The sequence below is a fragment of the Aotus nancymaae genome, unplaced genomic scaffold, assembly GCF_030222135.1.
Source record: "Aotus nancymaae isolate 86718 unplaced genomic scaffold, 86718_ANA_hifiasm-v0.15.2.pri h1tg000043l, whole genome shotgun sequence".
NCBI classification, from domain to species: Eukaryota; Metazoa; Chordata; class Mammalia; order Primates; family Aotidae; genus Aotus; species Aotus nancymaae.
Genome location: NW_026988457.1, coordinates 6,844,368 through 7,852,997, shown reverse-complemented (window position 1 = coordinate 7,852,997; position 1,008,630 = coordinate 6,844,368). Strand labels below are relative to the sequence as shown.

The window sequence follows — 1,008,630 nt, the reverse complement described above, 5'->3', positions numbered from 1 at the left end:
TGAAACCGGACCCCTATCTTTCACCATATACAAAAATCATATCAAAAAGGATTAAAGACTTAAATCTAAGAACTTCAACTAAGAAACTTCTAAAAACATTGAGGAAACTCTCCAGGACATTAGTCTAGGCAAAGATTTCTTGTGTAATACCCACAAACACAGGCAATCAAAGTAAAAAATGGACAAATGGGATCATATCAAGTTAAAAAGCTTCTGTCAAGGAAACAATAAAAAAAGAGGGGGAAGAGACAACCCACAGAATGGGAGAAAATGTTTGCAAACTATCCATTTGACAAGGGATTAAAAACCAGAGTACAAACAACTCATTAGTAAAAATCCAACAATCTGATTTTAAAATGGGCACAAAAGATTTTAATAGGCAGTTCTCTAAAGAAGACATACAAATGGCAAACAGGCATATGAAAAGGTACATAACATTATTGACCATCAGAGAAAAGCAAATCAGAACTATAATGAAACGTCATCTCACTAATTAAAATGACTTTTATCCAAAAGACAGGCCATAACAAATGCTGATGAGGATGTAGAGAAAAGAGAACTCTTGTACACAGTTGGTGGTAATGTAAACTAGTACAACCACTATGGAGAACAGTTTTGAGGTTCCTCAAAAATCTGAAAGTAGAGCTACCATACAATCCAGCAACCCACTACTATGTATAATATACTCAAAAGAAAGGAAATCAGTATACTGAAGTGATATCTGTACTCTCATGTTTATTGCAGCAATATTCACAATAGCCAAGATTTGTAATCAACCTAAGTGTCCATCAACAGATGAATGGATAAAGAAAATATGGTACATATACACAATGAAGTACTATTCGGCCATAATAAAGAATAAGATCCTGTCATTTGCATTATGTATAGAACTGGAAGGCATTACATTAAGTGAAATAAGCCAGGCACAGAAAGACAAACTTCACATGTTCTTGCTTATTGGTGGAAGCTAAAACTCAAAACAATTGAACTCATGGAGATAGGGAGTGGAAGGATGGTTACCAGAGGCTGGGAAAGAGTCGGGGGTGAGAGAGGAAGTGGAGATGGTTAATGAGTACAAAATAGAGTTAGATTGAATGAATACGATCTAGTATTTGATTGCACAATGGGGTCACTACAGTTAACAATAGTTATAGTACATTTAAAAATAACTCAGTGAATATAATTGGAATGTTTGTAACAGAGAAATGATACATTCTTGAGGTGATGGATACCCCATTTACCCTGGTGTGATTATTGCACATTGCAGGCCTGTATCAAAATGTCTCATATACTCCATAAATATATACAGCTACTATGTGCCCATAAACATTAAAACTTAAATTTTTTTTTTGAGATGGAGTTTCACTCTTGTTGCCCAGGCTGGAGCGCAGTAGTGCAATCTCGGCTCAACAGCAACCTCTGCCTCCCAGGTTCAAATGATTTATCCTGCCTCAGCCTCCCTAGTAGCTGGGATTACAGGTATGTGCCACCATGCCCGGCTAATTTTGTATTTTTAGTAGAGATTGGGTTTCGCCATGTTGGTCAGACTGGTCTCAAACTCCCGACCTCAGGTGATCCAACTGCCTTGACCTCCCAAAGTGCTCAGACTACAGGTGTGAGCCACCACACCTGGCCTAAAAAAAAAAACTTTGAAGATAAAGACAAAGAGGTGAGATCAAGAGGTTAATTTAATCAGGTCTGCCTGCCCTGCTTGACTGTGTTTGCTTACTTTTGGTGAGATTTGTTTCCCCTTTTTCCATGAGGCTCATGGCTACAGGACCTCAAGTTTGCCCTGCTGATGCTGAAACTGAACTTTAACCTTCCCTGGCTACTTTGTAGATAACATTCACAGGTCACATGCTAATGGTCACTTCTGGTGTTTTTCAGGAACTCAATCCAACTCCTGTCCAGTTCAAACCAGCTGAGACCACCAACCCTTCCACTGGGCCTGCAAAAGTGCCCAAGAGATGGCCATTTGATGTCAGAGGGCCAAAATTTCCACCCTCAGATCAGGCTAACACTGCCATTTTCTGTATATATGTTTATGAAATGCCATGAACCTTGACTGCACTTGTGCAGAATGAACCTGTTACTTCATTTTTCCCCACTGCCAATCACCTTTCCCCATTCCTAAGGCCATCCCACTTCCTTAACCCATAAATATCCCTAAGCCTTATCTTTGGGTAGGTGGATTTGAGAGTTGTTCTCCTGCTTGCTTGCTTGCTTGGCAGACTTGAGAATAAATCTTTTCTCTTTCACAAAAACCATGTCACAGTGCTTGATTTACTTTGAGCAGGCCTAGACCTGGCCGATAACAGAAGCAGCTGGAGAAATAGAAAGGGCCTAGGAGAGGGCATTGAAGACTAGAAAAAAATATCTGTTGGATTTGGCAATATGGAGGCAATTCATTATCTTAGCACAACTTTTCAGTCCCTGACCAGGGCAGAATAGAAAATGATATCTGTATAATACCAAAGGGTACCAGGCAAGGCTGCCTGAGGCCGGATGCAACCATCTGAGATGCTCTAGCTTCCCGGGACCCACCTGGCTGCCCTGAAGGTTAGGGGATCCTTAGCTTAACACACATCTGCCTAATCTCAGCACCCCAGAGTGCAATTGGGAAGCTCTGCCTTCCAGGGAAGGCACCGTTTCCAAGAGCGATAGCAGAAGTCCTGGAAGCCAGAAACACTGGATGCAGGGGAGGTTGGTGAGGGGTCCCACAGCTATCACTACACAGCTCTGGGGGCACCAAACCCATTGTATTCTAAGTGAATGGTGTCACCTGGAGCAGTGGGACATGGTGCCCTGTGGAGGAATAAGTATACAATGAGGAACTAAAGACAGACAAATAGAGCTTACCTTTTAGAAAACTTTGGCTGAGAATGGAAGGCTAGAGGTAAGACATGAATGGAAAGGAATGAGTTAATTGTGTTATCTCTTTTAAAATCCAGATAAGCATTCATGTGTTAGAAAGCAGGGCTAGAGATGGTGGCTCATGCCTGCAGCCTCAACACTTTGACAGGCCAAGGCAGGAGGATCACTTAAGGCCAGGAGTTTGAGACCAGCCTGGGCAATATAGCAAGACTCTGTCACCACCAAAAATTTAAAAAGTAGTTATGCTCTTGTAGTCCCAGCTACTCAAGAAGCTGAGATGGGAGGGTTGCTTGAGCCTGGGAGTTCAAGGCTGCAGTGAGCTATGATTGCATTCCCATAACGTTAGGCATTCTAAGTCACAGGATAATACAGGAGGTCGACACAGGATACAGGTCATAAAGACCTTGCTGATAAAGCAGGTTGCAGTTAAGAAGCTGGCTAAAACCCACAAAATCAAGATGGTGAAGCAGGTGACATGTGGTGGACCTCACTACTACACTCCCATCAGGGCCATCGATACAAGAGTTAAGAAGAAATTACTTAGGCAGATAGTGAGGGTATGGAAGTCCTCAGTAAGGTTTCCTTTTTAATAAAAAGCAGCCCCAAATTATTTTCCTTTCTAACAAAGAGCAGCCCATAAAATCGAGCTGCAGACAGATGCCGGCAGTTGTGCCAATCATGTTCAAGATGGCGGTTCCATCTTCTCTTCTCTTTGTCAGCCAGGTGTACAGTAAGGAGCAGACAAGATGGTGGCGGTCAACTGGAAAGCTCATTTGCATAAGATTAGGGTGGGGTGGCCAGCCTTCCCCGTGTGCTTTGTAAACGTCATACCTAATTGAACCAGTCTGTGAGCCCTATGTAAATCAGACACCACCTTCTCCAGCCTGACTATAAAATCCTGTGCCTCCACCACCGGCCAGCTTTCCTTTCTCTTTCTTTTTCTGTTGCCTATTAAACCTCCTTTCCTAAACTCCTCATGTGTGTCCATGTCCTAAATTTCCCTGGCACAAGATGATGAATCCTGGGTATTTACAGACAGTAAATACAAGGTAGCTGCTTCATCATGACATTTTACAAATGCCATGGCAGTGTCAGCAAGTTACCATATATGGTTTAAAAAGGACAGGCATGAATAATCCACCCCTCGTTTACTATATCATCAAGAAATAACCATAAAAATGGCCAACCAGCAGCCCTCAGGGCTGCTCTGTCTATGGAGTAGCCATTCTTTCTTCCTTTACTTTTTAATAAAATTGCTTTCACTTTGCTGTATGGATTCACCTCAAATTCTTCCCTGTGCAAGATCCAAGAACCTTCTCTTGGTGTCTGGATTGGGACCCCTTTCTGGTAACATTTTGGGCTGGCATATTCCAGTTTCCTACAGTCATATTACAGAGTGACACATTTTTGGTCTCCTATGTGTCAACTGAAAAATCATGAGGTTCATAAATTTAGAAAGGAAAGCTTTTATTTATTTATTTTTTGAGGAAGAGTCTTGCTCTATTGCCCAGGCTGGAATGCAGTGGTGTGATCTCTGCCCACCTCAACCTCTGCCTTCTGGGTTCAAGTGGTTCTCAAGCCTCAGCCTCCTGAGTAGCTGGGATTACAGGTGTGTGCCACCATGCCCGGATAATATTTGTATTTTTAGTAGTGACTGGGTTTCCCCATGTTGGTCAGGCTGGTCTCGAATTCCTGATTTCAGGTGACCCACTCACCTAGGCCTCCCAAAGTGCTGGGATTACAGGTGTGAGCCACTGCACGTGACCAGGAGAGCTTTATTTCTTATCAAGGATTACAGCCTGATGGCTGGACATCCCACAAACTGGGAAGTGTAGTCCCTGGTAGAAACCACAAGCAGGCATTTCAAGGGAGGGAAGGGTGAGATCACAATTTATGCTGAATGGGTCAGATAAGTGCATATATTCAACAGGTTATAGGAGAAGCTATGAATATTCATGAAGGTGGACACACACGGGTAGTAAGCAGACATGCATGTTCCATGTGTTCCATGTTCAGTTTTGCGTGGAGAATTTATACTTAAATACATTATAATTTGGGAAAAGTGAAACAGAAGACACAGAGGCATCCTATGCACAGCCTCAGTACACTGGCTGGAGCCAGTCCATGGTCAATGGTCTCTTCCCAAGAAGGAACACTGGGCAGTTGTGCAGAAACTGCAAAAAGGGAGGGTGTATTAGTCTATTTTCACACCGCTGATAAAGACATACCTGAGACTGGGCAATTTACTAAAGAAAGAGGTTATGGATTCACAGTTCCCTGTGGCTGGGGAGGCCTCACAATCATGGTGGAAGGTGAAAGGCACATCTCACATGGCAGCAGACAAGAGAAGGGAACTTGTGCAGGGAAACTCCCCTTTTTAAAACCATCATGTCTCGTGAGACTTCTTCATTATCATGAGAACAGCATGGGAAAGATCTGACTCCATGATTCAATTACCTCCCTCCAGGTTCCTTTCACCACTTGTGGAAATTGTGGGAGCTACAGTTCAAGATGAGATTTGAGTGGAGACACAGCAAAACCATGTCAGAGGGGATACAGAAAGGGTCAAGTGGTTAGCTGAAGTCAGTGGTGGAGCAAATATTTCCAAAAGGCTCGTTCCTGTTTAACCCTTAGGAAAGGAAGTCTAATGGTGGTTAGTGAGGAAGAGGTATAACAAGCCGTGTCTGACCTCGCATTCTGCCATGGCCAGGAGCTCAGTTTTTAATTTTCTCTGTGTTCCTCTTGGCCAAGAGGTAGTTCGTTCAGTCAAGTAGGGGGCTTAGAATTTCATTTTTATTTCTCATATAGTACCGTAGCCTTTAGGTCAAAGTGCTGAAGAAATAACAATTATGGTGCCTGCACATTAGCTAAAGATCACCAACAATAAACATTCATCGATGATGAACAGATCAATTGTTGAAGGGAGGAATGTGTAAGCCCCACCACCCTCTTCAATCTAAGGGTTTATTTATCTAGTTACTACAAATATGGCTTTTTATATTTATATATAAAAGATGTTCAGTGAATAAATATTAAACTATTTGTCAGGGTTCCCTACAGGGACAGAACTAATAGGATATATATATGTATATATCCTATTTTATAGATATAAAATATATACTTACATATTATATATATAAGTATGTATGTATATATACAAAGGGCAGTTTATTAACTTACACAATAACAAGATCCCACAATAAGCTGTCTGCAAGCTAAGGAGCAAGAAGAGCCAGTTCGAGTTCCAAAACTGAAGAACTTGGAGTCTGATGTTCAAGGGCAGGAAGAATCCACATGGGAGAAAGATGTAGGCTGGGAGAGTAGACCAGTCTTTCCTTTTCACTTTTTTCTAGCTGCTTTATATTTGCTGGCAGCTGATTAGACTGTGCCAGCAGATTAAGGGTGGGACTGCCTTGCCCAGCCCACTGACTCAAATGTTAATCTCCTTTGGCAACACCCTCACAGACACACTCAGGATCAATAATTTGCACCCTTCAATCCAATCAATTTGGCACTCAGTATTAACCATCACATAAACCCTGAGTATACAAAAGCAAACAGTTTCTTGATTCTCAAAATAACAGACATCATTTTAATGTGCTAATAGCTGCAAATAAGAACTGTAGTGATGAGTTAACACTAAGGAGAGGTGTTAACTAAATTTCAGCATATATGAAACTGAAATAGCAAATCAGGACAACCTTTAGAATAACAACAATTTTAATAGACTCAAGACCTAAACCAGGGATTTGTTGAAAATTGGTACGTTTCTTGTCAGCTTAAATGTTTGTATCTTTAACCCTAGAAATCCCAGATGCCCAAATCATGAAAATAACATAAGACTGGAACATGCAGGTGAGAAGGGATTTTCCCCCAAAAGGAAGTGGCTAGTGGAGTTACAATTTCATTATTGCATGGTTTAAAAATATCAAAATGCAAAAATTCAAAACAATACGGCACTAAATAGACCATGTGTAAACACTTGTTTACAGTGAGAGCTGAAACAAGAAGGCAGAATGATGACTTGTTCAACCTCAGCTGAAGAAGAGCACAGTGGTTCACTCAAATATTTTACTGTCTCCACATGTTCAGGAAGAAACGTGGAAGTGCTGTGGTTATTGATTTGGGGATTATCAATATCTCTATTAAGTAGGCAAATTAGAAAATACAGCATCAGCTGGGCGTGGTGACTCACACCTGTAATCCCAGCACTTTGGGAGGCTGAGGCAGGCAGATCACCTAAGGTCAGGAATTCAAGACCAGCCTAGCCAACATGGTGAAACTCCTTCTCTACTAAAAATACAAAAATTAGCCAAGCATGGTGGTGGACGCCTGTAATCCCAGCTAATCGGGAGCCTGAGGCATGAGAATCACTTGAACCCAGGAGGCGGAGGTTGCAGTGAGCTGAGATCACACCACTGCACTCCAGCCTGGGCAACAGAGCAAGACTCCATCTTAAAAAAAAAAAAATACAGCATCGACAAATATGAAGTATATTTTCAGCCTTTAACAAAGATAGGTTCATCCCATACTAACACATTCAAGACATTCAACTAATATTCCTTGAGTGCTCTAGGTGGAGAAGATGCCCACATCAATAAAACAAAAGAGGAAAAAATCTCTCCCTCATGAAGTTGTATTCTATGTCAAGCCTCAGAACGTGATGCCTCAAAATATGGCACCTTCGCACGCTGAGTTGTTTGGTTTTTTTGTTTGTTTGGTTGGTTGGTTGGTCTCTTTGAGATGGGATCTTGCTCTGTTGCCCAGGCTGGAATGCAGTGATGTGATTGTGGATCTCTGCAGCCTTGCCCTCTTAGGCTCAAATGGTCCTCCTTCCTCAGCCTCCCAAGTAGTTGGAAACACAAATCAGTGCCACCATGTCCAGCTAATTTTTTTTTTTTTTTTGAGACGGAGTTTCACTCTTGTTACCCAGGCTGGAGTGCAATGGCACGATCTCGGCTCACCGCAACCTCCGCCTCCTGAGTTCAGGCAATTCTCCTGCCTCAGCCTCCTGAGTAGCTGGGATTACAGACACGCGCCACCATGCCCAGCTAATTTTTTGTATTTTTAGTAGAGACAGGGTTTCACCATGTTGACCAGGATGGTCTTGATCTCTTGACCTCATGATCCGCCCGCCTCGGCCTCCCAAAGTGCTGGGATTACAGGCTTGAGCCACCGCGCCCAGCCTGTCCAGCTAATTTTTAAGGTTTTATGTAGAGATAGGGTCTCCCTATGTTGCCCAGGCTGGTTCTGAACTCCCAGGCTCCAAAGATCCTCCCATCTTGGCCTTCGAAGTGTTGTGATTGTAGGCATGAGCCACCATGCCTGGCTCATACTGAGCATTTTAAACTGAAGGAAATTGAGAAAATTGCAGATAAAGGAGGATCACTCTTTGACATTCTCTCACCTTTCTCCCCTGAAGCAGGATATAAAAGAATTTTCTGACCTACCTCCCCTGAAAGTAGGTCAGCAGACCCTCATTCCAAAGCGGTCCTGCCTTGAACCCAAAGGCCACAAAGTGGCTGAACAAATATGCTGGATAAACTACATTCAGCCCATTTATTACTAGTCATTTTATGTGTCTTTGACTCTGTGTGAGACGGGAAACTGTTGAGCAGAAGAGCTCCATGAAGAGATTTAATGCCTTAACAGGGTCACTCTGCTGCTGTGTTGTGAATAACTTGTGAGGCATAATAGTGAAAAGACCAGCAGCAGACTATTGCAGTAATCCAACTGAGAGATGGTGGTGGCTTGCCCTAGGGCAATGGTGATGAGACTGGTGAGGCTGAGATTCTGGGTATGCTTAGAAGGTAGAGTGAAAGGATTACCTGATTAGCTGAACACAGGCTATGACAATCAAAGATGGCTCTGAAGTTTTGCCCTGAGCAATTGGACAGGTAGTGGCTACAGGAAGAGCATGTTTGGTGGGTGCATGAAAATCAGGACTATTTTTTTTTTTTGGGACAGTCTCGCTCTGTCGCCCAGACTGGAATGCAGTGGCGCGATCTCAGCTCACTGCAACCTCCACCTCTCTGGTTCAAGTGATTCTCATGTCTCAGCCTCCCGAGTAGCTGGGACTACAGGCACGCGCCACCACACACAGCTAATTTTTTGTATTTTTAGTAGAGACAGGATTTCACCGTATTAGCCAGAACGGTCTCGATCTCTTGACCTTGTGATCCACCTGCCTCAGCCTCCCAAAGTGCTGGGATTACAGGTGTGAACCACCACACCCGGCCAGGACCTATGTTTTTTAAATATCCAAGTTTTTTTAGTCTTCTTTTCTCAATCAAAATGTTATGAATATCATACTTATCATTCAGTATTTGTCTATAACACCTTTTTTGATGATTGTATTCTGGTCTTTAAAGAATATAGCATTATCTTTTTAATCATCCTCTACTGATGAACATTTAAATTGTTTCCAGTGTTTTATGAATATAAATAAGGCTTCGGAGAATATCTTCTGATATCATGAGACAATAAGAAATATGTATTTGGTCTCTGCCCCCGGTTCCTGGCACAGAGCTCCTAAAATCCTTATAATTTCCTGAGCAATAGGTGTTCTAAGTGCATCTTTTATTCAAATATTTGGTCTTTGGCCCTAGTTTTTCACACAGAGCCCCCAAACTTTTGGAATTTCCTTGGTGGTAAGAGCAACTTCTTTTCTGAGGAGACAACTCTTCGTGGGCTCCTGGATGAGGCTGGTCACCAGAAAAACCAAACCATTATTAGAAGCTTAGAATTTTCAGTTCTACCTCCCATTCTTTGGGAAGGAGAGAGGCTCTGAGATTGAGTTAATAATGGATCAGGCCTATGTGATGAAGACTCCATAAAAATCCTGGGACTAGGGCACACAGAGAGCTTCCAGATTGGCAAATACATCCTTGTGCCAGGAGGGTGGTTCACCTGAACACCATGGGGACAGAAGCGCCTGCACTCAGGACCCTTCCAGACCTCATCCTATGTATCTTTTCATCTGACTGCTTATTCGTATCCTTTGCAATATCCTTTATAATAAATGGGTAAACGTAAGTACAGTGTTTCTCTGTAAGTAAAGTGTTATGTGAACCATTCTAGCAAGTAATCAAACTCCAGCAGGGTGTTGTGGGAACCTCAATTTATAGCCAACTAATGAGCAGCATAAGTCACAACCTGGGACTTGCAATTGGCATATGAAGTGGGGGAGGTCTTGTGGGACTGAGCTCTCAACGTGTGGAATGTGATCCTTCTGTACTATCAGAATTGAGTTGAATTATAGGATACCCAGTTGGTGTCCACTGGAGAATCCACATACGTTTCACAGAAGTGCTCTGTGTTTGGCTGAGTGTGAAAGCAGCAAAAACAGTTGGGTTTTTCCTGTCTTTTACAACTTCATGGCAAAATCTTTGTGCAGATCAAGTATTTCCTCAGTATCAATTTCTAAAATTGGAGTTGCTGGGACAGAGAGTGCTACGGTCTGCATGTGTCCCCCAGAGTTTATGTGTTGAAAATTTAATCCTCAATGCAACACTGTTGAGAGATGGGACATTCAAAAGGTGATTAGGTCATGAGGGTTCTGACTTCATGAATGACATAATATTGTTATCTCAGGACTGGGTTCATCATTGAAGGGATGGGTTCCTGATAAAGAGATGAGTTCTGCCCCTTCCCTGCTCTCTCCCTCTCACATACATGGTCATACGCCCTTCCGCCTTCCGCTGTGGGATGACACAAGGAGGGCCTCACCAGATGCAGGTCATTTGTCTTGGACTTCCCGGCCTCCAGAACTGTGAGAAATACATTTCTCTTCTTTATAAATTACCCAGTCTGTGATCCTCTGTTGTATCAACAGAAAATGGACAAAGACAGTGAGTTTGTGTATATGTGATAATATTGCCCTGCAGAAAGGTTGTACTAATGTATATTCCCACCACAATGAGTGCCCATTTTCTTGCATACTTACTCAAGTGCACTGGTGTGGTCAGAGATTTAAATTAGAGAAAATATTTCATGAGATGAAACTAAGTTTACTCTCAATCCAACACACATTTATGCAATACCTACTATCCCCTAGATGCTATGCTGCCTGCCTTCACAGGCATAACCTTGTTGAGTTATCACAACTGTGCCAAATAGGCAGTAAGAAACAGCCCCAGAATGAAAAGACTAGTGAGTGACAGCATCAGGGTACGAATTGTGGATCCCATGGTTTGTGGACTGAGGAGTAGCCACAAACCTAAATGCCTGTGGATCCACTGAAGGTCACAGAACATGGCTGGAGGGCAGGAGCTGCCAAGAACCAGGATTAAAGAAACAAAGAGTGACATTTCAGCTCTGAACGCCATTAAGTGTGTAGACTTATGATGTTTCAAAAATAAAAGGGAAAAAAGTGGTATTAATTCCATTAAAATTATATTTATTTATGTTGGGAAAAAAAGAAAAGAAACACACAAAAATCCAACAACAGCCCCATCAGCCCTGAGGGGAGGAGAAACCCCACAGGGCAAAACATCAGAGGCCGAACAGTGAGGACAGGACAGGGTGGAAAGGCTCATTTCGTCAGCACTGACAATATGTTTTGTTGAACCAGAAAGAAATTGGCAGTTCAGGGAGCTGAGAAAAAAGTGTGAAAGCTGGAACACTGCCTCAAAGAAAAGAAACAAGAGCTTAAAGTCACATTGGCTGTGTTGTCTTCCACAGTCGTACAGGAGAGAAGAAACAAGATAGTTGGCCAGAAAACACACTCTGCAGCGAAAGGAAATTCTGATGTAAATGGGGAGATAGAAACTAGGCCAATGAGGCCAAGTGATTAAATTACTAGGGCTTAATCCCCCAACTGGGGGGAATCCAAGAGGAAGAAGGAGGTGTGTCCAAAAGTGGGAAAAGAAAGCATTACACTTAAAAGTAAAGGCATCTTCCAAAGGCCTTAAAAGGCCAAATGGTAACGCAGTAACGGTAAGAGTAATATCACACTGCACATTGTCAGGCATTTCAGGTCTAGAAGACATTACAGATTAAGGAAAGGTGGTGATGAGGCCAGAGTTAAGTATGCTGTCATACGGAAAAAGTTAAACAGAGGGTAACCCTGAGAGCAGTAGTTACCCTCCGAGAGTAGGAGTGACAGTGAAGAAAGTTTTGAAACCTGCTTCACCCCCCAGGCATCTCTGTGAGCTGCATGCGGTCAAGTCCAGGCTCAGAGGAGGTAAGAATGGGCCTCTTGACCTAAATCCTCTCGGGCCTATGATTTTCATCTCCCTACTGTGTTTCCTCGCTGCTTGCAGGCTGTCTGATGTGGATGTGTGCTCATCTCGCAGGGCGCCAGGCCTTCCTGTGCACGTAATTATTTTTTATTTTAACCTCGTGATTTCGTTCTTCCTTTCTAGTGGTAACTCTCAGCCTCGAATTTTGGATATTTAATTGCATTTTCGCCCAGCACCTGGTGCAAGTGGCAATTAGCTTTTTTAAAAAAATTGAGGTGACATTCACATCACAGAAAATTAACACTTTAAAGTGAGTGATTCAGGTCTGGCACAGTGGCTCACATCTATAATCCTAACACTTTGGGAGGCCAAGGCGGGCAGATCACTTGAGGTCAGGAGTTCAAAATCAGTCTGGCCACAGTGGTGGAACACTGTCTCTACTAAAAACACAAAAACTAGTCGGGCGTGGTGGCACATGCCTGTAATCCCAGCTACTCAGGGGTCTGAGGCAGGAGAATTGCTTGAACCCAAGAGGTGGAGGTTGCAGTGAGCCAAGATCCTGCCACTGCACTCCAGCCTGGGTGACAAAGTGCATGATTCAGTGGCATTTAGTACATTCACAACATTATGCAACCACCATCCCTCTCTAGTTCCAAAATGACAATTAGCTTGTGCTGATGTTCAGTATCTCTAATAACTGCTGTGTTGAACCCTCACCATGTGCCATAAATGAGTTTATATATTCACCACAGTGACTTAATACAAGCGCACAATGCACCTAGAATGCCAGCCAGGCTCTGGGCTGACTTCCGCTAAATACACTTAGCATTTGTTGCTGTTATTGCTCAGATGTTCCAAACATAAAGCTCGCTCTATAAGTGAGGTAGGAAAGGTCGAAGAACAACTGCTGCTATGTTTCCTTCTCCTTGCTTGAAAAGCTTAAAATAAAAAGGAGAACTAATTATTGGATGTTGTTTAGTGTATTTTAAGCCCCTGAAAATGGGGGCCATCTTATCTGTCTTTGTGTTCCCAATACCCAGTGCAGTATGTTCATCCCATTATGTAAATTCCCACTCATACACCCATAGGTACCGTATTTCCTTTATATTTGAGAAAAACTCAACTCTCATGTATGTTGATTTTTCCCCAAAAAATGATGTCTCTTAAAGAGATGAAGACTGGGCACGGTGGCTCACTCCTGTAATCCCAGCATTTTGGGAGGCAGAGGTGGGTGGATCACTTGAGGTCAGGAGGTCGAGATCAGCCTGGCCAACATGGTGAAACCCTGTCTCTACTCAAAATACAAAAATCAGCCAGGTATGGTGACACATGCATGTAATGCCAGCTGCTCGGAAGGCTGAGGTGGGAGAATCGCTTGCACCTGGGAGGCGGAGGTTGCAGTGAGCCAAGATCATGCCACTGCACTCCAGTCTGGGAGACAGAGTGAGACCCTGTCTCAAACAAACAAACAAAAAAGATGAATAAAAAGAAGAAATGCTGTTGGGGGAAAGTGGCTTTAGCTCTGGAAAGGATATGAGAGAACATTTTACACCATTAATTTACACAGTAGTCCAGAGGGTCATAAAATCAAGCAACCTGGAGAAGATTGCCTTGTGAATGGCCCAGGTTTGCAGAGCTCACCTGCCGAAGTTAAATCCTCTGTCTGTTTCTCCACTGAGGACACATTCAGAGCAACCCAAGGATGAGGAGTGGCAGTAGGATGGCAAGAAATTCTCATTCAAAGTTTCCTACCTGGGAGACAGTCTCACCTGCCTGGGGGGTTTATAATCAGCAATCCTAAAGACAGGGTGATTGAGTTGCTGTTTCTAGCCAAAGACAGGTAAAGGATGCAGGACCAGGGGAGAGCCTGAGCTCCCCTACCTGTGCAAGTTTCTCAGACTGCATTTGTCTGCTTGGATTCCTATAACAAAATACCGCAGGCCAGATGGCTTCAACAACAGAAATATATTTTGTTACTCTTCTAGAGGTTGGGAAGTCCAAGATCAAGGTGCAAGCAGGGTTGGTTTCTGGTGAGGGCTCTCCCTGTGGCTTGCAAAAGGCCGTCTTCTTGCCATGTGTTCATTTGGCCTTTCCTCAGTGCTTGTGTGCTAGGGATGGGGGAGAAATGCTAATCCTATGGGACTCCAGCCTCACTCTTATGACCTCATTTAAATTTAGCCTTATTATTTCCTTGGAAGCCTGTGGTGTTATGATATATTGGTTTTTGTCCATGGTTCCTGGCTCATAATTCCCATATCCCATGGTTACAGTCTTTTGTTATAAGGTTGGGGGTGTGAAGCCTTGGGGACAGGCCTCAGGAAACAGAATCTCTCTCTTGCCTTCCTTTCACCTGCCCCAAGGAGGGACTCTAATCTTTCCCCACTTTTCTGATTGTAGGTCTTAAGACCCTCCTTTGCCTGGGTCCTGCCTCATACCCTGGGGGAAGGAATACTTCCATAAAAACCCAAGCGGAGTGGGTTAGGAGAGCTTCCCAATAGCTGTACACATGGAGGACTGGCACATCCAGAGAGGGCGTGGAAGCTGCTTGCCCCTTCCCCCAAACCAGCTCAGGAAAAGCAGGGTTGGTTCCCTGAGCTCTGTGAGCTGCTCCAGCAAATTAATTGAACCCCAAAGGGAGTCATGGGACCCCAACTTGAAGCCGGTTAGTCAGAAGCTCTGGAGACTCAAAATTGCAACTGGTGTCTGAGGGTGTAGAGGGCATTCTGGAGACTGATCCCCTAATCTGTGGGATCTGATGCCATCTCTCGGTAGACACTGTCAGAATTGAATTGGAGAACGCCCAGCTGGTGTGTCTGCTGCTTGATGCATGGGGAAGACCCCGTACACATTTGGTCACAGAAGTCTTCAGTGTTGATGATTATTGTTGCGGTGGTGAGAGAGCAGAAGAAAAAACCTAGTTTGAGAGACTTTTTCCCTGAATAAGGCCCTGTCTCCAAATATATCCACACTGAGGGTTAGGGCTTCAACATATGACTGAACGTATGTGGACACACACATTGAGTTCACAGCACAGGGCATGAAGAGCCCATGTGGCCCAGAGCAGAGGCTCATTTAAAAAGCAGACAGGAATCCACATTTTACACCACAAAATGGTATTTTCTCAGTGCAGCCACAGGCTTGCTTCAGTTCACCCAGGCAGGGGCTCAACAAGCCATGCTTTGTTTACATTTGGGTTTGGGTTTGGGTTTTTGCTTTTCCTTTTGTTTCTTAGAAGTAGCAAGTTAGCACACTTAAGTGGACCCCTGACCTTTTGTCCTGATGAGGTGGAGAACAGAACCAATATCTTTTAAGCCCCCTCCCACCAAATTTGAAGCTAAATGCCAACCCTTTAGATGCCAAGCCCAAGCGTGCAAACGTCACAATATGACAGATCTTACTGGCTCTGCCAGGTGCTGCTGATTTGAGCGAGGGGGCTTCTGCACAGCTGGAAACTATTCTTCCAGGTCATTGACACATGGGCCCCACTGGCCAGCACCGGGAGGGACCATTGCTGGGACCATTTGGCAAAGGGCTGGTGGCAGGCTCCCGGTTTGACAACAGACAGTCCTGAGCTGGCAAGAGTTTGTGTATCTTGTCCTCAACATTGCAGTGAGGACTCTCAGTGCCATTATGGGAAGCTTGGGTAGTTGTACTTTAATAAAAAATTAGTAAGAAATAACAGGAAAAAAATGAAGAGGGCTATGTTCACTCGCACATATATGTGAAAAAGTGACAAAATATTCCCACCCCCAGATGAGTATTTTTTGTCAGTTCACTGTCCCACAAGCAGAATCTCTTTCCCTGTTGTCCTATGAGTTTCTATTAAATATTAAATACACACTTTGGATACAAGGATGGATCTTTCACATCAACAAACACTCCTTTTGGTGGAATAATCCTGGGTTCCTTCCTCAGAACATTTGATCAATTTCACAAACATTTCTTTGCAAGGCTCGTCCCAGGAGCTGTCTCCACTGCTTGACACACCTTGGATTTTGCTCCCAGATTTGATGATGATTTTCAAGGAGTGGGATGCCAAATGCATTTCTGAGCCTCTCCTCTCATATTCTCCTCAGCTTTAAAATGAAAAGAAAACAAATCCCTTTCTTACCTTATATAACAATGGTAAAATCCATACACAATAAATGGTAAAAATGTTTCTGAAACAGAGTAGATCATTCTGATCATATGTGAAAAATGCACAAGGGTGTGAAGCCACTGACTCATCAACCAGAAATACTGAACAGGAAACATTCTTCAAGAAACTTTTATGTGGGGCATCTGATAAGACTCCACAGACCCTGAAGATGTGATAGGATTGAATATGGGTTATAAGAGTATGCACTTTTGGAGTCACACAGACCCGCATTGGAGTCTGAGCTCTGATACCTATTTGCTGCAAGAACTTGAGAAAATTACTTAAATTCCCAACTTCCAATTCCTCATCAGTGAATGTGAGATACTGATGCCACCTTGCAAGGCTGTTGAGAATTTGATAAGGTAATGCGATGGTTTCCTTAGCCCACACTGCATGGAAACCCACCTGGGTGCTATTTAAAAATATAAGTGTCCAGGTTCCTATACTGGATTGAATAATGTCCCCCCAAATTTATGCCCACCTGGAAACTCAGAATTTGACCTTATTTGGAACAAGAATCTTTACATATATGTTTAAGGTAAGGATCAAAATAAGATCATGCTGGATTGGGGGGTGGATGCTAAAGCCAATGAAAGTGTCCTTACAAAAATCAGAAAAGAAGACAGATATACAGAGGGAGGAAATCCGTGTGAAGACAGAGGCAGAGATCGGAGCAATGCGCCAACAAAACAAGGGGGGCCAGGGATTGCCTGGGGCAACCAGAAGCTGGAGAAAGGCCCAGGACAGACCCCGCTCTGGCCCTTCCAAAGGATTGATTCTACTGTCTTAGTTCAATTTCTGTTGCTTATAAGAGAATGCCTGAAACTGTGTAATTTATAAAAAATGAAATTTATTTTGTACAGTTCTGGAGGCTGGGAAGTCCAAGGTGAGCAGGTGCATGTGGTGATACCTTCTTGCTGGTGGGGATTCTGTTGAGTTCAGAAGCAGTGCAGAGCATCACATGGTAAGGCAACTGAGTGTGTTCACATGCAATGCCCAGGTCTGTCTTACTCCTCCTGTAAAACCATCAGCCCCACTTTCAGAATAACACATTAATCCACTCTCCCATGAATGGATGAATCCTTTCATGAGGGCAGAGGTCTCATGACCCAAGCCCCACCATTAAATACTACCACACTGGGGATTCAGTTTCAATCTGAAGTTTGGAAGGGAAAAATATTCAAACCATAGTACGTGACGAGACCTTGATTTTGGACTTCTAGCCTTCAGAAGTGTGAAATAATACATTTCTAATGTTTTAAACCACAAATTTCTGGTAATTTGATAAAGCGGCCCTAGGAAATTTAGAGACATTCATGTAATTGTCCAGGAGTAAGTAGGATAGGGTGTAGGGTGCCTGCCGTGTGTTGGCCGTTGTTCCAGGTCTGTGATAGCTGCAGTATCACGGCCACTTCCCACGGGTGCCTACTGAGCTCTTGAAATGTGGCTATTCTGAATTGAGATGTGCTGTAAGAGTAAAGTACACACTGGGTTTTAAAGACTTAGTATAAAAAGAGAAATGAAATAGCTCATAAATAATTGTTATATTGATTACATGTTGAAATAATTTTTTGGATATAGTTGGTTAAACAGTAATGGTTTGGGCGGATTTGTGTATGTAAATTCAAATTAACATCACTAGTTTCTTTTCACTTTTTTAATGTAGCTACTAGAAAAATTTAAATTAAATGTGTGGCCAGGCGCAGTGACTCATGTCTATAATCCCAGCTACTGGAGAGGCCGAGGTGAGAGGCAAAATCATAGCTCACTGCTGCTTGAGGTCAGGAATTCAAGTGGCAGTGAGCTATGATTGTGCCACTGCACTCTAGTCTGGACAACAGAGCAAGGCCCCATCCCTAAAACAACAATAACAACAACAAATGATACATGGCTCAGAATCTACTTCCATTGAACAGGACTGTTCTGTGCGTCGGGAATATAGCGATGAGCAACACAAAGTCCCTGCCCTCAAGGACATCACCTCCCAGTACATTTCCTGGGGCAGGGTGGTGAGAGGTGGCCAGGGAAGGCTTTTCAGTGGGGTGTGTGGTGCACCTGACAGAGCTCCACCTGTGGGACACTTTCTGAACACCTGCTCCCTCAACCTCAGGAAGGCCCAAGGGGTCAGCCCTCAGAAGGGTTCTCACCTCATTAAAGAGCTCCTTCCCAATAAAGAGCCCTGGGACCAAATCCAGCAAGATGTCAGTCACTGATCCAGACTCCCTTTCTGCTTCCTGCTGGTGGGATGGGTGCCCAGGGTCACCTCATAAAGTCTGCCTAATGCACTTCCATTTCACTCAGTGAAAATTGAGAGCCAGGCGCGGTGGCTCACACCTGTAATCTCGGCATTTTGGGAGGTCGAGGTGAGTGTATCACCTGAAGTCAGGAGTTTAAGACCAGCCTGACCAACACAGTGAAATCCCGTCTCTAGGAAAAATACAAAAATTAGCTGGGCATGGTGGTGCATGCCTGTAATCCCAGCTACTTGGGAGGCTGAGGCAGGGGAATTGCTTGAACCTGGGAGGTGAAGGTTGCAGTGAGCCGAGATCATACCATTGTACTTCAGCCTGGGCAACAAGAGCAAAACTCCATCTAAAAAAGAAAAGAAAAAGAAAGAAAAAGAAAAGACAGAAAATTGAGGACAAAATCTTGAATTGCTACATGAAGATTTTTTAAAGGAAAAAAGGACAGATCATTCATATTTGAACACAGTTCTGCCAACTATAGCCTAGAATTTATTCCAAAAAAATTATTGTTTCAAAGGTGAGGTTAATCAGCATAAATCATGGGAATGCTCTAAGGTGATCAAATGTTCTGCTTTGCAAATAAAGTTTCACTTCTTCCTTTCCACTGCAGGCGCCTTCTATTTCATAGTCTTGGCTAGTTTTCCTGGCTAGAATTTCCAGTACTTATTGAATATTTATGTATGCCAGGCACTGTGCTGGTGTTTTATGTGCATTACTTCATTAAATTCTCCACACAACCCTGTGAAGAAAATGGCACCATTGGTCACATGTTGTGGATAAGTTAACTTGGACTTAGAGGGATGAAGTGACCTGCTAAGGTTTCCCAACTAGTCACAGAACTTGGATTTGAACCTCCATCTTTCTGATTCCACAGCCCGTGGTCTTCAGTTATATTTGCCAGGTTTCCTCTCAGCTTCTAAGGAGTTCCTCTGCCTCTCCAAATGCGTACAGGGTGAAGAGGCTCCTAATGCCTTCCAGATAAACTGGAGACCCAGATAAGTTCACAAATAGTGACTATGCATATGTGTAGTTTATGTAGAGTAACCCAACAGTGGTTGAGTTGCCATGAAGACAGCGCTTCAAGTTTGACAGCACAGTGCTTTGATACACCCTCATCCTTCACCCTCTGCAACCATCTGGTGGGGTTTTTACTCATAAGAACTAAATAGGAAGGAGGAAGAGAAGAAGGCAAGTCCCAGAGCAAAAGGACTGAGGGCTGGACTGGCTCCCCTACCGTGTCTAACGTAGTGGGAGAGGGACAAAGACACACAAAGTGACTATTTTCTCTCCTGGTGGACTGACTCCGAATAATAATGGCAGGGGATTATTCTCAGGTGCTCTTCCCCTAAGAGTTGAGGGAATAGAATAAATGTCCATGTGGCTAACTTCAGATAATCTGAATGTTTCTTTTTTCTTTCTTTGTTCTTTTATTTTGAGACAGAGTCTCGCTCTGTCGCCCAGCTGGAGTGCAGTGTCGCAATATTGGCTCATTGCCACCTCTGCCTCCCAGATTCAAGCGATTCTCCTGCCTCAGCCTCCCAAGTAGCTGGGATTACAGGCATGCACCACCACACCTTGCTGATTTTTGTATTTTTAGTGAAGACAGCGTTTCACCATGTTGGCCAGGCTAGACTCAAACTCCTGACCTCAAGTCATCCACCCCCATCAGCCTCCTGAAGTGCTGGCATTACAGGCATGATCCACTGCGCCTGGCCACAATCCAAATATTTCTATAGTAGGAAAGGAAACGAATATGCTCTGAGCAGCCACGTTCAACATCCACACTTACATATTACCCAACGCATGTTAGCCATTTAAGCTTTCTAGAGCCCTGTGGCGGAACCATTTTGAAAAAGAGGCAGCTGAGTGTCAGCAGAGTTTCCTACTTGCTGAAGTCACACGGTTAGCAAGTGGCAGAGCTCAAGTGTGCACAGGCTTGTCTGACATCGCCACTGTCGCCTTGTGCTGTAAGATTCTGGCTGGCTTCTCTGATTCCCCGAGAAAGAGTAAATGACAATCCACAGTGCAGTTTAAGGCAGTCATCTTCAAGCCGAAGTACAGATCCCTGTCTGACCCTACACCGAGACTTTCCATCTGGTACCAGCATTTGGATAATTTTAAGAAAATCCATTTTCAACTCTTCAACTTCTATGACTTCTCACTCCTAAAAATTGGCTGGTCTAAGAACAAGCCTTTGTTTTTCTCCTTTTCCACCTCTCCTGCCAAAATTTTTATTCTCCTATTTATTAAAAACCAAAAGCAAACAACAACAAAGTCTTATTATACAGCATTGTTCCAGGTGTGAAATTCTCCAGAGCATCAAACAGGAAAAATTTAAGAAACTATAAACCCTCTTCCATTTCATTAAGACATACGTCCAGTAAAAATTTAGCTTTGTGCTTATAATTATTTTTTAATTTTGTAAAATATTTATACTGGTATGTCAAATCATTTGTTAATCATTAGAATGGTGTTTTCAATCCAGAAGAAAAATTTTAAACCTATAAATTTAAAAACATACATATACATACACATCCATATATATATATATATTTATCACAGAAACATAGGATAGAGTGATTATACAAGACAAACACAAAAATATAATACATTAAGAGGACTCCTAAAGAGAACACAGATACAATGTCAAGGAGAAAAGAGAATGGTGTGAAATTCCTTTCTATTAATCAAGAGTTTGTACTTGTATTTTTAAAAAGGATGACGGGTTGGGTGTGGTGGCTCACACCTGTAATCCCTGCACTTTGGGAGGTTGAGGCGGGGGGATCACAAGGTCAGGAGATCAAGATCATCCTGGCCAACATGGTGAAACCCTGTCTCTACTAAAATATAAAAAAATTAGCTGGGGATGGTGGCACATGCCGGTAGTCCCAGCTACTTGGGAGGCTGATGCAGGGGAATTGCTTGAACCTGGGAGGTTAAGATTGCAGTGAGCTGAGATCACATCACTGCACTCCAGCCTGGGTGACAAGAGCGAAACTCCACCTCAAAAAAAAAAAAAAAAAAATTAAAATGGATAATGGTGGGTATTAAATAATTGAGTTGGATACATTTAGGAAAGTTAATAACAGTTGTAATTTGTATTGTAGAATTTTACAGTTACATCCTTTGCAATTACACAAACTTACGATGAACAAACTTAAATATCAACTGAAACATATGGGTAAAGGTACGAAGTTTTTCAGAATATTTTAGAGGGTATGTAAAACAAATGGTTATAGATAATTGCTTCGGTATATTCTCATTCTCTGCAAACTAGCCATCTATTAAACAATCTACAACTCTTCATTAGCCATACTCAAATAACTCACTTTGTTGACCCTAACCATGTGGTTGGTTAACAGCGAGTTATTTGCAGAACTTTTTAGCTGTTCTGGAAAGAGTGAGTGAGGGAGAGAGGAAGGAAATGGATGACCTCATCGTTCACGAGACCACACGGAAAATTCCCTGCCCACTGGCAAAATGAGCACCCAGGCAATGGGGCCCCAGCTATTGCTGTGTTGTTCTCTTCCCAGGTGGCTTTGGGTCCTAATCCTGTCAAAGCTCGAATGCAATCACGGGGTTGGTACTTTCTTACCATTGTCAACGTCCAGGTTCACGATAGAGAGTAGCGTGCAAATAATAATGCCCCACAGGTGTAAGGCAATGGAGTCCCCTGCGCTATTAGCAAAGGCCTTTGAAGGACCCAATCTCTCTGAATGCAGAGTGTTCCCTTTATTATTCTACTCCATTAGGCCTGTTTTTCTTTTGTTCCCTACAAGCATGGGGCTTTAACTTCTGGAATATTGAATTTCCTCGGCTTTTCTTCTCCTCCTTCCCCAGGCTACTGAAAATTGGTTGCTATCCTCAACCGCTCGCCCCACCCCCGTTCTTCTCCTGGTCATGGTGAATTTGGGCCTTGTTTCACTTTCAATTATTTTTTAATATAAGATAATATTGGGCTTGGCACCAAGGCTTGTCAGAAGCGCTCCTCTTTACCCTCCCAAAGTGAACTGCTTTGCTCCCAATTACAGACCTCACTCCTGTGGCTTTCTCAGCCAAAGTTCAATCCGGTGTAAACATCTCTTCCTCTTCTGGTACATGTTCTGGGCATTATTTGGAGTGACCACATGCCTTGTCATTTCTTCTCTTCAAATTCTGACAACATCCTTAAAATACTGGTCTTGGTAAATCTATGGAGCCCTGCTCTTCATTAATCTATTTAGAACAGGGCTCCCAAGTGGCTGGTTACCTTAGATTTCTTTCTTTCTTTCTTTCCTTCTTTTTTTTTTTAAAGATGGGGTTTCACCATGATGTCCAGGCTGGTCTTGAACTCCTGACTTCAGGTGATCCACCCACCTCGGGCTCCCAAAGTGCTGGGATTACAGGCGTGAGCCACCGTGCCCAGCCCTCTTTCCTTCTTTCTTTCTCTTTCTTTCTTTCTTCCTTTCTTTCTTTCTCTTTCCTTCCTTTCTTCCTTCTTTCTTTTTCTTTTTTCTTCTTTTCTTTTCTTTCCTCTCTTTCTTTCTTTTCTTTCTTTCTTTCTTTTCTTTTTTTTGTAGAGAGAGGGTCTTGCCATGTTGCCCTGGCTGGTCTAGAACTCCTGGTTTCAACTGATTGTCCTGCCCAGCCTCAGCCCCTCAAAGTTCTGGGATTATAGGCATAAGCCACCACACCCAGTCATCTTAGATTGAAGAGGGCCCAAACTTTCCCGTGGGTCAGAGTTAAGCTCTGGTTCCACAGTTAACTTCTTTTTTTGGTGGAGGAGTTGCCTAGAACTACTAGAGTGATGCATTCTGAGATGCAGGGCAGCCTACTGATGGCTCCCGGACCTGGGTATGAATCCTGGCTACTCCACAGACCAGCTGCATGATCTTGGGGACAATTAATTATCTCTTTGGACCTCAATTTTCCTATTTGGAAAACGGGAATACTAACTCCTGCCTCACAGGATTGTCAGGAGGATTAATCAAGATAATGTCCTGTTCGGCCAAGCACGGTGGCTCACGCCTGTAATCCCAGCACTTTTAGAGGCCATGGTGGGCGGATCCTGAGATCAGGAGTTTGAGACCAGCCTGACCAACACGGTGAAACCCCGTCTCTACTAAAAATACAAAAATTAGCCAAGCGTGGTGGCGTATGTCTGTAATCCCAGCTACTTAGGAGGCTGAGGCAGGAGAATTACTTGAACCCAGGAGGTGGAGGTTGCAGTGAGCCAAGATTATGCCACTGCACTCCAGCCTGGGCAACAAAGCAAGACTCCATCTCAAAAAAATATATATATATATATAATACTCATCAAGTACATACTTAATTTAGTGTCTGATCTCTAGCAAGTGCCCCAATATGGTAGCTATTGTTCTAACCGAGCACCCGCAACAGAATAGTCAAGACTTAAAGGTGAAAAACCCTCATGTAACTCTTTCCTCCACCTGATACTTTGTACTCATATTTTACAAATTCTATTTCTGTTATACTTAAAATGCTTAACTAGAAATCTTTTCTATCCCTTTTTCTTTCTGTCATCATGAATTTTTGTGAAACTGACAAACTAAAGTAGCGTTTGCTTTCCTCTATACTAAACACAATCATTTGTTTTACTCTTGAAATCCGAGTCTCTGTTTCAAAGGCTCAGTTTTGTCGATTCCTTCTGGGATTGCTTTTCATCAGTGCATTCCCGGGGTCCCCAGCCTTTAGAAATCGCAGGATGCACCAGCCATCATGTGCATACTCAATTTTCAGAAAGCATCTGAAACAGCTCAGCTTCGGAGATTGATGGTTCTCAGCTTTCAGCTTCGGTTTCTCTCAGCCAGAGCACCATTTGGATCTGGGCCTAAGAACATAGTCACACAATGTCAGAATATTAGAATTAAGTAGGCGATGCCCCTCTTCCTGCCTCTCGGCCTCATTTAGAAAAACACACGAGAAAATAAATCTAATCTCCTCACGGTTCCCTTGCACTGCACCACAGCAGGAATGTTACATGATTTCAAATTACTTATTAGAAATATTCCTATGGGTATCGTGTTGAGGATTACTTTTCCAAGGTTATTATAGTGCCTGTATCGTTAGGAAAATGAGGCGTAATTCTACCTGCTATCTCGTTCCAAAGACTTCTACCTTTGGACAAAAACCAACTTCCAAGTCATGGAGGAGGACATTTATCTTCTGTTTCACTCTCACTTTCCATCACATTTTCCAGGATGAGCTCCGGGTGGGGTAAAAACACTTTCTCAAACTCTTTGCTTCTAATAACACAGTAGAGGCTTATCTCTGCTTTCAAAGGAGATGATGTCAACACCCACAGGGAGCTTAGAGTCAGAAAAGTCCGGGGCTAAGAATGGAATTGGTAGCGTCACACTCTCACTGATGAACAGAAAACGAAGCTAAACGCTTGTGCAACAACACGAGGCAATGGAACGTAAGTACTACAGTCGAAGGGATACAAACTGCGGAATTTAATTCCCAAGTGACCTTGAACTAGTCATTTTCCTTGTCTATGTCAAAATATCCTCCCCGGCGTCTAGCCCTGTGTATCTGCTGTGTTATCGTAGGCATCAGTTATCTGCATTTTGGTTTACCTCTGGCAAATCTTTCAAATTCTTTGACACCACTTGCCATTTAATTATTTTCCAAGTTGACAGCTCCCTCTTTCTGCAGGAAACACTAACATTTTAATTCCCTGCCTTACTGACATATAGATCTTCTAGTATTCACTTGCTTTTTCTGCAACGTTCATCCTCACTGGGGAGCCCCTTGCAAAATGAATTGTACTGCCGTGTTTGCTGCAGAGATACTTACAAGGCAAGTAGAGCTTTACCTAAAATCTTTGAAGCCAGCAAGGAAGCCTTCTTCTCCCCTTCTTCTTGTTCACTGATAAACAAGAAAAGAGGAGAGAAGAAAAGAGCTTCCAAGCTCCAAGTCAGTCCTTTAAAGCAAACTTCCTTACTTTGTTGAAAGTGAATGTCCACAAAATTAAAAAGTATTGGATTTGATTAAAAGCACAAACCCATTTCCAAACCAAATGCCAGTGATTTTCTTGAATCATCTTCTCTTTTCCCAGTGCAGAAAAAATTGGGGTTTGACTTCATTGGCATTCACTCCTATTTGTCCTTTAAGTTCGAAAGACATGATTGCTCTCTGGCTATGCAAACATGGCTGATCTTGACCTACCCAAAAATAATAAATCAAGTCCTTGAAAAGCTTTTGGAAAACATGAAGAGCTCCACAACATTTGCTTGATTCTCATGACTAAGGCTTCTTAGCTGAAACAAAGTGAGAACATGATGCAATTATTTAGAGGAAATTGAGGACCTCTGGGACAGCCAATCATATAATTCAGGCAAAAGTAAATTTGGGGACCTGACATTTGCAGATACTTGCGCAACTCTCAGCTGTGTGAGCCAGTCCTGAGAGAGCTCCCACCTTCCATTTGCGCTTTTTCCCATCCTCCTTCACTTTGTGCCTCTTGATTAGTAATAAACTGAATAAATCAAACAGACTCTAGCTTGGCTCTTGTGAGATATGCTAAGAGAAAAGAATATAAAAACTAAAATGTCAAACTAAAGGTATCCTCCCCGACTTCATTTCTCATTTAAACACACACACACACACACACACACACACACACACACGTAGACTCGTTGAGTAAATGCAAACTTAGAAACTAAAGCTCAGGCCCAGATGTTATTAAGTATAAATATTTATAAGACCCATAAAGATCCTGGCTAAGCTCAATTTTGCCTTAATGCAGCAAATGTTTCAAATTCGGCTCTTTTGCTGTTTGAAGCCTTTAGAAGGCAGGACACAGTAGAAGATGCATTACTGTTGGTGAGAGGAGGGCAGCTCCTCTTTTATGTTTTATGACCAGTTTTTCATTGAGGGGTATTGCTTTTCTCAGAAATCACTTCTCATGGTCTGTGTTTTCCAAGAAGCCAGAAGAAAGTATGGTTGCTATAGTCATGAATTCGGGAGGCACCAGGGAAGCACACACGTGGTGCCACATGCATTCTCCCTGTGAAAGGATGTAGGGATGCTAGATTCGCTTTGTCCTTCCTCATTTCAGTTATCATGAAACACACAGCAACATCCTAAGAGCCTCAGCTTAGTCATCCGCTGAATGGGTGTGTGATTGTTGTAAGTGGAGCACACTTAACTCATGCTTTTAAGACTTCCATTTGCCTTTGCAAAAAAAAGCAGCCACAATATTTAAGCATCTGTTTTAGTCACTTGTAGAGACACAAGCAAAAGAACCCGTAGGTGCATAAGCTGTAATTTTGTGATGAAACAGTTCAAACTCTATGATCATTTGGGCTCTTGGGCTCTGGATTAAGTGTTTGGTTCTCCAGATTCTTGAAGAGGACCCAATGTATGAAAACTTTTTTTTTCTCTTTCCAAGATAGGGTCTCTATGTTGCTCAGATGGTTTTGAACTTCTGGGTTGAAGCGATCCTCCCACCTCAGCCTCCCGAGTAGATGGGGCTATAGGCCACCACTCTGGGCTATCACTGTTATCCTGAATCCAGGTGGGTTTTGGTGAGAGGCATCATTGCCTACATGTCTTGTCCACCTGTGAACCATGCAATTCCTTGCTTTCTAACATCCTTTGGTTAAATATATCATGTTAACAGATAACCAGGTGCATACATGTTTAAAAGACCTATTACTTCATGGGATGATTCGTCTGCATGTGGGGATGAAAAGGGCCTTGGTTTTCTCCCTAAGGTAAGTTCTAACCTGTGAAATAGGTTCTCTGGGAGAATCATGATGATCCTTCAATGCCAACTGGCAGTGGCCTGGGTGTGGCCCCTATCTCTCCACTCTCGAGGGAGGGGGCTTCCCGCTGCTGAAAGCTCAGGGATGGAGGCTGTGGCCCCTCCACAGAGCATGGCTTTGCTGGGTTCTCAGCAAGGTCTCCAAATGTCCACACCAGCCCCACCCCTGATCTCCTTCCCCCACTCTTGCTGCTCAGCCCCTTTTGGGTACTGGACCTGACAATTCATGCCGACCCTGAGAACACTGATCTCCTTCGTGGAGGCCTTCATCTGTCGGACACATCTGGGAAGTACTCCGAGCGCCCTACCTGATTTTCCTGATTAATGTAGATGTAAAGATTTTATCAAGGCTCCTGGCGGCCAGACTTCAAGATGTAATCACAAAATCAATCCACATAGACTAACCGGGCATAGACTTACTAAGAAGACATCCCACAATGTCAGGCACTTAATTAAGGCGCTCTGGCTCCTCTGCCCCTGATTGATTCTTTTCTTTCCCTAACAGGTGATGCTACTCCTCTGGGTGGACAGGCCACTCCCCAGCCCAAGACCACCCTGCTTTCAGAGCCTGCAGTTTGATATGAGTACCACCAGGGGGCACCCGTGCATCATTCCAGTCCCCAGGGATTGGACGGGAAGACCAACAGGATCCCTCTTCCAGCCCCCCAGAGAACTTGAAGACCCAGCCAATTCAGCCTGCAGTATCTGCTAGGCTGCATTTTGTTTGCTGAGCTCCAGGATTCTTCTCCAAGCCTCAGGCATCTCTTGAGGATAATCAGAGACTCCTCCCATCTCCTCAGTATCCCACTTTATGCACCTTAGTGCATGGTGGAGCAGAGGCTTGCACCCACCATGGGGGGAACCAGCCTGAGCTCTGGCCTGAGCACCTGGGAGTCCCAGCCACACTGGCTTGCTTGACACAGAGTTTCCTACTGGAAATCCAAAGACTTCAGAAATGGAAGTTTTTAAAAATGCCAGCACCTTGGGAAAAGTAGCCCAGATCAGAGATTGCCAACCTACTGCCCCTTGATGCTGTGGGGTTTTTCTCTGCATTCACTCATTCATTCATTCATTCATTCAGCCATCGGGTTCATCTGGCATGATTTTAGCACATGACCATTTAATTAATCAAACATTTGTTTAGCACCTATCATGAGCCATTCATTTTGCTGGGGATATACTTATGCTCTAGTCATTTATAAAATGAGGCACTATCTGACTCAGCCCAGGAAGATGTCATCCAGCCAGTCCTCTGTAACATCTGAGTACACCTGTGCCATAATCGTCACACAGCTTGGGTGCCTGAGGCCCTGGCGATCAAGAAGCAATTCTATTGCCCTGGAGCAGCAAAGGACTCCAGAGAAGCTCAAATTTCACTGACCCAGGGCAACCAAGGGGGCTTCATTTATTAATTCATTCATTCACTCACTCATTCATTCATTCATTAGGTATTTATTGAGGACCTGATATGTGCCCAGCAACAAAATGAATCAGAAATAAGCCAGGCTGGATCAACACTCTTCATCACATAGGGAGACTGCTCACTTGGTTGTGCCTACACTGGGCAGCAAAATGTTGACTCTAGTAGCCAGGTAGCATTCACCCAGTCCCAACTGTTATAGATAAAGCTATCTTGGAGGGCTTCTTTAACTCAAATCTTTATCAAGCTGCCAGGAGAATTTGTTTGAAATGACTGACACTTTGGAAAGAGAAGCACATCTCTATCATAAACTATAGGAGTTTTTGCAAGTTCTCATTCTTCTTGACGAAAGAGACTCAGGCAGTGTGATCAAAAGGACTCTTCTGTCATCCATGGAGAGACCATGTCCTCTTCCGGTCCCAGGCCATTGGCCATCCCGAGGGATTGTCTCTGCTGGGGCTCATGTCTTTGGCATGGGTCTCTATTATTGTGGCTAAATGAGTCTCATCCACAAATTCAATAGTGTAAGAAACAGGACCTTACCCATTTGTTTTTCCATAATTTAATTTCTGTTTCCAGGTGCTATTCCACCTACCTGAAAGACACACATTTTCCATATATCCAGGGATTCCACTCCCCATTTTTCCCAGGGTGATGTTGATGCTGCATGAACTTGGCTAGTGTTGTGGCAAGGAGGTTGGAGGCAACGTGGTCCCTGAGTCACGCGTCCGTGGAGGCCCGCCGTGAGACGTCTGCTGAGCCTGTCCACAGGTGTGAGGTTCTCTTTGCCCTGCACTGAGATGCAGGGCTGATGTTCCTTTTGCTGTTCCCATGAGGCTCAGCCCCACCTGCAAACCCCCTCTGGGGTTTTGACTTCTCAGGACTCTATCCAGGAAAATGTGCAGGATCCCCCCAGGCAGCTTCCCTGGGATTTAATTCCCAGTCTTTAGGAACGTGTTTTTTTTTCTGGACACCAATGGAGAAAATCCTTTTCCATTCTTGAGGTTTTTCCCTGAGAGAAGCTTCCTGTGCTTCCCAGTTTGCCTTGGAGGTACCTGACAATAGCCTAGTGGATGCCGTCTTTGGGAAGCCGAGGTGGAGGCAGCTCCCCTCTGCCTTCTAGATCTTCACGGCTGTGCCGTTTCACCTCAAGGCAGTGCAGAGGAGGGGAGAGAAGAGGAAGATTTACCAGGAGAGATTTTCAAAACCAGTTAGTATAAATGTTGTTCTACCATATCGACAGGTCCATAGTTTTTTATTTCTGCCTAAGTTCCAAGTTTGCTCTTAGAACGGTTTGCGTGTGGCTTCAGTAGGTGCTGCAGAAAGTTTGCTTCCAGATTCACATCTGCTCCCCCAGCCCACACCTGTCTATCTTTAGGGCAAGTCTCAGCCCAGCCCAGCCCTGAGGCAGCAAAGGGGTAGACTTGCTACAGCTTGGTGGGAAAGCCTCTATCCATAGAAATTTGAGCTAAACCCATCTCCTACAAGCCCAAACACCACTGCACTTCTCTGGTTAAATCAACCACTTCGCATCTGCCAGGATACGGTCCCTTGGGAGCCTCACGGTGTATCTGTGTCACACCTGCCCCCATAAATGGAATTTACTAGGCTCTGGGAGAACAAAACTCAAAGGCACAGGCTCTGTCCTCAAACAGCCTACAGCATGGGCAAAAAGGACACACCTTCGGTGTTTCAATGTAAGAAAAGGAGTTCGATTTTCAACACACACTAAATTAGTTGATTGCAGACATTTCTGGAGGTAGAGATAGAGCCATTAAGATGTAGGTGATAATTCAACACGGATACAGGACAAGACTATACCACTGAGAATGGCAAATGAACAGCATGAATATTCTCCGTGTCCCAGGTGGTGTCCTAATATCTTCACATGCATCCTTTTTTTTAACGAGGTTGTTGTTATTATCACCTTCATTCACAAGTGAAAAAAATAAACAAAGATTAAGGAACTCATCCAAGGCCTCGGAGTTGGGGGTCAAGGGAAGGTTGATGGCTGTGGGTCCCCGGCCCAAGCAGAAGGCGGCTTTTCCCTATGTGTCTCCACCACGTGGGTGTGAAGGAACCGACACTGTCATTGTCTTCTGGACGATCTCACAGCACTGTGCACGTGTCACCCCCTAGTTAGTGTCACTAGCTACTTCCAAAACGCTCCTGGGATGTGGCTGTGAAATTTTACCTTAGAACTTCAGTTTAATTCCACAAACTTCTGTTAAATATCTACAGAAGGTACAGAAGTGAGAATGGGATTCAAAGATACATCAGACATGAGACGCAGCCACGGGACATATCTAACTGGAACAGAAAAACAACTGCAACCAGCTGGGTGCTGCCGTGCAGGTACCGAGAACCTCCCGCCTCCTGGTGAGGCTGCAAACCCAAATCCAGCACGACGGGCAGCCTCCACGAGGCACTGATTCACCCGCAGACACGGTGGGCAAGGCAGTTTTAGGGTCCTCAAAAGTCATTTTATTTTTCATACAAAAATTAGCACACTTGCAGTCTCAGCTACTCGGGAGGCTGATGCAGGAGAATCACTTCAACCCAAAAGGCGGAAGTTGCAGTGAGCCAAGATCGCACCACTGCACTCCAGCCTGTGAGACAGAGCAAGACTCTGTCTCAAAAACAAAAAAAACAAAAGTTTTTTATTTTTAAACTGAAATCAGAAGAAAATGATGACTACAATATGAATTATAATAATAAGCCCAGTCTGAATTATACATCAACACACATAACACAACACAGTCATAAAAACAGTATCTATTTAACGGGTACCATGTACTGATGGGCTAGATGTACCGAGTCCAGACTTCACTGCTATGTCAGTATATCCATGTAAAAAATTGCACTTGTACTCCTTAGAAATAAAAACATGTATTTATTTAGTGTGTTTATTTGGTGAACAGAGGAAGAAGCCCATAAAAGCAAAATTGCCTCGGGTCCGGGAAAGTCATCATGTGTCCCTGTAGTGACAGCTAAATATTAGCCATCCAACACACGTGGGATTTTATAAAGTACAGGAAACTTTCCTCAGCTCCGACATAAATACTCCAAAACTGGAGGGAATGTTTTATCCAGTATCATAAATGGAGATCGAATATCTCAAGGTCCAACCTTGAGAGGAAAATGATCTTAGAAGCATGATATGTTGCCCTTAAAAGCCCAGGGAAAGAAGAGAGGTCCAAATACCAGCATCCCCTTCACGAGATCCAAATAGCATCACTGTGGGTCCAAACCCTGGAATTCCTGAGAATCCAGGAATTGCTGGGAAAGGGGCCTGCTCGCTCTCCCTCACTGAACGCAGATGTGAGGCAGTGAGAAGCAAAGTCACACTCTGGAACAAACAAGCTAGCGTCCCTCGCACTGCTGGGGACTCCAGGAGGAGGCTCAGCTGGGGCTCACTCGCTGACACGTCGCTGCTCTTCAGTGGGCACAGGAGGCCTCAGTGGCTGCTGGCTGGGAGGCAGCCTGATGGTGTGCTCAGGGCCTCTCACCTTCGAGAGGCTGAGCTGGCCAGTCACTTAAGAAGAGGTGCCAAAGCTGGAGCCAGAGCATTGGGTGGCCTCAGAGGGACTCCATTGTGCAGAGCGAGATGCCAGGCCCCGCTAGCACAGAGGTGGGGGGAGGACAGGCTCTGGAACCCGGAGATTTAGGGAGCCCGGCCCAGATGGCACCTGCTCCTCAAATCACCTTCCAGAAGTGATCCTGGATTTTAAGCTTCTTTCAAAGCCGTTAGGAGGACTTGTTGGAATGGGGGTGAGAGCAGCATAGCCAACACCCAGGAAGGCTAAGATTAGGCAATGACTCATACCTACAAACGCTGACCGCCTCCACCTCATACCTGAAGTGCAAAGTGACATTTCTCGCCCTTTCCCCAAATAAATCTTTCCTGTGCAGCATTCTCTGAGGACCTCAAGGCCTGTCAAGGACTTGGCTCCGAGCTCACTGAAACCACAGTGGATTGCCAAGTTTTGCAGATGTTTGCACCGACTGCTTTATGTTTTGTAATATCCCAGAGCTGTTCCCAAGTGATGCTCATCCATTTACCAAGTAAATGCTTAATAAGAATGATCTACAAAGGGTGACAGCTCCAACAGACGAGGAGAGGGAACAGCCTCCAACGAGAACGGGTGAGCAAAATAAAATAAATAAATACGAGCCCCGCCTCCACAGACTGAGGCGCAGAAAAGGGAACTCGTGAGTAGCAATTCCCAGGGAGGAAACAAGGACAGCAGTGCTTCTTTATGAACACGGGCATGTTTGTCTCCCTCGGGAGGGCTGTGACGCTCCAGCAAGGCTCAGCAGTGCTGCTGCTGAGCTCAGGTGGAGATACAATGTATAGACGGAGCGAGGTGGGCTCTTACAGAAACGTGGATCAATTTGCTAGCTAAGAAGGGTCAGTACCCAGAGCAAGAAAAGTTTATGGAGGAAGCACACTGATCCCAGAGCTATAGAAACTGAATAACAAGTCCTGCTTTTCAACCTGCTGTTACCTGGATAATCTCATGTAATGTTAGAGAAAAATTCGGAAGGCACCGGAGTCAGTGTCTCTGCAACAAGACAGAAAGAATGGGGGTGTTCTGAAGGTCGACCAACAATTTGGTGGCACGTCTGGGGTTCACAGGCAGGTCTCTATTCCTTCCCGGTGGTTTTTGACATGTAAAGTGCTAAATGTCTTCACAGCTACAATGTATTGCATGTTTTACATATATTGTGTCTATCCTCGCTTCAATCCTACAGGAGTGGTATTATTCTCTTTATTTAAAGATGGCAACATTAAAGCTCACAGAGAGATTAAGTGACAGACCCAAGGTCGCACTTGGGTCTGTTTATTCAGCAAATATTCGGCCACCATTTTGTGCTAGGCCTGGGGGTTCTCAGATACCAAGCAGAGTGGCACAATTCAGATGAAGAAATTCCTGAAAGGTCTCAGCCAGAACAACCTGTATTTTAAAGAATTTTTTTTTAAAGGCTTAAACAAGCATTTGGTGCACCACGGTTTTTTGTGCTAACGGGCTGAATTCCATGTAGAAACAAGAGAAATGCCGAAATGGTTTGGAAGGATTGCAGATGAGCGCAAGTTCATTTTATTGATTAAGCAGGCCTGGATGCTAGTTCAGTTGCTATGCACCAGAGCTCCCGGGAAATGCATGTCGAGGCAGAAAGAAATACACATAAATCTTTAAGGAGATTTATATGTAATGCAGGTGGGGATTTTGGAGGATGGGAGGTGTCATGTGGCTGCACATCCACATTATTCAGCACAGAATCCAGTTACTTAAAAGTTGTGCCTGGCTGGGCGCAGTGGTTCATGCCTGTAATCCCAGCACTTTAGGAGACCGAGGCGGGCAGATCATGAGGTCAGGAGATTGAGACCATCCTGGCTAACAGGGTAAAACCCCATCTCTACTAAAAATACAACAAAACATTAGCCAGGCATGGTGGTGGGCACTTGTAGTCCCAACTACTCGGGAGGCTGAGGCAGGAGAATCGCTTGAACCCGGGAGGTGGGGGTTGCAGTGAGCCGAGATCGCACCACTGCACTCCAGCCTGGATGACAGAGCAAGATTCTGTCTTAAAAAAAAAAAGTTATACCCGTGGTCTGTGCTATCCCCAGCCACATATCAGCTGGGGAGGGATACATAGCACTGTAAAAAAGTAATTTTTTGTGTGACTCTGAACCTACTCACTTTGCGGGAATCCCAGACTGCCTCAGTTTCCCCCAGCTCATCATACGGCCCAGGGGTTTGAGTGAGCTTGCTCCCTCTGGTACACACCAGGCTCCTGCCTGCCCCAGCTGCAGCTGCCTCTTCTCCTTGGGAAGCTGCTGGTGCCTCTGAGGCCTGACATCCCCCTCCGGCTGGAAGCTGGCCTGGCTGACCTTCGGCTGCCCTGTCCCTGTCCGGCTGCAGAGACTGGCCTCAGGGGTAATCCTGTCTTTAACACACCGCCTCCTCTCGCCCAGAGGTCACAGAAGACTGCATCCAGAGCTCGCCTTGTCTGGAGGAGGTTTTAATGAAACAGCTCTCCTATTTATTTGTGTTGCTACCTCCGTTGCCTGGGGCCATAGTCCCCAGGAGGGGAGGCTGAGGTATGGGGGAGGAGACTCAGAGGGAACAGCACATTTTCTCCCCAGTCACCTAGCCCCTGACGCTGACCTGCTGTCTGTCCTTGCACCAATCCTGTATCCTGTCTCCTGTTTTTCTCCGACTGGAATCCTAGGGTGAATACAGTTTCCTTTGCACCCTGCAACACTCACTAAAAATAAACCGGTTTCCCTAAACGTGAGCGATTCAACCAGAGGGAAAACAAAGGTCATTCAGTCACATGGAATCTGATTAACACAAAGTCCCAGACAAGCATCCTTGGATTAAATGCTTTCTTAAGCCACTCCTGCCCCGGGGACAGCAGGAGCTATTTTAACTGTGGTGGAAGGCCCAGCAGTGCCTGAAGTTGCCCAGTGTGATGCGTTTAGTACCCATATTTCAAGGCAGCTTTCCTAATGCTATTTTCACATTATGCATTTTTTAAGAATGAAACTATTGCTTGTATTTATAAGAAAAGAAATAGAAAAACCAGTTTTATACATTGGAATCAAAGATTTTTAAAAATTACTTTGAACAAGGATCAGGTTTACTGTGGTCTAATTTGCATACAACAAAACTCACGCTTTTCAGTGTACAATTTGGCAACAGGTATAGACAATTGTGTAACAACTACAATCAAGTGTTCAGCCCCTTCTCTCCACCCCCCAGAAAAGTTTCCTTTGGCCAAGAGCCATGGCTCATGCCTGTAATCCCACCATTTTGGGAGGCTGAGGGGAGAGGATCATTTGAGGCCAAGAGTTCAAGACCAGCCCAGGAAACATAACAAGACCCTGTCTCAAGGAAGAAAAAAAGTTTCCTGTGACCCTTTGCAATGAACTTTCCACCCTCCAACCTGCAGCCCCTGGCAACCATCAATCTGCTTTCTGGTCCTATAGTTTACCTTTCCCAGAATATCACATAAATGGAAGCACACACTTTATCTAGTCTCTTGTGTCTGGCTTGTTTCGCACAGAGGATGCTTTGAGGCTCATCCAGGATGCTGCGTGTATCAGTCCCTGATTCCTTTTTATTGTTGATTCGTATTTCCTTATATGGATGCACTGCAATCTGTATATCCTTTCACCAGAAGATGGACATTTAGATTGTTTCCAGTTTTTAGCTATTAAGAATAAAGCTGCTACGAACTTTGTGAGGACATATGTTTTCATTTATTTAGGGTAAACACCCATTAGTGGGATTGCTGGGCCATTTGGCAATTATAAGTAGAACTTTTTTTTTTTTTTTTTGCAAAAAGGGGGAGTTCATACAGGAAGTGAAATTTCAGAGTGACGAATTTGAAGACTCAGCTCAGCTGTGGGCTCTGTGGTGCCTTCCAAGACCTCTACCCGTGGCCGTGCTGTGAGTCGGTAGACTCACTTTATTGCATTGTTGGTCTAGACACAAAGGAGGGGGCAGATCTGTTTCATTCTTAGGTGTCTCCGCATGACCTTGGACAAGTACTTGAACTCATTGCGTTTTATTTCCTCAGCTGTAAAGTGAGCATTCCAGCAGGGACGCTGCGAGGATGTTTGTTCTTTATTGTGTAATCCAAGTACAGCCGCAAGGATTTTTTTTTTAAGTATACAAGTGAGAAGTGTAGAACAATGCCCGGCACATAGCAAGTGCTCAGTAAACACTCCCTGTTTAAAGTGAGAAGGAGAATCAGAACTAGAATTTCAAATGAAAATGATTATGGCAGAGCTCATTTGTCTTCCTAGAAAGCACTGATATTTTGATTTAAATGTGCTCACCAGTTGACATAAAGAATTTGTTCATTCATTCAGCACTTCCTTAGCGAGTGCTTGCTGTGGGTCAGGTGAGGAGGCCCTGTCTTGATTCCTACAGAATTTATAGTCCAGGAGGAAAGAGAGGCAGAATGAAAGGCGTGTGTTATAAGTAATTACAAACTCCTCCAATAAGTGCATCAGAAGAAAAGGGCAAAGGGCTTGCAAAGAACGTCCAACGGGAGAAACCGTGCCGCTAGCACCACCAACCCACTTTGCATCAGTACCGCACATCGTAGTCTTTAACGTTAGCTCAGTTATTGACTCTGATGAAAGGGAAGTGAAGTCCAGCCCCTCCCGACCTCCTCCGGTGATGACTGGAAAATCATCTCCTCCTTCGTTTATTATTCATCAGCAAACATTTGGCTGGTGCCCTTTAAAATCAAACTACCCTCCTAGGCATGGAGGAAACGTACAGGCAGGATGCGACATCGACATCGCTTCCCATGCCGGGGAGTTGACAACATCGTGGAGGATGAGACCAGGCTAAGTATACAGTGACGGCCCCTCTCCCTTCTGGAACTGCACAGATGCAAAGGATCATGAAACCTTGATGGGTTAAGAGCTAAGCACCATTTCCCCAACCCAGATTTACCAAGGGGATGATGCCGTGCCTGGGCTTGGGACACACACTGGCCACCTTTGCCAAATGGGGCCCGCAGACCTGGAGGGTCTTCTCCTTGGGGGCCGTGAGGAGGGGAGAAATCCCCTGAGGAGGAGGCCGTGATGCAGCAAAACACCAGGGCTCATGCCCCCCGCTGAAGCCAGATGGCGTTTGCCAGAGACCTCCGGAGGAAGCTGAGTGTGAACAAGCAGGAGTCCTGCGGTGGAGATATGTAACATGTCTTGGCAAATAACAAGTTTCTGAAAATTGGAAAGGCACTCGTGGCTGAAAGCCACTCCTGATGTGTGGGAACCCTTCTCTTGGGTCTCAGCCAGGTCCAGCCAATGGCAGTGAGTGGACAAATGGTCTAGCTAATATCATCCACGGGTCTCACTTGAGTTCTTACCTCAGTTGCCGGCTGTGCTTTCTGAAGGCCTTCTAAGTGCTAAGCACGGTGCTCAGTCCTATGCGGCATCCAAGATGATGATACGGGTTGTGTTAGGTTTCCAGTAGCCCCAGTTCTTCTGGGGGGGTCTCCTCCTTCGCCATCCCAATCAGGTGCTGTTATGGGAACACCCACCATGGTGTCCTCTCCTTCCTAGTCACGAGATGGTCACATGGTTCAGCCCAATCCTTCCACCCCTTCCCCGGCAGTGGTTGGATTCGGCTGGTCATATGACTTGAGTTGGGCCAACTAGAGACTTTTACTGGGACTTCTCAATTTGGGACCACAGGTGTGTGGCTTTGTGATACACTGCTGCACCGAACTGTACTTCTTAAAATTCCCTTTCCAGTGTGTTTTCAGACAGGGTGGGCCACAAAACACGTGCTTTTAGAAGACTGAGAGGACAGAAAAGAGGCAGCAGCCCTGTGCAGCACACACACACCTTCTTCCTGGTAACTTAAACACTCACGGAGATGCAGCTGTGAAGGAACAGACGTGCGTGAAGTCCCTGATCAGCTGGCGTTAGGTTAGGGAGACCACCCTGGAGGGCATAACTTGCAAAGTTTAAAGACAGCGTCAGCCTTCTCTAGACGTGAGCTTCTGCCTGTGTCTGTGGAGCCCTGCCTGGTTCTCACCTTGCCTTCTGGAAGCCTGCCCTAAAGATTTCTGGCATTCTTAGCCAGACAGTTCTTCACAATTAATTTCTAGGGATGGGTTTGATTCTGTTTGCCTGACTGGACCCTGACTGGTAGAACAAGAGACAGAGTTTTGCCTTTGAGTGATTATGCTGGTAGAGTTGGTTAGTTGTCCCACACATCTGTTCTCTTCTCTCATTAGACTGAAATTTTTAACTAGGCTCCTGAAATTTAACTAGGCTCATATCCACCCACAGGTTCAAAATTCAAGAGACTGGGTACTGTGACTCAGGCCTGTAATCCCAGCACTTTGGGAGGCCAAGGCAGACAGGTCACGTGAGGCCGGAAGTTTGAGACCAGCTTGAGTAACATGGTAAAACCTTGTCTCTGCTAAAAATACGAAAATTAGCAGGCATGGTGGGGCATACCTGTGGTCCCAGCTACTCGGGAGGCTGAGGCAGGAGAATGGTTTGAACCTGGGAGATGGAGGTTGCAGTGAGCTGAGATCTCACCACTGCACTCCAGACTGGGTGACAGAGCAAGACCCTGTCTCCAAAAAAAGAAAAAAAAAAAAAAAAAACTCAAAAGAGAAATATAGTATAATAGTCCCCTTTTATCCAGAGGGGACACATTGCAAGACACTCACTGAAGCCTGGAACCATGGAGAGTACCTAATCCTGTATTACTATGTTTTTTTCTATACATACATACATACCTATGATAAAGTTGGATTTCTAAATTAGGCACAGTATTCTTGAACTTTGGGACACTATTAAGTAAAATAAGTGTTACTTGAACACAGCACTGTGATATCCCCTGAGCACCGAGGGCAGAATTTATCTTCACACGCATTAGACACTATTTTGGCCAATGTCAGCCAAGGTCCTGGAGGCGGGGCTGCCCCCTCAAGTGTCCTGGGATGCCCCCTTCACTTCCTACACCCGCCCTGGCTCCAGCAAACCCAGCCACTCACACCCACAGCCACATTAGTTGCACAGCTGTGGGACTTCATTAAAAGCTGCTGAATTGACCACTTTAAAGGAATAAATGTTATGGTAGGTAAGTTACATTGAAATAAAGCTGATATTCAAAAAGTTTATTTAAAAATAAAATATCACCCAGAAAAATGCAAATAATGAAAGGAAACTGAGAATGGCATTCTGGGGAATGAGTACCTTACCCCAGGTGGAAAGAGGAGGTAGGTAATCAACAGAGAAAGTGAGGCAGGAGGTCCTGTCCGCCCAGGAGGTGGAGCCTCAGGAGAAGTGGGCAGGCAGCTGCTTCGGGCACTGCCAAGTGGTCAAGGAGGACCCAGCCCAGTACAAAGGGCACGAACCAACCAGGTCACCAATGTCCCCAAGAGAGCCATGCCAGCAGCGACTTGCAGAGCTGGGTGTGGGTGAGAGGAATTTGAAAAAGTGGTAGGGTGAGGCAAGCTCTTTAGGAAGACCTAAGTACATTTTTGGCCCAAAAGCCACTCCCCTCCCTGACTCCCAGAGCGACTGCAGTGGGAAGAGGCTGAGAGAGCAGGAAGAGGGGTGGCCCGGCCAAGGAGTGAGGACCAAGGTCTTTTCCAAATTGTGATCTTTCCTCCTTTATCTCTGGTCAGCTTTCAATAGCAGGCATATTCACTTAGGATATTAGAAAACTTAGTTTCTCAGGCCTAAAAGCCCTTTGACATGATAATAATAATCGTAACTGACTTACTGAGAGTATAACTCATTGGACATAAGCATAAAGTGATTGTATTCCTTCCAGTAACTGCCCCTGGATAATGTCACATTGAACCCTTTTTTTCTTACTAAAGGACAACTAAGGTCCCTTCATCACACCATCTTGACCTGATTCTAAAATTATTCATTATTCTTTGTTACTAAAACAGTCTTATTTTGCCACTGAAATCTCAGTCCTTACCATTGAAAAGGGCTGTCCCTGCTTTCAGCAAAGGAGTGGGTGTGATGTGGCTTTGAGCGTCCTCTTCAGTAAGAGCGGCCACCCCACTCCAGGGCAGGAAATGGGCAGTCTCTCCTCGTGACTGTCATGGTGGGGCCGTCTTCCCGGCCTCTCGGTGCTCACGCTCTGCTCTGCTGGCGGCCTCACCAGAGGTGGTTGCCTTCATGTGGGCAGTGTGGGAACTTTCTCTTGGGAGAGCTGTTCAGTTTCACCTCCACCACTGGGAATTATTCAGTCCCACCAGCAATACGGGTCCTCAACACATTCTCCAGACCCATTCCATTGATCTTGAAGTGCCCCTGGCCCTTGTGCCTCCTAAAACCTTATAACCTTTGTGCTCCTTCATTGCCATAGAAACCGCAGGGCTCCTCTTCCACAACCTATGAGGACCAAGAACGATCATTCCATGACCCAGCTGGGACTCCCTAAGAAGTAGGGTTGCCAGATAAAATGTGAGATACCCAGTTAAATTTAAACTTCTGAAAAACAGAATGTAATTTTTTGGCATACCATCTTGCATAGCATTTGGAGCATCCTCATTCCACACAGTTATTCATTCTTTATCTGAAGTTCAAATCTAACTGGGCACCTTGCATTTTTATGCACTGAGTCTGGCAACTGTACAAAGAGTCAGATTCCGACACACGGCTTTCATACAGGAAGTTTACTGGGGAATACTCTAAGGGTCAACAGCCCAGGAGGGAAGGCAGCTGAGCCCCGCAGAGAGAAGTTGAACTGTGATGCAGTTGCAATGAAGGCCTCAGCCAACCCCACGCAGGGGCCCCTGAGCAGGGACTACCCTTCAGAGTCATCCCACATTGAGGGAGGTGGTTGGGGCTTTATATCTGTATTAGTCCATTCTCACACTGCTAGAAAAGACATACCTGAGATTGGGTAATTTATAAAGGAAGGAGGTTTAATTGACTCACAGTTCAGTGTGGCTGGGGAGGCCTCAGAAAACTTACAATTATGGGGGAAGGAGAAGCAAACACACCTTTCTTCACATAGCAGCATGGAGAAGTACTGAGCCAAAGCCGGGGAAGAGACCCATATAAAACCGTCAGATCTCATGAGAACTCACTCACAATCACAAGAACAGAAGCATGGGGTAACGGCCCCCATGAGTCAATTACCTCCAGTGGGTACCTCCCATGAGACATGGGGTTCATGGGAATTACGGTTCAAGATGAGATTTGCGTAGAGTCACAGTCAAACTATATCAATACTCAACACCGAACATCACTGGGGGTGGGTGGACCCTGGAAGGAGGTGTGACCTTGGGCAAGGTGGTGTTCTTCAGGGAGGGTGAATCCACAGTGAGAGGTTTGGCTAAGAGCTGTCAGTCACCGGCACCTCCAGAACACACCACCTATACCCCATCAGATAGAAATCAGATACCACTGATGCACCCCACATCATCAAAGGTTTCAAAACAACTCAGACAGAGAAGCCAGTGGCAGGAGAATCTGAATCGTCCTAAGGACAAAGGGCAAGAGACCAAAGTAAGAAGAAACTGGACTCCGGTACACTGGACGAGAGCCGTGATGGAAACAACGATTTTGCTTCAGCAAAATTCCATTATCAGCCTCTTGCTGGGTATAAAATTTGGACACCAGTGCCTGGGTTTTATAGGAGTTGAAGAGCCTGAAGCGCTTGTACAAAATTTAACCCTCTTCCCTTTTTAACACTGGGGGCCGGGCGCGGTGGCTTACCTGAGGCCTGTAATCCCAGCATTTTGGGAGGCCACAGCAGGCAGATCACCTAAGGTCAGGAGTTTGAGACCAACATGGCCAACATGGTGAAACTCCACCTCTACTAAAACTACAGGCCGGGCTTGGTGGCTCATGCCTATAATCCCAGCACTTTGGAAGGCCAAGGTGGGTAGATCACAAGGTCAGAAGTTTGAGACCAGCCTGGCCAATATGGTGAAACCCCATCTCTACTAAAAATACAAAAATTAGCAGGGCATGATGGCTGGCATCTGTAGTCCCAGCTACTTGGGAGGCTGAGGCAGGAGAATCACTTGAACGCAGGAGTTGGAGGTTGCAGTCAGTCAAGATTGCACCACTGCACTCCAGCCTGAGTGACAGAGCCAGACTCCATCTAAAAAATAAAAATACAAAAATACAGATATTAGGCAGGTGTGCTGGTGGGTGCCTGTAGTCCCAGCTACTCAGGAGGCTGAGACACGAGAATTGCTTGAACCCAGGAGGCAGAGTTACAGTGAGTCTAGATGGCACCACTGCACTTCTGCCTGGGTGAGGGAGCAAGACTCCGTCTCAGAAAAAAAAAAAGAAAAAGAAAAACACTGGGGTTTCTGGAGAATCCTTTGCCTTTAGAAGAGGTGCTTGTGAGCTTACATCTGGGAGTCGAGGCTCCAAGTCACTGCAGCCCAGGCAGCAGTGTCGCTTCTCCAAGGCAGCATCCCCACTGAGACAACACCCCCTTGCGCCTGTCCCCAGGTCCTTCCTCTCTTTCTCCTCTCTTCCTCTGTGGCCCCACCCCATCCCACCCATCACTTCCTTTGCTCCCATGCCCCAGGGTGGGGGCAGGATCTATCTTTGGACACACTGGACACTGTTTTTGGCTGGCCTTAGCTGAGGCCTCCAAGGTGGGGCCTCCCACTCAGGTGTCCTGGAATGCCCCCTTCACTTCCTACGCCCCCGCTGTCTCTGGCAAACCCAGCCACTCACACCCACAGCCACACCCAGATCTTGTCATCACCGGCTGCTCCCCTGACACACCTCCGCCACCATCCTCCCACATGCTGGCCACAGCCCTGTGTTATTCCAGCTCCCTCCCTCCCTGGCTCCCCTGGGTTTGCTTCCTGGGTCCCTCCCTAGACCACAAGTCGGTCCTTCAGCTGCTCTCCTACTCTAACTTCCTTGCCTCCAGCTTTTCCTCGCACCCCACCCACCTCCTCTCCTCTCTCCTGCAGCCTGCTGGGAGCTGTGGAGTTGAGCATCGGTGATGTTTCCAGAAGCCAGTCAGCAATGAAGGGATCCAAGGCCTCCAGCCCACCAGGCCCGGTCCTTGCAGGTGACCTCCCCTCCTCCTCACAAGAGGAAACACAGAGGCCCTCAAAGGAGGTCTCCCCAGCTTCTTGCCCCTGCCCCTCCCCACTCAAGACCCCTGCACCTCCCTCAGCTTGCTCTTCCCTCCCGTCTCATAGGAAGGCGGGGTCCTCCCTGTCCAATGTCCGTGCCATCCGGGCCCTGAACCCTTTCTCTTCCTGCATCTTTAGCCTCCCAAGCTGGAATTACAGGTGCACACCACCACACCTGACTAATTTTTGTATTTTTAGTAGAGACGGGGTTTCTCCATGTTGGCCAGGCTGGTCTTGAACTCCTGACCTCAGGTGATCCTCCTGCCTTGGCCTCCCAAAGTGCAGGGATTACAGGCGTGAGCCACGGTGCCCAGCCTGGCCCAGTCTTTCCTGATGTGTGAACATACTCAAGACTCTCCATGGCCTTTAAAGAAGTAATCAGTTGATCCTCTGCTTCCACCCAGATATCCCCAGATCTCTATTCTGTTGGCATTGAAGTTATTCCAGGGAATAAGTTTCCTTTCCACCTACCCCACCTCCCCATCATCCCATTGCAGTCTCTGAAATAGGCCTCCTGCCCCCTAACTTCCCCACCCCCTAACCTCCCCACCCACTAACTTCCCCGCCCCCTAACTTCCGCACACCCTAACTTTCCCACCCCCTAACCTCCCCGCCCCCTAACTTCCGCACACCCTAACCTCCCCACCCCCTAACTTCCCCACCCCCTAACTTCCCTGACCCCTAACTTCCGTACACCCTAACTTTCCCACTCCCTAACCTCCCCACCCCTAACCTCCCCACCCCCTAACCTCCCCGCCCCCTAACTTCCCCACCCCTAACTTTCCCGCCCCACCTAGATCCTGGCCCGTGTCAGCCTCTATCCTGGGGTCTCTTGCCGCATGTCTTGGCTCTGTTGACTGTTCCCTCCTTGAAAGTCTTCTCAGCCTCTTCCTCAGCCTTCAAGGTGTCACCCTTGGTATTGTCATGGGTTCTTTCACTCCCTGTCCTCTTCCTTCCTCCCTTTGCTCATGCTGGTGCTCCCCATGGCTTACTCCTCCTCCAAGAGGCCCATGACTCCCAAAGTGTCACCATCCCCTGCACCCCACCCATCCCCCACACCCCACCCGGTGCTCTCTGGGGATCTCTAGCCCAGGTCTGCAGCTGTCTCCTAGACCTCCCACCTGAGTGTCCTGGGGGCTTCTCTTCAGCTCAGCACTGCTAAACCCACAGATCTTCCCCATCTCGAAGGCCAAGTGTGTGCACCTCCTTCTACCAATGGCTCATAGCCAGAAATCATGGAGGCACATTGAATCTTTCCATTTTCTCCTTTTATATCCAGTCTGGGTAGAAAACCAATATACCAGACAGCTGGCAGCCTCTCAAGGACAAACAAAAGTTAAACTTTGAGTGTCTTAGACAGTGTTCTAATATTATGACTTGCATTTGAGCACTAGCAACGTTTGTTCATTCCTTCACCTCCTTCCCTCACTAACTCACCCAGCCTGAAGCAAGAGCTGAGTGTCTTCGAGAATCTGTGCTGTGTCTTCGAGATCTTCAATGTGGGCAGCTGCCCTCAGGGTCCTCCGGGCCAGGCCAGAGAGATAGGAAACAGATGACTGAGGGCATGGACCTGCACAAGCCTGTGCACAGGACACCCACAAAGGAGACGCCGGCGCCAGCTCAGGGAGGAGGGGACGCTGCTCCAAGGAGAGTAGAAGCTGTCTTGGCCAAGACATCGTGCTCAACGGTGAAATCCAAGAGTCCAGAAGAGGGTTTGACATGTGCTAGAATCATCCTAAATATTTGATGAGTCAGTGAGTAAATGCATGTGTTTGTTATAACCCATAGAATAAAATAAGAACCCATGGGTCTATGGTAATATAAATAAACAATTGGATAAATAAATAAATGCTTGTGGGGAAAAGGACAGGCCTTCCTTTCAGTAGAATTCCAGCTACTAAATGTGGAAGCAATGATGGAAACAGGGAATCGCCAGTCGGTGAACCTAACAGTAATCATTGTTTCAGGCAAGAGTCAGCAATGGATGCTAAGATTAATGCATGGGATGGGATGAGAGACAATATTTATGTATTTTCAGTGGATTTACCTACCAAGGAAAAAAGAATAAGGTGACAGTGAAGAAACCTAGCAGATGACACTTTATCCAAGTGATCAAAGTCAGCAAATAAAGGAACATGGGGACCCCCTGAGGATACGATACCTTCAAAGGACACATCACTTCTGTGGCATCTTTTTTAATTATTTAATACCTTTATTGAGGTATAATTCACCTATCATAGAATTCAAGCACTTAAAGATACAATTCAATGATTTTTGTAAATTTATATTTATGTATCACTAGAATCTAATTTTAGAATATTTTCATCATCTGAAAAAGAAAGTCTGTGCTCATTAGCAGTCACTCCTCACTTTCCGCCCTCACCTCAGCCCTAGGCAACCTGCAATCTATTTTCTGTCTCTATAGATTTGCCAATTCTGGATATTTCATATTTATGGAATCACGCATGGTCTTTTGTGGCTAGCTATTTTCACTCAGCGTAATGTCTCAAGGTTTACTCATGGTGTAGCATGTATCTGTATTTTATTTCTTTTCATTGCTCTGTAATATTCCATTATATGAATAGATCACATTTTTCTGATCCATTTATGAGTTGATAGGCCTTTAAGCTGTTTTCATTTTCTGTCTATTATGAACAGTGCTGCCATGGACCATTCACATACCAGTTTGTGTGGATGTATGTTTTTATTTATCTTGGATATATACACACATATGTATCTTTTTATCCATCTTTCTATATACATACATACATAGGTAAGTATGTGTTTATAAACAACACACACACACACATCCAGACACACACACACAGACACACACATACACCCTTAGGAGTGGAATTGCTGGGTCACATAATAATTGTAAGTTTAACGTTTTCCAGAGCAACTATGTTATTTTACATTCCCACCAGTAATGAATGAAGGTTGCAATTTCTCTATATCCTTGACAACACTTGGTACTGTCTATCTTTTGTATTTAAGCCATTTCTGGTGGGTGTAAAGTGATATCATTGTGGTTTTGATTTGCATTTCCCTAATGACTGATGATGTTGCAAATTCTTTCATAATCGATTGGCCATTTGTATATTTTCTTCTTTGGAGAAAGGTGTATTCAGATTCTTTGTCCATTTTTAAATTGGGTTACTTGTCTTTTTATTTTTGAGTTGTAAGAGTTATTTACATATTCCAAATGCAAGTTTCTTATCATATCTATGATATGCAAATGTGTTCTTTCACTCTGTGGATTGCCTTTTTATTTTCTTGATGCTATCATTTGTAGCACAAAAACTTTTAATTTTGATGTGGTCTAATTTATCTATTTTCTGTTGTGACTTGCACTTTTGATGTCAGATATAAAGAACCATTACCTAAGTCAAGTTCATGAAGTTTTACTCATAAGTTTTCTTTCAAGTAGTTTATAGTTTTAGCTCTGACATTTAGGTCTGTGATCCAATCGGGGGCTAATTTTGAATTTGAATCCTCTTTTCTCTCCCTTATAGACACTTGTGATAACATGTCAAATCCACCCGGACAATTCAGGATAATCTCCCCATTCCAATATCCTTAATTTAGTTACATCTCTAAAGTCACCTTTGCCATATAAGGTGACATTCCCAGGCTCTGGGGGTTAGGACATAGAGACATTGTGAGGCCACTATTCAGCCAACGGCAGTGACCTTGGTGAAAATAATTTCCCCACGGCTAGGGTGCAGTGACAGAACTCAGAAGGCTGAGGTGTACCTGTGACCTGGGATGGATGACCCATTTGAGACTTGAGAATGGGCTTGTATTAGTCAGGGTTCTCCAGAGAAACAGAACCACTAGGTTCCCTCTCTCTCTCTTTCTCTCTCCCTCTCATACCCTCTTGGAGGGACTGAAAGAATCCCAAGATCTGTAGTTCAAGATCCAAAGAAGCAGGAGAGCCAATGGCGTAGGTCTCAGTCCAAGTCTGAAGGCATAAGAAGACCAGTGTCCCAGCCTGAAGATCACCAGGCAGAGAGGAATGTCTCCTTCCTCAGCCCCTGGTTCTACTGAGGCCTTCAACAGATTGGATGAGGCCCATCCACATTGGGGAGGGCATCTGCTCTCCTCAGTCCACCAATTCGAATGTTCATTCCATCCAGAAACACCCCAACAAATATGCCTGGAATAGGGTCTGACCAGATATCAGGGCAAGTTGACACATAAAATTAACCATCACAGAGCTAAAACCAAACCGAACAGGCATCTGCCAGGAAGAGAAAGAATGGCCAGTCAGAAAAGGCGGAGGGCAACAGGAGAGGATGGTGTCAGGATGCTCAAAGAGAGGGGCAGATTAAAAGGGGGTGTTCAGCATCGGCAGGCATCACCACGAAGACAATAAATGGACTCAAAGGCTCCCTCTGCCTTGGGCATGGGGCTTAGACTTTGTCAGGGTGTGGGGAATAGCGGGGTGTGGGAGAGGGACTGACTTACGGATGTCTGATATGGAAACATGAGCTGCAGATGCAGAAACAGGGATATAGATTATTATTATTATATTATTTGTTTATTTATTTATTTTTTGAGACAGTCTCCTTCTGTCATCCAGGCTGGAGTGCAGTGACGCAATCTTGGCTCACTGCAACCTCCGCCTCCCGGGTTCAAGCGATTCCCCTGTCTCAACCTCCCAAGTAACTGGGAGTACAGGCAGGCACCACCATACCGGCTAATTTTTGCATTTTTTTAGTAGAGATAGGGTTTTGCCATGTTGGCCGGGTAGTCTCAAACTCCTGACCTCAAGTGATCTGCCCGCCTCAGCCTCCCAAAGTGCTGGGATTACAGGCGTGAGCGACTGTGCCCAGCCTTTTTGTTGTATTTTTTTGTAGAGATGGGATCTCCCTATGATGTCCAGGCTAGTCTCAAACTGCTGGCCTCAGGCGATCCTCCTGCCTTGGCCTCCCAAAGGGCTGGGATTACAGGAATGATCCACGGAGCCCAGATGGATATAGATTACTTTTTAGGAGCTTGGCTGAAATGGAAAATAGCGAAAAACACAGTCTGGGGGTGAGGATGAAGGGCCCCAGACTTTTAGGGGCCGAAACCAAAAGCCAAAACCAAAGTCTCTGAGAGGGCAGAGTAGCCTCAGCCCTCCAACTTAATAAAGACAGACATGACGGAAAAGTCGTGGCCCTCAGTTTTTCGACTCTAACTGTGAAGGGGGAGTCTCTATCTTCCCTGCTTAGACCCTCAAAGCTATGTATCCAGAGCATAACGTGACCAAGAAAATTCCTGCACATAACCCCAAATATTATAAAATTAGAAGCACTTGCAAGCCCAGCCCTCAAAGATGGGATGAGATGACTTCCTCTACTCTGGTGCTTGTGTGGGTTAGTGAGTCAGGAAAGCGCTATGTTGAGAATGAAATCCCATAGCTTGCCCCTGTATGGGCAAAACACATTTCTTTCTCCTTCTGAACACCTTTCTCTTCTTTTTCTTGGCAAGGGCACGACATTTGTTTGGAGAAAAGTGGGTTAATCTGGAGAAATCACGATAACTGGACCTTGCCTTTTCTGGGGTTAGTTTTCATTCTGCCTTGTGAAAAATGAAGCCACTCTCCCAGCTTTGAGTTTTATCCTCCCTTCTGTCCTCCTCACTAGGTTTGTTTCTCTCTCCTCTTCTCTAGGCCCTCTTCTCTGGCCTGCGATGGCTTGTGCTATACTTCAGGTTCTCCTGCTCTTGTTCTGCACTCATTTCATTCCAGCCTCTTCTACCCACCCACCCTGCGTTCCTCTGTTCTCCCCCATTTTGATCAGGAGAAGCTGCTCCCTGGGAATCTGAGACCCTCTTCTGAGCAAGAGCTCAAGACACCACGGCAAGGCCCCGGGAGTCCTCATCTCCCTCTGGAGGGGGAGGCAGGGGGCTGAGAGGAGCAGCAGCCCCAGTCCAGCCCAGCTTGCACCCGACACAGAAAGGGTGACAACCCTCATCAGCCCGGAGGCTGCAGAATCCCAGAAACACATTTGGGTCTGCCTTTGTGAAAGAAAATGATACTCGTGCAGGCAGGTGGTACTATTTTGGAGAACATTTTTATGTGCAATTTAGAGTGCACATTCTACACACAGCTCAGACAGAAATAATCAGTTTAATGTGTGTCTGCACTGTCATGCGGTCAAGCTTTAGGTGAGAGCAGATTTACACACCGAAATCAAAAGGAAATAGCAGGAGCCGTCTTCTGCTACATTCCATGACAATAAATGGTCACCCGATGGAGGGCTGCCAACCCGACTCTCCTCTCCTTTTATTCCTTCCCAGAAAGTGCTTGCGTTTGAAAGAAAATTAATTTCTAAGGTGCATGAGTGCCTCTGTTAAATATTGATTGTTATTAACAGGGGCACATGTAAACAAAGGCTACATCGACAGATCCCTGGCAGCGAGGGTGAAGTATGCTTCTTGTCAGGCGGTTTTCCTTAAAACAAAGTGTAAGGAAGTTTATAGGAATTCTTGAGCGGGTGTTTTGGTTCAAGAGGATGCCCTGTTTCTCTGATGTCAGCTACAGGAGACAGTCAAACCAAGGAGCTTCATGTTAACGGCACTGGGCATTTGTCACTGTGGGTTGTCATTAAGGAAGAAGGGGTTTGCTTGCAAAGGGGCTGGGAGAGTAGAGAAATAACAGTGAAATAACAAGGTTCCCAGCATCCTTTTCAGAAAGTTCACCCTCCAAATGAAATAATTGAAGATGATTTTTAAAATGCACACATCCTTGAAAGCAGGCGAGTGCCAATACATCGGGCGGTTAGAAGCCCCTGAGTCAAGCCACAAGGCAGATCTACATACAGGGTAATATTCAAAATATGCATGTGTCACTCTTTGGCTCTCCAAAGTAATGAATCAGTGCGGACTTTGCAAAAGCAGCCAGGCCAAGGGTGCTGGATCACCACGGTCAAAGACTGCAGAGTTGGAGAGAAGAAAGTTTCAGATTAAAGGGGAGCATTTTCCCTCTGAAATAACTGTGATACAGGATTTGATTTTTTTTTTTTTTTTTTTTTAAGAAAAACAATGTTCTTCCTGCTGTGATGAATTTATTCTGGAGGTTTGAAAGGAAATGTGTCCCCCGGGGACCATGAGGACCCTGAGTCTGGAGGGTGAAGTCGGCGATTTCAGCACATGTGTTCTCATTTATCAAGGGGCGGTGCTCGGGTGTGAAGGGGGAAAATACAAAGGGTGAAAAGATTCAAGGGGATCAAATTATTTTTCCATTTGTCTCAGAAGGAAAGAAAGAAAGGAAATAAAAGAGGGAAGGAAAATCATTTCATTATGTGGCAACCAGGGTAGCATGCAAGTAGCAACTTGATTTTTCAGAGCAGCTCCCTCTAGGGTGACCTGAGTTTTCCAGGGTGCAGTCTGTGACTGTGGAATTTGAAAACAGCAGGAGCACAAGAACAGAAGTTGCACGGATGTCTACAGTTGTCATCTCTGATACGCCCTCTCCTGCGAAGAGCACTCCTAGCGCCACCTGGCAGAATCGCTTCCGGGGGAAAGTGGAAAAAGAAAACTATCAAGTTGAACACTGACTTCCATGCTAGGCATGTTACACGTATTTCTTTCCCTCTGAATAAGTCTGCAAAATAAGTATGATTATCCCCATTCCAGAGATAAGCTAAAAGTTTCAATTATCTTACGGGCCTTGCTGAAAGAGGCGCAGCTAGCAGCGGAGGTGAGATGGAGCGGGGCCAGTCAGCGCCAAGCCCTGTTTGGTTATTCCACTCTGCCTTCCCCTGGGCTGTCCCTGATATGTTAGCTGGAGTTCTGAAGGTCCGTTTAGCAACACAGGAAAGGCCACAAGGATCGCCCTCCCTCCATGGCTTACATGCTATTTTTATATTGTGTTTTTTTTTGTTTGTTTGTTTGTTTGTTTTTTGAGCCAGGTTCTCACTCTGTCACCCAGGCTGGAGTACAGTGGTATGATCGTAGCTCACGGCAGCCTTGATCTCCTGGACTAAAGACATCCTCTAGCCTCAACCTCCTGAGTAGCTGGGAGTACAGGCCTGTACCACCGTGCCTGGCTAATGTTTTATTTTATTTTATTTTTAAAGATGGGGGTGCTCTTGCTATTTTTCCCAGGCTGGTCTTGAACTCCTGGCCTCAAGCAATCCTCCCGTCTGAAAGTCCCAAAGCTCTGAGATTATAGGTGTGAGCCTATAATCTCCACTCCACTCAGCCTTAAATGCTGTCAAACAAGGGAAATCAGTAGGTCGGGTGGATATACTCAAAGGGCAGGAATGAGAAAAACACACTGAGACTCATTTGGGGAATAGGAACTGTGCCTTCCAGTCACTGTGGAGTAAGGCGGAATGGAGTGAGTCCTAGGGGCCCCCTAACCCACCCAATCTGTGATGGGGAGAACAGTTACTCATCACCATGGGGGATTAACAGGGTCTCATCTGCTGGTCTGGTCGCATGGCTATGCTGTAACATAGGACACTGGCTGATGATCAGAGGCTTTGCCAGCTTTAGAACACACCTAGTTGTGAAAACCTTTGGGCTCTGAACCTGTTCCACTTCCCACGGGCCCTTCAAAGGGTTAACATTGACCTTCCCCATCCTGACCCTTCCCAGGGACCCACAGCCTTATCCAAGGAACTTGGTCCCACGCCCTCCGCCCTCCCAGCTCCGCAAGCCTTTCTCTCAGGCTCCTCCAGAAAGGGACACTCATAAAATTCCTGTTGGTCATCACCACATTCCAGAATTCCTCTGTGGTCACAGATTGGGCCTCACCTTGACCCTGAGTGCTGGGCTGCAGAGAGATGAAATTCGTTCCCAGGTTCCCCGTAGTTCAGGGGTGAGGAGGAGGGAGCTGTCCCAAAGCCCAGGCCTCCGCAGTTTTTGAAACCCAAGCCCTGCTTTTCTTTGAAGTCTAAATGTGGACCTATTGTTTTTTCCTGATAATAATAAACAGGGGCAGGAGAGAGGAAGGCGGATGAGGAAAAAGGAGGAGGGCAGGCAGCGGTCCTGTCAAGTAAAATTACCCCAACTCTGCCTTTGAAGGGGCACAGACTCGGTTCTGTGGTCAGCGTGAGAGTGAGGGGCAGGCCAGGCAGGGTGCGATTTGCAAAGAAATCAAGGGTCCTGAAATACGGTCACCGAGGGAAAGGGGCTACGCGGTGGTTCGTTAGGAGGACGGGCCGTGGTCCTGCTGGACGTGCAAGGGCAGCCTGGGCTCTGGCTGCAAATGTGAGCTTCTAGTCCCCTCTCACTGCCTGTGCACTAACCTCAGGAGGTGTCTTCTGCCTCCAGTGAATGGCCCCAAACCATGAGCTTCTTCGGTCTAGAACCCTCTGTAGAGGGGCCAGCATTGTCCAGAGCCAGTTGATGGAAAGCCTGGGATCTGAACCCTTGTCTGTCTGGGTAGGTGGCTTTCAGGATGGCTCTGTTCACCCCCACCTCCTGTTCAGAGGGACAGACTGTCCCCACAGGATGCGTGTTTGTGTTGCCTGAGGATCCACGGGCCCCGTGGCACTGCTCCTAGCACAGGAAAAGCAGACAGAACAGGTGCAGGGTGAGGACCCGCAGCAAGGTGGAAGCCCTTTCCTCAGCCCGAGGCTTCAGCAGAAGACTCAGCAGTCCAGCAATCTCAGTTTCCCACATTAAAAACATGTAAGTGGGCCGGGCTCGGTGGTTTACACATGTAATCCCAGCGCTTTGGGAGGCTGAGGCGGGTGGATCACTTGAGGTCAGGAGTTCGAAACCAGCCTGGCTAACATGGTGACACCTGTCTCTATTAAATACAAAAATTAGCTGGGTGTGGTGGCGGGTGCCTGTAATCCCAGCTACTCAGGAGGCTGAGGCAGGAGAATCACTTGAACTCAGGAGGCAGAGGTTGCAGTGAGCTGAGATCACGCCACTGCACTCCAGCCTGGGTGACAGAGCAAGACTCCATCTCAAAAACAACAACAAAAACCTTGGGAGGGAGGGAGAGGCAGACCCAGGCTCAAGGCTGCAGCCCCTGTCCCTTACCATGCAAGTGACCCGCAGCGGTTCTCCTTTGAAGCAGATGTGGGTAGTACTAGCCGGCTCTGGGGGCTGAAGGATTCAATCAGGCAACATATGCAACCACTTGAATAGTCCATCCCCTTCCAATTATTAGCCATCATGATTCAGCTAAAAATCAGCCAAGGAGATCTGTAGAGGGGCCAGCATTGTCCGGAGCCAGTTGATGGAAAGTCTGGGATTTGAACCCTTGTCTGTCTGGGTAGGTGGCTTTCAGGATGGCTCTGTTCACCCCCACCTCCTGGAATTCACATCCTGGGTAATCCCTCCCCCATCCCATATTGTATCCATAGATCCAGCACAAATGACCATATGTCCTGTCCACAATTAGGTGGCAAGAGTCTGTGGCCTTCATCTCTGGCTCTCCAGCTTGGTCATTCACCCTCGCTCGGGAGGCCAGCCACCATGTCCGAGGACACTCAGGTCACCCATGAGGAGGCCCAGGCGGTGAGGAGCCAAGGTCTCCGAATTGCCAGCGAGGAACTTCGGCCAGGCAGCAGCTGTGGGCGAGCTGGAAGCAGAGCCCTGGTGTGGCAGCCAAGCTCAGCCAACAGCCCGCCTGGAACTCAGCTCAGCCTCCGGTTCCCATCCCACAGAAACCATGAGAATAAACTGCAAGGTTTGGGGAAATTTGCTACATAGTCATAGACAGATACCTCTGTCTTTACATCACCCCCTTCAACACTAGTTTTCATTTTGTTTACTCTTTCAGCAAATATTTACGGAGTACCTGCAATCTGCGCCAGGCCTCAAACTCAGGGATCTGCGGAAGGCTACGGGGGTGGGGGTGGGGAGTGGGGGGTGGGGAGGTAGGTGTCAGCCCGGGAGGGCCAGAAAGGGAGCAGGAAAACTTCGGGGAACTAAAGCCTAAAAGGGCATGAGCACTAAGGGAGTGGAGAGAGAGGAAGCAGAGGGGAATGGGGAGGTTCAGAGCCATTAGGAGGGGTGGGTGGGGCACTGGTGGGTGAGTGTGAGCCGACCAAGGGCTGCTGCAGCTCTCACCAAATGTGTGCAGCCATCGGGGAGCCCCACCTGGGGACTGGACCCCCAGAGCTGATTCTCATCAGGTTCCCAGGAGATGGACCCTGGGAAGAGGGACCATTCCTTTCCTGGCACTGCCAGAAGAACGTTCCACAGACTGGGCGGCAGAACCACAGAAATGTATTGTCTCATGGTTCTGGAGGCCGGAAGTTCAAGGTCAACGTGGGGGCAGGGTTGGTTTCTTCCAGGCCTTCACCCAGCCCCTGGGGGTTTCCCCACAAGCTTTGCGTTCGGCCTCTGCCTCACCCACTCTTTTCTTCATCTGCACGTGGCCTTCATCTCTACCTGCCTCTCTCTGTGTCTACACTTCCCCTTTATAAAGACACCAGTTCAGTGGATTAGGCCCATTCTGATGACCTCACCTAAACTCGATCACCTCTCTAAAGACCTTATCTGCAAATAAGGTCCTATTCTCAGGTCCTGGGGGTTAGGACTCCACATAGCTTTTGAGGTGGGATGGGGTACTCAGTTCTACCCACAGCAGGGGCGGGGCAGGGGTAAGCTGAGGGAAGTCTTTCAGAATCACCCAGGAGTTCATCAATCATGAGTCTCCAGATGACTTTTACAACGTGCCCCGAGCAGTTAAGGAGGCAGAAACTAAGCGATTCCACTGGTGTCAGAGGAAGAAGCCACCCTGTTCTCCCCATCTCAGTGCCAGCAAAAACACAGCCCATCTTTACCTGGAGCCATAGGTGGGATTGTCTTCAGTGGTGTATCAGGGGACTCAGGCTGCCATAACCTATTGACCAAATGCCACAGACTGGGTGGCAGGGATGACAGAAATGTATCTCCTCACAGTTCTGGAGGCCAAGTCCAAGGTGAAGGTGTCTGCAGGCCAGTGTCTCCTGAGGCCCCTCTCCTTGGTCCGCAGACACCTGCATTCCCACTGGGCCTTTCTTCATTGACGGGTCCCTGGTGGCTCTTCCTTTCTTACAATGACACCCATCATCCGTCATTCTGGAATAAGATACCCTAACGACCTCATTTAACTCAATGTCTTCCTTAACGCCCTCATTTCCAAATGGTTACATCCTGAGGTACTACAGCTTGGGACTTCAAAATATTAATTTTGGGAGGGGGGATACAGTTTAGCCAATACCAAGTGGCTACAGAGAAAGTCAGTGTTCTTGCTTATTGAGGATCAGTTAAATTGGTCTTCAAGAATGGATTTCCCCCGGGAGGCTGTGGGGAGACTCCCAGCTGGAGGTGCCTTACAGGCCTGGCAGCACCTCAGCCTTCCTTGCCTGCAGGCTCTCCCCTCGTCCCCAGGTCTGTGGGGACAGCTCTGGGCAGGCTGTTCTGTCTCCCCTGTCATGGTGGAGTGGCTGCCGACCCTTTGGGGCAAGCAGAGTGGACTTCTGTTTTGACTATTCGCTTTCTCACATTTTCCCTTTAAACGTAGACTGTCTTCTCTCTCCCTTTCTTATTTTTGTCTCTAACCCCCTCCGTTCCTCTTCGATGTAACTTTAAAGTGAAAACACATGGCTGCAAAGCCAGGTCTCTCCATTTACTCAGCTGCACCTACTTATTCAATTTAAACTGGAAGGCCGGTTTACAAACTTTCAAAAATAAGTCCTGGGCCAATGAGGAGAACTGTATAAACACAGGTCTAATTTCATTTCTACTTGTTGCATTTTTTTCTCTCTCTCTTGCAAACGACCTTCCTAGTTTAAAAGCCAGAACATATGTGCGTACACACATAGGCGCACACACATTTTCTTTCTGGAAGTTTCTTGATTTCTAATTCTGTGACAAAATAAACAGGCCTTGAACGGAAAAGGAAAATTTTTAAGAGATGGTTTCCAGCGAACTGTCAATTAACATTAGTGACATCATTCAACACAATATCAGTTTAAAGGGCTTTAGGACAGAGTGTTTGGTTATTAGAAAAATGGCTAACTGAGTAAGTGAGTTCTGCTTTTCTCCATGAAAGACACACATACACTAGTTTGTCTAACTGATGATCCTAATTCTCTTTCACTTTAGAAAGGAAAAGGAAGCCAGCTTCAGAAAATAGGGTGAAGGACATATTTCTGGCAGTCCAGCTGTTCATACTTTGGTACAAAGGAACAAATATGAGAATGTTAGCTAACCCTGAAAAGCCCTGGAACTGATTTTAAGTTGCTTTATTTTATTCTACAATAAAATGCTATAGCCATTTATGTTTTTTATTTGACCCAACTCAGACACAGCATTTTGACTTCACATTTCTGAAACACACAGAATCATCCTGAAGAGTCATTAAACTATCAGGTGTTAATTTCTTGCTATGTGTATGGCCCAGGGCGACACGTTTTCATGTAGTATTGTGTATGACCCTCCCAAAATGCTTGTTCAGGAACCTGCCCAACATCACATTAGTAGGTGAGGGGTAAAAGATTCAAATCCACGTCTTGGGCGGCACAGTGGCTCATGCCTGTAATCCCAGCGCTTTGGGAGGCCAAGGTGGGCAGATCACAAGGTCAGGAGTTCGAGACCAGCCTGGCCAATATGGTGAAGCCCCGTCTCTACTAAAAATACAAAAATTAGGCAGGCATGGTGGCGTGCGCCTGTGGTCCCAGTGGCTCGAGAGGCTGAGGCGGGAGAATCACCTGAACTCGGGAAGCGGAGGTTGCAGTGAGCCAAGATCCTGCCACTGTACTCCAGCCTGGGCAACAGAGCAAGACTCCATCTAAAAAAAATAAAAACAAACAAACAAAAATACCCCCAAACACCATGTCTTATGGAGACAAAGGCAATGCTCTTTCTCTCAACTGGGAAGTTCGAACCAGTCTGAGGTTTTGTCATATTTTCAGATGTCACAAATGAACCTCCATAAAGCAATACTTTTGTTATGAACTGAATCATGTGTCCCTGGAATTTATATGTGGAAGCCCTACCCCCCACCGCCCCCTAAATTGGAGCTGTATTTGGAGGGAGGGCCTTTAGGGAGGTAATCAAGATTAAATGCGGTCAAAAGAATCTTATCTAATAAGATAGGATTGTGGCCTTACGAGCAGAGGAAGAGAGACCAGAGGACCTCCCTCCCTACTCCTGTCCCCTCCCTTCTCCTCCCCTCCCACCTCAGCTTACCCAGGAAGAGGCCGTATGAGGACACAATGAGAAGGTATCTTGGCCAGGGAGGGACAGTGGCTCCCATCTGTAAACCCAGCACTTTGCGGGGACCAAGGCAGGTGGCTCACTTGAGGTCAGGAGTTTGAGACCAGCTTGGCCAACGTGATAAAACCTCTTCTCTACTAAAAATACAAAAATTAGCTGAGTGTGGTGGTGTATGCCTGTAGTCGCAGCTACTCGGGAAACTGAGGCAGGAGAATCTCTTGAATCCAGGGGTTCGAGAGGTTGCAGTGAGCCAACATCACACCACTGCACTCCAGCCTGGTCAACAGAGAGAGACTCCGTCTCAAGAAAATAAATAAAATGAAAAAAAAAGGTGCCTTCTGCAACCCAAGGAGTCCTCACTGGAAACCGATCCTGACAGCACCTTGGCCTTGGACTTCCAGTCTCTAGAACTGTGAGAAAATAAATTCTGTTGTTGAAGCCACCCATCTGTGATATTTTATTATGGCAGCCCGAGCAGACTAATACAATTGTGTTGGGGGATCTTGGCTGGGGGCTGCTCTCCTAATTTTATATCCCATTGAAAGAATCAGACTCTTGCCCTTAATAGCATCCCATGTTTCACGCTGTGCAGGAGCCAGTATGACATCTTGAACTTAGGACTTTATGGAAGAAATGAAACATTAGATGACTGGACCCATACTGGAAATAAAAAAACATAATGGCCTGAAAAAGAAAACCACTGCTCATGAAACACGGGAAATTATAAAACTAGCTTCTATTTTCTACTTGGTTTAAAAACTAGTGAAAACCTTCCAAGAGGTAGGACTTAGGGTGTTACTCCGATGAAACCTAAGCTCTGCCCAACCTCAGCCTCTTACGAGGCCGCCCCACCCCCTGCACCCTGTCCCATTTTGCATATTGCAACAGCAGTTTGTATATCAGAATTTTGTTTTAAAGAAATTAGTCTGTAGATGTGCAATTGTTGGGATTCTTTTTCAGGACATCCTGTTATCAACCTTTCTAAAGAGATGTTTTCCTTGCTATTTTTTTTATAAACATTTGGAGTTGGTTGTTGATGATCTCCTCCGTCAGCTGGGCAGTTCTTCGTTCATCCCAGCTGGTTCTCTGCTTCACCTCCCCAGTTCTTCAGCAGAAGAGTGATTGCTAATGGAAATCACAAGGAAACGAATCCCCTGTTTGAGCCAAAGCCCTCCCTGTGTAATATTATTTCACATTCCTCCAGCTGCGGGCATCCAGCGGTGTTATTTTTTTAAAAAAAAAAAGAAATTTTGTGTCTGTTCTTACATGAGCTACCCCACAATGAAGTTCAGAAAGATAGCTGTTGGTTATTAATCCTGACTGCTTTCCAAACAGCTGCAGAAAATGTGAGCTGGCTCTGCCAACACTTAGTCATCGAGCGCTTTCCCTCTTCCTACGAGGACTTCCTTTGGTGCACAGGGGCCTCAGTCCTCTAGATCTTGGTTTGGTAACAAACAGAAATGAAAACAAGCCTGAGCAGGTTAGGCAGTAACACCTCAGGGGCAACATGGAAGAAGCTTCTCATGAGTTTACTACTATACATTTTTTTGCCTAAGCAAAACTTATGTATAATAAATGGCAAAAGTAGCTGGGCACAGTGGCTCACGCCTGTAATCCCAACACTTTGAGAGCCGAGGTAGGAAGATTGAGGCCAAGAGTTGGAGACCAGCCCATGCCACATAGTGAGACCCTATCTGTACCAAAAAAGAAATATATATTAGCTGAGTGTGGTGGTGTGCACCTGTAATCCCAACTGCTCTGGAGGCTGAGGTGGAGGATCTCTTGAGCCCAAGATTTTGAGGTTGTAAGTGAGCTATGATTGTGCTACTGCACTCCAGCCTTAGTGACAGAGCAAGACTGTATCTCTAAGAAAGAAAGAAAGAAAGAAAGAAATAAAGAAAGAAAGAGAGAAAGAAAGAGAGAAAGAAAGAAAGGAAAGAAGAAAGAAAGGAAAGAAGAAAGAAAGAAAGAAAGAAAAAGAGGATAAAGAAATCCTAAAGCGATTCCTTTTTCCTAATAAACAAGGTGGAATTGGGGATCTAGGGGGTGTGGATGGTTTTAGGAATGGATGTTGTGGAAGTAGATTCCTCATTGAGAATCTGAAGTCTCATTGATCCCAGGACAACTGTGCAGCCTGAGACTTGTAGTAGATGGGGTTCTCTAGAGGGACAGAATGAATAGAATGTGTATATATATATAATTTTTTTTTTTGAGATAGAGTCTCACTCTGTCACCCAGGCTGGAGTAGAGTGGCACCATCTCGGCTCACTGCAACTTCCACCTCCTGGGTTCAAGAGTTTGTCCTGCCTCAGCCTCCCAAGTAGCTGGGATTACAGGTGCACACCACCATGCCCAGGTTATTTTTGTATTTTTGGTAGACACAGGGTTTCACCATGTCGGCTAGGCTAGTCTCAAAATCCTGACTTCAGGTGATCTGCCCACCTTGGCCTCCCAAAGTACTGTGATTACAGACGTGAGCCATTGCACCTGGCCGAGAATAGACATATACATGAAAGGGAGCTTATTAAGGAAAACTGGCTCACACAATCACAACGTAAAGTCTCACAACAGGCCGTCAGCAAGCTGAGGAGCAAGGAAGCCAATGGTGGATCAGTCCCCCAAACCCTCAAAAGTAGGAAAGCCGACAGTGCAGCCTTCAGTCTGTGGCCAAAGGCCCGAGAGCAAAGCACTGGTTAAGTCCAAGAGTCCAAAAGCTGAAGAACATGGAGTCTGATGTTCGAGGGCAGGAAGCATTCAGCACGGGAGGACGACAGAGCCCTGAAAACTCGGCAAGTCTCCTCTTCCATCTTCCCCTGCCTGCTTTATCCTAGCCACCCTGGCAGCTGATTGGATGGTGCCCACCCAGATTGAGGGTGGGTCTGCCTCTCCCAGTCCGCTGACTCTAATGTTAATCTCCCTTGGCAACACCCTCCCACACACACCCAGGACACATACTTTGCATCCTTCAGTCCAATCAGCTTGACACAATATTAACCATCACAGACCTGATCCCTTTTCCTCATTGGATCAACCACCTTAAACTCAACCAAGTCCCAAGAACAGAGTCCCAACTCCTGGCCCAAGAAGAGAGATTTTGTATTTGAACTCTTGAGAGTCTAAAATTTTTTTAAATGAGTAAAATAAAAACAAAATCTAATGCCATTCTTGTTATCAGCCTGGGGAGAAAAAGGGTTTAGGGGTTCTAAACCCTTTTGAGCCGGCTGGGCTCTGGCCGCCTATAGGTCATCAGGAAACTGAGTCTCCTTTATCAGCATCCCAGCAGACAGCACAAGGACCTAAAATGCTTTATCACCAATCACTACCCACTTACAAGATTCCACTCAGTGTCCAGGACTTGGTTTCCACCTTTTGTTAACTCCCACCAATGTTAACGTTGTCATTATTGTTTGTTCAGTTTATCGTTTAGATTTGCTTATGCACCCACCGAGTTCTTGCACAGGATTTCTTTTTGCAGCTCAGATCTTCCTCTCTGTGATCATTTTCCTTCTGCTTGAAGAATATTAAGTCCCTTTGTAAAGGTCTGTTTTAGTTAAGGTCTCTCTCTTTGTTTTTTTTTTTTTTGAGCTGAAGTTTTGCTCTTTCTCCCAAGCTAGAGTGAAGTGGCAAGATCTCTGCTCACTGCAACCTCTGTTCCCACCCAGGTTCAAGAGATTCTCCTCCCTCAGCCTCCCAAGTAGCTGGGATTATAGGTGCCTGCCACCACGCCTGGCTAATTTTTGTATTTTTAGTAGAGACAGGGTTTCATCACGTTGGCCAGGTTAGTCTCGAACTCCTGATCTCAGATGATACACCTGCCTTGGCCTCCCAAAGTGCTGGTATTACAGGCGTGAGCCACCATGTCTGACTAGCTCATTTTTATTTACCTGAAAACCTCCTTATTTCACTTTTATTCTTAAAAGGTAATTTTGCTGTGAATATAATATGATTAAAATACAACACACTACCTGTTCTTTTCTTCTCAAGTGCTTTAAAAATGTTACTCTTTTGTCTTCTGGTTCCATTGTGTTTCTTGTCGAGAAGTCAGTTTTCTGTCTGATTGTATGGTGTTATAGGGTGATCTGGTTTTGCTCTGTTAGAATCTTCTCTTTGCTTTAGAGGGTCTATATTACCACTGCAATGAATCTAGGTGTACATGTGTTTTGTTTATCCTGCTTGGGAATCATTGTGTTTCCAGCATTTGAAGATTCAAGTCTTTTATCAATTTTGGAAAATTCTCAGCCATTATCTCATTGAATATTGCTTTCTTTCTATTCTTCAGAACTCCAATCAGATGTATATAGAGCTTTTCATTCTATCCTCCATGTCTTCTTCGTATTTTTCATCTCTTTGCTTTCTGTCTTGCATTCTAGGCAATTTCTTCAAATTCAGATCTAAATTTCAGTTCACTAATCCTTTCTTCAGCTGAGTCTAATCTGCTGTGTAATCAATTAAGCTCCTGTCTTACTAATTGCATTTTTTATTTTTTGAAGTTTGCTTTGGTTATTTTTGAAATCAGCCTGGTCTTTTGAGATGGTGTGTTCTTCTTTTATCTAATATTTATTCTTTCATATTAATTTTACATGCTTTTCTGTCATATTCATTTTAAATTTATTTTTACATTGATTCTCTTTTCTTCTTTCCTTTCCTTAAAAATAACTGATATAGGAGTTAAGAAAGAATTACTTAGGCAGATAGCAAGGGCATGAGAGTCCTCTGTAAGGCTTCTCTTTTTAATAAAAAGCAGCCCCAAATCATTTTTTAATGAAGAGCAGCCTGCAAGCTAGGAGCTTGCACTAGTGAATGCCAGCAGGAACTAAGGACTAGACGCGTTCAAGACGGCAGCTCCATCTTCTCTTCTCTGCCAGCCGCCGGTACTATAAAGGAGCAGACAAGATGGCATTGATCAACTGGAATGCCCATTTGCATAAGAAGATTAGGGTGGGGTGACCAGCCTTCCCCATACACTTTGTAACATCATACCTGATCAAACCAATCTGTGAGCCCTATGTAAATCAGATGCCACCTTCTCCAGCCTGCCTTTAAAATCTGCTGCAGCCCGCCGCCCTTCCGGACATCTCTCTCTCTCTCTCTCTCTGTCTTTCACAAGGAGCTGCTCTCCTCTCTCCTTTCTTCTGTCTATTAAACTTTCCACTCCTTAACCCACCCACATGTGTCTGTGTCCTAAATTCTTTCTCGGCATGCAAAAATGAACCCTAGGGTATATACTCCAGACAGCATAGCCACTCATAACCAGTAGAATTTCAGAATATAAAAATTCATATTAAAAATATGCAGCATATTAAACATAATTTTAACACATTTTGATATTGATAGTTCTCATATTTGTAGTATTTAGGAGTCTAAATCAGCTGTTGATTATTTCTACTGATTCTTATTCCTAGTAGAATGTTTTCTATCTCTCTCTCTTTCTCCCTTTTTCACTCTCTCTCTCTCTCTCCCAAGAGCTCATTTTCCATGCAAATTTAACCATGGAAAATTACTGAAGACTAAGGTCCATTTCTCCAAGGACAATTTGCATTTATTTTTTCCAGGTGCCCAGGGAAGTAACAAACTAGATGCCCTTTAAATGGAAGCCTTGGCTTGAGGCTTTCAACATCACACAGATAATGGGATGGGCTGTGATTATGAATTTTCAGTAGAGACTGTTCCCCTTCTCCACACAAAGCCAAAGAGAAACACTTGTTTCCTTTTTTTTTTTTTTTTTTCCTAGTTTACTCTTAACACCTTAAGAATAGCCTTTTAGGAATTCTGGCTTTAGTCTGTGTTGAGGGAGTGGGTGGGTGCAGGCGAGGCAGGAGGGCTTTGCTCCAACTCTTTAGTTTGATGGGTCCAAGCCTTATCTTTATTTCTCCACAGGACTGTGGAAATGAGATTGGCGTTATATGTAAATTTTTGGTGCTACAAAAGAAAAATCAGTACTGGGACAAAGGACCTCTTAGCAAAGCAGTTCTTTTTACTTCCTGCTGTAAGGGAACCCCCGTTAGCCATCTTGCCACGAGGGTACCAGGAACAAAGGAAAGCAGACATGCATATCCCTTACGCATTTGGGGTCCTCCTTATTGCTGTATTTGATCTCCGTTGGCTGGAGCCAAACCTCACAGTCTAAACTAAAACCTGATTGGCTAACAACTTAAAGCTTTCCTAAACAAGTAAAAGCAATGGAGAACAAAAAGGAAGTCCAAATAAGGAAGAGGCATAGGCTGTGAGCCGGGACATGCCTGTGAGCACGTCCAGCACAGATATCTTGGTTAAAGTACAAGGACATAGAATGTACTACGTGCTTGTGAGCAAGTCTAACAGCTGCATAGGAGAGGGCTTAACAAAGAGCTACCAGCAAAAAAAGCAAGAAGGCTTGGAAGAAAGTGTTTAAAACCAGCTATTGTTTCTAACACTTATGAATTTTTCTTAAACAAGAAAGGAAACTTTAAAGAGGAACTTTTCTACTTCCCACAACTGGCAAATAGGCTTACGGTAGTTTCGAGAATTTAGCTTTCAGGACTCACAGCTCAGCTTTGATACTGGCCTCTCGTGAGCTCCCTTACATTCTCATGGACTCCAGCATTTTTAGATGTTTTGTAATGGGACGGTTTGAGAATAGCGAAGCCTCCATATTGCCAAAATAGAATCTAAATGGTCTGCTCTGATTCTTGCTCAAATGTCTATGTCTCTTTACTTCTTGTATTATATGCCCTTCTTTATAAACTTAAAATGCAGTCTACCCTGTTTTCTCAAAGGGATACCCCGATATCCCCATGTCAGGATCCCACGTGCCCATTTATTTACTTTGATAATTTTCCCTTCTAAATGGGTGCCAGTTTTCTCCTTCGAATTTTGGGTCTGGTTTTCTCATTACCGTATTTTCTACGAGGAACAACTGAATTTCATTCCCAAACACTGACCATTTTCATGTTTCCCTTCACCTTATGTAGAAATCAGCCAGGGATAAGTGACAATTATTTATCTTTTCCTTTGGTCTCTCTATGAACCAAATATTAATGCCCTTATAAAAATCTGCATTACACCTAACAAAAATCAGTGCAGACATTCACAATCTTTTGATTTTGTACATAGATGTTTGAAGTTCTATGAAACAAGGATTTTAAAAAAATCTTCCTCATTTACAATTTATAACTCAGTGCTCTGGGCTTGCTTCTAGAATAACTGATTATAGCCCCCTTGTCAAATCAAGTAGGAAGATGGGTATTCTCCTGTTAAGCAATGAATTGTGAGGCTTTTGTCGTTGGGGTCCCTCTCATGAGCAACAAATGCTCTCCAAAGATAATTGGGGCTCCTGATGCCAGGGGGATCGTTCATTGTTTCCAGTACCAATTTGTTTTGCTTCCAGAAGCAGAACTAAGGGTATATTTGGAAATGTCAATGAGGTAGTTTTTTTTTTATATATATAAAAGAAAAGCAAGACCAGGCAGAGTGGCTCATGCCTGTAATCCCAGCACTTTGGGAAGCCGAGGCCGAGATGAGCAGATCACTTGAGCCCAGGAGTTTGAGATGAGCCTGGGCAACATGGTGAAACCCTGTCTGAACAAAAAATGCAAAAATTAGCCAGGAGTAGTGGTATGTGCCTGTGGTCCCAGATATTCAGGAGGCTGAGGTGGGAGGTTCACTTGAGCCCAGGAGGTTGAGGCTGCAGTGAGCAGAGATTGCACCACTGCACTCCAGCCTGGGTGACAGAGTAAGACTCTGTCTCTGAAAAAAATTTTTTAAATAAAACAATGACAAAAAAAAAAAAAAACAAGCAAAACATTTGAATCTGTTCAACAAAGGGGCAAAGTCTGTCTGTGTTCTCTATCTCCTAAAGTCCCAGACAGGAGGTTTCTGCTGGGAAGCCTGTAAGTCCATGTTAGTGATGTAGGAAGAGAACCCTCTATAACCAGAAAGACATAGTTTGTTTCCATCTTTGTTGCCATATATTAGTGAAATTTAAGAGTTAGGAAACAACCGCCTGCTTCAACATAGGCAGCTACATTCACTGACATTCATTTTTGAGTTCCTTAAGGGCTAATCACACATTTAGGTTCGGGGACACAGCAGAAACCCTGCCACTGGGAATCGGTCATGCCTAGGGTACTGCTAATGTTCTGAGGGGTTGAAGTGGATACTAAGGATTGTCTGTTTTTAGAATTGTTCAAACTGGAATCATCTCTTCCAGGCTGTATGTCGCAGCCCATTAACAGTTAGGTGGGGGGCTGGGCACGGTGGCTGATGCCTGTAATCTCAACACTTTGGGAGGCCGGATCACCTGAGGTCAGGAATTTGAAACCTGCCTGGCCAACCTAAAACTCCATCTCTACTAAAAATACAAAAAATTAGCTGGGCATGGTGGCAGATGCCTGTAAACTCAGCTACTTAGGAGGCTGAAGCAGGAGAATTGCTTGAACCCAGGAGGTGGAGGTTGCAGTGAGACGAGATTGAGCCACTACACTCCAGCCTTAGCGACAAAGTGAGACTGTCTCAAAAAAAAAAAAAAAAAAAAAAGAGGTGGGTGGGCTGGACATAGGGGCTCATGCCTGTAATCCCAGCACTTTGGGAGATCCAGGATAGAGGGTTACTTGAAGCCAAGAGTTCAAGACCAGTCTGGGCAACATAAGGAGACCTTGTCTGTACAAGAAACAAAAAAAAACATTAGCCAGGCGTGGTGGTGCATTCTTGTAGTCCCAGCTATTCTGGGGGCTGAGGTGGGAGGATTGTTTGAACCCAAGAGGTCAAGGCTGCAGTGAGCCAAGATTGGGCCTCCTGCCTGGGTGACAGAGAAAGGCCCTATCTCAAAACAAACAAACAAACAAAAACCAGTGAGGTGGGTCCTGAACTGACTCCTGAGGAGGCCAGCACTGCTTGCAGCATTCCCTGTGTGGCCACAGCACCCGAGGGTGTGAGGTCACCTCTTTTCCACATTCACGTCCTTTTCTTCACTACCTTCCCTTCCTTCAGGTCTCAGCTTCTGGCCATCATCCCTCCCAGGAAGGCTGCCCAGCCTGGGCAGAGGATCTCCACTTTGTGGCCCTGCACTCTGCCCACAGCCCTACCAGAGTGGCAATCACAGTATCCGCTGGTGTCTAGGATTCTGGCTTAACATGTGACATTTAAGAACAAGGTTACGGGTACTTTTGTTGGTGTAATGCTGATTTTTCAGAATTTCAATCTGAAGTCACATTCATTTATATCTTGATATGCAATTACATCATAAAGACATACGGTCATTACATTCAAGCTGAGCAAAGGTGCATGTTTAGAAAGTGCTCTGATCACATCCCTCCTCAGTTTAAAACCCCTCCCAAAAGATCTCCCTTGAATTCTCGTTGTTTCTTCTGCTTATTCCTCTTTTTCATGTCTCCTCAAAGCAGTTTAGGGTTCCAGTGAACTTCCATCGGCTGGAAAATCATTTAGAATGAACGTGGAGTGGAAAGAGACAGTAATGCAAACAGGAGGAGGTCTGGTGAGGGGATTAGAGGAGGGGATGGCGGAGAGGGGAAGGAGGGGAGGAGACAGCAGCGGGAGTTTCCCAGCCTAATTCCTGTCTCTTCACCTGGATCCAGACACGTACGTCCTCTCATCCTCCATCCCCTTCTGTTTTCCTTCTCAGCTAATGCCAGTCCCTGGAGCCTCCTTTCTCCTGGCCTGAGAACATTTATTTCAGCCTGGACCATCTTTCCTGATCATCCTACCTGGAGAAACACAGCTGCACAATTAGCAAGAACAGAGACCAGGGACTAGTTTGGAATAGTTACTTAACCAGAGGTACACAATTCGGAGATCGCTTATTCTAAGATAAAATACAGTGTATCATATTAATGTGGCGATTTGGGGATCCCATGATTGGTCCACGACGCGAGAGACCTGCGCTGTCATTTTGCCTCTGCTTTGCCGTCACTCACCGCAGCTGTGACACTCGGCTGGGAAATAATGCGTCCATTGTTGGGCTCCTCCACTGAACCCGAGGGTTTTGCTTACTGCTTTGAATGCAGGGCCTCCCACAGAACTTGGCAAACCATGAAGACTTAGACATAATTGCTGAATGAGTGAATGAATTAATGATGGGGGCGGCCTTCACGCTCAGTGAGGACACCAGCCAGGCTTCTCAACATTCATGAGAAATGGTGGCCCCCATTTCTTGTATTCATGATTTCTAAAACTTCCAGGTTTGGCCGGGCATGGTGGCTCATACTTGTAATCCCAGGCCAAAAAGGGCAGATCACTTGAGGTCAGGAGTTCAAGACCAGCCTGGCCAACAATGGTGAAACCCAGTCTCTACTAAAAATAAAAAAAAATTAGCTGGGCGTGGTGGTGCACACCTGTAATCCCTGCTAGGAGGCTGAGGAAGGAGAATTGGAGAAGAGCTTGAGCCCAGGAAGCAGAGGTTACAGTGAGCCGAGATTGCGTCACTGCACTCCAGCCTGGGCAACAGAGCAAGACTCCATCTCAAAACAAAATAAAACAAAAACAAACAAACAAAAAACAACCTTCTAGATTTGCCTCCACCACCACCATGGCGGATCGGCCTCTTCAGGCCCCAGTGAGGGGAGGTCGTCTGCCCTCAAGTTCCTTGCAATGTGCCAACCTAGAGACAATTTTTCAAGTTAGATTTCCAGAAGGCTGCAAAGCTAGTCCTGCTCGTTTAGCTCTCCCAAAGGTTTGATGCACTGAGCTGCTTTCACATCCTCCATTTTGTCAAATGCTCTTTTGGAAAAGGTCACATAAAAACTGTTTATGTGCTGTAAAAGCATTGCTCATTGATTTCTCAGTGTCTCATATATAATGATGAATTAATTTCAGAATTGCGTATATATCCTTGGACAAGATATTTAACCTCTCTGGGCCTCAGTTCCTGTATGTGAACAACTAGAATGATAGTGGCTAATGCACATGGGCGTTATGAGAAAAATAAATCATGTATTTAAGACACACAGTTGTGCCAAGTACCCGGTACCCAATAGAGTTATTCAACAGAGATTTTTTTCTTCTTCATTTTTTGAGATGGAGTGCAGTGGCGTGCCCTCAGCTCACTGCAATTTTTGCCTCCCAGGTTCAAGCTATTCTCCTGCCTCAGCCTCCCGAGTAGCTGGGATTACAGGTGTGTGCCACCACACCCAGCTAATTTATTTATTTATTTATTTTTGTGTGTGTGTGTATATGTGTATATATAATATTTTTTTTTTTTGAGATGGAGTTTCACTCTTGTTGCCCAGACTGGCTGGCATGCAATGGTGCGATCTCTGCTCACTGCAACCTCCGCCTCCCGAGTTCAAGCGATTCTCCTGTGTCAGCCTCCCAAGTAGCTGCAATTACAGGCATGCGCCACCATGCCCAGCTAATTTTTTGTATTTTTAGTAGAGACAGGATTTCACCATGTTGGTCAGGCTGGTCTTGAACTCTTGACCTTGTGATTCGCCCGCCTTGGCCTCCCAAAGTGTTGGAATTACAGGCATGTGCCACCACGCCCGGCTATTTTTGTATTTTTAGTAGAGACTGGGTTTTGCCATGTTGGCCAGGCTGGTTCGAACACCTGACCTCAAGTGGCCCACCTGCCTCGGCCTCCCAAAGTGCTGGGATTACAGGCGTGAGCCACAGTGATGGCCTCAATAGAGTTACGAATAAAAACTATTATGATGATGATGATGCTTCTCTTTTGTTTTGGGCTGTCCCTGCCAAAGAGCAAACTAGGAAGAACAGCAACCATGCTAACCAAAAGAGATGGCCGCTGCTATGACTGAGTATGGTCAGTTTTGAGATTTGCAGTTTGTAAATCCCTGTTGTGTGGGCCTGTGCTTTGCGAATGTCTTCATCCTCACCTGCAGGCCTCGCAGTTTGAGTACTCCATCTCTATCTACTAAGGGAGGCTGTTGCCTCCCTTAGACCAAGGCAGGCAGATCACTTGCGGTCAGGAGTTCAAGACCAGCCTTGCTAACATGGCGAAACCCTGTCTCTACTAAACATACAAAAATTAGCTGGGCATAGTAGCACATGCCTGTAGTCCCAGCTACTTGGGAGGCTGAGGCAGGAGAATTGGTTGAACCCAGGAGGCAGAGGTTGCAGTGAGCCAAGATGGCGCCACTGCACTCCAGCTGGCCTGACAGAGTGAGACTCCATCTCAAAAAAAAAAAAAAGAAAAAAGAACAATCACTCAGAGAAAGGCCCTGCTGAGGAGAGAGCTGGCTTCCCCAGTGATGTTCAGTAGCTTCCTGTTTTTGTTTCTGTGTTGACTGGGAAGGCACATTGCAGAAAACAGAACTCAATTAACAAAATCTTTTTCTTACTCAGTGGTAAACTGGGTAAACTGAACTAACATGCAAATTTACGGCACTGACCCAGCCCCCGCCATGGAGAACATAGATTTTATAGAAAAAGAGCCCCAGATCCTCCTGGGAGGTTTGGCTATGTCATAAAAACTCCAATTGTGGTCTGAGAACTTCGTTGTTGAGTAGTGAAATCTTAGTTATGTGGTAGCTTATGATTTGCAAATAATGTGAAATCCACATTCTATTGTGTCTATTGTACACCTGAAGCAACTGAGCCTCAGAAAGGTTAGAGGACTGTCCCAATGCCACAGAGCTGGCGAGCAGGGGAGCTGGGACACAGACCTAGGACTCTAAGTTCCAAGTTGGCTATTTTTTAAGAGGTGGGACCTTTTAGGAGGTGATTAGCACGTGAGGGTGGACCCTGCGTGAAGGGGATCAGTGCCTTTGTAAAAGAGACCCAAAGGAGTTTGTCATTTCCACCATGTGAGGACATAGAAGGTGTCATCTTTGAATAATGAGCCCTCATTGAACACCAGATCTGCTAACCTTGATCTTGGGCTTCCCAGGCTCCAGAATCATGAGCAATACATTTCTGTTGTTTATAAATTACCCAGTTTCAGGTATTTTTTTAATAGTTGCACTAAGACAGGTGCTAAAGGAGGGTGTGTATAAGCTATGCACAGAGAGCAGGGTATCTACTGGACAGTGGATGGAAGGCTGCCTGGAAGCGCTGGGGCCAGGCTGTCATCAGAAGAAGAATGCCCATTGGGACAAGGCAGCCAGAGATGTCTGCTCATCATCTGAATTTGAGACCACCATCAGCACTCATCCCTTTCTCCAGTGGTTTACCATCATCTGAATTCGAGATGGTGGTCCCAAATTCAGATGATGAGCAGACAAATTCAAAGTGGTGACAAAAGCCAGTGCTTTTTTTCTTTTTTTTTTTTTTTGAGACAGAGTCTGGCTCTGTTGCCAGGTGCCAGGCTGGAGTGGAGTGGTGCTATCTCGGCTCACCACAACCTCCGCCTCCCGCATTCAAGCAATTCTCCTGCCTCAGCCTCCTGAGTAGCTGGGACTACAGGCGTGCGCCACCACGCCCAGCTAATTTTTTTATTTTTAGTAGAGACGGGGTTTCACAATGTTGGCCAGGATGGTCTCAATCTCTTGACCTCGTGATCCACCCACCTCAGCCTCCCAGAGTGCTGGGATTATAGGCGTGAGCCACCGCGCCCGGCGCTTTTTTTTTTTTAAGTGAACTTTTTTATTGAAGTGTAATATAAACACAGAAAAGTGCAAACTCATCATTACACAGCTCAACGATTGTTCACAGAGTGAACCCACCTTTGGAACACCACCAGCTCCAACATACAGTCCAACATCCCAGAATAGAATTCCAGTACCCCCAACTCCCTCATGGTCCTTACCAGTCACCACCTCTGGCCAGAAGTATCCACCATTTTGATTCCTAACAGCACATATCAGGGTCTGGATTTTTTAAAAACTCAACAGGTATATTTGGTTATTAGGAACAAAGTTACCAAGAGCATTCTTTCTCATGTGTGTTGATGGATGGAACAAGCATTTCTTTTGGATCTAAATGTGGAATTATGGAGTCATACATAAGCTAGGAATATGCTTAGTTTCCTACCAAATTTGGATTATGTTACATTTTCTAAGCAAGGGTGGAGAACTGGGGGAAGGGGGCTGTGTGACTTAAGGTTTATTTGATTTGATTTCAAGTACTAAAAATAGACAAATAAATAAATAAATAAAATATAGCTTTGACTAATGTAAGGGGGAGAGAAAAGTGTTCATTGGTCATTGACTAAAGCAAACATCCAGGATTGGGACATCTGTAAACATGAGGGCAATTTAGGTCCCCAGAAAGTTGTGGCCGGCATACAAGTGCACGTGCTCTTTCATTTCTCAAGGGTTTATTCTTACCTTTTGCAAACAGATCTTCTCTACACTGGAGGACAGGGTTGCTAGTAGACCCCGAGTTCTTATTGACAGGTTAGTGACTCTGGAAGAAAAAGACTTTTCTTTCTCACTTCAAAATATAAAAATATTGCAAAGTGTTCTCATTGGTCCCGCTCAGGTCACGTCCAACCCTTTCTAATCATTGAGGTCCCCAAAATGAAGGCCAGGCCTGAGTCAGGAAGTTCTAGGAATTGGGTGGTGTAACTGGCAATCCTGCTAAATCACATAATGAAAAGAGAAGGAGAAGTTTCCCCCAGGAAGATCCGTAGCAAGTAAATAGGGAACAAGATGGTGAGCAGGTGAGGATAATCCATGCTCACCAGGTGGTGGGAGGCAATGACTGTCTGCTTAACTCTGCTGGGAACCAGGTGCTTCACTAGGTGCTGGGCATATGCTATGTATTTTGATACACAAAACAATACTTAATGTAGCTGTTGCGCCTATTTTAACTGATGAGGGAGCCAACAAGTGATTCTCAGAGTGAAAAGCCCAGTGATTGGATTCTGCTCTTAGGCAGCTTGAATGGGCTGCAATGCCAGCTCTTACCTCAAATCATCTGTCAGTTCCTTTTTCTTCCTACTGGATGAATGTGGGTTAAGAGCAGTAATCAAAATATAAAAGTATTTCCTCTTTGGGTGCTTATTGGAAATTGATTCTCTGAACCTTGATGGAATAGGCCCACGACTGAGGTGGTGCTTGGAGCGGGAGGTTCCCTGGCAGGCATGCAGGTCAGGAGAGGGTGACATGAGGCTGTGGGCCCTGGGGCAATGAGAAGAGGGAAGTCTGGGGGCTCCAGACCATCTCAGCCAACTTTGCCACTTTGCCTAGGGATCTCATATCTGTCTGTTTATCTATACATTCTGCAGATCACATTTGTTGAGAATCTACTCTGAATCCAGCACTGCCTTAAGGATTTAAGCTTCATGTTGCCTATGAAGCTCACAGCCACATAGAGGAAAGACAGGTGAGTTACAATAATGCACTGCTCAGTGCTGTGCCAGGCACACCAGGGGTGAGGAGGCTGAGCCAGTGGTCAGGAAAGACTTCCCAGAGTGCAGAGCACTTGAGCTGAGCCTGTAAGAGTAAGTAAGAATGTCATGATGTTGTAATTTACTTTAAAATATCCAACATAGACGGGTGAGGTGTTAACTTATACTTCATTCTAGGGATAGTCCGTTGCCCTGATCAGAAATTGACATTCCAGAAAGGTGTCATTCCAATACTCCAGCTTCCCAATCCTAAAGAAACCGGAAGTTTTATGAGTTAAGATAGTAAATACTAGAAACGGCTTTTCAGTAGGGGAAATTATTGGCTTCTAAATTAGTTTAATGGATGATAGAAATGTTCTTTTGTTGATGGAATTAGTGATGCTAAATATACTTATGAATTCAGTAGACACTGGCTAAAGTGTTTGAACTTTCCTACCTCTCCATAACCGGAGTTTAACAATCTACTGAGGCCATTAGCACATCCTCTTAGGGTGGCACCCAGGGCTTGATAGATCGGTGATTGGGTTGGAGGATTTAGGTTGCTGATGGCATTACAAGGCTCATGGGAAGCGACTTTGTGCATCCGCTTTAAGCGTACCTTTGAAAATGTAAAGTGGGTTGGGCGTGGTGGCTCACGCCTGTAATCCCAGCACTTTGGGAGGCTGAGATGGGTGGATCACGAGGTCAGGAGTTCAAGACCAGCCTGGCCAAGATGGTGAAACCCCATCTCTAAAAAAAAGAAAAAAAAAAAAGAAAATGTAAAGTGGTTTTGAGATCACCTAAAAAAGCCGAGCCCTGGACTTTACCAAACTCACAAGAGTTGCAGACACTCTTTTGCTTGCTTGCTAAAACGTGTTTCATTTAAAAGTATCCTGATCGGGCATGGTGGCTCACACCTGTAATCACAACATTTTGGGAGGTTGAGGCAGGCAGATCACTTGAGGTCAGAAGTTCAAGACCAGCCTGGCCAACATGGGGAAACCCCATCTCTACTGAAAAATAAAAAAAAAAATTAGCTGGGCATGGTGGTGCACCCCTGTAATCCCAGCTACTTTGGAAGCTGAGCTGGGAGAGTTGCTTGAACCCAGGAGATGGAGGTTGCAGTGAGCCAAGATTGTGCCACTGCACTACAACCTGGGCAACAGAGCGATACTCTGTCCAATTAACAAAAAAAGTATCCCCATACATAGCAGAAACTGGTTCGAAAAATTGTTTGTATCATAAAATGGTGAAGATGTGGTGTTTTGGGGGCTGCCTTTACCTGCCAAAAAAGATTGTGCATGACCAGACTGGTTTAGGTCAATCTGCAACAAGGAAGTAGGTGAGTGTTACAGGCAGAGAGAGGCCCCCGGCAGGAGGAACCTTAGGGACCCAGGTGCAAGAGAGGTCTCAGGGACTTGCAAATAGGTGGGTTTACCAGGGGTGTTGGATGCTGGGGTGGTTCCTGAAGGACTTCTGCACTTTACTGAGCTTGGATTTTATCCCATAAGTCAGCGTTATTGAAAATGTGCGCAAGAACTGCCTGGGATGGGGGAGGGTAGCACTCTAGATACTGCTTTTAAAATAAGCTCCCCAGGTGATTTTCAACTCACCAGAGTTTAAGAATACCATTTTAAGCCATTGGTATTAGTTTTTCAAAGTGCTGAGGAGTGCTGGGGGGTGCTAGGGGTCTCGGGGTGGCAGGGAGGGAGATGACTGGTTAGGTGCCTCCACAGCAGGGCGGAGCACGGATGGGAGGGGACACCTCAGAGGTCAGGAGGTTTTCGGACAGTCCAGATGACAGTGCTGGAAAGGGCGGGCAGTTTCAAAAGGCGCTTTAGGTAGTGATCAGTCGGCTGGAGTGCCTGGTAGGCTGCAAGGAGAGCTGAGTGAGGCAGCCAGCCAGGCTGATGACTGACAGATTTCTGGCTTGGGGATAAAATGGAGAGTAAGAGCAGCAAGCCTTCCTCAGGCTACTGTTGGGCCTGTCCCTTTCATCCTGGGAATGCAGATGGGAGCACGGCCTGCAGTCTGTCATTCTCGGGCCTGTCTGGGCCGCTGCCCCAACTACCCATGCCGATCTGTATGACCAAAGTCCCCCTCAGCCCACTTGAGGCTGCCCTTGCTAACAGCTGCTCAGCCTCTTCAGGTCCTCAGACCCTGCCTGTGCCATGTCTGGTTGCTGATGAGTTCTAGAAGGTGTGGTTTCAAACGAAAAAGGCATTATGTGATAACACTCATAAAAGGCGTTATTATAACCTTCACTAGTAAGTTCCTTTTAAATAAAATAAAGACAATCCCCAAAGTGGATTATGTGGAATAGACAATGAGGGCTGTTTCCTTATGGTCACTGTTGCCCCAAATCCCTGCCAGATGGCCCGGTACAGCAGCTCAGGTTTCAGCAAATTGCAGCACCTCATTAGGACTCGATTTCATGTTTTTAGATGCTGTAGGCCTCCACCTCAGATGACGATGACTTCTTAAACCTGTATGACAACACAATGGAAGCACGCTAGTGACGTGTCCAATGAAATGTGAAACAATCCGTGAATTCTTTGCATATTTTATTTTTCTTTTTTTGATTTCCAACTCACACACATCTGGCATATTTTACATCTTTGCAATAAAACATGGTTACAATAGCTTAAGGAATTTATATATCCAAAATATTTCACCATGATCTCAAGATGAAATGAACTTGTCTTCCAGATGTTCAGCATCCTCCCAATTCTAAGCTACAAACTCAAGATATTGCTTACAGCCTGGTGATGAATAACTTAATCATTACTCTGATTCCCCATAATTTCAGAATTTCATAAATACAAACAACAATGAAGAAGGAATTCAGTGCTAAAACTTACTAGTACAAGGTGGGTAACAAATAAGTAATCACATCAATAAATAATGATATGTTTCTGGTGCAAAGTGCCAATACAAAGAACCCATTATCTTGTTTTATCTTTTTAAATAAATGACTGCAAGTGAGTGTAAATTCTGAGAAAATTACATTCCTGTAACATGCCTCATAGCCCTACCGACACAATATGTACATCTATGACGATACAGTCACCAAATATACAAAGAAGAAACATGAAGAAAGTGTATATACCCCTGGGTGTATAACTTGATCAGTACAATGTATGGAAAATCATTTGATAGCCGTCATTTTATATCATAAAAGATGAAGTGCCTTAGGCTAAGAATGTGGCTTTAGGTGAGAATTTCACGAGAACCTAAAAGAATAACTTCAGTTATTGTTGTAATAAAGTCTGAATTGTTATTAAAGAAACTAAGCTATTCAAGAACCAAAGAGAAAAAAAAAAAGTTAGCATCAGATTATCCTCCCCTAATGTATACACACCAAGCCAGTGGGATGACTCTGGAAGTGCTGGGAAGTTATTACTACGAACTAACGCTCATGACTCCTATTTATACAAGATAAACCAGGACCTCATCCCTAAGCCCCCTTTCTGCTGTGTCTTCAAATTATGCAAGGTAGGGCTGAATTTTCTTTGTATAAAGTACCCCAAATGGCAAATAATGGCTTAGTATCCAAATGCTTTATGAGCAAATTTCACTCAGAAGGGATGAATTTAGATTAAAAAGTGCAAACAATATTTTGGTGAAAATGTCAAAAATTACTGATGGAGCCCAAATTCAACCCTTTCATACAAGCTGTGTCCTTGGACAGATCTTTCTGTTTCATAGAGTGAATGCACCTGTTCCATCAAGCCATCGGAGTAAAGAACATGCAAGTTGTAACTCCACAATAAAATTAAGAAACATTTTGTTCTTTATACAAGGTTTTACTTTTACAAAAGTATCCCTTTTAAATAAGATGCATCTGATGTACAAAGTATCAAACGTGTTTTTTTTTTTTTTTCCTCAGCTTGAAAAGAGGCTGGAAATGGGATGCAGGTTAGGTTCAAAGCTTAAACTTTGTAACAGCTGGACACAAGGTTCCTCAGAATTGTCAAAAGTCTCTTGTGACACATCCTACAACCTTTTCTCAAGAAACAACAATATATGAAATAATTACCAAAACATCTCCTAATTCATATAATTTACATGATATAAGCTTGCTTGATAGCAGCTGGTGTTCAGTCGTGAAAAAACACACAAAGTAAAATGGTTGCTGACTACAATGTACAGCTATTGCTGGGTGTGATGGAATGTACAAACGGAGGTCGATGTAGACGAGTTTTTTCCACCAGAGATATTGCCTTTCCACGCAGCACTTGTGCTCTCAGCTTTAACTCGGCTTTTGTTTCTTCCTTTATCTTCAGTATCTGTTCTGATGCTCATAATGCCACCGATTAAAATCTATATTAAAAGCTACAATGCTACCAGAAGCCATGCCAGTGATCAGAGTCCTGGAAAAGCAGAAACAGCAGGTAAGAGTGATATAAAATCATTTCTGTGGTAGCTATTTTTAAACTAGACAGCATCGCAATCTCAAAGTTTGGCATTTTACACTAGACAATATCATGATCTCAAAGTTTGCCAAGTCTTAATTTTGTGTTCAAGGAAGTAGGACTGAAATTTCTTCTCGGTTCGGCTGGGAGAAGCACAGTCATCCTGCACGTGCCTGCACAGGCAGCCCTGCTGCAGAGCGTGAGAGCCCACAGAACCAAATTTCCAGCCTCCGCTGGGTGCCCCATTTCTCTCAGCAATCGCACATGTGCCTGTCCGCTGCCTTGCTTTGGACATCTATTGGATTCTCTGAGGGTATCTGGTGTTTCTTCCTATCTCTCTGACCTTTCTTTTCTTTGCCCCCTTGAATCACTCCACCTCTTGCCCTCTTTTTTCCACACTCTCCCTGGATGTAAATGCAATGATGTCTCTTTCTGAAGCCCCAGACACTGATTTCCCATTACCAGTTGGAGGTCACTGCCAGGCTGTGTCACAAAACCCTCAGATTCAACATGTCCGCCATGAATCACTGGTCCCTTCTGACCTTGCCGGTCTTTTGCTGGTTAAGTTGCCCTTGTCTCCTCTCCCTCTCCCTCCTAACTGATCAGCCCTTCAGCTCTGAGGCTTCTTTCTTGGAGATGCTCTTTCCCCAGTCCCGGTGCCACTGACTGAATGTAGGTGAGTTTCAGAATTTCTGTCTACGTGAAGTGTGGCTTCACTTTTGATTAGACATCTCATCCAATAAATACCTTTTGAGTAATATCCCCAATATATGTTTATCAATTTATAATTTATATGCATGCATTCTTCATTATAAAACAACAAAATAATCAAAACCAAGGATGAGATTAAAATAGAAATAGAAACTTAGTGTCTTCCCCCCTCCATTTGGAGAACCCCTAATACTACTGCGACTTTGAATATGCTCATTCATCCACCCTCTCTGTGCATGCCTGGTGAATGGATGAGCATCTTCCGAAGTCCTTCCTGCCCTCCCCAGCCCTTGAGAAGAGTTCTTCCCTTCCTTCTTCTGTTACTCTGTTCCTGGTGCCCTCATATGCAATGATTAGGAGGATCTGAGCTCTCTGGGGTTAGTTTCTTGTTGTGGATCCGTAGTGCTTTGCATTGTACTCAACCTACAATGATGGCAGCAAAACGAATACACAAATGCGTAAGAATATCAGAGAAATACTGAAACTACTTACAAACACAAATCACTTCAAACAATCTGGAAACACACATAGATACAAATCATAACACAATAAACCATTCCAATTTATTTGTAAGTATGGACTGCAACACTTTGGGATACTCTAATACTAACCCTAAACCTTCTTTAAAAACAGTCTGGGCTGCAGACCAAACATCCTTTCCTAGACTAAATTAGCTTAGTGTTTTTCCCAATGACTTCAGTACCATTTTATTATACTGTGAAGATGGTTCATTAACTTTATCATACGTGTTAATATTTAAAATATTTTAAAATCAATGTTATTATGAGAAATATTACATGTAGTTGGGAAAAACATCGATTAACAAGCTTTTCTTATTTCTGCTAAATAGCAAAAATTAAAAATTACATGCCATATTCAGATTATAGGGATGCAGTTTATTTTAAAGGCTGAGGGACTTTATTTTGAAGGAACTTTATATTTAAAGGCTTAGGTACTTTATATTTCTAATATTATTTTCATTTTATAAGAAACCCAAAGGTAGATTTTAGGAAATAATAAAATCCTTTTGCAAATTGAAGAACAATGAAAAATCATTATTAATTGATTAATATTCATATCAACTCTTTCCAAGAAAGAGTTGGATTAAAGGATTAAAGTGTTTTAGGGAAATACATACAATAAACCAAAATAACGTAAATGAGAAATAGGTAAATAACGTGGGGGTAAAAGATTGTTCTGGGCAATGAGTGAGTGCCACATGCTGTTGAAAGAGAGGCCAGCTGCAGCCCACACTATGTGCTTTGCTGGAAACTTGTTAGCTCGAAGTAGGTCTCACACTGAATCCCACCGCTGCTGAAAAATATGTGTTTCCCTCACATCATACAAGCCAGAGTGGCCTGTCTGAGACTAGGCAAGGATCTGAGAAAAGGGAACTTGGTGGGAGTAAGTTCTGTGTCTTGGGCCCTTAAAACTTGTCTGGAGGCCCCTGTTCTTCATCAGATCCATTTCTTTTTTCCTTTTTATTCTCTTCCCGTGTTTCCCTCTCACTAGAATCCTTATTCTTCCCCTCATTTTCCCTTTTCTTTGCCAGTCTTTCTTTCATCTGGATGCTGGAATTGCACTCACAGCGCAATTCACCCTTGGTAGACTGAAGAGAGCCTTCAATGACAGTTCTCAGTGATAACACTTGTCCTTGACGCAGCTCACCTCTGGTCATGAGACAAGTCCATTGCTCTAATGCCAGCATCACATCCAGGGTAAATGTACAGCTGCTTGAAGTCACAGGCCTGCCAGACCTCCACCACCCCATTGTCCCCTCCGGTGACCAGGTTCTGGCCATCACTGCTCAGGAGAATGGCCTTCAGAAAAGGTAAAACAAAACAAAACAAAAAACACAACAACCGTTTCTCTCAATTTTTCCTAAATAGCCAACTGTCACTACTGAAAAGCACTCAGTCCAGTTCCCTTATCATTATTGTCTACTGTTAGTCATTTCTCCAACTTTTCTCAAGTTCAATCCACAGAATTTCCAATGTGGAATTCATCAAAGTTCTTACGTATACAAAAGATCTTATTAAAACCAAGATTAAGTTCCCAAGAGAATATTAGTAACTTAATCGAGGAAGAACTTGAGCATTAACATGTTTAGTTAAATGCTGAATATTAACATTGTAGAGCATTTTAGAACAAATGGAAGAAGCATATTTCAAAACAGAGTTTAATAATGACAAACCAGTAATTATAATTTATTTGTGAATGAAGCGTAAATGGGTATATGTAATTTTTGTTTAGGGTTCTAAAGATAGAAATCTTTGAAAATAAACTCACTTTTAATGTTGTGAGGGTGTAGCGCTGAAACAATTATAAAAGGAGCTTTAAAAAAATCTCCTAAGGGTCTAAGCTTTAATCAAACAACAGCTATCATTTCTGAAGTCAAATTCACTGGGTTAATTACTTGCAATTAAATGAACTTTGGGTTTGTTTAAAGTATCAGTCCACATGAAATTATATACTTTTAAACTAGAACACATTTATCTGGATAGCACAGAAATTCTGTTATGAATTATTTAATGTAAAACAATTAATCTTTAATCTCTTGGCTTCAGTCCTACTTAGCACGAAGTATGCAGATTTACCCGTGTTGAATCATTGATCTCCATTTGAGCCAAAAGTTTCCCATTAATGCTGAAATTGCTGAATCGCCCTCGTTCATAGTATATGATACAGTGGCCTTCGCTGGAGACGGAAATCAAGCGTGGAAATAAGCAGTTTTCTGGTCCTTCAAGGGCTCTCAGCAAATCTCCAGTGATGGTGTGGACAAGGCAAGGGCCCTCTGCAAAGTGAGGACGTCAATGCCCAGGGTCAGTTGGGGATGACAAACGTCACACCAGCTCCCACCAACCCGAAAACCTCCCTGGGTGTGCACTCAGATTTGATGAAAGAAGACAGAAAGGAAAGAGGTAGGCTGGCCAGGCCAAGCGCTGATCTTACATGTAAACAGAGCAAAGCCAGAGTACCTGTTGTATACCACACTCTTACGCTGCGAACTTTTTCACCAGGTGAATATTTGATCTTTTCCTTTATCAGGTAATATTCATAATAAAACGATACAGGTTCACAGATTATATGAGAATAAAAGACTTCATGTGCCAGACATTTTCTCATAATATGCTTTTAGAAACTTTTCTTGAAGCTTCATAGAATTATCAAAACAGCTGCTCATTTTCTCAAGTAGAATCAAAATTTTATGCATTGTACCACACAAATGCATTACCGTCAAGTACATTTTGCCTTTTTCTGTATTTTATACGTAAAATGTAAAAGCAAAATTGAGAAAACTTATTAAGTAATTCAGCCTACAGAAACATGTTTTGTCTTTCAAATAAATGAACAGTGAGGCAAGCGTGTGAAAGGAGGGTAAGGAGTGACATCTGGCTCCGATCGTTTCTGGGTTTCTTTGCCCTTATAAAGTGGTCTTGATAAGGTAAAAAATTCACTGATCAATTCACAAAAATTGGTCAATATAATTTGGTATTATATATCTATTCCACTGTCCCAAAAAGATCTCTACAAAGCAGTATATGAATTACATGTTTATTTTTCAATTGATCTGAATAGACACATGTTCTACAAAGCAAGTGACATTATTAAATTTTTTCCTGATTACTAAAGTAATAGACTTGCCCTATAGAAAATTAGGAAAAAACCAGCAACCATCTCTAACATCACCACCACCTGTAGGAAATGTTTCTTTCTTTGTGCCAAGTGTCGCTTATTTTTCTTTTTATTTTTTCTAAACTTCACAGGGTAAAATGGCATTACACATATTATTACTTTTTAAAATTAAAAGACTGAAAATTTCCTATATGTCCATTTCTGGGTTAATTATTCTTAGATACCAAAATTTTAAAAACATGGTGTGAGCCTTCAGACTCCATGGATTCTCTGTAGAACAGCTGGAATGAGCTCTAACAACCAAACTTGACTATCTAATCACCTTGATTAAAAAACTTCAATGGTTTCCTACTATAGTCATAAAAAAAAAATTGCAAATGCTGTGGCCCAGGCCCCTCCCATCCCTCCAGTCTTCTCACTCCTCTGGGTCGCCACTATGGTGACACTCCAGCCCCCAGGGCTCCTTTCACTTTTCCAAGCCTCAGGCTCCTTTCTGCCTGGGAGTCTTCCCACGGAGATGTAAGCTCCGTGACGTCCTGAAACAAGCTGTCTTCTACAAAAACTCCAAAGAGGCTGGGCACAGTGACTCACGCTTGTAATCCCAGTACTTTGGAAGGCTGAGGTGGGTGGATCACCTGAAGTCAGGAGTTGGAGACCAGCCTGGCCAACATGGTAAAACCCCTCTTCTACTAAAATTACAAAAATTAGCCAGGTGTACTGGAGGGTGCCTGTAATCCCAGCTACTTGGGAGGCTGAGGCAGGAGTTGCAAGTTGTAGTGAGCCGAGATCATGCCATTGCACTCCAGACTGGGCAACAAGAGTGAAACTGTAACTCAAAAACAAAACAAAGCAAATCCTCCAAGAACCAAGTAATCTTTGTTTCCTTTCCATCAACCTCTACACAGCCCCTGGCCTTATAAAGAAAGAGACTTGCAGAGGGAGGGGGTCCAAGGCTGTGTCTCATGAATGACCTGATCTCCCACCTCCCCCACTCCATCAGGGATAGGTTCCCCTTGTCTTTCAAATGTCCTTTATAATGGCTGCATCATATAAATATACTGTAATTTAATTTATCAATGTTCTGGTTAGACTGCCGTTGACCATCAAATACTACATAAAAATTTACACGTATTTTGTATTAGTGCTAGTAAATATTAATCATAAAACTAAACATCTGCAAATAACTTCGGGATACCATTTGTCTACAGTCATGGTATGAGAAAACGGTCATTTTCTAAACATTTGAAATGAAAGAAATGACTTCTGACCTTTAGCACCACTGATAACAAGCCCGAGTTCTGCACAGACAGAAACACAGACAACTTCATGGTCATGGCCTGTGAGGACGGCTCTTGGTGCAGGGTAGTCACCTGCAAGAAAACAGCAGCAGTGAGGCACCATGGACCAACGGCAGGGGGAGAGGGCTACACCAGCAACGCAACCTTCAAAAACGCACCATGTTTATTAAGGCATTATTATTAAGCTGTGTGACCAAGAGCCAGTTTCTTAACCTCTCTGCTCTCCTCTTCCGTGAAATGCACATAACTAGTGAACCTATTACACATGCTGTTTATATACACTCTCATCATGTTCTAAGCATATCACGTATATTAACTTGTCCTGTCATCTTGTCAACAGGACAAGTTAACATACATGATAAGCTTAAAACATGATGAGAATGGTAATGAGTATTCTTTTTCTTCCATTATTGTTAAGAAATGGCACAACGTCTGCTAAGGCATTTATCTATGTTACTTACCTATGAGGTAGGTACTCTTACAATCCCTAGTCTATAGCCTAGAAATCCAAGGCTTTGCATGGTGATTCAACTTGCCCAAGTTCATACAGCTATGTGCTGGAATTGAACCCAGTTCACTTTATCAGTGCAAACCTAGCTAAAAAGTCCAGCTGAATTATATCCCCGAAGCATTTTCACTGCTAACTGCTTTCATAAACTGAATGACTTAGAGAGTATTATGACTTTTGTACGAAGTTCTACATTTTTCTCTTCTTTTACTGAAAAGAAATGAGCTTACTCTGCATCACCCATATAGGTTGTTTAGTTTGTGATCTTTCTTTTCTGGCACTTGTGTTCTTTGCATGCTTGCCTGTTTTTCCCTGTGAATTCCTATTTTTGGTGGGATAACCACCCCCAGCCCCCCATCTTGTCTCTCAGAGAAACACCCTGTACTTTGGTCTTGGTGCCCCTCTTTCCCAGAGCTGCCTCCGAGGTTGGACTCCTGGCCCTTACTGGGGTTGGGGGAAGCTGAAGTTTCCAGGGCTGGTAGAGGCACCTCCCCCTGGATAGCCCCTTCTTTGGCACTGATGGGACCCCTGGGTGCTGGCCAGCTGGACTGCTGCTCTAGTTCTCTGCCCACAGTGGCAAGAGGGAAGCCACAGAAAGTTCACAGGAATGTGCATAACTGCAAGGCCTTACCTAGTAAGGTGCCCCACATTTTCCACTGTGGTCTGCCAAGAGCCCCTTCCTTAAGACCTGCCTATCTTCTGTCTCCCCAGGGATTTCTCAGTTTTATTTAATTTTTTTCAGACCCATCAGCTCCAATTTTGCTTTTGAGGCATCTCTTAGATAGAGTGTGGGAGAAGGGGAACAGCAGCTCACGCTAGTTTGCCATCTTCTTCTAAATACATGGATATTGCTTAAATGCGTTTTTACTATGGGTAGAGTGTCCATTTATAATGTCAGCAGTCCTGGATTTGTCTGAAACACATTTATACCATTTATAAAATTATGTTTCACACAGCAGGAAAAAGGTGAAAAAGAAAAAAAAAATTGTTTCAAAGATGCTCTGGGCTCCCTGGTAACATAAGCTTTAAGCATTGAGAAGAGTTCTCAAAAGAAAGGAAATCAGCATATCAAAGAGATCTCTGCATCCCCATGTTTACTGCAGCACTGTTCACAATAGCTCAGGTATGGAATCAACCTAAGTGTCCAACAAATAATGAAAGGATAAAGAAAATGAGGCATATTTACCTAATGGAATATTATTAAAAAAAAGAAATCCTGTCATTTGCAACAACACAGATGGAACCAAAGGACATCAGGTTAAGTGAAATAAGCCAGGCACAGAAAGACAACTGTCCCGTGTTCTTACTTATATGTAGGAGCTGAAGCAACTGATCTCACGGAATAAACAGAATGGTGGTTACCGGAGGTGGGCAAGGGTGGTGGGGAGGGGTTGGTTAATAGGTAAAACGACACAGTTAGGTAGATACAGTTAGAAGGAATAAGATAGCATAATAGGGTGACTACAGCTAACGATTTATTGTACATTTCAAAATAGCAAGAAAAGAAGATTTGGAATGTTCCTAATGCAAAGAAATAATAAACGTTTGAGGTGTTGGATATCCCAATTACCCAGATTTGATCATTACACATTGTATCCTTGTATCAACATATGTCATCAATATGTACAACCACTATGTATCCATAAAAATTAAATCTTAAAAAAAATACTGGTAAGATTTTATGTGTAATATCAGCTTTAACTTTTCTAAATGATAATTTTATCTAGGAGAGACTAGCACATTGGAAAACCCTGGTTACACACTTAATTCATTTATATAAAATAAATAGTTTTGAGCACTTTCCCTAATGTGCTATAGAAAAAATAAAAAGCAATCTAATCCTATTGCAGAGAATGAGAAAAAATGTATAAAAATATTCCTTATGCATGTTATACATTTTCTGCTAGGAAATGAGTTTTTCAAAAGCTCGTGTCTGATTCAGAGAGTTTAAAGTGTTTTATTTGTTTCATTACAATTTCCCCAGGTCATCTGAATAAACTGTGGCACTTAACTATTAGGGGATATTGTTTAGGGCCCCTGAAAGCACCGTTTCCTTCTTTAAGTGAAAGGCAAATAAAATGCCATTCCATGCTTTCAGAGTTGGGAAACCTGCAGCGGGGGGGAAGCTTATTTCCTAGATTTCATTTCGTTGCTAGGGACAGATGTCACACACCCAACAATCATTCGAAATCTTGGGAATATTCTATCACTGTCACATCACGGTTGATGGATGTAGCCCAGGGTTAAAGAGCCCAGTGCAGAGGGAGGTGCAGGTGGACAGCCCCTCTGAGGGCCACTGCCATCGCCCTCAGCCCCACCACTGCCTCCACAGAAGTGCTCGCTGTGTGCTGGAATGACTAGAACTGATGAAGAACAAACACGTCCAATTTTTACATTCCTTATAGATATGCATTTGGAAACTGTGAATATTTAAAAGCCTTAAAATAAACAAATTCCATCCTCCTTTTATCAAAAGTCATTTCAATATTATGAAAATGGATGATGAAAAAATACACTAGCATTAGATGCTGCTGTTCACATAGACCTGGTAAGGTGAGGTTTTTCAATGAGACGGTCTCTGGCTTTTGGGAAAATGGTCAAAGTAAAGAACTCATGGTTCTAATTTTAAACCTCATTTGTGGGACACTGATATGCAGGGGAAGCCGTGGTCCTTCTGATTTAGAACTCAACAAAGCCAGTGGAGTTTCTAAGACCTCTGCTCCCCAGTGAGAGGATTAATCTCCTGATGTATGACATTCAGATTTTCTTTCTCACCTTCGGGAAGTCACTGCAGAACCATGGCAAAAGTATAAACCATGTTTATACTTAGATAAAATATGATGCCTTTTAAAAGTTAAAATCCCAGAATAGGGGATTTAGTCAAAGGGTATGGCAGTTTCATTACTACTATGATTTCAACATATTATGTTAGAAATTTGCTGGAATAGCTGAGAAGAGCGGTATGGGTCAGGAGACCCTTATTAAGACCCCAACTTGTCAGCCACAGGTGGGTGCTGGAGAGGTCTGTTCCAAATACCAAATATGCTTGCTCCCGCATTTCCCAAGGTTCCAAGATAAATGCAAATAAAAACATTCTGTGGGTTGGAAAGTGTCAAATTCACCCATGATGTGTTTTCATTTCCTTATGTACTCACAGAGTATTCAGTGAGGAATAGAAGATAGATATGGTGGAAGCATTTATTCATTCACTCTAACTTCTTTTTCCTCTTCTGAGATAACAATGACAACATTTTTCTGGGAGCACTGCCACTGCAGGGCAACTGCTTCTCTTGGAGTCCTGAGCCCAGATCTAGGTAACAGTACAGGACTGTCTCACCCTCACCTTCTAAAAACAACTAATGGTATCGTCCACCTCCCCTTCCTCAGGAAGCTGGGCTTTGCGTAAAGCCCAGACACCCCCCGGTCTAGAAATCGAAGCCCTCTGATCAGAACACATTAGCCACTCTGTATACATTGCTTCCAACCTAGGCCCAAGACCTTTCTTGATGCCTTAGTCCTGTACAGGGAGAGGAAAAGCAGAGGCTGAGTGGCAAGCAGCTCCCTTCTCAGTCTGGAACGCTGGGAAGTCTCCTGGTGTTAGGCTGGGGGATGGGGCGGGTGAATGGTCTACCACAGAATGGGCTCTGTGATATGGATGTTTCAATACATCCATTCCCTTGTGGTCCTTGACAAGCCCTGCAAGGTGAGAACTACTGCATATGGAGCTATGCTTCCTCTGATCTTAAAAGATGGTTTAACACATGCTAAATCCTAGCTAAGATTCCTTGCTCTGAGAAGTGAGACGAACTTGTCTAATGTATCTAAATCTAAATATATTCTACAATTCTCTCTGCACTATTCATTGTCCATACTTTCATTTCTTATACTAGCACCAGTTAGTGACAGTTGTGGAGCTGGGCACCAGGACAGACTTTTTAAAACAAGGCTGGATGCAAACAAAGAGAGGGATGTGATTTGGCAGATGTTTGGTGACAGGTTGTGGCTGGCAGGAGGGTCAGCGTCCAGAGCTGAGGCATACACAATGGGAGCCCAGAGAAGGTGTGTGTGCACAGCTGGAGTCGCCTTTGCAATTGGCTACTCCTTTCACAGTCTGCATAATGCCTGTACATGAGCTACAGGACTTATTTTTAAAAGGTAGAATGGAAAAGCATAACAACAATGTGTTATCTACAGTACCCAATGAATATTTGTAGATCTGAGTTGAAAAGATGAACAGTAAATCCTCTTCGAAGTTTCACATGGCTATGATTTAAAAATTTTTGTATGTATGAATATCAAATTCTCTATAAAGCACCTTATATCTGGTATACACATTAAAACTACATACTTTAAAAGCAGATTGGCTTTTGAGCTGAGGTCCCAATGTATTCTGAGTGTCTGCTGAAGAGACAACAATGTTAACTTGCCTCTCTTGTGACTATCTTGTTGGAAGCTATAGCATGTAATGAGAAATGTCAAGTCCCAAGATCAATGAAATTTTGGACCCTAGGGATTCCATAGGAATAGCATTGATCTTTTTAAAGAACACCAGTCAGAGACGGGTTGTAATATATTGCAAAGAGAGGCTCAAGAGGATAAGCGGCCAAGTCCAAGATACCTACCTGACAAAAAATTCAATCAGCTTTTAGCACAAATTGCCAGCTTGGCTCAGCTCTCTTTCATGCAGTAGGCTGCTTCCAATTAAAGTGTGCAAATTAATTTTTATCACTTCCAAATTAGTTTCAGAATTTGTGTAAAAGTCTGTTTCAGATGAAAGCATCTGTCCCTCACATCTTTGCAATTCTGTTATCTAGTTAGGGACCTATTTAAAGTCTCCAAGATACTTTCTATGTTCAAAGCCACAAGTTTGAAAGAAAAACAATAAATATTATTATAAAATACATTAATAAAACAATGATAATTTGACTCTAACCTACACTAGGTAGCCTTTGCTTATATCTTTTATGGTCTGAAACTCTATATCTAACAGTCTGCTTACAGATATTCATTCTCTTTGCGACCAATTCATCAAAATGGTCAAAAGGATTAGAAAAAGACTAGTATTTCTGAGATGTCTGCATTTGTCACACAATATATTTGACACAATAAAACCACACATACTTTCTATACCTGCCTAAAACATTTCACAAACATAACATTTTTTTCTTCGTGGAATTAATAGAGCTATCCATTACAATATAATAATGAGTGCAAGAGAAACAAATATATTAAAGTCAGTTGAGTTTATCTTGAGAAGATTTCGGTGATGTGCATGTAAGGCTAAATGATAAATCCTATCATTTCATGATGCTGTGATGAACAGGTATGATTTGGCCTCGCTGACACACAAAGCAGTTTCATGTCCACACAAGGCCAATCCCTGCATTATGACAGCTACTAGGATATTATGTTCCATGCTAGAACTTCCCCCTTCAAGAATAGGTTAATACATACAAACTCCAAAACCTAAGAGCATTGTGTCACACACTTTAATACAAATTTAGACATAACTAGCTTTCTGGTCTTGAGTATCAATGTATTATGAGATAGAAAACACATATGGCCTGCTTCTCTGACCTGTGAATTGGAAGCTAGAGTAGATTAAACTGGAACAGAAAAAAAATCTCTTTTCATATTGTGAGTCTTCTGATGGAAATGACTATGGCTATGTCAAACCACAGGCGGAGCACTGATATGACAGTCAATTCAGTGTGTGTGGTGACTGCCTGAAAAAAGGACGGAAGAGACCAACATAGAGGCTTGCCCTAGTCAGGCATATATGTGCTACTAGGTTGACTTTTTAAATAGATAAATGAGCCATAAATCAGTCATTCAATCAATACGAAACCTGAGATTCTTTTTTTTTTAACTATTGTGATCATCCTTATGGAAAAAAACTAAAACCAGTTTTTTTCATAATCATCAATTTGATGCAAAGTTAAGCATTTTATGGATGTTCAAAGTATTTAGGCCACAAAATATTATCTGATAACAATTCACGATTCACCTAACAAATACTCGACATCCTCAGTACACCCAAGCAGGAGAAGCAGTTTGTGATTAGTATAAAAGTAGATTCTTGTAAACTCCAGAAAGTCAGAGATTGTGACTGTCCAGCATTCCCAGCTGCTGAGATAGTGCCAAGCACACGGTAGGCACTCAACACATATTGTTGCTTGACTAATACTTTAGGTGCTTATCTTGTTTATTCTAGAAGAGCATTTTTCCCTTTTATTAATGTACCATTCTACATGTGTTCACATTAAATATCTAATAAAGTCTTGACAGAATGGAGTCTATGGAAGTGGTTTAGGTTCATAATGATGACAACAGTTTTTGACTAAAAATAAATTCCTATAGATGAAGGTAATACTAAAAAATACATATTGATAATTTTCTGTCATAATATCTTTAAAATAATCCTGTCCTTACTTAAAACTTAAATACGATACTGCTTTTTAACAAATATAATATCCACGTTTTTGTTCTTAAGTATTATAAAAGCATTTTGTATTTACATAGCTCCTGTTATAAGGAACTTTAAATAATTTAAATATTCTTGTATTTAACTTTTCTTGCTAATTCATGCACCAAAGCTACAATTGATAGTTAGCCATTTTTTGGTTTAAAAGATCATTAGAAAACAAGAGTAGTGAACACAGATAATTCCTATAATTTAATATTTTTCTTTAATATTCTTTACCTCCTAGCAGCACATTAACATCTTCTCTCTGCTACCAGATGGCAGCTTTTAAGAAACAAATCCCCTTTTTGGAAATAACACTTGCACCATTTCTGGGCTTCATTTTGAAGATGGTAATTAATTAGATTTAAAACTCTATTCTGTTCTTTTACATTTTTTCTAATAACTTCCAATTTTTGTCAATGTATATGAAAGATACTACATAGACCTGCTGCTTAGTTAAAACTTTTAAAAGAAATGCTACACTATTATGGAAATAAAGGCAATTTGGAAATATGTGGACATATATTTAGATAAAATATACTTGATAAATATACTTTATTATTCTCAAGAATGGTAAATTTGAGAATAATAAAGCCATCACTGGTAGGTCGTATGTCTTATACACACATACATATATGCATACATAGACATACTAGAATTCTGTTGAAAATAAATATTTTAAGGATATGGCTTTAAAAAAGAGCAAATGAGATTATCTTACTGGTATTTAGATATGTTTGTTAATAACAAGGAATTGGTAACTAACTATTTGAACTGGTTGGAAATCAAGCAACACTGAATATCTTTTCCTTCAAATCAAGATCCCATTTTGTTCAAATTTAGAACAGAGACTCGTGTATATACACTCTCTTGTTCAGTAGCTATGCCAAGAGGCACATTCTATTTCACAACACACTTAGTTTCTTCACCCACTGTTCAACTCTAGCTATGGGCAACAGGAATAAAACTTCACATAACATTTGGACATCTAATCCAATCTTCCACTATCTTCTCATACAAATATATTTCTCCATTCTCTCCTGTATTGACCTTTGTTCCTATCCATCCAAAGCCACTACCTACTTTTGCAGTATTCCTGTCAAAATGCCTAAGAGTTGAGGGGACGAAGTGGGACATGAAGGGTGGATGTGCAATTCGGTTTCCACCCCCAGCTGTCTCACAGGTTGGAACTGACCAGAGAGGCAGCAGCCAGCCAAGCAATGTGACATGGCATCTTGTAGATTTCTTGTTTACTCTTATAACATTTTAGTTGTAGATGCACAGGTTTCCTGAAAAATTGTTATATCTGTTGGGTTCTAAGTATTCCCCAAATTCATGTTTCAGTTTATTTTGGAGTACTGTGTAAGCTGTGACAATCTGAATAATCCTGGTTTGGGTACTTGCCATTACCACTTCACAGAAACCTTTCTATATTTGACAGGAAAGTCATGCATTTGAATGAACTATTGAAAGCTTAGTAATTAAAAGCAGTAATTATTTCTAGGCAATCTCTTATCCAGCTCTTTAGTCATTTGATATATTGGAAACCTATTATGTATATGACTATGACAGGAGCTTAAGATGGAAAGACAGACACTCATTATCTACTTTAGAGTTTTCTTGGGACAGCAGTCCAAGAACTAATAACTAACTGCTCCTACATAAATAAAATTTCCTTGGAAATAGAAGTTTGAGAGGCTGTGGATTAAACAAGCATCAACAATTTGTGTAAGACTTCCAGAGCTTATGTAGAAAGTTTGAGTATAAACTATATTCCAAAATTATTTCATGAAGGAGTCCAGCCTCCACTGATGCTTTCTTTCTGCAGGATATCTTAGGGTGCACTGTGGAATAAAAGCCACTTGAGGAATCCTCCCAAGCAAGGAAACTGTCTTAATCAATTTTTGCATCCCTCACAATGCCTCATGTGAAGGGGGTACTCACTCACTGTTTTTTAAATGAATAAATGAAGAAATTTACTACAGTATGTGATAGATAGTGGTTAGTGCCCTGACTGAGACAGTTAAAATCTTCTGAAAATTCAGAGAAGGGAGAGATTATTTTCAGCAGAAATAACCTATATGAGGTTTAATGGACTAGGTGATGTTGAAGAAAATTTCTGAAGGATAGGGACATTTGGAGACTGGGTTCCTGAGCAGAGGATCTGGGGAGGGGATTGGTGAGGGGAATCTGGAAGTCTCTCCATGTTAGAGGTGATAGTACTGCTCATATTAATACTTTGAACATAGCGACATTCTAATACAGATTTTGGCCACTTCAGCTTTCATATTTTATAATCCTTACACTTTAGGAAAAAGGTATTAGGAAAACCAAAAAGGCAAAATATATTTAAAATAAACTATAGTTTGATAGAACAATTTTATAAAAACACTTACTGCTGTTAGGGTTGTCTCCTATGATATGGTGCCTCCCGCTCCAGTACCAGAGCAGCAGGGTGGCGTCTCGAGATCCGGACACGATGTAGCAGTCCCCACCAATGTATGACTCGGACCTGGCCAAGCATGTGACCACATCCCAATGGCCAAATACAATCTGAGTCAATTTCCCTGTAACACGGAAATGATGGATTTGCTAAATTTTGCTTCATTTAATCTTTTTCTTCAAATAGTAATAAGCATAAGTTTATTTTATCAGGTTTTTAAAAATTTTACCATATTTTTATTTTATTTTACCAGTTTTATGAAAAGTTCATCTACAGGCTGATAAAGTTACAATGTTATTCAAATCTGCCTACAGGCTGCTTTCTTGCATTGCTTTTGAAAATTGATAAGAGAATGTCACCTGATTTTTTTTTTTTTTTTGAAACGGAGTTTCGTTCTTGTTGCCCAGGCTAGAGTGCAATGGCAAGATCTCGGCTCACCACAACCTCCGCTTCCCAGGTTCAAGCGATTCTCCTGCCTCAGCCCCCCGAGTAGCTGGGATTACAGGCATGCGCCACCATGCCTGGCTAATATTGTATTTTTTTAGTAAAGACGAGGTTTCTCCATGTTGGTCAGGCTGGTCTCGAACTCCCAACCTCAGGTGATCCCCTGGCCTCTGCCTCCCAAAGTCCTGGATTACAAGTATAATCCACTGTGCCCGACCATCACTTGAGATTTTTAAGGAAAAGACTTTATAAAATAACACAATCATGATTTTTCTCTTCAGGGTTTGGATCAGATCAAGGGGAGTTTTAGGATATTTTACTGTATACGAATTTGTGGGAAGGGAAAAATAGCCCCATTTGTCCTGTGAACTCAGGAATCATGCTAACGTTTAGAACAGATGAAGTGAGATACTTCATTCAGAATAGATGAAGTTAGTTACTTTGCTTATAATGTGAACATTTAATTTGAATCTTGACTACTCATATTGACAAATGATGAAAAATGCCTAAATTATTAAGTATGACTTCATATTCAGCTTTGGTTTTAACAATAGTCATTTTGAAGAGAATATGGTGTTTCATAGTTAGGATTACCTGTTTCTGTAGAATAAACTCTGAAGCTCTTATCCCAGAATCCACAGATAAGGATATAGCGATTATCTGCTGTCACCACAAAACAATGTGCATTGATTTGTATGCTCTGGTCCACAAGGTCTGTGATCTGCCTTTTGTTTACACCAGAATTATTGGCTAAAAATAAATGGAAAAAAAGCATTTGAAGAAAGATTCCATTATGAGTTTCACCAAGCGCTTACAGAAGGAAAACAACATTTTCATGCTTCATTTATCCAGAAATAGTTTTTTTAATGGTACAAGACTATTAAGATTCTCCCTTGAGGAATATAAATTTCCTTTGTAGCAATGATTATTTACGAACCATATTACGTATTTTAAAATTATGCCAGAAATTTCAGTTCTCCCTCCACCAATAAATAAAAACAATATGAAGAATTCAAAATAATTAATTTAAAACATAATAAAATATGTTAATGCATTTAATTCTTTAGATGCTTACTATGCACAAGTTCATTAGTTTATAAGAATCACATGAGAAGTAAATATTGTATCAAGTATGTTATTAAGGAAGAGATATCTTAATATTTGCCCCAGTCTGTCATTTTCTGATGGTATTCATAATTCCTGTGAAAAAGGTAGGTAGAGCTTTGAGCAAGGGATGTTGTTATGTGGGCAGCCCACAGGGAGCTTCAGGTCAGCAGCTTTACAGGCCTGCATTGTCAACAAACAGAAGGCCTTTCCAGAATGGGCTAGCAGGGGAGGAGAGGAACAAAAAAGATGAGAGAAGGACTGGGGAGGAAAGAGACAGGCAAAGAATCATGTAGAGCCCTGGGATTTAATCTGAATAAAGTCAGGAACTCAGAGACATCATCTGATTTCCCCAGTGCCTGTCTGCATGCCAGCCTGTCCCTTACTGCATGCCATCCTTACAGGATAAATCCCTTGGCTGAATTCTTAAACAGAAATGCAGATGCAGAAGGTCACCACCACCACTCTCTAACACCAATTAAATATAAGTACTACTATTTGTAGCTATCTACTAATACTATAAAAATAATTACTGGAAAATGTAAGCAATAAAAAAAAATTATACAAAAAGTCAGTAAGGAAAAGAAAACTAAAGGTTTCTGGAAAACTATACAATTGGTCCTTGACTAATTAGAATAGACCGATTAATTTTTCCATGGTTATACACTAGCTGTATATTTCATTGTCAATGTCCGTTGGACAGAGGAATAGCTAGACTAAACTAATATTATTCTTAATCCTAAACCTTAGAAGCTCTCAAAAGACATGTAAATAGTATTTTGTGTAGGGGGTTTAAGTAACTAATTGAAATGTCTGTATCTTATCTTATTTCTGGGTTCAAAGATGAAGGATAAAGTAGAATCTAAGAATAAGAGGCTGGGCGTGGTGGCTCCTGCCTGTAATCCTAGCACTTTGGGAGGCTGAGGCAGGCAGATCACTTTGAGGTCAGGAGTTCCAAACCAGCCTGGCCAACATGGTGAAACCGTCTCTACTGAAAATAGAAAAATTAGCCAGGCGTAGCAGTGCATGCATGTAATTCCAACTGCTCGGGAGGCTGAGGTGGGAGAATTGTTTGAACCCAGCAGGTGAACGTTGCAGTGAGCCGAGATTGTGCCACTGCACTCCAGCCTGGGTGACACAGTGAAACTCCATCTCAAAAAAAAAAAAAAGAATCTAAGAATAAAACTCCATAACTTTGTAGCTTAATAATTTTTTGTAGCATTTTCAGTTTTTTTCTAATTTATCTTACTAATCATCCAATCAATTAGATAGAACAAACATTATTAAAAATTGTCTTATAGTTATGAAACTGGAAAGGCTTAGAAAGACTAAGAAGGTAGCTCTGGATCAAATGGCTAGCAAATATGTACACGATTATTTTAAAATATTTTGAATGTTTGCTGCAAAGAGTTATAGCTCATCAGTTTGTAATTCGTATGAAACATTTGCTTTAAAACATGTTCGCTTAAAAAATTCAATGATAGAGACTTCCAGAAAAGATGTTCTTCCATATTAGTTTCTTTTAATAATCTTTTTGAATCCTTATATTTTAAATAATACTGAGCTGTCAGAGACCATTTTAGGCTGAAAGAAAATACAGTTTGGAATTATTTGCCTTATTTATAAGCAACTTAAATGACCTCCAAAAATATCAGGAAACAATTCCTGTAATGCCAAAGCTCTTACATGGCATATTATAATTTACATAGCTCCTTGATGATAATTTGATATTATTAGCAAATTAATCTTGTGGAAGAAAAATATTATTCAACTATCTTTTAGGAAAAATAACTACATATGAATATGTGGATAGTATCCATGAAAATTTATTCTTGCTTATTAGCGTACCAATTAAGGGATCCATTTCAATGGGAAGATGGTGGGCTTGATCCAAGGAGTATCCTGGAGCTCCTCGAAGGCCTAAAGATTAAAAAAAGAGAGAAAAACCACCATAAAATTTTCAGAAAGGAGGAATTTCCTAATGGGCACTGTTTTATGATGATTTTACAAAATGTGTATTTGCTTAAAAATTAATTGTTCTAAGAATGATTCAGTTATACTATGTGTCTCTGTAGACAGCCTTACAAAATAATCACAACAGGGACTTCTGGTTTCCACTTAAGATGTAGAAGGCTGGAAAAAGTTTTGTCTCTGTTCTAATGATGAGAAAAAGCTGGATAAATAGAAGATCATAACATTTATTGAATCCATCGAAAAGCTAAGGTCACTGAGCAATCAATGAGCCTGAAATCAATGAAAGGGCTATGCTTCCAAGCAGGGATGGGCATAAGCCTGAGCTCACCTGGTGAGGACAGAGGAAGCTGGGGCTCCCATCCAAGGGGGACTTTTTTTCAACATATGACAAGTAAATTGAAGGTATAAAATTGGGCCACACCTAAAATCTTAATCTCACTAAAAGCTACTTTCAGAGGATTAATGTTTAGGGCCTGATGAAGTTCATTAGTCATAGTTTTTCACATGTGATTATATAATATATATAACACTTTTGAACAAGTTTAAAGAAAAATTTAGTCCTTTATAGTCTTTTTCCTCAATGCAAAACATTTCTAGAGGCTCTCTCCTGAGAACAATATCGTCATAAATTTTGCTGTCTATCTCTGATTGAATGGATGTAGCATTACCTTATGCTGATAATATCACCAATAACCTTAAAATAGGTGCACTTTGAAACTCTTAGGAGATAAAGCTATGGTACAAATCACTATATTTTTTAGAGCAACGTAGAGGTCAGTAGAATAGAAAGATTCAGGTTACTTCAGCATGGCTCAGCAAATCAACTCCAGAGACGGGGAGTCTTCAGCTTTCTTGGAGATCTTTAGTGGTGAACTGGGCCAATTAAATCATTTGGTCACATCCACTTCTGCCATGGTTAAGCATTAACATGTCTAGATATTTGCTACAACATTATGTCACTTCAGGATGTACTGGCTGGTGCTTTTAGGAATGAATTTGGAGAAAACATATGTGAAATGTGAAATCACTGGACAATTTAGATTTTGTCTTTTTGCAAAGATTCTAAGCTCTGCAAGGATACAGCTGGTGCTGGTTCTGTTTATTGCTGTATATACAGTGCTTAGGACTACTTGACACATAATAGTCATTCAAATATTTGCTAAATAAATTACTGATGTAGAGGAAACAGGATTTGAAGCCAGCATCCAGAAACCCAGATTCAAAGTCACTTCTGTTTGATATAGGAGAAAAGTGCGGTGCATTTTTTAATTTTTATATTTAGTTTTTGCAGGGAGGCAATGGCAGAAAAAGGTAAGAGACCCTTTATTTTTAGTAGAACTGCTTCAATTTGCCAAATATTTATTGAGTACTTAACTACGATCCAAGCATCCTATGAGGCACTAACATAAAGCAGAAATGAAGGAGACAGGTAGGAGTCACTGAGTTGGGTTTGACAATTTATTTAGTCTGCTGTTTTTTGTAGATAATGTGGCATATGAGCTAATCCCAACACACTTTTTTACCTTAATTTAATTGTAGCTTTTAAGAAATCTTTAGTAAGCGATTTGCTCAGGCACACATACCTACTGTGTTGTGCCATCTATTCACTGCAAACAGTCGGCTGCAAGTCACTGTCACCACTGCAGGGATGGTCAAGTGGGGCAGGGTGTTGGCTGCGACATGGGTTACTGGAGAATTTGAAGGAAACTTCAGCACCATTATCACATCCTGTTGCATCTGATCTTTAAACATGAGTGGACTCTGTGGAAGGAAACACTGTTGAATAGAAAGGGAAGAGAACAGAGAAAGACAAAAGGAATAACACAGTTAGTGAAAGGTGTAGGGAGAATGAGGTTAAGCAGACAAGGCTAGCACGAGCACACACAAGGAGGAAAAGCCACCTGCACTTCCATACTGGTGAATGTCTGCCCCAAATTGAGCATCTTTGACTTGGGGGTGGCACAGAGAATAGAGAACAAGAATTCTGTGAAGTCACTGATACAGGGACACAGAATCATTAAAGACCAGCCTCAATTCAAATATCGCCACAATGCAAGGTGAAACAGACACACCCACATGACATAACACAGTTACTCAATGCAGTTTAAAAATCAGTTTTGTGGTAAAGTTAGTCAAATCAGTGACTCCCATTGATCACATGAAATATAAAATGAATTAACTAATGTTTTCACTTCTATCTGGTTGATCTGGGCTCATGACTACAGTCTAAATAATTAAAATATAATAGCCTCCACAAAGCAGCCCTAGCGCTTCCCTGGCAGTGCTCCCCAGGTTCTGCTCTGGCACCGACTGTTTATGGTTGAAGCCTTGTTTCTCCCTTCTAGGCTGTGAGCTCACTGAGGGCCAGTGCATTTCTTCTTCTTTTCTTAAATTATTTTATTTTAAGTTCCTGGATACATGTGCGGGACACGCAGATTGTTACACAGGCAAATGTGTGCCATGGTGGTTTGCTGCACAGATCAACCCATCACCTAGGTATTCAGGCCCACATACATTAGCCATTTTTCCTGATGCTCCCCTCTCACCACCCCCATCCCCATGACAGGCTCCAGTGCTGTTCCCCATCATGTGTCCATGTGTTTTCTTCTTTCTGTTTTTAGCCTTTGTTTATAAACATCTAGCATATGACTTGACAGAAAGTAGATACAGTAAGTCCTACAAAACACTACAAATACTACCATATTAAAACATAAAATAGGGAAGCTGGAAATAACCATTATTTAGCTTTCATACATGTTTTGTAATGGTTTGCAGTATATATGAATTCTCTGCTACATGAACTTAGAAAGCTTAGATTTTCTTTATAAACAGTTTCATGCCAATTCAGTCTCTAACAACTTCCCCTAGGAAAGTAATGAATTCTGACTGGGCATATCTCCAGGATAAATATTTTTATTATTATTATGAAACACAGAAAACTAACACGGGAGTAAAACTCTTCTGCCAAAGCACCTCATAAAATAAAGTGTTAGAGATATTCTCCTGGACAGTTTATTAAAAATGCTTCATCATAGGGCTTGAGGCTCCAAGGCCACATCTCTATGCCTACAGTGTGGCTGAAGGTTTATACAACAACAGCTCAAGCTTGGTGCAAACCTTTCTGTTTAGTCAGCAGAAGGACCAACTGCAATCAAAAGAGTTCATTAGTGACTAACCAAGGGGGATGAAGCTGTTTGGCTGAGCTATTGCAGGAAGGAAAAGAAGAAAAGAATTTAAACACAGACCAGGCATGGTGGCTTATGCCTATATTCCCAGTGCTTTGGGAGACTGAGGGGCCAGGAGTTCAAGACCAGCCTGGAAAACATAGTGAAGTCCAGTCTCTACAAAAAACTTAAATTTAGCCAGGCATGGTGGCACACACCTGTAGTCCAAGCTACTAGGAAGGCTGAGGCAGAAAGATCACTTGAGCTCAGGAGTTTGAGGCTGCAGTGAGTCATGATCACGCCACCATATTCTAACCTGTGTAACAGAGTGGGACCCTATCTTAAAAAAAAGTTTAAAAACAAATGCATTTATTTATGTGTTTCCCAAAAGTTCAACCACTGATTTCTTGAAAGTATAGATGATATATTTGTCACTGTATCTCCAGTGCTGAGCATCAGATCTGACACACGGAAGGGGCTCAATAAAAATTTGTTAAATGACAGAGTAAACGAAAGGTGTGATTAATATTTCCATCACAGAATAACAGCTTATACATTTGTTTACACATATATTAAAGACCATAATCCAGAGCGCTTACTCTAGAGTACTTGTTGTCTTGAAGTTCATTTTGCGAACATATTTTTACCTTCAAGTATTTTTCATTTCAGTAAAAAATAGTGAAAAATCACAGTGTCAGAAATAAATTCTAAAGAAATTGCTCATGAAAATTTTACCTGCTTCAAATTACCTAAAGAAGAAAATGTTTACTATTTGCTAATAAACTGTAAAGGAATTTTTTTATGGAAATGGACTTTTAAATTCAGATTAAAATGAAAAGAATATGACTCCCTTGCAAAGTGGGAATAAGAAGTTTAACACAGTAGCTAATTATGATTGATGTCTGCTAACATTTACTAATAACTTACTGTATGACAAGTGCTGGTCCATGGGCTACACAGTACTGAATCATTAAATTCTCAGCAGTAAGTTCTATTTTTACCTCTATTTTACAGATGTTGAAATGCAAACACAGAGAGGTGAAATACCTTGCCCAAGTCATTTACTAGCTAGTGCAGAGATGGTGTTTGGCCTGTCTAGCTCTGGGGCCCTGACTCTCAACCACTCTGCTCAACAGCCTCTCTGCAATAACCATAAATTACCTTTATATTTCTTTCCTTTTCTTAAAATGAACTACTTCCCCTACTGTATATTGCCCTGAAATTTGGCAATATCCTATTGTGTCTGCAATAGATTTTTCATTGTAATTTACAAATAGAGTCTAATTCTGGTGTCATTGTGTATCTCTATGCCTGTGTGAGCATGAATGAGTTTATGCAGAGGCATACATAGAGAAGACGGCTATTTTTGTGAATCCAAAAGTGGGCTAGCTTAAATAGGACTTAAAGGTAGATTTACACTCCCTTCTCTGTCTCTCCCTGGGGTATTAGTTTTTACTTAGATTCAAGAGTTAACCAATAAATCGAGTAGCCTTTTAAAGTATGCTGTTAAAATCACTATTTTATTTGCTGTATTTCCAGGTACAAAGGAAAGAAAAAAAGTCCCAACATGCTGATATGTCTTACCAGGTGCATGGCAGAGCTCCGAGGCGGATGTGGCTCAATAAGCAACTGAGATGGCGTCTGTCCAAAGTTCTGTATCTGTGCCTCCATGGCCTGCAGGGGAAGGAGGGTGACTGTCATAATCAATATGCATCAAAGAGAGAGGCCAACACACTCTTTGACAATGCAAGTGTATCCCAAGTCAGCCATGAAAAAAAGTCCAGAAAATTCACTGGGTGCTCTTTTCTCAGGGTGCAGAATCATCCAAGTGTTAGTATTTTGTAGACAAGCTTTGCTCCTCCTTCGAAACATGCTTCAGTTAACCCAGTCACCATTCTTATTTCCAGAAGCTGGGGTTAAATGTGGAAAAGCTAACCTGTGAATACATGCATGCAGCTAAAGACCAAAGAACACTTTCCATACTAAATACAGCACATATACCTTAATAAAGTCCTTTGTAAGAAGGAATGTATGGGGGTCTCTAATGAAATAAGCTTCTGGAATCTTAATGGAGAAAAAAAAGAATGAGACACAAAGTCTACTAATTATACAAAATAAAATTCAGAAAATTATAGTTTCCAATTAATTCAGAGGAAAATCAGTAGAAAGAACACTAAGATTTTATAGGATAATTAAATATGACAAAACCTTTGTTACAAAAATATATTTTAGCTTTCTATGCTATTTTAAGAAGAACTCTGGAATATTGGTTTTAAGGTATAAATTCATTTTCTCAAATCTTTTTCCTGAAATTTTAGAGAATTCACCCCCGACAAAAAATCTTTGTGTATCCTGCTCTATGCAATATTTCATTAAAGCTTATGTAGATGGAAATGATATTTTATAGCTTCCAATGAATAAAAATAATTTTGGCCCTCAAAATGTCTGGACTGTACAATATACCTTTCTTGTGTGTGTCAAAGAGATAATCTTAAAAGAAACTTAAGTATTTCTTCTAAACATAAATTCTATAGGCAAAATATTTCAACATATGAAGCTAGACTAACAAAAATATTTTTCTGAAATATTGTATGTAATTTATGTCAACAAGGAGAAGCATGATATTTACTATGATCATTACCCTGCTACCATGCTAATTTTTTCCCTAAATTGTGTGCAATTTGGTTGCACATAAATGTGAAATATGAAAATCATAGTTTGTAGGAGCACAGGTAAGTTGGTAGACGGCTCTTGACAAAGCACCACCACTAATCTCATTGCTATCTACAATTTGAATTTATAAAGTACTTAAATTTAAAAATCTGTCCTCCTAGACTGCATTTCAAGAAAATGTTTATCAATAAAAATGTGAACTTGCAAATTTATTAGCAATATTAAACATGAACGCATCATTATCTGCCATATTTTAGCAAAGTCTGCATAAACGGGACTTTGGTTCTTTTATTTGCAGAGGGAATGGGATGAATTATTAAATCTCTTTAAGTGCTGTCCAATTTTTATGTACACATTTATTTGCATGGTGTCCACTCATAAGCAAAGTGTGACTATTTAACTAAATTTTATTCACGTATGATACATTTACATCCTACTTTTGTTCCCCTAATGCAAGATTTATGAGTATAAAAGGGGGAAGAGACCATTTCTGGTTAGGTTCACATTCTTAACAACAAACTCTTGAGAATTATTTGGGAAACAAAAGTGGTAATTTTATTGTTAACACTGCCCTGGTTAGTAAATGTCGAATACCTAGCTTCATGTATCATGAACAGTTAAAGGTCTCTCTAACAACAGACACTGCTACCCCTGTTTTTACTTCCCCACAAAAAGGACTCGAGTGGGAGTGAGGAGCCAGGGGTAAAATGAAACGTGTTTTAATCTCTAGATCAGTGTCTTGCACTTAGTAGGCAGCCTTTCAATGTTTATTGAAGGAATGAGTCAACAAACATGCTTTTTTTGACTCGTTTTGTTTTTCAAAGGGAAGTATTAAAATTGTACTAGAAAATGTTATGAAATGGATAAAATTCCTAGAAATCTTCTGTACAGTTCTCTTCTCTTCTGCAAGTCCCAACTCTGACCTTTTTGGACTAAGGCAGAATACATATGCATATATATTTAAAAGAGCTCCCCAGCCAGGCATCAGGATAAAGATGAAGTTGTGACTAACCTTACCCTTTCATTAAGACTATCAGTTTTCGACACTAAACATTTATTTCTTTTGAGACTATACTACCCTGTGATCTACTTTACATGCCTTCATGACCCAAAGGATCTTAGTCCAATATTTCTCTTTTAGCTATCTGGTAATCCTGCCTGCAGGTAATTCCTTACCCTGTGATTTAAAAATGTACAGATCTTTCTAATCTTGAAAAACATACGGTCTCCCTTTACTTCTTGTCATTACCAAAGCATTTGAGTGGGAAGTGGGCACCTACTATCTTTCTTCCCCTGCTCCCCATGTAAGACTTTCTGTCCTTTCCCACTTTCAGGGAGTCATCAATGACTTTCTTGTCAAGTGTGCAGGTCCTGTGCATGGGAGAGTTGCCTGATGGCGTGCAGAACCCATTCTGCAACCCACGAATTGTTACAATGACGTAGTTGTTCTGAGAGCTACTCCCTACGTAGGAGAAAATCCTCCCCTAATGCAAACCTTGGGCAGGGATCTAAATTCTTCACCTCCCAGACTCCCTAAATCATAATGAATGCCCTGCATATTCTCACAGCGCATTTTTCTCCTTTGTTATAGATTTTAACACACAATTACTTATGTATGTCTGTTTGTTCAGACTGAATCTCTACAGGTCAGCACTGTGACTTAGTCTTAACAGAGGCTCCAAAAATATTTGCTGAATATAGAAGTAGGGCATTTGTATAAAACTGAAAGCTAGTCTAGCACTTCAGAGTTTTTTACTTTTACAATTCAACACCACAAAAACAATTGACAGACATTTGTTGAATGCTTACTCTATGCCAAGGGATACAAAGTCAGATCCCAGGCTGCCCTCAGGAAGTTAGCAATCCCTGAAATAAAGATGATGAGTATGTCGGTGCACATGGTAGGGAGCAGGACCACAGCAGAGATGGGCCCAGGCTGCCCTGGGAGCCCAGATGAATGACAGAGGGGAAGGGGTATAGGCTCTTAGGAAAAAGACATTCAGAAAAAAATAGAGCTCAGGTTTGAAGATTAAGTAAGAATTAGCTTGTCAACAGCATGAAAAGGTTTTCTGCAGTATAGACATTTTCCCTTAAAAATTTCCAATGATATCAAGATAAAAAAAAAAACCCTACTGGTAGCAACTGTGAGACGGATTCCTTATATTATCCAGAAATGTCATTTTAAAAAGTCTACATGTTTCTATTTATCTATACATTGGTCTGCATGGGTCAGAGACATTTAATGTTAACTTTATTCACAAAACATGTATTTGAGTACCTACTACATACTAGATTGCATTCTAGATGTTAATGATATTGGTCAAATGAAATGAATAAAATTCCTGTCCTCAAAGAGCTTACATTCAGCCTAAAGTCACACACTGGCATCCTATGGGCTAGATTCAGCTCACAGACATGGTTTCTATTTGAGCCAAAATTTACAGGTCAGTAAATAGTATACAATAAATTGGATTTTTTTTTTTTTTTTTGGCTTCTCTTTAAAAATTAGCAGATCGGGCAATACTACATCAGCATTCCTGCACAGCTGCCCTTTTGTAATGCCCACCACTCACGTAACCTGGGCACTGCCACTGGCTTGTATCATTCCTCTATTCCCTGTCTGGTTCTTATATGCTTTGGGGTTTGTGGATCCTTTTAAAATATAATAATTAAAACTTTAATTTGTATTACAAGATATCAATTGCTTTGTATATTTGTTGTACTTTCCAGTAAACACAGAATGAATGAACACTGCACACATGAGCTCATGAGCATGTATAATGTATAAAGAAAATGACTAAAACTTTGGAAATGTCTGTCAATCTAACTTCATTAAATCTATGTTATCCATATTAGAAGCTCCATTATTTTATATACTGTGAATAAGTAAAATATGCTATCAATTAAACTGTGCTATATCATTGATTGATTGTAAGACACATGATTTTGGAGAATTGAGATATGAAAATGGTGTGCATCTTAGAATCAATAAAGCATAGTAACTTTTTAAACAGTGGTACCATGAGTCTTACGTATTTCATACAGAGCTAGCACAGGTAATAGGCTTAAACCACTAGATTTTTAAAAACAAATATGGCTAACAAAACCTTTGATGTTTTACAAATATGAAAGACCATGCATCCATTGGTAGACAACACTTTGGCAGAATAACATGAAAATATAGATTTGCTTGTAAATAATATTCTTTCTTAATGATATTAAGAGATCATTTAATTTGGTATCTTGCAGTTAAGCTTATTATGTGCATTCACTTTCATTTATTCAAATTTCTCATTTTTTAAGGTTTAAGATAAAAGTGTATAAGGCACACTAATCTTAAGTGTATAGCTTGATGAATGTATATATGTATGTGTATACATTTTTCCAGTTCTTCTAACCACTACTCAGATTAAGATAAAGGACTTTGGAATGGAACTGGAAGGTTCCATATCTTGGTCTGGGTGGTGGTCACATAAGACAATACATAGATATTGGCAACCTTGTACCTCCCCAGCCAATTATTCCTCCTTCTTAGCCCCATTACCCTGTCAAGTTAATAATTATTTTGATGTTTACCATCATTGATTATTTTTTATTCTTGAATTTTTGATTAAATTGAATTATATACCACATATTTTCTATCTTGCTTTTTTTGATCAATATAATGCCTGCAAGATTCAACCTTGTGGTGTGTATCAGCAGCTTGTTCATTTTTTTTGCTGTATAGTATTCCAGTGTATTAACGTACCACAGTTTATCAGTTCTCCTGTTGATGAATATTTTGGTTTGTTAACAGTTTCAGGTTACTGTGAATAAAGTTGCTCAGAAGATTCTTGTACATGTCTTTTGATGGAGGTTAGCAGCCAGTTTTTGGAGGGTCTACAGCTAGATAAGGGGTTGCTGGGTCACAGGGTAGGAGTAAGTTTAGTTTTACTGCCAAACTATTTCTCCAAAATGGTTTTGTGTGTTTATTTTCTGTATCTGTGAACCCAAAATGTAATGGTCAAAGCTGTAAATAAAGTAATGATTTAAATTGTATGGTCTTTTAGGGTACTGATAAATTATTAATAAAACCTGTATATGTCCAAACTCATTTGTCTCATAAAATAACTATAATAATTATTTCTTTACCAGGAATTGTTAAAGTAGAAGTTAAAGAGTTTTAAATTTTAATTGTTATATAGATTCTTATTATAAAAACTGTTTTGCCAAATATTTATTGAACCAATGTGCACTTAGTATTTATTTCTCTCCCCAGCTAAGACCCACCAAGAAATAGGTGGGTTGAACACCTTGAGGAAGTTCTAAAACATGGAATTCTGTAGGTATAGGCAGAGAAGTAAAGATAAATGTGAACTGAGTTATGCACAGATGAACAAAATAAGTAAATCTGAACAGTATACATGATTTTCAGATTGCATACACATGTATGACACATAACTTAAGTTTTTAGTTTTACCTGCTTATGTGTATACAGAGCTCCAATTTAGGAAAGTTTCTATTAGGGACACTTTCCCTGTTGTCCCCTCCCTACTTCCTGATTATCCCAAGTCTTAGTCTGGTAAGGCTTGCCTTTATACAATTCTGCAGGACCCATCTACTAAGTTACAAAATTATGACATCTTCATCAGAGTGCCCTCTTTTCTTAATTATTCTCAACAAGTTCTCTTGAGTCTTTCTTCTTCCTTTTAGGTCAGGGCCAATGTGCATGATTATGCCCTGTACAAAGATGCTCAGTTGGAAGGCAAATGAGTGATAGAATAGAGAAAGGAGCACCTTTTGTAATTCATCCACTTAGAGAAGGTGTCCTCTAAAATGTGCACAAAAGGGCATGTGCGTTAGCTTCGATGTGACATATGCCTTATTCCTTTGACCTCTGTATTTCTTGCTTGTTTTCTTTCCTTTTTTGCTTTCCTTCCAAGAAAGTTCTACCTCCCCTATGAATAAAGATACATACCTGGAATTAAATACTCAGAAGAGGAAATCAATAAATATACTGTGTGCTTATGTGTTGCACATTTGCCTATTAATTTTAAAAGACTTCCTAGCTAAGGTAAAATTAAATGTGGCAACCGAGTAAGCCAGAATTCAGAAGCTATACCTTCTCTGCTTTGTGGTAGGTAAAAACTTTGGTTAATCTTGTCTCTTCCACATTGCAGGTAGAATGATTACACTTACATTTTTCTCCACAGAATGATTACAACTGTTCGTTTTCTGTTTTTTTGTTTGTTTGTTTGTTTGTTTGTTTTTGCTTTGTGAATGTAATTCAGTATTATCTTTCAGATGAAATGCCATCAGGTCTACAGTGCCATGACAAACAGCCCAAAGGGGGAAACAATATAGGCTCTCAAATGACCTATTCATCCATTTCCCTGGTCTGTATAGACTTTTAAATTGCTTTCCAGAAAAATCAGCATTTTATAAAGTACCATAGGTTATGCTACCCACAATGCAAAATATCAAACTATGTCCAAATACCAGTAAATTCACTAACAATTTTCAGAAAATTCAAGAAAAAAGTAGTAAAAGTGGTTGCTTGAGAAAACAGAAAAAGATTTTCAAAGTTTCCTTAGCATTTATTTTGTTTATCTTACTATATAGCTCTTACTTACAAGGCTTTAATTTAAATGCTTAAAAGTATTCTTCATTAAACCAGAAAATACAAATTTGACACAAAATAAAACATATATATGTGATTGATATCATCTTTCTGTTCCACCTGCAATTCTACCAATGCCAAATAGAAAAAAATAAACAAAAACAATGGAATTTTAAGTCTGAAATGATAAAAGAAAAGGTTACTTAATGGCAGACTATATTTTAACTGATAAGCTTTTGCTTCTGGTTTATTGTTGTAATAAAACAAGATCACATAAAGCATTACTTTTTAATGCTGGAAAAGCAGGAGCAAAATAAATCAAGCAAGTAATATCTGTACTTTGTTATTTCTTGCTTTATAAATATTAAACTATATAAAAAATTAAAATGCTATTTTATATTCAACTGCTTCTAGTTTTTCATAGAAACCACAAAATAGATGAATAAATATTTTTCCTTTCGTTTTAACAATCAACTGCATTAAGGCTAAACCTATTCTGGCAAAACTATTAGAATATTTAAGCAAATATTTGGTAATCCAAGTAAAAGAGCACATTTGCCTTAATTAGTAGATGCTGTTAGACACTATTTGAGGGAGGGGATTCTGATGTGTTCAGTTACCTGCCTTAATTCTTGGTTTCATTTTCTTAGTGTAAACCTAAGCAGAATGAAGATGTGACTTATCCCCTTGCTGATCCCTGTTTCCTCCTTGGTATGTTGAATTATAATGGTGATATTACATAATTGACTTAACAAATGAATGTGAAAAAGCACCATTTCCTCCAGATAGAAAATGCTCCATCCAGAATATTTTCTGTCTAGATCAGACTAAATCCGTCTAGTACCATCAATGACAAGCTCACTCGATTTTTCCACTTAAAATAAGTATAAGTCAACTCAGGTAGGAAGAGTGAGTACATTTCAATGTTGCTGATTGTGGCTGACCAAGCCTGGAAGCCTTAAATAAGCCTGCTTGTCCTAGAGAAATGAACTACTCAAGGGGAACAGACGGGTGAGCTGGACATCTTCCTCAGCTCTGGAAGATGCGCCTCCATTGACCTGTGCTCCTTTGCTCTCTACCTTCCCAGTGGGTTCAGCCAATGATGACACAGTGAAGACAGGATTATACGGCTTCTCTCTGCCAATTCCCATTTGGCAGTGCCTGGCCTTTACTCCCCTACCTAAGGCCACAGCTCTTGTTGGGTGAGCACTTTTCTTGCCAGATTCCGGGAATGGCTCCCTTTCCTTGTCACTTTCCCTTGTTCAGTCACTTTACCATGTTTATACCTTTGTAAATAGAACCATTATTAAACTCTCTGCATTATTCTTTAAAAAATAGTTAATTGTGGTAAAATATATGTAACATAAAATTTACCATCTTAACCATTTTTAAGAGTACAGTTCAGTAGTGTTAAGTACATTCACACTATTGTATAACTGATCCCCAGAATCTTTTCATCTTCTAAAACCAAAATGCTATACTTAATAAATAAAAACTCACCACTCCTTCTAGTCCCTGGCAGCCACTATTCCACTTGCATTCTCTACGATTTTCACTAGTTAAGATACCTCATAGAAGTGGAATCATACAGGATTTGTCTCTTTGTGACTGGCTTGTTTCCCTTAGTGTTAATATCCTCAAGATTCACCCATTGCAGCATGTGTCAGAATTTCCTTCCTTTTTAAGGCTAATAATGCATTACACACACACACACACACACACACACACACACACATCACCCACATTTTTAAAATCCATTCGTCCATCCATGGACACTTGGGTTGCTTTCAACTTTTGACTATTGTGAAAAATGCTCCTAAGAACATGAATATACAAACGTCTCTTTGAAACACTTCTCTCAATTCTTCTGGATATATAACCAGAAGTGGAATTTTCTGGGTCATACGGAATTCTATTTTTAATTTTTGAAGGATTTCCATACTGTTTTTCCTTTTTCCTAGCAGTTATACCAGATGTAGCATTTTATATTCCTACCGACAGTGCACAAAGTTTCCAGTTTCTGTACATCCTCACTAACACTTGTTATTTTGTTTTGATAGCAGCTAACTTAATGGGTGTGAGGCGGTATCTCACTGTGACTTTGATTTGAGTTTCCCTAATGATGAATGATGCTGGCACATACTTGTTGGTCATTTGTATGTTCATTTGTATGTTTTCTTTGGAGTCTTCATTATCCTTTTGAAAGGTAATGTGCTGAGATCCTGACTGATAAAAATAGGATTGCTATTCAGGCACAACAAATGCTGGTTACCTTTTGCTACACGTTGGGGTGGGACTGACCAAAAAAACATTATATCCAAGCAAGGAACATTTTCACTGAGGATTTTAAATATTTTAGAGATGACTATTATAAGCTTACAGGAAAGGCTGTAGTGTCTCATTGCAATAAATATTTGTTGATACTCAGGAACAGAACTGAAATACACTTTTTCTAGATGACTTAGGGATTGGCCTACCTGGAAGCAAAGGTTTTAGCTGATGATTTCTTAAGGATTCTTCCAGGTTTCTGGTTCTTTGCCCACTTTGTGATTAATCATTAAATGGTACCTAAGTAGAGTACTCAATCCACAAATGCTTAACCATAGGTGAGAAGAATCAGAATGACATCCCTGCCAAATTTTCCCTGGTTGAATGAGTTTAGTTTATATAAACTAAACTCTATGCTTGCTGATTCAGGAGGTAAAGGAGGAGGAAAACAAGTTGATGGGGAGGTGGTGGTGCAGGAGCAGGAATGAGAGAGTAGTGGTAGTACTGGTGGCAGACTTTGTAAGTTCACTGGGAGTGCCTAATCATGTGAAAAAATTTTTTAAAAAGCTGAAATAGATTTGTTTAGTATCTAGAATGACACTGAGACACAGGTTTACCAGGTGCTGATATAAATATTCCAAATTAAAATAATACACTTTTAGTACACTAAAGTGAGAGTAAAGTATTATTGCATGTATTCAGCAGAACAAAATATTCTTCTTGATTTTGACATAAATGGGCAACAATAATTTAGATACACTATACTGAGACTTCAAATGGCTTTAAATAGGCTCATTATCAATATGTTTAAAACCTTTAAAGATGAGTTCTAAACATCTAACTGAAATGTCTAGGTACTTAGATTGGCTAATATCAATTTCAACAAATTGAAACATGCAATTTGTTTTGAATAATTGTTAATTTATGCTGAGGTAACAACTGTGTAATATAACTGAAATCTATGTTAACAGAAGATGAGGAAATCCCTTCTAGCTATTTCTATTATAAACAGCGGGCTGCAATTTTCACCCTTCTTCCCTTGAGTAAAATATGGCTTTAGATGCTTGTGAAAGTACTTGCTGTTAATTTCTGAAAATCAATAATCAGTACTTCTCAACATCACACAATAAAAATAACACAAAGAGGAGAAAAAATCACAACTCACATAAATGACACACATCCAACTTTGGCTAGCTGCATTATTTATGCTTTTCTAGTGCACGACTGATGACCATGGCCGAGTGAAGAACTGCAATAATTATGAAGAGGTAAGATAAACCTAAATTAAAGATTTATTCACTAATCAAAATTAAATGTGTGTCATTAATTTCCTTGATACTAATTTCTATATTAATACCTTATTCATCAAATCTTTGCAATGCAAGCCTTCTGGCTCTCAATGCAAACCTCTGCAATGAGAAACACGTAACACATCTATTTGAATCTATATCCTTATTAGTTTTAGGAATCTTGGTATTTTTCTTGCTCCCAAATGATCCCTTAGCTTTAGAACACCAAATATTTATTTTCCCTCCGATAATTAAAATATAGGGGTTTGCTTTCTATTTTAATTTGGCTTTTAAATTTGTTAAAATTTTCATCCCAGTAAAACATTCAGTAATTCTAGGGGGAAATTAAGATGGTTTTAAGAAATCTTTATCAACCACTTTGTGACCATTTGTTGCAATCACTTCTCAGGATAACTGCCCGGGAGAAGAACCCTGAACATCCCCCATATGAAGACAATTAGGCATCACGGCACTTGTAAATGGATACAACTCATTCACGCAGATCCAGCAGGTGGTGTTGATATTTCTTGTCATATCAAAGAGATTCAGAAATGGGGGGAGGAAAAGCTGAGGGATAAAGAAGTCAGAAAGAATAAAGAATAACAGAAAGAATTCAAGGAAGGCAATAATTGTAGAGGCCCTCAATGTTGTCATTATGAATACCTTCATTTACATCATCAGGATGAAAAAAGTGTGTTTTTTTTCCTTATAAATTTTATGAGTTCATCATCTCAGAAAAGCCAGCACTGCAGCTGTTTTGGTTAAAGACACATCTATCTTCTGGTTCTTGACAGCCCTATCATGCCAGTTCTCTATAGTAGCAAGGAATATTTCAGCAAGAAAATAAAGTAAAAACTGAAGTAATCTAGCCTGCTTCCTATGGGCATATTTTCACCATAGGTAGATCCAAAGGGATGTGGTGTTATCCCTGTCAGCTTGAGAAAAAGATAGAGAAAGAAAATCTAAGCTAAGAAAACCAAGAAATATTAACAGAAAATTAGACTAAAAATACCACATTTTTTATGACTATGGGTGTTATTAAAAACTACTAATATTTTAATATTTCCAGCATAAATAGATAAATGTGTATATCTATAAATAAATAATTATTGCAATGGCTTGTATGTTCTAATAGCTGCCGGCCAAACAATGCTTTATGATAGGCTCATGTGGATACTTCTCACTGTTAAAAAGAAGCCATTTAAATCATTTTTCAGTTTGGCAATGTCAACTATAGAAATAATGACAAGTATTGTGACAAGCTCAGAAGTTAGTATCTTGTTAATAACTTGTCTGGTATATACTTACAGCTTCTGTTGAAATAGCGACTCCTTTTTTTTTTTTCTCTTGCTGAACCATTACAACTTTAATGCCAGTAATAGTGATGCTACTTCATTTGACAATATGAATAGAAAACTAATGACACTCAAGTAGAACTTTTAAAAATATAAAGAATAATGATGGAAGAAATGCTAATACTAATTTAGATCAAGAAAGAATGTTACAGGCAACAAGTGAGCTGCAATTAGGCTATCTTGATAAAATTTTGGAGATAATACTGAAAAGAAATTTAAAAACCACAATTGCTTCTTTTAGCTAAATAATATTAAAAACAAATTAATTTATTTTCTCTGTTGCTAACATAGATTTTTTTATTAGATTGATAATTTGGGTGTCACATATAAAGAATTTATTAAAACAAAAGTTCTTCTAAGATATTTCATGTAATTATGCCTTTAGGTAATAATGTCTGTGTAGTGCTTTATAGTTTAAAGTATTTTTCACATATTTTTTCTCCTATGAATTAGGTATCATCTCTGTCATCATTTTTTAAGTGAGAAAATACAGGTACATAAAAGTTTATGTCACTGGTTATGACTGGTTTAATGTCACTCAAATACTAATGGTTGGGCTGTCATACAACTTATAATCTCATTCTCATCTTTCTATCCTTTTTTATTGCCTATGCCATACTATATAATCATACTCTGAGGCATACAGGTTTGAATAATTATGTCTATAATCATTTAAGTGTAATAATTTATTAAAACAATTTTAGAATCAAGTATTTTACACTTATTTTATAAAAGTACAGTAAAAAAATTTTCACGGTCTTCAATTAATTAATACTAACTACTAATCAATTACTAACTACAACATGATCCCACAGTACCTTTGGAAGCCTCAAAGACTAATAAAATTATATTTTTCTGAGAAGTGATGACATCAAATGGTCAACAAAATGGCTGATAAAGTTTTCTTAAAATCATTGTAATTTTCCCCATATCATTACTGAAAGTTTTACTGAGTTGAAAGTTGTAACAAATTCAAAAGCATAAATCAAATAGAGAAAAACCTTTACAGTCTGAAGAAGCAAAATACCTTAACTTAAAATTTTAAGAATCTTTTTGAACCAAGAATATTAATGAATAAAATTAAGTATATATTTTGTTATTTTTCAATTGCTAGAAAATAATAGGGTTAAAGAAGCCTTGCCTCAAGAAACAGGACACCTGACCTAGGTCCTGGCTCTGACACCACATAGCTAGGTGTCTTGAAAAACTTATTTAATAAGGGTGTTAGGATAGATTAATGGTTTTTAATTGAGAATGTGTGTGAAATTCCTAGAGAATTTTTTTTTTTCAAAATAGACTTGCTTGAAGCCTTTCCCTGGATATTCTGAGATGCCCATGGGATGGGGAGGATAGAGTGAATGGGGAGTTAGATGGGTATGGGATGTGTATTTAAAAATAGTACAGGGTGGCCGGGCACATTGGCTGACACCTGTAATCCCAGTACTTTGGTAGGCTGAGGCAGGTGGAGTTCAAGACCATCCTGGCCAACATGGTGAAACCCCTTCTCTACTATAAATACAAAAATTAGCTAGGCTTGGTGGTGGGTGCCTGTAATCCCAGCTACTTGGGAGGTTGAGGTGGGAGAATTATATGAACCTGGGAGGTAGAGGTTGCAGTAAGCCAAGATGGCGCCACTGCACTTCAGCCTGGTAGACAGAGCGAGACTGTCTCTTAAAAAAAAAAAAAAAGTACAGGGGTGGGGTGAGGTTTTGATGAAATGGTTTTAAATTTTGAAATTGGGTGATAGGTACATGGAGGTTCATTATACTATTCTCTTGACTTTCGTAGGGAAAAAAAAAAAAGCTCTCCAAATGAGTCTAATACAGCTTTAGTAGAGCAGTGCTTCTTAAAAGTTAATGTCTCAAACAAGTTGCCTGGAGATCTCATTAAATGCACTTTCTGATTTAGTAGGCTGGAGAAGCCTGAGAGGCTGAAGTTCTAGCAAGTTCCCAAGTGATGCTGATTCTGCTGGGCCATGGGCCACATTTGAGCATCAAGGTGTTGGAAAACCATGGGACTAAATGCTTACCAACCAGAATACTCTCTTTCCTAAGCAGGTCATAGGATGAAGTTTCTTGGTCATCATTTAGTAAGTAAAAATATAAATCAAATCATATAATTTTTATTAATATATAAAAATGGATAAGAAAAAAATATCATTTCTCATGCTGGATAAACACTGCTCAAATAGTAGAGCTCATCTATGAAAAAAGAGCATAGAAGATTATGATGTAAGCCAAGACTTAATACAATTTAAATACATCTACTATCCAACAGATCTAGTGTTTACATATTAAGAAGAGCTTTGTACCAGAACTGTACTGTCATGTTTCTGCCCAGAGGCTGTCATGATAAAGTTTATTATCAATTACTGCTTTACAAGTATAAAATAAGTTAAGCTGTCATAATTTTCTCAGCCAGAGTTCCTAAACTGTCAAAGAATGTCAATTTTCAATCTGACATAGAGAAGAAAATTATCTGTTATTCTGACCTCTAATTTCTTGACATTTTAATGCCATAATTGCTATGGTTAGTGCTGCTTCATGATTTTACCTGTCAAGGAAAAATGAATCAATAACCTTAAGCCATTTTTCAAACTTTAGCACTAACTTCAAAACTCAAAGTTATAGGCAGATAGAATTTTTTTTTTTTACAAAGGAGACATATATATTCATATATTAAATATGTCTCTTTTTAAATTAGTGCCTAATTTAAGCATGAAAAAATCCATCTTAGGCTAGTTGGAGTTTAGTGTAACTATAATTAGCCTTCCTTTGGTTTTATCTATATGAAATGTATAATCTTTGCATTATAAAAATACTAAGATAAACATTACCAAATAAAATAAATGTATTGAGCTCAAGAAAATGGTTAATATTTTAAACTCTGCTTTTTCCAAGAGCCTGTGTCCAACCACTTAGGTGGGAATCAACTCTCTCAAGTCACGACACAGCAGTACAAGACCTCCAAAAACTCAACAAGAATGTATTAAAGAAAGGTACTGTGCCTCTCAGATGGTCTAATCGTAGGGGTTGTAAATAGGCAAGGGCACACAAAAGACCACTAAATAATGAATATGCTTCACTTCATTGCATCTTATCTGGGTTCTTTGTTACGACCATAGATGTATTAGTCCTTCTTTACAGAGAGAGCAACTGAGGTAAAGTGAAATTGAATAACTCAGCCTCATTTACCCAGCTCACAGGATTCAGGCGGGCTCTCATCCTTTGGAGGACACTATTTCTCACATTCTTAAATTTTAGTGCAGAACTGTCTTTGTGGGAATCTGTTAGCTTCTACGTGGCTAACTGGCATTAACAGCAACGGGAATATGTTAGAGTGGCAAATGGTGGGAAATGGGAGAGGGGAAATTAACTAGCATTCCTTGAAATCATTTAATCTGTTATGTCTACACTGTACTAAATGGCCCCCTAGTGGTCACAAGGAGATAGAGGCCCTTCCTAAGCAATCTTGAGTCCACACAGGTCCACGGTAAACCTCTCTGCTGGTGTGTGCTGAGGCCTCTGCAGGCTGGGGGAAGGGAGGTAAGAGTATTCTAGGTATGCATTCCTTCACATGTAGTGTTTTAAGAACTGACACAGAATTATAGGGTTGAGGAAGTGGGCAAAAGGTTTGGGGAGAAAGAACATACATTTCACAGTATGACTCCAGGTCTCTCTAATGAAACCTGAGTGTCTGGCAATTATGTGCTTTGAATGAGCATGCTGAAAGGAGACAGAGTCCTGAGCTGAGGCACCCTAGCAGTAGACAGTCTGCATCACTAGAAGGTAATAAAGCTGTAATACAAGATATTGTTCAGACCATCTATAGAATAAGCCAACATATGCTTGAACCATTCCCATTCAATAGAAAGCAATTTTTAATTTTTACATTTCTTTGTAATGTTTCATTAAGAAGTTCTACAGTTTAACAAGCCTTATACACATTTTTTTCACTGTCCAAAGCACTGACACATTATTTTTGTAGAAACAAGTATTTTGATAAGATTCAGATAATGAACACTGTATCCATGTAAAGAAAGTTTCCATGTAAAGAAGGTTTCCATTTTAATTCCATTTTCAAATTCTTTCAGTTGTCTCTTTTTAAACCCTCATTTAAATTGCAAAAATCTATTTTTCTGTCAATTTTAATGCTGCTTTGCCCTTTCATCATGTATAAGATGCTTAATGTAGTTTTATTTTGCCCAGAAGGATTAACTTGCAACTTTCCTTATAAGAACAGAGCTTTATTATAATGTGTAAAAAATGTTCTGAACAAATGTTCAGAAGCAAAAATGTCTATGACAATTAAAAGTCAAAAGACAATTTAGAGTTGTTCTTGGAATACAAGGATGAACTATTACACTTGTTTTCTTTTTTTCTGATTCTAAAAGGTATTAGTCTTAAAAGAATAATTTAATTTATAAAGTATTTAATAAAATAGGCATGTGATAAGCAAGGGTGTATACTTAAGAGAATAATTAAGCTCAGAATTATCTCCTACCAAATAATCTGATTACAATTTATACACAATTGAGGGTACTCAGTTGGGTGAGTATAATGATTTGTAGAGAAAATTCCTCATTTCACCAGCCAATTTCATAATACCTGCCTTCTCTTTCATTCATTCATTCTGTCTCTCTGTTTTTCTCTTGGCTTCAGGCAATAATTTTATCTTCTTGTGCACACAATATGGTACAATATTGCCCCTGATAATAAGCTTGCAACGTGTTCTCAGACTATTTTGCCCTAAGGGTCCAAGATCAATGATTATGAGGCTCTTTCCTTCCTTTTCCTATTCTCTGCTTGAACCATACAAATGGAGTCATTTTAATTCTATAGAGGTATATAAGAAATAAACTTATAAATGCAAATTTTTTCGTAGAGCTTCATTTCTCAAATCTACAAGTTTCCACCTCTAAAATAAAACATAAAAAAAGTATTCCACTGGCTGGAGATGTAGAAATGATTACTTGTTTTGCATACGACAGATGGCAGATATCTGGTAGAATGGAAGACTGGGATATCGCTTCCTTGAAGCAACACTTATGTAGCAGCTGTTGCATCTTCACTGTTTCCACTTATCTGAAATCATTTTGTGCAATGTAGAAGTGATTTAAGTAATATTTTATATGAATATTTTCACTAAAAATACTATACGCATACTACAGCACATTATTTCCAACTGTTAGCTATAAACACTTCAAATTGAGAACATATAAGAATAAAACAGCATGACTGCATCTATTTCATTCATGCACTTTTTGAGTATTCCATCTAGAAGGTGGAAATATTGCTTTTATTTATTTATTATTTTTTTGAGACAGGGTCTTGCTCTGTCACCCAGGCTGGAGTGCAGTGGCACAATCTTGGCTCATGGCAACCTCTGCTTCCTGGGCTCAAGCGATCCTCCCACCTCAGCCACCAGAGTAGCTGGGACCTCAGCCCCCAGAGTAGTGGGCCTGTGCCACCACATCCTGAAATTTTTGTATTTTTTTGTAGAGATGGGGTTTCAGCATGTTGTCCAGGCTGGATGCAAGCCCTCCTCCCGCCTTGGCCTCTCAAAGGGCTGGGATTTCAGGCATGAGCCACCAAGCCTGTAATCCCAGCTATTTTTAAGAATAGCCACACTGGCAGATTATTTTAATGTGAAATATTCATACTTAAATATTCAGCTAGGTTTCATTTATTACTAACACACATAAAGCATTAAAGATTTTAATGGAGATTTTGAAGTAAGAAAAATAAAATATAGGTATAGAAATATATTAAAAATGTCTGCAGTTTAAAAAGGAACCACACACTGATCTCATTACTTGTTTTTGGCCTTTTTTCAATTTTTTCACATATGTCAAGAACCTAAAATCTATGTTTTGTAAAAAGTTATGTTGAAAAAAATATTATACAGAAAGAGATGGAATATCAAATTTATGTTTGAGAGATGACAGAAATTTTTGGAATAATATGGGACTTAACACCTACCTCCCTGAGTACAGGATCAGTGATACTATCCAGGTTCACAGAGCCTTCATAAGTTAAGTAGTGAAAAACGTTCAGAGCCCGAACTGCTTCTGGTCCTCGCTGCTTATAGCCAAATATAAGGTCAATCCACTGATGAAGTTGGCAAGAAACAAATTCACTTTCTAGGGCCTGAAATGAGTCAAGAAAGAAACGAGAGACCATGAAAACTTAGCAGACCTTCATATCTTTTTTTTTAACTTTGAAATATTATGTATAAAAAAGAAGAATATGCTCTTTACATTTCTGTACTTGATTTATATGTATCAGATCTTCAGTTCCTAGAAACGGAAAAATACTACCCAGTAGTATTGTACAGAGACCTAAATGAAAATATAGAGACCTAAATGAAAATTTTCTCTTTCTAAAATGCTAAACTTTCTCTTGGCTCCATTATGTACACAATATGAATTAAATATAAATAAATTTCTTATAAAAACATACTCATGTTTAAAAGAAAAATAATTTAAAATATTCTTTTTAATACCGTGTTACAATAATTTCATTTCTCATTTTTAAATATTAGTTTGAAATTAAGCAATTTTATGAGAAACTCTGAAATACATTTATTTTCCTTCCTGAAGTCTTCCAGCTTACCTCTGAGATGACTAGAAGGGAATGTCTTTCTTCTGCTCTGAATTAACTCAGCTATTATAAAGTTTGGGAATCACTGGGCAATTTTGGATGTTTGCTAGCTAATGGGAAAGAAATGTAAAGTTCTAAGAGGCAAGGGCCACACTAAGCTTCCATAAACAGAAGAAAAATAAAGGCCCTTTTATATCCTAAGAAGTCGTCAGACACTTCCTAGAGGTATCTTGACAGGTAGGTAGGAAGTCTTGCTCGGGTTCGTGAAATGAGCAGTGATGGTACATGGCTCACTACGCCTCTCACTGCAGTCATTTATCATCAAATTCCTATTGATTTAAAGAGGACACCGATTTCAACAACATGAAAAAAAGCTGTACATCTAGCTTTGTAAATTTCAGCTATGCATAGTCATATAAGACAATTTTCTAAATTATGGCTTTCACTAAATATGTGAATAAAGTCATTCTCTGTGATTTCTATGGTGTTGAAACCAATTTGGAATTCACTTAATGAATAAATTATTTCTTAAATTAGATCACTGAAAACTGCTTTTCATTTTTAAAGTATATAAAATATTATAAATAATACTTTTCAACTTCTCCTGTGATCACATGGAACTAGTAATTTATTCCTTTCAAACCCTTTCCTGATTTACTCCTTTCAATTTTTTTTGTATTTCTTCTACACTAATTAGTGTGGATGTTTCTCATTCAGCAATGTAAACAATGATATTTTATGAAAGAACAGAGTTTCCATACTAAAGCTAAACAGAACGTCTATACTGTCTATCTCATCGATCTTGAAATAACAGTTCAGAGTGGAACATAGGAAATGAGACAAATGTACGAAAGAAGGGATGTTTAAAATTCTGTATTATGTCTATATTAGTTTGGTCAATTTGTATAAATGATTTTGTCAATTCTCTACAACTATTCAATTAAGAAAAAAGGTCAGTCTAATTATTTAGTAACATTTTCAGTGTCTGATACAATAAACGAAAGGATTTAAAAAAATGAATAAATAGAGGTTCATTATTGAGTAATTATTGCTCAAGTCTATTCACAGGAATTCAAATTAGTTATGGAATCAGACATATAATTTAAAGGAAGATTTTACCAACATGATCAAGCTAAGCAGTATTCATTACAAATATATCTTATACATACCATTAAAGAAAGGTTTGATTAAATTTACTATTATCTCTATTAGAGTAAAATCATTATTGAATAAAATATCTAATGTAATCATGAGTGGCAGTGGGAATGATGACTTTTCAATAATTTGAGCTTTTAAAACATATTTTTTCTCTTTTATCTCCATCTCCTATTTTCATTTCCTTCCACCACAGTAGGCAATAACTGTAATGTATTTAATGTTTCTCCTTTGGTTTACATGTACCCTTATAAAATATTACTCATTCTTTTGTGGATATGCTTTTGAACTATTAAAAATATATAGGGTTAAAAATTTCATTTTGTTCCTTACTTTTCTCATTAAGTATTATTTTAAAAATCTACCTGTGTCACTGTGTGACTAGCTCATTGCTTCTTGTGGCTGCACAAAACTCCCCTGGTAACAAACACCAGGCTGCCTCTAATCCCCATGACACAAGGCTGGATAAAGGCCCCTTTGGATCTTTGTAAGAATTTATTTGGGATTTATAATCTAGAGTAGAACTGGGAGTGCATACTTAATGTGAGTCATCAGTGCCCACTCTCTAGCAGTGCCTGACACTCTATGTCCAGATCTCCATCAACTCTTAGTATTATCCAGGTTTCTAATTTTGGCCAGTATAAGAGATACAAAATAATATCTCATTGTTTTAATTTTTACTCCTCTAATTACTAATAGATTTGACATCTTTTTAACATGCTTGTTGGTCTTTTGGGTTTCTTTTTCTATAAATTTCCTGTTCCTATATTTTGCCCATTTAAACAATGGAGGTTCTTGCCTTTATATTGTTGATTTATGTATTTAATTTTATTATTATTACTTTTTAGACAAGATCTCACTCGATCGCCCAGACTGGAGTGCAGTGGTGTCGCCTTAGCTCACTGCAACTTCCACCTCCCAGGCGCAAGTGATCTTTCCACCTCAGCCTCCCGAGTAGCTGGGACTAGAAGCATGCACCACCATGCCCAGCTAATTTTTGTATTTTGTATTTTTGTATTGCAGGAACAGGGTTTCGCCATGTTGCTCAGGCTGGTCTCAAACTCCTGAGCTCAGGTAATCTGCCTGCCTCAGCTTCCCAAAGTGCTGGGATTACAGATGTGAGCCACTGTACGCAGCCTGATTTATATATTTTAGATAAGAGTTCCTTGTTGGTTTGAAACACTGCAAATGCATTCTCCCAAATGTCATGTATCTATTAACTTTATCCATGTTCTTTGTTGCATGTATTTTCTTAATTTTGAGATCGTCAAATTATGTTCTAAAAATGTTTATGCTTTGGAGTTTTGTCTTGAATTACAGAGATAACTATATTTTGATCAATTAGCTTTATATCTATGGTTTTGCTTTTTCACATTTGGTCTTTAGTTCTACTATTAAACAAAAATTCCTTTTCTCAGAGATGTATTGTGTTATCTTGAATGTGTGAATATATATTGGAAACAAAGACACAAAACTGCCATTATTTACAGATAATATCATAATCTACATAGAAGCAGCCCAGCCTCCTTCCTCACTCTTTGTTTTCTTTTGCTCTCTCTTCTATGTATCTATCATGTCTACAAATGTGTGTGTCCAGCTTTCTATATTTTTCATATCTCTTATCTTAATTATCTTTATTTCTTATATATCTCAATATGTGGTAGAATTTATTCTTTTTTTCAGGATTAACTAGGCTATTCAGGAACATTTATTCTTCTTTGTAACTTTTACAGTAAGTGTATAGATATATTAAAAGAATTGAAATGCCAATCTGTTTATAAATTAATTTGTGAACACTGACATTAGGTTTTACTATCCAAGATCCCCAAATAGCTCAATATATACAGATCATTTTCTATGTCCTTTATTAATGTTAAAAATTAAAATTTTCTCCAAAAAAGTTTTATCTTTCTTGGTTAAATTTACTCCCAGATACTTCATAAATTTTGATGCAACTGTTATGTTTTAAAAAACAATTTTTTATACTTGGTTATCAATGATGTAGAACAATGCTAATGATTCCTAAAAGTTGATTGTGTTTCTAGCAACTCTTATTAGTTATACCTACAACTTCTTCATTTTTTCTTATAGAATTGTTCTTAGCCTTAAGAACTATGTAAAACAGCAGTGGTTTATGGAAAATCCCCGTCCTTTTCCCGATCTTAATGGTTAAACTCTACTTAGTTCTGATGCAATACACACACACACACACACACACACACACACACACACACACACACAGAGGGATATACACACACACACTTAGTAGCAATAATAATTCATTTAGAATTTTTATATTTATAGCCATACATGAAATGAGCCTTAATTTCTTCTCCCTTTTTTCTCCCCTTCAGTATTTTTGGAATTAACATCCCACTAGCCTCACAGAATGAGCTGGACAGCTTTCCATGTTTCCTGGAACAGTTTGTATAAGAAAAGGAATTCATTATCTGTTGAAAATTTGGTAGAATTTACCTGTACTATAATATAGGTCTTGAATTTTTTGGGGGGGATGGGAAGATTTTACCATTTAAATTTCCATAAGTCTTTTAAGTCTCAATTTTGACATTTTAAATATTTTTCGCAGCTTTCATCAATTTCATCTCAGTTTTAAAATTTATTAGCTCATAGATATCCACAATCATCTTTAATTAAATTTTAAAATATTTATGTCTATAGCTATTTACACTATTCTATATATTAGAGAAGCAGCATAGTGAATCAATTGATAATTAATTATAATTAAATAATTTTATCTTTTTGTTATAAAATTAAATGACAAAGAAATAATGAGGTAGGAGGTAAAACTAAGTCTTGTTGATTTTTTATCTTGTTACTTACCGTGCAGAAAGAAAAGAAGATACATTTAAAAGCTAAATGTAGTTCAAAATCAAATGAATATCTTAGAATGGAACATTAGCTACCAATAATTAAAATATAACAACTTATCTAAAGCTGAAGAACACTATTGACCGGTCACTGGTATCTGTTTATTTTGTTCTTTTATATACAAACCCATTTTGCACTTTGAAACAGGATTTTAGTACAACGCCTACATTGGAAAAATAGAAAGAAATACTTGATTACTAAGCTATTAGTGTCATAATGGTCTTAGCAGCTTTCTTTTCCCTCCACTTGCATATCTAAAGGCAGAAACAATTGTGTTAAGCCTAGATAAACCAATTCTCAATCCATAGCTCTACCCTAGGGATATGCAAGGAAGGAAATAAAGAGTGATATTTAAACTAGAGAGGATATCTCTTAGATGGATAATATTTCCCTCATTCTAATTTCTATTTTGTCCTGTGAGTATTAGATGGTACAGAATTCTTTCTTTAGCAGGTTTGGAAGAAAAGCTTCTCTGAAATTTATGATAAAAGAAAGTAGGCTACTGAATTTAACTGTGAGATGACAGTATTTATCCTGAATTTTAAAATTTAAGAATATTAAATACCCATATCTTCTTCTAGACCAGAGCAAAAATATTTATTTCCCACCCCTTTTTCTCATTACCTCAAAAATCTGCTTTTGGGATTAAAAATTTCTCTAAGTAGAGTTGTGTATATTCAAGTGGATATTCAGAAAGCCATACTGTCATTGCTGTAGTGTCTATGCCAGCTTCTTTTCATAATTAAACTGAAGTTGCAGCTATTACAACTTCAATAATTCAACTGTTTTAAGTATAGACAATATAGTTGTCTTTGATGTTTATTTTGAGGGGCTTAAATCATTCTAGTACTTGACTGTTTACTGGCTGTATAATACAGAAGATTATTCCTAGCCCTCATAGCTCTCCACATGGGTTACTACAACAGACTTCAAACTTTTTCTGTAATCCAATCTGTCTGGTGCCCTGCCTGTGCGACAGACTTGTCAAGCCATCATGTCCGCATTGCCTTTTTTTATTTCCAAACTGCCACTGCTCCTCCTAGCATAACCTGTCTGACTCAGGCCTTTCAAACCTCCATCCCACCTTTTCCCACTGTTCCTCAGGACTTCCTGATATAAATCCTTCCCTCCCCTAGTACAGACACTTCCCAGCCCTTGGATACACAGCAGCTGGTATGACCTCAGAGCATTTGCTTTCTTTGTAACTTGAAAGCATTATCTTTCCGCTTTGTTTCTGAAGACCTACCCATCCTTCTTACTCAAGTTCAGTGTTTGCTTCTTGTGTTCTCAGCTCTCACGTTTTTTTCAATGAATTTCTACTCAACACTTCATCAGTATCATTCTGTTACTTAATAGAGGAAGACAACACATGCAAATTTACTTGTGAAATCATTTTACAACAAACTGAGGTAGTGTACAAATGAATGGGATGATTGCCAATTAGCATTTCATTGTTACAAAAGTTAACAGTATATCCTCAACTTGAAAGTAAGCCTTTTGAAGATAGGGACTTTAATTCTTATCTTGCATTTCCCGTAACTCTTAACCTATCATTGGGTAACAATTGTTTAATAAATATTTATAGATTTATTAATTAAAGCAATGGAAAAAATGTGATGGTCACAAGAGGAAGGAATAAAAGAAATGTCAGGAATGAGGGCGGAGCTGGGGAAGAAGCTCATTCAGTCACCCAGCAAATATTGATTGACTGTCTGCTTTGTGACAGACCCTCTTCTAGACTATAAGATTATAGCAGTGAACAAAAAAACCCAAAGTCCCTGCAAGAGAGTTTACACTGTAGTGGGAGGAGACCAACAGAAAACTAAGATAATTAGTAAGATACAGGGTGTGTCACAGGATGGGGAGTTAGGGAGCATGTGTAGTGGGGGGAGGATTGCTAAATTAGGGGAGGAGCCCAGGGAAGGCTTCCCTGAGTTTGTGACCAGTAAGGACCCCAATGAAGAAATGAACTGTAAGGACATCTGGGAGAAGAGCATTTCAAACAGAAGGAACATTCATTCATTCATTCAACGTGGAGCACCTGTTATGTGCCAGGCAGTGTTCTAGGCCCTGGGATACTGTGATAAACAAGACAAAACCTCTGATCTCTGACAGCAGATCCCACTGAAATGTAAATAAACAAGATGAATATAGTCTAATCTCTCTCCTGCCCCAAATTACTGACCACCTATCATATGTCAGATGTTAGCCTTGGAGGGCACATAGATGAATAAGCATTTGATGTCCTGACAAAGATTACAGTATAGTGGACTGTAATGTTGACTCTGGCTTTTTCCTCTGCTTAGAATTTCTGCTCAAGAGCCAAGTTGACAACAGGCACTAAACACTCATGCTTTCAACTTAGCAGAACTCTCTAACATGTTTTGCTAAGATGGATTTATCTATCTCTGCTGCTGTAGCCATCACTACTCCACACAATCATCCTCCACACTTTACCTGCTTCTCTAAGACCAGAGAAACCTGAGGGAAAACAGCCATTGGTAGGAAGTCCCAGAGGGAGACTATAGGTTCACATTTTAAAATATACCCAGATTCAGTAACTTCTTTCTACTTTTACTGCTACCCCCAGTCCAAGACACCATCATCTCTCATAATACCTTCTGGCAGATTTCCCTGATTTTACCCTTGCAGAATCATTCATTCCCAACACTGCAGCCAACGTGATCTTTTCAAAACATAAGGAAGATCAATCACTCTTCTACTCAAAACATTGCAAGGACTTCACACCTTACTCAGGGTAAAAAGGCAAAGTACTTACGATGGCCTTCAAGACCCTGTGTGATGCTCCCCAATTACTACTCAGTCCTCTTCTCCTACTGTGTGCCAACTTGCTCACCCTATGCTGCCCACTGGCCTCCTTGCCAAGCACATCCCTGACACAGGGCCTTTGCTCCACTGTTCCCTTTGCCCAAGATGCTCTTTCCCCAAGAGAGTCACTTGGCTCCCTCCCTCTGTTCCTCCAGGCCTACCTCTAGTCTCCCTTTACAGGGAGACTGTCCTGACCTCTTTCCCTTGCAGGTACTCCTGGTCCCATTTCCGTCCAGTGTTATTTTTTATCACTGACCACCTTCTAACATACTAGATATTTCATTTTTAAAAAACTGTCTATCACCTGTCTCCCTTTGATCAAAAGTAAGCTCCAGGAGGGCAGGGATCCTTGCAAACACATAAAACAGTACCCAGAACACTCAACAGGTATCTACTGAATAAATATTATCAGTGTTTACTGGAACTGTTTGTTTGTCTGTGTTCCTAACTAGAGTGCACCTTCTGAAGCCACTTACTCACCCTTGTGTTCCAAGAGCCCAAAGTAGGATGAAAGTACATGTTGTCCCCTTTATAACTGTGGAATGAATGGAGGAATTTCTCTAGCTTTACTTAGAGTAGGACCCATGGCCATTCTTTGTATTTTCCATAATGCCTTGCTCATAACTAGCTCTCAGTAAAGGCTTTTGGAATGAATAAGTCCTCAATTTTAGAAATAAGGAGGACATTGCAGTTCCAAAAGATAGGGTGTCTTATTTCCAAGTGTCATGGTATATGCTAAGCTGCACCTGACAGTGATGACTTGAGCAAACCTTGAGAATGACCCTTTATGGCAGACACACCTGAATGCAGTTGAGAGTCCCAAGCTAGGGAATCAGCCTGGCCAACCTGGAGATCCATTTCTTATTTATGAGGAATATCTGAGCCCTCTCTGGCCCATCTCATGGTACACGGGCCATTCTGGGAATCAAGTCCCCTTGTTTTGGGTTAAATGAAGGTTGCCAGATGGAAGTTGTTGCAGTTGGGTGGGGGAGTGTTAAGTGAAAGTGAAAATGCAATATAAACAGCAGGCTTTTTGCAAGTGGTTGCAGTTCTCCTGTCTAGCCTGCTGCCACTGAGCCATACCGGTCTCCTGTCAGCCTGCTACCACGGGACTCTTTCCCCATAGGTAAGTCACCAGTAAAACCCTATGTCATACTTACTGGCTCTGGGTCTCTTCTTTGGCCTCTAGAACCTGGCACCATCCCTGTTGAAGTTAATAGGGTTCAGCAGAACACACGGCTAATAGGTGTTCCAGAGCTGGCACTCAAACACAAGATATTTATCTCAGTATTTGAAATTTCTACATAAGACTTCCAAAAATTCTTACGGGTTAAAAAAAAAGTAGATTAGACCCCAAATGCAAATGTTTTCATTTGCATTTGGGGTCTAATCTACTTAAAAAATCCCAGCTTAAAAAGGAAACATTTTCTTTGAAATACAGACACTTTGTAAAGGCTGCAATACAATAAGAACAGAGCCACACTGGAACTTGGCTTCACCTGCCTCAGTTGCTGTGCATGCTCTGCTGACTGCAGACAGCCTGCAATTGGCCCAGCAGCACCAGGAATCTGTTGGGCTGAGGGCTGGAGGAGATTATCAATGCACATCCGTGAAAGGGCCTTTTTCTTAAACAAATTTTTAAAAGGTTAGATTATGATGGATGAACCCAGCATTAGGTTAATGTTATCAGAGATACTTTCTATTTCTGTCCTTTGTCAGAAGGTCAGATTATAATCAGGTTAGAACTAAGCACAATGCTTTATTAATGTTTCATGAGTAAGTCAGTTGTAATAAGCCTAGCTTCATGTAGATAAATTAAACCAATTCTTGATGTATAAACTTAATGCACTTAGAATTTATTGAAATGTCTGCTAAAAGTGTGTATATCACTTTCCCAGATTTTCCAGTGAGAGTAAATTTTGTATTTCACAGCTCTTCAGTGAAACACGATTCTTGGCACTGTATTTACAAAACAAACAATTCTAACCAATTATATATATTATTGTCCATAACTTAAACAACAAAATACTGTTTCATTTTTAAAAAATAAGAAAAGGAAATGAGGTTGTAGACATGTAAAGTCTGCTACAAATGCATCAAATACCTGCTGTTCAATTGCTGCCATGCAATGATAAGGCTGGACATTTAATAATCAGTGATATCCCTTTTTATAACATTTTGTCATCTTTGCCTTGAATTTCTTAATGATAGTTTGAAAGAAGAGGGAGGGAATGTTCATAGATATAGACTACTAATCCATACAAAGAAATGGAGGCTTTTTACCACTGTGAATGTCATTTCTTTGAGATATATGACATTTTCATTTTATACTTTAGGTTCATTACAAAGAATTCTTTCAAATAACTGAAGATAATCCTAGTCAAAATTATAAATATACTAGAGCACATTTTCTCTAAACCTATTTCATAAGAACTAAATCCTGTATGAATTACCCAGCCAATATAAAGTTAGAAACTTTTAAAGTTACAAGACAACATAAAAAATGAAGCCTATATTCACAGAATTTATGGAAAATTCAAATACTTGATATTTTATATTAGTGCCTATGTTTTGTATATTACAGAAATACTCATCAAATAAACACTCCTTCAGCAAGTATGAACCTATGTAGATAACTGGTTACATTTTCTAGTTTTTTGTTTTGTTTTGTTTTTTTTGGAGATCGAGTCGCTTGCTCTGTGTTGCCAGGCTGCAGTGCAGTGGTGAGATCTTGACTCACTCAACCTCTGCCTCCCAGGTTCAAGGGATTCTCCTGCCTCAGCCTCCTGAGTAGTTGGGATTACAGGCATGCACCACCACACCCAGCTAATTTTTGTATTTTTAGTAGAGAAGGGTTTCACCATGTTGGCCAGGATGGTCTCGATCTCTTGACCTTGTGATCTGCCTACCTCGGACTCCCTAAGTGCTGGGATTACAGGTGTGAACCACTGCACCCGGCCTACATTTTCTAGTTTTAACACAGATAGCTGACATTATTTCTGCAAGAGATCATTATGATCATTTCCCACAAGTAGGATGAGAAAACCAAACAGAAGTTAGAGCAAACTATGAAAAAGGTGCTATGAAGGAAAACTTCAAGTTGAAGCAGCACAGGAGACATTGAGAGAGTAGCAGCTGCAGAGTCATGCAGGCACATTTCACAGGATGTCTTTGCAGTGATGCTTAAGACAGTTCCCAGAGGCAACAGTTTGGGCTTGTCCTTTAGCTCTAATTCTGAAGCAACTAAGAATGGCTGCTATACGTGTTATGGATACAGCTTTTTGCTGATACATAAGGTAGCTGTCCCCTTCTATTCTGTAGGGTTCCTTCATGGAAAATGAAGAAGCACAACATGGAAACAAGCACTTTTCAAGTGAGGCACTGCTACATGCAATCCATGTCACCTAGCACTGCTTCCAGGTGATGCAGAGAACAAAGACTGGGGCAGTTTAATTACCCTGAATATGCAGAATTTTGTATAAAGCCTTTTGCTCCATGGAATAAAGGTTCAGTTCACAAGTCTTACCAGATTCCTTAATTCCTATGATGAAATAACAGGAATTTGGTTTAGAATATAGGGAAACTGCAGTGCCTTGCTTCTTTCATTTTTTCATGAACACAAGTTGGAACTTAATACTTATAATAAAAATGGACTATTCATTTCTGAGAATGTTTTATATTTCCAGAGATACACAATAAGTATCTTTCTTATATTAGTCAGTTATAAAACTGAATTCTTTTGAATATGTGAGAGTAAATATTTGAGGAACAGTGGCTTTACTGAATTACATATGCAACCCTTACAGTTCCTGGTGCACTGCACACAGCTCGCTAGATGAATATATATTTACAGGGATGCTACACAGTGAGGCTTATTTTAAAGAAGCATACTTTGATTAAAAAGTCTGCTTATCAGTACTTCAGATGTTACAAAGACAAGTTACAACAGGTAAGAAGTATATATAAACAGAAGTCAGTTTTTAAACTGGTCATATTGATATCAGGAGTAAGTTATTTGTTATATTTAATTTATGTGCAATATAAGTACTCTGAGCAATTACAGATTTTAAAAATTGTTACTCCAAATTTCTATTCCTGTGTTTTATTCTAACAGTAAGAGGGAAAACCTACTTCAGAGTTTAAATTGTCTTTATACTATTAAACCATTTCTGCAGGCGATTCTTTTCAATGAATAATCTGTTAATTCTCTAAAACATGAATGACATGAAACCATCTGGTGAGAATCATGTTTTTTAAAGAGACTTTTTAAAAGAAAACCTGTGTAGTGATCACATGTATATTGAGATAGGCCAGAGTGTCACCGATGAAAACTGAATTGTAAGTCTGGGTCACAATCAGGTGTTTGGAGGCCATCCAAGCACAGATACAGACAGTTTGCAAACAACAAACAGGATATTCCAAAGTTCCATTATAATTTGGTGATTGGAATATATGTTGCAGTAGAAACAGTATTATTCTACTATGGTTTTATTCACAAGTCAATCTATAAAGTCATATTTAATTCAAAATACAGGTGGAATTTTACAGACTTTAAGATGGATCTAGGGGACATTACATTCAGAGTTCCAACCTGTGACACCAAGCATGGTTAGAAAAGCACTTGGGTTCAGACTTTCCATGAACCACTTTGCCTTCCTAGGCCTCAGTCTGCTCATTCAAATAAAGGTGTATTCCAGCTTTAAAATCCCATGACTACAAAGCTTAGAATGTAAATGAATATCATTTCTTCTATTTGTAGAATTGAAGGAGGACACCATTCCTCTCATACCAGATGGGCAGAGGAAGCTAGTACTTCCTCAGCTGTAAGTCGAGGGTTTCCTGGCAGTGAAAGGAAGACTTATTGGGTGAGGGTGGAGGGTGAGAGACAGAAACAGGGACCACAGACAGTCAGGTCTCAATAGCTGCTGGGGTGGACCATGCTACTGGTCTTGGATCAATTCTCACTCATTTCTTCCCATCTTCTGCTCACCTCATGGAAGTGGCTTCTGATTTCTTTCCCTTCTTCTTTACCCGCTCCTTCTCCACAGCTCCTCTTGCCACCACTTACCTATCCTGGAGACTATAAATAAGAACACTGACACCTTGATAAGTTGGTGGTATTTGGCATGTAAATTTACCTCAGCGGGGCCAAGTGTGGTGACTCACGCCTGTAATCACAGCACTTTGGGAGGCTGAGGTGGGCAGATCACCTGAGGTCAGGAGTTAGAGACCGGGCCGGCCAACATAGTGAGACCCCGTCTCTACTAAAATTATGAAAAATTAGCTGGGGGTGGTAGTGCACGCCTATAATCCCAGCTACGCGGGAGGCCGAGGCAGGAGAATTACTTGAACCCAGGAGGCAGAGGTTGCTGTGAGCTGAGATTGTGTCACTGCACTCCAGCTGGGGCAACCGAGTGAGACTCTTTCAAAAAAAAAAATTACCTCAATAGGTTTCAGGTTAATACTTCTCTTCTCTCAGCTTATTATTATTATTATTTTTTTGAGACAGGGTCTTACTCTGTCACCCAGACTGGAGTGCAATGGTGTGATCTTGGCTCACTGCAACCTCCACCTGGGCTCAGGTGATTCTCTCACTCAGCCTCCTGAGTAACTGGGACTATGCACCACCATGCCTGGTTAATTTTTTTTGTGTATTTTTAGTAGAGATGGGGTTTCACCATGTTGCCCAGGCTGGTCCTGAACGCGTGTCTCAGGCGATCAACCTTCCTCAGCCTCCCAAAGCGATTTTTTTTTTAAGAATTAAAACAATGATCCACCTGAAGTTCTAGCACAGTATCTGACACAGAATAAACACTCAAAAAATGGCATAGGCTATAAGCACTATCATTGCCATTATTAAATCCTGGTCAGGTCTTATATTGGGATGACTAAGGACTATCACTAGGGCATGGGGTAAGGTGGCTAAGATTAGGGTATCCATTCTGATTTGCAGCAGTTGTCAGAAAGTAAGTCTTGGAATGAGGAAAGAAGAGAAAGAAATCCAAGCAGCTACACTAGGGGAGAAGAGTGCCCTAGGCCAGCCAGACAGCTATTTGCATGTAAGAAGGAGTGTTAACCTGGTGCTGCCTGTAGTAACATTCACTTACTAAAGACAGTTTTGTCACTTTATCTTTCAATACACAACTTCCAAATCATCCAGTGGCCAATGAAACTTGCGGTAGAAGCTAAAGTCACTCCCTATCAGATCTACAAAATTCACACTTCCTGTAGGGTCTCACTAAGCAGTTGACTGATTCTTAAGCCTTATCATAAGGCCTTGATACAATGAATTATCTGGTTTTGCAGTCTAGAAGAGATTGTAAACAACCAATTTTCATCAGTATGGCTGAGGGATATTAAAGGGAACTGTGCTGACAGCTGACAGTCTGAAGAAGAAAGCAGAAAATAATAGACATGGAGTTTTATCACTTCATGGAATAACAATGGGTACTCGAGATGATAAACTCAACTTTTTAAAGTGAAAAATTAGGTATCATCCTTTGTATAAAAAAGCAGGGAACAAAGTAGTAGTAAATTTTAGAAAGATAACCACAATACAAGGAACTGAAACTACTCAGTAACTAGGAAACAAATAGCCCTATTAAAAATGGGCAAAGTTTTAAGATAAACAGTTCTCAAAAGAAGGCATACAAATGGCCAATGGACATATGAAAAAATGTTCAACATCTCTATCATCAGAGAAATGCAAATTAAAGCCACAGTGAGATATCACCTCACACATGTTAGATTGGCTATAATAAAAACGATGAAAGATAAGTGTTGGCAAAGATGTGGAGAAAAGGGGAACAACTACACTGTTAGTAGCGCCATAAATTAGTAAAGACATTTTGAAAAACAATTTGGAGACTCCTCAAAAAAAACAGGCCTGGCCCTGTGGCTCATGCCTGTAATCCCATCGTTTTGGGAGGCTCAGATGGGAGGATTATTTGAGCCTAGAAGTTCAAGACTCTTTCATATCTATAACAAATTTAAAAATTAGCTGGGTGTGGTGGCATGCAACTATGGTTCCAGCTACTTGGGAGGCTGAGGTGGGAGGATCACTTGAGCCCAGGAGTTCAAGGCTGCAGTGGGCACTGATTGCACCACTGCACTCCAGTCTGGGCAAGAGTGAGACCCTGTCTCAAAACAAAGAAGCAAACAAATAACAAAAAACTAAAAATAGAATTACCATATAAATCAAGCCATCCCACTGGGTATTTACCCAAAGGAACTGAAATCAATATACCAAAGGAATTCCCATTTTCCCTGCAGCATGATTCATAATAACCAGGATATGGAAACAACCAAAGTGTCCACCAATGAATGAGTGGATTTAAAAAATATGGTATATATACACAATGAAATAATATTCAGCTTTAAAAAACAACAGGAAGTTCTGTCATTTGTGACAACATGGATGAACCTGGAGGATATTATGTTAAATAAAATAAGCCAAGCACATAGACACAAATACTGTATGATCTCACTTATATATGGAATCTAAAAAGTCAAACTCATAGAAGTAGAGAGTAGAATGGTAGTTACCAGAGGCTGACGGGGAGATATGGATGGGAAAAGGGGAGATGTTGGTCACCGGGTGCAGTTACAGTTAGGAGGAATAAACTCTGGTGTTCTATTGCATAGCAAAGTGACTGTAGTTAATAATAACTGTATATAAATAGTTATATAAATTATAACTATGTAGTTACATACATAATAACTACATACATATACGTGTGTGTGTGTGTGTATATATATATATAAATAGCTTAAAAAGAGGATTTTGAATGTTCTTACCACAGAGAGATAATAAATATTTGAGATGATGGATATGCTAACTACTCTGGTTTGTATATATGTATCAAAACATCACAGTATACCCAATAAACAATTATTAACTGTCAATTAAAAATAAAATAAAACTTAACAGATAACCATAATGCTTCACAAAGGTTCTCACTTAGGGAAACCTAGAAACTTCATTTATTTGGAAAGTTTATTTAGTTGGATTGCATTACAACCCAACACACTAGTTGAATGTAGCATTTTCTACAGCTATAGGTAGGTCTTCCTTGTTTAGCTTATACCAACAGTAAGTATTTGATTGTTTCTCATCCATAATCATTATTAGCTTTTTTTACGTTCAAAAAATTTGGGGTATGATATTGTCCTGGGGATTTGTCTTTAAAAGCAAGACTGACTTTTTTATTTCATTTAGGCACATCAGTAATAAAATTATTAATTCTGAGGGCATATAAACTTCTTTGACTATGAAGAACACAAATTCTGTGTCTATAATGAATCACTAAATGTTTTATTAAAAATAATCTAAAAATGTTTTAGCATTCAATAAATACATGAAGAGATGCTCAATATCATTAGTCACTAGGAAATATATATTAAAATTGTAATGAGATATTACTTCACATTCACTAGAATGGCTGTAATGAAAAAAAACAGGTAATAACAAGTGGGAGTGAAGATATGGAGTAACTGGAAATGTCATACATTGCTGGGGAATGTAAGGTCATTTTGAAAAACAGTTGGGCAGTTTCTTAAAAAGTTAAACATAAATTTATCATATGATCCAGCAATTCTACTCTAGGTCTATACTCCAAATAAATAAAAATGTAAGTTTACAGAGAAAAATGTATATGACTGTTCATAGCAGCATTACTCAAAATTGCCAAAAAGTAGAAAAAAATCAAATATTGACCAACTGATGAATGGGTTAACAAAATGTGATACTCCACATAAAGTAATACTGTTATGTAAAAAGTGGAGCAAAGTACTAATACATGCTACAACATGGATGAATCTCAAGAACTACTCAAAGTAAAAGAAGTCAAACCCAAAAGAACACATATTGTATGACTATTTTTATATGAAATATACAGAAAAGGCAAACCTTTGGAGATAAAAAGTTGATGAGTGGTTGCTTTGGGCTGGAGGTGGGCATGGGATCTTTCTGGGGTGGTGAAAATATTCTAAGATTAGACTATGGTGATAGTCATATAACTGTGAAAATTTACTAAAAATCATTAAATTGTACACTGAAAACAAGTAAATTTTATGATATATAACGTATACTTTAATAAAGCCATTAAAAATGTTTTGGTATCATCTAAGTGACAGCAAGAAAGTGATTTTGTTACATGTGTCACTGCTTGGTTCTTTTTTATGGCTAATTAGTACTCCATAATATGGAGTTGCCATAGCTTATTTTAGTTTGTTTATCCATTTACCAGGTGAGAAATATTGGAGTAGTTTCCAGTTTTTGATGAAAGCAAATAAAACTGTTATAAACATTCATGTACTTGTGTGAATATAAATTTTCATTTCTGGGGAGTTAAAACCAAGGAGTAGGGTTGTTGGGTTGTACGGCTGATGTGTGTTTATAAGAAACTACCAAACTGTTTTCTACCAGCAGGATATGTGAGTTTCAGCTATTATGTATCTCTACCAGGGCTTGGAATGTACAAGGTTTTTTTTTTCCCCCTTTGATTTTTTAAAAGTCATTCTAATGTGTAATGGTAGCTTACTGTGGTTTCAGTTTGATTAATTTTAATTTGTGGATTAATTTTTGATATGGAACAGCTTTTCATGTGCTTATTCACCATCTATATATCTTCTTTGCTGAAGATTCTTTTGCCCCTCCTTTAAAAAATCATCTAATATTGTTTTATTTTTATTGATTTTTGAGTGCTCTTTATATATTTTAGATCCTAGTCCTTTCTTAGATGTGTTTTGAAATATTTCTTCTCAGCTTGTGTCTTGTCTTTTAGTTTTCTTAGTGTTCAAAGAAGTTAAGCTTTAACAAAGTCCAGTATATCGATGTTTCCTTTTATCGGTTTTGCTTTTGTTGCCATATCTAAAACATCTTTGCTAACATAAGGTCACAAAGATTTCCTCATATTTGTTTCTTCTAGATGTTTTATAATTTAAGGTTTCCAACTTAGGTTCATGATCCATTTTGAGTTTTTTTTTTATATGGTGTGATACAAGGACTGAAACCTTCCCCATCCTTTTTTGCATATAAATATCCAACTCTTCTAGCACCAATTTTTCCAGCATCATTTGTTGAATGCCAATTTATCTTATTCTATTTTATTTTTTTGAGACAGGGTCTTGCTCTGGTGCCCAGGCTGGAGTCCAGTGGCACGATCTTGGCTCATCGCAGCTTCGACCTGCCAGGCTCAAATAATTCTTCCCCCTCAGCCTCCTGAGTAGCTGGGACCAGACACCATACCACCACACCTGGCTAATTTTTGCATTTTTTGTAGGGATGAGGTTTTGCCAATTTATCTTTAAAGTCCTGTTTTGCCATGTCTATTAATCAAGTAAAGCAATGAACACAGCATAACAGCTAAGAAGACAGCGTGAGCTATGAGCAGAGAGGACAATAAGAAGGAGAAAAAACTGTGGGGACCATTTTTTATAGCGGACAAATTATTTTTCAGTGGACGAATCTGGAGGCATTTGACCACTTAGTCCACTGTTTCCCATGTCTGCATTTGGAAGCTTTAGTGCAGACATACTCCTAAGAAGAGATATCACTGAGGACCTTTACTTCCACCTATCTTTTTTATGACTGGCTCATTTACAGACCAGGTAGCTTTTCACCAAGACCACTGACTAGCTGTGTTCCTATTTCCAAACAGCATTCTGCCCAGGCTTTCTCTGTCTGGAGAAGTATTTACACACATTATAATTGAGTACTAGTTAAAATACTTAGTTACTCCTGTTCTCTCTGAAATTTGCTATTGGTAATGCAAGATAAAGGAGTTGTTGCAAAAACTGAAAGGAGACATTCACAGTCTCTCTCCAATGCCTTCTTCTCAATACAAAAAAGTCTCTGTTTAAGTAACAATAATGAGAAACTGATCTTAGATAACTGCTTTCAAAAATGCTAACGCCAAATACCCCTATGATTTCCATACGCAGTTTCATTAATTAGATTGTATAAATGAGAGTCTATTTCCCCAATATTTAAAAACTTATGTCCTTTCTCTGTATCATAGCAAACGTTCCCTCATCCTAAAACTTTCTTCTCAAACTCTTAGCCTTTTATTAAGAAGGCAAATCCCTTTCCTAAAGTTATCTCTATGCTGAATGGAACAGGTACCACTGAAAATAGTACTCTCTCCTAGCAAGCAATGTGGCCTAGTCTGGGAACTGGGAAACAACAGTGGCCTCCTGCTCATCCAGTCTGCATCACTGCATATTTAGAAGTCTAAAAGCTGTCATATACATTTCCTGGTACATTATCAGAAAACATTAGCAAATTAATAAATGTAAGAGAGCCAGTGGATAATAAAGATAACTACTCTATTTTTCTTTAATGCATATTTAAGCTTAGTAAACTTGCAGTCTTTATCTGTGAATGATCTGCATTAACCATATCCACAATGTTAAAGGAAATAAATAAGGTCTTGATTGACAATTATAAACCTAAAGTAGAAATTCAATAATCTCAAAGAATTTCACAAAGAAGAGATAATATCAGAGGCAGCGGGCATACTGGAAAGAGTATGACTTTGGAGTTAAAATTTTCCTGTACTTGAACCTGGGCTCTGCCATGGATAAATTATGAAACATGTCTGGCCTTCATGTTTCTTATCTATAAAATGAATGTTAAAAAAAAAATCAAGTGCCTACCCTAATGCCTGACAGGTAAGAGGCACGTATTATCAGCACCCATATGATAATTCTGTTCAATAGTATGACCAATAAAAGCATTGGTCCAACAATTATTGGCTACTTTGCTTGCCTGAGTGAAGGATTCATTCAGTTTTGACTAGTTTGGACTTAATAGACTATATGCTGACTGCAATGAGATTACTATACCTCTATAATTCATTAATTCACCAACTAGTATGTGCCAGGCAGGGTTCTGAGCTCTGGAGCTACAATGGAATGATGCGACTGAGAGATATTGATATACAGTGAGCTTTTAGGGTTGCGTTTGTACAGCTGGTATCCTTACACTGATATTTATAGACAGCATTCAAGTATGTAAGGATAGTGTGGTGATGGAATACCAATTCTACAAAGAAATAAATTTTCAGATGTATATATTACTGAAATATGTCCTTCACATTAAAAATATAAAATTGAAGAAATAAGCTATTCTTCAAGGGAATAGTATGAAATAACTCCATATATATGAAAGTGCCAATTTAACAGATTCAGAAGTGAGAAACTAAAAAAAAAAAAAAGGAGGGGAGACCAGATTGCAGATTATCTAGATGATGCTTTTAAGCATAGGTATATTACATCAGCAACTTTCTAAAATAAAGTACATTAAAAGTGAAATCGTTCTTAGAGACAGAAAATATAGCTCCAAAATAGAAGGAAATGTGTGACTGACAGTGAAGTGCAAAAGAAAAGTGACATAAAATCGAGAGAAGGGGAGGAGAACCCCATATTTTATGATTCTATTTATATGAAATGTCTAGAATAGGCAAATCTATGGAGATATAAAGTAGATTCGTGGTTGCCTTGGGCTAGCTGGGGGGAACAGGGAAATCAGGGAAAACCAGGGAAGATGCTAAAAGGTATGGGATTCTCTATGAGCTTATAAAAATGCTCTTAAATTGATTGTGGTGATGGTTTCGTAACTTTGTGACTGGACTAATACACATTGTTTTATTAAATGATGAGTGACTTGGTATAGGATATGAATTATATTTCAATTAAATTCTTAAAAAAAAAGAGGATTAAGGAATATGTGAATTCCCGCACAATGTGTGGACCTTATTTGAATTCTGATTCAAATAAATAAGCTGTCAAAACAAAATAAAACATATTTATCAAACAGTTGGAAAAACTTAGGAGTTAGTGAAACAGGGTTAAAAATATATTTTAGGTCATTGGTTTTATTGGTGTTATTCCTCAACTGACCAAGAACAATAGTATACTAGAGAGGTTGTTTTGTAAAGTGGTTTACGGTCATGTACTGTAACCATGTTGGGATTAAAATCTCCTTAAATATGGGTAAAATGTATTAAAACCCATCAAATTCCCATATGTAACATTCTATTTATACATTTCTCATTTGGACACCAGATATCTGTGATGCAACTTAAAAATAATAATGTTTTCTTTTGGGAGGCCCAGGTAGAAGGATTTCTTTATCCCAGGAGTTCAAGACCAGCATGTACAACACAGTGAGATCCCATCTTACCAAAAAAATCTTTAAAAAAAATTAACTTGGCATGGTGGCATGTGCCTATAATCCCAGCTACTCAGGAGGCTGAGGTGGGAGGACTGCTTGAGCCCAGGAATTTAAGGCTTCGGTGAGCTACAATTGCACCACTGCACTCCAGCCCCGGCAAAAGAGTGAAACAGTCTTTAAAAAAAAAAGGCGCTATTTCAGAATGTTTATACCATCAAGTAAGTTTCACAGCATAAATATCCCACATATAAATATGTTATAAATGAAATTTTTCTGTTTTGAGTATTTTTATAAGTAAAAAAATGTATTCAGATTTAGTCAGTAGACAAAACCAAGAAATGGGCATTTATTTTAAGCACTTTAGAACACGTTATATTAGTCAACAGATGCTCATCTGATTGTCTTCTCCTAAGGGAGCAAACATAACTGAATTACCATTGCTTTATGGGTCCTCGTGAAAGGAAAATCCACTCCACAATAAGGAATGCTGTCAAGACAACAGTAAAATGCTTTCTTTTTTTACGGAAAATTTTAACCTTGTATTTACAGATGTAAGGTGGCAATTTGTAATATTATAGTAAAGAACAGGACAAAACAAAACTACAGAATATGTTAACTTCCTGATGACTGCTCGAGCAAAAGCAAAATCTCTCTTACCATCCTGTTGATCCGCACAAAGTCTTCAGGTTTTTTTGCCCAAGGGGGAAGATCAACATCATTTACCACTACTTCATCTTCTCTGACTCCAAGATTATAGCCATTACTGTTGACAAACATCTCTGGTAGGTAGTAGAACTCTGGAATTAGTTCCTATTGGGAATAAAAATGAAGTATATTAAACAACTTTATAAAGATCAGTTGTATGAAACTATTAACTTATAACTTATTAACTATAAATGGAATAAAATAATTTCTTAAAATGAGTATTTTATGACAATTCTATTCTATTCTTATTTATTTAAATATCTGAGAGAGGCATTTCTTGTGAACAATTTACTTGAAAATTTATGTTTATGATAGATGATATTTTAAAATGTTACCCACTTTCAATCTTATCCTCCCATAAATTAATGAAGAGAAATAAGTATACAAATTAACAACCGTTCACAATAGCATTAGAAAACAAACAGGTAAAGCTATATAGCAAATCTATGTTGTGTAAAAACCTTTTCTGAAAATTAATAAACTATCCAAATTAAAAATCAATTGCCAGTATTTGTAATAGATCACATATTTTCTACTTTTCAACTATACTGACAATTACAATATGTGATTTTTATAAAGAGATTATAGTTTTCACTTGATAAAGTATTTTTATATCTATAAATGAACACAATAAAAGAGATGATATGCAATATGATAATCAGTTTTAAATATTTAATGCCTGCCACAGAAATGACAGGTTTTCAGTAAATTGGATGCAAAGACAACTTGTGTTACTTACACATAAGTGTAGCATAAACAACAGGATTTAAGGTGAACTTGTGTTTGATGCACAATGTCTAATCTGAGGTTTATGTTTCTTTAGAATAAATCTGATATAGAAATGAAATAATTTTAATACTCTTAAAGTTTTTGTTTGTTGTTGCTGTTTAAAAAGTTATTGGGAGAAAATTAAAACAAACTACTGTAGTTTTTATATATATCATTTATATAATATTTTTTCAAATATCAAGATAGATTTGTAAGGCTACACCTTTATTTGTGTAATATGATCAACGCTGATGGCATAGCACCTGAAATTTAAATCTCACTGTAGTCTTTTCTAGGGATTCATAGAAAAAATTAAAACCACCAGATATTGAGGTCTTCCGATAAACTGAATCCCTAACTTTCTAGAAAAAACATATATAACATCTTTCTCTTCATGAGTTCTCCCACTAAAACTAACATATCTGTTATAAATGGGTGTTCATTTTAGTAATGCTCTGTGTGAATCTGACCTTACTCTTATGATGATCCCTGTGAACCATAAGAAAAATATACATTTTCATTTTCTCCAGAATTATGGGTGCATCAACAGGTCTCTATATAAGTGATTTTTCTGGATACATGGAGCTTTGCTTTTTAAGAATCACAGTTTTCTTCTATTTAAATAGAAAGCTTTCTGAAATCTTTTACATATTTCTCTGACATTTATTTATTCATATAGTAAAGGTTTTTAGTACCAGAAACTGTGATGGGTACTCAGGAAACAAAAAATGAGTAAGACATGGCCTTACTGTCAAGTAATTCATAGTCTGGCCTATGGAGCAGATGTAGAAACAGATAGTTATGATACACAACAGCAGCTGTGGAAGAAGAGAGCCGGGAGGAAAGAGCAGGGGACTCTGGGAAAGTCAGGAGAGACTTCACTGGAGATGGGACATTGGAGTTGGATCATGGCTAAGATGAAAACCAAGAGAGGGGGCGGGGCACCCTCTGAGAGTACTATGGGGTGGTGAGAAACTGAGCACAGGAGGAGAATAGGGTATATTGCGGATAGATCAAGACAAGGGAGGAATGAGATGGTGGGAGGCAGATGAGGCCAGATAATGAGGGAAGTTTTCTGAAGGATAGGCTGTTTGGATTTTGTCATATTGGTTTCAAAATTTTTTTAAAAAGTTTTTAACACAGTCAAATTTGTTTTATAGCAAGATACTGTGTGACAAAGTAAAGGAGAGATTGGAGAATGGGGAGATGTGGTGTGTTATGCATGTGTGGGAGGAGAAAGGGAGGGAAGAGAGAAGGGCAACTGCTAAGTGTGGAGAGAAACGGGCCCTACTGTGGAACTTTATCAAAGGGGAAATCTGCAACAGAGCAGCCAGGGTCAGCAGAAAAATAGGGATGAGGAAATAAGTTGTGGGGCCAAGAGTGTGTAGAGAGAAAGGGAATTACACGGCCCACACTAAGAGCCAAATGTGCATCAGCAATAAACCATGTACAAGACAAAGGAAAAAGAGAATTCTAGTGGAATTAATATAAATTAATATAACTTTTCAATGACTCCAATGTGAAAGGGGAAATGGATAAGAGCTGAAAGAAAAACCGTATGGTAGAAAACACATGTTTCTTTGCCAAAACCGATACAGTTTAACTGAGGGATAAGACAGGCTAAAGGGCCCTTCAGCGATGACTATCCTATCAGCAATGACTATCGTGAGTTTTATTTCCAGGCTGGGCAAACATGACAGTGTGTATCAGTCACAGAAGGAGCAGTTTGGTACGATTGCTGACTGGAGAGTAGAAGTAAAGAATCACCGCTGTTCTCACGTATTGGCACCCAATCAGAAATGCATATTATTATCTATGACTTCAATGTATTAACGTAAAATATATAGTTTTCTTCTGCTCTTACTCTTACTGTTTGGGAAAACATGAGGAATTAGTAAAAGGTACAGAGAAGGTAAAGACTATTGCTATTTGCATATGACCTGGTCTTCATGTGACACAATAACACCGCAAAAGGTCCAAAGCAGGAAGGAATGTGAGCTTGTGCAGTTGCTCGGTTGGGAGGGGATTTACATGTACTAGACTCACATAAATCAGGTATTTCCCTTACTGCCCTTCATCAGTTATTTGTGCTTATCTCCTATTTCTATAATGAGACTATAGAAGCTTCCTTGTAGGCAGAGAGGAATGTATGCGTCCACATGTATATAGCAAAATATATTTAGTTTCATTTAAACAACTAAAATAGTCTTAATTTATCTTATACCATCTTGGCACTCTATAATGTTTTTTCATATATTATTTTTCATTCTTTCCTGTATAAAACATGTGGTCATTATTAACCTCCTTACCACTACAATGCAATTTCACTGAAAGTCATTAAGTTAGATTCACAAAGGAACAAAAAACATAGGATGTCATATTTATTAATGTGAATAAAGTTTGGGAAAATGCAATTTTAATATGAATAAAATCTGGACAAATGCAAAGTTTTCAGCCTCATTTTGTGAGGTTTATGTTTTGTTGGCTCCCTCGTAGCTCCTGGTGCTATTCTTTGCACAAGGCAGTTGCTCATTAAACATTAAACTATTAAAGATATTGGATGAAGTTATTTTAATAAGACTAGAAATCTTCTGGGGAATATGCAGATGGTTGGAAAAATGCCTCAAGATGGGGAAAGAGTCAGTGAAGAACTTTATTAAATAAAAGGGAAAGGATACAAACCCTGAAATGAAATCTGCCTTTTAAGGGGAAACTTTTCTGTTTAAAAAATGTTACCTTGCCTATTCAAGTTATATTTAAAAGGTTCAAAAGTATAAAATAGCTCAATTTAAATACAGAAAAAGTTGATTTTAAAGTTGCCATCAGAATTGTTCCCAAAAGTGGCAGAAGACTAATTTCATTTTCATTTAGGCACTCTAGAAAGAACGGCACTAAAACATGGCCTCCACCAAAGAACAAGGCAGGCCTAGAAAGATCCGTCTTGGTTCTTTAGAAGGGCAGGAGGAAGACTACTCCAGTAGGAACATTCAAGGAGACTCTAATTGGGACTAGTTATAGAAAGAAGTAGTGTTACCAGGGCCTTCAGGACAACCTCCTAAGTAAGGATGGTTTTTGTTGGCTCCATTCTTATCAGGCCACCCAAAATGTGGTCATAAATTAGACCATTAACTAAGATGTTGGTGTAAGCTGTCAGAGGCTTGATGTTTGAAGTGACAAACCCTCCCAGATTTCTCATAATGGGAACAATCACTAAACAGACATGTTTTAAACACATAGAAACTCCTGAAGCACAGCTTATTTGCAAAGCCCCTAGAGGTTTCAAAACACCAGAGGTATCAGTGACTAAAGCTCTCTGAACCGGAAGTCCAGAGTTGGGGACAGTTTGAAGTTTTCTGAAAGGGATAGCAGAGGAAGTGAAATCACAAAAAGTCTAGGGGGAGGTAGCTGAAGCACCAGAGCAGGGAATGTTTTTGGTCTCAGTTTTATTGTTTTACAATCATGTTTCAAATAATTTTTATTTAATAGTATGTAAACACAAGACATTAGTATAATTTATATTCACAATTCCATTATTGAAAAGATCTGTTGTTTTAAAAATATAAACCAAAGAATATGAGTGTTTCGTCTCTGAGATTCAACCGGTTATGTGCAAGAAGATGATAATTACTACATCTGTGTGCCAAGGCCAGTAATCAACTTAAATGTTACCTGTGGTCATTCTGTTTTAAAACAGCAGGTAACATTTATTTTGGTACCTTGCTATGTCTTGGCACTGTTCTAAGTGCTTTACATATACTTTCTTAATCTTCACAAAAAGTTTGTGAAGTAGGTATTCTCATTATTCTCACTTTATAGACATGAACACTGAGGCAAAGATTGTGTGGGTAATTTGCTAACGGCTGCACTGCAAATAGGTGGTAAAGCCAAAAATCAAGACCAGATACTTTAAATCCAGGTTTCCTGCTCTTACATCCTGTATTCTGCCTTTTAAAATAACAACCCAGTCACTCTATATGACTTTACTCTGTCTTAATTTCTGCATAGCAATGATTATTTTCTCCATTTATTAATGTATGCTTGCATGTCCCATCATAATAGAAATCCCAAGAAAGTAGGGACCTTAGGGCCGGGCGCAATGGCTCAGGCCTGTAATCCCAGCACTTTGGGAGGCCGAGGCGGGTGGATCACAAGGTCAAGAGATCAAGACCATCCTGGTCAACACGGTGAAACCCCGTCTCTACTAAAATTACAAAAAATTAGCTGGGCATGGTGGCGCATGCCTGTAATCCCAGCTACTCAGGAGGCTGAGGCGGGAGAATTGCCTGAACCCAGGAGGCGGAGGTTGTGGTGAGCTTAGATCGCGCCATTGCACTCCAGCCTGGGTAACAAGAGCGAAACTCCATCTCAAAAAAAAAGAAAGTAGGGACCTTGTCTATCTTGCTAAGAATGGTGCCTAACATATAATATGCATTCCATAAATATTTGTGAAATTAAAAATGAATCAAGATTACTATGTGTTTACCATATCCTAAATTTCAGGCATTGAAATGCTGATTAAAAACTTTGCAGGCCTTGGCCTGGTTTTCAAAGTGTGATTCTTATTCTTTCTCTCTCTCTCTCTCTCTCTCTCTCTCTCTCTCTCTCTTAAATGCAGCTTTGCTCTGTCACACAGGGTGGAGTGCAGTGGTGTGATCCCAGCTCACTACAACCTCCACCTCCTGGGTTTAAGCAATTCTCGTGCCTCAGCCTCCTGAGTAGCTAGGATTTCAGGAGCGTGCCATAATGGCTGGCTAATTTTTGTATTTTTAGTAGAGATGGGGTTTTGCTATGTTGGCCAGGCTGGTCTCAAACTCCTGATCTTAAGTGATCCACCCACCTCTGCCTTTCAAAGTACTGCAATTACAGGTGTGAGCCACCACACCCAGCTCAATGTGTGTTTCTTAAAGAAGAGGAACCTCACAGCTACCAGTGAGTTGAAGATAAAGGAGGAAGCTGGGCAGGCAGTAGCTCTGGGATTGTCCCCCTAAAAGTTAGTTTCTTGATATGCAACAAGGTGGTGATGTCAGCAATGAACTCTTAGGGTAGATGTGAGGATTAAATGAAGTAATTTTTAGAAAATAATGCATTTTATAACTTTATATAAAATATATTCTACAAGCTACTGCTCTGTCAATTTTTTTTAAGGGCACAGATGAGAAATATTACTTCTGAGTCTAGAGTTTACCCAGTACCAAAGTGCATCCTGTAATTCAGTAAAAAAGTTCTGTCACTTTGGATGTTTGTGTTTCAATAAATAGCTATGTAGACAGTTCAGATGATGCAAGTATTTTAAAAAAATATGGAGGAAAAAAATAGCTCACAGCAGTCTGAGTTACGTGAGTCATGCAAAAACTCATCAGGTCCAGAGAGACGTGAGTATGGGACATCAGTAACTCATGTTGCCTCCTCAACCCAAGCCTGGGGAGCAATTGTTTAAAAAGGCATTTTGTTTCTGACCAGCTGCCTTACTCATTATCTTCATGTTCCTGAAATCTGTGATACAAAGAACAATGTATAGTCAATGGCTTATCTTACTTTAATGTAAATTCTTGGTGAGCAACTTAGGACCTGCCTCTTCTTTTTTTTTTTTCTTAAAAATCCATTTAAGATTGCTGCTAATCGAAGTGTATATTCAGGGCTACTTGCTATGTTATGGGGTGACCATTCTTAAGCTTTCAGCTCAAACAAACTTTACACTTAATCTTATTTTCTGAATATGGTGATTTAAAGTTGACATATATATATATATATATATATATATATATATATATATACACTAACATGTATTACCTAGACTAATCAGATGTATTTTATAAATTTCTTGCTCATGAGATTTTGGTTTATGTCTAAATGCACAATCAGACTATAGAGAATGGTACAAACCAAACCAGTACTTGAAATATTTTTAAAATTGATCACTCATAGGTTTCTCATAGATGGCTGTAACAGTCCTCCCACCCCACCAGCCCTCTGGCATCTCTACTAAGTTTACCACTTCTCCCATAAAGAGGTGGAGTCTATTTCCCCTCTCTCTGAATATGGCCTGGCTTGTTTCAACACACAGAATGTGACAAGGTAACATTGCAAGGCTTCTTAGTGCAGCCTAAGAGTTAAGAGGCCTGGCAGGTTTTGCTTTAGTCCTCTTAGAAGCCAGTTACCACACGCAATAGTGTGGCTCCCTTGCTAGAGAAACATGTGACAGAGAAAGACATGCTCAGGCAGTTCCTGGCTGTCCCAGCCATCTCAGATGAGGCACAAGACATGTCAGTTTATAATGCCACTGTAGATTCTGTGGCCCAGTCAAGCTGCCCCACTGTCACTGTGTAGCTTAGAGGTGAGCTGTCCTTTTTGAGCCTTAACTCTGACTGCATAATTGTCAATGAATAAATAGTTGTTTTAAGCCTATAGGTTTTGGGGTGATTTGTTACAAAATAAAAAATGACCAAAACAGAAATTGAATCCTCAAAGTGGAGTGCTAGTAATAAAAAGGATTTAACACATGATTCTGGCTTGGGATGAGATGGCCGGCAGAAGAGGGAGGGGTGGCGAGGAGACTGGTGGGGTCTGGAAGATCAGTAAGGAAGTTGTTATTGGAAGCAGTTCCTCTTAAGAAGTGGTGGAAAATTAACATTGTCTTCTGCAATGGTTTCAAAGACAGAAAAAGTACCTAATAAGCATGTGTTTCTGACTAAGATTTCCAGGCAGAATGCTGAAAGTGACCAGTGGTTTCATCTAATGGTGTAAGCTATGCAAGAAAGATACACTACGCAAGAGAGAGATGAACTCAGGAAGAAACTGTTCAGTTTTGAAGCAGTATTTCAAGAAATAGAAGGGCCTAGGACAATCTCTTCAATTGGCAAAAGAGTCTCAAAATAAGAAATAGGTTCAAGATGAAGATCAATTCTAAGGTGCTACAAGTGAAATATGGCCATAGAATAAAGTTCAAATCAAGGATGTGGCTGTAAAACCATTTTACAAAAGTTAAAATTTAAGGTAGTGTTTATCAGACCTGCTCAGCTACACAGAGTGATTTGCTAGAGAAAGGGATTCTTAGGGCATTATCAACAGTATCCTAATTCACAGTTTGAAAGAGAGAATCCTGTTCCAAAAGGATTTGTGAGTATTAGCTTTTTCTAATTTGATACAAAGAAAGGCTACACAGTTTTAAGGCTGTGGTACCAACTTAGGCATATGAGGCTTTGGCCCTAACTTTCTATGGGTCAGGAAGCATGCAGAGAAAGATACTCAGCTGCAAACCATGGTTACTTCTCCTGGAAACAAAGGAACGCTTCAGAGGGCAAAGCCAATATCCCAGAGGAAGTGACCAAGAGCCATGGAAAGTAATGAATTAGGTAGCCAAGCCCAGATAACAGACCTGGGGCCTAATCCATGGACAGTCCCTGTCCCTGCGGTCTGGGTAATTGGCAACTTGTGCCTGGCTGGATTTCAGAATTGCTATGAACCATTGACTGCTATGTACCTTCCACATTCTCCCCTTTTTGAATGGAGTGTCTACTGAAGTTTAACTGTTCCTGTCTTACTACCACATGTTGTGTGTACATGGGACAGATAATTTGTCTTTTTAGTTCCCAGGTCTCCAAATTAGGAATTGCTGTGCCTTATCTGTATCTGGAGCTGATGTAGACATCAAGATACTAGGTTTTCAGCCTGATACAAATACTGGGATTGGGCTTGTGGGGAACAAATTAAGTATATTTTATATGTAGGAGGAATGTGAATTTTGACCGGAGAGAGGACTGTGATAGATTGCTTCCAAAGATGGGCATAGTAATCCCTCCAACCTCAGTGTCCTCTTGAAATATGACTTTGCTACTCATCTCATCAGGAAGTGGACTCCATGTCTACTCTCCCTTAATCACGGCAGGCCCCATGACTTGCTTTGAGCAATAGAATGTTGTGGAGGTAACATGATGTGACTTTCAGGCCCAAGCATGAAATGGCCTTGCAGCTCCCATTCTTAAAATCCTCTTGGATATGAAGCAACCTAAGTAACTGGATGGACTCTGTGCTAGTTCTGGCTTCCTCTTTACCTGCCTGAGTGTGAACTTCAGTGAATCACTTAATATCTGTGAACCTTCTTTACAAAACAGGGATACTGACTGCTACCTCGTAGGATTGTTTCAAGGACTGTATCAAACAACCAATACAAAACATGTTTGAAAACTATTCAGTACTATATTTAAAAATGGGTTTACTTTTATAATGTGTAAGTGGACTCCTACAGAGGCACATCAGACACTAGATTGCCTATTTAAGATAACTGCTGTTCTGCTGACTTTGATAAATTTCTGTTAATCAGCTTCTTCTTAAGGAAAACGTCCAAGTAGTTTAAAATTTCCTAAATGAAAAACAGTGCAGAAAAACACCAAATATTATTAAAGAAATGGCAAAATGAACATTGTAGCAGGCATTTTGTGTCTATAAATGTGATTTCTAGTTTATTTTAGCAGCTATACTAAAATCCAATGGTATAGTTAATAGTATTATATACATTCTGTCAAAAAACAAGAAAATATCCTCAAATGCAATTTCTAATTTATAAGCTTATGACAAGTTCAAGCTGCTGAGAAATTGGACCTGAAAGTGTGTCTTAGAATGATAGAAGACCACTATTAACGCTATCATAATTGTATACCTATTGCATCAAATCTGACATTTCAGTTTAATATATTTTGCTGAGAGAGCATACCATTTTATGGCTTCCTAGTGAAATCAAATCCAATCCAGACGTTTTCACTTTTCTAATATAATTCATTGCAAGGTTTTAAAGCTGCCATCTCTTCCGTTTTTTTCAAAAGACTGATGCCCTGGCATTCATTAATTCCACAAGAGCTCATAATGGGTCAATGAGTCAGTTGCGAGCACCTCCATTAACTGTATTAATTTACACTGTGTCACCTTAATGACATTTTATCACAGCTACCTTTTCTGACATCTACATAGCTATTCAAAAAGTAATATAACAACTTTTGAAGGCATTAAGGAAAATTAGTGTAAGAACTTCAGTAAGTTGAATGTCACTGTTACCAAGACTATGCTAGAGGAAAGAAATTTAAAAAATAATAATAAACTAAAAAGTAACTGGTCTGACTCAACTCCAGAGACCTCTCTCCTGAAAGGTCACTTCAGCAGCACTCCTCCTTCCCAGCTTGCGTTCATTAGCACAGGAAGGGACTGACATTAATAGAGACAGACAGAATAAAACCATCTACTGCATCCTAGTTCTCTTATATGATTATCTAAGTTAGTAGACACTGCAGAGATACTTTCCTTCTCTGGAAATGGAAACACACTACCTTAAAAAAATATCAAATGCTGTGTTTTAACAGCTTAGAAATAAGAAATAAAAACATTAGGTTTTAACATACAGGTAGCAAAACAATTACTATTCTTAGTAACATATTTTTTTCTCTGATAAATCAGGTTTAATCATTAATTTAGAAGATTCTCAAGTTAGCACTAGTTATTACCCAAAAGTCTTATCTTCTCTTTAACACCCTGGTCCTGAGAGCCTCAAATTCTGATGGCACAAGAGGAAATATAAATATATTTGACTGCACACACACACACACACACACACACACACACACACACACAGAACCATAACAAAGCTAACAAGACTAAGAAACCATACTTGCAGTGCAACCTTCTGCAGTTTCAAAGATCTTTTTCAAATCAATAAGAAAAAGACATATGACCCAACTGAAAAATGGGCAAAATACATGAGTCAGTTTACATGTCAATAAGTACAAGAAAAATGCTCAACTTTACTCAAGAAAAAGCAAACTAAAACCAGGATAACTTCATTTTTCACTTGCCAGACTAGCAGAAGTTCTACTGTTTAATATAATAGTGCTGATGGGTGTGGGCAGTATGTGGAAGGAGGTACCCTTGCACACTGCTGTAGGGAGTGAATTTTCATCTTTGAGGATGATAGTTTGGCAATATCTTAAAAAATAAAAAATGTATGTAGTCTTTGAGCCATCAGTCCCATAAACAGGAATCTGCCTGCATGTATATAAGAGTCCATCAGGATGTCTGTGTAAGGGTGTTCACTACAGCCTTGTGTTTCATAGTAACAACCAGGGAGAAAGACAGATTCTCTATCAATAGGAGATCACATCCATAAATTATTGTATACATGTAGCACGCAGCCTTTAAAAAGAAAGTCAAGATATCTAATATGTATTATCATATAATATGAAAGGTTCACGAGTGGTGGTAAGAGAGCTGAAAATGAGAGCAGTCTGTGTAATGTCAAGCTGGGGAAATGAGCTTCTTATGAACTAATTAAGTCTTTGGGGAAAAAAAAGCTGCATGTTTGTGTTCAGTACAGCTGCTTGAGGGTAAAAAACAAAAAAACCCTCCCAAGTTAGTGATAGCCACCTTGGTCTTTGTCCTTGATGATGTGACCCCAGGAGCCCCCAAGCAATTAGTAATAAAATGTAAATGTTTCTGAAAGGGTTTTGAATAGCAAAAAGCCTGGTACACGGCATTGGTTATCAGAGACTGGTGCTATAAAGCATCAACGAAATTCTTAGGATACGAAGTGAAATCTAAAACTGTATATAAAAATTAGAATGACTGATCCCAGCATGTATGTGGGCATGTGAGGCTGGATCTCTGAAGTAAGTTGAAAAGCCAGTTTTGTGTGTGCGTGTGTGTGTGTGTGTGTGTGTGTGTGTGTGGTGATGTCAAATCAGAGTAATCAGGCATATTCATTTGAAATTGGCTGATATAATATGGATATAGCTCTGAGTTAAAATACAAATAATCTTAACTGCAATAAGAAGCCTTCAATTATAGGTAAGAACATTTAATTCACATACAAAATATCTGAATGCTTTTTATGAACATTGTGCGAATTCTGGGTACTACTGTTCAATGGGAGCCTGTGGACTCCCATTTTCTGTATTAATTCTCAAAGCGTTATTATATAAGAAACAGACTCCCTCCCTGACTTCACTGGTAACAAATCAGTTTAAATGATGGCTTATAGATATTTTAGAGTTTAATTCTCAGCGAAGTTGTAAGACTGTTAGTACTTCAAAGCTTAATATAGTCAGGATGCGTATTAAATTCTCTTACTTTTTTACAAATGTGAGTATGTTTTATGCATATTCATTTATGTAATGTTTGACAGCAACAAATAAAACACACAGATATGTTACACTCTACTCGGGCCAGTTCCTTTATTTTCTGTTTTGGAGAAATACTGAACAAAACTTGTATTCATCCAATTATAGTTCAGTAACACTGAAATTGCCTTTTATAAATTTTTTGCAATAGAGAAACATAAATATGTAAATGACAATTTTGATTTTAACTCACTACCCTTTGTTAGTTTAAGATTCTAAATGGAATGATAGCATAACATTTTTATACTGTGTGACAGTAATGGGAAAAAAATGTGTCTGAAGAAAATGAGATTAAAATAAGAAACACATTTACCTATGTAATAATCTGGCCATGTAACCTTATTATTGGGAAAAATATGAGACAAATGAGAGAACAAATATATATTACTGCTTTGAATACAATGTTTTTCTTTCTTAAAACAAGAGCCCATATAAATGAATAACAAATCTTTGTATTTAACAATAGTTAAGCAGTACCAACTGTAAAATTACTCTGCTGTCTGGCTGTTCCTGGATATTGTGTGCATGTTGGTTTAATCTAATGTGTATTGTTGCATAGTATCCCCAGGCACAGTCAAGTAAAAGCTAAGGTTATACAGAAAAGCCTACATTTTAAATGGGTCTTGTCATTAATGCTTTATTAATTGCCCCAGGCTACGCAAACCCCAAGCCAGGCAAGCTATAACAATATGACACATTAAGGTCAAATCCAATTCCTGCTGTGTTTTATGGAATGGACCAAATATTGAGTTAACAGCAGGAAAGGCAATTTATAGGCGTTTCTTTCCATCTCCTGATTATTCAATCTAAATTAGATAGGAATGTTTTGAAATAACGAAAACACCTTCACTGAGTAATATAAAAGAATTTTCAATTATTTTCTATAATGCTCAAAATTATTCCCTTTAAGGTTAGAAGTACCATATAATTTTAATATGATGGAACAAAGCTGCAATATAAAATGTCTTATACATACTCACTTAAAAAATCAAAATTTCGACATATTTTGAAATTTAATGTATATCAACAAATAAAAGAGCCTACCTTTACATCAGAAGTATCTCTCTGACTAGTTCTCCAAGATCTTGCAACTGACGAGAAGGTTCGATCTGGGTGATCAAATTTTCCATCATTTGCATTGAGGAAGAAGGTTGTGAAAGGTTCCTAAGCAAAAAACAGAATCAGAAATTTGACCACTCTAAACACAGCTGCCCTCGTTCCTTTGTGAAACATGACTATTTTTAAAACTCTCGAAGATGAGGAAGCAGAGCAGGGTCCTAAAAAGATGCCCCCAAATTAAGGCAGTAGGAGATGCCTGTCTGGGCTTGACTAGGCCAAGGCAGTGGTTGCCAGTCTGCAACCTTGGCAGGTCATTTTGCTTCTGGCCTTCTGATCTGTGAAATGAAGGGGTTCCAGTGCTCTATGATTTTCTGATAAGTGATTTTGCATCAATGACAATTCGTAAGTTGGATTTTTCTTTAATAATTAAGGCTATACACACTAACATTGCAATAAGAAAAATCACTCTGATACTGATCACTGCAGTGTGGAATTAGGTAGAGAATGTCCAACTTAGATTACCTGTGAAAGACTGCAAAAGTGTTAGTATCACCTTATGGTCTGATGATGTTTTTAAAATGCAAATCCCTTGTTAAAATCCTTCAACAGCTCCTGGGAGTGATTATGAGAAAGTCTAAACTACTTAATTTGTTTTATAAGAGCTGTATGATCTGGAACCTGCTTAACTCTTCTCTCTCACCATTCCCTTCTTCACATTCTAAAATCTTGCCACACTACTCTCACCTCTTGTCCTTTGTATGTGATGTTTCCTAGGCCAGGTACAAACGTACCCATTTATTTCACTATTCTTTTTATCCTTTAAGATTCAGCCATGATGTCATTTTCTCCTGAAAAACTTGCCTTGCTCTATCATGGCTCTCCATTATGCTCAAATAGCAATCTGTATTTCTTCAAACATAACTACAACATTTATCACACTGCTTTTAATTGATTGTTACTGTTTACATTCCCCACTATGAGTAGGTTCCCTATTTTACTGTTTTATCTCCAACACTTAGAACAACTCCTGGTACACAGAAGTTGCTCAATATATAATCTGTTGAATGAAGAATAAAGTAAGTACAAAAGAGAGAAGATAAACTAGTCCTTTTTGTATTCTGTGACTATTATGTTCGGGTAACATGGTGTCTGCCATCCAGTACATGTTCCTATAGCAGAAAACTAGGAATAACTTTATTGCAATCCTAATACATTTAATTTTAATGCTTTTTTTTTGTAATTCTTAAGTTGGGAGTTCTCACGCTGGGAGTTCTTAGGTTGTTCTTATGTTTTTAATGTCATTAAATTTGCCTCGAAGTTTAAAAGGATTAAATAACATTCATTCCTGCTAAGGATTTCTTAACTGCAATTATAAGCAAAGATAAATTCATATTTCTTTTTCCCTGCTTTAATTCTTCTCTCTCAAGTCTAGGACAAATGACGTGTCATTCTCAGGTTCAATAATGCTAAGAAACCTACATGACATTTTCTAAAACATTTTAGTCCTTTTTCTTTAATATGTAGTCTCTGTTCATTCCTTTGTATGCTTTAAACATTAATTCGTCCCCTTAAACTCCCCTTCTTGACACTAACCTTAAGAGCTGGCTTTTGGGGTAAGGGCAACAAATACTGATTTTCCTCAAGATCTCCCTGAAATTTAGTATGGCCAGATGGCATCAATTCTGTATACTTGTAATATATTGCCAATATTTCATGTTCAGTGTTGGATGAGAGAAAAGGGTGATGAAAGAGATAAGATCAAGAATGATACAACAATATACAAGTAAGGGAGACATTATCAATTCACCTGAAAATCAGATACACATCCAAGAAGTCCATATTACTGTTTAAGATTTTTAAGTGATATGAGAAACAAATAAATGTTACTGAAATTAACTTAGAAAAAATTGTATGACATGTCCTTCACTAATTTATTTGCTTTTTAGATGTTTAATTCACTATTAAAAATAAGGTAGTGAAAACAATATAGTTGATCACTAAATTACATTATTTAAAATGGGGGTATAAAAATTCTAGATGTAGCAATGGTAAACTGAGTAAAATACGACAGTTTGAATCTTGGTGAAACTATTTACCTATCTTGGGCAAGTTACTTAACCTTAAGTAACTATGTCAAGTAACTGTCTCCATTCTTTCATCTGTGTAAACTGGGAATGACAATACCTTGGGGGAATTATGGGATTAAATAAGATTAAATGAAATAACATAGAGAAAGCTTGATGTATCTTACCTGACACAGAGTTATAAAAATGACTACCAGCTTTACGCACTTTACCAAAAGTATTCATTGTTGAACTTTCCACCAGACTGCCAGTTCCTTAGGCCTTATTAATCTCTCTATCCCTATCCCCAAGCACAGCACATGGCTAGTAACGTTTACTAAATGTTTGTTTAATATGCCTAAACATACAAGGTATTATTGGGAGATGGGGCTATGGTGGGTGAGAGTAAGATATGGGTTTTCTCCATTCAGGACATAGGCGTAGGCAAGGACTTTATGACCAAAACACCAAAAGCATTGGCAACAAAAGCCAAAATAGACAAATGGGACCTAATCAAACTCCACAGCTTCTGCACAGCAAAAGAAACAGTCAATAGAGTGAATCGGCAACCAACAGAATGGGAAAAAATTTTTGCAGCCTACCCGTCTGACAAAGGGCTGATATCCAGAATTTACAACGAGCTAAAACAGATTTACAAGAAAAAAACAAACAAGCCCATTCAAAAATGGGCGAAGGATATGAACAGATACTTTACAAAAGAAGACATACAAGAGGCCAACAAGCATATGAAAAAATGCTCATCATCACTGGTCATTAGAGAAATGCAAATCAAAACTACATTGAGATACCATCTCACGCCAGTTAGAATGGCGATCATTAAAAAATCTGGAGACAACAGATGCTGGAGAGGATGTGGAGAAATAGGAACACTTTACACTGTTGGTGGGAGAGTAAACTAGTTCAACCATTGTGGAAGACAGTGTGGCGATTCCTCAAGGACCTAGAAATAGAAATTCCATTTGACCCAGCAATCCCATTACTGGGCATATATCCAAAGGATTATAAATCTTTCTACTATAAGGACACATGCACACGAATGTTCATTGCAGCACAGTTTACAATAGCAAAGACCTGGAACCAGCCCAAATGCCCATCGATGATAGACTGGACAGGAAAAATGTGGCACATAGACACCATGGAATATTATGCAGCCATCAAAAACGATGAGTTTGCGTCCTTTGTAGGGACATGGAGGAACCTGGAAATCATCATTCTCAGCAAACTGACACAAGAACACAAAATCAAACACCGCATGTTCTCACTCATAGGAGGGTGTTGAACAATGAGAACACATGGACACAGGGAGGGGAGCACTATACACTGGGGTCTGTTGGGGGGAGTGGGGGGGACAGTGTGGGGGGTGGGGAGTTGGGGAGGGATAGCATGGGGAGAAATGCCAGATATAGGTGAAGGGGAGGAAGGCAGCAAATCACACTGCCACGTATGCACCTATGCAACAACCTTGCATGTTTTTCACATGTACCCCCAAACCTAAAATGCAATAATAAAAAAAAAAAGATATGGGTTTTCTTTTCAGTTCTTAACTACTAGTAGGTTTGATCAAAAAGTTGTACTACAGAACCCACTTTATTATTGCAGGATGCTGATGTAAGGCATTTAATTTTTACTGTAGGTAGCGGGAAGAGATTAATTTAGAGGGATCAGGCTTGTCTCTAGGTTTTTTAACCTATTAAATAGATGTGAGTGAAAACCCATTTACACATGCAAAGCTGTACTTCTTATCATCAGACGCTAAAAGCTGATCTCTACCTCAACCTAAATTATAAAATCCTGTCTAGTTTTCAACTCTTAACAAAGACATGCCAAGAATAGCACAGATGAGCTCAGTGAAAAGAAATCTTAAAGAATGACATTTATTTTCAGTAACAAAGTTATGAATGAGTCTGGTGGCACCCAAAAGCAGAGAATATTGAATTCCACATTTCAGTGTTTTAAGTAGCTTTTAAAAAGATCTGATTAACAACTGTTTTAGGGTTACATACTACATTACTGACATATATTCCCATTATTCTTGAAGGCCTCCAGCTGCTACAGTGGTAGAGTACTAATAGAAATTGATATCCTATTTGTTTATAAGTAAGTATTGATCTTTTAAGCTCTGATTACCGTGGAGATTGCTTTTTTTCCATGTTTCCCTTTTACCTTCAAGGCACAATGCAAAGCCTTTCTTTCTCATTGGACTCAAGTCTGACTAACAGAGGATCAGGTGCTATATTCAGCTTAAATAACTTTTATATTTATTTGCCTACCACCTGTCGATTGAGCCATTTTCCATGTGTACCTCAACAGATTGGACATTTTACCCTTATATTAGAGAAGCTTTAGGCATGGGAGATAAGACGAATAAATGAAAAAAATAGTAATTTCAGAAATTGCAATTCTGGAACTCATTAGGCTTTATAGTTCAGGTTAGGTCCCGCAATATAAATGGCCAATGGCAGACTTTCTTCTCCTAATTACATCTACTCCAACATCACTTCGTATCTTCCAACCCTTTCTCAGTGACGGAAAACTAACTCACCTGGCCTGCACCGAACAGTAGCTGTTTTTCTGTATTCTATCATATCATTTTGTCCCCTCTGAAGACACTAACAGCCTTTTTTTGCTTTTGGATGATTACAGATCAACTAATTGCACCATGGACATCTAATGCTGTTTCCCTGCTACCTCTTCTCTTTACTCAACTTCTTAATTCTTCTATCTTACATGATTTTTGCTTAGTCATCTCATGATAATCTTTTAGGTCCTTTGCTTCCTGTAGTTCTGTTCTTTTCTTCCTTTCCTTCTCTTCATTCCATTAGAAGCCAAAACAAACCTCATTCATGGGAAATAGGTAGTGCCTGGGACATAACTATAGCAAAGAAAGGATGTATATTTGAAGTGACAGGAAGCATAATAAAAATCAAAGGGAAGGGAAATAACAGCTACTAGGCACTTTTCTATGCCAGGCTCTGTATTATCTAAGTTAACTGAATCCCCTCTATCGCCCTTCAGAGTAGGTCTAATTTTTCTCCTTTTACATCTGAGAAAATTCAAGGTCACATTCTAACAAACGAAGGAAATATTATTTCTACTGGCCTTTATCTAATTCCAGAAGTTTATTTTCTCCTATTTCTTTTCCAAGAACCAAAAGGTATCTTTTAGAATCTTCCAAAGGTTTCTACTAATTAACCTATGTACCTACAACACACTAGGCTCTTGGTTAAGTATTCCTCATCTTCCTCTGAGTAAATGTGCATTGTCCTTAATGCATCAGTGTTCAAGACAAACACAACAATATTTTATTAAGTAGCACTATCTTTCAGTGTTGGTTACAATACTTGCAAAAATGCTTCTACTATACATATATACTTTTAAGGATACATTGTGGTTTAAAGAAGCTTTAGGGTAAGCTTTCAAAACAAGCCATAATTTACACAGAAAGTTTCAAATTCTAGACATCACTTCCTCAGAATTATGATGAAATGTTTGACAAATGAGTTTTGAACAAGAGGGCTGAATATACTAAATTTGGAAGGTGAACAAGTTACTGAGTGATCAGCAAATTAGGGAAAAATACTTAATTACTTCTGTATAGATGTCATATGTCTAGGGTAGGATGTGAAGTAAAAACATTCCAAGTAAAATGTGTCTTTTAATATTAGTATCTGAAGAAACTCCAAACTGCTGTAAGTTTATTCATGATTTGCCCAATGGCAGCTATCAGGAAAATAGTCTTTTCAGAGTCTCATATTGTAGACAAGTGATTTCACTGGTAGTTTGTTTAAAATAATATTTTAAATTTAAAGTAATAAAGTATGTAGTTAATTATTATTTTAAAGTAATTATTATTGTTGTCATATTAGGTACATTGAAAAAAATAACAAGTTTATGACTTTAGGTCTAAAAGGCCTAACACTTATTTTAATCTGTATTTTATTTTTGTGAACAAATTCTTAGTGATACAAATTTTAATGCATTTTCTATTTCATGAACTCCTTGGAATGGGAGTGAGGAAATCACAATTCCCTGGACCATTAGGTTAAACACTTAGTAAACCATTGGACTGATACTTTTATTTATAACCACATGACATAAGATATTTGGGCTGAGTCCCCATGGAAGCAGTCTTAGTGATCTGTCCAAAACAGTAGCCACCAGCCATTTGTCACTACTGAGCACTTCAAATGTGGCTATTTCAAATTGAGATGTGCTGTAAATATAAAATACATTCTGAATTTCAAAGACTCAGTACCCTCCCTCCAAAAATGTAAAACGTAAAATGCCTCACTTTACATATTTATACTGGTTACATGTTTAAATGATAACATTTTGGATTTAGTAGATTAACAAATATATTTATTAAAATTAATTTCACCTGTTTCTTTTTTACTTTATGTGGCTACTAGAAACTTTAAGTCACATGATAGTTTACATTATATTTCTGTTGTGCAGCACTGCTATAGACAAGGGCATGTGTAAGATAAATTTGTGTAGAATATTCTGGCATACCCTTGCAGAGATTCAAGTTTGAATTCCATTTTGCTGGAATAATAAATCAACTTAAGGATAAATTCTGTGTTGTGATTTGAGAGAGTGTTTAGCTGATTAGGGATAGATGACGTTAACTTAAATCAGGCTGTTGATAACAAGCATTTTTGTGGAGTCACACTTGAAGAAGCCTTGTAAATCTGGCTTCAGACTAACTTGATTAGGTAAAAAAAACAGTGAATACCACTTTATGTACTTCAAAATACTATCACCTATATATTCTCATTTAATTCTCCCAACAACCCATTTGATAACATTTTCTCAGAAAGGGCTCCTGCCTTCTTTTCTCATCCCCAAAGTACCTACAAGAGGTGTCTTGCTCCCTCCATGATGGTGGCTCACTAAGGCAATGACTGTCATTGACGTGACCTGAGGTGGTGTGAAAAGGCCTCTCAGAGCGAAAATCTCTGGTTTCAGTATTTTCTAAAAATTTCCTTTGCTAACAGTTTTGGAGGTCCCTTTGAGAGTTCCATGTGGACTAACCTGATGAACTCAAACTGACTGTGTAGCTTAAGAAGTATATCTCATGGGCTACTTAAGCCCAGGTACATTTTTTCTTGGCTTCCAGGGAGGATTCTAGGCAGCAAATAGAACTTGAACTTTAGTGCCTTTTTTCTCCTAGGTTTTAAAATTTACTCCTTCTGCTGACTTTTGTGTTTGTTTCTGGTTTCTGCACAGCTAAAAAGTAATTTCCACTGTCGGCGGTAATGATTGAGAATTTGGTTTTGGTTGTATGGTCTGATCATTTGGTGATCAGATAATCTAATCAATTAGGTTTTTTTTTGTATTCTTGTCTGTTTGCCTGTTTGTGAGTTCAAATCAATTAAGAGAATATTTTATGTCCGTTATAAAGAAAGCCAGCTCTTTTGAGATTTTGACAGGTAAATTTTTGTGTCTTTGTTTAGTTTTGACCTATGGCTGAAAATGCAGGATGGAAGTTATAAGCTCTTCATGTGTCCGTGTAGCTGGAATTTGAAAAGCATTTGCCTCTTGTGAGTGTGAAGTATTTTCCTACCTCTGGAATTATTATCACCAAGAAACTAAAGATGCTCTGTTCTGACTGCTTTATAGAGATAAATAAGCACTGATATAAATCTAATATTCTCAAAATTAACAGAAAATTTAAAAATAGAACATCTATACTTTAAAAGTTCTGGATTTAAAAAGTATTTCTTAAGAAACTTAGAAGTTTCTTAGGAACATTTTAATAAAAGAATCCAAGTTCACATAATTAAGGTGAATGCTTGGATACATTAGACTGATTTAATAACTTTGGTCTAAAAATAGTTTTATGTCTTTTCCTTTAGTTTATCATTACAGAGTTTATTTTTAAAAATAAGACTTGAGTTTGTTTTCTCAAAAAACTAGTTAGTCCAGACTTCCTTAACATCTTATGCTGGTATAAAATTATGAAAGAGACAAAATTTGAGCTCAATTAAACAATAATAATTCTGACAAAATTTTTCTTAACAAAAATAATTGTTTGTAGTTTGTCACCTATCAGTGGTTTACAAGTTACTTAAAATATACTCACACTAAATTTCTGTGGAATGTTTATCTTTTGCCCATAATGGAGAGAATGTTTAAGGAAGACCTACAAACTAGAGCTGTCATTTAGGTTTACGGAAAAAATATTTTCAAAGACAGGAGATGCAGTTTCATATACTCTGCTTTACCAATGTGTTTCTAGGGCACATCAGCCTCATACAATAGACTGGTCTGAGGTGTATCTTAGTAAGGGGAGAAAAACTGATTAAGAGATTTAATTTAGCATTCTAAGTACTCCTCAGTCACTGTTAGTGCTCCTATCTAGACCAGAATGAGAAGGCAAGAATAAAGGAACGAGGCTTGTTAAGAGCCTTTGTAATAATCTAGGTGAGAGACAATGGGAACCAAAATTAAGGAAAGTGCCAGAGTTAACAGAGAAAAGGAGACAGAGACACTTAGTTGGTAGAATCTGTGGATGTCTGGTTAGATGCAAGAGGTTGGAAAAATAGAGACAATATCTAGGAAAGCTTCCCTATTTCTAGATTGGGCAGTTGAGTGAATAATCATGGCATTTAACCACAGCAGGTTCATGAGGGAGATGAGGAGTTAATTTTTTGAAATGTCGCTTAAGGGAATGTGACACATTCAGGTAGAAACATCTAGTGGGCACTTGGAAATACAGGTCAGGAACCCATGAGAAATGTTTGCAAAGAAGACAGAAGCTGGAAATCACTAGCCTATAACTGAATGACACAGCCCAGTTGAAGTATAAAGAAAATTCCTGGGGAATAGGAACATCAAGGAAAAAGAATCTGAGCAGGAGACTGACCAGAACAGTTGGGATGACAGGAGGAAAACCAGGAGAGGATATTGTAAGAGAAACCTTAAAAGAAAATTTCCAGGAGAGAAGATGAGCAATGGTGTGAAATGCAAGAGACATGACAGGTAAGAAATGGGAAGCTCTATCTGCATATGTGACCTCCCCCAAAACAATTCAGTAAAGTGGTGGGTGTGGAATTGGAATCGACCAGGCTAAAGACCAAATGGGAGGCGATAAAGTAGAGGGAACACATCTAGTGAGTTGCAGGACAACAGAGGTTGTGCTTGCAGGAACCTGACTAGGTAGGGAGAGAGATAGGAAAGGACTGCAGAGCGGGCAGGGGCTGGCAGGAGGCTTTTTTTTTTTTTTTAGATCAGTGAGACTTGAATATATTTATGTCTTAGGAGAAAGGGAAAAGTAACAGAAAGAGGTTTTCAAAACATTTGGAAACTGGTTTTAAAACATGCTGCCCAAGAAGCAAGAATGAGAGGGCTGGGGGAGAGTAAGTGCCAGTGTGCGTCATTTGTGAGAAAGGAGGCAGTGGGTATTATGGATGCGCTCCAGGGTTAGGCATGGTGGCTCACACCTGTAATCCCAGTGCTTTGGGAGGTGAGGTGGCAGGATCACTTGAGCCCAGGAGCTCCAGACCAGCGTGGGCAACAAAGTAAGATCCCATGTTTAAAAATGATAGCCAGGCTGGGCGCAGTGGCTCACACCTGTAATCCCAGCACTTGGAGAGGCTAAGGTGGGTGGATCACCTGAGGTCTGGAGTTCTTGAGAGCAGCCTGATCAACATGACGAAACCCCGTCTCTACTAAAATACAAAAATTATCCAGGTGTGGTGGTGGGCGCCTGTAATCCCAACTACTTGGGAGGCTGAGGCAGGAGAATTGCATGAACCCGGGAGGTGGAGGGTGCAATGAGCCAAGATTGTGCCACTGCCCTCCAGCCTGGGTGACAGAGTGAGACTCCATCTCAAAATAATAATAATAATAATAATAATGATAAAAACATAGCCGGGCAAGGTGTTGCATGCCTGTAGTCCTAGTTACTCAGGAGGCTGAGGTAGGAGGATCCTTTGAGCCCAGGAGTTCAAGGCTGCAGTGAGCTATGATAGTGCTACTGCATTCTAGCCTCAGTGGCAGAGTGAGAAACCCTGTCACTGAAAAAAAAAAGGTATGTACTGAATTTACTGGTTTGGTTGAAGCTCATAATACCTAGCATTAGAAAAGTATCTTCCTAATCCAATTTTGCAAATGAGACAACTCATTAAAAAAATTCATTTCTTGCTAGTTTGGAATTTTTAATTTCTACTTCATTGGTCTCTAATCTTTGTTTAGGACAAATTACAAGTGTATTTGATTTTTGTTTAATTTACTTATGTTAAAATTTTTAAGGTATTAAAGGCAAACTAACTCAATGAAGATACTCACAATTCGAACAAGCCAGGATAAAGTAGACGTTGCGGTTGAATAATGGGTATTATAATGGTAGGGTGGGCTTTGGTCATCTTCCCATGTCTCATAACGCTCTGCATAAAACACAGCTCTCTTTGGGTTCAAAGCACCAATTGGCTATTAAAAGAAAAAAATATTTTGTTTAATACAGTCATATTAGACATCTGAGATAATAAATCTTTATACTTTCAATATTTCACTGTTAATTCAATTTAGCCACACAGCATAAATACACTTCAGTATTATATTTGTAACCATACTGGATGTTGATATTAATTACAACTTGTTACACTGGTTAAAAACTGCCCAAGAGGATGATTCATAGTACAACGTTTCCAGACTTTACTAACAGCTTTTGTAAACTAGATAATCAGAGGTGATCTAGTTAAACTGCTAAGGCAACACCGACAGTTTTGTTATTTTCCTTCTACTTAATAAGCTACATAATGAAAATTTAGCTTGGAATACAGGAAATCCAATGGGGAGAAGGTGAAGGGACTGACGATTTGACAACTGTATTAGTGAAAACCTCATCTTAACAGCCAGTTACCCACAGTGTGAAAGACAACCCTCCATATAGAATCCTGATGGAATGTTAGTCTCATTCTGTGAGTATACAGATGGAACAACTATCCTTTTTATTGTACACACCTAAGGGTGATGGAATAATCAGGAAATTCAGATTCCCTGGAAAGCATTTTGCTGAGGCCACTAAGACCTCTTCTATCAGTACCACCACCCTATTTACTGATTATGATGCTAATCTCTATAGAGGAGTATATGGATTTCTTCAATAAAGCATGTGCTAATTGCCTCACAGTCTCAAAATTTTAGCACATCTAATCATTAGGAATTTCCAGCATACCATCTTCATGATTTCAAATAGCAAACTGCCTTAGCTTAAGTTTTTGTCTGATTTTGGATTAATGGTATACAGAGTCCATGCTTATGGTATCAAATAAGCACATTATTTTGACTTAGGTTGCACACTATAAAAATAAGTATGTTTACAGAGAAAACAAAAGAAGAGTACTAAGTACAATATCTAACTACTTTATTTCAAAATTTAATATTTATAATTAACTATGAAGATCCCTCGAAGGCTTAATTTCAACGAGAAGTAGTAGAAAATTACTGTTTCAATGGGGCACATAATGTTACACAAGAGAGAAAGATTCATTTATAAATTGTTATGAGCCTTTTCTTCTGGCCTTAGGAGACTAATTCAAATAACACAAGGAGGTCAGCAGTAAAAAGTCTGTTAGAATTTCCATAATAAACTCTTATTTGCAATGGTGCTTATCCTGAATATTTAAATTATTTGTAAATTACGTTCTTTTTTTGTTAACTTTAATTATGACTTAACAAAGACTCAACAATTTGTTTATCTAAAAGTTGTATTTTTCATGCACAGGAGTGTTAATATTTTAAAGTTCCTAAACTTTTTCGTCTTCATTTTGTAAAATAAAGTATGATAGTATAAAAATCTAGATTAAAAAAAAGTTCTGAAGCTTAAACTTTATTGTGTTAAATTTCATTAATTATCTCTCAAATCTCTTTAGATAGATTTAAAAAAAGGCAATGTAATTTTGTTAAACATTGCATAAAATCTTAATAATATTTAAAACAAGTACATAATTACATTTTTGGTAAAAGAGTAGTTGTTATAAAGTGAAACGAATGTAAGGTCTGTTAGGGAATTGAAGTAATGAGTTTTTCATTTAAAATTACCTACATATTTATACTTTACTAGATGTTCAGATATGTTCTTCTAATTCAGTAAGTATATTTTTCAAAGGATTGAAAATGTTTAATACTTTGCTCTGTCATGAATATGCTAATAGATCTTTCACCTGCATAAAATGTGCAATCCCTAAGGACTGATCGTATCTGATACTGTTTGTCCTGTAAAATCTCACAAAACATTCTTTAAAAAGGAGCATGGCTCATCCTCTAATCTTTTCCAGTCTTACACTACTGGAAAAGCAAAAGCAAATGCTTATTTTTTTATTTTACTCAAGTTACATCAAAGTCATTTTATTGGAGTGTTTTATAGAATAATACCTCGTAGGGAACAGCTGCACAGTATTAAAGTCTGTATATGCCTCCATTAGAAACTTCTTAAAATATATTTATAATTTTGAATTTTTATCTAATATGGTTAGATATGATGTTTATGAAACGTAATGTAAGTGATTTGCTTTGTACTTACTATTTTTCTATCATTTTGCTTCTAATAGTTAAATAGCAAAAAATCATTCGAAAGCAAAAAGCTTCAAAATGTTTAGGGAAGTGAGAATTTTGTCATAGATGACATATTTTCTTAAGAGATACTAAAAGATATCCTATGTTATCATATTTATCCATCTATCAATCAATTACCTACTTACCTACATACTGACAAGGTTGTAAGTTTGCTGTCCTTTAAAAATTTTTAGCAAATACTGGAATGTCAGTATCATTTGATTTTGGCAGATGAATATGATAAGAATTCTGGTCAAAAGGTAAAGATACATTTAATAAATTTATAAATTTACTTTGCAATATTTTTCAATTTTCATCATAGTTACTATATCAATAAATAGTTTCCTTTTTTGTCAAACAGTGGGCATTTGGAAACAGCAACTTCTGTGCTTTTTAGGTGTTACCATATATACAAAGGTTTAACTGAAAGTTTAAAGCCTGCTTTTAGATTTATTGCTGTTTTGTCTTTTTAATTTTTTATGTTACAGGTGAACACTGAAACAAATAGGAAAAAATGGTGCAAAAAGATAATGCGAAAATGAAAAATAAAATTTCTATTCCTATAAAACTTTATTATTATAATTCAGTTTAAAAAACTGCTAAAAAGCCTATATAGCTTGCAAAAAAGCACTATTTCTAACATGAAAGAATCAAAGGAGAGACTAATGTATAAAAATTTGCATTCCTTATAAAATTTGCAGGAAATTACATGTATAGCATTAGGATGTCCACATGAAACACTACTGTAGTTACTGAAGAAATAATGTTGAGAATTCTCTCTGCTCTTATCACTCAATTTCCCTGTTTTGACCACCAAACACAGAAATGTGTCTCAAACTTCAGTGCTACAAAAAGGTCGGTTTTCCTAAAAATACAAAAACCTTTGTGACTTTATTACATGAAACAAAAATCCTACCAGATGTTTGTGGGGATTTACCTGATCTGAGAAATACTACTGTAAATAAAATTGTTTAAATGTGCTTACTCCAGTGTTTCTCTTTTATTTATTTTTAATTTTTAACAAGAATCATATCCCTTTTTTGTTTTTAAAACAACTGTTTAGATGCAATACCTTAGTTTGTACTTTGAAAAATTCTGGTGTGTATTTGGTGTGTATTTCTCAGTGCTAACTTTTTCTTTAGTTTCATCTTCCTATTTCCCCTTTCTGTCCTCTTAGCGTTGATCTATCAATATTTTCCCATCTTTTCAAACCTTACACATTGTACCAAGTTCTTTTCTTAGAACAGGTATACAATATATAAATTTAATAAACAAAAATGACTGACAAAAATTATATAAATAAAACAAATTGGATAAATGGTATTATATGAGACATCAGAAGGACTTTTAGAGATCATAAAAGTCTGAGCACAGAGCTAGATTGATTTCAATAAATAAAGATAAATAAATGTAGATTGATCTGATGAATGGTCAATGTCATCAAAGTAGATTATAATTTTCAAGAAAAAATAACTGTTAAGGAGAAATCAGAGGCCTAGTTAAAGCAATGTCAATAACACTGAATTCTAATACATGATAAAAAACTGAAAATGATAAGGTTCATGGTACTAGGATTCTACTATTATATAGGTTGAGCATCTTTAAAAAATTTGACATCTAAAATCCTCCAAATTCCACAACTTTTTGCATGCCAACATGACACTATAAGTGAAAAATTCCACACATAGATACTTAACACAAGCTTGTTTCATGTATAAAATTGTTAAAAAAAAAAAAAACCTGTATAAGATGACCTGTAGGCTATATGGAATATAGTGTATATAAAATGAAATAATTTTTTGTTTAGACTTGGGTCTGTTCCCAAGCTATCTCACTGTGTATATGCAAATATTCCAAAATCTGAAACAATCTGAAGTCTGAAACACTTCTGGTCCCAAGCATTATGGATAAGGCATACTCAAACTTGTACGTATAATATGTTCAAGAGTTCACTACTGCTATTATAACTAATGATACTATATATTTGTATAACATATTGTCATCACATCCATTTTCTAGACTGATTTTCCTAAGTTTCTGAGGTCAGCAAGGCATTCATTATGAACCTAATCTCATGATGAGGAAACAGATACCTGGGTCTCCACATTTCACACTACTGCACTGCTTTTTCATTGCTAAATAAGCAATTATGATCTTAATGTGACTTTATTTTTTAATAGAGATGAAATCTCACTATGCTACCCAGACTGGTCTCGAACTCCTGTCCTCAAGTGATCCTTCTGCCTTGGCCTACCAAATTGGTGGTATTACAGGTATAAGCCAGTACACCTGGCCTTTCACATGACTTTTTTCTTTCCTAATTGCCTATTTATTCCTCATTCATTATAGATCCGAAGAAATGGAAGGATACATTAAGGTCTACTTGACCAAATCTCTTACAGATGAGGACACTGAAGAAAAGTCAAATGAAGATCACGTTGCTAGTCAGTGGCTAGATGTTCCACAGAACCAGCCGCAGCTCTGTGCTAGATACATACAGCTAGAAGCTGGGTACATTTGACTGATTTGTCTGGCTTCTAACAATAGTTTTTAGTTATCTCAATATTTTTAAGACATCCAAACTTCTAACACATCTAAGTTATCTTGTTATCTTTTGTAATCAAGGGCTTGAAAATCCTTAGAAGAGCTTTGAGAGTTCTTACCTTTTTTTTTTTTTTTTGGTCATGAACTATCTGTCATCATTCTGAAAATTCTGTTATGACAACATAGAAATCATATCTACAGACACTTTTCTGTGCTCAAGTAAATTCCTGGCCTCCCTTTTTATCTGACTAAAGAACTTCAACTCATTCTTCTGGAAGTTTTTCAAATTGCATCTGTAAAGCCTTACATAATACCATCTGGTAATAGGCAACTTTATAACCTTTTAAACCCAGTAGTAGCCCTTCAAGGAAACTCCCTGTCTTTTATTCGTCTCTTTATTCTTACACTTACAGTACCTGAACCTTTTAAAGTGAGCAATAAATGCTAAATGAATGAAGACTGATTAACCCAATTATATAATATTATATAAAATTTCTATGTGGAAATTTTAGAAATAAATTTTATGCAAAAATCAAGACATAACAAAGTGAAAAATATTCATAGCATATAAGATAAAGAGCTAGTTTCCTTAAAAATGTCCTCTTACAAATCAATGAGAAGCTAATGAACAATCTAATTAAATAAATGAGGAAATGATGTGATGAATAGGCAATTCACAGAATAATGAATACCAATTTCCTACAGATATAAGAAAAAACAGTACCAGTTCCTACAATGTAATGGATATCTATTCTTTTTTCTGTTAGCATTCATTATGCCTTCTTCCTTTGTGAACCATTCCTTCCCTACTCTTGGTTTACCTGGTGCAGGTGAGCTGACCTCCTTACCTGACTCCCTGGGCGGGCATGGGATTTAGACCTGTCAGTCATAATATTTTATTCATAGTACTATGACTGCTGCAGAAATGGGCACATGATTCAACCTGATGGGATAAAACTTTGCTGCAACTGTCTGGTAAAAAGCTCTCTTTTACTAGTGGGGTTACAAAGGCATCATTACTGTAACACAGGGAAGCCTGTCTGAGAATGAAGCCAATGTAGAAAAGTAACAGAGGTGTGGATCCTGATAACTCCGGTGGGCACTGGATCCAGTTTTCCTGAACTGACCCATCCCTGGATTTCTCAGTTATATGGGCTAACAAAATGTATATTTTAAATTAAAGCCAGTGTAAGTTGACTTTCTATTACATGTAATCAAAAGTCGTAAGTACATTCACAATTGTTAAAATGTCAAACAAAAACTATTTTTATTGACTAGATTGTCAAAAATTATTAAGTTTTATAATATACAGTATTGGCCAGGGTATAGGAAAACATGGTATCTCATAATGCTGTTAGCAAATAAATCAGTATAAATTTCTTGTGGGGAAAATTGGTAGTATTTTTTTTTTTAATTCATGTGGTTTTGATCAAGTAATTCTACTTTGTGTAATTTATTTTTTGAAGAATATACATGAAGTATATCAAGAGTTGTTTCTGGGCAGTGAGAATGAGGAGACTCTAGTCTTCCCTTTATACTCCTTTTTTACTGTTTAATCATGAACTTAGTTTATCTCATAGAGAGAATTTTAGATGGCTTTGCAATTATGTGACCCAGAAATATTTTTTACATGGGAACATTTTAACTCTGATAAATTTAAATTAACTATATTAACTTTATATCTTGGCTAGTAAGTGTTATTGACCAAATATTTCCAAATATAAATTTCTATTATGAGCCAGGGCAGTAGTTCACACCTGTAATCCCAGAACTTTGGGAGGCCAAGGCAGGCAGACCCCTTTGAGGTCAGAAGTTAGAGAGCAGCCTGGCTAACATGATGAAACACCATCTCTACTAAAAATACAAAAATTAGCCAGGTGTGGAGGTGGGCACTTGTAATACTAGCCACTTGGGAGGCTGAGGCAGGAGAAATGCCTGAATTCGGGAGGTGGAGATGATTGTGAGCCAAGATTGTACCACTGCCCTCCAGCCTAGGTGACAGAGCAAGACAATGTCTCAAAAAAAAAAAAAAAGAAAAAAAAAAAACAACAAAACCTTTTATTATCAATCTTCAGTGATATTTGAATCAGCATACATCGAAACCTTACTAGTTACAAGGAGTTAAATGACAACATGAGGAGCAAAAAGACAAATCCAGAAGCTGTTTATTATATGCCAGGCATTGGCATATAATGCTTATATGGCATATATATGGCATATATATGCCAATGCCTGGCATATAATAAACACAAGCAAAATATTGGCTGTTATTATGTTCTATAAGATAACTGGCATGTTCTCTTAAATGAGTCAATATCATGAAAAACAGGAGGGTAGTAGGGTGGCTGGGAGCTTTTCTAACCTTTAGACAGATAAGACAGAAGAATCAAATATACTATGTGGTTGTTGACTGAATCCTGGCTTAAGCAAAACAATTTTTAAGACACATGGGAGATAATTAGAAAACCCTGATTATAGGCACAGTATTAGATAATATTAGGGAACTGTCATAAGTCTTGTTAGATGTAATCATGGTGATATGATTATATGGGAAAATACTATTTTTCATACTGAAATATTTAGGGGTAAAGTATGATATATTTAATTTGTTTAAAAATACTTCAGTAAACCAATAAAACCTAAACTGTCCATAATTATAACATGTAGGTATTGGTTAATGGTTATTGTTATTGGTACTTTTTCTTTGTTTAAACATTTTCATAGTAAAGTTAAAATCCATTAAAATAGAGTACAAAAACAAGCAAAATCTTTCCAATCAATCCAAGTCTTTCCTATGTTTTTGGTTGTTCTAAATAAGAATGCTTTAAATGAGTTAAAAATTTGTTTCTCTAAAATATGTTAAAACTGTGTCCTCTTAAGCATGGACTAAACATTCCCTTTGCATTTTCTTACTGTTAATTGGCTTAATGTGGCCTTTAGTCATCAGATAAACTTCAGCAAATCACTACACAATTTTCAAATATATTATTAAGGAATAGAACCTGAAGTCAAGAAACATTAATAAAGAGAGGTGTTAAGATTGCATTTTTCTATTAATTGAATCTATTTCTTTTTATACTTTTTCATAGGGTGGAACTGAGTACATTATGAAGAAAGGTCATCTTTGATCTAAAGTTGCATTTTGATTAGCAAAATCTATTAGCACTTGGCTGGGCATGGTGGCTCACACCAGTAATCCCTGCAGTTTGGGAGGCTGAGGTGGGTGGATCACCTGAGGTCAGGAGTTCAAGAGCAGCCTGGCCCACATGGTGAAACCCCATCTCTACAAAAAATACAAAAATTAGCTGGGTGTGGTGGCACGGTTACCAAATAATAGGTAACAAATGAAAGAAAATCATAGCTACTGGGGAGACTGAGACAGGAGAATAGTTTGAATCTGGGAAGTAGAGGATGCAGTGAGCTGAGATTGCACCATTGCACTCACTCCAGCCTGGGTGACCAGAGCAAAACTCTGTCTCAAAAAAAAATAAATATTATTAGCACTATTTTTTTAAATTTAATTTTTTGTAGAGACAGGGTTTGCCTATGTTGATCAGGTTGGTCTCAAACTCCTGGCCTCGAGCAATCTTCCTGACTTGGCCTCCCAAAGTGTTGGGATTACAGGCATTAGCCACCACACCCAGCTTTGAGCACTTTCATAGGAATGTTAGTCCGACATAGGACGGAAAGCTTTGGAGGTGTGGAATGACTCACTGACTGCTTTTGACTCTTCTGCTCATATCTGACATGACTGTCCATTGTGCAGGATATTTTAAAAGATTACATTCTTGTTGGGTAATAGGGAGAGTTTTTCTTTTTTCTTTTTCTTTCCTTCTTTCTTTATTATTATTATTATTATTATTATTATTATTATTATTATTTTGGTAGCATATAAAAACTTCCAGGGCATTTAGAAAAGGTGGAAGGCATCTAGAAGATAAATTGATCACTAGCTTTTTTTTTTTTTAAAGAATATCCTACCTATGTATTATGGAGAAATAATAGGCAACAAATGGAAGAAAATGCAATCTATATAACCAGTGCAATTCATCATAGCATTGTGAGGGTAACACAGAAAATCTATGTAAGATGCTTAGGACAATGCCTGGCATATAATAAACACATGCAAAATATTGGCTATAATTGTTATCACTGTCCCAGGAGAATTCCTAAGAAAATTAGTTTTACATATGTTAGTGAAAAGTAAACACTCTCACCTACAAACAGTGGAGCATCTTAAATCTTCAAGTGTCAGTTCTAGTTTTCCAGGTATTAAGTAGAAGGATAATGATGGGGCTACAAATTAGTGTCAAGATTACTTCTAATTGCTTAATATTCTGTTTCAGTGGGAAAGACAGGTTAAAGGAGACTGAGTTTGGTCTAGTTTTGCATGATAATGCTGTGGTTTAGATACAGAGGTGACACGTGGCTGGTGAAATGAAAGTGCATAAAGTGGGCTCTCTTTTCCTTTCCATAGGTAGGATTCTTCTAAGAGCACTAGACAGTGTTCCTGCTGTTTACAGTTTCTTCTTTAACAGCCTAAAATTTTCAAAGTGGAACAGGCTCTATAGGATTTTTTTCCCCCTCTCTTTTTCTGAAAGGGTGATTCAGCTGGCTAAGCAGGAAGGAACAAGAAAAGAGGATAAGGAGACAGTGTAAGCAAACAGAGCCTGGGACTGGTTTGGAAGTTCTGTATAAATCCATAACACTCCCTGTCACCCTATTATATCTCCAACAAGCAACAGTGGAGATGCAAACAAACAAACACAAAAGTCCTTCACTATTTCTGGTTACCAGTGTCTGTGAAGTCTACCTTTTTAGCTGCACTTTTCTGGGTTCTTCCTTTCTTTCAATTAGAAGGAAAATAGCTTAATATGTCACTGGGTAAACAAAAAAATGACTGTAACTTCTAAAAGGTATGGACCAAGTTTTATTCCCTTTGTATCTCCAGTGTCTGGCACAGAGTAGGTTGGCAATAAATGCTTGTGTAATGAAAGAATGCATGAATGAATAAAATATTAATTTAAATAAACGAATATCCCATGAATTTCAAACAGTATCCAAACACTGCCAATCAATACCTTGTCCTTAAAGTAAGAATTCCCCCTTAGCACTGCCATAGAAGCAAGTCTAAGGAAAACAATTTTCAACATACTGTAGGTTATATGTTAAGGCATACATTGAAACAAACGTTTCAAATTTGGCAGCAGTGTTATTTGGCAGATGGTATGTAATTAAATTCACACATTCACACTTTTATCTTTTAGTTTTATATCATCCTAACTACTAACGTTCCTAGTAGTTTTGCCCATACTTCATGTTTTGTTGTTTAAAATTAAGCATTAGGTAGATTATGATCAAGTAAATGGAATTAATTTCATTTTAGATGTTGTTAACTTATGGTGAAAAAGAAAGATAAAATAACCATAGAAACTTGCTCTCGTGGAGGTTGCAGTGAGCCAAGATCGTGCCACTGCACTGCAGCCTGGGCAACAGAGGGAGACTCCGTTTCAACAACAACAACAAACAACTTGCTCTAGATTGCTGAGTCGTGCACTCCCCACCTTACCAACATAAACTCTTTTCTATGTGGTATGTAGACATTTGGCAGTATCATATCAAGGGTGGATGGTTGAATAGTATTCACACTTCAGTGCATCCATTTGCATTATCACATTTCAAAGCCTCAAGGCATTATCACTTCCTTTTATTAAGTGGCATAATAATTTGGGAAAATGGTTATGCTTATCATCATCTGTCAGTCAAACAACTCCTGTGTTAACAAAATATATTTTTTCCACTCGATGAATGGGTGTGTGATGTGATGTCTTATGTTCATGTCAATATTAGTAGGACTTGGTTTTGTGATGAAACTATTTCAGTTATCAGAGGGCATGACTGGGAAATAGGAAAATTCTATTTACACTTTAATGAGCAGAGACCGTGCTCCACGTCAAAGTCATGTAACCACTATTATTTAAGAGTCAAGTTCATATGAGTATATGTAAATAACTGAAGCACTATCATATCACGTTGTAAGACAGATTTCCATAAGGCCACATCTCCATAAGGAATATCTATGTAAATTGGGTGGGGAGGAAATCGCTATACCTACTGTTGGTTGGTGTTGAAAAGATAAGTCAAAGACAGATTGTTTCAACTGCTGTCCCTCATGTCAAACAATAAACACAGCCTCTAACCTGTACACATAATAAATGAAACTTGAACCTGTGATGTCTAATTAAATGAGAGGTCTAAACACTCTTTCTGATAAAGAACTTTTTTATTGCTCCTGTGCTCTTCAACTGTTCAATTAAGTGGGCCAAAGAACGAGTAAGAATATTATAAATATAAATATCTCACTCTAAATAAATATGCAACTAAAATTCTAATAATCATTTAATTTAACCTTAGTGTTTGATGTTACAGTGTTGGTCATTTTATAATTTAAACAGATAACAAAACAGAATTCTTTATTGCATTAATAATATTTTATTAAATGGCATTACTTTTAAATTTTATTAGAATAAAAAATAAATCAGAGGAATCAAATAATCTTTCACTAGATTTCTGTCAATCATACCAAAGATAGTGAACTCTCAACGGACCATTATGGAAATTTGCTTTGTCGCTGCCACTCACTGAATGCCACTTGTGTGCCAGGCAATATACTAGGTGACTTAGCTACTTTACTGTGTTAAAATCTTTCAACAGCCCTATTATGTAAGTATTCTTGTGTTCACTTTAAAGATGAGAAAAAAAAAGTTCAGAGATTTTAGAAAACATCTTAAGTTTGCACAGTATGTGATAGAGAAACATCTGAGCAAGGCCTACATTCTTTTCATGTTCCAGTTACAACCTCTTGATTTTTTTCTGAACCCCTATTATTGTTCAAGCCAATTTCAGCTGGGTTTCCTGAAACTTTCATTCAACAGTTTCCTAACTGATACAACACAGAATTTCATGAAGCCTGTGTAATGTGGTGGTATAAAGAAAGAAAATAAATATTTGTGTTTTTTGGCATTGTACATTTCATAGTTTCTTAATTCTTTTATATACCAAATAATATAAAAATTATTTAAGGTACCACATGTGTATTGAAACAAATTCTAGAATTATTCACTGCCAAGAATTATTACTTGGATCAGAACTCCCAGTGCTCGCTTAGAAACAACTACTTTTATTGTTAGACATCTTTTAGAATGTTTTTGGTTATATCATTCAAGTATTTCAATTCTTCCTTGGGCTTCTGAAGAGTAAGAAACTCTCTATTAAAATTTTCATTTGCAGTATTGCTTATAACTAAAAGAATTTCATGTGCTTCTTAGTGGACATCTCTTCATTGTGATAATATTGTACTATAGAAGTTTTTCCTTCCAATTATATTATTATACTTCAAATGTCATTTTCTCATTAGGCATATAATAAGATATATTTCATACATTAAAATCTTGTTTATTAATGGATTTTATACAGGATAGTCTCAGGTTTCTAGCCCATTTGTAAGAAGTGCCTATTAAGAAATTCAATGAAGCATGGAAACAATGCACGAGTAATTTATTAACATATCAAGAGGCTTTAATTTGCTAACATATTCCTATCATGCTAGGGTGACAGAATAGAAAGAACAAATTGCTAAAGCATGGAATATAGTAAAATTGGAAGAAAAGCTATCTATCTTTTAAGAGTTCATGGATTCAACTGTTCACAGCATGAAGAATTACATGCTTGTAAAACTACAGTTTATAGTCACATTGCCCAATTTATTTAGGCTCCATCTGTTTACCTGCATTATTTATTTAACACTATATAAAATTAGAAGAGCACATGTGAGGCACAAAAGGAAAAGCTCTGCCAAAGGAAATACACATTATACAGATCAGCTTAAAAACCCTGAAATAGGCTGGGCACTGTAGCTCATGTCTCTAATCCAAGCACTTTGGGAGGCTGAGGCGGGTGGATCATGAGGTCAGGAGTTCAAGACCAGCCTGGCCAACATAGTGAACGTTTGTCTCTTCTAAAAATACAAAAAAATTAGCTGAGCGTGGTGGCAGGAGCTTGTAATCCCAGCTACTCAGGAGGTTGATGGAGGAGAATCGCTTGAATCTGGGAGGTGGAGGTTGCAGTGAGCTGAGATTGCACCACTGCACTCCAGCCCAAGCAACAGAGCAAGACTCTGTCTCAAAACAAACAAACAAACAAAAAACAACCTTGAAATGTTATATCTTCAGTTCTATAGAAACAGTGACTTCCTCATTTAATTTATCTCATTTTTTAATACACGGATAAATGAAAAAAATCTGATTACTAGTGAATATTTTACCAGATGCCTTCTATAATCCATACTAATCATAATGAATGCCACATTTTCTTTGGCTGGGCTAGCATTTCAAGAACATTTGAGTCCAAATGTCTTAGCGTAGCGAGCCTGTACTCCCCAGTGAGGTACAGTCCCCACTATACCTATCTCGTAAGTGCTGGCCTCTCTTATTGCTGTTAACTAACTGAGTTTTCATTTTTGCTCTGGGCTGAACTCCCTCCAAGTAGTGGCTGTGAGTATGTCTGCTTTATTCACTCCTGTGTACTCTTTTGCTTGTAGAATGCTTGACATATATAGCACATGTGTGATAAATCTCTGTTGAATGAACAACTGAAAGAATGAATAAATAAGAGAAAAAAAGGAGCTTTGGTCTATAAGTTTCCTTTAAACACAATATCCCAGTTGATTTCAAAGAAAAAGAACTTCCTTCCTTGTTTTGAAAACAATACAATAGCCATAATAGTTGTCATTGTATGAGGTTTTAATATGCTACCTGAGTTTTTATTGTATATATATATTTTATAATGTCTAATGTAATGGTGATTCAATTAATATTAAATAAAAGTACATGCAGATAAGATTTTGTCAAAGAACTAGTTTAAAAGTTTTCATCCTCACATCAATAAGTTCGTTTGGTTTTGTTTTACATCCCAAAATTACACTTCAACCTTGGCAAGTCAGGCATACCATTCAGATATTCTCATCCAATATGGATGTAGTAGCATATATTTATCACCATTATTTGAAATACAATTCAAAGTATATGGCCTATATCCATGATTGACCACTCTATTATTGTTGTATACATAGCATTAGCTAACACTGATGTGCCTGGCACTATTCTAAGTTCTTTATATTTAGAATCACTCCACACAACATCGACCACTCCACACAACAACCCTATTACTGATGTCTCATCACATAGGTGAGGAAATTAAGACGAAGAGAAACTAATACTCTTGTCTAAGGCTCCACAGCTGGTAAATGGCAGAATTAGGATTTGAACGTAGCAGTCTAGCTGCAGAAGAGTCCTGTTCTTAAACACTATGAGTTGAGCATCCCTAATCCAAAATTCTGAAATCTGAAATGCCCCAAATCCAAGTTTTTGAGCACTGATGTGATGCTTAAAGAAAACACTCACTGGAGCATTTTGAATTTTGGATTTTCAGATTAGGGATGCTCAACTGGTAAGTATGTAATGTATATATTAATATTTCAAAATCCAGAAAAATCCAAAATCCAAAACACTGGTTCTGAGCATTTCAGATAAAGGATACTCAACTTGTATGTATTGTCTCTTACATGGATCTCTCTAAAATATTACACTTTATTTTTAATATTTTTGGGGAACTAATATTATTATTTAGATAATCTATAACTAGATTTGTTCCTGAAAGGCAGGCTGCATGAATTACAATGCTTCTATCTACCTGATCTTGAATAATTTAGTTACCTGAAAATGGTAAATAGTTAAAAATTTTTGTTTGATTGACTCACACTGGAAAAATTACTATATTTGCAAGCATACTGGAATTCATTTGCTAGAAATTTATTTCTACCAGTTGTGTGACTCTCAGTAAGATGTTGGGCTAACTGATTTTTTACAAAGTCCCTTTAACACCTATAATACCATGGCTAAAATTAGCAATGAGCTACCAACTAAAATTTGATAGGAAGAACTAGAGACTGGATGACACATAAGAACATGGAAAAATTAGTAAACAGTCTTCAAAAGAGGCTAAGAAATACTCCATGTGTAACAATACTAGCTAATAGGAAGTGTTTCTCTGTGCCAAGTACTGTTATGTTTTCCAAATGGACATGTCATTAGATCTGTATAACTATATGACATGGGACAGTATTATTATTCTCATATTACAAATGGGCCAAGAGAAACTAGCTTTAGGTCACATAGCTAGTAGCTAGTGAAATGCAGAACTTCAGCTTGGGTAGGTCTAGCTTTCAAAGGCCAGGAAAGGGGCACGAGAAGGTATGCTGAGCTAAAACCATCTGTGGGATTAATTTTAAATTGACTGCAATGGTGTTTCCCTAATTCACAGGGATTATGCTGCTCTTGTCCATTAGCCCCTTAAACTTGCCCCCCAAAACCAAACCTATATTCAAATACTTTTCAACTTTCTACGGATTGCTAAATCAGACAATCAAGTCTGATAGAAAGGAGAGACACATTCAAAGTGAATGGGCTAAGGCTTTACTATGGTTAATATACATAAATTTTAAGGCAGGCCTCTGGCATAAACTTAGACTATAGAGCACCTTTTTGGGCTTAGTTCCTAGTTCATCACTGAATTTCAAACAATTTAGTATCCTACTGTAGTTTCTTCTGACAAAGTAAGTGAACTAATAAAAATTTTGCAGTTTATTTCTTATTACTGTTATGTACCATTTTCTTGCCATCTTTTGGGCCATATCTTCTCTCTCATATATGGGTAGACACTTGATAAATTTAACTGACTTTCTTTTCAGTATTATATTTCCCTACAATGTGTATATTTTATGGTCAAAATAACATCCTTTATCATCTAAGGAATATATCACAGAAATGATTTACCATCATATTTTATACTAATTTTAGGTTTTTAACCTTGACTTCAAAGCCTAGGATATCTGGGAAACCTCTCCCTACATCTATCTGCTATTTCTCAAATACCCACTTCATTTTGCCTACGCTAGTACGAATTTATCTTCTTGTAACTTAATTCTCGTGCTAATTTTGGTAAGGTTTAGAAACTGACTATGTAAGGCAAGATAACCAGTTTCACTTTCTTACAAACATTAAGTGGATATATATACTCTGACAGAAATCCTATTAGACTATAGCCTTATGAAGAAAACTGACTTCTATATATTTAGAAGTTACCTTTGATAGATCCCTGAAGTTTCCTGGAAGAGTCAGGTCCAACTCTTCTGATTCATAGTTGGTTAACACCCATGGAAACACTGGATACTGGTTCAGATCATTATATGTCCGTCCTAGTAAAGAAAACCAGAAATAAAAATTTGTATATACAAAATACTTATGAAATAGTTTCTGTTCTTATAAGGCATCTACTGAAGAAGAAAAGTCACTTTTATTTATTGAACCATGTCTTTAACTCTGATAACAATGCATTTCAAGTGAATTCACTCAACAATTGTTTTAAAAAGTTACTAGAATTACTATTTATAAGATTGTGATAGAGACTATTGGTTGGTTATTGTAATTGATTCTCCTCTTCCTGTGCTACACCACATTTCTCAGTCTCCCTTCCAAGTAGCTATGGCCATGGGCCTTAGTTCTAATCTACAGAATGTGAGCAAAGTCTCTTCAAGTCTTGGCCCACTGAACCTTCCCGCATGTGCATCTCATCTGTCTTCTGCTGATGTAGAGAATACTGCAACCCTGGAAGCAAAGCCTTGTCAGTCAGAGGCCCTGAAAGTGATTATGGAGGAAGTCACCCTACTGACCTACACACTTGCAGCTTATGTGATGGTATTCTATTATAATGAATATATAGTTAGAAATTTTGAGTACACAAAATTTGTTATGTTAAACTTATATCGAGAATGAATGCAGAGAATCTGCAAGTGGATGAAGTACTCTGAAGCTAGGATGAAAAAGTACAGCGGCAGATGTCAAGCATACATTTTTTCACAAATTTTCTCATGATTTTTTTTTCTGATGTTGTTTCACTTTATTGAAGAACTGCTGGATCTTAGGGTGAGTATGTCTGTTTATTTTTTGGTAGAATGACTTAAATACTTCATATATGATATTGAGGCACAGTGTGAATGTGGAAAGTTTAGGGGAGCAAAGCTGTGATCCTCCTCATAAACTGGAACTGAAAAAACATGATCAGGTGAAATTAAGAGAATGGCTACTAAAGAAACAGGGTCCAAAGAAAACTTTTGTTGAACAAAATTATTTTTTATAAAAATTGTGTTATATCTGATTATTATAATTTTCTAAATTTCCATTAAAATTCACACAAAATAGCTATTTCACTGGTATTTAGTGGTATGAATTTCATCCACTATGCCGTGGTTGCACACACTACATATACTATCACAGTAACATAGATATGCAGATATTATCTTGTTCATCATCAGGAAATTACATTAAATGATATCTGCTCTTATAACAGTTGGTAAACATAACTGTGAAATAGAAAAAAAAAAAGTAAACTACAATCTGAGTAAGAACCAAAATCTGCAGTTTTAAGTATCAAACCAAGTTAATTAATTGACTTGAAAAACATTTTATTGATGACTATTTTATCTGTTTATTAGATGAAGCTCTGCATTTTACAACTAAACTGCATATTGCTTTAAATGTATAAACTGCTGTGGGTATGTAATACAGACGTGGGTAATGGCGGCAGAATGTTGCTTCCACTTTGCATTTACTGGGATGAGGTTACAGTTAGGTTAGGGCTTCCCCTGTGTTGCCCCACCACAGTTCTTAGACAGATCTCTATTATGCCTGATACATGTCACTGTTTACTTCTTTGCCTCTCCACTAGTCTGTAAACTCATGAATGTCAGGGCTGGATTGTTGTTTTTTTTTTTTTTAAATCTCTGTGTGTTGGCACATACCATCTGCCCAATAAATGTTTGTTGACAGAATGTGAATGCATGTGATAAAAATGGAATATAATGACCCAAATTTCAAACGATGAACAAATATAAGCTAAGTAAAGGAAAACTGCAGAACATTATGTTTAGAAGATGAGGATTATGCAAAGGCATAGAAGTGTATATGAGAGAGAATGATATTGTGAATGTGTACATTAAACTAGAAGAAAATGTCTGCAGCCAGGTCGCTCAACCAATCAATGAACCTGCTTTGTGTTTACAGTCTGTGGTGAAGAATAATACTGATAAGATTAAACAAGAGTTTGGAGCAATATTAAAGTCTTCTGTACATGACAATGATCTGCTAAAACAGTACCAATATTGTAAAATAAAACTTGTAAAATTCTAAACTTGAAAATTTATTACCGGCAGTTCATATGTATGCTAACCTGTGGCACCTGATTACTCTCAGTATTTTTTGTATGTATATATACAAAGAGTACAGATTGGCTAGACAGAGCTAATGGGATCCTAAATGGTCCATTGCAGAGTTTAGGGCTCTTCCATTTTCTGGAGAACAGTTCTATTTAAAAATCTGTAGATTTTAATGAAAAGCAAGTCTTCCAGTGTGTATTTTTTAAATAGAATAATGCTTAAGCTACCTATCTATATATAACATATATTACTTAAATAAATCAACTGATAGATAAAAATCAGACCATAATTGTTAATTTCTGATAGTTTTATAATTTACATATTACGAAAAACTGTTAAAATAAATAAAAAACAAATTTACATAACAGTATTTAAATGTACTGTATAAATGCAAACAGCATAAAAATAGAGACCATATTTGAAGACACTAGCCTTTTAATAGAAATGACTTTCTAAGAAAGAAAAATATACTACTTGAGGGTAGAGGGAAGGAGAAAGGTGAGAAAACAAAAACTACCTATTGGGTATTATTTTTATCAACTGGGTGATGAAGTAATCTGTACACCAAACACCTGTGACATGTAATTTACCCCATCACAAATCTGCACATGGAACCTAAAATAAAAGTTAAAAAAGATATAATGCTATTTTTGGAAAAAATGCAAAGAAAAAGTGCATTATTTAAAAATGCACATACACGTATACACAAACAGATTGATGCCAATAGCCATACTTCATGGCTATTCATCTGTCCTGTATTTTTTTTTGTAATTCACTTTCAATGATCTTTGAGAGGTCCTTCAAAAATAAGTGCTAAGGAAATTTTAGTAATTTTCAAATTAGTAGAGACTTATAGTACCATTTTAATTCAAATAAATATAATAAACTTTATAAATAAATATAACAATGCTTGTTTTTAATAAAAATTTCCACATAAAAGCCTTGCAAAATGGACGGTCATATATATTTGATTTAATTTAAAAATGTACAATGTATTTAAAGTCACACAGAAAAAAAAGGAATGATTAAGTGGCATTTTGGGGTTTTGCATTGTTATGGTTTAATAATGAATTAGCATTACTCCTTTAATTATTTTACTGAACACCTTTGTGAAATGAAACAAAATACTGTTCATTAAATCATCCAAAAAGTGAGGTATTTCCAAAGTAATACTTGTTAGGTTCTGGCATACCTAGATATTTATTTACTAATTGTTTTGTTTTTGTCTTTAGGATAGTTGATATTTAGTAAATACGCTGGTACTATAATTGGTAGGGTCCTTTCCTTTTCCAGCAGTGGTAAGTAAATATGTATACTTGTGTGTGTGTATATATATGTGTGTGTGTGTGTATATATGTATATATATATACTTTATTTTGCTATGCTTATAAGAATTTATCTTAGAAGATGAATATTAAATATTGCAAGCCTATGACACTAATCTACTGAAATAATAAAAATGAAACACAGTAAATGAGATCTCAGAAATATGTTACTTCATTTAAAAAAAAACTTTTTAATTAAACCATCCAATTTAATGTTTTTATATGGCACTTTGATTTTGAAGGTAAAGTGATCTAGAGACAGCTGACAAAGAAATTATAACTGCAATTCCTTGGTGAAAATGTTAATGACAGCAAAATATTGTTTAATTAGATGATTGCAGCATCTGGATTAACACTCTTTAAGAGCGATGTTCCTGTGCTTGTCTGCTTCTTCACACTTTACAGACATTTTGTCATCTCTAGGTCATTAGGAAAGAATTTTTAATGATTTTTCTAGAAGCAAGCAGTTCAAGTTACATCTAATTAGATGACAATAATAAGCTCAACACATGCAGTAGCTAAATATATACATAATTAACCAGGGAGGGCTTGTTCATCACAGAGTAAAAAAGTGGAAAATGCTAAACAGGAGAAAAAGGTTGGGGTTAGAGAAGTCGTGCTGAATTTATTAGCTGATCATATGAAAAACAACTCAAAATCCTTAAAAATAATTATCCAGTCTAACAGGGGATCATTTACACAAAGCTATGTTAGCAGTCGCTCTCCTATTTTTTAAAATGCAAGAACGCCAGATTTTAACATCTTTTCCATAATATTATCCAACAAGGTGTAAAATAAGGCATAGGTTGTATCTTTCAGAACACGAACAGAAATCAGGTCAACCTGGGAACTGTAGGTTGAAACCACATTTTTAGCAGAACTCTAAGTATAACTAAGATTATTTTACATAATCATCTAAAATTTAATGTTCTTTGAAAAAGAAAAACAAGTGTTTCAAAAATGGTTAAATAATTTATGTCATATTTCTTATTTGGAGTCTCGTGTAGTTTTAAAAGTCAGGCCTTCAAAGAGTGGTTAGTGAAATGGAAAAAGTGAAATGGAAAACAAACCTGTATATATTACGGGTTCCCGATGATACACCACACATATAGAAAGAAAAACAGAAAAATCAGCCAAATGTCAACTGTCATATTTATGGTTAGACTTCCGAGTGGTTTAATTCTTAAAATTATCCTTTTTCATATTCGCAATTTTCTATAATGAACATTCATTTAATTTATAAATAGAATAAAACAAAACCTAAGAACACATTTATGGAATTTTAGATGTCTTTTAAATATGTTTCCTGAATATTTTACAAGCTTCTTTTACTATGTAAAGTATCTTTACAAAACTTACTTAGAGTAAAATGTGTTTGTTTATAGCAATTATGCATATGTACACATACCACAGGAAGGTGTAAAAAGTCTGCATAATTCATTAATACTATGATACTGAGACCATGTGTTTTATACAGAGTCTTATTAAGAAATCTAGAGTCTTATTTAGAAATCCAGAAAGGAGAAAAGTGAAATTGGTCAAGTATGAGAGACCTTAAGAAATGGGTCATAAAATGTACTTTATATTTCATACTAAAATAATATTTTTGGGAAAAAAGAGAAATCTGAGAGTGTAAGACAGTAACCAGTAATGTAGAGTCCAGTACTGTTTTAAGCTAAGTCTTAGAAATATTTATAGAATATTTGTGGAAAATATTTATAGAAAATAAGAAATTTATTAGGTCACATTGACCTATATTTTTAAACATGTGAAGCCAGAAAAGATTGTTTTATCTTCTCAACCAGATTCCAATTCTGTAACACTTCTTTTTAATCCAAGAGGTTTAAAGAATATCTCATCCAGTAATTCTAGTGAATTTACATAATAGATCACAAAATCCTACAAATATTTACAAAGAATAAATATTAAGTAACTTTAATTTCATGGGTATTCACCAAGCACAACTTTTTTTCTCATTGGAAAGATAAAATGCACATAAAATGCTAAGGATACCCTATCATAAGGTTAACATGTATGATACTGACAGTGCTATATGAAAATTAATGAATTATTTTTAGGTAGGTCTTTTAAAGAATATAGATACAGGGCAGTAATTCTCAAAGTGTGGTTCCCAGATCAATGGCATCAGCATCAAATGGGGACTTCTTAGAAATGCAGATTTTTAAGGCTCAATCCAAGCCTATTGAATCAGAATTTATGGGGGTGGGACCCAAAGATCTGTGTTTTAGCAATCCTGCTTCGGATACACTGAAGTCTGAGAACTGCTAGTATGGTGGATGCTGGGGGCATTGATGGCCGGTGGTGGTCAGCTATGTCCATCTCCAAGAATCACTATCATTAGAAGAAAGCCCCCAATATGAAGTCATGTCTTTCCCAGAAGTCTGCATCCAATGACTGCAGAGTGGAGGTATTGAAGGCCTGGCTCCCTTCCCTTAAGCCAAGACAATTTTGAAGGGTTACCCCAGCCCCAGGGACCCCATGGGATCTACTGAAGCCTTTGTCACAACTGCACTGCAGTGTGAATCCTCCTTCTGCCCAGCTTTAATTACTTCACTCCCCCACAGATGTTGATCCCAAGGCCTTTTCCAATAAACATCTTCAAGCAAATCTCTGTCTCAGAGTCTCTTTCTCTTGATCTAAAACTTAACTGAAAAGAGTGCTACCTTCTACATTAAAGATAATAATTCCAGGTCCAGATCTAGTGCTAGAATATCAGTATCCACAAAAGTTATGACAGTAAATAAACTTCAAAGGGTTAATTTGATGAAATGTAAAAGAAAATGAGAAAATTGTTTTCAATAATTATTTAGGTTTTAAAAGTAGTTAATAAGTTAAGGCTGGTGGTAGGGGTGAAATTGTGTGGTACCGTGAATATCCTGAAAGAGTACAATGTGGTATCTGAATGAAGACTCTGGAGCTAAACTGTCTAGGTTTGAATCCCAACTTTGTCACTTATTAGCTCTATGACTTGGGTAAGTTATTTAACTACTCTCTCCCTCATTTCTTTGTAAAATGGGAATAAGAACAGAACCTAACTCAAGGGGCTACCATGAGGATTAAATCAGCACATACATATAAAGCCCTTAGAACAATGTTTGGCACACTGCAAATCATTCAACAGTCATGAACTATTATTTACTATTTTTTTCTGAGTTTTTATTATTAACAAGGAATTATTTCAAAAGGAAAAATGAAACAAATGAAAAAGTAATAAAAATACTATTATTTATTTTTTCTAAATCTTGATATCAAATACAAATTAATGTTTAAAAAATGTTATTACAAAATATAAGCCAACCACTTCTTGGCTTTAGATTACCTAAGAAACTACAATTTGTCGAAAAGAAGAATAATATCCTATCTAGAAATGATAAATCTTAAGTTTCAATCAATCCACTGAAATAAATATTTCCTGAACACTAACTGTATCCCTAAAACAGCATTATAAAGTAATATGATTATTTTTAGGACCCATGTTCATTAAAGTGATACCGGCACAACTTAACATCTTTAGAGCATCCTTTATTTTAGGATCCTAAGAGAACTCTGAAAGGTGATTTGATGAGAAGAGATGGATGGATACACCCTGTCCACCAATCAGGAAAACAGGCAAATCTAATAGCTGCACTAACAAGTATTCAATCATGGCATTAGTGAAGCTTCTCTAACAAAACCATCACCGATGTCTTGAATGCTGGTGCTCTGTTTAAACTGGCACTTCTATTTAAAATTTCAGGATAATGGCAAAGGAAGAATTAAATTAATAGGAATATATCCAGGGAGAGTACCTCAGGATATTCATATTCATGTATTTTTTCAATTGTCATTCTACTTATTAGGGTTTATTTTGCGTGGATAGTCATCTTCATCTGACAAAATCCTTGAAGAGTTCATTTAAAGCTCATGTTTTCCAAGAAGGTTTCCTCAAGTAGATTATTTCATATTAATATCTCACTTCTCTAAAGTTTTATTACACTGAATGGCACTTAATCTTGTGCTTTCTTGTATGTTTTAAATGTTTTATATGCAAATCTTGTTTGAATAATTAGATCTTAAACGGCTAATGCAATTGTGCTCAAACTTTCTGTATCAGAACCAAGTAGAGGGCTTGCTGAAAGGCAGGTTGCCTGCTTCTGATTGAGTAGGTTTGAGGAGGAGTCTGCAGATCAGCATCTCTAACGAGCCTCCAAGATAATAATGCTGGTCAGAGGACTACAGTTTGATAACCATGGAACTAGAGCAAATTACAGTGAAACTTTATTTGTATAATGATATTGTACAAAAGTATCATTTATTCTCTTTTTGCCATGCCTGCTGCCACCACTCTCATCCAACATCTTCACCTCACATTTTCTCCTTGGAATGCCCTCTGACTACTTTCTAGTGAATTCTTACTCATATTTCAATTCAAAATTTACATGTCACCTATGGGAAACTTTTTCTGATCTCTTAGTTATAAATAATGCCTTCTAGGTTTGACTACCTCAAATAGCTTCGTATATACTCTCATTATAATACTTTTTATACATTATAACATTGTAGACAATTTTATACATTCTAATACTTCTTAGTGGAATTACTGGTATACATGTCTGTTTCCTCACTGTATTCTGATCTCTTCAAAGGCAGAAACCATACTTTATTTGCTTCTGTAGTCAGAGTAAAATAGAATATGTGGTACACAGTAAATATCCAGTAACGATTTACTATTACTACTGTAATACTATTGCTACTGTAATACTACTGTAATACTATTACTACTGTAATACTACTGTAATACTATTACTACTGTAATACTAATGTAATACTATTACTACTGTAATACTATTACTACTGTGATACTACTGTAATACTATTACTACTGTAATACTAATGTAATACTATTACTACTGTAATACTATTACTACTGTAATACTACTGTAATACTATTACTACTGTAATACTGTAATACTATTACTACTGTAATACTACTGTAATACTATTACTACTGTAATACTGTAATACTATTACTACTGTAATACTACTGGAATGTAATAACATTAGTGTAATAGCACTAATGTTAAGGAATCTCCATTTTGATTTATGCCATACATAATTATCAGTTTAATTTTCCTAAAACTCCACATTACATTCCCTTCTATTCCAAAACTATACTGACTCCTGAAAGTCTCTTTATAATCTAGCTCTTATCTAAGGCTCCAATATTATCTATAATTCTCTGCTCCAGACAAGGTATGATAATCCTGTCCACTGAATATGGCACACATATACAACCGGCAGAAATTTGTGAAGCTCTTCTCTTTTTTTCTCCGCAAACACATTTTAAAATACCTCCCCTCTGCTGAGCTCTTGCAGCATTCACTATAGCGATGATTCAGCATTTAATATCAACTGTCTTAAAACGCTCTCTTATTTATGTGTATTTCACTTACTCACCTAGACTGAGTGTTCTATGTTCCTAGTACCTACTCTTCATTTTTATCCTATTGCTTACATTAGTCAGGCTTTAGTGTTTAGTTATAATAATTGCAAAGGAAGTACCCAGTAATTTTTGAAAAAATCAGTGGCGGCCGGGCGTGGTGGCTCAAGCCTGTAATCCCAGCACTTTGGGAGGCCGAGGCGGGTGGATCACAAGGTCAAGAGATCGAGACCATCCTGGTCAACATGGTGAAACCCCGTCTCTACTAAAAAAATACAAAAAATTAGCTGGGCATAGTGGCGCGTGCCTGTAATGCCAGCTACTCAGGAGGCTGAGGCAGGAGAATTGCCTGAACCCAGGAGGCGGAGGTTGTGGTGAGCCGAGATCGCGCCATTGCACTCCAGCCTGGGTAACAAGAGCGAAACTCCGTCTCAAAAAAAAAAAAAAAAAAAAAAAAAAAAAAAAAAAAAAAAAATCAGTGGCCTATATAATCTTTATGTTATAAATAAAACAGACTTCAACGATTCAAAAAAGAGTAGAAAGATGCATTTAAATTCCCCTCACAGTCTGCATGCTCTGGCTCAGAAACCCAAAGATCATCCCAAATAGAAAAAAGTGTATTAGGCTCTATACTGCTCAGGTGCAACTTTAAGAAGAGATGACAATGTTACCTCTATCCAGAGTTAGACACAGCAGCCTTTCCAGAGGTGGACAAAGAAAGACTCCCAGAAAGCAACAGGCATGAGGTGGGTGGTAGTTATAGGTGGTACTGTACCACACTGTGGGAAACTGACCTGACATGAGTAAAATGCAGTGGGAAGGGATGGAGACTAGAAGAGACCTTTAAAACAATGAACTAGAAAACATTCCATCCAGAGGCTGGAGAAAATCTCATTTTAGAATAGAAAAACCATTTAATATGAAAGCCTGTGAAATTGGAAACTGAACTGAAAGTGAGGTTTATCACCCTGCCCTCCAGTTTTATATCCAACAGCTCCTATTAGCTAGCACAGCCAAGGGAAAAAATCATTAAGTCCATCTAATGGTAGACACTGGGTCTCGATAGGTCTCTCAAAAGCAGATAATATAAAAACCTAATACAGGGAAGATGAAAAATATTACACAAGAATGTACAGAGAACATCATCCTGAAAAATCAGGTGAGGATCTGTATAGCTAAAAATAATACACTGCACAAATACATAATTTCAATAGTTTGAAATCTGTCTCAATTTGCAAAAAGACATAGACCCCAGAGTATAAAGTTAATAATAATCTGGATTCTGGCTAGTAATTTATATTTACAAAGATAAGCAATGAATGAGAAAGAAAACTGAGTTGAAGTTTTTGTCTTACTTAGGTATGATTTTAAAATGTTAATTCATTTTTGAGTTCATATTAAGAAACATATAGTTTATAAGACTTTTAAAAATATAAATCTCTAGGAGAATTGATAACAAGATTTTTACATTTTAAATCACTATAGTAGTGAGCAAAAAAGTATTCATATGGCCAGAGAACAAACAATATCAAAAGCAAGGAAAAATTAAAAAATAATAGTATTAAACAAGATGATATAAGACCAAACATACCAGTTATTACATCAGCTGTAAACCTATTAAATATTGCTACTAAAAGATTAAAAGTTCAAGATAAAGTTAAAAGTTAAAATTCAACTTATGCTCCAAGATAGAAAGCTGGCGATCTGGGCTTCCATTCCTCTTCTCTTTGGTGTTGAAAGACAAGTTCTTTCTGTGACACCATGTATTTACTTAAACATGCTAATGAAATTAAGTTCTTTACATTTCAGATGTTTAAATTCATTCTATTGATAAATAAAGTGCTAATCAAATAGTATAACACATTTTTTAATCTTTGAGGGGGTAAACAGGTTTGTTCAAGATACATATTATGTGTGTATACTATGCATATGAATAAATGCATGCATATATGAACAAATATACACAAATGTATTGGGATTAAAATGAAAAAGCATTTTAATATATCAAATAGCTTTATTCCATTTTGTGGACAAATCAATTTTTCTTATCTATTTAACACATACCTATATTACCCATATTCACACTTATGTATGATAGATTAGAGTAATATTACAGTTATATTTTTTAAGTGATGATTCAGAGATGAACACTGCTCTAAATACACAGTTGTGAGCATTCATTCATAACAAAACAATAATTATGGTAAGCATATTTATTTATGTTGGTTATTTAAATTCATCTAATTGCAAAAACTTTCAGTAGAGCCTGGTAAACTCTTTGTAATTCAACCTGAGTAAGGGCTTTTGGAGCTTAACTTAAGAAAAAAGATGAAGTACTTAAATCTCATAGACATGTTTAACCACCGACAACCACTGATTTAGCAGAAAACAAAGCCACTACCTTCTTTTGATTTACAAGCATGATACTGTCGAGGTTGATGGCAGTTACTCATAATTTAGAAAATGCAATCTGATTTTGTACTTTTATTTGAAGATTTTAAGAAAAAAGACGCTGTAACCTAATCATGCCATAATCCAGGTGACATCTGTACTAGGCAGAATCCTGTTGTTATTCTCCTGTCTAGCTGCTATCGCTGAGAATGACAAAGTAGTGAAATTACTTTTCCCATTATTATTTCCAGACACTCTGGCAATGGTTTGTTGACTCTAATAAACCTTCAGACAAAGCTGTCAGCAAAGGAAATGGCAGAAGGAGAGCAAGAAAAAGACTCTTCAACAATAAATGCATCTAAAAGTTTGGTATGAGCTTGTACAGTTTCTGATAAAATTTAATGTGAGTGCTTCAAAATTTACTCTAATGCTGCATTTGAATTTCAAAGAGAAAAAATGTATTATATCAGGCCACAATACCATGATTTTGATGAACATAAACATATTATTAGATTAAAGAATGAGACATCTTACCTGCAATAGTATTAAGAAACATCAAATATTCGAAGTTTGAAATTTCCCTTCTTTGCCAGCGCTGAGTCATATTGGAAGATTTATAAAGCTGTCGAGGAGTGGCCAATGATATCCTCCTAGCAAATAAGCACACCGTAACAAACACAGTCTCTTTAATTCATAGTTTTAAAAAATCTAATATTAACTAATATATTGGTTTGATACTCAATTTTAAATAATTTATGGTTTATCCTTCTTAGTTGAATTAGAAAATACATTTTAATTGTAGAAATTAGCAATATTTGAGAATTCTATTATAGAGAAGATGCACTTAAATACTCAGGATAAAATAATCTGAAAGCAATCTTATTTGTAAAAACAGCTGCAAACGAGTATTTTACAAATCAACAAGAAAAAAAAAGTAAAACTATACTCAAGATAAACCAAGTAGCTTTTAATCAATACAGCAAATCTGCTCCATGTTAACTAGGTAGGTAGGTAGGTAGTTGGGTACCTGCTTACATGCATTTGACTTAATGTCAATGAACTTCTTAGACTTGCCTTCATATACAGAGTGTGCACACACGCACAGCCTCTGCCCGTACAGTATATAACCCTGCAATGATGTAAAATATAAACAACTGGGAACTTTGAAAAATGCATGGGTCCAGAAAAAGAAGGGACATAAGAACAGCCTAAAGGAATAAACCATGATAATTGGTGCAAATTATGAAACTTCCCAGGTTCAGTGTGTTCATTTAATAATAATGAAAGCGGTTGTATTTAGAAAAGTATGACAAAGCTATTGGGTTTTTAAACTGATTGACAGAGGTTCTCAAACTTTTTCAATTCATGGCACCTTTAGTAACTCCATAATTTTTCATAGTGCTCCTTGGCCAAGAGAAATATCTTATAGTTCTGTTTATTAGGTAGTTAGCTCTAAACAACTCAATAAATATTTAACATCTTAACAACTTAGTAGCTATTATAATACTCATAAACTTAAAGAGAATTATTTATATTTCATTCTCAAATAACCACATTTACTAATGGGGTGTGTATGCCTGTTGGACACTGCACAGCTTCTGAAACCTTGGAATCAGATCTGACACCACCATATTCATTTCCTGTTCCACACTGATTTTTTATGTGGTTCTTGTTTTTGAAGACAGTAACCACCAAATACCAGTTTCACAGAGGTGTCACTGAAAATAATTAAGCCCTATCTAATCATTCTAAGTCAAAACTTGGAACTAACTCAAGCATATATTTGTGTGGTATCTGACAAATGTTGCTGTTTTTCCCTTAAAAAAATTAAAAATACCCTGCAGCACACCTGGGAATTCACTGATATCTCAGTACTCCTTGGTGTTCAGTTTGAGTACAGAGTTAAGGCTATTTCTGTTACTAATGGATTATTAACAAATATTTCTATTCACATGGTATCTTAATAGGCATTGTCTTGTACATAGCACAAAAGATTATAAAAATATCTCTTGCAAAGATATTTTCCCCATTTTATGGTAGATAAGAGTATTATTCTGCTTGAGTAGTGTCATTCATTCTTTCAACCAGTATTTACTGAATTCCTACTAAGTGTGAGGCTTGCTTATTGTTACCCAGCTGTGGCAGGTTTAAGCCTAGATGCAGTGTCTCCCCAGTGCCACGTGGTACTTCTAAGGATGCATATCTCAGGAAGTATATAAAACTGAGTCTGTAAGAATATTATTAGGAAACTAAAAATTAGTTGGGCTTTTGGTGGGGGGAAACAAGTCAAGGACAACAAAAGGATGTTTGAAGATAGAATGGCATTATGGATTACAGAGAGACCAAAACTACTGAACCTCTCTTTTGTTTTCAGTTTTCTTATGAAGAATGAACTTCCAGCTGGGCATGGTGGCTCTTGTCTATAATCCCTGCACTTTGCGGGGCTGAGGTGGGTGGATTGCCTGAGTCCAAGAGTTCCAGACCAGCCTGGGCAACATGTTGAAACCCCATCACTACAAAAAATACAAAAATTAGCTGGGTGTGGTGGCACATGTCTATATTCCCAGCTACTTGGAGGGTGAGGTGGGAGGATCTCTTGAGATCAGGGAGGTCAAGACTGCAGTGAGCTGAGATTGCACCATTGCACTCCAGCCTGGGCAACAAAGTGAGACCCTGTCTCACCAAAAAAAAAAATAATAATAAGTTCTGAAAGTCAAAAAGAGACCAAATGTGGTTAAAAGGGAAACAATACTCATAAGAGTTAAGAAATATAATAAAAGAGCTTCTGATTGTTTTAAATGAATTCCAGTCCAGACAAGTCAAAGAATACTGAGAAATTATACATGCCTTACAGAAATCCTTATTAGTAATCTTTTAGGAATCATGGTCATTGAGAAAGATGCCAGAAGACAGGAGATTATTCTTAAAAAGGAAAAAGTTAGACCTATTCATAAGTTCTTAATGTCAATTCCTGAGTAAATTCTTGAATTGATGATTAAACAAATAGTATGTAAGCACTTGGGAAAGGAAGTAATGATTATTATGAGTCAGCTTATATTCAATAAGAACAAGTCTTGCAAAACTAACCTCATTTTCTTTGATAGATTAAATGCATTTTTCTTTGACCTGTATTTTATATAAGTGCTTCATTATCTACTAATATCTTAATCTTGTCATTCTACTAACAAATATCCTGAGCATGTGCATACATGCCAATGAATTGGTCTTACACTGTAAGCTTAAGGAGAATAGATAAGTTGCAATACAAGGTAACCTCAGCTGAATAGCACTTAAAAAGCACTGCTGCAATTAGGCACTGTGCTAGGTCCTTAGATTAAAGGATAAATAAAACACAGTCCCTGTCTCTCAAATGTCTGTAGCCTATTTAAGGAAGGATAGACAAAGATTAGTTCTCCTTTCCATCCATACAGTGCTGTGCAATAATTCTCAAGGACATAACAGTCCATGTGATCAACACTGTTTTATCTACCTAAAGCCAATCTCCCTTTGTTCTTTATCAATAGAAGTCCTCTTTTGTTTATGTAGGAGCTGGCAAGGAATCAGAATTTATCTTTTCCATAAATCCCAGGGAATGATTGGGCTAAGCCAACTAATTCATACCTTTTTGGCAGTGATAGTTTTAGGGATGGGAAGGTGAATGAATCTATTCTGGCCAAAGGAACTTGAGATAAAGATTGCTTTAGGCTTCTGAGAAATATATTCCTTCCTAAAACAGAGAAGCTTAAAGAGAAATCCTTTGTGTCTTTTTCCTACTGTAATTCGGTTGTGTGAACATGTGGTATCTGGAGAATCAGTGGTGATTTTGTGAGTACAAAGCCAACAGAGTTCTGACATCATTGAAGCTCTGAACACATTCTGGCAGCACCTTAACTCCAGATCTTTTATATTAAACACACACATCAAAATACCCTATTGTTTAAGCCACTTTCAGTCAGGTATTCTGTTACTTGGAGCCAAAAACAGACAAACTGATATCAGCAATATATATAATTACTATGTTTTCTACTTAGATTAGTATCTTTTAATAATACAAGATCTCAAAATGATTCTTCTAAAATACCAAGATTAAAATCTAGAAAATGTGGTTACAACTATACCATAATTAATGATTATTACCCTCAATAAACTCTAAGGGTTTTATTGCTTTAATGAAGAAGCATTTATATATAGCATTTACAAAAACATTATTTATATGCTATTACATAGCAATTAATCATTTATGTTCTTGAAGCTTTGGGTATGTTTCTTGTAAGATTTTAACAAGCAAGAATGTCTTAATTATATGCTAGCTATGATATGCAATCAAGTTTTTTACTTTCTTATTTACATGTATTAAATAAAAATCTGCCCTAACCATTCTGTCATTCTCAGAACAGCTATTTTCATAACCCTTATCCCTACAAATAACCTTCAGAGCAAGAAAATTCTTTGGTCTCCGAAATAATTATAGTGTTGTAACCACATTTACATTGCTATCATATTGAGACTGAAATAGGTTAAGAAGCCATAGATAATGTGTAATATGATATAATTACCTGGCTTGTGGCAAACCATAGCTGGTCCCTACTCCAACCCGAGGCAAGCTATAGACAACCTTTTTTACTGTTGCTTGATCAGGGAAATTAAACATAACTGAGGCTGTGGTAAGAAGAAAAAAACAGGAAAGTTAGCCATCAACTTTATAAATCATCTTCAGGTGCCTATCACGATTTAATTGTAAACGTAATAAGTCTTCATGGAAAATCAGCTTTCAGTATAACTTTATCCATGAGAAACCTAGGGTTAACATTTCAAACAAATTCACTCTTTTTTTACTTTTTAAAAAGAACTTTTTTTGTTTAAGCTAGAGTATATCGGAAATACAGTGGGAAAAATCAAGACATTATCATGCCATGTGAGTAAATAATATGTAAATATGAGCACATTTTCTTTCAAAATATTTAAGGGAACTTACTTCGGTTTGCCATAAATACTTCCAAAGCAGTGTTTTGTAGAAGGTAACGTCTTGAAAATACAGCTCGTATCTCGCTGAACATCCATTTTCCATGAAGTCCCTCAGTGTATGCAAGAACCTAAAGTAAAAACAGTTTAAAGGGACATGTCAATCAATAAAATACAAATTTAAGACCTACTCTCACAGTATCTTAGTAAAAGTCAGAAAATTAGAAATGAATTCATGGTCTATCACAACATTGTCAATAAGTTGATATTTTGTATTTGCAAACTTTCTGCCCTTCTAAATTGTCTTGGTTGGCTCTTGATGAAGGAGTAGAAAAACTGTATGTTCAAGGAGACCCTGTGACTTAAAACCAAAAATATATTCTCACTTTTGGGTCTTGTATATAATTAACTGGACCAGGTGACCACCTGTGAGACATATATTATTGGCTCTTTCCAGTATCATTTCTCCCCTTTCTTCCTTGCTTAGTGGAAGCCCAGTTATCCCCAAAGTGTCCATATGGTCAACCCCAGGCAATGGATCATGGCTGGTCTAATCCAGGGGTCAGCAGACTTTTCTGTAAAAGGTCATAGAGTAAATATATTTAGGCTTTGCAGGCTAGATGGTCTTACTTGCAACTACTCAGTTTTGCCATTGTAACATCAAAGGAGCCATAGACAACGTGTAAATAAAGGGGTATAGAGGAGTTTCAACAAAATCTTATTTACAGAACGTATGAGCTGGACAGAGTCTGGCTGATGTTATTACCTGCTTCCCCAAATTCCCCTGTAACTTTGCTGGAGGACATTAGGCCAAGCACTGGTTAATGAGATCAAAACCAAAAGCAGTTGAGGATGTTTGAGAAGAGTTGATGAAATGAGTCACATGTAGCTGGCACACCCCTTTGCCCTTCTAGCTTGAATGGAGATGTGACGGCTGAAACTGTAGCAGCAATTGTGTAACTACGACAGGAAGGTTAGTTCTAATATTGAGCTACTGAAACAATGACAGCAACCATCCATATCTAGACTCTGGTTACCATGTATCTAATCTGTATTTGATTAAGCTACTGTCCTCAAGTCTGCAACAAGCACATTCCTTCCTGATACACCAATTTACATTAACAATTCACAGAGGCTTTGTCTACTTGCCTTGGTACACGCTACTGCACTTTGCTTTGGTGGAAATGAAAACAGTTATTGAGTTTTACGTACATTATATTCCTTAAGCTTTGAAAACTAGTTATAAAGTTCCTTTTTACATTTCCTTTCTCTAGGAAATATATATGTGTATAATCTTTTGGACTTTAATTTTTGAAAATCCCATTTTGTAACCCTTAATTCAGTTTCTGTCTTTCTCTAGACATTGAAAGGTTTCTGGAGGCAGTCTGATGTCTATTTAAACCCTAAAACACTTTGGAGCCATTCAGACTCCTATTTAACTCTCAGCTCTGCTATTTACCAACTACAGGATTTTGAAAAAATCATTTAACTCCATCTGGTTTTTGTCACCTGCAAAACAGTGATAATGATACCTAGAAATGGTTAGTTTAAGCACAAAGAATATGAAGTTCATGGCTCTGGCTATTAAGTTCCGTTCATGAATTTTTATCTCCTTGTTGTTGAGCATCATGTGACAACTGGTTTTTGGTTTTGAAATGCATTTTGGTTTTTAAAGACATTGCACAAAAGGGTTATAATAACTTGCCACAATTTATACTTATAAATTCTTAGTTGGCTATAATGGTTTCCATATTTGAATTTCATAGACCAGCATAATTTTTAAAAAGGAAAGGAATACTGATGCAGGATTAACATTTTATTTTATTTTGTCAAGTAGAAAATATTTTAAGACAAAACAGCCACAACAACAAAATCTATCTTCAGCTGTAACCATTATTTCACTAAGAAAATAAAAATATGGCCATTTAAAAAAACAGTAAAATGAACATAATATCAGAAAAAATTATAGATCTTCTCACAAAAGCTGTGTTGGCACCCTTATACCAATAGTGTTACCACACAAAGACATCTGTATCTGTATTTCTAGTTCCAGATACGTAGATATCTCACATATGTATACACACACAGTCATATTTTGACTCATCTGGAGCTATGGTATAATGAAAATTTGACAAAGCATTTCTTTCCATTAAGCATGTTATCAGTTTTTATATTATAGCAAGCAGGTAGCTCCAAAAAGTATGTTAGTTTGACTCTTTAAGTGCACCATGTAAAACTATATTTTATAATCTGTGCCAATTATTAATTTCTGGCCTTCCATGTCCAAATTCATCCTTAATTGCTTGCTCTGTGAAAATGAACCTGTGCCCTTAAAATATTTTTCTTTTGCTACCTAGCATAGCATTAAACTTTGTCAGGAAAGCGCACTGAAGAGACCACATGGGAGGAAGGGTTTTCTCTTCTCTGTTCTGGTGTGCTCACTCAGCAGGCTCCTGCTCTCCGACACCCAGCTCCTGGGATGCATGATGCCCCCAGCACTCAGTGACCAGCAGTTTTCTCAGTACTCCCCTCACCCCGAGCCATTTTGTAGCACAGTGTTTCCGGTGAGACACGTCTCATCAATGGTTTCACCAACTCCCTAGAGGGTGAATTTTTGGAAGGTTCCAGAAGACAGAGCTCCAGCAAGCTCTCTGGCACCACAGGGTGCCAGAGTGACTTCTCTACCATTCAGTGAACTACAGCCACACCTTCTCCAATAAGCCCGGGGGTTTCCATAACAGCCCTCAGGGTGCTGGCTACTCCTTATATGTGATATTCTTTAGAGTTATCTTTGTTTCTTAGTAGCCATTCCCCTGTTACTCCAATCTCCTGGCATAATTTATATTTTAATGATATTATACTTTCTCTGTCTAAATTCCTCTCTGATTCCTCTCCCCTGATTGGATCCCAACTAATACACAAAGTTTTCCTATCACCATTCTCTTTGCTCCAGCCTGGGACCATAATGGTCCTTAGGGACCCTCTGCAGCAAGAAAAAAAGAAACTAAAAGATCAGTTAAGCTTGAAGGCAAAGAGGACAAGGAGAGATAATAAAATTAAAAGAAAATGATTTTGCAAGTAGCTTCTAAATGGTTTAAGAAGCAAATTCTGAAAGACAGATTCAAAGCTATTTTGAACAATGGCAGCATTATTTAAATAAATGTATAGCTCTTACCAAAGAGGATATGGGAAGGAAAATTATTTATATATATGTTCTTCTATGCTTTTCAAAAAATCTGCCTGATTACTTTACAATAACCCCTGTTATATTTAAGCATCTGAAATCCTAAAAGGGCTAATGAGAGACAATGTTCTGAGCTAGCCATAATTCCCTGCTAGGAGAACTCAATGGAGCCTATGGTCATTTTCTTTTTTTTCTTTTTTTACAGCAAACCACCTCCTGCCTTCCCTGCTTGTTTCCTTTAAGACTGATTATGGAATAAAATTATCCTAAAATTTATTTATTTAAAAAAAGTTTCATTCCATAATACATTTTTATTTAAATAATTTTTAGATCTACTACTCTGAGCTGCCTTTTCTGATATGCAATTTAAGAGTTATCATGTAACTCTCTTTTCTGTTTTATCACTTTAGTGTCTTTTTTTTTTTTTTTTTTTGAGCCGGTGTCTCATTGTGTCAGCCATGCTGGAGTGCAGTGGCACCATCTTGACTCACAGTAACCTCTGCCTCCTGGGTTCAAGTGATTCTCCTGCCTCAGCCTTCCGAGTAGCTGGAACTACAGTATGTACCACCAAACCTGGCTAATTTTTGTATTTTTAGTAGAGACGGGGCTCCACCACATTGGCCAGGATGGTCTCAAACTCCTGACCTCAAACAGTCAGCCCACCTCAGCTTCCCAAAGTGCTGGGATTACAGGCGTGAGCCAGCATACCTGGCCTATTTTATCACTGTTTTAATTCTGCACATGAAAATGATTAATCTTCTTATTTGTTTGTTTTTTGTCTGTCCCCTCCCTGTGATATGAAAGTTCCATAAGAACAGTACTCTCTCATCTATCCTATTCACTGTACAACACATGGTACCTAAAATAGTGTCTGGCACATATGTACTCCATATACATTTGTTTATTTAATAAATCACAATGGGAAACTGATAGAAATAATACACATGGGGAAGGTTCTAAAGAAATCTTACAAAATGTGTGCATTTTTGACTCCTCTGCTAACCCCAGAAGCTCTCTCTAATGTGGCCTTCAGACTTCTCATGCTTATGTCCTAATGGTAGAGTCCACCAAACACCTCTACTGACTTTAATCAAGAACCAAAAAAGCAATCTAAACAGAGCTGGTTTCTCTTTTCTAGTAGTTTAATTTGTACTACCATGGAACTTTCGACTGGGTTAGATCCCATTCTGAGAAGACACTACCTTTACAAAAAAGGATTCCTTGACTCTAAAGGAGTTATGGAAGGGCTTTAGGCTAAGCAATTTTGACCTGATGTTATAGACTTATGCCTCTCACATGAGAAAATGTATATTAAGGTGTGTCAAAGAATATCATCTGTACTCTTCTTGAGCATCAACTTTATTTCTGGTAAAACATTTTTGTAGTAAAATTAACACAGGCTGGATAAAATGCAAAAACGAATGAACTGTTAAGATAAAACAGTGGTACTCAGATAAATGTCATCACCATGGCTTCCGTGGACCATACCCCAGGGCTCCTTTGCCCTGCTTTGCTCACAGGCAATGGGAAAGTCCTGAAGCTTAGCAGGAAGGTGGCAGAGTGAGATCTGAGGTACAGCACTAGGGAGGGACATGGAAGGTAGAGTGGAATGCTGTGGACAGGGGTGCAGGGAGAATGATTGGGTGGGATGCTACTTCAGGCAAGTGATGAGGAATTAATCTGTATACATTCCATACATGTAAAGGAATATCAATCATAGTCGATTAAACACTATGTTTATGGCACATTTCTATAAAAATCTGGGCATCAAGCCCAGGTCTGAAAAATTTGGGCATGAAGCCCAGCCCTGGGTATCAAGCCCTGATACTATAAAATTGTTTGTTTTATTTATACCTTTACTAGTTACATAATTTTCTGTAAGTTTAAGGAAATTCTATAATAATTCTTAAAGTTTGCTTTTTATTATAGTCCAAGATATTTTTCTAAGTCATTTAAGTACTTTCACGTATACTTGAGGTTTGTGGTTTTGTTTTCTTTCTTAAGCCAAGCTTCCCATATCATCTAGCTTGTGCCTGCCTGTTTTCTCAGATTATTTAATATACAATGAAATCTAATCAACAAATACTATACTATCCAGTGTCATTTTTTGAGAACTGAATAAACACCATTTTTGATACATCATATAGATCATAAGCAAGAATATTAAAGCATCTTGACCCCAAATCTTATGGAACTTTGTGATTTTCTTAAGTGACCACGGAACTATACTGAGCTAATTGCTTAATATCCAGAAGAAGTGAAGGGAAAGAGTTCATGCCAGCCTTATGCCGAGGCTGCCCCATTCATTTATGAACTTTTGTTCACTTATGAACTAAAGTGCATAGAAAGTACATAGAAACTAAAGTACATATAAAGTAATACAACACGAATGTCATAAAAATCCCTTGTAAACCACCTACCCAAATGTGTGCTTAACACATATTATCTGATGATCATGTTGAAAAAAATAAGGCTGCTGTGCACTCATGTGTATCATACGTGTATGTGCTGTCAGAAATATGTAAATGGCTGTCAAATCACAGATGAAAAAAGTTTCTTTTTTTCTTTTTAAGGAAGTGAAATATTGTGCAACCTAAAAAAGTACTTGTTTAGTGATAGCTTTGCTGATCTCTAATCATCTAACACATATATTAGCACAACTATTACAAATTTTTTTCTTTGAATATGAAAAATCTAAATTTTGTTTCCAGTTGAATTTCCTATTATGAATTGATGAAAATGCTGCAGAAGGCTGGGCAAACTCTTTTCAGAGTTCCTAAGGTTGTCACATTCAATTGACACTTGCAGCTTCATCAGTTTAATTAAAGGGCTTGTTGTGGTGCAATTTAAAGTTATAAATCCCTGTTACTTTAATAATTCCATACGAAATTGAAATTTGTGGCAATGGCTCAGGATTATAGCAAATATATTCAAGTAGAATAGTTCAAAAGAAATTTCAGGTCCACACTCATATGTGATCATCCATGCTGTTTTTGAAACTATCAGCTGAATGGAGAGGATTCCAAGGCCCTGAAGGAAAGTCGAACTACAAGGTGGTAGAGGCTCGACTTCAAAAATGACCACGTGGAAGACCACCTCTGACTGAAACCTGCTGTGTGGCACATGCAGTGAGGATGTGGGGAGCAGCTATGGAGCACTCTTTTCCCACTTCTCACCACATGTCTTGGTGATGCTATTTTCCTACCAAAGACATGGAGAAACACAAGATAGTGCATGTTCTCTTTCCCGTCTCCTTTTTCACACTGCCATTCTCCTACTTAAAAAATAAGGCCCAGGCACGGTGGCTCACGCCTGTAATCCTAGCACTTTGGGAGGCTGAGGTGGGCAGATCATAAAGTCAAGAGATTGAGGCCATCCTGGTCAACATGATGAAACCCTGTCTCTACTAAAAATACAAAAATTAGCTGGGCGTGGTGGCGCCTGCCTGTAGTGAAGTCCCAGCTACTTGGGAGGCTGAGGCAGGAGAATCGGTTAAACCTGGGAGGTGGAGGTTTCAGTGAGCCAAGATCGCACCACTGCACTCTAGCCTGGCAACAGAGTGAGACTCCATCTCAAAAAATAAAAAATAAAATAAAATAAAATAAATGGTATTTCTCTATGGTATATTGATTGCGGTGTAAGATCTGCTGAGGGGTAGAAGCTTCAAATGGGATGATTCAAAATACCTGATGGAGGCATTGGAAAGTGAATGTCCCCAGTGACTGGACTAAAAAAAAAATCCTTTTGCAAGTCAAATGTTTTCCCAGTTCTTTACTTTCAAAGAGGAGAAGCTGGATCTAAATGGGCTATCGATTGAGAGATAATTAAAAATAATTTCTGATGATATATCATTATGTGATATTTAGCACACAACTTGGAAGTAGAAAACATTGAGTAACACTGCTCTAATACAACTTCGACATCCTATTTACTTATGTGAACAAGATTTTTCAACACCTCTATGAAAAAGAAAGTTACAAGTAGCTCTAATATTGATTCCTGGATTGTTCTAGAAACAAGTAATATTCAAATATGGATGTGGTAACTATTCATCTCATTAAGAGATGAATTTCTAGCAGGGTGCCATATCTCAGCACTTTGGGAGGCCAAGGTGGGTGAATTATTAGGTCAGGAGATTGAGACCATTCTGGCTAACATAGTGAAACCCCGTCTCTACTAAAAATACAAAAAAACTAGCTGGGCTCGGGAGGCTGAGGCAGGAGAATCACTTGAACCCAGGAGGCAGAGCCGAGACTGCGCCACTGCATTCCAGCCTGGGCGACAGAGTGAGATTCCGTCTCAAAAAAAAAAAAAAGTGATAAATTCCTAATATAATTTTACTTTTATGCTTCATAATTATTTTTCAAAGTTCACAATATATTTATGCTACTGTATGATTATATGCTAATAATATTTGTAACAATTTATTTCAGAATAAAAATTTTAAATACTTAGAATTTTATGGTCTTAGGAACCTAAAAAGTTAAAGTTTTAATCAGTAAGTATATACACTTTTTTCAGAGTGGTATAATATAGTGATTAAAAAAGACTCACAAGCAAAAATTGTTTTAGATTAGGTAAATTTGGGGGAAGGAATTGAAAGGAAGTATAAGTTGAAAGAGAAATTATATAAAATGTTCATTTCAAAAAAGAGCTTATTTGTATATTTTAAAACAGATAATAATAGTAATTAAATCACTATTCTACTTGATATATTTTATTCTACTGGATATATCTGAAAAGTATTATAACAATTTCATTTTAAAATAATAATATTTAGAACATACTGGGTATCATGTCTTTTTAAAATACTTAAACTTATGGAAAATTTTAATTGTTAACATGTGCAACGTGGTATAGAGCTTTACAAAATTATTTTACTAGACTGGTGAAGAAAAGAGAACAACTGCTATAGACCACTCCTACACAATAAAGAAATCTTCAAGTAACTGATAGAAGAGTTTCACTTTAGCCTTTTATTCAATAAATAACGAATACAATCATCAAAATAAAATTGTCAAGGGCAGGCGCTATAGTCAGTAAAATATAATATGGACCAAAAGATTGATCACAGAAACAAATCATTTCATAAAACTTACATGGAAAAGAATTAATCCTGATGAAAACAATTCAGTAATATAAAATTGAAAATGGGAAAAAATGGAAATGGCTTAACTGTGAGGCAAACAAAAATAATCAAGAAATAAAGCTGGAAAAATGAAGGTTTCCAGAAAATATATCGTCAATAAAAATTAAACAATGTTGCTATAATTCTGAGGTTAAACATTCCTAAGCACAGCCATTATTGGTACATGAGTATATGGGTATACAGTAGGGTCAAAGCATCTTACAATTAGGGAAATTATAGGCAGCCTATCCATACAGGACTTCTGATTTAATAAACTTGATTATCTTTTTCTCTAATTCATCAATTTATGAACCTGCTTACCTTAGACTTAAGGCTTCTCCTGGGTCTGCCTCTCTTATTAGCTGTGAGACCTCAGGCAAGATACTTAATTTTTGATGTTTCAGTTTGCTTATCCAAAGATGGGGAAAAAAATAATGGTGCCTAACTTCGTGGGATTGTTGTGAGATTAAATGAGATATTAGTAGCTCCTTTTAAAAAATGCTCAGCACAGTGCCTGGCACACAGGAAGTGCTGAACAAATGTTAGCCTACTATGGCAATTATTCCCTACCTTTTTGTGCATGTGGACAGACACACACACATACACACAGACACCCCTGCAGATCTCTGGTTCTCATCTTTATAGATGACATCACCAAAAAGGATGTAGAAAATCTGGATCAGAGCATATAACCTTTTACTGAACTAAAAGTCACACTTATTGTTTCTTTAACAGTAGTTTGTATTCTAGACATTACTGGAATCATAGTACTAATCTCTTAACTACGAAGCCCAGTATTTGGGACATCAGCTACCAGTCCCATTATTAGTAGTGATAAACTGTAAGAAGGCTTCTTTTTACTTTAAAAAGAGCCCATAATTAGGTCAGCTCTTTTCTACCAAGTGTCCTCATGAGTTATCGATTTTATTTTTCTTCAGTTATTTTCATTTAACAAATATTTATCAGCTGACCATTATGAGCCAATGTTGAACAGGAGACACAGAGCTCCTGATCTCCAGGAGTTCACAGTCTGGTGGAAAAATCACAAATAATGGGAAAAGGCAGGGGAGTGGGAAAAAGGAAGTCCCAAGCAGAAAGAACAACACATATGTAAACATGTATGTAAATATACACAAACACAGTCCTGGGGGGCGGGGGCAATGGGCCCAGAGTGTCTGTGCATATATTGTAAGAAGCCAAGAAGTGAAAAATAAAATAAGAACAATAAAGGGTGAGTGGGCAGCAGGATATGGGGCTGGATCTCATAACTCACATTAGAGTTTGGACTCTGGTCTGAGAAAAATGGAAAATGGAGAGCTGCTGTAAGATTTTTAACAAAGCAAGAGGTGATACAATGAAACTTGCACTTTAGAAATCCTTGCTGTGGCTGTATGTAGACGCCATCTGGGCTACAGAAATGCAATACTGTTCCAAATCTATGTAAATGTTATCTTATATTCATTAGTAAAGAACCAGGAACTACTCGAAAGAGAATTATTTGTACTTCTCCAATAGCACTTCTTACATTGTGGCAGGTACTTTTAAATTGATCTATTTTATTACATAAATGCCCTAAAAAATACTTAATGAGGGTAGAGACTGAATTTTATTCTATTTTTGTATTCCTTATAGAACTTGCACATAGAAAGAACTCAATTTTTGTTGAGTAAAATATTTTAAAATTTAATTTACAAACAAACTGAGTTGCAGCTGAAGTCCTCTGTGTCTACTTCATCTTCAAATACATATTTTCAAATCATTGTAAAACTCTCAAAATTAAAAATGATACTGGCACAGTTGCTTCATTTTTGTTCTACTCATGAGAATGCCCTTATGTGTAAATACTGTATCTTTGGCCGTGTTTCCTCATTTTCTCAAATTTGGCATACTCTAAAATCTTAAATGTTTCTCTCTGCTACTATTTTAAAAAGGGATGAGGTGGGGAGACCAGAACTCTATACTACTGAAAAGAACCAAATTTCTAGTTTCCGGTATTTATTTTCATTTCTACACTGAATATACTAACTTCCTTTTGCATTATTCTGCATACTGCCAATTTTTAAACTAGTTATATTTATGTCTTCTCTCTATAGACTGACTTACTTTCTTCCATTTCAGATCATTTGGAGTTCTGGGTTAAAGGTTTTTGTTTTAGCTAATTTGGTAGTAGGGTCTGATTTTACAGATATTATAAATTGTCAAGACAAATTATTTTTTCTTTTTGAAAATATTTCATATTAAAATTTTAGATACAGCCAGAATGAAACAAGATTATAGGGTAGAGCTGCAGTAACGATTGTTGCAATAGTCAAACATGTCTTAACTAAAAAAAAATTTTTTTCTTTTCTCTAGTTAACATGTCTTCATGTTAAGCTAGAGAAAACTGCATGTATTACACATATTGGTGCACTTTTTAATTTTAATCTATTTTAAAAATATTTATATGCTAACGTCATGAAAATCAAAATCATAGTACAGTTTATGCATATTAAGCATATATACTATGGTACACAGTAGGTACTTAAAAAGTGGCAAATATGATTATTAAAAGTAGAATAAAATCCCCTATTTAGCCACAATGTGCATTCTGTCTCGCCTTTTTTTTTTTGAGACCGAGTCTCGCTCTGTTGCCAGGTGCCAGGCTGGAGTGCAGTGGCAGGATCTTGGCTCACTGCAACCTCCGCCTCCCGGTTTCAAGCAATTCTCCTGCCTCAGCCTCCTGAGTAGCTGGGACTACAGGCATGTGCCACCACGTCTAGCTAATTTTTTTGTATTTTTAGTAGAGATGGGGTTTCACCATGTTGGCCAGGATGGTCTGGATCTCTGACCTTGCGATCCGCCCGCCTCGGCCTCCCAAAGTGCTGGGATTACAGGCTTGCGCCACCGCACGAGGCCTAGCCTCACTCTTAAATTCTAACCATCCTGAACACTTCTCAGCTCCCCAGTGTGACATCATGTTCTGTCAACATTTCTGTGCCCCTGCAAATTTCTTCTGACTGGCAGATCCTTTCTCATTTTGTTTTTCTCATTAACTTCTACTAATGATTAAGCTAGGAGACCCTGCCACTCCCACTGAGACCCCCGAATCTTTTTATAAAAAGGTACCATGTACCTTTTGAAAATATTTACCAAACTATAATTGTTGGTTGACTTCTAGTGTCTCCCACTAACTTATGAACTCACTGAGGGCAGGAATTCTGTGTATCTCTCCATTCTTCCTATCAAGCACAGAACCTAGCACATAGCAGTAATTTAACATACTAATGAATTACAAATACTTTTCTTTATTTTTATTTAGTAATAGACACGTGCAAAAGGTTTTTAATCTACATGGTCTATAATGATTGAAACCAACCATATTAAAATATTCCAGAGTAATTCTCCATTTGTTATGGACTGGAGAGAACATGGGTGATGCCCTCTTCCGAAAAGTTCCTTTATACCATGTTTATTACCAATGATGACACCACCCTGGATTGAACCAGGATGAGTAACTAATATAAAGGTACAGGTTGAGCATCTCTAATTTAGAAACACAAAATCCAGTGTTCCCAAATAGGAAACTTTTTGAGTGCTAACATGAAGCCACAAGTAGAAAATTCCACATCCGACCTCATGTGACAGGTTGCAGTCAACAGGTAGGCATGTGACATACTGTTTATGCAGTGTCCTCGTGGGGGTTACTGCGCAGCATCCTACCTTCTAATCAAAACCCAGCATGGCGGGTGGAGACCGAAAGCCTGCACTGTCTGTGGTTGCTGCTGTTTAACAGCTGACCCAGGTGTTCTGTGATGCTACCGTGCTGCTGTTACACTGAACACATTGTTTTTACACTGTTTTAATGGTGTCATTTTTTTTTACTGTTATGTACGTATTATGAATAGGTGTAAGAAAATGCTTTCTTATCAGTAGCATATAATTCAATGTCAGAAATGATAACGATGTCAAATAACCACAGACTGTCCACATGAGTGGATGAGGTAGTGACACCTTTGCTTCTGATGGTTCAATATACAAACTTTGCTTCATGCACAAAAATATTGTATAATATTACATTCAGGCTAAATGTATAAGCTATATATGAAACATAAATAAATTTCAGTTTTAGACGTAGGTCCCATCCCTGAAATGTCTCATTATATATATCCAAAATGTGAAAAAATTCAAAATCAGCAGCACTTCTGATCCCACACATTTGAGACAAGGGATACTGCCTTGCAGTCATCTAAGTAGGGTAACCACAGTCTGGTTGTGAAAACTATCAGAGCCATGCTATCATAAATTTGGCTGGCTGATCCAATCAGAGAATATCTCTTCATTATTTGAATTTGAGATATTCAGAGACAGCCTGAACAGGACAGTGGGAAGAAGCCAGAAGAAAGCAAGAAAGCAGTCAATAAAAATCATAAGGCAGCAGGAGTTCCGAGGAAGCAGAGCCAACACTGAAAGAGATGGGATGGGGTTAGTGGTGCACACAACAGGTCTCCTGCTCCAGATGCATCAGGTTCCACTTTGCCCTTGAGGTCAAGCCACACTGGCTTTCGTTCAGTCCCTTGTTATATACCAGCTGTTTCCTGTCACAGAGCCAGTGCACATATTCTTCCCTCTCTGGAAATATCTTCCCTCCCTTATTTGCCTAGTTCACTTCTACTCATCTTCGAGGTCTCTTTTTGCTTCTATTTTTGTAACTGACCCCCCTAGCTAGGTAAAATCTCCCTATCATAGTACCTATAGGAGACAAATTCTCTTCACAGCACTTACCACAAATGTAATTTTGCAAATTCATTGTATAGTTTCTTTTTTTTTTTTTTTTGAGACGGAGTTTCGCTCTTGTTACCCAGGTTGGAGTGCAATGGCGCGATCTCGGCTCACCGCAACCTCCGCCTCCTGGGTTCAGGCAATTCTCCTGCCTCAGCCTCCTGAGTAGCTGGGATTACAGGCACGCGCCACCATGCCCAGCTAATGTTTTGTATTAGTAGAGACGGGGTTTCACCATGTCGACCAGGATGGTCTCGATCTCTTGACCTCGTGATCCACCCGCCTCGGCCTCCCAAAGTGCTGGGATTACAGGCTTGAGCCACCGCGCCCGGCCGTATAGTTTCATTTTGAATGTAATCTCTCCCACTAGACTATAATCTTTTTGACCATTTGTTTCTTCTCATTACTGTATCTCTATTACTTAGCACGATGCCTGGTATGTTGTAGAAACTCAGTAAAAAATCTGTTGAATGATTGAATTAAAAATTATATATATAATCTGATTTCTGATTTTATTCTTCTTATTAATTTCTATTAATGATTAAGCTAGGAGACCCTGTATATATACAGTTATTCTGTAGCAGCAGAAGTATAAACAGAGTAATTGGTGCTATGTCAATAGGTGCCTATGATTTAGGGGAGAGACAAAAACATGGTTTATTGAAGCTTAAATAAAATTCCAGCTTTTCAGAAGGCCCGATCAAAACTTCCCATTTTATTTTATGTTGCTATCAGTGTGAGAATGAGGGCAAACCAAGGATCACTGAGTAAAGACAGGCAATGCACCTGGGTTCTTGACAGCATTTGCGACCAGATGAATCAACCTTGGAGATCACTAGAATCCAGGACTGTCTATCTAACTATCTGTCTGTCTATCTATCTATCTATCTATCTATCTATCTATCTATCTATCTATCTATTATCTATCCATCTATCTATCAATCCATCATCTATTTTTAATGAAGCCAGCCTATCTGCCTATCTATCTATCTACCTATCATCTGTCTATTTTTAATGAAGCCAGCCTATCTGCCTATCTATCTATCTACCTATCATCTGTCTATTTTTAATGAAGCCAGCCTATCTATCTATCTATCTATCTGTCTATCATCTACTTATTTATTTTTAATGAAGCCAGTTTAGTTAGAGTATCTGTTATTGTAGCTGACAATTTGCTAACATAAAGTATTACTGGCTGGGCGTGGTGGCTCACGCCTGTAATCCCAGCACTTTGGGAGGCTGAGAGTGGATCACCTGAGGTTGGGAGTTCAAGACCAGCCTGACCAACATGGAGAAACCCCATGTCTACTAAAAATACAAAATTAGCCGGGTGTGGTGGCGCATGCCTGTAATCCCAGCTACTCTGGAGGCTGAGGTGGAAGAATCGCTAGAACCCGGGAGGCAGAGATTGTGGTGAGCCAAGATTGCGCCATTGCACTCCAGCCTGGGTGACAAGAGCGAAACTCCATCTCAAGAAAAAAAAAAGAAAAAAATTGTCAGATGTTACTTTCATGTCTGTTCTTTGAAGAAGGAAAAAATATGACCAATACACACATATATAGGAACTCTCTGTATTAACTGTTCATTTTTCTGTTCATTTTTCTGTAAACTTAAACTGTTTTAAAAAAGTAAAGTCTACTGGAATTAAAAAAAATGCAGATATCAAACATTTCCACACTTTGTTCTAGAATAACTTCCCCTCCTTGTCTGCCTAGTAAATTTTTATGATGTATTAAAAGCTTATTGCTCAAAAAAAGCATGTATTCAAAAGATATTTACCATTTATCAAGTATCTACCAGGTAGGTAGCAGGCTCACCAGGGACCAGAAAGAAAAGATGAATGTGAATTCTTTTTCAGGTTTTAAAGGCTGTTCTTTTTCAGTGACAATTAGCAACTGAAAGCTATCATAAAATATGAGTTCAGGGTTTCTAAAGCATATTTTCACTTGAAAACCCAAGTACCCCTGGGTATTCACAGGTGCGTGCTTGGGGTTCATGAGAATTTATGTTTCTTTCTCTTAAAGTTAGAGCTTCTTCAGCATCACCTTCTCCTGAAGAGAAGTGGTAAAATGAAACATAACCTCATGCAGGGAAATTTGCATTTTGGAGGTCCTTTTGGTTGGGTCTACTTTAATGTGTATCTATCTAAGGTCGTATAAATGTTACCTTTGCCACGTTCCCTCATCCTACCAGTATGTATCAATAAGTATGTACTTTACTAGCACTTAGTTTGGCAGACTAAAGAAATTTTTGATATATCTGTATGCCACACTGTAGTAGAAAGAACTTGGAGGACGACACACACACTCTAAAGTTTGTGTAACTTCCCAAAAGTTTCCAAATATACCTGAGACACAGTTTCCCTTATATAAAGTGGGAACAATTACATCTACTTTGCAGGGTGGCTGTGTTAAATGAAATAACACAGCAAGTATTAAGTGGAGAGGTTAGCAGAAAGGTTGTGCTACATATATGTGTTGAACAACGAATTCACAGTCCTCCCCACCCAGACCTTAGTGAACCCTCAGTCAGGAGTGGTGTGAGCAATCTATGCCTTGACCCAGCCCAGATCCTTTTCAGTGTACTTTATTCTCTGATCCAATCTCTGGTTTTATGTGTCACCTCTGATTATTTCCTGGAATTTGTTCTTATATACTTCTTACTAGATGGTTTTGAGTGTTCTGTCTTTGGCATTTGAAGTTTAACATGAAACCAAACAAAATAAAACCACTTTAAAACATCTTAGTACTTCAACTACACAATGTACCTACTGAATTTTCCATGGTATTTTTGCTTCTGCATCCAATTTTCTATATTAGAGAAATGCAGCTCAGTTTAACTGTAAATAGCCCAGTAAATGCCTCTTGCTTTCAAATGAGTATCTTTCCCAAATATCTATAATTGGGTAAAAAGAGGTTTTAGAGATTACACAACTTACAGGCAATGAAAACAGTATCTCTAGGGTTAGATACAACCTAAAAGTTTCTTCTGCATTTCTGGAATGCCCCAGGACTATTTTTTCCTCTTCTGCTTACTTTTTATTCTTTCTTTGTAAAGACATTTGTGACAAAATACTACTTTGCTGAAAATATGCCATTTATTTCTTTTATTTGAATATCATGAGCAAGTTCTCTGTTCCCAGGCAAAGGCTGTTGGCACAATGCATCATTTTTTCATTAAATAAAAATTTAGTCAGCACATACTAGGATCCAGATACTGTGCTAGGTGATGAAACATACTGGTGAACAAGAGATGGCCCCTCCTTTCATGGAGCCTAGCCTTTCTATTTGTGCCTCTATCTGTAAGATTGATAGAATGCTATTTTACTGGGTTGCTGGAAGAATTAAGTGAGCTATGGTAGGTAAAGTTCTTATCTCAGGTGTTTCTATTCTAAGTACAGAGGTCACGTGTCTATGGGCAAGAGGCTGCCCAGAGCACTCATTGCAGAGAGGATCAACTGGAATGGGGGGATTTTAACTTAGCTCTCAATAGATGGCAGCTCTAAGGAGGAATGTGATGCCATCGAGAGAACTGGAGGATGGTGGTTGTAAGATTAAAACTGCACTTGCAAACAGCACTCTGAAAACTGTATGGAGAATGACCTGGAATGAGGCTAAACTGGAAATGTGAATTAAGCCAGTAGGAAGTAGAGGAAGTCTGACTTAAGAGAATTGCAGCATGTAGGAAGAGGGGAGGAAGAGCAGACAGTTCTGAGACAGAATAGGGCTGGAGCGTTTTGTTTTATGCTGAGGTAAAGGTATGAAAGGAGTGTCAAAGGTTTCTGGCTCCAGTGGCTAGGAGTTTTCTGACATTTCCCAGGTTTAGGATTACTGGCAGATTACGAGTGTTGTGAAAAAGATAAGAGGTTCAGTCCAGACTGTAGATATGGCAATCACTCTGTTTGTCATCACTCACATAAACATAAACTTCCACAAAGAAAATGTGTTTAACAATAATAACGATTAACCTATCTACACTTGACAACTTTAAAGGAATGATAACCAGTGAATAAAATATGAATTAAAATATCTAATGTTATTAAAGCTTTGCTCTCCACTGAAAATACAAATAATAATATGATTTTCTCCATATTTAGAGGTGATTTCTGTGTTTCCATCAAAACCTCACATTAATGGGGATGTTTTCTCTGGGGCTCAGTGTAGTGTGTGGCACATAGCAAGTACTCAATGAATGCAGCTGCCTGGAGCACCAGTGTATGTTTCTCCAATATGCATGTTTAGTAAATAAATAAAAATATAAACTAGAGACATCCACCCTGGCAAACTGGTTTAGAATTCTATATAGTAAATGCAGTGTTAATATATTTAGCTAATTATAAGTAATTATAAGTAATTGATTTATGCTAGAGCAGAAAGACTCTTATTGGGCATACAGGAAAATTTTAAGAGTCTTATCCTGAGAACAAATGACACTAAATATTTAGGAGGACATTCCATAGAGAAATGAGAAATTAATCTAGGTTGGAAGCAGGGATAAACACACATATATATGTGTATATAATATTCATTATATATTAAAATCTATGTTGTCTAATATGGAAAAATAACACGCATTAGACAAAACGTATTATTTATCAATAATTGCCTCTCACAGACAATGAGAGGGTAACATTTTGTTAAAAAAAGTTCAAATAGATAAATCATAGAAAAAAGCAAAAATGACTTTTACTTGACTGAAAACATGCTTAACCTCATTCATTGTTTGAGAAAGAAAACTATATGAAAATACTATTTTTATATCTATCAGATTGGCAAAAATCCAACAGTTTGCTAATAATACTGAGCTTACAGTGAAAAAACAAGTTCTCACAACAGTGATAGTAGGAGCACAAAATAGTAAAATATATCAAGAAAATTTTGGCAGCATCTATCAAAATTTCATATGTTTATACCCTTTGGCCTGGTGATTTTATTTCTATGAATTTATGTTGTGAATATACTCCAAAAGCAAGATGAAATATGTACCGTATTATTCACTGCAGCATTGTTTATAATAAGCTATGCACATGAATATCTGGAACAAGAAAAAAATCACAACAAATTACTAGTGCCTTAGAAACTGGGTTCTTCTGAGATCTTTTAAGGCAATTTAGTAAACTGAAACGACTGGAAAATTACTGGCAACTCCTATCATTCCCAAGGCCTGAAGAGTAAGAGGTCCTGATGCTGAAGCTTCATTAGCTTTACAGTAAATCCACTTTCTGGTACTAGAAGTATCTAGGATGATGCATAGACTCAAACTAATTTCTAATTACTGTCATATATTACTTAATTTCTCAACATATGTTTTTTTTTTAATGTGCCAATATAGATCAGAAATGTCAAGTATGTCATAAATAGATAATAATTTCCTTAAGTTTATCATATCTGTAACAAAACTTTTTGACTACACAAGCAAAATATTTAGTACTTATTTAATTATGATTAATATTGTGAAATGATGTCATTATTACTAGAATATTTAATGTACATTCAACATTATATTTCAAAATATTTAAAAGGCTCTTTCAATACACATGTAAAAATACCCCTTTTCCTCTCCATTAAAAAAAAAAAAAGGGTTAATGGTTTCTCAGCTGCTCCGAACCAGCTTTCCCTGAAAGGCATTTTTCATGCGATGAGGAAAAGGTATTTTAATCCATTTTGAAATAAAAATTGTAGCCATTAATAAATGACCATGAATCTAAGCATTAAAATGAAATTCAATAGTAAATCAAGGCCAAATAAAAATTATACTTCCTCCAACTTTTTAGCTCAAAAATAAAGTCTTACAAAGCAGTATTAAAAAAGGAAGTTTAATATATAATAGCTGACAATTTCAAGCTAATCCCTACTCTACTTTCTATGTCTTTTATGAGCCGCCGAAGCAAAGTCCAACAGACAGCATAAGATGAATCTCAGGTCCAGTGCAAGCTTTTCAAGCCTAATCAAATGGGTGTAAAAACATATATAAAAAGATGAAAGTGCTTTGCTTTTACATATGGCAAAACAAATCAGTGAAGAGCTGAAAAAGAAGTGAGATGTTCCATAGGGGCAGGTTAAGTCTGATGCTAATGCTTACTTAAAATGGTGACAGTCTGGAGCAGGGAAGCCTTGCTGGGCTGCTTTAATTTCTCCCTGGAATAGCTCTCTCCCAACCTTCTGCAGCACATCAAAGTCTCTGGAGCTCAATTAAAATTGGATTATATTGAAATGCTCTATCTATGGGAACTGTGTGCTCACTAACACTTTTCTCTCAGTAATACTCCAGATGACAGTTGCCCATCCCAATTTAAACAGTTGTCATAGAGACGGGGAACTAAAGCAGTGAAAGCCAACAATACAAAGGAAAGGTAAGGGCTAGGATTTCTGTGAATGAGCAGTTTGATTTTTTTTCAGCAACGCTACTTATTACACCAACGACAAAACATAAGAGATACAAACATTATTCTATTTTGTATCATTACATGTGAAAGGAAATATAGCTAACAGCAGTGCTAAGATTATTTAGACAAAATGATCAGATGTGTTCTATTTGGGAATGTTCTATCTACTAAAAATTAAGATAAAATGTTTCTCTTAATGGAAAGCAGCTATCAGCAACTATGACAGTAGAGAGACCACGGCTAGTAAGTCTGTAAGGTACAGATGTCAACAGCTACTTTTTAATTACAGGTGCAACCCAGAAGAATCATTTCTTGGCTGAAGATTTTTTTCTTTGCAGTACTACAGTTGCAAAAGTTGAATTTGGGGTTGAGAATGATAAATCATGACTCTGTAGGAATGTATGTTTCAAATGCACTCCATTTTTGGCAAATCTAGTTAGCCTTAAAGGGGACCTATCATTGACAAAGAAGCATATTTCTAAATCTGATTTTTGAGGGTATTTCTGGTTTTAATTAGCAGGTATTCTACAGTCTTCTCTTTCTGACATCAAAGCCTATGAACACAGGCAGAAAACTCTGTCAGGTTCCTAAAAGCCCAAGAATGAAGATAGCTTAAATTTCTGGCAGTTCTAAAGAGCAGTGTATTTGACAGTATAGACTGTTAGTAATGATCCTATGTTTTCATGTACATGGCATGTTTCTGGCACTATAAAAACTCTTAACCTTTCTTGTAATTGGCTTATCACAAGTCCCAAGGTTGTTTTTCCTCCATTGTGCAGATCACCATGGAAATAGATTAAGTATTGCTATTTCATGAAGTATTACACTATTGTTTCTTTTAAGCCCTCAACAACAGTGGTTCTTTTTCTCCTGGGAAGGCTACGTTAGGATTTTGAAGCAGCAATAAGGCAGGGAGCACAAAGTGCAGGCCAAAGGGGGAGGAAACAAAAATGTGTCAGAAAATCTAAAAACTGCACAGATCAAAATTTGTCAAAACAAGGCCCTGGTTTAAACCAACAAGAAGGGCCCCTACAGCTTGGGCTTTGACAAAGCACAGACTTTTTATTTATTTATTTATTTATTTTTAGCCCAGCTGTAGAAAACACCATCTAATGAACCTGTCTGGGGCGGCTGTCCCCATCCTGTCAGGCATGTCAGGAAATGACAAGCACTGGGGACAGGCCGCCGCCAGTCATAGACAGGCCTGCCAGCTGGAGGGTTCAGCCCCAATCTAATCACACCACCAGAAAATAACTTTCACGCTTGCAGCTTGACAGGATGGACTTGAGGAAAAAAAATTAGGATTGGAAACAATGCTTTTTGTTTCAATTACATATTATTTTTACACAGTAATTAAAAAGAATCTACCAACACACATGATCTGTGTTACTTCATATTAATGCAACCAAGTGTAAATGTCATCATTGCAGAAAAACACATATAAAGGTTACTTTGATACTATGGACACAGAGTAAAGGAACACAGACCAGCTCCATCACTTTCCAAACAGAAACCACATCATGTTGAAAATTTAATCTTGTTTTCAATTCAGCTTATTGATATTTGAATTCCTTATCTTCAAAACCAATCCTCTTGTAAAGATTACCAGGTAGCAGTAGTGCTAATTTTATTTCCCATATTCTGAGGACCAATATGTCTAAAGAGAATAATGTATAAAACGAGAATTTTCACATGGCAATAACAAATTTTCTGCCTTTTGTGACTCTGAGAAAAATGTACCATTATAAATAAATACCCATTATAAATAAAAACTCAGTGAGGACATGACAACTTGGGCGGTGTCTATATAACTTGACACAAGGGATTAAAGAATCAAAGGTTATAATAAAAACCACATTCTAATGAAATAACTTCTGTGAATCAGATGGTTATTTCAGTATCATATAGATAGATCACAGTATGACTCTGCTTTATTTACATGCCTTTCAAAGTAAAGTTATATGTAATACGCATATGTTGACTCTTTACTATATGCCCACATACTAAAAAGGTAATTATATAATAAAATACACTTTCTACTACACTTTAGTGTTTTTCACTAACATTTTCCATAGGGTAACTACTGGCATCAGCACTGAAAACAAAAGAGTCAAACACAATGCTCCATGTGTGTTTGAGTGTACACAAATGCATAGCATAGGCTTCAAGTGCTATTCATTTTGATTTCTAAAAATAGACTCCCATGCACACTTGCTTTAAAAGTCATAAATCATGAAATTTAACATTGGATTGAATATTAATATGTTTGCAATATATTACTAAAATGTCACTACTGAAAATACGAAGTTAGCATCTAATAACCGCATTTACTAGCCTGGTTACTTTGGTCAACCTGTTTAACCTGTCTGAGCCTGCAGCCTCATCTATAAAATGGTAAAAATAATGTCTGCCTCAAAGGGTTATTGTGTATCAGATAGTGGGTGTAGGGTACCTAGCACAATTCCTAGAACACAGTACACGTTTAACAAAGTTACTATCATTATTTCACTTAAGGGAATCCAAAGAAGAGTAAGCAACTCAAAATTAGACTTACTCTCCATACAATAATATTATATTCACTTTGAATAGCATTATGTGGCTGGATACTGCATCCACTGTATGAAGAATAAGTCTTTAATCACATTGAAATCACAATCAGCAAACAGAATGCAGTAACCACCCTTGCTCCCTAGAAAAAGACCAGGAGTGCTTTAATGAACATAAGAAGACAGGACTTAGTTTTTCTCTCTTAAGATAATGAAGGTGAAGTGGGAATGCATTTAAAATTTCATGGTTTCTTATATAAAATATGTATTTCTAGTGTATAATGATTTTGAGCCTTAATGTATAATTGTCATTAGTCTGCTCAGTACTGCTTTGCTGCTGCATTATTTAATTCATTTCAGGCATGTAAAAGCAAGAAGAGCTGTGGCCTACTGACCCCAATTTTCACTTAAAGAAACAAATTTCCTTTTGCAAACTAAGATAATTTTTCTCCTGTCAACCTTGTTTTAAAATATTAACCTTATTCCCAATACAGTAAATATTCATATTTGTCATCCAAATTTGCCTACAATTGTAGCTTTTGGTTCTTAATATATTTATCCCAAAGAAATAATTAAAAATCAATATTTTCAATGAGCAATCTTTCTCACAGTGTAAATGCACTTAAAAGAATGTCTTCTTTATTTCTGTTTGACATCAACTAACATGCAGAAAGAGAACAAAAAAAGACAAACAGAGTTTGATTACAGATTTTCTTGATGATGACTAAATTCAGTGTTTCTGAAAATCTATGTGAGCAGCCTGGCCCTTCTAATAAACGTCATCATAATGGATGTACTTATTCTTGGGGTAAAATTGTTGGATATATGAAAAACTGAAAATTGAGTAGGAAGCCTAAATTGAACATGATCATATTAGGATAATGTATCCAGACAATAATGTGGAGTTTCTAGGGTAAGAGGGAGCAGAATGGAACCATTATAAAAAAGTGGGGTAAAACTTGGATTTGTTGTTGTTTGAGACAGGGTCTTGCTTTGTCACCCAGGCTGGAGTGCAATGGCACGATCTCAGCTCACTGCAACTTTCGCCTCCCAGTGATGGCAGAGGCGGCCTGACTTGAGCAGCCACTGGGAAGATGCCGCTGCAGCGTACAAGGTGCGGCTGAGGTTGTGTGTTTCGCAGTGCGGCAGGAGCCAGAAACAGGTGGGCGCCCCGCCCCCTACTGAGCTACAGCCTCCCAGCTGCGGCTTCAGACCTGGGCACCCCTGTGTTATCAGGGGCCATGGAAGCCAAACCCCTGCCCCCACAGGCTCCGAAGTGCCTGCTCCTACTCATTGGCCTCTCCTGGCTTCCGGCACCTGTTCTGGTGCAGAGCAAGGTTGTGGCTGAACCTGGGCACTGCTGTGACCCAGCTAGCTGTGCGTATACTTGGGGTGGCACTGACATGCCAGCCCCCCTGCCGCCTCAGACTGTCTGGACTTTGGGCACCCACAAGCTAGGAGGGAGGGCGAGGGTAGTTCGACATGGGCCTGCAGGCACTCCTCAGCATAAACAGCCTGGGTACCATGGATGGCAATGTTGACGGCAGGAAGCAGAAAGGGGAGGGTCCCTGGTGAAACCCCACCTTCAATCCAGGAATGGCCTGAAGCTTGAAGGCCCACCTGCCAATTCCAGGTGATGTCCACAGCCCCGAGGGAGGATGTTATTAACGACTGTTGGGCCAATCAGATGGGGCTTTTTCCAGGCAAGCCCATGTTCCCCATGGACCAATGACCATGCACTTCCTCCCTTCTGAGCCCATAAAATCCCCACAACTCAGCCACACTCATTATTGGTCTCCTCTCTGCTGAGGGCTGGACATTAGTGGGAATGACTGGAACAGCTGTAATGCAAACAGGGCTGAAACACAGACCCTGCCTGCCAGGTTGTGGGAGATGAGAAGAAGAGAAGAAAGTAGGAGAAAAGAGAGAAGGAGAGAAGAGAAGAGCTGTGGCCCTCCAGGGAGCCCAGACCTAAGAGCTCCCTGAGCCAAGGCTGTGACACTCTCTTAGGGGGTCTGTGGTTCCTGGCGTCTCCAAGCTTCTGGTTGCCACTGCGTTTCCCAGTGCCCACCGTGGAAGCCGCTTACAGTACGCCTGGTCCAGCGTTAGCTTCACACAGAGCCGGCACCTGTGCCAGTGACTAGAGCTGTCCACTCTGCCACAACCAGCACACCTGGTTGTGCACAGTGGCCGGACCCCATGCTTGCTCACATGCTCTTTGTGACTCCCTGCCTGGCTTGCCCTTGGCAGGTGTGGGATCTGGGCCAGTAGTGCAAGCTTAGCACAGCCTGACAGGCTGAGTGGGTAGAATAAGCCAGTAGGCACAAGCAAAACTTGGGCAAAGGCCCCACAGGCCACAGAGGTTTCCAACAGAAAGAGTGACACCCCAAGGATCCTGTGACACTAGGTTCAAGTGATTCTCCTGTCTCAGCCTCCTGAGTAGCTGGGACTACAGGCATGCACCACCATGCCTAATTTTTGTATTTTTAGTAGAGACAAGTTTTCACCATGTTGCCCAAGCTGGTCTCGTACTCCTGGACTCAAGTGACCTACTGGCCTCCCAAAGTGCTGAGATTAGAAGCATGAGCCATCACACTAACCAAAACTTGTATTCTTTAATGTTTTGTTTTATAAAAATGATTAGAAGCAAATATATAAAATTTTATGACACATTAAAACTGGGCAGTTGAGTACATGACATTGGCTAGTTTTTCTATTGATTTGACCATTTCATAGAAAAATAATTTAAAACATCTACAACACAAAATTTAGAAGTTCTTAATATATAACTATATACACACCACACATTTTTCAAATATTCAATCTTATTTAAGCATCACAGAAATCACTTTTTGATGGGCTGGGCAAGAATTTTTATCCCCACTTTACCAATGAGTAAGGAAAGATTTATTTTATCAAGGTCACAAAAAGTCTGAATGCTGGGAGAGGTGAGACTGGAACCCAAATGCTATATGGTCTGAACGTTCATTTGTGTCTCTCCCTTCCCTCTGAAATTCATGTTAAAACCTAACCCTTAATCCCTAAGAGGCGGGGCCTTTGGGAAGGAATTAGTGCCCTTATAGAAGAGACTTGAGAAACTTTCTTCCCCTTCCACTTTGGTGAAGACACAGCAACAAGGCACCATCTACAAGGCAGAGACCTCCACCAGACACCAAATCCACTGGTGCCTTATTCTTGGACTTCCCAGGTTCCACAACTAAGAACAATAAAATTCTGTTGTCTAAAAATAACTTAATCTAAGGTGTTTTGTTATAATAGCCCCAAAAGACTAAGATACTAAGTGTCCTGCCTCAGACCTTATTACCAAAGACATCTTACCAATTAGGTTCATTTGGGTTAATGTCATGTTTTCTCAAATTTACTTATTTAATTTATTTTTATTTTTTTGTTAGATAGAGTCTTGGTCCTGTTGTGCAGGCTGGGGTGTAGTGGCATGATCTTGGCTCACTGCAAACTCCGCCTCCCGGGTTTAAGTGATTCTCCTTCCTCAGCCTCCCGAGTAGCTGGGATTATAGGCATACGCCACCACACCTGGTTAATATTTGTATTTTTAGCAGAGATGGGGTTTTGCCTTGTTGGCTAGGCTGATCCAGAACTCCTGACCTCAGGTAATCCATCCGCTCCCAAAGTGCTAGGATTACAGGCATGCGCCACCGTGCCTGGCCTCAAATTTATTTTAACAATATGGTAATATTTACCACTGATCTCTATAATGACTGAATGTATATCTTGATCGACATTCAGTAGTTTGATATACCAGGCACTAAAGCAAGGTAAGTAAATATACGAAGCAATTACATTTACTATCCTTTGACAATAACAAGATAACTTATTTCTGATATGCATTAATTTGCTTTAAACATTCTGAAACATGGTAGGACATTTAAAAGAATAAAGTAATACATTTTGTTATTCAGCATTCTCCTAAATAAATGACATCAATTTAGTTCTCTAAATTAAAAAAGGGATCCACAATGGGGACCAGAATACACTATGCCCTATCTTTATTATGCTAACTATCTAGATAAAAAGCCTTCCAAATCATTCATCCAGGTAATCTACTCTTGCAATACCTTGTGTGCCGATGACAAACATCCTATTAAGTACTGTAGGTCTGTTTTACTACTTTTCTATGATACGTAAATCAGTAAGTTTAGTTATAAAATTTATGTTTACATATAGTAATTTAACGTTGTTTTAAATAATATTAAATAAAATCCAAGTGGTATATTTTAGCATTTGTTTTTTTCTTTGGAAAATATTTAGCTTAATTTGTTGATTAAATATGACAAACTCAAAGTAATATACCAATCTGACATGAAGGAATTTAAAAATGATATCAATATTCAATGACACAGAACTTGATTTGGAATTTATTTGCACTGCAATAAATAATCTGTGGAGTTATTTTGTTGAGGATGGCCCAGTTCAGTGGAGTTTAATGAAAAATTCTACTAAGTACTAGGAATGGGAGAAAGTGAAAAACAGGAGATGGGAAAGGGAATCCAAGGGCTTGGGGGCACTGCCTGAAATTCTTTCCTCACTCAGACCACAGTGTTCATTGCTAACTTGTTCCTTTGGAACTTAGCCAAAGGATTTGACTTATTGTCCTGAAACATACTCAAAAAGAGAGGATAAATCTTTTTCTTTTTCTTTGAATCTGTAGCACAGCTCTTCCTTATGGATTCTGAGTTGATTGGGTAACGTGGTATAGAATCCAGAGGGAGCAATGTGAGGTTCTACATTATCCTCTTTTCAGTGCTCCAAGAAAGACCTTATTACCAAAGACAGCTTACCATTTAGATTCATTTGGGTTAATATCATTCTCTTAGGAATGAACACAGTAACAGAGCATTTAGGAAATGATAAATATTAAAACATTACCATGAAATGTGATGAAAATAGAAAGCCAATGTAAATTCTTACTTTTAAATGCTTACAACTCTAAAGAAAACTTCATGAATTTGGCATTCAATTTAAATCTTCAAAAAAAAAAAAAACAGAAAAACATATCAAAGGAAAAAAGCAGAAGGAAATATAGCTAAAAAAGATAGAAAATCATTAGAAAACTTAAAAGTAAAAATTTTAAAAGTCTAACAACTGGTTCTTAAAAAAGATAATCCCTGGTAAGCATTTTTGAAAAGAGAGGAAAAAGCACAGGCTATAATAGCTGACATAGAATGGATTCTTAAAATTGAAAGAGAATGTCTTGAAAAATTGTATGTCAGTGTATTTATGATGTCAAACAACCCCCAGGAGAGGCAGGTGTCTGTTTTACATAGTAACTCATTGGGCAGCTTCCTCCCCCTGAGGGATTTCTGCCACTCTCTTAATTTCCACTTTAAGTTGCTGTTTCTCAAATCTGAGAGTCTAGCCCAGACTGCTCATAAGTTGCAGACCTAGAGTCAAATGTCCACTAGACCTCTCCAGCTGAATGTCTCACAGGAAGCTCAATGTAGTAAGTCCAAAATAAACTTCTGTTTTCCTTAAAATCTGTTCTTCTTTCTTTCCGTTCCTCCCTCCCTCCCTCCCTCCCTCCCTTTTTTTTTTTTTTTTTTTTTTGAGATGGAGTTTCGCTCTTGTTACCCAGGCTGGAGTGCAATGGCGCGATCTCGGCTCACCGCAACCTCCGCCTCCTGGGTTCAGGCAATTCTCCTGCCTCAGCCTCCCGAGTAGCTGGGATTACAGGCACGCGCCACCATGCCCAGCTAATTTTTGTATATTTAGTAGAGACGGGGTTTCACCATGTTGACCAGGATGGTCTCGATCTCTTGACCTCGTGATCCACCCGCCTCGGCCTCCCAAAGTGCTGGGATTACAGGCTTGAGTCCCTTCCTTTTTTTTCTGAGATGGGCATGCCTGTAATCCCAGCTACTCGGGAGGCTGAGGCAGGAGAATCACTTGAACCTGGGAGGCGGAGGTTGTGGTGAGCCGATATTGCACCATTGCACTCCAGCCTGGCCAAGAAGAGTGAAACTCCATCCCTTCCTTTTTTTTCTGAGATGGAGTTTCACTCTTCTTGGCCAGGCTGGAGTGCAATGGTGCAATATCGGCTCACCACAACCTCCACCTCCCAGGTTCAAGTGATTCTCCTGCCTCAGCCTCCCGAGTAGCTGGGATTACAGGCATGCACCACGCCCAGCTAATTCTTTGTATTTTTAGTAGAGATGGGGTTTCTCCATGTTGGTCATGCTGGTCTCGAACTCCTGACCTCAGGTGATCTGCCTGCCTCAGCCTCCCAAAGTGCTGGGATTACAAGCGTGAGCCACTGTGCCTGGCCTTCTTTCTTAAGAAAAACAAACCTAAGTGTAGGGTAGTTCTGAAAGTCAGAAATGGGCATGAAAATTAACTCTGTACTTTGAGTTACATGAATGCAGGCAACATACCTAAATTCTTCAAGACATGCATTTCTTTTATATAAAAGAGTAAAAATAATATCAATCATAGGGACATTAGAGTGATTAAACAGTGGATGGAAAGGTCTCTGGCATAGTACTTTGTATATTACAGGACTGAAAAAGGGTGATCACTGTAATCATAGTAAGTTTCTGTTACTATCTTAGTGAATGGCAACACTATTCATAAAGTCATCAAACTAAACATTTGGTACTTATCTGTAAATATTCTTGTCATTTCCTTTCTACATCCGACTGGTGGCTAATCCTGTTGATTCCAGCTCTGCAGTATTTCTCGCATCTGTCCTTTTCTCTTTATTTTCACTGATAAAGCCCTCTAAGTCTCTTACTGCAGCAGTCCCCAACCTTTTTGGCACCAGCGACCCGTTTCATGGAAGACAGTTTTCCATGGACCAGGGGTGAGGGAGTGGGGTGGTTTGGAGATTAAACTGTTCCACCTAAGATCATCACTCATTCAATTGTCATAGGGAGTGTGTGACCTAGATCCCTCCAATGCACAGTTCACAATAGGGTTTGCAATCCTATGAGAAACTAATGCTGCCGCTGATCTGTCGGGAGGTGGTGCTCAGGCAGTAGTGCTTGCTTGCCTGCTGCTCACCTCCTGCTGTGTGGCCTAGTTCCTAAATGGCCACAGGCTGGTATGTGGCAGAGGGGTGGGGACCCCATCTTAGTGTTTTTCTAACCTCTAGTCAACCCTTACCAATGTCCCTGCCTCCAGACTCTGACTCCTACCCCCAGTATCCTTTTTTTTTTTTTTTCAGACAGTCTTGCTCTGTCGCCCAGGCTGGATTGTGGAGTGCCATGGCATGACCTTGGCTCCCTGCAACCTCCACCTCCTGGGTTCAAGTGATTCTTCTGCCTCAGCCGCCCAAGTAGCTGAGATTACAGGTGTGCACCACCATGCTCAGCTAACTGTTATATTTTTAGTAGAGACAGGGTTTCACCATTTCGGCCAGGCTGGTCTCTATCTCCTGACCTCAGGTGATCTGCCCGCCTTGGCCTCCCAAAAGTGCTGGGATTACAAGCGTAAGCCACCACACCCAGCCAACCACCCCTAACATCCTATAGCGAATGCTGCTGCTGAGTATCAGCATCCATCTCTGGATTCTCCTCATACCACTCCTCTGCATCCCCTTGAATCCCTGCTGTTCTCAGAGGTGTTTTGCCCCTCTGTACTTTTGCCCTCATTGTTCTTCTATCTGGATGGAATGTCCTGCTCCTCTCTGTCTGACTGCCTGTTGACTGGTTCATATTTAAGAGTCCTCCTATCTTCCTCCAAGCTGGGTTGGGCACTCTTCTTTCTGAATAGTATACTGATGAAAGGAGGCACCAAAATAGTTAAAGGGGGAGAGTTTTTGAAGTGTACCTACCAACCATACTCCCTTTCTCAAAAAAGCTTCCCCATACTCTCAGAGGTGTGTCCCTACTTCTCTCTGACCAGAGCTGATTTAGACCAGGGTGAACAGTTGTTGCAGAGGCAAACTAATCAAATTCCCTCTCCTTGGAATTTGAAAGTATGGATGGGCAAGGTGGCTCACACCTGTAATCTCAGCACTTTGGGAGGCTGAGGGGTGTGGATCACATGAGGTTGGGAGTTTGAGACCAGCCTGGCCAACATGGTGAAACCCCGTCTCTACTAAAAATACAAAAAATAAGCCAGGCGTGGTGGCGGGCACCTGTAATCCCAGCTACTCAGGAGACTGAGGCAGGACAATAGCTTGAACCCGGGAGGCGGAAGTTGAAGTGAACTGAGATCACGCCACTGCACTCCAGCCTGGGTGACAGAGCAAGACTCTGACTCAAAAAAAAAAAAAAAAAAGTGGAACTTCAGTTGGTAATGGAGCAGTAGTGAATTACAGTCCCTGTAATGTCCCTGCAGTGACTCTTGGGTTTCAAGCAGGGAGATCCAGGGAAGTCTTATCTCTGAGGAGAAACAACAATGAAGCAGAAGCAGAGACAGAAGCCCATCCAGACACATAAAGGGGAGACATCCAGACACATGACTGTCCAATCCTCAGCTCCAGTCTCTCCTCAGGCTTTCCTTGTTCTTGTCATAGGATTTCATGAACTACTCATATTTGCAAATAAATGATCTTTTACATTAAGCTACTTTGAGTTCTATTTCTTGGAACCAAATGATTTCTGAACATTCATACTTGTAATAGTAATGAAATCAGAATTAGAACCTGTGGGTGAAATTTTGCTGCTTAAAGCCAGTCATATTTTGCATTTTCCTGCAGAGTTTCTGACTAAGGAAATGTACAACAGGGGAAAAATAACCAGAGGTAAAACTAGAAACTTTTCATAAAAATTAATAGTAACTACTATAATATTAAATAATTATTAATAAATGTTAATTAAATTAATAGCTAATATCCTCCCTTATTGCAAGGTTATCTTGGAAAGACTTGATGAATTTGGTGTGATTTGAAGCCAAAACAAGGCCTCCAACACCCAGCAATGAAAAGGCTCTGGAAATTAGAGCAGCAATTTCCTTCCCATGGGAAGAGCAACAAAAGTTTGAATTGTCTTCTCTATGGATGAAGCACAGATGTAAGGAAATAAACAAAGGATTTTTTCCTCAATGAAAAACTTTCCTTGTCAGTAAAGATTTGTCAGAAAAAGCTGCATTTATGGTATGTCATATGTAAATCATAAGTTTCAAGAAGAAGCTCTCAAATAGAGGTGATAGAAACACTTAGAATTTTCCAACAGAAGTTTAAAGGAGTCTGAGGGTTAAAAGGAGAGGAGACTTGTGAGAAGCTAGAAGACTGTTCTTTTCCTCTTTGGGGTCAAAAGGAAAGAAACCCTGGGTGAAGAATCTGTAATAGTACTGGAAGAGAGAGAGAGGGGAATCAATTCCTGAAGCTGGCTGGAAAAAAGAAAGAGAGATCATTGGTCACTTTGGTGTCCCTCAGAGTTTCTACGGCATGACATCCTTGGCACTGTGCTCCTATAACCGGGGATACTCTAACCTTTTCCTTGCTAGCATCACCACTGGCACATCTTCCCTCTCAACCTCTCTCCAGTCCCTTATCCTATAAAAACTCCCTTTCTCAGTGCTAAGGAGAGGAAATGTTAGAATCTTGCTGGTATAGGAAGACACATGATTACCTTACCTCAAGGCATTTTTTAACTGAAATATTATACATGGTGACTACAGTGATACTAGCATAGTAGGCACCTTAGGCTTGGCTTCTACCTAATCAAATCACCAGATTAAATTATGCTCTTCAAATCCAGGCACAGAAAGAGAAATATACAACCGTTGATCTTATAGAGCAAGTGTCCCCAGGCCATGGACTGGTACTGGGCTTTACAGCAGGAGGTGAACTCGGGGCAGCAGGTACAAACCCTCTTGTGAACTGTGCATGCGAGGGATCTAGGTTGCATGCTCTTTATGAAAATCTAATACTTGATGACTTGAGGTGGAATAGTTTCATTCTAAAACCATCCCCACCCATGTCCTAGGTCTGTGGAAAAAATGGTCTTCCACAAAACCCATCCCTGGTACCAAAAAGGTTGGGGGCTGCTGTATAGAGGAAGAAAGTAGAATAATAATTACCAGAGGATGGGAAGAAGGTGTGGGGATAAAGAGAGTTTGGTTAATGGGCACAAACATACAGTTAGATAGAAGGAATAAGTTCTAGTGTTCAAAAGCACAGCAGAGTAACTATAGTTAAAAACAATGTATTGTATATTTCAAAATAGGTAGAAGATTCAAAATGTTCCCAACACAAAGAAATGATAAATGCTTCAGGTAATATCCCAGTTACTCAGATTTGATCATTACACATTGTATATGTGTATCAAAATATCACAGGTACCCCACAAATAAGTATAATTATTATGTATCCATTTAAAAATTTTAAAAATAAATGAATTATACTCTTCATTTCCTCTGTAAGGCATACTCATTCACGTCTACATTGCACTGAATGCTACTTAAAAGGCCACAACTGTCAAAAAAATAAATGAAACTAATATTTCACTCATGAATGCCTAGAAAATCTGAAAATAAAAACTAATCTTTATAATCAAAAGCACTAGTATATGAACATTTGGGTATGTCAACATGATGGGTAGTTATAAGGCCAATGAAAGGGACTTGAACGATCCCAGCTTTAAAAGTTTGTAAGTTGAAATATAAAATTAGAATCATCTAATAGATGCAAGCAATTGAATAAAACAAATCCTCCTCTTATCTAAAACTAAGTTTTTATTTAAAAACAAATAAAATTTGTTTTTATTTAAAAACAAATAAAATTTTTGTTTTTGTATGAGTATGTGGACTGGAAATTTGAAATTTGGGTAATGTTAAACCAAAAGAACATTTTTAGTTTTCCCCAAAACAAAGACTACATATAAAAACAGCTTACAGTAAGGGAAGACAAAAGAAGTCTTGATAAAATAAGTTTGGAATTAAAAAACAAGAAGGAAAGAATAAGTAAAGAGACATAGGCATAAGGAGCAGTCTGAAAGACTGCTTGAAAGGCTAAGTAGAATTGTATTAGTCAATCTGTAAATGTTTGCTTGCTTTTTCCTTTCACAACAAAGCATCAACATTTGCTTAATGCAAAGGGAAGAGAGGAGCTAATTCTGTTTTGTTTGTCACGTTCTATGTTGGATTTGGACTTACGGTGAGTGAAGAATTGCTCTCTTACAATCATCTGAGTGGCATTACGTGCAGTGGAAAGTGTCAGCCTCTGTGAGGTATCCCACAACCTTCCCCGACACTGCCCCATATCAAAGCTTGGTAGGATGCAGAAAACATTCTCTCTGACCCAAATTATATCAATAATTGGGATCTTGTGACTGCTGCTAGCAAGTAGGGCAACGATGTGTGCTCACCCTGATTGGACATTTTGTACAAAAGTAAGGTATTTTCTTTCCTTTCATAAAACTGCAGGGGGTATGCTTTTCATAAGTTTAATAAGTAATACCATTCTACCCATCGTCTGGCAAAATTATGACTAATGTTCCCAGCCTCCTCTAGGTTGAGGCAAATACATGAGTTACAGTTAAGAGCTTCTGTCATGTAACATCCCTTTTGCTAGGACACAGACATGTAGAGTCATGTGGCACAGTGGAAAACCATAGACTTTGGCATTAAGTAATCTTCAGTTCCATTTCTGGCTCTGCCATTTTACTGCTTTTGTGCTTTGGAAAAAGTACCTTTGACTCTCAGACTCCGCTTCCACATTTGTTAAATGTGGATAAACAATACCTATATTTTATGGTTGTTATAAGGATTTAACATAATTAAGATTTAGGTATATCTAAATATATAATAAAATGCTCTAATTTCTCTTTTTAATTTTTTTCCATATATCATACACATAACTATGTTTTCCATATATCATACATATAACAATTCATAAATATGCTTTATGAATTGTCATATGAAAAAAAGCACTATCTTCTCAAGGAAATAGGTGACATTCACGAAGGTAGGGACTTGCTCACCTCCGTATATCCAGAATTAACAAAGTACCTGATCCACAAAAGGCCCAAGGGAAGTCCATGCTCAACAAACAGTAATTATTATGATAATAAATTGCAATGTATAAATGTAAATTTGGAAAGAATATGCTCCAGAATGTCAAATAAATAATCAAAAGGTTAATATTAAATTTCAACACAGTAAAGGCTTTTTCATGTAGAGGAAAAAATAATATTTTAAAATACTTATTAAGATTGTAATTTTATTTAATTAAATTCAACAAATATTTATTAAGTATCTTGTAAGGTTGTTCCAAGTACTATGTATATAAGATACAATGGTTCCTGCCCTCAATATGTTTACTGTCTAAGGAGGTGAGTAGACAACTATAAAAATAATAAAAGACAAACTACAATAAAATATATAGTAGAAGGTACAAATCGTTTGGGCATTCAAAGATGAGAGAAATATATATATTCGGTTGGTTTGGGGAAAGCCTCTTATTAAAGATGATATCTGACAATGGGCCTTGAAGGATGGTTGATCTGCCAAAGATGGAGATGGGAAATGAACTTCAATAAGCTAAAGAGGTAGGAGAAGCTTCTGATGTTGTGCTAAAGAATTTCTAAATAATTCAAATGGGCAATAAGGCCTGGGTGATTAGAATCATGACATCTTTTAAAATTGGGAAGTTAAGAGGAAATTAGAAAAAAGGAAAATTATGAGTTTGGTTTGAGATAAGCAAAGCATACCGACGGCTAATCAACAGAGCAGGCCACTAAGAATATAGAGCTGTAGAAGGAAGACATGACTAGAGGGGTACCTTTGGGATTATCTGTACACAGTGAAGGTTTAAAGCATGAAAAGGAATTAGATATCTATGGTAGATAACGGAAGTGACTGAAAGGACACACCTTTGGGGATTGGAGAATCTCTTGAGGGCAAGGCAGACAGAAGAGTGGCCAGGGAAGGAGACTAGAAGACTTAGTAAGGAAGCATGTTAGGATTTTGGAAGCTCAGTGTCAAATGTTATGCAGAAATCAAGGAATATGAGGACAGAAAAAGGCCACTGAATGTAGACATTTGGAGATCTAAAATACAGGATAGATGTAAAAAGACAGTATAATTTTGACTGTGTATGTTAAGATATAGGATAGACAGGAGTAAGTGAATATATAGTAATTGAAAGAACATGATCTTTGGAACCAGGAAAATTTAGATTTGAATCCATGACACTTACTAGTTGTGAGCTTGGACAAATAACTGGACATCTCTGAATTTGTCCTTTGTAAAACAGTGATGATGATATCTAACTCACTTAGCTGTTATAACTATGTTAAGTTAGGTAATGTATACAGAGTGCCTAGAACAGTGTCCAAGACATATTAAGTACTTGACAAATGTCGGTTTCTTTTCCCTTACTCTACAGAAAACATAAGGCAGAGGATGCTTCTTTAGTGAAGAAACATTTAAGATAATTTAAAAGATGCACATGAAAACTAACAAAATATCAAAAAACAGAATGTGGCATGAATAAGTCAAGAAATCAAACAGCAAATAGAAAGTACATTGGATGAGGTATCTGAAGATGGTTTTATTCTTAGAAGCATCATTTACTATAAAATTATTTGAGTAGACTCATTTAATTTTCTGCTTCTCAAATTTCCCATTTGTAGAACTGAAATAGGAATTCTAGGTCTGCTAATCAGAAAATGACAAGGATAAAATATTAGAGGCATACAGAGAGACAGTTTGCAATACAATATAGCATTACTAGATGGTATATACATGTAGCATTTAATAGCATTACTGCTGTGCATGTCTGTGTATGTATGTACACATTAAACTCTTGATTGTTATCTGGATATCAGCCTTGCATGGGTCTTGATTCTCACCGACTTCTGAATCTCAACCCTTTGTTACCTTTCCTGAATATATGAACTCGCCATGTAGAAAAGGATGAAATGGGCCGGGCGCGGTGGCTCAAGCCTGTAATCCCAGCACTTTGGGAGGCCGAGGCGTGTGGATCACGAGGTCAAGAGATCGAGACCATCCTGGTCAACATGGTGAAACCCCGTCTCTACTAATACAAAAAATTAGCTGGGCATGGTGGCGCGTGCCTGTAATCCCAGCTACTCAGGAGGCTGAGGCAGGAGAATTGCCTGAACCCAGGAGGCGGAGGTTGCGGTGAGCCGAGATCGCGCCATTGCACTCCAGCCTGGGTAACAAGAGCGAAACTCCGTCTCAAAAAAAAAAAAAAAAAAAAAGTAAAGGATGAAATGTAGGCTTCTTGTTCCTAAATTAATCATTGAGTGAGCATCTCCACTGGGTGCATATTTAAGCTTGTAATACAATCATTCGATTTTCCTAATAGTCCAGCACACAGAAATATATATGTAATTTAAAGTTTCTACAACCTCTAAGGTTAACTCCGTATCATGAGTAAATTACAATCAGAAGGGATTTCATGTCCCAAAAGGTTTCTTAGATTCCAGCAAAATAGCTGTGCTACCATTCTGCAACCAGAAGGATAGCGGTTGCTATGTTATAATTGCATCTTACTGTGTGTGATATAGTATGTGCTTTGGAGTAATTGGCCAAATGAGAAGTTATAAGAAACATAAAATTTAAAAAAAACATATAAATGGATGTTAGTATTTTAAGCTTTTAATTACTCACACCCTTCATTTAACAAAGGGAAAATATATTTACATTATTTTTTTAAAAAACCCAGTTACTACATGAAAGGGAAATATACTTAGAAAATGGAGAGTAAAAACTGCTTATAAAATATATTGCCTTTTTAACCCAGTGACCTTAGACTAATCAAAATAATAATATAATGGATTTTGAAATGTTTCATCACTGAATGTGATTCTCTAAATTGAAAATAGCAATTTTTTGGCAATGCATGGATAAAAACATTTTGATAGTTTATAATTTTGGTTTTTAAAAGCGTAACTAATAATCAAAGCTGTCACACACAGACACACACATACACAAAGAATAAACCTTCTGCTGGATTTTTGCTGTGACTTTGGAATATTCAAAAGGTTAACAGTCATTATGGATATTTTGATAAAAAGGGAGGTGACTAAAAAGTGCCTTGTCAGTTTTCTACCCTTTGCCAGATGCATTAAAATGCAGCTCTGAGCACCTTTTCCTCTCCTCAGTCTGGAATTTCAGGAGCAAAGAGTACAAAAGAGCTGATGAGCAATGAATGCTTCACCCTTCCTCAATTAATCTTGTCTCTCTACCTTTGCTTTTGCTTTCCCTCTACATGAAGGTAATAATGACACCCTCATCCATTATCCTTTTATCCCTGTTATTCTCGTGAAATTGCTTAATAATATGTTACAGATTCGTCTTCACTCACATAATTCTTCCTGTCATTTGCAGTATATCATCCTACAAACATACAGCCCACTTTCACTGCCCGCTCTTTGAAGATTATTGTCAGTGACATCTTCAGGATGCGTTTGGAATCTGGAGCATCATTTCTGTTGCAATGGGGAATTACACTGACTTATCTGTCATTGCCAAAAGCACAACAAGCAATTCAGTGTTAATGCAAAGGTAACACAGGTTTTTATCATGCCGCCAGAACAAGAGCTCTTGTAAATTTATGCTAATGTGGCCCTTTTAGAGTTTAATAACCTCTTACCCTACTGGAAAAAGACCCACGCATACACAAACACCTACAAATGCGCACTGCCATATACTGGAACGATAATCAACTGGTAATTATTTATTTTCAACCTTTTTTTTGTTTGCACTAATGCTAATTTTTCTTGGAGTATTAACGTAGATATGGTACAGAGAACAGCAAAAATTAAGAGATTCCATTTCAATCACCAAAGTGCTAAATTATTTTTGATGAAAATGATTTTTTCCTCAAAAAATTAATAAAACTTCCTCTATGACCACTATTTTAGTAGGCTTTTCCATCAAGAGTTCAAGACCACTACAAATGAGCAGTTTTCTCTGATTGAGGGTGGCATTCCAGAGGGACCCAGGCAACCCAGCGTACATGCCAAGTCTGACAACACATGACAAGCTGGTCGGCGTGCAGTAATTTGACTAATTATACCGGATTAGAGCATATTAATGCAAGCTGTTTTCTCCAGAGTTAATGACCTGCTGACTGGGTTCTGTTAGGCCCCACTAGGTCTACAGGCAGCTAAAAAACAAAATCCTGTTTTGTAAGCCCTCGTCATTTCACATCAGCAAATGAGTATATCAAACTACTGAGCAGCAAAATGTAAGCGACATTTTGTCTGCTATAAACTCATGCAGTCTTCCCTAACTTTCCACCTCAAGGGCTTCTTTTATATAAAATTGATGTCAGTTTCTTTTTTTTTTTTTTTTTTTTTTAAAGGAGTAGCCAAGAAGTAGAGTCTGGGGAAAAAATAATTTTAGGAGTATGTTATTGTTGGAGGGCTAGAGGCTGCTGTTTTAGAAACAGGGTTTATGTAAAAATAATTTAAAATGTATATTAATCTTATTACACATCTGCTATCTTCTTCATGACAAGAATATGTTACAAATAGTTATGACAAAAAATGATTAATATGTAATAAAATCTTTTCTAATCTCAAATTATATTTGAAAGATATTCCTAAACCCAATGGGATTTTTAAGTTTTTTAAAAAAGTAGCTGGATGATTTAAAATTACTTAAATACAGAAAACTGTCACATACTATTATTTTTTAATTATTTGTCCATTTCTTTAAAATTAGCTCACATTTAACTAAAAACTAGCTGGAAACATGAACATGTTCCTGAATGTGTTATAATTTATATAATTTATATCTATACCTCACTTCTGAAAAGACATAAAGTGACTTACAGGAATATATCAATTATAATTCAAATTAGAAATATACAAAAATAACAAGGTGAAAAACAGAAAATGAATCCAGGTGGACAAGAAGAATAAAAAAGCATACTACAGAATCATTTAAACTTCCTGTGTTTGGGGCACAAATTTGTGAACTCCCAACAGACAATGTCGAAAAAGAAGTAACAGCCTGGGTGCGGTGGCTCACACCTGTAATCCTAGCACTTTGGGAGGCTGAGGCAGGTGGATCACTTGAGGTCAGGAGTTCAAAACCAGCCTCACCAACATGGTGAAAACCCATCTCTACTAAAAATACAAAAAAAAAAAAAAAAAAAAAAATAGCTGGGGGTGGTGGTGGGCGCCTGTAATCCCAGCTACTCAGGAGGCTGAGGCAGGAGAATCACTTGAACCCGGGAGGAGGAGGTTGCAGCAAGCCGAGGTGGCGCCACTGTACTCCAATCTGGGTGACAGAGCAAGGCTCTGTCTCAGAAAAGAAAAAAGAAAAAAACAAAAGAAAAACAAATAATAATTTCACCACAAAGGTAATAAAGATAAACCGGTTCAGGAATAATTGCACAATTATTCCTAATACTGAAGCTTATGCCAGGGGTTTTAAAATAAAACCTGTATAGTATAATGAATAATATCTTCAACAATATAGTTACACTGAGTTTCAAGGCTTACAGCATTTCCCAAAGCACAACTTAGAAAAATCAATTCTACCAGGAGATAGTACAAGAGAACCCACAGCTGCCTTCTGAGAGAATTGGGCTCAGCCACAGTTTTTGTGGAAGGAAGTCAACCCATGAGGACCGCAAGGTACCTCCTTTAGGCTCAATCAACAATAGCTAATCCAGAGGTTTGCCAATAGTCTGTGGTTTGGCCTGACTCAAAAACAAGAGTTGAATGAGTCAGATTCTTTCTGTAGAGAACTAGAAAAAGGGAATGCAGAAAGAACTGTGTGGCAGTAGGAACTGAAGCTGAAATACCACAATGTAGTGAGAGGCCAGGGGAGCCAAGAAAGGACTCAGGCAAGCTCAAAGTACAAGAAAACCAAAGCTGTTTGAGAAAGTACAGGAAAATTATCTGTTGAGAAGAAAAGAACACTCAGCGATTAGCAAACTAAATGGTTTACGGAAGAGAAACAAAGCAGTTGGTCCCTAAAGCTGACTCAGTTATTCCACTTTTAAATTCCAGGCCATATATACCTATAGCCTCTATTGCTTGAAGTAACTTGAATAAAGCCTATGCAACCAAAGATTTTAACCAGAACAGGGGCCAAAATGATACTCCAGGTTGACAGTTTCTGCTATTTAGGTTTAATCCAAAGATACAGAATATTTAGGAATGAATGAATCCTTCAACCACCAGGTAATTCTCTAAAAATACTGTTTCCTACAGCCAAGATTTTAATTGATACTGGGAAGCTATGGGTTCAAGATTTTACTTCCTGTCATGTACCCGTAGTGCACACACAACTAATGTGTGTTAGAAATTAAAAGCATGTGATTTCACTGACAATTCAAGACAGGCGTGAGTTTGTTGAGTTCTTTTGGACACTGAGGTTTTTAAAATCTGTGAATAGAAGATCTATCTTCAAATAGTCACTGCATAGCTTAGTCAAAATTCTTTAAGCAAGCAAAATAGAGGCAACTATAAATATCAAAACATCTCTATTGGACATTAAAAACAACTTTCAGTAGAGATGTTTTGTCATTCTCCTAATTATTTGCAAACAGTACTCTCAGATAACTAAATGAAGTGACTGCTATATTAACAATACACAATACATAACTTCTTATATTTCAAATAACAAGATATGAGATGACTTAAAAATATTTGTGTAGAAGTTAAAAAGTATGTAACTTCTTTCAAGAGTGTATTAACATAAGTAATATGATACATTGTAATGCTTCCTCACTAATAGCAATATATTTCACTATCATTGCTAACTACATATAGAGAGATATCTACTTGCATTAGAATATTTTAGAGTAAAAATATACATTGCAATCAATGCCTGATGAGGTTTAGAGATACTGAATGTGTGGATATTTAATCCAATAATAATTATGCTAATGATTATTTTTTCTTTCTTTGTCAAATGTGTTCCTTGCTCCAAAAATCTGTAATAGGCTCTGCACTTAATATTTCATTGTAGGTTTAAGTCAACTTTAAAGTATTTATGTGTTTTGAGTTGTATGTTATATATACAACATACTGTTGTATATTGATAATCACCAATAAATACATTATTTTAAAAGTCCTTATATGGTTAAAAATTCTTTAAAGTCCAGTCATTGTAAGCAGAGAATAGCATGGGTTTTCCACAGCATCTTGAACAATGCTTCCTGTGCTATATCACTTGACAATTGCAGGTTGACTATGTGAATAAATGTATCTCAATACTAACAATGATTTTCAGAAATGGCCCAAGCGTTTACTTGGGTATTTATTTGAGTATTTACTTGGGATTGCCAATATTTAAATGGATCATAATTATTTTAAAAGAAACATACATTTCCTTCAATAGCAAACTTGAACTATATACTTATAACCTATTATATTTTATTATTTTCATGTTTCCTACTTATTACTATGTTATCTGAAAATCCATTAAGAAGTCATAATAGGACTAAAATATTAAAATAAGGAAAATGAATTTTCCAGGTAAGATGGCATGACGTGTGGTGCCAAGAGTTTTGGACATTAATAAGATCTCAGCTTTACGTCTTACTTCCTATGCAGCTTTTAGGTAAGTTAACAGATCTTACTGGACCTTCTCAAACTCTAGCTTTCTTCACTGCAAAATGAGTGGCTAACAAACATGCAAGGACTAAATTGTAAAGACTACACATGAAATTTTCTAGCATAGTGTTTGGTACTTATCAGATGCTCAGTAAATGCTTTCTTCTTCCCTCTTTTACCTTCTTTTCTACCTTGCTTTCCCTTTCTTCCTTCTTTTTTACTCCTTTGCAAGTTGAGTTTATTTTTCTGAGTCAGAGAACAGACAGTAACATGTAATACTGCAAAAGTCTGGTTCAAGAACTATTTAAACATCATTCTCACATACCCCAGCGAGGCGGCTGGCACAAGGCAGGCCCTTAGTGTTAACGCTTACAACGCAAGGCAGATTACTTTTACCCAGATAGGTCAGAACAAAAGAGTTGAAACATGAAGTCAAAATATAAATGGACACTAAAGTATTTAAAATTATTTTCATGTCACGGATGCTACATAAATGCATAACCATGTCAAGAATGAAAGGAGAAAGAGTGGTTGTATGAGACTGCATCTGTACTTCCTTAAACTTATTTAACTTGTGAATAAAAACCTCTCTACAACACCTCACTGTTTTTATTGATTTGTAACATAGGGCCTGGAAACACAGTCCCATGGAGTGTTCTTTCAGTTCTCCTTTGACATCCTCAGAGTCTTAATCTCCTCTACACAGAAATTCTGGAGTCACCTCTGGTACAAATCTACTTCAAATGATTTCAGAAGTATGTTGAAAATAATTAATAAACATTTAGTGGCTATGAGAAAAAATCTCCAGTAGAATTTCATATTCAGATAAGATCTATTGACATTCAAAATCATGTAGTAGAAGTTTGTTTGAAGTCTTAAAGATGAAATTTAATGAACTGAAATGAGCTCTTCTTTTAGCTTGAAAAATAAAAATTACTTAGTATCCTTAAGCCCTTGACAATCTGCTGGAACAATCCTTTTCCACAGTGACTGTTGCCTTATTAAATTCAATGGCTAGTTTCAGTCCCTATCTAGCTGACCCCTTCAGATCTGGCATACTGTTCACAAGTCAGTTCATCCTTCTTGAAACTCTTTTCTTGACTTCCCACTACCATTCTCCTGACTTTTTCTCACTAACTCTCTGTCTATTCTTTAAATGCATTTGCAAACAACTCCTTCCTGTCTTTAAAAGACTGGTATCCTTGTAATGGGAACAACACAGCAAAGGTTGCTGCCTAGGCACTAGAAGTAGAATATTACAAATGGCTTAAGCAGGTGGCCAAAATAAAAACTTAGAGGCCACTCTCTGGCCTAGCAGACTGGGCTCTTAGCTTTTCCATCATTTCCTTTAAATGGACCATTCATGCATTTGCCCACAAACTTAAAGTGACTCTCCTGCCCCCATTCCCTTATATATACTGCTAGTTTCCATGCAGGCCCTCACTCGCTCACTCTGGCTGACTCTACACTCCTGCCTCACATGACCTGGGACAGAGGACTTCCCTCCTGACTCATGGTGCCCTCCCTGCCCAGGATCTATAAGTAACAGCTCTCTGAACTTATTTCCTGTTGTGGTGGTGTATGGAATTTGTGCCTTCCATTTGAAGAAATCACAGGGTACCAGCTGGCTTTTCCCTAGGATGCCAGGGGGAACCACAAGGTTGGGTTCCCAGAACCAGAGCCACGGTCAGGCAGGCATACACCAGACACAGGTCAAACAAGAGACACAATGGCATCTGCCATTTAAACAGTTACTCATGGGAGGGACTCCTGGTCAGGGTCAGACAATAAGGCATCAGGCCATTTGCAGGTAAAAGACGCATCCATTGAAAGGCACACAGTAGACACCCATGTCCAGCTTCTCTTCCTCTCCCATTAGGGCATGATTGCTAGACACTCCGGTACTGGAACCCAGTTTAGCCATGGGCTCTCAAAACAATCCTCCATTCAACTCATCCAGTTCTGTGACGTCGGTTACCACCCATGTTCTGATGTCTCACAGATTTACCTCACAGATTTTCCTGCAGCTGAGACCTCCACTCCCCTAGATCCTAGATCAGATATCATCTGGGTATTATCACTGAAATGTCTCCTATATACCATCTACTATTTCCAAAAGTAAAGTTATCATATCTCCTAGACCCATTCCAGCACTACTTTCCTTTCGTCCAATGGTCATTCTCAGTGAATGTTATCAACCACCCAGCCAGAAACCTGGTAGTCATCCTCTCTTTCACCTCCCACATCCAGTGAGTTCACAGATGTTATCCACTTTACTTTTGAAATCCACCTGATCCATCAATTTCTGTTTTTTCACTGCTACTACCTTAGTTTAGGCCATTAAAACGCAGCATTGTCGTCATCCAATACATTCTTCAAACTAACATCAGAATAATCATTAATTAGAAAAGCAAATCTGCTTGAAATAACTTAACAATACCTTCCCAATGTTTGTCAGTAAAATGTAAACTCCTCAAATATAATTTATAATATCCCTCAAAATTGGGCACTTCCCTCTCTGGTCTGATTCTTGCCAGCATCCTGCCCTTTAGACTTTCCCAATATACTGCATGTTTTTCAAATCCTTTAGTGTATCATGTTCTTTCTCATCTGCAGACCTTCTGTGATGATGCAAGCATGGGCTTTCAAGTAAAACAGGTCTGAGTTCTACTGCCTGTTCTACCAATTTTTAGCCCTGTGACCTTAAGAAAACTAGTCTTTCTGAGTCTCTATTTCCTCATCCACCAATTGAGATAATAATTCCTATCTTTAAGAATTATAGTAATAATAAAACAAAGTCGTATTTGTAGGTGATCAACAAGTGAGAGTCACTTAATTATTTTAGATGGTGATACTATCTAGCAGCAATTAATATAAAAGAAATACTGGAACTTTGGTTGACTCCAGTCAACACCATTATATGACTACTAAAATGATCCTTACAATCCTAATTACGATGATGGAAAAGGGATAGAGCAATTCCATTGCAACATGTTCAATCAGGCCATTTCTGAGCATCTCATTGCAAGGGGTGCATTTAAAATTAAAGTATATCCAGAAGAGGCTTGGCTATATCATAGCCGTGGAGATGGTGACAAGTGAAATTCTGAATATATTTTGAAGTAGAGATAATGTGACTTACTAAGAGACTATGTATGTTGGGTATGAGAGAAAGAGGAGTCAAAAATGACTCCAAGGTTTTGGCTTGAATAGCTGGATTAATGGAGTTGAAAGGAACTGTGATAAGAAAGACTGTTGGTAGAGCAATATTTTGGGAATTGGGGAGGGCAGTAGAAAAGGAAAATAGGAGTTCAAAACAAGCAGAAATGACAGCTAGGCATTACAGTATAAGAGGCTGAATGAAGTTCAAGAAAGAGAGTCAGGCTAGAAATAGAAATTTTGGAGTTTTCAGTATACAGGGGATATTTAAGCCATAAGATACCAGGAGAGTAATTGTAAAAAGAAAAAAAAAAAGTCCAAAAACTGAGCTTTGGGGCCCTCCAACATTAGGTGGTTGAAGAAAAGGAAAGAATTTTGGCAAAGAAGAAGCGAGTGAGGTAGAAGAACAGGAGTAGGGTGTCCTGGGAGGGAAGGTCAGAGAGTGATTCAGGATGAGGGTATGATAAATTACGTAAATAGAATAGAGATTAGCCTATGGATTTTGTAAAAGGGAGGTCATTGGTGACCTTAAGAAAAGTATTTTCAGAGAAGTGTCAGAAGCAAAGCCTATATTAAGTGGCTTTAAGAGAAAGAAAGAAGTCATTAGAGATAGCTTTAAGGGGGCCAAGGGGGACACTAGTCAGAAAGGGAAAAATTAACAGGAGGTCCTTATTGCTATAAACATTCAAAATGGATGGATATTAAAAGAGATGTTCAAGAAAGGAGTCCTACAATGTGAAATTAGACCAGATGACTTAGAAAATACTTTCTAACTCTATGGCAGTGGTTCTATAATTTGAGAAATGTTTTAGAGTTAAGAACACTGACCTATGAATCAAAAGAGCTAGGCTGCTCAGGATTGAGTTCTTCTAACTGGCTGTATGACTTGTGACAAGTCATTTTGAGGCTTTATTTATTTTGAAAAATTGCAATGAAATAATTTATCACAAATTGTAACTCAAAAATTTATGGGGCAATTTACTTAGGATCTACCTTTTGACTGTGTTGTAGGGAATGAGTGAGGGACGGACAGAACACTCTCACCTGATCCCTGGGCCGCTTTAACTATAGTGTCCTGTTATCACAGTTCTTTGTAAGAATTTCAAATTACTCTCGCTGAATCAATATATTTGATTTCTCAAACACTTAAAAAACTAAGGCAGACTTATAAACCTAAAAAAAAAATCTTTCTAAGCATTTAAACTACTGCCATAAATAGTAACAAATCAGACTTATACATTTAAATGATGGGCCTGGTTGAGGTGGCTCATGCTTGCAATCTCAGTTCTATGGGAGGCTAAGGCAGGAGGATCACTTGAGGCCAAGAGTTCAAGACTAGCCTGGACAAGAAAGCCAGACCCATTCTCTACAAAAAATAAAATATATATATATTAGCTGAGTGTGCTGACATGCGCCTGTAGTACCAGCTACTCTGAAGGGTGAGGCTGGAGGATCACTTATGCCCAGGAATTTGAAGCCGCAGTAAACTAGATGGTGCCACCACACTCCAGCTCAGGTGACAGAGTGAGACCATGTCTCAAAAAATAAAATAAATAAATAAATTTAATAGATGAATTTGGAAATATATAAAAGAATCTGATGAATTCCTATGGATCTGGTGTTAAATGATTACAGGAATTTGATTTCTCAAACCTATCAGTTATTTAAATTTGAATTAAAGGTGTTTTTATATCCAAATATCTGAGTAAAATCAAATCTGTAAGTTGAACTTACAGACTAAAGTAGATTGCTGTCTTTAAACCTAATTAACTTAAAATCAATTAATTAAACATTCATTAAAACACAAAGAACTTTAAAAATGTCTTCCCATGTACAAAAGATTCCCAGATATTAAAATTCATGAATATCTCTCAGAGTATTTATTTTACTACATTAACTTTTTCGAGGAAAAAGTGTAGTTGTTAGGGGAATGGATCTTTAACCTATTTCTTCAAAACTGTACTGTGGCTATTCCTTCTAAGATGCAATCACAAATTTAAAATATAGCTTTAGGCCCCAGCTTAGGCATAGATGTATCCCTAATTTAACAGTTAAAAAGTTCATGTTTATGCTCATTACATGGAAAAGTGAAGAGCTGAAAGATAAATAATAAAACTGGACTACTTAAACAATGGGAACTAACTGATTACACTTCCAGTTCAGAATTTACTTCCATTTCTCACTTCCGATTCTCATACTCCAGAATAGGTTGCTGTGGTATAACTAAATTTTAGATTAACTGCAGAGTATAGTGAGCGAGTTTTAAGCAACAAAGGTCAAAGGCAAAATATGTATCATTGAAATAATAGCTATTTCTAGGTCTAAACTCAAACTCTACATGTCTGCTGTCAACTGTTTTTTTAAAAAGCCAGTTTTTGCCTCAATGTTGGATTCATACGAATATAGTAAGCATGATTCCAAATAAGTATAGGTATGTTTTAAATAAATGCTTATCTCAGTATATATGCTAATGGAATAGCCTCTTTTAAAAATGTTATTTTGAATTCTGATTTCTGCCCACATTCTTTAAAATAATATATATTTATATTTACATTAGGCAGTAAATTAATACAAGCCAGTAATTTACTGAGATACAAATGAGGTTCTGATAATAGTAATATTTTTTTATTTTATACCAAAAAATACACAACATCGCATTATAACGTGAAAAACATATTGACTGGGCACAGTGGCTTACACCTGTAATCCTAGCACTTTGAGAGGCCAAGGTGAGAGGACTGTTCGGTAAGCTCAGGAGTTCAAGACTAGCCCGGACAATACAGTAAGACCCCTGTCTCTACAAAAAATAAGAAAATTAGCCTGGCATGGGGGCACACCTATAATCCCAGCTATGATTGATCCCAGGAGGTCAAGGCTGCAGTGAGCCATAATTGTGCCACCGCACTCCAGTTTGAGCGACAGAGTAAGACCCTGTCTCAAAAAAAGAAAAAAAAAGTTCCCTCCTCCCTACAATATAAAATACTTAAATGTTAATGATATAAGAAAAAAATAAATAAATGAAAAGATTTTTATCTTTACATATGCAAAAATAGCAATTGCAGATAAAGTCAAGTGAAGTCCACGAGGAAGGTGGGATGGGTGTGAGAGAAGACAAAGGAGTCTCAACTGTGGCAGCCTCCACTTTGGGCACGCTCAATCTAAACAGGTAGGTGTTATAAAGTTTCAGGGAAAGAAAGATAACAGTTTTAGTTAAGAACTGGTAAGATGTACGTCATATTACATAGGAAGAAAGCCACAAAATGCAGAGTTTGTAAACTGGCAGGCTTTAGGCCAAACTGTGCTTCAGATATACTTTGCTTGGATTGCACTGTGTTTTGGGTTGTTTTGTTGTTTTTAACTTCAATTAGCTGGCAACATTCTATAGAGGGATGCTCCATATTCTGATTTCATAATCCAAAATGTTTCCTCTAAAACAAATATTCACTCATGAATGAATGTGAAGAATGTGAAATATCTCAAATATCCAGCTGTAAATGAATATTCATATTTGCTGCTTTCTTCCTAGGTAGCACAATATATATCTTACCAGCTCTTTCATGTAAAACTGTATTCTCATATTTTTACATGAATTTTGCACACTTCGAATCATGATCTTTTTCCTTTATCTTAGGAAATAATCAAAATTGAAAAATAGCACAATAACATTTTAGTATGCTGAAGTCAATTTTAAGCTTATGAGCTATAGAGCAAGAAGAAATAGTTTTTAGACTCTTTAAAACCAGTTTGATGATCAGTTAATCAAGTTAACAAAAATAAGTAAGAATAATTATACCTATACTGACAAAGGAGCAATGACATAAATAGCCCAATATGCTATTTAATATATTGGTAAAAAAATTTCTGAAGGGAAATTTGGAAGCAATTTGTATAGAAGCCTCAAAAACAAAATGAAACCATGAACTCTCAATACAAGCAATGCTACCTTAAGAAACGTATCCTGGTAGGTGAACAAGTATACAAAAGAGTATTTACAAAATTATACTTTATTTAAAATAGAGAAAATACCAAAAAATGTTTACCGATAGGTGATTAGTTATTAATATATTGTATTTATACAATGAATTGTTATGTAGCCACTAAGAAGAGTAATATAGATCAATACTTATTGATATAGAAATATGTACTGCTGTGTGAAAAAAGTAGGTTACAAAATAATCTTTATACTATGATCTATAAAAATTATATATCTACCTATATGTAGATAAATACATTGAAAATGTATAGTATTTTAAATTCTTGTATCTGGGCTGTTTCATTATCCGTAATTTTAGTTTTATTTATTATACCATTATATATTTGCTACACTTTAATATTTAGCAAAAGTATTACATTTATATTCAGAAAAACCAATGAGTATACTGGTTTTGAAAGCAAAACAACATTTAATTCATTACAAGGGAAAAAAAAAAGACTGACTGATAAAGGTCATTAGTGTGCAGTTTAAAAATATACCTTCAATTTTATATTGCCTGCAATTACACTGGAAGCTAGTAAACATTTACATGCAAAAGAAAATCATTTAAAAAAGTAGTCATTGCTTAATCGATGGGGAGGAGATGTGACTATTATCTTAAAAGATAAATGATATCATTAGCTAAATTTTTGTACACTGAGGAACTGAACTTATACTTTAAGTTTTACATGCTCATAAAACTTAAAATAATTAATAAAAAAGTCCAAAACTTGAGTTTAAAGCTTTCTAGTTTCCATTCATAGCTCCTTTAGAGCTATGGAGGGAAGCTGTATTGTGGACTCTTTCCCAAGTCTATCTGCAGGCCCAAATCCCATGTACTGTATCAGACATAAGCATGGGTATGCTGATAAACAAGCTAGTGCAGGGAGGGGAGGCTTATCTGCAGGGTTTACCAATTTCTGTTGTATAAATCCTACTGTTATAAGCAGATTTCAAGCTACCAAGGTGAGGTCACTGAATGTACAGACTCACAAGCCCCCAGAGGACCTGGTCCCAGCACATTGTTGATTCAATAGTGGAAGATTCCAATCTGCTTCTACATGGTAGGCAGATAAATCATGGAATAAACTTTGTTGAAGGAAGAAAAGAAAAAAAAAAAAACCAGAGAAAATATAACCAAGAAAAAGAAATAGTTTTAGAAGTCACTTGCTCATTCCTGTCCATAAATGTAACTAAGCCTAAAACCTTCCTCAGAAATGATGTTTCCAGATGCCCTTTTCTACATGTTCTCTTACCTAATATATTATCAGCACAAATTTCATTATGTTTGTAAATGTTGAGTTCATATGCAGAAACATTTTCAGTTCTTTGGAAAGAAAATAAATAAAAAATTTTTGGCCGGGCGCGGTGGCTCAAGCCTGTAATCCCAGCACTTTGGGAGGCCGAGGCGGGTGGATCACGAGGTCAAGAGATCGAGACCATCCTGGTCGACATGGTGAAACCCCGTCTCTACTAATACAAAAAATTAGCTGGGCACGGTGGCGCGTGCCTGTAATCCCAGCTACTCAGGAGGCTGAGGCAGGAGAATTGCCTGAACCCAGGAGGCGGAGGTTGCGGTGAGCCGAGATCGCGCCATTGCACTCCAGCCTGGGTATCAAGAGCGAAACTCCGTCTCAAAAAAAAAAAAAAAAAAAATTTTTATGGCACGATGTTTTCAATAGGTTAGCCTGAAGAGACTTGCTTAGGAAAACCATCCCTGAACTTGCTGACCAGATCACATTCCCCAATAAGAGCACATTTGCAGTTATAAGTTTACATTGTTTCCTGTGATTTCTGCCTATTGCTCCATTCCAATAAAGCCCCATGGGCAAGGTGGTATTGTTTAAGCTCTCTCTTCTACTGTTTCACTGGCTCAGCTGCTAGCGCTAGCAGGTGCTTCAATAATATTTTTAGAAATAAATACCTTTTCCTCTGTGGAAAGATGTTCACATGTGCATATACACATGCACACACACATACACACATCTCCTTGGAAAATGTGGAAAAAATTCAGAGAGGGGATCTGTAATGTAAAAGAATTAATAGGGGTTCCCTCTGTCATATTGGAGGCTTTGTAGTCGTAAGAGAAGTTGAGGAAATGGAACTTGGCATGGAATGTACAGTTCCATCATCAAATGTTTTATAGACAGCAAGAATTAAATTTACCATATATGAACTTTTTTAAGAAAGATAAATGTGTAGTCAAAAGCATCACATGAAAAAGGTGAGGTGGGTTATTTATTAGGGTTGGAACCTCTTGTGTTTGAAGCCAGCGTGGTCTAAATATAAACAAAGATGTAACTGAGTGCATATAATCAAGCCTGATTACTATTTACCAAGCTGACTTCATTCCTGGCTCTTAATTCTTAGCAAATCAGAGACTAAAAATACAGCTTTGAAAAATATCAATAGTAAGAAGACATTTACATTTTTAAGAATGGTGAGCCCAAATATTCTTGAGGATTAACATTCATGTATATCACAATGACAATAATTTTTTAATTGAAAATCTACGTTATCAGAAAGCAACAATGGCTCACAATAGAGATTCCACTACACATTTAGCTAGTATTTTCCACACATTGCTCTGATGAAAAGGGGTAAGCGGTAAAAATGTGCTTCTGAGAGTTTTAAACCATATTGTACAGAAGTCACATCAAATTAATACTGAGGACCATTTAGAGCTTTTATTCTGAAAAGCTTTTGAAAGGGGATTAAACTATGAAAACTCTCATGATACTAAAGCACCTATTAATGGGTTGAGGAGGTAAGAAAGGAACAATGAAAGTGTTATTTTAGATAAATCTTTACTTTGTGTGTAGCAGCACAAAGCTTTGCCAAAGGGGCACAGCAACAGTTCTCTAGCGATATCCCACGCATGGAAGTGCTGATTAGCAGAATTCTGTTGTCTCTTCTTTTTAGAAATAGGTCACTTTCTTTAAACAGTGACATAATATGGCTAAATATAAATATAACTTGATGGTATGGACAAAGTGGAGCAAAATGCTATTCTAAGTAACACAATTCTAAAAATACTATCATGAATTCTGTTTTCCTGAATAACACGTAACTGGTCTTTGCAAAGCCTCTAACAAAGTATTCTCCTAAAAATTAGTTTCCATTTCCTATGATAATATTTTACAGAACAATTATGTTTTCGAAAAAAAAAAAGGAGGCAGGAAAGAGCACGAGGAGTGAGAACATGAACCTACATAGTTGTCATCTCATCAAAAATAATGAATCCTCAGGAGGTTTCAACTTCATGTCTTCCCAGTCGTTTGTCCAATCACAACAGACTACCAGAAGAGAAAAGAGTAGGCAAAAAACACTCTTCTTTATCAGCCCCAGCTAGCACCTGTAACCTCCAAACAACTATATACCAGCTGATTTGACAAGGCAGCAACCCCAAAAGACAACTGGAAATGTTGTTGCTAGCCTGCTGAGCCTCCATCAGCAGAGGGGCACACCACACGGTAGATGACAGCTTTGTGTCTGTCCCATCCTGCAGCCTTTCCCCCTCTTCCCTGACACACAGTCATGCATTCCCATAACAGTCTTATGGCTAATGATGCAAACATGAAGTGTAAAGTCTCCTTAATTTGACCCTTGTTAAACTCCTAATTGGATTGAAGCAGGCTCCAAGTGGAAAGCAACCCTGGATTATTCAGGAAAGCTCTTGCAAAATGAAGCCCAAATTACAAAAGGCTGCTTGGGCTGCAGGACATCACAAAGAATAGGCAATGAATTGCAGCTGTCACTTAAGTTAAAAATCTAATCAATTGCCTTTTTTAAACAGGTAACTTTTAGAACAGTTTCTTCATTGTGATACTCTTCAGAGTACGCTTGACCCAAATTTAATAAGCTGCTATTAAAGCAGAAGAGCAGCTGTAGTGCAAACACTGTAGAATGAGTCTGTGCATTCAGAGTCTTAATGATTTTAAAATGACTACAACCATTGCTTCATTCATGAGGAACAAAGCTCAGGCTCTCTGCTCAACAATGTCTTAACACAAACTGTCTGAGCAGACAGCATTCATTTGTCCTTCATGAACTGCAAAGGTCAGCCGCATAGCTGAGGATATCGCAACAGTTTAATTGTGTTTCTTCTGCAGGAAGTCTGAGGGGAGAAACTTAGGAGTCCTTGTATATGAAAACTAGCTTTTCTGCAAGGAAATATACAACTTAAGTACAGAGACAAGGGGGTGCATGATATGCAGACAGGTGTAAAACATGAAGTAATTATAGAAGCTCAAATTAGTTCTTAGGCCTGAGGCAAAAAAGAGAACAGTGCTTGGACAAAAGGGAATAGCAAATAAGGGTAGCAAACAAAAAATGGCTTGAATGTGTAAATTAGCAAGAAAAATGAGACAGAAAAGCAGCTTTACTCTACTATTATTCCCCACATGAGAACAGAGCAGCTGAACATGATCAAGAGAGCTTTGGAGAAGAGAGGCAGGCATCAACACGGACTCGAAGCTAAAGAGTGGCAGCTCCGCACTTTCTAGTCAGTCACTCATTATGTGCTGAAGTGCTCTTGAGAAGTGCCTCTTATACTTGACCTATCATATTACTTCTTCTGTAAACACATAATCCCTGCTTGTTAGGTGGTGTCAACACTAGCATTCATTCACTATGGGAGTCTTTTTGTGAATAGACACTTTAGAAGTGCTGCCAAAACCAAAGAATTGACACCATAATAAAACAATTTGAATTTCAACCAGGTAAACAGATCTTATGCTTTGCTGTAAAATGCAATGTAAAAAGCATTACATCAATTTTCTCTCATTTAGAAAAAGAGAACCCCAAACTGCTTGCTGTGGCAAGACTGTTTTCTTCTTCAAGTGATTATGATTAACCTGAGTTATAGATCCAAGGCCAGAAATAATACCTATTCTTCCATTGCCTAGTGTGGTCACACAAATTCCACTAAATACTCTTTCTTTAAACAGCACCACCACACAAATCTCAATAGAAAGGTCATGAACACCTCATCAATAATATGAGAAAAGTATATGTCTCCTGTACCAGGCATAGCTGAGCGTAAGGTATAAGGGGAAAAAAATTAATGGAGCATTTAGCACATTACATTTCCATTGGTGAAGACAGATAGCATGTAATTAAACTATAACATGAACTAAACATTTAATGTAGGTAACTGAAAAATATGATTTTAGTATGTTTTAATATACACTTTCTCATGGAGATTCAGATTTGGAGCAAAAATACTTTCAGTGTACATTTGTGTTAATTAAATAGTCAAGAAGAAAGTACAATTTATTAAAGAGACTGGGGCACTTTGTTTTTGAGCAGCTTTTCTTCAAATTATCCTGTTGATGTAGTCCCTGCTCTCTTAAAGCTTTAAGAAAATTATATCACCCTCTAATATTGCTACAACCAGCTCTAAAATAAATAAACCATGATGTTTTCATGTGGTATAGTAGCAGTGTGTCACTATGGCCAACGGCAGAGGACTCCTGCCTGTGGCCCCCTTGTCCTAGGTACTACAAATGAACCCATTTGCCTAGGGAGGAATACACTGAACAGTAATTATTATTTGCCATAGCTCATGAAAGATATGTTGGTAATTTTTACTGGACATATAAAAAACAAGATTAGCAATGAGAGGTTTTCAACCCAGAGAGGACTTTCTTTAGAAGATGGACATTACAGGATATGTATTAATGTATACATATCCTGATAAGCAAGTAATTCTTAGTGCCCAAGAAAATGTGTACTAAACATCTCCAATGCATTTCCTTCATGAAATTTCATATAGATGACCTTTAAAGAACTTTTGTGCAAATCAAAATATGCTAAGATCGCCAATGTTATACATCTCACCATTAAATAATTTTGCTTCTAAAATACCAATAGTATTTAGAAAAAAGTCCAAATATAAGCAACTCATTCAAGGTAAAATATAATAGCCAATATTACAAAGAAAGTTTACTAAGCTCTAAACATAAATATTCCATTCAAGTGGTTTTTATTCTAAATGGACTCTGTTTAAGTGCTTGGTAGAAAATTAGTGAAAAGGCATAAAAATATTTGGTTGTATAATATTAAATAAGATTATAAATACATAGTATGAAATCTCCTAGATACCTGTAAGAGTTGATTCCTCATTTGTCTATCATTAAAAGAGATAATATACTATGTCTTCCTCATTTCTTTCTTTTTTTTTTTTTTTTTTTTGAGACGGAGTTTCACTCTTGCTGCCCAGGCTGGAGTGCAGTGGCGCGATCTCGGCTTACTGCAACCTCTGCCTCCCGGGTTCAAGCAATTCTCCTGCCTCAGCCTCCCGAGTAGCTAGGACTACAGGTGTGCGCCACCATGCCCAGCTAATTTTTGTATTTTTAGTAGAGACGGGGTTTCACCATGTTGACCAGGATGGTCTCGATCTCTTGACCTCGTGATCCACCCGCCTGGCCTCCCAAAGTGCTGGGATTATAGGCGTGAGCCACCGTGCCCAGTCATTTTCCTCATTTCTATACTTCAGGGTGCTATCTAAATTGATAGGTCAATAGTTACAAAACAGAGAAAAGACTGAAAGATACTGCACCCAGATTTATGCAGATTTTCCAGATATGCAATTTAATCTCTTATAGGTAAAACAGATAATCTAGATGCTAGCTTCTTCAGCACTCTATGGAATCAATTAGTTTACTGGAAGAATAATATGCTAAAAATGTACTTCCAGGGTATGAAGGAAAGTCTAACTTACTTCTATAGTGTAATTTATAGTCTGAGAGAATATAGCAAATGCAATAATTTTTCTTATTAAAATCTTTTTTAAAATTTCGCTCTCTAGTAATAAAAACATTGTTTTAATGCAGATAAATATAAAGGTTAAACATTTGGCAAAATAGATTTACAGTTTTCAGTCCATTTTCTTTTTGTGTGTGTATATGAAATCATACAGAGTATAAGTGCTTCCTCAATTTCTCCTCCAGAAGGTTCCTCAGGCCCTGAGTGAATCACTTTAAGTTGCAATGTTCACAGCTTATGAGATAACCCATTGGAGGTGATCCTGGACTGGTGATCATATCCTTAATTTTTGTACAATTTGCATTTTGTTTCGCAAATTCTATTTTAATTCATCTGCATATCTAAGCTATTTGCATAATTCACAGTGCATATGACTGGAGCATAGACTTAGGAGAAAGAATTGCTCTATGGTTCTTTAGATTTGATAAAGTTAGGAAAAAGTTCCTTCCAAACCATAAGGAAGTTGCACAATAATTTATTTAGAAGTTTGTTAAATCTGTTTGAGGGGAGGGGGCATTATTTTGTTGACAAAGACATGTGATGTCCTGACTCAATATCTAAGTTCTAGCTCCAGTCCTGGGAGGGGTAGAGGTGCCTGCACACCAAGCTGTTCCTGTTACTAAGGTTTCTCGACTTCTTGAGAAAAGACACTTTGCAGGAATTAAACTTATCCTTGTGAAAACAACTATTTGTAAACTACTGTTTGACTTCCTTTTTTTTTTTTTTTTTTGAGTCTCACTCTGTAACCCAGGCTGAAGTGCATGAAGTGCAGTGGCAAGAATATGACTCACTGCAGCCTCAACCTTTTAGGCCCAAGTGATCCTTCCACCTCAGCCTACTGAATAGATGGGACAACAGGTGTGCACCACTATGCCTGGCTAAGTTTTTCATTTTTTGTAGAGACAAGGTCTCACCATGTTGCTCAGGCTGGTCTCAAACCCCTGGGCTCAAGCAAACCTCCTGCCTCAGCCAATCAAAAGTGTTGAGATTATATATATGAGTCACTGCACCTGGCCTTGTTTGGCTTTTCTACATAATACTTTAAAAATACAATTTAAGGAATACGATATATGAAAGCATAGTCAGGCACAGTGGCATGTGCCTCTAGTCCCTCTCAACTACTTGGGAGGCTAAAGTGGCAGGATCCCTTGAACCCAGGACTTTGTGTCCAGCCTGGGCAACATAATGAGACTTTGTCTTTAAAAAAAAAAAAGGAAGTATAATACTGTCTATATCTTATGGAATTGAAAAGTACAGTTACAATATTCTTCCTTATTTTGTGCTGCAACTTCCCCCCACTGATATTTCCTCTGGAAAATCATATATAAATATTAACATACTCTTTGTTATAAACAACAGGCTTTTTAGAGGAAACTATTATATCCAACTTCATCCCCATTCTACCATCCAAATTAGACTCCTTAGTTGGGTATGCTAGCTTCAGTTCTTTCAAGTCACATGAAATGGTTTCTATATCATTTATGAATCTTGCCTATTATCCAAAGTATTTGCTGATTCAGTTTGTCAACTGTAGATAGATTTTTAATTCCATTGCGTCAAAAAATCTTATTTTTTAAATCCTTTTAAATTTATTCAGTCTTATATTATGGCCTGACATATGGTTTATCCTAGAGAATGTTCCATGTGCACTAAAAAATTTTGCTGTTGTTGGGAGTATTCTGCAGATGTGTATTAGGTCTGGTTGGTTTATAGTGTTGTTTGAATCTTGTATATACAGATGGGGCCCCTACTTATGATGGCTTGACTTATGATTTTTTGACTTTACAATGGTGCAAAAATGATACACATTCAATACTCGTCAATTTATGATGGGTTTGTCCAGATGTAACCCCCTCGTAAATTGAGGAGCATCTGTCCTTGCTAATCTTCCGTCTAGTTATTATTGAGAGTTGGGCATTGAAATTTCTAACTTTTCTTCATTATTGTAAATGGGGCATTGAAATTTCCAACTATTATTGGAGAATTTAATATTTGTCCTTTCAATTCTATCAGTTTTTGCTTTATGGACATTGGGCTTTATTGTTAGGTGCAAAGATATTTATAATTATTATAACTTCCCTATAAGCTATCTTTTTATCATTATAAAATGTTTCTCTTTGTATCTAGTTGCTTTTTTTAGTGTAAAAGTCTATTTTATCTGATATTATTGTAGTCATCTCTAGGTCTTTTATGGTTGCTGTTTGTGTGGCATATATTTTTAATCCTTTTATTTTCAACCTATCTGTATCTTTGAACCTAAACTGGGTCAAAACACAAAGTTAACAGCATCTGGTTGTATGTAGAGAGCAGAGAGTTGGATCTTGTTGTTATTTTAATTCAGTCTGACAGTCTCTGATTTTTGTTTGTTTCTTTTGTTTTAAGAAAGAGTCTCATTCTGTCGCCCAGTCTGGAGCACAGTGGTGTGATCACAGCTCACTGTGGCTTCAATCTCTATGGGCTCAGGAAATCCTCCCATCTAAGCCTCCTCAATAGCTGGGACTACAGGAATGTGCCACTACATCCAGCTAATTTTTCTATTTTTTTGTAGAGACAGAGTTTTGCCCTGTTGCCCAGGCTGGTCTCGAACTCCTATGCTCAAGTGGCCCATCCATCTTGGCCTCCCAAAGAGCTGAGATTAGAGGCATGAGCCACTGTACCTGGCCCAGTCTCTGATTTTTTATTGGACTGTTTAATCTATTTACATTTAATGCTTTTATCGATATGGTTGGATTTACAACTGGTATTTTGCTTTTTGTTTTCTATATCTTTCATATCTTTTTTGTTCGCCTCTTCCTCCTTTTCTGCCTTCTTTTGCCATTCCTTCACTTACTTTTAAACTACATATAGTTAGTTACTTTATTAGAGATTGCTCTAGGGCTTACAATATATGCGGTTGATGCAAAAGTAATTACACTTTTTGCCGTGAAAAGTAATGGGAAAAAACACAATTCTTTTGCACCAACCTAATACATCTTAATTTATCAGACTACAGATTTATTTTTCAAAAATTTAGATCCTATTTGCTTACCTACAGGATTTAAGGCAGACTTGACTTTTTCCCTTAAGTCTTCATCACATTTTTGTTACCAGTGTTGAATAAGAAGGTGTCAAGTAAAATTCTCTTATATTTTGCTCTTATCTAGTCTTCTGACATAATCTCACTCTCTATAAGTCCTCAACAATGATTGGTCCTTTAATCAAACCTCCAAATTCTGTTAGTACCTGAAGTCATGAATTCATTTAAAGTGATTAATTACTTTCTTACTATTTTCTTATCATTGGTTTTGTATTCCTTATATTCATATTCATGATACCCTTTATAAAGTTACATAAAGACAAATATATAGAGTTGTATTTACTTAATAACTAAAGGTTTAAATTTGAAATTATACATTATAATGAAATCATTAGTTATAAAATGAATTCATTTTTAAATGATTTATTATAAGGACCTTTTGAAGAATAAATTCACAGTCATATTTAGAAATAATTCAAATCATAAAAATACGCTAACTTTTCAGGAATGTGTATGTTGTACATGAAGAAATACACCTTTAAAGGTAAAACTGCTGATATTGTGTACTCATCTCAAAGTTAAATAATACAGAGATCCAAGTGAATTTTAGAAGGGAAACAATCTATTCCAATGCCTTCATTACACAGGGCAGGAAACTGAGCCCATTAATAAAGATTATGCATTTTATTCGAAAAAGAGCAAGCCCCAGAACCCAAGCTTTCTGGTTCCCAATCAAGGGTTTTCTCACTCTACTATGAAACTACAGAAAGTTTTATGATATGCAAAACCTTAAGGGAAAGTATCTTCGGCAGTTTTACATACTTCAAGTAAAACATATGGCTAGGTCCTACCAAAATATCCTGATGGACACTTTAGTAGTATTGGAAATGGATATACTAAAGTGGATTATCACCTGGGCAGACATCTAAAAAGCACTTTCAGATGGAATGTCAGGGTCTTTTAAAAGAGTCTATGATTTCCCTGGATCCAGGAATAAATTTAAATAAACTACTGTATCATTAGCTGTTGATGGTAAAACTGCTTATTAAATCTCTCAAAAGTATTCAAAGCATTAGACTACAAAGGATTTCATCAAGTTATCTTTTGGCTTCCAATATCCCAGCAACCCCTCTTAGGCCCATTTGTTTTGTTTTGTGTAAGCTCTGGTGAATCAGACTGTCTCCCTTTCCACTCACTTAACAGCTTTCATTTTACTCTTCATGGGTCTTCTTTTGCCAAAATTCTTTCCCTCTCTACCCAGAATCTTATAATCACTTTTAGAGAATTGAGTATTCATATAGACAATCTATTCTGTATCTTAATCTTAAAATTCCTTGATTTCTTTGAATTTTAGCCATCTATGCTTATGTCCATATTCTGCTTAGTAAACCAGTCTGCCTAGGTTTAAGCTGTAAGGCCAGTTGCCTTGCCGGGAGCTTGGACGCACACATCCCCCCTTTTCTCCGAAAGCTCGGACATGCTTGGGCATGTTCCCTTCTCCTTTTCTCGCACAGCCTGGCTTTCCCTTAAAGAACCCAGTATGCAAGTGGGGTCTTGTGATTCTAGCCAATAGCAGCCAAGTCTTTCTAGCCAATAGCAGCTGAGTCTTTCTAGCCAATAGCAGCCGAGTAATTCCAACCAATAGCAGCCAAGTCCTGTATGCAAACAAAGGCTTGTAACCTTACCCAATAGCAGTCCTGCTCTCCCACAACCAATTGAGCTCCTTCACTCCCTATAAAACCCCACGTCTGAGAGGAGTCCGCGCGACTTCTCCGGCCCTTTCTGTCGGACCGCAGAACCTCGCCCGGGAGCCTGAATAAATTCCTTCATATTGGATCTTCTTATGTTGGCCTCAGTTTCTTCCTTTTAAACTCGGCAAGAACAAACCTTACATAAGCTATCTTACTCACTTACCTATTTTGAAATTTTACTACATCTACTCTTCATCTAGGGTTGCCAGGTAAAGCAGGAGTCAGCATTGCTACTTCCCATTTCTTTTATTGACAGTTTAAACATCTAAGTCCTTCCTTGAGTCTTACCTCAGTCCCAGTGCTTTAAGTGCCAAGAGAAAACTAAGGCCTAGTCTTATACTCCATAAACTTTAAAAACCACCTTCTACAAATTTATCTTCCGCAATTCATGACAAATTTATCTTCCGCAATGCAAGTTTCTTCCTGCTACATTTCCAGATCTCCACCTCTTTATCATAAACTCAACACCTCACCCTCTACTGTTACAAATATATATGGAATGAAATAAAATGCAGTATTATAATTGTGTAGACTTTATCTTCAAGGATAAAGCCATTTCTCATTGTAGCCTCAAGACAATGATACCATTTCCTTCTATTGATCTATTGATCTTGGAGATAGACAGACCTCCATTATTTAGTCCTTCATTTTAACTTGAACCTCTCCTCTAAAACTTCTTTCCCTATGCCCTAAATATGTTCAAATACCTTTAAAATTTTATCTTACATCACTTCGTAATTACCATACTATCTCTTGGATTCCTTTATTTCTACTTTTTTTATTTCCATAGGTTTTGGGGGAAAAAGGTATTTGGTTACATGAGTAAGTTCTTTATTGTGAGATTTTAGTGCAGCCATCTCCCAAGCAGTGTATGCTGAACTCCATTTGTAGTCTTTTGCCCCTCACTCCCTTCCCACGCTTTCCCTGCTGATTCCCCAAAGCCCACTGTGTCATTGTTATGCCTTTGCATCCTCACAGCTTAGCTCCCACTTATGAGAACATACAATGTTGGGTTTTACATTCCTGAGTTCCTTCACTTAGGATAGTCTCCAATCCTACTTTTCTTGAAAGGGTATTGTCTACCTCACTGTCCACCTCCCATCTACTCTTCAATCCCATTGTGATCTGCATCTGTCTCCACAATTCCACTGATACTGATGTGGAAAGATAAAGAACTTTTCAGGTGGACTGGGCACGGTGGCTCACGCCTGTAATCCCAGCACTTTGGGAGGCCGAGGTGGGTGGATCACGAGGTCAAGAGATTGAGACCATCCTGGTCAATATGGTGAAACCCTGTCTCTACTAAAAATACAAAAAATTAGCTGGGCATGGTGGCGCGTGCCTTTAATCCCAGCTACTCAGGAGGCTGAGGCAGGAGAATTGCCTGAACCCAGGAGGTGGAGGTTGCGGTGAGCCGATATCGCGCCACTGCACTCCAGCGTGGGTAAGAAGAGCGAAACTCCGTCTCAAAAAAAAAAAAAAAAAAAAAAAAAAAGAACTTTTCAGGTTATTCGAACTCTGTGTGGTAGCTGAACTCTTGTCCACTAGCTTTTTATTACAACTCTCTTGTGTTTGGCATTTAAGACAGTTATATTTGTTAGTTTTCCTCCTTACTTTTCTGAAGATTCCTTCTCATTCATTCCTATTGGGTCATATTCTTCTACTGATGTTCGCTAGCATGATTCCTTGTACTTTTTCTCATTCTATATTGTCTCAGATAACTAGCAGTACCCATACAAGATGATGGGCACCAAAAATAAATTAAGAGATGATAGTGGCTTGCAAGGATGGAAGCTGTAAAGTTGGTGAGAGATGGGAAGATTCTGGAGGATTTGCTGATATTCTGGATACTGGGTACAAAAGCAAGAGAGAAGTCAAAGATGACAGTCACAGTTGGCCTAAGCAACTGGAAAAAAAGGTGCTGCACTTCACTGAGGTACAGGTGACTGATGGAGAAGCAGGCTTGGGTTGAAGAACAGGTGCTCAGTTGAGATCTAAGTTTGAAATGCATCTTAAATATGTGGACAATGTGGACATACCACCGGACATACAAGTTTGAAGTTAAGGGGAGAGGTCTTGGCTAGAGATAAAAATTTAAGAGTGATCGATGTATAGAACATACTTTATTGGAGAGTATTGTTTGAAAAATCATTCGCTCATTTGAGCAGAGTACCAGGTATATGCTATCTAAATAATCAGCACAATTAACAAAATCTTCCACTGGAAAGAACAGAATAGATGATATTTATTTAATTATTCATTCAACAAACATACCTAAGCATGATGCTACATAAACTCAAGTCTGGAGACAGAAAAAACTGGGTTTGAATCCTATCTTTGCTAGTTTCTGTGTAATCTTGGGTAATATAAGTTTAAAAATATTCTTTTCAAAACACATAAACTTTTTATATATATTAATTTATTTAACCTGTGCAACAACCCTATGATACAGAATTATTATCCCTGTTCTACAGATGACAAGACACACTTAGAGAGGTTCTATATGACGACTAAGAAAGCACACTCTCGAACCTGGGATCAGATGGCAGAGAGGAAAATCTTAACTCTGCTTGCTCCTAGCTTCGTAAACTTAGAGAAGTTAATTGACTTCTCTGTGTCTCAGATTCTTGACAATGAAATGAGATCAGAAGTTCTACTTCATAGTGTTGAGAGGATGAAGGTACATACACGTAATACAGATAGAACACTTAGCAGAATAACTTGCAGATAACAAAACTCAATTTTAGCCAATTTTACCAATTCACTCTTTATCTTGTTTAAATATATAAAAATGTTCTTTAAAAAATGACCTGCAACTTTTTTCATCAAGTTCGTAAGAAATGTTTTTGAGTGTTAGCTGACTTGTAGGCAGAAGGTAAAATATGAGAAACAGTAACTTCTTAGGTCAAGGTATACAGTTGAGACTAGAATTTATCTGGGTCTGCATTAGGTATCTTGTAATGAGATTCAGGAATCTCCAACTGGTCCTTTGGTCAATAATCAGTCTAGTTGGTGATCTACATTAGTACAGGTATTTCAGCACAGCTAACTAATAAAGTGGCACTTGCCCTTAAGGTTTTTGTTATCTGGGCTCTAGAATATGGTGAATATTAAATATAGGGATCAATAGGTAAAAGTAACAATTCTTAACAATAAATTCTGCTATAGTTTCTAGAAAACAGAAGACCAAAGAGGACATAGGCTATAAAACTACTTAGCTGAAGAGACTCCACTATCTTATTTACTGAGTATAAGGCTTTAATAAAGTTATAGCCTTGTTTTGTTGGCATTTGTGTCTGTCCTCATTCTAGTATACCCTCAGTAAGCTACCAGATCTCAACCTGCACAACAAAAGTGCCACTCATTGAAACAGTTATAACCGGAAAGGAAAGCAGGTTGATGGGATTTAAAGTGTTGCAGGCTACTGAATCACCGACTATGTGGTGAGGGCACATAAAGAAACATCACTTTCAACACTGCTAGGACAGTGAAGCCAGGTTAATGAAACGGTTTTGGAACATGAAAGCTAGTCACAAAGTTTTTTGTTTTTTTAAACTTCCTATTTCCTTGGAAAACCTAATTAAGAAATAGGAATCTTCCATTAATAATTTTCAATTGTTTTACTTGTAGGTTTTATTTCCCAGTGGTACATTTTTAAATAAGCTCTTACTGCTTTATATTTTCTATCCCATTATTTACTTGCAAGTGCCATAAACATTTTGAGATTTAAACAAAAACATAAAATGTTGAAGAACTGGCATTATTCTCAAGCCTAAGGACTAATAAATAACATAAAGTTTGACTTTGAAACATGTTTCTCAGCTTTTCAAATACCTAATTTACTTTTGATGCCCATCAAATAGTCACAGAGTAGCTGCATCTACACAATGCTAGGAAAAAATAAGAGGCATAGATTATGATTTGGTGAATTCTTAGGGATCAGACAAGAGCATAAGAATAAATCACTTAGAGAATTAGCTGTATTCCAGGCTTCATTAGTTCTAATTATCCCCCAAATATGCTCAGCAGAATGCACTTGGGTCAGCTGGGACTGACACACAACAGAGTAGGCAACTTATAAACTCCTCAAAGCACAGAAAGAGTTCATAAAACAACTGCTTGTGCATTTAGATTCATGTGATAACACCTCTCACTGCATAAGCCACCAGATGAAACAGATGGGGCAGCTCTTCACTTGAGAATGTTTCTTTTGTAAACGCACTGGACTTCTTTATTCCCCATTCAAGACACAAACTGCAAGAAAGTCAAATTTCAGGCAGGCTGTCTTTGTCTTTTATTGCCTAGATGTCACAGCAGTAATAAATAAAGTAGTAATGAAACATCCTCATTAAAAAAAAACAACTTGCAAATAAAAACATGTGCCTACACTTAAAGAAATTCGAGGCTTTAAAACTTGTATTAACACAAAAGTTAATACAAGTTTTTTTTTTTTACCACCCATACGAACATAAATAAATGTATTTTGTTTTACTAATTACTTAATATATAATAAAATGTATTTTGTATTTTACTACTAATTCTCAAATGTGTTTTGAGAATTCTCAGAATACGTTTTTTCCAACAATGTATTCATTACTTAAGGGAGGTCTCTTTGCTCTACATTCACCAGTTCACTCTGTGATAATGAACATTCAGTTCCAGGCACTGCACTTGAAAAAAACAACTGAGCAGAATGGATCCTGAGACTACTTTAGCTTAATTTACAAATTTTCAAATTGACTTAAAGTTATTAAAAATATCACTTTTTAAAAGTGTTTACCTCAGCTCATGATAAATTATTTAGAAACTCTTGTCAAAAGGTTAAAACATGTAGATCAATATGCAGGTGATTCCTATAACAGTCTACAAGTTCTAGGAGCACATCTATTTGCATTTAAAGTTTATTAGTTTTGCTGTTCGTTGACGAAGCACATGGGAAACCTGTAGATTCCATTTGTAGATAAAAAATTTATTGACAAAGCAAAATTGATAAATGCCAAAATACATAACATACATACTTTATCTCAAATGAGGCTTCTTAGCTACACATTTCGATAAAGCTATGAAAAACTAATATTAGTATTTTAAATATTTGGCAAAAAAATATACAAAGGCTGTAGAGTATTTAGTAAGTTGAATCTATCCTGAGGTCTTGTTAAGTACAGAAGCTTCCTTCTGTACTTAAGCCGAGCAAAAACATTAAATTCATTAAAGTTAAATTCTGTTTTGCTCTGAATATTCTATGTGTACATTATGAACATATTTCTAGAAAGAACTGTTATGCCTATTGATTCTTAAAATAATGATGTATAAGTTGCTATTATAAGTCAAGTCATGGAAAAAAATACCTCAAAATAGCAAGACATAATGAGTTGGATGAATACAAAAGTCATGTACTTAGGACTTTGGTAATAACATGTTTACACAAATAAGATATTTGTTGACTAACAGCATTTATCTGCACGGCTACGGATATGCCCAAAAAGTTAATGTGACCCATGCTTCACTATTAATAAAGCCTTCTCTACATTCACCAATTCATTCTAGGAGTAATAAATTCTAGGCACCATACTTGAAGAAAATCATGTACCAGAATGGGTCCTGAACAGTGAGGTGACTTAAAATATGCCAAAGGTGTAATGGCTCAAAGGCTGGAGTATGTTCAACTTGGTATCTCAAATGCTGAATTTAAAAAGCATGTATCTGTTAAAGGGATAAGACTATTCAGAAGGGAAAGTAGCGGCCAAAGGTGAAAGTTTCAAGGGGAAGGATTTTGTTTCAATATTAGAAAGAGCTTTCTAACAATTAGAATTGTTGCAAGTGCAGTTAACCATCTGGGTAGGTAGTAAGTTTCTCATCAATGGAGGTAAAAGTAGAGGTCAGATAACCACCTCTGGCTATGGTTGTTACCATGGCTGGTAATGGTGTAGAAAAGATTCAGACAGTTATGAAGAGGGTTCCATTGTATTCTCCTCCAGAGTTCTTTACTGCCCTAGTATAAAATGTCAGACTTATGAGGCAGAATTACTTCCTTCCCTGATACTAACTGCCCAACACGTTAGTAAAATTTTCACTGTAAGTTTTAATTTTTATGTGGAGTGAAATACAATTTGAGCATTAGTACTGATTAGTAACTATATAAAATTACATATAGTAACTAATTAGGAACTATATAGTACTTATATAGAATTCTATTAGTATTCTAAATAAATTCTAATAAATTTATAATTCTAATAAAATTTGATAAGCACTTATATAGAATTCTATTAGTATTCTAGAATAAATACAGTCTTCATATAATAATATAATCATTCAATGTATAATTGAAAAAATTTCCTCACATTTTAGTATCAATACCAAAGAACAATTTACTACAGAATAAAAACAACTGGCATTTGCATAGCTTTCTTGGAAATGATTGCACTTAAATTCATGATAAAAGGGAGTTTTCAATGTATCTTGAGCTGAAAAACAATACTGTGGGTCATATAGCTGGCTGTTATTACACAGTAAAATTATGATATGGATAAACCTTTATAAAAGAAAAGTACATAAATATTTCACTCAAGTAATTATTGAAATAATTGCATCTCTTCATCATATTTATAAAGGCATATCTCATTAATCTTAAGTTTTATAATGAAGTGGTTATCTAGGTGAATTAGTCCAATTTGATATTCAGTAAATAGTGCGTATCTTTCCTAAATAGTTTCTCCCAATGTGATAGATCAATACCTCATAAAATTAAAATTCATAACATAAAAAGTATCTCAGTATTTACATATTTAAATCCGTCCTATAAAGAACCCAATCTTTAAAACTCATCAATTATATTATGTATGTAAATGCAAGCCTGTAGGTTTCTTTTCAGAATAACATTTATATCCTAGTAGCAGTAGCCACGAATTATGTCTGGATAGGGACATAGGTAGTCTACATACTGTATTCAGATGGCAGCTACAGTCAGACAGGCCTGGCTCTGCAATTACTTGTGTGACCCCGGTAAGACACAACTTTGTAAACCTCAGGCTCTTTATTTGTGAATAAGAACTAATATTTGTTGTGAAGATTAAATGAGATTAAATATCCATTAAAAATTGGTCCCTGTTCCTTACCACCCATCTCTCCCAGTTCGGAATTATTTTAAGTATCAAATGAATTAATGGATATAAATTCTTTGTAAATTGAAAAGAATGTTGCAATTGTAAAGCATTATCTCATTTAATAGGTAATTTATCCCCCTGAATTACATTATAGTTAATGATATTCATCATTGTTTTGAAAAATTCATATAAGTATAGGTACCATAATATAATACATTTCTTTCTTTTCTGTTTTGAGACAGAGTTGTGCTCTGTCGCCAGGCTGGAGTGCAGTGGCGTGATCTCAGCTCACTGAAACCTCTGCCTTCCAGGTTCAAGCTACTCTCCTGCCTCAGCCTCCCAAGTAACTGGCACTACAGGCATGTACCACCACACCCAGCTAATTTTTGCATTTTTAGTAGAGATTGGGTTTCACCATGTTGGCCAGGATGGTCTCAATTTCTTGACCTCGTGATCTTCCCCGCCTTGGCCTCCCAAAGTGCATAAATTTCTATAGAACAAATTAATAACTTAAAAGATCATATTTGAAAATACCCAGAGAAAACAATCATTAGCAACAATTATTCTCTAAATCATTTTGGAATAACCCACTAAGTTTTAATGACATGATATAACTATTGGCTTGGGACAGGCTAGGCTTGCACAAATAGTGGGAGAATTGAGGCTTTATCATTCACTCAGGTGGAGAAGAGAAAAACCTATTTTCCTCTCAAAATTTCAATAGTCTATTTTTTGGACTAAACATCTGGAGAATTTTCTCAATTATCCATTACCTGATTTATATGCAGAGTTCAAATACATACTTTAGAGTGGTTATGAAGTATGTCTTACCCAGAGTTTCTTATTTAAGAATATTACAGCATTCAAGAGTAAAACACTGTAAATCATACAAATACTGGAAAACTTCAGAAATGCTTTTTGATATTATTCTAATTTTTGTTTTTAAAGATACAGATATTGAAACTATCACAGCTGATCATTTCATTCTGACATGAGTTTAAAAGGTTAAGTTACTATCCGAAGAAAGGTAATCTGGTTGCCTTTCACAGCAGCCTGCAAGCTCTGCAATCTGCATAGAGAGGGGCATTTGTCATCATTAGCTGAGCTGTGACAGCTGGCACCCAGGGTGTCCCAGAATCAAGAAGTGGCAGAGACACTCTTGGTTTAGGTTGCCATTAAGTATAGTAGGTTTCTTGAGCATCAAGTATATTTTATGAAAAGCTTTGTGATGTAACTAACAGTAGCGAACATATTTAAATTTTCCGTAACATGGATAATACAATGATAGCACATAATTAGCAGGATGCCTCTAGACAACAAGATGCCAGATTATAGTATGAATAAACATCTACTGCCTGCCACTTAGAGAGGTAGAATTGTTTTCAGCACCCTAACAGCTCCAGCAGAGTGGTTTTTTTCAGGGCTGGGGGAAGGTGGTTAATTAACTATACAGAAGGAGATACGTTAAAGATGGAGAGAATAGTTCTCAGATATATTTTAAATTTGGTTGTAAACAATGCATAATTTCCCAAGAATTAGCTAAACTGCACACACCCAATATAGCACCCATCTTTCTTTCAAAATATGAATATGAAAATTAAAGTCATTCACATAGATGCAGTCCTCCAATTGGCCGAAGTGTATGTAACTGGTTACATGTATTTAAAAATATTTCTTGGCAAAAGTTTAAAATCAGGATCTTCTTACCAAATGGGTGCTACCATGAGTCTGAAATGGTTGTGGTAAGTGTATCTAGAAAAGAAGTTTTAAAACTTTAAAATTTATAAATATGTCTTTTAGATCTTAATGCAAAACTATTTGTCAAAAGAAAGTTTAAATTAAATAGGTTGATCAGACCTTTGAAAATTCAGAATACTACCATCCCTCTAAAGTCATCAATGCTTGGAAACATAATCAATAACACTGGGTTTTATATTATTATGTAAACTAGTTTTCCACAAATAAAACTAATTTTTGTGTTAATGTAAAATCTATGCAAATACATGCAGTCATTTATCAGGAAAGCTGACAAGCATTCCATATTGGAGGGGGAAATGAAACTGCCTCAAGAATAGAGGCAATTAATTATTTCTGTATTTTTTCTTCTTCTGTCTTGAGGCACAAAAGTTATCCATCCAGTTAAAACAGCAAATGAAATAAAGAGATTTTTTTTTTATTTAAACACATATGGCTTTTGCCTGCAATACTGATCACCACAAGGTCTACAGATGCCCGTGGCTAAATTGTACACTGGCAGATGCACACAGGGGAAAACTGTGCTAATGCAGCGTGGAGAGCAAAACAAATGAAGAACTGAATTTGCTAGTAAAAAACAAAAAACAAAACATCCCACATTTTTCCCCCGATGAGTTATACACTTTGTTTATCAAATGCAGGTTAAGGTTACAAAAAAAATTTAAGCTTGGTCTGTTGCAAAAAAGTAAAAAATAATTTTAAATTAGTGAAGGTCCTTTTATATATATATGTGTATATATATATACACACATACACATACATACTAATATAGGTAAATATTCAAGAATTTTTTTCTATGGACAAAATGGCTAGCAATATTTAAACCTCTCAATTTCATAATTAAAAGCTTATGACATTCAAGTTGACATACTATATATGACTGAATACATGCTGTTGGAATTTCCAGTGTTATTTTATAAATCCATTTAGGTACAATCTCTTCAGGTATTATTGAAAAATGTTAAGGGTTATTATGAGACAATCTTGCAGATGTGGATATTACTTCCCGGTGGTAACAAGAATTCAGTATTTAGTAGTTGTTTCCTTTTAACAGATTAATACAGAAAATGTATAGAGGCCAATTCAATCTTTTACTATCTTAAACACTGGTGTTTTGTATGTGTGTGCGTGTATGTACACAGTCTGCATGTATGAGCTATTTTGCAAACCATAAAAAGAGTGTATTTCTTAAAGATGGTTCAAGATTATTAAGAAAGCAATAACTTCTTTTTTAATAGGCCTGTAAGCATGCATAACATTAAAATTTCTATTGTAACTGCCAAATGAAAATATAAAACAGAAAGCATTTAAATAATTTGTATATCTTGGGGGAAGAAATAAAAGACTAGTTGTACTATTCCAAGTTGTAAAAAGGCAGAATATTTGAAAAAGAATCATTATCAATGAAAATGTCTTCACTTCTATAATTCCTGATTTAGAGTATTGTAATCATCTAAATTTACATGATAATGTATACTCACACAAATTAGGATTCTGTATATATATACATATGTTCCAAGAATGTGCATATATTAATTAATATTAGATCTAACAAACTCTTTAGCCTCAATTCCTACCACTCAAAGGGCAGGTTAATTTGCTGAAAATGCAAAGTAAAAATATTGAGAAATCTTGACATTTCTTTCTTTAGTGCGATAAGCTACAAACATTACAAATATGCTTCAAATGTTGCTAACTTAAATGAGAAACCCCTGTTCTTTCTTACATATCTTGATGTGCAAGCTGTAAACTAGATTCATAAATCTAACATATATATTCATGTTAGCATACTAAATATTATAAGTTTCTTTGAAAAATGAATCTTCTACCAAGTATTAGTCACATACATTAAAACTGAACAACTTTACCTAATAAAAATTATAAACATATTGCTTATATGTCTGAAATATTATTTTATACTTTGTTTCAGTGTTTTTTGATTAAAACTTGTCTGTAATTGGAAGCATGATACAATAGTAAATTCTAGGGTAAATAAATAATGGTGTTATAGTCTAAAGATCTTTTGATATAAAACCTAGACATTTATATATTAATCATAAAATTTACAAATAAAAATAATGAAATAAGGGCATGAAGAAATATTTTTGTGGTAATAGAAATGTTCTACATGTGTGGTGGAGTTTCTATGATGGTATACATTTGTCAGAATTCATAGAATGGCACAATCATATGGGAAAAGCATAGAATACTATTGTATGAAAATTACACAGTAACAACTCAACTTTAAAAAATAAATTTCACAGAAAAATGAAGCTATACAGTTTATTTCACTAGGTTCCCACCTTTTTTTTTTTTTTTAAATCAGAAACACTACATCTTACAAACTATGCTGTTAATACTTCTAATTTGATCAGGATATTTAGATAATAAAGTGGATAAGGATATGTAAATATAAAGTATTAACTACTCATTAGTATTACTTTTGACTTGATATTTTTTGACAGATCATTATATGAAAAGTGTGCTTTAAAAAACAGTACATATTGGTGTACTAACACGTATATTATTACAATAGTGGAAATAACATCTAACTGGAAATGAAATATTACACAGGTATTATATTCTCAGATAGTTATCACTATACTTATACGTAAAGATATAAAGAAAATTTCTATTTATAAACTAATTTCCTTCTTTTTCTATAACCATTTATTTTACTGTACATAATATACATGATAAAAGGTAATCATTTTCTATTTGATGTAATTATCCTTTTAAGTTATTACTCCAGTTACTGATCATTATAAAAATAAATCTTGGTTTAGAAGAATTACTTTGCTCATTAAAATATAAGCTCCAAAACTATAAATTAAAAATAGGAAAGGTTATTTTAGACATGTAATCACTGGAAGTTGATTACCTATGTACCATATTCTAGTCTCAAGGTCATGGTGAATATTTTCAGTGGCTTAATCACATACAGTATGAAACAGTAATGAGAGCAATGCAGTCCTGGATGACCTACTACAGATGTAGAGATTAACAGACACTAATCGAATCTGATTTCCTTGTTTTCTCTAAGTGCAATAAAACTATAGCATATTAAGAAGTACTAAAAATGTAGCCATATACACAAATATATGTAAATTCACACTGTATGCAAATTACACACCAACAAACCTAACTTAAAAAAATAAATTTCACCAAAAAATGAAGCTGTATGAAATGAAATGTATGTATATTCATACATACATTTGTGTATACGTTATGGGTTAGGAAAACTAATTTTCATACATTCATATAAAAAAGAATCATGTGAGCCCATTTATCCTGTCTGAATATTTCTATACTAACAAAAGAAAAATATAAGCTGAAATCTAACAAAAAGAATTTTAGTTTTATTAATTAGAAAGAGAATAGTAGCTTTCTGAAGGGTCTGTGAGAAACTAGACTATTGGAATCCATATTTCCTACATAATACTCAATAAATGAATGACTAACTTCATTGTCCTTAAATGTTTAGAAAAGGTTAGAGATCACAATTTATGCCAAGCAATAAAAAATTCTTCAGGTTGATAACCTCCATTTTTTCTTCAGTTTGCAGATAAAACTGAAAACATCCTGCACCTCTGGGTACACATGCAAGTGAATTGAGGAAACAGAGACAATTATGAAAATAACCCAAACTTTAAATTTCTTTTTCTACCAAAAGAGGATTTTGGCTAGAGTTATCCAGTATTACTACAAATCAAGCAGTGGTGGTCAATTCTTCTAAGTGTACTCCCAACTTCCATTTTTAATCTCAAAATTACTTTTCTTTTCAAAAACCTATTAATGCCAATATCAAGTTTATTAAGTAACATTGTAGAGAAAACGGTACTTGTCACTACAAATGTGACTATATGATTGTGAATTAGAGTGATGAATAAAACTGAGGCAAAGGCCATCAGTCAAGTGAAGAATAAGCAATTTTTAAAAATTAGCAATTCTCAAAATGCTCTAGTTGAAGAAATAAAATAGGGTCTAAATTGGGCAAACAGTGACCTCAATCCTCTGCTTGACTTTGAAATAAACCTGATATTAAGGCATGAAATAATTACTTTAAGAAATCACTGAAACCTTGAAAGCTTTCAAACTATTTTTTTGTCTCAAGTGTTCTTAGACCAGGAGTCACAACAGGAAGAAAGGTATAGATGCCATCAAATTAGATTACCAGAAAAACTCTCTCTATTTTACTTTATTTAATGTGACACATAAAGAAAACCCTGCACAAATATCTTTCTTTAATTTCTCTAGTGTAAAAAAAGAAATATATTGTGTCTGGCAGAATGAAACACTTGAAATAGCCTGGGTGCATTTAAGAAAAGAGAAGGGGGAAAGAAATCAGATGACTACAATGAGCCTTCAAAGCCACTCCAGCATTAGGGATAAATAATGTAATAAACTCAACTTCATATTCTTTTTATCTCCCTTGTGTAATAAGCACATATTAAAAAAATAAAACTTTAAATTCATGAATACTTGTGAATAGACAAGCAGCTAGCAGATAATGAAAAACACCAAACAATATCTACGTGAGCACTTAACATGTGTGTGCATATCCTTTAACAGATACCTTTTTCAGGATGAAAGGTTGTAATTGCTGAGATTTATGAACATGAAATTCAAATTTAAATTAGGTTTTTTTCTAAAACGAAATCTTGCATTCTTGTATTTCTCAACATAATAGAGATTTTCTTTAAACTTATTAAGGACACTACTTATGAATTCCTTTGTATATCCCATATAAGTAAGTAGGTCTACTAAAGTGGGGATAAGTTATTCAGGAAATAGTACTTGAGGAAAAGTTGTTTCGCTGTTGTTATTTTGAACGCTTCAAAGTGTTAAGGATCACAGTATTTAATTATTTTATATTCACTAATACTACTAACATTTATGATAATAGTGTGCTGTGTCCTTATTGTTTTTTTTTTTTTTCTTTTTCTAACTGGTACATTTTGAATCAAGCCTGCCTCATAAACTAAGTAAATGAAATGTAAAAGTCAGACATTAAAATTCCAAATACCATTCAATGTAAGCATTTCAAAGTATCATTAAATCATGAGATTCTTGGGATGTTTTTTCCTTCAATTAGGCCAGTTTTCCTCAATTATCATTCTATTATTAGCGCACGTCAAAGATGTCTGCATGCATACCACTGAAAACAATTAAGTATTTACATCCTAAAGCATGAGACACACACAATTTTATTCTAGTAGTACTAAGATTATATTTACAATAAAAAATATTTTAAGACTGGTATAACTGGAGTTTTTTTAAAAAAGTTTTGACATTAATAAATAAATGTGTATTAAACCATCTCTATGTATTGCATAATCATTTGACCTAACTAGTTTAATAGATCAAATGATATTTTTTAAAAAACTACTGAAAAATAGTTCCAATATGTCACTCCCATAAAATAAATCTATCTCCCAAGCCTAGATTAAATTCGGCTGAAAAACAAAAATATACTGTTATTTGTAATTCCTCTCCATAGGTCATTTCCATAAAAAAACTTCGGGGATGGCAAACACACTCTTCAGAATAGTTTAATTTTCCCTTCAGCAATGAGGGGCGTCCAAGATCACTGAAAGGATTCAGCTACAGAGGCAATTCATTTCACGTGTTCAGTGTAATAGAAAATCACTGTGTTGCAGCAACAAGCAGTACTTCCACTAGAGTATTATTCATCTAGGGCGCCCAGTTCACCCACAGTGATAACCGCGGACCGGTGAATCCTATGTTATGTAAATCACCTTCAGCTCAGTGTGTGACGGGTGCTTAAAGCAGCAGCTTGGAAAACAGTCCTGGCGTCCTTGAAACTAAATGACTTCACTTTCCTCGAACCCTCTAGATCTAACGAGGTTCCTAGTACACCTTTTCTCATAATCAATTTTTGTTTCTCACAGTGCAAATCGTTAGTGAAAAGGCCCTGGTTGCACCAATTAGTTTGCACAAAGTGCTTCGCTGTTTAGCTTCGCTTTAACCCAATTAAGCTGCACAGTGAGCCCCGAAGATGCGCCACCTGCGCGCCTGGCTCCAGCCAGGCCCGGCCGGCGTCCCTCGCAGGCCAGCGTCCTTCCGTTAGACTCAGTCGGGCGGCAGCGCCAAGGTCCCCCGAACGGCCCCGGGGCCTCCCCGTCCCCGGCTGTCTCACGTCCTTGACAACCAAGGGTGTTCTGCAGGTGGCCCAAAAAGGCAAGGGGCGAGATCTCGGGGCAAGCATCTCTGGTCTGAACCCAAGGAAGAAGGCGCTGGGCGCAGGGGACCCGGAGGGGGCTTGGCTGCGACCACACTTGGGCCGGACGTGGGCGGTCAAGGCAGAGGGGTGCGTGGGCAAAGCGTGGCTTGGAGCAGACGTGGAGAGTAAGCCAGGACACCAAGCAAGGTTTTCAAATAACGCTCAGGCAGAAATAAAGCGTAGCGATCTTGAGCCAAGAGAGAAGAGCAAGAGGGCACGGGAATGCGGGGCAGCGAGAGGGAGGCGGCCAGCGGAAGGCACAGGGCCACCCGCGCCAGGTGAGGGCAGAGGCAGCGTTTCCCCAGAGACCGCCGCACATCCTCGCCGTCGTGGCAGCAGGTTCTCCGACTCTGATGCGTCTCCCTTTCAACTGCCAAAAGGTAGCAATGCATTCACCCGCGACGACGGCAAAGTGGGGAGGGGCTTTTTGGGTGTTTCCAGACCCCTCTCCTAAGGGGATGGAAGGTCCTTGGGAAATAGAGTAGATGGGTGCAGCACAATGTAATATACTATTTTTAGCTAAATTAATCTATCACTGTTGGATAAGGAGAAAGTAAATAACAGGTGGCTTTGGGATGCTGTACCTGTGCAAAACAAAACACACACACAAAAATCAAAAACTTCAGTAAAAAGTGGGAGCCCTGAACAAGATCTTGTTAAAAGAGGCTCTGAAAAAAAGTGCCTACAACCCTGTTACCAGGAGCTATAGGATTTGACTGGAAATATTCTTAATTTGAAAGAGGTGGCATCTAAGTTAAAGGTAAGCAATTTAAAAAACCCAACTAGGTTTAAAAACCACAACATAACCCCTAAGTAGTATTTATTTAGTTTCCTGTACTTTGAGGACACAGCTGAACCACCAGGAAAATAAAAAGTTCTAAATAAACCCATTTCCTCCTCCTGTTTGCAGGTTCCGAAATTTAGAAACGAAAGGATTTCCTTCATTTTTGTTTTCAAATGATATTTAAATCCCCAAAAAAACCCCAGATGACTGCAAGTTAATTTTCTTCGAAAATGTTAATCATTTTTTCTTAATTAAATCACATAAAATAGTACAAAATTAGAACTCTACTGCCAGGTTACCACTTAAGGACACTTAACACAGGAGATATAACCTTAATTATACATCTGTAAACAAGCCAGAAACCCCAAACCTTCAATTTTTTCAGGATAGTTATCTGTGAGGGGGCTTGATCTCTATGATCTCATATGAATTTTATGTACTATGGTCATGCGAAATAATATTAAAATGGGTCATTATGAAATAACATTAAAATAGTCTGTCCATCCCAGAGACAATTTATTCTTCAAATATTTCTATAAGTGCATATACAGCTTTGTGTCCTGCTTGTAATGCTGGGCAAGTCTACCAAAGTGCAAAGAAGACTGCAGCTGGTGTGGCAGAGGGATGTACCAAGTATCTTTTAAACATCCTAACGTAAATGGGATTCGACAACATCTAACACATTAGCAATAATTTTCAGATTCCTTTCAACAAATGCAAAGGAGGAAAAAACATAAGTAAAAGAAAGAGCACACTACCTCCATAACGTTTCAAAAACTTATTATAACATATAGGAACATCCGGAATGAGAAAATTACACAGGTATTCCTCCATTTAAAGCCAACTTCCATATGCCAGTAGTCTGCATGAAAGAACAAACTTTCAACCTGCATTTAAGAAGACCCCAAGGATTAACGGGCGTTAATTATCTTACTCTAAATGCAAGTTAGTGACTTTGTTTTAGAAAACCCCGTCTAGATCACTAATTGATGGATGCTCGTTAATACACCTGTATTTGCATTTCAGCAGTAAAAGACAAGCAGGGTTTTCAGCAAAGAGAGCCGCTTTGCCAAGTCTCTTCAAAAACGTCAATATGCTTCAAGTAATACCAAAGCTGAGAGATTCCTCTTGATTTCCAAACTGTCTAGGTGGCCTGGGTTGTTTTCTGCCGGCAGCAGCCTCCTACCTTTAGTTTGTGTGCCTATATCCATGAGGGGGGATTAATTAGCCGGGTTGGAGCTGAAGGAGGCTGTCGTGACGAGCCCAGTGGCGATTGGCCGCCCGCCTGCCTGGCCCTGCCTTTATAATTTCCACACGAGTGCATCTGGGCTCTTAGACAAACCAACAGCGGCTTCTTCTGACACATACACACGCACACTCACCCCGAACACACACTCAGCACACTTTTTCTCCATTTGATTAACAGTGCTGCACACACAATGATTACGGGAAAGCGTAAATAAACACGGAAAAGGGTGCTTATTTTGACTACTGGAAGAGCTTTGCTGGGTCTCAGCGCAACTTTTGTTTTTTATTCCTGAGAAGGTGATCTCTCCATGCGTTTCTCTCCCACAAGGATTCTTTAAAAGAGGAAGAGAGACAAGGAGGGGGGAGAACAATCTTTCACTTTAAGACCGGCTGGGCTCAAAGATTAAAGGAAGGGAAAAGCAGCAGGAGCAGCAGCAGGGAAACCAACGCGGCAGCACTTCCGAAAGGCATTTTTGATCCATTTCTGAGCGCTGCGGCCCGTTTCTCCACCGAAGTTGGCTCCAGCTCTAGCAGTCGCATTGGATCCCACAGCTTACTGCGAGACTCCGGTGTACAATCCGGATCTCTGCCCCAACATGATCGCGGCCCAGGCCAAGCTGGTCTACCATCTGAATAAATACTACAACGAAAAATGCCAAGCCAGGAAAGCTGCCATTGCCAAAACTATCCGGGAAGTCTGCAAAGTAGTTTCCGACGTACTGAAGGAAGTGGAAGTGCAGGAGCCCCGTTTCATCAGCTCTCTCAACGAGATGGACAATCGCTACGAGGGCCTCGAGGTCATCTCCCCCACCGAATTTGAAGTGGTGCTTTATCTCAACCAAATGGGGGTGTTCAACTTCGTGGACGATGGCTCGCTGCCCGGCTGCGCGGTGCTGAAGTTGAGCGACGGGCGCAAGAGGAGCATGTCCCTCTGGGTGGAATTCATTACCGCCTCCGGTTACCTCTCGGCGCGAAAAATCCGGTCCAGGTTTCAGACGCTGGTGGCTCAAGCAGTAGACAAATGTAGCTACAGGGATGTGGTAAAGATGGTGGCAGACACCAGCGAAGTGAAACTGAGAATCCGAGATAGGTACGTGGTGCAGATCACGCCGGCCTTTAAATGCACCGGGATCTGGCCGAGGAGTGCTGCCCACTGGCCACTTCCCCACATACCCTGGCCGGGACCCAACCGGGTGGCGGAGGTCAAGGCGGAAGGTTTCAATCTCTTGTCCAAGGAGTGCCACTCCCTGGCCGGCAAGCAGAGCTCGGCGGAGAGCGACGCCTGGGTGCTGCAGTTCGCGGAGGCAGAGAACAGACTGCAGATGGGGGGCTGCAGAAAGAAGTGCCTCTCCATCCTCAAAACCTTGAGGGATCGTCACCTTGAACTGCCGGGCCAGCCCTTGAACAATTACCACATGAAGACTCTGGTTTCCTACGAGTGTGAAAAGCATCCCCGGGAGTCGGACTGGGACGAGTCCTGCCTGGGTGATCGGCTGAACGGGATTTTGCTGCAACTAATCTCCTGCCTGCAGTGCCGGCGGTGTCCCCACTACTTTCTACCAAACTTAGATCTGTTTCAAGGCAAACCTCACTCAGCTCTGGAAAACGCTGCCAAACAAACGTGGCGACTGGCAAGAGAGATCCTGACCAACCCGAAAAGTTTGGAAAAACTTTAGAGGATGATTTAATCAAGAGCCAAAATTATTACTCTTCTCAAAGTCCTGATTAAGTGTAAAATTTCCTGTTCAATTTCTAATATTCCACTCCACAGTGCAAACAATCTCTTCCTTTAAAAAGGAATAATACAATATTTAGACATCGTCTCACCCACCCTCCAAGGGGAGAAAAAGTAGGGGAAGCGGATGGAGAAAAACCCAAAGCCACGAGTACTAGAAGACTTCTTTCCACACGATTTCCTATCTCCCTTGAAAAGTACACCATAACACTCGGTAAACAGCCCAGCTGTAATGCAAGACCACGGTGAACACTCTGCCTAACTATCAAAGGATTATAGCAATCCTGGTGATTTAGGTGCATCTGTCTGTGAGTAAACACGATTTGGATATGCCATCTGAAGGAAAGTGTAATGTATATTTTGATTTGTAACAAATATTGTGATCTCACATTGTCTTTGAAAGTGTGGATGTTGGTGTTTTGTGATTTGGTGAACAGAACTTAAATTACCATTCTGGGTACTTCCAGACATTTTCCACTAACAAAGATATCATTTAAAGGTAGATTTCCTCCTGGTACTTTTATCTGTCTTTGAAAGTGTCTGAACTTTAAAAAGTTTACATTTTGTTTCAAATATTGCTTGTTCTATTTCTAACATTCCATAAATATACTTGAAATGTTATTTAAATATATTCAAAGAAATTTGAATTCAGCTTATATAATAACGCTTGAATATCTGAATTATATATTTGAAAAATGCACTTGAAATACACTGGATACTTTTGTGATTTAGATTTTAATTTGTTGCTGGTTTTTATTTAATTAGATGCTAATAAATGAAGCAAAATAAAAGTCGTTGTGTCTCACTTTAAATTGTTTTTCTATCAAAAGATGTAATCCTGTATTTTGAAAATCAAACCCACTTGAATATCTTAAACATTTTGAGAAATATGTTAATGAAATCCTTAAAAATAAAACACCCAGAGAAAAACTCTTTTTGTATAAATAAGATAACAATTTACTCTCAGTCTCTAACTTACTTGTAAGACAATTCCTCTCTGCAGCAGACACAATTTAAATCTATCTTTGAAAGCTTGCTCTTCTGATCAGTACTTCTGTAGCATTTTTGATAATATAAGAAAAAAAGTCTATCATGACAGTAGAGATGACTGAGTTAAAAAGCTGACTAAGAGGAAATGAACTTAACAAAGTCATAATGAAACTTTGAAATTTGTATATGAAAACTAGCAAAATGATCCTTTCTGACCAATATAGTTTATGTCAAACCTTATTTTATGCAATAAGGATTCCATTAGCAGAAGAAATTCATTAGAAATTCAACATTTCTTTTTGACATCATAGGACAAGCAAAAAAAGCATAAAAACAAATTTAAATTATTTTAAAATACAGTGCATCCAAGCTCATTTTAAAAACTGTATTTGGAGCTGGAAGTAAAAGAAGTCCCATGACAATCCTTTGGAGTAGTTTTAGCAGTCAACAAGTGCTGAAAAGGCTGATCACTTATGGGCCTTAAGTTAGTTAATTCAGGTGATGGTAAATTTTTGGATTTCAGCTCTAGTCTGCAAATACTATTTTATAACATTTTATTTCAATATCTAAATTAAAAATAATAAACTTCTGAATCTGTGGAAGCATTTGTCTTTGACTGTTTTGGAATAACTGCCTCTGCAAATAAAGGAAGATCTTTGCAAAATGATGCTAGAATTTCTAGCATGACATTTAATGCTCTTGAATTCTTAACCCCAGAAAAGAAGTGTGCAAATTGCACAGTAACATGAAAGTTAAAACATTAGAACAGATCTCAGAAGAAAGTGCTGAGAAAGAGCTACTCTAATACTCAGGTGTTTAAAATCTACACAATAACATTTAATAAATATGCATTTCAAATGGTCCAAATATGTATTTTCTGGCATTATACCAAAAGAAAAAGACAACCTTTACACATTTGAGTGCTAGCATATATTTTAAATCAAAGCTCAGGGAATCAGTTGCTTTCCTCTTAAATCCACATATAAAACCCATTCTTATTTCAGAAGATGGACAAAATGGGTGTACTACTGGAGAAGAATTTATATCTAAATGGCTTCCCCACCCCCAGTTTCTTTATGACTTTTCAATAAATAATCATATTACAATCTAAAGTTTTGAAAATTAAAAGTGATCTTAATAAGACATTTCTTAAGACGTTTTGTAGTCAGCCTCAGAGCCTGAGATTCTGGGCCCCAGGGACTTGGGAGCAATTGACTTAACGACCAAATCTGCCCAAGTACACACAAAGGCACTCATAGAAAGACTGTTAAAATGTACATGCTCTGGTAATACAGGATTTAAATTCATTAATATATTCTTCAATTCCATAAAGAGAACATGCTATTTCATTCATTTTATTTTCTATGAGAAAGAGGAGAATGTGCTCCCCTCCTCCACTGTCAGGTAAAACCAGACAAAATTGAAAACCACTTCCTGCCACAAAGCCGCCAGTACTGTACATGGAATCGGTTTAACTCACTTTCGTGTCGATCTTCTTGAAGGCGGAATCATCCTCATCTACCTCGAAGTAGATTTCTGTCGTGGTGATGGAGAGAGTTCCCTTGGCCACCACCACGGGAGCGATGAGCTGGGCAGGGGTGCTGAGAACCACTGGGCCTGCAAGGCAAGGGCAAGGGGAGTCAGGCTGAGCCTGTGTGGCCCTTCCCGCTCCATCCCAGAAGTGTACCAGAGGTTTTTATTGGCAAGGATGCACTAGAAAAAATGGTGCCTGTATTACGCGGCAAATTCTTTTCATGTAAGATAAGTACTACCTAGCTTTTATACATTACCTTATAACGAGACTAGAGAGAAAAAAATGCTATGAAAACCCAGCAGGACAGGATACCGAATAGCGCTCAATCTCCACCTAGAAATTCGACATGGTTGGCGAGGGGTTGCCATTAACTGACTTAAAAGTGCAGAACGGACTGTCTAATGCCCCGATTCTCCATTGAGCATCATTGTCTTTTCCAGAGACCCCAGGCAGTCAGCACTGCCCCCAAGACCAGCCATCGCGCGAAGCCGTTCCACTCTGCAGCGGTGCTCTCCAAGGAGAGGTTAGAGGACGGGAAGGGGGCAAGAATCTAAATAGATAAATTCCGCTGTTCTGAGAGGTTTGCCTCTTGCAGGAAGATGTCCTAAGGCACGCTACACACACACATACGCGGGCACACGGACATTACATAAAGTTCTTATGTAGGAAAGAACGAAAATCTTAGTCATTCTCTCACAGAGAACAGGTCAAAAGTGATGAAAATGTAAGACGCTTGAACAAAACAATTCTCAAAAAACCTTGCGAAAGTGCCACTTCTCAACTTTTGAAACTACAGAAACAGCTTCACTAAAAGTGCCTGCGAGGGTGTTGTCTCGAATTCCCTCAATCTGTTAAGGTTGAAAACCACGAATTACGCGTATAGAATATTAATCCAAATGGGATATTACCTAAATGTTCTCTGTAAAGTCCCCCTAAAGGGAGGCATTCTTCGCGATCCTGGATTTGAAACACGATATAACGTTATACATAACGTGGGGATCGGATATAACTATTCATTTGTCTGTAGCAGGGGCGCATCATAATCCCTTCCACTTCTCCCCTCACATGCATACAGTCAAATGCGTCACAATAACAGTCGGAGAAAGGCAATAAAAAGTTAGGTTCCCCGCGGCCGCTAGGCCTCGGCCCTCCGCGCGGAAACACCTCGCGCCGCCACCGCCCTCGGCCCCCGCCGGGCCGGGCTGGGCTAGGGAGACGCGGCCAAGTTGGCGTTCCCTGGCGCAGCACACACCCAATTTGCGCCCGCCCTGCACAAAGCCAGTCCGTTCCCGAGGTTGGGGGAACACAGAGGGCTGGGCTGGGCTGGCTTCTATCGCGATTATTAGCGGGTGGCTAAGAAGCAAACTGTGAGTGTCAGCTCTCAGCCCCGATCCAGACCATCCTGGGCCAGACCCAAGCAAAGGCCTTTCATTTCACTGCTCTCGATCCGTCGATGAGCCCCCGGGACTCGCGGACTCTGGGCCCTGGCCTCTGCCCAGCCGAGTCGGGGTCCACCTCGGCTGCACAAGGTTTTTCTTTGGAAAGGGAGAGGCGGTCGATCTGAAGCACCACTTTAAAGGCTCATCAATCTTAATCTAGGTTGCTAAAGTAATTATGCCCGAATCTCTTGTACGATTACAAGTGGATTTGGGTTTCTATTCCCCAGGCCCTCCTTTGTGTTTATTGGAGGGTCTGTGCGCGCGCTTGGCGGCGCCTTCTGCCTCCCGCGCCCTCCTCCGAATCCCCCAACGCTCCGGCCGGTTCGAACCGCTCCCTTAACCCTTAAGCAACCAGGACGCTCCTTTGGATGCCACTTATCCTATTTTCTCTCTGGAGAAATCTATGCGGTTTACTCTTGATTGAGGCGAGGTGAGAAAGCTGATGTGGTTCACATTGGAGACAGAGTTACACATTGTTGGGCATTGCTAAAAACCTCAAGTCTTCATTCTAAATACAGAGGATTACCAAGAATTATAGTTTAATAGAGGTTTCTGGCATTTGGTGACAAGTAATGGTCAAAACCACTAAAAATGGCGAATTACTTCATTCTCCTAAAAAGTAATTTAACGTATCCAAACAATTAAATTGAAAACATAAAAAAAGATCAAAACATCAAAACCATACCTATTGATTTATTGAAATACATTACAAATTTTAAGCACACAATCCACGAACTTTTCATGGGGAGCACATCTTCTCTACTTAGTTCTCTGCGTTTCTGAAAGGAGACTGTGCTTCCTTTAGATTTTACTCCAATATCGTTTTGTTGAAGAGATTTTCTGAGCATTTATAAAAGGGCTTCGAACTGGTCCTTCTTTAAGAAAGACATATCATGAAATATTCAGCATTAATAGTGTGTCATTTTTACCCTCGTCCTTTGGAAATCTCCAATTACAACTTCCAATTCCATAGCATGTTTAAGGAGCACTGAATCTTTTTGTTGTAGTCTTCAGGGAGCAAACCAGTCACAGAGAGAATACGGAGTTAATCCACTACAGCAACAGAGAGAGGGGATTATGTTTTAATCCCCTTTGGGGGAGCATTTGGATTTTAGGGATACGATATTAAAATGTTTACATAAGGCACAATCACAAGCCAGCAGATCTTCCATATGGTACCTGGTTATTTGAAAACCTCGGATCCCTTTCCAAATAAAAACTGTTTACAAAGAATAGCATCTCTGAATGACAGTGAGATGGTGATCTAGCTGATTCTGTTCTAGAAGATAACTTAAGTAACTACAAATTTAACATCTTAAACTTTGCTTGATGTAGTAAATTGAGATTAACTGTAAATATATTCATCCCAATCACTACTATAGCAATCAAAGAATAAATAATAATGTCCTTGGCACATATAGAAGTATTGATATTAAAGGTTAAACAAATGGATAGGACAAAACCTCTTTCTATTGTATTGATGCATATAATAATATAAAATTCCACCATCTAAAGTGGTAATTAAAAGGAAAATATAAATGTTACTTAGTTTTTAAAACTGGTAATATAACACTTAAAAAACATGGATCCATTGCTATTTTTGAAAGAAGGATAGGGGTATTACTTCCCATTTATCTAATTTAAAATCTGAACTAGAACAAAACCACCCAAGCATAGTGAAAGGAATCTTTAAAATAGTAACTTCTCTTTAGAGCCATAAGATCTTTAACCAGTTGAGATGGTAAACCTCATTATGGACCTAGAGTAGAAAGTACACATGTTTTATATTAAAAATGAAACAATTTATCAAATATGCTTTTAAAGAAGAATGTTAAATACTTGTGGGTATAGATTACCCTGCTGAAAATAAAAATTTCAGCATAGAAATCTTAATAATATACTGATGTTTTGGTAAAACTTCTTAGAAATTTTTTTTTTTTTTGAGATGGAATCTTGCTCTGTCACCCAGGCTGGAGTGCAGTGGTGCAATCTCAGCTCACTGCAAACTTCGTCTCCAGGGCTCAAGAGATTCTCCTGCCTCAGCCTCCTGAGTAGCTGGGATTACAGGCACATGCCACCATGCCCAGCTAATTTCTGTATTTTTAGTAGAGATGGAGTTTCATCATCTTACCCAGGCTGGTCTTGAACTCCTGACCTCAGATGATCCACCTGCTTCGGCCTCCCAAAGTGCTGGGATTACAGGCGTGAGCCACCGCGCCTGGCCACAAAATTTTTAAATATTTTACTAAACTAATAGTCCAATATTCACAAATTTTAAGTCAATTTTTTTCTTGCCAAAACCACTAAGAACACGTCTGTAGTTGAACAAGTAGGGTTTATTATTCATTGCAGTGAGAGAAACTGACAACAATAAGAACCATGGGGTGACCTTTAGGGTGTTAGAAGACTCATTGTAGGATCTGGATTTCAGTTAAGTGATTTTGGGAAGGGTTCAAGAAAGTAGAGCTTTGCTCTGGATTGGGCTGTGTCAGGAATCAGAAATAATTCAATGATTAAATGTTTTAATCAATCTTATCTAGACAGAGGGAAGACTAAATGCTAAAGCTCTAACTGAAAAGATGTAGCAGTCACTCATATTAGCCAAAAGAGGAAGATGTTTGATATTTTTGTGGTATGCATAGCGATCTTGCTTTTGTCTGTGCTTAGTCAAAATTATAAAGTTGTTTTTTGTCTCACATCATCATCATGTGACCTTGTATGATGCTGGTGCTCTGTGAGGTTGTTTATGTTCAAGAAGAGAACACCCTGGCCTAGCTGTGAGCTCCAGGCCAGCTCTCAAGAATGAGTCCTAGATATAGGCAGGCCAGTTCCTAGAGGTCAGAGGCTGCTTTTTCTTAGTTGCTGGGATTAATCATTTTCTAGGGGTGGGGGTAAATTAATCATTTTTAGGAGGGGGTAAACTGCATTCTAGTGATTAAAAGGCAATTATGGCAATTAAATTTCTGAATAATGCTAAGTTTCTTTACAACTTTCAATGTAAAGCACAGCAAAGACTATATGTGGAAAAGAAGAGCTGGAATTTAATTAAAATTGGAATTGTTAGAATTATTTGATGACTTTCAATTGGTCAAATTATATTTAGGGTACATAAAATTATAATATATTTTAGAATCACTTCCTTGGTTCAATATTGTTAAAAGTTGTATTAGCTATATGGATTTTCTTCAGCCTCAATTACTTGGAAACTATATGCTCAATTTGCTTTTAGAACATGTAAAAGGTGTTATTTCAGGATAATAAACATTGACTAATCTTGGTAGAATTATTAAACTTAAAATCCTGATGTTATTTAGAAGAACTAAAGCTAATCTGATATTCTTTATGTTCAATGTAAAATAACAGTATTCCAAAAAAATTGGGATAAAAATATAATGAGGAAATAAATTTTTACAATTATTTCTGTAATGTGGTATATTTTGTAGGGAAATAATTCATACCATGAGTGACTGAATATATCTAAAATATCTATCACTGCTTTGGACTCATTTTTAAATATTGTACAGTCAATTTTCCTTAAATATTCTGCCCCATAGAAATAAAAGAACAAAATGTTTTAATCTCAAAACAAATTACTAAAGAACATTTTGGAATCCTAGGAAAGCTTTAGGCATTTTAAAAATGGAGGTATTTGTGTACATGCCCTAGGGAGGAAGTTCTAGAAAAAATACTGCAAAAAATTTTAGATTTCCAAATTTTAGACATCCAGGATGGTTCTTGGGTTTCAGGTGATTAAAGTGTCTTAAAAATTTTTTTTTAAAAATCACAGTAGCAAAATCTCTAAATAGTGATTGTTTTCTTTATATACAGAGAATATTGGTAGTTATCCAGATAAATTAAAAGGGTAATAATATTTTGAAATTTTCAAAAAAATTTTTTAGGGCTGGGCATGGTGGCTGACACCTGTAACCCCAGCACTTAAGCAGGCTGAGGTAAGAGGATCACTTGAGGTCAGGAGATTGAGACCAGCTTGGGCAATATAGCAACACCTCATCTCTACAAAAAAATTTTTAAAAAAATTAGCTGGGTTTGGTGGCACATGCCTATCATCCTAGCTACTCAGGAGGCTGAGGTGGGAGGATCTCTTGAGTCCTGGTGGTCGAGGCTGCAGGGAGCTGACGGTGATACTGCACTCCAGCCCTGAACTATTTTTGCATGGGAATAGTTACAGGATGTTTTTTCTTAAATAAAATAAAAAACACTTTAACAACCGATAGAATACTATGCCTCAAGGGTTATGAATTTAAACTTCAGTACTACTTCCTTCCCAACATAGTCACAAAGACACAATGTACCCTCCCCCAAACTATCCATTATAAATATTCTATAAACTCAAATTTTACACGAAAGCTCACTGTTTTCAGGAATTGGCCCCTTGATGCTCCCAGGTGACTTCTTGAGCATCAATCATCTGTCCTTAACATCAAGATTAACAATAACCAACTATCCCCATAGATCATGGTTTCCTTAGATTATTATTGTATAAAATGGGACAGATGATGAAGAACACATATAATGTGTTTGAGATGAGAGTAAACCTACATCTGGAAAAAGTCACTTGGCACAGTCTAAAACAGACATGGAAGGAATAGCACCCTCCTAAATGAACAACTGAATACTGCAATTTAGCATATTATTTGTTCATCATGGTAGATCATCTATTTTTACATTATTATCTATAATCCCATCTTAATGTATCTATAATACATAATTTTAAAAAGTACCAAGATATGGTACTTATATGTTTTAACTTTAACCACCATTTATGTTTACCAATTTATTTGTAGAGCAGGTAATTCTTTATGTTACAAGGAACCAAAAAAAAAAAAAAAACCCTGGTATTATATTTTCTGCAAAGGCAATGAGTGATTTCATAGAAGAAAAAGCTTACAAAGCACATATACTATAAGTAAAATGGCATGGAGTTATTTTCTAGTACAAAAGTACTAAACAACAGTGATAGTTTTAATGTTCGCTGTGATAATTTGCTCTGCCTATTGATTTAATAGGTGAGCCAGCTGAGATTTGTGTTTCTAGTTATATTACACTTAGTTCAGCATATGGAATACATTTTTCACCTTCTGGAAGAGTATTGACTCTTTTATGGCACTGGGATATCATTTAATGATCAGGAAGAGTAAATTTCTACTAGACTAGATGAGTGAATAAACCAGAGGATATGATTTAAATCTTTGCACCCTTAGGTTGGATTAAGTAGCTTGCCTTTATATTTCCATAGTTTCCTGGCCATATCTTTATGGCACTTATAATATATTGAATATATGTGTTTAAAAGCCTGTTTTTCCCATTTGGCAAGAGCTACTTGAAGACAGGGGTTATTGTCTTATTCACTTATCACAGCATCTGTCATATAGTATGCAATCTATGTTTGTGGAATTGAATATAGAAAATCATATATCCCATTGTTGCATTTATATGTCTTAGTAAAAGTCCACTTAAATTAACATATTACATATTTTAGGTTTTCCTGAAAGTGATATCAAATTTTTCTTTATAAATATAAAAGATACTGTATTTTAGAAAAACGTAAAGTAAAAATATACTGAAAACCAATGAGAGTTATAACGTAATTGATCATTCTAGCTATATTATATACATACTATCATGGTTTTAAATGGCATAATTTTATGACTATCATATTATTCCTAGTGTATAATTTGTTCTCTCTTTGTAATTAAATGTGTAGAGACATATTTAATGATTCATTCATTCATTCATTCATACAGTCAACAAAAATTACTTAATGAGTAGTGTATTGTTATTGGTTACAAGCAGAGAATACAGTGGCGTATAAGACATAAATTTTACCCACAAAGAGCTTATAGTATAAGGTAAAGAATACACAAGAGTAATTATGACATAAGGAAGAAAGGGTTAAACTAAGAACTATGTAAAGCGCTTTACACGATTTATTTCTCTTAGCAACCCTGTGTAATAGCACTGCTATCATCTCCATTTTACAGATAAGAAAATGAGACTGAGGGTTGGAGTAATTTAGAGAAGGTCATACAACTAGTAAATGACAGAGACAGGATTCAAACCTGGTGATCTGATTCCAAAGTCAGGGTATTTGTTATATACACTACCTGCTACCAAGAAAAGGACAGAAAAAAATTCTAGACATTCACAGAACAATCATGATTTCCAGCCTATTTTTGGTGGGGGAGTGAGCAGTTGGGATAGAATGATGGCAGTGACATCTGAAGTGAGCTGTGATGGATGGGCAGAATTTGGAAAGGCCGGGGTCAGGGAGAGCACTGTGAGCAAGGGGGAATAGTTTGAACAAATACATACTGCAGGCGTAAATGAGCAGTAAATAAGATTGGACAGAGATTAGGATGTATAAAGGAAAGCAGTGTGAGATGAAACTAAAAACTCATACACAACCTTGAATGTCAGATTTTATAGGTTAAGAAATCAAAGATTAGAGCTCAGAAATTATAGTGCAGAGCAGTGGTCTTTACACTTTTTCTGGGTCACACATTATCCTGAGAAGTATATGGATTTTTTTCTAGAAAAGTTCACCTATGTATTTGTCCATCCTGATTACATAATAAATGAAGAATTCATATTTTGGAGAAAAAATAAATTTTTTCATTTGTCTTCCTCTGTCTGCATCTGCATTTATCCCTAACTGTTTTTCAGCAGTTTCTGGAAATACATCTTTCCTCTTGTTTGAGGTAGTTACTCTGTCTGTGCTACTGGTCCTACACTCCCCTGTCCTCTCTGCTCTCTGATCTCCATCTCCCTTCTTCCCTTCTTTGTTAAGCTCTAGGTATCAGTTTCTATCTCTTAGTTCCTCACTCGTATTCTCTTCTTTGCTTTCAGTCTAACCTCTACTTAGGCCAAGATGTTTGGGAAATACTCATTAATTAGTAAGTTAATGGCTTGAAAAAGTCCATAAATTAAAAAAGTCTGCAGCTTTTTCAGGTTTGTTTGTTTGTTTGTTTGTTTGAGACAGAGTTTCACTCTGTCACCCAGGCTGAGTGCAGTGGCAGCATCTCACAGTAACCTCTGCCTCCCAGGCTCAAGGGATCTTCCCGCCTCAGCCTCCTGAGAACCTGGGACCACAGACTCGCACCACCATTTTTAATTTTTTTTTGTAGAGATGGGGTTTCACTATTTTGCCCAGGCTGGTCTCGAACTCCTGAGCTCAAGCGATCCTCCCGCCTCACCCAGCAAAGTGCTGGGATTATAGGTGTGAGCCACTATGCCTGGCCTGCAACTTTTTTTAAACTCATCATTTTCCAAACACAACTATAGAGTTTCTTTTTTCTCATTAGCATCTTTCAAAAGACCTGTGTTACAAGGAACATTAGTTTGAAAAAGGCTGAGCCAGAGTTCCTGACTCCTAAGCACAGGATTCTTTGCTGTTCTCTTACCACTTTACTTTCTTCTTGATATCCTATTACAGGTTCTCCTTCACTGGCTGCCCTTTAAACCTTGTTGTGCCACAGGACATCTGAGTTTGTCCTACTACTTCTCTCTTTATTATCTCACTTTCCTTAGGTGATCTCAGTGGTTTTCATTATGAGCTCCATGCTCACCTTGGCTCTCAAATTTAAAAATTCTCTATTCTTTTCAAAATTTTGGATATCAACAGATCAACATCTTCATCTCCCACCCAGAGAAGACCTTGCATCTGCACGTTCTCACACACAGTTAATAGCTTCTAAACCACCTCTCCTCTCAGGCCTGATTCCCCTCATTCTTACTCCCTGTACTAGTCAGTTACTACAGTCCTCCACAAATCACCTTTTCTTTTTTTTTTTTGGTAGCTGTCCCATTCTTCTCTTTCTGGCTTGCCACCAATTTGCTTCAGGCTCTCATCACTTCTGCTTTGGAAAACAGCCTTCTGTGAAGCTCTTACTTCAAGTCTGGGCATCCTAAAAACACGTTCTACACAAGGGCCAGAGTGATTTTTTTTTAAATTGATCACTGTTATGCTTAAAATCTTTCACAGTCTCACTGTGGCCCCCAGGATAAAATCCAGGTTCCTTAAGGCACATAAGGCTCCCTCCCCGAGCTTGTCCGTCTCAACTTCAGAGACCCCCTACCTCATGCTTTTTACCCCAATAGTTTAGAACAATTGTAGTTTCACACAGAAGGTAATGTTTTAGCATACACTTCCCACAATCTGTAACAATTCTCTAAATATTTCTAAATTTTTAACTCATTTTTCAAGACTCAAGAAAGGAAATACCCATTCTATAAAGGCTTTCCAGAATCCATGTTATTCCAGGACTGTGTTTTGTGTTATAATGGTTCTTTTGTCTATCTAGATTATTTTTTCATTATCTGTTCTTCTGTAGAGTATAATTCCTAGAGGGCAGAATTTTGATCATATGTGTCTTTTTACTCCAAGTGCCCACCATTACATCTTACATACAGTTGATACTGGATACCTATATTTGTTTTGGTTGGATAACCACATTCACCTGAGTGAAGTTTGGATCTAGCATCAGAGAATAAGGGTCTGACAGGTCCTTCCAGGTCTTGTCCTTACTTTGTGTAAATCTTGACATTTTCTATTCTAAGAGAAAACAATTGACTTGTTTTTATTGAACTGATGACTTGAACTGATAGAACATATTCTACTGGAATAACTATTTGTAAATAATTTGCCATGTAAATACTTACCCTTAGCTAATTGTTTAAGTACTTCTGTAGCTGCTATTCTGGCTCTGCAACATCAAGCCATGTACATAAAGTAATTAAATAATATATTTGCAGTAAGCAGAACGACTTACTGGTTCTTCAGTATAGCACTGCTCTAGCTGTAGTGGCAAAATCAGTTTTTAATCTTATGTTTGCGTTAGTGGCAAAGTCTTTCAGAGAGAGGACCAGGACACTCTTAGGTATGGTGGTGACAAGGTAATGAAGAGCTCACTCTTCCTCCCCTCCAAGTTGCTAACATCCATATTTTGGTACTAGGAAGATAGTTTTGTTATCTTGCATTTTTCCCTCAAATGTGACAAACAAGATGACCCATATATTTTCAGTAGGTGATCAACATCCCCATTGACATGCTTGAAAACAACCATGAAAGCTTTGTCACCTCCATACTGAAAAAATATGGTCTCCTGATAAGTTAGATATTTATTCCTTATTCTCCATATTGGTAGTGAATATGACAATAAATTTGTAGAGGAATTCATCTATGATAAATTCTCCATACAGAGAAAAAAGTAGAAAACCAAAATGGATTTCAACTATAACACTGTATTAAGAAAGAAAAGATCTTATCAGTATGGTTTATGAAACATCTGACCATAATGAAAGGGTGGCTTTTTTTTTAATTAACAAAAGATGCAAGAATGCTATATATGATTTGAATTAGGGTTGATGCTTCCTATTGTGTAAATATGTTTATTTGTCCCCTCCAAAACTCAGGTTCAAATTTAACCCTCAATGTGTCAGTATTGAGAAGTGGAGCCTTTAAGAGGTGACTGGGTCATTAGGGCCTTGTCCTCATGAGTGAATTAATCCATTTGTGGATTAATGAATTAACAGGTTATCATGGGAGTGAAACTAGTGACTTTATAAGAAGAAAAAGGGAGACCTGAGATAGCATGTGAGCTCTCCCAGCATCTCACATGTGATGCCGGGTGCTACCTCAGGATTCTGCAGAGAGTCCCTACCAGCAAGATGGTCCTCATCACATGCAGCCCCTTGAGCTTGGACTTCTCAGTCTCCATGACTGTATAAAATAAGTTTCTTTTATTATACATTACCTACTTTTATGTATCCTGCTATAAACAACAGGAAATGAACTAAGACAATGTCTAATAAGCATAGTTGAATTGTGTCTTTTTATTATATTTTTAATTTACAGAGTGTGGTTATCGGAGATGTTGTTACAATTAGGAGTACCTTACAGTGTTTTATAGATGACAGAATTGTGGTTGAAGGGGACATATGTTTATGGAAATAAAAAATATGGATTATAGTAAAATATTTGCACACTCTAAAAGGACCTGTAGACTTTATAAAAATAATGAAAAGAGGCAAAGAGCCTCAATATTCAAGATGAAGCTTTTATTTATTTTTATAACACCTTAACTGATTTAAAAATTAAGTTAGAAATTTAAATATTTTAGCTTATATAAGAAATAGACATGTGTTAATGTTGTCTCAAGAGCTTTGTGTATTCTGTGTTTGAAGCTGAATGTGAATCCTTTGGGTATACTATTTATGACTGGCAAAGCAACTTCCTCATTCAAAGAGAGAAAAAAGACTCATAAAGACTCATAGGCTTTTTCAACATCAAATAGCTTTCACTAAACAACATTTTGATGAGTTAAGTGTGAGTGAGTCAGGGACATATGGATTAAATTTCCCTTGAAATACACATGGGTTTAAAAATTAAGGGGAAAATCCTGAGCAAAAAAACAAAAAACAAAAATGCATTTTAGAGAATCCAGAATGCTTAAGAGATATTTCCCCCCTAAATACAAGTATCAGGTTGAATAACTTCTAGTTAGACTCTGTAACTAAAATGAAATAAAAATATTTATATGGGAACCTTTAAAAAATACTAGTTTTGTTGGGAGACAGAATGTTACATGTTATGTTCACCATATCAGAACTGCATTGTACGAATTAGGCTTAAGCAGATGGATTTGAGTCTGAGTTTATCTGCACTGAAGATGCTCTCTTCCATAGCACATATTCTAGTCGACAGTTACAACAAAATTTTCTGTGCCATTGGCTTGTACTCTTTTTCTTTTTAAAAGAACATATTCTTAGACAAACTTCTAGGTTTTAGAATTCTGTAGTTTATTTTAATTAGGTTTTCCCAGAATCCTGAGTTCTTTCTTTTTCCCACATGCTCTATATTTTTGTTTTATTCTCCTTTCTAGCTCATTTTGTAGGAAACATTCAATTTATATATAAATAACTTTGCCTCTGGTATCTGGATATTTGAGTTTAGAACACTGAAGGTCTAACTGTCAAGCTGATTATCTCAACTGTCTCATTTCTTAGGGAAGATATATGCCATAACTTCCTAGTTATTTGAGTTACTCAGAGGTACTGGTAGCAGAGCTAATTCTCCTGAGGATTTTCTTTTTCTATCACAATCTGAGTACCAATGTTCTATATAATTAGTAGATATTCAAAAGATGTTAATGAGTAAGTAAATGAGCAAGTGAATGAAGTCAAAAAGACATTTAGGGAGGTAGAAATGGTCAGCCTTAAGAAAAATTCTACATACTGGGAACTGTCATGGGCAACAAAGTGGGTCATGAAGGAGATGACTGGCACTTCACAGCCTTTTAATAGATCCCCTTATTTCTGTATTTTTCTTATTCTTAATTTACATAATTACATAATTACTTTTCTGAATTTTGGATTCTTAACCTGGTGAAAGAGAGAGAGAGAGAGAGAGAGAGAGAGAGAGTGCATGTGTGTTGTGCGTGTAAAGAAATATAAACCTACCACTATGAAAAACACAAATAAAAAAAATCCAACTCTAACATTTGAATACTTCTTCCCTGTGTTGCTATCTCCCTCTACTAATTACTTTAACAAAATAATCAAAGTAGCATTACAATCCATCAGATATAGAACAACTTTTCTATTGCTAGTGTTTTTTTACATTAACAGTAGCTGTGGTATTTTGACCTTATAAATTGGAACCTACAGAGACATTTAGTTAAAATGACACATTTACCAGAAGTGGGAATGCAACAGAGATTAACTTAACTTTAGGTGTTCCTATCTGGGAAAATTCAAGTGACGAATTGAAATTCAGTTTTTGGTATAATTAACTTATACTGAAAAGCAAAAGACAAAACAAAACTTATTATGAGCTACTGAAATTATTTGAATAATTCAGTTAGTATGAGCAGATAGTCTGATAATTTGAGCACTCAAATATTTATTTCAGTAGCTCATCAATAAGTTCTGTTTTGTCTTCTGTTTTTTGGTATAAATTAATTCAATAATTATCTCAGCTTTCCAGTTTACCTACATAATGTTTTTAAGTGGGAACCTTTGAGGGCAAATAATTGTGTTAGGAGATTTCTTCATGGTCCAAAGCTACATACTATATGATTGCTGTCTTTAAGGAATTTAGTCTAAAAGGACAGAGAAAACATGGGAGAACACCTACGATGCAAGGCTTTATGTGGTACGTATCTTAAGAATGGCACAATAAAAAATGTTGTGGGGTGGCTATAATAAACAAAGACAGAAAATAACATGTCTTGGGGAGGATATGGAGAAATCGAAACCCTCACATGCCGCTGACGAGAATTCAAAATGGGGTAGCCACTTTGGTAAAAAGTCTAGAAACTCCTCAAAAAGTTAATATGGAGTTATTATTTGAACTAGCAATTCCCCTTCTAAGAATATGCCTAAGATAAATGAAGACATATGTTCACATGAAATCTTGTAAAATGTTCACAGCAGTATTATTCACAGTAGTGAAAAGGTGGAAATAACTTGAATGTCCAGTATCAACTAATGAGTTGATAAATACAATGTGGTGGATCCATACAATGAAATAACTGCCATAAAAAGGGCATATATGCCAAAATATGGAAAAGGCTTGATGACACCATGCCAAGTGAAAGAAGACAGACACTAAAGATGATCTATGATTCCATTTGTATAAAATGTCCCAAATAAGCAAATCTATAGAGCTAGAAAGTAGATTAGTGGTTGTCCAGGGCTGCGAAGGAGAGAACAGAAAAATTGGTGAAGAAAGCCAAATGGTAACAAGGTTTCTATCTGAAGTGATTAAATATTTTAAAATTGATTTTGGTAACAGTTACATAACCCTATGAACGAATATACTAAAAATCATTGAATTGTACACTGTGAATGAGTCAACTGTATGATACATAAATTATATCTCAATAGTGCTGTTTCCAAAAAACGCTAACAAAAAATATTATGGAGGTGATATGATTGGCCAGTGAATATTTTACAAATGTTTGAAATGGGTCTTAAAAATGGGTAGGGTTTTTAACAGGAGGAGATGGGAGAGGGTGTGGAACAAAGAAATAGGAAGGATATTTCAGGTGAAGAAGTTTGAACATTAGTTTGGGCCTGTAAACTTTTCAAGTTAGTAGACATTAACCAAATGAGTGGACTGTTGGTAAAAACAACATACATATACATATACATATACATATACATATACACATACACACACACATACATATATATATAAAACAACATATATATGTTATTATTACCAACAGAACTGATAATAAAGCATAAAGCACCATCATTATCATTAACTCAGAATTTCCAAAATTAGTAAAATTACTAACTTTGGGAAGAAACAATAAGGAATTTATATAAATTCCAATTCTATTACGTAAAATATTTCTATTGTCACTCAGCATATGTGACAGAACTACCATTATAAAAGTAATGAAATACATTTCATTAGTGGGACACCATTTTTTCAACTTAAATCCTTCACTTGTCAATTTATATAAATTTGAGTTAATCTTAAATTTCAGTTACTCAATAGTTATTCGAAGAAACAACTTGCTAAGTTTCAAATTAAAATAAGTAATCAAGATTTTAGATTAAAATTCATTGAATTATACCAATTAATCTCAATGTTTTCAGTAAAAAATATAATTAGTAAATTGAAATCTTTAGTCACATATGGGATTTTAGGTGCTAATTGACTTTGGTGAATCACTACAAACTAAAAAATGTAATTAAAGTAAATTAAGTTAGGTGTTATTAATATAATAATTACATTATTGATTGACATACTTCTATATTATAATCATATTAGCCATTTGCTACAATACATAATAAATTGAGTAATTAGTAGTCACACACATTTAACTTGCCTCTTGAGATGAACAGCTTGGGAAGAAAGGGAACTAAAAGTGAAATAGAAAATTGTATGACATTTAAAGCTATAGAATTTTGTGGAACATTGAGTCTTTATATAAAACTAGAAATCTTCAAACAAAATATTGAAAACATGAGAAAAGGTCAATATTTAAGTAAAACTGTACTAAAAGCATTTATATTTATCATATTGTTTTTAACTTACCAGATTGATTTTGGGCCATTCATAGACTATCTATAAGCAAAACTAAAATTAATTATTATATATGTTCATATACTTCTAATGTAATGAAACCAGTGTAAAAACTGAGTTATAAACAGAAGATGTCATTTTTACATCATTTTAGAAGAGTCTTTAATGATATATACCTACACACACTCACACACATATATTTTAATGTAGTATTTGGTGTATTTTAAACCATATACTATGCATTTGTAAGGACATATATTATTTTATATACTTCTTAACCTTATGTAAGTTTCTTAATCTCTTGATCTCTATATCTTTATTTCCAAAATTGGTGGAATAATTTCTACCTTATAGAGTGTTGTTTAGATTAAATGGGTTATTACACACAAAGCTCTCTGAACACTAACCCTAACCCTAGCCCTCTTTTGTATTTAGAAAAGGTCACCATATCAATTTGTCAGTATTTTCAGCTATATGGAAAATAGTTTTAAAAACCTGAAAATGTAAATGTACTCATGAGTAACTGCTATTAAACAGTTCTCAACAAGCAGAAAATACATACTTTTTTTTTTTTTTACAGAAAATGTTAAATCTATAATATCAGCATCATTTATATATGGAAAAAAGCTGGTTTTGATGTCTGGCTCCTAGTAATTCATGCCAGCTATTCTTCTTTATCTTTTTCTTTTCTTTTATAAACAGAAATTGATCCTACTTTTTGAATAAAAAGAAAACAGAATTAATCTTAACTAAATTAGTACTTTCTCTAAGTTTTCTGTACTAATGAGCATGCTGTTTTCTATTTGAATTTAACTTATTATTTCATATTGGCAAATTATAATGCATGTCTCCTTATCTGCATGCCTATGTCAGCAAAACAGGGTTTTGTAAAAAACAGGAAAATATAGTATGCTAATCAGCAGGTTTAGGTTTACCTTTACAATTATAAAAATGATGTATTCTTTCATATATATTCTAAAATCTAAGAACTCTAAATACTTTTATATATATATATATTTGTATACTAATGGTATACAAGCCATTTCATTAAGTTGTCATGAAAAGATAAACCTGTAATTTTTATCTCAGAGACTGAAATAGGCTGTTATTCCTTTTTATAATATTTCTGAGATATCAAGTAAATATGAGATTATATTAATGTTGAACACAGATTTTAGGATTTCCTGGGTTTTAATTTGGATTTAAGTCTCCTGTATGGGTGACATTTTCTTTAGGCAGTGTAGCTTTGTCAGGTACTTAGAATGACATGTTATGAGTAAGACAGACATTATTATTAAACAAATTTTTATTTCTGCAACAGAGAGAACCATGATTTGGATAACAATTGCTTAGTGCAAAAACAGTTATGTATTGATTTAATCTGCAACTTTAACCAATAGCTATTTCTTAAACCTAAGAATTCTGGCTTGGAATGAAGTTCTTAAAATGAATTTTATGTAACATTGTAACTATTATGCTAGTCTAGATAAACAGGTTTTAGCATTTACAAAATGAATCTATTGTTATAAAATATGCAGAATATTTCTGTGGCCCTTCATAAAACATCCATCCCTTACTGACTTTTCACTGCATTCAAGGTTCTGAGTATATTTGTGGACTACTGTTTTAAAATGAACTCTACAGAGTAGGCAGAGGATCAATACTTTAGGACAGCTGTAAGACACAAGGATCACGCCAGAAGACTATGAGTTAGGACCAGGTGGCTACGAATAGGAACAGGTGTGCCAAATGACAAATCCATTAAAAGACAGAAATTAGAGGAGTCTTGATTCAGTGGACTGGTCAGGAGCCACACAATTTGATTCTAAAAAGTTTATGTCAAGAATATTTTCACTGTTCTTTAGTGTTCGAACTTAACTTTTTTGGGGGATTTTTTCTTAGAAATTAATATTAATAATTAGCTACCATTAAAGAAGAGAAATATAAAAATGTTATTATCTTTGTTGAATTGTGTCACTGGCATTACGGGCCATCTTATAATTAACTTCAAGGGACTATGCAAATCTGTATTAACTAATTAATTATCTTCAGTAGGAACAAAGGACCAGAGAATCTAATCTGAACTGTACAATTATTAAACATATAAGCTAGCATATACGAATAGGAAAGGCAACCCATGATCTAAATGGGTCAGAAATAACATTTGTGAATTTTCTATATTCTTTAAGATAAAGAATGAGACCAGCAAAAAAGAAAACAAATCTGTGGGCAAACAGAGTCAATGACCTTCATTTGATTAAATTTCCAAATGGCCTCAGATAAAATCTCTGAGCTACTAAAACAAACCACAAAAACGACAGAACCAAAACTTGAACATTTACTTCAGAATCTAAATAGAAAAAATAGTTTTCATGATGCAGAAATGTTAATAACATAGAAATATCTAGGAACTAGCACTAGAATAAACTTATTAAACATTTTCTTTCTTAATCTAGATGAGGGAGAATAATGTGCTATCTCCAATTTACAATTAACAGTAATATCTTCTCTTTGAAGATGGAAAGAGAAATCTCTAACCAGTAGAAAAAAATCACTAGAGACTTTTGTAAAGCCATGCCAGATAATTTTCAGTATGTTCCTGGCAACAAGTGTGATTTTGTATCAAGAATTATAGATATAAGTCCACCTCTCTATTATCACCTCCCACCTCAACCTCATGTGGGCTGCAAGTATAGAACTGATGTAAGACTCAGCTACTTTTTGAGACTCTGAAGCAGGAGTTTTTAAGGTGAGGTTGAGTATATGATTCCATGGACTAGTTTCCAGGGGTCAATGACAACTATGACATTGTATACAGTATTGTATGTGCCTCTTCATGAAGCCATTTGCTTTCATCAGATTCTCAAAGTGGCTTAAAACCTCAAAAAGTTTATGGGTGAATATGCTAAGATATCCATACCCCATCTGGTCACTGTAGAATCATAACCAGAATTAATCTCAGACATATACCACAAAAAGGTAAAACTTAGGCGGTAGGGAAAAGATATCTGCTAGCGGCTTAGCACTATGAGGCTACATAACAGAACAGGAGTGGAGAGAGACATTCTTTAGAATAACAAATGGGAGGAAATGGCAAATTCAATAGTCACGTGGGTGAAGGGACTATTGGCTGTTAGCGGGTTGGAGATACTTGTAAATCAATGAGTCTGTCATCTTGTCCCACCTCACAATTATATAGGCAGTTATATATGAATAACTGATACTATGCATTCTTTTTTCTATATAGAAAGTTGCTCTTCATTACATAGAAACTTAAGATATTCATTTATTGCCAATAAAATACATATTTCTTTGGGGTCCTCTTTTCAATATTAGAAATGAGATAAAGTTTTTAACATTCATGTGATCGAGCATTGTTAGAACCATTGGGATATATTTATTTACTAGGAGACAAATTTTGAATTCAGTAGCTTTGTGTTTATTTACTACAACAAATAGGAAAAAAATATTTTAAAATTTACCTGCAAGATTGTCGATTTCTTTCTCCTGTAGCAGACTGACTGCATCATCGTCTCCTTCCAGCATAAGCTCTGTCTCTGCATTCTGGTTCACTATTGCTTGACTTCTGAATGTTTTCTTTGACTTTACGACGTCTTCCTCTGTGCCTAATCACAATAAAAATATAATAGTTTAGGTTATTACTATTGTTTCTGCTTATAGTAGGTATTATAAATAATTGCTTTATTATAATTACATGCTACATTTACATATTACTTTACAATTACAGAACATTTTAACCTTCTTTATCTTGTTTGGTTTTCTGTGAGAAACATAAGGTGTGGGGAGCTGTAATCACCTACCCTTATTTTACAGATGAGAAAATAGGCTGAGAAAGCTACGTATATTTTGGAGGAACCTAGCAGTTGCTAGTGGTAGAGAAAGAACTCTGTCATGTCTTAGGACTCAAAGATCCATGCCTTAGGGATCAGTGTATGTTGCACAAAAAGTCTGTACTTCACCCCAAACTTATTTTCTTAAAATCACACTATTTTACATAATTATACTTTGTCTTAATTAGCTAATCAATTGCTAATCAGCTAATCTAATTAGCAGATCGTTTTTGAAAGTGGATGAAATAGGTATGCAGAAAACAAGAAACAATTCACATCTGAGGGGAAAAATAGTTATCATTAGAAAATTACAGAAAGGAAGAGACAGAAGCTTATTCACAATAGCTATTTCTTTAGCAATTACTGAAATAAATACTGATTTTCTGAAATTATAGCCTGATTTTGCTATATACAATAACACAAAAAGCCAAAACCAAAACACATAAAAATAAGCAGAAAACTGAAATATTGCAAGATTTGACCTGGCATTAATGTATAAGCTAGAAACATGCATCTGAATCCCTCAAGGATTTGACTGCTTAACAAATATTTTCATATTTACATTCAAACACTTGCTTTGTCAGGTGACAATGAATATAAAATTATCTGAACTGCAAGCAAATTTCGTCCATGCATACACTACCCACACCCACACACACACCACACACACGAAATACTTTTATTTTATATCACTTGAAGCTGAAATTCAATTTAGAAGAAAGCAGTCTTCAAGGAGCAGCATTAACTAGGAAAATGTCTTCATATTTCATTTGGTGTGGTGGATGTATTCCTGGAAATGGGAGCCTAATAAATCAGTCCTATATGGTGTTGTATTATATTTTTAGGGGACATTATGGTGTTGGAACACAGGCAATTGCTCTCCAAATGACGTGGAGATGATTTTTGGCCTTTGACCAAAAGTTTATAACACTTTTGGTCAATTCATCCAGGCACACACCATAGAACTTCCAACAGTCCATTACTGTCTACTGAAGTTGGCTCAACCTTTTTGTTGTTGTTGTTGTTTTGAGACAGGGTCTCACTCTGTCACCCAGGCTGGAGTATAGTGGCATGATCACAGCTCATGGCAGCGTCGACCTCCCAGGCTCAAGCAATCCTCCTACCTACCTCAGGCTCCTAAGCAGGTGGAACCACAGACGCACACCACACAATGCTTGGGTATTTTTTTTTTTTTTTTTTTTTTTTTTTTTTTTAGTTTTTGTAGAGATGGGCTCTTACTATGCTCCTAGGCTGGGCTTGAACTCCTGGGCTCAAGCATTCCTCCCACCTTGGCCTCCCAAAGTGCTGGAATTATATGCATGAGCCACTGTGCCTAGCCTTAACCATTTTCTTGCAAGTACATCTGGCTATCATACAATTTGCAATGTAAAACAGAGTTAGCTTTTTTTCTTCTTTTATTTGCAGTTTGCATACTTCTTTTTCTCGGTGAACAGAGGCCAAATGTTTGCTAAAATATGAAAAAATTGACTCAAAGGAAGGCCACAAGAGTAAAAACACATGTTGAGAAATATAGTCACATCACAATATCATTACAGAGTGTCTGTCACTGGCTGAGTGGTATAGTCTGTCATCCTAGCTCCTACTGGATAACCACATTTAGAGAACATGGTTAATACACAGCTTAAATGTATAAAGTAATAGATTGCTCAGTATATATTTTAATAAATACTTCAGAGACAAATAGTATTATTACAAATCAGTGCTACATTGGAAGGGAGGGGAATTAAATGGGTTACATGTGTATTGTTCTTTCACTGGCCCATAGATAATTATTATTTCTAGAATAAAAGATTGAGGATAGATCACTGAACGCTTCAGGACCTTATCTTAATTCTATTTGATTTTTGGTGCTATAAAGGCAGCACAACAGTAATATTCTGAGAGTGGCTATCTTTATAACTTGTTTGCTTCTTGGCAAACAGAAATACGGAGCTTGCATCATTTGAGAACAAAAGAAGCAAATCCATGATTGATAATTCAGAATCTCTCCTGAGGTCTTCATAGCTGTGTTTCTAGACTTTGCCTGAATACGATTAACTGAACATTTCTCTAACTTAGCTAAATGTCTCTTGCTCCTTCTCCTCCTCCTATTTTGACCCACTATGTACTTCAGCAGAAACTTAGGAATTCATACTGCATGGTGACTGCTACTGCCCTAGTTCAGGCCATCACTGCTTTGGTCTAGAGGGTGTCAACCGTTGTCTTACTCACATCACCTTCAATACTTTTGTCAGAGTGTTATAAAACATAAATAAGTTTAGGATATTTTCCTATTAAAATTATTCATTGTTCCTCCCAATCAAGAACACCCAATGCAAGACTTAGACTGTAGGATAAAATCTAAACTTCTGAGCACAGCTTACCAAGGCCTTTTATCCTCTCATAACCAGTTCTGTGTTTTCACCACACCCTCCTCAGCAATACTGGATCATTTACAGCTTCCAAAATATGCCATGCTTTCACATACCTCTTTACCCATGTTAATGTTATTCCCCCTCAGGGTATGTTCCTACCTTTCCTTCTTGGCCTAGCTAATTCCTAGCTGCCCTTCAAAACTCACTTCCTTCAGTTGTGAAGGAACTTTCCTAACCAACCCTATCACACGTTCACAGCTGACACATAATTCAACTGCACCATATAGGTGTTACCTATTATGTGTTTGTCATCTCCACTAGGCTGTAGTCCCATTTCTGTAGCTTCAGTGCCTGGCACCCAGCAGTCATGCCACAAACATGTGCCGAACTGAAGTTCAAGTTCACTCCACCACCCTATTCCCCTCTCTGATTTCTTAAGAGCACTTGTGTGCTCTTTCCCTTATGCTTCCACCATACCTCATAAAGCCTGCTACTGCAGAATTTATATGTATTGTAACCGCTTGCTTATTTACCTCCACAAAAGCCTCCAAGCTCCTTCATGACTGGAAACATTTTTTTGTCTTGGTATTCTCAGTACTTAGCACACTGCCTAGCACAGAGCAAGCCCTCATAAATCCTGAATAAATGTATAAACTCAGACATTACAGTTACCCCTGCGTATTTCAAAGTCTGAAGTTCCCAGGATATCTCAGAATTTTAGTGATCTGCCTTTAGTTTGGGGCAAGCAGGAAAATCTATGTATTTACATGAAAGGAAACTTGGTTTTTTACAATAAAGTCAAAAAAGACTTTTAAGTGTGAGTAATCTAATAAAGCAAGTTTTTCCTTACATAAAAATCATGTGTAATCTGCCTTCTCAGTTAAAAAAAAAAAGCTTTATGTTACTTTTATATTACCAAAACAAAAATCTACCAATAAAGAAAATGCAGTAGAAGAAAGGTGAGCTCTGAAATGTATATCAAGCTTTCAATTTTATCCCCTCTGGTTTTAAAGCAGTAAAACAATCATGACTTTAAAAGATATATAGTAAACTAATCCATATCAACACATTAAGCTTATCATCCTTGTTGAAGTGTTATCAGTTTGCAGCTCAGTAAACTTCCTGATTTTATGGTACTGCACCAAACATTTATCTAAATTAAAGTGCATGAGATCTAAAGGTGCTTTTCAATCACAATATCCTTTATGAATTAGAGTTTCATTCATCAAAATTACAGGCAAAAAGAGGTAAGGTCTCAAAGGGCTGTCTCATTACAAGGCTTGTAAACACTGTCCTTAGAAAGAATTGGTTTAACACCCAACAAATCAAAATCTGATTGGGAAGAGAATTTATTTGAGATCATCTATCTTCAGAGACATGTTGGACTGAGTGCACTTTTTGGCCTCTTTAGCCATTCATCAAGAAATTAACAAGCGAATACCACAAACTACCAGAATGCCTTGGATCTGAAAATGTATATTATGTGTAAAGCTGGGTAGGATAGACATATATGCTGTTGCCTATGAAAACATTAAAATACCAAAAAATTTAAAAGTTTCAGGAGAAAAAAATGTCACTGAATTATAGATCAAGGAAGCTAAATCTAAAATAGCACTTATGTTATTTTCTACATCATATTACAAATAACAAACACATGAAAGCACTCTGTAGATTGACTTCCTAGAAAATACATATATACATAAAGCTCTGTATATAAAAATGTTATATAATACAGAATATTGCATTACATGAATCTAAAGTTCCTTTATAAAATTTCTATTAATAACCAAGAATCCATGTGAAACAAGGTATATTTACAGCAGAACTAAAATGTTTTTAGTATTGTTACTATATTCTGGTATTATTGCTACTCTTATTGCTATATTTTAAATTATAATTTAAAGGTTTTATTGTTATTTTAAATAAACATAAGTTAAAATGCAGAAATGAAAACTGGAGACATTAACTCCTCTTAATGACATCAAAGAATATGTCTACCTGCAATGGCCATATGATCAAGGCAAATAAATTGGTTCATATACTCTTTATGTTCTTTTCTATTGATAAATATAAACAATTAATGTAAAACAAAATACAGTATTTTATTTCTGTTTAAGAAATCCTCCTATAATCAACTCTAAAACATCTATGCTAATAAACAAAATAGATTAGCCATAAATCATATACATGCGGCTAACACACAAAGAAAAGAGATATAACCCCATAATAAGCCAGTTTTAGTGTAGACTCAGCTTTTCACCAGTTTATGCTATTATTATTTCTATTGACTGTGGAACTATAGGGTTTTCATTTGTTGAAAAGTTATATATATAGGTATATTTATATAGGTATATCTATCTAATGTGTATCCATCAAGGAGCAACACATTTTCAATGTTATTTTACCTGTAACATTTAAACATGTGGTCTAAAGCTCATGATCTAGCCTCTGCTTATTTAACCTCACTATTTTACAGATTTGGCCTCTTTGTACCTCATATTCTCTAAAAGCTAAATGTTTTTGTCTGCATACATGCCACTCTGTCTCCAATCTTTAAGTCCGACATAATGTAATTTCCTTTACATAAAATCTCTTACATGCCTTTTCCTTCAGGATTCAGTCAGGTTGATTATTCACATTTCTGTATAACATTTATATCTTAGAAATAAGTCATCATATCTTATCATTGTTCATTTTGGAGTGTTTTTATTTCAGGGATTCTCTCCTGGACTTTAATTTCACATATCAAAATGGTAATAAATGTTTGTTGAGTAAATGAAAACACAAAAACATAATTCACATATTAGTCATTTTACATGCACATTACTTAAGTTACTTTTCTTTTCATGTACTTTACAGTTTCCTCATAAGTGGGAGAGTGGGACTATGTGATTTGCCATTCTTATGTTATTGTTCTCCACCAATATCCATTAGGAACATATTAAAAATAATCCAGACCAATCTCTTAATTTTAGTTTCCAAATCTGTAGAAGAGTAATACTAAGTATTTTCCACATTTTCTTTCACAGGATTATTGCAAATTTAAAATGAGACAATGAAAATGTGTGAATATTATTTACATAGTAAGCTTTCAAAAATGTTTACGTTTTTGATAATATAAATAAGATAAAAAAGAGGATAAAAAGTATACTGAGTACATAATTAAAACTGAAAAAGAACATAGTTAATGCTTTATTGCTTATAATACTGTTGCAGAAGATTTATGTAAGGAGGGAAAAAAAGCTGGCTTATTTGAGGATCAAAAAACTCAAGATAAAGCATGAGTCTATGGTCATGGCACAATGCCTATTCAATATCAGGTATTTAAAAGTGATAGTTTCTCTTCCTTCAGTTGCAGTTAATATTCTTCCTACCACCATGCTGTTACATCAGTATTTGTACTTATTAAAACATGAATAAGCCTTCAACTACTCCATTAGATTGGATGCTCCCTGAAGACAGGAAGGATAGCATGAAGTACAGGTGTTATGAAGTGCTCTGGAAATTGAATGGAGTATAAATAGTTTACATTTTAAATGTAATGTATGTTTTCCCCATAACCATTTATTCATTTAAAGACATTATTAATAATGTAAATAAAATTGCATAACACATCAATGTATTTGTACTTCTGATTTTGCATATAGATATTTAGTAATGTAAATATGTTTAGTATCTTGGATATTTGAAGGGGAAGAATTGCTTTCTCAACAAGAGATAATGCATTTAATACAGGTTTTCATCTTTGGAAAAAGATCTTTGGAAGGACACTGGCAGAATAGAAATCTGGTCTAATTTTATTTTTACCTAAATGTATTATCAAGTAATTCTGTTTCTAAATGTCAGAAATCAGTTTCATAGGATGACATTCTTTTTCAAAGAAAAAACTCTTTATATGCCATTTCACAATACATTTTTTAGCTTGTTCAATGTATTTTGACAAAGCCTACCACTCTCTAAGTAGGACAAAATGTTGCAATTCATTTCCAAACCCAAATACTTTTTAAAGTGCATTAATTACATAAATACTTTTGGAAATTTTAAAGGTTACTTTTTCTCATTAAAACTCAAGTCCGAGCAACAAATACCTTTTCAGACCAGTGCTTTTAGTAACTCTAAATGATGTTATTTAATTTCCAAAAAAGGAAAATAATTTAAGAGAAATATACCTCTCAGAAAATTACATTAGATACGATGACATAATCTTGTGCAATAATATGTATAAATCAATTACTGATAAGTTTACAATTTTGAACATTTCAAAAAGAACCTGAAAGAATGCTTTTTCTTATACCGAGGAACCTATTGTTCAAAAACATTTTATCCTTACCTTAGTGAATCTGTGAGATAAAAGTAACAAATATACACTAGAACAGTCTACTGTTACAATCATTTACTAATAAGTAAATATTTTTCTCTGTAAGTCATCTAAATTCATATTTTAATTTTGTGTTTGACTTTATAGCATAGATATAGTATGTCCTTCCTTAAGAAACAAATTATGATAATAGGAAAGATCACTTTTCGAATTAAGATTAAGGACAAAAAATTAAATCATCTTCTTTATGAAATAGCATTTTTTTTTAAAAAAAAGAAAATATACCTCTCAATAGAAAAATCCCAAAGGCAAAAATCATTAGTGATACTGAATAAAAATACTGAATTAGAAAGAATGACTAGAAATCTCAAGAACTCTCTTTTATACCTGATGCTGAGTCAGAAGCCTCACTTTATGAATATAAAATTATTTTATGAAAGTAAGTATTTCTATACATGAAACAGGCTGTTTCTATTTGTTGTTCCAAGCACATTTTAAGTAAATATCTGAATATTTACTAAGCAAATTTGATAAATACAGATATAAAGTCTGGATAGTTCAGACATCCAATTCCTCCTTTCTTAGTTGTGGATATTTTAGTTTGAATGAGTTGGATCTAACCATGATTCCCATTTCAATTTAATTTTGTTGACAGAGAATATATTGAACAATCCAAAATAGATATTATCTGCATCACTATAAAATTAAAAACCCAAGATACCAGCTTCAAATGTATAATAAATTTGGTTCAAAAATGCTATTCCTTATGTGGATCAATAACTCATGGCACTTATGGTCCACTTTAGCACATAACTATATTACCTAAAAATCAGAGTACAGCATCGTATGTGTTTTTATCAAAAGGAAACTTGTACAGACTTTTATTTTAAACTAGATACAAACATTATACCTTTAGGTAGGTTGTGTTTTGAAAAGCTGGGGGAAACCAGTTCAGTGGTACAGTAAATGTGAAGCATTAGTAATCTGGGAATTAACACGTGGAAATTATTCCAAGTATTAAATTTTTATTCAGATTAGTTATGCTTGCAAACAATTTACTGGAATTTAAGAAAGAAGAGAAGAAAATGGCTACCTAACACCAACAGTTATTGCTCACTAGAAAAGGACATCAAGGACACTTGCAAGCAAAAGAATTGGATCAATATTAACGTGATTTTCATTTCATGCTTCCCCAACTCCAGTAAGCTGACAATATACTCTGATTATGTGAACTGCCTCAGAGTAACACAGAAAAGGTTATTAGAGCAAGAGGTGGAAATGGAATGCACTTTTTATATTGACAGGCCTGCTAATAGAGTATACTGATTTTCAAAGACATGCAATGCATTTTTACAATTTGGTTCTGACAGCAAAAACGGAATTTCATTTATTCTTAATTCAAAATATTCATAGGTAAGCAATATTTTTTAGAGCAGACCAACAAATGGGATATTCATAAACAGCATTTTTAAACAGAAAAATGCAATTAAAGTGCAAGAAAATATTATTGAATTTAAGTGAAGCACTGTATAAGTATTAAATGTTAACTTAATCTTAATGCAGTCAATGTAGAAAACTGCATTCTATGCTTTTTAAAGAAAATGTGATAAACCATATTTTAAGAATATACATGATGATAAATGCAGACTCTCCACATTTTAGACTGGACATTACTTGGTAGGATTTTGATTAGCCATGAAGTTAGGAGTTCTAATTATTTAAAATGGGATTTCATTATATCAAAAACCACAGAGCACATTTTACTTGTGAAAATGGTAATAAAACATACAGAAAACTTGGGCCATTTTAGAACTCTCTAAATATCAGAAACAGCAGAGATGATGAATTATTCATCTTTGTTACTATTTTAGTACATCGTATAGCATTTGGTCCCTATGATAAAATACACACAGATCAAGACTAACATGAAATAAATTCATAAAAATGATAAAGACAGCTATCTTTACAAGGATGCCTTCTTCAAAATTTTTGGCACTATTTTTTGTATTTCCTATAAGGAGCATATGTTTTTCTGAAAGAAAGCAAGAAAGGGAGGGAGGAAGGGAGGGAGGGACAAAGGAAAGGAACCTGCATCATGTACCAAGATGGGTAGATGGGCTGATGAGGAGCAGAATATAAGCTGGAAAGTTTGGCAACCATTGGAATAAAAGAAAAGGTTAAATGCACAACTTCAGAGTGGGCTGAGAGGGTGGAGAGACTTTCTTGTACAATGGGTGGCATTAACCTCAGGAAATGATGCTTTGTGTCTTTTTCTTTTCTTTTTCTTTTTTTTTTTTTTCACATCTAGCGTTCCTTGTTTACTAGAGTTTTAAACTTTCCCATTCCATGTATTTTCAATAGGAGACAAATATATTTTTCCATCTTACAGATAGCATATGCACTAAGACAATATTCTCAGTTTTTGATTTCAATCCAATCATTCAATGATTTTGGTATCCCCATGGCACATTTAGTAAATTTACAAACCTGACAATTCCCTAATTGATTATTGTGATGGAGCAGCAATTTTTGTGAAGGTGGCCTGGTTTCATGATCATAGGTGAAGGAGCCAGCGAGAAGTCAAAGAATTACGGTGGCATTAATGACAACATGGCCTTCATTTGGGATATGGCATATCCTAAACATATAGGCCTTGATAGGTCATGCAAGCGAGCATTTATATTGTACTTTAATTACATTATGCTCTTGTAAAAATGAATGGTGGTTTTGCTCTACACAGCATTAACCACCAGAAGTTAGATTACTATAGATTAGAATTTTTAATGGAAAATTTACAATAAGAATTTGAACAATGTGATTGAGAAAATCATGTTTGTACAGACAATTTAAGGAAAATAAATGGAGAAAATAAATATGGGCTGGTTTTCCATGAGAGGCTTGGCGTCTTCTTTCAAGTCTATCACAAAGTCCAATGTGGACAATTCACTTTCAAAATATAAGATGATGGAAAATGGGGGTAGGAGATTTTTGAGATAGGTAAGCAACTGGCTCAGAGATACAGAAGAAAGAGATAATTTTAAATATCTCTTTAATTATTAAAAAAATGAAATATCTAAGTGATGGCGCTGGTACAGATTATCTAAAAGCACTTTTTAAAACACCAAAACATTGAAAAATGTTTTGTAAATGGTATAGCATACATATCCTGGGAATGATACTAAGTTAATCTGTTCTGATGTATCTTTACAGACGATAAGCTGTAAGAGCCAACTAAAAATTAGCAGTTCAACTTTACAGTAGGGAAATGTTCAGTAATGCCCTCAAACAGTTAAGGAAATTCCAAATGTATTTACAATGCACTGTAGAGTAAGAGACTGGTATTTGGGTAGAGTTTTAGCTCTATCACTTATTATTTAGCATGTCACCTAATTTCTATGGTCTGTCATTTTCCAAATAAAAATCCTTTAATGACAATCCCCTTCACAGCAGGGCCACAACTATGTTTCATCCTCATCTTCACGCCATTTCTACACACAATCCTGTGTTCCATCATATGGTATCATTTTCCATTCCTTGAATACGTTATGTTCTATTATGTGGTCCCTTTTTCCACAATGCCACCCTCCCACTCATTGGCTTGGGAAGACTTCCATTCATCCTTTCGACTCCAGCTAAAATATATTTCTTCTTTCAGGCAATGCTCTTTTCTGAGCTCCCACAACATTTTTAATGCTCTTTGATGAAAATATTACTATTATATATTATAATCACTTACAAATGCAATTGTGTGTACACTTTACCAGATATTAGTCTAAAAGAAACAAGATTTTGAACAATGATCTAAATTAGTTCCACGCCCATCAAAAATAATTTGGAAATTCCATCCTTCTAGACCTAGTTTATAGGAAATCCATCCTTCAGAGCTGTTACCCAAAATGATGAATGGTGTGGTTAAAATGGTGGTGTTAAATACTGTTTGCATTTCTTAAAATTAATCAATTATCAGGCTGGGCACAGTGGTTCACACCTGTAATCCCAGCACTTTGGGAAGCCAAGGCGGTGGATCACCTGAGGTCAAGAGTTCGAGACCAGCCTGGCCAACATGGTGAAACCCCATCTCTACTAAAAATACAAAAATTGGCCGGTCATGGTGACATGTGCCTGTAATCTCAGCTACTCGTGAGGCTGAGGTGGGAGAATCGCTTGAACCCAGGAGGCAGAGGTTGCAGTGAGCCAAGATCGCACCATTGCACCCCAGCCTGGGCAACGAGGGTGAGACTCCATCTCAAAAAAAAAAAAAACTAATCAATTATCAATTAAATAAAAAATAGCAACTGAGTAATAAGCACAAAGAATTCTCTTAATGCAAATGTTCCAAATGGAACTGATAGAAGATCTGATTCTTATCCTTAAATGGCTTTTGTTTTATCTAGGAATATGAAACATCTAAAAGAAAAATACTTTCTGACACCTTTATGAAGTGACTCGTCATCAAATACCAAATATAAAGGCCATTCAAAGGAGTAAGTTAGGGTCCTTTATGTCTCCATGCCATGGTAATTTTTGTTATCACCTCTGCCTTTACTTCCCTAATAGCCTGGTAAATTCATAATCTCTTGAGACAATGCATAAGCCATTACTTCTATGAAGGCTACTCCAACCAGACTCTGAGTCACTGTCTCTCCCTGTGTCCCTTTAGGAACTACTACATCCCTCTATGATAACTGTTTATCCTCTTTATTCTTTTCCACTGGAAACAGTACCAAAGTTTAAATAACCCTTTATTCCTTTCCAGTGGAAAGGAATCTCCAAATCCAGCATGTAGCATGTGCATAGTAAGCAGAAGTTATTCAATAAATGCTTTTAAACCAATAGTTACCTAACTTCTCCGAATCTGCTTCAAGTCTACAATCTGAACCCTCAACACAAACTAAGTGGCTTGTTAGAACATTTATTAATATGAAAATGTTAATTTCCAGTTGAAAGGAATAAAGTTATTCAAACTTTGGTACTACTGACATTTCAGGCTGGAATTTTGCTGGTGTCCTTGTGGGGAGCTCTCCTGCATGTGGTAGGATATTTTAGGCAGCATTTCTGGTTTCTACCAATTAGATGCTGGCAGTGCACTCCTACCTCCGTCCCTGTTGAGAATCACTACACTAAACTGTGTGCTGTTAGATGGACGAAACTGTCTGTCTCAATCTCCAAATCCAGCATCTAGCATGTGCACAGTAAGCAGAAGTTATTCAATAAATGCTTTTAAATTAATAGTTACTCAAGTCCTCTGAATCTGTTTCAAGTCTACAATCTGAACCTTCAACACAAAACTAAGTGGCTTGTTAGAAGATTTATTAACATGAAAAATACTATATAACATCTGTGAAATGTATTTATAAGAATATTTTGTAACTTAGCCTTTATGTAACCCATTTAAATTGTTTTAAGAGACTGTAAAAACTATAGGGTGAAGACAAGGCTATGACACTAAAATGTGACAATGACACCAAAAAGAGCTGACAGACACTTCCTGCATGTCTTTCTCTATCTCTTTTAAAAAATGTGAATCATTAACTTTCAATAAATTATTTGAACATAACCAGATTATCTGTTTCATTCCAAATAAGTATATCCAATTAATAATACAACAACTAAAATGGAGTTATCAATGAACGACAATAAAGATGCTTACTACAGTCTCTATAAAATACAAGCAATAGCTTATTAGGTTTTAAAAAAATCAAGTCATCTCTCTCAAATGTTATAATAACTATAAAGTCTTTGAAAAAGGAAGTCAGATTACTTGATAGCTTATTTCTCAACAATTGTATAGCTGTCTTAGTATGTTTCTATTCTCACTGTCTTTCTTATTCTTGATGACTGAAAGTAGCACATTGCAATAGCCATGCATACACCATCAAAACTAATTTAATTCCAGATTCATTACAGAGCTGCTTTTTATTCATCAAGGTCATATCTTGATGGCTTCACAAGCTTAGATAAATCAGGTGTTAAGCAGACACATCTCTGAGGAACCTAAGAATGTTCTCATTTGCAGTTCTCAGCATATCTTATTATTTATTGCCAAAGAAATGACTGATTAACTTTGTCATTTTTGTTCCATGTTTTTTTCTTCTTCAGGCTGAAGCAGCCTGCTCTCTTCTACGATGCCTGATCAGACCTATTTAAGATGATGTCTTTGATCACAGACAGGGAGGCTCTTGCAATCTTAGTTTTGATGAAACATTGTTCCACTGTAATTTTATGAAAAGGCAACAGAGGCCTAAATGATAATTGACAGTCAACAAAGACAATCAAACTTATTAAGATTTTGTACTATTCTTCGACAACTACAATATTTACATGCTAGAAATGTACCAGAATTTGTCTAGTCTATGTTTTATTTTAATATATAAACAATATACAAACCCTCCTTTTTCAATCATTTCCCTATTAGCCAATTTGCTCAAAAGAAAAAGAACTCTGCAGGTCAGAAGATGAGTTTATGAGTTTTAAAATATTTTCCTTATATTGTTCCATTGCTACGGTCTGTAAAATTCCTGGTCATCAATTAAATTTTCACTTGTATGAGATTTAACTATTAGAAAACACCTAAATAACACATTAAATACATGCAAAATTAGAACACTAACCATCAGGGAAAAAATTACATGCCTCTAGGTTTTCATTAATCACATTCCAACACCAGAGGCTGAAAGTATATCAAATCACACAAAATCTTTTGCACATGACAACCTCATAAATTATTCAACTCATTAGTATTACTAAAAAGCATGAAAAACTCTATCAGTATAAAGGATATTTTCCAACTGAAAAAGGTCAACCAAGTTTTAATAATGAAATTAAAGGGAAAGCTTTTCAAAGTAAATATGAAATAAAATTGTTATCCTTTATTTCCTTGAAAATATATCCAATTCTGATTGCTTATTTAAAAGAAAGCATTGCTAATATATTATTAATATATTTGAGGCACCAAATAAATTGCCTGAAAATAATGTCATGAAATCCAAATTATGGCTAAATGTTCTTTCCCATCACATGAAAATTTAACTATAATATAATCTAAAATGTTTAGCTGAATTTAGGATATCGAAAAAAATCAAGTGACTCAAGATATTTGTATTAAAACATGAAGTCTGCTAAATCAGTTTTACTTCTCTTACAATAATATAGGCTTATATTCTTGAACTGCAGTGTACTTACTACATTAATAGATAAAGACAAAATCAATAGTTCAAATCCCAGGGACTGCTTTGATGGTCTTGTAAATATTTCCTTTCTACGTAATTTAAGATTGTTCTCCCAGTGTATGCAACATGTTTAAAATTCTGAAAACTTTGATCACTAGTTCAAATACTTCCAGACATTCTGAAAGTTCCATCTATAAAATGTTATTTTGTTCCTAAAACCTTTTTTGTTGCAACCATGTAGATCAGCATAAAACTTTTGACCGAAGTTTTCAGCAGAGATTCTATACAGTTAGCACTTAACTTTCAAAGTAGAATTGAACAATAGGGAAATTGAAATACTGTATGTATTTAACATAGAGAAAGAGATTAGTTGAATTTCAACTTATTCTAGTAGCATACTCAGAATGTGCAGGCTTGTGCTATAAATATACGCTTAATCTACATCTGCACAACTCCAAAACATTCGGTCATTTAGTTATTAGTATATACACAGCCAGACTTCAAAATACCTAAACACATTTAAATGTTTAATGGGAGACAGAATATCCAGATGTCAGGCTTTTTTTTTTTTTTTTTTTTTTTAACTTTTACACGGATGGTCTGGCAATATGTACATACAAAATCTTTCTTCAAAATATACAAAAACTGTTTTCTTTTTTTTTGGAATGCATTCTTTTTTTTGAAACCAAACTGTCCACTCTTCCCACAATATTATATTGCTTTTCAGATTTTACTGAAATAAAATAAAACTCCAGTGAATATTTTAAAATAGCTTTTTTCCCTCTTCTGAGTCATTTCCTTGGGACAAGTTTCTAGATGGAGAATTGTTGGGTCAAAGAGTATCAGCATTTTTGAGGCTCTAGATGTGCACTGGCAAAATGTTTTTCAAAGGATTTGCTTCCAACAATCCTCATTTACATTGTTTCAGCAACATACATGAGATTCTTATTTTTTACTGCAAATCTACTAATACCAAATATTACAAGGAAAAGGTTTCTGAGCTCATTTACAAAGAACAAATGATTTATTGCTGTACTTTTAATTTTTTAAATTTGCTTTTTGTTTTAATTCACCTTGCAGGGCTAAAGTAAAAAAAAAATTCTGAAATAATTTCAAACTAACAGAAACATTTCAAATATAGTACAAAACTCCCATTTTTATCCTTATCCAGGTTTCCCCAATATTAACATACATCTACCACCCGCCCCACTCCTCGACATATCTATTATTACGAATCTTTTGGAAGCCTTTTGAGAAGTTGCAGGTACGGCACCTTATTACCCCTAATTACTCCGCTGTATTTCTCAGAAACAAGAACGTTTCTGTCTAAGCACCATTAACCCTCCAACTCTGGAAGCTAGCCTTGATAACAATACGGCCATCCAGATCATGGACCCCATCCAAATTTTACCAACTGTAATCATCTAGAAAAATGTGCTGTAATAATCTATCTTATCTTTTTTGGTTTTCTCCAATTTTGAATATTTTCTCAGTCTTTCCTTATCTTTTGGGTCCCTGGCAGTACAAAATCTGTTTTAAATTAAGTTTTTCAACATTTACTTTTATTGGATGAAGTGCCTTGTAATAATTATTGATATTTACCTCCTATTTCTTCTCAAGAAATATTTTCTACATAGGTTAGAGTACATATTAAGAGGTAGGAAGAAGGCACAATACTAATTTTTTCTCATCAATGTGTGATTCTTCCCTCTACTTCTATGTATAGACCACTCCAGGGAGAGCTTCCCACTCACCTTCTCTACATCCTCTATATTTACTCTCAACTCTCCACTCTGTTCTAAAGTCCATAGGTGTGATATGTGATGAAGGTTGGAGGAGAATTGTTTTTTGGAGAAAAAATTGTATTAGTTCTCTTAAGTCTTCTATTCCCTGACCTTAGAATGACCATGAAGTAACTCCAATAATATAACATGCAGATTTCCTGAATATTTTATGGTGTAGATGTGTCATCTCTGTTCTTAACATGTATAATAAAAACATACTCCTCTTTTCTTTAATAAAAGAACACAACTCAAGAGGGATAGATAATAGGTTCTGAACATTGCTGATAATCTAGATTGAAAATTCATACTGTATTTTAAAATATAGTACATATAAAGAATATTTAGTATCACTTACACCTCTCATCTATTTCAAATTTAGGGTATTGTTTTTATTTTATGTTCATTAACAATAGTCACTATTTTATTAAAATATGACTATCAGTTTGAAAAACATTTAAAAGACTAAATTTTGTTTCTTATAGGCTTTGACACTGGTTTATCACGAATTATTTTACAAATTAAAGACACAAATTTAAGTATTCACTTTTAAGAAGAAATACAAATATTTTTCTAAAAAAGCCTTTTTCAAAAGTAATGTGCGGACTGTGGAACGTAGTATAATGTGAATTCTATACAATTAAAGCTTTGGCAACTCAGTATCACTAATGATATCACTGTAGCATAAACTCTGTTACAAACTGTCTTTATACTTTTCTACTTTCAAATGAGATAAATTCAGGATTAATTGGTTAAAACTCTAAATTATTGGTTAAATAAAATGAAGTTTTAATAATTTTAAGCTCATATTATAAAGCATGCCACTACTAAGTAGGCAGATATTTCTAAGACTCTCTCCTACAGGATCATAATAATAACTCATTTTAAGTTGGTATCAAATCTTTAGAGGGCTATCATCCTTATGTGCTATTTTTAGTTATTCAAAGAAGACAAATTATATTTTTTTTCCATTGTTACTTTTACTGTATAAAGTTACTGTGTAACTTTTATCTTAGGTAACAGTTTCATATGAAATCTTTATTTACTTTTTAATGGTATTTTGAGGCTTACTAAGTTATAGCAATTCATAGCTTACTGGGACAAGAAATTTTAAAAGCTTTGAATATTTTGTCTTTTTATTACAATTAAACATTTTCCCTGTTCAATTCATTAAGAATATGAATGGTATTACATGATATAAACTATGATTTGATACAGAACTATTTATCAACTACAGTAAATTTTAAAAACAGATGGCTCACTTAGAACTCCCAAATGAATATAATAAAATACAAGTAATTGAAGAATAAAAGTGGATAACAGAATATATGAACAGTGTTCATTACTGGTATTTCCTTAGTGAATGTGGTTTATAAAATTGTGATATGCTCCATCAAACTTAAACTTGTTAGAGCCTTTAAAAATGGGCAAGTAGACCAAATGTTCCTGTTAGTAGACAACAATCTAAAGTAGCAGCATTTTTATTAAACTACAAAAATATTTTGATATTTATGATTTATTACATAATTTATACAGGACAATTTAGGGTACAGTTCTACTGTAGTGTGATAATTAATGATACTGTAAATAGGAGACTATCTTTTTCAATCTTCATTTGTAGTCCATTGGAGGACTGGAAATTTAAATTGGCACATTATAACAGGATTTTAAACTTTATTTTATTAGGATTAAAACATAAAGTATCATATAAATAGGTTATTAATAAAACATTTTTAGTTATATATACAGTCTGTAGATGCATACAAAAATATATACTCACAGTATACATATGTGCATATATATTACATGTATATATGTATATTAATGCAGTATATATGTGTGTACACAGAAACAAATTTATTTATAAATTTATTATAAAATATATAAGTCTGAGTACAGGATAACGATATTTACTATGGGTCTTGGTCATCAAAGTTTAAAAGACACTGAAAAAGATTGATTTTATTCTTGTTAGAGGCTATATGAAAGGGATATTGGTTAATAACCAACTATGTGTAGTCTGTTTATCTCTTAAATGAAGTTGAAGGCTATAAAATATATCTACTGAGAAATACTGGGTTGATTAACAGTAAGCTAAATTATGCTGAAGGATAAAGCAGAACAAAATATTTCTGACTCATGACATGGAGAACATTAAATACTAGCAAAAAAAAAAAGGAAATTCTCAACCACAAGGAGTCACCTCACATCCAGAAGTATTTTTGTGTAAGAAGCATTGGTACTAACCATATTCTATTGCAGCTTTGAGCAATGCCTCAGCATGAGTGGAGCCAAATGCGTTGCGAACAAATCGTCTCCTTCGACGAAGATCATCTTCCCAGTAATCCAAACGCCAGAAATCGTGCAATTGGCTGATTAGAGAGAAAAAAGTAATCTCTATTAATAACAATGCATAAGTGGAAATACATTTTTCTGTAAAACTGAAGCTATTTTGCTGGTCTCATTGAAAAATCAAGATAATTTTGGAGTTATTCATATTTTACACTTGTGTATGTATATATATACATATATATAGTTCCTTTACAAATGAAAAAACTTAGAAATATTCTCATATTTTAGGCATTATAACACTCAGCTCTGCTTTTTGGTTTTTTTTTTTTTAATTTTCTTCTTTCTACTAAAAACATTAATCATGTGGCATTTAGTAACAAATGCAGCACCAAATTACAAGTATTAATGGTACAGTTTGCTTTCTTTTACACTGTTTTTAACAAGGGTTGTAAATCACAGAATATACCTCACTAAAAATAGTTTACAATTTAATGACCATGGTTTCTTAATAGGCTGAATTAAGAAGTATAAAATATTGCCCACATGGATTTGGTGGAACAATGATTAAAATAATGTGCTGAAATATTCATTGAAATAATTCCCTTCTGCCCACAGCAACCTGAGAAAAATGCAATTTTATCCATTATTAATAATACTGAATTAGAGCTGCAAAAATTTCCAGTATGTGGTAATTGTCTTGGTAAATTATTATTCTAATGCTAACAGAGTTCTTAGATGATTTTAGAGCTTTCAGCTAATATAAACCATTAACAACAACAGCCATCATTGGCCATCACTGTCTTTTATACTCTAAACCAATACTAAAAATCCAAGAGCTATAACAAAAATGATGGAAATAGGTCCACTGTATAATCCAACAAAGGATTTTATGATACAATTGTTGTTTTCAATTTAATTTCAATAAACATTAATGATAAATACCACTGCTTAGAAAGTCAATTTTTCTGCATTTGATAGTGGAGTAATACACTCAAAAGAAATATTCTAATTTTCCAGAACAGCACTATTCACACTGTTCATGAAAACATATAAAATACTTTCCTTGAAGATTTCATTTCATTAATATTTTGATATTTTACTGTAGAAGAACACTTTAAGGCTGAATAAGGTAGGACCTGTGTATGTTTTGCTCATCATTATATTTCTGCACAATGTCTGACACACAGTACATTTTTACCAATTACTCATTGAATTAATTAAAAAAATTTTTTTTTTTGAGATGCAGTCTCGCTCTGTCATCCAGGCGAGAGTGCAGTGGCACATTCTCAGCTCACTGCAACCTCTGACTCCCTGGTTCAAGTGACTCTCCTGCCTCAGCCTCCCAAGTAGCTGGGATTACAGGCATGAGCCACCACGCCCAGATAATTTTTGTATTTTTAGTAGAGACGGGGTTTCACCAAGTTGGCCAGTATGGTCTCAATCTCCTGACCTAGTGATCTGCCCACTTCAGCCTCCCAAAGTGCTGGGATTACACGCGTGAGCCACCGTGCCTGGCCAAAACTTTTTTTAATTTCAAAAAAAAAATCTATGGAGTTTTCAATGTATAGCCATTGAGAAAAATGATTTCATTGTGAAAAGCATTTTAGATTTTATGGTTATATAATTTTGTTATCTATAACTTCATTATAAAAACACAATAATATAAACAGCATATAAAAGAATTAAAATTGTGAGTCTTTGAAGTATACTTTAATGCACTTATTTTTCCTGTACATCATAATTACAACTTAATTCTTCTGTTAAATAATGATTATTTGATGAATAATAATAATAAATAGCATATCTCTGTAATTTAAAATAGGATGATTTATATCCTTACAAAAACAAACTATTCCCAGTAATTTAAGGAAGACCATGCTAAAATCATGATATATTGATTTCCCTTAAGATTATATTAAAATTAAGTAACTGAATTCACCCAAAGTGGACAGAGATGTAATATTATTTAAAATTTCTAACCGTAGAGATACTTTCCCCTAATCTTCTATAAGGGCAGCTGAATAATTCTGGAAAGCATAAGACTCTGAAGACCTGAAACCATAAAAATTCTAGAAGATAACATTAGAAAAACTCTTCTAGACATTGGGTTAGGCAAAGACTTCATGACCAAGAACCCAGAAGCAAATGCAACAAAAACAAGCATAAATAGATGGGACTTAATTAAACTAAAAAGCTTCCTTCTGCACAGCAAAAGAAATAATCAGCAGAGTAAAGAGACAACCAACAGGGAGGCAGAAAATCTTCGTAATCCAAACATTGGACAAAATCTACAAGGAATTCAAACAAATCAGCAAGAACAAAACAAACAATCCCACCAAAAAGAGGGCTAAGGACAGGAATAGACAACTCTCAAAAGAAATACAAATGTCCAACAAACATATGAAAGAATGTTCAATATCATGAATTAGCAGGGAAATGCAAATCAAAACCACAATGTGATACCACCTTGCTTCTCCAAGAATGAAAATAATCAAAAAATAAAAAAATAATAGACGTAGCTGTTGGTGGTGAGAATGTAAACATTTTACATTGTTGGTGGGAATGTAAACTAGTATAACCACTATGAAAAACAGTGTGGATATTCCTCTAAGAACTAAATGTAGATCACCATTTGATCTAGCAATCCCACTCCTGGGTATCTACCCAGAGGAAAAGAAGTCAGTATACGAGAAAGATACTTGCACACACATGGTTATAGCAGCACAATTCGCAAATGCAAAAATACAACACCAGCCCAAATGCCAATCAATCAATGAGTGGATAAAGAAAATGTAGTATCAGCCATAAAAAGAAATGAAATATAAATGTACAGATTTAAGTAGCTGACTGAACTCCAGACATGATAAATCCAAGGAAGTCCATGCTAAGATACGTTATAATTAAATTTCTGAAAACTGAGGGCAAAGAAAGTATAAAAAGCAGCCAGAGAAAAATGGCATTCACAGCAACCTGTATGGAATTGGAGACTACTATTCTAAGTGAAGTAACTGAGGAATGAAAAACTGAACATTGTGCGTTCTCTCTGTATAAGTGGGAGCTAAGCTATGAGGATGCAAAGGCATAAGAATGATGAAATAGACTTTGGGGACTCAGGGAAAAGGGTGGGAGATGGATGAGAAATAAAAGACTATACAGTGGGTAGAGGGTGTATTGCTCAGGTGATGGGTGCACCAAAATCTCAGAAATTACCACTAAAGAACTTATTCACATAACCAAATACCACCTGTTCCCCAAAAACCTATTGAAATAAATTTTAAAAAAAGAAGACTCTGAAAGGTGAGAGAAGGCAGACTGGCTAAGGATCTCAGGACCTAAGGAATAACATACTGATGAGTTCTTTTTGCTTCGTATATCTCACACTTGGAGGCAAAGAGGCCAACAGCCCAGATAGATCAATGAGTGCAGACAAAAAAAAAAAAAAAGCCCCAACACAAGCCTGCTCCCTCTAGTCAAAGGACCAAAAAACAGCAGGTTAGCAAGATGGAAAACTTTCAGACAACTGCTATACTCCAGCCAAACATCACAGAAAACTGTGTCCCCACCTGACCTATACCAGCAAAGGATGGGTGTGAAGCCCAGACATGTACCCTCATGAAGGTACCTAACCTAACACCCTTGCTAGGTGGTATCAGAGAAGGCCAAGAAGGCAGCCAGGATTTCATCTCTGCTGGCTGGTAACAACGTGCCCCACTCACATGGAGTCAGTGGAGACCATGTGGAGACTTTGGATTTTCTTTCTAAATTCAGCAACAGTAATGGGGCATCCCTCCCCCTCCCCACTGGGGTAGTATTAGAGGAAGCCTACTGGAGAGTCAAGATTTTCACTGCTGATAAATAGCAATGAGGCTAGCCCACCAGAGGACATCACAAGGGGACTGGGAACTCCGACACCCATCAAGCAGTAAAGAAGAGCCCCTGACTCATTGGGTTTCAGCAGAGGCCAAGTGAAGAACTTAGATTTCTACCACCACCTAGCAGATATAAGGCAGTGTCCCCTCCTCCATATGGAACAATGGTACAGAAAGTCTAAATTGAGGGTTTAAATAAAATAAATTATATAAGAAAAAGCTAAAAAAAGGTCCAGGTTTCAATAAAATCACTTGTCATACCAACAACCTGGAAAATCTCCAAGGGAATGTAAAAAGATCACCCTAAAATGCCAACATCGAAATGGCAGAGAATTTAAAGCAGCCATGTTGAAAATATGCTTCAATAAACAATTATGAAGATGCCTGAAATGAATGAAAAAAATACCCTTAGCAAAGAAACAGAAACTCTCAGAAAAGAAACAGAAGATGTAAAGAAGAACCAAATGGAAGCTTTTGAACTGACAAATATAATAACCAAAATAAAAGCACAGTAGATATACTCAACAGCAGAATGGAAGGGATAGAGGGAGAAATCACTTAATTGGAAGACAGAATAATAGAAATTACACAATCTGAATAACAGAAGAAAACAGACTGAAAAAGTGAACAGAGCCTTAGGGATCTGTGGAGTACAACATCAAGCATTTGTGTCACTGGAACCCTAGAAGGAGAGGAAAAAGTAGGCAGGGCTGAAACAATGTCTGAAAAAATAATGGTGGCAAACTTTCTAAATTTAGCAAAAACATAAATGTACAGATTTAAGTAGCTAACTGAACTCCAAACATGATGAATCCAAGGAAGTCCATGCTAAGATACATTATAATAAATTTTCTGCAAACTGAGGGCAAAGAAAGTCTATAAAGCAGCCAGAGAAAAATGGCATCTCATCTATAGAAGTAAAACAATTAAAATGACAACATATTTCACAGTAGAAACAATGATGACTAGAGGAAGTGGCAAAATATTTTTTAGGTGCTAAAAGAAAAGAACTGTCAACCTCAAATCCTACAGCCAATGAAGATAGCTCCAGGAATAAAAGAGAAGTGAAGATATTTTTAGATGAAGTAAAAAACAGAATATATATTGCCATCAGAGCTAGTCTAAAAGAAAGACTACAGGCAGTTCTGTAAACATGAGGGAAGTAATAGAAGAAACACTGAAACATTAGGGAGGAAGAAATAACACAATAAGCAAAATATGACTAAGTATAATAGGCTTTCCTTTTCTTCTTGAGTTTTCTAAATTATGTTTTACTATTGAAACGAAAATTGCAAACACAGATGTGGTTCTAAGTATATGTACTGGTAATATTTAAGACAAATATAAATTGAAGAAGGCAAAGGGATGTGAAGGGTTGTAAAGCATCTATACTTCTAATGGACTGATAAAATGATACCACCAGTAGACTGATAAGCTATGCATAAAAATGTAATACTTAGAGCAAACACTAAAAAAGCTACACAAAAGGATATACTCAAAAACAGAAAAATCAAAACAGATTTTAAAAAAAATATTCAAGTAACCCACAGGAAGGCAGAAAAAAATAACCCTTAATTTAAAAAAGAATTATCAAGGGAAAACAAAAGGAACACAGAACTGAATGAAAACAATAAAAAATATCAACATTTGTAGGATACAACCAAAGAGGGACTGACAAAATAATCTATAGCACTAAATGCACATATTAGAAAAGAAGAAACATTTAAAGTCAGTAGTCTAAATTCTCACCTTAAGAATATATAAAAAGCAAGTAGAAGAAAGGAAACAATAAAAAAAGCAGAAATCAATAAATATCAGTGAAACTGAAAACAGAAAAACAACAGAGAAAAATTAAAAAAACAAAGAGCTGTTTCTTTGAAAAAAATCAGTAACACTGACACACCTCTAAAAACACTGACAAAGAAAAAAAAGGAGACACAAATTACCAATATCAGGAATGAAACAGGGGTTATCACTACTGACTCTGAAGACATCAAAAGGAGAATGAGTGGATACTGTGAAAGACTCTACCACAAAAATTTGACAGCTTAGAAGAAATGGACCAAACAACACAAACTACCACAACTTGCCCAGTGTGAAACAGATAATATGAACAACTCTATAACAATTAAAGATATTTAAGATATTTACTCCCCCTTCTCCAAATCTCCAGGATAAGATGGTTTCACTGAAGAATTTTATTAAATATTTAAAGAAGAACTAACTTCAATTACACATAATCTCTTCCAGAAAACAGCAGAGGAAAAAAATATTTCTCAATAATTATTATAGCTAATATCACCCTGATACAAAAAACAAAAACAGTACAAAGGAAGAAAACTACAGACCAATATCTCTTATAAATACAGACACAAAAATTCTTAAGAATCAACACAGTGTATTACATTAATAGCTGAACTAAAAAAAATCACATGATTATATGAATCATTATAAAAGGTATCTGACAAAATTTAGCAACGATTCACAATTTCAGAAAACTTCAGGGAAATAGGAATAAAAGGCAATTTCTTCAACTCAAAAGTATCTAGAAAACACTATAGCTAACTTTATACTGGAGTGAAAGTGAGATCTAATTAAACTATAGAGCTTCTGCTCAGCAAAAGAAACTATCATCAGAGTGAACAGGCAAAAAACAGAATGGCAGAAACTTTTTGTAATCTATCCATCTGACAAAGGGCTAATATCCAGAATCCACAAGGAACTTAAACAAATTTACAAGAAAAAAACAAACAACCCTATCAAAAAGTGAGTGAAGAATATGAACAGACACTTCTCAAAAGAAGATATTTTATGCAGCCCACAAACATAAAAAAAGCTCATCATCACTCATCATTAGAAAAATGCAAATCAAAACCACAATGAGATACCATCTCATGCCATTTAGAATGGTGATCATTAAAAAGCCAGGAAACAACAAATGCTGGAGATGATGTGGAGAAATAGGAATGCTTTTACATTGTTGGTGGGAGTGTAAATTAGTTCAACCACTGTGGAAGACAGTGTGGCAATTCCTCAAGGATCTAGAGCCAGAAACACCATTTGAACCAGCAATCCCATTACTGGGTATATACCTAAAGGATGATAAATCATTCTACTATAAAGACACATGCACATGTATGTTTACTACAGCACTGTCTACAATAGCAAAGACTTGTAACCAACCCAAATGCCCATCAATGACAGACTGGATAAAGAAAATGTGACACATATACACCATGGAATACTTGCAGCCATAAAAAAGGATGAGTTCATGTCCTTTGCAGGGACATGGATGAAGCTAGAACCATCATTCTCAGCAAACTGATGCAGAAACAGAAAATGAAACACTGCATGTTCTCACTCAGAGGTGGGAGCTGAATAATGAGAACACATGGACATAGGGAGGGGACCATCACACACCAGGGCATGTCAAGGGGTGGGGGACAAGGGGAGGGATAGCATTAGGAGAAATACCTAATGTAGATGATCGGTTGATGGGTGCAGCAAACCACCATGGCACGTGTATACCTACGTAACAAAGCTGCATATTCTGCATATGCATCCCAGAATTTAAAGTATGATAATAAAAAAATTTGAAAATTATTCATTGGCAAAACTAGAAAAAAAAAGGAGTGAAAGGCTGAATATTCTCCACTGGGAATAAGGCAAAGATGTCGCTGTTACCACTCTTATTCAACAGAGTATGGAAATTTCTAGCCAATGCAGTAAGGCAAAGAAGAGGAAATAAAAATAATATAGATAGGAAAAGGGGAAACAAAATTGGCCCTATTTGCAGATAACATGACTGTCTATGTAAGGAATCATGCAAAATCTGTCAAACACTTCTAGAACTAATAACAAAGTTAAGCAAGGTCACAAGATGCAAGATAGACACACAAATAATAATTGTATTTTTATTTACTCGCAGTGAATATGTGGACACAAAAAATTATAATCACTAAATAGAAAGGTAATGGGCTATAACCTATTATATTGTGAGACCTGATGGAGGAGTTATATTACTTTTTCAGACTGCACCTCAGGTTATTCTGGGTTTTAATCCTTCTGATATCTACATCAGAGCTTTGTGTTGTTCCTTGGCACTTCTGTGTTCTTTTCATTTTTTTGGGTGGGCAGCAGTAGAAATGAAGCCCAACATTCTCATTATTTAAAAAACGTAGTACTTATCATTAACCAATGGATGAGTTTTACAGATTCACAAAACTCCTGAAATGGTCTACAAAATTTTATAGGATATGCACATATGTATTTTTGAGGGAGAACTCTACAGTTTTATTAAATTTTTCTCAAAGCAGTTTCTAATAAAGAAATGTTCAGAAACACTGTTATTAGTATGGTTTGAATGTGTTCAAAATTCATATGTTGAAATCCTTACCTCCAAGGTGATGGTATGATGCACTGGGGCTTCTGGGAAAGTCATTAGGTCATGAGAGAAGAGCCCTCCTGAGTGGGATTAGTGCCCTTATAAAATAGGCCCAAGGGAGCTTGTTCGCCCCCTTCCATCATTTAAGGAGACGAGAAGGCAGTGTTCTATGAACCAGGAGTGGGTCCCTCAGTAAACACCAAATCTACTGGTACTTTGGATCGTGCTTCTCACTTCTAGAACTGTGAGAAATAAATTTCTGTTGTTCATAAGCTAGTTTATGTAACAGGTAAATCATCTCTAATCTGAAAATCCAAAGTGTTCCAAAATCCAAACCTTTTTGAATGCTGACATGATGCCCTAAGTGGAAAATTCCACACATAAGTACTTAACACAAACTTTGTTTCATGTACAAAATTATTAAAAATATTATATAAAATCTTCAGGCCATTGTTGGTTTTAAACTTGGGTCTCATTTCCATTATGCATATGCAAACATTCCAAAATCTGAAAAAAATCCTAAATTCAAAACACTGGTTCCAAGCATTTCAGATAAGGAACACTCAACCTGTATTTTGTTACAGCAGCCTTAATGAACTAAAACATAGAGTATACAAATATACTCTCCTTATAGCCTCATTTTTCTGATAATATTGTTTACCAGCAAGTCATGAATCAGGAGAGGTTTTTCTACTGTAGAAAAACCTTAATGTTCATAAAAGGCTTATGTTCTAATAGCACTGTATTTGGAATCTATGCCAGGTTACCAATCTAGGATATCATCATCTGTTTTCTGTTCAAACTCCTTCTCATCTATTTCTTTCCTACCTTCCTTCTATGGTTTTCATTCAAAAACACATTTACTGAGCATCTACTTTGTGTTAGGAAATATCTTAGTGCTGAGCATATATCCTTATGGTAAAACAACATCGTGCATTTCCTTTCCTTTCATTCTCACTCACATGTTCTTCACTCTGTTTTCCTGCTGAAATTCATCAATATACAGGCACAGTTTCTTCTGTTTCTTTAACTCAACTGCTCCTGCATCACTCCTTCTGTTTTTCAACAAGTTATTCTTCTGCCATTTTCTTCTGCAACATGAGTCACTCCAGAAAAAACAATAGAAAATACTCTAATAACAATGTCTTTTTAAGAGTAACTGTAGGTGTGACTATTAATAATTTGTAAGCATGATCAAAACTTCATGTTATCCTATGATATGCCTTTTTAGTCAGTATATTCTGATTGCTCTGACAGTTTCAATGAATGCCTTCAGTTTGGTATATAAAAGTATTTCTTTTCATGAAGGAGGGCTAATTTAGATTTCCTGTACTTGGAGAGTACTCAGTTGAACAGACAGGAGCACTATGCTACTATCTCTACAGCTGCATGGGTAATCATGCTACACTGAAGTCTATTTGGATTTGCTAGCTTATACATTTCTTATCTTATGTATGATACCTCCAATGATGTCAACTAGGAAGGTGAACGTGATATCATATGATTTATTTTCATTTATTTATTTTTTGGTCTTTATAACTTTGCACCATCAATGACTAAATTATATAGAAATATTGAGCATCATATACATTCTGTTCATGAGTGTGGTTAAATAAGAACAGTGTACTATTGCAAGAAAAGAACAGATAAACAGTAATTAATGAAGGCAAGATTTCCAGTTAGGTTGTATAATAATAATTAATATTACTATTGATATAATGATGTTCATTAACTGGAATTTGGTGTTATTTTTAGATAAATAGAGTTTAGGCACTCATAGTTTCATCAACAAAATTTTCAATAATTGCATTTTCAACTTATGAGCATGCACCTGATTTTCCTTAAAGCCCCCTGGCCCCTCAGGAATGGTTGTCCTTTATAAGCTACAGAGAAAAATGAATTTACCTGGTGAAGCACTACTGGAAATGTTAATTGAGTATTTGATATGTAGTAACAAAACTATCCAGCGGAATAGAGGAAAGAGTGAAGTAAACAAAGGAATATTTTACTAAGTACACACATAAAATACATGAGAAATTGAATTTCCCTTTGGCTACAAGAGTTAAGTGGAAGTGGAAATCACTGAGGTCAGGACTTCTATGCATGAATTCTAATCCTACCAAGATTAGACAAAAACATAAATACTGAGAGTTAAAAATGGTTATCCTCTCCTCCTTCTGGACACATTTTAGAATTCTACTTTTCTATCACTTTGAACTTAATCATGCTGATGTGACCTCCTCCAGCTAATACAATGTGAGCAGAAGTGAGACATTTCTGGACAAAAACTTTATGAGCCAGTATATTTGCAATATTCCCTTCCCACCACTTTGGTGATCAAGAAAATAGGCCAATATTTACTGAGAGCTTATTGTGTTCTAGGTACATTTCTAATCGTTCTCCACATATCTACTCAACCACTTTTCATTAATCCCTCTGATATAGATACTATTATTAATTCATTGTGCAAATGAAGAAATGAAAGCACAGAGTGGTTAAGTAATGTGCCCAAGATCATACAACTAGTTGGTGGCAGAATGTGTCCTCAGGCAGTCTCACTTCCTTGTTTATGCTGCATTGCTTCTAACTGTAAAGAAAGCAACCAAGAAAATGAACAATCTGAAGGGTACAACATTGACAGCACCAGCATAGCTGTTTCCTATCTCTCTATAACTAGTACTAATTATTCTGGGTAAACAATAATAACTATGAGATACGTAGAGTACTGTATTTGTAATGTCTATGTTCATTCATCAGTCAACAAATATATACAAATATATGAGCCAAGCCATGGACTAAACACCAGGTATGCACAATGCATATTAGGTAAATAGCAGCATGATTCTGGCCTTTGTGCAGCTTTTGGTCTATTTCATAATAAAAACAAACTGATAGTTAAAATTTTTGACAAATTGAAGGAAAGAGATGATACACAGTAATGAAAATGGGGGAACCAACTTGCTGTACAGGTGAATGTGTAAGTATATATATGAGAACACACTAATGAAACATGATTACAAAATATGTTGAAAAGACACAGTCTATATTTATTGGCATTGCTCACCATAAGAGAGGTCATCAGCCTTTTATTTAACATGTCTTGTGTTCTGTTTGATGTTTTCCCAGTGATATATAGTACCACAATGCTATGTGTTTGTGCATGCATGTGTGCACACACACAAAAATCTCTTATCCATAATATATCTCTATACACATACTAGACAACTTCAAAAAGTTCATGAAAAATGTGTATTATGAAAACATTGTGCATGGATTTCAAATTTTTTGCACCAAAATAAACTTGTACTAACTTGCTACATGTCTGAACAGCATATAGTTTAAGGCACTAAGAAGGATAAGGCATCAGTTTGATAAGACATCAGTTTGAACAAAACCTCCATCAGAGCAACATAAATGCTGCTAAAATTGAACTAAGAACAAGTACCAAATTTATGGTGAAGTTTGGGTGGAAGAATGATAAAATCATTGACAGTTAAAAAAAAGTTCACGGGGAAAATTAAATAAATCATAAGTTTACAAATTAGAAACTTGTATTTTACCCTTCTTTTCAAAGGTGTTGATGGGTAACTTTTTAAAGAAGGAATAAACCAAATGTGGTGGCTCATGCCTGTAATCCCAGCACTTTGGGAGGCTGAGGTGGGAGGACTGCTTGAGTCCAAGAGTTCAAGACCAGCCTGGGTAACATGGTATGAATCTGTATCTACAAAAACTGAAAAAAAAAATTAGCAGGGAATGGTGGCACATGCCTATGGTCCCAGTTATTCAGGAGGCGAGGCAGGAAGATAGCTTGTGCCCCGGAGGTCAAGGTTACAGTGACCTGTGTTTGCACCACTGCACTCCAGCCTGGGCAACAGGGCACAATTCTCTCAAAAAGAAAAAGAAGAGACAAGACAGTGTTGAAGATGAAGCTTGCAGAGGCAGAGGCAAATAATCTACAACAATTTATGAGGAAAAAGTTAATATTGTTTGTACCCTAATTGAAGAGAACCAATGATTAACAGCACAAACAATAACGAATACTGTAGAAACATCATCTGGTTTGGCTTACACAATTCCGAGAAACTAAAGTTAAGCAAACTTTCTATGGATGGGTGCCAAAACCAATGCACCCATATCAGTTGCATATGAAAGCAGAGCTTTCAACAGAAATTTTAGACAAGTAGGACCAAGACCCTGAAGTATTTCTTTGAACAACTGTAACAGGAGATAAAACATGGCTTTACTTACTATCCTGAAAACAAACCACAATAAAAGCAATGGCTACCAAGAGTTGGAAGTGGTCCAGTCAAAGCAAAAGTGGACTGGTCAAGAGCAAAGGTCTTGGTAACAGTTTTGTGGCATTCTCAAGGCATTCTTTTTGTGGACTTTCTGGATAACCAAAGAATGATAATATCTGTTTATTATGAGAATGTGCTGAGAAAGTCAGCCAAAGCTTTAGCAGAAAAATGACCAGGAAATCTTCACCAGAGAGTCCTCTGACATAACAGTGTTTCTGCTCATTCCCCTCATCAAACAAGTGCAATTTTGAGAGAGTTTCTGTTGATTTGGCTCCTTGTACCTTCTTTTGGTTTCCTAATTGAAAAAAATTTGTAAAGGGTACCCATTTTCTTCAGTTAATAATGTAAAAAAGACTGTACTGACATGTTAAATTCCAAGACCCTCAGTTCTTTAGGGATGGACTAAATGGCTGGCGTCATCATGTACAAAAGTGTCCGAACTTGATGGCATTTATGTTGAAAGATAAAGTTTTATATTTGTTCATGCCTATCTTTTAATTCCATTTTTCTGTGAAGCTTTTGAAGTCCCCTCTTATATCTGATATATTTTAAACCATTACTATGTTCTGACTCTTGCCTATGTATTATTGACCACTTCTTTCAAGGTCTTTTTTCTCTGACACTCTTCCATCCTCCCTTACCTAGGGCTGTGTATCATTATCTGGTTATTATATCTATACTATTACAAATTAATTGGTGAAGTTCCTAAAAAAAGGCATCCTTTCTGCCTTTAAGAAGTATATTATCAAATTCTGACACTGTAAAGTTATAGTTCAAACAGACAAATCCTAGTTTTGAGCTCAATGTTTTAAAGCCAGGCTAATTTGTTCCTTCTCCATGTGATTGCTAAACATGGAAGGAAAGATAGGATTCTATAATCAGAATTGCAAATACATTACTAAGATACATTACAACTTTTTGTCTGTATCATTTATTCCCGTGCACAGCAGTAGGAAATAGTTATGTTATTATTAATGATGATTCTTGGTAAACTCTCTGAAACATTTGGATTCACACTAGATGAAGATAGTAATAAATGCCAGTATCAAATCAAACAGGATTCCCAATTAATACTAATCAAACTTTAGGCAAAAAAAGCATGAATATTATTAAAGTATAGGTTAGATTGTATAAGCTATACTTAATAATTAGAAAAGTTTATTATCAACAAACTCAAATAAAGATATGAAAAAGAAAGTGGGTAGGAAAGTAAACATTTTGTCTAAAATTTTATTTCTGGTACGTGTTTCTTTTACTTGGTTAATACTTCATTAAGTGGCAGCCCTCTCTATACTTCCTCCTGTAGTTTCTGCTACCTTCAGCCTTCCTTTTCCCCTGTATTTCTCACTGCAGCAATAATAAATTTTACTTTTTGGCATCACTTTTACTCCAAATTTACTTATCTATCAGAAAGAGAAAAGGGTAGAGTCATTTGGTTAAAGTGTGATAACATATTATTAGTTACATAATATTAAAAAAAATCTAGGTATAAAATACAGTGTACAAGTAAACTCTTCGCTTACAGTAAACTTTGAAACATCATGTTAATGCTATACAGTAGTTTTTTAACTTTTAAGTTCAGGGGTACATGTGCAGGTTTGTCACATAGGTAAACTTGTGTCATGGGAGATTGTTGTACAGATTATTTCATCATCCATGTATTAAGCCCAGTACCCATTTGTTATTTTTCCTGATCCTCTCTGTCCTCCCACCCTCCACTCTCAGATGGGCCCCAGTGTGTGTCATTCCCCTCTATGTGTCTGTGTGTTCTCATTATTTAGCTTCCACTTACAAGTGAGAACATGTGGTGTTTGATTTTCTTTCCCTGTTAGTTTGCTAAGGATAATGGCCTCCAGCTCCATCAACGTCCCTGCAAAAGACACAATCTCATTCTTTTTTACGAATGCATAGTATTCCATGGTGTATATGTGCCACACTTTCTTTATCTAGCCTATCATTGATAGGTATTTAGATCGATTCCATATCTTTGCTATTGTGAACAGTGCTGCAATGAACATACGCATGCATGTGTCTTTATAACAGAATGATTTATATTCCTTTGGGTATATACCCAGTTAATGGGATTGCTGGATCTAATGGTATTTCTGTCTTCAGGTTTTTCAGGAATTGCCACACTGTCTTCCACAATGGTTTAACTGACTTACATTCCCACGAACAGTGTATATGTGTTCCTTTTTCTCCACAACCTCATCAGCATCTGTTGTTTTCGACTTTTTAATAATAGCCATATTCTGACTGGTGTGAGATTGTGTCTCATTGTGGTTCTGATTTGCATTTCTCCTATGATCAGTGATATTGAACTTTTTTTATATGATTGTTGGCTGTGTATATGTCTTCTTTTGAAAAGTGTCTGTTCATGTTCTTTGCCCATTTTTTAAATTGGGCTGTTTGTTTCCTGCTTGCAAATTTGTTTAAGTTCCTTATAGATTCTGGATGAGATATTTGTCTGATGCATAGTTTGCAAAAATTTTCTCCTATTCTGTAGGTTGTCTGGTCTACTGATAGTTTCTTCTGTGGTGCAGAAGCTCTTTAAACAGATCCCATTTGCCAATTTTCACTTTTGTTGCAATTGCTTTGGTGTCTTTGTGATGAAATCTTTGCCCATGCCTATGTCCTGAATGGTACTGCCTAGGTTGCCTTCCAGGTGTTTTTATAGTTTGGGGTTTTATATTTAAGTCTTTAATCCATCTTGAGTTTATGTTTATATATGGTGGAAGGAAAGGGTCCAGTTTCAATCTTCTGCATATGGCTAGCCAGGTATCTCAGCACCATTCACCATTTATTGAATAGAAAATCCTTCTTCCATTGCTTGCTTTTGTCAAATTTGTCAAAGATCCAATAGTTGTAGGTGTCTGGTCTTATTTCTAGGTTCTGCATTCTGTTCCATTGGTCTCTGTGTCTGTTTTTGTACCCACTAAGCTGTTTTGGTTACTGTAGCCCTGTAGTATATTTTGAAGTTGGGTAGCATGATGCCTCCAGCTTTATTCTTTTTGCTTATGATTACCTAGTCTATTTGGACTTTTTTTGGTCCTATATAATTTTTTTTTTCTGGGGGCTGTAACACTCATGGGGGTGGGCCTGCTGTCACCACCCCCGAGGGGACAGAGGAGGAGGCCCCCTGAGCCACCTTCCCCGCTAGTCCTATATAAATTTTAAAATAGTTTTTTTCTAGTTCTGTGAAGAATCTAAATGGATAATGGATAATAGGAATAGCATTAAATCTCTAAATTGCTTTGGTCAGTATGGTCATTTTAATGATATTGATTCTTCCTATCCAAGAGCATGGAATGTTTTTCCATTTATTTGTGTCATCTCTGATTTCTTTGAGCAGTGGTTTGTAGCTCTCCTCATATAGATCTTTCACCTCCCTAATTAGCTCTATTCCTAGGTAGTTGATCCTTTCTGTGGCAACTGTGAATGGGAGTTCAATCCTGATTTGGCTCTTGGCTTGACTGTTGATGATGTATAGAAATGCTAGTGATTTTAGTATTATGCACTAATTTTTAAAGAGGGGGTATATTTATACCAGAAATGTTATGGTAAACAGACACATGCATTTTTGATAAAGTGCAGAGCAAATAATTAAAGAGGAAGTCTTTATTCTGTCCTTAAAATAATTAATCATATCAGAGGCTTATAGTCTTTTTTTTTTTTTTTTTGAAATGATGCAGAAAGATCTTCTGAGAAGAGTATTAGATACCATTATATTTTGTTCTTTAATCTGTGTTTTATTTTGCTTTCTTCAGGAAAAGCAGTTTTTTTAAGAACAAAAAAATTAGCTATTCCTTTTGGTCTCTTAGGTATAATATTACTTCCTATAAGCCTAATTTTCTGGTATCTGAAGGAATAAAGTTGTTTTATAATCTTTAAGGGATAATTTCAATGATTACTCATGCCTGTAATCCCAACACTTGGAGGCTGAGGAAGGTGGATTACTGGAGGTCAGGAGTTCAAGACCAGCCTGGCCAACATGGTGAAACTCTGTCTCTATTGAAAAAATACAAAAATTAGCCAGGTGTGGTGGTGGGTGCCTGTAATCCCAGCCACTCAGGAGGCAGACTAGGAGGCAGAGGTTGCAACGAGCTGACACTGCACCATTGCACTTCAGCCTGGGCAACAGAGCAATATCTTGTTGAAAGGAAGGAAGGAAGAAGGAAGGAAGCAAAGAAGGAAGGAAGGAAGGGAAGGAGGGAGGGAGGAAGAGAGGGAAGGAGGGAAGAAAGGAACAAAGGAAGGAAGGTAGAAAAGGAAGGAAGAAAGGAAGAAAGAAAGAAAGAAAGAGAAAGAAAGAATAAAAAAGTCCATAAGCATCTGATCAGGTTCTGCATGCAACTGTAAGGCACTAGAGTGTTGTCCAGGAAATTGAGCTCAACTCTCATAAAATATTTATTCACAATATTTATAAAATCTGAATTTCAACTAAAGGAACAAAATTAACAATTGAGTGTTCAGACAGAGCAGAAGAGTTGTGGTTCTTGAGCTTTCCTTAATCTACGACTAAAAAGGAAGAGCCGCTTCACTAGAGCACCGCCAACTCTTCCTGTGATGGTTAAATTTCTTAAAGGTCACCGATGTGATCCTACATAAGGGATTTGACTGAAACCTGGATGGAATTGAAGACCATTATTCTAAGTGAAGTAACTCAGGAATGGAAAACCAAACATCCTACGTTCTCACTAAAAAGTGCGAGATGAGCAATGAGGATCAAAAGGCATAAGAATGATACAATGGACTTTAGGGACTCAAAGAAAAGATGCGAGGGGGTGAGGGATAAAAGACTACAAATTGGCTACAGTGTATGCTGCTCAGGTGATGGGTGCACCAAAATCTCCAAATCACCACTAAAGAACTTGTTAATGTAACCCAACACCACCTGTTCCCTCAAAAACCTATTAAAAAAAGACACAAAGATTTGGCTGAGGTGGATGGAAGGTTTCAAAGGTGAAAACATTTGAGGAGAAATTTAGTATATTGAGTATATTTTTTCACTTTGTTAACATGAAAGAAAAAAGTGGCTTCAAATATTTGAAACAATTAAACAAGAAGGCAGGGCTGAAGAGTGAAAAAGAGAAATAAGTTGTTTTTAGCTTTATTCAATAAGCTCTCTATTACCACAAATGTAGAACTGCATTTTCACTCTTTGCATCTTTAAAAAGCTCTTCTTCTGATTCAGCCTTTTTTATTTTTCTGGGGGTGGCAGGGGCAGGAATAGCATATAAACCTTTTTAGAGCTCATATACACTCTTTTTCTTTTCTGCCAGTAGAGCTAGACTCTCAGTTTAAAGCAATCTTAGGGCCCAGATAATTACTTTAATCTTAATTAACAAAATTGTAAAATTACTTGTGAAACATCTAATTCTATTGAGCAATTACCACACTTGGAAGAAAGGAGGCATTCTTTCATCTTAATAATTACTGCTATATTGAATAGGCTTACATATTTTTAGAAATTGTAATTAAAAATTCTTCCCCATGAGATTTCAAAATTTGATTACTGTTAGAAATCCCAGAGAAAGGGACTCACTTTCAGGAATATCCTTATGCTAAATTGTACACTTGTCAATTATTAGGAAACTAGGTCTATCACTGTAACGTTTTCTAAATCTCATAAAATATTTCATATTAAAGAGTCTTATTAGCTATATCACATTTACAAGCCTAGTGTTAAAACTGTTAAGTTTATGATTTTTACTACTGCAATTCTCTAAACCTCAGTTCTTTTATTCACAAAATAGGGATAAATAAAACCGATTTTATAAAACTGATGGAAGGAATATATGTAAAGTGTTTAGCCCAGTGCCTGGCACATATAAGTAAGCAGCATGAGCCAGTCTACTAAGATATGAGTTCAAATCTCAGCCGTGCCACATTTTAGGTAAATGACATCTCTGAGTATTCATTTCTCATCCATATGGATGTAACAGATCTTATAATGCTCTTTTCCTAGTGCTTGCCATGAGTCCACCAATAAATAGTAATTATATCAACTGTCACACAAAGTACATGTATTTTTGCATTTCTATTTCTACAGTAGATATTTTCAAAAAATCTGAATGTTTCTTTCCAAACATAAGAATTTTTAGTACAATATTTACTGAAGTGATAGAAATATTGAAGTAAATTTCCTATCCTGCTTCTCAGGGTCCAGAGTGCCCTCTTTCCAGTATCATTTCTCCTACTGCATGATTTAGAATCTTTACTACTTTCTGACTGTTTCCTCCAATCTTGTGTTCTTCATTCCTAGTTCTATGGTATTCTTATCATTAAAAGGTTAATGCTTATCAAATTGGCAATTAATTGTGTATTCTTCTTTGCTATATTTCTAATGTTTCTAATATTTACTTTGTATCACACGCCACTCTTCTCTCTAAAATACTCTTGCTTGTAAATTTGGCAATTAATCATTGTATCGTTCTTTTTTGGATCTCAACTGTTCATTTCATGCCTCATGCACTTTATACCTTGACATTCTTACTAGATTGTAAGCAACAAGAGATCAGGATACTCGTCTCGTGCAGCTTTGCAAACCTATAGTACTTATAACAGTGTTTGCAAATAATACGCAGCAACTATTAATATTTGTTATTAATCATATTAACATTAATAACTTTATCTTAAATAAAAATGTAAATAAAAGTTAAAATAATTCATTTTAGATAATTTATTACTTATTAATATTTGGTAATGTGATTACTGTCTTACATTTTTTAATGTAACAAAAGTAGATATAAATTTTAAAACAAAGTTATGACACAGAATAGTCTTCAAAAGGCAGAGGAAACCTACTAAATATTAAACATTAAGGATTAAACATCACAGATATCCTATTTTGCTTCTCTACTAAGTGAGGTGGAAGTAGTTACAAAACTTGTGATAATGGAACGAAAAGCATCATTTTTTAAAAGCTTATCATTCTTTTGTAGGAGGGAATTATTTGCCAATAACACTTTTAGCCCAAATAGGAAAAGACAACACAGTAAATTAAGAACATGGTGACAATTTAGTCTGCCTTTCTGAAATTTGCCTTAGGCTATGCAATCATCTCAGTAATTAAATGCTATCTGGCCTATTTGTATTTGATTATTTCTGATATTTATGAGGTATGCCAAAGAAAAATGTTTCCATGCTCCCAAAAAGTTATCTAACACATCTGCTTTTAAATTAATTAAAAAATGTACTTGTTAGTTTTACAATTAACTTTCTATTTACAAAAGTTCTTAATTTGGCTGAAGTTTTCAATTTTGTGCCCATTCAGAAAACAAACTCTCCACACTCTGTACTTTGGTTCTTTTCCTATAAATGTCAGTCTTTAAAAATATAAGCTATTTTAAAAGTCATGTTCTCTCCCTGACTTATATTTGCCACATTAAGATATTATGATAGGCCGGGCGCAGTGGCTCATGCCTGTAATCCCAGCACTTTGGGAGGCCGAGGTGGGTGGATCACGAGGTCAAGAGATCGAGACCATCCTGGTCAACATGGTGAAACCCCCGTCTCTACTAAAAATACAAAAAATTAGCTGGACATGGTGGCGTGTGCCTGTAATTCCAGCTACTCAAGAGGCTGAGGCAGGAGAATTGCCTGAACCCAGGAGACGGAGGTTGCGGTGAGCCGAGATTGCGCCATTGCACTCCAGCCTGGGTAACAAGAGCGAAACTCTGTCTCAAAAAAAAAAAAAAAAAAGATATTATGATAATAAAAGACCAAGAAAAAAAGCTGCCAGTTCAGTATCCATATAGTCATCTTTTCATTATGTTTTTTTTTTTTTCTCCAAGGTCTCATTAATCTGGATTTTTAAAAAATGGCATTCACAATAGAGAAATGATTTTGTACTTTTTTAAAAACTGATATTCATAGATAACATTTAAATTTGAACTCATTTTTACTATTTAGGTATAAAATATTTTTCTAAAGATCAGTATAAAAGATGCGTTTATATAATTTAAATATATTTAAATATTTACTTCAAGATTTGTGTCTGTTATTGCAATTCTACTTAAATTTTATATTAAAATATCTGGAATATTTTCTTGTTCACATTTTGAAGTGGTTTTAAACTATTTTCCCAATTTAGATAATTCTCAGAATGTTTTTATTTATTTCGTCTCTATCTAAAATTTAAATAGTTCATGTAAAATTAATAACAACATGCTAATAAAAATCCAAGATTTTGCACACAGTTTACGCAACCTATAATTATAGATGGACAGCTGCACTCAGTAATCAATTTCATTATTTCCTCTTCACATAAAGGCAGCTTATGTATTTAAAACAATGGCATATAACATGACTAGAAAACTCAGCACACACTTCACAACTCACTAATCTATAGTCCATTGATTTGACCTTCAATTGAAGTTTTTTTCTCAATCTAAATACAAATATTCAGCATAAAATGATGTACATTTAGCTGACAATAAATAACCTCTGCCTTCCTAAAAGCACATTCTTTTCAAAGCAATAGACACATCTTATCAATTCTGAATTATTTAAAGATGGCAGTGACCTGTTGTAAAATAGCTAGATTTTCTCTTATAGATGTCTTAAGATAGAGCCATAGAGGGTATAACAAATGTTTTAGAATACATTTAGGAGGACTTGATTAAGTATCTTTAGGGACTCTGAAGTTTTTCGCAAAAGTGGAAATCTAAAGTAAACAAACTGTATACTGTTTTGGTACTCAACATTTCCTAAATTCATTTGACCACACACTATTTTATTTAATAACACTTATTGACAGCCCTTTGATTATATTTCGGAATGTGTTGTCAGGGAGATAGCGATTCTTCACATAAACATATTATTTACTATGAGTCAGGGGTGCTAAGCATGTTAGCTCAGTCATGCCACCTCCTACTTGCTCATGAAGGCAAAAGTCTTTTCTGTCTTATCAGTGCTGTATTCCCATTGCTCAGAAATAGTGCTTGCTACAGTGTCTGTTTTTGAGTGACAACCATGCTCTAGCAACTGTACTAGGAGTTAATACAATAAAGATTAATAAAGAGTATTTTCTACTTAAAAGCTTACCGTATTGTGGAGAGGAGAACAAATATTTAAATAATTAGTGAGGAAGATATGTTGAAAGCTGAAATAGGCCAAAAGTGAGGTCTCTTACTCCAAATGAGTAGCCAAGTTGGAAATGCAAAGAAAAAGTTCTTAAAGGAAGTTAAAAGTACTTCTCCAGCAAACACATGGATGATAAGAAAGTTTATATGGTTTGGCTCTGTGGCCCCACTCAAATCTCATCTCGAATTGTAATCCCCATGTGTCAAGAGAGGGACCTGCAATGACTGGATCATGGGGGCAGTTTCCCTCATGCTCTTCTCCTGATAGTGAGTGAGCTCTCACGAGATCTGATGGTTTTATAAGTGTTTGGAAGTTCCTCCTTTGTTTCTCTCTCTCCTGCTGCCTTGTGAAGAAGATGCCTGCTTTTCCTTTAACCATGATTGTAAGTTTCCTGAGGCCTCCCCAGACGAGCAAACTGTGAGTCAATTAAACCTCCTTCCTTTAATAAATTACCAAGTCTCTGGCAGTATCTTTATAGAAGGGTGAAAACAGACTAATACAAAAGCAAAATAGCCTTAGTGTTGATATGGGAAAAAGTTTTAGTGGCCTGGATAGATGACACCAGTCACAACATTTCCTTAAGCCAACGCCTAATCTAGAGCAAAGCCCTATCTCTTCAATTCCATGAACGCCAGAAGAGTTTGAAGTGAGAAGAGGTTGTTTCATGAGGTCTAAAGAAAGAAGCCATCTCCATACCATAAAAGTGCAAGATGAAGTAGCAAGTGATAATGTAGAAGCTGCAGCAAGTTATATAGATGATCTAGCTAATATCATTGATGAAGGTAGTTACACTAAGCAATAGATTTTCAATGTAGATGAAACAGCCTTATATAGGAAGAAAATGCCATTTAAGACTTTCATTGCTAGAGAAAAGTCAAGGCTTGGCTTTAAAGCCTCAAAGGCATGCTAACTCTTTTATTAGGGGCTAATGCAGCTGTTGACTTGAAGTTGAAGCCAAAGCTCATCGACCATTCCAAAATTCTAAGGCCCTTAAGTGTTATGCTAAATCGAGTCTGCCTGTGCTCTAGAAATGGAACAATCAAGCCTAGTGACAGCATATTTGTTTACAGCATAGTTTCCTGAATATTTTAAGCCTACTATTGAGACTTACTACTCAGGAAAAAAGATTTTCAAAATATTACTGCCCATTGACAGGGCACTTGGTCACTGAAGGGCTTTGATTGGAGATGTACAAGGAGATAAATATTGTTTTCATGACTGCTAACACAATATTCATTCTATACCCCATGCATCAAGGAGTCATTTCAACTTTCAATTTGTTATTTAAGAAATACATTTTGTAATGGTATAGCTGCCATAGATAGTGATTTCTCTGATGTTTCTGGGCAAAATAAATCAAAAACCTTCTGAAAAGGATTCACCATTTCCAAGCCATTAAAAACAGTTGTGAACCATAGAAGGATGTCAAAATATCAACATTAAGAAGAGTTTGGAAGAAGTTGATATAAATCTTCATGGATGACTTTGAGAGGTTAAAGATTTCAGTGGAGGAAGTCACTGCAGATATGGCTGAAATAGCAAGCGAACTAGAATTAGAAGTGAAGCTTGAAGATGTGACTGAACTGTTACAATCTCATAATAAAACTTTAAAGGACAAGGAGTTGCTTCTTATGAACAAAGACAGTGGTTTCTTGAGATGGAATTTCCTCCTGAAGATGCTGTGAACATTGCTGAAATGACAACAAAGCATTCAGAATATTCCATAAACTTAGTTGATAAAGCAGCAGCAGGGTTTGACAGGAATGACTCCAATTTTAAAAGAAGTTCTATGGGAAAATGCTATCAAACAGCATCACATACTGCTAAGAAATCTTTTGTGAAGGGAAGTCAACTGATGTGGCAAACCATTGTTTTCTTGTTTTAAGAAATTGGTACAGCCACCCCAAACTTTAGCAGCTATCAACATCAAAGTAAGACCCTTCATCAGCAAAAAGATTATAACTTGCTTAAGTCTCATATGATCATTAACGTTTTAACAATAAAATATGTTTAAATTAAGGTATGTTCATTTCTTGGACATAATGCTATTGCACACTTAACAGATTTCTGTATAGTGTAAACTGGGAAACCAAAAAATTCATGTGACTTGCTTTATTGTGATATTCACTGCATTGTAGTGGTCTGGAACTGAACCCACGATAACTCTGACATATGTGTGTATTCAATAAAAAATATATCTATTTAATGACTATTCTGTAACAGGAACTCTTTCTAGGAGCTGGAAATACAGCATTGAACAAGACTGAAAAAAGGTCTCTGCCCTCATGAAGTTTACATTCTCTTGTAGTTAAGCAGAGTATGTGAACAAAACACTTTTAGATAATGGTAAGTATTATGAAGAAAATAAATCTTAGTCATGAGATGAAGATAGACTAGAAATATTACACACAGTATGTTTGGGGAAAGCCTCTATGAGAAGTTGATATATGAGCTGACAGCTCAGTGATGAAAATGATCCAGCCACTGAGATTAAGGTAAAAGCACTGACAGTAGAGAGAGTCTGTAGGGAAGGCATTAAGTTGGATATAAGCCTGGTGTGTTTAAGTAGCAGAAACAATGTTAGTATGGCTTAAGCCTAGGGAATAAGGGGATCAAATGTGTTCTGAAAGTTAGGCAGGGGCAAATTCATTTGGGGCATTGAAGGAGTCTTTGAAGGTTTTAAGAAAGGGGTAGTAATAAGGTTAAATTTATACTTTATCCTACTTTGGCTTCAGTGTGGGAAAAAACGGTAATGTTTAAGTGGAAGTTGAAAGACAGGTTACCAAGATAAGTGTAGAAGTCCAAGATGAAGACAGCGGTAGAGCATAGCATTGAAAACGAAGAGATGAGGTCAGAAATGGAAGAGCTTTCATAAATGGAGCCAACATGACTATCTGATATAATACAGGGGCACAGGGAAGGTTGTTGAAGGAGTGGTAGAGGACAGAAATGAATGCAAAATTACTCCTAGTTGGAGTTCTACTTGGAGGAATAAACTCCTCATAAATTGAATCTCCTACAGATAGCAACTATAAAATGTGAACAAAATAGAAGTAACAACAATGTGAGTATTCTAGGGAGTAAACAAAAATAGTCATTTGGAGGTGAGTAAATTTTGAAGGAATTGGTGAGCTACCCACTTCTGAGCAGTTGGATTGAGTACAACTGCAGTCCCTAGCAATGGTGCAGGGTGATAAGCTGTAAATGAATCCATATGGTTGCAAGGTTTCTATGTTTTACATAGAGTGGTACACTGTTAACTCTATGTAGACTGAAATTTAAGGATGTATAAAATAAACTCTAGATAACCACTAAAAATATGCTGCAAAAATATGCAGCAAAAATCTAATATATAAATTAAAATGAAATTCTAAAAAATATTAAAATAATTCAAAAAAGAATGAAAGGGAGAATAGAGAACAAACAAACCAGAAATAAACAGAGTAGACACACAGAATCAAATTTTTAAAATTTAGAGCTAAATCCAATCACATCAATAATTATAATTAACACTAATAAACTAAACATTCTAATTAGAAGGCAGAGATAAAAACAGATTAAAAAGCAATACCCACTAGGTACAGTGGCATGCACTGATAACTCCAGCTACTTGGGAGGCTGAGGCAGGAGGTTTGTCTGAGGCAGGAGGTTTGTCTGAGACAGGAGGTTTGTCTGAGCCCAGGAGTTTGAGGCCAGCCTGGGCAACATAGCAAGACCCTGTCTCAAAAAAAAAAAAAAAAAAAAAAAGCAATACTCAACTATATGCTGTGTGTTCACAAAATGAACTAAAAATATATACACAGATGAGTTGAAACTAAATGAATAGAAAAAGCATATAAATAATAAGCATAAGATGCCAGGGTAGCTATATATATTATTATCAGCCAAAGTTTGCTTTAAAACAAGTACTATTACCAGAAATAAGAAGGATATTTAATAATGAGAAAGAGTTCAATTATTGAAGAGACATAATATTCAAAAATGTGTAGTCAGTAACAGAGCCTGAAATATATGAAGCAAAATTGACAGAATCATAGGAATAAATAATCTCAAAATCATATTAGAAGATTTTAACATCTCTCTTTCAATAAGTACAATGAGTAGACAAACAGTAAAGGCACAGATAGTCTGAAACATACTATCAACCATGTTGACCTAATTTAAATTTATAGAACACTATGCTCAATGACTGAAAAATGTACATTACTTTCCAGTGAACATGGTATGTGTATTAGTCTGTTTTTGCACTACTATAAAGAAATACCTGAGACTGGGTAATCTATGAAGAAAAGAGGTTTAAGTGGCTCACAGTTCTGCAGGTGATACAGGAAATATAGCATCTTCTGCTTCTGGGGAGGCCTCAGGAAACTTAAAATCATGGCAGAAGGTGAAGGGGAAGCAGGCATGTCTTACATAACTGGAGCAGAAGGAAGAGAGAGAAGGGGGAGGTGCTATACACTTTCAAACAACCAGATCTCATGAGAACTCTATCAGAGGCATAGCACCAAAGGGGGAAATCCACCCCCATGATCCAATCACGTCCCACCAGGCCCAACCTTCAACACTGGGGATTATAATTCAACAGTAGATTTAGTCAGGAACATAGATCCAAACCATATCAGTATGTTTGACAAAATATGTTATATGTGCTGTCCAATAAAACAATCTTCAAATTTAAAATAATTGAAATTATACAGAATATGTTCTCTGACTACAATGGAGTTGAAGTATAAAGCAATAACAAGATCTCTATGAATACTCCAACTATCAGAAAATTAAACAACATACTTCTAAATAATGTGGTTACAAAAGAAATTGAAAAGTAGAAAGCATCTGAAACTCAATGATAATGGAAGTAAAACGTAAGGCAGTGTGTAGAAGGAAACGTAGCTTTAGATATTTATATATTTTAATAAGTAGAAAGATCTAAAACCAATGACCTAAGCTGAGGAACAAAGTAAACCTAATGTAAGTAGAAAAAGAAAATAATAAGGATAAGAGAAGAAATCACAAAGAATTATCTTGTAGAGAATTTGCTAATTTAGCTGGTTCCATGTCCAGCATAGTTTTGGAAATCTCCCAGGGTGAGTTCGTGTTCTGTGTTTGTATATATGCATATATTATGTGGAGGAGATACCCGGATTTAGAATGAATGAAATGTCTCATTTTTTCCCGGTGAGTTTGCTCATGTACCAAGAAAAATACATTGATATTAATTCTTTAAATTTGTTGGTAAAGCAAAATTGAATCACTTTTTATTTGATTTGGAAAATCTCTACAACTTAAAAAATATTTTTAAGCATTACAGCTTTACTGTAATATTTAAGTTTCATCAATGATCACATATATACTTGAAGCTCTATTCTAATACCAAAAAGAAGAGAGGAAAAAGGCAGGAGGGAGAAGTAAGGGAGGGAAGGAGAGAAGAAAGGAGAGAATTACACTTTCCCTTGTGTTTTGAAAAGACAATCCTTTCCTTCCAGGTAAAGAAATACATAGATGTCTGTTTTCAGAAAGAAGCCTTTCAGATCTGTACAGTGTTCAGCTGAAGGGCATGGTGCAGATAGACCAATCCATCAATGATTGGGAGCAAGAGAGAAAATAATAAGCTAAGACATTTTCTGGATTCAATTAATCCCATATTTGCCTACAAAAAGAGGTACAGATAAGCTAAATAAAGTGTCTGCTTTTCTGGAAGGGAAGGATATGCTATTTCCCCCCATTTAGTACATCTGTGTCTATACGATGATATAAAATAGTTCAAACAGGAAGGTGAGCCTTAGTCATCTTGGTATCCTGCGTATTATAAAAGAATACTTAGAATGGGCTGTTTGTCTCTAGGATAAAACTCCTGGCAGCAAAAGTAGTAGCTGCACTGTTTAACACATAGCCTGAGGAAAAATAAGCCAATTAGAGAATAACTTCTCTGATTGGGTACAAAAGTTGAGCCTGGGTTTGCTCTGTCTAATCAAATACAAATCTAAATGGAAGGGAGACAACATTCAAAGATATACAATGTATTTCATACTTCCTTGTTTTAACTTGGAAAAACATAAACTAAAATTGTATTTCTAATTGTCTTAGTGTTTTAGCTACTTCCATAGTTGCAACTTTGGATATCACTGTTATCATTTACATATAGATATTTCAAATAGAAGAAAGGATGTTTTAGAGGTACCTGAATTTTCCATAATGTTTGAAATTGAAAAAACAAAAAAGGACCCTAAATTTAAATAAATAACTCAATAAAATAATCAGAAAATTTTCTGAAATAGATGAATGTTTCAAATGATGTTTTGGATTCCAATTTTCACCAAATAAAACACTAAAGCATACCAAACATCAATTTAAACATTTGGCAATGAAAGCTAAATTATCATTTTCTACTTATTCTAGGACATAATTATCCTAATTTTTGGAGTATTGTACTTCTTATAATTTATTTCAGCTGGGATGAAAGAAAAACTCCAGTGGAAGCTCTGTGATTTTAGATTTAGTTGCCTACCAGGAAAATTTTTAAAATCATTTTTTTAATGTGTTCTGAGAGGCAGCTTCCATGACTGCTCTAAGTTAACTGTTTAAGGTATTGTACAGGGAAAAATAATCTATTATAATTGTTACTTTTCCACTTTAGGGTAACTGGACAAATTATATTTATTAAATACAATTTAAAACCAGTCAATCATATGGGTAGGACTAGTCTAGTGCGGTTGTAAAAAAGCAGCTTTTCAGAAAGAATGTAGATCATAACTATTGAATAGGACTCCAAAAGTGCTAGCTCTGGATAGCCAACCAATATAACTATAACAGGAACTAATTCCCAATGGAATGGTCAACTGTTACCTGGGAGGTCATTAATAATCACAATGTGTCCTATTTGGACCTCCCTTTTGAATACTGCTAATTCGACTGGGTTTTTAACTTCTGTACCTCAAAACATCTTTGGTCTAGGTATAATCATCATTCTTAATTTGCAATAACCTAAGGCAAAAAAGTCCCGCTTATTCAAAGACTTGATTTCAATTTTTCCTTTCTGATCACTCCAGGTTTCACAGCAGCTTCGATCTGACATTGGTACCATTAGCATGGTTCTTAGGTACAACACTTGGGATTGAGTATGTTTTGCAAACCATGATTTTTCTCACATTAGAAGATTAGTATGGTGGAGCTACTTTGTGTTATTTTATATCATTCCTAGTAGCATTTAGATTACTACTCCATAATCAAATAAATTAGTATTTCTGCAAAGAAATGTATAAATATTGATTCTAATGGGATAAAGGCAACACAAAAATCCACATATTGGCTCAAGTCAGATTTTGCCACTAAATGTTTCCTAAAGACATATTATAAAATTTATGTATTTCAGGGCTTTTAAAGGGATTGGTGATCTTTAACAATTCATTAAGTTCTTATCCCTTTTTGGTCCGACTGCTTGAATAAATGCCGTATTTCCTTATTTTATTTTTCAGTAATATTATTCAGTTGTCTTATTCCAGTTCTAGCAAGTAAACATAAACCTTTTCTTTTGCTTTCATTTTCATAAATGATTAACTCGTAATTTTACCAGTCTCCCTGAATTCCTCTAAATAAAATTAGTAAAAATACTGCATACAAAATACAAATATAATATTTGTAAAAAAGTTTAATTTTATTGATTTATAATATAAAATCTAAGAGAAACAGTGTGCTTGTGATACCTTATACCAAGCAGACTGCTATTGTTCTTACATCTCCCCTATATACAAGTTGTGGCTCCACTATTGACCAAACTCAAATTTGAAAGCAGCATTATATGTGTGGTATTGCTTACGACTGAGATAGAAACAAAACTAAATTCAGTTGTATAGAAAACTAATTAGCAAAATTAACATATATAATTATATCTGAAGAAAATTTAGTAAGAAATAACTTCCTGATGATTTGGTTTGACAATCAATGCCAGAGACAGTTTTCAATTAATCTATATAAATTTCCTTATTTCACTTGTTTAGATATTTTAAGTATAGTGCTGATAAGAATCAATGAGTGAACAGATATTACCTTTCTGAATTCCTTTTATGTCCCATGTTTCCAATATTCTTATTTATTTATATACACATACTTCATGCATCTACAATTATTACTTACCTACAAACACCCACGTAAATATTAACACACACGTATAATATTCTTTTAAGCAAAACTTAAGTATGGAACTAAATAGCAAAGCAAGGTAAACTTGTAGAATGTACAACAAATTTGTAAATTTTTAACCATCCTCATTATTCAGTCTTTCTGAATTAACTCTCTTTCAGACAATGTCCTTTATATCTATAATAACAATCGCATAACTACAATTTCAAATTCTTCTAAACGTACAACATGAAACTCAAGAAATAATAAAGAAAAAAAGACTTGGTATACCCTTAAAGTGAGCTATTATCTCCAGAAACCTTTAAGCTATATGTAAAGTCTTTGTTTGTTTGTTTTTGAGACCAAGTCTTGCTATGTCACCCAGGTTGGAGTGCAATGGCGCGATCTTGGCTCATGTTGCAACCTCTACCTCCTGGGTTCAAGTGATTCTCCTGCCTCAGCACCCTGAGTAGCTGGGATCACAGGTCTGTGCCATCATGCCTGGCAACTTTTTCTATTTTTAATAGAGACTGGGTTCCACCACGTTGGCCAGGCTGGTTTTAAACTTTTGACCTCAACTGATCCATCTGCCTTGGCCTCCCAAGGTGCTGGGATTTCAGGTGTGAGCACCGTGCCTGGACTGTAAAGCCTTCTTATGGCATAGGACAAGTGATTTAAGAATGTTCAGGTAAGTATGAAGGAATAAAACCATTACTCCTATTCAATCACGCATTTTTTGTATAGCAGCAATATTAAGAAAATAATATGTACATTCATAACATAAAATATAAAAAAATGGAGATAATACAATTTCAAATTCCTCCATGAAATATAAAATCTAAGATTTAAAAGGTGGTGCTTCCTTTACTACTTTGATAAAAACAAAATTTTCCAAAAAGTATTCTTAAAGACGTATTATGCTCAAGATACCTATTAGTGCAAGGTACTTGCTAGCAGATTTTTATTTTCAGAAAGTGTATAATCTCTAATATAGCATTATTTTTAGCATTATTTAAGTTTCCCCATTCCAGTCCCCCACTTCTCAAGAATAGCTTTCGATGCTCTTGAGCCTTCTATCTAGCCCTGACACTTCTGACAGATAATATTTAGTGCCTTTTCTCTGCAGGCATCCATTCTCGAATTGTTTACTCAAGTATTTTAGCAAACATCACAATTCTACTAGTTTCCAATTTGAGAAAGAACAGGAATATCTACTTTACTGAATTTAAGTTCTTTAAACATTTTGTCCTTGTATTTTCTTGTGTCTGGCTCCAAATGGATTAAAGTCTCCAAAGAAAAAGAAACTGTTAAGGCCCTTATTTTTGCCTTTGAGGAGTTAGAAAGAATCTAAATATATCTACCCTGAGTGTCAACTGCATTAATTTGTATAGAAAAAATATTAGCATGGAATGGGTCTTAAGTCTGCCACTTCCTGAGTATTTATTACATTGGGATATTTTTATTGCACCTAGAAAATAAGTACACATGAATGAGAAGTGATGAATGGACTCATCTAATATGCCAATAAGTTTCAAAAATTAAAATATAAATATTCAAAATAATCTTAGAATAAATATTGTACAAATATATGTTCTAAAACAAAGACTATATATCAGAGAGTACTGAATGCTCTTTATTTGTGTACACACACACACACACACACACACACACACACACACACACACCCTGCAAAAGACATAAACCATAGAAATGATGAGAGGATGTGTTACATACTAGAAAAAACTGTAATCTTAGCCAGAAAAAAATACTAAAGTGAGGGAACTAAGAGTAATAAAATTAGTATACTCAGTTAGCAGTTGAACCATTTACAAAAAGGACCACTTTATCTGTGCTCTTTTGTTTTCCAGACTCCAATAAACTGCTATTATATTCCTTTTAAATGGTTCCATTATAAGGATTGTATCACAGCAGCCTAATCTCTTGATAATTATAATAAATGCTTGCAATCAAAGTAGGAATCATTTAAAATAGGAAGGAGAAAAGCTGTTTTCCATCAAACTCACAGTAGTTCTGTGACCTCTGAAGCATTCAGCTACAATACAGCATTGTATCTAATCTTGTCAAAAAAATTAGAAAATCCTAGATCAATGATCATTTGAATTGAGGTATTTTAGCATTTTTTTGTTTCAAAATTTTAACTTTTGTTAATAGTAAGAAATAGAGAGACATCTTTGCTTAGAATACAAATTTCTATAATTTAAATAATAAAAGATTTGATTAGAGATGTAATATTTCCTTAGGGGGAAAAAGCAATAGTTATCTTAGAAAACTGTATAATGATTACCTATTCACAATGCTTATGGGTTTAAGGAAGTATTATTTTCCTAGAAGACAGCACAACTCAACAAAGAAGCTGGGACTGAATTTACTTGAATAAACAATGCTTTCCAGAGATCATATAAGTACCAAAGGCTGATAAAATTACGGGAAATGACTATGAATGATCAGAATGGCTTTCATCTGCATTTTGTTAGACCAAGAATTGATTTCACTTTTCAGCTGTGAACAGCAAGAGCCCAGCTGTGGTCAGAGTGGGAGCAAACTGTGAACCAGGGTTACATTCAAGAAGGAATTGTTTACCAAAAGAAAAAAAAAAAAACACCAGACGTTTCAATAAGTCTTAGCAAAAAAATCTACTCTTTCTAAACGTTTAGAGAAATATATGTAGGGGTTTCCACAAACTGTCAAAAGTGGAGGATCTAATTTATGACAAAATGAAACCTTTGTGCTCAGTTGTGGGAATAAATAGAATTATGAGAAGAAAATAAACAAAGAGAAAGAAAATATAAAATATAATGCCTTCAAGGCAGAAACAACTACATTTTACTTGGTATTCCCAGATGTGCTAAGAGGAAATTTATGACAGCACACTGAAAAGCAAGATTCCCTTTGTGAAACCTTTCACATTTATTTAACTAAGCACAATCACTGAAAATGACCTTTCTCCAAACCCTTCACAGCAGTCTTAAAATGATCTAAAATGACTGCCAGATATTCTTTAAATAACATTACTTAACTAAAAGTCATTACCCAGGGGAAATACTAAAGTGCTGGCAAGTAAATACAGATCTATTTTCAGCAAAATATAACATAGGCTTAATAAAAAATTGATAACATATTAAATATCTTTGTCAAAAAAGCTAACAAACAATATGAATTATCTTAGTTTTTTAGAATTGGTGGGGACTATATGGTTTCCATATTCTAGGCATCTTATTTGCCTCAATACAGAGAACTGTCACAAAATCTAAAAAATAATGTTGCTTAATAGTAAAAATTGTATGAAAAAGTATTATACACAGAAGGCTTTCCAAGACATGTTTGAACTAAGTAAACTAAATTTCTATTTTTCCCAAATGTAATAAACTTCTTTATACAATTATTCTACCTATTGTCAAAATGAATACATAAGATTTGGTCATCTTTATTTTCTCTTTTTATTTATATTCAATGTTAAGATCAAAGGTTACCTAGTAGGTTGAGAATAGACAGAGGGGAAAAGCAGAGGTCAGGAATAATAATTATTATTTATTTAAAATAATTGATAGTTTATTTAAAAGATGTATACTTGTGGATTCAGAAATTTAAAAAAATTCATTTCATAATGCATTTCTGTTTCAGTTAGCAAAAACTGGACATACTCTGGGGGAAAGATTTTCCTCTATTAAGAGGATGATTAGTTCAGTAAATCATGGCTTTCAGATAAAGATGATTACTATATCTCCTTGCAGGGTAAAGGAGAAGGGGATAGGAGGTTCATTTCACCACAAAGTAATTATGCTGAGCCAGAGTGTTACCATTTATCATGGCTGAAAGATGACACTCACTGTTAGCCAAGGGAAACTGCTACTCAAAAGCTCCCATCTAGATCAATACACCATGCATTTTTTTTTTTTCCTAGCACAAAGTAATTATACAACAGGAACTTCGCAATCAATACCTTTTCAGGCTAACTTAAAAGTCGGGTATATAGGCATGAAGGTATGGTATTGTCAGCTGTCACTGAAGTCTACCCCATTAAATCCAAATTAAGCCTGTTTTCTTGTGCTGCTAATCACATCTTTTCTAGTATTATTTTAAAACCTCAATACTGGTTCCTGATAAATAAGAAAGTGTCAGTTTTTTGTTTTCATTTTTGGTAATAATGCATATCAAGTTACTACTGACCATAAAACAATAAAAAAGAGTTGCCATTAATTAATCCATTAGTAATTTTCAAGGAAATAAAAAGGAAAGAAATCAATTCACAAGAAAATAAAAAAAACAATCAATAGTCCCTATTCAATGAAAACTAAAATACTTCTGGAAGCATGTGTCTTAACCTTCCAGTTGAGGCTTTGATCTTCTTTGAATTTCCAAGACCCATAAACAGCACATCTATAATTTTGTAATGTGAAATTGAATTTTTTTCAAGATAAACAACCTTTTTAGTTAGGGAGGTAGAATACATATGATTCTACACACGTGTATTTTATATACAGGGATAAAAATACTTGTTACAATCATTTAAAAATCTATCCAAATGTCAATTTGACAACTGCTTTCAATAAGATAGAGCTTAGTCTTATAAACCAATCTAATATATCAGAAAAGGTTAAAGGTCATGAAAAAAATCACTACTTCAGTGAAAAAAATTTTGACATCCAATTTTCAAGCTGATTTATCAGTGGAAAGCTAAAATTGATAGGTTGCCATTACTGGGGAGCAGCCTGTCTAAGAAAGCTGTTACAAAACCTCTCGTTTTGATTTAGCCACATTAATCAATACAAACCTATACTGTTTCAATTTTTAAAACATTGATCTTCTGCTATAAGCTTAGGGCAGCCACATTTATCAACAATCATAAAAAAACTCAATACATTTTTAAACACAGGTTTACAAAATAAAATGATCAAATAAAATTCAGGTTTGTTTGCCTTGATGGTTAATCACACTTAACAAACTAATTGTTTAATCTAGTTAACCAAAACATTGAATTTAAAAAAATATTTTGGGAAATGACTACTACTTTTTACTTTGCCTATTCTCCATTTTTAACTAGGTCAACATTATCTTACAGGATTACATAATCCTATAGTTATTTTACAATAAGTTATTCTAAATACTTTGGAATTAAGAGAAAAATTTTAGAATAAGTGAATTATTATTTAATATACAAAATATCTCCATTTGTTAACTCATAGCTGAAAGTGACATTAAGTATTAATAAAGCATTTTGCAAGAATTTCAGACTATGTAGTAAAAATATTTTGGGGACAGAGAACACTTAATTGTTTCTTAATTCACAAATAGATGAAAATTCTGTTAATAAGAATGTTGCTTAAGTCATCCATAATGTACTGGAGAGTTTAAAGTAGAACATCAATATATTTTCCAAACAAAGTGTATTTGTTGCCACACTATTAGTATTTTATTACAAATACCATTAAGAATCTAGAGAAAATGAACAGAAGAAAATGCTATTATGGATTAATCAGGGCCTTTAAAACGTTTTCCAAATTGACAGCATTCAAAGATTATATATTTTATTTTTAACATATTTATGTTATCTATTTGTAAACACAGGTTTTCTGTTATATATTCAGAAAATATGCATTTTAATTAAAACCTGGCATGTTGATGTAATTACATGAAATACCATTATATTTACTGTGAATCTCTGTAGAAAATTATATAAAACATTACAAGAAAATGGATGGGATGGGGAAACAATGTAAATCAGTAATGGTAAATGTTATTCATTAGGCTTCACCTTCCACACCTGAATGGCACTGTGGTGCGCCTTATATAAAGCCTATCCCTATCTGGTCAGTATGAAACAGAGAACAGCAATAGAAATTTTATTGCATTAGGCACATACCAAAGACAAAACATTTCCAGTTAACATGTTTCATTTTTATTTTTCTATTATTATTTTTAGAGACAGGATCTTTCCTTGTCATCTAGGCTGGAGTGCAGTGATGTGATGATGGCTCACTGCAGCCTCATACTCCTGGGCCCATGCAATTCTCCTGCCTCAGGCTCCCAAGTAGCTGGTACTATAGGTACACATGACCATACCTGACTAATTTTCATTTTTATTTTTTGTAGAGACAAAGGCCTTGCTATGTTTTCCAGGCTGGTCTAAAACTCTGGTCTCCTGTGTTCCTCCACCATGGACTCCCAAAGCTTTGGAATTACAGGCATGTGCCACCATTCCTGGCCCAACCAACATTTTAAATAAAATAAAATACAAATTTCTTAATGTTGTAAACTGAGAAATGTATGATTTGTATTCTTTAACCAGGTAGAAGCAAAATATTTAAAAAGAAGAAAGGAAGGCAAAAAAACTAATTATTAAAAACAAATTTTAAAACAAAAATTTTAAAATGTTTACCTCATAGAATAATCAAAAAGAAATACTCCATATGTAATACATACATAAACTCAAGCCAATCTTAATTTACTAAAGTCTAAAAAAGCTGAACTATTTTAGAACTTATTAAAAATTTTAGCATAGCAGAAACTCAAAAAGATTTACCTGAAGAACAAAAATATCACCAATAGAACAGAAAAATGTAATACAATAAATGCAGTGTTTAAAGCACAAGACATCTGAGCCTACAGTGGCAGGAGTACACTTTCAAAAGAGAAAGGTAACATCAAAAAGTAGATAATATTTTCATACTGAATTCTGTTTGGTGATCCTCAGCTGAATGCATAATTAACAATGGGAATAATGCAATATCATATTCTTAATCTCTCCAGAAAAAGTAGTCCATTTGCAAAATAAAGATGATTAAAAATAAGTAATTAAAAAACAGGCCAGGTGCGCTGGCTCATGCCTGTAATCCTAGCACTTTAGGAGGCCAAGGTGGGTGGATCGCCTGAAGTCAGGAGTTCAAGACCAGCCTGACCAACATGGTGAAACCTCATCTCTACAAAAATATAAAAATTACCCAGGCATGATGGCAGGTGCCTGTAATTCCAGCTACTAGGTAGGCGAGGCACAAGACTCGCTTGAACCTGGGAGGCAGAGGCTTCAGTGAGCCAAGATTGTGCCACTGCACTCCAGCCTGGGTGACAAAGAGAGACTCTGTCTCAAAAAAAAAAAAAAATTATTGAAGTTTCTAGATGCTTATGGGATGCATTTTAAAAACAGTTTTGTAGAAAAGCCTAAGTAAGACAGCTTTGACAAGAGAAGGCTGTAATCTGCTGAAGAAATGATCACTCCTCTGATTACACATAAAGTACTTTTGGAAATATATTACTCTCACATACTTCAAGGGTACTACTTAATATCTCAGAGATGTAATTTACTGGTATCCATTTAGGTATAAAAGTTTAGGATAAGTAAATACTCTTTAGGACATTACAACTGATTCAGTAACAAAACACTAATATAATATTAGCATCTGAAAATTAATATTCATCTTGTTCATGTTTTTCTCCCAGTTTTCTAACTTTTTCTTTGGTGTCTTAGTGACTTCCGCAGGCTACCTCACTCAGTATGGGTGTGACTGGGCCTTGGTATTAAAATCTCTTTCCTTATCACTTTTTCTTTTAATTAGTTCTAGAAACCACTTGGGCCTCTATACTGGAGGATTCACCTTTCCAGATTAATTCTCTTTTGGCCAGCCAGTCATATGCCAATACCCATCAACTTGGCATTTTCATCACTATCCCAAACACAGAAGAAACTATACATTTATCTCACACATAAAAATATGTTTAAACATACTCATACACACGAATTTGTATTTTTTCCTGAAATGCTTTTCCTTGTCTTTAAAAATACTGATAAAAATTTTACCAACATTATTCCTGTCATCGAGGTCAAATTTCATGAATAATGTTATTGTTCATTTTTCTAACTTTTATATTATATACTATATCCTTCCATGTCTTTCACAGCAGTACAGCCATGTCCAATAGATCCTGTGTACTGACTCTTGTCTCTAGGCTAGGAAGATGCCTGCACAAGGACCAGTCTAATCGCTTGGCTATGCCCTGACCCTCTCACCCACAATGGTCTCTCATTGCTTTTCTTCTCAGTCAATCTAAAAGTTGGCTTTTAGATTATGCAAAGCCCTATAGCTCTCTGAATTAGACTGAACTATATTACATGAACCACCCCTATTCCATCTCTTAACTCTCTCCCTTAAATAATGCTATTGATAGTTAATATACTGATTAGGCATACCTTGGTCCTGGCTGCTTTATTTTATTTTCTGACTTTAGATAATATGCATCCTTCTATTCCCAACTCTGATTGCTCTTAAAAATTCTACCAAGTCTCATAACCTCTCTCAGTTTGAGGTCACCTAATTTACCCAATTCAGGGTCTTTCTAGATGGGAGTTTTGATGATTGACCTCCTCTAAAGCCTATGTCTAAATTTCTCTTTCATGAATTCTTTTACAATTCAAATTTCCTCAAATCTGTAAGGTACTGGTATATATAATCAGCATATAATGAGATGTGTATCTGACCAGTAACAATGTATTTAAGGACAGAGGGAAAAGCAATGGTATTACCAATTAGTGCCTGCTGGTCTATAGGTTATATAAAGGCAGGTGGTATGAGGGATTATGTCCTGAAGTGGCATTGTTTACACCAGAATGATTCCTCCTCATTTGTTTGTAGCAAAAGTTTGAATTTGAAATATAGCCCATAAAAGTCTAAACTAGGGGCTTAAAAGATGAACTAAAGATGCCCATGTTACCAAAGTTAATCATTTTTACTTTTAGTTCAAATTAGCTTATGAATTTTTATCATGTTACAAAAACATAGGCATTTTTCCTATTACGGTGAATAATATAAACTTTTTAGAAAATGTAAACCTATTAAAAAGTTGCAATTTAAAAAAAAAGTGAATGAGAAAAGAAATTAATGCCTTATAGACAGGGTTAAGTAGAAATGATAATAACAATTCACTTACTTTTTTTCATTAATTAATTCATTTTATAATTATTTGCTGATAATTGTTATGTGCAATTAATATTTTCTAAAAGATAGCATTTACTACTCCAAATGCATTATACTCCCCAAACAACAAAACTGTTAATTAGTTTCTCATCTGTTTGGTTGGTGTTTTTTACCTTCCTTCCAACTACAAAGGGTAGCCCTCTCATGCTTAAGTATATGTTAAATAAAATAGAATTATATCATGTGTTCTGAATATTAAGGTCACCAAAAAGGAAATAATAAAGGTATTTCTATCATATCAAATGAAGTCTGTGGCCATTTGCCTCTTGTTTAAGCAAGTGCTCGCCTAAAAGTATAAAGACATCTTGAAGAGATCATATGTATGGGATTCTGCTATCATAACTACCATAGAAAACCCTTGCTATCATGTCATCAGGCTTTCAGTACTAAATGATAAATATCCTGGCTGGTGCCCTATATAAGATGTTTCCCCTCACATTCATCACCCAAAGGTACTATATTGCTTGTTTCCTTTTCTCCGGTGCCCTGTGACCTCATTTTAACATTTAGTATCATATGACATGAATGCCTATTATATCTGTCATGGCGAGAGAATAATTGCTGTTTTCCATTCTTCATCAGTTTAGTTTTACAACTGAGAAATATAATTAGATATAGAAGAATATAATTAAAAACGGACAATGAACAAATTATTTTTATGAGTATAAAGCAATACCAGTATAATAATTAGTCACATAAACTGGTTTGGTGAGGGTGAAGAATTTCATTAAGGATTAAGGCAACTACATTCTTTTTATTATGAACTCCAGTTCTGATTTAGTATCACCAAAGGCAGGTCATGACCTCTCAAGATATATTTCCTTATCTGTAAAATTGAGTTGTTTACAGAACCAGGTCTAATCTTTAGCTGGGCGTTCAAAGATCCTCCTTGATTGAATCTGAACTCTACTTTGCAGTCTTACCTTCAACTACTATCCCTCTTATATTTTATTTTAGATAATGTAATGTTTCTCAAAGAAACCTGGCTGTTTCATCCTGTGTTACTCCTGAGGAACAGAAGTCTGAATATTCACCTATGTCTTTATAAAGCATACAGGTTAGTTAATGCCTCACTCAAATATTACTAAATATTGCTTTGTATTAATATTGTAATTACCTAATAATTGGTATGATCTCACAAATGAGATAATAGCTCATTAAGGCTGGGACTGATTCTTACATATCTTTCTGTTTTACAAAGTGTGAAGCACAGTAATCTGCTGTGTCTTATTACAGAATAGTTGTTTAATGGCACTAATTTGGATGAAAGAAAATATATACTCCCCCAAATAACACATTAATTGAATTACCAGTTAGCAAACAAAAACTACTGCCTAGGTACCAAAAACATTGCCAGCGGACAGGTACTTAAACTCTTGAGAAGTTTATAGACTGAAAAGTCATTATCTAGTTTAATAATTACCCTTCAATAGCTTAATATTATAACCACACTCAATTCAATCACTACATTCGTAGAATAAAAAGAAAAATCATATGAGAATTATGATAGATAAAAAGCATATGACAAAATTCTATACCAATTTAGGACAAAAACTTTTAGCAAACAGAACAAGGAAGAAAATTTCATTAATTTGGTAAAGAATATCAATAAAAAAGCAAAACAAAACAAACCATCTATGGCTAATATCACAATTGTGGCAAAAATTTTCCCTGTCATTAGGTACAAAACAAGGATTCTCATTACCTCACCCCAGTGTACTGGAGATTGTAGTCATTACAGTAAAGTAGAAAAACAAATCAAAGCTATGGAAACTGAGAAAGAAAACTGACAGCATTTGCAAATGATTGTGCTCATAATCTAATATATAAAATAAAATATACAAACTATTATAATTAGTAAGCAAATATGGCAAGGTTATCAGATAAAAGTCTATGCAGGAAAACAAACTATCAGTCTCAAGATCATAGTAAATTTTAAAAATAATACCATGTACAGCAGCTTTAAAAAACATTACAAGAGATTGAGACCATCCTGGTCAACATGGTAAAACCCCGTCTCTACTAAAAATACAAAACTTAGCTGGGCATGGTTGCACGTGCCTATAGTCCCAGCTGCTCGGGAGGCTGAGGCAGGAGAATCGCTTAAACCCAGGAGGCTGAGGTTGTGGGGAGCCAAGATCATGCCATTGCACTCCAGCATGGGTAACAAGAGTGAAATTCCATCTCAAAAAAAAAAAAATTAAACACCTACGAATAAATCTTATGAAATATCTGTAACACCTCCACACTGAAAATTATAAATTATTAACAAGAGAAATCAAAGATGGCCTATACAGAAAGGCATATATCAATAAATAATGCCATTTGCATGTCCAAAGTACAAAGATATCACTTCCCTCCAACTTGTTTTCTACCTTCAATGCAGTCCCAACCAAAATCCTAACGCTTATGATTTTCGGAAATTGGCACGCAGATTCAAAAAATTAACACAGAAATGCAATTGCCAAGTCAATTTGTGAGAACCACAAAGCTAAAGGGCTTACATTACCAGTTATAAAGATCTATTTATAGAGCTACAGTAATTAAGACAGTGTGAGATTGATCTAAAAATAGATAAACTGACCAAAAGAACTGAAGAGACAGTCCAGAAACAAATATCTTAAGTACAGTAAGAGAAACTATAATCTTTTCAATAAATAACACTATGCCAACTGAATATCCATACAAAAAAAGTAATCTTCACATCTGCTTTATGCCATGCACAATTCCAGATGGTTTTCAAATCTGAAAGTAAAAATCAAAGCAAGAAAGCTTTTGGAAGAAAACCTAAGAGAACGTCTTTGTGATATCACACGAGGCAAAGATGCTTGAAACAAGAAACAGAAATCACTAACCATAAAAGATAAAATGATAAATTAGATTAGAAGAACTAAAAATAAGAAAGTAAAAGGCAACCCAGACTAGGATATTTGCAAAATATATATCCAAGAAATGGCTCAGATCCAGAATATATACTGAATTCTTACAAATCAATAATAATAAAAAGACAGTCCAATAGAACAATGGACCAAAGGCTAATACAAATATTTGACAAAAGAAGATAGTCAAATGACCTTTTTTTGTCCATTATAAAAGACACTCAACCTCAGGAAAATGCACTAACACTATAAGGCAATACATCATACTCCCACCTAAATAGCTAGAATCAAAATAACAGAAAATGTAAAGTACAGGAGAGAATGTACACCAAATGAACACTCTGGAAAACGGTTCAGTGGTAAGGCTAAACACAAGTCTACACTATAACTCAGCAATTCCAATCCTAGGTATATTCTCAACAGAATTCTATTCATAAAAAAAAAAAAAAAAGGTAAACAAAAAAAAAAACCATGTACTACAATGTTCATAGCAACATTATTCATAATAGTTAAAGTCTGTATAATAGATAAATATATTCATTTATATTAACACAACAGAGTACAATATAGCAATGAGAATAAACAATCTATGTGAAACAGTATCATGAATGTCACAAATGTAATATCGGGCAAAAGAAACCAGACAAAAATGTTTAAACTATGTGATTCGAGTTACATTTACAAATACAAGAGTAAGCAAAATAAATACATGCTCTTAGAATTTAGGATAGTAGTTACCTTGACAGGGTGGAAACACAAAAAGGGCTCTTAAAGGATGTTGGTAGTCGTCTGTGTCTTCATCTAGTATGGTAAGTGCATAGGTGTTTTCAGTTTTTGAAAATTCACTGAGTTGTTTAATTAGGACATAATGTACTTTTCTGTATGTATGTCATACTTTAATATAAAGTAAAAAAATCAGTCATGCTTCTTTGCCTTTGTTAAAATTCTGTGGTGATCTATGGTCCATTTCAATGTGTATTTGAAATTCAAATCCATTAATTTGATTTACTTTTAAAATAATACTTACCCAAGACTTAAAAAGCTATAACTTGGATTCTTTACCAACAAATAAAAAGAAATCATGAAGCTAACTTTATAAACAGGGGCTAAGTGAACAGCCAATGTTATGATATGCCTTAAATATACCAGGACGTATCCAAAATATTTTTAGAATGACCTATTATATTTTCTGAAATTTGACCACAGAGGTTCATTCCTGAGTTATGAAACTGTTTCCATCTTTTAGAATCTACTAGGAAAATAGACTTATTTCTGTGAGGCATAGACAGGCTGTTTGTTTTCAGAGGCCATGCCAGCCAGCTGAGCCAAAGAGATTTCTGGAAGCAAAGATATTTGAACTGTGAGGAAGAATGAAGCAAAAATAGACTTTACTTATATGGGCATATTCCTGGATACACACATACACATATATACATGCAAGTATTCCTGTTTCTCTCCAAGACAGTAATATTTGATGATAACATTTCATTTTTTCCTCCATTCCTAAAGCTATATTGTAATCAGAATAACTATAATTTGTTTGGAAAAATACTATGATAGGGCTCTATTTTAGCTGCTGTCTTAAAGTGATTACTGAAGAGTGTATAAAGACCAAAGTAATAAATAAGAAATTTCAGTGAAAAGACACAAATCAGTGTTTCTATTTCAGGCAACGAGTAAGTTTATGTACTTGCGTATATGTTTATGGTCTATTTGTTTTAATTGGAGAAATGAGAGACAGGGATAACAGAGGTCACAAAGATAGGACTACACTGGTAGAAAGTATCAGAATTTATTGTGAAGTTACTGTGAAGGCAAAAGTCAAATGTTTTCAAGGTGAAAAGATATGGTAAAGCAGTGGGCTGAGAAAGCAATTTAAAATTAGAGACAACTTGAAAGCTAAATATCAGGGATAGATGGGTACAAATCACTGGGATCTGAGCTACAGGTTTATTCAATGGAACAGGTAAAGTTAACAAGGTTATAGAATAAGAGCTAGCACCTTGCTGCTTTAAAATGGTGACATGTTGCAGATGTAAAAGTTTGGAAGTAGTAAGGATTTGGGAGACATTAACCATCAAACTATAGCGAATCAAGATTACTGCTATATAAGAAAAGGATATCCCATCAGACCCTAATCTCCAAAGGATAGTTCCTTCTCATGGCCAGCCTTTTTCAGTTCAACCTAAATTGACTATTAGTCCTTCACTGGCAGGGAACTGGATTCTGCCACATCTCCCTTTGCAATCCCTGGACAGTGTTCAAATTAGCTTCCTTCCCTACCTTGTGTTTCACCATTGCTGCTGCTGCTCCTTGCTGTTTATTAGATTAACATTGTTTTTGATAACATCAATCATATGGCCACCACTGTAGCTTACTCCCACAGTTGGTGGAGACACTTGTTTCTTCTCTTCACTTTTTTTTATTTTGGTCAAAATCTTAAAAATAATCAATCTATCAACAAATAAAACATTGCAGAGCAAGAACTTTGTTTTAATGATTTATTTCTCTATGTCTTAGCTCTTTAAGGAATCATGAAAACAAAGGATATCTAATTACAACAGGTTTTACATCACCACAGAATTTATCCTTTCACCAAGATGGAAGGAGGTCTAAAAATTTGCTAGGAATGCTGGACAGGGCCTCTCAATAGATAAGTTCACCAGTCTCTCAGTGGGGTACCACATGGTCAACCCGAAGCAGGCTTACAGCAACTTTTCTGCAGCCTCCCTCTATTACAGCATGTGCCCATAACTTCAAAAGGCCTTTTCCTAAACACTCTACAACTCTAAATCTCCTTCAACAGTCTAACAATCTCCTCCATTCTAGACTAATCATCTCACAGTCTAATGCAGAATAGAATGGAGGAAATCCTATTCCTCCTCCTGTCAGTTTCACCCTGACTCCAGCTTCCTAGAGAATATTCCTCAGCTCTTGAGCAATAATTATAGAATGAATGGAATAATTATAGAATGAATGAAAAGAACAAAATGAATGAAGGGGCATCATGACAACAAAGTATTTGTCTTTCTTGCTGAAATAAGAGTTGTCACTGGACACTGGATTTTATGAATTATAGTAACACTATAATTATATTTTAGTTTAAGTGACAGTAGTTCTAAGTAAGAAAAAAGGAGAGAATTCAGGATTATGAAAACATTTACAGACTCTTAAACTATAGTTATGCAATTAAATTTAACTAAATTTAAAATGAGACACAACAATCTCAAAAAGTGATGAAAGGTTTCACTCTAGAATGAATTGAAACACTCAAATAAAGCAATATCAATGAATAAATACCAGACAGCAACTTCATAATGTGTAATGGCTCTGTACTTGATAACAGTACCCTTAATGGAAAAGTTAATGTAGCATTGGATAAAAGTGAGCTGCTCAGCTGTTGCAGTAAAAATCTTCATATCACAGAAATAATGGGTCCTAGTTCTTTTCCAATTGCCTTCTTGACCAACAGAAAAAGTAAAGAATAATAATAAATACTTAAAATAAAGTTTTATGTTTTATAGGGTATCCAATTAGTCCCTGACAACTGTATCCTAGTTAGACAATTTCCCCTCATAAATACTTCTGAGGAGAAAATATTTAACACAAAGCCATTACATTTCAACTATTTAGGTATAAACAATTTATAAACAACAGTCATATTAATTCAGGTAACTATGAATTTTAGAAAGTGAGAAATTACGTCTAATGTTTTAATAAATTCCCAAATACTTCTGACTCATTACATTTAAGATCACTTGTTACTTTGCTGCAAAGCCAAAGTTCTGTCATTTATGATAAATTTCAGCATCACAAATGCTATGATTTCATATACAGTTTCTAGAAATACAAGTTAACTTGTCACCTTGCTATATTTTTGCAAAACTATGACATGACATAATCATGCATGTTCCTTTCTTATTATTACATAAAAAATAGTTGAACGTCTTTTACGTAGTGGAAATAAAGAATAAAACTGTAAATATGTACGTTTAATCATAGTTCAGTTACGATGGAACGGGATAAAAACCAAAAAGTCAGGCTGGGCGCGGTGGCTCAAGCCTGTAATCCCAGCACTTTGGGAGGCCAAGGCAGGTGGATCACGAGGTCAAGAGATCGAGACCATCCCGGTCAACATGGTGAAACCCCGTCTCTACTAAAAATACAAAAAATTAGCTGGGCATGGTGGCGCGTGCCTGTAATCCCAGCTACCCAGGAGGCTGAGGCAGGAGAATTGCCTGAACCCAGGAGGCGGAGGTTGCAGTGAGCTGAGATCGCGCCATTGCACTCCAGCCTGGGTAACGAGCGAAACTCCGTCTCAAAAAAAAAAAAACAAAAACCAAAAAGTCAAGAATTGAAGATTGACATATTATTATTTTTTGAATAAATAGGGTAAGATTTTTTAAGATTTCCTCTTTTGAAATCACAAAAACATTGTTACCTTCTTCAATTTCATTTTACTAATTTGTTAAAAAGTTGCTGAAAAAGTAAAGGAGCACAACAATATGATGTATGAGATGATCTTACTTGAGATGGCATGACTAAAAGTTCTTGAATAAAACAGATGTTTTAGATTCTACTTAGAATATCAAAAGAAATGAATGCCTACCGTGAATTTTAAATCTGATTTTAACTGAGCAAATAAACATAAAAACTAGTAGACGTGTTCAAAAGTTGTGTGTGTGCTGCTTTGGAAAAGACAGGAAAGCAGTCCTAATATGACTAATTACAATTAAATACTGAGAGATGAAAACCAAACTTATGCACATTTTAATTTTAATAAATAAGAAGAATACTGCCAGTGAATTTTAAAACCAAAGGCAGATTTCTGCCTTATGGTATTGAATTTCGTATTGTTTCTCTTGGAAAACATTTCCAAATGAACAATACTTTGCCACAGTTTTATTTAGGAAAGTTATTTCTACTAAATAGTCTAGCATGCATTCTTATGTATTTGTGAAAGGACAATGCCAATTGATGAATGCTTTCACTACTATAACAGTGAAAAAAATAAAGGAAAGCCATAAGTAAATGTTTAAAAATCAGAACAGTAAAGATATCTTTCAAACTTGTGTAAATTTTATGAGCTTAAAATATGCTGGTGACTATTCTGATAATTAAATATAATATTGTATATATTTAAACTAGAAAAATAAAAGAGTAAGAATGTTAATGATACTATTTAGGTTTCCTGTTACATTTGCTACCAGTTTGAAATATCAAATCATTTAATATGCATTTGATAAAACTGCAGGATTTTATGTTTTCTGACTTATGCTCCACAATTCTATGAGGTATAACATACCTTGTTTTATTATGCTTAGCTTTATTGTACTTCACAGATAACTACATTTTTTCCAAATTAAAAGACTGTGACAATCCTGTATCAAGCGACTCTACTGGTGCCATGAGCTCATTTAATGTCTCTGGGTCGCATTTTGGTAATTCTTCCAATAAAACTGTTTTTTAATATCTGTTACAGTACTCAGTGATTAGTGATCTTTGATGTGTGTTCTGATTACTCCAAAACCAGCTGTTCGTCTGTGTCTCTCCTTCTTCTTGGGCCACCCCATTAGCTGAGGCAAAAAATATTGACATTAGGCCAATTAATAACCCCAATTAATGGCATCTAACTGTTCCAGTGAAAAGAGGAGGTGTCTTTAACTTGAAGTCAAAAGCCAGAAATGATTAAGTTTAGTGAGGAAGGCATGTCAAAGGCTGCTTTCATAAATAAAGATAAAACAAACAAGTGCTGATGTACAAGCTGTAGCAAGTAATTCAGAAGATCTAGCTAAGATCACTGATGAAGGAGGCTACAATAAGCAAGATATTCAACGTAGAGTTAACTCTTGAATAGCATGGGTTTTGACTGTTCATATCCACTTATACATGGGTTTTCTTCCACCTTTGCAAACAAGACCCCCGAGACAGCAAGATCAACCTCTTTGCTTCTTCCTCCTCCTCAGCCTACTCAACATGAAGATGATATGAAGACCTTTATGATGATTCACTTCCACTTTATGAGTAATAAATATATTTTTTCTTTCTTTCTTTCTTTTCCTTTTTTTTTTTTTTTGAGACAGTGTCTCCCTCTGTTGCCCAGGCTGGAGTGCAGTGCCACCATCACAGCTCACTGTAACTTCTTCCTCCTGGGATCAAGTGATCTTCCCACTTCAGCCTCCTGAATAGCTGGGACTACAGGCATGTGCTACTGGCTAATTTTTGTATTTTTTGTAGAGATGGATTTTACTATGTCACCTAGGCTGGTCTCGAACTCATGGACTCAAGTAATTGCCTGCCTTAGCCTTCCAAAGTGCTGGGATTACACCATGCCTGGCTATGATTTTCTTAATAACATTACTTTTATCTAGCTTACTTTCTTGTAAGAATACAGTATATAACACATATAACATTAAAAATATGTGTTACATGGAGCTTTAACATGTCTGACTAGAGGCATCTGGTACTTGCCTCCTCCACAAAGAAGAAGCAAAATAGCAAGTAGATAATCACATAAAGGCTTCCCACTATGGGAAAAGGGTGAAAGACCTCCAGTGGTTCACATTCCCACCACAGACTCCTGCAATCCTAGATTCAGGAGAGTCCCTCAGCCCTTGGAGGCTCTAATAAGAAAATGAGAAGCTGCCTAGAAACCATGTAATTACATGTAATTACACTGCCAGAGAAAAGGAGCTCAAACTGATCTCACATACCCCTGAGGTCTAAGCAGCTACATCAAGGCACCATTTTGAGAGCCTAGTCTCTATTAGAATACATCCCGACCTGAGGCCCAACAACCCCTGCATTTCTCAATCTTTGGGATCCCATTGACATCCCTTACCCACAGCTGCCACTGCTGCTGGTTGCTGCCAATAAAGTTGAAGCACAAGCCACTGGTAGCATCCCCACTGCCCCCAGCAATGGTGCCACTGCACATTTTCATGTGCCCTGAGGAAAGACACCACCACACTAAGCTGCTACCTGGGGCTGAAGTGCATGCTCCCCAGCTGCCTGCTTATGGCTGTTGTCATTTAAAGCAATCACTCCTTCCCCAGCAGAAAGGCCACAGTGCAACTGCTGCTATCCCCACCTAAGCATTCCACTGGGGGTCTGGGGATAAACCCTTCCTTGTCTACCTCAGCCAGCATATACATGTACCACCAGGGTACTTGAGGACAGGTCCTGCTGGCCTGGCTCTGCCCTCCTCAGTATCCAAGTACACTATCTGGGGGCCTGGAGATCACTCTTCCCTGTCCACCACTGTTGCCACCTGAGTACATCCCATGATGGCCTAAGGATGGGCCCACCCATTTTGCCACTACCAGCAGAGCTAACAACCACTCCCATATACCACCTGCAGCCTGGGGATGGGTCTACTCAACCTGTCACAGCCACCACCAATGATAGCATAGACCACTTGGGAGCCAGAGTGTTGTCCTGCCATTATAACTGCCATCACTCATACCATGCCCATTACCCAGGTAACCAAACACCAGACAATCTGCCCACCTATTCACTTGGTTCTCTGCTGCCACTGCTGGAACTGAAGAAAGACACCTGAAAACTCAAAAATTGGCATGCCTGGACTTGCAAAAACTGGTAGCAGCCTATGCCCACCAGGGGTCCAAAGACAGGCAGGCTTGGCCCACCACTGCCACCACAGAGCCCAAAGGGCCGGTTCACCTGGCATCTCCATCTCCAACAAAACTTTACCACAGCCTCCACAAATAACCACACCCTAAGCTGCTGAGGAAAGCATAGATACAATGGATGCTGTTTGAAGCTGAAGAAATTGTATAGAGAGTACACTACTGCATGCACCCAGAATCAGGCCAAATCACCCAACCAACATCACAAACTCATGTTCATAAAAGTGTCTTCCACTACAAAAGCAAATTCAAAATATTAGAAGAAGGATCAATTATACCAGATGTGTAGATATCAGCATAGGGATACAGGAAATGTGAAAAAAGAAAGCAAATATGAAATCTCCAAAGAAACAAAATAATAGTCTAGCAGGAGATTTCAAAGAAAAAGAAATTTATGAAATCTTGAAGAAAGAAGTCAAAATGATATTCAAGAAACTCAGTAAGATATGAGAGAATTCAGATAAACAACACAAAGAAATCAGAAAATTCAGAATGTGAGAAATTTTCTAAAGAGATACAATAAACAAACAGGAATCCTGAAACTGAAGAATTCATGGAATAAAATAAAAAATGTATCAGAAAGCGTCAATGATAGACCAGATCAAGCGAAGAAAGAATTTCAGAATTTGAAGAAAGGTCTTTTGAAATAACTCAGTAAGAAAAAAATAAAGAAAAAGGAATAGAAATAAATGAGCGAAGTCCACATGACATATGGCACATCACAAAGCTACTAAATATTTGAATTTTTAGTGAAGATGTTGACACAACAAAAGAGACAGAAAACCTATTTAACAAAATAATACCTGGACATTTCCCAACTCTAGTAAGTAATTTAGACATCCTGATACAGGAAACTCAGAAATCCCTAAAAAGACACAATTTGAAAAGGTCTTCTCCAAAGCACATTACAGCCAAACTGTCAAAAGGTAAAGACAAAGAGAGAACTCAAAAAACAGCAAAAGAAAACATCTAACTACTTACACGGAAACCCCAATTAGACTAGTAAGGGATGTAACAGCATCAATATTACAGGCCAGTGGAGAATGAGATGTCATATTCAAAGAAAACCAACTGCTGGCTGAGGATACTTTACCCAGCAAATTTCTCCTTCATAAATGGAGGAGAAATAAAGTCTTTTACAGATGCAAAAGCTGAGGAAATTCATCACCTCTAGACTAGCTTCATAAGAAACGCTTAAGGGAATCCTAGACTTGGAAGCAAAAGAATGCTGTCCACAATCATGAAAATACCTGAAAGTGAGGATCCAAGATGGCCAAATATAAAGAGCTCTGGATTGCAGTTCCCAGCGAAAATGCAGAGGGTGAGTGAGCACTGCATTTCCAAACGAATTTTTACTGCCTACAGATCAGGAGATTCCCCGGGTGGTAAAGTGCCACAAGTCTCCAGCATGGCTGTTTCAGCCAGCGCAGTGGGTCTTGACACAAAAACTCACACAAATCCGGGTGCCTTTTCAACTGGTGACTGGAACACCTGAGAGACAGAGTCTTCCATTCAACTGAAAAAAAGGGGGCTGAAACAGGGAGCCAGGTGATCTGGCTTGGCTGGTCCCACCCCTACAAAGATCAGCAATCTGAAATGTTCTGGACTGAGAGTTTCACAGCAAGCACAGCTGGACCAGTGACGGTCCAGCTCTGCGGGGGGAAGGGCATCCATCATTACCGAGGCAGTCCACCACTACTGAGGCAGTCCACCATTACCGAGGCAATCTGCCATTACCGAGGCAGTCCGCCATTACTGAGGCAGTCTGCCATTACCGAGGCAATCTGCCATTACCGAGGCAGTCTGCCATTACCGAGGCAGTCTGCCATTACTGAGGCAGTCTGCCATTACAGAGACAGTCCGCCATTACTGAGGCAGACAGCCATTACTGAGGCAGTTCTAACTATACTCCTATAAACAAAACTGCAAGGAGGTTCACACAACAGCTGGGCAGAGCCCAGCTCAGCAATGCCTCTGCTGGCAGATTGTAACTGTAACTAGGCTACCTGCTTGCTGGGCAGGGCACCTCTGAAAAAAGGCAGCAGAATGACAGGAAATTATAAATAAAGTCCCACCTTCCTGGGACAGAGTACCTGAGAAAAAAAGGCGGTTATGAGTTCTGTTGCAGCATACTTAAACGTACCTGCCCAGTAGCTCTGAACAAAATAACGGAGCTCACAGCCCAGCACTTGAGCTCCTATAAGGGACAGACTGTCTCCTCAAGCAGCTCCCCAACCCTCATATAACCAAAGAGACACCTCATAAAGGAGAGCTCAGACTGACATCTGGTGGGTAACCTTCTGGGACAAAGATAACAGAAGAAGAAACTGGCAGCAACCCTTACTATTCTGCAGCCACTGCAGGTGATCCCCAGGCAAGCAGGGTCTGGAGTGGACCTCCAGCAGTCCTACAGCAGGAGGGCCTGACTGTTAGAAGGAAAACTAAGAAACAGAAAGAAATAACTTCATCAGCAATAAAAAGGATGTCCACTCAGAGACCTCATCTGAAAGTCACCAACCACAAAGACCACAGGTAGATAAATCCACAAAGATGGGAAGAAACCAGTGCAAAAAGGATGAAAATACCCCAAACCAGAACACCCTTCCTCCTCCAAGGAATCAATAACTTCTCACCGGCAAGGGAACAAGGCTGGATGGAGAATGAGTCTGATGAATTGATAGAAACAGGCTTCAGAAGGTAGGTAATAACACACGTCTCTGAGCTAAAACATCATGTTCTAATCCAATGCAAAGAAACTAAGAACCATGAAAAAAGGTTTGACAAAATGCTAATGAGAATAAACAGCTAAGAGAGGAATATAAATAAATTGATGGAGGTGAAAAACACAACACGATAACTTCATAAAGCGTACACAAGTTTCAATAGCCACATCGACCAAACAGAAGAAAGGATATCAGAGATTGAAGATCAATTCGATGAAATGAAACAAGAAGGCAAGATTAGAGAAAAAAAGAGTAAAAAGAAATGAACAAAGCCTCCAAGAAATATGAGATTATGTGAAAAGACCTAATCTACATTTGATAGGTGTACCTGGATGTGACGGAGAGAATGAATCCAAGCTGGAAAACACTCTTCAGGATACTATTCAGGAGAACTACCCCAATCTAGCAAGGCAAGCCAACATTCAAGTCCAGGAAATACAGAGAACACCACAAAGATATTCCTCAAGAAGAGCAACCACAAGGCACATAATCATCAGATTCACCAGGGTTGAAATGAAGGAAAAGCTGCTAAGGGCAGCCAGAGAGAAAGGTCGGGTTACCCACAAAGGGAAGCCCATCAGACTCACAGCAGATCTCTCAGCAGAAATCCTACAAGCCAGAAGAGAGTGGGGGCCAATATTCAACATCCTTAAAGAAAAGAACTTTCAACCTAGAATTTCATATCCAGCCAAACTAAGCTTCATAAGTGAAGGAGAAACAAAATCCTATATGAACAAGCAATTGCTCAGAGATGTCATCACCACCAGGTATGCTTTACAAGAGCTCCTGGAAGAAGTACTAAACATAGAAAGGAACAACCAGTACCAGCCACTCCAAAAACATACCAAATGGTAAAGAGCATTGACACAATGAATAAACTGCATCAACGAATGGGCAAAACAACCAGCTATCATCAAAATGGCAGGATCAAATTCACACATGACAATATTAACCTTAAATATAAATGGGCTAAATGCCTCAATCAAAAGATACAGACTGGCAAATAGGATAAAAAGTCAAAACCCATTGGTGTGCTGTATCCAGGAAACCCATCTCACATGCAAGGATACACATAGGTTCAAAATAAAGGGACAGAGGAAGATCTACCAAGCAAATGGAGAGCAGAAAAACACAGGAGTTGCAATCTTAGTCTCTGATAAAATAGACTTTAAACCAACAAAGATTAAAAAGAGACAAAGAAGAGCATTATATAATGGCAAAAGGATCAACGCAACTAGAAGAGCTAATGATCCTAAATGTATACGCACCCAATACAGGAGCATCCAGATATATAAAGCAAGTTCTTAATGACCTATAAAGAGACTGAGACTCCCACACACTAATAGTGAGAGACTTTAACACTCCACCATCAATACTAGACAGATCAACAAGACAGAAAAGTAACAAGGATATCCAGGACTTGAACTCAGACCTGGACCAAACAAACCTAATAGACATTTACAGAACTCTCCACCCCAAATCCACAGAATATACATTCTTCTCAGCACCACATCACACCTGCTCTAAAACTGACCACATAATTGGAAGTAAATCACTCCATATCAAATGCAAAAGAACAGAAATCATAACAGTCTCTCAGATCACAGTGCAATCAAATTAGAACTCAGAATTCAGAAACTAACTCAGAACCACACAATTTCATGGAAACTGAACAACTGGCTCCTGAATGTTGACGGGATAAACAATGAAATGAAGGCAGAAATAAAGATTTTCTTTAAAACCAACAAGAATGAAGACATAACATACCAGAATCTCTGGGACACATTTAAAGCAGTGTCTAGAGGAAAATTTATAGCAATAAATGCCCACATGAGAAGCAAGGAAAGATCTAAAATCAACACCCTATCATCAAAATTGAAAGAGCTAGAGGGGCAAGATCAAAAAAACTCAAAAGCTAGCAGACGACAAGAAATAACGAAGATCAGAGCAGAACTGAAGGAGACAGAGACACAAAAAAAACCTTCAAAAAATCAACAAATCTAGGAGCTGGTTTTTTAAAAAGATTAACAAAATAGACCACTAGCCAGATTAATAAAAAAGAAAAGAGAGAATAACCAAATAGATGCAATAAAAAACAATAAAGGGGATATCACCACTGATTCCACAGAAATACAAACCACCATCAGAGATTACTACAAACAACTCTCTGCACATAAACCAGTAAACCTGAAAGAAATGGGTAAATTCCTGGACACTTACACCCTCCCAAGCCTAAACCAGGAAGAAGTCGAAACCCTGAAGAGACCAATAACAAGGGCTGAAGTTGACGCAACAATAGCTTATCAACCAAAAAAAACCCAGGTCTAGATGGGTTCACAGCCAAATTCTACCAGACATACAAAGAGGAGCTGGTACCATTCCTTCTGAAACTATTCCAAATAATCCAAAAAGAGGGAATCCTTCCCAAATCTTTTTATGACACCAACATCATCCTGATACCAAAACCTGGCAGAGACTCAACAAGTAAAGAAAAATTCAGGTAAATATCCATGATGAACACAGATGCAAAAATCTTCAATAAAGTACTGGCAAACTGATTTCAACAGCATATCAAAAAGCTTATCCATCACGATCAAGTAGGCTTCCTCCTGGGGATGCAAGGCTAGTTCAACATACACAAGTCTATAAACATAATTCACCACATAAACAGAATAAAAGACAAAAACCACATGATTATCTCAATTGATGCAGAGAAGGCCTTCAACATAATTCAACAGCCCTTTATACTAAAAACTCTCAATAAACTAGGTATCAACAGAACGTATCTCAAAATAATAAAAGCTATTTATGATAAACCTACAGCCAGTATCATACGGAATGGGCAAAAACTGGAAGCATTCCCTTTGAAATCTGGCACTAGACAAGGATGCCCTCTCTCACCACTCCTATTCAATATAGTATTGGAAGTTCTAGCCAGAACAATCAGGCAAGAAAAAGAAATAAAGGATATTCAGTTAGAAAGAAGGAAGTCAAATTGTCTCTACTGGCAGATGACATGATTGTATATTTAGAAGACCCGATCTTCTCAGCCCAAAATCCCCTTAAACTGATAAGCAACTTCAGCAAAGTCTCAGGATACAAAATCAATGTGCAAAAATCACAAGCATTCCTATACACCAGTAACAAACTTAAAGAGAGCCAAATCAAGAATAAATAGCCATTCACAATTGCTACAAAGAGAATAAAATACCTAGGAATACAACTAACAAAGGATGTAAAGGACATCTTCAAAGATAACTACAAACCACTGCTCAATAAAATAGGAGAGGACACAAACAGATGGAGAAACATTCCATGCTCATGGTTAAGAAGAATCAATATCATGAAAATGGCCATACTGCCCAAAGTAATTTACAGATTCAACACTATCACACCTTCTTCACAGAACTGGAAAAAACAACCTTAAACTTCATATGGAAACAAAAGAGAACTCGCATAGCCAAGTCAATTCTAAGCAAAAAGAAAAAAGCTGGAGGCATCATGTTACCTGACTTCAAACTCTACTACAAGGCTACAGTAATCAAAACAGCATGATACTGGTACCAAAACAGAGATACAGACCAGTGGAACACAACAGAGGCCTTGGAGGCTACACCACACATCTACAACCATCTGGATCGTTGACAAACCTGACATAAACAAGCGACAGGAAAAGGTTTTCCTATTTAATAAATGGTGTTGGGAAAACTGTCTAGCCATGTACAGAAAGCAGAAACGGGACCCCTTCCTGACATCTTACACTAAAATTAACTCCAGATGGATTAAAGACTTAAACATAAGACCTAACATCATAAAAACCCTAGCAGAAAACCTAGGCAAAACCATTCAGGACATAGTCATAGGCAAGGTCTTCATGACTAAAACACCAAAAGCATTGGCAACAGAAGCCAAAATAGACAAGTGGGATCTAATTAAACTCCAGAGCTTCTGCACAGCAAAAGAAACAATCGTTAGAGTGAACTGGCAACCAACAGAATGGGAAAAAATTTTTGCAATCTATCCATCTGACAGAGGACTTATATCCAAAATCTACAAAGAACTAAACAGATTTACAAGAAAAAAACAAACAAACCCATTCAAAAGTGGGCAAAGGATATGAATAGACACTTTTCAAATGAAGACATATGTGAGGCCAACAAACATATGAAAAAATGCACATCATCACTGGTCATTAGAGAAATGCAAATCAAAACTACATTGAGATACCATCTCCTGCCAGTTAGAGTGGCGATCATTAAAAAATCTGGAGACAACAGATGCTGGAGAGGATGTGAAAAAAGGAACACTTTTGCATTGTTGGTGGCAGTGTAAATTAGTTCAACCATTGTGGAAGACAGTTTGGCGATTCCTAAAGGACCTAGAAACAGAATTTCCATTTGACCCAGCAATCCCATTACTGGGTATATCCAAAGGATTATAAATCCTTCTATTATAAAGACACATGCACATGTATGTTCACTGCAGCACTGTTTACAATAGCAAAGACTTGGAACCAACCCAAATGCCCATCAATGACAGACTGGAAAGGGAAAATGTGGCACATATACACCATGGAATACTATGCAGCCATCAAAAACGATGAGTTCATGTCCTTTGTAGGAACATGGATGAACCTGGAAACCATCATTCTCAGCAAACTGACACAGGAACAGAGAATCAAGCACCATATATTCTCACTCATAGGTGGATGTTGAACAATGAGAACATATGGACACAGGGAGGGGAGCATCACACACTGAGATCTGTGGCAGGGGGATGAGGGAAGGGACAGTGTGGGGGTAGGAGTTGGGGAGGGATCACATGGGAAGAAATGCCAGATATAGGTGATGGGGATGTAGGCAGCAAACCACATTACCATGTATGTACCTATGCAACAATCCTGCATGAGAACATGTACAGAACCCAAAATTTCAGGATTGTTGCATAGGTACATACATGGTAATGTGTGTACATACATGTACCCCATACATGTACCCCAGAACCCAAAATGAAATTATATATATATATATATATATATATACACAAAGAAAATACCTGAAAGCATAAAATCCACTGGTAGAGCAAACATACAAATAACAAAGAGAAAGAACTCGAATGTAACTATTACATAAGACCATCAAACCACAGTGATAAATAATAAGAGAGGGAAAGAACAAAAGATATACAAAACAACCAGAAGTCCAGTAATATAATGACAGAAATAAGAACTCATGTATCAATAATAACCTTGAATATAAACAGATTACACATTACACTTAAAATATATACATTGGCTGAATGTTTTAAAAACATGTCTCAACTATATGCTGCTTACAGGAATCTCATCTCATCTGCAAAGACACTTATACACTAAAAATGAAGGAATGGGAAACAGTATTCCATTCAAAGGAAAACCAAAAACAAGCAGGAGTAGCCATACTTATATCAGATAAATAGACTTTAAGTCAAAAGCAGTAAAAAAATAAAAGACAAAGAAGGTCATATGATAAAGGGGTCAACTCAGCATGAGAAAATAACAATTCTAAACATATATGCACTCAGCACAGGAACACCTGGATGTATAAAGCAACTATTGTTAGTTATTACAGCTAAAAGGAGAGAGAGACTCCAGAATAGTAACAGTTGGGATTTTCAACACCCCACTTTCAGTATTAGATCATCTAGACAGAAAATGAACATCAACAACAAAAAATTGAATTTAAACTGTATTTTAGACCAAATGGACCTAACAGACATTTATGAAATATTTCATCCAACAGCTATGGAATATACATTCTTCTCAATCAGCAAATGGAACATTCTCCAGGACAGATGATATGTTATGACACAAAATAAGTCTCAACAGGACAAGGATGACTATTTTCATCACTTCTATTCAACACAGTACTGGAAGTCCTGGTCAGAGCAATCAGGCAAGAGAAAAAGTAATGGGCATCCAAACTTGAAAAGAGAAAGTCAAACCATCCCTCTTTGCAAATGACATAATCTTATATCTAGAAAAACCTAAAGACTCCACCAAAAACCTCTTAGATCTGATAAATTCAGTAAAGCTGCAGGTTATAAAATCAACATAAAAAAACAGAAGTGTTTATATATAGCAATGATGAACTAACTGAGTAAAAACTCAAGAAGGCAATCCTATTCACAATTTAACAAGAGGTGAACAACCTCTATAAGGGAAACTACAAAACGGTGATGAACAAAACTGAATAAAACACAACCAGAGGGAAAGACATCCCATGCTGATGGACTTAACATCACCATGTATTCCAAAGCAACCTACAGATTCAATGCAATCCCTATCAAAATATCAGTATCATTTTTCACAGAAATAGAAAAAAAAAAATCCTAAAATTCATATGGAACCCTAAAGGAGCCAGAAAAGTTGAAGCAAATCCTGAAGAAAAAGGACAAAGCTGCAGGCATCACACTACCTAACTTCAAAACAGCAAGGTGTTGGTATAAAATCATATGCATTGGGGAAAGGACACTCTTCAAAAAAATGATGCTGGGAAAACAGACTATCCATCTGCAGAAGCATGAAACAGGATTCCTATCTCTTACTATATAAAAAAAAGGAACTAAAGATAGATTAAATGTTTAAATGTTAAGACCCAAAGCTATAAAATGACTATAAGAAAATGCAGGGAAACACTTCAGAACACTGAATATGTTCCCTAGATGGTTTGGGTGTATTTGTTAATTGGGCAGAGGCTGTAATAGATATTTCTTAGCCATACTTTCTAATCTTAGCATCTGAAAGAAAAAAAATACTGAACTGAGTTAATATATATTAGATTTTAGTATAATTTAGATATTTTAATAGTTTTATGTCATTAACAAGTTGCCTCATTTGGTAAATATGTAACAAGGCATGATATAACAATAATAACTAACACTTACATTTGCATGTTTTTAATTTTTACAGCCTAAGTGGCAGGTACTGTGTATTAATAATAATACTCATGTTAAATGTTAAAATTGTTCAGAGAGCCATTAAAAATATCTGGAGTATAGATTTTGTTCAAGAAAAACAAACAACAGTAGTATCAATAATAGTAAAGAGATTTATAATAAATAAAATAAAAGTAAGCAATTTTTGATTGTGTGAAAATGGATGAGATTGCAATTTCAAAATAAAAAACATTTTACTGGCATGGTCTCAGGTGGCACAGAATAGAGGTAGAGAAGAAATTCAAAACATGAAAGGTGACAAATCTGACAGGTATTTTTTTCCTTAGGTGCTGTATTATACACCAAAATTAGAATAGCAAAGACTAGTCACAAAGTCAGAGACAGGAGTATATTTATGTTTCTTTATGAGATGATTACTATTTTATTGATCAAACTTGGGTTGACCACAGTTTCAGTTTAATGTAAAATAATCTGAGTGGTAGTACACTAGAAATAGTTGGGATCTACCTGAGAAGAAAGCTTTATTATTAATATAGATTAAAAGGACCTATACAAGATAGAGAACTACATAATAGTAATTGATTTATATATTTTACTTTAAACTTCAACAGATACGATTCTCTCCAAGAAAATAATTACAAAAATCCTCTTCACTTAAGTGCCCCTGGAAGCATTAATACTTGGAACCAATATTCACATAACTCATCAAATTTACTGAAAGGTGAAAATTTTAATGATCCATCAGGTACTGTAGACTTATAAATCTGTTTTAGCTCTTTGTAGATTCTGGATATTAGCCCTTTGCCAGATGGGTAGACTTAAAAAAATTTTCCCCATTCTCTTGGTTGTCGGTTCACTCTAATTAAGTTAACAAGATATTTTGTTACTTGCCCACTTCATATGTATGTTAACTTACTGCTTAGTAATGTATTTTAAAGTTTCATAAGAACACTAAGCTTATTCAGTTGGGTAAGTCTAGTTTACAACCTGTAAAAATGCCTATGTGATAGTTTATATTTGGCATATTTTACTGCTTAGCCTTCAGTCTTTGTTTATCCAAAGCCAGTTGTATTTAATTTTTAAGACTTATGTTAAGACTCAAAATAGGTATAAAAATTCTATTTATGTAATATCCTTATCATGCAAAGTACAAAATCTCATTCAAAAAGAGGAACAGAGATTTTTATTACACCAAAGTAAATTGCCAAATTTTTTTGTTATGTATGAAAATTGGTAAGAGGCAAATATAACTTGCTTTAAAATTATTTTATCTTGCAGATCTATTATGTAAGCAATGGGAGTACTCACAGTATTTACTTTTTCAGAGGCTGATGAATCTAAGTTGCATTTTCTTACTGTTTGTGGACATGGACTCTGGAATATAGTATAGTGAGGACTGAGTGTTAAGTCCCTTAAGTTTCATCCATTAATTTTTCTTAGTGTGATGTGTAATTATTTTTTCAGTTTTCCAATTTCCTCAATTTTTTCCTGGATAATTTAGTAGCTGCTTACATTGAGGGAAAGAGGAACCTACTGAAATTAACAATTTATGTTTGAGGAATTACAATTACAAAATTAAAATGAACAAGTTGAAGAAAATTAACAATGGAGACATAATACAATAAAAACACAATATAAAATAAAGCTATATGAAAACATCCTTGCAAAAAATTTAACTTATTTTTATAATAATAGATATACCAAAAATTTTAAACTGCTTTTTAAAAATCCAGTCATAATATGCGTATCATTTATATCTATTTTCTTTTTTAATCTATAATAATCTGTTATGTACTACAAATATTATCCAAAAATAGAATATATAATAACTTCTTATATTCCAGTAAGTATTATTTGTTAGAAAAAGGGGTTGGCAAAATAGAATGTTTCTGTAATACTGCTTACTGGCTTATATTTATTCTACTACATAGTTAATTCCTAAAGCTGAAACAATCATTACGTTTTGATGTTCACCTCTTTTATTGAACTACCCACAGGGAGATTTATGGGAATGCTATCATGTCAAGGTCGTAGGATTAAATGAACAGTGATGACAGTAAACAAGCCATTTCTCTATATTCCAAAGGGTTTAACTCAGTTACTTAAAATGCCATAAACATAAATAGTCTTCTCTCTCTACAATGTATCCATGACAGATGACTTCAAAATACAGCACTCTAGGGCAATGGCACTTTCCAACTACACAGGCAAGCCTTATTATTGACAAATGACACTAACTTACTTGTAAGCACAAATGTCAGAAAATGCTCCACAATCTAATGCATACAATTTGACTGTGCATATAATATAGAACAATATCACTGTAAACTAATTTACTCTTCAATTATAAAAAACAAAAATATGTGTTGTTATGAAAAGAGGATATTTATATAGAAAAAAGCAGTCAGAATTCAAATTTCTAAACCTTTTAACATGTATTTTCATAATTTTCCAAAAATTTTGAGTAGAACATTTTGTTTTAGAAAATGTAATGCTATATAAATAAAAATATCTAAACCAAAAAGCAAGCATTTAAAACAAAAGTCACAGCAAGTGTCCAGAGATTTATCTCACTAGCTTAATAATGTTCCACTCTCAATGACTACAACAAATATGTCTTTAAATCTGACAATATTCCAGATGTTACTACTCGAAAAACATTTTCTGGTTGGGTAAATGTATATTTTAATAGGCAGCTAAGTTATGGACTAAGGGACTTTGATATCCTCACTTTAACTCCAGGTGTTTGTTGCAAATGGGTCAAAAAATTTAAATGTCATGCCATTTGTAAGCCAAGGAACAGTTTCATTAATGTAGGGAATCCAAAAACTAATTTTTATTTTAAAACTAATGACTTTTCTGTTGCTGAAAAGGTAGTCTAATATTTGTGAGAGTTACTTTATATTTACATGTTGATTTTCTTAATTATCATTTGTTTTCATGTAATTCTATGTATAATACATTTTTACAAAGTATTGTACTTCTGACTTACTAAAACAATTATCCTAATTTATTTATTTATTTATTTTATTGCATTTTAGGTTTTGGGGTACATGTGAAGAACATGCAAGATTGTCGCATAGGTGCATACGTGGCAGTGTGATTCGCTGCCTTCCTCCCCTTTGCCTATATCTGGCATTTGTCCCCATGCTATCTCTCCCCAACTCCCCACCCCCTGCTGTTCCTCCTCTATTTCCCCCCAACAGACCCCAGTGTGTAGTGCTCCCCTCCCTGTGTCCATGTGTTCTCATTATTCAACACCCACCTATGAGTGAGAACATGCGGTGTTTGATTTTGTGTTCTTGTGTCAGTTTGCTGAGAATGATGGTTTCCAGGTTCATCCATGTCCCTACAAAGGACGCGAACTCATCGTTTTTGATGGCTGCATAATATTCCATGATGTATATGTGCCACATTTTCCCTGTCCGGTCTATCATCGATGGGCATTTGGGTTGGTTCCAGGTCTTTGCTATTGTAAACTGTGCTGCAATGAACATTCGTGTGCAGGTGTCCTTATAGTAGAAAGATTTATAATCCTTTGGATATATGCCCAGTAATGGGATTGCTGGGTCAAATGGAATTTCTATTTCTAGGTCTCTGAGGAATCGCCACACTGTCTCTTCCACAATGGCTGAACTAATTTACACTCCCACGAACAGTGTAAAGTGTTCCTATTTCTCCACATCCTCTCCAGCATCTGTTGTCTCCAGATTTTGTAATGATCGTCATTCTAACTGGTGTGAGATGGTATCTCAATGTGGTTTTGATTTGCATTTCTCTAATGACCAGTGATGATGAGCATTTTTTCATATGTTTGTTGGCCTCGTGTATGTCTTCTTTTGTAAAGTATCTGTTCATATCCTTCGCCCACTTTTGAATGGGCTTGTTTTTTTCTTGTAGATCTGTTTTAGTTCTTTGTAAATTCTGGATATCAGCCCTTTGTCAGATGGGTAAGCTGCAAAAATTTTTTCCCATTCTGTTGGTTGCCAATTCACTCTAATGACTTTCTTTTGCTATGCAGAAGCTGTGGAGTTTGATTAGGTCCCATTTGTCTATTTTGGCTTTTGTTGCCAATGCTTTTGGTGTTTTGGTCATGAAGTTCTTGCCTACGCCCATGTCCTGAATGGTTTTGCCTAGATTTTCTTCTAGGGTTTTTATGGTGTTAGATCTTATGCTTAGGTCTTTAATCCATGTGGAGTTAATTTTAGTGTAAGGTGTCAGGAAGGGGTCCAGTTTCTGCTTTCTGCATATGGCTAGCCAGTTTTCCCAACACCATTTATTAAACTACCCAGATTAAAAAAAAAGAAAAGAGAGAATAACCAAATAGATGCAATAAAAAATGATAAAGGGGTTATCACCACAGATTCCGCAGAAATTCAAACCATCATCAGAGATTATTACCAACAACTCTATGCACATAACCAGTAAACCTGAAAGAAATGGATAAATTCCTGGACACCCTCCCAAGCCTAAACCAGGAAGAAGTTGAAACCCTGAAGAGACCAATAACAAGGTCTGAAGTGGAGGCAGCAATTAAGAGCCTACCACCCAAAAAAAGCCTGGGTCCAGATGGGTTCACAGCCGAATTCTACCAGACATACAAAGAGGAGCTGGTACCATTCCTTCTGAAACTATTCCAAATAATACAGAAAGAGGAAATCCTTCCCAAATCTTTTTATGACACCAACATCATCCTGATACCAAAACCCGGCAGAGACTCAACAAGAAAAGAAAACTACAGGCCAATATCCATGATGAACATAGATGCAAAAATCTTCAATAAAATACTGGCAAGCCGACTACAACAGCACATCAAAAAGCTTATCCACCATGATCAAGTAGGATTCATCCCGGGGATGCAAGGCTGGTTCAACATATGCAAGTCTATAAACGTAATTCACCACATAAACAGAACCAAAGACAAAAACCACATGATTATCTCAATTGATGCAGAGAAGGCCTTCAACAAAATTCAACAGCCCTTTATGGTAAAAACCCTCAATAAACTAGGTATTGACGGAACGTATCTCAAAATAATAAAAGCTATTTATGATAAACCAACAGCCAATATCATACTGAATGGGCAAAAACTGGAAGCATTCCCTTTGAAATCTGGCACTAGACAAGGATGCCCTCTCTCACCACTCCTATTCAATATAGTATTGGAAGTTCTAGCCAGAACAATCAGGCAAGAAAAAGAAATAAAGGGTATTCAAATAGGAAAGGAGGAAGTCAAATTGTCTCTATTTGCAGACGACATGATTGTATATCTAGAAGACCCCATTGTCTCAGCCCAAAATCTCCTTAAACTGATAAGCAACTTCAGCAAAGTCTCAGGATACAAAATCAATGTGCAAAAATCACAAGCATTCCTATACACCAATAACAGACTTAAAGAGAGCCAAATCAAGAATGAACTGCCATTCACAATTGCTACAAAGAGAATAAAATACCTAGGAACACAACTAACAAGGAACGTAAAGGACCTCTTCAAGGAGAACTACAAATCACTGCTCAACGAAACAAGAGAGGACACAAATAGATGGAGAAACATTCCATGTTCATGGTTAGGAAGAATCAATATCATGAAAATGGCCATACTGCCCAAAGTAATTTACAGATTCAGCGCTATCCACATCAAGCCTCCAATGACCTTCTTCACAGAACTGGAAAAAACCACCTTAAACTTCATATGGAAACAAAAGAGAGCCCGCATAGCCAAGTCAATTCTAAGCAAAAATTACAAAGCAGGAGGCATCACACTACTGGATATCAAAGTATACTACAAGGCTACAGTAATCAAAACAGCATGGTACTGGTACCAAAACAGAGATATAGACCAATGGAACAGAACAGAGGACTCGGAGGCAGCACAACATATCTACAACCATCTGATCTTTGACAAACCTGACAAAAAGAAGCAATTATCGTAATTAAAAAAAAAAACTATTTATTTTAGAAAAAATGCATCAGAAATGATGATGGCAACCAAGTGGCTCATACAGGTTTCTACCTAAATTCTACAAGTGTCTTTATAATAGAATGACTTATAATCCTTTGGGTATATACCCAGTAATGGGATTGCTGGATCAAATGGAATTTCTATTTCTAGATCCTTGAGGAATCTCCACACTGTCTTCTACAATGGCTGAACTAATTTACACTCCCACCAACAATGCAAAAGTGTTCCTTTTTTCACATCCTCTCCAGCATCTGTTGTCTCCAGAATTTTTAATGATCGCCATTCTAACTGGCATGAGATGGTACCTAAATTTGGTTTTGATTTGCATTTCTCTAATGACCAGTGATGATGAGCATTTTTTCATATGTTTGTTGGCCTCATATATGTTTTCTTTTGAAAAGTGTCTGTTCATACCCTTTGCCCACTTTTGAATGGGTTTGTTTGTTTTTTTCTTGTAAATCTGTTTTACTTCTTTGTAGATTCTAGATATTAGACCTTTTTTAAGAACAAATCAAACATACCCCTAGAGTCCAGAGTGAAATGAGAATCCCAGGGCTTTACACTAGTAAAATCATTAAAATATCTACCTAATCCTGGAGAGTGTATGTGTTCGGGGCCGTACAAATAACTGGGATTAAATTTTCTACCAGCTCCATGGAGGGACTACGAGCAAATTAAATTGGATTTAAAATAAATGCCTTAGTATAGTGGTTGCAGTTCACATACACGATAAATGGAAAGGGTGAAAGGTTTGAAGATGAAGGAAACAGGAGTGGGATCAAGAAGTGAAAGTGAAGAGACTACATGAGAATGTTTTACACTCTGCATGAGAATTTGCTGAAATAGGATATAATTTTTGCTTTACAGTTCCACCTGGTCATTGCTTCCTTTGTTTTAGTGCTTACTTTATGTCACTTTAAAATATTATTTTGTGCTTATAATGCTAATTCTATGTTATTTTAATTATTATTTTTACTTTAAATTCTTAAAACAGTGAGTTTAAGAAGTCTCATCTTGGAAGCATAGAATATTAAATTTAAATCCAAAAAACACATGTTCTCATTTGATCTTGTCATGTACATTTACATAGCTCTCACAAAACTATAACATAGCCTTTTGCAAAGCTTTAGAGCCATTAAAAATATAATCGATGATGCAAATGTATTTATGTCCTAAGCATGTTATTTTGGTGGGCATGGGTGAGTCATCTTAGATCTCAGTGTTGCTGAGATCACAACTGGTAGATTGTTTAGTCTAGCTCAGTAACTGTCAATATACTTGTAGCAACTATATTCATTGAGTGTTGAGCACATTCCTAAGTAAAATCTTGACATTTTAAATTATTAAAAAATTTCTTGGAGAAGTTTTCTTTTTTTCTTCTCTTAATAACGCATAGTCTTTATTAGAGAATGGTAACTTTGCTTTAGAATTATATATAACACACACATAAACACATACACACACATATAAATAGATCTAGTACAAATTAACCTATTCATAGGTATAGCTGTAGAGAAAGCTAATCCAATTTATGGTCTTGAGACTCTATGACCAACTTAATAGTGTTTGCACAGAAATAACAGATAAACTGAGCTGTAATTTATTAATCTTTATAACAATTAAATAATATCCGATGAAAATTCTTTATAATAAATATATAATGCAGAGATTGACAAATACTAGTGTTAACAACTGAAGAATCACCTATAAAACCTTTTCCAGGCCATGTATTTTTTAAAGTTTTAAAACATCTTTAAATTTACATATAGTAAAATTCACTCTCTGACTTATAATTCTATAAATCTTGACAAATGCATACAGTCATAAAACCACTACGACAATCAAAATATAGGACAGCTCCATCATCCCAAAAAGCTCTCTTATGTGGCCACTTTCTGGTCAAATACTCCCTCAAGAGTTAATCCTTGAAAACCACTGATCTGTTCTATTTGCCTACAATAATGAAGCATCTGTTAAAATATTTTGGTTGCTTTTTTAATTACAATATTTGTTTCTTATTGTTACATTTTAAAAGTATTTTTTCCCAGTCTATGATTTTCCCAGTCTGAAGGAATATGGCATTCTCTCAAGTCTTTCACAGGAAAAATGTTTTTAATTATTTTTTCTTTTACAGATCAGATTTTTGGTACTGCATTTAATAACTCTTTGCCCAAAACAAGTAAGGTCACAAAGATTTTTCTCCTATGTTTTCTTTGAGACATTGTATGGGATTACATTTTGTATTTAAGTCTATGGTCCACCTGGAGTTAAGTTTTGCATAGGGTCTGCGGTGCAGATCAAGTTCCAGTTTTTGCATATGGATATTCGACTATTCCTGCACTATTTGCTGAAAAACTATCATTTCTCCACTATATTGCCTTTGCACTGTTGTGGGATAAACAAAACAAAACAAAGAACGGGTCTTCATTCTTAAAGTTCCAAGTTCTATGTTTTTGTTCCCCTTCTACCTGAAAGAAGTCCTTTGGAATTTCTTTGAGAACATTTCTGTTCGTGAATAATTCTCTTAATAATCCATTGAAAATGTTTTAATTTTGCCTTCATTTATAAAGAGTATTTTCGCTGAATGTTGAATTTTAGGTTGCCAATTATTTTTCTGGCCTCCATTTGTTTCTGATAAAAAAGTTATCATTTGAATTGTTGTCTGTTATAGGTAACAGATTGGTTTTCCTGTATTTTCTTTCAAGATTTTTTTTTCTTTATCTTGGTTTCCAGAAGATTGATTATGATGTGTCTAGATTTAGCTTTAATTGTATTTACACTGTTTGTCATCTCTTAGCTTCTTGAGTCTCTAACTTGACATCTTCCACCTAATTTGATACATATTCAACTATTTTTTTCTGTAAATAATGTTTCTGTACCAATTTCTTTCTCCTCTTCTGATGATTCAGTGTTCAAACTTAGACATTTTGTTTGATATTATCCCAGAGATACCTGAAGCTCTGTTAGTTTTCCCCTCAATCTGATTTCTCTCTTTTCTTAAATTATAAAACTTCATTTGATCTATCTTTAAGATCATTTACTCTTTCCTCTGTCATCTTCATTCTACTATTGAGCTTATCCAGTGAATATTTTATTTCAGGTGATGTATTTTTCATTTTTTTGGTTCTTTTATATACTTCTTATTTTCCTGCTGAGATCTGTCAGTCTATTCATTTAACTTCACTTTACTTCATGGAAGATGATTATAAAGCTGCTTTTAAGTCTTTGATAGTTCCAACATCTCAGTCACCTTGGGACTGGCATCTGTTAACTGTCTGTCCTTGAGAAATGGTGAGATTTCCTGGTTCTTTGTATATTGAGTAATTTTAGATTGTATCCTGGACATTTATAATATTATCTTGTGGGACACTGGATCATGTTAACTTCCTCTGGAGAATGTTCGTTTATTTTTGTTTGGGAAGTCAATTGAACCTTTTAGGTTCAGATAAGTTCTGCCATGCCTTCAATGGGCAGCAGTTCCAAAGTCAGTTCAGTTCAGGTCTTGGATTTGGGAAACCTAAGAATATTTTTTAAAGCCCTAGATTTCCAAGTCTTCAGTCTTCTTCTTAATTATATAGTTGTTTGTATTTCATTATTCTAATGGCTAGCTTTTATAATCAATATAATAATCAGTAATTAATCACTGAAATGACTATGAGCTTTAGGTTCAGATCAATCTGGACTCAAATCCTACTCTTGTCTCTATTACTCAGCTGTGTAATACTGGGCAAGACATTTGATCTCTAATCTCACATTTTTTATCTGTAAAATAGAAAAAATAATGTCTTCCTTACAGTTGTTAGGATGAAATAAGACATTCCCAGTGAAGTATCAAAATAGTTACCATCAATACAGAGCTGTGCTCTCAAATCTTATCAGAAAACAAAATCTCAATAGCAATGCTTATATGAAAATGAATAATAAAAACTGAGATCACACACACACACACACACACAGACACATCACACACACACGGGCCTATTAAACTCAAGGGACTATTAAAAGTTGTTGACTTAAATTTAGGCTGTATGGCTTAAGTAGTTTAAGCAATAGGAAATATGATCCAAAAAACTAAAATAAACAAAGAAAAACTATATACATTGAGCATTATTTAATAGCACTGAATCTCAAAATACGCATGTTAAAGAATCTTTTATAGCTTTTCCTCAAGGCAAAAATAAAGATCAATACTACTAATTCAAATGCTAAAGTATGTTAGAACCAGCCTCACCACGGAATCCAAAGATAGATGTAAATTTTTATGTTATAACTAAATTTTTGTAGAATAGCAAGTAGAACATTATAGGGATGAAATTCCTTCATACATAACATACATTTGATAACGGGGTATAACAATAATTAGTATTCAATCCCTACACTTAGGAAGCTGCAAGTATATTGAAAGAGACAGGCACATTCACATGGCTATATCACAGTAAGTGATATATCATAGATAACTTCAATAGAGATAACAACAACGAAACATAGGGAAGCAGTGTTAGAAAAGATAGAGAAAGCCAAGGAATGCTATAGAAAAAGGTGACATTTGAACTCGGTTATAAATAAGGTGACTATATTTTCCTATTTGTCCTGAATATGCGTCTTCATATAACAGCCAGACTGATGTTTTTAAAACATAAATCAGGTCACGTTGCTCTCCTTTTCAAACACTTCTTTGCTTTTCATGCTACTTAGGATACAGTCACAAATCCTTAACGTGATCAAACAGGACTTTTAATCATCTGGCTCATGTTATTTTCTAGCTCCATCTCAAGCCACTACCGACATCGTTCATTAAGCTCCCAACAAACTACCCTTCTTTTTGTTCATTTTGTTTTTTAAGCCCAGAGTCTTTGTAATATTTCTCTTCTGAATGGTTTACATGCCCCCCTTTGCTGAAGATGCCCTACTCAACTCTTTACGTTATTTAGCTTAAACAGAGCTTCTTCAAACAAGTCTTTCCTCACTCCCTAATCTAAAATAGAGCTCCTCTGTTTTACATGATCCTTCAAAGTACTTTGCACTTTTCTTTCCTACCATTTACCAAAGGTTTATATCTTTTATTTCCATATATATTATATACATACACACACACACATACATGTTTTATTTATTTATTTATTTATTTTTGACAAAGTCTTGTTCTGCCACCCAGGCTGGAGTACAGTGGCATAATCTCAGCTCACTGCAACCTCTGCCTCCTAGGTTCAAGTGAGTCTCCTGCTTCAGACTTCCTAGTAGCTGGGATAACAGACATGTGCCACCATGTCCAGCTAATTTTTATATTTTTAGTAGAGACAGGGTTTTACCATCTTGGCCAGGCTGATCTCGAACTCCTGACCTCAAAGTAATTTGCCCTCCTTGGCCTCCCAAAGTGTTGGGATTACAGGTGTGAGCCACCACGCCTGGCCTATTTCTATAATTATTAATTCAATATCAATTTCTTCTACTAGACTATAAACTCAGTTGGGGAGGAAGTATATCTGTTTTGCTTACCACTATGCTAGTGCAAACAGGAGCTCAAGAACTATCTGTTGAAGCTAGGCATGGTGGCTCACACCTATAATCCCAGTACTTTGGAAGGCTGAGGCAGGCAGATCATTTGAGGTCAGGAGTTCGAGACCAGTCTTGCCAACATGCTGAAACCCCCGTCTCTACCAAAAATATAAAAAATTGGCTGGATGTGGTGTTGCATGCCTGTAATGCCAGCTACTCAGGAGACTGAGGCAGGAGAATTGCTCAAACTCAGGAGGCAAAGGTTGCAGTGAGCTGAGATCATGCTACTGCACTCAAGTCTGGGCAACAGAGCAAGACTCTGTCTCATTTTTTTTTTTAAAGAATTATCTGTTAATAAAATGAATAAAATTAGTACATTCAACTATATATTACAAGTTAAAAGATGACAGGAAATATTTTTAAAAGGCTCTTTACAAAGAGCAGACTAACAGAAAAAAGAAAAAAGACTAACAAGCATTGGATATCTCTTATGTGTCTGGCATTATATTAAGCATTTTGCACACAATATTTCATTTTTTCATATTAACATAACCTATTTTAGTAGGAACTGTTCACTCCATTTCCTGAATGAGAAAATGTGAGCGTCAGGAAGGTAAAATCTTTGCTCAAAAGACATGGAATCAACATAAATGTCCACCAATGATAGACTGTGTAAAGGAAATGTGGTACATATACATGATGGAATACTATGCATCCATAAAAAAAATGAGATAATGTCTTTTGCAGGGACATGGATGAAGCTGGAGACCATTAACCTTAGCAAACTAACACAGGAACAGAAAACCAAATGCCATGTGTTCTCATTTATAAGTAGGAACTAAATAATGAGAACACATGGACATACAGAGGAGAACAACACACAATGGGGCCTATGACAGGGTGGAGGAAAGGAGGAGGGAGAAGATCAGGAAAAATAACTAATGAATACTAGGCTTAATTCCTGGGTGATGAAATAATCTATATAACAAATCCTCATGACACAAGTGTTCCTATGTAACAAATCTGCATGTGTACCTCTGAACTTAAAAGTTAAAAAAAGAAAAAGAACAAAAAACCTCTTTGTTCAAGACTACATAGCTTAGAAGTCACACAGCTAATAAGTAATTGAGCTCTTATAGTTGATTATAAAGCTCAAATTCTATGTGGAAAGATTATTTTATCAAAACTAGCTTACATGCCATCTACACATGGTGCCATAATACATGTGCATGGAAATTTTCATGGATTCATTAATTTTTAAAATATGTGTTGAAAAATTATTATATGCAGAGTTCTAGGCACTGGGGCTATACCAGTAAATGAAAGTCCATAATATCAGGTAAAAAAAACACTTAAACACTAAATTGTATGCCAAGAGATAGGTGCTATAAAGAAGATAAAGGCTGAGAAAATTTAGGGAGTGATGAAGGGAAAATTGTGGTGTGCAATTTTTGACAGAATGGTCAGAGAAGTCCACTCTAATGAGAAAACACTTGTGCAAAGACCTCTCTGAGTATATCATTCAGAAGGAACAGTATGCAAAAGCAGGAAGTGCTTGCCAGTATACAAAACAGACGGAGGCCAGGGTGGCTGTGGTGGAGTAAGCCAGGGGCTTAGAAGATGCATGGCAAAATATGAGGTCAGACATAACCGTAAAACAAAAGAGATCAAAAGAATAAAGTACATAGAAGACTGTCAAATATAATTTCGTGGTTCAGTAGGATAAACTCCAAACAAAAAGTCAATGGTCACTCTACAATGGAAGAATATTTTTCAGTTACTCATAAGTATGATATAAATATTCTTATATGCACAATTATATTAATCCCATTGGATTAGCAATGGATAATATGGCCACATATTTTTCTTGCATTTTCAAGTTGAGAGCATTATTCTGTAGTAGAAACATACACTGTACAAAATATAGAAGTTTACAATTTATATAAAAAACAAAAAAAGTCCAGGCCCAGACAGTTTCACAGTTGAATTCTACCACAGGTATAAAGAGGAGCTGGTACCATTCCTTATGAAACTATTCCAAACAACAGAAAAAGAGGAAATCCTTCCTAACTCATTTTATGAGGCCAACATCATCCTGATACCAAAACCTGGCAGAGATACAACAAAAAAAGAAAGTTTCAGGCCGATATCCTTGATAAACATCTATGTGAAAATCTTCAATAAAATACTGGCAAACTGAATCGAGCAGCACATCAAAAAGATTACCCACCGGGGTCAAGCAGGCTTCATCACTGGGATGCAAGGTTGGTTCAACATAGACAAATCAATAAACGTAATCTGTCACATAAACAGAACCAATGACAAAACCACATGATTATCTCAAAAGATGCAGAGAAAACCTTTGAAAAAATTCAACATCCTTCATGCTAAAAACTCTCAATGAACTAGGTATTGATAGAATGATCTCAAAATAATGACAGCTATTTATGACAAACTCACAGCCAGTATCACACTGAATGAAAAAACTGGAAGCATTCCCTTTGAAAACTGGCACAAGACAAGGATGCCCTCTCTTACCACTCCTATTCAACATAATGTTGGAAGTTTTGGCCAGGGCAATCAGGCAAGAGAAAGAAAGAAAGGGTATTCAATTAGAAAAAGAGGAAGTCAATTGGACTGTATTTGCAGATGACATGATTGTATATTTAGAAAACCCCATCATCTCAGCCCAAAATCTCCTTAAGCTGATAAGCAACTTCAGTAAAGTCTCAGGATACAAACTCAGTATGCAGAAATCACAAGCATTCCTATACACCAATAACAGACTGAGAGCCAAATCAAGAGTGAACTCCCATTCACAAATGCTACAAAGATAATTTAATACCTAGGAATACAACTTACAAGGGATGTGAAGGACCTCTTCAAGGAGAACAACAAACCACTGCTCAAGGAAATAAGAGAGGACACAAACAAACTGAAAAACATTCCATGCTCATGGTTAGGAAGAATCAGTATCGTGAAAATGGCCATATTGTCCAAAGTAATTTATAGATTCAATGCTATTCCCATCAAGCTACCACTGATTTTCTTCACAGAATTGGAAAAAACTACTTTAAATTTCATATGGAACCAAAAAAGAGCCCACATAGCCAAGACAATCCTAAGCAAAAAGAACAAAGCTGGAGGCATCACACTACCTGACTTCAAACTATACTACAAGGCTACAGTAATGAACACAGCATGGTACTAGTACCAAAGCAGATATATAGACCAGTGGAAAAGAAAAGAGGCCTCAGAAATAATGCCACACATCTACAACCATCTGGTCATTAATCAACCTGACAAAACCAACAATGGAGAAAGGATTCCCTATTTAATAAATAATATTGGTAAAACTGGATAGCCATATGCAGAAAGCTGAAAGTGGATCCCTTCCTTACACCTTATACAAAAATTAGCTCAAGATGGATTAAATAATTAAACATAAGACCTAAAACCATAAAATCCCTAGAAGAAAACCTAGGCAAAACCATTCAGGATATAGGCATAGACAAGGACTTCATGACTAAAACACCAAAAGCAATGGCAACAAAAGCCAAAATAGACAAATGGGATCTAATTGAACTAAAGAGTGTCTGCACAGCAAAAGAAATTATTATCAGAGTGAACAGGCAACCTACAGGATAGGAGAACATTTTTGCAATCTCTCTATCCGACAAAGGGCTAATATCCAGAACTACAAGGAACTTAAACAAATTTACAAGATAAAAAACAAACAACCCATCAAAAAGTGGGCAAAGGATATGACAGACACTTCTTAAAAGGAGACATTTTTGTGGCCAAGAAACATGAAAAAAAGCTCATCAATCAAAACCACATTGAGATGCCATCTCATGCCAGTTAGAATGGTGATCATTAAAAAGTCAGGAGACAATAGATGCTGGAGAGGATGTGGAGAAATAGGAATGCTTTTACACTGTTGGTGGGAGTGTAAATTAGTTCAACCATTTTGGAAGAACATGTGGCGATTCCTCAAGGATGTAGAACTAGAAATACTATTTGACCCAGCAATCCTATTACTGGGTATATACCCAAAGGAGTATAAATCATTCTGTTATAAAGACACATGCACATGTATGTTTACTGCGGCACTGTTCACAATAGCAAAGGCTTGGAACCAACCCAAATGCCCATCAATGGTAGACTGGATAAAGAAAATGTGGCACATATACACCATGGAATATTATGCAGCCATAAAAAGGGATGAGTTCATGTCATTTGCATGGACATGGATGAAGCTGGAAACCATCATTCTCAGCAACCTAACCAAAAAATAGAAAACAAAACACTGTATGTTCTCACTCACAAGTGGGTGTTGAACAACGAAAACACATGGACACAGGGAGGGGACCGTCACACACCAGGACCTTTTGGGGAGTGCGGGGCTAAGGGAGGGAAGGCATTAGGAGAAATACCTAATGTAGATTACAGAGTGATGGATACAGCCAACCACCATGGCAAGCGTGTACCTATGTAACAAACCTTCAAGTTCTGCACATGTACCCCAGAACTTAAAGTATATATATGGAAACAGAAAACTTAAAAAAAAAAAACCTGAAACATTCACAGAATAACAGGATTCAAATGCAACTTTTGCTGTTAAAATATTTTCCGGTCTTTTTGAGGAGCTTCTGAGTCCAGTTAGAATACATAAACTTTTCTATGTAAAATGTTAGTGGATTTGTAAACAACTGTTTTAGAGTGTTGCTGACTCTAACACTTTTGTTTCATGCAGGGATAAGTACTTTTTGGCATTTAATAAAGTTAAATAAAATATAAAATTATTCCCAATAGACTAGTTTAATTTCTATTATTCTATGATAGGTATCATCACTGAAAAAAGGGCACACAAAGTATTTATTCATTAATTCATTCACAATTTTTTTGGTACCTACTGTGCATCAGGACTTATTCTAGGTGCTGGGGATATAATTATGGATAAAAGAGTAAAAAATCCATTCCATTGTGTAGCTTACATGCTACCAGAAAACAAAACAATAAAAATAATATTTAAGTAAAATATATGAAATTTAAGTATCAAAGTAATAGATATCGAAAAGGGGATAATAAAGCAGGGAAATGCAATATAAAATATCTGGGGGAAGAAGCAAAATTTTAGAGTAGCTAGAGAAGGTTTTTTTTTTTGAGATGATATCATTTGGAATTAAGGCCTGAAGAAAACGTGAAAGCTTGCCAAATGAATTTTTTGGGGGAAAGCATTCTAAACAGAGCAAACATGACCTGCAAGCAAGAAGCCAGGGTAACTAGAACAAAAAGAACTAAAAAGAGAGTGTTGGGAGAGGAAGTTGAAGAGTTAACAAAGACTGGACCACATATGGCCTAATGAGTCATTATGAGATATTATTTTTCCCCTCAGTAAATGGTAAGCCTCTGCAGCAAGTGTTCAAAAGAACTTTCTGAAATGATGGAAAGGTTCTGTGCTATCCACTATAGCAGCCATGAGCCACATGTGGCTACTGAGTACTTGAAATGTGGCTAGTGCAACTGAGGTATCAAATTTTTAATTTAATTTAATTTAATTAGATTTGAATAGCCACATATGACTACTGGTTACAGTCTGGTATTGTACAGCTATGGAGGTTTCTAAGCACAGGAGCAGAGGGATCTACATTTTAATAAGAGTCACTTGGCCAGGTGCAGTGGCTCACACCTGTAATCTCAGGGCTTTGGGAAGCCAAGGCTGGCGGATCATGAGGTCAGGAGATTGAGATTATCCTGGCTAACATGGTGAAACCCCATCTCTACTAAAAATACAAAAAATTAGCCAGGCGTGGTGGAACGTGCCTATAGTCCTAACTACTCAGGAGGCTGAGGCAGGAGAATTGCTTGAATTTGGGAGGCGGAGGTTGCAGTAAGCTGAGATCACGCTATTGCACTCCAGCTTGGGTGACAGAGCAAAACTCTGTCTCAAAAAAAAAAAAAAAGAGTCATGTTGTGCTGAGAATGACTTTAGGATGACAAGGGCAAAAATATAAAAAGAAAGACTATATATCATGCGGCTACAATAAGTCAAGTGAGGAATGATGTGGCTTGGGCCAAGGTGATCAAAGGTAATGGGGAAAAGCAGTCAAAGCTGGATATATTTTGCAGCAGTGTCATTAAGATTTGCTGAAGGGCTCAATGTGGGACATGTAAACAGTAGTCAAGAACAGAGCAATATTTATGGCCTCGGGAACTGTAAGAATGGAGTTACCAGCCGGGCGCAGTGGCTCACGCCTGTAATCCCAGCACTTTGGGAGGCCAAGGCGGGTGGATCACGAGGTCAAGAGATTGAAACCATCCTGGTCAACATGGTGAAACCCCATCTCTACTGAAAATACAAAAAATTAGCTGGGCATGGTGGTGCGTGCCTGTAATCCCAGCTACTCAGGAGGCTGAGGCAGGAGAATTGCCTGAACCCAGGAGGTGGAGGTTGCAGTGAGCCGAGATCGCGCCATTGCACTCCAGCCTGGGTAACAAAAGCGAAACTCCGTCTCAAAAAAAAAAATGAAAAAAAAAGAATGGAGTTGCCTTTGGCTGAGATGGAGAAAAACATAAGAGCAACTGGTTAAGAAAGTATTAGAAGCTCAGTTTTCATATGTTATGTGTGAGATGACTACTAGATATCCAAGTAGAAGATGCCAAGTGGGCAGATGAATATACAGAACTGGAGATGGGAGAGATCTGGACTTGAGATGATAAATTTTGGAGTTATCAACATATTAGTACTATTTTTAAGTCATGAGACTAGATAAAATTGCCTAGAGAGCGAATAAGAAAGAAAAAAGATAGGTCCAATGACTGAGCCCTATTAGTTAATCAAATACTAAGGAGGATTATACAGAACAAAACCTATGCTTAAAGGTTTAGAGTTCAGTGACATAGTTAGTAAATGATCGTAGAAATATTGTGTTTTTTTTTTTCAGATAGTTGTTGGCAGTAGAAATTAATGTGCAGGAAAGAAGACACTTGCTCTTCTGAGGGCTCAGGTCATGCTTTCTGGCAATCTAATGAGATACCAGAAAGGTTGCTGACCAGCTAACACAGGATGCATCTGACATGTTACCACATGACTGCTGGTATGGAGATCACTGTCCTTTAGCTGTATTCTAATTACATGAAGAAATAATTAAAACCCAAACCATGTACTGCTTTATATAGTTAAGGCAATATCCTGAATCATACCCGCTGCATTAATAGCAACACAATGTTATAGTCCTGACTACCTATAAGTAAGTATGAATAGATAAATCCAATTCAGATAACATAAAAAAGGAGACAAGGCCTGTAGATGGGTAAAGCACTCATGTTATTGTTAGTGTGTGTAATGGTTACATTTTATGTCAACTTGGCTAGGCTATAATGTCCAGTTGTTTGGTCAAACAATTCGTCTAACTGTTGCTGTGGAGGTATTTTGTAGATATGATTAACATCTACAGTCCATTAACTTTAAGTAAAGGATATTACCCTCAAGAATGTGGGAAAGGCTCATCCAATCAATTTAAGGCCTTAGCAAAAGCTGAGGTTTCCTGGAGAAGAAATTCTACTTCAAGACTCTAATACAGAAATCTTGCCTGAGTTTCTAGCCTGCCAGCCTGTCCTACAGATTTCAGACTTATCAGCTCCCAGTGATCACAAAACAAATTCCTTAAAAGGAATTTATTTAATAAATATAAATATCTCTGGAGCATCCTGACTGATACATGCTATTTGTACAAGCAGTGTGAGACTATGTAAGTTTTCTTTAACCTCTTTCCGCTTCAGGTTCCTCCTGGTAAAATGGAGACACCTCAGTGTCACCCTTAATAAAGATGTTCAAGGTTAAATGAAATGATCCATGTAAAGTTCTTAGTATGGTACCTAGCACACAACAAATAATAAATATTAGAGTCCATGGATTATTGATATTATTATGATAAATATTAAGTGTTGACTATTTTAAAGACATATGTTATAATTTTACCTTAAATGCAAAAATAATAAAGTTTAAAAATATCTATCTTACACTCATAATCTCAGGAAGCTGATTAAATACCATCCTACTTCTATTCTAGGTGCTTTTCTCTAACTAACAGAATCATTTTCACCAAGACTCTTCTTAGTAGTGTCCTGTCTCCATTTCACCAGACCCTAAATTCTGCCAAACAGAGATTTAATAAAAACATTTAAAGGGGTCAAATAAAATAAAAATATAAAAAGGAAGAGTATCAGCCATCTAAATATAATGACCTGTTTTACTACTAGTTTTCAGAAAACTTCACTGTACAGATAACAATAGCAACAACAACAACAAAAAGAATTATATGTCCACAAAACTTTAGGGAGAACATTGTAATTTACAAACAACCAAATTTTTGGTTTAGTTGTTCTATATTATGGTAAATAACCATATTTGAGATTAAAATTCTCCCTTGGTAAAACGGAACAGAAAATTATGAAAGAAAACTTTTTAAAAGAACTTATTACTTCTTTATAGTATATGCTTACATGTGTTCTTGTATAAAAAAGAATGATATTAATTTAATAAGTAGAAAGAGTTGACTTAAAATTTTTTTTTTAAAAAGAGCCATTTCTTATACCTAACATCCATGTTACATATGAGAGACAGTAGACTAAAATACCTGCCTAACCATTATGTTGCATATTATTATAAATTAGAAATAACTTCCACTGTAGCTACTATAAGAAGTTTAGATTTTCCCTTAAACTCTTCTGATGAAGCATTATTAAAGATTTCAGGAAAATTTTCAAGTAATTTTTTAAAAATTATATTTTCTAAATGGCTTTTAAATTTGTAGTTATATTTTAATTTCCAACTCCTATAATTAATCTATGAATTATTATTTACTCTAATTTATTATAACTCACCTATGAGAAACTGCTCCCCAAGCACCATGTTTATTTGTGAGAATATTGAGAATCTTCTGCTTCAGCTGATTTGCTGTTACATGATCTCGATGTTTGGCAGCACTGATAAGATGGTCACACATCTTTTCTTCCTCTCTTCTGTCAGCAGCATATTGGGCACACTGTGACTATAAAGAAATATAAACAATGGATAATAATAAACTTTTTACTATGTGTAAGTAAGGATGATATATATTCAACTTAAAGGGTAACAGGAATTCAACTTTTTAAAACTCAAATAATATAATCTTTTGATATTTTGTTCTAAAAATTAGTCACCTTTCAAATATAAAAATGTGCTCTTTCTAAGGTATATGTAAAATAATTTGAACAATGTTGAAGTAATTAAAGACTTATGGTTTCTTCCAATTCTGATCATCTAATTTTCATGTATTCCAAAAATAATAATTTTAGAAGCACAAATATTTATTATAAATGTAAACACACTTGTTTATCAAGCCAATATATCTCACTTAAAATAAAAGGTATGTTCTTAATAATTATATATGAATCAAAAATCTGTCATTTAATTTGTCAATCTATGAGATACCAGATATTCATTCTTAAATGTGTTAGCAACACTGCTGATCAATGGATCATCTTTTGTATTAAAAATATTCAACATAAACATGAAGAGGCACATTTCTTTAATTATAAATTTGATTCTTTTATTGTAGTTTTTATGCAAAAAACTACAATAAATATGCACAGTGGCATGACTATAACTTTTCACATTAATAAACGTGTAATACAAGTAATATAACTAGGAAGAAAAGAGTCTCATCCATCTGATAAAATAAATACAACTAGTTCACATTTATCATTACAATGCAAAAATCAATTTCATAGAAGGTACTTCAACATATTCCTCCCATCTATCTATCGATACAGACTACTACCACAAGTAATCTCTTCTCAAGAAATAACTCTACAGTAATCTAAGAAGGATTAATTCATTTTCCAATTTATCTTTTTGTACAGGGAATCACCAATTAGTACAATGATCTGCCTCAGTAATGAGGTTAATATTTCATTAGCTCATTGGAGAGTAAAATTAAATTTACATTTTTCTTCCTTAACAATTACAGTAGTTAACTAAAAAAACTTAACTGTGAAGTACCCATCTAAAATCAAATACACTTTTCTTTCTAATTATAGGCTGATACGGGGGATAGAAAAATCCCTCAAAAAGTTCCAGCAAAATGTCATGACTTGGTAAATCTTCTACAATTCAAAAGGGATGTCTTTGTGTAAACTAGACACACACACACACACACACACACACACACACACACCCCATTGCATTTACTAATATAGCTCTAACCCAAAAAGAAGAGATATTAACATTCAAGTCAAAAAAACAAGGCACAATTATCAAATAACATTGGCAATATAATCAAAATTAGATTTGCATTAATATTATATTTTATGTACATAAAATCTGAAAAACACTGTCTTCGTGTCTCCTTGGAAACCTCTTATCACCTTGAGATGAGGACCCACAATCAGAGTAATCTCATTCCTAAGAGTGAAAAATTGGTGTGTGGGGGGTGGGAGATAAAAATATTGTTATTTTAGTATATAAAACATAAATGTATGTAAGTACAAAAACAGATATGCAGCCTATAGGTGGTATTATAATGTCATTGGAATTAGGGGTCAAATAGGCAAAATCTCTAAAAAGCCTCCTGAGGGAGTCAATAGCAACAACAACAACACAAGTTGGGAACTGCCCTTAGCTTAAGGTCACCTTGGTTAAGTATGTGTTAAAGCTCATAACTAATATCTAGCCACTTGAAAATCTATTTTAAATGTTTTTACATGACAAATATTGATCTGCCTATTTCCCCCAAAAATATCTTGATTTTCTTAGTGGAAATACAAGAGACTCAAAACTGATCCTGCAGGGAATTCAGCTGATATTCCCATTCTTATTTACTAATACAAAACTTCACTTTGATAAACACTTAAAGATCACTATAGTTTTATCAAAGTTTAAAATATCTGGTATCTCTTTCAAAATAAGGTTGTTGCAATTTCACAAGACAAGTGCCTGCCTGTCTTGTGCTTCTTATGACCAAATGAAGCAGAGGTCATGGGTTTGAAAGCAAGAGCAGCTATTTTCCTGTCTCAAGCTTTTCAGCTAGCTAGGTCAGAGATCACTAGACCTAGTCTATCAACTTGTATGACTCACAGAGCTGCTTTACTGAGATAAAAACCTCATCAAAACTAGAATTGTGGGCTCTGATTTCTAGCCACACCATACTTGTTAGCCTGTTGTATCAGGAGAATAAATTGGTGGAGTTATTTATTACTTTCAAGTCCAACGTAAGCCAAATACCAGGGCACATAAATATTTCTGGAACCAATTTTGTCTTGTAAATGGAATAAACTGAAATAATAAATAACTTATATATAAAACATAGAAATTAGAAGAATTTTTGAAACTTATATGAGTTTATTCAAATAACTGTATCATATACTCATATCTACCTAATGGTGTGTAAATCTCTGCTAGCTTAAAAATAACTGAAATTGTTGCATTATAAATTATTTTTCATATTTACTCTTGAGTAGGTTAGGATAACTTCAGTCTACCAAATGGTTAGGTATATATAGGGTGGAAAGAATTTTTTCATGCTGTAAATGGGGTAAAAATAAATTGGTACTCTGTGTTTGACATTTACTAAAGCTTTTAAAAAACAGGAATAGTCATGCCTTCAGTGAAATTTTCCTTTACAAAAACTCCTTCTTATGTAAGGTCACAGATAGGTGATTGTTGGGTTATACGAGAAAATCAGAATTTAGTCTACTCCCAAAACCTTACCTCAAACTCTGCATGTTTATGTACATCCTCAGCTCTCTGTCTGTTCAAAATAAACTCAGCTTCATTTGCAACACGAACTATATGGTCCTTCATAGCATGGCACAATAATCTAAAAAGAAAAATACCTTTGGAATTATTATTATAGCTTTGGTTAGTTCAATTTTTTCAATAATCAAATTTCAGTATTTCAAATATACATAAGTTTTAGATAAAGCTAGATACAAAATTGACATATTTTAAATTATGATTCAGTGAAATGGGAAATACAGAAAAACGTCATAAAACTGTTGCAGCAATTCCTCTGTTAAATAGTGTGTCTTGTGAATCAGCAATTCAATTAATTCAATTAAGATAGGTTACTCAAAAATAAAAAACTTTGGTTGGGGTGTTGTAAAATGGTTATATAACAGAAGTCACTATCTTAGAGGTAAATTTTCACAATAAGCTCGATTTCACAATGACCACACATTATGAAATCAATAGACTAGATTTTTACTTTAAATAATGCAGATGATAGGACTAAATGACATTAAAATTCTTTTAAATGCTGAAATTCCACATTCTAATACAGAACTACAGTTAAAGCTCAACCACAGACTAGAATTTTTTAACTACAGAAGTTATTTATTTAGAAGACTCGAATTATTTTTAAAATGTTTAATAACATTTACAGTGAAAAGCCTCTCACTATAACCTCTATTCACCAAATTTTCAACCTCAACAGGTACCCACTGTTATGCCTGTGTGTGTTTCAGAGACTGCTAAAATATATAAATGAAAATACAAAAATATTCTTTTCCCTTACTTCCTAACACTAATAATTATTAGTACATTATACAGTCTGTTCTATACCCAGCTTTTCTCACATAGCAATATATCTTGGAGATCTTTTCACATCTACACACGGGGAGCTTTTTCTAACTTCTTTTATAACATGTGGCAGAGATTACTTCCAAAGATGGCTACAACAACATTTCCCATCCAACATGGTCTTTTGCAGTGTGACTTTATCATCACCCCATCAAAAAATGGGAGTCTTTTTCTACTCTTTGTCGATCTGGGCTTGCCCTGTGACTTCCTGTGAGCAACAGAATACAGCAGAAGTGATGTTATGTGACTCCTGAGGCTAGGATATAAGATGCCAGGCAGCTTTTGATTTTTTTTGGAACTCTCTCTTCTGGAATCTGTTGCTCCTCCGAGAGAACAGAGGTGTTCAGGCTCTCAGGCCCAGATGAGGTCTCAGCCCAAAGTAAGTCACATTCAGGACACTGCAGACCCAGGAAACTCCACATGGAGCCAGAGAGAACTGCTTAACTGAGCCCAGACAATGAGAATCATGAGGAAGAACAAAAATGAGTACTTGTTTAAGCCACATGATGATATTAAGAGGAAGAAGGTGAAGGAAGAGGAGGAGGAGGAGAAGAGGCGGGGAGGAGGAGGAAGAGGAGGAGGAGGAGAAGAGGCGGGGAGGAGGAGGAAGAGGAGGAGAAGGAGAAGAGGCGGGGAGGAGGAGGAAGAGGAGGAGGAGGAGAAGAAGGTAACATTGATTATGACAACTAATACCATTTCGTTTTTCACTTTGTCAATTAAAAACAATGATTTGGCCTTTTTGCATCTTCTTCGGTTTTTTTGCAATAAGGAATTACTGTATATTTTAAAAAATCAAATAATATTTTAAAAAGCTACCTTCAAATCTTTCTGGGTTTTCCTTAAAGGGCATGCTTAAGAAGTTGCTTTATCTATGTCCTTTTTAAATTTCATTCTAATCTCGTATTCCTTCATTGTCCAGTTTTTCTTTCAGAGATTTTAATCAGGAGTACTATTTCTATATCACCATTACTTATTTTCACTGCTCATTCATGTAATATATAAACTTTTTTGCTCAAATTTTCATAAATATAAATCAGAAGGGAATAGGTTTAACTTGTTTTAATTTCTGTACTTACTAAATACCAAGTCCTTGTAATTCCTCCTATATTCTTCACTATATTATATCTACCTGTGGCAAACTTTCTTCTTTACTGATAAGTAGAAATAAAAACATCATTACCTATTCTGATATTTCTAATTTATTGTTTAAATATAATTTGAAAAGCCTACATATGTCTTTGAGGTGAGTGTGCTATATTGGATTTATTTGTTCTTTCTAATATCAAGGTTGAATTACAAAACACAAAATCTTAATATCTTTCCACCAAATTATTTCTAATATCTTTGTGGCATCTTCCACAAAAACTGACATGTGAATGGTTCTTTTATTTTACAGTAGTAATGTAAATACTGAGCAACAATGAATTCAAGATAGTTCTCAGTAGAAATCCTTCCAAAATCCATGTCTGCTTAGACACAGATTTAATTACTCCTTGATGAGATTTGGGTTAAATAACTACTCTGTCACTCTGGGACCAGTGGGAATGGTTCTGACAGTATGACAGCGGCACCAGTAAAGTCTTACATAGCAGCAGGACAGGTGTAGATATTTCCTAGACGCATGCAGCAATAATCTCTCCAGTGACTTGAGAGGGACATAGGCACATTCTAATGGGAAAGTTGTCTAGTTTTCAGTCTAAAAGTTAACCCCAGCACAAATTATTGAAAGAATACAAAGGTTATAGGAATCTGTCAGAAATGACAACACTTAGGAAAAAAGATCAAAACTCCTCTGTAAATGATATTGGAGAGTAAACAAACACACGGTCTTAATCTTAATCACTGAGGGAAACAGAAAAGTAAAAGAAGCTAAAAAAAGAATATCATGGACTCTGATTGTGAACTTTCGATCAGATTATCAGCCTACATTTTGTAGACAGGCTTCAAAAGATAGAAGAGATGTGATATTAGAATATTTCGTTTAATGGCTTTGTCTAGTGCATGCTGAAGACTGAAGAAAGCCAGGAAGAAATCTAATATGTGCAAATTAGTGCAGATTACAAAACTTAAATAGATTAACAGGAGACAGCAGGAAGGGAAGAGCACATGGTCTGGCTGGTTAATATATATCATTCCCAGGAGCAAAGCAGTGGATTAGCAAAGCAAATCCATTTCCATTAGAAGCATGATAGTGGGGGTGGAGGCTTTGTAATAAAAGACTTCTGTCCTCAGACACACCAAAGAAATTGTATCACTTTTCTGAAAGTCTGTTCCCCTATCTTGGGCATTTATGAGTTCTGCCAACTGATCTATGCTGTTTTATTTACACGAGGAGAAGGTATCTTTCTACGACTCTTGCCACCATTTCCCACGTGGAAAACATTCATCACAGTAGCTCACAATTCTTTGACTGATTAACTCAAAAAATCTTCAAGTCTCCCTCATTTCAGCAAATAAATCCAAAGGCCATAAGCAGTTTCATTTCTCAAATCTTTATGCTTTAAGGTTTAAGTCTACTCTCAGATCATAATCTCCTATCCTTGCTGCTCTTTCCTCTTCTGCTTAAATTCACTTCCTTTTGCATTCATCTGGGATCCAACAATTCCACGTTTTAACCACTCTATTGCCAACACCTTCACTTAATTCCTGATCTACCTGCTGCATTGGCAATGAAGATATGTAACCCTGGATTAACACAGTGGTCTCCTTCCTCAGTTTTACATCTAGACTACTAAGGAAAGTATCAAAATGGATTTTCACTGAAGATAAAATCTGTATTTCTTTTTCACAGCCAAATTGTTTTTAATTCAGGTTTTGAGAGGCGGTACAAACGTCTTCACTCTCCTAGGCTCACTCACTTAAAAATAATAGTATATGTAAATAAATAAATAAATAAATAAATAAACCACTTTGCTCCATTTTGTGTTTATCAGTCTCCTGCTTCTTTAACAAATTATTTTCTCTCACATATAGGGTGCCAAAGCAATATGTTGTTCAGATTGCTCGTTTGTGATTTTTATAAATAGAGGTGCAGGTTTTCTGTAGATAGTGCTTTTTAAATTAAAAGAATTCAAAATTATCTTCTACCCCTAATTTTTAAGAGTATTCTTTCTAATTTACTAGATGTCTGTACCTATGAAGATGATCATAAAAGTTTTCATTTTTAATGTGATAAATGAATGACATTTCTAGAAATTTTTTAAATGATGAACAATTTCTGCATCCATGGGATAAATTTTCCTCATCATCCTCTTCCAATTTGTCCCACACAGACATATTATCTTTTTATACATAACTGAATTGGGTTCTGCTAATATTTTGATCAGAATTTACAGATCTACATTCATAAGAGATATTGGCCTGTGATTTTCCTTCTCCCACATACCTTGTTTGGTTTTAGAGTTAAGACTACACAGACCTTAGTGAATGATCTGGATCATTCCCTGTCTCTGATCTCTAGGAGTTTGTATAAGTTTGGAAAAGTGTTTCACTTGAACATTTGGGGGAATATTCCTATATAACTATTTGGGCTTAGAGTTTTCTCTGCAGGAAGATATTCTTCTGACTAACTTCCTTTCATACATAAAGGACTATTTAGGGTTTTGTTTCTTCTTATTCAGTTATATGAAGTTGTGTAGTTTCTAGGAGATTGCTCATGTCATTTAAATTTATAATTTTAATTGGCATAATGTTTTGATAGCACTCTCATTTTCTTTTCTAATTTGCTTTAGCTATAATTATGTCTCCTTTTCATTCCATTTGTTCACTACTTATGTTGTTTTATTTTGTTGTTGATCAATCTTAGAAGAGTTTGCTTATTTATTTTTAGTTAATGAATAAACATTTACCTTTGTTAATCTCTCCACTGTATCTTATTTTTCTATTTCACTGACTTCTGTTAGACTTCTTTATTATCAACTTTCTTCTACTTTGTGAAGGGATTCTTTTCTTTCCTAACTTGGACATTTTTTTCCAGTTAGATATTTAATTCATTAATTTTAGGCTTTTCTCTCAGGTGATAAGCTTTTACACAAATAGAATTATCATCCAGTTTCATTTTCCTTACAATCTACAGGATTTTGTATTTAATATATCTATTATTGTTTAGTCTAAACATTTTTATTTTTCTTTGAACCGTAAGTTATTTAAATGTTCAAAATTCTTCAATAGTAATGAGAATATTTACACTGGTCAGATATCATGGTATTTATAACACTAATTCTAAAAATTTGATAAGACTTGTGTTATGATCTAACTATGTCAGGAATCCCCAGCCAGTCTTTTTAGCACTAGGAACTAGTTTTCATGGAAGACAATTTTTCCGTGGGCCAGTGTGGATGGAAGGGGATAGTTTTGAGATGATTCAAGCACGTTACATTTATTGTGTACTTTATTCCTATTGTTATTACATTTTAATATATAATGAAATTATTATACAACTCATCATAATGAAGAATCAATGGGAGCCCTAAGCTTGTTTTCCTGTGACTAGATGGTCCCATCTGGGGGTGATGGGAGACGGTGATAGATTATCAGGCATTAGATTCTCCTAAGAAGCATGCAACCTATGTCCCTTTCATGCACAGTTCACAATAAGGTTCATGCTCCTGTAAGAATCTAATGTCACCACTGGTCTGACAGGAGGCAGAGCTCAGGCCGTGATGCCAGCAATGGGAAATGGCTATAAATATAGATGAAGCTTTGCTCCCTTGCTAGTCATTCACCTCCTTCTGTGCTGCCTGGCTCCTAACAGGCCAAGGACTGGTACTAATTTGTGGCCGAGGGGTTGGGGACCCCTGAACCGTGTGATCAGATTTTAAAAATGTTACATGTTCACAGGAGAATAACATGTACTGTCTATGATTGGGTGAAAAGTTCTATATGTCAATAATATCAAATACTAATTATGTTATTCAAACCTTGTATATACTCACTGAATTTTTTGGTCTGCTGGATATTTTGATAATTGAGATAGTAGTGTTGAAATCTTCCACAAAGATGACAGACCTGTCATTTTCTCTCTGATGGTTCACCACTTTTTGCTTTACACATTTTGAGATTATTTATTTGAAATACATGAACTGAGGATGGTAGCATTTTACTGGTAAATTCAACTTTTCTTAACTATATGAATTAGTTCTTCACTAACAGTTTTTATCTTGAAATAATTTAAAAAATATTAATATAGCTATCTTAGCTCAGTTCTTTAGTTAATGCCCAGTATATATTTTTCTATCCTTTGACCTTCAACATTCTCATGGCTTTAGATATGCTTTTAGTAAATGGAACTCAGCTGGAGTTTTAATCCAATCTGAGAAATTTGGTTTTTAATTGGAAATCATAGTCCTTTTATATTTATTGTGCTTACTGATATATAATGTATTTAATTCTAGCCCAATACTTTAAAAATCTTCCACTGGTCCCAGTTTTTTAATGCTTTTAAAAGTTCAAGCATAATAATGAAAAGAATAGAACAAATACAGTTACAATCAGTAGGGGAGAAGTTGGGGATAGAAATTTTAGTTTAGATTCCATCTTTTTTACTCCTTATTGATGAAAATGTATTTATTCTTCTCATTGCTATTCTTGGACTTTTACCAGGTACAGTTAACTTAACCAAGTATGAAGTTAAATAATATCATATGCCTCTTCCATAACAATATTATGTTATAATCCCTTCTCACTACAAGTTACTGCCCAGTATTCTCCAGCTCAAAACTCACATATTACATATCATTAGCTCTTTATAAAAACAATCTCTATTTAGATATATACACGTTTACCATTTGTCAATTTATTTGCATACTTTTCCCCTTGTATATTTCTGTCATTATGAGATTTTCTTATTTTATCCTGACATGCATACATTGTAAGTTTCTTAGTTGCTGTTCTCTCAGGTATAAACTATCTAAAATTATGATTATATCTAAATGTTCATTTCATGCTAATTTTTAAAAAGTATTTTTAAAATGGAGACATATTTCACATAACAAAATACACACCATTTAAAAACGTACACTTTAGTGGTTTTCAGTATACTCGCTATCTTGTGCAACTATGAACTATGTAAGTCTAGATCATTTTTAGCATTCTGCAAAAATCCTCATACTTATTAGTAGTTAGTCTCAATTTCCTCTTCCTCCTTACCTCTAGTGAGTACTACCCTACATTCTGTTTCTATGGATTTTCCCATTTTAGACATTTCATTTAAATAGAATCATACAATATGTGTCTGGTTTCTTTTAGGTAGCATAATCTTTTCCAGGGTCATTCATGTCATAGCAGGTATCAGTACCTTATTCCTTTTTATTGCTGAACAATATCCTATTTTATGCATATATCACAGTTCGTTTACCAACTTACCAGTTGATGAACATTTGGGTTGTTTCCACTTAAAGGCAATTAGAAATTATGCTATTATGAATAGTTTTTGCATGAACCTATGTTTTCAACTCTCTTGAGGATATATCTACAGATGGAATTGCTGGGTCAGATGGTAACTCTATGTTTAACTTGTTGAGTAACAACCAAACTGTTTCCACAGTGGCTGCACTATTTTACATTCTCACCAACAAAGTGTGAGGGTTCCAATTTCTGTGAATCCTGACCAACGCTTGTTACTGTCTATTTTAAACATTATAGGTATTCTAGTGAATATGAAGTGGTATCTAATTGTGGTTCTGATTTGCATTTATGAGAATCTTTTCGAGTGCTCACTGGCCATCTGTATATCTTTTTTGGAGAATGTCTACTTAAATCTTCTACTCATTTTTCCAAATGGGCCATTTTTCTTTTTATTATTAAATTGTAAGTGATACTTTTATATTCTGGATATTAGATTCTTATCAGACACATGATTTGCAAACATTTATTTTAATTCTGTTATATTTTCACTAACTGGTAAATGAATGTCTTTTGATATACAAAACTTTTAAATTTTGATGACTATCAATTTACTTTTTTTTTGCTTGTCCTTTTGGTGCCATATCTGTGAAAACCATTGCCTAATTCAAGGCCACAAAGACTTTTACCTATGTTTCCTTCTAAGAGTTATAGTTCTAACATTTGGGTCTTTCATGTATTTTGAATTAACTTTTTCATGTGAGATTGTGGACTAGGTTTGTTCTTTGGCCTGTTGATATCCAGTTGTTCCAGTACCATTGTTGAAATGACTGTCCTTTCAACAATGGTAAAGAAAGTCATTTTGAAAGATCTTGGCACCCTTCTGGAAAATAAATTGACCATAAATATATGGGTTTCTTTTTGGACTCTCAATTCTATTAAATCTGTCTGTAAACTATCTTTATCTAATACCACACTGTTTTAATCACTGTAGCTTTCTATTAAGTATTGAAAGCCAAGTCAATTCTAAGCAAAAAGAACAAAGTGGGAGGCATCACACTACCGGACATCAAACTCTACTACAAGGCTACAGTAATCAAAACAGCATGGTACTGGTACCAAAACAGAGATATAGACCAATGGAACAGAACAGAGGCGTCGGAGGCGACACAACGTATCTACAACCACCCGATTTTTGACAAACCTGAAAAAAACAAGCAATGGGGAAAGGATTCCCTGTTCAATAAGTGGTGTTGGGAAAACTGGCTAGCCATATGCAGAAAGCAGAAACTCGACCCCTTCCTGACACCTTACACTGAAATTGACTCCAGATGGATTAAAGACTTAAACATAAGACGTAACACCATAAAAACACTAGAAGGAAACCTAGGCAAAACCATTCAGGACACAGGCATAGGCAAGGACTTTATGACCAAAACACCAAAAGCATTGGCAACAAAAGCCAAAATAGACAAATGGGACATAATCAAACTCCACAGCTTCTGCACGGCAAAAGAAACAGTCAATAGAGTGAATCGGCAACCAACAGAATGGGAAAAAATTTTTGCAGCCTACCCGTCTGACAAAGGGCTGATATCCAGAATTTACGAGCTAAAAAAGATTTACAAGAAAAAAACAAACAAGCCCATTCAAAAATGGGCGAAGGATATGAACAGATACTTTACAAAAGAAGACATACATGAGGCCAACAAACATATGAAAAAATGCACATCATCACTGGTCATTAGAGAAATGCAAATCAAAACTACATTGAGATACCATCTCACGCCAGTTAGAATGGCAATCATTAAAAAATCTGGAGACAACAGATGCTGGAGAGGATGTGGAGAAATAGGAACACTTTTACACTGTTGGTGGGAGTGTAAATTAGTTCAACCACTGTGGAAAACAGTGTGGCGATTCCTCAAGGACCTAGAAATAGAAATTCCGTTTGACCCAGCAATCCCATTACTGGGCATATATCCAAAGGATTATAAATCGTTCTACTATAAGGACACATGCACACGAATGTTCATTGTAGCACAGTTTACAATAGCAAAGACCTGGAACCAGCCCAAATGCCCATCGATGATAGACTGGACAGGAAAAATGTGGCACATATACACCATGGAATATTATGCAGCCATTAAAAACGAGGAGTTCACATCCTTCGTAGGGACACGGATGAACCTGGAAAACATCATTCTCAGCAAACTGACACAAGAACACAAAATCAAACACCACATGTTCTCACTCATAGGTGGGTGTTGAACAAGGAGAACACATGGACACAGGGAGGGGAGCACTATACACGGGGGTCTGTTGGGGGGGAGGGGGGACAGCGGGGGGGTGGGGAGTTGGGGAGAGATAGCATGGGGAGAAATGCCAGATATAGGTGAAGGGGAGGGAGGCAGCAAATCATACTGCCACGTATGCACCCATGCAACAACCTTGCATGTTTTTCACATGTACCCCAAAACCTAAAATGCAATAAAAAAAAAAAAAAAGTTTAAATCCCCAAATTTATTCTTTTAAGATACTTTGGTTATCCTATGTCTCTTGCAATTCCGTATTATTTTAGAATCAGCTTCTCCATTTCTGGAAAAAAACAGCTAAAATTTTGATAGAATGCATTGACCTTACATATAAATGTGAAAAGTACTGTTAAAATTACTAACTTTTCCAATCCATTAACCTGGGAGGTTATTTCCATTTATTTATACCCACTTTAATTCCCTTCAACAGTGTTTGAAAGAAATTCAACAATGTTGCAGTTTTTGATGAAAAAGTATTGACATTCTTTGGCTAAATTCATTCCTAAGTACATATTTTTAAAAAAAAGGTTTAATTGTAATAAAATACATATAAAATTTACAAGTTTTAATTGTATGGTTCAGTGGTACTAAACACTCACATTGTTTTGCTAACATCACTACCATCCATTCGCAGAACTTGTTTCATCTTATAAAACCTAAATTCTTTACCTATTAAGAAATATTAATAATTCCCCATTACCTGCTCCTCCATCCTCAGCCCCTGGCCACCATCATTCGACTTTGTCTCTGTGAGTTTCACTACTCTAAGTACCTCATATAAGTGGAATCATGCAGTATTTGTCCTTTTATTACTGGCTTATTTTATTTAGCATCCATGTTGTAATATGTGTTTTAATTTTATTCCTTTTTAAGGATGAATAATATTCCATTGTATGTATAAACAGCTGTTTACTCTTTACTTGTCAATGGGCATTTTGGTTGCTTTTACCTTTTAAGTACTGTAAATAATGCAGCTATGAACATAGATGTACAAACACCTACTTTCAAATCTTTTGCGTACAGAAGCAGCACAGGAATGGCTGGATAATATGGCAATTCTATTTTTAATTTTCTTAGGATCTGCCATACTGTTTTCCATAGTGACTACTCCAATTTACCACCCCACCAACAGTGCACAAGAGTTTCAGTTTCTCCGTGTCCTTACTAACACTCATTATTTTTTGATAGTACATAATATGGTTTGGCTCTGTGCTCCCACCTAAATTGTCTGTTGAAGTGTAATTTCCAATGGTGGAGGTGGGGCTTGGTGGGAAGTGACTGGATCATGGTGGTGGTTTCTCAGGAACGGTTTAGAAACATCCCCTTGGTGCTCTTTTCATGATAGAGAGTGAGATCTCATGAACTTTGGTTGTTAAAAGTGTAACACCTCCCCACTCTCTCTCTTGCTCCTGCTTCTGCCATGTAAGACATGCCTGCCCTCACTTCACCTTCTGCCATGATTGTTTCCTGAGGCCACCCCAGAAGCCAAGCAGAGGACAGCATCATGCTTCCTTTAAAGCCTGCAAAAGAGCCAATTAAACCTCTTTTCTTTATGAATTACCCAGTCTCAGATATTTCTTTACAACAATGCAAGAACAGACTATTACAGTACCCATCCAAATGGTTATCCAGTGGTATCTCATTGTACTTTTGATTTGCATTTCCATAATGATTACTGAGGTTAGGCATTATTTAATATTATGGATATATTATATTCTTTTTGACTTTATTATAAATGGAACAGCTTTCTTAATTTTATTTTCAGATGGTTCACTGCTAGTGTATAGAAATGCAATTGATCTTTGTATGTTGATGTCACATCCTGCCATTTTGCTGAACTTGCTTATTAGCTCTAACAGATCCGTTTTTTTGTAGTTTCTTTAAGGTTTGCTATATGTAAGTCCTATCTTCTGCAAACAGAGAGTTTTATTTCTTCTTTTTCAATTTGGACATTTTTTATTTTGTTTTCTTGATTAATTGCCCTAGCTAGAACCTCCAGTAAAATGTTGAATAGCACTAGTGTTAGTGAGCATTTTTGTCTTCTTCACTTAGGGTGAATGCATTCAGTCTTTTATAAATAATCATGACTTCACTGTGGGGTATTTTGTTTTGTTTTGTAAATATCATTTATCAGATTGAGAAAGTTGCCTTCCATTCCTAATATGTTGAGTATTTTTAATCATTAAAAAGCACTGAATTTTGTCAAATTATTTTTGTATCTACTAAGATGTGATCATGTGTTTTTCTCCCAGTCATTTTAGCAATATGGTGTATTACACTGATTGATTTTCATGTGTAAACCAACTATAAGTTCCTGGAATAAATCCCATTTAATCAAGGTATATAATCCTTTCCTATATATTGCTAAAGTAGATCTACCAGTATTTTTTTCAGGATTTTTGCATCCATCATCATAAGATTTGTAGTTTTATTAACTTTTATTTAATAGTGCTGTAGACACTGGTTTGTGGTTTACTTTTCAGACGGCTTTATCTGGGGTTTGGTATCAGGGTAATTCTCGCCTCATAAAATGAGTCAGTAAGTGTTTCATCCTCTTCTATGTTCTGGGAGAGTCTGAGAAAGAGTGCTGTTGATTCTCTTTCATCTCAAATGTTTGATAGCATTACCAGGGAAAACATCTGGTAATGAGTTTTTCTTTGTTGGAAGTTTTGCTAAATTACTAACTTAAACTTCTTACTGTTACAGCAATATTCAGATTTTCTATTTTGTGTTCAGCCAGTTGTAATTTAATATTACGTTTCCAGAAATTTTTCCATTTCATTTAAGTTTTCTAATATTGACACACAGTTGTTTATAGTAGGTATTCCCTTAAAATCTTTTTTCTTTCGTTAAGGTCATTAATAATGCTTTGTTATCTTTTTAAAGAATCAACTTTTGGTTTTATTTACCTTTATTACTTTTAAAATCTCTGCTTTATTTATATTTTAATCGCATTTTTTCTTCCTTCGGTCCGTTTTGCTCCTTTTCCTGTAGTTTGTCCCACTGGGAGGTTGGGAGGTTGGGAGGTTACATTAATGTTTTCATATTTCCCCTTTTTAAAAATAGTTACTTATGGATATAAATTTCCTCCTGAGCCCTACTTTAAATGTATCCTATGAGTTTTGATTTTTCTTTTTTCATTCTCTTTAAAGTATTACGTAATTTCTCTTGTAATTTACCCTTTAACCCACTGGTTATTTAGGAGTTTCCTGTTTAACTTCCACGCATTTGTGAATCTTTCAAATTTCCTTCTCTTGTTTATTTCAAATTCTAATCCACTGTGGTTGGAGAAGATAAAATGCATGCTTCCAATCTTTTAAAATTTACTGATAATTGTTTTTTGGCTATATATAGTCTGTCCTACAGAATGTTTCATATGCACTTGTGAAGAACACATGTTCCCTGCTACTGTTAATGATGTATTCTATAGATGGCTGGGAGGTCTAGGTGGTATACACTATTGTTTCAATCTAGGTGTTCTCTCCATTATTCAAAGTGGGATACTAAAGTCTCCAAGTAATGTATTTGAATTATTTATTTTCCCTTCAATTCTGTACATTTTTGTTTAATATATTTTAGGAGTCTCTTATTAAGTGCATATATATTTAAAACTATGATATGTTATTGATGGATTTACATAATTATTATATAATGTCTTTGTCACTGTAATGATTTTTGTATTAAAATGTATTCTGTCTGATATTGGCACAGTGATTCCTTCTTTTGAGTTCTATCTGTATGAATCAAGTTTTAAAATCATTTTTCTGTCAACATATTTGTGTCTATTAATCTGTTTCCTGTAGAAAGCTTACAGGTGAATCCTTTTATAAAATCCATTCTTCAAATCTCAGTGTTTTAATTGGAAAGTTCATTTGACTTACATTTAGTGCAATTACTGATTTATTGATAAAAAAAGGACTTCTGCCATTTTTCTGTTGGTTTTCTATACGTCTTATTTATTTCTTCTATTTCTTGCCTTCTTTTGCACTAATTATTTTTTTAAAAATGTATCATTACTGGGTATATATCCAAAGGATTATAAATCGTTCTACTATAAAGACACATGCACACAAATGTTCATAGCAGCACAGTTTACAATAGCAAGGACCTGGAACCAACCCAAATGCCCATCGATGATAGACTGGACAGGGAAAATGTGGCACATATACACCATGGAATATTATGCAGCCATCAAGAACAATGAGTTCGCGTCCTTTGTAGGGACATGGATGAACCTGGAAGCCATCATTCTCAGCAAATTGACACAGGAACAGAAAATCAAACACCGCACGTTCTCACTCATAGGCGGGTGTTGAACAATGGGAACACATGGACACAGGGAGGGGAGCACTACACACCGGGATCTGTTGGGGAGAAATAGGGGAGGGACAGCGGGGGGTGGGAGGTTGGGGAGGGATAGCATGGGGAGAAATGCCACATATAGGTGAAGGGGAGGAAGGCAGCAAATCACACTGCCATGTGTGCACCTATGCAACAATCTTGCATGTTCTTCATATGTACCCCAAAATCTAAAATGCAATTAAAAAAAGTAGCATTTTCTTTCCCTTGTTATTTCTTTGGTTTAACTTTTATTTTAGGTTCAAGGGTACACAACCATGTTTATTATATGGGCAAACTGCACAACACAGGAGTCTGGTGTATAGATAATTTTGTCACCTAGGTAATAAGCATAGTAACCAATAGGTATGTTTTCCGATCCTCTCCCTTTTCCACCCTCTACCCTCATGTAGGCCCCAGGGTCTGTTATTTTCCTCCTAGTATCACCTGTTCTCATTGTTCAGCTCCCACTTATAAAAGTGAATATGCAGTATTTGGTTTTCTGTTCCTCTGTTAGTTTGCTTAGGACAATGGCCTCCAGCTCTATCCATGTTGTTGCAAAGGACATGATTTCATTCTTTTTGTTAAGGCTTCATAATATTCCCTGGTGTATATGTGTCATATTTTCTTTATCTAGTCTACCACTGATGGACATTTAGGTTGATTCCATGTCTCTGCTATTGTGAATGATGCTGCAATAAACATCTGTATACATGTGTCTTTATGGCAGAACAATTTATATTCCTTTGGGTATATACCCAGTAATGAGATTGTTGGGTCAAATGGTAATTCTGTTTTAAGCTCTTTAAAGGAAGTGTCACACTACTTTCCACAATAGCTGAACTTATTTACACCCCCATCAGCAGTGTATAAGCCCATCTCTTTGACCAGTGAAACATACTTAAAATATTTAATGTCTGTGTTTAGAAAGTTCTAAAGTCAATGCTTCCTCAAGCAGAGTTTCTACTGATTTGTTTTTTTGCTGTGTAGGGGTCATATTTTTAAATTTCTTTGTCTCCTTTCAATGAAGTTTTGAATGTTATATATAATATGGCAACTCTTGAAATCTCATTCTCTCTCCTCCTAGGATTTGTTGGTGGTGTTTTTTGTTATCTGATAGTGACTTTTGTAAACTAATTTTGTATAGTTTGTATTTTGTGTCATCTGTGGCCACTGAAATCTGTGTTTCATTACCTTAGTGGTCAGCTAATAATTAAATAGAGATCTCCTTAAATTCTTGGATAGAAAAAAAAAAAACCTCTCAGATTTTCCTAAGGAACTCAGTAGGGACAGCCCTTCAATAATCAACCAGGCAGGTTTCAACTGTACCTTAGCATTCACTTCCTGTTTCCATATAGTCTCAAGGCCAGCAAAAGGTGAAAGCTTAAGGCCTTCTTAAGTCTGCCCAAAGCAGGCACATAGCCCTCAGCATGTGAATGACCTTTTAGACTTCCCTAAGCATGGTAGAGCTTTTCAAAGTGCTTATGTACCCATTTCCAAGCTGTTCCTCCCAAACTTTTGGTTAATGCATTATTTGCCTAAACTCTTATCTTTTACCTAAGGCAGCAAGAACTCCTAGGATGTTTATTAATTAATTGATATTATCATCTGTGTAATTAATCTACACAGATGTTTCCTGACTTATGATGAATTTATGTCCTAATAAACCCATCATAAGTCAAAAATACTGTAAGTTGAAAATATATTCAATACACCCAACCTACCTAACCTAAGAAGTGACAGATTTCTATAATGAAAATTATAATACGTTGCTTAAACAAATCAAAGAGGACACCAAAAAATGAAAGGATATTCCAAGTTCATGGATTGGAAGAATCAATAGTGTTAAAATGGCCACAATGCCGATTCAATGCAATCTACAGATTCAATGTAATGCAATTCCCATCAAAATACCAAAGACATTCTTCACAGAGATAGAAAAAAACAATGCTCAAATTGATATGGAATCACCAAAGACCCAGAATAGCCAAAGCTGTCCCAAGCAAAAAGAATAAAACAAAACAAAAAATCTCATTATCTGACTTAAATTATATTACAGAGCTATAGTAACCAAAACAACATGTTACTGGCATAAAACAGAAACACAGACTAATCAAACAGAATAGAGAACTCAGAAGCAAATCCACACACCTACAGTGAACTCATTTTTGACAAAAGTGCCAAAGAACATACACTGAGGAGAAGACAATCTCTTCAATAAATGGTGTGGGGAATACTGGATATCCATATGCAGAAGAATGAAACTAGACCCCTATCTCTCATCATACATAAAAATCAAATCAAAATGGATTATAGATTTACAATCTATGAACTCAAACTATAAAACTACTAGAAGAAAACATTGGGGAAAATCTCTAGGATACTGATCTAGCCAATGATTTCTTGAGCAGTACCCCAAAAGCACAGGCAACCAAAGCAAATATGGACACATGGGATCACATGAAGTTAAAAAACTTCATCACAACAAAGGAAATAGTCAACAAAATGAAGAGACAATCCATAGAACTGGAGAAAATCTTTGCAAACTACCTATCTGACAAGGGACTAATAACCAAAAAATATAAGGAGTTCAACTCTATTGGTAAAAATCTAATAATCCAATTAGAAATGGGCAAATAATTTGAACATTTTTCAAAGGAAGACATACAAATGGCAAACAGGCATATTAATAGGTGTTCAGCATCGCTGATCATCAGAGAAATGCAAATCAAAACTACAAGGAGGCTAGGCATGGTGGCTCACGCCTGTAATCCTAGCACTTTGAGAGGCTTAGGTGGGTGGATCACCTGAGGTCAGGAGTTCAAGACAAGCCTGGCCAACAAGGTAAAACCCCATCTCTTTTAAAAATACAAAAATTTGATCCAAGATGGCTGATGATTAGCAGCTCGGGCACGTACCTCCCAGTGAAAGCGCAAAGAACGACAGGACGCCACACTTTCAGACGAATATTAGTTGCTCACGGACCACGAGATTCCCAGTGGAGGAGCTCCACGGGTCGCCAGGGCGACTCTTGTGGCCGGCGTGGTGGTTTTGCTGGTGCCTTAGCACGCCAGTTCTTGGTGCAGAGTCCGGATATTCCCGGGCAGAAAAGCACCATCAATCTTAACACCGCTGTTTTGGCTGGCTCAGTGGATTGCTCAGATTTCGGCGCAGGGAATCAACAAGTTGGACGTCAGAGACCCAGTTAGAAAGTCGGTAATTATAAAGACGACAGACGGACAAATATATAATGAAGGGAAGAAACCAGCGTAAAAAGGTAGAGAATACTCAAAATCAGAATGCCTCTCCCTCTACAGGGGATTGCAATTCCTCATCAGTAACGGAACAAGGCTTAATAGATTACACCGGTATTCCAATAACAGAAGCAGGTTTCCAAACGTGGGTGATAAGAAACTTCTGTGAATTAAAAGAACTTATTCTAACCCAATGCAAAGAAACTAAGAACCTTGAAAAAAGGTTTAACGAAATGTTAATGAGAATGGACAATTTAGAGAAGAATATAAGTGAATTGATGGAGCTAAAAAACACAACACGAGAACTTCGCGAAGCATGCACAAGTTTAAACAGTCGAATTGATCAAGCGGAAGGAAGGACATCAGAAGTCGAGGACCAGCTCAGTGAAATGAAACGAGAAGACAAGAATGCGGAAAAAAGGATGAAAAGGAATGAGCAAAGTCTCCAGGAAATATGGGACTATGTGAAAAGACCTAATTTACGTTTGATAGGTGTACCTGAATGTGATGAAGAGAATGAATCCAAGTTGGAAAATACTCTTCAGGATATCATTCAGGAAAATTTTCCCAACCTGGCAAGGCAGGGTAATATTCAACTCCAGGTAATACAGAGAACACCACAAAGATATTCTTCAAGAAGACCAACCCCAAGGCACATAATTGCCAGATTTATTAGGGTTGAAATGAAGGAGAAAATACTAAGGGCAGCTAGAGAGAAAGTTCAGGTTACCCATAAAGGGAAACCTATCAGACTTACAGCAGATCTCTCAGCAGAAACCCTACAAGCCAGAAAAGAGTGGGGACCAATATTTAACATCCTTAAAGAAAAGAACTTTCAACCCAGAATTTCCTATCCAGCCAAACTAAGCTTTATGTGCGAAGGAAAAATTAAATCTTTTGCGAACAAACAAGTACTTAGAGAGTTCACCACCACCAGGCCTGCTTTACAAGAGCTTCTGAAAGAAGCACTATACATATAAAGGAACAACCAATATCAGCCTTTCCAAAAATATATCAAAAAGCAAAGAACTTTAACACAATAAAAAATTCACATCAACTAATGGGCAAAACAGCCAGCTAGCATCAAATGCTGGTATTAAACTTACATATATTTTAATTGGATAAAAAGCCAAAACCCATCGGTATGCTGCATCCGGGCCCATCTTACATGAAACAATACACAAAGACTCAGAGAGAAGGAGGAAGATTTACCAATTGAACAGAGAGTAAAAATAAACTAATAAACAAAAAGCAGCAGATGCAATTCTCACCTCTGATAAAGTAGACTTTAAAGCAACAAAGATCAAAAGAGGCGAGGAACGACATTACATAATGGCAAAAGGATCAATGCAACAAGAAGAGCTAACGATTCTATAGATCAACGAGATAGAAAATTAACAAGGATATTCAGAACTTGAACTCAGACCCGGAACAAGTAAACTTAATAAATATTTATAGTACTCTCCACTTCAAATACACAAAACATACATTACCACCTCACACCTATTCCAAAGGTGACTATATAATTGGAAGTAAATCACTCCTCAGTAATCGCATAGCATTTCATAGGTTTAAATTAAATATTGGTTGGCTGTTTGTTTGTTATCTTCTTCCCTTACTCCTTCCTGATTACATCATTAAGTATAATTATCAGTATAAAAGAGGTTTTCAATACCCATTACTAAATTGCATTCTAGCCTGGGCAAGAAAGCAATACTCCCATTCTCTCTCCCTCTTTCTTTTCCTTCTCCCTCCTCCCCATTCTCTCTCTCTCTTTCTCTTCCTTTTTTCTCCTTCCTATTCTCTCTCTCTCTTTCTCTAAAAAAAAAAAAAAAAAAAAAAAAAAAAGAACAAATAGAAAAGTTTTCTTTGTGGGAAGTTTTTTTTTTGTTGTTGTTGTTGTTTTTTACAATATATTCTCTTTTTTTTAATATATTCTTTTTTTTTTTTTTTTGAGAGTGAGTCTTGCTCTACCACCCAGGCTGGAGTACAATGGCACCATCTCAGCTCACTGCAACCTCTGCCTCCCAGGTTCAAGCAATTCTCCTGCCTCAGCCTCCCGAGTAGCTGGGACTACAGGCACCTGCCATCATGCCTGGCTAACTTTTGCATTTTTAGTAGAGACCGGGTTTCACCTTGTTGGCCAGGCTGGTCTTGAACCCCTGACCTCAAGTGATCCGCCTGCCTCGGCCTCCCAAAGTGCTGGGATTACAGGCTTGAGCCACCACACCTGGCCAATATATTCAATTTTTTAAATAGGTATAGAACTATTTGAGTTATTTGTGTCTTTTTTCATAAGCTTTGAACTTTTAAGCTGTCAAGAAATTTGCCTATTTCATTTAAGTTGTCAAATTTACAAGCTTACAGTTGTAAGTGATATTTATTATCCTTTCAAGTCTGTAGGGTTGGTAGTGATGTCCCTTTTTTACACCTGACATTGGCTATTTGTGTCTTCACTCTTTTTTTTCCTCAATCAGTCTGGCTAGAGGTTTATCAGTTTTACTAATCTCATCAAATAACCAACTTTTTATTTCAATGATTTTCTCCATTGTTTTATGTTTCCTGTTTCACTGACTTCTTATCTTTATTGTTTTTCCTTATTCTCTTACTTTGGGCTTAATTTTTTCTTCTTTTTCTATTACTTTATTTTTATTTTTTTAGAGAGAGAGATGGGGTCTCACTGTGTTCTCATACTCCTGAGCTCAAGCAATCCTCCTCTCAAAAAAAAAAAAAATAAAAAAAAAAATAAAAATACAAAAATTTGCTGGCTGTATCAGTAGACATCTATAATCCCAGCTACTCGGGATGCTGAGGCAGGAGAATCACTTGAACCTGGGAGTTGGAGGTTGCAGTGAGCCAAGATCATGCCATTGCACTCCAGCCTGAGTGACAGAGTGAGACTCTGTCCCAAAACAAACAACAAAAAAACTACAATGAGATACCATCTCACCCCAGTTAAAATGGCTTTTATCTAAAAGACAGACAATATCAAATGCTGACAAGGATGTGAAGAAGAAGGAACCCTCATATACTGTTTGTCGGAATGGAAATTAGTACAACCCAGTATGGAGAACACTTTTGAGGTTTCTCAAAAAACTAAAAATAGATCTACCATTTGATCTAGTAATTACAGTGCTGGGTATATACTCCAGTGAAAGGAAATCAATATATACAAGAGGTACCTACACTCCCATGTCTGTTGTAGCACTGTTAACAGTAGTCAAGATTTGGAACATCCTAAATATCCATCAACTGATGAATTGATAAAGAAAATGCAGTACTTGTACAAATGGAGTAATATTCAGTCATAACAAACATGAGATCCTGTCATTTGCAACAACATGGATGTAACTGGAAGTCATTATGTTAAGTGAAATAAGCCAGGCAGAGAAAAAGACAAACATTGCATGTTTTCACTCATTTGTGAAATCTAAAAATCAAAACAATTGAACTTAGGGAGACAGAGAGTAGAAAGATGGTTACAAGAGGTTGGAAAGGGTGGTAGAAAAGTTGGTTAGAAGGTAGGTGTGGTTAATGGTACAAAAAATTAATTAAAAAGAATGAATAAGACCTAATATTGAATAGCACAACAGGGTGACTACAGTCAATAATAATTTAATTGTATATTTAAAAATAACTAAAAGTATAGATTGTTTGTAACATAAAGGATAAATGCCTGAGGTGCTGGGTACCCCATTTTCCATGATGTGATTATTATGCTTTGCACGCTTGTATCAACACATCTTGTACCCCACAAATAATACATCTACCATGTATGCACAAAAATAAAAAATTTAAAAAATTCCAATTAACTAATTACCTCCATCTTTGTCTCATCTGATGAATCATCAATAAACATCTTTTTTCCAACTTGTATTTTTAAAATTCTACAAGTTTTTATTTTTTCAAAATCTTATTCTTCATTTTTAATGGTCTCTTTTTATTCATTCTACTTTGTGCTTTATTTTATTTCACAATTCTAACCTTTGCGGCCCTTAGAGATCTAAATTCTTTTTTCTCCCTTGGTGATTCTCATGCATATTGGCTTTTAGTCTCATTTATTTAGTCAATCAGTGTTTATCTATGGATGGTTTGCTTTTGTTTCTAGTAATAACAAGGAGTCAACTTGAAACATATCAGACTCTCTTAAGGATCTTGGCTTAGTCTGATAGTTCCAGGCTAGATTCTCTACTTTATTTCTGGTATCAGGTTTAAAATCCCAGTGGCATGTTACTTTAGGCATATTCCCTGAGGGAATTTCTTCCCCTTGGGGCACTAATTTATAGAGGGGAGGGGTGGCCCTTGAGGAATCCTAAAACTTTTAAGACCCATGATGCCAGCCGGGCGCAGTGGCTCGTGCCTGTAATCCCAGCACTTTGGGAGGCTGAGGCGGGCGGATCACGAGTTCAGGAGATCAAGACCATCCTAGCCAATATGGTGAAACCCTGACTCTACTAAAAACACAAAAATTAGCTGGGTATGGTGGCACACGCCTGTAGTTCCAGCTACTCGGAAGGCTGAGGAAGAAGAATTGCTTGAACCCGGGAGGCAGAGGTTGCAGTGAGCAGAGGTCGGACCACTGCACTCCAGCCTGGCGACAGAGCAAGACTCTTGTCTCCAAAAGCAAGACCCATGATGCCTCAATGAATATACTCTATGCAGAATGTGAATATTCTGAACCACTGTGGTTTGTCAATTTTACCTCCTTAATATACTTTTAATCAATTAATTCTTTCCAGTGACAGTGCTTTTGTTTAAATCTTAATCTTTTCTCACTTTGATTACAACAGCCATATAATTTTCTGCCTCCTTCAAATCTTCCATCCTTCTAATATATTTTTCACTTTTCCATTGGTGTTATCCAAAGTTAAATTTCTCCAATGGCTACCCACAATTTACAAGATAACAGTTAAACTTATTATGGTATTGAGATGTCTGCCTACTTCTACATTGTTCACTTTTCCACTGGTGTTATCCAAAGTTAAATTTCTCCAATGCCTACCCACAATTTATAAGATAACAGTTAAACTTTTTATAATATAGAGATGTCTGTCTCCTTCTCCAGCCTTCTCTGCTGCCACTTTAACATATTTATTCTATATCCTTGAATAACACTTGTATTTCCTTTAATGAGTCATGTTATTTCAGGGCCTTTATATGTGCCATTTCTTCTTCTTATAACCGCTGCCACACCCTCATCCCTATAAAGTTAAGAGACCTCTCCCAGTCTCTCAAATATTCTGGGCATTTACTTATGGTACTATCTTTGCTTTTCCCCCTTATTTTCTTTTAAAAAGTCTTTCTCTTTCTAAAACTGTAAAATTCAATAAATGAAGTACAAAATCCATTTATCTCAGTATCCAGTATGATTTGCATGGTACCTGTCAAGAAGCATGGACTTGCCAAGAGTATATAGCTAAACAGATAAATGAATGAATGCATAAATATGTTATGTGGGAAGAAGAAGGCAAAGAAAAATAGAATTTGAATGATAATGCAGTTTTCTAACACTATAATACTGTACAGTACATTTAACGTGGAAAAACAAAGTAAATAAAAGTATCGGATAACTTAAGAATAGCTATTACAGAATATTTCCTATTTGGAGTATCTATACAACACAGAAAGTGAATGAAGTGGTCTTCATCTTCTAATGTAAGTTTGTTTTTCACATGAAATACAAAAGAAAATAGTTTATCCAGTCATTTTCATTTCTGTTTCATAACAGATAGAGTTGTCATGAATACCAGAAAAAAAAGTCAGTTAACAGAACAAAGCATCCTATTCCAAATGGAATAGATATCAACAAGGAAGTTCTGATGTTCTTGGAAGTAACTGATTTTATGTAGTTGTGATAATTTAAATGCATGTCTTTGATCTCAGACTGTGGGATCCTGATTTTGAAATGTAATTTTTATTTCCTGATGAAAAAGCAAATACATCAATAGAAAAGGCAATAGGATACGTCAGACAAATTCACTTTTAATCATATGTAGATTAGAGAACAAAAGGCAGAACTAGTTTGTATCTATGTTTTGTTGTTTCATTAGCATTATAATTTTGGACAAACAATTTTCCCTATGTCTTAATTTCAGTTTCTGTTTTGAAAAAATGGGGGTGTACCATTTCAGATCTCCTACAACTAGGGGAAAGAGTGCATGCCCAAACTGTAAGATTAGATTTTAAGATCCTGATTTATTCAGTTAAGAATACAGACTTTCACTGAAGATTTAATACCTCTGTGTAATTTCCTCCCGCTCCAAAATCTCAAAAGTAAGTTACAGGGTTTCTAGTGTCACTAAAAAGTACCTCAAAATGGTAGTTCCCTTTTCTGAAAGATACACATTGATACATTGGTCATCTTTATGCTCATTAGAAGAGAGAAAAATAGATAGCAGATCTTGATATTTAGTTATGAAGCTCCATACCAGACTGTGGTGGGAATTCATAGCAATTCTGCATGTTCATCATCTACATTTGTAGTCTGCCATATTGGTTATGAATTATGCTACTAATAAAACTCTTTTTTGAAGCATGACCCAATTTACTCATTTCATAGGTTGCAGAACTACAAAGATCTAAAACCTGAGGCGTAGTGATAGTATATGTAGCAGGCTATTTGGAGACTTTCTATTTGTGTAGAAGAAGATGGAAAAATAAAGCTCAAACCTCAAGCAATACCTGCAACTGAGGGTTCTTCCCCGGGAGACTGCAGCCCGTTGGCATGGCTCAAGAGTTTATGAACTGCAAAATCCAGCCTGGGAAGGTGGTTGTGTTCATCAAGCCCAACTGCCCATACTGCAGGAGGACCCAAAAGATCCTCAGTCAATTGACATCAAACAAGGGGTTCTGGAATTTGTCGATATCACAGCCACCAACCACACTAATGAGATTCCAGATTATTTGCAATAGCTCATGGGAGCAAGAAGGGTGCCTTGACTTTTTATTGGTAAAGAGTGTATAGGCTCATGCAGTAATCTAGTCAGTATGCAACAAAGTGGGGAACTGCCGATGCAGCTAAAGCAGATTGGAGGTCTGCAGTAACCACAGAGCAGGCCCCATGCTCACGTCCCTCCTCAAGAGCTGGATGGCATTACAAATGATGACAGCACTTCCTGGTGGATGAATTTGGGGGCACACACAGCTTTTTTCTTCTTTTGACTCAATATTTAAAAGTGGATCAACTTGTTCTTAATCACAAGGCCAAGAAGGTTGACAGGCCATCTTGGTTTTCTTCTGGATGTGCTCTTTGGTTTTCAGATGACTGTGACAAGTTCTGGCCTAGGATTCGCTCACTGACCCAGGATTGTTCTTTCTCTTTGGCATGTATCTCTTACTGTTCTCCATGTGTCGGCATGCCTCTATCTCTAAGCCAGTGTTTTTCAACTATGTTTATTCAGACTCCTTCTCCACAATGATGAATCCATAGTTGGTTTTCTGCTACTGCCCATTAGCTGAAATAATTTTGCTGCTTGAATTTATGGAGTTTGTATTATGAAATCAGTGGGTATTTTGAATGTATTCTTTGAAACTACATGTATCTTTCCACTCAACCCCACCCCATCCCATCCCACCTTGAGAATCACTGCTCTGAACCAGTGTTCTCCACATTGTCCTCTCACAGATCTCATAGGAAATGTTCAACAAATCTTTGAAAGGTCTCAGGATCCAATTGGAGAAATCATGTGAAAAGTTAAGCATAGTGGTCTTGGTGTCACATGGATCAGAGGCACAACTACAGAGGCTGTCGTCATGTGGAACACTCTGTTATTTAAGATGGCCATCCAGATAATCCAGAACACTGTGTATTTATCTGATTTAGAGTACCAGCAAAAATTAAAGCACAAAATGTAAAACATCTGAGAAAACTCACAGCCCCTACCCCAAGAGTGTATCTGTGAAAGAGCCCTACACATTTTGAAAACATAAGCCTCCCTTACGAAGTTAGCCTGTTCTAGAATTGTAAGATTGTTCATTTCCTTCTTTAGTCTCTAGTAAGAATGCTTAATTTCTTTTCTAATTAAAAAAAGATGAAAAAAATGGAAAAATAAGACACTAGAGACTTAGAAATCTCCCCCTCTATTTAGCTATTAGAAAAAAAAAAGGTAAGTTATTCTCTTAAAATAGAAATCTTTCCTCAAGGACAAATTCTATCAATTATTCATACCTTTGGGTCAGATGATTATATGAACAATTATTATATAAAATACAATTAGACTTAACAAGTGATTAATTCACTATTATTTTGGAACTATTATTCTGATTGGGTGAGAAATAGGGAGAATAAAGAGAAACCACAAATAATAATTTTGGAGCTTGAGACTGAAATATAAGGACTTGATATGGAAAGGAGAGAAGCATGGACAAGAGAAGGCCGGCTAAGGAGAGTGAATTGGCATTGTTTGAAAACATCCCTTCCCTGTGGAATTATCTGTTAAGGGAAAGTCCCTCGATAGAAGGCCCATCTATGCTCCTGGGTGGGATGTGAAAGGTCCTCTATTTTCCTCACAGTTGTCCAGAGCCTTCAAATCCAGCTCAAACGCCACTTAAATAAATAAATCCTATAAAAGCAAGTGACATTTATTGAGTCCTTATTATGTTCCAGAAATATTGAGAACTGATTACTTACTAGGCTAAGTGCTTTATAGTTATCATCTCATTTGATTCTAACTTCACTTGATATCTTATTAGTTAAGCACAATTAGCCCCACTATACATAAAGAAAAAAACTGAAACAGATTAAGTAACTTGCTCAAAGTCACAGAAACAGGTGACTGTGTTGTTTGGGAAAAGTCATCAGTTTGGTGTGGCTGCTAACGGTTTCCAGAGAGTAAGTAAAGGCAAGGGGTACAGATTTAGGCATTTATCTACTCAACAATAATTTACTGAGAATCTTCTTTGTGGTAGTAAATGACAGTAAAATATAAGCATGACACAGGAGTACTTCATGGAACCTGAAGTAGGTTCCTAATTCAGTGTGAGAAGTAAAGAAGGCCAGATAAGCTTAAGGCCTTGTGGGTGGTGTTACAAAGCCTGAACTTGATAGTAATAAAATGCAGTTCAAATTTGACAAATACATATTTCATGTGACCACAATCAAGAACACTTCCCTCACCACAAAATGTTCTCTTGTTACTTTTTCCTGCCATCTGTAGCAAGTGAACTTGAACAGTTTTCTGTCCCTACAATTTTGTCTTTTATAGACTGTCACATAAATGGAATCATGCAGTATGTCTTTGCTGTTTGGCTTCTTTCACTTCACACAAACTAAAGTTCCATACATGTTATTGTGTGTATCAGTAGCTCATACTTTTTAAATTGTGGAGTTGTATTTCATTATAATGATGTATTATAATGAGTTTAACCATATACCTGTTGATATACATTTGGAGTACTTTCAGTCCTTGGCTATTATGAATAAAACTGCTATGAATATTCACATGCAAGTCTTAACGTGGACTTATTTTTTCATTTCTCTTGCGCAAATACCTAGGCTTGGAATTATTAAGACATATGGTAAACATATGTTTAACCTTGTAAAATACTGACAAAACTGTTTTCCAAGTGGGTATACTATTTTACACTTCTACCACCATGGTACAAGTGTTCCTGTGGCTCCACATTCTCACCAATGCTTGGTGTTGACGATCTATTTATCCCATTATAGTAAGTGTGTAATGTTATCTAATTGTGGTTGAAAATTAAATTTGTCAAATGAGTAATGATGTGGAACATTTTTTCATGTGTGATTGGCCATTTGTATATCTTCTTTGGTGCAGAAACACATATAACACATTGGAAAACAAAACAAAATGTGTTATATATGTTAACATGTTATTATAACTGATTTTGAATATTGATCTTGTATCCTGTGACTTTGCTAAATTCACTTATTAATTCTAGTACCTTTTGTCGGACATCTTAAGATCTTCTATTTTCCAGAATGAACTGGCTAAGAACTCCAAATGTTTGATAGAAATGGTGAGTGAGAACATCATTGCCTTGTTTTGTATCCACAGGGAAAGCATTTTGTCTGTCACAATTAATTAAGATGTTAGCTCTATGTTTTTTGTAGATACCACTTAAACTGAAGAAGTTCAACTTGATTTGTAGTTTGCTAAGAGTTTTTATTTTTAATTATGAATAGATGCTGAGTTTTTCAATTGCTTTTCCTACATCTATACATCTATAACAATGATCATATATTTTTCTCTTTTGTAGTCTGTTGATATGGTGTATTACATTGATACATATCCTTTTTTTTTTTTTTTTTTGCTGTTTTGTTTTTTTTTGACATGGAGTCTGCTCTTGTCACCCAGGCTGGAGTGCAATGGCACGATCTTGGCTCACTGCAACCTCTGCCTCCCAGGTTCAAGCTATTCTCCTGCCTCAGCCTCCTGAGTAGCTGGGATTACAGGTGCTCGCCACCATGCCCGGCTAATTTTTGTATCTTTAGTAAAGATGGGATTTTACCATGTTGGTCAGGCTGGTCTTGAACTCCTGACCTTGTGATCCACCCACGTCAGCCTCCCAAAGTGCTGGGATTACGGGTGTTAGCCACCACGCCTGGCCGATACATATCCTTTTAAAAAAAAATTTCTATTTATTTTAGATTCAGGGGAATGCAGGTTTGTTACCTGGGTATATTGCATGATGTTGAGTTTGGGGTACAATTGATCCCATCACCCTGGTAGTGAGCATAGTGCCCAACAGATAGTCTTTAAGCCCTGTCTCCCTCTCTGTCCCTCCTCAAGAAGTCCCTAGTGTTTATTGTTGACATCTTTATGTCCACATTTATCCAATGTTTAGCTCATACTTATAAGTAAGAACATGTGGTATTTTGTTTTCTGTTCCTGCTTTAATTAGCTTAGGATAATGGCCTCTAGCTGCATCCATGTTGCTGCAAAAAACATGATTTCATTCCTTTTAATGGCTGCATAGTATTCTATGGTGTATACATACAACATTTTCTTTATCCAATCCACCACTGATGGGCACTTAAGTTGATTCCATGCCTTTGCTATTGTGAATAGTGCTGCAATGAGCATACGAGTACATGTGTTTTCTTGGTAGAACAATTTATCTTCTTTTGGATATATATCTAGTAATGGGATTGCTGGGTCAAATGGTAGCTCTAAGTTCTTTAAGAAAGCTTTAAACTGCTTTCCACAGAGGTTGAACTACTTTATATTTCCATCAACAGTGTATAAGCATTCTCTTTTCTCCACAGCCACTCCAGCACCTGCTATTTAAAAAAAATGTTTAATAATATCTATTACTCATGGGTATGAGATGGTATATCATTGTGGTTTTGATTTGCATTTTCCTGATGAGTAGCGATGCTGAGCATTTTTTGATGTTTGTTAGCTGCTTGTACATCTTCTTTTTATATGTTTGTTCATGTATCTTGCCCATTTTTAAATGGGGCTATTAGTTTTTTTACTGTTGATTTAAGTTCTTTATAGATTCTGGATATTGGGCCTTTGTTGAATGCACAGTTTGTGAATATTTTCTCTGTAGGTTTTCTGTTTACTCTGTTGACAGTTACTTTTGCTGTCCTGGAGCTCTTAGTTTAATCTGGTTCCACCAATTTTTCTTTTTGTTGCAATTGCCTTTGAGGACTTACTGAATGGGCAAAACCTAGAAGTATTCCTCTTGAGAACTGGAACAGGACAAGAATGCTCACTCTTACCACTCCTAACCAACATAGTACCGGAAGTTGTAGCCAGAGCAATCAGGCAAGAGAATGAAATATAAGGCACCCAAATAGGAAAAGAAGAAGTCTAACTATCATATCTTTATGATAATATAATTCTATACCTAGAAAACCCTAAAGACTCTGCCAAAAGGCTCCTGGAACTAATAAACAATTACAGTAAAATTTCAGGATACAAAATCAATATATAAAAATCAGTAGCATTTCTATACACCAATAACATTCAAGTTGAGAGCCAAATAAAGAATACAATTCCAATACCAAAACCTGGCAGAGACTCAACAAGAAAAGAAAACTACAGGCCAATATCCATGATGAACATAGATGCAAAAATCTTCAATAAAATAATGGCAAGCCGATTACAACAGCACATCAAAAAGCTTATCCACCATGATCAAGTAGGATTCATCCCGGGGATGCAAGGCTGGTTCAATATACGCAAGTCTATAAATGTAATTCACCACATAAACAGAACCAAAGACAAAAACCACATGATTATCTCAATCGATGCAGAGAAGGCCTTCGACAAAATTCAACAGCCCTTTATGCTAAAAACCCTCAATAAACTAGGTATCGATGGAACGTATCTCAAAATAATAAAAGCTATTTACGACAAACCGACAGCCAATATCATACTGAACGGGCAAAAACTGGAAGCATTCCCTTTGAAATCTGGCACTAGACAAGGATGCCCTCTCTCACCACTCCTATTCAATATAGTACTGGAAGTTCTAGCCAAAGCAATCAGGCAAGAAAAAGAAATAAAGGGTATTCAATTAGGAAAGGAGGAAGTCAAATTGTCTCTATTTGCAGACGACATGATTGTATATCTAGAAGACCCCCTCATCTCAGCCCAAAAGCTCCTGAAACTGATAAGCAACTTCAGCAAAGTCTCAGGATACAAAATCAATGTGCAAAAATCACAGGCATTCCTATACACCAATAACAGACTTAAAGAGAGCCAAATCAAGAACGAACTGCCATTCACAATTGCTACAAAGAGAATAAAATACCTAGGAATACAACTAACAAGGAATGTAAAGGACCTCTTCAAGGAGAACTACAAATCACTGCTCAACGAAATAAGAGAGGACACAAACAGATGGAGAAACATTCCATGTTCATGGTTAGGAAGAATTAATATCGTGAAAATGGCCATACTGCCCAAAGTAATATACAGATTCAATGCTATCCCCATCAAGCTACCAATGACCTTCTTCACAGAACTGGAAAAAACCACCTTAAACTTCATATGGAACCAAAAGAGAGCCCGCATAGCCAAGTCAATTCTAAGCAAAAAGAACAAAGCAGGAGGCATCACACTACCGGACATCAAACTCTACTACAAGGCTACAGTAATCAAAACAGCATGGTACTGGTACCAAAACAGAGATATAGACCAATGGAACAGAACAGAGGCGTCGGAGGCAACACAACATATCTACAACCACCCGATCTTTGACAAACCTGATAAAAACAAGCAATGGGGAAAGGATTCCCTGTTCAATAAGTGGTGTTGGGAAAACTGGCTAGCCATATGCAGAAAGCAGAAACTGGACCCCTTCCTGACACCTTACACTAAAATTGACTCCAGATGGATTAAAGACTTAAACATAAGACCTAACACCATAAAATCACTAGAAGGAAACCTAGGCAAAACCATTCAGGACATAGGCGTAGGCAAGGACTTCATGACCAAAACACCAAAAGCATTGGCAACAAAAGCCAAAATAGACAAATGGGACATAATCAAACTCCACAGCTTCTGCACAGCAAAAGAAACAGTCAATGGAGTGAATCGGCAACCAACAGAATGGGAAAAAATTTTTGCAGCCTACCCATCTGACAAAGGGCTGATATCCAGAATTTACAACGAGCTAAAAAAGATTTACAAGAAAAAAACAAACAAGCCCATTCAAAAGTGGGCGAAGGATATGAACAGATACTTTACAAAAGAAGACATACATGAGGCCAACAAGCATATGAAAAAATGCTCATCATCACTGGCCATTAGAGAAATGCAAATCAAAACTACATTGAGATACCATCTCATACCAGTTAGAATGGCAATCATTAAAAAACCTGGAGACAACAGATGCTGGAGAGGATGTGGAGAAATAGGAACACTTTTACACTGTTGGTGGGAGTGTAAATTAGTTCAACCATTGTGGAAAACAGTGTGGCGATTCCTCAAGGACCTAGAAATAGAAATTCCATTTGACCCAGCAATCCCATTACTGGGCATATATCCAAAGGATTATAAATCGTTCTACTATAAGGACACATGCACACGAATGTTCATTGCAGCACAGTTTACAATAGCAAAGACCTGGAACCAACCCAAATGCCCATCGATGATAGACTGGACAGGAAAAATGTGGCACATATACACCATGGAATATTATGCAGCCATTAAAAACGAGGAGTTCGCGTCCTTTGTAGGGACATGGATGAACCTGGAAACCATCATTCTCAGCAAACTGACACAAGAACACAAAATCAAACACCACATGTTCTCACTCATAGGCGGGTGTTGAACAAGGAGAACATATGGACACAGGGAGGGGAGCACTATACATGGGGGTCTGTTGTGGGGGAGTGGGGGGGACAGCGGGGGGGTGGGGAATTGGGGAGGGAGAGCATGGGGAGAAATGCCAGATATGGGTGAAGGGGAGAAAGGCAGCAAATCACACTGCCACGTATGCACCTATGCAACAACCTTGCATGTTTTTCACATGTACCCCAAAACCTAAAATGCAATAAATAAAAAAAAAAAAAAAGAATACAATTCCATTTATAATAGTTCCTCCTTCCCCTTCAAAAAATATCTAGGAATACATCTAAGTTGGTGAAAAATCTCTACAAGGATAACTATAAAACACTGCTGAAAGAAATCACAGATGACACAAACAAATGGAAACACATTCCATGTTCATGGATTGAAAGAATGGATATCATTAAAATAGCCAGATTCTATACTATTCCTATAAAACTACTAATGTCAGTTTTTCACAGAATTAGAAAAACTTATTCTGAAATTCATATGAAACCAAAAGAGAGCCTGAATAGCCAAAGCAACACTAAACAAGAAGAACAAAGCCAGAGGGATCATTACCTAATTTCAAACTATAAGTCAACAGTAACCAAAACAGCATGGTACTGTTGGTACAACAGACATATAGATCAATGGAAGGGAAGAGAGAACCCAGAGAAGAAGCTGCGCACCTACAGCCATCTGATCGTCAACAAAGTTGACAACAATATGCAATGGAAAAAGGATTCCTTATTTAATAAATGGTGCTGGGATAGCTACCTAGCCATATATGGAAAATTGAAATTGAACACTTACCTTTCACCACATATATAAATTAACTAAAGATAGATTAAAAATTTAAGTTTCATTTAATCGCAAAATGTAAGAATCCTAGGAGTAAACACAGGAATTACCATTCTGAACATTAGCCTTGGGAAAAAAATTTATGATAAATATTCTTTTTTTTGTTTTGTTTTTTTGAGACAGAGTCTCGCTCTGTCACCATGCTGGAGTGCAGTGGCGTAATCTCGGCTCACTGCAACCTCCGCCTCCCAGGTTCAAGCAATTCTCTTGCCTCAGCCTCCCGAGTAGCTGGGACTACAGGCGTGCACCACCATGCCCAGTTATTTTTTTTTTTGTTTGCATTTTTTAGTAGAGACAGGGTTTCACCATGTTGGCCAGGATGTTCTCGATCTCTTGACCTCATGATCTGCCCGCCTCGGCCTCCCAAAATGCTGGGATTACAGGCGTGAGCCACCGCCCCTGGCCTGATAAATATTCTTGAATATTATATACACATTACATTTTCGAGGATCATTAGCTTTTGTGCATGATATAATTCTTTTAATATATTACTGGATTTGATTTGCCAAACCTTATTAAAAATTATTGCACCTACAATTATGAGTAGGTGTAATAATTTTTAACAAGGTTTGGCAAATCAAATCCAGTAATATATTAAAAGGATATATTACTACATGAGTCTATAATTTCATTTCTTGTTATGTCTTTTTCTGGTGTTGGTATCAGTGTTACGATGTCTCATAAAATGAACTATAAAGCATTACCTCTTCTTCTATTTCTGGAAGACTTCCAGTATACTGGTATTATTTATTCTTTAAATGTTTCATCCCCATTTACCCTGATGTGATTATTATGCATTGTATCCCTGTATCAAAACATCTCATGTATCTCATATACATGCATCTACCATGTACCCACAAAAATTTAAAATTTTTAAAAATTTAAAAAAAGAAATATTTTAAAAATATGTTAACATCAACACTGTTCTTCAGTAAGTTAAGTCCATTGTTTCTCTTATATTGTTCTATGAATACAGAAATCTAGACTTTGGTGTAATAGATTGTTTTGAAGTCCTCTTTATGAGTAATTCTCTTAAAAAAGAAAAATATGCAAAATTTTCATATTCTTTCTGATATAGAGATTAATGTTATAAAATCCTATAAGCATTAAGAATTAAGTAAAGTACTGGTTAGCACTAAAAAGTCAGGAAAACTGGCTCACGCTTATAATCCCAGCACTTTGGGAGGCTGAGGCGGGTGAATCCTGTGGTTAGGAGTTTGAGACCAGCCTGGCCAACACAGTGAAACACCATCTCTACTAAAAATACAAAAATTAGCTGGACGTGGTGGTGAGTGCCTGTAATCCCAGCTACTCGGGAGGCTGAGGCAGGGGAATCACTTGACCCTGGGAAGCGGAGGTTGCAGTGAGCTGAGATTGTGCCACTGGACTCTAGCCTGCGTGACAGAGCTAGAGTCCATCTCAAAAAAAAATAGTTACAAAAACTTTGACTATTTAAATAATATAAACCTCAAAGACATATTTTATTTTTTACAACTAAAATTAGGACCACATTTGCTTTATTAGATAATGAAACTATTAAGGTATTTTCCGTTGTTCTAAATTTTAATTTTGACCAAAAAAGGGATGATTTTTTGTTTGGATTCTACACAGTGTGTCTATTCTTGCTTAGATCCTATCTCCTAAAAGAAGCCTTCGGCAAGCATTACTGCCCACTGAAATAGCTCCTTCTAAAGTCACTGACATTTTTATATCATTTTGTTTGATATTAGTCATATACTGACATAATATTTTGGAACTTTTAATTCTTTTCTGCACATAAATCCTAACTTCTCAATTATGATTTACTTGTAGATGAGAAATATATGTAAAATGTATTTATGTACCTGCTAAAACTAACTATATAATGAGTGTTTTCTAAGTATTTACTCATATTTTGCTTTTTAATATATATTGTAATTAGTAAATGTTAAGAACTTCAGGAATATATATCTATCTACTGTATTACCTTTGCAATTAAAAAACAGTAACAATAACTTTTTCTTAATCCTTGTTCAGCCGAAACAGTGGATCTTTACGAGACATGCTATAAAAGAAATATTCTGGTTTTTCAAATGTTGATCTGTACAATAGGAAATGAGGAATATAAATCATTTATGTGTTCTTATTTTACCTACATATGAAGTAATCAGTCTATATAAGTCAATATTCTAGTTCTCCTGGCATTTTTGGGACTCTTCCATAAGCTAAAATCTGACACAGGTCATGCCTGTATTCTTGTCCTATCTGTCCTGCTCATCTTATCTCCTCACTTCTCACCTTCGGTGTATCCTTAGGCCATGTGCACAACATCTATACCTTCATGTTAGTGTAGCACCTGTTAGTTCACTTCTACATGCATTCGTTATTTATACAACATAGTAGCCACAAATGCAAAGGCAAACTCTAGGTTCTTCTATTGCCAAGTTGATCTTAGCTATTAGAATGGTATAGAAATGAAGTAAGTTTTCTAATAAAGACATAGATTATATAAATCTTGTCTGGCTTTTGTATGTAATAAATAAACCAAGAACAAAAAAATATGATATGTGTCTCTAAGAAATGAAAAATATGGCACAGAAATGAATATACCAGAATAGGAAACTTTCTCATTGATTCACCTTTTTAATGTTATGTTTCTTAATGTAATAAACTATGAGTGCTTCATGAAATTTTGCTTAACTCACCAAAGATTTTAAAAAATCATACTTAGGAGGAAAGTATATTTAAAGTTGTTCTCAGAAGAGAAAAAAATAATATACACACATATATAGATATATTTTAAACATGGTTAAAAATGTGATTCGGGCCAGGCATGGTGGCTCATGCCTGTAATCCCAGCACTTTGGGAGGCTGAGGCAGGTGGATCACTTGATTTCAGGAGTTCAAGATCGGCCTGGGCAACATGGCAGAACCCTATCTCTACAAAAAATACAAAATGCAGCTTGGTGGCTCGTGCCTGTAGTCCCAGCCACTCTGGAGGCTGAGGTGGGAAGATTGCTTAGGCCTCTGAGATGGAGGTTGCAGTGAATGAGATCATGCCACTGCACTCCAACCTGGATGACAGAGTGAGATCCTGTCTCAAAAAACAAAATACAATTCAAATATAATTTATGATCATTAAATTTTGAAATATACTTCCTTATTACTTGAAATTTAACCATTATTAAATGGGACTTTAGTTTTAGACAAATTACATTTTATTTATCATCAATGTCTAAGGTTGTACATATAAATCAGAAACAGTATTTAAGACGTATGCAGCTAATTTTGTAAAAGTCATGTTCATATATTAAACCCAGTATGTTTATTAACTTATTACATGTATAAAGTGAATAAAAGAGTGGCAAAAAAGGGGCATGGGTGGGTGGCTGGCAAGATGGCCGAATAGGAACAGCTCCTGTCTGTAGCTCCCAGTGAAATCAACACAGAAGGTGGGTAATTTCTGCATTTCCAACTGAGGTACCTGGTTCATCTCATTAGGACTGGTTAGACAGAGGGTACGGTCCAAGGAGGGCGTGCCGAAGCAGGGTGGGGTGCTGCCTCACTCAAGAAGCACAATGGGTCAGGGAACTATCTCCCTTAGACAATGGAAGTCATGATGAACTGACTATGAGGAAAGGTACAATCCAGACCGGATACTCCATTTTCCCCATGGTCTTCACAACCCGCAGACTAGGAGATTCCTTTGAGTGCCTATGCCACCAGAGCCCTGGGTTTCAAGCACAAAACGGTTGTTTGGGCAGATCCTGAGCTAGGAGCTTTTTTCATACCCCAGAGGTGCCTGACACACCAGCAAAACAGAACCATTCACTCTCCTGGAAAGGGGGCTGAAGCCAGGGAGCCAGGTTGTCTAGCTCAGTGGATCCTACCCTGACAGAGCCCAGCAAGCTAAGATCCACTGGCTTGAAATTCTTGCTGCCAGCACAGCAGTCTGAGCTTGGTGGGTGGAGGGCCATCCGCCATTACTGGGGATTGAGTAGGTGGTTTTCCCCTCACAGTGTAAACAAAGCCGTGGGAAATTCCCCCAACACAGCTGGGCAAAGCCGCTATAGCCAGACTGCCTCTCTGTATTCCTCCTCTCTGGGAAGGGCATCTCTGAAAGAAAGGCAGCAGCCCCAGTCAGGGGCTTACAGCTCAAACTCCTGTCTTTCTGGGAAAGAGCATCTATGGGAAGGGGCGGCTGTGGGTGCAGCTTCAGCACACTTAAACGTTCCTGCTTGCCAGCTCTGAAGAGAGCAGCAGATCTCCCAGCACAGTGCTCGAGCTCTGCTAAGGGACAGACTGCCTCCACAAATGGGTCCCTGACCCCCATGACTCCTGACTGTGAGATACCTCCCAGCAAGAGTCGACAGACACCTCATACAGGAGAGCTCCAGCTGGCATATGGCAGGTGCCCCTATGGGACAAATCTTCCAGAAGAAGGAACAAGCAGCAATCTTTGCTATTCTGCAGCCTCTGCTGGTGATACCCAGGCAAACAGAGTCTGGAGTGGACCTCCAGCAAACTCCAGCAGACCTGCAGCAGAGGGGCCTGACTGTTAGAAGGAAAACTAACAAACAGAGAGGAATAGCATCAACATCAACAAAAGAAATGTCCACTCAAAAACCCCATCTGAAGGTCACCAACATCAAAGACCAAAGGTAGATAAATCCATGAAGTTGAAAAAACAGTGCAAGGAGGCTGAACATTCCAAAAACTAGATCATCTCTTCTCCTCCAAAGGATCACAACTCCTCACCAGCAAGGAAACAAAACTGGACGGAGAATGAGTTTAATGAATTGACAGAAGTAGGCTTCAGAAGGTGGGTAATAACAAACTCTTCATAACTAAAGAGGGATATTCTGACCCAATGCAAGGAAACGAAGAACCTTGAAAAAAGGTTAGAGGAATTGCTAACTAGAATAACCAGTTTAAAGAAGAACATAAATGACCTGATGGAGCTGAAAAACACAACACAAAAACTTCTTGAAGCATACAAAAGTATTAATAGTGGAACTGATCAAGCGGAAGAAAGGACATGAGAGATTAAAGATCAACTTAATGAATTAAAGCATGAAGATAAGATTAGAGAAAAAAGAATGAAAAGGAATGAACAAAGCCTCCAAGATATATGAGACTATGTGAAAAGGCTAAACCTATGTTTGATTGATGTACCTGAAAGTGACAGGGAGAATGGAACCAAGTTGGAAAACATTCTTCAGGATATTATCCAGGAGAACTTCCCCAACCAAGCATTATAGGCCAACATTCAAATTCTGGAAATACAGAGAATACCACAAAGATACTCCTTGAGAAGAGCAATCCCAAGACACATAATCATCAGATTCACCAAGGATGAAATGAAGAAAAAAATGTTAAGGGCAGCCAGAGAGATAGGTCAGATTACCCAAAAAGAGAAGCAAATCAGACTCACAGCAGGTCTCTTGGCAGAAACCCTACAAGCCAGAAGAGAGTGGGGGCCAATATTCAACATTCTTAAAGAAAAGAATTTTCAAGCCAGAATTTCATATTCAGCCAAACTAAGCTTCATATGCAAAGGAGAAATAAAATACTTTACAGATAAGCAAATGCTCAGAGATTTGTCACTACCAGGCCTGACTTACAAGAGCTCCTGAATGAAGCGCTAAACATGGAAAGGAACAATCAGTACCAGACACTGCAAAAACATTCCAAATTTTAAAGACCATTGACACTATGAAGAAACTGCATTAACTAATGGGCAAAATAACCAGCTAGCATCATAATGACAGGAACAAATTCACACATAATAATATTAGCCTTAAATGTAAATGGGCTAAATGTCCCAATCAAAAGACACAGACTGGCAAATCGGATAAAAAGTCAAGAACCATCAGTGTGCTGTATTCAGGAGACCCACCTCACGTGAAAAGACACACATAGGCTCAAAATAAAGGGATGGAGGAAGATTTATCAAGCAAATGGGAAGCAAAAAAAAGCAGGGGTTGTAATTCTTGTCTCTAATAAAACAGACTTTCAACCAACAAAGATCAAAAGAGACAAAGAAGGCATTACATAATGGTAATGGGATTGATGCAATAAAAAGAGCTAATTATCCTAAATATATATGCACCCAATACAGGAGTACCCAGATTCATAAAGCAAGTTCTTAGAGACCCACAAAGAGACTTAGCCTCCCACACAATAATAGTGGGAAACTTTTAACACCCCACTGTCAATATTATGCAGATCAATGAGACAGAAGATTAACGAGGACATCCAGGACTTGAACTGAGCTCTAGACCAAGTGGACATAATAGACATCTATAGAACTTTCCACCCCGAATGAACAGAAGACACATTCTTCTCAGCACCACATGGCACTTATTCTAAAACTGACCACATAATTGGAAGTAAATCACTCCTCAGTAAATGTAAAAGAATGGAAATCATAACAAACAGTCTCTCAGACCACAGTGCAATCAAATTAGAACTCAGGATTAAGAAACTCATGAAAAACCACACAACTACATGGAAACTGAACAACCTGCTTCTGAATAACTAGTGGGTAAATAATGAAATAAAGGCAGAAATAAAGATGTTCTTTGAAACCAATGAGAACAAAGATACAACATACCAAAATCTCTGGAACACAGCTAACGCACTGTTTAGAGGGAAATTTACAGCACTAAATGCCCACAGGGTAAAGCAGGAAAGATCTAAAATTGACACCCTAACATCACAATTAAAAGAACTAGAGAAGCAAGAGCAAATAAATTCAAAAGCCTGCAGAAGACAAGAAATAACTAAGATCAGAGCAGAACTGTAAAAGATATTGACAAGAAAAACCCTTCAAAAAAAATCAATGAATTCAGGGGCTGTTTTATTGAAAAGATTAACAAAATAGATTGACTGCTAGCCAGACTAATAAAGAAAAAAAGAGAGAAGAATCAAATAGACAAAATGATAAAGGGAATATCATCACTGATCCCACAGAAATACAAACTATCATCTGAGAATACTATAAACACCTCTATGCGAAGAAACTAGAAAATCTGTAAGAAATGGAGAAATTCCTGGACACATACACCCTCTGAAGACTAAACCAGAAGAAGTCAAATTCCTGTATAGACCAAAAACAAGTTCTGAAATTGAGGCAGTAATTAATATCCTACCAACCAAAACAAAGACCAAGACTAGACAAATTCATAGCCAAATTCTATCAGAGGTACTAAGAGGAGCTGGTACCATTCCTTTTGAAACTATTCCAAACAATGGAAAAAGAAGGAATCCTCCCTAACTCATTTTATGAGGCCAGCATCATCCTGATACCAAAACCTGGCAGAGACACAACAAAAAAAGAAAATTTCAGGCCAATATCCCTGATGAATATCCATGCAAAAATCCTCAATAAAATGCTGGCAAACTGAATCCAGCAGCACATCAAAAAGCTTATCCACCATGATCCAGTCAGCTTCATCTCTGGGATGCAAGGTTGGTTTAACATACACAAGTCTATAAACATAATCCATCACATAAATAGAACCAATGAAATAAACCACAATTATCTCAATAATGCAGAAAAGACTTTTGATAAAATTCAACAGCCCTTCATGCTAAAAACTCTCAATAAACTAGGTATTGATGAAACATATCTCAAAATAATAAGAGCTATTTATAACAAACCCACGGCCAATATCATACTGAATCTGTAAAAAACTGGAAGCATTCCCTTTGCAAACCAGCAAAAGACAAGAATGTCCTCTCTCACCACTTCTATTCAACATAGTATTGGAAGTTCAGGCCAGGGAAATCAGGCAAGAGAAAGAAATAAAGGGTGCTCAAATAGGAAGAGAGGAAGTTAAATTGTCTCTGTTTGCAAATGACATGATTGTATATTTAGAAAACTCCATTGTCTCAGTCCCAAATCTCCTTAAGCTGATAAGCAATTTCAGCAAAATCTCAGGATACAAACTCAATGTGGAAAAATCACAAGCATTCCTATACACCAATAATAGACAAACAGAGAGCCAAACCATGAGTGAACTTCCATTCACAATTGCAACAAAGAGAATAAAATACCTATGAATACAACTTACAAGGGATGTGAAGGACCTCTTCAAGGAGAACTACAAACCACTGATTTAGGAAATAAGAGAAGATATAAACAAATGGAAAAAACATTTTATGCTTACAAATAGGAAGAATCAATATTTTGAAAATGGCCATACTGCACAATGTAATTTATAGATTCAATGCTATCCCCATCAAGCTACCATTAACTTTCGTCACAGAATTAGAAAAAAAAACTACTTTAAATGTCATACAAAACCAGAAACGAGCCCATGTAGCCAAGACAGTCCTAAGCAAAAAGAACGAAGCTCAAGATATCATGCTACCTCACTTCAAACTACACTATAAGGCTACAGTAAACAAAACAGCATGGTACTGGTACCAAAACAGACATATAGACCAACGGACCAGAACAGAGGCCTCAGAAATGATGCCACATATCTACACTCATCTGATTTTTGACAAACCTGACAAACACAAACAATGAGGAAAGGATTCCCTGTTTAATAAATGGTGTTGGGAAAACTGGTGAGCCATATACAGAAAACTGAAACTGGACCCCTTCCTTATACCTTATATAAAAATTAACTCAAGATGGATTAACAAACAGTCAATGTTACGGTTTTATGGCTTAAAATCATAAAAACCCTAGAAGAAAACCTAGGTAGTACCATTCAGGACATAGGCGTGGGCAAAGACTTCATAACTAAAACACTCAAAGCAATGACAACAAAAGATAAAATTAACAAATGGGATCTAATGAAACAAAAGAGTTTCTACTCAGCAAAAGGAACTGTCATCAGAGTGAACAGGCAACCTACAGAATGGGAGAAAATTTTTGTAATCTCTCCATCCTACAAAACACTAATATCCAGAATCTACAAAGAACTTAAACAAATTTACAAGAAAAAAACAAACAACCCTATCAAAAAGCAGGTGAAGGATATGAACAGACACTTCTCAAAACAAGACATTTCTGTGGGCAACAACTATGAAAAAAAAAAGCTTATCATCAATGGTCATTAGAGAAATGCAAATCAAAACCACATTGAGATACCATCTCATGCCAGTTAGACTGGCGATCATTAAAAAATCAGGAAACAACAGATGCTGGAGATGATGTGGAGAAATATGAACGCTTTTACACTGTTGGTGTGAGTGTAAATTAGTTCAACCATTGTGAAAGACAGTGTGGCAATTCCTCAAGGATCTGGAACCTGAAACACCATTTGACTCAGCAATCTCATTACTGGATATATACCCAAGGGATTATAGATCATTCTACTATAAAGACACATGCACATATATGTTAACTGTGGCACTGTTCACAATAGCAAAGACTTGAAACCAACCCAAATGCCCATCAATGACAGACCAGATAAAGAAAATGTGGCACATATACACCATGGAATACTATGTAGCCATAAAAAAGGATGGGTTTATGTCCTTTGCAGGGACATGGATGAAGCTGGAAACCATCATTCTCAGCAAACTAACACAGAAACAGAAAACCAAACAATGCATGTTCTCACTCATAAGTGGGAGATGAACAATGAGAATACATGGACACAGGGAGGGGAACATCACACACTGGGGCCTGTCCGAGGGTGATGGGCCAGGGGAGGAATGTAGACGATGGGTTGATGAACAAAGCAAAACACATGGCACGTGTATACCTGTGTAACAAACCTGCACGTTCTGCACGTGTATCCAAGAACTTAAAGTATTAGTAATAATAATAATAATAATAAGAAGAATCTTTGAAAAAAAGGGGGCATAGGTTAGATTCCACGAGAAAACACATGGAAAGGAAACTTCTGTTTTCCAGAGCTTCCAGAGATTACTGGCTCAAATTAAACCAAAATGTCTACTTTAAGGAAATAGTTTCTTATTTTACAGCTTTGAAAGTTTTTTTTTTTAATACGGTTTTTGCCAAATCAAAGACAAAAGAGAAATAAACTCAAGCAAACCAATGCTTGTTGCTTAATATATTAACTAGCATTTAAATTAAAAAATACATTCAAATTGGGGCCATATAATCGATAAAAATTATGCTAGGATGCAACATAGTTTTACTCTTTAAAAACCTAAGAAATGCATGCTGTATATTTTCCCTATTCTAAAGAACAAAACAAAAGATCAGAATCTAGCAAGTCATAGGTTAATTCAGAGCTAAACATAAATACGATCTCTTTTTCTGATGAATATTCATAAAATTAAATTCTATATTCTTTTAAAAGAGTGATAAAGGTTTATTTCGGGCAAATGATTAATTTATTTAAAAAGATCACTCAAATTCTATATTTTAAATAAGTACTTCCTATTTGCCTTATTCTTCAATGCATATTTTAATAATTTAAATTCCAATCATTATTGCCAAGATATTACAGGCAATTTTACATTCCATTAACCTTGCTTTGTTTTAATTATAAAGATCCTTTGTTAGATTCCTTTAAATGATCCAGTTTATAATTTCAGCCTGTCCTAGGAAGTACTTTAATTCAGATGCACATTCATCAAATGTTTTTGTCCTGTTAATTGTAGACAACTGCACAATTGCTTTCTCAAGCTATGATTGATGACTTGTATTCATGAGTGTAGCTGTTAAGTAGGATTAACATTTATAACAATTTCTACTTAAGGATTTTTATCTTCATTCCCATAAGGAAAAATTAAAGACTGATACTCTAACAACCCAAATAAAGTGAATTTTTAAATGTTTCATATTAAACTAACTGAAAAAGTTGCAAAAATGTTATATGTCCATGCAAATGGAATAAAAGCATGTATAAAGTATCTAATTTGTCCTTCACACATAATGGGCATCAACATACAGTAGGAAGATTAAACAGAGTAATGGGCTTTTTAATGGAACTGGATCCCAGCTACCTAAATATGACTTTTTCAACCAGGAGTCACAGTTCATATTTGTGGAAGAGAAAGGTCTAAATTGAAAGAAATGATCCAAACTAAAGGTGGCAGTAAGCAAAATTCTGAATACATATTATATGCAATAACAAAAGCAAAAACTTGCATTTTATGGACTTGTAGCAGCTGTAATAAATATCATATATATTTATCTTGAACTTTCAGGAAATCTGACCAAGAAAGGTGCTACAGTAGTCTACAGATGAGAAACGATGTCAGAGGAAAATTATTACTTGGCTGCAGTCTAACAGCTTATTGATGGGAGAACTGATATTTGAACTCAGTAGAAATAACATGGATACTATGTATTATACTACGCATTGTGGAATAGCTATAAAAACTCATCACAATAAATAGTATAAATAGGTAAATAAAAATCGAGGAAAAATTGAGGTACTGGAGAACAGAGAAAAATACCTAATCCAGATTAGAAGTAGGAAGGGGTTGTTCCTCAGTAAAAAGATTATTTTCACTAAAGTAAGAGAAGTCAATGTCTTAAAGCAAATGCCTATATTCTCTGTACTGTGACCTGCTGAAGAAAACATTATACTATCAAAGACAGCAACCTCAATTGGTTCCCCCAAATTGCCTGGCAAGCCTCTGAGTTTTCTTTAGGTTTTTTTTTTTTTTTCTCCTCTATTCTTTTACAATCGCTATTTTCAGTATTCTTTACTCTTCTAAAGATAGTATGCACCCTCCTCTAATTTTCTTTATTCTCAGCAAATTTCCTTTATTCTCAGCTACTTCATAGATAGAAGGCATGATATGAGATCACCTCTAAATTCTGCCACCAATTTAATTGTCTTCATCCTTTCTCAGTGCTCTTCCACTAAAGGCCAATCCTTCTGTCTCAGTGCACCCCTCTCAGAGAGTTTACTCTGTCAATATTGCCTTTTTCCCCCTCCCACCATATTGCTTTTCTTCATCAACACTGAAAAATATTCAGACCCTTCTTTTGGAAAAGTAACCCTTCCCCCTAAATTTAAACCTTATCCACCTACAGCAACCACTCTACCTTTCCCCTTCCTGGCAAAACTTCTTTAGGGAACTATTTGCTGTCTATATTTTTCATTTCAGGCTAACTCTTCAACTCAAAGCAACCTGGTTTCTGTCCCTCTACTTTAGGTAAATCATCACTTTCTCAAAAAATACCTCTCTCAGTTAATTGCTCCCATAATACCCTCTACTTGCCCTTCACATATTTATTAAACTTGCAATTATTTAATCTAAGGCTGCTGCCCCCACTAGACTGTAAGCTCTAATAGGGCAGGACTTAGATCTACACCCAGATTCTTTAGCACACAGGTACTCACTAGCATTAAGTTTGGATGAGATCATCACGACCTCCTTGTGGCTGAATCCAGTAGTCCCTTTAATACTAACTTAAAAATCCTCTTTTAGACTATATCTTCTTCCTTAAACATTCTACTCTCACCATTCTTTTCTTTATTCTTTCAATAAATATTCATTTAACATGGCAAATAAATAAATATTTCATTAGCATGCTAACTACATGCTAGGCATTATTCCAGAATATAGAGATATAGCAGCAAATAAGACAATGAATAAGACATAGGATCTTCTGTAAAATATATTTTAGCATGAGAAATAGATGTAAACAAGCAAACAGAGCAGATCATTTGAGATGATGTTATTAAGTGTTAAAACAGGATTATGCCATGGGAGTGTAACAACTATATAAGATGGGCAGGGGAGCCTGTGTGAGAGGGTGGCATTTAAGCTAATTCCTCAAAGATGACCAATTGTGTCAAGATGTGGGAGAAGAGGATTCCCAGCAGAAACATCTGCAAAAGCAGGGCCCCTGGTTCTCCACTCACTCTATTCATTCTCTCTGTGCATCACATCTGTATCCTTTTCTACAGTTTACCTGGAGACTCATAAGCCTAAATCTCCATGCCAGCTCTCTTTGGAGAGCTCAAGACTCGAATGCCTACATGCCTATTCATCATCACTGGTACCACAAGTTCAGTGTAACTCAAAAGTGAAAAATTCTCACTCAACTCAAACCTCCCTTTCTGTACTGTTCTATCTAAGTAAACTATACTGATACTGTAACTATTAGTTACTAAAGCTGACATCAAAATATCCTGATTCCTTCTTTCCCCTCTCCCTTCCAATATATCAGCAATCATATTGACTTAATTTCCAAAAGATACATTAAATTTGTTCACTTCTTCCATCCTCACAGCAACTATTAATCCATGAGACCATCTTGTTCAACAAGATTACTGAACCTCAGATTGGTATTGCTTCAAGTCTTGAGCCCCTGAAACCCTCCACATTGCAAGCTATGCCTAAACGTTTTCAGTTATTCTCCAGCATCCTTTGCACAGCTTCATGGCATGACCTTTGCCAATGACCTGTGCCTCCATGTGGCTGGTATACAATATGCATTTAAATAGCTGCTGGTTGAATGAAAATAGCTTTCCAGCAACATGTCTCACTATTCTCTTGCCCGTAGTCCTCTGCATTATACAATTCCCTCTGCTAATAATTGTATTTTTACTTTTTTTCTCACTTGGCTATCTCCTGATAATCTCTAAAACAGCATTCCCTTTGGGTAAGTACTCTTTTTGAGAACCTTGATAATTCCACCACGCAGTGGAATGCATCCCTCCAGACTAGGTAAAGTATTGTGTGGAACGATTGCATAATTACCTATACCACTTTTATCACAGTATCCTTGTATTATTGTATGTGTTTGTCTGTTTGCCTTTCTCCAAAAAACTGGAACCATTTATATCTTATTCCTAACTCTATTCCTAACTCTTATAATTGTATGTGACATGTAGTGGGTGCTGAACAGACATTTGCTGCATTCATGCATATATGATTTGTTCTTATATATTTACAGCTTTCATGTTTGAATCCTTATTCCAAAATCATTTTCATATTCATAATCATATATCATATATGTGTATATATATACATATATATACACATATATATATATTTTACTTCACAGTTGAAATAAAAAAAATTGTGGATATGTCATTGAGGGTTATTTCTAAAACTGAAATGACAATGATTAGCCTTAGCAAATAGTTTTTTTTCTGTTTATGCATCACCTGAAAATGGATAATAATTATTACCAACTCTTATCAAAATGAAACTTTTTAAGAAATAGGGAGTGCTGTCATGTAAAATACTATTTGTGTTATAAAAGGAAACTGATATTTTCCTGCATCTTTGGTGTTTCGGTGAATGCAATGCTTATTTTAAATTTTAGATCTGTACTACTGGCTAAGATGATTAGGTCACAAAATATCAAAATGAGAAATATAAAATAAATTGTTATAAAAACAGAAGATGTTTCTCAAAATAAAATACAGTGATGGAATAAATAATACTAAGCAATATTTAATTTTTAAAAATTAGGTATCTACACCACATAGAAACTAATTTTCAAGGACTATTCTTTCATGACTCTCCTTCCTGAAAACGATAAATTTTATATACAGTAAGCATTATTTCCTTATTAAACTAATTAAAGCTGGTTTCAAATATGAAACAAATAGGTCATTCCAAATAATCATCACATTGCAAAGAACATACTATGTCATACAAGAAATTCAAGTTGTAAAGGATGTAGGTCTTGGGCTGATAGAAGCTATATATGTAAAATGGTGACAGTTACAGCTGTTTTAATGTGTCCAATGCCAAAAAACACTGCAAAAATAATAATTAACAACTATTTATCACAAAATGGTAAATATAACAATGGGTTCAAATGTAATTTTACTTATTGTTTTAATAATAGAATATATAAATTTCTAACCAAGACAGATACATTTGCTATATTTAATATCCTTCACATTTTCAGTTGGATACTGAATGCATGACATGTTCAGATAAAACTGTTTCACATGGACTGATGAGAGGCTGAGGGAGTAAACACTGAGCACTGGTCTGAAAACAGATGGAGTGGCAGATGGGATTGCAGATTGGGTTCACCTGATCTGTGTAAAACTACTACTCTGTAAAATGTACTTCAAATCTCACAAAACCTTATAAAGTTTGTCCCTTTATTTCATGCATGGCTTTTTCATCAAAAATAAATGTTTTGCATTTTAAACTTGGTTAAAATTTAAGTACCTGTGTGATAATAAGAAAAGATATTTTCTTACACATTTTTGGAACAGATGGTGGAAAAGAGCAATTGCTCAGTGGAATAAAATGTACACTGACTAGTTGTCCAAAAATTGTAAAATTAATTACCTTCCTTCATTGATGAGTTCAATAAATGCAAGTCCTGCATTCTTCTGAATAGAGTTTTGCCATTCCTAAAAGGAGAAACCAAAACAAATGTGAGAAAAATGAACATTTATATGAAAGTAACACCTGGTTTAAGAATCATGTTGATGTTGTTAATAACTTCCACATTATATTATTTCTAAATGTCTTTACAAGATTTTGTAACAAATATTATTTTGTAAAAAATCAAATTTTAATTTTATCACTTAGTTTAGAAGGTGCTTTTGATTCACCAGAAAATTTCAGGCTGGATGCAAACTGAGATGGAAAGTGAGACAGCAGGTATAGAGGGCTCTGAGCACTAAGCTTCTTTCTAAAAGAGAGCAAATGACCAAACTAGAAGTATTTGGGATGGAAAACTTCAGCTCCTCATATAGAGATTTTACATTAAGATTATAAAATGAGTATTAGAAAGATAAACATATTAAGTTGACTTGGAAGTGAAATGTTCTAGTTATACGTACATTCCAAATTACTTAATGTTAATTATTTAACACTAATTAGAAAAGTTACAAATAAAATTTTTTTTAAATTGTAAAAAAATATAGTAAACCTATGGCCAAATATGTAATAGATAACTATGTAATCTCTTTTTGCTAATTTAGATTAGAGTATATTTGTGAATTTGGCAGTTCTCAAGGTCAAGGTCATCATCATGAACATGTGATAATAATGAAGTGTTTTGGATGAGAAAATCATATGCTTAGTTTATGCTCTTCCTAAAGCACATTTAGACTGTAGCTTACACACTTTTTTTTGGTTTATGCCAGTGATTTCTACTTTTGGGGTTTTAAATATATATACAGCTGGTAAATAGCAGTGTTTTGAATTGAAAATTGTATCTCTTCTAATGTTTTTGTAAGTTAATACTCCCCAAAGTTCCCTAATGCATTTTAATAAAAAAATCTTTATTGACCAGTCATGGCACTCATCTACAGATTTACCCCCCAAAATTTTCCTTATAAGGTGTCAGTTGCAGAGAGGTGATCAGCTGCCTTGGCCATGGGTTCAGCTTCACAAAAAACACAGTCTCTATATCAAACCTTTACTCCTGATCACTTTCTCTTTAAAGGCATTGCACTCACTCTGAAAATAAATATGGTCCCCAAAAGTAGATACTTGTGTGTGTGTAAATATTCTATGCTCTAGGTAAATGTATGATGAATTATAGAAGAACAATTCCTGAATCTCCCAAGGAGAGAAAATCAACAACTAGTCAAATGAGATATGGTAACTTGGAGACAGTGCAAAGCCACTGGGTTCTAGCTATCACAACCTTCAATTAAAATTTATCCAAATAACAATATTGCTATTCCATTGTACAGAACTTACTGAAACTTTCAAACCATTTCTGTATGAAACTATTACAGAATTGTTTCTTTTTCCAAATTTTTTTTTCTAAAGTTCTTTTCCCAAATTTTTACAAAATTTAAAACCTCTTTAATATTCCCATTCTATATCCTATATGTATAGGAAATCAAGATCCCACAAAACATGTACATTTCTCAGAAACACTACATTCATTGGGATAGTAACTTAAAGAGAAAACTGATTCTTACATAAATAGACCCATACCACTATGAAGACTAGATTCTTACAGACAACTTGTCTTTTTTTTTTTTTTTTTTAGATGGAGTCTTGCTCTGTCACCCAGGCTGGAGTGCAGTGACACAATCTCAGTTCACTGCAACCTCCGCCTCCTGGGTTCAAGCCATTCTCCTGCCTCAGCCTCTCCAGTAGCTGGGACTACAGGCATATGCCACCACTTTTGGCTTTTATTTTTTTTATTTTTTTTGTATTTTTAGTAGAGATGTGGTTTTACCATATTGGCCAGGCTGGTCTTGAACTCCTGACCTTGTGATCCACCCACCTCAGCCTCCCAAAATGCTGGGATTACAGGTGTGAGCCACTGGGCCTGGCCAGATAACTTCTTAAACATGATTTTCTGTGATATGTTTGTACACTAAGACTCTTTAGTCACCATAAACTTCTAATATGAATAAGATATTTCAATAAGATATTTCACAGAGTACACATTTAGGTATTACATGTGAGCATCCCAAATTACGCCTGGTCTAAAAAAAATCACAAAGTAAGGTGTTTTTTTCTAATCAATTATCTTTGGATCAATCTAAAATTATATGGAATCTGCATATAGCCCATGAGATGTACTAATTTACAACCTTTGATGGAGGAACAGTAGAAGTAAGCCTGAGCTATGCTAAGGACATTAGAGTTTAAAGTTTGAGAAAGCCAATAAAAGTATACGATCAAAAGACTTCATTCAATAAATTAGTCTTTTAGAAGAGTAATTTGCCAGTTTTGAGCAAAAGGAAATTGTAGGAGATTCTTTGTTAAGTGCCTTTCCACAAGAGGAATAAGAGTCTAAATAAGTATTTCAAATAGGGAATAAAAATTAAGAGATGTTACAAAGAAAAGATACCTATATTAAATGAGAATCTGAACTTAAGAGTTGATGTAGAGAAATGAGATTAACAAATTTTAAGTTTTCAATGTAGATGACTAGGATAATAGTAATATTATTATGAAAATACTGAAGAATACATTTGGGGAAATCACAAACAATGTCTGAATTTGTTAAATTTACAGTGGCAATAGTATACCAAAAAATAATGTGAAATTTGGAATTATTTACATAGAAATGTAGATAAAGGCATAAAATTAGGCAAAAGTCTCCTAAAAATTATAAACAAAAACGGGATCAAGTATCTAGGCTAAGAAGGTATTCCTAGCCTGAAAAGAATTCACATTTTTAAGATTACAAAAAGAAGCAATTGAAAGGGAGAGAAAAAAATCTATAAAAATTTAAGAACAGAAGCAGAATATTATAGGATTATTTTAAAGAAAACAATCCACATATACACACTGCCTCAGGAAAATAGAAAGATAAAGGACCCTTTAATCACAAATAATACTTTCAAAGTCATTACCTATGATCCTGTTGGCAACCTTATGTTAAAGACACAGACCAAACCAATTATTAGAAAGGGATAATGGAAGTTGGGGGGAAGGGAATGAAACCCAAATAATGAGAGACAATGAAGCAACACCAAAAAATACTGTAGTAATACAATTGGGACATATGAAGATACTGTAGACATTAAAAAAGAGACAAAACTATCTCCCAGAAAATAGAACAAAGAGATAATGAGGTGCAACCAAAAAGATAGAGATAGAAAACAAAGGAGACAAAGAAATTAGAGGATCTTTCCTTGAAAGGCCAGTATCTAATAAGTAGAAATTTTAGAAAGAGCGAATGAGAAACGCTGAAGACAAGAAATTATACAAGGAATTTCAAATATTTTCCAGGATTTAATTATATGACAATATAATTATATAGTGTATAATATAATACACAATATACCCTAGCAAGGTATATCATCATTAAATTTTAGAACACGAGGGTTAAGGAAGAGGTTCACAGGAAAAAATAAAAGTTTAAATAAAGAATCAGGAATCTGTATGAGACTAGATTTCTCAACAGCAAAACTTTTAGAAGATGGAAGAAAGTAAATCTTCTGTCTTTCTTGCTCTCTATCTGTTCTGCTCACCTGTCCTGATGTACATAGACATTAAATACTTTCATTTGATATAGGAATTTAAAGTAACTTTATGTTGAAATATCGCTTTTTCAATATAAGAGTTTCACATCAGCCAGCTTCAAATTATGAAGAACAGAATACTCAGAACAAACAACGCAGCCCAACTATCAGTAACATATGAAGATAGAATAATCATATTTTCACACATGCTTAAAAATGTATCACTCACTCTTGTTCAAGAACCCACTGATGGAGAGCTCTGCCAAAATGAGAAGGTATATCAAACAGGAGAAACAAGTTTATGTTATGCTAATCCTCGAATCTCAGGGGCTTAAAACATGAAAGTTTACTTCTTGCTCAAATTCTGTGTTCACTGTCTGTGTTCTGCTCTACATCATTATTGGCGTCATCCTGGAAGTCACCGGCAGGGTGCGGTGGCTCACGCCTGTAATCCCAGCACTTCGGGAGGCCGAGGTGGGCGGATCACGAGGTCATACAGCCACAATGGAGAAAAAAAGAATGGGTCTAAACAAGCCCTGGCTCTTGTAGTTTCTAGCCTGAAGTAACACATGTCCCTTTTGCCCACATTCATTAGCCAGAGCAAGTCCTGTGACTAAGCCCAAGCTCACTGGAGCAGGGGAATGCATACTCACCAAAAGTGCTCAATAAGAGGGAAAGAACATGTGACAAAGCTAAACATACTATAAGAAAGGAAATTTAAAAAGAGATAGACCCGGCCGGGCGCGGTGGCTTACGCCTGTAATCCCAGCACTTTGGGAGGCAGGCCGAAGCGGGCGGATCATGAAGTCAAGAGATGGAGACCATCCTGGCCAACATGGTGAAACCGTGTCTCTACTAAAAATACAAAAAAAATAGCTGGGCGTGGTGGCGTGCGCCTGTAGTACACAGCTACTCGGGAGGCTGAGGCAGGAGAATTGCTTGAACCCGGGAGGGGGAAGTTGCAGTGAGCCGAAGTCGCACCACTACACTCCAGCCTGGCGCCTTGTGACCGAGTGAGAGACTGTCTCAAAAAAAAAAAAAAAAGAGACCCATATCTGAGAAATGTAGATTGACACAAGACAGAGGCAATGGAAATTCTCCAAATAATTGTTAATGGAAGTATGGAAACAGTGTTAAGCAGAGGCTGAGAGAATACTTAATGTGCACTAGAGTTAGAGTAGGTTTTTAGTTCTACTGGGAAGTTTAGGGGAAATTTAGCAATAAGCATCCAGAAAACACAGCCAACAAATAAAAAGCAAAGAGGCAATTCACTCTGAAAGAAAAGAGTTATCTCAGGAAGGAAATGGTGGATAGTTCAGCTATAGATGATACTTATAAGAAATAATGACTAACTGAGAGTGGTGGTGGTGCCTGATCCCAGCTACTCGGGAGGCTGAGGCAGGAGAATCACCTGAACCTGGGAGATGGGGATTGCAGTGACCTGAGACTGTGCCATTGCACTTCGGCCTGGGTGACAGAGTGAGACTCCGTCTCAAAAAAAAAAAAAAAATACTGACACACTATAAAACTAGGATATACCTATAGTGGGGAAATACTGAGAAAAGTGGGAACTTCCTCCCATATTTTTAGTAGGTGGTAGTGGCTGCATTGTAAGAGTGACATGCTATATATAATAAATTTTAAAAATATTTAAAATGGAAAAACCAAGAACCTTGGTATAACACTGTTATTTCAAAAGTATAGTTTAATAATAAAGTAAACAGACAAAAGAGTTGAAAGTGGTTGATTCAGATCAGTGGATCTCAGTTATGAAGTAGGGGTCTGTTATTTGTTGGTTATGTGCCTTTAAACTTCATACAATAGATTTAAATTAAAAAAAAAATTTTTTTTTAAAACAGTATTAGTTTTACAGAACCATAAAGAGATAGATTCTGTGATGAATCAGGAGAGACTTGTACTACAAGTGGGATAACAGATGGCCAGAAAGGAAAGAGGTAACTTTATCAGACTACAGGGAGAGATTCTGAACACAGAAGACTTATGAAAATATTCTGAATAAAAATGTATCATTGCAATGATATGTTTTCCCCTCAAGAACTGCTTTTGTCACACAAAATTTAGCCGGGCATGGTAGCACATGTCTGTAATCTGAGCTACTTGGGAGGCTGAGGCAGGAGAATTCCTTGAATCAGGAGGCGGAGGTTGCAGTGAGCTGAGATCACACCAGTGCACTCCAGTCCAGTCTGAGTGACAGAGCAAGACTCCGTCTCAGACACACACACACACACCCCAGAATCGCTTTTCTCAAGGCAATGTAATTCCTGAATTTGTCCAATGACAATATAATACTGTTGAGCTGTATTTGTGTTCAACTCCTTTTTCAGAAGGAGTTGCTCTTTTTTTTAGTTTTCTACTAAAAGAAGAGTCAATATTAGAGAGGGACAGAGGATGGCAGAAGTCTTGTCAAAGAGAATATTAAACCTTTTGTGACAGTGGGACTGTGTCACTTTCTCATTTTGATGGTGGGACTGAGTCATGTTATTTTATTTTCCAAGGTTTTCATAAACTTAAAATATAATCATTAGAAAACTATCATTATTCCATTTATTTGCATGCCATTACATTGTCATTTTCATATTTCAGAAAAGTCAGGTATGATGAGGACACAAGAGAGGCCCTAAATGCCATGGAGGAAAATCTGATTGTACTGGGCTGGTAAGTGAGAAAGAGAAAGTTTCTAGAGTAAATAATCACAAAATGTTTTTTGATTAAAGCCAAGAAACAATAGGCTAGGACACTGAGAGAAAGACAGGTTTGAAGTTTTTGTGAAGTTTTTAAGATGAAGATACTTAAATACAATTGCAGACCATAATGAAAGGGTGAAAGGGGTATAGATTACAAGAGATGAAAGGTGACAGGGAAATCCTGACGAATGCATAAAAGAATGATGTGTCTTGAAAAGGGGTAAGAACAGTTAATTCTTCAGAAAAAGAGTAAGAAGTGTGAAGTTTTCCTTTACTTGTTTATGTACAAAATAGTGCAGTTATTACTCATGAAGTCACCCAGATTTTAGTAACATGATTGTAAACTTACTTATTTGCCAGTAAATTGTAAACTCCTTGGTCTTATTTGTCTTGGTCTTTTTGAATTTAAGAGGTATGTGGTTTTAAATTCTAATATAAGTTTAACTCAACACCTGCTACAGCCTGAGTAACATAAATAATAGTAAACATTATTAATTAGTGATCTATTGGGTCAACAGCAATTAACATACAATCCAGACATGAAACCATGTGACTGGTAATGAGACCTCTTAAAAATGATGCTACTACAGATGATCAAAACTAATGTAATATAGTGTTTCTTTAATCCTATAGAAAAACAATCTAACTGGGTTCTCGTTTTCTGTGACGACATGAAAAAGTATTGCTAATTATGAAAAGAAGAAAGGATTTTTTTCTTAATGTAGATATTTTTTGTTCTCCCCTGTGCCCTGCAGAAAATTTAAGTCTTCTGTCTCTCCTGCTCCCTATCTGTCTTGCTCACCTGACCTGATGTAGGTAGGCATCAAATACTTTTATTTGATATAGGAATTTAAAGCAACTTTAAGTTGAAGTACCAATTTTTCAATATGGGAGTTTAACGCCAGCTTGCTGAATAGTCTTTTCCATATGGCTCTACTTCAGTTTACTTTTTATGTGTTTTCATGTGCACATTTTAAGTACTGTATTTTTAAAGGAAGAGTCAGGTTTTATTAATCTGTGATGACACTAGGGCCAGAAGAAATAGATGGTACAATTGTCACAATGACTATACTATAGCATTAAGGAAACAAGAGTTTAATTCTAGAAGTTTAGTAACACTGATGGCAAACACAGAAAAAAATCCTTATGTATAATAATGTTTAAATGTTATATTTCCTGGTGCATTTTTCCCCTAAGTTCTATTACTAGTTTGTTTGCCAGGAATAAATATTTTCTTTTCTGTCACATACGCTCCATTAACATGATATGGCTGGGGCACAAGAGCAGTTATGCCGGCCTTGACCTAAGTAATAGCCAAAGTGGTTCCACCTAATATTAAGAGAGTATAATTCAGTTTTTGAAGGTTTTCAAAATTCAATATTTGCAACAATTTGCATAATTTCAATTTACTAAGTCAATGTCTGCTAACTACATGAAAAACTATGAATTGTTATTAACAATTTGTAAGGTCATAAAAATGTTGTCCTGTGAAGAAAGACAGTTTAAAGTTGTTGTTTATTCAAGTTGGGGTATGAGATATATAAGACCCAGGTAGGGAATATGCCCAGGATATATACCACATGTTCATCTCCCCTGGCGTTTGAGAGGGAAAAAAAAAAATTACAAAACAACCTCAAAGCTGGGTGTGGTGGCTCACACCTGTAATCCTAGCACTTTGGGAGGCCAAGACGGTTGGATCATGAGTTCAGGAGTTTGAGAACAGCCTCATCAACATGGTGAAACCCTGTCTCTACTAAAAATACAAAAATTAGCTGGGTGTGGTGGCGCATGCCTGTAATCCCAGCTATTCAGGAGGCTGAGGCAGGAGAATTGCTTGGACCCAGGAGGCAGAGCCTGCAGTGAGTCGAGATCATGCCACTGCACTCTAGCCTGGGTGACAGAGCAAGACTCCATCTCAAAAACAAACAAACAAACAAAAAAAACCAACAAAAAACCCTTAAGTAATCTAATTCAAAATGTTGAAGAATGTAACAATAATAAAGTAAAATGAGAATCTGAAAGCCCAAGAGCATAGAACATTTGTGATTCTGGTGGGCAGCATGTGTTACAGTTTGTGTCACCCTTCCAACTCCTCCCTACTGCAGCCTACAAGGTGCTGCTTCAATAGAAGAGTTGGAGAATTAATGACTTTAGCCATACAAACAGCATTAAAACTAGAAATTTTAAACATAAGTTATTATCAGCTATTTTCTAGGATTTAGCATAAAACATATTGTGGGCTCTCATGAGATACCATCTAACACTAGTTAGAATGGCAATTATTAAAAAGTCAGGAAACAACAAATGCTGGAGAGAATGTGAAGAAATAGGAATGCTTTTACACTGTTGGTGGGAGTGAAAATCACTGAAAGGCAGTGTGGCACTTCCTCAAGGATCTAGAACCAGAAATACCATTTGACCCAGCAATCCCATTACTGGGTATATACCCAAAGGATTATAAATCATTCTGTTATAAAGACATGTGCACACGTATGTTTATGGCAGCACTGTTCACAATAGCAAAGACTTGGAACCAACCCAAATGCCCATCAATGATAAACTGGATAAAGAAAAATGTGGCACATATATACGATGGAATACTATGCAGCCATAAAAAAGGATGAGTTCATGTCCTTTCCAGGGACATGGTTGGAACTGGAAACCATCATTTTCAGCAAACTAACACAGGAACAGAAAACCAAACATCCCATGTTTTCACTCATAAGTGGAAGTTGAACAATGAGACACATGGACACAGGGAGGGGAACTTCACACACTGGGGGTATTGCGGGTGTGGGGCTAGGGGAGGGATAGAATTAGGAGAAATATCTAATGTAGTTGACAGGTTGATGGGTGCAGCAAACCACCATGGCACGTGTATGCCTATGTAACACAATTGCACGTTCTGCATATGTATCCCAGAACTTAAAGTAAAATTAAAAAAGAAACCAAATCCATATTGTGGGCTCTCATTGTTTTGGTCAATGAAGAAAACCTAAGTTTATTTATTTCACCTACTTAAAAAATAACTAAATGAGAGAGAGAAAAGCTACAATAAAATATTATTCACAAGATAAATTATATTTTACTTCTGAAAAATGTTAGGATTGCACGTAGTTTTTAAAGCATGTATAACAATTTGTGAATGACAGTTGTAAAAGTGGAACAGATAATTTTTTTTACCATTTTTAGTTGAGAAGTCCAATCCCTTTACATCCTAGGTAGAAAACGGTACACAGTATTTAGGTGGTAAACAAAAATGCTTAAGTATAAAGAGAAAAACGGAATGAGAAGAAAAATGTATCCTATAGGAAAAGTGTAACAAAGGGCATCTTCTCCATTGGTTATCCTAAGCTACAAATGAATTTTTAGACCTGACTCCTATGGAAAAGGGCAATAACTATGACAAGAATTCATGTTTATTATTGCCCTTTTCCATAGGAGTCAGGTCTAAAAATTTCTACTTCTACTGCCCTTTTCCACAGCAGTAAGGTCTACAAATTTATGCTGGCAATGTAATAAATCTTAAAGCATGTAAAAGAAATAGTTTTAAAACACTGAAAATAGGAAATGTGATAAATCCTATATCATCTTCTCATCATCACTTAATATTACTTTCATTAATCATGAAACATTGCCTCTGAAATGAAATTATTTCTATTTGTAGTACTTTATTATACGTGTGTGTGAAGTAAATGATACACATGGTTCTGAATTTTTGGTGAGTAATAAATTTGGTTAGGCAATGATTACATTCTTTTTTCTTTTACACTGATGCACACTTCTTTTATAATTTCAAAAAATATTTTCTTTTCTTTTTTTTTTTTTTTTGAGACAGAGTCTTGCTTTGTCGTCCAGGCTGGTGTGCAGTGGCTCGATCTCAGCTCACTGCAACCTCTGCCTCCCAGGTTCAAGTAATTCTCCTGCCTCAGTCTCCTGAGCAGCTGAGCTGGGATTAAAGAGGTGCACCACTATGCCTGGCTAATTTCAAAAAATACTTCTTAAGTGCATGTTACTATGGAACTCATTCCAAGAGCTTCAAAAAATAATTGGATAAAATATTGAAAGGACAGATATACAAAACTTCGTTTCAAGATAGCATAGAGAAGAAACAGTATTTGTTTGTTGTGCTGAGGTGTAAGCGAACTTGAAAGTTAAAAAATGGGATACAGGTGAACATAGATGACAACTTTAGTTCCTGTCCTAGCACTCTAACCATTTTCTCTGACAAATACATAGACTCAGAGAATTTGTTTAAAACTAAGCACACAGATACATGAGAATACATGCAAAGGGATAAGAAAAATTTACCGTCATTTCATCAACAACAAGCTCTTGGCAATGGCATATTTTTAAAATCTTATCTTTAAAAATAAGGTTTTTTAAAGGAAAAGGATATATTTTTAAAGTCTTACAAATTATTCCAGAAAGTTTTATTGCCATTTGAGAAAACAGACCTACATACACACACATTCACTTTTCTGCTGAAAAAAAAAAAGAACAACCACCTTTTACTTTCATGGGGAAACATACATAACTTTGGGTTTGAATGCCTGCAGAGGGCTGCCAAGTCTTTAGTTTTGTCACAATTTTTAACTCTGCAATATAGATGCATAAAATTTCCTCAAGATGAAGGACTTTTTCAAGGAACTGGATCTCATGTTAAGGATCCTTTGAAACTAAACACTTTGAAGACAAATAAGTTCCAGAAGGATGACGATGAAATCCCTATGTTCTCTTCATAATCGTTTTATGGTAGTTAGATGGACTAGTTGAAGAAACTTCAGATCCAAAACATAATTCTCCCCATCAGTTTCTCTTCATCTGTGTCAACTCACTGTACATTTTTCATTCCCTCTTCTTTGTATACAATTAAATAAACCAATTTAAAGTCCTTAGAGATTCAATCCATCTTAAAAGTTTTGAAAATATGAAAATATAAAACAAATTACAAGGGAAAAATGGGGGAGTAAATTGAGATCTTAAGTCTTTTGAGAATTTCAGAATTCTGGAATTGATTTTATATTTCTGATATCTTTAATGTCTATTTAACATTATCTGTCACTAAAAGACATTGGTGTGTTCCTTAAAATTTTCAAAGAGAATGTTCATTGTAACTGACATGCTTAGAAATTCTGCACAATAATAAGCTGAAAAAGTCAGTAAATATAAGAACTGAAGTGAAAAAAATACTCTGTAGGGTGAAAATAGAGATGAGAGTTTTTTCAATGTATGTAAAACATATATAATTAATAAAAATATATATGCAAAGTATTTAAAGTACCATTTATTTCATTTTTTTAATTGTACTTTAGGTTCTGGGGTACATGTGCAGATCATGCAGGATTGCTGCATAGGTACATACATGGCAATGTGGTTTGCTGCCTCCATCCCCCCATCACCTATATCTGGCATTTCTCCCACCTCCCCACCCTCCTACTGTCCCTCCCCTGGCCCACACAACAGACCCCAGTGTGTGATGCTCCCCTCCCTGAGTCCATGTGTTCTTATTGTTCAGCACTCGCCTATGAGTGAGAACATGTGGTGTTTGTTTTTCTTTTCTCGTGTCAGTTTGCTGAGAATGATGGTTTTCAGATTCATCCATGTCCCTACAAAGGACACAAACTCATCATTTTTTACAGCTGCATAGTATTCTATGGTGTATATGTGCCACATTTTTATTTCTTATTTTTATGAAGATCTTACTAAATGTATCATAGGAAAAATTGAATATAAGGAATGAATAATCAATGATCAATTCAAAGAGAAGATTTCTGATATGAAAGTCAACCATAAAAAAACCATTAGGAAATAATGAAATGTATTTAATTGATTACTCAAGGAAAAGTTGATGTATCCTATAAACATAAAGAGATTTCCCAAGAATTTAGGTGATCACTGAATTATGTTTAAAAATTTGACACATATTATTATTATAAAATGAATATGTGTATGTACTTGTATTTGTGTTCGTTATTTAAAAAAGTAGATTGTTTTACAAGATAATTTTTTTTAAAAAGAGCATATGCTATGAGTATATACAACACACATATATATATACACACCAGGTTTGAGTTGTTAAAAAGTTAGTTTCTCACATTCAAATGTATAGTTTAAGATTTAGAAATAGGTACTAAGCTATATTAAATATTTTGTATTTATTCATAAATGATCAGGCAGCAACAGGTGTGGAAGCCAGTGTAAGAGCTTTAGTGTTGTAGAGAAATTTAGAGATCATAATTTTTAACTAAGTACAAGAATCTGTGACACATAATTAGCTGACCTTTGAAGACCTACTATATTCCAGGCCCCTGAAACAGCTTCTTGTACTTTTGGAGTACATTACAATTAAAAAAAAAGAGACGCTCATATATATATACACACACACACACACACACACACACACACATACATACACACCTATTTATCTATGTATATGTATATATAGGTATATGTGTGTGTGTGAGTATATATATATAAGTATACTCTGTGTGTGTGTGTGTATATAGGTGTGTATATGGCCACATATGGTTATTACAAGCACTTTAAATCTGGCTACTATGAACTGAGCTGTATTCTAATTATAAAATATACATTTGATTTTGAAGACAGTATAAAACAATTACATATATATAATCATTGATTATAATGAGATGTTCTACATTCCCACTGATTTTTTATATTGATAATAACATCTCATTGATTATACATTCTCATTGATATTTTTATATTGATAGTCAATAACATCTCATATTGATAATCAATAACATAAATGTTATACATTCTCATTGATATTTGTATATTGATAATCAATAACATCTCATTGATTATTTTGATATTGATTACATGCTGAAATGATAGTTGAGTTAAAATACATTATTAAATAATCTCATCTGTTTATTTTTTACTTTAGTAAATGTGGCCATTAGAAAATTTAAAATTATATGAGTCCACATTATATTTCTATTAGACATTACTGATTTAGAGTGTCAGTCATGAAAAGTAATTATAAAAAATGTTATAATACCAACTTTTTCTTATACTGATGACAAGAAAAAAATAGATTACCTACAGAAATTGTCTGAAAGGGTACATAGTATATGGTTAGTAGTAACTACTCACGGATGGTGAGAATATGAGGTAAGGTAGGGATATTTTTAAACTTTAAATATTCTAAAATTTTAAAAAAATGTGTAGGAACAACTTTTGCATTTCACCTTGGGTATGTATAATGAATTGATTGGCACAAGTGTGCCAATACCACTTAATGGGGAAAGAACAGTCTCTATGGCAAATGGTACTGGAAAACCAGATATCCAAAAGAAAAAGATTAAAGTTGATTCTACCATATACAACATTATATACATCTGGAAAACCAGATATCCAAAAGGAAAAGATTAAAGTTGAATTTACCATATACAACATTCAAGAATTAACTCTAAATGGATGAAAGGCCTAAATTTAAGAGATAAAGCTATAAAACTTATAAGAAGACATAAGAGCAAATCTGCATGAGCTTAAATTGAGCCACGGTTTCATAAATCAGATACCAAAAGTATAGACAACAACAATAAAAATAAACAAATAGAACATTGTTAATATTAAAAACTTTTGTATATCTAAGGACACTATTGAGAAAATAAAAGATAATCCACACAACAGGGAGAAAATGATTGCACATGATTTATCTAATTAGGGTTTAATATCCAGATGATATAAAGAATATCTAAAATTCAACAACAACAAAAACAAACAAAATAATGGGCGGCCAGGCTCAGTGGCTTACGCCTGTAATCTCAGCACTTTGGGAAGCCAAGGTGGGTGGATCACCTGAGGTCAAGAGTTCGAGACCAGCCTGACTAACATGACGAAACCCTGTCTCTATAAACAATACAAAAACTAGCCGGGTATGGTGGCATGCAGTAATCCCAGCTACTTGAGAGGCTGAGGCAGAGAGAATGGCTTGAAGCTGGGAGGCGGGGATTGCAGTGAGATGAGATCATGCCACTGCACTCCAGCCTGGGCAACAGAGCAAGACTCTGCCTGAAAAAAGAAAAAAAAAAGGCAAAGGACTTTAATAGATATTGCTCCAAGAAAGAAAAAAAAGTTGTACAAATGGCCAGTGTGTACATAAAAAGATGTTCAACATCATTAGTTATTAAGAAAATGCAAATCAATCACAATGTGATACCACTTCATATTCAGCAGGATGGCTATAATTTTTAAAAATGACAAAATTTAACAAATGCTGGAAAGGATGTGAAATTGGAACCCTAGTTTATTCTTCACAGTACTGTAAAATGCTTTTTAAAGACACTGTGAAAAAGAGTTTGGTGGTTCCTCAAAAAGTTAAACAGAATTATCACATGACCCAGCAATTCCAATCCTAGGTACATGCCCAAAAGAATTGAAAACAGAGACTCAAACAGATCTTGTATGATAATGTTGACAGCAGCATTATTTATCATAATGTTCAAAAGTAGAAACAACCGAAGTGTTCATGAAAAGATGGATGGATAAACCAAATGTGGTACGCTACATAAAATGAGATATTATGCTAGTATAAAAACTAATGAAGAATTTATGTCACAACATGGACAAACCTTGAAAACATTACATTAAAAGAAATAAGCCAGGCACAATAGAACTACTATTGTATAATTCCACTGGTTAAAACATCTATAAGAGGCACATTCATAGAGAGAAAAAGTACATTAGACATACCTACGGCTGGTGGAGGGACATGAATAAGTATTTCCTTAATGGGTAGAGAGTTTTTGTTTGGGATATTGAAAATTTTTGGATATAAATACAGTTGACTCTTGAATAGCACAGGTTTGAACTGCATGAATCCATGAACTGCATGAATTCATGAACGGATATGTGAATTTTCTTCCACCTCTGCAATCCTTGAGACAGAAAAACAACCCCTCTTCTTCCTCCTCAACCTCACATGTGATGATGAGGGTGGAGACCTTTATAATCATAATCATCCACTTCCATTTAATGTAAATATATTTTATCTTTCTTATGATTTTAATAACATTTTATTTTCTCTAGCTTCTTTTATTGTAAGATTACAGTGTATGACACAAATAGCATAGAAAACATGTGTTAATTGACTGCTTATGTTATTGGTAAGGCTTCCTGTAACTAGTACTAAGCTACAGTAGTTAAGTTTTGGGGGAGTAAAAAGTTATATGACTGTGTAGGGCACTGACCTCCCTAACCATCACATTGTAGTGTTGATGGCTGCATAACATTGTGAATTTAATTAATGCCACTGAACTGTATACTTAAAATGGTAAAAATTGCACATTTTATGTTTTATGTATTTTACCACAATAAAAATAAACAACAAATTACCTTAGCTACTATATTTTTTATTCATAAAATAACTTAATATGTCCTTAATAACTATATATACTATGTGCTGGATATTTATACTAGGAGTGGAAGACACAGTGGTAAGCACAACAGAAGGCAATAGAAAACCATTCTTTAGTATGGTGTAAATTTGTAGCATAGTCGAAATGAATAATATCCATAAAAAACTTCAGATCTTAAAAGACTTCAAAATTCTGTGTCATCCTTAAGTAGTTTTTTCTTTTGGATTGTTGTAAATAAACAATGTATGCTTTAACATGCTCTTCATAAATGTTAATTAAATATATTGAGACTATATATAATACTATTTTCTCAATTGGTTGAATATAATTCTTCATCAAGAAAGGAAATACTAGAAATGCAGCTTATTCTAACAGAAACTGCAATGTAGTGGATAAAGAAAATCATACCTTAATCATATATAAGTGCATCCAATCAATGCATATAAACAGGTACCTATATTTACCATCTAGATTTATGCACTCAGATGCCAAGGGAATGATGGAGAGATTTGAACCATATAATAATAATCTAGAAAGGCTTCATGAAATAAAAGAGTTTGAAATAATTGAGAAGATAGGAGGTACAGGAACAACCATGTTGGTTTTATTAGTACTCAGAATAAAATTGTATTGAGTTACAAATGAACACATGTAAAAAATAGAGAATGATGAATAATGTCTATCATCTAGTTGACAGTACTACACTAATAATCAATTTCCTGGTTTTGATACTCTACTACAGTTATATATAAGATGTTACTATTGGAGGAAGCTGGGGGAAGGGTACATGGGACTCTGTGTGCTATTTTTGCAACTTCCTGTGAGTTTATAATTATTTAACAACAAAACCACAGAAAAAATGATCATGAGGAAATGTACAATGGAACAAAAAAAGAGGATACAGAAAACTTATTACATGATAGTTAATAAAAATACAGTATACTGAAATATGCATAAGACAAAAATGAAGAAAATCTACCCCCAAAAGAGGGAATGTGTACTATAGGTAAATCTGTGAAATGTGTGTGTGTGTGTGTGTGTGTGTGTGTGTGTGTAGTTTTCACCATTTTTCAAAGTTGTTGTAATTTGTCTGAAGAACTTATTATACAAAGTAGATATAGGAAAATAAAGATTAAAAAATACACCGAAATAACAGAGAGAAAGGGAAATGTGAATTTTGAGGCAAAATATGAAAGGAAGTTTTAGGTCAGGGAGGTGACCTTACTGTCAAGGATTCATGGATTCAGAATATTCTACATTCCTTATCTTCTGTCACAGACATTAAACACTCCTAAAAATGATCCTGCAAGTGGCCTAAGCTTACTGATTTATTTTTTCCCTCAATTTTATTAGAATTATGAGAAGTTAGACATGAGAAAGAAAAGACTGTTGTTCCTTTTTTTTTTATCTTTTCATTTCTAACAGATGAGGTGAGAACTTTTTGTTTATTCATAAACTTTTACATCTAGAATTTGAGCAGATATGTGTTAAGTTGTTATATACAAGTGTAATATAATACCCATTGTATGTATTACGGGTAGCTTAGAAAAAGTATTTTATGACATAAAAGAGACTGACTCAAAATTTCTTATACCTGCTAACTTCTCTAAGAGTTAAAAAAAAGAATCCAAAAATAAAATACCTCATGGAAATAATCAAAAGTAATTTGAATTATATGCTTTTAAAATCTTTGATTAAATTTTCATCCAGGAATGCTATAAGTAATTGAATATATAACAGAGAGAGAGTCTGTCTTCCTGTTGCAATCTGTTCTGTACTGATTCTTTCCAAGATATATGAAATAGAAATTTTCCAATTATTTTCTATTGATACTCTTTCTCCTTTAAAGTGTCTACATTTTTAGTATATAACTTTCTCCACATTCTCTAATAATTTTACATTTTTATTATTATCTGAGTTGACTATAATCTTTATGCTTCACTGTATTTTCATCTTCCTATTTAACTTTTATTTAAACTTTAGGACATATTACAAACGTTTATGACAAGAAAGATTATATAACACAGCCACTCCAAAAAAAATTAAATGCCCAAATTTGCCCCCTTTAACTTGGAAATGACACTATACTACAGATAAGAGCGGGGATCACCCACCGTCTAGAGAAAAAGGCAGGGATTTCTTAGATATTAGAAAATGAAAAAGTGGCTCTTCTAAAAGACAGAATCTATAGTCAATGATCATGAACTATCCAATACTTTTCTTAAAAAGTTAGATATTTCTTAATAGCCTTAATTCTATCCTATTAACACACTACAATATTTTATATTAAAAATACTCTTGAGGAAGGAAGGTATTGGATTATACATTGCCTGGAAATGGGTAAGAACCTAGGTAAACAAATTATATATTGTCTTGCTACTTAACTTATGATGTTTTTTCAATTTTCTAGTTTTTTAAAAAAATTGCTCTTGCTATCCCTTGACCGTAATCACATACAGCTCCTTAATTTCTGATGTGTTGTAAATGAGTCTGGTAACTGGCTTGAGCATGTAACACAAGCTTGTCTAACCTGCAGCCAATGGGCTGCAGGTGGCCCAGGACAGCTTTGAATGAGGCCCAACACAAATTCGTAAACTTTTTAAAAATACTATGAGACTTTTTTTTAAAGTTCACCAGCTATCATTAGTGTTAGTGTATTTTATGTATGGCCCAAGACAATTCTTCTTCTTCCAATGTGGCCCAGGGAAGCCAAAAGATTAGACACTGCTGAACAGACTCAGACCTCAGGTTCCTGAAGAAACAAAGTTCAGGCTGCTTCTTTAGCCCAATTCTCCTTCTCTGCTTATGCTGAATAGAAAAACCTTCCACCTCAGGGCTCATCTTTAGTTCCTATCAATAAACCTTTCCATGTCAATCTTATTGTTGGTACATAGGATCCATTTACTGAATCACACAAAGGTAACTGCTCATTTATATTCAATTTTAAGTATCAGGTCATAATTTTTTATTGATTTCAAATTCAGCTGCAAAACTGGCAAGTTTCATAGATACCACTTGTGAGAAATGGAGACTTACACATCGTAAGTCTTCAGTAACCCATGAAAATGCTTAAAATATACAGTCACTAAATAACTAACTACAAAATTAAATGTGATATAATTTTATCATGATAATTAGAATTTCATAATATTTTCAAAGACACTGGGAAAAAAGCATCTAATCCATCCCTGGTTTTCTTATATTTGAAATCTTCTTACTATACACACCAAAAATCCTTTCAATATTGAGTACTTAAAATGAGTATTCTTTAATAGGCTTCTGTATTCTCTTATCTATGTCTTTGTATCTCAATCTCAGGTTTATTGTATTTAGCAGAAGAAAAGTATATTTTTCTCCTTTGTACTATTTGACTAAACTATATCAAACTGGAAAAAAAAAAATGTAAATGTTCAAAGGCCAAATCATTTTAAAAAAAAGAAGATTGTTCTTTAGTTGTGGTTCTTTCATAAGTGTTGTCTTTAGAAGTCCTGGGTTAACGCTTTGATCACATCAGTGAAGTCACTAAAATTCTTTATATTTAAGTATATGAGTTATTTAGAAAAAAGTGAATTTAAACAAACCACAAGATAATTCATGTTAGTGACTTCATCCACATATACCTAACTAAGACTTGCAGGCCTATTACTTTATATTACTTATACATCTTTAGGTTTTCAGTGAGAATAGAAATGATTTGTTAAGCATACATTTGCTTAATCATTGCTTCCAGTCAGAAAGCACTTAAGTACTAAGAATTTTTTAAATGTACAGTTTCTCAATGTATGAAATAAATGTTTTCTATTGACAGATAAGGCACAGAAAAATGCGTGTGACATCTGCTAAACTTTACTTATAAAAACTTAAAGAAATCCTATGGGATAACATCAGTCCACTTTTCCTGGAGTATACCTTATGGAGATTTCCTTAAAAAAATCTGGAAGTAATTAGGAACTATTATAGTACCTAAAGAAGTTTACTTAAAAACTAAATCTGCTGTTCATCAAGAGCACAGTAAAAATAATGTAAAGAACAAATAAGTACACACAGAGAATAAGCACCTCAACCACATCTAATTGTAAAACCTTTTTAAAAAATCTGATAGAAGATTGTATCAGATCTGTGATATGCTGAAGAACCTGTAGAAGAACAAGACATTGTATTCCCTAATTAAGCACTGATTTGATATTGATTTTTTTACTTTTAGTTCATTTCACTTCAAAGTGATATGAAAACAATTTTTTATACACTACTAACAGAAACTTTAATACAAATTAAAAGTGAAGAAGACTAAACAGTTTATTCTTAAATTATATTTGTATCATAAGATCTATATCAGAAAAAAATCCAGAATACAGTCAAAAACGTTGTGGGTATTTGTGGGATGATAAATATATCATAATGATAATACTAACAGCTTATTCTAAGACGTAAATACATTTTCCAAGAAGATGTAAAATTACATTGGGGGTAGACTGGATGGTATATCCCTTGGAGTTTAAAAGTTTGCCCATATGAACTGAATTATCCTTGACAAGTACCTTCAGACACTTGTAATATGATCTCATGTAAATTTAGACCATATTTTGGGCACAAACTATTAGCAACAGTAAGTTTATTCAGGAGCTCAGATAAGACAGAAAAGCTAATATCCTTAATAATACGTAGTTGCTAACAGGAAATTTCCAAAATGAAAATTAGAAGCATAAAAATAAAAGCCATCTAATGTGTCATAGCAAAGAAAAACAAAATCCAATAAAAAAACCCAATACTGCATTTTTCTTTCCTTTTTTAATTCTAAGCTGCCTAGTCTCTAAGCCTCTCAAAAAAATTTATCTTTCAATGGTTTATCTAAATTTGAAAAAAGAAAAGCATATTTTATGAAAATAAATACAGTAAAAATTCTAGTTACAGAATTCTAACTTACTCTAACCAGCATTAAATCACAATACTAAAGATCTTAGTTGGATTTCTCACTGTAGAAAAAAAATACATATAGCATATCAGGAAAGTAACTTAAAGTTACTCATTCAGATTACTCTAACCAGCATTAAATCACAATACTAAAGATCTTAGTTGGATTTCTAACTGTAGAAAAAAAATATATATAGCATATCAGGAAAGTAACTTAAAGTTACTCATTCAGAACTCTAACCAGCATTAAATCACAATACTAAAGATCTTAGTTGGATTTCTCACTGTAGAAAAAATATATATATAGCATATCAGGAAAGTAACTTAAAGTTACTCATTCAGATTTTGAAGTATTTTTATTAGTATTAATACTCGTAAAGCTCATCATAATAACATGGAGGTTTCAAGACTTACAAAGGGCTGTCTGTAAAGTAAAACAAAAAGAACTCAGAACTCTGCAGCTTTCAAGATTCATCAGGATTACCTACAGCATTGGCACAAAGACTGCCCACAGAACTGTGCTAATTCTACAGGGACTGTGCTTCATTCTACAAGAGATGCATTAAGGGCTGTAGAAGAACTCTGCTTTGGAGAGAGCCATGCCAAGCAATCTCCACAGCATCATTAACTGCATTTATTTCTCTTTTCAGAGGTATGCAACTGCTATGTTGCCCTGGGTGAACACAGGATATAAATTACCTTGAATTTTAGTAGTATAGAGAAATGGTACATTATTTTAAGAAACTTTGAAGACATGCCCATTTTTTGGTATGTGTATTCTTACAACTAAAGGCATGATTTTAAACATTCATGAAGCAATTAATGATCTACGAAGACAGTTCTATAAGCTTAATTTCACAGTAAAATGGTAAACTTCTTCCAACTGAATAAAGGAGGATTATTTGTTTCATTAAAAATATTTAGTGGAAAGCAACATTTCAGTTAAGCAGAAAATAACAAAAACAATTGGGAGCTATTTTAAAGAATAAGCATATATTTTTAAGTCACTTAAATAAGGTACATTTAATCAAATAAACACTTGAAATATTTAAAAACACTGAATTATTTTAAAAATTCAAATTAAAAATCAAATTGAGAGGCATGTTTACAATATTGCTTTGCTGAAACATTGAAAGAAAGTGCACTGCATAGAGAGCTTAAATTTCTCACTCTTCCTTTCAATCAATATCTGAGGCAAAGTTTCATCTCTAGGGCCCTTAATGGCAGGAATTCCTGGAGCCAGCAAATGAGTAATGTTAAACCTATGATTAGATGATGAGGCCATCAAAGACACTAGATCTTAATGCTACATTCCTCTTTATTTCTCTGAACTGCAGTGAAACACAGGGCTATGAAGGAAGAAATTCTAAGCCATTTTTACATAAAAGCATTTTACAGAGCTGTGCATCATCATGAATCGAAAAGGTCCAGATAGTCTCTCGAACTCAGGACTTCAACAGTAGGTGACAAAATTTTCAAATGCCCTGCAGATGACCTCCTGCCAGGGATATTGTTTTCTTTAATCTCTTCCTTATCAATAAGGTTCTTGGCTATAAAGGGGAAAATGGGCCTAATGATTTTCCTAGGAATATATTCTTGAAGAAAGTAAACCTGAAAACTGAAAATCAATTGGTAAGTTGTTTGTTTGTTTTCTTCAGTTTTGCTGATGTTTTAGAGGATCACTTGAATTCATATTGTTGTTTGTTTGCGAGTTAGCTGTGGCTTTAGGCAAATCTCAGGCCAGTAATTAGGAATAGCTTAGATGTATGTTTCTTTCTATCTATCTATCGGGGAAACTATGAATAAAGGTAATAACTGCTTATTACAAACACACACAAGCTCTTTTTTCAGTCTGATACTATAAAATATTTAACACTAATATGATAATCAGGATAATCAGGATTGCTAGGAGACTTGATAGAGCTGGTGAGAACAGAGATCAATAGGTTCCTATTTAAGTAATCAGAAAATGTTTACGTTTATTTTTAGTTTCCTGTAATTGTCAAGAAGAAACAATACCCAACAATTACCATTTATCTGTGATTCTGACTATTAAAGATAAACAGCTCCAGTAGATTTTTAGAATTTATACTGACATACACAAATTAGACTTAAAAAAGGGAAAGCAGGAAAGTCTTATATCAAAGACCATTTACTAATAAGCTGTATCATATACTTTGGGTATGGAATGAAAAAACTTACTTTTCATTATCTCAAATATAGAGAAGAAGAAACAATATAATTAATAATATATTTCAAAATTATAAATTACAATGTTTATATATATGTATTATATATATATGGTAGGAAACAATGGAAGAATCGCAAGGGTAGGAGAATAATACTGCTAAAAAGAGTAAAAGAAGGGAGAGAAAGAATAAGTCAATATTTATATGGTAAGATCATCTCTATACTAATATAACTCAATATAAATTATTTTCTTTATCTAAGGGATAATGGAAGTTTTAAAAAATATATAAACATACACATATATATGCACATACTTTTTATTATCAGTCACAAAAATCCTCATATATTAATGTAATTGAGTGAATGAGATTTTGTACCTGAGAACAAAGCAGCATAACAAGCTCAACCACAGATGTGCTGGACTTCATACAAACAAGGCCTACAATAAAGAAAGGTTAAAACAAAATGAAATTACAAAGGTAGAAATCATCATTCTGACTTAATTCATTATATAATTTTAATTTATTTAAAAAACTTTCTTTTAAATAGAATTCCTAAGGTAAATTGAATGAAAATGTTTACCTAGCATACATTTTTAACCATAATTTAAAATTATTCAGACATAAAAGATGATGTGAAAATACTCGAAAACTGACTTCATGCTTTGGTTTTTTATTTTGTTGAGGCATTTCTTACATTTAAACGAGGTGGGGAAGGTTACTGAAATTGATGAACTAGGTAGAGCTGCTATTACTCCAATTACATTTGTTATACAGTTGTCTCCTGGAGCAGAGAACAATAATCATTGAAGATGTGCCTAAATTTTGCTCCAAAAGGCAAAATTAGTTTACAAATAGGTAATTCCCATAGCTTATCAATTAATAAATGATCTTATAAATAATAAAAAAGAATGTATGATTAACACATCAAGCAATGCTTATGAAATATTTTACTGTTATGCTTTCAATCTCCCCAAATAAATACCAAAAGAAAAAGAATTGAACATAAGAATGTCTAGTAATAACGGCTACTACTCATTGATCACTTACTATGTGCTGGGCAATATTTAACACATTTGCACAGTGCCTTATGTGCATGGTCTCAACGATCATTATACTCTGTGACATAGTATTATTATTCCCATTCTACAGGTAAAGAATGTATTCTTCTTATAAACGGTTTAAACATTAATTCTTATTATGTGTATGGATGAAAAGTTATCAAGACTTTTTCCAATTACAAGTATGACTGCTGTATAACAATGTATATGATGAGAGAGCAGACCTTAACTGGTAGTTTTTTGAAGTGCCAACATAGAGAATGAGATAATCAAGTATTAATAACAATGTTGTGTACGTTAATTATGATGTTTGGCCATTTAAAAATATTTTCTAAAGTTTTTCATTGTTTTTAAAATTAAAGTAAATAAATAGACTTTTTCCTCTTTCAAAAAAACCTCTATGTAACTAGAACATTCAATTCATAGTTTTTACAAATACTATCATTTCTCTTCCTTTGATGATAAATGTAATTAGTAAAAGCCTCATACAGTAAGAAAGCCCACGGTCCTAACATTATTTGTTGCTAAATGGAAAGTCGAAGTGAAACTGGTTATTTTTGTTTCTTAAGGTGATTTCAATAAACAGTTTCAAATGCTTTCTAGATACTAGCATGTATATTTATTGTAGGTAGTGAATAAATACCCTTTTGTGCCCATTTTGCTAACGACCCTATCTCCTTACTGTACAGACCAACAGAACAAGCTATAAAAAGGTACTAGTATTCTATCTTAACAGATCTTTGGGCAGACAGTTAACTAATGAAATAAGAGGCAGATGTGAGAAGCTCATTTAAGAGACAATTAGTGTAACTGTTAGCAATTCTCATGCTCATGTTCTAGAGAGTCAGAAAGATTAACAGGACATTTATCACCTGTTGGCTACTCAACGATTTGAATTCTGACAAAGAAAAAAACAAGTAAAAGGCCAATGATCATAATTAAACTCATGTAAATTTGGACAATAAGGCTTTGATACAAAGAATTATTCACATACATTCTGTGTATGAGTTTTTTAATATGTAACAAATTGGAGTAAAATTAGAAAAAACATGAAATTACATTCATTTCTCAGAGGCCAATTTTTAAATAAACTTATTTAAAAACCCCATTTAACAAGAACATTTATAGTTTTTACAGATACTATCATTCCATCATAAGAGAAATAGAAACAAATGCTTCATGGAATGACAAAAAATTGATATGATAGCAAAATTGCAATTTGCAAACAGTGCTCTCAGTATTGTGTAAAAGGCCATTGTGATTTCAAGTCCATAGAACCTCACATCTTTACTAATGTGTTTTGTCTAATTAGTTTTGGACAGAAGGAAAAAAGAAAAACCAAACTTGACAATGAGAACACAATCATAGGCAAATTTGAAAGACATACCTATCTTCAAAATTACATAATCGCTTTGGTTGGAAGTATTATTAAAAAAAAAGAAGTTAACTCAATGTTTTACTAGAGATAATGAAAATACAACCACTGACTGATGCTATAAGTAACTCTTATTTGTGAGTGCATAAGACAAATATTTTACAAGTGAATGTCTCAAAAAATTTGAGTGTTTCTTTTTTGTATTTGGCAGGAAATTCATAATCAAAGTAACTAATTTGAGATCTCCACTTATGAGCAAAATATAGTGTTAATACTAAGGAGTTTACAGTAACAAATAGGTTATTATTTATACCTTCCCAAGTGTCCGTATTTTAATTCAAATTAAGATTATATAAAATTTATATAGAGCTTTATCATTTACGAATAACGTATATATGCTGTCTCATTTGAATCTCTTAGTAACTCTTTAAACTAGTTATTATTACCTCATTTGATACATAAAAATTAAAAAGATTTGGTGGCTAGTCAAAGGTGTGTCATCCAGTAAGTGGCGGCATTGGGACCCAAATTCAAGTCATCTAACTCAAAGCCCATTCTGTTTGATGCAGAGCTATATAAATAGTTTGGCATTCATAAGATGGCAATATATGATTATGAGAAGGGTCACAGTGGTCAATTCAAAGTTGAATGATTTTGACAGTTTTCTTGGTGAAAGTAGCTTATTGTAGGCAGACATGGGGACAAAAAGCAATAGCTTAATCAAAAAGTACACAGGAAACAGAACAAACAGAAAATCTGAAAAAAACCTTTATAGTTTGGGAGACGGATGAATAGACTATAAGAGTGTTTAAAAGTGAGACTGCAAGGCTAGGGTAAAAAGCAAAGATAGATGAAAGAAAGAAAATTATAAATGGTTTTGAAAGATCAAAGAAATAATTTAAAGCAAATTATAAAATTGGAGAAATTATACTAAGGACTGTTTCTAACATTCCTATTCTATCATGCCAGTCTGTGCCTTGTTAATTAAGAAGTTGTCCCCAAAGGAACTGCATATATGTGCCTCCCCAACAAAAATATAGTTAGGAGTCTGGACAAAGTAACAGAATATTTACAACACAAAATAGGTATGTTCACTGGAATGAATATTCTAACCAGAATTACTGAATCAGTACTGCAAACCATACAGTTTACCAGTATAAAATGAACACCTGGAATGTAGACAATAAATGTGTGAGGGCCTATGAGGAAAGAGGCTTGTATATTTGGGAGATATTCTAACAGTAAGGAAACCGTTCATTAAGAGCTTTTGAATATATTATGAACTATATTGTTGAAAGAGGAAATAGGCTCACTGAGTGGCCAAGACGCAAATACCTGAGAAGATATAGTTGGACAAACTTGAGGTGGTCCAGATCCAGGCAGTAAATAAAACAGACATAGTTGAGTAAACCATTATCCAAAAAAAGTGGCAGCTCTTTCGGGTTCACACCTACTAGGGGTGGGAAGTTAATTTCTTCTTTCAGAACAACACTCCCTCCGCATTAAAAAACAAAACAAAACAAAAAATTGCCACAAATAATAAACCAGATAAGAAATCCCCAAAATGAGTGTAAAGTTAGAAGCTTGGCCTTTGGGGCAATGCTATCTTTAACACAAACACTACTAAAAGGTACAATAATATTGTTTTAATAAAAAACTGTCAGACTCTTTTGAGTCAATCTGTGGGTCTAACTTTTTACACCTGCTGAAGTGAACATCCAGTTAAAAGAGTCCTAAAGCTTTAATACTATTGAAAAATTCCACTTCTTGCAGAATGTTCCTCATAGTGGGAGATTAATATTACATGTTCTGGTGACAAGCAAGAAATCATGCTCTTATATGGAACTCGTCTTTTAAATGTCAAAGTTTTCTTTAAGTAAGGATCCAAGAGAGGAGACTGACAGACTAAGTGCTTTGAATAAATATTATCAATAAATATTACTTGAATCAATAAATCTATAAATCATCATTGACTATCAACTGTAGAGAACAAAATAAGATTTTGAGAAAAAATAAGAAGATCATTTTTTAGAATAAGATCCCAATTCATTCAAAAGCATTTACCAAGCATAATGTCTAATGTGCCTGACACCATGGCAGGTACTAAGTGGGATGTAGGGCAGGTAATGTAAGCAAATAATCATGACAGAGAATCCTAGCAGGTTCATAGAGAATGTAGTGTGAGAAACACAGGAAGGGTAGTAAGCAACTATGTCTAGGAGAAGTTATGGGGAATGTGACATTTGAGTTGGATACTGCCCAGCCTATCTAAGCAAAAAAGGGAAAAAAGGGAAGGCCATTCCAGGTGACAGAGAAATGTTTGAGATATAAAGAAGCATGCAATAGTCAGCAAAGTGGAGAATGTTATACTGCAGGGTGTGAAGGATGAAAGGAAGTGAATGGAAATGAAGACAGAGAGGTAGGCAGGAAGCAGAGCCATACATGGCATACTATCTTGTCATCACCAGGGAGACAGTACAGGATTTTAAGCACGGCGCAGACAGAATCAGCTCTATTTTGGAAAGACCACTTACTGTCAGTGGTATAGGAAGAAATTAGTAACTAATAGTTACACAAATGAAAGCTTGCGCTCAAGATGGTGGCAATGCAAGTAGAGATAGATTTGAAAGGCATTCTGGAGTGAGACAAAATATTTTAGACAACTATTTTAACAACTATTTTGGGGCAGGGTAAAGAAACCATCAGAGTGTGATGATGATAACTTTAACAGAGATAAGGAAAGCAAATGAAGAAGCAAGTTTGCACAAGGAAAAGTGATGAGTTTCATTCCAGACAAGATTTCTCCTTAGAATAAAAGATACCAATTTATTTTCCATTCAATAGACATGACTATACTGACAATCTGAATTTTTAAAATCAAATATGCCCAGGATTAACTAGTTTTTAGTCAATCTTCTAATAATTGTTAATCTCTTTTTGTTTTGGAGACAGAATCTTGCTCTGTCACCCAGGCTGGAGAATAGCGGCTAATTTTTGTTAATTTTGGTGCAGACAGGGTTTCGTCATGTTGCCCAAACTGATGTGAACTCCTGAGCTCAACCAATCCACCCACCTGGGCCTCCCAAAGTGCTGGAATTACAGGCATGAGCCACCAGGCCCAGCCTATTCCTTAAAAATCTCCAAATTAGTAGAGCTGAATGGCACTGAAATAGTTTCATTTCAGTAACAAATGTTGAACAACTATAGATGTGGAAAGAAATTTTGTAGGTCCACCATGCTTGATTTGCCTTAGTTTCAGTGGTGTATTCTTCAAAATTCTGTTCTCTACACTTTCCCCATGGTACTGTGAAGCGTTGTAAGACACAAGGCATTGCCATAAAGAGTGTCTTTTAGACCCCTGTAATACTTATACATCTCTATCTGTACAACAGCCATTTGTGATATTTTCTACCATTCTGCTTTTTTAACCTGAAACATGAAATTACCCTCCTATTCCCTCACTGTAATATGCTTCTCTCTGTAAAATTTACTTTCAATGTTGCCATGTAAGTCATCTGAACTTATTAAGATCTAAACCTGGCAAAACAAGCAATTAGTGTGGCTTTCTAATTCAAACCCAATAAAACAATCAAAAATCAACATGAAACATCCTTTGAAATAAAAATAATGGCTTAAATTTTTATTATCGCTAAAACTAATATTAAAACATATATAGGTAGTATCAGTTACTATGTTAATCGTATATTTTAAGGTTTGCCTATGTGTTCTCTCAAGTATTTTATTTTAAAACTATATTAGAAATAAACTCTAAAATTAACTTAAAACTATAATAAAATTAAGGTTTTTGACTAAAAAAAGCTTATTTTAGAAAGCTTATTTAAATATAATTAAACCAATATAGCTTATATTCATATTTAGATTACAAATTTTAATGAAAAAAAACCCTTCAAAATTCTATAGAGACAGTGAGAGTTCATGCATTCATTGATTTCTTTAGTTCACTGAAAACTAAGTTATCACAAACTTATGGCAGTCTTACTGTCTTTAAAATAGGAACAAAACTTAAGTGTCTGGGTATACCAGATATACCAGGGGACAGCAAACTTTTTCTGTAAAGGCCCTGATAGTAAATATTTTTGACATTGGTGGCTATAAGTTTCTGTCACAACCACTGAACTCTGCCACGCAGTACAAAGGCAGCCACAGATAATACATAAACAAATGAGTTTGGCTGTCTTCCAAGAAAACTATTTGCTCATCCCAAGGTGTGTGTGTACATGCATGTGTGTGTTGTGTGTGTATCTGTACACACATGTGCATGAGCACCAATGTGTAAGAGAAAAGGAAAAAGAGAAGACAAACATATGCACACATACACACACTTATACATCTATAGATAATAAAAACTGCAGGGGCAATTATTTCAGCTGTACATCCAGGATACTCTATAATTCTGAAACCCAAAAAGCTCTGAAAATGGAAAGATTTCTTGTAAGATTATCACCAATTCAATTATCAGCAAAATTTCCCTTGAATAATGTGATGCTATTTACAATTGTTATTCTATTTATTGTCAAAATCCATATGTATTACTATAGGCATGTTAATGTGTTTTACTAGGGAGCTCTCCCTGCCTTTCTTGGAGATGCTACGAAATATATGCACTTATTACCTTTCTTAGATCCAAAGTATTTGAATTGCAAAATACATCTGGCTTGTCAAAAGTAAGAAATCAGTGGTATTATGTTACATGAGATATTCTGAAAGATTGATAAAGAAATTAATATTATTAATTTTAATTGCAATTTCAAAGTAATTTGATATTACACATTTCCCCATGGAAATTTCAGATGTTTGGAAGAACTAAAAATCAATTTCCATATGAGAACAGCTGACTAAGTGCTTTTAAACTGTAAACCTAGAATGTTTAGATTGCTCAGAAACAAAGTTAAGTGTGAGTTACACAATACCTAAATAATCATTTTGATTGAATTATTGAAATAAACTTTCTAATTTTTTTGTCATTGTGTTGATACAGCCTAGAAATCTTACTGTGAATATTTTTTTCTTTTTTATAGTTTTGCTTCTGCTGAGAATTTTTTAAAAAATGCCAGAATTGAAGTTCATAACACTCACAGATAACTGTTCTACAAAATGACATTATAATACAAAAAATCTATAATGATGGTTTCTATATAGATTTAAACTAGTGATCTGATTTTAATATGAGCTGAGCTGAAGAGAATATGCTAATGGCATTATTACCAATATTATTAACATCTATTAACTGTGAAACATTGCCCCAAGTTTACTCTTTTTTAATTGATGCTTTACAAATTTATTTAAGGAACTATAATTACATCACTGCTATAGAACTCGCACTATCTATAAGAATCTATAAGAAATCCAGAAATGATACAGTCTTTGGCCTCAAAAAGCTAAGAAACCAGTTACAGAGATAAGGTATACAAATACAGATTTATGTAAGAGTCTAAAAAATACTGTACTGAAATAAGAATTATAATAAAGTATGCCTCCAAATAACATAAAACAGTTATTTTTGAGATTGCATGAGAAACTTTTATTCACAGTAGTCACTCAAATTTCTACTACAGAAGGTGACTGACCTGAGTATCTCGCCCTTTTCTTGACTTCCTAATATAATCACAAGAGCAATGAAAACAGATGAAATAAGGGAAATAAGAGACATTTTCGCTATCATAAATCATCTGGATCTTGCAATTCTCTTTGGGTTAAATTTAATTATAGAATCAATTGTTATTTCCATATCACTCCTCTGCATCAACTTTCTTCATTTCCCTGAGCTCCTTGAAATTTCAAAAGCCTCAATTAAACTCCAGAACTACTGAGTTATGTCTGGTTCAGATTTTAACACTGCTCAAGAAAGACTCTGGTGCTAAATGATTATTAAGAATGAAACATATGTTTTAACCATGTATACATCATTTCAAGAAATACCAATAATCAAGAGAAAATATACCAAGTTAGTCATATGATTACATTGCCTAAGTAGTTATATTAAGGTAAAAATGGCTATAGTAATGCTTCTATATTAAAAATAATTTATATTCTATAAAATATAAATCCTTTTGAGCATAGTATGTGTACATGTACAAGCTGTATAGTTATAGTTTCAAACTACCTAAATTCTGATGTTCTTTTAAATTCTCAAATAAGTATATTTAATAATTACAAGTTCACAAATATAAATAAATTTCAGGTAGCTTTTGTAGTTATATACACCTTTAAGTCCTTTATTTTTGTATTGAAAAAAAAATTGCTGTTTTATCTTTCAAATACTTAAATAAATATATCATGTAAAATTCTTTTCATAAAAATGTATTCATAAAGTCAAAGACAAAAAACAAAAACATTATTGGTAAAAGAAAATTATTTGATAATTACTGTAATTAAGGCATAAATCCCCCCCAAAATGTTTTCAGGCTAAGGCAGGCTCAAGTAGAGGTAGTCAGGTGAACCTCACTTATTTCCAAAAGTACATTAACTTTGTACAATAATTATTGGCCAAATTGTTGAAATACCCTGAAAAAAACAAACTAAGCTTCACCAAGTTCCGCATCTGTGCTCAAAGCAATACATTCTCAAATGTGACCCAAGCCAAATTTTCTTACTGAATCCTTCATTTAAAACAAAATATTAGCTATGAGTAATCAGTGCAATTTCATTCATTCTTAGGAATGAAATAGGTTCCTAGAATTTCTTAGAATTTCCTTGAATTTTATAACATTGAAGATATTCTCAAAAGCCACAGAAATTATTGTAAGTATATGATTCAATCCAAGGAATAATTTATTGGGATAGTATGCCAAAGACGATATACAAATACAAAAAATTACATGTCATTTAATTAAGAAGATTATTTTGCCTAACTAGAAAAATCCTATATCCAAATCACAATGCCCCACAATTCAGGGTGAGATCTTAAGAGTCATATACCAGAATACAGTCCAATAGTGATACAATAAAGAAGCCAGTTGCTTTGTAATTAAAAAGAAAACACTTCTAGTGTAAAATATTAAATCTATTATAAAGTAAAAGTAAATGGTACTTTCATTACTTAGAATCCAATTATAATATGACATAGATCTATTATAAATGAGTTATATTTTGAAATTGGATGAACTAGGAAGTCTAAAAATGGCATCAAATAAATGGCAAAAAAAGTCTGTCAAAAAGAGAACCCAGTCATTTCCAAGAGTTAAAGAATTAAAGGCATTCAAAGATTTGATTTTACAAGCAGTGCGTATACTTACCACAGACCAGGAAACAAATATAAAACAGTTATGTTGCATGTACTAGAGAAGCCTGAATTCTAATGGAGTATACAGGTAGGTAAACTGATCAGCTTATTGTGATGAGACCAAGTATTATCTCAGAATCTTTTTAGGATTCTGACTTGGTAAGCCAGCTAAATGATGTTATTAATGTAATTCCTACTGTGATTATTAGACAACAATGGAACTTAAAAATACCAATAGGAAATATTTAAGTTGAAATAATGAACAACTATTTATTTCTAGTGAAAAACTGACTTAGGGATTATTGCTGGATCAGTAATTATAAATAATATTATTCAATTTATAAAAGAAAATCTACTAAAATTAATTTAAACATCTTTTACACGAGAGGATGCAGAGCCTCAGAAATTCTCTCTATAACAAAACAAATATGTAAATGGAAAGCACACTTAATATGAGAATATTTTTCAGTTAAAATGTTTCATTGTACTGCTGTTGAAATTACCTGTATAATTGTTTTAAGTAAATAGTGTATAAGCTAAAAAACATGTTTCATCAGAAAAATATATTTGGTTGGACTTTGTATAATGAGAACAATCCTACTGAGTACAGAGATAACAACCTTTCAGGTATGGGTAATACAACATGTAAATCCCTATAAATTAATTTAGATAGATGCACACAAATAAAATCTCTACTAAAACAAATTCCAAATAAGTTAAAAACTATAAAGTATTCTTATATATTAAAATTGTCCTTTAAAAAATCAACCTGACACATTCATGACGGGCAGACAGGGGAAATGGATAACTTCTCCAGGTTTATGTCTTAGGAAATGTTCATTCCCACAGCTTATTTTTCTCAGGCTTTTTCAGCAAGAGTTAGTTCTTGCTGGCTTATTTCTCTTGTGATCCAGTGTCCACTTACGTTGTGGTAAGTCTTCCTAATTAAGGAGCATCTGTAATGGGAAAAATTGTGTTTTGATACCTGAGAAGGAAAGACTGGAGACTGATGGTCAAAGTTGACATGGCCTGGGCCTGACCTCATAGTTTGAAACTAGAGAGCAAGGAACAACATATCTGGACAGCACAGATCAAGGTCCAGGAAAAAGTCTGCCTGTATACTTTCTAACTCATTGTATTGTTTTAAACTCAAATTAAGTGACGATTACCAATAATCTGAATGTTAGTAATAAACCAGTTAGTTTTTACATTCCTCTAAATATTTGAATGTTAGGGTTTATCCTGAGCTCTCAGAATGAGGCAACTTTATGAGTATTTCAGAATTATTTAGTCTGAATCAAAGTTTTAATTAAGTCAAAGAAACTCTGAACTGAAAATCAGAATATCTGGTTTTAGTGTAGTCTCTACAAACTGATTGTGTAAACTTGAGCTAAGACACTTGACATTCTTGACAGTAAATTTCCTTGCTAGTAAATAGTACATTAATGATTTTAAAACTTTTTTTATTACAGTCTACAGCAATACATTTTCTATCATGATCCAGTATACATAACTGAAAGAAACATTTTACAAAATAGTACTTCCTCTCACTGTGATACTCTCATCTATGATATGCTATGGCATGGCATGACATTAAAAAGTATTGGCTAGGGCTTGCTTTATTGACTACACTGTGAATCTATTAAATCACAACCTGCAGTCTGAAAATCAATTCTCCAGAGCTGGCCCACTTTCTGTTTTTATATGACCTGTGAGCTAAAAATAGTTTTAATATTTTAAAGTTACTGGAAAAACAGGAAGGAAAGCAATATTTCACGATACTTAAAAGTTATGTAATAATCAAATTTCAGTGTTCATAAAGAAAGTTTTATCAGAACATAGCTGAGCTTGTTATTTTATATATTGTTTGTAGCTACTTCCACGCTACAGCGGCAAAGTTGAGTGCTATGACAGAGACTACATGGTTGCAAAGCCTGAAGTATTCACGTTTGGCCCATCAAAGAAGTAGTTTGCCAATCCTTGTGCTAAAGCAAACACAGTTCTTTCTGGCTTTAGTGTCTCAGGTTCTAAGTCCTTCCTTCAGGTCTTACTGGGCTGAACTTGTACCAAAGAGAAGATGTATGATAGCAGAAAGGAAATGATATGGAAAAGTATTGGTTCTTAGTTATTTAGACATCAAATTTCTATTTAATCATGTACTTGCAAACAAGAATGAAAAGTAGGTAACCAACAGGCAGTATTTGGTGGTAGCATAAAGATGACAAATCATTTATAGAATCTGTTTTTGTGAGTTCACGGGATTTATCTTGTAGACCTTAAATATTTCAGTTAAATGATGGGCCAGTAAAGGCTTGTAGTAATTTTAGCAAGGATTGATTAGGTTTGAACATAAAATCGTCAATTACATTGCATTGTATTGCTATGTGTTAAATTCACAATAAAATAGGTAGAGAAAATGAAGCCACTTTTATATACTTTAAAATCACCTTTCAATGATCATTTTTTCTCTCATTGTTGAAATTTATAAAATCCTTATTGAATTTGTTCAATACAATCTTATTCTTTCTACACCCAAACTCTCTATTTAACCCTTGTACGCTACTGACTGTTTCTAAATCATGTATATGCATATCTCTCTATCTATCTATCTATTTATCTATGTATATCTTTTTTTAGACAAAGTTTTGCTCTTGTCTCCCAGGCTGGAGTGCAGTGGTGCAATCTTGGCTCACTGAAACCTCTGCCTCCTAGGTTCAAGTGATCCTCCTGCCTCAGCCTCCCGAGTAGCTGGGATTACAGACATACACCACCACACCAGGCTAATTTTTGTATTGTTTAGTAGAGGTGGGGTTTTGCCATGTTGGCTAGGCTGGCCTTGAACTCTTGGCCTCAAGTGATCTGCCTATCTCAGCCTCCCAATGTGCTGGGATTATAGGTTTGAGTCACCACACCCAACCCTAAATTTTATTTTGATTTTGTCCCTTTCTGTTCAAAATTTTTTCAAAAATGAGTAGAATTTATGTTTCTTCCTTTCCTCTAGAATTTTTGTATTTGGCGAAGTCACTGATCCCTCCATTCTACCCTCATTTGTATATGCTGTTTTACTGTAATTTTTAATAAGTCATGAACAAATATGAGTTTTTCTGGCTCTCTGATGTCTTTACTTCCCTTAATACCTGGTCTCCGCCAGGTTTAAACCTGACCAACATGTCATCCACCTTGGGTTTGTGTGTGTGTACTGTATTTTTACTTTACCACATTTTGTTTTAATAACATAGTTGGAAATAAAGCAGTGTTAAGATAAGTACCAGCTTTGTTGAATCTTGTCCATAACTAGCTGAAATTTTACATATAGGTATCTCCTATATTCTCTCTATATCCCTGACACCTAGGGTCACAGATGCTTACATTGCATTGCTATTGTTCTGCATGCATGCTTTCCATTATTCTGTTAAAACAGAAGGAAAATGTAAACAGTTCTCTGAAATTTTAAGTACGCAATCTAATATTACAAAATGTATAATCTATTTTATATTTAAAAAGAATCAGAATTAAATTAAAAAATAGGAACTTTCCTTACAGCAACCTGAGGATGGAAAGAGAGCCATCAGCTACTGAATAATCTCAGGCTATTATCTTGAAGTCTATCCATATTTAGAAACTACAGTGTGTGTAATAAGTATATAAATTGGTTGGAAAATTTAATCACTATAGTATAACTGCTAAGGAATGTATTTCCTTTTTAAAATTTTCCAATTTCATTTTTTTCCCAAATTGTTTACATATTTCTCTAATGTGCATTCATATCCGAGAAAGTATAATAATAAAAGCCAACATTAATTTCATGCTTAGTTTCTTGAAGATTCCATGTAGTTTATCATGAGTAGACATTATATATTAGGCAGCTTGCAATTTTTCTTTTTTTTATATATACCTTAAGTTCTAGGATACATGTGCAGAATGTGCAGGTTTGTTACTTAGTTAAACATGTGCCATGGGGGTTTGCTGCCTCCAGAACCACGTCATCTACATTAGGTATTTCTCCTAATGCTATCCCTCCCCTATCCCCCAACCCAGTTATCCCTGCCTTAGCCCTCTCCACCCCACAAGAGGTCCCAGTGTGTCATGTTCCTCTCCGTGTCCATGTGTTCTAATTGTTCAACATCCACTTATGAATGAGAACATGTGGTGTTTGTTTTTCTGTTCTTGTGTCAGTTCGCTGAGAATGATGATTTCCAGCTTTATTCATGTCCCTGCAAAGGGCATGAACTCATCCATTTTATGGCTACATAGTATTCCATCGTGTATATGTGCCACATTTTCTTTATCCAGTCTATCACTGATGGGCATTTGGGTTGGTTCCAAGTCTTTGCTATTGTGAACAGTGCCGCAATGAATATACGTGTGCATGCGTCATTATAATAAAATGATTTATAATCTTTGAGTATATACCCAGTAATAGGATTGCTGGGCCAAATGGTATTCCTACTTCTAGATCCTTGAGGAATTGCCACACTGTCTTCCACAATGGTTGAACTACTCTACACTCCCACCAACAGTGTAAAAGCATTCCTGTTTCTCCTCATCTGTTGTCTCCTAATCTTTTAATCATTGCCATTCTAACTGGCGTGAGATGGCATCTCAATGTGGTTTTGATTTGCATTTCTCTAATAACCAGTGATGATGTACTTTTTTTCATATGTTTGTTGGCTGCATAAATGTCTCCTTCTGAGAATTGTCTGTTCATATCCTTCACCCACTTTTTGATGGGGTTGTTTGCTTTTTTCTTGTAAATTTGTTTAAGTTCTTTGTAGATTCTGGATATCAGCCCTTTGTCAGATGTGTAGATGGCAAAAATTTGTTCCCATTCTGTTGGTTGCTGGTTCACTCTAATGATAGTTTCTCTTGCCGTGCAGATGCTCTTTAGTTTAATTAGATCCCATTTGTCTATTTTGGCTTTTGTCGTCATTGCTTTTGGTGTTTTAGTCATCAAGTCCTTGCCCATACCTATGTCCTGAATGGTATTGCCTAGGTTTTCTTCTAGGGTTTTTATGGTGTTAGGTCTTATATTTAAATCTTTAATCTATCTGGAGTTAATTTTTGTATAAGGTGTAAGGAAGGGATCCAGTTTCAGGTTTCTGCATATGGCTAGCCAGTTTCCCAACACCATTTATTAAATAGGGAATCTTTTCCCCATTGCTTGTTTTTCTCAGGTTTGTCAAAGATCAGATGGTGTAGATGTGTGGCATTATTTCTGAGGTCTCTGTTCTGTTCCGTTGGTCTATATCTTTGTTTTGGTACCAGTACCATGCTGTTTTGATTACTGTAGCCTTGGAGTATAATTTGAAGTCAGGTAGCGTGATACCTCCAGCTTTGTTTTTTTTTTTTTTTTTTTTTGCTTAGGATTGTCTTGGTTACCTGGGCTCTTTTGTGGTTCCACATGAAATTTAAGGTGTTTTTTTCCAATTCTGTGAAGAAAGTCAATGGTAGCTTGATGGGGATAGCACTGAATCTGTAAATTACTTTGGGCAGTATGGCCATTTTCACAATATTGATTCTTCTTATCCATGAGCATGAAATGTGTTCTCTCTTATTTCCTTGAGCAGTGGTTTGTAGATCTCCCTGAAGATGTCCTTCACATCCCTTGTTAGTTGTATTCCTAGTTATTTTATTCTGTTTGCAGCAATTTTGAATGGGAGTTTACTCATGACTTGTCTCTCTGTCTGTTATTGGTGTATAGGCATGCTTGTGATTTTTGCACATTGATTTTGTATTCTGAGACTTTGCTGAAGTTGCTTATCAGCTTAAGGAGATTTTGGGCTGAGATGATGAGGTCTTCCAAATATACAATCATGTCATCTGCAAGTACAGTCAAATTGACTTCCTCTTTTTCTAATTGAATACACTTTATTTCTTTCTCTTGCCTGATTGCCCTGCTGAAGTTGCTTATCAGCTTAAGGAGATTTTGGGCTGAGATGATGAGGTCTTCTAACTATACAATCATGTCATCTGCAAATACAGTCAAATTGACTTCCTCTTTTTCTGATTGAATACACTTTATTTCTTTCTCTTGCCTGATTGCCCTGGCCAGAACTTCCAATACTGTGTTGAATAGAAGTGATGAGAGAGAGCATCCCTCTCTTGTGCCAATTTTCAAAGGGAATGCTTCTAGTTTTTGCCCATTCAGTATGTTATTGGCTGTGGGTTGCTCATAAATAGCTCTTATTACTTTAGATATGTTCCACGATATGTTCCACTGATACCTAATTTATTGAGAGTGTTTAGAAAAAGGGCTGCTGAATTTTGTCAAAGGCATTCTCTGCATCTATTGAGATAACCATGTAGTTTTTGTCTTTGGATCTGTTTTGTGATGCATTACATTTATAGATTTGTGTATGTTGAACCAGGCTTGCATCCCAGGGATGAAGCTGATTTGATTGTGACAGGTTAAGTTTTTTGATGTGCTGTTGAATTCGGTTTGCCAGTATTTTACTGGGATTTTCATGTCAATGTTCATCATTGATATATGCCTGAAATTTTCTTTTTTAGTTGTGTCTCTGCCAGGTTTTGGTATTGGAATGATGTTAGTCTCATAAAACGAGTTAGGGAGGATTCCCTCTTTTGTATTGTTTGGAACAGTTTCAGAAGGAATGATATCAGCTCCTCTTTGTACCTCTGGTAGAATTCGGCTGTGAACCTGTCTGGTTCTGGACTTTTTTTGGTATTGGTCTATTCAGGGATTCTACTTCCTCCTAATTTAGTCTTGGGCAGGTGAAAGTGTCCAGGAATTATCCATTTCTTCTAGATTTACTGATTTATTTGCATAGAGGTGTTTATAGTATTCTCTGATGGCAGTTTGTATTTCCATGGGATTGGTGATGATATCCCCTTTATCATTTTTTATTGCATCCATTTGATTCTTCTCTCTTTTCTTCTTTATTAGTCTGGCTAGTGGTCTATTTTGTTGATCTTTTCAAAAACCAGCTCCTGGATTCATTGATTTTTTTGAAGGGTTTTTGGTGTCTCTAACTCCTTTAGTTCTACTCTAATCTTAGTTATTTCTTGTCTTCTGCTAGCTTTTGAAATTGTTTGATCTTGCTCCTCTAGTTCTTTTAATTGTGATGTTAGGGTGTCGATTTTAGATCTTTCCTCATTTCTCTTTTGGCCATTTAGTGCTATAAATTTCCCTCTACACACTGCTTTAAATGTTTCCCAGAGATTCTGGTAGATTGAGTCTTCATTCTCATTGACTTCAAAGAACATCTTTATTTCTGCCTTCATTTCTTTTGCCCAGTAGTCATTCAGGAGCAGGTTATCAGTTTCCATGCAGTTGTGCAGTTTTGAGTGAGTTTCTCCACCAAGTACCATTTAACATCCCACCAACAGTTCACAGTGTTTAAGTTGTTCCACAACCTTGCCAAACATTTGTTATTTTATTATTTATTTTTTTAAATAGTACCCAGCCTAACGGTGTGAGGTGGTATCTCATTCTGGTTTTGCTTTGCATTTCCCTAAGGACTAGTAGTGCTAAGTATCTTTTCATGTGCTTATTCGCCATTTGTATGTCCTTTATGGAAAAAATGTCTATTCAAGTCTTTTGTGCTTTTTTGAGTTTTTTTTTTGTTGTTGAGTTTTAGGAGATTTCTGTATGTTCTGGATATAATCCCTTATTATATAAAAGATTTACAAATATTTTTTCCCTTTCTGTGGGGTGCTTATTTTCTCCGTTGATATTGCATTTTGACCAACAAAAATCTAAAATTTTCATGACATCTAATTTGTCTATTTTTTGTTTCCTGTGCTGTTGGTGTCATATCCCAGATATCACTGCCAAATCCAACACTGTGATATTTTCTCCTTGGAGTATTGTTATTCATTTAAAAAGTTACCGAAAAATTGTATATTTTGTACAGTATCATTTTTGGAAGTATACACACATTGTGGAAAGACTAAATTGAGCTAATTAATTTATGCATTACCTCACAGTTATTTTTGTGGTAAGAACACTTTACCATCCACTCTCATAGCATTTTTCAAAAATACAATTACAGTTGACCCTTGAAAGACACAGGTTTAAACTGCCTGGGTCCACATATATGGATTTTCTTCCGTCTTTGCTGCCCAAGCCACAACAAGACCAATTCCTCTTGTTTCTCCTCCTCCACAGCCTACTCCACATAAAGGTAATGAGGATGAAGACCTTCCTGGTGATCCACTTCCACTTAATGGATAGTAAATATATTTTCTCTTCTTATAATCTTAACAACATTTTCTTTTCTCTAGCTTATTCTTAGCAATACAGTATATATTAACATATAAAATGTGTTAATTTCCTTTATTTATCAATAAGGCTTCCTGTCAATTAGAAGGCTATTAGTGGTTAAGTTTTGAGGAATTGAAAAGTTATATGGTATTGTCAACTGCACAAGTGGTCAGGACCTCAAACACTGAGTTGTGTATGGGATAACTGTATTGTTAACAACAGTCATCAAGTTGTACTATAGATTTCTTGAAATTATTCCTCTTATCTAATTGAAATTTTGTATCCATTGATCAGTATCTCCCCAACTCCCATAACCAACCACCCTAGGCCCTGGTAACCAACATTCCACTCTCTATTCCTATGAGTCCAACTTTTTATATTCCACACGAGTGAGATCGTGCAATAGTTGTGTTTCTCTGCCTGGCTTACTTCATTTAAAATAATGTCCCCCAGGTTCTTCTATGCTATTGCAAAAGAAAGATTTCCTTCTTTATGGTTGAATAGTATTCCACTGTGTATATATCATATTTTCTTTATTTATTTATCTGTTGATGGACACTCAAACTGATTCCATAACTCAGGTATCGTGAACAACCCTGCAACAAACCTGAGAGTGTAGATATCTCTTTGACATACTAATTCAATTTCCTTTGTATATACAGTATATATATAGCAGTACAGTAGCAAAACTTCTAGATCATATGCTATTTCTGTTTTTAGGTTTTGGAAGAACTTCCATTCTGTTTTCCACAATGGCTATCCTAATTCACATTCCTGCCAACAGTGAGCAAGGAGTCCCTTTTCTCCACACCCTCACCAACACTTATTATCTTTTATCTTTTTGATAATATTTATATTTAAAAAGAAAGGTGATAGATATCTTATTGTGGTTTTAATTTGAATTTCCCTGATTAGTGATTGAACATTATTTTTTATACATCTCTTGGCCCTTGTATTTCTTCTTTTGAGAAATGTCTATTCAGTTCTCCTAACCAGTTTTTAATCAAGTTATTTGTTTTCTGGCTTAGTTAAATTCCTAATACTTTTTGGATATTAACCACTTGTTAGATGTATAGTTTGCAAATATTTTCTCCTACTCTGTAGATTATTTCTTCACTGTGTATTGTTTTATTTGCTGTGAAGAAGTTTTTTAGTTTGATGTAATCCCATTTGTCTGTTTTTGCTTTTGTTGTTTGTTTTTAGAGTCACATCCAAAATTCCTTGCCTGGACAAATGCCATGGTTATTTCTCACTATGTTTTCCTCTAGTAGTTTCATAGTTTCAGGTCTTACATTGAAATTTTTAATCCATTTGCAGTTCATTTTTGTGTGTGATGTAAAATGAGGGTCTCATTTTATTTTCTAAATATAGATATACAATTTTTCCAACACTATTTATTGAATAGTCTCTCCTACCTCCACTGTGTTTTTAGACACCTTTATTAAAAATAAGTTGGTTTAAATGTATGAATTTATTTCTGGGCTATCTTTCTGTCCCACTGGTATGCATGCCTATTTTTATGTCAGCATGATGTTTGTGTTACTACAGCTTTGCAGTATATTTTGAAGTTAGCTAGTGTGATGACTCAAACGCTGTTCTTTCTACTCAAGATCACTTTGGCTCTCTGGGGTCTTCTGTGGTTCCATACATATTCTGGACTTGTTTTCTCTACTTCTATGAAGAATGTCATTTGTATTTTTATATGGATTGCATTGAATTTGTATATCATTTAGGGTAGTTTGAATACTATTAATCTTTCAACCGATAATCACATGGGTTTTCAATATTTGTGTCCTCTGCAATTTCTTTCATCTATGCTTTATAATTTTCAGTGTAGAGAGCTTCCTTGTTTAAACACATTCCTAAGCATTTTAGTTTTATATCAATTGTAAATGCTATTGATTTTTTCATTTTTTCTCAAATAATTTGCTGTTAATGTCTAGAAATACTATTTTTTGTATATTTTTCTTTTCAACAAACCAACTCTTAGTTTTGCCAATCTTTTCCTATTGTTGGTCTAGTCTCTACTTCATTTATTTCTGCTCTAACCTTTATTATTTCCTTCCTTCTACTAACTTTGAGCTTAGTTTGTTCTTGTTTTTCTAACTCTTTGTGGTGCAATGTTAGGTTGTGTGACATCTTTCTTCTTTTTTGATGTAGCAATTTTTACTACAAAATTCCCTCTGTGATCTGTTTTTGCTGTATCACATAGATTTTGGTATGTTGTTTCAATTTTTTTTTTTTTTTTTTTTGTCTATCAGGGCTACTGACCCATTGGTTGTTTAGAAGCATGCTGTTTAATAGCTTCATCGACCCATTGGTTTTTTAGAAGCATGCTGTTTAATTTCCATGTATATGTGACTTTTCTGAGGTTGGTCCTCCTGTTTTTAATTTCTACTTTTATACCTTCGTGGTAAGAAAATAAACTTGGTACAATTTCAGTCTTCCTAAATTTGTTAAGACTTATTTTGTGATACATGATCTATTCTGGAGAATGTTCCATGTAAATTGAAGAAGAATGTGTATCTTGTAGCTACTGGATAGAATGTAGGTATGCGTTGGTTAGGTCCTTTTGGCCTAGAGTATAGCTTAAGTCCAATGTTTCCTTATTTATTTTCTGTCTGGATGATCTGTCCTTTGCTAAAAGTCACCTGATAAAGCCTGTTACTATTATTGGATTGCACTCTATATTTTCTGTCTATGTTGTTAGTGAAGGGTCCAACTACATTCTTTTACATATGGATATCCACTTTTCTCATTTGTTGAAAAGATTGCCTTTTTCCTAGGGAATGATCATGGCACTCTTGTCAAAAATAATTAGACTCTATATAGGAGAATTTATTTCTGGGCTAGAGATTCTATTCCATTGGGTTATATGTCTGTTTCGTTCCAATACCACACTGTTTTGATTACTGTAGCTTTGTTGCAAGTTTGAAATTAGCACATGAGCCCTCCAGCTTTGCTCTTCTTTTTCAAGATTGTTTTGGTTATTCAGAGTCCCTTAAGTTTTCAAATAAATTTTATTATTGAGTTTTCTATTTCTGCAGAACACTTTATTGGAACATTTATAGGAATTGCAATTATCTATAAACTGCTTTGGGTAGCTCTGATATAAACTCTTTGAACCCATGAACATGGAATAGCTTTCTAATTATTTCTGTCTTTCATGTCTTTCAGCAATGGTTTGCCATTTTCATTCCACAAGTCTTTTTTCAGTATTTGTGTAAATTTTTACAACACTTGATCTTAGTCAAAAGGCCAAGAAGCAGTTGTGTAAATTTGTATGAGCATTGTCACATGCACCGATTCATGTATTGCCACCACAATCAACATGAAATAGCTCCATTTCCTGAAGAAATTCTTTGAGGTCTTACCTCACCCTTAACTCCTGGCCACCACTAATCCATTTTTATCAGTATAATTTTTTTTGTTTTGAGAATTTCCTCCCAAAAGGAAATATAAAATAGATAGCTTTTTGAGATGAGTTTTCTTACTCCCAAGAAAACTCATTATAATAATGTCTCTGAATTCATCTACATAGTCAGATTTGTAAGTCTGGTCCTTTGTTTCTACTCAGTAGCATTCCTGTGTTTAAATCATGGTTTGTTTATTCATGAAGGACCTTTGTGTTTTTCCATCTCTTGACTATCACCACTATAACTGCTGTGAACATTGATTTACAGGTTTTTATGTGAACATCAGTTTTCATTTCTTCAGGGAAAACACCCAGAAATGGGATTCCTGGGTCATATGATTAAGAGTTTGTTTAACTAAATAAAAAATTTCCAAACTATTTTCCTCAGTGGCTACTATTTTGCATTCTCAAAGCCATGGATGAAATACCAGTTGCTGCATATTCTTGGCAACATTTTGTATTGTCAGTAATTTTTATTTTGGCAATTCTCATATATTTGTAGAGGTATGTAACTGTGGTTTTAATTTTCATTTACCTAATGGCTAATGATGTTGGCCATCTTTCTATGTGCTCATTTGGCATCTAATATAATCATTGATGAAGTCTCTTTTCAAGTCACTTCTAAACGAATTACCTACTTGCTTCTTGTAAGAGCTTTGTGAAACTTTTCTGTTTAACACTGGTTTTAAACAGGTTACTTATGTTCCATGGTAATTTTTGTTTGTATTAATCTTGCCTGTGGTTGGCTGAATTTCTTGGATATTAGGATTTATAGTTTTCAAAATATTTGGCTACTATTTTCCACTCTCAACTCCTTTTTCTTTAACTCCAAGTCCATGTATGTTAGAGTGCTTGATTTATCTAATATATTCCTATGACTCTGGTCTCCATTTATTTTTTAGTCTTTTCCTGCTTCAGTTTGGAAACATACTATTCTACATCTTCACATTCACTGTCATTTCTTAATCAGTATAAAATATTCTGCTCAAGTCATCAAATGAATTTTCATTTTAAACCTTTATTTTTTTATTTTCCAGAGTTCCATTTCTTTCTTTTTTACATTATCCAATTTGCTTCACATTCATATTTTACTTTATTATTATTATTATTATTATTATTATTATTTTGAGATGGAGTTGCCTAGGCTGGAGTGCAGTGGTACAATCTCGGCTGACTGCAGCCTCCACCTCCAGGGTCCAAGGGATTCTGCTGGCTTAGGCCACCAAGTAGCTAGGACTACAGGTATGCTCCACCATGCCCAGCTAATTTTTGTATTTTTAGTAGAGACAGGTTTCACCATTTTGGCCAGGCTGTTTCCAAACCGTGACCTCAGGTGATCCACCTGCCTCTGCCTTCCAAAATGCTGAAATTATAGGCATGACCCACTGCACTTGGCCAATATTTTACTTTAAATACTTAAACATCTTTATAGTAGCTGGCAATCCTTGTCTTCTAAACCCCTTATTCCTGTCATTTTTAAGAAAGTTTTACAACTGATTTTCCTTTCAGTAATGTGCTTCATTTTACTGCTTTATCTCATGTTAAGAATTATGTTTAGATGCTGGGTATTATGAGTATTACATTCGTTAGTGTTTGCATTTTGCTGTATTCCTTTAAAATGTGTGGGGCTTTTTTTCTCATAACTGAGTTACTGGTGAAACAATTTGATCATCTGAGGCAGAATTTGAAGATATTTTAGATTAGATATAGACTTTGGTTCCAGAGCATCCTTTACTCTAGAAATAATTTAACTCTACTACTAATGTGCCACTCATCTGGACTCTCTACTCTCCATCCCAGGAAATCAATTTAGGATTAGTCACTCTGGCTGGGTAGAGACAGAACAATATTTTCCCCTCTGTGAGTTCTAGAAACTATGTTCTAAAGGTCCAAGGTCATATTTTACCCAGTCTTGTGGAATTTTGCCCTTTATATGTGCAGCTTCAAAAATTCAAAATTCAAGGGGCCTACAGACAGATTCCTCAAGCTATTTTACTGTGATGCTTCATCTTCTATAAAACTCTGCTCCATAACTTCCTAAACTCTGATCACCATCTCTTCAACTCAGCAAGAGTGCTGTGATTTACTGGAAATTCCCTTTCTTGCACTACAATCCAGAAAGTGCATCAAGGCAAAATGTCAGAGTAATTAAAGAGCTCAACTCAATTATTTCTGTTCTCTTAGGGATCACAGTTATCTGAGGCCTATTGTTCAATGTATAAAAACTGCTTATTCATATTTTGTTCAATTTTTGAGTGATTATAATTGGAAAATATTAATAAGTCTACGTCCTGTTATGCCATCATGAGGAAAAGAGGAAATCAAAATAGGTCTTTTAGAATTTTCTTTCACAACACTATGTCACTGCCTTTCTCCCTGTTTCTGTCAATATTCTGTGTAGGACCTTATATTCAATCTAGACTACTAAAGAAGCTTTAACATTGGCTAAAGACTGATTTTGCTATTTCATGGGTTTTAGTTTTATTTCCCCATCTCTGAAAGCACCAAGAAGAGAGGACAGAATCTTATGTGTTTAAAATAAAATCCTTAATGGTATACAACATACTATGTAACAGATATTCAAAGATATCCAGATCTTCATATTGGATTATAATTTCTATGTGAAGGCAATCTAGCCATCAATTGTTAAAGCACTGATCGTCAATGTTGAGTAGGCTGATACAGCTGATCAACTGGCCAACTTTTCCATCTTATTGATGACTATCCAAATATTCTGTATTTTAAGTATCATTCCTGAAACAATGTTTCTTCAGTTGAAGTTATGTTGTAATACAAAATCTTCACATTTTGACAACCCAAATAACTTACATACTTAAAAAATTTCAGTAGCTTTTTGAAAGTTATGAGATCTTTTGATAAAATATAATTTAATTATATTTGTTAAAATTCAAATGATTATCTGCTCATATGCCAATATGTTTTTCTAAAGAATAATTATAATAAATTTTTAAAAATTGCTTATAAAACATTTTAGTATTAGGGTAAGAATGACTGATTTTAGATTGCTTTTTTTGAGATTTAGCAAAATAGGTAAATTATTTTTCCCCTAATGTGAAAACAGAATCTATCATTTACAAAAACTTGAAATGTTACACAAAACATCACCAGTGTATGTCTGTAAAAAAATTTTTTAAAGTGTTAGTGACGATTTTCTTTAAACAAGATAACTAATAACAACTCTAGGATCTACAGCTGCACATGCTACTTAGGCAGAAATTATTAAAACAATTGAAAATGATACCTGTCAGTTAAGAAAACTGATAAAAACTAGTTATTAAAAATAGGAAGATAAATGCTCTCTGTAGTCAATGTAGTTCAGTATTAAACAACATAGTAATAAATTTTAGCTGGTCAGGAAATACCAGTTGAGTCTAGTGCTAAGCTAAAAATAAAATGAAATTTATTTCAAAACAAAGGGTTCAAGGAGAACAGGTATTTGGGATACCAGATGATAAATAAAATGGAGAAAAATAACTTCCTACAACCATTTATTAAGGAAAAGCTTATAAATGCTTAGCATGGAAAGGAACCACAGATGCTGCTTGACTTACGACGGGTTATGTACTGATAAGCCCACTGCATGTTGAACACATCTTAAGTCAAAAATGTGTTTAATATTGCTAACCTACTAAATAGCATAGCTTAGCCTAGCCTTCCTCAAACATGCTCAGAATACTTACATTAACCTATTTTGGGGCAAAATAATCTAACATAAAGTCTATTTTATAGTAACATGTTTAATTTCTCATGTAATTTATTGAATGCTGTACTGAAGTACAGTTTCCACTGAATACATATCACTTTTGCACCATCATAAAAATGAAACAAAAAAACTATCAAATCATAAGTCAAAGACTGCTTATATGGATATCATATGGGATTTACAAGTTACATCAACATATAGTATGACCATCACAGCCAATTAAATGAAAAATAAACACTAACATTATCAACAGTATGTAAACTTAATTTTTCTGTTGATGATGTTGTTATTTCTTATACCAGGAATGGGGTTGACAAACTGTGTTCTATGGGCTAAACCCATCCTGCCACTGTTTTTTCATATGGCTGGTAAATTAAGAACAGAGTCTACGGTTTTTAAGAATCATAAAAATAAAACAACACAAAGAACAAAAAATATGACAAAGACTGCGAGGCTAACAATTAAATATTCTCCTTTTTATTGTTAGTTATATTAAAATATTTAATATTTTTAAAATATAAATTTAGTTTGAAGATTATTTCTCCACAGGGAAGTATTACATAAATAACAATTTAATGGGAATAATACAGTAAGATTAGTTTCTGTTACTAAAGTTTTACCTGTTGCTTGTGAAAATTAAATTTAGAATTAAAAATAAAATGTGATTTTCTTTAATAGTGATATTAGGTTATCAAATTTATTATTTAATGAATTGACTTCATCTTGCTTGGCTGTCAGGGATAAAAAGTATAGAGTACCATTACCAAACTCTAAAACATGATTTTAATTTTTTTCCCCACTGAATGGTTATACTTCGTCACTAACTTTGGAATAAATATGGATTGTTGTGAAGCATCACTTTCATTCTTTCTGTACTGAATTACAGTTGTCATGGCATCCTTGGGGTGTCACATTGCCAGCCAGAAACCTCTGTGGCCAGTGACATCTTTGCCCAAGTTTTGTTCAGGTCTGCTGTGCTCATTCTGCCCACTCAGCCTAACATGCTTATTTCTAAAAATCCAGTTCATAGATTATTACCAATTTGAAATTTTGGATATAAAAATAAGATATATTTTCTGTATCAACTTTAAGTGCTTTTAAATGCAGATAATAGAATTTGAAAATAAAATAGTATTGCAAAAGAGTTATTATAAGGATAGTTAACTGTCTTTACCTTGAAAAAAATTCTTTTAAAAATAAGAACAAAATTAAAGTATTGTATATACTAATACTGTTATCAAAATTAAGAAATAGGCCTGGCACAGTGACTCATGCTTGTAATTTCAGCAGTTTGGGAGGCTGAGGTGGAAGGATTGCTTGAGCCCAGGAATTCAAGACCAGCTATGGCAACATAAGGAGACCCCATCTCCACACAAAATTAAAAACAAAAAATTAGTTGAGTGTGGTGGTGCACACCTATTGTCCCAACCTAGGCTGAAGCTGGAGGATCAATTTAGCTCAGAAGTTCAGGGCTGCAGTGATCTGTGATCATGCCACTGCACTCCAGTCTTGTGACAGAGTGAGACCCTGTCTAAAAAAAAAAAAAAAAAAAAAAATTAAAAAGGAAGGAATAAAAATGTTAGAAACTTAGATAGTTAGAAATTTTTGAACATTTTATAATTTTAATTGTTTAAAAATTTTATAAGAATATTACCCCTGAAGATTCTGAGTAAAATTGGACCAAATATCATTCAAATGCTTTCATCAAGGGGGAAAGTTCTTATATATACTATTGAAATCCTTTCCTCAAAAAGGTGGAAGAAATAAGATGTTAGTTTTTTTTAGCTGAAAATTTGAGAAGGATGTAGCTACAGAAAATGTTATAAAACATAGGAAGTAAATGATAATACTATAGTTTGCAGGAGAAAACAAAAAGGGTAGTTTGCTAATTTCCAACACAGTGTCCCTGACTAACCAGGAATCATCAACTTTATTCAACTTGAACCACAAACCGACTTCATAACTTCATCAAAAGTGTAGGATATCAGATGACAATCTTAATATACCATTCTTTTGTTCTTTTGTTCTTATTACTTACTTTCAGAAATATATAGAAGTAGAGATCAAGGGTAAGAAATTTTTTAAAGGATCAGATAGTAAATATTTAAGACTTTGTGAATTACATGGTCTCTGCTGAAATCAGTCAACACCCCCATTGTAGTACAAAGGCAATCTAGATAATACATAAATAATTGCCTACTTGTATTTCAATAAAACTTCATTTACAAAAGCAGATTTGATTGCTAGGTCATAGTTAGCTGAGACCTGGTATAGATCATAATATAATGATGATCAATACACAGTTTAAAAAATATAGGCATCCTCAGAGATACTGAAGGTCTAGTTCAAGACCACTGTAGTGAAGTAAGTACCACGACAACACATGTCACACAATTCTGGTTTCCCAGTGTACATAAAAATTATGCTATACTATACTGTAATCTACAAGTGTGTGATATCACTATGGCTAACAATCACAAAGTACATACCTTAATTTAAAATATACCATTGCTAAAAAATGCCAACAAGGAGACACAAAGTGAGCACATTTTTGGAAAAGTAGTGCTAACAGACTTGCTCCATGTAAGGTTGCCACAAACCACGAATTTATTAACATGATGCCTGCAAAACATAATAAGTGAAACACAATAAAAGGAAGTATTCCTGGGTATATATTTTATTTCCAATTTTCAGTATTTTTTTAAGGTCTGGGTGTCATTTATTGACAGCAGTTTATACATATTTGTTTTCTGCCCATGGTTGTTTCCTCGAAAGCACAGGCACAGAGCCTTTGAGAAGGGCAGTCTCCAAATGAGCGAGCCAGAAACATAGGATGCACACTTCCTTGGCAGGCACGTTCAGCCTTGTCAGGATGCAACCCTTCAAGTCGGAATTCTGTTGGGCATTTGAGAGAGACCAAGGTGGGGAGTAGACAGGAAGTCTTCGATGGGACTCAATCTTGGTCCAGGCTTCGTCTCTCACCATCCAAGTCCTTCCAAGTTTTAGTGTCCTGGCAGGCAACAATCAGGCCCATCCAGCTCAACAGGAACAGATTCTTCAATCCATGCCCAGTTTACACACACCTGTTTCGGCTGTTCACACTGTTAGAGAGAATCAACCTTAGGGTAAGAGACAGACCACTTCCTCTCTGACCTTCGTTAGCACCTCTCTTCAGCTGCATCTGCACAGGGACAGCTAGAAAAACTGAGGCCTGCCTTCTTGGTTCAGCTACATATCCATCATTCTCAAATCTTCAATCAACCATCAAGGATAGGATAGAGGCTACATATTACTCAGGCTGACAACTGTGCTCACTAGTCCATCACACACTGCCCTACTTTTGTTATGACAATGGCCAGTGCCTAGGCCAGAACTCCAGCAGGCCCCTAATTGGGACTTAAAGACAGTCTGCATACATACTTGGCAATATTTGGTAGGGGAGTTGATAGGGTTAGGCTTTGTGTTCCCACCCAAATCTCAGTTTGAATTGTAATTCTCATAATCCCCAAGTGTGAAGAGAGAGACCTGGCAGAGGTGACGGAAATATAGGGGGGGATTTCTCCCATGCTGTTCTTGAGATAGTGAGTTCTCATGAGATCTGATGGTTTTATGAGGGGCTCTTCCCCCTTTGCTTGGAACTTCTCCTTCCTGCAGCCTTGTGAAGAAGGTACCTTGCTTTCCCTTCTGCCATGATTGTAAGTTTCCTGAGGCATTCCCAGACATTTGGAACTGTGAATCAATTAAACCTCTTTCCTTTATAAATTACCCAGCCTTCGGCAGTTCTTTATAGCAGTATGAAAATGGACTAATACAGCAGTGGATAAAAAAGTAGACAGATGTGAGAAAAACAAAAGGGCTTCATTTGATAAAGTATTTAGACATCTGGAGTGATTTTACTTTTATTTCCTTCACTTGAAGCCAATCACAAAATTTCACAGTGATTTCTGGGGTAGGGGAAGAAGGCAGGCAGTGTTAAGAATCATCAGGGCTGTGGCCCAGTTGGCCCACAAAGGTGCAGGCAGCACTGCAGCAGCTGAAGGAATATGAACTGGCCTGCGGACAGGTGGGTAATGTTCCAAGAGCACGAGAGCTGGTAAGCAATGCTCTCAGTGGCTTTCTGCATGAGCAGCTCCATCGGATAGTCACCCCCAGTAGCCAGTGAGTTGCCTTGGAGCTGTATCATCTAGGCTGAGATTATGGCCGCCTCTTTCTGCTGCTCAGCCTTTTCCACCTCAAATCTGGCTATCTCTGCTTCCTGCTGAGCTACCTGTTTGGCTTCCACTGCTTCTGTGAACTTCTTCCCGAAGGTCACATGCATCAAGGACATGACATCCAGGGTAAGCCCAGAGGTGGCGGCTGCTCACTCCACAAAGTTGTCACTCACCTGCTTGGGGAACAGGTCTCTCTGGGTGATAAGTTCTCCAGCATCAAAGCGAGCCACCACTGACGAGGATCTCTGTAGTGACAGATGGCAGAACACCAGCACATACTTATTGAAGTCCTCTCCCAGGCTGGTGAGGATGTGAGGAAGCTGGCAGCGACGGGCCAGAAGGGCATGCACAGGGATGCTGGCATACTATGAATCTGCTACCAGTGACAACTGGCGCACTGTGTGGTTGGCAACAGCAGTGGAACATAATTGGTTTCTGTACGCATGGGATGAAAAAGTGATTCCCCTGCCCTACCACAATGTCCTGCACCCACAGAATCAAAGAAAACAGCTCTGTGCCCAGCATCCACGTTATATAAGGCAGAGTTCACCATACCTCCTGCAATGGCTAAGGCCAGGCCCAACTTTGGCAGCCATGTTTCCTTCTGTGGAACCCTTACACCTGCTTCCACTCTGATGTCCACACGAATCCCCCTATGAACGTTAGAGCTACAGCACTAATACCATTCCCCTAGATGTAGTAACTACTGTACATTTATCATCTCAATTTGCATTTATACTTTTGCCACTTATGAATGTGTCCCTAAAGAACCCTTATCCAGGTATTAAGCTTTTTTGGTAAATATTTTTGTGAAATTCCATTTCACTACTGCATAGTATACCATTTAATTATCCAATCTTCTTTTAATATACATTTAGGTTGTTTCCAGTATGTTCTGGGTAAAATCACTGTTTTTTTTTATAAGCAATTTGTATCTGCATCTTCTTGTGTACACATGCAAAAATTATTCCATGGCATACTCCCAAAAATGAAACTGCTGAGTCAATGTACATTTACAAATTCAATTTTACATGATAATGCAAAATTATTCCTCAAACCAATTTTATCAATTTACAAACCCACTAGAAAATTCTATACCTTTCCTAATACATAGATTTTAAGTATAAATTTTACATTTATTGGATGGTAGTGAAATTGCTTCATTTTGGTTTTATTAACCATTTATGAGACTGCAAATGATGTTGAATTTTGTTTTTACATGTTTACTGACTACTTGTATTTAACCCACACAAAAAATTAACAGGTTTTTATTCTTTTGCCCATTTTTCTATAGAACTGTGTTTTTCTGTTTTTTTTTTTGTTGTTGTTGTTCTTTGTTTTTTTTGAAACGGAGTCTCGTTCTGTTGTCAGGCAGGAGTGCAGTGGTGTGATCTTGGCTCACTGCAACCTCTGCCTCCTGGGTTCAATCAATTCTCCTGCCTCAGCCTCACGAGCAGCTGGGACTACAGGCATGTGCCACCACACCTAGTTAATTTTTGTATATTTAGTAGAGACAGGGTTTCACCATGTTAGCCAAGATGGTCTCAATCTCTTGACCTCATGATCCGCCTACCTCGGCCTCCCAAAGTGCTGGGATCACAGGCATGAGCCACCATGCCTGGCCAGAATTGTGTTTTTCTTATTCATTGGTAGGAGTTTCTTTGTGTAACACAGATATCAACATTTGTTGATTATCATTGTTAGACATATACCTTTCCAGTTTATGGGTGAACTTTAAAATTGTAGCAAAATACACATAACATAAAAATTACAATCTTAACCATTATAAAGCATACAGTTTGGTACTGTTAAATATATTCACATCTCCAGAGGTTTTTCGTCTTGCAAAACTGAAACTCTATACCCCATTAAACAACTCCTTATTTCCCAGCAACCCTAGTCACTGGCAAATAACAGTCTACTTTCTTTTTCTATGAATATGACTAATCTAGGTAACTCATGTAAGTGGAATCATACATTACTGTGTGTTTGTGACTTGCTTATTTTACTTAGTATAATTTCCTCAAGGGTATATTAATCTACTTCCCTTTTGTAAGACTGAATAATATTCCATTTTATGTATATACTACATTTTTTGAAACGCATCTATATGTTGATAGAAACTTGGGTTGCTTCCGCCACTTGACCATTTGTTAATACTGCTACTATAAACATAGGTCACAAATAATATTTCCTTAAAAACTTGCTTTAAATTATTTTGGATATAAACTTAGAACTGGAATTTCTAGATCATATGTAAATTCTATTTGTTATTTTTTGACAAAATGCCATACTGTTTTCCATACTGGTTGCACCATTTTGCATTCCCACAAAGAGAGTACACAGTTTTCTATTTCTCCATATCCTTGCCAACATTTGTTATTTTCTGTTGTTTTTTTTTTTATAGTAGCCATCCTACTGGGTGTAAGGTGGCTTCTTGTGCTTTTGACTACATCATTTTTAAACTGGGTTATTAGCAGTTTTGTTGCTCAACTCTAAGAGTTCTTATGTATTCTGGATAATAAGTTCTTAATAGATGTATGATGTGCAATATTTTCTCCCTTTCCATAGGTTACTTTTCACTCTGTTAATTATGTCCTTTGATGCACAGAAATTTAAAATTTTGATATAGTCCAATATACCTATTTTTACTTGTTACGTATGTTTCTGATTTTAGAAAGAAAACATTGCTAAATCCAGTGTCATAAAGCTTTTATCCTGTTTTCTTCCAAGAGTTTTAAAGTTTGGGTCTTAGATTTACGCCTTTGATGCACTTTGAGTTAATTTTTGTATATGGAGTAAGGTAAGAGTCCAACAACATTCTTTACATGCAGATACTAAGTTTTCTGACCACGATTTGTTAACAAGACTCTCCTTTCATTATTGAATGGTCTTGACACCCCTGTTGAAAATCATTTGACCATATAAGTAAGGTTTTTTTATTTTCTCGGCTAGAAATTCTATTCCATTGGCCTATTATGTCTGTCTTTACGCCAGTTCCACACTGTTTGGATTCGTGTAGCTATGTAAATAGAAGTTTGAAAATTAGGCCCTGTGAGCCCTCCAGCTTTGTTCTTTCTTAAGATTGTATTGATTATTCAGGGTCCTTTGAGATTTCATATGAATTTTAGGATGGTTTTTTTTTAATTTCCATACAAAAAACCTAATGAAATAAGATTATCATGTAATTCTTTTCTTCACTCTGTGTGATGTATAACATGGATTAATTTTTATACGCTGAACCATCCTTGCATTTTAGTAATAAATTTTACTTGGTTATGGTGTTTAATCCTTTTAATATGCTGCCAAATTCAGTTTACAGTATTTTGTTGAAGATTTTTCATTAATATTCAAAAGGGATATTGGTTTTATAGTTGTCTTTTAGTACTGCATCTGGTTTCAGTATCAGGGTAATGCTGACCTCACATAATGAGTTTGCAAATATTCTAGCCTCTTCAATTTTTTTGAATGAGTTTGAGGAGGGCTGGTGTTAATTATTCTTAAACATTTGGAAAAAAGCACCAGTGAAGTCATCTGATCCTAGATTTCCTTGTTGGGAGATTTTTGATTATTAATTAAATATCCTCATTTGTTGTAGGTTTGTTCGTGGTTTGTTTCTTCATGATCAAGTCTGGGTAGGTTGTGTGGTTCTAGGAACTTATTCACTTCCCCTATGTTATCTAATTTGTTGGCATACAATTATTCATAGTATCCTCTTATAATCAATCCTTTTATATTTCTGTGGCATTGGTTGTAATGCCTAGTCTTTCACTTTTTATTTTATTTGAATCTTCTTTTTTTTCCCCAAAATCAAGCTAAAGTTTTGTCAGTTTTGTTGATTTTTTTCAATAAAATCAACTACTAGGGGGAAGAGGAAAAAATGACAGATAAGAGGCAAGACTAAATTGCAGCTCCCATTGGCTGGACAGAGCAGAGCATGGAGACTCATATCATGAACTTTTGCTTCAAGAGGAATATGCCAAGAAAGCCGAGAAAATCCAGAGACCCTTTGAAGGAAGTAGTTTGCTCCTGCAGGACCTGGGAGACAGCCCAAACACTGTGAGTGTCCAAACTGTGAAAGTGGGAAAGGGGGATCATCTGTCCCCGAACACACACCCTCACTGGGAAACGTGAAGGTCTAGATCACTGGAAAAGATTCTGACCTCACCTGGAACTGAGGCAATTTAGAGAGCCAAGCAAAATACAGGGTAGAGGAAGCAGCGAGGAAAAGCCCTGTGGGTTCTCTGGGTCCCCAGGGAAGCCATTACTCACGTGTCTCACTGGGGTTTTTGGGGAAGGCTGCCAGAGGAACTGGAAAAAGACTACAGGGAGAAGGAAACCTCTCACTGAATTTTGTAACAATTCCAAATGAACACTAATTTTCCTGGACAGACTTGGGGGAAGGCAAGGATTCAGTGTGCAGACCCAACAGGCAGGGAGGGGCAAAAGCCCTGCTTGCTTTCTCAGCCGGGAAGCTGGTAGCCTGGGTAAGTTCTTACCTCTGCTCACCCACTGCCTGGAAACAACTTGATGCTGTTGGGGGAGGCATGGTGGGAGTGAGACTGACCTTCTGGGTTGAGTGGGAACTGGATAAGACCTGTAACTGCCGGCTTTCCTGCACTTCCCTAACAACCTGCTTGACACAGGAGAGGCAAACATAATCTTTCTGGAATATAACACCATTGAGCTGGGAACCACACACCTCCATAGCAGTCACAGCAAGCCCAGTCCAAGGAGAGTCTGAGCTCAGACATGTCTAACCCTGTCCCCACCTGATGGTCCTTCCTTACCTACCCCTGGTAGCTGACAAAGATCATATTATCTTGGGGGATCTATGGCCCTGCCCAACCTCCCTATACTACCACCTAATTCTCCCTATACTATCACAGCCGATGCACTCTTGAAAGCACCACCTCCTGCCAGGAGGCCAGCAAGTACAAAACTAGTGCATTAGCAACTACAACTAAGGACCTACAGAGAGTCCATTTCACTCCCCTGCCACTTCCACTGGAGCAGGTGCTGGTATCCACGGCTGAGAGAACTGAAGATGGTTCACATCACAGGACTCTGTGCAAACAAACCCCAGTACCAGCCTGGAGAGTGGTAGCCCTGCTGGGTGGCTAGATCCAGAAGGAAAAAAACAATCACTAGAGTTTGGCTGGCAGGGAGCCACATCCCTAGGAAAAGGGGGAGAGTACAACATCAAGGGAGTACCCATGAAACAAAAGAATCTGAACAGCAGCCTTCAGCCCCAGACCTTCCCTCTGACAAAGCCTGCCCAAATGGGGAAAAAGACATAAAAATAATTTTCGTAATATGATAAAACAAGGGTCTTTACCATCTCCACAAAAATCACATTAGCTTATCAGCAATAGATCCCAATCAAGAAGAAATCTCTGAATTGCCAGAAAAAGAATTCAGGTCAATTATTAAGCTAATCAAGGAGGCACTAGAGAAAGGTGAAGTCCATCTTAAGAAAATCGAAAAAATGATATAAGATATGATGAGATAAATCTTCAGTGAAATAGATAGCATAAATAAAAAACAATCACAACTTTAGAAAATAAAGGACACACTTAGAGAAATGCAAAATGTACTGGAAATTCTTAGTAATAGAATCAAAAAAACAGAAGAAACAAATTCAGAGCTCAAAGACAACGTTTTCAAAACAGCCCAATCCAACAAAGACAAAGAAAAAATAATTTAAAAATGAATAAAGCTTCCAAGAAATTTGGGATCATGTTAAACAACCAAGTCTAAGAATGATTGGCATATATGACGAAGAAGAGAAATCTAAAAGTTTGCAAAACATATTTAGGGGAAGAGTTGGGGAAAACTTTTCTAGCTTCGGTAGAGATCTAGACATCCAAATACAAGAAACTCAAAGAACATCTGGGAAATTCATTGCAAAAATATTATCACCTAGGCACATAGTTGTCAGGTTACCTAAAGTCAAGGCAAATGAAAGAATCTTAACAGCTGTGATGCAAAAGCACCAGGTAATCTATAAAGGAAAACATATCAGATTAACAGAAGATTTCTCAGCAGAAACCCCATAAACTAGAAGGGACTAGACCCTATCTTCAGCCTCCTTAAATAAAAAAATTATCAGCCAGAATTTTGTAACCAGAGAAACTTAAGCTTCATAAATGAAAGAAAGATACAGTCTTTTTCAGACAAGCAAATGCTGAGAGAATTCTTCACTACCAAGCCAGCAAAACAAGAACTATTAAAAGGAGCTCTAAATCTTGACAATTCCTGGAAACACATCAAAACAGAAACTCTTTAAAGCATGAATCTCACAGAAGCTATAAAACAAAAATACAAAAAAAAAAAAGAATTCAGGCAGGCAACAAATAGCATGATGAATGGAATACTAACTCACATCTCAATACTAACATTGAATGTAAATGGCCTAAATGATCCACTTAAAAAATACAGAATAGATAAGAATTTATGAAACAAGTATTTGCTGCCTTCAAGAGATTCACCTGACACATCAGGATTCACATAAAATTAAGGTAAAATGGTGGAAAAAGACATTCCATTTAAATGGACAGCAAAAGTGAGCAGGAGCAGATATTCTTATACCAGACAAAACAAACTTTAAAGCAATAGCAGTTAAAAAAGACAAAGAGGGACATTAAATAATGATAAAAGGCCTTGTCTAAGAGGAATATATCACAATCCTAAATATATATTTACCTAATACTGGAGCTCCCAAATTTATAAAACAATTACTACTAGAACTAAGAAATGAGAAAGACAGCAACACAATAAAAGTGGGGGACTTCAATACTCCACCAATGGATTTAAATTATACCCTAGAACAAAGAGACTTAACATCTTTACAGAACTTTCTATCCAACAACTACAGAATATACATTCTACTCATCAGTGCATGGAACCTTCTCCAAGATTGACCATATGATAGGTCAGAAAACAAGTCTCAATAAATTTAAGAAAATTGAAATTATATCAAGTACTGCCTCAGACCACACTGGAATACAATTGGAAATCAACTTCAAAAGGAAGCTTCAAAGCCATGCAAATACATGGAAATTAAATAACCTGGTCCTGAATGATTGTTGGGTCAACAATGAAATCAAGATGAAAATTTTAAAAAATATTTGAACTGAATGGTAATAGTGACACAACCTATCAAAACCTCTGACATAAAGCAAAAGCAGTGCTAAGAGGGAAGTTCATAGCCTTAAATGTCTATTATCAAAAAGTCTGAAAAAGCACAAATAGACAATCTAAGGTCACACTTCAAGGAACTAGAGAAATAAGAACAAACCAAACCCAAACTCAGCAAAAGAAATAATCAATATTAGAGGAGAACTAAATGAAATTGAAACAATAACAACATAAATAAAAAATATAAGCAAAACAAAAAGCCGGTTCTTTGAAAAGATAAATAAAATTGATAGACCATTAGCAAGAGTAACCAAGAAAAGAAGAGAAAATATCCAAATAAGTTCAATTAGAAATGAAACAGGAGATATTACAACCAACACCACAAAAATACAAAAGATCATTGAAGACTACCATGAACACCTTTACGTACATAAACTAGAAAACCCAGAGTGAAGGATAAATTCCTAGAAATATACAACCCTTCTAGCTTAAATCAGGAAAAATTAGAAACCCTGAACAGACAAATAACAAGAAGCAAGATTGAAATGGTAATAAAAAAGCTACAAACAAAAAAAATTCCAGGACCAGACAGATTCACAGCTGAATTCTATCAGATATTCAAAGAAAAAATTTCTATTGACATTATTTCACAAGTTAGAGAAAGAGGGAATACTCCCTAAATCATTCTATGAAGCAAGCCACTTATCACCCTAATACCAAAACAAGCAAAGTATATAACAAAAAAATAAAACCACAGATCAATATCCCTAATGAACATAGATGCAAAAATCCTTGACAAAAATACTAGCTAAGTGAATCCAACAGCATATTAAAAAGATAACATCACACACTAAGGTCTGTGGTGGGGGGGTGGGGAGGGTGGAATTAGGGGAGGGACAGCGGGGGGTGGGGAGTTAGGAAGGGATAACATGGGGAGAAATGCCAGATATAGGTGATAGGAAGGAAGGCAGCAAACCACATTGCCATGTATGTACCTATGCAACAATCCTGCATGTTCTTCACATGTACCCCCAAACCTAAAATGCAATTATATATATATATTTTTTATTTCATATATATATATATATATATATATATATATATATATATATATATAAAATACACCATCATCAAGTGGGTCTCATATCAAGGATGCAGGGATGGTTTAACACACATAAGTCAATAAATATGATATGCCACATAAACAGAATTTAAAAGAAAAATCATATGATCATCTCAATAGATGCAGAAAAAGCATTTGACAAAATCCAGCAATGCTTTATGATTAAAACTTTCAGCAAAATCAACATACAAGAGCCATACCTCAATGTAATAAAAGCCATCTATGACAAACCCACAGTCAACATAATACTGAACGGGGAAAAAGCGAAAACATTCTCTCTGAGAACTGGAACAAGACAAGAATGCCCACTCTCATCACTTCTATGGGAAGTCCTAGCCAGAGCAAGCAGACAAGAGAAAGAAATAAATGACATCAAAATTGGTAAAGTCAAACTGTCACTGTTTGCTGAAAACCCTAAAGACTCTTCCAAAAAGCTTCTAGAACTGATAAACAAATTCAGCAAAGTTTCAGTATATAAAATTAATGTATAAGAATCAGTAGCTCTGATATACATCAACAGCAACCAAGCTGAGAGTTGAATAAAGAACTCACCCCCTTTATAATAGCTGCAAAAAAGAAAATAAAATACTTAGGAATATACCTAACCAAAAACGTGAAAGTCCTCTACAAGAAAAGAAAAACTACAAAATACTGCTGAAGGAAATCATAAACACAAACAAGCATCCCATGCTTATGGATGGGTAGAATCAATATTATAAAAATGACCATACCACCAAAAGGAATCTACAAATTCAACACAATTCCCATCAAAATACAACCATCATTCTTCACAGAACTAGAAAAAAATCCTAAAGTTCATATGGAACCATAAAAGAGCACACATAGCCAAAGCAAGACTAACCAAAAAACAAATCTGGAGACATCACATTATCTGACTTCAAATGATACCATAAAGCCATAGTTACGAAAACACACACACAGCATGGTACTGGTATAAAAATGAGCACAGAGACCAATGGAACAGAATAGAGAACCCAGAAATAAAGCCAAATACTTACAGCCAACCGATCTTTGACAAAGCAAACAAAAACATAAAGTGGGGAAAGAATACCTTCTCAACAAATGGTGTTGGGAAAATTGGCAAGCCGTATGTAGGAGAATGAAACTTGATCCTCATCTCTTACCTTATAAAAAAATCAACTTGAGATGGATCAAGGACTTATATCTAAGCCCTGAAACGATAAAAATTCTAGAAGATAACATTGGAAAAAACCCCTTCTAGACATTGGCTCAGGCAAAGAAAGACTTCATGACTAAGAACCCAAAAGCAAATACAACAAAAACCAAGATAAATAAGAAGCACTTAATTAAACTAAAGAGCTTCTGTATAGCAAAAGGAACAGTCAGCAGAGTAAACAGACAACCCACAGAGTAGAGAAAAATATTCACAATCTATACAGCTGACAAAGGACTAGTATCTACAGGGAACTACAAGGAACTCAAATCAGCAAGAAAAAAACAAACAATCCCATCAACAAGTGGGCTAAGGACATAAACAGACAATTCTCAAAAGAGAATACACAAATGGCCAATAAACTAATGAAAATAAAATGTTCAACATCATTAATTATTAGGGAAATGCAAATCAAAACCATAATGCAATACCACCTTACTCCTGCAAGAATGGCTATAATAAAAAAATAATCGACGTTGGCATGGATGCAGTGAACATGGAACACTTGTACACTGCTGGTGGGAATGTAAACTGGTACAACCACTATGGAAAAGTCTGGAAATTCCTTAAAGAACTAAAAGGAGAACTACCATTTGATCCAGTAATCCCGCTATTGGGTCTCTACCCAAAGGAAAAGGAGTCATTATATGAAAAAGATACTTGCACACGTTTACAACAGCACAATTTGAAATTGCAAAAATATAAAACCAGCCCCAATGCCCATCAATAGAGTGGATAAAGAAATTGTGGTATACATGTACAATGAAATACTACTCAGCCAGAAAAAGGAATGAATTAATAACATTCACAGCAAACTGGATGGAACTGGAGACTATTATTTCAAGTGAAGCAACTCAGGAATAGCAAACCAAACACTGTATGTTCTTACTTGTAAGTGGGAACTAAGCTATGAAGATGCAAAGGCATAAGAATGATACAACGAACTTTGGTGACTCGGGGGAAAGGGTGGGAGGGAGTGAGCAATTGAAGACTACAAATTGGTATACTGCTCAGGTGATGGGCACACCAACATCTCACCAATCAGCACTAAACAACTTACTCATGTAACCAAACACCACTTGTTTCCCAAAAAGCTATGGAAATAAAAAAAAAAATTAATTCAAAAAATAAAAAAAATCAACTATTGGTTATGTTGATGCTTTCTATTGCTTTGCTATTCTCTATTTTGTTTAGCTCTGCTCTAATTTTTACTGTTTCCTTTCTTCTATTAGCTTTAGGTTTAGTTTGTTCTTCCAGATTGTTGTTTTGAGATTTTTAAAAATGTAAATGTATATAATAAACTTCCCTCCTAGCTTACTTTCCCCTCATCCCATAGTTTTGGTATGTTGTGTTTCAGTTTTGTTTTATTTTTAATTTCCATTGTGATTTCTCCCTAAGCATTAGTTATTCAAAACACATTGTTTTATTTCTACATATTATGGAGTTTCTAAATTTCCTTTTACATTTCTAGTTTCATTCCACTGTGATTAGAAAAGATAGTCTGTAAGATTTTAATCATTTTAAATGTATTAAGACTTATTTAATGACCTAACATATGGTTTATCCTAGAGGATACTCCATATGCATTTTATAAAAATGTATATTCTGTTGTTTTTGGGGAAGTGTTCTTTACAGGTCTGTCAAGTCCAATTGTTCCATAGTGTTGTTCAATACACCTATTCCCTTATTCATCTTTTGCCTGGTTGTTTTATCCATTATTGAAATTGGGATATGAATGTCTCCCACTGTTATTGTAGAACTTTTTTGCTCTTCAAGTCTGTCAACATTTGTTTCTTATATTTAGAAACTCTCATGTTTGGTATATATAAATTTATAATTGCTATGTTTTCTTGGTGAATTAACCCTCTTATCTTTATATATTGTTCTTTTTTGTCTCATGTAACAGTTTCAAAAGTTTATTTTGTCTCATATTAGTATAACTATCCCTGTTCTGTTTTGGTTACTATTTGGACAGAATATCATTTTTTACTCTTTCACTTTAAACCTATATCTGTCCTTAGATTTAAAGTGAGTCTCTTGAAAAGACAGCAGCATATAGTTGGTTCCTGACTTTTTATCCATTCAGCTAATCTATGTCTTTTGATTGGGGAATTTTTATCCATTTACTGAATAACTACTGATAGGGAAGAACTGTTTTAATTTTGTTGTTTTCTGTATGTCATTGCATTTTTGTCCCTCATTTCTTCCCATACTATCCTACTTTGTGTACAGTTGAATTTTGTTGTGATGTACTTTGATTCCCTCTTGTTCTTTTGTGTAATTTCTATAGATATTTTCTTTGTGGCTATCATGTGTTTTACATAAAACATGATAAAGTTATAACAATTCATTTTAAACTGAACAACTAAACTTCAATCGCATATAAAAACTTTATTTACAGCTCAGTCATCTGCACAAGTTACTGATGTCACAAGTCATATCTTCATATATTGTGTACTCATTAGCATAGACTCACAAGTTTTTTACATTTTTGTATTTTAGTATTTTAAAAGAATAGTGGAACCAAAACTATAATAATAAGGTTTTTATATTTGTAATATGTCTATTGCAGAACTCTTTATTTTCATATGGTTTGAGTTACTGTCTAGAATCACTGTTTTCAACTTGAAGGACTCCCTTTGGCATTTCTCATAGGTTAGATCTAGTAGTAAAAAACACTCTCAGTTCTTATCTGAAAAATTCTTAATTTCTCCTCCATTTTTAAAGGACAATTTTGCTGGATGTAGTATTATTGGTTGATAGTTTCTTTTTGTTTTGTTTTGCTTTTTACTTCATGCCCTTTAAATATATTATCCCACTGCCTTCCAGCAAGCACGGATTCTACTGAGAAACCTGGTGATACCTTATAGAGGCTCATTGTACATGTACAATTTTCTCTTGCTTCTTTCAAGATTATCTTTGACTTTCAATAATTGAATTAAAAAGTGTCTCAGTGTGTGTCTGAATTTATCCCATGGGAGCTTGTTGAGCTTGAGTTCATATGTCTGATTACTAAAATTTGGGAAGCTTTTTAGCCATTGTTCCTTCAAATATGCTCTCTGCCCTTTTTACCTTCTTCTTATGCAACTATCATAATACCTTTGTTAGTCTGTCAGAGGATGTAATCCTCTAGGCTCTGTTCACTCTTCTTCATTCTGTTTGTTTTGGTCCTCTAGCTCAATAATTTCATATGACCTGTCTTCAAGTTTGCTGATTCTTTCTTCCGTCTGATTCAGTCTACTCTTGAACCCTAATAGCTAATTTTTTAATTCCTTTGTGTTTTTCAGCTTCAGTTTTTGCTTTTCAATAATTTCTTTAGGTTCATATTCTCCTTTTGTTCACAAAACATTTTCCTGATTTTGTTTAGTTGTCAGTCCCTGCTACCTTTAAGTGTATAAGCATATTAAAGACAGCTGTTTTACATTCTTTTTAGAATAAGTCAAAGGCCTACATTTCTTTAAATGTGGTTTCTGGAAATTATTTTGTTCCTTTGAATGAGCTACGTTTCTCTCTTCCTTTGCATACCTTGTAATCTTTTATTAAAATTTGGGCATTTAAAAAATATAGTCACTTCTCAGTCTTTAGTGAGAATGTTGTAAGCAAGTTCCACTCTTTCCCTTCCACTCCAAAGGAGTAATTGGGAACTGGGCAATTTCCTCCTCCTCATGTATGCTGCACTGTGTTGAGAAGGGTATGGGGTAAGGGCAAACAAAATACCAAAGGATTTCTAAAGTTTCAAGTAGCTTTGTCTTAGCTAAGTGTTTACTTCATTGCTGCAACACCTTATCTGATCTAATAAATCTTAGAGGATTTATTAGCTTTCTAACAAAGCTAATTTGGTCCATATATTTTTATATATTCATTTTTATTTGGGAAAAAAGGGACTTCAAGGTTCATAGTCACTATATTGCTCATGTTACTTTCAATCTTTTCACTTTTTAATGGTGTCTTTTGATGAAACAAAATAATTTAATATGATTTTTTACCCCTCTACATTTTATGCTTTTCTATCTAGTTTATATGATGCCTTTGGTATTACAGATATTTTCCTATGTTTTTTTCTCCTATAACATTTGATATTTGATTTTCAACCACACTGGTAGTGCCTTTTGTTTGTTCAGGGAATAAGAGCCACTGTTTTGTCTTTTTAATTAACAAAAGGGAATCCAACTGATCTAGATGCATTGTTCACCTATTTCTCACCAGTCTGTAATGGCAGCTTTGTCTCATAATGTTACCATATGTATGTGGGATCTGTTTTTGGAGATTTATGTTCTGGAGCAGTAGCCCAGTCATCTATCTCTGGGCTACTGCTATGCTGTTTTAATTGTAATAGCCTGTTCATTTCCAAAATTACTTGATTATTTTCATGCTTTTATTCAGCTCAGAAATTTAAGAGAAAGCTTGTTAAATTCCATGAAAATAATTTAAAAATTATTTTAAATCAAACTTTTATTAAAATTGATGTATTAATATGGACTAAAATAACTTTTTTGTCATGAGTTTTCCTACCATGAATATGATATAGTTCACCATTAAGCCTTTAATGACATTCAAAAATTTTTATATCTTCTCTATAGAGAACACTAAAATATTTTATTATAAAACACTAATAAGTAAACTGCAGAAAACATCAGTTAATAAAATATTATGAAGTGAACACCCTTCCAACCACTAGATAGCCAAATAAATAAATTATTGCCAAGTATCCCAGGAGTACTCCATGTTTCCCATTCTAACCCTCTCCCTACTTATAACAAACCATTATTCTGACTTTCATGATAATCACTTTACTCTTAATTATAGGTTTTAACACCTAAATCATATAGTTGTTTCTACAAACAACTTAGTTTTGGTGATTTTGAGATTTAAAAAAAAAATCTCTTCTAAGCTACAGGTTCTTTCTATATGTCTTTTTCTCATGTAATTTATTTTGAAGAGACCAAGTCAATTTGTATTGCAGAATTTCCTCCAGTATGAATTTTGATTATTGAATTCCCATGGTGTAGTTCAACACATTGAATATACAGGTTTAATCAGATTTGGTTTTATTTTATTCTTTCATTCATACAGTCTTGATTGGTGATGGTATTTTTCCCATCTAATTGTCTAGCTGTCTCTCTATTTGTGATTTTAGCAGCTATTGAAGCTTAGATCTATTAAATCCTTAGAGGATGCTAAATGACAATCTAACTCACATATCCTACCAGTATTTATCAGATGATATATTTCTGTAAAAACAAAACATTTCCCCCTTACTAACTTCATAATACAACGATTGGTTCACAAAGAAAGGACATAAGGAATACTTTATTCTTTTAATTTTTCTTATCAGTTTTCAAAGTAAGTTAGTTCTCTATCATTCTCTAAATTTGACAAAATCATTTTGTAAATTATCATTATGAATACATAGATTTAAACATATCCAGGTGTTTCAATGCATCACACAAAGCTAATATATTTATGGTTGTTCAAACTGCCCCATCTTTGGACAACGGGCATTTCTTTAAATTAGCTCTTGAGTTCTTCTGACAACCTCTGATACCTTCCTTGCTTTGTTTTCCTGCCCCAGGCTTGAAATCACTTATTTCTCTAACAAGTCCCTGTTTCTTTCATTGGCAAATGATATTTTAATACTACAATATGGACTCTTAAGTGTGCTCACTGCTACTAACCTGGTTGTTGTGATCAGGCAAAACAACAGACTGTGCTACTAGTGTATAGTATACATATACCCATAGAATATGGGTAGGTGTGTATGTGTGCATGTACATTCGCGTGTGTAAGTTCACAATGAAAGTGTCGAATTCAAACTCCAAATTAAAAAGCTTTTACTTAAATGCTCCTATTTTATATATGGATCTCCTTCAACCAAAATCCTGATTTTCAAGTACATAGGATAAAATAATTAGAATATTAATAATTACTAAGCAGTTTTATCCAACATTATATAACAGTTTTATAATATCAATAATATCATTGCCAACATAATTAGTGCCCCATTTTTCAGTTTTCAGAATATGGAGTCATTCATTACATCCTTTACTTTCCCCTATGTAATCCTCATTTAGTTAATTCTCCAAATAGATCTATATTTGATGGTCACCATGAGTCCTTGTCTTGACCTCTCTCCAATCAATTTGATTGCTGGATGCTCATTCTACAGTAGATTCTTCAGAAGGGGCTCATATGGGAATATTCCTTGAATTCTTGTATTTTAACAATTTATCTGCATTCTCTATGCATTAAAGTCATTTTGACACATATTTTAATTTCCAGTGTATCTTAAATGTCCTGCTGTATTTTCTTCTGATAAAAATGTGGTGTCAAAAAGTATGATGATAATCTCATTATCTTTCACTTATAAGTAGTTCTGTATTTTTACCCAGGTACCCAAAATATTTTTGTTTTCCTTAAAGTCCATTATGTTTCAATCTATAAAAAGAAAAAAAAAAAAGAACCAGGGAAGTTTCCTCGAATTATTGATCCTGTAATTTTTCTGTTCTTTGTTTTAACTATCTTCTTTGGAAACGTTCTATGTTAGATATTCTAAATGTATCCCTTTCACCTTCATCTTTTCTTGTCTCTTTTGTCATTTTATTATCATTCACCCAACTTTTTTAATCTTATATTCCTCTTATGACCTTATCTGTTGAGATAATTCACTTCTATATTTCCTCTTAGTCCTCATTTAAAAAATTATTTTCCTCTTTTTTTCTAATTATTAGATCTACTATTTCTCTTTGTTTTTCTTAGTTTTATTTGGCCTTTCTCTTTGTCTCATTTGCCCTTCTATTGCTCAATTTAGACTCCACTCATTGTAGTTTCTCCCTAATGTGCAACTATGTCCTGGAAGAGAGGTCTGATTGGTTAATTTCTCACATGGCCTAGCCAGTTCTAGCTCCTTTTAATCTTATTATGAAACCCTTGTAGTCATCTGCTATTATCATGTGTAAAAGCGTTCCCTGTTTTAGCTGTTGTTCTCAAACTGGCCTTCTGGAGTTTCCAATGAGTATTTGTATACCAAATTCTTCAAATGCTCCTTTGATGCCCACCGCTTTCTCCCACAAATCTGCTGATACCATGTATATTATGTAGCTATAGGTAGATGGTCCCCACCTCAGCATATTTTGGAGTCCAATGAGATATCTGTCACCTAGTTTTGTTGTAAATGTCCATTCATTGTTATTGTAGTTATCGTTTCACTACCTATTCTCCCATCCATTTTTTATGGAGGAAATCAAGAATATTTAAAAATTATGCCAGCATTTCCATTTACCCCAATTTTCTTGTGTACTTTTTTATATTATTGTAATTTAAAAACACTAATTCTGAAATTACATTTTAGTCTATAATTTTTTAATAAAAATATACACATGCAAGTTTTTCTGATTATGTGTCTATAGTGCTACTATGAATGAGCCATGAACGATATGGAGCTTCTTGACTAGGTTCATTCTTTTTATAATAATATTTCAGTGATATCCTCTTTGGTAGAGGTAGAATTTCATGCTATATTCATGTACTTTTAAAAACACTAGTCCTGGAAACCATAATATTGAGTATCATATGATTTGAATAAAATATTTATTAGTGCCACCAAAAATAGAGTGAACACTTCAGTGAAATTTCCTGAAGTGCCAGCATCTCTTTCTAAAATATTTTAACTTGCATATAGATCCTAAAAGGGACAGCCTCATATATCACATCCCATCTGAAACACCTCTATCCCACCTCAGACTTAACTGATTATAACAGGGGCAGACACCTAACCCAGGAGGAACAAAATAATAGTCCTGGCTGAGCCATTCAGATTCTCTCTTGATGAGTTAAGTGACTACAGTTAGATGATGTAGGATATTTACATTAAAAGTTCATTAAGATTCAGGGCTAAGGTGTTATGCTAATATATGTTCTGATGACTAAGCAAGGGAAGCTGGTCTGGGAGAAAAGTAAAACTACTGAATAGCTACACAGAGTGAAGAAAAGGCAGGAGGCTACAGAGCTGCCTTGTGAGTCAAAGGGTGTAATTGTTACTGTCTCCTCTCCCATTTCCAGGCTGCCTGAAGTTTAACTATATTTTATTTCCTGTCCTTGGACACATATGAAACTTTCTGCTGTATCCTCATCATAACTAAGTTACTCTGAATATTTCTGTGAGCTTCCAACAGAACATAAATAATGCTAACAGAACATAAACTGGATGCTTAGGCTGTTTTGTTATCATTGGCTGGTAGGTTTTGATACTTGCATACATACCTATTCTAAGTAATTTTTATGCATTAATTTATAAATTGAAAACCCATAATTTTCTTAAAAGTTCAGTAAGCTTCAAATTACTGTCTTCAAAAATCCTTAATTATTGCTAAGATAAAACACACACTAAAAGCTACCTAAAAATAGCTACTGTTAAAATGAGTGGTCTTAAAAGGTGAACTACATTGTTCTAGAATGAGACAATCATAAGCTAACTAATAAAAGTGATAGACAATTAAGAAAATAAAAGGACACAGACAATAAAAACTACCAAGGATTAATTATCCCAACAAGAAATAATTTAAACACAAATAAATATGTGCATTAAGAAAAACAGAATATAAAACTTAAAATAAAGAGGCAATTCAAATACACTTTATGGTTACTTGAAGTTAAGAGAGTAATTGCCTTTTCTTTTTGCAGACATTAAAAGTATCTTCAGTTACCTAAATCCAGTTTTGTTCCTGTTACACATACAGATATATGGGAAATTCAAATGCAGTGAGATTTATTCATCATAAGCACTATTTCTTAAAACAGAAATATTCAAAGCTAGGGTAAATATATTTCTATCATGTAAATGTCCTGAGTTCTTCAAAGTATTTTGAGAAATTTTCTTCTCAAGGGAAAGGAATAGTATATCAAATTAGAGAAAGAAGGGAAACAGAATGAGAGGGAAGAACAAAGAATGAGTAAGAGTACACGCTCAAGAATGAGAAGATGAAAGGACATGCATTTCTATAGGCTGGGGCGGAGAGCAAGAATAGATGAATGAGTGAGTACAGCAACAAACCTACAGGTATAGATGACTGATCAATACCAGGAATTCATACCACAGAACATAAAATCTTACCAATCTTTCCTTCTTTTTTTTAAAGACAGGGTCTCTAGTGCCCAGGCTGGAGTGCAGTGGCACAATTGTGGCTCACTGCAGCCTCAATCTCCTGCTCAAGCAATCCTTCCACCTTAACCTCCATGGTAGCTGGGACTACAAGCACATGTCACCACGCCTGACTAATTTTTTATTTTTTGTAGGGACAGGGTCTAACCATGTTTCCCAGGCTGGTCTCAAACTCCTGGTCTCAAGCGAATATTTGGGGCTGGTCTCAAATGAATACTTCTGCTTTGGTCTCTCAAGAAAAATAATATTCTATTCAAGTACAAGAAAAGAACACTGAATATTTATGATGTACTAGAATCTAAGTTAGGTAATGACAATATAAACAATAAGATATTTCGTATTTCAATAAGTGAAAAATAATTTTAATATTACATAAGTAAAATACCATAGGAGGACAGAAGACATGATATTAATTTGCTTAATGAACCTGAAAAAGGACTCAATGGATGAGTATAATTTGGGGGAGAGAAAAAAAAAGGATTCAATGCAGAAAGAAGAGCTATACAAAAACAAGGAAATGTGACAGTACATAACTTGTTTACATGTTTAAGAAATGTTTTTTACAGCAAGAAGATAAACACTAGTTGGGTCTGGAAGGGAGGGTTATGACCAAATTGTGAAGGATACTGAATGTCATTCTTTTAAACAACTATAGTTTCCAGAGTTTGGCGTTGTATGAACCAGCAAAAATTTAAAGGATCATATTTTAGGGTTGTTAAATTTTTATATTGCCAAGTTATTGGTATTTAAAAAAACAAAACTCAAAACCTAAAAATCTACCATTTGCTATCATCATTTTATAAAGAAAAGTCATTTTAACATCAGCAAAGAAAGACATAAATATTACATCAATATAGTTTAAAAAGTAGGATGTATTAAAATTTTTTAAATGTAGAAAGTTATAAGATATAACAGGGAAACACAAAATTAACTTTTTAATATCTAACTTGTTCCAGTATTTCATTTGTAGCATAGTCACGTTTTTAAAAATCCGAGTTCACCTGGATACACTGAAAACAATGAAAGCATATTCTTAATGTTCTTTATACTCAATTCAGAATATTTGAGGTAAATAGAGAAGCTCAAGAAAAATAGCTCTCAATTACTCAGTCATTTTTCTCTGTGCACTGATGAGAAGAAATAAGAAACCAATCTGAATGTGTGGCCATGGAAGATTCTGGAAAGTGGCTACACACAGGGGTTCCTGATTGTCCAGTACAGAGTAGTTAACATAAAATTGCCACAAACTGCCACTTAGGAACCAGTAACACGAGTCTTATAACTTAACATAATTTTGCCTTTGCTCTGGCTGCTAGAACATTTGTACAGAATTTGTGTCTGTTTTAATTACACTTAATACACAATTTAATTGTGTATTAGTTTTAATAACAGTACAAGAGTCACTACTAATATTATTACATGATTAACTTTATTCCTTGTTTATTATGTCTTTGGTCAGTATTTAGACATTTCTGTAAAATCTATCAAATCATTTTAGGAAAAGATATAGATAGGTATAGAAAAAATAAAATGCTTTTGTCTTGTAGGGAATGAGGAAACATTTAAGATTTGTTTTTTTAATGATGTTTACTCAACTTCTTTATTTTAATAAAGCGACACGTTACAGAAAAGCATGAAAATAAAAATATCAATAACCAGCATTCCTGCTCCTTAATAGCATCAAACTACAGGAAATCCAAAGAATTAAAAGCAAAAAAAGAAAGTCAAGAAGGACCAACTGATAACCTGGTACCTTTTAGAATCCATAACTATGATACCATCACTTTTAGCTAACATAATATTTAGGCTACTATGGAAGGTTTTTATACATGGCTTCATATAATATTTGTAATGTTAATAATATATGAAGAACTAGCCTCTAAACATTGTTTTTGAAAATTACTAATTCTCCCTAAGTAATTGTAAATACTGAAGTTGAAGGAGAAAAAATCTAAAGAAAAATAAACTTTTCACCTCAAATGTGTGCATTAATAGTAATGCTAGTGACAAAATAAATTTAGGAGAAAAAGTAATTTGAGGGAAAACAAATTTTGGATAAACAGAGTTTGAGGTATCCATGGAGTTTCTGGTTTAGATGTCTACACTAGGTAACTTCAACTATGTCTGGAATTCAGAAGACTGAGTTTTGCTGTTACAACAGTTAAACAGAAGCAGGGAACATAACCCTTTCAAACATGTGTGTCCTCGTAAAGATGAGAAAGTGGCTTTAGAGCTGCAGGAGTAAGACCAGGTATACATAATTACCTACTGACCCAGTTAGAAGAATACATGCCTGCAAGTGGTCAGTAGGCCATCTGGACTCACTGCCCTCTGTATCTTGCATATACTTTCATTATAGTACATATTCTATTTAATTTTAATTCTTGGTTTTTATGTCTCTTTGCTCATTAGACTACAAGCTCCATAAGGAATGTTTCTTCTGTTTTGAATGAATCAATGAATACATAATTTTGTGTAATCAATGATACACAACTAGAACAAAGCTATTTAACTTATAGACAAAATCTGTGGTCAAGGAAGAGTTTTTAAGTTTCTAAGAACTTTTAAAGTTCATATTGGGCCTGCTTTAAATTAGCATGGTTCTTCTCAGAATCCCATTCTTCAGAGCATTTTATATTTCACTTTGTAGGTAGGAGTATAATAATGATGACAGTAGCATCCAGAATGACATCCCTACTCAATGTCAGCAGCCTCCCCACACCACACTCATTAAAGCCAAAGAACCCATTACCTCTCTGGCCCTGATATTCAACTACTCTCCTTCTGGTTCATATGAGACTGGCATTTTTCCTGTTGGTAGATCATACCAAGAATGTCCTTCTATCCTTGTTTTAGGCCAAATGTACTATTTTCTCTGCAATGAATGCTCCTCTTCTAATGATGTACCTCCTTTCAGTTTTTGCTCAAATGTAACTTTTACCATGAGGCTTATTTAAAATTGACCACTCTCTTTAAACTGCAACCTAACCTTGCCATTCTGTAATCCCAATTCTCTGTGTTGTATTTATCCTTTTACAAAACATTCACTATCTTCTAACATGCTATGTAATTTAATTATTCATTTTGTTTAATGCTTATTGATTGTGTGTCCTTGCTAGAATATATGCTCCATCTGAAGACAAGGATCTTTGTCTATTTACTAACATATCAAAAGTACATTACATAGGACTTAGCACAGAAGGAATTCAGTACTTTTGGAAACCTGAGAAGAATATTGTCAGACATTATGTGACAATATTCTAAGAGCTTCAAATGCATTATATAACTTAATCTTCACAAGAACCCTGACGTGCTATCATTGACTCCAATTTATAGAAAGGAAACTAAGATACAAAGTGGCTAAGTAATTCACAAAGGCCACAAGCTAAGAAAGTAGTTGAACTAGGATTCAAAGTCAGCGACCAGATGCTGAGTCATTAACTATCACAGTCTTCCTAATAGAAACACCGAATAGAAGCAGTTGGGACAATAATAGAACGGGAATGGGAAAACTCTCTTTCTTCTATAGTAAACAGGAAGTAAAAAGCAAAAAAGGTATACAAGGATGCTAAATCCCAGGACTATCTGAATCACCCACAGATCATCTTGATGTTGGCTAATTCTTTCTGAAGCTCAGAAATATTCATATAACAAAACTTTTTAAAAAGAAGTAAGATTTCAATTAACCATATTTTTCAAAGCCACTCTCCTAATAAATTTATCTTCTTTGCTTCCTTACTCTATTTAAGCTGCTGTTGAAAACGGCTTCATCAATTCTCACTTAAGTATTTCTCCAGATTTTTAATGTCTTCTTAGTTAAGAATTCTCACACTACAAATGTTATGTGAATAAGAAAAATCACTTAAAGAAGCATGGATCTCAGAGTGAGAAGGAAATTTTAGAGATGACTGCTTAATAAACAGGTTATCTTAATGAGAGGATATACATCAGCCCTGACAGATGGATTAAAGGGCCAAAGCCTCCCATTCCGACACCTTTTCAATGTTCTTCGTCTTCAAAGTTCTCTTATTGGCATTGACCATGCAAACATGTTATCAAAAAAAAAAGGAGTGAAGAGAGAAAACATACTGAATATCTTATTAGAATTTGTGAAGTAACACTTTTACATTCTTTTGGAAATGTATATTCCTCCAGAAGCACAAATTATGCCATGATTAATACATACATTATAGGAAACTAAAATAATTAGAATAGAGAGAGAAATCATACCTTCTATCAATAGCTCTTGTCCATGACTGCCAAGAAGTGTACGAGATAGGAATGGGGCAAAGTCTACAAAAATTTCACGAAGAAGAGGAGCAACTTTTTCTAAAGCTCTTTCAAGTTTTGCAGTGATGCTGTTGAAATTAAGACATAAAAACTAATAAATATAATTCAATATAAAATGTCAAATAAACTTTACTTCTAAATTAAAATCTTTAAAAATCATAAAAGTCCTTTCTAGTCCATGGAATAATAGCAAGTTTCATGTATAAGGGACACCCTGTACAGTTTCACATACAGTCATAAAGCTACTGAAAGGTTTCAGCTAAATTGGAATTACTATACTATGGAAAAGAATTGGGGTTCTGCTACCTGAAAGGGCCAAAGACTGTCCATAGCTCTATGAGTGTCATGTAAATGAGTTCTTGTATGCCTTCTCTATGCATCTATTCATCAAAGAAAATGATTTTGAACACTGACAATGTGGGTCACTATGCCAGTTACAAATAATTTAACTCTTGCTTTCAAGGAGGTATTAACTGAAATCTGGACAAATAAGAGAACAGCTGAAATTCATTGTAATACAGTTGAATGCTTTGCCAAAGTAGGCAATTTCCGTTTCATAAGCCTATGTATTTACAAACTGCTGTATTATTTATAAAGTTCACTGTTGATTTTTTTTTTTTTTTGAGACTGAGTCTTGCTCTGTCGCCCAGGCTGGAGTGCAGAGGCACAACCTCGGCTCACTGCAACCTCCGCCTCCCAGGTTCAAGCCATTCTCCTGCCTCAGCCTCCCAGGTAGCTGGGACTATAGGCATGTGCCACTACACCTGGCTAATTTTTTTGTATTTTTAGTAGAGATGGGTTTTCACCATGCTGGCCAGGCTGGTCTCAAACTCCTGACCTCAAGTGATCCACCCGTGTCAGCCTCCCAAAGTGCTGGGATTACAGACATGAGCCACCACGCCCGGCCCATTGTTGAATTTTAAGTTAATAGCCATACAAAAGCACTATTTATTTGACATTCTTAAAAATACTTTGAATGGTACATGTAAAAAAAAAGAGGATGAGGAAAATATTTCTGCCTAGATGAATGAATAACATAGTAACAGACTTATATGTCTTAGATATAAGTGCTTTGGAGTAAGACTGCTTAGACTAGAATCCTAGCTCTATCTTATACTAGCTAGGTGAACTTAGGAGTCATTAGGCTTTCTACATCTGCAAAGTGAAGATGATCGCAGTACCTACACAGTAAGGATTAAATAAGCTAAGGGATGTAAAGTGCACAGAAAAGTACCCAGAACATAGTGAGAGGTCAATGATGTTCACTTTTTTGACTCAACTTTGAACAAAACACACCCATATTTATTCTCACAAAATGTGATTCTGATACATTAACCAAACCAAAATCAATATAACATATTAGATGAGCACACATTCTTCTGCACAGAAGACATGTACAGTTAGAAATTAAACAATGTTACAAAATAATACAAGTTCTGCCACAATGTCAGGTAACATTTTGTTACATGTCACAAAAATATATAAATAAGAAAAAAGTAATTAACCATAAAATAATTCACCATGTATTACTAAAGTTTAACTCTAAACTATGGCATCTTTTTAAATTTTTTAAGCTATTAAGTAGATATTAGAGTATAATCTCAGATGACTTCTTTATACTAAATTGGAAACACCAAGTTTCAAATCTTAGAGCACTCTAAGCCTTACCATTAGCACTTCTGTTTAACTCTGTCTCTTTTTATCTGTGTCAACAGCTTTAGAGAAAGGAGAAAGCATGGAGAAAACTCAAGTTTGGTCACTGCCACATATATTTAGAAAATTAGGGAGGAAAAATTTTCCATAAGAAAAAAGGATTTGAGGGGGATTTGGCAGACTTACTAAAATTAAGAGATTTCACAGTCTACCCTACTCTGTAATTTCTAAAGGAAGGACTTCCTGAAGACTGGGGTTCTCAAGCTTTAGTGTAGATGAGAATCACCTGGAGAGTCCGTTTAACCAGACTGCTGAGCCCCACCCTAGTTTCTGATTCAGGAGGTCTGTTTATACTGTGAGCATTTGTTAGAAGTAGAAATTCTCAGTGATGCTGATGCTGCTGATTCAGGAAACACACTTAGAAAGTATTAACAAAGAAGCGAGAAAAAGAAAGACTACCTGAAGTCACTGAATAAGCATAATCACAGTAAGTTATGTTACTGAATATAGAGAGACCCTTTTTTGAATCTGCAATTTCATTAATTCCTTCAAATCTGTAGAATCATGTCCTACAGCTCTTTCTAGCTAATTCCCTCTACTAAGAAATGGTAAGAATGGTAAAAGTGAGTCTATTAAAAGGAGAAAAATCTAGATAAAATAGTTTCTGATGCTCAATTCTAAATAAGTATGAATATTTTTATTTAAAATTAGTAAAATTATTTTAGAAAAAATATTGATTCATGGAGGTCTGCATCCTAGCTATTGGATTTTATGTACTATTACTGAGGTAAAGCCAGGGACATTTTTTATCCCAGTTTGAGACCTTTCTCCCCTGTTTTACAACTTTCTGTGTGATTTACAGGCTTCAAAATCACAAAAACACTGTTACTGGTGATTAAGTTAAATATGAAGCAGAAACTTCAATTAATCTGAGCAACTGATTACTTCTGTGTGTAAGTATGTATAAATATACATTATTACCAGTTACCTTGACTTAAGGATAATAGAGAAAAACAGATATTTCTTAGGAAGTGAATCCCTATTAAGATTATTTTTGAAAATATTTTCTTATAAAATTTATTAGAATATTAAATGTTGCTCTTACATATCATCCTGCAATGAGAATTTGAATTATCTAATAGGGGACAAAAAATACAATATTTTACTCAGCAAAAGATTAGAAGTTTTATGTATATAAACCATTATCAAATAATTCTGCTGGATTTCTCAAACAACAACAAAATATTCTAAATGGAAAAATTTCATCCTAATTTTTTACAGTGAAAAAAAGTTTTTTGTTATTATTGCTATTTATAGATTCCTCCACAATGTATTTCAAAGAAGGGCATAAATGCTGTATAAATTAGCTTCATCGTTATACAATTTAAATTCTCAAAGAAAATAATACAAACATAAACTTCAGCCTAAGACTCTCCTTTATCACCTGGAAAATAAAGATTCGTTACAAAAAAATACCAAAAAAAGAGACATTGTGGCTATATTGTCATTTTGTTATTTCCATTCTCATCTCAAAGAAATACACAATGTAAAACTCTTTTTCCCCAATTCCAAGACACATATAAGACAGTTATCTGTTAATATGTAAAAAATAAAAAGCACACTAAGATGTGAAAAGCCCATGCCCTTAAGTCCTACAAAAGTAAATAAAATTTTCTCCTTAAAATAAAAATACAGCGGTCAGGCACAGTGGCTCACGCCTGTAGTCCCAGCACTTTGGGAGGCCGAGGCAGCTGAATCATGAGGTCAGAAGTTTGAGACCAGCCTGGCCAAGACAGTGAAACCCCGTCTCTACTAAAAACACACAAAAAATTAGAGGGGTGTGGTGGCACGCGCCTGTAGTCCCAGCTACTCGGGAGGCTGAGGCAGAAGAATCGCCTGAACCCAGGAGGCAGAGGTTGCAGTGAGCCAAGATTGTGCCATTGCACTCCAGCCTGGGCGACAGAGTGAGACTCTGTCTCAAAAAATAAAAATAAAAATACAAAGAACATACAGCCACCAGAAGAAAACCAGGTATTCATCAGCAAATTATTTTGTAAGAAAAACTAGCATAAGGTGCTGATTTTATGGAAAAATTCTACAGAGCAACTTTTCAGTTTTCTCTGAAAGTTTATTTTCATTTTAAAAAAACATTCATTTAGGCTGGGCATGGTGCATCACATCTATTATCCCAGCACTTTGGAAGATCAAAGGAGGATGGCTTGAGCCCAGGAGTTCAAGACCAGCCTGGGCAACATGGTGAGACCCTGTCTCTATCAAAAATTTAAAAATTAGCAAGGTATAGTGGTTGGCACCTGTGATCCTAGCTACTCAAGAGGTTGAGGCAAGAGGATCTCTTGAGCCCAGGGAGGTCAAAGCTGCAGTGAGCTATGATCAAGCCACTACACTCCAGCCTGGGTAATGGAGCAAGACCCCTATTTTGCCAAAAAAAAAAAAAACAAAAACAAAAAACTATTCATTTAGTCAAAGACATTTTATGCACAGAAATAATACAAAGGTGTATTCTCCTATGTAGGGGAATCTACCCTGCACAGTCTGAGAAAGTATTACAATCTTATACTATAATAACTTCTTAATATTTGGTTAAGTTATTGGGCACTAAGCACAAATTTCATCAAATGTGGGTTGAAAAGCATACAATTTCAAGCCACTCATCCTACTCTCCCCAATCTACTTTTTCCCTCTAAGTCACACTAATGATGCATTTAAGATGCTTGATTGATGATTATTTTGAATTTGGCTATTTTTCTTAATAGTAAGTATAAACTCTTTTAAGAAAAAGAATTGAATTACTGGAACTGGAGACTATTTTCTTAAGTGAAGTAACTCAAACAGAAAGGCAAACACCACATGTTCTCACTTTTAAGTGGAAGCTAAATGATGTGTACAGATGGACATAGAGTAAGGAATGATAGAGACTGGAGGCTGGTGACTTGGAAGGGTTGGAGGATGGAAGGCAGGGATGAGAGGTAAGAGATTACTTAATGGGTACCATGTACATCATTCAGGTGATGAATACACTAAAAGCCCAGACTTCACCACTACGAGATATATCCATGAATCAAAATTACACTTGTATTCCTTAAATTTACATAAATCAAAAACAAATACATAAAAAGGAAAAAGAATTGCTTATTTCCATGAAGAAAATTCCTGTTGCAACTTGAGAAATTATAAAGCACTCTAACAAGATTACCAACTCAAGGAAAACAAAATATTCCAAGGAAATAATAAGGCTTTAGATGAAATTCTATAGCTCTAATGATTGGATTAAAACAATGTGACTTAAAACACAAGAGCTTACAATTATGGTTTTTAAAAATGGCAATCACATATTGGCTTTTACCTGTATTAAGTAAGTCTCATTCAGAGTTAATTCTAAGAAATTTATATGAATAAAAATATAATTAATCAATGGGAAAAATAATGTATGAAAACCCATGGCTTAATTATTATCAAATCTTGCCAAGTATAACTGGCCTCAAGAAATATCCAAGGCCATGGTAATTTTAAGAACACAAATTAGTAAAAAAAAAAAAAAGTAAGATTTTTCTCTCCTGTAGTCTAAATAAATCTCCTATAAACAAAGTTCATAACAAAGTGATCTTTTCCTAATGTTATATGTTTTAGAATTCTATAAAAATATAATAGTTCTACTTTTATTTAGGAATAAATTCTAGAATTTAGAATTTAGAATTCTAGAAAAATATAATAGTCATACTTTTATTTAGGACCCTACATATATTGTGTACTCTATTTTAACAAACTCCCTTATGTTTGTGCTACTTCATAAAGTAATTTTTACTTACTTTGGATTTTATTTACTTTTTGTATTTTCCTAGGTCCTTAGCACAATGTCATAAATACAATAAACAATAATTTGAAAGATTAGGAAGATTTGAAAGATTAGAGTGCTTAAATTTCCAAATTCATTTCTTAAATCATATTAAATGGGTAGTTATAATAATAAAACATAAAATAAAAAGAAATAATCACATACCCTTAAGTAATGTACTTAAAAGATTTACTCAGACCTAAAAGAAATTATTGGGCAGGCGCAGTGGCTCACACCTGCAATCCCAGCACTTTTGGAAGCTGATGTGGGTGAATCAGAAGGTCAGGAGTTCAAGACCAGTCTGGCCAACATAGTAAAACCCCATCTCTACTAAAAAAATACAAAAAATTAGCCGAGTGTGGTGGTGTGCACCTATAATGCCAGCTACTCAGGAGGCTGAGGCAGGAGAATTGCGTGAACACGGGATGAGGTTTCAGTGAGCTGAGATCATGCCATTGCACTGCAGCCAGGAGAACAGTGCGACACTCCGTTTCAATTAAAAAAAAAAAAAAAGAAAAGAAATTATTACATTAGTGAATTCTATGGTAGATTTTTATTAATTGAATTCTCCTAATGTGGGCATCAGTAAGTGAACTGATTGGGTTTAGGTAAACACAGATGAAAAGAAAGGTTAAGGAGAGTACTAATGATAAAAAAACCATAAATTGTAAAGTTAAATTATTATCAGCTACATACTATGACTAGGAATTGACATTGAATTCAAATAGTTTGCTGTCACTAAATTTCTAATAGGAAATATAATTTAACATACTAAAATAGCTGATAAGTAAATGTATCCTAAATCTGCAAGCCTGTGACATAACGACCTACTGACAGTTTTATTAATTTATAGTTTTCTAAGGTTGTGGTCACTAGGGAAAACATTGTATTTAAAAAAAAATGCTTCTTTTATTCCTCTATGATCTTATAAATTTAAAACTGACATTTTCTCCTTATTACTCCTAAACAGAATTATTTTCAAGTGCATGATGAAAAGGTTAAGAAAGTAAATAAAACTATAGAAGACTAAGAAATTGAAGCTAAATAGAATATTTTTATAAGTAAAAAGTTTACTGTTTTATATTGTAAACTAAATTCCAAGTAAACATTTTTCAAGTTTTCAGACATGTAATGCCTATGTGAGTACACTTATGCACATCTGTAGTCTCAACAACTCGGGAAGCTGAGGCAGGAAAATCACTTGAGCCCAGGAATTCAGGGCTGTAGTGTGCCATGATCAGCTCTGTGAATAGCCATTATGTAATGCTTTTATGGGGATGCCCTTAGACAATTACAAAAGTTTTTTAGAGTGTACTAATTACAAAAGTAAAAAAAACTGATGTAGAACAATTCCTTCTTTCCAGTCAACTATTTAAATGGCATAAAAATTAACTATAAATATATAAAGTCCATAAAAAATAAAACAAAATAAAAAAAACTGTAAAAAATAAAAATACAAAGTCAAGAATATAAATCTAACTAAAACCAAACAACAAATCTAGTGATGAAAAGGTAAGGCTAATTGTGTCTTAAAAACTGATGTGAAAATTGAAATAATAACACTTATCCTCCTAAATAAAATATTTAGCATATTTTAAAACTATTTTAATGTAGTGGGGGCTGTGGTGTCTCACCAAGATCCCCTTTGAGGATGGAAACACTCTTTGCCTGGAAAGTTCCGAAAAGCACTGTGGGGTGATGGCACACAGTTGAATCCCTCCCTAGAAGGGAGCTGCTTCACCCAAGGGTAAGCCCCCTCATTAGGAGCAGTGTGAATTCAAACAATGGTCAATGAGAAGATAAAAAGACCCAGGTCCTTTGACTCAATTGAGGACATCTCTGGAGCCATTTCAATTTCAGAGCTTTCCCATGGAGTGGCCTGGAATCTCTCTTACAATTGCATCACTTTTCCTTCAGATCAATCTCCCATTGACATTTAGAGGTAGTGTTATCAAGCACATTCCCCAGTAAAGCACCTACATACAGTGTTTTATCTAAGAATTTGTTTTTTGGAATAGCAGCTAATGAATGTTTTATGGTATAGTATTTAGTACATATAATATTTTTGAATATATAAATTGAAAAATCAATTAAGAACTTGAACTTCTAAAATGAAATAGAGGACTTCTGTTTCAGATGTAGAAACCTGGAGTCATTCCCACAAAAATCACAAGAAAAAGCCAGATAATCTAAAGAATTATAACTTTGTTAGGCCTCATCAGAAAGCTGAAGTTTCTAGGCAACCAAACAGCCTTGAAATCTGAGGATAGGAAGCTCCAGGAAGACTCAGGATACATGAACTTGCTAATCTGATGCAGAGAATGGGAAGAAGTAGCACTGGGCAACACATTAAGCTGAAAAGAAAAATTCAGCTCCTTTTTAAAAGAAATTTCTGAAGTCCATTTGTGGGCTATAAGAGAATAAAACCCTCAGAGCTATAGACACAAGGAGAGTTTGCAACAATGCTCAGGCTCTTCCATTCAAACCAAACCAGTACTCAGAGGAAAAATTGGAGGCAACATGGAAGACTGCAGAAAACTTCCTTCATTGCTCCAGGTTAAAGGAGGGAAAATTAATTGCTGCAAAAAAGACACAAAGTTCTGCCCAGATCCTTCTTCCTATCTCCTCTAAAGAATGGAAGCCTTATGCATTTGAGAGAAAGACAGCAACTCCTGTCACTTTTGGGGTACAGTAAAAGGCCTAATGCAGATGGAGGAAAAGAACATAAAAACTCTCTACTCTGAGGGAGGGGAAGGGAAACGTTCTGAGTCCTGAAATTTACAGATCCCCAATCATGTAGAAATGCACAAAATCACTAAAAAAGCCCTACCTTCAAGATCCAGGACAGCACCTGACTAAAATGGAGTCTAGACCAGGACAAAAGGGAACCCCATACCCTTGAAAACCAGGCTTACAAACACACAGTAATAGATAACAATAGTCTACTGTTGCAGAAAGGCCTATAGTGTGGAGAACCTCTCTTAATCAGAAAAGCCTAACAATGAAGGGTAGAACAGAAATAGTGAGTAAGACACTCTGAAAAACTAGCACCTAACTAAACAGAAAATTAAGGTAGAGAAATTTAAAGCCCATGGTATACTGAGAGTAACAAAAACAACAAGAAAACATAAACGCAGCTCAACTCCAGACTAAAGTGACTAAACCTCTCTCACAAAAGGCCTAGCATAAGGAGAGGCAGACCCATTTAGAGCACACATATGACTAACTACTATCCTATACATGATGTCCAGTTTTCAACTAAAAATTACCTTATACATGAAGAAACAAGAAAAAAAAAAACCTGAGATAAACCAATAGAATGAAAATCACAGATGAACCCTATGTTGGAACTATAAAAGAATTTAAAATAAATAACTATGATTAATATGTTAAGAGTTAATAGCTGAAAAGGCAGATGACATGCATAAACATGGAAAATTTCAGCAAAAGGAAGAAGGTGTAAAGAAGAAACGATGGTAGACATTAAAAATATTGTAAAGGAAACAATATGCCTTCAATGGGCTTATCAAAAGACTCAATGAAGCCAAGGAAAGACTCAGTGAATTTGAAGATAGGCCAATAAAATTATTAATAAAAAATATTAATAAAATATTAAAACAAAAAGAAAAAAATACATACAGATGGAGAGAGTGTGTACATGAGAGCATTCAAGAGCTATTAAACAGTATCAAATAACTTTATATAAATGTATTAACTTTATATATAACACTATCAAGTAACTTTATATAAAAGTTACATAAACTTTACATAAATGTGAAAGAGAAATGCAGTATGCCAAATAATGGCTCAACGAAGATATCTATACCATAATCCTTGGCACCTATGACTAAGCTATATTACACGGCAAAAAAGGATTTTGCAAGTGAAATTAAGGTTATGGGCATTAAAATAGAAAGATTATCTTAGATTATGTAGGTAGGTTCAGTCTAATCACATGAGGTCTTAAAAGCAGAAAACTCTGTGGCTAGAGAAATACAGCAAAAGAGAAAGGCAGAAAAGATATGTATAAGCAGAAAACAGATAGATCCCAAATTTGAGAAGAACTGGATGCATTATTACTAATTCTGAATGTAGGGGGCTACAGGCAAGAAGAGTTCGATGAGATAAGGGAAGCCTCTGACAGCAGGCAAAGAAATAGGTCCGTGTGTTCTATAGCCACACAGAGCTGAATTGTGCTAATAATCTGAGTGAGCCTGGAAGTACATTTTCTTCTAGAGTCTCCAGTAAGAAATGCACCCCTGCCAATATCTGCATTTTAGCCCAGTGTGACCTGAGTGTTGGACTCTTAACCTACAGAACTGTGATGTAATTAACAAATCAGTGCTGATTTAAGCTGCTAAATTTGTGGCAACTTGTTATTCTAGCAATAGAAAACTAACACAGAGACATACTAGAGCAGAAGAAATTTGTGAAGAGATACTGAGTGAGAACTTTCAAACAACAATAAAGTCAGAAAACTATAGATACGAGAAGCCCAGAAAACACCAAGTAGAATTTTAGTAAATAAGTAAATACATTATATATCATAATAAACTTCTGAAATCCAAATATAATGAGAAAATCTGAAGAAGGCATTCAGAGAATAAAGACACATTCGAGAAAGAAGAACAAAGATAAGAATGACATTCTCATTAGAATCCATACAAACAGAGGAAATGAGATGCAATCCCTTTCAAAACCATTTTAAAAATATGTAAATCCACAATTCTATATCAAGCCAAAAATTCTTTCGAATAGGTAAATAAAGACCTTTTTAGACAACAAAAATGGAGGTAACTCATGTAGCTGACTTTGTACTCTGAATACTTTTAAATGTAGTTAAAGTATAAGGAATATACCAGACAAAAACAGATTTATACAAACAAGAGTGCTAGAAAAGATAAATAAAATTATAAAATGCATTTATTTTTAATTGCTCTAAAATAAAATTCACTATCCAGAGCAAAATAGCAGTGTGTTGTCTTTTTGTTTTGTTTTGTTTTGTTTTTAGACAGAGTCTCACTCTGTTGCCCAGGCTGGAGTGCAGTGGTGCCGTCTTTGCTCACTGCAACCTCTGCCTGCCAGGTTCTAAGTGATTCTCCTGTATCAGTCTCTGGAGTAGCTGGGATTATAGGCATGCACCACCATTCCTGGCTAATTTTGTATTTTTAGTAGAGATAGGGTTTCACCATGGTGGCCAGGCTAGTCTCCAACTCCTGACCTCAGGTGATCCACCTGCCTTGGCCTCCCAAAGTGCTGGGATTACGGGCATGAACCACCCTGCCTGGCAGACTGTTTCTTAATAAAGCACATAAAAGTAAAATGTATGACAACATTAACACAAAGGATGTATAAAAGAAATTAGGAATAAACTGTTACAAATGTCTTTATTAAAACATGCAACAGTGTAAACAGTGTAATCATATTAAAAACTGACTCTGATAATTTAAAAATTTATGTTGTAAGCCCTAGAGAAGCCCCTAAAATGTTTTGAAAAGATTATCTTTTATTTTCAACATTTTTAAAATGTTTGAAATATTGTCTACAATATGACAATACTATAGAGAAAATGAAATAATAAAAAATACTCCATTAATTCAACAGAGAACATAAAAGAAGAAAAAATAAAGTACAGATGGAAAGTAACAATTTATTGTAAAACAATTACCAAATTGGTAGATATCAATCAAATCATGTAAGTAATTACACTGAATGCAAATAATGTAGAAAAACCAATTAAAATATAGAAATTGTCAGTTTGACTTTTTTTAAAAAAAGCAGAACTGCTTTAAATATAAAAATATAGATAAGTTTAAAGAAAGGAAAAAAATTAACATCAAAACCCTTCATTAAAATAAAGTCATGTAAAAAGTTGAAAATGTTTAATTGGATGAGCTTTATACAACTTAAAAGTTACCAAAAAGTTACACATTTTTCTATTATATAATTAAGGATCAGAAGGAATGGATCTGACATAATCCAGCTGAAATCAGTGATTTTAAAAAACACCAAGCCATTTTAACATTTACACTCCATCAAATATATACTATCATAACCACAATAACTATATAAAAATACTGTGGATTTCCACCTTTAGTAATAGGCAAATTCTCTTGCTGAGAACAATTAAAAAAGCTTGACACAAACCAAAACACTTCTTGAGAGAAATGGAGAGTTCAGACAAAGATCAATTATTTGACCATGATCCTGAAGAAAAAATTCTAAGAAGATGATTTTGGTGTCTGGACCACTCTTATCCCATGGACATGTTTTGGTAGAAGCAGCTGAATGACTGAAGTTGAACAAAATTTTTGGAGCTCATAGCCTACTAAAGAGGAAAAAAAGCATAGAAAAACCCTTATGATTTAAGTTGGGATCCTACAGAACTACACTCTAAAGAACTGGTGAATCAGAGGATTGCTAATGCTTATCAGAAGAAAATGTATTTTTTTTCTGGAAGAAAATATCACTTTGTTCTTTCATATTATCTTTAAAATCTTTCAGATACTGCATAATTTCTTCACATAATAATAACAAGAAAAGACATATAAGCAGACAGGAAGATATTCTTGAATACCAAAAATAACACAAGATGACAGAGGTAGCTCTGATAAATAATGAAAGACTTTTAGGTAACTTATTTACATTCAAGAAAATTAAAGACTAAGATAAACAGTTGAATAAGATAGACATTGGAAGATACTATTAAACTATAAAAAGCAAATGGAAATTCTAGTACTTGCAAAAATTGAAATTAAGAACTGAGAAGACTTGACACAGCTAAAGAGAGAATTAGTAAAGTAGAATATAAGTTAAAAGAAAATACTCAGAATCATTGAGAGAGAAATAGAGGTTGAGGAAAAGGATATAGATAGAGAGGTTATGTAAGTTAAGGTCTAACAAAAGGATAAAATGAGTTACAAGCAATACTGAAGAGGTAATGGCTGGGAAATTTCAAAATTGAATGAAAGTGATAAAACTTCAGATTTCAGAAACTCTACAAACCCTAAGCAGGATAAATACAAAGGAAATCCACAGCATTTGAAAACATCATAGTAAAACTTATCAACTCCAAAAATACAGAACACCTTTAAAACACACATCAGGTGGGTTGGAGTGAAGAACAGAAATAATATGACTAGCAATTAACCTAAAAATTAAAGAAATAAAACAGAATGAAAGAAAGCCGAAAGACAGTAAAATGATATTTTCAAAGCACTAAAGGAAAATAATTGCCAACCTAGAATTCTGTTGGTTCAAAAATATCCTTTAAACATTGAGGTGGATTTGAAAGATATTTGGAAAAATAGGAACTAAAAGTTTATGAGAAGCTAACCTGCACTAAGTCAAATACTAAGAAGTGTTCTTTAAGAAGAAGAAAAATGATACTTGGTGGAAGTCAGACATTCAGAAAAGAATGAACAACAAAAAATGATAATCATTTGGCTAAATCTAAACAGATGTTTATCAATATAATAAGTATACTTTCAGGGTGTGAATTTAAGATGAACATGCACACATGTATGTATATGTATATCTGCAAAATCTGGGGTAAATTAAGTTAAACTAGACTAAGGAAGGACCATGCATTGTCTGGGAATAGGACCTTGATAAATCAAGGGCAATTCTTGCAATCTGGAGGACTATCAATTGCACTGTTTCTCAAAGTATGCTCTCTGGACCAGCAACATCACCATGATCTAGCATAATGGTTAATTTTATGTGTCAATTTTACTGGGTGTCCAGATATTTGATTAAACAGCCCTGTGGGTGTGACTGTCAGGGTATTTCTTGATAAGATTAACATCTGAATAGGTAGACTGGGTAAAGTAGACTGCCCTTCCTCATGTAAGAAGCCTTCATCTAGTCAATTGAAGATGTGAATAGAACAAAAACAGTGATCAAACTCCTTCTGTCTGACTGTTTGAGATAGCAATATTGGTCTCTTCTGGCCTTTTGACTCAGACATAAACAACAGTTCTTCTTGGGTCTTGAGCCAGCCAGCTTTTGGACAGGAACTTGTATCACTGGCTCTCTTGGTTCTCAGACCTTGGTACTTTGACTAGAACTACACATTGGTTCTCCTGGGTCTTTAGCATACTAACTGCAGAGATTGGGAATTCTCAGCTTCCATAATCATGTGAGCCAAATTTTTATGATAAATTACGTGTATATGTATGTATATTAATATGAATGTAAACATCCTATTTAATCTGTTTCTCTAAATAAGCTTGACTAACAAACCTAAAAACTTGTTAAAGATGCCCTAAATTCTCATGCTCTACTGGAGTCCTACTGAATCAGGCACCCAACAGTCTGCATGTTAGTAAGCCCTCTATGTTATTCTGATGCATGCTGATGTTAGAAAACTGCACAAGAAAAAAATATTGTACAACTTTCAACCTAACAGTTTCATGTTATTTCTTTCTAGCGTATATTGGTTTTTTATTGACAATATGAATAAAACTGATTAATCACTGCCAGAACTTATAAAGAAAAGGAAGGAAGGAAGGAAGACAGGCAACTAGACATGCTGGCTAGCTTAAATAAAGAATATCAAGAATAAAAAGAAGGGACATTACTACAGATTATATAAATGTTAAAATAATACAATAATATGATGAAAAATTTTATTCCAACAAAACCTACCAAAACTGACACAAGAAAAAACAGATAATTTGGGGAGATCTGTAACTAATTAAATTAAAATTTTCATTAACTTTCCTAAAAGAAGAGATCCAGGATTAGATGTCTTTGCTTGTGAAGTTTACTAAATATTTCAGGGGAAAAAGCCCCAAAATAATCTTCTAAAAGCTTTCAATACATAAATAGATTTCACATTACAATGAAATTGGATTTCTTACAGAAATTGAGAATTCTTTTAGCCTTTAAAAATTAAATCAATATAGTATACCATGTTAACAGGAGAAAAACCACATGATCATCTCACTGTATATTTAAAAAGCATAAGATAAAATTCAACATGCATCATGATAGCAAGGTTTTGTTAATTATAAATAAGAGATGCATCACATTTATTGAAAATTATATATAATTAATAGATAAGAGGCAATATAACTAAAGATAAATGTTCAATGTTCTTCATCTGAGACGAAGAATTTAAAAAGAATGCCTGCTATAACCATGACTATAATAAATTACATTGGATGTACTGGGTGGTACCATAAGTTAAGAAAAAGAAATAACAAGACGTAAAGATATTAACAAGGGAAAAACTCCCCCGCTATTCATGGATGACACAATTACGCATACATATATGTTTGAAACAATCTATAGGAAAATAATTAGGAAGAATAAGTGGATTAACATTTCAGGATATTCTCTCAACATACTGAAACGGAAACACATTGTGGCACTGTTTACAACAGCAAACACCTGAAACCAACCCAAATGCCCATCAATGATAGACTGGATAAAGAAAATGTGGCATATAAATACCATGGAATACTATGCAGCCATAAAAAAGGATGATTTCATGTCCTTTGCAGGGACATGGATGAATCTGGAAACCATCATTCTCAACAAAGTGACACAAGAACAAAAAACTGAACACCACATGTTCTCACTCATAGGCAGGTGTTGAACAATGAGAATACATGGACATAGGGAGGGGAACATCACACAGTGGGGTCTGTTGGGGGTCGGGGAGGGATAGCAGGGGTGGGGAGATTGAGGAAGGATAACATTGGGAGAAATACCTAACGTAGGGGACAGGGGGATGGAGGCAGCAAACCACCACGGCAAGTGTATACCTATGTAACAGTCCTTCAAGATCTGCACATGTACCTCAGAAATTAAAGTATAATAATAATAAAAAAGAATCCCTTTTACAAAACCATGATCTCTCTTGAAAACAAGAAAAAATTTATAAAAGAAATCGACAAGATAATAAAAATATAAAATTCATTTTTAGCTTTGAAAAAGATGGTCTAAAATTACCTCCCATGCTAACAGCTAAAAAATTAGACAAATACAGGTAACAACTATTTTCAGATAACACAGGGAGTACAGGACTATGGACCCTAACGAGGGCAAAAACAAGAAAGTAAGTTCCCCTATCACCCACGTTTTCTTTATGGTGGTATTTCCTACATTATGGAAAATACTGAGTCCTGCAATGTTTTTGAGTTGACAAGACCGAGACTGCAGATCAAAAAGGCCAAGATGAATAGAATTTGCAAAACAGAGTTCCTGAGAGGAGGAAGGTATAAAGAAAAAAATTTCCAAAAACCTGAATCTTAGGCTGAATAGTAATCTACTTATGTGAAGCCTGAAAGCTCCAAGGGCTAGAAGAGAACAATTTTTTGAAAAGCATAATTATGAAGGAGCTATAACAAACATCACTGAGAGTGCATAGTGCTGGGAATTGTCTGCATTCCCTCCAGCCAAAAAGGAGAGATCTCATTAAATACACTGAGCATTCAGAAGAAATTCCATCAACGCCACTCTTTCTAAGTGTGGCAAAAGCAGTCCAAGAATAGAGGCCTCTCTAAATTTGCCTAGAAAGATCTAAAAACTTGCCTCATGAGCAAGGATAGGCTTTCCGACATACGGTGCTGGAACAAATGGACATTCATAGGCAAAAACATGTACCTCAACCTAAACCTCACACCTTACATAGGCATCAGCTCAAAATGGATGACAGACTTAAAAGTAAAACAACTTTTAAACCACAAACCATTATAGAAAACACAGTAGAAAATTGGGGAATATAGAGCTAGATGAAGAGTTCTTAGACAAGACAACAAAAGCATAACTATAAAAAGGTAAATCTGACAAGTCAGACTAAAAAAATTTAAATTTTTCTCTGCTAAAAATCCCATTGAAAGGATGAAACAATGAACTTGTCTAGGAGAAAATATTTGCAAACTACATTTCTGAAAAAGGACTTGTATTTGAATATACCAAAAACTTTCAGAGCTCAAAAGTTTAAAAGTAATCTAATTTAAAAATAGGCAAAAGACATGAAAAGACAATTCATGAAGGAGACATAATGATGGAAAATAAGCATATGAAAAGATGTTCTGCATCTTTATCCATTAGGAAAATGCATATTCTGACCACAATAAGATATCACTACATACCTATTAGAATGCTATAAAAAGAGAGAGAGAGAGAGAGAGAGAGAGAGAGAGAGAGAGAGAGATAAAACCAAGTGCTGACAACAATGAGGAGAAACTGGACTACTGACACATTGCCACCGGAAACATAAAGTGGTACAGCCACTCTAGAAGATAGTTTTGCAGTTTCTTATAAAACTAATGATATACTTACCATAGAGCCCAGTAATCTCACTTTTGGGTACTTAACCCAGAGAAATAAAAATGTATGTTCACGTAAAAACAAATGTACATTGTAACTTCATTTTTAATAGCCCAAAACTGGAAAAAATCTCATATGTCCTTTAGTAGGTGTATGTTTAAACAAACTGTCATCCATACCATAGAATATGACTGAGCAATAAAAAAGGAACATTCTATTAAATAATGCAACAACTTGGATGGATCACACAGTAGTATTTTCTTTTCTTTCTTCACAGTAGTGAAGAAAGATAAATGTCAAAATGTACCTCTGGAAAGTGTACGAATCCAAGAAGAAATAAGGAAAATTAGAAAAAAAAATATTGAATTGAATATAAAAAAGACTACATTTGTGCAATATAGGTAAAACTGTGCTTGGAGGAAAAGTTATGGCTTCAAATGTTCACATACTGTATCAGAAAACAAGAAAGGTCTAAAATCAAAGATCCAAGAGAAAGGTTGGGAAACATCTTCTGTAAAGGATAAGATAGTAAATATTTTAAGCTTTAAGCCATATTGTCTCTATTGCAACTATTTAACTCAGTCACAGTAATGTGAAAGCAGTGATAGACAATACATAAGCAAATGGGTGTGGCTGTATTCCAATAACTTTGTGTACAAAAACTGGTGGCAGTATGATCTGGCCCATGGTTAACAGTTTGTAGACACTCAATCTCAGTTTCCAGTCTAAGATACTGAAAGAAAAGAGCAAGCAAATCTGATCTAAATAGAAAGAAATAATAAGAGCAGAATTCACATAATAGAAAACAAAAAAAAAATTAATGAACACAGTATCATTTTTGGGGGGAAATCATAATATTGAAAAGCAATAGCTATTCTGATAATGAAAAAATGAAAAAAAAAACACAAAAATTAACAAAATCTGAAATAAAAGAGAGAACATCATTAAAGATCATATTTATATTTTAAAATATTAATAATACAATTTAAAAATTATAAAGAACTTTATAGGAATAAATCCAACAACTTAGATAAGATGGGTAAATTCACTAAAGACCAAAATAATAAAACAGATACAAAAATAAATATACTATCTGGATACTCACTTATCAATTCCAAAAACTGAATCTATGATTTAACTTTCTCAAGACGAAAATTCCAGGCAGAAATGTCTCCACTGGGGAATTCGCAAACATTTTAGGATAAATAATACTAAAGCTACAAATGATGTAATCTCATGGCTGGAAAATAATAAGTAAACTACAGAAAGTGCTAGATCTATCATGTGAGTTTAGAAAGATCTAAAACAACTCAGTGAGTTTATTAAAATTAAGTGGCAAGATTATAAAATATAAAATCAATAAACTAATACAAAATCTTCCTTTTTTTCAGTTTTATTGAGGTAAAATTGACATAGGCAATCATGGATTTGCTATATTTTAAGATAAATTAATTTCATACACTATGTACTCTCTTTTTTGTCTGGCTTCTAATTCCCAATTGGAAAGTTAGAGCAAAAAATTGAACATAATATTATCAGACATGAAAATTTAAAAAGACATAAAATAAGTATAAGGGCTTTACAATGAAAACTACAATAAGTTGCTGAAAAAATTAAAGATCTCAGTGAATGACAGACAATTTCAAAAGTCTGAATACTCAAGATGAAGAGTCTCCTCAAATTTAAAGGTTCAACAGGATTGTAATTAAAATTTCAGCAGGATTTCTGTTTTTGTTGTTTTAGAATTGAAAAGTCAGTTCTAAAATTTATATGAAAATGAAATTAACCTAGAAAAATCAAAGCAATTTTTAAAAGAATACTTAGAGGACATCTCTTTCACAACTTATTATAAAGCTACAATACAAAAAGATAGTGCAGTACTGGCATATAGTTCATGGAATAGAACGGAGTCTAGAAATAGATCTACACATAGGTGGTCAATTGATTTTAAATCAATGCTAAGGTAATTTAATGGTACTGAAACTTTAACATACCATGGACAGAGCCAAATCCCAACATTAACATCACCACAGACACAAAAACTAAGTCAACAGATCAGAAACCAAAAAATTAAAGATGAAACTATAAAACTTTATTTCAGAAGGAAATATAGTAGAACATCTACATGATTTTGTGGTAGGTAAAGATTTATTATAATTTACAAATGGCACAAATCACAAAATAAACTATTTGAGACAATGAACTCCGTCACATTGAAAACTTTTGTTATTAAAACTTTTAAGAAAATAATATAAACAACAAAATGGAATGAAAAATTCTAGACTGCAAGTTTCTCACAAAGGACATATAGAAAGAATATATAAAGAACTCATATCTCAACAAGAGAAACAAATTTTAAAAGATAGCAAGGGATTTCAGTGGCCCATAGGCATATGCAAAAAAAAAATAATAATAATACTCACCATCATTAATCAATAGGAAAGAAAAAATAAAACTAAGTGAGATATGATTACCCACCCAGTTTAAAGTCTTAAAAAGATTGACAATACCAAGTGCTGACAAGAATGTGGAACAAATAGAACTTCTACACATTGCTGACAGGAATATAAAATGATACAACTACTTTGCAAAACAGCTCAGCAGTTTTGTATAAAGTTAACCATATACTTACTATCCAGAATTTTAATCCTAGTGTTTAGCCATGGGAAATGAAAATTTATGCCCACGCCAAGACGTGTTTTCAAATATCTACAGAATCACTGTTTATAAACTACACCAAAATGGAAAAACCCAGATGGCTATCAACAGGTAAACAGAAGAACAGATTATTGATAGCCATATAATTGGATATTACCTAGCAATAGAAAGGAATGGACTACTCATAAACAGAAAGACATCGATAAATTACAGACCATTAGGTTGAATGAAAGAAGACAGACACCCAGAAAGTATGTACTGTTGATTCCATCTATATGAAAACCTCGAAAAGGCAAATCTAATTCACAATGTTAAAAAGCACTTCAGTGTTTCCCTGGGGCAGAAATGGGAGTGAATTAACAAAGGAGACACACAGAACTTTCAGATGATGGGTATATTCTACATCCTGATTGTGGTGTTGGTTATATGGATGCACAAACTAATCAAAACTCATTAAAATGTAAGCTCAAAATGAGTGCTTTTTATTGAGTTGAAACAATATAAACCATTTCAATGATGTTTATCTGAAAACTTGAAAAAACAAACATATGCAAAATATTGAATTTCTAAGAATAAATCAATTTAGAAACATGTAAGACTTCTACATAGAAAATTAAAAATCGTTACTGAAAAAAATTAAGAACACCAAAGGAAATGGAAGGAATATATGATGATCACAGTTTGTAAGTGACGGACTGAACGAGACCTATATAGCCCCAGTTGCAGTAGATCCAAATATTCCATTACTTATGAAAACCCCAGCAAGGTGTTTTTAAAAAGGATATTGACAAACTAATTCTAAATATAAATGTAAATACAAAGCATCAAGAATAGCTCAGACTTTCTTGAGGAAAAATAACAGGGTGAGAAGATCTAACTCAAACCAATCATTAAATTTAAGGTTAATTATGACAGCATGGCTTAAAGACAGACAGAGATGAAGCAGAACTGTTTGCCAAAGCATAATCGAGTATATATGAAAAACTAATTTGTGACAAAAGTGACAGAACACAGAGAAAAGAATTGTCTTTCAAATAACTGGTGCTAGGTCACCTTCATATATCTATTACTCCTACCTCATTATATTGACAAAAAATTCCAAATGGATTACACATCTAAATACAAAAAGCAAAGAAGAAAGCAGCCAGAAGGTAAGGCGGGGAAAATGTAGACAAAGCTTTTACAACACCAAAAGCACTAAACAATAAAGCACTTAAATTATAAAGGGAATTTACTTAAAATTTACAACTTCTGTTGACCAAAATAGACCATTTTAATAAGAAAAGCCACAGAATGGGAGAAGATACATGTATGACATAATCATCAAAGGGCTCGTTTTCCAAAAATTAATAAGAAAAAAAGAAAAACCCCCACAATTTAGAAAAATGGACAAAAGGTTTCAACAAGCAAATCACAAAAGAAGAAAACAAAAGACCAACGTATTCAAAAAGTGCTCTCCTCATCAGGAGAATGCAAACTAAAAATACAATGGAATGCTACTATACTTCCACCAAAATGGCTAAAATGACAGAGACTAAAAATACTAAGTCCTATCAAAGATAGGAAGCAACAAGACCTCTCATAATCTGCTGCTGAGTTAGTAAACTAGTAAAACCACTTTGGAAAACGATTTGGCATTATCTAGTAAAACTGAACATATACAAACACTATGAATCAGCAATTACACTCCAAATTATTTAACACATATGCATATTAATCTGAGTACACCCACGTAATAGTAGTACAAAGTAATTATAAGTGGCATTATCTATATAACAGTATTATTTGTAATAACTTAGAAATGAAAATCAAATGCCCATCATCAGTAAAATGAATTAATAGATTATGGTATAGTCACATAAACAAACAAAAGTAGAATAAGAATGAACAAACTATTGTTATATGCAACAACAGCGGATGAATCTCATAAAAATAATATTGAACAAAAGAAGCCAGAGACAAAGAAATACATATGATGTACTTACATAACATAAAATTCAAAAAGGCTATTCCAGTATTAAAAGTCAGGGTAAGGAATTGGGGGAAAAAAGCAAGAACAGAGACTGGGAAAAAAGTGCAAAGTAGGGGTTCCTGGTGTACAGTCTATTTGTTGGCTTGGGTGATGATGAGTTTGTTCATTCTTTCAGTGAGCTTTTACATTCTGTATTTGTGTTATACATCTATAAAAACTGTTAATACATACAAAAACTGTGTGTTTGTGTGTGTGTGTGTGTGTGTGTGTGTGTACATGTGCACAATTTTACTTTAAGAATGATGGGCAGTCTCTTAACAGATAAGATAATGTTTGCTTATTCAAGTTCCAATGATGTTATATGTATCATTGTAGATTTATTTTGAAAGTTGGTTGGTTGGTTAGTTGGTTGGTTGGTTGGTTATTTATTTATTTGAGATGCAGTCTCGCTCTGTCACCCACGCTGGAGTGCAGCAGTGCGATCTCAGCTCACTGCAACCTCCACCTCCTGGGTTCAAGCAATTCTTCTGCCTCAGCCTCCCAAGTAGCTGGGATTACAGGCATGCACCACCACACCCTGCTAAGTTTTGTATTTTTAGTAGAGATGAGGTTTCACCATGTTTTCCAGGCTAGTCTCCAACTCCTGGCCTCAAGTGATCTGCCCATCTCAGCCTTCCAAAGTGCTGGAATTACCAGCGTGAGCCACCATGCCTAGCCTGAAACTTTATATTTTAAACTTTTTATCACCCTCCAACGATGCCTGATTTTATCAAGTTACCATCTGCACATGTTTAACTTTTTACTGGAAATAGTAACATGCACTAAATGACAGTGAATTACTAATACAACAGTAAACATTTTAAAATCACTGAAGATCTCTGCGTAGACTGAAATATTGTATCACAATTTTTTATATACTAACTAACCAAAAATATCAGAACAATTTAATTGTGAAATGTAATCACAAGATACATAATCTACATTCTCAAGAACTTTTACTATATATGTTTTTGTGTACTATTTCACTACATTTAAAAAGTGTAAAATGAATAAAAACAAATATTCATGCATACCTCATATTTTCAGCTGAATCTTCCGGCATTGGAGCAACAGTTTGTACAGCTGGAAGATTTTTGCTAGTAGCACCATTGACAAAACTAGAAGAGGAGGAAGAGGAGGAGGACCCTGAATCCACGGCACCTGTTCCCAAAATAATAATTTTTAGCCTTAAACATAAATTTATTTAAAAAAATTTTAATTACACCATTACTATCTGATTTTGAAAGAATTACTCATCAGAATTTCAAGACAGAATTTGATAATTGATCATTTGGCCATTAGTAAGTATGCTAATAAATATAATTTTAAATAGCAGATGTTGCATTGAAATCTAATTGATTTACTTACATTAATCTAACAAAACTACATACTACAAATGGGGTATAAATAAAAAACATCAACAAATGAAAAAAATTTTAGATAAAATGTTGATAAAACAATGCAAATTTAGGTGTGAAAAACTTATCTTTTTATAGCTACATTGTAATATTTTTGGTTTTCATCATTTAAGACATATTCGCAATGAACTGTCTGAGAATAAATTTGTGGCACCGTAGCATCAAATACTCCTTTTGATAAGATCACTGCTTAAGGAGGACTATAATGAGTTATAATAGTACCTGGTCTTAAAACAATGAGTGTTTCCTTAATAATATGAGGATGCCATTTCAGTAAAGAATTTTCTATAATATGCCACTTAAGTATTTTAAATAGTTGTGGAGTTCAGGCACATCTAGTGTTCCTAAATATTATCATATCTTATACTAATTCCCATAAAACTGAATTGCTTACTGATATTTCCACTATAACATTTTATGGCACCTATGTGCCAACATCTGAAATGAACAATATGCCCAGTTTAGATGTTGGCTCACAATTTATTCACATACACACACATATATTTTTTAAAAGTTTATCACTTACACTTTTATTTCTCATTGTAATATCATAAAAACTCCTGCTATCATCACTTTCCATATTTATTATTAATTCTTAAAATAGAAATTAAAAAGAAAACATCATGACTTGTCTCAATGAAGATAAAAAAAGGTGGTTTCATTATTCATTTACCTAACTCCTAACAAGAATAAAGACTTTATTCGATCAGAAATACTAGATGTAGATTTTTTCCTGCTATATTAGCATATTTTTAAAACCTTTGCACTTTTAAAGTATATACTTTAGTCAAAGAAAAACAGTTTTAATCCTATTTCTAGAAAGCTGAATGAGTATAAAGAATGAAACTCTAATACTGGAAAGACTTTAAAGTCTTCAGACAAGCCAGATAGATATATTTATTTACAATACAGATAAATAATAGATGGTCTATGTTTTGACAGAATGTCATTAATGACATTTATTTGCTAATATAAATATTCTTAATAGAGTACATTCTACTTACTACAACCCCATAAATGTGTTGTTCATGGTATGTCAGACTCAGGTGGTATGATCAACAAGATAGATACAGAAAGCACAAAAAAGAGCTATGAAATTAATAAAAATGGGAAGAATCTAAGTAATGATAATAAATGGAAAAGTTCAAGGCTATACAGTTTGGAGAAGAGAAGACTACTATAGTCAGGGAAGAAAAGTCAGGGATCATCTTGCGCTGTATAAATACCTAAAATGGAATCACAAAGATTTGGGTAAGGATTTATTTAGCTAATAATCAACAGGAACATTTCTGGTAATTTACAAAAAAAAGTTATTTTAGGCAGACTTTTAATATTTGTAAGAATTTGAAATGTTTTGTTCCTAGATTCATTAGGAATTTGTTGGGCAATGAATTGGATCAAATTATAATCTATGTATATGAATTAATTCAATGTCAAACAATGGTTCTTATTCACATGCACTTTTTATCAAGTTGAGGCTCTTGCATATTGTCAAGGTTCTTAGGGGAGCTCTGCCTTCCTTAGGGGATTTAGCAAAGAATATATGTTAGGATTCAACCAATCTATGTCCCCAAGTCCGCTTTCTATCACTAACATTTTTAGTACATCTTGATATTCATGATACATTGTACTATTTTTATATATCAAACTTCAGTGTTCAAATTATCCTTTGCTTCTGCTCCCCAAATATCTTTCAATAATCTGATTTCACTCTGAAAATAAACAGCACTGTTTTGAGAAGACTCAAAACCAATACTGCCCTCTAAAATGACCACTAAAAAATGCACTCTAGAACTATAGACAAATTCTAAAAAGTCACAACACAAAATATAACCTTCTTAAAAATTAAGATAATCTTAAATGATTAGGGTATTTTAATTTTGAAGATCAAATAAGCAGAAAAATGAAGATATAGAAAACATAAAAAGATGAGTATCACAAAAATATATAAGGACAATACCTGTTGTATTAATCATACTTTTTGGTGTAGCTCCAGTAGCAGCAAATATATTAGAGGTACTGCCTGTTGGCAGCCCACTTCCAGCAGTAGTGGCTCCCACAGTGGTTACAGCTAAACTACCTGGAGGTGGCTTCTTTACAGGCACCACAACACTCCTGCAAAGAAAGGAAGGATTGAAAATAACAAACATGAGGTTGAAGATGAATTTTAATCCCACTGCAGCAGATATACACAGTCAACATTAAATTCCTCCCTCTTTCTTCTTTTAATTAAAAGTAACTTTTTCAAGTCCTTAGTCCAGCTTCATCAGTGAAAAGGATATGGACGTAAAGGATATATTAAAAGTGCGCTGACTAATTGATTTGGCCAACATTTACGTAGACTTTGGAGTCTGCAAACCTTTCTTAAAACGGCATATGGACTGTGGTCATAAATCTGGGAATATTAGAAATGTGTGCTAAAGTTGGGAGATTTTGCCTATGCACGGAGAATTTTTGGCAAAATATACGTAAAATGTCCATCTGATCCATATCACATTCTCCATATATAAAATGTTCATAAATATGTGAAAACATAAAACATTTGAATGTCACGTTCTTTTTTTTCTTTTTCTTTTTCTTTTCTTTTATTTTGAGACAGAGTCTTACTCTGTCACCCAGGCTGGAATCAATGGTGTGATTATTGGCTCGCTTTAACCTCTGCCTCCTGGGTTCAAACAATTCTCCCATCTCAGCCTCCCAAGTAGCTGGGATCACAGAGGCGTGCCACCATGCCTGGCTAATTTTTGTATTTTTAGCAGAGACAGGGTTTCGCCATGTTGTGACGCTGGTCTCAAACTCCTGACTTCAGGTGATCAGTCTGCCTTGGCCTCCCAAAATGCTGCAATTACAGGCATGAGCCACCATGCCTGGCCTTTAAATGCCAAATTCTAAAGTTTCTTTATAGTAAAGCTGACAATTAAACCAAGGAATAATAAATAACATCTAAGGGCATAATAAGGTTATACTTTACTTTTCTGAAGAAAATTGATTTGCTTTTATAGTAGGAATATTGTCATAATGAAAGATAATGGAGATGACAGAAAGACATTTGGTTAGAAGTTTAATTTTTGAGCCTTGGTTTACCTAACAGAGGAGTTCAACACATCTCCAGGTTTCTTTAGCATATTTTAAATGTATTTCATTTAAAAATTTCTGAATTTGACATTGTGTTAAGGTTAAATGACATATAAATGTGGATATTAGTCATTTTTTAAAATTGTTTACAGTTTTAAAAAGAAATCTTAAAGAAACTACTTCTCTAACTTAACAAATATCTAAACTTCCTTGCAGTAAAGGTTCACTCTTCTCAAAGTTTATAGCACTGCAAACTTCATTTAACAAATATCTTCCCAACCTTACTCAACCACCATTGAATTAATTCATCTACAAATAGATGAGCTATTTTAATCAAATGTAATGCTTGGAAACTGGTGACTGACAATACCAAAATATCCAACTTGGTCTATATCTTTTTAAAGCATCTCAATTTGATAATTATTCAATGAATAAAATCTACCTAAAGAAAACTACATCAGTGGTCCATTCTCAAATATGCCTGTTGCTTAAACTTCTTTAATACTAACACTTTTTTCCCCATAAATGAGTGGTTTTGTTAATATCTTCAATGACTTCTTTAATATTCATAATCTAAATTTGCAGTATTATTCTTAATTTTAGAAATACTTAAATTTTTTTGTGTGATCAAAGGTATTATAATCTTAAATGGTTTTACTCATGGCAAAAAATTTTCTTCACTAACTCCTTCTAGGTAATATCTTCTTTTTTTCTTTAAGGATATTGAAGTCAAATTCTTTAGACTCAACCTTTAACTCTCATCTATCTAATTACCTAATCCACACAGTATGCTTTCAATCCCTACATTGACAAGTCCTTATCTAATGCCTTCATTTAGTTCAATGAGAGGCAGTGTGACATTGCAGAACATAGGATGTGGACCATATTTCAAGACTAAGGCTTAAAAACTGGACCACTCTCAAGCTGTATGATCTTAATATTCTTTCAGTGTAACATCGTAAGACTAATGCTACCTCCTTCACATACAATTGGGAGATTAAATGAGATCATATTTAAAAGGACTTTGTCAATATGAGGTATATGATAAATGTTAATAATTTTTACCACTGTCTAAAGTGAAATACATTTTTTTTTTTGAGACGGAGTTTCGCTCGTTACCCAGGCTGGAGTGCAATGGCGCGATCTCGGCTCACCGCAACCTCCGCCTCCTGGGTTCAGGCAATTCTCCTGCCTCAGCCTCCTGAGTAGCTGGGATTACAGGCACGCGCCACCATGCCCAGCTAATTTTTTGTATTAGTAGAGACGGGGTTTCACCATGTTGACCAGGATGGTCTCGATCTCTTGACCTCGTGATCCACCCGCCTCGGCCTCCCAAAGTGCTGGGATTACAGGCTTGAGACATTTTTTGTCTATGGGATATAAAGCATCTACTTATAATTAGCTACATAAAGATCAATAGAAAAAAAGAGCATGCGAATATCTGGGAGTTGTCATCAAAATTATCCTCTAAACTTATAAACTAATGTGAGATGTACTATTTCATTGGCTCTCCAGCAAGACAACAAAACTATCAACTGCTGATTTGAAGAGAAGTCGTTAGTGAAACTCTAATGCTCTTTTTTCTGCATCTCTCATGATTTTTTTTTAGGACAACATCAGACACAAAGCTTTTTATATACAGATAAAGAATCATGAGCTAATTAACAGTGCTATAAGATGAATTTGTGGAAGGTAGAAAAACCATTACTAAAAATTTCTGATCTGTTGATCATTACTAACTTTGAGCAAAAGCTCTCTCTAACAGACTGTTATCTTGTCAAGTGTGGAAGCTATGAGAAATAAATTAAATTATGAAAAATAAGTTATGTGAATGAGAGAAAAAAATTATCGCTCTAAATCCTGAAATTATAACTTATAAGTAAAATATAGAAAGGTTAAATGCCTACTTATTAAAAATCTGAAAGCACTGAATTAATAGCAATTGATGTGAAAGCTTCCAGATATTTCATTGCTGGCAAACTCAGCAAAGTTTGACAGCATGACACAGAATTCTGACATTACAAACCTGGGTTAGAATTCTACCTTTAGCAGTTACTACGTGGTATCGGGCATATAGATCTCTCTAAGCTTCATTCTCCTCCCCATTAAAATGAGATGCATAATGGTAATATTATCATAAACTTAAGACTGCTATAAAGATTGTTATAAAAGTATGTGATAAGATTGTTATAAAGATAAAAGGAGATAACACCTATGAAGTACTTAGCACAGTACATGGAATATTCTAAGCAGCTAATACATTTTAGCTATTATTAGTATTGCTATGGCTCCCAAAAGCACTGATATAGTCCTGGTCCACATCAGCAAAAATACCCAGACTGAAAGAAGCAATAATCCTCATATACTCTGCCATTGTCACATCTCATAAACAAAATCCTATGTGTAACTTTAGGCACTATATTTCAAGAATAATGACAAACAGCATCATGTCCATAAGAGAACAGTTAGGATGACAGCTGATCTGGAAAACAAGTTATGTGAGACAAGGATGAAAGGACAGAAAATTACAGTTACAAGGTGAGAAAAAATTATAGCACTTTTTAAAAAATCTGAAGGTATGATAAGAAAACAAAATGAAACTTCCATGTACCTCAAAATATCAAATTAGGGACCAAAAAGAAGAAAAAAATCTCTGATAATTTTTACGAACTCCAGTTTCTAATCACTGATGTGTTTAAATGGCTGAGATGATCAAGTTACAAGAGTTTAGCTGAGAGAAGCAGGAATCCGTATTTGACTGATTTCTCAGATCTTTTTCTGAATCTACATTGTGAGTTTGTAAGAACTACTTCCCCGTTGATTCAGATGGCCAGACTGTTTACTTAGGATTAGAGGACTGTACATTCTTGTCCTTAATATTGTTTCTTCACCAATACTAGTCATTTCCTTTTATGTCAAACCATTCTCTTCCTAAGCAATTGATTTTAGAATTAATCTGAAAGTCCACACTTAACAGTATGTGTTGATAAATTATCTTTCAGACTGTTACTTGGTATCATCAACTATTTATAAATGAGACTAAAAATTTTCACCTCTTACAAAATCTTCTATCAGATTGTTACAAAACATTTCACACTGGCTAGCTATTCCATCTACACCAAAAAAGTCTTACTTAGAAGTCTAGGTACCTACTGTGGGTAACTATTTAGGGTACATAAATACACTAAAATATACACAAATTTTGTTGGTATATTTTCTCTAGAGTGAACATATAGTTTTTATGGAATTTAAAAAACATATATAGCCACAAAAATATTACAAGCTAAACTAAATTATTCAGATATTATATTCTTCTTCTTTTAGATCTGCTGTCCATCCTGACAGATACCTTGAATCCTCTACTCCAGTGGTCCCAAACCTTTTTGGTACTAGGGACTGGTTTCATGGAAGACAATTTTTTCTCAGACCAGGTAGGGGATGATTTTGGGATGATTCAAGTGCATTACATTTATTGTGTACTTTATTTCTATTATTATTACACTATAATATATAATGAAATAACTATACAACTCATCGTAATGTAGAATCGGTGGAAGCCCTGAGCTTGTTTTCCTGCAACTAGACAGTCTCATCTGGGGGTGATGAAAAATAGTGACTGATATGGTTTGGCTGTGTCCCTACCCAAATCTCAACTTGAATTTCATCTCCCAGAATTCCCACATGTTGTGGGAGGGGCCCATGGGGAGGTAATTAAATCATGCAGGCCTGTCTTTCCCATGTTATTCTCATGATAGTAAATAAGTCTCATGAGATCTGATGGGTTTATCTGGAGTTTCCACTTTTGCTTCTTCTTCATTTTCTTTTGCCACCACCATGTAAGAAGTGCCTTTCACCTCCCACCATGATTCTGAGGTCTCCCCAGCCATGTGGAACTGTAAGTCCAAGTAAACCTTTTCTTACTTCCCAGTCTTGTGTATGTATTTATAAGCAGTGTAAAAACAAACTAATATAATGACAGATCATCAGGCATTATATTCTCATAAGGAGTACTTAACTTCGATCCCTTGCATGCACAATTCATAGTAGGGTTTGTACTCCTATAAGAATCTAATGCCACCACTAATCTCTGACAGAAAATCTGACAGAGCTCAGGCAGTGATGCAAACAATGAGGAGCAGCTGTAAACACAGATAAAGCTTGGTTTACTTGCCCACTGCTTACCTCCTGCTGTCTGGTTCCTAACAGGACACAGACTGGTTCCAGTCCACGGCCCACAGGTCCCACCCCTGCTCTACTCTTCACATTCTTTACCAATTGCATTTTTTAAAACTCTCAATACTATGCTTTCCACACAATTTCAAACTTCTATCACACACTTTTAAGACTATAAACTACAAGAAAGTGGGTAATTCCTTTGCACTACATAAAATCTGTACACACTCCAAGGTTATAAAGGTTATCATCAAAATGGTACAAGTCAGGACATGTTTCAATCTAATTCACTTGACAAATTTTTTCATTAAGTAATTGATTATATGATTTTAATAAATTGACTGATATGTAATACATGTAAGTATGAATTCTTTCATCATTGAATTTATCCTATCTAAAAGCTAGAAATTTGAGGTATGATGTATTCACTCATTCATTCAATATATATTTATTGAGCATTGCAATGAGTGTGGAACTGCCTTAAGTTCTGGAGATATAGCAATGTACAGAATAAAATCCCTGCCCTCATGGAACTAACATTCCAACACAGAGAGACAGCAAATACAATAACGTAAATGAGTAAATATAGTATATCAGAAGTTAAATGCTATATGAAAATTAAAGCATAAATAGGAAGAAGAAATACTGTTGAAAGGGTGGCTCAGAAAAAATTGTCAAAAAATGGTAGTATTCGAGAGAACACTGAAGTGGGTGAAAGAATAAGCCAGCAGGCTCTCTAGAGAAAAACATCATAGTCATAGGCAACAGTACAAAGGCTAGTGTGACAAGAGAACACTGGGTGACATGGAGAGCTGTAAGAGATGAGGTAAGTAAGAGTGCTTAGCTCACAGGGCCTTGAAGTCCATTGTACAGATGCTGGCTTCTACTCAGAGTGGGATGAGAAACCATAAAGGCTCATGCACAGAAGAGTGATATGTCCTTAGGTCATAACAGGGTCACTCTGGCTGCTATGTCAAGGATCCTCTTAGGAAGGACAATGGTTACTTTGGAGAATGGCTAGGAGACTACAATAAAACAAACAAGAAATGATGGTGATTTGAACAGGAATAGCAAAGTAAAATCTGGTGAGAAGTGATTCAAATTTTGGCAATATTAAGAAGGCAGAGCAAATGAGATTTAAATAATAACTGGATGTGGACATGAAAGTAAAGTCAAAGATTATGCATAACTTTTTGCCTTAAGTAACAGAAAGGACAAGTTACCATTAATTAAGTTAGGGAAGAATGTGGTTGGAGCAGCTTTTTTATGCTAATTTTTTATACCTCTTTTTAATCATCCAAATGGCAATGCTGAATACACAACTGGAAAAATGAGTCTCTAGTTTAGAAGAGAAGTTTGAACGAAGACATAAATATGTGAGTCATCAGCATATAGATGCTATTTAATGTCAGGAGAGTGGATAAAATCGCCAAGGAAGTGAATGCAAATGGATAGAAGTGGTATAAGGAGAGAGTACCGGTGGTCTCTATTAATCAGTAAATTTTGTAAAAACAGGGATACTATCTTATCTGTGTACATCATGGTTTTCCCTAAGTATAAAGTGAGAAACTGAAGATAAGAAAGACATTTTATACAGTGATTCATTAAGGCAAGTGAGTTTTATAATTATTCATGGCACACTATTAAGAATCCCTTTCTTTCTGTTCCCTTCTGCTGTTTGAGCACTAGCAGGGGATTACACTGACAAGTTTAGGAGACATAAGACAAGTAAGACGTGTCCCATGCTCTGGAGATACTTTAAGGAATATGACAGACAAACTGACTGGGCAATATCTTACAATAATTGACCTGGTCAGAATTATTATGCCCAGGATCTTTCAGGAACACAGGCTGTGCACTATTAAGGAAGAGTTGGATGAAATGAAAAAAGATCAATAGAAATTAACCAAGTAGAAAAGTACATACAAAAGTTCAATGGTAAAGACCTAGCAAGGCAAAGAGATATGAAAAAACAAGGCAGGTTAAAGGAATAGCTTTAGATCTTTCTGGCTGGTACAAGTTGAGGACTTTCTATTCCAAACTAAAATGTTCCTCCTTTATTATATAAATAACAAGAAATATTTCAGAATCTCCATCAGCTTCACATTTAAGAAAAATGACTATGGCATAAATGTTAAAAGATAAATTTGGGGTGAGAGAGGAAACGTGGAAATAGGGAGGGCAACTAGGAGATAACAGAAAGAATCCACCTGAGAGATGTTGAGGGGTTAATGCAGCTTTGAGAATGGAGATGCACCGTTTGTTTTTTAGCCAAGCTCAGAAATATCCATCTATTGCTTTGGGGGACTAATAATAAGGACATTTCATTTAAATAGGATTTTGCAACTTTATGAGACTTTTTAGAAATAATGCAGCTTTATTCCATATTATATGGGTTGGGAAACTGAGTTTCAGAGAGCCAAAAAGAATGGATCAAGGTCACTGAACAAATTACAGGGAGACCAACTATTAATATCCAGTTCTCCTAATTTCCAGATTATCACTCTCTAACTAGGATGTGAAAGTTAAACATATATCTTGAAAGAAAAAGTTGAAACTTAAAAGAGAAAAATAATTTGTTACTGATTCTAGGGTAACATAACAATTTACTTCAGTTCATCAGAAATCACAAGGTGAATGCTCTCATGTCTTTATCTATGACACTTCTCTATTTTGTAAATATTTGAGAATTTCAATTAAAAAATGTTTAAGAAACAATCGAGAATTTCATTAAATAACCTATTAATGAGAGATACTTTATTCAGCTCACTGAACTTAATTCAGCTCTCTATAAATGCCAGGAGAGACAAAAGTAACAACATTGGGGAAATTAGGACACAACCATGCTCAGTCAAAAGTGAATCTTCTAGCAATTAACCTTAAAATATATACTCAGGGCGCTTGGAACATAATAAAAGCAGAAATTACAGTGACTAAATGTAGAAAATTTGAATTGCTATTTGGCTTACATTTATTTGTTCATCTTCTAAGTGATATAATCATAATACTTTTTTTAAAAAATAGAAAGCAATGAGAACAAACTGAAGTCTACATAAGTAATTATAATTTTTCATAGTTAGTTAATTCTAACTTTAAAGAAATCAATGTAAGAAGACCTCCTCATTAACTCTACTCAACATTTTAAAGATATTTACCCTGAAATTTCATCCTTACCATCAAAATCAATAATAAAAAACTAATCAAATTAGAGAGAAAATACCTAGCCCAAGCTTGTACTTCAGGTTTAATAATATGAAGTATATCTAAATTGCTTTTGTGGCTCTATATTATTTACTAAAAAGATTTTTCTTTTTCAAAAAATTAAACACTGGGAAGCAAGGATATTAAAATTTTGGGGAAAAAATACCTACTAGTTTCTCTGAATATATCAAACCCAGTGATTTAAACACAGGAGGTTTGCAAAATCTAAAAAAAAAAATGAAATATAAACTATGTAAGTTTGATATGTGTTAGCCAAAGCAGCAACACAATTATAAGCTTTTTGTGATATCCCTTACTTAAAACAAGTTTTTAAAACATGCTAACAGTTAAAAATGTTTCAGAAGCACATTGCCCTCTCCTTTTTTTTTTTTTTTCAGTTTTTTGTTCAAACTAAGTGGTATCTCTGGAAATTCTAGGAAATTAAAACTGAACCAAAACATAGATATATACTAAATTATCAAAAGATAAAAAGCATGCAGATATGTAATATTAAATTTTTAGTTTAAAAGATAAGTAAAAGGTTAATTGGTGGTTTAGAGAAAAGCATTCCTCCAAAGTAAAACTTACACATTACATGAAAAATAATAGCTCAATTAAAACATTTTAGAAACCACGGATAAACATAGTAATCTATCCAAAGAGACAAGAGAACTTGGATTAGAGAACTTGGCAACTTGATTTCTGAATTCTAAGATGAGATTATTAAGCTTTTCTGTTAAAAATAAAACCATCATAAATATTTCTCTCTGCCTCGCAGTAACAGAACTTTCAAAAAACTGTTACGGTTTTATGATTGTATTTCCTCTCTACATATACTGTTTACTCACTACAGAACAGTACTAGAGGATCTCTAGCATTTTAATACTTCATGAGTACACATTTGTTAGGATCACTGAATATAATCAAAGATATATACTTAATCTGCACAGATGACTGAAGGAAATAAAAGAAAAAGAATCAGCACTTTCTGTATATGTAGAGAACATTTACGTGATACTTCATACATAACCTGCTGAAATATGTAATACTAAAAGAAAAAAGGTTTATTTTCATTAAGTCTAAATGTTTTTAAAAATTTGATGTTGCAATTTTTATTATAAACCTCAAAACACTGAAATTCACCAATGCTCCATCCTAAGTGAGATACACTCTATGTAGAATACAAGTTAACAGAACTCAAATTATCATAGTTGTTTTAGGAAATTATTTCCAAATTTAAAATCCAGAATAAGTATAAGGAATTCATTGTTAGCATGCTTGCAATGTAACCAATAAACAACTGGTTAACAAAAGTAAAATCCTATCTGAATTCTACTGAGATTATACAGTGTTATTAGGAGTGTGATTTAGTTACAAAGAATAGACCAACTGAGTTTATATCTACTTTTCAACTAAAGATAAAAATGAAAAATACATTATTGGTAGAGTTCTTACCCATGATAGATTCTGAGTTTGAAACTGGTAACATTCAGGACTTTCATTCTAAAGCCTGTCATCTTGAATCCCATTTTCAAGGAATTCAATCTGATGTTAAAAGACATGTCATAACTTGGATTTCAGACTTTAGTGCTTCAGAAATATGTTTATATACCTCATAATGTAATTATAGCTACCTTAAGACAGATAAGGCAAATGGTAGCAATACGCTGGAAATATAATTGAAAAATACACTGGTCCAGAAGCACTTGTGGGGATGATGTCTCTGAAAAGCTGCTCAAAGCTTCAGAGTTTGAAGTTAAATTTTTGATGTTGTCACTCTCAATCTATTGAATAGCTGACAGACAATCAAACCCGTCTGGCTGGCTGGCAGCTCATTTTGCTGGCAGGTGGCAAACAATTAGACACACCAATTTGTGCCTCCTGATGACATTAAAGCATGAAACTAAGTTGTATGCAGGGCCTAGTGATTTGTGTGAAAGCATTTCAAAAATAATACTCTTTGCCGTGGCAACTCATTTCAGACTGCCACCTCCCATTATGGCTTTGAGTAGTGAAGACGACAGACTTGAGTTACGTGCAGTGCAAGGCCGCTTCTGTTCAATCCGTCATCAGCGCCCCCTGAGACCTCAATCCCCTCCTTTCATCAATATCACCTCATCATTTACATTTGATAGTACTTGAACTACTGCATATATTAACTACGCTAGAGACTCTTTTCCTAAAAAGAATTGAAATATGCTTTGTGCTCTTCTATTTCATTTGTACTTATGCAATTTAAAATAATGATTCCACTCCCACTGCATTTTGCACAAATGCTACCAGGAATGTATAGAAAGTTCTATTTTTCTTAAAGCAATATTCTCAAAAGTATAATAAATTTTGAGTAGCTAAAGATATTGGCACTCAGGTGATTGCTTTTTTAAGTTTTAATTTAAAAAATCATTCTAACAGTAATCCAAATTAAAGCAAAAAAATTTTACTTAATGTTTATTTCACTGGATTATCATATGTAAATCACAATAACCATCTGTATTTGTTTGTATTTTTACCAAAATTTAGAGATATAATTTATAATTAACTAGAATACAAAACTTAAATTACTATATGTTTCCTTATAGTTATAGGCTTATAGAAATACACAAGTACATATACTTACATGCATATGTTTATAAAAACTTATAAACACACATACAGACATATCGTGGGAACATAAACCAAATATGTGAAAAAGGTGACACAAATGTGAAACATCATAAGGAACACACAAGGAACATCACTATATGAATGAACATCCAAACATAATATTAATACAAACTCCTTAAAAAAAAGAAAAATAGAGATAAGAGAGATCCAAGATGGCTGATCACTAGCAGCTCAGGCCCTTAGTTCCCAGTGAAAGTGCAGAGAACAAGAGGACGCCACACTTTCAGACGAATATTTGTTGCTCACGGACCAGGAGATTCCCAGCAGAGGAGCCCCACGTATCACCAGGGCGACTCTTGTGGCCGGCGCGGCGGTTTTGCTGGTGCCTTAGCGCGCCAGTTTTTGGTGCAGAGTCCGGAGATTCCCGGGCAGAAAAGCACCATCAATCTTAACACCGCTATTTTGGCCGGCGCAGTGGATTGCTCAGATTTCGGCGCTGGGAATCAACAAGTTGGACGTCTGCTCAGAGACCTAGTTAGAAAGTCGGTAATTACAAAGACAACAGACGGATAAATATATAATGAAGGGAAGAAATCAGCGTAAAAAGGCAGAGAATACTCAAAATCAGAATGCCTCTCCCTCTACAGGGGATTGCAATTCCTCATCTGTAACAGAACAAGGTTTAATAGATTACGAGCGTGTTCCAATAACAGAAGCAGGCTTCAAAACGTGGGTGATAAGAAACTTCTGTGAATTAAAAAACTTGTTCTAACCCAATGCAAAGAAACTAAGAACCTTGAAAAAAGGTTTGACGAAATGTTAATGAGAATGGACAATTCAGAGAAGAATATAAGTGAATTGATGGAGCTGAAAAACACAACACGAGAACTTTGCGAAGCATGCACAAATTTAAACAGTCGAATTGATCAAGTAGAAGAAAGGATATCAGAAGTCGAGAACCAGCTCAGTGAAATGAAATGAGAAGACAAGATTGGAGAAAAAAGGATGAAAAGGAATGAGCAAAGTCTCCAGGAAATATGGGACTATGTGAAAAGACCTAATTTACGTTTGATAGGTGTACCTGAATGTGACGAAGAGAATGAATCCAAGTTGGAAAATACTCTTCAGGATATCATTCAGGAAAACTTTCCCAACCTGGCAAGGCAGGGTAATATTCAACTCCAGGTAATACAGAGAACACCACAAAGATATTCTTCAAGAAGACCAACCCCAAGGTACATAATTGCCAGATTTATTAGGGTTGAAATGAAGGAGAAAATACTAAGGGCAGCCAGAGAGAAAGGTCAGGTTACCCATAAAGGGAAACCTATCAGACTTACAGCAGATCTCTCAGCAGAAACCCTGCAAGCCAGAAAAGAGTGGGGACCAATATTTAACATCCTTAAAGAAAAGAACTTTCAACCCAGAATTTCCTATCCAGCCAAACTAAGCTTTATAATCGAAGGAAAAATTAAATCCTTTGCGAACAAACAAGTACTTAGAGAGTTCAACACCACCAGGCCTGCTTTACAAAAGCTTCTGAAAGAAGCACCATACATATAAAGGAACAACCAATATCAGCCTTTCCAAAAATATATCAAAAAGAAAAGAACATTAACACAACGAAAAATTTACACTAACTAATGGGCAAAACAGCCAGCTAGCATCAAATGCCAGTATTAAAGTTATATATATTCTAATCGGATAAAAAGTCAAAACCCATTGGTATGCTGCATCCAGACCCATCTCACATGCAACGATACACAAAGACTCAAAACAAAGAGAAGGAGGAAGATTTATCAACCAATCAGAGAGTAAAAATAAACAAATAAATAAAAAGCAGGAGATGCAATTCTCGCCTCTGATAAAGTAGACTTTAAAGCAACAAAGAGCAAAAGAGGCAAAGAAGGACATTACATAATGGCAAAAGGATTAATGTAACAAGAAGAGCTAACGATTTTACAGATCAATGAGACAGAAAATTAACAAGGACATCCAGGACTTGAACTCAGATCCAGAACAAGTAAACTTAATAAACATTTATAGAACTCTCCACTTCAAATACATAAAACATACATTACCACCTCACACCTATTCCATAAGTGACTACATAATTGGAAGTAAATCACTCCTCAGTAATCGCATAGCATTTCATAGGTTTAAATGAAATATTGGTTGGCTGCTCGTTTGTTATTTTCTTCCCTTATTCCTTCCTGTTTACATCAAGTATAATTATTGGTATAAAAGAGGTTTTCAATACCCATTACTAAACTGCATTCTAGCCTGGGCAAGAAAGCAATACTCCCATTCTCTCTCTCTCTTTCTCTTCCTTTTTCCTCTTCTTTATTCTTTTTCTTTCTTTTTTTCTTAAAAAAAAAAAAGAAAAGAAAAATATTTTCCTACATCTTGGAGTCCTACCATTTTTTACTTTTTAAAACTTTTGACATCACACATTTTCTATTATGGCAATTATTTGCAAACATCTTATCTTCCTACTACTCTCTAAGTTCATAGAACATAAAACTAATTTTATTCATCTTTATATTCTGCATTGTAACTAATGCCACTTAAATTTTCCACAACAAATTTTCAAGATGTGTCTGTAAAACACTGGTTAAAGTATTTACAGGCAAAGTTGAAATTATATTTGTGTATGAAAAGGGTAATTCAGTGAGGCACAGTAGCTCACATCTATAATCCCAGCACTTTGGGAGTCCAAGGCAGGTGCATCACAAGGTCAGGAGTTCAAGACCAGCCTGGCCAAGATGGTGAAACCCAGTCTCTACAACAACACAAAAATTAGTCGGGTGTTGTGGCAGGCACCTGTAATCCCAGCTACTCAGGAGACTGAAGCAGAGAATTGCTTGAACCCGGAAGGTGGAGGTTGCAGTGAGCCAAGATCACACCACTGTACTCTAGACTAGGCAACAGAATGAGACTCTGTCTCAAAAAAAAGAAAGGGTAATTCATCCAAACCGAAATGCCTATACCACCACATCCTCTACCCCTAATCTCTAAAAAGTTACTTAGAACAAAGTAGTACGGTTATTTTAGAGAAAGCAGTATGGAATAGATATCATTTTTTGAGTATATATTATGACCTTTCAATTTAGAAACATTTTATTTCCTAATTTGATCTTGTCTAAAATAAAAAATGCCTGTTGATCACCTCATACATATATATAATTTTTTGGTATGAAAAGATGTCTTAAAATATCAATAAAAAGATTTAATTTAAAAGGTAAGCCATCATACTTTTTAGTTAGTGCGTTAACATAAAAACATTATTTGGAATATGCATTAATCCCAGTGGTCAATATTAAGTACCAGTGTTAGTAATTAGTGACTAAAATAGTCTTCTAATCTTGCACATGTTTTTAAATACTGGAATATATTAGATCTATAGGGTATTTGGTTCTAAAATATCTTATTCTGCTTGTGTGAACTATCGTTTTTATTGAATGTATACTGGAATAGAAAAAAGAATTACTTATTCCTTAAAAGAATTCCTTGTATGATTTAACATTTGAATGTATGAGCCATGTCATAAATAGTTTAGATAACTAAAGTGCCAAAATACCTTTCAAAAATATATACTTTTAAATACACGCTTCAAAATACAGCTTTTACATTGGTATTGGAAATACCATAAATAAGATGATCATAAACAAGTTTTAAATTTTTCCCTATACTTCCATTTAAGGCTCAAATTCGAATGTTATTACTTAAAGCATGTTATATAATCTCCCACAACTGTTACAGTATTTTATAATATTATAATGGAATTTCAGAGCCAGGATAGACCTTAGAAAGATGTGACCCATCCGCTTCCCCATTATATACATGAAACAACTAAGTGCAAAGAGAAGAATAACACTCTCAATGTACTGTAGTCTCTGATAATGGAATATAACCATAATCCATGTTTCCCTACTTCAATTCAATGTGCTATCCACCACATCACATTGAAACCTCTTCTTTAAGATATATTATTAAGATAGCTTATTATAAGATTAGGTTGAGCTATCACTTTGTCTTTGTAATAAGAATCTACATTAATAAAATTTTCAAGACCTTCCTTATGTTTTAAAATTAACAAAGTCTAATCTTCCTTGTATGTACAAAGCCCTGTGAATAATAGATTCAGTACCTACCTGTCAAAGGAATGAAACTGCATAGGAAGAATAGCTTGCGCTTCTCTCTTCAATGCTGGATCTGGGTATGGGATAGGTTCAGGACCACACTCTGCAATTTCAACTGGGGCAGCCACAAGACTTTTCAGTATTTCTTTGACATTAATGCCTTTGGTTTGACTTATGCTAGATATGGATGGTGCAGGCTTCAACGTTTCACTGGGATTTTCAGTTAAGCTCTCTTGTGATTTCTTCACTTCAGATGACAAAGTGGATAAGAGTTCACTCATGGCATCAGGGCCTGTATTTGTTTCTAATTCTGCCCCATTCAGGATGCTAGCCACTTGCTCCTCTCCAATTCCTGAATCTGTATGGGGAATTGAACTTTCTAGCTGAATATCTTCACCAGGAGCTGGTGTTTCTTTTTCTTTTATAGTATCTGGAAATGCAGCAGGTGTTTCTGAAATAAAAGAAACTAGGTTAGAAAAAAGCATCAAAAGTAAAAACCTTGCATTATTAATAAAATGTTCTCACATATTCAAGTAAATAAAATAAAACTTTTAGAAACAAAAAAAATTGCTAAATGGATCGTGTATAGTAGTAACATAACTCAGTTAAAAGATACCATCCAGCCAGGTGCAATGGCTCACTCCTGTAATCCAAGCACTTTGGGAGACCAAGGTAGGTGGATCACCTGAGGTCAGGAGTTTGAGACCAGCCTGGCCAACATGGCGAAACCCTGTCTCTACTAAAAACACAAATATCAGCTGGGGGTGGTGGCACATGCCTGTAATCCCAGCTACTTGTGAGGCTGAAGCAGGAGAATAGTCTGAACCCAGGAAGAGAAGGTTGTAGTAGGCCAAGATCATGCCATTGCACTCTAACCTGGGCAACAAAAGAGAAATTCCATCTCAAAAAAAAAAAAAAAAAGATTATCCAATACAACTATTATTTTGTTCAGGAAGCATCAAAATAATCCTCTTGCTTTTGTAAATCATCCAGTATTCCAAAACTGATGCCTTCAAAAGCATCAAGAAATAGTTTCCATAACAATTTCTTAAAGCAGCTTATAAATAGTAATTATATGATGTTCTCCCATTATCCTTTCATTTTTAGCTACCAATACCAAAGAATTATCAAAGAGAAATTCTTATATTTCTCTATTAGTTTCCTGAAAAATACGAAGTCATTTTTATACCTTCTTTGGTACTTCAATAACTAATAATATCTGAAATATTCAAGCTATTTGAAGACATTATTTAAAAATGACAATACATAAAATTCTGACAAACTTGAAAAATGCAAAGCCAGTTAGAAGATTAGTTCAAAAGAAGAAACACATTAATAATAGAATAATGTTCCTCAAGGATGAGGTCTATATTTTAGAATACTCATGCTCATTCTTTGTAAATAAATATAAATTTCAATTTGTGAAAATTAAATCAGAAAAGTATATGTGCATATATCTATACAGATAATGAAATACCATATAATATTACCAACTAAAGTTAATGAAATAAAAAATATTTAAAATGTTACATTTCTATCAAATTTCATCATACAAAAGTTAATAAGGTTCTTCATATAATAAAATGTTACCAAATTCTAAATAATGACCTTGAAAAGTGTACCTCATCTAAGTATAATGGAGATAACAGTCCTTAACTTAGTCATTTTGAATAAAGTAAGATACCATTAAGCTACTATACCTAAATTCATTGCCCTTGCATAAAGCAGAAGCTCAGTAGATGTTAGCTATTTGTATTACTTAAACAAAGGAAGTTTGTCTTTGAAAATGAGAAGCACAGACTAAATTATTTCAAAGATGTCCTAAAAATCTGAAAATCAGTAAATTCTATATAACTTCTCTTAGATTTTGTTCTTATTACTTGCTTGTTTCTTTGACATTCAAAGGTTGTTAGAACAAGAAATCAGGAAACCACCCAGCAGGAAAATAGGCTACACCTTGATGTCACCAAGACATCTGACAAAAACTTTTGTGAAATCTCTAGTAAAAACACAAAGAAGTGTTGTTCTGATGATAGAATTGTTGGTGTGATCACAGCTTGATGAAAGTTTTGTACCTACATACTAAAGGATTAAAAATAATATGAAGGGATTTTATCAGTAACAGACTCAATTCTTGGGTGTTGTCTATCAGACAGTTTTTTTAATCTCTTGAATTTAGACTAATGGCATGCCATTCAAATTTCCTGAGGGTGTGAATTTATAATACCTTTTCTAGGATAAGTATCAGAAAAATGTTGTCAGGTTTTGAAAGAAAAAAATTCCGTTTTTCTCCCCTTTTTCTTTGATCCCCATTTTCTTTTGAATCAAACTGTATTAAATCTACACATTAAACTAGGAATAAATAATATCTTCATATCATTTAATATTCCTAGTATTGAATATTCATTTAAGCTGACTTAAAAATATACATTTCTCACAATTCAATGTTATATCATAGTTTTCCTCATATTTATCAAATAGGTTTACATTTTCTTTGTTTATTTGTCAGTTCGGTAAAAGATGACAGACTAAAAGAAAAGATTAATCTGTAGAATATGATAATAATATTCATATTGGATGACCAATGTGAAAATCAAGATAGATGTATTCTTTACTGCTTCCAAGATTAAAAATTAAAATAACTGCATGAAAGTTTTGAGAAGACAATGTCAATAATAGTAGGCAAGGACTAGAGAAGGAAATAGGTAAGAAGTAAAGAAAACAGTTTGGCATTTTCAATAAAACTCATAAGAGAAGACTAAGACTTAGAATAGTAACATTAGAAATAAGAAGGGGAGAAAACTAAGGATGTTTCTGAAATATCTAGGTTAAGAAAAAAATGGCAATACATCACTAACTGAGAGAGGAAGAAAATGAGATTTTTTTCAGGGGAATAATTAAATTTTGAATCACTTTTAGTCTACAGAATCTCTGAGATATTTACTATAGGTCAAAAGAAGAATAGCCATACATTTTGGGATAATTCAAACTGAGGCAATAGCCAAAACTTTGGAAGTTGATAAAATAACTAGAATGAGAAGACACGATGACTGAGGAGTTATTTTCACTATCAGAGATACTGCTGAATATATTTTAACACTCATTTGCAGCTATAGATTGTATATTTTTTCGAGAGAAAACAACTGAAGCAAAGTATCAGGAGAGAATTAAACAAACAGTAATAGAGATTACAGGACAGAAAATGTAAATGTAGAAACAAAACAAAAACTCTAACAAAAACAAAACAATGTCATGGTTACTAGCATGGGATAACTTTTATAGAGCTCAATTATTTAATTTTAATTTACTTATAATCATTTAATAAATGATTGCATCTGTGCAGGTTATATTAATCACAGGCATGTAAGTTTTCAATAGCTCTTATCAGTTTCTGTAGCAACAGGCAATGTCAGTACACAGCAGAAACATTACTAGCCAGAGTGATCTTAACCTTGTCAGAAAAAGGCATTTGGATGCCAGATGCCTCCTTTTCTTATTGTTTTTCATTGAATCTAATGAGTTTATCTAGTACATTTTGAGAAAAATATGGGGCTAACTTCAGCAACTGACATGATATTTACATGGTGACTTCATTTGTCACATTCCTTCCTCTGAAAATCCTGTTTTACCATGATTTATGAAGTATTTCAATGTCTTACATATTAAATTATTTAAATTTCTATTTTCCAAACTCTCTAAATAAGATGATAAGGAATATCGTGAAAGAAACATACAGTACCTTGTTAGTATAGCACTAAAAATTATATTAAATTTTGGTGCTTCAATTAATAATATAAGCAAAATAAATCACTGTAATTTAAAACACAAAAAGCTGTATGTAATTTACACATTTTGTTTATATTAAATCGATAAATGCAAAATTAATTATCTTAACTCCAAAGAGAAAAAAATGCACAGAATTTTTTTACATCCTCAATAAAGTTCATTTTAAACAAAAATACTGCAATGCATTGATTAATTATTTGCAATTATTTATGTATGATATATTTTGTTTGTTTGCTACACTAAGTGTATAAAAAGAACACAACTTCAGGAATTAAATATTATTACTAAATTATATGCCCATAAGAGACAAAATGAAAATTGGGAAGATATAATTAAGAGCCAAGAAAATCTTCTAATTGATGTTTTGACTATGCTGTGTCTACAAGTGTGTCTTTTTGAGTTTACCCTACTTGGGGTGCACTGAGCTCTTTGGACATATATATCAATAATTTTCACCAACTGTAGGGAGTTTTCAGGCCAGTATTTCTTCAAATTTTCTTTCTGCTCCTTTCTTTTTCTCCTTTCCTCTGGGACTAACAGTATACATATGTTGGTTCACTTAATAGTGTCAAACAGGTCTGTGAGGCTCTGTTCACTTTTCTTCATTCTTTCTTTGTTCTGTTCCTTAGAGTAGGATAAACACAATAGAGCTATCTTCATGTTGCTGATTCTTTTACTGCCAGCTCAAATCTTCTATTGAACCCCTCTAGTGAATTTTTCATTTCAGTTATTACAATTTTCAACTCCAGGATTTCTATTTGGTTCTTTATTACATAGTTCTTTATTGGTATCCTCTATGTGGTGAGACATTACTCTTATACTTTTTGTTCTTTAGAAAAATACTCCTTTAATTATTTGAGCGTATGTAAAAGAGCTGGTTTAAAGTGTCTATCTAGTAAGTTCTATATCTGGACTTCCACAGGAGCATTTTATATCAATTGCTTTTTTTCCCCTGTGTATTGACCATACTTTCCTATTTCTTTATTTATCTCGTACCTCTTTTTGTTGTAAACTGGACATTTTAAATAACATAATGTGGCAATCATGGAAATCAGACCCCACCTACAGAGTTTGTTCTTGTTCTGTTTATTCATTTTCCTGAACTAATTCTATAAAATCTGTTTTCCATCATCTGTAGCCACTTAAGTCTGCTCAGTTAACCTAGTGGTCAGCTAATGATTGCACAGACATGTCTTAAATGTCTTGAACCAATAAATCTTCCACCCTTTGCCAGAGGCTCCGCGTGTGTGTGTTGGGGAATACCTGCAATGCTCCCATGGTTTAAAACTCCCTCTTAGCCTGTGCTTCCTGCTTGTGCTGGGCCTCAAGGTCAGTCAAAGGTAAGAACTGAGGCCTTCTCAGGTCTTCCCTGGGCCTGAATACAGCCCCGGGAATATGGCTATCTCATTCTCACAACTGTTTAAGCTTTCAGGCAAGGTTCTCTCTTGCCCCAATTGGCACTGCCACTTAAGGCAACTGCAATGTTAAAAAAAAATGCTGATTATTTGCAACAAATACCTTGGAGACAGGTTTTTCTCATTAAACAAGCTCTAGATGAGGTCAAATAATAATAAGCCCTGTGAATGGAGTTTTTCCAGGAAGATTCCATATAGGTCAAATAGTTATAATGCTCTAAGGTCAAGACTTTGTAAGGAATTCCAAACCTAGTCTATTGCCACTCCTATCCCCAGTGGCTGCTAGGCCACTGGTTTTCAAAGCTACCACTATTGTCTGGCCTCTGGTTTTCAAAGCTACCACAGAGCTGAGAAAAGGTAGATGGCAACAGGGTGAATCAATTCACTCTAATTCTTGCTGTTCTTATAAAGTTCTATAGTTTGGTTTTTTTTTTAAATTAACACTCTCTGGGTTGTTATAAGCCTTTGACTACTTTCCAGAGAACTGAAAAAGATTCTTTTGACAGTTTTTGCCAGTGTTCTCATTGCTCTTTTAAAGAAGCAGTATTTTGGAGGTTCTTACTTTGCTCTTCCCAAACTTCCACTTACAAGAAATGTTTAGAACTCAAATCTTAATGTAGTTTCAATTTTATTTTTAATAAAATTTTAACTAGAGCTTACAATATATTCATATATAAGTATTTTGCTTTTCTCTTGCCCTAGATTGTGTTTTTACTCTTTTTCCTTTCTTCTCAAAGGAAAAAAAAATACATAAATCCTATTAAAATGTACCATGCACTTTTATAATGCAATGGAGGCAACCAATAACACTAATAATAAAATGCCAGCATATACAATTATATATCTGATAAAGGTTTAATATCAAAAATATATAAGGAACTCAGCTCAACAGCAACAAAATAACCCAATTAAAGCATAGGCAAAGAACCTGAAGAGACATTTCTCAAAAGCAGACAAAGAACTAACAGTTGTATTAAAAAAATTCTCAACTTCACTAATTACTAGAGGAATTAAAATTAAACTGCAAGGAGATATGACCTCACACAAGATGGCTATTATTTAAAATGTAGCCAGGCATGGTGGCTCACATCTGTAATTCCAGCACTTTGAGAGGCCAATGCAGGTGGATCACCTTAGATGGGAAGTTTGAGACCAGCCTGGCCAACATGGTGAAACCTCATCTCTACTAAAAATACAAAAATTAGCTGGGCACAGTGGCACGGATCTGTAATCCCAGCTACTTGGGGGGCTGAGGCAGCAGAATCACTTGAAACCGGGAGGCAGAGGTTGCAGTGAGCTGGGACCACACCACTGTACTTCAGCTGGGGCAACAGAGCGCAACTCCATCTCAAAAAAAAAAAAGTAAAACGTTAAGTGTTGGAGAGGATGTGAACCCCTGTATACTGTTTATGGGAATGAAAATTAGTATAGCCATTATGGAAAATGGTATGGAGATCCTCAAACAATTAAAAATAGAACTACCATACGATTCAACAATTCCACTTCTGAGTATATATTCAAGTGATACAAAATCAGTATTTGGAAGAGGTATGTGCACTGCCATGTTCATTGCAGCATTATTCACAGAAGCCAAGATATGGAATCAAGTGTCTATTGATGAACAGATGAATGAATAAATAAAATGTCTATACACAATGGAATACTATTCAGCCACAAAAAAGAAAGTCCTGTCATTTATTACAACATGGATGAATCTGGAGGACACTGCGTTAAAATAAGTCAGCCATAAAAAGAAAAATACGGCTATAATACTACTTATATAGGGAATCTTAAAAAGGTAAACTCACAGAAGTAAAGACTAGAATGGTGGTTACTAGGGGTTGGGAAGACGTTCATCAAAAGGACCAATGTTTCAGTTACAGAGAGGGAATAAGTGCTGGTGATCTATTTTACTGGTGACTATAGTTCGTAATGTATCAGTACTTGAAACTGCTGAGAATAAATTTTAAACATTCTTACCACAAAAAGAGATATGTGAGATGATGAAGATATTAATTTGCTTGACTTCATCATTCCCTAATGTATACAAATATCAGTATATCACATTGTATACCATAAATACATAAACTAAAAAGATAGTTATGACTACCCTCTTGAAGTATACAGCCTAATAAACAATTAAACAAAGTGTATAAATAGAAGAAAGAAAATAAAACAAGATGATATGAGAAAGAATAATAACAGAAAGGAAGCTACTTAGTTATAAGAGTCAGGGAAGGCCTCTGGGAGGAGGAGACCTGAAGAATGAGTAGGTACCAGTCGCATAAAAAATAAGGAAAACAGCCAAACCCAGGAACAAAATACAAACATCCTGAGGCATGAAAATGCTTGGCATGATTGAAAAACTAAAAGGTAGTCTTTTTCATAATGAGCAAAATAAAGAATAGCATGAGATAAAGTTGGAAACATAATCAACAGTCAATAGTCATTTTATCTAGGGCCCTTGTGAAATTTTATCCTAAATACTATTAGAAATTTTATGTCAAGAAAGGACATAATCTGATTTATATTTTAAAACAGAGAAATTGGCAGCAAAACTGTGAAAATAAAAGAATAACAGTAAGACAAGTGAGGAATGAACTCTGGAGGCAATTATTATAATTGAAGCAAGTCAGAATTAGAGTAATTTTGCCACTTTAAGTCATTTTAACTTTGTCCCAAATATTACAGGGAGCTTTTTGAGAATTTTAGAAAAATTACTTTATTAATTATACATTATAAAATATTATATTAATATGGTATATAAATTATACTTACTATAATGCTATATTGTATTGTAAGTGTTATTTCCAAAATTGTCAGTAATAAACTGAAAGACTAGAAACAAAAAATCCAATAAAGAAATTTTGGCAATACTTCAAAAAGGGATTTGAGTCTCAACGAAGGGATTACATCAAGATATAAAAAGAGAGACCAGGGAGCTAATTCAGAGTTTTTTAAAAGTCTCAACAAGGAGCTGAAAGAAGGGAGTGGGGTGTGAAGGAGTTGAAGATTAGTCCAGAAAAGGGTTCTCATACTATTTGTGAAAATTAACTTTTCTTTCCTCAATCCATCATTCACTAACACATTTAGAAAATAAAATAAGGTAGAAAGTTTTATTTATTAAAATAATTGTGGTAAATTACTGAAAAAAAAAAAATTTAAAACTACACAAAATAAAAGCCCAACTGTTTTGTTATTTGATTCAGGAGACATAAAATTACATATCAATAAATATAATCATACAAGAATAGTACAAAGAAAAAGAATACAATTATAAAAATGGCCTGTGTTGTTCACTGAAAGGGAAGTGGTGATTTAGACAACTACTATTATACTTGTAACTTTTCTTCATTACACATCATAACTAAACAAAAAGTTTTAGGTAAAGAGTGATCCCCACCCCCAAAATGCCTATATGAATATTTTGAACAAATACTGTGATTATAAATAAAGTTTATGATGTTGGCAATGAGCTTTTTGCTTGTTAATTTATCTAATCTAAGGTGAACTGGCAATAAAGCTACTCAGGGGAATAATAAATATCTAAATTGTTTTGCTTTATTTCAACAACACTCAAAGAGGAGAAAGCAGCGTCACACAGGTATGCTGATGGAATGAAAACTCTTCTACATCTTGTATAGTTGTAGTAAGATATAAATTATATTTCAGTGAAATAAATTGATTCCAGATCCACAAATTTGCTATCTATGGATCTTCTATTGCTGAAATATAAAACATAAAATAGTCTACCCAATCCATAAAATGACAAGAGATAACTTCTGCAGAACGAACAAAATCAGATCATTCCTAAAGATCATAATTCTTGTTAATTTTTTTTTTCTTTGAAAATGGGTCTTGCTCTGTTGCTCAGGCTGGAATGCAACCTGGCTCACAGCAACCTAAACTTCCTGGGCTTAAGCAATCTTCCCACCTCAGCCTCCTGAGTAGCTGGTATAACTGGTGCATGCCACCATGCCTGGTTAATTTTTTAATTTTTTTGTATAGACAGAGTCTCACTACATTGCCCAGGCTGGTCTCAAACTCCTGGCCTCAAGCTATCCTCTCTCCTTGCCCTCCCAAAGTGCTGGGATTATAGGCATGCATCACCAAGTTGGGCCAATAATTATTATTAAATTTTGAAACATGTCATAGAAATTGTGTTAACTTTTGTTTGTGCTCTTTGACCATACCTACCATGAAAAAATATCTTTCCCTGTTTGAAAGCATTGAGTTCATGAAAAATAACTGACAGACATTTTCCCCCAATAACCACTACACCACAGCAGGCAATAACAGCTATGATAAGCTGCCATAGTATCACATAATATAGAGAATAATAGCAAATTTACCACATTGTCCTTAAAGTAATTCAAAATTTTATTATGCTACTAACACCTCTGTGCAGTTTAACTGAAACTGTTTCCATAGCAAGACTTTCTTGACAACATGCATTAATATTCTGATATAGGCTCCTTAATATGGGCAGATACTCCAGGATACTTTCCATAGCAGAGCCTTTGGATCATACTCTACCAAACTCCAGATGATGTTTGCTGACAATCTCATCCTTTTTTCTTTCTTTTTTTTTGGTTTGCACACTTTAGAGCTAGATGTGTTTGTTGGCCAGCAGTGAAGTTGAAAAAAATATTTTTCCCTTCATTTCATCATGCTGTTCAAAGATTGACATTTATTAAAAATAGTATCTGTACATTCATCAAGTTGTAACAAAAATATTTTGCCAGTTTTATTTGTTCCAAAAGTTGCTGTTCCATACGATTAGCCAGTTATGGAATATGTTGAATTATGGTATCACCTGGAGCTCAGGGTCCTCTTGAAAACTCATTAATTTATTGGAGAATTCAGTTCCTTCCTGCTGTAGGACTAAAGTCCTCACTTTCTTGCTGGCTGACAGATGGTGAGTGCTATTAGCTCCTATGTGGTTTTCTCAGGTCATTGCTCCGTGGTCACCTCCATCTAAGCAATAAAGATCCTCCTTCATGTCAAATCTCTCTCACATTTCAAGTCTCTCTGACTTCCTGTTCTGTGACCAGAGAAGATAACTCTCTTCTTTTAAGGAGTTCATGCAATTAGGTCAGGCCCACCTCGATAATCACCATTTCTTAAAGGCCAATGTGCCATACAGCATAACCTAATCACAGGAGTAAACACCATCCCAGGAATTTTGTAGAGTGTGTACAAAGGAAAATCTTGGAGCTATCACAGAATTCTACTTATTACAGTCCTTTGAGCTGAGGTCAGTAATCTCATGTTACTCCTACCCAGAGATAATATCATTTTGGCTGTTGTATTTTTCATCTCTAAACTTTTCATTTTTTTTTTTGCTTTCTATCTTCCATTTCTCTCCTCAATATGTTAACTTTTTCCTTTAAACTGAAAAACATCTTGAATATGCATATAATCGTGTCTATAATGTGCTTATCTAATGATTCTGCCATTTCTGTTGTCTCAAAATCTGTTTCTATTCACTGATTTCTTTTTTTTTTTGCTTATGCATCATATTTTTGTTGGATGGTTAACATTTAATTCTGTGGGTTTTGGTAAGGACTTTTTGCATTCCTTTAAACATATTATATTTACATTAGGGCTCATTTAGTCCCACTACTACTAACGTGTGACTCTCCTGAGATCTCTCCTGAGTGCTACCACTATGTATATTAATATACATATAATTAGGTATCCTCAATTTATAGATGATACTTAAAGCAATGTAATAAAATACAAATATAAAAGCTATACTTTGCTCTCAATAGCCAGGTATAAATAGAGCATATCATATCTCCATGAAACCTGAGGTATATACTTGTTTTATAAACAATTGTATCATGAATATTTATTTTATAACAATTCATGAACTAAGAATACCCAAACAGGTCAGGAGATGAGGTCAATATTACCTTTGTAAAATGAGTGGGCAAAGCTCTGCTCAGGAATTAACTTGGCAAGGAATCCATGGTTCAAACTTGGATGAGGGATAGATGGTATGACCACAACTGTGGAGAAAATCATGGAATCAAATTTGAGCCAGCATGTAACAACCTGCAACATGGTCCACTGAAGATCCATGACAATTCTATATTACTGCAACATGCAAACAATACTAGCAATAACAGATGCATCTCTGAAGGAAGAAAAGAGGTTATGTATTAAGGGAAAGAAAAGAATACAGTTGTTAAGTAGAGTAATTCTAGCAACATACACAGAGACATACAAATACACGAGAAAACCAGAACTCGAACGTTCACTATATTATTACTTTTTGTACATATAATGCATATAAAAGCATTAAAAATGAAGAAAAAGAATTAAGATGATAAATTGTAGTGTTTTAAATGGTGACACAACACGAACTGGAATGGTAGAATAATGTTTAATTTGAAGAATAAGATTGAAAGCAAAAGTATATTATAATGAAATATTCTCATGTTTATGTGTTAAAAGTACATGTATCATGCAACAGCAAAATATTGTAGCTAAAACATAATACGTATCTCCATGACAGCAATAAAAGGTATATGAAATGGGATATGCTTATGGAAAACAAGATGCAGAGATTTGACCACTAATTTCTACTACTTTTTAAAATATCCATTTTATTTATAAATCATATGTATTTATTTAGGAAAGAAAATTTCAACTATGAATTAATCCAGTGGTACATGAAATAATCATTAGGTTATCAAGGTTTCACTGCAAACAACAGAGAAACAACCTTGATATAAACACCTGGCAGGAAATGAAAATGATAGAAGGTGCCCCATATTAAAATATTAGTTGCCAGAAACTGTGTTTATGATATTCAAGCAGAGTGAGCAAAGCTAGTAATGCAAGAACTGCTGCAACATGAGCAATTTCTGCAAATGAAAAAGGCAACATGACCCAAGGTAGTTCAGTGTTGTCTATGTTAACTTTCCAGAAGTCTTTGATTTTAGTTGAGGCCACTGGTATGCACTTTAGAACATATGTTTGATTATAAGTCACTCATAGAATATGTAGATACTGAGTTAACTGTATACAGCAAAAAAAGAAAGAAAGGTAACTTTTGAGCTTGGCTATAAAGACTTATATTTTGGCTTATTCTTGGTATTGAACAACTCTCTAATGACTTTCTACTTTCATACTTATAAAGGTTAAAAAAGTAATATTTTTAAAAAGATATGTTACTTGCATAATAAATAGTGGTATACATTAATGATTTGTATTAATAAATGAGAAATACTGAAACCAAAGCTGTACTGATAAAATAAGAATGTAGTAAATATGCAGAAATATCATTCATACATTTTTGTGGAATTAAAGAATAATAAATTAGCATTTCTATACCAACTATTCATAAATATTTGAGGTAATTATGAAGAGGTCCAATTTAAATCTAGATGTAAAAGTGAAAAAAAAGGAGATACATCATGATGAAAATTCAAATAATTATACAATGTTAAGTACCTGTGCTTGTTGGTGAATTTATTTCTTGTCTGATGTTTCTACCTGGTTGGCTTCCAGTTCTTGTAGTCTCTCTCTGGGGTTCTAATATATCACGATACTTGGAAACCATCAGAACCGAAATGAAGTAAACAACAGCCAGAGCTAAGAACTGTGCCTGCTTGCTATCATCCTACGAAAAATGCAAAGACAGTTTTAACACTCAAACTTTTTGAAGTTTAAATTCCTAAAGCACTAGAAACTGCTCCTATTTCATTTTCTTTATGGAGGCAAAATATGATATATAACTTTTATGAAAATCTGCTAAATAGAAAGTTTTTTAATAAGGATTATTTAACTATAAATATAAAACTCCCAAAATATATCATCTATAGATTAGAAAATAATTTCTAAAAACTAGAATATTAAAATTTTGTTAAATATGCCATAAAATTTTATTCTTTGACCTTTTTTGTCCATTATTATCTACTACTTACATAACAACATAGTATGTGTACTTATAAAATATGTAGATGGCACAAAGTTGAAAAGAATAATTTAATGTCCTGGATTTTTAAGAAGTTAAGATTTTTATATATTATAACTGAATGAAATTAGTAAGATAAAACTACAACTGAAATATATATAAAATCATAGCATAACCAGAGCAAGAGACTACATGAATACAAAACAGAGGACAAATAAACAATGGGGGAGTATAAAACATGAATTTACACCAGCTCAATATGAGCCCGTAGTGTGATTATGGCAGTACAAGAAAAAGCTAATTAAATCTTTGATTGCATCAACAGATAACATTGGACAAACCCTTCTAAACACTGCCTTAGGCAAACATTTCCTAAGAACCCAAAAGCAAATGCAACAAAAACAAAGATAAATAGGTAGGAGTTAATTAAACTAAAGAGCTTCTGCACAGCAAAAGGATCAGTCAGCAGAATAAACAGACAACTCACAGAGGGGGAGAAAATCTTCACAATCTATACATCCAACAAAGGACTAATAGCCATTATCTACAAGGAACTCAAACAAATTAGCAAAAAAAAAAAAAATCTCATCAAAAAGTGGGCTAAGGACATAACAGAAAATTCTCAGATGATACATAAATGTCCGACAAACATATGAAAAAATGCTCAATGTCACTAATTATTAAAAATCAAAACCACAATGTGATACTACCTTACTCTTGCCAAGAATGGCCATAATAAAAAAATAATAGATGTTAGTATGGATGTAGTGAAAAGGAAACACTTCTACACTGCTGGTGGGAATATAAACTAGTACAACCACTTTGGAAAACAGTGTGGAGATTTCTTAAAGAATTAAAATACTTATCATTTGATCCAGAAATCCCACTACTGGGTATCTGCCCAGAGGAAAAGAAGTCATTATACGAAAAAGATACTTGCACATGCATGTTGAGAGCAGCACAATTTTAAATAACAAAAGTGTGGAACCTGCCCAATGCCCATCAGTCAATGAGGGCATAAAGAAACTGTGGTATATACTATGGAATACTACTCAGTCATAGAAAGTAAGGAAATAACGGCATTCACAGCAACCTGGATGGCATTGGAGACTATTATTCCAAGTGAAGTAACCCAGGAATGGAAAAACCATCATGTGTTCTCATTCATAAGTGGAAGCTAAGCTATGATGCAAAGGCATAAGAATGATACAGTGGACTTTGGGGACTCAGAGGGAAAAGGGTGGGAAGTGGGTTAGGAATAAAAGACTACAAATTGAGTTCAGTGTATATTGCTCAGGTGATGGGTGCACCAAAATCTCACAAATCACCACTAAAGAACTTACTCATGTATTCAAATACCACTGTTCCCCAAAAACCCATGGAAATAAAACATTTTTATAAAGAAATAATAGCCTACTATTCTGCACAGGAAACATGACCTCTAAAATAATGCCAATATTTCAGACTCCTCATTTCCAAACTCAAAGATAAAATGGAGTTTTTCCAAAGCAGAACAGCAAATGGTAAAAGGTCTGAAAAAAAACTGGCCGAGTCAGAAAGCAATGATAGTTGAAACACTGGCTGTAGTCTGGTAGAGAGATAACTTTAAAATAAGTATGCTTTCCAAAAATCTAACAAGCTGGATATAACCTTGAGAGCTCCATTCAAAAAGCCTAGACAAACTTCTTTCAGGGAAATAATAAGTATCAAGTCTAAATGATATGACCTCTAATACCACTAGAGTGTTATCTAAGGAATAAAAATGTAAATCCTTATTAAGCTTCTTTTATAAGCTAGGTAAAACTGATACTTTCAAACCAAAACTGAAAGCAGTTACTGTGGCCCACAGATAACAGGCAGAATAAGAAATAAGGAAAACAAGCAATAAATTCTAGTAACTCAATTATCAGGCACTTTATATTTATTACTTCATCTAAGCACAATGCAAACAAGATTCATAATTTATGTGCATTTGTAGGCAAAAGCAAATAAGGCATATTAACTGATGATTTAATATTGTGAAACAGTCTGGCTAACGGGGAAAATGACCAAAGAGATAAAATCTCTCCTGAATTATTATTAATTTACTATTTCATACATTGTGGGTGACAGCTTTTCTAAAGATACTTTTCTTACAAACTGTTTAAAATGAATATTCCTTGCATTACAATGCTAATAGGATAAACACAGAGAGAAGTGAGGAAATCAAATACCTAAGCAGTTATTACAAAGGAAAATGAAGCACAATCAGATTAACAAAAGATACTGACCAAGAATGGATTCACACATAGCTCAAGCTGTGACAGACCACAATATCCCACAATACTTCTATTTCTACCACTAGAAACTCAGTACCAGGCTATCAGAAGGCATTCAACAAATATGTGTGGAATGAATGAATGAATGTCAACTACAGAGTGGCAGAGATGTAAATAACAGACACTAAACTGCTGTCACAGCTACACTACAACTTCCTTTATATATGGCATGAAAAGAGTTAGTGTGTTTTTTTTTTTTTACATCTAGATCTCCAAGCCAACTGTGCTTCTTATTACCAGTTCTGTCTTTAGAAATGAAGCTCAATATACATAAAGGCTGAACATTTGAGGAATTACTAACTTTGGATACACATTAATTGACTTGCTCAGGTATTTTATTACTGAGAAGACATGAGCTGTATAATGTCTCTTCTATCTGCTTTAGGTGTTGCCATAGTGTATCTTCGAAACAACATTAAGGTAATATAACTTGTGCTAATTGGGTTTATATTATGTATGAGGCACTAAATCCATATTATCATAAGTTTCAGAAACACTGAGACCACACAGCTGGTATAAGGTAGAGTCAGAATTCCAACCCAGATCTTTCCAAAGCATTCCCTTTTCATCACATATTTCACAGATATAACCACTGCTGGGTTATCCAACATATTTATAAAATATTCATGAATATAAGGGAAATGTTAATAATCTACCATATAACCCAATTCAAAATTTACTAACAATTTAAACACAATGTCATCTTGAATAGAAACCCCTTCTGTATGTCATATGTTATGGCTGACTGTGCCTTTGGAGATGAAGATGTGCTCCACGTTTTTATTCATTCATTCATTAAAAGAAAATCCTTTTCACAACACAGTTTTTCATGATGACTATTCCCATTTTTAGATAAACTGTCAGAAAGAATGATATATTATTTCCAAGTCTATTAGAATTTAGATTATGGTGAATTCATACATTGTGGTTTTTATACTTTAATGTAGTATCCCTTTTAAAAAATACCTTCATTATTTATTAATTGTAAAAACAATTTAGATTTATTATAGAAAATCTAAAAACACAGAAAAGCATAAAAGGATAAAGAAAAGAATAAAATCTGTTTACCGAGAGATAATCATTGGTAGAATATCGGTATATTTTTTCAGTCCTTTTGTAAAATAAAGATGCACATAGGTATGTATATACAATCAGAATACACAAATATTATATATAATATTTGTGTAATATACGTACTTTTACATGCTGTTGCTTTCTCTTAGTATATCATGATCATTTTCCCTTGTCATTAAATTTCCTTCAAAAATATAAGCTTAAATGCTGAATATCTTACTGCTAACTGACTAGGCCAAGATTTTTTAGGCAAAAATTCTACTGTTAGATATTTATAATGTTGCTGATTTTCCCTTAGGTATCTCTGGTGAAAACATTAAGTTAAACAAATTCTGACTAGAACTACTAATTTCTGCTGGTTCACTGGGACATCAATATTTGTAAGAGTTTTAACCATGTCGGCAAAGAGCTATTTGAAAGCTCAAACACCAGTGATATTTGACAGAGCAGGTTTCACTGCACCCAGGCAATGCTAGGTGTTATCATTTAAAAATTTTTAGTTTATTTAATAGTGAACAATATCTCTTGTTTTAATCTGCATTCTGTTGACTACTAAGGATACTGAATTTTTATCATGTTTGTTGCCTTGTGTTCATCGCCTATTTTTCTGTTGGTATGTTTGGAATTTTCCTAGTGTTTTATGATAATTAATATATATTAAAGATAGTGACAATTTTTCTATTGTACATTCTAACATAGAGCATTATTTTATTTAACCTAATATATTTTAATCATTTTCTAAAGTACAAAGCATGTCATTCAATTTATTGTTAAATATAAATTTCAAATATAAACTTTCTTCTACATTTCATACAGAATCATGAACTAAGTAAGAATCAACTAAAATAAAAACATAATTCAAAGTGGCTGGTTTATAATAACTATGTTAAGAAATGCTGTAACATTGTATCTGATATGAAACACCATATATGTTTCTATGCAATTTATGGAAAGGCCAATTTTATATTTATTTACCTGGAGTAAGTGATCACAAGATTGGAGGGTTCCATGAAACCTCTTTAACCTGCCTATTCCCTTTAGCTTTATTAAGCTATCTTCCTCACTCAAATTCCCATTGATACCTGTATTTTTAAAGTGCAGATTATTCTTTAATCGCCCCTCTTCCAAAAGTAATCGTCAGTAACACCTAATGAATTAATCCCTTTCATCCATAATGTAAAGAACATTAATAATAACAAAATGTTCATTACCTGGAAATGGAGCAAGGAATACTAAGAGAGGGGTAGGCGATATAAGATAAAGTGACTTATAATTTCTCAGGGCTAGTCCTATTCTTAGTATGCAAGCAAATTACATCAAAATTTCAGAGCATTTTTTTTAAAGTAACATTATCAATAAGCTTTCAGAGACAGCTAAGGTTTAACCATTTTATAATGAGAAGTGTGCAATAAACCAACAATCCCAGATACTAGGGAATGTCATTTTAATATGCAGCTTTCTTATAAAACTTATTTCATACAAATGACAGTAGAAGGTTTATTTCAGGGAAACCAATCAGGAATAACTTACCACATCCCGAAAGACAACAGCACGAAGGCGATTGATATCAACATCCTGAAGAAGTCTATCAGGATCCTTAATAGGAGAAAGGTTACCTGGAACATTTTCCAATGGAGTCTTTAAAAAAAAAAAAAAGAATGGTAAATAGACAATATATTAAAGGAAATATATAGAAGTATCACTTCTTAATTCAGGCTAAAGTGGCCACATCATTTATCTCCTCCTCTCTGAGTTAACATTTATTGACAATAATACTCTACTATAAGGCACATTTTCTGTTCTCTACTCATGTCATGGTTTCCATACTAGCATTCTTGTTTTTTATCAGCACAGTGACCACTATAGACTCATAAAGGCAGGTAAGATTGTGGTAGAATAAACATTCATCTTGGACTTCAGAAGAGTTCCTGAGCCTCACTTTCTCTATCTCTAGTTAACAAATCTCTTTTGAGTCTCTGGATTCATTTATCCATCATGCTTTTATAATACATGAGATTATTATATTACTATATAAGATTTTATATGTGTAACTATTTTATAGCATAAATGAATTTATAACAACAGATTTTAAGATTAGAAATATTTTCTTTTCTAGATGATATATTTCTCTATCCCTAACCTGATCCTTATAAAAACAAGATAGGAAAAGCTTGTTTAATTGTTCCTTTTCACACAGTATAAAAATGAGGTCGCATGAAGTTATGGGACTCATGCAAGTCCACAAAGGTTAGTGGCAAGAAACTTTCCTATCGCATTCAAAAGTTACCCAATTTACTTACTGAAGTGCCACATAACAGATGCATAAACATGGGAAGGGAAAAAAAAAACCCACCACTCAGGTCCATTCATTGCTGTGAAATGTCAAATCTTCTCCCAGTATTTTTACACTTATCACTTCTTACCCATTTTTCACTGCCAAAGTTCTTGCCAGAGAAATACTGATTAGCTCAAGTAAATTACTACCAATTTCCTTCCCACTGGGCTTTTCTGTCCATATTCTACAATCAGTGAAATACCAGGCTTAAAAATCTTTAAGGACTTTCTATTAACTACTTTCTATTATCTACTTTATTTAGAATATCTACATATACTAAATAAATTGATATTTTGAAGAGCTTACATCTCAAAGGTGTCCAAACTAAGTACACCAAGAATATATTAAGTGGCAAACTGCTAGACAGGGGAACAAATCAGTAAAAATTGAATGTTTGCTGCATGCCGGAAATCTAAGCATGTCAGTCTATTTTCACCTTTTATCTAATTAATACAAACACTCTGTATATTAAGATTTTTATTCATCATAAAGATTAGAAAACGGAGGCACAGAAAGTTGAAGAGATTTATCTCAGGTCACAAAACCAGTCAAGTCGTAAAGCCAGAATACATACTCAGAACTGTCTGATTCTAGAGTTGTGTTCTTTTTACAAAGTATTCAAATGTCATAAATACTCTGAGGTTACAAGGATCTACAACACAGACACTGCCCTCAAGTAACTATCTGTCTACTATGTCTACACAAATGATATCAGGCATTATTGATGATCCATTTGTATTTAATTTCCCAAGCAAATAAGAGCACTATGGAGTCCTGTGAGCAGTAAATAATATATAGTCAAATTACAAATGTTCTGTGACAGTAGTGAAAAAGAAAAAAGCTACAATACTGCAAATAACCAACTAATAGGATAAGTATGTGGTCAGTCAGCTTGCCATCTGCAGAAGTTTAAAGTCATAGAACTTTAAAGATGAATTAAACTTCTACTTCACACACCTTCACCTATTGAGCAAAAAGTTATTGTTATCAATATTAAACAAGTAATTACAAATATAATGAGTGATAATAGACATATGTAATTTTATGAAAACATCAAACAGAAGAAACTAATCTAGATTGACTAGGGTGGTAGTGAGGATGTCAACACATTTTCCTCAGAAAATATAGCATTTAAGGTAACTTAGTAGTTGCATAGATTTTAGTTGGATAAAAAATAAGGATAAATATTTCATGGAAAGGAAATTACATAAAAGTCTGAGAAGTTAAGGGAGAAAGCTTCTTCTGATGAACTGAATGAAATCTATGGTATGACTAAAACAGCACAAACCAGAGTAAAGGGATAAGAGCTGATGCTGGAGAAGCAAGCAAGGATCAGGCACAGAACCTAGAAAAGCATGTTAATGAAACTAGATGTGACACCAAAAGCCAGTTAAGCATATGATAACGAGAGCTAAATTTAGAACGAAAATTAATGGTATATCTCAAAATATTCATTCACTCAATGGGCATTCAATTAGTTTTTGTAGACTATAATGCCTACTCATTTAAAATGAGCATTACTCATACATTAAACTGTGAAAATATGTGACTATTAAAAATAGAAATAATAGTTTTTTAGTGCTAAATATGATATAATATTTATAAGAAATTTATCAAGTAGAAATTGTTAGTACCTTCATTGAATAACCAAAACACACAAATCTCAGAGAAGTTAATTGATCTTGGTAACACAATTGTGAAGCAGCCCAGAACTGCCTAATGACAATGCCCTTGTTCTCTATCACTGAGCAGTACCATGTTGTTCTCATGAACTTAAAAAAGACTTTTTTCAGGTAAATTATATTTGATAGAAAAAATAATGTTTACTTACCTTTGAAGCTGCTGTGGCAGTCACACTTTGGGGAACTTCCTGAGGTTTACTGCTTCCATGTGAAGATTTATTTCCCCTGTCTCTCTGTCTTTGCCGACATTCTAAACAGTTTCTCACAGCAACACAACAAACTATTTTAAAATTCAAAAACATATTGTTAATATAAATTGTTGACTTTTGTGTCCTGGAAAAGTTGCTTGTTTGTTAATTTTCCTTTTCTTTCCCCTTGCTTCATAAATTATTACTCTTAAAATCAACTAGATTAGTAATTTTTAAAATTATGAAATACAGTAATCAAAGTACCTACAAAATATACATGTAGTTAAAAAATAAAACAAAATACCCATATACCACTAGGCAGCTGAAGAAACAAAACATTACCAGAGTCCTTGAAACCCCCAATGTATCCTTCCTTATTCTGTTACCTTCTGAACTTCACAGTTCTGAATTTATGGATCAATAATTTTTTTAAAACATAAAATTCATATTTAATTTAAACATTTAATTTTAAAGCCTCTCTCGTTAATTTGACTATCTTGTTGACAATACTGAGCACAACTTCCCATTTCAGGCAATAATAGAGTACATCAGTATACTCAAGTCTCACAGGTCCCAATATCCACCTTCCTCCATGGTGGGAAAGTCTCTGGTTTTTGTCAATAAGCATTTAATACATACATGTTTTTACTTATTCATTTGTTTTAAGAAGCAGTAGAGTACTGTAACAAATAATACAGAGTTTGAAATTGGACCACCTGAGTTTGAATCCTAGATTTTCCATTTCTGAGCTGTGTGGTTTTAGGCCAGCTGCTTAAACTATCTGTGCCTCAGTTTTTGCATATGTAAAACGAGGATGAACAAAATAACTGCTTTAGAGGGCTGTTGTGAAGATTAACTGAATTAATATACAGAAAGTGCTTAGAACTGTAAATAGCATATGAGGTAATATAAAAGTCTTTTGTATTATTTATCTTATTATTATTCATTTGTAACAGTTTCCTGTCACTGATGAAACAGCTAAATGTGCTAGTAGTATCAGGATAAAAATGAAATTGGGAGTAAATTTTTAGACTATATTTAAAAATAAAAGTACAGAATAACCAAATAAATGCAGGTTTCAAGATAGTGAGTTATTTAAAATATACATATATCTTTCTTATACATTTCATTTGTCAGCTCTTGTTATACGTCAGTGGAAATGTCCTTAATGGCCCACAGTCAGTTAACCCACACTTTTTGCTTGCCAGAGAGATCCTAGGTCAATCTTTCTCTTATAATGAATACAAAATGATTCCTCTCAGCCTGCCTGTCTTTAAATAATACAACACAAACAAAAAAAAAGTAGGTTTCATCTCACCATTCTTAAACCAAGTCCTTGTTCCTTTCTTAAACCAGAAATGAGTTTTTGACATAATCTTTAAAAATTATAGGTGAAACAGTACATATCAGGAACGTCCTCCCTAGTTCATGCCTTGCAGTTCTTATGTCCGGCTCATGCTCTAACAAGTACAAAAGGAGCAATAATCTGGTTGTTCTGAAAGTCTAAATCGTGTAAATAAATGTTCCTTTTAAGAGAGGTAGGAACAGTTCTTAAAGAATTCATCCAAGACCGGGCACGGTGGCTCACGCCTGTAATCCCAGCACTTTGGGAGGCCGAGGCGGGTGGATCACGAGGTCAAGAGATCGAGACCATCCTGGTCAACATGGTGAAACCTCGTCTCTACTAAAAATACAAAAAATTAGCTGGGCACGGTGGCAGGTGCCTGTAATCCCAGCTACTCAGGAGGCTGAGGCAGGAGAATTGCCTGAACCCAGGAGGCGGAGGTTGCAGTGAGCCGAGATCGTGCCATTGCACTCCAGCCTGGGTGACAAAGAGCGAAACTCTGTCTCAAAAAAAAAAAAAAAAAAAAAGAAAAAAAGAATTCATCCAGATTTACTAAGAGGTTTCAGTGCTAAAGTTTCACTGCCACACAGATAAAAGGTGAACAACATGGGTTAACAGTGTTTAAATAGGGACATTTGTTCACCTCAAGAAACAGTAAGATTGGGATAGTTTATTTTAACCTTCCAGCATTATGTATATCTAACATATTTGTGGGGCAAGACACTACCCTCAGCATTACTGTGCCAAACGTGGATTCATCAATAGATTTGCATTAAAATCACTTCAATGACAAATGTTAGTCTTACTGATTTTGAAAGAATTCCAAGTACACTTTACTCTTGATTTCAAATTATAAACCATTAAAGATGATCAGTTCTGTGATATCTCCAGTGTGAAGAATTTTTTTAAATTTAGTAATTCTGATGAATTATAAAAATAATCTCTATATTTCAATATAATCTCTATATTATATAATCATCAATTTACATAATCAATTTTTTATGTACCATAAGGATTTATGAAACTGATCTGTAGGTAATTACTTGACATGCACTATTGTTCTAACAGACTTACCTAATCTTAGGCACTGTCGCATTAAACCTCCAGAAGACATGTTTTTTTCAGCTTCAATCTCACTAAAATTTAGAGAGCTTGCAAATACAAGTACATCAACCATAGCCATCAGCCGGCTGAGGAAAGTTACTGCTGTCTCAGCTGACATGCCTTGTGTCACTTCAATATTTTCCAATTCCGTCTTTAAAAAAGTAGAAGATTTAAGTCTTGTTTAAAATTTGGAAATTTGGAAATATAATACATACACATATTTACTACAGGTGAGTATAATTTAATGTATTTATCATATTTTACAAACAAAATAAATGATCAACTAATTCCATATATCACCAGAGCTGGTTACCAAATTTGGTTACTTTACCTATCAATTATCCTTGAGTAAAGGAAAAGCCCATTTTAAAATCAATATTAGCTTTAAATGTTTTTAGTTATAAAAATGACATTCTAAACTTAAGATGATTTCACAAAGATATTTAGAAAGAACCATATATATGTACTTATACTAGTTGTTTTATTTTATAATGTATAAAGATTTTAAATTGATATTTCTTTCCTAAAATCTTCATTCCCAATAATAAAAAGGTAGGCTTTAATTTTTCTTTCCAATAAATGTATGATGAATAATAGGGAAAATATATGATAATTTAACTTAGGATCAAAATGAGATGGCTATCAATTTAGAATATATAACAATTTCTTACCCATTTTAGAATAAACTGAAACAACTAGGTACTTTACACATATGATAAAACTCTAGGGTAAAAATAATCAAGATCACTAACTCATCTACAGATATTTAATTCATGACTTATCATAGCATTCTAGATTGGAAAACCGTACTTTCACTAACATATTGTTTACAATAAAATCTAATTTTCTGATTTCAGAGGGAATATTACAACCTACCATGTTTCTTAACATATATAACTTTGTAGTCTTTTAAGCAATGTCAACATTTCTTACTTTATTTTGCCCCGTGGACTATAGAGCATGTTAATAATTTTTGTTCCTTATGATTAGCCCTCATTTTATCAGTGCCTCAAGGAACCAAGGAAGGGAATGCTTTATAAGTAAAAAATAATATTGTTGAAATTTTCTGAAAATGGAAACACTAGCCATACCAATTAACATTATCTCTTAACCAAATGATAAATTCAACTATGAGGTTAGCTTATGTAATAAGTATCTACTCCTATTTAATGTTCCGTTTTGACATTGTTTATAGCCATCATTATACTTAAACTTCTCCTTGCTTGGAAGAAGCAGGAGCATTAACATGGAAATGTGAGCAGAACACATTCAAAAAAGAACTCAAAATACTCAAAACATTTCTTGTGCACAAAGTGGGTAATAAAAATGTCAGGTGACTACTGCAAGCATGTAACTAAACTCAGTTTTAAATGGCATATAAAATGTAACAACCATTCCTCCTTCCATTTAACAACAAAATAAGGGTAAAACCATTTTCTCTAAAATGAGCCTGGAAAGAGACAGAAATTTGTTTTCAGTTGTTACATTATGCCAATTCAGTACACATGGCGTAAAGAAATAATTCATTACTTCTTAGCACTTCATTAATATACAGCATCATTTTATAATATCAATTAAAAATCTATGACCATGATATCATAGTTCATAAGAAAAACCGAAAAATTCATTTTAAATCTGTTTTCAATTTAAAATGTTCTATAAAGGAATGATGAACTTGGCCATTTCTTAGGTCTATCAAATACCGTAAATAATTTTTCAAATGTTAGGATTTAGAATATCTGGATCTGTGTTCTCAAAGACATTCTTCATCATTTTGAATCACTGAAATTGCAAGCCAGCTATCTCACTTTATTCATTATATAACGGTTTTATTTTGAGTGTTTTGACCTGTTAAACTATGCTTTCATTTTAAAATGAGTGAATTATAAATAGAATTATTAAGCTGTCCATATAATCCACCAAAGCATTTTTTTGACTCAAAAATAAAATTTTAAAGTAAAAGGCATTTTCAACACAGAAATCTAAAAGAGAATTTGTATCCATTTTATATAAATTTAATTTAAAAAATGATGAAATATGTATGTAAGCATCATAAGATAGGGCTAAAAAAATAAAGATCACTCTCATACAATTACTAAATCTTAAAATAATATATTTCATCCAATTTACTTTCCTTAAAACCAATTAAAATCTGATTGTACATATGACTGTGACACCATTGTGTTCATTATGATAGTTTAATCTAGAAATTATTGTGCATAATAAAATAATGATACATCAATGCATTGGGAAAATAATCCTTTCAATGACTTTTAAATGTACAAAAGATATGTCTAATGTTAAAGATGATATGGAAACTCAAAATATAACCAAGTCAAAAATTTCATAAATAAGTAAAAATAAAACTTGAAACTGAAAAGCTGAAAATTACTACAAAAGTAATACTAACCTTAGAACCCTGGACATGCATTAGACAAAACAGACAACAGACCAAAAAAGTACAAGAAAAGGAAATTATTAAATTAAATGAAAATACAATGTAAAATTGAAACACAAAATAATATATTTTAAAATTATATTTGATTATTTTATTAAAAGCAAATTCTCAGAAGAGATTTTCATTTTATCAATTACATATGATCAAGGATAAATATCAAATATTTAGACTTCAATTCATTTTTCATTGTAACTCTGCCCAAATAATAAATATAAGTATAGCTCATATTACAAATAATGCATACTCCATTTTATAAAACAAATATATTTTCCTATAATTAATGGAACATTTTAATAAATAAGCTAATATAATGCCTCTGCAAAATCTCTACTTCAATTCTGGTTTAGGCAGAAATGACTCAGGGAAATGAACTATTTATACCAACCTCTAGAATTCTCTAAAAAGAAATAATGTAATTTGTATTCTCAAATATACAGAATCCTTCCCATAGTTCAAAATTCCCAGAAGTTAATACAAGAATAAAACATTTGAGAGATTATAACTTATAAACCACTTTCCCATGCTAGAAATTAACTTGATATAATAAATGAGGCTTGAATATAAACTAAGGTAATTAAATAGGTATTTTACTAAGTTTAAGGTTCTTATTAAGTTAATAATTATATTCAGCATATTCAAATATTAGATAGGATTAAGTTTCACAATAAAAATCACCAACTATTTTAATTTTTGACAAGTACATATGAGTATAAATTTTAAAACATGATATTTTCACGGTATGTTGTGTAGAAAAACATATAAAAGCATCTTGATAATACTAAATTAAGTCCTATGAGATAAACAAAAGAACAGGAAAACCAACATTATTAGTAATTTTTCCAAATCTATTTATGATATATTTTGATAATAAACTAAAATTAAGACTTTGTCATTTTTGTACAGAAAAGAAAAAGCAGCTCTTCCTTTTTATGATTATGAAACTACTAGGAGAGTCAGAAATGTCAGTCTCTACTATTTTTCTGAAATGGAGAAAATTAAGCCACTGAATTAAACTCTGTAATATTCAGTGTTCTGGATGGCTGACCAAAGTGGTCAACTTGAAATCACAAAGTGTGCAATCTGTGGTTGATCCAGGTTCTTTGCTTTTGTTTTTCTTCTCCAATTCTTCACTTTCATTCATGACCAACTTAAACAATACAGTAGAGAATAAATGAGAGGATTCAACTGACTAGTCACAGAAATATTAACTAAAAAACTCATCAACAACAACAAAAACAACGCTGTTTTCCCAAACCAAAAGATTGGCCAAACTACATACTAAGAGGTCTATTTTCTTTCCCCCAAGCACTACAGTTAAAACTATTGGTCTAACTCGGAGATCTGAAACTATTTTTGTAATTTATTTTCTATGCTACATATGAATTTAAGTAATCTAGGCAAAACTGAAACTCCCATAAAGTGCAGCTTCTTCAAGAGTACTAAGTTGCAGGTACTCAAACTATTGTTACAAACAATATATATATTCTTTTTTTCTTAAGTTCCATTAAGATATTTTCCTCCCAACTAAGATTCAACAGTTCAAAATTTTCTTCCAAGATGACGATACTACAACAGCAGTACACAAATGTTATCTCTAGTATAAATTATTATACCTATGTAAGTTTCTGGAGCAGAAAAGAGACCAGTTCGATGCCAATCCCATAGAAACGGCAGCCAAAAAATATTTGTTTACGTATCATCTATGGCTGCTTTTGTACTTTCGCAGCAGAGTTGAGTAGCTGTGACATAACCATACTGCCCATGAAACCTAAAATATTTCCTATCTGGCCCCATACAAAAAAAGTTTGCCAACTACTGCCGTAAACCATGATTATTCCTATTTATTCATAAAATGTGTATCTGCATATAATAAGAATATTCTGAAAAATTATATATGTAAACAAAATTACCAGATCACTCAAACATTAGTTTCAAATGTTTCCATCTCTCTTCATTTATCTAGGATTAAAATTCTAAAAGCATCTCAAGACAATGTTTCCCTTCTGTAATCTTCACGTTGCCAATGTTTCCTTTTTTTGCTTATCTCTTCCAAAATTCTCTTATGGCTTTTTACATTTTAAATTTAAATATAAAAAGTCCAAATATTCAGGTCTAATTTCCTTCTTTATTGAACCTCCTCTTCCCTAACTTTTTCCCTCTGCTACCTTACAACTTCTAGCAAGAATACTACAAAACACAGTACTATAAAAACAACATGCAGCAGTCAGCACCAATCATAGTTCTACCAGATACGAAATGGGAGAAAGGTTTGGCTATTTCTCTTAAGGAAGCAATTTATTCAAAGAACAGAAAATCAGGTATGTGGTACAACCAGGCATAGGTCCAAACAATTAATGGGCCAAAATAATGAAAATATAGAAATTGAGAAAATAAACAAAGGTGTCCATAGTTGAATGAATTACTAAGTCTGTTGAGACAGTCTACGTAATAAATAATTTTAAATTCCAAACTATAGTAGTCAAAATTGAATCGTAATTATTTTGGAAGCCAACCTTAAAGTGTCAGTATCTTTATCGTACAATTATCATAAAATAAATAAGCACCTTTGACTGGTGCAATAGTATATATGTTGTAATTTCATTAACTTAATATCCTATCTTAATAAAGATCTTTTGACTTTAAAATGTGGAAAACTATTTAGCAATGTGAATATTTTAAACCTATACAAATTTTAATAACTTACTGCTAATCAGTTTATTTTATATAAGAAGCATTTTTTGTTCCATAAAAAATTTTAAAACATTCAATATTACATTTCAAAGTGAATTTTGACACAACCTTTTAAAAATTTATTTATAACAAATGATAATTTATGACATAAAATATAATTTATATGATCAAGAAAAATGCCACAAAGAAAGCACTGATGTATTCAGTATTTAATACACTGAAAAAAAAATGTTGGCCGGACACGGTGGTCCATGCTTGTAATCCCTGTACTTTGGGAGGCCAAGACAGGCACATCATCTGAGGTCAGGAATTTGAGACCAGCCTGGCCAACAAGGCAAAACCCCATCTCTACTAAAACCACAAAAATTAGCTGGTGTGGTGGTGCATGCCTGTAATCCCAGCTACTCAGGAGGCTTAGGCAGGAGAATCGCTTGAATCCAGGAGGCAAAAGCTGCAGTGAGCTGAGATTGCCCTGCTGTACTCCAGCCTGGGCCACTGTCTCAAAAAAAAAAAAAAAAAAAAAAAGAGGAAAAGAAAAATGCTCTCTATGTCTCACTATTAGAAAGCATTTTAAAAATCATACATAACTCTCAATTAACCAGAATTTGGTATAAATCACCAGAGGAAAAGAGAGATTAAAGAGTGGTGTATGAATACTTGGACTCTTCATATACCATCAACCATTTATACTATTCTTAGCTCTATTTCCTTGGTTTAGCTGCTAATTTGATTAAGGCCCTACGGGTGACTTGCTCTATTGTATTCCTCCTTCTGAACTGGCATGCTTCCCTTTGTGGACTTCTTGAGCAAATTCATGAATAAAATAAAAGAGTAAGGCCTGGGGAAAGTGTGTGAGGATATAGCCTGTGGCTGCTAATACTGAAGTTTCATTGCTGCTCTGGTGGTGGTGGTGGTGGTGGCATTGACAAAAGGACAGTAAGAAAAAGAGTCAGGCCAGGCAACTTTGGGAGGCCAAGGTGGGCGAATCACAAGGTCAGGAGTTTGAGACCAGTCTCATCAATATGGTGAAACCTATCTCTTCTAAAAATACAAAAAGTTAGCCCTGAGTGGTGGCGTACACCTGTAATCCCAGCTACTAGGGAGGCTGAGGCAGGAGAATCACTTGAACCTGGGAGGGAGAGGTTGCAGTGAGCCAAGATGGCACCATTGCACTCCAGCCTGGGTGACAGTGTGTGACTCCATCACAAAAAGGACGGAAGGACGGACGGAAGGAAGGAAGGAAGGAAGGAAGGAGGGAGAGAGGGAGGAAGGAAGGAAAGAAGGAAGGAGGGAGAGAGGGAGGAAGGACAGAAGGAAGGAAGGAGGGAGAGAGGGAGGAAGGGAGGGAGGAAGGAAGGAAGGAAGGAAGGAGGGAGAGAGGGAGGAAGGGAGGAAGGAAGGAAGGAAGGAGGGAGAGAGGGAGGAAGGGAGGAAGGAAGGAAGGAGGGAGAGAGGGAGGAAGGGAGGAAGGGAGGGAAAGAAAAAGTCATGTACAAAAACTTGTTAATGATGAAATAAACTTGGAGATCAACTTGGAAACACTGTCTTACCAACTAGTAGACATCTTAGTAAAATGACACATTTCCCTCTGGCAAAGGTATACTTTTTGAGCTTAAGGATGAGTTTCGAATACGGCAATAAGAATATGGGTAATAGGGGTAGCATAGTTCTATATTCTTTCCCATCTGAGCAAGTAGCTATGGAGTCTGCTTTGGTATGAATCAAAGATTTTGTTTTTAATAACAAAGTTAACATTGACCTATTATATTTTAAATGACATACATAATTAATATTAAATGCCTTTAAAATGTATTATATTAACACATTTCAATGTTTTACATGGAAACAAATCGAGACAAGGCTAGATTTTGTAAAACAAATGTTGAATCAGTAAATAAATGAAAATGTTAAATAACAAGGATTTTAAGAGTTTATTATACTATAGATTAGAAGAGATATGCAATATCTCTGATTAAGAATACAATACTTTTCTGATGATGAAGTATTCATCAGAATTACCAGAGAAATATTTTCATAACCATACATACCTGAAACCCAATACTGATAAATAAAAAAGGTGGAAATAGAAATTTAAATGGTTAAAAAGTTCCCTAAAAAGTACAGGTCTGGTTAAAATCTGTTTGCAGCATAGAACACCACTGAAATGCTCAAGTTATGCAATTATAACATATAACCACTAGATGGAGGCAAAGTACTTACAGTTGGTGATGTAGCAGCAGAGAGCAAAGGTAAAATTCCTCCACAAGCAATGATGATGTTGTCTACCATTTGGGAAATGAGGTGAATTGTGTTATGTACAAAAATAATATTTTCATTGCTATTGACAAAATCCATTACAGACTTTGTGGAATGGCTAAAATACAGAAAAACAACAGAAATGAGTATGTATTTTGCTTACTTAAATGAGCTTAGACAACTTACTTGGAATAACAAGTGAAAAAGTACAGAATTTTAGGAGCTAGCCATATTTAAAATGGAATTATTACAAAATAAAGCAATTTATAATTGAAATAGCATATGCCAAAAACTAAGCATTCATCTCCACAGGGTTTTGTTTTACCTATTAACTTTCTTTTTTTTTGCTTGAAAAATATAGTACTAGATTCTAAGACATATGACTGAGTCAATAAATTTGGCTAAAAATATTATTTTTGCCAACCTGAACTTTTTTGGTTGAAAGGTAAAACCTTTTAAATATAAAAAGTGTATCTAATCTTAAAAATAATATGGAAACTCAAAATATAACCAATTCAAAATTTTCATAAATAAGTACAAATAAAATTTGAAACTGAAAACCTAAAAATTTAACTGTAAGCTCTATTTTATAGGCAGCTTCAATTTGTCACATCACCAATGACTGCAGCCAAACCTTTGACCAGTCACATTGAAAATGTACACTGTTAAAGAAGTGACATGATAGGGAATATAAATAAATCAGTACAAAGTCAAGAGATATGCATTTTATTGAATTAAAAAAGAAATAAAATCTCAAAGTAAGTTGATAGTAGAGTGTTCCAATACAAAACACACAATGTAGATGTCAAAAAATTATACTGCTTTCATTTGGTGTCAGTCAAAAATATAAAAATATATAAACTTTTTTTTTTCTTTTTGAGACAGGATCTCTTCTGTCGTCCAGGCTAGAGTGCAGTGGTGGGATCATGGATCACTGCAGCCTCAACCTCCCTGGCCCAAGGTGATTCCTGAGTAGCTGGGACTACAGGCTGACACCACCATGCCTAGCTAAGTTTTGCAGAAACAGGGTCTCACCATGTTGCTCAGGCTGGTCTCGAACTTAGCTCAAGCCATCCTTCAGCCTTGGCCTCCCAAAATGCTGGGATTACAGGCATGAGCCACTGAACCTGGCCTGAACTGTTTTTTAATGGTGAAAAAATTAAGAGGAAACAAAAAGAAATTACCCCATGGTCAAAATTAAGTCAATAATGCTCACCTTTTTAGAGTTGTGAATTATTATCTATCACTGTATATCTTAAATTTCAAGATGTTTCTCCCTGTCCTAAAAATAAAGTGCTACCTTTAAAAAATTTTAATTACATTAAATTCTTCTTGGGTAATTTCATGAGAGCCCATCAAAGAAAACAAAACACAGAGTAAGTAGATGGAAAAAAAGCTGAGTATCACTCACTTGGAGGCTACTCATGTTATAATTATTAAATTCCATTATTTATCTCCATACATTGGTCTTCATGTTAACAGTAATGTATTTCATGGTATTTTGGCTTCCTCAGTTACCATGTCTAGGTAATTTATCATATAACAATTAGCAATGAAAATATATGAGTAGTCTAAGAACAAATTGATGAAATAAAAGTAAAATCTTCCTATGGCAGACTTTATTGACTCTACAACACTCATAAATTTTTCTTTGCTAACACACATTCTAAATTTTGTTCTATTACTGAGCTTGATTTGGTATAGAAAAGATTAGCCTTAACCTAGTTACTAGTTAATTAACCAGTATTAGTCCCTATAGGCCAGCTATTATAATCCCATTTTCTGTGCTGACAACTGATTTCAAAAGAGGATGGGATCCTGCTGGCTCCTGAGACAAAAGGGGGGAATTTCTTGAGGGGATTCTTTTAAAAAGAAGAAGAAAAGAGAAGAAAAAGAAGAGAAAGACAAGAGAGAAGAGGAGTCAGAGGAAAAATGGGAGGAAGATGAAGGAAGAAGAAGATTCTTTGCCTTTTAATGGGGCGAGTTTCTTATGCTGAATTGACATTGGGAGCTGAAGCGGCCACCTTGAATCCTAAAAGGAAAATGAAGCCGACACTCCTAGCAATGTTGTGCTAGATCATTAAGTTGCCCTTGTTACTTATATTCATCAACTTTCTAATTGTATTCATGCCTATGTAAATTATATGCTCTCATAATTAATTTGTTGCATGTTTACTATTAAAAAATAAAATTGAAAATTTAGAAAAACAATGGTTCATTTTATGTGATTTGTTGTCTTTAAGTTACTATCTCTGAACCGATATCCACTAACTGCTTAAATACTACAGGCTCTGAATACACATCACAGAGTGATTTTAAACTCTAAACTATATATATATATATATGTAAAATCACTAATAAATTTAGTACATGGTATAAATTTAAATAGTAAACAATAAAAACGTGGAAATTCCTTTAATCAAGGGAGATTTTTGGTTTTGTCAAGCCTCTTTAAAATAGAATAGGCAATGGCAGATTTTAAATATTTGCTTTTAATTCATAAAAAAGAAATATTTCTACCTCCTCCAAACATGTACATCGGTTTCTAATGCAAACAGCAAATCAGTGAGAAGCCGCTGGTGCATTGGAGACCATTTAAACTCAGGAATACGAAACATTGTAGTCCGTGGACCTGGGCTAAACTGGCGTCGCTGTTCCTCAGTCATTGGCATTCCTCGAAATCCTAAGTCAACTCGGAGATCTCGGTCTTGTTGGGTGATAGATCGACCCTGCACAGCCTAAACAAGGAAAAGGTGAACTTTTGTGGAATACAAAAGAAATGCCTTATTTCAAAATGAAACTGTGAGCAAAGTAAATAATGCTTTAATGCTTTTGCATATGACTTTAGCAGGCTAATATATTTCACATATATTATTCACCTGGTAATTCTTTGTACAGGAAACTTTTGGGGCTGAAGTCTCCATTATCACTTTTAGTTTACTATTGCAGAGACTAGGCAAGATAATCAAATACCTAAAGTTAACACCAAAGTTCACATTGAAAACCAAATCCTCTTTATCCCATTAAGGGTCTTTAAATTAAACCACATCACTTCCTTACTGAAGTGACAATATATAAAGTGAAGTATACTGGATATATGTCATCAACTAATTGTGACTAAAGCACAAGATTAGAAAAAATATTACTTGAACAGTTTCAAGTTAACTTTAAAGTCTATTTCACTTACAATACTTCAATTCAAAAACACAAATGCATTTGATAAGTTAGAAAACAAACAAGAAAAATGTCTATAAACTCCAAATGAAAAACAGGCAAGTCTAGTGTCCAACAGGCAAGCCTATTGTTCAATAAACAATGCACGATGTTTTCCTTTATTTTACATCTGTACCTAATTCAGTATTCTCATCCCTTGCCAATTATCACTTCAGTGCAACTGCCACAAAAATAGAAATTGGTAGTTGGAGAAAAAATAAAAATACCTTCCCCACACACATGATATTATTAAGAATTCATATTGAAATACAAAGACACAGAAAGGCATGGTTTACTCTTCACAGTATAACCCTAATGGAAACACATTCAATGTATCTTTAATGACATTAAAAGGCAAGTGGGACACCCAGAGGACAACAAAACCCAAGTCATTAACGATAAAAGTATTCTGATTTCTTACATTCTTAACCATAAGGTATTATTTAGCCTAGAAAATAGTCATAACTCAAAGCTCAACAATTAAAATCTGTATCAGAAAACATCACGTTTTTAGCTTTACTCCAGTGAGGTGAAAACTGAAGTGCTAACATTTCCTAACAACCAGACCTAAGAGTCTTTAATTGTCTATAACATATTCCTATTCATGATGTTGCATAGAAAATTCTCACTTCTAATAATTCTAATTTTTCTCAGTCATATTACCTACCTCACAGGGTTGTTGTGAGGATTAAATCTGAAAACATATAGCACAGTGCCCGGAACATAGTAGGCACTTGATAAATAACAGTTCCCTTTTCCCTTCCCCTTCATTTATCAGTTCAATCTGGGCTCCAAGTCCTCTTTTCTATAATCCACAGAACAGGGTTGGGCCTGAAGCTTAAAAGGTTAAAATTAATCGAGTATTCAGAATGAAGATCTTGAGTACAAAATGTGTAAACGTAGGCACACAGACATAAAATGTTGGAAGTGGTAGAGACCTTAAAGGTCATTCTTTAGTACAACTTCTTGTACTATATAAGGAAACTTAGGCCCAGAGAGGTTGAGCAAAGTTACACAGAAGAATGTGGCAGAGTTGAAATTATTATTGAGATATATTTAATTTCTTATATACATAAAATTATACTACACTATTTAGTTCCATAAATTACTATTATAGTATGATTGAATATAAACATGAAGTAATTGGTAAGAAATTACTCTGCTTTGGTGCTAACAACTCTTATCTATTCAATGCATTTTTGTTTATTTCTAGCACTCATATAATATAGCTTACTTGTGTCGTAGTAGTTGTCTGGATTTTTCGGATTTCTTTTCCTGATTCTTTGCCATCATCAGACCTCTCAGTATCTGAAATTATACTTCCTGCATCAATATTTGGTACAATTTTGCTACTAGAAGACTCAGTTTCCAGAGTTGTAGCAGTCATTTCAGCATACTCCAGCCCCTTAGTTGATGACGCTAAGTCTCTTTCAGAAATACTGCTCATTCCATCTGAAGTTGTGTGGATTTTGAACTCTTTTTCTTCTATTATACTGGATGTACAAGTTAAGTCTACACTACCAGTCATGTGAGCAAGCAATCCAAGATCATCACTAACACCAAGATGTACTTGTGTGTCCTGAATATTTGGAATAATGTGATTGCTAGAAAGTTCAGGAAGCAGTTTTTCCTCCTGTTTGGGTATTTTATCAAAGAGAAATGATGTACTACTATTGGGAAGTTCTTCTTTCTCATCTGCTAATGTTATCAAAGGACCATTATCCTTTTCTTCATTTTTTTTAATGATACCAACACTTCCATGTACATTGTTCTGGAGTTTCTCAACAGCAGCACTATATACATTATCCAGTAGAGATTCAACCTCCACAAGGGCACCATTCTCTCCACCTACTAAAGTCTCCGGTGATAAATCCATATCATCGAGCTTTACTTCTGTTGCTTCCACTTTCTCTGCTTTTATATCTACCAAAAGATCATGTACTTCCACATGTACTCCACTTCCTGGTCTATCTGAATTTCTAAGAATATCATCTGACACTTTTGTTGACATAAGTAAGTCTCGAGTATCTGTGCTGACAGGGTAATCGGTCTCACTTTCTGGGCTCTGGCTTTGTGAAAGATCTTCTATCTCTCGAATTTCCATTCCACCTTTTGCTCCTGTTGTCTGTGATGAAAGGCCAGAAATGGTGCTCACATTTCCTTTCTTTCCTTTTTTAATGTTTTCCTCCTCTTGTCTTTGATATTCTTCATACATTTTGGCTAGATATTCCTTATGAGCTTCATAAGTGACCTTAGGAATAAGTAAAGAAAACATTAAGGCATTTTGTACATATAAAAAATAATAATAAATAATACAAATTAAATTGTGGAAATAGCAAAAATACCTTGGAATGCTAGAAATTTTAAGATTTCAAAGCTAGCACTTGTTAATCCTAAAGCAAGTGCTTAGTTTCATTAAGTAACTGGAAATAATCACCAAATACAGCTATATATGATCTATTACATGAATTGCCCAAAATCACACAGATAAGCCAGCAGTATATTTTCTTTTAGGCTAAGTATTTCAATGTTACCCAAACCTAAGATGCCAGGTAACTTCCACACATTTATGTAAGTATAAACAGAGAATTAGCAGCTAACAATATACAATATCCAAAGTACTACTACTATGTCGGTTTTCACCATCTATTGCTCATATGTGCACCTGTCACAACAACTGAAATTTTAAAACCTCACATATATCATTAAATATATAAATTTACAAACTGTAAAAACATCACAGTTTTGTCCTTATATATGCTACTTTGAATTTGTTACTTTACTTTGGCTTCTTTATTAATAATCAGGATACATATTTCTTGCACAAAGACCTGCAATGGCTTTTTCTTTGCTATTTTCAAATTTGTTAAAGCAATGATAAATGTGAGGTGTCAATATATTACAAAATATAAATTTATAACAGAAATAAAAGCTTTTCTAATATTTTTTAAAGTTCAAAGTATTTTTCTTATAAACATGGGTACTATTAATTTATATTTAAATGATAAGTTAATGGAATTTTAGATTGGGGGCAACCATCCTTTAAAGAATATTTCATAATAAAAAAATCTCTTTAATTTTACAGAAGGAGAAAGCAAGTCCCAAAAGTGGGGGTTGGCTATCTTGGCCCATGGGACAGATCTGCTTATCATCTCTTTTAGTGAAAAAAGGTTTATTCAAACAAAGCCATGATCATTCATTTACATTATATATTGTCTTTCACACTGAATGGCAGAGTTGAATAGCTGCATCAGAAGCTCTATAGCCCACACAGCCTATAATATTTACTATCTATCCTTTTAAACATTTTTTCTAACTCATGTTCAAAAAGACTAAATGAGTCTCCTAAAATCACAAAACTTAATTATGGCATAGAGTAAATTAAAAGCCATACTCTGACACCCAGGCTTCTTCTATGACAGTTCATGATGAGAAATCCATAACTCTGAATTTCCAAAATCTAATGTGTATATACTTGTACACTTTAATTCACTATTTGATTTTACCAAAGATCAAATAATACTGAAAATAAAGACACACAGATTTTTAAGATTAAAAATAAAGACAAGACAATGCAATTAAAATACCATGAAACTTAAACACTTTAAATGTATTTATGAATCACTTGGAAATAAAAAAAAATCTTACTACTTAAAAAATGTCTTAAAAAGTATATTTCAGAGACTATTTCAGGAAATATTATTCTAAGAACCAGTTAAAAGAGCAAGTGGCTCAGATTAAAGTTCTCAGATTTGCTATAAAACAGATGTAGGACAGCTTTGGGTTTAAAATTCATAATTTATAAATTTTGGGTTTGAATTAATTCATCTGTAAGACATTTTTAAGTTCTAACAGTCTATGAACAGTGAGGGGAAAAAATATAAAACTAAGATACAGCAATCTGTCAAAATCTAAGATGTCCACAAGATGGCAACAGATGCATATTTGTAGCCATTTAATCCACTGCTTTAACTCTGAAGATAATAAAATGTTAAATCCCATGTTACCTTGGAATGGGCTATTGAGAGTGTATCCACCCAGACTCTCCAGCCTCCCCATTCATATTTTATTGCATGATACAAAAGAATCCGGAAGATATTGTAGACCATTTCAGTAATCTTCTGTTCCTCAGAATTTTTAGGATTGATATAGCCAAGAGAAAACATCCAATCCTGCCACACTGAACACTGCAATAAGCATCTACAGAGAAAAAATTTAGATCTCATTAAAAATATCCAAATCAAGTCAGAATTTACTATTTTGAAATTTTGATAAAGTCGTGAAAATATGATCTGATCTGACCTCAGTAATGCAAGGTGTACAGTCATGCTGCACATTCTATATTTTATACCTGGAATGACTTTCTCTTATTTCTCTACCTGAAAAAATCCTAATTATCATTCAAAATCACTTTCCTAACTTTCACAGTCAGTTTTACTTATTGCTTCTCTACTTTCTTACCACCTTTGTCACTCACAATGTACTTAACACATTATACATTAATCATTGCTTTATGGTTTTATTTCCGACTGGAATATACTCAGACTGTGTACTAATACCACCTTGTGTAGCACAGGGTCTTACACTGCACACACTAGGCACTTAATCAATATATGTTAAATTATAGACTTAAGCAATGACTACCCTACCCCATGTTCTAGCTAACTAGCTTAGAAACGTGTAACAGGCTGGGCACGGTGGCTCACGACTGTAATCCCAGCACTTTGGGAGGCAGAGGCAGGTGGATCACGAGGTTAGGAGTTTAAGACTATCCTGGCTAGCACCGTGAAACCCCATCTCTACTAAAAATACAGAAATTAGCAGGACGTGATGGCACATGCCTGTAGTCCCAGCTACTCGGAAGGCTGAGGCAGGAGGTTGCAACCAGGAGGCAGAGGTTGCAGTGAGCTGAGACCGCACCTTTGCACTCCAGCCTGGGCGACAGAGATTCCGTATCAAAATAACAAACAAACAAACAACAACAACAAAACAAAATGTACAACAATCAGCCATAAGGAAAAAGGGGTGGAAAGCATAGATGAATATGGACAAATCCAACACAATTACAACTGAAAGTTCTATAGGTGATAGGTACCACTAAAAGGAATATTACATTTTAAATAAGAGTTTGTTTATATGCACATTCATATCTACAAGTAAAATATAACATCTATATAACTAAATAAAAATCACATAAAAATAAATAGAAGTATACTGAATACAGATTATGTCAAAGAAACATAAAATGCCTTTTCTGATGATTAAAAATATTTAGCATTATGGAAAATATTTGAAATGAATTGAAAATTAAAAAGAGAGAAAATATTAATTTTGGAATAAAGTTTTGTTATGGTATCCAAACTGCTTACCTTCTATTTTCACGGCTGTTACTGAAAAGTTTTATCATATCAGATAAAAATAAACGACGGACTTCCATCAGCTCTGCACTGGGTGTAGAGTTTTTTAACAAAGTTGCCACCACTTTAAGAATCACTGTAAACAAAGAAAAAGAACTTGAAGATTTGTGACCATATCGTATCTTCAACTCAAAAAGTATTTACAAATGTTCAAATAAATAGCACTATAATAGGTGAGTTAAAACTGTCTTGAACTAGGTAAACACCATAATAATCTAAGGGATTAGGAAAAATTTTGCTTTAGTCTCCGTTGCCATGTGCCTACCACAATACAACAAAGAACTGCGATTTGCTCACTTGGATTCTGAATTTTCACTGTAGAATCTGGCTCTGGATGTGGTTTGTGTACGACTTGAGTACATACTTGCTCTGTCAAGATCTGAAAGATGAAGAATTTGAACTTCATTTAGAAAACAATTTAAATCATAATTGCAAAATATAGATATACAAAGAACTAAAGAACTGAAAAAAAAAAAAAAAAAAAAAAAAGGCAATTCAGTCCAAATCAAAAGAACAACTCTTCTAAAGGGATTTTTTCTTTTTCTTTTTTTTTTTGAGATAGAGTTTCACTCTTATTGCCCTGGCTGGAGTACAATGGTGTGATCTAGGCTTACTTCAACCTCTGCCTCACAGGTTCAAGTGATTCTCCTGCCTTAGCCTCCCAAATAGCTGGGATTACAGGCATGCACCACCACACCCAGCTAATTTTTTGTATTTAGTAGAGATGGGGTTTCACCATGTTGATCAGGCTGGTCTTGAACTCCTGACCTCAGGTGATCCACCCACCCTGGCCTCCCAAAGTACTGGGATTACAGGCATGAGCCACTGTGCCCAGCCCTAAAGGAACTTTTAAATGAATTCCACATACTTCTAAACTCTAATTCTGTCTTCACCAAATTTTACTGATTATTTATATATACAAAACCAGAACCAGTATCTATAGAAAGAATGATTAATTAGGAAATTCGTGTATTTATTGTTTGAAATACCTTTTCAGTGTTCATAAAATTACCTACTTTTTTTTTTTTTTTAGAAACAGAATCTCACTATGGCACCCAGGCTGGACTGCAGTGTCACAATCATGGCGCACTGCAGCCTCCAACTCCTAGACTCAAGCGATCCTCCTGCCTCAGTCTCCCAAGTAGCCGGGACTACAGGTTCATGCCACCACATCCATCTAATTATTTGTTTAATTTTTTTTGTAAAGATGGGGTCTCACTTTATTGCCCAGGCTGGTCTTGAATTCCTGGACTCATGTGATCCTCTGCTTCAGCTTCTGAAAGTGCTGGGATTAAACGCATGAGCCACCACACCTGGCCCCACTTCGGTAAGTGTGACAAGGGAAAGTTTTTCCTAACAATGTAGTTTGTTGTTATTTTTTAAATGAGTTTTTAAGTTATTTCTTTCAAATACAAACAACAGTTGACCAAATAAAGGAAAGAGAGAATTCTAAAACATTTACTAACTTTCCCACTGAAATGTGGGCTCTATAAGAGGAGGACTTTGAACATCATCTTCACTGTTATATTCCTAGTGATCAGCACCAATGCCTGACACATACTAGTGCTCAGTAAATAGTTGTTAAAGAATAATTAATTTAATTATATATCAATAATGTATGTATGACTGTTCACTGTATTTTAGGCTTAAGCTTGTGTTTATCTCTTCTCTTACATAAACCCAATGAGGTTATATTTAATAAAGATATCATTTTATATCTGTTTAGCTTTAACATGGCAAATTCTGAATGAATATTTCTAAGTCAAGCACAAAAACTACTGCAAAAGTACCAATGTTAGCTGAAAGGCCAACTGAACACAGCTATATTTTAGAAGCTGAAGACAGAAAAAGTAAATTGAGAGAGAGAGATGGTCTCTTCTGATTAAAAAAGGACCATGACATCCAGAAGTCTCATTTTTCTTCCCTTTCTGCTCAGACTAAGACAGGATGTTTACTTAAGTATATTTGGAATGTTCATGAAAAAGATACTGACTTGAAATAAAAACTGCCCTACTATCAAATGATAAATATAGTATATAATTACCCCCGTTCTCACTCTCACACTTTTGATGAAACTAAACACTTCCTTGTTAAAACTAAAGTGTTTCAGAACCTTCTAAACAGAGCACTCCGCACGTGCACTCCTAATCAAATGGGGTTGACATGAAATAAAATTTCTTTGAATATCATATACTGAAGAAAAATCACTTACTGCTTGGTATATACCTGTAAGGAGTTTTCATACCAACTTGCCCCAAAGAGCCCAGTGTACAGCTATAGCTGAGGGGATGAGATCCCAGAAAATTGGGGTTATAAATAAAGGATTCAAAGTAACTTCTGAGGAGCTTGAAGGAAACCAGAACATACTCTCTCATGATAGTTAAAATGTTCTCAACCAAAAGAGAAGAAATCACACTGCCCAAGAAACAAAAGTGTTTATACTGTCTTTTTAAGTCCCTACTTTATCATCTAACAATGAAAGGAATAATTGTCTTGCCTAGCTAATAAAACTGCTAGGAAGATTAAACAAGCCTTCATATACGAAAGTAGTTTGAAAACTGTAACATATTTAATTATAAGCATTTTTTAAATTACAAATATATATTCAGACACTCAATTCAACATGTATTTATTAATAACCAGTTATGTGTCCACACTCTGCTAAATGTTTGGAGACTGAAAATACATTGCTAGGTGCAACTACATTTCTAATAGCAATTTATTTAATTATTGTTCTGGAGGCAGGGATAAATGTTTGGCACATTAAGTAACAAAACACGGCAGACTATTAAGAACCTATGTAAGTTTAAAAAGGGAGAAGGGGAATAATGAGATAAATAAAAAGAGATGAACGTAGACCCAAACATTTTAATGAAAGGATAGGACTCAAGATGGGCCCAAAAAGGTTTGACTGGCTTGGATTGGTAAGAGATATGCACAGTAACCCTAATCCACTAAAACAAAATTGTATGGAGGTTCAGAGCTGGATACAGATATGAAAACCAAGTGGATTTAACACTTTATAGCACATCTCAATTGATACAAGCCACATTTTAAGTGTTCAATAGCCACATGTCCCCAGTGGCTATAATGCAAGTATTCGACAGGAAGGAAAACAATAGTGAATCATAAGCATGGAGGTAACTTTATATGCTATATACAGAGATACACCTGAGCCCAGCATTAGACATTGAAATTTCATTTTATAAACGGAATTATTTTGCAATTCATGTGTTACAGAACTTTAGGCTGGAGCAGGAGCTACTGAAGCTATCTTTCTGATGCACCTGCTCCCCAGCTTCATCATGCATACATCATTTTATAGTATTACTACGCTCAACTTTTTGAGATGGGGTGGTAAAAATGGGTGGTAACCCTGCTGCTGCATCTAAGTGCCACTATAGGTATTCGGGTCAGATAATCTTTACAGGTTTGGATAAGCCACCTAACTTTATGACTTTTTCTTCTGTGAACAGAAAGTTTGAATAAGATGGTATGTAACATACTGTTCACCCCTGAGATTCTATAATTCTGAGAAAAGTTTTATTAAGTACTTCGTTTCTAAGTTGACTAACTCGTAAAAGTATTGCATTAATAAGCTGTTGTAACCTCACAGAAACAGTTAATATAAAAAACATGTTTTCCTTTAAACTGGTTAATTAAGGAACAAAGCTCTCATTTAGGTTGTAAGATCTTACACTTGGCTCCTGTGTCACCACTAGATGTTTAACTAAATCAAGAAATCAGTATGCAAAAAGAACCTATAAAGCAAAAATAGTATCACAATGAAGTAATGAAACAGATATTATTGTTGAGAATTACAAGTATATTAAACATAAAAATCTCCTTATTTTATCTGCAGAAAACATATTCTAAAAATCAAACAATTCTTAAGTATATTAGAGAGTGCTACAAATCATTAACTCAAGAAAAACATAATTATTCATAATTTAGAGATGGAGTAAAAAAGCAAAACTAAAGATACAAATAGAATTTAAGATACAAGTTTTATAAATATTACAATTCCTAAATAATATGTATATAAAATAGTGTTGAGTAATTTCAAAAGGAAATCCATTACAATTAACTCAAATATTAGTATATATTCTACAGAATAAATTCACCTAAGAAAACTACAAACATAAATATTTTCTTAATTAATAATTTTTTTGGTTTTCAAAAAGAATTTAGATTTTACATCTTACAACTTATATAATGTTGTCTGACATGTCCTGCTAAAAAATCTGATTTTGTGTCTTAAAATTTATTGTTTACTGTATTACAAGCATCGTATCAGACTTAAAAAAATTAAAGATCACTATAACATGGTCTTTATCCTAGTAAGACTTCAAAAAACTTTTAGTAAAATAACATAGAATCTTTTTTTTTTTTTTTTTTTGAGAGTGAGAGTCTTGCTTTGTCACCGAGGCTGGAGTACAGTGGAGCAATCTCAGCTCCCTGCAACTTCTGCCTCCTGGGTTAGAGCTATTCTCCTGCTTCAGCCTCCCAAGTAACCGGAATTACAGGTGCACACCACCACACTCCGCTAATTTTTTGTATTTTTAGCAGAGACTGGGTTTCACCACATTGGCCAGGCTGGTCTTGAACTCCTGATCTCAAGTAATCAACCTGCCTCGGCCTCTCAAAGTGCTGGGATTACATGCATGAGCCACTGTGCCCAGCCTCTTTTCTATTCTACTCTAAATTATCATTATCAACAACATAAGTTGTTTGTACACATTCCTAGAATGGTACTAATATTTATTTTGATACATTGTTGAGATTAAGGTGATTTCCCCAAACTAAAAAGAAGAAAATGAAGATTAAAAAAAGGTTTAAAACTCCGAATTATCAAATAACTAATTGTGCTAAGAGTACAAAACCTGGTTGATGATAACAAGATGAATTAAACCTAAGCAGCAAGTCTGGAAGCAATTTTCTTTTTCAGTTAAATTTCCTTTACTATGTTAACGAAAATTTAAGTTGACACCCAGCACACAAATTAATTTTTTTGCAACTAGATTGGACCCACCAAAAGATGTAATGTTTAAACTCTGGTGATCCAGAAAGAGTAATCCATTGTCCTGTCATTCTGATTATACAATTTGGTTTGGCAGTAGTATTAAAGCTTATGTTGAAGATCCTTTCTGCTATTTTGTAGGGTTAACAATGCTAACCATTCATTATCATTTTTCTCTTTTGGCATTTTGTACACTTACATTAACTTTTCTTTTTAGCATATGGGTTCATTATAAACTCAGAGTCCTTCAAAATTTATTTCAATTAACCATGATTATTATTCTATTTTAAAAACATATATTATTACCAAATTGGTCAGAGACCTGTAAGTTGGTTCCTTCGTCATTTCAGGAGCTCTGCCTCATCCCACATCCAGTATCAGAGAATCCAAACTTATCCTGACTTTTCCTTATCTAAGACATAGGACGAGCAACTATTTGGCTTTGTTTTGTGTAGAATATAACTAGAGACCAAAATCTGGATGCTAGGAATACACAGAAGTATAGGTGGTAGGTAAAAATGCCACTGTATTTGTGTTGAGTTGTTTCTCAGGAAGACTAACAGAAATATATATATATATATATATATATGTATATACGTGTATATGAAATTTTTTTATTTAAAGGTTAGGAGTATACAATGGTTTTTCAAACTCAACGTATTATGTTATTATGCTACACTCTTAATATAAACTTTCACAGACTACACAGACTTTGTACTCTATTATGAATAAGAGGTCAAAATAAGCAGATGCTCAAAAATTCACGTAGGTAAAACAATGATTAAAAACTTACATACGCATCACTGACCAAAGCAATTAGTAGGTTTAAAAAATCAAAACATAAACACAAGTTCATCAATATTAGGCACTGGCCTTCAGAAGCCTAATTTGATATTGTAGCAGGTCCTCAGAGGAGGACTTCAATGCTGTCAACTGAAGAGAAAGTCTTACATTTTTGCATTATGCATGTATATCACAGAACTTACCTTTCTATGATTATTTATTAGTGGCATGACATAGAGCAAATTATTTAACCTGTGAGTCTTAGTTTGTCTGTTTTAAAAGGCAATAAAAAAAAACCATTATCTTAGGGTAGTTGCAAGATCTGAAACAATATACATAAATAATTTACCCTGTTTGTCATAAGAAGTGCCCAATAAAAGGTAGTTACTATTACTAGGGAAATACAATATCAGAATAAAGAAAGGAAATGACCTCATTAAACTCTGCATAGGGAAAAGCCATTACGTTAGTACTTACTCAGTTCTGTATGCTAAATATTGAAACAATACTAAAACACTATTACAATTCAAAAAAGCACTGTTCAGAAAGTGATAGCCTACTAATCTTATGATTTGAGGAATGACTGACACAAAGTGGGAATATTAAGCTCAGAAGCAAACAAATCAGAGTAGTCAGTAGGTTTCTTCACTAATCTGAAGAGCAGCCATTCCTAAATTTACTCATGAGAACATAAAATAGAGAAAAAAATGTGTAGTTAAAAGTAGTATTATAGAGCAGGGGTCAGAAAACTATGGCCTGTGGGCCAAATCTAGCCGGCCACCTGTTTCTGTAACACAGTTTTACTAGAAAACAGCCCTGTCTGGTTCATACTATCTATGGCTGCTTCTGAGCTATAACAGATATGAGTAGTTGTGTCAGATACTATACAGCCCACAAAGCCTGAAAATATTACTATCTGTCCCTTTACCAGAAAAGTTTGCCCTTCCCAGCTATAGATGAATATTTTGTGATAAGTATATCTGTAATAATAAGTGCAACAAGCTGGACAAGAAAACTATATTTAGGATAACATTTTATAAAAGTTGTGTGTGGATATGTGTATGAATTGAGAAATATATACATTCCTAAGTATTAATCAGAAAGTAAGGGCTAAATTTTATTCTGCTGCTTTTCTACATTTTCCAACTTTTTGCAATGATGCATATTAATTCTGATATAAGATTATAATATAGCTTGTAATGAAAAGAACAACAAAGGGGAGTAAAATTTCTCTGTAGTGCTGTAAAGCAGTGGTCAGCAAATTTTTATAGACAAGATCAGACAGTATTTTAGGATCTGTGGATCATTATAATCTCTATTACAACCAAACAATTCTGTCACTGTAGTGTCAAGTGACCAATGGACTTTACTTAATGAGTTATGTTCTATAAAACTTTATTTGTGCATAAGGGAAGCAGCTCTAAACCCTCTTGCATGCAACTCTTTCTCTTGAGTATACCCACACTCCCCTTTCTTGAGTGTGTACTTTTCTCTTTGTAATAAATCTCCATGCTTTCATTATTTTCTGACTCCTCCCTGAACTCCTTCTCACAATGGTATCAAGAGCCTGAACATCAGCTGAAGTCAAGGTCCCACCAGTGTGTGGAAATCTCACCTTGCCCACCTGTATTATCTTCATTATGAGCAAGGCTGGAACATCATCAGCCCCATTTTAGAATCACTGGCAGTCAGTTGTCCCAAGAACAAGTCAAAGCCAAGGGTAACTCTCTTTCAGAAAATGGAGTGCAATAGCCAAAGAACAGGACCCTAAATTTTAATACCATCTTATAATTCAATTTTTTTTGTGAACATCAGAAGAAATGGACTCAAATGTTATATGTGCAGGCCTTCATGGCTCTTTATCAAAATCCTGAGCTTTGCAGGAATTCCTGCCTTTGTTTTGCTCATATCCCTTTCTTTAAGGGAACCAAATGAAGAACCAGATATCCTAGATGATCCCCTTTTGGAAAATACACCTCTCCAGAGCCTTCCTCCACCTCCTAACCCAGACACAGTCTGGCACCCACAGCAGCTTTTCCCTCTCACTCAGCTCCACCTTTGACTCCCCAGTCCAGTCTTCTCCTAGTTCCACTGTCTCCAGCCTCCAGACTCCCACTAGTCTGCCTCCTTACCATCCTATATGCCCTTCCCTACCAAAGGAACAGAGCCCTGCTGGGGTCACCTGCAGTGGTGTTTCTTATCCTTCTAAGGGACCATTATAAGTTATGCCCTCTTAGGGAGGTGGCCAGTGGGGATGCTGGGATCATTCAGGTACATGTACCTTCTATAATGTCTGATCTAGCATGACCCAGACAGAGGTTGAGCTGATTTTCAACTAAATTCATGAAGGAATTCTGGGCTTTCTCACTCTCATTTGAGTTAACTTGGGGAGATACTCCTATTCCATATGTTGCACCCCTGAAGAAAAGCAGAATATTTGGGCAGAGCCCCAGGCTTATGCTAAGCAACCTGTCATCTGAAGAATATGCTGTGGGGGCCATGTCTGTACCTAACAATGACTCTAACTGGAACTATCGACAGGGTCAAGTTGATCTAAGAAAAAGAAATCATATGTTGATTTGTTTAGTGAAGGGAATGAAAAAATGTACACAAAGCCTGTAGACTATAAAAAAATAAAAGAAATAAATTAACGATGAAAACCCAGCTTTGTTCCAGAGATCCCTTGTGGAGGCCCTAAGAAAACATACTAACATTGACCCCAATGCTGATGCTCACCAAACTTTACTCACACACACTTTATTAGCCAGTCAGCACCTGACATCAGAAGAAAATCACAGAAATTGGCTGTGGGATCCCAATGCCTATGAATCAAATGCTTGATGTGGCTTTCATGGTATTCAACAACAGGGATGGGGTGAATATGCTGAAAGGATCTAGTGTGGCAAAAAATGAGATGGATAACAGGCCCAAATAATAGTAGTCATTATAAGCAGCACTCCGCCACCTTAGAGTCACCCAGAGGGACGCTTCACCCATGGACCAAGCAGGCCTACCCGAAAACTTAAAGGTAATGGTTGCTGCTTCAACTGTTGGGAGGTGCAGCACTGGTGCAATAAATGTCCCAGCCAAGTGAGCCCACCCAGACCCTGTCCTTACTACAAGCAGGAGGGCCATAGGAAAAGCGATTGCTCTCATCTCCAAAGGCAGAGAAGGAAACTTGATACCATAATGATCATAACCAAGGACTGAAGGGATCCAAGGTTCCTGGTGGCTTCCACAAAAGGCATGGTCATCACAACTAAGGAGCTTTGGGTGACTCAACATGGCAGGTAAGAATATTAATTTCTTAACTGATCCAGGGGCACGTCACTCTGTCCTGAAGGCCACTCCTGGACCTTATCTTCCAATAACTGCACTGTCATGGATGTTGATGGCACTCCAAAATCAAAACGCTTTGCTTTACCCCTGAGCTGCAGGCTACAAAACTCTGTGTCCCATTTCTTTATTGGAATGGGATTTCCTGGCCAGAGTTGGAGTTACTTTACATTTATTAGGCCCTGGGAAGCATTCCTTTCAAGTACCGGCAATACTTTTTTTTTTTTTTTTTGATGCCAGTATCAAACAGGAGATTTCTTCCAAAGTAAGATCTGGAAATGGACTTATGAGTATGAGACCAAGAAACCCCTGGCAAAGGAATATATGCTCAGCCAGTGATCATCTCTCTAATAGACAAAAATAATTTCCCACATAAGCATCAATATCTCCTCAAACAAGAAGCCAGGTTAAGACTTTAACCTTTAATTGGTAAGTTTTTAAAACATGGTCTCCTAGTTCCATGTCAGTCTCCTTGTAATAGACCTGTCCTCCCTATCCAAAAACAAAATGAAGAATATGTCTAGTTCAAGGCTTACAAGCCATTAATGAGGCTGTAATACCCTTACATCCTATAGTGTCAAATTCTTCTACCATATTTACCTAAATATCAGAAGACACCAATTGGTTCATGATATTAGATCTTAAGGATGCTTTCGTTTGTATCCCTTTATGCCCTGTCAATATTTGTTAGCTTTTGAGTGAACGAATCCTGAAAACAGTATTTCCTGGGAGTACAGCTGGGTCATACTGCCACGGAGCTTTAGGCATAGCCTTGGCATGAGAATTAAGGAGGCTAGAGCCACAAAGGGAAGCCATACTCTAATATGTGGATGACATCCTTGTATGCAGACCCACTAAAGAGGCCTCAGATAAGAATTTTATTCAAGTTCTAAACCTCCAGGGAGAAAGGGTATCCAGTCTCTCCATCCAAGGCCCAGATTTTCTAAACTGGAAGTAAAATATATGGGTTACATCCTAAGTCCAGGAAACTATACCTTGTCCATCAAACAAGAGGAAGCTATCTTAAAGGTCAGGCCTCTACAACCAAAGAAGCAACTCAGAACTTTCCTGGGTATGGCAGGAATTTGCAAGATTTGGATCCCAGAATTTGGGATAATTGCTAAGCTACCATACGAAGCTCTAACAGGGCCAAAGCATGAACTGCTTGAATGGTCAAGGAAATAAAAGGCTTTATGTTCTAGAAGAACAAAAGGGGTGTACACAGTAATAAACCACACCTGTTGTTCTTATATTAACAATTCAGGATTAGTTGAACTGCAAGTTCCAAAGATTTACCAACATAATTTCAATATAATCCCACTGCTCAAACCATCTAAGACTCCACCAAAGAACACCTACCAAGTGTGATACAGTTCTTTCCTTTGACCTTTAATAGCTATCTTATTACTATTACTCTTTCTCCTTAGTTGTTTAACCTCCTTGTAAGTTTTTTGTCCTCTACACTGCAGCAGTTCCATGTCAAAATGATGGTCATGCAATGATTTCAATCCCTGCCTTAGATTCAGAGTCTCCTGATGACTCACCCTTGAAACCCTTAGGCCAGGCAGCCAGAGATTTCCATGCCCTTGCTAGGCAAGGCCAACAACTCTAATCATCAGAAAGTAGATACAGAAGGCTGACCTTCTCCCTCATCAATCCTGAAGAATGAGAGATGGAAATCTCTGAAGGGGAGGGGGAAATAGAAAAGGAATAAGACAGGGTGGTTGCAGGAAAATCAGAAAACTCCAGGCAGCAGTTTTGTATAACTAGCAAAAGGAAACTGTTGAAATAGCTGCAGAAGCTAGGGGTTGATAAGACCCTGAAAAGCCAGGATGAGAGTCAAGCTAGCTAAGGCTGACTGGACTCCATATGGATTTAACAGAAGTTCACCTAGGATCTCATTATACGCTCACTGACATACGAAATTACGCACCCACCAGCACTGTAGTGGTTCCAGGAACACCCGTATTTGGTGTAAAACTAGATAGCATCACAGTTCTGAGAAATATCCACCCTTATAGCAATCTTTACACATATTCCATCCCTTGGTTAAAGAAAGTCATAAAGGTAGCAACCCCAAAAACTGCTGCATGTAATTCTCTCTTAAGTATGCTCACACTCCCTTTCTTGAGTGTGTATTTTTCTCTTTGCAATAAATCTCTGTACTTTTCCTTAAAAGAACACAATCAAACAAAAACTTCCATTTGCAGACAATGAAATCTGAATTTCATATAATTGAACAAATTCCAAAATACTTTTTCCCCCTATCATTTAAAAATGTAAAAACTATTCTGTTTGAGGGCTGTGCAAAATCTGAAATTGAGCTGATCTGTTCCATGGCTTACATGAAAAGAAACAGATTAGAGAAGTGTAAATTTGTTTTTGTTTTTGTTTTGGAAGGGGACAGGGTATCACTTGATCACTCAGGCTGGAATGCAGTGGTGCAATCTCAGCTCAGTGCAGTCTTGACCTCCCGGGCTCAAGCAATCCTCTTGCTTCAGCTCCCAAAGTAGCTGGGACTACAGGTTAATTTAAAATTATAGAACAACTCCATTCAGAATATCAGCATCTGCCTTTCTCAATATCTCCCATTTTCATTATTAAAACATTTTTATAAAGAAATCTACAACGATGAGACATTCTGTTTAATGTTTTCTGACCACAACTCTTCTGAGTTAGGAATAACATTATGAATACTTAGCAGTACCTAAGAGTATTCTCTTAGCATGACTATAATGCCCTTGCATAACAGACATAAAGCCTTGCCATCTAAATCTATAACAAATTAATCTATACCCCCACTATACTTCAAAGTATGAGATTAGAAATCCACTTTTCTTTTCTTGTTTTGACATGATGGATATTCACTGGTATTTAAAAGTAAAAAACTTAGGTTTGGCAATACAGGTGGTACATGATACGTTGTTCAGTTATTACATCACTGTAATTTCTAGTTTGCCAAGCAATAGTGCAAGGTGAGGAGAGCATAACAAATATTCTTGTTACAACTCTTTAACTCTGTGGTTGTGGCACAAAAGCAGTCATAGGCAATGGCTAAACAAATGAGTGTAACTGTGTTCACTAAAATGTAAAATCCTATACATTTTACAAGTCATACATTATTTTTCTTTTGATTATTTTCAACCATTTAGACATATATAAAGCATCCTTAACTTAGAGCCTGACAAAAATGGATGCTGGCAGTTAGCCCTTGTGCTAGAGAAAAGAACCAGGACCACTGAAGATTAGTTATAGGAAAGTAGAGTTAAGGTTAATGTAAGGGGACATTACTAACATTTTACTAGCATCTAAAAATGAAAGTAGCCACTGTATGAGGTAGTATACACATTTCATGGAAAATATTGAGCCAAAAGCTGTTCCATCTGTTGGAAATGATGAGAAAGGAACTTCTAAATTGAAATAATGAGAGCCAAAGATGCTTCCAGATACAATTTTTGCAAATAATTCTTACCTAAATTTTATCCCAGTAGCAACTCTAGCTTAATACTAGCAGTGGATAGCTAATAGAAGCAGAAAGGGAGAGAGAAGGAAGGAGAGAAAAAAACAGAGCAGTGGGGATGGGGAAGCAGAACTAATATGAAATACGTAATACATGTAGTTTTATGTTAGAAAGACTTTGTGTGAATCCAGTCAGCCAACCCATACTTGAAGAAAAGCTCTTGGATCAACATAAAGAGATTGGCAAAAACTGTACATGGATATGTTTTAAAATAAAAATATAAGGTATGTATTCATTTTTTAATGATTCTGGTTTAATTAGCTTTTAGATTAACAGACCAACTACTCATTTCAGTTGCATAGATTAAGAAGGTTTCCATGTATACACTTAAAACTTTCATCATACATTTTTTATTTTTACCTCATAAAGTGTGTTGTATGTGGTGACAGTCACAGTGTTTGTATGCAACATCAGCCTTTCTCCAAGCAGAGTGAAAAGACTATGGGTGTGCATAATTTCAACTTTTCTCCTGGAGAGAAGGGGGAAAATAAAACACCATGAAGCACATTGGATTATCAGATCACATGACTTTTAGATAAGAGAAAACAATTTACAAGCAGATACAGAATCATACAAGTAATTATTTTTATGAATTTCCATCTAAAGAAACAACAGTTTATAACACAACTGTGTCCTAAAGTTCCAAGATGACTATTGAAAGACTTCTCAAATAAAGTATCTGTGTGAAATAAAATGTGAAATATACAAATTACGGAATATTACATAAGTATCATTGTTATTTTCAAATTTTTAATAACTATTTAGAAGTTTTTTATTGGGTTAAAATTACTGGTTTCCCCTATCATACAGACGACACAATTTTTAAATCATTTCTGTCCAAATTCAAAGTTTATAACATGGTCTGTAACAAACCTTAACATCCAGAATCTAAAATTATGCTTAAAATAAATACTTTAGCTTAATGTTGGGGTCATAAAATAAAATAATTCTGCCTAATTAAAGAAAATTCATCATTGCTTGTATTTGTGGTCTACCAATGGATTTTAAAAATACCTTTCTACTTAATGTTGGCTATTTAATTGTGTCCCTCCCACACCCATAATTAGGATAGAAGGTTCTATTAAAGACCTCTTGGAACTCTTAATATAGATGTGGACACCAGAATAAAGGAACCAGAGTTTGGTGATTACTTGAGCTGTAGTTCAAGAATTACTGCAGACCTCTCATTTGTGTCACTTCCTTAGAATTCAAGATCTGGGCTAGGTTTGGTAGCTCACACCTATAATCCAAGCACATTGGGAGGCCAAGGCAGGTGGATCACAACGTCAGGAGTTCAAGACCAGCCTGGGCAATATGGTGAAATCCCGTCTCTACTAAAATTAAAAAAAATTAAGACAGGTGTGGTGGTGGCACCTGTAGTTCCAGCTACTCAGGAGGCTGAGGCACAAGAATCATTTGAACCCAGGAGGTAGAGGCTGCAGTGAGCCAAGACTGCGCCACTGCACTCTAGCCTGGGCAAGAGAGAGAGACACTGTCTCAAGGAAAAAAAAAAGGATTCAAGATCTGGATCATTTTCTCTCTCAACTCTCAGTATTTCGTTTCTTTCTTGGATGTTCTATTGCTCTCTGGATTTGGCAACTGTGAAACAGCCTGACAAAGTAAACACCGAACTCCGGTATCTTTCTTGTGGAGTCCACATCTAAATTACAGTTCCAGCCTCTCTTACAGCTAAGTGTGGCCATTTAACTGAGTTCTAGCCAATAAAATGTGAACAGAAAACTTGCAGATTATTTTTAGGCCTGGCCCATAGGAAAAGCACTCATGCACATTTTCCATGCTCCTTCCCCAAGCCAGCAACACAGGATCCACAGGAGGAAGACAATGGAGCCACAAGGTGGAAGACGCTGCCTGGGTCTCTAAATCAACTGCTTGGGAAAACCTATTTGGATTTTAAGTGAACATAAAAAAAAAACTGCTAGCCTGGTAAATGACTGGAATTTCATTGTTTATCAGTTACGGCAACTGTTGTTATCTTAATTAATACTGAAATCAAATGAAGCATTTATTGTGTACCATTCATCTGCAAGAAATCTCTTCTAACATCAGCCTCCAAGATCTACACTCCATTACAAAAGACACAGGGCTGTAGATCCCCTCACCCTAGCCACCTCAATCAAAGCAAGGAAACAGCAAAACGACCTAAACTCAAGAGGAAGCCAGGGCATCTGTCCTGTGGCTGTCTTTGCAAAACACTTAAATATGACTGAAAAAGGTCAAATGGATATTAAAAAAAAACAAAAAACAAAAAAAAAAAACAGGGCTAATGAGCATTATGGGACTATGGAGGCGAAGCTTTAAATCTCTTCCAACTCAAGCCTCACCCAAGAAAAGGAGGCCTTAAGCGTTCCTTTACTGCCAATCAGGAAAGAACAAATGACAAAGCATTGCTGTTGAAATAGATCTCTGCTATAAGGAGCTGGTAAACATATGTCTAAATTAGTCGATCTGAAGGCCAGCTCAGTGGCTCATGCCTGTAACCTTACCAGTTTGGGAGGCCAAGGCAGGAGGCTCAATTGAGCTCATGAGTTTGAGACTAGCCTGGACAACACAGCAAAACCTCATCTCTACTTAAAAAAAATAATAAATAAATAAATAAATTAGCTGGGCATGGTGGCAGGCTCCTGTAGTCCCAGCTACTCAAGAAGGGAAGGATGGCTTGATTCCTGGATATCAAGGCTGCAGTGAGTTTGGGCCACTGCACTCCAGCCTGAGCAAGAGTGAGACTTAGTCTCAAAAAAGTTAATTAATTAGTTAATCAATTAATTAGGCTATCTGAAATTTAGAATAATCTCTTAACTGTGCCGCTACTACTTCAGCTACCAAAGAAATCCATGCCCTCTTGATTATCTCCTCCAATGCAAATGTTTTTACAGATGCTTAATTCTAGGTTTGAGAGAACTTTAAGATACTGTGCATACACAAGGGAAGAGATAGGTCAGCTTTCTCCTGTAGTTGGCTTTAAAACAATACTTACCAATAAACTTTACTGCACAGCAGTCAAGAGATAAACAAAATGCCATCCATCATCTCAGTCAGGGAATGGTGCACTAGCCCTGTATACCACATGACTTTGTTCCTTATATGACTTCTAATGAAAGACCTAGCTCTATGGATTTAGCTCAGGAAAGGCTTCAGTGGGGCATTATGCTGGAAAAACTAACCTCGTAATTACCTTCAAGACATAAAGAGACTTCAATTTTTAGTGCCGATTTGTTTTATATCTTGAGTTTGACAGGATTTCTGCCCACATGGATCGAGAGTGTAATCTATTTCTTTTTTTACAAAATCTTGTAATCATGCAAATTATAGATTATTAGTTTACTATACATTCCACTGAAATGTATTTCAATTTCATTCTTCACAAAACAGTCTTTTTGGGGGGGTGCTCAAAGATATTTCTTGTTACTGGGTGTGGTGGCTCACGCCTGTAGTCCCAACACTTTGGGAGGCCAAGGTAGGCAGATCACTTGAGGTCAGGGGTTCAAGACCAGCATGGCCAACATGGTAAAACACCATCTCTACTAAAAATACAAAAATTAGCCCGGCATGGTGGCATGCACCTATAGTCCAGCTACTCGGGAGGCTGAGCCAGGAGAGTCGCCTGAACCTGTAAGGTGGAGGTTGCAGTGAGCTGGGATCATGCCACTGCACTCCAGCCTGGGCAACAAAGCAAGGCTCCATCTCAAAAAAAAAAAGATACTTCTTGTAACAATTCAGAAAAAAATGGGAAAACAGTAAAGAAAAAAGAAAACAAAAAAAAGAAACCCCATAATTCTATAACCCGGACATAATCATTATAAAAATTATTTTACATTCAGATTAACTGCTATGCATATGACTCCATATATGACAGACAGATAAAATGAGAGGAATACAATGGCAATTGTTCTATATAAGGTAATTTATAGTTTACTTTAAATCAATAATATATTGTATATTTTTCAGTGTCATAAAATATAACTGATAAAAATAATGGAGCATGATTGGCCGAGCACAGTGGCTCACACTTATCCTAGCACCTTTGGAGGCAGGAGGATCACTTGAGGTCAGGAGTTCGAGATCAGCCTGGCCAACATGGGTGAAACCCTGTCTCTACTAGAAATACAAAAATTAGCAGGGCATGGTGGCAAGCGCCTGTAATTCCAGCTACTCAGAAGGCTGAGGCTGGAGAATCACTTGAACCCGGAAGTTGGAGATTGCAGTGGGCCAAGATTGTGTAACTGCACTCCAAGCTAGGTGACAGAGTAAGACTCTGTCTCAAAAAAAAAACAAGTAGCCTAATTATTTTATCCATTCACTACTGTTAGCCATTTATGTAATTTCCAGTTTTTCTACCATAAACAAACTTTTCCTATAGGTGAATCTTTGGGCATAACCATGGTTATTTCCTTACGATAAATTATTGTAACTGAAATGATTGGGTTAAAAGCTTTTCTATTTCAATTTTTATCAGAACTGACCTCCAAAATACGTACATTTATATATCTACTATTAAGGTATAAACGCATTTTACCAATCTTATGTATTATAATAATCAGAAAAATAGTCAATATGATATGTAAAAGGTAGATCTTATTTTCAATGACAAGAAATGCTGATAAATTAAAAATTTCTAACCATTTACACTACTTCCAAGAACTTCCTGATACTGTTCTGTGACCCTTTTCTCTGTGTGGTCACCCTTTGTCTACTAATTATAAGATCCCAAATAATATCAAGAAAATTATCCCTTTGTCAACTCATTGACAAATATTTTCCACTTTCTGAAATTCAAAGGATTTTTAATTTTCTTGAATAAAATCTATCAAGTTTTGATCCTGTCATTTCTTTATTTGAAGTTAACGCTGGAAAGACTACCTACATCTAGTAAATACTTAATACTCATTCTTTCTAGTATAGCATTTTAAAATGATTTGTATTTTAACTAATTTTACATAATAATTGTTTAATTGGTTTTGTTAATCATATACAATATAGAAATTAATAAAGTGTAGGGAAATAGAAAGTACAAGAGTTAAAATTCTACTATCCAAAAGTAACACAATAAATAATAAACATTAGACATCTTTATTTATAGAGAGTAAGGGAAGGCAAGAAAAGAGAAGGGAAGAAAGAGGGAATAAGAAATTATAGAAGAAACTTATACTAAATTTTATTTTAAACAAAAAGCATCAAAATATAATTTTACTCATATTTAAAAGAAAAGAGATGAAACAAACTTTTTTAAAAACTTCAGATGACTTTTTTTACCACATGAAAGACTACTTTTTTAATTAAAAATTTCATAAGGCTTATAAATAGTTATGAATAAAACAACGTGATACATAATTAACTAAACATTTCAAATTTAGAAAGTATTAGCCGGGTGCGGTGGCTCACACCTATAATTCCAGCACTTTGAGAGGCCAAGGCAGGCAGATCAACTGAGGTCAGGAGTCTGAGACCAGCCTGACCAACATGGAGAAACCCCGTCTCTACTAATAAAAAGCAAACAAACAAACAAACAAACAAAATTAGCTGGGAGTGGTGACGCATTCGTGTAATCCCAGCTACTCGGGAGGCTGAGGTAGGAGAATTGTTTGAACCCAGGAGGTGGAGGTTGTGGTGAGCTGAGATCGAGCCATTGCACTCCAACCTGGGCAGCAAGAGCAAAACTCTGTCTCAAAAAATAAAATAATCAATTTACTCTGTATAAAGACAGATAATTAGCATCCTCATACTTTATGTCACCTAATTTTTGTGAGTTATATTGCTATTTGAACATCAAGGTTTCAAACACTTAAATTATGTTCATCTTAACACTGCTATTATGTATGAGTTGTTGGGTTTTCACCTACTTATGAATTCACTTCCTTGGCCACATCTTCACCATTTCTGGTTTCTTTCTTTTGATTCATCTTTCAATTGAATGAATGTCATTCAAGAGAAGATGAAGAAGTCTGTGTTCTGAATTCTGACTTGATGTCTACATACTTAATAATCTGGCAGGGTATAATAGTCTCCTTCTTTCAGAACTTGCAGATATTGTATATTTCTTTTGCCATTGAATTCAGCTGGGAGAAGTCTGAGGCCAGCCAAATGTTTAACCAATTGAAAGTACTTCCCTTTTTGCCTAGTTTTTTCTTTTTCTTTTTAGGAACTCTTTTTTTTTTAATCACTAAACTTTGATTTAAATACTATATGTTTTAATGTTACTATTCTGTGTCAAATTTTCCTAGAACATGGTGTGCTTTTTCCATACATTACTTAAGGGACTATATCTCATTTCCAAAAGGAAATTGTTTCAGTCCTTGACTTGATCCCTCAGTGTGATATGTTAATACAAAAACTTGGAACCCCACTTCGATCACAGAACATCAATCTCAGTTCATTCTCCTTGTTTCAAAAAAGAAGTATTTTCACTCACCAAAAGTCCTAAAGAACAAAAATCAGCGATATCTAATAAATGCCTATCACTTTAAAGTCGAGATTATTAAGGGGGAAATCTAAGAATTCTGTTGACTTTACAGGGATAGAAATGAGGTAATGATACTTACAAAGTCACTCCAGAATCTTTGGGTTCTTTTTTTTAGCTGTCAATATTTTGAATGTATGGCTTTATGTGATGCTGCTTTACTTGTCTGATTACATTTGAATTTGTTGTTTTGGATGGGGAGAGTCTCTATTTTACTGTATAATGTTTATTTCAATAGGTTTGGACAAGGAAAACTCTTTCATCCCTCTTTATCATCTTGATCTGGAAGTCCACAGTTCCAAATGTTTATTCTTTGTAAAATGTTTGTGGTTGGGTTTTTTTTTTTTTTTTTTCGGCTGGGTGTGGTGACATGGTTTGAAGACTTCTGTTCTGACTTCAATTCAGAAATTAAATAATTTCCCACTGCCAATTATTAAATAATTCACATTTTAATTATGTTCCTAGTATCTAAACGTACATACATCAGGATGTGTTTCTGTGCTTTCTATACTACACCCCTTCTTTAAGTTTATTCCTTGATTTAAAAGTATACTAGACTTATTACAATAAATATTCATTATTCTTATTCTTCAAACTTCTATTGACTGATATTTTTACTCATTTTTTCATCTGAGCTTTTGAAGAGTTTTTTATGACCTTTAAATAAAATTTTTTTTTAACAGAATGACATTGTTTACAAAATGATTTATTAAAATTCTATCTTTATATAATTGAGCCTTTCCATTAAGGTACATGGTATAGTTCTCTGTTTACTGCATTTTAAATTTTTTAATGGTTTTCAGGAAGCAATTTATAATTGTATTTACATTTCCAACTTCCTTTGGCTATTATTGTATATATTATTCTGTAGTAAGAAGCATTAGTTACCCAACTAGTAGATATTATTATAATTTCTGATCTTCTTCAATCTGTCAGGACGACTGTAATGTTATTTCAGATTTCAATGTACATCTCCCCAGCATTTTATTTTGAGGCTAGAATGAAGGATAAAGTATAGGAACTCAATACTATCTGCATCAATGTTTACACGGAAATCATATCAAAACACAATTCTGCATTAAGGGAGAATAGGATAAGTCTGTTGATGATTACTAGTGAAGCAAAACCAGGCATTTTTTTTGTGCTCCTGTAATTTTATCTTATTTATTAATGACTTGATATTACACCTCCCATTTTTTAATTGATGACAGAAGTATTATATATGTGAGAAGAACCCAATAAACAAACACATAAAAATATAAAGAACAAAATGATGTTATTACCAAGAACTAGAAGTGGACCTCTTATATGTCATCATAATGTACTATATATATTTTTCTTATAATTATAATCTGTCCTGTAATTTAAAAAGGCTTTCCTTATTCAAAAGCTTCTCTCTATATTATCTCAGTGAGGTATGAGAAAGTTTGATTCATTTTGTTGGTTCCTTCAAAACATCAGCTTTGTAGTTAGTTATCTTTTCAACAGTTCAACAGCTTTTATTTTTCTAGTTACTTCATGTTAGCCTCCATCCTTACTAATTTACACTTCCTCCTTTACTTTATTGTCCTTTAATTAATATGAGTTAATTAATCAGTTAAATATGAATCATGTTATGAGTACAAAGTTACTCTAACTTTTTATTTTTCAATAATGGAGGTATTTATTTCTGATAAAGTTTTTGCTTTAATGTACAGAAAATTTTAGATAATTTCCACTTTTTCTTTTATTTTCTTCTATTCTCTAAATGATATCTTGACACTGCTTCTTAATTTCTAAGTATGTAAGATATTTTTGCACAATTTCTTTTTTCTTTCCAATTTTATCACATTATGGTCAGGTAGTAGTATCCAATAAAATGTCTACTTTGTTTGCTTTGTTCATTTTATGGCCCAGGACATGCCTTGTTTTTTTCAACCTTCTTTAGCCATGAATTATATCCTCAAAATATGTAAGACTGAACATATTTATGTTGAGCCAAGTTTTATGAATCTATTACTCAATATCTCTATATCTATATGTATTATCAAATCCTCCCATTCTGAGAGATACGTCATCTATACCATTATTATATTTTATCAAGTTCTTATTGCATCTCAAATGAATTTTGCTTTATATTTTTGACAGGCACTATTTGATGTTTTCAGATTTATGAACTTAACACCATCTACTTAAATTGCTGCTTTCAAACTACAAAATGCCTTTCCACATTCTCTTTTGAACTTTTAATCTCAAGTTCAACTCATTCTGTTTTGGGCTTTCAAATCCCATCTGATTTTTATAGTGTCAACAAATTTCTGTTTTACTTTTTTTTAATCTCTTTATTCAGTTATTTTTTAAAATCTTAATAAATACTCATGCAGCCACCAACCAACTAAATAAATATTTCTGGATACCGGTCCATCATCCCATTCTTCACACTCTACTTGAGGATAACCAATAATCATAAATTTTGTTTATTTTTCCCCATGTATATCTTTATACTTTTAAATTAGATGAATATCTATTCATAAGCAATTTACAATTTCGTGTTTACATATTTTTGAAATTTAAATAAATGGCAACATTATTATGTATCCTTCTGCAACTTGTTTTATTGCTTTATATTAAGTTTGTGGAAAGTAACTTTATATCATTCATTTTTAGTTTTGAATATATCCAATTGTATGACTATACCTTAATTTATCTGTTCTCCCATTCTATGTTGTTTCCAACTTTTAATTAATATTAACAATGTTACACTGAACATTGTTCACACATATGAGAGTTTCTCTATGTCAAAGAGAGAGTTACTTAGTCATAGAGTACAAGTATCTTCATCCTTTTTAAAAATTGTAAATTGTTCTTCAAAGTGAATGTACCAGTATGTAATTCCACCAGTGACTGGAGAATTTTCACTGATGTACATCCTTTGTCAACACTCGATACTGTCAACAGTTTTAAAAGGTACCATCCTGATGAGCATTAAATGCATGTTTCATTTGCACTTTCTTGATTACTGCTGAAGTTGAGTATATTATCCATACGTTTACTGCTAACTTAGGTTTCCTCATCAGTGAATTGTCTGTTTACATTCTTCATGATCCTAACAGATTTTCTTTTTCTAATTTATTTGCATGATTTTTCATATGTTTAGGATGCAAATCCATTATATCCTAGATAAAGTGCAACTATCTTCTTTCACTTTGTGGTTTGTCTTTTCACTTTTTATGGTATCTTTTAAAGTACTTTTTATTCTAATGGTCAAATTTATCGTTTTCCTGTATGATTTGTGTATATTTATTGTTTTAGAAATACTTCCTTAATCCAAGGTGATAATACTATTATCCTAAGCCTTCAAAGAGTTTTAAATTTTGCTTTTCACATTTTTACTAGCTTTACTGAGGTATAATGCACATACCATAAAATTCACACACATTGTAAGTGAACAATTGATTAAAAAACTTTACATAGAGTCATGCCACTATCATTACAATACAGTTATAGTCCATTTTTATCATCCTAAAAAGTTCCCTGTGCCCACTGGCAGTTAATTCCCACTCACATTGCTAGCCCCATTTAACCACTTATCTGCATTCTGGACATTTAATATAAACAGAATCATATAGTATTTTTTGCATCTGGCTTCTTTCACTTCACATAATAGTTTCAGGACTCATTATGTCATAGTATGCATCGGCAATTTGTTTCCTTTTAATTGCACAATAGTATTCCATTGTATGGACATACAATATTTTGTTTATCCATTCAACTGACTGACTTTTGGATTGCTTTCGGTTTGGGGCTATTATTAATAATAGTACTGCCCAGGCGCAGTGGCTCACGCCTGTAATCCCAGCACTTTGGGAGGCTGAGGTGGAGGGATCATCTGAGGTCAGGAGTTCGAGACCACCCTGACCAACATAGTGAAACCCCATCTCTACTAAAAATACAAAAAAATCACCAGCCATGGTGGTGGTGTGTGCCTGTAGTCCCAGCTATGTGGGAAACTGAGGCAAGAGTATGGCTTGAACGCAGGAGGCAGAGGTTTCAGTGAGTGGAGATCATGCCACTATACTCTAGCCCAGGGGGCAGAGTAAGACTCCGTCTCAAATAATCATAATGATAATAACAGTACTAAGAATATTCATACAAAGTATGGTTATGAACATATTATCACTTCTTTTAGGTACATGCCTAAGTGTAGTAATGCCAGGCTGTACAGTAAGTTTTTGTTACCATTTTTAAGAAATTAGGAAATCCTTTTGAAATATGGCTGCAGGATTTTACATTTCATCAGCAATGCACAAGCATTCAATAAAAACTCTATGCTGTAGTTTTGTTTTCATTTAGTCATAACTATAGTCTAATGTCCTTTATGATTTCTTTTTGACTCAGGGATTAGTTATGTTCTTAACTTCCAAATACTATGCAATTTCTCAAACCTCTTTCTATTGCTGATTTCAAATTTAGTTTTGTGTGGTCAGATAGTATATTTTGTTTGATTTCGTTAGTTTTTAATTTTATTGACAATTATTTTATGTTTTACAGCCCAATTCATAATACATTTTGGAGAATGCTACATATACATTTAAAAACAATTTTGCCAGCTTTAGGTGGAGTGTTTTATAAATTCCAAAATATTACCTAATAGGTTGTTGAACCGGGGTGGTGAAAGTATGCTTTCATTAATTGTTAGTTATTCAAAGGGAATGCTTCTAACATTTCATTACTAAATAGGAATGTGGAAAGTTTTCAGTAGATACGTGTCACCAGATTTAATAAATTATTTTCTATTTGTGGTTTACTAAAAATTTTTATGATGAACGATACTGAATTCTATGAAAATTTTTTGCACACATCATAATTATATAACTATTTTCTTTTGTTAATAAGTAGAAGAAATGTTGTCCTGATGTGAAACCACACTTACATTCTATGACTACTTGGTTATGCTGTATACTTTAAAAAAAAAATAACTGATAGATTCATGTTCATATGGGAGATTGATCATATATTTCGCTTAATTCATAATCTATATCCAATTTTGGTACCAAAGTTGTACTAATTTTATTAGGTGAAATAGTGGCCGATTCCTTCTTTAGCTAGTCATGTAAAAGTACTTTATAAGTGAATAATACAGTTTTTTTTCAATCTTGCCATTACTCTGTTTAACAGTCTTGCTTTCTGTTTCATTTACTTTTACCCTTGATTATATCTTTTGCCTTTTTAGACTGACAATGAGGTAAGCATAACTGAGAACCTAGAACAATGAAAACCTAAGTGTCTTTCTGCTTTTAATATAAATGTTTACAACCATGAATTTTCTACAATATCATTTAGACCAAATCTCACAAGTGTAAATACACATATTTTTATTGTATTTTATAATTTGCATAATAAACAACTTGTTATAGTTATTTAGAAGCTACATATTTCTATTTTTTAAGTTAAAAAAAGTGCATTTAAAAAAAGAAGGGAAAATGGTAGGGAAATGAGACATTTTTTAGACTTAATTTTTTAATTTTTGTCATTGATTTCTTGTTTAATTTACTGAGCCTACTTTATGTCCTAATTTAAAGTGAAAAATGGTAGGGAAATGAGAAATTTTTTAAGTTTAATTTTTATCATTGATTTCTTGTTTAATTGCACTGTTTGCAGAGAAAGTCATTTGTATGACAATTTATATAAATTTATTGACACTACTTTATGGTCTCATTTAAATAATTTCTATAGTTTTGTGTACTTGAAAAGAATGTGTATAATATTCAAGCTGCTAGATTTTTTTGTTTCAAATTACACTTTTGAGATGTTTTGTAATTACTCTTTTAAGGAGAAAAATGCGTTAAAATTTGTAAAATACCCTTCCAAATTTAGTCAATAATAGATTTCTATGACTCACCTACACTAAGTGTATATGCATTTGAAACTGTTTTATGTTTTTAATGAGTTATATCTTTTTCATAATATGGTGTCCCTCTTCATCCTTATTAATTTTCTGGACTTAACATTTACTTTTATGTATTTAAATAATGCTATACCAGCTTTTAACATTTAATTTTTAAAATAAGTAATACATTTACCTAGTTAAAAATTATGACATAAAAAGATACACAGAGAGATTTTACACCCAACTCATCCCTCTTATATTTTCACACCACTCACAGCTCCACCCCCAAACAAGTGAACACTTTATGATTTCTTATTTCCCTATCATTTTCCCCTTCTGTTTTAAAGGCGCTTTACTTTTAGAGCAATTTTAGGTTGACAGTAAAACTGAGCAGAAAGTAGGAAGTCCCATATGTCCCTACCTTTACATGCACACAGCTTTCCCCACTGTCAACATCCCTCACCCAGAGTGGTACATTTGTTATAATTGCCTCTTAACTTTTTAAAGCAAATAAAAATATATCATTTGTTCCTTTCCTTTAACACACAGCGTATTTTTTAAAGTATATCACCACTCTATTAATCAGAGATGGGACCTTTATTAGCACTAAAATCCACTAAGTACTTGGGTCAACCTACAGACTGCACCTAGCTCTGTTTATTCACAAATATGTACTATATTGTTTTCTTTACTAAATTATGTTTCTTTTAATATTGTATGGCTAGCTTCCATTTGTTGTTCCCCTTGTCCTTGTTGTGTTCTGAAGTTTCACTTTGTGCTAAGATTTCATGCTATTTTTTCCTGATTAGAATTCATTTACTTCCAAACTCTGAGAAATCAGCTCTTTGATCAATTTTGTAAAACTTTTCAGTAATGTACTTTGAATATTGCCTCTTCCTCATTCTCTCTTCCTCTTTTCTGTAACTCTTATTAGCCATATTTGAAACCTTTCCTTCTTTCTTTCTCTCTCTTAATTCCATGTTTGTCATCTTGTTTATCGGTGTTGAATTCCAGGAAATTTCTTCAGTTCTATCTCCCAGTTCACCAACCCTTTTTGAAGCTTTGTCTAATCTGTTTAGTGTTTCCATATAGGTGTTCATTGTAATTACTACCTTTTCATTTCCAAAAATACACCTTTATGCTAAACATTCTAGGTCAGTTTTCCCTGTCATACACTATGTCCTCTAAAAAAGACTGGCAAAATCTTACATCAAGACTTCACTGAATTATAGATTTAAATATAATTTAAATTATATTATATGGCGGCAAGATGGAGTTGGGGAAAAAAATGGCATATGCTTCTTCACTCCCAGTACTCTGTCACCAAGTGTACTTATAGTTCCGTGTGTGTGTGTGTGTGTGTGTGTGTGTGTGTATCCTCTTCTACAATCCTGGCTTTGTTTCAACTATTCCTTATATCTATAGTATATCTAGTCTCCCTTACTTAACTATTGTTTGGCACTGAAATTTTAAAAATATTTTTAAAATATTAAAAAACTTTTTTTTAATTTTTAAAATATTTAAACTCCTAGAATATACAGCTTGTTAGACATGTCTTGTCTGAATTTTGTGCAGTTTTTGTGATTTGTTTCCCTTACTTAACTATTGTTTGGCACTGAAATTTTAAAAATATTTTTAAAATATTTAAAAAAATTTTTTTAATTTTTAAAATATTTAAACTCCTAGAATATACAGCTTGTTAGACATGTCTTGTCTGAATTTTGTGCAGTTTTTGTGATTTGTTTGTTTTGTTTCATTGTTCTGCTTTTCTTATTTTGGAACTCCATTTATGCCATTATTGTAATTTGCTTTTCTCCCATGTCACTCATTTTCTTTTAATCCTTCTAAACTCACATTTTCATCTATTGATTTCAGTTTTATCTTCTGGGTATTTCACTATGCTACTAGTCACAGAGTTTATCTGCTTTTGAGCAATTTCCAATTTTATTTTTTGTGTGTATGATCATTCTTTTCCTCCAATATTTTTCCAATGTTTTGTTAGCTCATAACTAAATACATTCATGCTATCTGTGGTAGTCTGTTTTCACACTGCTATGAAGAAATGCCCAAGATTGCGTAATTTATAAAGGAAGTATCACAGTTCTGCATTGCTGGGGAGGCCTCAGGAAATTTCCAATCATGGTGGCAGGCAAGGAGAAGCAGGCACCTTCTTCACAGGGTGGCAAGATGGAGTGAGTGAAAGCAGGGAAAATGCCAAATGCTTACAAAACCATCAGATCTCATTTGACTCACTATTATGAAAACAGCATGAGGGAAACTGCCCCCATGATCCAATTACGTCCACCTGGTCCCACCTTCACAAGTGGGGATTAAAATTCAAGATGAGATTTCAGGTGGAGGGACACAAACCAACCATATCACTATATCAACATTTATTACAACTTTTTTTATTTTTTTTTCAGATGAGGCTCTTGCTGTATTGCCCAGGCTGGATTTGAACTCCTGGGCTCAAGCAATCCTCATGCATAAGCCTCCTAAGTAGCTGGATTACTTCTCCAAATTCTGTTTAGTGGTTCTTTCTCAGAAGCTACTTATTTATTTTTTTATTTATTACTTAGGATGGTAAATTTTTAAAGCAAAATTGCTATATGTTCCATAGCAGTATTTTTCTGCTAAGAGCTATTCAGGTACTGGTTACTTTAACTTATTTTTAAAAATGTTTTTTATCTGATACACATGCACTGATGATGTGCCAATTCTTCTGATGAAGCCAAATTATCTGGACCACCCATCTGCAGAAGACTTCCATGCATATGTGTAATAGAAGGGACAAAGGTAACCTTTTTGCTTTCAGAATTCAAAAACTTTCTGTCTCTATAGCCACAGTGATAGACTGCTTGCCACAAATACAGCTCATCTGTGTAGTTCTTTGTGCTAAATCTTCTGCTTTTCTGAAACCAATCTGATTCATAAAAAAGCTATGCTATCAGGCATGATATGTGTATATCTATTATTTCAAAGATCTATTTTTGTAATTTAGGGTGAGTCTGTCATCTTCAGAAATTGTACTTTCCCTGACACTTCATATTTTCTATAATTGAACTCTCTCACCATTCTCTGTTGTTTCTCTTCTCTTTAGCCTTAACAGCTTTTACTCAATCTTAGCAACTTTAATCAGTTGATACCCATATTCTGGAGTACATACATTTGCATCTGTCTTCTACTTGTGATAACCATTGTGATAGAGAGTACACTTTTTACTTCTTGTTGTACCATTTATACATTTTACAAGAAAAGAGAAGAAAATAAGACATCTTAAACAACCATGTTTATACAGGAAATTGCCTGCTTATTTCAAATTTTGTATTAACTGAGCTTCCATCTTTTTGTATATTTTTTAATGTGCTTTACTGACATTTTTAGGAGGTTGCATCTAGGGCTACAATCCTTTAACTTTCTCCAGTCAATTTATTTTAATTAACTGAAATTAAATAAGTTATCTTTATCTCTTAATATAAAAAGGTGATATGTTTCTTCACTCCCAGTACTCTGTCACCAAGTGTACTTACAGTTCTATGTATATATATAGATATATATATACACACACACATATATACACACAAACGCACGCGCGCGCGCGCGCACACACACACACACACACATATATATATATAAATAAAATATCCTTTTATACAATCCTGGCTTTATTTGAACTATTCCTTATGTCTATAGTATATCTAGTCCCTTACTTAACTATTGTTTGGTGCCAAAATTTAAAAAATATTTAAACTCCTAGACTACACAGCTTGTTAGACATGTCGTGTCTGAATTTTCTGCAGTTTTCATGTTTATTACAAAAATGTCCTTTGTAAATTTAAGTAAGCACCCCAAAAAAAGGCAGCAATGAGGTTCTCGTAGGACTGTCATCTAGTATCATTTAAATTATAGTTGCACTACTTCCTTGACTTAATTAGTAAGAAAAATATACTATTAAGACCATAGTCATACACTGGATAGTGCAGTATGAACTGCAATCATTAGGCAAGTAGTCATCTCTTACAGAAAAGTGGTCATAGAAAGTACCTAAATTCTGGATTTGGGGAAAGAAATGAGGTATTCTAGCATCTTTAAGTCATAAAACTAATCATTAAGCCCTACTGCTAGAAACTAGTAACAAAATACAGACTCAGCATGTAAACATAAGCTCAACTCTCAGAAAGACCTTAATATAAACGTGGTAATTGCTTGTCAAAAAAGCTTTCCGTGAAATCATACCCATATGTGCATCATTTTATCTTGACAAAATATTTTATTACAACTTCAGAATAGATAATACTTTCTTTTCAGGAAGAATATAGAAATAAACTAAATTATATTACTTAAATCGTTAATCTTGTTCCATAATCTACTTATTAATAAAATATTATTTTATAAAACACTTTTACAACTTCTACCACAGAAAGCTATTATTTCCTCTGTTAGATTATTCAAGCCAAATTTCATGTCATATTACATACAAAACTCATACAAACATAATCTCAATAGTTATTTCTAGAATGCATTATGACAAATATCAACTTACTTGTGACCTAAATGCTTCAGAAAGTATCCCAGAACCTTCAAAGCTTGAACCCAAATACTTTCACTTTTAGAAGCCAATAATTTGTAGATCACCCTAAAAATATATAAATTATCTTTTAAAAATTTACTAGTATCAAAAACAAAAACACTATACTTTACAAACAAATTATACGTAATATGAAATATAAAACTTCTCTGAAGATTTTATTCTTAGGATTATTATTCTTTGGAAAAATTAAAAACTAGCATGCTTTAATAATTTTTCTTTGAACATGTCCTTCAAATATATACTCAAAAGGGCAATGTGACTGGTGTTCATTAAGTACTGCATCCCAACATACAAGACAGAATTTTCAGTTTTAAGACACATGCTTGGTTAGACCATATCTCCTCTCTCTAAGAAATGGCCCCAATATTTAAACCTGATAACCCTATCTTCCTTCTTTTTAAAAAAAATTTTTTCAGTGGCACACGCCTGTAATCCCAGCACTTTGTGAGGCCTAGGTGGGTGGATCACGAGGTCAGTAGTTTGAGACCAGCGTGGCCAACATGATAAAACCCCATCTGTACTAAAAATACAAAAATTAGCTGGGCATGGTTGTGGGCGCCTGTAATGCCAGCTACTCGGGAGGCTGAGGCAGGAGAATGGCTTAAACCTGGGAAGTGGAGCTTACAGTGAGCCAAGATTGTGCCACTGCACTCCAGCCTGGGCAACAGTGTGAGATTTAGTCTCAAAAAAAAAAAATTTTTTTTCTTAATTTTAATATAGAGGTGAGGTTTCACCATATTGCCCAGGCTAGTCTGGAACTCCTCAGTTCAAGTGATCCAACCACCTCAGCCTCCTGAAGTGCTGGAATTACAGGTGTGAGCCGCTGCACCTTAACCCTATTTTTTGGCATGACTAATTAGATGATAGGCAGGCACCTTCCTAGTTATTTCTCCTTTCTGAGAATTTGGAATGAGGTATAAGAATGTCTCCTCTTTGCTGGGCTCTTAAATTCGAAAATTGTTGAAAACAGAAACTAGAATGGCAATGTTTTGTTTCTGTTCAGAAAGGCTAGCAACATACAGAAGGAAGAATTAAACAGCTATACAGAAAGCAGCAGAGAAAGCAAACTTCTTTCCTAATACTGCTACAATTACTGGTTCCTACTCTAAGATTTTTTAAACAAATACATTATTCAGGTTTTACTTAAAAAGCTTGAGAGGCTTTCTGTTACTTGGAGCAAAAAAGCCTCCACTAATATATAACCTAACCTATACAATCGCTACAAGTACTACATAAAAGCAGGGCCATATTCATTATAATATTTTAAGTGTTTAGAAATTTTATTCCATATTTTTTTTCTATTAAAAAAGTAACTTGTTTCCATAAGGTAGAAGGGACAATGACAACTATATACAATGGCAACTAATTCTACAATATAAGAAGGTTCTTTAGGGGCTATAAAATTATGTTGTGCTTTATTTTACTAAATATCTTTCTTAAAAAATAAAATGCCATGGTATATGCTGAGGTAAAGTACTCAGCTGAAAAAAAGAATCTAGTAAAAGATGCAATATAATTTTCATAACTTCAGTGACACTTACAAAGGGGAACAAATAGCTTAAAGATAATGTCATTATTTTTAGTTTTGCCAAGAGCTTACACTATTAAAACAGAAAACGTTACTGATACTGCTTCTTTTTCTCTTTTTTTCTTTTATGCTTTGCATTTCATCTATTAAAGAATAAACTAAGAGAAAAGTGATTATTTCCTTTGGAAGATTTTTTTTTCAAATCCCACATTCATAAATATGTATGGGTTTACACTGAAATCCATTTTCAAAACTTTTAGGAACCAAGATCGGTAATGAAAAAAGACAAGTTTGAGAATAGTAAAGTCATATATGTCAAAAAAAAATACATTTAAGAAATCATAAGAAGGAACATTATACAGCAAAAATAGTCTTGAGAACCAAAGTAAAAGCTCACAGTCTGGGCCAGGCATGGGCTCACGCCTGTACTCTTAGCACTTTGGGAGGCCAAGGTGGATGGATTCCCTGAGTGCAGAAATTCGAGACCAACCTGGGCAACATGGTAAAAGCCCATCTCTACTAAAATGCAAAAAAAATTAGTCATGCGCGGTGGCACATGCCTGTAGTCCCAGCTATTTGGGAGGCTGAAGCATAAGAACTGCTTGAACCTAGGAGGCGGAGGTTGCTGTGACCCAAGATGGTGTCACTGCGCTCCAGCCTAGACAACAGAGCGAGACTCTGTCTCAAAACAAACAAGCAAGGAAGCAAACAAAAACAAAAACAAAAAAACAAACAAAAAAACCCTCACAGTCTAAAACTGTGGCTACACTCAAATATAGAAATGGAAGTTCTTACAGTTTTCACTGTCTAGGAGTAACTTTGAGTAGGAAGAAAAAAGGTATTAGACCCCACCCTGGGTCAAGAGAAATTATGATTACTGTTGAAACACGAAAACATCTGAGGCCATCACACATCTACATATATACGGCTGTGGTACAGTATGAATAAGAAATTTACTTTGTTAATAAATGTTTACTTGTAATATACATTATTAACAATAATCCTAATTTACCTGCTTAAGCTCACTAATAGTCTAAGCTATATAAGACAGATAGTTGTCTATTCTTTTCTTTGAAAATTTCCAGATATAAAAATATCAAACATTTTGCTGCTTAGTTCAGTGTTTTGTTATCACAAGGGCTTCCTTAAGTCCAATCAACATACCACCAGAATTAAACTGAGTTCATTCTTTGTGTTCAACTGTTATACTGAATTCAATTGTATGAATTACAACAGACCAGAATTTTCCTCCAAAAATACTTCATATACAGATGTTAGTTAGCCCTTATTGGCTATTTCCTAGAATACAGACACATAAATTCTTTAGATATTTTCAATATTTTCTGCCTAATAAGCCTAGTTTTTCATCTTTTATACTATTCTGAACCAGCTTTTCCATATTTTTGAAGTAGAAAAGCTGAAGTGTAAAGGAAAGGCCATTTGTTTAATTTTTGTGATTGTTTTCAACCTACTGGTAACAATCTGACATGTTCTGCTAATGGTCAGCCCTGAGCACAAGACCTTTTAATCTGTTGTGCTCTTTACATTTTATTTTATTTATTCATTTTTTTTGAGACAGAGTCTCGCTCTGTCACCAGGCACCAGGCTGGAGTGCAGCGGCGCAACCTCGGCTCACTGCAACCTCTACCTCCCAGATTCAAGCAATTCTCTTGCCTCAGCCTCCCAAGTAGCTGGGACTACAGGCACGCGCCAGCACACCCAGCTAATTTTTTTGTATTTTTAGTAGAGACGGGGTTTCACCATGTTGGCCAGGACAGTCTCGATCTCTTGACCTCGTGATCTGCCCGCCTCGGCCTCCCAAAGTGCTGGGATTACAAGCGTGAGCCACCGTGCCCGGTCTATCAATTCTTTCATACCATACATTTAAAATACTATGCCAATCCTAAAGATCTTACCAAATAGCACTTTCATTCTTAGAATCATATTTCCAATGTATCAAAATAACAGAATTATATTTCTGCATTTCATCATATTAGACAATCTAAGTTTGGTATCTTCCACAAGGGTAATGTGGGTATCTTCAACTGATTCACTAAATTTATCAGATAATATAATAAATAAAGCAAAATCTAAGGACAAGGACACTAATTATTCAATCTATATATAAGTTCAGAAGAATGAGTATAATTATACTACATTATTAGATTAAACCATATGAAATTGCCATTATTTGGTAAAATCAGTTAAGTATCAACAGTTTCATATAGTTCCAACTCAGAGTAGAAATTATAACAGTAGTTAATAACTAAATGTATACATTCTTCAAATAGATTAGCAGCCCTATGAATTATAAACTCAAAGGTAACAGTGATGCCACAAGTGAGATATGCATATAGAGATAGTGACTGCTTCTCTAATTTGAAAAGTTCTCCAAGTCTAGAAAGTTGTTATCCATTCATATAAATGGCCAAGTAAAAAAAGCACTTAAAAAAGCCCCTGACAGTCACTGATATATTATTTCCAAACTCTTTTTTTAAACTTTTTTCATAATAAATCTGTGGAAATTCACTGAGTTATACATGGCATAATCTAGATATCCTGCTCATCTCACTAACTAAGACTCCAGAAAAATAAAAAGGAAGAATTCCTTAAGAAGCCAAATTATAGGCTTATGTTCATAAAAATACTAATTAAGAAATTATATTTCATCTATCTACCAAGTTACTTTTCAACTGCCATGACAAAAGTTAGTTTTCAATTTTTTTTGGCTTTGGCCTCTTATTTCCAAAACATTTTCACCTCTATTATTTCTACTGCACTGCCACTGTCTCAGGTCATCATCTTTAAAACTGATGAATAAAATAATCTTCCTGCTGATATTGCCACATCAGTTTTGTCCTTTAACTCATGTTTCATATTGCTGATTGTAAATCTAACAAAATAGCAAACTGAGCACAACATTTCCCCTATTCAAAATTCTTTAATTTTCATCACCAACTGAAAAAAAAACACCAAAATTATTACCGTTCTATGAATCTTCCACATCTGGCTATATATCATAAAATTTCATTGTATTGTCTTTTACTAAAACATACCTTGCTTTTTCGTGTCTTCTTGCAAAAAAAAAAAAAAAAAATGCTCTATCACAATTTGTAATGCCCTTACTATAGCAAAAACAATTTAATCACTCTTCTTGATTCCAGAGACCAATGTTTATACATTTCGTCAGTTTCCTATTAGAGAATCAATAGCAGCATTCCCCTTTTATACTTTCTTATGTGTATAATTTTGCTATATTTATTCAAATATTCAGAATTGAAGTTATTCTAGGAGGAACAACTGTGCTCCATTAAAGTCTAATAGTAATACTAATATTATAATCATACCTTATTCCATTTCTTTGATCAAATGCTGGTATCATTGAGGCTGGGTGTTCTGACATTAAAGCCACCAATAACTGTAGCACATCATGAATATTTTCATCCTGCATAAATCACCAAAACTGATTTAGTTAAAATTTTACTCTAAAGATTGGCTTAAATAATTAAAAGACCCATAATATGCCCTACCTCATGCATTGTAAGTAGATAGTTCAATATACTCTGAAGTTCATCTTCCTTGACCCCTCGATCCTAATTTTTAAAAAATATTTTATTACATCTAAAATTACAATTTTAATTTTAAAAAGCATCAAAAAATTTTAAAAGAAAATAAGAGTAAGTTTAATGTAGTGATATTTAAATTAAAATCCTCACACATTTCACAATTTATAGACTAGGTTATTTCAAGTTAAGTAAATATTTAGAAAATAATATCAATTTTTAAGTCATTAATACTTGATGACATTCATTATAAAAAGTTAACATATTTTGACCATCTAAGTATTCTTATGACTATTTTCTAATCACTCAACTCTTTCCTTAAAATAATATAAATGCAAGACTATACAGTATCAATTTTTGTGTACTATCTCACAACTTACATTTATTTTCACTTTTTTTATCTTAATATTTAAAAAATCTTACTACAATAAAATAAATTATGTAATTCTTAAACTAGCACATAGACCATTTTCTAGAATAATGGTCAAGTATTATAAGAATGGTTCAATTCTTATTCATATGTTCCTTATCCATTTCTGTCACATCCCTTAACAGAGAAAATTTCAGAGAGCATTTAACCAGAAGTTAAGTTCAATAAAAGTTAATACTAAGATGTGCAGAATTTTGAAAGGAATTTATGAATTAAAGGTAGCTACTACTAGTTTAACAACAGTAATTCTAAACTATGCCAGAAATTCCTTTCCATCTAACACACTGTAATTCTAAATTATATAAAATTATTTTACCTTTAGTATGAGCTGTTTCAGAAAAAGTAGCATAAATGCCCTCAGTGATATAATTTCTTTTTGTGATGGCCGGGGACCATCTAGAACAAAACAGAAAAAAAGTACAAAGAAAAAATACAAGATATTAAACAAGCTTAACGTAATGATGTTGGGATACTATGGCATTCTTGAATAATTATATTTATTGAAATTACAATACTTATTAGTATTAATGCTATAAAATTTCAATAATATCAGAGTATCCAAAAGTTAACTTTCAAATTTTTGGCAATTTCAAATTATTTATTTAATGATATAGGGGGAAAAATAACTTTTAAAAAAGTTATAATAAAACATACATAAATAACTTAATGATTTATTATAAAATGAACACCTATATAAACACTTCTTTAGTCAAGAAATTGAACACTGACAGTAGCCTGACAGGGAAAACCCACCAACCATTGGTATGCTGGTAAATGAATTATCTGCAGAGTGGAGGGATGAGGTCCTGATTTTGAGCATTTACATATTTCCAATTTCTGTCATATTAATAATCCCACCATGACTGATTTCAAGTTCAAGCTGCCAATAGTCTAACAAACAGCTCATAAAATTCCTGAGTATCTAACAATTGGTTGTGGCCCCATCCTGCCCTGCATGCCAGAGCCCTCACCATGCTCCAGACCTTAGCTCTGTGCCACATTCCCCTTCCTGATCACATCCCCACTCCATTCACCCACAGATAGATACTGTCTTAGTAATAATCTCTTTATTCTTTTTTCTATTTCTGCCACCACTTAATAAAATTGGTCAAGTTTTATAACATCTCAGTGCCTTAGGATAGTTTTCTTCTTTACTGTTAGTGTAAGAATAATACTGCTTTGTCATAGGGTGTCTTGTGAGGATTAAATGGATCAACATATGTAAAGGAATTAGGCCAGTACCAGGCCCATTTTTATCATAAGCACTCAAATGTTAGCAGTAATTATTGTATATTGCACAACACAAACAGCATGTTGCAAAGAAACATATACATATTTGTGTGCTTTGTGTATGATATAAATCCAGTTCTGCAAAATAAGATACAAACAGATTTATCTAACAAATATAAAATTGAATGAAAAAACAAATCCCGAAATAATGTTATGTATGTAAAATACAGAATCTAAACAATAAATCAAGAATACATATATAAATAGCAAAAGAGTAAAGCATAGTAAAAAACAATAAGCACCCAAGTAAAGAAAAAAAAAATTACATAAAATTTGAGTTGGGGTTATTTCTATGACAGAGAATAGTAAAGAGATAAGACCACGCACAAGAATATCAGGCTCATTGGTAATGTTCTATTTTTTAAGCTTAGTGATGTTTAAATAAGGTTCACTTTATATTTGTATTTATAATATATTTATATTTCCATTGATATATGTAATTATACCATTTTGTATTCATGATATATTCAAAATAAAGCTTTGAAACACCTATGTGTATGCATGGTAAGCTCATGTTTGTATGAGCAAAGAAGAAAAAGCAGTAGAAGGATATACACGGCTGTTAACATTGGCTACCTGGGAGAGTGTTAAATTTTTATTCATAAACCTTTGTATTATTTCACTTGCTATCATGAACATGTATTACTTGTACTATAATATTTTTAATATATCTCAATGTTTTTACAGTTAACCACACTTAATAACAATTTAAGAGACAAAAGTGTTAAGTCATAGTCAAAGCAAAAATATCCTGCTTCTCAAGGTGAGTGCCTACACATGAATAGTTCTAAGAAAGCTAGTGTAGTGCAAATTATCTTTAGAGTGTCCTTAAAAGAAATCATTCATTTAAAATGGTATTGAAAAATGCTGTCATTTCGAAAACTATACACTTTAAGTCAGAACCTTATATTCCATTACATAACAAAATTCATTTCTAAGTATTAAAATGTTAAAGTAAAATAATAACATAAACGATAAAGAAAAATAACGCTTGTTCCACTTCCCTGCCACTTTCATTTAAAATATATGTACTGGTTCTCATCCCTTCCCTCTCTTTGACGTAGCTGGAGCCAGTGAGGCCTCAGAGGCAAGAAGGGAGCAGACACCCTGGCGATACCCAGGGTCTTACAGAGCCAAAGAGGCAAGTGAGTCTGGAAGGACTTTCAGGGTCAGGGCCAAGGGGACAGTAGAGCTCAGAAGGATGGCCAGTACCAAAGAAACAACTGGCACTGAGGAGACAACAAGGACCATTCAGAGTCTGATCTGAGGGTAGGGTAAGAGATGACTAGCAATGCCAAAGCTGAGAAGGTTATGGTGTGTGTACCAAAATACTGGTTTTATAAAGTACAATAAGAAAATATATTAATATATTGAAGATAATAGGAGCTAGATTTCTCACTATTTAAGAAGAAAGCTGCAAATTTAAAGAGTTTGAGGCTAGGTTGAGTCATGTGGCTTTGGACTGGAATTGAAGGTAGTGCTGTAAACTCACGGTTTTAATATAGATAAATCAGTTGAGATATACCTATACACATAAATATAAACATCATTTCCTAGATCTGTCCACTAAGAGTCCGTAGAAGCAGTGACATTCAAAAAGCAAGAAGCACATCTCACATCCAGATCTTAGTTTCTAAAAACTATATCCACCAAGCAAACCAGGTCTTCTTGGAAAAATGGCTAATTTCAGGGCTGGGATACGGAAAGTATAAGACAAGTCAAAAACATCTTGTTTCAGAAAGTAAGAAAGCATCAAAAAGTTATGGGCATTTATCTTGAAGGCCCAAGAATCCATGTGAAGGGTCCTACTGGCCAAATCTTGAGCATCAAAATAATGATACAACCCAGGAGACAGACAAATCACAGCCCTAGAGCTAAATCCATCAGGCCACTTGTTTTTGTAAGTTTCACTAGAACAAGCCACACCTATTCATTTACATACTGTCTGTGGTTATTTCTGCAATACAATGCCAGAGCTGACTAGGTGCAACAGAGAACTTATGGCTCCCTAAGCCTAAAATATTATCTGGTGTTTCACAAATAAAGTATGCTAACTGTTGATATAACACATTGAATACATGAGTCCATACTGATATAAGAGAAGGATAGATAGATAGATAGATAGATAGAGAGTAGAGTAAAACAAGTTCTTCCCTACAGTAGATATGTTAACTTAATAAAAGTCTTAGAAAACATCATCATTTGTCAGTCATCACAATAAAGATAATTTCTAGCAAGAATCATCAATTAAATAAAACAAGCAGGTGAAACTTTGTTGAAGAACAGGATATTTATATAGTTTAAATGTATTTCTCCACAAAATACTTATTAATTACAAAAGAAAATAAATAATTTTATAATGAAGAAACCTGGAAGATAGTATCTTAATCAAATATTTAAACATAACATCACTTGTAAAAGGACAATCCAACATCATGCATGTCCTTGACAGCATACAAGGAGACAGACACAGTATGACCTCTATGTTATTTCTTGCAAAAATGAAAAACCTGAATCATCATGAACAATCAGAAAATTCAAATTTTAAGGCATTTGAAAAAATAACTGGTCTGTATTCTTCAAAAATGTTCAAGGTTCTGAAAGACAAGAAAATAGTTAAAAAAAAAAAAAAAAAAACATTCTACAAGGAAACTAAGCACAACATATGATCCTCAACAGACTTAGGGCAAGAGATATTTCTTTTTTCCTAGAAAGGACATTATTGGTGTAATTAGTGAAATTTGAATGGGGTCTTTGAATTAGATGATAGTATTGTATCAATGCTAACTTCCTAATATTAATGGGTATCCTCTGGTTATTTAACAAAGTGCCTTTACCTTCCAGGAAATACATAATATTTAGAGATGAGAAGACATAATATCTTAATTGATTCAGAAAAAAATACGTATATGTATCTGTAGGTGTGTTTATATACACATAAAAAGAAAGCATGAGAGAATAGTAAAGCCTAAGTGGTAAGACATAAAATTTTGAGAATCTAGTGAGAGACATACGAGAATTCTTTGCGTAATGTTTACAACATTGTAACTTTTTTGTAAATTAGAAATTAATATTTTAAAATAGAAATTATTATGTGTGAATATATGATTTTTTAGACTAGAGAAAACTTTATCATAATGTAGCATTTAAGAACGAGGTCTCTGAGTCAGATAGGTATGATTCAAATTTGGGTGCTGTTCAGTTTGTACCAACTTTCAGCTTCCTAATCTTTAAAATGAGTATGATGCTAAAACCAAAGTTATATATAGATGCAGTCTTATGTATGTATATGAATATGTCTATCTATAATTACATTATATATATTATTAAACAAATTAACACGTAGAGTGCTTGGCAGGAAAATCCAATAAATTTTAGGAATTACCAACTTAAAAGCAATGGAAGAACAAATAAGACAAATAACAAATTTGAATATAAATAAGTTCTAAAGCCCCATGAACAAAACAAAAAGACATAAAAGCTTATAGAAATATTAACATAGCAAAATGCTATTTTTCCTTATCAAAGGGATTATAAAACTGTAATATTCAATGTTATTGTGAGCATGCTAAAGGAAGTATTCTAACACACTACTGGTAAAACTGTAAAATAATATGATATTCCTGAAAAAAATTTATAATATTTGTCATTAGCCCCTTTCTCAGTAATTTTAAACAAATAAAAGATGGAGGTAAACACAGATATGAATGAGAGAATCCTATTATTTACAGAATCAAAACTTTAGAAACAATGTAAATGGTACAGCCTCTTACATTACTAAATTGAGCTGAGGAAAGAATAAGATAGAAAAATTGAGAAAAATTTCGATTCTATATTTTAAAAGTTTAAATATTTTTATATATGTATGCAATGAGAAACACTGGAAGAAAACATGCCAAAATCATATTAGTAATTATTCTTGGGGTCATAAGCATATTTTTTCTTCTGTATTATTTTATTTTCTATATTTATTGTATAATTTAAAAACTGGCTATATTTTTAAAACAAGAAAGAAAACACAGTGAAGAATTAAATTAGTTTCCACTACAGTCGGAACAAAAGATAAACTTGGAATAAAATATGAAGAAATATAACAATCTAAAAATGTTGAAAGCAACTGATGTACTAGAACACACCTGATATAACCAATATAATTTATCCATTTTTAATATTATGAATGTATCTCCCTAAATAAAAAAAAAGCAGATAGGCTAAAATAAACACTATTGTTGATTTTTACCTGACTTTATTCCAAAATAATTTAATACTGAAAAGCATTAAAGTTCCTTACCACAAACAACTTTCAATATGCCAGTCTGCTACATAAGAAAGAAAACATTTCAGTGACTTCATAGCCATGCACATTGCTCACTGTAACAGTACTCAGAATACAAAATAATCATGGGCAAATGTAAACACAGTGGAAGTGTTGTACATACCTAATCCTTTAGGTGTAATCCCACTACTGTCAGCAGGATTAATAACCCAGTAGTAATATTTTAAGGTGTGCATTAGCTGTAATACCGTTCCTACTCTGCGTATGGTGGTGTAGATGGTAGCAGTTCCAATAAATTCAGCAGACAAATACGTATATAGGGAAAGTTGAACCTAATACAGAATATTAATAGACCATTAAAGTAAATGTAAAATGCTTCATGTGCTTATATTATAAATATACATACAGTTTTAATTTAAATGCAAATTAGTAAAGGCCAAGAAATGACCATTAATTATGAGGATAAAAATAGTAACTTTCTTCTTCAGTATTATTTATTTTTAAAAAATATATAATCTGCAATTAACATTTTCTAATAAACATAATAAAGGTAGTCTAATAGTGGCAATTGATTTTTAAATTATTTAATAATTTATTGAAATTAATCTGATAAAAAGATTAAAATATTTTAAGTCAACTAAAGCTCTTAAACAAAGTACATTTCAGTAGCTTTCAGTGTATAAATTCCTTCATAGCAACAGAACTAACATCAGTCAGCTAAAGCATATCAGAAAAAGCATATATTTTTGTCATATATCCTAAAAGTTCATGTAATTTCAAATTCTCCTTACCTATGGCCATAATATATAGTTGACTTTCACAATCTAACCACGTGTGCATAGAGATGACAAGTCAGACATCGTGCTTAAAAGAGTTCTCAAAATTCAGATTTGGGCTTAGCCAATAATTAATAAGATGAACCATAATAAAAATGAAAACTTAAACATTACCTAACTCAGTGAGATATTTTTAAACTGTAAAAGATAGCTCAAAATCAAAATATCCCTCATTACTGATTTCTACTAGGACTAAATCCTGGTATACAAAATAATAAGAATTTTCTGTTATCTGGAAAAATATTTCTTTCATATATTTATTTTTAAATATTATTTACATGTCATGATACAAATTCTGCCCTCAAAATGAAAGCAATTTTCCAGCAAAATGATCATAGTCATGATAAAATTAGTTATCTGTTCTCTTTCCCTAGTCTTTCAAAAACTGGCATAGCAAATTCTCTTCATTGGTAAGGTATGTATCACATCTAAAGATGTTTGAATGCAGTGTTACACAAAGATTATTTTTTACCTATAGTTTCATTTATTTTACTACTTATAAATATTTTGATCTCCTGATACTGCCTAATACAACTGCAGCAGATTAACTATAATGTAAGCTAAAATGTTCAAATGTTTTCCACTGGTACTTTAGATCCAGCAATTATAATGTACAAAATTACACTAAAACAAACTAATTGGGTATAAAATTCATACCTTTGCAGGTGTATGTATCCAGATGGCTGGGTTAAATAAAATGTGATCACAAAGCTGCTTCAGCAAAGGTGCTCCGTGAGATAAACCATCAAGGTATTTTGCAAAAGATAAAAATTGCTCCAAGACAGCTCTAGTTATATGAACTCTTGAAGACTAAGAAAGCAAACAGAAAGTTTAGCTTGAAATATCCAGAATATCAAATTGTATAACTTCTGACTTAGCATAAGCCCACATAAATTTTTCATATGCTATCCCTAATAAATATGAAATAAACATTTCTATTTTCTTTGCTATTAAAATATAATCTTCTTAAGAGATCTAAACTTTTATCTATTTTTTTGAGTGACATCTTATCTGAAGCCCTTTCTAAGACAATTACAGATAAATAATTCAAGTTAAATAATGCTATTATTAAGTAAAGCTAAAGAAATGAAATTTTATAAATAAGAATAACTTAATTTCATTTTTGTAGAAATTGACAGATGAGAACCTAGACATAGAAATTAAAATAGTGATATTGTTTAAAATAGTATTTAAAGTATGTAAATATATAAAATAATGCTTAAAATATTATTTCCTTTGCCTTCTCTTCTCCATAAATAGTCTATCACTGGATGATATATTATGCTTCCTCAGCTTCATATAGCACCCTATCTATGCTGAGTACTCCAAGAATTTTCAACTGCTATCACCATGTACCTATTACCAATAGTATTTAAACAACAAACTCTCCAAATTGAAACCAAACCTTAAAGCTGCACCATCCCATACAGTAGCCAGAAGCCCCATGTGGCAACTGAACTGTTGAAATGTTGCAATTTAAAGTGAGATGTGTTGGGCCGGTCACGGTTGCTCACACCTGTAGTCCCAGCACTTTGGGAGACCGAGGCGGGCAGATCACAAGGTCGGGAGTTTGACATCAGCCTGGCCAGCACAGTGAAACCCCATCTCTACTAAAAATCCAAAAAATTAGCTGGGCATGGTGGCAGGCATCTGTAATCCCAGCTACTCAGAAAGCTGAGGCAGGAGAATCGCTTGAACCTGGGAGGCGGAGGTTGCAGTGCACCAAGATCGCACCATTGCACTCCAGCCTGGGCTACAGTGCAAAACTCATCTCAAAAAAAGGAAGTTTTAAGTATGAACACACTGGGTTTTTCCAGCTCAGAATTTTTTTTTTAATTGTATTTTCTTACTGAATAGATGTTGAAATGATAAAATTTGGAGGATTATCAAAATAAAATACTAGGCTAAATACATTGTTAAAATTACTATCACCTGTAAATTTTTTACTAAAAAATATTAAATTGCACCTGAGGCTTGAAGTGTATTTTAATTCAACAATGCTATCCTAGAATACAATTTCAGATTAAAACGCTATAATATTAAACATGCTCTTCCTAATAGCTGATAATTCAAACTCAAATGTCAAAAAGTGTATCTTCCTACACAAACCTTGTCTTCCTCATCTAGTGATACTATTTTGTGTCATCTCTATCTTTCCAGTCATAGGGCAAAGAATTACCTACCACTCAACCGTAAAGCACATATCACACAACACATCTTTCTTCCTATTCTTCAATGACTGAAGTCTGAATATCAGTTTAAGACAATCAAAGTTTAAAAAGGATAAATTTGTCTTACCAATTTTACCTGCCATATGATTTAGCTACATTTCTCATGCTCATAATAAGGACAACTCAATAAATTTGACTTAAGTACATCATGAATTTTCACACTTCTACATAAAAGGTCACAAACTAAAATGATTGCAAATAACTAACAACAATGTGTAAATTAGAGTAGGAGACAATAAAGAGTGGTGAGGACCAAAACTAAACCTCTTTGTTGAGTCCCACAAAATATTCCCATATGCCAATTTCACCCATAGTACTCACAGGCTTCCCCTGCTTTCTCCATCTTTCTCCCCTAGTTTGTAACAACCTTGCATACATTTCCTTCACCTTAAAGGTAGAGCTCAAGAATTTCAGTCATTTAGAAAATATACATGTTGATTACTCACTATTAGTCAAATACTCTCCCTGGCACAGTCAAAAGAGCAGCTAACAAAATTGAAGAAAAAACTCTGCCTTACAGAACATATTCTAAGAGATGATAGGTCAGGAACATAGAGTAAATAAAATAAAAAGGTAAACTATGTAACATGTTAGAGGTTACTAAGTTCATGGAAGACTATGGAGCAGATAAAACATTTGTAGAAGGATGGTTAACAGGTTTTACTGAGAAGGGGGCATTTAAATGATTCAAATTATGATAAGGTTAAAATGGTTTAGTATTAATATAATTGTGTGTCTGACAAAAATATCAATGGTGCTTACATAAGCAGTAGCCTACAAAATTCAAACCAAACCTTAGTATATAATTTTCCATAAAAGTTTTATAGATGATAAAAATAATCTAAATAAATAGCTGAGTTAATAAAGGAGGAAAACCAAAACAAATATTTGAGTTAAAAAAGTAAAGACTGGGCAATCATATTTAAAGAAATATCAGTGAAAATAATATAGTACTTTAAATTAAAAATATTTTCTTCATAAAGGAATAAAATTAAAATAAGGGATCAATAGTATTTAAAACTTCAGCCAGCTCCTTCACTAATTATAATTTCACAAAGCTTCTTATACATTCTATTTTTATTCAGTAGTAGTGATTTCAAGAGCATGATCTGACACATTCTACTCTTAGATTTAAAAATCTAAAATATAATACAGTCAGATCATGTTACTAAACATGCTATGCGACCAGACTGTAGCTCATAAAAATTACTCATCATGTGCTTATAAAGATTATTCACCTGTATTATAAAATCAAGCTAACTATTATAAATATATCCACTTGATGAATTCATAATATAGAAACAAGTTTGGAACATGGACCACGTTATTAAAACATATACCAGAAGCATCACAAGGACTCCCATATTACTAATAAAAGAGAGTAAAATAAACTAAAAATGGACTTGTTGTTTTCACATATCAATTAATCCTACTGAGTAGTAGCTTTTCATTCTAAAATTATTCTTTAGAAAATACTTTTCTAAAATTGTATCGTTTTATTGACCTACTCAAAATCCTGCTTTTCTGGATTATAAATAGTAGATAAATGTATAAAATGAACATTCTCTTCAACAGCATGTTACCTTTACCTCTTAGTAGTACTTATTCCCTCTTCCTTGTATTACTGTTAGTAAAAAAAAAAAAAAAAAAAAAAAAATCTTTCTTTCCTAATATGAGAAAGGATATTATTTGATTCATCTTTTATCTTCCTTATCATTACCCTAATTTCTCAGGAAATGTTTAACTAAATTAATGTCAAATTCAAAAATAGTGTTAGAATGGAATAGGTAGAAAAAAACACAAGAGAGCCTAGGAAAAGAAGAAAGATCTCTAATTCTGTTTTTAAATGAGTTTCCTTTGATTAACAGTTTTAAAATATTTTTCTATTTTGGTATTTGTTTTCATTTTCTCAAGTAAAGCTATTTTAAAAAGAGATCTATACTTGGACAATTTATAGTTATAAATCTGTAACCATTAGATGAAAATACAATTTAAATCTCTTAGAAAATGTAAGCTCTGGAATTCGATCTATATATTACTTTTGTGTGGTGACAGGATACATAATTTTTAAGAAGTACTATATGTGACATGACTAACCATATTTGGAAATAATATCTGAGAAGTTACAAAAAACAGTTGCATTATAGCATCTACTCCAGAATTAACTCAACCAAATAGGAGCACTGGAGATTACAAGAAGAAACTTCAATAAAGACAGATTCTTCCAACAATTTAGATTAGCCCATAATGGAACAGGTTATCACAAATATTCATTTTTATTGCAGAAACCATTATACATACACACACACATATACATATAACATGTATGATTATATAATTCAATAAACTGTGTAAAACTATTGTAATTATAGTGGTACATTATAAAGTACTCCATTATCCATTCTGCTCCTCTCAGGACTCTTAGGTTGTGCTCCAAATAGCCTAAGCCAACCATATTAATCATTTGTTGTTGTTTGGTTTCAATTTGGAGCGATAGGGGAGGTGGCAGGCAAGGATTAGTTCAGAGACTCAGTATCAAAGTTTAGGATTCTCATAGCAACAGTTGGTTCAAAGGTAGGCCAGCTGAGACCTAAGCTAACCAATCAAAATAGAGAGAAGAATCTTGCTCAGTAATTGACAGAAAGGAGCTCTCTTTCTTCACCCGGATATGAAGGTCTACAGCACAATTCTCCCTGGCAGTCCTGTGATCTCAAACAGTATCAACTTTTGCATAAAATCAACACTGTAGCTGGTACAGCAGAGATAGGGATAAAACCTGAGTCTCTGATGACATTATTGAGACTCAGATAACCCAGCCCTGAAACACAATTTACTGTTTGCTGCCTTACCAACCTTTTGCTGCCTTTCCAAACCTCCCTGTTCTATTTTCATGCTTGGGATGTTCCCATGCCTACTAGTTTCCAGTGGGTTTGACTAATTGGAGACATTAGCTAGAAATTAAAGGACAGAAAGAAAATGAAGTTGGGTATATATTTTCCAGATTTTACCCCTTCAGTACACTTACACTGTACTCTTTTCTTGAAGACCAAACTCCCATCAGGTACCCTTCTCCTATAGCTACAATAACTTTCTCTTAAGGTTATGTTAAACACTTATTCCCTTCATCTCTTCAAATCTTGCCAGGCTCTCTGCTTACAACTTTTCAAACATCCTTGCATTAAACTCTTATCAATAACCTAGGTTGAGAGTGCCATCTGTTTCCTGCCAAGAATATAACTGATATGCCATCTAACACTAGACTTTCAGATACATTTGTTAGTATATTTTCTTAAGGTTTAAGATACTTTGAATCAAATTTTCTACTAACCACACAAAAAAATATCCTATTGCATACACTGGATAACCTCTAAGTTTTCCAGAATATCGTATTTTGGCAAAACAAAACAAAACACCTTAAAATTTTTGCATAGAACAACAAAATTGTTATTATTTAAAAGGCCTCTCGTTATACTATCTTCCTTAAATATCTTCTATGACAAGAAGATAAAAGCTAAGTGACAGTTAACCAGTAACCTGTTATTAGTTAATAAATTAAAAGTGAAACTTCTATTGCCTATACTATTAATACTAACCTGGCCACTGATTATTTAAAAATAACACAATGTGAGTATTCCTCTGAGAAAGATAAAAAAAGTTACTTTTTCTTGGTAATCAGACAAGCAGGCAAGTACTTTTCATATACTCAATTCAACAACTATTTTCTAAGCCAAATGCTGTTCTAGGTGCCGAAGATATAACAATAAGGGGAGAGAAAAAAACATATATATATATATATATTGCCCCTGCTCTTATGAGGCCTATATTCTAGCAGAAGGAGGCATAAAATTAGTAAAAAATATAAAACATGCCAGAATGGTACTGTAAAAATTTGCAGAGTAGGTAAATAGTGATGGTTATAGAAGGGATACTATTGTATTCAGAATGATCGGAGAATATTTCTAAGATAAGGCATCATATAAGCAAAATCCTGAATGCAGCACAGAATCAAATTCTGTGATTATCTGAAGAAAGAGTGATAGAAACAATGGAGGAAGTAAATGCAAAAGTCCTTGGGTAAATGCTTACCATTTTAGTTCTTAAGTTCCCTTTGCCTAAAACAGAGAAAGCAAGAGGAGTTGTAAGAGATGATGTAAGGCATAAAGCTTGTAACTTCATTATAAGAAGGATGAAGACTTGAGTAAGATTTGACACATTTTAGGACAACTAGTCTAACTGCAAGTGAAATATGGACTGTAGGTAACCAATGGTGAAAGATGATGATGGTTTGAACTAAGATGATATCAACAAACACAGTAAGGAGTTGAGAAGTAAATAGAGAGTGGTAATTGATTCTGGATATGTTTTGACAGTAAGACAACAACATTACCTGAGAGTTTGGATGTAGAGTGCAAAAAAAATAGAGTGAAAAAGATTTAAATGTTTGGTTTCAACTACTTGTTGAATGGTAACACCACTAAATAAGATAAAGAACTCTGAAGGATGAAAAATTTGAGAGAAAAATCAGTTTGCATAATTTAGACAAGAAGATTAATAGAAATCCAAGTAGAACTAAAACTAGGAGAAACAATTAAGAGTAATCAGTATTGCAGGATCATAAAAGCTGTAGAAGTGGATAATCTCAATTAGAGTAAAGTATTGTGTAGATGGAAAAGTGAAATGCTTTCCAGGATTAATCACTGGGACAGAACGGTCATCAGAATTTAGAACAATGAAGCAGAACTACTGAGAGAGAATAAGAAAAAAACAATGCAAGCCATCACAAAACACAATGCAAGAAAGCATTTCAAGAAGGAAAGAATGCTCAACTGAAATATTCACAGGTCAAATAAGATAAGGACTGAGAAATAACCACAAGACAGACTATGAAGGCCACTGGTGACAAACACGAGCCATTTTAAAGGACATGTAAGAATGAAAGCCTGGTTGGAAAAGGAGTAGATTTAGGAGTAAACAAGAGTCCAGGAATATAAGGAAGGTTTAACATCTGAAAAACAATTAATGTAATTCACTAAATTAAGAAAAATGAAGAAACATCATAATCATCTCAAATACTGCAGAAAAGGTGTTTGATAAAATCCTGTTTATAATAAAGAAAACTCTTAGCAAGCTAGAAACAGGTAATTCCTTAATTTAAAAAATCTACAAAAAGTATTTTTTAATCTATAAAAAATATCATACTTAGTGGCTAAGTATTAAAAGCATCGCCTATAAGATCAGGAATAAGACAAAGATGGCTACTATCACAACTTCTCTTCAACACTGCATTGGCAGTCTTTAGGTGGCACAAGAAGGCAAGGTAAAAATAAATAAATAAATAATAGAAAGAAAAAACAAAACTGTCATTCTCGACTGTTATTATTGTTCACAAAAATTTTTTTGAAAAAAGTCTACAAATGACTAGATTTAACAGAGGAATAGAAAGATTGGTATATAAAAGTTCAACAAAAACATCAATTATCATTCTATGTACCAGTAACAAATTAAAAATCAAAACTTTTAATTGCTTCTTGGACATTTGGGTAAGATTAAGTGTAAAAAACTAAAATTTTTAAAGTATCAAATAATATCAAATATCTGGAAATCCATAAAAAAGACAGAAACTATTACATAAAAAACTACAAAAGCGAATCTAAATATATAAAATAATATACCAAGTATATGACTTGAAAGATTTAACATAGGAAAGGTGTCAACATAATATAATAAAAATCCTCATGCTTTTTGGTGGAATTTGATAAGCTCATATATATGGAAATGAAAAGACTCAAAAATAGCCAAGGCAATCTTCAAGAACAGCAGTAATGCTAGATGACATACTCTTAAATATCAGGCCATACTAAAAAGCTATGCTAATTAAAATACCAATGTACTGTCTCAAAGAAAAAAAAAATCCCAGTCATAAATAGTCATCTGATTTATGGCAAAGATTAGACTGCAATGCAGTCAGAAATCATCTTTTCAAAAAATGGTACTGGGCCAGCTAAATGACATACATCAGGAAAAAAAAGAACCTTGACCTTTATACCTCATACTATATATAAAATTCAATTCCAGATAAATTATTGATCTAAATATGAAAGATAAAACAAAATTCTGAAAAGAAAACAGAATAATCATACGCCTTTGGGATATACATGGGTATAAAATGCACTGGTCATAAAAGAAACTGAAAATTTAACCTATATTAAAATTAGTAACTTCTGTTTATCAAAAATCACTATTAAGAGAGTGAGAAGGCAAGCCAAAGAAGAAGAGATAATTTGCAGTGTATATCCAACAAAGTAAGCACATCATATATATATATATAAAATTTCCACAAATCAGTAACAAAGCGACAGACAACCCAAATGAAAACTGGCAAACAGTTTGACGAGACAAAAAAAGATATCCAAAAGAACAATAAATATATGCTCAACTTTACTGTCATCAGGGAAATGCAAATTAATGTGAGCCAAAGAATGGAAGAATATATTTGCTAATCATACATCTACTAAGGGACTAGTACCTAGAATGATTAAAAAAAAAAAAAAAAAACTCCTACAACTCAATAATAAAAGACATATATCACAATTTTTAAATGGGCAAAAGATTTAAGACATTTCTTCAAAAAATATATATCAACAAATAGTAAGCACATGAAAATAGAAAATAAGCACATGAAAAGATATTCAGTATCACTAGTCATCACAGAAATACAAATTTAAGAAATGATACACCATTTCACACCCATTAGGAGGGCCAGAATAAAAAAGACATACAAAACAAGAGTTGGTAAGGATGTGCAAAATTTGGAACTCTTAAATATGGTTGGTAGGAGGTAAAATGATACAGTTGTTTTAAAAAACATCAGTAGTTTCTCAAATAGTTATATATAGAACCCAGCAAATCAACTCCCAGGTATCTATTGAACAAAAATAAAAACATATATCCACATATAATCTAGTACATGAACACTCATGGCAGCTTTACTAATAATAGCCAAAGATAGAAACAAAATAAATGTACATTAACTGATGGAGAAACAAAATGTATATACATCTAATGGAATATTATTTAGCCATAAAAAAGAACAAAATTCTAAACTATGCTATAACATGGATACACACTGAAAATATTATGCTAAGCAAAATGGACCAGAAACAGAAAGACAAATATTATATAATTCCATTTACATGAAATATTCAGAATAAGCAATTCATAAAGCAAAAATTGAATTATGGGTTGACTAGGGGTGGGAATCGTGAAAAGACATAGGGAAAATTGATAAAGAAAATGAATAACAAAGAAGATAAAAGATTAATTTTCAATAATTATATATGAAAATGTCTAATCTTATGCAAAATCTAGGAAAAGTACAAATTAAAACTACAACGAAATAATATTTTTGCATCCACTAAATTGACATTATAATATTTGAAATATTAACATACATTTTTTATTTGAAGGCTTGTATAAATATTTCTAATTATTTGCTAAGTTTTAAGTAAAAAAAGGTTTACTTTAGATTTTTCTGATATATTCTCAGTAAACAGATGATAGCATATTTAAAGGGTGAGTCTTCACAAAAATCCTGTCACACATAGTAATCTTACAAAGGCATTTCATGTTATCAAATTCATGTTAACTATAGTTTATTATACATCTTCTAAATGATTCTTAATACTCTAGATATAGAAAAAGAGTATTCTATTATTTAAAAAAATAAGCCAAATAGTCTTGTTTTTAATAATGTTACAGAAAAAATTATCTCAATAAAGAAATGCTACCAATGATCAATCTAACAATTTACCACTCTTCAATCATTAATCCTTAAAGAAAGGTCAGCACTTGTTTCAAAGAAAAGACATGAGATATATATATATATATGTAGTATGTATAAATACATGTAATATACAAAATAAAGCATATTTTAGAACTTGATTCTTTTTGTAACTAAATGTTCAATTACATATAGATGCCATACATTTTGTTTATCCATTAATCAATTGATAACACTTCAAATGTAAAACAATTGGAGGTGAAATTAAAACTACTTCAAAATATCCTCTCAATTTTTTTCCAAGGGGAATATATGTCTATACCTTAGTTGAGATCTCACCTCTATTACTTTTCAAATAGTTTCATTTTCAGAGCAGCTGAATATTAAAGAGTTAACTAACCGATAAAAAGAGGTCTGAGAGCGCTGTTGAAGCACATAGGTATGTTATTTAAAAAATGCTTATTCATGAAACCCCACTTTAATTTTTAAAGGAAATCACACGATACAACTCTTATAAGATTATAATCAGAAATTCAGCATTCATTATCATAAAAGTACAGCTGTAACTAAAGCAAAAGAGGTCATAAAACAACATAAATGACACAAAATGGGAAAAAGGAAACCCATCTAATTTTTATTGTTTATACTACATACAGATCAGAAAAACTACTTGAAATAGTCATATTAAGAGCAGGGAAAAAAAGGCACAAAATAATGTTTCTATTACTATAAAATAAAAACTTTGACAGTATAATTTAAAAATCATACAAAAACTAACAAGTTCATGTAAACTAAATATAGATTAAGATTTTTATCTTAATAAAAAAGACTTTCAAGGAACAATCTATGGCCAGTTGTGGTGGTTCATGCCTATAATCCCAGCACTTTGGGAGGCTGAGGCGGGCGAATCACTTGAGGTCAAGAGTTCAAGACCAGCCTGGCCAACATGGTGAAACCCTGTCTCTACTAAAAATACAAAACCAGGCATGGTGGCGCGTGCCTGTGATCCTAGATACTAGGGAGGCTGAGGCAGGAGAATTGCTTGACAGAACTCGAGAGGTGGGCGTTGCAGCAAGCCAAGATTGAGCCACTGCACTCCAGTCTGGGAGACAGAGTGAGGCACTGTCTCAAAAAAAAAAAAAAAAAAAAAAAAAAAAAAAAGGCTAAGTGAGAAGATAGCAAAGAAACAACTACAGTAGTTCCTTCTTATCCCAAGGCAATAGTTCCAAGACCCCTGGTGGATGATATATACACCTTTCAGTCTGAGAACCGAGATGGCTACTAAATGACTAATAGGGAGATAGTGTGTACAGTGTGAAAAAGCTGATCAAAGGGAGGATTCATGTCTTGGGCTTGATGAAGAGGGATGGCATGATACTTCATCACTCTACTCAGTACAGCACACAATTTAAAAGTTATAAATTGTTTATTCCATTTAATATATTTGGACTGCAGTTGACCATGGGTAAGTGACACCTTAGAAAGTAAAAGTAGAAATAAGGGGGTACTACTATAGAAAAACTTAAAAGAAATGATACTTATTGCTTGAATAGATATAGATGAAAACTTTCTTTTTTACTTTAATTTCTTTCAAAATTTCTTAATTACGCTTCTAATTTCCAGTTAATTCCATGTCTACACTTAAATCTAAGATGTTTGTGAATTAGCAAACAGTATAATCTCTACACAGTCAATGGAAAGGGAAATTATAGAAAATATATAATTAGTGATTGTCAGCTGTCCAACCGTGAGGCTACACAATAAACCATCAACACATATCACTTACCTTTTCAAGTAAGTAGCCAATGACTAAAAAGCCTTTTCCACCCAGCATCTGTTCTTGCATGGCTACTGAACTTTTAAGTAGTTCAACCAGGAATGCCAAAAGAGTAGCACTGCATGTAAAGTACAGATATCATTATGTAATCATCACATGTTTGTTATAAACATAGTGTTCCATTTCAGTATTTTATTATGCCAAAAGATAATAACTATATTCAAATCTAATCTCTATTTTACTGATAATGACTATTATGCCTTATATTATGCAATAATATATTTTCTCACAAGCATGAGAAAACTAGTGTTGTCCTTTACAAATTAAATATAATAAACTGAATCATAACTGTGTAGTGTTTTTACATTCCAAAGTAAAACAAAGTTTATCTCTACATATATGTATGTGTCTGGCTTCAAGTAAACCTAAGAAACATACACATATCATTTTCCATAATAAAGACCATATCATAATATTCTTTTGAATAACAAGCTATTGTAGAGAATTTTAAATATAGATGCAAATATTGCTTTGTAAGAACAAGCCTATTTTTAAATAAACTTTTCATTTAGACTTATTCTTCAAAAACATTTTGTTAAAAAACAATCCAGAGAAATATGTAACATGTCGCATATGTCCAGGTATGCCCTCAGAAAAGTTCATGAGAGCAAAGAAATGATTTATGTATTATTGAAATGAAAACTGACAATTACACAATGTATAAACAGATACATAAAAGCAAACAAAGAGGTGTCAGACAAAGATTAAGCACTTGATATGTCTTTTGAATTAAGAAACAAAATAAAAAGAAATGATTGCATTGAATTAAGCTTTGATAATGTTACTTCACAGTTACACATAGTGATTTTAACCAGCAACAGATACATGAATACAGTATTTTGAATAATGGAAATACATATTCCTTTATTGTACATGCTTAATGTAGTTCATAATAAATTACTATATACCAGATTTTATCAAGAATTAAAATAGTATCAATTTACAATGTTTGTAATATACCCTAAATTACCTATTTATATCCAGAAAAAAGGGTAAAACCACAAATTTCTAAATATATTTTAAATGCAGAAGTACTAATTCTTACAATAATTCAGACAATTTGGTAATATGGAAAACCTGAAAATTGTTAGAGCCCAAAAGGAATCTGAAATTATTCTAATTTCTGAAGTATTCTACCTCTTCCAGTTTCAATAGGGATGACATTACATTTTTCTCATAATGTGGCTACTTTTGTTCAAATCAGATGTGTTCTCATAACAAGAACCAATAGCAAAATTAACATTATTATAAAAATTGATAGTTTAATGAACTACATGATATCAGCTGGAAAAAATATAGTATCTAGAAATAAAGTATTTCATTACAGGAAATTAAAATTCAATTATATTAACTGACCCTGTATCCTTAAAGCACAAAAAATGTTAACTATCACAAATCAATGATATTCTTTTACTTTGTCCTTAAGCCAAAGACAGACACTTACAAGAAAAATACGACTACCAAGGACTTTCTTGGGAATTTTAAAAATCTTTCTGTAAAGAAGCACAGCTATTAAGCAATCTAGTCCATGTTAAATGAATTGAATAGTCAAGGCCACTTCAAATTGCTAAGTACTATATTACACATAACACATCTGCCTAGATGTTTAAAAAGAATAAAGAAAACTATGCATAGATATTACACAATTTCCTAATCTGTTCGGAGAATTCTTACATACAGCAAAGTTAGTGATTTAGGGAGAAGATGGATTCCTAAACATAAGCACTGCCAAAAAGAAAGACTAGAAGTGCCTCACAAGGGTCCCTATGGTACATGAAAAAAAGCTAAAAGTATTTCTTAAAGTAAATCACCGTCCTATGTAGAACCATATAAAATTGCAAGCATGACATGGGTTTTCTCATTCTTTTATGTCAGAATAACTACTCACTCTCAGACATCTAATGAGTTAATTCAGACCTCTAAACACAGTGGAGTTCCATTACAAAAACAGAAATATTAACATTATTATTCCAAAATCTTAACACGGTACTCTGCTATCCATAAAGTGTTAATTTCACTTCAATATTAACCATGACACCAATTGAAATGTCAAATGCATTCACTAACAAAATTAGTTTTAATTTATACCTAAAACCCAATGCAATAGCAATACCACAACTTTGCAAAACAAAACAAAAAATCTTTACAATAAGGTATAATTGACATGGTGGACGTAATAGTAAATAGATGGCCATCTTCGAAGAGGTACATTTTCAAACATAATTTAACAAACTTACCAGTAACTAAAATGCATCGGATTGTTGCAGGGCTCACAATAAACTTGCAAAATTCTGTGTACTGCCATACAAAATTTCTCTCCATTCTTGCCTATTTCCAACTCCCCTAGATACAAAGGCAAATATAAAGGATACTTCAGCCCATTCCTATATCTCCTACATACCACTCCCTGTCTAGAACACATCAGTTCATCTGCAGAGGATCTAAATATATACTATAGGATAAACCAAAAAGCAAGTATCTGTGTTCAGCCAAAACTAATACACACAACACAGAACATTCTCTTGAAAAGTATAGCAATACCTAGGAACAGATTTTCAGAGGAGTATTTTACTTCATAGACAAAATGTATGCTGATGATTATGTCATGATATATAATTGCTAAACTTTTCAACAGACAGTAGCATAACACATGTTCTATAAGCAGCAATTCTACTTCAGGAATGGATAAGAGTTTGTAATCCTGTATCTTTTTAAGGAAAATGATGCTAATAACCTATTGTGTGTTTTTTCTTAAAAATAATTACCATCTTGTAATTCTTATATGCTCAATTTAAGTTAGAAAATAATATTTATTTGAAGTATCAGATTTTAAAGGGCTAGACCATGGGAAAAAATGAAAGAAATAGTATAATAATATACCTCTAACAACTTAGCATATTTATTATTTCTCCAGAGCTTTTTGGTCTTTATTGATAAAGAATACCACAACAGTCGTGGCCCACAAATACCTAAGAATATTTATTAACTATGTATAAACATAATTTGTTTATAATCAAAATTATTTATATTTATATTCCATTAAAATTTAAATATAGATATTGACATATTACTATAACTTTATCCATTTCAATTTATATTAAATCTTTTTAAATAACTAATATAGATAACTTATGTAATCTGATCCATAAAGTTTTATTATCTTTGAGGTACTTTCATTATTTTGAATTCAATATATCATAGATGCACCTAATTCAAAACTAAAATGATTAAGAGTGAATATATAATCCTAAGTTCTGTTCAAAGGTAGCTCTCTTGAAGACATAAACTGACTATTCAATTTGGCTTTTACTGAAAAAGCAAAGTACCACAGATAGATTGGCTTTTTAAATAAACATATTTTTATTAAGAAGACTGAAACTATCTTACATAAAAAGTAAAGATTCCCCTTAAAATCCAATCTCTTCCCCTTTTAAAAGAATGTTGCAAAGTAATGCATTAAGTAGATTAAGTTCCAAATCAGATTTATGATATAGTAAAGGGGAAAAAACCTTTTAACATTTTCAAAAGGTTTCATCGCTTAAGCCTAATTTAGCACTGAAATACTTTAAAAGATGATTAAAATTATGTAAAATAACATCACAGTTTCTATAGTATTTCTCTCACTATAAAACTCTTCCTAAATGAGAGTGATAATAGCAGAAATAATTGATTTCACTGTACATTAATCAAGTCCATACCCAAGACAATTTTGCATCCAAGACAATTTTCAAAAAAAACTCACAATAAGTTATAAGACTTAACTTCCTTCACAGTTCAACATTAGAGAAGACTAAATCAAATGTTTCTAACTCCAGGTACATTTAGCAGTCACTTTTAGACAATGCCCTCATGAAGATGTGATCTTAAAGACCACTGCCTACAAAGGCAGTGAATGCAGAATGGAATAAGAAAAACTGTGAAATGCAACACAGTAAAATACAAGGACAGATGGATACATAGTGTAGCACATGAAATCATTAAGTCTTCCCCTAGCCATGAAATCTATTCTCAGTAATTTCTACCCTTTCTCATCCTGATAAAAAGGCAAGGCAGCCTTTTAAACTGAATTGCTACCACTGTCATGGATATTTAAGAGCATTCCTTAGAGGCTGTATTAAAAGTTAGGCTATTACTCATTTATATCTTCCTTTGTCTTGTCAGAGATTTTTAATTTTATCTTTTATAGCTTATTTTATTTCTGACAAATATAGTTAAAAAACAAATTATAAAAAAGTGCTTGAAATGTGTTCATTTGTCTTCTGAAAGAAGCAAAATGTTAAAATTTCCATATGTAAAGAAATTTATTCTAAACCTCTTATAGTAGTATATGTTAGTATATAGTATGCAACAAAATTTATATAGTTTGAGATCAAAACAGCCACTTTATTATAGTTCCTTTCATATATTTACTAAAAGCATTCAAAAGTAAAATAAATAACTTTCAAAGCCTAACAGTACTGCATTTTAACCCCAACTGACATACTACCCCTTACAGCACACTAAATGTCCTAGTCCCTTTATGAAAATGTCCTGTACATTTTACAAATGGCAGCTACCAGTACAGTAAATATGGGCAGATGAATGCTTTAGAAATTTAATAATGTAACTTCCTAACCCCTCAGGAGAACGTAACTTCTAAATTGGTAAGAAAAATTAGAAATAGATCATAATTACACATGGATGATCTTAACTATTTATGCATACTCTAATACCCTTCAAGGTCAAAAAGAGATTTCTTTCTCTCTCTCTTTTTTATTTGTTGTACCATTTTGAGAATGTTAAATAGAAACACAGAGTTGTATAACCACCACCAAATCAAAATATAGCCCATTTCCATAACACCAAAAAATTCTCGTGTGCTATCACTTTTCAGCTTTATATTCACACCTTCTCAATACCCATAGGCTCTAGTAATTACTTATCCCTTTTCTCTATCACTATATATTTTTACTTTTCAAGAATGTGACATAGATGGAATCATATAGTCTATAATCTTCCGAGTCTCCCTTCGTAATATCCCTTTTCAGCATATTGCCTGAGAGGCATCCAAATAAGAATATATATCAAGCCCATTCTTTTTAGTTGATGAGTAGTATTCCACTGTATGAGTGGTTATACCACAGTTTATATACCCATTCATCTGTGAAGGCATTTGGGTTGTAGAATAGCAATTGTGAATAAGGATACATAAACATTCACATAAAGGTTTTTGTGTGAACATGATTTTCACTCATTCCTCATAAATAAATATCCAGGAGTAGAAAGGCTAAACTATACAATAAGTGTGTGGTTAACTTTATAATAAACTGCCAAACCGTATTTCAGACTGGCTGAACCATTTGGCAGTCTCACCAGTAACAGGTTCTAGTTGTTCTGCACATCCTTGCCCATATTTAGCACAACAGCTATTTTTTATTGTACTAGGTGTATAATGGTATCTCATAGTTTTAATTTACATTTCTCTGTTGGTTAATCATGTTGAACATCTTTTCATGAACTATTTTGACACTCTTATATCCTCTTTGGTAAAGTATCTATTCAATTCTTTTGTTCACTTCTAAAACTGAATTGTAGTCTTACTGTTAAGGATTAAAAGTTCTTTATTTGCTCTTGACATAAATCCTATGTCAAATAAGCGATCTGCTGTTATCTTCCTCCAGTCTGTATCATGTCTTTTCATTGCATCTTTAGCATAGCAAAAGTTTTTAACTTAGACAAAGTCAAAATGAAATTTATCCTTTTTTTTAGAAAATTATGCTTTTGTTGTCAAAACTAAGAAAGCTTTGCCTACCCTAAGTCACATAAATATCCTCCTATGTTTTCTATAGAAGTTTTATTGTTTTATGTTTTATATTTAAACTTAGTTTTCTGAGTTAAGATTCATATAAATTAGGTTTAGGTCTAGGCTCATTTGTTTGGCATATGAGTATCCTTCCTCCATTAGACTACTTATGTACCTTGCCAAAAATTAATTGTCCATATACGTGTGGGACTACTGGACTCTATTCTGTTCCACTGATACATGTGTTTGCTAATACCACACTGTCTTCATTATTACAGTTAAAAATCAGTCTTAAAGTCAGGTAAAAACAATTCTTCCAACTTTATTCTTTTCCAAAACTGGTTTAGCTATTCTAGTTACTTTGTCATTCAACAAATTTTAGAATCATCTTGTCTATATTGATGAACATATTCAGCTGGGATTTTAATTCTTATTGTGTTTAATCTATCTACCAATTTAACGACATCTTTATATGTTGAGTCCATGAATATGATATAGCCCTAAACTTCTTTAGGTCTTTGACTGCTATCATAAGAAATATGTAGTTTTCAGCACACACATCCTATACATGTTTTGTTAAATTTGTGTCTCAGTTTGTAGAATTTTTGAGGCTACAGTTTATGGTATTCTTAAATTTGGTTTCACATAATACATTGTTAATATAGAGAAGTATGAATCATTTTTGTCTGAGAACCTTGTATCTTGTGACACTAGTATGCCAAACATGGCTTGCCAGTGGTAGAATGTATGTGTAAGTCATTTCCTTAAGAATTTTCACATAGACAATCATGTCATCGTGAAAACAGATAATTCTGTTTTTTCCTTTATAATCTGTATGACTTTTATTTCTTTTCTTACCTTATTACAGCAGCTACAACTTCTAATTTGGATTAGATCCATGTATGCACAGGTCAGGGCTGCATTTCATTTAAAAATTTTATAGGGTTAATTTCTCGTTTTCTTCCCTTTCCATGATATCCCTGATATTTTCAGTTCTGGGGCTCTTCTTTTCAGTTCCCCTGTCAAAATACTAGGGCTTTAGTTTCTCTGCTCTGCAATGTACTTCTACAAGTCTGTTCACATCCAGGGCCACTGACAGAAAGACAGGGAGATTAAAAAGAAAATGGTGTTTGTCTCACCCTCTTAGGACTCTAGCTCCACTGATCAAAGAAAAGTCTCCCTCAGAGTTTTGGCTTCTATAGGCACCCACTGGTGATAAGAATACATGAGGGCTGAGACATGACAGAACAAGGTGAAGAAAAGAAAAATTAACAAGGCACTATGTATCAGAACTAGAGGATTTCTCCCAGAGTTGTCTGTCACTGCACCCTGGTGCACAATTCCAGGTTCACGTTGGGGGATAATGAAGAGGCAAAAAGTATAGTGAACTCACTTCCAGTTCAAAGGCACTGTGAATTCTGCTCTTCTTCCCCACTCTATCTGCTATTAATTCACTTTTCAGAGCTCTGAAATAGCAGCTGCATGAATTCTGTCCATGTAAGGTATTATTCTTGCACTGAGTGGGAGAAACAGGGTAGAGTGTGCTCACTCTACCTTAACCAGAATTGGAACTAAATTTTTTGTATTCTTACTGACTTAAATGAAGCTCCAAACTAAGATGACTCAAAAAATGCTTCTGGGTCCCCAAAGAAATTTTGATCTCAACATACTAATTAGATAAACTTATTCAATATGCCCAGATATTGGCATAGAGCATCACTTCAGTTAAAGTCAAGTATAATACTACTATGTCACCACATCCCAATAGTCATCACATCCTTTCACACAATAAACCTATAATTCTGACCAATAACCACTGCAACCCACTAATTTTACCAGCTAAGAAACCAAATAAGCTGCAGACAATGTTGGTTATTAACAATTTCCATGTCATATTCCTTCTTGTGTATACAGAAGACATTTCCTAACCCCATTATAGTTAATTATGTGACTAAATCAACTAAATGGTAACAGAAATCTCTCGTGGGTTTCAACAGTGAAAAGCCTATACATAATTCTCTAGTCCCTCTCCTTGCCTCCTCTAGTGAATACTAGCTACTCTAAAATGTGATAGTGAAACCCAAAATCTTAGATTGCTGAAGAAACTATATTTGATCACATAAATACTACATAGACCTTTACTGTATAAAGCCACTAAGATTTCCTGGTGAATTTGATATCATATAACTTACACTGATTAATACAACCAGACTTATTTTTTAAAAAAACTTGTATACTGCTATGCATTTCAGAGTCCCTTCCAGCCTAAAATCTAATTCTTATTTATCTTTCATATCAAGTACTCCAGTAAACTTGACCCAGAATACACTGGAAAAGCCAAATTCTTACTAAGTTCTAGTAAAAACACCACCTTGCATTTTCCTAAGCAGAAGCTCTCTGGGATGCCCCGAGACCATGTAGTTTGACAAATCCACATGTCTACGGCTAACCATGGAAACTGGATTATATCACAATAGCTCAACAACCATAAAAACTGGCAAGGCTGTCATCATAGAACCAGAAAATTGAAAGGACTTATCACTTTCCTAAACAACAATTGTCCAAAGTCCCTATGTTGAGTTTTCCTAATTATATTAAACCTGTTACCTTTCTTTTAAAGTATGGAATTATTTAGGGTACATTAGGGAGAGTCACAAGAACAAACAATATCCAGTTGCTTACCACAGTTTTCTCTTTAATCTCATAGAAGCTTACTTGACTCTTAGATTGCATTAGGTAGCTATGGCTGCAATAATAATGGAGGCTTTTTCAACCTCCATATTAGATTCCTGTCTGACACTAACTATGGTAGGTGACACCTCAGTACCTATCCCAAATACCAAAATACTGTACCTTTCTAATGCCTAGAAAATACAAAGTCTTCCTCTCTGTGTTACATTACCATTGGTGTCCCATACCAACCCCTTTACTCCAATCTCCAGCTATACAGAACTCGATGAAAACCAACATTGTTTAACAAACATCCTACTTCAAAATCTTCATCTCATCTCTAATGTAAACAAGTTACAGTCCACAATATTTTCTGGTTATACCATTTCGTCCTACATCAGGTAACAAAAAGTTTTATTTTGCTTTCTGAAGACTCTGTCCAGGTGTCTGAAATTGTCTAAAGTTGATGCTCTCTATAAAGCATATATCCATGCTTTTCACAAATGTCTACTTTTGGGCTGTAATGCTTATAGATGCTATGACTCCTTTCAAAGTTCTGAAGCTGTTCAAGATTTTACACAATCATATAATAAGAATTCCTTAACTACTATTGAAAAAACCTCCCTAGCATATTATTTTAATGCTATTTTATGACTTATATCATTTACAACTTCCTTCTGCTGTAACTATTATAAAATTTATTGCTGACCAAAAGCAGTATGATGATGTTAATAGTGGCTCATGCTTCAGCCAAAGCTGTAGTCTCCTTCCACCTCCAAATTCATACTTCTAATTTTGTGCTGACTGGACTTCTCCAGAAGTGTACTCTAAAATTTCCTTACACAAGATTAGGTACCAACTTTGGAGGAAATACTTTTAAAATAAATAGTTAATTTTTAAATATAGACATAGAGATGAAATCTTTTCCTAGATCAATATCTTGAACTGTTTTCCCTATGTTTTTTTCTAGTAGTTTTACTATTTCTGTATAAACATTTCATGATTAAGACCTCAAAAGTACAGACAATTATAATAAAAATAGACAAATGAGACTATATAAAACTAAAAAGCTTCTACACAGCAAAAGAAACAACCAAAAGAGCGAAGAGACAATTTGTTGAACTGGAGAAAATATCTACTAACTATTCATCCTACAAGGGACTAATATCCAGAATATACAAGGAACTCAAACAACTCAACACTTAAAAAAAAAAATTAAAAAGTGGGCTAAGGACATGAACATAAATCTCTCAAAAGAAGATACAGAAATTGTCAACAGGTGCAAGAAAAAATATTCAACATGATTAAGCCTAAGAGGAATGGAAATCAACACTACAATGAGCCATCAACTTACCCCAGTTAGAATGGCTATTATAAATAGAACAAAAAATAACAGATGCTGGTGAGGATCTGAAGAAAAGGGAACTTTTACACACTGCTGGGGGGAATGTAAATTAATACATCCACTACGGAAAAGAGTTTGGAGATGCTTCAAAGAGTTAAAATAGAACTACCATTCAACCCAGCAATCCTGCTACTGGGTATTTATCCAAAGGAAAGGAAATCTGTATGTCAAAGTGATACACATACTCACATTTTTATCACAGCACTATTCACAAACGCAAAGCTGTGAAATCAACCTAGGTATCCAACAACAGGCAAATGGCTAAGGAAAATTTGGCATATATGCACAATAGAGTACTATTCAGCCATGAAAAGGAATGAAACCATGTCATTTTCAGAGATGTAGATGGAGGTGGAGGTCATGATGTTAAGTAAAATAAGCCAGGAACAGAAAGTGCCACACATTCTCACTCATATGTAGGAGCTAAAAAAATTGATCACATGGAGGTAGAGAGTAGAAAGATAGATACAGAGTCTGGGAAGGGTAAGTGGGTGGGAGGAGGAATAAACACAGGTTGGTTAGTGGGTACAAACATACAGTTAGATAGTTGGTATAAGTTCTCGTGTTTAAAATAGCAGTGTAGAGTGACTATAGCTAGCAACAGTGTAGTGTACACTTCAAAGTAGCTGGAAAAGAGGACCTAAAATGTTACCAAAATGGAAATGATAAATACTCAAGGTGATGGTGATGACCAAATACCCTCAGTTGGTTACTACACATTCCATGAATGTAACAAATATTCACATACATCTATAAATTTGGTAAAGTATTTTTATCGACAAAATAATTTTTCAAGAAAAGAAAAAAATACTCTTAAAAACAAGATTCACTTTTTTGTACTCCACAAATTGCTGTTAGATGATATAAAAAATCTCCTGTTCTTTGCATATGAGTTGGCATAAAAAGTAAAAAAAAAAAAAAAAAAGAGAGAAGAAAAAAGTTACGGAAACAAAATTGTTAATATCCTCCAAACTGTCTTCTCAAATCACTCACGCATATGTCATTCCTGCCATACTTGCCAAATGCAAAATGGAGATAAGCATGTTAAAAAAAAAAAAAACTTGCCCATCTCGAAAGCCATTAATAAATATTTAGATTGAATTTGTTTCCATGAAAATAAGTTCAAAAAACAATATATGTATTTTATCAGGATGGTTATGTCAATCCATTCACAAAAGTTGTCATATCATATTTGACACCAAGATTCAGAGTACTCTTGCCCATTAATAAAGACATTGCAAAGGAAGTGTCTAAAAGAGATCAACTTCAACAACATTTTCACCATAAATACCACAGAAAATGCCAAGATAGAATTCAAAAATAATAAACAGCTAGGATTTGTACAAAAATTAGGCTCTAATAGGCAGATGCTCATAATCCTGATGAGATATTCAACCAGTAGAAAAATAGGACTCCTGCTATTCCCCCGTGAATTACTGAGGGCAAGGCACACGAAACTTCCCTCTAGGCCTTCCAGCAGCAATTCATACTACAAAACATTTATGTATACATATTTTATTTGATGTTTTCAATCATAAAGTAATTCTGTTAAGGCAAATCTTTTAAGAGGTATAAAAAGTATAAAAAGCCCTATTGATGAACTTGGATGATCAATGCCAGCATCTTTGATCTGACATTGGATCTTCATTAAAGTTCCACCAAGACTTGCTGGAAGGGGTCACACCTGGTCCTATTTACTACTGCAAAAGATACCAAAGGTACCAAGTCCTGTATCCCATTTCCAACTATAAATATATTTGGCAGCAAATAAATTTATGTGCCTAATACCTGACTTCCACATTGATTTCACAGGAACCAATCAGTGCTAAACTTTTTACCCTTTGCTTCCTATTAGTACTCATCTGCTAGAACTCCTTATATTTCTAAACCTATTTAAGTCCGGTCTTCAACTGTATTAATGATGTGCTAACCAGTGTACTTGGCTGAGTTACAAGTGGTACATACTAAACACCCAAACTGCTGTGAGTCAGCTTTACTCCCAAAAGGACAATATATGCCCTCCTCTCCCTGGCAAAAATATTTTCTTCTTCCAACTGAGCCTTATTGTGACCTGCCCTCCAATTTCAGCTTGAACTTTCTCATAAACAACATCTGGAAATAACATAATTAAAGGTAGAGTTTTTGCTCATAACTTCTTTGTCAGAGAAGACATCAATCTCCCTTTTCCATCAGATAAGTAAGACCCCATTCAAGTCCCTGACAACTATCCTCAATAAAGTCATGTCAAAATGATCCTGCAAAGGACTTCTATGTTTCTAAATATTGGATATATTAATAGGCACCCATAGGCCACCAAGGGAGAGATCCTCAATGATATCACCTGAATTAATAAGTATGGCAGTTGTACTAGGAGAGACAAAAGTTACCTGTATGTTCTGGATATGGAACTAAACACTTTTTTTTTAACTTTATATAGTACATGACCCCTACACTCTCTTGAGAAAATAATTTGAAGATACTACCTCAGCATCAGGCAACTATTGAAAAGGGAGGATTGTGTTGTTCTAAAAACTGCACAGTGCAGAAAGAAACAAGCATCTGTACCCATACGTTAGAAATGGGTACTAGTACTATTATGATAATATACTACTACTATTATTTCTATAGTGTGGATATCCACAGTATAGGAAATGTATCATTCAAGCCATGCTGTATGTCTTGACTCTTCCTGTAGAGAAAGTATAAAACCACAATGAATTAAGTGAAAATAAATAGTTCCAAAAGGCCCCTATCCCATGAAAGAAGTAAAATTTTAGGGATCATTTTGCAATAGGTTAATAGTGAATGACCTAACCTACTTTCTAGAATAAATATAACAAACATAGCGGACTATTTTCTATTATTTCTATGTTGCTTAACAAATAAATTTATTCTAACCATCAAATGAGGAATATGTGCTTTCTTAGGTAAAAATATACCATCTATATGAGACAAAATATCCACACTTTTATTAGTATATTATATACATTTTTATTTAATATACTAAGAAAAAAACTGCCAAACTACAGCAGACCAAAAACTGAGATTTATATTCTTTACCATTTAGTTTTAAATGAAACACTTTCTCTTTAAAGCTTACATATTGGGATTTTGGTTTATTGAATGAATATTCAAGTTTCTGCCTTTTAACAGTGAATGATAACTCTAGGTGGTATAATCTACTTTATACTAACTGTTGTTTTACGGTTCTATTCCCATTCCCTTGTGTATTACATTTTTTATTTTTACTTTCTTCAGTAAATCCAAAAGAAGGCACATATACTGTTTTTAATTCAACAAGAGGAATTTTCTAAAGGAATTAGAAAAACATTCCTTGTTGTTTCCCACACCTGATTTTATATCAGAACCTTCAACGATGTCTGGCAAAAATATAAACTTTGGCCATCATGTCTAAATTCTGATACTATTGTCTCAATGTCACCCCTACGGTATTCTGCTATTTCATAAAGGATAATTTTTTACCTACATTTTTACCAAAATTTTCTTCTGAGTTCCTCCTAGTAGGTAATTTTTATAAGTTTGCTTGCCTCAAGTCTTCAGGATATGGGTTTCCTTCCTGTGCACTGTAATACTTTTTCATCAGTCCCATGGGAGATTGCATTATTATACCCAATTATTGACTTTCATCTCAATAAGAAGGTTGTAAATCCTTGCCCATGCCAAAAGATTTGCATTCCATCCCACTTCCAGGATATATATTTTACAATCCATTCCTCTCATTGGAGTTGGGCTTGGATGGTGATTCTTTGGCTAGCAGATTGATTATGACATTCATCTTATTTGACCAGAAGCTACAAGAGCAATTGCATTGTTTAACTTAGACTCTTGCTCTTCTTTGTCACAAGAAAAACATATGCCATCTCACAGCTAATCTTTCAATCTAGGACCCAGAATGAGAAGACACAGGGAACAGAGCACAACAGTCATGAGCAAAAAAATAACTCTTGTTGTTTTATGAGCTACCAGATTTTGAGGTTATTATTTACTATAGCTATAACTAGCAAATGCTGGATAATATAAGTTCTATGCTGATAGGTTTCTCTATGCTGATTATTAAACAAGATCTGTACAAACAGGGTACTGGCCAACAAATAATTGGTCATTTGGTATGCAGATTGCCTGTGGCTCTGCTTATTGCCCACTTGCATGACAGCAGACGCTCCATCTCTATTCTGAAGCTGAAATCCGGACGTAAGTGCACAGAAAACTTCTTTATTCAGCAGGCAGTAAGACTCCAAGACATCTTAAATACTCTGTTAAATCCTCTCCCTAATTTACTGACATTATAAATCCAAGGCCTGCAGAAAAATTCACAACCATACACTGTTGCTGAGGCTGTCCCTATTTGTAGCACCTTGTATTCATCAATACATGTTCTAGAATGTCCCTGCTAGCAATTTCCATTCTTTGTCCTTATTGCTATATAAACGAATTTGGGTTTGGAAAGACTATCAAGAAATGTGACTACAGAAAAGAAGTAAGCATGACCAAATCAGATGCTGACTTTGTTCTGAGGCAACAGGAAACCAATGAATGACTACAGGTGTGAAATAATAATATTTGTATTTTAGAAAGATAACTCTTCCAGCCATTGAAAATTACTGGAAAGAGGCAACAACAATTACTGGATATATACTAGCTGAAGTAATTAATAATGGGAACTTAAACTAAGGCAGTAGGAATATGGACAGAGGGGAAAGAGTAGTTTTGTGAGGTATTTAAGAATTGATATCAATAGTTTATCATGATGGATTGTATATGGAAAATATAGGAACAGCTAATATTTTAACTATTCAAAGGGAGGAAAGTAACTGATGAGTTCTCTTGAGGTTCTAATTTGAGAGGCTTCCTGGAGACAATGTTCCTCAGTAACATGAGAAAGCCAAAGCAATAGAAATTGGGTAGAGAAGTTTACGAATTTTTATTTGAGTCATGTTAAGTTTGAGATATTTTCCACATGGAAATATTCCATTAACAGTTTCGGTGTATGAGCCTAAACTGAAGGCAAGCTAGAGAAAAGGCAATGGAAGTTGCCAGCCTAGGTAGTGAGACAGTGGACCTAAAAATTTGAGTATCACTAGAAATAAAAGCCAGTAAAATTACAATACTAAATTAACTAGAATCTCCTTAGTACGCTTTATTAAATCTTTTCTTGAAAATTTCATTCATTACATGTTATGGTCATCACTGGGAGTAAAAAGAAGGTTTAAACACTTGTGACCATCAGTATCATAGCTACCTTCTGTTAAAAGTTTTCTGGGTTTCTGAGGATAAATTATGACTGTTCAGGCATGTGGCAATATTCTTTGTAAAGGAAAATAATATTTATTTCAGTTTTGGACTGATACCATTATACCTTTATGACTGTCAGAAAATCAAAATTAGTGAAGTAAGGTAATGTAAGACAGTTAAAAGAAATAAAATCTATGGCATGAGTAAAATAACAATACTCCTGTCAGATGTTAAGATTGCAAAAGTAAAGAGAACAGAATGTGGACATGCAAACTAGAACAAAATTAAGGCAACAAATTTAGCGAAGTTGTGTTCATGATTGCCAGAATTTCTGCAAGGAATAATTTGTAGTTAACCTTATTGCCAAAAAGATGCCTTTTTCCCACAGTGGGAAAGAGGGAGTGAAGGGTCAGATAAAGCAGAAACGTTGTATAAAACAAAGGAAAATTTACAGAGAAATATTAAATGTTGAAAACTAAACAACACAAAGTATTATAGCATTAAAAAGTGGCAGTCGCTAAGTTTAAAAAGAAGAAAAAGCTATATGAAAATTAAATGTAATATTTCCCAATGTTTCAGACAGAATAATGTATTTTACTTTTTAGTACTTACAAATTAATTTGCATTTACTTTACTTAAATCTCACTTACCAAATTATTTCATTTTTCTCCTCTAATAGTATTAGTATAAGTACATCAAATATATTTTTTGTGTCTATATTTCACTTCAAAAATGTTTTCAGTACGAATTTAATAATTTTTTTTTTTTTTTGAGATGGAGTCTTGCTCTGTTGCCAGGCTGGAGTGCAGTGGCATAATCTCAGCTCACTGCAACATCCGTTTCCCAGATTCAAGTGATTCTCCTGCCTCAGCCTTCCAAGTAGCTGGGACTATGAGGTGTGTGCCACCATTCCCAGCTAATTTTTGTTTTTAGTAGAGACAGGGTTTCACCATGTTGGCCAGGATAGTCTTGATCTCTTGACCTCATGATCCTCTGTTTCAGCCTCCCAAAGTGCTGGAATTATAGGCAGGAGCCACTGTGCCAGCCCAATTTATTAATTTTTTTAATGGCAAACAAAGAAATATGAATCTTAAGACATGTTAGTGGTATATTCTTTCTGAAAAATCTAAAGTAAATATAACTATGTAAACTACAGCCTGATACAAATATTTTAAATGTTTTTAGCAACTAAATTAATAATTATATTCTATATATAAGAACAACCACCTCCGTAAGAGAAACAATATCACAAACAGGTACTAATTTTAATTATTTTGCCTATTAAAAGAATCAAATATTATTTTTTAAGTCAGATTAAGTTGGACTGAGTATGTAATAAAATTTTGACACTGATACATATAATAGACATTTTCTGAACTAAAAATCAGGAAATATGGTCAGATAAAGGATTTTCGTGTCAATTCTAAGTGTATGAGGAAATCTGGTTAAGGCAGTTAGACACTGAAATATTTAAATTTTCCAGGTAATTCTGTTGCTTTACATATTATAATAGTGCTAATAAGAACATTAGAATGAAATATTTAATTATTAAGGGGTTGCTTAATTATTAAAGTGGCTGTAAAATTCACGTTAATTACTAGAATAACTTTGATTAATTAGCAAGATAATATTGAGAAAAAAATAAATTGTGATTGAAGTTCACTAAACAAACTGAGTCATAAACATTCACACTACAAGAGGACTGTTAATATGATAAGATTGTTGACATAAATGCTTTACGGGATTCTCTAAACATTTTCATATCTTACATTCCATCATTCTAGCAAACAAACTGTATTTATTGTAATAAAAAAAAAACCACTTTTCCTAGAAAAATATTCATATACTTAAGAGAATTTTTTTAAATTATCACTTGAGATTTTTACATTATAAAAATTATCATAGTTTATAATAACATTAAAAATAAGTTTTAATTTAAAAATTGCATCTAACCAATATACTACTACTCACGGAAGAAATTAAAAAGAAAACTCATTAAATGCCAACTATGTACCAGACACTATGATAGATAGTTTACATGTCTTATTTTAATTCATATTACAATCAGATAAAGTTGGCATTTATTAAAATCACTCCACAGCATGCAAAAGTGATTCTCAGAGTGGTCCACAGTGGGTTAGAGTAAGGGCTCTAGAGTCAGGCTTTCAGGATTAGAACCCTGGTTCTGCCACTTATGTCTCTGTGATCTTGAACAGGTTATTCGATTTTTCTCTTCTTCATCAGCAGATAATTAGATGAGAAAACATGACTGACAAAATTCAAATACAAAGAGATTAAAAAAACAAAACAGTGGCTATCAGGGAAAAGAGCAGCAGGACTTGGAAGTGGGGAGATGTAGGTCAGAGGAAATAAAGTACCAGTGAACCTACCTACATATACTGTACAACATGAGGACTATAGGTCACAAAATTGTATTTTATGTGATTTATAATAAGTACATTATAGCTGCTTCCCTCCCCCCAAAAATAGATAAATATGTGAGATGACAGACATGTTAATTTGTTTCACTATAGTAACCTCTTTACTATCTATATGTATCCCATAACATCATGTTGTATTCCTTAAACATACAGACTAAAACTTATTTTTAAAAAATAAGTGACTAGTGAAACCCCGTCTCTACTAAAAATACAAAAAATTAGCTGGGCATGGTGGCGTGTGCCTGTAATCCCAGCTACTCAGGAGGCTGAGGCAGGAGAATTGCCTGAACTCAGGAGGCGGAGGTTGCTGTGAGCCGAGATCGCGCCATTGCACTCCAGCCTGGGTAACAAGAGTGAAACTCCGTCTCAAAAAAAAAAAAAGTGACTAGCACGTAGTAAATATTCAATAAATGTCATATACCACTACTACACACCCATGAACATCCCATCACCTAACATCAGATAGTGTAAAACAGGACAGGGATTTGAGCCCAAATCTGTTTTCCACCAAAAGAACACTTATCTATCACATTGGTCTCTAATGAAACTATTCTCTTGGTGTATTCTTAATTGTTTAATATACAAAACTCAATTTATACCTTGTTCCAGAAGACATGAATTTTTTTTCAAAGCAAAGTTGTCTTAGGTCACACAATAAGGAAGGTTTTTATTTTGTACCACCTATAAAATTACCCATGTTCTTAAAAAACTAACAATGTAAGAATAGTATGTACTCAATAGAAAGATGTATGTACTCAATAATATGTACTCAATCCGAATGATATCTACTCAATGTATATAATCATCCAATTCAAAGGAAAATAAATTGCTATTTAATTTCTTGAGTCAATTCAGACACAAAATTCAAAAGCTATGATACTTCAGGGATTGAGTTATGCTCAAAAAATTAATCACATACACAAGGTTGCACTAGTAATAAATACTAAATTCAAGATTTGAACCCAAGTTTGTCTGACTTGAAAGTCCACATAAATAATAACTATAATAAGTGGCCTTCATAATTTAAAAAGCCACAAAAGTTATCCAGCAAAAGTAAAGCCATCTTTGAAAACTCCAGAAAATAAGATTATTCCTCCAATAATTCTGGGAGTTTTTGTGATATAGGGTCTCACTCTGTTACCCAGGCTGGAGAGCAATAGTATGATCACAGCTGATGGCAAACTCTGCCTCCTGGGTTCAAGTGAACCTCCCACCTCAGCCTCCCCAGTAGGTAGGGCTACAGGCATGTGCCACCATGCCTGGCTAATTTTTTCTATTTTTTTGTAGCAATGGGGTTTTGTTATATTGTCCAGGCTGGTCTCAAAATTATGGACTCTAGCAATTAACCGGTTTCAGCCTCCCAAAGTGCTAGGATTACAGGCATGAGCCACCACCCCCAGCCAGTAATTTTTTAAAAAAATTCTAAATCCCCTATATAAAGTAAAAACTCATCAAAGTTAATAAAAACAGTGTAGCAGTGCCAACAGAGGTAAGGCTTACAGAAACACTGAAAAGTTTTATTAAAAAGTACTACTTAGTAGAGAAAAGTATGTGGAAGATAAAATGCTTCAGCTTGAAACACAGAAGGCAGAGAAGGAACTAATATGTGAGCTTAGCTCCATTTCTCAAAAATGTAATTAAAAATTAGACAGTACTGCAACTTTCAGTCATCTATTTACTATGCAAACAGATTTCCAAAATAAGAGTATATTAAATTTTCTCTGGAAGATTTAAATACTTCAAATTGATTATCCTTCATCTGGAACTATTTATTATTGACTAACAAAAAGATAATAAATCCTATTTCAAGGTCCTATTCATCTATATGAACTGATGATATAGCCATAAAACATAAAATTCTACAACCCCTGAATAGCCATGAATCTGTATTTTTCAAATAAAGGGAGAAATCTCACTTAACAGCTTGCAAAATGAAAGAGTATTTCACTGATGCACATACTTTTCTATAACGGTCCCCTATAAAACATTAAATAATAAAAGACTGTATTATGAATTCACACAATTTTCTGTACCAAAGAGCAAATCTCAGATATTAAAGATACTGAAATTATGAAAAAATAATAGATAAGAATTCAAAATAGCACATAACTAAGTCACAGGGTAGACTGGAATTGAGTATGTATTATATTTAAAGAGAAGAGTAGCATTTTTCTTATTGTACGTTTTCTATTTATTGGCTAAACTATAAACAAGACCAGGCATAATGGCTCGTGCCTGCAATCTCAGCACTTTGGGAGGTCGAGGCACATGAATTATTTGAGGTCAGGAGTTTGAGACCAACCTGGCCAACGTGGTGAAACCCTGTCTCTACTGAAAATACAAAAATAAGCTGAGCGTAGTGGTGGACGTCTGAAATCCCAGATACTTGGGAGACTAACACAAGAGAATTGGTTGAATCCAGGAAGCAGAGGTTACAGTAAGCCAAGAGATCACACCACTGCACTCCAGCCTGGGCAACAGAGTAAGATTCCATCTCAAATAAAAAGTAAATAAGTAAACTAAAGACATCATACACATCACTAAAAAGGTTAGAATTAGTTAACACAGGGAAAAAGTAGAATGAATGATATAAAAGAACTGAAATCAAAATGAAAATAGGTATGCTTACTCCTCGCACTCTGTCTTTTATCTCCATGATGAAATAAATACAATTTATACACCAAAATGTAATATAAATATTAAATGTTTTGAAGAAAGACAGTAAAAAGTAACTATGTGTCTTGAATGAATGAACCAGATAACCTGTTACATATGGTTTTAGCAATAACATTTGATAATATATGTATTTTATATTATTTCATAAGAAATATTTAAATTATACATGAATTTTTCTACTGGCTACTTCATCTACAACTTCTTTTCATAGTACTGACTAGATTTTAAATTACTGATCATAATGTGTCCTAGTTCACTGAGATGATAAATAGCAAAACATTTTGAATTGAAATACAGGACTGAAATTTAAAGTTCAATTTTTCCACTAAGCTGATCTGCCTTCCATTTAGATTATTTAAGATCTCACAAGCAAAATACTATCACGGCAGGACATAACCTCAGGATTTCTTTTCACTTCAAAGCTTTTTACTTTCGAAACTACAGTCTTTATACTACATTAATATAAAAGAAAACAAGACCCACAAATGGGAGGTGAATGTTATAAATGTACAAATCTCAAATCTATATTTAGATTTACACTTTATAAAAAGATGTTCCAAAAACAGAAACAATACTATTAGAAACATTAAATGGAATTTTATTAATAGCTAATTTAGACAATAATTATGAGAAAAATCATGTATTACATTTCATTGTACCTTAAATTTTTCCCATATCTTCATTCAGTAGATTTGTCATCAATTCAAAATTGAATAACCCATGAAAGAGCTCATGTATATGTACATATACTAACAAAGCACTACTGTTACTTTTGTAATAAAAATTAATGCTTATCTATATAACTTGTCCATTAAAATCCCCAAGCATGGCAATGTATGTAGTCAAAATAGTTACTACAATTCATTTTCAAATTCTTGTATACATTACTCTAAGATATAACATTAAATTAGAGTCTGGCACGTAACCTTTCTTTTTTAATGAAAGGGAAACTATAAAAAATGCACATGACATCACACTCATTAGAAGAGATTTAATATTTACATAAACATGGATTTGCCACTGGTTAGATCTGGGTCCTCAGACATAAACTATATATAAGTAAGAGCTGATGTAAATTAATATTATGCTAGATTTATGCCATGACAAAAACATTATAAAATAATGCCACTTTAAGATATAAATTATGTAGTTGCTAATAAATATTATTCTTGTGAATAATTTTACCCTAGTAATTTTCTTCAACCTGACAGGGTTTTATGGCCAATCCAAACCATGAATATTTGCGAAGGATAATGTCAGGATTAATATTTTTCCCTCAACTACATATTATACTCACTATGCTATATTTGGTAAGAATTTTCTATTTACTATTAAGAAAGGTATTTCTTTATGATCTAACAACCTAGATGTCAAGGGTTGCTTCATTTATTATGTTAATATCTATCTGCAATAGTTCTAAAAAACTTTTACTAGCACTTTAAAGACAGAACCCAAATAATGTAATACATTTACACAGCACTGAGTACATCACACATAATCTAAGTGTATACAAAATATCAGCAATTGTACATGCAAAGAAAACTTACCAGACAGTTGTTTCCACTTGACTGTCATTGAGCTGCCGATTATCCAATTGGGCAAAAAGTGGAAAAAGCACTTGAATCCCTCCAATTGAATGAATTGCACTATGAATTGAATGTGTTACTATAGCTTTCACATCCTACGTTCAAAAACAAAAATGTTCAATTAAACTTCTATAGAATATTTTTGTCACTATTTTCTTGTTCCAAATACCTTTATAAGAGAATTAAATAACATAGTTGGACATTTTTAAGCCTTCAATTATAATTTTTATACACACATAAGATAAAAAAGTGAATATCTTTGCTAATCACTTTTAAATTTCAAACCTTAGGTTGAAAGATTTTTACACTAAAAATATAAAGTTAAAAGCACATATTATTTTAAAATCAGAAATACCACTGATGGATTTAAAGACAAGTAATTTTAATGTTAGAGAATATCAGTAATACATTCTTAAAGCAAAGTATGTTTTTTATCTAACAACTAACTTAGTTAATTGATTTTATTTCATAGAACATATAAGATAATAGACATGACTGATTTCCTACTAAGGAGACAAAGCCAGGGTACAGTATATTGCTACAGAAAAGATAGATGTTTAAAGTTTCACTTAAACTTCAAAAGCCAAATAAGAAAAAAAAATCACAGATTTATAGATGAGCAATATTTGATACATAAAGATACTGTCAAATGCTGACAAGAACATGAAAACAAAGCCACAATTCACCCACCTGGAGCATTAGAGCATGTGGGGAATGAACAAAAATTGATGCATTTTCTTTTGGTGATGATTCCAGGCAGAGCTGAGCATCAGTGGCCTTAGCATTATATGTAAAGGCAATACTACTTGCAAGTTTCCCATCATACAAAACCTGTTTATGATGTTCTGCCAAATGAATATCACTCTCAGATTTAAACTTGAAGGTACTCTGAAAAAATAAAACTAACGTAAACACTCTTTGTAAAAGCAACAATTAAAACTCAAAAGTTTTAAAGCAGAGAAACATTTACAGTAATAAACTACTTGTGTACCTTTCATGTGTCAGGGACTATTCAGTGGTGTTACTCAGTTATTCTCACTTCAATTCAATGAGAGTTAAGTTTTATTACGCTAATAAAGATACTCAGATTCTTCACTTTCTAATGTTAAGTTTTTTATTACTGGCAAAATAATTTTATTAGAAAAAAAATCAAACCTGATATTATATATATATAAACAGGATTTTACCTGAATACATCATAGCATAAGTTTAATTTTTCTTGTTAACACTTTAAAAAGTATTTATGTAAATAAATAGTGCCTGGCACATGAATTACTTATAGAGAAAAATGAGTATCACCTGAGGTTGTAAAAAAATTAATATGCAAAAATATTCATATCTTTACTAAAAAGTCAATCAACCTATGAAATACCAATGCTACTCAACAATAATATCACAATATATGTACTAAACTCAGAAGTTCGTTAATACATGTTATTACTTTTTATGAAAGACAGTATCTAAACATAAGCCAGCTTTAACAAGAAAAGTATTGTTAGACGTGGTTAAAACTGCTTTGCAGTTATGAATCTAATAATGATGAATAATATTTAACCTTTGCAATAATCACAATATCAGGATTTCTATTACTTTACTTTACAACTCTACAAACTGAATGTTATAGAAATTAAGATGTAGAAGGGAAAGGGCCAGCACGTAATTCTAAGTCTTCTGATTTATAATCCATATTCAATGTATCGACAGTGAAATCATCTTATAATCCGACCCTGTCACTAATTATCTTTTTGATGCTTAGGAAATCATTTACCTGATGTGTCTCCAATTTTCTTACTCTAATGTTATAATGAGGTCAAATCAAATGCCCCAAACTCAAGTTCTTATGGGAAGCACACAGATACATATATAAGATATGCATATAAGTGAACTGGGCCAGATGGGGACTTCCTCAAACTAGAGAATGTATGTCCTTTCTAAAAGTGGCCCCTACTCCTCAGCTCAAATGAAGTGTTCGGTGTTGCTAGTTCTTCCATATTTTTCAAGAGAAACATAAAATCTGCATTTTTACCTAAAATCACTACATTTTAAAATTTAATTCAAACATTTTAACACTGTGCAGGGAAACATGTCAGATTTTCCTTCTGGACTAGTGTGTAAACACTATCTAATACAAAATGATGCAAACAATTATTATTAGGCATGTACAAGAGTAGTATGCATAATTAAAAATTTGTGTATGCTGTATCTGAAGTATTTCATTGATTATTCTTTATTTGAATGAGGAGGGTAGTGTTATCACTATAATGCTTAAGAATTCAGCATACCTGAATTTAAAAAAACGTGACTGAATTAAATTACAGCAAGGTATGTTGTTAAACACTGAAATCAGCTTTCTGCGTTTGCATTTTACCACTGCTGAAACATCTGTACATCCCATTGTCTAGAACAAAACTCTTGCTTTCATTTTGTTCATACTGCTTACACTGGAATTAACAAGTTTTAATATATTCTCTTAAAAGGTTTAAAATCATGTTGTGGAAATGTAGGATGTCTAATAAAACCTATTCTTATTTGGAAAAACATTGGTCTTAGTTTATCTGAGTCCATGATAAAAAGACCACACTCAATTCTGGCTTGCAGGAGGAAAATAAGTTCATATAACAATTAATTGAATCTAACACCTTCAGGTTCAAAAACTGTATAATGTAATTAAAATAACTATAAACATAGAATCCACTAAATAAAGATAATTTTCTTATCTTCCCTCATTTGTAGTATTAGGTTATTTCTATGTCTTTAAAATGAAATATAAAGGTGGACATGCGCAATGGCTAACACCTGTAATCTCAGCATTTCAAGAGGCCAAGGAGTTTGAGATCAGCCTGGGCAACACAGAGAGAGACCCCATCTCTACCAATTAAAAATTAGCCAAGCATGGTGTCACACGTTTATAGTCCCAGCTACTCAGGAGGCTGAGGCAGAAGGTTCACTGAGCCCAGGATTTTGAGGCCACAATGAGCCAGGATCATGCCACTGCATTCCCGCCTTGGTGACAGAGGGAGACCCTGACTCTAAAAAAATTTAAAAAGAAAAAATTTTATATGAAAGTATAACCTATTATATAAATATCAATATTATATTATTTTTTTCAGAAGGTTTTTCAGAAGAATTATTATATAAAAACTATATGAATAGGATAGGGATGAGAATGAGGAGTGATTGCAAATAGGCAGGTGGGATCCTTCTGGGGTGATAGAAATGTTCTAAAATTAAATTGTAGTGGTGTCCACACAACTTTGTAAGTTTATCAAAAATAATTGACTTCTATACTTAAAATTAATGAGTTGTATGGTATGTAAATTACACTTCAATAAAACTACTATAATTATTTTAAAAGAAGAAAAGAAGGTATGAAGATTTTGTGCTAACTACACTCAAATGAGTAAAGTATGATGCATGCTTTTCAATATGGACCACTCCAGCATAACAAAGAAGGTGGTGGAAGCAAAGTTGTACTAAGCTAATGAAATAACTCCAGTGGTAACTGAATCCACAAAAACAAATGAAGAGATTCATAAACAATAAATCAGAAGATTAATACAACAAAATCTATAAACATATACTGTATCTCCTTTCTTCTCTCAGCTTCTTTAAAAGACACAATTGTATGAAGTAATAATTATAATAATGTCATGTTGGGTTTGTAACATATACAGATATTATATGTATAACAATATCACAAAAAAAACAGAGAAAACAAATAGAGCTATACAGAAGTAACATTTATATAACTCACTAGAATGACGTTAGTATAAATCTGAAACTGACTCCTGTAAGTTAATATGTACATGATAAGCCTAGTGCAATCAATAAGGAAATACTTTTTAAGTGAAAAAAACATTATTTTAAAATTGAAAATGCTACATAAGAAAATAAGCACATAATCCAAAGAAACCAGTAACAAAGAAATAAAGGAATAAACAGAACATGAGACACATAGCTAACAAAAAGCAAAATGGCAGATATCAATAATCACATTAAAGATGAATGAAATAACCAATCAAATCAAAAGGCAGAGACTGTCAGACTGGGTAATAAAATGAGATTCAGTAACATAATGTTGATGGAATGTTTAAAGATAAAAACATATTTAAAGTAGATAAAATGGGAAAAATATCAAGAAACTACAAGAAAGATGGAATGGCTATGTTAATATCATACAAAATAGACTTTAAAACAAGATATACTACTAGATATTAAAAAGACATTGGATAATGATAAAAAGGACAATCCATCAGGAGGATATAGCAATTGTAAACATATGTGCACTTAACACAGAGCATTAAAATACTTGAAGAAACATCTGAAGAAATGAAGGGAGAAACAGACAAGTTAACAATAATAATTGGGCACTTCAGTACTCAACTTTCCATTCATAAGATCAAGAAGGAAACTGAAGATTTGAATAAAAACCAAACAAAACTAACAGACATCTCTAGAACACACCACCCAAAAAGAGCAGAATACACATTCTTCTAAAGTACACATAGCTGGGCTCAGTGGCTCATGCCTACAATCCCAACACTTTGGGAGGCTGAAGTAGGAGGATCACTTGAGGCCAAGAGTTCAAAACTGGCCTAGGCAACACAGCAAGACCTTGTCTCTACAAAAATTTAAAAATTAGGCACAGTGGCTTGTGCCGATAGTCCCAGCTACTCAGGAAGCTGAGGCAGGAGGATCATTTGAGCCCAAGAGTCTAAGGCTATAGTGTGCTAGGACTGTACCACTGCACTCCAGCTTAGTTGACAGGAGAGACCCTGTTTCCAAAAACAAGTATACATGAAACGTTCTCCTGGATAGACCAAACTCAGGTCATAAAACAAACCTGAATAAATTTATGAAGACAGATATAATAAAAAGTTTATTATCTGTCCAAACTGGAATATTAGAAATCAATTATATAAAGGAATTTGAGGAATTCACAAATACGTGGAAATAAACACATTCCTAAATAACAAATGTGTCCGACATAAAATAATCAAAAGAGAAATTACAGAATATTTTGAGGTGAATAAAGGCACAAATACCAAAACATAAGCAGTTAAGGCACTTAGAAATTTATACCTGTAAATGTTTGTATTAAAAAAGAGGACTTCAAATCAACAACCAAACTTCCCACCATATGACCCTGGAAGCAAAAAGCAAACTAAGCATAAAACATACAGAAAGAAAAAAATAAAAAGAATTATAGAAGAACTTAATGAAATAAAGAATAAGAAAACAACTGTGAAAACAGAAGGAAATCAAAAGCCAGTTCTTTGAAAAGATCAACACTACTAACAAGCCTGTACCTAGACTGATTAACATGTTAATATCTCATAGACACACAGAATATATTTGACAGAATCTAACACTTTTTATGATAGAAAGCACTGAACAAACTAGGAGTAAAATAGAACTTCTATCTACTGAAAAAAGCATCTGTAAAAAACCTACAGCTAACAACATAGTGCAATTTGTTGCAGGATGTCAGTCAGAGTATAGGAAGGGTAGGAAGGGTAGGTAGGAGAGCTGCCCAGTTAATAATGTCAGAATTCTAAGAAAGTGATAAGCATTACCTGAAACAACAAGGATGAGGCAAGTGGGTTGTGCCTTGACATGAAGTTTCTGAGTAGGTGAGAGGTAAGGAAGGTTATGTACACTAAACACTTCTCTGTGTATCCCTACACAGAGAAGGATGTGAGGGCATCTGCCTGAGAGAAGATGGCAAACCATGGGAGGCAGTGGATCTAGAGTGTAAGCTGAAAATCATTAATTTGGTATGTGGCTTGGCATGTAGGAGCCTGGGCAGGCAGAGGGCATCCTCATGGTGAAGGGTTGGGGGATATCTGGTTCAGGTTGTTGTAGCCCAAGGAAGATGAGAGAACATGCACAAAAGGGAAGCAAGCAGGCCAGGGAAGGCACAACACCAGCAGAACAGGGAGCACATTGCCTAAGGGAGTGAGCCTGGATGCGGTGTCAAGAGTTCTAGACAGAGGGTAGCATCTGAATAAGAGGGCTGCCCAGCAGGAGGTAAAGACACCTGGGGCTGCAGAAGGATGGGGAAGGCATCAGTTCAACAGCCTAGCTTAGTGTATTGTGCTAGAAGGGAGGAAGGATTAAGAAGGCATTCGTGAGAGGGTGGGAGGTAGCCAGAAAAGGAGCCAACATCTCCCTCAGGTGAAGAGGACATCCATATGGAAAATGAAGGGAAGACTGAGAAACTGTTTGATTCATCATAATGTAAATGCAGTAAACTGGATCTTTTCACTACAAAAGACATTATGTAACAATTAGCAAAATTTTAATGGAGTCTGAGAATTAAATGGTAGTAACACATTGATGCTAACCTCTTGATTTTATATTACACAATAATTATGTAAAAGAATGTTTCTGTTTGGAGGAACATAACATTCAGGATTGATGGAGCATCACGTCAGTAGTTATTCTCATAGCTCAGGGAAAAAAACTGATTGGCATTGTGTGTGTAGCTTTTCTGTAAATTTTATTTTACTTTTAAATTTTAAAACAAGAGAGAAATAAAGGAGATAAAGATTTAAGAGAAAGTGAAATAAGAGAAGTGATTTAAGAGACATATTAAAGATTAGCAAAGTAAATAAACATGCATAGTCAAGTCTCTGGAGAAGAAAATCAAAACAAGGAAATAGAAATTATAAAAGTACAGTATAATAACAATTTCTTAAAATATGAAAAGATACAAACTACATATGAAAGTGCACACCATACCTGAAAAATTAACTCAGAATAACCAACACCAAGACATATCTAGCAAAATTACTAATTCAAGGAAAAAGGGAAAAAAATCCTTTGAACAACTAACCAGACTAAGGGCCTTGTAACAGAGAAGATATTACCTGTAAACAGACTTTCAATACCAAATACTTCATGCCAGAGAAAAATTATTAGCATATTTAAAGACATCCAAAGAAAGAAAAGTTAAGTCAGGGATTTTATAGCCAGGCAAAATGACTTTCAAGTATAAAGTCTCCTTACAAACTAGTATCAAAATGCATTTATGAAGAAATACTATTTCCATGAACTCTTCCTGAGGAATCTACTACAGAAAGAACTAAAACACAGGTAGACAAAACACATCAATATAAGGAAATATTATAAGCCTTAAACACACAGGTACTTACAGAACTATGACTAAATAAGAGTTAAGAGAGAATGGTACGTAATAACTGTATGCGTTCACAATGTAGATAATACCTTGTTTGCTGGGTCTGCCATAACAAAGAACAGAGGCTTGATGGCTTAAACAAAAGTTTATTTTCTCACAGTTCTGGAGGCTATAAGTCTGACATATGGGTGTTAGCAGGGTTTTCTTCTGCAGATTCTCTCCTTCTCTTCCCTGTGTCTTCATATGGTCTTCCCTTTGTGTGTGCCTGTGTCCTACTTTCCTCCTCTCTATAAGGATACTAGTTATATTGCATTAAGGCCCAATAACCAAAATGACCTCGTTTAATCTTAATAATCTCTTTAAAGACCCTATCTCCAAAAACAGTCACATTACAGGCTGCTGAGGGTTAGGAATTTTAGGGGAACAGAATTCACCTTATAACATACCTCAACTATTTTAAAAACGGCAAGAGGGAGAATGAAGAGAACATACGCAAAAACAAATTAATTGCTTTCAGTAACTATAACAATTGGGCATTATTGGTATTGTTATTGAGACTGTTTATGTATAATTATGGGAGTTTGTAGTCTATTATCCTGTGTGTACTTGACAATTAGTATCCTCAATGTAGAGGAAAGGAGATTTAACTTCAAGTAGGTCAAGTTAAAACACAACCCTCTCCTGCTTTTTTTTCCTTATTCCTTGCTTTCCTTGTCGTTTGCCTTTGCTGGTTTCTCTGCATCTCCTCAACCTACAAACACTGGCTTTCCCAAGTACTCATTTCTCAGGTATCTTTTCTTTGAACACATTTCATTGGTCCCTAAATCCAGTCCTTTACCTTGAAATCCTGTCCATATCCTGCCAATGCCAAATTCCTATCTCCGAGCTAGATGTCGCCTCTGAACTCCAGACTTATTTCATTATTCCATTTAGATGTCTAACAGGCATCTCAAACAACTATGCCCATAACCTATGTCCATAACCAAATTCTTGATCTTCTCTGCCAAAACTTATTTCTTCATAGTCTTCCCTATATCAGTAAATGAAAACTCCATCAGCTCAGTTGTTCAAGCTAAAATTCACAGGGTTACTTGCTCCTCTAGGTCCTCTCTTGCTCCCTTACCCCATATTTCCAGTGACAGAAAATCCTACTGGCACTACCTCCAAAGTATATCTGAAAGCTGACCTTTCAGAGTTTTAGATATTTTAGATATGCTTTATCAAAAATCCAACCGAGTTTCAACACTTTCCAGAGCTCTTCACTAAATAACTGCAACAGCTCCCTAAAAAGTCCCCTATTTCCACCTTTTCCCCCTATTTGCCATAGTAACCAGAGTAATCCGTATAAAATTGGTATCAGACCAGGACACTCAAAACTTTTCAATGGCTGTCCCTCTCACTCAAGAGCAAAAACAAAGTCCTAATAATCCTCTGAAAGCATATAATTGCTCTCTGAATTAATCTTCTTTGACTCTCCCCTTGCTCCTTCTGTGCCAGTCACAGGAAAACATAGTCACAGTGTTCTTTAATCTGTGAAGTAAGCTTCTGCTAATGGCCTTTATTTATTTATTTATTTATTTTTGAGACAGAGTTTTGCTCGTTACCCAGGCTGGAGTGCAATGGCGTGATCTCGGCTCACCGCAACCTCCGCCTCCTGGGTTCAGGCAATTCTCCTGCCTCAGCCTCCTGAGTAGCTGGGATTACAGGCACGTGCCACCATACCCAGCTAATTTTTTGTATTAGTAGAGACGGGGTTTCACCATGTTGACCAGGATGGTCTCGATCTCTTGACCTCGTGATCCACCCGCCTCGGCCTCCCAAAGTGCTGGGATTACAGGCTTGAGCCACCGCGCCCGGCATGGCCTTTATTCTTGCTCTGGTATTTGCCCTTAAAGCTCTTCCCCAGATATCCAACTGGCTAGCATCAACTTCCATCTTTTTTACCTGCTTTGCATGTCTCATAGCTCTTATCACCATATAGACAATATTTTTCTTTTGTTATCTGTCTTCTCCCATGGTACTGCACACCCTACTTCCGCAAAATACAGGCAGGGATTTTTGTTGGTATCATTTAATTATTATATTCCTAGCATACAGAACAATGCCCAACTGTTTAATGAAAGAATGAATGGATTAATTAGTGAAGGCTATTTATTTGTATTTAGTTTACCTTATCCGTAGTAGCTAGCATTGATTTATTTTGTTCTTCCTTTCAATTGAGCCTTTGGTATCTTTAATTTGAAAGAGGGGTATACAGCATATGCTGTGGGTAAATGAAATACTGGATACATATTTATCTAACATTCAAGTAAAAATATGAAATTTTGACTTTGTTAATTTTGTTTTAGCCATTGAATTGCAGTCAACATCATTCTATCAAGACACGTAAAATACAGGAACTTTCAACTACATAGGTGTATTTATAGCCTCTCCCCAAATCTTTCTGTTAAGTTGTCATATGTATGACATTTATATAATCCTAATGATACAGGTTTTCTTCTTCAGTAATGACAGTCAAATAACAACAAATTTCTTAATTTTCTTTCAAAAGACCTAAAGAATATTTTTGCTGGATAAGAATGCTAGATTGGTAGATTTTTTTCTTCCTTTCAGAGCTTTAAGAATTTTGTTCCACCTCTATAGCTTCCATGCTTTCTGATGAGATGTGTATAGATATTCAAATTATTGTTCCCTTATCAATGTCTAGTTTTCCTCAGCTTGCTTTCAAGATTTTTTTTTATCTTTGGTTTTCCACACTTTGACTGTAATGTGCCTACTTTGGTTATCTTTGAATTTATTTTGGTTGGAGTTTTCGGAGTTTCTTCAATCTACAAATGTAAGCCTTTAACCAAATCTGAGAAGTTTTCTATCATCATTTATTCAAATATTTTTTCTGGCTCTTTCTCTTATTTTGTGCTTATTAGACATTTCTGAATTGCCCCATACATCTCTGGGATTCTATTTTTAACCCCAATCTTTCATAACGCTCTTCAAAGTTTCTATCAATCTATATTCAAGTTCATTTACTTCTCTATTATATTAACTCTGCTAATAAGCCCATAAAGCTTATTTTTAATTCTGACATATTTTTCACTTCTAGAATTGCCATCTGATTTTGTTGTATTTCATAGCTGATACTTCCTATCTTTTAATTCATTATAAGTAAATTTTACTCTACCTGACTAGTTATAACGGATGACATGTGATATTTCCAACATGTGGGTTATCTTAGAGTTGGTATATGATGATTTTCTCTTCCCTTGAGAATGAGTCACATTTCCCCGACTGTTTTTAGAATAAGTACTTTCGTTTTATATGCTAAATAGTGGGACTATTACTCTGTAGAGATAATATTGTTTTGAAAGGTATTGATATTTCTGTATTAGAGGATCATTCTACTTGTTTAGATACAGTTATAGACTCTCATGCCTCCTGTGTGTGATGTTTCAGATTTCAGTTCAGTTTTGAAACCTAACTTATAATCTATTATCAGTTTGCCGTAATCATACATGGTATCAGGGGTGAGCCAGAGATCTGGACTGAGATTTTTGAAATCTGCAATTCAGAACCCTTTCAGGCTCTCTTTTCTGGGGTTACCCATCAATCTCCATAAAGTACTGGTTGCCCCAGAGCAGCTGACCCTAACTTTTTCTGGACAGAAAGTTTCCTATCAAAGAAAAAAATGGGGATATCAGTCCATGTAGACTGACTGTTTCACATTTTGACTACCTTCTAAAGCCTGCCTGCCATAACCCTCAGATAGATGTTATCTGTACTATGTGCAGAGTTTACAAATGGTTATTTGTAAGCAGATCAGTTTGTTAGGAACTCACCTCTCCATACAACTATTGCAAATCCTCTAAAGTGATTCTTAATTTTGGGAGTTGTGTTATGCTTTTTCTCTTATCAATTAAAACTTTATTATGATATAGTAAATTATAAAAACCATTATGCTACCATTTTCATAAATGAAGGAGAGACTCAAAGCTAAATTTTCAAATATCTGGCAATGAAGACTAACTGCTTGCCACATAGGGTTAACATAACAATGAGAAAATGTCTAGTAATAATTATAAAATATAAAACTTTGTTAAAATCTGATTTGCAAGCTTATATCAAAGGGCCACCTGATACACAAGGTTTTATAATCTTGAAGATATTAAAGAATCCCAAATAGATATCCATGTAAACTTATCTGACAGTAAATTTTACTATACTAGACAAATATACAGTGAGACTTTCTGTATTTAAAATATTTTTCTGTATTCTGTATTTTATTTGCCAAACTGAATTGGGCTATTAAGTTAATAAGTGATACCCTAAGTTATTTACTGTTTGTTTCCAGAAAATAATCAAGTACAGAATATTTACTGATAAGCTGCAATGCTCAAAACCAAACATTTCACCAAAGAAAAATTACCTAACAGTCCAGTGACCAACAGTCAAAATCATCTGTGACAGGCTCCATTGAATATATAGTTTGATGACATTATTTGAAGGTAGAATTAACTTATTTTATTAATTTAGAATCCCCATTATGTTGACATGCCATCTATACTAAGCTCAGAATCATAAATATAGTCAGACCATTACAATGAAAGAAAGTTCCATGTAACTTACGGCAATAAATATAAATACTATGTTGTTATATAACACTAAGTGATTTAAATTTCATTTGTGATTTATCCAAATGTCCACTAATTATTATATTCTCCACATCTTAAAAATTCCACTGTAGCCCTCTACCCCTTCATTCACAGAAAGTAACTTTACCAAGATAATTGAGACTATAATGTGTGAACAACTCAGCTTTTCTTCTCAGAACACAATTTTGCATTCCTCCTTCTCTATATTCTCTGAATTTCTAAAGAAAACTTTTTAATATAAAAAATTTTTGCTGAAGCCTGTCATGGTAGCAATTGTACTTACAATATTTACAAATTGAGAAAATGCATGTACCTGTGGAATTATCATCAACCCCCACTAAGAAGGAAAATTGTTAGTTCTCAACAAAGTTGAGAACTTTCAAAACTTAACAAAATGCTCTCTGTTTAATGCCCAAATTGACAGGTATATCTCTTAAAAAGTTCTGAGTTTAGGTACTCTCCTGTGTGTTAAGATACTAAAGATACACTATGTCATATGAGTTATTTGTGTACACGATGACAGGGTTACTGCTCATTATCACTGTTGTTATACAAAAATGTGACAAGGAAGACGTGAAAAGAATACTACAGAGTTTGCAAAGCTGTTCAGGACAAAGTTTGCTACTTTATGAATAGAAGAATTACAAAATTGCTGAATAGCCCTTTTCCTTGATGCTGCCAAGAAGCTACCATCAATTCTGAAATTTCACATTAGCAATCATATGGTATTTATGATTTACACATTTGTATTTTCTTGACAGTCTACCTTTTTATATTTCATTTGTCATTCTATTTTATATCATTCTATTAGAGCTTAAAAAAGACACTTCAAGTATTTTATGAAACAACTCAAAGAAATAGTAAAGAAAAGCAGGCAGCATATTAATAAAAAATGTGAATTACAAAAATATTCCTATGCAAGATCAACAATGGCAGAACCAGGATGCAAAACAAAAACACCCATGAAAGAAAAAGAAGCTATACATGCACAACATTTCTAGAGCTAGTAAAAAAAAAATGATATGGAAAATATATGACAGCAAGTATTGTTACCTTGACATAAAAATAATAGCATTATTATTATTCAGTATTATTATGGTTATTAAAGTCATTGAGAACAAAAAGATCTTGCAATATCGGTAAAATCAAACTTTCCTCTCTCTCTGTCTCTCTTTTTCTCTCTTTTTATGTATATGACATAAAAATAAGAAAAGAAATATCAATGCAAAAATACAAAGGCAAAAGAGGGAATTTTTTTAATGTTGACCACTCCCTTTCCATAACACAATCTTCACATTAATTATTTAAATTGAGTTTAATAAAAAACAGCACTTCCATACAAGACAGGTACTCCTTCAGAATTATTAACACTTTCACTATAATTTGTAATTCTCTTTCAGTTCCAAGTAGTTTGAGACTTCACAATTCCCAATGTGATTTAAATAAAACCCTTATGTATTCCCCTAGCCAGGTGTCCTCCACATTTAAAACTAACTCACATATGTGCCTGCTATACCTTACCTAAAGTCTTTGCTTGTAAAGTTTAAAAAACAGAAATAATATAATAAATTATATTAAATAATTAGTTTTGCTAAATGAGTATACTCACTACTGTATCTACTTCCTCACTTACTGCAATTAAAGCAAAAATACAAGCTAAAATTGAATAATTTCAGGCCCATGCAATATATTATCTTAGTTTCCTTTTAAATCTTTAACTCTTCTCTCCCAGTTACCAGTAATATTAACATGTTTTTTATTATATTCACTATGTAATATATATTTCAAAATGTTGTATTTCAAATACACTATGCAAAATAGTTTTATAAGATTATTTCAGAATTGTTAACAAAGGCATGCCATCATATTAGAAAATACGCTGAAGAATAAAGTTTATAAAGAGGAAATAGTTGAGAAAAAGGCATCTTTAAATCAAAAAGAAACATACAATAAAAACTGACTACATTCCATAAAATAGAAATGATTCATAAACCATATTGAAGAAATATTTTCACTAGAAATTATATTATACCATGTTTTACATCAAAAACTCTACATAGAATTTAAAAAATGACAGTTATTACTACCTTATATCCAGGTCCTAACTGATGAATTGCAAATATCTGTGCTGGGTTGAGTGCTTCACTGAACACATACACGGCACCGAGTTGACCACAGAATACCCTATTTGCATCAGCAGTTTCTGATGATCCAAGAAAGCACTTGTCATAGCTCTATTTTTAAAAGTCATAAAAAAATCAAATGCATTACTTTTAATGACAAAAAGGTTGAAATCCTTAAATCAGCCTTCATTATCATGAATAACTTAAAATATGACAATAATAACAGAAGAAAGCATCAATTAAGACTTTAATATTTAAATAACAAATGCCAGTCAAGTTTTTTGTGAAAAATGATCAGTTACATGTTTTACATTTATGCTTAAGCAAACATAAACAATAATCACCTACTCAATCTTCAGACTTACCACTTTTCAAATATTACAGTTAAAGGCAAAAGAGCTTATAATTAAATATTTACAAAAGTTAAACTAATTTTAAAACTCTAGAGATTGATCTGAATCAAGGGAATGACAGTTCTACAATTCAATCATGAACACAAAGGGTCTAATTTTTTCATCCTACTTTATTTTTGAAATTATGAATCTATTCCTCTATTTCTCCACATTAAGTAAAAGACACAAAGAAAATCAATCCCTTCTCATATATCAGTAGGAATTATACAGAATCAAATAAACAATAACACTAAAATCTGCTGCTTAAAGCAGATGGCACAATGCACTCCACATGAGGAATTCAGCACTGAAGAACCCAAAACCTTAACAAGATCTCTCCTACCTCTATTTCTTATACCCCACCCCCAACACGAGGGAAAGAAATCATGGCTCAGTTCCCTTCCCCTATCCCCAGAGGCTATTTCACACCTTAGAATGAATGAGCAAGAATTATGTATGTAAGAAATGCCTTTGGTACTTCAATAAAGTAACAACAAAAAATTGTGAATGGGGTAAAAAGACAAAAAAATTATCGTCATTAAATACTCAATATTTAAAGTATAGGAACTTTAACTGTATAAAGTATGTATATATGTGTTATTATCTAGGATTCTCCACTTCTTAGAGCACTATTACAAATAATTGAAAAATCTACGTCTTTTCTTTTCAAGACACTATCTTATCATTTAATGAGTCAAGAAGACCACTGGGATTTCTTTCACTCTCTAATAAAGAGACTCTGGAGAGATCACCTCTGGAGAGAACGTAAAAAGCAGAATTTCATCTGTGTATTCTAATTCTGAAAACAGCATTCTATTAAGTATTTATTGGTTGTGGCTCAACTATGAGTTTCCAGAGCAGAAAAAAACAACTTTTCCTGTAAAGGGACAGACAGAAAATATTTTAAACTTTGCCAGCCCCACCTGGTTACTGTCCCATTCTTCTTTGATTTTATTTGTATCTTTAAAAAAAAAAAAAACCTTTAAAAATTAAAAGCCAAGATAATTAGCCCCCAGCTTACATAAAATCAGCAACAGGGGGAGGGTCAGATTTGGTCAGCTGTAGTCTGCCAAGCCCCGATCCAGGGGACAAATTATGAACCACATACACAGTGCTAGTTAAAAGAAAACAAGACAAGATAAGCAATACCTGCCCTTTGGGAAATGAAAGCCTAGAGAGATGCAAACAAAACTGAGAAATGAATTGTATTTAAGAGGTAAGTTCTAATAAAATCAGGTATGTTTAAAGAGTTGTATCTTAATGAGCTTGGAGGTACTTTAGCATTAAAACAAACCTTTCACTTTGGCTCTGATGGGCCAGAATGCAGACAATGCAAAGTCCAAAGTAGAGAAACCGTAAGGACCCTTGAGGCTTTAATTCTAGAGGTCCTCTACCTAGAACCCAACTATGTCACCTGTTCCACTGCTAACATACTGGTAGAAACTAATATAATCTCTTTGTTTCATTGCAGTAAGCCATTTAAGTGATCTTCCTGCTTCTGTAATTTCCCTTCATAATATTCTCAATACTGCAGGCGAACTGATACTTTCAAAATAAAAGCACACATCACTTGTCTGCTCAAAATCTTCCAAGGATTTTTAAGCTAAGTAAGATGTGAAAGCCCAAGCTTTGCTTACAAAGGCCAGAATGATTTCTGCCTAACCTCATCTCTGAATATTATTCTGCCTCTTCCTCCCTCTGCTCCAGACCAATTGACTGCCTTTTCCTTGAACTTTCCTATTCTGCCTCAAAGCCATTGCACTCACTGTTCCCACTGAATAGAATAAGTTACCCACATACCTTGCTTGCTCAACTCCTACTGAAGTCATCTCTGGACCATCTGGCCTCTCCCTTCCTTACACCTACATTTTCTGTAAACCCACTTATTTTTTTCCTCCATAGTATATATCACTATGTAATTAATAATAGTGACTATATGCTATATTTCTGTTTAGGGTCTTCCTTCCATATCTAAATAAGGGTTAAACCACACTTTTTAGCGATTAATGCTGGAAAAGACAGAATACTGGATTCATGGTTTTTGATCTAAAAAATTGAAAACTCTGGCCAAATATTCCTATTTTTCTATTACTAATTATGTCTTTTAGCAACTTTCTTATACTAACTTTAACAATGAAAGACTCATTTAATAAAAAGAATAAACTTTCAAAGTTTTAAGTTTCTGCCAAACTATTTTATTATTCAATTCATATTGTAATGACAGATCACACTCTCAAACACATTAAAACACAGACAGAAAAATAAAGACTTACATCATTTGTGTTAACATGCCAAGCCATATCACCATAAGATACCAGTTGTCCATTAACATAACACCGAATTTCACTGTTCCTCCATCGATTGTAAATGTGGACAATGCTGATCATGTACCACTTAAACAAAAAAAAATTAAATATATTAATACGTATGTTTGGTTATTATGGTCTAAAATGTAATTATAACTTTCATAAAACCCTACGAGAATATGCTGGCAAGACTAATAATGATCATCTAATACCACTTCCTCGAGATCTCCCTTCCCATCTCTCATTTCACAGATGGTAGAAGTGGCACATAAAGACTATTCATGGAGAAGAGAGAACTACGACCCCTCGACCTCCAGAGTGATATTACTTCCACTACACCAAGATTCAAAATTGTGGAAACACAACTTATTTGTGTTCCTTCATTTAAAATTTACATTGTGACAGGCACTGCAGATAGCCAAGGCTGACCAGTTCTCCTACAATTTATGAGCTAGTAAAAGAAATACACATGACACAATTAAACAAACATAGAATTATAAATCATGGTGATTATAGTGAGCAGAAAAAAACAGTATAAACTGAAAAAGAATAAACTAGGATTCTATTTTGGATTGCGTCGTCAGGAAAGATCTGTCAAAGAAACAACATTTTAGCATTTATAGTAAGATTTAATTAATTTCAATTTCACAATTTAGATTTAGTAAATCCAGTGATAATTACACATTTAATAACTTAATAATTTGTGAATATTTATTAAGAATCAATAAATGAGTTCACTGAGTACCCATTTTATATTTACTGGTATCAGAGAGCATTTTAAGTATCTATTTTAATATGGATGATTTGATTTTTGAAACAACCTTTATTTTCTTGAGAGTTAACAGCCTAAAATAGAGAATGTAGAAATATTTTTTCTAAAGTATAGACAAATACAAATGATTTACAAACATTTGAACAAGTATGCTTTCTGAAGTAAAGGGGGTAAAATTAGTCTGGTTTCTCTCTCCCACCAAAATATAAAATACAAACTTTGTTCTACAGATTATTTAAATACACTACTCAATTATTTCCTATATATTTTGAGAAATAAAAAGTTATGATAATAATCTTTAATCACTAAAATATTAGTTATTTCAAGGTATCTAAAATACTTTGAGCAAAATTCAATTTTGTTCATTTCAATTTAGAAATTAAAAATAGGCTGGGCACAGTGGCTCATGCCTATAATTCCAGCACTTTGGGAGGCCAAGGTGGGCAGATCCACTGAGGTCAGAAGTTCAAGACCAGCCTGGCCAACATGGTAAAATGCTATCTCTAGTAAAAATACAAAAATTAGCCAGGCATTGTGGCATGTGCCTGTAATCCCAGCTACTCAGGAAGCTGAGACACAAGAATCACTTGAACCTGGAAGGCAGAGGTTGCAGTGAGCCAAGATTGTACCACTGTACGCTAGCCTGGGTGACAGAGTAAGACTCTGTCTCAAAAAAAAATTGTGTGCTAAAGAACTCCAAAAAGTCGATAATACAAAATAACAGTGTGCTTCTATAAAAGCAAGGTCAGGTCAAGCCATGTAGCCTAAAATGCATATCATGAGAGAGTCAACATGGCCAAACAGGAACAGCTCTGGAGTACAGTTCCCAGTGAGAACAACACTGAGGGTGAGTGAACACCACATTTCCAAACAAGTTTTCACTGCCCACAGACCAGGAGATTCCCAGGCCAAACAGTACCATGAGTTTCCGGCATGGCTGTTTCAGCCAGTGCTGTGGGTTTCCACACAAAAACTCACACAAATCTGGGTGGCCATTTCAACTGGCACCTGGAATGCCTGGGAGACACAGCTGTCCATTCAACTGAAAAAGAAGGGGCTGAAACAGGAAGCCAGGTAATCTGGCTCGGCGGGTCCCACCCCCACAAAGACCAGTAATCTGAAAAGCTCTGGATTGAGAGTTTCACAGCAAGTGAAGCTGGACCCAGAATGGTCCAGCTCAGTGGAGGGAAGGGCATCTGCCATTACCGAGGCAATCCACCATTACTTAGGCACTCCGCCATTACCGAGGCAGTCCACCATTACTGAGGCAGACATCCATTACCAAGGCAGTTCTAACCGTACCTCTGTAAACAAAACCACAAGGAAGTTCAAACAGCAGCTGGGCAGAGCCCAAGACAGCTCAGCAATACCTCTGCTGAAAGACCTTGCTGGGCAGGGCATCTCTGAAAAAAGGGAGCAGCACCACAGGAACTTATAAATAAAGCCTCACCTTCCCAGGATAGACCACCTGGGAAAAGAGGCGGTTATGAGTTCCACTGCAGCAAACTTAAACGTAGCTGTCCAGCAGTTCTGAACGGAACAACGGAGCTCCCAGCACAGCACCTGAGCTCCTGTAAGGGACAGACTGTCTCCTCAAGTAGCTCTCCAGCCCCCGTATATCCAAACACACACCCCATAAAGAAGAGCTCGGGCTGATATCTGGTGGGTACCCTTCTGGGGCAAAGACAACAGAAGAGGAAACCAGCAGCAGCCCATAGTGTTCTGTAGCCTGCATGGGTGATCCCCAGGCAAGCAGGGTCTGGGGATGACCTCCAACAGTCATGCAGCAGAGGGGCCTGACTGTTAAAAGGAAAACCAAAAAAATAGAAATAGCTTCAACATCAACAAAAAGGATGTCCACTCAGAGACCTCATCCGAAAGTCACCAACTACAAAGACCACAGGTAGATAAATCCAAGAAGACGGAAAGAAACCAGCACAAAAAGGATGAAAACACCCAAAACCAGAATGCTGCTCCTCCTCCAAGGGATTACAACTCCTCACCAACAAAGGAACAAAGCTGGATGGAGAATGAGTCTGATGCATTGACAGAAACAGGCTTCAGAAGGTGAGTACTAACAAACTTCTCTGAGCTAAAAGAACATGTTCTAACCCAATGCAAAGAAACTAAGAACATTGAAAAAAGGTTAGATGAAATGCTAACAAAAATAAATGGCTTAGAGAAGAATGTAAGTGATTTGATGGAGCTGTAAAACACAACACAAGAACTTTGCGAAGCATACAAAAATTTCAATAGCCTAATCAACCAAGGAGAAGAAAGGATATCTTAGATTGAAGATCAACTCAATGAAATAAAACGAGAAGGCAAAATTAGAGAAAAAAGAGTGAAAAGAAATGAACAAAGCCTCCAAGAAATATGGTATTATGTGAAAAGACCTAATCTACACTTGATAGGCATACTTGAATGTGATGGAGAGAATGAATCCAAGCTGGAAAACGCTCATCAGGATATTCTCCAGGAGAACTTCTCCAACCTAGCAAGACAGGCCAACATTCAAATTCAGAAAATACAGAACACACTACAGAGATATTCCTCAAGAAGAGCAACCTGAAGGCACATAATCGTCAGAATTCACCAGGGTTGAAATGAAGGGAAAAATGCTAAGGGCAACCAGAGAGAAAGGTCGGGTTACCCACTAAGAGAAGCCCATTAGACTTAGATCTCAGCAGACACTCTACAAGCCAGAAGAGAGTGGGACCAATATTCAACATCCTTAAAGAAAAGAATTTTCAACCTAGAATTTCATATCCAGCCAAACTAAGTTTCATAAGCAAAGAAGAAATAAAATTCTTTACAGACAAGCAATTGCTGAGAGATTTTGTAACCCCCAGGCCTGCCTTACAAGAGCTCCTGAAAGAAGCACTAAACATGGAAAGAAACAACAAGTACCAGCCACTTCAAAAATGTACCAAATGGTAAAGACCACTGACACAGTGAAGAAACTGCATCAACTAACAGGCAAAACAACCAGCTAGCATCAAAATGGCAAGATCAAATTCAGACATAACAATATTAACCTTAAATGTAAATGGGCTAAGTGCTCCAATCAAAAGACATAGACTGGCAAATTGGGTAAAAAGTCAAAACCCATCAGTGTGCTGTATCCAGGAAACCCATCTCATGTGCAAGGACACACATAGGCTCAAAATAAAGGAGTGAAGGAAGATTTACCAAGCAAATCGAGAGCAAAAAAAGCAGGATTTGCAATCTTAGTCTCTGATAAAATGGACTTTAAGCCAACAAAGATCAAGAGACAGAGAAGGGCATTACATAATAGTAAAAGGATCAATGCAACAAGAAGAACTAACGATCCTAAATATATACACGCCCAATACAGGAGCACCCAGATACATCAAGCAAGTTCTTAATGACCTACAAAGGGACTTAGACTCCCACACAATAATAATGGGAGACTTTAACACTCCATTGTCAATATTAGACAGATCAACAAGATAGAAAATTAACAAGGATATCCAGGACTTGAACTCAAATCTGGACCAAGTGGACCTAATAGACATCTACAGAACTGCCCACCCCAAATCCACAGAATATACATTCTTCTTAGCACCACATCACACCTACTCTAAAATTGACCACATAAGTGGAAATAAATCACTCTTCAGAAAATGCAAAAGAATGGAAATAAACAGTCTCTCAGACCACAATGCAATCAAATTAGAACTCAGGATTAGGAAACTAACTCAGAACCATACAACTTCAAGGAAACTGCACAACTGGCTCCTGAATGTCAATTGGATAAACAATGAAATGAAGGCAGAAATAAAGATGTTCTTTGAAACCAAGAGGGAAGGCACAATGTACTGGAAACTCTGGGACACATTTAAAGCAGTGTCTAGAGGAAAATATATAGCAATAAATGCCCACATGAGAAGCAAGGAAAGATCTAAAATCAACACCCTATCATCAAAATTGAAAGAGCTAGAAGAGCAAGATCAAAAAAACTCAAAAGCTAGCAGAAGACAAAAAATAACTAAGATCAGAGCAGAACTGAAGGAGATAGAGATACAAAAAAACCCTTCAAAAAAATCAATAAATCCAGAAGCTGGGTTTTTTAAAAGATCAACAAAATAGACAGACTGCTAGCCAGATTAATAAAAAAGAAATGAGAGAAGAATCAAATAGATGCAATAAAAACTGATAAAGGGGATATCACCACCGATTCCACAGAAATACAAACCACCATCAGAGATTACTACAAACAACTCTATGCACACAAACCAGTAAACCCGGAAGAAATGGATAAATTCCTAGATACTTGAACCCTACCAAGTCTAAAATAGGAAGAAGTTTAAACCCTGAAGAGACCAATAACAAGGGTTGAACTTGAGGCAGCAATTAATAGCCTACCAATCAAAAAAAAGCCCAGGTCCAGATGGGTTCACAGCAGAATTCTATCAGACATACAAAGAGGAGCTGGTATCACTCCTGAAACTATTCAAAACAATACAAAAAGAGGGAATCCTTCCCAAATCATTTTATGAGACCGACATCATCCTGACACCAAAACCCAGCAGAGTCTAAACAAAAAAAGAAAACTTCAGGCCGATATGCATGATGAACATAAATGCAAAAATCTTCAATAAAGTACTGGCAAACCAACTGCAACAGCACATCAAAAAGCTTATCTACCATGATCAATTAGGTTTCATCCCGGGGATGCAAGGCTGGTTCAACATACACAAGTCTATAAACGTAATTCACCACATAAACAGAACCAGAGACAAAAACCACATGATTATCTCAATAGATGCAGAGAAGGCCTTCAACAAAATTCAAAAGCCCTTTAGGCTAAACACTCTCAATAAATTAGATATCAATGGAACATATCTAAAGTAATAAGAGCTATTTATGACCAACCCACAGCCAATAACATACTGAATGAGAAAAACTAGAAGCATTCCCTTTGAAAATTGGCAGAAGAGAAGGATGCCCTCTCTCACCACTTCTATTCAACACAGTATTGGAAGTTCTGACCAGGGCAATCAGGCAAGAGAAAGAAAGAAAGGGTATTCAGTTAGGAAAAGAGGAAGTCAGATTGTCTCTATTTGCAGATGACATGATTGTAAATTTAGAAGACCCCATCATCTCAGTCCAAAATCTCCTTAAGCTAAAAAGCAACTTCAGCAAAGTCTCAGGATACAAAATCAATGTACAAAAATCACAAGCATTTCTATACACCAATAACAAGAATAACAGAGCCAAATCAAGAGCGAACTCCCATTCACAATTGCTACATAGAGAATAAAATACCTAGGAATACAACTAACAAAGGATGTAAAGGCTCTCTTCAAGGAGAACTACAAACCACTGCTCAATAAAATAAGAGAGGACACAAATAGATAGAAAAACATTCCATGCTCATGGTTAGGAAGAATCAATATTGTGAAAATGGCCATACTGCCCAAAGTAATTTATAGATTCGATGCTATCCCCACCAAGCTACCAATCACCCTCTTCACAGAACTGGAAAAAACCACCTTAAACTTCATAAGGAACCAAAAGAGAGTCTGCATAGTCAAGACAATCCTAAGCAAAAAGAACAAAGCTGGAGGCATCACACTAAGTAACTTCAAACTATACTACAAGGCCACAGTAATCAAAACAGCATGGTACTGGTACCATAACAGAGATATAGATCAGTGGAACAGAACAGACACCTCGGAGGCAATGCCACACATCTACAACCATCTGATCTTTGACAAACCTGACAAAAACAAGCAATGGGGAAATGATTCCCTATTTAATAAACAGTGTTGGGAAAACTGGCTAGCCATGTGAAGAAAGCAGAAACTGGACTCCTTCTTGACACCTTATACAAAAATTAACTCCAGATGGAGTAAATATTTAAACATAAGACCTAACACCATAAAAACCCTAGAAGAAAACCTAGGCAAAACCATTCAGGATATAGGCATAGGCAAGGACTTCATGACTAAAACACCAAAAGCATTGGCAACAAAAGCCAAAATAGACAAATGGGATCTAATTAAACTCCAGAGCTTCTGCACAGCAAAAGAAACAATCATTAGAGTGAATGGCAACCAACAAAATGGGAAAAAATTTTTATAATCTACCCATCTGACAAAAGGCTAATATCTAGAATCTACAAAGAACTAAAGCAGATTTACAAGAAAAACAAACAAACCCATTCAAAAGTTGGCAAAGGATATGAACAGACACTTTTCAAAAGAAGAGATATATGAGCCCCACAAACATATGAAAAAATGTTCATCATCACTGGTCATTAGAGAAATGTAAATCAAAACCACATTGAGATACCATCTCATGCTAGTTAGAATGGTGATCATTAAAAAATCTGGAGACAACAGATGCTGGAGAGGATGTGGAGAATCAGGAACACTTTTACACTGTTGGTGGGAGTGTAAATTAGTTCATCATTGTGGAAGACAGTGCAGCAATTCCTCAAGGACCTAGAAACAGAAATTCCATTTGACCCAGCAATCCCATTACTGGGTATATATATCCAAAGGATTATAAATCGTTCTATTATAACAACACATGCACACGTATGTTCGTTGTGTCACTGTTTACAATAGCAAAGAACTGGAACCAACCCAAATGCCCATCAATGATAGACTGGACAAGGAAAATGTGGCACATATACACCATGGAATACTATGCTGCCATCAAAAACAATGAGTTTGTGTCCTTTGTAGGGACATGGATGAATCTGGAAACCATCATTCTCAGCAAACTGACGCAAGAACAGAAAATCAAACACCAAATGTTCTCACTCAGATGGGTGTTAAACAATGAGAACACATGGACATAGGGAGGAGAGCATCACACCCTGGGGTCTGTTAGTGGGGGCTGGGGGAGAGACAAGGGGGTGGGAAGGTTGAGGAGAGATTAACATGAGGAGAAATGCCAGGTATAGGTGATGGGGGGATGGAGGCAGCAAACCACATTGCCATATATGCACCTATGCAACAATCCTGCATGATCTGCGCATGTACCCCAGAACCTAAAGTACAATTAAATATATATATTTTATAATATAAAATAAATAAAAAAATAAAATGCATATCCTTTTTTAAGTTCTTTTCATTCCAGGTAATCATTAATTTAGTGCAAACTAAGTCTTTCCCTTGATTAGAAAGCAACATATATGTTAGCGCTGATTAAAATCAGAAAAGAAAACCATTAATGTAGTCATTTAACAATTGTTTCTAAGTATTACAAAATTATCAAGAAGAAACCATAAAAAATGAGCTTCAAACAAATTTAAGGAAAATCTTACAGAATGTTACATGTGTAAGAATTAAAGTTTACACATATTACACCTTCACTGAGTTTGACAATATTCAACCAGAATGCTATCTAAACAACACAGAAGACACAATTTTTATATTCTGGAGTAAAATGTGTAGAAACTTTACATTTCTAAAGAGAAGAGACACAAATACCTATATATAGACAAAGATTTCTTGCTAAAAGACAGTTGCTCAAAGATGAATACTAAATGTATTATTATACTTATTGGTATACTTATTATAGAAAAGTACTCATTCAAACAATACTTACTGAGTTCTTACTACTCCAGATAACGTGCTGAGCAGGATTAATTTTACTTCGTAACATGAATTGGGTTCCCAAGTTACTAGCTCTATGGCTTTTGGCAAATTACTTAGTATATCTGAACCTATTTTCATCTTTGAAAAAGTGGTATAATAATGCCTACTTTGTGGATTCCTTGTGAATATTATAAATAGATAATGTATGAAAACTATGAAGAAAAGTTCTTGAATATTTGGTACTCATAAATAAGACACCATTAACTAAACTGCTATTTTATTTTCATCTACTATATCCTCATGATGAGGTTTGTTTATGCTAAAATGGATTATTTACCTTTCAAAGTCATTCATTCATTCAAAAAATGTATTGACAGCCTACTTTATGCCAAGTACCCTGCCCCAACCTTGGATCATGGGTATATAAGGACAGACAACATATATGCACTCAAGGAAGTTTCACTACAGAAACAATGAAAACAATAGAGGATATCTAAAATACAGATTTGGGAATAATAAAAGTAATTACTATAAGTAACAAGGAAGGAAAGACAAATAGAGAAGAAAGACTATCACAGAAGTATTCACTAAAAGAATAAATTGAACCATAAGACTAAGCTTGAAGGATGAAAATGAATTGTTCAGTAGACAAGGGGGAAAAAAATCCAGGCAGAATCTTAATATGGTACAGCAGATGCCTGACAAAACTTTCCTCAGTGTGTAGGTTTAACAAGAAAAACAAAAACAAGCAAAGACCAGATTTTTTTAAGAATCTGGCCTTCATATTTTGCATAATGTGGTATAACTAAATAATTGTGAGCAGGAAAGTTAAAGGATCAGCTCCATAGTTAAAGAAAATAACTGGTAGCAATGTGGAGGTGAGATAGGTCAGCAAGAGTGGATAAACATAAAACTGAAAAACCTCTGCAAAGGTTTAGGTAAGACACCATAAGCGGCTGAGCTAAGACAAAAGCATTAATAATTTTAAAATGGGGATGGGAATTAACTAACAGAACTGATAGTAAGTGTTAACATATAAAAGGGGAGTCAAAGATGGCTTCCAAATTTCACTTAGATGGGTAAGGGTACCATTAACTTAAGATAATTAATAGAGGAAAATTAATCAGATTTGGAATTTATCAAAGTTTTCTTTTGGTTGTAACAATAATATATGATAAAATTAAATGAATGATATACGAATGCATTGATGAATTAATGAACTGATCTCATTTAAGACCACAGAACTTATTTATAAGAAAAGTGACTTTTCTCTTTCCTTGGTACATCAAAATGTACTCTATAGATAATAGACACAAGTGACTTTTTGAATGGTTAAAACAAAAGCCTAACTTTTGACCTGATATACTTTGACTAATGAAAATAAAAATAGACTTGGAAACTATGTGTGCATAGTGATATTATGTATATATAGTGAAATCTGCATTTAGTTTGAGACTCAAAAAGAAATTTGTAAAAGAAAGACACGACCAGGAATAAGAAAAAAAAAAGATCCATATTAAGACTCCATAAGATTTGTATTACAAATTGAAGTTGAAGAAAAGAAAAGTACAGCATGATATCAATAGTAGCTAATTATGTCTAGAGCACATATTACCTATTTGGCAATATGCTAATCATTTACATCCATCTTCACAAGTTCTAAAAGGTGGTAAGTGGTGAAGTTGGAAAGCAAAGGTTTAAATGTAAAGATTTATTTTTGAAAGGCCAGTAAATATCTTGTTGGGAAGGATAACAACAACTTAGCTAGAGCATCTGTGGAAAATTAAAGAAAGGAAGAAATAAGAGAAAGAACTTATTCTGAATACTAAAACACAGTAAAATCAAATACTTATGAGTTTTCAAGGTTTATGAGAACCTTCTCAGAAGACTTTTAAGAATCCACATCATTCTCTGGCCCTGCTCCTCATTAGACCCCTTAGAATCACTGCATATTGAGAACTTTACAAAGGAGAATGTGTTTTCCACAAGTAAACAGTAAAGAAGAGATAAAATAGAAGTGAGAACAAATGAGTTAAAGTACTTTTTATTGGTTAATGATAATTTCATTGGTTATAACATCACTCTAATTGTTTGCAACTATACTCTTAACTGTTTCCTAAAATTGTCTGATGAGAAAAATTACCTAGAATATTTGTTAAAAATACATAATCCTAACATGAAAATTAAAATACCAACACTCTGTACTTCTAATCAATTCCACTGAAATTCAAAATAATTTAGCACTTTTATCAAACTATCTTGGTCTCACCTTAATTCTAATAAAATAGAATTTCCAGAGCAAAGGCAATGGGATTTGTATTAAAATAATCAATTTGTATTAAAAAATAAAGCTATACCATTATAATGAAGGAATACATTTATTCAGAATCATTGCTTTTTAAACTATTTTCTAAGCATATGTTAATGAATTATTGTTAAATTGATATTCTTTAATAGAAACCACAATTGCTGCCTTTAAATATAAAGAAAATATTTTCATTAGAATCATGTAAAATCAAAACAAATTTTTGAAAATACCATCCAAAATAATATTTTTTTCTGTATATGACAAGATACACATCAGATCACAAGCAACAAGAAAACAAAGAAAGAAAGATATAAAAAAGAAATAAAGACCTCACCCTCACCACATTTGGGTTCGTCGTAACTGTTATGATAGTACCCTTAATCACAAAGGGTAAGGCAGTATTTCTGTTAGGAGGAGGCAGTATGCCCTAAAAAACACTGACAATCTAACTATCATATATCCAAGAAAGAACCTTGAACCTGCAAGGGGAACAAAGCGTTAAACATGTGTGATGGAAACCCTTATGTATTCTGTCCTTGTTTTCTTTCATCTGAACTTTCAGATGGTTCGCTCTGACACAAAGTTGGAGTCTGGTACACAGGCAGGAAAATCTCTCTAGAAAATGCCACCTGATTATAAATGAATTATCTCTTACAATTCTAATTATATATTTGCACATTTCTCTGCATTTTCTCTTTAGAGCAGTTTTTAAAATGTGTTTTGACCTTGTCTCTGCTATTCTTTGGGATATTAAGTAAAGACACATTTCCTGAGCCAAAACTAACAATAGCAATATTCTTCTCCTTGAAGCCAGCATTATTAAAGCATCAGAAATAAACAAAACCTTCAATGTCAGGAAACAAGATTCAGAACTACTAGGATTAGGTAAATCTCCTACAAAAAAAGTATCTGTGCCTTGCTTAATCTGGGGGTTTAACATTTAACTTTTAGAAAAAAACCAAATATTTATAAATCCCTAGTGCCTAAAACGGTGTCTGTTACTCAGTAAATAATAAGTATTTATCGAAAGAATGCCAAAGAACAGATCAGACTGAGATAATGAGAGTGTGAGAGAAATACACTATAAGAGAACAAAATACAGATCTTATAGCAGACAAAAACTAGACATAAAAGTAAAAAGAAAATGCAGACAAGGGTAATAGAAAACTATTAAAAGCACAGGAAAACCAGTGAAAGAGAATACTACAGAGGTCATAAAAGGTTAGTTAAGAATTCTGTCATAACAGGTGAGTTATAAAAATATTTACTTTTACCTACCTTGCGTGGTTGAAAATCGTATTTCACACAATGCTGAAAACCTTTTCCTTTGGACTTCAATGATGTGACTATTAAACAGTTGCCAACAAAATGAGCAGAGTAACCAACTCCTTTGCTAGTACGAAAACTGTAAGGAAAACTGAGCATAGTATAATATCCTCTGATAAAAAGAACTAAACACCTAACGGCTATTAAACATTCTTATAAAAATCAAACTTATTTCCCTGGACAGTAGAAGGAGCTTAATATGTGCAAATAAAAACTAAAAAATATATAAAATGTTTAAAATAACTAAAGATAAGAAATTTAAACTAGGAAATAAAAGACTATGGAAGCTTTCAGTATTTCAACCTAAAATCTCAGAAACACATAAAAACAAATCAATTGCCAACAAAAGCCTACCACCAAGTAGACTTTATCTACCTTTAAGAACCATTTGCAATCAGCAAATACAGAACACATTTACACAAAGTTGACATTTTAAATAACAACCTCCTCTCTAATTCTGGTATACCTTTGAAAATAGCTTACAAATTTTAAAAAAATAAAAAATAAACAAACTTGGTCGGAGTCAGCTTTGATAAATAATGCAGTTGATGATGGAGCAAAGCAGTACCTTTTTAGTTTAAAAAAGATGTAACTATGAAATACAGTTGTTTTCTTCTAGAGGAGCATTCCCCTGAACTGTAAATTTAATCACCATGTAGAAAAATGTTTAATCACTGAAAAATGAAAGTACCACTGAAATTAATGTATGATCTCCCAAATGACCACTTTGAAGTCCAACCCCATTTATGTCTCAAAGTTCAGATGCTGATTTAAAACTTACTCTCATTATTATCCATATATAATATTTTATAGAATGTAGTAATAGTTCACATATTTCTGTGCTCACATTTCTGAGCCAGCCATTATACAAAGAGCTTTAAATATGATTCTCTCATTAAATCCTATGGGATAGGCACTATTACTATCCTCATTTTAGAGTTGAAGTACAGGATGAATAGTAGGTGGTGAAGCCAGCACTTGAACACAGGTAGTCTTATTTCAGATTATTGCAAGTATTAAATAAATTCATGTATGTAAACAAAATGCCTAGCATATAGTATGGCAATCAATGAATGTTTGATGTTCTTATTGTAAGTATGCTGTACTGTGCATTACTGGAATACTAAAATTACCAAGCTTTCACTCCTTACAGATCAACACATTGTTGGGTTGATCAACTCATTCTAGTTGTCTACACTAAATAATCTTATAATTTCTTACATAGCTATTATTAAAATTTTCAAAGCACATGTCAGTTATGCTCATAGAACAAAGTAAGTAAAAAGATAAAATGAATGAAATCTGTTAAAAGTTTGGAATTTTTTTCAGGGACCAGCAATCCTCACTAAAAATTCCACAACTGATACACACAGAAGGAGACTGGGACAGAAAGTCTGTACCTTTGACTCTTAAACTGCAAATGAAAAAGAATGATAATTATGAGGCGGATGACCTAGAATCAATAGCAAAATAAATGCATACATACATATGTACATAAAACTAATTTACAGTTTCTTCACAGTTTTAGCATGTATATATTCTATCTAAGTTGCCTTGAGACTACATATTTATAGAATTCAAGTACTTAAAGAAAAAAATACTAAAATTAAACATATTACTTACCAATAAAGATAAGGTTTATCCTTATCAACATTAATGTTATTTAATGGATCCATACGAAACCAAGTATTTAAGGTGAAGCCATTCTGATAAGGCCACTTTGCAATAGGAGGCAAGGCAATTGCCTACAAGGCAATGAGAAAAGGTACAAAAGTATCAGTTAAAGGAAATGTGATAGTACCTAAGGTCAAATATGGCTTTTGCAGATTGAAAAACAATCAAGTATAAATATTATGAACAAATCTAAAAAATAAAAGCTAGTATTTTATTAAAACAATCTAAGTGCACCTAAATAGTATTTGTTGATTATAGAAGCATTCAAGTTTCAAATACTCAGTGAATCAGATTTTATCTCTAGGTTACACAGGGATTTCAGACTATACTCCAAGAAGTCCCCATCTATGTTTTATCAGTATACAGTCTCTTACACATAAGCCTCAGAATTTCAGTTTTCTATGGTTTATGCTAGGTTTTCAGTAGTAATCCATTTGGTTAAAGGAGATTGAATATTTAAAGCCAAAATGACTGAGCTCAAGAAGGTTAATGGAATCAGCATTGAAGAAATACAGGTAATACTCATAATGCTAACAACATTGAAACCAAGAAAGGCAAAGCATGACATTTATTGCTCAGAAACTTAACTGATATTTATAACCAAAAAGGATTCAGATCCATTCAAAAGCAGAAAAGGAATCATATAAGACTCCATTGAAAATAGCAACCAAATAAAATGTAGCCATTCTAAGGAATAAATGAAAAAGTAGCTGATTGTTTCACCTGACTTCAAGAAACATCTGAATGGATTTATTTATTTTCCTAGACTTTATCCAAATTCTACATAAAAGATAATTACCCATTATGATTTTAAAATTCATCTGTTTCCCAAACAGATCCTTCATGTTGCTGATAATGGCCTTTCTCAAATACAACACAGACCTTCCATTATCAAAAATCTCCGGCATTCAGGCTGGACACAGTGGCTCATGCCTGTAATCTCAGCACTTTCGGAGGCCAAGGCAGGTGGATCACCTGAGGTCAGAAGTTCAAGACCAGCCTGACCACCATGAAGAAACCCCATCTCTATTAAAAATACAAAATTAGCTGGGCATGGTGCTGCATGCCTGTAATCCCAGCTACTCAGGAGGCTGAGGCAGGAAGATCACTTGAATCCAGGAGGCAGAGGTTGCAATGAGCCAAGATCACACCACTGCACTCCAGCCTGGGCAACAAGAGCAAAACTCCATCTCAGAAGAAAAAAAAAAAAACTTCAGCATTCAGAATAAAGTTTAAATTTCTTCAGGTTATACAAAACTCATTCCATAAGGTAAGGCTCCAACAAACCCTTTTGATTTTATCCTCCTCTATTACCCAACCCCACATTTCAAAGAACACCTAAATATACCAGTTATTCCACTTGTTCTTATACAGTTCCTCTTTCTATATATCATGTCGCTTCTATCCAAATCATTCTTCCAACAAAATCTCAATTATTCTTTAATAGCAGACTAATAGGTTCCTCATCTGTGAAGCTTTTCTGGACTTTAACCTAGCTTGGCTTCTCTTTTCAATTGTATTCCCATAGTTTTGAGTACCTAAATCTACAGTACCATTTATAACTCTTATTGTAACAAGCTGTATTTGCACGGGTCTAGCCATCAGAGTTCTTTAAGAGTAAGGAATGTAATCTACACTCCAAGTATAATGACTGAAGATAAAGAAAACACTCTGTAGGTGGTCAATGAATAATATCAAAGTAGTCAAAGATTTGTAAGTGCTTGCTGTTCAAAAAATACACAAACATATATATACACACACACATATATGTGCGCATGCACACACACACACATACACACAGAATTTCAAATGAAAAGTTAAACCCTACAAATGAATCAAAATTTTCCATATATTAACCTTTCAGATTTTAATGTTTAAGCAATTAGTTTAGGCAGTTTTATCAGCAATATAAATAACATTTTAATCAAACAACATAAGTTTTCTTGACTTTTTAAAAAAGGAAATATTTTACCTTTCTCTAATAGATGAACTTACATTCCAAATATATAATGAACTCTTAGGATAATAAAATAAACAACCAATTTTTTTAAATGAAAAGAATATTTGAACAGAAACATTACAAACGAAGATATAAGAATGACCAATAAACACATGAAAAATGCTCATCATCAGTCATGAATAAAATGCAAAATTAAAACTATGATGAGGTATCATTACAGTAGATATCCTGTTATCTGTGGTTTCATGGTTTCAGTTACTCATGGTCAACCACAATCTAAAAACAGGCAAGTATAATAAAGTAAGATATTTTGAGAAAGAGAGACAATGAGGGAGGGGAGGGAGGGAGAGACAACACTCACAAACCTTTTACTACAACATATTGCTATAATTGTTCTATTTTATTATTAGTTATTGTTGTTAATCTCTTACTGTGCCCAGTTTGTAAATTAAACTTTATCACAAGTATGTACATAGAAGAAAAAAATCATAGTATATATTATATAGACAGTTCAGTAGCATCCACAGCTTCAGGTATCCATCAGGCCAGTCTTAGAACATACATCCCCCATAGATAAGGCAGGACTACAGTACATAACCGTTTCAATGCCTCAAATTTAAAAGATTGAAAATGTCTAGGATGCAGATCAAGTGGGACTCTCATAGTGCTGATGGGAATGTACAATATTCTAATATAGAAAACAAGTAGACAGTTTCTCATGAAAGTAAACAGGCAGTTACCAGAAAACCCAGCAATCTCACTCAGGTGTTTAATTAAGAAATAAGAAAACATATGTCCATAGAAAGACCTGTGTTCAAATGTTTACAGCAGTTTTATTTACAATAGCCCAAAACTAGAAACCCAAAAGTCCATCAGCTAGTGAATAGATAGGAGTGGTATATCCATAAAATGCAATACTACTCAAAAAGAAAAAGACGAGAATAAAACAGTAATTAAAACTACGACATGGAAAACCTCAGAACCATCATGGTAAGTGAAAGAAGCCCAACACAAAAGACTATACACCAGGCTGGGCACAAAGGCTCAATCCCAGCACGTCAGGAGGCCTAGGCAGGCAGATCAGGAGATCAGGAGTTTTGAGACCAGCCTGGCCAACATGATGAAACCCTGTCTCTACTAAAAATACAAAAATTAGCCAGGCACGGTGGCAGACACCTAATAATCCCAGCTACTCAAGAGGCTAAGGCAGGAGAATTGCTTGAACCCAGGAGGCAGAGGTTGCAGTGAAATGAGATTGCACCACTAAACTCCAGCCTGGGTGACAGAGCAAGGCTTCATCTCAGGAAAAAAAAAGAAAAAAGGACTACATACTATATGATTTTATTTATATGACAATCTAGAAATGGCAAAACTATAGGAACACAAAGTAAATCAGAGGTAATAAGAAACGGGCTGAGTGGAGGGGAATGTCTTCCAACCGGCACAAGGGAATTTTGAGGAGTGATGAAATTGTTCAAATCACTGGTAGTAGTTGTATGACTTCAAACCTCATCAAATTGTGCTTTCTAAACTGGTAAATTTTGTTATATATAAATTAAACTTTACTAAAGTTGACCTAAAAATAAATAAATAAATAAAAATCAGCAGATGTATTTAAAACTTACCGCAGCACTACAACCAGGGAAATTAAAAAAAGTATCAGGACCGTGTCTCTGTGGCATCTGATTAAGAACTGATAATAATTTTACTGCATGTCTTGGCTGAGGAAACAATAGAAGAAAGAAATGTCATTGTACAAATTTAGCAGTCATACTTAATATACCACGTTAGCCACTGGACTGTTTTCTAACTAGAGAAAAATTATCTTTAAATCATTTACAAAACATTTACTAAATCATTTAAGAGGAAAGCAATTTCCATTATAAATTCAAGTATATAGCTCTCTAGAGACAAATTGTTGAACATTAAGTATTAATGGACTGATACTGAATACCTTTCCCTCTGACCACAGCTTACCCAGATTCCACTTTCTCCACGAAGCATGCTGAACAAAAGCTTCAACTCCTTGACAGTGATGCTGTAGCTGGCAAGAACCCCCAACATATCAACTAGAAGATCTTCAAAGGAAAATAAAGTTATTCTGAACTCTAGTCATGAGCTGTCATCTGTCAAGGTAATATACTTTGTGAAAGATATAAAGTTATCATTGTCATTTCTCTCTCTTTCTCTGTTTTCCCCTCCATTTATACATAATATATATATGTGCACTCCATATATATATATTATAGCCAAATATATATAATATAGCTAAATGTCCTCATGAAGAGCCATTCCAATTAACAATTTTTAAGTCATTAAATAACCAAAAGAATTTATTTGAATTATATGATTTTCCTCCATTAAATTACTACTGCAATTAAGGCCTCTTAGAAGACATGTAAAATAGAGTTTATATTTTCCCAGAACACACACATACACACACACAAAAACACACACCCCACACATGGCCTGCTGGTAAAAGTAGGTAAAAATATGCAAATGTGCAAAGATTTAAAATTGCAAACTGGTTATTGTCAAATGAAAAAGTAACATCTGACCATATTGTCTTTCAGAATTATCTATTCTTAATATATTCTTGGTATGTTCCTTGGCCCATTAGCAATTTTTACCATTTACTCCAGGTGAGACATTATTCCCAGTGGTTTACAGAAACAAACCTCACAAATCTTCTTAACAAGCCTATGAGGTAAGTACCATTATTATTCCCTTTCAAAATGAGTAAATTGTGGCACAGATAATTTATTCACATTGCCCAAGAATACAGACCTAGCAAATGGTAGAATCAGTATTCAAACCCAGACACTTTAAAGACATACTAGTCTATAAATAGAAGTGTAATTTAAATGTATTACTAGTGATATCTATCATGCCAGTTTGAGTGTTTATATGCATATTACATACACACCAGCATACCTAATAATGAGAAAAATTATAAATTTAATCTCTTGTTTCTGATTGCTTTCTCTACATATTGTGATAAATACCTGTTCTGTCCTTGTTCTTTGCAAGAAATTGAACATCTAAACATTTATACTTCATTTTCTCAATTTCTAAAGCACTTAAGAATGAAACACACTACAAAGGTTATTACAAAGCAATACACATACATATTCTAAAAGCTTATAATCAACAATAGGTTAGATTAGCGTAAGTTGAAATAATAGTATTGATATATCATGCATTTTATTCAATATCATATCACAGATTTTGAGACTTTAAAAAAATTTGTCATTTGTATATTTCAAAATTGAAACAGTATGCTTATTTTCATCAACTAATAATTAACTTATTTTACTTAATATACAATAAGCAAGTAATCTCTATGATAAAATTGTGATCGTGGATATGCCACTTTCAGAGTGATTTTTTAATGAAATAAAACATGTCACAGCTTAAGCAACAAAAATGTATGAAAATATTAGTACATGTTAAGTCAAAAGTATGTTTCTAAAAAAAATTCAAGTACCATAAGAACCCTAAGCTAACAGCAAGTATTTTTTTCTTAGTCCATTTAATGTTGCTGTAATATGAATTATTTTTAAGCAATTAGCTGCAATGGCAACCTTTACAGATTTCTTAAAGGTTTACATAAAACACTTTTTAAAAATACTTTAAAAATATTGGCAACCTTTAAATTTTTCAGGTTATACAAGACTTCATCTTTATCTTATCTCCTATGTATGTCACAAAAAGTAATCTATTAAATTTGTATTTAATTAGAAATTTTAAAAAATTCATTGTATATTATATATGTAACACAACCAAGCAGCTCAGTTTAATTCTATTACAGAAGGTCTTTTCTGGAGAACAAGACTAGAAGTAATTAGAAATTATTTTTAAAGTGAAAAAAATACTAATTACTTATATACTGTATATGTAACACAACCAAGCAGCTCAGTTTAATTCTATTATAGAAGGTCTTCTTTTCTGGAGAACAAGATCAAAAGTAATTAGAAATAATTATTTTAAAAAATACTAAGATCAAAAATTTTTCTTACCAATTTGCTATAAATGTTTAACTTAGCTACCTTCTAGTGATACTTTTACTATATTATTAAATAAAAAGTACCCTGTTGAACTTAACATACCACAATATATTCAGATATGGACAGTTAGTAGTGTTTTGGTAGCTACCAGTTTTTCCTTAGTATAATATTTAAATTTTAATTTCTCTATTAAAAAAGCAAAACAGAGGTATTTTTCTGACATTTATTCTCTTTTCTCATATCCTTCCATCATCAAGCTCTTTTGAAGGGAAATGCTAGAAATTATAAAAAGTGAACATTTTGTGTTATTAATCTTATTATTGAGAGAATGGTAAGAGAATTAAGGAGCTTTGTATAATACCAATGTCAACATATGAACTTCTATGGTACAATCACCCTCACTGTCACTTTTATATCTCAGTGCTGATGAATTATGTACCATACATTACTATGCATGTAATATTGGCTCATTCTCTAAACTGTACTCCATAGAGTAGCAGTCAATGTACAAAAAAAAAAAAAAAAAATTAAGAGCTTAAGCTCAGATATAAGAATTGAAAGATATGATGTTCTGTACAACATATGTACACATAAGTTTATATAAATAAATTCCTAATAAATAACTCAAATTTATAGAAATGCTACTATTAACATATCTTATTAAAAAGGTATTTTAAGAAATAGAAGTCTTAATCTCATTTTTCATCAAGTTAGCCATCAGTACCCAATATAGGGAATGCTAAATCATTCTTAAAAAAAAGATATATGCTACCCTGAAGTAATAAGATATGATTTTTAATATATTTTCTAAAAAAATCAAATTTTTGGAAGTATTTAATTTCAAAAACATTCTTTTTGCAATTTTGCATTCTATTTTAACCCATTTTTCATTCCCTTCTTTCTTATTTAATAGTTTGTTCTGTTAATTTTAAAATTAATTAAATGCATGAGTCAAAATGTTGAAGCATATTCTCTGGTAACTGAACTACTTCCCAGGATGGGATATAATACTATGGAGAGTAATATCAGCACTTTCATAATTATGAAAATGCTTTTATGTCAGAATATACTTAGGGTGAACATTCATGGCTTACAAAAAATAAACATTTCAAACTTTAAACTTATTTTCTGGAACGTTACTTGCCCTGGAACAATATTTGAGACAGTTTTCTGAAATGCAACTAGCCACACAGGAGAATGAGTGTGCAAGGAGGTGAAGATTTGGTGGTGAAAAATTATAGATTTCAAAGCTATTGTTTGAAATAACCCAAACAAGCACAAAAAATTGGTATTTTTATCTTTAACTTCCTGGTGAATTTTATGGTCTAGCTCATAATGTATTAGTTTTTTTTAATACAAAAGTTTCTTCCAAACTGGACATGTCAAAAAGATACACCATGCTTATCTAAGGCTTTTAGTACCTCCTGTCATAATTGCATATGTGCCAGACTGAGGAGCACAGAAGTAGGAGAATTTGCTAAAATGCTCATTATACAGAACTGTAATACCTATTGTGGTATTTTAATTATGTAAAAGCTTAATAAAATACTACATAAAAAGATGCTGTTGGGCCGGGTGTGGTGGCTCACGCCTGTAATCCCAGCACTTCTGGAGGCCACGGCATGCGGATCACGAGGTCAAGAGATGGAGACCATTCTGGCCAACTCAGTGAAACCCTGTCTCCACTAAAAAAAAAAAAAAAATTAGCTGAGTGTGGTGCCACACGCCTGCAGTCCCAGCTACTCAGGAGGCTGAGGCAGGAGAATCATCTGAACCTGCAAGGCGGAGGTTGCAGTGAGCCAAGATCACACCACTGCATTCCATCTTGGAGAAAAAAAAGATGCTGTTTATTTTTCTTATGGATTTCATAGCACTCCATGGTACTGAAATTTTCTAAAATTGAAAAAAGCAACATCAGTAATTATGTTTGTCTACTATAATAATTATGTTTGTCTACTATAATAATTACGTTTTTCTTCTTCCACTCTTTAGGTTTTCCATTAATATAAAAAGTAAAATTTCCATACATTTCCATTTATTTTAAATCGAAGTAGTGTCAACAAACCTACATTACCTATAGAATATAAAGAGAAGTATATGAAACTTTATAAACATTTAAGTTATACTTTCCTGTCAGATAACCCCATACCTGCTATCATGTCATCTACAGCACTCATTTTCAGCAATACTTGTTCAATTAGCCCAACTTCTGTGCTAGTCTGTAAATTCCGAACACTCTTTCGTAGAATGGCTGTAAACATGCTCCATATTTCTGCTTGACATGTTACATCACAGTGCTCCAAAAGCTCTGTCATGCATGTTATACTCTCAGCATCCTGGATAATAAAGTTCATCTCCAGGTCAAATTCTCCACCAACCAGCTGAAAGTAAACAGAAAGAAACAATAGTGTTAACATGGGAGGTTACTGATAACAGTAGAATAAAATAATAGCGAGAATTTGATTAGCAGGAGAGAACAGCTACTACTCTAAAAAATTTCAAGTCTTCTGGTATAAAATTAACTTTGATCAAAAGCATAAGAGCTACAGATAAGTGAAAGGCATTGTAAGCATTGAAACTACCAAAGAGAAATCTAATTTTCACATAAATGGAAAGGATGATTTCAAAGCTAGTAAAATAAAGCAAACTTCAGCATGTGATTCCTGGGTGTGATTCAGAAAAAAATCCTAAAAAGAAGGTTTGGCCTTTAAAAGTGATTATCAACAGAAAATACAGAATTTACTAAGGATAAATTTTAAGGCATGAAATTCATTTTCTTTTTTGATATCACTAGTCTTAACAGATAAAGAGATGTAACTGTGGCCTAATTACCATATATATAAGATAAAGAAATACGGAACTGCTACAACTTACAATAAATGTTGAAATAATAAAATGAATGTTAAAAAATAAGTTGAAGAGAAATATACAAGGTCTTGTTAAGGTTTTCTTTTTTTTTTTTTTAAGCACAAATGTGAATTGGGTAAAGAAAGCTGATTTAACAGCAACACATTTGACTTCAGCATTATGGGAAATGAGTCCAAAGTATTACTGCCCCTCCCATTTGGTATTTTAAATACAGTAGTGGACAAATATACATAGAATGAAATAATCAGACTCTTTACTCTCTGTTGATCGAATCACATAGGAACTATTATATTCAGTTATAAGCATTATTCTTAAAAAGAACAGTCAAAGTGAATATCCTTTTGGTCTAGAAAATGATAAGATTTAGGAGTAAAATAATAATCACATAAAACACCTCACAATTGAAGCCATTAATGCCCTTGTTCATTCAATAAATAATTCATTTATTAAGGTCTAGAACTTACTGTTCTGGGAACTAGAATACATAAACATCTAATATAAAGACCACGCACTAACAGTGCTAAATTCTAGAAACAAAGATGTAAATGTATGTATGCATACATATGCTACTTTATTCCAAAAAACACTGAAGGTGGCTATAAGTTATATAAAACATGAAGGAAGACATAAAATATGAGTAGATGAGAAAAGAGGAAGCAAAGGAAAAACAAGATTAGGAACAGAGAGTGAGTAGAGTTAGGATCAACAAGTAGAATTAATTTCCTATCAATGAAAGGTGTTCACAAATATTAACAGATGACCATAGAGTATAATGTAAATAGCATAAATAGTAGTAATACCACCACCTAATTTTACATAGCATTTAGTACTGTTCTAAGTATTTTAAATCTGTTATGAAGCTACTATTGTCTTCATTTTACAGATAAGGAATCACAGGCACAGAATTTTAAGTATGTGGAAGAATGTCCCAAAACTGGTAAGGGATCCAGGATCCAAACACAACAAGTCTGTCTTCATGCAAGTTCATACAAACATTACAATTTCATTTAAAAATATTTTTTAGGAGGGAGGTAAAGCAAGATGGCAGAATAGAAAGCTCCACAGATCGTCCCCCTACCCCTACTGGGAGGACATAAAGTTAACAATCTACACAGAAAAAAAATCTTCATAAGAACCAAAAATCAGGTAAGCACTCACAGTACCTGGTTTTAACCTCATATCACTGGAAGAGGCACTGAGAAGATGGAAAAACAGTTTTGAGTCTCTGACACCACCCCTCCCTGACCCCAGCAGCATGGCTTGGTGCCAAGAGCATCTCTGGGTGCTGGTGAAGGGAGAACAGGGCAATTGTGAGGCACTGAACTCAGTGCTGTCTTATTAGAGCAAAAAGAGAAACCTGACCAAACTAAGCTGATGTCCACCCATGGAGAAGTCATCTCAACCAACCCTAGCCAGAGGGGAATCACAGATACCAGTGGTCCAAACTTGAGTGCCTGCAACCTAACCACCGAAGGCCAGAGTGCTCTTGGTGTCTAAGTAAACCTGAAAGACAGTCTAGGCCATAAGGACTGCAACTCATAGGTGAGTCCTAGTATTGAACTAGACCGAGAGACAGTGGACTAAAGTGCCATGGGATATACTGAGATACGAGCTGGGGCAGCCAAGGAAATGCTGGCATCACCCCTTCCCTAACCCCAGGCTGCACAGCTTGTGGCTCCCAAAGAAACCCCTTCTTTCCACTTGAGAAGAGGAGAGGGAAGAGTAGGGAGGAGTTTGTCTTGCATCTTGTTTACCAGCTCTACCACAGAAGGATAGGGCACCTTGAGGTCATGAGGCCCTTGTTCCAGGGTCTACTTCTGTGACAACATTTCTAGATACATCTGGGGTGAGAAGAAAACCCATTGCCTTGAAGGAAAGGATCCAGGCCTGGCAGCATTCATCATCTGCTAACTGAAGAGCCCTTGGGTCCTAAATAACCAACAGTGATACCCAGGTACTATGTCCAGGGCCATGGTGAGCTTCTGAGACTTGTTGGCTTCAGGTGAGAATATGCACATTACCAGCTGTGGTGGCTACAAGGCAAAACTCCTTCTGCTTGAAAAAAACAGAAAGAAGAGTAAAAGGGACTGTCTTGCATCTTAGGTACCAATACCCACCACAGTGGGGTAGAGCACCAAGTGGGTTCTTGGGGCCCCCAGTTCCAGGACTTGACTCTTGGACAGCATATCTAGACCTGCCCTGTACCAAAGGGGAGACCACTGACTTGAAGGATGAGTCCCAGGCCAGGCAGCATTCACCACAGGCTGATATAAGAGCCCTTGGACCTTAAAGGAACATCAGTGGTACTTTGGTAGTAATTCTCATAGCCAGGATGGTGGTGGCTATGGAATGAGGCTCCTCCACCTTTGGAAAGGGGAAAAAGTGGAAAGGACTGCATCTTGCAGTTTGAGTGCCAGCTCAGTTACAATACAACAAAACACAAGGTACATTTCTAAGGTTTTTCACTTAATCCCTGACTTCTGGATGGCATCTCTGGACCCACTGGTGGCCAGTGGGACTTTGCCATCCTGAAGAGAAGGGCACAGGCCCAGCTGGCTTTACCACCTGCTAACTGTAGAGCCCCAGTCCTTGAGCGAACATAGGCTGTAGCCAAGAAGTAGTTAAGGCAGGCCTTGGGCAAGACCCAGCACTGTGTTTGCTTAAGGTCTGACCCAGCGCAGTGACAGTAGTGGTGGTCACAGGGGTGCTTGTGTCATACCAGCCTCAACTTGAGGTGTCTCAAAACAGAGAGAGAGAGACTCTGTGTCCTTGGAAGAAAGTCAGGGAAGAGAACAAGAAACTCTGCCTAGTAATCTAGAGAATTATCCCAGATCTTATCCAAGGCCATCAAGGCAGTACCTCTACAAGTCTGTAAGAACCACAATGTCACTGGAAAGCCTTCCCAAGAAGGATGGCTGCAAATAAGCTCAGGCAATGAAGACTACAATAAATACCTAAATCTTCAATGCCCAGACACCAAAGAATATCTACCTGGATTAACAGCATCCAGAAAACATGACCTCACCAAATGAACTAAATAAGGCACCAAGAATCAATCCTGGAAAAACAAAGATATGTGACCTTTCACACAGAGAATTCAAAATAGCTGTGTTAGAAAACTCAAAGAAATTCAAGATAACACAGAGAAGGGATTCAGAATTCTATTAGATAAATTTAACAAAGATATTGAAATAATTTTTAAAAATCAAGCAGAAATTCTGGAGCTCAAAAATGCAGTTGGCATACTTAAGAATACAACAAGGTTTAGAAATACGGCATTTTGGGAGAGAGATCCAAGATGGCTGATCACTAGCAGCTCAGGCACGTAGCTCCCAGTGAAAGCGCAGAGAACGAGAGGATGCCACACTTTCAGATGAATGTTTGTTGCTCACGGACCAGGAGATTCCCAGTGGAGGAGCCCCACGGGTCACCAGGGCAACTCTTGTGGCCGGCACGGCGGTTTTGCTGGCGCCTTAGCGCAGCAGTTCTAGGTGCAGAGTCCAGAGATTCCCGGGCAGAAAAGCACCATCAATCTTAACACCGCTGTTTTGGCCAGCACAGTGGATTGCTCAGATTTCGGCGCTGGGAATCAACAAGTTGGACGTCCGCTCAGAGACCTAGTTAGAAAGTCGGTAATTACAAAGATGACAGAGGGATAAATATATAATGAAGAGAAGAAACCAGCCTAAAAAGGCAGAGAATACTCAAAATCAGAATGCCTCTCCCTCTACAGGGGATCGCAATTCCTCATCAGTAACGGAACAAGGCTTAATGGAGAACGAGTGTGTTCCAATAACAGAAGCAGGCTTCAAAATGTTGGTGATAAGAAACTTCCGTGAATTAAAAGAACTTGTTCTAACCCAATGCAAAGAAGCTAAGAACCTTGAAAAAAGGTTTGACGAAATGCTAACGAGAATGGACAATTTAGAGAGGAATATAAGTCAATTGATGGAGCTGAAAAACACAACACGAGAACTTTGCGAAGTATGCACAAGTTTAAACAGTCGAATTGATCAAGCAGAAGAAAGGATATCAGAAGTTGAGGACCAGTTCAGTGAAATGAAACAAGAAGACAAGATTGGAGAAAAAAGGATAAAAAGGAATGAGCAAAGTCTCCAAGAAATACGGGACTATGTGAAAAGAGCTAATTTACATTTGATAGGTGTACCTGAATGTGACGAAGAGAATGAATCCAAGTTGGAAAATACTCTTCAGGATATCATTCAGGAAAACTTTCCCAACCTAGCAAGGCAGGGTAATTTTCAAGTCCAGGTAATACAGAGAACACCACAAAGATATTCTTCAAGAAGACCAACCCCAAGGCACATAATTGCCAGATTTATTAGGGTTGAAATGAAGGAGAAAATACTAAGGGCAGCCAGAGAGAAAGGTCAGGTTACCCATAAAGGGAAACCTATCAGACTTACAGCAGATCTCTCAGCAGAAACCCTGCAAGCCAGAAAAGAGTGGGGACCAATATTTAATACCCTTAAAGAAAAGAACTTTCAACCCAGAATTTCCTATCCAGCCAAACTAAGCTTTATGAGCGAAGGAAAAATTAAATCTTTTGTCAACAAACAAGTACTTAGAGACTTCACCCCCACCAGACCTGCTTTACAAGAGCTTCTGAAAGAAGCACTATACATATAAAGGAACAACCAATATCAGCCTTTCCAAAAATATATCAAAAAGCAAAGAGCATTAACACAATGAAAAATGTACACCAACTAATGGGCAAAACAGCCAGCTAGCATCAAATGCCAGTATTAAACTTATATATATTCTAATTGGATAAAAAGCCAAAACCCATCGGTATCCAGACCCATCTCACATGCAACAATACACAAAGACTCAAAACAAAGAGAAGGAGGAAGATTTACCATCCAAACAGAGAGTAAAAATAAACAAATAAACAAAAAGCAGGAGATGCAATTCTCGCCTCTGATAAAGTAGACTTGAAAGCAACAAAGATCAAAAGAGGCAAAGAAGGACATTACATAATGGCAAAAGGATCAATGTAACAAGAAGAGCTAACGATTCTATAGATCAACCAGACAGAAAATTAACAAGGACATCCAGGACTTGAACTCAGACCCGGAACAAGTAAACTTAATAAACATTTATAGAACTCTCCACTTCAAATACACAAAACATACATTACCACCTCACACCTATTCTAAAAGTGACTACATAATTGGAAGTAAACCACTCCTCAGTAATCGCATAGCATTTCATAGGTTTAAATGAAATATTGGTTAGCTGCTTGTTTGTTATTTTCTTCCCTTATTCCTTCCTGTCTACATAATTAAGTATAATTATTGGTATAAAAGTGGTTTTCAATACCTATTACTAAATTGCATTCTAGCCTGGGCAAGAAAGCAATACTCCCATTCTCTCTCTCTCTTTCTCTTCCTTTTTCTTCCTCTTCTTCATTCTTTTTCTTCTTTCTTTCTTAAAAAAAAAAAGAATACAACAAGTCTTTAAGAGCAGACTGGATCAAGCAGAGGAAAGAATTAATGAGCTTGAAGAAAGGCTATTTGAAAATACACAGAGGAGACAAAAGAAAAAAGACTAAAAACCAATGAGACATGCCTACACAATCTAGGGAATAGCCTCAAAAGGGCAAATCTAAGAGGTATTGACCTTAAAGAGGAGGCAGAGAAACAGATAGGGGTAGAAAGTTTATTTTGAGTAAACCTTCAAACAACAGAGGAGTATCCAAACCTAGAGAAAATATCCAAGTACAAGAAGGTTATAGAACACCAAGCAGATTTAACCCAAAGAAGATTACCTCAAGACATTTAATAATCAAATTCCCAAAGGTCAAGGATAAAGTAAAAGTCCTAAAGGCTGCAAGAGAAAAGAAACAATAACATACAAAGGAGCTCCAATACATCTGGCAGCAGATTTTTCAGTAAAAAACTTATATGTCAGGAGACAGTGGCATGATATATTTAAATTGCTGAGGGGGAAAAAAACCTTTTGCCCTAGAATAGTATATCCAGTGAAAATACCCTTCAAACATGAAGAAGAAATAAAGACTTTCCCAAACAAATAAAAGCTAAGGGATTTCATCAACATCTGACCTGTCCTACAAGAGATGTTAAAGAGAGTACTTCTATCAGAAAAAAAGGACCTTAATGAGCAAGAAATGATCACCTGAAAATATAAAATTTACATCAATATAAGTATACAGAAAAACACAGAATATTATAACACTGTTACTGTACTTTGTAAACCACTCCTATCCTAAGTAGAAAGAATAAATGATGAACCAATCAAAAATAGTAACTACGATAACTTTTCAAGACATAGGCAATGTAATCAGATATAAACAAGAACAACAAAAAGTTTAAAAGTAAGGAAATGAAGTTAAGGCAAGTTTTTACTAGTTTTTCTTTTTGCTTGTTTGCTTATGCAAATAGTGTTATGTTATCAGGCTAAAATAATGAGTGATAAGATATTTTTTGCAAGGCTCATGGTAACTTCAAACCAAAAAACATAAAACGGATACACAAAAAATAAAAATCAAGAAACTAAATCACCAGAGAAAATCAGCGTCACTAGAGGAAGACAGGAATGCAAGAAAGAAGGGACAACCACAAAACAACCAGAAAATAAAAAACAAAATGGCAAGACTAAGTCCTTCCTTAATAACAACACTGAACATAAATACACTAAACTCTCCAATCAAAAGACATAGACTGGCTATAATGGATGAAAAAACAAGACCCATTGATCTGTTGTCTAAAAGAAAAACACTTCACCTAAAAAGACACACAAAGACTGAAAATAAACAGATGGAAAAAGATATTCCATGCGAAAGAAAACCAAAAAAGAGCAGAAGTCACTATACTTATATCAGACAAAAGAGATTTCAAGACAAAAACTATAAAAAGAGACAAAAAAGGTCACTATATAAAGATAAGGGGGTCAATTAAGCAAGAGGATATAACAGTTTCAATATAGATGCATCCAATACTGGAGCACCCAGATATATAAAGGAAACATTATTACAGCTAAAGAGAGAGATAGTCTCCAATACTAAATAACTGGAGACTTCAAAACCTCACTTTCAGCACTGGACACATCTTCTAGACAGAAAATAAACTAAGAAACATCAGAATTAATCTTCACCACAGATCAAATTAAGCTAATAGAGATTTACAGAACATTTCATCGAAAAGCTACAGAATATACATTCTTTGCCTCAGCACATGGATCATTTGAAAAGAGAGACTACATGTTAGGTCACAAAACAAATCTTGAAAGATTCCAAAAAAACAAAATAACATAAAGCATCTTCTCTGACAACAATGGAATAAAACTAGAAATACGAAGAGAAATTTCAGAAACTATACAAATACAAGGACATTAAACAATATGCTCCTCAATGATAAATGGGTCAACGAAGAAATTAAAATGGAAATTGAAAATTTTCTTGAAATAAATAACGATAGAAACACAACACACCAAAACCAATGGGATACAGCAAAAGCAGTACTAAGAGGGATTTTTCTAAGTGCCAATATCAAAAAAGAAGAAAAATATCAAATAGACAATCAAATCCTACATCTTAAAGAACTAAAAGATCAAAAGCACACCAAATCTAAAATTAGTAGAAGAAAAGAAATAATAAAGATTAGAGCAGAAATAAACTTGAAATGAAGAAAACAATACAAAAGATCAATACAACAAAAAGTTTGTTTTTTGGAAAGCTAAACAAAATTGACAAATCTTTAGCTAGACAAAGAGGCAGGATCTAAATAAGTAAAATCAGAAAAAAAAAATACATTACAATTGATACTGCAAAAATTCAAAAACATTTAAAGAACTTATATAAATCCTACCCAAACTATTCTGAAAAATAGAGGAGGAGGGCATACTTCCAAATAGAGGAGGAAGGAATACTTACAAACTCACTCTACGAGGCCAGTATTAACCTGATACCAAAACCAGTTACAGACACATCAAAAGAAAAGAAAACTACAGGCCAATATCTCTGATGAATATTGATGCAAAAATTCTCAACAAAAACCTAGCAAACGAAACTCAACAATACATTAGAAAGATCATTCATCATGATCAAGTGGGATTTAATAACCCTGGGGTGCAAGGATGGTTCAACATATGCAAATCAATCAATCTGATACATCATATCAATAGAATGAAGAATAAAAACCAGTATATCATTTCAAGTGATGCTAAAGAAGCATTTGACAAAATTCAACATCGCTTCTTGATAAAAACTCTCAAAAAAGTAAGGACAGAGAAAACATACCACAACATACAAAAACCATATAGACAAACCTACAGCTAGTAACATAATGAATGAGGATAAACTGAAAGCCCTTCCTCTAAAATCTGGAACACAACAAGGATACCCACTGTTACCATTGTTATTCAACATAGTCCTGGAAGTCCCAGCTAGAATAATTATATAAGAGAAAGATACAAAAGGTATCCAAATTGGAAAGGAAGAAGTCAAATTATTCTTGTTTGCAGATGATATAATCTTATACCTGAAAAAAACCTAAAGACTCCACAAGAAAACTATTAGAATGATAAACAAATTCAGTAAAATTACAAGATACACAATCAACACACAAAAATTAGTAGCCAACAGTGAGCAATGTAAAAATGAAATTTAAAAGTAATCCCATTTACAACCACCATACATAAAATTAAATAACTAGGAATTAATGTACTCCAAGAACTGAAAGATCTCTATAATGAAAACTATAAAGCACTGATGAAATAAATTGAAGAGGACACCCAAAAATGGAAAAATATTCCATGTTCATGGATTGAAAGAATCAATATTGTTACAATATCCATACTATCCAAAGCAATCTATAGATTCAATGCAATCACCATAAAAATGTCAATGGCATCATTCAGAAAAATAGAGAAAACAATGCTCAAATTTATATGGAACCACAAAAGACCTAGAATAGCCAAAGCAATGGTAAGCAAAAAGAACAAAACTGGAGAAATCACATTACCTGACTTCAAATTATATTACAGAGCTATAGCAACCAAAGCAGCATGGTACTGGCATAAAAACAGACACAGAGACCAATGGAATAGAATAGAGAACCCAGAAACAAATCCACACACCTACAGTGAACCCATTTTTCACAAAAGTGCCAAGAACATACACTGGGGAAAAGACAATCTCTTCAATAAATGGTGCTAAGAAAACAGGATATCCATATGCAGAAGAATGAAACTAGATTCCTATCTCTCACAACACACAAAAATCAAATCAGAGGTTAAAAACTTAAATCTCAGACCTTAAACCATAAACTGCTATAAAAACACATTGAGGGAAATCTCCAGGACATTGGTCTGGGCAAAAATTTCTCCAACAAGATGCCATAAGCACAGGCAACCGAAGCAAACATGAACAAATGGGATCACATCAAGTTAAAAAGCTTCTATGCAGCAAAGGAAACAATCAACAAAGTGAAGAGACAACCCACAGAATCAGAGAAAATATTTACAAACTACCCATTTGACAACAAATTAATAACCAGAATACACATGTAGATCAAACAACTCTATAGGAAAAAAATCTAACAATCTGATCCAAAGATGGGCAAAAGATTTAAATACAAATTTCTCAAAAGAACACATACAAATGGCAAAAGGGCATTAGAAAGATGTTCAACATCAGTGATCATCAGGGAAATTCAAATCAAAACTACGACAAGATACTATCTAACCCCAGTTAAAATGGTTTATATTCAAAATACAGGCATAACAAACACTGACAAAAATGTGAAGAAATGGGAACAGTTGTACACTATGGGTGGGAATGTAAATTTCTCCATAGTGGAGAACAGTTTGGACATTCCTCAAAAAACTGAAAATTGAGCTAACACAAGATCCAGCAATCCTACTGCTGAGCATATACCCAAAAGAAAGGAAATCAGAATATTAAAGAGATACCTGCACTTTTATGTTTGTTGTGGCACTGTTTAAAAAAGCTAAGATTTGGAAACAACCTAAGTGTCTAACAACAAATGAATGGATAAACAAAATGTGGTACATATACACAACGGAAGACTGACTATTCAGTCATAAAAAGAATGAGATCTAGTCATTTGCAACAACATGGATGGAGTTGGAGATTGTTGTGTTAAATGAAATAATAAGCCAAGCACAGAAAGACAAACATTGCATGTTCTCATCTATTTGTAGGATCTAAAACTTGAAACAATTGAACTCAAGGACATAGAGAGTGGAAGGATAGATATCAGAGGCTTGGAAAGGGTAAAGGGTAGGTGGGGCTGGTTAATGGGTACCAAAAATATAGTCAGAAAGAATCAATAAAACCTACTATTTGATAGCACAACAGGGTGACTGTAGTCAATAATAACTTAACTGCACATTTCAAAGTAACAAAGAGTATAATTGGATTGTTTGCAACTTAATGAATAAAAGCGTGACGGGATGGATACCCCATTCTTCATGACATCTTTATTTCACATTGCATGCATCAAAACATCTCATGTACCCCATAAATATATATACACCTACCACAACTTTTTTAATTTAGTAAAAAAAGAATATTTTTAAAGCCTTCTAAAATTAATAATTTTTACAAATATTTGTCTCAAATTTTGAAATATTACATTATGCATACATTTTTCAGTATAACAGAGGAAAAACGTATAAACAACACATTGTTTGCATCTGTGAAATTCTGCCTTTTGACTGACCTAGATATTCTCTATAGTTAAAGGCTAGTTTCACTTTTCATATGAAACAACTTCAACTCCTTTTACTATTTCTGGTTTACTAATGAAAATAGCTACAATAGTGATTAAAAGATTGGCTCTGAATTCAGACTTTCTGGATTCAGATTCTAGCTGCACCACTCAGTAGCTGTGTGTCTTTAATGAAGGCATTTCTTTCCTTTAAAAAAAAAAAAAAAAAAAAGACAAGCTCTCACTCTGTTAAACAGGCTGGTCTCAAACTCCTGGACTCAAGTGATCATCCCATCTCAATCTCCCAAAGAAGACTTTTAAAGTCTTCTAAAATCAAAAATTATTAATTTTAGAAGACTTTAAAAATGAAATGGGGTTGTTTTTGTTTTGTAACAAAAAGTTACATTAAAAAGTAGGCTAAGGACATGGACAGACATTTTTCAAAAGAAGACATATGAGGCCAGGCGCAGTGGCTCACGCCTGCAATCCCAGCACTTTGGGAGGCCAAGGCATGAGAATCACCTGAGGTCAGGAGTTTGAGACCAGCCTGACCAACATGGAGAAACCCTGTCTCTACTAAAAATACAAAATTAGCCAGGCGTGGTGGCACATGCCTGTAATCCCAGCTACTCAGGAGGCTGAGGCAGGAGAATCACGAACCTGCAAGGCAGAAGTTGCAGTGAGCTGAGATCGTGCCATTGCACTCCAGCCTGGGCAACAAGAGCAAAACTCTGTCTCAAAAAAAAAAACAACAATAAGAAGAAAAACACAAGCTGCCAACAAGCTTGTGAAAAAAAAAAACCTCAGTAAAACTTATCATTATATAAATGCAAGAAAAAAAAACCTCAATAAAACTTATCATTATATAAATGCAAATCAAAACCACAATGAAATACCATCTCATATGAGTCAGAATGGCTGTTACTAAAAATACAAAAAATAACAGGTGCTGGTGAGGTTGCAAAGAAAAGGGAACACTTGCACTTTGGGAGGCCGAGGTGGGTGGATCACAAGGTCAAGAGATCGAGACCATCCTGGTCAACATGGTGAAATCCCGTCTCTACTAAAAATACAAAAAATTAGCTGGGCATGGTGGCACGTGCCTGTAGTCCCAGCTGCTCAGGAGGCTGAGGCAGGAGAATTGACTGAACCTAGGAGGCGGAGGTTGTGGTGAGCCGAGATCGCACCATTGCACTCCAGCCTGGGTAACAAGAGTGAAACTCCGTCTCAAAAAAAAAAAAAAAAAAAAAAAAAAAAAAAAAAAAAAGGGAACACTTATTTGCTATTGGTGGCAGTATACATTAGTTCTACTGGTGGGAGTGTAAATTACTTCTACCATTGTGGAAAGCAGTATGGCAATTCCTCAGACAGCTAAAAGCAAAACTACTTTTCAACCCAGCAATCCCATTACAAGGTATACACCCAGAGGAATATAAATTATTCTACCATGAAAACACATGCATGTAAATGTTCACCACAGCACTATTCACAATAGTATTGGCATGGACTCAAAATAAATGCCCGTCAATAACAGACTGGATAAAGAAAATGTGGGATATATACAAGATGGAATACTATGCAGCCATAAAAAGGAATGATACCATGTCTCTTGCAGGAACATAGATGGAGCTGGACGCTAATTATCCTTAGCAAACTCATGCAGGAACAGAAAACTAAATACCACATTTTCTCACTGATAAGTGGGAGCTAAATAATAAGAACTTACTAAGACAAAGAAGAAAACAACACACACTGGGCTCTACGTGAAGGTGGAGGGTGGGACGAGGGAGAGAAGCAAAAAAGATATCTATTGGTTACTGGGTTTAATACCTGAGTGACAAAATAATCTGTAGAGCAAACCCCCATGACATGAGTTTACCTATGTAACAAACCTTCACATGTACCTCCAAACCTAAAAAAAGTTCCTAATAGAACTGTTGGGAGCATTAAATGAGATAACTGAGTTATAAGTATTTAGGCACAATGGGAGACATACAGTTAGCATTCAGTTAAGGTTAGCAATTATCAGTTCTCTAACCATCCCAGCTTCCAGCTTAAAAAAAAAATAGTCACCTGATCGAATATCTCTGAAGGTATTCAGTAAGCTTAAGTTTTATGTTTCCAACAAAATCAGATTTATTGTGGCTCATGCACTCTATTACATACTACTTGGAGATTTACTGAAACCAACTCAAACATCAGTTTTTACCATACTATTCTTACTATAAAACTCCTTTTTGTTCATTATTATAAGCCCAATTGACTTGAGTCTGTCACTACTGTGAATCTTGTAGGCTAGCGATTAGTAACTCAGAAAAGGTTCTCTAGAAATAAACCTTATAAAAACAAAAGGTTAGAATAGCAATAATATGGACACTTATTATTGATTGAACCAATAGAAGCAGATAATGAGGTTTGTGCCTATGGGCCTTTGAATAAATCTGTAGCAGAAAGGGTATACACTTGAATTAAGAGTACTGAATAATTTTTTTAGATGAATCTCCTACCAATTGTAACTGCTTTAGCAGAGTCTGGTATAACCAAATACCATCAAATGTGTCAATCGCAGAGATGAACTCATTGGTGGGTGGGGGGTGAGAGTCTGCTTTGAAAAGAATTAACAATAATATATGTAATTCTAACAATCAGGCTCTGTTACGTGAAGCCTGAGTGTACATCTTTCACGGCCAAAAACACAATGCCCCTTTCTATGTATCATTTAGCTCGCTGATTTCATTGCCGGAAGCAGTAAAAATATTTACTATGGATGTTGTAGTGGGCCTATGCTTTCTACAGTGAGTTTGTTTTATAACCTTTATTATAAGTTTTAATGCATTAGTGCTAAGGAGATTAACTGCTGAATGAAACTATCATCCCAAGATTATGAAAATATTTTTATAATGAGTTGCTTATTAGCAACTAAAGCATTTATTATTTATAGTAAGTAGAAACAGCTGACCTTCATTATTTAAACAAATCTCTGTCTAACAATCCTATGAAGAACTACAGTGAGGCTTCACTGTCCTCAGAGAAAGAAACTGAAGATAAATGAGGTTAAGCAACAAGACTAAGGTCACACATAAGTAAGCAGCAGGTCCAGGATCCTAACACAGACTATGAAATGCACTTAATCACTTGCTACGAAGTCAGAAGTAGAGATTTAAGAAACAAATAGAGAACAGATATTTATAAAAGCTCTATGAAGAGTAAAATGAAGAAATAATTATTTTTGTGGGTAAGAAATGAACATCTGGATATAGTAAATTATAATTTTAAAAAATTTGTTAAAGTTATTTCAGCAGGAAGGTAGAAGATTTTGAAGGTTCAAATGTAAGTAAATCAAATAAAAATACTTAAAAACACCTAAGAAAACATCTTAAAAGGCAAAGAAAATGATGTAGCAAAGCTGAAAAAGCTAAATCAAAAACAAAGCTAAATATTAAAAATCTGTTCTTTGAAAAGATGTGTCAAAACACTGTGAACAGAGTATAAAAGAAAAGGACAAACCCATTGAGACATCTTATAAATCTGAATGCATCTTTGCAATACTCTACTTGCAGTTAATGTGTTCTTTTCCTCCAGGCCTTCTAAAAATTCTAAAAGGTACTGCCGCTGTAAGAGAAGTGGTCTACAATGATGCCTGCTACTCAAGAATCAGCCTTAAGTGAATTTCTGTAAAATAAATATCATAGCTGAGCTTTTTAAACTGCAGTAACTTATATTTACATAAAGTAAATAAATTTTCCTGAATAAAAATTTTTAAATACAAAATGCTGACTTGGAAACATGTCTTCTAAGAGTACTAAGGTTTATAAATACCAGCAATTTAAGTGCCTTTTGTGTATTTTTTAGGTGTAAAGTGAGTCTTTAGATATCTTAATTTGAATTCTTAGATTATTAGGATCATATGCAATAATTCAATGTTCATTATTTAAATCAAACTGAACAACTGTTAAACTGCTGGACTTCTTTGTAATTTGTTATTTTGGATAAACTCTAAACTTGGTAACACTTCTCAGAAAGCCCAAATTAACTCCCAGCCTCAGCTTTTTCTAATTCTCAGCTACTGCCATAAGGAAAATTTCTATCCATCCCTCACTTCATAGAAAATCCTTTATGTGTGTTACTCCCTGATACGGGATTTGTTAACTTCCACTAAATCTACAAACGTCAATTTAGACACTACTTGATCCAGAAACTCTTCCCAGTACCCACAAAGATGGCTTTTCTTGAACTCTCATTACAGCCATCCACACCATGGCAGTCATTACATAATGTTATAGACTAAATGTTTTGTGCCCTCCAAAATGCATAGGTTGAAGCCTTAACCCTCAATGTGATGGTATTGGGAGGTAAGGCCTTTGGGAGGTATTAGTTTGAATAAGGCCATGGGAATGAAGCTCCTATGATGGGATTAGCATCTTAATAAGAAGAGAAAGATAGACCAGAGCTTCCTCTCTCTAATATGTGAGGACACAACAGGAAGGAAGCCATCTGCAAGCCGGAAAGAGGCTCCTCACCAAGAACCAGTTCTGGGACTTCCTAGTCCCCAAAACTGTGAGAAACAAATGTCTGTAGTTTAAGCCACCCAGTCTGTGGTATATTGTTATAGCAGTCCGAGTTAACTAAGACATATTATATCATAGTTGTTTATAGATTTCTTTCTATCCTCCACATTACATATAGAAAGAAATTATTAAAAAGGAACAAAATAGAAATTCTGAAACTGAGCAATAGTTGAAATGAAAAACAGACCATATAGCTCAACAGCAGATTTGAACAGGCAGAAAAAGAATGCTGTATTTTCTTAACTCCCTTCTTTTGTTATATAACATAAGAATGTTATGTTTATATTTTTAAATTCTGTCTAATTAAAGCATGAATATGGTTTCTCAACAGTCAAGTAGACAAGAAAATTTTCTAAAATTGTCTGACCTCTCACCATTGCTGTAACTGAATAAGGAAATATGAATAAGCAGAAACAAAAAGAAAAGAACCCAGGTTGAGACTATACTGTTTTAATTATTAAGAATTTATAATAACTTTTAATAATATCTATACAATGGAATATTATTCAGCCATTAAAAAAAGGAAGTTCTGATACATGCTACAACATGGATTAATCTTGAAACATTATGCTAAGTGAAATAAACCAGACATAAAAAGGCAAATATATGACTCCAATTACATGAAGTATCTAAAATAGGCCAAGTTCATAGAAAAAGAAAGTATATTAGAGGTTATCAAAGATGAAGAAGAGGGAAATGAGGAGGTATTGCCTAATGAGTATAAAGGTTCTGTTGGGGGTGATGAAAAAGTTTTGAAAGTAGACAGTGTTTATAGTTGTACAATCACTGCTATTCAACATAGTACTGGAATTTCTATGCAGAGTAGTAAGGCAAGCAAAGGAAATAAAAGATATAGAGATCCAAAAAGAAGAAATAAAACTGTCCTGTTTGCATATGACACGAATGCCTACACAGAAAACATGAAGGAATCTAGGAAAACATCTCTGTAACCATTCAATGAGTTCATCTAGGTAACAGAATCAACATACAAAAGTCAACACTATTTCTATATATCATCAATGAACATGTGAAAACAGAAATTTTAAAACACCATTTACAGTCACTGAAAAAAGAATCGTCTATGTAAACTTAACAAACTATGTACAAGACTTTCATTCTAAACAATAAATCACTGATGAAAGAAGTCAAAGATATAAATAAATATAGAAAAATACTATGTTCATGGAAGATTAAACATAATAAAGACATCAACTCTCCCCAAATTAACATATCAGTTGAATGAATTTTCTACAAATCCCAGAAATATTTTTAGTAGATGTAAACAAGATAATTCTAAAGTTTATATGAAAGGCAAAGGAATCACAATACTGTAAATTTTTTTTAAACAAAGAAAAATAAAAGTGGGAGGAATCACTCTCTAATTTTAAGACTCATTATATAGCTATAATAATTCAAGACTGTGTAGCACTGGTGGGTTGACAGATACATAGATTATGAAGCATCAACGAAAGTCCAGAAATAGCCCTAAATTATTATCAATAAGTTATTCTCAAGAAAGGTACAAAAGCAATTCAATGGAGGATGAACAACCTTTTTAGCAAACAATGTCAGAGCAACTGGTTGTCAATAGGCCAAAAAACGATGAACCTCCACCAATCAGATATTTCATATCTTTCATAAAAATTAACTCATGATTAATCATAGCTTAAATGTAAAATATAAAACTTTTAGAGAATAACATAACAGAAAATATTCAGGACCTAGAATTTGGCTAAAAATTTTTAGACATGACATCAAAAGCAGGATCCATTCAAGATAAAATTAATAAATTAGTCTTCATTAAAATAAAAACTTTTGCTCTGAGAAAGATCATGTTAAAAAGTTGAAAAGATAAGCTACAGACCAGAAGAAAGTATTTGCAAACCACGTATCTGATAAAGGACTCATCTAAAATATACAAAGTACACTCAAAAATCAACAGTAAAGAATCAGGCAATTCAATCAGAAACTGGGCAGAAGACATGAAGAGGCATTTGACCAAAGGGGATGTACGCATGGCACACAGAGTTATCCCTGCATATATATCAGAACAGCTAAAACAGAAAACAGTAGTAATACCAAGTGCTGGTGTGGATGCAAAAAAAAAAAAAAAAAAAGTGGATCTGTCATAAATTGTTTGTAAGGACATAAAATGGTACAGTCACTCTGAAAAAAAGTTTGGCAGTATATTATAAAACTAAACACACGGTTAGCATATTATCAAGCAATTTAACTACTGGGAATTTATCCCAGGAAAATGGCAACATACCTACACCAAAACCTGTACATAATTGTTAACAGCAGCTTTATTTGTAATAGCCATAAAGTAGAAACAACTAAATGCCCTCCCAAAAAGTACATGGCCAAATGAACTGTGGCAAGTCCCTACCATGAAATGCTATGCAGTAATAAAAAGGAAGAAACTGTCAATACACACAACAACCTGGATAAATATCACAGGCATTATGTTTAGTGCAGAAAATCAGTCTCATGAGATCACATACAATATGATTCTATTTATGTTAACATTCTCTAAATGACAACACAATAAAGACAGAAAAGAGAGTAGCAGTTACCAAGAGTTAGGGTTGGTGAGGGTAAGAGGATGGGTGTGACTATATTTGTAGTAATACAACACTTCTCTATCTTGGCATTTTAGGTAGGTAACTGTCAAAATATCAGCCAACTGCCAAAGTAGCAGATCTGAGTTTAATCAAATATATTATTAATATTAATTGTATCTGTTTCTTTTGTTTTTTAAATATGGTTACTAGAAAATTTAAAACTATGTCTGGCTCATTTTACATTTCTATAGGTAGTGCTGTTTTAGAAGCTAACAATCTAGCTGGCCAATTGAAAAGAATATATAAAACAAATATGGAACAATCATTTGCTAAAATGTATTAAGTAACAGTTCAGAAACAGAAGAGCATAGTACAGTGGCAGTCCAATCAAATACATCTTCATGAAAAGATGAAATTTGCACTGGGTATGGATAACAATGAAAATTAATCCCATGCATTTGAAAACAGAAAGTGTCCTGTACTAGAGAAAAAACTAAGAGATATAAAATATAAAGAACAGTGAACACACTAGCTAAACAAAGCAGAAAACAGTTAGATAACAGAAAGCAGAGAAATACAGTGAGTTTACAAGGAGACTCTATATTAGTCTGTTCTCACACTGCTCTGAGAAAATACCCGAGACTGAGTAATTTATACAGAAAAGAGGTTTAATTGACTCACAGTTTCACATTACTGAGGAAAGGCCTCAGGAAACTTACACTTATGGCAGAAGGCACCTCTTCACAGTGGCAGAAGACAGAATGAGTGCAAGCAAGGGGAAATGACAGATGCTTATGAAACCACCAAATCTCATAAGACTCACTCACTATCATGAGAACAGCATCAAGGAAACTGCCCCCATGATTCAATTATCTCCACCTGGTCCTGTCCTTGACAGACATGGGGATTATTACAATTCAAGGTGAGATTTGGGTTGGGACACAGGGCCGAATCATATCAGACTCCAAGAAAAAATCAAAATGAAAAGAATTTGTTCACTTAGAACAGAAATAAGGAGCTAATTAAAAATTTTTCCAAACAACTCAGCATGTTTGTAGTACGTAAAACAGATTAAAACAGAAAAGAATCTCTCACTGATCATTAGAATAAACTAATATAATAACCTGAGTCTATAAAAAAACAAAAATGAAAATGGAGAAGAAAATCTAAGAGACAGCAAAATAAACTAGTGAGAGACAATTAAGAGTAGTGAGAGAGACAAATCAGACTAGTGAGAGATAAAAGGATGAGACATCTCTTTTATCCAATTCATCACTCTCCCACTAGAGCTCTCATTCTAAAACACAGATGTCAAAAAAAAAGAACAAAGCCAGAGGCATCACACTATCCAACTTCAAACTGTACTACAAGGCAACAGTAACCATGTACTCACACAAAAACAGACACATAGACAAATGGAACAGGTTAGACAACCCAAAAATAAAGCCACACATATACAACCATCTGATCTTCAACAAAGTTGACATTAACAAAAAATGGAGAAAGGACTCCCTATTCAATAAATGGTGCTGGGGTAACTGACTAAACATATACAGAAGATTGAAACTAGACCCCTTGCTTTCACCATACACAAAAATCAACTCAAGACTTAAATGTAAGGCCCAAAATCATAAAAGCCCTATAAGAAAATCTAAGAAATACCATTCTAGACACAGGCCTTGGTAAAGATTTCAAGATGATGTCTCCAAAAGCAATTGTAAAAAAAAAAAAATAGACAAGTGGGACCTAATTAAACCAAAGAGCTTCTGCACAGCAAAAGAAACTATCAGCAAAGTAAAGAGACAACCTAAAGAATGGGAAAAAATTTGCAAATTATGCATCCTACAAAAAGTCTAATATCCAAAATCTATAAGGAACATGAACAAATTAACAAGTAAAAAACACCCTAAATGGACCCCTTCCTGACACCTTACACTAAAATTAACTCCAGATGGATTAAAGACTTAAACATAAGACCTAACACCATAAAAAACATAGAAGAAAACCTAGGGAAAACCATTCAGGGCATAGGCAAGGACTTCATCACTAAAACACCAAAAGCATTGGCAACAAAAGCCAAAATAGACAAATCGGACCTAATTTAACTCCAGAGCTTCTGTACAGCAAAAGAAACAATCATTAGAGTGAACTGGTAACCAACAGAATGGGAAAAAATTTTTGCAATCTACCCATCTGACAAAAGGCTAATATGCAGAATCTACAAAGAACTAAAGCAGATTTATAGGAAAAAAACAAACCCATCCAAAAGTGAGTGAAGAATATGAACAGACACTTTTTAAAAGAAGACATATATGAGGGCAACAAACATATGAAAAAATGCTCATCATCACTGATTATTAGAGAAATGCAAATTAAAACCACATTGAGATACCACTTCATGCCAGTTAGAATGGCGATCATTAAAAAAATCTGGAGACAACAGATGCTGGAGAGGATGTGGAGAAACAGAAACACTTTTACACTGTTGGTGGGAGTGTAAACTAGTTTGACCATTGTGAAAGACAGTGTGGCGCTTCCTCAAGGACCTAGAAACAGAAATTCCATTTGACCCAGAAATCCCATTACTGGGTATATACCCAAAGGATTATAAATCATTCTATTATAAACACACATGCACACGTATGTTCACAATACGTGTTTACAATAGCAAAGACCTGGAACCAACCCAAATGCCCATCGACGATAGACTGGACAAAAAAAAATGTGGCACATATACATCATGGAATATTATGCAGCCATAAAAAACGATGAGTTCATGTCCTTTGTAGGGACATGGATGAATCTGGAAACCATCATTCTCAGCAAACTGACACAAGAACAGAAAATCAAACACCACATGTTCTCACTCATAGGTGGATGTTGAACAATGAGAACACATAGACACAGGGAGGGGAGCATCATACACTGGGGTCTGTTGGGGGGGCCCAAGGGAGGGACAGCGGTGGGGTGGGGAGGTCAGGGAGGGATAAAATGGGGAGAAATGCCAGATGTAGGTGATGCAGGAATGGAGGCAGCAAACCACACTGGCATGTGTGTACCTATGCAACAATCCGGCATGATCTGTACATGTACCTCAGAACCTAAAGTACAATTAAAAACAAAATTAAGAAATGGGCAAAGGACATGAACAGACACTTCTCAAAATATACACAAGGCCAACAAATATATTTGCTCTGCATAACTAATCATCAGAGAAATGCAAATCAAAACTACGAGATTAAGATCTCACCCCAGTCAGAATGGCTACTATAAACAAAAATCAACAAATAACAGATGTTGGCAAGGTTGTGGAGAAAAGAAAATGTTTATACACTCCTGGTGGGATGTAAATTAGTTCAGCTACTGTGGAAAGCAGTTTGGAGATTTCCCAAATGACTTAAAACCAAACTACTTTTATTGTGCTTTGTTTTGTTTTATTTATTTTGAGACAGAGTCTTGCTCTCTCGCCCAGGCTAGAGTGCAGTGGCGCAATCTTGGCTCACTGAAAACTCCACCTGCCAGGTTCAAGAGATTCTCTGGCCTCAGCCTCCCAAGTAGCTGGGACTACAAGTGTGTGCCACCATGCCTTGCTAATTTTTATTTTTTTAGCAGAGACAAGGTTTCACCATGTTGGTCAGGCTGGTCTCAAACTCCTGACCTCAGGTGAACTACCCGCCTTGGCCTTTCAAAGTGCTGGGATTACAGGCATGAGCCACCAGGCCCAGCCCAAAATTACCATTTTACCCAGCAAGCCCATTACTGGGTATACACCCAAAGGAATACAAATTGTTTTACCAAAAAGAAATATGTACTTGTATGTTCACCGCAGCACTATTCACAATAGCAAAGGCATGGAATCACTGCAGGTGCCTATCAACAACGGACTGGATATGCACATACACCATGGAATACTATGCAGCCATTTAAAAAAAAAACAAAAATCACATCCTTTGCAACAACATGGATGCAGCTAGAGGCCATTATCCTAAGCAAATTACCACACAAATATAAATAAGCTCCCACTTATAACTCCACCAGAAAACAGAAGTAACTTATAAGTGGGAGCTAAACATTGAGTACATGTGGACACAAAAAGAAGAATAACAGACACCGGGCCTACTTGAGAGTGGAGCATGGGAAGTGGGCAAAGATTGAAAAACTAGCTGCTGGGTGCTATGCTCACTAAGTGGGTAATTAAATCATTAGAACAACAACCCCCAAAGACACGCAATTTACCCATGTAACAAACAGGCATATGTACCCCCAAATCCAAAATATAAGGTGGAAGAAAAATAACCTTGTGATTTTCTAAAGAAAGATCAAATTTCTTAATAGCATTCATGATCTTACAAGCTCTGACCTGGCCCAGTCTTCCTAAGCTCACTTCTGCCATGTTCTACTCTGTGACCATTGCATTATTCTCACATTTCCTTGTTTTTACTCACATCACATTTTTCCCTTTGTATAGGCAACTATATTTACATACACACACAGATCTATATACTTTTCTGTGTCTCTCTAAACCTTAGTAATCTCTTCAAGGCTCAACTTAACTTCCACCTCCTTGGTATGATCATCTGAAACATTTCTTTTCAAAATTGATACTACCCTCCTCTATAATCTCATACTTTTGTGGAATCTACCATAGCTCTACTATACATAATATTTAATATAACTTAGTATACAGGACACAAAGATAAAATTGAAAAAAGATATGAAAGCCCTTTAAAATATAAGCAAGTTAAAAATATAGTATGAGATCAGTAGTATAATTTCTCATCTCCTTAGGTATCTAACTTATAAGTGACTTCTCCCATCAGTTACACTGACAATGTCCTTTATAATGAAATACATTTTTCTTATCGTAAAATCTAGGGGAAAATAATAAGTACCCTAATGAATTAGCATGTTTTCTTTTAATATATGATAAGAAGAGTGTAAGTTATCATATTATCATTTTTGCCTTGGTTGCCAGGAAATTAAAAATTAAGGATCAAATTTTGATAACTATATTTGTCTTGGTTATCTCCTTCCTTTATTCTGTCTTCCTGCCTAGTTTTTGCTTTCCTTCCTTTAGTATACTGCTATCTTTTACTGTAAGCCAATTCAAATTATTTTTCAAAGTAGGCACAATCTATATTAAAAAGCTCTTGAGTTACTAATTTCTAAAACATGAATCTTCTTCTAGATAAAGCTATACCTATATGAAATTATACAAAGAGATAAAAATGTAAGTGGAAACATAATTTAAAATAACCATTTTGTGAACATTTATTGCAAGCTGAGTAATTTATGTATACAACCTCATTTAATTCTCAAAATTCTGTGCAATGGGTATCTCAAATGAGGAAACTGAGGTTAGCATACATTAAATAGCCAGTCCAAGATCCCAAAGCTAGCGTTAGCATCAGAATTTAAATCTATGTCTTCTCAATACAATAAAGAATTAAATATATGAATACCAGAGCAACCATGACCAAGACACATATATTTATCTCCACCAAACAGTTAACCTTTAAGATCTGCCCCCATCAGCATGTATAATAAATGAATTTTAGATAATTGTTTAGTAAATAACAGAAAAATACTTACAATTTACACATAAACATAACAAACATTAATGACCCTGTACCCAGATGAGAAACAAGGCAAGCAAAATAGAAAAGTATTTATTTGGTTCCTATTTCTTTTACACTGTCATCTCTAAAGTAATTCATATTGGCAATCTTTCTGTGGTATAGAAATAACTACAGTATATCAAATGCTGCTACAAATATAGTCTATAAAAACTCTAGAGAAGGGAAAACAAAGGGAGTGATTATCATACTCTAAATGCCTACTTGAAAATACATCATTCAAATATATTTAAAACAACATGCAATTTTTCAAAAGCTGTATAACCACCTTTATAATGGCTTTATATGACTATAACAATAGTAAGGATACTTGACTATCAGTAGTCAAGTGACAAGTAAAATGAATTTAAAATGAAGTGTTAATTGACAAACATCTATACACTTTTAAATTCTCTTAGTCTACCAAGTTAAAATCCTAATCCATTTCATAAATGAAAGCAAAATAAAGAATTCTGCAGGCAATACAAGTCTATGCCCACAGACTTTTACTACAAGAAATTTAAGTAAATTCATCAGACAGGAGAAAATATATGGAAATTTAAAATCCACATAAAAAACTGAAGAGCACCAGAATGTTAAGTATCCTGTTAAAATACCAAAAAAAAAAAAGCCATTTTCCATAGTTTGAAATATCTTTAAAACATAACTATCAGGCCGGGCGTGGTGGCTCACGCCTGTAATCCCAGCACTTTGGGAGGCCGAGGCGGGTGGATCACGAGGTCAAGAGATCGAGACCATCCTGGTCAACATGGTGAAACCCCGTCTCTACTAAAAATACAAAAAATTAACTGGGCATGGTGGCGCGTGCCTGTAATCCCAGCTACTCAGGAGGCTGAGGCAGGAGAATTGCCTGAACCCAGGAGGCGGAGGTTGCGGTGAGCCGAGATTGCGCCATTGCACTCCAGCCTGGGTAACAAGAGCGAAACTCCGTCTCAAAAAAAAAAAAATAACTATCTAAAGTAAAAACAACAACAATGTATTATGGGCTTAATAATGCCCAGAGAAATAAAAATAGTACCAACAACAGCACAAAGGACATGGAGAAAGAAACATATGTATACTTGGATAAGGTTCTTAACCCTAAACTCAAAGTAGCATATTACTTTAAGTTAGAGTACTAAGTTAACAATGCATATGATAAACTCTAGAAAAACCACTAAACATGTAGAAAAAAAAAAGGATAGTTAATAAATCAAGAGTCTATATAAAATGAAGTCATAACAAATATTCAACTAATCCAAAACCAGACATAAAATTTTAGGAAAAGGAGAAAGAAAAAAAAAAAGATGTAATAAATACAGATGAAGAGCAATGATAACAGGCTGAATTGTGGCAATATTAATAATTATATTAAATGTAAATAACCTAAAACTAATATTCAAAAGTCAGAGATTATAAGAATGTACACAATATAGAAAGACTCCATTACAATCCATCTACAAAAATAAATGCAGAGGGTCAGCAAACTTTTTCTTAAAAGGCCAGACAGTGAAGATTTTAGACTTGTAGGCTATTTGGTCTGCATGATAACTACTCAATTCTACATCTGTAACTTGAAAGCAGACACAGGGAATATATTAAGAAAAGATGTGCCACCATTCCAATAAAACTTTATAAAGTCAGGCAGCCAGCAGATGGGCAATAGTTTGCCAGTCTATGCCACAAAAAGAATAAACCTATGCAAAAAAAAAAAAAAAAAAAAACTTTAAAAAAAGAGAGCTATATTAATACCAGACAAATAAAAAGAGTAATTCAATGAAGGGATGGCTTCTCATATGGAGAAAAAAAAATCAATTCATCAAGAAGGCACAGCAATTCTACACATGAATGCATCTAATAATAGCTTTATAAAGCAGGAAGCAAAGCCTATACAAATGAAAGAGAAACAGAAAAATATACAATTTTTGTTGAAATTTAAACACACCTGTCTCAGTAATAGTAGACTAAAAAGACACCACTACCCCCATATTAAAAAAATCTACCAGTAACAGTGCTCAAATAATACAGAAGATTTGCCAGGTACAGTGGCTCACACCTGTAATCCCAGCACTTTGGGAGTCTGAGGAAGGCAGATCACCTGAGGTCAGGAGTTCAAGACCAGCCTAGCCAACACAGCAAAACCCCAGCTCTACTAAAAATACAAGAAAATTAGCTGGGTGTAGTGGTGCACAGCTGGAGTCCCAGTTACTCAGGAGGCTGAGACACAAGAATCACTTGAAACCAGTAGGCAGAGATGGCAGTGAACCAAAATCATGCCATTGCCCTCCAGCTTGGGTGACAGAGTGAGACTTGGTCTTAAAAAATTATATAGAAGATTTCAACAACACTATCAACCAACTTTACCAACTTGTTACTGGGGCATATGTACCATCCAACAACAGCAGAAAATACAGCCTTTTAAAACTGCACAAGAAATATTTACCAAGATAAGAATATCTGAGATTGCAAAAGAAATCTCAATAAATTTAAAAGACAAATTAAACAAAGTATGATATCTGATCACAGTAGAATTAAAAATCAATAAAACTATTCATCAGGATAATAATACCTAAGTATTCGGAAATTTATTCCAAATAACCTATAGGTCAAAGACTTCACCAAGTAAATTATAAAATTTCTGAGGTAAATAAAAGTGGAACATATCAAAATTTATTAAGTATAGCTAAAACAGAGCTTTCAAGAAATTTACAACATTAAAGACATATTACTAAAGAATATTTCAAATCAATGACCTTAGGTTCCACATTAAGAAACTATAAAAGAAGAGCACATTATACCAAAATAAGTCAAAGAAAAAATATAACTAGAACAAGAGGAAAAAAAACAAATATATAAAACCCAGTAAAACAATACAGAATACTGGTGAAACCAAATGTTAGCTCTTTAATTTATCTAGCCAGATGAAGCAAAGAAGTGTGGGACAGTTGGAGAGGCTGGAGGGAGGCAAAGAGAACAAATATAAATTACCACTAACACAAATAAAAGTCATGAACTATAGATCTGCAGACACTACAAAGAGATAAGTGATTCTTGTGAACAACTTTATACCTATGAATCTGACAACTTATATTAAAACTACATATTCATTGAACAACTATCAAAGCTTACTAAAGAATAAATAGCCAATCTAAGTAGTCCTATATCAATTATAAAAATTAAATTTCTAGTTACAAGCCTTCCTGCAAACAAAAGCCCAGATCTAGATGATTTCAGAGATGAATTCTATCAATCACTTATGACAGAATTACTATCAATTCTACACAATCTTTCTCAGAATTTTAAAGGAGGTGGGAGGATCACATGAGGTCAGGAGTTCGCGACCAGCCTGGCAAACATGGTGAGATCCCTTCTCTACTAAAAATACAAAAAATTAGCCAAGCTGGGTGGCACACTCCAGTAATCCCAGCTACTCAGGAGCCTGAGGCATGAGAATCGCTTAAACCCAGGAGGCAGAGGTTGCAGTGAGCCAAGAGATTAAACCACTGCACTCCAGCCTGGGTGACGGTGAGACTGTGTCTAAAAAAAAAAAAAATGTAATGAAAGGTACATTTCAAAACTCATGAGTCAACATTATCATGGTAACCAAATTAGAAAAACATATCAAAGAAAAGAAAACTACAGCCAAATAATCATCATAAATATAGACCCCAAAAAACCACTTTATACCAAATTAAATCCAGCAACATGTTAAAAAAACAGACATCATGACCAAGTTGATTTTATACCAGAAATGCAGGATTAGCTTATCAATTAAAAAAAAAAAAAACTCAAATGACTTAATTCTCCATAACAGCTGACTAAAAATGAAAAGCCACGTGATGATCTCAAAAGATACAGAAAAGGCATTTGACAAAGTTCAAAAATATTCATTATAAAAGCTCTCAGCAACTAGAAATAGAAAGAACTTCCTCAACCAGATATTAATAAAAGGCATCTATAAAAAGCCTACAGCTAACATCATACTTAATGGTGAATGACTGCATGCTTTCCACACTAAGATCAGGAATAAAGCAAAGATGTTCCCTCCGACTACTTCTATTCAGCATTATCATGGATGTCCAACCAAATGCAAAACGGGAAGAAAAATGAATAAATTAAAGACATAAAGATAGGAAAGGAAGATGTAAAACTATCTCTATTCACAAACCTCATAATCATCTATACAGAAAATCCTAAGGAATCTACCCAAAACTTCTAATTTAATAAAGAATCGTACCAAATTCTCAGGATTTAAGATCAATACACAAAAACCTATTACATTTATTTATACTGGCAAAGTACAATTGAAACAATAAATTAAAACTAAAAAGAATATCATTTGTAATATAAAAACATGAGATACACAGTAATAAGTACATCTAAATATTTGTCAAGTCTGTATATTCAAAATTACAAAAGATTGCTAATATTAAAAAATAAGAAGAAGAGAAAAGAAAACCCTAAGCAGATATAGAAATTTACCATATTTAAGTATCAGAAGATGTCTTGGTCTTCCAAATTGATCTTTTACAATCCCAATCAAAATTGTGTCTGGCTTTTTGTTAAAAAACCACAAATTGATTATAAAATGTATATGGAAATTCAAAAAGTCTACAACAGCCAAAACAAATTTGAAACTGAAGAACAAACTTCAAAGGCCCTAAACTACCAGATTTTATGACTTACAAGGAAACCACAAAAATCAAGACAATATGTCATTGCCATAAGAATAGACATACACATTAATGGAACATAATAGAAAGTCCAAAAATAAACCCACACAAATAAACCGACATAAATTAAAAAATATCAATAATCAATTGATTTGAGACAAAGGTGACGATAAATAACGAAGAAAGAACAGTCTTTACAATCAATAGGAACAACCACACAGCTGTATGAACTTTTATCCTTACTTTATGTCATGAGTAAATATAAGGGTTAAATCTGCAAAACTTCTAAGAAAAAAAATATTTTTTTGTCTTGGATTAGGCAAATATTTTTTAGGTAAGCCCCCCCAAAAAATCAATAAATTAGAATTCTGCAAAATCAATATACTACTAAGAAAATGAAAGACAAACCAGAGCCTGAAGAGAAATATTTGCAAATCATGTATCTGATAAAGGATTTATACCCAGAATATATAAAGAATTCTCACATCTTTAAAAAAAAAAAAAAAACCATTTTTTAAATGGGCAAACGATCTTAACAGATGTTTTTTAAAAAGATATAAAAATATGCTATAAGCACATGGAAAGATACTTAACACCATTAGGTATTAAGAAAACACAAACTGAAATTACAGTAAGCTACCACTACACATCTACTAGATTGAAATCAAAAAGACTGACAATACCAAGTATGGAAGAGGATATAAAACAACTAGACCTTTCACACATTTCTTATATGACTACAAAGTAACACAGCCACTTCAGAAAACAATTTGGCAAGTTTCTTATAACAGGCACTAAATACCCATTTACCCATAAGTAGGTCTCAGCACTCTTAGTACCCAAGGGAAATGAAAACATAGGTTTATGCATTTTTACTAAAAATACTGTACAAATGTAAACATCCCTCCTGGAAACAACTAGAAACAACACATTCCTGCTTAATTCTAGTTTCTTCACTTTATTGAATAAAAAAACACTGTGTAACTACTACAAATGAAGCACTATACTAGATTTTTTGCCTTTGCCCCTGCCACCTTCCCCGCCCCCCGCCTTCCATTGCAGCCAGATTATTTTTTTGGAACATAAAAGAAATTATGTCACTTTGCTAGCCTAAAGCCTTTCAAAGGCTTCTCACTGCTCTTGTAATAGAATCTGTTTCTCACAGTGGACAAAACCTGAATAAATCTTACTCATGTCTACCTTACCAATTTAATCATGTTACTCTCCCCTTTGCTCATTACAGGCTCCAATCAATCAGATTTTAGTTGTTCTAAATAGGCTTACTTTCTCCCAACTCCCAGGCCTTTTGCTCACTGTTCCCTCTGTCTAACATGCTCTTTAACTGGTTCTTAGCAGGACTGACTCTTTCTCATACTTCTGTTCTCAGTTTGAGTTGCTGCCTATTCAAAGAAGTATTCACTGACTACACTACTAAAATATTGTATGTTTCCATTATTCTGTATAAAAATATATTATTTCATTCCTAGCACTATATAACCTGTACTTGATTTGTGTGTTTATTCTGTCTCACATTAAAATAAATAAATATATGTGTGTGATTGTCTGTGTGTATATGTATGTACACGTACAAGCTGCAGGAGGGCAGAGCTTATATTATAGCTCTGCTCACCATTATAATGCCCTAGAACCTGCCTCAGTACCTGACACATAACAGTTTGCAACGGTCACATAAGAAAATGTCCCACCTAAGATGGGACTCAACAAATGAGTTGGCAAAGATCCAAGACATCCAAGTTGCTAATGAGTAAATTACCACAATGTATACATCTCTATTAGATATAATAACTCAGATTCTAACAAAATAATAAACTCTATTTTTATCATAAAAGTCTCTTCATAAGTTATCCTCATTATTTTCGTGTGTATGTGTATGTACATAAACACAAATATGTATACATATATGCATACACATACACATATTGCAAAAAAATTTATACAAAGAAATTTATAGAATCAATCACATCAAAGTGTAACTCATAAAACTTACATGAGAGTTATATGCATGTCAGTTCTAATCTTTTAAATCCTAATTGTAAATACTCGAATATCTGGGGTTTTAAGAATTAAGTGCTTTGATATAAAACCCAACTTTATTCTAGATATTTGCTTCAATTCTAATGTAACTGTGTAATGAATGACTTTCAAATGGAAGAATAAAAGATAAAGATTATGTAAGAAAAACTAATATCTATATTCCATTCTTCTTTCTGAATCTCAAAATTCACCCATAATTATAACTGCACTTTGTGAAAGAATAAAATCTGCCCACCTGAATCACTGTTATACATAATGTTAAATGAGGTTATTATGTAAGTTCTCTAATAGAGTACACAGAAGACAGTATTTTTATATTATGAATATAACTCATAATATAAAAAACTATTAATATTTATAGAAGGTTTAAAATGCAGAATTTAAATATATACTAAAATAATTTTATAATTATTCTTAATCTTCACAACGTTGTTCTTAAGGCTAATTTTCTCATAATTTTTGTTTTTCAGACTATATGACTTGAATTAAGTAATATTTTATTATTGTATCATTCAAAATTACCTTACTTGTTAGAGTAATATAATACTTCAGTCCACATAAAAGAAAACTGACAACTAATACCGAAAAGAGTGAAAAGTAGTTGCATACGCTGTTTGTTAGCTTTCGCTATTTATTTTATAAAGATATCTGGGATAGAATACAGAACCATGCCAGGCAGTTTCAAAATCCCTTTTTGCCTCCTCACAACATCTTCCTATGTCACCACCACTCAATGCCACTGCCAAATTCATCTCCCTAAAACACCACTTACATCACAATATTTAGTTTCTCAATAATTCATTATTAAATGAGTTTTATGATATGAATAGCTACATTATTTTAATTATCTTATTATCTGAAATCCTGCAATAGCTTCTCACAGAACTACTAATCAGATCCAATGGGGTTAAATGGAAAGAGATCTAGGCCCCTGATTTTTTGTTTGTTTGTTTGTTTGGGTTTTTTAGTTTGTTTATTTAGGTCTCATTGCTTTTTGTTAAGAAAGGAGGCAGCAAGGCAAGTGCTGGATGCTGAGGTGCTGGGGAGTGGGGCTGTAGGGACTGTACTAGGCTAGAGGCAAGAGGAAGTGATGGGGTAGTCCTGTCCTGAGTGACACCCACCCCTCCCCAGTACTACACCTGCAGCTGCATCATCAGCTTTATCACCTGCTTGCTCTGTCTTCCTGCAGATAAGCCTGGAGCTAAAGGTCATGCTGCTGACAGTGGCCCTGGGGGCCGACCTGGTGCTCTTCAACCTCTCCCCATGCTGGCAGTGGGACTGCTGCGGACAAGGCCTGGCCAACCTCACCAAGCCCAATGGCACCACTGGGTGGGGTCCTGCCCCTGTCCCCACAGTGGCCTGTTTATGTGGTGCCTGCTCTCACCAAGGGGCTTCTGTGTTCATGGAGAGTAGGCAACTTGTGAGGTGGGGCTGGCAGATGGCCTGGCTTCCATCTCACAGCAGGGACCAAGGTTTGCCCAGGTCCCAGTAGACCTATGCTTTTAAGTGAAGATTCTACTAAAACCTTTGAGCAGAAGTACATTATTTAGTGAGCTAGGTACATCAGTTTACTTCTCCAAGCCCCAGTTTCCACATCTTTAAAAAATAATATTCATCAAAATTGTATGACCTCTAAGGTCTTCTGGTTCTATGATGCCAAAGTAGTACAATATCTACTAAGAAGACAATTGTGAAGTATGCAACAACTTTGGCATCAGAGTAAAAAATGAATTTATAATCTGAAGACATAAAAGTGGTAAAAAAAAATGTTTTAAGACTGCAAGTATGGCACAAATACATTGCAAAACTTATCAGATGAAATAAAGGAAAAAGAGAAGATTCACTGGTTCAAAACTTCTGTTTGAGAGAAATAAAAAATATGTGACTAGAACAATAAAATAATGCTAACTGGTCCCTACAATTAACAGAACTTGCTTGAGATGAAAAAAAGTGGGTTTTTTTTTTTTTGGTAGTAACAGTAAAGGAAAGTAACTTCCCAAATGACTGCGTGTATTTCCCAATGAGAAGGTGCTTACAAAAATTTCTACTTTAAAAAGCTTTCAACAAAAATTAAAAGCAGCAAATAATAACAACAAATGAGTCAAGCATTTAACTAATGAAGTTAAGAATTTCGGGTTTTTTTTGTTTTGAGATGGAGTCTCACTCTGTCGCCCAGGCTGGAGTGCAGTGGTGCACTCTTGGCCTTGGCTCACTGCAAGCTCCACCTCCTGGGTTCAAGTGATTCTCCTGCCTCAGCCTCTAGAGTAGCTGGGATTACAGGTACGCACAGCTAATTTTCATATTTTTAGTAGAGATGGGGTTTCATCATGTTGCTCAGGCTGGTTTACAACTCCTGACCTTGTGATTCACCCGCCTCGGTCTCCCAAAGTGCTGGGATTACAGGCATGAGCCACCACACCCACTCGAGAATTTCTAAAAAGCAAACCTGAGTAAATAAAAAGAAATTATATGTGTTAAAGCAGAATTTCATGGATCAGAAAATACAAAGATTAAATGAGTCACAGGAGAAAAAAAGAATGACACACATGATCCTGAGACAAAAAGGAAAAACAAAGGAAAAAAAAACACTGAAAATTGAAAACTAAAAGCAAAATGTAGCAAATAGACTTTTCTTATAAAATACGTGTTTAGGCTGGGCACAGTGGCTCATGCCTGTAATCCCAGCACTTTGGGAGGCCAAGGCAGGAGTTCAAGACCATCTTGGCCAACATAGTGAAACCCCGTCTCTACTAAAAACACAAAACTTAGCCGGGCATGGTGGCACACGCCTGTAGTCCCAGCTACTCGGGAGGCTGAGGGGGAAGAATCTCTTGAACCCAGGAGGTGGAGGCTGCAGTGAGCCGAGATTGTGCCACTACACTCTAGCCTGGCTACAGAGCAAGACTCCGTCTCAAAAAAAAGAAAAAAAAAAAAGATACATGTTTAATTCATGGTAATAAATGTGTATAAAGGAAAAAGAAACTAAAGTGAAATATGTCTGAAGTGAATCTCTGAGCTATGGGCTTATAAATCTTTTCCATTGATCTTTACATTTTTTTCCTATTCCATAATTTTTCTAAAAAGAGTATTTTATAATCAGGGAAAACAGTAAGTTTCTATGGGTGGGGGCTGTATATATCTCTCAGTATTGGGGTTATACACAAACACTGGACTATAAACTTCTAATATTAAGTTCCATGTTGGTCTTGTTAACCAATCTATGAGAAGCACCTAAATAGTATGTACTGAAATATGTGAAACTATTTTCTATCTATTAAGCAAGTATTTCATACCATTTGTGTGATGTCAGTATATTTGTAAGTCGGTTTAAAATAATATTTAAATATTTAGTTTTCAACCATCTACCCTTTATAGTCTATTAACTGTCTACTTGATAAAAGAATTCTTGTTAACTCTTTCACAAAAATAACCTATCCCTAAAGTATACAATCAGGAGCCAACCTAATGCCATTCAACTCTCAACCTCTAGTTCCACTCCATAATATCCTAAACAGTCTCTTATTTACAAAATTTCGTCTCAATAATGTAGAAATTATCAAGTTTCTAATCAGAACCTAAAATAAAGGCTAATTAAAAGAAGATAATTGACTCCAGGAAGACACTAATTAAGGATGATACACAGCTAGATAAAAAATAACAATTCATAGGCACAAGACTAAAATTCATTGTTTTATTTTTAAATGTTACCTAAAATAGATTTTGCTGAACTATAGTTAATCATTAACAGTGGCATGAGTCTTTAGAGTTGGAATAACTTGGAAATAAATCCCAATCCTGTCACTTACTAAATCCATAATTTGGAATGGAACTTTTCAGAATAATACCACCTATCTCACAAGATAGCTGCAAGAGTACCACAGGTAAAGTACTCAAAAGTGACTCAGCTAGGCTATGTACTTGCTATGGCTTGAATGTGTTCCCCCAATGCAACACTGTTGGGAGATGAGGCCTAAAGAGAAGTGATTAGACCATGAGGGTGGAGTGAGTGGATTAATGCCACTATCATGGGAGAGGGCTCCTTGTCAGAGGAATGGGTTCCTTATAAAAGGACAACTTAGGCCCCTTCTTGCTCTCTCTCCCACCCTCTCTTTGCTCTTCTGCCATGGGATTACACAGCAAGAAGGCCCTGGTGAGATGCCAGCACCTTGATATTAGACTTCCCAGCCTCCAAAACTGTGAGCCATTAAATTTCTGTTCATTATAAATTACCCAGTGTAAACTTTAAAAGTACTCAATAAATTTAAGTTGCCTTATTTTTCCAGTATGACATGGGCAGCTGGAACAAAATAAGGAGGAAAACTTACTGGGAATAATAATTATGACTTCAACTTCACTGGCACTATGTATTGGTAAACAGACATAAACGACAGTGATTAGCACTGCTAAATATCAGAGCATACTGCATTAAAAATTAAAATTACAAAAAAAATTTATACATAGCTAAAAAATAACATAGAATGTCTTGGATAGTCACAAAATTTAGTTATTTCCTTTACCATACAACTGCAATAGCACACCTGTGAAGAATGAAGCTTAAATATCAAGTAGCCTAAAATGAATAATCCCTAAAAATGAACATACATACCTAAACTTAGCTTTCATAAATATGTTTCAGAAATTCTTGGAATAGTAAGAGATCAGTATGTAGTTCAAATGTGAATTACCAACTATGGGCATTGCTTCCGATTTCCATAATCTATAGCTTAAGTATATAGAGAAATCAATATCAAAACATTTTTGCTAGCAATAAGATTTGCATTTCAATGTCATATTTATATCCACTAATATATTAATAAATAATTGTTTATATCAATATTATATCCACATCAAAACTTGGTTTTACTATTTGACAACTAAGACACAGCAAGTAACAGCGAGAATTTATATATTATAGCATTCAAGGTGTGTTAGTCAATTACTTATTCATTTAAAAGTTTTGAGATGGATCTAATTAAACTTTCTCAATTTATAGATGAGAAGGTGAAATTATCTCACTACTCCTCTTCAATCCATTTCCCTAGTCTATTTCCTTTTCCATATGACTATTGCACAGCTTCTCTTCCCTGCTTAAACTTCCAGGACCTCCTCCACCATCCTTACTCTTACTGATAAAAGGCAACTTTGACATGTTCTATCACATTAACCCTGTAGGTTTACCAACATAATCTGCCTTCCTTTCTCTTACGGATGAACTATCCTTACTACTATACACAGGCCACCTTCTACCTAAGTCCACTGCCCTCTACGTTTCATACCTGTTTCCTTCCTCAAGAAAACAGCTACAAGACTTGTTCCTGACCTCTGACCTGCCAGATCATTCCCGTCAGCATGCACAAAGGGACAACTGTATACTACACCATAAATTGTACACTTTTAAATAGTTATAATGGTGAACTATAGGTAATGTGAATTTCATTTCCATTAAAACAAAAAAAAATGATATAGATAAGCCCTTGCAGAGACCAAGCACAACTTCAAATCATCCCTATTTTTTATTTGATTGTAACGATCTGCAATTGCCAGGGTCCCAAGCCTACCTACCAGCCTAAATCAAAAGTAATCTTCTCTAAAAGGAAGATAACAATATACGAAGCTTCAAATTCCCTCTACGATTTTTATATACTTTATTCAGGCATCGATAAAAAACAGCCAGCCATACTAAATGATTAGAAGTGAATAAAAGCTAAGGAAAACAACAGACACATAGGTTCCTAGTAATGAAGCAGATACACAGATACACAGATGACTAGATAATGAAGTTATCAAAACCAGAATGTAAAACAATCATTACTAATGTAAAAAACAAGATTGAGGGCTGGGCCCTGTGGCACATACCAGTAATCCCAGCACTTTGGGAGGCCAAAGCAGGCAAATTGCTTGAGCTCAGCAGTTCCAGACCAGCCTGGGCAACAGAGTGAAACCCCATCTCCACCAATACAAAAAAAACAAAATTAGCTGTGGCACAGTAGCCTGCACCTGTAGTCCCAGCCTTACAGGAGGCCATGGCAGAAGGATCACTTGAGCTTGGGAGGTTAAGGCTACAGTGAGCTAAGATTGTGCCATTGCACACCAGCCTGGGTAACAGAGTAAGATCCCATCTAAAAAAAAAAAAAAAAGACTGAAGATTTCAGCAGAAAACAAAAACCATAAAAGAGTATAAAACACAGTTTCTACAAGTGAAAAATAAGTGAATTTCATAACTCAATGGTAGGTTTAAGAGCAGATTGCATACAGTTGAAGAAATAATGAGTTGAAGAAATAATGAGTGAACTCGAATACACATCAAAAAAACATTTAGACATATGGACACAGTAACAGAAGGATAAAAATAGAGAGGGGAAGAAAAGGATGTGAAATACAAGTGTAATATAATTACACTTCATGAAGGATAGGAGAAATAGAGGAGAAGCAGTACTTGAACACAGAATTACAAAGAAATTTTCAAGGCCAATTAAATAAACCAGATCATTTCTGATCTATCATTCATTTCACTAATACAAAAAAAAATTCACATCTATGCACATCAGAAGAAAAGTGCTAAAAATCACAAAGAATTGTTTTTAAAAGTAACAATGAAAGAAAGATATATTATCTGCAAAGAAGCAGCAACATATTGTTCAAAAACTGAAATAACAGAAGTCAGAGGGTAACAGAAGTCACTCCCTACTAAAAATACAAAAATCAGCTGGGCATGGTGGTGCATGCCTATAATCCCAGCTACTCAGGAGGCTGAGGCAGGAGATTCCCTTGAACCCAGGAGGCAGAGGTTGCAGTGAGCCAAGATCACACCACCACACTCCAGCCTGGCCTGGAGGACAGAGTGAGACTCTGTGTTAAAAACAAAGAAAGAAAGAAAGAAAGAAAGAAAAAACTAAGAAAGAAAATAACTGCCAACTATTATTCTACATCTAGGATGTAGAATGTGAAGGAAAAATTTAAAACCTGCAGAGAAAGAAAAAGAGACTGTAAAAAGCAGATTTCAAACAAAGAAAATACTAAAATCTATGTTTCAGGCAGAAAGTAAATGATCCGAAAGGCAGAAGAAATAAAAGCTAGAAAAAGGAAAAAAACACATGGATAAATCTAAATAAATATGTACGATGTTTATCAATAACAATGATGTTTAGAAAAGCTTAAAATATAGAAAAGATTAAAATACATCAAAAACAATAGCACTGAATTTGGTAGAAGGATAAATGAAATTAGCGTTTGAAGATCTACAAATTGTCCAGAAAATGATAAAAGTGTAAATTTATTTTACATTTTAATAAATCAAATATGTATTTTATAATATCTATGGTTAACATTAAAATAACAGCAAAAGAAGATTTTTAAGGTTAATAAAGGGGGATGCTAAATAAAAGTAAAAGACATGTAAATCCAAAAGTAGTGGGAAAAAAAGGAAAAACATAAAACACTGAACTGACATGACAAATGAAAAGCTAACTGGTAATATGGTATGTTTAAATTCAAATACATCAATAATTGTGTTACAGGTAAAGAGACTAGACCCTCCAATTTAAGGATAAGAATTGACAAACTAGACAGCTAAATACATACATTTTAAAATATATATATTTTTTAAACAAAAAGACCAACCACATGCAGCTTATAAGAAATGAAGAAATATACCTTATACCTAAAGTAAACTACACAATGTAACCCACGGAAGCTATGAAATGGTTCTTGTCTCTTCCAGGAGTTTAAAATGTGCAAGGTAATTCATAAACATGAAACAAAAAGGGGGGCCTAAAACAATTATGCATACACATATCTGGAAGTATAAACTCTTTTCCAATCTCTGTCTTTTGCCTACCTTATTCTAATTTTTCAGGTTTAAATATGTCACTTCCTCTGGTAAGCTATCCTTGACTTTTCCTTAACTAATTAACTGGGTTAGGTGCTCCAGCTAGGTGATTCCATACCATCATAACAATTATCAAGGATACTATAATTAACTGTTTCACCGTCTGTCTTCTCCACTAGATAACAAATGCTATAAGACCACGGAATCACTCTCCACTGGGTCAAGAACTACAAAAAGTCTGATATTTTACTCTACTTGCAAGCTAAGAAATTAGCTTGATAGTTCCATAGATGCTAGAAAAAGATTTAAGTTAATAGGGTCAGAGATTAAAGATTTCATTATTCATTGCACAACAGGCATTATGACCTTCATGTCTGCATTGGTTTCCTCTCTCCTCTAAAGTCTCACAGGGCTAAAGCAGAAGCAAGCCAGGTGGATGCTGCACACACAGTGAGTTTGCATCACAGAGAAGGAACCACAAGCTTTGAAAACTCCAGTATTTTGAAGGAGCTACTAGCAAACCTGTCCAGCTTTTGCCTCCAAATGAAATACCTTTATTATCATGGTCAGGAAAAAAAAAAATCTTCCCTGTGCCAAACGTATGTCTATTTTCCAAGGCTGTTTCCTGCACTAAAAGCTTTGAAAAAATAGTCCAGAACAAACGCTAATACAAGACATGCAAAAATGCCATGGAAAATTGTCTGCCAAAATACAGTTTACCATTTCACATGTAACACTTAGTACAGTGCTTGGAACATAGTTGGTAATCAGTATCAACTTAATTTACTATAATATATAATAAATAAGGTAATAAAAAACGGGCAAAACAGTGTCATCATAAAACATTAAGTCATGTCTTAATTCTCCTAAGCTTTTAAAAAATAAAGACAAAAGCTCTATTTTTTTTTTTTTTTTTTTTTTTTTTTTTTTTGAGACGGAGTTTCGCTCTTGATACCCAGGCTGGAGCGCAATGGCGCGATCTCGGCTCACCGCAATCTCCGCCTCCTGGGTTCAGGCAATTCTCCTGCCTCAGCCTCCTGAGTAGCTGGGATTACAGGCACGCGCCACCGTGCCCAGCTAATTTTTTTTTTTGTATTAGTAGAGACGGGGTTTCACCATGTTGACCAGGATGGTCTCGATCTCTTGACCTCGTGATCCACCCGCCTCGGCCTCCCAAAGTGCTGGGATTACAGGCTTGAGCCACCGCGCCCGGCCAAAGCTCTATTTTTATTCTTCATATGCATAGTTGCATTAGATCAACTTTGCAAATTCACACTGTTCTATTAATCTCCTTTTAAATGATTAATTTCAAATGTCCAGACAAGCATTATTTGTTATAAATCCTCTTCTTTTGGATCTTTAACCGGATAGCACTTTCATCTTCATCATGTCATACATCGAGTAAGATTATCAAGATCATTTTGTTGAGAAGTGGACTAGCTGAAATATATAAGCTAATGTGCAGCTCAAATAAATGCACTGGTATTTTCTACAGAGAGAAAACTAGAAAGATATCCCCAATACACTAGAACTGCTTCCAAAATGGGATATTAGAGCCTCAAAGGGTGTAAATGAAACAAGAAACTAGTCAAGAGGAAGTAACAAAACTTGTCAGTGGTAGCAGCATACCAGAGCCTAGTTGTCCAGTGTTTTTCTCCCCTTTAACTTTCTTTCCAATCACAGCAAACTATTTCAAACATTCAGCAATTTACAAAAGACTTGAAGATCGTATTAATGATCTACATTAGAAGACAAAGCATCCAGTATGACAGTGTGGCAATTCCTCAAAGAGCTAGAACCAGAAATACCATTTGCCCCAGCAATCCCATTACTAGATATATACCCAAAGGAATATAAATCATTCTATTATAAAAATACATGCACACGTGTGTGTACTGCAGCACTATTCACAACAGCAAAGACACAGAATCAACTCAAATGCCCAAATAATATAATGGATAAAGAAAATGGGGGTACATATACACCATGGAATACTAATGCAACCATAAAAAGAAACAAGATTACGCCCTTTGCAACATGGATGGATCTGGAAGCCATTATCCTCAGCAAACTAATGCAGGAACAGAAAACCAAACACTGCATGTTGGCACTAATAAGTGGGAGCTAAACAATGAGAACACATGGACACAGGGAGGGGAACAACACATCCTGTCAGGGTAGGGTGGGAGGAGAGAGAGCGAAAGGATAAATAGCTAATGCATGCAGGGCTTAATACCTAGAAGATGTGTTGATACATGCAGCAAACGACCATGGCACACATTTACCTACGTAACAAACCTGCACATCCCACACATGTATCCTGGAACTTAAAATTAAATTAAAATTTAAAAAAAGAAGACAAAGCATTCTACCAAATCTAAATGAGACAAAAATTCAAGTTAAGAAATAAAATATGTATATGGATGACAAATTCAAAGTGTAATGTTCCCAAACTACATGGGAACATATAAACAATCACAAACTTGATGCAATTAAAACCATTTAAATTCTTTCCATATCTATGAACTGAAGTGTAATTTTTATTTAGAGATCTCTTTATCCTTCCTAAAATAAAATGTGCACTCTTAAAAAGTTAACTAGTGCCTTGGTGGAGACAGGGTGGGCAGCTATTTGTTTCACCCTTTTACTACTTAGGTATTTCTTGTAAAAAGCATATGCCTGCATTTTTTTCCGCATTATAACCTCAATCATATACGCATGCCCTTTTTTTCTTTTTTTTAAGATAGAGTCTTACTCTGTTGCCTAGGCTAGAGTGCAGTGACATGATCATGGCTTGCTGCATTCCAGCACAATCAATTCTCTTACCTCAGCCCCACAGAGTAGCTGGGCCTACAGGCACACACCAGCACACACAGCCAATTTTTATTTTTGGTTTTTGTTTTGTAGAGATGAAGTTTGACCATATTGCCCAGGTTCATACTGCATATTTTGATTATTAATATTATCAAAAGTTTTACCATCTTTGTATTTTCTGTTGATGCAAGTTTTTCAATGCATAATTTTTCTTCTTTCTTGCCATCTTTGGATTGAGGGTGTTCATTCTTTGTTCACTGTACTGTGGTTGGAGAACGCTCTCTTATTATTCCTGTTCTATAAAATTTACTGAGGTTTTATTTGCTGGCTTATGGTATGCACCTTGCACAACCAACACTTCAAACATTGAATGAATTAGGCTATGAAGTTTTGCCTCATCCACCGTATTCACCAGATCTCTCGCCAAATGACTACCACTTTTTCAAGCATCTTGACAACTTTTTGCAGGGAAAACACTTCCACAACCAGCAGGATGGAAAAAATGCTCTCCAAGAGTTGGTCAAATCCTGAAACAGATTTTTACACTACAGGAATAAACAAACTTATTCCTCATTGGCAAAAATGTGCTGATTGTAATGGTTCCTATCTTGATTAATAAATACGTGTTTGAGCCTAGTTATGATGATTTAAAATTAACGATCTGAAACCGTAATTACTTTTGCACAAACCTGATACAATATATTTTTTGTGGACTTGTAATACAATCATTTTCTAATGCACATGTTTAAATGAGATGATTTCTCTTTAACTATTAGAAGAGGAGAGATGGGACAGAATACAGTTCCTAGCTTTACTGCTGTTACCAAGAAATATCAAAAAATAAGAGCCTCTCAAGCAGAGCCTCACCTCCAGTACTTTCTAAGATGCATCTTTGCTGGTCATTCACCTATTCATACTTGGAAGATTCCCCTCCTTGACTCACAGAGTTCCTGCCCTTATGAAATTGTGGTCTATTTCCATAAAATTTTCCTCATTGTAGGACCAAACCTTACTGAGTATGTCGGAGAACACTGAAGGCCCAGAGAAGCCCTATACTCTCAGACCTTTCCATAGTTTCCTTGCACCCACAAACTGCATGTAGCCTATAAGCTCCCTCCCAATTGCAAGTGCTGGTCTCAGATGGGACCCCGAGTCCCCATTTCGAGGGTACCTTTTTTTAATGGTGAATGCTTGCTTGTGATTTCTGTGTTCTTCAGATCTTAGAATACCCCATAGTTTATCTTTCCTTTAACCATTCCTGGTCACTGGCTATTGCCCCACAATTCTTGCTGCTACCCACTGTTTTACTCATATTCAGTGATCCATGGGATATACTGTAACCTATATTAATTTTTAATTAACATAATAATTGTGTATATGGGGTAAAGAGTGATATTTCAATACATACAATGTATAATGATGAAATCAGGGCAATTAGCACATCTATTACTTTCAACATTTTTTATGTGTTTGTGTTGGAAATATTCAAAATCCTCTCTTCTAAGTACTCCAAAATATACAATAAATTGTTAACAGTCACTCTACAGTGCTCCTCCTGTCTAACTGTAATTTTGTAATTAAAAAATTAAAATAGGCTTTTACCAATCTCTTCCTATCCTTCCTCCCCTTCCCAGCCTCTAGGAACTGGTATTCTACTCTCTTCTACCTTGAGATCAATTTTTTTATCTTCCACATATAAGTGAGAGCATATGGTATTTATCTTTCTGTGCCTAGCTCATTTCACTTAACATAATGACCTCCATTCCATGCATGTTGCTACAAATGATAGGATTTTACTTGTTTTTATAGCTGAATAGTATTCCACTGTGCACATATACCACATTTTCTTTATCCATGCATCTGTTGGTAGACACTTAGGTTGATTCCAGCTTTTGACTACTGTGAATAGTGCAGCAGTAAACATGGGAGTGCAAGTATCTCTTCCATATGCTGATTTTCTCTCATTTGGATATATACTCCATAGTGGGATTGCTGGATCATCTGGTAGTTCTATTTTTAGTTTTTTGAGAAACTTCCATACTGTTCTCCATAATGGTTGCGTTAACATACATTCCTACCAACCATGTATAAAAGTTTGATTTTCTCTGTATCCTACCCAGCATTTGTTTCTTCCTTCAATTACCCTAGTTACTGTTTTTAGTATAAGTATGAAGAGATTTAAGAACTATACCACAAGTCAGACACACTGGCAAGAATCTGTAATCCCAACTACTCAGGCAGCTGAGGTGAGAGGATTACCTGAGTCCAGGAGTTCAAGTTCAACCTCAGCAACATACTAAGACCTCCTCTCTTAACAAAAACAACAAAAACTATGTTAACATTGCTGCCAAGTGTCTCTCAAGGTTTTATTTTTATTTTTTGAAATTCAAAATTACACTAAAAAAAAAAGGAAATTAAAAAACAGATTTAATTGCTATTGATATTTTTGGTGTATCTGCTTAGACTTCTTTAGGTTTTTAACAAAAAACTACATAATATATGATGGCATTTTTAACGTAAAAGCATTTATCAATAAAAATAAAACAGGAGAGAGATCCAAGATGGCTGACCACTAGCAGCTCGGGATAGTAGCTCCTAGTGAAAGTGCCAAGAACGAGAGGACGCCACACTTTCAGACGAATTTTTGTTGCTCACGGACCAGGAGATTCCCAGCGGAGGAGCCCCATGGGTCGCTAGCGCGACTCTTGTGGCCGGCGTGGCGGTTTTGCTGGCACCTCGGCGCAGCGGTTCTTGGTGCAGAGTGAGCGGGACTGGGTCCCCGTTTGGCAGATTCCTGGGCAGAAAAGCACCATCAATCTTGACGCCGCTGTTTTGGCTGGTGCAGTGGATTGCTCAGATTTTGGCGCTGGGAATCAACAAGTTTGACGTCCACTCAGAAACCTAATTTGAAAGTTGGAAATCACAAAGACGACAGGCAGATAAATTTACAATGATGGGAAGAAACCAGCGTAAAAAGGCTGAGAATACCCAAAATCAGAATGCCTTTCCCTCTGCAGGTGATCACAGTTCCTCATCAGCAACGGAACAAGCCCTGATGGAGAACGAGTGCGTTCCATTAACAGAAGTAGGCTTCAGAAGGTGGATGATAAGAAACTTCTGTGAATTAAAAGAACTTGTTCTAACCCAATGCAAAGAAACTAAGAACTTTGAAAAAAGGTTTGACGAAATGCTAATGAGAATAGACAATTTGGAGAGGAATATAGGTGAATTAATGGAGCTGAAAAACACAACATGAGAACTTCACGAAGAATGCACAAGTTTTAACAGTCGAATTGATCAAGCAGAAAAAAGGATATCAGAGTTCGAAGACCAACTTAATGAAATAAAATGAAAAGTCAAGATTAGCGAAAAAAGGATAAAAAAAAATGAGCAAAGTCTCCAAGAAATACGGGACTATGTGAAAAGACCTACGTTTGATAGGTGTACCTGAATGTGACGAAGAGAATGAATCCAAGTTGGAAAATACTCTTCAGGAGATTATTCAGGAAAACTTTCCCATCTAGTAAGACAGGACAATATTCAACTCCAGGTAATACAGAGAACACCACAAAGATATTCCTCAAGAAGACCAACCCCAAGGCACATAATCATCAGATTCATTAGGGTTGAAATGAAGGAGAAAATACTAAGAGCAGCTAGAGAGAAAGGTCAGGTTACCCACAAAGGGAAGCCTATCAGACTTACAGCAGATCTCTCAGCAGAAACCCTACAAGCCAGAAGAGAGTAGGGGCCAATATTCAACATCCTTAAAGAAAAGAACTTTCAACCCAGAATTTCATATCCAGCCAAACTGAGCTTCAAAAGCGAAGGAAAAATAAAATCTTTTGCAAACAACCAAGTACTTAAGAGATTTTACCATCACCAGGCCTGCTTTGCAGAAGCTTCTGAAAGAAGCACTACACATATAAACGAACAACCAGTATCAGCCTTTCCAAAAATATACCCAGCTAGCATCAAATGGCAGTATTAAACTCATATATATTATTAACTGGATAAAAAGCCAAAACCCATTGGTACGCTGTATCCAGACCCAACTCACATGCAATGATACACAAAGACTCAATGGGACAGAGGAAGATTTACCAACCAGAGAGCAAACATAAATAAATACATAAAAAGCAGGAGTTGCAATTCTCACCTCTGATAAAATAGACCTTAAAGCAACGAAGATCAAAGGAGGCAAAGAAGGACATTACATAATGGTAAAAGGATCAATGCAACAAGAAAAGCTAATGATCCTACATATACATGCACCCAATACAGGAGCACCCAGATACGTAAGACAAGTTCTTAATGACTTATAAAGAGACTTAGCCTCCCACACAATAATAGTGGGAGACTGTAACATCACATTGTCAATATTAGACTGATCAACGAGATAGAAAATTAACAAGGATATCCAGGACTTGAATTCAGATCCGGAACAAGTAAACTTAATAAACATTTATAGAACTCTCCACTTCAAATACACAAAACATACATTCTTGTCAGTAATATATCACACCTATTCCAAAAGTGACTACATAATTGCAAGTAAATCACTCCTCAATAATTGCATAGCATTTCATAGGTTTAAATGAAATATTGGTTGGCTGCTTGTTTGTTATTTTCTTCCCTCATTCCTTTCTGTCTCCATTGTTAAGCACAATTATTGGCATAAAAGAGGTTTTCAATTCCCATTTTTAGACTGCATTCTAGCCTGGGCAATAAAACAATATTCTCGTTCTCTCTCTCTCTTTCTCTTCCTTTTTCTTCCTCTTCTTCATTCTTTTTTTCCTTTCTTTCTAAAAAAAAAAAAAAAATTCCACTTGACCTTCACACTTCCCCAACTCAATCCCTTCCCCTCTATTGCCTAAAGGTACATCTATTAAATGCTTGCTCGATAAGTATCCCTACATTTGTGTATGCTTTTAAAACGTGTGTTTTATATATATTATATATATTATGTATATAACATATATATATAGAGAGAGAGAGAGAGTGTGTGTGTGTGTGTGTGTGTGTGTGTGTGTCTTATAATCCATGTAAAATGTTAACAAAGTATCTGGCACATATAAATGCTTAGTAATTTGTAGTAGTATTATTATAGCAGTTTATACATAGATTTATTTTTTCCTAGCCAAGTTTAACATTAGCAAGTGTATCTATCTTCTCTCAAACAGGACCAGAACCATAGCTTACTATTTTACTGTCCTCTATACTTCCTCTCCCAATTCCCATGTAAATTTTTCAATTATATTTGAATTTAACAGCATGTTGTACTGCTTTCTTTCTGCATCATTACATCGTGTATCCCCTTATTTTCTCCTGGTTCATTGCTCTTTTTGCTGGAGTACATCCATTAGTAATTCTTTCAGCAATGATCTATGAACAAGATAGTTTCTGAGTCCCTGTATGCCTGAAATTGTTCTTATATCTATCTTATTCTAAAATGTTAATGTCTGCACAGGACATTACTGAATTCAAAATGATCTTTCCTTGGCCCTTAAATATATTACTGTACCCAATTTTGCCACAGAAAATCTGTTGATAATCTGAATACATATAAATGTGTATAGACAAGACAGAAAGAAGACAGATACAGAAATACCCATGGATGGTGGGCATCACAGTTTAGTTTGCATTGCTCTGATTACCAGTGAATATAAGTACTTATAATGGTTAAGAACCTGGGCTTTGAAATAGAATGCCTGTGTTAAAATCCAGACACTGTACTTACTGTATGTATAACCTTAGGCAAGTAACTTAAACACATATCTGTGTTCAGTCCCACATCTGTAAAGTATGGATAATAATAGTGTCTATCTCATAAGGTTATTGTCATGTTAAAGGGAGATACTCAAATAAATGAAATCAAACCCATAAGGTTGAGTCAAAAGAGAAAAAAATCACAGAAAAATTCACATACAGACTTCCACTTTCATAAAGCTTATTTTTCAAAAATCACTAATGGCAGTAAGCATAAGAACAAGCATGACAAAGCAGGTATCATACAGATTTCAAAGTGAGAACACTGCTGAAAAAAGAAGCAAAATACCTGGAAAAATTCAAGCTCTTGCACTCATCATGAGGTACAGAGGACTGATGAGAATGAAAAGCACATGGATTTCAGATAAGGGAGTAAAGAGAGTATTGGGCACAGCTGTGAGAATACAAATTTTTTTTTATTGAAAAGGAGCCAAAGGATAAATGTTTGAGGTGATGGATACCCTATTTAACCTGATGTGATTATTACACACTGTACACCTGTATCAAAATATCTAAACTACTCCACATATATATTCGCCATATGATATAACCACAAAATATTTTTTAAATATATTTATTGACTGACCAAAGACTAGAACAAATGAAGGATTCTTACCCCAATTTTGTTTGTTATAAATATTTACATTGTATCTCTAGTTCTACAGTAAGGAAATAAGTTTGATTAGTTTTATGACTTTAACAAGTTTACATGAAAAAAATCTCGTAAGCCACTGGCACTCTGAAAAAAGTACTATGATGCATCTCATTGTTTTCGTTATAACAAGATAACTTGTAAAAATTTTCACTAAGCAAAAAATAAACAACTCTGGGCTACTAGAAAATCTTTCTTAGTTCTTCATAAGTACAACAAACAAGCACCTAACAGTAGAAGTAAACTGGACATGTTGCCAGAAATTACAACAATGAATGCAAATTTGAATACCAGCTTCATAGTTCTCAGCCACAAAAGTGAGAACCTTAAAAGGTAAAAAGATTTTGGGATGACAGTTTCAGTAACTTGGCTGGGAAAAGACTGGTAGAAATACAAAGAATAACTTTATTCTTAGTTTTTCCTAAAAATGAATTATTAAGCAAAAATATGAGGGATATCATGTCTGTAACTCATAAATTACTTATATTACACAGCATAAATATTTTTAAACAACTACATTTATATGTAAGAGTTTTTGATATATTAGCTTGCTTGTCTAGAAGCAAAATAATTACCTTGGGGAATAATAATAAGGAAGAATGAGTTCATATATCAATGTGCAATGGAATCAGAGTATCAGCATTTTAAACTGAAAAGCATGTTACAAACCATCTATTCAAATTGCTCCCTTCATGGAAAGCCTAGCTAGGCTTTTATAGAGTCAAAGGGGTACTGTTTATACTACTTTTAATATTTCAAAAAGTATTGCATATTATATTCTTGAGAACTAGAACTACATGAGCTAAGTGAAACATCATCTTTTATTCTTCACTGAATATAAAGCCAGTGTTGTTAATCTAGTTATCTCATTGAAAAACAAAGTCATATTTATTTAACAGAAATAACAGTAGAAATTGGATAAGATGGTAAGGTAAGAAATAATTTAAAAAATTAAAAGTTGGTAATCATGGAATCCCTACACCAAGGTCAAAAACTAAGGTAACAGACAGGTAGAATATTCAAATTTCCTAACTAGTCCAATGATCTTGCTTACCTCCACACTACTTTGAATACAGGACATAAATAATAGATTTAACAAATGTCAAATGTTAACAATGGTGACCATGGAGCAATAAGATGACTGGCAATTTTTCATTTCTTTTTCACATATATTTTTAAATGATTTGCAATGAGCATACACACACAAACATATTTACACACACATTTAATAGTGAGTCTTTCTAAAACAAAATCTGATAATTGTACAAATCACATTCAGAAATACGATATTCCCATGTTTCCTTATTCCATTCACATAATCTTGAAGAATGTTTCCTCATATACAAAACAAGGATAATGGTTGGTTCTTACATTACGTTTCACTAATTATTGCTAAGACAACTCAAAAGATAGCTATAAAAGTAAATCTATTATAAATCACTTCTAAAATCAAGGTAATTTTTATTATAGCATAAATTCTACATGGTGACAATTATACATACAAACACATACACACAGAGGTATCTCTGAAAAGCCCAACTCCTCTGACTACCATTTCAGATATTAACATTCAATCAATATTTATTAAACCCTAATATTGGCAAAAGTTCAATATAAGGTGGCAAGTTAAATATCTACCATGGGATGAATATGAGTATAAAATAAATAATAAAGATTCTATCAACATTTTAATTTTGTGCAATTTTATATTTATATAACAAGATTTATCTAATTATTCAGGATTGCTTTTCCAAGCAGCAAGCAACTTTTTAAGCTTTACAGTAATAATCACACTTTAAGAAGTAACTACAAGGTTGTAATTTGCACGTTCAAGATGGTATTATATAGCAAATCTAGATTAGAAATAAACATAGGCCTAGATGCCACTTTGACATGATTTCAAATTAGTATTATGATCTTTGGCAAGTCATTTAATTTTTCTGAGGTGGGATCCTTGCTTTTCTAAGCTCCAACAGCTACAAGTAACAAATACTCAGGCTCTGAGCTAATTCCGGTCAAGTCCAGCTTAATATCTAAAGGCTCACATCCCATTAGCAGGCAAGACTGAAAATTTGTCTTTCTGCCTTATGCTCTAATTCAGGTATTCTAGGGGGGTAAACTTTTAATCTGTTAAATAAAATTTGCAGGAGGCCATTGATTTGAACTAGGCTCCTGTACTGAGTCCAACAGACCAAACTGATCTGAAGTCATTCATGCTGAATGAAACTTGAGAGTGTACTCATGTAACAAAAAGCTAAGTTTATTAGTTACAGCAACTGAGCTTTAGTCAAGTGTTGACAGTCAGCTGATTAAAGTGAGACAAAACACCTAGCTGTAACCAATTAATTAAGTTGTTCTTTTTGCCCCACTCTGTTTTCTGTCCATAAATGCTTGGTGAACAGGTAGCAGGCAGTTCTTAGAACCTGTTCTAGTTCAGAGGTCTGCCTAATGGCAAATCATTATTACTGGGTTTTGTGGTTTGTTTGTTTTTTGCTCAGGCAACCCCTGATAAAGTTAAACATGCTTCAAGTTTTCTTTCTTTTTATTTTATTTTTTATTTTTTGAGATGGGTTCTCACTCTGTCACCCAGGCTAGAGTGCAGTGGTACAATCTCAGCTCGTGCTTCAGCCTCCTGAATAGCTGGGACTACAGGTGCGTGACACCACACTCAGCTATTTTTTTTTTTTTAATTTTTAACAGAGACGAGTTTCACCATTGTAAGGCCGGCTGCCTCGCCGAGAGCTAAATGGACACACTTATCTCTCCCCGTGCCAGATAATGAAGTCATCATTCCAGACACATTACTCCTATCAGGCCTCTCCATGCTGGCTCCCCAATACCCACGCCTATCAGGCCTCTCTATGCTGGCTCCCCACACCCAATCCTGCATTCCTCACTCGACCCTTTCAAAATTTAAAAAGCCCGCCAAAGATTTGTCCAACGGCAGCTTAACATTGACCTCCCAAGCCGGTCAACCCACCAGTAGTCCTGCCTGGCAACCAATGGTAGCTCACCCCGTCGGCACCTTGACTTCCCCTGACCAATGAAACTGTCTGCTCTTTGTCTCCCTAATGACCAATCAACCCCCCTCACCAATGAAACTGTCTGCTCTTTGTTTCCCTAATGATCAGTCAACCCCCCTCACCAATGAAACTGTCTGTTCTTTGTTTCCCTAATGACCAATCAACTACCTCCACTCCCTATAAAACCCCACACCCTGAGAAGCCCAGTGCGACTTCTCTGGCCCCTTCCTGGACCACAGAACCTCGCCCAAGAGCTGAATAAATTGGATTCTTATTTGCTCACACAGGCCTCAGTTTCCTCATTTTGATTCGGCAATATACCTTACAACCATGTTGGCCAGGCTGGTCTCAAACTCCTGACCTCAAGTGATCCTCCCACCTTCACCTCCCAGCATGCCTGGGATTACAGGCATGAGTCACCGCACCCAGTTTTTCCTTTTTAATAAGCCTACTGCTTACTTGGTTTATCTAGTTTTGGAAAATGGCCTTTTGCCTTTGTTTCCTGAGCTAACTCTAGTTCCTCCTGCCAGAAAGTCAGGGGCAGAAAGAACCTAGGGCTACGGTTCTCAACAAGCTCTCAGCAATCCTCTCACTTTGAATCTGTGCATTCATTTCCAGCCACTGACTGACCTTGTGTTTCAACATATAACAATTCTTTGAAATCATTAAGTTGTCAACTATTCAAATATGAACATTATCATCTGCCCATAATACCTACCACGTCAGATACTTCAGGTAGCAGAAACAACCAAAAACCAACCCGTATGTACCAGAATCTCAGAAAAAAGATGACTTGATCTTCCAGCCATGTGACAAGATTCAGAATAGTTTAGCTGAATTCCCTGTTGTATGAGGTCCCTTCCTATGCCAACTTATCAACCTGGTGGTCACCATTTACAGGATTAATGATAACGAGTTTTACTGCTCATATATAACAGTAAAGGCAGGATTTTCTCCATATTCAGGAGATTTTTAAAAAAATAAATGATAAAAATATGGTAAGTTGCAGCTGAAAAATAATTATGAAAAATAATTACATACATAAGAGGAAATATCAATATGTAGATATTTTCCTATTTTCTTAAAAGGTCTTCAAGGATGCATCACCAACACCCTCAACTGCCACCAACACCCTCAACTGCTGGAATATTCCTATGTCTGTCTCACTCTTAACTGGCAAGATGTTTTTCATTTCATATGAAATAAATCTCCCTTACTTAAAGCTATATTTTTATTTTCTCATTCATTTATTAAATAACTGATTACTATAAACTCCTTCTACATAATTAAAATTAATGTAACGCATCCCTTTGAATTATTTCATATAAACCATCAAACTTTATTTACTATTTCCCTATAGAAGCTTTCTTTTCTTTTCTTTTTTCTGTTTTGAGACAGAGTCTCTGTCGCCCAGGCTGGAGTGCAGTGGTGCAACCTTGGTTCACTGCAACCTCCACCACCCAAGTTCAAGTGATTCTCCAGCCTCAGTCTCCCAAATAGCTGGGATTACACATGCCCACCATCATGCCTGGCTAACTTTTGCATTTAGTAGAGATGGGGTTTCACCATGTTGCCTAGGCTGGTCTTGAACTCTTGACCTCAAGTGATCCACCCACCTCAGCCTCCCAAAGTGCTGGGACTACAGGCATGAGCCACCATGCCCAGCTCCTAATATAAGCTATTTTTGATAGTTTTAGGTAATCTTTTACTGTTTCTACATATATTTTCAAAAGAACCATAATCAAGATTGAGCTCAAATAGAAAAAAAAAGTACAGGGTAGAAATAATTACAGTATTTCTTATAAATGAACATTTTTGTAACAGCCTAAGTGCAGATTGGACATAATGTTACTCACTGTAACTCATTTCAGTGACAGGCTTGTATATTATAACTTGTAGGCACTACTCTATGTTGTAACTAGGAGTGATACTCAAACTATGAAAAACAGTCATCATCTATCTTCGTTATTTAGTTTTGGAGATTCGCTTTCTCACTTTGAGTCAGAAAAAGAAACCGGTAGGGATAGTCTCTACACTACTCTTTGGCAGTTTATTCCTCACTGAAAATCAGCTAAATGAAATTCTGAATAATCAATTCATCTCTGGATTTATTCACTCAATTATTCAATCCAGCATTTACTGAGCATCTACCATATGCAAAGGTCTGTAGTAGAGGCAGGAATTATAGCAATGAACACTAAAATACTGCATTATACATCTTACATTATAGCAAGGTTAAACAGATATTCATAAGTAAACAACTATTTGCAATAATGAGAAATTTTACAAAAGAGAAAATAAGGATGCTATTGGTGCATATAATCTTATTAGGAGAGGCCATGAAATAACTGAAAAAGTAATATTTTAGCTGAGATCATTAGGATGAAAAGAAAGCATCCAGAGGAAGATGAAAGAGAAACAAAGAGGAGAAACTGAAGCAGAAATAATAGAGTTGTCAAATGAATAACCTCTAATAAGATACAATAAAAGACGGCTAGTATGATTGGAGTATAGATAGCAAACTGGGGAGAGGAGCGAGTAATAAAAGCAACAGCAGCAGGACATGAGACTAGTTAGAGATCATGCAAGGGCTTAGAAGTCACATTAAGGATTTCCAGGCTTTACTTTACAAAAAGGAAGAATAATAACTAAAGGGCACGATTCCTCTCTCAAATACCTCATTACCAAGTCAACTATTTAACTCTTATTTATATATTTCATCCTAGCTCCTTTTCTCCCCATTAAGGGACCAAAAATTCCAAAATCATTTGCATCTCAGCCGGGCACGGTGGTCAAGAGTTTTCAAGACCAGCCTGGACAACATGGTGAAATGCCCTCTCTACTAAAAGTATAAAAAATTAGTCGGGGATGGTGGCATGTGCCTGTAATCCCAGTTACTCAGGAGGCTGAGGCAGGAAAATAGCCTCAGGCTATTTTCAACCAGGAAGCAGAGGTTGCAGTAAGCTGAGATCATGCCACTGCACTCCAGCCTGGGTGACAGAGCTAGATTTTGTCTAAAAAAAAAAAAAAATTATTTGCATCTAATCTTCCCTAAATCGAAGGTTAAGGATTTCTTGATTCTCAGTGCCAACTGTCTGAGGGGTCCAGAACTACTATGTGGATGGCTAATCTAGCCATAAAGATGAGTCTGGAACCATTAGCAAAAATAAAATCTACTAACAGACCACTATTGAATATCTGTTGAAACCTATATACAAATAGAGCAAAGATCCCTGATGCAAAAAAAGGTTAGTTAAAACAGACTAGCTGAGGCCAGGCACAGTGGCTCATGCCTGTAATCCCAGCACTTTGGGAGGCCAAGGCAGGTGAACTGCTTGAGGTCAGGAGTTCAAGACCAGCCTGGACAACATGGTGAAACCCTGTCTCTACAAAAAAAAAAAAACATTAGCTGGACGTGGTAGCATGCATCTGTGGTCCCAGCTACTAGGGAGGCTGGGGTGGGTGGATCACCTGAGTCCAGGAGGTCAAGGCTGCAGCAAACCATGATTACACCACTGCACTGCATTACACTGCATTACACAGGCTGCATTACATCCAGCCTGGGTGACAGAGACCCTGTCTCAAAAAAAAAAAAAAAACATAGACTAGTTAATAGTGGGGACTGACACTGTTAACTGATCAATTCACAAACAAAAATTCTTACCAAGAGCTTGCTACTACAATCAAGGGGACACAATCTCCATTAGTTGCCTCAGCTATTCTGAAAACTTAATGAACAGATAAGAACTAAGGCTTTCCTTATGTTCCAGCTCTTATTCCATTTTCAGGGTTATTAAATTGCCAATATGAAATATTTGCAGAAGACAGGGAATTGGCCAGTTCAGATATAAATTCCATAATTTAGTGAGGTAGTCACCCAATTATATAAGTTGGGAATCATAAGGTCAAACATTATAAAAGAAGGGAGAGAGAAACTAAGGAATATTTTAAGGTTTCCAAACAGACCTGGCTCTGTTTCACATCATCACTCCTGTCCTTATATTAAAAATGAAGCAAAAGCACAGTCCATCTACATTCCCTTCCCATCTGCTTGAAAACACCTATTGATCCTTCAAACCAACAGCTGGATGTAATATTCCTTCATGATACTTTCCTTAAATTCTCCCCTCATCCACCCCACCCCAGTATGCCCATATTCTCTAGCCCAATGAAAATCACACTTACCTTGCTACCTTCCTTCTAAGTAGACACTTCCGTGATTGCATTTATCACACTTGTTTATAGTATTTCTGTTTCTTTGGACACATGTGAGTTCCCTGAGAAGAGGACTCTATATCTTTAGTAAAAATATTTCTGGTGCTTGGTCAAGTATCAAATACGTATAAGGGGCTCTGCAATATTTGCTGGGTAAACTCATGTCATATTAACCTTTTTTTCTTTTTGGACTTAGGATATAGGCTAAAATATTTTTAAAAGCCATCTAAAGACACCCTTAGACAGACATGTAACAAAAGAAGGCTGACAGGTGTAAAAGAAGGAATAGCAGTGGAGGGATCCAAGATGGCTGATTAGGAGCAGCCCAGGACTGTAGCTCCCAGAGAAAGCGTGGAGGGTGAGTAGACGCCGCATTTCCAGACAGATTTTTATTGCCCACAGACCAGGAGATTCCCAGGCGGAGGAGCCCCACGGGTTGCCAGCGCGGCTGTTTTGGCCTGCGCGGCTGTTTGGCCGGTGCAGCTGTTTTGCCAGCATCCTGGCACGGCGGTTCTCTGTACAAAATACACGGGTCCAGGCGACGTTTTAGCTGGTGATTGGTGCCCCTGGGAGACAGAGTCACCCATCCATCTGATTAAAAAGAGGACTGAAACAGGGAGCCAGGCCAGCAGATTCCCGGGACAAAAAGCACCATAAATCTCAGTGTGGCTGTTTCAGCCGGCGCAGTGGGTCGCAGCACGGGAAATCATACAAATCCCGGTGCCTTTTCAACAGGCGACTGGAACACCTAGGAGACAGAGTCAACCATTCAACTAAAAAAAAAAAAAAAAAAAGGGAGGGTGTGCTCTGAGGCAGGGAGCCAGGTGATCAGGCTCGGCTGGTCCCAACCCCACAAAAAAACAGCAATCGGAAACGCTCTGGGTTGAGAGTTTCACAGCAAATACAGCTGAACCCAGGATGGGCCAGCTCTGTGGGGGAAGGGCGTCTGCCATTACTGAGGCAGTCCAACACTACGGAGGTAGTTTGCCATTGCTGAGGCAGTCCGTCATTGCTGAGGCAGCCCGCCACTACAGAGAGCCAGCCATTACAGAGGTGGGTCGCCATTGCTGAGGCAGTTCTAACTACACCTGTATAAACAGGACTGCAGGGAAGTTCACACGGCAGCTGGGCAGAGCCCACAGCAGCTCAGCAAAGCCTCTGCAGGCAGACAGTGACTAGGCTGCCTCCTCGCTGGGCAGGGCAGCCCTGAAAAAAGGCAACAGCACAACAGAAACTCATAAATAAAGCCCTAACTCCCCGGGACAGAGCACCTGGGGCAAAAATAAAAGGGAGAGTTTATGAGTTCTGCTGCAGCAGACTTAAACATACCTGCCCAGCAGCTCTGAATGAACAACAGAGCTCACAGCTCAGCACTTGAGCTCCTATAAAGGACAGACTGTCTCCTCAAGCAGCTCCCTGGCCCCCATATATCCAAAGAGTCACCTCATAAAGGAGAGCTCAGACTGACATCAGGCGGGTATCCTTCAGGGACAAAGATAGCAGAAGAAACTGGCAGCAACCCTTACTGTTCTGCAGCCACTGCAGGTGATCCCCAGACAAGCAGGGCCTGGAGTGGACCTCAGCAGTCCTACAGCAGAGAGGCCTGACTGGTAGAAGGAAAACTAAGAAACAGAAAGAAATAACTTCATCATCAACAAACTGGACGTCCACTCAGAGACCCAATCTGAGAGCCAACAACTACAAAGATGACAGGTGGATAAATCCACAAAGATGGGAAGAAACCAGCATAAAAAGGATGAAAACACCCAAAAGAAGAACACCTCTCCTCCTACAAGGGATCACGACTCCTCACCAGCAAGGGAACAAGGCTGGATGGAGAATGAGTGTGATGAATTGACAGAATCAGGCTTCAGAAGGTGGGTAATAAGAAATTTCTGTGAGCTAAAAGAACATGTTCTAACCCAATACAAAGAAACTAAGAACCTTCAAAACAGATTTCACGAAATGCTAACGAGAATAAACAATTTAGAGAGGAATATAAGTGAATTGATGGAGCTGAAAAACACAACACGAGAACTTCGTGAAGCATACACAAGTTTCAACAGCCGAACTGACCAAGCAGAAGAAAGGATATCAGAGGTTGAAGATCAACTCAATGAAATAAAATGAGAAGGCAACATTAGAGAAAAAAGGGTAAAAAGGAATGAACAAAGTCAACAAGAAATATGGGACTATGTGAAAAGACCTAATCTACGTTTGATAGGTGTACCTGAATGAGATGGAAAGAATTAATCCACGCTGGAAAATACTCTTCAGGATATTATCCAGGAAAACTTCCCCAATCTAGCAAGGCAGGCCAATATTCAAGTCCAAGAAATATAGAGAACACCAGAAAGATATTCCTCAAGAAGAGCAACCCCAAGGCACATAATTGTCAGATTCACCAGGGTTGAAATGAAGGAGAAAATGCTAAGGGCAGCCAGAGAGAAAGGTCAGGTTACCCACAAAGGGAAGCCCATCAGACTCACAGCAGATCTCTCAGCAGAAACCCTACAAGCCAGAAGAGAGTGGGGGGCCAATATTCAACATCCTTAAAGAAAAGAACTTTCAACCCGGAATTTCACATCCAGCCAAACTAAGCTTCATAAGTGAAGGAAAAATAAAATCCTTTGCGAACAAGCAAGTACTCAGAGATTTTATCACCACCAGGCCTGCTTTACAAGAGCTACTGAAAGAGGCATTACATATAGAAAAGAACAACCAGTACCAGCCACTCCAAAAACACACCAATGGTAAAGAGCATCAACACAATGAAGAAACTGCATCAACTAACGGGCAAAACAGTCAGCTAGCATCAAAATGGCAGGATCAAATTCACATATAACAATATTAACCCTAAATGTAAATGGGCTAAATGCCCCAATCAAAAGACAGACTGGCAAATTGGAAAAAAAGTCAAAACTCATCAGTGTGCTATATCCAGGAAACCCATCTCACATGCAAGGATACATGAAGGTTCAAAATAAAGGGATGGAGGAAGATTTACCAAGCAAATGGAGAGCAAAAAAAGGCAGGAGTTGCAATTCTCATCTCTGATAAAATAGACTTTAAAGCAACAAATATCAAAAGAGACAAAGAAGGACATTACATAATGGTAAAAGGATCAATGCAACAAGAAGAGCTAACAATCCTAAATATATACGCACCCAATACAGGAGCACCCAGATACATGAGGCAAGTTCTTAATGACTTACAAAGAGACTTAGACTCCCACACAATAATAGTGGGAGACTTTAACACCCCATTGTCAATATTAGACAGATCAAAGAGACACAAAATTCACAAGGATATCCAGGACTTGAACTCAGGCCTGGACCAAGCAAACCTAATAGACATTTGCAGAACTCTCCACCCAAATCCACAGAATATACATTCTTCTCAGCATCACATTGCACCTACTCTAAAATTGACCACATAATTGGAAGTAAATCACTCCTCAGCAAATGCAAAAGAACGGAAATCATAACAAACAGTCTCTCAGACCACACTGCAATCAAGTTAGAATCCAGAATTCAGAAACTAACTCAGAATCACACAGATTCATGGAAACAGAACAACTGGCTCTTGAATGTTGACTGGATAAACAATGAAATGAAGGCAGAAATAAAGATATTCTTTGAAACCAATAAGAAGGAAGACACAACATACCAGAACCTCTGGGACACATTAAAAGCAGTCTCTAGAGGAAAATATATAGCAATAAATGCCCACATGAGAAGCAAGGAGAGATCTAAAATCGACATCCTATCGTCAAAATTGAAAGAGCTAGAGGAGCAAGATCAAAAGAACTCAAAACCTAGCAGAAGACAAGAAATAACTAAGACCAGAGCAGAACTGAAGGAGACAGAGACACAAAAAACCCTTCAAAAAAATCAATAAATCCAGGAGCTGGTTTTTCGAAAAGATCAACAAAATAGACCAGTAGTCAGATTAATAAAAAAGAAAAGAGAGAATAATCAAATAGATGCACTAAAAAACGATAGAGGGGATATCACCACAGATCCCACAGAAATACAAACCATCATCAGAGATTATTACAAACAACTCTATGCACATAAACTAGTAAACCTGGAAGAAATGGATAAATTCCTGGACACTTGCATCCTCCCAAGCCTAAACCAGGAAGAAGTCGAAACCCTGAATAGACTAATAACAAGGGCTGAAGTTGAGGCAGCAATTAAGAGCCTACCACCCAAAAAAAGCCCAGGCCCAGATGGGTTCACAGCTGAATTCTACCAGACATACAAAGAGGAGCTGGTACCATTCCTTCTGAAACTATTCCAAACAATCCAAAAACAGAGAATCCTTCCCAAATCATTTTATAAGACCAACATCATCCTGATAACAAAACCCGACAGAGACTCAGCAAGAAAAGAAAACTTCAGGCCAATATCCATGATGAATATATATGCAAAAATCTTCAATAAAATACTGGCAAACGGATTGCAACAGCACATCAAAAAGCTTATCCACCATGATTAAGTAGGATTCATCCCGGGGATGCAAGGCTGGTTCAACATACACAAGTCTATAAACGTAATTCACCACATAAACAGAACCAAAAACTACATGATTATCTCAATTTATGCAGAGAAAGCCTTTGACAAAATTCAACAGCCCTTTATGCTAAAAACCCTCAATAAACTAGATATTGACAGAATGTATCTCAAAATAATAGAAGCTATTAACAACACAACAACAGCCAATATCATACTGAATGGGCAAAAACTGGAAGCATTCCCTTTGAAATCTGGCACTCGACAAGGATGCCCTCTCTCACCACTCCTATTCAATATAGTATTGGAAGTTCTAGCCAGAGCAATCAGGCAAGAAAAAGAAATAAAGGGTATTCAAATAGGAAAGGAGGAAGTCAAATTGTCTTCATTTGTAGACGACATGATTGTATATCTAGAAGACCCCATCGTCTCAGCCCAAAATCCCCTGAAACTGATAAGCAACTTCAGCAAAGTCTCAGGATACAAAATCAATGTGCAAAAATCACAAGCATTCCTACACACCAATAACAGACTTAAAGAGAGCCAAATCAAGAACAGACTGCCATTCACAATTGCTACAAAGAGAATAAAATACCTAGGAATACAACTAACAAGGAACGTAAAGGACCTCTTCAAGGAGAACTACAAACCACTGCTCAACGAAATAAGAGAGGACACAAACAGATGGAGAAACATTCCATGCTCATGGTTAGGAAGAATCAATTATCGTGAAAATGGCCATACTGCCCAAAGTAATTTACAGATTCAATGCTATCTCCATCAAGCTACCAATGACCTTCTTTGCAGAACTGGAAAAAACCACCTTAAACTTCATATGGAATGAAAAGAGAGCCCGCATAGCCAAGTCAATTCTAAGCAAAAAGAGTAAAGCGGGAGGCATCATACTACCGGACTTCACACTATACTACAAGGCTACAGTAATCAAAACAGCACGGTACTGGTACCAAAACAGAGATATAGACCAATAGAACAGAACAGAGGCCTCGGAGGCAACACAATCCATCTACAACCATCTGATCTTTGACAAACCTGACAAAAACAAGCAATGGGGAAATGATTCCCTGTTTAATAAATGGTGTTGGGAAAATTGGCTATAGTCATGTGAAGAAAGCAGAAACTGGACCCCTTCCTGACACCTTACACTAAAATTAACTCCAGATGGATTAAAGACTTAAACATAAGACCTAACACCATAAAAACCCTAGAAGAAAACCTAGGCAAAATCATTCAGGACATAGGCGTAGGCAAGGAGTTCATGACCAAAACACCAAAAGCATTGGCAACAAAAGCCAAAAGAGACAAATGGGACCTAATCAAACTCCACAGCTTCTGCACGGCAAAAAAACCAGTCATTAGAGTGAATCGGCAACCAACAGTAGGGGAAAAAGTTTTTGCAGTCTACCCATCTGACAAAGGGCTGATATCCAGAACCTACAAAGAACTAAAACAGATTTACAAGAAAAAAACAAACAAGCCTATTCAAAAGTGGGCAAAGGATATGAACAGACACTTTACGAAAGAAGACATACATGAGGCCAACAAACATATGAAAAAATGCTCATCATCACTGGTCATTAGAGAAAAGCAAATCAAAACTACATTGAGATACCATCTCACGCCAGTTAGAATGGCGATCGTTAAAAAATCTGGAGACAACAGATGCTGGAGAGAATGTGGAGAAATAGGAACACTTTTACACTGTTGTTGGGAATGTAAATTAATTCAACCATTGTGGAAGACAGTGTGGCAATTCCTCAAGGACCTAGAAATAGAAATTCCATTTGACCCAGCAATCCTATTACAGGGAATATATCCAAAGGATTATAAGTCGTTCTACTATAAGGACATATGCACACAAATGTTCATAGTGGCACTGTTTACAATAGCAAGGACCTGGAACCAACCCAAATGCCCATCGATGACAGACTGGACAGGGAAAATGTGGCACATATACACCATGGAATATTATGCAGCCATCAAAAACATTGAGTTCGTGTCCTTTGTAGGGGCATGGATGAACCTGGAAACCATCATTCTCAGCAAACTGACACAAGAACAGAAAATAAACCACCGCATGTTCTCACTCATAGATGGGTGTTGAACAATGAGAACACATGGACACAGGGAGGGCAGCATCACACACTGGGAAATAGGGGAGGGACAGCAGTGGGTGGGGAGTCGGGGAGGGACAGCAGGGGCTGGGGAGTCAGGGAGAGACAGCATGGGGAGTAATGCCAGATATAGGTGATGGGGAGGAAGGCAGCAAATCACACTGCCATGTGTGTACCTATGCAACAATGTCGCATGTTCTTCGCATGTACCCCAAAACCTAAAATGCAACTAAAAAACAAGTACTTGTATACACGCTTATGAATAAAATAAGATTTAAATAACAACAACAAAAAAAAAGAAAGAATAGCATTAGGTAAAATTCCCTGTTTCTTATGACCTATACTTTGGGAGCAGACTCCAGTGTATTACCTAATAAATCATGAACCAGAAATTTTGGACAATAACTGCAGCTTGAAAGTGAGAGAAGAAATCCTAGACACAAAAGCACTAGAGAGAAGAAGCCTCAAATAAACTCTAGCCAAATGTCTGGCTGAACCATGAGCTACTCATGTGCAAGAAATTTCAGCTGTTGCTAACTCTTCAGTCTGCAGCATGAGTTCAGCCAAGTAAAATGACACCTTACAATTTTTCAATACAAAGTAAGACAACCACGACAAAATGTCAGATCTCTACAGAGCATCAGGCATAGTGTTCAGAATATAATCTAAAATTATTTAACACATAAATAATCAAGAAAATGTAGCCCATACTTAAGATAAAACACAAACAACATAAACCAACACTGAGGTAACTCGGAGGATGGAACTGACAAATATTTTAAACCAACTATTACAACTAGGTTCAAGGATGTTTTCTAAAAAAAAAAAATAATAACAAAAAAAAACCAAATTCTACAGAAATATATGGTATTTAAAGTAGAAAGTGCACAAGACAGGCTAAACAGCAGATTAGAGAAAAGGAGTCTGTGAAATTAAACATAGATCAACATAAATATTTAAACTGAAAAAGACAGAAGAAAGACTGGAGAAGAAAATAAACTATCAAGGACCTACAGTACAAAAAGAAGAAGATTTAACATAATTACAAATGTAGGCCCCCAAAATAAGAGGAGGAAGAGAATAAGAAAGTAAAAATAATTATAGAAACAAAATTTTTCAAACACTGGTGAAATAAATAAATTCAAAAAGCTTGTCAAAAAGACGAGATTCAACAGCCAAATACCTGTAAATCAAAGGCAGAGAAAAGCTTAAAAGGAGCCAGAGAATAAAAATCATGTTACATAACAGAAAAACAATGAATGAATGACTACTTTGTTCTCATCAAGGGGAAAAAAAAAAGCCAAAAGATGGTGGGACATTTTTTAAATGCTGTCAATCCCAATTCCTATACCCAAAGTATATCCTTTAAAATAATAATCAAATAAACACATTTTTAAATTTAAAATAAAGAAATTTAAAAGAATTGGTTGCCAGCATGTTTTTTAAAAGTGCTTTTATAAGATTCTTCAGGCTGTAGAGAGATAATACAAGAGAGAAACTTAGATATTCTGGAGGGAACAAAAAGTAAAAGAAATGGCATGCATATTGTTAACATAGAATATATATCCTTAGTGTATCTTTAAAATACATATGACCATTTGCAGTGAAAATTATAGGACTGTGTACTGTATATTGATATGATCTGTCTCTGTGTCCCCACCTAAATCTCACATTGAATTGTAATCCTCAATGTAGGAGGAGGAGCCTGGTGGGAGGTGACTAGATCATGGGAGTGGACTCCTCGTTTGCTGTTTTTGTTTGCAGTGAAAATTATAGGACTGTGTACTGTATATTGATATGATCTGTCTCTGTGTCCCCACCTAAATCTCACATTGAATTGTAATCCTCAATGTGGGAGGAGGAGCCTGGTGGGAGGTGACTAGATCATGGGAGTGGACTCCTCGTTTGCTGTTTTTGTGTTAGTGAGTGAGTTCTCACAAGATTTGGTTGTTTAAAATTGTGCAGCACTTCCCCCTTCACTCCCTCTCTCCTGCTCTGCCATGTGAAGATGTGCCTGTTTCCCCTTCACTTTCTGCTGGGATTGTCAGTTTCCTGAGGCTTCCCCCGCCATGCTTCCTGTACAGTCTGTGCACTGAGTCAATTACATCTCTTTTCTTCATAAATTACCTAGTCCAAGAATGGGCTAATATAGAAAATTGGTACTGGAGAGTGGAGTATTGCTATAAAGATACCTCAAAATGTGGAAGCAGCTTTGTAGCTAGGTAAAGATATCTGAAAATGTGGAAGCAGCTTTGTAACTGGGTAATGAGCAGAGGTTGGAACAGTTGGGAGAGCTCAGAACGAGACAGGAAGATGAGGGAAAGTTTGGAACATCCTAAAGACTTGCTAAACTGTTGTGACCAAAATGCTGACAGTGATATGGTCAATGAAGTCTAGGCTGAAGTAGTCTCAAATGAGGAACTTATTGGGAACTTATTGGGAACTGTGGCAAAGATCACTTTTGTGATGCATTAACAAAGAGGTTGAAAGCATTCTGTGACTGCCCTAGAGATCTGTGGAACTTTCAACTTGAGAGAGATGATTTAGGGTATCTGGCGGAAGAAATTTATAAGTAGCAAAGTGTTCAAGATGTGGCCTGGCTGCTTCTAACACCATAGGGTCACATGCATGAGCAAAAAGATGATCTGAAACTGGAACTTACACTTAAAAGGGAAAGAGCATAAAAGTTAAGAAAATTTGCAGCCTGACCATGTGGTAGAAAAGAAAAATACATTTTCTGGGGAGAAATTCAAGCTGGCTATAGAAATTTGCATAAATAAAGAGGAGCCTAAGGTTTATAGCCAAGACAGTGGGGAAAAATACCTCCAAGGTTTTCCAGGAGCCCCTCCTATCACAGGCCCAGAGGCCTAAAGGGATGAATAGTTTTGAGAGCCATGACCAGGGCCTTGCTGTCCTATGTAACTTCAGAACACTGCTCCCTGCATCCTAGCTGCTCTAGCTCTATTTGTAGCTAAAAGGGCCCCAGATACATCTCAGGCCACTGTTACAGAGGGTGCAAGCCACAAGCTTCGGTGACTTCCATGTGTTGCTAAGCCTGTGGGTGCAAAGAGGGCAAGAGCTGAGGCTTGGGAGCCTCTGACTAGTTATCAGAGAATGTACAGAAATGTCTGGATATCCAGGCAGAAGTCTGCTGTAAGGGCAGAGCCCTCATGGAGAACCTACTAGGGCAGTGTAGAGGGGAAATGTAGGATTGCAGTCCCCACACAGAGTCCCCACTGGGGCACTTCCTAGTGGAGTTGTGAGAAAAAAGCCACCATCCTCCAGAACTCAGAATGGTAGACTCACTGACAGCTTGCACCATGTGCCTAGAAAAGCCACAGGCACCCAACACCAGCCCACGAAAGCAGCTGAGGGGGCTGTACCCTGCAGAACCATGGGAGCATAGATGCCAGATGTCTTGGAAGCCTACCCCTTGCATCAGTGTGACCTGAATGTGAAACACAGAGTCAAAGAAAATTATTTTAGAGCTTTAATATTTAATAACTGTCTTGCTGGGTTTTGGACTTACATAGGGCCTACAGCCCCTTTGTTTTGGCCAATTTCTCCCTTTTAGAATGAGAGCATTTACCCAATGCCTGTACCTTCACTGTATCTTGGAGATAACTAACTTATTTTTGGTTTTACAGGCTCATAGGCAGAGGGACGTGCCTTGTCTCAGATGAGACTTTGGATGTGGACTTTTGAGTTATTGCTAGAATGAGTTAAGATGTTGGGGGTATGTTTGGAAACCATGACTGTGGTTTGAAATGTGACAAGGACATGAGACTTGGGAAGAGCTAGGTGTGGAATGATATGGTTTGGCTGTGTGTCCCCACCCAAATCTCATGTCAAATTGTAATCCTCAATGTTGGAAGTGGGGCCTGGTGAGACACAACTGGATCATGGGGGCAGACTTCCCCTTTGCTGTTCTCATGACAGAGAGTTCTCATAAGATTTGGTTGTTTAAAAGTATGTAGCACTTCTCCTTTCACCCTCTCTCCTGCTCTACCATGTGAAGATGTGCCTATTTCCCCTTCAACTTCTGCTGTGATTGTAAGATTCCCCAGGCCTCCCCAGCCATGCTTCCTGTACACCCTGTGAAACTATGAATCAATTAAACCTCTTTTCTTCATAAATTACCCAGTCTCATGTAGTTCCTTATAGTAATGTGAGAATGGACTACTATATGTATTGTAGAGGGTACATATGTGTAGATATAATACACATGACAACTACAGCAGAAGAAAAGAGGAAGGTAAATGAATTTTAATGACTGTAAGGTTGAAGGTTTATATTTTTAAGTGAAATAGTACAGTAATAAGTCTAGATTGTGAAAAGCTAGAGATGTAGAGGAATCATTAAATAACAATGCAAGGAGATAAGTCTAAAAAACAAATAGATAAAATAATGAAACTCTAATCAACTAATCCAAAGAAGGCAGAAAAGGGGGTACACAGGAAGAAAAAACAAATGGAACAAAGAAACTACAAACAGTAGTAAGATGGAAGACCTAAATCCAATATCAATAATTACATTAAATACTACTGGAACATAAATTTTCCAATCAAAATACTGAATGACAATGGATTTTTCATTTTTATAAAGACTCAGCTATATGTTGTTTACAGACAAATGAGAAAATAAAAAATTCAGAAATAGTAAAAGAACAGAAAAAGATATGCCATGCAAATAAACAGTAAGAAAGATTGTGCAACAATGTAACTATTAGATAAAGTAAACATCAAGACAAGAAGTATCACCAAAAACAAAGAACATTTCATAATAATAAGAAGGTCAATTCCTCAGTAACATGTAACAATCAAATGTGGATGCAATTGCTAAAAATTTCAAAACACATAAAGCAAAAGTGAAATACTAATACTAAATACTAAATTAAAAGGAGAAAGAAAATTCCACACTCACAGTTGAGATTCTTAAGACCCTTTCTCAACAACAGATAAAAGTAAGCAAAAAAAGGCCAGGCGCGGTGGCTCACACCTGTAATCCCAGCAATTTGGGAGGCCAAGGCGGGTGGATCACGAGGTCAAGAGATCGAGACCATCCTGGTCAATATGGTGAAACCCCATCTCTACTAAAAATACAAAAATTAGCTGGGCATGGTGGCACATGCCTGTAGTCCCAGCAACTCAGGAGGCTGAGGCAGGAGAATTGCTTGAACCCAGGAGGCGGAGGTTGCGGTGAGCCGAGATCGCGCCATTGCACTCCAGCCTGGGTAACAAGCGCGAAACTCTGTCTCAAAAAAAAAAAAAAGTAAGCAAAAAAAAAAACATAGTGAAACCATAAAATATCTGAACACTATTATTAACCTGACCTAATTGAGTGCTTAGAAACATTACAACCAATAACCACAAAGCACCATTCTTTACAAGTGTTTATCACGTTTTCACCAAAACAGGCAATATATAATGAGCCATAAGACAAGTCTCAATAAATTTAAAAGTACAGAAGTCCACAGACCCTGTCTTCTTACTACAATGAAATTAAATTCAAAATCAGGCCAGGCATGGTGGCTCACGCCTGTAATCCCAGCACTTTGGGAGGCCAAGGCAGGTGGATAACCTGAGGCCAGGAGTTCAAGACCAGCCTGGCCAACATAGTGAAATTTTGTCTCTACTAAAAATACAAAAAATTAGCCAGGCATTGCGGAAGGTGCCTGTAGTCCTAGCTACTAGGGAGGCTGAGGAAAGAGATTTGCTTGAACCCGGAAGGCAGAGGTTGCAGTGAGCTGAGGTCACACCACTGCATTCCTGCCTAGGCAACAAAGCAAGACTCCGTCCCCTCCACCGCCAAAAAAAAAAAAATCAGTAACAATAAAAATCTTTAGAAATGCCTTCAAAAACAACATTCTGAACTAGTCTGATCAAAATTCTATTAAATTCTGTAAAATGAGCTAAAACAGTGCCTAGAGGAAATTATATAGTTTTAAAAAAGAAAAAGCTCTTATTGACCCACAGTTTCACCTCATGAAGCTAAACAAAGAACAAAGCAAACTCACAGCAGCAAGTAGAACAAAGTAATGATAAGAACATAAATTAATGAAATAAAAAACAAATAATAGAATTAACATAGCTAAATTTCATTTTTTGAAATTATTAATAATGTTGATAAACCATAAGCTTAACCGAGAGAGAGAGCATGAGAGAGAGAGAGACAGACAGAGAGAGAGAGCGCGCATGCGAGAGAGAGAAATATAAATGATCAATATCTGGAATGGATTATCACTATAAATCCTATGGACATTAAAAGAATATCAGAAATGCTTATGAACAGTATGCCAACAAATTCAACTACTTAGATGAAACAGATAAATTCCCTGCAACACAGAATTTACTGACATAAGATGAAGGAAAATTCAAATAATCTAGATTAAAAAGCAAAACCCATTATCAAAATAAAAAAAAAACCTTTCCACAAAGAAAAGTTCAAGCCAATGTTTTTATTGGTGAATTCTATAAAAATCATTCATAAACAAAACTTGACAAGAACATTATAAAAAAATAAAATTGCAGACCAAAATCTCTCATGAACACAGACACAAAAATCCTTAACCAAATCCAGCAATATGCAAGATGGAAAATACATCATGGGGTTATACTGAGAATGCAAGATTGTTTATAACACTAAAAAAATTAATTGGCAATGGCAATGCAAAGTGGTATAATCATTTTGGAAACAGTCTGTCGGTTTCCTAAAGCAAGGATTTACGATATAACCCAGAATTTCACTCCTAGGTATCTATGAAAATATATATCCATATGAAGACCTGGATGCAGGTGTTCATATCAGCATTATTCGTAAAAGCCAAAAATTAGAAACAATTCAAATGGCCATAAACTGATAAGTGGATAATCAAACTGTGGTATATCCACATAATAAAATATTACTTGGCAATAAAAAGGAACATAGATGAAGCTCAAAAACATTATACTAAGTGATAGAAGCCAGGCACAAAAGACCACACGTTGTGTGACTCCATGGATACAAAATGTCCAGAAAAGGCAAACATGGAGAGGGTAAATTAGTGGTTGCCTGAGGCTGGAGTTGGGAATGGGAAATTAACTACAAATGAGCATATTATTTCTTTGGAGAGTAATGGAAATATTATTTTCTTTGTTTTTTTTCCTTTTTAAGGAAGAAAGAAAAGAAAGAAAGAAAGGAAGGAAGGAAGGAAGAAGGAAAGGAAGAAGAGGAAAAAAAGGAAGAGAAAAGGAGAGAGAGAATGGGAGTATTGCTTTCTTGCCCAGGCTAGAATGCAGTTTACTAATGGATATTGAAAACCTCTTTTATACCAATAATTATACTTAATGATGTAGACAGGAAGGAATAATAGAAGAAAATAACAAACAAGCAGCCAACCAATTTCATTTAAACCTATGAAATGCTGTGCGATTACTGAGGAGTGATTTACTTCCAATTATGTAGTCACTTTTGGAATAGGTGTGAAGTGGTAATGTATGTTTTGTGTATTTGAAGTGGAGAGTTCTATAAATGTTTATTTTGTTTACTTGTTCCGGGTCTGAGTTCAAGTCCTGGATGTCCTTGCTAATTTTCTGTCTCGTTTATCTACAGAATCGTTAGCTCTTCTTGTTACATTGATCCTTTTGCCATTATGTAATGTCCTTCTTTGCCTATCTTTGTTGCTTTAAAGTCTATTTTTTCAGAGGCGAGAATTGCATCTCCTGCTTTTTATTTATTTGTTTACTTTTACTCTCTGTTTGGTTGGTAAATCTTCCTCCTTCTCTTTGAGTCTTTGTGTATCGTTGCATGTGAGATGGGTCTGGATGTAGCATACCGATGGGTTTTGTCTTTTTATCCAATTTGAATATATATGAGTTTAATACTGGCATTTGATGCTAGCTGGCTGTTTTACCCATTAGTTGGTGTAAATTTTTCATTGTGTTGATGCTTTTTGCTTTTTGATATATTTTCGGAAAGGCTGATATTGGTTGTTCCTTTATATGTATAGTGCTTCTTTCAGAAGCTCTTGTAAAGCAGGTCTGGTGGTGGTGAAGTCTCTAAGTACTTGTTTGTTCACAAAAGATTTAATTTTTCCTTCGCTCATAAAGCTTAGTTTGGCTGGATATGAAATTCTGGGTTGAAAATTCTTTTCTTTAAGGATGTTAAATATTGGTCCCCACTCTTTTCTAGCTGGTAGGGTTTCTGCTGAGAGATCTGCTATAAGTCTGATAGGCTTCCCTTTATGGGTAACCTGACCTTTCTCTCTGGCTGCCCTTAGTATTCTCTCCTTCATTTCAACCCTAATAAATCTGGCAATTATGTGCCTTGGGGTTGGTCTTCTTGAAGAATATCTTTGTGGTGTTCTCTGTATCACCTGGAGTTGAATATTACCCTGCCTTGCTAGGTTGGGAAAGTTTTCCTGAATGATACCCTGAAGAGTATTTTCCAACTTGGATTCATTCTCTTCATCACATTCAGGTACACCTATCAAACGTAAATTAGGTCTTTTCACATAGTCCCATATTTCTTCGAGACTGCTCATTCCTTTTTATCCTTTTTTCTCCAATCTTGTCTTCTCATTTCATTTCACTACGCTGTTCCTCGACATCTGATATCCTTTCTTCTGCTTGATCAATTCGACTGTTTAAACTTGTGCATACTTCGCAAAGTTCTCGTGTTGTGTTTTTCAGCTCCATCAATTGACTTATATTCCTCTCTAAATTGTCCATTCTCATTAGTATTTTGTCAAACCTTTTTTCAAGGTTCTTAGTTTATTTGCATTGGGTTAGAACAAGTTCTTTTAATTCCCAGAAGTTTCTTATCACCCACCGTTTGAAACCTGCTTCTGATAATGGAACATACTCGCTCTCCATTAAGCCTTGTTCCGTTGCTGATGAGGAACTGCGATTCCCTGTAGAGGGAGAGTCATTCTGATTTTGAGTATTCTCTGCCTTTTTAGGCTGGTTTCTTCCATTCATTATATATTTATCCCTCTGTCGTCTTTGTAATTACCAACTTTCTAAGTAGGTCTCTGAGCAGATGTCCAACTTGTTGATTCCCAGCGCTAAAATCTGAGCAATCCACTGCACCGGCCAGAACAGCGGTGTTAAGATTGATGGTGCTTTTCTGCCCAGGAATCTCCAGACTCTACACCAAGAACTGCCGCGCTGAGGCGCCAGCAAAACCACCGCGCCGGCCACAAGAGTTGCCCTGGCGACCCGTGGGGCTCCTCCGCTGGGAATCTCTTAGTCCATGAGCAACAAAAATTCGTCTGAAAGTGTGGTGTCCTCTCGTTCTCTGCGCTTTCACTGGGAGCTACGAGCCCGAGCTGCTAGTGATTAGCCATCTTGGATCTCTCTCCTCGGAAATATTAAAAGTACATTTTGATTATGGTTGAATGACTATGTAAATTTACTAAAAGTCATAGAATTGTATGCTAAAAAACACAACTTGTATGATTGATAAGTACATTATATCTCAACGAAGTTATTTAAAGAAAATACATATAACTATTATCATACCAATATTATAAAAGGAGAAATACATAGGGCCACTTCAAGCAATATACAAAAATCATCTGACAAAATTCAGATGGTAAAAATTCTTAGCAAACTAGGAAAAGGAAAAACTTTTTCAACTAGATAAACAGTATCTACAAAATCCTACAGCTAACATCTTAATTGTAATATGCTAAATGATCGAACAGTAACCAATTTCCTCCTAATATCCTTAACAACCCAAGAATGCTCATTTTCATCACTGACATTCAACACTGTATTGAATACAAGGGGACTCATTCAGTAGGGCAGAGCCCTCATTACTTAATCACCTCCCAAAGGCCGTACCTCTTCATACTGTTGTGTTAGGATTAAATTTCAACATACATTTTGGAGGGACACCATCATTCCAACTGGACCAAATAGCATTTAAATAAATAAATAAATGTGACCAAAAAAATAGTTATAACTCTAAACTTGAAATTAGCAAACATTGCTGGAAGAAATTTTTTAAAACTCTATTAGAGATATATGATACTAATGATTTGAAGACAGTATTTTTTAAGAAGTCAATCTCATCTACCCCCTCATTAAACTATGTATTCAACACAACCAGGGCTCTTGGTAGAAACTGACAATTGATTCTAAAAACAAACAAAAACCAACAACAAATTGGAAGACTTAAACTACTTGATTTCAAAATTTACATAAAACTACAGTAATCAAGACCCCATAGTACCTGACAGTGCTGACATAAAGACTGACAAATGGATCAATGGAACAAGACAGATTCATACTTACGCATCATTCAATTTTCTTCAAAGGTGCAACAGCAATCCAATACAAAAAGTCTCTTCCACAAGCGGTGATGAAACAAATGGATATTAATAGGAAAAACAGGAACCTGAACCCCTATCTCACCAGACACAAAAATTAACTTCATATAGATGACAGACATGAGAATTAAAACTACGCCTCTAGAAGAAACCACAGAAGGATATCTGTATGATCTACAGTGAAGGCAATGTTTTCTTAAGGATACAAAAGCAACAACTATAAAAGAAAAAGTTGATGAATTAAATTCTATCAGTATTTGAAAGTGCACTTGAAAATATAGCTTTAGGTAAAAGAAAATATACAGTTTTTATTTCCAAAAAACATACATCTGACTTAAAAATCTATATCTAGTATAATGAAATCTTACATTTTTTAAAATTTACAAATTGGCAAAAGATTTGAACAGATAATTCCCAGAGGAAATTTTTTCTTTCTTCTTTTTATTTGAGAAAGAGTCTTGCTCTGACACCCAGGCTGGAGTGCAGTGACTCAATCTTGACTCACTGCAACTTTCACCTGCTGGGTTCAAGTGATTCTCCTGCCTCAGCCTCCAAAGTAACTAGGATTCCAGGTACACCGCCACCATGCCCAGCTGATACTCCACAAGATCATCCCCAAGACACATAATCATCAGATTTTCCAAAGCTGAAATGAAAGAAAAAATGTTCAGGGCAGCTAGAGAGAAAGGCCAGGTACCTACAAAGGGAATACCATCTGCTTAACAGCAGACCTCTCAGCTGAAACACCATAAGCCAGAAGAGACTAGGGCCCAATATTCAACGTTCTTAAAGAAATTTCAACCCAGAATCTTGTATCCAGCCAAATCCAGCTTCATATGCAAAGGAAAACCAAGATCCTTTTTCAGACAAGCAAATGCTGAAAGAATTTCTTACCACCAGACCTGCCCTTTAAGGGCTCCTGAAGGAAGCATTAAATATGTAATGGAAAGGCCAGCCACTACAAAAACACACTGAAGTAAATAAACCAGTGACACTCTAAAGGAATCACATAAAAAGTCTGCAAAATACCCAGTTAACATCATACTGACAGGATGAAATCCAAACATACCAATACTAACCTTAAATGTAAATGGACTAAATGCCCCAATTAAAAGACACAAGCTTTCTTGCTAGACACAGTTTGAAGACTAATAAACTCACTCAAAACCATACAATTATGTGGAAATTTACATGGATAAAGAAACAGACCCACAGGTATCCTGTCTTCAACAGACACACATGCAATGATACATAAAGGCTCAAAATAAAGGGATGGAAGGAAATCTACCAAGCAAATGGAAAACAGAAAAAAAAGCAGGGGTTACAATCCTAGTTTCTGACTAAACAGACTTTAAACCAACAAAGATCAAAAAAGATAAAGAAGGGCATTACATAATGGTAAAGGATTCAATTCAATAAGAAGAGCTAATTATCCTAAATATATATGCACTCATCACAGGCACACCCAGATTCATAAAGCAAGTTCTTACTTAGAGACCTCCAAAGAGACTTGGATTCCCACACAATAATAGTGGGAGACTTTATTACCCCACTGAAAATATTAAACAGATTATCAACACAGGTAATTAACAAAGATATGATGCAGGACCTGAACTCAGCGCTAGATCAAGTGGACCTGATAGATATCTACAGGTGTCTTCACCCCAAAGTAACAGAATATGCATTCTTCTCATCACCACATGTCACTTACTCTACAATTGATCACATAATTAGAAGTAAAGCACTCCTTTGCAAATGTAAAAGAAGTGAAATCTTAACAGTCTCTCAGACCACAGTGCAATCAAATTATAACTCAAGACTCAGATACTCAAAACCATACAATTACATGGAAATTGAATAACCTGGTCCTATATGACTTTTGGGTAAATAATAAAATTAAGGCTGAACTCAAGACATTCTTTGAAACAATGAGAACAAAGATACAATGTACCAGAATCTCTGGGACATAGCTAAGGCAGTGTTAAGAGGGAAATTTATAACTCTAAATGACTATATTAAAAAATTAGAAAGATCTCAAGTTAACAATCTAACATCACAAGTAAGAGAACTAGAGAACCAAGAGCAAACAAATCTCAAAGCTACCAGAAGACAGGAAACAACCAAAATCAGAGCTGAACTGAAGGAGACAGAGACACAAAGAAACATTCATAAGATCAACAAATCCAGGAGCTGGTTTGTTGAAAAAAAATTATAAAATACATAAACTGTTAGCTAGACTAGTAAAGAAGAAAGGAGAGAAGATTCAAATAAAATCAGAAATGGTAAGGGGAATATTACCATAGAAGTACAAACAACCATCAGAGAGCATTATAAACACTGCTATGCACATACACTTGAAAATGTAGAAAAAAGGATAAATTCCTGAACATATATACCATAAAAAGACTGAATCAAAAAGAAACTGAATCCCTGAACTGACCAATAATGAGTTCTGAAATTGAGGCAATAATAAATAGACTACCAACCAAAAAAAGCCCAGGACCAGACAGATTTACAGCTAAATTCTACCAGATGTGCAAAGCAGAGCTAGTACCATTCCTACTGAAACTATTCCAAAAAATTGAAAAGGAGAGACTCCTCCCTAACTCATACTATGAAGCCAGCAACATCCTGATACAAAAAAAGAAAACTTCAAGCTGATATCATTGATGAATATCAGTGTAAAAATCCTCAAAAAAAATACTGCCAGACTGAATCCAGCAGCACATCAACAAGCTTATTCACCATAATCAAGCAGGCTTCATCCTCAGGATGCAAGGTTGGCTCAACAAACAAAAATCAATAAATGTGACTCATCAGACAAACAGAACTAAAGACAAAAACCACATGATTATCTCAATATGTGCAGAAAATGCTTTCAATAAAATTCAACATCCCTTCGTGTTAAAAATTCTCAATAACCTAGTAAAACCTCAAAAAGAGCCATCTGTAATAAACCCACTGCCAACATCATACTGAATGGGCAAAAGCTGGAAGTATTCCCCTTGAAAACTGGCGCAAGACAAGGATGACCTCTCTCACCACTCCTGTTCAACACAGTATTAGAAGATCTGGCTAGGGCAATCAGGCAAGAGAGAGAAATAGAGGGCATCCAGATAAGAATAGAGGAAGTCAAATTATCCCTGTTTGCAGATGATAGACATGATTCTATATCTGGAAAAACCCATCATCTTAGCCCAAAAGCTTCTTAAGCTGATAAGCAACTTCAGCAAAGTCTCAGGATGCAAAATAAATGTACAAAACTCGCTAGCATTCCTATATACCAACAGCAGTCCAGCTGACAGTCAAATCACTAGAGAACTCCCAGTCATAATTGCCACAAAAAGAATAAAATACCAGCCAGACGTGGTGGCTCACATCTGGAATCCCAGCACTTTGGGGAGGCCGAGGCAGGAGAATCACCTGAGGTCAGGAGTTCAAGACCAGCCTGGCCAACATGGTGAAACCCCATATCTACTAAAAGTACAAAAAAAAATTAGCTGGGCATGGTGGCAGGCACCTGTAATCCCAGCTACTCAGGAGGCTGAGGCAGGATAATCACTTGTACCTGGGAGGCAGAGGTTACGGTTAGCAGAGATGGTGCCATTGCACTCCAGGTCCTGGGCAACAAGAACAAAACTCCATCTCAAAATAAACAAATAAATAAAATAAAGTAAAATACCTGGGAATACAGCTAACTAGGGAGGTGAAAGATCTCTACAAGGAGAAGTACAAACCACTGCTTAAAGAAATCAGAGATGAAACAAACAAATGGAAAAACATTCCATGCTCATGGATAGGAAAATCAGTATCATCAAAATGACCATACTGCCCAAAGTAATTTATAGATTCAATGCTATTTGTATTAAACTGCCACTGACATTCTTCACAGAGCCAGAAATAAACTACTTTAAAATTCATATAAAACCAAAAAGAGCTTGAATAGCCAAAGCAATCCTAAGCAAAAATAACAAAGTTAGAGCCATCGTGCTACTCAACTTAACTATAATACAGAGCTACACTAACCAAAACAGCATGGCATTGGTACAAGAAAAGACACATAGTCCAACAGAAGAGTACAGAGAATCCAGAACTAATACTAAGCACTTACATCTATCTGATCTTCAACAAACCTGACAAAAATAAGCAATAAGGAAAGGATTCCCTATTCAATATATGGTACTGAGATAACTAGCTAGCCATATGCAGAAGATTGAAACTGGACTCCTTCCTTATGTCATATACAAAAATAAACTCAAGATGTATTAAAAACTTAAATATAAAACTCAAAACTATAAAAACCATGGAAGAAAACCTAAGTAATACCATTCAAGACATAGGCATAGGCAAAGATTTCATGATGAAGACACCAAAAACAACTGCAACAAAAGAAAAAATTGACAAATAGGATCTAATTAAACTAAAGAACTTCTGGAGAGCAAAAGAAACTATCAACAGAGTAAACAGACAACCTACAGAATGGGAGAAAAATTTACAAACCATGCGCCTTACAAAGATCTCACATCCAGCATCTATAGCCACTTAAACAAATTTACCAGAAAAAAAATGCCATTAAAACATGGGCAAAGGACATGAACAGACACTTCTCAAAAGAAGACATGCAAATGAACAGACAGTTCTCAAAAGAAGACATACATGTGCTCAACAATCATATGACAAAAAATTCAACATCACTGATTATGAGAGAAATGCAAACAAAACCACAATGAGATACAATCTCACAATGGGTAGAATGGCTATTACTAAAAAGACAAAAAACAACAGATGCTGGCAAGGTGGTGGAGAAAAAGGAATACTTATACATTGTTGGTAGGAGTGTAGATTAGTTCAACCATTGTAGAAAACAGTGCAGTGATTCCTCAAAGACCTAAAGACAGAAATACCATTTGACCCAGCAATCCCATCACTGGGTATATATCCAAAGGAATATAAATCATTCTATTACAGAGGCACGCGCCATGCGTATGTTCATTCTATTACAGAGGCACGCGCCATGCGTATGTTCACTGCAGCACTATTCACAATAGAAAAGACATGGAATCAACCTAAATACACATCAATGATAGACTCAATAAAGAAAATGTGGTACATATACACCATGGAATACTATGCAGCCATAAAAAAGAATGAGATCATGTCCTTGGCAGACACATGGATGGAGCTGGAGGCCATTATCCTAAGCAAACTAACACAGGAACAGAAAACAAAATACTGTATGTTCTCACTTGTAAGTGGGAGCTAAATGGTAAGAGCACACTGACACATAGAGGGGAACAACATATACTGGGGCCTATTGGGAGTGCCAAGGGTGGGAGAATCAAAAAAAATAACTGATTGGTACTAGGCTAATACCTGGGTGATGAAATAATCTCCACAACAAACCCCCATGACACACATTTACCTATGTAAAAAATATCTCCCAAAAGTACTCTACCTGCACATGTATCCCTGAACTTAGAATAAAAGTTTAAAAAAATAATAAAACTATCAAGCCAGAGAAAGAAGAAAAAACAGAAACCAAAAAATTTTATTTTTATTTTTAAACCCCAGAATTTTAAATTCTCATGCTTTAACCTATTACACGGCAGTAAGTATCAAATTTCTAATCCTCACTCTCAGAATGTGGAACCTGCCTAACCACAGGCCTATTAAGTTACGGGAATGAAACTCCAACCCAAGGCTCTAATTCCTTTCACTATTTTGAAAATAGGAGTGGGATGCAAAATATAAATGACAGAAGGAAAACAGTATTCTCAACAAAAACATCACTAATGAAGGAATGTGATAAAAATCATGATCACTCAGCAGAATAAAACCTACCAGTTGTGATCCAGTAGGTAATTTTCAAGCCTTCTCAGTTAACAGGCACAAAGAGGACATCATGTTTAAGAAGAACTGAAGTCCTTCTCAACTGATATTAAAACACATTAATAATCACAGCACATACATGTACTAAAAATGTTCCTTACTCTCCATGCACCTTTAGAAACAAAATCTATGAGTAGTGCTACTGAAAAGAAATTTTGTAAATCCTATAAAATAGTGTCATATCGGCAAAAAGTTTAAAAAAAAATAGAAGATACAGTTCAAATGTCATATTCTTTCAGCAGGTTTTCACATTTTTCAAAAGCAAAGGTCTGTAAACTACTACCTAAAGGTCAGTTCAAGCTAGATGTCTTATTGTAAATAAGGTTTTATTACACAGCCATCAGCCATTCATTCACATATCAGTAATGGCTGCCTATCGTATAATTTAAAATATATATTTGGGGGCCGGGCACAGTGGCTCACGCCTGTAATCCCAGCACTTTGGGAGGCTGAGGCGGGTGGATCATGAGGTCAAGAGATTGAGACCATCCCGGTCAACATGGTGAAACCCCGTCTCTACTAAAAATACAAAAAAATTAGCTGGGCACGGTGGCGCATGCCTGTAATCCCAGCTACTCAGGAGGCGGAGGCAGGAGAATTGCCTGAACCCAGGAGGCGGAGGTTGCGGTGAGCCGAGATCGCGCCATTGCACTCCAGCCTGGGTAACAAGAGCAAAACTCCGTCTCAAAAAAAAAAAAAAAAAAAAAAAAATATATATATATATATATATATATATATATTTGGTCTTTGTCCCCAGCTCCTGGCACAGAACTTCAAAAACCTTTAGGATTTCCTGGGTGATAAGAGTGTCCTTTGCTATTCATAACAAGATCCTTTTGACCATAGCTGAACTCATGCTAACAAGGTAACTCATATTGGGACCCTTAGATAGTTTCAAAGGAATGGCTGGCCAAGTCAAAAAAACCAAGCAAGTGAGTAAAAGACTGGTGCTTGCCTTCAATTATGTGGCCCATAAATCAGGCCACATAATTGAAGCCTTGTTAAAAACTCAAACAACAAAGTCCAGGGAGCTTCTCGGTTGGCGAACATAACACGGTGGGGAGGGTGGCATGCCCAGCAAGGGCATAGAAGCTCTGTAACCCACTCCCTCTCAATACCTTGCTTATACATTTCTTCCATTTGGAGCTGTTTCCTTTACAATAAAACTATAATTTTAAGTATAGCACTTTCCTGAACTCTGAGTCATTCTAGTGATTACAGAACTTGAGGGAAGTTGTGGGAACCCCTGAATTTGTGGACAGTTGAGCAGAAGTGCAGGTATCCCATTTCAGACTGGTATCTGAAGTGGAAGCAGTCTTGTGAGACTGGCTCCTTAACTTGCGGAGTCTATACTAACTTTAGGTAATTCGTGTCAGAATTAAAGGATTCTGCCTCTAATTTAAGAGGTTTGCACTAACTCTATGTAGTATCAGGATTGAACTAAACTTTAGGATACCTAATTGGTGCAGAGAATTGGTGTTGAAAAATAATGTATTTTCATTTACACGGCTGCCTTTCCACTACAACTGCAGGGTTGAGTAGCTGTAATAGACACCATATGGCCCACAAAGCCTAAAATACTTGGATCTTTATAGAAAATATTTGCTTACCTTTGTTCTAGAAAGTCTTTCACAGCATCCTGTTTCACACATTTTTGGTCCATATCTCTAACACAAAACCCATTATATTTATGTATTTGCATTTATATGTATTTATATCTATCTTCCCCAGGATATTACTACTTGACAAAAACAGTCTCATTAATCATTATATCCTTAGCACCAAATCCTTGGCATATGGTTGACAATAGCTTAATAAAATATCTATTCCAAAAAGAAACTTCTCTAAGCATATTTCTAACGCAGTGGTTCTTATCTACTACTTTAACTAGGCCTTGGTTTTGCTTTAAACTAAAAAAAGGGTAAAAGAAAAAAATAATACTTCAAAAAAAAAAAACACAGATTAACAACATGTTAAAGCCTACAAAAACCACAGATATCTAACCCAACCTTCATTTTCAGCCAGCAAAATAAGGCCTAGAAGACATAACTCAGTTGCCCAACTAATCAGTAGCAAAGGTAAGATTAGAATCTAAGTTCAAAATTAATAATCTTTTCACGAACAATAACAAACCTTTCTAACACCAAAAAATGTAAAATTAAGCTTTGTTCAAAATACCTTACAAAAGCACTCTATATTCAGGCTACTCAGAGTGCCAGCCAATGAGGTGATGGAAGTAAAATATGAATCAACATACTGCTTCCTTTATCAAGAAAGTCTTGTTACGAGAAAAACAAAAAGTTAGTTGAAAGAAATCGTGTACTTAGTACAGATGATTTGCATTCTGGCACAAGTTCCTTATCTCCTCTTAGACCAGCAAATATTCCACAAATATGCAAACCTCATCTGTGGACCACATTTTTAATAATAAATGTGCTAAATGAACATGCAGTATAGCAACAAAAACAATAATATAATGATCTATCATATATATAATTCTCACATATATAGTCTCCACTTAGGAGGGAAATAAAAGGGAAAATGACATCATTCACCTCATTTTCATATTTGTGAGAATATACAGGTATACACACATACACACACACACACACACACACACACAGAGAGAGAGAGCGAGAGAGAGGCTCAGAGATATGTAACACAGCTCAAGGTCACAAAGCCACAAAAAGACAGACCAGAATTTGAATTCAGATTAGTCATATCACAAAGGCCATGTTATTTACAGAAATCCAGGACACAAAAAGTGACTGGATTCAAAGAGTATTCATTAATCCTATAAATATAAATGTACAGAGTCCAGTATATCAGCTTATAGTTATAAAAGACCTAAGAGAAGCAAGTACAAGTTGGAGCTAGAAAGAGGCACCCCCCAAATTCTATCTACTTTACCTCAGAAGAGACTGTGCTCTCTGAGCAGTCCCGTTTCAGGAAAGAAACATAAGAAACACTGAAAGGATAAGAGGACACTACTCTATCCAATCAGATGGACCTACATGCTATGGGCATACTACTTTACTCATGTCACTGTCTTACAAAAGCCTCTTGCTCCATATTGCCCAAAGTTCTTAGCTTCAAATTCACCAAACTTCATTTTTCTTACATATAAATGGGAATACAAATGCCTATGTCATAAAGTTATTAATTGAGAATACCATATTTCCTTTTTTTAAGAAACATTTTTTTCTATTTTAACAATTGTGAAATATATAACTCATAACTGATGTATACCTTTAATGTAATACTGTTTTTTCTCATCAAGAGCTGTTATTAATATTAAATCAAAACAGTAAACAGCCTAGCAACATAGCTTACAAAAACTTGTAACTACTTTATCATTTCATTATGTTCTGTACAAACAAGCAAAAATAGATAATTCTGGTTTTGGAAACAATTGTTTTCCAGAACTTTTAGTTATGTGTTTCTATATAAATACACACATTTAATGTATTATCTTTATTTCTCCTCCTCCCATGCCCTGTCATCCAGGAGACCTCGATCATAGCAACTACAGTTTTGCCGACCATGTACATTTCAGGAATGACTCCTGAGGTTGTGAGATAGATATGAGTTAGACAAGGATCCATAAAAAAGATAGAAGCTGGCCACGCATGGAGACTCACGCTTATAATTCCAGTACTTTGGGAGGCTGAGGCAGGTGGATCACCTGAGGTCAGGATTTGGAGACGAGCCTGACCAATATGATGAAACCCCGTCTCTACTAGAAATACAAAAAAATAGCTGGGCATGGTGGCATGTGCTTGTGATCCCAGCTACTCGGGAGGCTGAGACAGGAGAATCCCTTAAACCCGGGAGGCAGAGGTTGCAGTGAGCCAAGATCACACTATTGCACTCTAGCCTGGGCAAAAAGAGAGAAACTCTGTCCCCCATCCCACCGCCCCCAAAAAAGACAGAAGCTAAATAAAAATGATAGGTATAAATTTTCTGGGAAAGAAACACATTTCTAGGAAGAAAACACTATTTAGAATACACTGTGCCAGTCCAAATTTCCTTATCTGGAATGCCCTCACTCCCCCAGTCTACTGTGCAAACTGCATCTGACCCTTCCAAGCCAATCTCAAGGGAATCCTCCACCTTAATGTCTTTCCCAACTGCTTCAAATAGTTACTGTCTTTCCAAACTGCTTCAAATAGTTCATCACTTTCTTCTCTGTGATACTGTGGTATCTAATAAACACTTTTACTCAAAGTCACAAGCAAAGAAAGGACAGACCCAGGATTTGAATTCTGGCTAGTCCTACCACAAAGGCCTGAATACATTACTTAGGTTTTTTAAATTTACACATAAGTCTCTCTTATTAGAATTTGAAATCCTTAAAGACAAGAATCATCTTCCCAATCCTGCTCTGTCCTCAGATTTGGGCATACCATCCCTATGCTATGCTCCCATCAACCATCTAGAAATAAAAGTATGTTTAAATTCATCTGCTCCTCACCAAAAGTTCTTTAGAGTTCTGTCAGGGTTTAAAACCATCCCAAAATGCTGCTGACATATACTAAATAATGTTAATGGAAGACCATAATATGTATCATCAAGTTTGAAAAAATAGACAACAAAATTTACAATAGTTTTCTAGGTAAGTCATTCCTAGAACACTTTTGTGATGAGTCCTCTACTCTAGGCACTGCTATGGAGCACCCAAATGATAGTCACCACAATAATCCTTTCTCCATCCATTGTTTCTATTGCCCTTTGGTCCTAATTCTGCTCTAGTATTAACCTGATCCAGCTGGGATCAAGCATGTACTAATGGGCCCAGAGACCAGATAATGCTTTCCCCTGCTCTTCCCTTAGTAGCCCTACTCCTTCCGTCCCATTGTCTTTTTTTCTTTTCTTTTCTTTTTTCTTTTTTTTCTTTTTTTTTTTTTTGAGATAGAGTCTTGCTCTATCGCCCAGGCTGGAGTGCAGCAGTGCGATCTCGGTTCACTACAACCTCCACCTTCTGGGTTCAAGCCATTCACCTGTCTCAGCCTCCTGAGTAGCTGGGATTACAGGTGCACACCAGCATGCCCGGCTAATTTTTGTATTTTTAGTAGAGATGGGGTTTCACCATGTTGGCCAGGTTGGTCTTGAACTCCTGACCTCATGATCCACCTGCCTTGGCCTCCCAAAGTGCTGAGATTACAGGCGTGAGCCACCACGCCCAGCCAGCCCATTCTCATTTAAACTCTAGTTGGCTAAACTCAAATAGGTATCTGCAGATTCTCTTCAGGAAAGTCCAAGTCCACCTGTAAATAACTCATTTTTGGTCTTCTGAGCCCCAACATCACTCTCAATAGTGCAGAGACAAAAACAAACATCCCTTGAATTGTGTCTTAGTAAGTAATCAATAAAATATTTCCTGAATGGAACTAAGGAACATGTGCAACCCCAAGAAGCCACGAGAATAATTAAATTCCAGAAAATAAGTGTAGTTTATTATGACTAAAGAGTGTAGAGCTATAAGAAAAAATAAAACATCACTAGAAAGAGAGGCAGGGGCAAATTATGACATGCCATGTATATCACGTTACTGAATTAGTGTTTATGTGCTAAGTGAAGAGAAGATACTGAGTGATTTTTGTGCCTGGGTATGCAAACAGATTCTTGAGGGGTTCAAGAATAAAAGCTTCGACATACTTAAGCATCCAAAGCTAAGTGTGCTGAATGCTTGCCATAGTAAACACCATAGTTACCACAAAAGCTATCAACATGTGATGCTATTTCAGTATCTCAATTTCAATCAGTGTACAGCTTGGATTCAAGACAGTAGCACATTAAATTCCTAAGAATTCTAAAAAAGAGGCAGTAAGCATAGCAAGTACTGCCTCTGTCTGAAGCTTAATTTAACAGTTATTTGCTATGAAATCTTGGAAAAATTATTTCCCTTTCTTTAAGCTTCAGCTCCCTCATCTACAAAACTACCAAAGTCGTAGGGCTGTTGTATGTAAACCACTTAGCAAAATGTCTGGTACTTAATATGAGCTTAACAGAGGTTCATTATTACCTTTATTATTATTGCTATTAATAAAGAAAAGTAGGACCTAGATTTTCTACAAACATTGCAGAATATACTTTTAAAGGTGTTTTAATTAGTTGGAGTCAAAACTATTTGGGTGATACTAGTGAATAAACAGTAAACAGTAAGATTTGAGTAATACTAGTGAATAAACAGTGCCTTTGGATACACAAATGAAGGCATATAAGAATAAAAGCTCACAAAGGGGGAAAAAGGAAAGAGTAGAAGCATAGAAAAGGATGACATAATTCAAAGTAAAAAAGCAATGGTTTTACAAAACAGAAAATAGTGTCATTTTTACAGGAATTTAAGTAAAGCATTACTAATAAAAGATCTTACATTTTTGTCACTATTACTCATTTTACCCTTATTTTCACTTAGTTAAGACCAGCTGTTAAAGGCTACACTGTATCCCCCAAAAATTCATTTGTTAAAGGTGAGGACTTCAATATATGAATTTCAGGGGGAACGCAGTGCAGCCTAATGGCAATGCATTTGAAGACAGAACATTTGAAGTCAGACAGAATGAGATCATATGGATAGGCCCTAATCTAATATAACTGATGGACATAGACACACAAAGGAAAGACCACATGAAGACATAGGGAAAAGATGACCATCTGCAAGTCCAGTAGAAAGGTTCAGAAGAAACCAGCCTGTGGCCACTAGAACTGTGAGAAAATAAATTTCTACTGTTGAAGCCACCCAGTCTGCAGTATGTGTCACGACAGCTCCAGCAACCTGATACACCAGCCAAACCCAAGAGACTCACGTTAATATAAAAGAAGAGATAATTGCTACACTAGAAAATCAGAGACCTGAAATCCAGTTCTACAGTATGGTAACTTAAAATCTCAGTATCCCAGATTAAATCAGTAATTTATCTGTGCCTAGGTTTCCACATCTGAAAAACTAAATAACCTAAAAATCTTATCAAGCATTAGCATTCTGGAGTTCTAATATTCAATTCAAAGTCCTTTTTAAAATATAGTACCCATGACAATTAATATACAAAGTAGCAATCTAAATACCAGAAGAGAGATTTGTTCTGATAAGTCAAATAAATCTTCACAAAACGCATCTTCTGCTTTCCAGGTAAAGTAAGATTCCTTCTTGATTTCTGGTTTTAATAAGCAGGGAATATATGAATTTCTGTCAAAAGTATACATTCTTTTGACAGAATATAAATATATATATTTCTACAGAACTCACAAAAAGCAGCTGTTTATTTCATTAAGAAACACAATATAGCCAATAATATACAAAAAACATGTTGGGAATAACAGTACTTTCATTGAATTATAAAACCAACTCCTACATTTTATTCTAATAGTTGTTTCCTCAACTCTATAGCAATGTTTTCAATTTTCCTTTCAAAGTATTTGCTGACAATAAAATGCATTTTAATTTGCTGTCATATTGATTTCCATGAATTATTTAAGCAATTTTTACCGGAGTAGAGAGAACAAGTTTTTCCCTAGTGGTTTGTGGTTTTAAAATTGTTGCTATCAAGTCAATGCATCTATTAGAATGAGGTTTACTGACATATAACTGGAAAACCCAAAGTATGAATGCCTTCAACAATATAAAAGTTCTGTGTGTGTATGTAAACATGCATATGTACACATATATGCACACACAGAGAGAAAAAGAGGGCACGCTTTTAGTTTCTTTCTATACTTCTAATGGTTCATCTAATTTAAAAATCTTAAAAATTTCAGAAATCTCCAAACCACCGGTAGCCAATAAAAATATAGTGCAAGTCACAGATACAAGCCATACATGTAACTTCAAATTTTCTACTAGCCACATTAAAAGAAAAATGTAAAATAAAATAGATGAAATTAACGTATTTTATTAACTCAGTACATATACCCAAATATTTAAAATATCATTTCAAAATGCAGTAAATATCAAAAAATTATTGCAATATTTTACATTTTTTACATCTAGTCTTCAAAATCAAGTGTGCAAACATTTTAAATGCTCACTAGCCACATGTATGGCTAGTGGCTGCCATGCTGGACCACACGGCTGTAGCCAGAGTTAGCCTCTAGCCATCTTTCAAAACTCAACTCATGCATCATCACCTTTATAAAGACTTACTTGACTTCCTTGATAGATTTCTTTTTTCAGTGTAGCCTATTATACCCTAATTAATTTCTACAATAGAATTTACACATCTCATTGCCCATATTTGTCACCCTCTGCAACTCTATAAACTCCAAGGCAGAGACCTTATCTTGATCATTGCATCCTAAGTGCCTAGCTTTACGTACAGTAAGTAATCAATAAAAATTTGTGGGATAAAATGGATATGTGACCAGATATGAAGTCACATTGAAAATGAATATACATATTTAGATCCAATAGACTGGTATTTATATGGGGGTGGGTACAGCAGGAGGGGAAGCCACAGAGAAATAGCCAGGAGCAAAACAACTATTAATAGAAAATCTGTGAGTTAAATACAGTAACCAAAGCTGAATAATTGAGTCAAAACTGGACAATGATATAATGTAATAACTTATCAGTATATGTTAAACATTAATATCTGATAATGTACTGATAAAAATATAGAGCAAAACTTTTATAAGACTTGTGGCTTTTTCTCAGGAATAATCTATATTCACAGAATCCCTCTTTAACAACTAATAACATGCCACAACTGTGACACATCTAATTATTAAATTTTATTCCCATAAACTATCTTCCCACTAATATACCTCTAATCTTTTTACATAAACAGATAAGAAATTAAGGTTCTAAAATATAAATGCATATTGATCCAAAACTACAACCATTCCTTCATTGGAATTCAAATTTCTGTTGTAAATGTCTATATCCTATATTTTCTAGGCAGGTCATCTTCAATTTATTTCAGAGTTTGGCAGCATAATTTTTCAGTGTAATTGGGTTCTGCTGTCACACTGAGTGACAGTTTGTCATACAGTAACTAAAATATATTAGTTTATCTTTCAGAGTGCAGGTCACTAATGAGGTTAAACATTATTTCTAGGATAAAATACAGTCATTCATTGCTTAACAACAGAGATACGTTTTGAGAAACATGTCATTAGGTGGTTTTGTTGTACAAATATCAGAGTGTACTTAGACAAACTTAGAGGGTACAGCCTACATATATAGGCTCGATTGTTCCGAGGCTACAAACCTGTATAGCATGTTACTGTACTATGTACTGTAAATAATTATAATTCAATAATACTTATGTATCCAAACAGATCTAGACATAGAAAAGGTACAGTAAAAATATAGTATAAAAGATAAAACATGGTACACCTGTAGAGAGCACTTAACATGAATGGAGCTTCAAAGGCTGGAATTTGCTCTGATTGAGCCAGTGGTTGAGTGGTGACTGAATGTGAAGGCCTAGGACATTACAATAACTACCACAGACTTTATAAAATGTATATACTTGGGCTACACTAAATTTACCAAAAAAAAAAGTTTCTTTCTTTAATAATAAATTAATCTCAGCTTCCTATAAACCTTTTAACTTTATAAATATTTTCTTTTTTTTAACTTTTTGACTCCTTTATCATAATCAGCTTAAAATACAACCACATTGTACAACTGTACAAAAATATTTTCTTTATATCTTATTCTATAAACTTTTTCTATGTTTACCTTTTTTAATTTTTTAAACTTTTTTGTTAAAAACTAAGACACAAACACACATTAACCTAAACCTATGAAGGGTCAGGACCTTCAACACCACTGTCTTCCACCTCCACATCATGTCCCACTGGAAGGTCTTCAGGGGCAACAACACTCATGGAACTGTCATCTCTTATCATAACAACACCTTCTTCTGGAATACCTCTCGCAAGACCTGCCTAAGGCTGTTTTACAATTAACTTTTTTTTTTTTAAGTAGGAGTTCACTCTAAAATAACGACAAAAAGTACAGTATAGCAAACACATAAACCAGTAACATAGCAGCTCATTAAGTATTATGTACTGTACATAACTGTATGTGCTATATACCTTTATAAAACTAGCAGTGCAATAGGTCTGTTTACACCACCATAGCCACAGTGAATGATGCATTGTGCTATGACATTATAATAGCTCTTACTTCAATAGGAGATAAGAATTCTTCAGCTCCATCAAAATCTTATGGGACCACCGTTGTATTTGTGGTCCACTGTAGACTAAAACATCATTATGCAGCATATGACAGCATAATATATAAAAAATATATAATTAATGAAAAAAAATCAGCAAATCTGACTAAAACCTATTTGCTCAACATACTCCCTATATACTTATGTAAATGAGTATTTTCAAAGAAAAAAATGCTTCTTCACATCTACTCAACAGACTCCTAAAATAAGTATGTCAGTTACCCTAAAAATGAATGCTTTTTTTTTATCCTAAGGCCTAGATGAGAAATCATTAATAGTTCAAAACAATTTTATGACTATTCAAGAAATCTTGAACTGCTAGTAGTACTAATGAGGCCAAGGAAATGGGGTTACATCACCATTTGAATCTACACTTAGTCTAGTCCAGTGCTACTGCACCTACAATCTCATCCACTTAGAGTTTCCTGTCTGCCAGGTGGATGACTTTAACAATAGCAATGAAACAAGCATGTGAACAGATTAACACCTAGCAAAAACATAAAGTTCACACCTTAGAATGTTTTATTCATAGAAATAGATACTCTAAAGAAACTTACAAAACAAAAAGCCAAATTTTGGTTAAAAAACATATCATTAAACCTCAACTCTTAAAATTTGTGACAAGTAAATATAGTACTTCATAATTAGTTACTGCATTATTAGATATAATACTATTTGACCTGGCTTCTAAGGTATTTTTTCTGTTACATACTTTCAATTTTTAATGCACCTAAATGGAGAACTATAATGCACTTTGCAGTAAGGAAAAACCAATTCCTTTAGGAGGTGGCGAGGGGACAGGATATCCTTACAGAAGAAGAAAGGTTTGACAAAACAGTACTGCTATCAAAATAGTTAAGAAAAAATGCATATTTGTGGTGATCCTGATCTTAGAATACTGAACTGTATCAGACCAACGTGAATTTTCTTCTAAGTTTTAGCAAGCCATTTAACTCTACTTTGATAAACTACTGCAATTTTTGGAAATCTAGTTTTATGAGACTGCAAAAATTAGAAATGAATTCCAACACCCTCAGTTCACTTATTCTAATACCTTCCTCCACCATTTCTCTTATTCATTTTTCACAAATTCCCAGAGTTCTAGCTCCTACTCTCAAGGGCAGGCAGTAAAAACCAAAAGCACCTCCAATCTCCTCAGGGCCTAAACTTACACCTATACATTTAAACTATAACTCTATTCATGGTGTCATATATCCTATCATTACTATTTCTTCAAATCCTGACCCACATTTTAAAAAATTTATTACGTATCAAATGTTTACTATATATCAGGCCACAATACCTGACTTTGCCAGGCATTTCGGGGGAGGTGGGGCAGGTTTCCTCCCATTGTCACTTCCCCCAATCACAACTTAATCTGAATCTGTCATCCCCTTCTTACTGATGAATATCCTCTAATTTCATTATAAATAAAAAAGAATCTTTTTTGCTCCAAAGATAAAGGACAAATGACTGTGATAATTTATAAAATCATGTAAAACATTAATTTGTCTCCCAAAGTCCCCAATAACTGACTTACCTCAATGCTATCTAAAAGAAATGCTATCTAAAAAATGCTATCTAAAAGAAATATAATGTGAGGTATATACATAATTTTTAAAATTTCGGTAGTCACACTAAAAGAAATATAAAAAGGTAAAATGATTTTTAATAAGTATATTTTATTTATAATAAAATAACCTAAGCCAATATGTCTACAACATGTAACTAACATAAAACATTATGAATGAGATATATTTTTTAACTAAATCTTTTAAATTCAGTGGGTATTTTATACTTAAAGCACAGTCAACTCTTAAGAGCCCCATTCCAAGTGCTCAATAGCCACAAGAAATGGGCTTCCACACTGGATAGTATAGTTGTACACAAACAAAAAGCAGCAGTACTTTAGAACAAGAAGTAAGCAAACAAAGAAACAAAGCTATAAATAGACTCAAAAGAGGCATAAATATATCCATGCCTGATAAGTCTTGAGTAAGTTATTTAAGCTAGGACTATAATAAAGGTAATAAATTGTATATTATTTCTTAAAAATACAAAAAGAAAGGGGTTATAGCAAAAAACGCATCTTCAGAAGTTGTATTTTACATAAGTTCAAACAGATATTGGTAATGCTTTCTAGAAGCCTATAACTAGACAGGTAGGATGAAAGAGAAAAAAGTTTTTTTTTTTTTTTTAATTTTAAAATTCAGATTGTTTAACGCAACATATTTACAATCTCTCAAGGAACAAATGAATTATAGGTATTTTGCTTTAGATAAAGGAGGAGTTGGGGTAAAATCACTGCTAAATACTCAGTAAGGAAGTGAAATCATCAGGCTTAATCATACATAACAAATTAGTTTTGTTGTCCAAAAATCGTTTTTTAGGTGACAAAACAAAAATTATTCATGTGTGAGTGTTCCTGGTCTTTCTTTTCCTGTGCCAGAATTCTGGCTTGGCCTTCTGAGTCTCTTATTCACCTCCCTCACCTTTTGAGACTGTCTTCACAGTTAAATTATTTTAAGCTTTGTAATAAAAATGAAGGAGAAAGAATACTATGAAAATACAGGGTTAGGGCTGGGTGTGGAGTATTACAGATAGCTTTCAAGATAAGAGAATGGAGAGTAGCTGTACTATGGAAACAAAACAAATGCAAGGGAAAAAATAAGTTTTGAAATAAATATCACTATGGTGTGTAAGTATATATATATACACACACACACACACACACACATATATTCCATATATACACATATGTATACATTCCACATATACATGTATGTATGTATATACGTATGTGTGTGTGTGTATATATATATTCTGCATGATATTAAAGAAACAGAAGTAAAGAATCTGAATCCTATAGAAATTACTTCTGATTGAACTGTGGCTTTTTTTGGTTCCACCAGCACACTGAGACTGGTGAGGTGGATCATAAATTTATAAAAGTAACACGTACAAATAGAGTATCTCATCTGTATTGCCAGCAGAGATTGGTTTGATTTTTTTTAATTCTATTCTTTGAGGACAGTATGCTAAGTGAAATAAGCTGGACACAAAGGAAAAATATTGTATGATTCCATTTATGTGAGATATTATGAGAGTAGCCAAATTCATAGAGACAGAAAGTAGAATGGCAGTTGCCCATGAGCTGAGAGAGGAGAAATGGAAGTTACTATGTAATGGTCACAGGATTTCAGTTTGGGAAGACAAAAAAATTCTGGAGATGGATGGTGATGAAAGTTGAACAATGTGAAAGCACTTAATCCCACCAAACTGTACACATGGAAATGCTTAGAATATATAGTGACTATCTATGATTAACAATATTATATTGTATATTTCAAAGTAATCAGAAGATTTTGAGCGTTCTTACCACAAAGAAATGATAAACAGACAAGGTAATGGACATGCTAAGTACCCCAATTTGATTTTTACACAATGTATACATGTATCAAAACATTACACTGGACCCCAGAAATACATACAATTATGTCTCAATTAAAAACAAAATTTTAAAAAGGGTTCAAATAAATTATATGTCATGTATATTTTACCTCTATAAAAAAAATAAAGATATCAAGACTTTGAACAAATCACGCCAGCCTGGGAAGAAATCTAGAATAATCATCAAAAATAAACTTTACTGATTTTCAAAGCCATAGTTTTTTTTGGTCTCATAAATTATTTGTATACAAATATTTTTCACAAATGCAAAACACTGATATCTTTAAAAAGTGAATAATCACTCATCTCAAGGACTAGTGAAAATTAAAGTAAATGCCAAGTGTTAATGTTAATTTTCATCTATTCATCTTTACCTTCTCTTCAGAATTATGACATACTCAAAATTATAGTCTCTTTTATTCTTTCCCAGTGAGTCATTCCTTTATTTTTATACTTCATTCATTAAAAATTTATTAAATGCCTACTATGTGTACATGGGAATAATTTTTCTGCAATGGGTATAACAGTTTATCTTTCAACAATCAAATAAAAGGGAGAGCTAACAGAAAAAATACATACCCCTTATGGTGGTTAATTGTATGTGTCAACTTAACTGGGCCAGAGGGTGCCCATATATTTCATTAAATATTATTCTGAATGTCTGTGAGGGTGTTTTTGAATGAGATTAGCATTTGAATTAGTATACTGTATAAAACAGATTGTCCTCCCTAATGTGGATGGCCCTCATTCAATCAATCAGTTGAAGGCCAGAACAGAACGAAAGGCTAACCCTCCCACAAGTAGGGGTAATTAACTCCTCCTAACTGAAGGATATGAATTGTCAACTCTACTACTAGAATAAAAAATTTTACTCTGCAAGGAGAAATAAAATTGATTTAATTTACTGTAGTCTATAGTTAGCATTAAGGCAAAAAACCATGAAAACACTTCCTCGTGGTTCTTGTCATTGTACAAGCTATTCTTTTGTGGAAAGCTGTTCTTCTCCCGCTGTTTTTATCCTGGAACAGTTACTTGTCCTTTAAGATATCTTTCACAAGACATCTACCCAATGAAGCCTTCCTAACTACTCCAAGCAAATTTAGTATTTCCATTCATGTTTCCACAGCACTTCGTCTATACCTCCACAATATTACTTTTTTCCATTATAATTTATCTGTTTATTCTTCCATTCTCTGTGCTGAATTTCAAGTTACTTGAAGGTGTGGATTATGTTATTCTTTTATGTACCCAAGAAGTATCTTGACTCTGGCAACAGAACACTAGATTAGGATTATTCAATAATTTAGTTAACTATCATTTTAAGTATTCTGAGCCTGCTGGAGTAAAAATGGAAGTTTCCATATGAAAATTATAAAGCAGAAAATGAGCTGAAGCAAAGTGGAACTACAGTCATCAAGATAAAATGCAGAAAGCACTGGACTAAGGGTCAGGGAATCTGGGTGTTAATTCCTAGTTGGTGAAGTACTGTAGTATCTTAACCTCTCTGGTTCTCAGTTTCCTCATCTATGCAAGTGAAAGAGTCGGGCCACTGACCAGATCTGAAAACACTATGACTCCTAACCAGTCTCAAAGATCCAGAAAACTCTCTTTTAAATATAAACCATGCATTTACGGTGGGCCCTCCGTATCCATGAGTTCCATATCTATAGATTCAAGCAACAGGGGATTGAAACTATTTCTTTTTAAAAATGGATGGTTGCATCTGTATTGAACATGCACATTTTTTCTTGTCACTGTTCCCTAAACAATGCAACATAACAACTATTTACCTAGCATTTACACTCTATTAGGTATTATAAGTAATCTGGAGATGATCTGACATATATGGGAAGATATTCATTGGTTAAATGCAAATACTATGCCATTTTACATGAGGGACTTGAGCATCCATGGATTTTGGTATCTTAAGGCGTCCTGGAACCAATCTTCCATGGATAACGAGGGACAACTGTATACATCTAGATATTCCAATCATCCTCCACTCAAAAAATAAAAATAAAAACTGAAACGTTAAAGCAAGAGGCAAATGTAGAAATTAAAAGAATCAGAATAACCTGTAAAGATAAGATTCGTACCCAAGCTGGATATGACTGAAACAAGCAAGCTAACTATATCAAAGATAAGAGAAAATATTCAGAGTAAAGTTCACTAAGCACCACAAAATGCCAGATACTATGTTAAATACTCACCACAGCAAGGTGAGTAAGATAATGTTCTGATCCTCAAGGGATTCAGAGTTTCTAGTGCAGTATGATAAGTAAACAAACACAATTGCCCCTTGTTATCTCTGGGGGATTGGTTCCAGGGCCCCCTGTGATTACCACAACTCATAGATTCCCAAGTTCCTAGTATACAATGGTGTAGTATTTGCATATAATCTATGTATGCCCTTCTGTGTACTTTAACTCCTCTCCAAATAATATAATACAATCTAGATCTAGATCCCTTGCTTGAACAGTTCACAATAGGTTTGCTCTCCTGTGAGAATCTAATGCCACCGCTATCTGACAGGAGGTGGAGCTCAGGTGGTAATGCTGGCTCACCCATGGCTCACCTTCCGTTGTGTGGCCCAGTTCCTAACAGGTCCATGGCCCAGGGGTTGGGGACCCTTGGTTTAGGGAATGATGACAAGATTAAAAAGTCTATACATGGTGTTTTTCTCACATATTTTCTATCCAAAGTTAACTGAATTCACAGATATGGAACCCATGGATACAGAGGGCCAACTGTAATTTAAAATAGAATGTGTGAGTACTAAATCTGAAATATGTATAAAATTTTATGGAAAAGCACAGGTTGGGAAGAATAGCTTTTAGGGGAATATTGGGGAAGATGTCATTTAAATAGAGGTAACACCTAAATCTTGAAACATGAGCAATTCTTCAGACAAAAGATGGAAGAATATGATGACTTGAGAAATATAACAATTATCAAGTAACAGTCAATATAATAAAAGAAACATTCTTGTACTGATAACTCATTTCTCCTAAGATTAAAAAAAATTTTAATTCTTAATTTAAATTCAAGGACTTTGAAATGGTAATCAAGTTATAAAGAATGAGTACAAATTAAGTGAAATAATACTATGACATTTTATGATCAAGTATCATTTATACAGTCAGAGTTGAAAACACTTCTCTTTTAAGATGGCAGACTTGCTTAGCTTAGAAAGACAATGACCTTATTTCACTGAATATTTCACATTCTATGTCAAGATGATTAAATAAGATAACACAGGTCATATGCTTAACACAGTGCCTGACATGTAAAGATTCTATCACTGTCATCATCATCATTATCAAAGGTAATGGGGTATTTAAATAGCAGAACTTGGAAATAGAAGATCCAGCTTTGGATCTCATTCTGCTACTAAGCAATTCTGCAATCTAGGACAAGCTCCTTAACCTCAGTTATAATTTAGTCATTAAAGTAAATCCCCATTTATTTCAAAAGAGTTGGAAGAAGACATTAAAAACATAAGGTATGAACCCAAACCTAATCTATAAAAGTGAATTCCCTTCCCAAATGTAAAAAAAAAATTAAATAACAATAGAAATATGTATATATCATCTTTAAATCACTGTAAGTTCTCAGAAAATGAAAGTATTTGCTAAAAAGAAATATATCTAGATTTTTTACTCCCACAAAATTTGCTATTAATCAATGTTTGCTCTACCTTAATAAACTGAAAGAGAAATCACAATTATTAGAAATTATATTATCCAGAAGCTAGTATAATTAGTTCTATAACTCATTTGTTTTATTCAAGCAAATATGTAGTGGTTCAAATAATTACTTCTAATATACAAGAATATCACAAATTTGCCGGGCACGGTGGCTCACGCCTGTAATCCCAGCACTTTGGGAGGACGAGGCGGGTGGATCACGAGGTCAAGAGATCGAGACCATCCTGGTCAACATAGTGAAACCCCGTGTCTACTAAAAATACAAAAAATTAGCTGGGCATGGTGGCGCGTGCCTGTAATCCCAGCTACTCAGGAGGCTGAGGCAGGAGAATTGCCTGAACCCAGGAGGCGGAGGTTGCGGTGAGCCGAGATCGCGCCATTGCACTCCAGCCTGGGTAACAAGAGCGAAACTCCGTCTCACAAAAAAAAAAAAGAATATCACAAATTTACTTTTTCTATATAATTTATTAATGCATACTATTATTCTGGTTCAGAGTAATCTCTCAAGTATACACATTATGCCTAGTGAAAAGGTATAAAATTCAAAGCCATTTACCATACAACCAATTATTTCCCAAAACTCAAATATTAGTAACTCACAGTATAGTCTTTGCTAAGTCACTTTTGTGTACAAATTCATTAAATTGACCTGCATTCATTTTTAATTTCTTCTCAATAGCTTGTCCTGAGTTATCTATGGGACACACTCCCTACCAGAGAATCAACTCACTGACACTGGCTGGTCCTTCCCCTTCCAACATCATCTCTTCATACATGCTATCTTTGGGATAATTTCTAAGTACTAGCTACATTTGCTAACTAATGGGAAGGAACTTCTAGCTTTGGAACCGGAAGGTCTGAGTTCCAGCTGTGCTACTTAGTACCTAGATAACCTTGTCTACTTCACATTTTCTACAGCCTTAGTTTCTACATCTGTAAAGAAGGAATGGTATCTATAAAAGGCAAGTATTCTGAGGATTAGAGAGCACTGCTGAGTTCAATTCCACAAGGGTACTATAAATAGTTAAGAGCTATTAAACTACAGGCTAATGTTATTTTCTAAAATAAAATAATAATAAAATAGTTTTTAATCCTTTAACTTGCCCCTTAGACTTGTTACCCAAGCAGTCTTCTAAATATTTAAGCAAACACTCCCAGAGGGAGTTATTATTTGCCTTGGATCACCATTCATGTCTTACTGCATCTACATGTGAAAGTCAGTCATGTGAGAGAAGAAGAGATGGAAGAGACTCCACACAAAGGAACTGGTGTTACCTCAGGTCTCTTCCTTCCCCAGTTTCTTACCCTTTTCATTCAAAGTAGGAAATCAGAAAAACTACCTCAGGCACTGTTAAAGACTATGTAGGATTCAAGACAACAGATGGCCTATACTTTACCAGGAGATCATGATCTGTGGATACTTAAGAGTCCCCTCCTTGACAGGTCACCAGGCTCAGGTACTCCAAGCTAAAACAGGACAGATCACTTTTAGTTAGGTCATTATTTCTTTCTATGGTCAGGTGATTCTCAGGACCAAGACAAGAATTAAAACAACAGAAGTACTAAAGTTAACTATAAGCAAGCACTTTACATATATTAACCCATTTAATCTGTACAACCTATATAACTATCTTATAAGGTTGATATCCCATTTTACACATAAAGAAACTGAGCCACAGAAAGTTTTAATAGCTGTATGCTATTCCATGGATGTAAAAATAATATATTTAATGTTTTCCTATTGTTGTACATTTAGGTTGTTGCCAAATATATTAATCATAAAAATATACTTAATTTTCATACCTGTCCATAGGTAATTTTTCCTTAGCCTAAAGAACTAAGGATGAATTATAGGAATCCTCTTTAAAGTCCTTGAAATGTCACTCAGAGTAGCTGTAACAGTTTATGAGCCCAACAAGAGCATTTAAGTTTATTTTAACCTTGCCCTAGCAAACAATGGTCATTTCTTTTTTTGGTAAGACAGGGTCTTATTCCATTACCCAGGCTGCAATGCGGTGGGGTGTGATCATGGCTCACTGCAGACTCAACCTCCAGGGGTCAAGTGATCCTCCCACCTCAGCCTCCCTAGCAGCCAGGACTACAGGCACATGCCATCATACCTAGTTAATTCTTGTTTTATTTTTTGTAAAGATGAGGTCTCACCAGGTTGGTCTTACACAATTTGGCTCAAGCAATCCTCCCACTTCAGCCTCCCAAAGTGCTGGAATTACAGGCATGAGCCATCATGACCAGCTGGTCACTTGTTTTTAATCACTTCCTTTTCATGTTTTCTGTTACCTATGTTCTTATTTAGCCAAAGTGAGTATTTTTCTATTAATTAAACATGCATATTTCTTCTTTCTTGAAATGTATCAAGTCCTCTGACAAGTAAACATTTTTCTTATGATTCATCTTGTAATATTTAATACTTAAAGTATTTAAAAAATGTTAATCTAGAATGTTAGGAATATTTGGGGTACAAATGGACAGAAATCGAACTTAAATTGGCTTAAAGCAAAAGGATGCACTGAAATGTGTGGAGATACAACTGACTTAAGAGCATCCAAAGCTGCCATCAGCAATGTATCACTTGGTTTTAGGTGCCTCTTTGATAGCTCGGTTCTCAAGCAGAATCAGCCTTCATGGTGCAGACTGCAGTCAATTTTAGAGCTACATTCTAACATTTTCAGCAACCCCAGCAAAAGCACCTTTTCTTTCTTCAGAAAGAAGTTATCAAGCTGTCTCAGAAGTGCAGCTAATTTTTTTAACCAAAACCAGTTATTGTTGGGACAGAAGTCAGTTTCTGTGTCTGGTCCAGGAAAGCAGCATAAAGTCTAGTGAAGTCCCAAACTATAAAAATCAAGAATGACTCACCAAAACAATATCAAAAAATCAAGAACTGTTACAAGCAGAAAGAATGAATGCTAGGCAGCCAAAACCAGCAGAAATCTGCAACATTATAGTCCTTGGCTACCCACCCATCTCATACACTCATTTCTTTTCATATGTATAACTACTTAAATATCCATGTTTAACCTGGATATCTTGGACACAATAGAAAGCATACTCACCACTTCACCAGAGGGTGAAAAAAAGCAGTCAAATTACTATATCTAACCTCAAGTTCAAAATTTTTGTGATATGAATGTTCTTCTTGGTGGTACCTCAAACTTGACCAATATATAGCTATGTAATAAATTTAACTATCCCTCTAATTAATATACAATGGTAAAAGAACATAAGTAACAATAACTGCACTTAGAAGAGAGGAGAAAGAGCCTGCATAGCCAAGGCAATACTAAGCAGAAAGAACAAAGCTGGAGGCATCATGCTACCTGACTTCAAACTATATTACAAGGCTACAGTAATCAAAACAGCATGGTTCTGGTACCAAAACAGAGATATAGACCAATGGAACAGAACAGAGGCCTCGGAGGCAATGCCACACACCTACAACCATCTGATCTTTGACAAACCTGACAAAAACAAGCAATGGGGAAAGGATTCCCTGTTTAATAAATGGTGTTTGGATAACTGGCTAGCCATGTGAAGAAAGCAGAAACCGGACCCCTTCATGACACCTTACACTAAAATTAACTCCAGATGGATTAAAAACTTAAACATAAGACCTAACACCATAAAAACCCTAGAAGAAAACCTAGGCAAAATCATTCAGGACATAGGCATAGGCAAGGACTTCATGACTAAAACACCAAAAGCATTGGCAACAAAAGCCAAAACAGACAAATGGGATCTAATTAAACTTCAGAGCTTCTGTAAAGCAAAAGAAACAATCAGTAGAGTGAACTGGCAAACAACAGAATGGGAAAAAAATTTTTGCAATCTACCTATCTGACAAAGGACTAATATCCAGAATCTACAAAGAACTAAAACAGATTCATAAGAAAAAAACAAACAAACCCATTCAAAAGCAGGCAAAGGACATGAACAGACACTTTTCAAAAGAAGACATATATGAAGCCAACGAACATATGAAAAAGTGCTCATCATCACTGGTCATTAGAGAAATGCAAATCAAAACCACGTTGCAATACCATCTCACACCAGTTAGGATGGCGATCATTAAAAAATCTGGAGACAACAGATGCTGGAGAGGATGTGGAGAAATAGGAACACATTTACACTGTTGGTGGGAGGGTAAATTAGTTCAACCATTGTGGGACAGTGTGATGATTCCTCAAGGACCTAGAAATAGAAATTCCATTTGACCCAGCAATAAAATATATATATTACTGGGTATATACCCAAAGGATTATAAATCATTCTATTATAAAGACACATGCACACGTATGTTCACTGTGGCACTGTTTACAATAGCAAGGACCTGGAACCAACCCAAATGCCCATCGATGATAGACTGGACAAGGAAAATGTGGTATATATACACCATGGAATACTATGCAGCCATAAAAAACCATGAGTTTGTGTCCTTTGTAGGGACATGGATGAATCTGGAAACCATCATTCTCAGCAAACTGACACAAGAACAGAAAATCAAACACCACATATTCTCACTCATAGGTAGGTGTTGAACAATGAGAATACATGGACACAGGGAGGGGAGCATCATCACACACTGGGGTCTGTTGCGGGGCACCAGAGGAGGGACAGCAGGAATAGGGAGGTTGGGGAGGGATAACATGGGGAGAAATACCAGATATAGGTGATGAGGGGATGGAGGCAGCAAACCACATTGCCACGTATGTAGCTATGCAACAATCCTGCACGATCTGCACATGTACCCCAGAACCTAAAGTACAATCAATACATATATATATTTACATACTTTTCTTTATATATCTCTATATATATGGTTAAAGAAACACCATGATAACTAATTCAAAGCATAAACTATGTATGCTTTGAGTAACAAGAGTAATAAGAATTCCCTGTCCTCCTTGCAAATGGAATTATTTGGTCGGCCAATATGAATGCATTCACTACTACTATCTCAGAAGATCTCACTTATTATCCCTCATAATGCAGATTTTCCTTCTAACAGCTATACTGCTGGAGCTTATAATTGCCTTAGAAGTAGAAAAATACAGGCATTTGTTTACCAGGCTTGAGGTTTCTCTGGAAGTATGGCTTCCCGAAAACCTTGGTAAGTTTTTTGTCAATTTACTTAAACCAAAGGACTTGAATTTGCAACCAAAACAAAGAGATCTTGTCAGGATCTTGTTAGCTTTTAAGCTTCAGTCTCATAGCAATAGGCCTTTTCAGTACTCTTATTCCCTTAACCCTCAGCTTAATGATCTTCCCTGAAGCAATGTGAAACAATAAACTGGATGAGGAGGCACAGCTATTCTGTCATTTGCTCCCTGGTTGCATCCTATTTTAAAGCTCTTCACAACTGGATTACTGTTACTTTGGTCAGGAGGCTGGAGTATACTGCATGAGAGGCTTGGGAGAAGCTTATCAGACAGAACTTTATCTGGTCCTAATTTAAGCTCTTGGCTTTCCTCTTAGCAACTCTGGCAGGGCGTGGAAACTTAGGGCTTTCTAACCTTCAAAGCTTTAATATTCTGATTCTCTGCTATCTTGGATGGCAGCTACAGGCAGAAAGAGCCTATCTGACTTGGAAAGGCTATACTTTCTTTCTGCTCTGGTTTCAAGCATGCTAACTTGGACTAAAGTTAACCGCTCTCTTAAAAGACATTATCAAAGACCCCAAAAAGTGGCCAAAACATTCCAGTATCCCTAAAATTCCAACCTCAGTAGTTCCATGGACAAAGATAACACAGGTGAAAATTTAAACAGCTGCTCGGTAATTCCTTAAAAGGAACTGCTACAGAACCACAAAGTTCTGACTGCCTTGCACTCCATTTCAAGATTTAAGGTCTGTTCCCTACAATATGTCATTTCCAGATACTAATATCTATGCCATTGGGGATCCCTTCTGTTTACAAGTGACAAAAAAACCAACTTACATTGATTTGAAATAAATAACAATAAATTTTAAAGGAGATAATTTAATGGTTAGAAAATAAACACCACAGACATAGAGAACTCCAAGTGGGTCAACAGAATGATGAGTCTGTTGGCTTCACACTTGGTCAAATTCTAAGACAGGGACCTACAACTCTAAGAATGTACACATTCAGCATCTCCATCAGAAAGACTTCCAGCATAATTCCTGGAACCAACTCTAGCTTGCTACCGTTGGGTTAAATGTTTGTCCCTGAACCAGTCACCATGCTTCTTGCCACACCTGGGTTAGATGTCTCACCTTCAAGGCAGACCCACCTAAACTAGCTGAACTACAAATTGGGAAAGAGTGAGTCATCAAAGGAAAACTGAGGTACCACTACAAAAAAGAGAAATGTACGCCAGACACACAAAACGTCAGACAAGCAAAATGATGCACTGAAACATCTGGAGATACCACTGACAAAAAGAATAGATGTCCACTATTCTGGTCAGTATGACAAATGTTGACAATATTTTTTATAATTTCTCTTCAATGCATTATGTATTTTCTTTGCTAACAACATGACCTTGTTATGAGATATCTGATTATATATACAAGTTCACTGAAAAGTTTTTACCAGGTTCCAACTTATTAACAGATGCCAGTTCAAAATAACACTTACATATGCCGTAATGCCTACATAGGCAGTTAATATCACACACATTCAACACATAATTCTAGTTTGAGAAATAAGAAATACATGAAGTTTTATGAGTTGAGTTTACATGAGTTTAATTTATTTCAGGATTCTAGGTCTGGACCGTAATGTTTAAAGTAACTTCAGAAATTGTTCATAATCATTACTGCATAGTGAGAGTATCCTGCACACTCCAAATTCACTTAACTTATCCAAGGGCTAGAAATACAAAAATATATATATACATAAAATCAGTTCCTGCCCTCATGGAGTTCACAGCCTAGGAAGGGAAACACACATAAATAACTCCAATACTACAGAGTGATATGTAATGCCAAAGAGATATGCTGACATGGTATAAAGACAAGAAATGGAAAACCTGGAACTGATGCATAACGGTATTGTCAGTAATAGTAAAAAAAAAAAAATGCAGATTACTGAATTTTATAATAACAGCTATACCAGTGACATAAAATGGGGGTTGGGTCTGTTAGACCCAATGAATTACTTTACATTATGTTTGGGAAAAGTATAGCAAAAGAATAAAGAACCTTGAGATATTTTTAATCAACAGCATAGTATTTGCCAAAAAGTAACTAGCAACATACACAAGATTTATTTAAAATTAATATAACTTGATCATAGACTGACTATAGAATATTTGCTGCCTTAGTGTCATTATATGACTAAATTAATATTTCTGTGGAAAATCTCAAAACTCCTTAAGATATTGAAACCCCTAGCATTTATATATGAATTCTTTATTTTATTTTCCATACTCAATTGCCAGAATAAAATACAACTCCAGTTAATATGAAAAGGCTTACATATCAACATAAGGACCTCCATGATTCTAAGATGCAGCTATATATTTTTTAAATAAATTTAACTCAGCTGCAGAAGACATCTCTTGTTTGTAAAATTCTAAATATCTTTAAAATGAAAATCATGACTATCAAGCTGCAAATTAAAAAAAAAAAACTCTAAGGAAGAAGAGTCACGGTCAAATTCAAGTACAAAAAAAACTTAAAGTTTCCCTTTTAACAAAAATACCATGATCCATAAGCCAAGATGAAAGAAACTTAGTAAACCACAAATCCCCTCAAGGTATCTTGTTACGTTTTCAGTACAGCCAACAGCATGCCACTTGGAATGTAAAAAAATAATCAGAGGAAATATAATTTTCTCTACAACTAGACACACTGATATAACTCACAGTAACTCATGAAAAAAAATCTACAAATCCATGAAAAAATTTCATGAATTCAGTTATTCATAAAAAACTTCATCTATAATTAAATTCTGTAATTATAATCACAGAATTATATCATAATACATAAGAAAGCCACTCCAAAAAAATTATGAATTATTTCATGAAGTAAATATTAATCCTCTATTATAAACATATTTTTCTAGAAATACATGTTTATAAGAGAAACTTTCATTTTATAAACAATAGTAACACATGATATTTACACAGCTTTTACTTCAAATATGTAGAAAGCTTATATAAACATGTTAAGTGCACCTATAAAAGATGTAGATTAGGTAGTATGCCATCTTTACAACTGAAAACAATCAACGAAATCTCTTCTCTGCTGTTAAATTCTTTTATACTGCCACATTAAATAATTCCTCCTGAAGTCAGTTTAATGACCAGTTTCTTTCATTAATACAGCTACAATGCAAAATCCTTGACAATACACTCTCATTGTAACTTTATTCACAAACTAATTTACTTATCTTCCTAACATTATCCATTCCAATTTCAATGTTTTAAGTCAACTATAACATCATTACATAAAATACATCTCTAATAAAAAATCACTCATTGTACTTCATATCACACTGGTGATTCTTCACCAAACTCCCACAGTCCACCTAGTAGTAAAAATGGATCTCTAGACCTTTGGGAAACAAAGCAGAAAAATTACAGCCACTTCTGAGTTGAAGAAGTCCTATATTTTAGTATATGCTTAAACTTGACTCTGCCCAACTTTTAATTCTTTGGCCAAGGCATGTGAGAAACAGCATCTAAAAACCAAGTATTTGTGAGTATTCTTATATAGAAAGAAAAAAGAAACAGGAAAAATGAGAGAAAAATATACTGACAAGAGTGACTGAGACAGGATATTGTTGAAAGCAGAAACTCTGGTTTTGAAGTTTCATTAGTTCTACTTTCTTTTCTGTCATTCAGGGCACAGTAATAGGTAGTTCACTATTTCACCTTACATTTTTATTTAATGTGTTAAATTAAAACTGAAAAATAAAAAAAAAAAACATTTTAGATTTAATATTAAAGGTTTCCAAACTCTAAGGAGTCACTGAATGCCCTATATGAACTTTATAGGTTTACTTATTAAATAAAGTTGTGATAATTAATTTTTTAAATGCCCATGACTTCCACATATTTTTGAGAATCTGCTTAAATTTTCATATGACATTTTCAAGAGTGTATTGGACAATAAAGCCCTAAACCTATAGTTCAAGAAATATTACCCTTCAAATGACTAATTTATATTCCATAATATAATTAACAACTTAATAATAAACAGTTCTTTTTGTCATTTATTCTTTTCCCCAAAAGTTTCTATTTAAAAATCTATTGCATTCTTTAAATACATACAAAGAAATTTTAAACCTAACTTTTTAAGTTCCAAATATCATTGCAATTACAGTCTTAAGTGGATTTTTGGATATACTATTTCAGTATTACTTTATTTCTAGTGACTCTAAGCTTAATGGTAACGTTCTCCAAAATAACATTTGCATATTGAAACTTCATGCCAGATTTTCACTGCTCTGAAGAGTTAAATTTCTTTTTTATCTCAAGAGAAACATTTCACTTCCTTTCTTAGTCTACTGTATATCTAAAAAACCCCATCTGTTAAGAACTGATTCAGCATACATTGCTAATGCTGCAGAGTCCAAACTGGTTATACATTCAAATCAGTTTCCAGGTTGTGAAAGCTCTACTGCCTCTTACCAGGTTAAAATGTATTAAGTAAGCACACAAATACTTACTAAAACAGCCTAATATAATGTAATGTAAAAATGATACTGGTTAGATCAAAACTGGAAAAACCTGAAAATGTGTTACTTTAAATTACAGAAATACAGGTGCCTGCCAACATACTAACAGTTTGAAATTTCATTTATCTTCTTTTAAAAAGAAATGGCAAGTACTGACCTTATTTGCAGCTAGTTAAAATTAAAACTCGAGAAAACCGTATTTCTAGTAGTGTTCTGAAAAGAACTTGGTTATATCAACTTAGTGACATTCCCTTAAACTTACACTGACTTTTCATGATGATATATTTGAATGGTACACAAAAGTAAAAAGAGGTGTTTTCTTTTAAACAGCAATGAATGTAACAAAGACAGATAATCTGCTTTCACTTCACACACTAGCAAAAGGGCAAAAAAAAAAAACGCTTCAACTTTTCTGTGAATTTAGGAGGTTCATAAACCGTAGACACTATTTAATGCATGTCTCAGGACACCACTGATGTAGCTGCAGCTTTCTCTCAGTTTTCCAACAAAGCAAGTAAAAATAATTGCTTAGCTGAAAAATCAGACTGCATGGGTGTTACAAAGTACCCCTGTAAGCATATATATTCCTGTGACTCCAAAGCAAATACAATACTCAATTGATTGCTCTCGATTTATGTCTTGCCTCCCAAAGCCCAACCTTACAGTATGTCAGACTAGATATTGCAGAGGAAACTGTTTAAAAAGCTTTTTGCTGCATCAAAAAAAAAAAAAAAAACTCCATTTACAAAGCACTAAAAATGAACTGCTCTTAATTATACTCAATTTATGATTCTCCTCTCCTTACTTCTTTCCATTTCTTTCCCTGACATCTTAAATGCTTCTGAGCCTCTCTGTAGATAGCGCAAAACATTAAGTCATACACACTTCTGCAGTAACTCTTTCTTATCATGAAAGGAACCAAATCCTAGGGCTGCGTTTAAAACCTTTCCTTTAGTCTTTACCACATGCCACGCGACTGAAGGAAACCACAGCAATCAACCTGTATGATTTGGTGCCCTCACACAAGGTGCACACCTTGTGTGCCCAAAAATAACTAAGGGATCAGTATATTCGGGGCAATATTACAAAGAAGGGACGGCTGCTTGAGAGATGGAGGGGAATGAATATAGACACAACACTCTCCATCATAGCCTTGGAATATTTAAAGACAGATGCAAAACTGCATCATTTTCTTTCTCCCTCGAAAACATCACACCCCAGCTGTTCAAGTTGGAAGCTAATGCGCTTCTCACATTTCAGCAGCACGGGGGAATTGGGGCTCCAGGGACAAGGCTGTCATCCTTGGAGAGCGACACCATGGACAATTAAGAGTGTGGGAGAAAGAAGCCCAGAGGAAGGAGGCCTCCTCACCTCCTAACTAAACTCTAAAGTCAACCCAAAACCTTCACCGAGGACACTGGTTTACTCGTAGTCCCAAGGAGTGCTAAGAAGCGGTGTTAAGTTGGGCACTGCGCTCAGGTGGCAGGAGAGGACCAGAGAGAAGAGAGGAGAGAGGTGGCATGGCTCTGGCAGCACGCAGGCAGGTCACCCACTGGGCAATACCGGCAGAACGCTCTGTGCTCCCAGGGACGCGCGGCGCGTGTGACCCTGGGGGTGGAGGGTGGGAGCGAGGCGTTGGGGACGGAGGATGTGGGGGCTGGGGAAGCAGATGGAGAGCACGCCTTTTCCTTACCAGGTTAAGCACCGTCTCCACGATGTCCCTGTTGCTGACCTCTCCGACCTGTATGAGTCCAATCAACACTGCGAATTTCATCCGGATGTTGCGGATCGGCACCGAAGGGTTAATCATCCCCGCGGGGAGCACCACCGAGCCGGAGCCGGACGCCCCCCTCAGCTCCCCCATCCCGCTGCCCCCGGTGCCGCCACCGCCGCTGCCCCCGCCGCCTCCGCCAGCGGCCCCGACGGCAATGAGCCCCACGGGCTGAGGCTCGAGCCCCGGGCCCGGGCCCGGCTTCTCGCTCGCCATTGGCCTCCCTCCTGAAGAGAAGGGAAGAGCAGCGGCGCTGCCGCCGCCGGTACCGTTATACCTGCTTCGGCCCCCGCCCCCCGGCCGTCGCCTCCGAGCCCCAGCATCCACCAGCGCCGCGGCGCCGGGCCCGCTCCCCGCCTGCGCCTCAGCCCGGCCCGCTCCGGAGCTTTCCCCAGCGGAGGCGGCGGGGGATCAGCAGGCTTATTCTCGGCGGCGGCGGACCGCTAACCGCTGCCGGGAGAGCGGCCGTGCCCGCCCAGCAGGTGTGCCGCTGCCGCCGCCGCTGCCTCTCCTCGCTCCCTCTCCCGGTCCGTCCGGCCCGGCCCGCCCCCCGCGGAGATGCTGCTGCCGCTCCGAGAAGCCCTGAGGCGCGAGCAGCTGGCCACGGCGCTGGCCGGTGCTGAAGCTCAGGCTGTGGCTGACGCTATTGACGCTGCTGCCGCCGCTGCTACGGGCGCCACTGTTGTTGTGAAGCCCCGACGCCGCCGCTCACTCCGCCATGTTGCCGCCCCCTGCCTGCGGTAGCGGCCACTGCGCCTGCGCACAGCCTCCGGGGGGGCGGAGCCCTCGGTGCACCCCCTCTTTTGCCCTGCCCTCCTTCTCTTCCCACCTACCCACCCCGACACCCCTCGTCCCTCCCCCAACCACTCCGAACGGATAGACAGGTGAGCAGGTGCATGGGGACTGCTGCCAGACACTGGGGCAAGCTGGCAGAGGCGGGGCGGGTAGTGGCTTCCTTGTGGTTTTTCCCTTGAGGGTGGATTCTCCTGTGGGGAAGGACACAGTGTGCATGTCTTGCCTTCGCTACCACCTCCTCCTTCTCTCAATATCTTCTTGCTAGGAGGAGGTTCCTCATCTCCGTTGTTGCATCCAGCTGCTGCTACTGCCAGTGCCACGTGCCTTGTAAGGTAGGGGAGTGGCAGACGACCTCTTTCTGCCCCTCTTCGCCCTTCCTCGCAGTCCTGTCCGCCTGCCCTCCCTAGAATTTCCGAAAGAAAAAGTGGCTGGCAAAGCAGAAACAAACGCACGGGGCGGGGGGGCGATCCTGCATTGTCGGGGGAAGAATACAGATGGAGTGTAATGGTGCTTTTTCTACAGCCATGAAAGGCTGACACCTGCACACTCAGGCACGACTTAAAATAGAACTTGTCAAACAGTGATCCTCTCTGGATCAAGCTCGGAACAACAAACAGCTCTTGAACTCACCTCCCAGCCTAAAAAGGTTGCAGTGTGTGACACTGTGGGGGAGTTTGGTTGAAACGACAAATCCCACACTTCAAAATCCCTGATGATCCTCCGGTATGATCCCAATTATTGATGTTTCCTTTTTTTCATAGGCATGTACAATTCAGAGGATTTTTGAAATTATCTAAAAACGTGGGTGATTCTCACTGCCAGCCTTGATCTGTGAGAAAAGTACATATCTGTGTCTGCACAGATACAAGAGACAAAAAATAAGCCTTTAATTTTAAAAAATTAAAATATACACAGTAATCTTGCTGCTAGTATTGAATTAAAACTAAATAAGCATGACTTTTCCTTGAAAGGAAGGATAATAATTTTCTTTAATATATCATGAGATCCGCCCTTTTCAATAAAGATGATTGCAAGTCACCAGAAATATTAGGTGTCTTGAGGTATATTCGGATCCTTTTAATTGTCATCTCAAATGAAAAAGGTCAATATACAAATCCATCATAATCAGTTTTATTATTCATATTTAATTGGACCTGCTAGTCGAGTTAACTCCTGGGATATGGGAACACAGTAAAATTCTAAGTACCACAGGTTATAAGAAAGTTCCTCAAAACCAGTGCTTAGGATTACTTTCTGGTTGCATGTCTATTTGTTTAAACTTGCACCAAAGTGATTGAATTATTGAGGTAGTTAAGGAAACACTTCTGAAAGTAGTAGTAACTAGTATGTCCATTTAAATTAAATGGCAATTGAATTATAAAATGCTAGAATGGTTGAAACTGTATAGGAAATTTACAAAACATACAAGTCATAATAGTGTGACTTGAGATATACTATATAATTGAAAAATCCCGTAACATTTATATCCTTCTACTACATTTTTGTCTGTCCCAAGTGAGTATCATCTGCTTTTAAGAGTACTGTTTCATTTGCAAATTTAAAATGATATCTTTTTAAAATACGTAACTCTAGATTGAAAAGTTGTCACACTAGGTTTTTTTTACCACGGTGCATATATGTATATGGCAGCAAGTTCTACCTTTTGCTATTTTTAGACTTCTTGCATGATTACTTTGAGAGACAGTGACAACCTGAACTTTCTATTTCTTTTCTGAATGAATAGCTTAACATCATTTTAACATTTCCACTTTAATTTTCCTTGTGTTTTTTTCTTAAGCCGTATGTGTGTGAATTTGGTTGTTTTTTTTCTGCTCATTTTTCTTTAGTCGAGATAAGGAGTGAGTAAACATGATATCACCATTTCTAAGAAGGAGAACTCCATTTCTTTGTGTACTTAATTCAATTTCAGAGATATTTAAAAGAGCTTACCAATTAAAAAGATTTCTCCAGTAGACGGTCAGCTCCTCATAGGCGCTATGATACTGTGGGAAGTGCATGATTCTTTGAGTCACACTCACAACTTACTACCTTTGCAGTCTACTTAAGCTATTTGAGTTTCAGACTGCTCATTCCTTAAGTAGGGTTGATAACACCTGTCCCATAGGGAACATTTTATTCCATAAAATAATTTCAACTAAGCAACTAGCATACAGTTAATGTGTCTTTGTCTCCTTAGTATACAGGCATAATGTGTGTTAATGTGTTGCATGACCTATAAACACATGTAATACCAATTATAACCACATACAAGTCTGCATAATTGCACAGTTATATGTCTTTCATACCATCCCAAAAGCATAAAGTTTAGAAAAGTCAGCAGGTCTGTTTTCTTTGGCCTACAAAACCTTTTCCCAGCAAATGTACAAATAACTTTGCATTTACATTAATAATATTTTGAAATAAAAATAGCTACATAATAATAAGATACCTAATATGTTTATTTTTTAATCTACAGATTAAAAATCTATTTTATGTGGTGAATATTAAGTTTGTGTGCATTTTTGCATACCCATACTTCCTAAGGACAACCATTCAAAGATAAGAAACCTATGAATCTGAGTTTCAAGAAATATTGCAGACTGGTTGAGAAGTCGTGCCCTAGATTCAATGGAACCTGAATTTGGATTCTAGTTTCACCACCCACTTAGATGTGCGATGTTGGGAAAATGACTTTAGCTTCAAAGCTTCAGTTTACTCAACCCAAAGTAAGGATTATAATACTATTTCATAGGATTGAAGGAGCTAATACATTTAACATGATTAATGTAGTAGCAAGTGTCAATCAATAATGTTTCCCTTCATTGGCTGTGGGGAAAGACCCACGGTTATTTTGTGTAGTTATTTTGTGTCATTATATTCAGAGATTTTGTTTGGCACCTACCTTGCCTGACTTGTAATTTACAATGAATAAATGTGTCCAAAAATAAATGAATGGAAATAGCAGTTCTCCACACTAAATATTCCCACTTCCTTCACCTGTTCTTTAAAGAACAGATTTCTTGCTTTCCTCTAAACTTTATCTGAACAAAATATTCCAAATTTGGTATAGGTTTGGACTCGTATAAAACAGAGGGAAATTCTTACCTCAACCTTTAGAAATACAGCTCCTGTTAGTGTTGCCCCAAATCAAATCAAATCTGCTTGGTTTGCTTTGGTTTGGGGCTTTTTTCTTGACATGACACTAATGATTGATGTAATGTAGTAGTGATTCATATTTGGCACATAGTAGGCTCTCAAATAATTTTTGTTCCATTCTCCTCTCATTTTGAAATTATTATCTCCATTAAAATTAATTATAGCTCTGCCCATTCCTCCTTGCAATAGATCTAGCATTCATCCCAATTTTTTCGTTCTCACTGCAGCCATCCTGCAGATTCTAGTCACTTCATACCTGGTCTCCTCTTTTCCACACTCACTGTTCTGTAGTCCATCCTTACATGGGTAATATTCCTAAAGTTTCATCTTGATTGGCAGATTAGACCATCAAGGATTATTGAGGATTAATAAAGGGTTTTACTTTCTTAACCACAATAGCTTCTGCATGAAATAATTATCAACCCTGAAAAGCTAAGGCTTCTTCTTTTGTTATTACTGTTTTGTTAGCAGCAGTATATGTGCAATTTGTAGCTTTACATGTAGATTTTGAGATACAAAGTACAAAATAGTACATATCAATTTAAATTTTATGGCCAGGCATGGTGGCTCAAGCTTGTAATCCCAACACTTTGGGAGGCCGAGGCGGGTGGATCACTTGAGGTCAGGAGTTCAAGACCACCCTGGCCAACATTGTGAAATCCTCATCTCTACTAAAAATGCAAAAATTAGCCGGGCAGGCACCAGTAATTCCAGCTACTCAGGACGCTAAGGCAGGAGGATCACTTGAACCCAGGGGGCAGAGGTTGCAATGAGCAGAGGTCGCGCAGCTGCACTCCAGTCTGAGCAAGAGAGTGAGAGATTCTTGGGTCAAAAAAAATTATTTTATCTTACTCAAATTTTTAATTTAATTTTCCATTTAAATTTCATCCACTAGGAATTTCTTAATCCTGATTATATCATGCAAATTATTTATTGCCTTATTGTCCTGTGTGCAAATGTGGGAACATTCCTTCTATACCTTCATTCAAATGTTTGATTGAACAGGATGAAAACAGCTCAGTAGTCACCAGTAATACTCTGCTTGAATCAATTCACATTTTTCAAACTGTGGGTCCTAACCCATTAGGGAGTTATGAAATTGATTTAGTGGGTTGCAACCAGCAGGGGTTTTTTTAATGAAATAGAATAGAAACACACAGAATGAGAAATTTCAAAATACATCTATTTTGTAAGGATAAGTACCGTTTTATAAAATCTGTTTTAATTACACGCACATATACATAAAAATACATATGTATGCTTACTAGGTAATGATGTAATATATATTTCTTACTGCAAGTTGTAGTCAAACAGTTTGAAAACTGATTTAAGTTGTTTATAAGCACTGTTTCATATAAGCCTTCAATAATACATTTGCTACCATAGTGTGCTGATAACTAGCACACATGTTCCTCTGGTTTTTCCAAAGAATATCATAAAGGACCTTGACAACTGTCTAGCTAAAGTCTGGATACCCTCTGTTTCTGTATCTAAGCAAATTTAAATGAAAATATATTTGTGCGAGGTATTATTATTGGTTTTGAAATACTAAGCTACTTGCTGTAGATTTTCGAGAATTAACCTCCCTCTGCCTTTAGCACTTCAATCCTCTGGCTCTTCTAGTTCTCTATGACTCCTCAAAGACCATTGAGAGTTGTTCAGCGATCTAGTTTTCAGATTCTTTTAGGATCAGTGGATGCAATTTGTCCTGCCTTGGGGACTTGAAGTCATTTAGCCTCTCTAGGCGTCTATTTAGAATTTCTTCATCAAACTTAAACATCAGTTTCTTCAAACTACCACTACTTCTTCTACCTTTTTTGCTCCACTAATTTTCCTCTTAAAGAGGGAACACAAACACAAAATAGAAATTCTATATTTGTTACCTAAGTTGACCCAATTTGGGAATGCTTAAAATGTTGATGCTTACCAACCAACAAATATTTGTATGCCAAAAAGTAAACTAATTGAAATGAGTGATATTGAGTTTTTCATTTAGAAAAAGATTGTGTTGACACATGGAAAATTAATTAGCAAATCATTAAAGATGTAAAATGGTACTAAAATAATAAGTATTCTGGAATCTTAAAGGAACTAGATATTGTACTAACACCCTAATGCACACATGTACCCTTAGACATCACATAAATATGCATACAAATGCACCATACACACATACTTATTCACCATTCAATTGTCATACCTCTGCCCATTCTTCCTGGGAGTGGCTGTAGCATTCATCCCATTTTTTTTCATTCTCACTGCAGTCATCCTGATTTAGATTCTAGTCACTTCATACCTGGTCTCCTTATTTTCATACTCACTCTCCTCCAGTCCATTCTTACATTGATAGTCTTCCTAACACTCCACCTTGATGGACAGATTAGTGGTCCAGGGTTTTACTTTATTCATCACAATAGCTTCTACATACATGTGTTGCATCTGTGAAAATATCACCAGTAATTCTCTTTGCCTAAGAAATTAAGTCCTATTGCTACCAAAGACCCTTCATACTTTAGCTTATTTTCTAGTTTTATCTCATTCTCTTCCTGACAGGAACTTTATACCACAGATCCCACCCTTTCTCAGTGTGTGCAACTCTTTTTATCATTAAAAAAATTATAGACTGATAGACTCCTGACAGATTTATTCCTTTAATATCCATTAATTGAGAAAATTTACAGTGATGAACCACTACTTTCAGGTTAATAATGCTATTTAAATAATTTTCACTTAAAAAATCACACATCTACACATATTTGAAATACATACACACATCATTTTGAGTTGAATTGTGTCCACCAAAATAATACATCCAAGTTCTAACCTCAGGTACCTGTGAATGTGACCTTAAGATGAGATAATGGACTGAAGTGGCCCCTTTACCAAATATAACCATGTCCTCATAAGAGAAGAGACACAGAGACAAAAATGCACACAGAGGGAAAACGATGTAAAGACAGACAGGGAAGAAGGCTATGTGAAGACGGAGGCAGAGGTTAGAGTTAAGCAGCTGCAAGCTGAAGAAAGCAAAGGATTTCTGGAAACCACCAGAAGCAAGGAAAAGGCAAGGCAAAATTCTTCTCTAGAGCCTCCAGAGACAACATGCCCCTGCTGATGCCTTGTTTTCTGACTTCTGGCTTCCAGAACTGTGAGAGAATAAATTTCTGTTGTTTTAAGCCCCGTAGTTTGTGGTACTTTGTTACCACAGCCCCAGGAAACGAATTCTCCTGAATGTGTTTAACTTTTATTCTGTACACAAACAATACCTGATGTATGTATCGCTTTCAATACCAAAGTCCAGCCAACATGGATTTCTCTCTATCCCCGATTAATATACTGTGCTTCCCTCCTTTGGTGTCTTACTCATTTTCTTGCTGCTGTCAGCAGCCCTATCCTCCTAATCTCCCCTACTGAAATTCTTGCCAATAGAAGTGCCGCCTTCATGAATATATTCATGTTCCCAACCAGGTGAAAGTGATCTAAAACCCATTTCTGCTTTTAAAAAAATTATTTTTCTTTCAGATAGCATAGGTTAACAAATTTTCACTTAAATAAATTAATAGTTTCCCTCTTCTCTGCCTCCTTGCCAAGAGTAAGAAATTGATGTCAATATTTGTAGTCACCTACACAACTCCTTCAGTGAAATTCAAAAAGAAAGAAAAACTATATATAAAATGTTTTCACGCTAACAAAAATTAAGTAGTAAATTTCTTTTAGTTTTGCACAGACATCTATTGCACAATAGTTGCCATTGTGGTTCGTATACATAAGCTAGAGAAAGAATAGTATGTTAAAGAAAGGAATCTATTTAATTTTTACTGGCTGCTTGTTTAAAATTGCAGCTGCACACACTGATTATCTCTTATTTGCCACGCACTTTTACGTGTGTTATTTCTAAACCCTTACTATAGTCCTTCAAGTAAATTATTTATTGTCCCCGTACTGGGACACTGGTCTGAAGAGAGGTTCAGTCAGTTGTGTAGAGTCACACTTAAGGAAGTGACACAATTAGGATTTGATCCTAGTGATTGGCTGAAGCCACAGCTCCACTCCTATCCCACACTGCCTATACTGGGACCCAGATCAAAGCCATTATTAATTTCTACCAAATTGACCAGCTGAAAGATACTAATGAGACCAGGAAAGGTCATTTAAAATGAACATCCTCATGTTTTTGTATGTATATTTGAAAGTGGCCCACCAAGAGATGATATCTGGAGCCAATCTGGTCTTATATCTCTATCTATGTCTAGAAAGGTTCAGAAAATCCCACTAGCCTTTCTGTTTCCTGGAAATCATTTTAATTCTGTCCCCAAATCACTTGGAATAAACAAATTATTTTTTATTGTATTCATTAAAATTAACCAAAATGTAATTTCATTCTCACATTAATATATCATTCCTTATTATGCTTTTCTGGAAAAGAAAATTTGTAGTCTAGTCCTTGTTGAAAAAGGTTATGACTACATAGCTATATAATTATAATAAAAATCACACACCCTCGGTATGGGGAGAGAAGAAATGCTGTGAGGAAATATCCAAGGATCCTTTGGAATAAGTGTCTCATTATTAGAATCTCTTCAAATAGGTGATATCATCTTTACCAAACTTTAGCTTAACTAAGAAACTTCATAGAACAATCTGAGCCTAGCAGTGGTGCCTAAAGTTTTGGATTAGAGCCTTTCTCTGCTGCTAGCAGCCAATGATTAACTGGTGGAAGAATGGCTTGAAACAATTACTTCATTGACCAATTAGCTGGTCCATTGTTATGGAAACATTGGAGGCTTATACTTTGACTTCCTAGAACTATAATGTATCTCTTTTCACTTAACAGACAGAAGGGTCAGGATCAGAAAAGAGAGGTAAAAAGAAAAAACATAGTATCTGGCCTGTACCTTTTACCTGAGAGTTTAAGTATTTTGGAATATACATTATATATAACCCCTTTGTTGTTAATGTAAAAGCTAATCTTAAAGAATCAAGATACTTAATCATATTTAGTGTTTAGGGTTCTGTTAAATATACACAAATGTGTATATAAAACTTCAATTCTGTTTGGCTGATCTAAAATTGTGAGAAGTAAATGCAATGTGATACGTTAGCCACAGCTTTATCACTAGTTTCTTTGTTTATATTAAAACAAGCTCAGCAAGATTTCTTTTGCAGTAACAAGAACACATAACATAGCATGTTTCAGGCTATTTGCATTCAGCGAAGCATAGTAAGCATAGTGGGCACCTGGTGTGCCCTGCCCTCATAATTCATACCACAGTGTTTTCTTTCATAAGCACAAGAGCGCTCACATGATTACATTATAAAATAAAACATTTTTCCCAAACATTTCACTGTTTTTTTTTTGTTTTTTTTTTACCATCCCCATCCTAATCCCAAATAATCTTTCAAATTATGGTGTAGTGGCTAAAAGAATGGGTTTTGAATTTAGGTAGATGGGGTTCAAATCCAGACAAATAACCTATGAGCCTATTTCTGAACTTGTAAAATATATAGTAGTCCTCCCTTATCTGAAAGAAAGACATTCCAAGAACCCCAGTAGATACCTGAAACTGCAGATAGTACTGAACCCTATACCAAACACAGGCGGATAATTTTTGTTTTTGTTTGTGAGAGCACGTGGGTTTTCTCCGTACGCTACGCCTGGCTTTATCATATGCCCTGCAGCGTTGCCACATAGCACCAGAGTTAATCTGTCCTTCCATGTTGTATGCCCTGGTGCCTCCTTTACACTTTTATGAATGTGGGTTCTATTAGGCATCTCCTTCCAGATGAGCCTGGTTTCATCATAATTAAAGACTTCCTTTGATGGTATCCTTTCTCCTTAATCAACTCTGCCAGAAATGTGGCAGCAGCTTCATCATCAGCAGATGCAGCCTCTTCAATAATTTTTATATTTTTCAGTACAAACCTATTCCTGAATCTGTGTACCCAATTTGTACTTGCTGTAAATGACTAAGTGTTACTCCTTTCAGAGGATCCCTTGCTGAAGCCTTCAGACAGCCTCAGTGTTCTCTAATGGAACACGTTGTCATCAATTGGAACATGTTTCTGTTCATGTCTTCCACCCGCAATGTAGTGCCTTTTCCATCTTAACTAGCACTTATCACCAATGTGACCATGACTTTTGCAGTCTGCGATGCAACAGCAAAACTAGCAAGAAATTCTTTTACCTTCACAATTTCACAGATAGAAAACTCATTGTTACAATAGATCTTAGCTACTTCAGTATACAACTTTTTTTCTTTTCTTATTAAGAACTTTCACCATTTCACTTAAAGGAAGCACATTAACTTCTCTTTGGCATACTCAAATTGCCAGCATCACTACTCTTGCACATTGAAGTCAGTAAGTAAAATAAGTGTTCCCTGAACACAGCACTGCGATATCGTGGTGGTCAATCTGATCTCCAACATGGCTACAAAGTGACTAAGGGGCAGGTTGCAGGTATAATGAGGATACACTGGACAAAGGGCTGATTCACGTCTCAGGCAGGATGGAGTAGGATGGTGTGATATTTCATCATGCTACTGAGATTAGCGTAATGTTTAAAACTTATGAATTGTTATTTCTGGAGTTTCTTATTTATTATCTTCAGACCACAGTTGACCATGAGTAATTTAAACCATGGAAAGCAAAACCATGGATAAGGGGGTACTATTGTAACTACCTCATCTTCATTGCTTGGAGGATTTAAAGAGATAACACATATAAAGCATTTAGACAATGCCTGTAATCAGTGCTCAATAGGTTATAGAAGGGATTATAGTTTAGTGCAAAAAGAGGGCTTAGTACAGTTTTTGTGAGTTTTCAAATGACATAAATAAATACACTAATCTCCACTTACTTTTTCTTCATTCATTAACTTGGTTTTCCCTTCTTCAAAGAGCAACTGGGATATCAGTGTCTTCTGTAGTGTTTTGTTTTTTTTTTAGTGAATAGCCTAATATATATTCAACATTTGCTTATCCTACGATAGTCTTAATTATTTCTATTCCTATCTCAAAATTAAATTTAATTACGTTAAGTAAAATTAACAATATAACTTTTCTTTGCTTTTTGCTAGTCATAGGGAAAGAAGGCATATTATAAACTAAGTCTTTTTATCTGCAGCTTTATAAAAATAAAAAGACAAAAGAACAAACGCATAATAATAACAAAATACTTCTTTATAATTTACTAACCAATAGAAGTAAACAGCATATCAAAATGTATCTGATGGTTTAAACCAGACTTTTCAATATCTATTTCCTTTTCCTTTTCATGAAAAATCTTTTGTTACTGCTTTCTTCGTAAACAAGCTCAGTACTTTTAAGTTTATGCCAAGACAGAGGGTTTTCCCTGACTTCCTTCTTTAAAGAGACAGTGGCATTTCATGAGATTAACTTTTCCAAATTATTTCTTAGGTGTATGTGTTGACATTGACCCACAACACTGTGGCAGCATTCATATGGCATGTACTTCCTAGATATGGCAAAGATTATCCACATAGCTTCCAGTTTTTAAAACGTGAGTCAACAGCAGATTTTTGTACCTCTACTTTCTTTTCCTATCTATTTCCTCTTTGAAATTGTCTTACCCAGAAATATTTATAAAAGTCATAATATCTTTAAGTAGTATCTAATAAGTAGCCTTCACTCACTAGAAATGTCATGTCATAAACTTTTTCTTAAAAAAAAAAACCTCTACTAATGCCTAAACTGAAAGCATCTTATATTGAATCACTATAAAACATACATTAACTTTACACCTGTGGTTATTACTGTTAACTATTTTGAAAGATAACAATAAAGACATAGTCTCAGCACTCTAAAATTGGAGAATGTAATCTGTTTGACATTTAAGAAAAATGCCAAAGGAAATATAATCACATATAACACAGAACAGATTTAAGCACAGAGATGCAATGGAACTTAGAAGGCAGCCACTACAAACAAAAGTAGTTGATATAAACAACAAGTACTCAGTATAATTGATACATCAACCCTTCAAGCCTTGTGACCATAAGCCTTTACCTAAAATTAAATTCAAATTTACTAAATAAACTAGTAAATTAATAATTTTTACAGTAGCAATTCTATAGCATTCATTTTAGAATCATCAGAAAACATACTAATGACTATCCAGTGAGCAAAATATGAAATAGGATAATATTAAAGAGACATTATATATTTCTAACAATACATGTTTGTTAAATGCATGAATTCTATATTTAAAAGATTGTGTGTCTGTTAAATAATATCACACATATGACCTTTTTGATAAGTTCAACTATAAAGAACAAAAACTTTAAGTGAAATACATTGAATTCATGTAGCATCTTATAAGTACCACGTGCTAACCCACTGTGCAATAAGAGCCACTCGTGGTGTCTAATGAGTAATTTTCATTCACTAGAAACATTATGTAATTTTTTAAAAGCCTAAAGGAGAACTAACATTTTATTTCTTACTATAGATAGTTATTGAATGTATTCTACAAGCCATGTATAGTTTCAAGGTACAGGAAATATAGCAGTAAATGAAAGTCCCTGTCCTCATGTAGCTTATATTCTAATAGAGGTCACAGACAATAAACTAGTAAAAAGTATGTAAATAATATGATTTCAGAAAGTGATACTTTTATATGGTATTTATTTTTATGAAAAAAATACAATCTTGTAATAATTTGTTATATGATTTTTTTCCTGACTAGATTAACACTACTTGAAGGTAGGGATTATAGCTTATAAATAAACTCTGCAGCAATATACTATGCTCATTGTTTAATACATGTTAAGTACTTGATAAATATCTGGATGAATGAAAGAAAGGAGGAAAGAAGTTAAAAAGTAAAAATTCTAACAATTCAATGCATTCAATAGTTTGATACAGATTACTTACAAGGCAATGTCACATATTAAAGAAAGAAAAACAAAAAGTTTTAAAGTCAGAATAAAATCATTCCTCTAAAGGACTGCTGAATTCCCTGAAACACGATTTTTGGGGAACAATAATGTCCTCAAAACTAGCATTCAAGGTATTAAATCATCACTGTAGTGTTAAGTAAATTATCTGGCCTCTTTGGGTCCTGATTTTCTTACCAATGAAATGGGAATGAATAGCTCTCATTATAGAAAGGGGTTGTAAGCACAAACAAGATAAATTGTGTTCCTTCTTTGATAAGTACAAAGTATTACAGAGAAAGAAATAGAATTAATTCTGGCAGCAATCTGGAATGGAGCAGTAATTCCAGTGATCTGGAAATACAGGCAGTAGTGAGTCACGGCTGTAGACTCAGAGCAGGAAACTGGTTTGGATAAAGAATATGACAAGTTGTGGGGGATATTAAAAGGAGCTAGGCAGTCTCCACACCCAGAGTTAGTGATCTGGAAGAAAATGGTGAGGAATCAAAACTGGTCACACAAGCCACAGTTGGGGCAAACCTGAAAAGACCACTGTAGTGATCATGGATCCTCAAGAATGGAATAGGAAGGCAATATAAAGTTTGGTAAACAGTCAGGAATCTGGAAATGTGATAAACAAAAAGAAGGATAATATAAACAAGAGGCCAAATTTGAGATCCTCAAAAATGCAGCAAGGCAGTTTTGTGCGTCAGCTCCAACGTATGTATAAGGATCCTTTGAAGGACAGCATTGGCTCCTGAGGGGCAGGTCCTCAGGATTACATGGTTGAGGTAACAGAATATAGGTGGAGCCAAACCAAAAAGGACAGAATTTCTTGAGGACAGAATTTTCTCCTCAAGAAAATTCTGGCAATAAATATCTTAGCCAGTTTTTAGAAGAATCTTTCTAGTCATTCATTTTCTAATTGGACAGCAAGATAAAGTGTCGTCAAATCTGTAGGTAAATATCCCTTAGGATTTACACCAAATTTTCATGATGCCACAAAATATTTTAAAAGTAAAAAAAATCAATTGGCGATGTATGCACTCTTTATTAGATCCTCAATATATATAGTTTCAGCTGGGAATGAAAGCATTGCCTCCTCTCTTGTTTGCCATGACCTGAGTTTACTAAGTAACTGGTTAATTAATGAATCAATTGTTCTGTAGCAACATGTATGTGAATGCTGGGCAAAACTCTCCTGTGGATGGGAGAGAATTACTGTTATTAGGTAACTGTTTGTTTGCTTTCTATCTCTACTTTCAAAACTGACCAAGGAATGCCACTAGGTCGGCATGTGTAGTGATCACCAGCGAACCTCAGGCCAGGCTCACTCAGGACTGGCTACCCCCAGGATAGAGGAGTGGCATGCCAGTAAGGAATCTGGCCTCAGCAGCAAGTTGTTTTTTTCTACAAATATCATGTATTTCTTCTCCCACCAATTTTGTTCCCCTTGGTTCCTGAGAACCATTATACTGTTAGGTTAAGGGATCATTGGTTTATCCCCCTGTATGTCTCCTAAATTTGGGCCATTCATCTATGCATTCCTGGTGATTGGGTTTACAAGTACTAGTTTCCTAGATCCAGCATCACACTCAGATATCTCTTAACTATAAATTGGTGTAGTAACCATAATATGTCAGCATAGAACTGGCCCCACTGATTAAAAATATATTGGTATTGGTAGTTTCAAAAAATAGTATATTTGTTACTGGCATGTAAAACAAATAAATGGCCAGATACAAAACTGTGCAGAACCCAGATTATCTAGTATCTAATAAAGAATTAATAAAGAATATGTATTAATGTACATATATTTATTTACATATTAATGGCTTTTTTTAGATTTGCCAAATTTTTCAGAACAATTGTACATTAGAAATTGAGATATATGGAAATTCTAATTAATAGATTTATAGTCATTCTTAGGGTTGGCATTAACACTTTTTGGTAACTTCTGTAAGTTAATTATAGTTTAACTTCCTAATTAATTATGTAATTTAATTTATAGTTTAAGTTCCTAGAGGCTTTGGTGTCCTTTTTTTACCCTCACTTTAAAATATATACAATAGTATATAAGATATTGCTGTTAGTCAACAGTTCAAATTGTTTTATTCTTTAAAGCATGTAGAAAAAATATTCTAGTTAAAATTCCTGTGAAAAATTCTAATACACAGGAATCATATGGCTATGTTTAGAAAGATAATATTTCTTTAAAAATGTTTTTTATGTTTTATGTTTGCAATAAGCATTACTTAAGTTTGATTGACTAACTTCATGATTTTACATTTTTCTTTGTTGTATTGAGAAACAGTGGTCCATCGTTAGGTTGTATTTTAAATTAATGTGTATAAAACAAGAAATATTTACTTAGAGTCATTAATTTTCCATATTTAACAGGTGTCTTTGACCTAAATCAGTATTTTTTATCATATCAGCCTCAGATATAACAAGAATAATAGCAAGGACAACAACAACAACAAATTTGAATATTTTCTTTGTGCCTATGCTTTTATCCTGTTATACTCATTCACATAAACCTAACGATTAATTTGAAGTTAGACACAAAGAATTTACTCATCAGTGTTAGACCATTCACAGCTATCCAGGAAGATTACTATCCCTGGTGCTGAAACTGCTCTGTGTAGTCCTTGTAGTTAAAGAATTATAACAGTTTCTCTTAGACATTCTCTTTCATTGAAATTATGAATTGGATAAATGTTCATACTTTAAAGGAAGTATTAAATTTCACATATATTAATATCTTAATTAATATAAGAATAGTATTTTACTTATGACTATGTTTTAGTACTGAAAAAATGAGTTTTGGATGAGTATCAGTTTCTAGACAAAACAATAGTTTTTAAAAATTTTAGTACATAAGACATTGAAGAGTCTATGAATGTTGCAGAAATCTGAAGACATATACCACTAATCCAAAGTTTCTCCATTCATGTTGACTAGTGTTTGCCTTAGGTGTCAGAATTAATGGGTTTAATCAACAATGTTAAAAATCAACATCTGAAATCTAATTTTCTAACTGCATTATAACATACTTGATTACAAGTAGTTAGCTTTTATTTAATGCTTATAATGACTTTAAATTGTAGTGAAATGGGCTTTCCCCAAGAGGACTGCTTTGTTGATCCTGAGTTGGGGGCATAAGTCAGAAGTTAACTATGCTTTCATATATTCTTGTAAGTAGAAGTACAGTGTTGGTGTAAATTCTCCTTAGATGGATAGGTAAGTCCAGAGGAAATAATGATAATTGGCACCAAATGACCATATGTAATTCATGTGCTTATATATATCAAGAAAAGAACATTGTAGATCTGGCGAGACCCTATTTTGTTCTGACAGTGTCATCTGTATTTATATGTCTATTTCTGGAATTTGGAAGCCAAGGGATTTGTATGCTGGATTGTGAAGCATCTGCTTTTGCTTGATGCAGCTGCTCAATTTTGTATTTTTGACTAATAAAATCATAAACATAATGCAACCTCTGTGTGTGTGCTCTCCTTCCATTAATTTATACTTTTACCTAAAAGTATTGAATATGTGTTATATGTTTCCTATAAATGATATTAAATGATTTATTAGCTTTATTCAATAAAATTTTAAGTGTTTTCTTCTACTTGTTAACAAAAATTTCTTTATTTTTAACTGAAAGCCTCAAGCAAGATTATTTGGATAACTCTTTCAAACAGAATTGCACCTGTATTTGGGGACTGAATATATTAATTTCTTTTACTATTTTAACAGGACATAATTTTACAAGACATGCCACTTTTTCAAAGCCTGCTTCTCCTCCCATTTTCTCTATTTCTGTGATTGGCACCTCCAACCCCTGTAGCCTGCCTCTGCTCTTTGTTAACCAAGTCCTACTGAGACTACTTCCTAAGTATTTTCCAGCCTGTCCTTCTGCTCCATCACAATGGATTCATTTCCAGTTGAGATCCTTATGGTACCCTCCCTGGATTATTGCAGTAATCACAGAGCTGGTCTCCTTACCTCAGGATTCACTTCTTCTCATCTGTTGCTCACAGTGACATCAGAAAGATATTTTAAAATGACGAACTAGAATTAATTATATAAAACACACCTACACATATAAATAATACTTTAAATCCTTCAATGATGTTCCAATTATATAAAATAAAAGAGGCACTTTATATTCTGGCCTCAATCTTTCAATTCAAACTTGTCTCCTGCCACTATCTCCTTTGAACATTGTATTCCAACTACTTTAGAATAATAATATATAATATTCATTAGAGCCCTTCCTGGGTTTCTATCACTGTAAAAAATATTTCACATATATTGTGTCATTTCATCTTTGACAACTTTATTAGGTAGGTACTATTATTATCTATATTTTATAGATAAGAAAAAAACAGGATAAAAACTTGCCAAAGTTACAAAGCTTAGAAGTGTAGCAGTTGGGGTTTGAATCTAGGCATCCTGCCTCTACAGTCCACAGTGGCTTTCTTGTGCTAAAAGCCTTGCAGTTCCCTAGACTTGACATTTCTCAAAATCTGTATGTCTTTCACATGCTCTTCCAATTGTCTGGAAAATATTTCACAACCCTGGTCTACCTGTGGTACTCATGTTCATCCCACAAGACTTGACTGCATCTGTCCCCACTTCATGAAAGTTTCTCTGAATCCCAGCACTTTGGGAGGCCGAGGTGGGCGGATTGCCTGAGTTCAGGAGTTCAAGACTGCCCTGGGCAACATGGTGAAACCCCATCTCTACTAAAATACAGAAAAGTGCCAGATGTGGTGGAGCCTGTCTGTAGTCCCAGCTACTCAGGAGGCTGAGGCAGGAGAATCACTTGAGGCTGGGAAGTGGAGGTTGCAGTGAGCCAAAATCGCACTACTGCACTCCGGCTTGGGTTACAGAGTGAGACTCCATCTAAAAAAAAAATTTCTCCGGCTTGGGTTACAGAGTGAGACTCCATCTAAAAAAAAAACTCCCTGGTCAGGGCTCATGCCTTGGCACCGAGGGCACCTTGCAAAACTCAGTGAAGCCGCCTGGCGTAGCAGATAGAAAATAATTGTGATGTGAGACAGTCCTAAATTGGATTTATGACTCTATCGCATATTGGTTTTGTGATTTTGGGAAAGTCACTTAATCTCTCTGAATTTTAGTTTTTTGGGGGATTAATAGTGCCTTTTCCAGGAAGCTGTTATTGGGATGGGACGAATCTACTACAATGACCAGAACATAGCAAGAATTTCATTAGTGCCCTCACCACCCTTCTTTTGTTGCAGCCCCCAGTACCTAAATGGCAATTGTGCATCTTCTCATTGGCCTGTGAATTGCTTCCCCTTTTATCTTTGGCTGTGCAGTATTCAGTGGCACTAGTAAAACATGTGAAATGAATGAATCAACAACTGATGCTTAATACCTAATGACACAAGTGAATGAATCCTTTTGTTCATTTTATGGCCAGAAAGATAGTGTATTTCAGAAATAACAACTGGCAAAAAAGAGAAACTTCAGCTATACTTTGTCCTTTTCTCGAGTAGCATCTAAAACTTTTTCCTTCTGATTAAAAAATTATCACTGAAGAATCTCTTTGAATAGGTCTTGATTTTAATATAAGCAGATGATCACAACTCGGCATAATATTAGAAGATCATATGATTTTTAAAATTGGTTCATATTTTTATAGTCTTGGAATTATCTATCTGTCTGTCTACCTACCTACCTTGGAATATCTATCTGTCTATCTGTCTTGTCTGTCTATCTACCTACCTATCAATCTGTCCTCTTCAAATACATTTAGGCTGGTTTCCTGAGGCTATTTTGTTATTCCATTCTTTTATTTTTTTCAAGATCCTGGTATTGCCTGGTGTATTGGGTCTAGATATTTACGATTAGGAGAAGAAATGATTCAGTGGCAGCGCCCCAGGATTTTGAATTATGAGATATAAAACTAGAAATGGCAACTTATGTGTGCTACTGCTTCTGTGTCAACTTATATTCTCCCTTATTCTTATGTTTTTAGTGTGCATTTCAAGCACTATGTATTGGTGAACACTTGAACCCAAACCATGTAACAATAGAAGATGACATAGCTGGAAAGACACAAAAGGTCGTTGTAAATAAGTGAACAAGTTAGAGAACTATAAAATTAGAGATCATCATAGCTAGATTCCAGACAGACTTCATTGCTTTTCACAGAAATTAATCCATAGATAATCATATGACAGGTTGAAATAGGTCAAGATTTCTAAAAATAATGTCATGTAAATTACCTATGTAAATACATTAAAATGTGAATTATTTGAAAAATGAATAGTAGGTTCTCAGAATAGCCCTACATGTAAGTATATTTAAAAAGCATGAGTTCAATAGCAAAATGTTGATGAAGCTGCCTGTCTTGGTTTCTTTAATAAGATTCTTCTATTCTGCTTTCTGTAACTATTATGTTCCCATTGTAAACTTCGTACCAAGTTAAATTTCTGTCTTCCTGGCTCTCTAGTTCTAGGAAGTTAAAAAGAGTCAGAAAAATCCCATCTTTAGTTCTGTGAAGTTTGGGAGCACAGTCAAGATAGGCTATAAAATGTTGCACCTGATAATCTAACTGTCCTTCTAGTGACAGTAGAGTCTCATTATCCTTCCTCAGATATATGCAATGACAAAAATAGATAATGAGAAAGTGTGCACCCAAGTAACTTTTTGAGTGTATAAGGGCTGATTAAGTTGAAAGAATTGTGGCCTGGCACAGTGGCTCATGCCTGTTATCCCAGCACTTTGAGAAACTAAGACCGGCAGATCACTTAAAGTCAGGATTTTGAGAAGAACCTCACCAACATGGCAAAACCACATCTCTATTAAAAATACAAAAAGTGTCCGGGTGTGGTGGCACACTGTAATTCCAGCTACTTGGGAGGCTGAGTCATGAGAATCACTTGAACCTGGGAGGTGGAGGTTGCAGTGAGCCTAGATCCTGGCACAGTACTCCAGTGAGATGGACAACAGAGTGAGACTTCATCTCAAAAAAAAAAAAAACTGCAAAGAATCTACTAACCTAAAAAATGCACCACCTCAATTCCCAAAAAGTTTATGTTCTAGTATCATGTTGGTTCCATATAGAATTTATCATGACTGCACACGCTTACATAAAAGAAAGGCACAACTTGAGATATTTGTTTTGACTAGAAAACTGAGAGATACTAATAGAGGGAATTTGTGAACTATCCTTTCGAGGAGGTCTTTAAATGGAATATATTCATGATAATGTTAATGCAGTCCTACCTAGAGATAGAGGGAAAAATTAAACAAGTTTTTTTAATTTAATTTTTGGACTCAGTTATTAAGAAAGTGTTTAAAAGTAAAGTCAAATTCAAATCTTCCTATCCTGTAACCTCTACCTCTCATCTCTGTCAGGCTGAAACTCCATCAAAGACTGGTAGTCACATGACTGGAGTGGAAAAGATTCTCTAGTTTATTTGTGAATTTTTTTTAGTGTTACAAGTCACATAATGAAAAGTTTAACATGAAAATTAAAAGCAATCACATATTCTCAATATCAGAGTAGATGAGTGTGGCTGCCTCCTCATTAATACCCAAAATGCATTGCAGTTTTCCCAGCTGCCCTTGCCCTCAATAGTCATGTGACCAGCTTTATTGACTGGTGTGTGAGTGTCAGTGAAGGGAGTATTTTCCCCTTTTCCTTAGCTAACATGCAGGTGTGGTGATGAGCTCTTTTGGGCCACAAAGGCCATACCCTAGTGACTGGATAAAAGAAAAATAGAAGATACCTTAGTATTGACCACCCTGTAAAGCTATGCTGCCTTAACAACTTGTTCTATTATGTGACAGGGAGTCTCTTTTCTTGTCTAAGCCACTCTTACTTTGAACTTCTATCACAGCCACCAAACTGATACCTTAACTAACACAAAACTTTGTGCCTGGAAAAGGAGCTGAACAGAACAGAATCTGAAATATGTGGCATTTACTCAGAATTCCCCAGCAGGTGACAGTGATACAGCTGGTGACTTTTGCTAGGCCATGGACAAACATTTGTTAAAACCATCATCTATGACGTCGTGGAAGGTAGAACACATGCCGCTTGAACCTCTAACTCCAAAGAACATGGAGGAAGACATTTCAGGTGTTTGGTATAGGATGCTTACTTCTTGCTGCTTTTAGTAAAGGCTCCAAGAGAGGAACTCAAGCTGGAGCTAGCCAACATAAAACAGGGCAAGAAAGAACGATAACTACACTAAGAAGACTCTGCCTGTGGCTTGAGGTTCATGTTAACTAAAGTCTGGGAGGAGCTTCACATTAAGCCTGTCAGCTACTTGCCTACACTGAAGCAGCTGTAAGAAGTGACTCTGAAGAGGCAGCCCTAGCAGGAGATAAAATGGCGGCCCCAAGCCAAGGCCACCAAACAATGAATATCCCTAATCTGAAAATATGACATCTGAAATGCTTCAGAATCTGAAACTTTTTGAGCACTTACATGATGCTCAAAGGAAATGTTCATTAGAGCATTTCAGATTTTGGGTTTTCAAATTAAGGATGCTCAACTAGTAAGTATAATGCAAATATTCCAAAATCTTTAAAAAAAAATCCAAAATACTTCTGATCTCAAGCATTTTTGATAAGGGATCCTCAACAAGCATTTTAAAAGATCAAAATAAGGATCAGAGAATATGTATATTTAAGCTTATGGTTTTTGATATGGAACAGTTGAAGCCATTAAAAAAAAGTCTAAGACATAAGCAATGGGAAGTTGAATTCAAGAAAAAGTCTCAGAGCTGAGGAAATGAAGAGAACCTGTGAAGTTAAGGTGTTAGATGAGTCAACCACAGGAGTTTGAAAGGGAAGCCAAATGAGAAAATGATGTCACTTGGGTGGAGAGGAAGTTCTAGAATAAATGTGGCTATTGTTAATATAAAAGAAGGGGCTTTTATATTAAAATAGAGGAATAGTGGTTGGGAATAGAAAATATGGAGCTAAAATTATGCCAACCCACTTCTATTAAATAAATTCTATGATACCTTAGCCTTTGGGAAAATGACCAGCTTTCAGTTGAGCACATGTCAAGGGAAGCAATGTCCCCATAGAAATAGCTGAATTTTAATTAAGCAAAGAAATAGAGTGAATGTCCTCTAATGAGGTTTCCAGAAGTCACAGAAAATATTTGGGAAGCAAGGAAGTTTGATTCATAAATAAAACACAGAGCAGTATGGATATGAGACACTGGAGAGCATAAATGAGTCGAGTTTTCAAAAAAAAAGGAACAAAATTTTTTTAACTCAGTTGCCTATTCTCTTCCTTCATAGTTCTTAGGGAGATATAACTAAAGGCTTCCAAAGAACTCATCTCTGTCCATAGGGTACAGAATAAGTTTATTTCAAAGATCTCCTCTTCTCAGAGTTAATTACTTGACTTAGGGCAAAAGATTAAATGTAAATAGTAGCAAAACTATCTCTGATATTATTGTAAGGACTAAAATAATTTTGCTTTTTAAATAAAATGGATTTTTTTCTAGAGAGAAATGACCCAAACACAATTTTTAGAACTGTTCCTAAAATTCAGAAATGCCTTTCCCATATTGCTTAACTGTGCCTTTTTCACTGGAAATAAAAGTGCTGCCTTCAGGGAGCACATCTCCCAAGAGATCAGTAAAATCAATGAAAAATTCAATGTCCATTTGTCAGTAAAGACGTGAAGTTTGATGGATTTCTTGGGATTGGACAAGTAGTTAAAGATTCTAAAGCAAAATTAAGTGGAACATAGAAACCAAAAATCTCAAGACATCTTTGAAGAACGAAACATGAAAGATGAGGACAAATTTAGGGAACTGTTGTTGGCATAGATGTTAACTTCCAGAAGAAGGTGGGAATAGACTATCATCACAAAAAACAAAAAAGACAGAAGAGAATATTAGCACTCTGTTGCAAAGGAGAAGAGGGATGCTTAGCTGGTAAGTATAATGCAAATATTCTAAAATCTGAAAAAAACCCAAAATCCAAAATGCTTCTCATTCCATGCATTTTGGATAAGGGAGACTCAACAGGTATTTTAAAAGACCAACGTAAGGATCAGAGAATATGGATATTGAAGCTTGTGAGCAAAGGAGAATAAGAAAAAATTTTGGAGGACTTTAAAAAATGTAAAAATGAATTGATGAATGCAATTAGTATTATTTTTAAAATCAATCATTAATAGCCACTTGCCATGATTGCCAGCCCCTTGGATGAGTACTAATTTCAAAATTATTGAGGTAAGGCAAATGTTTAGACTCATGCAGATTAAAAGAAAATATTTTCAAAATTTCAAATTTAAGCTTATAAATGTTCTAATCTACTTTTGAATATGTATTCATGACCCAAGATTGGTTTTTCCAGGCCCCGTCATTCTAATAATCTTTTTTTGTTTGGAGATGGAGTCACACTCTGTTGCCCAGGCTGGAATGCAGAGGTGCAATCTCAGCTCACTACAACCTCCGCCTCCCGGGTTCAAGGGAGTCTCCTGCCTCAGTCTCCCAAGTAGCTGGGATTACAGGCACCCATCACCACAGCCAGCTAATTTTGTATTTTTGGGTTTTTGCCATGTTGGCCAGGCTGGACTTGAACTCCTGACCTGAGGTGATCCACCCACCTCGGCCTTCCAAAGAGCTGGGATTACAGGCGTGCTTCTAATGACTTTTTAATACTACTTCCCAACACCTACTAAGTGCTGGAATGCACATGTACTCACGATGGTTCCTCTTAGAATCCCATGCGTTTCAGAGCTCTTTTTCTTTAATCTCACCTATAGGTAACAAACTATAGCCCTCTTTTGTTAGACTCATTAAAGGAGAAATACAACTTAAATACTACTTACTTAAAGTAGAAAACCGACTTAAAGGTAATCCTTTTGTCACAGTAAATGGGCTTACCCTATCAAGTCTAAAGTACTAAGAAATTTAACACAGTTTAAAAGTGGTAACACAGTTTGAGTCCAGACTTAACTAGGCAATTTACAAACTGTGCAGACAGGGTGTTACAGAGTCTTGGTCACATTTCTTGAGGCAGCAACAATTGTACTGCATATGGTCCCTTCAGATGTTCTATTTTCCTGCTGATGTAGAGGAGATTCGTGAACCTGCCATAATGGCATACTTACTTTTTGTTCTTGCTCATGGGTGATGCTAAAGAAGATAAAATCTCCAACAAAGAGACCCTAGAAAGAATCCAGTCTATCATTGCTGAAGTTGTAATCACAGCAACTCAGCTGTGAAAATAAAGGGCTGCAGGATTCTTGAGTGTATGCCTCAGGATTCACTAAAGTGGAAAACTGCAGGTAGAGAGAAAAACACATGAGGATGTGAAAACTACCAAATGAGTCTTTATTTCCCAATGCATAAATCCAAACTGGAGCAAGTCCAGAGGTTTTTACAAATGTTCATGGCAAAGTCTCTATCCCTTGGGGATAATCTGCTTCATTTACTAGTCAACAAATATCTATTGAGGGCCAACTTCTAGGCAGTAGGGACCTAACAGAGCCTAAGACAAAGGAGGTTTCTGTTCTTACAGACCTAACTTTGTATGGGAGCAGACAGACAGCAGGCAAATAAATAAATCAGCTGGTGATATGTGCAATGAAGAAAGCAGAGTAGGGTGATAAGTTAAAGGGCTCTGAATTGGGATGGCATTTCTTTAGATTGTAGCGCCTCTCTGAGATCGTATGAAAATAAGGAATAACAATAGAAAGATCTGAAGTAACAGCATACCAGGCAGAGGAACTCCTGTCTATACTCATGATCTAAAATGGGAGTCAGTGTGGCTCCTTTAGGAAACAAGAAAGAACCCAATGACTGGAGAATATTGAGTAGTTATGAAACTACCAACTGCCAATTGCCTTAAATATCATATGAATTACCAAATTTATCAGAACATTCTATCAACCATTTAACAAAAATATTCATTAATTTCACTTCAATAAGCATTGTTTAGGCTGTGCTAACTACTGGGGTTGTAAAGATGAACGAGTCGTGATCTAGGACTTCATGTATAATGAAAACAATAAGGAATAACAAAATATAATAAGTGCTTTCTCAGAAGTGGTATGAAAAGTGTTGAGAACAACAATTACATGTAACTCTGTCCATTTGGGTCAGTAAAAGAAAACATTTGGGTTGGACCATAAAGAATAAATAGAAGCTTAGTGTCTGAAAAGGAAATACATGACCTAGACTTCTTTACTGAACACCTGGCGCATACGCCAATTGCCTCCTGCGCATCTTCATTTGGATACCCCACCTCATCTAGATTTAACTGATGCCAAAAAGAAATTTTCCTGCACCAAACATGTTTTCGATTCTCTATTATGCATTTTAGTCAGGAGCCCCACCCTGAAAATCAGTTAAGTTGACTCCCTCCTCTCCCCAGCTTCCACGTCCACTTCATCATCAAATATTGCCGATTCTACCCTTAGATAGCTGGTCAACCTGTCTTCCCTTCACTATGTTTGCTCCTCATAATCTTCCAGATGGATTCATCTTTCTTTCTGGTATGCACCTCACATCTCCAAACCAAATTTCAAGTCAAGACACCCAAAAATCCTATTTATGGTCACGTTTGATCAAAAAGCACATATGGATTTAAGATATTGGGCATGTGTATTCTTCCACTCATCTTCCAAGGCCTGTTTCTTCTGACCTTGTTCTTGATTCTTCATCTCTCTGAAGGAGGAAAGGAAATGAGGGGTCAGAGAAAGGGTCATTCTTTAGGTCACAGTTTTCTACTGAGCAGGATAACTATAGCATAAAGAGGCTCTATACTTAGAGCTGGAAAGCTCAACCTTATTTGTCTTCTTTACATTCTGGCTGCTGCATCTGTCCCTAGGATGTAGACTAGATAGGGCCTGGATCTTGGGGGTGATCACAGTCAGATTTCTTTATTTTTCCATTTCTGATTCCTTATACATTTGTCCCTTGGCTAATAAATTAGAACAAATAGATAAACTAAGACTTACCCTAGCTACTTAGTGATATTTCTTTCCTTCTTTAACTTTCTTCCTCAATCTAGCCACTTGGAAAGATCTGTGTTTATGAGGGTGGAGGGGTGGATAGCAGGTTAGGGTGTGAACTGAGTAGGAGTAACAACTCAACATAGGTCACCAAATATAAACCTTAGTCTTCAATACAAAATTTTTTAAAAATGCTCTCCTTGATGTATCAAGCATTTGTTCAACTATTAATGACGTGATATTTTCCTTCCCATTCTATAACTCTTGCTGTGCAGAACTTTCTGCACTCTTGGCGGATGGGATATGGGAAGAAGCAGGCTGATGATGAATAAAGACAATTTGTAAAATGCTTGTGAAGCTCTTGTAAGGAAAACAGCATCCTAAGCAGGCAGGGGAGCTAGGGCTGGATTTCTGCATTCCTGGACTACAGCAATAAATCCATTATTATATCAACAAGCTTCTCTTGATTCCTAATTTGTAAAAACACTGTACAAACCAATATACTGGACTATAGGTGAAAGAATTTTAGTCCATTCTGCTGAAGTACTTGGGCCTGTTTTATAAGTCTGCAAATAAAGACATCAAAAGAAAATACTTCTTAATAAAGAGGACTATTAGTATTTTGGATGAGAAAATAATTTTGCCAGAGTATCCCAAGAATTGTATGACTTTTAGCATTTGGCATCCCTCACCCACACTAAATGCTGGTGGCATCCCTCAGTCGTTGTGACAACCAAAACTATGACTCCTTCCCATTTCTTTTTTTTGAGACAGAATAAAAGAAAGCCTGTCGCCAGGCACCAGGCTGGAGTGCAGTGGCATGATCTCAGTTCACCGCAATCTCTGCCTCCTGGGTTCAGGCAATTCTCCTGCCTCAGCCTCCTGAGTAGCTGGGACTACAGGCACACGCCACCATGCTGAGTTAATTTTTGTATTTTTTAGTAGAGATGGGGTTTCACCATGTTGGCCAGGATGGTCTTGATCTCTTGACCTCGTGATCCACCCACCTCGGCCTTCTTAAGTGCTGGGATTACACGCGTGAGCCACCGCGCCCGGCCTCCTTCCCATTTCTACAGAGGTGGTACCACACAGGGTTGAGAACCACTGAAAGGAAGGAAGCAACGTTAATCTACGTTAGGCTTCTAGACAAGATTTGGAAATACTACCACATAGAAAAGTAAAGTCAGGAATGCAGAGAAATGCAGAATTAAATTTACCAATTTTAGGAAAAGCAGAAGTCAATGAATAGAGGTAGAGAAGATTCATAGGCTCAAACAGAGTAAGACAATATGAACCACTTACTAATACAAAAGAGGAGTGAAGAGTCTTAAATATGCCTAAACTTTTCTTCTTCAACCTGCCCCAGATTCACAGGTTAACCTTGTTTGATTAGCACCATTTTCTTCAATCAGGGTTCACTGGCATTTTGCAAGTAGTATCTGAACCTTATGAACTTATATTTTTAATCCTCTACCTCTCGTATCTGAAAAAACTAGGTGAGAATAAAGCAAAGAATCTAGATTTGTGGCTCCTTGCTGAAGCAGTGATGTGAAACCTATGTAAAAGCATGAATGGAAAAGCCATTCAGATCAATGAGAATTTTAAGACTTTCTTAAATTAACGACTCCATTTCTTGAGCATGGCTGCATTCTTCTGCATCCCTACCCGCTCCTATGAAATGCCCCCATCTACATCTTTTGTTCCCCCATCTCATTGCCTGTCTCAACCAATTCTCCAAGTGTCAGCTCTGGGACCACTTCTTACAAAAGCCCATTCAAGCTCTCATGCTGCTTCTTCTTCTTTTTTTCCTTGAAGCATTTTGCTTTACTTTATAGTTTTTACACGTGGTAAACTAACCGCCCCCACCCTCCCCTACCCCCGCCATGGACTAGAAACTCCTGGAAAGTAAGCCTAATTACTTATTCATTGTATTTACTTTTATGCTTGCAATTACTTGCTACTTAAGAGATTCTCAGTTGCTGTGCTGAAAACCTTCAGGAGTATACTACCAACTTTTCAATGATGTATAAAATTTATTTTACTTTATAACTAAGAATATACATTGTTATAGCAATGTCTGCATATGACACACAGAGTTGAGTGGATGGTAGTATACAGTATAGGGCGAGGTATAATTTGCTGCACATAAGAGGCTTGACAGTCTTAAAATTATATTTTAAAAAAGATCTTAATAATAACTGAAAGAAAAAAATGGCCATTTAAGACAAAAATGGCCTGCAGCTGCTTTTCCAATGGCAAAATTCATTTCCAGGGTGGATGGATATTATATTTTAAAAAGTACCTTGATAGATTATACTGAGAAAACAAGGAAAGCTAAATTGGTCTGTCAAATAAAGACTGACTGGCAGCATTCCACGGGCAGAGTGAGTTGTGGGGCTGGGTGACGATGTAGGAAGTGAGTGGAGAGGAGATATGAGGCAGCAGGAGACTGAGCCAGTTAGATAGACTTGAGCAAGAGACACAAGCAAGACTGGGACCTGGAGCCAGACCAGAGAGAACTCCCAAGAAAGTATTTACATTTATGTTTTTTTTCCTTCGGTTTATGGGAATAATCATAATTAGTATCCAACCTTAGGATTTTTCCTTGTGTTATTATATCCTCGATTACATAAAACCTTCAAAAAAGTTTGCTACACACAGCAGCCTCTTTCAAAGCAAGGCTTGGAGAATAAAAGAGCAGAGCTGATACCCCGTGTGGGACAAACTGTACAGCAAAATAATAGTGATCATAGGATTAGTGTTACTGTTCCGGTTATGTGGCTGTTGGCTTTCAGCCCCATTCCTATCCTCTCATGCTCTCCTTTAAATCACAGGAGATTGAAAGGCTGCAAATGATATTTGCTAGATTGCCTTGCCTGAAAGCTTACGGTTAAGCACAAGCAGTGGCAGGTGGGAGGCATTAGGCAGGATATTAGGGGAAGGGTGGAAAGAGGAAGAAGCCATTGCCCCCCACCGACTTTGTGGCAGCACCTTTGACAGTAGCAGCGGCAAACCGGCAAGTGTAGGCTCCTGGGTTCCTGGTCAGGCTGTTTCAGCAACACAGCTGGCAACATAGCATTTACAGGTTCTGGCTTCAGTAGCAGCAGCAGCAACAGAGGTAGGCAACACAGTTGCAACAGCAGCATTGGCTGCTCTGGCAGCCTCAGCATCACAGAAACATGCACTCTATGTAATTTTATTTCCCCTTTTGTTCTTCTATCCCTAGGTAACCATGTCTTTCAATTTTTGTTCTTTTTGCCCTGCCAACAGTTTTCTGACACATTCCTTCTCTTAAGTACCCTCTTTTAGAAAATGTGATGGTTAATTTTGTTTTAACCTGACTAGGTTACAGGGTGCCCAGATATGGTCAAACATTATTTTGGGTATTTCTGTGAGGATGTTTTTGGATGAAATTAACATTCGAACTGCTGGATTGAGTAAAGCAAATTGTCCTCCCCAATGTAGGTGTGCCTCATTTAATCAGTTGAAGGCCTGAATTGAACTAAAAGGCTGACCCTCCTGTACGTAGTATGATATGATTTGGCTGTGTCTCCACCCAAATATCCCCACCTGTAGCTCCCTTAATTCCCTCGTGTTGTTGGAGAGACCCAGTGGGAGATAATTGAATCTAATGGGGGTGGTTTCCCCTATACTCTTATCATTGTAGTGAATAAGTCTCACGAGATCTGGTAGTTTTATAAGGGAAAACCCCTTTCACTTGGCTCTCACTTTTCCGTTGTCTGCCACCATGTGAGATGTGCCTTTTACCTTCTGCCATGCTCATGAGGCCTCCTCAGCATGTGGAACCGTGAGTCCATTAAACCTCTTTCTTTTGTAAATTGCTATCTCAGGTATGTCTTTATTAGCAATGTGGAAATGAACTAATACATAGTAATTACCTCCTCTTGCCTGAGTATTCGAGCTAGAATATCAATCTTTTTCTGCCTTCAGGCCTGAACTGAAACATCAGCTTTTCTTGGGTCTCAAGCCTGCTAGCTTTCACACTAGAGCTTACACCATCAGCTCTCCTGGTTCTCAGGTCTCTGGACTCCTACTGGAACTATACTATTGCCTGTCTCAGGTCTCCAGGTGCCAAATGCAGATCTTGAGACTTCTCAGCCTCCATAATTATATAAACCCATTTTTTATATTAAATCTTTTTGGCTAAGCATGATGGTTCACACCTGTACTCACCCATGACCTTTGGGAGACCACTGCAGGAGGATTGCTTGAGCCCAGGCATTCAAGACCACCCCGAGCAACATATAGAGACCCTGTCTCTACAAAAATTAATTAACAAAATTAGCCAGGTATGGTGGCATGTGCCTGTGGTCCCGGCTACTCAGGAGGTTGAGATGGGAGGATTGCTTGAACCTGGGAGTTTGAGGCTGCAGTAAGCAGTGATCATGCCACTGCACTCCAGCCTGGACAACAGAGCAAGACTAATGTTCCCAAAATAAATAAATAAATATCTTTATGTAACTGTATAAATACATATATTTATATATAAATACAAATACATGTATACATGTATATTATGCATATATATACCAACAACCAGTTGGTTCTATTTCTCTGGAGAACCTTCACTAATACAATTTTATAATAGTACCAAGAGTTGGGGTCCTACTGTTACAAATAACTAAAAATGTGGAAGCGACTTTGGAAGTTGGTAATGGATAAAAACTGGAGGAGTTTTCAGATGCGTGCTAGACAGAGCCTGAATTCTCATGAGCGGAATGTTAGTAGGAATGTGGACATTATGGGTCATTCTGGTTAAGCACAGATGTAAATAAGGGACAGGTGATTCAAAACTGATGTAAAGGTTATCCTTGTATAAAGTGGCAAAGAACGTGGCCAAATTGTGTTCTAGTGTTTTGTGGAAGGTAGCACTTGCCAGCCATGAAATTGGATGTTTAACTGCAGAGTTTTCTAAGCAAAATGTTGAAAGTGTGGCCTGGGTCCTTCTGGCTGCTTATAGTAAAATGTAAAAAGAGAAAGATGACTTGAGAAGGAATTGTTAAGCCAAGAGAAACCAGACTTAAAGGTTTGGAAAATTCTCAGCCTGTCCATATTGCCAAAACAATGAGAAAATGTGTTTAGAAGAGACCATTAAGGGTTTGGCTAGACTATCAGAGAAATTATGGTATTATCTGAGCAGAAACACTGCCCATTTGCACTAAATGGGACAGAGATGAGACAAATTAAGGAAGGCTGTAAAACTTCTTACATTCAGTAGACAAGAAGATAAAGCTGTTCAACTTCAAACATGCTTCATCCTTCAAGAAAAGGGAAGAATCACCCTGAAGGTCATTCTGAGATGAATAGGACTGCCACTCCCACCACAGGCCCACGAGGCTGAACTGGTTCTTCCTTAGTTTCCCCTTTGGTTGCGGCAGCCAAGGAGAGCTCTACCTGGTGCCTTAGGATGGGGCTATTTGTTCACAGAGTCAGGAGGGCAGTGATGCCTCACAGCGCCATGAGGGTAATATTACTATCACAGTGGGCCTGGAGGGCAAAGCATCAAACTAAAGAGGATTAATTATTCTCCAGCCTGAAGATCTCATAGAATTTGCCTTGCCAGTTTTTAAACTTTCTTCAGACCTGTCACTCCTTTCTTTTTTCCGGTTTCTCCCTTTTGGAATGGAAATGTCTATCCTATCCTTGTCCCACCACTGTATGCTTTTGAAAACACATAACCTGTTTGGTTTCACAGGTTCACAGCTGCAGAGGAATTTTGCAGCAGGATAAATCATACCTCCAATCTCACCAATATCTGATTTAGATGATGTTTAGATGGAACTTTGGACTTTAGAGTTGATGTTGGAATGAATTAGGGCCGTTGGGGTTGTTGGGATGGAATGGGTGTATTTTGCCTGTGAGAACGTGAATTTCAGAGGGCTGCAAAAGAAATGCTATGGACTGAATTGTGTCCCCTCCCCCACCTAAATTCATATGTTGAAGCCCTATGCCCACTGTGACTGTGTGAGGAAGTGATAAAGATAAAGCAAGGTCACAAGGATGGGGCTGTAGTCCAACAGGGTTGATGTCCTAAAGAAGAGACAACAGAGCTCTCTGCCATGTGAAGACACAGAGAGAAGGTAGCTATCTGCCAGCCACACAGAGCCCCCTCACCAGGAACTAAATCAGCTGGCATCTTGGTCTTGAACTTCCTAGTCTCTAAAACTGTGAGATATAAATAAAATTGATAAATCTCTGTTGCATAAGTTACCCAGTCTGTGGCATTGTATGATGGTAGTTCAAGCTGACAAATATAGAACCCTAGACTTGTTTCTGTTTTTTAACAGGATAATGACTAACATGGAAGCCATAAATAATGGTTTATGGTCAAACCACAGTGAGAAAGCAGCTGCAATATGGTCAAACCAAACCACAGTGGGAAAGCAGCTGCAACATCAGAGAAAATGTGCACCTCCAGGAGGTGCAAGAAAGTACTGATGGAGGAGAAGGGAGGACACTGGCATCCCAGAGCATATAAAGAGGAGGAGCTGTTTTATTTGGATATTATCAAAGAGATGACATCAAAGTTTAGAAAATTTTGGACTGTCTGGATTACATGTGTTTACTATGACATAAAATAATCCTTATGTTTGAGTATACAAGAAGATGGTCAAGGAAGAGACTATTTCTCCTTCTTCAGCAAGGCCTCAGTGTAAAAGTATAAGCAACTAAATAGTGTGCAGACTGGATACTTTTACAGACACTATCAGCCATGATATTCTGGGGTTTCAGTATAATTATTGCTGACTCGTGTGGCACATTTAATCTCTCCAAGTTCTTGCTCAAGGTTTTCAAGGTACACTTGGAAATATAAGAAGACTGAGAGCCATAGTTTGCTTAGTAGACCTCCAGTAAACATTTGTTCAATGACCTCTCAACCTCGTATAATCTTCGAGAAATATTGCAAGCATAACATCACTATCTTTTTCTGTGAGCTAAAGAATGTTTCAATTAAGCCTCTGTTCAACTGACATTTATGGTAGACAGTAATAGAGAATTATGTCACTATGATAAATAAAAGGAAATATAAAATGTTATTAATTATAGCATATCTGTGGCATCAGCATGAATAGTTATAAATGTCCATCTTAAAACTGGAATTAATATTCAAAAGGAATATTTGAATTGAACCGAAAATAGTATGGGTTATTGTTTTGATTGAATGAGCTAAAATGAGAGCATTATAACACTAAAAGAAATTATTTTTAAAAAATTGGAAGTTTAGGGCTGAACACAATGGCTCACATCTGTAATCCTGGCACTCTGGGAGGCAGAGATGGGCAGATCACTTGCGGTCAGGAGTTCGAGACCAGCCTGGCTAACATAGTGAAATCCCATCTCTACTAAAAATACAAAAATTAGCTGGGTGTGGTGGCATGCGCCTGTAATCCCAGCTACTCAGTAGGCTAAGCCAGGAGAATCACTTGAACCCAGGAGGCAGAGGTTAACAGTATGCCAGGATTGCACCATTGCACTCTAGCCTGGATGACAGAGGGAGACTTCATGTCAAAAAAAAAAAAAAATTGAAAGTTTAAAACAAAAAAAAACACCAATTAATAGACAACTGTAGTTTTTAGAGCCTATTAATTAATGGCACAATACAGCAAAAGAGTTCTGTGAAACTAAAGGAAAAGAAATATAAAACTGCTTTATATAAGCTATTAAAATGGCTAACTATATAATCCTTCATATTTAGAAAATATAATTTTATTATATTTAATAGTGGACCTTCAAATAGTAATAATAAATAACCCATGCTGTTTTTTTCTATTGTCAGTACTTTCTGGTGTATCACTTCTTTCTGACATATTTTTATTTCAATATAATTTAACATATCATAAAAATAATCCTTTTAGGCTGGGTGTGGTGGCTCACGCCTGTAATCCCAGCACTTTGGAAGGCCGAGGTGGGCGGATCACTAGAGGTCAGGAGTTCAACACCAGCCTGGCCAACATGGTGAAACCCTATCTCTACCAAAAATATAAAAAATTAGCAGGACGTGGTGGTGCACGCCTGTAATCCCAGATACTCGAGAGGCTGAGGCAGGAGAATCACTTGAACCCAAGAGGCAGAGGTTGCAGTGAGCTGAGATCATGCCACTATGCTCCAGCCTGGCTTACAGAATGAGACTCTGTCTCAAATAAATAACCCTTTGTAAATGTACAATTCAGTAGCTTTTAGTATATTCAGAGGGTTGTGCACTCATCACCACTATTTAATTTCAGAACATTTTTATCAGCCCCAAAGAAACCCATACTCATTAGAAATCACTCCCTGTTCCCTAGCCCCAATCCACTCACTGACTGTAGGTTCACTTATTCTGGACATTTCATATACATGGAGTTATATAACATATAGCTTTTTAAAAATCTGGCTTCCTTAACATGTTGTGTCATGTATCAAGATTTTAGTTCCTTTTGTTGCGATGCTGCCATTTTATTATTGATATTAGTTCAGTATTTCAGCAACTAGTTTAATTATGAAAAGCTTCTGCATGCTTTTCCAGTCAAATCCCCTCATATAGACCATCAGCTTACCCCTACCAGTGGAGGCTGGATTCCCACTTGATGTTATTTGAACAGTGCCTAGCAACTCTCCCATAAAATTTATTTTTTAATTTTTTCTTTATTTAATTTCTTATAGAAACAGGGTCCTCCTCTGTGGCCCAGGCTGGAGTGCAGTGGCAGGATCACAGCTCACTGTAGCCATGAACTCCTGACCTCAAGTGATCCTCCTGCCTTAGCCTCCCAAAGTGCTGGGATTATAGGCATGTGCCACTGTGCCTGGGCAAAAAAATTTATTCTTCCTATCACTCACACTACACTTTCTCCGCCTGTTATACTTCTTTAAAACTCATCACTAAAATTCATCCTATTAGCTTTATAAGTGCTTTGTTTGAAAGGGTAAATATACCCTTTAGAAATAAATGAATTATAATTAATTTTCAGTTGACTAGCTTAGTTTCGTCACTGACGGTAAACTAATCATGTTTAATTTCACAGTTTACAAATAGAGATTTTACATAGAGGAAGAAATGAGATGATAATTTTGAAATAAGGTGCTTTTTGAAGCAAAGGTGTCCTAGAGTCTCTAAGCACCTGATGAAAGCTTTTAATTCACCTAGCAATCATTTGCTGAACCCCTAGTTCAACATTGTCAAGCCCTGTTCCTGGAACTCAGACAAAGATGTATTCTGCCTTTAAGAAATCCACAGTCTTGTATAGGAGACAGACATGTAATTAAGCCCAATGCAGAGTTATTGAGTGCTGGGATAAACATATTAACAAAGAGTTATGAAAACATGGGAAATTAAAACAGACTGGAGCAGAAAGCTCAAGGAAGACTTTCAAGAAGAAGTGATGTGAGACTGGTCTTTAAAACAAAGTACGTGTTCGCTAGATGAAGAAAGAGGGGGAAAGTATTACACTCAGAGGAAGCAGGACCATAAGTAAGCCCAGGAGAATGAACTCATAGGCAGTTTTCAGAAATGTCAAGTAGGCCAGTATGGTGGCTGAAGGGAAGGGAAGGGAAGAGAAGGGAGATGAGTTTTTAAAATGGTAATAATGATGGCCATTATCAAAAACAGATTGCTGGCTGGGTGAGTAGCTCATGCCTGTAATCCCAGCACTTTGGGAGACCTAGGCTGGTGGATGACTTGAGCTCAGGAGTTCAAGACCGGCTTGGGTAACACAGCAAAAACCCATCTCTACAAAAATAAGGAAGGAAGGAAGGAAAGGAGGAAGGAGGGAAGGAAGGGAGGGAGGAAGGGAGTGGGGGAGGGAGGGAGGGAAGAAGGAAGGAAGGAAAGAAAGGAAAGAAGGAAGAGAGGGAGGGAAGAAAGCAAGAAAGAAAGGGAGGGAGGAAAGAAAGGAAAGAAGGAAGGAATGGAGGAAGGAAGGGAGGGAAGAAGGAAAAAAGAAGTAAAGAAGAAAAGAAAGAAGTAAAGAAAAAAAGAAGAGGCCGGGAGTGGTGGCTCATGCCGGTAATCCCAGCACTTTCGGAGGCCAAGGTGGGCGGATTGCGAGGGCAAGAGATCGAGACCATCCAGGCCAACGTGGTGAAACCCCATCTCTACTAAAAATACAAAAATTAGCTGGGTGTGGTGGCATATGCCTGTCGTCTCAGCTACTCGGGAGGCTGAGGAGGAGAATCATTTGAACCCGGGAGGCAGAGGTTGCAGTGAGCCAAGATTGCGCCATTGCACTCCAGCCTGACAACAGAGCGAGATTCTGTATCAAAATAAAAAAAGAAAGAAAGACTGATTAGCTGAGTGTGGTGGCATGCTCCTGTAGTCCCAGATACTTGGGAGGCTGAGGCAGAGAGGTTGTAGTGAGCTGAGATCATGCCAGTGCAATCCTTGGTGACAGAGTGAGGCCCTGTCTCAAAACCAAGTAAGCAAAAAACAGATTGCTTACTGTATGCCAAAGCACTTTATATGCCTTATCTCATTCAGTGCTCACAACAATCTGATCACATGTGCTATCACATCTCTATTTTACAGATGGAGGAAACTGAGGCATAGAAAGGTTAAGTAACTTGTCTACACTCTCACAACTAGTACTGTGGAGTATGATGCCAAAGTATTAACAATGGGCTTGTGTGCTTAGCTAAGGAATTTAACGTTTATCCTAAATGCAATGGAACCCTAAAGGGTTTTGAGCAGGAAAGTGACCTGACATGAGCAGATTTACAGTTAAATAAAATCACTCTGGTAGAGGTTGGGTAGGAGAAAGGGCTTGTGTAGTCTAGAGGTTGAGAACAATAATCCTGGCAAAAAGCAATGAGGGTCTAAACCAAGACCATAGCAGTGCAATAGAGGGAAGAAAAGAGCCCAAACATGTACATTTAGGAAGTAAAGTCAGACTCTTAGGTGATGGGGATAGAAGAGGCAGAGTGTAGAATGGCTGGAATACTAGGTCCTTGGATGAATGATTGTACCTTCAACTAGGGGAATACAGAGGGAAGAAGGGCTTTTATTTCACATTAAGTATAAAGTGTCTAGGCAAGTTTCAGGTAGATACTCGTTTTCATTAAGTCATCATTTCTCTTCAAATAAAGAGCACATTATGTGGGTCTAGAACCCAGTGATAATGTCTGAGCTCAGTAGAAGGAGCTGGAGGTAGTGGGTCATACATAGTAGTAGCTGAAGGAAAGCAGAGGCTTGTGGTCACCTAATGAGGACTATGTGGATGGAAGAGCACAGTGCAAAAATCAGGCTCTGAGCAGCGGCAGCGGCATCACTGAGGGGCAATTGGAAGAGCCTTCATGCAGGGGACAGAAAGGTGCTCAGAGGAGATGATTCTTAAGCAGGAATGATGTCACTAATACTAAAGTGAGAGTTTCAAAGAGGAAACCACATTGTAGTTCAGTAAGACCAGGACACAAACAGTCATTGAATTTCACAATTCGAGGATAAATGATGACTTTATGGAAAGGAGTTTCAGGGACTAGAGTCAGACGGCAACAAACAATGAATGTGATACGAGGAAGTAGAGGAAGTGAGCATAGAACCACTCTTGAGGCTTGGCTGTGAAGGGAAGGAGAGTCAGGAGAGGACACAAAAAGGAGGAAAAGAGAGCATTCGAGTGAGAAGATTTATTCTGACCACATGTCTACACGTGAGAAACATTCTAAAGCATCATTTTTAGTTTTGCAGCTGTAGGCAAATAAGTAAGAAACTGACACACCATTTCTAGAGTTTGCTGAGCAATAGAATCTGCAGAATCCTCTGTTGCCTTTGGAGCAAGAAGGACCCTGGTGAGATGGCAATGTTAGTCAAGAGAAGGCAAAGATCACAGTCAGCTTCCTCTGGAGCCAAGCTCAGCTGGGGAAAAATTCCTAGGTTTCCTGTAGGCTTGGAGTTAACTAAGGAACTAGGTAGCTGAGGTTCTGGTTGGCTTGTCAGCCATCTCACAAGAAGTTTCTCAGTGGGGACAAGACTCATGTGCTAAGCCTGTGAGGTAGACCTTGGAGGATTTAGCATGTTAGGGTCACCTTATTGGGTTACCCAAACCAGGAACCCACCCTAAACCTTTCTAGGCTGTTATCCACCATCTACCAGACCACTCCAAAGAGCTGGCAGTTATAAAACACCAGAGCCAGAGACTAGACTAGGGAAGCACTCTAGCTAGCTGCAAGACCCAACTGAGGAAGCCACCTTACAGCCACCATGCAGCCAGTCAGGTAACACACCTCCATTTCCTCCTGAGGCTAGTGCAGGATGTTGTAATCACCTCCTATTTACCCCTTGATGCCTTAGAGTTATTGGGATAGCCAAACACCAACACTGGGCAGAGGAGGTGACAGCACTTTATTAGTTACATGTCCTCATAACCTGGGGAAGGAGGACATGGCACGCCATGCAGGGTCACATGAAAGTTCCACTCGAAAGCTGAGTGAACAAGCCAGGGCTGGGAAAGGCAGACTTTGTGGTATCAAGAGGGTGAGGTGACTCCTGATTTCTGTGAGAGGATGTCATTGGTTTGTGTGAATAATCCCTCAGGCAAGCAGGGAACTGAAACCCACTAATCAGGGGTAAGCAGAAACTGTGCCTGGTCCCCTGTCTAAGGAGGGTTGTTTGACTGGGGAAGCTTAATCATGGGAGCAGAAGGTGAACTTGGGATCAGGCCATTTGAGGTCCTGCTGATTTTTTCAGATGTCAAGGAAGCACATAATAATGGGTCTGAATTTTAGGTCTTACACCACAGAGGTGTTGGGCCAGAGGCCTCCTGAGAGTTTGATGGCAGAGAATGAGCATTGAACTGGACAGCAACAGAAAAGAATTCCATTTGCATTTCACTGAATATTTACCTGAGAGATGCTCAATTTTGAATTAGCAGAAACTGAAAAATTTACTGGGTTGGACCAAGTTTTCTCATTGGACCAATTTAGTTTTTTCTGTTGCTGAGCAGTAACAGGGCTTGTCAAATAAAAGTATGTGTAGCCATCAAAATAAAGAGGGTTTATGTTTTCACAGAGCTGATTGGTGACATCCAATTCATATTCACCATGCCCATTTTTAAACATTGCAAAGGAGCTGCAGATAAGGTTAGGCTGCTTCCAGGAGAATGCTGAAAACTGCCAAGAAGCCTCACAGGTGACATTACCTTTGGTGAATTTAGCAAGGCCCCCAGTCTGGCCCTCAGCCGTGTCAATTTCTCAGAGCAGAAAAGCCTCAGGAAAGATGATGCATGGCAATCTACTCACAAGAGGCCTGGGTAATTTACAGTGTGAGATATTCAGTTCTAGTTGCTAGAGTGCATATAGCCCCCATCCAGGGTGTTCCTTTGCTGAGATTAGGGTACCCAGGAAGATACACTAATAATCAGAATGTTGATCAGCAAGCATGGGAGAGATTCATTGCCCTGTGGCAATGCCTAATCAATCATTTCTACTTCACCTACAGAGATGCTTTCCCAGTGACTAGAAAATTCTTTTTACCAATATTTAGTGTTTCTTTATGGATCGTGCTGAATAAACAGTGCCCAGTTCTCCATTAATCCTCCCCTTTGTATATACTCCACCCTGACCCAGACTGGAATCCATTTACCTTCTGTGGACTTCCTTAGCATTCCCTGATCATCTGCAGATCAGACAATATTTTAATTGCTTGTTTACTGGTCTGCTGCTCTGTCTCCCTCTCAGGACAGGCAAGTAGTGCTGCCATCTTGCTTATCTTGCTCCCATTGCTGATTCTAGACTATTCTGCTGTCATGCAAAAGCTCCTTTCTTATTTACTACACCAACTGTTCTCAAGTTACTTTCCTATATTTGTGGGAGTGTTACGGCCTCTGACTCTAGGTCTTCCTTGGCACTCTTAGTTTTGGTTTACCCTGGAGGACTTCAATAGCTCTGTTTCTAAGCAATAGAAGGTCTGCACCTTGAATTTCACTTCCACATCACTTCAACCCATTTTCTTGACCACCATGGATATAGAGTTGCTCATCCAATTGCCACTGGAAGGCAGGACTGAGTGGAATGAGAGGCTATCCTGGTGACAGGGCTGAGGTTGAAGGGACATGGGTTACACTGAATTAGAAGCCTGGGCCACCGAAGGAGCATCAGACATGATAGCCTGGGGAGGGGGCCCAGTCACCATGCTGACAGTGGCTGTTAGGTTGGAGAAACACTTGCAGGATTTGGAACATATGCTTTGGCTGGGTCTTTTTCAGTAGATGCTAGAGAAATGAACCTCTTCTTAGATGGACTTTAAAAGGGCTTTTCAAAAGTGAAACACTTGCTGGGATCCTTAGTCTGATACATAAGCAAGTCTGGAATAGAGCAAGTGCTCAATAATTACTTGCTTAATGACTTTTTAATTGTTTATTTTCCAAAAATTGAAGTTAAATAAGATTTTAGAGATAAAATAGGGCAGGACACTTAGCTGTGGAATATACTCTTCGGAAACATATTTATCAATAACATTTTGGTAGAATAAAATACAATTGCAAATCATTAATCAGGTTTCTTACTTTTTCAAAGAGTCTTTTTTTCATAAATATGGATAAATTTGGGAATTACTTGTCAAGAATTTATGTTGATTGAATAGGAAAGTATCATTAAAAGATAATTTTCAAAAAGAGGTAAAATCATGACTCTTATACAGATATAAAACAGACATGTATTAAAGATCTTACTTAACTCATCGATCAGTGAGGGAACTGCACAGATATAAGCAATTCAAAAGAAAATCCGAAAACAATCAAACAAAAAACCAGACACATTTCTAGATCACGACTATTGAAATAAATGTGCAAATTGAGACAAAACTATCTTTTCTCTGGGGGAGGATTGGTCCTTCTATCAGACAGTTCAGTTGCATGTCTATGGACAAGAATTATTTTGCAATGTTATTAGCTACCTACAAGTTACAGAATTGGAAGAAATCTATACAATCAGAATTAAGTAAATGGAAGAATGCATTATAGACAATAAGTAGTTTATATTGAAGCACTCATTTTGTGATAGTCTCAAAGACACTGACATTTTGATACTCCAATTATACAATGTTGCAGTAATACATTATGAAAATTCAGGAGTCTGATTGCTAAGTTTTAGGCATCAACATTGTGCTGATGAAAAAGAGATTCCTCTGTCTATGGTCTAAAATCACACATAGGCCACCTACTACCTATTCTATTCACTCAGTTAAGTTAGTACTGAGTTAACCATTATTGGAAACTGGGAGCTTGTAGACCATCTATTACTTTGAATGGAATGTTGGCAGAAGATTATCGGAAAACAGAGTGAATTAGTAGGTAAGAACTTACCTATTTGCTACCGTTTCTCTTTATGAAATTCCTTCCAAAGTAAACATAAGTGGATATTTAAAAAAACATATTTTTAAACATTTAAGTGCCCTTACCTCTAAGATATACTTGTGGAGGATAACATTTTTCAATTACTTTCTTGGGTTCAGCTTCCCTATCAAGAATTAAAACACTAAAAATAATTAAATTTTGCAAGTTGCTTTCCAGTGTTGGTTTTTATTGTTTCTCTTTAAAGTATCTGAAATTTGTATTTATGGTCATTTTTATTCCAAGTAAACTCATTTTAATATATTAAATATATTAAAATCAGCTAGAATATCAACTCAGATTAAAATATTTATAATCTGGAGCCTGATTGGTCTAGAGTAGTAAAACTTTGCTCTAATAGTTTTACATCACAAGGAATCTGAACCAATTTTAGCAGGTGTCTGAGTGACAGATTGGTTACTCTCCTCCTGTAGTGTTGAATGCATTGGCTTGGTTTGTGCCTCATGAGTATAAGCAAAGACACCTGATGATTAAAAGACATCCATTCACTGCAAAGTTATAAGCAAAGACACTCCTTCACTGAAAAGTCAGTGCTCCATTTTCCCAGCACCTGGGGAACATGAGAGACGCACACTTGAATTAAAGAGCTAAGGAAGTAGGAGTAACTGAAATCATTTATTGCAGCACCAACACCAAATATCATGGGGATTGTCTGGTTGGGGAACTGCAAATACATGTCTTGTGTGCCATCATTCAACATTGATAATTTAACACACACTTTTTCTGCCGACCTAGAAATAACCTCAGATCCTAAATGTAATGCTCAGGGCAGCCACTGCTAATAAATCAGAGTTGACATGCAATTTAGAAATTATCTGCCATCCTCGTTCCACGTCTCATTTTTAAAATTTTAAACTCCCACAAACACTATGAAATGGACAATGAATGACTGGATCAAAGATGATTCTTTCAGAAGTCATAGAATGGGATCCCCCAGGCAGAAGACAGGCTACAGATAGCTCTTGTTTGGCCTAATTCAATAGTGGTTTTGTTATTTATTTATTTATTGGAATTACTAGTTGTCAGCATTAAAACATCAGGAAATTTCATACAAATATTTGGATTGCTGTCTTTTCTTTTACAATAAGATTTGGAAACACTGGATTGTTATTTCCACATTTCAATGACTGGCTAGACTTGAGAATTTGTTGTTCCCTAATGACACACAAGCTCACAATTCCTGTGGATGTCATTCATCTAACTTCTCGCTGACATAAGTGACCAGAGTAGCCACTGTAGGCATCTGAATGCACAGCCCCTCCTTGTTCAACCGTGACTCTAAGTCCCTGTGGCACCTGCACTCTGTCACCAAATTTTGAGGTTTGTGAATAAAGGGACAGGATTTGCCGGCCCCTTTTGAGGTGCTTCGGTAGCCGGGAGATGAGCAATAAAGGCAATAATAATTCCTAAGTTAGCTTCTTCCCCTAGGGTTCAAACCCTCAAAGTAGGGCATAGAGTTCTCAGCCAGGAATGAAGAGTCCAGAAGGCCCAGATCCCCTCAGGTGCCAAATGATTTCATTTCAGTGAGTCTGGCGTGGTGTCAGCAGCCTTGCATCTGTCAATGAGATGTCACTGCGAAGCAATTTTGAACACAGCCAGGGGTAAGAAAAACAAAATAGATCCAAAAAAGATTTTATGAATGTCTATGCACTTAGAAGAAATTATTGCTCAGAATACACTACTGGCCTAAGCTTCAGGGCATGCTGAAGGACCTTCTAACTCCTTTTATGTGCTAAGGAGTTCTTAAGACAGCTTAGTGATCTTGGATGCAACAGGGTCAAGAAAGCTTAAGAAAATGTGAAACCTTGTATTAGTCATAGAAGTTGTAAGTGCTGTAGTGTCTGGGTTTTTATCTTTAGCTTCCTTTCGGTTCTTCTAACACCCCAGGCATGTTCCAGTCTCCAGGTCTGTTCCTTCTGTTAATCTTTGCCTGCAACACTCTTCCTTCCTTTGGTACTTTGCATGAATTACTTACAGCTCTTTCTACCCTAGCTCCCAGTTTTCCTTTTTCCTTTATATTTTTTAATAGTATTTACAGCTATCTAATATATATTTAACTTCCTCATTTTGTTCAGGACAGGTATTCCTTTTACTAGTTGGATGAGGGGAGAAAGTTTTGTCTTTGTTGTTCATTGACAGACAGAGCCAGGTACATAGTCAGCACACAACTGGGGTGAAAACTACCTGATGCAATAAATGCATAGCACTGTGTCTTGCAGACTATGTAGAGTTGTATTAGATTTCCCAGACCCATGGGTTTTGAAAAAAGCCGGAGGCATGGATGACAGAGTGTAATCTCCCCAGTCTCTCACATTTCATTATTTAAAAACCCGCAAGAAGTCTGTATTAGGTGAGAAGTGGAAACTCCAACACACCTTCCAGGCAATCGGTTTCTTTTTTATGGAGATAGATACCTTTAAGTTATGCAATGTGAAGAAAAGACCTCTTGAAATAGAGAAGCAGGTCAAAGGACCTTAAATGGTTTTGGGGAGGAGAATGTGAAAGGCAGGCACTGTGGTTCAAGACAGACTTGCCACTTTTCCCTGCTTGAAGGAAAAAGAAGCAGGTCTTTTTTGTGTGTGAGAAACAAAATAAAACAACCCATTTTAACCTTGGCAATGGGCTCTATATTTTATAGTTATACCAACCATTCTCTATAGTTTTAATGGAGAAGAAAGCCAGTGACAAAACAAAAGACATTTTGCCTTCCTGCCTAGGTGGTGAGGTAGGTGGGTATTGAAATGATACCCCTGGTAAGCTTAAAGGCTAAATTCTAACTTGGTCATGAATGTATCTACCTTCAGCAATTGCAACTCCCAGCATCAAGGCAGAGGATGGCAGTTGTTCTGTGCTCTAAGAAAAGTTGCAACGCTGAAAAAGAGTGCCTCTAATTTACTCGAAATCTCTACTTGGAAGGATCTATGAACATGAATTATTTTATATTCCAGGTCATTATCATTTAGTGTCCAAACCTTACACAGCAGACAAGGCCTCTTAAAGGGATGAAAAATACTTTAAAAATAATATGCTCATCTATTTTAATTTACGATGCAGCAATCATCATAGGAGGTTAACAAGAAAAAAAAATCAAGCATGACTATTAAAAAATGACTGTATTTTGTAGTACAAGTCTATAGCATTCTGGAAAGATGGTCCAGTAGAGGAAGTAACATCATAGTGTCAGCTTATTCCTTATTTCTCTATGCAGTAAAAAAAATAATAATGTCACCTAAAAAAGGACAATAATAGAACTCCTCAAAATTAAGCTCCCAAACCAGTGAGTATACCAGTTAATACTCTGGGGCCAGTGAACAAGAATTGCAGTGTCACAGGGGAAAACAGGCTCAATAACCTGGAGAGGAAACTGAGTTCTAAACCTGTTAATTCTACAGAAGAACTGAAGATATTCCTGGAGGCTGTGAAGAAGAATAAGTAAACAACTGGAAAAAACCTGATGAGAACGCATGTCTCCTTATGCATGAAAACACTAACTGATTAATTACAACACAAGAGAAAACAAGACACCTACAAAATAGTTGAAGAAGGGTAGATGAGGAAATTTTAAAATGAAGAAAGTCTGATTTGAGGAATAATATAACTTTTTTAAAAAAAATTGGACTGGTAGCCCATCTCATCAAGGGTACATGAAGCTATTAAAATATCAAAGACAATAAAAATGTATTTGGCAATATTTACTGAAATATAATAATGAAAGAAGAGTAACAAAAACTAACAATGTGGTTCGTAATTGATAATGTTTTATTGTAACTGACAAAAGCTTATTACTTAAAAAATAAATTTCTGCCAGTTTTATATATAAGGTTATGAATACCCAGTCCATGTGAGAAATGGTCGAGAGAGGAAAGTTATTTTAGAATCTTGATTTCCCAAAGGGAGATGGCATAGTCCCCTTTCTGGAAAACACCAGAAATCCAAAATGAGAAAAGAAGGAAGGGTTAGGGCAGAAGGTGTTTTGAAATACCCGTGAAGCATTCTTTCCTGCCATTGAAAAATTACTGTGTGCAGTGAGAAAAGTATGAAGAAAATGGGTTGTGCTTGTGAATGATGTAAAGTCAGGGAAAAAAGATGAAGAACATCTGGTTTTGACACAAGTAAAAATGAACAATTAGAAGTACACATTTCACTGACTACTCTGTGAACAGTTCTAAGATAAATGAACAGTTAGAAATGAACAGTTCTAAGATATAATGAAATTGGAAAAATAAGTAAGGTTCATTATTTTAAAAGCATATATGCATGTAGGTCAAGGATAATCAGAAGCATATGGCAATATGAAAATATAGCTATGTACAGGTTTTTAATGTGTGTGTGTCTGTGTGTGTGTGTAGTTATATGAGAGTGATACTAATCCTGAAAGTGATACTATAGAAAAGGAGGACAAAGGATAGGGACGAAAATATCACAGAGCACTAAAATAACTCCAGGATTCTTTGGGCTGTGGCCATGAAGCTGGACTTCTGAACATGTTTCCTTGGGGCAAATGTCCCTGGGATGCTTTGGGAGGAACTCTTGACGACTTAAAATTCATACTCTTGAAATTTGCCCTTATGATGAATTTGATCTTTTCTAAAGGAATATACACTTGTGAAGGGATTTTATAGGTGGTAGCAGATTCACAGACTTTTTATTGATAAAGCAATAATCCAAATTTTAGCTTTTGGTGAATTTTAAATAGTGGCAAATTTGGGGAGTTGGACATTAAATGCCAGGGATAAGACTCATTCTGAGGAATTACTGCTCTGACTGCATCTGCTGGAAGTTTCTAGTTCTTAGCTCATCTAAGATTTTGTGAATTTAATCCTTGCAAAAACTTTTCCAAAAACTAGCTACTTTTTTTTTTCGTCGACCAGGCTGGAGTGCAGTGGCGTGACCTCGGCTCACCACAACCTCTGCTTCCTGGGTTCAAGCGATTCTCCTGCCTCAGCCCCCTGAGTAGGTGGGATTACAGGCATGCATCATGATGCCTGGCTAATTTTTTTTGTAGTTTTAATAGAGACAGGGTTTCACCATGTTAGCCAGGCTGGTCTGGAACTCCTGCCCTCAGGTGATTTGCCTGCCTTGGCCTCCCAAAGTGCTGGGATTACAGGCGTGAGTCACCATGTCTGGCTGAGCTACTTGTTTTGACTAACTCTTTGGGTTTTGTTTGTTTGTTTTTGTTTTTTCGAGATGGGATTACACACGTGAGCCATTATGCCCAGGCTTGATTAACTCTTTATTGCAAAAAAAATTTATAATCTTTTGTGAACTTATTTCTGTATCAGTTACACAGGATACAGCAAAAAATTTATTTTTAAAAAATGAGAGGAAATAACAGGCCATATTATAATAGGAAAAATAGAAACTATGTTTTTTAACTGATGAAAGATTGTGTTATTAAAAAACAAAATGGTTCACACACACATTGTAAACAAAACAAAGATTAACAATGAACCTGAAAATGTATCTGCTATTCTTTTACATACTTGTGATTCTGTTCCGTGTCTTTCCTTGAACTTGGACTGAGGGTGCTTTGTAGGTAGAAGAGATACTCATGGAGTGAAAGTAAGAACAAATAAGACTTAGTGTAAATATTGTGGGATGGAAGAAGTTGGCGAGAAAAAGTAGGTTGCCAAAGATCTGCAAAGTATGCTTACCCTGCTGGGAAACAGATTTATAGCTGCAGATTACATTTTTGAATTTAAAAGAGCTAACTCAACCTTAGTGAAAATATAGAAATATTGGTCCAAGAAGATTTTAAAGAAAATCTTGAGTCATAAAAAACCAGAAGGGATTCATAAAGGAAGACTTGTAGCAACAAGTCAAAAGATGAAATTTGTCTATACTCTTATCGCCTATGCTCAATAAAGTCACCTGGGAATTTATTGGAATATGCAAATTGTTCTGGAATTTGAAAACTAAAGAAGTTCAGTTTGTATAATTGATAGGAAAAAAAGCAAATGTGAACTAAGGGCTGGCACATGGAATTGTGGAGCTGTGGGTCTTTGTTTTTGCCACAGAAATAGCTTCAAAATCATTTTTATAACTTGCATTGGTGGGGTTTGGGCAGAGTAACCTCATGCATTTCTGATAGAACAGGATCTTCTGCAGAGAATCCAGAGGGCTTGGTCCTTGCCATTAGCTAAGACATATGATTCTGGCCTTTGTGAATTTCAGTTTCTAACCTATACAATGAGGAGCTAGGACTAGGTGATTTTCTTTCTTTCTTTCCTTCCTTCCTTCCTTGCTTGCTTCCTTCCTTCCTTCCTTCCTTCCTTCCTTCCTCCCTCCCTCCCTCCCTCCCTCCCTTCTTTCCTTCCTTCCTTTCCTCCCTCTCTCCCTCCCTGCTTTCTTTATTTCCCTCTTTCTCTCTTTTGTTTTTGAGATGGAGTTTCATTTTTGTCCAGGCTGGAATGCAGTGGCGTGTTCTCGGCTCACTGCAACCTCCACCTCCTGGCTTCAAGTGATTCTCCTGCCTCAGCCTCCTGAGCAGCTGCAATTACAGGCATGTGCCACCAAGCCTGGCTAATTTTGTATTTTCAGTAGAGATGGGGTTTCCCTGTGTTGGTCAGGCTGGCCTTGAACCCCTGACCTCAGGTTATCTGCTCGCCTCTGCCTCCCAAATTGCTGGGATTACAGGCCTGAGTCACTATACTGGACCTAAGACTAGATGATTTCTAAGGTTCTTCTTGGGTGTGACTCTATGTGTCTTGTTTTTAGTTAACTTAAGCAGACTTACATTGAAATGTCTGTTTGTTTAAGTTTAGTTAAGGCGAACTGAAATGGACATGCTGGATTCTGTTAATGAAACCAATAAAAAGTTCCTAAAGAAAAAGGTTTCTTGTATTGCCTGGAGACAATAATGGTTCAAGTATTTTCTTCTTTTAAATCAAGGTCTAGGGTTGATATTGTAATTACAGAAATAAATTATGAGGACTCCGCATGGCACAGTACTTCACATAACCACCCAATTGTTCAGTTGCAAACTATTCCACCTCCAGCTGGTTAAACCTCTCTAAGCCATAATCCTTAAGCACATTTAGTCTTTCCTGGTTGGGATCCAAGGTTCAATCTCCTGTTATTTTAAAATCAAAACTGTGCACTTTGCAGTCACTTGATTAAATTCTTTACACAGAAGAATTCTAAATTCTAGAACCAAAACACTGTAAGTTGTCCTCATCACTTAGATCTTTTAAGCAGGGTCAAGATTCATAAGGATCTTTTAGCCTTGTCTCATTTAGCCTTGACTCTTGAAGCTCCAGTAAACTGCTCTATTCTTGTTAGCTAACTATAGCTCCTAACTGTGTGTTGATTGATTTTTACTTATCTTAAGGCGACTCCCACTGACACTCCTCCCACCTACTCACAAAGGAAGTCTGTTACCTCTTTGTCCTTTCCCAGCAATTTCAAAATCTTCCTGTTCTGGGCCAGGCATGGTGGCTCATGCCTGTAATCCTGCACTTTGGGTACCCGAGGTCAGCAGATCACCTGAGGTCAGCAATTAGAGACCAACCTGGCCAACATGGTGAAACCTGTCTCTACTAAAAATACAAAAATTAGCTGGGCATGATGGCATGCGCCTGTAATCTCAGCTACTTGGGAGGCTGAGGCAGAAGAATTGCATGAGCCCAGCAGGCAGAGATTTCAGTGAGTTGAGATCACCCCACTGTACTCCAGCCTGGGCATCAGAGTGAGACTTTATTAAAAAAAAAAAATCCTCTTGTTCTGGTAATATTATCTGCCTTCATTAGCAATGATCTGATGTGAGCAAATGAAAGTGGGGGGAAGGCAACTCAAATGCAGGTAAATGGAACTTAGAATTACTTACTTTTAATTTTAAATTTTCTTTGAGACAGGTTCTCACTCTGTTGTCAAGTGCAGTGGCATGATCACAGCTCACTGCAGCCTTGACGTCATGGGCTCAAACAATCCTCCCACCTCAGCCTCCCAAGTAGCTGGGACTACAGGTGTGCAACACCATGCCTGGCTAATTTTTAAATTTTTTGTAGAGATGGGGTTTCACTAGGTTGCCTAGGGTAGTCTCAAACTCCTGGGCTCAAGCAGTCCTCTCTCCTTGACCTCCCAAAGTGCTAGAACTACAGGTGTGAGCCACCGCATCTAGCCAGAAGTTTAAAAATCACTTAAATTTAATTTAAATCATTAGCAAAAGTCGAGCTAGAAATTTGACTCTGATCTTAATGGTAGCCAATATCACATGTTTATCGGGGTTATATAAGGGAAAACATATTAAACCTTTAGAAGAGAACTTCTTCTGGCTTTATGTTCTAAGTGAAATTTCTTGAGCATGACATTACACTGAAAAAAAAAAAACCTCCCCAAATAAAATACATTTTTTGAGTTTATTATTCCTTCAATATAAGTTAAGGGCATGGATCTTAAGGGAAACTCCAAATGAATTTCTGGAAAGCAAGACAAATAAAAGCATCTGAAGCTTGGTGTGATCTGGCCCAATCCACAGAGATGTAGAAAGACTATTCTTCAGTCTGTACTATTTCTCTCAAACAGGATTTTGATATAAGTTGGTTTGAGGTTACTCAGGTCTATGTTTGTGATTCTCAAATATTACTTATAAAGAGGATACAGACTTCTTAAAATTCTTCCTTGTATATCCCATTCACTTTCTGGTCTTCTGTAGGGGCTGCCAGATCTCTCTCTGTCACTCAAAGTCTTCCTGAAAAAACTTGTCCCACAGCCTTGTCTATATACATTTTCTCCTTCTACCACTTTCTCTTTTCTGATTCTGCACCACCGAATTCCAAATAATCAACTGGCAAAGCAGAATCCTTCTTGTTGGGGGAGGGGGAGAAGATGAGACAGACAAAATCTTCTTTCACAAGGAGGTTAGTGTCGAAGAGCTTTCCTCTGTTATTAATATTTACGCAGTCATACATGCATTATCTTTGTTAAACTTAATAATAATTCTGTGTGGTAGTTATTTTCCTATTTAAAAGGAACCTAAGGTTCAGAGAGTTCATGGAATTTGCTCAAGAACTCGTAAATTGCAAATGGTTTACTGGGAATTGCTAACCCTTGTTCTCAGGTCTTGTAAGACCATGGAGGGCAAGTTTTCTGTGTAACTGGTTAAGGGGAGATCCACGTCCTCTAAAGACTGGGGAAGCCAATGGTAATGTTGGCATTGTTTTATCAAATGAAAGGTCCTAACTCAGGCTATCACCAGCTTCAGTGGCTTCCTCACTTACATATGGGCTTGGGAGTCTTTCCATACATGTCATCCCTAAAGTAACATGACATATGGTTGGGCAGGGTACAGTGATTACACATAGAAGCAATGGAGAAGTTATTAATCACAATCTTATATTTTCTCCTCATGTATGTTTGCATAAATAGTTATGTCGGGGGGGGGTTCCCAAGAACACCCTCAGATTCAATGTCTTGCTAGAAGGGCTCACAGAACTGGCAAAAGCTGTTATACTCACAATTATGGTTTATTACAGCAAAAGGGTCCAAGTTAAAGTCAGCAGGAAAGAATAAGCACAGGTTTCCGGTTGTTCCTTCCCTGTGAAGTCCTGTGAGCAGCACTGAACTTTCCCAGCCGTGATGTGTAATAGCACAGAGGATTGCTAAATGGGAAGTTCACCCAAACCTTGGTTCCAGGGTTTTATTTGGAGGTTGGTCACATAGGCATGAAGTTCATGGTGTGACTGACCTTTATTACTCAGTTTCCAGTTCCTCCTGACTCATCATGGCTCAAGGCCCCCACCATAAATCATACCACTTAGTCTAATTTCATTCTGCCAGTCAAAAACTAAGACCAAAAATGTTAGGTAATTTCTGAAAAGTACCAAGAAGTTAAGAATCTATGTGTGTGGCTGGTAGTGGTGGCTCATGCCTGCAATTCAAGCACTTTCAGAGGCCAATGCAGGAAGATCATTTGAGGCCAGGAGTTCAAGATCAGCCTAGGCAACATACTGAGACCGTCTGTACAATTTTTTTTTTAATTAGCTGGGCATGGCGGCACACACCTGTAGTCCTAGCTACTCAGAGACTGGGGTGGGAGGATCTCTTGAGCCCAGGAGCTGAATGCTGCAGTGAGGTATGATCACTGACTCCAGCCTGGGCAACAGAGAGAGACCCTGTCTCAAAGAAACAAATAAACAAAAAAAAAACCTGTGTGTCTGTTCAAAGGGTATTTTACAACTGTGTCTTTAAAAATGTATTGCATTGTTTAGTTAACAGCAATAATGACAACAGCTAACTATCTGTCTATAGATACATGTCTTAAGAAATAGCCCGACTGATGAAACAAGGCTGCTGAAAGCAAAGCAGAGCAAATTTTTGCAACTGTGGAAAAGAGTGAGATTACATAGCAATTTTGCTGGCCTAAGTTAGAAGAAGATGAGCAAGCCGACTTCATCTATTCATGTGCTCATTTCACTATTTTCAATGGAGGAAAAAAAGGAACAGAGGAGATTCATGGATAGCAAACCATGTGTTTAGGAATTGACTGAAATTTTCAGTGGAAAAGGCAAAACACATGCAGAAAAAAGTCATAGTTCTATGTTGAATGTAAACAGCTGTGTTTTGGGAATTTATCTAATGTTAAATTTAACATTTAAATCAATTAGTTATTGCTATGTAACAATCTATTCTAAAACTCAGTGGCTTTACAGAAATAATTTATTATGGCTAGTATATCTGCAGGTCATCCGGAGATTAGGATTGGCTGGAATGGCTCTGTTTCAAGTGTGTCTCATGCTTCTTAGACCAGCAGAATAGCATTAGGGCGTAATTTTCTCATAGCAATGGGAGGTAGGTGAGAGAGCCAGTGGGAAAACTGAAGGTTTTTAAAGGCCTGGTCTACAGACTGACATTTGCCACTTTCAGCCCAGCATCATTGGGCACAGCAAGTCACGTGGTATATTAGTGTCCTGTGGCTTTCCTAACAAAGGTCTACAGACTGGGTGGCTTCAACAATAGAAATTATCTCACAGCTCTGGAGATTACATGTCCAAGAGCAAGAGGTTGACAGGACTGGTTCCTTCTGAAGGCTGTGAGGGAAGGATCTGCTCTAGGTTCCTCTCCTTGGCTTGGAGATGGTTTGCATAGTGTTTTCCCTGTACGCATGTCTGTTTCCAAATTTCTCCTTTTTACAAGGACCCCAGTCAGATTGGATTAGGGCCTATTTCGATGACCTCATTTTAGTTGATTACCTCTGTGAAGACCCTGTGTTTATATAAGGTCATATTCTGAGGTACTAGGAGTTAAAACTTCAACATATGAATTCTAGGGAGACACAGTTTGGCCCATAATAAATGGTTGAGCCCAAAATAAAGGACTTACAAACTGAACCCATAATGATGACATGGCATACAGGGGTGAGAAATTGGGGTCTTAATAGTTTAGACTTTAATAAAGTGCATAGAGTTGGAAAACTGTGGCCCATGGGCCAAACGTGGCCTATTGCCTGTTTCTATAAAAAAATTTGATTGTACCCCAGGATGCTCATTTAAAAAAATGTACTGTCAGTCTGCTTTTGTGCTACAATGGTAGAGTTGTATAGTTGCAACCAGAGACTGTATGGCTTGCAAAACCTAAAGTAATTTTTATGTGGCACTTTCCAGAAAATGGCTGCTGACCTCTGATCTCATCAGATCAGTAAGGCTTAGAGAATAATGACTTTTCCAGAATTAGAGTAACTGTCCTAATGGAGCAATGGGAAAACATTGTTTTGGGAGCAAGGAATTTTGTCTTGTGGGATCAGTTTTGCCAGTAGGTAACTCTGTGACCTTGAACGAGACCCTTAGCTTCCCTGTCTCTCTTTCTTATCTGGAAAATCAGGGAACTGGATATATTGCCTGCCTGGCTGTTTCTCCTAAAGCATAGCCAGATATTAGACCTTGAGCTACTAAAATGACTATTGTACAATTCAATAAAGAAGGTAGCATAATGGTAGAAAAATATTATTCTACTTTATGGGCCTGTATCTATTCTTTTAAAGAAATAAAAATTGTGTTTTTTGTGAATTGGCAATTCTGCTTACCATGGAATTGGGTGATATTTAAGGTTCTTTCTTTTTCAATATTAAGATTCTATGAAATTAAATATGAAAAGAAGGTGAATATGTAAGATGTAGCATTCTTAGACAGATATATGCTTCATTCTGATGGAATTTAATTAGACCATTTTTGATGCTCTGAGCATCAGAATCTTAAGATGTTGCCAGAGAGGCCCCATTTAGTCCTGATATCCAAACATAATAATCAGAAGAGCTAAATTCAGAATTTTATGAAGAAGCAGAAGAATGTGTTAAATAAGATTACTGTGAGTGGCAAATTGAAAAACATAACTCCAATATTTTATAGTGCCTCCCACCAAGAAGAGGAGTCTCTTTTCCTATCTCTTGAATCTTGCTTTGAATAGATTACGTAATTGAACTAATGTTGTATAAGTTCTGGAATCTAGGCCTCAAACACCTTTGCTTTCTTGGAATCCTCCCCAATACCACTCCCATGTAAGGAAGCTGATCTAGTACACTGGAGGATGAAAAACCATGCAGAGGAGAACTGAGATTGCTTGGGTAACAGCCAGTATCAACTACCAGTCATGAAGAATCAGGCTAAGGAAAGAGTTCTGGTTCAAACTGAATCACCTCTTCCGTGCCCTACGTTTCTCTAGTACCATACTGGCTGCCCCAAAACCTCTGCTTCCGAGTTTATTTTATGTAAATTATAGAAAAGTTTTTACTACTTATTTTCTCTTAAGTTTAAATTACAGTCTTTAGCTACAGATTTTTTAAAAATCCATTGATTTCGGTGGGAATCTTTTCTTTCTTCCAAGTATGCTACACAGAATACTGATTACCTACTTTGGATAAGAAGTGACATGCTGCAGTTTTCTGCATCTCTAACAAACATGAACATGTGATTCTGTTTCCTCTGCAAGATCAACACACTCTTCAGTGTGGTGGTGGGAAGGGCATTTATACTCTTGGAGCGAAGAATAATTTCCTGCACGTTGTTTGAGCTGGAAACACATCTCCTATTGTGCTAAGAATGTCACATAGGTTTCATCTTGTCTGCAAATTTTGATTTGTGGTGACTGCCTGGAGTAATATTAAGAAATATTGGAAGATCACATCCAGAATCAGGTATAATTGATTGACAATGTCTTTTCTGGAGAGGAAAGTGGCCTGTATGTATATCCCATATTTTCTATTGTTGGCTACAGTACATTATATGAAATACAATTAAACAGCTCTTGTCTACTAGTAGCAGTAGCACTAGGAAATTCTTATTTAATCACTTCATACCCTAGTAGGTATAATTTATAAAGTTATATTAGCTAGGCTAAATGAAGTTAAATTAAATTCTCTAATAACCAATATCTTTAGGATGGTAATCTCATCAAAAGTGCAGGGGCCATTTTTATTTACACTAACTATATTTTTATTTTATTTTGTTTTTTTTTTTGTTTTTTTTTTGAGACAGAGTCTTGCTCTGTTGCCCAGGCTGGAGTGCAGTGGTGCGATCTCAGCTCACTGCAACCTCTGTCTCCTGGGCTCAAGCCATTCTTCTGCCTCAACCTTCCAAGTAGCTGGGATTACAGACACATGCCACCATGCCCAGCTAACTTTTGTATTTTTAGTAGAGGCAGGGTTTCACCATGTTCTCCAGGCTGGTCTTGAGCTCCTGACCTGAGGTTATTCGCCTGCCTCAGCCTCCCAAAGTACTAGGATTTAAGGCGTAAGCCAATGTGCCTGGCTATATTAAGTCTTTAATAATTACATATAATAGCTAGTTAGTGGTTTAATCCATGGCAGTATTTTAGAAACAAATAACATTTTTAAACTATAAAATAAAGCTATAGTGATAAAATTGCAAAACATTGCAAGATATTAAAATGAGAGATGATGTACTGCCAGGGTTGGCAAACTATGACCAGTGGGCCAAATCTAACCTGTCGCTTGTCTTTGTAAATAAAGTTTTATTGAAGTACAGCTAGACCTATTTCATTCATAATGTCTATGGCTGCTTTTGTGCTACAATGATAGGATTGAGTACATGTGAGGGACCAGCAGAGTTGAGTAGCTGCGACAGGCACCCTATAACCTTTAATACATAAGGTATTTACTATTCAGATCTATTACAGAAAAAGTTTAACCAGGTGGATTAAAATAGTTAAGAATCTAACATTTATGCAAAAAAAAAAAAAAAAAAAAAGGCTTTATCTGAAGCAGTAGTTTTTAATTCTATCTGCACATTAAAATTAACTGAGTAGATACAGTTTTTAAAGTTACTAAGACATGACCCATCTGGGACCTGGGTATTGTATGTTTTTGAAAGCTACTCTGCCAAATCTAATGTGCAACAGAATTTTGAAGCATTGATCAGGGCTACTATTTTTGAACCATTTACTCTTCTAAAAGTTAGATTATATCACTACCCAGTTTGACTCATAGTGACTCAAGTATATAAAAAGTAAATCTGAAATAGTTTAACAAAATAAAAAAAATAAAGTTTCGGAGAGAGATCCAAGATGGCTGATCACTAGCAGCTCGGGCTCCTGGCTCCTAGTGAAAGCGCAGAGAACGAGAGGACGCCACACTTTCAGACGAATATTTGTTGCTCACGCACCAGGAGATTCCCAGCAGAGGAGCCCCACGGGTCGCCAGGGCGACTCTTGTGGACGGCGCGGCGGTTTTGCTGGTGCCTCAGCGCCAGTTTTTGGTGCAGAGTTCGGAGATTCCCGGGCAGAAAAGCACCATCAATCTTAACACCGCTGTTTTGGCCGGCGCAGTGGATTGCTCAGACTTCGGCACTGGGAATCAACAAGTTGGACGTCTGCTCAGAGACCTAGTTAGAAAGTGGGTAATTACAAAGACAACAGACGGATAAATATATAATGAAGGGAAGAAATCAGCGTAAAAAGGCAGAGAATACTCAGAATCAGAATGCCTCTCCCTCTATAGGGGATCGCAATTCCTCATCAGTAACGGAACAAGGCTTAATAGATTACGAGTGTGTTCCAATAACAGAAGCAGGCTTCAAAACGTGGGTGTTAAGAAACTTCTGTGAATTAAAAGAACTTGTTCTAACCCAATGCAAAGAAACTAAGAACCTTGAAAAAAGGTTTGATGAAATGTTAACGAGAATGGACAATTTAGAGAGGAATATAAGTGAATTGATGGAGCTGAAAAACACAACACGAGAACTTCGCGAAGCATGCACAAGTTTAAACAGTCGAATTGATCAAGTAGAAGAAAGGACATCAGAAGTCGAGAACCAGCTCAGTGAAATGAAACGAGAAGACAAGATTGGAGAAAAAAGGATGAAAAGGAATGAGCAAAGTCTTCAGGAAATATGGGACTATGTGAAAAGACCTAATTTACGTTTGATAGGTGTACCTGAATGTGATGAAGAGAATGAATCCAAGTTGGAAAATACTCTTCAGGATATCATTCAGGAAAATTTTCCCAACCTGGCAAGGCAGGGTAATATTCAACTCCAGGTAATACAGAGAACACCACAAAGATATTCTTCAAGAAGACCAACCCCAAGGCACATAATTGCCAGATTTATTAGGGTTGAAATGAAGGAGAAAATACTAAGGGCAGCCAGAGAGAAAGGTCAGGTTACCCATAAAGGGAAACCTATCAGACTTACAGCAGATCTCTCAGCAGAAACCCTACAAGCTAGAAAAGAGTGGGGACCAATATTTAACATCCTTAAAGAAAAGAACTTTCAACCCAGAATTTCCTATCCAGCCAAACTAAGCTTTATAATCGAAGGAAAAATTAAATCCTTTGCGAACAAACAAGTACTTAGAGAGTTCACCACCACCAGACCTGCTTTACAAGAGCTTCTGAAAGAAGCACTATACATAAAAAGGAACAACCAATATCAGCCTTTCCAAAAATATATCAAAAAGAAAAGAAGATTAACACAATGAAAACTTTACACTAACTAATGGGCAAAACAGCCAGCTAGCACCAAATGCTAGTATTAAAGTTATATATATTCTAATTGGATAAAAAGCCAAAACCCATTGCTATGCTGCATCCAGACCCATCTCACATGCAACGATACACAAAGACTCAAAACAAAGAGGAGGAAGATTTATCAACCAATCAGAGAGTAAAAATAAACAAATAAAAAGCAGGAGATGCAATTCTCGCCTCTGATAAAGTAGACTTTAAAGTAACAAAGAGCAAAAGGGTCAAAGAAGGACATTACATAATGGCAAAAGGATTAATGTAACAAGAAGAGCTAATGATTTTATAGATCAACGAGACAGAAAATTAACAAGGACATCCAGGACTTGAACTCAGACCCCGAACAAGTAAACTTAATAAACATTTATAGAACTCTCCACTTCAAATACACAAAACACACATTACCACCTCACACCTATTCCAAAAGTGACTACATAATTGGAAGTAAATCACTCCTCAGTAATCGCATAGCATTTCATAGGTTTAAATGAAATATTGGTTGGCTGATCGTTTGTTATTTTCTTCCCTTATTCCTTCCTGTTTACATCAAATATAATTATTGGTATAAAAGAGGTTTTCAATACCCATTACTAAACTGCATTCTAGCCTGGGCAAGAAAGCAATACTCCCATTCTCTCTCTCTCTTTCTCTTCCTTTTTCCTCCTCTTCTTTCTCTTCCTTTTTCTTCCTTTTTCCTCCTCTTCTTTCTCTTCCTTTTTCTTCCTTTTTCCTCCTCTTCTTTATTCTTTTTTTCTTTCTTTCAAAAAAAATAAATAAATAAATAAATAAAGTTTCAAGCAGTGTTGGCTGTTAATCCAGATTGTATAAGCCCAGCCAATAGAATTCTTGCTAATAATGAGTCCAAGCTTCTTATTAGTAAAGTAAAATCATTTCCTCCACAAATCTTCAGATTATAAAAAAGAAAACAAAAATTAATGCTCAGGCTAACAAAAATATCACTTGAGTCTTTTTTTTTTTTTTTTTGGCTTCCTTACATTCTTGAATTATCTACTTTAGAAAATAAAACTCCATAAAACTATATCCTGTTGTACTGTTAGAAAATTTATTCATGTTGCAATACTTAGAAAATATTTGAGAAATTGGGTAAGATACAAGAAGATTGAAGTTGAGTTAGCTAAAGACAAATCACTTTTTCTAGTTCGACATGTGGCAAATTATAATAGATACCCCAGAAATAGTGGACCAGGAAGCGCACAGCTTTGGTTTGAATATGACAATCATGCATACTCTCATTGTCTTGTTTAGTGCACCATTGCTTTGCCATGGGTTTAAACAATAATTTTAATCAGTCACATAACAAAAATTTCCATAGATATCTGAAGGCAACATTTGCATGGATTATTGGAATTACACATAGAGGGAGATTATTTATGGCTCTAGAATCACACTTTAGGATGCTTAATTCCAGAGTCATGTCTTGAGATCTTCCTAGGCAGTTAGTGCACCACTGGTAAAAATTATACATTTATGATTTAAAATGTTACCAGCCCAACAGCTATTTTGAGCATATGCAGAGCTGAAAATTTCCATCCATTTTGCCAAAATCACACTTTCATCAGTCTGTAAAATCTGTTTTGGCTCCACCCACCTATCCTAGTGCCAATTTTCCTCCTTTGTTACTATATTCATCTAAGCCTGAAATTTCCTCTATCATCAAACTAAGAAAACTTGAAATTCTTCATGTTAGAGATTCTTACATGTTAGAGATTTTACAGGTCCTTAAAAACATAAAAGAGGCTGGGAGCAGTGACTCACACCTATAATCCCAGCACTTTGGGAGGCTGAGGTGGGTGGATCACAAGGTCAGAAGATTGAGACCATCCTGGCCAACATGATGAAAACCCGTCTTTACTAAAAATACAAAAATTAGCTGGGCATGGTGGCACCTGCCTGTAATCCCAGCTACTCGGGAGACTGAGGCAAGATAATCGCTTGAACCCAGGAGGCAGAGTTTGCAGTGAGCCGAAATCGCGCCATTGTACTCCAGCCTGGGCAACAGAGCGAGACTCCGTCTCACCAAAAAAACCCACCACCACCACCACCAACAACAAAACCACACACACACACACACACACACACACACACGCACACATACACACACACACACATGAAAACAAAAATGCAATTTAGAGAGAATATAAGGATGAAAAGATTTCATTCTATTTTATTCTTTCTTTTTTCTTTCCACCCAGGCCAGAAGGCTGGAGTGCAATGGCATGGTCATGGCTCACTGCAACCTCCGCCTCCGGGGTTCAAGCGATTCTCCTCCCTCAGGCTCCCGAGTAGCTGGTATTACAGGCACCCGCCACCACACCTGGCTAATTTTTGTGTTTTTAGTAGAAATGGGGTTTCACCATGTTGACTAGGCTGGTCTTAAACTCCTGACCTCAGCTGATCAACCCACCTCAGCTTCCCAAAGCTCTGGGATTACAGGTGTGAGCTGCCATTGTATTTTAAACAATTATTTGTACTCTTCTAATCTTATTTTCTATAGAATTGGTAGTGGCACCATGAAAGCCATTGTACCCATCGTAGTTCATCAGTTTCTCTTTTCTTTCCTTTTTTTTTTTGTGGGGGGGTAGGGGAAGGGTCTTGCTCTGTCACTCAGGCTGGGTGTCACCAGGCTGGAGTGCAGTGACGCAGTCTCAGCTCACTCTAACATCTGCCTCCTGGTTTCAAGCAATCTTCCCACTTCAGCCTCCTGAGTAGCTGGGACCACAGGTGTGGTTAACCATGCCTGACCGCCATGCCCTAATAATTTTATTTCCTGTAGACATGAGGTCTCACCATGTTGCCCAAGCCAGTCTTGAACTCCTGGGCTCAAGCTATCTTCCTGCCTGGACTCCCAAAGTGTAGGATTACAGGCATGAGCCACTGCGTCCAGCAAATATCTGTTTTCTTTGGCAACTAGTTTTTCTCTAAATGACATATGGCTGGGTGTGGTGGCTCATGCCTGTAATCTCAGCAACTCTAGAGGCCAAGGTAGGAGGATAGCTTCAGGCCAAGAGTTGGAGACCAGCTCAGGCAACATAGTGAGAGCCTGTCTCTGCATGAAAAGAAAAAAAAATTAGCTGGGCATGGTGGAGAACGTCTCTAGCCCTAGCTACTTGGGAGGCTGATGAGGGAGGATTGCTTGGGCCCAGGAGTCTGAGGTTGCAGTGAACTATGATCTCGCCACTGCACTCCAGCCAGAGTGGCAGAGTGGGGTCCTGTCTCCAATAAATAAATAACTGACACATAATACTTTTTCCTTTACAGAGTACGTCAAAGTCCTTGGCCTGCTTCCCTGAATTGTTCCTGTCTTGGCGCAGGACCTGAGACACTGACAGAAGCAATATTTTCCATGGTGAGGTACATAGATATTTCCTGACAAACTATTACTCCCATTTTAGAGAGAAAGTACCAAGAAGCACAATGCAAGTAAATATGGTAATATACACAGGAAAGAAACTAATGTTTATTTACTGTCTAATAGTATATGTGAAACACTGATATGTACTTCACATATATTATTTAATCTTCATGAAAACCATCATAAAGATATTACTCCCACTTTTACTCTGAGGAGTTGGGTCAGTTTCTCAAGGTCACACAGCTAGTAAACAATCTGTTTTAAAATAGTTCTATATAGCTCACAAGTGGCCAATGAACATTAATTAAAAATCAATAAATTCTCAATAAGCTTTTGCTAAATTTGGAAATTAGTTTTAATTTTCTCATATATGTCTCACAGTACATCATAGGCATTATGGATGGGTAATTTCCACCTCCACATCAGGAATATAAGTAACTTTCTAAAAATATCTATGCATGCAGAGTAACTTCCCACTACTTCCGAAGAATAACTTAGGTACCTTTATGGTGTCAACCCTCTGAAGCTAAATCCTTTTTCTTTAGTTGAAGAGTGCAACTTTGAAAATTATGGCAGTTTGATGTCTTGCAACTTATTGCACTTCTCTGCAAGTTCAGACGTGTTCTACAGTGAACAGAGAATACAAATGTAGCTAAGTGTTAATTAAAAAGAACATCTTGAGTGTAAACATTAAAAATTGATCACCTTCTGTGAGCAATTTAATTTATAAGCATTAACATATTCTAAGCTGATGTCTTGAGTTTTACTAGAACATCCCTTGGTGCATAATGAAGGGGAAGAAGGAAGAACCTTTCACGTGAACATATTCAAATTCCCCATTTCTCAGTCACTGTGGGTGTGCAGATTTTAAGGCCTTCAGCACCTCTCTCAGAGCAACAGCTGCAGGGGCAGCAGCCTCCCTGCATCCCTGGCCTCCCACAGCTGGGTTCACGCCATCAGCCCTGACACACAGTAATCGCTTTTGGCAAAGTGAGAGACCTGTGGAGTGGCTCCGGCAGCTTTCCTTTCCTTTCGGGTTATATTAAATCATTAATGAATGCATTTATTTACTGAATTTTCAGCTTGTTCAGTAAGGTGTAGGTAGCAGAGTATACATATGAGAGAATGAAAAAGAGAGTAAGTTAAATTTCATTGACAAAGTCAGCCAGCTACCTTCATGAGCTTAATTAAGGGAATAATTTTTCCCCTTAATTTCAGAATCTATTTTCAATGTCACAATCCTGATATTTCAAAAATGTTACTAAATATAAATAATACTATTTAAAATGTGGATTCAGTGAAACTTGTGGATTTCTCTTTAGAATGTCCTTTGATATTCCCTACCTTTTATTTAGTGCCTTCCCTATTCCCAGAAGTTTAGTGGCCCAGTGGTTTTCTGATGCTTCCTGGCCGCTCAGAGCTCCATGCAGTCATTCTGACCTTTTTTTCCTGCTTGTCTTCTACTCTATGAAACTCATTGATTCTCTGTTCTGTTCCTTTAGCGTTTGAAGCTAATAGGAAATCTAATTTGTTAATCTGCCGTGGCCAGGTGTTAACAGTTGACAATAGCAGTGCAAGGAGGTACAAAGGTCCCTACTTTCAGATAGTATTAAGTGATTTCAATGTTGAGAGTTGGGCAGTCTTTAAAATCAAGTTGTGTAGACAATTATTTAGCCTGCACACAGAATTCAGTCTACTCTGTGGACATATCATTTCATGCTTAATCTTTGTGTAGGAAAGATGGAAATAAGTTCAGACAAATTCTTAAATATGTTAACCTTATAGTAAGAGACGGTTTTAGAATGGGCTTGGGAAATAATTTTTATTTTTTTAAATTAATATGCTAAATAGCATAATCTTTTAATGAAGAAATTATGATTCATAAATACCAGTATGGAGATTTAGTAAATAATCTCAGTATGTGTTTGTGTGAATGGCACTATTTATATTTAAAATAAAGCTTTAATTATTAGCTCATCAAAAGTGTTTTGTATTGAGTGGTGTTGGCCTCTGACTTATTTTCGCAGGTGACTTAGTGGCAGGTTGCTGATGCATAATTGTTCATGTTATTCTTCAAAGACTGACAAAAAATAACTAGATAATATCCAAATGGAATTCTAAAGGACTAAAAATATAATGGAGTTTGAAAGAGAGAGGTTAGTTTTATTAAATTGTCAAGAAAATAAGTGTAATAATTTAACATCAGTTTAATCATCAGTGAAATTTTTTAAAATGGTATTTTCAAATGTTCTCATTCAAATCTAGTATTCCTTTGGAATGTTTTAGGGCAATGGAGCAAAAAATTATTTCTTTCCCCAAATCTTACAGGTTTAAGGACTAATCTTATGACAGTATGGGGAATTTTTCATTTAAAAAGTTTTTTGTGTTTCATTTTTAGTTGTGGGCTGCTGTACATTTAAGAGAACAAGTTAATCTAGATAAAACTAATCTTTCTATCATCTGATGGCTATTCTGATTATTGCTGTAACTATTTCTAGATATTTTTGCCAAGTTTCAAAAAATATTCATTTATTCACAGCAATAAAAAATAAGTTGGCATGATTCAAGGTTCTTGAAACATTGGATGATACTATTAATTTATCAAAAATCTGCATATGAAAATTAGACTTTAGCTGGGTAGTAAAATTTATGTTATGATTTTAATTTCTCAAAAAGAATTAAATGAATTCATAATGTTCCAGTGGGCATTTTCCAGTTGGCATATTAAGGAACTAGGGATGAAGCTCGAGGCTGAATATAGTAGCACTGGCATAGAGGGACTGGCATCTGGGGCAGCAGGAATCAGAGACGTGGCAGAATGGGAATATACCATACCCTGGTGCCAGAACAACATTCCAACACCCAAATCAGCCACTTTGTAGCTGAGTTCTGAGTGGTGTTCAACCTCAGAACACCACTTTCAAATGAGAATACTAATACCCATGTCACAGAAATGTTGGGAGGGCTTCAGGACACTGTGTGAGGAATTGTTGGGTGAAGCATTATACAAATGAGTTATCACAATCTAGGAAGAGTAGGGGAACGATAGGGCATGTTTTGTCCTCTCCACCCCTGTCTCCACTAAACCATCTTGATCAGGGATTCTTTGCACAGGGAACAGACATTTATCTAGAATCACTGCATTAAAGAGGATGTTTTCAGTTTTGAGTGAAAGCAACTCATTTAAATTAAGGGGAAAAAAGAAATTTATTGGCCCACGGAACTCGAAGCCTAAGAGGTGCTTAGTAAGTTGTCATCAGGAATTTTTCTAATGTTCCGCACCCCTTGGCTCTGCTGTCCTCTGTGGTGTTTTCATGCCTAGGCAAGCCCTCTTCACATAGTGGCAAGAATGTCCCAGTGGCTCCAACCTTATAAGAAGCTTCGTGCTTGAGATCCTAGGAGAGCAGAGATAGTTCCCCCCATTTCCCCGTCAATCCTGACAAAAGGAGTCCGAAGTCCAAGTCACTCAGAGTAGATTGTGTGCAAACATCTAAGTCCGTCACTGTAGGTGGAACATGGGATGTTTTGATTAGTGAGACTATGGGGCAGGAGAAGTAGGACCTTGTGATCAATCACCTCCTCCCCCAGGAAGAGAAGGGACAGTTCCTAAAATGACAGCATGCAAACACATACTGGGCAGACAAAAGGTATCAGACCTTTAGTATGCTGATTCAACTGAAGAGAGAGTTCATTCTTAAAGGGATAAAAAGGAATCTTCAGAGGGTGAAGGACAGGAAATGAGGTACAACTGAGCCACACAGGAATTGAAACCCAAAAGTCTGCCTGAAGGTTAGGCCATGTTGGGTTCCCTGTTTTATGTTCCCATGGCATCCTGAACTTTCTCTATCAGAACATCTGTGACTCTTCATCATAATCAGTTCCCACCAGTCCTTTTTATAGGACTTCAAGCCATGTGAAAGCATGGACTTTTATTGTCCCATTTACTGTTGAATCCCTAGCACCTGTGGTAATGTAGGGATCCTAGCAGGTTCAGTGCAAATTTGAATGGATGAATGGATAAATAGAGAAAATAACCAGCCCCCTTTGTCTCTCATGGTACCAGACAATCTGTTATCCCTGAACGCCAGCTCCATTCATCTCTTTCTGTCTGCTGTTCACAGGCCCCTCTGCTTTCTCCAGGGATGCTTGTCTTTGGTTTTGTCTGGCTGTGTATCTACTTGGCCCTGGTTTTGTATGTTCCTTTAGCTCTAGAGTCTCTCAGTTTCCCAAATTGAAATTAAGAGAGGCAATACAATTAGTCACTTTTTGGGTCAATTGTCCATGCCTTATCTAAGCAACTGCAGGCCTGTGTGGTCAGCTACTGTCTAGGGCTGCAGAAACCCATCTCTACAGCAAGATCTCTAGGCATGAATATGCCTATCCCTCAACGCTCAAGTGATGTAGGGAGGAAAAGTGACATGATCAATCTGTCTCAAATCAGACTTAAGCAAATAAGACACACTCTATCCCTAAAACCCCTATTTATTAGCTCCCTTCCCTTTCAATGCCACTAAGTGTCCTAGCATCTTCAATATTATCTAAGTCTAATGTAAGAAGTGGTTATACCCTTCATGTACCATGGCCATGACACTTCCTGTCATTTATTCATATATTCAGTCAATAAATACGTTCCTGCTGAGGCAAGAGCCTCTAGACTACACTCTCTAGGAGTGGAGAGGGATACCTAAGAAGTAAATAGTTTTGCCCATGGCCTTGAGATTCTTAACAAGGAAATCATTCATTCTTTCAGTTAGTATTTATTGAGCTCTAAGCTCCTAGTTAATGTTAAAAACTATGCAAGAAGTCAGAGTAAACAAGGCAGATAGTCCCAGTTTGCACAAAGTATATTCTAGTGGGAAAGATTAAAATAATTATTTTAACATTTCATGAGACCTGTGATAAAGGAAAAAGAGTTCCGAAGAAAGTTAATAAGAAGAGAACCTAACCTCACCTAAGGGATTGTGCATTGCCTTCCTGAGAATATGCCCTTAGGTGGGTGTTACCTTTTAGCCTGGTAAAAGGAGAGAGAATTGGAGAAAGAATATTCCAAGCAGGGAACATCAGGAGTAAAGGCCTGGAGGAAATGAAACATACCACCCCCAACCTTCCCTAACCCGCCCCCCAACCCCCACACACAGTGTATAGTAACCAGTTTGTTTAGCTTTATTTTTGAGACAGGGACTTGTTCTGTCACCCAGCCTCAACCTCCTGGCATCACGTGATCCTCTCACCTCAGTCTCCCAAGTAGCTGGGACTACAGAAAGTTTAAAAATTAGCCAGGTATGTTGGCTCACACCTATAGTCCCCAGCTGGTCTTGAACTAGTGGCCTTAAGTGATCCTCCCTGCTTGGCTCTACTATATCTGACCAAGAATCACTTTCATGTTAGGATAATTGTATTCTATTAAATATATATAGAATAAAATTTTATTCATGCCTTTCTTGTTTAACTATACACCATGGAAGTCTTTTCAAATAAGTTGGTATAGATCCAACTTATTCTTGTAAGCACAGATACTGCAATTTATTCAACAATTTCCAAATGGGTAGATCTTTGTTTCCATCATTGCCAGTAAAGCAATGTTGCATAAGTATCATATTCTTTGATATACTGGAAATTTTTGTTTTCTGGGAGTGTGTTACTGGGCCTGAGGTATGTGTATTATATTTTAATACAATGCCATTATCAATCTGTATTTTCAACTATTTTTTGAAGGCACTGTTTTTTAAACAATATCCCCCACAGCAGTAGATAAAATCACCATTTTGAATTATTGTTAAGTGATACTGCATTGTTACTTTATTTGTATTTCCCTGACTTTAGCAATGAAACTATCTTTCATATGCATACTAGTGATTTGGATTTGCCTTTCTTTGAATTGTCTATTCATATCCTTTTCCTATTATATTTTCATGAATTTCTATGAATTCTTTGTTTATTGAAGATATTAGTCTATCATATGTGTAGAAATTTAGAAAATCTATTCATCGGTCTGCTGGCTTGGTTTTGCATATCTTTTGTCATACAAAATTTCAAAATTTGTATTTAGTGAAACATGTTCATTGTTACTCTTAGAGAGTTGGGCTTTCTGTTTGGTTTATTTATTTAGAGATGAAGTTTTGCTCTTGTTGCCCAGGCTGGAGTGCAATGGCACAGTCTTGGCTCATTGCAACCTCCACCTCCTATGTTCAAGTGATTCTCCTGCCTTAACCTCCTGAATAGCTGTGATTATAGGCACCTGCCACCATGTCCGGCTAGTTTTTGTATTTTTAGTAGAGATGGAGTTTCACCATGTTGGCCAGGCTGGTTTTGAACTCCTGACCTCAGATGATCCACCGGCCTTGGCCTCCCAAAGTTCTGGGATTACAGGTGTGACCCTCATCATCTGTCTCTTTCTGTTTGGTTTAAAAAGTCTTTCCAAACTGTAGTTTATACATACAAGCCAAATTTCCTTTTAACACAATAGTTATTTTGTCACTTTTTAAATTTAAGTCCTTTATCCACTTAGAATTTTGTTTTAGGATTGTATGAGACAGTGGTATTCCTTCTAGATGGATAATCAAATATATTAACATTATTGGTTATTTAAGCCACCCTTTTTTTTTAACTGAATTGAAATGTTATCTTTATAATGGATTATATTTTCCTATAATTCAGGATGTGTTTCAGGCTTTTCTGTATCATTGATCTATTTGTCCATTTCTTTGTCAAAACTGTGCTGTTTTGATTATAGTGGCTTTATGATATATTTTAATATCCTGTTAGGCAAGCCCTCCTCTTTACTACCCTTATACATAATTTTGTTCATTATTTTGAGCATGAATTCCTCCACATTGACTTTAATATAATATTATTCAAACTTTTCATCCCTTCAGAATCGAAAGTATAATTTGAATTTGATTTCCTGCATATATTACTTTGAAGATATTTAACTTTTTTCTTTCTTCTTCTTTTTCTTTTTTCTTTTTTTTTTTTTTTTTTGAGAAAGAGTCTTGGTCAGTTGCCCAGGCTGGAGTGCAATGGCATGATCTCGGCTCATTGCAACCTCTGCCTCTTGGGTTCAAGTGATTCTTCTGCCTCAGCCTCCTGAGTAGCTGGGATTACAGGCATGCACCATCATGCCCAGCTAATTTTTGTATTTTTAGTAGAGATGGGGTTTCACCACGTTGGCCAGGCTGGTCTTGAACTCCTGACCTCAAGTGATCCACCTGCCTCAGCCTCACAAAGTGCTAGGATTACAGGCTTGAGTCACTGTGCCCGGCTAAGAGACTTGACATTTTAATGATACTATGTCTTCCTGTTCAAGGATATAAAATCATTTTCCATTTATTCAGGACATTTAAGTCATTTACTAACATTGTGGAGTTTTCTTTAGGCAAGTCCTATGTTATTTTTGTTAAATTTCTTTTTTCTTTTTTTTTTTTTGAGACAAAGTCTCGCTCTTGTCCCCCAGGCTGGAGTGCAATGGTGCGATCTTAGCTCACTGCAACCTCTGCCTCCCGGGTTCCAGTAATTCTCCTGCCTCAGCCTCCCAAGTATCTGGAATTACAAGTGTCTGCCACCAAGCTCAGTTATTTTTTGTATTTTAGTAGAGACAGGGTTTCACCATGTTAGCCAGGCTGGTCTTGAGCTCCTGACCTCAGGTGATCCACCTCCCTCGGCCTCCCAAAGTGCTGGAATTACAGGCATGAGCTACCGCTCCTGGCCTTGTTAAATTTATTTCTAAATGTTGTATTTAATAGTTTTCATTGTCACTGTGAATGTACTATTTCTACTAGCTTTTGCTAATAGAGGAAAAAGTAGTTATTGTCGCTACATTTATTATGCATTCAATTACCTTACTACATTTGTTGCTAAGTTCTAGTAGTGTCATACTAAGGTCTATGATTCTTTAGGTAGGCAATAATGTCATAAACATATGTAAACTAAGTTTTTATCTCTTCTTTTTCAATTTATATCAATCTAATTTTCTTGTTTTATTGCATTTTCTAAAACTTTAAAAAGTGTTGCATAATAACGTTAGTATTAGGAATCTTTGTTTTGTTCCTGATTCTAATGAAAAAGGCTTTATCATTTCACAATTTTAAAATTCTATTTTGCAATTCATTTTGGGGAGTGGTTTTTATCAAATTTAAGCAGTTTCCTTTATTACTATCTTACTTAGACCTTTTATTAGTAATAAAAAAGAATAGCCACTGAATTTTATCAAAGGCCTTTTAGCACCTACTGAGAATCATTTGGTTTTTCTCCTTTAATTTGTAAATGTAAAGTACTATATTGGTAAATCTCTTTGTTTTGAATAATTCTTGAAATCCCAGAATAAATACTACTTAATCAGAAAAAATTATTTTCTTTTGCTACAATACTGATATCTATGTTAATATTTTAATAAGAATTTTTGCATTTCAATTCATGTTAGATATTTTCCTGCAAATTTTTATACCCTATCATTATTATATTTCATTCTTTCATCTGTGGTAACGATTACTTTTATTCTGAGGTTTCTTTTTTCTTTTCCTTATTTTTTGTGATTTGATAGTTACTATTAAATCCCTTTTCATCTGCACCCCTCCACTTTAATTTAGAAGTCTCTTGTAACTTTTCATTCAACTAGTGGTCATCATCCTTTTCCCAACACTCATAAATATTTATTTATGTATGATTGTGTGGCAATAAGAAACTACTTTCCCCAATTACTCCAGTGCTTTTGACCCAACTCAAGAGAGATGGTTTTAGAATAATTTTACTTCCCTCACTCCTGACTCCTCCATACAAATGGAACTTCCAGAAAACTTTAGCTCACCCATTTCATTACCCCTTTTGTTACTACCACTCTACTTCCTAGGTTTCATTGAGTTTGTTTGTTTGTTTGTTTGTTTGTTTTGAGACAGGATCTGGCTCCATCACCCAGGCTGGGTGCAGTGGCACAATCTCAGCTCATGCAGCCTCTATCTCCCGGGCTCAGGTGATCCTCTCACCTTAGCCTCTGTTCTAGCTGGGGCTACAGGTGCACACCACCATGCCCAGCTAATTTTTTTAAAAAAGTTTTAGTAGAGTCAGGGTGTCACTTTGATGCCGAGACTGGTCTTGAACTCCTGGGCTCAAGTTATCCTTCTGCCTTGGCTTCCCAAAGTGCTCGGATTACAGGCAGGGGCCACTGCACCCAGCTCAAGATAATTTCTTACTTTCCAAACTATTACAGGCTTTCTCCTGCTGTCTCTTCTTCATCTTTCCTTTTCTTGAGGTCTTTCTTCTCATTAGTTTGCCATCTGGTTCTACTCTTCTCATTGGAATTCTCTGAATTCTTAGCTTTTTGGCAAATATCTTACCTTTTTTTTGTTTGTTTGTTTGAGATGGAGTCTCACTCTGTTGCCCAGGCTGGAGTACAGTGGCACGATCTCGGCTCACTGCAACCTCCACCTTCCAGGTTTAAGCAGTTCTCCTGCCTCATCCTCCCGAGTAGCTAAGGCTAGAGGCACGCACTGCCATACCCAGCTAATATTTTTGTACTTTTGGTAAAGACAAGGTTTTACTGTGTTGCCCATGCTGGTTTTGAACTCCTGAGCTCAGGCAATCCACCTGCCTTGGCCTTCCAAAGTGCTAGGGTTACAGGTGTGAGCCACTGCACCCAGCCGTATCTTACCTTTAACCTGGCTGGTAAATGGTATGTTGGATAGTTTGAGGAATACTAAGTGACTGTCCTTTTCTCCCTATGTCAGTTAATATCACAATATTTTATCATTTTCCAGGTATATAGAGGAGAAGTCAAGCCTTTCGGATATTTACTTTGTTTCATCTCATTTTTAAGTCATTCTTTTGGAAATCTTGTAAAAGTTTAAAAACATTTTTTTAGAGGTCAGAAATTTTACTTGGACATGCTACTTGTGTGGCCTGCATGGAACTCAGGTTAGCACTTCACATCTACTCCTTTCATTAGCCTGGGGACATTAGTTCTTTTTATGTGCATGATTATTGTCTTTCCTCAATAATTTTTTTCCTTGGAACTTCTGTCATTCTTGTGTTACATCTGCTGGATCTGTCTACCTAGTCTCACGTTTCTTTTCCCATCAGTTTTAGGCTTTTATATCTTTTCCTTTTTCTTTTTGTCAACAATCTCTTCCATTTGATCTTCCAGGTTACTGGTTTGAGTATCATATTTTTTTTTGGAATGTGATAGATTTTAGTTCCTGTTATGGAGTGACTTGTGATGCCCTTCCATACCCTCCAATTCATGTGTTGAAGCCCTAACCAATGTGATGATATTTAAGTAGGGGACCTTTAGGGAGATAATTCAGGCTAAATGTGGTCATAGGATGTGGCCTTAATCCAATAGGACTGGTGTTATTTGAGGCTAAATGTGGTCATAGGATGGGGCCTAATCCAATAGGACACTAGTCCTATTGGATTAAGAGGGAGAACCAACATAGAGCTCTCTCTTGCCTCTGAACACAGAGGAAAGGCCATGTGAGGACACAGCTAGAAGGGAGTCACCTACAGGCCAGGAAAAGAGACCTCACTAGAAACCAAATTTATCCACATCTTGATCATGGACTTCCTGTCTCCAGAACTGTGAGAAAATGTGTTAAGATACTCAGTCTGTGGTACTTTGTTAAGATACCCAGTCTGTGGTACTTTATCAGAACAACCCAAGCAGATTAATACTTTTCCCAATAATCTTCTTTTCCCTTAGGTATGCGTGACATTGAATTTCTCCCTGTATTGCTGTTACTGTTCAGTCGTTGTTATTAGTAGTATTAGTAGTAGCAGCAGTAGTAGTATTTTGTTTTGGGTTGACCTCAGTCTTCTTCTGCAGTTCCATTTGGTCAGAAACCCTTCCTCCTGGATGTTCTACCTCGGTTTCCTCTCTCGGGTTGAGGTATCACTCTTGGGTAGGTTTATTGTTTTCTTTGCCCTCTCACTGAGGCTTGGCTCCTATTGCTGGGATAGCAGGATCCAACTTCTCAGCTTCTAGATCTCCGTAGCTTTAAAGGCTAGCACTTGTCTAATATCAGAAGCAAAGAGGGTACAACACCAGGGAACTAGTCATTGTGGAGGCAATAATATAAAATTCAGCTGGAAGAAACTTAAGGTGATGTATTTATTTCTGCAAATTCAAAAGTAAGTGGCAAGAAATTTCCACCTGTAATTGTTCTAGATGTGCTACTGATACTGAAATTAGCTTTTATCTGCCTTTTATGGGACTCCTAAAGAAAGCACTGACTCCAGAGACTGTTGTATTCCAACCTCCACTGCTAACAACTGAGGATGAGCTGTCCCTTAACCTCAGCATGCCCTAGTTTCTTTATCTTTAACAAGGGATAAGAATACCTGCCCTACTTGCTTGACAGAATTGTTGTGAGATGAAAATGAAACAGAGCAAATTTTAAAGTGGTGTAAAATATATCATATGATTTGACATTACCATAGAACATATTGCATTTTAAATATGAATGTATGTACAAATATTCCTTCAGATGTGAGGATTCTGTGTTTCACATATCTCCATTCTTGTACTAAAGTCATTTTGCTTCTTTGTTCTAGCCTACAAAAAAAAAAGAAAAAAAAGAAATTGATGTGTGGTAATATTTTTTGTTAGATGGAAAATACACTTTTATACAGATAATCTAAAAACAGTAAAGTTTATGCACATTTTACAGGTGAGGAAACTTGGTAGTGGCACAGCATGAATTTGAACTCACTGGTCCTGACTTTCACAATGAGCAGTACTTGTTCTGCAGTCACTTGAGCTCACCGCAGTTGCTCCCTTACTCTGATTTCCTCTGTCACTCTCTAGTCATTATTGTTGTTATGTCTTGTCTCTGAGTTACACCCTATCTTCATTATCTATATGCTGTGGTTTTAATGTTTGTCCTTTCCAAAACTCATTTTGAAATTTAAGCCCCAATGTGGCAGTATTGGAAGGTGGTTGGATCAAGAGGGCTGTGCCCTCATTAATGGAGTGGCTTAATTGATTAATAAATTAATAGGTTATCATAGGCCTGGTACTGGTGGCTTTATAAGAAGAGGAAGAGAGACCTTATCATGCTCAGCCCGCTCCCCATGTAATGCCCTGTACCACCTCAGACGGGTGGTACAGACTCTGCAGAGGGTCCCCACCAGTAAGAAGGCCCTCACCAGATGCAGCACCTCAACCTTGGACTTCTCAGCCTCTGTAACTGTAATAAATAAATTCCTTTTCTTTATAAATCACCCTGTTTCAGGTATTCTGTTATAAGCCACAGAAAATGAACTAAGATAATGTCCCTTCTGACTCTTTCCTTCACAGGCAAAATTAGTGAATAAATGGTCCATCCTTGATCTCTCCATTTCTACATTTTACTCTTTCTCCACAAGGCACTATAATTTGTTTTCTGCTCTTACCACTTCATTAAAACTGCTCCCTCTAACATCATTGGTGGCCTCTGTGTCCCTAAATCTAATAAGTACTTTTTAGTAATTATCTTGACTTCACAGTGGTGTTTCATAGTGTTAACAATGCTCTCTTTTTTGTACATTTCTATGAATTTCACTCTTCTGGTTTGTCTCCTACCTCTCTAGTAGAATTTCTTGGTCTTCACCAAAGGCTTCCTGTCTTCTTTAATTTTTAAAATATAGTGTTCTTCTGGGGTCTGGCTATTTGTACTCTCCCAGGGAGATCCCAATGTTGCTATCTATATGCTGATGACAGCAGAATCATTTTATTCAGTCCAGGTTTTTATCTGGGTCTCCAGACATGCATATCTGAACTACTGGACACTTCTACTTAGAGGTCTCATGGGTGTCTCAATTTCATAAAGTCTGTAATTGAACTTTCTGAATCTTATGTCCCTTAGCTCAATAAATGGAACCAGCAGCTATTTGAGTGCTTGGATCAAAAGCCTAAGAATTTTCCTTGACTCTTCCTTCTTGCTCATCCCCCATAGTTGGTTAGCTCCTGAAACACTGATAAATAGCTCTCAAATCTATGCATTTCTCTTCATCACTGTAGCTACCATCCAGTCTAGACAACCATTGCTGGCTTACTGCTTTTATTTTTCTCCAATTTATTCTCCATTTAGCATCCAGAATGAGCTTCCTAAAATGCAGATCTCAGAGTGGACCATCAAACAGGTGAGAGTCTAGTTGGTTCTTGCAGGTCCAGCTGGAGGGAGTTCATAGAGGACTTCTTTCCATTTGGGAAAGAGGACCTGTAAGTCTGGAGCCAAGGTGGGGAGATCAGAGTATAGTCACTCCTGAAGAAACCATTGTCGGAAGATTTCGATGAATTCCTAAAGGAAAGAGAAGGGTAGACTGTGAAAATGTTTCTAAAATGATCTAATACTCATTCTTTTCCCAGAGAGATTACACAGATGCTGAACAGGTGGTATGAATCCTCTTTGCCTAAGGAGACCTGAGAGCAGAGTTTTTAGTCCTGTATTCCAGCAGCAGGACCTGAGCCACAGTGATAGAAGACTAACTTAGCTAAAATACATTTTTCTATCCTATTTTCTGTTCCTCTTTCTTTAACATTTGAATTTATTGCTGCATTTATCTCCAGTTCAGGCCATGGTGACAGATTTTAATGTAGTTCTAAGTAAAGAGCATAATTTCCAATTAGATGCAGTGCAATTAGTGCCTTTGCCTGCGTACCCCCCTCACCTTCTCTCTTCTCTCCTCTTCTTATGCAGGCAGCGTCACAGCTCTCTAGTTCATTGCTCTCCTCCTCGGAGCACCATATAGCATGAAGCTTTAGTACAACTCAGTTTGGGACTTAACGACCCAATGCTTTTCTTTTTGAAGTCAGCTTTTTATAATCAAAAGTCATCTCAGGCCCCCAACATTTCCCATAAGAACTTTAACAATTGGCTCTTTAGCTGGCTTCCCTGCATCCGGTCTACATCCCCTTCAATCTATTCCCCTCTTTGCCTTCAAAACGCTCGTTTTAATCTGCAGATGGCTTCCTTGTTTAAATCTTTCAATAGCTATCATTTGCTTTCAGAAAGAAGTCAAAGGCATAGATTGGTCGAAAAAAATCTTCCCCTACTTTCCTCATCACACTGCACCCTAGCCCCATGTTGAAGTACTTGGAGTCACTGAGTACATTTTTATTGCTTCATTCATCTGAATCTTTGGACATCCCATTCCTCACTTCCACCTTCATCTGCAAACCAGACTTTTGCTCAACCTAAAGGCTCAGGTTAAAACTTGCCTTAAGCACCTTCCTAAACCTCTGGGTTAGATCTGACTGCTCCTTTCTTGGTGTGTTTGCTTGTATCTTGTTATTACCTCTAAGGTTGCACTCATCACACACTGTAGAAATAAATGTTTACTAACATGTCAATCTCTCCTACTAAATCAAATGGCCTTTGAGTTTTGGAAGGGAACTAGTACACAGTAGCTGCTCAATAAATGCTTCTTTTGAAAGCATATAAGTATGATATACTTTTCAATGTTCCATTATTATTTCTTTATCTTTAGATAGATGTGGTAAATGAAAGAATAATGCATGACTTGCTCCTGTACTCTCTTCAATGTTTTATGTGAAACCTGCTTCCTAAATCATTGCCTTTATTCTCCAAATGTATCAACTAAAATTCAGCCTAATATTTATAATCATGCTTAAGTCTGCCTTTGTATTCTCCTAGGGGTTTGGGCCTGATCGGAATCGGGAGCTGAATGGAGAGGGAGGGAACCTGTCAGCAAGTGAGAGAGCCTTTGCTTTTGAGTGCATTGTTCAGATAATTCTCTTAATCTGCCTTTCTGGTGTTCCACGTCTACTACAAAGGCGACCTGTTATAAAGAGTGGACATTTGGCTCCATTGGAAAAGCAAGCCTATCTTCTTGGCCTAATACAGTATTCCAGGGTGTTGCACACTGCACCACTTCAACTGAGATAGCACCAGTCCAGAGTGAGACAAGACTTTCCAACTGATTAAGCCACTCACATCAAGTATACATGTGCCAAAGCCCAGATTCAGCCTCACACTTGCCTGTTCCTTCTTACTCTGCTTCCAGTTTGTCCCATTGCTGTCCCTGCTGCTGGCTTGTACCCTTGCACCTTCCCTGCTGTCAATTATGCTCATCCACTTGGCTACATGGAGGTCCTGCTGATCTATTGAGCCTAATTGGTATCCTGTTGGCAGCAGTTTCAGGGCATCCTGGGGTAGGGATTTAACCCTTGCTTGGCTGGCCTGATGCAGAGCAACTTAACTTGCAAGTATAGAATCATATCACATAAATTACTACACTGTAACCAATGTAAATAGAACAAATTCTGAATTACCCGTGACTTGATCTTAAGATAATTCAAGAATTGGCTTTCTGTCCCCGCCCCCCCGCCCCACCACCCAGAAAGTCATCATAATACTTATGAGTTAAAAAAAAAAAAAAAAAAAAAAAAGCAAAGGAGAGAGAGAGTTTAGATTTTACCAGTTCTTGTGTGGAGAATGGTATCCACTGGTTAGAAGGCTTCAATACTGAAAAAAAAAATTACTTCTGTCAAACAAACCAGAGAACAGATGGTTTGTCTCTAATGAATCAGTTTTAGTGAAAATAAATATTTTTAAAGACACACATACAGGATAACATTTACATTTTTTGAAAGGTTCTTTATTTTGAATAAGTGTATTTTCTTTTTAATGCTCCATGGTAACATTATTAAACTTTAGTCACAAAGAAATAGATACCCTAGGGACAGAGAATCAAGCTTCAGCAATATCTTTAATTTTACATAAAATGCCCTATCACATGCTTTCATCTCATGCTTTCTTAGATGTGTATATTTTTGGTTGGTATTTATGCTACATTTTTAAAACCTCTTCAAAGCAAAACTTTCCACTTAATATGGAGAAATAGAATATAGTTTAAATGTAAAGTATTTTTATATATAAAACCAAATTGTCTGGATTATATATTTCATTGAAATTTAAATAAGTACAAAACAAGACTCTTCATTCTTTAGGCTATTTGAGTTTAGATAATTATAAAGAGGAGTCTACAAGCTGGAAATATAAATACTTCCAAAAGTGATATAATGCCGACCAGGATAGCTCTTGTCATGTTGCTCTTTTGTCTGTGTGTGAATAGGTAGCTTGTAGCACAGTGCCTGCCCAGGGCGATCATTTGTTAAATGCTGCTGGGATACAGATATGTGTAAGGAAAGGAAGATGAAAGGGGTGATACAGTGATGTAATGAGGGTCTTGATTTAGACTGCAGGGTCAGTAAAGGTTTCTCGAAGAAAATGTGTATGATATTTTACCTTATTGATTTATGGATATGTGATACATTATGGATATTACTTCGTCTGTTATGTGTTGAAATTACTTTTCGGTTTGTGTTGTGTTTTTGAGTTTGGTGTTAGTGTTTTTGCTACAGAGAACAAAAAACTTTAGATTTAATAAGTCAAATCTGTCCAATTTTTCCCTATGGATTTCGGGTATCTTGGCATATTTAGGTTTTTACCAAGAAGATGCTAGTTATTTGGACTTTATCCAGTAACTAATTCTCAAACAAAGACTGTTCCTTCTCTGAGCGCTGGTGGTCCATTTTAACACTTGTTCTGGTGTTTCTGGGGACATGAGAGAATATTGAAGGAGCAGGGGAAGGCAAACATCAACTGTGAGCAAGGTAACAAAGTCACTCAACTGTGGCTGAATATGGATGAGCAAAAGATAATGCATAATTATGTTCATGGGTTTTAGGTTCAAGAGAATTGAATGAGGCTGTGGGAAACTGCAGAGAACATTCTCCCCCAAAGCTCCCTGTGGGCAGAACTGGACATCTTGCTGATACTGTCTGATTCTGAAACTTGAAATTTGGGGTGATCCCACTTAATTTACGTTTATTATAGAAGCTCAAATGTTGCTGAGTGCTTGGCTGCTAGTTAACATCCTAATTATCAGTTAACACCTTAGTTGGGATTTGTACGAGGTCATCTGGGAGTGAGACCCAGGAGGAAAGACAGCCTCTCATCAGCTTATACATCTCACATCTTTTACTCAATTTATCCTCATATATTTTGCCTTGGAGGGCAGTTATAGTATATTTTCATGTTATAAATATGGAAACTACAAGAGAACAGAGAAAGTGACTTGTCTCATGTCATAGAGCTAATTAAAGGGAGATCTGCATCTGGGCCCTTTGTCCCTGACTCCCAGAAGCTTGGGGTTTCCAATTCTGAGACAGCCTCACAGCGTGGAAGAAATTCAGCCATGCAACTACACTCGCTCTCTTCTTCACCTGGTAAATACTCTCTGCAGAGAAATCTGAACTGTGAAAATATCAAAATCAGCTTCAAGCATGGGAATGACTCAGCAGCATACAAGCTAGTAAGAGACATTAAAAGCATCGTTAATTGCTTTAAAATTTTAAAAGCTCACCATAACACTGACACTTTCAAATATGGTCTTATTAGTCCAGGCCCTTTGGCTATCTATACTGACAAAAATTGAGTCGTTTTTTAAGCTGATTCACAGAAATCTTTTTTCAAGTGCTTGAATTTCTATAGGAGACAAAAGGTCACATTCTTATGCATAACCAAATTCGAAGAGTTAGAACTAACCTGAAGATATTCCTAACTCTGATAATACATTTTCCCTTCTGGAAAATAAACTAAAGAACATACAACATTTATTTTCTCTACAAAAATTATTCCCCCACCTCTGTGGCCTTCCCCAGGATGAATGTAATATTCTAGTCAAAATGTCACCTGAACAGTATGAAAATCTAAAACAAAAATTATTGTAAAACCAATATGTGTTCAATGCAGATGCAGGGGAAGAAAAACGTCTCTTTTTTTTTTTTGACGTCTTGGGTTCATTGGCTGGAGCTCCTGTAGCAACAGACAGATTAACAAGGCAAAAGCATACACATTTATTTAGTGTAAGTTTTATGTGACATGGGAGCTTTTGTAAAGAAAATGAAGCCCTGAAGAAGCAGCGAAACCTGAGTGTTTTTATATGAGGTTTCATGAAGAGTGGACAGCTGTGGAGAAATATAACATGACAAAGGGGTTGAGCAGAGTGTAAAAAAGTGGGGGAAATTTAGCAGGGCCTGTTTATTCCAACTCCTTTCTGTGTGCCTTTGTCTTCAGAGATTAAAATGTTCCTTTCCTCTGGGTATAGGAAGGGCACCTCTCAAATGAGGGTTTTAAGACCTGCTTCAGGGGAAGGTCAGAAAATGCTTCCTAGGTTTTATTACCTGCTTCAAGAGAGAAGAGCAAGAAAGGTCAGTAGGACATCCTTGCTTCTGTTGTTTTCTCAAATTCCTTTAGCTTAAAATATTCACTATGTCAAGATGCCATATTTCACAGTAGTGTGTCCCGAACCCCATCATAGAAAACCTGAAAAATACTAGGCCAAGCGGAGTGGCTGATGCCTTGTAATCCCAGCATTCTGGGGAGCTAAGGCAGTTGGAACACCTGAGTTCAGGAGTTTAAGACCAGCCTGGCCAACATGGCGAAACCTTGTGTCTACTAGAAGTACAAAAATTAGCCAGCATGGTAGCAGGTGCCTGTAATCTCGGCTACTCGGGAGGCTGAGGCATGAGAATCACTTGAACCCAGGAGGCGGAGGTTGCAGTGAGCCAAGATGGCATCACTGCACTCTGGCCAGGGTGACACAGTGAAACTTTGTCTCAAAAAAATAAAAAAAAGAAAGAAAACTTGAAAAATACCCAAAAATCCAAATCACCCAGTCTTACAATCTGAAGAGAATTATTACTGCAATGTAGCAATTTTACACACACACACACACACACACACACACACACACCCTCCACACACATTTGCTGATAAGTGATTAAAACCATATTGTATGTACTACTCAGGATGGCACGAGATTATGTGTATGCTGTTATTTCCCACCTTTCAGGCCAATGGCAGATATTTAGTGGCCACAGCCTTCTTTCCTGCTGAGCCCAGATGCTATTTCAGAATAACCTTCAATGCAGCACTCCACATACCCACTACAGAAATATTTCAAAAGCTGTCCCTCATACATACTGTTTTGTATCTTGACTTTTTTATTCAATATTTTTTTGCTAGTATGCATTTTCTCAAATCATTAAGAATGGCTTGAAATGATAAAGCTGCATAATATTCCTGTAAATATACAAAACTCTAACCCTTAGTGTTGGGGGTGTGTTTTTCTATAAATGTTGCTGTTATGAATAAAAGTGTTGTTCACATCTTTATAATTAAATTTTGGCTGAAAATCTAATTATTTCCTAGGGAAATTTTGCTAGTCTCACTGCGCCAAGAATTGAAAACATTTTCATAACTTTTACTTTATTTAACCAAGTTATTTTTCATAACAATTAGACCAATTTCATGAGAGAATGTAAGAATCCTTGTCCTAATGAGCTTTTACCAACATAAAATATTAACACATTTCAAATCTTTGCTAATTTTCTAATGGGGAGAAAGATACACAGTTTAAATTTGCAATTCTTTTTCTATTAATAAAAACAGTAAATTTTCTATTTATTAATAGAAAATTATTAATAGAAAATTGCTTCTCTATTAAAAAAACAGTAAATTATCTGTTTCTATTTTAGCTGATATTTCTACTGGGATTGTTGAGTTTTATTCATTGATTTGCATAGATTATTTGCATATTATGCATATAAATGCTTGGTGGATGATGTTATTTCTCGGTTTTAATTTAGCTTATGATATACACTAACATATGAATGGTTTCAATTTTTATGTAGTCAAATCTGTATACCTTTTACTTTGTGATTCTTTTTATTTATTTATGTTTATAGAATGTTCTTCCCCATCCAAAAAGTGGAAAAATATTTACCTAAATTTTCTTGCAGCATTTTTTCCAATTATAAGAAGAATTAAACAGATCGTTAAAAAATATGGCTAAAGAAAGCCGTGTCTATGCCTTGTAAAATTTGTAATAGGCTGAGCAAGCAAGAAAGTAGCTTCCTATGAGAGGTGCTTTAACAGAACTGAAAAATTCTGGCTTCAAAATGGCAATCTCCTCACTCATCATTACAGTGCTGTAGATACAGGCTCTGAAGTTTCTTTGTCTTTTATTCCCTCTTCATTAGTGAAAACTACCATTTCACAGTTCTTAGCTATCATATTCATTACTGATAAATATTGCAAAGGATCTAACCACCCATTAGGGCAAGGCCCAGTAGGAATGGTGCCTGAAACCTGTACTTGGGGACAAAGGGCAGAAAGAGGAGCAAATGCTGCAGGCTGGGAAGAAGCAAATGTAAATGCTGCTTGGTTCGCAGCTGCTTGGAGCTGATACTACCAGGACAGTTGCCAGGATCCATAATGATTTAGCGCAGTTCTTACTCCAGCTTCAAAGCATATGTGAACAGACTATTGGAAGTCCCTTTGATTCTTTTTTTTTTTTTTGAAATGGAGTTTCACTCTTGTTGCCCAGGCTGAAGTGCAATGGCGTGATCTTGGCTCACTGCAACCTCCACCTCCTGGGTTCAAGGGATTCTTCCATCTCAGCCTCCTGAGTAGCTGGGATTACAGGCACCCACCACAGGCCCAGCTAATTTTTGTATTTTTAGTAGACATGGAGTTTTGCCATATTAGCCAGGCTGGTCTCAAACTCCTGACCTCAAGTGATCTGCCTGCCTCGGCCTCCCAAAGTGCTGGGATTACAGGCGTGAGCCACTTCTCCTGGCTGAAAGTCCCTTTGATTCTATCATCGAACTTTAAATATCACTTACTCCTTTACTGTTTGATCAGTGACAGGCTAAGCCACTTTTACTACCACCTCGTCTCCTGTCCCCCACATGAAAGCTTTATTTTATTGGAGTAAAACTGGCTGACTTGCACTTTCCATACTAGAAAGTGTGCCTGTTTCACAGTAAGAAAAATATTAATAATAGCTGTCACATATTAAGCACTTGTTATGAGATAGATATTATTATCGTGGTTTTGTAGATAAATTCTAATTCTCAGAGAGATAAAAACAAAACCTGTCCAAGGGCACATACCATTTCATAAGATATTTATGGAGTGACTTCTCAGTGCCAGGCTCTGTTTTAAGGGCATTATCTCATTTAGTGACCACACTAATCGTCTCAGGCCATTTTAGGAATGGAAAAACAGAGGCCTAGGAAGGTTAAGTATCTTACTCTAGGTCACACACATCTAGAAGGTGGTAGAACTGGGTTTAAACCCAGGCACACAAACTCCACAGGCCCCTTCCCTGCCTTACTAATTGCTGTGCTAACCTGTACGTAGCAGAGATGACATTCAAAACCAGTTCTGATTGATTCAAACAAGAGAGGCCCCAGATGTGGTGATTAAGCAGTGATGTTTTGTAATCACTTGTGAGATATGTCGCATCACTTGAATAATTCAAGCTAATCATTACAGCATGAAAGTGTATGATCTTGTACTTTAAAGATCCTTAGAATGTATTGAAAATTTCCCATGTTATTTTACTTCATTCTAATGTATCTTCTTAATTTGAAAAAGGTGGAATGATTTCTGAATTTTGTATACTGGAAATCCAGAGAGAGCAGAGAGGGCTTATCTATGCTCCATGATGTTAGTCTCACCAGTGGTTGGTGGCTTGAATGAGCTAGAGCAGTGGTTCTCAAACTGTGGTCTCCAGATCACCTGGAAACAGAAAGGCAAATTGTCCAGTCCCACTAAAGATCTACTGAATCAGAAACTATGTGGGGCTCAGTCATCTGTGGTTTAATGAGTCCTCCAGCTGACTTTGATGCATGCTAAAATTTGAGAGCCAATGATCTAGAGGCATCTTCACTCACACATATGCATTACAGCTGGGATGACTCAAAAGGAGGGGTCAGCTGGGGCTGTCAAACAGAACACCTGTGTATGATCTCTCTGTGTGGCTTAGGCTTTTCACAACATGGCACCTGGGATCCCAAAGGGAGTTTCTCTAAAGCAGGCATCCAGAGAGCAAGAATTTAAGAACCAAGTGGAAATTGCATGGCCTTTTCTGACCTAGCCTCAGAAGTCACCCAGCATCACTTTCACTCTCTTCTCTTGTTGAAGCAGTTACAAGCCTGCCCAAATTCATGGTGTGGATACAAAGACCACACCTCTGGACAGAAGTGCCAAAGAATTTGGAGCCATATTTTAAAACGTCCAGAATCTGGCCTCTGGCCAGTCTCCCATATGCAGACTCTGCTTATAGGCTCCTCCAAAGTCTCATTGCATTTGGCATCAGGCTCAGACCCCAGACACATAGAAATGTGATGTGAATAGTTCATACTGAATATTTTGTGCTGGAACATAGGTTGAAAACCATTTCTCTTAACCATTCAATTATACTTCTCTTAAGAGGATTTTTTGAGTGCTTACTGATACATGTGATTAAAAAATATATATAACATATAATATAGAACAGTAGATAGAATGTGATCTCTGTGAGTTATTATGTAGAGTTTTAAAATTTAATATTTGAACCTTTCCTTATATTCCATCACATTTATATAGTTTCATGTAATGTTCATTCTTCACTTCCCTGTATATAACACACCACAACCCAGTGTTAAGACTCCAGTGAATCATAGAAGACATGACATAGAGAGCCACTATCCTGGATATCTTTGAATACCATATTCCTTATAAACAATTTCCACTCAAAGCCTTAGGAGACAGTGGTTACTGGGAATAGCCTGGAATAATGGAGACTAGTGACCTCTTGACGTGATCATTAAACTTAGATGAAAAAGGCAACTAAAGTGTTTTAAAATCACACTTCCTAAATTCTAAGTAACAATTTAAATTCATCTTCTCTAGGAATGATACATGAATTTTCAGGTGTTCAGATTTCATGCCTATTCTCAGTTTAATTTTACAACACAATCTAAATGAGAAGGTTTAAGAATGTGTACTGAGGGTTCATTCTATGTACTGAAGTTAACCTAGAGCCTTGTTTTGATAAGGAAATAAAACCCTAATATTATGCTTTTTATTATTTAATCAGCTATTATATTCACCTTTTTAAAGAAATTTCTAGTAAGTGGGACTTGGAGTTCAAACCAAGAAGTGGTGGATCACCTCTTTGGCTTTTATGTTAGGATGTTCTTGTGTTGCTGTCAAGAAACACCCGAGATTGGATAATTTATAAAGAAGAGATGTATAATAATTTATAAAGAAGAGAGTTCTGTAGGCTGTACAGGAAGTGTGGTGTTGGCATCTGCTTCTGGTGAGGGCTTCAGGAAGCTTTCACTCATGGTGGAGGGTGAAGAGGAGAGCTTTACTCCTCTCCATCACATGGTGAGAGCAGGAGCAAGAGAGAGAGAGAAGGCAGAGGTCCTAGACTTTTAAACAACCACATCTCGTGTGAACTAATTGAACGAGAACTCACTCATCACCAAGGGGATGGCGCAAAACCTTTCATAAGGGATCCGCTTCCATGATCCAATATCTCCCACCAATGTTGGCCCCACCTCCAACATTGGAAATCACTTCCAACAAGAGATTTGGAAGAGAGGAACTTCCAAACCACATTGGCTTCCTTTTTATTCTCCGAAAACAGTGCATCTCTATTTCCTCCTTAAGTTAATCGGATATGCCTCTTTAATGCTTAAAATATATACTAGCTTTGGAATTGTGAGGTTTTCCAGAAACCATATAATTGATATTAAGTTGTGTAGGGTTAAGAATTAATGTGAATCTCACATCTCAGGTCTTAACATGGTTATGTTGCATGGGTAGCAAAAGAGAGCATGGGGTGGCATTGGAAAGTAAAACATTTTAAAGTATTTTAATTCCAGGTAATTTACATTGCCACTATTATGGTGCAGAACTTTTTAGAAAGGCTGAAGTATAGAGTTATTCTGTCCAGTTCCCAGTGGACAGAATACTGAATCCCTATAGTAACTGCAAATGCACAGTGATTGTTTTTTAAAGCATAATACAAGCTAGTTAGTGTACTTGCAGTGAAAGTCTTGAAGAGTGTGAAAAATGGTGACCATCTATAATGTTCTGTTGTTTGTGATGTAAACACACATGTGTGAACAAGCTACAAGTGGAAGAGTGGGGGCTTTATCAGGAGAGCAAACAGATACCTGAAATACTTCTTAATCATTTGTTGTATCTGAACTCAGATTATTCCTAGTCTTCAGTAGTCTCCATTGCCTTCCCAATTTTCTTTTATTCTTGTCTTTCACTTCAAATGAGTGAAATTGTTTCTTTAAATCAATCCATTCAGTTTTTCCTTTATTCACTTATTTATTCCTGCATGTCTTTATTCCATCAGTAGCACCGAACAAGGAGCTGAAAGTCTAACAATAAAGAAGGCATAGTTTTTGTTTTATAGGAGCTCAAGGACACAGAAAATTAAGGAAATAAATATTAAGATGTGGTGAGTACTCTGATAGTGGTAGATACAGAGGTCAGAGTGGCATTTGTTATTTATGTTAAACTGTGGTTAAAAGTGGGGGATAAATCAAACTTTCACAGGTTTAATTTATCAGTGAAGCTTTCTTATTTGACATCTGAGTTTGGTAAGAGTTGAAGAAAAAAATGTTGGGAAATGGTAGAAGTATTGGGCATTCATAATATTCCTTAGGAAAAAACATTTTGAATTTTGATTCTGCCATCTAGCATATTAGTTATCCCCCTCTGCTAAGTCACGTGCATTTTTTATGTCATCTGTATGTTTCTCGGTTGCTGATAACAAATATTCAACAGGAGAAACTAAAGGCAAAATAAATTCTGAGACACACTACTAAAGTCTCCCTCCATTATTTAATCATCTCTTAAACTTCCAAATTGAATTATCCTTCAATCCACATTCCCCATCAAATTCATAAAGATATTATGAGAGACCTCTTAAATGCTTTGCTGTGATTAACGTATGTTCTAAAGTAGTTACTCTGTGGTTGCAAATAATGGAAAATTCAGACTCAATCAGCTTAAATAGTAAAAATATGTATTGTCTTGCATGATTATAAGCTAGAGGTAGGGTAGCTCCAAGATTGTTAATTTAACAGCTCAGTGACACCAAGGAACTGGGATCTTTCTGTTTTTGTGCTTTACCATCCTTAGTCGACTGGCTCACCTTTAGGCTTGTTTCCCTTTGGGTCATAAGATAGCTATGGTAGTTCCATGCATCACACCAGAAAACACTAGTAGGAGAGGGTATAGGGCATCTTTTCATGTGTCTTTGTGTTTTTCAAATCAGTGAAGAAAACTCTCCAGAAGACTTCAGTCTTATATCTCATTGCTCTGAATTGTATACCTGCCCATTTCTTTTCTTTTTAACCAAAAAAAAAAAAAAAAAAAAAAAGGATATATACGCAGAGTATACAGGTTTGTTACACAGATAATTGACCCTTCCTCTAAGTTCCCTCCCATCATCCCACAACCCCCCTCAGGCCCTGGTGTGTGTTGTTCCCCTTTCTGTGTCCATATGTTCTCAATGTTCAACTCCCACTTAGGAGAGTTTGATGTTTCTTAGGAGAATATGTGGTGTTTGGTTTGATTTTCTTTCCTATGTTAGTTTGCTGAGGAAGATGGCTTCCAGCTTCATCCATGTCACTGCAAAGGACATGATCTCATTCCTTTCTATGACTGCATAGTATTCTGTGATATATATATACTGCATTTTTTTTAGTCTATGATTGATGGGAATTTGGATTGGTTCCATGTCTTTGCTATTGTAAATAATGCTGTAATAAACATACATATGCAGCACATGACCATTTCTAAGCTAGTCACTGGCAAGGGATTGCCATGACTGCTATAGACTAATCAGAATGACTACACAGCTAGGAATTGGAATATTTTTCCTAAGCACTTGACTGCAGAGGTAGGGTAGACAAGTGAAACGAAACAAAACAGTGATGTTCCAGGAAGGAAAAAAGATGAGAAGGAATGAATTTTGGGTAGATAACCAATAGCACTTGCTATACCAATGGCAGTGATTCCAAAACATGAACAAATGATGTCCCTCCTATACGATAGCATGCATTTTGCAGAACATCATTTACATCATTATATCATTCTATAGTAAATTTTCAAGTACAAAATATGGTATTTATATACTGTCTCTCCATGTCAAAAGCAATAAACATAAAATTGGGGGGAGATCATATTTCTGAGTTTTTTCACTTTGTTTCTTTACTTATTGTTTTGTTGTATGCCAGTGGTTGGTGGTAGGTAACTGGCTATGGCTATCAAATACTGGTTAATTATAGGAAATAAATTCTATCTGTAGATTTACTTTATTTTTTTCATGATTTTAGCATGATTTTTAAACGCCCTTGGTATTATGGAGCAATACAGACCCTTTGCATATCAGTAGTAATAGCTACCAAGTTGAATTATTTACAAATATTATCTCTTATCTACAATTTCTGCTTCTTTTTCTTAGTATGAATTTTAGACATACCCAACATTTAATTTGGTTGAAGGGTTAGAATACTAGAGTGCATATTGGAACATTTGCATTTAAAACATTTGGGATTAGAAAGCCTTACATTAAAAGCAAGAACAAAATAAAGAAAAAATCCCCCAGACGAACCAAAACAAAGGTTCTGGCTAGACATGGTGGCTCACGTCTGTAATTCTAGCACTTTGGGAGGCCGAGGCAGGCAGATCACTTGAGGCCAGGAATTTGAGACCAGCCTGGCCAACATAGTAAAACTCTGTGTTTGCTAAAAATTAGCTGAGCCTGGTGGGGTGCGCCTATAATCCCGGCTATCTGGGAGGCTGAGGCAGGAGAATCTCTTGAAACCAAGCGACAGAGGTTGCAGTGATCCAAGATCGTGTCACTGCACTGCAGCCTGGGTGACAGAGTGAGACTCCATCTCAAAAGCAACAATAACAAAAAAGAAAGAAACAAACAAACAAGAAAAACCCACAAAAACAAAGGTTCGTTTGAAGCATGGTGTTTCAGACATCAGTGAACAGAAGTAAGGTTGGCCTCAGCCCTTCCAAATTTATGCCATGTAGGATGCCTCCTTCTTCACTTACTGGGTAAGAGTGACCTTGCTGAGCATAAATACACATTGGTTAAGAAGGGGCCAGACTCTCCGGGAACACTGGGGCAACACTTCAGTGTCTCCTCCAGATTTTCAAAAAATAATTCTACATTTAGAAAGTCAATTTCATTTTTTTTCATTTTCATAATAATGAAAATGAAAAAGCCAGCATCCAAGTGATTTCAACCTTTCGCTGGAAGCTGAATGGTTGCTGATTGCTGTAAGCTGAATTCTATTTTATTTACCTAGTATTACTGTTGTTACTAGGAAACCATGCTTCATCATTTAGCATTTTATTGTGGAAAAGAAAATGACCAATTATTGCAAAGCTATCTTGATGTGTTATTTAGCCTTTTATGTTGAAAGCCTCTGTATGTTTTTCTGAGTGTTATTTTGTGCTGAATTAGGTGACACATATTAATTTCTATTCAAAATTCTTTGTATTAGCCCTCCCAAAACTGATTTATATTTTACTTCTCAGCCAATTTATCTTCTATTTTGAAAATGTCTGTGAATCTGTTCTAGAATTGAGAAACTTCTCTAATGAGTCATTGGGTGGTTTAAAGGTTATTGTTATACTGCTCTCTACCTGGTACTGTGGAGCTATTTGGTGATAAGCTGTAAGTGAACTTCTCTGATGAAAATTGCATGGGCCCTAAATCATTCACTATGTTAAGTGCAAAATTTATCTGTTGTATCTGATTTATGGTGATTTATTATTCTTATAATACTGTGTGCCTTTGAGAAACCACTTTACAAGCATGTATTAATTTTCATATCTCTGTTGAAATTTTCTATATTACTGCAGATGAATTTACATGTTATTTTCCAAAGCTACTCTTCAGAGGGTTTGGAGGGTAAAATTATACTGGTGCAACAACAATAATAATAGTGATATTTTAGATTTATATAGCTCTTTCCAAAGAATTATCTCACTTGATTTTATGCTTATAATAACCTTACAAAATATGTTACAGGATGCTATTTTTTCTGTTCTTACAAGCAACAAAATGGGTGATCAGACAAGCTATGCAAAGTTTCTAACCTCAAACAGCTGGTAAATAGGAAAACTGGGACTTGAACTTAGATTTTCTGACTCTAAATCAGTGCAGTTCTCTGCATACTTACACAATATTGTTACTGTGATACACACGCAACGCACACACACACACATACACATGCTTCTCTGTATCTTTGAATTATGATGAAAAATGTTACCTTTTGTAGGGATTTTGCAACAACCTTGTTGTTGCAAGAATTTTATCTGAATATTTATTTTAAATCAGTGACAAGTGAAATAGATTCAGCTCAAACATTTGAGTGCCTACAACATTCCAGGTTCTGTGTTAGGCTCTTATCTATAAATTTCATCTATATTATCTCATTTGGTATTCCTATGGAATCTTCCAATTTCATTCCAATTCTGGCATTAGATAATTATTGAGTGTCTGCCATAGGCAAGACACATATTTTTTGTAGAAGCTCTAATTCTTCCAGATGGTGAAATTGGGTTTTAATGCCTATTTTGCTTCAAAGTTAGGTGAGCAACACTAAATTTTATAATAATGCAAAGGATCTATTTGAAGAATCCTGTTAAAATGTATAGTTTTTAAAATATAAGCTTACATTAGCAAGTTCTTAATTTACAATTCTTAGTTTCTCTAGTAGGAATTTTATTAATCATTTAAAAATATTCTGTTTGCAATGGAAGTTGCAGTGGTGTTGGACAGTTTTGTGTCAGCCTATGAATAAAGGTCTAGAATTCGGGCTTGAATTTGGCTATTTAGCTTTCATTTGTCTTATTTATATTGAAAAATGTATTAATCTTGAAAGTGCCAACAGTGGTGATGTCTTTCCCAAATGGTTAATGTGACTGTTTGTGATTAAGACTACTTTTAGAGCTCATCAGCATACCTTTGGCCATGGAAACACACTGAAATCTGCCAGATATATTTACAATTTGAATTCAGTTCCTTGTGCTGGGCTACTGAGGCATGAAGAACAGAGAGATTCAGAACCCTATGGTAGGAGGAAAGATAGTAGTAATGAAAACATTAAATGGCAATTTTTCAGCAGAAATAATTAGGAGCTGCTTACCATTGGCATAGTGGCACCATTGGGTATTTGAATAAGTGGTGCTATTACAGTTCTCTGCCAGATCAGAGATGTGTGTGTGTGTGTGTGTGTGTGTGTGTGCCTTGAGAAAAAGTGTCAGTAAAATCTTCAAGTGCAGCAAGGAAAGCGTAAGCAGAAGCCAAAGGGCCTGATAGGATGATGGTGAGAGAACACATCACAGGATAAACATTCTTTTCTAGCTGCTTATAGCCAATAAAAGAAAATTACTTAGGTTAGAGGTTTCACTTCAGTGGCTAAGAGCAGAAATAATGTTGTTCTTTGGGTTTTGAACAAAATATCCTAACTTCATATCATTCCTGATTTTGCATGGCAGTTTCTTAGTTTTTCAAAGTAATTTCACATATATGATCCTATTACCTGAAATAGCCCACTGAAGTAAGCAGATCACATAGTATTGTATGATCCTGTTTAAGATCAAGAGGTTTAATTACAAGCACAAGTCACACAATTACCTGGGGAAAGAGGCAGTACTAGCCCCGGTTCTCATTTCTCCTGAATTCACGGAGAGTTGTTTCAGCAAAGTGGCAATTTTACACTTGCTACAATTTGCGCAGGAGAAGGGGTAGTCCCAGGGCCTAGAGAACAAGAGACATAGCTAGGCAGGACCCCATATGACTGCCTCTCAGTTTGTCCCTTTCAGGACACACATTCTGGGAGAAGCAGAACATTGTGGTTGCATTGACTTGTTTCTCTTTCCTGTCCTACATCTTTATATGCTGAGTGTAGTTCCATATAAATGTTTCAAGTTCTGGAGGGTTGGTTTTTCCTCCAAGAACTTCAATATTTGATGAGTTTGGAAACTGAGAAGCCGATAAGAAACATATGCAACACAAGTTGATATTAGATTGCTTTTATACTATTTCCCTGAAATTCTTACTTAAAAGTGAATACAGAATAGAATTCACAGGTCCAATTACATGTGATATTTCTTTTGTAAAGAAGTGGAACCCGCTGACTGGAAGGATAGCAACCTTTGTGGGTGGGTCTTTAAAGAGCTCACCTTTGCAGGGCACCTGGTCCTTTAAGATATCTGTAAGAAGACTACATGCTACTTTTTTCCCCACTGAGATACTGCAAATACTTTAATAAATTACCCAATATGTTTACCAATAGTGGAAGATACCAGGAGGTCTGAAATAAGTGAGAGCATGAGGTAACTTACTACTTTTTGGACAGTTGAGAAACTACAAGACAGTTTCTGAACTACATTAATCTCTTCAGTTTCTTCCTTTACTTTAGGATTGGTGCTGCTTCTCTAGCCCCCTGACTTCCCAGAGCGTCCCTGTCCGAATATTTGTTTTTCAGTAATGGAAAAGAGTTTCTGCTTGACCAAACTTCAGTCTGGCAACTGAACCTTCTCCTAGGCTCTTCTGTGCACTTCCTTGTAAAATACAGCTTTAGCTGAGGACCCTGGTAAGTCAGTTTACCCTTCACCCTCAATATCTAATCAGGTTCCTCAACCTCTGCTCTGTCCCAGGTGATGTCTGAGCACCTGGACCTGCCTTCAGCAAGAATCCTGTGAAGTCAGCTTAGCCAGAATTTCCCTTCCTCCTAATGTTTTCTCTTAGTAATTTTCCATCCTCTGACCTCCACCCTGAGCCTTAGCTATAAATCCCCGCCCACCCATGTTGTATTCAAAGTTGAACCCAATCTCTGTTCACCACTGCAAAATCAGATTGCAGTTGTACGTATACCTATCATGATGGTCCTGTATAAAGTGCCTTAGTGTGTTTTAACAAATATTGTGAGCAATATTTTCTTTAACAGTTAATACTTGAGATCATCTAAGGAGTTTGATTTTAAATCATTTTAAAGATCAAATCATGAATCAAGCATGTGGTGGCCTTCAGCCTTAAAGAAGCAGCATTAGCTTATCTGAAGCCTAGGTGAGATTCAGCAGAAACAGCCAGGACTTGGTAGGGAAGTCTATGCACTGTCCACAAGCATGACAGATCGCCATCCAAAATTATGGTGTCAATGCTAGAGCACTTTGTAATCTATCAAATGTTCTACAGATATGAGCCATTAACCAAAGTAGATTTCAATAAGGTGTTCCAAGCAGTCAGACAATATCTATATACTCTGGAGCCAATTTTTATGTATGCTAATATTGAAATGAAGATTAAATATGAAGACAATCACCATCAGTGATGTCAATTATATTAAATGAATTAAGTCAGTGCATTTGCTGAAAAAGCACTGAAGGGCAATATGCCACTCTAAGCTTACTTAAGTAGAAGGTCAATAAAATACCTCAATCCCAAGGAAAGTTTGTGAAATAGATTGCAAATTTTATAGATGAAAAAATGAGATTAAGAAAGCATGCTAGAGACTTTCATTTCTTGTTGCCTCACTGCCATCAGAGTGTTTTGAATGGACTTACTGCCTGTATGGTCATGTTCCCCCCAGCTGTAGTTCCTGGGCTAAGGTGGATACTTGGCTCAGATTTGCTTGCCACTGACCTGGGACTTGAATGGATGGTTTGGCTTGAAAAGATGAGCTACCGCACTATAATTTTTTTCTCTCTAGACATGGAACCAAGAAATCTAGCAGTGTGCAAACCCATGTTCATTTCAGCACTATTCACAATAGCCAAGATACAGTAACAACCTAAGTATCCATCAACATATGAATCTATAAAGACAATGTGATATAATACACATATATGTTTATATATATATATATACATATATATATATATATATATGAAATAGAATATTATTTGGTCATTAAAAAGAAGGAAATTTTGCCACTTGTGGCAACGTGGAAAAACCTGGAGGACATTTTGCTAAGTGAAGTAAGTCAGACACAGAAATACAAGTACTGTATGCTTTCACTTATATGTGGAATCTAAAAAGTTTAACTCATACGAGCAGAGTAGAACAGTGGTCATCAAGGGCTGGAAATAGGGGACGTGGAGAGATATTGGTCAAAGGATACAAACTTCCAGTTAGAATAAATTAATTTCCACCACCACCCATGCTGTACTTTAGATTCCCAGTCAGTTCTGGGTCACATTTTGTGAATGCCAGTAAGTTCTGGGAATCTATGGTAGAGCCTGAGTATGATGTAAATTAATTTAGTTGTGAAAATCATTATGCAATATACACCCTATCAAATTATCATATTGTACACCTTGACTATATATGACCTTTATTTGTCAATTACATAGTTTTTTAAAAAAAGAAAAATAGTACCCAGCAGGAAGTCACTAAATTAAAGATCTGCAGGCCTAATGAGTAGGCTGCCATGTATGGTCAGGTTTAAGATGGGTAAATAGAGAAGCTGAACAATAGAGAATCACTGATGTGGTGAGAGGGATGGGCATGAGAGAAGTGAGTGTTCCCCACAGTTTCCTTGGATTCTGCCTTTCCTTTGCCAGGGATGTTTTTCCTCAGTTTCCTATGATACTTTGCTGAATTTAAAATAAAGTATCTTTCTTTCTTAGGAGAGTTTGAGTGATTATTTATAAGAGCCTAAAGTAGAGAAGAGAGGTTATATAACTTGCTGGAGATATTATAGCTAATAATTGGGGCAAAAATCAGGCACGCATGATTTTTAAGATTGCTCCTAGCTCTAAGCTTCAGTCTTTTCTCCTAAGAAACATTTCAATATTTACAAGGAAGCTCCTGAAATATTCAAAGAATGGATCACATTTTTGTGAATGCCAACCACCATGGCCCTACATTAAAAGGGAGAACTTGGGGCAACCTTCAAATTAAGCCACACAGGCAGCCACTGACTTTGTTAATGAACATTGCTATGGCATTGGTTTTAAGGTAAGAATAATTTCCATCAATGCCTTAAAGAGACATTATAATTTATCACTTGGAGAGTTTACATTCTCTTTCAAGAGCAGTCTCTATCTTCATTGCAGCAACCTGTACTTTTCCTAGAGAGACTGTGCCTGCAACTACTATTTCTGTAGAACATCATAGGCTCCTGTGTCACTTTTGTTGTAAAGTAATCTAGTTCATATTTATTCTGTTTTACAATTAATTTGGGGAAACAAGGTGCAGTTGAACAAGTAAAATGAATTAAACCTAGTCAGTTATCACCACGGAATGCATTTAGAAATATTTTTCAATTTGATGATCACAAAAGAAATTTGACATACATTTAAAAACTGTCAGTTTATCATCTCATGGTTATCATGAAGGATAAAATAGATTGTTACAAAGTTTGTTATAAAAATCAATTTTGTCATTGTCTTTTGGGTATTGCAAATACAAAGACCATATTAAACTAAAGAAATTATATGATCTTTATAAAGAATTCTGCAGTAAACCAGATATGTGAATTTGTATGATGTACATAAAACTTGTGACTATGGATATAGTTTTGTGGATGAATGTTAGAATCATTCTAACGTCTTCATTACATCTCACACTTTTCCACCTATTGTTTTGAAGATAGAACAGATGATGCCATGATCTGTTGTGTAAGAATGGCTTAGGGATTACAGTGACTACATTTTCCAGTATGCAAGTTTCTTTTTGGTTATTTTACAATGCTAAATTAAAATCCAATATATTAAATGTGTATTGGTCTGTTCTCACACTCCTGATAAAGACATATCCAAGACTGGGTAATTTATAAAGGAAAGAAGTTTAATTGACTCACAGTTCAGTATAGCTGGAGAGGCCTCAGGAAACTTACAATCATGGAGGAAGGGGAAGCAAACATTTCCTTCTTCACATGGCAGCAGGAAAAGAAGTGAATGAGTAAAAGGGTGAAAAGCCCTTTATGAAACTGTCAGATCTTATGAGAATGCACTCACTATCATGAGAACAGATGAGAATAACTACTCCCATGATTAAATTACCGCTCACCACACCCTCCCACAACACATGGGGATTATGGAAACTAGAATTCATGATGAGATTTGGGTGGGGACACAGCTAAACCATGTTAAAATGTAATTTTACCTGTAAAAGAATCTGAAGTGAAACTTTAGAATTTTTTCTACATCAGGTAAATGTTTTTTTCTTTTCCTAGTAAGTGGCACTGGCTCTAGAAGCTCTAGATAGAAGACTAAACAATATCTTCTTCAACCCTCTTACTAAATTTCATAGTGGTGCTTGTTAAAACATATGCAAGGGAATAGAGTCATTAGAAGCAGAAAAGAAGGTTTGAAGCATCAGCAAGCCAGGCAATTTGGGAGAGGATTTCTGGAAGACTGAAAATACAATAGATGGGATTGTATTGAAGAATAAGGCATAATAGAGGGTACTTCATCCCAAACATGCATTTGAAGTGGAAAATTATCTTTTCTGGGGAAAAGTGGTTCCTCACTTACAGACTGAAAGCCAGTATGTAGACAGAATAGGAGTTGTAAGGAGGAACCCATGAGAATGAGTATTTGAAGGGAAATCTTCAGGAGAGAGGTGTTAGTCTTGCCTCCTCCATCTTTCCTGAATCACTCTGTCACCAACACACAAACAGAGATCCTGGCCTTGTGTTCAACCTCAGGCTAAACACAGACAACTGCACTTTAAAGAAATTAATTGCTCTGTTGAGATGCAGTGTTGGTATAGACACAGCAGGATCCAGCCCTTACTATTTGGGCTTAATGAGTGAGACTGTGCAGTTTGGGGAGGGTTTGGGTGTGGTCCAAGTGTACTTGTCTGCTTCATCTCTGAGCATCTTGAGATTGTTTGCAGCTAGTCCTCCCATTAAGAGAAATAGACCTTTGTGCTTATAGAGAAAGTCCATCCCATCCGCCTTCATTCACAATTATGAATGGATATCTTAGGATTGCCAGATATTTGAGGAAATAAACAACACAAGGACTAATTCTACAAATCATTTATTTAATATTCACTCAACAAATGTGTATTAAACAATCAATGTGTTCCAGGCACTGTTGTAGGCACTTAGGACACCTCAGTGGGGAAAACAGACAAAGATCTCTGCCTCATGGAGCTTTGCATTAGTTTGTTTTTACATTGTTATAAAGGAATACTGAAGCCTGGGTAATTTATAAAGAAAAGACGTTTAATTGTCTTACGGTTCTGCAGGCTGTACAAGAAGCATGGTGCTGGCATCTGCTTCTGGCGAGGCCTTAGGGAGCTTATGATCATGGCAAAAGGTGACAGGGAGCCAGCATATCCCATGGCGAGAGCAGCGGCAAGAGAGAAGTGAGTGGTGTCACGTACTTTAAACAACTAGATATCTGGAGAACTCACCCACTATCAGGAAGACAGCACCAAGCTATTCGTGAAAGACTCATCCCCATTACCCAACACCTCCCACCAGGCCCCACCTCCAACACTGGGGATTACATTTCAGCTTGAGATTTGGAGAGGACAAACATCCAAACGATATCAAGCTTACATCTCGGCAGGACAGACAGATAATAAATAGTACACATAATTATATGTACTTTATGTAATGATAAACATGAAAATAGAACACAAAGCAGCTAAAAGAGATAAAAATATTAAAGCATGCTTTCATATTTTTTTAAAAAGGAATAAAATTATGGGGTGGGTATCATTAATTACAGCTTAAAATAGAGTGGTCAGGGTAGGCCTAATTGAGAAGATGCCAGTAAAAGTTAGTGTGGGAGTTAGCCAAGGTGGAGGAGCTCTTCCGGAAGGTGGGTAGCCAGGGCAAAGACCCTAGTACAGAAACCTGCCTAGTATCTTTAATACAAGGAAGTGGGGATCACTTCTGGTTAAGCAGAGGACTGAGGCAGAGGAATAGGAGAGGGAGGAGATAGCCAAGGCCAGGCCATATAAGAATGTGTAGACCAGTGTAAGGGCTTTAGCTTTTACTGTGAGTGACATGGGAAGCCTTTGCAGGAAAAGAAGTAGAGGAGTAATATGATCCGATCTCTAATTTAAAAGGATCATTCTTACTGTTGTCAGGAGGGGCGGGGCAAACAGAAGCTGGAGATGCGATCAGAGGCTACAGCTGAATTCCAGGTGGGAAATGATGGTGAATTGGACTAGAATGTTAGCAGTGGGGATGGTGAGAGGCACTCACATTTAGGGTATTCTGGAGATGGAGAAGGTAAAACAAACAAACCAACAAAAAAACCCATGTCCTGCTTAAGATGCGATGGTGACCTATGGGAGGAAGTCCAAGTGCAGTAACCAGAGCAGGTAGCTCAGGTGACAAGGAATTAATGCAAGACTGAAATGAAAAGAACAACAAATGGTGATAACTGTCCAAGAAATGCAATAAGGTCATGGTTGGGGGAACCTTTCTGGATACTATAAAAGTCATAATTTCAGAATTAAAAACTCATTAGATGAACTGAAAAAGAGACTGTTCATTGCTGAGAATTCTAAAAGGTAAATGAAAGGAATATCTTACTATGTAGAGAAAAAGCACAGAGATAGAAATTAGGAAGGAAGTATATGGACTTGTAAGGTAAGTTCAGGAAGCTGAACTTGTGGGTAACAGGGCCTCCAAATGGGAAAAAATAACAAGTGGGGCTGGGGGAGTATTGCAGAGGAAGCAAAAATTAAGTAAGTTCTAGAAGAAAGTTTCCCTACACTTAAAAAAAGAAGAGTGAAAACAAGACTTAATATTATATATTGAAAGGATTTACAGGGCTCCCCAACACAGTTAAGTAATTTAAAAAGTCACCTACTTGGACATATCCATTTTCATCAGAAAAACCTTTTAGAGTTTCTAGAGCCAAAGAACAAGTTACTAACCAAGAGAAGAAGGCCAGCATCAAATTTCCTCCTGAAAGACTGAGAGCTGAGATGAAGTCTTTAGAGAGAAAAAGAATGTGGTCTAAGGTTGATATATATATGAATACGATATTGTCCGTCAGGGTAAATAGAGAGTATACCACTCATGTACACTATCTGAAGATTTTCTTTTTTTTTGAGATGGAATCTCACTATGTTGTCCAGGCTAGTGTGCAGTGGTGCCATCTCAGCTCACCATAACCTCCCCCTCCTGGTTCAAGTGATTAGCCTGCCTCAACCTCCCAAGTAGCTGGGATTACAGGTGCCTGGCTAATTTTTGTATCTTTAGTAGGGACGGGGTTTCACCATGTTGGCCAGGCTGGTCTTGAACTCCTGACCTCAGGTGATCCACCTGCCTTGATCTCCCAAAGTGCTGGGATTACAGGCATGAGCCACTGCGCCTGGCCTGAAGAAAATTTTTGAGAAGAGAAACAACCAGACATAAAAATGGAATGGGTAACTAGAAAATATTAGTGACATAGTGAAGAAGGTAAATATTTCTCTTTTCAAAAAGAAAAAGGTCAATTGACTATTAATTTTTCTGAATGGATAATTATAACATTAATGGAAAATGATAATGCAAATGCTAACCTAACCTTAAAACAGAAGAGGCATAAGGAAAAGCTAAGTGACAGGCAATGCTGAAATTCTAAACTATCTTGGCAAAACCCAGGAAGAAGCTGAGGGCAGAAGGAAAGGGGCTAGAGTTGGGAAAAACCACTCTGGAGTTTCATTTCTAGAGTTAGGGGAATGTCAGCAATAAAAATATATCAATGGGCATAATAGTTATTAAATTTTATATGTTCATTGCAAATGTATATGACAATTTAAAAAGCATAGAAGAACTTCCAAATTAATGTTGGCAGAGAGAGGCAAGGGAATAAAAACAAATTGACCTAGACAACAGAAGTAACAAAGTGGATAAAGGGAAGCAACAAAAGTTACAAATAATAAATATAGAGAAGACGGAAAGTAAAATGAACTACAGTTGACTCTTGGACTACGCAAGTTTGAATGGTACAGGACTACTTATATGTGGATTTTTTTTAAAACTCACACAAGATTGAAAATAGAGTTATTTGTGGAATGCAAAACACCTATATACAGAAGGCTGACTTTTCATCTATGCAGTCTCCTCGGGGCCAACTGCAGGACTTGAGACTGTGTGGATTTCAGTATATGGGGGTCCCGGTACCAATTCACTGTATGTACTGCGAAACAATTTTATAGTACTTTTCAAAACAGTTGTGACCAAACTGAATTTACCCACTAAAAGAAGGAGATCAATAAGCTGGGATAAAACAGTAAATGCAACATGTTGCTTTTAAAGGAGCCACTAAATCAAAGTGACAAAGAAAAGTCAAATGTAAGTCTAAGTTTTTAAAAGATGGTGCATTTCTTGTCCTGATAGTGCACTGCAGACTGCCCATTTATGTGTAACAGAATTCCTGTGCGCAGTTCAAGATATACCAGCAATAACTTCCATTTGGAGAGAAGGGATCCTAAATACGGAATCTTCCTTGGGAATTTCTAACACTTAGTCTGATTGGATGGGATAAGAACTGAACTGATAATTAGCCACAGTTCTTAGAGTTAAGAAAACAAAGAGTTAAAGCATCCTATTTTTTTGTGGGAATCTGCTCTATTAGTGGATTTCACTAATAGAGAAGACTTCACCCTGGGTTCCACCTTCATAGATTTGTCAATAAAATCAAATTCAGACAAAGCCTGGGAATTTGTAATTTTCATAGACTCGCTAGCAATTCAGAAATGCAGTTGTGTCTTGGCCCATATACAGCTTGTGTAATCATTATGTGATACAGGGAATCTAGAACAGAACCAGCTCCAGCCTTAACCATGTGATAATCTTGACTATCTCTAAATATGCCCTTTGGTTGAGGAATGCACAGTGGATATCTCCCATACCTCGGCCTGGCAAGAGCTTTGGAGTGTCTCTCTGGCCTGGCAGTTGACAATTGTACTAATGTTGACAGCGTCTAAGATTAGAAAGCCCCCTTCTGCTTCCTAGAACAAGCAGTCAAAGTACAACAGGTAATTACTGTTAGCAGGTAGAAAGTCCCTATATACAAATTCATATTTGCTTTTTCAATGGCAAAAAATCTAGGGACAGAAAATGTGTGTTACAAGTTAATTCTGCTGTCTATGTTAGCCAAGTGAATGCTGAAACAATTTTCTGTATTTTAGGAACCATCACTACTTTCCAACAACCCCTTGACATACTACATAAAATGTGTTTCAATTATGTTTCTTTCCTTGGCCTTTGCCCTTCCAGGCTCCTCACAAAAAGCAGCAAAATCCTCTGTAAACACTCAATGCTATTCCATTTTAAGAAGCAACCCAAGACATAGTTGTTTTGGCAGCATACAGTCATATTACAAAATTATGCTTGGCTTTATCTATGGATTTTTATTCTGAGGGGAAGATCTATATTCTAGTCATCATTTAATTTCAGGCTTAGAGTAAAAATGGAAGGGTATAATAATGCACACCCATCCATTCTCCACAGTTTCCCCCACTTGGAGCTCTTGCATTTCCAATAACAATGACTATCAATCTCCCTCTGTCTTGTGAGTCCTTCAGTGTTAAAACTTCTGTAAACTTCTCAAACAGTGGGTCTCTCACCTTTTGAGTTTGCCTCATGCTTTTGGTTATGAACTTTTTGTGGGGATAAAACTAAGAGGTTTACATTTTCAAAATAGGCTATTTGCAAGGTATACCCCGGTTATTTACTGTTCTCATGAAAAGTAATGTTAGCATCAAAAATAGTGAGACAACTAGATATTACCTGGCTCCTGATGTGATGCAATATGAAATTCACAGCATGGCCTACAAATTATTTTTGCCAGAAATGCTTAACTAAAAACTACTAAAGCTTTTAGATCTGACTTTCAGCTTACAGAGAATATAGGGGACAGGAAAAAGAGTCAAGTGATACCATGAGAAAACAATCAGATAAATCCAGAAGGTGGGACATTGTATGAGAGATCTGGCCTGGATTTGTATTTAACAAATCAATGTCATGAGAAAAAAAAGAGTGTGTGTGTGTGTGTGTGTGTGTGTGTGTGTGTGTGTGTGTGTGTTTTGGGAAGAGGATTATTGTTCTTTACAAAGAGATCAAACAGACGTGGCAATCGAAAGCAATGGGTGGTTCTTGATTGCATCCTGCTTTCAGCAAACAAGGTGTACAAGATATTTTTGGCATAATTGCAGAAATTTGAATATGGAATTGGCATTAGATGATATTAAGGAATATCTGTTAAATTTTTTAGGGATGATGATTCTGTGTTTATATGGAAAAACTTTCTTATTTTTAGAGAGGCATATGGATACATTTAAGGGTAAAATGCTTGATGTCTGAAATTTACTGTAAAATATCTCAGTAAATAAATTAAAAATTAAAAAACAAAATTAAAACAACATATACACTAATATTTAGCAAGTTTTCAATATAAGAAATGGGTATTTGGGTGTTCATTATACTAGTCTCTCTATTGCTCTTTATGTTTGAAACTTTTCAAAATAAAATGTAAAACAAGCAATAATTCTCAAATATCTCCAAATAAGATAGCAATAAATGCAAAAGACTTGCTCTCCCAGAAAAAAAATTTTGTGTTTTTAATTCTACCCACTCTTTCCTTTTTTATTGAAGTATCTATTGTTCTTTTAATTACTTTCATTCATTCACTGAATATTTTAGCGTTTGATTCACTATTTTTTCCACACCTAACATTGGCATTAGGTAAAGTGACTTCAGACAACCACCAAATACTCTCGCCTCTGGGTTCCTTCATTTCCTCATTTCCTTCATTTCCTGATATTCTTTTCCTCCAGCCCACCTCAAACCCCTATTCCCATTGTCACATCCTAAACCTTGAACTCTCCTACCCCCCAAATCACAATTTTGAACATCCTACACACTACCATTTCTTATCTTTCTAGTGGTCTCATTCCAACAATTCTTTGACTCTGTGCTAGGGACCTCCAATTCATTACCTTCTCAGTTGTTTCGCTTATTGTCCTCCAATTTTACAATAGTATCCTCATTTCCCATAGCCCATTACTATGATACTGCCTTTCCCTGTACCCTCAAATCCCTCCTCTTCATCTCTCTTCATTGTACTTGCCTGGCAAGATTTCACTTTGATTAAACCCAAGGCTCCAACCTCTGAGCCAATCGCCTGCCTGCCTCTGAGCAGCTGCATGTGGCTGGTGGAGAGCACACAGCCATGCTGACTGATGTCATCTTAAATCTTGGACCACAAACCTCAAGTGAGCCCTTGAGACTCCCTGGTAATTCCACTCTCCTCAAACATCCAAAACCACTTTGTTCTTTCTCATTCTCAGTGTGTCAGCTTGCTTCTACTTTACTGAGAAAATAAGTCATTAGAGAACTTCCTCATCTTCCCACTGTAAAAATCCATTCTTATACTTTCACCTTTACTTATCAATTCAGCCTGCCTTTTTTCAAGGATGGATAACCTTTTCCTGCTCCTATTTGGGTCAGCTCTTCCGTTTTGTGTACTGGAACTCATCCTCTCTCAGCATTTAAGGGCTTTGGTCCTGGAACTTCCTTCTTTCTCATGTATATTAGGCCATTCTGTGGGCTGTACAGGAAGTGTGGTGATAGCATTTGCTTAGCTTCTGAGGAGGCCTCAGGGAGCTTTTATTTATGGCAGAAGGTGAAGCAGGTGCAGGCATGTCACATGGTGAAAGCAGAAGCAAGAGAGAAGAGCGGAAGATGCCACACACATTTGAGCAGCCAGATCTTGGTGAGCACTCACTATCACAGGGACAACACCAAGGGGATGGTGCTAAACTATTCTTGAAAATTCTGCCCCCATGATCCAGTTAGCTCTCATGAGGTCCCACCTCCAACACTGGGAATTACAGGTCAACATGAGATTTAGAGGGGACAGATATCCAAACTCTATCATCATGTGTCAAATGTCCCCCATAAACTCAATCAGCCTCAAGAAGGCTACAGCAGTTCTTATTCCTTAATCCTATCATTGGTTTCCACATTACAGCAAAATTCCATGAAGGCCTTGCTTCAGCTTCTTAACTTCCATTCTTCATTTCTCACTCCCTAAAATAAAGAGTATAATATAATGAATATCTTTGTCTCCACTACCCAGATCCAGAACTAAAATGTTAGAAACACATTTAGAGCTCTTTTATCTCTCTTGGATCCCATCTCCCTGTTACTCCCTACGCCAGAGAGCACTAATGTGACAGAATGAAAACTAAGCCACTCAGATCTCCTGCTGCGGGGAGCAAAGTTGACGATGGTCCCAGCTGACTTCCTTCTGGATTTACTACTGTTATCTGCCTTCCCTAGGCTGCTCCTAGAAAGGACTAAGAAGGATGGGGATACAAGTTCAGGTCAGTGTCTGTTTGATGCAGGTCTTCTCTAGTAGGTGACTTTGACTCAGGCACTCCACATTGGCCTGGTTACAACTTTCTTAGACCCCTCCTGCAGTCTAAGCTTTTTCCCTCCCAATCCTTCTACCTTTCCTTTTCCACTCACAGGGATCAGACCCACGCTGTGGTGTGAAGGTTCTTTTGGCCTCCTGCTTCTTCTCTTTATGTTTCACAGCCATTTTCCCTCATAAGTTTCTTGCACACCTAATCCATCTTGGTGAATGCTTCTTGGAGAACCAAATGAACACAGGCACTATCCTGACTTGGGTGTTTATTATTTTTATGTCTGTCTGTCTCTCTTCTCCGTATGAATGTTATTGTTCCCTGTTATTAAACTATGTATACAGCCTTCCGCAAGTTGCTCTTCTTTGTACAATGATATTTCAGATTTACCTGTGTTGAACTATGTAGCTCATAATTCATTTCACTGCTGTATTAATACATTATATAAATATACCATAATTTATTAATTCATCCTCCTGTTAATGCCACATTTATGTTGCACCAACTTTTTACTATTATAATGTTGCAATGAACACTCTTTGACCTGCCTCCATTGTGCACTCCTGTAAGAGTTTCTCAGGGATATATAACTAGGAGTTAAATACTGAGTCATAGGATAGGTATACCTTTGACTCAAGATTGACCCGAATTGCTGTCCAAATTGAGTTGTGTCAATTTTCACTCCTACTAGCAGATGACTAAGATGTTCTTGCTTCTCTACACTCTTTCATCTCTTGGTAGTGTTGGATTTTTTAATTTTTGCTACTATCATGGGTGAGAAGCACTATAGTATGGTTTTAACGTGCATTTCTGATTATTAATGAGATAGAAAATCTTACTATCTATTTATTGTTTTAAGGCCCTCTTCTTTGAAATATCTATTTAAAGCTTTTGCCATTTTTCTGTTAGGTTATTTTTCTTATGGACTTACTGAAATGCTTTACATATTATGGATACTAATGTTTTGTCAGTTACATTCATGGAAAATGTATTATTCCAGGCTATGACATGTCTTTTGACTTTTTTATGTCATCTTTTGACTTGCAGAGGTTTAGAATTTTAATGTAGTCAAATATGTTAATATTTTCCTTTATCCTTCCCTTCCTTCTTCTCTCTTTCCTTCCCTCCCTTCCTTCTTTCTTTCCTCCTTTCCCTTCCTTTTCCTCTTTTCTCCTTCCTTCCTTTCTTTTCTTCCTTCTGCCTTTTTTAATATCCTTCCTTCCTCACTTCTTTCCTTCCTTCCATTTTTCCTTCCCACTCCCCTTTCTTTTGTGTCTTGCTTCAGAAATCCAAATCTATCTTGAGGTTATAAATATGTTAAATATATTCCCATAATTTATTCCAGAAGATTTAAAATTTGCCTCTTACATTTAGGGTTTCATTGTGTCTGAAACTGATTTTTACATATAGTTAGCTAACAATCCAGTTCACTTCTTTTTTCAATTTGATTAACTAACTCAGCATTTTATATTAAATAGTTTATTCTTTCCTTGCTGCTCAGTAATCATATCATATGTCAGATGCCATATATCCAGTCTCCATAGGTATTTGGGTCTGTTTATGAGCTCTTTACCCTACTTCATTGATCTATTTGTCCATTCTTGCACCAGTGTCATATCTTTTAAAAATTACTACAGTTTTATAGTCTTGCCATCTGTTTTTCTTCTTCAAAACCATTATGGCTCTTCTTGATCCTTTGCATATCCATATAAATCTACTATTAGCTTATGACATTCAATGAGAAACCCCATTGAGAATATCATTGAAATTGCATTGAAGTATCCAATTAAAATGGGAGAAATGGACATCTTTGCAAAACTGACTCTTTCTATGCATGATCATAGCTTATCTCTTGATTTATTTAGATCTTTAATGTCTTTCAATGAAGTTTTACAAATTTATTCTTAAATGCCTTTTTTTGGTGCCATTGAAAATGGTCTTTTTAAAAAAATTACTATTTGTCTTTGTGTATAGCAACTCTATTTATTCTTAATATTGATTCTATATCCAGAAGTATTGCTGATCTCTCTAACTGGTTACAATGCTTTGATTGTATATTCTTGGCTTTTCTATGTGACAATCATATCATCCATTAATAAAGAAGTTTTATTTGTATTTCTTCTCCTTGTGTTCAGACTAACACCTCCAATGAGGGTTTGGTTCTAACCACTGCACTGAAACTGTTTTTATCAAAGTCATGAATAGCTTTCCTGTTGCTAAATGCCAGTTACATCTCACTTCTTGGCTTACTTTACCTCTCATCAGCATTAGGTAACAAAGATTATGCCTTCCTTTTTGAAAGTTTCTTCACTTAGCCTCTGGGACAGCATCTAGTCCTAGTTTTCTCTTACATCCTTGGGCACCTTATTCTCAGTCTGGTTTCTTTTCATTTCCTGATCTGTCAATTTGGGTGGCCCAGGAATCAGCCTTTCAACTTCCTCTCTTTTCTCTTTGTACTCATTCTTCAAGTGGTTTCATTTAGCCCCACAGGCTGATAACTCAAATTTATTTCTCTGGTATCCCACTCTCTTGAACTCTACACTCTTTTATCCAATAGTCAACTCAGCCTCCATACTTGGAAGTCTAATATATATCTCAAAATAAACTAATGTAAAACAGGTTCTTTCCATCTCTTCGCAGTCAGACGCTTAGTGAGTTTTCTCCATTGCGGTAAATAGCACCACCATTTTTCTGTTGCTCCGGCCAAATCCTGAGTCAATCTGGATTTTTTTTTCTCCCATATCCAACATTCAGTTTATTTGCAAGTTATGATGGCTCAATTTTAAATATATGTCATGGATTGGAGCACTTCCTTTGCCACTGCCTTGACTATCATTTTATTCCAGAACTGATTATTCTGCAATAACCACCTAGTTCTTCTTCCTATTTTTGTCTTGCCCTGTTACAATCTATTTTTCTTACCGCAGAGTGACTTAAAAAAAAAAAGGAGACAGAATTCTATCTTTTTTTTTTTTTGCCTCAAAACTTTTCAGTGATTTCCTATCACACTTAGAATGTAATTCAATGTTGTACCTTGGTCTTCAAAGTCTGACGTGAATGGACCCTTGGTGACATTTAAAAAATTTATTTCATTTTTATTTATTTATTTATTTTTATTTCAATAGTTTTTTGGGACACAGTGGTTTTTGGTTACATGGATAAGTTCTTTAGTTCTGACTTCTGAGATTTTAGTGCAGCCTTGGTAACTTTTTGACTTCACCTTCTACAACCCCTTCACTTATTCTATTCAAGTCAAACCAGTCTAGTTTTGATAAGTTCTTCAAACTTACCAAAGTCATGTCTACCTCAGGACCTTTTTATTTACTATTTCCCCTGCATGGAATATTCTTTTTCCTCTTATTTTTATCATAAATGTCCCCTAATTTAGGTGCCTACTCAATTATTAACTTGTCATAGAGGAATTTTCTCTTACAAAATTCCTGCCTGTCCCTATTCTCCTCTTACCCTGCTCTATTTCAATTTTTTCTTTATAGTACTTATCCTCTGACATATATTTTGTGTAGTTATTTATTGTTTGTCTCTTCAATGAGAACATAAATTCCTTAAGGGCAGGTGCTTTCTGTATCTAAATTGCTGCATTGCTAGCGCCTAGGGAAGTGTCTGGAACATGATAGGGGCTCTGTAAATGTTTCTTGAGTGAGTCAATCAGTAATGTCTCCTAGGACTTAAAAAAATACAAGCATACCTTAGAGACATTGCAGGTTCAGTGTCAGACCACTGCAGTAAGCAAATACTGCAATAAAGCCAGTCACATAAGGACAGGCACAGTGGCTCATTGCCTGTAATTCCTAGTGCTTTGGGAGGCTGAGGTGGGTGGATCACTTTAGGTCAGGAGTTTGAGATCAGTTTGACCAACACGGCAAAACCCCATATCTACTAAAAATACAAAAATTGGCTGGGCATAGTGGCATGTGCCTGTAATCCCAGATACTCAGGAGGCTGAGGCAGGAGAATTGCTTGAACCTGGGAGATGGAGATTGCAGAGAGCTGAGATTGTGCCACAGCACTCCAGGCCAGGCGACAGAGTGAGACCTGTCTCAAAAAAATAAAAAAAGCAAGTCACATGAATTTTCCCCCAGTGCATATAAAAGTTATGTTTATACTGTACCATAGCCTATTACCTGTGTAATTGCATTATGTCTACAAAATGTTCATAATTTAATTAAAAATACTTTATTGCATAAACATGCTAAAGATCATCTGAGCTTTCAGGGATTTATAGTTTTCTGCTAGAGGAGGATCTTGTTGTGATGTTGATGGCTGCTGATAGATCAGGGTAGTAGTTGCTGACAGCTGGGATTCCTGTGACAATTTCTGAAAACAAGACAACATTTGAAGGTTTACAAACTGGCTCCTCCTTTTCTGAAAGATTTCTCTGTAGCATGTGAAAGTGTTCAATAACACTTTCACCAACAGTAGAACTTCTTTCAAAATTGAAGTAAATCCTCCCAAACCCTGCTGCTGCTTTATCAACTAAGTTTATGGAATAATCTTAATCTTTTGTTGTAATTTCAACAATGTTCACAGTATCTTCACCAGGAGTAGTTTTCATTTCAAGAAAGTGCTTTCTGTTCTCATCCATAAGAAGCAACTCTTTATCTGTTCAAGGTTTATCACGAGATTGTAGAAATTTAGTCACATCTTCAGTCTACGCTTCTAATTCTAGCTTACTTTCTATTTCTACCATATCTGCAGTGAATTCCTCTGCTAAAGTCTTGAACCTCTCAAAGTCATCCATAAGGGTTGGAATCAACTACCTCCTGCTAATGTTGACATTTGACCTCCTCTTATGAATCATGAACGTTCTTAATGACATCCAGAGTGGCGAATCCTCTCCAAAAAGTTATCAATTTACTTTTCCCAGGTCCATCAGAAGAGTCACTATCTATGGCAGCTACAGGCTTATGAAATGTGTTTCTTTAATAATAAGACTTGACAATCAAAATGACTTTTTTATCTATATAGTTCGAAATGGAGATTGTGTTAGCAGGCATGAAAACCACATGAATGTCCTCGTACATCTCTATATGAGCTCTTGGGTGAAAATGAGCAGTAATAATTTGAAAGAAATTTTTTTTTCTGAGCAGTGGGTCTCAAAAGTGGCTTAAAATATTCAGTAAACCATATAAGCAGATGTGCTGTCATCAGGCTTTCTTGTTTCATTTCTAGAGCACAGGCAGAGTAGATTTAGTATAATTCTTAGGGGCCCTAGGATTTTCAGAATGGTAAGTGAGCATTGGCTTCAACTTAACATTACCAGCTGCATTCATCATTAACAAGAGCATGAAGCTGTCCTTTGAAGCTGTGAAGCCAGACATTGACTTCTCCTCTCTGTGAAAGTCCTAGATGGCGTCTTCTTCCAATAGAAGGCTGTTTTATGTACACTGAAAATCTGTTGTTTGGTGCAGCTACCTTTGTGAATTACTTTAGCTAGGTCTTCTGGGTAACTGCTGCGGCTTCTCCATCAGCACTTGCTTCTTCACTTTGAATTTTATGTTGTGAAAACAGCTTATTTCCTTAAACCTCATGAATCAACCTCTGCTAGCTTCCAACTTTTCTTTTGCAGTTTTCTTACCCCTCTCAGCCTTCATAGCATTGACTAGAGTTCAAGCCTTGCTCTGGATTAGGCTTTTGCTTAAAAGAATGTTGTGGCTGATTTGATTGTCTATCCAGACCACTCAAACTTTCTCCATAACCGCAATAAGGCTGTTTTGCTTCCTTATCATTTGTGTACTTACTGGAGTAGCACTTTTAATTTCATTCAAGAAATTTTCCTATGCTTTCACAACTTGGCTGTTTGGTGCAAACAAGACCTAGCTTTTGGCCGTCTCAAGTTTTGACATGTCTTTGTCACTAAGCTTAATCATGTCTAACTTTTGATTTAAAGTGAGAGAGGTATGGCTCTTCCATTTACTTGAACACTTAGAGGTCAGTGTAAGGTTCTCAATTGGCCTAAATTCAATATTATTGTACCTCAGGGAAGAGGGAGGCCTGAGGATGTGGAGAAATGTGGGGCACAGTTGGTCAGTGGAGCAGTCAGAGCACACATAACATTTTTCCACTAAGTTTGCCATCTTATATGGTCATGGTTCATGGTGCCCCAAAACATTTAGAATAGAACATCAAAGATCACCTATCACAGATTACCATAAAATATAATAAGAATAAAAAAGTTTGAAATATTACACAAACTACCAAAATGTAACACAGAGACATGAAGTGAGTACATGCTGTTGAAAAATGGAGGTGATATACTTGCTCAACACAGGGTTGTCACAAATCTGCAATTTACAAAAATGCAGTATCTGTCAAGCACAATAAAGAAAGTGCAATAAAACAAGGTATGTCTGTATCTAGAGTTTTCTTTTTTGAACCCAATTGCCTTTTGGCTCTCGCAATTTGAATAGAACAATTTCTTGTCCTATTTATAAGGGAGATATATATATGTGTGTGTGTGTATATATATATACGTGCACACACACACATGCGTGCGTGCACAGCAAAATTCTTTTCTTGTAAAGATACAATCTTCCTTCAGTTGTGATTGGATGATTACTTGTATCTCTTTATTCACAGCAAGCGTTTTTGAAGTCCACTCTATTGCATCACAATACATTTAACCCAACATTTTATTTTATATAAAGCAAGCTTGATTAGAAAGAAGTTTACACAGTGGTCAAAATTTGGTGGCACACATTGGAAGCACTGGCTGTCTAGAATGTGATCTTGGAGAAAATATTGCCTATGGCAAAGTCTTGGTTCTAAGAATGTAGGCTAATAATCTCCACTGTTTGAAAAAAAATCTCCAGGTTATCTCTTTGCTTTATGGACTTGGTGTTTTATTGGCTGTCTTTGTAATCATACTGTAGTTGGGCTTCAAACTTACTCACACAACTGAAATGTGAAAATAAAATATAGTTTGTTTCCTAAAGAGTTTTGTTTCTCAAACATATCTCATCATCATCATGAGCCCTACTGAACTGCAGAGAAAGCCTGAAGTGATTTCTCGTGTCTTTGGGTTTAATGAGACACTGTGTGCAGGGTGGTTGCTGTGTGTGTGGCACATGAGTGGTTTTAATTGTGGATGTTTCGAAAACATTTGTTATTAATTCCTTTCTTTAAAGGACTGAAAAAGCTGTCGCTTGTAGATAAATGTTCAGATTTCGGAGTCCTTCCTTCTGGGTGAAGATCTTTATGATGGCTCTGCATGTGGGACTTTGGCTTACCTTCTAGGTCCCTGCTTGTCTGTGCCATTATGATGTCCCTTGTTTCCCTGGTCACTGCTGGCACCAAGGGCATCTGCTGCTGGTGAGCTCCTGGTCTCCTCTCTGAGCTCAGAGGCTCCTCCCTGTTGATGGCCCCATATGAGTTTCACAACCTCACTGCTCTGTCTAGTGATAATGTGGCTTTACCCTTTGTGTAGTAACTCCTTCTAGGAAGATTCCTGGTCAGAGTCTCAACCACTTTGTTAGAGCTACGCAGGGTTTCACATGACATGGAAGGCAAGCACAACTCAGGCGCATTGACTCAGTCTTCCTTTTAGCTGAACTATGCTGCATGGCCTTCCTACCATAGCAATCTTGTGAGCCTGCCCCCAGCAGGTGGGAGAGAGGCACAGCTGGGGATGCCATCTCCTTTCTACAGCTACAAAGACAGCATGGGGAAAGCAATGAGAAAAGTACCAGAGGACCAGGCTATAAATCAGTGAAGACAGATTCTGTTTGAAGAGTCAGTTTGCCTGAATCTTTAGAAAAACACATACCTTCTCTCTGCTTTCTCCATAGATTAAGTGGAAATCAGGGTTTTTCTCCCTTACTGAGAAAAAGCTGTGATTGGTGAGGTTATGGCCATGAAGCACTTGTAGATCTTAACAACACTGAGTATCAGTTTACTTAACCAATAAGAGCCTTTTGACCTGCTCAGTACATGATGACCTCACTGGGACGTTGTCAGGCCGGGGTGGGGAGGCACATGCAGAATATTGAGGGGGAAACCCAGACGCATAGACGACTGTGCCCCTTCCTTTCATCTCTTCCTGTCCCTTTCCGCATTCCACGTGGGCTTGTCCCCTCTTCCTTTCTGGCAGTGGCCTTGCTGTATCACAGCCACTTCTTCCTTGAGGTGGAACTACTCTGTTCCCTTCCTTTGTGTTATAATTTTAGATCCAATTCAAAAAGGGAGGCCACATTACTGATGATATAAGATTCAAAATCTTACTCATTTTACATTTGAAAATGATAGTTTTAAAAACATTTAATTGTAATTTATTAAAATGCTACACCGGGTATCTTTGAGATTTAGGCTTTCTAGAAACAGTCATCAAAGGGCTATTCTGAGAATTCAAATAAAAAGTGTAGTGGACAGAGCCTAGGAGAAGACTTGGTTCTGAGAACTTGGCTCAGTACCGGCTTGTTGCCTCTTTCGCACCCTAGGAGAGTAATGAATTTTTCTTTCCCCTAGAGCATGAGTTGTTTTAATTATGGATGTTTTAAAAATGTTTGTTATTAATTCTTTCCTATAAATTATTTTAAAAGGCTGCCTCTCTTCTCTGTGCACTTAGTTAAAAGCTTTTCATCCTTAATGTAGGCTCTATAGAAGAAAATGTTTGGAAGAGGAATCGTGTACAGGAGATGCCAAAAAGCTGTTACTGGTTAAGTAAACGGATACTTAGTGTTATTAAAATCTGCAAGTGCTTCACAACTATCATCTCACCGTCATCACAATTCTGTCTCAGTTAGGAAGAAAATGCCTGATTTTCACTTAATTTATGGAGAAAGCGGAGCAAAGTTATGTGTTTTCCCCAAAGACCCACACACATTGACTCTTAGAATAGAATCTGTCTTCACTGATTTATAATCTGACCCTCTTATAGTTTGCATCTCTAGGAAGAATATTGAATTTGATCCATATTTCGGATAAATAGAAAAGTCAGTTATTTTTATTATTTCAAATTTTAGGGCTGGGCAATGCTTATTTTGATTTTGATATTTAACAGAAGAGAAGAAAATTGCATCAACCTACTTTCCCAGGCACTTGGTTAAAAACATTTCAAAGTTAACACAGGCTCTATGGAAGAAAATGAGGGAAAGAAGAATTATGTACAGGAGATACCATGAAGCTATTAGTAAAGAATAGTTCCAGAAGAATTGAAAGTAGCCTTCCAGAGATTATAGAGTTTGTAGCCTTCCAGAGATTGGAGAATCTGGAAGTAGGTTTCCAGAGATTGGGGAAGCAGTGAATGCATTTTTCCATCTCTTAGTTGAGAATAATCAGTCAATGTTAGACACTGACTTTCCCTAAGTGATTTTTTTTTCTATTCAGTGGGAGTAAATTGGGCTCGGAGGACAATTGTGGTGCATTGCTAAGTCTTGGAGGGAAGACAGAGTTAAGAATGCTTAACTCTACATTTGAAGGCAAGACACTGAACGTTGTAATAAAGACTCAGTGTTGCTGCCTCTCCTACAGCATGCAGCAGAAATTGAGTCTTTGTGTGTCACTTTGTTAGAATAATTCAATATTTATTTATTAGTCAATTATTTATTTATTCCTTCAACAAACATCATACTAACTACTGAGAATATGTAATAAGACACAAGCTCTTCCTCTGAAGATGAATCTCTGTGTGTGCAAATATTTATCTGTAAATGGGTAGGTTAGGGAAGGCTAAAAGGGGACATCACTGATTAGAAATCTTATAGCAATGGCATTGTATGGTTGCTATGGAGGGGTTGTATAGAGAGGATTTTTGATAAATTAGAAAGAAAATCTTGGTACAGTCAGAGCCCTCCTGGTCCAAAAGAAAACACCTCTTAGTTAAGATATTGAACTAGGCAATCAAGAGGACAGCATGAATGGTCATGTGAACTAAAGTCACACTTTACTGGGGAACTTCTTGGAGAAAAGTGAGTAGAACATGTTCTGCAGTGGCCATTCCAGCAGATCCTTGTCTAATGGAAGAACTTAGTATTAAAATATTTCTCCTACTAAAGCCAGTAAGTGATAAGGAAGGACACTTATTATGGAACTTTTGGGAGTATTAGGTGGCTATAGCTATCTCCAGATAATATATAATATTTAATTCATTTTTAGTTCTAGTAAAATAATTATTCTGAGCTTTCCTTAGGTTTCTGAGTAGGGCCTTAGGTCAAAAGCCAAGAATGACATTACCATACAACATGTACAACAAAGAATTTTATGCAGAAAAACTAAGAATGAGAGCTATATAAAATTTTATAAATTCCTTATTCATCCATCCATTTATTCATTGATTCATTCATAAAATATTTATAAAGTATCTCCTACCTTCAGGCATCATATCTACCATTGAAGGCATAGCAGCAAACCCTATCTTAAGAAGTGTGCAGTGTTGCTTCCTCAGGCGTTGAATTAGGGAGGAATGATGAAAAAATATAATGAAACCCTTTTCTTTTAAAGTCTGTTTACTGAGGTAAGGTTTAGAAGCAGGGTGACGATATTCACAAAAGATTGTTGCTCTTTGTCCTGCCCAAACCTGCTTTATGAGAACTTACAGCCATCCCTTAAGAGTTCTGCATAACCCTGGGGATATCTTGCATCGGTTCCACATGGAATTTACATTTTTCTCCTTCTTCTCCACAATACAGTGACGAGGTATTTTACTTCTGCTCAAGTTAATAGTAGCAACTCTGCTGCCTTGTCACTGTCATTTTGCTGATACCTCCAACAACTACCCACCCTGTTCTCTTCCACCGTTTTCTTCTTATTTTGTTGAGAAACTAGAAATATTTATAAGAGAATTCCTTCATGTTTCCAGAAACAAAGTCTTTAAGTCTCCTAGCAATGTTACAATGGACAGACTTCTCCACTCCTATTCAAGGCCAACTTCTCTACTTGAGCTCTGGATTCCATCCTCTCATAGTTTCCATTTACTTGGGCACTTGGCTCCAGGAATGATCTGTTTTTCTGTTTTTCTCTCCTGTGAGTATCCCACACTTTCAGATCATTTGCACCAGTATGAGAACAAAATGTACACAGAATGCTTAGGGTTGAGCCCATGGACAGTGAGGGCTTACTGCATGTTAGCTATTTGTATTGTTATCACCATCATCATCATCATCATCATCGTTCTCTCCTTCTTCTCCTTCTTCCTCTTCCTCCTCCTCTTCCTCTTCTTCTTCTTTCTTCTTCTTCCAGATCTCTATGCTGAGCTGTGTCATAGCAAGAAGCATCAGGCCTTTCTATTCAAGTGCTGAAAATATTTACTCCAAAGATTGTCACCAGGACCAACTGTTAGGTATACAAGGATCACAAGAATGGAAAACAGACTCTTAGTATTTTCTGCCTTTATGTAAGATTTTTTCAGGAAATAAATATGAAGAGAGAATGAGCCACACCCTAAGGTATGTGTGCTTGCGTGCTGGCTAATGGGGAGAGCCCAACAGAAAAGATATAATTTTAAGTGTTGCCTTCCATGGTAATTTATTTAGAGGAATCCTAAAACTGCAAGTGGAAAAGTAGCTAAAAAAAAATTTTAGCTGAAGAGGAAGAAAAAATTTTTGAGTACAAGGATAGGCACAGGACATGCCTTTTCTCTTCAAGGAGTTGCTCTAAATGGTAAGAACATACAGAATTTAAAAAATATACAAGGGGATTTATTTGTGGGTTCTCATTGATGTTTACATGGCTAGTCCTAAAAATTTACCATTCTGGAGGAATATAGTTTAAAATTAAGTATAACACTTACTTTGATTTGAGGATCATATATTCAGAGGCTTCTGGTGCTCCTATGTTAAGAGCTTTGAAACCCATGTGGACCTGGTTAGAAAGCATACTGAAACTACATTCAGGTTCAGAGAAAGGTATAGCTTGGGAATTCTCAGGACTGGGACTCTGAAAAATCACCCAGCAGCAAGACTGACCCCTAAAGTGGATGCTTTAATTTTTGCAGTGCTGTGTCTACTCTCCCTTCTTGTGGTAACAGCATTCCAGCTGTGCTGTGGACAATCCCTCCTCTTCCATTGGATATGGTCAGTAGTGGTGCTTGTCTTCCTCTGGCCAATGGGTGAGCATATGACCTAAACTTGGCCAATTTGACATCTTCTCTGTGGAGCTGAAGCCTTGCGAAATGCATCCAGAGTACAGTCACCTCAGTAGTGCCCTCCTAAAGAGCTTTCCCCTTCATTTCTGCTGCCTCAGTGCCAAGGACAGCCCTGGTAAATGGCCTTCTGATGTTTAGTACTTTAGATTTTCTTTTAGCTCTGTAAACTACTCAACTTGTCCCCAATGTGTTTATTTTTTCTTCCACTAAAGAAGCTCAAAATGATTTCTGTTGTAAGCAACCAAAGAACCTTAATAGACGAACATTCCCACTTGACGTGAGAAGACAACTGGCAGTTGGCCAGTAGCAGTTGAGATGTGGATACCTTTCCCAGGAAATGATGTTTGTCTTCCGGGGGTTTAATTTGAGGGTGAGGTGAAACGAGAGGCAAGTCTTATGATGGAATAGGAATCCATCCTTCAGTAGAAGTTCCAAGGGCTGAGCCCTTTGATTTCTGGGAAGAGTGAGGATGAGCGTGGGAGAATTTGCAAGAGCCGGGCCAATGAATTGGGATCCTGGACAAACTATTTGGGGTTAGGTGAGTACTCCAGTCTCAGTAGAAATTGAGATTCACTCCTAAAATCAAAGCAACCAAATGGAGAGTGGTGGTGATAACATTACAGCTTGGGGTGGCACCATCCTTGGGGCTCCCTCAGGCTCATCAAGTCATGAATGTAAGGAAGTAGGGAAGTAGGACCAATTCAAAATGAGCCAGCCAGGGGCAATGGTGTGCCAAGCAGTATGACACAGACGACTCAGATGGAACTGACTTCAAAACTTATGCTCAAAATCTGGGCTTTTCCCCTGGTAATGATGAGAATTTGAGATAAATATGTCTTCCTCTGGATGTTTTTCCTGCATTTCCCCTTTTCCATGTCCCAGTGCTATGCTAGAGACTGGGTTTTGATGCCTCTGCTCTGTGCCCTAATGGTGATCTCTATGTTCCTTGTCACAGTGCTTGTGAACTTCATGTTACTACATTATTTGTTTATCTCCTTGACCAGGTTGTAAACTTCACACAGCAGCAACCTTGTCTTTCTTGTTCACCTTTGTATTTTCAACATCAAGCACAGTGCCCGACACATAATCAAAATGTGTTGACTACAGAATAACTAAAAAGGAAGCAGAGGAGATATAGGAGAGGTAGAAGATTATTCTGCACAAAGCAAGGCAATGAAAAGTTCTTTTTACGTCCTACAGTCTTACATTAAGTTGCATATTTATGAAGTACTATATCTGAGGTCAATTCTAAGTGACAACCATAAGAGGTCCCCTGGCAGTAATTATGGGACTCTTAATAAGTTAAAACTTTCCTAAAGCCTGTTAAATATTTTCACATAGGGTGTTTTTTTTATTATACCAGACCAATCTGTAAGAAAATGTTCTGTTTCACAATGATGCATTACAATTTTAATAACACTTATTAAAGGGCTCTGCACATAATAGTTGTTCAGCAACTATTTGTTGATAGAGCAAATATATTAAGCAAAATTGGCCACTTTCATAAAACACTTTAAAGCCTACAAGTGTCTATTTACTATTTAATTATACAACAGCTCACATTAGTGCAAAAGATTAAATGATAATTTTTTAAAGGGAAAGAATCTTTTTTCCTGATATAAACTTTGTGTCATAACATATTCTTGCTCATTCAACCAATAAAGTTTGGATTTTCAACTGGATCACAACACATTTTGTCACCTGACACATTCTTTCATACGGAAGCTTTGATAAATCCTAACTGTACACATTAGCTGTCTTAAGGTCTTAATCCTACATGAAAGGATATGTCCATTTGCTTAGTGAGAAAGGGTCACTTTCTTCCTCCTGCTAGAAAAGCTTGTAATATTTTAAAAGGTAGATTTGCCAACAGACTTCTGTCTTTATAAATCATCATAGACAGCAATTCTTTGCAAAACAAGTTTCATGTAATATTTATATAAGCTGCACATGACTTCAACTGAAAGCAAAGGTCAGAAAAAACAATGTTCCTATTGTTTGACGGAACACTTCTGTATTTTTGTCATTTATTACTTACTCAAGTTGTTTGCTATTTTTATCTTGTATGGAATAGAAGTTTTTTATTTTAAAGTGAGGCTATGAGGAAGTATAACATTTCTTTTTAGAATCAGTACTATTTTATTCTTTACTTGTAGAAAATCTCTTTCAACAAAGAGGAACACCAGTGGCAGCGCTGAGGATAGAATGAGTGTGGGTAAGTAGAAGGGTAAGGTGTCCTCTAGCCATTCACAGAATTCATTCTGGGGAGCATTAAGAAAGCAAATGGAGAAGATCAGATGTCTGAGAGGCAGCGTTCTGATTGTCGTATTTAATAAACATGTATCCTATTCCAACTTTTCTGCTCAAAAGAAAATCTATATAGTAATGATAGACAATGATAATGGAATTCTAGCCTGGCCTGTAGAATTTATTAGCTGTAGGATCTTGGGCAATTTACTTAACTTCTCAACTTTGAATTTTTGATTGCCCATAAAATAAAATATGGAGTCCTGAGCTGACTGTCCTGCAGCAGAAGGCTTCTGTTACCTTTCCTGCTTTCCACTCGGTCCCTAGCACTTTGAGGTCCACTCGTATTCATTCCACATTACCTCGGCTTTTTTTTCTTAATCATGCGTTCTGAAATAATCTCTTTCGTTGCTTGGTTTATTTTGCTTCATCAGAATATAGGGTCCATGACAGAGGGATCTTGGGTCTTATTCTTACTGTATACCAAACACTAAAACAATGCCAGGAAATTAACTGGTATATAAAAATAACTGGTAGATGACTTCTGGGTATATACCCAAAATAATTGAAAACGGAAACTTGAACGGATATCTATACACCTATGTTCATAATAGCATTATTTATAGTAGCCAAAAGGTGGAAACAACTCAAGTTTCCATTGATAGATCAACAAAAAAACGAGATATAGACCTACAATGAAATATTATTTAACCTTAAGAGGAGGGAAAATATGACACAAGGCACAGCATGAATGAACCTTGCAACATTATGCTAAGTGAAATAAGCCAGACACAAATGGACAAATATTGTATGAGTCCCACTTAAGAGTAGATAGTTGAGTAGTCAGGCAGAGAGTAGAAAGGAGAATGGTGGGTTCTGGGAGCTGGGGGAGAGGGGAATAGGGAGTTGTTTAATGTACAGAGTTCATTAAAAAGTTCCCAAAGAAAAAAATGTTCTGGGTATGGATGGTGGGGATGGTTGCACAACAATGTGAATGTACTTAATGCCACAAAACCGTACACTTAAAAGTGATTAAAATGGTAAATTTTATGTTATGTCTATTTTACCACACAAAGAAATTGGCAAATGAATCAGCGTGGAGGTCCTTCACATAAGCAGTTCTCAATTCCTGGAACACCATTCTTTGTCATTGCTCCACCCCCTCCTTGCTGTCCCCTCATTATTCCACCTGGCCAACTCCTACTCATGTAGCAGCTCTTAACCTTACATCAAGGTTTCTCATCAGCAGAACTTTTGACATTTTGGACTGTATACTTCTTAGTTATTGGGGGGTATCCTGTGGTGAGACTTGGAAAGGGGTTTAGTAGCATCGCTGTCTTCTCACCAGAGCCCAGTAGCCAGTGGTCCTCCAGCTGTGGCAATCAAACATGTCTCCAGATATTGGGAAATGCCCCAGGGATAGGGTAGGAGCAGCAAAATTGCCACTGGTTAAGAAATATTGGTTTGGATGTTACTCTCACTGTCTCCAAAAGTCTGGGCTAAGAGCTGCTTCTGTGCTTCTATTCTACCCTAGTGCCTCTGTTCCACCCTGTTTTTTAGTCAGGGAACTCATTCCACTCTGAGACCACCACAGCATCTCCACCACTAGACTGGCAACTGTAGCACCTGACACAGGACCTGGAATACAGTAGGTGCTCAATATGTATTTGTTGTTTCATTGATTTGAATCTAATTTCCTCATCTTCAAAATGAAGATAATACCTGATGGCTTCTCAGAAATGTTGTGAAGATCATTTCATAAGAGAAAGACTTTTTGAAAAAAATTATATGGTCTTATATAAAAAGGAATTCACATCACTATTGTTATAAAAATTTTCACTTAATACTTCTTATACTTCATGTGCTCTAGTTAAATGAAGTATTATATCTTATATAGCTCAGCTATATCACCCAATAAGTCAGTGGCTGAATTGGGATAGAGAAACTGCTATCACTAAGCATAATTTTATCTTCAGAAATTCTATCTGGGTATATAAAAAGACTTGGGTTGGAAATTCACTAGAAAATTGTTAATTTGGGGCTTGATTTTTGGGAGAAAAAAACTAAACCACAGGCAAAAAATGAATTTATTTGGGCTTATTAGTTTTTTTTTCAAAACAGTTCTATACTTCATGAACAATTTCCAGTACAGAAAGAGAAATAAAATTATGTCCATTATATCTATTCTGATAGCTAGAACTGGCTGGGTGCAGTGGCTCACACCTGTAATCCCAGGTCTTTGGGAGGCCAACACACTAAATCACTTGAGTCCAGGAGTTTTTGAGACCAGCCTGGACAATATGGTGAAACCCCATCTCTACTAAAAATACAAAAATTAGCCAGGCATGGTGTTGTACACCTGTAATCCCAGCTACTTGAGAGGCTGAGGCACAAGAATCACTTGAACTCCAGAGGCAGGGGTTGCAGTGAGCCAAGATCATGCCTGTGACTTCCAGGCTCTACATGTGAGATTGGCACCCTCTGGAGTTATGCAGAATGGCACCCCTTTTTTAGATGAGATTTGGAAGGAAGATTTGCATAATGAGTAGTTGACATAGAATCTTCTGGTAACTATGGTGATGAAATGTTTGGTTTTTCTGGAAGCATTGGTAATGAAGCTGCTGATCATAATATCACTGGTCTGGGGCAGTGGGAGTAAAGTTACCTCTAGAATAATCTGTTACAGTGACTGACTGAAAGTTGTTATTTGATTAGCATTCAAGCTATACACCCTTCCTTTTCCAGAAGTTTTGTTAGCTGTCACAACCTTGTAATAATTTTTTTTTCTTGCATACACTGGCTATGTTGCATTATGTTCTCAGAAACTATGGATTCTGATGGATACTATTATGGCCAACATCTATAATAGGTACTATAGATAAAGAATGGATTTATGCTCAACTCTTCTTTCTTGCTCACTACTGTTCATCCTGAAGGATTCTGCAGTCTTTTGGAGAGGGCAACAACAGGTGTGCTAATAAACAATAACACTACAATTTAACAGGTGCTGTTATAGACCTGTAAGGCTTAGTCAAACAGGAGCATAGAAGAGGAATGGCGTAGGAAGATAATTGGACTAGGGAAGGTTTCACAAAAGAAAGTATCAATTGCATTAAATCTTTAGGAATGAATGGAAGTATCTCAGGTGAAGATCAAGAAGAAAGAACAGAATGTTCAAGTTATAGAGTGATGCAACCATATAGTATGTTCAGCAAATTGTAAGAGTTTTGCTATGTAAGTGGGACTTGAAATTCATGTCAGGGAGATAAATGTAGGGAAAAAGATGGGACCTTTTCTGTGAGACTTAGAGGTTTGACTTTGAGAATGTTGAGTACAGGAATGGCATGTATTTCAGGAAGATTCCTAGGGAACCTACATATAGAACAGGCCGGGGCAGGGACACTGTTGGAGGCAGGCTGCAGGGAAGATTTAAGAGATGACTGCAACAATCTAAGGAGAAATGGTTAGCTGGGGTACAAGCCATGGAGAGAAGCAGATGGATTAGAGAGATTGTGGTTGCTGGCTTGTGACAGGAATCCAATCAACCTTAGTTGAATGGGAGGAAAAAAGTTGCACATAACTAAAGAGTTCTTGGCTTGGGTGAACAGGAAGAAAGTGAGCATGCTTTTCAGTGAGTGCAGAGAGTATGTCACTGGTGTGTTTACTCTCTGCCTCTATTTAGGAGCAGAAAACACATGATAATCTATATTCTGATATATTCCTTCACTTTCATCCATCTACTCATTCATTCAACAGGTATTTACTGCATATCATTGATGTTCCAAGCACTAGGATAGGCACCGTGGATTCCATAGTGAACTAGGCAGCTTGCAGTCTAAGCAGGTTAGCAAACATAAGACAGTTACATAATAATAAATACAGTCAAGATGAGCACTCTGATGAACAAGCCCAGGATATTTTAGAATAGGAAAGGTTTAGAGGGTATGTGGGGCAAGAAGGGAGCTGGTGTGGAACAGTAAGCATTATTGGAGTAGTGAGAATAAACTTGTTTTTTTTCTGAAGAGTATTGCATTAAAAAAAATCTAACACACTATCCAGGTTTCATAAAGGCCAGTGTACTTATGCCTTGCAGACATCATGTTATGGTGTCATTGTTGGAAACTTTCCTCTATGCAGGGCAAAACCTATTCATTCTCCCTTCTGCCGCTTTTAGTAGAGATCCTTCTGATTAATTATTAACTAGCAAATGTATCTCTAGAACACCACACTAAGTGGTAGCATATTAAGGAAGATGAATTTGAGGTGGTATTCATACTTCTTGAGGGAAGAAAGCTGGACTCTGCTGACAGCCAAGTCCATTAATCACTTTGTTAGATTTACTGTGTGGTTTAGTTTGTTTTTCAGTGGGGATTCTTTTCTCCATTTGAAAATAGATACTTTATACAGATAAAGGAAATGCCTACAAGATTTACAGTGACGCCAGCCATACTAATTTATAGAGAAAGGCTGCATGGGTTACTAGGAGGAACGTTTATGTGTCTGTACACCAATCTAAGTTCTACATTGGTCTTGACTATCATTTCCAAATGACACTGTCTCCAGGTATATCAAACTAATTAAAGAAACCTGAACTAAAGTACAATATTTAATTGGCTTACAGCAGTGTTTTTCAAGCTGCAGATTGCAACTCATTAGTGATTTGTGAAATCAATTTAGTGGGTCGTGATCAGCATTTTTTAAAAGAGGAAATAGGAAAAGCGGGCAAAATATCAGAACATATTGCACACATAAAAATTACTGTTTTGTAAAAGTTTGTTTTATATATGCACATATACACATATATGTAATAGGCACATGTGTGTAATTTGTATTATACATATGTATATATGTAATACATATATGTATGTATGTATAATGTGTTTCCACACATACAGACTTACTTGGTTAATATGTAAAATGTCAAAGATGTTTTAAACATACAGATCTGGGAAAAGAGTTCTAGAAAAAGCTCCTTTCAGTCAGATCTGCCATTAATATACCAATCATAAATTAATTTTTTATTATTCCTTAAAGCATATTGGGAACTATTGAAACTGTTTAAATGGAGAACTATGTGATGAATTTAGACTGTAAATGAATGCTGGGTAAACCAAGAAAGTAACTTACTCTTGATTTGGTAAATATATATTTGATATAATAAATAAAGGTGTTTAAAACCCTTAAGTCTTACTAATTTTGTTCTTTATGAAGAGTTCTATTTCTTTTTACATTAGGAATTCTGTATCAAATATAGGAGAGGGATTGACTCATTTTTGTAAATGCACTAAATATGGTAACCTAGAGGAGATTAGCAATTCAGACTTTTGAGTTCTGTCTTTATACCTGACAACAGATTGGTTCTTATTCTATGATTGTACATTATGAATGCCTTTTTTCGGCTCCATATTTAATTATTTATAAATAGAAATACTATTATGTATTTGATTTACTGTGTTTTATAAATAGGAATTTTTAACATAGCCAATTCAAATTATAGTTTTCAGTCACAACTATTGACTGGCATTCTTTTCTATTTCTACCATATGAAAAGGCAAAGCTATGGTTAACATTTTGTTCAAAACAAATAATATACATCAGTATTCCTATCCGCATCATTATAGCCATTCTTCAAAGACTCCTACTTTTGACTTCTTATAGAAATTTTAATTCATTCCTTTTTAACATCAGTCTCATCCTTTTCACTCTTCTCTGCCAAGTCTCAAACACAGCCTTCTAATACTATGACTAGGCCTGTAAAACAAGTGGCTGTTTCTATATAAATCCTCAGGGTTGATTCTACTTCATATTATACAAATACTGGTCATTTAATGCCTTCCTACAACCCCATTTTAGAAATCTTGCCTCACACGTAGTCTGGGAGGGGCAACCTTCTTACTGTATGATTCCTCCCCCTGAACAGAGCTCGTTGGAGAGGGGTGGGTGCTGGGTCAATCAGAGTGGAGGCAATGTTGGCCATTAAGATAACTTGATCTTGTCAATCTGGAGTGGGAGTCTGTAAGTACCATGGCAAACTAGAGCTGTCAACCTATCAGGGATTAGGGGAAGAAGAAACAACCATTTTGAAGAGAAATTTAGAAAGCTAGAGGCTAGAGCTGAGAAGCGGAATTGAGGGAAGCCACGTGGCTTTGAGAGGTGAAGGGCAATGTGATGGTTAATATTGAGTGTCCACTTGATTGGATTGAATGATGCAAAGCATTATTCTTGGATTTATCTGTGAGGGTATTGCCAAAGGAGATTAACATTTGAGTCAGTGGACTGGGAGAGGCAGACCCACCTTCAATTAGTGCTGCCAGAATAAAAGCAGAAAGAACACAGAAAGACTAGATTAAGTCTTCTGGCCTTCATCTTTCTTTCATGCTGGATGTTTCCTGACCTTGAACATCAGTCTCCAGGTTCTTCAGCTTTTGGACTCTTGGACTTACACCAGTGGTTTGCCAGGGGATCTCAGGCCTTTGGCCAGAGACTGAAGGCTGCACTATCAGCTTCCCTGCATTTGAGGTTTTGGGACTTGGACTGGCTTCCTTTCTCCTCAGCTTGCAGACAGCCTATTGTGGGACTTCACCTTATGATCATGTGAGTCAATACTCTTTAATAAGCTTCCTTTCATATATAAATCTATCCTATTAGTCCTGTCCCTCTAGACAACCCTGACTAATACAGGCAACATTCTCTTCCAGCTCCTGGTCTTATGTGGACTGGGCTCTACTTTGCTTTCATCCCTGGAGCCTCTGAGGTTCCACTTTTACTTAATGATATGGTTTGGCTATGTCCTCACTCAAATCTCATCTTGAATTTTAGCTCCCATATTTCCCATGTGTTGTGGGAGGGGCTCTGTTGGAGGTAATTTAATTATGGGAGTGGGTCTCTCCTGTGTTGTTCTCATGATAGTAGATAAGTCTCACGAGAGCTGATGGTTTTATCACGGGGAGTTCCCCTGCACATGCTCTCTTGTATGCTGCCATGGAAGATGTGCCTTTGTTCCGTCTTTGCCTTCCACCGTGATTGTGAGGCCTCCTATGGCCTCACAGTCATGTGGAACTGTGAGTCTATTAAACCTCTTTCCTTTATAAATTACCCAATCTTGAATATGTCTTTAGTAGCTATGTGAGAACTGACTAATACACTTAAGCAACCTGGAGTGGTTTTGTGTTTCTGTAAACTGTAAATTTCATAAATGTGCCCTAATGAAGATATTTCCTTTTGTCTCATTCACTTTTTTCCTCCCCCAACCCAATCTATCCATCCTATTTAGTCTTGATCTATTTCTCTGAGATTTGCAACCATCTTATTTCTCCTCTCTCCCTGTAATTCACCCCAAAAATCTTGTTTTTAATCAAACTGAAAAATATTGGCAATGTTAGAAAACCAAAATAAAAGCAAAGAAAAATGATCATGTTATTTTAGTCAAAGTTAAACTGAAATGTGTTCACATTTTTGAATTAAGAAAAAAAAAAGAGTCAGGACTCACCACTTATTCAATATGATAGTAAAACTCATCTTTGTGTCTCTTTTTACTTCTAGCAACTATCCCGGGTCTTTTGTGAACATATCTCTTAAAACAATTTTTGGTCAGCATATAAAACTGAAGATGTAATTCCTACAAAATAAGATTGTGTAGAGCAATGCAACTTTTAATTAGAATTGATCTTTCTTTAGAGTCTGAAATCACCATAGCTTTAACAGCACTTTGCCTTAAAAAAGAGTTAATTTCATACCAAAATCAAAGGGTCATAGGATTTTCTCCTTGATAAACATCTAGTCTCCAAGAAATATGATTTCAAAACAACTCAGTATGTTGATAGTTACCAATGCTATTACAAATATTACCTTTACGAAAATTTTTATTCTGTTGATCAAATATACACTTATTTTAATTGCTATCAATATTAAAAATTTAAGTATTATGGAAGCTTCTGTGGCCTAGTAAACATTAAGAGATAGTTTAAAAAAAAACACCTAAATCTTCTGTCTTAGCATTTAAGATGATAATTGTGCTGCTAGGGTTTGACTGTGTCTCCCAAAGTCCATGTGTTAGAAACTTGATCTCCAATATTAGGTGTTGAGAGGTAGGGCCTAATGGGAGGTGTTGGGATCATGGGTCCACACTCCTCATGAATTGATTAATGCCAGTTGTTGAGATTTACTCAGGGTGGCTGGCAAAATATTAGCAAAATATTAGAGAAAGTTATGGATTAGTCTCAAACCTTTTGGAAAGCCAAAAGGTTTTATTGGGACAGGTTGAAGGCCGCCGGACCATCATGTTAGGGAAGAGATGGGGACAATAAAAGGCTTCCCCAGTTTAAATCTGTTTACTTCACATCCCTTTGTCTCTATTTTGTTTACTCATGTAAACTTTGTGCTGGATGACCCTCTCAGGGTGAGATCATAGAGGAATTACCAGTTAATAGTGTTTACTCTGGGCCTGGAAACTAAAGCTTTTATAATTCATAAAACCACTCTTTTAACCATGTTAATTATCCACAAGTGTGTTGACTTAGAACCTCTGTTATGAAATCTTTATGGAACAAAGGTGTGGATGTTCAGGGAGTCTTGGTCCATTGGCTGCAGTTTGCCCTCTGAAAGTAGCCGACAACCATCCCTAGCCCACTTGAATGACTGTAATGGTGTGAGAGTGCATTCACTCACCTGTAGTTGAGTCAGGGTCTGCAGGACAGACCTTCGTAGGTGGTGATAAATGTCTCAGCCAGTTGGTGTCTCAGGAATGGGTTCCTAATAAATTGATGAGTCTGACCCCCTCTTTCCCTCTCTTCCCTTTTGCCTTCTGCCATGGAATGACACAACAAGAAGGCCCTTGCTAGATGCTGGAGCCTTAATCTTAGACTTCCTAGCCTCCACAATTGTAAGAAATACATTTCTGTTCATTATAAATTACGTGGTTTCAGGTATTCTGTTATTAGCAGCCCAAAATAGACTAAAACAAGTGATCAATAAAAACCCTACATATAACCAAATTACGGTAATGATATTCATAGAAAAGACAATTTTAAATCCATTTATCAGATTCCTTTTAACGATTTCAAAGATCTTAAGTAATTATGCCATTATTTTATTCAGGCCATTTGGTGAAGAATATAAGAACAAATGGTTTATAGAAAAACATATTGGTTGGGTACAGTAGCCCACACCATTAATCTCAGAACATTGGGAGGCTGTCTCAGGAATAGGTTCCTAATAAAGTGATGAGTCTGGCTCCCTCTTGCCCTCTCTTGCCCTCTTTTATGGGAGGGTCCCTTGAGGCCACGTGTTCAAGACCAGCCTGGGAAACATGGAGAATTCCTGTCTCAACAAAAGGTGAAAAAAAATTAGCTGAATGTGGTGATGCATGCTTGTGGTTCCAGCTACTGAGGAGGTTGAGTCAGGAGGATCACTTGAACCCAGAAGTTCTAGGCTGCAGTGAACTAGGATCACGCCACTGTACTCCAGCCTGGGCGACAGAGCATGGCCCTGTCTCAAGAAAAATTATATAAAGAAGGACATTAAAAAATAATCAAAAATGCTGATAAGACATCTACAGTGTGCACACCTTCCACTGTGTAAGCAACCCTCATTCTATGGCTTTTGTGGCCAAGAGATCTACGTGTTATACTTATACTGATGAGAGCAATGCACCTTAGAATTTCTGAATTCAGTTTCAGCTGTGTCATAGACTGTGTGTAGTCAAAGTTATTTTTTTCTTTATATCTCTATTCTTTGGTACAGTGAATGAAAAACTATTTCTTTTGCATGATAGAAAGTGCTTTGAAAATGAAGAAATGAGATAGATACATGTTAAATATTTTCATTGGGTTGTAAAAGTAGGGGAAAATGTGATTTACTGTTGTTTGTGTGTTATGAAAAATATCGGTATCGTACCTATGTGGAGCAAAACTAATATACTGAAAGGAGTTAGGTGAGATTAAAAGCAATAGGTACACAGCAAGGCACTCCTTAAGGAGGTAGTTAGTTAGTTGCAGTTTATTGTGCATAAACAATCATTTTGCTATCTATTGAGCTACTTGTATGCATTTTCTTTCCATAGTCCTTGATTGTGAGGTTGAGAAAGACCATTTTGCCTTTTGAGTGTCACTAGTAAAAATGGCTGGAATTTAACTCCAGGGGATTCTCTGAGTGTAGTTGATAATTGATCCACATTAAAATGAGCTTTGTGAATGAGACTGATGAAGTCCATTACACTAGCGTGTCTAAAATAATTATCCCACTCTTAAGAATACATTTCTGAAGAACTAGTCTTGTACATACCAAAGAGACAGAAACAGTAGGGGATTTTCTCAGTTCGTTTATATTCATTGCCAAAATCTGACCATCATAATTAAGCACTCCCTCAGTCCAGAGGAAAGAGATGTTATCATGGCTTCTGTTCCATTCTATTTAAAAGTACATCATCCATTCCATTGCATCTGCATTCGCCATCATGCAGCCTACAGTCCTCTTGGTATTCAGTCCTTAGGAGAATACAGATCCATTGATGAAATTTAGAAGTATTTAATATATATTAGTCTATGCGACCTTGCATTTATTTTATTTTTTTTCTGGTGAGTGGAAAGAGGCCAGAGGTGGGCACTCTGAAGCACAACTAGCAGGTCTCAGGCATTGTAGGCGCTTGGCTGAGGCGGGTGGATTGCCTAAGTTCAGGAGTTTGAGACCAGCTTGGGCGACGCAGTGAAACCCCGTTTCTATTAAAAAATACAAAAAATTGGCCGGGCATGGCGGTGTGTACTGGTAATACTAGGTACTTGGGAGGCTGAGACAGGAGAATTGCTTGAATGTGGAAGGCGGAGGTTGCAGTAAGCTGAGACTGCGCCATTGCACTCCAGCCTGGGTGACAGAGCGAGACTCCGTCTCAAACAAACAAACAAAAAGGAATGCTGAGGAGAGATGAAATGTGCTGATTTACAAAGATGCTGCAGGAAAGACATTTCTAGAGTAAAACGTCCTGACTTTAAGAGAATCTTTTATTTGGTTGATTTATTTTTTATTTTTTATTTGTTTTAAAATAATTGAAATGACTGTACTTGTCAGAGACAACATCCTGTTAACCACAACCTTTTTCAATGAAGAAGAGAAAATGCATTTGTTTTGCCTATTTGACTTGAGAGCTATGAGCCTGCCAAAGAAGAAGACTGGAATTCCCCTGCAGCAATAAATATTGCTGTGGATTAAAGAAAGAAACATTTCTTTTCCCAAAGTGTACTCTTTATAAATAGAAAGCAGATGCAGAAACAGAAGAGTGAGATATTACTCTTTCTGAGAAGAGGAGCTCAGTTGGAAGCTCCAAGACATCGGAATCCAGAGATTAAGGCAGAAAAGGGGCCAACGTGGTCAGAGATCTTTTTCTCTAATAAGAGGTATTCACACGAATTGGTAGGCTTGGTTTGTGTGAAACAAATCTAAAAAGAATATTTATGTTCCCAATAGAAGACATATTGTCTTCCTATGAGTTACAGAAGAGAACCTCAGTCACCTTTGTTCAGACACTTCAGTTGGTTCCCAGGATCTGACAAGGAGCGCTTTAAAATGGTTGTGAACTGAATGTGCTTTTTGGTAACCAACATGCAATGCAAATGAGTACCCCAAATATTCCTCACAGGGGCAGAATTCAAGCAGTGTGGGTTGCCTGGAGTGCCTATTTGCATGTCAATCCCTGTGGTCTTCCTACTCACAGTTACATCACTTGATAGCTAGATTTTAGTTCCACGAGTAAATTCCTGACTTCAGAGAGCAAAAGCATAGAAGTGGTGTCTCCTCCTTACTTTTGGTAACCTCTCTCATTACCTTTTTACTCTAGTATACATGCACTTCCAATAAGCACCAAAGCCTTTCCGTTTCTAGGGACCAGTAGAAAACTTGGCCTTCAGCCTTTGAATGTTTGCTGAAAATCAACTGACAAAAGGCAGATTAGTGGGAGAAAAGGCACACAAATGTATTAACATGCACAGGGGAGAATCACAGACTGATTACCCAACGATGAATTGGGATAGAGATGCTGACATACCCTTCTTCTTAGGGAAAAGGAAGATGGGGAAATGTGGATTGTTTTAGGGAGATAATACATGATTTTTAGGGGAATTCAATGGTCTTGAAGAATGTACAAAGGTCTATACAAAGTCTGTTGGGCCTGCAGAGCAGACAGTGGTTTGTGACAAATCTGTCCAGATGTGTTGACAGACTTCTGTCTTCCTTCTTGTGATGAGTTCAGTGAATGAAAACTCAAGGAAGGGACTAGAGGTCATTGTTTTCTTTTTGGCAAGTCTGGACTTCAGGCAGATAAGGGAAGTTCAGAGAACAACTTCATCCTGTGCTTTGGGAAACAAAGGATTGAGAGACATGAGGCAGGGAAGGTCAGAGAGATCTTGAGGCTTCTGCAGTTTAGCATGTGAAAGCCCCATATTTTGGGTTTTTGGCTTCTGAGCCCCAACAAGTTCCCCTGGGAAACTGTTCTATTGTATCCTTTTTCTTACATTACTATTTATCAGATGTTCAGAGTGCATGCGCTGCTCTGGGGTTCTTCAAATAGATGTGAAGCATGCTTCTTGTCACATCTCCAATGATTGAATAGTCTCCAATGAGATCATTAAAAGTGAGGGGGGTCGGGCGCGGTGGCTCACGCCTGTAATCCCAGCACTTTGGGAGGCCGAGGCGGGTGGATCACGAGGTCAAGAGATCAAGACCATCCCGGTCAACATGGTGAAACCCCGTCTCTACTGAAAATACAAAAAATTAGCTGGGCACAGTGGCGCGTGCCTGTAATCCCAGCTACTCAGGAGGCTGAGGCAGGAGAATTGCCTGAACCCAGGAGGCAGAGGTTGTGGTGAGCCGAGATTGCGCCATCACACTCCAGCCTGGGTAACAAGAGTGAAACTCCGTCTCAAAAAAAAAAAAAAAGTGAGGGACTGCCAGGTGTGATGATATGTGCCTATACTTCCAGCTACTCAGGAGGCTGAGGTGGGAGGATCACTTGAGCCCAGGGATTCAAGGCCAGCTTGGGCTAGACATCTCAGAAAAAAAAAAAAAGGAGGGACTAACTGAAGATGGCTCCTGATCTTAGGTTTATTAGTTTTGTTAGTTATTTACAGTATTCTTTGTCTAGAAAAGATTTGAAGGGCTTGTCTCATTCAATTGCGAGTAATTAAGCATCTCCACTCTCCTTATTTGGACATATTTTTATGTGTTCTTTTTATATTTGGGAATAGTTTGGCATTTTCTTTGGAATATGGATGCAGGGGTAGAGTGGAGATGTGAACATCACATTGTCTTCAGTCGACAGGTTCTTATTTGAAGTGGGCTCTGGCATATATTTTCATTGTACCTTTTGCAATTATTTTAACTAAATGTTTGTTTCAGAGTCTATTAGTTCTCAGGAGGATATAATCTAAAAATATTTAATCATACATTTTATATATTCTTTTGACATGCCTTTTTAAAACATTGGGAGAAAAATCTTGTTTCTGGCAACTGTGAAATGACCACTCCATGGGTAATGGCTCATAAGTTATAGTCCTGGTAGACTTAGTTCTTCTCTCACTGAATTGAAAATGACCCTTGAGGCCATAAGAAACCTTTAGTCGGCAACTTTGAGTGTTAAAAAAATGATTTATCGCAAGAAAACCTAGAACTTTATTCTAACTTTTTATATTTAGAATTAGTTTGGCATTTTCTTTGGAATATGGATGCAGGGGTAGAGTGAAGATGAAGGAATCATATTTTCTTCAGTCAACAGGTCCTAGTAAGGGTTCCACATTTGAGGGGTAGTGTTATTGAAATTGAAAGGGATTCTTCAATATAAAAATATGGCACCTGGCAATTTAAAATTGCAATATGTTGCAAGTGCAGAAAAGCAAATATTGTGAAATCCTCACTCAAAATATAGCACTAGTTAAGTTACAGACCAACTAACCAACTTTTAAGTGAGTTAGAAATCACCATAGGTAAATCTTTATTTAACTTCAGTGTGGTGAAGGCTTTTTAAATTTTACCATGAAGAATATAGGTAGGTCTCACTACATTAAAAAAAGTTCTGTACTTCAAAAAACACTATACTCAATGTTAGAAGATAAATATCAAATTGAATGTAAAATTACAAAATATGTGGGAGGAAAAAGATTACAGCTTTGAAAATATAAAGAGTACTGAACAATCAACAAGAAGCTAATTAAACCTGGCAAATTTAATACAGATGCTTGTCTTCGTTTCTTTTTAAAGCCCTGCCAACAATAAAGGAATATTTTATTTAAAATATTTAAAAGAACCTACAAGTACAAAAGGACAAGAAAGTAGACAACAGATAACTGAGATATTAATCAAATTTTAGGAGTCAAAAAGCAGATGAACACGTGGAAATTGATGTCACAGAGCAGAGAAAGCTGACACTTAACTGTAAAAGACAAATAAAATAAGAAGGAACAACTGGCTTCACTGAATACTAGAAAGACCAGGAATTGGAGTCACCAAATACTTCTGAAGGTAGAAGCATGAACCTAAGGTCACACAAAACCAGTTGGGTTAAGCATCTTTAGAAGGATAAACTTGAGACCCTCAGACCTACTTCCCCATATTACACAGTAATGAGACTCCCCTCACTCAGTCTAGTAAAATATTCAAGTTTCACTTTTTTCAAGACATTGAAAGATGGAAGAATCAGCCTTAGGAACATCAGACAAACCTGAGGGAAGGGGCAATAGGCCATGGGGTAAGGAAACAATAAGTGGAATTTAACACATAGAAGTGTGAAACTCCTCTTGCCTTTTTTTCCACTTGCATCCGAGAAGCGAGACAACCAGGTTTACTCTTCTGTGGTTCCCTACAAAATAGCCAGGCCTTCTCAACCACTTCAGAGTGGAATCTTATACTCTAAAAAGCTCTTCCTGGACAATAGGCTTACTAGTCTTAGGTTTGCTGTCATACTTTCAAATTTGGATCAGTAACCAGGGACCATTGATATTTGAGAAAAGGCTCTCATCAAATGAACCAACAGATGACAGAAGAGATGATGCAGAAAGCAGAGAAAACTTTAAAACAAAACTATCATTGTTATCTTCAGAGAGATAAGAAAATATTTTGATTCTAGCAGTAAAAAAATAGATTCAAGCTATATAAAGAGAGGACATATAAAAAACAATAAACAGACCTAGGGTATTTGAATTATGGCAGAAATAAATATAACGGAAAGATTAGAGGATACAGTTGAGGTCAGATATCTCTTTAACAAGAGATATTTATAGCTCTTGTTAAATTGAGATAAATAGAACAAAAAGATAAAGAATTAGACAATAAGAAAAGTATAAGAAAATAAGAGGATTATTCTGAAGTTCCAACGTCTATATAATAGGAATTTCAGATGAGTTCAGAGAAAATAGAAGAAATAATGCAAGAAAACGTTTCCAAACTGAAAGATATTAATATAAAGACAGAATGAAATTTTCAAATACCCACAAAAGCAATACTACTACTAACAAAAGCCATAGCAAGGCACATTTGCATAAAATACCAATATAATCAGGATAAAGAGAAGATTCTGAAAGCTTCCAGCAATGATGATAATGATAACAGTAATAATAAATAGCATTCACATGCAAAGGATCAGGAATCGAAGGGACATTTTTCAATAGTAACACTTGGGACTATAAAACAATGACACAATGCCTTCTAAATTGTGAAAGAAAATGATCACAAACCTAGATTTCTATACCCAAACTGTCAATCAAGTGTGAGAGGAGAATATAGAGCTTACCAGATGGCCTAAAAAATGTGTCTTCCTTATGCCTTTTCTCAGGGAGATTCTGTAGGATGTGTTCCATGAAAATCAGTGAGTTACAAAAGAAAAAGTAAAATGAGATCCCAATTTAGAAAAGAGGAAATTCTTATAATTACCACTTTATAGCAGACAAAAAGGGCAACCAGTATAGACTGGAACTGGAGGATAAAGAACATTAGGGGAGAAGTTTCCAAGAAAAGATGAAAAGGGAAACTGTACAGAAAAGCATTTTACAGAGTTAGAGAATGTGATCAGATCAAGCCAGAGATTTAAAGAAAGCCAAGTAAGAGCAATAAATAAAAATTAACTCAATGGAAAACAAAAGTTTATATTTAGGAAAGGACATGTAAGCATAGGATACTTTCTGACTCACGCGTGAGCACTACTTTTGTTCTCTATCGTGATACTCATATTTGGTTTGACATGGTCCATCTGTATTCAATGTGCAAGACAAAATGCACATGACAATTAGGTGATGATTTTATTCAGGCTATTGCAACAGGGAGAAAGAACATTCCTCAGTGAGGAACTTGTCAAAGAAAAGGAAAGGGAGCCTTCAGCTTTATAGAGGCAGATAAAAGAGTCATGGCAAGTCTTATCAGAATCATGAGGAAGAATGGAAATGGGTCTTGGCTAAGTCACTGAGGAAAGGTGGAGGCAGAACTTAGAAGGCAGGACAGCAAAAAGATCCTTTGCTGGTTGGTGGTTTCTCAATATACAAAGGGGTAGGGGAGATTTCTCAATCTTCTCAGTCTTCCCAATCTTCCCTGCTTTATGGAACATACAGCTCAGAAAAATTTCGACATTGTTAGTCTTCCCCCTTTTTCAAAAGGATAAACATCCTTTGTCAACAAAGAACTCATAATGATCATAAATTTCCTGTATGGTGCAAAGCAGCATCTAAGAAACTGTCTCTCCAAGATTTTCTTTGGCATTGTTTCTATAAAATTAGTTGAACCATCTGTTGAAAGGTGGTAGCAAAGGTCAGTTGTTTTAGGTTCCTGGAGATCAGGCCCTTTAAAGGAGACATGACTAGAATTAAAAAAAAAAAAAAATTATCCAATCCACTGGATTCCAAGTGGATTTCCAATGTGGTGGAGGAAAGTCTTCTGGTTATGTGTCACTGCCTGCTGAATTTCTTGAATGTTGGTGAGGTTGTTTATAGTCTTGGTTTCCCCTCATTTAAGGACATGCATGACTTAAGCCCTTCAAAGGAATTCCCTAGTGGCCCAAATAGAGGCTTCTCCAAAGAGAAATCTGGCCCTTGCATGATCTGCTATGATAGTGAGTTCATCAAGGTTAATACCAAACCGTTTTCTTCAGACAGAGGGTGGATATTGGGAAGGGGAGCGTGGAGAGTGGACGAATTGCCAATTGCAAGGCAAACCAGAGTCCTCATAATTATCTGGGCAGTTGAGTTTTAATTCTTAATGGTGCTGAGTCAGGCAGGAGAGAAGAAAATTGGTAAACAGTGGAGAGGGTTATAGCCAGATCGTGAAGGAAACTAAAATAATTAAAAAGGTGGTGTGGATTGATGTTCTGAGCAAGTAACAGCTTCCAGTATAATTTGTAGATAGATAACAAAACTGACTTTTCCAGGGTGGAAGGAAGTCAATCAAGTAGCCATTAGACAAGCCAGTTTGCGTCCATCAGTTACCTACAATATGCAAATTGTGCAAATATGTGCAAATATGTGCAACATGCTTCAAAGACAGTGAACAAGGCTAGAATCTGATAACCTGGAATGGTATACTATAGACAATCCACAGTTTTCCAAAACACAAAATTTCTCTCCTCTCTCTAAAGTCATACCCTCAAAGATAATGTTAATGGAAAAACCAAACTTTGTAAAATAGTTTAAAGAGATTTATCCGGGACGACTATGAACAACCACAGTCCAGGGAAACACAGTCCCAAGAGTCCTGAGAATGGGCACTTGAGGTGCTCAGATTACAGTTTGGTTTTGTACATTACAGTCAGGCAAGAATTACAGGCAAAGCTGTAAAGCAACACATGGAGGGTATACATTGGTTTGGCCTGAAGAGGTAGCAAATCTTGATGCGGAGGCATATGAATCAGAGGTGGATTCAGAGATTCTTTAATCTGCATTAGTTAAAGAAATAAAATGTTGTCTAAAATCTTGAAGTTCACCAAAATAAATGCGAAGTTAAAATAAGAATGCTACGTCAGAGTCAGCCACAATATGACCTGTTTAGCAAGACTGATAGCTACAGATGTGAATTAATTCCTGCCTGACATGACTTTAGGTCTTGTTTATAATTTGGTACTTTGCTGCAACTAAGAGTCTGTTTTGTTTGTCTTATGATCTCTATGTTAACATTAGTGCTGGTCAGTTGTTGTGCCTAAATGCCAAAATGTGGGGGTATAATGAGGTGTGTCCAACCTCCTTTCCTATCATCGCAGGAACTCAGTTTTTCAGGTTTCTTTTAGGTCCTTCGGTCAAGAGAGAGTCCATTTGGTGGGTGGGGGGCTTAAAATTTTATTTTTAGTTTATAATCTTATAGAAAGATTATTTTTGATAATAAAATAATGCTAGCCTCCTTAGATTTGACCTGATTAATTACATAGGTGTAGCAAGAATAGTAATTTACCATGTAGGTCTTCTTAAGTTTCTTTGATGGATGTTTCAGAAGGAATTTCAGATTTGTCTTTTAAAAGCCTCTTGAGGATAAGAAGCCAAGCCAAGAATTTTCTATCACGTTTTACCTGTAGTTCTTATAAATCCTCCCTTCTGGAGGTCCACAAAATAAACTATAGTTCCTGGGTCTGCCAAGAAGTGACCTTCGTTATTACCTGTAAGACTGAGAACCTATAAACCGGATACCAGGCCAGTCCCAAAAGGGCTTTGCAAAGCACTGCCCCCATGAAATCAACCATAGTTTCTTAAAATTATTGGTCATATTTGATTAAATGGACATCATTTTCAAACATGACATTCAGACAAAACCTTGGTTGCACCATCAACGTTTCTCATTTTGTCCTGACAACAAGTAGGACAGATTCTTAATACTTCTATGAGAATAACTATATTGCCATGAAAATAAGAATATCAAATAAGAGATTCCAAATTCTGGACGGGTTAATCAGGTGGAGTAAGATATATCATCTACAAATGTTTTATTTTGGTTTATAAAAGTTGAGTCTACTCGATTGTTATGAGTTCTAGGTAGCTTATGAGGAAAGCAAAGGAGCTTCTTTAAGTATCCAGAAAATAGAACATTAAAACAGCAATAATATTCCAGACTAAATCTACAATTATCCCTGATCAGGTTATTCAGTCCTATGTAATTAATTCTTCTTTCCTTGATCTTGGGTTAGCGGTCTCATGAGCCCATCTATTTCTGAACTATGTTCTGGAATCCCTGATTCATTCCATGGATATGGTCTCAAAGTTGTGTAAGTGATGTCAGAAGCCTGTACTTTGAAGTACCTGGTATAGTCCTTTTCACAGGGTCTGAGATGTTCCTTCTTGGTTGAAGATGAAGGAACATCATCAAACCATAGCTGGCTTGGACCAGAACAAATAAAAGCCTCTTTCTGGCTTCTAGCTGGTTGCACTTCCAAAGAAGCATCAGAGTGAAACAGAAAACTACCTGTAGATGACAAGGGACTTAAAACTGCTGTGGTTAACTTCACACTGGGTAAGTTTCTAAAGTGAAAATTTTGATGAGAGTTTATTATAAGAATAATGCAACTGTAAAAAATATTTGATTGTTTCTGTGGCATGCAAAGTAAGAGAATAATGTCAACCTAAAATGATTTAGATAAAATTTATATCATATTCATAAACATAATAATTAGACCTATTTTCAAGAATAGTATACCTAGTTAATAAAAACAGATGAACATAATCATGTTAGAGAAAAAAGTCTTGAAATATATAATAATCCTGACATAATAGACCATGAATATGCAAAAAATATAGTAAGAATACATCAAGAATATATATCAAGTAAAGAGATTCAGTAAGTCTGATTAGGTCTTAAATATCTGTATATGTTAGTAAAACACTACAAGTAAGTGATATAAATCTCCAATAAAAAACCATGGGCTTTGAAGATGATAGATTCAAATTAAAGAAGTAAAGTTATGACTAAGTCACATTTAAAAAATAACTGAAATTATGATTGATAACATTAGACTGTTGTCTAGTAACAGGCAAAGCATGCAAAGATTTGAATAAACAGAAACATATCATCAATGGTGAGGGCACTGACGATACTTTAAGAACTTCCCAAACAGCATATAATTACTGAAAGAGTTATATTCATAAACATTTACTCATACAAATTTAACCTAGGGAAGGCTGAGCATCTCCTCACATTTAACATCTCTTCCCAAGCAACTCATTAATAGTAATATTCAAATAAACTTAATTATTTCTAGCACCTCTCTTTTCACATGACAAGCAAACAAATCCTTTGTGACTTATCAGGGGCTCTCTGGGGAATCTCAAAGATAGTTTTAAGATGCCAGAGATATTATTTAGATTGTGATTTTGGAAAGGGGAAATATAAAACATTATCAAGAGATTTCAATGCTTGATTAAGATGAGATCATGGGATGGTTTGCTATCTAGGATCATGGGATACCTACCTATTAAGCCTTAACTACCTATTAAACCAAAGTCATAATAAAAATTATAAAAGTAAACATAGGAACTCTATTGGTTAATTGTATGTGTCAGATGGACTAGTTAAGAGACTCCTAGATCGCTGGTGAAACATTATCTCCAAGTGTGTTTCCAAGGGTATTTCTGGGAGAAATCAGCATTTGAATTGGTAGAGGAAGCAAAGATCGCCCTCACAAAATGTATGGGCATCATACAATTTGTTGAGGGTTTGAACAGAATGAAAGGGTAGACAAAGAACAAATCTGCTGTCTGCTTGACCTGGAACGTTCATCTTCTCCTGCCCTAGGACATTGGAGCTTCTGATTCTCTGGGCTTTGGACTCAAACTGGGACTGGGACTTACACCATTAGCTTCCCTGGTTCTCAAGTCTTGGAGCATAGGCTGGAACTGTACAGTGGTAACTGGGCTTTCCTGGGCCTCCAGCATGCAGACAGCATATTATAGGGCTTCTCAGCCTCCATAATTATGTGAGTCAGTGTCTATAATAAATCTCTTTCTATATATCTCTATATATTCTGTGGATTCTTTTTGTCTGATGATCCATGATTAATACAGGAGGTAACATTATTGGAAAGAATCTGAGCTTTTGTCTATATAAGAAATCTTTGTTTTCATAAATAATCAAGAAAACAAAGCAAACATAAACCATGGAGGTTATTCTGTAAGACATAAAATCCTTGTCAACTAGGCAGATTGCACAGAAGGAAAAGAATAAACTTTTATAACTGCCCATCAAGACCTGACCAATAATCCGAGATAATCTCATTCTTTTAACAGATAAAAAACTGAATTCCAGTTTTGTATCAGTATAATATTTGATACTAAAGCTTTTTTTGAAAATCTTATAAATAACTCATCAAACCGTAGCTAGCATTGATCAGAACAAATAAAATTCCCTTTTCTTGAGCTCTCTGTATCATTCTATATCTGCACGTCTTTTATAATACAAGTTTTCAAAGTGGCAAAAATAAACATATTCATTAACAAACTCCTCTAAACTCTATGAAAATAAGTAACAAAAAATACATAAACTTAAAATTACACTTGATACTTAATGCTTCAGTTTTTTATCTTACTTAGAGATGACCTAAGTATCTCATGAATATCCGTTAATGTACTCATTTTCTATCAGTCCAAGATTTTAAAGTTACCTAAATATCTTGGAAACTATCATCAAGCTGAACATATTACAAGATATAACTACTGTTGAAATAAAGTTGTTAGAATAAAGATTTAATCTGGTTAAACACAGATTGGCATTTTTCACAGTCTTAAACATTTAGTAGAAGTAATGTTAGCTTATTTAATCATTATACCTGTATAAGTTTAGGAAGAACATACACAAGTAGAATAAATATGTCATCTGACTCAGAGAAGATATAACTATTTTTTATTAAACCAACAAATGAAATTAGTCTCATTTGCAAAATATTTATCCACATTATGTGAACTTGACTTTTTAAAACATTGGGTTATTTTCATTAAGAATGGCCCCTTTTTGGCACCTGGAAATTATTGGAAGTTTGATTTCCAACATTTCTGGGAATTTTAGGAATATTTAGTTATATAAGCACTTACCTGTTTAAGTCAATCAGAATAGAGGTCCTTTAAGATATTTTATAATCTAATTTAATACCACTTGGAGGTAGGAAAATATACACTCACACAGTGATATTTAAAGGCTTTTTTGAATTATAGATCTAAATATTTATGTGGTTGAGAAAGATATCATAGCTTAAATTTTAAAACTTCAGCCATGGATCAAACATAAATTGAGAAGTAGAAAACTTACCAGTCCAGATGCCTACTTCTCAGTAGGTGTAAAATTCTTAATTGATTTGACTCAAAATAGAAAAATAAGCAAATGCCTTGAACTCATCTGTCCCTCTAACATGAGTCGTTTAAAAACAAAAAACACAACTATGTGACAAAGGCTGTGTATGGCCTACAAATCCCAAAATATTTACTATCTGGCCCTTTATAGAAAATGATTGCCCTCCCCTGCAACTCAGTCAAAGTCCTCCAGATGTTCTCAGGAGAATTTGAATACATTTCTTACAAATGCACAAATGAGAAAGGGTATATAGTTTTTGAATCCTAAACAGGCCTTGAAGACCACTAGTTCCAGAAATTAAGATGTTTTATTTACAAGAGCTTAGAAAAAAAAACTCTTTAAGAATCAAGAAAGAAGTTTTTGTACTATAATAATTTATTAGAAAAGCAAGGGATGGAAGAGATGGTGACTCATTATGCCCTGCCTCAAGGAAATGAGAAGAATGTTGGTTGTGCTAGAATGGGGTGGGTGGTCTGTCCTTGAAGGAGGTCAATAGACCAAAATGAGGATAATCTTGTTGACCATGTGGAGAATGTACTAGAATGGGGTGGGTGGTCTGTCCTTGGAGGAGGTCAAATAAAGGAGAACCTTGTTGAGCATCCCCTGCCAGCCCCATGAAGACAAGCCAGTGCCTGCCAGCCACGTGCAATTGGAATGGCCACTGTACGATGTTTGAGCTGAGGGGTCAAGTGTCCCTTTCCTTATTAGGGTTGAGGCTCTCCTTCCACAGCTGCCTGAAATTACCTGGGATCAGCCAGCAGAAGATATACCCCGACATTCTGTGGAGCTCCATTTAAACCGCCCCACGTGGATACCCTTCTTTGTGATGCCCAAGATGTATGGGTTAGGAACAGGTAGGGATGGCAGGAATAGGCTTTAATCCCAGAAAGATGATAATGGTACAGAAGACAAAATGCATGTGTATATTTGGGTAGCTCTGGACAATAGTGAAACTTACTCCCATTACATCTTAATAAAATGAGAGTAATAACCTCATACAGCTGTTACAGACATTAAATGAGATAATGAATGCTAAACACTTGGAACAAGGCCTGGCACGTAATCAGTGCTCAATAAATGATGGTAATGCCATCTAAAATGACTTTTTAAATTAAATTAGGGCAATAAAAAGCAGCATATCTGTGAAATGGTACTTCACTTATACCATAGAAAAGCTGTCTTGGTCTGTATTGTGCTGCTATAACAGAACACCTGAGACAGAGTCATTTATAATGAACAGAAATCTATTGGCTCATAGTTCTGAAGACTGGAAAGCACAATATCAAGGTGCTGGTATTTGGCAAGACCTTTCATTCTGCATTTAACATGGTTGAGGACATCACATGGCAGAAGTGTAAAAAGAGAAAGAGAGAGACAGAGGGAAAGAGAGAGAGAGAGGGAGAGAAAGAGAGTGCCAAACTCACCCTTTTATACCTGCATTAATCCCACCCACAAGGGCTAAGCCTACATGGGCTAATCACTTCTCAAAAGTCCCACCTCTTAATACTGTTACAATGGCAATTTTCAGCATGAGTTTTGAAAAGGACAAACATTCAAATCATATTAGAACCCTTCATTGAATTTCATTCAATCTTCGATCAGTCAGCCTACATGTGTTATGGGAAAAGTACTAGGTTCTGTGGAGTGACCATGTCTTGAATTAAATAGGATAAAGATATGTGCAAAAAAGTATATAAAAGACAGCATGAAATAAATGCAATAAAAGTTATATAAGGATTTCAATGAAGTAACATTAAGAACTCCTGAATCTCCTTAGCACTTTCTTTTTATTTAGCTAGATTCCAATTTTGTTTCTAATATCTTTTTCTTAAAATTGAAAAAATGTATTTTCTTTGAAAATGAGAATTCTAATCTATTTTATATCTTTATTGGCCTTAATGGGAGAAATTTTGCAGCCTTCACTAAATCAATCTTGCAAGTAAGGGCAGTCCATGACTAGACATTTCTTCTCAAAGGTGTATAGATTAGATATACTTCATTGAGGACCTGGGAGAGTTAAATATCAACTTTTTTCCTACTTTGTCATGATTGTTTCTAAATCCAAATTATGAGAAGTCATGCTTTGGGTTCTGGGATAGTGTGGTTGCAAAGCTGATGTTTAAAGGGATGTATAGTGTGACTCATGCTATATGGTTACCATGCTCTACTCCAAAACAAAAATTATACTTCAGTGGAAAGCAATGTATTTTCTGTAGCACACCCTCCCAGGCTGTGCTACAGCCAACTCTAGTTATGATGGATGCCTGGGTCAGATAAGGAGGAAGGTCCCCGGAGAATCTTCAGCAGGCCTATGCACTGGGAAGATCGGGTGGAGCCTTGAGAAGTTTGCAGGGGGAAGGAGCCTGGCCTCTCCTGTTTCCCTGGTGGTAACTGAGGGTTCAGTCTGTGAGGCAGGAAACCTGCTAGCAAGATTCTTGCTTTGCTGTGATTTCCTGTTTCCCTTTTCACCCAATAAACCCCACTCTATTCACCCTACAATGTGTCCATACGCCTAAATTATCCCAGTTCTGTGACAAGAACTTGGATTTTCCTGCAACAGTTTGTTGTCTTTGAGCTATTTGGCATGAGCTTGTAAACTGCAGGTAACTGATTGATATGCAAACTCCATTGTTTCAGCACGCTTCCCTGATCCTTCCAAAAAAACTAGTTTTGTTTCCATTAAAATTCAACTCCTTTTTAAGGTTTTTTTTTTTTAACTTTTTCTTTGAACTGTTTATAATATCTGCCTGTGCTAAAGAAAACATTATTCTGATACTTGTTATACAGTAAAGAAGACTTCATTCAGAACTATTTCAAAAGATGTGGAGACTATCTCAATAGAGGAGAGGGATTGGGCTTAAATCTGAATACAGTAAAGACAGCCAGGGATTTATAGCCAATGAACAGAGTGAGGGGCCAATGGATGGAAAAATGTACTAAGAGGAGACATCAAGGGCCAGGAGGATTTTTGCAAAACCTACTTGACAATCTTACTAAAGGCAGGCCAGAGTGATCAGAGATCGATGATTATCTGGTATATTTTGGGATTCTCTCTAAACTGACTTGGAAGAATTCTAAAATCACTATAACTGGGCTATAGGGGCTGGCAAGGTTGGGAAACCAAAGTTGAGACCTAGAGGAAAAGAAGCTCAGAGAAGCCTTAATAACATTTGGTCAAGGAGCAAGACTTTGACATCTGGTTCTCTCATAATTCCCCCACGCCCCGCCAAAAAAAAATTCTTTTTAGACAGAATCTTGCTCTGTCCCCCAGGTTGGAATGCAGTGGTAAGATCTGTTAACTGCAACCTTCACTTCCTAGGCTCAAGCAATTCTCCTCCTCAGCCTCTTGAGTTGCTGGGGCTACAGGCTCACACCACCATGCCTGGATAATTTTTGTATTTTTTGTAGAGATAAGGTTTCACCATGTTGCCCAGGATTGGTCTGGAACTCCTAGGCTCAAGCAAACCACCTGCCTTGGCCTCCCAAACAGCTGGGATTACAGTGTGAGCCACTGTACCCAGGCAGAAGAAAATAAAAATGATTTCACACATACTCATTTTTATATTTGTATGAAAGATGTGACTTTATCTTTTTCTGAAAATTATCTTTTAATACAGAGAAAGCATTTATTTGTAATGTTTACCAAACACATCTAAGATATATAGGGACTGAGTTATCTATTTGAAAGCTCCAAATTCTCAACACTGTGAAGAAAAGAGTTATGCTCAGTTATTATATCAAAACAGTCAAGTAGTCCAGGAATATATTTTATAAACAACAGAGCAACAAAAATGCATCATTTTCTTCATTACACAGATACTAAATTTAAAAAATTAATTTTAATTAAAAGGAGGAGACTACATGTAACTTGTGAATGCAACTGACATTCACATAAGATGAACATTTCAGGAAATAGAAGTTCTTAAATGTTGATTATACTATTTCCATTCAGTAAGAAAATAGTTACCATGGAAATAGTAAGTGTATATGGTATTTCACTTCCACATTAAAAGAGCTTCTAAAAATGCATTTAGTGAACACTTGTTCTTGACATACTTTGAAGGTGAAATCACTGTAGAGAATATGACATTTTAGCTTAGATTCTGTATTAATTAGTTTGGCAATTTAGGATTTTCTCATTTCATGATAAAATAATTTGAATATAGCTGACTTGTTTTAGGAATATATATAATCTATCCACATTATGTGGTTTTACTTCTAAAATAAGGCCATATTACTTGAGCACCCGTCTTCTCTTTTGATTCCAAGTTTTTCTTTAGAATGTCAGGTCCTTGGGGGGATTTCTATTTTGGTCCAGGGGCAATCACATAAGGTTGATCAATTAAACATTGTCTGATGAAGATGTTGATCTCATGTCAGAGCACAGCTAGAAGTGCTGGAGCAGGAAACTGTGTTTCCGGAAAGTTTTCAGACTCAGAGTTCTTAGTCTCAAGTACTAATTTCCCATCTCCATCCCTTTTGGGGGCATGCCATCACACATGTTTTAAGGATTAGCCTGGCTGAAGCTGGCCTCTGCCCCTCATGTTGGATTGCAGGCTCCCTAACCTTTCCTAGCTTTGCTTTTCTATCAGCAAAACCCTTTCTAGCTGTACTCACTCCTCTGGAGCTGTTTAGGTTCTATCCAAAAACAATCATTCATCTCAGCTAGGAAATATATCGATCCTGGGTAAGTAAGTAACTATTAATTTTATGATTTTAGCTCTAATATACCTTTGGGGCTAAGAATGGATTGTTTAAAGTGTGGTTTCTCTGATGTTCTATAGATCTTTCCAGGGCTGTTTAAATATTTACAAGCAAATGCAAAGTTGAGAGACCAGCAGAGGTACAGTGTGGTGGAAAGGTACAGCAGCAGAAGCCGGAAGGTATTCTAGTTCCAGCTCTGCCACTGTATTAATCTGTTCTCATGCTGCTAATGAAAACATACCCAAGACTGGGTCATTTATAAAGGAAAGAGGGTTTAACTTACAGTTCCACATGGCTGGGGATGCCTTATAATCATGGTGGGAGATGAATGAAAAGCAAAGTGACATCTGACATGGCAGCAGGCAAGAGAGCTTGTGCCAGGGAACTCCCATTTATAAAACTCAGATTTCATGAGACTTATTCACTACTGTGAGAACAGTATAGGGGAAACTGCCCCCACGATTCAGTTATCTCCACCTTGCCCACGCTTGACATGTGGGGATTATTATAATTCAAGGTGAGATTTGGGTGGGGACACAGCCAAACCATATCATTCCACCCTTGACCCTCCAAATCTCATGTGCTAACATTTCAAAATCAATCATGCCTTTCCAACAGTCCCCCAAAGTCTTAATTCATTTCAGTATTAACCCAAAAGTCCACAGTCCAAAGTCTCATCTAGGAAAAGGCATGTCCCTTCTACCGATGAGCCTGTAAAATCAGAAGCAAGTACTTCATAGATATAATGGGGGTACTGGCATTGGATAAATACACTCATCCCAAATGGAGGAAATTGGCCAAAACAAAGGGGCTACAGGTCCCATGCAAGTCTAAAATCCAGTGGGGCCATCAAATCTTAAAGCTTTGAAATGATCTCCTTTGACCCCATATCTCACATCCAGGTCATGCTGATGCAAGAGGTGGGCTCCCATGGCCTTGGGTAGCTCTGCTCCAGTGGCTTTTCAGGGTACAGCCCCGCTGCTGGCTGCTTTCACAGGCTGGTGTTGAGTATCTGCAGCTCTTCCAGGTACATGGTGCAAGCTATCAATGGATGTACCATTCTGGGATCTGGAGAACAGTGGTCCTCTTCTCACAGCTCCACTAAGCAGTGCCCTAGTGGGGACTCTGTGTGGGGGTTCCAACCACACATTTCCCTTCTGCACTTCCCTAGTAGAGCTCTCCATCAGGGCTCTGCTCCTGTAGCAGACTTCTGCTTGGACATCTAGGCATTTCCAAACATTCTCTGAAATCTAGACAGAGGCTTCCAAACCTCAATTCTTGTTTTCTGCATACCTGCAAACACAATACCACATGGAAGCTGCCAAGTCTTGGGGCTTGCACCCTCAGAAGCAGTGGCCTAAGTTAGAAAATATTCCCTTTTAGCCATGGCTGGAGCAGCTGGGACACAGGCTACCAAGACCTGAGGCTGCACACACCAAGGGGGCCCTGAACCCAGTCCATGAAACCAATTTTCCCTCCTAGGCCTCTGGGCCTATGATGAGAGGGGCTGCTGTGAAGTTCTCTGACATGCCCTGGAGACATTTTCCTCATTGTCTTTGTCATTAACATTCAGTTCCTCATTACTCATGCAAATTTCTGTAGCTGGCTTGAATTTCTTCCCAAAAAATGGTTTTTCATTTCTATCATTGTCGGGCTGTAAAATTTCCAAACTTTTAAGTTGTGCTTCCTCTTGAACCCTTTACTGCTTAGAAATTTCTTCCTCCATCCAGATACCCTAAATCATCTCTCACAAGTTCAAAGTTTTACAGATGTCTGGTGCAGGGAAAAAATGCTGTCAGTCTCTTTGCATAGCATGAGTGACCTTTACTCCAGTTCTCAACACATTCCCCATTCCCATCTGAGACCACCTCAACCTGGACTTTATTGTTTATATCACTATCATTATTTTGGTTAAGGGCACACAACAAATCTCTAGAAAGTTCCAAACGTTCCCACATTTTCCTGTCTTCTGAGCTCTCCAACATACTTACCTGTTGGAGGTACTAGGTAACTGCCTGTTATGCAGTTCCAAAGTTGATTCCACATTTTTGGGTATCTTTCCAGCAGCACCCCACTACCCAGTACCAATATACAGTATTAGTCTGTTTTCATGCTGCTAATAAAGACGTACCCGAGATTGGGTAATTTGTAAAGGAAAGAGATTTGATGGACTTATAGTTCCACATAGCTGGGGAGGCCTCACAATCATGGTGGAAGGTAAATAAGGAGCAAAGTCACATCTTACATGGCAGCAGGCAAGAGAGCTTGTGCAGGGGACCTCCCATTTATAAAACCATGAGAATTATTCATTAACAAGATAACAGTATGGGGAAACTGGCCCCCATGATTCAATTAGCTCTACCTGGCCCACCCTTGACATGTGAGGATTATTACAATTCAAGGTGAGATTTGGGTGGGGACACAGCCAACCATATCAGCCACTGACTAGTCATGACCCCTGACTGGATACCAGGGGGAGATAAGACCTTCAAACCAACCCAAACTGGAACAGATGACCCCTAGTTGTCTTTGGATCATTACCATATCATTATAATGCTGAAATTCCCTCTTCAAAGTGAAAATCTCCATCATTTTATGTACATAGGTTACAGGAAGATGCATATTTATGAATTGAGCCTGTTTGTCTAGCATCATGCCCTGCATGTGCTAACACTCCTCTGCTGTTCCTATACCCAGTCCTTAAAAAGTCCATACCTTCTATTGTTTAGGGAGTAGGGGTCTTTAGAGTGGAAATTCACTCCTTCTCCATTTCTGGACAGAAATCAAACCTGCATTGGGTGTTCTTTCTTTGCAACTGACACAAAGTAGGGAAAAAACTCAGTTTACCAGTGACATAACTCCTAGTAGTTCCCTCAAATACAACCGATAAAATTATATATTTTAGGTCTCTGCTCTGCCAGTAAGATGGGATAGTTCCCTTGACCCCTTTGTAGGAGTTGTGAAGGAGTGGCTTGCTTACTCAACCCACAGCTCTCAAATCCTTTGCAGGAGGTGGAACATGTAGGTGGGCAGGCACAGAGACCAGGATGAGTGTGTCTGGGTGCTGGCAGGAGTAGAACTCTGTGTGGCCCTGTGGCAGTGTCTAAGGGTTGCCTGTGACCCCTGGAGCCCCAGAGGGTGTGTGTTACAGTGTGCTCCTTTAGCTTTGTCATCTGTGGATGGCTTAAGTATTAAACAGCTCATTGGAGGGTCAGTGTGACAGCCTTTCACACCCGTACCCTGGACCTTGTCCAGCATTCAGGAGGAATGAGGTCACATGAACTAATTTGAGGGTGGTGAATGCAGAGGATTTTACTAAGGGTAGAAGTGGCTCTCAGCAGGATGAGGAGCTAGAAAGGGGCTGGAATGGGAAGGTAGTCCTCCCCTCTCTGGGGAATTCCCAGCTGAACCCCTCTCCAACAGTAGTGTCTGATGTCTAGGTGCTGCTTCTCTTGACCTTCAGACACTTCTCTTTTCTACTGCTCTGCTACACCACTCTGCTGCTCTGTTGCTCTGCTGCTCTGCTGCTCTGCTGCTCTGCCACCCTCTGCCAGTGGAAGTTGGGGGTTTTATGGGTACAAGATTGGGGGCAGGGTGGACCAGGCAACATTTTGGTGGGAAAACAGGAATTCATGTTCTTACTTAGGGCCATGGGTCCAGGCCTGAGGGTGGAGGCTTCTCCAAGGACTACACCCTTTTCTACCTAGTGTTTTTCTGCCTCCTGTCCATATCACCAGGAATAGCCTTCTATTCTTCCCTCAGTCCTCAGCTCAAGTGTAGCCTCTCTCAGGCTCTTCCTTGATCCCTCTGCCCTGGGTCACAGATGCTCCTAACCTGCCTCGTGTGTTCTACTCACTTTTTTATCCCTGCTCTCACAGCCAGGGATTGTATAGTAATCTGTTTGCTTGTCTCCTTCCCTGTTGGGGTTGTGTGCTCCTGAAGGTGATGCTGGCCTGCTCTCTGGCAGAGGGAACAGCATGTCACTCCTGACAGAGGACCTGGCCTTGGTAGGGCTGTGAAATGGAAGGAAATTCAGTGCAGAAGTTGCTGGGAGTTGTAGGAAGGACTTGGGGATGAGATGAGGCTCAGGGGTTGGGCAGTGGCCGGCCTCTGAGAAGCCTTGTAAGTTGTGGCCCCATTTCTGAACTGTTTTTCCTCTTGTTAATAGCAGTTGTTTGGCTATATTACAGACAACAATGAGGCAGATAATAAATGCCATGGTTTTTTGTCTTTCCGGTAGAGAAGCTAAGGAAATGATTTGCCTCTTCATCTGGGGAAAACCCAGCTAACAAAGGGAGTGGTTGTAAACAATAGAATTAATTGCCTCTCCTAGGACCATTATTTGGTGTCTATTTAAGGCTATTAGATTTTATTTTAATTAATCCATGGAGTGCCTCATTTGCATACATTTGCAAATGAGCCTTTAAGGGATTTAAGATGACTTCAGCTGATAGCAAACCTTGCCTTAAGAGTCAGACATTACTGAAATAGAAGGTAGCTTTTAAAATAGCTCATAGAGAACAAAAGGAAGTGCCTTAGGGTAGAGATGTGGCACAGAGCTAAAGGTTCTCCTTCTGGGGAGAGCCTAGAGAAAAGGCCAATTTCCTAACCAGCGGGGAATTTTTCCATCCACAGTCTGCAAACCAGGTATCTTTGAGTGACCCAACCCCAAGGATGCTTGTCTAATTGGATAGCTGGTCGGATGGGGCTAAATTATTAACAGTAACACAAAGTTTTGTTCTTTTCCACAATGGAAGACAGGAGCTGCCTTTCAGACCTGATTAAGGGACTTGTTATTCTGAGACAGAGTAGGAACCAGCCGTTGCTTCAACTCACCCCCAGTAGAAAATTCTTTCAAGCATTCCCACTGATCATAAAACCCACACCACTACCTCGCTGACACCATACCTGCTAATCCTGAAACTTTAGTCATACAAAGAAAATAAACATTCTACATTGTTCTTCTGTGCTCTCATAGTGTTTAACCACACCTTTTACTTAAAAAATTCCAGGAATGAGCCTTAGGAGATCCAATTTTTTTTTTGTTTGAGGTGGAGTCTTGCTCTGTTGTCCAGGCTGGAGTTTAGTGGTACAATCTCAGCTCACGGCAACCTCTGCCAACTGGGTTCAAGTGATTCTCCTGCTTCAGCCTCCCAAGCAGCTGGGATTACAGGCACTTACCACCATGCCAAGCTAATTATTTTGTGTTCTGTAGAGACAGGATTTTACCATGTTGGCCAGGCTTATCTCGAACTCCTGATCTCAAGTAATCCACCCACTTTGGCCTCCCAAAGTGCTGGGATTACATTAGTGAACCACCACGCACAGCCAAGATCCAAAATTTTGAACCAAGGTTGTGGAGTGCCGCCCATTGAGAAGGAATACTCAAAAATTATTAATATTATTATTATTGTGAGACAGAGTTTCACTCTGTTGCCCAGGCTGGAATGCAGTGGCACGATCTCTGCTCACTGCAACTTTTGCTTCCTGGGTTCAAGTGATTCTCATGCCTCAGCCACTGGAGTAGATGGGGTAACAGGCATGTGCCACCACACCCAGCTAATTTTTGTATTTTTATTTGAGACAAGGTTTCAACAACTAATTTATAGCCTTGTTGCCTCCAGCCAGACCACCAGGTGGCCCGTTACTCAAGATAACCATGGCAACCAGATCTGCCGACCTGCATCTCCTACCTGTCCTGTGCTTTGCCAAGCCCAGCCTGTATCCCCTACCCATGATGTCAATTCCCGCACTTTGCCTAATAAAAAACCCAACTGGCTCTTTTTGGAGAGTCAAATCGGGGAATTCTCTCTTTTGTGCTGCCTTCCTTATACCCAGGCATAAGCGCCAATGAAGCCTTGTCTGGGAAAACGCTTTTGGCCTCATTTCAATTTCTATTGCACTGAGAGCCCAAGAACCTGTGGTCTGTAACAATTTCACATCAGTATGGTATTTTCTTTCTGAGGCTTAGGGTCTTCAAGGAGCCAGTAAACTGGAGCCCCATAGGAAGGGTAAATGAGGCTTCAGAAGCAGTCCTAGGGAAACCACATTCACTGTGAAGAAACTAGTGGGAAAGACCGACCCCTATAGGGTCTTAGCACTAATGTGGCTTAAGTACTCTGTTTAGAGGAAAGGGAGGAGAAATTCAAACTTCATAAGACAGGCTTAGAAGCCCCCTACAGAGAGTTGAGAAGACGGAAACTGTGTATCATAGATGCTGGAAAAGATTGTGGAAGACTTGGAATTGGGCTAAATAAATAAATGATCAAATATTCTATCTCATATACCTTTCTGGGGTATCTCTCTACCTTTCATTGGCTTTGAGCTATATACAACTCTGTTAGTTGTTGATAACTAGCAATGCAAATGACTCTGATTCATAAACATGCAAATGAGTTGTGTCTAGTAGGGAGATAATTGATTTTCTGTTCATTCCCCACCCCCAAGAAGCCAATTTGCATCTATTTGTAATTTCTTCTCAGCATCCTTTTTGCCTACATATATGGTATTTTTGAATTTTCTTTTGACACTATTGGCATATGTTTCTGGTTCTCTAATTAAAACATTAAGTAATTTTTTTTTTTGAGACAGAGCCTTGCTCTGTTGCCCAGGCTGGAGTGCAGTGGCTCAATCTTGGCTCACTGCAACCTCCACCTCCCAGGTTCAAGTGATTCTCCTGCCTCAGCCTCCTGAGTAGCTGGGATTACAGTTGCCCACCACCACACCCAGTTAATTTTTGTATTTTTAGTAGAGATGGGTATTTGCCAGGTTGCCCAGGCTGGTCTCAAACTCATGGCCTTAAGAGATCCACCAGCCTCAGCCTTCCAAAGTGTTGGGATTATAGGCATGAGCCACCACACCCAGCTTTAAATAAAATCTTTAATGTGTGTTCATTTTATATTGGTATGAGTTATAATTTTACCTTAACACACTGTCCTTTCACACAGGGCAGGGGAGTTTTAAAGGGTGATCACCAATCTAGACTTATATGGTGCTGAACAATTATAAGGCCAGAGAATTAACTTCCGTTTGGAAGTTTCATAAGGAATCTCAGGTGACATTTTCAATAGACTGTTATTCTAAAGATTAGACAAAACAACCTTATTAGTTCTTGTATTCTGACACTAGAAAACAAACTCAAAGAGAGATTTTTCTCATAACTGTCCCTTGCAGTACCTATAAATTAGGATGGTTTCTTTCCTCCTCCACATCCAAACAATCTGCTAAGCTTCCTAACTCTCTCTACTTCCCTTAAGTCTAGGAAATAGCCCACAGATCAAGTAGCAGCCCATTTCCTGGGGAAAATCTGTGGGCATTGGTTCCATATATGAAATAAAATCATTATTATTATTATTATTATTATTTTATTTTCTGGTAGAGACAGGATCTGGCTATATTGCCTGAGCTGGTCTTGATCTCCTGGGCTCAAGTGGTCCTCCCACCCCAGCTTCCCAAAGTGCTGGTATTGCAGGCATGAGCCACCGTGCCAGACCAACAATCCTTATTCTTTACTGATGGACTTGTCACCACCCTTACAGCCTAAAGCACCAGTAGAAAATCAAGAATAATTCTAAGATTTTCCAAACAAATGAAATTTGTGAAATTTCCCTCTTCAGTTCAGCACTTCTTTGTTCTGTCCTGGAGTTCACAATCTTTGTTTATGTCCTGGAGAAAGATACTTAATTGTAGGACAATTCTTGCTTGTTTTTCTTTGTAAACACTCCATTACTTTTTATTCCAAGTTATATTTCTCTGCCACTCTTTTTTTAGCAGTCTTAATGGCCCATCTGAATTTTAACTTTTAACTCTAGTAAGTAAAGTAAGCAATCTTCCTTGCTGTCTTACTTCCATACAGCCACAGCCAGCCCAATCTTCAGCCACCACCACCCTCATCAGTCAGTAGCCATCAGCGTCAAGGCAAGACCCTTCACCTGCAAGAAGATTAGGACTTGCTGAAGGCTCAGCAAGTTACTTATTTTAGTTAACTTTTAACTAAGTAAGTCTTCTGTTTCCTTTCTAAAATGCTCAAATTTTAGAAAGTCAGCAGATGACACTCAATATGATTTTCTATAATCACATGTATCATTTTATCACATTCTTAAAATGGCTAAAATGATGCCTTCATTTTTTTTTTGTCTTTTTTTTATTATTATACTTTAAGTTCTGGAGTACGTGTGCAGATCGTGCAGGATTGTTTCATAGGTATACACATGCCAAGGTGGTTTGCTGCATCCATCGCCCTGTCATCTATATTAGGTATTTCTCCTAATGTTATCCCTCCCCAATCCCCCAACAACCTGCTATACCTCGCTTAGTCCCCCTGTCTCTCAACAGGCCCTGGTGTGTGATGTTCCCTTCCCTGTGTCCATGTGTTCTCCTTGTTCAACACCCACTTATGAGTAAATGGTGCTTGGTTTTCTGTTCTTGTGTCAGTTTGCTGAGAATGATGGTTTCCAGTTTCATTCATGTCGCTGCAAAGGACATGAACTCATCCTTTTTTATGGCTGCATAGTATTCCATGGTGTATATGTGCCTCATTTTTTTAAATCCAGTCTATCATAATTGGCATTTGAGTTGGTTTCAAGTCTTTGCTATTGTAAACAGTGCTGCAATGAACATACATGTGCATGTGTCTTTATAACAGAATTTATAATCCTTTGTGTATATACCTAGTAACAGGGATTTCTGGGTCAAATGGTATTTCTATTTCTAGATCCTTGAGGAATTGCCACACTGTCTTCCACAATGGTTGAATTAATTTACACTCCCACCAACAGTGTAAAAGCATTCCTGTTTTTCCACATCCTCTCCAGCATCTGTTGTCTGCAGATTTTTTAATGCTCGCCATTCTAACTGGTGTGAGATGGTATCTCAATGTGGTTTTGATTTACATTTCTCTAATGACCAGTAATGATGAACTTTTTTTCATACGTTTGTGCATAAATGTCTTTTTTTTGAAAAGTGTCTGTTCATATTCTTCACCCACTTTTTGATGGGGTTGTTTGCTTTTTTCTTGTAAATTTGTTTAAGTTCTTTGTAGATTCTAGATATTAGCCCTTTGTCACATGGGTAGATTGCAAACATTTTTTTTCCCATTCTGTTGGTTGCCAGTTCACTCTAATGGTAGTTTCTTTTGCTGTGCAGAAGCTCTTAAGTTTAATTAGATCCCATTGTCTATTTTGGCTTTTGTTGCCATTGCTTTTGGTGATTTAGTCATGAAGCCCTTGCCCATTCCTATGTCCTGAATGGTATTGCCTAGGTTTTCTTCTAGGGTTTTTATGGTGTTAGGTGTTATGTTTAAATCTTTAACTCATCTGGAGTTAATTTTTGTATAAGGTGTAAGGAAGGGATCCAGTTTCAGCTTTCTGCACATGGCTAGCCAGTTTTCCAAAACCATTTATTAAACGGGGAATCCCTTCCCCATTTCTTATTTTTGTCTGGTTTGTCAAAGATCAGATGGTTGTAGATGTGTGGTGTTGCTTCCAAGTCCTCTGTTCTGTCCCATTGGTCTATATCTCTGTTTTGATACCAGTTCCATGCTGTTTTGATTACTGTAGCCTTGTAGTATAATTTGAAGTCAGGTAGCATGATGCCTCCAGCTTTTTTTTTTTTTTTTTTTTACGCTTAGGATTGTCTTGGCTATGCGGGCTCTTTTTTGGTTCCATATGAAGTTTAAGGTGGTTTTTTTCCAGTTCTGTGAAGAAGGTCAATGGTAGCTTGATGGGGATAGCACTGAATCTATAAATTACTTTGAGGGGTATGGCCATTTTCACGATATTGATTTTTCCTAATCACGAACATGGAATGTTTTTCCATCTGTTTGTGTCCTCTCGTATTTCCTAGAGGAGTGGTTTGTAGTTCTCTTTGAAAAGGTCCTTCACATCCCTTGTTAGTTGTATTCCTAGGTATTTTATTCTCTTTGTAGCAATTGTGAATGGGAGTTTGCTGGTGATTTGGCTCTCTGTTTGTTATTGGTGCATAGGAATACTTGTGATTTTTGCATGTTGATTTTGTATCCTGAGACTGCTGAAGTTCCTTATCAGCTTAAGGAGATTTTGGGCTGAGATGATGGGGACTTCTAAATATACAATCATGTCATCTGCAAATGGAGACAGTTTGACTTCCTCTTTTCCTAATTGATTACCGTTATTTCTTTTTCTTGCCTGATTGCCCTGGCCAGAACTTCCAATGGTGAGAGAGGGCACCCTTGTCTAGTGCCAGTTTTCAAAGGAAATGCTTCCAATTTTTACTCATTCAGTATGATATTGGCTGTGGGTTTGTTATAAATAGCTTTTATTATTTTGAGATACTTTCCATCGATATCTAGTTTATTGAGAGTTTTTAGCATAAAGGGCTGTTGAATTTTTTCAAAGGCCTTCTCTGCATCTATTGACATAATCATGAGGTTTTTGTCTTTGGTTCTGTTTATGTGATGGATTACATTTATTGATTTGCATATGTTAAACCAGCCTTGCATCCTGGGATGAAGCCTACTGGATTGTGATGGATAAGCTTTTTGATGTGCTGTTCGATTTAGTTTGCCAGTCTTTTAAGAATTTTTGCATCAATGTTCATCATGAATATTGGCCTGGAATTTTCTGTTTTAGTTGTGTCTCTGCCAGGTTTTGGTATCAGGATGATGTTGGTCTCATAAAATGAGTTATCGAGTATTCCCTCTTTCTGTATTGTTTGGAATAGTTTCAGAAGGAATGGTACCAGGTCCTCTTTGTACCTCTGGTAGAATTTGGCTGTGAACCCATCTGGTCCTGAACTTTTTTTGATTCGTAGGCTATTAATGGCTGCCTCAACTTCAGACCTTGTTATTGGTCTATTCAGGGATTCATCTTCTTCCTGGTTTAAAGTCTTGGGAGGGTGTAAGTGTCCAGGAATTTATCCATTTCTTCAAAATTTACTGGTTTCTGTGCATAGAGGTGTTTGTAGTAATCTCTGGTGGTAGTTTGTATTTCTGTGGAATTGGTGGTGATATCCCCTTTATCATTTTTTACTGCATCTATTCAATTCTTCTCTTTTCTTTTTATTAGGCTGGCTAATAGTCTATCTATTTTGTTGATTTTTTCAAAAAGCCAGCTCCTGGATTCATTGATTTTTTGAAGGGTGTTTTGTGTCTCTATCTCTTTCAGTTCTGCTCTGATCTTAGTTATTTCTTATCTTCTACTAGCTTTTGAATTTGTTTGATCTTGCTCCTCTAGTTCTTGTAATCATGATGTTAGGGTGTTGATTTTAGATCTTTCCTCACTTCTCATGTGGGCATTTAGTGCTATAAATTTCCCTCTAGACACTGCTTTAAATGTGTCCCAGAGATTCTGGTACATTGTGTCTTCATTGTCATTGGTTGCAAAAAACATCTTTATTTCTGCCTTCATTTCATTATTTGTCCAGTAGTCATTCAGGAACAGATTGCTCAGTTTCCATGTAGTTGTGCAGCTTTAAGTGAGTTTCTTAATCCTGAGTTCTAATTTGATTGCTCTGTGGTCTGACAGACAGTTTGTTATGATTTCCGTTCTTTTGCATTTGTTGAAGAGTGATTTACTTCTGATTATCTAGTCAATTTTAGAGTAAGTGCAATGTGATGCTGAGAAGAATGTGTATTTTTGGATTTGTGGTGGAGTTCTATAGATGTCTATTAGTTCTGCTTGGTACAGGTCTGTGTTCAAGACCTAGATATCCATGTCAATTTTCTGTCTCATTGAAATGGACAAGCAATTGCTGAGAGATTTCATCACCACCAGGCTTGCCTTACAAAAGCTCCTGAAGGAAGCACTAAACATGGAAAGGAACAACCAGTACCAGCCACTGCAAAAACATACCAAATTGTAAAGACCATTGATGCAATGAAGAAACTGCATCAACTAACAGGCAAAACAACCAGCTAGCATCAAAATGGCAGGATCAAATTCACACATAACAGTATTAACCTTAAATGTAAATGGGCTAAATGCCCCAGTCAAAAGACACAGACTGGCAAATTGGATAAAGAGTCAGGACCCATCGGTGTGCTGTATCCAGGAGACCCGTCTCACATGCAAAGACACACATAGGCTCAAAATAAAGGGATAGAGAAAGATTTACCAGCCAAATGGAGAGCAAAACAAAGCAGGGGTGGCAATCCTCATCTCTGATAAAACAGACTTCAAACCAACTAAGATCAAAAGAGACAAAGAAGGGCATTACATAATGGTAAAGGGATCAATGCAACAAGAAGAGCTAACTAACCTAAATATATATGCACACAATACAGGAGCACCCAGATTCATAAAGCAAGTTCTTAATGACCTATAAAAGGACTTAGACTCCCACACAGTAATAGTGGGAGACTTAAACACTCCACTGTCAATGATGCCTTCATTAACACAAGCATCTTCAATTTTGCCCTCAGGGAATATAGACATGTCTTGGAGATATTATGGGTTTGATTCCAGACCACCACAATAAAGTGACTATAGCAGTAAAGAGAGTCACGTAATTTTTTTGGTTTCCCAGTGCATATAAAAATTATGCCTACACAAGATTGTAGTTTATGAAGTAGACAATAGCACTATGTGTAAAAACAATGTACTTATCTTAATTTAAAAATACTTTATTGCTAAAAATTGCTAATGATCATCTGAGCCTTCAGCAAGTCCTAATCTTTTTGTAGATGGAGGGTCTTGCCTTGATGCTGATGGTTGCTGACTGAAAAGGGTGGGGTGGCTGTGGCTATCTGAAAGTAAGATAGCAATGAAGTTTCCTGCTCTGATTGACTCTTCCTTCTATGAAAGATTTTGCTGTAGCATGAGATGTCATTTGATAGCATTTTATTCACAATAGAACTTCTCACAAAATTGAAGTCAATCCTCTTAAACCCTGCTGCTGCTTAATCAACTAGGTTTACGAAGTATTCTAAATTTTTTGTTGTCATTTCAACAATTTCACAGCATCTTCACCAGGAGTAGGTTTCATCTCAAGCAACAACTTTCTTGCTCATCCATAAAAAGCAATTCCTCGTCTGATTTAAGTTTTACCATGAGATTGCAGTAAGTCCGTCAGGCTCTACTTCTACTTCTAGTCCTCCATCACATCTGCAGTGATTTCCTCCACTGAAGTCTTGAAACCTCTCAAAATCACCCAGGGGGTTGGAATCAACTTCTTTCAAACTCCTGTTGTCACTGACATTTTGACATCCTCTTATGAATCACAAATGTTCATAATGGCATCTAGGATGGTGACTCCTTTCCGGGAGGTTTTCAATTTACTTTGCCCACATCCATCATAAGAATCACTATCTGTGGCAGCTACAATCTTATGAAATATATTTCTTTAATAATAAGACTTCAAGATTGAAATGAATTGTTGATCCATGGGCCACAGAATGGATGCTGTGAAGCCAAATGAAAAACATAGTTTTTCACATATCTATGAATATGCATGTCTATATACACATGTTTGTGTATATACATACATATAGACATGCATATTCATAGATATGTGAAAAACTGTGTTTGCTGACCAATGTTTTATTATTCTCCTAGTAGAAATTATACAGATATCACGTGTTAGCACACATGAAAAAAACGTTAATCTCCTTGTACAAGTCTGTCAAAGCTCTTGAATGACCAGTTACACTGTCAGTGAGGAGTAATATTTTGAAAGGGATATCTTTTTCTGAGCAATAGGTTTCAACAGTGGGCTTAAAATACACAAGAAACCATTTTGTAAATAGATGTGCTGTTGTCAGGAATCATTGTTTCATTTCTAGAGCACAGGCAGAGTAGATATAGCATAACTCCAAGGATTTTCAGAATGGTAAGTGACCATTGGCTTCAACTTAAAGTCACTAGCTGCATCCATCCCTAACAGAAGAGTCAGCCTATCCTTTGAAGATCTGAAGCCAAACATTGACTTCTCCTCTCTATGAAAGTCCTAGATGGCATCTTCTTCCAATAGAAGGCTGTTTTATCTACATTTAAAATCTGTTATTTAGACTGGACATGGTAGCTCACACCTGTAATCCCAGCACTTTAGGAGGCCAAGGTGGGCAGACCACTTGAGGTCAGGAGTTTGAGATCAGCCTGGCCAGCATGGTGAAACCCCATCTCTATTAACCAGGCATGATGGTGTGCGCCTGTAATCCCAGTGATCTGGGGGGCTGAGGCAGGAGAATTGCTTGTACCCGAGAGTCGGAGGTTGCAGTGAGCCGAGATTGTGACATTACACTCCAGCCTGGATGACAGAGCAAGACTCTGTCTCAAAGAATAAAATAAAATAAAATAGCCTATATTAGTGCAGCCATCTTCAATTATTTTCGCTCTATCATCTCATAACTGGCAGCAGCTTCTCTATTAGCACTTGCACTTCATCTTTGTAGCAAAAATAGATTTTTTGCTACAAAGATGGCGCCTTTCCTTAAACCTCATAAGCCGATGTCTGCTAGATTCCAACTTTCTTCTGTAGGTTCCTCACCTCTCTTAACCTTCACAAAATTATAGAGAGTTAGGGCCTTGCTCTGGACTAGGCCTTTGGCGTAAGGGAATGTTGTGGCTGGTTTGATCTATCCAGACCCCTCAAACTTTTCTCCCTATCAGCAATACGGCCGTTTTGCTTTTTCATCTTTTGCTTGTTTGCTGGAGTATCATTTTTAATTTCCTTCAAGAACATTTTATGTGTCTTCACAACTTGGCTAATTGGTGTAAGAAGCCTAGCTTTTGGCCTCTCTCAGCTTTTGACATGTCTTTGTTACTAAGCTTAATCTTTTGTAGCATTTAACTTAAAGTGAGAGACGTGCAATTCTTCCTTTCACTTGAATACTTAGAGGCCTCTTAATTGGCCCAATTTCAATATTGTTTTGTTTCAGGGAATAGGGAGGCTCAGGGAGAAGAGAGAGAGAGAAAGAGAGAGATACAACAGAAAGGTCGATTGTTGGAACAGTCAGAATACATACGTGTTTGTGTAATACATACATATAGACATGCATATTCATAGATATGTGAAAAACTATGTTTGCTGACCAATGTTTTAGTATTCTCCTAGTAGAAATTATACAGATATCGAAAGATTATTCATTAACTCAATTAAATAAAATCTACATTCCTTATGTTAACTAAGGATCTTAAAAATTATGTGAAAACTGAGGCACTATAGACCATAATCACTGTTGATGTACAAAGTTATCAGAATATATCCATGCTTAATTGAATATTAATTTTGTGATTTTCATAATTCAAAACTTTATGTGAAAATATGTTGGTTTGTCTGATCAGTAAAATGGCATAAGAGTTTTGAGGAATGCAGATTAAATAGTGTATTCATGAGAAAACACAGATTCATTGTGATAAATTTTATTATATTCTACATAGATAAAGTCAGACAGAAGACAAAGAGCTGTTTTTAAACCAAAGTGATCAAACAAGTTTAATATGTCTAAAGAGTCTCTTTGATTACATAAACCTGGATTCTCATATAATAAAGTTTCTGAAGCAGCAGTTTCTGATTTTCATTTGTTTGTTTGTTGGGGATGTGGGACATAGCACATTTAAAGTATTAGAACTTTGGTTTGTTTTCTAGGGATTCTGCGAATATTAGATTTATGTAAAGGTTTATTATTCTCTATAAAACAATCAGAACAGAGCTCCTTTGTGAGGCTTTATAGTCTATTTTATTAATACATTCTAGGAGTAGTTAAATATTTCAAGCTCACATAACAAGAGAAAAAGGGTTGCAAGTACCTGGACTAAGAGCTTGCTGCTTCAGTTCTACAACATCAGCCAGAGGTTAAAGGTAAACCCAGAATCACAACAACTGATGTCCCAGATCTCAAAGAGTGGTTCCCCTTCTGGTGGGCACATCTTCACATTGATTTACGCTAACCAATAATCTGACAAGTAAACAAAAAGATTGACAAACCCGATCTATTTCTGTCCCAATCTGTATCATCCATTTGGACATTTTGGTGGGAAACCCCTCTAAACTGTCAAAATCATCTTCAAAATGTGAACATGTGATTGTCATACAAACATAAAATGAGCACAGCTTAAAGATTTATTTAACTCATCGGTGAAGGAACCAGCAGGGTGATAAAGCCAGCCCAAAATGCTTTTGAGGTACTAAGTATTTAAAGGCAATGAAGACAGAATATTGGAATAAGGTTACTAGGCTAGACAGACACTGATTTATGTCTGATAGCACAATAAAAATATAACCTTTGTTTTTTTTTCTGCACAGAATTCATTTTGTCTTTATCAGACAAAAATCTCTAAGTTACCACGTAACTTCACAGAGCCTAGGCCCTAATCAGTAGTACATAGTATGATAAAAAAAGGATTCAAGGATTCATTCTCCTGAAGAACTAAATAATCGCTGCATGGGTATATCAGGCCAATGATTCCATTTGCCACTGAATTAGGACAAGCAGCCATCCTTTTACAGTAATTCCTCTTATCCATAGGGGAATATGCTCCAAGGTCCCCAGTGGATGTCCGAAACTGTAGATAGTACTAAACCTTACAAAGTCTATTTTTTTTTTCTATAGCTACATACCTATGATAAAGCTTAATCTATGAACTAGGAATAGGAGGTAGGAGATTAACAACAATAACTAATAATAAAATAGAACAATTATAATATGCCAGCATCACTATGCTTGTACTTTGGGGCCATTATGAAGTAAAATAAGTGTTACTTGACCACAAGCACTGTGGTACAATGACATGATCTGATCACCAAGTGACAAAGTGACCAATGGGCAGGGAACAGAGTGTGGATCTGCTGGACAAAGGGGTGGTTCCCATCCTGGGTGGAATGCAGTAGGACAGTGCAAGGCTTCATCACACTTCTTAGGATGGCATGCAATTTAAAACATATACATTGCTTATTTCTTAAATCTTCCATTTAATATTTTCAGACTGTGGTTGTTCCCAGATAATTGAAATTGTGGAAAGTGAAACTTTTGGTAGGTGGGGACTATTGTACCTTATTTTCAAGTTTTTGTTAATTTACTTAATATAAGTTGCTCTTATAATTGGCTCCAGAGAACTTGCATGGACTTGTAGATTTCCACATTCAGGAGGTGAAGGTATCTTTCCTGCATTCAACACAAATATTTGACATTTATTATGTACCAGGCACTATAGTAGGCCCCGGATGTATAGCCATGAACAAAACACACAAAAGTCTCTGATGGCTCTAACATTCTGGTAGAGAGAGGAGGTGATAAACCAGATGTATTCTATATCAGCTGGAGATAAGGGCTGTGGCAGATGTGCTGCAGCATGTTAGATGATGAGAAATGCTAAAAGAAGAATTAAGCAGGAAAGAGAGTTAGCATTTTTAGGAAAGGTGACCCAGAAAGCACTCATGGAAGTGTCATTTGAGTCAAGATCAGAAGGAGATGAAGAGGGAGTGTTATCCAGTGTAATGCCTACATGACATTGACGAACTTCTATCCTGCCCTAACTCTGCTTAAGAAACAGGACACCTGTGATAAAAACGTCCCTTTCTAACCAGGCCAGTTGAGACTGGTTAGAACCAACTTCAGCAAGACCCCAGGCTTCTTTATAATCTCATTGCCCTGCCACGTGACACTCCTATCAGCTCCATGACCGTTGATAATTGCCATGACAACCACTGGAAGAAGTCACGAAAGAACAAACAGGAAGGTGGCACTCTGGTTCCACAAAATTCACCGCCCACTTCTGGAAAGACATAAATATTCTTCCCTTCACTTTTAAGGTCCAATCCCTTCATTAGAGAGACCCTATATTTTAACCCCCAACCTAGTCAAGAAGTTGACTTGTGAGCCATGGTCCTGCTTCTCAGTTCCATGGCCAGCAAGTAAAGCCTGCACTGCTTAACACTCACTTCGGTTTGATGTGTTGGCCTTGGCCTTGCGACACCCAATGAGGAAAGATCTCATCGTTTGGGGGACTGGCTTTGGGGGTAACAGGAGAATGACAAATTGGCACACAGGAAGAAGGAGTTGATGCTGTCCTCCAGATTTCTCCTGAGTTTTGAAAACTTAGGAGAGAGAAACCCCTCATAGCCGGGGGGGCCTAGATGCCACTCGAGACAGAACTTTGAACTTCTTACCGTCATTGTCTATGGTTCTAAAGCGGTTGGTAAGATTTGGGTTTGGTTGTAGCTTGTAGGAGACTTGGGGCTCACACTAATTACTTGTGATTTTTTACTTATAAATTATATTAATTTTAAGTGCCCCAAATACTTAAATGACAAAAAAAAAAAAAAAAAAAAAAAAAACATCAGATTCTCTTAGGAATTTTATTTTTTTAGTGAAGTTTAAAATTTTTTTAAAACTTGTATTTTTAATTGATAAATGATATATTTGTGGGTTATGATGTGGTGTTTCAATATATCGATACATTGTGGACTGATCACAAAGTTCTCCCCTTTTCCTCTTCTTCCCTGTGCCCTAACCAGCCTCTAGTAACCACCATTTTATCCTCTACTTTCCTGAGTTTTACTTTTTTTTTTTGAGATGGAGTCTCGCTCTGTTACCAGGCTGGAGTACAGTGGTGTGATCTTGGCTCACTGCAACGTCTGCCTCCTGGTTTCAAATGATTTCTCTGTCTTAGCCTCCTGAGTCGCTGGGACTACAGGCACACGTTACCAGGCCCAGCTGAGTTTTGTATTTTTAGTAGAGACAGGGTTTCACCATGTTGGCCAGGATAGTCTTAATCTCTTGACCTTGTGATCCGCCCTCCTCATTCTCCCAAAGTGCTGGGATTACAGGTGTGAGCCACTGTGCCCAGACGAGTTTTACTTTTTAAGATTCCACATACAAGTCAGGTTCTTTTAGGGACCTTAAAGTGATGCAATGACATGCATGCTATCTCACTCCTGCCTCAACCTGTTTCAGGAAAAAAAAAGTAATTAAAAGTATGTACTCAAAACAACACAATGCCTTAGACTTTCCCTCTTCTTTATAAGTATATCTGGAAGTAAAGTGCACCTGTCATTGATTCGGGTCTTAAAAATCCCTATTTTTTCCATAATTTCATTTCATTTCAACAGGTAAAGTACCACTAAGGATATATATGTCAGGCAGACAGGAGCAAAAATATTAATTGCCAGTGCTTCAGTCTAATTTGTAAGTCCGTAAGAAATGTCAGTGATAGGCAGCATGTACTTCTTTTGATGCTGGTGAATCAGCAGCACAGAGAGGGCTTGAATAGAAGCAACCCAAGTACATGATAGGACATTCTTGGGTGTAATTGACAACGTTGGTCATGTAGTGAACTAATTAGTTTGATAACATGAGGATGATCTCTCAGAAGAGCATATTAATCTTAGAAATACTAATGGAACAAAATAGTCTTAAAAGGGTTGGGCACAGTGGCTCATTCCTATAATCCCAGCACTTTGGGAGGCTGAAGCGAGCGGATTGCCTGAGGCTGGGAGTCTGAGACCAGCCTGGCCAACATGGTAAAACCCCATCTCTACTAAAAATACAAGAATTAGTTAGGTGTGGTGGTGGCACATGCCTGTAATGCCAGCTACTAGGGAGACTGAGGCAAGATAATTACTTGAATGTCGAGACAGAGGTTGCAGTGAGCCAAGATGGTGCCACTGCACTGCAGCCAGGGTGACAGAGTGAGACTCTGGATCAACAACAACAACCACAACAAAACAGCCCCTTTGCATCTTTCAGTATAATTTTTCAGAAGCACCAGGTTGCAGCCTCTGCAGTGTCATGGCAGTAGTGGCTCTGAGTCAGCAATTCAAGGGGATTTTCAATTTCAATTAAAATTCCTGCTTGACCTTAACCTTTTCTCTTTTCCCTCTTATCAAAAGGACTCAAGTTATTTGTGTACTTACAAGATTCTAAACTCCTCATAGGCACCTGTGTAGCACTTAGCATGTCACAGGTGTGCAACCAAAGTTTGCTGAATTGAATAATGAAAGGTGGCAGAATGTGCCACCCCCAAATATGCCACTTCGGCACAGGATTATTTTCAGCTGAAGGCAATTGAGAAGAAACAGATAAAAGAAAAGCTCCCTGTCTTTCCCCAATTTTCCTAAAAGCAAGACATAAATTTGTACAGGTGTCTCCTTTCTCCTATCTACCAAGGAGAAAGTTAATCACCAGAGACAACTCTAGATGCTTATCAGCTTTCAGATATTTGACTGCACAGGGAATCTACATAACAAACCTTACTAACTAGCCCTTATCGTCCATTAGTTTTCCTCACATATTTACCTTCCTATAATTTGTTGCCCCAGATTTTTTTTTTTTAAAGAGATGGATTTTTCTATATTGCCCAGGCTGATCTTGAACTCCTGGTCTCAAGTGATTCTCCAGCCTCAGCCTCCCACAATGCTAGGATACAGCCATGAGCCACCAGGCCCAGCCTGCACCAGAAATTCAGTCTTTTTCTTTTGTGTCTCTAAAATGTATTTTTGTTGTTGTCGTTGTTGTGATACTATAAACACCTGTATTGAATTTCTCATCACTGAGTACTCCCATATGTATACAAGATGCTCATGTTATACTTCTGTTTGTTTTTCTCTTGCTATATTATTTGTCAGTCTAATTTGCAAGGCCGCAGTTGGAGAACCTAAGATGAGTAGAGGGAAGAAGAATTTCTTTTCCTCCCCAACAGTAACAGCATTGCCACTAAATCTAATACCATTATGGACACTGATAATGATAGTAACAGCTACTGAGAACCATGTGGATGGTGCCAGGCACTGAGAAGGTGCTCAGTAGGAGTGCTCTTACCTACTCCTCTCAGCCACTTTATGAGGGAAACTTAAAGGTGAATCCATAGCACGAAGCTAAGTAGTTTATCCAAAGTTATGTGGTGTTCATCAGTCCTAGGCTTGACGTTTGAATCCTCTTTCTACCACATGACTTACTCTGCCTCCAGATAATCATGGTGGTTTTTCATAACCAAAACAAGAAAAAGGAAAAACTATTTTAAAAGTTCTTGCATATTATAATCTTGTGTTAACGCACCAAATAAGGTCGCTCATGGAAAGAACCTTTAGCACAGATTGAAAATGAGGACTTTTTACTTTTATAGCTGTGTCCCACTTAGAATCACTTTTCATCTAAGAAAAAAGAAGCAATTTCATGAAGTGCTAATTTTAATCAACTTACATCTGCATAAGGACTTCCAGCCTTCTCTTGCATATTCCAGTACATAATTCTTCCCTTTCCAGGCTAGACAGCACTGAAGAGATTTACAGCTGGACTCACAGTTGCATATACCAGTGAAAACATTAGACTGTCCTCTCCAATTTTGAAGACCTTCTCTTTCTCTGATTATTATTTATACAGAAGGGCCTCCCTTAGCATAGCAATACATGTTAAATGAAATTAAAAATCAGAGTAAATTTAAGGCTCTTCCTGCCTTTGAGAAATGTTTGCCTATTCTGTTGATTTTCTACTAATATGGTTATGAATTTCAGCAATTTCTAAGTTGAGGTAAAGAGATCAAACATTTTGTTTTATTTTTCTTTTTGTAATTCTGATATGCTATAGTGGCTCCTACAATGGTTCTCTCTACTCGATACAAATGTTATAGTTGGTTGTGGTTGCCTTTGTTAAAGTAGATGGCCTTTTCTGCCCTAAAATAACTTTATTAAGGCTCAAAAGTGGAGCATTTCCTTTTCTGCTCTTAGAAATAACCTCAAAATACACCTTTTTGTTTCCATGGTTAGGAGCCAGGGAGGTTCTCAGTAGATATAATCCAATATTTAGTTTTGTTTTAGAAGCACAAATCTGCTTTCTAAGGACTCCTGACACCCCATCACGCACTTGAAATCAGAGTCGTTTCTCCATCCTTGTGTCGTGAGATTGTACCAGCTCAATCATTAGCAGCTCAAGAACCCTTCTAGTTCCCGATGTTTAGTGAATTGTGTCTTAGGAATGGGTGTGCACGATTTTCCTCATTTCAAACATATAAGCTGTCTTCCTCCTTTTCAGGCTCCAGGTGACTTGAAGAGATTGATGAGTTTTCTTTCTTTTTTAAAAAAACATGCATTTGTGATACCATTTCATTATTAACCTGAGCAGATTTCATTGTTTGTTTGCTCCAGCCGTGGAATTCATTAGACTGAACATAAGCTAGGTCTCAGAAATAATTACCTTTGAAAATCATCCTGATTCCTCCCCTATCTGAGTCATACAACAAAGGTCTCCTCCAAAAATGGTCCTTCTTCCAGGCTTCTCAAGGTGTCTCTGATCCTTACTGTCTCTCTTTGCCCTTTCAGTTCTCCTTTTATGTACACACACTCACAGGGGCATGTGCAGGCATTATGCCTTTGTTTCTCTTTCTCTCCCTTGCCCCATACTTCTGAGTGGTCACTGACAGGTAGTGAGTGGTTCCGGATGCACCTCTCCCTTCATGGTGGTGATGAGAAGCTGACCCTATTGAGGGTAGACATCATTGATGGACTGGAAGAGGTGGGACTTGAATAGGACTGAACTTGCCAGGTCGTTGTTCTTCCATGACTGCTCCTGCTGTGCTCAGGGCTACACATTATCTTTTTTGTCTGATAATTGTGTATTTCCAATAGTTTCTCAGGTCTGCCTGTTTTTTCTTCCCTAGTAGGATAATAAATCAGAATGTTCATAATGCAACCATGGCTGTTCATTTTCAAAGAAAGTAGTTTATGTTGCAGGCATAACTAAAAAAATCAATCAGGTTATTGCTGGTGGCCAGCATGTATACCCAAAGGTGATTTAGCCTGGTTTATCTTTGTTCTCAAGGACTAGTCCTTTAAATATAAACCTCTTAGAAGGTTTAAAACATCAACATGATTCTTCACTAAAGCTCCAGATAAATGATGCCCTACCTGTGTTTACAAAGGCAATAAAAATAGACTACAGGGTGATTACCTGGTCAATTTAACAAATCAGAATGAATTGTTTTTAAACTTGTCTTTATATTTGTCTTTAGGAAGATACATTTAATTCTCTCTCTTCCAAATGTGGATTCTTAGTATCTCCATGATTTTAATTTAAGTTCTTCATCACTCAGAGGTCAATATATGGTATGTCTCTTTTTCTTATTTTTAATAAAAAAATCTACATGTAAAAAATCATTTTAGATGAACCTTACAATGTGTAAGAAATTTGAACAACAATTTGGTCATTTTGTTTACCAGTGCCATTGAAGCAGCTAATTGTGAATATCCTGGGTGATGGGCCATTGCCAATTCAAATGGGTAATCATAGGTATTTGGGAGAGATCCTTGCCAAGTTGTGATACAAAGATAATAGCCATCACCAAGCATCATTAGGCATTTACAGTTGTATTTAAATAAGACAATAAGCTTATGTTTTCTGGACATAAATATACAGAACAAGCGTCTCTTCCTATGACCTTTAAGTTACAGCGGTTACAACTACCATTTATTATGAGTTTTACATGTACATTATTATCAGGCTAAATATTCTTATCATTTCCATTTTATGGATGAGAAAACCAAGGTGCATGTCTTTCATTTTCTTCTCTATATTGTTTTTGTCAGTCAAGGTTTTTTTTTTTTTTTTAATTTTTTCATTTGTGAAATCAGGTATATTGGAAACTTTGGAGTTGAATAGGGTTTGAGTTAATGGAGTATGTGACATATTTATTAAATCAAAAGAAAAGCACTCTAAATATATAATCTTATGCACAACATAATTAGAAATAATAATCTCTTATCCTTTTTTGGGAGGCTCAACAGATAGTAAATGAAAAATCCTCCAATGCACAATGTACTATATACATAAACAGGTAGAAATACATTTGTTTACTGCACTGAGTTTTACACACCCTGATGAAAGAGCATTTTTGAAAAAAACTGACTTTAAATTTTAAAAATTATTTTACTTGTTTTACTCCATTTTGCCTTTTTGAAACTATAACACATGAAAAATTATAAAAATTTTAAAAATATGCAAAGCCAAAAAACTAGTTTGCTTTCTACCACATCTTATCCTACCCAGTTTTCCTTTCTAAAGTCAACCACTGTAATCAGTGTAATCAATATACTGTGCATCCTTCCACAAAACTTTATGCACAAAATATTAGCAGGACATGCAAATTGCTCCTTGTCTGACCTGCCTGGACCCTCGTGACTTGGACCCCAAGGTGCGACCGAATTAGACCAGACGAAAGAGGAGTTCAGGCTTTATTGGAGAGTCTCCGGGCGGACTGGACTCGTAACGGGGGAAGAGTTAGCAGTCTCGCACTGGCTTTCTTTGTTCTGCTGTTTTTATAGGGGTAGAGGGACTGGGGGAGTGGGAGAGCTGATCTGGCGGGTGGCGATTGGTCAGGTTGGCTGTCGGGCGGGAAGTCTGCCGGGCGGGGAGTTTGTTGGGTGGGAAGTTACTGGAGAGCTGATGAGGCGGATGGTGATTGGTTCGGTCGGTTGCTGGGCGGGAAGGTTGCTGGAATTGCGTCAGCTGAAGTTGTTCGGGCTGAGCCAGGACGGTAGACGGACTGAGATAAGGGACCTTCCTTGCGAGGGAGGAGGGGCTTTCCATATTGGGAAGTTAGGTACTTTCCATGTGGCCGGGGCCTGAGTGGGGGGGGGGGCAAAAGGGGCCCAAGGGTCCTCCACCAGACACTCCTCACCTTAATTTTTTTTTGCTTGGTAATATATCTGATAGATCATTCCAACTCAGTTCATAAATTGTTTTTCATCTTTTAAACAACTGAAAATATTCTATTGTCTGAACAATCCATAATGTATCTAACATGTCTCAGACTTAAGCATCTTCCCAGATAAAGAAACTAAAAGACTCTCATTTTGTTTTCTTGCTCTGTTTTTTTTTCATATGCTGGAGTTTGACTTTACTTAGACACTCACATCACTTCTCTACTCCACTGTTCCTGAACAAACACAGCATGTATGACATGGATTTACTTTTCCATATTTGCACAGCATCACATCTGCTTGCCAACTTACTTTGACAATGAATAGAGAATTTGGGATCTTTGTCATAATCTGCTGAAAACCAAATTGAGGTTTGCTGATCCTGGGGTCTTGAACCAATATGTCCTTTAAGTCATTTTCATTTTGTCAGTCCTGTCCAGGAGGAATTCAGTTTTTTGCCACAACAATCTCTGTCTGGATGAATGCTTTTATATATATAATTTTAAATAAATTTGTTTATTAAATTTAATAATGAGGTTTGTCAGAGTCAGTATATAAATATTATTATGTAAATATCTGCATTATGAAAATGCACTGAAACTTATTCTTTAATTCAACAAAAATACAACGAGTGCACTATTACAGGTGGTAGGCTTGGTATGGATAAATAGGGTATGGTTTTTGCCCTCAAAGCAAAATTTATATTATACATTTCAGAAGCATATAAAAAGAGGTAACTTCTACTGTTTCAAAGGTAGAGGCCTGATTATGTCTTATGGGGTTTTACATTTGTTGAAAACTTACATATGTTAAATTTACTGTGTTAAAAGTAATTGTGGTCTAGTTAGGTTATCTGATCTTCAACCACCTAAATGATTATAGTCCTCCAGACCAGATCAATCATGCAGGGAATTGTCTTGAGGCAATGGTAGCTTCCAAGTGGACTATGAAGCATGTTGACCTCCTGGGCACAAGTGATCCTCCTGCCTCAGCCTCCTAAGTAGCTGGGATACAGGTGTGTGCCACAATGCCTGGCTAGCTTTTGGATTATTTTTGTATTGACGGGGTCTCACTGTGTTGCCCAGGCATGTCTCGACCTCCAGACTCAAGTAATCCTCCTACCTTGGCCTCCCAAAGTGCTGGGATTACAGTTATGAATCACTATGCCAGGCCATTAAAACAAGGATTTTTCACTGGTTTCAAAGGCCCAAGCCAATGAAAAATTGGAGTGTGTGACACAAAATTTTTGTTCTTGACAGCTGATGTTCAAAGAGCAGTGGGAGATAACGTTCAAGTGGGTCTTAGGTGGATTGAAAGATGGATTCAGATATTCCACCTTTCTGCAGGGTGAAATATCTCTCTTGTGAATAAATCATTCAAAACAATAGGCCAGGAGGCAGATGAGTACTGTCAGTCAGCACATGCTCTTCTATTTTGTGGAAGAACTTATAAGAATGGTGATTAGTTGAGTAGAATAGTTCATTAAAGTAAACTTAAATGGCCAGAAAAGTAAGTTTGCATTTTAGAACTGTTTCAGGAAAAAAAGCACTTTGTAATATGATACTTTGGAGTTCATAAACTAACTCACTACAAATAAATGACAAATCTATGGGGTGATGGGTATGCTAACTACCCTTATTTGATTATTATACGACATACACATGTATCAAAACATTCAAGTGTACCCCATAAATATGTACAATTATGATGTGCCAATTAAAAAAATTCGTTGACTAAGTAAGGTTGTCTTAATTACCTGCAGAGAGCGTATCAATGAAGAATCTTAGGAAGTAATAGTTGTATTTTCTATAGAAGCCTTTCTATCATCTAATCCTGTACCATGTTAGTACCCTACACTGATTGTAAAAGTGCATCACTGAAAAAGTTTTCGTCTAAAGAAATAATTTAAGGTATTCAATTTTTGTTCTTCACAGAGGTTATTTTTGGTTGAATTTCATTGTAAGTGTAGTTACTGTTTCTTATCTGGCAACATTCTCCTGTCAGTTCTATTTTTGGTCTCTTTCCTTCTTCCCACCTATAACTGAGACCACATCTTGCTCTCCATCCAAATAAAATCTTCTCTTTGAAATCAATAAAACTAAAATGACAAAAGTAAGGAGAAAAATGTACGTTAGCCATTTTATTATTTCTAAATAGAGTCTTAAAACTACAATCGATATTTTGGGATTAGACAAAATGCTTTTTTAGTTTCATTGAAATATCCAATACAAAATTTACATTTGTTGGTTACAGTATTGTGGTGGTAAGTTTCTCAGAACTCCAAAGCTGATAATTGCCTCTGAGGAAGAAAGTACTCTGAGATACTCTAAACTAGCAGTCCCCAAACTTTTTGGCACCAGGGACCGGTTTCGTGGGAGAAATTTTTTCTACAGACTGGAGTTGTGGGGGTGGTTTGGGGACGATTCAAGTGCCTTACCTTTATTGTACACTTTTTTTCTATTATTACATTGTAGTATATAATGAAATAATTATACAACTCACCATCATGTAGAATCAGTGAGAGGCCCTGAGGTTGTTTTCCTGCAACTAGATGGTTCCATCTGGGGGCGATGGGAGACAGTGACAGATCATCAGGCATCAGATTCTCATAAGGAGCATGCAGCCTAGATCCCTCACGTGAGCAGTTCACAATAGAGTTCATGCTTCTGTGACGATCTAATGCCACCACTGATCTGACAGGAGGCAGAGCTCAGGTGGTGATTGAGTGACGGGGAGCAGCTGTAAATACAGATGAAGCTTTGCTCACTTGCCCACTGCTTACCTCCTGCTGTGCAGCCCAGTTCCTAATAGGCCACAGACCAGTAATGACCCATAGTCCAGGGCTTGGAGACCAGTACTCTAAGGCCAGTACTGTCCAATAGAAATATAATATGAGCCTCATATATGATTTAAGATCTTCTAGTCATTATGTTTAAAAAGCTAAAAAAGGATATGTTGATTTTAATAGTATATTTGATTTAGTCCAGTGTATCTAAAGTATTATCATTGCAACATGCAATCAAAATGTAAAGAATTGAAATATTTGACATTCTTTTCTATATACTAAATCTTCAGTATCTTGAGTGTATTTTATATGATCCCAATTTTGACTGGCCACATTCCAAGGGCTCAATAGACCTTAAAACCACATGACTAGTGGTTACCATACTAGATAGCACAGCTCTAGAAGGTAAATATAATAAAATTAGTACATGGTCTAAATATATACACAACTATATATAGTTTAAAAACACTTCATACTCCTAGCAATGTTAGGTCTTTCTGAACATAATTTTTTAATTAGATTGTGGAATGTATTATAGTGGATAGAAATTTAAAATGAATTTAATTTAGAAATTATTTTTAAAAAGAGACACAACTTCTCTTTCATGTGTAGATTTATACACATGTATCAATTGAGTTTCTCTGTCTTGTCTTAATTTTAATCAATAGCTTTCCACAGTCTTTTATCACTTCTTAATGGCTTGAGTCTTCTTAATTTTTCTTGTTAAAAATATATTGAATGAATAAATTCAGGAGCATGGCAGTTTTAGAACCAACAGTGCAATTTTTTCAGTTAGTTGAAAACCTACTTTTCTGATAGGCATGGCTTTAAATTTACGTTTGGAAACACAGTCATTTGCTTTTCCCTTTGATTAGTGACTATTACTAGGATGAATGCATCATATTCTTTATCAATGTCTTACTTTTTCTTTCCATTTAAAATTATTTTCAAGTCAAATTTACCTTTAAAGACTCAGATTGGCTTGTATCTTAAAACTTCTGCTAAAAGATCCATAATATTCTTGGATTTAACACAGTCTTGCTTTAAGTATTTTAGATATATTTTCTTTAACAGTGACATTGGAGGTCAGGGTGTGAACTTGGATTCACTAGCATTGAGACCAGAATGTGAGTTAGGAGAGTGAACAGCCAGAACACTGTGCCTCACCCCGCTTGTTTTCCCCGCTCACCTTTGTAATGTACTCATTCTATTGCAGAGATAACACTTTGTGTGCAAAAAATGTCCCTACAGTTAAGTGACACCCAAGGGTAACTACAATGGAGAGAAGTAGGAAATTAAAAATTCTTAAATAGTTATTTAACAGAAAATAGCATGTTTGGGTAAACTGAAATAAGGGTATTGAGTATATTAATATGTAGATGTAAGCAAACTGCCAGATGGGAAAAAAAAAAAGTGGTATCTGAAATCAGTTAGTCAGAGTTCCTGTGGATGCAAAGGCTGCCATCTTTGAAGACAGGAGCCAGCAAACTTTCTGGAAAGGACCAGGTAGTAACTATTTTAGGTTTTGTAGGCCATGTAGTCTCTGTCACAATTACCCAACTCTGCCATTGTAACTTGAAAAGCAGCCACAGAAAATATGTAAATGAATGCATATGGCTGTGCTCTAAAACTTTATTTACAAGCACAGGCTGTTGGTTGGATCTGGCCCATGGGCCATAGGTTGCCAACTTTGATAGAAGAGATAAACCTCAACAAAAGGTCTGTTTAGTAGCTACATCACAACTTTCAACTCCTGTTACTTGGAAATACCTGCATCATGGAAATAACTTTCTCCTGAATCAAGTCACATTTCTCACAAAGAAGCATGAAAATCGTATGCATATTCCCATACCCCAAGGTAGCTATTTTATTAGCTAAGATATGTGTTTGGTTGTTCTAACAGAGGCTGGAAAAATAGTGCCTTAAGCAAGAGAGAAAATAATTTCTGTCGGATGTAACTCCCGTGTGTAAGCAGGCTGGGGCTGATCGGTGACTCCAGGGTGTTACCTCATTCATCCTCTTATGCCTCATACCACCCAGTCTGCCTTTTGGCTAAAAGGAGGAGGAAAAAGGAAAGGGGCGGGTGTATTCCTTCTCTTTAGGAGTGTAGCAGCCATAAGAGAACTTCCCCTTTGCACTCCGAAGTTTCACTGAGAAATCAACTGACAAAAGGCAGATTCATAGGAGAAGGCCTACAAAATTTATTTTAACATTCAAGGGCACAGGAGAATCACATGAGATTGATTACCCAGTAATCCAGTGAGATACCCTTCTTCATAGGGCAAGAGGAGCTAGGGCAAATGTGGCAATTTGAGGGATAGTAAGTGATGTTTTGGGGAAATAAATGGACTTGGAGAACATACAATGGCCCGGGACAAAGTCTGTTGGGCCTGCAGAGCAGACAACAGCTGATAAATGATTCTGTCTGAAAAACTGAATGGGACTTAAATGGAAGACAATGGTTGGTGACAAAAATCTGTCCAGGTTTGACCGACTTCATTCTTTCTTCCTGTGATCTGGTTCCGTTAATGACCACTCATGGAAGGAACCAGAGGTAATTGTTTTCTTCTTTGGTGGATCCACACTTTTGGCAGATAAGGAGAGTCCAGACTTCAGAGGATGGCTTCATCCTGTGCTTTGGGAGAGACAGGATTGAGAGATGAGTGTGTGTGTGAGGGGGACGATCAGAGACACCTTGAGGCTGCTGCTTTTTTTTTTTTTTTTTTTTTTTGAGATGGAGTCTCAGTCGCCCAGGCTGGAGTGCAGTGGTGTGATCTTGGCTCACTGCAGCCTCTGCCTCCCAGGTTCAAGCAATTCTCATGCCTCGGCCTCCCGAATAGCTAGGATTACAGGCGTGTGCCACCATGCCCAGCTAATTTTTGTAATTTTAGTAGAGACAGGGTTTAACTATGTGTCCATGCTAGTCTCAAACTCTTGGCCTCAAGCAATCTGCCTGCCTCAGCCTCCCAAAGTGCTAGGATTACAGGCATGAGACATCGCAGCCATTCAAGGTTGCTTCTTTAGTGCAGCATATCAAAGTGCTGTATTTGGGGTACAGGTTTCTAAGCCCCAACAAAAGTATAACATTGAAGTTGCTCACATCATTTCTGTTCATGTCTCATTGGCTAGCACTTAGTCACATAGCCTCGTCAATCTGCAAGACAGGCTGAGAAATGTGTACATGCTCTGCGCAGCCATGGGCCCACATAAAACCAGGGCTTCTATTGCCAGAGAAAAGATCAATGAAAACTGGAGGTCAGATGGGAGTGTCTGTTGTAATGAACTTCTGTGTTTTAATCTGAATTGTAGAACAGTATTTGTACTGTGTTGTAGAATAGTATTTGTATTTGTAGAACAGTAAGGGCCTGAAAGGAGTTACTTACATTTTAATGTTATATTTTATTGTGTTTTATGTGCCAGATTATACGCTGTGATATTTGGGAATAGAGGCTGCCCCAAAGTCTTTGGTAGTATCTTCAGAAATTAATAACAGCTATCTACTCTACATGGCTAGAATATTGTTTTAAAACTGACATGGCAAGTATCTTGCATACACTGCTGCTTTCCCTTTCTGAGCCTATGCAGACATGGCTAATAAAGCACAGCATTCTTTCCACTGAGGCCAGACTAAGCCTTGGAATCTTTTATATCCTGCTCCAGACAACCTCTACTAATCACAGAGAGTTGGGATGCAGTCAGCTATTTATTTGGACTTCTTGGCTTAAAAGTTGTACCAAATTTCTTTTTGTATCTTTAACATCAAACTTATCTGTAGATGTTGATATGCCAATATATGAATGGAATGCTGGTTTTTTGCCTTTTAAGTAAGTCAACTCTCCTCTCTTTTGTCAGAATTTTATCTTGTTCTTATTTCCAGATCATGAACTATATCTCATTTTTATATAACTAACTTTAGTTACAAAACCAAAAGTGCAGTCATTTTATTCAACCTCCTACTTTTACAAATAGAGAAACTAAAACCCCAAAAGAGGAAAGGACTAACCCACGGGCACACAGTTAGATAATGGCAGGTTTGAAACCAGACTCCTGAAACCCCGATTCCTATCCTAGAATTCTTACTTTTTCAAGATCAAATCGATAAGTGACAAGAGTAATTGATAATCAGTAACTGTTACGATGAGAACTGGGTGAAGTCAATTAATAACAGAAATTTAATTTTTCAAGTTGACATTTCTTGCATTTGTAGGCAGGAACCAACACATTTCATCTTTTCTTATATCAAAGAAATGGTATCCTGGGAAATATTTGTTCCCATGTTTGACTGCTTCTAGAACTTTTCAGATTTTATAAAATGGATTTGACATTGTCAAAAATAGAATTTGAAGACTACTTTCTAGGACATCCTCATTTTGCTTAGGACATAAAGAATGGTGCAGCTGTTCTTGTAATACCTTGGCATTTTCTGTCTCAATAAGATACCTTTATGTGATATCCACAGCAATGACTTTTGTGTAATATTTTCCACATTAATTTATAATATGAATTTTGAATTGTTTTTAGTATATTTTGACCCGTGGGTCTATCAGTTTATGTTGATTCACATTTTACTTAGAATTCCTTGCTCACCCCAAATTGCTGATGCTCTCTCAGGCAAAGCTGTGCACTTCAGTTCTCCTTATGTGCAAACAGTTTCTCAGCAGGTGTGCTACTTACAACTACTGTACATGAAAGCGCTCATCCATAGCCAAGTAAGGTTAGATTTTTCTCAGACTTTCAAGAGCAGAAAAAAAATCAGCAAAAATAAGCACAAAAAAGAGACTATTTATAGACTGCAAATCTAACTATAGTGTCAACATCTAAGAGAGTATAATCTTTAAAAGAAAACAGAGATTTTAAAAAATGGACTAAATCTTCCCATTAAAACTTTAATTGAATCCTTTAAGTATCAAAAATTGTGGTGCTTTCACATGATACAGAAAATGAATCTGGTAGAGTAAACCAAAGGAAATTTTGATAAGGAACATTTCTTGATTTAACTATTAATTAAAAGACATTGAGAAATTTCCCTCCTTTCAATCTTCCAGTTTTAGGGAAACAGCTTAGAAGCAGTTAAACTTCATGAGTATAACCAAAAGACTGGAAAATACTTTGAGTACATTGTAACTAAACCTCGAGCCCAGCTTCTTTTAACAAACCTTGTAAACATTGTATCCTCTGAGACACAGAGAGGACAATACTCTCAGCTATACTAAAAGGAAACTCAGGTAAATTCAGAAATGCCTGGCTATCATTACAGACTCTCCCTGGATGCATGGTACCAAATTTAATATTGCTACTTCCAAGTTGGCCAACAGTTCATTTACCTATTCAAAACCCTTCTGAATAGATAAGCAGTTACTCACACACTCATGTGGCTCCTTTAGTAGGCTCACTTATTTAGTTTTTAGAAAGTTCATTTATTTAGCTAAATATTTAATGAACGTCTGCTGTGACTTAGGTATAAGCATGCCTACAGTTGGGAAAGTTGGAATCCTAGCCCTCAAAGGGTCCACTGTCCAGAGTGCGAGACAAACACGCACACCAACGATTTCAGCATAACATGGCCAATTGCTCTGGCAGCAGTGAGTTCTGCCTGATATTGACAAAGAATACAGTACCAGAGCTGGCTAGAAAGCTGTGGGACTGCACAAAGTGGGGAAGGTGGGGCAAAAAAATCACAGGATAAAACACAACATAGACAAAGGCATGGAAGTATGAGAGAGCATATGCCGTTTTAGTTGTTTAGTGTGGTGGGAGTGTATAGTGAATGGGAGGATGTGGCAGAGAATTCAGTTCAGTAATTCAAAAAGTATTAAGTGACCCTGTTTAGTTTGGGCGGTTTTGACACTTTTAGAATGCAGAGACGGATGCGACACAGTCCTTGTCCTTGAGTACTTCACGAAGGAGACGTGCATCCCACATATATTATAATCAGGTGAGGGTGGGTAAGAACAAAAGCAGAGGAAGTGTCAAGTTCATTTGTTCACGCTCATTCATTTACGAAAAAGGCAATGCCGGCCATGATGCCAGGCATCATGCCGGTGGCAGGAGTACCTACAAAGGAGAGCAACAGCACTCATTGCCTTCACAGAGGAACCACATAGCATAATGGCAGCAGCAGATATTGATCAAGCAATTTTAGCAATATGTATACACCAGCAACTGTGACAAGTGTCACTCAGAAGTACCAAGTCCTAAAGAACCTATAATGTGGGATATGTTCTAATTAGTGGGGGCAGGGAAAATTGTATTTACCACCAGTCCTCTTACACGGTAATTCTCCATGCTTGAATTCTTAATTTGCTTTATCCTTTGGACACTTAGAATTTATTTCAAGTAATTTTTGAAAGGTTACCTGGGTAACAGATTGTCTGTGCCCTTGTATCTCTGAGAATATTTGTCTTCTGCTTTCATAAATGAATGACAACACTCACATAGAAAAGCCTTAATTACAACACACCCCTTAATACTCTCTAGAATTTCAGTCCTTGTCTTTTGGCAATGTGATTTAGAATTCATATATTAGGTCTTTCTAATGTTTTCCTTTTAGGCAGCTTTATTTTTCCATCTGAATCATATAGTTTTTATTTTACATTGAAACAATTTTGGCAGTTTCTTATAAAACTAAACATACTCTTACCATATGATCTGGCAATTGTGCTCCTTGATATTTACCCAAATGAGTTGAAAACTTATGTATACCTGAAAACCTGCACATGAACGCATATAGCAGCTTTATTCATAATTACCAAAATGTGGAAGAAATCAAGATGTCTTTGAGTAGGTTAATGGATAAACTGTGGTACAACCAGACAATGGACTATTATTCAGTGCTAAAAAGAAATGAGTTATAAAACCATGAAAAGATATGGAGGAATTTTAAATGCATATTATTAAGTGAATGAAGCCAATTTGAAAAGGCTACATACTGTATAATTCCAACTACCTAATGTTCTGGAAAAGGCAAAACTATGTAGGCAGTAAAAGAATCAGTGGTTGCCAGGGGACAGAGGAGAGGGAGGGATGAATAGATAGAGTGCAGAGGAGAGTGAAACTACTCTGTATGATACGGTAATGCTGGGTACATATCTTTACACATTTGTCCAAACTCACAACACTAAGAGTGAACCCTAATGTAAACTATGGGCTTCAGGCAACAATGATGCATCAATGTAGGTTCACTGACTGTAACACATGCACCACTCTGGTGCTGGATGTTGATAGTGGGAGAGGCTGTGCATGTGTCCGGGCAGCAGGTAAAGGAGGAATCTCTGTATCTTCCTCTCACTTTTGCTGTGCACACAAAATTGTCCTAAAAAAGAAATCCCATTTAAGAAAAACAAAACTAACAAAATTCTTTATAAATTAGAAACTCTTACTTGAAAATCAATATTTTGCCTGAAGTACTGTATTTTCATAGATATGTTAGCAGGAAGCTGGAGGCTCTCTTTAGAGGAATGCAAGGTAGATCCTGTTCTCAACCAGACCTGCCCTCAGACTGTTATAATAATTGTACTGTGATCTTGTCTTCATGTGTCCTGAAGATAAAATGCATAGCCCTAGGAGAAAGGTGTGTTTGAGTGTTCTCATAGCATGAGTTCATGTTCATTCTATCTACAAATCCTATAAGAAAGAAGTCACAGCTACAAATAAGTACAGAAATAAACTCATATATTTATGACAAATTGACTTTCAACAAGACTGCTAAGATAATTCAAAGAGGAAGGAATAGTCTTTCAATGGTGCTAAGACAAATGGGTAGCTACATAGAGAGCAAGGAATTTAGACCCCTACCTCACCCCATACACAAATTAAATAAAAATGGGTTAATGTAAAAAGAAAACATACAAGTAAAGCTTCAGTAGGTTCTTAGATATAAGTGACAAAATAAAAATATGGATAAATTGAACATCATTAAGTGAAAGCATTTGTGCCATATGTCAAATAAGCAAGTAAAAATATACCCTAAAGACTGGGAAACATATACGTAAATAATATATTTAGTAAGGTACTTATACCCAGAATATATAAAGCACTCTTACAACTTGACAAAAAAAAAGATAACAATTTAAAAATGAGAAAATAATTTTTTTTTTTTGAGACAAAGTCTTGCTCTGTTTTTCAGGCTAAAAGTGCAATGGTGCAATCTCAGCTCTCTGCAAACTCCGCCTCCCAGGCTCAAGCAATTCTCCTGCTTCAGCCTCTCAAGTAGTTGGGACTACAGGAGCATGCCACCATGCCTGTAGTCCCAACTACAATAATTTTTGTATTTTTTGTCGAGACAGAGATTCACCCGCCTCGGCCTTCCAAAGTGCTGGGATTACAGGTATGAGCCACCACACCCAGCTGGGAAAAAAATATGAATAGACATTTCTCCAACAAAAACATATAAGTGGCCAATAAGCATATAAAAGAGATGTTTATTAGTTATTAGAGAAATGCAAATCAAAGCCACAATGAGATACTGCTTCATTAAAAAAAAACAGACAATTATCAAGTGTTAGTGAAGATGTGGTGAAACTGAACTATTCTTTGTTGATAGAAATGTGAAACAGTGCAGCCACTTTGGAATACAGTTGGTAGTTTCTCAAATTGTTAAGCACAGAATTGCTATATATGATGCTGCATTGTACTCCTAGATATTGATATGTATTCAAGAGAAATGAATACATAAATTCACACAAAAACTTAAACGTGACTGTTTGAAGCAGTGTTAATCATACCAGCCAAAAGAGTAGAAACAACCCAAATGTCTGTCAACCCATAAATGGATAAATAATATGAGGTACATTCTCACAAAAAATATTATTTCTCAATTAAAAGGAATGAAGTAACAACACGTGCTACAGCGTAGATAAATCTTGAAAGCATTCTACTCCACGAAAGAAGCTGGTCACAAAAGACCACATTTGTTATGGTTCCATTTAAATTATATGTATAGATTAGGCAAATCTATACAGACAGAAAATATATTACCTGTTTGGGGTTTAGTTTCCTCTTCTTTTTCTTTGTTGAGGTGGAAAATTAGATTTGAGATAATCCTCTTTTTTTTTTTTTTTTTTTTTTTAAGAAAAAAGGTGTTTACAGCTATAAATTTTCCTCTGAGCATTGCTATCTTAGCATCCCATAAATTTTGTTATAATGTGTCTTTGTCTTTATTTATATCAAAGTATTTTTTGAATTTTCTTTGTGATTTCTTCTCCAACCATGGGTTATTTAGAATTTTGTTGCTAATTTTCACATATTTGTAAATGCCTCAAATTTTCTTCTGATATTGATAATTTAATTTCATTGTGGCCAAAGAGCATATTTTGCATAATTTTAATCCTTGTAAATTTATTGAGACATGTTTTATGGCCCAGCATATAATCAATCTTGGAGAATGTTCCATGTGCACTGTGTAGAATGCATATTCTCTTGTTGCTGGGTGGATTGTTTTATAGGTGTCTGTTGGGCCTAGTTGGTTTATGGTGTTGTTCGAGTCCTCTATTTCCTTGTTGATCTTCTCCCTTGTTCTATTCATTATTAAAGTGGGATAGTGAAGTCTCCAACTATTATTGTTGAATTGCTTATTTCTTTAATTCTGTTTTTGCTTTCTTTGTATATTTATTAGGTGTATACACGTTTTAATTGTTATCTTCCTGATAAATTGACCCTCTTGCTATTTTGAAATGTCCCTCTTTAGAAACTTTTGTTTTTGTTTTAAATCTATTTGGTATGATATTACTATAGCCACTTTGGCAATTTGACAGTTGACAGCTGTCTCCTTTCAACGCATAGCAAATCTCAAAGTAATTGTATCTAGTAAGATATAGTAAAGATGAGTTCACATGATTAAAAATTAATTTTTCATAACTGTACAGCTCAACTATGGTAAACAGACTGTTGACTTTAGATGCATAGGGATGTTTATAGCACTGTGTAATTAAATTATGCTACCATGTTGAAGAAAGGAATGAAGCATAGAGCTTGAACAATTCCCCTTTCACATTCTTACTGTCATTAAAATATTCTCCACATGCTTGAAGTGTTTGGGTCACATTCTCCTGTTAAGCCTAGAGGGTATTTATTATGATTTAGCACAAGACTAAAACTATCAAGGTAATACTATCTTCATGCATCAGCTCAGATCGTTAGCTTATGGCACTTCTACCTGATTGAGGATTCACAACATACTGATTAATTTCTACATTCAACAAATGTTGACTGAACACCAACTACTTGTTGACCCTGATTTAGGCACCTGGAATACAGTAAATGAACAAGACATACATGCTTTCATGGAGCTTATATTCTAGTGCGAAGATAAAACACACAAGAAATTTTCTTTATTACAGGTTGTATGAAGAAACTAAAACATGATGGTGTAATAGTGAATGAAGTGGGGGATATGGATCAAGTTTAAATGTGTTCGTCTGCAGAAGTATCTCTGCAGAGTTGACATCTGAGAGGAGACCTCGTGATTAGGATCAGTTAGATGAGGAACAGAGGGGAGAGTGACCCAGTTTGCCACTGCCAATGCAAACTTCTGTTACCAGAATAGGGTTGTCTTGTTTAGAGAGTATAACAAAGGTCATTGTGGTTGGAGCACAGTGAGCAAAAGAGGAGAGTTGAGAGAGGAAGTCTGAGAATAGACAGAGGTATTAACAGACAGTCCACACCTCAAAGGACAGAGGAATTTGGATGTTATTCTACATGCACTCAGAAGTCATTGGGGGTTTTTAACCAGACAGTTGATGTGATGAGTGTTTTAAACACATTATTTTATTTTGGATTTAGTTTGAAGAACAGATAGCAGGATGGGCCAGATCTGCAAGCAATAGATAGTTCAGATAGGAGATCACACAATGGCTGACACCAGGTATTTGCAATAGAAACTGAGAGGTGGGTGGAATCAGGGTATATTTTGGAGGTAGACATGATTCTTAGGTTTTGCAACTCTAAATTGGGTTGTAAATCTAATTGGATTATAGCACTATTTATGAGATACAGAAGACCACTGAGGTTGGTGAGGAGCAGGTTTTGGAGGCTAACACAAACACACACACACACCCCCACCACCAATAGCAAAAAGGCAAAGCACATAATTCTGTTTTGAATATGTTAAGTTGGATAATATGTCTGTTTTGAATATGTTAACGTTTACACCTAAGTGTATATTTTAAGTAATCCATTAGATATTAGAGTATGAAACTCATTAGGGAGGTTGAGCCCAAACATATAAAATTGGATGCAAATAAATATTATCTATAGCTATGGGATAGAGATCACCAAGAGGGAGAGCATAAGTCAAGGATAGAAAAATGATAGATTGACTCCTGAGACCTCAGATGGAGGTCTTGCAGAAGAGGAGTGGCCAGTAAAGGAACTGAGGAAGAATGGACGGGAAAGTAGTAGGAAACCTAAAAAGTAGGTTTCATGGGAACCAAGAGAAAAATACTTCAGGAAAGAGACTGTTCACTCTGTAAACTTTTGTTGAGAGAGTGCAATATGGCCAGATAATTGAAGATTGTCTTTGGTAGCAGGGGAGTCACTGGCACTTGGTTATGGGCAGTTCTGTTGGGTTGGAGTGAGACAGAAGCCTTACTGAAGGACATCAAAGAGATGTCTGGAAGTGAAGCCACATGGGCAGTGAATATAAGAGAGTTATTTTAATCAGTTTTGCTGTGATGCAGAGCAGAAAACTGGGAGCAGTCTTTGTGGAGGACTGCAGGATCATGGGAACATTCCTTAAAGAAGGGGGATCCTACAGCAAGTTTGTATGCTCATGGCAACGAAAAAGACACTAATAATTCCAAAGAGAGTCAGAAATCCTTGAGAAGCATAGAGAGGATCAGATCCAAAGCACAATGGGGTAGCCTTTGCTGGGAAGACAAACAATTTTTTTTTTTCCTTTCTTCCATTGCAACAGGAAGAAAGGCAGAGCATGTGGGTTCCAGTACAGGTGGAGGTGATGCTAGGAAGATGGGGGAATTCCTACATGATTGTGATTAGCTTCTCAGTGAAGTATGAGGTAAAGTCATCAGTTAGCAGTTATTATAACAGGTGGGTTACAGCAAACACTGGCCTTTGGAAAACAGATAAAAAGGTGCTAAATGGACCTCTTGAAGAATGGGAGAAATCTGCATCTAGGGAGCATATTAGATTTATGAGGAATTTTTGGTACCTGTTTTGCATTTAAAGGGAGTCCAGTTATCACAGCTGCATTCATTTTCTTTAGGGCATTTTCTCAGATAGGCAGATAGTTCAGGGGTATGTTGCTTATTTTCCCAGGTGAGTGAAAATCTATTTAGAGGATCACAAAGCAATAATGTGCTAAATATGCTTCATCACCTTCCCTCATATACACACATATCTACACATACACCATATCATTCACATGTGTACTGCACTTCCATGTGTGTTCACACACATATCACACTATACACACATTCACCACACGAACAAGCTCTATCCCACTTACTTCTTGCAATAAACTTTTATTTATTTATTTTTTGAGACAGAGTCTCACTCTGTCACCCAGGTTGGAGTGCAGTGGTGCAATCTTGGCTCACTGCAACCTTTGCTTCCTGGGTTCCAGTAATTCTCCTGCCTCAGCCTCCAGAGTAGCTGGATTACAGGCACGTGCTGCCAGGCCTTGCTATTTTTTGTACCTTTAGTAGAGATGGGGTTTCACCATGTTGACCAGGCTGGTCTCTAACTCCTGATCTCAAATGATCCACCTGTCTTGGCCCCGACAGAGTGCTGGGATTACGGGTGTGAGCCACTGCTCCTGGCCACAATAAACTCAACATTTTACTACTGTTTTTGAAGTATCTGAAAATTGAAGAGGATTTGTAGTTTCCTCTTGATGAATCATTTCCTCCCTGTTTTTCAAATGTTTTAAAAGTGATCATGAAATAAATTAGAGGTAATTTTAGGGTTCCATTATGTCTCTTTGGGTCACCCCTTTGGTGGAATTTGCCTTTGGAGTTTTTCCCTTTGACACCTAGCCATCCTACTGTCCTGGCTGTCACCAGTCCCCCCCAGGCAGCAAGCCTTCTCCAAACTTTTCTCCACACTCACCTGTCACCCGTGTTCTCTCAGCAGCATAGTTAGATTCAGGCTGTGAGACATATTATGTGGTATGGGAGCAGTAATAATTTATTGTGAGGATTAAAAAATATACTGCACAGAGAATGCCCAGTTTCATGTGCAGAGTATGTTTTCAACAAATGCCAAAATAAACTCTTTCTCTCTCCCTTAATCTCTGCCTCTGAATATCTCTTACCTATTGTCGCTGCCCTGGTCATATTTCCTCAAATATCTTCATTTAGCTAATCAGTTTTTACTGGTATTAATTATTGATGATGGAATCTAAAATTTTAGTTCTCCTGGAAATGTGAGAATCTCTGATGGGCTCCGATAATAGGGCTTCAGGTTGATAAAAGAGGTGTATTTTGGGCATGCAGATCTTTTCACTTGACTCAAATTCTACAGAAGGACTGACTTTGATCATCATGAATTAAATTAAACTATAAACTGAGCAAAGAAAATTAGAATATTTTCATGTCTTGGCTGTTAGAATACTTAACAAATACAAAGAATTATTAGGCCTTTTGAAATAGCTTTGAAATAGCACAGATTTATGCTGTATCCAAGGATTCTTGACAATGTAACAGAACAACATTGCAGGATCATGAAAAAGGTGTTATGTCTCTGAATAAACTCAAAGGCATTTCTTTAAAAATCATTCCCTTGGGAGTGTGGTTGAGACCATCATTTCCTTTCACTTTCAGCTCCTGTGACAGAGACTGTCACCTCCTCTCCTCAAGTCCTAAGAGGAATGTCATTCTTGGTTTCTAAGGACAGGGGGTTTTAGATAAATGCATCTCATTTATGAGCTTATTCTCCCTTCACTGACTATTATTTTCTATTTAGTCTGAAAACGATACTAATGACTAAGGTAAATCCGGAGTGGTGGTAGAAAGTAACAAAACATAGTCATGCTTTTTGAAAGTTGTGCTATTGAGCACATTAGCTTTTCATGACTTGGGGCACATAATAGAATCATTCAGAGGCAAACCTGAGACTGTGTTTTGATCTTTTACATTTCCCTTCTATTCCCTAGTTCTTAGAAATGCAAACAAATTATATGTTATTGATTATGTTAAAGTGTGTACTGGCAAGTTCAAGTAATACTACACTTGTATTGATCAGCAGCAATGGCTCATAATCTCTGTAGGGTGTAGCTGGCCCTGTGCAGGCATTGTAACCATGTCTTATATGCATGCAAAACCATGTTCCTGTGGTTTTGATGATATGTGAAGTAGCAGACTGTTTTCTTAGTTCTCTTAAGTTGAATTTCCCCCTGAAGACTCATTATGAAAAAGCAGGTTGAAAAGTGTGGTGTCATTACAAGATTGTTCTCACTTGGTAACAAGCAACAAAAGAAAAATAAAAAACGTTTCTGACAGTTTCTGAAATGTGATCATTAGAAATCACTCTCTGAAATTAATGAGATTCTAGAGAAAGCCAAGAGCTTGAGAGATCATATCATGTGTACAACTTGATGAGGGGTTTAAATGGGGACTATTTGCTAAGTGTAGGTAGTGGTTTCTATGATCAACTGCTTTCTCACTACTGCTGCATGATGAAAATGGAGCAGATCCACAATTATAAACATTGGATTACAGAACATTCTGACCTGGAGGACATTATATGTAATTAAATGAAAAGCTAACTCTTTCGTTCTTCTTATCTATGGACAGTCTTCTCTCCCTCTCTCCCTCTTTTCTTCCCTCCCTCCCTCCCCCACCACTTTCTCTCCCGTTTTAGAGATGAGGAAATATTTTTTAAAACAGCTACAAAGGAGTAAATTCTCCCACCGGAACACTTCAGTCTCCCATTTAGTGCTTCTTGTTTTTCCCTGACACTATCTCCCCCGCTGCTGTGGTCTCCACCTGGCCCGGTGTGAGTTTTCTCAGCGCGTCGGTCTCCATGGAAACAGACTGTGCTCCAAGGGAGGGGCCCTGCGCAGTTTCTAGCCAGGAGCCTCCCTGGACCTTTCGTGGGTGGGTGCAGCCTGTTTTTGATAACAGTGCAGAAAGGCGGAGGAGTTACCTCATCTACAGAGGAAGAAGAAATGTGTTTGGGACCTAAATTCCTGCCTCCCTGTTGTCCTGCAGATGCAGTGGGGTAAAACCTGAGAGGAAAGACAGGGCGCTATGGGTTTCCTTTGCCTTGCTGTCAGGAGAGCTAATAATTGCCAGAAGGACCCAGGGGGAAGCAGAGGCAGAGACAGAAGAGAAGGATGAGAAAATTAAGCGTCTCTCTTAAAAACTTACATCAGCAGTCCAACTGTGCAGGGGAAAGGTTGTTAACTAGAAACCTCGAGAAATATACGGTAACTGGGCACATATTCCGCCATAAATTACACAATTATTCTGAATAGAAAAGTATTAAAATCCATAAAAATTTTGTCTGCTAATGACTAGAGAAACTGGGCCATTTAAAAAAACTGTCCAAAAAATTGCTTATTTTACAGAGAAAGCGTACAGGTTTATAGGAAAGCATAAATTCATTGAGAGCCTGTTGTGCTCACACTGTGGACATTCCAGCATTTTAATTTGTTTCTACCAATGGCAATATCTTCACACAGGCATAATCGGAAAGTTTTATCATTAGATTTTTAGAGCTGAATAAAAAACTCAACTTGCCTATGTGATAGAGAGTAGTTTTAACGTTCAGTGAAAAAAAAAAAGTGAATGTGATAGACGTTGAGCAAATGCCAATTCTTATAATTCGTGATATCAAAAATCACTCTGATATTGGAGACAACAGAATTGAGAGCCAAATTCCTCAGTGTTCTAAACAGAGTTCTGTGGAAAGACATTATTAGCTCCTTGGCGTGCACTGATATCTCTGGGCGCCTGGCTAAATCCAGGATTCAATTTTTGGTCACTCTGTCTCTCTGGAATTCACTCCCAATTTGCAATCATGGTTCTCTGACTTACTGCTTTTAAACTGAGCATTTTCTTGAAGTTCACATCTCTACCTTCTGGATATGCAGAAAGAAGCATCTATGAAACAGTAATGACTAGCACGTGTAATGTGTGCTACGGTTTGCAGTACCTCTCTGAACATGCCTGATTTCATCTGCGTCTTACAGGAAGTCTGAGAGGTAGAAACTGCTGTGATAATTGAGGCCCAGAGAGGTTGAGTTATACGCCCGAAGTCACAAAGCTAGTAACATTCTTTTCACTTCAGAACCTATGCTTCCCTACATGCTCGTTAACAGTTTCTTAATGCTAAGCATAGCTGTTCTTTTCTGAAAGAGTCTCGAAGACGTTAGATTGCAAATCACTAGAGGACAGAAACATGATTCTATAGTTCTCTTGGAATGTGCCTTAGTACCTTGGTCACCTGTGTGTTTTTCCTCTCCAGGAGACAAAGAATTCCAGCTGTACTCATGTACTACAAGACATGATGATTCCTATGAACTTTCTAGGAACGAAAAGGATAAATCTCTTCAATTTCAGCACTGTTTCTTTGATTATCTATGCAGTGCCTGCCAAAAGCAAGTAACCAGAAATAAGTGGGCCTTGGAATCCTAAGACTCTAACCAAGCTGCTTTTCTTTTTGGTTTGGTAGGAGGAGAGCATGTGTTACAGAGACAGCTCTGTTTGGGCAGGCTGTGTAGCTCTGTGGCTAGAATGCCACCCCAGACTTTTCCATGTAACTCCGTAAATGATCTTGGACTAGTCATTCCTAGCCCAGTGCTTAATAGTGTCAGTGGACAACCAGAAAGCCTGTCTAAACAGCTAGTGACTAATGGGTCTCATTTATCATTTAGTTTTCTAATTGTTAATAATTTAGCAAACAAAGTTCAATGGCTGCTGCACCAAGCATTGTGCTCAGTGTATGTAAAGAAGAATAAAACATTGTTCCTAGCATTAAATAAATTGCCAGTCATATGAACTTATAAATTCTGCCACTGATGGCTAGATTTGAGACTTTGAAAAAGAGAAGCGGAAACACTGGGAAGGCATTTAACTCTGGTTGTCTAAAATCATGTGACTGGCAACAAAGCTAGACAAGGAGTCAAATGTGTCCCTCAGGCCTGTCCTCCACCACTGGACTGCCTTGTAAAATATGGTTGCATCATTTCAGGATGAAGAGCAATGCTGATTATTGGCCAATTTTGGCTCACTGAGGCTCCGTTATCAAGTGCATATCCTGAGAGTCCTGTATTTCCTGGTTTAATTGTGGCTGATGACGTACTTGTAACCAAGGCACTTGGCTCAGCCCAAGTACTTCTATCTGGCTACCAGGGTGCCTGCCAAGTAAACAAGCACTTTCCTGTGCTATGTCTAAGAAAAAAAAAATGCAAAGACTAGGGGATCATGGCGGACCAGAGGCAGGACTAGATTGCAGCTCCGGACAGAGGAGCATGAAGAGGCTTGCATTGTGAATTTTAGCTCCAGATCAACTCTAAGAACAAATCAGCAATCCTGAGAGAACCCACAGACCCTCTGAAGGAAGCGGACTGCTCCTGCAGGACCCGGGAGACACCCCAAATAGTATGAGTGCCCCAACTGTGGAAGTGGGAAAGGGAGACCCTCCTCTCTCGAACATATACCCCCATTGGAGAAGATGAAGGTCTGTTTGTGGGAGAAGTTTCTGACTTTACCTGGAGCTGAGTCAGGTGAGAGAGCCAAGCTGAGTGAAATACAGTGGTAGAGGAAGCAGCAGAAAGGCCTTAGGGTGCTCTGTGGATCCCCAGGCAGCCCATTCCTGCCTGGCACCACAGGGATCCATCAGGAGGGTGGCCAGAGGAGCAGGGGGTAAAACTTCACAGGGAGAAGGAATTCTGTAGCTGAACTTTGTAACAATTTGAATGGGGCAAGAATCCTCTTGGCCAGAACTCTGGGGAGGGCATTAATCCTGCTTGCAGACTTCACAGCGGGGTGACGGTGGGGCGGGGGGGGGGGGGGGGGGGAAGAACTAAAGCCCTTTTCTTTCACAGCTGGGAGGCGGATAGCCTCGGGCAAGTTTTCAAGCCCCTCTTGCCCTCTGCCTGGAAACAGACTGGGGCTATTGAAGGGGCACAGCAGGACTAAGACCAGCCATTTAGTTTGCACGGGAGCTAGGTGAGGCCTGTGACTACCAGCTTCCCCTACCCCCTGCGCCACAACCTACATGACTCAGCAGAGGCAGCCATAATCCTCCCAGGTACACAACTCTAGTGACCTGGGAATCTCTCCCCCATCCCCCACAGCAGCCTCAGCAAGACTTTCCCAAGGAGAGTCTGAGCTCAGACATGCCTAGCCCTGCCCCCACCTGATGGTTCTTCCCTACCCACCCTGGTAGTGGAAGACAAAGGGCATATAATCTTGGGAGTTCTAGGGCCCCACCCATCATGGGTCTCACTCCACACTACTATAGCTGATGTGTTATGGAAAGTGCCACCTCCTGGCAGGAGACCAACAGCACAAAAATAGAACATTAAACCACCAAAGCTAAGGACCCTCACAGAGTCTATTGCATATCCCCCACCACCTCCACCGGAACGCGTGCTGGTATTCACAGGTGAGAGACCCATAGATAGTTCACATCACAGGACTCTGTGTGGACAACCTCCAGCACCAGTCTAGAGATGGGTAGACTCGCTGGGTGGCTAGACCCAGAAGAGAGGCAACAGTTACTGCAGTTTGGCTCACAGGAAGCCACATCCGTAGAAAAAGAGGGAGAGTACTACATGAAGGGTACACCCCATGGGACAAAAAATTCTGAATAACAGCCTTCGGCCCTAGACCTTCCCTCTGACAGAGGCTACGCAAATGAGAAGGAACCAGAAAACTAACCCTGGTAATACGACAAAACAAGGCTTATCAACACCATCCAAAAATCACACCAATTCACCAGCAATGGATCTAAACCAAGAAGAAATCCCTGATTTACCCAAGAAAGAATTTGGAAGGTTAGTTATTAAGCTAATCAGAGCGGGGCCAGAGAAGCCCAATGCAAAGAAATAAAAAAATAATACAGGAAATGAAGGGAGAAATATTCAAGGAAATAGAGAGCTTAAAGAAAAAACAAAAATTCAAGAAATTTTGGACACACTTTTAGAAGTGCAAAATGCTCTGGAACATCTCAGCAATATAATTGAACAAGTAGAAGAAAGAAATTTAGAGCTTGAAGACAAGGTCTTCAAATTAACCAATCCAACAAA

At 36.2% G+C, this 1,008,630-nt stretch overlaps 2 protein-coding genes and 1 pseudogene across 12 annotated transcripts; 2 read left to right on the top strand and 1 right to left on the bottom strand.

Annotated features, from left to right (window-relative positions):
• Nucleotides 1–75,188: 75,188 nt before the first annotated feature.
• NBEA (neurobeachin) lies at nt 75,189–818,191 on the bottom strand. 11 transcript variants are annotated; one of them, XM_012465562.2, is made up of 59 exons: nt 817,898–818,191; nt 711,142–711,373; nt 706,963–707,063; nt 706,611–706,706; nt 702,975–703,096; nt 701,304–701,430; nt 689,336–689,455; nt 686,635–686,781; nt 673,451–673,648; nt 672,722–672,855; nt 650,897–651,005; nt 639,757–639,909; nt 638,427–638,595; nt 633,014–633,093; nt 632,235–632,297; nt 632,052–632,149; nt 627,129–627,221; nt 610,602–610,710; nt 597,880–597,961; nt 597,535–597,658; nt 596,173–596,365; nt 593,400–594,416; nt 591,473–591,690; nt 588,917–589,070; nt 581,518–581,698; nt 579,060–579,190; nt 576,424–576,531; nt 571,039–571,207; nt 569,493–569,588; nt 558,386–558,824; nt 543,139–543,293; nt 540,795–540,921; nt 518,243–518,370; nt 466,523–466,584; nt 443,352–443,416; nt 395,922–396,030; nt 393,056–393,222; nt 313,737–313,861; nt 295,478–295,621; nt 291,799–291,831; nt 276,444–276,580; nt 194,981–195,098; nt 194,562–194,664; nt 190,540–190,655; nt 178,721–178,833; nt 162,708–162,848; nt 152,317–152,436; nt 139,298–139,450; nt 117,970–118,137; nt 100,806–100,868; nt 100,389–100,478; nt 97,224–97,416; nt 95,515–95,586; nt 93,157–93,312; nt 92,072–92,242; nt 82,672–82,773; nt 80,365–80,561; nt 79,436–79,587; nt 75,189–77,014 (listed from the first exon to the last, which is right to left on the bottom strand). In XM_012465562.2, exons 1-59 carry the CDS (start codon nt 818,189–818,191, stop codon nt 76,924–76,926), a joined length of 8,928 nt encoding a protein of 2,975 aa, XP_012320985.2. In that variant the 3' UTR covers nt 75,189–76,923. The 11 variants fall into 11 exon arrangements, with proteins under 11 accessions (XP_012320985.2, XP_064217826.1, XP_064217827.1 ...); XM_064361756.1 differs by having other exon boundaries at nt 97,224–97,401; XM_064361757.1 differs by having other exon boundaries at nt 543,157–543,293.
• Nucleotides 272,116–275,783, top strand: MAB21L1 (mab-21 like 1). The gene has a single exon (XM_012465566.3). It carries the CDS (start codon nt 272,835–272,837, stop codon nt 273,912–273,914), a length of 1,080 nt encoding a protein of 359 aa, XP_012320989.1. The 5' UTR covers nt 272,116–272,834; the 3' UTR covers nt 273,915–275,783.
• Nucleotides 419,765–420,084, top strand: LOC105726207 (glutaredoxin-1-like; annotated as a pseudogene).
• Nucleotides 818,192–1,008,630: the final 190,439 nt, after the last annotated feature.

Bases quoted from the DNA above. Each gene is read 5' to 3' on its own strand.
- MAB21L1 (XM_012465566.3), top strand. From the start codon at position 272,835: ATGATCGCGGCCCAGGCCAAGCTGGTCTACCATCTGAATAAATACTAC.
- NBEA (XM_012465562.2), bottom strand. From the start codon at position 818,191: ATGGCGAGCGAGAAGCCGGGCCCGGGCCCGGGGCTCGAGCCTCAGCCC. The intron at 579,191-581,517 runs GTAAGTCTGTTA...ATTTTAAAATAG, and splicing joins GCGACAGTGCCTAAGATTAG to TTTGTTGTGTTGCTGTGAGA. The intron at 152,437-162,707 runs GTGAGTATCTTC...TTTTTTGCTTAG, and splicing joins TATCCTGGCTTGTTCGAATT to GAACCTTTCACAACCTTCTT.